The following is a 1,153,433-nucleotide window of genomic DNA, read 5'->3' on the forward strand; positions in this document are numbered from 1 at the left end:
TTGGCCCATCTAACTGCCTCCCTACAAGCACGAGCAGAGGAGGTATATTCGTCTTTGGTGATCTCTTCCTGTTTCCACTTTTTATGTGCTCCCCTTTTGGCCCGTAGGCTGCCCTGGATTTCTGTGGTCAGCCAGGGAAGCCTCCTGGCCCCTTTCCCTCTTTTACCTCGCACGGGGATTGTCTCGCTTTGTGCCCGAAGGATTGTTTCCTTAAGACACAGCCACCCTTCTTGGGCTCCCATCACTGCAAAACTCCTACTATGCAGTGCGTCCTTGACTAATCGCCTGAGTTCATTTAAATCAGCTTTCCTAAAGTCTAGCACTTTCACCCTACTAGTTACCTTACCCACTTGACGTCTTATGGTGAATTCTATTATTAGGTGATCACTGTCCCCCAGATGGCTACCAATCTGTAGGTCCCCTACCATGTCATCCCCCGTTGCCAATACCAGATCCAGTATGGCATTCGCCCTAGTGGGACCATGTACCTCCTGTGTCAGGTGGAGGTCCTGTACACAGGTTAGAAACCTGCGTGAGCGGTGGGACTTTGCCGTCTGTGTCTCCCAGCAGATGTCCGGGTAGTTTAGGTCCCCCATGACTACGACCTCCTTAGCTTTTATGGTCTCCGAGAGCTGCCTCAGGAGCCCCACATCTATTTCTTCCCCTTAATGTGGGGGTCTGTAGCAGACCCCTACCACCAAATCCCTTTCTCCTTGCCCCCCATGTAGCCTAACCCACAATCCTTCTACTTCCTCATCCTTGGATTCCGTCTTGATGAGGGTTGATGTATATTGCTCATTGACATAGAGCACAACCCCTCCCCCTTTTTTCCCCACCCTGTCCTTTCTGTACAATCTATAACCCTCAATATGTACCGCCCAGTCATGGGATGAATCCCACCAGGTTTCCGTTAGCCCTACTAAGTCATAGGTGTTTTGTGCAAGCAGGAGCGCTAGTTCATCCTGCTTGTTTCCCGTGCTCCTAGCATTAGTATATAGGCCCTTGAGCCCTGTGACAGGTGCCTTTGCTGCCACCCCCGCTCTGAGTCCCAAGGGGCCCATTGTTTCTTACCTTCTCGTTTCTTACCTGTGCCGTAGTGCTGGCCACCCCACGGCTTGCAGGTTCCCAATGTTCTCTTTCTTCAGGCTGGGCTGTCCTTATGGGTGCCACATGGTTTGGTGGTCCACAGCTTCCCCCGCCCTCATCTTCCCCTCCCCCCGGTGAGCCTAGTTTAAAGCCCGCTGGAGGAGATCCACCAACCTAGAAGAAAACACATGCTTACCTTTGGGGGACAGGTGAAGCCCATCCCAACTGAGCATGTCCTTCGTCGTGATGTGCGGGTCGTTGTCCAGGAAGCCGAAGCCTGCCTCGAGACACCACTGCCAAAGCCGCCAGTTGGTCTCTCGGATGCAGTTCTCATGCCGTCTTCCACGTCCGTTCACTGGTAGGATGGAAGAGAATACCACCTGTGCACCGAACTCCCTCAGCACGCTGCCCAGAGCACTGTTGTCCGCCATCAGGTGATCGGGGGTTCTCCTGGCCGCATCATTAGTACCCGCATGGACTAGGACCACGGGGTAGTAATCGGTGGGCTTGATCCTGGCCTGGATTACCTCCGTCACATCCCGCATCTTTGCTCCGGGCAGGCAGTAGACCTCTCATGTTGAGAGGTCCTGGCAACAGATGGGCCCTTCCGTACCTCTCAGGATGGAGTTGCCTATGATGAGCACTCGTTGCCTCCTCCTCTGGGTCCGCTTGGATCTCTTGACCTGTTCGGAGCGTGAAGAATGTGATGTTTCTTCCTGCCCAAGGGTTTCCTCCTCCCCTTCCATCTCCTGCAGGGAGTGTTATGTGTGTCATCCCACCAGGTTTCCATCAACCCAATCAGATTTAACTCCTTGTCAATCAGAAGGAGTGCCAGTTCCTCCTGTTTATTTCACATGCTTCTGGCATTCCCATAAAGACACCTGAGCTCCCCCCTAGTCACCTCAGGTTTTCTGTCACATCACCGGTCTCTCAAGGTGTCAGTACTTATCTGGACATCCATCGCTTGAACACCCTCTCATGTGTCTTTATGGCTATAGGATTCATACACAGCAGTGGAAGCTTCTCCCCAGCCTCCAGACAAGCCTAGTTTAAAACCCTCCTCAACAAGTTGGTGAGTCTCATACCAAAGAGCTTCTTCCCTCTGCTTATGAGATGAAAACCATCCTTTGCGTATAGACCACTGTAGTTGAACTGTGTATCAAATCCAAGGTATTCAAAGCCCACATGGTGACATTATTTCTTAAGCCTTTGGTTGACCTCCTCAATGCACTCCTCCCTCCGACAACCATGGTCTCTTACTGGGAGGATTGAGGAGAAGACCACTTGTACTCCTAGGTCCTTGAGCTTTGCCCCTATGTTTTTGTTGTCTGTCATGATCCTCCCATGGCTACTTCTCACTGTATCATTCGTGCTCATGTAGACAAGGAGCATGGGGTAGTGGTCAGTAGGGTGGACCAGTTTAGGGATCCTTGCCACAACATCTCTAATCCTGGCTCCTGGAAGGCAGCAGACCTCTCAAGCAAAGTAGTCTGGGTGACAAATGGCTCCTTCTGTGCCCCACAGCAGGGAGTGTCCTATGACTATCACCCTGCATTGTTTCCTTGCTGGGGTTGGCTAATCCCACACAGATGCATCATCCATTGATGGTGTAAGAGCTTCATAAATGTTGTGCAGGGTTATTGGTGGGACAATCGATGCATGTTGCGGCTTCAGTACTGGCATCACCAGTATCCAACCACTATCAGTTGGGGCTTCTTGTTCAGGCCTGCTCATCTGCCTAGCCTCCATGGCTTCCTTCTTGAGGTTCAGGGCCTGGTAGTAAGCATCAATCTCTGCCTTGTGTTTCCTGATGATCCATAGCCTATAGCTCCTCCTGGAGCTCCTTCATTCATCCCTCCAGAGTCTCCAGCAGTGAGCACATCCCACAAGTGGGAGCACTCGTGCCCCTGATCCCAGCATCCAGCAGATATGCCAGGCAGCTCTCTCAGCTTGAAGTCAAGGGCTCTATCTGTGCGGAGGCTGGGACCATAGGTTCTGTCTGGGTGGAGGCCTCTGAGGTACTGGTGGGGTGGGGGGAGGGGAAGGTCCATCCAGACCAGGAAGCCTAAGGGTGCAGCCATATTGCATATTGAAAGGGTGTGGCCATATTTCAGAGCATTAGAATTGTTTAAGACCAGAAACATGCCAAATTTAATTATTTAAATAAATTATATTTACTCAAATACTTCCAGGCTCCACAGTCTCAGCTGGTTGCCTTTAGGAGCCCAAAATAATTATTTCCCCTTGAGTGCACAACTTAGCCTCAGTATTCTCCACCCCCAACTCCCCCAACCTGCTTTCCCCTGAAGAATCAGATATTGACTACAGATAAAGGTGATAGATTGGCTGACATGTGCTTTTCCTAATGCTACCAGGAATTCTCTTGAGTGCCTGCTGGCATTTCTTGTTTGCATGCTCAGGTTAAACCTATCTCCAAGTTTTGGGTTAATGTAGATGCAGGGTGGTTCCTTCCAGCCCCATGTTCCTATGCTAAAATATCTGCCAGAAGTAGTATTTCTTTCTCACCACAGGGTATTGGAGCATTTGCACCCTCCCATGTAATATTTAATAGCATTACTCCTGTGATCAGTCTTTGCATCTGGACTGCTATGTTCACTACGGAGAAGAGACAGTCTTTGTATGTCTGGTGTAGAATTAAATACATCAATTTGTTCCCTTCCTAAAGCCCAAATGGCAAGCTCTCCATGAATTCCATCCATGAATTTCATATATTTTTTATGCTATTTACTTACAAAGAGCCTGTTTCTATTAAGTTGATATTCTTCCAAAGATTCTTGCAGATTCTCCCTTTCAAACAATAGTGTAAGCTCCAAATGACTATGAATTAAAAATGGGACATAAATAAATGTATAATATTTGCTCCATTTTACATAGTTATGCTCAGACAGGAAAAGTAACTGAATGTGTTAGTGGTTCAAACGCACAGTAACTGAAGAAAGGGAAGTTCTTAGAATAATTTTCATATTTGTTTCCTTCCTAATTCCTCCCTTCTCCAAATCCTCAGTACACCTTCCAAAACCAACTTTTGTAAATAATTAGGTTGGAATTTTCAAAAGGGTCTAATAAAGCCAGGGTCCAAATTCTTTTTTAAAAGTCAAAGACAGGTAGACATGTGGAGTGCCTGTACACATGTGGGATATCTCCCCACAATTAATTACAGCATGCCAGAGCAGATTGATTGAGTCTGCTGGAGTCTGCTGGAGCCTAAACATCTCATATATTCAGCATCCCCATGCTTCAAAATCACAGCAGAAATGCTTTAAAGCTCATCAAACAAGCTTTATTTAAAGTGCCTCTGCCACCATTTTGAAGTGTAGGATGCTGAATACACCACATCATGCTGTAAGAGCTTTAATTACAGCAGCTCCCAAGAGCCACTCTAATTAAAGCACCCACAACCACCCCCAAACCATGTGTAAAAATGGCCATAATTCTTCTTTTAAAAATACTAGCCTCAATGTTTTACCAGTCTACCATGACCTGCAAAAGCCAACACTTTTAGTCTGCCAACATGTCCCTTCATTTTTTAGAGTTGGGTTAATGTTTTAGGGCTTGTCTTCAAAAAACGCTACCTAGAGTTTTTACTCCAGGTTTGTCTCTAACATAACTCTTCTCTTCACACAAAAAACATTTAGCTTGGATTGTGTGGTGATTTAGGAGGTAGCTATCTGGCCCATTAGAGATGGAGCTGGATAACATTTTTGGCACATTCATTTTTTTTAATCAAAATGCAGTTTTGCTGGAGCCAAAACTATTTATGAATTTGTGTCAATGTCATTGAACTATTTTGGCAAAATGACAAAATGTTTCAAAGTGCCAAAATGTTTCATTTGGGGTATAACAAAATGTTTCTGAAATGTCAAAACAAACTGATTCTGTATTTTTCGCATGCTTTATTTTCAGGGTTTTGTTATAAAAGCTGAAGAAACAAAAAGGGCAAGATCCACAAAGTATGAATGGGAGATATCCATTTTACCAAGAGTCTAGCAGTTGGAGAACTTAGCTGGGCTATGGGAGACCAAAGTTCAGTCCTCTCCTCTGATTGCCAGACTTTGAACCCATTTTCACCCTCCTTTCTCCCCACAATGAATCCCTTAGCTTTGCGGTGCCCAACCTTTTGCCCAGTGGGCCAGTTTGGCAGTGCATATTCCATATATTCAGCCTGGATCCATATGGTGGTCCTGATGTGACACCTGGGTGGGCAGAGACGGCATCATATGGCCATGTAAGGGCCCAGTGGGGATAGGCTGTCCCCAACACTGCCCCACAGAGGAAAGGGGCTTGACCTGGCCCCGTGGAGAAGGAAGGGAGCATGGCCAGACCAAAACCCAGCTTCACAGAGAGGGAAAGGGGCATGGCTAGACCCCAACCCAGTTGCATGGGAGAAGGGGGTGTGGCCCATTCCCAATAGGAGGGAAGTGTGTATGGCTTGGCCCTGATACAGAAGTGGGAGGGGGTGGCCTGGCCCCAGAGGGGAAGGATGTGTAGTTTTGTCAGGGTGGAGGATGGTCCCCCACTCTCCTACCACTAAATTTATGGACCTGTGGGTAGCCTTGCAGGCCAGATGCAATTGCTCTGCAGGCTGCATTTGACTAACAGGCCAGAGTTTCAGTACCCCTGCTTTAACCAATCCGGCTCACAAAGGACTGAATTTTTCTCATTTTTTCCAGTTAATGCCATTCTGCCTAATGTTCCAAAATATTCATCAGCATAGGAAGTGGGACCCAAATTTCATAGCTCTAAGGAAAAGTGTCCGAATTCCAAGACAGGTGATTCTCCACCTCAAGTTCATTCAGCAAGTATTTAATTAGGCTATACACAGTGAAAGAGAGTGAACAAGACAGATGGAGAGAATCTCACCCTAGAATATTTTATAGCCCCATGCTTATGGGTCTCACATAAGCTTTATCTTCCTCTTTGAGTCAGGCAGAAACTAGATTTAATTCAGGACTCCCACAGATTGGCTGAACACTCTAATTGGGTTTTGTCACACATTACACTTCGGATGTTTTAACTACACTTAAAATGTGAGCATCCATGTGTTCAAGCAAAAAATCAAATGCAAAGTTTACTCATATCATAGCAAAGTTAGGACTTTTTTGTGGAAGGAGCATGTCCAGATTGTAAGTAGTACATGTTCTGATGTTTTCTGACCACTTCAAAGAGACAATACAAGCAACTACCCAATTGCCCATCAAGAACAATGGTGGGGTGGGGACAGAGGCCCATGTCTGGGTCCCACCCCCCCACACTTCAGGTCTGGCCCTGCTCCCCCACTCCCCCCTGTCTGCCCGGGTCTGGGCCCATTTCCCCCCTCCCCCACTGTCAGGTCCAGGCCTGTCCCCCCCCCCCCCTCCTGTGCTCCAGATCCACCCAGCTCGCATCCACCTCCCTACTCCCCTTCCTCCCAACTGTTGGCAGGGCCCAGCAGCAGTGGTAGCAGGGTGCCATCACTGTGCCCTCCCTCCCCCTCTCTGCCAGCTTTTGTCAGTGCCCAGTGGCAGTGTGCTTCCCGCCATCATGGCAGGTGGGGATGGAATCCCATGTCTGGCCCTGCCCCAACTTCTCGTCGGTCGGGGAGGGGCACATGTGCCTGCTCCCCGTCCTCCCCACTGGCTGTTGTTGAGGCCCAGTGGCTCCACATCCCCCACCACCCCTGCTTTTCGTCAGCTCAGGGGAGGTGAAGGAACAGGTCTGCTCTCCCCCCCAACTCATCCATTGCTGCCACCTTTAGGGAAAGGGGGGGGGCAGGTCAGCTGCAGTGGCTTGGCCCCCCTCCCCTGCTCTGTCCCCTGTGTCCCCCCGTGATGGGCGGGTGGGGATAGATGCTGGCATGCCCCCCCCTCATCTTGGGTTGGGTTCTTCCTTCCCTGCCACCTTGGGCCTGGGCTAGTTTCCCCCCCCCTCCCATTTTTTGGATCCAATTCCCCTCTGCTGCTTTGGGTGTGGTCCTGTGCACCCCCGCCCTGATTCCCGGCCTCCCATGGCCGGAGGGGGAAGGGAACTTGCACGGTGGTGGATGGTTGGCCAGCTGTGGCAGTTGGCAGTAGTGGCCATGCACTGCCACCAGTAACCCTCCTGCTCCCCACTCCCCTTCCTCCCCTCTTCCCCGCTGCATCCCCCTCCCTGCCAGCTGTAGTTGTGGGGGGCCCACTCTGGCCCCTGGCTCCAAGGAGTGGGGCAAGGGCAGGGAGGCACAAGGCCAGTGCTGCTGGCCTCACCCCTCTGCTCTGGCCCCTCAGTCACTACTGTCATGGCAGCACTCTGCTGTGTGTCTCTGTATGTTGGAACACTCTGATTGGCTACTAAGACAATCAATCAGAGTGCGAATAAAATGTTACCGACAGACAGACAGATGGAGTAAGGCTTTTATAATATTAGAATTGTCAGTTCCAGTGCTGGGACCCACAGTCTACTGATTGTGAGTCCCAGCTCTGTGAGTGCACAAGAAACCTGAACCAACTCTAGTGTGGTCTTGGGACTAACACTGTCAATCATCTGATTGTTAGTACCAGCCCCAGGACTGCACCAGAATCTCCAACCAGATCCAGTCACAGGGCATCAGTAGGATCTACCCTCTCCTGGGTTCAGCTCACCATGCCTCTCTGCCTACCACCAACAGCAGAGACTTGGTTTGCCAGAGCTCCCTGTAAGGCACATTGTCTGGGAAGTTGTAGTAAGCAATATTATGTGGCTGCTTAGAACATATTCCAACTTTTAATATGGCATGGCAATGCTTACTACAACCCACATAAAACATGCTAAGTGTCCCATCCCTAAAGCTCTTCACAGCATCTGATGAAGTGAGGTCTTGCTCATGAAAGCTTTTGAATCACTGATTCAGTTAGTCAAAAAATGTATCTCTACCTGGCCTTTTGCCTTTATTCTAAGCTACAATTTACTGGATGGGTAAAAGTTTCTTTCAGATTCTCCCTCCACCATCTATCTCTTCCTCTGGCAATATTTCATCAGTCTAGCTTTTCACTGCTTTGGCTGCTGTTGAAAATTGTTGTAAATAAAATGTTTCAGAAATACTGATGAGAAAAAAAGCCTAAAAATAATCAGGATTTGCTCATTTCTAGTTGAAGGACAGGTTCTACTTATGTTCAGACTAATAATGCAGGAGGCATGCAGCAGTCTGCATTACAGCTCATTAGCTTCCAATCTAATGTATAGCTCCAGCATATTATAGACCAGACATTCTCACTCAAACCACTGGAGGAATTTGGCTACCTTGGGTGGTGTTATCTCAAGTGTACTAACTCAAGCCAACTGTTGGAATGAAGATATTCCCCTTTTAATGGAATACTTTTCATGATGACACCCTTTTTGCACCAAAGTGATCAAGCAACTGGGTTGGCCAGCAGCAGGGTTAGTGGTAAGATATTTTTTTTTTAAATGGTGGCTGTTGACTTAGGACACAGAAGAAGTTGCTCACTTCTCTCCCCTATATTTCTATACAGAATACAAATATCAATTAGCTAGTTTGTACATGCCAAAATACTGAACTCCAGGTGCTAGTTGTATGTGAGTTTGAACTGTTTGCTTGAAGATCATGAGTACTGCCCCTACAATTGACAACAGGAGTGTTTCATGAAAATGTATCAAACTAAATTCAGGGCCAGAGGTTTCCCTCAGCCTCTGCTTAACTCCCACTGATATCAATGGACTTTTTATTTCCTGTTTTTACCCTTTATGACCCAAGCAGTTAGTTATATGACACATCCTCACGGCTGTTTTGGCTGAAGGAGAAATTGTGGATGGAGCCAGATGTTTATTTTATGTGATTCTCTTCATACATTTTTTATTTATAGTCTAGTTTCCCTGAACCTGGGATGAAATCAACACAAGGAGATATTTTTATTCAGAATTCCAAGCCTCTCTCAGCCAGCATTGCCCCAAAACACTTCGCGTTTTCTCCTGCCAGTGTTTGTTCTGGTCATGTCCTTAGCTTGCTGCTCTTCTTTAGTGACTGTTTCTTACTGCTTCTCTCTCATATACAACCAGTACTCTAATCCAATCAATCTCCATGCCCTGAGTTTATACAGATACCTCACTAGTCTATGTCAAATTTGTACTCCAGCATGTCAGTACTCGAGTACCTCTGGTTTAGATAGACTTCTGATGTTTCAGCTATTTCATAGATAACTCATGTTCATAACAAAAGGTGCTTCTTACACCCATCACTTCAATGAGGTTGAACATAGCCCATAACAATGTCATAGGAAATCCAAAGAAAAGTCCTGGAGAGTTGTTCTCACTTCTTTTTGCATAGTTGTTTTAGTGGCACGAGCTAAAGGGAATGAGTTAGTGCTGTGCCCCTAATGTTCAGTGGGTAGGAAGGGTCAGAGGTTAATAGAGCCACAGTTCCACTCTTCTGTGCCCTTTTAAGATTTTATTATTTGACTGTACCCTTTCAGCAGCATGCCCTGGCCAGAATGGGACTGAGCATGCCCCATCCATTAAATTCTTCCTACTCCTCCAAGTTCACCATTGTCTCTGCTTAAGGCTTGTCTAAGTAACCACTGCATATGTTGAGAGGGTACAGGGGCAGAGCCTCCAGCAACCTTATTGATGATCTTCCAGGTCTGGAATGTATGATTGGACTCAGGTGGGCAGAGAATGCTTCATTTTGTTCTTCTCAGGAAATGCTGATCCCATGGAAAGGCTTTATTATACTTAGCCTCAGCAGTACAGAGAACTTTTTAGGTACAACTCTCTATGATCTCCTTGGTGTGCCAGATAAATGTATATAAGTAAATATCACCTTTATGGGTATGCCTAATGGAATAAATTTATTCTTTGAATAATCCCAAAGAGTAAGGCAGTGCTATTCAGTGTGAATAAGGATGATAGAATCTGGTCTTTCATACACAGGCACAGTGTATCATTTTGGGGACAAGCATGAAGCCAGCTTGGAATTCCTAGTGGGTCATCATTTCTGCAAAACCTCCTGCCTCCACTGGTTTAATCTCTCATGGCAGTAAATGATACTAGGAAGTAAGCCACTGTGGTAGTCATTATCAGTATTCACACTGCTTCTTTCAAACCCTCTTTGGCTTTTTTTTCTCCCCTTGTACTCCACACAGACTGCCTAACAATTATTTTATATTTGCTTCAGTGTGGGGCATGTTCATCGATGCTTCAGTTAGAAGTGCAAACCTATAATTACCATCTCCACAGCCAGAAAAATGTGAAATTTTCATTTGTGATGATGAATATGCAGCTCTTTTTTTAAAGTTCTTCAATGTATTATTAGAAAGTAAAAGAAAAAGAAAAAGAAACCGAGGGGGACTTGTATCTGACATTTACACTAGAGAAATGGCAGTTATATTAAGATACTTTTGTTCCTTGGAATAGTAAAACTGCGAAGACTTCCTAGCTTTTCTTCAGATGTATGGTATGTGAGTCCACCAGCTGAATTGCATACACTTGTTAGAATAACTTCAAATCAAATTTATATGGCCAATATGGAGCAAAGTAAATGCTTTCAGTTCAGGAAACTTCCTTAGCCTGACGAAGGGTTTTTGAACCCGAAAGCTTGCTTAATAACTTTTCTCCAACTATTTGGGTTGGTCTAATAAAAGATATCAAATTCACCCAAGGAACCTTATCTTCACTTCAGGACAACTTCTCCAGCTACCTGGGTTTAAAAGGAAACTCTTCCTCTTGATTGTTCCATAAATGCATCGTTATTGGTCACTGGGCATGTCTACATGTGCATTAATGTGCTCTTCCTAATGCGCATTAAATTTAGTACCTTCAGGCTCCTATACACTTATGCGGAGCCTGCTCTGATGGGCTGGAAATCCAGTGCGTCAGAGCAGACTCAATTAATTGAGTCAGATGGAGTGTGAAAATTGACACACTCCAGAAGCCTTCCTTGTCAGTTGTATTCGTGTTGCTGCACATCTCTGTGCTGAAAAAATGGCAGTGGAGCACTTGGAAATAAAACACATTAATTGAGCTTTAGTTCAAAGCACCCTGCCACCATTTTTTCAGTGTGGGGACACATGGCAATGCTGATACATGTGACATGCATGCACTTTTAATTAGCGCAGCTTGCTAATTAAAGCACCCAGCACTGTGTTCCACAACACGTGTAAAAATGCCCTTCAATGTGATGTACTAAATAAATGTGCATTAGACTGCCCAAATGCACAGTACTGAAAGTGCACACTTTTTAAATGACACAATGCAAATAAGCCTATTCTACTGTGTATTAGCATAATTGCACCTTTTTAACGTGATGCTTTAATGCTCAGTAAAATAGACTACTGTGCATTAAAACACATGTATAGATGTGCCCACTGGCATGCACATCTAGCTATTATCAATGGAAGACATTGTAGCTTCCTTACAAGATCAGAGTGAAAAGTGAAACACTTTAAACAAAAGGCATCATTTCATAGTTCATTCTTTTGCCCAAAATAGCTATAACCTGGCCCAATCTCAAACATATAACCTGTTCCTTGTCGATATTACATGAATATACTCTGTACCTGTCAATGACAGAAGAAAAATAAGACTGTGTTTCAGGTCTTGGTAGTGCCATGTTAAAGTTATCTCACTGTCTTCTAACATCCCATGACCCTTTGCATTTCTACTGTGTCTGCTCTGCAGAGCCAGGCCAGCCCCACCCCCTGGCCTGTCACATTCCTGAGGCAGCAAAGCCTCTGCTCCCCAGCCCTGTGTCCTGCCTGTGCCTGCCAGTGGTGGTGTGGAGGGAGAGAGGTGGGGAATCAGGGGCTCTTCACCACATGGGCCCTCCCTAGGTGTGCTTGCTTAGGCCTGGGGGTGCTGGGGCCAGGACACTGGGTGGGGGCCTCTACTCCCCCTCACTCCCTATGCAGCTTTCAGCCCTGCTCCTGGCTGCCTGTGTCATCTGAGCTGGGCAGGGCAGGGTCAAGGGTAGGGGAGTGCAGGCTCCCTCCAACTGTGCTTGCTCAGGCTGGGGGGCGGCTGGGGCCAGATCTGTAGGGTGGCAGCTTTGGTTCCCCCATCCCTGGCACTGAGTGGCTGAGCTGACAATCCTGGCACAGCTCTGGGCCCCAAGTTGTGGCTTAGCTGATACAAGCAGGCACGAAGTGGTGGGACACAGGGAGGAGCACAGTCCCTGCCCCACAAGCCCAGCCCCAGCCCCCCAGACCTGAACAAGCACATCTGGGGGAGTCTGCACTCCCTTACCCTTCCTCCCCCACCCTGCCCAGTGTGGCTGACACCAACAAGGAGGAGCAGGGCTGACAGCCATTCAGGCTGTCAGGTAAGCCGGAGAGTCAGGGGTAGGGGAGCAGAGGCTCTCTCACCCCACAGCCTGGCCCTGGCCCCTCCCCCACCTAAGCAAGCACAGTTGGGAGCATGTCCCCCTGCCACTAACAGAGTTGTTGGTAGGAGGGCACTGCTGGGGAAAGAGGTCCCACTTAGGGTTATGCGACAGCACTCCCTGCCTTCTGGCCTGGCCAGTTTAGACATCTGCATGCCCCAACCCCACAAAGAGTAAAGATATTCTGTTCACTCCCAGTTCAATCTGCACAGCTTAAAGAGACCTGGGTAGATTGAACTGGTTCCATCTGGGGCTTTTTGAACATCTGTACTTCGGTCCAGTGTTTTCAGCAGGACAGTCTGTTTCAGTCCACCAAACCCTGCCCCTCTTCACAGTAGTTTTGCGCTGGTATAGTTTGTCTGATTTTTATTCAAATTTCCAGCAGTGCAGATAGAAGTTGAATCACACTTTACGGTCCTGAGTCACCAGCTATTACACCATAGTATAGCTATATTGATTTCTGTCTAGTCTTAGTTAGAATCTGATGGCAAGTTACAATTTGCTTATCTTTTTCTCTCTAATTTAAGGCCATTATATCTCTTGTTCCTGGCAGAGTTATTATAATTTGTTTTTTTAAATCTCATTCTGCTGGAGAAAAATATATAGTGGAAGAGCAAATGTAATGGGGAAAATGTGGAATTGAAAGGATAATAAACAAGAGTCAATGAAAGATTAAAGTTATTGAGTAGATTTGTAGTAGGAAAGCTACTGTTGATAAATACATAAGAAGAATACATCTTAGTGTGGGTAAAAAGAACTATTCACAAGGTGGACCACAATTTAATTCTTATTCATAAATTCAGAATCGCCAAAAGTCAAACAGAGTGAGACCTTATAAAAGAAACTAAAACAACCAGCCAAAGATTCTTTAACCATACAAATATAAAGAGGACAAGAAAAGAAGTGGGGTCACTACACAGTTAAAATGGGGTAGAGTTGAAAGATAATTTAAGTATTGCTCAGAACTTAAATGCATGCTTTTGCCTCAGTTTTCAATAAAGATGATAATGTAGAACATGAGGGCACAGGCAGGATAGCTAATGGGACTGAGATAAATGGAAATTACCATACTCAAGGTGGAAGCAAAATTCAGATTGCTTAATGTGTTCAAGTCAGGGAGACTAGTTGATCTCCATCCCAGAGTACTAGAAAAACTAGTGCATGAAGTTCAATATCATGGATTTTTAATAAATCCATCAAATAGGGGTAATCTGTATGACTGGAATATTATAAACATCGAACCCGTATTTAAGGAAGGTAGGGGAAAGGTGAAGGGAGTGATCCAGGTAGTGTGTAAAGAACAAATTTTAAAGGATATTTATGTCCAGGATTTAACTATCAATAGAAGAATGAGACAAGATATGACACATTTTATTACAGATTGATTGTGCTGGACTAATCATTTATCTGATATATAAAGATATCAGATAAATTTTTAGACAATGAAAATGAGGTAGATCTAATCTGTCTGGACTTCAGTAATATGTTTGACACAGTGATGCATAGAAAATTGATCTGGGGAAAATAGCAATTACTACAAGAAATGTAACTTGGGTACAAAACTGATTAAAGGGAAGAGAACAATAGGTCATACTGAAAGAGGAATTTGGGGGCTACAAGGGGGGAATATTAGTGAATTTTGCTTCCGGTTCTGTCTTTGAGCCAATCTTATTCATTTTTTAATTAATAGCCTTAACACAAAGAGTAGTATTGTGCTAATGAGAGTTGCTTATGATGGCAAGATGTTGTCAATATTGAGGAAGAATGGAATGATGTGCAGAAAAAGTTGATGTAACTTAACAAAAATGAAGCTTGAAAGGGGTCTTGTGGTATAAATAAGAAGAGAGATAAAAACTACTGCTTTTAAGATGGATCTTGATCAATGTATGAAGGAGTTTATATGATATGATTACAACGTATGAATCCGTGAATCACAGGCAGTCAGAAGGAATCAAAATGGATCACAATGGATCTGGCTATGCTCAAGGTGGGGGAATTGTCTTGGTCAGTACTTAGGAATACTGAAGCAAAGAACTCACTGAAGACCTTTTTCCCTGCATCAACCACCAACTGTCCTGATTTGTCCTGCAGGGGCCCTATGTTACTCTGTGCTTTCCTTTTGCTCTATGTATCTGTAAAAAGACTTTTTATTGTCCTTAATAGTTCTAGCCAGCCTAAGCTCCAGTCCTGCCTTGGCCTGCCTAACTGTTTCCCTGCAATAGCACGCCAGGGAGGTGTATGCCTCCTTGGTGGCTGCTCCCTGCTTCCACTGCCAGCTCCCTGTTCAGCCAAGGGGGCTTTTTTATCCCTTTCCCCCTTTCCTGTGTAAGGGGTAGACTCCTTTTGTGCCCCAAGGATCACACCCTTGAGAAACCTCCAGCCCTCCTGGACCCCCATTTGCTCGATGCTCTTGAGTTCCGCCACCTCACTAACTAGCCTTCTAAGTTTACTAAAGTTGGCCCTTCTGAAGTCGAACACTTTAGCCTCATTGGATATTTTTCCCACCCTTCACTGGATAGTGAATTCTACTAAGTGATGGTCACTATCTCCCAGGTTACTGTGTACTCGCAGGTTCCCCACAATATCATCCCCTGTTGCTAAGATCAGGTCTAGCAAGGCACTACCCCTGGTGGGACTGGACACCACCTGGGTTAGGTGGAGGTCCTGCACGTAGTGTAAGACCCTCCATGAGCGGCTTGTTTCAGCCATCTGTTCTTCCCAACAGATGTCTGGGTAATTTAGATCCCCCATGACCACTGCCTCCCTCACCTGTATGGCATCTGAGAGCTCCCTGGAGAATACCTTGTCTAGTTCTACATCCTGGTGAGGAGGTCTGTAGTAGACCCCCACTACTAAGTCCTTTTCCCCTGGCCCCTGCTGGATCCTGACCCACAATGCCTCGGTATTCCCCTCCTCTACCCCAAACTTGATAATGGAAGATGTCTACTGCTCCTTAACATAGATAGCTACACCCCTGCCTTTTTTTCTCCACTCTGTCGCACCTATACAACCTGTACCCCTCAATGCCTACTGCCCAGTCATGAGTAGAATCCCACCATGTTTCAGTTAAGCCAACTAGGTCATACTGTGTGCTAGCAAGTAAGAGTGTGAGCTCCTCCTGCTTGTTCCCCATACTCCTGGCATTTGGGTATAGACATTTTAGCCCCCCAGTGGATGCTCTTGGTGCCCCTTTGCCTTGATGGTTTGTGTTCCCTTTAGTGCATACCTGGTCAGGTCCGGTGCCTTGTTTGTGGCTTTCCAACCCTGGGTTCTCATCAACCACTGGTTCCCCATCCCCCATCAAACCTAGGAGAGAGGTGAAAATCATCCCATCCCAGGAAGCCTCCTCCCTGGAAGTGCTGGTCATGGTTGTAGAATCCAAAGTCTTCCTGAAGACACCATCTCTGGAGCCACCAGTTGACTACCCTGATCTAGACATCCTGGTGCCTCCAGCTGCTACCAACTGGAAGGATGGAGGAGAATACTACCTGTGCCCCTGACTTCCTGAGCCCAACCCCTGATATTCCCCAGAATATTCTACAGATCTTGCCCTTACCTCCAGGATGTTACAAGCAGCCTTGCAGCCAGGCAATGTTACTGCCTAGCCTGCCAGCAGCAAACTGCCCTGTTTATATAGGCAGCCATAGATCTAAAATGGCTGCCGCAATTAAGCACCTGCTGGCTGCTTGGTTCAGCCCTAAAAGTCACAGGCACCAACAATGCCCTGCCACCCCACCCCAACATGACAGGTGGTGTAAACAACCATGGCAGAGGGGCCAAGGCCAAGTCAGTACCCCCCACTCCCCAGCCCTCAACAGCTCACTAAAACTCCTTAAGTGGTCCTACAGGCCCAACAATTGCCCACCACTGCATTATAGCCTGAAAATTCTGTAGATACCTATGACTACCCCACCCTGAGTAGCTGAGCACACAGCACCCTCCATTGGGAACTCCTTCGGGATCCAAAAATCAGCCTCTAATAGGGATGCTCTGAGTATGCCTGACATACTGAGAGGATTGGGGCTCACAAAATTCAGTTGCAGCTGCTTTAATTTTAAAATGTGGCTGAAGTTATGGTCATGGTACTACTCTCTCTGTGGACAGCAAAGGTATGCCAAATTTATCTGGTAGTTTAGTGTTTAGAGCATTCATCTAAGAGGTAGGACACCTAGGTTCCAGTCCCTTCTCTCCCTGAAGGTACCTCCTATCTGGAAGAACTCTCTGACCATGAGGCTATAAACTAGGCTGAAGGGAGAGACATTCTAAACCCCTCCTGTTAAGATAATTGACTGCCAAAGAAGATCTTTTTTGGTAAGCTAATGGAGGGAAAGCACTCTCAGGGAAGCCAGAAGAAATGCATCAAGGACTCCCTCGTGTCATCTTTGAAACATTTCAACAATAACCCAAAGTTTTGGAAAGACCTCATTTATGATTGTTCCACCTGGTGAAGCCTCTTCCCTACTGGAGTTACCATCTATGAGTGGAGAAGAACTGCTGAGGCAGGGCAGAAGCACAAATAGCATAAATCTCACAACAGTAGCACGTCTGCTGTTGACCAAGCTACCCAAAACAGCATCTTGTGCTCAGTGTGCCATAGACAGTTCAAAGCACAAATTGCCATGATCAGTCATTCACATATTCACAGAAACTGAACCAACCAATGATATCACAGTCATCTTTGAATTCCAAGTGGGAACAACATATAAACTAACTCTCAGTCCAAAGCTAATCAAGATCCATTTTTTTTGCAAGGTTAGCATGGCTAGTCATTAAATGTCCTCTCAGAGACCTGAGCTCATATGTCCATCTCACTAAAAAATGCTTTTGTAGAAGTAGGCTTTTCCATGTTCTAAGCAAAACTCATCTGGAATTTTCCAGTCATGTGGATATTTGGTCATAAAATACCAACTTTTCATACCTTAAATTATTAATGAGAAAATTGTTGAATCTCCCAATTAAAACAAAAAAAAAATCAAGATTTCAATAAATATTTCCCTAATTTAAAAAATAAAAGGTTCTGGCTTTCCATGAGAATAAGCTATTTGAAACTTGAACTTGTTTTTAAAAGGTAGAGATGAACACAACACAGTTCAGAATTATGAAAATGAAATATTTTGTTTGACGCCATTTTTTTAATGGTTTGTAAAAAAATATACACACTTTAAATTTTCATCACCATTAGGAACAAGACAAAGTTCAAAATCCCACAGACTTTGACAGCATGGAAAAATTGACACTTGCTCAGTTCTAGTTCTAAAAATGCCCTTCCAAAAATGCTGTACCTTGGGCAAACCAGAGCTCCTAAAAGAAAATGAGAAGAGTTTCTCTTCTTTCTACCTTGGATCTTGGCATATCTACATGAAGTCTAAACTATGTGCAGCTGCTGGATACTGTAGATATCAACTGAAGCACCTTACTGTTGTTTTCCCTATCACTCTTCCCTTTACCACCTTCCCCCACCCCCTCCCAACCTTTTTTATTATTGCAACATATTACTCTACTTATGGAGAAAGGACCTTGCCATTTGTGAATTTTCCTAATTCCCTCCTCACAACTTGCCAAGATCTGCCACCCTAGATAACTAGTATACAGTCCTGTCACTCCTAGCAGCAGGTGGGAAAAGAGCCAGGACTTGCGTTGTTCCACTTTGGCCAAAGCAAATACATGACAGGCCTTCCTTGTCGATTCATATTCTGGGCCATTTTAAAATATATTACTTTAAACTGTCTTTCTACCACAGCACTGATTGATTACTGTAGTAGTACTCTTATAACTGTTCAGTTACTGCTATTTACTGTTGGCCTCAGCTTGTTGACATAAAAGAAAGTTGTTCTAAGCTGTGTTTGGAACCAACTGTGATTTAGTGAATTTCATACTTCCTTGAAAAAGAAACATTCAATATAGCCAGTTCAGTGCTGTCATTCTGAAGATGCAGAGGGTTCATGAGTCTTAAATTACCTTCTTTCAAAGGACTTACAAGCACACATGTTCACACCTTAGCTTATGTAACCACCATTTTGGATTAATAAATGAAGAACCCAAGGCTCCTCCACTTATGAAACTCTGTGTAAGCTTTAATATGCTCTGAATATACCAGATGAAATATTGCATCATTGAAGTCAATGGAGGTTTTGCCTTTGACTTTAATGGAACCAAAATTTTACTTTCTATAACTATTGGGCTCTGTTTTATAAATGTGTCAGAAATCCCTTTAACATCCATGAGGTAATATTGTATGCTGTGAAATCTGGTACTGGGCAACGCTTCCTATTCAAGTATTAAATAATGTTCCCTGCTGTCTAGCAATGAAGAAAGGAACAAGTAGAGAAACACTGAAGCAGAAGCAGAAATCACTGCTCTGGTGAGTGAAGATATCCACTCAAATTGACCATTCAGACTATCTGCATTTCTGCCATGATTTGGTTGACAGGACCAATATACATCTCTGTATAGCACTCATCTGTCTCATTCTCAAAGTCAATTCTTATGATTCCCTTTCACTCAGACTCCTACTGTAAAGTTGACATTTAACTTTAATTAAATCTCTTGGATATAAGTTGGAATGAAAAGTTACAATTATCAATTTAATTTTGGAATATTTTTGAATATACAATATTGCCCTTCCATTCTATTGAATTTCATTTCCCAAGGATCTAGATTCATTTATTTTTCTAAGACTGCTTAAACTTCCATAGTCTACAGTCTTTTCAAAAAGAGATTACATTTCATAAGCAGCAAATGCTCCTCATTCAAGTTTTAAAATATATTGAAACACTTCGAAATAGAATGACCTGTTATCTGCAGTATCCGTTTCCTTGTTGGCCTCCCCTGGTAACCAGTTAGCTACCCAACAATCCAAAAATTTTGTTCATGTTAAAGTACACATGCAAGTCCCAATGTTACATCTTATGCTGATCTCTGCTAGCGTAACTTGATTTGTTGAAAAATGGCACTGGTAGTAGTAGAAAGTGAAGAATGAGGTGCAAAAGTGTTAAAATGTTACTGGAACAATTTGAATAAGATCTTAAAGTTATACAAAAGCTTTATCAATACATAGCACCCTGAATATATGTTAACAGGTCATCCTCCAACTAGGAGAAGGAGGAAAAAACGAATGTACCCATTGATCTTTAAATGCGATTTTCAGCTTTGTGTTCATGACCATCCTGAGGCAACAGTAAAGTCCTATTCTGAAAGACAGTACTTAAATAGCATCTGGATTTTGTAGTGGCCCTTTGTACAGGGATGAATATTTTCTAATGAAAGAATCTATAAAGAACTGCCAATAGTAAATTATTAAAGCTCACAGGTATTATAAAAAAAAAATTGAACTGACCAACTAGAGGAAGTGTCTGCATTAGAAATCTGGTTATGACTAAACTGCCACCAAATTCTGTTCTCAGTGTTTGTGTATAGAAACTCCTGAAAGCAATAAAAAGAATTCTGGATTAGCACTGGTTCAACTGACAGCATAGCCTGGCCTTAATCTCTGTCTGAATGTGGAAACAAAACAATAGTGTGCTTGTACATGTGACAAGGGTTTAGTCCTTGAGGGTTGCATTCTATGACATCAGGGTTGCATTCTATGCCCCCTAAATGGAAACGGTGGGTTTTATTTTTCTGTCACTGTGTACACGTCACTGCTCTTAAATCTCAGGAAATGATCAGTGCACTGTTCACAATAAATTACTCCAGAAGCGCCACATAACAATCTATCCCACTGATTTCTTCATATTAAATTAGAGCAGGGGGTGCCTATAGCTCACATGCTGGAACACCCCCTTCTGCACCCACATTCCTGCATTTACTTTCCTGCACTGTTGGGGATCATTGATTTATTTATTCTGACCAAGCTGCATTGCCTGCAATGATCATCACTTTAGGGATCCTCCCTAGCACATAGAGGAGCAAGCTTGAGCAAGAGCTTCTCCAGCTGCCCCATGCAAGAGCTTCCCCAGCCTTCGACCAGGATTTAGTGGTGAGCACATTTGCACAGCTGCTGGAGAGGAGCTCTGTTCCCTAAGGGGGAATCAGATGCCTGTGCCTTCTGTTCCCAGCTGCCTGCCACAGGTGAAGAGGGTTAAAAATACCTGTAAACAAGTAGAAGCTGGATCTGTGCTGCCACTGGGGCCATGTGCCTGGGGTGGGGGGGGATCAGGGAGAGTGGACAGTGCAAGGCAGCTGCTATGGTGATGACTTTCACCTCAGGACCAAGAGGAGGGCTGAAGGCCAGGGACCCCGGCTGCCACCATGGCCTGGCTGGGGCAAGGTGGCAACTGACACAGGGACTTGGTAGCTGGCTAGTGTGTGGGAGGGAACAGCAGGCTCAGACCAGTCCCTGGTTAGGGGACGGGGGGTCTGAGCCAAGAAAGTCCCTGTGTGCATTCACAGTGATCCAGTACCTCCGTTAGCAGCTGGAGGTATCTGTAATGGGCCACATCACACAGTGGGGTGCCGTGCCACTGTGCTTTGGTGACATCCCTGCAGAAAGCAGCTCACAGCATCTTTGCCTTGTGCCAGCACAGTAGTTCCATCCTGTTGTGCCCCAACTCGCCCATTCTCCTTGCAACATCAAGGTAGATATGCCAGTTAGCATGTGGGCTGCAAATGAACTGGTGCATGACCTCAGGGTCCCCCAGCACCCACATTAGGCTCTTTGTTTTGGTGAAAGTCCAATTGGACCTAAACCTATGCATTCTGGTCCACTCTGTTCTCCCCCAAATGTCAGACATGTCATATCAATAAGGGGCACCGCAGGAAGCTGTAAGCTCAATTTATAGGTCTTGAGGTGACCTGGCCATGGGAAGTTCACACCCCTCCCACCCTGTTGTGTCTGGGCAAAAGGTCGCTTATCCCTGAGCTAGATGGATCACAGCTTCAAACACCAGGAAATATAGAGCTTTATCCACTGTTCAGAAAAGAAAGCCTGCATGTTGGGGGTGTTGTTGATTCAAAATTATGTAATGATGTAATATTGGGAGCTGGGCCAGCAATTACATCTGGGGATCTGGAGGAGTAACATTGCACAGCCTGAAGACTACAGATCATGTAACACCTGGAGGCTAGGGTAGGAACTATGGGGATAGAGGAGGTTCTTCTTGGTGCTGGGTAAGACCTGAAACTGCACCCTGCTGGGGTTGGATGATTTGGTGAGACTGCCTGTGTCAGGACAGCCTCCAGGAAATGCCACACCTGTTCCTCCCCAGTGAAAGCTAAGGATGGGGCACCATAAAGCCTCAGCCCCCACTGCCTTGTGGGTCACCCTGTAGAGGGGAAAGGCTTGGGGCCAAAGTCCATTAAGTGGAACCTGATGCCTGGGGAGCAAAAGGCCTCAAGTGCGAGTGTGTGGCCTAGTAAGGGTGCAGAGTAAGTATGTGGCCCAGTAAGGGGACGGAGTGGGAGTGTGGCCCAAAAATGGGTCAGAGTGGGCCAGTGAGGGGCCAAGGCACCAAGGTCTACCAAGAGGGACCTGAGGTCTCCATGGGCCAGAGGCCAAGTGAGGCCCAGTAAGGGGCTGAGGAAGTAGTAAGGAGAATTGAATGCCCTCTGCAAAGCATTGGACATGGTGTAGGAGTGGTTCAGAGTTATGTGATTGGCCCAGTACACCAGATCCACAAATGGGGCAACCTCCCTCATTTTACATCAATTCATTATACATCAAAGGTTTGGCAGGTGAAGCAGGGAAGACTGCCCAAGAATTGAGAGGAGAGAGGCATCAATCTCTTCAGGTGCTCAGGTACCGTCCCCCCCGTACAGTCTGCCTCCTGGAATTGTTGGTTAGCTTCTGGGGCAGGGAGCCTGCACACTGAAAAATGATGCCTGCAAGCTAGTATCTGCCATCCTGAGACCAAACGCCTGCTTACTGCTTTTAATTGTAAATAAAACTACACTCAGCAGCCAACATAAAGTGGGCAATCGGTTATTAATTCTGTGCATTAAGCCCAAACCAGGGAACAGCATACAACTTCACTGGCACAGGTCATTTTTAATCCATTGAGTGGGTTTGTGAGACCACTCACAGCATTAACCCCAAGTTAGGTGACCAGCATTCAATAGCATGCTTCACTACTGCACTATGTCTATAATAGCTCTGAGGGGGTCAGGGTATACACCATGCACCACATCATCCCCAATAATGGAGAAGGAAGCACATACAACAAACACTGATCAATCTACAAAAGAGCCTGTGATCACCCTGATCTGCAACCCTCTAACACACCCTGGGGTCCTTCAGACACCCACCACGCCAAATGAAATAGGAGACAACAACAACAGATTGGTGTCTTTGAATTCCTTATTTAATAAAATAATAGTAAGAGGTCAGCAGAAAATTGATTCACGTCAGGCTCTGAAGCTACCCCTGGAGTCCTAAAACATTAATTACATGAAAATACCTGCAAATTGTAGCAACACATGGTGAACAAGGGGGATCAGTACACAAAAACTGAAGTGACACCTAAGCCACTTTGGCCATAACTAAACATCATTCAGTGACTTGCCATGTGCACATGACAGATTAATGTCTGCACCATTTCAAGTTGCCGCATTGCAAACTAAATTACAGCAGGATGGGGATTAGTTTGTGGTGACGCAAACAAATTTAAATTGCCAAAAACGTGTGTATTTGTGAAGCGTGACACCATTAAGCCACACAAAGGGAAATTTTCATCATGTGTACATCATCTGAGCATCGTGTGTGCAGGCGCCTATATTGTCTAAGATGACCACCATTCAACCTCAACTGAAACCTCAAGATCTTAAATGCTTCTTCTGATGCACTTGTGTGCATGCAGACTTTTTCCTGCAGTCAGTTAATTGATACAGATTCTGCCCTATGTCACTGGCAAGTATTTTTCGTATTTTGTTTTTTTTAAAGGACTCCATCTACCCTCTTGAGGATAAAGCCCTTTTTTGATAATTCTTTCTACTCTCTAGATTTAGGAGCTATGGTTAGAAAAACACAAATTCTTGTTTCTACCAGAGAATCTGGGCTCTTAGGTAGGTTGACCATATGTCCTGGTTTAGACAGGGTAGTCCCAGATTTCATAGGCCAGTCCCAACCAGTTGGTGAAAATTAAAACAGAAGTCCTGGTTATCACAGGGGACAGGGGTACAACTTGCCCGCTTGCCTCTACCTCTACCTGCAGCAGTGCCACTGACTTGGAAGGAGGAGGAAGGGGTGGGGGAAAATGGGTTTGCAGGGGAGCACTGTCCTGGATTTCCTTAAAAATAATAAGGTCACCCTGTTGTTAGGTTTATGGAACCTGTCTCTCTTGCTTAACTGCCATTACCATGGTCATTTGTCTGTGAGCTCTCCATCCATGAGATCCCTCAAGGGAACTCTGCAATAACACTCAATACTGCAAGGTGCTTTTTCTTAATTTTTGCCCTGATTTGTACTAGAAATGATGAGCAGCTCTACCCAAAAGTCTGTTTCTTTTCATCCTACTGGTATCCTCTGATCTTCATATGATTCACCACCATTGCAATAGCCTCTTCCAAACTCCAATTGCAGGGTGACAGTCCTTTATTTCTCTTTTTTTTTTAAGATTCTATTCTTCATTTGTATATCCATCATTCTCTTCAACTTGTTTAATCTAACTCTCCAGCCCATTCATTTGCATAGCAAGATGTTCTCATTGCTCTTAAAATACATTACATGAAACTGTATTTATGTTGGGAGGAGAACTAAGAACACCTGTATCTCATCCCATTATCCTTGTGCTGTTTCTGCCTGGGGGTTTGTAGGATTCATATTTTCATACTTTTAGGCATATTTGCAATATTTGGAAGTTGTCCTACTTAAAATACTATAGAGATCAATAATTAGAGGCATCACCCATCTACAAACTGCCTATTGCCACACGCACGTCTCTACATGAATTGGCAAATGGTGTATCTGGCTATCCCTGGAATCAAGTTTTGCCCCTAAAATATTTTATAAGTAGAATAAAGTTATACTTTAAATTAAACTAATTAAAAGATCTTAATCATAAGTCCAAAACACCTACTCACAATCATATCAAATAAGAAAAAAAGATTACCCATTACATTTTCCCCCTCAAATAAAACGATCCACTATTTAAACTGAATAGAGACTATTTTGTTTGTTTAAGATTGAAGTAAAGTACAAATTAGAGTACATTGTCAAAGCAATCTATTAAAAGTTACAGTGCACAAACATTATGTACACCTATTTTCAGGAGTCTACAATTTGGTATTCAGGGTCATATTTTCATACGTAGATTCTGTAAAGTACATTTGTACACATAAAATTCAGATAAAATGGCAACAAGAATATTGAAATATTGAGTGCATCCCCTTCATTTTTTCTTTATGCATTAGCAAATAATTCTCATAATGTAAAAAATCATCTCTCCTCCACATTATTAACTTTCCTTTAAAGTTCTCTAAGATATTTAAATGCATCCAATACCAATCAGAAGGAATTTTGAAAAATCAGCTTTAAAATTAAAATCCCATGCTTTGTACAACCTTAGAGAAAAAAGGATCAGATTCCGATATCAGTTAAACCAGTTAATTCAGAATCTTGTAACTCCATGGATTTGATGAACTTCATAGGAGCTCATTGCTATAACTGAGACCTGAATCTAAGCCACCAAGTGAAATATTTGCAGTATATATAATATTAATTTCTTGGCAAAAATATGAAGTATTTTTTTAAATTATAGTCTGTTCTATATTGTTGATTGGAAACCAGAATCACTTAGTACAGACCCTGCATTCCAAACGCAGAGGTGGAATGAATCACTGCAGCTCAGCTGTCAGTAGCAGTGGCAGAGAAGTTCTGCATTATTTAAAATGTATAATATAGATAGATATAGATAGATAGCCTGGGTGCAGACACATCCACCAATAACAAAAGCGTGAGTAGGCTGGTGTTGCACCCATATTCAGATCTGCTTGTCACAAAGCTGAGGCTGGTTTTGGATGGGGGAGTAATTTTCTAATGTTTGTCTCCTTTGTTGACTGAGCCTTTTCTGTTGCTTTGTATAAAGAATAAAATGTATGTACACACTCAGCCCACTTGCCCAACCCTCCCCCATAGGCTTCTTAAGGAAAAAAAACAAAAACTTGAAGTCTGTGCAAGAATGCATATACACAGTGTTCAAGTGAGGATAATAGATGTAAATATAAATGTCAGCCACCCAGTGAGCTTATCAGAAATAAAATTGAGTCCAACCATATTTCAAACAACAGAAAAAGGAAATATAATCTTCTCTTTCCTTCCCTCTGCTTGGTTCAAAGAATTGTAATTTAATATCAGTATATTTTAAAATATATATTTTTTAAATAGAGAGACAATATCCAACACATAAAGGAACCAGTTTTACAGAGACTGCAAAGGCATTCTCTTTAAACACTATCACATAATTGTGCCCGTGGAGGATCTGATGGGCACTCAAGTCTTCAATGCCTGAGGTGAATCCCCCTCTCTAACTTGCCCACCATGACTTGATGATTTTAGGACCAGAGTGGGAGGTTCCTCAGGAGATTACATGTTCTTCTCCCTTGGGCTGAATAGGTGAAGTAGTGAGTGACGTGGGGCTCTGCTTCCCCTATACCCTGTCCACTATACACTTTCCAAGCTTGAAGCAACTTTTCCCCTTCCTCGGGTCAGTGTCTGGCATGACTGGTGAGCTCTGGTACATTTTCCGTCCTCTCAAGAGGAAAATACCACCAGCCTTCCTCACCAGATTCTCTTGGGTCAAGTTGCATTGAACTCCCCTTGTAAAGCCCCTGGCTTTGGTTGTAGTAACTCCCCAGTGTAAAAAAACCTGTGAAACTCAGGAACTCCCTGGTGTCCTACATGGTATCACCCAGGGTCGAGGACTCATGCATCTGGCATCCAACAGTGTTTCCTCTCCAGTAGTGGGTCCCACCAATCACCCCCAAAGGCTTGATTGTTCGTTCTCCAACAGGGAGATGCCCCTCGCTCTCCTCATTGCTGGCTATGCCAGCCCCTCTGGCATCATGCCAGCTTGTGCAGGCTGCATTGATGCTGTGCCTACCTGTGCAGGCTTCGTTCCCTGCATGCCTGCCTGTGCTGGCTTCCTCCGGTGTGGTAGGGATGCTCCCTGCAGCTGGGGTTGCCTCTCTGGCCATGCTGGAATCCAGGGCTTGCTAGTGCCCCAGACGCCTTTTTATGATGCCAGTAGAAGTGCACGCTCACACGCACAGGGAGAGCATGCTTTTAAAATTTTCAGGAGATGCCACACACCTCTCATCATTCCTGCTTCAGGCAGCTGGAAGGGAGCTAAGTATTTTCTCAGCCGGGGCTGGGCTAAGATCCCCCTTTTCTTGGGGTTGTTGGAGTGGGAAATTCCTCGCTCCCAGGAGTTCTGGAAACCAAGTCACCCAGCATGGCAACACATTCCAGCCTTCCTAACGTTCTGGAGATCTGTTGCCCGCCCGCTGGCTTCTCCATTACCTGGAGTTAGGTTTGCTGCTGTCATCTGTGGCTCCCTTCATCTGACGTCATCTTCATTTTGGCACCTAGACAGAAAGTCAGCCATGGTGTTGTCCTACCCTGGTCTGTGTATTGCCATGAACTTGTATGCTTGTAATGCTAAGGCTCAACGGGTTATGTGGGTGTTGTCATTCTGAGAGGCACTGAGCCATCATAGTGGTGTATGATTGGTTACTAGCTGGAATTCGCACTCCATTAAGTGGTGTCAGGAGTATCCTACGGCCCATTTAAAGGCCAGGCATTCTCATTCAGTAGTGGCATACCAAGTTTCAACAGGCAGCAGCTTATGACTTGAGTAGGCAATGGGTCGTTCAGTGCCTTGATCACATTGAGTTAACACTGCCCCAATAGTAACGTTGGAAGCATCTGTCTGCAAAATAAAGGGGTGGTTGAAGTCAGGGTCATGTATTACCACATCTTGACACAGAGCATTCTTTAGGTGGCTAAAGCTGCTTGTCATCGCAGGTGTCCATTGGATGGTCTTGGCATTGCCTTTCTTCAATACATCCAATAAGGGTGCAGCCAACTCCATGTAATACAGCACAAATCTCCTACAATAATTTGCCAGGCCCAAAAACAATTGCATCTGCTTTCAATTCTTCAGTGAGGGAGAGTCACAGATGGCTGCTATCTTATCCACCATGGGTTTAATTACCCCATGACCTACCATGAATCCCAAATATTTGGTCTCTCTTTTCCCTAACATACACTTCTTAGGGTTGGCCATTGAGCTCTCATAGTTCGCCCAATATGGCCTACAGCACCTGGAGGTGTTGCTTCCACTTTTTCATGAATATGACCACATCATTGATGTAAACTGCAGCATACGCAGCGTGGGGTGCTAACGTGTAGTGCATCACCCTCTGAAATGATGCTGCTGCACCATGCAAACCAAATGACATATGGATGAATTCATAAAGTCCCCAGAGGGTGCAAACACTGTCTTGGCCCAATCATATTTGGCCACGGGAATCTGTCAATAACCTTTTGACATGTACAACATGGAGATGTATTGTGCTCCGCCAGTTCATTCTATCAATACCATTATGTTGGGCATCAGGAACATGTTGAACATGGCAACAGCATTTAGTTTCCTGTAATCAACACAGAGGCGGAGCAACCCATCTTTTTTTGGACTGGTACCAGCAGACTTCTCCATGGGCTGCTCAAAGGTTGAATAATTCCCTGTTGCAATATCTTCTGTAATTCCATCTGTATCTCATCGTGAAAATGTCAGGGTATCGGCCACCAGTGTTCGTACACCACTACCGCACGTGGGGTGTTGATATAGTGTTTCACATGCTGAACTCAGCCTGGTTCATCTCTGAAGACATCATGGAACTCTGACAGAAGCCTTTGGAGTTCCTGTTTCTGGTCAAGCTCTAGTTCTTCCACAATCTGTGGTAACTTATGCCTGGTATTTCTATGCCCATCTCAGGGAAGTTCTGATCCAAGTTTATCCCACTCTTCCTCCAATGTGGCCAACCACCCTTGTGGTGTCTTCCATTCCCACAGCAGGTTGACATGGAAGATTTGTTTCTCCCTCTTATTGCTGGGTCTGATCACCTTGTAGTCCACTGGGCCCATGCGTCACAGAAGTTCAAATGGGCTCTGCCATTGTGTTGAGAATTTACTGGTTGACATTGGCAGTGGCACTAAGACTCTTTGTCCCACCACAAGCTGTCAGAGCCAGGTTCCCATATCATAGGTCTCCCTCTGCTCTTGCTGAGCTGCTCACAGATTCTAATTTGCCACTTGTTGTGCCACCCAGATGCATTCTTGAAACTCTCCTATATGCCTCACTGGTCATCCTGGTGTTGCCCAGTAGTTCCCACACTTTCTGCATCACCTATAAAGGGCCTCTCATTGTATGCCCGAGTAAAGGACCAAAGCATTCTGATCATACATGGTGGGCTGCAACCACTTGCTCATCAAGTCTTGGAGCAGGGGCATCAGGATCCTGGGGCATTGGTCCTCATGAGACTTCTTAGCCCAGAACAGGTGGTGGTAATGTTCTGGCATAATATTAAGATGGTATAAAATTGCTGCTTTAACTTTCACATAATCACGGGCTTCATCTCGTGGCAAGACTATAGGAAGCTTGGGCCTTGCACCTTAGGCCTTGCCTATTACAAGTGCATCCAGTTGAGTGGCTCAGTACATGTGATCTAGGCCTACTTGAACCGCCATTCTCTCAAAAGTCTCTATATAAGCCTTGCGATCTTCATCCCTTGTCATCTTAGGCATTTAAAAAAGAGAGAGATTGTGTTGGAGCCATTCTTGCTGCCTAACGAATCATTGCTGTTGCATTTCAAGAACATGACTCATAGTTTATAGGGTTTGCCCAAGCAATTTGGGGTGCATAGCCATCATGGGCTGCCTGTGGCTGCAGCTTACAAGGGCTGGGCCAGGAGATGACCCCTCCTTCACAATATATGCTTACCAGCCAATGCACCTCTTTGTGCCTGAGGAGGGTCTGATGGGCACTCGAGGCTTCAATGTCTAAGGTGAATCCCCCTCTCTAACTCACCCGCCATGACTTGATGATTTTAGGACCAGAGTTGGAGGTTACTCAGATGACATGTCCTTCTCCCTCAGGCTGGTTAGGTGCCATAGTGAGTGATATGCAGCTCTGCCTCCCCTAAAACCCATCCACTCACCAACCAAAATACCGCCACAGCGTAGGCCTGCAGTAAGTGTGGCTGGGTATGTGATATCCCTTCCAGGCTTGGGGCAACTCTCCCCTTTCCTTGGGTCAGTGTCTGGTGTGACTGGCGAGCCCTAGTCTGTTTGTCATCCTCTTGACAGGAAAATAATAATTGCCACCAGCCTTCCTCACCAGATTCCTCTGAGTCAAATCAAGTTGAACTCCCCCTGTGAAGACCCTGGCTTTGCTTGTAATAACTCACCAATGTAAAAAAAAAGCCCTGAAATTCAAAAATCCCTGCTGTCCCTCACTCACACATCCGTTATCCAGCAGTGGGTCCTCTCCAGTGGTGGGTTCCACCAATCACCCCCAGGGACTTGATTGTCAGCTCTCTGAAAGGGAGCTGCCCCTTTCTCTCCCTCATTGCTGGGTATGCCAGCCCCTCTGGCATTGTGCTGGCTTGCACAGGCTGCCTTGATGCCATGCCTGCCTGTGCAGGCTTCCTTCCCTGCATGCCTGCCTGTGCCAACTTCATCCAGTGTGTCAATGTGCCTCTCTGGTCATGCGTCCAAGGTTTGCTGGTGCCCCAGATGCCTTTGCATGATGTCAGCAGAAGCGCACCCTCCTTCATGCAGGGAGACCGTGCTTTAAAAATGTGCAGGAGACACTGGGTGCCTCTCAGCATTCCTGTTCTGGGCAGCTGGAAGGGGGCTAAGTATTTTCTCAGCCCAAGCTGGGCTGAGATCCCACTTTGCTTGGGGCTTGTTGGAGTGGAAAACCCCTCAATCTCAGGAACTCCTGGGAGACAAGTCACCCAGCGTGATGACAATAATATTGAATCAACAACCCCCCAAAGTGCAGACTCTGTGTTCTAAACACTGGATAATACTCTACATTCCCTGGTATTTGAAGATGTTCTCTATCTAGCTCAGGTGTAGGCAACCTTTTTCCATCTGTGGGTCAAAATGACCCATGCCAGGCAGAGAAGGGTGGGTTGACAATGCTTGTCTCCCCAGAGGCACAGGGACTGCATTCACATGAGAAGAGGTGTGCGTTTGCAACAGTACAAGTAGTAGTGGCAGTACAAATTTGTGCCACTACTTTGTGCTACAGTGCATGTCCCTACTCATGCAGTTTCAAGTGGCACATATTGTCCCACTGCTTCATGTGCTGCACGGGGGGAGAGGGAGGGGCTGGTTGGGGCACAGGGTGCCTCAGTGTGGGGCTAGCAGGGCCAGTAAACAACCAGGGGCTAGCCAGTAGGCAGCATCCATGCTGAGGTACCCTGTGCCCCAGCCAGCCAGGGAGCAGCATGTGGAAATGGGGGAGTAGGCAGCTCTGGGCTGGCTGTGCCCTGTCTCACTTGGAGCTCCCATCTCAAGGCACAATGCACCCCATCAGCTGCTCTGCTGCAAATTACATGCATGGCACATGGTTTAATACACAACATGTGGGGTTTATGGTGCCACAGAAAGGTTTGCAGTGCCACAAACCACATCTGTCTGCACATCTGGATACAGACAGGGAGAGCACTTACATCTGGCATACCCTGCTGCCAATTGACGCTGAAGGACCATAATTATGGGCTTGTTCCAAGGGCTCTGAAGGCTGGGTCTGTCTAGCCCACATACGATCTGTTGCCAACCCCTGAACTATCTCATCAGAAAATAAGTAAGACCAACTGTCTACTGAAAAACCTTACATATCTTCTTGTGGCATACTGAAAGGCAAGTTTACTTTCAGCTCTACTTGATAGACTTTACTTGGTAGACTTTCTGCTGACAAGAGAGATGGTTTCCATTGAGGACAGAAGTAATGTGTAATTTGTGCAAAATAAATCAGGCCATATTTTTGCTTAATGGCGATTAAGGGACAGGCTTTCAGAAATGCTAAACAATCACAACTTCTTTTATAGGCAATATAAGCTACTGCTACTCAGCATCTCTGCAAATCAGTCCCTAAGTAGAGCTACAGGGGACTTTTTTTCTCTTCTCAAGGAAGGTTTCTTGGGTCCAAAAATGTATGAAGGAAGGAGAGTGCATCTACCTAAGGATGACCAACAGTTTGGGATAGGGAATACTGGACAAAGGTCACTCAAGGAAGTGCCCAAACAACCACATTTTTAACTATTGGATCTCTCTCACTCTCTCTGGTTGAGCCATTCCATTTTTTATGCAGAATAAAATATTGAGCTGGAACAGAAAGTTTGGGGGACTGAGGATGGACGAGAAGGAAACTGTCACCCAGCTTTGTCAGGAGAAACCAAGATTCAAGTTCCTGATCCAAAAGGTGACAGACTAATTATAAAATGCAGAACTGGTACACCAAGAGAGACTGAGAAAGGCACACTCCAGAAGAATCAAAAATCCTGATGTGAAGGGTTCTCATCTGGCATGGAAGAGACCAATGAAATGGACTTCAATCCGTATCTCCCACATCCCACCCCATTTCCCCAACCAAAGCATTATTGGTTATTCTAGAGTGGAACTCTCTTTGATTTTATTGAATAATATTAACCATCTTTAGTTCTTACTGCAGAGGAATGGTAATCTATTTTTGCAATCCTGAAAAGTTTCATAGGATGGGAAAACATTTTTTTCCTGTCCACTTTAATTCCTAAATGTGGTATAGGTATGTAGCCACGAGTTGGCAATCAGAAAAATATTGAAATATTTTTTGGATTTAACTATAAAAAGTTATCTTAAATTCTCAGTTTATCACATTAGAAACAGGAGTATTTTAGTACCTGCAAATACTGTGGCCCTATCCTATGTTGACCTACCTCTGACAGACAGTTGAAAGGCCTGTTTCTTTTTTTAAACTTTGGCAACATTTGTATAGCTTGTCATTCCAATACAAGCTCTTTGAATTTGAAATATGAAATTTCTATTATGGTAGCATCCTTCTTTGAAGCATAAAATTATGGCTTCAAGTCCAATGTAGTATATTAGACAGAGGGAACACTTAAAAAAAAAGTTATGTTTAAAGTTTTCTTTTAGAGGTTTCTTGCTTAATAAAATGGGGACTTCATCTATACTACTTAGATAACCCGTTATATGGTCATAAGGCTTTTGCCACAATTTTTGAGGTTCATTTTCAATATAGAACAATTGTGGTTGAACCAAGTGTTCAGGTTAATAAATAAAAAAATAATTAATGATCTAAATAACTCAACCTATTACCAATAACAAGATGATATTGCTACTTTTCAAGAAAGATTAATTCAGTTAATTATCCATCACCCTGTGTTGCTTGTGCATTTGCATTTTGTTCTCCTGTCTGATTATTGGGATTGTGTGGAGTTTCTTTTTGCTAATACAAGTAATGCCTTATTACTTGCTTTCAATCAATACCTCGTCTGGTTTCACTTAAGATTCTGCATAAAGGCCACAAAGCATTATTTTTTGTTTTTTTGCTTTTTGGGTTTTTTTGCTAATTTGCATCCAAGAGACTTGTTGCTAAAGGCCCTTATCTATGAATTACTCACTTCTAAAAATCAATATTTACAGGCTAGCCAAAGCATCCGAGTCAAGATCAATTAAATCTCACTGCAGAAACAAGCTGGCTGGAGGAGTGTGGTTATGATGAGGAGAGCTGGTAGTTAGCTTCTGTGCTTTTGAGCACCTTGACAGGTCATCATTTACCTATTTATACTCTTCAAGCTTCAAGTTACCTTTTGTATTAACCTTTAGATAAGTGAATAACTAGTATTACCTAACAAGGTAAATCATCTCTATAACTAGCATATGACTGGAATGCACGTTCAGAATCTGTGAAGATGCCAATGTTTAATTTTTCTAACATGAGATGCAATTTGAATTAGATGTAAAACAAGAATCTTTAACATTCTGCATGGTATGTTCTCTAAAAAAACAAATGAATCAGCCATTACTGAGTTCAGTTTCACTTGTTTGCTAGTCAAGATAATAAAACGAACTGACAGCAAGCCATAGGGAAAGAAGAAAGAATTACCTTTACCAGACAGACCTGGCTCAAAATATCTATTTTTTATGGGCTATCATATTTGCCTGAACAAATTTATCAAAAATGCAGACTGCAGGTGACAAGTTTTGAAGTACCTTCCATTTTTCCTGCAGCTGGTATTTCATGGCAAAATGGGGAGGGTAGAATGGAGAGAAATGAATAAGACTCCTCGCTTTATTATCCTGAGTTGAAATGTACTAAAGTGATGTTTAAAGAAAGCTGTATTTCCTCGTGGTGTCATTTTGCCTTCATAAGTTTTTTTTTCTATTTTTATAAGAGCCCTTTTGCCACAGCAGCTACATAAAGGGTGTGTATGAATGCAAACCCCAAACAGTGAACCCTGGCACAACTCCTTTGGAGAATGAGTTTGCCTCATTCTAGGCAGAACTAACCCTGCCTAGTATAAGACTGCTGGCAGGCTCACTACAGATATATTGGTAATTTGTGTACAGCCATTTAATTGCACACAAGTTTAATTGTATAGTACATTCACTTTTGTGACATTCCTGAAAAAAAGGATTGTGGCTAAAGCTTTTCAATCCTTTGGCCATGCCTATGCTGTCAAATGATTACACAACCCAGAAGGGATTCAGTGTAGCTGCTACTAAAGTGACTATATTGCATCTGTCTTGGGGTATACTGGGAGTATAGGAAGATGTGCCATGATTCAGTCCACATTCCTGAGGGCATTTGATTGTGTGAACTGGCTTTTGTGTTCTTCCATCTTTGTTCTACATTTGGTGTTCCCTTACTATATTCATATTATTACTGTATTTATTCTTATCTAAAGTGACTCTGAATTTAAGATAAACCCCCCAATTATTAGATTATAGACACAGAAAACTATCAATCAGTTTTAGTTTTCCATGTCTAGAATCTAGTTATTGGAGGATCATCTTAAATTCATACCTCCCACAGCTACCACAGGGAAAGCAGAAGCTTGGGGCATTCAACCTTCCCCACATCCCTTTCCCTGCTTGTCACCTGCCCCTGTGCCTGTCAGGCAGTAGCAGCAGCTCAGGCTTCAGCTTTCAGCCCCAGTCAGGTCAGGGCCAAAGCCAAAACAGCTCCTTTGATGCGACACATGCCCCTTCCCCATATTCTCCCTGCTCTGTATGTTCCTTTCCCTGTGCCCCCCTTCCCCCACAATCCCCCTGCCACCCTTTGTCCCACGCTCCACCCCACACCACATGCCCCTTCCCTATGCTCTGACACACACCCCTTACCCACCACATGAACTCCTCTGACCCTCTCTGGAGCCACAGGACCCACAGCAGCTGCTTGCCTGGCTCATACTCAATTATAAGATGTAAGCCCAGCCACAGTCCCGGTTCCTGCATACTGAAGGTGGGGGAATATTGTCTCATATTAGAATAAATATGAAACAGTTGGGATATTTTATGCACAATCTATCTGTTGCCTCTATCTCAGCAGCCTTTGAAAGACTTTGGTGAATATAACTAATAAAACTTTCCCAAATACTTGCTCATTTCTCACTGTGTCCATGTTCAAGCCATTTTTGTGTTGGATTTCTGCAACCAAAAAACTGAGTTGTACTTGTGAATGCTTCTATAGAGCCAAATTTGTATTTTCATTTGCCATTTTCAGTTATTTTGGCTGAGACAAAAAAAACCCTTAATGTAAAGTCTGTATTCAGTCAATAAATCACAGAGTAGCCTCGTTACTCCAAAAATATGGTCCAGAAAGTGAGAGAGTTAACATTTCCATATTACATTTCTTAACATGATATTGCCTGTGAAAGCTCATGCTTCTCCAGCTCCTGGCAAATGTTAAGTTAGTTGCACAATTGGGAACTGAGGTATATAGCATGACTTGTGATTTCTGGGATCCAAGATGAAATTTAACAGATCTCAGCTGTATGACTGCTAGTGCACAGCGAGCATGGCATCAGAATCCCTGTGTGCCCAGACTTTCAAGAAATGCCATAGGAAGTGTGTCCTGGGTCACCAGTCCACAAAGCTATGCTTCCTGCCTTCCCCTTTCAACTTGCTGACACCTGGGGGTCCCTTCATGTGAGGCTGCAAGACAAAGCTTAGCAATGAAAATCTGTGTTTACCAGTGGAGCTGGTGGCATATATTGTTAGAGTGAAACTCTTAAACAGACATGGCAATGATGTAAAATGTAGATTATAAAAGGACGCTTTCAAAACAAGTAATATTCAATGATTGCTGTATCAGTGGTGAAAAGATTGCATATATTTGTATAGGTTTGATAGCAATTTTACACTTGACTAAGTGGGTCAAAAAAGCAATGTTTCTTGAAACAACTGAAGTCACTGGCTTAACTAGAAAAAGGATCGGTTTTCTCTGGATCCAGGAATTGACATGAAACTTCCTTATAATTTATCCAAATTCCTGACTGATTTTTGCATTTGTCATTGAGGTCCATGCTGCCATAACCAGAGAGCTACCAGCACCTTAGCTAGCTAGTTTAAACTGTACCTTTAACTGCAGTGTAAAGATATCCATAAGGAAGACAGTCACTGAAAGGTCTGAAGCCCTTCAGATCTGTTGGGGTCTGTACTTGGAAGTTTAGTGAATGCCTGGAAGGCTAGACATGTGTATAAGCTGGTTATTGTTTTAAGGTATGTTTTCTCTGCAACATTAATATTCTGTATAAGGAATGAATTGCTTTATAAGGGCTGAGAGGTCACTTATTAACACTATCCCTTCCATAAAGAACAGAAGTGCAGATGCTGAACAAATATCAGACTTGCTGAGGTGGCCACAGGAACTGCAGAATTCTTGAGAGCCCACCTGAGAAAAATTATGGTTAGAGGCTACAATTTGAGGTGCCTTTAGTTCATGAAGGAATAACTCCAGACTTGTGACCCAAACAAATCCTAGCTTTTCTTTGTAGAGCTTCTAATTTCTTTTCAATAAGGAGGACAAAAATAAGAATAAAAAAATCAAACTACTACTAAAACTTCAAAGTGTTGTCTCTGCCTACCTGGACTGAGCACTCTCTTAATGCTACATGACATTTACAGTGTATAGAAGAAAGGTGCTTACTTAATGGCAAAACCAAGGCTCCACACATAAAAATGCATTTAACCTGGAGCCCAACTGTGTAAGCTCTAGATTTCACCAAATGACACTTATCAGAATCATTAGTGAGTCGAATTTTCTAGTGATTCTCTTGTACTAGTGCATGGCTCAAAATGTAAGATGGGAAAAAACTGATAGAATAGTTCTGTAAAGATTCAGGTAAGACTATTACTAGGATTATAATATCAAAACCAAGGTTCACTAATGCAACATTGTTAGGCAGGGAGAAAAAAATAACATACAAACCAAGTCAGGCAAAGGATATATTGGATCATAAGAATCTATGAAGTAATTGATGATAAAAGCTGTCCAAAGTAAATAAATGTAGGTGCACTAGCCTTCAAAAGTAAAACAAAAGATAAAACATCTATAAATGGAAAGATGCCACAAACAGATTGACAAACAAGAGTTGAATTACTACCTAAAGCCATTTCCTGGATGCGTGCATCGTTTCTTTTAAATTTGCTGTAGGAAGCCAAAGAAGTGAGAGCTTGAGTAACTTTAAATTGAAGAAGGCAGAGAGGGAGAGAAAATACGTTTAATGGATAGCATGAGTTTTCCTTCTATGGTTATTATTAAAGAAAATGACTTTGTGATTCTTTACCATTCTTGCATGAAAGAACCCCAAAAGTCTACAGAATTCTCATTTGAAATGCTCAGAATTTTGTTTTAAGTCAACAGGACATGGAACTGAGTGTTCCTGTTCTTGAGAAATGAATATTAAGGAAAAAAAGAGAGAACTTGCACCTTGCAGTGTCCATCCAAAAGGAATCTGAATGATTTTTTAAAAGTCTCAAGGATTGAAATAATGAGGATAAAATTAGATAGTGATGTTATTATTAATGGAACAGATATTATACTTAGTCTGTTTATGATGAAATATTGGAGGATGGTATAACACTTGTGTAAAGCCAGCACACAGACAAAGAAGCCTAAACATAGGGTATACCCAAGGATTCTAAAAACTATAATCCATTGTGAATCATTCTGTGATGGCCAGCTATGAACAAAGCTACACAAAGAAAGTTTGATTATATATGACAAAAAAAGAAAAGCTAGAGACAACATATTGCAAGAGTTTAGGTACTCTACCCTAAGATTACTAAACATGGGGCTGCTGAATAGTCTTGAAAGGGTCCAGCAAGCAGGGAAGGTATAAGGGTCAGAGACAAAATAAAATGTGTTATTTCTGAACAAAGAAACAAACTGAAAAGGAGGCTAGAAGACAGAGCTGCTAGAAAAAAGGGAAAATAGGACCAGTGAGATAGCAAGACATTCAGTCTGGGAAATCTGCTAACACCCTACCTGAATAGAAGGGGTATATTCAGGAAATGAAGGGATATGTGGTGAGAAGAAGTTTGTACATCCAGTTGGTGAAGATAATGCAAGCATGAGGACAGGAGTAGCCCTTCTGGACCCTTTCTCTGGGAAAGTATTGAAAAACTCTGTAGCTCCAGCTAATTCAGCAACAAGAGAAAAAGGTCAGGGAAAGTGTGGGTCCCTTACTGAATGGGGGAAGCAACCTAGTGGCAGATGATGAGGAAAAGACTGAAGTAATCAATGCCTTTTTAACCTCAGTCATTACAGGCAAGGTCAGCTCCCGGACTACTGAACCGGGCAGCACAGTTTGGGGACAAGGTGAGTAGGCCTCAGTGATGAAAGAACAGGTTAGGGAGTATTTAGAAAAGCTGGACAAGCCCTTGGGGCCAGGTGCATCCATCCAAAGGTGCTGAGGGAGTTAGTCAAATGTGATCGCAGAGCCTATGGCCATTATCTTTGAGAACTCCTGGCTATCGGGGGGGGGGGGGGGTGTTACATAAGACAATAAGGTGGATATGAGTCCACAATATGGCTTATTGAGAAGAGGTGAGAGAAAACTCTTCTGAGCCCACAGCAGGAGGAAACTTACTGACCCAGCCAAAATCAAAAATGAGGGGCCAGCAGCTATTGCAGGAGGCCAGCTTTATCAGCAACTGAAGAGCCTGTAATTCTGGCCTGCTGCCAGAGCTGGGAGGGAAGTGAGGTGGACGCCAAACAAGAACAGAGAACTGGGAATGCCAAGATGCCAGCAAAGAAGCTCCAGGAGGCAGGGAGCAGGCAGAGTTACCCCTCGGGATCCCGGGGGAGGCTCCAATAATTTAAATGCTGCCGTGGAGCCCACAGCAGCAGGGAATGCAAGGAGCACTGGAGAGAAGATGCGCTGAAAGAAAGGGGAGTGGGGGGAGCTGGCAACGCTCCAAACAGATTTTTTCATTTAGGTTCGCTTTTACTTTTATTTACATTGCTGTGGAGCCTGGGAGGCTGGGACATAGCCCCAGAAAGAGAGGAAAGAAAAGAGCCAATGCCAGCCCAGTGCCAGAGGCACATCGGTAAGTGAATCAACTTCAGCACTCGCAAGGAGCCAAGCTGATGAGCGTGAGCAGACAGGCCTGTCACAACTGGGAAATTGGCAGGTGCTGCTGAAGCTTTGATGACAGATGCCAAAGCGTCCAAGGTTGCAAAATGCCGAAGCTGTATGAGAAAGGGGCCTGCAAGGCCTATATATTTCTTTTTAGGTTCCTTTTATTTGTCAGAGTCAGGCACCTAGGAATGACCCACAGCCCTAAGGAATCAATTACCTCCTGGTTAGTGGCCATAGCCTGTGGTTGTAACGACCCTAAGGGCCAAGACTTACCTGAGTTCCGTGTCATTGTTTTGTGTTGTCCTTCCTTTCTCTTCTGTGTACTGAGCCATGACCGACCAATCAGAGGGCCAGCTCAGTCACAGTCTCCATAAGCCTGGCTCAAGACGAATGGGGGTTCACAGGACCAAAGAATGGAAGATCACCCATTGAGAGCCAATAGCACAATGTATGCTGTAACAACAGGGTGGCACTTGGGCAGTGTGGAGGGGATTTAGGAGCCTCAAGGAAGAACAGAACCCAGCACATCTAGGACTACATGCAGCAAAAGTAAACCATTTCCCAACTAAAACAGAGTTAACACCAAGATGTGGAAGGCAATAAACAGGTGACCTCCACTGTGTGCTAGAACTGGGTGAGTCCGCATCCCCACAGCCCAGTCTCACAGGGTGCAGGGCTGTTGGGCCCCACGGCCCTATCCTGCACTGCATCAAATCTTGTGAGGAGACACTGAGGGAACTGGGTTTATTTAATCTGAGAAGGGATTTGATAGCAATCTTTAACTACCTGAGGGGGGTTCCAAAGACAGTAGAGTTAGACTGTTCTTAGTGGTGACATGACAGAACAAGGAGCCTTAGTCTCAAGTTGCAGCAAGGGAGTTTTAGGTTGGATATTAGGAAAAACCTTCTCATTAAAAGGATGTTGAAGCAGTGAAACAGGCTACCTAAAGAGATCTCTGTCCTTAGAGGTTTTTAAGGCCCAACTCTACAAAGCCCTGGCTGGAATGATCTAGTTAGGGATGGTTCTGTTTTGAGCAGGGGGTTGGACCAGATGACCTCCTGAGGTCCCTTCCAACCCTAATTTTCTATGATTCTATGATTTTTCCTATGATCCCTATCTTGCCAATGTCTTGCACTCTCAAACACTCCCTACCCACTACCACATGTCAAGGTCATGCACAACAGAGTTTTTACATCTTACTTCTTGCATGCTCTGCCTCTCAAATAATCTGTCCCCCTCACATCATGCTATGGAATCAGAAAAAGGCCCTCTAAAGCCACAGAACAAAGCATCTAGTGTGCTCTTCTCAGAACTAGCATGATTTTATTTATAGATATAATAATTTGCAAATAATTTATTCATCAATCAATAGGGAAATATCAAAAAGCCCTATGTTACTCAAATCTATAGGTTTTCCTATTTGAGATATCTAGATATTTGTTAGCACATTACACACAAACTAGTATAAGTGATCAGAAACCAGTTTAAACCTGTTACAGAACAAAAGTTCAGTGCACATAGACTGGTTTCAACATGGCCAAAACCAGTTTAAGATAGACCTGGATGGATGTAACATCAGTCTTAACTGATTTAGGTTAAACCAAAGTCTACAGAAATTCTGTCCCAGATCCCCGTCCAACACAAGTTAGGCCTCAGTACCCCTGCATCACAGGATGCATTGCAGCCCCCACTAACCACCCCCTCACAGAACAGACAGGCTAGCATCTGTCCCAGCTCGTCTGCTCCAGCCAAGCTGGGGGATTGGAGCGGGGGGGGGGGGGGCGCATTCCCAGGTGTCACAGAGCTGAGGCACGCTCCCCCACTCCACCAGCAACAGGACAGGGATCATCAATGCAAGAAATGGAGCCCTCCTCTGGCTTCTGCTCCCCACCCTGGGGTTTGAATAGTGGGGGATGGAGGGAAACCCCCAGAGATAGGGGCTTCCCCCCCCCCAGCAGCATAGCTTTGCTTCCCCAGCCCCACCCCCTTGCTACCCCCACCCCTTGTCTCACAGCTTCAGGGGTAGGTGGGAGCAAGGAATAGCCCCCCAACTGGGATCTGCAGAGCAGTTGGGAGGAAAATCCTCTGAAGTGGGGGCTTTCTCCCCCCTCCCCCCCCCCCCGTGTAGCTCCACCAGGCTGCAAATGCCTTGGTCCTGTCTCCTCACCATTCCCCTGCCTGTCAGCCATTGAGGGAGGGGACAATGGACCTCCTGCCCTAGGCCATCAGGCATGGCCTGCATAGTGGGTGGGGAGGAAAGCCCTGAAGTGAGGGTTCTTCTCCCCAAAGTATGGCTCAATCAAGCTGCGAATGCTTCAGCCTCACCCCTTCACCCCTCTGCCTGGGAGCCTTCCCTGCCACTGTGCAGACCACAGCTGGCAGGCCACAGTGAGGGCCACCCACCTCCCTACATTTGACATGTGGGAGACTAGTAAGGAGGCAGGGCTGCAACGTCCATAGCCCAGAAGAAGCACACTGCAGGGGAGAAAGCCCTCACCTCGGGGCTTTCCTTCCCAACCCACTGAACAGATCCTATCTGGGGTGCTGGAGCAGAGGACCATCTCCCCACAACTGCTTTCCCAAGGCTAACAGGTGGAGGGCTGGTAAGGGGACAGGGCTGGAGCATTTGCAGCCCAGCAAAACTATGAGATATTCATAGAATCATAGATTCATAGCTGTTAGTGTCGGAAGGGACCTCAATAGATCATCGAGTCCGACCCCCTGCATAAGCAGGAAAGAGTGTTGGGTCTAGATGACCCCAGCTAGATACTCATCTAACCTCCTCTTGAAGACCTCCAGGGTACGGGAGAGCACACCTCCCTTGGGAGCCCGTTCCAGACCTTGGCCACTCTAACTGTGAAGAAGTTCTTCCTAATGTCCAATCTAAATCTGCTCTCTGCTAGCTTGTGGCCATTATTTCTTGTAACCCCCGGGGGCGCCTTGGTGAATAAATATTCACCAATTCCCTTCTGTGCCCCCGTGATGAACTTATAGGCAGCCACAAGGTCGCCTCTCAACCTTCTCTTGCGGAGGCTGAAAAGGTCCGGTTTCTCTAGTCTCTCCTCGTAGGGCTTGGTCTGCAGGCCCTTAACCATACGAGTTGCCCTTCTCTGGACCCTCTCCAGGTTATCCGCATCCTTCTTGAAGTGTGGCGCCCAGAATTGCACGCAGTACTCCAACTGCAGTCTGACCAGCGCCCTATAGAGGGGAAGTATCACCTCCTTGGACCTATTTGTCATGCATCTGCTGATGCACGATAAAGTGCCATTGGCTTTTCTGATGGCTTCGTCACACTGCCGACTCATGTTCACTTTGGAGTCCGCTAGGACTCCATGATCCCTTTCCACTTCCGTGCCACCCAGCAGGTCATTCCCTAGGCTGTAGGCGTGCTGGACATTTTTCCTCCCTAGGTGCAGCACTTTGCATTTCTCCTTGTTGAATTGCATTCTGTTGTTTTCTGCCCACTTGTCCAACCTGTCCAGGTCTGCCTGCAGCTGTTCCCTGCCCTCCGGCGTGTCCACTTCTCCCCATAGCTTTGTGTCATCTGCAAACTTGGACAGAGTACATTTCACTCCCTCGTCCAAGTCACTGATGAAGACATTGAAGAGTATCGGTCCAAGGACCGAGCCCTGCGGGACCCCACTGCCCACACCCTTCCAGGTCAAAACCGACCCATCTACCACGACTCTCTGGGTGCGACCCTCCAGCCAATTCGCCACTCACTGGACTCTGTAGTCATCCAAGTCACAGCCTCTTAACTTGTTCACCAGTATGGGGTGGGATACCATATCGAAGGCCTTCCTGAAGTCTAAGTATACAACATCCACCCCATCTCCTGTGTCCAGGCGTTTCGTAACCTGGTCATAAAAAGAGACTAGATTGGTCAGGCACGATCTGCCTGCCACGAACCCATGCTAGTTTCCCCTCAGCATAATTTGTCCTGCCGGGCTCTCACAAATGTGAGCCTTGATCATTTTTTCAAAGACTTTGCCAAGGATGGAGGTGAGACTGACTGGCCTATAGTTGCCCGGGTCCTCCTTCCTCTCCTTCTTGAAAATGGGGACCACATTGGCCCTTTTCCAGTCCTCCGGAACTTGGCCCGTGCACCACGAGCGTTCATATATTCCCGCCAGTGGCTCTGCAATGATGTCGGCCAGTGCCTTCAGCACCCTCGGATGGAGCTCATCCGGGCCTGCCGACTTAAAGGCATCCAGTTCTTCCAAGTGACTCTGCACCATCTCAGGGTCTACGCATGGAAGTCTGGCGCCTTGCTGCTGCCTCTCTACAACCCCAGTGAGAGACTTGTCGTGCCCCTCGCTTAGGAACACTGAGGCAAAGAACTCGTTGAGGAGTTCAGCCTTGTCCCCCCTGTCCATCACCAATTGCTTCTGCCCAGTTAGCAGGGGTCCTATTCCTCCCTGGGCCTTCCTTTTACTCCCTATATATCTAAAAAACAATTTCTTGTTGTCTTTTACTTGGGATGCCATCCTCAGCTCCATAGTAGCTTTGGCCCGTCTACAAGCACCCCTCCCTTCCCCCCTTCCCCCATCCAGTTCACTTTCTTGCCTTGGCCAATTGATGAGTGAACCTGCAATTTGTTCATTAATGGTCCAGTCTATGTAGCTTAGAGAAACCTGTGTAGAGATTGAATCAACTCTGCCTCGGGGTTTTTGACTGCCAGTACTTAGCCTAAGAGGCCTTCATGGCCAACTTATTTAATGGTTTAACAGAGACAAAGTTACTCACAATTTCAGAGAGTTGCTTCCTATTGTCTGCAACTCTTTTGGTGAATCTGGGCTGAGTTTGAATGACCTGTTCTGGGTTTCTATTACTATGGAAAAACTTACTGGATCTGATCTGCCCCCCCCCCCCCCCCAAAGGGAGTACAACACGGTGAGTTCCACTGGAATAAATCCAATACATTGCAGTGGATTTCAGTTACATTTTTCTTTGATATTTCTTTGATAAAATTCTAAACATACAAGGACATTTAAGTGAATAAATAATCATGTGGAATCCCTTGGAACTTAAACTGACAGGTTTTGTACATCTCTCCTGCTGAGCTGCAGCTAATCATTTTCTATTAAAGAAATTTTTTAAAAAAAGAAACTTCTGTGAAATATATATTTATGATCAGTGTAGACTTTGCCAAGAATAGATCACTATGCATTTGAATAAACTGTGAGGCTTTTAAACTTTACCAGGTTGCCCTCTGTATTTCTGTACCACCCTGTGTTGTTAAATAAACAAACCCAAGTTGAGCTGGGAGTTTGATCCCATCATCTAATATCAGAATCAGTGGGCACATCTACATGAGATACTTAATGAGCAGTAGACTGATAGACTGTGCATTACAGCATCATGGTGAAAATTGTGCTTTTAGGCTAATGCACAGTAGTTTTAGCCTACTGTGTATGTATTAAGTGTCACAAAAAAGTGTGCAACTGTGCTAATGCACAGTAGGGCAACATACTGTGCATTTACTTTGTACTTCCTTTTTCAAGTACTAAATTTAAGGCGCAGTAGGCAATATGCATTAATGAACATGTAGATGCTCCCAGTGAGATGGGAAAGCAGTTATACTTTACAGTTCACAGGACTTATTGCAAAGTGGGCAATCTTGCTTTTGAAATCAAACTTAAGTTCTCTTCCAATCACTCTTCACAGACAAAGCGCATACTAATTTCCTTTAAATTTGCATGATCCTTTTGCTCTTATTATAATAGAAGTTGTAGCAATAAAAAAAATGTTTTTTGCTTTTAAGTTTAAGGCAAACTAATAGTATGTAGCCAGCTGACCTACAGTTATTCTTTCCTACATCATTGTTTCCTAAAATATGACCTATGAACCACCAGTGGTACAGAGAACAGACTAGCAATTATAGGTGTTAGCTCTCCCTTTTGTTTTCAGATGCTAAATCACATTTTAAAAGGTTTATTTTTTAACATGTAAGCAGTTGCTGCAATTATACAGGAATGTAATTTCATAAGGAGGTAGTCCATGTCATTGAGGGAAACACATCCAATGGTACTAAGTCAATCAAAATGTAAAATGTCATCTTCACTTTCCAAAAGTTAGAGACCCTTTCCAACACTTTTGTTCTGAACTGTGTATTCTGCCTACCCCCTAAGAGGACCACATTGTATTACTCCATCTTAAAATAACATATTTTAATTAAAAGGAAGCCTCTACAAGATTTTTAATGTTTTTTGTACTTTCCAAAACATGCTGTCACTTAGCATCCAGTTAATTTAGCATAAACTTCTATGCTATTAAAAACACTTAAGTAACCTGCAGATATTGTCTTAAACATAAATTAATTCACACCTTTGAATACTCACAACTATAATCTTTTATAACAATGACACAGTGCCACATGTGAAGAGAAATAAGCAATTTCTGTGAAAAAATTCTCTCTGACTAAAATATAAAGCCTTTGACAATCGTCTCGCTCTTTTTCTATGTAATGATGAACAGATTTTTGCAGTTACTAACAAATGACTTTTGATCATCTGAACATTTTTCCACTGCCAGCAGGAGAAAAGTATCTCACAATTTTTTCTTACCAATGTCTGCATCTGTTGATACCTTAAGTAATACACTGTAAAATATTCTGCTGAGTATAACTTTTCTAATCAATGGTGCAGGCCACCTGTTCCTTGCAGTCATTTTGTCCTCTTGTACAATTCTGAACCTCTGTGTTTGTGGGTTTTGTAGTTTTTTTTTTTTTTCCATTTGGATCTTTTAGGTAGTAGAATGCTGCAGCTCCTTCATGAGCTACTGAAAAATGTAGGTCTAAATTGGACACACGCATGGGCACACATAAGCACAATCCACAGTTTGAGACAGTTTCAGAAATGTCTACACTGTCTGTTTCTCACACCCAGGAGGTAAGACTAAGAGATCCTGAAATTCTTATTTGGAAAGTAAGATGTCCCATCCCACAGCTCAAAAGTTGGTATGTACTGGTCCCAAACTATCTTAATTACCAGTTATTGTCCCATCTTAGGAATCTTGGAAAGGAAAACAAAAATTCTGTGTCTATAACAATACCCTACATGATCAACATAAGCATAAATATGAAAGGAAGAAGAATAGAAAAATCAAACATAGATGTAGACGTGAATATTAATGGAATTTTTTGGTACTTTCCATTTTTCTCACTTGATTTCCTCTTCTAGATTTATTCTTTACAGTCATTTAAAAATGGGAGTCAGTAACTTTCCTAGGCATGCAGAAGACTCTCCCAGATGAGTATTAGATTTAAAAAAATGCAAAGCACATCCATAGTTTAACAATGTTGTTGCTGTTATTTTAAGGTGATAATTGTTCATGTTTATATTGGAATGTTCTTAAGCTCATGGTATTACATATTTCTCAATGTAGTACAGTTATGTGAAACCTTTCCCTATTATTCTGCCAATCAGAACCATTTTGAATGATGTGCAAGGATAGCAGGCTAGTAAAGGAGACAAGTGCATATGAATAGCTAAAAAATGAAACCTGTGTCTATTATAATTAAAGCAAAGTCTTGAAAATCAAGTCAGTGGAGCACACAGCTGCTAATTTATGAAATACTGAACTTTATGGCATTTATTCTGAATCTATGCTCTACTGACTGACTATATCCCTCTTCCGCTTAACAACCACTACTTTCTTGCTAATTTTGTGTCAGGGCCAACCACTTGACAGATCAGTGTTCTTTCTGGACAGATCAGGGTTATTATGTCCTTTACCTAAAAAACAACCATCAGTCTAAATTTGATCTAAACACCTTCTGCATTTCTAAGCTCTGGTATATGTGTTTTTCTTAATTAAAAGAGTTCAGTCTATAGCAATATAATATTGTTTACTCTTTTCCTCAAATAGCAGAGTTTTTGACAAGGCATTCATGTTATTCATGTTAAGGCATATAATACCAGTCTTAAATTTGGACCCAGGCACAGCCAGGTTTGAATTCAGTGATCCCTTTTGGGTAGAAGGTCCCAGATACCTTTTCTGCTAATGAGTACTCCTTCTTAAATCCCTCTGTATATAAACCTTAGTCTATCCAAGTGTTCCTATAAAACACAATTGACTTGAAAGACTTAGGAAGATGACATAGCCTCTGATGTAATATGGTTTTGAAACAAATAGTGATTCCATAGTATCCACAAAGTACATCCACTGTAAATTCACATCTGTAGGTTTTCTAGAAGGTCTGCTTGGATTTTGGTGGTAGTTTCATTTATCATTAGGCAGAAAGAATCAGCTAGTGTGGCTGCACTGTTCCAGGGAGCAGATGATCACATGAATGAAAAGGACTGTATTTACCTGACCAGTCAAATGAGGAAAAAAACGATTACCACCAACAGCCACACAACAGGACATTTGAGAATAAGTGTCTGGCCATCACTAGTATCACTGCATGTAGTCCACTGATGCACATATAGGGGGAAAAATGTCATTAACCCTTTTTTTTGGCAATGGCTCTCTCTCTGTTTCTCATATTCAGCACTAACTAGCTCTCTATGATATCTGATGAACAGAATGGAATATGTGCCCTGAACTCAGGTGATGTCCATACTAAAATCAGGGAAGTGCAATAGACTGAATTATTACCAGTGCCAATATTTTTTATTTTATTTCCAGCAGATTCATAAACAACATTTTGTATTTGTAAAGGTACTTCATGTATAACTTGGAAACACTGATAAAAAAATATAATAATGAACTCATCATCCTGTCATTTTCCAGTTTTGTTTTCTTGTTTTTCCGACTTACGTCTTTATGATACAAAGGTTTCTGCACACTGGGTCTTTTAGGGAATAAGTTCATGTGAAATACAATTATAATGATATTAAAGCATCTATGTTCAATATAAGTGTAAAACAAGACTTGAGATTGTTTATAGAAATTAACCAGAGCATTATTTCACCTGAACAGTCTAAGCTTTACAGTATTTTATTTTCTCACTGACAAAAAATTGAGGAATTGGGGCATTTTATAGAGTAACTCATTTAGAGGCATGCGCTTTCCTAGGCTATAGCTCAGTTAATCAGCTAGTATGAATGGACTTGCAGAGAGCAGGGGTAGTAAACAGAAAGGAATAAAGTATAGGAAAAATGGGAAATGTAACAAGACCTTACCTGAGACACTGACTCACCAGACAGCAGGTGGTCGGCATGGGCCTGGCGAAGAAGAAAAGCATGCATCTCTGCCAGAGATCCATGTACCCACATGCTCAAAAGCAGCCCAGGTCCAAGTGGCCAGGCTGTAATCTGGCTGGCCAGCAAACTGAAATGCTGATTGGCCTAGAGCCTGGGGGAAGAGGGCAAAAGGATGGGTTGGAAGAAAAGGATTCCAAAAGAACATTCCAGAGCTGAGGATTGCCCTGCACCAAGACACAACCCATGCCAAGGACCACATCTGACAATGCAGGTCAGACAGGGAAGGGAGTGGGTGGCATGGAGGAGCTGGGCAGGGGCACAACCAGAGGAACTGCACTGAGAAGAGACACAGGGTGGTTGTGGTGGACAACTCCCTCCTGAGAGGGACAGAGGGAGCAATCTACCGCCCTGACCCCCTGGCCCATGAGGTCTGCTGCCTCCCAGGGGCCCATATCTGGGACATGGCAAAGAGGATTCCTAAACTCATCCAGCCCTCTGACCACTACCCCATGCTTCTCATCCATGTAGGCACAAATGATGCAGCTCGGAGCAATCCTGGCCAGGTCATGAGTGACTACAGGGCTTTTGGGGCTGGGCTCAGATGGCTGGGGGCACAGGTAGTTTTCTCCTCAGTCCTTCCAGTTGCAGAACACGGGCACAGAAGGGAGAGATGTATTGAAGAAGTCAACAGAAGACTGTGGCATTGGGGCCATTGTGAAGGCTTCAGCTTCTTTAATCACAGTCCACGCTTCAGAGAGAGGGGCAGTGGTTTGTTGGGAAGGGACAGTCTCCACCTCACTCTGATGAGAAAGAAGATATTCTCAGCCAGAATGGCTGACCTGCTTGACAGGGCTTTAAACTAAGATTGCCAGGGGACAGGTGGATAATCACTAGGACAAGACCTGAAAGTGCCAACCACAGAATCAGTAGGTAAGGTAACACAAGGGAACTCACTCCTACCCCAGCCCAAGGACAGGGCTCTTCTAACAGGACAGGGAAGCCCAGGGCTTCTGATGGCAGGCTTAACTGCCTGTACACAAATGCCAGGAGAATGGGGAACAAACAGGAGAAACTGGCCATTCTGCTAAGCAAAAATGAATACCATTTCATAGGGATAATGGAGACCTGGTGGGACTCCACCTCTGACTGAACCACAGGTATTGGTGGCTATACTTTGCACAGGAAGGATAGTGTTGTGAGGAAAGGTGGGTGTGTAGCTCTCTGTGAAGGAGCAGTACATTTCCCTACAAGCAGAGATTGGCATCCAAGGAGACTTGAGACCCTCTGGGTTAGAATATGGGGAGAATGTGGTGAAGGGGATATAACTGTAGGAGTCTATTATAGACCTCCTAACCAGGAGAAAGAGCTTGACCATGAATTTGCTAGGGAACTGGCAGAGGCTGCACGTTCTTGGTGCATGGTCATCATGGAAGACTTCAGCCACCCTGACATCTCATGGGAAGAGCATACAGCCAAATCTGAACAGTCACAAAGCTTCCTCACTTGCATTGATGAGCTCTATTTGACTCAGGAAGTCTACAGGTCGACAAGAGGTAAGGCATTACGGGATCTGGTACTAATGAAAGGGGATCTAGTGAGTGACCTGAGGATTGAAGGGAAAATCGGTGACAGTGATCACGAGTTGATCTCTTTCTCTATCCATCATAAAGCTGGCAAATCTATCAGCAATGCAGAAATCCTTGACTTCAGGATAGCTGACTTTCACAAGTTCAGGAGGTTGATTGTTGATGGCTTGAGAGACCATGATCTGACAGGGAGAGGAGTCCATGGTGAGTGGTCACTCTTTAAGGACAAAATCCTAAAAGCACAAGGGAAGTCTCCTCAATCCCATAGGAAAGGTAACAAAAGGGCTGGGAAACCCCCTTGGCTCAATAGGGAGTTCATGGACCTCCTGAATCTGAAAGGAGAAGCATATAAGGGATGGAAGTCAGGAAATACCACTAAGGAAGATTATGCAGCAAGGGCCCACACCTGTAGGGAGCAGACCAGAAAAGCTAAGGCTGAAACCGAACTCAAACTGGCTACAAGAATCAAGCACAATAAAAAGTCCTTCTTCAGATATGTGGGAATTTGGAAAAATCCAAGAGCAACATTGGACCCTTGCTGAACCAAATGGGGCAGCTGACAACTGCTACCCAGGAAAAAACTAATCCCCTTAGCAATTATTTTGTGTAGGTTTTCCACCAGCCCAAGGGGATCTCCCTGCCTGACAGGATGCAGGATTACCAGGATAAGGGGGAACATACGCCTATAATTGGTGAAGATCTTGCAAGGGAACACCTTGAGAGGCTGGACATCCACAAGTCAGCAGGCACAGATGGAATACTTTATGGAAACAAAACAGGTAAACCCTTCAATGTGTCAGCTGCCCTATTTATCACCATTGAACTCCCCAACCCACCCTCACCTCTCCCAGCAGTGCCCTCCTCTCCTGATCCTCTATATCAAAATGACTCTATTCCCCCCTCCATTCAGCTTCCACGTTCTTTCGAAGTCCATTCAGCATAGGACAAAATAGGCTGCAGCCACAAAAGCCCATCCTTCTTTGAGCAAGCCAATGCAAAAGGTACCACCCTATTTTGCCTGCTGCCTGTCTTTCTATATAATAATATTAGGGCACTCAGCAAAATGGCAAGGGGGAAAAAAAGCAGAGCTTACATATGTTTTAATATGTACATAGGTTACAATGTAAAGCAAAATTTAAACTCCCACAAAGACTCTGGGGCATCCAAACAACCTAGTATGCTAATCAGAAACTAATAAAGCTATTTCAGTGTACCAGCAGATTCAATTGTCTTACATAGTTTATAGCTTATTTTATTTTTTTTATTAATTTCCTTCTCTTTCACCATCAACTTTCATTTATAATTTCACCTTCCTTTCAAATATCTTTACTTGTAAATGTCATTTTGGGATCATAATCTTTTGTCTTCTATTGCTCCCATGTCTAGACTCTTGTTAAATCATCATGCTTATTTCTCTGTAGCTAGTTCAAAAATAATCTCTTTGGCAAAAGTTGCTATCCTTTCATTTTTTACTGGGCCCTCTTTTTTGCCTGCGAATTTTAATATTGCATCTCTCAAGTGTAAGTGCAACATAATTACAATCAATTTTCCCAGTGAATTTCTGATTTCTGATCTTTTGTTTCACCTTGGAGGCATTCCTGTTCTTCACCATTAACAATACATCTAGCTTCCTTTTATTTAATGAGATTTAAGCTCTGGCTATTTAGCTTCCTCTTTTTCTTCTTTTTTGCAATTTTCTAACACTCAGCCTCAGCCCTTGTGTAACAGGTGAGTCACCTGGGGTTGCTATGACACTCCCAATGGCTGCCTCAGTCCTACTTGGCTCTTGCTCTCACCTCCCAGGGTCTCCACCCTGGTTCCTTGTGTGCCATGTCTTGTTGTAAAACTTGATGTGGGGAGGTTGTCCTCAGAGCCTGGTGAGCCTAGGGCGCTCGCTCTCTGTCTCTCAGCCCTATTTGCCTTAAGGCAGGGGTGGGCAAAGTCCAGCCCACAGGCAGGACCCAGCTGGCAGTGGACTCCATTTCCCAGCTGCCCCTGCCTGCATGTCTGGGGCCGGTCTCCACGGAGTCCGCAGCTGTAGCTGTGGTTTAATAGTGCAAGGTTGGGATTGCCACAGAGACCTGCCCCAGCTGGGCTGGCAGGGATTACAGCAGGGCAGGGGGCTGCTCAAGAGCCACTGGGATCTTGCAGTGAGAGAAGCTTGGTCCAGGGCCAGGGCAGAGCCATGATCTGCTACCTGCATGTTCCAGGCAGGAGCACACAGGCAGCAGATCATGGCTCTGCTCTGGCCCTGGACCAAAGTGCCCCCTCCACAAGATCCCAGAGGCTCCAGATCATCCCTCTGCCCTGCCTTGCCACATGCCCTGCCAGCGTGGCTGGGGCCGGTCTCCTTAGCAACCTCAGTCTTCTGCTATCACAATGCAGCTGCAGCTGGGGTCTCATCCATGTAGACAGGGGCTGCTGGGAAATGGAGTCCAGCTGCTGGCCAAATCCACCATTTTGCCCACCCCTGCCTTAAGGGCTAAATTTGAAGGCTCCTTCAGCCCCTACAGCTATGCCCATGCCTCAAAGATGTTATTCTGTAACCATCCTGTCCCTGCAGAAGCCTCAACCCTCTTGGGCTCCCTTTACTCTTGTTGCAGACCTCCAGCCTTGACCCAGTGATTTGGTCAGACTTCTTTCTAGGTCCCAGCCCATTTAGTCCTTTATGTCTCTGAGTTCCTGGCCCTTGTTCCTCTTGCTCTGGGACTCTGGTCCCCATGCCTTGGCCAGGCTGCTTGCCTTTCAAGCTCTTAGCCCTCTGTCCCTTGCCCCCCAAACCAGGCTGCTCTCCTCTCCAGCCTTTAGCTCTCTAGTCCTTGACTCTGGCTAGGCTGCCTAATGCTTAGTGCTCCACTAGGCACTCCTTCATGGCCTCCAGATCTCCCCCATAGCTTCAGTCTGATCATCCAGTCTAAACCCTAATTCACAACATAAAGCAAAGCCTCTGCTTCACAACAAAGGAAGCTTCCCAGCTCTGGATTATTACTTTTATGACCAAGTAACTAAATCCTTGGATGATGGTGTCGCTGTGGATGTAGTCTTTCTAGAATTTAAGAAGGCCTTTGACAATGTCTCTCACCCCATCTTCATCAATAAATTAAGTGACTGCGGCATTGATGCCTGCACAGTTGGATGGGTAAAAAAATGGCTGACAGGGCGCACCCAGAGAGTACTGGTGGACAGGATGTACTCAACCTGGTGAGATGTGAGCAGTGGAGTACCCCAGGGCTCAGTCCTTGGGCCCGCACTGTTTAACATCTGCATCAGCGACTTGGACAAGGGGGTGGAAAGCACGCTGTCCAAGTTTGCTGATGACACTAAGATGTGGGGCGAAGTGGACACACTTGAAGGGAGGGAGTGGCTGCAACTAGATTTAGACAGACTACAATAGTGGGCAGATGAGAATAGGATGGGGTTCAATGTAGATAAATGCAGGGTGCTGCACCTTGGGAGAAGGAATCCACAGCATACATACAGGCTGGGGAGTTCCCTTCTTGAAAGCACAGAGGCAGAAAAGGATCATTATTGACTCCAAGATCAACATGGGCTGCCAATGACAGACCGCAGCCAGCAAGGCCAGCCATACCTTGTCTTGCATCCAAAGGTGCATCTCAAGCCAGTCCAGAGAAGTGATATGCAACTTTGATCAGGCCGTAGTTGGAGTACTGCGTCCAGTATTGGGCGCCGCACTTCAAAAGGGATGTGGCCAGCCTGGAGAGGGATCAGAGGAGGGCCACCTGCTTGGTGAGAGGGCAGCAGGACAGGTCCTATGAGGAGAGACTGAAGGACCTGAACCTGTTCAGCCTCAGCAAGAGGAGGCTGAGGGGGGACCTGGTGGCTGCCTACAAATTCATCAGGGTTATCAACAGCAAATAGGTAAAGCCCTTTTCTCCCCAGCACCAGCTGGGGTGACAAGGAACAATGGTAATAAGCTGATGGAGAATAGGTTTAGGTTAGAGATCAGAAGGCAATATTTTACAGTTAGGGTGGCCAAAATCTGGAACCAACTTCCCAGGGAAGTGTTCCTTGCCCCTACCTTGAGCAAATTCAAGAGGAGGTTGGATGAACACCTGTCTGGGGTCTTGTGAACCCAGCATTCATTCCGGCCTGTGGCAGGGGGTCAGGCTAAATGATCTGTTCAGGTCCCTCCTGACCCTAGCTACTATGAAACTATGAAACTTCACTACAGGGCCATCAGCTCCCTTTAGTTCCTTCTGAGTAGCTCTAGGGAACAACTCAGGTGCCTGCTCATCCATCTTCTATTGGCATCTCCTTCAGGAGCAGCTCACCCTTCAGAATGCAGGGCCTTACTGCCTGTTCTAGCTCAGGCCCTGGGTTTATATGCCTAGAAACCACACCCCCTTTTTGGTCACAAGCCTTCCCCACTCCTGCACAGGGTTTTCCCTGTCAATCAAGGGCCAGTCTGCTGTCCTGAAGGTGTGGCCCCACAAAGCCAACCAAGCCTGCTGCATCTCTTTAAAGGAGCAGCAGCCTCCTGGCTTCCCTTACTCCCAAGTAACAGGGTCTGGGTCCCACATTACACCTTGCATTATGCAAACTCCCCCTCCCCCTGAGGCATTTCTTTCTGTTACCCTTATATTACTGACTTGCAACCCAGCCTTTTGAGCAGCAATGCTCTTTAAGTTTAATATATTAAATTAATTTGAAAATGAAAATAAAAATATGATTCACAAGAAGTATACAAAAAAAACATGTTCCATTAACTCAACCAACACTGGTAACGCCCATGTTTCTTACTCCCCCCACCCAGTCTTTATAGGTTGATATCTCCTGCTGTCTTAGACAACCAGCTCCATAGTTAAGGTTACCCTGGGTGCATCTACACACAAAATTAATGCAATGCAATAAACTCCAATGTAAATTGAGTTTAAAGCTCCTGGTGCCATGTTTACATGTGTGTCTGGGACCACAGCATGCTGAGCCAGGTTGTATCAGGTCCCATCTGGCTGAGGGTCTGGGGGACCAGCCTGCCAGCCTGGGGCTACTCTGGTCTGGCTCAACATGCTGCAGAGGGGCTGGCTGGGGTACAAAGGTGCTTCAACGAGGCACTAGCTGGCAGGCAGCCCCTTAACTGATCCCCCTGTGCTCCAGTGATCCCCGTCATCATCTACACATGTGTTGCTGAGCAATAAAGAACATCACCACAGGATAGTACTTGTGTCTACAGCTGAGTGAATTAGTTTACTGAAGCTTAATAGGGCCACATGTGTAGACACAGGACACATCTGCAACAGGATGCTATGTTGCTGTTGTGATGAGCTACATTGATATGAAGCTCATTGCTATGGACGTAGTGTCACCAGGCACAAACCATGATGCCAATGCAGTAGCTGCTAAAGCGCAGTAGCTGCTAAAAATAGCTGTGTGGCATTCGTACTGCACAGTAATGTTGGTTACGCTACAGTCATTTAGTACTTGCTTAAGTAACAAATGCTGCATGTATAGACATGCCCACTGAGACTTTACTGCAGAGCTAATTAGACAGCTCCACAGTAAACATCTTGTGTAGATGCACCCAACTGAGAGCTAAGGAAATCAGAGTTCTCTCTCTTATACTCACTAACAGCACAATGCAGTGGGACTGTGGTGTGGAAACATAAGTCAAACTGTTACTTCTCTGGGTGCTACCTCTGGTCATCCTCCAAGAGATTTGGATCATTTAACTCTTCTCAGTTACCTATTTTTAATTTTATTCTAAGTCTAAAGCTTCAGAAGTTTCAGATCTCCACTTCAAAACCATGCATTCAAAATACACCCTAGCAACTAAAAAAAACAACCAAATTCTTATTTTGGGAGAAATCTATGTTCTGTGAGGGAAAGAAAATCCGTAGAAAAATCTAGTAAAATAAAAGTAAAGTAAAAGTAAAACTCACACAACAAGCAGCCTTGTAAAAACACTTACACTGACCAGAAGTAGACCATGAGGACTACACAAAGGTTAGGCAGAAAGTTCTTTTTCCTAAAAATGAGAAACATAGAGTCAGTGATGTAGTCCTGAGAGAAGCAAAGAGATGGTGGAATATACTAATTCTCATTATATTTAGTTTGTCATTGTAACAGGGCTAGAAATTACCCTTTTCCCTTATGGCCATAGCAGTCTTTCCCTGTGGAGATCAGGGGAGGGGCAGGGACAGGTCAGGGATAGTCACTCACTGAGCACAGCTTTGGGAATTTGCACATCAGACAGGGTTTAGGAGAAACTGTGACCAGCATCCATAAAAAGATAGCAGTGGGGGCTACTCACTGCCCTCTGGGGCATAAGGAGAGAAGAAATGTCCAATCAAGAGAGAAATAGCTACAAAACTACCCCAAACACTGGAGAAAAGCCATGGAGAAGTGGATCCTGCTGGGTGAGGGTACAACCACAGCAAAGCAGTAGCTCCAAAGCTACCCCAAACGCTGGAGAAAAAACAGAGAAGACCCTGGTGGGTGAAGGTACAACCATGGCAGAGCCCAAAGTGGAGAGGTGAGAAGGTGGACACTGACCTGGGTGGTCCACAGGAAGAGGAATCATTCCAGGGAGGAGGGATCTGATGCCACCTAGAAAAGAAAAAATAAGGACTAAACAACAGGAACAAGAGTTGCCATTATGCTGGAAGTACAGGTGCCAGATTCAGCCAGCCGGACACTGTACTGCACAGGGAGCACTTATTAAAATGAATTCACTTTTACCAGCTTGTCTGGATGATTTCTGATAAAATCTTTCATTGGGGAATTTACTTTTCATTCTTCGATCACATCAAGGTGCGGCAGGAGAGCCCCAATGAAGGAAAAGTAATTAATCAACCCCAAACTGGTCACACTCACTATTTAACTTGATCAGTACAAACCCATTTTACTCAACACAAACACAGATATAGAGCATACTGGAATATGACCAGTATTCACCAATCTGGAATTTCAATCTGCTCTTGGTTGGGCGCTCTCCCCCATGGCTTGTGCAGTATCTGTAACTGCAGGTGTGGTAATACTGTGTGAATCAGTTCTGTACACAAACGTGTTTCAAAAACCAAAATTCATTAATATTTGTGAGGATCTCAGACACCATGGTGACAAATGCCATAGAAACACCCTCCAACAAGTATGATGAAAGAGGCAGTAGGGGAAGGAGTGGGAGACCTTGAAAAATACCAGTGCAATTGGAAGGTGTTCAGAAATAAGCAGCACAATGTCAGCAGTCATCTAGCAGCAATTGTAACTAGCAGTTATTGCTCTCAGTCGCATTTGTAGACGCTGCTGCCAGTATGATAATGTACATGCAAAATGGCCAATAAATGGTAGATCCCAATGCACAAGAAAAATTATATGGATAACAAAATAATAGTGCCAGCCCTACCTTGCTTGTTAAAGGAATAAATGGCCACATGCATGTAGTGTTTGAAGCCTCCTTTTCAAGCTAATCATATTACCTTCAGTTACCTCTGCGCAATAAGGAATTCATAAAACACATAATTCTGCATTTGAAAAAACATATCCAGTTAAACATATTTTCTCCAGTGAAAGCAGCAAGAGTTACACAAAATGTTCCAAGCAGTAGCATTCATGATTGTTACGGCACAGATATTTAATAAAAAAATATATCTGAAAATATAGAGGTTTTAATAATTGGTTTAATGCTTAGATGTATCCCTCTTTCCAGTCCTTAGCAAGAGATAACTTATTTTTCAAACACTGAAAAATATCCATTAGGAAAAAAACCTATTATGTTTGTATGTGTGGCTTGAAAGAAAAATATCTCTAATTGGTATCCCATTGGTACTATTTTTTCATAGAATCAGGAAAATTGAGTGGGGACAACCAGCTGAAAATCAATCCAATATGTTGTTGCTTTTCATGTTATGATTTTTGGCCTTCCCTCTCTCCATACATTTCCCAATATTTTATAAGTTCCTCAATTTACCAAATTATTTTTTCTTCCCTTTAGTTTGTTTGTGTAAAAGCATAAAAAGATAAGAAATGCTGCCTCAAAAAACAAAAAAAATTACAAAGTAATGATACTAGTCCTACTACCTGCAAGTTAAAAAACAAAATGGACATAGTCATGTAATGGATTAAAGTGGGGCACTTTAAAATCATATTGGAAATAGATAATAATGTTAGCATTAACATTTTAATCAAAAGACTTTATCTGGAGTTACCTAGACCCAAGTTTTTAAAAATAAATTTCTGCTTAGAAGGGTTATTGTTGAAGCATGCTGCTTAGCTTAATTTTTAGCATTACTTTAAAATAACCACCTAGCTCAGGGCTGGGATTTCAAAGTATGTTAAGGGAGTTAGGCGGTCAACTCCCATTGAACCTCAAAGGCTGGTAGGTTCATTTGAAATCCCTACACAAAATGATTGTAGACTATTCTTTGTGGAATCTTACTCTATCTTAGACATTTTTCAGACTGTTTTCAATATACATTTTGTTTATTCACAACAAGCTTTACAGTTAGGTGACAAAATACTGCCTAAGTAAGACTTCACTTTCAACTACCTTTGTCTTTCCTTTTTTTAATTACAGCTTGCCATTTTTCTGAAGAGATCAAAGAGTTTATGAAATATTAACATGACTAATAATACACAGGTTATTTAAACAGGTATATAATATGCAAATTGTACCTAGTGATGTATAAACTGACAAGTCTACCATTTAACATAAAACATGGGAAAGGATATTTTCTTCTATTTATATAAAAGTAGAAACTGTTAGAATTGTAATACTGCATAGTTGGTTAAGGAAATCAGAAGCTTACTAGGGAATTTCTAGATGGTGTAGTCCATGTTCATACAAAGGCTAGAAAAAGACCTCTTCATTTGAGCACAATCAGCTGTGCCAAGGCATCTCATGGTACAGCTGACTGCACTCCAGGGATGTATATAGATATCCCTGGTTGCCACACTCAGATTTGGGAAAACTCCCACTTGCAGACACATCTCCCGTGTTGGGGAGCAGGAGAATCTCCTGCAAGTGACACTTGAACAGGGTTTCCCGCTTTCCCCGCATGTTTGTAGACTCACATGAGGACTCCTTCTGCGAGGCCTGGCTGCGGGTCTGGCTAAACAGGGAAGCATTTTCCTCACTCAGCAGGTGTGTCTACACAGGATATTTTACTCTGCAGTAGAGCTAATTATCTAAAGATCCTTATCTCCCAACCCAAACCCCACAATCGAGGGGCTGGGACTGGGAAATATAGGCCCTGTGACTATGGGGCTTGGGCTGGGAGATAAGGATGTCCCAGTACCAGCCCAGTGACTGTGGAGCTGGCACTGGGAGAGAAGGGCCTCCAAACCCCTAACCATGGGGCTCAGGCTGCGAGATAAGGATCTCCCAGTGCCAGCCCCATGACCATGGAGACATTGCCTTAAGTCACATGAGTTATTCCACTGAGTTTATAGGGACATCTTGCTTGATTAAGGATTCATGGGAACTTGGACTGTTGACAAGTGAGGATTTTGATTAGTTACGCTAGTGTATGGGTGGATCTGGGATTTCAAAAAGGGAGTGTGGGCAATGCCACAGGGGTGGCTGTCACCAACCTTTTTCCCCATGACCCTCAGACAGATCATGCCATGACAGCATCTGCTAGGGACTTTTTGTGAGTCCCCAAAGCAGGTAAGACTCCCCTGCCCCTGCACACTGCTCTGGGAATCCTCTGCTCCACCAGGTGCTCGGTAACACTGCTCTTCCTCTCCCATTCCCTCCTCCCTCTGCCCAGCAGGGATTACCAGAAGGGGGCAGGGGAGGGCAGCCTGCTCAGTGCTGCCACTGTACTGAGATGACCTGGGATGGGGGAAGTCCTAGAGCTGCTCCTGCCCCACTCCAGTTGACGTCTGCAGTGAGTGGATGCACAAGGTTTCAGGCTGAGCCAGGAAAAGTGGCAATGAACAGGTCCTTCCTTCCAGTGCCTGCTCCCTGCCCAGTTCCCCAAGCTGGTTGGAAGTGGGTGCTGGAAGAGGGGATTGCCCTATGATGCTGCCTTCTCTAGCCCAGCCCAGCACCTCACATAGCCAGTCCCCACAGCTGGAGCCCCTGGTATAACCAGGGAAACATGGGGGAGGGCATAGGGAGCAAGGACCCAGGAACTGCCGCTGCTCCTGAACCCAGCACCCCATGGGGCCACCTATGGTAGCCCCTGGCTGGAGTAGGGTACAAGCACCTGGGGGTTCCCCCACCTCCAGTTAGCTGGGGACAGCAGTCCCCCACCTCCAGTTAGCTGGGGACAGAAGTCTCACCTGCTCCCTGCTTGGTCCTCTGGGTACCATCCATACCCTAGACTCCACAGAGGGCTCAGGCATCTACAGCTGCAGAGAACTAGAGACACCAGCAAGTGAGCTACACAGATGAAGATGTGACTGTGCCACTGCACCCCACTGAATCCAGATCTGCACTCATCCTCTTTTTGAAGAAAGAGGCTCATTTGGAGTCAAATCCTGCTCTCCTTACTTGTGTGAACAACACTGCCACACTCACTGGGCTAGTCACCTGAGTACAAATATTTGCCCTCTGGTGTTTGATTAAAATCTAGGAGTAGGAGAGAAATGCCTCATGCCTTAGCATCATGTATAAATTAGCCCACTTCTGTCCTTCCTTATTGGCAAGGTACAGTTTGTTTTCTATCTGTTATTCCTTGATTGCAGGGCAAGCACTATGGGAATGCAATGAGTTTCTCAGTCCATGGAACAAGAAAAAGGAAGCTAGATATTTTGTTAATAATGAAACAGGCAATTATTTTATAGGGTGATATCTTTTCCTGGACCAACTGCATAGCTGGGAGAGAGTTAGGCAAGCTTTTGAATGCAAAATATCCTTCTTCAGGACCTGAAGAAGAATGTCTTGTGCTATGAGGTAGTTGATCCAAGAAAAGATACCACCCTAAGACAATAGTTCTCAACCTTTTTAGTCTCAAGGAACCCCTTGTCAGATTTGAGGCACACCTCAATGACTTTTGTGAACTGAGTGGCACCCCTTCTGAAAAACAGATTTATCAAAGGGTTTACCTCCTTGCAGGTGGGGAAAGTAGTGGGAATGGAGGAGCAGATAGGCAAGCAGAGACTGAACTTGCCTTTATCCACTTATCTCCTCACACCTCACTTATCTCTTCACACTTCCTGTGGCACCATCCAAAGGATTTTGTGCACCCCAGAGTGCACCATACCATGGTTGAGAATCACCATCTGAAGAAATCTACTTGCATAATTCCTAGATCATTTCAGCTATAGTCTCACTCTAATACTACCGTTAATAATGAAGGAATGTTAGGGAACTATGGCAGGTCTATATGACACTGAAAATGGCTGTCAGTGGCTGGCTGTGGAACAGTTTGGCTTTGGCAGATTTGTGTATATGAAGACTAATTAGGAAAACATAGAAGCAGCATGCCTAGCCCCATTTCTCTTCTTGGATGCAGTAAAATATTAATTGTGCAAGTACAGTACAAACAATGGCCAAAATCTTATTTGTATTACCATATATCAGAAGTACATTAATTCTATTTAAAACAAATGAGTTGTGCTTGTCCCCTGGGCCAGCATCTACAGTAACTGCAGCAGGATGAATCCAGAATAATCCCAATGAATTTATTGGATATACCAACATTTAACTTCCATTTATTATACTTTGGTTTTGCCTCGAGTGATCCTGTTCCTACTACCATTTATGCTAAAGGCAAAATTCCCATTGATTTGGTAGGAGCAGCTACCAAATTAGTAAAGGCCTTTTTACAGATACAATACACCTTTACTCAGTGGATTTCACTTCTTAGCTGGTGGCATCTTTCTCCTTTCAGAAAAAGAAAATCCCCCAATTATTTTTTATTATTGTATTGATCTCTTTGTCCACTTCAAAGGCCCAATCTCCTCCTGTTGCATTTGTAAAAATGCAGCAAAATCACTGTTAGAGAGAGACAAGGAAAATACCAAATATAAATAATGTTTAATTAAAGATCTTTATGAACTTCAAAGTCATTTAGGGAGAATAGATGAAGTACTTTTTTAAAACCCAGACTATAAATGTCCTTTCTACAAATCTTTGTTTAAAATTATTCCAATACTTACTCTAATTAGTATTCCTATCTAGTCATGAAGTCAAAGTCAAAATCTACATTTAAATGAAGATATTCAAAAAGAGTAACACAGAGCATTCTGTTAGCATTAATTTAACTCAGTGAGTAGGTACAGACTTGCATTTCTTGTGTGTACATATATTCCAGCATTCCATATGGATTCAGTTATGTTCATTTTTCATGTTACTGAAAGGATTTTTCAGCGTGACTTAAAAGAGAGTGGTTTGATATTATATTCCTCTAGTATGAGTTTGCAGGTTTCACTAATGTTTAATATGCACGTAACTTAGCCTACATGATTCTTGCTCAGAAATGAAAAATGAATTTCAAATACACACAGACCAGTACTGTCTAGGGTTAACAAATTGCCCGTCCCTAGCCTGCAAACATGTTATTACTACAGAATTCAAAACAAACATATTGTTTACTTTCTCCAATTTTGTTTTCCTGTGCATTATAAATGAATTACTTCATAGCGATGCCTTTATATTCCCTAGAGTTTATTCCTCTTATGGCAAACATCCATTCTGTTATCCTACATCTGTCCCTTGGAATAAACAGCCTAGCTGTGAAGAATGCTGTCACTGTTTGCAAATGTAAAAATTGATTTAATTTTAAGGAACTGAGAGTTTATATTTAGAAGGGAGTGGAGTTCATCTATAACTACAAATTTGTATGCTTCTTTGGTGTTCTGAACAGCTCTGATTACAGCTGCAAGAAATTCCTCTGCTCTGAATTCAGCTATTTTACTGAATCTGGATCACAAAGACAGACTTTGATGTAACATGTAACTTTATTTTTGCTTTCCTAAAACCTCACTCTTAATTTGGGGGAGTGACCTGAAAACCATAAAAAGCTATTGAAGGAAAATAACAAGGTCTGGTGAGAGAAGAACAAATACATTGTCTGAAATCTTGAAGCGATATAAATCAATGAGCTTTGCTACAGGAACTCTGTAATGTTTTCTCTTCAGTGGAGCTATTCTGGTTGACTTCAATGGCCATAGCAAATGACATCAGATGAGGACTAGATTTACAGCCACCTATATTTGCTTGCTGTATATGGATCTCTCTCAGATACAGATTTAACATCCTTATTTACAAAGCAGTACCTTATTCGTTGAGCAATCCTTTTGGTTTCTTTAGTCCACCATGTTTGGTAATAGCAATACCTTTCAAAGCCATATTTTCTAAAGAAGATAAATCTATCTGATGAAAAGAAAATTATTTGAGTTTTTAAGTCTGCTACAACAATGTATTGCATTATCCAAAAGAAAACCCAAAACAAAACAACCCCTTAAAGGAAGTCTCATATGCAACTCAAGCCATAAGTATATATGATTTAGAAATAATATTGCCTAGGAGAATAAAAACAATGTCAAGGTGCAAATAGGTAGGATAAGAATATGTTTAAACTCTTTGGAGATCTAAAAGATCAGTTTGAAAACCCCTTAAATAAATAGTTCCCTTAGAACTTAAATATAAAATTATATTAAGCTGCATTGTAAAAATAAATAAATCAGGACTTCATTTCTGTCATGCATGGGAGAAAAAACACTTCACTACCTCTTAAGTGTGAAGGAGTATTTGGTATAACAGTCTTTGTAGATTTTTCTTTGTTCTAACTCAGTATTTCTGCCTACTATCTGTGTATAATGACAACATTAACAGCAAACAAGTAGTTTTTCAGTCCAGGTAATGCAATGTTTGTCAGTAATCCCAAAAACTCTTTCCCCCAATCCATGAACCCCCCTCCCCTCCCACCAGCCTCCCAGTACTCCCTCCCACAATGGTGGTGATTATTTGTTTACACAAGATGAAAGAGTCAATAAGTGAGTTTTTCAAATCTGCAAGCAGGGACATTTGTCATTTAAATAGGAAGTTCTGTGCCTGCAGCAGAACTCAGTTTGATCTGCTTAGAAAAAATCCATTTGGTTAAATATGCTGCTGAGGATGTTCATTGCCTCAGCAGAGGGAATAGATTAAGAACAGATATACTCCTTAGCTCATCTAAAAATATCAGAAAAGATTATGACACATTTTCTATCAAAATAGAGTTTATAGGATATTTCAGGGGAAAACATTACAGAATTCAGAATTAACATGCAGCAAACACATCCCTTAAAATGGAAACAGAATGGATATTTTTTGATGAGCATATTGTCTTCAATGCTATATTTAAATTTAAGAAAATGTGGTGCTGTTTATTGTGAAGCCAGTACTGAATCCCAAGTTGCAAAGAACCAGCTGCAGACTTGATTAGCACAAAAATATTGTAGTGATGCATTGTAAATAAAGTAATGTGTTGGTTTAAACAGCACAATGGAAATCTAGGAAAAATAAAATAATTCAAATCTAGCTATTTCTCCACACTGTAACTTTCATTGTTATGGATGTTGTCCACATAGTAAACAGAGACCCTCGCCCGACAACCGGTCTTCCCATTTATGTTAAGCACAGAGGTTTCCTGTATATTACGAAGAGAATTAGGCACTTCAGAATAGATTCCAAAATAGAAAACATACTGAGTTGGGAGCCACCTGAAGCCAGCATACACCTGGTGCAGGTTCCTGACCTAACCAAAAATATTGAGGACAAGGATGAGCCTGAACTACTACTCTTCAGGCACCTTACTCAGAGCTACAGGCAGATGTCTCCATTTGGTCATGAAATACAGTCCTGAACGCTCTTGGTAAGGTAAAGGCCCTCTTTCAAAGAACACAGCGGCATTCACAGTTTTCTTTTAAAATACACACATAGAACCTATCCAACTTGTATATAGCTATAATGGCTATAACAGTTGCCAGAGAGAGATCTTAAAGGGAAGAATTCTGTAGTCTCTCATGGCATTCACTCCGGGTCATAAGATGAAAAATAGGAGAAACAGTGATAGAATCAGAAACTAAAATTGGTCTTTCCCATTCCAATTGAGTGCCATAACCACTAGGTAACAGAATCATGCTTCCTTTTATGTATGTAAAACTCTTATGTATGTACTTATATTATTATGTGCTCTCTCCCTCTTTTGTTTTCTGTTCCCAGTGACTCTTAAATTCTTTTATGCACAGAGGTCTAGCTTCAATAGTGAATATCCAGAATATAGCATTAGGCTGGTGGTTAAAGCACTCTTCTGGTGGTGGGAGATGTGGGTTTTAGTCCTCTCAGGTAAAAGACAGAGGGAGGGAGCTAACAACTAGCTTATATACAAAAGGAGATTATATACTAATGCCCACTCCTCCTCTAGGTGTGTCTAAAGAAAGCAGCAGCCATCACTGAATTTTGTAATAGTAATTTTGGTCTGTTTTAGGCACTCTCAGATTATAAATTCTATTTTAGGCCTATAAGACAGATCCAAAGCAGTATGGAGGCACCTAACTCTTACTTAGTCACTTGGAGTACGTAGAGGCGTTACATTTAGATCAGCCTAACCAGAGTTAGGTCAATCTAAATACCCAGTCATGTAGGCTTTCAGAGGGTTTAATTTGGCTAAAAATATGACATGCCCAGTCTAAGTTAGTATCCTTCAGAAGGTGCACTAATAGAAATCAATGGTTACCCTGATCTAGGAAAAGGTAACCAGTCTCACAAGTCTGTACATGCTTTTTCAGCACAGCCACTCTCCTGCTGTGCTGATCCTACCCCCTGCCCCCAATCCCCATCACACAACCTACAGACCTACTAGCTCTCCCAAACCTACCAACCCCAGCTGGGACCCACCAGCCCCCATACCCCAATCCTTCGAGCCTCTCACCTCCTCCCTAAGTTACTTACCTTGGGCTCCACTGGCAGCAGTGAATGGCACACATTTTGCTCCTGGCAGCAGTAGACTGCTATACGCACCACTCCCAATCTAGGTCTAGGCAGCTTGAAGCAAGCCGCCTAGACCTAGACTAGGTATTATGAATGCTTGTCCATGCATGACAAATAGAGCCAAGGAGGTGATACTTCCCCTCTGTGCGGTATTGGTCAGAACACAGTTGGAGTACTGCATCCAGTTTTGGGTGCCATATTTTAAGAAGGATGTGGATAACCTCAAGAAGGTCCAGAGGAGGTCCACTCATGTGGCAAGCTAACCCCTATGAGGAGAGACTAAGGGAACTGAATCTCTTCAGCCTCGACAAGGGAAGACTGAGAGGTAATCTTGTGGCTGCCTACAAATTCATTTGGAAGGGGCAGCAAAGAACCGGAGATGCTCTGTTCAACAGGGTGCCTCATGGGATAACTAGGAACAATGGTTACGAACTGACAGAGAGCAGATTTAGGCTGCACATCAGGAAGAACTTCTTCACAGTAAGGGTGGCCAGAATTTGGAATAATTTTCATTACTTAATTTTGAGATATCAAGGATAGGTGCAATGCAAAGAGAACAGGAAAAGCCAAAAATCCTTCGTCGTTGAGAATTTCAGCCAAAGTGCATTTTAAGTCATTCAGATTTGGAGATCACTTATAAGGCTTTGCAAATAAAAGCTCATTTCCAAAGTAGCCACTTGGTGTAGCTTCTCAGAGTTCACACATATACAACTCAGTCCTGACTCAAGAGTAGGAAATAAGTTTCACACCCCATACACAGAACATACTCTGGAATTTGAAAATAGCTGACATTCTAGCATGAACATATACATAAAAAGTCCAGGATAATTTCAGTCTGTAAAATAGCTATCACAAAAATTAATTCTGCATGGATAAAAGACCCAGAATACAGGATGTATTCCTCTAGACATTCTTGGCACGTGCAATTATTTGATCTATTTGAATCCATGAGGCTGAATCTTAAGTCCTAGATATATGTTCCTAATGAAGGACCAAACTAATCTTTAAAACACCTTTTTATTGTCCCAAATTTAGATCTGGCCAGGGACTGGTTCAGCCTACAGAATAATTTAGAAAAGCTGCTGCTGTTGTCAGAAACACATCATACAGGAAGAATTATATTGAACCAAGGTACACAGTCACCCGTGTTATAGTAGTACATTCTGCTCTATGATCTGTGTTCTGTGATCTGAGGGATAGAGTATGATCTGCAGATTGAGTACATATCAAGGACATCTTGCTCTCTCTCCAGACACACTGGGAACAGGAACAATAAAAATGACACTTGCAGAGAACTATGCAGTATTCCTCTCATTATAGAAATTGAGTGAACTTTACACCTTGTGCAGTGAATTTCCTGCCAACTTAACACTCAAGTGCTACATGTAGGATCTGGTTAGAGGCAAATGAACGTGTTGGAGATTTATTTTCAAATCTTGAAACCCTTGGTTGCTTTCACCTGAGCAGTAGAAGGATTATAGACCTCTGTCTTTAAAGGAAATGTAAAATAGCATCTGATCACTCAGGCTTACTCTTGAAATGCCAAACATACAGTCCTGCAGTTACATTATTATCTGTACTGATCTATCTTTTCCCAAGCCTTTATTTGAACAACAGGTTTTAAAATCAAATGCTTAATTGCTCTGTGTTGTTGGGGTGCAGCTAAGCATTGATGTTTAATACAAAAAGTCAGTTACCAGACATCTCTTGAGCCGGTAAAGAGGGACAACAAACATGGGCTTTGGGAGGAAGTTTGAGAAGCTTTGTTTCTAGATAGTATTCATGTTCAATAAAACAGTGTCAATAGCATGTAGAAAAAGATGGAGGAACCATTCATACTATGCAATGAAGATGAATTAGTTTCCATTCCAAAGGTAACTAAGGAGGATGTTAAACAGAAGGTACAAAAATTAGACACATTTCATTTGGCAAGTCCAGATAACTTTTAAATATAAGAATTTTAAAATAATTGGCTGAAGAAGTTCCCTCACCAATTACTGTTGAGTGTTCACACATGCAGAAACTAGAGCAAAAAGAATTACCTTAATAAATAAAGGAAACAGTTTGGAGTGGCTTATTTATCTCACTTTACTAAAGTGGACATACTTAATAATAGGGCAAAACTATTAATTAAAGTACTAGGTATTTTAAACATGCAATTAAGAAAAAAATAAAACTTCTTACAAATCTAAAAAGGTTTTAAAAATTATTTCCTGCCCTGGACTGCTTCAAATTATTTTTCTGAAACACCCGTAAGTTGTAAGTTTTATCTTTGTGTGCCTGTAAAGTCACATAGCAAATGGGTTCCACTGTCAATTGAAGCCATGTTTTAATCATAAAGTGGAACATTGAAACTATGCTCACTTATAGCCTTTATTACAAAAATCGTTTTTATCAACTTCAGAAAAGAGGTTACTGGAACACTTCTTAAATGTGTATTTCTGTTATGTTTGGATTTGTTGTGAGAGTTATCAGGTTTTGAATAATTTCATAAGTGTTAGACCTTGACTCCATGTGATGTTCAATGACTCAGGAGACAACGGATCAATGCCATCATGCATCACCTGCACACATTGCTCGTCAACAGCTTTATTCCAAGTGGAGACAGCTTTGGGGAAGCTCCCAAAAACTGGAGAACAGCCACAAACATTAGTTCTTTCTATATTTATACACCTTGGTTTATGCTTATTAACATTTACCCCACATTTGTCCCTCCTTTGTTTCACCCTTAGTCCTTCCCATATTAAGCTTCGCCTCTGTTTACTTTTTACTTCATTAGCATGGAATTGCCTATGCGTTTCACTTATTTACATATCTTTTTGTATGAGCACATGCTTAAGACCCTGACCCCGGATTCTTTCGGTCACTTGCAGCTTCTTGCTGATTTCTTCACCATCTCCCAGGTCTTGCTTCTGCTTTATCTCCTAATGATACCTGGTGGTCTGAATCCTGTTCTTCTTATACAATGCACTATGTATCTTACAACACTACTATATTGTTAGGAAAATGCTTGCCAAAGCATTTTGCAAGGTTACTTTTAACATAACTTTCTCCCATGTGGTTAGCAGCTTTGCTAGGCCACAGGTTATAGCCTTTTATTCAGCTGCAAATCCAATGCTCCCCCAGATCCAAATACTGTCATCCTAACAATAGCCTTCTGTTGAAACCCTGATTAAATACTGTCAAAATTATGGAGCCTGCCGGTTCTTGGGTGTCCTCCTCCTGGCCCTAGGGCTCGGTGGGCTCCTTAGGCACCATCTGAACCCCCCAGTCCACTAAGACTCCAGACTCTGGTTGGGATTGGGAGAACTCTGCAGTCCCTTGGGACAGAGGTGGGGGTAAGGGCAGGGGTGGGGCTCCTTTACAAGATGGTTGGGTAGAACTGGAGCCCTGGGGGTCTGTGCAGTGTCCCTGACAAGATCAGCCTACTGATTAAGAGACCCCCACCCTGATCACTTCTGGTGTAGGAACATGGGGCAGACTGGAAGTGAGGTTTTTCTGGGAGGGGCAGGGAAGAGACCCATCAGGCACTGGGGTGGCTTTGGTGTCTGCCTCAGGAAGCTGGGAAAGGGGACCTCCCTCCTCATCACTCAACGGGGTGAGCCCCAGGGCCCCTGCCACCCCCAGATCATCGGGGGGGGGCTACACTGCCAGACCGTTTTTTGTCAGCCTCAGCCTCAGTGCCCATGGTCTCAGGGTGTAGGCCCTGGCCAGTGGAGTGAGGGTTTTCCTCCATGGGCTCCTGTTCAGGACTATCCAGCAGCCCCGAAACCTCCTCCATGGGTATCATTCATTTGATCTTTCCCGGGGGTCGGGTGTTAGGCACAGCTGGGGAGGCCCTCAGGAGCTGGGCCTCTCCTTCCCCCCATGTGGTGGTCTTGGGAGGTGGGGGAGGAGTCCTCCACATCAGATGGCTCCAATGGTACCTGGGCAGCCCACTCAGCCATGGGGTGGTCCTCAGGTGGACAAGCTCCTGTAGGAGAAAGTGAGGATTGGGGGGGTGGGACAGCTACAGTGGGGGCACGTAAAGGGGCAGGCGGGACCTGCTTCTTCTCTCCCCTTGGCTGCTGCTGCCCTCCCTAGGACCCCACCAAACTTGATTTGGGGGCGGGGTCCCCTGAGCTTACAGGGGGTTGGATGGCATGGTTAGGGTGCCAGGGGGAGCTGAGGGGGGAAAGGTACCAGTTGCAGGGGCACCCCTCTCACCATTGAGACCTTCAGATGCCCTCTCCTCCTGGCCCATGGGGCACTCATGATGAAAGTGCCCCTGAGTGCAGCAGCGGAAGTATCACAGGTCCCTCAGTGTATAGAAAACCCTCACCAGGGCCTCCTGAAAAAGAATTATGAGGAACCCCCTCAGCCTCCAGCTGCATTCCCACTGCCAGCTGGATCATAACCTGGTGAGGGAAAGAACACACGTGGCAGAGGCCAGGGTCTCAGCACCCCAGTGAGAGGGCCACCACCAAGGAGATAAGTCTCCCCAGGGTTTGGAGCTGGAGGGCCCATTTAGAGATATAGGGAGGGATGGAGCTGAGGACCACCCTGGTACCCAGTTCTTCTAGGGACTCAAGAGAGACATACTGTCTTTCCACCATGAGCCCCCTCTCCACAACCTTTGGTGTGGTAGTCTTTGAGGCAAGGAAAAAGACCCCATTGCCATGAAAGCAGGAGGCTACCATGATCTTGGGGCCCCCACTACCCAAGCCAAGGTCTGCACCCAGGTCTCAAAGTGCAGGTTCTCCCACATGGGCAATTGGCATTTCACCTTGTGCCTGCGGGTGAGTGCCGGTAAGGGGCCCCACCACCTGAGCTGGAAGGTCTGTCAGTGGAGGGCCCAGGCCTCATGGCTTCAGGTTGCTCCACAGCTGCCTTTACATAGCTGGCTGTAGCTAGGGACAGGGACAGGATGAGAGGGTGTGCTGGCTGGTGTAGTGCACCTGGTCCCCTCAGGTGCCAGTGGTTTAGGCTTGGGGGTGGGGCACTTTCCCTTCCTACCCCCAGCTGTGGAGAAGGCTGAAGAAGATCCCTTCCCACTGCCCTTCCATTTGGTCCCTGATGGTGGGGGAGGGGGCTTGGGAAGCCCTCCAAGAGTGGGGGGACTGGTCAGGGGAGATCCCCTGGCCCTGCTGACTCCCTGTTGGAGTCCTGCCTGCCCCTGCAGCAGATGTTGCAGGCTTCTCTACCCCCAGAGACTTCTCTACTCTGCCTCCAGGGTGGAGGCTGCAGAGGCATGCATCCCCTTGGGGCTTAGCTGAGATCTCCCTCATAGTGTGGGCTACAGGAAGCTCTGTAGGGGCATCTGCAGTGCTGGAGATTTTTGCCTCAGCACATGTGCCTGAACATGTACTTTGGTGCTGGACAAAAGAAAAAGTGTTCTTTTATAGGGATCGGGATCCTTTGTTTCTGTGCTTTGGGTTTTTTCCATACTCAGCTTCTGTTTTTGCGGTTGTTCTTCTTTTGTCTTCAGCTTATCTTAGCCTTGGAGTGTTCTTGCTGCCCATCTGGCAGGATGTGTGATTCCTTCTCCTCATTATCTTCTTTGTGCCTTAGGCCTAAAAAGGATTCTTTAGCCATTTATTAATTAGTTTACTGACTGGTAACTTACATTTGGCTCCTTGCTGCTTACATAAACAGTTAAATCTTCTTTTCTGTCTCTATGCCATTCTCTCACCATTTACTCTTTTATACACATTCATACATAAAGGCTATGCAGAGTCCACTCACTTATGTCAAGCAGAAGGATACAAAATGAAGTTTTTAAGTTGCTTACAGGACAAGACTAACATGGTTGCATTTTACTACTATTACGCTGTATGTTAACATCAGCTATATTAGTTCAGTTCATGCTACAAAAAGATGGCTAGAGTGGTAGAGGGGCTTTGTTTGTTGAAGATCAGTCCAGGAGCCCCTAAGGCTTCCAGTCAGGCATTCAGCAGCAGAGCTCTAGGCAGGAAAACAAAGCAGGATCAGATGCAGTGAGGCAGCTGTGGAGGAGGACAGGAGCAATCAGTCAATTAGGGAGAAATCCAGGGCAGGTGTGGTGTCAGGTGGCATAAGGTGGTACAGCAGGAATCTCCCTCTCTCCTGAGAGGGGGCAGAAGCAGAAAAATGGCAGTAGCAGCAACAACAGTAGCCATACAGTTCAGCCACTCAGGGTGTACTTCAGGTGAAAGTGGAGGTGAAGGTGGGGGGTGGCCTGCCAAGGCAGCTGGGGCAGGCAAAGCACCTTTAGGCTCCAGCAGTGATGGTGGGGGAGGAGCTCACAGGTAGCGCAAGCTCCCTCCCCAGGCTGTCCCCCGACCACAGCTTGGTGGCAGGCCAGAACAGGGATGCAGAAGGTGGGTTGCAGTGCTGGGGTGCAGTGCAGTACACCCTCCCCAAGGGGGGACAGCAATGTGCAGCAGAAGACGCCCCACCCCCTGGGAGGGGTGGCAGCAACAGCAGCAGCAGCAGCCCAAGGCAGGAAGGGGTGCAGCCAGCTTTCTCCCAAAAGCTCTGAGACCAAGCCAGCAGCTAGCAGTAGCCAGATGCAGGAAAGGGCCTGGCCATCTTCTCTCCAGAAGCTCCTGAGACTAAGTGTGCAGTAACAGCAATAGCAACAGCCTGGGACAGGAAGGGGCATAGCCAACTTCCTCCCAGAAGCTCCTGAGGTCAAACCTTAGCACCAGGGCAGCTTTTTATACTTCTGGAGCCAGCACAGGTGCTGGCCCCAGCCTTCAGCTCCCCCTGGCTACAGATCTGGGAGGAGCTGAGCAGGGTCAGTTTGCCCCAAGTGACACAACTTGTCCAACACCAAAGTACATGTTCAGGCACATGTGCTGAGGCAAAAATCTCCAGCACAAATTTATACCCCTCCTATTGGAGCTTCTGCAAGCTCACATGCCTGCATGTACGGACATGCCCACAGGGGCTAAGGCAAGCAGCTCTGGGGTTCAGGAGGAGAATAATTCCCCTCAGCTCCCTGGACTGCCTCCAGGCTGGGGGACCCTGGGCTGGGGTGAGAGGAAGCCCCCAGGGTGGGGGCTGCCCAGTGCCCCCATGCTGGGTTGCATGGACAGGTGCCTGGCCAGATGGACTATGGATATGGGACAGAAATTCCATAAACCAGTTTGACCTAAATCAGTTAAGTCTGATACTACATCCAACTAGGTTTATCTTACATCACTTTTGGGAATTTTGAAAGTGGTTTATGTGCACTAAACTTCTGTTCTGTTACAGGTTTAAACCAATTTCAAATCACTTAAACTGGTTTGTGTGTAACTTCTCTCCCTAGCCCTGCCACGTGGATCAAACAGAGTCCTTTCCCCCTTCTAAAACAGTTCCCAGTGTACATGTCTACACCCTATTTTGGTTGAATTTAGTACCTTGTCCGAAATATTTCTAGCTTTTACTTTAAACCATTTGATCTTGCTACACTTTTGTCTGCTCTACTGAAGAGCTATCTGCTCGTTGTGATAACATTACTTGATAGCTTCCATTTTATTAAGCTAAAGAGTGATCTTTAATTATTAGGAATGATTTCCATTTTGTAAATAATTTTGTGCCTCTTCTCTAAACTTACTGTGATTTATCAACATCTTTCTTGAAGTGTGGACACCAAACAATTGTGGTAATATAACCTCCCTTTTGCTATTTGATAATCTGATAATCAAGATGATTATCTTGATAATCTCATCAGAGAATCTCCAAAAGAGAGCACTAACTCTCTTAATTACGCCGTTGCTCCATGTTCAGCTGATCACCTGTCACTTGCCCAAGTTTTTTAAATTCCTGCTTTTCAAGATTTAGCGCTTATCCAAACAAAAGAAAAAAATTGAGCAAAAAAAGTTTTTTGGGTGTGTTCTGTTTGCTAAGCAATTCCAATTACTTTGTATACTTGAATTATCCCTTGCCTTAATTACCACTCCTACAACGCCATCTGCAAGATTAATCATTTCATATTTTCTTCCAGGTCGTTAAAAATATTAAATGATATAGGAACAATAACTGATCTCTATGAACCTCATTATTAATTCACTTCCTTATAGGGTGATGCTTCCAGCTTTACATTATTTTTTAAGACCTAACTTGGACAGTTTTAAATCCATTTAATATGTACTATGTTGTATTAGATATCAAGTTGGTATTTTTTTCCATAAGCCTATATCAGTAGTTGAATGAAATCCTTTTTTTATAAAAGCATTTAACAGCAAAATGTGACTGCATCTGCTTTTCTATTATTTTTTCTAGGAGTATAGTCAGACTGAGGGACCTATGTTACTCAAGGGCATTTATCTCCTGTAAACACCCTCACAATTCTGGCTTTCTTTCATCCCCCTTGGTTCTCAAAACTCAGTAAATGACAGGAAAGATAAGGCCCTAGTGTTTAAAAATATATATATAGTAGTGGTGGAAATCACTTAAAATCATGTGGTTCATTGTCTTAAGCAAGGAAAACTACTGGAGCTCTACAGTCCTCCTGGATGTCCAAAATCCTCTATCTTTTGGCCTATAGCAGCAGGTTTCATATAGCTGTGGCCAGTTCTCTCCAACAGGGTCTGGTTTCTTCCTTCCTTGGTAGGGATATGGCCCACCACTTTCTTCCCTTCCTTTACAGTCAGTGACGCTCAGCTATTTCTGTTTTTCTCCCTCTTTTGATAGATAGGCTCGTTTATTTTATTTCTTTTTCTCAAAGGCTACAGATCTTTTTTCACTCCTGAATATGGAGATTTCTGATCTCCTCTGTCTTAGAAGACCTCAGTTAAGTCTAGCCAGCTATCAATGTGTGAGGCCTATTTGTTGACTTTCCCTTACCTTTATCTGGAGGTGCAAGAGGAACCAAGATGGTTTTACAGACAAAACATAGAAGTAAGTTCTTTCCCTATAAATTTAACAGATCAGTTGTATAGTTCTCCTTTTCTTCATTCTGGCTGTATTCTAGACTATTCTACAAAGACTAAGTAATATAAGTAGATGCCTAAATGTTCAGCTTGTCAAAATTGTATGTACATTTTAATTTTACAAGCCTATGCCATTTTTACTAAATGAGTAGCAATGGAAGTAGAAAGACAAAGAAAATGTGTTCCAGGTGCTAAAGTGAAGTCACTTTCAATACTACTGATTAAGAATGAAGAAACAAGAATTCCAGCAATAGAGTTGTTATAAAGAGCTTTCCCCATCATTGTCCACGAAAGAAACCAAGGGCCATTACCATTACTATTTCTGGTAATGATACAATTACCATTTCTGAAGCCATAAAAAAATATTGCCAAATGAAGTAGACCATTTGGGCTGGGATATATCCCAGCATATTGAATCCACTACAATGGGCAGATAGACACCAAGCATTGTCCTGCAGGAGCAGCAGGGGCCTCACCAAATGGGACACTCGGGACTTGATTCTGTAAATAGGAAAATCTGGGGTTTCCCCACTTGCAAAGACATGCATCTAGTCAAATTTCCTTGGCATGGTTCTGCAAGTAGGAAGACCCAAGGTTTTCCCCATTTGTAAAAAACACTAACCTCAGGGAATCTGACATGGACACGTCTCTGCTTATCTTTGCAGAGATCCTCTCCAAGTTGTGGCATGGCATCACAATACACACACCCAAGGAATACCCTGCTGAGGGATTCCTGGGGTGCATGTCTGCCAGGAAGGAACTCCGGGTTCCCTTATTTGCCAAGGTGCTCATGGAGCTGGTGCAGCAGAGTGATATCCACCCAGGGAGTCCCGCACTGGGGAGGTCCCAGGGCCATACAGGATTGGACCCTGAAGCCCCAGCCTGGGACAGCTGGGCAACAAAGGTACCCCTGGGTTCCTGCACTCTCCCCACAGAAAGGATACCAACATCTGCAACAAAATAGCAGGACAAAATTATACCGCCTTATTATGGCCACACATTTGGGGCATTTGTGGCATGGCAAATGCCACAAACATCAAGTTCTCTTTGCTTGGCCTTTGTGCTATCATAGATTCATAGATTATAAGGGGCTGGAAGGGACCTTGTAAGATCATTGGGTCCAGTCCCCTGCACCAAGCAGGAAAGACAACTGGGAGTCAGGTGACTCCAGCGAGGTGACCGTCCAGTCTCCTCTTGAAGATTTCCAGAGTAGGTGATTGCACCACCTCTGGAGGAAGTTTATTCCACAGTCTGGACATTCTAACTGTGAAAAGTTTTTTTCTAGTGTTAAGCCTGAAACTGCCTTCCAGGAATTTGTGGCCATTATTCCTTGTTTTCCCCAAGGGTGCCCTCATGAACAGTTGTTCGCCAAGCCCTTGATGTACTCCCCTGATATAGCAGTAAACTTCTACCAACTCCCCTCTCAGCCTTCTCTTTTTTTAGGCTAAAGAGATCCAAGTCTCTCAAACTTTCCTCGTATGGCTTGCCTTGCAGGTCTCTGATCATATGGGTGGCTCCTCTCTGGAATCTCTCAAGCTTTTCCATATCCTTGTTGAAGTTCAGCACCCAGAACTGGAGACAGGACTCCTGCTGCAGCCTCACCAGTGCTGAGTAAAGCAGAAGAATCACTTCCTTGATTCCCCCCGGAAATAAACTGCCCCACAGCTGGGATAGCTCCCCTCCCATGTGGAAATCTCTTCCCCAAGAACTTATGACTCCAGGGCCTGGATGGGTGGTCCTCATCCCCTGGGCCGAGTTGCTCCCCATGGGTGTGGCCTCCCAGGCCACTGGCTCCCTTGGGCTGCTGCTTGCAGGTGTCCCTGTGCACCATCACATGCACTGAGGACTCTGCCTTCTTCTGGGGGTTGGAGGCCCGGGCTGCCTCGTGAGGCACTGGGGCTCAATCCATCTCCCAGATCGTCCGTACCACATCACCTGCACTGAGTTCTCTGGCTGCTTGCCAGGGATCACAGACCCGAGCCACCTCAGGCTGCTCCCAGGGTCTTGAGCTTTGTGCATTGAGGTCCCAGCCACTCACCGGGGGGTTGCAGACCCAAGCTGTCTCATGCAGCTCCCAGGGTCTGTGCTGCATGCACCGACACCCCGTTCCCTGCGGTGGAGCTGGGGACACAGCCACTTGCCACTTCCACTCACAAAGAGATGTCTTCAGGCTCTTCATGGTGCTTGTTCTGCCCACTGGCCAGCTCACAGCAGCTCTTCTTAGCCTGTCTTCTTCTCCATCCCTCATTGCATCTCCCCCATGCTGGGCATGCAGCTCTTTTTATTAACTCCAGAGGCTCTGCCCTGGAGTGTTGTCGGACCTGCAAAAAGCAGGTTACAACCAGATCTGGGGTTTTCCTCTCTCTCCTCTGGCAAGCCCCTTCCCTGCATTACCTGATTGGTGGATGGGCTCCGCCAATCATAATGGAGATTCTCTGAGCCCAGACTGCATCAGTAATTCTGCCAGACTGGTATGCAGGTCATCCTCCTGAGTTTATTCAGAATTAATTGTTCATGTTAAGGACTGGGGTATACTTTTGAATACGTGAAATATAGAATGAGTGCTATTTTTATTGTCTTGGAAATGATGGAATGTAATAATATTAATAAAACTTCCTCTGGTAGGAGGAATAACATTCTTAATTAAATGATGGCAAATTTACATTTTTCCACAAGAAGGGTGTTATTTCCTATTATATACATTCTGCATTTTGCATTTAATGGAACCTTTTTATATGTTAAAAGTGAAGTACTTTCATCCAGAAAAATGCTCCTGATGTTACTACAGACACAGCTTTTGACACCAAGGATGATGAGTGGTACACAATGTCAGTTCAAGATGAGAGGCTATAAAGTCAAACAGAAATTCTCTGAACATTAATTCCATGGCACTACAGAAGCACTTAAAAGCCCTGACTTTCCAGACAGATGACTAAGAGGTAAAGGTATGCCACTAATGTATTGTCAAGTTGCTAAAAGTAAAAAGAATAAATAACAAAGGCCTGCAGTTCTTACTTAGATCTACCTGTCAATTGTTAAGGTTATACAGGGGAAAATCATGTGCTCTTTACTTCAGCAAGACACTCACTGAAGTCAATGGAAAGTTTGACTAAGAACTGTATTGATAAGTACTGCTTCAGTTACAGTCATTCTTAAAGATGAAGAAATATACTAGATTTCTGGATTTATTGTATCCCAGTAAGCTCTATACAAATGGAGGAGTTGGAAGGATTGATTTTGCTCACAATGCCATCATTGTAAATTCAGCATGAGATTTACAGATCAAATCATGTGTTTGGAAGATGCATCACAATTCACCAAAAATCAAGAACTTAGTAGGATAACCGCTGATAATGCTTTTAGTTGTTTTCTTTTATTTGTCCAGTGGTGATCACAATATGATGTGTTTTTCCAAAAGGGTTCATTCCCTCTCCCTAATAGCTCACAAACTAAAAATAAGTTACTACCTCTCATTAGCTTCTTTCTGTGTGTGCAACAAACTGCTTCCCTATAGTAAATAATGCTTTATCTTGCAAATACTTACTCACATGCCTAGTAATATTACAATGGACAATTGTGCTCTTTCCTACTGTTGCTTCCCAGTAACTGTCCCTGCAGTCCATCTACAACACTTCCATGGCCCGACAGTTGAGAACCACTGCTCTGTGAGGCATGAGTACAGAAATAACAAAGGGTACTTTAAAAGTTTTGCTTAACATTATAATCACAAATTCATACTGCACTTCTCTATATCCCAATTGTAATAATGAAATCTATTAAACTGAGGTGACATGAAAATAAATTAAATCTAAAAGTGTAGATAATTATTTGCCTTTGGGAGAGATTTTAAATAAAAGAAAGTTTATTTCAGTTAAACAGTGTTTTAAGACTACCTACCTTCTTTAAATCAATGCAGCAGCTAGTCTCTAATTATTTTGATTAGGAACACAGCTAGCACTATTATTTAGAAGCCTCTCAACCTTCTTCTAAAGGTTAAACTTATTAAAAAAGAAAGAGAACTGTATGGATGCTCCAATTTTCTTTCACAAAGGGAACACTTTCTCTCTGTATTAAAAGGAATCTTATTTTGCTTTTACTAACACACCTTTTTGCTTTGTAAAGGGTAAGATAATTCTTACAGACTACTGCTTTGTGTTCTTCCCCAAGTTCTATTTCAAGATAGCATCCCTACATGGCTGCAAATGAGCTGATTTGACAGGGAAGCTAGTGTTAACAAAATTTGTGGTAATAAGATGCAATAGCGAAAATAAGGACAAATATAAAAAAGTGTGAGCTGTTAAGAAACAAAAACAAAAACAACCCATCGATTCATTTTGCTAATCCACCAAGAAATTTTCTGGTCTAAATACCTGAAAAGGCTATGTGAATTAAAACATGCAAAATAACTCTGTATAGTTTGCTGCTTGCTATCGCATGCAAAGCATCATTCTGCTAATTGTTAATCAGACCTCATACTGTTTTAACAAATTCTTCTACTATGGTTCTTCTGTCAATATTTAATTAATGGTTCCTGATATTATAACTATTCCCATTAACATCTGTTCACAGCAAACTCTGAATTCAGACATTTTGTAATTCAGCATTGCTTTCCTTTGCATCCACACAAGTGTTCAGAACACTGGATTTTCAGATCCATAGTAAATAGCTTCTAACACAACAAGCAGTATACAAACAATGCCCATTTTCAATTCTTCAACATTTGTGTGACAGTTTTAAATTCATAACATGTTGGTAGTTTAATTATGTATGTGAATAGATAACACGGATTTTAAATTCTTCCAGTTTTTGCAATAAACTTATGTACTTTTTCACTGAATATACTGGACTTAATAGTTTTTCATGGGTAAGAGACATACATAAAGAAGATATATTGAGGTAGAAACACTATTCCCTGATAATTTATGGCCATTTTTCAATTAAAATGGGAATGCAAGTGATTTGCAATTTATCCTTTCTAGTGTTCATCACAATTTTTAATATGCCTAATTCAACAGGCAAGGAAAAGTAAACTTTGTGCTTGAGGAATATGTTAATTGACATTGGATTTGCTAGAATTCAGGGTGATAAAATGTTAATTTTAATTAAGTTTTACATAGTTTCTTTCAGTGTCTGCCTTTTAAAGTGCAATTACACAATATCTAACACCCAAAAAGTTCATATGTATATTTGCATATTGACCACATTAGTTCTCCACCATATTTTAGATCTTTAGGATTTTATTCATTATAATGCAAATTGGTTGGCAAGTCATCAGCTAAAAGCATCAGACATACTTCATTTAAAGCATATAAATGCAATTAATAGCACTTTATTCACTCAAAAGATAAGTGACTGCAATAAATCTTAAAGAATAATCATGGCTTGGTTCCATTAAAAGTTTAACAATTGACGACCATATCTAGCAGATTCAGTGGTTATTTCTGTTCAACATAGAACTGGAATATTTCATAAGAAATAAAAGTAAATAATTATTATATTTGATTTTTTTTACTGGAGACATTGCTTTTGAATCATTTAAAAATTATTATAAATAGCATGTAGACCAGGATATTCAAAGTTATGGCCCAGAGGCCAGATTCAACCAGATCCAAATCCCTATCAGATAGCCCATTGTGCTGCTTGTGGGTTTCAGACTGGACACACAAGCTGTGCGCACCAAATCAGCCCCACACACTGCATTCAGTGCATGTGCCTAAGGCCAGCATACACCGCCCATGCTGGACTAGCCCTGCATGCTAGACCAAGCATGTGGGCCAACCTGCAGGCCCAATCAAGTGTGTGGACCAGCCCCATGCTATGTATTGGGCCTGCAGATTCCATTCTACTCATCCAATCTACAGGGCCTGATGAGTATAAGAGCCTTCATGTGGGCCTTTCCACCATTCTGGCTTTCAGTGTCTGGTGCCTCAAGTTCGCCCTTCTTTCTCATTTAAGTCTAGCCAGCTATCACCGTGTGAGGCTAATTTCTTGACTTGCCCTTATTTTTGTCTGGAGGTGTAAGAGGAACCAAGATGGTATTACAGACAAAACATAAAAGTAAGTTCTTTCCCTGTAAACTTAACAGATCAGTTGTATATTTCTCCTTTTCTTCATTCTGGCTGTATTCTAGTCTATTCTACAAAAACTCAATAATATAAGTAGATGCTTAAATGTTCAGCTTGTCAAAATTGTATGTACATTTTAATTTTACAAGCCTATGCCATTTTTACTAAGTGAGTAGCAATGGAAGTAGAAAGACAAAGAAAATGTGTTCCAGGTGCTAAAGTGAAGTCACTTTCAATACAACTGATTAAGAATAAAGAAACAAAAATTCCAGCAACAGAGTTGTTATAAAGAGCTTTCCCCATCATTGTCCACGAAAGAAACCAAGGGCCATTACCATTACTATTTCTGGTAATGATACAATTACCATTTCTGAAGCCATAAATAGACATTGCCAAATGAAGTAGATCATTTGGGCTTGGATATATCCTAGCATATTGAATCCACTACAGTGGGCAGATAGACGTCAAGCATTGTCCTGCAGGAGCAGTAGGGGTCTCACCAAATGGGACACTCAGGACATGACTCTGCAAATAGGGAAATCTAGCCAAGATATTGATCATACTTCATCAGTGGTAGATCCAAAAGTGGCACAACAGCACCCCACATTTGGGCTAGAGTGTGAACCTAGGACAGGAACCTCTGAGGACTTTAAAAAAGTCCCAAAGCACATAAGACTCCCCCTCCCATCCCCCCTCCCCACCCCGCACTTGTTCTGCTGCTGTTTTCTCTGCTGTCCTAGGGGCATGGGAAGTCTCAAAGCTGCCCCTGCCCACTCTAGCCAGGCTGTGTGGAGGCTGACTTCAGCTGTTTTCCTACCCATCTCAGTACAGTTTATACCAGGCTCTTAGTAGTGTTGCCAGCTCTTATGATTTAATTGTGAACAATCAACTCATGCAATGTTCAGCTCTGCCAATGGGAGAAAAGCCCTTATGATTTGTTTACGTTCACAGTGCTCAGATTCCTGAAAAACTGCAGCCAACCAGACTTGCCTGTAAAAACTCGCTTCAATGTCTCCTATAGGAGCTTGCAGTTTGTATGTACGAAGCAGAGCTTTGCCCCATAGGAACCAGTAGCCCAGGCTAGAGTCTATGGTCCCCTTTGTAATGCGGCTCATCCTCTGATTCTTCAGGGAAACAGATGCCACCCAGATGAGGGCCCAAAGCCCAGATAGTCCTAATGAGGTAAACAGGACCACTAATCTGCTAAGGCCTCAGGCAACAGTTCCACTTGCTCAAGCCTGTAAAAGTTAAACCTAGGCAGCAGTACTGTGTCTGGGCAAAGACTGAGGTGTTTGTTCCCAGTTGCCATGTGCTTCCATGCTTTCCCTACTTAGATTTCCTTTTTTGACCCTTGGCTCCATTTCAATCCTGACTCCAGGCATATCTCAACTCTGGCACCTGATTTCAGCTCTGATCCCGACTGGGATCCCTGGAAACCCAGCTCCTGGACTTCCAGTCTGTCAGGTGATGGTTCCAGACTGTCCGTGCCCTGACCCCTAACAACCTTCTATTCACGGGTCCCATTTATTGATATGCACACTTTATTTTGTTCCTTTTCAGCTGGCCCCACATCTTTCCCTTCTCTTGACTGCCTAGTGGGTCAGCTTCAAGAGAAGAGCTAAAGAGGTATCACAAAGCCATCTTTCAATTCCCTTTTCAGCATAACAGAAGCCCTAGCAATGGGAAAATATATATATTAGCTTAAATTATTGTTATTACACATTTTAAATTACTCTTAATGTATAGGTGCACTGAACCAGAATTCCACAGGTGCAAATAGGTTTACTTGTATTCCACTGAAATAGGTGACTATATATTAGTGTTTAAAAAATAAGTTCCAAAGGTTTAATAATTTTTTAAACCCAGAAGAAGCAATTACGGTCATCCAGACTTAGTTCCTGTTCACAGACTATAGAACTGCTTTTAATTCCTTCCTGTCTTAACTAGAACATAACTAGTGCTGTGATAGTAGGAAAACCTCCAAGCTTAATTTAAATATTGCCTGTAGCAGGAAGGGGTCAGAACACATAGTAGCACCACCTTGGTGTCTCTTGGACATTTTGCTTGACTGGGTCTTGTGCTCTCACCTCTCCTTTTCCTGCCATGTCTTGGATGTTTCTTGGAAGAAATGAATCATCCAGGGGCTACCCAAGATCCCAGGAAACCATTTATATCACTTTGGTACATCTCTCTCAGGCAGCCACAACCCAAGGTGCCTTAAGGGAGATGTTCTTGGATCTCAAAGCACTGATAATTTTACAGATTATTCACAGTTTCTGGCCTGCCCTACATCTGTCCATGTCTTACAGGTGTTTCTGTTTGTTAATATCAATGGAGGTTTGGCCCCAATCTCCTCTCCAGTAATCCAGGCATTAATGTCCTTATTAGTCTCCACTCTACTTGGGGCTATGGGCTTCTGGCAACAGTTCATACCCCACCAGGGTTGTGGACTCACCAGCTCCTTTCAGTTTCTACTCCTCCTGGATTATGGCCCCCTGGCCCCCAGTCTCTGTTCTGCTTAGGCTTCAGCTCCCTGACCCTGGATTAATTTATTTTAGGTGCTAAGCCTGTAGCTACTGTCTGTCTCTCCTCTCGTTCCTGCCTTCTCAGGCAACCCTGCAGCTTGCATTCTGCCCTGGCAGGGTCAAGCCTCCAGTGTCTCTCTGGTACCCTGGGACCTCCTAACATCCCCTGTCAGTCCCACCCAGTTTACCACTAGCAACAAACCCCAAATGAAAGTCCATTTTATGCCTTCGCTAAACACAGCCTCCCAACATAGACAAAATCTTAGCAAAGAGGTATGCTGTCATAGAATCATAGAAAATTAGGGCTGGAAGGGAACTCGGGAGGTCATCTAGTCCAACTTGCTGCTCAAAGTGGGGCCAATATAATCCCAGCTGAAGCTCTGTCTAGCTGAGTCTTGAAAACCTCCAAGGACAGACATTCCACCACCTCTCTGGGTAACCTGTTCCAGTATTTTACTACCCTCCTAGTGAGAAAATTCTTCCCAATATCTAACCTAAATTTCCCTTGCTGAAACCTGAGACCATTGCTCCTTGTTTGGAGCAATCTGCCAACACTGAGAAGAGTCTAGCTCTATCCTCTTTCAAACCTATTTAATAGCAGCCTAGTTGAAGGCTGCTATTAAATCCCCCCTGAGTCTTCTCTTCTCTAGATTAAATAAACCCAATTTCCTCAGTCTTTCCTCATAAGTTATCTGCCACAGGCTCCTCATTATTTTTGTTGCCGTCTGCTGGACTCTCTCTAATTTGTCCACATCCTTTCTGTAGTGGCGGGTCCAAAATTGTACTCCAGATGTAGATGCACCAGTGCTGAATAGAGGGGAATAATTACTTCCCTTGACCTACTGGCAATATACCTACCAGTGCAGTCCAGTACGCCATTAGCCTTCTTGGCAACAAGGGCACACTGCTGGCTCATATTCAGTTTATTGTCCACTGTAACCCCCCAGGTCCTCTTTAGCAGAGCTGCTGCCCAGCCAGTCAGCCCACAGCCTGTACTAGTGTATTGGATTGTTCCATCCTAAGTGCAGGACTTTACACTTGTCCTTGTTGAACCTCATGAGATTCCTTTTGGCCCAATCCTCCAATTTGTCTAGGTCACTCTGAATCCTACCCTAACCTTCAGCATTTCTACTACTCCCCCCAGCTTGGTGGCATCTGCAAATTTGCTGAGTGTGCACTCCATCCCATCTTCCAGGTTGTTAATGAAGATATTGAACAAAACCAGCCCCAGGACCAACCCCAGGGGCACTCTACTTGATACTGGCTACCAACTGGATATCGATGCATTGATTACTAGTCTGGGCCTGGTGCTCCAGTTGGCTTTCTATCCACCTTAAAGTCCATTCATCCAGCACATATTCTTTAGCTTGCCTGGGAGAATGCTCTGGGAGACCATATAAAAAGCCTTGCTAAAATCAAGGTACACCACATACATCAGTATCCCCACATCCACAGAGCCAGTCATCTCCTCATAGAAGGCAATCGGGTTGGTCAGGCATTACGTGCCCCTGGTCAACCCATGCTGACTGTTCCTAATCACCTTCTTCTCCTCCAAGTGCTTAGAAAAGGCTTCCTTGAGGATCTGCTCCATGATTTTTCTAGGGACTGAGGTAAAGCTGATTGGTCTGTAGTTTCCTAGATCCTCCTTTTTCCCTTTCTTAAATATTGGCACTATGTTTCCTCTTTTCCAATCAGCCAGGACTTCTCCTGATCACCATTTTTCAAAGATGATGGTCAGTGGCACTGCAATCACATAAGCCAACTCCCTCAGCAGATTCAGGTGCATTCCATGTAGCCCCATGGACTTGTACACATACAGCTTTTTAAAATTGTCCCTAACCTGTTCTTTCACCACCGGAGGCTTCTCACCTCATCCCCACACTGTGCTGCCCAGTGCAGTAGTCTGGGAGCTGTCCTTGTCTATGGTGACTGAGGCAAAAAAGGCATTGAGCACATCAGCTTTTTCTGCATCCTCTTTCACAAGTTTGCCTCCCCCATTTAGTAAGGGAGACTTTCCCTGATCCTCCTCTTGCTACTGACATACTTGTAAAAACTGTTCTTTTTACCCTTCACACCCCTTAATAGCTGCAACTCCAATTCTGCTTTTGCCTTCCTGACTTCATCCTGCATGCCTGAGCAATGCTCTTATATTCTTCCTTAGTTGTCACTTTAACTTCAGGACTCAGTACAGAGAGTCAAAAAGCCCAAGAATGAATTGATTCAATCTTCTGAGATTAGTGTAAACTGCACAGATTGAACCGATAAGCAAGTGAACAGACATTCATTTTGATTCTGGAAATTCAGCCCCATGCTGGGAGTGGCCCAAACCAGAAGCCAGAGGGTGTTAGAGCATGCTTCCCTGCTTGGTTGGAGTGGACAGTTTGGGCTAAGATTTGCCCACCCAGCCTCCAATCCATCCTGGAATGCTGGGGTATTGAGAGTTAACTTGCATCTGGTGGGGATCTAGAACAGAAATTCAATAAACCAATTTAATCTTAATACTACATCCATCCAGGTTTTCTTAAGCTAGTTTCAGCTATTTCAAAAACAGTTTATGTGCACTGACCTTCTGGGCTATGGAAAGGAGTTACACATAAACCAATTTAAGTAATCAGAATCTGGTTTCAACCTGTAACAGAACAGATGTCCAGTGTACACATAAACTGCTTTCAAAATGGCTGAAACTGGCTTAAGATAAACCTGGTTGAATGAACTATCAGACTTAACTGATTTGGGTCAAACTGGTTTATGAAACTTCTGTACCACACCCCTTCCTGGTTCACATTAAATTACAGTCCCCCAGCATCCCAGAATGCTTTCCAGCCCTACACTGAGCTGTCCTGTCTGCTCCAGCAGAGAAGGGTTGGATAGGGGGTGGTGGGGATGGAGGTAGGGATGCCCCCCTCTCCCCTCCAGGCAAACCCCAGCTGGGGTCTGGGACCAGGGAGGGGGTTTAAACGCTCCCTCCCCCCTGAGTACAGACTTGTCCTGCCTTACTGAAAAAAAATACTCCTTGCTGTGCCTATGGACTACAAATCCCAGAGGCAGCTGGAAGAAGTGATGAGCAACCCTGCAGAGTCCTGCTGCTGTAATTCTGGACTGCAAATCCCAGAGACCTCAGGGGCAGCAGGAAGAGGAAACAAACACACAGCCCATGCTGCCTACATGCCAGAGAGCCATGCTTTAACATTCCCCCAGCTTCTGGCCTGAGCCACTGCAGGCATGTCGTTGCATTTCCTGATTCAAAAGTGAATGTCTGTCCAATTGTTTGACAAGGTTCCTTGGGTGAATTTGATATCTTTTATTAGACCAACCCAAATGGTTGGAGAATAGTTATTAAGCAAGCTTTCGGGTTCAAAAACCCTTCGTCAGGCTAAGGACGCTGCAGCAGTTGCTACGTGCTCTTCCTGGATGGAATGAAAAGTAAACAAGCCAGAGGCTGGGCTGGGCTGGGGAGTCAGTTGCCAGGCAGATTGTAATGTATCAAAAATCCAATGTCTATGTTTAGTCCCTGATCTCTAGTATCCAGCAGGTTGATGAAATGGAGCTCATAGGCTCGTCTCTGGGATGTGTTGTGTAAATTTCCCTTGAGGATCAGGACTGAGAGATTGAGAGAGAGTGGCCCTCCTGTGAGAAATGTGCCCCCACTGGTAATTGGGTGTTTCTGTCTTTGATGGATTTCCGGTGTGCGTTCATTCTGGTGCGCAGTTGTTGTCTGGTCTCTCCTACATATCTTCCATCAGGGCATTTGGTGCACTGGATGAGATATATTACATTTCTGGAGGTGCAGCTGTAAGATCCTGGGATGCTGATGGCTCTGTTGTGGGGTGTAGTAATAGTGGAGGTGGTGGAGATGTGTTGGCAGGTTTTGCATTTCTTGTCATGGCACGGTCTGGATCCTTTTGGTGTGTTCTGAGGCTGAGGAAGTTTGCTTCTTGTGATGAGGTTGGCAAGGTTCGGTGCTTGTCTGAAGGCTAGGATGGGTGGCTCTGGGAAGATTTTTTTAAGAATAGGGTCTTTTTCTAATATGGGTTGCAATTTTTTGAGGATTTTCCGTATAGGTTCAAGGGATGGGTGATAGGTCATAACCAGCGGTGTGTGATTTGTGGGTGTTTTTCTTCTGTACTGCAGCAGTTCTTCACGTGGTATCCAGGTGGCTCTTTCAAACGTGCGATCTACCTCTCTGGAGGAGTGTCCTTGCTGGGTGAAAGCCTTTTTAAGATTGGTGAGGTGGCAATCCCGGGTGCTCTCTTCAGTACAGATGCGGTGGTATCTGAGGGCTTGGCTGTATATCACAGCTTTTTGGTGTGTTTCGGGTGATTGCTGGTTTTGTGCAGATATGTGTGTTGGTCTGTGGGTTTCTTGTATACTGTGGTCTGTATTTTACCCTTCTGGATACTGATCATTGTGTCTAAAAAGGGGATGTTGGTGCTGGAGTATTCTAAAGAAAGTCGGACGGAGGGATGGTGACTGTTGAATTTCTGCTGGAACTCAATTAGAGATTCCTGGTTCTCACTCCAAATGATGAAGATGTCATCGATATATCGTAAGTACAGCAAGGGTTTCATGGTGTAGTTCTTGAGGAAGTCTTCTTCCAGGTGGCTCATAAAAAGGTTGGCATACTGTGGGGCCATTTTAGTGCCCATAGCTGTTCCCATCGTCTGGAGGAAGTGTTGATTATTAAAAGTGAAATTGTTGTGTGTGAGGGTGAAGTGTATAAGCTCAGTGATATCTTTGGGTCTGTATTCTGGGTTGTAATCTTGTTCCTGTAGATATGTAAGGCAGGCATGGATTCCATCCTGGTGTGGGATGTTGGTGTATAGGCTGGTAACGTCCATGGTGGCTAGGAGTGTGTTGCTGGGAAGGTGGTCTATGTTTTTTAGTTTCTGTAGCAAGTCTGTGGTGTCTTGGACAAAACTTGCTCTGTGGGTGACAAGCGGTTTTAGGATTGATTCAACAAAACCTGATATTTCTTCAGTTAGGGTCCCATGGTTGGATATGATAGGTCTGCCAGGGTTCCCTTGTTTGTGGATTTTCGGGAGCATGTAAAAAGTCCCTGGGTTAGGTAGTGGGGGGATCAAGGTCTGTAGTTTTTCTTGTAGTCTTGATGGAAATGATTTGATGGTATTGTTGAGTTTTTTGGTGAAAAGGGGAGTAGGATCTTCTTGTAGTTTTTTGTAGTAGGTGGTGTCAGAGAGCTGTCTGTTGGCTTCCTTTATGTAATCCTCACGGTTTAGGATGACTATGGCTCCTCCTTTATCTGCTGGTTTTATTACTATTTGGTGGTTAGATCTTAGGGATTCTATGGCCTTTTTCTCAGGTAGAGAGAGGTTGTTGTGGTGGTGCTTGTTGCTGATTATTTCATTGTTCATTCTTTCCCTGAAGTAGTCAATGTAGCGGTCAAGGTTAGGGTTTCGTCCACTGCGAGGCGTCCAATCTGATGTTTTTTGGGGTTTTTTGGCATTGATCTTTTCTTGAATGTTGTCAGAGGATGAGTTGTCGTTGGGAGTGGGTTCAGTGTGGTCGTGGAAATATTCTTTGAGGCGCAGGCGTCGGAAGAATTCTTCTAGTTCTCCACATTGAAGTATTTTATTAGGGTATTTTTCTGGACAGAAATTTAGGCCTTTAGAAAGGACAGATTTTTCAGTTTTGGTAAGCGTGTGTGTGGAGAGATTGATAATATTTGTGGGTTGGTTGCTGCTTGCAGTTTCATCAAGTCTGAGGTTGGAAGGTCGTAAGGTGTTGGTGTTGTTCCTCTGATGGTTGTTTTGTGGCTGGGGAGCTTGTTCTTGGAGTAATTTGTCCCATTTCTTCTTTTTATGTAGGATGAGTGCTGTAGAAAGTTTTTCGTAGTCTCTTTGTATCTGCTGTATATTGTCAGGGAACATGCATGGATTTCTATCTTTTAAGTTGTTGTAGTGTATGACGATTTCCTTCCTGAGTTGGTCTTTTTTGGAGTAGAGTAGGTGAAGTAGATGATTTCTAATTTTCTCTGAAGTTCTTCTGCATAGCTGTGCAGCATATTTGGAGTTGTGTGTAGTAGTCAGGGGATTGTAGATGTTTAGTCCTCGGGGAATGAAGTTGTGTTTCTTGCAAAGGCTTAGAAAATATATGTCACTGTTGAGTCTGGCTTCTTTCTTTTTCATGTTGTACAGTTTCCATTTCAGACGGCTGAATTCGATATCTTCCATGTTGCAGGGGTTTAGGCTGTAGCCGTGTTGGCCTAAGGATATAGGCAGACAAGGTTCCTTGGGTGAATTTGATATCTTTTATTAGACCAACCCAAATGGTTGGAGAATAGTTATTAAGCAAGCTTTCGGGTTCAAAAACCCTTCGTCAGGCTAAGGAAGCTGCAGCAGTTGGTGTGTGCTCTTCCTGGATGGAATGAAAAGTAAAGAAGCCAGGGGCTGGGCTGGGGAGTCAGTTGCCAGGCAGATTGTAATGTATCAAAAATCCAATGTCTATGTTTAGTCCCTGATCTCTAGTATCCAGCAGGTTGATGAAATGGAGCTCATAGGCTCGTCTCTGGGATGTGTTGTGTAAATTTCCCTTGAGGATCAGGACTGAGAGATTGGAGAGAGAGTGGCCCTCCTGTGAGAAATGTGCCCCCACTGGTAATTGGGTGTTTCTGTCTTTGATGGATTTCCAGTGTGCGTTCATTTTGGTGCGCAGTTGTTGTCTGGTCTCTCCTACATATCTTCCATCAGGGCATTTGGTGCATTGGATGAGGTATACTACATTCCTGGAGGTGCAGCTGTAAGATCCTGGGATGCTGATGGCTCTGTTGTGGGGTGTAGTAATAGTGGGGGTGGTGGAGATGTGTTGGCAGGTTTTGCATTTCTTGTCATGGCACGGTCTGGATCCAATTGTTTCTCAGTTTAATCTCTGCAGTTTAGAGTAACCTGCAAAGACTGAATCAATTCATCCTCAGGCTTTTTGACTGTCTGTACTTATCCCTATTGGTGTTACAGATTTAAAGTAATTTCCAATCACTTATACTGGCTTATATGTAATTTCTGTCCCTATCCCAACAGTCCACTCCAGCCAGTCATGAATCCTGACAGCAAACAAGCCTGGTTCTCAGAGAAAGTGTAGCTTCACAGGGTAGAAGCATGGACTTTTCTCTGTTGGGCTCTCCCAACACTCTGATCTCTTACCCAGAGTCTTCAGCAAGCATTCTCTTTCCCTGCATGAAGGCTCTGCAAGTCTCCCTCCCAGCACCTCTCCTCTCACCATCTTTCTCCAGACTCCACCACCTCACCCTCTTCCTCCCCTGCTCTTATCTGACTCGTCTCATTAGCCCATGCACCTGATGACTCACTGGTCTCAGGTTTCAATCTTTCTTGGTGCAAGAGGATTACCTCCCTCTACCTCCCAAGGCAGCCTACTCTTGGGCTGGAAGCTCTCATCTTAATTGTCTGTTTACCTGCAGACCTGCTCTCCTGAGGAACAATCTTGGTCTGCGTGACAGGAGTCTCTGTCTTCCTGTTATAGTGCCATTAAAGAAGAATCCGCCAAACCCCTTGAAAAGTTGTTCTCACTGTTTTAATTTGCTGTTAAAAATGTGTGTGAATTTGTCAGATTTAACTTCCAGCCACCGAATGCAGTTATACCTTTGTCTGGTGCATTGAAGAGCCCTCTATCACATTTCTATTCCCTGTGTGGGTACTTCTGATCAAATTACCTTATAAACTTCTTTTTAATAAGCTAAGCAGATTAAACCCCTGGAGTCTCTCACTGTAAGGCATGTTTTCCAATCCTTTAATCATTTTAGTGCTTCTTCACTGAAGCTTCTGTAATTTATCAACATGCTTCCTGAGTTGTGGACACCAGAACCAGACACAATATTCAATAGTGTTTCCACCTTTGCCAAAAACAGTGATAGGATAATAGTGATAGGATAATCTCCCTACTTACACTCATTATACTCCTATTTATACAACTAATGATTACATTAGCCCCTTGGTCACAGCAATGCACTGGAACCTCTTGTATGCCGATTATCTATTGTGAACTTCCAACTCCTTTAGGGTCACTGCTTACCAGGATAAAATGCCTGTAAGTATGCCTATGTTCTGTGCTTCTAGATGTACAATTTTACATCTGGTTCTCTTCAGTGAAATAGCATAGGGGTAAGAAATGACCAAAGCTTCATTGAACATAGGCACTTCCTTGCAGCCCTGAGTCAGGTGCCTAAACTTCAGAGTCCTGGGATTTCAAACCCACCTAAGACCTTAGTGCTTCCTACTGGTCTATGTCAGTAATGCTCTACCACTTGTGGCACTCCCCACAAGTCTAGAAATTTAGCAGTGAAGGAATGGAGGCAATAAACACTGCCATTGCTCCCCCACCACCAAATTTTCAAAACCCATGGTCAAATGACATGGCCCCCATTCTGGATTAGCCCAGCACAGTCTGGCATGCACAGGGCCAAAGTTGTTCCGCAGAAGGTACAGACAGGGCCAGATTGGCATGCCTAATCTAACACATGGGGTCAGATCCTGATTCAGCATGCTGGACTGGGGCCATGTAATGGGTCATTCCCACATGCTAACCCCATGCACTGGATCTGTCCACTGTAAGGCTTTTGCCCTATAGCCCACATAACTAGGTCAGCTGCATTTAACTCAGTAAACAGAGCCGGCTGGGCCTAGTCCCTTTCCTCTGATAGGTTCTGGGGCTGCTTTTAAGGAACTTCTCAAGTATCTGTCCCCTCACAGCCTACTGGTCTCAGTCCTTGCACAACTCCTGTCCCCATAAATCTTCCAGCTCCCTGACTCCTGGTTAACCCTCTGGCTCAGTGTTCAGACTTTGGGTTGACCTTGCCTACCTTTCTGACATCTCATTCCTGCTTAGTTCTCTAGTTCAGTTTCAGACTCTGGGCTTGGCCCTACCCCCTGGTTGGAACTCAGGATGCCCTCAGCTTTTCCCAAACTACAGTTCATCCCTGCAATCCCACCGGGTCCTCATTCTTAGCTCTACCCACTAGACATGATGTCCTTGAGAATCCCACACCACCCATCTAGCCAGAGAGTTGGGAACCACTGCTCTAGGCACCCTCCCACTAAGTGTGCTGACTGTATGGAACCAATTCTGAGGCCCTATCTCTCCCATTGCACTTTATAGGGAGCCTCTGAGCCAAACACAGGGTATGTAATTTGATCCAGGAGCCCAGCAACTACATAATATGGTATTTTAAAAAGAAGAAGCTAAATAATCTTGGTTTAACTCTGAACACAGCATTCCGCTTTGACACTCTAGTCATCTTAGTCATAGGAAACATAGAAAAACAAGGCTGGAATTAGGGCTGTGTGAAGTTTCAGTCACTGATTTGATTCAGCAGAGATTTGGCCCAGTTTGGTGGCCAAGTCTCTGAATCCAAATCGAATCAGGAGACCCTTAAACCTCTCTGAATCGAATCAGAACCCTCTGAAGTGATTTGGAGAAATTCAGGAAGATTTGATGATTCAGATGTAGACACAGCTTTAAATGTTTTTCCTACATACCTCAAGATACCAGATGGCTCATGAATGCTGAGATGGTGGGGCAGATGAAGCACCCCAGAAGAGTGCAGGGGGCAATCCCCAGCATGCTCGACAGCAGACTCAGAAATGGACCAGAAACACTTCTGGTCCACTTCCGGGTCTGCCAGGGAGCACACAGGGGGGGGCGGGCCCATGCCTCGCTAGCTCTGTGACTGGTGCCTCCTGGGTCTGGGGGGGCACCAGAGGTTCCCCCATGGCCAATCGCTGAACTGGGGGGGGATGCGGGTGGGGGGCCCCTGTGCTATAGGAGTGAATTGGGACAGTGATCCAAATCAACAATTTGAATCATTGTTCCCAATTTGAGCCAAATCCGAATCCAAATCGAATACAGCCCCTTTCACACACCCTTATCTGGAATGGTCATTTAATGCAATCCCCTGCTCAAGGCAAGACCAACCCTATCTAAGTACACTATAGGAGAGTTTTTCTAATATGTTCTTAAAACTATACAAATAAATCCCATGGGCGACTGGTGCCTCTTGAGTCAGGGGGGCACATGCCCCTCCGCCCCGACACCAGTGAGTGACCTGGGGGGGGGTCCACCAGCAGCCAATATCACTGACCAGGGGAGGGATCCCCTGGCTGTTGACGCCACTGACTGGTGGGGTGGTCCCCTAGCAGCCAATTTCACTAGCCAGGGCGTGGGGTCTCCCACAGCTGATCTCACTCACTTCCAGAAGTGGTGCTGCCACTTTTGCTTAGGCCCCACTCTCCGGTCAGCACTCGCTGGGGGGGCACTGGTACTCCTGCCTGCCCCCTGCCCACCAGCTAAACAGGGAGCATCACACCCCCTATGCGTCACCACTGAATAAATCTGTTGCACAACCACCCAGCCCATTGCCAGGACACACCAGGAAGACCTTAACCTGTGTCAAGTAAAGCTGGAGGAAAAGGGTTCTGTTAATATCCTGCTACTGCAAGGATAGGAAGAAGTTTTTCAAATACATTCAGGAGATCCAAGGAAGAGAACCATGTTCCCGCTACAGAGGAAGGCAAAAAGCCCCTCAGTTCATGCTGATCTGACTGTTAGGTAAAATACCTTCTAGATGCTCCTAGATCATCCTTAACCAATGCTTATCCAACCGCTTCTTGAAAACTTCCAAGAAAGGAGAATCCACAACTTCCTTAGGCAGTCTCTTCCACATCCTCACTTTTCTAGCACACTGAAGATGATTTTCCTGATATCCAATCTAAACCTATTTTGTTTCAATTTCAAGCCATTGCTAAATATCTTGCTTTCCACAGTGAAAGAAAAGGTGCTCTCCCTCCTCTTTATGAAGACTATTAACATGCCCCCTCTTAACTGCCTTTTCCACAAACTGAACACGCCTATTTCTTTCAACCTCTCTACATGTGGTTTGCCTTCCAAGCCCTTTACTACTTTAGGGTATGAACAAGTATTCATTTCTAATAATACCGTTAGAAATAAATGCTTATTCAGGCAAGGAATCTTTTCTTACCACTTTGCTCCCCTGTGTAGACTGAACCAGAAGGAGAGGAAACAGAGGCAATATCTCCTGCCCCTTCCCCAGACTTGAGACACCCTGGTCTGGGGAAGCCTGCAGAGCATTGCCCAGGTGCTGCCTTCCCTCCCAGAACAGATCAGACCAGCAGGGGAATGAAGCAGCAGGCATTGTTGATCCTGCATTCCCCAAACTGGGGAACAAAAAGCAAACAGCTGCTGCCCCCCTCCCCTTCCTCCTGTAGACTGCGAGGGGCAATGGAGCAGTGTTGCACTTTCTCCAGACTGAGATGTCCCCAGTCTCAGGAAGGCTTGGGAGGCAGGGTGAGGTGGAGGACAACAGCAGTTCAAGTCTTCCTTGATCAGGAGGATTTGTGCTGAAAAAATATGCCCCTCCCATTCCTACCTCCACCTTTCCTAGTTCACAATCTCCTAGTCTGCGGATGTTGCTACTCAACACCTCCTGATCACAAAGGAGTCGAGAGGAAGTGTACAAGCATTTATTCTTGTGACAGAAACTATCTTGTAGGGGAGACCTTCCATTGCCAACCTGGAAGATCTTTCTGACAGAGAGGGCAGATTTCCTCTGGAAGAAACTGAATAAATGCTTGTCCGCTCCTAGTTTCTACCAGGAGAGCAGTGATTTTCCCAATATGAATTTAACATCTGTACATGGATTTTGTCACTTCCCTTTGGACCCTCTCTAACTTCTCAACGTCCTTTAAAAAAAATCCTCCTTCCATTTTCATCTGTCACAGCTGTCTCTATACCATAGCGATGTACAAGGACAAAGAAAGAGAAGAGGTTATTTACAAGACCCTTTCTAAAACTGACTACATTGTCCTCCAGGTTCATCAGTGGAGTCAGTGATGTACGACAAGATTATAATACAAGTTCCTTCAAAATGGATTGCTATCTCCAACAGCAAGACAAACTGACATAACACTCTTCCCTCCAAATTAAAACCCAGCAAACTAGTCTCTTTCACCCTTTCCCCCACAATCCTTCACTCTACCAAAAAAAAAATCAATCAATTATATGCATTTTCCTGCACCCGCTCTATCATTTCTGGTACTTCAGTCCCTCCCACCCTAGAAAGATCAATGCTAAGTAGTATGGAAAGCAGAAAGGTTTCCTACTATCTTAGTGAACCCATAATTGTGCCTTCAGTCTCTGCTGAAGTAAAATATTGGCAATTTCTTCAAAGTGTTTTCAATTTCCATCTCTGACAGAAAACATTTCCTTTTATTCAGGAGATCAGAGAAACCCCACAAGACAGTCATAATCAAACCTAGCACGTTTTCTGTTGGTGAAGCAAATAACAAGGAAAGCCTTGTAGATACACTGATGGCCACGGGCAACCTGTAAAGTTATATTTTCTCACTGTAATTATAAAACTTCAAGGACTATGCATAGGTGAAAAGGACAATGTGTTCCTGTCTGCTCCTTCTGATATCCAGCATCTTTATGAAGACATTTGACTTTGTGTGAGGTGAAATGAGTGCACACCCTCAATACTTTCCTCATTTGCATACCATTTCCAGGGAAGAAAGCTGTCGGTCATTTTAAAGTGAGTCTTCTGAGATAGTGGCAGTCAATAATGCAAATTGAGGTTTCCATATACTTTTCTTCCATGACCTGTTCATCTTTTTTATCACCCAGTTATCAAGACTGATTTTTTAAAATGAGTTTTCCTATGGTTTTTGACAAAAATGAAAGCCCATAAGTTTAAGGAGGGGGGGGAAAGAAATGCACAGAGGGCAAGATTCTTAGGCAACCTAGTATGTTAATGACAGATTTAAACAATCTTTATAACTGGAGATCTTTGAGTTGATATATGACCTTGCAAAAGAGCAGTGTATTACAGTTCTCCCATTGGCAGCTTCAAAGAAGTCATCAATAACTGCTTGGCAGTTAACACAAAGGAGTTAGCAGAGAGGGCAAATAACATGTTCTTACAGCCAGTGAAACATTAGAGAGCATTTGCAAGCTTCTGCCAGGAATGCATATTCAGTGGTGAACCAATTAACCTAATAAAAGATAATTGAATAAGAGATTAAAATCACTGTATTAAACTAAAAGACTAATCAGTTTCTTTGCTGTTACTTCTGTATTGGATTTGTTACATTGTCACAGTATATGTAGCATAAAGTACAGTAGTCTCAACCTAAATGGGACGCATTTAATTGGGGAATCTGCTTAATTGGGACGTCTCCCAGGGAACCAATTTGGCTGAAAGACAATGTGTTCTGCTTAATCAGGGATATTATTGCCTCCTTTTTCTCACATTAAAATCAAAGGCAAAACTCCCATTGATATCAGTGACAGTAGGGTCACACCCCTTCTGGTGATGCATTTGACTAATATGGTATTACATATACAGAAGTTGAGAAATCAAGATAGAAACAAAATATACAGATTCAAGAAACATGAAACCAGTGACTATCTTATTTCTTCTACTTCATTCATCTTCTTCAGGGGCAAAATCCAAGAAAGACTAGATATGCCTAAATGATAGGCAGTGCAGGCACCTGTCCCCTTGAATGGAATTCAGAACCCTGTGTTAGGTGCCTAGACGTTTTATATGGTGCAGTGGGGAAAAGAAGTCACCTCAAAATGGGATCCAAAACAGCCCAATAGGCCAAGCCTCTTGATTCGCTGCTGGGAGCATCACCAGCTGGAGCCCTGGGTCTAAAGGCCAGTCAATGGATACCAATGCAAGAAGTAATGGTTCAGCTTCAGGAGGAAAGCTGGAAAGAGGTCTAGTTCATATCTGACCTGTGGCCTGCTGGTTAGAGCACTGCGTTAGGAAGGCAGAGTCATGTGGGGAGGAGAGAGAACCTCAGTCCTATGTTGTCTGGGGACAGATTGGTAAATTGTATCTAAGACCCAAAAATGTTAGTTCTAGGGCTGGGAAATTGCCAGCTGGGTGCCCAAAGTGTTCTCTACCCAAGTCTCTTGAGGGGTTTAATCCAGAGCAAACCTACTCCTCACAATGCTGCTTTATTTCAAAACATGGTAGCGAATGAGTGGCCATTGCTTCCTTTGCTGTTCACTCACCCATAAAGTTAGAAGGCCCAAGTTCAGGTTCATTTATTCTACCTGAATGAAAACAAACCTGCTCCTCCCTCTTCCAAGGACAGTGCCATATCCATAAAGCTATAAGTAATGGTGGGGGAAAGGGGAAATAGACTTCACCCCTCTAGTTGAATTCATCATTAAATACAAAAAGAGTACTGGAATCAGAACAACAATGCGATACAGGCATGTTTACTCTCTCTGATACAATGCCTCTTGAACTCTTTTCTGTACAGCTGCATGGCTTCAACAGGAGGTCTGCAGGCTGTCCCCCCCGCTCCCCCCTCCATAGCCTTAAGGCTAGGGCACTCCCTCAGGAAATGTGCATTTGAATTCCACCAGGTGAAGGAAGGATCTGAGCCCCACTCTTCTGAGGGAGTCCCATTATATAAGGCTATTATATAAAATGAATTTAGCACTACAATTCCCCCACCAACATTTTAAAAGAAAGTAGCAACTTGCAAAGCATTTTGTGAGGAATCTAGCCCTGTCAGTGTGCACTCGCCATGCTCTGAGAATGCCTACCAGATTGAGTCCCTCTGGGGACCTAGGTGTGACAGCATACAGTATCTGGTTCCTGATCAGTTTTAGGCTTGTATTAAACCCTGAGCTCCTCTGCCCTATCAATATTGAGTAACTTCTAGATATACTCATAGCCTCAGTTCTAGGAGCCTGGGGTACTTTAACATCCAATAGGAAATCACCTAAAGTGACTTTAGGATTAGGCAGAAATTAAGTGTACATTTCTAGGATCATAGTTTTTGCTTGGTGCCAATACCTCCTAACTGTACTCTTTATTTTAATTTTCTTTTTCCTTAGGGACCAGTTTCTAATCTCAGACCTGTGCATAATCTTAGAACTTCCCTTTACTTCAATAGAACTAATCCAGATATACATAGCATAGACTGCCCTTAGGACAGTCATTTACTTAAGATGATAGGCTGTCAACAGGAGTTACCCTAAAATGCTCAAATGCTATGGTTAAAAGGCCAATAAACCGACAGAGACCCAGTTTCCAGGATTCTTCTGTGTACCAATAAACTAATAATTGTATTGTTTCACTGTTTATGTCCCAACTGTCATGCATTCAGAGTAGTTTACTTCATGATTGGGTTATTTCATTATTGGGAGATAAATTACTTGACAGAAACATGGGATATGCTATTCAAATCTATATTTTTTTTCAAATATGTACACTGAGCAGATATATTAGATATCTGTGCTAAATCACAGTTTATTATGACAGAGGCAGAACTCTTGAAGAAATTCTGAATCAGTCTCTTGGCAGAATATTTGGGGCATTTTTCTTCTGTATTTCATACCAGTATGGTGCCCTTGAACTTTACATCAACTGAAGCAAGTGATGAAAGACTGAAATAACAGAGATGAGAATCAAGGCTCATGTATCAAACTGCAGTAGCTGTCTTTGGGCCACATGTATTTTTGTATAATTTAATTGACTTCAGTGTTCCAGGAATTTGCCTTTATGTATCCAGTTTACTACTCATCACATATGGGATACAGTGAAGAGGCAGTCAGACCAATACCGAACATTTTTCAGAATCTTAGACAAAACACTGTATTTTCTCATGTACAACATACCTTAACATGCCCCAGAAAATTATGGAGCATTTTATCAAGAAATGTACTTCTAAGTACCTGGAAGAGAACAAGGTATTCTGAAACAGCAAACATGGGTTCATCAAGAAGAAGCCATGCCTGCCCAACCTGATTTCCTTCTATGACAACATGAAGGACTTTATTAAATGGAAAGAACACCGTGGACTTTTGCTAGGCTTCTGACACTGTGTCCCGTGACATTCTCATTTGTGTGCTAAGGAAATATTATCTAGATCAGGGGTGGGCAATTATTTGCACTGAAGGGCCACTTGGGGAGTTTTGGTGATCTCTCAGGTACCATGTCAGAACCCCTGGTCTAGATTAAAGTACTTCAAGGTAGATATATAACTGCTTGCATTCTTGTGCTGAAATAATTGTCATCAAAATTATTCAAAATTGTCTCAAAATCTAACTTGTATAATAATTTAGATGAGATTCAGGGTATGCTAAGCAAATTTGCAGATTATATTAAATTGCCTGGAGTTGCAGACTCTGGAAAATAAAGTTAGGATTTAGAATAATCTTGACAGGATCCAGAGAAATGGTCTGAAAGTTATAGAATGACATTCAACAAGGACAAGTGCAAAGTCCCCCACTTAAAAAGAAACAAACACATATGCCAAGTGGGGAATGACTGGCTAAGCAATAGTACAGTAGAAAGGGACCTGGAAGTTATAATAGACTATAACATGAATGTGTCAACAGTGTGCTTTTGTTGCAAAAAAAACCCCCAAAAGCATACTGGTCTGTACTAAAAGTCCAATTGCAATGCTAGGTTGTATTAACAGATCAATCTTTGAGGTGTCACCCTGCCCTGCCTTTTGCCTGACTTTAGAATAACATAGATAACTATCTCTCTCAACTCAAAGTGATTCTTCTGCTTCAGCACTGATCGGACCTCATATGGAATACTGTGTCTGGTTTAGGTGCAGCAATTCAAGGACAAGAACAAATTGGAGAGAGTCCAGCAAAAAACAACAAAAAATATTAGAAGTTTAAGAAACATGACTTAGAAGGATAGGTTGGAAGAAATTAGTCTATAGTCTAGAGAAAGGAAGACTGTGTGGGGGATTTGATAACATCTTTTAAATACCTAAAGGGTGGTTATAAAGAGGATGGTAAGAAATAATTCTCTGTGGCCTCAGGGGACAGGAAAAGGAGTAATGATCTTAAACTGAAACAAGAGAAATTAATTGAGATGTTAAGAAGAACTTTCTTACTTTGAGGGTGGTTAAGCATTGGAACAGACTACTGAGAGAGACTGTAAAATATCCATCCTTGGAAATTTTTAAGAGCAGATTAGACAACCATAGTTTGTCTGAAATGCATTAGACAGGATAATCCTGATTTGAGCAATAGGCTAAACTAGATAACCTCCTGAAGTCCCTTCTAGCCCTACATTTTATGACCATGATTTCTATTAAAGCCACTTTCATACTGATACTGATATAAGCTACTATATTAGAGAAAAATGACCTATTTTTAATTCCTAAATTATTGCATTCAGTACTCCACCATTCATTCCCCCATCCCCCATTCGTTCCCTCCATCCCCATTCATCCCCCCCACCTTCCGTTGCTTGCTCTCCCAGCTCCCCACCCCCCCCCCCACACACACAGCAGCAGTAGCAGAGAAGGAGCAAGAGGCTGGAGACAGCAGAGGAATGGTCCAGATCATTTCCAGGGGCTTGTCTCCAGCCTCCTTCTTGTCTCCAGCCCCCTGCTCATTCTCCTGCTTGCCTCCAGGTTTGGGAGGCTGGAGATGAGCAGGGGAATGAGCAGGAGGCTGGAGATGATCCCCTGGAGAGGAGCTGGAGACATTCCCCTGCTGTCTCCAGCCTCCTGCCCTTTCTCTGCTACTGCAGCTGAGTGTGGGGGCCTGGGAAAGCAAGTGGGGCAAGGAGAAAGGCAAGCATGCAGGAAAGCCCCAAGCAGTGAGCAGCATTTCTGGAGCAAGTGCTCCCTGATGATTGGCCCCCTGGAGGGAAAAGGCGAGTACTTCTGCCCCAGAAAGGAGCAGCCAGGGGGAGCTTCTGGTGTCACTGGAGTCAGGATGCCAGGACAGTTCTCCAGTCAGCACCTGCCAGCTAAAAGGGACAGAGTGGAGGCCCTCAGCAAAAAGGAGGGTGATTGGAGGATCACCACTACAGGAAGCACAGCCAGTGAGGTTACAGGGCTGCATCCAGGAAGCAGAGGGGAGCCATCAGAGAAGCAGCAATAGGAAGGTACTGTGAGGGCTTTGTCCCTCCTCAGAGGGACTGCCTGTGGATCCCTTGAGGGGTTTGGGGGGCAGACAGCTTGATATGGTTGGCATTATGCTATTTTCTTTTCCTTTCATGAAAGAGTTTTGTTTTCCATTTTGTGCCTATCGTCTGCACTGCTGGGGTGGCAGATTTCTCAGTAAAGGGCTCAGGACAATACAGACAGATCTGTCCTGTTGGGGGGTGGGGGTGGCAGTACTTGTGTAGGAAGGGACCCTTGGGGCAGAAAACACTAAAGGCCTGAAGACTCAGAAGACTAGACTCAGAACACTAGAGGCCTGAAGCCTCACAACCCGGGACTGTGGGCTGGGTATAGAAACTGTGTGAGCTTTTTGTTTGTTTGTTTCCTTTTCCTTTGTTCCAAGTACTTTTTGTTCCTTTATGGTGATGGACATTTAAGCAAGGGCTAATGGCCCTCATGAGAGTCACTCCCCAAACATTATAACATAGGTGGTTGATAATTTTTCTGCCATCAAGAGTAGACAGAACCCAAGCTACACAACCACTAGTGGTGGTAAGGGAGGGGTGCAGGGAAGGAAGGAGCCTAACAACAGACCCCTCACCCCATTGCATAGAATTAGCATAGCTCTTCAGGTTTGACAAGATCCTCACCAGTTTTGAGAACATGAAGTTGTGGCTGGCAAGAACCACTGGAGGCAGAAGTCAGTTGGGAGAGTGTGCCAGCATCTGCTGAACAATATCTGACGTAAAGTAAAACACTGAACAGATGGGGGCCCAGGCCACGCACTACATACCCACAACAGTCACCTCAATGCTTGTGGTCTTTGCTTGTGAGAGCACACTAGTGCTTGTGTATTTATCTTCCCACTGGATTCAAAGGGTCTTCCACATGCAGCATTGATGGTACTTCTCTAATGACTTGAGGTGTCCACTGTATGTTGTCCATATCTCAGCTCTTTACAGTAAGATGAGGATCACAATTGCTTGAAAAACCATGATCTTGGTTTCAGATCTAATGTTGTGATCTTTGAACACCTGTTTCCTCTGGCACCTTGTCACGGGATGGGGTCCCCAAGGGTGGCCGTGTTACCCCTAGGGCCCCTCGACCATGCCAATTTGGCCTGATAGGCACCCTCTTTTCTTGTCTGCCACATCTTGATGTAATTATAATAAATAGGGAGACTGCCTTATGGGCTATATGCATGGCTCTAAACTGCACCTTTACCATGCCCCAAGCCTCGCAGATGGTATTCCCACAGCGTCCCTCCAAGGCCTTGGTCTCGCTCCGCGCCCACGCTATGAGCTAGACTCTCCGCAGCCCTGTCTTGCTCTGCACCCACACTGGTGCCGTGGCTTGTGCACCCCCGAACACTGCGCCCTTTCTGGCACCACGGTCCCCACACTGTAGTGGGCCCCCAGTGAGGTCTTCTCCTTCCCCAATAGCCTCAGCCCAATCCACTGGTGTTATAAACAAAAGTAAAAAATGCAAGTCCCTAGGTTATACCATAACTCAAGCTGCACAAGGTATGCTCTGCCCCTTAACATTACTAGGAGCAGAACTTACAGTCAGGCCTCTTCCCTTCACTTCCTCTAGGAGGGCTCCTTCCCCCTTGGCCACTGGCAGAGAACTGCCTTCCCTAGTTCCAGCCTGGGGTTTATGTGGGCCCAGGACCCTGCCTCTTCTGGTCAGTTGACCAGGTGCAGGTGCAGGCTAATTTGCTTGCTAACCTATTGCCCTGGTAGCCTGCACCTGGGCTTCTGTCTGTCTCTTTGGGCTCTCCCCAGACAGTTTCTGCTCTTCTAGGAGCAGGAACCTTAGTGCCCTGTGACACACCTGAAGGCTACACTTGCACATTTGAGATGATGTCACATTTCTTCATTGATGTCAGCCTGCTGTGAGAGATGGTTTCCAAGGTATGGGAAATAATGTTCTCCAACGTCTCACTATGAATCTGAATTACCAGAGCTCGGGACTGCTCATTTACAGCTTGTTAAGGGAAGACCTTAGTCTTCTGAATGTTAAGTGTCAATCCCATTTTCTTGTATGACTCAGGAAAAATGTCAATGATTGCCTAAAGGTCTGCTTCTGAGTAAGCACAGACTACAGTATCGTCAGTATACTGGAGATCAATGATTGAAGTTGGGGTGGTCTTGGTTTTGGCTCAGAATCAGCTGAAATTAAACAGCTTATCATCCATTTGGTAGTTTAGCTGCAGTCCGACTGGAAGCTTGTTGATGGTCAGATGCAGCATTATGATAAGGTATACCGAGAAGAGTGTTGGAGCAATAACACAGCTTTGTTTAACTTCCACCTTAATCTCAAAGAGATCTATGATAGGACCATTACTGAGAGCCACCGCTTGCATACTGTCATGAAGCAGGCAAAGAATAGTAACAAATTTCTGTGGGTACCCATACTTGAGAAGGATCCTCCACAGTGCTTCTCAGTTGACATAGTTGAAGGCTTTTGTGAGGTCAAAGAAGGCCATGTAGAGTGGTTTATGTTGCTCCTGGCATTTTTCCTTCAGCTGAAGAGCTGTGAAGGTCATGTCAGAAAGTACATGCTTTATGTACCCTTACAAGAAAGGGCTTCCCACAAAATGCAGTGGCCAACATTGCTTTCTCTCAAAAGATGACTGCTGGTGGTAACAGTAGCATGGGTGGTACCTTCATTTCCTAAATCGCTATGATTTTCTGGAAAAGATGGGTGCCACCAGACCCATGTTTTAAAAGACAACATGAAACCTGCTCAGTTCTTTGGAAGAATGGTTGTAGGTGCCTGGTGTCAGGAACAGGACAATGCGCCTCCTGAGTAAGGAACATAAGTTGCAGTGAGGAGTGGAATTTTTACGTCCAAGCTCAGAATTCCCTGTTGCCTAGCTAGGGCAGGTGCTGCTCAGCCTCTGCCTCTTTTGGATACCATTTTGAGGTGTCTAACTTTCCCCATGCACTGTATAGGGAGTGGTGGTGCCAGACCTAGGGTTCTGGTTTACAGTCCAGGAGCCAGACTCTTAAAATGTAGGTATTGCATCCCATAGACTTATGGCACCTTAGTAATTTATTGGCTGCAGCCCTAAATTCTGGTATGAATATTTTCAAATGCTGAGAAGTACATCTAATTCATAAATATGTTGTGGAGGCTCTTTAGGATCTTTTTAGCATCCATTTTAAATATTTATATCAACTAGCTTGTTAACATTTTTTACTTCCCTGCTTTTGCAGGATGTTCAAAGAGTTATCAATACTTCGGACAAAACCTAGTCAACAGAGCATATTTTTCCCACCCATTTCTTATCCTCCTTCTTTGTTCTAAGCCATTTGAGCTCCTGCAATATGCATCATTGCTAAAAATTGTTCCATTAGTTGAGTCATGGATCACATAAAAGCGGTGGTATTTTTGTTGAATGAAGGGAAGCTTTTTATGTTTTGCAGTACTGAGATCGAGTTTGCTTAACACACTGGGTGTGCTTTATGACATTATTAGGCATCAATGAAAGAGCTTAACTACTATACTTCATTAATAGATTAACAAAGGTAAGAAATAAGTGTCATTCTGGAAGATGGTGAGATGTTTTGTCCCTCTGTCCTTTACTAAGATAATTGTGGCAAAGAAGATAGGCTTTTTAGTATGTTTTCTTCCTCTAAGAACTGCTTTTTTCCCCTATAAATGTTTTCATTTTGTGACCTACTTTTATATTCCTCTCTTGTGTTCTATTTCCTTCTGAACAACTTCTCTCCTATTAGAGCATTAAACTTACCACAGAAAGGAAATATATATATATATCACTCATTTAAGTGCTTTAAGGAACTGAATGTCTTTGTTTGATTACCTGTAATGAATGCATGCTAAATATTTTTAACTAGGTTTTTGCACTTAGTAAGAATAAAGCAGTTATGCAGTTCATAGTTATGTTTTATCTAAGGATTTCCAAGTTCTTTGCTAATATTACTGTAATTCACACATATGTTAAGGTAGGTATGCACTGTATAATTTTATCCATTTCACAGATTCATATACAGAGTCATCAGGAAGTGGAGTCACTCATGCAATAAGAGAACTGAAAACAGAATCCTATAGCTCTGGTACCCTGTCATTTCTCTAATCATTAAGCCATACTCTTTCTTAAATTATACCACATGAATTAAATGTTATCTGTGATTAAAAAACTCCCAAATAAATTATCCCAACCTTTAGTATCCGAACTGTCCTTTCTAACAAACTGTGAGTATATCTCCCTGTCTAGCAAGCAATTTGCCAGTTTGTCCATTTGCCACTTTCCCAATTTCTTAATTTGTCAGTTTTGATTCTTAATTCATTCATCAATTTGTAAATTGATTGCCACATTTAGGGTGCTTTTCTACTTTAATTCATTTCTTCCCTCCTACCGTTGAAGTAAGAGAATAGATTTTCACCTTGTCCCAGAAACTTAAAACTAATGTGAAAGACATGGCATGTAATGATTTAGGGCTTTCCTTCTTGCATTGTTTTATGAATTTAGGTACTATACCTCTTGGTGAAAAAAGAAGACTATTATTCTTATTATATGCTCATATATGCTTAGAAGGTCCTTGGAAAAAGACTGTGCCCCATACTACAAAGCAAAGCAAAAAACTCCACAGTGGCTGCATCTACATGAGATGCTGACTGTATGGTAGCCCAATACTCATGTGCAGTAGCACTGCATGGCAAAAACCATGATGTGATGCTACTGCACAGTAGCCTCACAAAAATGGCGTTTGTCAGTGGTACTACACAGTAACTCAGGTTACTACTTGCTTATACAAGTACTAAAGGACTGTACAGTAATGACTGCGCAGTCAGCATCTCATGCAGATGCAGCCAGTCTGTCACAATCTGATCAAGAAGAAAATTCCATCCTGCTCCTTAATTTGGTGATTGGTATTATGGACCATGACATGGGTCATCAGGGAAGGTCATCTAATAATCATACATAGTTCAGGAATTAAGTTCCCAAGGAGCCAGGACACAAGGTCAAATTCACAGTAATCTAGGAGTTGTGACTGGAGTTCCATGTAAATCAGCCCCCAAAGCCAGAGTCAGGCACTCAAAGCCAGAGTTTCAGAGAAGCAAGTCAAGGAACTGCAAAGAGGTCAAGAGTAGGCATTAGAGTCTTTGCCCAGGCAGAGTACAGCTCTCTAGGGCCACTTTAAAAAACTGGAGTGGGTAGGGCCTGTTTGTTGAGGCTTCAGGGGACAGGTTCTGATTGCACAGTTAGAACCAGCAGGGCACTGATCAGAGCTTCTACCAAATTAACTTCTTTTCCTGAAGCCTCTGGGAATTGATTGGCCTGATTATTTGATTGGGGCTGGCTGGGCCCTGATCTGAGCTCATTACAATTGGTATGATGCTGAACAGAAGAGCAAGACTCTTTATCCAGGACCCTGTTTTTTCTAGGACTGGTGGGAGCAGCAACACACCCCAATCAAAACAACAAACAAACAAAAAACTCCAGTTAATACCACAATACCTCAGCACACGGCAAAGGTGGGGGTGGAAGAACCAGAAGCATTCATATAGAGAAAAAAAAAATCCCTTCCTGGCCCCAGCTGGCAGTCAGCAAAAGCCCTAGGGATGGGATTACTAGATGCATTCCAAGAGCTACCTTTCTATGTCCCACCAGGAACTGAAAAAATATGATTCCATATGACACAAGCTGATTAGTGTGCCAGAACTTCCTCTCAGCCCATCACTTCTTCTCTAATCCAGTTCAGCCTTAAAGAAATGTAGTTCCTTGGCCCCACAAGGCCAGCCATACCTTGTCATGCATCCAAAGGTGCATCTCAAGCCGGTCCAGAGAAGTGATACTCCCCGCTATGCGACTTTGGTCAGGCCGCAGTTGGAGTACTGCGTCCAGTACTGGCCATCACACTTCAAAAGGGATGAGGCCAGCCTGGAGAGGGTTCAGAGGAGGGCCACCCACTTGGTGAGAGGGCAGCAGGACAGGCCCTACGAGGAGAGACTGAAGGACCTGAACCTGTTCAGCCTCAGCAAGAGGAGGCTGAGGGGAGACCTGGTGGCTGCCTACAAGCTCATCAGGGGAGATCAACAGCAAATAGACAGAGCCCTTTTCTCCCCAGCACCACCTGGGGTGACAAGGAACAATGGTAATAAGCTGATGGAGAATAGGTTTAGGTTAGAGATCAGAAGGCAATATTTTACTGTTAGCGTGGCCAAAATCTGGAACCAACTTCCCAGGGAAGTGGTCCTCGCCCCTACCTTGGGCAAATTCAAGAGGAGTTTGGGTGATCACCTGTCTGGGGTCTTGTGAACCCAGCATTCATTCCTGCCTGTGGCAGGGGGCCAGGCTAGATGATCTGTTCAGGTCCCTCCTGACCCTAGCTACTATGAAACTATGAAACTACTATGAAAGAATTTTGCTTGGAAGAGTATTCCAAGGATTCATTCTTCTTGATAGTTAGAAATAGTATATTTTATGGTCTAAAATTATCCATAGCCAGTTTCTATCCCTTTCATCTTGTGCTGGTATTGTTTTATTTTTCAGCTTATCTTCCCACTTCATATAAGTACCTCTAAAGAGTGATCATATCCCCTTTTAATCTTTTTACTACAGTATGTCAGGCAAGTTCTTTTCATTTTCTTCCTTAAATGAAAGGTCTCCATTCACTTCACTTCAGTGTCCTAGTGGCCCTTCTTTGAACTTATTACAGTTTTAATTAATCTTTTTCAACACAAAAGACAAACTGAGTGCAGTATTCTAAATAAGTGTCTTACCATGGACTTGTACATTGGCATTTGTACCTCCATGTCTCCACTGCATATATACCACCCTAAAGGCCTAATTCCACATTACATTTAGGGTGCACTACCTGAATTTATATGTGTAACTGAACTTATATGTGAATGTCTGAGCATTCAAGCGGTAAAAAATGTGCTAAGTGCCACTGTAGTATAGTGAAGTTAGGACTTTTCTGGTGAGGAGTATCTCTGGATTGAATTACCTAACACATGTTGAATTTATGTCCACCTGCTCCACATGTACAAGCCCCAGTAGGACACAGAAGTGCAGAAGCTTGGAGGAAAGTGTTGAATGAAACCACCATTCAGAATAAACATCTAATTTCTGACACAACAAAACACATGGAAGGTTCTAAATCAGATCCAAACTGGGCATGGCTGCTGCAGTCACTTGATGCACAGATGGTGTATTAGGAGTTACGCATAATGTGACTGTGCCAACCCTGATCAAACTATAGACCATATAACAACACTCTGCCTTCTATACATACTTGACAGTCACATTGCAGATACATTCCCTTTCCTCAATTGCATTAGACTGGTTAACTAACCTTGAACTGCACTTATAATTGTGCTCCAAGTCAGCCATATGATAGAAGAATCCTAAGTGCAACGTGTGACAATGTTTTGTTAGGCTTTTTCACAGCTGAGTAGCACTGGCATCTTATGGTCATCCTATACTCAGCCGGTATGCTCTGATTTCTCTTTTCCTTGAATGTCTCCATTCCAGGTACCCCCATGATACAGCTGAAATCTTAAGATACCCATTTAAGATGCGGTAACACCCACTTCCATAGCTTCCTGCTAAATATACACATCTGTGAACTCAAAGATAAAATGGAGACCAGCAGTTAGGAAGTCATTTTGCAGAAAGTGGGGAATTATCAGGGAGCAATCCCCAGCTGCAGGAAAGCATTGCAGTATGAGTCTGAAACAGTTAGAGCCTTCAGAGCGATGGGAAGCTTTAGGTAAGACTGGCTAGTATACAGTTTCTTTCTTGATCTGTGCTGTGTTTGTTAAAACTAAACGGTCTTTCATTTTATGAAAGCTGCCTGCTCACTGTTTTAATCATTGGTCACTGCTCCCAGAAAGAATCTTCACAGTTGTTTAACCCAATCAGACTGGCTGAGACATCACAACTTGTACCCAGGGAGCTATAACCCAAGACCCAGTCTAACAGTGGGAGAACTGTGGGACTCTGTCCTAGGACAGAGGAGGGGAAAAGGCCTAAGACCATATGGAAATACAATCAAAGAGAGCAGAGCGGAGTCAAACCTACAGCTTTGCTTATATCTGTCAGGGACTCTGATCAAGCAGGCCTGGCTGGACCAAGCACATGAGTTACCACACCTGCCCCTGATTCCTGGCTAATGTGACTGGCCCAGTTCTCTACAATCAGACTGGCTGCTTGAAGCACTACTCACCCTCTTTAAACTAACCTTCAGTCTCAGGCTTCAGGCATGCCTTGACACTGCCTCAATCCACTCCATCAAGGCTTGGGCTCACAGCTCTCTCTGATTCCCTTGACTTCTGATCTGTCTGGCTTTTCCTAAACCTGATTTTGGACCTCCTATGAAACCCGGCACTGGCTCTGCTCTCCCTGGTTTTCCTGGCCTGCTGACCCAGCCTGGCTTCCTTGTAATCCAGACATATATATAAAGCTTGTGCATTTTTTGTGAGGGACTTTTTTATTTTTGAAATTTATAACTGAGGTGCTAAGGAAGAAATTTAGCCTGTGGTCACATTTCTAATCTTGACATTTGGTTGCCATCTTTAAAAATGGAGGCCATGAGTAACAAGATGAATAACTGTTAATATCACAGTACCTATGAGACCAATTTTGATTTTTTTAAACAACTTTAAATAGGTATTGCAATAACCTACAAACTTCCTTTGTCTTGATAAGTAATGACCCATTGTTTTGCAGCTCTAAGCCTGTAAATGCAGAATAACATCACTGACTGCTTTTTAAGGCACAACATATAACATATAATGGTATCTGCTCTTAATGTTTTGGTAACTCCATCCTTTTGTTGTTACATCTTATCTACAATTTTTTTTTTTCTTGCAAACCTTAGTTACTTACTGTAACAGTGATGGTAGAGTATTGAAGGAGGCAGCATTGGTTATACTTTATCATAAAGACTGCTGGTAATAATTTTGCAGACCCATCTATAATAAACACGAGAGAAAAACTAAAGAAGAAAAATACTGACAATGGCAAAAAATGAGTAGCAGATAAACAGACTGAGGCTTTCCAGCAGCTCTGTGCTTCTCTTGTTGAGAGTCTAGAAATCTGCAAAGAGGTATATATACTTGGAGACATACAAGAAATCTGAAGCAGGCAGCTGTAGCAGCCTGGAATTAGGATATGGGCAATCACCAGACTAAAACCAGGAGCTGAGAGCCAGCTGTCAGAAGACAGAGGTCTGGACTGAAGCCAAGAACTAGAAGAACAGAGTTGGACAGACAGGCAGCTAACCTGTTGAGTAGCCTGATGGACAGTGAAAAAACTGTTGCTTACAAGCCAGTAGCCATGCCCATGTAGTTAATGGAGGCAAGTGGCCAAGCTGGAATCAGATAGGCCTCTGAGAACCAGGCTCACTCAGATATTCAGGGCTGGCTAAGAGCAACTTAGCCTGCCTTCTACCCTGACTCATGATGGGGATCTCATATAGGACAGGTTTAACTTATTCTTCTGCATCAATGGATCTAAACCCAAGTCTCATACCTCCCATGAGAATGTGCCATGTTACAGGCCCAGGCCCTTCTAGGGTAGGTACACTCTAAACCTGTCTTGTTGCAAAAGAGAATTCAAAATTCACTGGCCCAGAATGAGCGAGTATGGCTCCATAGCCCAGTATCCCACTTACCTGGGAAAAAGGACATGTGGGTTTAAGTCTCTGCTCCAAGAACAGCTTGGGTATTTTATCCAAAGATGCTGCTGCGCAAGTTTTTGCAGTTGCTTCTTAATGTTTTCTTCATGTAATGTCAATCTACCTACATAAAGCTATCCCTGGAATTATTATTAAGGAAAACTTTGCCAAAGGATGCACTTTTAATCTTATTCTGAATGAAGTGAACTCAGTCTGATGAGTTAAAATAACATTCTAAGAAACGGGATGATTAATGCCATCATCCTTTAATTTACACCTTCTGGCTGCTGGGTATGTAGCTTCTGTTTTAATTGGGCTCATTCTTAACTGTGACATTTAGGCACTATTTTAATACAAATAGTAATAATTTAAAATTCCCTCAAATGCTGTTTCAGAGAGTGTAAGTAGGCCTAAGAGACACCAAGTATGAAGGAATTTAAATTAGTGTAAAGTGTCTTTACCTCAAAATTTAGTCCCCCAAAGGTTACAGGTTTAATGAAAAGAATGAATTCTATACATGGAAAATGGTAGCATAAGCGTGATCCACCTTTTCTAACTCCTAACAGACATTCCAGTACACAGTATCCTGTCTTTTTTTCTCTTCAGGAAACAAACTGTACTATTATATGCAATTGTATTTTGCGAAATGTAAATGTATTGCTATATTTTTTTATGTTAACTCTACAACCATACAAGGCATTACTTTTTATAGTTTATGCCCCATTACAGTGTGTGTTGATAAACTCTTGATTATCTAACTATTTATCTAAACAATTTACCAGGGTGTTTTAGATAACTGAGATTCTTCTGTGTATGCAAACCACAGTTTTTGGAAGGACATTTTTTAATTCATGAAAAGCAAGCTTTCAGCCATTTCAGTTTTTATCCTTTTTTGTGTCAAGTTTTCCAAGAAGGAAAGATGAAGTAATTACTATAATATATATAACAAGTAGTTAATTTATCCCAGATAATTTTCCTCCTCTAATTTTAGAATCTGTAAAACAGCAATAAATCTAAATAAATATATGGATCTTATCATCTAATTGCACATCACAATCTGTAATGTGTACTGTAACCACCACTCAAGTTTATTTCAATTCCTATTGATTTTTCTGTTAATGAGCTGATACATAGATTGGTATTTATAAATTTGCCTATAATCAACTCTAGTACCAGTTTATAGCTTCTCATGAAATAAAACAATACATTATGGATTATCATTTTTAAATATAATATCCATATTAACTCATTGTATTTGTCACCTCAAAATCCTATTCTGCTACTCAGAATTGAATAAATATTGGAAATTTCCTTAAAGCAGAAAGTTCTTAAACTATCTGAAGACTGGAGACAGCTTGGAGCATCACTGTAAATCAGTCAACTGAGTATGATTCTGTAAATTATTAGTGGAAGCAGAGAACCCCCTGTTCATGTGACAGTTGGTAAGGTTTGATTTTGATCTTTGCCACTAGAGATCTTGTTGATTTTCCCTCTTGAAAAGAAAGATTTCATGTGCCCCAGGGCATGGGTGTAAGCTCGGAGAATGCAAATCTGGAAAAGTTTGTCTAGGAGTAGCTGGGTAATAAGTGAAAAACAAATATAATTATATAGCCCTAATAAAATATTCCCTGTGAAACATCAACCAAGTTCCTCACAGCCTGTTGAACACCTTCCGATTCCATTAGCCTACACTTTGACAGGCAAATATGTTCAATTTACAGGAAGCAGAAACTGATTCTGAATTCCCAGTTCATTAGTTTTTTTCATACCTGCACTGTTTATTAATTTCAGATCAATCAATACTGAACATCTGGAGGGAATTGGGGAAAACACCAATCTCAAAAAATGCTTTGTATCACTGTCATTACTACTGCTGTTATGCAGTGAATTATTTTAAGTGATTTTTTTAAATATATATGTATATATTGGAATACATATAGGATCATGAGAGAATGTAGGCCCATTGGGTTGCTCATATTATATTTCTATATTCTATTAGCTCCTTCTCTTGTTGCCTGATGTCTAAAGTATGTGCAATGTACTGTTTTCTTCTTTCTTACCTCATATTTTCAGTTTCATTTCCAATAATCTTAAGTGAGAAAAAGTCAGGATGTTAGCAAGAACTGAGATGAAATCTGGCAGATGCTAGAGATTCACTCTGATGGTTAATAGTGGTACCTCACAAAGGTGCAGACAGCTGTCCAATCCATCAGCCTGTGGCCAAAAGAAAATAATCCTATTCATCAGAAAAGGAAGAACTGGAAGCAGGATGTAGAAGTGAGGATAAATAATTCTCATAATCCCCTTTAGCATTAGGGTCTGTTAGATCGGACTTGCATTTAAAAAAGAACAAATGTCTATGGGCAGCAAATCCAAAGGGGATCTTTTACTCACCTACAAAATGAGCCATGCTGTGCAAAGTCAGCACCGATAGTGATTTTATTAGGAGCCCTTTGCTCTAAATTGCTGCATTCACTATAGTCAACATCTTTCATTGCATTCACTTTATCACTATGGAGGTAGATTGGATACCTATGATCTTCTGTATAGGAATATATAAATGAATTAGGGCACCATTTCATCATGAATTAAAGAAATAAAATATAAAAAAATCTGATAGCCACCTTATTGTTAAAAAAATAACTGGTGCTTACATAGTACTCTTCATCCATACATCTCTAAAAGCATTACAAATAAAGTCAGAATAATTTTCTTCATTTTACAGGAGGGGAAACTAAGCCATAGGGATAGAGAAGTTCAGTGGAATAGCCTTGAAGCAAACCAGTGGCAAGGCTAGTGATAGGATCCAGAATTTATTCATCCCAACCCAAAGCACGATCAAACAGACCACCCTATCTCTATCATGCTAAGTAGTTTCTATCGTACTAAGTAGCTATTGCACCTGCCCTTAAGAGTTGTTGCTCTCAAAGGGTAGGCCACAGATGGAGAGAATAGGAGAGGGGCACTCAGCTCATAAAGATGTGTCATTTGGCCTACCAGATTCACCACAGGTCTAAAAATATAACAACATGGGAGTGGTGGCAGCTTTAATTGCTGCTTCCCAGATGCAAAGTTTTCTGATTGTAACAAGGAACCAGGAGTTTCTGTTACTTGAAGAGCAAAATTCCAGCAGGTATGTACCCAGGTGGGGCAGGAGATGGGGCGGGGGGGGGGGGGGGGGGGAGCGTCAGGATGGAGGGAAGACAGTGGATTCTGGCCTAGCTGCAGGGAAACAGGCAACCAGGGGCCCATAGGCTGCAAGTGTCTATTGCAGAGCTAGCTGCCTAGAAATAAGACAATAGGGTACCCCCCTAGTTAGGCAGCAAGGGCACTGCTAAATTAGCCAGAGGAATGGCAGTAAGCTGTCCTGGAGGCTGAGAGAGCACACCTGCATTCGATAAGGTGCAAGATACAGGGAGACTGAGAGGGCCAGTGCCTGAGCCCAGAGGAGACAACCAAGGTAGCCAGGGGCTGAGAAGGCCAGAGCCAGAGAAAGGCCAGCCAGAGCCACTGGGCCTAGGCTACAAGTCAACAGCCAGAATAATCTGTAGGTTTAGGCTAAGGCTAAGGAGGCCTTCACAGATGCCATCTCAGGTGACTGAATGACATCTGCAAAATATGTGTATGGCTATGAGGGCAGCAGAAGGCCACAATTAAGAACCTTAAGACTTAAATACGAGTCATTCAGCCCCAGGTGTTGACCATTGGCGCACAGTGCCAGCCAAATGTGAAGGATCGTGCACTGACCATGTGAGGTATCTGGCCTGCAGGCAGGCCCCATAACACTCATCTAACCTGTGGGGCCAAAAGATTGAGCACTGCTGATGCAGGCGGTAGATAATGAAATGCCCACAGTTTTCTAAAACATATTGTGTGTGTGACTTTATTTGCATATGTAAAAAGATGCATGGATGTGCATGAATATATGCATTGTAACAGCTGCTAGTCCCAGGGGATGGCTGCATCATTCCCTCATGGCTGCTCAGCTCTTGCTTGGTCTGTCCTTCTGGGGAACGCTCCCCTTTGTTTTCCCACCATGCCTTGATGTTCTAGTTCTGAAAGAAAGGAGGCTGCCCCAGGACCTTCCAAGCCAGCTCTCACCCCCTGGTTTGTAGGCTAACTGCACATTTTTGGGTGTCTGCATATGCTTGTTGGGACTCAGCCATTCCAGCCTCAACCCCTTTTCTTCTAGATTGGTTCCCGTAACCTAGGGCCACTATACTGGACCTGGTTTCTGGGTCCCAGCCTCATCCCAGCTCTCTATGGACCTTATCTGCCCTGCTCTGAGCTCTGGTCTCACTGTCCCCAACACTCTGCCCTGCTCTGGGCTTGCTGCTTCCTCAGAATGCCTGAAGCCGGCCCCCAGCATGGCTCAAGGTGAGTATGTGCCCCTAGGGTGCTAATGGGACCTCCAAGCCACTGATCTGAACAATATCCAAAACTCTCCCTTCTGGGCAACCAAACAACAACTAATGGAAAAACAGTATGCTACCACTTTAAAACATAGGAAAATCTTCCACCCCTATCAGGGTAGTAAGCAAAAAACAAGGGCAGACCTCCCTCAGTGCCAACATAACCCCGAAAGCTGGGTTATGTCCTCCTGTAGGTTCTCATAGACTTGCTGGTAGCTCTCATGCAGCATAGCATTCTACCAGGAACTCCCTGGCTGTTTTCCTAGTCAGGAGCTCCTTCACCTGCAGCTTGCAGGGCCAGCCTTCCTCCTTCTGGCTCAGAGCCTGTGTTTGTGTGTCACTGGTAGTTGTTATAAGGCCTAAGTCCCTTACGGCCTGACATTCTTTTAACAGGTGATGACAGGGTGGAAACCAAGAAAAGTGTCACTCAGGTGTTCTGGGATCACCTTCTCACCTGCCATGACTTGGATGTTGCCTTTGTTGGGAACCAATTCCCCTTTTATCAGTGGCACTCTTGGCCAGTGACATTGGTTTCCTGGTGGGGCTCCACCTCCCATACACCCTACCCTAACTACTTCCTTGATGTCAACAGGTATTCTAAATCCATTTGGGGGTTGGTGGGCGGGGGAAGAGGATGTGGAGTTCACGCTGTCCCCTATCCTTCCAACCCTCATATCTGGGTCAGAATTTGCCACAATTCCTGCTATTAATGCAAAATATGGCCTGACAATCTAAAGTCCTTCCAGGCCTGTGGCATTGAGGCTGGCCCCCAAACTCTGGGCCCTTTCTAATTGAACTCAGTCACTGGGGCGTAAAAACAGGTTGTCCCAAAAGTTTGGAAAAGAAGGAAAACAATACAACTCAAAACAAGCAGTGCGTCAGTACTCAGAGTCCCTCTCCAGATCTTGGCCTGCTCACCTACTGGATATGGGGGCTTCTCTGGGCCTGTTCTGTGCCCTAGCCACCACAGCACCACAAAACCACACTGAGTCTTTCCCTTCCAGCTCAAATCTTGGTCCTCTTAAAGGAAGACTAACCCAGTCTGGGCTGCTTCCTATTGTCTATCCACTAACCTCTGTGTAAGAAGATTTCACACAGTCCTTTGAGGGATGGGAAAAATTCCTCCAGACCAGTTCCCATGCTGGGTGACCCCCACATCAAGTTCTTTCCCAGCCTTCCCCTACCCCACCCACATCTGACTCTAATTTACTTTCTGCCCAAGTATCTGCCCAAGGAATCCCAGCAATCACTGTGGCAAAATTCAGCTCTTGGTGTCCGATTCACATGGCAATCCTCCAATCACCAACACACCTGGTCGGTTCCACTCTGCTGTCACCATTTGGATGAACTTCCCAGGAGGAGAATTGACTTGGAGTCTTCTCTCTCTCAATGTTCTGGACTCTCTCAGATGGCCCCTCTCCAAAGACAGAAGTACCTTCCCAGAGTCATCTGCCACCAATCCAGATGAAGCAGCAGCTCTAGAAGTACTTCATGGAATTTTGCTTCCCACTGGTGTTCTCTTCTTCATCCGAGATAAGTGACAGGCATGGGTTATCTGCAGGTTTCCTCTCTTCCTGCTTCCTGGTCACCTGCTTCTCAGATCTGTTGCAGGTGGTTTCTAATTTGTCTGCTGAGGCAGCCTCAGGGGTTAAGGACAGAAATTACACATAAACTAGTATACGTGATCGGAAACTGGTTCAAATATGTAACACAACAAAAGTTCAGTGCACATTTAAGAAAAACCTGCATGGATGTAGTATCAGACTTAACTGATGTAGATTAAATCAGTTTACTGAACTTCTGTCCCATTCCCTCCAGATTCAATTAACTCACAGTTCCCCATCACCCCAGGATGCTTTTTACCTGCCCCACAAGCCTCCCCATGCAGGGTGGATGGGCTAGCCTTGTCCCAAGCTATCTGCTCCAGCCAAGCAGGAAGGTATGCTCTAGCACCCCCAGCTTCTGACCTGGGCCACTACAAGCATGTCGCTACATTTCTGGAATGAAAAGTGAATGTCTGTTCACTTGCTTATCAGTTCAACCTATTCAGCTTAAACCAGTGGTCACCAACCAGTGGATCTCAATCCAGTGGTAGATCTTGGAGCCTCTTGTGGTCATCTTGGAGCCTCTTGGAGTAGATCCGAGACTGGGGTGGGGGGCTGAGTGCATGCATGCATGCACCCCAGCTCAGCAGGTCAGTTCATGGGGGAGGTAAGGGAAGGGGTCTAGATCGAGGCTCCCATAGTGAGGGACAGTGACACAGAGGCAAGAACAGGGGTAAATTGAGTGGGGCACTGGCTGGGTGGGACTTACCTGCTGGGGAGGCATGCCCCCAAATAATTTTCTCCCTCTGCCTCGACTTGCCCCCCCCCCTTACCTCTCCATAGACTTACGTTCTGGGCAGGGGGGAGGGGGGCAGTGGTGCTGGCATATGGTAGGTCTTGTGTTGCTTTTAAATACCAAAGGTGATCTCTTGCTTAAGCAGGTTGGAGACCACTGGTTTAGACTAACCTATGAAGATTGAATAAAGTCAACTTCAGGAGGGGCTGCAGAGCTGCTCAGAGTGCAGCCCGGTGGCAGGAGGTGGGCAGAGCCAGGGCTGTGCTCGGAGCGACTCCTCCAGCCCCATGGAGCACAGCCCGCTGGTGGGAGGCAGGCAGAGCCAGGGCTGCATTACAGCACACATCTGCTCACACCCATTTATCTGCGTACTGGTTAAAAACATAATTCACTTAACTGCATAACAAAACCAGCCCTAATTCTTTTGTTTACCAGTGTGAGTTATCTGCATACAGGTTAAGTGTGTGAACCACTTAAATAAATAGCATCCTTCAGCTGCATTTTCCACATGGAAATGTTTTAGAACTCCATGTAACTGCACAATAACTGGCACCAGAAACTATGAAAGATAAGTTGCTGTCAAAGGACTGCTATTAAAAGCCTTGACAGAAGCTAGTCTGTTTCACAACTGCTATCTCCCCTCATTTTCGAGGTTTCTAATAGCATCATGAAACTGCTCTCCCCCACACTTTCAAACTATTAGAAGCTTTGAAAATTATGTTTTCTAGTAAATTTTGGGGCAACTAATATAACAGCATTGACTATGCTGTGTACATAATAAGACTTGCTTACATTAAGTTAAGAGAGGCACAAAATCTGGATAAGTACATAGACTTTTTTTAGTCATATCCTGCAGGTGTACAAGCTTACACTGAAAGAACATTATTAGGGTTGCAATCTTAAGCACTTATCAGTTAAAAAAATACTATAATTTAGATACCTACATCCAAAATGGTGAAAATCGCTGTTCAGGTGCTGCCTAAACCTAGAGACAACTGAACTTTTACTTTAAGGTGCGGAGATGCCTACGGTTGCACCCCTGTGCATTCCCAGACTGTTCCAGTCTGGACATCTAGCTCATGCCTAAAACCTTAAGGAATCCAGAAACTAAGCATTCTTGTACTTAATCCTGAGGAATTTGATCCAGTAGGTCAGTGATACTCAACTGGAAGAGATGCCCAGCTTCTATAAGCTAGACAGTGACCTTTCCCAGAACAGCCTGGTGATTGGGGCAAGTGGAAGTGGACCTCTGAGGCTGACTCTCCTCAGGCCAAAAAAATGGAATTAAACCCATGTTTCCCTGTTCTTGTGCAAGTGTTCCAATACTAAGCAAAAGGAAACCTTCAATACCACTACTTTCTGAAAGGAATGAGTCCTGCTTAGGTTTTTGAAAGAGAGACTACTAAATGCCTACAAAAAGGCAGTCTGCCCCTTAAGGAAGAACTGTCCACCCTGTTAAAAAAGCCCAGCTGTGGGGCATTTGAGTAATTGGGGGAGGGAAGAGAAAAGAAGGGAGAGGAAAAAGCAAACTGTAAAGGGAACAGCTTTCTGCAAGGAGGGGCTGGGCCACTGTGCTGCAGAAAGTAGAAAGTTGGGGCACAGCAACCAGGACTTTATTGGGGGGGGGGGGGGTATTTATTTATTTATTTAAAGACTGAACTTTGCTTTGGAGCACTGGCCAAGAAGCTTCTCAGCCAGTGAATTCTACAAAAGCTGGTAGGCTAAGTGACCTGATTACAGTCTACCTTAAGAGAAGGTTCTGGGTAGTGGATTCCAAACTGACAGTTCCAGAGCAATTTGGGATTTCAGATTCATCTCTCTCCTCAGCATTTCCTATTAGCCAGCACTTACCAGTGTCTGCCTGGTGGACTGGCTTTTTCCTGTTCCATTTTGTAGCAGTTAACTCTCCCCATGCACTCTGTAGGGGACATAGGAGAATAACTCATGGTTCTGGATTCCACTCCAGGACTTAAATGCTCAAAAGTGAATGGTTGCAGCTCCTAACTTTTAGGCACCTAAGTCCTTTATATTTGTTTAGTTAGTTATTTAGATTTAACTTATAGGCTGCCTATACACATGCTCGGGGATGGGAGGGGGCTGTTTTAATTAGAGTGGTTCCTGGAAAGCCACTCTAATTAAAACAGGTCACCATCACATGTATTAAGCCCCTGCACATTTTCAAATAGCCGTGAGATACCTTATCCAAAGCTCATTCGACAAGTTTTAAATTAAGAGCCTCCATGGACATTTTGAAATGTGCATTTTATTTGGGTAGCAAGTTGTTTTTGTTGGTTTTTTTCTCTTTCTTTTCAAACAAGTGCCCTGTTATAGATATCCACTGTTTTATATTGTGTAATTATTATGTTTATATTGATTTTTACTGTTCTATATTACTGTTTTACTGATGCTATATTATTTAAGCCTACATATGTAAGTTAGCATAAGTCATGTCAAGTTTCCATTTTGTTTGTCAAGTCTTAATCTTGTGTCCCCTGCCTGGGCATACCCTATTGTAACTCTGTTGTAACTGTGTGACGCGTGACCCCCCTCCCACATAAACTGGCTCCATGAGTGAATGGGTTATTGATAGACAATGGCAGTAGGTGGAAAAATAGCTCCTTCTGAATGACCGAACCATCAACTTGATGACCCAACCATCACCCTGCATTGACCCTCCCTGGCTCAAGGTTTGGAAGACAAAGACTGCTGCAGAAATAAGCCAACCCACCATTACAGACATCTGAAACTGCATGTCCTTGCCCGGAGTGCACATGCTCAGTACACCAGGGGCTGACTCTTGCCTGGGCATGCCCCTGCCACTAGGGTCATAGGGGGTCTGCCCCTATAAAAGGGGGCAGTGAATACAGACCCATTGGGAAGCCCTTTCCATCTGGACCAGAACCATTCCATACCACTTATCCACCCAGAGGCCCTGCTGGCGATGCTCCTCTGGACAATGCCTTGCTGGAGAAGACCCTGACTGACCATCAAGGATCAACTCACAGGCTGGATAGGTAGCTATCACCCCCACCCTCTCTTCAACCAAGGACTTGGACTCTGTTTCTCTTCCCTATCTAGACTCCAACCCTTCACTGAGTCTCTTTCTCCTGCTATCATTGTGAGTGCTTGTGTGTTTGTGTAGGAACCAATAACTTCATGGGGCTGTGTAGTGTGTTGTCTGTTTAATAAACCTGTTATTTTGAAACCCTGAGTTGGGTTTTTGTCTGTTTCTTCACTGTTTCCTCCTTGCCACCAATCTGCCCCCTGATCTCCCAGCTTTCTACCTCAGTTTTCAGCCCTGATCTCCCAGCTTTTTGCCTCTCTTTCTTTCCTGGCTGTCTCCTCCTTGCCACCGGGCTTTTGCCCTTGCACCAGTGACCTCAAGTAACCCTGGGGCCACTTGACCTTAAATAACCCCAGCTTCCTTCCAGTCTGACAGTTCTAATCCTGGCCTTAGCAACTTTCACTCCTGGCACTTTCACTCTCTTATTTTAACCCCCATCCATCTCCCTCCTTCCTCTCCTTCTGGAGATCTTTGACCCTTGATTCCCTCTCCCATAGTCACTAAACACCCTAGGTATCCCAAGTACCCTAAGCACACACATACAAACCATACCACCCAAGTTAGGAACTCACCTGTGTATATGTGTAGGTAGGTGGTATGCATGTGAACTGGTGAATATATATAGATATAGATAGATATAATTGTATGCATGATATATGAATAAGTGACCCGTGTATATGTATTGGATGTCTATGTGCCTGAGTTGGTAGAGTGTGTGTGTGTGTGTGTGTGTGTGTGTGCACCTAGTTGATTTTTTGTATGTATGCATGTGCAATTGTACACCACGGCCTCCTGTATAACAGTGCGATATTGAGATCCTGACAGTTGGCCTGGCCCCACAGGACAACATATTTATGGTGGAGAATGCAGGCATATTGCAGGTGTTAGTGGGAGTGAGCATGAGTGAGAAATGTGGATTGGGTGAGCTAGCGTGCTTGTGTATTCTGTGTGTGTTTGTGTTGTATTTGAAGTATTGCTGTTACTGTAGGGACATCTACACTGTTACTGTTATTGTGATTATAGAACTCCCCCCAGGGAGGGACGGGCATACCCAGTGAAGGGTCGGCATTATTAAGGGGAATTTCTGTACGACAGGGGCTTTAGAGAAACCACAGCACTTGCAGTGAGGGGTGGGAATACCCAGTGAAGGGTAAGCATTGTTAAGGGGAACTTCTGCAGAACAGGGGCAGCTGTTACAGAGAGAGATGTGGAAAGTGTTTAGAAAGAGAGGAGAGAATAAGAGATTAACAGAGTTTGAATGCTAGAACAGGTAGGAGGAAAGAGTAAGAATGCAATTTTAGGAATGACTGCTCTAGAGCAGGGAAAAGATGCAGTTGCTTTAAGGAAAAGTTGTGTCCTGGTCTCAGAGTGCCTGAGGTCATGCTATGGTCTGTTTGAGTTAAGTACAATAACTTCTATCATTGGTCGAATAAGTCAGTAGCAGAGAAGACTAAATTCTGTGCTAGAAACTGTGAATGTTTGTAACACAAGTAAAGCCAAGAGATTTCAGAGATTGTTGAGATGTTTGTGCAAAACAGAGAATGAAGCAGTGTTATGTGTTTGCTTTGTGCCTGTGTTGCAAGGCATAGACTGCTAGAAGTGTAAAAATATACTCTTATTGGTAGTGGGGGGTGTACACCTAGTGTGTGTGTGTGTGTGTGTGTGTGTGTGTGTGTGACTAACAGATTTTTGAGTGCGTATATGTGCAATTGTGTCTCATACTCTCCCGTCAGTGCATACAGCGCAATTTTGAGATCCTGAGGGTTAGCCTGACCCCGCAGGGCAACAAAACCTCCCTCTCTCAAAAGGGGACATAGCTGTCTTCAAAACCCATTTGATATCCCCTTCCTTAAAATAAAAACATATTGATCAATTAAAGTAAAAACAGAAAAAAACAACAATAAAAAGCATATTAAATGTTGACCTAGCTGTACTATTAGACCTTGAAGCCTCCACTAGCTTCTGGGAATGCACAACCCTACAAAATTCTTACTCAATGGTAGTTGTATTATTGAACAGTCACCCAAGTCTGATTCTTTCTCTTCAGAGTTCACCTTGCAATCCTGTGATATTAGAGAATGCAGTCAGTATATTAAATATTGTTAAGCTAATAGAAGTTTGTGATCTTTCTGGACTTTGCTATGGGAGACTGTCTTCTGTGTACTATGCATTACCATCTTCTCTACCACTGATCAAAGGAAGAGACTTGTCTCAACCCACATCCACTCTTCAGCATTAACTGTTTGTTAACCCTTATGAAAGTGTTTTATTGGCTTATTTCTTTGCTCTGAATTCATTCGTCTATTCTGTTAAGGAACTAACTTCAGGATTACATGAGCTGGTTGTGGGGGGAGGAGGGGGACATGAAATAACTCCCATGGGCTATGTTTCAAGATGGACATCTGGGCTCTAAATTCAGAAGGAGGAGAAAGGTTATATTGACAGCTATTAACTCATTTCTCCTTTCTTGGTGGCTAGGAAATATGCAGATTGAGACTTGGTCATTTATAGGGACCAGAGGTGGCTGATCTTTGGCATTAAATTTTCGGTGAACGAGTTGGTCCACCTATCCTTGTCAATTTGGTCTGTGTAGAGGTCACTGGATCTTGGAGGTCCAAAAGATAATAAACAGTGAATTAAGTCCATGTTGAAAGAGGTATAGTGTGCACTTACTAATAGGAACTGCAAACCTCCAGCAGCATGTTGTTTTCTGAATAATAACAGCCCTGCCCTGCTCCCATCCCCACCTCCCAGAAAAACCTGACATGCTGAAAGCTATACAGAACCAAAAAATGGAGCAGGAAAAGAATGCTAATTTTTGTAAAAGCAATGACACATTGAGACACTGATCTTTGCATACCATCAAGGGAGTACTCATCAGTGTAAGTTATCACCAAACTACTGTTATTAGGCTTCTGTATTAGAACCCTTCAACTGTCAGTGCAGAATGAAAATATTCACTGAAATGAAATTCAATAACAGCATCTCCCTATTCTGTTTGCTTCAGGCTCCACTGAGTGCCTTCCCTGGAATGTGGAGTTAACAATAATGTTAAGATCAGCTTTAAACCTGTAATAAAAAACTGTACATTTTCTACAAATCTAGTGGTAGGACACCTGTGGGAGATGTCAATAATGCCATTTGTTAGTTCACTTTTGCAAGTGGTGTCAAATAGGCAGCTGAAATTAGACTCATAAAAATGTGTTTGAAGGAACAGGGATAAAAAAGAACCTGAAATATTGCAAGTAGATTCCATTTAGAGAATACTGTGCTGTTAGGAAAGTAAAGTGAAAAAACCCAATACTCTTCTATTAGCAGTGAAATGGATAGGGACATATAATGAAAGCTAAGGCTTGTGTTTATTCAGACGAGTGCTACTTGGTTAAATGCAGGGTGTCTCTTTAATGGATTGCACACTGCCTTTAGCTAATTTGAGTTATATTAAACCAATCAGCTTTTTACTGCGATGTATAAGCAATAAAGTCAACAAGATCACCACTGTGGTATTTATTCCCACAGACTTGAGAGGTTTGCTCCTGAGATATTCAGTTCTTTTAAGGGTTTGGAGATTGTGCAGTCCATGATTTGGCTGCTATCTAGTCAATTTATCATATTTGCGATACTAACATGTACCTCTAGAATGTATGCATACATCAGCTCTAAATTTACATATTCTAATGAATCCTATCTCTATCATTTATGGGCACAAGTGAAATATTACAGATTTAGTTATTAAATAAAACACTTGGCAGATGGGAAACCTCATTTTTAAACTTCAGCTCTTACTACACACAGTTAGGAACTTGGTTTAGTTCATCTTCTGAAAAGTCTAGCACTGCAGTGCCACTTAACACTTTGCTGGTGCAGTGATTCATCACCAAGTAAAAAAGAGCAGTGAGACCTCTTGTATCACCAGCAGCACTTTCTATAGAAACCTGAGTTTTTACTCCCATCCAGTCCTGACTGTTTATCGGGACAGCCCTGCTTAGCTTTGAACATCTGACTAGCCCAAAGCACCAGCTGTGATAAGAGAACCCAGCAGAAGAGTCTCAGAATTTAATGTACTAAGGAAGCTCAGTAATAAGTTAGCAAATAGTGGATAATTTCAAAATGCTCATTACTTGCATGATGTTCAGTGAAAAGACAGTTGGCATTAGAGGCAAAACCCTTGAAACAGATGTTTTCCTATTTTTCCCCATATGATGAGACATCAAGTTTTCCATACCATTCTGATCGCTGAAAACCTTAATGAATACAGTTTGGTAGATCTGAAGATCTACCAGCTGCTCAAGGGCCTTTTCAGTATTGTTAAGTCTTGTCTGTTAACCTACATGAAGATAGATTTTGTTTTGAAATAAGAAGGTTGAAGAATATTTTGCATATCTTTTAACAAATGATGAGGTCAGGAACTGAGTGAACACAAGAGCTATCAGTGGAACAAGAAACATGATTCATAGCAGTTGTAAGAAAACAAAAACTTATTTAGTTATGAATGACCAGAGAAGATGGATCTTTGCCAAAGGTAGTGCTTCAGTGAACATGAAAGGAAGAGGGATGAGAATCTAAGAGCAAAGAAAATGGTGGGACAGTCAGAACACAATAGGAGATAAAATGGCATATAACAGAAACAAGAATAAAATATTTATTTTGAGTTCTTTTATAGATCATATGGTTAAATGCATTATATATTGAATATTAGTGCAACTTTATAGTGATGTAACCACAGGGCTACAAGTCAATAGTGAAACTCTGGTACCACCAAAATCAGTGGGACTCCTACAATTTCTCCTCAATTTCTACATAGTCAGAATTCCATCCGAGGTATTAGGGGTCTATTCCTAGTTATGCCAGAGGGGCTATTAGCCCATCTATGATGAAAGGCAAGGTAAAATTATCATCAGTGGTTTCTAGTTTTGAGTCTCAACTCAAGGTATCTAAGATCTAATTTTCAAAGGGGCTGAACATTCTCCATTTCCTTTGAATTTTACACAAAATCTGATTGCTTAGCCCCAATGATGAGGCAAAAATGGTTTTGAGGTTTTACAAATTTACTTGTTTTCAGTTGACTTGAAGAAGGTCATCACTTGTAAACATCAAACCTACAGTTGGTCACTCAAGATCATTTTCACTGACCTATTGTATTTACCAAATGGTACAGTACTTGGTGCTATGCATTCATGGAATTAGTCCACGTCCAGTTTATCTTCCATAAAACAAATACGGGAGATGGTACTGAGAAAGGTTAAGATAGGGAATTTACTGGTTGAAGATAAATGTCACATTACAGTATAAGTAAACAATTCGCTGGAATTTGTGTGTGCCATACTGTGTTTGGGTTTGTTATAATTTTTTATTGATGGCAAGATTAGGCAAAGTATTCTATTTGGTTAGACTAAATATAATTCTAACATTTGTTATCAATTATATGCCAGGGAAAGTGCATGTGAATTGAAATTAATATATCCAGGGCATATGCATATATAATTTCCATAATCTCCCAATAATAGGTTAAGAGCACCCTTTACACTCTGTCTTTATCTCTTTATTGTTTCCTTCAGCTTTTTTATTTAAACAGTTTGGGTATGTTTGACTTTGAAACCCAAACTTTGAAATCTCTTTATTTGACCAGTAGACCCTAAGTGACCTGATTATCACTTTTTTGCATTTTATTAAATATTGTATAAAACTAATATAAATCATATTGGTCCTACTATTGCAAATGATTTAGAATCAAAGATGCAGTTTTGAATATATTGAACGAGAACAGGTATATACTTTCTCATAAAAGGCCCATGCAAAAGGAGAACTTCATTTTTACTACATTGTTTCTCTGTCTTGAGGGAGTTCTATTTCTATTTTATATATTTTTGGAAACTCTGCTGTTTCCTAAATTTATGGGTTAGATTGAGTAGTTCTACCTGTATATCCAGATTTATTACCATCAGAGTTTTACACTACACTCGACAAAGAAAACATAGTTTCTGTGCATTAGCAATGCAACGTATGTGGGGAAAAATACTTCTCTATAAATTACCAAATGAGTTTTTCTGATTTACAGATGTACACCATTGAATTCTTTTTCTTCTTTCAGGCCCTTGTGATTAATGCTACAAACAAAACACACAGTGGCTACCCATCATGTCTAAACAAGGGTGTAAATAAGAGATTACCTACTCTCAATTATAAAACTGCAGTTGGAAGGAGAAGTGACATAGGTCCTTTGGAAAGATTATAAAGAAAAATTAAAAAATAAACCCATTTTTAATAGGAAACAAGAAGGTAAGAAACAATGCCTGGTCCAAACTTTACTTTTCCCTAGCTCGACTGAGCATTAACAGTGACAACAGCTGCATCAATATTGTCTGGTAATGCTACCTGCATATTCTTCAGCTTTTAGAGACTTAGGGCACCTATACACATGCCAGATGTCTGCTCCAAAGCATGCTAATTAGCATGAGTCAGTTAATTGAGTCTGCCAGAGTGTACTAATTAGCACTCTCCAGCAGCCTCCACATCACGTTTATTCAGTGCCCCTACACTTCAAAATGGTAGTGGGGGCACCTTAACTAAAGCTCATTGAACAAGCTTTGGTTAAAATGCCTCTGCCACCATTTTGAAGTGTGGGATGCTGAATTCACCTGACACTGTCAAAATATTTATTTAGAGCAGCTCTGAGAGTCGATTTAATTAAAGCACTACTGCTGACCCGCCACCCCAGAGCATGTGTAAAGATACCCTAAAATTGTAGATTAAAACCAGAGCCTTCGACTTCACCCACAAAACACTAAACAAATAGTACAGATCTCAGAGTGTTGACATGCTGTCCACTTCATAACAGAAAACGGGCTAGATATCCACCTTTATAGACTATCTGAATAAGATATAATTCTCTATATATAGAACACAATCTTTCATGAACCCAAGTTCACTTCATCAGATGCTGTGAAAGTATTTGCAGTGCAGAAAGTAGAATATCAGAAGGAGAAAGAAATTACAATATAAAAGACAAAGGAGGATGGGGAGGGGGAGAAAGAAAGAGAGAGAGGTGACAGAAGGGCCGTGCTAGGAAAGAAAAGAAAATGAGAAGTAAACCAATAGGAACCAAGGAAGGTACAAAAGCTAATCTAGGTAATGAAATAAGAATCCATAGTATATTTTCCACTACTTCCCATTCAAACTAGTTTAAGATTTCTTTTTGTCTGGGAACAGCAATCCTGAGGTCAGCAATGGACTGTCTAAGGAGGTTGAAGAGTTCTGTCCCAGGCTTTTCTATTTTCAGCTGGTGTCAGATGAGTATTCATTCATTCTTACATGTAAAGATAGCCCTGTCTGTCCAAGGTAGACATCAAAAGGGCACTGTAAGCAGGTAATGGCATATATGAAATTGGTAGGGTTGCAGGTGAATTAACCTTGTATGTTGTACTCCTTGTTATTAGGTTCAGTGACTATGTGGTCTGTATTGATTTAGGAACACAGCAGGCATTTGGGTCCACTGCAAGACCTGGCACCTCAGTAAGGATGGGAGCTCATTAGTCTGTTGTTTGAGAGAGACCGTTTGAGGTGGGAGTGTGGGATGTCTTGATAGGGTGGGAAGTTTCTTGAACAGGGACTGGGACATCCCTCCTACCAGAGGTAGGAACAATCTCAGGGATAGCTCTGTCAGGCCTTGGGTCAGTGCAGATGTAGTTAGGGATCTTCTGGAAGGACTAGACATTTTAAAATCTGCAGGTCCAGATGCCCTCCACCCAAGGGTGTTGAGGGAGCTGGCAGGGGTCATTGTGGAGCCCTTGGCCCGACTGTATGACCATTCATGGTCATCTGGCCAGGTGCTGTGGGATTGGAAACTAACTAATGTGGTCCCAATTTTCAAGAAGGGGAGGAAGGAGGACCCAAGTAACTATAGGCCCATAAGCCTCACCTCGGTCCTCGGGAAGATCTTGGAGAAAATCATCAAGGAGCACATCTGTGGGGGGCCTGCAGGGGAGATCATGCTTGGGGCAATCAGCATGGGTTCACCAAAGGCAGGTCCTGCCTGACCAACCTGATTGCTTTTTATGACCAGGTTACTAAATCCTTGTATGATGGTGTCACCGTGGATGTAGTCTTTCTAGAGTTTAAGAAGGCCTTTGACACTGTCTCTCACCCCATTCTCATTACTAAATTAAGTGACTGTGGCATTGATGCCTGCACAGTTGGATGGGTAAAAAACTGGCTGATGGAGCGCAACCAGAGAGTAGTGGTGGACGGGTCGTACTCATCCTGGTGAGATGTGAGCAGTGGAGTCCCCCAAGGCTCACAAGTCAAGTCCTTGGGCCCGCACTGTTTAACATCTTCATCAGCAACTTGGACAAGGGGGTTGAAAGCACATTGTCCAGGTTTGCTGATGACACTAAGATGTGGGGTGAGGTAGGCACACTTGAAGAGAGAGAGGCTGCAACTAGATTTAGACAGACTACAAAAGTGGGCAGATGAAAATAAGATGGGGTTCAATGTGGATAAATGCAGGGTGCTGCACCTTGGTAGAAGGAATCCACAGCATACATACAGGCTGGGGAGTTCCCCTCTTGAGAGCACAGAGGCGGAAAGTGATCTTGGAGTCATTATAGACTCCAAGATGAACATGAGCTGCCAACGCCAGACCACAGCCAGCAAAGCCAGCCATACCTTGTCATGAATCCAAAGATGCATCTCAAGCCGGTCCAGAGAGGTAATACCCCGCTCTATGCGACATTGGTCAGGCCACAATTGGAGTACTGCATCCAGTACTGGGCATTACACTTTAAAAAGGATGTGGCCAGCCTGGACAGGGTTCAGAGGAGGGCCACCCATGTGGTGAGAGGGCAGCAGGACAGGCCCTACGAGGAGAGACTGAAGGACCTGAACCTGTTCAGCCTCAGCAAAAGGAGGCTGAGAGGGGTCCTGGTGGCTGCCTACAAGTTCATCAGGGGAGATCAACAGCAAATAGACAGAGCCCTTTTCTCCCCAGCACCACCTGGGGTGACAAGGAACAATGGTAATAAGCTGTTGGAGAATAGGTTTAGGTTAGAGATCAGAAGGCAATATTTTACAGTTAGGGTGGCCAAAATCTGGAACCAACTTCCCAGGGAATTGGTCCTCACCCCTACCTTGGGCAAATTCAAGAGGAGGTTGGATGATCACCTGTCTGGGGTCTTGTGAACCCAGCATTCATTCCGGCCTGTGGCAGGGGGTCAGGCTAAATGATCTGTTCAGGTCCCTCCTGACCCTAGCTACTATGAAACTATGATAATGATAAGGAGCTCTGCATCTAAAGCAAAATTTGCAACCTCATCATTGGGAACAGATAAATAAAGTAACTGTGATTTTTATGAAAATCCACAGTCCCTCTTGGTTTCTATCTCAGGGGACCAGTGATAGACAAATGACTGCTATCAGAAGTGCTGATATCTTTACCATTCCTCTTTCTGGTTCCCATAACCTACTTTCCTTATCTTGGTGTTCTCTGCATCAGTCTTCAACCCCATTTCTATTAACCATGCCTTAATTGCCACTAGATATCAATATCTTTCTCAGGCAAAGCAGAGACCTAAAAATAGTTGTTATCCAGATACAAATGCTGAGAGCACAGTAGCCGTATGTTATGCTTTAAGCAATGCTTAATTTCCAGGTTTCTGGAAATATAATTTATAAACCAAACTATTGTTTCAGAGTTCTTTCCTGTAGCTGCTGAATGGTCTGGATTATGATGGCATCTACACTACTGTATACCCAGTTTTTTCTATGAAGTCCCTCCAAATATGCACTTCTGAAAAGAAAATCAGAATCCCTCTCATGTGCAAAGTACTCCTTAAACTAAATGGGAGTTCTGTTTATATGGTGGCTACCAGACAAGGTCATGTTATTTTAACAGAATCTCTGCCTACAGTAATGAATTTTATCTAGAAACTTGTATAATTTGAGAAATATTATCATTTGCATTATTTTTTGACAGCAGGCTTTGACAGATGTTACCAAATTATTCTCAGAGTGCATAATGCAGGGACATGTAGACAGGGAAAATTAATGAAAGCAGGATTCAGGATTTTTGGTTTGCAATCATGTTATCAGCTACTGTATTTTTTCCTAAAGAAAAAAAAATTTTTTTTTTAAATGTACACAGTGTTATGTCTTATTGCTCCATGGCGGTGGGCAGATTAGACTAGCAGAGAGAACACCACACTGCTCACATGGCTGGCAACTTTATTGTTCTACAGAGAAACCAAAACTGAAAGTAAAGCTTGGTTCCTAAGGAGGCACACAGACTAAAGACATTTAAAGAAAAAGTACCATATATAATGACTAATGCACAAGACATCACACAAGGGTCAGAGAAGGATATATATTTCTAATGTTTAACATTTGAATAATAAACTTAGGCCTAACTATGGCTATACCACAGTGCATAGTTGCATTACTCTGGGAGAAGATCAAAGTTATAATATGGTCCCTTGATTACTAATTGCTAAAATAAAGTAATCTGTGTCAACTACGGCAGAGCCACTGGCCATCATCTTTGAAAATTCATGGTGATTAGGGTTGGTCTCTGATGACTGGAAAAGGGCAAACATAGTATCCCATATTTAAGAAAGGGAAAAAGGAGGATCCAAGGAACTACAGACCAGTCAGCCTCACCTCAGTCCCTGGAACAATCATGAAGCAGATCCTCAAGAAATCCATTTCTGAGCACTTGGAGGAGAAGAAGGTGATTATGAACAGTCACCATGGATTCACCAAGGGCAAGTCATGCCTGACCAACCTGATTGTTTTCTATGATGAGGTGACTAGCTCCGTGGATGTGGGACACCAGTGGATGTGGTGTACATTGATTTTAGCAAAGTTTTTTATATGGTCCCCACAACATTCTCGCAGGCAAGCTAAGGAAGTACAGGCTGGATGAACGGACTATAAGGTGGACAGAAAACTGTCTGGCACATCAGGCTCAGAGAGTAGTAATCAATGACTCGATATCTTGTTGGGAGCCGGTAACAAGTTGTGGGGGAGGGGCAGGAGTTTGTCCTGGGGCCACTTTTCTTCAATGTCTTCATCAATGACCTGAAAGATGGCATAGAGTACACCCTCAGTAAGTTTGCAGATGAAACCAAGCTGGGGGGAGTAGTAGAATTGCTGAAGGGTAGGGTAGGATTCACAGTGACCTAGATAAATTGGAGGAGTGGACCAAAAGAAAGAGGGTTACCAAGGACAAGTGCAAAGTCCTGCACTTAGGACAGAACAATCCCATGCACCAGTACAGGCTGGGGGCTGACTGGCTGGGCAGCAGCTCTGCAGAAAAGGGTTACAGTGAATAATAAGCTGTATATGAGCCAGCAGTGTGCCCTTGTTACAAAGAAGGCTAATGGCATACTAGGCAGCATCCATACGAGCTTTGCCATCAGGTCAAGGGAAGTGATTATTCCCCTCTATTCAGCACTGGTGAAGCCATATCTAGAGTATAGGCATTCCTCAGACTTACAACACAAGTGTTTCCTGAAAACCGTGTCTTAAGTCAAAACATTGTAACTCAGAATCAATTTTCCCATAGGAACAATGTTATAAATGAATGATTGGTTCCTTTACAATGCTTGATACAGCCATGTCCAGCTGGTAAGTCTGTTGTGGTAGAAGGGGAAGGGGGAAGGGAAGGAAAGTCCATGGCAGGGGCAGATCAAGGCTCCTGTAGCAAAGGAGGGATTGGGGCAGGGGCTGGGACTGGAGCAAGTGCTGCCCGACCAGTTCATCTCGGGGGCCTGGCTCATCTGGGGGGCACAAGGAGGAGGGAAGCGTGGGAACAGGAGGGCAGATCCCGCTGAAGCATGCCTCTGGTCTGGAAGCTGCTCCTCTGGTGATTCCTGCTGCTGCTCCTGCTGCCTGTCTGGGAGGGCATGGGGGGGCATGTACCCCCAGACCTATGCGGGGCAAGCAGGGCCATCGCTGCACCATGCTGTACTCCTGGAGGGCAGTGGGGGCTATGGAGGGACTACAGGGAATTTTCAGGTGGCTGCAGCCCCCACATAACCCACGCTCTGCCACACACCCTGCCCCAATCCGGGGGCAGACGTCCCCCCCATGTCTCCCACTGCTTCCACAGGCAGGGCATGGGGACACAAGGCAGAGCCATAGCTCATCCTGGGGGGACAAGGGGGACAGCTCCCACTGCTGCATGCCGCTGGTCTGGAGGCAGTGCAGCAACTCCGTTCCACACCTGGCTCACCCTGGCTGGGCAAGCAGCAGCAGGGCATAGCCCCTGCTCTCAGCGCTGGCATGACCACCCAGAGCACAGCCCTGGCCTTGCCCACCCCACACAGATCCAGGGGCACACACCGCCCCCCCGTGTCCTCCTGGACAAGCAGTGGGAGCCGCCAGATGAGCAGTTCCCAGACCAAGCCACGATAGGAGTTGCCCCTCCCCTCCTGCCACTCCCCAAATGAGCTGTGCCTTCATCCCATGTGCCCCCCACCACCACCCTGGCTAGGCACCACTTGCCCCAGTCCCTGCCCCAGCCCCATCCCTAATCCTCCTTTACTGCAGGGGCCTTAATCATCAGTGATGATCTAGTTGGGGATAATTCTGCTTTGAGCAGGGGGTTGAACTAGACGACCTCCTGCGGTCCCTTTCAACCCTATTTTTCTATGATTCTATAACTCTATAACTAGAGCTCTTTCACACATTGGTTTAGTTGCGCTGACCTGTGGACTGATGGAGTGTGACAGTCTCTCTATTCACACACCTCTGTAGGAGAAACAACAGCAACCTCCTAGAGTTTGCTCTCCTTCCTACTCCACTCATCATGATGTCGAGTACACCCACTTCTTTCCTTCATGATTTTGTAGTTCAGTTACAGTCTTACCTTTCACTTATAAACCACCTCATTCCCAAATCCCTCTCTCTGAAGTAATAAATAATAATTAAACTAAAGTAAAAATATAAAGTGAACATAAAAAATACATAGGAGTTAAAGTCTGGTCCCAAAAATAACAGGAGGAATGTGCAGTTATAGTATTATATGGGGACCAAACCTTAAGTAGATATTTTATCTAAACATGTTAAGGAAACCAAGTGATGTGGCATTAAAAGAAAAATAGTACAGAAGCATTTTACATAGCATCTTAAGCAAATTACAATATTAAAGACTCTTGCTATCCCAGGAGATAGTGTTAGTAAAACTCTAAATAATAATGATCATAATTTTTAAGTTCATTGGAAAATGTTCTGACTGATGTAATAGAACAGAATGGGCTTCAGAAAAGGAGGAGTAAAACTACAGAATGCTCACCTAAAAGAGAGTTAAGGAATATCTAGGGCTGATGCATTCTTCTAGATGCTCTGTATTATTTAATATGCTCAAGAAATGACAGCAGACACTAATTTAAAGTGAGAGTAGATTCAGAGGTGATTCCAAAAGTAATATCAAATAAAGGAAAATGGGAATGAAGTAACACATATTGGCCCCTTAAGGTATAAGTAGTGTGCAGCTAACAACTACTAAGAGAAAAATCAACCTTCTGAAGAAGAGTCAGATTAGATTTCTAAAAATCTGAAAAAGTTCTACATAAAAGATTAGTGTTGAAGATAAAGTGTCACTGGAGATAAAAATAGTTCAGCAATCAATTAAAAACAACCCCTTCCAAAAAAAAAATCTTGGATAACAGGCAAAAGAAGTATCAATGAACAGAAATTTTCAAGGCAGAATCAACAAGCTGAATACGTTTATGAGCAGGGACAATGGAAACTGCTGCCATATTTTTGGCTTTCCATTGCTGAGTCTGCAAATTTGATATGTTTCAAACATCAAAAGTTTGGATTCTGCTTTTGACTACAAAATTTAGTGAAGTTTAATAATCTAAGTCTGGCTTCCTTCTCTTGAGTGACCTAGGGGTTAAGTCCTAAAGCAAAGGATTCTTGCATGCTGATTTTGAGGATACTGTAGCTTACTGCTGGTCATTTAGATGCTTTCCCTATTGTATTCTTATATTCTTTGACATAATGGGATCAGATTTCAGAACCATAACCCCTGAACAAATCTTCAACTATATAATGTATCACCACAAAATTCCCCTTTATAATTCCCAGGTTACCATCATACCCCAATCTGTGGCTCAAATTTGAAGATACTCATTGAAAATCTAGTATGGATTTTTTTTTCTTTTTATAAAAAAAATCAGAGGAAGAGTCTTTATGCAATGTTTGCTAGGTAAACTAGCTCCACTCCTATGACAGCTTGGTTCAAAATCTCTTCGTCACCACACATAGGAGGAAAAAGGAAAGCTTGGATGTTGTTTCAGGCTCCACCTTTATATTCAGCGAGCCCTCATTTGTTTCACAGTTCTCTACATGGTTCAGGTTACAAGCCTATGCTTCTGGCTCCATCCAGACCCTGTCTGCAAGTTAGAATCCAGGTCTGTCTCCAAAAAGAAGCTGTAATCCAGAAGGCTACTCCTGCCTTCTGTGGGTGGATGAAGGGGGAACAGGCAGGTCCGAGAAGGACAAGAAAACATGAAACAGAATGTTGGGTATCCATTTGCAACAATGTAGCAAAATACGCCAAATACTTGGCTAACTGGACCAAGGAGTCCATGGCTCTTGTTACAGGTTAATGGGGCAAAAAGATAGAAACAAATGTTATTTAAATTCTGCAGTCCGTTTTGCAATGTGGACTGGATTCATCAGCACATTCCATGGCCACAGATTTGGTTCTTTTAATATTTAGATTCAAAGAACAAGCTAATGCCAACTTAGAGAAAGAGAATGTTGAAGAAACACTTGGAAAAAAGGGAATTCCTTTCACTCACTTTGTGAGTTTATGGTTTAAAAAAAATATGGGGTAGTGTGTGATAAATGATACAAGTAAGGCCTTCAAACAGCATTTACAAGAGAACATATTGTAATGGACTGCAACATTGTGGCAGGCACTACCATTCCCAGCAGGCTTCTGTGGAAAGAGGGAGGAAGTGGAGGGGGATCCAGGACTGCATGCAAAGAATGGCTCAAAGGTGTGGGGGAAGAGAGGCAGAGGGGGAGAGAGAGGGAGAGAGAAGCCAGTGAGATGCCTGCTGAGACCTAGGAGCTGCAGCGGCGCTGACTCTGTGGAGCCCGGGTGCACAATAATTGTGTGTTCTGTGAGACTAAAGACTGGCTTGAGAGAGAGTTAAGGGAAGGCTTAAAGTTTCTTCAGTGTATTGCAGCACAATGTTAATATTCCCTATTTGTTATCTTGCTATCTGTCCCTAAAAGATTTTATCAGTTGGGTAACATCATTATTGTCTGTTATGTATATTCTAAGCATATGTACCTTAGTGTTTGCTCACCCGTGTTTTTCCATATCTTCTTAGCCTGTTGGCCTGTGACCCTATTCCCTCAGAATCCCCTGTACATATTTGAGAATCCTCCTTTTGGCTCCTGTGCACTTTCTAGGGTTCGATATAACTGGTGGCAGCAGTGGGCACAGTCCATAATGCATAGAGCAAACTTCTGTAGAGTGTACACATTTTGTTGCTGTACAGATATTTGTGTAGGAAAAATGAGTATCCCAGGGCAGGTAAATGAACTACCCCAGGGGTGGGTAAAATGTGGCCCGTGGGCTGGATGCAGCCCGCCAGGACATCATATCTGGCCCACAGGACCCCTAAAAAATGTAGAAAATTAATATTTATCTGACCCCAGCTGCCTGTCATGTGGCCCTCAATGGCTTCCCAAAACTCAGTAAGCAGCTCTCCGCCCAAAATAACTGCCCGTCCCTGAACTACCCCTTCCTAATGCCTCAAGGATTTAACCCAGTTCCCTTTAGCAGGGAACACCAAGACTGGGATGCCTGGCATGACCATTTAGAAATGGCAGTTGAGTTAAATGGATAGGACAAGGCCACTAAACTAAAAATCCTGTGCCTTTCACTCACAATGAAGACTAGGGCAGCCTACTGTGGGCTCCGCAGCAAACTAAGTGGGATTACAAATGCCTGATTGGGGCCTGTGGGAAGGCTTTAGAACCAGAGACAAGCCTGGCCAAATACTACTCTCTTTCATTGTAAGAAGACACCAGCTGACAGCACAGGAGTTTAGCCTGGCACTAAGACAATTAGCCATGAAAGCTTTTCTGCAAGATGACCCCAAGGTATAGGACATACTGGCCCATTATCATTTTCTCAACAATGTCTTCAGTTAGGAGGCACATGTTCAACTTTGGCCTTAGACTTTGATTAAGGCCATAAAGCAAGACACAGAGATGGAATTAGTAACCAAGCTGCAGATGTTAAGTACCCAGGGCACTGAGGCAAAGGTGCATATGCATTAGGCCTGTGCAAAGCAGCTAGTATTCACTTCAGATTTAGATTCAACTGATTCAGGGGGCAGTGATTCAATCCGGCTAAATCCGATTCAGAGATTCAGCTACTGCTGAATTGGCTGAATCTCCAAATCAAACAGACCCCAACCCCCGCCTGCTCTCCCAGCCCTATCAATGACTGCCCCATCCAGCTCCACTGTCCTGGTTCTTTAAAAAAAGCCCCACACTCACTGGCTGCCACCAAGTGGGGGGATGATCCCCACTGCCCCCCCCACTTCCCCGTGTTGTTTGTGGGGCTCTGCCATGAGCCCCCATCCACTGCCCACTCTCTGAGTCTCCCCCATGGCTGTCCCACCCAGCCCCCACTACTGGCTCTTAAAAAAAAAATGCCCTGCACTCACTGGCTCCTGCCAGGTGGGGGGGGCAATCCCCGCTGCCCCCCACTGCCCTGTGCGGTATGGCGGGGGCTCTACCATGGGCCCCAAGAAGCCCCAATAGCCACTGCAGCATCCAGTGACTGTGGGACTTTTTTTTTTTTTAAGTGCCGGGACACTGGGGCCAGGCAGGGCAGCCATTTATGGGGCTGGGAGAGAAGGCGGGAGTTGGGGGGCACTCAGGTGGGGCTGGGAGAGCAGGCAGGGGATGGGGCCTGGCAGGGGTCTCCCCATGGTCCCCTCCCACCCCTCCAGCTCCTGCCCCCTACTTACCGGCATGAAGTCCAGGTCCAGCTCCCTGCAGTGCCGAGTGGGGACTGCCCAAATCTCCAAAGCTCTCTGAATCTTTTCTAAATCAATTTGGAGAGCTTTCAATCAATTTGGACGTTTTTATTGGTCTCCCAATTCAATTTGGACTCAGAGATTTGGCCGCAGAATCAGGCTGAATCTCCTCTGAATCTAATCAGCACCTGAAGCTTTGCACTGTCCTAATATGTATGTCATGGAGGAGACATCAACAGCACACATTCCAAATGCAAACCTGTCAGTCCTGAAAATGATGATGGAAACAATGCAGAAAGCTGAGGGTGAACTGAACCAATTCAAACAGCATGTAGAACATCAGGCCTAAGGTAGACATGCTGGTGGAGACCCCACTCATAAATTGGGGTCCCATCAGGACACTGCTACTGAATGCTGGCACTGACAGTTGTGATCACTTCCATAGGGAATACCCAGTGAGAAAGTAGCATTCCAGGCAGGAAAACTGAGGTGGGCAGTGGAGAGGGGCCCATCCACTGCTGGTAAGCCCAGAAGCCCTCAGAATAAACTGGTAATTGTTGGTGCTGCAGGGTTAGTGTACTACCTGGAGAGGAGGCTAGGAGAGTTTCTGTGACAATTCCTCCCTAGTTCAGATGTTCAGGTTTTCATTGTCCATATGGGAGCAAGCTACAATAAAAACAAACAGGAACCTCTGATCTTGTGGACTTGCAGTGAAGGCAGCCAATTGGGAATCACTCCCAGTTCTGGGAGAGTGGACTGCACCTGCCGTCTTCCAAAGTTTGTAGCTGCCATGCACATTTGTAGCCAAGGATGCCACCCAAGATGCCTTATTAGGCACTGACTTTTTAAAGAAATTCCAGGTTACTATGAACTCTACTGATTGTTCATGCTTCTTTCTAGAAAGGAGCTTCTCCCTGCATACCACAGATGACAAAGTGGTAGTATATGAAGCCATGGTAAAAAAGAATTTAACAATTCCTTCACAAAGTGAGATGATGATTAATGGCAAACTGAAGAGATGGTGCCATGGAGAAGGGCTTGGGCTCAAATAAAACATCCTAAATGAGGGATTGAGATTCCTAGTGGGGACTGCAGTGGGTAAGAGACACAGGGACAAAATCCCAGTTTGTATTGCCAATTTATTGACAGAGCCTCAGGTTGCATACCAAAGCACTGTACTTGGAATATTCAAGACTGGGGTGGCTGTTCTGCAGAAAGATCCTAGGCCACAGAGGCTGGTTTCCATAAGGGAATTAAATTCAGACAAATACCAGCATCTTGGAGATCAGTCTGATAACCTCCAATGGATGGCAGAAAAGTTGCACTGAGAGTTGAGATTAAGTTGTAGTGGCCTGGAGCCTAACGTGAGGGCAACACAAGATTTTTTCCTGTGGCATGCCAATTTACTCAGCCTTGGGAACCATGACCTGGGCTCTACAGGCCTGACAAAGCATGGGATAAACACTGGCAATACAGACCTATCAAGCAAGGCCCTAGATGGATTCCCATCCATTACAGAGTTTGACCAACATTTACATGAGAAGGAAGAAAGGGGTGACTTCAGGCCCTCTGTTAGCCCATGGACTACCCCTGTGGTGCTAGGTATAGAAGAAGGGAGTAGGCATATGGGCCTGTGTGGACTATCATTGGTTGAATTAGGTCAGCATTAAGGATGCCTGTCCTTTACTTCAGATCAATGACACACTAGACCTCCTGGACAAGGCCCAGTGGTTCTCCACTCTCATTCTGGCTAGTGGATACCAGTAGGTGGATGTGCACCCGGAGGACCAAACCAAGACCACCTTCTGCACTAAGGAGGGACTTTTTAAAAAATTAATGTTATGCCTTTCAGACTGTGCAATACCCCAAATACATTTCAGAGACTGATGGATATCATGCTCCCAGACGTACAAGGGACATCCTGTCTGGTGTACTTGGATGATACCACTGTAATAAACCACACTTTTCAGGAACACTTGCAGAAGTTGCTATCAGTGATTAAGAGGCTGAAAGGGGCCAATTTATAAATTAAACATGTCAAATGCCAGCTCTTCTGCAAGGAAGTGGAACATATGATTTCCATACAAGAGTAGGCCTGGAGCCAGAGAAGGTGGAGGCTGTTAAAACTTGGCTGGTACCCTGTAATGTAAAGTAACTGTGGGGGGTTAGCCTCCTATTATAAGAGATTTGTAAAAGTTTTGCCACCATTGTGAACCCCTTACTTGACCTCTTTGATAAGGTGAAGCTCACCTGGTGCTTTCCTTGAACTAAAGTAGCAGTTAATGTCATCCCCCATCCTAGTGTGCCCCAAACATTCAGTTACCCTTCCTGTTGGATGATGATGCATGTGACATTGCCATTGGAGCTATTCTGTCACAAGTAGAAGGAGGCCAGGAGAAAGTGATAGCTTATGCAAACTGATCCCTGAACAAAGCAGAGCACCAATATTCCACCATGAGAAAAGAATTGCCTCCGGTAGTGACCTTTACCAAGCACTTTCAACATCTGCTTCTTGGGAGATGCTTCATCTTATGAGCTGACCATGGTTCACTCCACTATCTACGCAACTTTCAGCAACCTGAGGAACAACTGACTAGGTGGTTGGAAAAACTAGCTGTGTTTGACTATGAAATAGTGTATTGTCCCAGATGACAGCATTAAAACACCAAAGCCCTAGCCCATAGGCCCCCTGCTGAAGAGGTTGAACCCAAAGAAGAGACAGTGAGGCCTACCCAGAGAAGAGACAGAGTGGAGTAAAGCAATGCAAGATTCAGGGGCAGTCAGAGTAAGCAGATTGGGGTGAAAAACAACAGAAGGATACCAATATTGGGAAACTAATGGGTGGAAGAAAAGTAATAGTGAAGAATTCCCTGAAGCTGGGCAATGTCAGCCATACTTAAAGCAGTCCTAGGTAGTGTGGCCTGAGCTACACATGCAGCAAGGAGTTCTGGTGCAAATACTTCCAGGTGGCACACAAACCTAAACATGTCCAAATAGTGGTACCTGGCAGGGAAATACCCACCATTTTGAAAGCCCTGCATGATTCTAAAATGGGGTGACCTTTGGGCATAGAGAAAGTGTCTCACAAGGTCTAGTCCCAATACTCGTAGTTGGGCTAGAGAAAAATCTGTTAGAGACTGGTATGAATCACACGAGGTGTATGATGCATGAAAGAGAATGAGGAGTAGCCCCAAGGCTCCCATGGTTTCCAAACAGCCCAAACAACCTCTGGAAAGGATAGCTGTGGATATCCTAGGCTCCCTACTGGTAACACCACAGTGGGACAAGCATGTCCTGGTCATAGCAGACTACTTCTCTTAAGTGGGCAAAAGCATATCCACTCCCAGATCAGGAGGCTCAGACTGTGGTAAAAGTTTTTGTTGAGAGCTTTGTGTGCTACCATGGCCTGCCCTGCTCCCTCCACACTGACCAAGGGAGAAATTTTGAATCTCTGCCATTTCAACACATCTGCAACCTTTTAGAGATCAACAAAACCCAAACAACCCTATATCACCCCCAATCTGATGGGCTGATGGAATAGTTTAAACACACTTTGATTGACGTGCTGTCCACTCTGATCAAGGACAATCAGAAAACATGGGATGAAGTACTGCCTTATGGTATGATGGCTTACTGGAGCAGTGTGTAGTCCTCTACAGGCTATACACCATACATGTAATGGCTAGTAAATGGTATTTAGAAAATTGGTTTGGGGAACTGGCTTGTAGGTAAAATATATATGCATTAGAAAAATAGTCCACAGTGGCAGCAAGAGTTATTTGATTTCTAAAAGCCTGGTCACACAGTCCTCACAGCCTTTAAGGCAGACAGGGTGTCTAACACAACAAGGCCAATGGATACACACATAGCCTGGAAAATTGTGAGCATATACCACACTGTTCCGTAACATGAGATAAGGTGGTACCAGCTCACAAGGTCCAAGAGTGAGGGCCTGAGAGTCCCAGTTTTGGGGGAGCAGACCAAATTAGGAAAAAGACCAAGAAAGACCAAATAAGGATGTATGTATATGATGGGCTTGTGAAACAAAGAAATATGCTGACAGGACAGAACATGGGCAGTATAATGACCACAGAGAGACCAATCAGTAATAGCCATGGATGAAGACTCATCAGGAGGGGAAAAGAATACAAAACCTGAGATGTAAGAGCAATGAGGGGATCCCCATCCCTGAGAGGGGTCCCCAAAAAGGATCCCCCAGAATCTGAGGCACCATGGACAAAGGGCATACCACCAGCCTGTCTCATGCACCCCACTGTGGAGGGGGCTGGTCCTCAGCCTTCAACCTCCAGGTTGCTGACATCTGACATTCAAGAGAGAACCTCAGAGTGAAGCTCACATTCTGGCCAGATATTCCCTGATTTTGATGACAGCCCTAGGATTGGTCTATATATAGAGTTGCTTGCATTATTCTTTTCTGTTATCACTTTGTATTAATAACATTTGTCTATTTTCAAATGGAATGGCCATAGTCAGTCTGAGAGTTTGGGTCTGCCCAAAGTAAGGTATTTGGGTCATAAATCCAGTGCCAACACATGGTGCTGTTTGGATGGGAGACCTGCCTCCCAATTGATGTAATTCCTGGGGAAGATGTCAGAAGAATTTAACAGCCCCTCATAATATGTTCCAAAGGTGGCAGGATAACTCAATTCAGTTAGCCAAGTTGTTCAGAAATTTCAGGCTGTAGACACACAAAAACAAAGGAGTACTATTACCACAGGATTACTGGACAAATTTATGAACTAGGGGAGTTGGAGTGGGTACAAAGCCAGTCCAGGAGGTGAGACAGTGCCAAAAATTATATAAAAGGTTCAGTGGCCCCTAAATCATCATTAAGAAGTTATCTGAGGTACCATATGAGCTAGTGAGCAGACCCGATGATTAGACATTAGTAGTGCACTATAACAGAATGAAGCCATATGTGTGCTCAGGGAACACAGACCCTAGTCCAATAAAAAAACTAGTGAGCCTTGTTCATCAACCACCATGAAATCTCCAGGGACTGCACAACTGAACTGTCATCAGTACAGTCCCAAATAGTCCAGCGATTGCAGTAGGCATCACGTCACCTGTATCAGGGAAGTCAACCCATGGCTCTGGAGTTGGTGCCATCATGCAGGTTTTTGCTTCTTGGACCACAGTCTGCACTTCCATGCAAGGGACCTCCTGGGACTTGATGGGCTTCATCTCTCCACAAAAGGTAAGAGTCTCTTTTCTTACGGGTTGGCTGACCTCCTACATCGGGCTTTAAACTAAGTAAGATGGGGGACGGGGAGGCAGGAGATGGAGAGAGTGTAGAACCTACAAACTGCGAGACATACAACATTACACCCCAGGTAAGTACCAAGGGGCCCTTTGAGCATCTGAATGCGGCAGGGGAGGAGCATCAAAGGTAATATTCAGAGGGATCAAGTGCCTCTATACTAATGCTAGTAGCATGGGGAACAAGCAGGATGAACTTGCACTTCTGCTTGCAGATAATAACTTTGATTTAGTGGGGTGTGACGGCAATGGGCCACTGTCATGGGTGCAGGCGGAGGATAGGCAGGATAGGGGGGCAACAACACCCCCTCAAGAAAGCCACGGGCTGGGCTACTCACCCCCGGGAGGGACGGCGGCGTCGGAGCTGGGACCGCAGCAGCAGACGCAGCTGCCATTACGGCCACGTGAGCCGGCGCTATGCCGGCTGTTTAAACAGCTGTTCCCAACAAGGGGAGCAGCTGAGCCAATCGTGGCAGCCGCTGCGGCTGCCGCGGGAAGTTTAAAAGCCCCGACAAACCCCGTGGTAAGGGGGAAGCCAGAGGAGGGGAGAGGAGGCATGTAGCACGTCGCTGTCACTGAGGCTTTCCCAAAGGCAGAGCCTCAGGCAGGCAACTGGGCATCAGCCCAGCAGCTAAGGTGAGAGCCGGAAGCCCCGGTGGGGGCAAGAGGAGTGACTCCCAGGGGTTGCTGGGAGCAGAGCAGCAACTCGGGAAGTTCTCCCATTCCCGAGGAGCAGTATTTTTGAGAGCAGGGGAGAGAAGAAAGGAAAGGACCTGAGCTAGCGGCCGGGTCAGGCGGAGGCGGAGGTGGAGCCAGGCTGCCTGAGGATGACCATTGGCCTTGGGGAGGCCTGCCAGTAAGAAGGGCTGCGAGTAGCGCCAGATGACCATCTCATCAACAAGTAACCGGTTGGCGAGTGGACGGGGTGTAGGGGTGGCGGAGCCCCGTGGAACATCTGAGGACCCAACCGTGAGTACCCCCCTTCACGTCAGGCAAGCTCCTCTGGCAGAAGATCTCCACTGAACCCCTCCTTTGAATCACTTAACATCCAAGTCGTGGCAGGTGGGACGAGGGGGAGGGGCTACCAGATGAAGGGTGGTACCAGATGTGAGGCCCACGGACGTCACAGTGGTGCATTGGCCGGGAAGCTTGGCGACAGCATCAAAGCCCATGGGGCAGAGCCCCACCCGGGAATAAAAAGACAAGATGCAGCCATCAGGGTTGTCCCAGGTGGACCTGTTAACTCAAGCGGTTCAGGCTATGGGGCAGTTGTTGGCGGTTCAGCAGTTACAGGGGGCGAACCAGCAAGAGTGGATGCAGCGCAGTGCGGCCCTCTTCAGGATGACTAAGGATGATGACCCTGAAGCCTATATCGAGGCCTTTGAGCGGACGGCCATTCAAACGGGCTTGGACCAAAGCCAATGGGGCCACCAGCTGGGCGGCTTAGTAATCGATGAAACCCAAGCAGCATACAGGGCACTATTCTAGAGGGGAGGCCCAGGATTATGAGGCCGTCAAAGCCGCGATTTTGTATCAGCTGGAGATCTCCCCCGAGAGTTACCGGCAGGCATTCAGGGCGTGCAAACTGAGGGAGAGTAAACGACCCCGGGGCCTACTGCAAACACTCCGGGACGCCCTGCAAAAATGGTTGCCGGTAGGCAAATTTGATTGTGCAGGGGTGCTGGACCAGGTCCTACTGGAACAGTTCCTCTGGGACATAGAGGAAGACACCCAGAGGTGGGTGCGGAGGCATCAACCGCAGTTCACTGAGAAGGCCTTGCGCCTAGCAGAGGCCTTTTTGAACTCGGAGAAGGAGAAAGGGAGTGGACGAGGCTTCCGGGTTTCGAGAGAAGGCTCAGGGGGTGAGGCAGAAAGCCGGGCAGCCCCTAGGAGGGCTGCCCCGAAGGGGGTAGTTTGTTATAAATGTGGTCGCACGGGACACATCTCCCAGGACTGCGGAATGGGGCTGAACGAGCTAAGCTGTGGTCCCGTAGCATTCCTGCCAACCAAAGAGAAGGTCAGGGAGAAGAGCACGGGAGAACCCATGGATTGTAGTGTGGGGTTCACCAACCCAGAAGAAGGGTGGAACCGTCCCATGGTCACAGCCTGGGTAGGCGGTCGAGCAGTGCGAGCAATGTTAGACACAGGATGCTCTCAGTCCCTGCTTTGGGCAGACCTAGCCCTGCTGGGGAAAAAAAGAGAGGCAGGGATCATCAATATGACCTGCATTTTAGGCGAGGAAATGCAACTCCAATGCTGTTACATACCTGTTAGGGTGATGGAGTTCCGAGGCGAATTACGAGTGGGCTTGGCTCCCGCCCTAGCCTGCGAGATGATCCTGGGCCACAAATGGGAACCCTTCTACAGGGTGTTAGAATGGGTGCAAGCCACGGAGGAGGAGAGGAGGCGAATTAGAAGAAGGGATGGATGGGTGGCGGAAAACTCGGTGCCTTCCCGTCAGGAAGGCGGGGAAGGCATTAGTCTGGAATCCCTGGTGAGCGCAGCACAATTCCGACAAGCTCAACGGGAGGACCAGGAGCTCCAGCAGCTGGGGACCAGTGACCCCGGAGAGGGAACGTCTTGGAGACAGGAGGCCTCCGAGGTAATAGGCGGGTTGTTATATCGGGTACAGCGGGGAGAGGGAGGCGAATTGAAAGGGAGGCAATTGGTGGTCCCGTCTCCCCTACATCACTGTGTTTGGAGGCTGGCCCATGCCAGCCAGTGGAGGGGGTCACCTGGGGCACACCAAAACCCGGGCTAGATTGGCCCAAGAGTTTTTTTGGCCACACCTACAAGAGGATGTGGATCAGTGGGGAGCCGCATGCCCGGAATGTCAGAAGGCTCAGGAGTGGGGGCCGCCTAAGGCACCCCTGAGATCCATGCCGATAATTGAGACACCATTTTCTAGGGTCGCCTTGGATGTAATAGGTCCTCTTCCGAAGTCGCACAATGGCTACCAGTACATACTGGTCCTGGTGGATTACGCCACCCGATTCCTGGAAGCAGTCCCGCTGCGCTCCATTACAGCCCCAAAAGTAGCGGAGGAGCTTCTTAAATGGATAGCCTGGGTGGGCATTCCGCAAGAAATACTGACTGATCAGGGAACTAACTTTATGTCAGGGGTGATGAAAGCCCTTTGCAAGACCCTGGGCATCACGCAACTAAGAACATCAGTTTACCATCCCCAGACCAATGGCCTGGTGGAAAGGCTAAATGGTACCATCAAACGGTTGCTGAGGCGTTGTGCACAGGAAGATCCCCGATGGTGGGATACCCTGCTGACACCTCTACTGTTCGCCCTGCGGGATGCTCCCCAGGAATCAACCCACTATTTGCCATTCCAATTAGTGTATGGCCATAACCCTAGGGGCTTGCTGCAGGTGGTCCGTGAAGAGTGGGAACGACCGATGGGGTTGGGGGTCTCCGCGGAAGAGTACCACTGGGACCTGCAGGATCGTATTCAGAAGGCCCAACGGATTGCACAACATAATGTGAGGGAGGCCCAAGAACGGCAGGAGACCTACTACAACAGGAGGGCGAGGCCCCGCACCTTTCAACCCGGAGACCAAGTCTTGGTCTCGATACCGACCACCTCCAGTAAGCAGCTGGCGATGTGGCAAGGGCCCTTCTCCGTCATTAGGCAAGTGGGGCCAGTGGACTACAAGGTGCGTAAACTGGGTCACCGCCAGGAGCAGCAGGTCTATCATGTAAACCGGTTGAAAGAGTGGAGGACCCCTCAAGGCTGGATGGCCCAAGAAAAGGCAAGTGAGGGGGTTCTAGGGCCTCTTTGTCCAGGGTTAGGGCGAGCCGTCCCGAAGGAGGCCGTCCACTTGAGTAACGAGTTAAATAATTGCCAGCGACAGGAACTATTGGCTATAGTTGAGGAGTTCCACGAGGTGTTCCAAGAGAGTCCAGGGAGGATGGTGAGTATCCAGCATGAAATAAGAATGCCAATCGGTACGTTGGTAAGAGAGAGATGGAGGCCGATACCCCAGCAATGGCAGCAGGAGGTATGGCGGGAAGTCGTAAAGATGCAGGAGCAGGGGATTATATGGCCCTCTCGTAGCCCATGGCGTAGCCCCATCATGCCGGTAGCTAAGCCTGATGGCTCCCTCAGACTGTGCATCGATTTTAGGAAACTGAACGCTTTAACAACATTTGACGCCTTCCCAATGCCCTATGTGAGCCACCTCATCGAGAGGATTGGAGAGGTTCAATACATATCCACCCTCAATCTGGCTAAGGGCTAATGGCAGATCTTGCTGTGGCCCGGCGATTGCGCCAAGACAGCATTTGGAACTCCTTGGGGCCTGTTCGAATTTGTAAGAATGCCCTTTGGCCTTAACGGAGCGGCCGCCACCTTCCAAAGGTTAATGGAGACGCTACTAGCTCCCCATGCAGCTTACGCTGCAGCGTATATCGATGACATAATCATCTTTACTTCTAACTGGGAGCAGCATCTAGGGGCCCTGAGAGCGGTCCTAGCAGAACTCCACACAGTGGGTTTAACGGCTAACCCTAAGAAGTGCAAGTTGGCAGAGAGGGAAACAGCCTATTTAGGGTTTTGAGTAGGACAGGGAACAATACGCCCCTTGGCTGATAAAATCAGGGCCATAAGTCAGTTTCCGGAGCCCCAGACCCATAAGCAGTTACGCTCCTTCTTGGGGCTCCTCAACTACTACTGCCGGTTTATACCGCACGTTGCAAGGATGGCAGCACCCCTCACGGATGCATTGGCCGGAGCCTTCTCAGCACGTTTAATATGGACCCGAGGGATGAGAGACAGCTTCCACCGTCTGATGGAGGCGATGTGCCAGGATGTCATAATGCATACCCCAGATTTTAACACCCCCTTTATCTTGCAGACGGACGCATTGGGACGGGCGTTGGGACCTGTGTTGTTACAAAAAAGGAAGGAAGGCGAACGTCTGATTGCTTTTGCAAGTTGGAAGCTGAGCCACACCGAGACAAGGTATGCTACCGTGGAGAGGGAATGTCTGGCCATACGATGGGCCATAGAGTATTTCCAGTATTATCTCCTGGGGAAGGAATTCCTAGTGATAACAGATCATGCTCCTTTACAATGGCTAACAAGGAAGCAAAGTACTAACGCCAGAATTACCCGCTGGGCATTGGCTTTGCAACCTTTTAAGTTCACTGTAATACACCGTCTGGCCAAGGATAACTTTGTTGCCGATTTCCTATCCAGATAGGAAGACCCGGACCGGTTCGAAGAGCCAGACCACTACCATGGTGAGGAGAGCCACGGCAGAAGGAATGCGCGACACACTACCTAGACACCACAAGGCGACTTGAAGGGGGAGGTCTGTGACGGCGACGGGCCGCCGTCATGGGTGCAGGCGGAGGATAGGCAGGATAGGGGGGCAACAACACCCCCTCAAGAAAGCCACGAGCCGGGCTACTCACCCCTGGGAGGGACGGCGGCGTCAGAGCTGGGACCGCAACAGCAGACATGGCCGTCATTACGGCCGCGCGAGCCGGCGCTATGCCCGCTGTTTAAACAGCTGTTCCCAACAAGGGGAGCAGCTGAGCCAATCGTGGCAGCCGCTGCGGCTGCCGCGGGAAGTTTAAAAGCCCCGACAAACCCCATGGTAAGGGGGAAGCCAGAGGAGGGAAGAGGAGGCGTGCAGCACGTAGCTGCCGCTATGGCTTCCCCAAAGGCAGAGCCTCAGGCAGGCAACTGGGCATCAGCCCAGCAGCTGAGGCGAGAGCCAGAAGCCCCAGTGGGGGGCAAGAGGAGTGATTCCCAGGGGTTGCTGGGAGCAGAGCAGCAACTTGGGAAGTTCTCCCATTCCCAAGGAGCAGTATTTTTGAGAGCAGGGGAGAGAAGAAAGGAAAGGACCTGAGCTAGCGGCCGGGTCAGGCGGAGGCGGAGCCAGGCTGCCTGAGGACGACCGTTGGCCTCGGGGAGGCTTACCAGTAAGAAGGGCTGCGAGTAGCGGCGGATGACCATCTCATCAACAAGTGACCGGTTGGGGAGTGGACGGGTGTAGGGATGGTGGAGCCCCGTGGAACATCTGAGGACCCAACCGTGAGTACCCCCCTTCATGTCGGGCAAGCCCCTCTGGCAGAAGATCTCCACTGAACCCCTCCTTCGAATCACTTAACATCCAAGTCATGGCAGGTGGGACGAGGGGGAGGGGCTACCAGCCGAAGGGTGGTACCGGACGTGAAGCCCACGGACGTCACATGCGGCTAACAGAAATGTGGGGGGACCCTACCCATGACTGGGCAGTACACATTGAGGGCTACAGGTCATATAGAAGGGACAGAGCAGGGAGGAAAGGGGGTGGGGTTGCTCTCTTTGTAAAAGAGCATTATACATCTACCCTAATCAAAATGGGATCAAAGTAGGTGAAAGTTGAGGCATTGTGGGTTAGGATACATGGAGGTCATGAGAAAAGGGACTTGGTGTGGGGAGTGGTCTGCTACAGACCACCACACCAAGAGGAAAAGCTAGACATGGAATTATTGAGGCAGCTCTCAGAGGCCGTACAGTCTAGGGATGTGGTTGTCATGGGGGACCTAAACTACCCTGACTTCTGCTGGGAGGAGCAGTCAGCCAAATCCAACCATTCATGTAGGTTCTTAACCTGCGTGCAGGACTTTCACCTAACACAAGAGGTATACGGTCCCACCAGGGGGAATGTATTACTGGACATGGTGTTGGCTACAGGGAAGGACCTGGTAGGAGAGCTGCAGATTGGTGGTCACCTTGGGGACAATAACCACCAATCAATTGAATTCACTATATGGCGTAAGGTGGGTAAGATAACTAGTAGGGTGGAAGTGCTTGACTTTAGGAAGGCTAACTTCAGAGTGCTTAGGAGTCTACTCAATGATGCACTGCAGGAGAAAAGTATTGGTGAGATGGGAGTTCAGGAAGGGTGGTCGTTCCTAAAGGAAGTGATCCTTCGGGCACAGAGGAAGACTATCCCAGTATGAGGGACAAGGAGGAAAAGAGCCAAAAAACTTCCTTGGCTAAACAGGGAAATCCAGAGAAGTGTAAGGGCAAAAAAGAAGTCATATAGGCAGTGGAAGCAGGAGGAAGCTACCAAGGAGGAGTATACCTATTTGTCCCGCACTTGCAGAGAGGCAGTTAGAAAGGCCAAAGCAGCTACAGAGCTGAGGCTGGCAACACAAATAAAAGATAACAAAAAGTATTTTTTTAGGTACGTAGGGAGTAAAAGGAAGGCTCAGGGCAGCATAGGACCCCTACTGAACAAGGAGGAGCAATTAGTGACAGAGAGGGGGGACAAGGCTGAGCTATTCAATGAGTTTTTTGCCTCAGTGTTCCTGAACAGGGCTCAAGATAAGTCTCCTAATGGGTTCTTAGATGGGCATCAGAGGGACATCAGCCTACAGCTGTTGATGCTGACTTGGTGCAGAGTTACGTGGATGGACTGGATGTGTTCCGTCCAGCAAGCCTGGATAAGCTGCATCGGAGGGTACTGAAGAAATTGGCTGGTGTCATAGCAGAACCACTGGCACGGCTGTTTGAGCACTTATGACACTCGTGTCAGGTCCCAGAGGACTGGAAAAGGCCCAATGTGGTCCCTGTTTTCAAGAAGGGGAGGAAGGAGGATCTGAGTAATTATAGGCCAGTCAGCCTCACTTCCATCCTTAGAAAAGTTTTTGAAAAGATTATGAAGGATCATATTTGTTCGAGTCCAGCAGGAAAAATAATGCAGCAGCGAAACAAGCATGGTTTTGTAGCAGGTAGATCATGCCTGACCAAGCTGGTTTCATTTTATGACAGGGTCACAAAGTGCTTAGATGCAGGAGTAGAGGTGGATGTCATTTCCTTGGACTTTAGCAAGGCCTTTGATACGGTATCTCATCCTATTCTCATAAATAAATTAAGAGACTGTGACATAGATATTTACATGGTCTGGTGGGTGATAAATTGGCTTAGCAGTCACACCCAGAGAGTGGTAGTAGACAGGTCGGTATCGACCTGGAAGGATGTGGGTAGTGGGGTTCCGCAGGATTCAGTCCTTGGACCTGTACTCTTCAATATCTTCATCAGTGACTTGGACGTGGGTGTGAAGTGTACTCCATCCAAGTTTGTGAATGATACTAAATTGTGGGTTGAAATGCACACTCCAGAGGGTAGGGAACAATTGCAGGCAGACCTGGACAGGTTAGAAAAGTGGGCAGTATACAATAGGATACAGTACAACAAGGACAAGTGCAGAGTGCTGCACCTACGGTGCAAAAATATCCAGCACACCTACTGGCTGGGAAGTGACCATCTCAGCAGTACAGAAGTGGAAAGGGATCTCAGAGTCATAGTGGACTCCAAGATGAACATGAGTCATCAGTGTGACAAAATCATCAGCAAAGCAAACTGCACGTTATCATGCATCAATAGATGCATGACAAATAGATCCAAGGCAGTGATACTTCCTCTCTATGTAGCATTGGTCAGACCACAGTTGAAGTACTGCATCAAGTTTTGGGCACTGTACTTCAAGAAGGATGCTGATTGACTCAAGAGGGTCCAGAGAAGGGCCACATGTATGGCTAAGGGCTTACAGGACAAGCCCTATGAGGAGAGACTGAGGGACCTGGACCTCTTCAGCCTCCACAGGAGAAGGCTGAGAGGTGATCTCGTGGCTGCCTACGAATTTATTAGTGGGATGCAGCAAAGGATCACACATACTCTGTTCACCAGGGATAACAAGGAAAAATGGTCACAAACTGACAGAGATCAGATTTAGGCTAGATATCAAGAAAAGCTTCTTCACAGTAAGGGTGGCCAAAATTTGGAATGGGCTTCCAAGGGAGGTGGTGCTCTCCCCTACCTTGGCAGTCTTTAAAAGAAGGCTGGATAGGCATCTGGCTGGGGTCATCTGGCCCCAGCACTCTTTCCTGCCAAGGCAGGGGGTCAGACTCAATGATCTGTTTTGGTCCCTTCCTATCCGAGCATCTATGAACCTATGAATGAAAATCTATGAATTCTATATATACCAGCCCCAGAGCTGTGACAGAGGGAAGGTACACCTGGCCAATATGTGAGCTTCACCTGGAGGTTCTCTCTTAAATGTTAGATCTTAGCATCCTGGAGGTCAAGGGCCAAGGCCATGGGGTGAGCAAGACAGACTGGTGGTGTGCCCTCAGTCCGTGGTTACCTTGGGTTCCCCTCTCAGGAACTCTTTGGTGGTCTGAAATCCTTCCTTTTGTATCCTTTCTCCCCTCTTCATCTCCAGGCATCATTGATTGTCCATGTTCTGTCCTGTCAGCATATTCCTTTGGTCCAACAAACCCATCACATGCACACATCTTAATCTGATTATTTACTGGGCCTCCTAATTTGATCTATTTACCAAAACTGAAAATTCCAAGGGCTCTCCAATTTGGCACTGTGACCTAATGCCACCTTATCTTAAGTTATGAAACAGTGTGGTGCATGTCTTCAATTTCACAGCCTGTGTGCCTGCTGGCTTCAGACACAGTGGACCTTGAAGGAAACTTTGTCACAAACAGGCTTTTAGAAACCAACCCTTGCTCTTGCCCTGGACCATTATGCGATATCTACTTTACCTACAAGCCAATTCCCAAAAGCAAACCTATAAATAAATAAGATTCCCTATACCTGAAGAAGGGTGAATAAACCTGAAAGCTCACCAAGAACTTTTTTCCAACTACTCAGTTAGTCTAATATAAGATATCACATCTACTCATGGAACCTGGGAATTCAGCAGGAAACTGGCTGAGGCTGCACACTCTCAGTGCATGGTTGTCATGGGAGACTTCAACTACTTGGACATCTTATGGGAAGAGCACTCAGTCAGATATGAAAGGTCACAAAGCTTCCTCATGTGTGTGGATGAGCTCTACCTGACTCAAGAAACCTATGGACCAACAAAGGTAAAGTGCTGGTGGACCTGGTAAAGTCCAAAGGAGATGATCTAGCCAGCAACTTAAGAATCAAAGGAAATCTGAGAGACAGTGACCATGAGCTGATCACTTTTACTATCGATCACAAAGCTGGCAAGTCATCAGCAATGTAGGAGTCCTTGACTTTAAGAAATCTAACTTTGATAATCTCAGGAGGCTTTTTGTTGAGGCCCTAAGGGGCCATGACTCGACAGGGAGGGGAGTCTAAGATGAGTGTTTGCTCCTTAAAGGAGTGATCCAGAAAGCACAAGGTATGTCCATCCTATCTCAAAGGAAAGGTAGCAAAAGGGCACAGCAACCCCCTTGGATCAGCAGGGAACCCATGCACCTCCTACATCTAAAAAGAGAGGCTTAGATTTAATTGATTTCATAGGCATTAGGGCTGGAAGGGACCTTGGAAGATCATGGAGTCCAGGCCCCTGCCCCAGGGGCAGGAAGTCAGCTGGGGTCCTAGGATCCCAGCAAGATAAGCATCCAATTTTCTCTTGAAGGTGTTCAATGTAGGTGCTTGAACCACCTCCGATGGCAGGCTATTCCAGACCCTGGGGGCTTGGATAGTAAAGAACCTCTTCCTTATGTACAGCCTGAAATGGTCTTGCAGTAGTTTATAACCATTTGACCTCGTCATCCCTTGGGGTGCTCTGGTGAACAAACATTCCCGCAGATACTGGTGGTCACCCCAATAAACTTATAGGTGGCCATCAGATCACCCCTGAGCCTGCGCTTTTCCAGGCTAAAGAGCCCCATAGCTCTCAGCCTGTCATCATAAGGTCTGTTTTCCTGACTTCTGATCATGTGCATGGCTCTTCTCTGGACTCTCTCAAGCTTCTCCACATCCTTTTTGAATTGTGGGGCCCAAAACGGGATCAGTACTCCAGCTGCGGCCTCACCAAGGCTAAGAACAACAGGAGAATGACACCCTGGGATTTGCTTGAGAAGTATCTATGGATGCAAGCCAGCATTTTGCTCACTTTACTAGCTGCAGCGTCTCACTGAAGGCTCATGTTCATCTTGTGGTCAATCATGACCCCCAAGTCCCTTTCGTCCACAGTGCTAGCCAGTGTAGCACTGCCCAGCCTATAAGGATGCTGCAGGTTTTTCCTCCCAAGGTGGAGAACCTTGCATTTTTCAGTATTAAATACCATCAGGTTCTCATCCGCCTATTTGCTGAGCCTGTCCAGGTCAGCCTGGACCACCCTCCTGTCTTCAGCTTTGGATGTTTTGCCCCAAAGTTTGGCATCATTGGCGAACTTGCCCAGTCTGCTTCTGACTCCAATGTCCACATCATAAATGAAGATGTTGAAAAATATGTGTCCAAGGACAGAGCCTTGGGGGACCCCAGTAGTCACAGGGCACCATGATGATTAACTTCCATCAATTACCACCCTCTGGGTCCAACCACAGAGAAAATTCCCCAGCCAGTGGATCATGGTGGACCCAAGGCCACAATTGGCCAGTTTCGCCAAGAGGCAATCATGGGATACCAGATCAAAGGCTTTTTTGAAGTCAAGATATATGACATCAATCTCTTCTCCTTTGTCCAGGTGATAGGTCATCTGGTCATAAAAGGAAATGAGATTGGCCAAGCAAGACCTACCCACAACAAACCCGTGCTGGCTATCCCTCAGGATGTTGGCATCAGCCAATCCATTAAGGATGGACTCTTTAATAGACTTTTCTAAGAACTACCTTGGAATAGAAGTCAGGCTGATGGGCCTGTAGTTTCCCAAGTCCACTTTCCTCTCTTTCTTGAAGATAGGCACCACATTGGCCTTCTTCCAGTCTTCAGGCATTACACCAGAGCACCAGGAATTCTCAAAGATCCATGCCAGGGGGTGGCTTATGTTGCTCGCCAGCTCCTTGAGTACCCTGGGGTGTACATTGTCAGGGCCGGCTGACTTGGAGGTATCCAACCTCTCAAGGTGTTCCTTCATGAGGTCAGCATTGATGGAGGGCAGGGGATCTCCCTCACCCAGACCTCCCTGTCCCATAGTGGGCATGGGCATCCCATGGGACTGATGAAAGACCGACACAAAGTACCCATTTAATAAGTTGGCTTTTTCCTGGGTGTCAGTTGTCAGTTGTCTCATCTGGTTTAGCAGGGGTCCAATGTTGCCTTTGCTTTTCCTCTGGCTCCCCACATATCTGAAAAAGGACTTTTTATTGTCCTTGATACGCGAAGCTATTTGGAGTCCAGTTGCAGCCTTGGCTTTTCTGGTTTGTATCCTGCAGGACCGGACCAGTGCAGAATATTCCTCCTTGGAGGTGACTCCCATCCTCCATCCTTTGTAGGCCTTTCTTTTTAGCCTCAGGAGGTCTGCTAGGTCCCTGGAGAGCCAGGGGGTCTGCTGTGCCCTCTTGCTGCCTTTCCTCTGAGATGGAATAGAATTAGCTTGTGCATAGAGGATCACTTCCTTGAGGAGCAACCACTGTTCCTGAGCTGCCCTCCCCCTGGGGTCGTGGTCCCTTAGGGCCTCACTGACAAGCTTCCTGAGCTTGTCAAAGTCAGCTTTCCTGAAGTCAAGGACTTCTGTGTTACTGACTGACTTGCCAGCTTTACGGCAGATGGTGAAGGTGATTAGCTCATGGTTGCTGTCACCCAGGTTCCCATCAATCACTTGGTCACCAATTAGGTCATCTCCAGTTGCCAGTACCAGGTTGAGTAGTGCTTTACCTCTCATTGGCCCGTAGACTTCTTGAGTCAGGTAGAGGTCATCCACGCATGATAGGAAGCTTTGCGACCACTCAGATTTTACTGAGTGATCCTCCCAAATGTCTGGATAGTTGAAGTCACCCATGACAACCATGGTCCTGGAGCATGCAGCCACAGCCAGTTCCTGGGTGAACTCCTGGTCAAGATCCTGACTTTGGGTGGGAGGTCTGTAGTAGACTCCCACCATTGTGTCCCCTGTGCTTAGAAAGGATGGAAGACAGGAATCACCACTAAGGAGTATTCTGTACTGGTCCATACCTGTAGGGAGTGAAACAGGAAAGCCTACTCCAACTAGGTACATGTATCAAGGACAATAAAAAGTCCTTTTTCAATTATGTGGGGAGTTGGAAGAAAAGCAAGGGCAACGTTGGGCCCTGGTTAAACCAAATGGGACAACTGACACCCAGGAAAAAGACAACCTGCTTAATGGGCACTTTGAGTTGGTTTTTCACCAGCCCAAAGGGACCACCCTGCCTAACACGATGCAGGACAGTCAGAGTGTGCGTGAATTTATACCAAACATCAGTGTAGATCTTGTAAAGAAACATGATGAGAGGCTGGATGCCTTCAAGTCAGTTGGTCCTGACAGATTGCAACCCAGAGTACTTAAGGAGTTGGCAGGCATCATAGCCCAGCCACTGGCAAGGATATTCGAGAACTCGTGGCACTTAGGTGAAGTACCCAAAAATCGGAAGATGGCCAATGTGGTGCCCATCTTCAAGAAAGGGAGGAAAGTAGACCCGGGGAACTACAAGCCAATCAGCTTGACCTCAATCCCTGGAAAGATTTTGGAAGAAAATTATCAAAGAGACCATTCTAGACAAGATGACTGATGGCAGCATCCTGAGGGACAGCCAGGATGGGTTTGTTGTGGGTAGGTCTTGCCTGACCCATCTCATCTCCTTCTATGACCAGGTGATATATCACCTGGACAAGGGAGAAGAGATTGATGTAATATATCTGGACTTTAAAAAAGCCTTTGATCTGGTGTCCCATGATCCTCTCATGGAAAAATTGGCAAACTGCAGGCTCAGCTACAGCACAGTCTGATAGTTGGGGAATTGGCTCCAAGGTCGGACCCAGAGAGTGGTAGTTGATGGAAGTGAATCATTATGGCATTCTTTGAGAGGGGCAATGAAACCCCCGCTTAGGGGTCCCAGACCCCCACCCCATGCACCTCAGGACTCACCTTAGGGATTCTGGAGAGTGGCAGCTTAGAGGAAGTGTGGGCAGCAGCCTCATGGTTCCGCAGCTGCCTGCAACTGAGGATTGATGAGGGAATGGGGTGGAGCTTCCAGAAACTGCAAGCTGCTTAAATGGCAGCAGGAAAAACAGCTGGGCAGTGAACAGCAGAAGAAGAGGACACTGACCCAGAGACAGTAGGGAAAGAAGTGGAGGGTGCTGACCCAGAGACACTGGGGAAAGAAGAGGAGGACACTGACCCAGAGAAGCTGCTGGAGGAAGAAGAGAGCACCAATCCAGGGACACTGGCAGAGGGAAGAGCAGATGGCAACCCAGAGATGCAGGCAGCCAGGAGGAAGATTACCCAGCTGCAAGCAAGAAAGGGGAAGCTGAGGGCCCTGGCACAGGAGGCGGGAGGCACCAGCAGGAGCAGGTTCCCCACACAGGGGGCATGGGGGAAGGCACGAGCAACTCAGCACTCTTCCAAGCTGGGGAAGACTGGGAGCGACTCCAAGTTAGCCAGGGGCCAGTACCAGCCAAACTGATGAACTGGACCAGGGTGGGACACGGAATGGCAGTCCACCCCCATAGTCACCCGGGGCATAGGGACACATGGGTCCCTCATCTACTCCTTCAAGTTTCTCCTTTACTGTGAAGTCTGAAAATGTTACTGGGAGGTACCCTCTGGTGAAAATCAAGGTGTTGAATTTTGTTGAAAGCCCTAACTAGCCCAAGACAGGGCCAGCTTGGATACATTGGTCAGCCTGAAGCCAAGGCACTGGCTGCAGTGAAGGGCAGACAGACTGGGGTTGTCCAACCCAAAATAGAGGTGGGCAAGCTGGGCGAGGAGGAAAAGCCATCCAAGGGGACACCAGCCAAAGATAATATTCATCATGGCCGTGGATGTGGTAAGGGTGAAGGGAAGGCTTGGAGCCCCACGAAACAAGAACCAAGGACTGAGGCATCTTCATCCTCAGGCAGGGGGCCACCTGATGGGAACTGCCTCCCCAACTAGAACATCGAAGTCACGGCAGGTGAGTAAGGGCAGCACCCATACCACCCAGCTCGAACCCCACCCTAACATTACTTGGGGGCAAAGCGCCCAGTAAGAGAAGGTTGAAACCATACAACACTGTCCAGCGACACGATCTGTGACCAGTGATGTCCCCCAAGGCTCCATCCTTGGACCTGTACTCTTTAACGACTTTATTAACTATGTAGACACAGGTGTCAGAAGCAGACTGGCCAAGTTCGCCAATAATACCAAACTCTGGGGTAGAGTATCCATGCCTGAGGATAGGCTGGTGATCCAGGTTGACCTTGATAGGCTTCGAAAGTGGGTGGATAAAAACCTGATGACATTCAGTATGGAAAAATGCAAGGCACTCCACCTCAGGAAAAAAACCCTCATCACGTTTGTAGGCTTGGCAATGCTACACTCACTAGCACCATAGCCGAAAGGGACTCGGGGGTCATGATTGACAACAAGATAAACATGAGCCATCAATGCAATGTTGCAGCTGGTAAAGTGAACAAAACTCTGGCTTGCATCTATAGATGCTTCTCAAGCAAATCTCAGGATGTCGTTCTCCTGCTATACTTGGCCTTGGTGAGGCCTCAGCTGGAGTGCTGCATCCAATTCTGGGCTCCACAATTCAAGAAGAATGTGGAGAAGCTTGAGAGAGTCCAGAGGAGAGCCACTCACATGATCAGAGGGCAGGAGAACAGGCATTATGACAGGGGTGGGCAAAATGCAGCTCGCGGGCCAAATGTGGCCTGCCAGGCCATTCTATCCAGCCCGCGGGCCCTGTATAAAATTTAGAAAATTAATATTTATCTGCCCCTAGCTGCCTGTCATGCGGCCCTCAATGGCTTGCCAAAACTCAGTAAGAGGCCCTCCGCCCAAAATATTGCCTGCCTCTGCCTTATGAAGAGAGTCTGAGAGTCATGGGACTCTTCAGCCTGGAAAAGCACAGGCTCAGGGGTGACCTGGTGGCAGCCTATAAGTGTATAAGGGGTGTGCATCAGGATCTGGGGGAGCACCTGTTCACCAGAGTTTCCCAAGGGATGACAAAGTCCAACGTTCATAAACTCCTTCAAGAGCATTTTAGGCTGGACATAAGGAAAGAATTCTTTCCTGTCTGAGCCCCCAAGGCCTGGAATAGACTCCCTCCAGAGGTGGTGCAGCACCTACTCTGGACACTTTTAGGAAACATTTGGATGCTTATCTTGCTAGGATCCTTTGACCCTAGTTGACTTCCTGCCCCTGGGGCAGGTGCTGGACTCAATGATCTTCCAAAGTCCCTTCCAGCCCTAATGTCTATGAAATCTATGAAACCTTGCCCACCTATAAATATAATTTTATAGTCATCAGAATGAGACCCTTGGCCCAACACAGATGGGGCTAGTGAGGATGGATGAATACAGGGGGTGAGATCAGGGATGAGTATACTTGAGGGTACCCAACACGTACCCAACGCTGAGGGAGGTGCCCAATCCTGAGCAAAAACCTCCCATTATGACAGGAACTATCATTCCCAGCAGGGTGGTGGGGAAAGAAGAAGGAAGTGGAGGGGAAGCTGGGATTGCATGCAAAGAAATTGTTGAGTTGAGAGAGAGAGAGAGAGAGAGAGAGAGAAGCAGAAACCACCAAGATGCCTGCTGAGATCTAGGAGTTGCAGTGGAGCTGACTCTGCAAGCCATAATTGTGAGGCTCAGACAGGGAGCCTGGGTACACAGTAAGAGTGTCTTTCATCTCACAGAGTGTTCTGTGAGACCAAAGATTGTCTTGAGAGCCCCCTCTGGAGTTAAGGGAGGACTTAAGATTTCTTCAGTATATTAATCACTTTGTTAATATTCCCTATTTGTTATCCTGCTATCTGTCCCTGAAAGTTTTCATCACTGAGCCATTATTATTGTCTATATTCTAAGTGTATGTACCTTAATGCTTGCTCACCTGTGTTTTTCCCAATCATCTGGGTCCACTGGGGAAACTGGGGCAACCTGAGGCTTTGGGGGGTCAGACACAATTGGGTGTAAGTGGGGCAGGGGGGACAGGAGCAGGGGGAAAGCTGCCTGCCTCTCTCACTACCTCCATACTGCCTGCCCCTACCACCTGCTCCCACCGCCCCCCAGTGCCTGCCCCATTATTGCCCCACCAAGTTTCTTTTTACAGCCTCCACTATCTGTCCCCCCTGCACCTGCCCCATTACTCCCCTCCTCATCACCTCTCCCCCCACCACCTGCACTAGTGTGGAGATAGATTTAAGATGATCCTCAAATAATTAAATTCCATACATGGAAAATAATAATCAATTTATACATTTTCCATATTTAGAATCAAATTACTGGGGAGTCATCTTACATTCAGGGTTGTCTTCTATTTGGGTAAATATGGTAATAAGAAGCAAAAAGTAGCAAATGGCCTGTGACCTTATCCCCCCAGAATTGGCCTGTGACCCTATCCCCCCAGAATTCCCTGTATAAATCTGAGAACCCTGCTTTTGACTCCTATGTAATTTCCAGAGTTTGGTACAGTATTATATAAATACTGGTAATCCTAACATATAATAACATATAACATAATAAACCAAGAGAAGCCATTAAAGCAATGAAGCAAGAAATAGCAATATGTTCAGAAGACAGGTAGATGAATGCTGAACAAGAAAAGACAGAACTGTCTGAGGAGTGTATAGACAATTGAAGAAAGCTAATAGGAATCAAGCATATTGTCCTTGCTCCTGTGAGTTAATGTGTTTTGTTTATATCTTGGAGATTCTCAGCTCTGCAATGAGTAATATGCTTTGATTTGTAGCATTCTGTATTATTTCTGCTGACTTTAGATACCACATTTTGCTTCAAGTTATTGCCATGAATATTATTTCATTGACTATGTCAAGACTGCAACTTTCCATGCCTAGAAGTGGTGCCCTAAGACACAACACAGAGCTCCAGCTGAAAACAGTAGAGCAGTTTGCACAGGGCCAAGACAAGCTATTTAGTACTGCTGAACAACTGTGTTTATAGTACTTCCAGCCACAGAAAGGTAGCACATGTGGGGTAGTAAAGCATGTTTGAAAGTACCACTGCTGGGCACAGTATGTTTATGGTATAGGCACTTCAATTGTGTCCTTTTTCTCCCTCATATATTAATCTGTATTAATTTACAATTATATTTTGCTCTTTGGAGTAGGCCCCATTTTTTTGTTCTGTATTTGTACAGCACCAAGCTCCCAGTCCATCACTGAAGCAGCCAAGCAACACAGCAGTAAAAAAGAAAAGAAATATTTACTGTATTAGAAGACAGAAACTTGGTAGGGCAAGTGGTGGGGGCAGTAATGGAGCAGGCACTGAGGGTTGGGGGCAGGCAGAAGGATTTTTGCCCTATTTATCAAGGCGGGGGAAAGCCCCTTGGTTTCCAATCAAGTATGCGGCAGTGGGGGAACAGGGAGTGGGCAGGCAGCTTCTGTAGCTAGAGCCCCAACCTGGGGTTGGGGTTGAAGCTGCCTCTGCACACCCTGACACTTCTGCACTGCAGTCCCCAGTCCCCCTGTCTCCTCACCCCACTTCTCCTTCTCTCCCCCTCTACTGCAATCCTTACCTTTGCTCCCCACCAGCAGGCTCTGACCCTGCTGCAGCCTAGGGCACAGAGCATGGCTCCAGCTCAGCCCCATAGTAGCAGTGGCATGGAGTTGGTGCTGCTGTTCCAGCCCAACCCCATAGTAGCAGTGAGGAGCTGGCATTGCTGCTACAAGGCCAGGCTGGAGCCATGCTCCATGCAGCGGGCTGCAGCAGGGATGGAGCCTGCTGGCGTCGAAAAGAGGTAAGGTGGGATGGAAGGGAAGTTAGAGGGGGGAGAAGACTTCACAGAGGGAGACAGGAGGAAGGGGGAGAGGGGACCTGAAGCTGTGGGTGGCGAAAGCTGTGTAGAGAGGGGAGGAGGGGGAAACAGGACAGGGGAATTGGGGCAACCTGAAGCTGTGAGGGGGAGGGAGGGGACAGACACAATTGGGGAAAAGTGGGGCAAGGGGGACAGGAGCAGGTGGAAAGCTGCCTGCCTCTCTCTCTACCTTCATACTGCCTGCCCCTACCACCTACTCCCACCACTCCCCAGTGCCTGCCCCATTATTGCCCCACCAAGTTTCTTTTACAGCCTCCCTCCACTATCTGTCCCCCCTGCACCTGCCCCATTACTTTCCTCCTCATCACCTCTCCCCCCACCACCTGCAGTAGTGTGGGGATGGATTTAAGATGATCCTCAAATAATTAAACTCCATACATGGAAAATAATAATCAATTTATACATTTTCCATATTTAGAATCAAATTACTGGGGAGTCATCTTACATTCAGGGTTGTCTTCTATTTGGGTAAATATGGTAATAAGAAGCAAAATTAGCAAATGGTACTGCTGCATTCTACCAAACAAGACCTAGGTACGAGGAAGCAATATTTGACTTCATTTAAGACCTATTAGCCTTCTATATCTAGAAGGTTTGTTCTGGGAGATTAAATTAACAAATAGAAAAGGTTTATTTGTGTTCCTCTGGTTTGTAGTTTAATGTAGAAAGGTGTATGCATTATGTTCGACAATAATGGTAATAGCTATTCACAAGTAATGAGAATTTGAAAGAAGAGTCTATGCTAAATGTCTGCGTAAGTGATTCGCATTCCAAAGAGCTCAGAATAAACACCAGATCTTAGACAAACTAATTTATTCAGGAAGTGGGGTGGAAAACTATCCCTATTGTTCTCTGAGAGATTACACCAAATTATATTAATTTAATTAAGACCTGAAATCAAGTTTATGTAATTAATTTATGCTGTCAGTAATCAGGATGATTGAGTAGTTTCTTTAGCTCATTGACTGAACTCAGTATGAGGTTATGTACTGAATTCAGCAAGCAATCAAGAATGAACAGGATGGGATGTTAATATTTTATTATATATGCTCATTTCTTGATACAATTAGAGTCAAGAATGAGCTAGATTTCTTGATCTCAGGGGAATTTTCTCTTTCAGAGGAAAATAAAAAGAGAGAATACATTTTCAGTACTTGATACAGTCTTTATGCTACCATTCTCTAAGCTATCTTCATCAAATAAAGAGCTTCGATGTGATATATAAAGTCTGAATAATGTTACAATTAATTCCAAGTTCTATAGGGTAGAGAATGCTTCTTTGTACTAAAAAGGAATCCAGTCATTTTTCAAGGTATCAAAACAAACTATGGGAAGGAGCAGATTAACACGTGGAATCCACTGACAGCAAACACAATCATCTGTTGCTTAAACAGTAGTCTGTTCAAAGAAAGGAAGGAAGAAAATTATTAGTGGTAGTACTCATAATCTAAAAGGTGGTGATCTGGTGGCATGAAAAGGGAAAATAATAAACGGAAGCCATATAAACCAAAGTATTCTACTTTAACTTGTTGTATAAGGGCATTGTTCAGTTTTATTTTTAATATTAAGTTCAGAACAAAGCACTGAGTAAATCTTCTGAGTCCAAAACAACATTCTGACACTGCAGAATGTATGAAAGATGACAGTAATCTTATCTGAGGAATTAAAATTAATTTCCCATGAGGAAACTAATCCTGAACTGAATTAGTTTGAACAATCATCCAAATACTTTGGAGAACACCCTTTAGATTTTCAGAAAGGCACCTGGTCATATTTGCTATGAACTTGAGGACATCTCTGTTCACATACTTGTAGTCTCTATGGCTGGGGACAGAAGTTACATATAAATTGGTAAGTCATCAGAAACTGGTTTAAACCTATAACAGAACAGAATTTCAGGACACATTTCAGTTTCAAAATTACTGAAACTAGCTTAAGATAAACCTGGTTGAATGTAGTATCAGACTTAACTGATTTAGGTCAAACCAGTTTACAAAACTTCTGTCCCAGACCCCTTCCTGGTTCAAGTTAAATCCCCCTCCCCCAGCATTCCAGCATGCTTTCCAGCCCTGGGCTGAGCTGGGCTGTCTGCTCCAGCAGAGAAGAGTTGGGGAGGGAGGCAGAGGCAGAGGCAGGGACTGCCTCCCTTTCCCAGCAAACCCTGGCCGGGGTCTGGGCCTAGAAAGGGGGGTCAAACTTCACTTCCCCCAAGTACATAGTTGCCCTGCCCTGCCAAAAGCTTACTGCTGGCTGTGACTATGGACTACAAATCTCAGAGGCACCTGGAAACAGGAAAAGGAAGTAATGAGCAACCCTGCAAAGTCCTGCAGTTGTGATTCTTGACTGCAAATCCCAGAGACCTTGGGGGCAGCAGGAAGAGGAAGTAAACATACAGCCTATACTGGCTATATGCCAAATAGCCATGCTCTTGTGCCTCCCTTTCTCTAGCTTCTGGCCTGAGCTACTGCAGGTATGTGGCTGCACTTTCTGAATCAAAAATGAATGGCTGTCCAGTTGTTTTTTAATTTAATATCTGCAGCTTAGACTAACCTGCAAAGACTGAATCAATTCAGCCTTGAGCTTTTTGAGTGTCTGTACTTAGCTTATTGCTTCAATGAGCTTGCATCCGTCTATGGCTAATCTAAGAAATCTGAGACCATAAAAAGATGGAATGGTGGTGAGGAGAGCATCTCGTATTCATGTTGTGTTTCACTGGGAGATTCGCATTACCCGGAGTTTCCTGATACAAATAGAAGGCATAACAAATCTGCAGAAACTTTGGCAATGAGGTTGCAGACTGAGGTGCCTGGCCCAGTTCCCTCACTCAACTTCTGGAAGTGGATGAAATGCAGCAAAATTCCTATGAGGTTTACCTTACTGAAATTTCTCTTCCACTGAGGAAGGGTTTGCCTGCCCTGAAGAACAGACTCTAGAACCTGCTCATAAACTCTAAAGGATACCAGGACTCCATTGCTTAAGCCTATATAGAAAGTGCTGCCACAGCAAGTAACTGTACAAAGTTCTCACCCTCTGAGTATGATCTTCACTACTCATAAATGTATTCAGCTACATATAGTAAAACTGAGGCGTATTTTAATTTTTCACATTGAACTCAATGTGGTTGCAAGAACTAAGGATGTGTGTTCCCTCACGTCTCCCCCATTGTTCACTCTCCCAACCTGCAGTCTCTTTGAGGTCTAAGAAACTATGGGAGAAGAGAGATGTACTTCCCATTTCTACAAAAAAGGAGAGAGGCAAGTGTGAAAGTTTCTATCTACTCACAATTCTGAGGAACAGAATCAGTTCCCACAGGGTTTGGTTTTTTAATGAAAAGCCCTTAATGTTTTATCATTTTGCCTTATTTTTATTTTGCACAAGATTAATGTGTTTTATAAATATAGGCCTTGTAAAGCACTTTGAAGCCCTGCACTTTATATAGAGAGACGGTCCCCATATTTCAGTATAATTCTGATATCCACTCTTTCCCCTTTTTGCCTCATGTGCTTGTCTTTAACACTCTAAGAATAATAGTACTACCTTAATTCAGTTGCAACCATTTGAACTAAAAAACTGCTTATCATTAATCTTATAATGACAGGCCTTTTTGCAATTAAACTCCACAGATATGTAATTCCTTATTAAGAGAGATTCTTTTATTGCTCAAATCACAAGTCAAATTTATCTGTTCTCATAGTCTTTACCACTTTAGGGTAATAAGTTTGTACCTCACTTTTTTGAGCATTTTAAATGTGCTGATCTCAGATGTCATGCTTGAGTAGTAGTGAAATTAAATTATAAAATAAAATGGTCTTGTAAATAAATAAAGCATCAAAAATTAACTGATTTGGTATATTTGTGAGTGGTCCTAACAATCAATGCTAGGCACTCTAAAGAATAGGTTTAGAACTTAGGTTTTACTAGTTGGATTTAAAGATGTGCTTTAATAGCTGTCACACCAATTATATGCAGTCTGTCTTCTTTGCCACTTTATTATAATATTGAAGATAAAATAAAATGTATTTGTGGAGTAGTGACCTTCTGAAAGACAAGGTAAGGAACAGATAATTCACAGGGCAATGCATCCCATTGTTTTAAGCAATTTGCAATGCAATTTGTGAGCAGCAGAATTCCATATTAAATGGAAGAAGTGATTATTAGAATCTAGGATACAAAGATAAGTAATAAGTATAATATTCACACTTCTGAGGTTACCAACCACTACAGTTGGTTCATTCTGAAACAACCAGGCTTGTTGCTGAAGGAAAGTATCAAGTATGTTTCCCATTCTTTTTCTTCTAGAATTTTAAAATGCCTAGGGGCTCTCAAACTTATGCTTTTGTGTTTACCTGATAATTCCATGTTTGTGTAAATAATATAAAATAAAGAACCATTAATTTAGAAGGTTAAGAACATGGCTAGCTATGCACTCACTTTGAAAATGAAAATATGACTGCTTAAGTCTTACTACGGGTCATGTAACTGTCTGACTCATGACAATTTATGTTCCTGCTTTCTCTGAAAAGCTATAGCCTTCAAAGCAAAGATTTCAAAAATTTCATCTGTATAAACTGCTCTGAACAGTGATAATTTCCATATGATGCAATAACAGAGCCATGACAATACAGGAGGTAGAACTAATTGTATTGGTTTGTCACCTAGCAACAGAACCAGATAAAGCTACACAGCTGCCTAACCTTTACAGAGTCAGAATAGTACACGGGAGCTAGTACTTAGCATTTACATAGCACCTTTCATTTCAAAGTGCTTTACAAAGGCAGATCAACACTATCAGACCCAGGTTCCTATTTTACAGGTAGGTAAACTGAGGCACAGATGGACATCTAGTTCCTATTCTACTCCTGTTTTATACCTCCTTTCCTCTATTGCCCCACAATGGCGTGTCCACACATAGAAGCACATGCACTTGCACCAGCTCTAATAGAAGTGGTGCAAATTTGAGCTGGGGCTTTTTGCCTCAGCACATGAGCTCGGACATGCACTTTGGTGTGGAGCAAATTGTGCCACTTGGAGCAAAATAACCCTGCCTGGCTCCTCCCGGTTCTGCAGCCAGGGGGAGCTAGAGCCTGGGGTCAGCACCTGTGCTGTCCCAAGTAGTGTAAAAAGCTGCCCTGTCCTGGTCCCAGGAGTATAAAAAGCTGCTCTGACAAGTAGCTCAGGGCTACTCGCTCTCAGGAGCTTCTGGGGCCCAGCCAACCGGTACCTGGGGACACTACCCCTTGTGCCAGCTGGACTGCTGAAGCAGCCCTGAGAGTTTCCTGCACCCTCTACCCACTGGTAGTGGGGGCTGCTGCCTGGCTGTGTGGGCTGCTGCCTGGCTGTGACCCGCTGCACACCTACCAGACCCGGATGGGGACTGCACAGCCAGTAGAGGCATCTGCTACTCTGGGCCAGCTGCCAGTGGACTGTGGTTGCAGGGTTGGCCTCTGTGCAGCACTACTGCCACGTGTGCCCCCTGCCAGGCCATCTGGGCAGCTATCACCCGGAAGATGTTCTGGGTGTTGTGGCCTGCTTTGAACTGTCAAAGCATGTCCTCCTGGCCCCATTTGGCCAGGAGATCAACCACAGCCAGCTGGGTCCAAGGTGCCGTCTCTGAGCAGGCAGGGTCCTGCTACTGGCCTCCCTAGCAGGAATTCTGGTGTTCCCTATTGGAAAACTGAAAAATCCCTGATAAGAAAAATCCCAAAGTCACTCTGTAAAATACCCCCAAATCCATGTTCCTCCACAAATAAAACAAAAGACCACTATAAGGAGAGAGAGAGTAAGACAGAGATAGCAATCAGTTGGGCAATGTTTTATTGATATATCTTAGAGTGTTAAAGCAAGTCTCTTATCATAATAATAAAGTAAACTCTAAATACATGTTTCATGAATTCATGAACATATATTTTCCTGCCCCCCACACAGAGGGTTCGGCTCTCCCAAAGGGGGCCAAATGGCCCCCACAGGGGCTACTGCCCCCCCTGCAAGCTCTGGCTCCCACTGTGCACTCTGTGCTGGAGCTACACCAGCTACCATGCGCCCCAGGTTTGAGCTGTGTGTTCTGTGCTATGGTAGCAGCTCTAGCTCTGGCACTGGGCACACAACAATTTCAGCATAAGCCAGCAGTTGAGAGGGTGGGGCCGTACAAGGCTAGAGTGCAACCAGGGCTTTATCAGTCTTCACTTAGCTTCCTGCCACTGACTGCCATGTCCATTGGGCTCAAGGGCCCCAGATTCTGCAGTAGGTCACTTTCTCCTCGCCATGCTCACAAGATGCAGTGGTCCACCAGTAGCCCAGTAGACCAGATAGAGCAGCTCTATGGGCTGAAACCAGCCCCTGGTTTCACATTTGACACACCTGACTTAGCTGAATATATTGGGTTGATTCAAGAACAAATATGAATTAACTGGCTATGAATAACTTTAGGCTTGAAATAGAAGAAAGTTTCTAAGCATCAGAGTAATAAGATTTTGGAAAAGCCTTGCAATAAGAATAGCAGGGGAAAATACTTCACTAGTTTTAAAATGGAGTAGTTTACAACTTGCAACATATGGTGTGGTTGCTGAGGTGGCAGGCAACTGGACATGATGACAATCTTAGGGGTTTTTTTTCCTTTTCTTTGTACCTCCACATTCCATCTGGAACAGATATCTAATCTGCAGTTCAAAACTCCCTATGAAATCCCATTCAGATAAGATAGCTAGCCTACATTTGCAGACTAAAGAAATCTGAATAATTCAGTTAATCATTTGAATTAAATCCAAATCTTTTGATGTTCAGTCATCACTATTAGTCAAACCTTCACTCTGCAGGCAAAACCTGATTAAGAATTTTGCCTGCAGGAAGTCTGTGAGAGTTGAAAGGACAGCCAGCCAGATAATTTTGCAAGGGACCTTCAAAATGGGGCACTGGATCCCAACACATAAGAACACCTAAGTGCTAGTGTTCTTTTTGCCATTCTTTCACAATTTAGCTTCTTCATCTTACATTACTATGTTGAACAGTGCTTATGACTGTCAAAGTGGGGAAAGTATCTTTGATCTAAAGACAATCACAGACCTTGTTAAAGTCAAAGTCAATCAGTTTTCCAAACACTCTTTAAAGCTCAAAGGCAGGAGCAATTAAGACCCTTTCAACAGGGAAATATTGGCAGAGAAATCAAAGCCACAATCTGAGGCACTGATCATGGTCCTGAAACTGACCCAGATAGTTTAAGGGGTGTTTCTCTGGTTGCAAATGCCAACCCTTGGATGTTCAGTGCAGCCTGTGTGCAATATAGGCAATGTGCCTAGAGAAAGAGAGGCAAGTGTGAGACACTGCAGAATGGGTATTTCTTGAAAACCAAACTCATTGAAATGGCAGACCTGGAGATTTCCAAGATGGAAACTTCCTGATATTCTTCTTTTAAAATAGACATATTTAAACCAAATAATTACTTCTCTTTAATCACTGATTTCTCCTTCTAGGAGAAACAACCTTCCAAGACCCAAAATATTGGCTAGCAATTCAGTCAGAAGGATAAATATAAGAAGGAGAAGGCATCAGACTATTTCCAGCTTCTTTTATAATGAGAGATGTAGCACCTATCTAAAGTCATGGCTTAAGTCTATGATTAAGCCCAGGCTTAAATTCATGTAGAGAGAACCAATACCTACCAAAGCAAAAAACAAACAAACAAAAAAAACCAAAGAAGAATCACTATAAGACCGGATCTTGTGGGTTGCAAGGCTTGCATGCTCAGGAAGTGCAAGCATGTATTCTGGTTATTTTCTCTGTCATATTTTACAAGTACTCATTTCTCATCTCTTTAGAGATGCATGGTTAGATTCTGGCTTCACTGAAATCCATAGTGTGGATTGCTATGGATGCAGAATATCACTCATAAGAACCTTTTCAGGGAAAGAAAGGAACATAAATACATTACACTCACTAACCTAGACATTGTCTTCTTGCTTTCACCTTCCAAAGTCAATCCATTGCATATTTTCTTTTTTTTTTGTCTATTTTTTCCCTTAAACTACATTATTTAAACCAAGAAATTAAAGTTTCTTAAATGTTTTCATATCAGAGGCCTCAGCTTGATACAGGCAGCCTCAGTCACCACCTCTCCCATCACAATTGTACAATATACCTCTGAAATATCATACATGAAAAAATAGTATCTGGGGTGTTGTATGTTCATTAGGTGTCTCTAGTTATACCTCTGCAATCTTTCATGTAGGAGGAACAGGTAGGTAAGAAAGATTTGCCCCACCTTGCAGATACTTTTGTGACCATCCAGGTTTTCTTAACAGTGGAAGAGCATGTGTAGAAGGAGCTGAAACAAAGAGAAAGGAACCAGAAACAAATTTCATACCAACTCTCTGCATTTCAACCCTGGTCCGTTGTTTGCCAGCTACTGCATCAAATAATTCCTTCAGCTTAGGAGCCCTGGCAGATAGCCATTTGGTAAGAATGAATGACTGATTATTTGAATATGCCGAGTAGATTCATCTATAGATGGAAATTCAAGATATATGAAAGCATCATAAAGAACTCACTTCTGAAACTTTGGCTTGCCAAGCTGGCCTTTGAAAGCAAGCATTTCAAAACTGGAATATTAAAGCAAGTCTTTATGGTGTTAACTTATTATGTTATACAAGAAAATGAATGTCTTACAACAAGACCTCTATTGTGATATTCTATTTACAAATTAAATGCTGTATGTCTCTCTGGGTCATTTCTTTCTCTCTCATTTTTGCATTTTCCAAGACTGCTACTGTGCTTGTCATTTCTTTGTCAGCTTTGCCTCAAGCTGTGGTATGCCAACACCCTGCAGCTTCTTATTCAATTGATTGTATAATAGCAGTGGGCCATTTGCTGCCACCCTTGATGTCATAGACAAAGTCAAAGTCAAATGCTATGTTTCTAACATATGAGTCAGTAGCATGAAGTGAACATCATAACGGAACAGTGAAGAATACTGAAAAGTGAAAATACCTGCAGAGATGAATTAATGTGACTTCACAGATTATCAAGGGATTTATTTTTAGTGCAGACACCATTTTTCTTTGACAAGGGCTTCGTAACCTGCCCAGGTCCTACTCTCTGAATGGATGCCATTCCATTGTGATTTGACCTAGACACTGATTCCTTCATAATTCTAACCTCATGGAGTAATGACAGGTCACTGTTCTCAGCTTTGGGTTTATCAGAAATGCTTTCAGGGGTGAACCTTGTGCATGGCACTAAGATATTGCATTCCATCTGCTTAGATCCTGCAACAAGTGATACAGCTATCAGTGCCATAGCGTGGGGAGGGGGGGAGGAGGTGAGCAGGGCACTAAAGCAAGGGGATGCCAATAGCCGCTGACCAGCCGGGCATGGGACAGACCTGCTGAAAGTGGCTTGTTTGGGGATGGGTGCGGGGGTGGGGGAAGGGCAGTTCCCACTGCTGTGTGCACTCCCAAGCAATCATAGGGGGGTGGGGGCATGTGCCTGCTGGCTCTGTGCACAGGGTGAGGGCAGGATCCCACTGCGGGTTTTGCCCCGGGTGCCAAACTTCATTGGTATGGCAATTACAGCTATACATACTGCCTTGAACAGATTTCAAAAGCCTTCCCAGATAGTCCACCTTGTTGTAGATTTCCAGTTATATTCTTCAAAAGCTTTGTGGCAGCAAAGCAAGATAACTGTTAAGGTGACAATATTTGGATTTTGGGAAGCACTGGATTTGCAACTGAATAAAGGTTTTTTTTCTGTCTCTCAGGAAAAGCTGCTGGTCACAAGGCAGAATGCTATATTAAAAGTAACTTTACAAATGCTTAAGTAAGCCATTTCCTAACAATGGGATAGTGTGGAAGATGCATGATTCCTTGTGTAAGAAGAACAAGATGCAGCCCACCAGCTATCGTCAGGAGATAAAGCAGAAGCAAGACCTTGGAGATGGTGTTAGAGTCAACAATAAACCAGAAAAGAACCAGCAAGTGACTGGATGAAGTGAGGGTCAAAGTCTTACACAAGCGCTTATAGCAAGATGCATGTAAATGAATGAAATGCATAGGCAATTCCATGTTAATGAAGTAAGCAGTAAACAGAGGTGGAGCTTGAGATAGGAGGAGAAATGGGTGGAGCAGAAGAAGGGATGAAGGTGGAGTGAATGTTAATAAGCATGAACCAAGGTGTATAAATGTAGAAAGAAATATTATCCCCTGGTTTCACGGGCTGTGTGTCTGTGGGGAGCTCACCCAAAGCTGTCTCCATTCTGAATAAAGCTATTATGAGCAATGTGTGCTGGCATTTGCTCCCTGCTTGCTCTGGATAATGAGTAGCAGGATCTATGGGCAATTGGATCATCATCTCCCTCGTTGTTGGGCACCACATAAAGTCTAGGTCTAACATGTTATTACATGTGCTAATCAAAACAATTTCTTATCCACAAAAAAATCTACTGTTAGAAGTAAAAGAAAGTTAGATATCTATGTAAACTACCCACGAGTACAATTCCCTGGACATATTTCAGTAGCCTTCTCTGAGTCCTGGATTGGGTCTGAGTCTTTGGGCCAAGCAGCTCGTCTTGGCTTTCTTTAGTTCTATCTTGATTCTGGTGCTGGAATAGAGAAATACACCTTTTAAAACTGACTGTTCCTTCCCCATGTACTGCTATTTTGACAAAGGTCTAGGAGCCATTTTTCCTGTCCCAGTTCATTTCTAGAGCCATTCATAGTGGTAGAAATCCCATCCTTCCAATAGGAAAAGGTGGTTCAATGTTTATGGTCCCTAATGTGCTGTTACAGTTCCTTAAAATGTAGTGTGTCCTCTAGTTACCATGTCTCTGCTGCAAAATTGATGCCCTAATCTATATCAAGGCTACAATTCTTGATGCTAACAAAACAAAATATAGTTCATGATTTGATGTAGACAGGAAGCATCTACACAAGATGCCCACTGTGCAGTTGTTACTGCAAAGTCATTTAGTATTTGCATAACCAGTTGTAGTTGTTACTGCACAGTAGCATCCCAGCACTGTTCCCTAGTGATGCTTACTGCACAGTAGCTCATTACCACTGCATAGTAGCATCCCATCAAGGTTCATGACTGATGACACTACTGCACAGTAGTAACAAGCTACTGTGCAGTAAGCATCTCATGTAAAGGTGGCCGCAGTTCTCTGAAATGGTGTACAAGTATCTTGCAGATCTTGTGGGAAAAATGCCTTTTGTTTTTTTCTTAAATTATCTGGCTATTGAGGCTGTGGAAGCTTCACTGGCTGTTTCATTCTGATGCTGTTTTGACTCATTTTGAGCTCAAAACAGAGAAACCAAAGTGAAATGAAGGGCTTCAAAACAGCCTCAAAATGAAATGTGGCCAGTCAATACATTTCAAAAGTTTTGAAATGTTTCGAATTTTGAAGAAGCCCAGTAGCAGTAAGCAGGTGAGAGCCAGGGCTGCGCTCCAAGTGGCTGTGCAGCCCCATGGGGAGCGCATCCCTGGCTCTCCCTGCCTCCTCGGATTGACTCTGATGTGGGGCCCAGAGCAAGTCAGCTCATGCAGGGACCTGCCACCACCCCCACACAAGTTGACTTTCCTCAGACCCCACACCAGAGCCAACTGGAGGAGGGTGCAGGGCCCAGGACAAATCAGCTTGTGCAGGGACCCACCACTGCCCTGATCCTGGGGCAAGGGCAGGTCCCCACATGAGCTCATTTGCCCTGGGCCCACCTGCCACTGGCCCCAGCTGGCAGCTCCAGCCTCCTGTGATCCAGGAGGCAGATCGGGGGCCTGCACTCCCAGAAGCAGTCTGGCACAGCCCTTGCAGCCCTCCTGGGAGTGGAGGCATGGCCTCGATCTGCCTGCCAGATGACAGGAGGCTGGTGCTGCTGTCTGTGACCAGCGCTGGGTGCAGCCCATGCAGGAATATCGGTGCTGCTGCTGGCCCCAGCCAGCAGCACCAGCCTCCTGTCATCTGGCAGGCAGATCGGGGTCTCACCCGCACCCCCAGGAGGGCTGTGGGGGCTGTGCTGGACTGCTTCTGGGAGTGCAGGCCCCCAATCTGCCTCCTGGATTACAGAAGGCTGGTTCCTTGCACTGATCTTCCCGGTGCTGGCTATGAGCAATACATCAAAACAGCATTGAAACAACCAAAGAGTTTCGATGAAATGAAACAGAACAATGCTTTCAAAATTAAACAAAACTCGAAACGAAACACTGTTCTGTCAAAGCGGAATGATGCTGTTTCACACAGTCCTACTGGTTATGTGCATGTAATGCTAGTCTCTTGTGCTAAACACTTTGCAAAGGTCATGCTCCATCTTTTTCCCTCTTCTCAAAATACTAAAAGATCGGATGTTATGGGAACAGTGGCTGAGAGAAGCAAAAAGAAGGGATTTTCAGTAAGAAAGAAGTGGGTACTTCTGATCTTGCATTTGGATCCACAGAATCCACTGTTTCTGAAGACCCTCTGAAGCTCAAGAGTGATAGATACAATGCTTTAGTTTGACCCATTATTATGATAGTATGATTACTACTGAAATTCATGTGCAGATTGCTCTCTCTCCCAAAGAACAGAGGTGACTGTAACCAGCTTTCTTGGACCTGAACTAAAGTCCATTGAAATTAATGGACTTCCGTAGGCACTAGATCAGGCCCTAAGTTTAAAGTGCATAACTGATTTAAACCATAATACAGATTCTTTTTTTTTTCAGATTAAAAGTCCAGAAAGAAAGAAAAAATTAGCACAAGGAAATGGAACATTAGATAGAGGAAACCCTGACCTGTATCACATGCAGACAGCCATGTTATGATTGTAACTCTGGGGATTTCCACGCTGCTATCCAGAGGTGTGATTACAACCCATGTCAACATAACAAAGCTAGTTTTAAATTACCTACATGGGGTACCAGAAGCTGTCTGAAGCAGCACAGGGTACACAAGTCTATTCAGAAATGTATTCAGTGGCTGGAGCCTGAGTTTTCACAACCACACTATCATTAATAACTAAACTGACCAGATTAAAGATGCCACATGTATGTCTACATACCATACTCAACCCCTTGGATTGCAGTCTAGGTATATCCACTGTGTATAAATACTAATGAGCCATTACCTGTGCCCAGTAGACATGCAAGATAAGCCAAACTAGCTAAGGTAACAAGGGGATATAGGTAATAAAAGGTAATAAGATAATTCAGGTAATAAGGGGATAGACTGGAGAAGGATCAACACTAGTGACTTATGTATTTGTGATTAAATATAGCCCTTACATTTAAAACAGGTGCCTGTTTGTTCTTTATAACTAGTTGCTCTGGGAAATAATATAAATGTAGGATAAATTGCTTTAAACTCTCCTTTATCCTCTGAGAGAGTTTTTAGTATAACACACTAAATTTTAAGACCTGTGTTTGTTACAATTTGAAACACTAATTAAGTCATTTATGAAAAAGTTGGTCTATAGCCAGAGAGTACTAATCGTTATACATTACTTTACAACCCAATATATCTGCTAATGGGTTTGAGGATAGCATAGTCACTTTGCATACCACTAATTCATTCCTCATCTTCTTTCATACGGTATCAAATATCAACTTCCAAAACTATGAGCCACTGGTCTTGTCACTCAATGTGCAGATTCCATCTACTCTGTCTGGACATTTGTAGAAGATTGCAGCTTTTGACTAAATGCTGTGCTGTTTTTTGGACACCACATTTACACAGAGATCTGTCTAAGGTGTTCATCTTACAAAGTCCTGTTTTGAAGCACTGTATCCAGATTTGTCTGTTCAGCTTGATCTATGCTTTTCTGTCAAGGTCATGCCCAATGGGGGACTCATTTGGTGCTGGTGTAAAACACTGTAGGAATACATCTGACTTTTCCCAGCCCATTCTGTTGCTGCCAGTAGGTTTGGTTCAGCTCTTCCAGGAGCTTGTGGGCTTCATGTACAAATGGTTTATGACTTTTAAGCCTCCATCTCTTTGGGTCTTCAGTTAAAGTTGGCAGACCAGGTTATTTTTGTCATCTCTTGCCTCTATTGCCAGTAATGATGTCAGACTCTGTCTTCTTATATCACTTAGTTTAGTACCCAAGAATACAGGAAGTACATCTGTGAGCATATATATTGTGCAACATGTTATGAGTCTCAGCACGCTTTTAAGTATAGTGTCGAAGTTTTTAGTGTGACAACTTCTGAACCATACAGGAGCACAATATTCTACTAAGGTATACCATTGCAAGTGCTGTGGGTCTGAGCACTTTCAAGTTAGCACCCCATGTCATGCTGGATAAACATCTTAGGCAGCTACCCGTGCAGAGATTTTCCTGCTGACCTTCTGAATCTGATGTTTATAGGTGAGGGAATGATCTAATGTCAGTCCTAGGTAAGCTGAGGTATAGTTATGGGGAAGGATGTGGTTGCCTACTCTGATATTCAGTGTGCTCTTGGCTTGATGATTGTCCAGGTATAAGAGTGATGGTACTGATTTAATCATGCTCAGTTTAAAGTGCCACTTTTGAACATAGTCAGCAATGAATTTCATGTCCTTTCCAGTTCTGTTATGTCTATTCCTTGGGTTAGTGTGGTGACATCATCATTGTACATGTATCATTTAGAAGTTGTTTGCAGGAAGTCTGAAGTATATACACTGAAAAGTATTGGTGTTAGTATTGATCCTTTGGAGACTCCATTCTTCAGGGCTCATACTCTGTTTTTTTGTTTGAATAACTTATACAATATGATGAAGTGCATGAGTCCTAACAAGACCCAAACAGTCATCTTCATAATTCAGAACAAAACATTTGCAGCTGCAGATCCTTATTTCATACACTCTTCAGCTTCCTGAGACTCTTCCCACTCATCTAAATAATACCAAGGAACCAACAAACCCCCTGCAGAAGAATAAATGCCTCTTGCAGGACACACATAGGTTGCTTTATTGCTCCATAAACCAGAAGGAGTTTGACATGTCTGCTTCATTCAGCATCTGATTTTGAGGTCATCCACACATAAGTCTCTGTACAAAATAGCTGGCTCTTATGGAAGACCATTAATGATACATTACTTCATAGAACTTGATACTGAGCCAATATACTTTTAAGCTTCCCTGGCTCTGCCTACCATATCATACTATGGCTTGCCCAATTCCTTTTCTAGCTAGTACCTGTTCAGAGCTGACCTTAGGAGTGGGAGACATGGGCGACTGCCCAGGGTGCCATGGTATGGGGCTCTGCCCTGCCCCAACCCATTCTCCCTTCCTGCCTCCACCAGCCGCTGTTCAGGAGGAGTTTGGTGTGGGCTGGTGGCTGGAAAGGAACCAACCATGAAGCCAGAAGCCCTCACCCCAACCAGGTGACTCCAGTGCTATTCAATCTCCCTCTGACTGTGGGAGGCCCTGACACAGATGGCAGGAACAGGCCATGCTGTAAACTCCAGGCCAGCCACCACACTGTTCAGTGCAGCCCCTGCCCACCTACCCACCTAGGCCGAGGAGTGGGACCTCAGGCACAGCCGCTGAGTCCACCCCACCTTCTCCACCTGGCTCTGTCCCTGGTCCCCACTCACCATGGAGTGATGTCTGCAGGGCTGCTGGTTGTACTGGTGCTGGTACTGGCAGTGGTGAGTGCTGCAGATGAGAGATGGGGAAGGGCCAGAGTTGGGGATGATGCTGGGAATCCCCACCTAACCTGCCTTGGGCTGCCACTGCCACTGCCACCAGCAGCATCTGCACAAGGCCCTGCAGACTCTGCATTCCTTCAACCACATCTCTCTACAGCTCAGGTTCCAGGCAGCCTGTCCCTGTCTTTGGGTCATGGGGGCAGGAAGCACTGGGGGGAGCACGGCACCACCTCTGCCCAATGTGGCTATGAGAAGCGGCAGGGAGAGGAAAGGGGACATGATGACCCAAGCCATAATGGAGTGACCCCTGGGGTGAGGCAGGGAAGAGGGGTGACATCAAAATACAAGTTCACCCAGGGAGCCATTTTCCCTAAAGCCAGCTCTTTACTTGTTTGTAGCAGTGGGATCCTATACCCCAGAAGCCCTAGGCCTCAAGCCCAGTACTGAGTTCCGCCATATAATTAAACAGAATCTCTAGGGCTGGCACCTTATCCAAGGAGATGAAAATAAGGACTAGAATGTTCTGAACATTTCCTGTCATCAAAGAGAGTGAGCAAAAAGGAGAATTGCCCACTGCTTGGTGGTCAGTGAGCAAGGGACTGAAGATGAGGGAGAACATGCTTGTTTTCCCAATGCCCAGCAATGTAACATACACAAAGCCAGTCCATCTTCCACACAAGGAATTAATGTCAGTCATAAGACTATAAGAATTCTATAGGTTGCATCTGTCAGGGAGCAAGATGAGCTGCATCCAAGAATGGGCTAAATGAATGCTTCAAGGCAATGAGCTTGTTTCCTTTCAGCACTGTTCTTTCCAAAGTATCTCTACAAATACCTTTTGTAAACCTGGAGGGTTGGAGGGGGTTGGATTTCAACCTTGCACTGATCAGTAGGTTGAAAATCATAGAGAGTATTCCAGGTTTGAAAAGTCCAGGAAGTAATTGCTATTCCCATTATGGCATTAGCTGCTGGTGCTATTTGTACTCTGATAAACACTAGAAACCCTTCCTGGGTATTAGGACGATGCTTCACACATGCAGTGTCAAAGAAATGGCAGTTCCTGATTTGGAAGGAGAAAAAATATATAACATCATGTTAAAAAGATATGGCAGCCTTTTATTGTGACATTTTCAAGGCAAACTAAATGATGATCATGATGGAGGAGATTAAAACATACAACTAGAAGTTTTAAAATGAGGAGCTATTTGGTAACTCATACCTTCTCATACCAATATAAATTATTAACACTGTCCTTATGGCATGACACTACAATACAGATTTGGAAATAAACTTGGTGCTGCTCCTTTTCTACTAATTATGAATAACCCATATTCTTAATTACTATTTGTAGTAATTACAAATAATAACCAGTAACTAGTTATTAATAATCAGTAACTTCCAGAAACCCCAGTCATGAGCTAGGATGCCAGGGACTACACAAATACAGAACAAAAAAGTAGGTCTTGTCCTAAAATCTAAGTGTAAAACAAGAAATAACTGGTGTATGCAGAAAGACATGGTAGTAGAAGGAAACAATGAGCCAGGGCTGTTAAACAAGACAGTGATCTCAAAAGGATTGCTTAATTTGATTTTATTTTGAGGACATAAAACAGTGAACCCTTTAAAGAAATACAGCTCTCAGAGGAGAAGATTTTTCAGAAGTCCATAAGTACAGAATTTGCAAAGAGACTTAAAGGCTCTTAAATATAGCATACTTGTCAGTAGAATTCAAGGCAATGGTGTTAATCAAAAAAAAGTATGTGTTTTGAGAACTAACAACATGCATATTTATATATCCACGTCCCTTCTTTGTTGTCAGCTGAAAGGTGGGGTAGTACACCTGCACAAAGGCCTTAACTAGGGAACACTGAGCCACATGGGGGGAATCCAGGATCATGGGGTGCCTGTACATGAGCGTGGAGGCTGCTCTGATGCACTGCAATTACAGCACATAGGAGCAGACTTGATTAATTAAGTCTGCTGGAGCGTGGTAATTACCACTCTCCAGAGGCATCTCCTGTCTTATGTATCAGTGTCCACATGCTTCAAAATGGCAGCGGTGGCATTTGAACTAAAGCTCTGTGGTGCTTTAATTAGAGCAGCTCTCAGAATAACCCTGAAGCACCACCCTCCCCACCCCTGGATCACATGTAAAAGTGCTCATGGTGACTGGAGTGGAGCTATGCCCCCTATCATTGTGTGACACAGACAGCAAAGAGAATTCATTACACATGTACCATGCAGCCAAAGGGCATGAGGCCAGAGCCCCTTGCTGTGAACCTGGATGCCAGTATTGTTTCAGTGAAGCTCCTGTTGGAGCTTTGCATGTGCTGTGAGCTCTATGAGTTGGTCAGCACACATAGGTCTGTCTAGAGTCTCTACTTTCCGGCAGTTTGAGAGCTGGTTGCATTTTACCCTTCCTTTCCTTTCTTCCCCCCTGCCTCTCCCTGAATCCAGCAGCAGGAAAAAAGAGGGGATGAGTGATGGTGGTATATAGCAGGGAGCACTGGTGCAGCAGCCACTTGTCTCCCTAAATTCAGCAGCAGAGGAAAGAAGGAAGGGAAGAGCAAATAGCAGTAGGCTCTAGAGCTTCTTGAAAGCAGGACTCCAAGCAGACAAGCTGTTGAGCTCATATAGCTCACAGGGCATACAAAGCTCCCAGCAGGGTCTGAGCTGGCATGCTGGTAAGCTACAGTCACACTGCTGCACACTTCTGGATCCACCCCTGCTGAGTCAGTTTCTGTGTCCACATCCATGCAAGGAGTCCTCGCATGAGAAAATCCTGCTTAGGTTTGTTAATCTGAATAAGACCTAGAGGGTCAGGACAATTATTTGATTTGTGGGCTTATGTCATGCTCAATTTGATGGCTCAAGCTTTTGCAAAAGCAGGGAAATGGTGAATCATGATTGGTGAGAGGATTTTAGTGGGTGAGTTAAGTACCTTAGGGTACTAACATTTCTGGAAGAACGTTGTGTAGATATAATCAGCAAATGTTAATGTGAAAACAAAGCAACTATAAAATAACCTAATGACTTGAAGTCAGTGAATTCAGTGAATTCCCACGTGCTGACTAGGCAGTCCTGACTTTATTATATGATAGTTACATAAGAATGTAGAACTAGAAGCAGGAACAGACATGTGTGGCACCTTTGGCAGAGTGGGGGGCAGATCTGCCACCCCTGCACCTGGTGCCCCCACTGTGGTCTGACCTGACTTCTGGCTCTTTCTCAGGCCTGCCTCACCTCCAGTCTCTTGCCTGCCATGACTTTGATGTTATCTTGCTTGTTGTTGGGAAATATGGTAACTTTGCTGGCTATCTTGCTAGCCTGGCTAGCCCAGACCCCTCCTGGGGGCTGTGCTTTCCCTCAAGTACTTCCTCTTTAAGGGAGTGCTCCTGCAGACTTCTGAGCACCGATAGCATGACAGTGCCACCCAGACACCCCCACTTTTGGTCTCCTCCACTCCCATAGTCACAATCCAGTCCTCCAGTTTCAAATTCAAAACTCCCAGGGCCCAGTGGTTTCACAATGCAGGGAAAACCCTGCTATATATGCAAATTAAAGCTCAATAGGAACCAACTATAAAATTAGTAAACATATTTGAGACCTAACTTTATAGCTGGTTGGAGTTTTTTTCATGTGATAAGTACTTTACATATGTAACTGATCTTATGACAATTACACAAGTAACCAGTTCATTGTGTGATACCTATAAAGTGGAGAGGGGGCCAGATAAAACTAACACAGGCTAGAGCTCCCATTGTTGCTGCAGGCCTTCCAAGTCTAGCCACACACACTCCTCCTTGTAATGTGGAGCCAGAGTCTCATGTTACTTCAAGGCAAGGCCAGATTAACACATAGGCAAACTAGACATATACCTTGGACTCTGAGCTGTGGAGGGTCCCAGTCCTTCCCTCCATGGGAGCTGCACAAATTGCCCCATCCACCTCCCTTCTCCTGCCCTGGGCCATGAGCTGCAGGGGACCCCGGTTTTTCCCTCTGGGGTGGCAGTATGAATGGCACCATCCACCTCCCTTCCTTTCCCCTGCCCTTCGCTGGCCTCACCATGGTGACACCCTCCCCCTAGCAGTGGCTCTGAGCCCTGCTCCATGCAGGCAGCAGTGCTGGAAGGGGGAGGGGGATTTCAACAGGCCTGGGGACCATGAGTTTGTTTGTCTAGCACCCACTAAAGAATTAAACCAGCCCCGATTTCAGGAAGAAAAACAGCAGACCAACGAGCAGGAGCTAGCTGCACTGCAATAAGTGGGCTGTTTGGGGTAGATTCCAGTCAGCCTGAACACAAAGGCTGCAAGCAGGTAGACTAAGCTGCAGCAGGCTGACCATTAAGCCCAAAGGGAACCCCCTGTGATTAGAGCCACCTAACCAGAAGGGGCAGTGCTGAGGACAAATAATCCCAGCACTAGAAGCAAGGGGGATGGTCTGGCCTGCATGCTACAGGGAGCTGATCTCCTGGGGGAAAGTGGGTGCAGAAGGTAGCCTGGCAAACACCTTAGCCATCCATGAGAGCTGGGCGATGAGAGTCCAAAGGGAAGTAGGGCCTCGCAGGAAAAGTTGAGGGAGATTTTTGTTGTAAGTGGCTGCTTGCATTTGTATTGCATTCAAGTTGAAACTGCAAAACTGGGTTGTGGCTAAAGGGGGGCAGCAGGGAGGACACAGGGGCATCTCACATAGAGCCCTGTAGAGGTCAGGGACCAAAAGGGAGCTGAGTGGAACCAGAGCCACCTGGCCTGGGTCAGAGATTCAGGAGGCTGACGAGTGTATGAGCAGCCTTGCCAAGTCAGGCCAAACAGCTGACAGGAAAAAGGAAACAACCTTGCCTGGGTCTGGGACCCCAGGGCCCAGGAAGGGTGAGAGATAGGGGTCAGGGGCCCAAAGACTGACACAAGGAGGGAGCTAAGGCCAAGAAAGCCAGGCTATAAGAAGTGGGCCCTATCTGGGTGCCAGCAGCCAGAATAAAAGTGGGCTGAAATTGAGAGGGCAGAGGCCCTTACAGGAAGGCCCAGGATGTTGTCCAAATAAAATCTGTGAGGCATCAACATGGCTGTAGGAGTAAAAGGGGGCCACAAATACCCCTTAAGGTAGTCTGTGCCCTGAGGAACTGACAGGGACTGGGACCCCCACTTAGGGCTAGAAGGACAGGACTGGGGATTGGTCATCTGGGAGCCCAGGGAAATGACACACTGGCCAAAGCAGGCTTGGGCTTGCTCTGGGGCAGTCTCTCTTCTACACTAAAAAAAAGTCATCAAAGCATGGCAGGTGAGAGGAAAAGGTCAGTTACCCCAAGAAGCCAGAGTGGGGCAAGAGCCACACAGTCATCAGGGTGTATCATGGCTTCCCCTGGGGCCTGGTCCTGCTACAGTCCTCTGGAAGGCTGATGCTAGCAAGCCATGTTCCAGAATCTGAAAGCAACACAAAAAACACAACTTGGATATGTGCTCAGTGACAAAAGCTCAAAATGTTATTTTTTGTCATCAGACAGTACACCAGTAGGTCCGATTAACAGGCAGACCAACTTAGTGAAACTTGTCCTTGACAAGTAGAGACACCATATGTTATTCACACTCCCCAAGGTCTCTTTGAGGGACACATCACGACACCTATATTTATACTCGCATGCTCCCTGTCTCATGCCAGCTCTTATCTCTCTCTTTGTTCAGATGTTCATCTCTACTTGTTTCATTTGCCAAGTTTACACACCTGCACTTGTTATCTCTCTCTCATTAGTAAGTTCTTGTTTTTACATTTGTTCTTGAGTTTTTTAGCTGCTGTTTTCATATTCCCATCAGTGTCTTTTTGCTCATTACTATAGATACTTTTTTTTCTTTCTTACTGGGTCATCCAGCAGTCATAAGGCCTCTTTCTCCCATACTGCTTTTTGGCACTTCAACTTACTATAGCTTGTCATAACTATGGCCTAACACAACCAAAAGCCCTACAGGTAGGTGGCTTAAGTAGTCTCCCCAACTGTTAGATGGATAGAATTAGCGCTAAATTTAGTAGGTAAATTCTGTAATGCTTACTTTTTAGGATCCTGGTCCCTGGCAGAATCCAAAACTAGGTGCCTAGGCTCTCTACACAGCACCTGAGGAAAGGAGTGCCTGACAATGGGATCCAAAACAGCAGAAGGCTGAGCAGGGAGCCACTTAGTATCAACATGATCAGCATGCGGCTGGGTTAGAGCCAACTATTGGGGAAATGCTGATGACAGATTTGCCTCCTAATGCCTGCTTTCCTCCCTGCTCAGCTTGGCACTACAGGCATGTTGAGACACTCTGAGAGTTTTTATTTGCCATTATAATAAGATCATCTGCATCTGGTGAAGATGAGCTGCAACAGAGGTGTACAGATTGCCAGAAACATTTAGACAAAGGTGGCCTAAAAGCGCTGGAAAAATAAAAATAAAGGTGAATTGCACAGGTTGATGGGAAAGCTAATTGTGAAGGACAGAAAGGAGAACACCCTAAACTTGGCATGAATATTTGAGTATTTGGGATCAAAGTTAAATGATGAAGGTGGATGTTAAGCAGAAGTTAAATAGTGGGTTAGGATGAGACGGGAATAAATTTTCAGCATGTATTGTTTTAAAGAGATGCCTGAGAATTTCAAGATAAAGATCTACCCAGTGGTGGACAACCCACTGTTACTATATGTGGCAGAAACTTGAACAATAAGAAGGAAAGATGAAAGGGCATGCAACAGGGAGTCAAACCCCTGTTATGGAGAAGGGATGGAAAAGCCCAGAAAGCCAGCATGACCCCTTTAAGACTCATTTGTGTCATCAGGAGCCTGAAGACTGAAAAGGAGCTTAAGGGGAGACAGGGAAAATAAAGCCCTCTCCACTAGAATGGACACTGCAGAGACAACAAGAGGCTCCTGCCAGGTGGAGTGGAATGGATCAGGTGACTAGAAAGGGGAAAGGTCAGTTAAGCCCTGACAGTGGGAAAGGATGGATTGCCTTTACTGGATGAAGGGAAGGCTAGGATGGATGAAGTAATTAGCCCTGGAGGGGGAATAAGTTTCATTTGGGATTTTTTGGTTTAACTAGTTGGCCCAAGGGCTGAACCTTTGGGGTTATGAGCTGTGCCCATTTACTCCAAGGCAGGTTTGAAATTTCTGTTCTGTGAACACCTGGTGGACCAGGAGTGGCTAGAAGGGGAGATGAGGAGGCTCCATAACATCCTGTGTGATAGCCTCCCCTTGGAGGAGTAGGTTGTAGGTGCAGGCACAAAAGCCCTAAAGCAGGAACTTGAGTGGGACGCCTGGGTCTAAGGACTTGCTGCTGTGGCCTAAGAGTATGTTTGCTAAACCCAAGGCTTTAGAAGAGGGGAAGCATCACAGAAGTGGTTTTGGGACTGAAAGAGAGGGTCTGAAGGCCCAAAGACCCCAGGCCCAAAATGTGCTGAACTCAAAGGTTGAGCCGAAGAAGCTACATTTGAGATAAGACACCCAAGGAGCTAGTGGACACCAGAAGTCCTGCCAATGTGGTGAGACATCAGGTTGCTCATCCCCCTCTGCTCTGGGAAAAGCCAGGATACCTCTTAGATCACTTTTTCCAGCAAAGTGTAGTAGGTGATTGGGACCACAGAGATTTCCAAGTACAGCAGGGGATGAGAGGACTGACTGTAGGAAGATGGAGAAGCCCTCTGCTTGAGTCCTGTCATAGAGCACTTGGGTGAACTGAGATGAGGATGTGAAGGGGATGGGCAGCGTGTGTTTAATTGAGAATGCTGTCATATCTGTCTCATTGTTGAGAAAGTCAGGAAGGCTTGGTTGAGTTCTTTAAGGTCTACAGTTAACAAGGAAATATAGTGATGGAGATTAATTTTAAAGAGAAAAGGAGGGGAAAAGGAAGATCAAAGTTAAGATGAAAGACATGAACAAATTGGGAGAGGAGCAGAAGACACCCTTGACTGGAACAAGTGGAGAAGGAAGCTCAAAACAGCCAACCCTACAGCTAAGTGAGACCAAAGTTCAAAATGAAGGAGTAAAGGAGACTAACCCCAGAATAACTAATCGGCCAGACATTAGGACAGTCACCTTGGAGGTGGGTGGTTTGGATTCAAGTACCTACTCCAGGTCAGATGCATTGCGTTACTAAACCTATATAAGTGCAGTAATCACAAAAGCAGTTATCTGTCTCTGGTTTTGTCTAGGAATTAGTTCATAGACCTGGAAAAAAACTCCCTGATAAAAAGTTTTGTTGAAACAGATATGTTCCCATGAAAAGTTTCACCTTGAACAAGTCAGCATTTTCCAAATGAAAAATGTTTTGACAAAAAATTCCCAACCAGCTACCTAAAAGTGCCAAGCTGACAATTTACTATAACGTTGTTTGAAAGATACTGCTTTCATGGCCTCCCATTTGGCGTCAGAAACACCTTAGAAAAATGTGTGGGATTCCACAGATTGGAATAGAATCAAAATTTCTGTGAATGATACTTTATCTTATGAGAAATCTGAAGAAGGATGTAATCTAAGCTTTAAAGAAGCTTTCAAAGTAGTTCAAATGGCTGGACTGCAATTAAATGGGTGAAAATAGGTGCTGCGACAAATTCAGCTGTTTCTTATGGCACATGACTGAAAATGAGAGTTAGAGTACAGAAAGCGATGGTCTAATATCCATCTCCTAAAACTACATCAGAACTAGAGCACGCCAGAACAAAGAATAGAAAACATATAGAAAATTCTCATGTAGCACCATAATTTGTCATAAATCACAAGTGTTTTGAGAAAACATTTTTCTGTATTATTCCCTTATTTCCAAATTGTGTGACTCAAAATTTGAGAAGCTTCTGCCAGCTCTAATCATAACTGAAACTGCCTTAGCAGGATAAGATTTAACAAATCTTACCTAACTTACCCTTCAAAGACTTCTGTTTAGGGCCTGCTTAAAAAAAACTATGTTGATCTGTACTAAAGCAAAAACGTGTGTGTTCACACGCACATATGCCCACACATATGCATGTTTGCTTAATTTTTTTTAAAAGAATATTGATAACTTTTTGGCCTTAAGTCCATTACTAGTATTTTTTTCCAAGTCTCAGTCATTCTGATAGAGGATGTTGACCTTCTCATAAACGAATTGAAGAAATGTGGACTAGACTAAACAACTGCAAAGTGTTTAGACAACTGGCTCAATAGCCACAAGCAAAGTATAATTATAAATGGATCTGTATCTGAAGGGCAAGAGGTTTTGAGTGAAGTCCCACAGGATCTGTCCTTCACCAGTATTGTTCAATGTGTTTTTTTAATGATTTGGATGATGGAATAAAAAGTTTCTTGAGCAAATTTTCAGATGACTCAAAACTGGGAAGGATAGCAAATACACTGGAGGATAGGTGTGCAATTCAGATGGATTTTGACAGATTAGAATGCTGGGCTGGAGCTAACAGGATGAAGACCAATGCTGAAATTGCAAGTACTACATTTTGGGTAATACTTGGCTGGATGGCAAGCACTGAGAAGGATCTTGGAGTCTCAGTGGATAACAGACTCAATTTTGTGCAGCTGCATCAAACTACAGAGACTCAAAGGTGAAGGTAATTTTGGACTGCATCAATAGGGGAGCTTTAGGTGCAAGACACAGGAGGTGATAGTGTGTCTTTATTCAGTGCTGGTTAGGTCTCATTTAGAGTATTGTGTGCAGTTTGGGACTCCATAATTTAAAAAGGAAATGGACAAGTTAGAGAGGGTCCAGAGGCAGGCAGCAAAAATGATAAAAGACTTGGAAGGCAAGCCATGTGAGTAGGGGTTGAGGGAAATAGACTGCCCAGAAAAGTTGTGGAATCTCCATCATTGGAAATGTTAAAAAAAAGGGGTTGGATGAGCATTAGTGAGCCGTGGTCTAGGAGTAGCTATGCTACCGTTGGTATTTCCTATCCTTTTGGGCTTTGTTGGTTGTCATATAGGAAAGGAATTTTCCCCCTTCATATTGCTATATGTATCAGAGGTTGGGGGGGGGGGGGGTCATCTTCCTCAGAAGCACCAAATATTGGTTGAAGCCAAGGCTGAGGATATTGAGTTGAACATGCCAATTCTCCTGCTTGAAAATAAAACATGGAAGTTTCTGGCTACAGGGTCTTGCCCCTCCACTCAGGGTCACACAAATCACCTCATTTAGGGTCAGGAAGGAATTTTACCTCATGATCAGATTAGTATGGACTGCAGAGGCTTTAGCTTTTCTCTATAGCAAATCTTCTTTGGATCTCTTGAAAGTATTTTAACAGTCCTTGCAACAACAGGACACTGACCACTGCTTTACCTGTGGCAGGGTAGAGCATTATGCTTTGTAGCTATATGAAAAGGTTGATTGGATAGTCTTGCCAATAGGTTAGACAAAGATTTGTATAGGTTGGTTTGGATAGGAATGATTCTACTTTAGGTATGGTGCTGGACTAGATTATCTCAAGAACGTGCTCCCAGCCCTACTTTTCTATGATTCTATGTTTGAGTAGCAGGGAAACAGTTAAAAGTCCAAATTTCCATCCTGCATTCAAAAAATGGCCAGCTAATTTACTTTCAGAAATCCCTTGTCAAGAATGTAATGCAATGAGAGAGCAATTGTCAGAAACTGAAGATCTGATATGCTATGGTAATCTTTAAATTGTACAATAGTTACAAGATGTCTTGGGAAGGATGCATAAGGAACATGAAGACCAAACATGTTGAATGTCAGGATCCTGGTCCACCATGTGGCAGGATATTAAACAGCAACAACAACAACAACAAACCCTACTCGTGGCATTACCCAATGTGCCCTGGAAGAAAGAATAATAGCCTTGGTTACCATTAGCTATTTTTCTAGACTTCCTCACCAGACCACAAGTCAGACCACAAGTCAGAAATATCTGTTTAGTCATATTTGCATTTGGAAAGAAATAAGTCTGTAACAATGGGCTACAGTTTGTCAGTTCTGATTCTAGGTAATTGGGGTACAGTATGATTTTAAAATATGTCAGTTTTTTCAGCCTCCCCCACCCACTCTCACACAAAAAGATGACCCAGGGCCAGCCCCACCCCCATGCTGCTACTGCGCCCTGAGCATGCCCCTGCTGCACATGCCCTGGGTGGTGCATGATGAGCTGTTTGTGCAGGTAGAAGGGTGCTTGAACCACTACACCCTGCTTCTGATGATCCTCCTGGTGCCCTGGGCACACCTGCACTCCTGGTTTGGCACCTGAGCTACAAGGGCATGGGGGTCAAGCCCAGGCTGCCTCTCAACCTCTGCCACCACCTGGAAGGCTACCTGTGGCAGCACTACATGTCCCTGCCCCCCACTGCCAAGGAGGACATTGGCACTGGCATCAATGCCTTCCTTGGCATGCAAGAGGCCCATGTGCACCCAGCTGCAGGGACATGGGCTGCTGAATAAAATTCTGAACTGTTCCTGCCTCGGCGTGCTGTGGGGTGGGGAAAACTGGCACCAGGGGAGTCCAGGTAGGGGAAGGTGGGCAGGGGCCAGGGTCAGAGATTGGGCCAGGGCATGGACTAGAAGGACTCTCCTCCCAGTGCAGGACTTACCTCGTGTCTGGGGCTGGCGAGGCTGGCGTCTTGGCATGGGCCCTCCAGTTGGTAACAGCAACCAGCTGCACCCAGTGTCTGTGGCCTGCAGTGGGCAGTGGGCTGGTGCCTAGCCAAGACCCTCCCCAGGGAGAGGCTAATGCTGGTGGAGGCCGACAGTGTCCTGGCTGGCTGCTCCTCATGGTGGGGGCTGGGGTTGTGGATCTTTTGTGGCAGCTGCTGGCCAGGGCTTCCCAAATGGCAAGTGGGTGCAGCAGCCAGGAAGGGAATTGAACACCTGAGGGCCCTTCCTTTGGTGAATTGGCACCACCAGGGGGAACAGGGCAGGGCAGGGGCTTGGCCAGGCTGCCCCTGCTGGTGTAATCTGCAGGGTTGTGCCTGGGTCCTGGGGCACTAAAATACTGGCGAGCTGCCACATGAAGGGCATGGTCTTGTGGGCACAACCTGACCAATGGTTGGGGTTGGTCATGGCCATCCACTGTGCCCACAAAACCTTGATCTTTATATGGCACTGCCATGCCATTTGGGAGTGGTCTCTCTCGTGCATCCCACCCAACATGGCCTCAGAAATGTGGATGTTGGAGCACCCAACATCTAGGGGCTGCCACAGAGCAGCTCAGGCTGGGTCAGGAGAGTTGGCCAGCCAAGAGCCTTGGGGCTGGGCCCAGGCTGGCCCCCTAATGGCTGGGCAGACCTGACATGAAAGTTAGTGCCAGGTCACATCTAAGTGTGCATTAATGTACCTTAACTAATCACGCCTCAATTTGATACCTACATTTGCAGGTATCAAATTTAGGCGCAATTACCCTAAATTTGCCATTTAATGCATATTAAGTGCACACACGTGTAGATGTGCACTCTTAATGCACATTACATTAGACTAATATGCATTAATGTGTCTCATGTAGACACGCCCTAAGACAGGCAAAAATCAATATATGCAGCCTGAGGGCAGGAGTGAGGCACCACATTTGTCAGAGTGGCTAGTAGGAGATTGAGAGAAGCCTGCTCCCAGAAAAGGAGCAGTTCCAGTGTCCTGATCAGCCAGCTGAAGTTAGAATGTGCTGAATTATTTGGGGAATTGTTAGAATCTTTTAAATCAAATGTTTCTCTTGTATATGTGAACAGTAAGTATACATGCATAGCTGAGACATATTATCCTCCTGGTATTGCACTGGTACAAATGAACTGACATCATCTTGCAAGATTAGATACCATATTGAACTACTGATCTCTGTAGGGAGGCAAGAGAAACTCTTTATACAGGTAAGTACAAATTATATACTTCTGAACATAACACAAGCACTACAACAAAATCACATTGAGTCACACAGTTTTAATAACAAATTATCCCTTATTCAGGATTTTAACTGGGTTGCCCAGGTGTGACTGAGAATTTGGAGCTTCTGGTTTTATTAAAGTCCCAAGCCCTGAATGGTTAGATAGCTGGGCAAAACTGAATTAATTTTTGACAGAAAATGACCCTTCTTTAGTAAAATCACTTTTTCATTAAAACTCCAAAAAACAAAGAGGAGATAAATTTGGGTTTCGTGGACCTAAGGAAAAATGCAAGTTTAATGTGAGAGATTTCAGGCAGAGGAATGACTAATGACACTGTGCTAATTATTACATTTCTTTGATCTTGTCAGAATTGTTGTGAATGTGAATATTAATGAAACAAATTCCTTTGTTTAATGAAATGTGTCTTAGATATGACTGCTCTGAAAAATTAGCAGTGTGTTAGTTGGAAAGTGATTCATTAGAGATACAAATCCATGGATTATTTCACTATACATAACATATTCTTTGTGAATGTAACATATTTAAACCCTAAGCAATATCAAATTCATAGGAAAAACATAGAAGTAAAGCCTAATTAAATGTCAGTTTCCAGTTATGTATTGTCCCATGGGCCTGTCTCTCTCAGAACTGAGCATATTAAACAGTCTTTCCAGAAAAGAACCAAAACCCAGATTTTTTTACTCCTCAACCTTAGCCATTAGGCTACAGAGGTATGCTTGTTTTAGTCATCCTTTCTAGCCCAATAAATCTTGAATTCTTCTCTAGGTTGAAACACAGTTCAACAAAAGAGACTGAAAGTTTCTGCTCCTCACCCTGTACCAGAAGAACCTATCACATGGTTGTTAGAATGCTTTCCCAAGTCATGAGATAGGGAGGCTTGAGCACCCTCAAACAGAGGAGAGACTTTTAAAAGGGACTTCCAGATCCTGGACAAGTGCTGTAATCACTGGATAAGGCTTCTGGCATGGAGTGCTCTCCAGGGGGTGCTTCCTTGGGACCACTATAGCCTTGTCTGATGTCTAAGAGCATGTCTCAAAACTAGCCCAGGCAGGGCTTCTAGAGACGGGGCGGGGAGCTTCTTCCTGATATTTCAGTCTCTTACATTTCCCTGGTTCTCTATGCCCTGATTCAAGGAGCTAGCATCCAGTCCTTCTTCTGAGGTGGACTTTCATCTCCTTGGGAAGACCCAAGACAGCCCAAATTTTCAAGCAGAAAAGCAGTCTCTTCAGCAAAGGCATTTATTGGGGCAAATGAGACCCAGTCAGCAGTTCTCTGTCCTTCACCAATGGGTTAAGCAATTCCTGTTTTCCAAGCCAACCCACCACCCACAAAGATTGCTCTGAAGTCTCTGGGTGTTCTCTTTGTCTCTGACTCTGGACTTCCTTGGATAGGAGCTAACACTCTCTCTGTTCATACCCCACTCTCCATTGTTATGTTAATCTCACTCAGTTTCTCACCCCATCCCCAGCCTCCTGGGTGTGGGCCATCTTATCTTTGTTGATATGTCAACCAAGCTATTCAAAACTCTATGGATGCTAAAAATCCATCTGGTCTTGTCCCACGTGTAGGCAGACAAGGCATGTAATAGGGACTCTATTAATCCTTCTTTCCCTGTGTGCTAGCATAATAGGTAAACTGAGTCACACAAACACAATTAACACATAAATATTACAGTAAACCCCATAGTCTGTCACAACTTCCAGGATCTAGGGATAATTAGGTGCATCAGAGGGGAAGAACAACATCTATACTAATACTATCTCATCCAAACATATTCAAAAAGAAAAGAGTGACTCCAATTTAGTTTTGATTTTGAAGGAAAGGTTTCAGCTACCTACCTCCAGGAAAAGGTTTCCAACCATGGATATCAAATGGATGTGTGTGCATCCTTCCACCCCTAAAGAGGGGGTGGGATTTACCACTTCCCATTGGCTGGCTCTAAGAGACTACAGAATGAGCAGGTTGACTTGAAGGGAAAGGTCTCATTCAGTATGCTGGTTGTTTTGGACCTTGTGCTGAGACATTTAATTCTTCATAGGCCTTATTTAGGGATCCTAGGCCTAGCTCAGTTTTCTTCAGTGGCTGGGTATGGCCATGTCATGCCATAGCCTTGAAACAAGGGCCTCAACCTGCCTGGTACAACTACCCACCCCAGTCTGCTACCTTCTCAACAGAGCATTGTAGCAGACACAGGTGGCCAGAACCCTCAACGTGAAATTAAGCACATACCCACTCCCTGCCACAAGAATTGTCAGCCAGAGTCAGCTGAAGAGGAAGTGTCTGGGAAATAAGGTTCAACTTATTGAATGGAGGTCAGCAGGCTGTGGGGGATCAGGGCAGTTGAGGAAGACATTGACGGGTACTTCCATTCTCTGCAGGACCACACACCTGGGGGGAAGACATCACAGGTGGTGGTCAATGCAGAAGAATGGAAGATAGTCACCTCCAGATCCAGATGTTGGAGATGTAGATGTCGCACTACTGATACAACTCCCCCAGGCAGCTGGGAAACATGTATGATGCCCTAGCATCACTGGGAGAGAGTACAGCAATGGAGGCCACATCCACAGCTACCACCAGACAGGCTGAGAGGCAACTGGACAGCCAGAGAAGACTTCGAGTAATTGTGGTGGGCAACTCCCTTCAGAGAGGAATGGAGGGAGCCATCTCCTGCCCGGATCCTACAGTATAGGAGGTATGCTGCCTGCCTGGAGCTAGGATTCAGGACATCACAGTGAGGCTTCGAGACCTAATCAGTCCCACTGACTACTACCCCATGGTCCTCATCCATGTTGGAATGAATGATGCAGCCTGGAGTAGTCCAGGATGGGTCATGGCTGACTACATGGCTCTGGAAGACAGGCTTAGAAGCTCGGGGGCACAAGTAATCTTCTCATTGGTCCTCCCGGTCAGCAGCCGCTGCCAGCACAATGGGAACTGCATTGAGGAGGTCAACTTATGGCTTCAGAGCTGGTGCCACCATGCAGGTTTCAGCTTTCTATACCACGATCCTTCCTTCCAGGATAAGACCTTGCTGGGATGGGTGGCCTACATCTCTCTCCAAAACGTAAGAATCTGTTCTCTTACAGGTTGGCAGACCTCCTATGTAGAGCTTTAAACAAGTTTTGTCGGGGGACGGGGATGCCAAGTTTAGGACGAGATTGGATAGGACAAGCCATGAACCGCATGCTGGAAATGATCAAGTGAGTACTAAGGGGCCCACTAAAAATCAGGATAGGGGAATACTAAGGGCACCTATCGGGGGGCTTAGGTGTCTCTATACTAATGCTAGAAGTATGGGAAACAAGCAGGAGGAACTTGCATTCCTGCTTGCAAAGATCTCAACCTGGTTGGTCTAACAGAAACCTGGTGGGACCCTACCCATGACCGGGCATTGGGCATTGAAGGCTATAGGCTATACAGGCAGGATAGACTGGGGGAAAAAGGGTGGGGGGGAGGGGCATAGCTCTATATGTTAGGGAACATTATACATCCTCTGTAATAAAGATGGGGACAGAAGACAGGCAAATTGAAGTCCTATGGGTCAGATTAATAGGGGGTAGGGGTGAAATGGACTTGGTAGTGGGGATCTACTACAAACCCCCACATCAGGGGGAAGAGTTAGACCTATAATTCTCAAAACAACTCTCAAAGGCAGTACACTCAAAAGACCTAGTTGTCATGGGTGACCTAAATTACACAGACATCTGCTGGGAGGAGCAGTGGGTCAGGCCTGCCCATTCACATAGGTTCTTAACCTGCATACAGGACCTGCATCTAACACAGGAGGTATGCAGTACTACTAGGGAAGATGCCTTACTTGACTTGGTGCTGGCCTCAGGGGAGGACTTTGTGGGGGAGCTATAGGTACAAAGTAACCTAGGGGATAGTGACCACCAGTTGATAGAATTCACTATCTGGCATAAGGTGGGAAAGACAAATAGTAGGGCAGGAGTGCTAGACTTTTGGAAGGCCAACTTCAATGAGTTCATGAGATTGGTTAGGGTGGGACTGAGGGGCAATCACATCTGTGAGATGGGAGTCCAAGAAGGGTGGGAGTTCCTCAAGACACTGATCCTACAGGCACAGAGGGACACCATCCCAGTACACACAAAGGGAGGCAAAAGACCCAAAAAACCTTCTTGGCTGATCAGGGAAATCCAGGAGAGCCTTCAGAGGAAAAAGAGGCCTACAGACTGTGAAGCAGGGGGCAGCCACCAAGGAGTATACAGTGGAGTCACATCTTACATGGGAGTCAGGTTCTAAAGTCAGCGTGTAAGGTGAAAATCATATATAGTCAAAATTACTGTGCCAGCGGTGACTGCCTCTGCCTCCAAAACCTCCTGCTGCCGCCACAGAACCATGCTTAGAGCTGTGTGGCCAGCGGCAGCGGCTCAGCGCAGGGTGGTGGTGGGGATGGCTGCGTGCTGCCTGGCCACCACCACGCTGCCGCTGCCACCTGGTGTCCAGCCACACAGCTCCAGGCATAGCTCCATGGTGACAGGGGGAGGTTTTGGAGGCAGTGGCCATCACTGTCATAATGGGCCTCCAGGTAAGCGACAGCACTGTGTGCAAACTCAAGCCCTGCCCCCTCCCACCCTGCATATAGTTGAATTTGTGTAAGTGAAATGCGTGTATGATGCAACTGACCTATACCTACTTGGCTCACACCTGCATAGAAGCAGTGAGAAAGGCCAAAGCAGATACAGAACTCAAGTTAGCAACAAAGATTAAGAATAACAAAAAGCCCTTCTTTAAGTATGTAGGGAGCAGCAAGAAGGTGCAGGGTAACATACGGCCACTACAGAATGGACTAGGACAACTCTTAACTGATAGGATGGAAAAAGCAGAGCTCTTAAACAAGTTCTTTGCTTCTGTTTTACTGGACATGGATACAAATGCACCTCCCAATGAGCCTCTAGTCTTGAGTGACAGTAATACCAATTCACCAACAGTTAGCACTGACCTAGTGAAGGGGCACTTGGAACGGTTAGACATATTTAAGTTGGCAAGCCACAACAATCTTCACCCAAGGATACTAAAGGAATTGGCCAGTGACACAGCAGAACCACTGGTGCAACTGTTTGAGCGCTCATGGCACTTGGGACAGGTCCCAGAGGACTGGAAAAGGGCCAACATGGTCCCTATTTTCAAGACGGGGAGGAAGGAGGACCTGGGTAATTATAAGCCAGTTAGCCTTACCTCTACTCTCAGCAAGACCTTAGAAAAAATCATAAAGGATCACATTTTCAGGGGAGCAGCAGGTAACACAATATTAAGGGGCAGATCCTGCCTGACTAACCTGGTCTCTTTTTATGACCAGGTCACAAAGTGCTTAGATGCAGGGGAGGTGTCGCAGAGCACCTAAGTGCCCTGCTCCTAAGAAGGAAAAAACTGCTAGGGAAGGAGCCCTAGCAGTGGGTAAGGAGCCCACCTGTTGATCACCCGGGCAACCAGAGTAGTTAGTGCCCAGCAGTCACCTGACTGAAAGGGGCAGGGCCTGGCTCCCTTATAAACCCTAGGGGCTGAGGCCAGAGGGCAGTTCCCTGCCAGCAGCCACGGAGGAAGGAACTCTTTCTCACGGAAGAGCGGAGAAGCTTGAATGCAGGACCAGTGTCTGACACTGCTGTGGGATGAAGTATCCCCGGTAGGCTTGAACATAGTTATAGCCAGGCGGCTTCTGTTTATGTTATAGCCCAGGGGCTTGTGTTGTGTTACTGTTTAAATATTGGTGGTTTGGGCGAGGCTATTAGGGGTTGGAGGAGGCCTCATAGGGGACCCACAGCAGTGTGAGGACCCCAGCACCAGCAAGGGAGCAGCATTTGGGGTGCACTGACCCCAGCCCCAGAAAGGGGCAGCTGAGAAGCCCCAGAAAGGGGGCATTGCTGAGAAGCCCCAGTGTGGGTGTGGTGAGCCTGGCAGCGTTATTATGGAGAAGCCCCGGAGAAGGGGGCAGAGCAAGACAGGGCCACGCAGGGCCCAGAGAGGACAAGGGGGCTGAATTATAACAGGGTCCAGACAGAACAACGTCTATTCCATCTGTGAGGCTTGGGGCATGGTACAGGGATGGTTGGAGCCACGCATAGCCCATAAGGCTAGGGTGCCCCTGCAGCACCCATTGCAGAACAGTACCCATGAGGGGTCCAGGAAACCATTTGGTCTGAGTGTCCATCAAGACGTGACCAAGAGGGTGTAAAAGGCAGCCTCCCAAATATATTATGTCATCAAAAACATGGCGGGCGAGAATTTGAGGGTGCCCTTGGGCCAACTTGGCACAGGAAAGGGGCCTTGAGGAGATCACGGCCCTCCTGCAGGACCCCGAGCTGGAAGTAGATATTATTTACCTGGATTTAAAAAAGGCTTTTGACACAGTGTCACACCCAATTCACAGCTATTCAGTTTGCTCGTAAGATGTGGATTTTTTCACGGTAAGGTGGGTGAAAAACTGGCTTATGGGACACACCCAGAGAGTGGTGGTGGATGGGTCAGTTTCTCCCTGGAGGGATGTGGGCAGTGGTGTCCTCCAAGGCTCTGTCCTTGGACCAGTACTGTTTAATATCTTCATCGGCGATTTGGATGAAGGTGTTGAAAGCACCTTGTCCAAATTCATAGATGGCACTAAACTATGGGGCATAGTAAACACACTGGAGGGCAGGGAGCAAATTCAGGCAGTTTTGGACAGACTAGGAAGTGAGCAGATCAGAATAGGATGCAATTCAACAAGGATAAATGCAAGGTGCTGCACGTAAGGAGAAATAATCTCCAATACACCTATAGACTGGGGGGTACCATTCTGAGTACCACAACAGTGGAAAGAGATCTCGGAGTCCTGCTTGACGCAAGAATGAACATTAGTCTTCAGTATGACAAGGTAATAAGCAAGGCTAACCGCACTCTTTCTTGCATCAGCCGGAGCATCACGAACAGATCTAGGGAAGTGATAATTCCCCTCTATGCGGCATTGGTGAGGCTGCAGATGGAGTACTGAATCCAGTTTTGGGCGCTGCACTTCAAGAGGGATGTGGATAACCTTGAGAGGGTTCAGAGGAGGGCTACTCGTATGGTTGAGGGCCTGCAGGTAAGCCCCTATGAAGACAGACTGAGGGATCTGAATCTCTTCAGCCTCCACAAGAGAAGGTTGAGAGGCAATCTTGTGGCTGCCTACAAACTCATTGGGGGCGGTGGGCAGCAGGGAATAGGAGGCACTCTGTTTACCAGGGTGCCCCTCAGAGTTATCAGAAATAATGGCCACAAACTGAAGGAGAACAGATTTAGTTTGGACATAAGGAAGAAATTCTTTATGGTAAGGGTTGCCAAAATATGGAAAGGGCTTCCAAGGGAGGTGATGCTTTCCCCTACCCTGGAGGTGTTCAAAAGGAGATTAGACAGGCATCTGCCTGGGGTTTCATAACCCCAGCACTCTTTCCTGCCTGGAGCAGGGGGTCGGACCTGATGATCTACCAGCATGACATGCAGCGTGACATGCAGGGCCAAACTATTAGGTACATAAATCAAGGTTTTTTGTTTTTGTTTTGTCTAGCTAGGCATGGCATCACATAATCAGAAAATACAACATCCAATCTCATCACCTGGTACCTGGGCACAATTTCCACTGACATGAGTGGAAGAGGAGCTCTCAGAACAAGCTTCCATATGAAGAAGAAAGGCTTCTTCCAAACTCTAGGAGGAGTCAAAGCAGACCAAAGTATACCAGCCAGGCTATCTAGTACAACCGGCATTTTCTTCCATGAAGTGTATCTAAGGGATACAATTCTGTCCTTTAAAAAATGAAAGAAAAAAAAAACCCAGCCCCAAAACCTCAAAACTGAAGCAACTCCTTGCAAAATGTCTAGTTTGTATGCTTACACATATCTTTAGTTTTTTGTGGGAAGAGAAGGCAGGAGGAGAGAACATTTTATGATAATGGATTTGTGTAAAAGGACCAGCACACCAGAGGTGGCCATCATGCCTCCTGGCAGCAACTCAACTTTTGCACCACTCAAACTCTAAGGTGCCCTCCTTTTTCTCTCACCTGCCATGCCATACCTTGATCTTGTTAATAAGTTGGAAAGGGAGACTACCCATGGGTCTTAGAGTAAGCTGCAATCTATCCTCTTTGCTCAAGGATCCCTCTCACACCCAACTACATGGACCCTTTTGCCAAAAGGCGCCCATTACTTTGTGGGCTAATCACAGCCTCTGAACCTTGCCTATAGCTGTGCCCAAGCTTCACAGGTGTTTCTACTCACCACAAACCAGCAGACCACCTCCAGCCTCCACTCCCTTGTTGGGGCCTTGGCCTTCCTGGCTTCTACCCCACACAGTTCCGCCTGGTCCTTTTGACCTAGATCCACCACACCAGGCCTAGCATCTCAGTCTTCAGCCCTTTTCTCACACTTCAGGGCTCTTACCTCTCCCCCCCCCCCCCCCGCCCAGGATACAGGTCCTCAACTGTTGCTTTGCCTTTCCCAGGCCCTCTAGTCCTGTCACTGTCCGCCTCTGGGCCATGGGCCCTTTAACCTATTCTCTCTCTATCTCTTTGTAATCAAGCCCCTACCCTCTGGCAGGGCTCCAGTCAGCCATGTGCCCCTTGGGCAGCATTGGGACCTCCTCTCACCATTTTCTAGTTCTACCCAAACCACTAGTATAATTGTAACAAAAGAACAAACTCACTGGCTATAACTAAGACTCTCAGCACACCAGCTGTTCAACAAAACCTGTACTATGACAATCCTGGGTCCCAACTCCCTTTCAGCCCTCAGCATCTTACTTCTTGTCCCCGGGCAGTAGCTCACCCACAGCCAACTTGTTGCAGAGCTCTGTCCCCTATGGATTATAGGGCCAGACTGCCTACCCCAGCTCAAACCCTGGCTTATATGCCATTCCAGCTTTGCCTGCTTCCAGTCAGATGACTTGCAACTGTTCTCTGTCCTATTGTACTAATATTGTGCTACCAGCATAGGAAGAGGCACTCTCAACTTAGAATGATAGAAAGTTAGTGTTGGAAGGGCCCTCAGGGGGTCATCTAGTCCTTCTAACTTTTAGCTCAGGGGTGGACAAAATATGGCCCGCTGGCCAGATCCAGTCCCCAGGAGGGACTTTGTCCAGCCCACAGTGGGTCCCTCAGTCCTGACTGGCCCATGATTCATCCCACTACCCCTGGGCACACAGTGGGACTGAGGCGGCTCCATGGCTGGACTCCAGTTCTCAGCATCCCAGGTGGCAGCAGCCCAGTGGGGCAGCAATGACAGTGGAAAGGAGCCATGGGGCAGCCCGAGCATGGGTGGCCACAGCAAGAAGGGCCCAGTAGCAGCGAGGGGGAGGTGGCCACTTTCCCCCCATGCCTAGCAGCAGCTTCTGTCTGTCTGCAGCCACTTCCATCACTGCTCAGTATGCAAGGGTGGTTCAGAGCAGGCACAGGATGGATTGGGGTCAGGGCTGTGTACCTAGGTCCCAAATGGTCCAGAGCTGGTCTGCTCTGGCTTGGGAATGTCCAGATCAGGTGCAGGATGTGCTAAGGCCAGGGCTGTGTGCTCTGTTGCTGCTGAGCACTGATGGTGTGGAGGAACTGCAGGGCATGCAGGCTCTGGGCTATTGTGCGGGTTGCTGACCACCTTATGGTAGCTCCCCAAAACTGCCTATGTGGCCCACAGGCCTAAATAGTTGCCTGCCCCTCGTCTAGCTGCTTACCCCTTTGCAGCTAGCCTTTGTTTGTCTCCCCAGCACTCTGTTACTGATTTTCCTCTTAAAATCACAAGAGCTCTAGGCTTTCTGTTACAGCTTGTCTATATTTTTAAACTGGTCAGAAAAACCTCCAGAAATTCCAAGACTGGATCTGTGCCACAGTTTGCAGAAAAATGTCATTTCCGGGCAAATAATTTACCATTGTAGCAGAAGCTCAACAGGCCCATAGGTCACAGCTTGCTTGGTGTGACTCACAGTAAATTAGTGGTTACTAGTTTTCAATTATGAAGGTGATGGATTTACATTTTGGGGATTTACTGGTTGGTTACCAAATGCTAGCTATTTTCTGCTCAAAAACATAAATTGGAAGAAATAGTTTCATCTTAATCTAGAGAGCACAAGGTCTGTTTGACAAATAGAAGAGATAGAGAATCTGAAGCAATTGAGCTGGTGACCAAACTGTGTCAGCTCTGTGTACATTCTTAACTGAAAGTCTGCAGCCTGCCCTAAGATATGTCAAGACATTTATTCTTCAGGAAATCCCTAGGTAAATGTCAGTGCATTGAGTGTAGTGCAATAGGGTAGACAACTGGTGGTAGTTGCTGTTTTTGTTTTTTCCTAACATTATGTTGTCAGATCTAGTCGAGGCAAGTCTATAGATACAGATAAATGTAATGCTTGTAGTTCCTTCAAAGGCATAAAAACAATGTAAAGAGTGAGAAAATTGACAAGAAGAATTATAGTGTTACAAACAAACTTGACTTACATCAAAAAAATTCAAAGCACTTCATAGAGAAGCATTTCAGGTTACACTTGTCCTCCCCAGCAAAGCGTAAGAGGGAGTTGATCATTCCAGCAACATCTTGCAGTACATTGTTTTCCACCCCTCACCTACTCAAGGTGACTTTTCTGTGACTTGCTTCCAACTCTGCTGCTCTGGGGTCACAAACCCTGTATATGACCTGAATTTTTCAAAGGTAGGTGTAAACACACACCACTCTTGCCATTTTCTGGAGCCATTGAAACCAGGTTATTTATGACCAGATTGCAATAAATATGGCAGTTCATGACCACAGCTATGGTTGACATCAGTGATAAGTCAAGGTGAAGGTCCTGAATGCATGGTACAAGAGGGCTCCTGGTGTCAGTCAGGTTTTTGGGAGGTGTACTGTCTACGGTTTTGTAGACTTTCAGATATTTTTTTGCAAAAATCTTGTTGGTCTGTTAAAAGATACCATCTCTACTATGAGTCCAGATATATGTTGGGATATTTGCCAGTTGTGACGGACTATGGGCAGGGAGTGATATACTTTGATGGGTGATGTGCTTCTAATGTGAAGAGCTACTGTGATTCCTCAGCTCTTGCACAGCTGGACACCCATACCATTAGCGGAAGTATCACTACCCACTTCCTCCTTCTCTCCCTCCCTTCTTTCAAACAGCTATATGGATCCAGAAGTTTGGTTCTGTACCAGGCGTATAGCACGGGGCCAAATGTGATGCACCTGAGGGTGCTGAGGGAGTTGTCCAATATGATTGCAGAGCCACTGGTCATTATCTTTGAAAACTTGTAGTAGTCAGGAGAGGTTTAATGGAAAAGGGAAAATATCATCTTTAAGAAAGGGAAGGAAGAGAATCCAGTGAGCTACACACTGGTCAGCCTCACTTCAACCTTGTAAACATCATGGAGCAGGTCCTCAAGCAATCCATTTTTAAGCACTTGAAGGACAAGATGATAAGGTGCACAGAAAACTGCCTGAATCATTATGCTTAGAGGGTAGTAGTCAATGGTTTGAAGTCTAGTTGGCAGCTGGAATCAAGTGGAGTGCCCCAGGAATTGGTCCTGTGGCTGTTGGTTTGTTTTTTTCAATCTCTTCATCAATTATATGAAAAATGGAATGGAGTTCACCCTTTGCAGGTTTCAGACACCAAACTGCGGGGAGTAGTAGATACACTGGAGGGTAAGGCTAGAACTCAGAGACCTATACAAATTGAAGGAGTGGATCAAAAAAAAATCTCCTGAGGTTCAATAAGGATATGTGCAAAGTCCTGTACTTAGGATGCAACAGCCCTATGCATTGGTACAGGCTGGGGACTGACTGGCTAAGCAACAGCTCTACAGAAAAGGACATGGGGGTTACAGTGGAAAATAAGCTAAATAAAAGCCTACAGTGTGACCTTGTTGCAAAGCACGCTAACAGCATGCTGGGCTGCATCAGTAAGAGTTTTGCCAGCAGATCCAGGGAAGTGATTCTTCCCCTCTATTTGGCACTGGTGAGGCCATATCTGGAGTCCTGTGTCCAGTTTTAGGCCCCCACTACAGAAAGTATGTACACAAATTGGAGGGAATCCAGTGGAAGGCAATGAAGATGATTAGGGGGCGGGGGCACATATCTTATGAGGAGAGGTTGAAGGAACTGGGTTTATTTAGTCTGAAGAAGAGAAGACTGGGCATATCTACGTGTGCTATTAATGCTACAATTAATATTAGTAGCATTAGTATTTTATTGTGCAGTAAGCCTTCCCTGGTAGCATATCCCTGGAAGCCTCCCCAGCAGGGCATCCCTGAGTATCCAGGGCTGGCTGGGAGTTGTCCCACTTCCAGGGCTGCTCCTAGATTCATAGATGTTAAGGTCGGAAGGGACCTCAATAGATCATTGAGTCCGACCCCCTGCATAAGCAGGAAAGAGTGCTGGGTCTAGATGATCCCAGCTAGATACTCATCTAACCTCCTCTTGAAGACCCCCAGGGTAGGGGACAGCACCACCTCCTTTGGGAGCCCGTTCCAGACCTTGGCCACTCAAACTGTGAAGAAGTTCTTCCTAATGTCCAATCTAAATCTGCTCTCTGCTAGCTTGTGGCCATTGTTTCTTGTAACCCCCGGAGGCGCCTTGGTGAATAAATACTCACCAATTCCCTTCTGTGCCCCCGTGATGAACTTATAGGCAGCCACAAGGTCGCCTCTCAACCTTCTCTTGCGGAGGCTGAAAAGGTCCAGTTTCTCTAGTCTCTCCTCGTAGGGCTTGGTCTGCAGGCCCTTGACCATACGAGCTTCCCTTCTCTGGACCCTCTCCAGGTTATCCGCATCCTTCTTGAAGTGTAGCACCGAGAATTGCACACAGTACTCCAACTGCGGTCTGACCAGCGCCCTATAGAGGGGAAGTATCACCTCCCTGGACCTATTCGTCATGCATCTGCTGATGCACGATAAAGTGCCATTGGCTTTTCTGATGGCTTCGTCACACTGCCGGCTCATGTTCATCTTGGAGTCCACTAGGACTCCAAGATCCCTTTCCACCTCTGTGCCACCCAGCAGGTCATTCCCTAGGCTGTAGGTGTGTGGGACATTTTTCCTCCCTAGGTGCAGCACTTTGCATTTCTCCTTGTTGAACTGCATCCTGTTGTTTTCTGCCCACTTGTCCAACCTATCCAGGTCTGCCTGCAGCTGTTCCCTGCCCTCCAGCGTGTCCACTTCTCCCCATAGCTTTGTGTCATCTGCAAACTTGGACAGAGTACATTTGACTCCCTCGTCCAAGTCACTGATGAAGACATTAAAGAGTATCGGTCCAAGGACCGAACCCTGCGGGACCCCACTGCCCACACCCTTCCAGGTCGAGACCGACCCATCCACCACGACTCTTTGGGTGCGACCCTCTAGCCAATTCGCCACCCACCGGACTGTGTAGTCATCCACATCACAGCCTCTTAACTTGTTCAGCAGTATGGGGTGGGAGACCGTATCGAAGGCCTTCCTGAAGTCTAAGTATACGACATCCACCTCCGCTCCTAGACAGCTCCTGGCTGGGCTGGGAGCTTCCCCAGATGCAGGACAGCTCCCAGGCAGCCCCCAGCTGTGTGAGGACATTCTGTGTGTTCCACTTCTAGGACAGCTCCCAGACAGCCCTGGGCTGCTCAGGGAAATCCCCACCCATCGGGGGGCTGGCTGGGAGCTTCCTCAGAATTGGGACAGCTCCCTGCCAGCCTCTGGCTGTGTGAGGAAGCAGAGAGATCCCCGATCCAAGCACTACTTGGCTCCCAGCTCCTGGGGCAGAGGGGGAGTGCAAGACCTGGACCAGGGGAGTTCCCCATCCATTGTGTCCCCTTAATGTTGTGGCTGATTGAGAGTAAATTCTCTTCCAGTCAGCATCTACACATGCACTACTGTGCAGTACCTACCTGTATTTACAGGTAGTAGCTAACTGCAGTAAACTAATTGGAAGTACTAAAGCACAGTACAGTAATCGCCGTACTGCGCCATATGCATAGCACAGTTAGCTTTTGCCCGTACTGTGCCATACCAGTGCACTAAAATGGGGGAGTGCGCCACTCTGACAAAGTAGCTGCCAATTATGTGTAAGCTCACGTGATTGCCATGTCGCCGTAGTGCATCATACGGTGATGTAGCACATCACTATGGCAACATGTACAAGTGCCCACTATACATTTTAAAGTAGTGATTTATTTTGCAGCTGCATCAGAAAACTGAATTATGATCTGGTTATTTTACTTACCAAAGTTAATTGAAGCAGATACTTGTGAAGTGATTGGGAGGTGAATGATCTCCAGTTCACTAGAGTAATCATGGATATTTGGGGGATATTTTTGCCACGCTGTATTAGGAGGACAACAACAACCATCACCAAAAACAACAGACATTTGAATTATTTAACTAAAACAACAAACTTATGTATTTTGGATATCTTCTTCAATGACAAACATATATAATTATTAATTTTAACAATATTCAAATAAACAATTATACATAATTATATTAATATATTAATTTTAACGAAACAATCATATGCATTTTTAATTTTTAACTATTTTAGTTATAAATGTAAAATGTGTTTTTAACAAAAATTTAAATAGACTATTTCAGTCAGGTCAACATGAGAAACTTTAAATACTGGGTTAAGCAGCAAACTCCGTCTTCACCTTCCTCTTCCTGTTTATTCATAGACTGGAAAAGAAAGACAAGCTTTCCTGCTTTTTCAGTTCCCCAGAGATTTCTCAAGTTTTTTACAGAAAATGGTTGACACAGTTAAGATGGTTACTTAGCATAAGTAAATGGCTGGCTTAAATATCATTCTGCCTTGTGGTCAGCAGCTCTGTTAGGTCACAGGTCATGCCTTTATTCAGCTGCAAATCCAGTGCTCCCTAAGATCCAAATATTGTCACCCTAACACAAACCAAGCAATTTTTGTTCATCAGTTACCTCTTGCTGTAATCTTCTGGTTCTTATTACAAACTTATGTATGGTTGTTTCTGGATAATGGAGGGTTTTTTTTTCTTTTTTGCTACAGGTGATATGCTATGTGACATACATTTGACTGGAACACTGGTATCAGTAGCAGATAACTTTGAAACTGTAGACAGTGCAGATGATGGTGAAGATGAATAGTCAGAATCCTTTCATGATGAAGATGGATCCTCCTGAACCAAAAAAGTCAATGCAGTCACTACAGTACTGTTCATTTAATATTAATCATTGCACTCAGTACTATTTTAGAAGTGAACCTGTAAAAGGAAAATTTGCCTATTTCAGCCATTATTTTATATCATAACTGCATTAAAAATATGATAGTTCCATAAAGTAACAACTATATTTTTACTCAAGCATTTTTATGAGAATTCAAGTAGCCCAGAAGTCCACCCAAAAGATATAGACAGGTGTAACAGGTAACCGTTCTGGGCCGAGCTAAACTGTGGCCCCGTACACCTGTTCCTGAGGCAACCTCCCGCCTTCTCACCTGCCATGCCTTGCTGTTAATTAATTAGGTGATGTTAATTAGCGGGAGGCTGCCATTGTACTGCCTCATTGCCAGGGGGCGCTATCTGCAGCTCTGTTTCCTCCCCTACACAGCAGTCCACACCTCGCCAATGGAATAGTCGTTGTCTCAGCTCTCTCACTATCTGGCCCTTTCTTGGGCTCTCTGGGCCCTACTTCCTTGGGTACACGCCCCCTCCGGTGCTAGGGCTCTCCCCGGCCCTATCTCACCCGGTGCCCTCTTCTCCGGGCCTCATCTATAATGCGGCCCCCGCTCTGGGGTCATCCGCGCTCCACACTGGGGCTTCTCAATAATGTGGCCCTCTCCTGGGGCTCGCTGTGCCCCCCTTCCTCCAGGGTTCGCCACACCCACACGAGGGCTTCTCAACAGTGCCCCCTCTTTGGGCTCGCCACGCCCACCCTGGGGCTTCTCAAACGCACCTCTCTGGGGCTAGGGTCTATGCACCCCGTATGCTGCGCCCTCACTGGTGCTGGGGTCCTCACATTCCGCTGTGAGTCCCCTATGAGGCCTCCTCCATCCCCTTATAGCCTCACCCAAACCACCGGTAATAACAACAACAAAGCAAAAACACAAGCCCCTAGGCTATAACATAACTTAAAGCCACCCAGCTAAAATAACATTGCTCAACTCCAGTCAAGCTGTACCTGCAGTTAGGCTTATCCCCGCATCGTGGCTTAGGGAGCTCCTGCCTCTCTGGCTGCTGGCAGAGAACTGCCTCTGGCCTCCTGTCTGTGCTTTATATAGGAGCCAGGCCCTGCCCCTTTCGGTCAGCTGACCTCCTCGTTGCCCTGGCAACCCCCAGCTGGGCTCCTTATTCCTTGCTAGGGCTCTTTCCCTGGCAGTTTTCTCCTCTCTAGGAGCAGGGCACCTCCGTGCTCTGTGACAACAGGGAAGACAGGCTGTCCTTAGGAAGAAGTATGAAATAAGAAAGTTTACTAACCTGGAGATCCTGCATGTTAAGACATGTTCCATTCATCATCTTCAAAGCAGCTTCCTCCTGAGAAGCAGCACTTCTCATGTTGTTGTTTCATTTGGGCAACCAGGCCTTGCATTTCTTTGTTGCACTGTTTGCATTTTGCACACATGACTGTCTTACCCACAGGTAGAGGAATTTCATTAAAACATTCCCAAACAGGATCTCTTTTGCAGCCTGGCAAGCCTGCTGCCATGATAGGTTTTCTCTTCTACCATACCATTCCTTCACTAGATCTCAAGTCAATGGAGAAGCTATACTCAGAAACTTATTCCTCAAGACTTCTGGAATAATCTGCTCAAAATGTTGCTTTTTGGTTTCTACTGCCCCTCTCCTTGCATTTATCTCCAGATTCTTCCTTCTTGCCCAGATCTACTCCACCCCACAACAATCCTCTATTCATGTAACTTTTTGAAACTCTTCACTTCAAGAGTGAGGTAAGGGCTTGACTCTGTGTACACAAACTTACAGAGAGACAACAGGGCCGATGGATAGGTAATCAGGTCTGTTATCTCTAATCTCCATATATTGCTATATACAAGGATGTCATCTCTGGAGACATAAATTCATGTTTTGAGAACTGAAACTAAGCATCACAGAGATGTTTAATGGAATCTTCTAGACTGAGCACTGGGTCGCATTGGGTAGAGTGGTTTTCTTTAACCTTTACTAATCTATAGAGGAGCCTCTGGGAACCCCATAAGACTGGGCCCCTAAGATAGTCCATGGCATGTTGTGACCTATTTATAAACCTTTTCTAAAAAGGTTACATGAATATATTATCTCAAATAGTATATAATTAGAAGTTATAATCCCTATTCCATGATGTTATCTTTGAGATTTAACTTATTTTAAATTAAAACTATCATTATATAGGATTTTTTAAAGCATCTTAAAAATTAAAAAATATATAATTAAACAAAAACATCTGATTTAAATTAAAAAATCCATTATTTTTTATATTTTTTTAAATCAATAATTTTTATCCACTCTGCATGGAGAGTAATAAAGCACTAGAACAGGTTACCCAGAGATGTTATGAAATCTCCATCCTTGGAGGTTTTTAAGCCTGGCCAGATAAAGCCCTGGCTGGAATGATCTAGTTAAGGATGGTCTTGCTTTGAGCACGGGGTTGGACTAGATGACATCCTGAGGTCCCTTCCAACCCTAATTTTTTTATGATTCTGTATTCTAAGCACATGGATCATAGAAAATTAACTGTATTTACTCATATAGAGAGTGAGTAGTAGACAGAGACAGCTTTTGGGGCAGTCAGGGGCTTTGAGGATGTATAATCTCTTGGTTATTAAGGTCTTAACAGAGACCATGATGGTCTGTGTGTGGAAGTTTCATTTTTAGTCTCAGCCACAAGTCAAGGCAATTTGCATTTCTTTCAGCCCATTCATATGGCATTGGCAGAAGGAACTGGGGGCACAAATTTTGCCCTTTAATGGTGGGGGGACAATTGTGATCACTCTGGAAACTTCTCTTGGGTCATTAGGAAATGTTTATTTTGGATTTTGGTCTCACTTAGCAATTCATTCAGTTAGTGGCAATTCATATATTTCTTTTGTTATTCTTTATCTTTCTCCTCTTCCCCCTTTCTGGACAGTGAGAGAGCTGTTGCACTCTCCCCATAATCCACATGCAATGACAACTATCTCAACATGCATCTCTGGAAATTCAAGGCCATGTGGAGAACACCACACTGTCCCTCCCCTCACCCACTACTGGGCACTGAATTACAAACCACAGGTGTAGCAGGTAGGTTGGGCCTGAGTAGGAGGAGATAGTTACCCTTTCCTGCTTTGTGTTAATAGTGTTATGGGCAAATACTTCCCAAATCATCAAGGTAGCAGGATAGAGTTCCTGAAGCCCCTGGCATTTTGGTCCTTACCTGACCACCAATAGTCACATGCATTAATTGTACCTGGTGGTTTATGATGCCCTGCACTGTGATGAAGCAATTCCCCTTGTGGTTTATGTACTCAAAGCCACAGTGCACCAGGATGGGGATATGGGGCCACAAAGACTCCAAGACAGTTTAGAAATTCCAGATGGGCAAATCCAGCTATGCTTGTGTGTACTGGTACATACTTAGTGGCATGGAATACCTCCTGGATGGCTGATACAGCTGTGCACCTGCCCACACTTAAGTGGTTGGTAATGAATGAGAGGTTACCAGTGGTTTCTGGCTTCCAAATGGCAATTACCACCTGATTCTTCAGTCATGCATACCCACATGCTGGTAAGAGTGGGTTGCCTTTGGAGCGATACAGCCAGTTCAGTGCAGTGGGGGAAAGTCACTCTGCCCATTTTCCCAAATCCTCAAGACTATCCAATCTCACCAGTTACCATTTGTTTCTGCAGTGGTATGTGGCCTGGAAGTTCAAAAGAAGGCTGTCCTCCACACAGTCCCTTATTCTTTCTCCTGTGAGCATCTAACACACCTGACAAAAGCACTTTTACAATGTCAGGGCCTGTAACAGGGCAGCTATCCTAGCTCAGGGGCTGCAGCTGTGTGAAGGCTAATAAAGGAGTGACTTTCTGGGAGCCAGAAAGCTCAGTAAGCAGAACTTAGAGGGGGCAGCGGAGAAGCAGCAAAATGGGAGCCTGCTGGGCTATGAGGAGAGCAAGCCTGCAGTAGGAAGGCTGAAGCCACAAGGAATCCTTTCCATTGTCCAGGACAACAAGGTTTGTTTTTTTGGCTTTTTTTTTACTTGCTTTACTTGTTTAAAAGATTGTATATTGCTGGGATGTACTGAGAAATGCCCCAGCGACCAAAAGCCAGCTGTTTTAAGTGACTATTACTGGGACTTGCAGAGAGATGCTCAGGGAGCAAAAACCAGTTGAAGAGGTCCTGAGGATAGATAAAAAGGGTAAATACAGATATGACCTGCTATAGGATCATTGTGCCTTGAGCTACCACACTGCAGCATACCACCTAACAGAAGTGATTAAAAAGGGCAGAATATTTGGTTGAGGAAGTGAAAACTATCTACTGTAAGACTGATGGCAAAGCTTCCTAGCATGACTCAGTTTTATAACCTCTCCTGGGTGAAGGGTGAGTGAGAGTTCTAGGGGACCAGGCAACAATTAAAGCATTTTATTAAACATGATTGATTCACCAGCTCAGGAGAGGCAGAGGGAGAGCAGCTTACCAGACTGGCTACCTGAGGACAGTCTCCCAAATGTATTTTTCATAATATCAAGGTGTGGCAGGAGAGATGGGAGAATCTGCTAGAATGCCAGAGGGCAAAGCATGCCAAGGTAGGCCACCTGGGGGCATCAGAATACCCAGGCCTATGAATGACCTATTTAACACATTATATAACTACATACAGAATACACCTTAGATCTATAACCCATGCAGAATGTTTGCTTGACACTTTCAGGGGCTCCCAAAGTTTTACTTCCTGAAGAGCCATTTCAAAAAGGCAGATTTCATACTAGGAGTTTCTTAAGGTAGTATATTTCAATTTAGGTCAAACAGAAAGCACAGAATAACATTATTTAACTTATTTTAACTTTTTTCCTTTACTGTTACATAGATTTATCAGATAAAAACGAATACAGCTTTAAGTTCAATAACTGTAATTAGTTTGACCAGTATTAAAAAAAAAACAAATCAAATTAAAAAAAGTTGTATAAATAATATACAAATACATTATATTGGGGCGGGGGGAGTGGAATTTGAAGGGCCCTATACCTAGTTTTTTTGTTGAATGAGATTTATGCAGCTGACTTGATTCAGATACCATGTGTTTTGGTTTGGTGTTTGTTGCAGCAAGGAGAACTGCATAAAGATGATCATCTGTCAGCCTGGATCTTAACTTAGACTTATTTATATTAATTGTAGAGAAGGCTTTCTCACATATGTACACGAATCCAAGTAGAGAAGCCACGTGCTGTCCATGCATACATACTGTAAGGTTCTTTGGGAGAGAGTCCTTTGTAAAACTTAACCAGACTAAGTACATAGGGCACCTACACACATGCCCGATGCTTACTGTGATGTGCTAATTAGTATACATTGGAGCAGACTTGATTAAATAGTTGAAGCATGCTATTTAGCAAGCTCTGGCAGCTTCAGCATCTCATGTATTCAGCATCTCCATACTTCAAAATGGCAGCAGGGGCACTTTAACTAAACCTTGTCAAACAAGCTTTAGTTAAAACACCCCTGCTGCCATTCTGAAGCATGGGACGCTGAATATATGAAATGCTATGGGCGCTCTAATTATAGCAGCTCCTAAGAACTGCTCTAATTAAAGCGCCCTCTGCACCCCAGAGCATGTGTAAAGACACCCATAGTGAACAAGCAAAGGCATCTTAGACTTGAAAGTCTATCAATTCTTACTGCATGTCCATGGAAGCACCTTTTGGATCACATGTAAACGGATTTAAAAAAATAGCTAGGGTTTACTGTTGAGACTTAAAATCCAAATTTGCAGATGGACTCCTTAAAATCCAAGGAGTGCTAGCTGAATTCTTCCAAGAAATGCAGAATAATTTGGAAACACTTCTTAGAATGCACAACTTCTGGAGCATCCAAGAGCATTTTGCATGCCACAAAATGAGCAAGTTTTTTTTTCCTTAAGTTTTAATTTTTAGAGGATTTAAAACTATAAAAAAAGAGTCAAAGCAAACTTTCCATGGCCTTGGAACTTCAAATTCAATTATTGAAAAAAACAGTGATATTGACTAAGAATTTTAAATTACACATCCACTTAGTGTATGTCAATTGAAGAAATCCTGACCATTTTCAAAATTCAGAAAGTTTTTTCAAAAGAAAAAAGCATTTCAGATTGGCATCTGTGGTTAGCCATCAAACTCCTCTGTGAAATATATGACCTCCCAAATTCAGCTGCAGAATTTTAACATGCTTAAAATATCCGTAACTGAGGCCTCCAGAATCAATAAGTTCACACACTTAAGAATGACACTCATGATATGATTACTTTTGAATATTTGAGTAACAATAGCTGCTTGACAGATAACGCTGTGGTAATGTATTTTGTACACACCATGTTCTTCAATAACTTTCTGGTTTAAGTAGTACTGCTGCTCTGTCTTTAGTTCCAGCCATGAAAGTTGTGTCATCTGTAGTGGCATCAATGAGAGATGCCTACTTTACACTGTTTACATCAAATGTATGGCATACTGCATTAAGCACGTCTCTTCCTTGGTTTGGCCTTTCAGGCTTTCAAGTGACTGGAGCTATTTGTATATTTGAAAGCCTTATGTAACTCTACAAATTAAAAAAAGCCCCAAGTAGTATCTACAACAGCAGCACTATCATCTAAAGCAATTGAATATGCCACAAGCTTGTCAGCAATATCCTGAAGCTGTAGTTTAAGATCACCAACAGTGTCCTCAATTTGACGTCATATTGTCATTTCAGATAAGCTGACCTCACTAAATGCAGACTTTTTCTGGGAAACCTACATCCAGAACTGTCAGCATGCAATCTTTGAAGAACTTGCCATCTGTAAAAGTTTTATCCTTCTTTGCCTTTTCCTGAGCCACAACACAATTGGTTAATACAGAAGCTTTGTTGCCTTGAACAACCTTTTTAAAAACTGTCTATTGTTCAGTAAAGCCTTTCTACAACAGCTGTAGTTTTTTTCTTTCAAGTATCATCAAGAAACTTACCCTAAGAACAAAGATTTGATAACATGACTATGACATCATAATGTCATTTTGTATTGTATTTTTTAATGACTGATACATTTTGTTTGTAAATTAATCATAACACTTTATCACCAGGGATCCTGATTTTCTCTGATTTAAAAAAAAAATCGCCAATTTTAGGGTTAAAAAAAGTAACCCCAAATCCACATTTTTTCACGATCAAAATGAAACACCACTAATATATATGCATATATATTAGTGGTGTTTCATTTTGATCACAGAAAAATGCAGATTTGGGGTTACTCTTTTTAACCTGAATATTAGGGATTTTTTTTTTTATCAGAGAAAACCAGGATCCTTATTTAATCACACTGTTCTACAACAAAGTCAACTTCATTCCATTTCTCCTGAAAATTTCTTTTTTATTGCCAACAATATGGTTTTTCTTGCACTGCTCTCTGACCAGTATACATGAAGCGTGACTATTCACTGACTTGGGAAACATCTCTGAGTAGAGTCCGGGTACATGTACATGGTGGGACAGGCCTTTCCACTCCCCCTCTCCCCACCACCACACACATACACTCCTGCATGGAAGCCTGCTACCAAGGCCATTGCCAGCTAGCAGCTAGAAGGAGTTCTCAAAATGTCACTCCTGAAGGGTCATTTCAAAGGGCAACTAGCCGTCACTGGCCTGATTGAAAACTTAGGTATGCTTCCTTCATATTTCATAATACCATACAAGTCAAATGGCATGGCCATTGCCCAATGTTTTTAGCATGAGTTTTAACTGTTCAAAGAAGAGTTCTCCCAAGCTATGGGCTGCATCAAAGCTGCTTGTGGGCCACACTTTGGGAACCATTGCTTTAGACACACACATGTATGTATGAGCTGTCACAGAAGTGTCAAGAGAGTCAATTGATCCCTTTACATGAGTTGGAGACTGTAGGACATCCAATCTCTCTCTCTCGCCTACTTTTTTTAATTTCAACATAAAAATGAGGTATGCATATATATCTACATCAATACATACATACATATTGATCTGAAATATGTATGTCTATTACAAATAACAATAGATTAAAGAAAATTAAAAAGGAACGAATGAAGAGGAAGGGATGAAAGAGGACAGGAAGTAATAATGCACTAAAACAAGATAGAATTTAGTTGCCAAAATATTCTAAAAATTGTTTCCAAATTTAATTAAGTTTTTAAAAGCAGTTATGCCTGCAAAATGTGATTTTTCATAGATGTGACTTGTGCCACTACATTATACCAGGTGGTAACTTTTGGGGATGTCCTACTTTTTCACAATCCTGCATGTCACTAGTAAGACCTCCCCTTGCGGGGTCTGCTCCCTTTTGGGGTCTCTGGCACGCCAGCTGGAGGAGCTCCAGGCCACAGTCCACAGACTGTGGGCCATCAGGGACTGCGAGCAGGAGATAGACTCCTACTGCCAGGCCCTTCTCCCCCGGGAGGCAGAGTGTAGATCACAGTCTCCCTCCAGGCCAGAGGAGGACTCTGGGACCTCCTGCTGTGTCCAGCCAGGGGCATGGACCAAGGTGGTCAAGGGCCCTAAGGCCCGCCGCAACAAGGCCCCACCCCCGCCACAACTGAGCAACAGGTATGCACCTCTTGCTGCCCCAGCAGAACCTGCTGAGTTGCCGGCCCACACAGGCAACATGGGCCCAACTGCAACTCCCGCCCCTGCTCTCCCCAAGACAAAACGTAAGGTGTTTGTTGTGGGAGACTCCCTCCTGAGGGGGACGGAGGGGCCAATCTGCCACCCTGACCCCTTAGCCTGGCAAGTCTGCTGCTTCCCAGGGGCCCGCATCCGGGACATTGCAGAGAGGATCCCCAAGCTCCTCAAACCCACAGACCGCTATCCCATGCTCCTTATTCATGTGGGCACCAATGACACGGCTCGGAGCACTCCCAGCCAGGTCATGAGGCGCTACAGGGATTTGGGAGCGGGGCTTAAGGGTCTGGGGGCACAGGTGGTGTTCTCGTCGATCCTCCCAGTCTCAGGCTATGGGCTGAGAAGGGACAGGAGGATCTATGTGGTCAACCAAAGACTGCAGCGCTGGTGTCGTCAGAAAGGCTTTGGCTTTCATGACCACAGCCCGCTCTTTGGCGAGAGAGGCAGCGAGCTGCTGGGAAGAGATGGTCTCCACCTCTCTCCCCTAGGGAGGAGGCTCTTCTCAGCCAGACTGGCTGACCTGCTCCACCGGGCTTTAAACTAAGCCCGCTGGGGGACGGGGGCACGACCGCCACTGCTGGCCCGCTGAGCAAATCTTGCAAAGCCAGCGGATCATGGCACTCAAGGGAGCCCGCCCCAGCCCCAGCCCTGGTAAAATCTGTGGGCAAGGAAGGAGCCCCCCAGGGGGCGCTTGCCTGCCTGTACACAAATGCCAGGAGCTTGGGGAATAAGCAGGAGGAGCTCATCCTCCTGCTCAGTGCAAACAATTACGATGTCATAGGGATCACGGAGACCTGGCGGGACTCCACCCATGACTGGACCACGGGGATAGATGGCTATACCCTGTACAGGAGGGATCGTGTAGAGAAAAGGGGCGGGGGTGTAGCTGTCTATGTTAAGGAAAGCTACACGTCCCTGCAAGCCGATATTGGCGACCAGGGTGGACGGCTGGAGACCCTCTGGGTTAAAATCCGTGGGGAACACGGCACAGGGGACACAATGGTGGGAGTCTATTACAGATCTCCCACCCAAAGTCCTGAGCTAGACCAGGAGTTTGCCCAGGAACTGGCTGAGGCAGCTTGCTCCAGGACCATGGTTGTCATGGGTGACTTCAATTACCCAGACATCTCGTGGGAGGATCGCTCAGCAAAATCTGAGCGGTCGCAGAGCTTCCTCTCGTGCGTGGATGACCTCTACCTGACTCAAGAAGTCTATGGGCCAATGAGAGGCAAAGCGCTGCTCGACCTGGTGCTGGCTACTGGGGAGGACCTATTCGGCGACCTAGTGATCGATGGGAAGCTGGGTGACAGCGACCACGAGCTGATCACCTTCACCATCTGCTGAAAAGCTGGCAAGTCGGTCAGCAACACGCAAGTCCTTGATTTCAGGAAAGCCGACTTTGACAAGCTCAGGAGGCTTGTCAGTGAGGCCCTAAGGGACTGTGACCGCAGGGAGAGGGGAGTTCAAGAAGAGTGGTTGCTCCTCAAGGGAGCGATCCTCAATGCACAAACTAAGTCTATTCCATCTCGGAGGAAAGGCAGCAAGAAGGCACAGCAGCCCCCCTGGCTCTCCAGGGACCTAGCAGACCTCCTGAGGCTAAAAAGAAAGGCCTACAAAGGATGGAGGATGGGAGTCACCTCCAAGGAGGATTATTCTGCACTGGTCCGGTCCTGTAGGGAGCAGACCAGGAAAGCCAAGGCTGCAACTGAACTCCAGCTAGCTTTGGGCATCAAGGACAATAAAAAGTCCTTTTTCAGATATGTGGGGAGCCGGAGGAAAAGCAGGGGCAACGTTGGACCCCTGCTGAACCAGATGGGGCAACTGACAACTGACGCCCAGGAAAAAGCCAACCTATTAAATAGGTACTTTGCGTTGGTCTTTCATCAGCCCCATGGGACGCCCGTGCCTGCTACAGGGCCGGGAAGTCCGGGTGAGGGTGATCCCCTGCCCTCCATTAATGCTGACTTTGTGAAGGAACATCTTGAGAAGCTGGATACCTTCAAGTCAGCCGGCCCTGACAATCTTCACCCCAGGGTACTCAAGGAGCTGGCGAGCATCATAGCCCAGCCTCTAGCGCGGATCTTTGAAAACTCTTGGCGCTCTGGTGTAGTGCCCGAAGACTGGAAGAAGGCCAACGTGGTGCCTATCTTCAAGAAAGGGAGGAAAGTGGATCCGGCTAACTATAGGCCCATCAGCCTGACTTCTATCCCGGGGAAGATCTTAGAAAAGTTTATTAAGGAGGCCATCCTTAATGGACTGGCCGACGCCAACATCTTAAGGGATAGCCAGCACGGGTTTGTTGCGGGTAGGTCTTGCTTGACCAATCTCATTTCCTTCTATGACCAGGTGACCTATCACCTGGACAAGGGAGATGAGATTGATGTCATATATCTTGACTTCAAAAAAGCCTTCGATCTGGTGTCCCATGATCGTCTCTTGGAGAAACTGGCCAATTGTCGCCTTGGGTCCCCCACGATCCACTGGCTGGAAAATTGGCTCCGGGGTCGGACCCAGAGGGTAGTAATTGATGGAAGTCACTCATCGTGGTGTCCTGTGACCAGTGGGGTCCCCCAGGGCTCTGTCCTTGGACCCATACTGTTCAACATCTTCATTAACGATGTGGACACTGGAGTCAGAAGCGGACTGGCCAAGTTCACCGATGACACCAAACTTTGGGGCAAAGCATCCTCGCCAGAAGACAGGCGGGTGATCCAGGCTGACCTGGACAGGCTCAGCAAGTGGGCGGATGAGAATCTGATGGTGTTCAATGCCGATAAATGCAAGGTTCTCCACCTTGGGAAGAAAAACCCGCAGCATCCTTATAGGCTCGGCAGTGCTATGTTGGTTAGCACTATGGAAGAAAGAGACTTGGGGGTCATCATTGACCACAAGATGAACATGAGCCTGCAATGCGATGCTGCGGCTAGTAAAGCGACCAAAACGCTGGCTTGCATCCATAGATGCTTCTCAAGCAAATCCCGGGACGTCATTCTCCCCCTGTACTCGGCCTTAGTGAGGCCGCAGCTGGAGTACTGCGTCCAGTTCTGGGCTCCACAATTCAAAAAGGATGTGGAGAAGCTTGAGAGAGTCCAGAGAAGAGCCACGCGCATGATCAGGGGTCAGGGAAGCAGACCGTACGATGACAGGCTGAGAGCCCTGGGGCTCTTTAGCCTGGAAAAGCGCAGGCTCAGGGGTGATCTGATGGCCACCTACAAGTTTATCAGGGGTGATCACCAGTATCTGGGGGAACGTTTGTTCACCAGAGCGCCCCAAGGGATGACGAGGACGAATGGTCACAAACTACTACAAGATCATTTCAGGCTGGACATAAGGAAGAATTTCTTTACTGTCCGAGCCCCCAAGGTCTGGAACAGCCTGCCGCCGGAGGTTGTTCAAGCGCCTTCATTGAACACCTTCAAGATGAAACTGGATGCTTATCTTGCTGGGATCCTATGACCCCAGCTGATGTCCTGCCCTTTGGGCGGGGGGCTGGACTCGATGATCTTCTGAGGTCCCTTCCAGCCCTAATGTCTATGAAAATCTATGAAATCTATGAAAGACCTACTGTAGCAATGCAATCTGGAAAGCTTTTAATTTGAGATCCTTAGGCATATGCCCAAGAATACATGTATTTGACAAAGGTACCAGTGCTGTGTTCAAAACCATGTTAACTCTAGTTATAATCACAGATCCTGGTTTTCTCCTTTTAAAAATTGCACCACAAATTCTCTGATTAAACCCCCCCAAATCCACATTTTTTTTCTTCAGTTAAAATGAAATGAGAGAGAGGTATATATAGAGGTATGTATAAGTTGATATATATATATAGAGAGAGAGAGAGAGAGAGGTATTGGTTGAACACAATGTTTTATTGATATTTTACAATTTTAAAGCAATTTGGAAGCCTACCAGTGCCTTAATCACAATAATAAAATACATTCTAAATACCTATAAATTTTGGTGTTTGATTTTGGTTTTTTTTGTCATAGAAAATCAGAGCTTCCCCTGCCCCCTTTGCTCAGCAGGATGCAAGTCTGCCTGTGGCTGTCTACCCTCTCCCCACCTCCTCCAGCTTTGTGGCGCTGAGCAGCCATAATATGCTGGTGCCCTGCCCATGCCATTGCCCCTCACTCCTGACCTACAGCCCCCTGGGCCCTGTTGGTGCCCCTCACTCCAAACCCACACCCCCCTTGGCCCTGCCAGTGCCTCTCACTCCCAAAACCACAGCCCCTGGCCCAACCCATAACCGCCCCCACCCTTGCTGGTGCACCCCAGCCATGACCTGCAGCCCCCTGCCCCACCAGCTCTGCCAGAGGGGGCCCCCAGCTAACAGGGACCCCAGCATCCAAGCCCTGGCTGCCACCCATGGCAGGTGGTGGCTGCTGCGGCTGGAGCAGGTGGCATGGCTGGAGTGGAGTGAATGGGGAGGGGAGAAGTGGGCTGGCAGCTGTGGGCTTGGAGCTCCCTGCCCTGGTACCTTCTCTCCAGGCCCTTTATGGGAGTTCAGGGCACAACTCTGTACCACTACACCCACTGGTTCTGGGTGGGCAGGGGTTGCCTCACCATAGTAGTGAGGGGCTCCTGGCCATGACACCAACCCACCCCACTCTGTCCTGCCATGCTGGATCCCACTCACTGGGCTGTGGAGGCCCCAAGGGGAGGGCAGCAGAACAAGAAGCCCGCAGAAGCCAGCCCATATCCGCCCCCACCCCATGTATAAATCTTGGGGGGCATGTGCCCCCCCCATGTACCCTCTCTGGGAATGTGTAAAGTGGAGGGGAGCCAGTCCCCCTGCTACCCCACGGATGAGCCACCTGCAGTTCTGTCCACCTCCACAGCCAGGCCCTGTGACTCCACATTCCCACCCCAGACCCCAAGCCCCACATACCACCCTGGCTGAGCAGTGCCCCCAGCCCTGGCCCTGCCCAACTCCCTCCCTCCCTCCTTCACTGTGGGGGCTTCAATTTCCACCCCCGTACCAGATTTACCTGAAGGGAGCTGTGGGAGCTGCTCTCCATGCTGTCTGGCTGCCATATGCATGTGGCATCTCCGGCCTGATTGCCCTCCTTCTGCTCCCCCCAACCCCTTGCAGGCTGGAACTCTGCCAGTGTGCAAGGGGAAACCCACTGTTTCCTGCATATTTCTCTTTTAAAGGAGAAAATCTGTGTTTTTTACCTTAAGTGAGAAAATCCATGTTTTTCCACATTTTTCTATGGTGAACAGAAAACCTGGATCCCTGGTTATAATTTCTTTCCAAAAAAATTTGATAATAGGACAGGACTAAAATATGTGAGCAAGCAGTGAGTCATCAATTCTCTGTTCCTACTGCAAACACAATGAATATGAAGATAACCAGACTACCTGACAGTCTTGAGACCACAGAAGCTTTGATCAGAAGCCTAGGAATCAAATGCCCATGATCCTCTACAGTTTCTGCTTGGCTGTTCTTGGAAGTATCCAGGGAATCATGGCTGAGACACCAGGAACCCTGATTATCATTCTTATTGCTGTGGATCAGTAAAACAGACTTGGTTCCAGCATACTTTAAGATGCTATGGCTGGAAAGGAAAAATACATCAGTATCCTACTGTTTTACTACAAATTAAAATGCCATAACTTGGATCAATTCCATCTTGGGCTTTTTGAATGTCTGTAGCCACAGAGAGGGCAAAATGATTTGGCTAAAGTCACTCAACCAACTCAGTACTCTAGTCAGCAGGTCATTTCCTTTCCTTCCTCTTACTTGTAACCTCCACTAGTAGTAGAAACAATGGTATATTTCCTTCAAATAATAATTATATTAACAACAACAATAACAATTTCTGGCTGACCAGAGAAATCCAGGGCAGCCTAAGGGACAAAAGGGGAGCACATAAAAAGTGGAAACAGGGAGAGATCACCAAAGATGAATATACCTCCTCTGCTCGTGCTTGCAGGGAAGCAGTTAGACAGGCCAAAGCTACCATGGAGCTGAGGATGGCAACCCAAGTAAAAGACAACAAGAAATTGATTTTTAGATATATAGGGTGTAAAAGGAAGGCCTAGGGAGGAGTTCAGCCTTGTCCCCCCTGTCTGTCACCAATTGTTTCTGTCCTATTCCTCCCTAGGCCTTCCTCCTCAATGAGTTCTTTGCCTCAGTGTTCCTAAGTGAGGGGCACGACAAGTCTCTCACTGGGGTTGTAGAAAGGCAGCAGCAAGGTGCCAGACTTCCATGCGTAGACCCTGAGACAGTGCAGAGTCACTTGGAAGAACTGGATGCTTTTAAGTCGGCAGGCCCGGATGAGCTCCATCTGAGGGTACTGAAGGCACTGGCCGACATCATTGCAGAGCCACTGGCGGAAATATTTGAACGGTCGTGGCGCACGGGCCAAGTCCCGGAGGACTGGAAAAGGGCCAACGTGGTCCCCATTTTCAAAAAGGGGAGGAAGGAGGACCTGGGCAACTATAGGCCAGTCAGTCTCACCTCCATCCTTGGCAAAGTCTTTGAAAAAATTATCAAGGCTCACATTTGTGAGAGCCCGGCAGGACAAATTATGCTGAGGGGAAATCAGCACGGGTTCGTGGCACGCAGATCGTGCCTGACCAAACTAGTTTCTTTTTATGACTAGGTTACGAAACGCCTGGACACAGGAGGAGGGTTGGATGTCGTATACTTAGACTTCAGGAAGGCCTTCGATACAGTATCCCACCCCATACTGGTGAACAAGTTAAGAGGCTGTGACTTGGATGACTACACAGTCCGGTGGGTGGCGAATTGGCTGGAGGGTCGAACCCAGAGAGTCGTGGTGGATGGGTCGGTTTCGACCTGGAAGGGTGTGGGCAGTGGGGTCCCGCAGGGTTCGGTCCTTGGACCGATACTCTTTAATGTCTTCATCAGTGACTTGGACGAGGGAGTGAAATGTACTCTGTCCAAGTTTGCAGATGACACAAAGCTATGGGGAGAAGTGGACACGCCGGAGGGCAGGGAACAGCTGCAAGCAGACCTGGACAGGTTGGACAAGTGGGCAGAAAACAACAGAATGCAATTCAACAAGGAGAAATGCAAAGTGCTGCACCTAGGGAGGAAAAATGTCCAGCACGCCTACAGCCTAGGGAATGACCTGCTGGGTGGCACGGAAGTGGAAAGGGATCATGGAGTCCTAGCGGACTCCAAGATGAACATGAGTCGGCAGTGTGACGAAGCCATCAGAAAAGCCAATGGCACTTTATCGTGCATCAGCAGATGCATGACAAATAGGTCCAAGGAGGTGATACTTCCCCTCTATAGGGCACTGGTCAGACTGCAGTTGGAGTACTGCGTGCAATTCTGGGCGCCACACTTCAAGAAGGATGCGGATAACCTGGAGAGGGTCCAGAGAAGGGCAACTCGTATGGTTAAGGGCCTGCAGACCAAGCCCTACGAGGAGAGACTAGAGAAACCGGACCTTTTCAGCCTCCGCAAGAGAAGGTTGAGAGGCGACCTTGTGGCTGCCTATAAGTTCATCACGGGGGCACAGAAGGGAATTGGTGAATATTTATTCACCAAGGCGCCCCCGGGGGTTACAAGAAATAATGGCCACAAGGTAGCAGAGAGCAGATTTAGATTGGACATTAGGAAGAACTTCTTCACAGTTCGAGTGGCCAGGGCCTTGAACGGGCTCCCAAGGGAGGTGGTGCTCTCCCCTACCCTGGGGGTCTTCAAGAGGAGGTTAGATGAGCATCTAGCTGGGGTCATCTAGACCCAGCATTATTTCCTGCTTATGCAGGGGGTCGGACTCGATGATCTATTGAGGTCCCTTCCGATCCTAACATCTATGAATCTATGAACAATGGTAGAAGATAGACAAACTTAGTCACATCTGCCATGACTTCTCATGTGTCTTCTGAAGTGATCCATAGAGTATTTGTCAATTAAGTTATTACTTCTGGATTCTAATTTGGAGCCTGCTACTGGGAAGTGCACAGCAGGGCAATGAAACTGTTGGACCTGCATGAATCCTATATTGGACAGGAAGTGTTATACTGTTATAATGAAGGTTGTTAACTGGTTGAAGAAATGGTATGCAGTTTTATATTTTCATTTCATTTTTTTCTTTGATACTACAGTATAGAATAGGGGTGGGCAAAGTCCAGCCGATGGGCCAGATTGGGCCTGCAACAGACTTCATTTCCCAACAGCCCCACTGTTCAGGCATCCCAGTCCATCCATTCCATGCCACCACCAGAGGCAGAACCTGCATGGGCAGGGTGCATGGCCGGGTGGCTGGGATGGGGCAACAGCTGGGAGTGAGATGGGTGGACAGGGCCAGGGAGACCCTGAGATCTTGCAGCAATGACAAAACAGGGCTGGGACAGAGCCATGACTCACTGCCTGCATGCTTCTATGACAGGCAAGGCTTCTGCAGGCAAGGGCATGCAGGGAGTGGATTGTGCTCTGCCCCAGGCCCTTCCCATGCTGTCTCTTCTGCAAGATCCTAGCCCCACCCCTGAGCAGCTTCCCATCTAGCCATGTGTCCTGCTCATGCAGCTCCTGGCCAGGAATGTGGGGGCGTGACAGCATGGGATGAAGCCAGGCAAGGGCAGAGCCCTGGTTCTGCAGACCCATGCTGTCATGCCCCTATGCTGTCATGCCCCCACACTCCTGGATTCTGTATGGAGACTGGCCAGGAGGCACATGGGCAGGGGCTGCTTGGAAGTGGAGTCCATCCACCAGCCAGATCCACCATTTTGTCCACCATTTGTGTAGAGCAACAGGAAAGGAGGGAACCTGAGATACAAGTGTCATGGACAGCCTCTGTGTGTAGCATCTAGCAGATCAAGAAGGGGACAGGTAGCACAGCAGCAGATAGGGCAGGAAACAGAAAGAAGAGCAGGAGAATGGCAGGGAGCATAAAGTAAGGCAGGGGCAGGCAAAATATGACCCATGGGTTGGATCCAGCCTACCAGGCACTTTCTTCCAGCCCGCAGCACCCACCAACTAATTACATCTCACCCAGCCCTTCTGCCCACACAGGTGAGAGCAAGCAGCCCATGTTTACACCCCTCCCCCCTCGCCCCACCAATGTACCCTATTGCGCTTTGCTCCCACCCTTGTGGGAAAAAGTGGCCAGCCCAGCCAGCATGCAGCCTCTGACTGGGGCTGCTGCTGCCACTGCTGCAGCCACCAAGGGACCTACTTGGCTTCCCCAGCATCCTGCCCACTCCAGGCAGCAGGTAGGGAAGTGGTGGGGGAGGGGGAGAGAGAAGGGGCAGGGTGGAGCTGCAGCTGGGCAGAAACATGGAGCATGGGCTGGTGGCAGCACAGAGCTTGGGCTGGCAGGGTACGAGTGTGAAGGAGGGTGGGGGAGTATGGGAACTCCCCCACACTGCCCCCATTGCACCCAGCCCCATCAGGCAGCAGCAGCAGGCAGGGGCACTTGGGACACAGGTGCTGGTTCCTGGAGGCACGCAACCCCAGTCAGTGCTGCTCATAGTGGCGAGGGGCGCAGACCAGTCAGGCCGCGTCTATCACTGCCATGCATGTGCAGCCCCCACACTTGCACAGCACTGGAGAGAAGTTTCATACATTGGAGTTTGCTGCCTTCCTTGTCCCCTGCTGCGTAGGTCCTGGGACTCAGCCAGTTGTGGAGACAGCCCTGGCCCCTGCTTCCCCGCGGAAGCCTGGGACCTGCGCAGCAGGTGGCAGGGAAGGCTGTTATGCCTCAGCTCTGTATTCTTGGGCAACCCTGGCACAGGATGCAGTCTGTCTGACTCACAAAGGACTCACCACCCCCCTCCCCTCCTCTACCTAAACTAAACTGATTAAGATGCAGTGAGAGACACACCTAAGACCCTCCAGATAAGGGTGACAAGAGTGAACCAACTGCCCTAGGTCTCATTTACATCCGAGATGGAACCAGATGACCATTCATTTACAAGAGAGATGGAGAACAGAAAGCCTGAAGCAGAGACTGCAGTGAATTCTGGGACCAGAGAAGCAGGGGAGCACTGCATGATGGGGAATCTGTTCTTCAAATGTTAATCAACTCATGTTCACACACACCCAGCTCAGCATTTATCAGACCAGTTCTAATCTGGATTTACTAAGGACTTCCCCCCCCCCCCCCCCAAGACACACACACACAGCTCTAAATTTAATAGGCATCTCGGGCCATACATTCCCCGGTCCCACTATGGGAGGCCTATTTAAACTTGATTGACTAAAACTCGGTTGCCGGGTTAGGGAATGCTGAGGCAAGAGACTGAGTCAGAGGGGGTATGGGCAACATTTGAACAATGGTTAAGGGTTCATCACAGCATCCAGCCTGCTGGAGCCCTAATCCCAGGTGTTGTCATACTCTTCCCAAGATGACTGGTGGGAGTCTTCTCCACAAAGGTTATGAGCACCCCAATAATTGTCTTAAGTCTGTTAAAAGACTATAGTAAAATCTGGAAAAGCCATGCTAAGCTGAGGCTTGTGCACAACAAGTAAAAATCCAAAATCCTGACGCTGCAAGCTATCTACTGTTCCTGAAGAAACCATGAGATATCCCATTAGTATATCTGCCATCCATAGGAATCTCAAGCTGGCTCCCAAGTATTTGGGTTACTCCCTAATCTTAAGTGTTTTCTGATTATCAATCAGTTTCTTGAGATGTTCCAAACCAGATAACCCCTTGTCAATAGAAAAGACAATGATTTACACTACTAAGGGTGCTTCGAAGCAGCTGAACTGAGGGTATAAAAATCTGTAAAAAGTGTGCGTGCTTCAAGAAGAAGAAGAAGAAGAAGAAGGAAAGGAGAAGGTGAGGAAAAGGAAAGAAGAAGAAAACTCCTGTGCTGACACCATCCCCTGTCGTTCTTGGGACGCTGGAAGAACAGATCGTCTCTCTCTTCAAGGATTGTGCTACAGACTGTGCCTGTCAGCTTTGTAGCCTGAGTATCTTGGACTAGGTGTGATCCCAGCACTCTCTCTCTTCTTTCTAGGCATAAACTTCTGAACCTGAACTGTATTAGTTAAGCTTGAGCTAAGTTTCCCCAAATACTTAGTGAAACCAGGGTAGTATTGTCATTGTTGATGTTTGTTTTTCTTTTGCATGTCTATTACTACTAGTATTATTATATATTTCATATGCTTAGCAATAAATAACTTTTATAGTCAAACTGGTAGTAATTAGGTATATTTTTCCTTCTCTGCTTCTCTTTCCTCCCGTGCTCTGCAGCAACGCTTCTTTTACCTATGCTAAAGATCCCTGTGAAGCCCAAAATTATTGTGGGGTCTGCTCATCAAGAGGCCAAAGATTGGGACGTGCTGAGTTTGAAACACGTAAGGGGATCAGCTTGTACAGGCTGATTGACCCAGTTTGACTCAGACATGCCCTTATGAACTGAATGCTGACCCATGAGGGTGTCAGCTGGACACCCAACCGGATTCAGAGGGATTCTGTTTACCTGTGTGCTTGTGTCTGACTGCATTTTATTGTTCCTCTTATGAACTGATTCTTGGCATATGAGGGTGTCAGCCTGTCCATGCTGATCAGCCCGGACAGGTCAGGCGTGTCACATTAATTTGTGTGTGTTTGTGTGTATGACTGATTTGGTGACTGGAGGAACCCAGTCTCATTGAGACTGAGTCCTGCAAGATAGCTCCACTGGGGGTGAGGGCTTGCAGAAGGGAGAAATACAGCTCCGTATAGTAACACAAGCAGCACACTGACAGAATCACCAAGACCCTAGAAACTATCCCTAATAAATGAGCACACCCCAAAGTAATGGGCAAATTTGGTAACAAGGCAGCTGGCTCCAGTGCATGGGGCTTTCCTCTGGTGCTGTGCAAGTGCAGGGGCTGTGTGTACACAGTGGGGAGCACGAGTGATAGAAGCAAGCCTTGCCACAATATACAGTACTGGCTGGAGCCACATGCTGCCTGGCACCAGCACCTGCACTGGGCACAAGTGCCCTGAGTGCCCCCACCTGCTGCTGCTGCTACTGTGCCATGACAGGAGTGTAAGAGGTGTCCCCACACCCCCCACGATCCCTCACACCTATCAATGCCCCACACTCACCATATACATACACACTTACACCCCACCATACACATGCCCCCCTAAGCACCCCCCCTTCACAATATACAAGACTAAGAATTTATTTTTGAGTAACTATGCAATCACTTCTTTATACAGTATGCAAACCCCAATCATGACAAAAATATTTTTTTAGTAATGAAATTAAAATATATTATAGTAGGTGTGTGACTTTTAGTGTATGATTTTTTTTTCTGGTTCTAAGATAGCAATCCCCCTCCCAAAAAGAGTATTTCTGGGGGGCAAGGCAAGGGACTTCTGGTGTCAAAGATCAGGAGTTAGGGATGGGATTTCTGGTCCCAAGATGGCAAGTAGGGGTGGGCCAACTGTCAAGGGGCAGGGCCACCCATGCAGCCCTCAAAAGCTTAGCAAACCCTTTAAGCAGCCCTCCACCCAAAATAATTGTCCCACCCTGGAGTAAGGAGTAGAAAGTAGAGCAGCATATCTAGCAGAGAAAAAGAGATAAGAGTGGTACTTGAGGAGGGTGTGGGGCTTATTTATGGCATGCCCACCAAAAAAAGGTTGGCCCCCAATGGTGAAGAGAAGCCACTTGCTGCAAAAACAGAAAAGAAAAGGATTGGGAACTGAGTGAAGGAAAAAAAAGGCCTGTTTAATGAAACATACTCATATTTAATTGATGAGAAGGGTACTACTCCATAGTATTCCCTTCAAGAAAGACTAACTAGGGACATTGGTTGAAGGAAGTCCAATACAGTGGTAATTGCAGAACTACTGATGCCTACTATCTTGCTTGGTATTAAAAAAAAATTACTTTAAATGTTTAAAAGATAATGTTTATTAGGTGTGTACAAAATGGGGCATATTCAATTGAGATTCAGCCCAAATTGGGGACAGTGATTTGATTCATTGATTCAGATAGCTGTCCCAATTCGATTCGGCTGAATCCTAATCTGAAGATTCGATGCTGATTCAGAGAATCAGCGATTCATCCATAGACACAGCTTTAAATGTCTTTTCTACATATTTCAATGTACCAGGCATGGCTCATGAATGCTAAGATGGTGGGATGGATGAAGCATCCCAAAGGAATGTGGGAGGGCCCCCTGTGTGCTCGGCGGTGGACCTAGAAGTGGACCAGAAGCCCCTCCCCAGACCTAGGAGGTACCAGTCATCGAGCTGGTGGGTGTGTGGGGGAGATGCTTCTGGTCCACTTCTGAGCCCACTGCTGAGTGTGCTGGGGACCCCCCTGTGCTCCCATGGGACACTCCATCTGCCCCAGCATCTCTGCTTTCACAAGCTGCCTGATACCTTGAGGTATGTAGAAAAAAATTTTAAAGCTATGTCTATGTCCAAATCATCAAATCTCTCTGAATCGATTCAGAAAGTTCTGATTCAATTCAGAGAGATTAAAAGCTCTCCTGATTCGATTTGGATTTGGAGATTCAGCTACTAAATCGGGATGAATCTCCACCAAATCAAATCAGCGACTGAAGCTTCGCACAGCCCTAATGTTTATATAGCAAATGCAGTTAATTATCAGGTAACGTGTCAGAAGAAGATATTTAATTCAGTGCCTTTCTTAATTCAATATCTTGACCAGGCTACAGGAAATTTGGCCTTACCTAGTGGAACTATGACCTATTATTTGATTTTCAAGGCAGAACTTTGCTTTTGTTTAGCTGTAAATTTAACATCCTTATTAGTTCTTCCCTATGCATTGAAATTAAATCAGTTTACTGTATCTGCATTTATTTTGGTTTCATGAGCTGTTTCTTATCCTTTTGAAGGCTTGTTTCCTAATCTGAGGGAATAGCTCACCTTTCCAAATCATCAGTGTATCTGAGCTAGTTATTTCTGTTCTTCCTGTCAAAGCTATTACATTTCATCATTCTTAGGTAGTGACTCACTTTAGAATGAGTTGGTAATTTGCTAAATTCTAGGCACTTTTATAACAACATTCCATATACAAAAACTTAATTTCCAAAACCACTGAGGGTTGCTAGGTGACAGAAATATACTTATCTATCACATCACTTACAAAATCCATGCACATCTGTGCAAAGAAAGGAAAAGTTAAGACTATTCTAAATAATACACTCCCACATATATAATAAACACATTATTAGTAGCTGTCAAAAAGAGAAGCATATTTCATTACAAAATGACCTTAACTCTGACCCATGATAAGTTTATTTTTATATATTCATCCTTAGAGTGATTATTTTCAGCATCTGAATATTTTCTTTTAAAGGATCATTGGCAAAGTGGGAATCATCACTTAATATATTGAGGTAGATATATATTTTTAATTGTTGAAGAAACTGCACTTATAAAGTGCCACCAATTTAATAAATATTGATAGCAAAATATATTTTCCTAAAAGAACAAAGTGATGTACATGGACAGGAATTTGACACCTATTTTTATTTTAAATAGGACATTTAAATGAAAGTGCAGGATTAAAAACTGTAAATAGAAAAGAGGGAATTATTAAATAAATAGGGAAGAAACACAGATCTCCTGCTTTCCTAGTAACTTTGAAATTGTTGTGTGTGGTAGAGCACAGGGTGTCTCTGCCACTTTAAGGGCCTGGAGCTGGCAGCCTCCAGGTGCCTGATTAGGGCAGCCATTTTGGGGCTTATATAAACCAGGCAGTTTGGCTGCAGGAGGTCAGGCAGTAACATCGCTTGGTCTTAGGGCTGCTGTGAACAAACCAGAGGTTTGGGTGAGGCTGTAGGGGTTGGAGGAGGCCTCAAAGGGTCCCACAGGAGTGTGGGGGCCCCAGCACCCGAGGAGGGCACAGTATCCTCATAGGGACCCCAGAGAGTGTGGGGTGCCCTAGCGCCAGTGAGGGCACGGGCTAGCGCCAGGAGGGCACATTAATTTCATAGCGCCAGTGAAGGTGCAGCTTGCACGCCAGTGCGGGAGCGACTGGCGGCGAGGAGCGTGGCCAGTGGGTCGCGGGCGCAACCAGTAGGTTGCAGACGGGGGACATAGACCCCGCATCGCGTGCAGGGTGCATAGACCCCAGCCCCAGGGAGGGGCCATACTGAGGAGCCGTAGAGCGGGGCCATACTGAGGAGCCCTAGAGGGGCCATATCGAGGAGCCCAAGATGGGCATAGCGAGCCCGGCCGCAGGCTAGTGCGGCAACACCCCTCAGACCAAGGCAGCGCGCTGCGGTTGCCCCGAGAAGACAGAGAGTAGCAGTGCGGTGAGCCCGTATCAGAGAGGGTACCTGTGTGGTTGGCCGGAAGGGCCGGGGGCCCGATAGGGAGTCCCTGAGTGGGACCACACCATCAGGGGAGGCCCAGAGTGGGCTAGACGAGAGTCCCAGTGAGAGGCTGGGTACTAGAGAAAGCCCAGAGTGGGCTAGATCATAGAGGAGGCCCGGGAAGCAGGTGTGCAGACATACCGTCTATTACATCTGCGAGGCTTGGGCTGCGGTATTAGGGGAGGTCGCAGCCGCAGAGCGCCCCTTGGCATCAGGGCATTACAATGGGCAGCCTCCCGCTGAATTGACATCAACATATGGATCAATTATCATCAAAGGCGTGGCGGGCGAGATAAGCGGGCGGTTGCCCAGAGACAGGTGGGCGGGCCGCGAAGAGCTCGGCCCTGAGTAGGCCCGCTGTCACGGTGACAGTTGGGTGGGCCACAGAGCTCGGCCCCAGGAGGCCCCCTGTCACATTGTGAAAATAATGTAGATGGAAACTAATTCTCTGCAAGTAATGTATCATGTTTCTAATAGTCATGAAAAGCACTCAGTAATCAGAGTATCCTGCATACAAACAATATGTCATTTTTTGCTTTGGTCATTGAAAGAATGAATGGTTAGTGGTTTCTGTCTCCAAATGTATTGTCATTACTTCTTATAGAATCATTTCTGGTTCTTGAACAACTTGCTGTTCTTGACTTTGAAAAAACCTGTTGTATAAACAAGTGTCAAAACCTGTATATAGTTGTTCATAAAGATATTTTTGTAAAATAAATAAATATGCATTTGTAAATAAGAACACTCATTTAAAACACTGGGAAGGAACTAAATGTCTGATTCTACAGCTTGACTATATTTAAGTATCAGTCACTTAAGTGCAACAATGAATTCTGTTACTGAAGAATCATAACCTACTTTCTAAATTGCATATGGACTTTATTGCCAGTTTGCATCAATGCTTTGTCTTTGCCAGACATACACATTATATATGATTTAATGAAGGCCATCAGCAAAATCTCTCCTACTGACAGTGGCCCAAAATTAGACATAAGAAAAATATATTAAAATATATGCTTAATTAAAACATATTTTCCATAGAATATAAGCTATAATTTAGACAATTAGCCTAAATACTTATTGTACCTGTAAATATAAAGAAAAAATGCTTTCTACAAATTCTTTCTAGTACAAAATATTTTCTATCTCTTAATCAACTTCAGTCAATCTGATCAGTCCACACTGGTTCTTCCAGAGGTGTAACTAGCCAGTACTGCATCCTGGGTGATGGTGGTGCACAGTACAGGAGGAACAGCTAGAGCTTTGCTGCTATGGAGGCTGAGGTGGGGTGTAGGGGGAGTCATTTTTTTTCCAACAGACATATGTTGAGTGGTTATTCAAACACCATTTTTGGCAGCAAGAAAGTAGTTGAAATTTCTTCCAGCCACTGCTTCTGTACTGTGTTGCTGCTGCTGCTGCTGTTGCTGTTGCTGCTGCTGGAGCCAGTCATAGCCAGTGCAGGGAAAGTGCTAAGTGCTGGGGACAGGAATGGGGACCTCAGCAGGAGACTGAGGCACCTTTCTAGTTCCATGTTGGAGCCAACTCTCCCTTAGGCAGCTCCCAGGGCTCATACCCTGCTCCCCCACCCACCATGACACTACTGGCTGCTTCACTGATTGTGAAGAATGAACAACTGCCTCCCTATGTTTTAATGATAATTTGATGCAAAATATTGCATGTGACAAATCCTTGAATATCCACACAGAAAATAATTCAAATATATATATATATATATATGATATATATAAACTAGTTTTATCAGTAATAAAACAGTCTTTCACTTACCTTTGTGCATTTATACAATCCTCCCCAAACTAATGTTAACATGTGAAACCTTCCTACTTCTCTAGTATCTGTTCTTCCTTTAAAAAAACACTATTTAAAACATTGTAGGGCCTGAGATGAAATACTATTTCACTGTGCTTAGAATAGAAAAAATAATAGCAGGGCCTTGCATATTGCTGTTTGCCCAGTGTATAAGAAAAAACAGACCCATACAACTGTACTTGAATTTGTGTTATCTAACTTGTAACTGAAACTTCTCATGTCAAAATCAATGAGCAAATTCAATAGGAGCAGAAGGTCATATTGTAAGTTTCAGCATAGGATATTCATCTTGTACTGCATACAGTTATAGTGCTATACAAATGTTTGGGTTTATCCTCAGTAGGCTGCACCTGTAATAGAGGGCAACATCATTGTGCATACTTTACAGGTCTGGCATTCTAGTAGCATCAAGAAAGAACTGACGCACACATAGCACTGCATACAAAAGGCCTAATACTAATGGCTATTTCTGGTCAGTAGGATTTTTTTACAATGAGAACAATAAGAGGCTCTATATTAATAAATAGCTTAGCTATTATTTTAAGTCTTTTTCTGGCACTAACTGTCAGTCACAGAGGTATAATAAGTGATCTTGATTATGTGGGAGTACGTCTGATTTTTGACAAGCTTATTATGACCTGATATAAAGGTTTTAAGTTGATTTCTATTTTCCAATTTGCAGTGGTGCAACCAGGGCTTTATTTTTTTTTCTCTACATCTTTAAGGGAGCCCAGCTAGTCAATGCAAACAGCAGAAATTCTATAACCTGAATGTTTTTGTGTGAAGGTGGAAGTTGTGGAGGGGAGGAATAAGCAAATACATTGAGGACCATACACTGCTGACCTTACTGACTGACTGAAATCAGTGGGACTTTGTGTGGATTAAGGAACTTGTAAAAATATGACTAAAGATAGAATGATAATGATGATGACGAGGGTAGTAACAAAAAAAATAACCCACTAACAAAGTCCTGGGTCTTGAATAAACACTAATTTGTAGGACTACAAAATACCTCAGCACTGTGGAATACTTGGGGTCCTCTATAATGCTTCATGTAGCTGTCTGTATTTTATGTGTGGCCATGGAAAGCATAGAGAAATTCCTGTTTGAAAAATGAACTTTTTGTGGCATATCTGCCACCTCTGTGGAACTACAGACAGCCTGCCCAGATGCATGCTAGCTTTTCATAGCATTATGAAGGTGTTTATAGTGCTACAAATGTAATGAGGGGCCAAGGCCCAGAATGCCTTACAGCAAGACCAGGAGCAGCGGTTGTTAAAGGAAGCAAACCTGCCACTCCCCCCGCCCCCACACACAGGGGTAGCCCACTACCAGTAGGGGAGACGGCTGCTTCCAACGGGAAAAAAGGCCAGCTGTCTTTAATGGTTGTTGTTCTAGGGCCAGGTCCTAGTCCCATTCCTGGAGCAATTACTGTCAAAGACAGCGCACCGGTCACCAATAAGGAGTGGGGGGCAGAATAGGGTGAGAAAAGCTGCTCTTACACTTCCTGTGGGCGGAGGGAAAGGTATATTTGATAGCAGTAGCATCAGATGACCTCTCTGATGGTGCTAGTGCCACAGGGGCAGTAGAATTCATCTCTGATGCCAGCTGGCTGCAGCAAGGACCCTTCCCTCCACCCTCCTCCCCTCCAGGAGCAACTGCTTTCTCCGGACAGCATCAATTCTTTGATAGCTGGCACAAAGTACAGCTGCAGCTCTGCTCCCTACTCCGTTGTTGGTGAGCTAACAGTTCTTTTCCCCTTTCTTTTGGGGAGGAGTGGGGGGAAGAATGGATTACAGTGAGATGCTGTCAGTCCAAGGTCCCCTCTCCGCATTATATGTATTGCACAATTATCTATATAATTGCACAATAAATTTAGACTGCCAACACATTCAAATTAACCATCACACTTTAGAAAGGTTCAATCAGCTATAAAGTTATTGCTCAAAAAAGTGTAATGGCTTTATAGCTGGTTTCTGTCCAGTTCATATATGAAGCAGTTTGGCAGCTGGGAGACTGCAGCTGTTGTGATCTCCCAGCCAATGGGGACCATAATGGACCCTTGGGGTTAGGAGATTGCAGCTAATGCAGTCTCCCAGTCATTGTGATCTCCATGGCTGGGAAGTGCTCTATGGCTGCAGGGCTAAGAGTCCCACAGCTGAAAGGGCTCTCGATCCTGGCTATGCCCTGGCTATAGTCAGCGTGGGACCGAGAATCCCACACCTGGGATCTCAGTCCCAGCTGTACCCTTTGAGTTCCCCCTACACCAGCAATAAGGTGCATTTGGATTGATGGGCAACTGGTGCCATCTTAGTCAGCAGGGGAGGAAGGGGGGCACGTGCTACCCCTGTGACCAGTCACGCCAACCAGGGAGGGGTTCCCCCAGTGGCCGCTCTCACTGCCTAGGGGGACTGCAGTGGCCGATCACTGCAGTCGCTTCCAGGAATAGCTGTGGCTGCTTCTGGGAGTGGCTGCAGCAATTAGCCAGTGCTTAGAGGGGGGACACCAGCACTCCCATTTGCCACCCTTGCCCATCACCTGAGCAGTGAGCACGGCCAGGCAGAGGGTGCACCAGCACTCTCAGGGTGTGCACATGCACCCCCTATGCATCACCACTGATTGGATCTAATACACAATCCCACAATTACACCTTCTGCCTTGCACTTGTGGCATGGTAGAAGTTGTGATTGTGTGGATCATGCACTAGATCCAATTGCATCTTTACCTACATGTGTAGAGGGGGCCCAAGAGAGCCTCTGTAGTACTACCACGCATTACATGTGGTGCTGCAAAATGTAGTGCAACAGAAAATTTTCTGTTTGAAACAGAAATGTTTTTGTGGCAGATCCACTGTTTGTGGCAGACCCACCCAGCATGTCTGTGGTACTACAGACAACCTGAAAGTGTGTACACTAGTTTTTTTTGTAGAACTCGAAGGGCATGTATAGAGTTACAAATATAACAACTGTTACGTCCAAGGTTCAGGAGTAATAAAGTAGGGCTTAGGTCATAAAGCTAGAGTAACACAACATTTTAGTTTAAAAAAGGAAGAATCTTAAGGATTATCTTGTGTTGGGCAACAAAAGCAAAATATAGCTTTTGAATAACTTTTTTCACATACATGATTTATTTTAAAGGAATTTATAAGTAAAGCCAGAAACAGCAAGGCCCTGAATCTGAGTGTGTAGCGTATTACTTAAGAAGAGCAGCCAGCCCTGCTAAGGATATTCAGCAGTGGGACATTTTGCCAATGAGGGAGTGTCTCACTAGGAGCTTTTTTTTTCAAAAACTCCCAGAAGAGAAACTCTGTGGGAGAGGGAAGCAAGCTGTGAGGGGATATCTTGCTTAGGTAAAGGTGAAGTAAAGAGTGGTTCTTCTAATATCCTGGGAGGACAGTATTTTGGTTTGTTTTGCTGGAGAGTGAGGCTTGTGTTGTAGGGAATAAAGCTACCTGAAGGACTAATCAGGTAGCTACCTTGCTTGAAAAAGGCAAGCTAAACAGGATAAACAACCTGTTTAGAATTCCTTTCTGAGTGGCTGCATTGCTTTTACTTGTCCATATGAATCTGGCATAATGTGAAAAACATCCGTTTCTCAGAACTAGCAGAGTGGCATTCTAGCTTCTGTATCAAAGTGAGCCTTTACTATTGTAACAGTCAGTGGCATAACTAGGATGGAGTGACTGGGGAAGCTGTCCTGCGTGCTGTCTTGGGTAGAAGAGGCTGGGTGGCTCATGGAGAAAAACAGCTGTTGCTGCAGCTGCACAACCATGTTAATGGCAAATGGAAGTCACTGTGCTGCCCTGGATCCTGGCTGCATCATAATGCCTCTGATAGTATTCATGAATCTCAGTCACAGACTCAAGATTAGGGCAAATCCTATTTTGCCTATCAGTTACCTAAGGACTGCACAACTCTTAGATGACTATACATGATCCTGAACTCAGCTAACATGTCTGGATTACTTGTACATCTCCATCTTAGCTTGAAAAGTTCCTGAAGCTTGATCTACTGGGCAGGATCAGAAGTAATTCAGGCATCTAGGCATCTAACTCTAAATATACTCCATTAAGATCCAATTTTATCTCGGAAGGTGCATGCATTTTGTGAAACTCTCCCCAACTAGTCAGAGAATAACTGCATGCCATAATTGCTCATAGCCTGGTGATAGGAATACACTTGAGATGTAGATGCAGGCTGAAACCCCTGGGCATTAGGGAGCCAGAAACTGGGCTCCCTTGCTTTGGGCAAGCAGTCTTCACTATCCAGGCTATTTATAGTGGAAGAGAAGAATCTATTGACACTGAAGTCAATGCTGCTTTCTGAGCATGGAGACAGGTCCTAAATCCTAGTAGAACACCTCCTACCGTAGCCATCAGAGTCAAGCCTGTGACATGAACAGAGGCACCTTAGGCTGTGCTAAGCTATAAATGCCTTAAGTAATAGGATGTCGAGGCACATAGGCTAAGTAGACAGTCAAAAAGTCCGAGGCAAAATCGATTCAGTCTTTCCAGGTTAGTGTAAGCTGCAAAGATTAAACTGAGAAACAACTGGGCACTCTTTTACCTTTGATTCAGAAAATGCAGCCACATGTCTGCAGTGGATCAGGTCAGAAGTGGTGGGGAGGAGGAGTGCGGAGGGGAAAGGGGGTGCTAAAGCACAGCTCTCTGGCACTTCCTTTTCCTGATGCCCCTGAGAACTCTGGGATTTGCAGTCCAGCATCACATAAGCAGGACTCTGCAGGGTTGTTCATCACTTCCTCTTCCTGTTTCCAGGTGCTTCTAGGAGTTGTGGTCCATAATCACGGCCAGCAGTAACTTTCAGTAAGCTTAGCAGGGCAGGGCAGGTCTGTACTCAGGGGAAGCATGGTTTAACCCCCCTCCCTGGCCCCAGCTCCCAGCCAGAGTTTGTTTTGTTGTTGGGTTTTTTGTGGGGGGGGAGGGGAAGACAGTCCCTTCCTCTTTACCCTTCTCTCCCCACAACCCTTCTCTGCTGTATCAGACAGCCCAGCTCAGGGACACAAACCATGCTGGGAGACTCTGATTTAACTTGAACCAGGAAGAGGTCTGAGACAGACGCTTCATAAACTGGTTTGACCCAAATCAGTTTGTCTGATACTACATTCAACCAGGTTTATCTTAAACCAGTTTCAACCATTTTGAAACTGGTTTATGTGCACTCAGCTTTTGTTATGTTACAGGATTAAACCAGTTTCTGATCACTTAAACCAGTTTATGTGTAACTTCTGTCCCTAGCCATAAAGGCTGAAAGAACAAGAGCTCTGTTGGGTGACACAGGATCTTCCTAAACAGGCACAACCAGCTCTAAATAAACACAAGAGCTATATACTTCCTCAGGTAAAATGGCATCCTGAGCCTGGTCATTTCAACTTAGCTGGGTGCAGCTACCATTGCCTCTCCAGAGCAGGCAGCAGCTAAGTTAGGATATCTTAGAAGTGAAATAGTATCTAAGTCAAAATGTCTCTCTAAGAGAAATGCTCAGTTCAACCACAAGTCAATAGGAAAATTGAAATATTCACTAGGATAATCGCAAGAATCACTAGGTGAACTATGGTCTGTGTTATGCAGTAAGACAAGTTAAATAGTCATAGAGGTCCTTAGCTTTAAAACCTATCAATCTGTGTGAATGTCACAAAGCTGCTTTTTTGTGAGAAGGCAAACAGGAAATATAATTTTTGAAAAAAAGACTTTAGCAATGTGTTCAACACACCCAGGCATAATGGAGATTGGATTTCATTGTATATTTACAGAGACCTGTTTAGTCTACATGTTAGTGCTGGAATTACAATAAACAGCACATCGTGCTGAGGCATTTTTGTTGCCTAATAGTTATTTAGAGTTGTTCAGTGAAAGGGAAACTTGAAAGCCCTATATATTTTAAGGGAACTTATTATGCAGTAATGCTTTAAAACAGTATACTTCAATGGATGGCAAAGGAGCTATGGAATTTATATTGACTTAGAGACCACATTTGCTTTGTAAATGACTGGGAGGATTTACAAAAATTAACTGTGTAAATACAAAATAATGTATATTAAAGTCTCCTTTTCATAATAAGGGGAAGGGAAATGTTACACATTGCTTTAATGCTAGGTTTATCTTGTATTTTGTTTCCAAACCTAACAAAAAGAACTACAGCCCTGAGAAATGAGACAAAGGAAAATAGAATTTTGGAAGAGAAGGTTGTACATTGTACGTAGACTGTTATATGACAGCTCTAGAGCCATTTGTGTGCAGGGCTACTGCGCATGCAAGACTATTGTCCTACTAGCCCAGAATTCAAGCAGATTTATTAGAAAAGTAGATTTCAAATTATGAAATCTGAGTCAACCTTCTTGTCATGCAGCTATGAACATTGTTGCCCCAAGAGGTATATCAAGCTAATATGTATTTTGACTACAGTGTATTCCATTTATATGCATATCAAATTAGTGTAAATTCATTTAGCTAAGTAATGCAATGTCAGTCCCAATTTGTTACTTATTCGTATTTTGTAACAAACAAAGGTTAGCTGCAAGTTAGTGCATGAACCATTGTAAATTGGTACTAACCCTGGGCCCCACTCTTGTTTGTAAAATAATTGTATTCCATTTAAGTAATTGTTGCAAATTGCTAAGAGCTGTCAGTTTCAAGACTGCCATTAGGCACATAGGGGTGAGAAACAAGGTAACTGGCCTTAATGAGGTGGGAAAGCTTGGCAGGCTATCCCTAGTAATAATGGATATTGTTTACATTCAGATAGGAAAATGGCATGTTCCCTATGGATGCATAGTTTTAGGACACTGGAGGGTAGGGCAAGGATTCAGGGAGAGACTGAGGGACCTGGACCTCTTCAGCCGCCACAAGAGAAGGCTTAGAGGTGATCTTGTGGCCATCTACAAATTCATTAGGGGGACACAGCAAGGGATCGGAGATGCTCTGTTCACCAGGGTGCCTCTTGGGGTAACAAGGAAGAATGATCACAAACTGACAGAGAGCAGATTTAGGCTAGATATCAGGAAAAACTTCTTCACGGTAAGGATGGTCAAAATTTGGAATGGGCTTCCAAGGGAGGTGGTGTTTTCCCCTACCTTGGTGGACTTTAAGAGAAGGCTGGATAGGCACCTGGCTGGAGTGATCTGACCCCAGCACTTTTTCCTACCTAGGCAGGGGGTCAGACTCGATGATCTGTTGAGGTCCCTTCCAACCCTAGCATCTATGAATCTATTAAATTAGGCTAAAAGAAATCTCTTAAAGTTCAATAAGATCAAGTGCAAAGTCCTGCACTTAGGATGAAACAATCCCATGCACCGGTACAGGCTGGGGGCTGACTGGCTGGGCAGCAGCTCTGCAGAAAAGGACCTGGGGGTTCCAGTGGACAATGAACTGAACATAAGCCAACAGTGGTGCCCTTGTTGCCAAGAAGGCTAACAGCACACTGGGCTGCATTAGGAAGAGTATTGCTAACAGATCGAGGGAAGTAATTCTTCCCCTCCATTCAGCACTGGTGAGGCCACATCTGAAGTCTTGTGTCCAGTTTTGGGGGCTCCACTGTAGAAAGGATGTTGACAAATTGGAGAGAACCCAGTCAAGGGCAGTCAAGATAGGGTCCTGAGGCACATGACTTATGAGAAGAGGCTGAGGGAACTGGGCTTATTTAGTCTAGAGAAGAGAAAACTGAGGGGGGATCTGAAGGGTAGTTCCAAAGAGGATGGAACTGGACTGTTCTCAATGGTGGCAGATGACAGAACAAGGAGTAACGGTCTTCACTTGCAGCAGGAGAAGTTTAGGTTACATATTAGGAAAAACTTTCTCACCAGGAGAGTAGTAAAGCACTGGAACAGATTACCCAAAGAGGTTGTAGAATCTCCATTCTTGGAGGTTTTTAAGACCCAGCTAGACAAAGCCTTGGCTGGGATGAGATAGTTCAGGGATGGGAAAAATGGCAGATCCAGCTGGCAGCTGGACTCCATTTCCCAGCAGCCCCTGCCCACATGGCTGGGGCCCGTTTCCATGGAGAAACCAGCAACAGCCCTGCTGTGATAGCACAAGGCCAGATTTTCCATGGAGACCAGACCCAGCAGTGCAGGCAGGGTGCAGAGCGCACAGGGAGCTTGCTCCAGAGCCCAGCTTGGATCTTGTGGAAGTGCCAGCATGGTCCAGAGCCAGGGCAGAGCTGTGATCTGCAGTCTCCTTGCTCTGGGCAGGGATATGCAGGCAGTGGATCATGGCTGTGCCCCAGCTCCTTGCAGCTGTGACAGCATGGTCTGGACTGAAGCAGAGCTGCGATCCACTGCCTGCACATTCCTGCCCAGAGCATACAGGCTGCAGATCGTGGTTCTGCCCTGGCTCTGGACCATGCTGTTTCTGGACCATACTGTTACCACTGTAAGATGGAGCTATAGCCACCCAAAAATTCCCTGTAGCCCCCTTAGCCACCCCTCCCAGTGCCACTGCCTGCTCTGCAGAGGCGATGGCAGCTGCACCCATCCTGCTTCTGCTCACAGCACAGCTCACCCCCACCCCCACCAGGAAGAGGCTGGTGCCACTGCTGCCTGCCAGCATTGCTGGGGCTGGTCTCCATGGAAACCCTGCCCTCCCCCATCACAGAGCAGCTGCTGCTGGGTTCTGTACAGAAACCAGCCCCAGCCATGTGGGCAGGGGATGCTAGGAAATGGAGTCCACTGCTGGCCGGATCTGGCCTGCTGGCCAGACTTTGCCCACCTCTGATATAGTTGGTCCTGCCTTGAGCAGGGGGTTGGACTGGATGACCTCCTGAGGTCCCTTCTAACCCTAATTTTCTATGAGTCTATAACTCTACGACTGAAAAAAAAGTTATGTACTTACCTGGAATAGACTTTTATGTATATGTATGAAAGTTTCTTTGGCAATCCTTTCTTGAAAATAATATAGCTCCCCGTTTACAATAACTGGGTTTTAAGGTATTTAAAGTGAGGGAAGAGGAAATAAAGCAAGGCTTGTTTGGGGGCAGAGCTGTGCATATTCCTTTATTTTAATATAAACAAGAGATCCTGCCATAACCAGCTCCCTTTCCTGGTCAATCCTGATTCTACTCTCTCCTCAGAGCCACAGAGTTTTATTTTTATTTTTTTAATTGTGCACTAGGGGCTCTGCTGGAGAACTGTCACCTGGAAAAACTCATCTGCCAGGTCCCTTTTAAATATTTAGTTTGATCAAAAAGCCTCTGCAATCCATGTGAATCCTAAGTCAGGCAGCATTTATCACATTGAAATGTCACTCCATCAAGGGTGACATGTTTCCTGTCACAGAAACTGTCCATTGTGTCTGCAAGTTGCCTTTCCGTGGATAATAGACACCTATGAAAGAAAGTGTATTTCTTTCAGCTGAGTTATAATATGGCCTACAACTAAAACTATGTATTCCAGAGCCAGGAAAAGGCAAGCATGGATCAGGGGAACTTACAGGGACATTCTTCTTACTTTGTTGAAACTGAGCTTTTGACTTAAAAAGCCCTGACATAAGGATGAGAGTAGTGGTAAGTGATCTCACAGTGGCATTATTGTGATGGCTCTGCCTATCCAAGAGTGAAGTTGCATGCTACACTTAAACCATACTAAAGGCATATAAAATACCAATATCTACACATGAAAGTTTGTTACCTTGTGCAAAGTGCTTTCTGAGCCTCCAAAAGTTACACTACTTGAAGAGAGAATTACCACTGGGCTTTGCTACCTAGCGTTTGTTAGGATAACTTCAGTCTGCTTCCCTGGAGATAAAACGAGCTATTTGCAGTGCACCAGCATCCTAATAGGCGCTGCTCTCAGCCACCCTCCCCTACTCAGAACAGGGATAGAGCAGAGGTGTCTCAACACCTGGCCACACCTGTGATTGCCAGCCCTCTAGTAGTTAAGTCAGAGCTGTGCAGGCAAGAAACAGTATTAACTCTTAATATGTGACTCCTCACAACACATTCTAACAGCACTTAACATTCTGCAGATTTAATACAGTCTAAGAGTTATGTGTAACTTTGCCTACCTAGTCTAGCCTTTCTGGCACTATATGCTCCCTGCTGTGTTTAGATGAGAAGTAAATTTAGCTTACATGGAGAATCATGGGGCAGGAAGACAGGTGTAGTAGAAGAGCACTCCATGGTAAGTAAAGCTCCCAAAGAGAGTTTTACTTGTCATGATGAATGAGGCTGAAGTTGGTTTCCTATTCCTGGTTCCCAGTTCCTTTTCATAGCATGCAGGCCTGGGGCACTGCCAATTGGATGGCATGCAAAAATTGAGCTTTGGATCAGGCAGCATTCTGCCTAGGCTTCTTCAGAAGAGTCCCCTGCTGGCAGGGACAGGCTGTTTGGGGTGACCTGAAGCAGAGTTTGTTGGATAATCTCAGCCCAAAGTCAGCTCTTTATATTCAGTGCAATATACTTGATAGGTGATATAATATTACATTTTTATTAGCAAAAATCCATTTTTGATTAAATGTCTAACCCTTTAGAATGTTTAACTCATTGCTGACAACCTTTAGTTGTGTTAAAAATAACTTTGGAAAAGGAGCTTGGAACCATGAATAAGGAATGGGAATAAGGAACAAAATTTAGTCTCATTGTTGATGATGGGGCTGCTCTGCATATTCATCAACAGGCACCTTAGGCCCTTAAATGAGTGTCTCTCCTGCTGTTGCTCCAGATGCTGCTGGCACCTGCCCCTTCTGTCAGCAGAATGAAGCCCTGGTGTACACCTATCTCGAGTGTACCAGGCTGCAGCTCCTTCACAACTTTGAGAATCTCTTGCTGAGGTTCTGGCTGCACTACTCTATGCATCTTTTTGTTTTCACACTCCCTGTACACAGCTCCACCAAGTCCTGAGACCTCCTGACCCTGGCTAAGCTAGCCAGCTATCTGACCAGAATAGAGGCTCTGGTCAGGAGGACCCATGGTAACTGTGGGGCCATCTCCCTGTTTCTCATTTGCACATGTTGTTGGTCAGAGTTTCACTGGACAGTGTCTACAGAGTGTCAACTGCCTTCTTGGACTGGTTCCAGAAACAGCAGAGCTAAATATTGACAGTCAAAAAACCCAAGGCTGAATTGGTTCAGTCTTTGCAGGTTAGTCTAAGCTGAAGAGATGAAACTGAGAAACAACTGGACAGACATTCACTTTTGATTCAGGATATGTAACCACATGCCTATAGTGGCTCAGGCCAGAAGTTAAGGGGTGCTGGAGCATGGCTCTCTGGCAGATAGCCAGCATTGGCTGTGCATTTATTTCCTCTTCCTGCTGCCCCTGAGGTCTCTGGGATTTGTTGTTCAGAATTGCAACAGCAGGACTCTGCGGGGTTGCTCATCACTTCCTCTTCCTGCTTCCAGGTGCCTCTGGGATTTGTAGTCCACAGTCACAAACAGCAATAACATTTAGTCAGTTTAGCAGGGCAGGGTAGCTCTGTACTCAGGGGAAGGGGGAGTTAACCAGAGGAAGAGGGTTTTAACCTCCCCTCCCTGGCCCCAGACCCATAGGCTGCAGAATGGGGTGGGCCATGGCCTGACCAACTTTTAGCATGTTAATTTATATAACCCACAAATATGCAATTGTCATTCTGGCTGAAACTGTTTAACTATTATTTTAAGTGCATAGCTAACTAAATTAACACGCTAAAAGTTGGTCGAGCCATGGCCCAGGTGGCCCACCTTGTTCCGCGGCCTATGCCCAGCCCCAGCCAGGATTTGCCTAGGAGGGGCAGTCCCCTGCACCCCACTGTCACCACCAATCCTTCAATGTTGGAACGGACAGCACAGCCCAGCTCATGGCTGGAAAGCATGCTGGGAGACTCTGATTTAACTTGAACCAGGAAGGGATCTGGGACAGAAGTTCCATAAACCAGTTTGATCCAGATCAGTTAAGTCTGATACTACATTCAACCAGGTTTATCTTAAACCAGCTTCAGCCATTTTGAAACTGGTTTATGTGCACTGAACTTCTGTTCTGTTACAGGTTTAAACCAGTTTCTGATTACTTAAACTGTTTTATACGTAACTTCTGTCCCTAGCCCAGGGGCTGGCTGGTGTTCTCTGTTCAGTGCCCCCCCTAGCCCCTCTTGGAGCACTTGGTATTTCCTGTCCCTGTTTAGTTGTCCCAAGCTATTTAGAACATAAGAACTGCCATCTTCTGGGTCAACCCATGGGTTCATTTTGCCCACTATCCTGTGTCGTAGTGACAAAGGGTGCATGCTGAAAGAGAAGGAGAACAGAGTATGACCAGGGTTTTTTCCCCACCGTTCCTCTCTCACTTGCAGCCTCCAGCATTTAAGGTCTAGGAAGTTCTGCTGCAGAGGCTGTGTCCCTAATTCCCATACTCTATAGCTACTGATGTCCCTTTCCTCCAAGAATTTGTCCAATCCCTTTTTTTTTAATTTGGCTGAACTGCCACAACGTCTGGTGGCAATGAGTTCCACACTTGAGTGACGGGCTGCATGAAAAAGAGCTTTCTTTTGTCAGTTTAAAACTTCTTACCTACTCGTTTCATTTGGTGACCCCTAGTTCTTGTGTGGCAAGAGGGAGTAAATAAGAAAGCCCTATGGACTTTCTCATCACCACTCAGTATTGTGTCCATGGGTAACTGGTGCCTCTTGAATCAGGGGGGGAGGGGTACATGCCCCCCTGACACCAGTCAGTGACTGTGGGGGGGTCCCCTGTGGCCAATCGCAGTGACCAAAATGTGGACACCTGCCCATTGCCTAACCAGAGAGTGCAGCCTGACAGGGGGTGCACCAGCACTCTCAGGGGGTGCATGTGCATCCCCTACGCATCGCCATCGATTTTGTCATTCCTTCCCATGTGCTGCTCACGCCCCCAGGCAGCTGTTTTGGGAACTGAACAGGTCTTCTGTCTCTCTGCATGTGGAAGCCCGTCCGAGGCCCCAGTCCTCCCTGCAGGCTCCCTGGACCTTCCCTAGTACTTCTGTATCCTTTCTGAGGCGGGGGGGGCCAGAACTGGGCCCTGTATTCACAGCATGGAGCCACCAGGCACGGGCGACTGGTGCCACCTTAGTGAGGGGGGGCATGTGTCCCACAGCGCCCAGTATGCAACTGGGGAGGGGGGTCCCGTGTGGCAAAACTTACCATCCGGGGAGTGGCCGAGGCCTACATCCAGCGCTCCCGCTCTTGCTCCCCGGCTGGGGCTGGGGGGGGACACCGGTGCTCGTGCCTGTCCCCTGCCCGTTGTCTAAGCAGGGAGCACAGCCTGCCAGGGGGTGCCCGTGCACCGCCTCCACCTCCCCACTGGCACCAGGGATTGATGAGGGGGACTTTTTTTGTCCATCATTCCTTTAACAACCCCCAACGCTGTGTTCGCCTTTTTGAGCCAACGGCCCCCAGCCCCGGCAGGTCCCTCGGCCGCGGGCAGCGCCGCACCTACACTCCTGGCGGCCCCGGGCGAACTTTTAGCATCGTCAGAGATCCTGATAATAAGGATAATCGGGCACAAATAATGAGCATTTTCGGGTCCCTTTTCTGCGAGCGCCCCGGGCGGCCGCCCCTCTGGCCCATGCCCGTCGGGCCGGGCACGAGGCGGGCGGTGCCCGGAGCAGGGTGCGGGTGCGGGTGCGGGCGCGGGCGGCGCGTGTCGCCGCTTCACCTGTGGGCGTGCCCGGCTGCCACCGCCTCCCGCGGCCGCTCCTGCTCCTCCTCCCGCTCCTGCTCGTCTCCGGCCGCTGCCGCCGCAGCTGGAAGGTGCCGCCGAGCGTCCCGCGGGCGCCGGGTGCCGGCTCCTCCCTCCGCTGCCCCCGGTCTCCCGCAGGCGGAGCGGCCGCAGCGCAGGGGGTGGCGGGGGGGCGCGATGCCGGCTCGGGCCGGGCGGCGGCGGCGCGGGGGCCGCGGGAGGAGGCTGCCCGGCGCGGAAGGGCGCTGAGCCGGGAGGATGGCGCGGCTCCCTGGGATTACACGTGGAGCGCGGCGGCCGGGGCCCGCGGGAGCCGCCTGCTGCTGAAGCTGCCGCCGCCCTCGCGCCTCTCGCTCTCCAGCTCGCCCGGGCAAGTGGCTTCAATGGCTCCTTCTCCCAGGAGAAGCCGGAGGAAAGATGCCAACGCCTTGCCGAGCATGTCCTCAACTTTCTGGGCCGTCATGATCCTGGCCAGCCTCCTCATCGCCTACTGCAGTAAGTCCCCGGGGTGGGTGAGCCCGCACCGCAGTCCCTGCCAGGTGTCGTGGTGCTGGGGAGCAGGCGGGTGCCCTCCGTCTCCCTGGGGCTGCCCCTGCTCGCCCCTAGCCCCGAGGGCATCCCCGAGCTCCTCCAGGGCTGCGTCCCACCTGGGCAGTGTCATGGTCGCGGAGCAAACTTGGCTTCTTCCCCCCCGGCGCCGGCAGCGGTTGGCACTCGGCTGATTTGTTCAGTGCCACCAACTTTTGCCTGCTTCCGTCCATACTTTGGGAAGAGGAGCTGCTTGGCTTGTGTTGGGTCGGTTCCTTGAGGGAGCAGATACTTAGTGCAGTGACAGATGTCTTAATATCAACCGGCTCCTGTGTGAGTTTCTGCCTGAGAAACTGCATTGGAACAAACCCCAGAATTTCCCTAGCATGACCTCAGCAGCATATTACAGACACGCCATTGCTTTTACAGCTGTCTGGTAGACCAGCCCTTGACTCTCAGATTGGTTTGTTTCAGACTTGACAAAATTCACTTACTGAAATGTAAGTGCCTCCAACTGGGGTGTCCAGTATTGATAGAAACTGAGATTGTGAGTAGTGTTGCAGATTATTATTGTTTTTCTTGTTTTTATTTATTTATTTTTTTGCCCAGATGATTATCAGGTTTTAACAGTGAGAACATGGCCTGATTTGGCTGCTGGAAAAGCTAAGGTTCTTGAGAGCACTGTATCGTATAACCATCTCCTTTGCAGAAAGTCAAAATTGTCACCAGTCGGAGACTGAGCTGTTCAGCAGCAGAGCTAGGAAATAGTTTCTATATGATGACCTTATGCAGTGCATTCAGGAGTACCCACATGACTTGAAATGCCAAAAGTGAATCTAGGCTGTTTTCCCCAAGGATTCATCACTTGAATTGTCTGGGATCAGTAATTTATGGGATGCGACTCTTCCTTTCATTCACTTTGATGTACAGACTCTGCACAAAGCTTGTCATGTTGGGCTACAATGGGTGTAGGTTATGATGAAAAGGAAATGGATTCTGGTTTTAAAAAGCTTGCTTATAGCATTTCCCAACCCTCTGTTCTGTTCTCTCTAACCTTATGACATTTCCCATTCCTTAGTTTCCTCAGGAATGAGATTGCAGATAACTAAAAGAGCCTTTAATGCACTACTTTACATGTGTACAAACAACCTTCATTCACCCTGCTTTAGGGGTGACAGTGGCTTCTAAATCATAAGGTGGATTTTTTGTAAGCATTGGCTATAATCCTATACCTTCTGAATGTAATGGCTTGTTAAAAAAACATGCAAAACACACTTACTTTCCTTTTAATCAGGGCTAATTTGTACATGAATCAGTATTCGGTTTGCTCTCATAAACATTACAGGTACCTTAAACAACTTATTGAGATTTAACAGATTTTGTTTTAATACACTGGGAATTAAGTGATCTGATAATCAATAAATGCATATTAGAGGGTGATTAGTTAAGTGTAAAGAGAATTCAGTTGGATCTTATTTTATTAAATCTGCATTAGCTGCCATACAAATTCCTTTTAAAGTGCAGGTCTCTAGAGAGTTACAAGCTTGCTAGATAAGACTTCTTTTACAGTGCCTAGTAACAGGGTAACAGTAAGCCCCAGCAGCTCTTGTAGCAGTCACATGTATTGATGAGAAAAGATTGAATTTTTTTTGTCTGATTGGGTAGAGGGGAGGAGTTTCTGTTTTCAGTTCTGTTGTTTACTACTTGTTCAGTTTTTTATTTTCAGCATTGCTTACTAATGTTAAACAATGCAAATGCTAGCTGATATGTGAAGATAATCTCTTGGTGCATTTAAATGAACATCTCTAATTTTGCCAGCCAGGTTTATACTACATAGTGTTATTTATTCAAACATGTTGTGTATTTTTCATGCTGTGTAGTGTTGAACATATCCAGGCAGCCTAAAATATGCTGTGTCAAATCACTCCACTGTTTATATTGTGTTTCCCTGATTTAATGACTGAAGGTGCAATTTCAAATGTCTATGAAGTATCGTTTACAGTGTATGTGACTGCTCTAGTGCTTGAGGAACTGTTAACGTTCCTGCCTGAAAAAAGGATGCTCAGGAATACTAGAAACAGTGTAACACACTCTTTTCCTTTAAAATATCTATGCTAAATCTTTAAAAATTGATAAAGATTTAGTCATTACTTTCTCCTATGTTACTCTGCTTATTAAATGGGAAAGTCTCTTTCCCTTTTTCATTTTTCCCCTCAGAAAAGCATAAAAAGACTTGCCAAGTTCTAGTAGTGTTTACGTGGTGTGTTTTATGGTGGGTGTCCCCCCTCCCCTCAATTTTAAAAAAACCTTACTGTGCTGTAATCTATTCGTTCACATTTTCTTTCTCTTCTGGCTTCAGCTAAGGAATATTACACAAATATGTGCACACAGTTTTGCTAGAAATAGCTTTAATAAGAACAATATTTATTTTCTCAGAATAGCAAAGAACTATTTATATTGCTAATTGTATTGATGTATATATTAATTGTACCCTGAAGGTGCAGTTCCAATGCAGCCAGAAGTTTTTATATTATTGTAAAAACATATAAATGCAAATGTAAATTGTTCTGCCTGCATTGCTCATTTGCCTTTTCAGTCTGTTCAGAATAACAAAGTATATTCACAACATAATTGTATGAATGTTGTTTTTCTCGCAGTAGTTGAGGATTTTTATTGCTAGAAATGTATTTTTATCTTTAGGACAGTCATCTCTCTTTTTTTTTTAAGTAGGAGCAACTGATAAGTGTTAGTGTAAGATAACTGATAAGCTTTTTAGTTTGTCAGGTTACCACATATTTTATGAAGAGCTTTGAAGATATGCTTGTACAGTCAATAAGACTTTTATTTTTTTTTAATTCCTAAAGCAGTATCATGGGTAACCTGACTATTTTTTCTTCCCTAAATGTTTAGATTATATTTAGGGATAGTGGCTCCATCCTATGGTTGAAGAGAGACCTGCATCTTGCCAATTAGGTTAGTTGCTATAGTGATAAACTCTTGTAATTCTCCCTTCCCGAGGAGAAATGTTCTGAGTTATGGTTGTAGGTGCTTAATAGGGGGAAAAAGTAAGGCAAGCATGAGATGGTAAAAATAGTGTGCTTATGTAAGACTGTTTATATTGTAACCAATACTAAGGAACTCATTTAGTTAGGAACAATAAATAAACATTAAAAAAAAATGAAAAGCATTATCCTCCCAGGTGATGAGTACCTTCAACTGCCATTGAAGGTTATTGGAGTTGAGGGTTCCTGGCACTTAGCTCCAAATTTGCCAAATCTGTCTAATGAAAAGTAGCAGACTGGAGAAAACTATTTGACGTGAACTGTCCAAGATTAACACTTCTATACTATAAGGTTATATTGAGTACAGACAATGAAAAAATACAGATGGGATCTTGATTTTTTTTTCTGGTTAGAAAAATTAATTAATTTGAGTGAACATTCTATGACTTGAAGGCAATGTGCTGAAAGAGACGTGTTCTTGGCACTACAGAATGAAGTCTGGATGTATGTATTTAAGCTCTATCACTTGTAAATATTGAGGTGTCTCTACATGATGTGATTTTTATACTTAAGTGATGGGTGTTTAAACAAAGTATGGTTCAGTATTAGCTTTGTTGCTGCAGCAAAGGTTCTTTGACTTCTCTAGTGTTATTGCATAAGCAAAAGAAAGATGAAAATGGCATGTTCCTTCCTTGGTGCAGTAGATTTAAAAAAAAAAATATTGTAGTAATAATAGGAAAGACAAAATAGATGTATATTAAAAACACTATCAAAACGTTAAAAGTTCACTTTTTTGTCTATTGTAAATTGCATGTTTGGAAAAGAGATGATTAATGCAACAAAAAATCCAGAGTCACCACTGTTACTGTTCACTGTAACGGAGCAACTCTCTGCACTGTAAATGCAAATACAATTTATTTCGTACTAAAGACAAGTGAAAAGTAGAAACATCCTGTTAAAGCATTATTGTTCTTTTTATTGAACACAATATAGCTAAATCATAATGATGGATTAGTTAGTAAATGATACTTGCATGTGCAGCACTCAGGGACAGAACCGTATCTTTTTTCTTTAGACTTTTCAGGTGTATTTATAATGTTATGTTTTAAAAAAATGTGTTGTTGTACAAGCAGTTCCAGTAGCAGCTTAGAAACAGTAATGACTTTTTGAACTAAAATGAAGGTCAGAGGATCTTGGATGTTTTAGTTTCTGAATGGGAATCTTTTTTAAAAAAAGAAAAACGTGTAAATTGACACTCGTGAAAGAAAATAAATTTAACTTAAAAAATGAATACCATCCAAGCACTGGCCCGGCCATTTCTTAGTGCATATTTTCAGACTGCCAGCAATTATTTTGAATTGTAATCAGAACATCTCTCCACTAAGTACTGGGGAGAAACTAACAAGTCTCACTGCAGAAACCAGTGAACAACTGTCAAAAGTTTGTTACTGACCTATGTCAGATACAAATAACAGACCTATGAATGAAGGTCTCCTAGCTCACATTACTAGTCTCTTGTTATCCAGATCTGCCTCTCTCATATAACTTGGATTGGTGGTGGTGGGTTTTTATCTGTAAAATCAATTTATAGTACCATCTTGTTTACTGCAAGACTTAGTAAGTTTGTATTTCTTTCCCAAACTCAAAAGAGCAAATAAATGCAGCATAGATCCACTCATGTTACTCTGCCTGTTTTTGGTCAAGTTTATGCATAAAATAAGAGATGATCATGATTTTCATGACATTAGAAAAGAAAATCAAGCCATTAAAAATTCCATCTCTTTATATGGCATCACAGCTGCTCCTTTTTAAGAGAGTTCTTCTCTGATTTAAAAAAAAAAAGCACTTTAAAGTTAATGACCTCTACAAAATACCACCTGTCAGACATAGCACCAAACTGACATTGAGAATGTTATGAGACCAAATACCTTGTAATCTGTCCAGATGATCTGCTGTATGGATTTTAAACACTAGATATGGGGAGCAATGTTTTTCCTTATTTTTAATGATGTATTTCAAATCCTTTCCCTCTGCCCCTCCCTCCCCCTCCCCCCAACTTGTTTAGTGACCTTTTAACAAGTTCTTCAAATGCCTTAAGTAAGCACTGCTGAATTCAGGTAACTGGAAGGTCTAGCTGGAGTGGGGGAGGGGCAGGACAGATGTAGAGATATATCCTGTTTTAAACAAGAACAGAGATGCTCAGTGATTTTCTTTAACCAGAATCTGTCAAAATCTACTTCCTGCTACGTGGCATGTAGCACAGTAGGGCTGGGCAATGAACCCACACTTTCTTCTTCCCCTATACACTCTACTGGGCAAGTGACTCCACTTACAGCCCAGCAGAGTCTGGACCAGGGAGCAGCAAAAGTACTGGATTGGCCCACACCTGGCCACGTGCGCCCAGCTTCTGACTCAGGAACCAGGCATGTGTGGGCAGGGACTTTTGCTTCAATTTTCTCCAAGAGCAGGGATGTTGAGACAGCCTGTGAAATCTGGGACTGTCCTGGCCAATTCGGGACATATGGTCATCCTGTACATGCAGCACCCTTGTGGGACCTTCCCTGTGCCATTGATCCAGGCCTGGTCTGGATTGGGCCCATTGGGATCCTGTCAGTGGAGCTAGTCTAGTACAGTCAGCACATGCTCAAGACTGGGGGAGGGGGGAGGGGAACTAGATCAGCCTCATGAGCCACTGCAGGGCTGGGGCCAGCACACTCTGCATGTGATGCACGCAGCTGGCTGGGGTTGGTATCTGTGCTGCAAGCAGCATGTACATGCCCACATTGGACCAGCCCTGAAGGCTGGATCTAGCACATAGGGCTAATCTGTGGGTCTGATGTGGCCCACAGACTGGCCATGTGCCCCTCATCCAGCTCCATGTGCTGAATGAGTTTGACACCCCTGCACTAAGATATTAAAAGTCAGCACCAAAAACAGCTCCTCTTCTGACAGCCATGTATTACAAGAAATGTGAGCTGTATATCATTCTCCCAAAGAATGGTTCTAGGTCATTGGTTTTAGGAGAGAGTTCCTGATTGTGGATCCCAAATAAAGAAGGTGACTGCTTACAGCCCCCAGTCAGGTACCCAAGACTCAAGACTCACCCTTTTCTTCTTCAGGGTTTCCTATTTGTTAACTCTTCAGTGGCTAGTTACTGAAAATGCAGATAATTTGGATTGTTTACAAGACATTTAACTCAGCACAAGACAAATGTCTAATTGGTTCTGGATTCCATGCCAGGGGCCAGGTGCTTCATGACATGACATGCCTGAGTGCAGTGCCAGAGCGTGCTCTCGGCATCTGGAAATCATCTGTGATATCTATACAGACTTGATAACATGGGGCAACAGCAAGTGGACAGGATTCCTTTCCTTGGCACCAGCCTCAGGTTCATAAAGGAGTCTTTTCCTCCCCATATAGTCCAGAGTACCTACTTACAAAGTAATAGACTCTTTTGGGCTCTTTTTTGACAAAATAAAGTCTGTTAACTTGGTTTTGGCTGGAAAATAGCAGATCCATTATTTTTTTTAAGTGCCTTGTATGTGCAAGACCAAAGCTGCCTTACCTTTTGGTCTTTGTTTCCTCCCTTGACTAGGTTAACTTCCTAGCTCCAGCATGACCTAAGCTTTTGAATTCATGTAAGCAGCCACATAAAATTGAACAGGGAAACTGAGGTACAAATACTGTTTGCAAGAAATAATAATAATTAGATATTCTCAGTTCATCCCAACTTCAACTGCAGGACTGAACTGATGTTAGCAATGACTTGCCTATACTAAACATGGTTAATATGGGGACTATGAATGGGCCAAGGGTACATCTTGTTCAGATCAGTTCACCTTATTCAAAATGTAGCTTTTCTGTAGCATCACTAGCAAACACCTGCTATATACTTTCTGTATCCTGGAGAGAGCATTCAGCTAAAATTCAGGTCATAATATCCAATATAGAATTTCATTTTGCAAAGGAATGTAGTGGTTTGGATTAGACCTATTTCTTATTTTCACACATCCTAATGGAGGATTGGAGTCCCCTGTAGCTCAGTGGTAGAATTGTGGTATGCCACACTGGAGACCTGGGTTCAATTCCCTGATACTTATATAACTACAGCCATGGAGGCACCAAATGCCTGGGCTCTGTCTGGCCTTTGGCTTCAGTCTCAGTGGCCTTAAGCAGGGATGAAAGGTCTGAGCAGCCTCCACTCCTCTAAAACTCCTGCGTAGGCATATGTGTTGAAGGTCTGGATGACCCATGCATATATCATGATCCGGAAGGATTGATAGTTGCAAAACCAAAATATAGGGTTATAAGGCACTTTTACATGTGCTCCAACACATTTTGATTAGGATGCATTAGAGCAGACTTGATTAATCAAGCCTGTTGGAGCGTTCTAATCAGAACAATCTAGCGTGCTGTAGCATCTCGTGTATTTGGCGCTCTGCATTTCAAAATGGTGGTGGGGGAGCTCCTTTGATGAGCAAAGCACCCTCACCACCATTTTGAAATCTGGGACTCTGAATACATGAGATACTGTGGGTGTTTTAGTCTAATTAACCACCCCCCACCCTGGAGCATGTGTATAGACACCCATAGTGACTAACTGAACTCTACACGTGAGGGGAGGGAAGATGGGAGAAGCTGATTTTGTGATCATTACCTTGAGCTAAAGCCATACTACTGCTGATTAGAGTACAAGGATCATTTCACGTGTCTTATATATGATATTTTTGGTTATTCCTGGCAGGCCATGTGAAGGCATTACATTTGTAAAACTGTGTGCCCTTATAGTGCTCCAAAAATGGCCAGAGCACACTAGAAATGTACGAGGATCTCTGAAGTTACGTGTAGTGCTATAGTGGGTCTTTTACTTGCCAGCATCCCAGTGTTTTGCTCTTTCCTTCGCTCCTTTTTGGGGAAGAGTGACTGCAGCAAGCTCAGTGACAACCCATAGCTCCTAAATCCATCACTCAGTGAGTACAGGACTAGGCTCGCCTGCAGGGAGCACAGCTGTAGCATGGCTGGGACTGGGGTCTACTACTCTAATTGCAGCAGCTGCTGCTGATCACTGACAGCCTGCCCAGTCCCTCTTCCCAGTGTGGGACAGGATACACCTCACTGACCAGTGGTGGAGCAGACTGATAGGCTTCTCTCCCTTGGGGAGGTAGAGATGAGCTCCCCACCCCATTGTCCCCTGGCTGGAGAGCACGCTTTTGCAATGACTTTGTAGCCAGGGGGCTCTGAACATCTGAATACCCATAGCCCTTTATTTTTGTAATATGTCAAAGTGCTGTGGCACTTGGAGTGCAACAAATGCATGTCTGAACATGGCCTCAGTCTGGTGTTTTCATTTTGTAGTGGTATGACCTGTTGACTCATGTTTAGTTTATGGTCCACTATAACATCCAGATCCTTCTCTGAACAACTGTAGGTTAGATAGTATGGAAGGAACAGGCTTCACTCTATTGTTTGCTCATGAAGTTGTCAGAGACCTTTATTTACAAGCAGCTACTGGGGAGAGCACTGGACAGACAGAACTTCCTCTTATCAGTCCTGCATGCCCCCCCCCCCCCCCCCCAACAGACAATTGAAGCAAGCCTTTTTATATGTTTCAATTCAGGTCACATGACACAAAATATAACAAGTCAAAGAAAAACTGGTTTGAACCAGAAAGTTGCAAGAGGGCATAGACTGTGGTTTGACCTATTGACCTCATAGGTCTACTCAGCTCAACAAGGGAAAAAGGGTGGGAGAAAGAGCAGATTGTGAAATAGGCGGGGAAAAAGCAATCATTAGCAAATAGTGCACTAACTCAAGAAGTCAGTAGAAATTAAGGCCTGGGGTTTTCTTCTTCCACAATAGTAACCCCCACTTTGTATTTGTGCAGTATATCTCTAGGCTAATTCAGATTCTCAATCTGTGTAGCAGCCAGGGTCTCCAATTTCCACCTCTTCTCTGGCTCCCACTTCCTGCCCCAACCCAAAGGGACCGTGCAGTGTGGCATGGCGCAGAACACAAACTGGGACCCCTGTGTAGTATGGGAGCCTGTAGTTGGGGAGCTGAGGGAGAGGCTGGGGCACCCATGTGGCATGCAGCCAGGAGGGCCCGTGGCTTGTGCTAGTGCAGTCTGTGCAGCCTAAGGTGTGGCCCAGACGACATGTTGCCCCCAGCTGCTCAGAAGTTAGATAGTCCTGACCTGAAAAAGTAATGCAAATATTAAATAGTACCACATCCAAGATGGACAAGCAAGGGAGTTCTCCTTGATAAATTTTTCCAGTCTGAGGGTGAGTCATTGATATTATAACTACTGAGTAGAGTGAGGTAGCTGTGATGAAATGAGCTTTGGCTACCAAAAGCTTATGCATCTGTACCTTGCCTGCTATTCTGTGTGTTTTTCCAACCAGATGAAAATAACTTTGTAGTATATCACTTTAGACTGTCCTTCTTAGTTTGTTTAAGGTGCTGTTCTGTAGGACAGTGTCTGAAGTATTACTAAATTCCAAAGCTATCAGGTTTAATATTTCTCCCCTTCCTATGATAACCCATACTGATGGTAGGAACTATTTGGCAAGATAAACTATGGGGTTACACAAGGTAATGTGTGGCAGGATTTGGCTCTTAGTGGCTATACATTCTTTATGGTTATCTTGCTAGAACTGAATCACCAGACTAGGAAACATCTGTGTTTACAATAGTAGTAAGTGCTATGACTGCTCATCCTGACACTCTTGTTATCTTACTTTTAGCCAAAATCAGTAAATATGTGTTCAGCGGTTATAAGAGATCACTTGATGGCGATAGCATTTTCCAGTGCCACAAAAGGTACTGACAGGTTGATTTTATAGAAACAAAGTGTACTTTGTATTAAACCTTGAACAACCACTTTTTTCCTTGCCACACTTGATAGAAAACTGACATTGTTGCATTTTTAAGGGATAGTCCTTTTTATTCATTACTGTCTCTTGTCTGTATTCTTAAGTAGCTTTACATGCCAGCTAATGTTACAAAAAAATCTATAACTGAATTAAACCAGTGCAGTATTCTGAGTTAATCTTGAAAGAGTTTACTTGAAGATCATTCAGAATAGTGTTCCACTGCTCTTTCACTCTGCACAAGTGAATTTGAGGCTGTTTTAAAGTCAGAAGTACTGCATGAACATTCATTTTGGGAAGGAGGTGACTGTGCTTGTGTGTGTGCATGTGAGTGTAAGTCTAAATGTTCATTCAGTAAGAATGCTCAACATATATATTTTTTAAGTTAAAGGTTCTTGAAACCTGCTTTCCATCTTTTTGTTATTTAGTGTGGCTTTACCTTATCTTCTTTCAAGTCTTCTAAGGTGTCATATGCTAAAGCTCCCATAAGCAATAACACTTTAGGCCTACATTTGCTGTTGGTGAATTTATTTACTACATTCTAAACAAGTGCACCAGGTGAAAGTCTGTGGAGAATTGGGCTTAAAATGTTTACAACTACTACAGTTGCTACAATATTTTTGTTACCTTTTTTCAATTTCATTAATGTTTGTCTATAGACCTGATAATATTTTTATTATGACATTTTGAGGTCTGTTTAATAGAGCTTTATATGACTGTAGAATGTGACTGAGGGCAATTTCAGATTTTAAAAAACGGTGTTTCAATTGTTATCCTATACCTGTAAACCTGTAATGGGAAAGAAAATCCTTTGGGGTTTGTTGCTTTTTTTGTTTTTGTTTTTTTTTTATAAAGACAACATAACTGATTCCCTTGTGCTCCCTGACTCAACCCAAAAAGAATAGAATCAAATTATCAGCATATTGAAGCTGGGAGGCTTTCTTTGGTTTGTTTTAGAACTGAAAGATCAGTTTAATGTATTGAAAGATTAAGAGGAGAGAGAAACAAGATCTGACAATGCCATGGTATGAAAGAAGAGAAGATTCCCTAGTTCGACAAAAGGAGAAGAAAAAATGAATCCCAAAGGTGACCTCAGCGCAGGAAGGATAATGGAAACGGCAGGGGCCATCAAAAGACACAATTGACTGACAGAAGACCAAGCAAAAGTTATAGGTCAAAGATAGATGCCAGCACCCACAAAAAACCATGTCTATGTTATCAGTGATTCAGTCCTAAGGAAAGCAGGCAGTCAGTCATAAGGGAATACCTATACAACAGAAGCGTATGTTGTTTGCCACAAAGAAAGATTCAGGACATTGACTGGGGCTGATGAGGATTCTGATGGGAGCATGGAAGAATCCATTAATCATTTTTACGTGAGAATAAATTATACAACCAGATACTTACTGAGAAGGATCAGGGATAACTATGGATGGTTGGGGAAAATGCTTAATGAAGCATGGATAGGAGAACTTTGTAAAATTCCTATGCCAATAACAAATGTGAAACAGGCGTCTAGTCTGAAAAATGAGGAGGTTGCCCAAGAGGGACAGGTATAAAATGTTTAGAAGGGACAGAAATAAGAACAAAGATGGTTAGGATAGCATTGTGCATCAATGAAATGGTAGATTGTAGGGAAATGAGATGTGATGGCACAGACCAAACTGAATTTGTTTAGGTGAGAATCTTATTAGGAAGGAATAATAAGGAGAACCCTGGAGACAGTGAGTTGTAGGTTTGTTACAGACCACCAAGTTCAGAATTAGAAATGGCCAGGAACCTATACAATATCTGAGGAGTCTTCAGAAAGTTTAATTCTGAAAAACTAAGGCAATTAGTTATGGAGATTGATTGGATTTGAGCGTTCAAAAACTTAGATATGGAAAAAGCAGAGAAGGATTAAGGCACTGTATCCCAAGTAAGATGAAGGAGAAGAAAAAAAAGATGGGGAAGGGCTTCAGACTGTATAGGTGAACAAGAACCCCAAACAAGCCATTAAGAATAAGTAGAGGATCTCCAAGCACTAGAAAATGGAACAGATCACCAAGGATGCGTATCTTTCTGTGGTCAAGGAATACAAAAGTAATACTGGCCAAAGGCTTGGTTGAGCTGGATTTTGTGAAGAATATTAAAACTAATAGTAAAAACTTTCTGATCACATAAATAAAAGGAAAACCAGGAGGAATATATAGGCGCCTAGATGCTGAAGATGACATAGAGACAACAGTTCACCTGGCCATGGCCCAAATACTTTTCCTTTACCTTCATTAATGATGAAGAGGTAATTGAAGATAGTGATGGTGTATCACATGGCAATGAAGAGTGAAGACGAGATAATAGAAATTACCACATCTGAAGTATAGTGAAATTTAGACTGTTTGTTGTCATGAAATCTGGGAGCCCTGATAACCTCCATTCTAGAATACTGGAGGAAACAGCACATGAAATAGCAATTCTGTTAGTATGGAATCATCATTTAGTTTATCAATTTGGGGATATTGCCTATGACTTGAAAATAAATGTATTTCCTGTTTTTAGAAAGAGGGAGAACAATAATCAAGGTAATGGCAGGTGCATTCACTTTAGCAGTTGGGAATATTTTATAACATACGCTAAAGGAAAGAATTGTTAAAGATATGGAAGGAAATGGATAATGGGACATACAACATGGGTTAATCGGTAGATAGCTGTGTCAGATTAATTTTGTTATCATGCTATGACCAGATGACAGACTTCTGGATAAGGGCAATGCAGAGGATTTATTTAAATTTAAGAAAAGCTTTTAGTACCTAACATGATGAACTATTACCCATCCTGAAGAGGACCAGATTATTTAAATCTGCCTGTATAATAATCTTTTGGAATGAGCCATTAGACATGGAATGAAGTTAAACAGCATGTTGTACTTTAAAGAAACCTTACTAATGTAGCAGAAAGCCCCTTTTCCTCTTGACTGCAGTTGCTCTCCCCTCCTTGGATATGTTTTTCCTCTTCTACCTTTTCTTCCTTCCTCTTTCTTTCACTTTAAGATAAGGAATTGTGTTTTGAAATTTGTGTGCGCGCATTTTGTATCTCCCCTTGTATTTTGGTATTTTTATCTATTTGTGTGCCATGGCATTACTTTTGTAGCTTATATTTTATACTCCTCACCTTTCAACTTTCAACTAAATGTGTTTAGTTTCATAAGTAAGTTATACATTGTAACAATGTTAACAAGGGCAGGAATCAAACTGCCCTTCCCTGTATCAGGCTGGCCCCTGAAAGAGTGAGTGAATCAGTGATTGACTGTGTAACATGGTAGCAGGCAGCAATTCACACCTAAGGAAACTGCAGATCAACCAACAGAAGAACTCAATAGAAGACGATGTAGCAAACAGAATATCTCTAAACGTCACTGATCAAGGGCTAGAAGCCCTGGCCTGAGTTAATCAATGCTGGGGACCAACTTTTGGGCTGAATATCTCCAAACCAACTGCTCCCAGAGCCCTATTCAAAATTCATCAACGAACTCCCAAACCTGCACGTACATGCGGACGACCCCTGGGGCTGACAGATGCCATCCAGTAGCCACCGAGGGGGGAAGTCCCACGAGGGTCAACAACCCCTGGATTGGGCAAACCTGAAAACTGGGGAGTCACCAAAGTCTGCCAAGGACAGATAAAAAGCAGTGAAAAGTGACCCTCAGTGGCACCCTCTTGATCTCCAACTTGACCAGCACCTGACCTGTCCAGCCAGAAGGAGCAGCCGGCGACCCCCTTCTGGAAGATGATACCACACTGAAAGAAGCCTCAATGACAGACTCCAGCACCTGTGAGATAGGTATACCTGACTCTTGTAGCTTGCTACTGTGTGTGTGTGTGTGTGTGTGTGTGTGGAAGGACTAGCCCCAAGGTTTATGATTTAACTCATTACAGTGTTTCAATCCGCCTAATAAACCAGAATTTAAGGATCCCAAGTTGGACATTTGTAGCCAACACTAAGGGCACTGGAATGGACCTTCCCAATGCGTAGGAAGACTAGTGAGTATGGCAGAAGACCAGTGTGGCTTGGCAGGGGATTCTTCCGTGAATGTAAACACAAAAGGGAAGCTTATATGAAGTGAAAACTTGGACAAACTACTAGAGAAGAGTATAAGAATATTGTTTAGGCATGTAGGGTTGAAATCAGGATGGCCAAAGTGCAACTGGAGTTGCAGCTAGCAAGAGTTGCAAAGGGTAACAAGAAGGGTTTCTACAAGTATGTCAGCAACAAGAGGAAGTACAGGGAGAGTGTGGGTCCCTTACTGAACGAGGGAGGAAACTTAAATGACAGGTGATGTGGAAAAGGCTGAAGTACTCAATGCCTTTTTACCTTAGTCTTTACAGGAAAGGTCACCTTCCAGACTACTGCACCTGGGGAACAAGGTGAGCAGCTGACAGTGGCAAAAGAACAAGATCAGGACTATTTAGAAAAGCTGGATGTGTTCAAGTCCTTGAGGCTGGATGCAGTGCACCCAAGGGTGCTCAGGAGGTTGATTGATGTGATTGCAGAGTTCATTATCTGGCCATTATCTTTGAAAACTCATGGCAATCAGGAGAAGTTCCAGATGATTGGGAAAGAGCAACTATAGTGTCCATCTTTAAGAAATGGAAAAAGGAGGATCCAGGGAACTACAGAGTGGTCATCTTCACTTCACTCCCTGGAAAAATCATGGAGCAGGTCCTCAAGGAATTCATTTGTAAGCACTTGGAGGAGAAGGTGGTGATTAGGAACAGTCAGCATGGATTCACCAAGGGAAAGTCATGCCTGACCCACCTGATTGCCTTGTGTGAGGAGAGGACTGGCTCTGTGGATGGGGGGAGAGCAGCAGACATGATATACCTTGACTTTAGCCAGGCTTTTGATATGGCCTCCCACAGCATTCTCACCAGAAAGCTAAAGAAGTATAGATTGGATGATCGGATGGTAAGGTGGATAGAAAACTGCCTGGATCATCAGTCTCAGAGGGTAATAATCAATGACTCAATGTCTAGTTGGCAGCTGGTATCAAGTGGAGTTCCTCAGAGGTTGGTCCTGAGGCCAGCTTTGTTCAGTATCTTCATCAGTGATTTGGAAGATGAGATGGACTGCACCCTTAATAAGTTACGAATTACACCAAGCTGGAGGAAGTAGTAGATACACTGGAGGGTATGGCTAGTATTCAGAACTAGAAAAGAAATATCATAAGGTTCAATAAGGGCAATTGCAAAGTCTTGCCCTTGGACAGAACAATCCCATGCACCAGTACAGGCTTGGAACTGACAAGCTAAGCTTCAGCCCTGCAAAAAAAAACTTGGGGGTTGCAGCAGAAAATAAGCTGAATGTGAGACAGCAGTGTTCCCTTGTTGCCAAGAAGGCTAACAGCCTACTGGGCTACATTAGTAGGAGTATTGCCTGTAGATCCAGGGAAGTGATTATTCCCTTCTTCAGCACTGTGTAAGTTGCTATGGGCAGATTCTGGGCAGATCACAGCAGGCCATGTTTGGTCATGCTAGTAGAGCTGACCATTTTTACTTTAGCTGCTGACATTGGCTAAGGACCCACTGTTCAGGGCCCTAGCCTTGGCTCCAGCTGGGCTAATACATAACACCCCAAGGCCACCTGGGGCTTGTCAGAAATGCAAAATGAGCCAAGGAAGTTAAACAAATAAACTAGCACTTCACTGTCTTCCCAGGATTCACCTTCTGGCTACCGCTTATCTTTTAGGGGCTTTGCAGAGCCTGCAGTCTTGTGCAAACAAAAGAAGCAAACAAATAAAAGGAACAAGCAAACTAACAAAGCAGGCAGGAGCCCTGCTCTCCAGCAGCTGCCTAACCCCTGGTAACCTCCAGGCAGCCTTCTCCAGCCAGGTGCAGCCCCTTGAGGCTGCTTTCAGCTCTTTTATTCTTCCTCCTGTTGGTGCTGACTCTTCCTCATTCACCACACCTGTGTCAGCTCCCTTACTGGGAGACTCACCTGAGAGTCCCCAGACCTGGTTCCCCAGTCCTCAGTGATTCTTTCCAAGTCTGGAGTGGACGTGCAGAGGTGCTTCCAGAGTGTGGGGCTGTTCAAACTCCACTGCACCATTAGTAACAGGGCCCTGCCCTGTTACACACTGGTGAGGCCACACCTGGAGTACTGTGTCAAGTTTTGGGCCTCCCACTACAGAAAGGATGTGGCCAAATTAGAGAGGTTCCTGTGGAGGGCAGCAAAAATGGTTAGGGCCTTGGGCACATGACTTAAGAGGGGAGGCTGAGGGAACTGGGGTATTAAGTCTGGAAAAGAGAAGACTGAGAGGGCATTTAGTGGCAATGCTCCACTACCCTGAAGGGTGGTTACAGAAATGGAGCTAGACTGGTTTTAGTGGTGGCAGATGACAGAACAAGGAGAAAGGGTGTTAAGTTGTAGCAAGGGAAGTTTAGGTTAGAAATTAGGAAAAACTTTGCTGCCAGGAAGGATAGTAAAGCACTGAAACAGGTTACTCAGAGGTTGTAGAATCTCCATCCTTAGAGATTTTTAAGACCTGGGTAGACCGAGCCTTTTCTGGGATGATATAGTTGGGCATGATCTATCTTTGAGCAGGAGGTTGGATTAGATGACCTCCTGAGGTCCCTTCCAACCCTAATTTTCTATGATTCTGTGATTTTAAGTGCATGGTCATGTAGTTAGGGACTGGTAACAACAACTTCAGCTATAAGTTAGTGATGCAAAGACTGGGAGCATGGGCATATTGACCATGGGCATATTGACTGGGAGCATGGGCATAGAATGACCATGAGCTGCCAGTGAAACACCTTTGTGAAAAAGGCCAACTCAGTTTTAGGGAGTTTTTGGCTGGGTATATTCAATGGAGACATGGATGTACTACAAGTCTTGAAAAAGGTATTGGTTGGACTCCATTTAGAATACTTGGTGCAGTTGAGGTCCCAGTGTTCCAGAAAGGTAAATTTAAAGCTGGAAAAGGTTAAAAAAGGAACACTAAGATTGTTAAAGAAATGCTTAATGGGTACTTTGTGTCAGTCTTTCACCAGCCCAATATTACTTCCCTGTTTAGCAAGACATGGGTCGGCCAGGATGAGGGTGTATTTATACCCAGCATCAGTGCTGTTCTAGTAAAGGATCACCTTGAGAGGCTGAACACCTTTAAGTCAGCTGGTCCCGACAGATTACACCCTAGGGTACTCAAGGAGCTGGCAGGTGTCATAGCTCAACCATTGGCAAAAATATTCGAAAATTTGTGGCGCTCAGGTGAAGTACCTGAAGACTGGAAGAAGGCCAGTGTGGTACCCATCTTCAAGAAAGGGCGGAAAGTAGATCCCAGGAATTACAGACTAGTCATCTTGACCTCAATCCTTGGTGAGATTCTCGAGAAAATTATCAAGGAGACCCTTCTGGACAAGCTGGCTGAGGGCAACATCCTGAGGGATGGCAAGCACGGGTTTGTCGTGGGTAAGTCTTGCTTGATCAATCTCATCTCCTTCTATGATCAGGTGATATATCACCTGGACAAGGGAGAAGAGATTGACATCATATATCTGGACTTTAAAAAAGCCTTTGATCTGGTGTCCCATGACTTCCTCATGCAAAAATTGGCCAGCTGTGGCCTCGGCTACACCACAGTCCAATGGCTGGGAAATTGGCTCTGAGGTCAGACCCAGAGAGTAGTGGTTGATGACAGTGAGTCATTATGCCACTCCATAACCAGTGGCATCCCCCATGTCTTTGTTATCAACGATGTGGATATTGGTGTCAGAAGTGCACTGGCTAAGTTCGCCAATGACACTAAACTTTCATGCATAGCGTCCACGCCTGAGGACAGGCTAGTGATCCAGGCTGACTTGGATAAGCTTAGTAAGTGGGCAGACACAAACCTGATGACGTTCAATACTGATAAATACAAGGTACTCCACCTTGGGGAAAAAAAACCCATGGCATACTTATAGGCTCAGCAGTGCTATGCTTGCTAGCACCACAGCTGAAAGAGACTTGGGGGTTATGACTGACCACAAGATGAACATGAGCCACCAATGCGATGTCACAGCTGGCAAAGCAAACAAAACCCTGGCTTGCATCCATAGATGCTTCTCAAGTAAATCTCAGGATGTCATTCTCCCACTGTACTCGGCCTTGGTGAGGCTGCAGCTGGAGTACTGCATCCAGTTCTGGGCTCCGCAATTCAAGAAGGATATGGAGAAGCTTGAGAGAGTCCAGAGGAGAGCCATGCGCTTGATCAGAGGGCGAGAGAATAGGCCCTATGAAGAGAGGCTGAGAGCCATGGGACTCTTCAGTCTGGAAAAGCGCAGGCTCACGGGGGACCTGGTGGCTACCTATAAGTACACAAGGGGTGTTCATCAGGATCTGGGAGAACGTCTGTTCACCAGAGTGCCCCAAGGAAAAACAAGGACCAATGGCCATAAACTCCTACACGACCATTTTATACTGGACATAAGAAAAAAAAATCTTTACTGTCCAAGCCCCCAAGACCTGGAATAGGCTCCCTCCAGAGGTGGTGCAGGCACCTACTCTGGACTTATTCAAGAATTGCTTGGATGCTTATCTTGCTGGTGTCCTTTGACCCTAGCTGACTTCCTGCCCCTGGGGCAGTGGGCTGGACTTGATGATCTTCGAGGTCCCTTCCAGCCCTAATGTCTATGAAATCTACGAGACTTTTTCTGGGAGAGAAGATTAAAAGGCCTTAGTTTGTTTACTTAAGTAAAACAGATTGAGAAGGGATATGGTCACCCTTTACGCGTATGTTCTTGGAGTAGGTATTAGGGAGGCAAAGTGCTGTTTTTTAGGCTATAAAGCTCAAAATCAAATGGTTGCAGACTGGCCATGGATATGTTTAACTGGGCATTAAAAGATGAATGTTAAGTATCACAGGAGTGAACTTTCGAAATTGTTTTCCTATTAAAGTGTTTGGGGAAAGGGAAGAGACTTTAGGCTAGAACTGGGTAAATTTATGGAAGGGATGGTGTGACAAGACAGGGAGTTCTGGTTTAATGATTAATATGTGTGATGTAGAGTCCTGTGTTTGTAGTCTGTACGTTGGGTTATAAAGATAGCTCTTAGAGAGGTGAAGGCATATGGTAATTCCATGTCTTAGTTCTTTTGCTAGTCAGTCAGTGGTCCCCTCATGAATGTCATGAATACAATTCCCCACTGTTTCCATGAGGCATTGGGATGTCGGCTAGAGCCAAGTCTTGGGGTTTTTAACTGGGGTGTGCAGATGCTCCTACTGGTACTTAGAAAACCTAGCCCATGGAGGGCAGTAGAAGTAATCTGAACCCCAGAATGGTGCAGATTTGGTGTGTTTCAGTGCTGTGTTGATGTAGGGATGGGGCAGTGTGGCATGCTGAAGGACTGCTGAAGGGTGAAGAATTTTCAGAAACTGCTTCATGTTGAATAAAGTGCTTCAAAGATGTTCCTTTCTTTTCAAAGATCATTTCTGAAGAACTTCAGCCATTTTTAGGATGTGCACTAATGTAAATTATAACAGGAACTGGAGTGGATAGGCAAGTAACTATCCAAATATAGTTGCTCAGAGCTATTATATCAGCATTTTACCACTTACTGGTAAAGTGCAAGTTAGTAGCTTGCCTAATAATTGCAAGTGGTTGCTCTGGAACAGCTGCAAACACATGACATTTATATAATGTATATTTACCCCAATATACAGTAAATCAGAGTAGTTTTACCCTAATTTTTCTCGGGATAGACACAATGATTTTTTTTTTTCAATAGTTGACTTCAGGGTTCCATAGCGAATGATTCTAAATCCTGTTTTTTTCCTTAGCCACATGAGATCGGTTCTAGAGAAGAAAAAAATTTGGCACACTCCAACAGTAGAATCCCTGTTTGCATTCTACAATAACTTCTGTTTAATCTCTTTTACTCTTCAGAGTAGGCATATTAAATTAGAAAGAGTCTGGTTGAAAGAGAGGTACTAGAAATCCCTACATAAAGAATGTATGTCTCTCTCCTTTTTTTTACCCCTTCTTTACCATATCCATTCAGGAGTTGGGTTCCCCCTCCTGACAAATTCCCCAAATACTGCTTCTGAAAGGGAATTTATGGCATGGTTGTCCATGATAGTGAGAACCTGGACTTCTGGGTCAGGAGGTTTTTTTCTTTTGCTGTGCTCCGTGTTGTTTCCCTATGCCTTATCCTCTAGGAAGATAGCAGTGATAGACTCCATCTAATGTTTTATAACTTTCACCTTTCTTTGTGATATATGCTCTTATTACTGGCTGCTTACTCGTGGGCATTTCTTTCCTTAACAGCTAGCCAAATTTGTTTTTTTTCTGCCTGTGTAATTAGAACCCCCATGCCTTAATCTCGTCCTGAGATGTTTTTAGTGGAATTCATTAACTTTTAAAATAGTTTCTCTTTAGAATGTCTTATTGAAGAGGTTTTTTAAAAGTGTACCAAGTATATGGGCTCCCCTTTGTGTGCTTTATTTATAAAGTGCTCTTGTGAACTGTGATAACAAGTGTTGTGAACTGCAAGTGAGCAATTCATGTTACTGCCATTTCTGTAATTACAGTAACTGCTTTTCAAGAAGAGTGAAAGAATAATTTCAAGGCATTAGTTAGAAACCACGTTTTAATATTTGAGTAAGTGACATTTCAGAAACAACTTTTTGAAAACAGCTAAGTTTCACCTGTCTTTTTCATTTCAGCAGGTCATAATTATGTTCTACCTTTGATAGGAATCCATGCAAGCAAGTGTTAAATGTAGCTTTTCATTAAACTAAATAAGGGGAACTTATACTACAGTGATTTTATGTGAAATTAAGGACCATCAGTGAATACTTTTTATGTAAAAGAATCTCTATTAAAAAAAACTTGCTTCAGAATCCTTAGTTCCATGAAACAAAAGGAGTGTTTTACCCTTGATGTTTTGATAAATGTTAATATCAGTAAGGATGTGTACTAAGGTGGAAAAATGATGGTTCTCATTTTTAAATTTCAGACCTGTGAGTTTCCAGTCTGACTGACAGAAATTATAAGGACCCCTAAATATAAAATAGAATCTGCAAGGCTGAACAAGATGTTTCATACATCATTTTTTTTTAAGTGGCACACTCAGTATCTTTCACTGGTTATACTCTGCCATTTATAATAATTGAAGTTTCCTTACCAAGAAATGCTTTTAGAAATACATGCCACAGGGTGAGAAACCAAAGAATAGTTACTTGCATAACACTTTTAATTTTTTTGTCTTCATTTTCTTAACTAAGATCAAGTGACCCTGTCCTGCTGCTTTCTAAAGCATGTTACCTGCCATTGTGTCTCTGACAAATATAGCTGTCTAGAACATATTTTTTTTGCCAGTGCTTTCCAGGACAAGAGCACTTGATAGATGCAGAAAGACTTTTCTCCCAACTGCTTGTCTCCCCCTGCAGACTCAGAACAAGATCTGAGAATAGGGCTGAGTTGTTTTCCTTCTCATGCATCAGTAATAAAGAGTTCTGCAGAGCTAATTATAGTTGGTGCAAATGTGGCATGCAATAGGTTTGCATGCATGTACCTGATTAGAATTTAACAAACCATTAAATTGATGATACAAATTAATAATGCACAGAGAATAGAATCCAGGATATTTTCTCATTGCTAGCAGGAGTTAAAATCCATAAAAAGACATCTGAAAGCAGTAGATTTGACTCTGAGCACAGAGTTGGAGAAAAGCTGTTAAGAAAAATGGTGACATTTTTAGTCTGAATGGTAACTGTGTAGACTGGCACTTTAATTTGCCAAGCTTATCATTGCTCTACAAACAAGAGAAAATGTCTCTGAAACATGCTTACTGTCCCTCTTCATAGTCCTGTCCTGTTTTTTGACTTATCCTCTGACTGTCTCTTCCTTCTCTGTTAATTCTGGTTTTTTTATCCATTGCTTGAATTTTCTTGAAATAAACCCAAATGCTTGCCATATCCTCACATCAACACAGACCACATCATTGCTGGACTTAATAACAAAGAGTAGAGCACCCAAGGTTCATTCACGTGCAACTCTACTAACGTCATATATGCCACCGCCTGCTTACAATGCCCCAAGGCTGTCAACATTGGACAAACAAGGCAATCTCTAAGGGTAAGAATGAATGAACACTGATCTGACATCAGCTGGAGAAGAGCCTGTGACGGAACACTTCAACGCCCCTGGCCATGCCATCGCTGACCTCAGGATTGCTGTTGTCAGGCAAAAAAACTTAAAATCCAATTTGAATGGGAAACTGTGAAAGAAGAAATCATCCACAAATTGGACTGTGTTAAGTAGGGTTTAAACAGAGACTATGGATTCTTATCTAAGTACCCAGATTAGTTTTTCTGACCTCCTTTTGTTCCTTAGAGTTTACTGCTCCTCTGCTTTTCTCTCCTAGGATTCCCTCTCCCTCTCCCCACATCCCATGTCTTTTGTATTCTAATTTTTATCTCCTTATACTCTGCTTTCTGCATGTCCTTTCATAGCATCTGATGAAATGATCTTGGGTTCATGAAAGCTTGTGTTCTCCTATATATATCTTAGTCTCTGAAGGTGCATATCTACCCTGCCTTCTGACTGATTGAGGTAGTTAACACAGCTAAACTACCTCTCCCTAAATTTTCATGTTGGTGTTTCCTAAGTTGTCATTCTGTTGCACCTCTTCTAAAAATAGACGCAAGAGAGCAGTTACATTTCTTGTGCTTCCATCTGGGATAAAATGTGTCTGTATAAATATTCAACATCTTGATTTTCAGAATTTACTATTGTATCTTGAAATAAACTCTGACTTCTAAAATATATATTCCCTTTCACACATGCATAAACTCATTGATTTGGTTTTCAAGTTGGAGGATTAAGCATGGAAGTGCTTAAATTTAACAAAGCATTCACGTATTAAAAATTGATGTTACCTTTGCATATTAGCTGAAGGGAAATAATATGAGCAAACAGGAAGATAGATTTTGGATTCTATTTTGGGTTTATTTAAGTGTGCCTTTACCTTCATAAAGTGAACAAAGAGCTTTAAATAATATGTAACTATTTGTGTGACAGAGCTGGAGGAGAAAATTCTGCCCATAGAAAATAAGTCTTTATATGTATGGATGTCAGGGGAATCTATGACTCATCAGCTAGCATTTGGGCTTTGTGTCAGTAACCACATTCTAGTTATTAGGATTTTTTCTCACTATGTTTTCTTTATATAATTATCCTATATGTAAGTAAAATTTCATGGTGAAGTGTGGTCATCACACTGTGACTTATCATATTTATTTTTGCTTAATGGAAACTGATGTATCAGGTTATTAAAATGCTACATTTGGGGAGGGGAGGTTAATTAGTTTTGTTGCTTTAGAAAGCAGTATTTTCCTACCTCTTTTTCTTCTACAATCTTCCTTATTGTAATATGAGATCATTTTCCTACTATTTTTCAATGGAGGTAACAGATTCTCCACCACAGGCTGCAGGAGAGAGAGCTCGGTTATTTTATATTTTTGTGTGTGTGTGTGTGTGTGTAAAAGTCAGGGTGAGAGAAAGCTGTAAGAGAAGTTAAGTGCTTGTTCTGAAACCTGAGGCTCCCTGGCCAATCTTATTTCTTCTAGACTTTTTTCTAGGAGAATAGGATCTGGAAAGCTGCTAAGTAGTCAAGAGACTACCTAAGTGAATGCAAGTGCTACCACCCATAGATCTTTGTAGGCAACCCATAACAAAAAACTGTTATATGGTGCGTACTAAAAGTCATTCACAGATATTAGAAATTCTTGGTTTCAAACATCTGTAGTAATTAAAAAAGGAGGTTAAATAGAAGAAAACATATTTTTCCAGGGATGGATTCAGGGGCGCATAGTGGTGCAGTTGTACCTCCTGTTTTGCTGTCCTGTATTCACTGCTGTGTTTGCCCAGGGATTTCTTGGAAAGGATATTAGCTAACCAGTATTCACGCAGCTGAAACCTCTGCTAGTACTTTCCTCCTGCAATAAAATATTTTTCTCTATAAAATACAACAGCAGCAACAATAAATCTGTATTTTCTTTCATGGTGAAAGGAGGCTTGCTGATGTTGGATCCACAAGAAACATTTTGTAAAGGAAGAGGAAATGTTACTTGATATGTTTAAAATCTATTATTTTTATGTTTTACATTACACAAAAATAACCATAACAACGATTTCCTAAGAAGAAAGCCCTTGAAAGTATTTGTCCCCCCAAGATGAAACGTGATACCTTGTCTTAAATAGTTGAATAAGCCCTCTTTTAAATTGATTACAGATAACGAAAGAGAATTAATGGTGAAAAGACAATACATTCTATTTTGTTTCTGAACTCGGATTTATGATGACTAATGGTGAAGCCACACTTTGGAAATTTGTGCAAGTATCTGAGTCTCTGAAGATAACAAAAGCAGAACAGCTTCAGAACATCAATTCAGTGAAACTGCAAAAATATCCCATAAAGATATTGGAAAGACTTTTGGTTTTTGACTACTACAATCATTAATGGTATCAGCTATTTATAGCCTGAAGTTTTTAAGAGTCTATCAGATTAATTCAGGCATTTTCTTTTCCAGAGATAGTATGTTATTCAATGCTTTTTCTTTCCTTCTTCACCCTTCCCCTGTAATAATCTTTTTCCATCCATTTTTAACTATTAAAAACATTTGATAGTTAGCTTACAATTTATTTTTTTTAAGCGTGCTGCACCATAAAGAGTAAAGAAATATCATATAAACTTTTGTTTAATCTTTTTCCAGTTAAGTTTGATTCATTGATGAAATAAAGACAAATCCTTTTTGCAAGCAATAAGATTTGCATTAGTAATTTTAGGACATCACTTCTAAAATGGGTTCCTGTTTTTTGATAACTGTGGCATCATTGAAGTAATCTTTCTGAACATATTTGATATCTTGGCTTTTTTCTAGGTGTGTTTTGAGATGTTGCAAATATTTGGAAACAGATTTTTTTTTGATCCTGAAGTAACTTTCTTTAAAGAATCATCTTGAAAGCAGTGATAATATATATAGGCACAGTTTAAGGTTTGTTTATGGTAGGCTTTTCCCTTCTAATACCTAGTCAGTTTCTCTACATTTAAAAAAATGTTACATGTAGGATGTAACATTTTTTCAGTTTTCCATCAAACATGTTTATCTTGTATTTACGGTAAGGAATATTTATTGTTATATTTTGTAGGGCTGTTTTCAGAGACACTAAAAAAACATAGTTGTGGCGTATATTTGAAGGGCGTGTGTAATGCAGTCATTTTTTCCATTCTTGAAAGGCATGTTACCTCAAGATATTTAAGGCTAGATTCTTTTATTGCTGCTTCAAGATACTTAAGGCTAGAGTCTATTATTTTAAAAAGAAGCAGAATACAGACCTATGGAACAAATTGTTTTAGACAGCAAATTTGTGAGGAAGTGTGGGTAAGCTGAACTAAACAAAGTATTCATTCTTATAAGAATGATATACAGAATTTCACATACACCAAAATAAGTTTCAAGGTACTGTATAGAATCCATCATTTATTAAGCTCAAAATCAATGCCAAGTCTTTACCCTCTCTTGTCTGTCTCAACTTTTAAGAAACATAGCATGACAAATAGAAGACAAATTAATTTTAGTAATTTAGGTTTGCATTTACGCCAGTCATTTTACTTCTTGTAATGAATACAGCAGTCTAGTTAGGCTCCTGTGTGAGCGCTGTCTCTTATAGATTATTCCCTTTTTGATTATGTTGTAGTAATATAGCTGTTTTGAGAAGTCAAAGTGACAAAGGGAAAATCTGCTTCTTGCATGGGTTCTGTTGTTCTGTTTTAGCCAAGTACTCTTTTTGCAGGTGTTTATCTCATCTAGGTAACAAAAAAGACAGGAAGACAGGAGCTGATTGTGGCTACATACAGACATTCATTTTTCTAGGAAAAGAAATTTCTTCTAGCAGAAACATAGCCCAGGAGGTGGACTGTACAGATGTTCCACCAGCCTCCTGCCTGGAGAGCTTTACAAGCAACTCTCCCCTGGGCCACCCCAGATTTTAAAGGAGCCCATTAATTGACAGTCTGTCTTCTCCACTACCTAGGAAGAAGGTAGGCTCTCAACTGACAGTTTGCAGCTGCTGAAAAGCAACAGCTGCCACAGCCAGCCAGGGTGGGTTCCAGCCCCAGGAGAGCCTCAACCTGCCCATCAGTTCTGTGGTGGGAACCCCCCTTGTTCTCCCCTGCAGGAGAATCGCCCTGCCCCTTGCATTCCTCCAAGCTGACCAAGATTGGTGTGGGAAGGAAGGGAGGACAGCATTCCACCATCAAAGCAAGGCTGCAGGAGTCTTGCCACAGCCTGTTTTCTCCTTCGTTGCTTTGGGCTGACCAGAGCACTGCAGAGCGAGGTGGAAATATATCAAAGCAGCAGCAAGGCTCCTGAGCCATGTCACTGCAGCACAGTAGCCTGCCTTGCCCTCACTTCTCTGGGTCAGCGGGGTGGCAAGGGGAAGCAAGCTGGCAGGGCTGGGAGCCAGGCTTGGAGAAAGCTTCCATATACCAGATTTTTGGGCCCTCTGGCTTCCTAATCTCTGCCCCGTCACTTAGATAAGTGGTCAGGTGATGCCAGGGGAATTTGCCATGACCAAGAGATGGACTTTCAACCAGGCTGCAGCTGCCTTGGCTTTTCAGTTTTCACTACCACAACTCATCTGAGTGGTGGAGGCAATGATTCATAGATCCATAGATGTTAGGGTCGGAAGGGACCTCAATAGATCATCGAGTCTGACCCCCTGCATAAGCAGGAAAGAGTGCTGGGTCTAGATGACCCCAGCTAGATACTCATCCAAACTTCTCTTGAAGACCCCCAGGGTAGGGGAGAGCACCACCTCCCTTGGGAGCCCGTTCCAGACCTTGGCCACTCTAACTGTGAAGAAGTTCTTCCTAATGTCCAATCTAAATCTGCTCTCTGCTAGCTTGTGGCCATTGTTTCTTGTAACCCCCGGGGGCGCCTTGGTGAATAAATACTCACCAATTCCCTTCTGTGCCCCCGTGATGAACTTAAAGGCAGCCACAAGGTCGCCTCTCAACCTTCTCTTGCGGAGGCTGAAAAGGTCCAGTTTCTCTAGTCTCTCCTCGTAGGGCTTGGTCTGCAGGCCCTTGACCATACGAGTTGCCCTTCTCTGGACCCTCTCCAGGTTATCCGCATCCTTCCTGAAGTGTGGCGCCCAGAATTGCACGCAGTACTCCAACTACGGTCTGACCAGCGCCCAATAGAGGGGAAGTATCACCTCCTTGGACCTATTCGTCATGCATCTGCTGATGCAGGATAAAGTGCCATGGGCTTTTCTGATGGCTTCATCACACTGCCGACTCATGTTCATCTTGGAGTCCACTAGGACTCCAAGATCCCTTTCCACTTCCGTGCCACCCAGCAGGTCATTCCCTAGGCTGTAGGTGTGCTGGACATTTTTCCTCCCTAGGTGCAGCACTTTGCATTTCTCCTTGTTGAACTGCATCCTGTTGTTTTCTGCCCACTTGTCCAACCTATCCAGGTCTGCCTGCAGCTGTTCCCTGCCCTCCAGCATGTCCACTTCTCCCCATAGCTTTGTGTCATCTGCAAACTTGGACAGAGTACATTTGACTCCCTTGTCCAAGTCACTGATGAAGACATTAAAGAGTATCGGTCCAAGGACCGAGCCCTGCGGGACCCCACTGCCCGCACCCTTCCAGGTCGAGACCGACCCATCCACCATGACTCTCTGGGTGCGACCCTCCAGCCAATTGGCCACCCACCGGACTGTGTAGTCATCCACATCACAGCCTCTTAACTTGTTCAGCAGTATGGGGTGGGATACCGTATCGAAGGCCTTCCTGAAGTCTAAGTATACGACATCCACTCCTGCTCCTGTGTCCAGGCGTTTCGTAACCTGGTCATAGAAAGAGACTAGATTGGTCAGGCATGATCTGCCTGCCACAAACCCGTGCTGGTTTCCCCTCAGCATAATTTGCCCTGCCGGGCTCTCACAAATGTGAGCCTTGATAATTTTTTCAAAGACTTTACCAAGGATGGAGGTGAGACTGACTGGCCTATAGTTGCCCGGGTCCTCCTTCCTCCCCTTCTTGAAAATGGGGACCACGTTAGCCCTTTTCCAGTCCTCTGGGACTTGGCCCGTGCGCCACGAGCGTTCGAATATTCCCGCCAGTGGCTCTGCAATGATGTTGGCCAGTGCCTTCAGCACCCTCGGATGGAGCTCATCCGGGCCTGCCGACTTAAAGGCATCCAGTTCTTCCAAGTGACTCTGCACCACCTCAGGATCTACGTATGGAAGTCTGGCGCCTTGCTGCTGCCTTTCTACAACCCCAGTGAGAGACTTGTCGTGCCCCTCACTTAGGAACACTGAGGCAAAGAACTCGTTGAGGAGTTCAGCCTTGTCCCCCCTGTCTGTCACCAATTGTTTCTGCCCATTTAGCAGGGGTCCTATTCCTCCCTGGGCCTTCTTTTTACTCCCAATATATCTAAAAAACAATTTCTTGTTGTCTTTTACTTGGGTTGCCATCCTCAGCTCCATGGTAGCTTTGGCCCGCCTAACTGCCTCCCTACAAGCACGAGCAGAGGAGGTATATTCATCTTTAGTGATCTCACCCTGTTTCCACTTTTTATGTGCTCCCCTTTTGGCCCTTAGGCTGCCCTGGATTTCTGTGGTCAGCCATGGAAGCCTCCTGGCCCCTTTCCCTCTTTTACCCCGCATGGGGATCGTCTCGCTTTGTGCCCGAAGGATCGTTTCCTTAAGGCACAGCCACCCTTCTTGGGCTCCCATCCCTTCAAAACTCCTACTCTGCAGTTCGTCCTTGACTAATCGCCTGAGTGCATTGAGATCAGCTTTCCTAAAGTCTAGCACTTTATGCTATATTTAATGGGAAGCAGGCAGGGAGCAGCACTCAGCTTTTGGTGCTTGGGAGTGAATAGAAGGACTGGCATGGCAAAGGTCCTGTTTGCTTCTCATCCCAGGAACTTTGGTGTGAAAAGCTTGTAGGGAGAAGTTGGGACTCCTGCTTCCCTCCCCTCCAGTGTAAGGAAGGGGCTGAGCAGCTGTCCCCAGTGCCTTCTCCAGACTGGGGTGACCCCAATCTTGGGAAGGCATGGAAACCTTTCCCATGGTCCCCAGGAGTTAAACCAGGGCTAAGAGTGCAGACATTTAGTCTCCCTGGAGGAACTTTCCTGGGACTCATTTAACCCTGGTTACTCCTGGGTTATTTTTCTCTCAGCGCAGCCATTTTAGGTCCAAGAGAAAAAGCTTGAATGGCTTCATGCTTTTGGTTTCTTCCAGGAACACAGCAATTCCTCCAGTAGAAACTGAATGTCTGTATATGACCTGTGTTTGCATTTCGCATAAAGGAAGAGTAGAGCTGGATAGCATCTTTCCTTTGCTAGCAAATCAGTTTGTTTTGTTTCATCAGCTTTCTCAAGATTTCTATTGATTGATGACAAGTGAGAGAACCAATACTTGTGAGAGATTGCTCAAAAATGAAGGCTTTGAAGATAAAGAAATAAGTGCTCAATTATGTTCTTTTGAGTTTGGCTTGATAGGAGTGTCCTGATTCATTTCAGGGCAGTGTTATGTACCCCTTGCAGCTGTCTTTCTGATGGAAATATGAGTATTTGAAGATCAACTATGCCAAAACTGCGAAGTGGTCTGTCAGCATCAAGGTGAATCAACTTCCCCATCTATAAATAGGGATCTGCCTAAATTGTGGTTGCACAAAGGTGGCAACAGACAAAATGGCAGTTGACCCTCCCTCCTGGAGCCTCCCTGCTAATCAGTGCTGAGAGATATGTCCTCTCCTTCAATCAGTGCTGAGGGGTGGGGCTGCCACGAAATGACCACAAAAATGACTTTGTCTTGCTGAAAATTAAGTAGATCCCTATCTATAAACAGGAGATTATCCCTTAGCTCAACAAGTCCTTTCTTAGAAATGTGCCCTGGACAGATATTGTTGGACTGGTTTCTTGATAGTGTGTCAAACAATTTGCTTAGAAAAGGGCATTTGGACATTAGGCACTGGTGTGGGTTGTCTTCAGCACTGTTTAGACTATTGTCTGTTTCAAGATAGGAGATACATTTCTCTCTTCAAAAGTGGTATGGTAAATCTCAGTCACCAGTGATGTTCTATACTTAGTCTGTTGGCTCTCTTTGTCATTCAGAAATTATAGAGATTGGGTTTGCAGGTGTGAGTCCTAACTGCCACCACTGTTCCCTGAAACACAAAGTTAAATGTTCAAACTAGTGGTGTGAGTTGTGGAAGAGGGATGAAACTAAAGGCAGGTTAATGTGAACAACTTTGGTTTGTTTTTAGGTAAGTGATTTGTTATCCACTGTAGAAATGAACACTATAGCCTGTACTCACAACAGCAATCTTTTTCTTGTGGAGTTAGAGCTCCAATATCTTCCTCTACAATTTTTCATGTCAACCTGAGCTTTTCAGGAGAGCTTGATATTTTGTGGTTTTTTTAATGAGGTTTGACTCAAGGCAATACTATAACAGGTCTTCACTCTACCAGTTTACTGAAGTATTAGTCTAAAAGTCCACAGTTAATGCCAAGTTAAAGGTTCAAAGGGTAGAAATTTGACCTGCTTTATTGATCTTCCAAGATATGCCTTACTAAACCCAAACATCCTGGATTTGAATTTGGCAAACAAATATTCTGAAGATTCATTGTCTTGATAGAATGAAGTAATCTTGGTTTAAGGATTATTATATGAAGACATTCAGATTGCAATACTTTGATAGCTAGAAGAGCCAACTGACTGATCAGTGAGTGACAAAAACCATCTAAGGAAGCAAATGGCCAAAAAAGGTATTGGCACCTGTATTCTGTCCCCTGTGTGAACTTCAAGATGTCAACATCATTATACTGTAGCAAGGTCCCAAGAAATAGTACTTCTTCTCAGCCCTATTAATGACCTGCAGTACCATCGCACTTTTAGGACAGATTCTCAGGGCCTACTACAAAACCTTTTGGCTGTGCCCAGATGTGCATGGACATTTGGTTCCCTGGGGACAACTGGTGGTGCTGCACCTTGAGCCACTGCTAGCTGTCGCCAGGGAATGCCCATGCCACACATGCTCTGATGTGCAGCGTTACCCCAGGTGGGGCAGGGGAGGCAGTGGCCAGTACTAAGCTGGTGCCAGCAACCTTACCTGGGGTCCTGGGGGTCTCCCAGGCTGCAGCAGTGGTGATCATGTCATGCGGAGCCTGGCCAGCAGTGGAGTGTGGCTCTGGCTGGCCAGGCTCTGGCTGTGGCCAGCGCATGCTGCCACTGTTTGTGCCGCTCTGGTTTTTCTCTATGGGTTTTTTTGAGCCCTGGATATTTAGGGGTCAAAACAACCCTCTGCACTGCTCCCTTGCAGTGCCAAGAACAACTGAACGTTCAATATGTAGTGCTGCAGACATGTCTCTGGCACCACTACCACATGGCTGCACTCATCTGGACATGGACATTGAAGTCAATGACTGGACATCCTTTATTCAGTAGCTTTGTTTCAAGCCTCTATCATGACAAACTAGAGACTTGGGTGGTCAATAATGAGGTCCAGCTTAAAATTGTTCTATACTAAAAAAAATATGAGTTTACATCATTTAAGTGCGCATGCAGAATTTTTACACCTGGTCATTAAATTGTTCCAACTTCATTTTTAAAGGGATTTTTCTTGGTATTTTGAAGGGGAAAAAGACAGTTATTTTCTGACGTAATACTATCAACCATTTGCAAGTCAAAGCTCTCTCCAAGCCTAATTGTCATTTGGGCTAGACTTCCCAGTATTTTTATCGCCAATGGCACAAAGGAAATTATATGTCTAGCTTTGTGTCCACCGGTCTTTGATTCTTCAGTTTGAATGAGCAGTTAGCCCAGTAAACAGGTATTTGGGGCAGACTGTGGCATTAGTCTAGAACACGCTTCAAATCGCAACTCTAAAGTAATATGTAGTGTGATGCTTTAAGCATTCTTCCACCATTTCCCACTTAAAAAATATTGTTTACATAAACATGGATATATTGCAAATATTTTTTTGCAGCATGACTGTGATCATCCCAGGGAGAAATTGTTAAGGCTTAGTCTCTGCTGTGATTCTGCTTACTCTTTGTGCATGTGCTATAGAGCTATGTACAGAAGGACAGAAAAAGCTTTGTAGGTATTGAATTCTCAGTCTGTTTCCTTGGTTCTATTGGTAGATCTTTCAATAAGTGGGAGAGTAGTGGAACAATAGGAGGGAGATGGTACTGAGTGCCTAATGTCTGTTGTTAATTTGAGGCTCCATTTCTCTAAACTGTAGTAATAAATGTAGGTAGGTCCAGTGCCTAGAGAACTTGTTTCAAGATTAAATTATGCATTCCTGGCAGTAGGTACCTGTGAGCAGGCTAAATGATTATTTTATATATGAGATATTTATTCATTTTCAAAATGATTAATTATTTAAAATTCTCTAAAACTTAATACATTTTTTTTCAAGAAGTGGCTAGTAAATTGCCAGCAGTCTATTGACAATAGGCATTATTCTTGAAGTTGAAATTATTTTTCACTAAGAATAATATGCTTTTTTAAACTGCTGCTTTTGTTTCTGCTTTCCAGACAGTATACCTTGGAGTGCAGCTGCTTCATACTAAATGAAAAGCATCAGTCATTTACTATTAAATAGGAAATCAAAATAGCTGTTATAGTAGTTTGGTGTATGTCATTTTTAATTTGTTTGTTTTTTGTTTTTAAATGCATACAACCTGGTCCTGGCATATTTTTGTACTAGAATCAGATGTCCAAACTGATGATAGTCAACCAACCTAGATGGTGAATGTTATACCAGGAAAAATGTTTGGTTTTGGATGCATTTAAATGTGTTCCGCTATGATATGCTGACTTAGGGTACAACAATAGAGTAGAGTGTAGTGTAAATAAATTTACTTATGACACTGTGTTAGGAGGTATTGTCAATATAGAGGAGGATCAGAATATCATACAGGAAGAAGTGAATGTTTTGAAGATTGCAATAATAAAATAGTGATTAAATATAATAGTATAAATTGCCAAGTATGAACTTGAGGACTAGTAACAAGAATTTATGTTCTGTTCTGCTCATTAATTACAAATGGAAGAATAAGTAGAAGGCTCTTGGATATATTAGTAGATCACAGGATGACTGAGCCACAACAACACAGTGTTGTGTTGTGAAAAAGACCAATGAAATTCTGGATCTTGTCAAAGGAAGTGTTTCCAATAGAGACAGGAAAAGTGTTTAAACCATCATACGAGACAGTGATAAGTCTTCACCTTGAATCGTGAGCCCAGTTCAGATCACCAGATTTGATTGAGAGAGTTGAATTCAAACAAGAGTTGGTACAAAGAATGATTGTGAAGATGATCAGGAGAATAGAGATCCTTTCTTATGAGAGAAGACTAAGAGGACTTTATTTGGTTTATTTAGTCTAGCCAAATGAAGCCTGACAGCAGATATGTTTACTCTTTATAAAGTTATAGGACAATAAACACAAGAGAGAGAAGCACTTCTTGATCTAAAAAATATTGCCACAAGAAAATGTGAACAAACTGGCCATGAACGTGTTTATTTTCTAATAGTGATAGTAGTGAGATTTTGGAATATTCTCTCAGGAGTACTTTCCCCCCCACCCCGCCTTACAATTAACGATGAAGCTTGATACATTTCTCAGAGTTTATATGATATTGTTGCCTGCAATACCAGGCAACTGGACTTCATAGAATCATAGAAAAGGAGGGCGGGAAGGGACCTCTGGAAGTCATCTAGTCATGTGCAGCTCTTTGCCTTAGGCAGGATCATCCCTGTCTAAACCATGTTATACAAATTCTTACCTAACCTATCAGTAAAACTAGACATTCAACCCTGACATACAGCCACAAGGTATAACATCTTAACATGTCATAGGTAAAACAAGGGGACCACAGCGGTGACATCCTGCTGCTGCAAAGATAATTAAAACACACACGAGATACAGCTCATGATTCAGAAGATCTTTTTGGCTAGGGACAGACATTCAAAAAACCTGAGCCTGAATTGATTCAATCTTTGCAGGTTAGTCTAACCTGCAGAGCTTGAACCAATTTGGAGGTGGATAGACATTCCCTTTTCATTCCAGAAATGCAGGCCCATGCATGCAGTGGCTCAGGCTAGAAACTGGGGCATGCTAGAGCAGCCTTCCCTTCCTTTCCATAGCTCTGAGAGCGGATGAGGCATGTGACTAGACCCCAGCAGGATGCTCTGATTAGGGAGGGGTGTAAAGCCCCACCATACCTGGAGTCCCAGGCTTTTCTCCACTGGCTGCTCAAGGGGCAGGAGTGTTGCTAGACACTGCATCTGTTGATAATGAGCTTTTCAATCTCCGTCTCCCTGCTTCTTCAGACTGTCTGCAAACCAGGCAATTTCTAACACCTTTCTCTGTTCTCTCTTGAAGCCTGACAGATTGCACCCAGTAGGTTGTTTGTCAGAACAGTTTATCAGCCCATCAAGCCCTACAAAAGAAAACATCTCTCTAATTAGTTTCAAGCTCTTCTTATCTGCAGGGTACATTTGCATTTGCAAGCCACTAGCTGTCTGCCTTTATTCCAGTGAAATCAGAGACCCACACACCTCTCAACAGTAGCTAGCATGGGGTGGCGGGGAGGGAGACATGGCCAGATACCGAGTCCCTGTGCTGGGGTCCCTACCATGGAAGAGGAGTGGGAGAGGGGATCCCTGCTTGAGCAGCCAGCAGGGAGTGGGGTGGGAGGGAGGACGAAGCCTGGCGGCCACTCCATTCCCTCAGGCAGCCGCAGCAGTGATAGTGCTCTGACGAGTCAGGAGAGGGATGGGGACAATGCTGTTCTGCTTCAGTAGAGCACCCTGGCCAGAGCCTCAAAGCATCTGGGATGCTGGGGGACTCTGGTTTGACTTAAACCAGGAAGGGGTCTGGGACAGACATTGCATAAACCGATTTGACCCCAATCAGTTAAGTCTGATACTACAGTCAACCAAGTTTATCTCAAACCGGTTTCAGGCATTTTTAAACTGCTTTATGTGCACTGACCATCTGTTCTGTTACAGGTTTAAACCAGTTTCTGACCACTTAACCCAGTGCATGTGTAATGTCTGTCCCTAGCCATTCAGTGCTACATTTGTGTAAAGTACTTATGGTAGCATTGGATATCCATCAGATGATGATACCCAAATATGTTTACTGGTAATTTCAATAATTTTGCAACAAACCCAGAATTTTACTTTAAAGGCAAGTGAATGCTAATAGTTAAGCCATACAGATTACTTGGTATCTGAACCCGGACTTGTCCTCCAATGATTCTGGGGCTGCTAGATCTCATCCACATAATTTAAAATAGCTGTAGCATATTGAGAATTGTACATAGTTGCATGGGGAATTAGCATCCTCAGAATGGATACTCCGCACTGTGGATCAGGGTCTAGTCTGCTTCTGGTTCCGTTTAAAAAACCCCAAACAAAACAAAAACTGCTAACATGTAACACTTTTTTTGTAAAATACTTTGATAAAACCTGGTGTGTCAAAGTAATTCATAAAGCCAAACTCTGTTCTGAGGTATATGTACCTATGCATGTTCATTATAGACATGTGAATATATTGAATATTAACATATATATAATATGCATCCAAATGCACTTTGTTTCTGGCTATGTAGTGTGCCATCCTGCTAAGTGCAGCTACCTCCTAATGTATTTGGAGATATGCAGAAAAGCCTAGTCAGGTATTTTTGTTCCCCCTCCATTTAGAGTATTGCTGTGCTTTTTCTTTGTAATTCCATAAATGCCACTAATAAAAACAGTAATTAAAACAAAAAAAAAAATATAAGGAGACCCATACCTTTATGTGGCATTTATGAAAGTTGGGTTTTGAATACCTTTGAAAACTCCTCTTATTTGAAAGTGCTAATGTGGAATGGAAGTCTATGTTTTATTTTTCTTTCTATTCCATGTCCAAAGTAAACTTTAAATATATTTTTTCATGTTCAGATATAAACAAATGTGAGATGGTGTGTGTGTGTGTGTGTGTGTGTGTGTGTGTGTGTGTGTGTTTCCTTTCCTACTAGTGATTAGTGTCAAAGGAAGAAGTTCAGTTTTTCAAGGTCTTGCCATAAAATTCTGTTTTATTAACATATCAGCCTCAAAGATAGAGAATGTTTATAGTAGTTTTATTCTAGGGTTTTTAAAAGAATACATCTCCAGTTAAAAGCCAGTGGGAGTGGAGTGGTGGAGTGCCCAGTTTTCCTTTGCACACTTAAGGCTGTCTCTGATACTTTTTTTTTTGAAAGCATCTGGGAATCAAGACTTTAAAGCACTATGTGTACTTGGAATTTACAACGAATAATGAGCATTCTTAATATTCAGATTGTCATCTTGATTAGGGCAGTGAATTTCAGAAATCTAATTCAGCTGAATTATCCTTTGCTGAAATAAAGGACCAAAATTGCCCTAGTGTTCTGACTCATTAATAGGTATGGATTTAAAAAACAAACAAACAAACAAAACCTTAAAAGTTTTTGTTTTTATTAATGGTCCCATAAAAAAATCTTGCAGTTTTTTGTATCACTTTGTTTTCTTCCCCTCAGTTGTTCTAAAATTACCTGCATAATATATATCTGTAGCTTCACTACATCTATTGAAGTAAGTCAGGTTGCTAAATTCCTTTCATGAATACGTAGAAAATGTAATTATATATATATTTATATATATGTGTGTGTGTGTGTGTGTGTGTGTGTGTGTGTGTGTGTGTATGACAATCCCAAGGTAACAGCTGCTAAGCACTAGTAGTAATGTAACACTTATGCAGAAGCTTATTACATTGACCCCACAGTCAATGGGTTTAAGAGAAACATCTTCCATAGAAAATCACAATGGAAACGTTTTTTTCTGATTGGCTTAGCAATACTGTTACTATTAACTTTATAGCATGCTACCTAAGGAATAATTAAACCAGATGGTGTGTTAAACCCAATGAAAGATTATAAACATTTTTACTTTTAAGTTGATCAAAATTAGGTAAAACAACATATGTTCATGTGCATTAAGATTTCTTTAACTACATATTAACTGTTTCTTTAATATTCTTCCTGGTGATCAGAGGACTATTTAAAGGAAAAAAAAAAACAAGAGGAAAAAAAACCCTCTGAATTTCCCATCCTACTTTCCAGTCCCTCATGCCACTGATCTGCTTTGCTCTTGGTATAATTTAAATAAGCAGGATGCTCACTGCAGCTTTCTCAAATTATGTGAAATTAAAATGCAGGCCATTTTGGGCCACATTCAAATTATACAAATTGGGGCAGGTGCATCGAAAAAAGGATTTGGAGCTTGCCTTTAAAGGAGCACAGCTTGCACAAATGAGCAAATTAGATTTTATGCAACAGATGTTGAGGAGGGAATTACAAATACTCTATTTCCTGTTATATTGGTACTAACTTGCTACAGTTTCTTTTTAGCAGTGCTACGCAGAGCTAATAATACAAAATAACATATCACACCATATAGATTATAACTTTAGTCTTTCTACTCTCCATGATACAGAGTATGTTGTATTGCTCCCCAGACACTGAACACCATTATAATTACTCTTGTCATATCAATAATTCTCTGCAAACATTTGCAGTAGTACTATCCTGAAGATGGTTGTACAAGCAGGATGCAGTTTATGGAAATATATCATTCCATCACTTGAATTGATACTAAAGTTAACCAGGATTAGAAATACCAAATTAAATTTGTTTTAAAAATACATTATGGAAATAATGTTTTATCTTTAGAGCTGCTGCTTATTCAGGTGCTGCTAAAAGCAATGTAAAAGACGCATATGATGAAGCTGAATATGTTTGAGTTTTATGGAGGGTTTTGAATAATAGGCTATTTATGAGACCTCTCTTTTTATATACGTCTGTCTTGCTAATGTAAAAGGCTCCATATAGCTACTTGTTCCATCAACAAGCAGTGGTTTAAGGTGAAAGTGAGTATATTGCAATGTGACAACAAGATAAGCCATCCCTGTGATTTTAATCTGTGAGAGCTTTTTCTTTGGGGAGGAGGGGAAAGTGTTGGAGCTTATTCACCTCACATCATTTTTTTCCTCCCACATCTCTTATAGGTGTAATGAAATACCTAGCAACAGCATGATTTATCTTCCAATCTGGTAATATTCGTCTGTTCAAGTACAGAGAATAACTTAAATAGAAAGGACCCTTGATCCCTAGTTTCTATCTAGAAGGGGAACCAATGTAGTTAAAAGAGAAGCTAATATATTTCATGTGCTTAGCAATTTCCTATCCATATGCCATATAAACAATACAATTTGCATGTAAATATTATAACACATAGGAAGTAAGCTTTGGAATTGAGAGTTGGAAAGTATTTATTATTTTAAATTTCCAAGTACATTTTAATGTAATTAAAAGTGAAGGACTAGTAACACTGGCTAAAGGCAAGTTTGGTACAGGCAGACATTTTGGGTACAGCCTTATATAGGAAACTGCTCATATTTTTTTAATTTTGATTCATGTGCATTCCTTTTTTCCCAGTATTATACATCCACGGACAATGGCTACATGATGTACATGTGCACATGTGGAAGAAATATCTATGTGACATGATTCCTTCAAGAAAGGCAAGCCTGCTATCCCAATGCAAAGTGTGATAGTTTGCACAATCCTGGAATTTTTAATATAGGAAACCTTTCCAACCTCTCACCCCTTCCCCCCAAACACACACCATTTTATCATTGTTTCAGACAAAATACGTGAGAAAGAAGTGACAATCATGATCCAGTAATTCATAATATTTACTAGAAGCTTGAAGAGTGGTATTAGCACAGGGTCTGCCTCTTAACAGAAATTAATGGTAATAGGCAAAGACCACATTTCAATTCCTGTACCACAAGGTACTGCTGATCTACTTTCACAATTTAGTTAGACAGTTCAACCCTGTTTTTATCCTGCTCCTTTTCTTCAATATCTGCATGAGTTTACTCTAGGAGGCCTTCATATACCCTGAACAGTTTGTATCAATGAAGGCAGGACAGGGTGGCACCTTTATAGATTATTTATTTCAGAGGGGCATGAGCGTTCATAGGCTACAGCCCCTCCCAACCTAGAGGCATGACCCAAATCAGAGTCATGGGCGGGGGGGGGCGGGATAGGCGTGTCTGCCCCTTGTTCTGCCTCTCCTGCCTGCGGGGCTCTCCCAGCACACGGTCTGTGCAGCTCTCGCTGCCACTGCCTCCCCACAATCCCGGCCCTGCCCAGGCTCTGCTGGCACTGCTGGGCATAAGCGAGGCAGGGGTGGGGGTCACAACCCAGATTTAGGGTCACAGCTAAAAAAGGTTGGTAGCCACTGCTGTAGCCTGTGAAAGCTCATGCCTTTCTGAATGAGTTAGTCTATAAGATGCTGCCCTCCTCTGCTTTCTGCCTAACTTTAGACTAATACGGCTGACTACCTCTCTCCATTTTGTATCAGTGATAGCTTTGTCTTACTTTCTGCTACCTAGGAAACCTTCCCTTTTTTATTAGATAAGGAAGTGGCCCTGGAAACCCCATTATAATTCAGTTAACTACTGCATCTAGTGCTGTTACAACAGAAACAAAGGTCCTAGCTTTCTCCAAAGATGCTTGCCTGTCTATTTAGTTGGAGGGTGTGGTGCTTTGACTATATCAGCCCTTTGCTCAATACACTTCAGTCTATTTCTACTTCCATTTTAATCTCTTGATCCTTGGATCTATCACCACACATCTGCTCGTGACTGGCCTCTCTCCTGTGCCAAAAAATTAAAAAAGAAAAAAAAAAAGTTTTTCTATGCTTGGAGGAGGTAGTTAAGTCCTATATAAATTACATAACACATGGAAGCAAAGCTTTAATGGTCAAATGGACCTAGCTTTGGAATACAGCCAAGGGAAATCAAACCAACTTAAAGCCTGAGTCCTTAGAAGACACTGATATACTGTCATAATGAAAAGTTTTTCTATCATGACTTTTAAAGAGTTATTGTTTTGTTGTTTTTTTTAATATTAAAATATCCCAAATAAAGCCTCTCAGGGTTTAGGAAGGTCAAAAAAGCAGAATCTTCCAAGTGACTGTCTCCCTTATATTTGGAATGTTTAAGCACTAGTGATGGCCACTATAGACAAGCAGAAGATGATAAGATAAATTGTAGAGCTGTTTGAAATTATGCAGTTATCAGCCAGATTTTTTTTCAAAAGCATCTTTTTGTAGTTGCTATCCAATGGTTCATGTTCTTTCCTTCCCTACTGTAGACTTCCTCTAGCTGCATCACAGACCATTTCTTCTCAGCGAGTTTCCCTTGCTAAATCAGAGTGACTGCCATTGAGAAATACAAAAACCATAACAAGATTGCACAGAAAAGTAGTAAGAGTTTGCCTTTCTAGCTTTATGCCTGAAATCAATTTCTAGCTTTGTGCCTTATGGAAAAAACCCTGTAAATTTAATAGTGTTGAAACCAATTACATCCCACAGAAATTATTCTAAAACTAACAGATTGTATAGTTCTGCATACTCATCCTGTAGAATTCTTCATTAAGGACGTAATTGTCTATTAAATTCTATAGGATTCTTTCAACAGTGAATGCTATTTTATTACTTATCAATGTATTATAAGAAATGTTGCCCTCTTCCTTTCTTGGTTGTTAGCTATATCCTGTATTATATATGTCAGGCTATATTGATACGTCAGTGTTAAAATCTGATTGTTCTGTGAGCAAGAAAATTCTCAGTGCACACTCAAGAGCCTTAAAACCATAACATATATTGAAAAAGAAAAGCAAGACCGTCTGTGACCCTCAGTAATTCACACTTTCTATATGGAAGTAGAAAAGCCAGTAGACCTGTTAATAATCTTTTGGTAAAATTTTAAATTTGTCCTGGCTGGTGTCAACTATAAACTATGGAACCTGGGGAGGGGAGGTGGATGATGTGGGAACTACAGTCATATTGGCTAGCATCAGTGTCCATTTTCTACCCTCATGTTGAGTCCATTTTGTGGAACAGCCTGATGTTACAAAGCATGATGTTAGCATATGGTGAAATTTCAGAGCTCTTACTGCAGAGATGTTGTATTCATGCCTGGGTGTGACATCTAGTGTGTGACCTAAATGCCAGTTGTAGCCTATTTTTGAGCTTTAATAAGTACTTCATAAGTGAATAAGCTTTTGGTAGGATCTTTTCATGGAAACGAATTTCATTTAAGAGGATGCAGGGTCCAGTCCTGGTTCCTGCTGAAGTTTATTTTCAAGACTCCCAATGGATTTCTTCTGGCCCAATCATTCTTCAGTAGGACACACGCAGGCCTAATTCTGTGCTTGTTATCTAGACAGGAAACTGTTACCTTCATTTCAGTATTAAAAAGAAGACTGTGCCCCACAGTTGGTTTGGATTTGATTCCAGAACTTCCAGCCTCATAATCTTTTTGTCATAAGATTAAACGCCATATGTTTCTGTTTTTAACGCCATTTTTAGCATTGCTCTGAGTTTGGATATTGAAGAGATCCTGGGTAAAGGTTTTTTTACTTTTATGTTTTGTTTTTGTTTTAATTAAGACTGATTCAGTGTGTTTAATAGGTGCAAGGAAAAGTGTATTTATTTCTATTATTTCTGGAGCTATTCCGGGCATCTAAGAAGATACTGCTCTTCAAAAGCAAAACAAAAAAACCCTTTGCTCCTACTGTCTGTCATATTTCTCAAATCTATCATTGTCAAAAGTCTAATAATTTGAAAGATCCATTTTAGAAATTGTTAGATTTGAGATTTTCTATTGCTGTGTAAAGTGCAAAGTCGCAGCAACCAACATGACCATCTCTCTGCTATAGTGAAATAGCTTCTTTTTCTTGCAGTCACTAAAAAAAAATTTGATATGTGTTGTACATTCATTACTTACTATTTTCCAGCAGTAAGAATGATATTCAACTGGGTACAAAGTGCCAGCAAAAAGGTCTTTGCATCACAGAATTCCCAGTTAACTTTAATGAAGAAACTTTAATGGTAGATGTGACTTCTCTATAGGGGCAAGTTGCTTGCTCCAGAATAGTACATAGATTCTGGTTGCTTTGCCACATGACTCAGAGAAGAGTAGAATAAAATGACATGCTCTAAGATACCACAGTGTACAAATTAAAATTGTTGAAGCATCCATCTCTAGCTTAATGTAATAAACAGTGTGGTATCACCATGCCCTGAATAAATGACTGCAGGTTACGTTAAATTTAGAAATTAACACTGAATCAAAGGAGACAGAGTAATTTTGAACTCAGTCTGGAAGGTATGTACTTTCCAAGACAATGACTAGTATTCTGATATATGATACCAAAAGCTAAATGATTTTGAGCTAAATTTAATTTAAATTTCATTGCTTATTTGTATAGAATAGAGGCTTCAACCTTCTCTCTTTCCTTCACTTTGAGGATCTTTCACTTTTAATAATTCTGTTGCCTAATGCCTTAATCTATTTATTACACTGTAACGTAACATGAACAATGCTCCTTCTATTCAAAATAAACAGATTTGGTATGTCTGTGAAATAGACTTATGTGTAGTAGCATGCCTTACTCTCTACAAAAGCTCTGAGGTTTCTGAATGCTTAAGAAATTATAATACCAATGGATTTAGCATTTTTATATCTGCAGGCTCATGCTTATTCAGTTGTACCAAGGCAGCTTAAGCTAATATCTAATCTTCTTATGGAATAGTTCCACCTATAACAACAGGATTGCAAATAACAGGCTTGAACAACCAGTTGGCTCCCACTGTTGTGTGGAAGGAAGCAAAGGGGGAGTTGCATAACATTTTTTCTTTTATAAAATGTCTAATTACAATCATCCTTGCATATGCCGGATAATCCATGAATCATGGTGTGAGGCAATGTGCTCAACTTAAAGGAGTTAGGAGGACATGAGTGAATTATTCATAGCTGTCCAGCATGAAACATTCCACTTATAATGCTTCTTCTTTGAGAGAGAGGAAAAAAAATGTTTCAGTACTACATTCAGTATGGCTTATGGTAAAAAAAAAAAAAAAATGTTTCTGTAGCCCGGCAATGAAATCTGTCAAAATACAGACCACTGGCTGATACACTGAGGAAGAAGAGGTACAGTGTGATGGTGCTCATGTTGATTGTTGGGGCACTTGAAGAAATGAGACCTAAGCAATGAGAGCATCCTGCAAGCCCGCAGGGTACTATGCCACTGCACAAAACTGATGAGGCACCTCATGGGATATAATACCATCTGATGGTCAAGGGACATCTAAATTGAGCACATCACAGGCCATTGCCAGTATGAAGATACCCAACTAGGGCCACCCATCAGAAGTGAGAGTGAGGGGATGGCACTACATTAAAAAGAGATGGCAATAACAAATCCATTAGACTTCATTGAACTCTGATTAAAACAGAATTTCTAAAGAACTATATACAGGATGAACACGATTTATTTAAAAGTATGGTTTCTTGGATCTGTCAGATTCTAATACATCCTTAGAGCTGTGACTAAAGAATGAGCAAATGGTACCTAATTTATTAAATATGAAAAATAAAATATGACACAGGGATTAGATTTCCTCCGAAAATTTAGTCAGGCTTATTGTCTGGTCATTATAAAGAACATTTTAGTTGATTTGGGCTCTTCAACTGTAGTAGTTAGTAGTATTATCGCTTATTATAGTTTCTTTATTTCTGGTGGAAGATAGGGCAGGATAGCACTTTAGAGACTAACCTGGCTCAAAGGTTGCACCCTGGCCTGTCTTCTGCCTGACTTCAGGCTAATACAACTTACTCTCTCTACTCGTGGGTGGCATCACGCTCAGCTAAATTAAATTAACTGCAGTTGATCGACATAACTTGCTCAGGTATGCTCAGATATCTTCTTTCTGATTAGATGCGAGCAGATGAATATCGTACCCAAAGGATTTCAGGTGACTAATCCATCCCATGCTGCACTACAGACAATGCTGACAAGGTCTGCTTCACTCTCCCTGAAAAATTGAGGAAGGTTATCAGGGGAACGAATCAACATCAAGCATTTTTATTTTATGTTAATTTACAGTTTATAAATCAGATATTTGCTGGAAATGATACAGCTATGAAATGACTTCTGAACTGGATGATTCACTTAAGAACTTTATTTTGAGTCCACATGGCTTTGATGTTTTTTTTTAAACTATACAGATGGTAGTTAGGTATCTGACTCCTATGAAAACTAATGGGAGTAAAGCATCTAAATACCTTGGTAGATTGAGGCATCAGCATTGTTCATCATATTTTTACCTAATGATGGAGCAAAGATGGCCAATTAATTGATAGTCATGGGAAGACCTCCATGTGGAGGCAGCTGAAAAGATTATTTCTATTTAGGTCAGAATGAAACAAGGAAGGCCATTATAGGGACCTAAATATAATTAAATGTTTAGAAAAGGTCATCTGGAGCCTCCTATTTTCTTCTTTCAGATCAGGATATTTAATTTAAGGTAAAAAATAAAAAGCTAGCTTAAAATTTGTAAAAAGATTTTTTCCCTTATACTTTACATAATCCATTTTATTTTTGGTCTCAATGAGTTCCAACAGAATTATTATTTGTGTGGACAATGCAAACACAGTTAATGCTATATGGAATAAAAATAGGATTAAAAACACAAAACATTGTTTTAGGCCATAAGCCAGTGGCTTAATTGTTGGAGATTATGAGGAGACTTTTCCTATGGACACTATTCTATAACTGTCCCTGTGGGGCCCTATACAAAGTTTTATAGGAAGTAGGGAGAATGTACCACTGGCTGAGGGTGGATGTTCAAATAGATGGACCAATGGTTTCATCTGCTGCAATAAAAATTGTTTTTTTGTTTTGTAAATATGTGCATGGTATTTGCATTTTTCAAATGCATTGGGTTGTTAGGAGGAAGTTGGAGGATTTGGCCAGCAGTTTCTCTAGCCTATGAGAATCACTTAAGTTAAATTCCCTCTCATCTTTTTGGTGTCAACCCAAAATTTGGGACATACATCTGAAGATATAACAATGAGTGTCAGAAGAAAGAAACAGGTGTCAGATCATTGCTGAATTTCTGCAGTAAAGTTCTGGAAAGTTTAGTTCATGGAACCTTTGAAGCTTTCCAAGGTTTGATTCAAATTAGAGCAGTTGCAGAGTCTGTCTGTACTTTTATGCTGCTCTCTGGTTCTTTGCCAGAGATCTGATTTTCTTTCTTTTTTAAGTACGGCATGTGTCCAAAGACCAGTTCCGGGACGATATATATATTTACTTTATTGTACTCTTTGCTACATTTTCTAACTTTTTTGTCACTTCCCTCACACTGACCTATTGTTCTTTTGCACTTTAACTATATGTGTGCCATGCTTCTCCTTAACAGAACGCCACAGATATAACAACTAGTTTTTTACTTCTCATCCTTGCAAGTCACATCTGAAACTTGGACCCAACAGTGTGCTGTCTCAAAAGCTTATATAATCTCACCTCATTGTTAGTCTAATATAAAGAGTCTTCTCATATAATTTTGCATTTGAGTGAAGTTAATTCTAGCCTTTCATTAAAATGCCATTGTGAACTAAGCTTCTAATGCAGATTTTGAAATATTTCATCATTCTGCATACTTTCAGGGCCATATCACTGTTAGGCTAGAAGTGTTCATTTCTGAAATGGGCAGAGGAAGAACTCTTTGAACAAATTATAATAATTGAAATGAGGTTTAGAACTTTTAACATTTAAGCTACATAATATTTGCATGATATGTTTAGAAACCTGCTTCAAAATGAGGCGGCATTTTTCATCCTGTTTTGCTGTGTGGAAAAGTGAGCAAAACTGTTTAAAGAAACTCTCTAAATGCATGACTAATCCCAAAACTTCTGTGGATTACCATCTACCTGCATGGCCTCCATATGGAGAGAGACTGGTAAGACTAGGGCTGTTAAGTTTACAGATGTAGGGGCCTAAAGAGAGTGAATACTAGTAGCTTAGCAATGGTTCTCAACCTTTTTTGTACCAGGACCCATCTGTAAGCATCAATAGCCAGTCCCAACCCACTGTCCCCCACTGCCAGGCCCCAGCTTCCCAGTGTGTGAGGTAGAGGGAGGATGTGTGGGGTGGGGTGGGGGAAGCACCCCCTCACAGGCTGGAGCTCTGCCAGCCTGCAAGGGAAAAGAAAATGGTTTCCCAAATTTTTCTCCTTTAAAAGAAAATCCATTTTTAAAGTTTGTTTGCAACCCTTTTATATATTCTTGCAGCCCACTTCGGGTTGTAACCCACAGGTTGAGAAATGCTGGTTTAGAGAAGGTATGCAAGCACCTGGATTAAAGGGGAGTAGACTAACATACAAAATAGGGACTACACCAATCAGTCACTTTCCTTGCCACTTTTTGAACCAGGGAGGTGTCAGAGCCTAGTAGACACAGTATTGTACTGTGAGACTTGGCTTCTGCTCCTGGCTCTGTTGTTAGCCTGCTTGGCTGAGCTTTGGCAAATTACTTTCCTCCACATGGAGAAGGTAGGGCAGGGTGGCACCTTAGAAACTAACTAGTTCAGAGAGGCCTGATGAAGTATGCTGCTGTGTATGGAAGCTCATGCCTCTCTCAACCGAGTTACTTTCTAAGGTGTCACCCAGCTCTATCTGTGCCTGACTTAAGGCTAACATGGCTAACTACCTGTTTTCCCCCCTATGTGTTTCCCTAACTCTAATGTGGGGTGAATCAATCATATCTCCTTTTATAAGGTTCTTTAAGATCTAGTGAGAAAAGAAAAAAAAAGCCAGGTAGGAGCTGGGATCTTCAGTGGATATTTTCACTAGAGAGTATTCTACATTGTTTAAAACAGCATGTTTCTTTGTCATAATTCTTCCCTTATTAGTTTTTTGTATCAGCTGCTTGTATTTCAGTTAGCTCAGGGCAGTCTAACTTCTAAGGCCCTGAGGGCTACATCAGTGAAGGCCACACACAGTACGGCTTCGCTTGTTCAGCCACAGGCCGCTGGACCACACGGACACTCTATCCCACTCCCCCACTACACTGCACACCCATAGGGACCCCTGTCCTCCACTGCTGCACTTGGTGCCCCCTGCTGAAAGGCATGGGTGCATGAGCACAATTTCCTATCCTCTGTAATGTGTGCCCTTGCAAGCACCCCTCACCCCCAACTGGCGCACAGGGTGCCTCTCCCACCATTGCACCATGCAAATAAGCTGGCCCTATAGCCTTGTTTGGTATTGTCTCTGTGAAGGAAGGAACTATAACAGCCTTCTTGCTTCTTGCACTCCATCAAGGATGCAGTGAAAACCCAGAGTGGGCAAAATCAATGGGGAAACGAGACTAGAGAGAGAACTATTTGTCCATAACTTAAAACTGAAACAAATGCTGTTATTGTCAGAGGAACATTAACATTTTTTGAGGCTGCCTCTTGCCTTGCTAAATAGCCTACAGCTTTCATTAAAAGTTATTGAGGTACTTTAGGGGTGAACTTGTACTAAAGAACATTTTGTAGGCTTGAGTTTGGTGCAGCAAAATATTGAATTTATTGGCAATATGATTTATGCTAACAAGCTAAACTATTGGGTGTACCTGAAGGTCACTGAGCTCCTCAGTCACTTCAGTAACTTATAAGTGGTCTGAAATTAGGGTGGCCATAGGTTCTGTTTTACACCAGACTGTCCTTTGTCCTCTGTCCATTTCTAAATGAGGAATGGGCTGCAAAAAATCCTGGTTTTCGGTTCATTGTTGGTAATACGTGTCAACTGTTTGTCCTTGCAAGTCTATTGGTTGTGCCTAGACATAGAGCAGAGCACAGCCGGGGAGGGAGGGAGGGAGGAACGTGGCCTTTTTGTGGTGGCCCTGCCTCTTGCTGCTGATGGGCCAAGGGGCCTGGTGGCCCCACCCATTGATGCCGATTCGCCAAGGAGGAGGCAGTCCCACCCCTTGCTGCTGATTGGTCAAGGGGGGCAGTGGTTTTCCCCCCACCAAGGGGTTGTCCTGTATTCTGGGGATGTATCAGTGGCCACCCTATGTGAAATGAATAATCCAGGGATTCCTAGATGCAGTTATTCCTGGACTACACAGAGACTTGCAAATGATTTATATTGGCTTTCTTTTCAAGGTATGGGGCTTGATTTGTGAGCCTCTTTGTGGTCTGGAACTTGACTGTCTAAAAATTGTTCTCTGCTCATATAGTAGTATGCCAATTGCAAGCAACTAGGGAAACCATCTGTTGTGAAAGGGTGGAGCTATCGGAAGGATGCTTTTCAGTGAGGGATGGTGAACAATATAATTTTCATCTCCTGTCTTTGCTGCAACTAAGGTCTGTTATTTTTTGGGACTCCTATATATGTCCTGCTTTTTTTCTGGACCTGTTTGGGGAATGTTTAGTTGAAACAAGTTAAGATGGGAGGTTATTGATCCTGCTGGATAGGTTTTTTAGATTAGATTCTGATTTTGATGCATGTATTTTCCATATAAAGCTGGTGTATTTGCACCAGAATTTAGAGGAGGGGTGGCCAACCCACAGAATGCAGAAGGGACATGGACAGCCTTTGTGTGTAGCATGTGGTAGATTAGGGCAGGGAAGAGAAAGCAAAGCAGCAGTTCGGGCAGGGGATCAAAGTAGCACTTGGGGAAGGTGTAGTGCTTAATTTGTGGCACATTCGCCCCAAAAATGGCCCCCACAGGTTTAGAGTATGCTCCTTACTAAATGTAAGGAAATAAAAACAGCTTCCCAATAGGGTGCGTATTCTTCATTCAGAATAAAAATAAGTATGTTGTACATGCTTTCTTTCAGAGCTTGAGAGAAATACTTGCCATTAATAAAAGAGGTGGAAGTGGACATTGCAGGATATTAATCTTTTTGAATGAATAACCAAAGGTACCATACATCTTGTACATCAGTCCTACTGAATGCTTCTAATGAAGCCCGTGGTAGAGGAGCAACCTCATCATCTTCTAGGATCAGCCCCTATATTATGTTTATCTCCAATTATCTTTCTATTCAGTAATTTCATTGGAGATTTAGAGAATATCAGTTTTAGGAAGCTGGTCCAGATTGGATGGTAAATAGGTTTTCTGAGCTTCTTATTGTTACATCTTTCCTGGTTTTTACAAGATTAGACAATGTCTTGTGAATTCATTTAAATGTTGATTACGTTGTTATTGTGTGCTCTGGGTTTTTTGCAGGAGAAGAATGAGATGATCAAGTTGGTATACTCTGAATAGACCTAAAAAGATTGCAAGATAGCACTTTTATTGGAGGAGGGGAATTAGTATAAAAATACACTGTCAAAGTATGTTGTTTTAAATGCTGAGCTGATTATTTTCATTTTGCTTTTGTTTTCTGAAAGTGTCACTTGGAAAAATTAACAGAGAACTACTGTTTGCTGGAATTGCAGTTTGTCTGATAGTGAAAAGTATTCAAGGAGTTGTAGTGATTTTTGTATTTCATCACAGTTACTTATTCCTATATGTTTTTGGTACTTCTGTATTTTGACTATTTAATTTTTATAAAATATGTTATTAATGCAGACTTGGAATCCACTGCATATCATTTTTTTGTGAAAGCAATTTCAGGTAAATGAGTAGATACCCATGAAGAAATCCTAGGATAAAATATAAAAGCTAGTTTGGCTTAAATAATGAGTAGTTCACTGCCAGTTGTCACCCAATGCCAGATTGTGACTTAACATCTTAGGACATATGAAGATGAAACGGAGGCCCTAAATTGAAGCTGTGGGTGTTAAAAAAAAACCACAACTTCAGTTTAGAGCTGATTAAACCCCCACGTTGTGCACACACCCCACTGACTTACCTGCCTCTCCAGCGAGGAGGAGGGGGTGAGCTGCCGGCAGGTGGAGTAGTCCCTGGACTGAAGGGGAGGGTGGACTGGTGTTTCCCTCCCTGGCAGTGGCAGCCCCCCAGGCGGCACCCACCCACAGGCACCCGGCTCGAGCAGTCCTGGGGGGCACTGCAGCCACAGAGGGAAACACTGGGCCCCCAAGCAGCTCAGGCAAGCAGGCTCCAGGGCGGGGGGAGTGGGGGAAAGATCAGGCTCACCACTTTTATTAGACGGAGCCTGCTTTCCTGGGCTGCTGCCAGACTGCCTACAGGGCTTCCGGCAGAGCTGTGGAGCTGCATGGAGCCCAGTGATTTGCTCCACAGCTGTAGGGGCAGCAAACTAAAACTCCCCAAAGGAGTCATTTAAGATGCACTACGCAGCCGAATTTCCTACAGTAGCTGGAATTAATGCGCAATACGCTGCCGAGGCATACAAACACTGACACCATTGAAGTGGTTCAAAAGCATTTAGCCCGCTTTAAAGTGTCGTGCACGCATGCCTCTTGTTTTGTCTACACGTGGCATCTGTTGCTTTGCTTTAGGTCAAAAAAAATTCCCCAAACAGCACCTTTAATTGTGCTTAATTACTATGTAGATGGAGAAAGAACCTTTTCATTGGCCATGGTTCCCTCAAAATAGGGAAATATATCTTTAAGAAGCCTAAAGAATACTAATTATTTAGTGTACCAAGAGATGCACCGACACATCAATCCGATATTGGAGTCATACCGATATAAAGAAAATTGGCTGCATCAGAAATAGGTCTGAAATGGCTGATAATTTGGCTGATAAATGCCCATGCATGCATTCAGCCACAGCACACAGGCAGCGAGGAGCAGAACCCAGCAGCATGAAGAGCTGTGTGTAGATGGTAAGTCTGTAGTGGAAGGGGTAGGGGAAGGGAAGGGAAAGGGTGTAGGGGGAGCAGATCAATCCCCCCTGTGGTGAGGGAGGGAGGGGACAGGGGCAGAGGCAGGCGCTGCCCAGTCGGGGTGGGGCAGGGCATCAGATGGAGCCGCAGCTCATTGGGGAGGGGGGGCACCTGCCACTGCATGCACCTGGGGAAGTGCCTGTAGCCCCCTTCGTAGCCCCCTTCCCAGGACCCCCACTGAGAAGAGCCCAGTGCAGCTCCGGCTCCAGCCCACATGTGCGGCCTGTCCACCCCTCCCTGCATTGCCCTGCGCAGATCTGGGGTCACCCCCTCCCATGCCCATGCAGGGTGCGCACAGTGGCAGGAACCATCCCCCCAACAAGCCACAGCTCTGTCCCACACCCTGCCCCACCCAATCTAGGTAGCACCTTCCCCCGCCCCTGCCCCCTCACTACAGAGCATGTTGATCTGTGCCCCCCCAACACCCCTTCCCTTCCCCCTCCTCTTCCACTACAGCAGACATACCAGCTGCACTCAGCTGTGTTGGAAATCAGCTCTCGTATCGACTAATGTGATTTATTAAATATCAGCTTTCGTATCAGCCCCCAAAATCTCTATTGGTGCACCCCCAAGTGTACCTATGTATATAGCAGGTTAAAAATGGGTTATCCGAATTTAACAGTGGCCATGCTTCAGGAGACTCTTTCAGTGCAGTTCTTTCATTTATAATAGGATGATAAGAAGAAGTCATGTTATACTCTAGAGGCAGCAGATCATGATGGCTTTTCTCTGTTTTAGATATACAGACTATCTTTCTATCTTTTCCTGTAGCGAACAGAGTCTCTTTCCTGTTTAATCCCTATTGTGTAGAATAAGCAGTTACCCTATAGAAGAGGCTTGGCTACCTCTATTTTGCTGGGATTAATGTCAGGTTTTAAATTTAACTGTCTGAGACTTCCTTTCTTTTTTTTTTTGTCTTGCTATGTTTTATAACCAAAAAAGTACATGATGTTGAGGAAAGCTGCAAGGCCCCAGTTTTCCTAGTTAGCCAAGTGTAGACCTCATGAAACAGTGAGATTTTAACTTCTAGAACCCAGAACTGAACTTGGTGCTATGGTTTTGTTTGCCAGGATGTTTTCTTACTCTTGTTTATTGTTATGGTAGTAACTACTGTAACCAAATAAGCAGGCAGCCATGGTGCTAGGCACTATATAAAACACAGTAAGAGACCATACTAGTTCCAAAGACCACACAGATGAAACACTGTATTTACTTGCATATGACATGTACCTTCCCCCCCGCCCTGCCCCCCCAAAAAGTCAGCTGTCTAAAATTGGGGTGTATGTCTTAAGTGCGGAAGTTACTTTTTCTTTGCTGGAATAGAAGAACAGAAGCATGGAAACACTTGCTACATGAGGCTCGCCGAGCTTGTCCCTCTGCAAGGGGGCTGCAATAATCTCAAGTTGCAGCCAGGCAAGTTTAGGTTAGATATTAGGAAGAATTTGCTCACTAAGAGGATAGTAAAATGCTAGAACAGGTTACCCAGAGAGGTTGTGGACTATCCATCCTTGGAGGGTTTTAAGACCTGGGTAGATTAAACCTTAGCTGGGATGATCTGGTTGGGGGTGGTCCTGCTTTGAGCAGAGGGTTGGACTGGATGACCTCCTGAGGTTCCTTCCAACCCTCACTTTCTATGATTCTGTGATAACCCTCTCACAGCCACAGCCACTGCAGCCAAGATCCCCTGCTGTCAGCATTCAGTCATGACTAGAAAATGTGGTGTTTTTTTTTTTTTCATTTTGCCTTCCCAAAACAAGGTGTTTGGCTTATCGGGGGGGGGGGGGGTTGAGGGGTAGTATTCAAGAAATATGGTATACAAGACAAAGTAATGGTATTACTCATCTCCATTATGTAGATGAAGAACTGAGGTATTAAAAAAAAAAAGAAAAAGTGGTAGCTCCAAAAAAAAGGTAGGGGGGAGGGTGGTGATGGGGAGGTTGTATTTAAGAAATTGAATTGGGATGTCCAAGTAAACTGCTGTATAAAAGAGACCTGCTGGTAACTTCAAGTCCTCAACTTGCAATTTAAAAGAAGTGTGTCTCATGCGTACTTACCTTTAGTGGGGAGTCCTGGGCTGTTTATGCCATGCAACCTTGAGTGAAACACATTCACCCTTGTCCTCAGCATTGACTAGCCCTAAGCAGTAACTTGGTGAGTGTGTTGATTTCAATCTGCTCCCTGTTTAATATGCTGACCGTATCAGATTCCATTTTGAATATTTAACTGTCTCTAGGCAGTGAATAGGTATCTAGACTCCTAACTTTTAGCCACTTACTTTTTTTTTATTGGAAGTGGCCCAAATTGACTTGCCCAAGGTCACACGTGAAGTCTGTGATAAAGGTGAGAATTGAAGTCAGAAATCCTGGCTAATATTTCAGTCAGTCATTTTCTGGAAAGCCCTTTTTCATTTGATTTCAGTGTTTACCCAGCCGTCCTACTCCTTTATGTCAATGGATTTGAGTTTCATGACTTGAGATATTTCAGCTGTGTTCATTTCTCATTCTATTAGTTTCATTTATATAATGAGAACTTTTCAGCCATGACCTTTAATCATAAAAAGCCTCATCACTTAAAAATATTCTTTGAATTCTAGAAAATATAACCTAACATGAGGGTGCATACCAAGGAATAATTAAATACTCTAGCCAGGAGAAAATGGAAAGTGAAGCATATGAAAAAGGTTTGTGACTAATCACTGGATTTATCCTATAAATGTATAGTGAATGAGATGCTTTGTAAAGTGTTGAAATATACAAGGAGCAGAATATTAATCTGTCAGAAGTGAAAATGAAATTAGCTCTTTCTGGGACAAAGTGAAACCATCTGTGCTTAAGGAAAGCAATTTCATATTTATTTTGAAGAAAAGAGAGTTAAAAACTGTAAGTATTGATGTTAGCATTTTCCATTTATCACTGTATTTTTTCATATACAGCACATCCCTGAATATAATGCACACCTTGTTTTTGTAAAGCAAAATGAAGAAAAAAGATTTTTCCACAGTTATCATTGTGTAGACCAGGACAGAGCCTGCACACTCATCCTCTCTTTCCTGTATAACTAAAGTTCAAACCCTAATTGCTGCTGAAGACTGGTCTCCATGGAGCTCAAGGCTATGAAATATAAGGAGAGAGACCATGAACAGTTAGCAGACAGCAAAATTCCCCTAAGAAAGATTAGCTTGAATAGTAGAACATCAAACCCATTAAAAAGCAGAGTCCACTGTCAGCACTTCTAGAGGGAAGAACAATGAGCCAGTAAGTCAATTGAATCGTTTAGCTGCCTGAACAATAATGCCACAGTTGCTTTATTGTGAAGTTGGAATCAAAGAACAGTGGTTCTATTCCAAGCAGAAAATCAACATCCCTCCTTAACACATGCACCCCAATTTTGGGGAAAACTTATGTGTTGTGAAAAGTATGGTAATTTGTAAAAAAAAAAAATTTGGTGTCTCATTCTGGGGTTACAGCAACATTGTAACGTCCTGTGGTGGTCAATCTGATCTTCTACATTATAGCATGAGAAAGAGAGACTCTAGGATCAATAGTGATGTCTATGTCATTGGAGTGGTGATCTTTGTTGGAATATTTCTGTTTCTGACTGCTTTGGCTGGAGTGTGCTTCTTTAATAAGATTAATCCTTTGCTGTTCTTCACTGTCCACTTTTTTGTCTCTTGTGGTTCTTTAAGCACTTAGCAATGATCATCAGACTCATTTTCTGGAAAGTGAATGGGAAATGAGCAGTATTACAAAATAGTTTGAAAGGGATCTAACCTGATGTGGATTCAGATAAGTTAGCATAGGTTAAACCTGCTATACTGAATATTCTCTTTCCATCACTATTTTTCAGGCATACCAATTACTAAAAAATCATCAGAGAAGTTGCTAATATTTGTACAGGGTTTCTTTTTTTCACTGAGATTTGGAGGGTAAGTTTGACATAAGAGACAATGTCACTCAGTCAAAGCTGGTGAATTTATTTGACTTCTATTCTTTAATTATTACTCTTAAGTGCTTGTATCTTTTTCCACAAATGTTCATTTTTCTACCTTAGATGAACTTGGGAATTTTAAAAGGAAATAAGTTTCCTATATGGAGATATAAAGAGGTTTTTGTCCTTTTTGGGTTCTGCCCCAGGGCCATCCTTCTGTAAAGGCTCTCTCCCCTACCCACCCAGCCACCCACCCCGTGCCCCATATTTTGTCCAATGTTTGAGCTGATTAAATAGTTCTTTTAGATCACACATTGCTATACTAAGTTTTCAGACAATGGTATGTACTGACTATACTAGTCCTAATATATACAAAAATCATATTTTTGTTTTATTACATTCATGTCATTAAATTCAGATGACCTTTTCCCCAAACATGGTGTATTTTTATGCTGAATTTGTGGAATTAAATATTTGGAATTAAAGATATTATGTGAATTTTTCACACTATTTTGGGGACAATACAAGAGTTATTTTAAGGTCATATCTGATATTTTTGAAGTTGAGGAGAGGGGAAAATTTGACCCAAATTTTGTCTTTGAAGCCATCATCTAGTCCAGGGCTGTCCAACTGCCTGCCCAGGGTCGTGTGTGTGGGCCACAGAATTGCAGCCCTAGGGGTCATGCCCAAGTTCCACTGTCCTCATCATCCCAGGCACAACAGCAGAGGGAGTCTCTGGGATCCCCCTCTCTCCTCTGGCTGCCTCTTCCTGCCCTTACCTCAGGGAGCTTGGTAGTGAGGCAACACAGGGAGCTGAGAGTGAGTCTGGAGCATGCAGTGCAAGGCGACTGGGTGAGTCATGAGTGCATGGTGTAGCATTGTGGGGGGTCATGAGTGTGTAATGCATGGGGTATGGCAGATGCAAAATGGGAAAGGGTCATGGGCACATGGTGCATGGTGAGTTTGTGGGCTGCGGGTGTCTATGGGGTGTGTAGCTTGGGGGAGTCTTGGGTTGCCTTGGGTCTGGCCCATGGGCATGAAGACCCCAGTTGCTTAGAAGATGCAAAGCCTTGATCTAGTCTAACCTCCTGTATAAAAAGCCATATAACATATTTACTCAAATATAAGATAACCCTGATTGTAAGACAAAGCCCCCAAAATTAGATTTTATATATGGAAAATTTATAAATGTGTTATAGGTTTCCAGATATAGAATGTAATTATTGGAGGTTTGCTTTGAATTTGTTCCCCTCCCACTGCTACAGCAGGGAAAATAAATATAGGGGGTCAAGATGTTCCCTTTCCCTCTGCCTCTCCCCATCTTCTTCCCCCTGGAGCCCCTTTTCCCCCTCCTTACTTTCAGACCCTGCTCTCCCTGAGCACATGGAAGTGAGGAACAAATTTCAAAACACTGACCTTGAAACTAAAAATAGCTCTAGTAATTTGTATATAGTACCCATAGACTTAATAATAATGCCTGTCGCTCGTATTCGAGTTTGACTGGTACTGATACTAGAAATCACATGCAGGGTTCAGGAAATGTGCCAGGGAAATTGGTGTCTACATTCCCTCCTACTGTTGGCCAATGTGGCATAATGATTTTCTGTTGCTTGTTTTGCTTCCTTTGTAGAGTGCCAAGTGCACCTATCATGGGTCACATCCTCCCAGGACATTAAGTCCAGCCCATCAGACTGTATGTGCCACTTAATGCAGTCCTTGTGGAGGAGTTTGGGACAGCCAACCTTTCTACTGCCTTTCTGAAATTCACTGTACATAACTCTCTTACGCAGTTGATTATTGTCCATACGTATGATGTGACCGACCCAGGTCATTTGCCTCCATGCTAGCATGTCTTTTGTGTTAAGAACCCATAGACCTAGTTCATCTAGAATTGATGCATGTTACCTGATTAGAAACTGCTGCAAGTTTTCCCACAAGTACTGCATAAACACACTTCTAAGCAGCACTTTGGGACCTACTTATATATAAATTTTGCATATTACTCCAAAGCCAAAAGGCACATGATGGTTTTTTTTTGGAAAAATATCTATCTATCTATCTATCTATCTATCTATCTATCTACACTTCTAGTATTACACCACAAAGAAAAACCATAACCGGTTACAATATCCACTCCTGCATACCTATACAAAGGCCCGCTGGCCACCTGAAATTGTTACAATATCTGCACACCACACACACAGAAACGCTGGTCTCTTAGACCAGGCAACCCATTCCCCACCCCTCATTGTGGGGTCACGGACTCAGTTCACCTGTTGCCCGTGTTGTTGTCTCTCCAGCTCCTGCTGGAGGACTCTCTACTGCTGTTACTCTCACTGACCTCAGTTCCATTTGTCTCTTCCTCGCTGTCACTGCCCCCTACCCTGCTAGTGGGAGAGTTGGAAGATCCTGTGCCAGGTGTCTCTGTGCCGCATAGCTTTGGCCATGTCCTCTCCATCCTCTACTACCGATTTCTGGTAGTAGATCTAGAGTTCAACCAGAGCCATTTTCACATGGTCTACCACCTCTGCACCTGTGTGGCTGTACTTTAGGAGGTTCCTAGCTTTCCACAGGGTGCTCCTGATGCAGGATGCAAACTGGTTGAAATGGGCTGATGCATTCCCCTGGTGTTTGGTGAGGTGCTTGTACAGCACTGCTTCTCTGGTCAGCTGGCTGACACTGGTCACCACTTTTCAGAGCTGCATCACCCTGTTTCATACCTACTTGGCACAGGTACAGAGCCATACGAGGTGGTCAATCATCTCAGTGGCTCTGTGGCAGTTGGGCCACAGGCAGCTGCGTGTCCCTGGCTGTCCCTCTCTATGTCTCCGGGCCCTTACTAGCAGGGCTCAGTGGGCTATCATCCAGTTCAAGTCTGTGATCTCTGTGCAGGTCCTTGTGGTAGATGCTCTCCTACATGGCTTGGCATGCGTCATGCAGGAGCAGGTCCATGGGCAACATGATGTCCCTCAGCCTCACCATCTCCTGGATCATCTTGTGATTGATAATGGTCACGGGACCTGCGCTCTGCAGGCCATACAAACTGTGGAACTCATTTAGGATCTTGTAGAACCACGATGAGCCCATGATCTGCAGTCCGTGGTTGGTCAGGGTGAACTCCTCCCCCCCACCCCTCACCATGTCTCAGGGTGTGCCCTGCAAAATATCACACCAGGCAGGTGGTTTGGGATTCAATGCCTGTCGCCAACTGGCAGTTCTGGTTTGCATACTTGGCCCATGAGAACAGGTGGATGTCTGGCATGCCCCTGCTCCCGGCCCTCTTGTCCTTGTACAAGGTCTTCCTGGTGACCTTTTCCCATCTGGAGCCCCGGAAGAACATGCACACAGCCCTCTGGATCCTGTAGGCAATGCACTCAGAAGGGGGGAAGACCAGTGCGGTGTACAGAAGCACCGGTAACAACACCGCCTTCATAAGCATGGCACGCCCTGCTAATGGAAATGGAACACATGTGCCACAGTGCCAGTCTCTGCTTTACCTCTGCCTCTGTCTTCTCCCACACTGGCCTGCTGCTCAGCTCAGGGTCAAAATCTATCCTGAGGATCTTCACCCCCCTTGCAGGGGACAGAGACCCCCAGGGACTCCAGATCCCTGAGCTCACCCACAGCCAGGCAGGTGCTCTTGCTTACATTGAGCTTGGCCCCCACCACCACCTCGTATACCTGTGTGTACCACAGGGCTCTCTCTACCAACCACTTGTTCCAGCACAGGATGTTCAGGTCATCCATGTAGGCCAGGATCTTGGCCTCTTGGTTGCTGCTACCTGAGATGTGGATTCCATGGATACCTGGGTCCTGCTTCATGTGCTGGGCCAGGGATTTGATGGTGCAGACTAACAGGACTGGGGAGAGTGGACAGCCCTGCCAGACCCACAACCTCATGATTTACCGTATGGTTCATTGGGCTGGGCTTCAGCAGAGTAAGCAGAATTTCAAGCCATGGTGACCCCACAGCTCAGCACTGCTCAGTATGTCCTGGTGGTTCATTGGGCTGGTTTCCAGCAGAGTCAACAGGTTTTCAAGCCTTGGTGACCCTACAGTTCAGCACTGTTCAGTATGTGTGTGTACTACAGATTCCTCCCTCCCTGCCCCCCACTGCCCAAGGATACGTGTGCTAATTAGGCCCCACTCCTGACTGGAAGTGGGTGTTCTTGTCATGAGACCTGGGATGCTCCAAATATGAGATGCAGGGCAACTTGGTCCAGCTTTACCACATGGAGGGTGGAGCCACACTAATCATATATGTTAGGCTAAGAGATGGGATGATAGAGGAACTCTGGGTGAACTATTTGGGGCCCCATTTGCTTGTGTGTGCCAGACATTTTAAGGCTGGTGAAAAAAAACAGGAATCATTAGAAATGGGAAGGAAAGGTGCAGCTCAGTTGTGCAAGGGAAGAGGAAGTTGAAATGTATGCCATTGTAATGGCTCACTGTGACTTGAAAAAGAGTTGGTGCTACACTTAATGGTCACTGCCATGTACCTTTTCAGATGGGTTACGATAACCCATCTTTGTGGTAGGATCTTATCAGTATGTTTGCCCAACATGAGTGATGTGTTTTATGGTCATACCCAGTGTTGGCTGCATTTAATCAACCCAGAGTCAGTTTCCTTTACTGAGCACATGCTTCTTTTGGCAGCATTTTAATGATAGGCAAAGTATTTAATGAGCCTTCCTTGTATGCAAATGTAAGAAGAGGGGCTTTCCCCCCACTAGCTGATTGGGAAAAAAAAACACCTCATTTTGTATTTGAATAAATATGGTAATATCAGCCAGCCTCTCTCACTCTCTCTATATATAGACAGAGAGAGAGAAAGAGCGAGCACTATGTATACTATATATGTATAGACTATGAAGTTAGTGTTCTGGCAGGAGAAAAAGGACTGAGCTATTAGGATAAAAATAGCTTTAAAATAACCTAGCTAATATGTCTGTTTGGAGTAAAAGCTGCATACATGAGGAGTACCAGAAAGGCAGCCGGCAAAGTGGATTGGACACAAAGGGAGGTGTGTGTGCTGAAAAATGGTGGCAGGGCACTTTGAACTAAAGCTCATGAAAGCTTTTCTGTGTGAAATGAGCTTTCATTTAAAGCACCCCATTGCCTTTTTTCAGCATGGGGATGCTGATACACGTGATGCTGGAGGCTGCTGGAGTGCATTGATTTCCGTGCTCCAGCAGACTTGATAGATGTGCTGGAATTACAGCGCATTGGAGCAAGCTCCTTGTACATGTATAGAAGTCCAAAAGTGTGCATGGTGTAAGGGGTGAGGGAAAGAAGGAGAATTGACCTAGATTGTTATTTGCTTGGGAAGGACTAGAAGCCGCTTCACTAAGGGCTTCATGATCAGAGTGTCAAGATTTTGGCTTATGTCTCCCAAAAAATTGATCCCTGTGTCACTGCCGTGCACTGCAGTGAAGGGTACGAGACCTTTGAAGGCCGTCAGGCGGGTACTTATGACGCTTGGAGTGGAATTAGGCACAGACGCTTATCGGTTGCAAAGCAAGATTATTTACTCACGCCGTTAAGGTGGTGAAAGACGGAGGTCAGAGATATTTGGTTAGTTACAGCTTAAGGTTCGAAGGCCGGTCTGCATGAAAGTCTTTCGTCGGGCAGATAAACGGAAAAAAAATCGGGCCGGCAGGTCAGTGATTTACGTCTTAAGATTGGGTCGAGACGTGAGGGGGGCACTGGCAAGTGATCAAGTTGTCAGTTACTCTGATACGTGTGATCAGAGGTCTCCAAGGTTCGTACGGAGGTCCCCCTTCTTCACGGAAGTGAAGATGGGTTTTATTTGTATATTAGCCAATTGTTTTTCGCCACGTCATAAATTTAATTAGAATCGCCAATTGTATAGTGGTCTTCGCTAGGGTGTTATCATAGGAACACTCCCAGACACTCCCCTGTCATTCCGACCACTTACAATGATTTATATAAAGCAAAGAAGGCAAAAGTTTTTATCTCTATTAGTGGCTCAGTAATAAATTTCTTTTTGACATGCGCAGAAAAAAAACTGTTATTTTCATCTTGTTAGTTAACCCTTAGTTACCTTGTATAGATTAAAACTGTTTTGATTAATATATTTCTTGCTTGTGGTATGGGCAGTATTTAATTTGGTTGCGACACCCTGAACATGGAGATTCAAATTGTCTTTAAAAATGTCCTAGCCTTTTAGTTAGAAACCTGACATGAAAGGCATTATTACCTCTCAAGCTAGTATACAAACAGGAAGAAGATACTCAGGAGGCATAATAAGTACAACGTTAAATATAATTTGCATATACAGAAGGTTAAGGCAATCAGTGCTCTCCCTGAGATGACTAGGGAAGATAAGGTGGAAAGTGAGGTAAAGGAGATATTTTAAAAATATCTGACATAAGCCACTGTCTGTTATAGAGTTTGTTCCTCCAAACTGATCTCTGTTCAGCCCTTGGCAGATGTGGAAGGTGAAGAACATTTGAATCAGCTTTCCTGGACAACATTATAAGGTGCACTATACTAATGTGAAATGTAGTTCAATAAAAAAATAAATAAAACTTCCATAAAAAAAAACCTGTTTCAGACTTGCAGGGGGCTCCAGTGATAAGTGTCTTGTGCACTTGTATGCATCTGTGCAGTTATAAAATATTCCCATCAGATCTGACAGGTTTTTACAGCCACCTTGAACAGATATAAATGCTCTTAAAGCAATGAGAATTGGGTCCTGAAATTTTGACTGACAGTTTAAAATGCTCCGAAAACCCAGCAGTTTCAATAGCTTAGATGTTAAGACAGGTGAGATTAATATGTCTTATACCAAGTGGAGAAAGACTAGGTTTCATTTGTAGACTGTACTGCAGTCTACAAATGAAATAGGTAGACTATTTAGGTAGACATTCATCTACAAATGAAATAGGTAGACTATAAATGCAATAGGTTTCATTTGTAGACTGTACTGGGAGAGGTACTTAGTTGCGTTAGTCTGACCCATAGGAAAAAGTGAAGAGGTCTAGAAGGAATATAAGTGGTAGGGTGAAATGAACGGAGTTGTGACGTCCTTTGTAGGTCAGGTATAAAATGGAAGAGATTTGAAGTAGCTCTTGCCATATCATTGGTTGCTATATATTCATACATTTAATTTAGGATCCTGAGGAAAGGAAGGAAGGAGAACAGCAGAGTAAAGACCCTGGATTTCAGAAAAGCAGATTTTGCCTCACTCAGGGAACTGATAGGCAACATTCCATTGGAGCCTAGTCTGAGGAGGAAAGGAGTCCAAGAGAGCTGGTTGTACATTAAAGAAACATTACTGAGGGCACAGAAAGGAACCATCCCCATGTGCAGGAAGACTACCAAGTCAGGCAGAAGACCAGATTGGCTTAGTAGGGAATTCTTCAGTGGGATGAAACACAAAAAGGAAGCTTACAAGAAATTGTTACTAGGACAAAACACTAGGAGTATAAAAGCATTGCTTGGGCATGTAGGGATGAAATCAGGATGGCCAAGGCACAATTGGAGTTGCAGCTAGCAAGGGACATGAAGGGTTTCTACAAGTATGTCCGCAACAAGAAGACCAGGGAAAGTGTAAGTCACCTACTTAACAGGGGAGAAAACCTAGTGACAGATGATGGAGAAAAGGCTAAGTATGCAATGCCTTTTTCACATCAGTCGTCACAGGTAAGGTTAGCTCCCAGACTACTGCACCTGGCAGCACAGTTTGGAGCAGAGCTGAGCAGCCAACAGTGGTGAAAGAATGGATTATTTAGAAAACTGGATGTGTACAAGTCAGTGGGGCCAGAAGTGATGCACCTGAGGTTGTTGAGGGAGTTGGCTGATGTGTTTTGGAGCCGCTGATCATTATCTTTGAAAATTCATGTTGATTGGGAGAGGTCCTGGATGATTGGAAAAGGAACCCCCCCCCCCCCCCGGACTAGCCAAGGGGCTCCAGAAGTCCCTCCCCTCCTTGGAGATTGACAGATGGCCATGGTCAATTTCTGGGGAGGAGTGGGACTTCTGTGGCCAGATGGCCAGCTGGCAATCACCAGGGCAGAGCAGGATGTCTGGGGTCCCCCAGCCAATCAGGGGCATGGCGGGGCCTCCTGTGCTCTGCTATGAAAATCTCCCACCTTCTCCCCCCTTCTTCCTCACCATGCTTCAGGATGCTAGGGCTTCATGCCCTTTTCTGTTTTTGCAGTGCTTCCCTTTTGCCCCCTCCCCAGTGGTCATATTCACACTTTTTCATGGGGACTGGATTTCTTCATGGGGGACTTACCAATTTTGTGGTTTCTGCAAAAATCACAACATTGCGACTTTGGTAGGGCCCTTTTATGATGAGATGACTGGCCCTGGGAGATACAGGGAGAGCAGTGGACTTGACATTCTGTTAAGAAGAATGCAAAGGTGAAATAGGTATCTTTTCTGACCATCTGAATGTTTTATGAGATTTAAAAAACATATATTTGATATCGCCAGTGTCTCTGTCATGGAACGTTTTCTTCTTGAAACTCATTTACTTCTTGGACTATTAAAGCTACAGCACCCCAACCTCATTTCAGAATTATATTTGGACTGCTACATAGATAGGCCAAGGGCAGCAGGCCATTTTAAAGCCACCAGCCTCCCCATGTCATACTGCATCTGCTTGTAATTTGGATAAAATTACTACTGTGAAATATTTTGAAGCCTGAAACAAATGGATTACATGCATTTTGACTTTTAATTAACTGACCTATCATAGAAAGTTAGGGTTGTGAGGGACCTCGGGAGGTCATCTAGTCCACCTGCCCCTCACCATTTATATTGCCCTTCACTGGACTCTGTCTAATTTGTTCACATCCTTTGTCCACATCCTTTCAGTAGCAGAGGGCCCAAAACTGAACAGAGTACTCCAGATGTGACCAAAAACTGTTTCTAAGAAAAATTCTCAACTAATTTTCTCAACAGGTTTTACAAAGTATAAGGAGTAGATGCAGATTAAAGGAGCATTTAAATGGAGTTTGTGGCAACAAAGCATAAAGAACAGTCATGTCTTAATTGTCTTGAGAGACGAAAGTTTCCTTGTGCAGTTTTTTAATACATTTTAAGAGGCTTTGAGTGTGTGTGTGTGTCTACATCCCCCTCCCCCTATATATGAAATATAGCTGTGAATATTTAAGGGAATTCTTTTATTTTCCATTCTTCTACCCACAAGTTTTCCTGATGTTCTAGCTCTCCGTCATCCTCAACCACATATTTCAAGTTCTTTACATTAGAAAATTATGAAGAACTCATTGTGCAACCATTTGATTGCATGCTTTGATTGGCTGCACTCATTGATTTACTGGTTTTCCTGTTAACTAATTTACTACATTCCCCCCTCAACAGATATATTTTCAAAAATCCATGTAAAATCTGTTAAGTGTGATGAATCAGATGGACATGTGCATAGGAATGAAATGGATCTTTCTTTTTTCTTCCTTTGCATGGCAGACCCAGCCTTCTACTCTAAGAGCAGTTAGTGTATATCACCCATGGCAGACGGACAGGTTGGTAGAATGTAAAAACTTTTTCTATGACTTGTTTCATGCCAGGATGTTAGCCCTTTGCTAGCTGTTTCTTAGGCTATAGTTAGAGAAAGTCCTTTTGCCATTTCAGTGATATCCAGGAGCCCATGAAGAGGGAGTTTTGAATAATGTTCCAGATACCACCGGGGTGATGATAAGGAGGGGCCTCTCTGCAGGAAATCTATTTGCTCCAACTTCCAACTGTGGTAATGGGACACCGTTGTTTTCTGGAGGCTAGGAGATGAGAGCCACTGTATTATTGCAGGCAAGAGACCTGTCACCACTTCTTTGGCCAGCTACAACTTTCCTTCTCCCTCACTGTACATTTGATTTCTTCAAACGATCCTGACAGCAAAGACTGCCCATGAACCAATGCAGGGGCTGTCTCCTCTCTAGTTTGGTACAGCTGTCTTCAAGCATACTGGGCACCATTAGAGAGGACAGAGGCCCTTACACTCCAAAGCAGGGGTTTGCTACCCACCCCTCAGAAAGTTCTGTGTATGTGGGGGGGACAGTACCACCATCTAAGGAAAGGACTCATGTGGCTGACTCCTGCCATCATTAGCATTCACTATAGTAGTTAGGACTATGGTTTGTGCCCCATTATATGGTTAGAAATAGGATGTATATTTTCTTTAATCCAGTCCTAGTTCCATAGCCCGTAGTCAATCATATTTTTTTCTACATAGAATGTCACCAAATCTCTTAGTTTTGCTGCAAGTTTTATGATGACCTTTTTTTTTTTTTAAAAATCCAGCTGCTTTAGTTGTAAGATTACCTAAGAAAATTGGATTAATTAAAAACAAACTGTCTAGTTTATGACTGCAGAGAAACACTTGTAAACAGGAATATACAAATTCAAACAGGATGACAAATGAAAAAACCCCACAAAATTGGTTATGAGTTGATTTCATATTCATGAGATTTTAAACAATAGAAATATTAATACAAGAATTAGGGAGCAGGTATTTCTTCAATCACATTAAAATGTGAATACAATCCCTCACATAAATGTTCTGTAGATAGCTATAATTATTGCAATACCCCATAGGCAAGACAAAAGAAATATCAAGTAAACCCCTCCCATGAGGCATAGCTTTTTAGTGACCACTTTTTAAAGATGGTACAGTGGAAGTTTCTGTCTGGAAATTGTACAGCAGATTCATGACTGTAGAGGCTCTACACAATGCCTGAAAATCTTCTGTCATCTTATGTAAAATCTTGAAAAAGAGCGTGCATATTGCTGCCTCAGATTTTTTGTTGGATTTCCTGCATGCTTGTCCTAGCTGCAACTAAAATCTAAATAGTGACCAAGGCAGCTGATACCTCTGCTGGTCATAAAGCAGAGGTGTAACTAAGCACTTGAGCAACTTGGATAGTGGCTGCACAGCGCAGCTGCTGCTGTCTTTGTCCCAGCTATTGCCTCTTCTTTACTGCATAAGAGACTTTGGCCCTGAATATAGAGTGATTGGCTTCCTCTACTCTCCATGCTGCTTAGTTTAGTTCCTAGCCAGCTTGAAGATGCTGGAGACATGTGGACTGAGGGAAGGGAGGAAGAGGGAGCTGCTTCAAGTTGTAGATATCAAAAGCATCACTGCAGCTCATAGATGTACCTGAACTAGCTTCTGCCTACCTAGCTCAGGGTGTGATAGTAATAGTAGATGTAGCAATGTGGAACTCAACATGGAGTAGTTGTCTAAGTAATCTCTGAGTTTCCTTGGAAGATTTAGCAGCCTGAACTAAAACCCACACTGTTACAGAGAACAGTTACCAGTACCTAAGCTAGCTAGCTTAAAGTTAGCTTAAGTACATGTACAGGAACTGCAAGCACGCTTTGGATTGCAGAGTACATGCCTTCAGTGTTTGCTTGTGAAGGGTTATGAGAAGGCAGGGAAACTAAGTTAGTGGAACTAGAATTCTAGGTTAATGGTAGTTCTTCTTGAGGTTACTTTTCTTCAGTTTTCTCCCCAGAGTTGGGAGAGACTGTCTACTTTACCTCTGCACTGCTGTCAAGGATTCTGCCTTGCTCACCCTTTTCTAAAACTGGAAATATGTCAGTAGGGGCACTGTAGGGGTATACCCCATCTGCCGTCAACTCTTGCAAGACTAAGATCTCAAGTGTGGCATGGTCACTGATCAGTACCCTGAGGGTGCACCCCCATGAGCAGGAGCAAACAGCAGCAATACAATATGTGCTGAGGCTACTTGTCCCTGGGGAACACCTATGCATGTGTGCTCTGATGCACAGCACGTTGCCCCAGGTGCAGTAGGGGAGGCTGGGCCCAGCACCTATATTATCTGGGGTTCTGGGGGCTTATGGGGTATACAGTCATGGCGGTCTGGCAGTAGGGAGCCTTACTGGCAGCCAGAGCATGGCTGTGGCTGGCCAGGCTCTGGTTTCAGGTAGCATGTGCTGACACCATGTGCCCCACTCTGCTTTTTTTAGGCATGGGTTTTTTTGACACTGAAATATCCCAGTGTCAACCCCCTCCTCCCCTGCACTGCAAATTAGCAGTGTGGGGAATGCCTCCATGTGCAGTGTGTTTGGTGTGTGCCACTGCAGACAGGTCTGCAGCACCGCCTACCACATGTGTGTGCTCATCTGGATGTGCCCCTAGAGTGCATTCACCATCTCAGTTCCAGGTTCAGAGCATGCAGAACAGGAACAGATGGGGAGAGTTTCTTTTTTGGTGGCAACCTGAAGAGCTTCACAGAGCCAGTAGGTAGACCTACCCACAATAACTCTTCATTTTCTTTTTAAGACTGCAGTCTTTCCAAGACTAGATATAAATTCTATGTCCAGAAACAAGCTCCTTTGTCTCTTTGAGTCACATCAAAGTAAAGGGATCTATAACATATAGGTACTTCATTAATAATTTATCTTTCTAAATATTGTCTCTAACATATACAAGTTTGCTTGCTTTGGTAAGTGGTGGATAATGGTAAAAGGTTTAACACATTTTGTCCTTGGTGAACCCTGCTGCCTACTGTAGGAGTAATCAAAGGTATCTTTATATTTCTTATATCCTATTGAAGTCAACTTACTTCAGCTTTTTGCTTGAGAGAAGCAGATTAAACCTTAGAGTACAGTGTTCAAAGAAATGTTACCAAGTCTTATTAATATGATCCTTTTCTACATGTGCAGGTTTAAGTCATTGCATGTCATAACATAGAATGTATGTCCAATAACTTATTAATGCCAAAAGAACAACTGAAACTGAAATTGATTGTATTGACAGAAGAACATCTGATGAAAGATTTTAATTTTTTTTAAACGGAACCCTTTGTTCATATTAAAGAATGATGCCTAATCTTTCCTTTCTCTCTCTCAAAAATTTGTATAGTTCTTTATCTTAGTGGGAACAGGATAAGAATAATTACTGTTCTCAGCATACATTGTTCTGCTCTGCACTTGAGCAGATTTCAGTTGATCCTGAACAAATAACAGTGTTTCATTTGGTATTTAAAGTAGTACTCTGTGTTGATTACCCTGTGCTGACTCTGGATTTTAAAAAAATTGAACAGAATAATTCCAGATCTCAGACTGTCGTCTTACTGTTCAAGGATGTCTCCTCTTCCTAAGATAAGTTAAATCATCTTAGCATATTCCAATTCTGGAATACTGACTATTCAGATTTGTAAAAGTGTAGGCAGTTTTGTTTATCCCGTGCTACCAGACTGCTTGTGGAAAGTTGAAGTAGTTGAATGTTCTGCAGATACCTCTGGACATAGGTCAACTTCATTGTGACGCATGAATTAGCCTGAAGGAACACATCAGATACCAATCTTTGAAGTAATTTTTAGATTCCAAACCCTCAATTTGCTCAAGAATACTTACTGTCTGAAGACATCAGATTTATGTACAGTTTTAAAGTTCCTCCATCTTATTCTGTAGGGCTTTATCTTTTATCATAATTGAAATTATTGCCTCCTGACCTGAGGAAGAGGATTTCAACACAGAATCACTTAAATCCACTTCTTACCTTAGTATCTGTACTTCCACACTTTTTCTGCATGTTGATGAGAGATTCCTGTTTATAGCTTAAATCTTTTCCCTTTTTAATAGTAAATCTGTGTTGACATATTGCATTCTTAAATTCACCAATAGTTTCCTCTTTCTCAGTTCCTTGTGAAAGAGATGCCCGTTGCAAAGAAAGTCGTACCATCTTGATCAGTTGAAAAGAGTAGTCATTCAATACAAGTAGTGCTTTATCTTGAATCCAAGCTCTCTAAGGGTGTGTGGTGTGTAAACTTTCAAATGAACAGGTTGAAACTTTGTGATCTAGTTTGAGCAGATTGAACCCCTACTGCTTGAGAACTGTATAAGCAGTTGGTGTTTATGGTGGGAACCATGAAGGTAGCCTACATTAGTGATGGGCCACAACCAGAGGGGCTCTGTAGCTGTTTCTCAGCCTGCTCTGTGGGCTCCCCAGCCTGTCAGAGAGTGTCAAGGGCAGCTGAGTGCAAAGAACAGTCCTAACTGGTTGGCCACATCACAGGAACTCCCATGTACACTAACCTCTCCTTCCCTCCCTTTCTGCCCAGCGGCTTCTAGGAGAGACCAAGAATCAGTCCCCTCTCATTAATTGTACATGCATCAGTTTCTGTTCCTGTACCCTGCCATAGCTCTGTGCCCCTCACAGAGGCCACTGGACTTGGGGACTGTACCACATCCATCTTGGCACCATGCATAAATCTCAGCAGGGGCTTAGGGACATTTAATTTACCCATCCACAGCTGATCTCAAAGCTCCTTGTTCTAGCATATGCCCTCTTGCACAAGGCTCACAAGCCTGATGACCTAGCAGATCCACTTACCAGAACATGCCACCACCAATCCCTTTGGAAGCAGCTGACAACTTCTACTCAGTTGATGAATACATGGCCCTCCTAGACACCACTGATTATGTGTTGCTTGAGAAGCAACTCATGTCTATTTACCAGAACTTTGGGGCCAGCAGCATGATCAGTGACTGGTGGGAATGGGTTTTCTTGGGTACCTAGGATGATGAGTAGTGGCTGCAGAACTTCTGCATGAGCCAGGCCACCTTCATCTTTAGCCAGTTGGCTCCCTACATTGAGCAAGAGGACATCAGCATAAGGCCATCTCTGACTGGAGAAGTGCATCACCATTGCCATATGGAAACTCGCCACTGCTGACAGCCACTGCTCCACCACCAGTCAGTTTGGCATGGGCAAGTTAATGGCCAAAGCATGATCTGGGAAGTGTGTAGTATTATCCAGGATGTTCTGGCAAACAGTGTTGTTCACATCGGCAACCTGTATAAGATTGTTATTGCCTTGTTCTGGATGGGCTTCCCCAGCTCTATGGGAGCAATCAATGGCACCCGCGTCATCGTTTCATAGTTGGTAGGGTCAGAAGGGACCTGAGCAGACCTGAGCGTCTCCTTCCTCTGTCCATCTGAAGGTTCTGTAAAGTTCACCAACAGGAAGGGCTTCTACTCCATTGTGCTGCAGGGAGTTGTTGACCACGGTGGCTGCTTCACCCACATCTTTACCAGCTGGGCACAATGCCAGGGTCTTCTGCAACTCAACCCTGTCCCCAGTTGGTGGAGAATGGGCAAGGTTAGTAGTCTCATTGTACCTCCCCTCATTATCAGGGATCTGGCCTAACTAGTCCTCTGACTCATGAAATCCTATAAAGGGCATCTGGACTGCAGACAGGAATGCTTCAACCTGTTGCAACAGGTCCTGCATAATTGTTGAGCAATCCTATATGATTGCTTTTGGCCACTTGAAGGGATGCTGGAGGTCTCTGAGCATGCGCTTCAATATGGACAAGGAGTATTTGCCACCCTGTGTTGTCACCACCTGCATCCTCCACAGCAGCAAAGATGCAGCCATTGACTTTTTCTTATATTCACTTTCCCTTTTACCTTGTTCCCTGATTATTTTTGCCAGCAAGGAACCATCTCTGTCCTTTCAGTCATCTGTAGTCATGTTTTGCTATTTTTAAACTCTCATTCTTCTTACAGGAAAAAGTAAACAAACTAAGTTCTATAGATTTAGTCAAAGTGAAGCTAAAGTAATGTGATAGTTTTCCTGCTGGCAACCAAAAGAATTAAATGACACAGAGAGGCTGAGCTATATAAGCCTGTCTCCTTTTTCCTGGGGTAAGTCATTACAGTTCACTGACATGGCATCTGCTTTTCCAAAGATTCTCATGGCACACATCTTGAGCCCTCACTCTTTTGCTTTCCTGGATTTATGGTCCAAGCATTCTTTTCAGATATGCAAGAAGCAAAAGCTTTCGCACGTGTGCAAGTTGTATACAACCACATTTCTAAACAGTTATCAGTGTTGTTGTATTAGATGGGTAGGCAAGATTTAAAGAGCCAACAGATTTTGTTTTTCATCATGTCAGCAGGAAAGCATCATTCTACTATAATAAAAAGCTTAGTCTGTCTGTGTGTGTCTTTCTGTCCATAATGCTTCTGGCCAACTGCACATATGCTGTTGAGAGGGCAGGTGGTGATTGGCTACGTGATCCGGGCTGCGCAGGCCAAAGTTTGCACCGCTGCTGGGAAAGTTTGGCAGCAGGGAACACGCCTTGGCCATCCAAGCAGTGGGGCTTCCCCATGCCTCCCTCCCTGTGGGCGAAGGAGGGAGGAGCATTACTGCGGTGCTTCCCCACTGTCCGCCCCAGAAGCCCCCCAGAACAGCCGGCAGGGAGGGAGGGAGGGAGGGGACCGGGGAAGCAGATGGACACGGGCCAGGAGGACCCAGAGCAGCAGGTGGGGTGGGGAGGGAGTGGGGATGGACCTGAAATGGCAGGGGGTGGAGGAGGGGAGTGGGGTTGGACCCAAAGTGGTGGGCGGGGGGGGCGTAGGGGGGAGGAGGGGGACCGGGGCTGATCCCAAAGCGGTGGGGGGTGGGGGTGGAGTGTGGTCAGACCCAAAGCAGTTGTGGAAAGGGGGTTGGAGCAGGGCTGGATGCAAAGGGGGGGAGCAGGGTCAGACTTGAAGCATTGGGAGAGGGGTGGGGGTAGAGCAGGACCAGATGGGGCGGGGGGGGGCAGGTCCGGACACAGGCCTCCTTCCCTGCTTCCCCTGCCCCATCCTTCTTGATGGGCAATTTGCTAGTAAACAGTATAATTTTCAACAAGGAGTTATGCTAATTTGACCTTCTTTTTAGCCAGCATTCTAGGATACTTCTAAGAAGCATATTAATTTTCCTGAAGTAGAGTCCTATCAAACCACTTATATCTGTATTCATGTATATAAACATACATTTCCCCCACCACTAAATATGTTTTCTTCCATAATTTTACTCTCTGAATATTTTCATATGGCTCTTAGAATAGGTATTAGACTTTTCAAAATGATATCTTCCCTCCCATAAATGTTTACCTTGCAAATTAATAGCAATGACTGAAGAGACTATTAACTGCTGTGGGCCAAATTTATCACAGATGTAACTGGGTGCAACTTCATGGATTTCAGTGAGGTTTTGCTTACTCTGGCTAACTGTAATTATCCAGTGTATAATTATCATATTTTTTAAAACTAGCAACAACAAATTAGTGTTTTTCTTCTCAACACGGAGCCCTTCATTGTAATTTCTTCTCAAAAAGGCAAAGCTAAAATTGATTTGCCTTAAATTTGATCTACCATGATTACTTTTTCTTCATATTCCATGTCCTTGTCAAGCTGAAAGGGAAACAGAAAATTAACCTGTAGAGCTAACTAGAGTCACAAAAAGCATCCTGTCCTCAACCTTAATTAAACTGGAGTGGCAGGATTCAGTATTGCCTGTTTTTTGCTATGTTAATATATTTGCATATGGTCACTTGCATAATAACATAGTCCTCTTTACCGCATTGGAGGTGTACTGACTGACACGATCAGAGTGTCTAATGCCGCTTTACTTTTAAATCAAAATAATAAAACACGAACCTCCTATAACAAACTAGGGCACATAGCCAATTGGGAAATATCACTAATGGGCTTTTAGTTTTCAAATGGTTAAAATAGAGTGGGGTAAAATAAACTTTAAAAAAAGATGTCGTGACAGCCATTTTAACTTTTAAATGAGTGCTCTTTCATATAATTTTATATAGCTGTCTTGACTTATCCCTTCACACAGACACAATACATTTTGTAAACATTATACATAAATGTGAAGTGGCCAGGCTAAAAAAGGGATCTACTGAACTACTGAAGAGTCTATTTTTTTCTTAATAATGATAGACGTTATTTCTGTTGAGTTACATGAGCATTTGAAGAAGAGAATAAAATCCTAAGGGGGCTGAAAGAAATTTGACTGAAATAGCTTTCTGATGTGATTACAGATTAGAATACAAATTACTCAACAGTCTATCCATTTCCATTGTCTTTTACTCATAAGTATGACAATATATGGACTTTGAGCTTAAAAGATAAGTACTGTTCTAGGGTTTTTTACATTTAAGTACTGTAGTTCTTTTCTATTTGTCCAGTGCTGGCAAAGAAAATGATCGGTAATGCTTCCTCTGTTATGGACCTAGATAGTATCATTACTTTCTCTACTGTCCAATTACAGTATCTCAGTGCTGTTCATGTACCTAGCCTTGGGGAAAAGATAGTGATGAGAAATGTTTTGCTTCTACAGCTACTGATTAAACACTGAGATTTACTACATAACTAGCAGACCCCCCAGTTCAATATATTCTCGGACTCTGGTTCCCCGATTTAAGTAGAATTTCTTGGTTTGGAGTTTGATATTTTCCACTCTTATTCACTGAAATCAACAAGAACTCTCACAGAATAAGTAACTATTAATTAATTGTGAGCAAGAGTGGCTTACCCTTGGCCTTACTGATAAAAAAAAAAAAAAAAAAAAAAAAAAATCTCCAAATTATTTGGATCTGACATTTTGGGCACCTAAAGACATGAACCACTACCATGGCTGTTATTCAACTAATGAACTTCTTCCATTTTTGGATGTGTCCCAGTGTACAGTTTTGTAGTCTTAGAAATAGCATCTGTTGCAATAAAACCAAGTGATAACTACTCAAAAACAAGCATTGATGCCTTCCAGTTTCTGAAAGTTAACAATATTTTATATTTACCGGACCACGGCCCTAAATCTGCAGTTGCAGAAGCCCTATTGCATTACCTGTTGAGATCACTGGTGACTCATTCTGCAAGGAACAGAAATGGTGGTGGTCACAAACCACTTGTGATCTAGTGCCATCTTATGGGCATTTCAAACTGCCTAATACTGACTGAACTTTGCAAAGTATTTCCACTCAGGGAGGAAATACTTGCATCAAACATGGATGCCTTGTTTACTTGCCTATATTTTGGGAATCTAAATTTTGCCATTTTAGCACGAAAATGTAAATTTTGGTAAGTTGGTGGGTGGGTTTGGTTCCTGCTGACAGAGGCTCAGCTGAATATTTTCATAGGGACATAAGAATGTAAGAGCATAAGAAAATAATAAGTATACTGTGTCAGATCAATGGTCCATCTAGTCCAATATCCTCTTTCTGACAGTAGCAGATGTGGATGCCGTGGACCCTAGATATGTTTGAAGTGTCCTTGGAGGACCAGAAGATGAGACAAAGTAGCTGAGCTAAGCAGAAATGGTGTCAGGCTATTTGGAATTATTTCACGTTTCTTTTCTCTTCAAGTCTCTGAAAACTGACACGGCCTGACATGCAGGTGTTTGAACGCTTTGTTTTTCCCAATTAATCAAGGCCTCAAAATATACAGTTGCTACTCGCTAGGGAAAAAAAAACTGACTAGTGCAAAATTGCATTGCTGAGGACTTGAGAATGACATGTGTTAAAAATGGTCATTATTTTTTATGCAAATGGATTGCTGAATATAATTTATGTGCTGGCATGCTAAGGTAAGGTGAGTGCCAGTAACAGAGAATTAAAAAAAACAAATCCCTCCCTCTGTCAAAAATGACAGGATGTCCAAAATTTGTGAGGCTTGTAAATAATGTTTTTCCCCCAATATTCAGTCCAAGGAGTTTGTGTAACTTGTGCTCTTGTTCTTTAGTGCAGTGTAGACATATGGCTTTGCTCGAGTATTGAAGATGATGTGTTGTCAAAAATTCATGCCAGCACTTGTTTTGCCAAACATTTTACTATGAGGAACAAGGAATCCAACCTGGTTATCAAAATTTGACACTTTCAGACAGCATGAAGGATTTTTAACTGTTAGGTTACCATGCCAACAACTTGTCTCTCTCCATTTTTAGTTATTGTACCTGTGATTTCTCTTTTTCTGTTTGTCAAATTTATATATTGGATTGGTTTGCATTTAGCAATTATTGAATGTAGTTGTCTTATCTCCATTGCAGAAAATTCACACAATTACAGTTATTGGTCTGCATAAATTGTATAGCAGATAAATTCTTGAGCTAGTGTGACTGCTGAGTCCAGCATCTATTTCAATGTAATTATGATTAAATGATAATCAAGCTTCAATGATACTTTATGTCAACAATTAAATGAGCAAAGATTTACAGCATCACATTTTTAAGTAAAAGATAGGGAGCTAGGAGATTAGCATTCTATTTTCTATCGTAGACTCATAGAATCACAGAAGAGTAGGTCGGGAAGGGACCTCAGGAGGTCACTTTATCTTACCCACTGTTCAAGGCAAAATCATCTGTATCTAAACCAGTTGTCTAACACAGGGGTCAGCAACCTATGGCTCACAGGCTGGATCCAGCCTGTGGAGCATTTTATCCATCCTGCAGAGCTGGGTTCTGTAGCATTTCTGTGATGGAGGACTTTGCTTGGGAGGTGGGGAGAAGCAGTGGCAGTGGCTGCACAGCTGCTGCTTCAACTCTGGCTCCAGCAGTGGTAGTGCAGGCTGGGATAGAAGTGGCCCATATGTGGAGCTAAGTTCTCTTAAAGCAGCCCCCCATTCCAAAATGTTGCCCACCCATGGTCTAACCTATTATTAAAACATTTGTGAACTACAATTTTATATAACCACCAGGCACAATATCTGAAACATCAGAAAATCCACCCTAACTCACCACAAGTAAAGCAGGGGGCTGAGATCACTGCCAATGTCTTGTCACTGCAAAGCTAGGAATCAGTCGTTGTATAAGTTTAAGAGATTCAAGGAAGAAAACCATGTCCTCACTGCAGAAGGCAATAACAACCTCACGGTCCATGCCATTATGACGGCAAGTTTTTTTCCTGTTCCTCTAGATAAAATGTTTTTGTCCACATTTTCAAAAGTAGCCTCTCATCCCAGATTACCTACATTTTAATGTTGACCATCGAACACCTGAAATACCCAAATGATCTTCAGAATGCTAAACCCATGCATATCCCATCTATTTCAGTGAGGGCCTTGTTACATGGTGATTTTAAGTGGCTTCTGGAGCTCTTAACTCTTAGTCTTAACTCCTAGATCTACTGCACATTAACACCTTTTAAGTGGTTTAAAGCACTCATTATTCAGCTTAAAGTTATGCCACTCCAGGGCAGAATTCCTTCTAATCCACCTAATTTGCTCCTGTTCTATTAAAGTGCAGCCTGTCCAGACAGCTGTTCTGCCCAAATTGAAGCCCTCTAGCATCCTAGAATGCAGTGGTCCCTCCAGGGTGAGCAGGGATGCTGGGGTGCAGTGGTGCCAGGCGTGGCACCTTGCCTCCTGGGGGCAGCAGGCAGAGCGAGCATCACAGCCACAGAGTGATCAGAGGCCACAGTCTCACTGAAACAGACACAGCAGCTCCTGACTGAGTGTGGGGCTATGAAGCCCCAGAGCCCTGCTCTCAGAGTGGAGCTGTTGCAGCTCATTGAGACCGGAGAGCTCTGTGCTGAGACCAGGGCTGCTGGGGCCTAAGCCTATCAGTTTCAGTAATCAAAATCCAGAGAACAACAAATCACAGCAACGTTTGTACATTTAATCCTCTTTTTGCCTTCCAAAAAATGCACAAAATATTCAATTCAAACTTCAAGAACAAAACACTCCAACATTTTTTCCACATAAAAACCTCATTAAAAATGTTTTGCCTTCCAAAAATGCAAAAAAACCCCAAAAAACGAAAAAAAAATTACATCTCAAGGTTTTATTGAGGCTAAACACGCAACAACAGCGAAAACAAAAAGTCCTATCACAACTGTAATGATGATTTTTATTGAGAAAAAATAACATGTTGATGTGTTCTGGTGCCAGTCAAGTGATTTGCAGTAAGCCTAGCAGTAGAAAACCCTTGTTCTGCAGGTAGAGAAGACCCTGGAATATACAGGTACTCTTAGTCAATTTTTCAAGCCTTGGAAAACGCTGTGTATTGACTTTCCATCATCCCAATGTAGTGCACACTAATGAGGGGCAGGGCTTCCTGAAGTAATTCTCTAACTCATTTTCTACTGCATTCTCATCAGTTTTTAGTTTTAGCATAATCTTCACTTACAAGCACTGTGATAGCACTCTCTTTTTCCTCATTTTCCTACTTTTTTTTTTTTTGCTTCTGGCTCAGTCAGTTCAGGTGGTTCAGCTACAGCACTTGGAGCTGCCTTGCTTTCTAAGAAGGGTGCAAGTTGCATACGCTTTGATTTAGCAGCAATCTGGATATTGGGCAAAAGAAACTGTAGGTACTTATGGCATGGCTCCAACATGGATGCTATCTGTGCAGGTCTGTGTATTATGGCAAGATCACTGGGTTTCATGTGATGGTCCAGAGAACAGCAAACAGCAGACATGAAATCGGCTATCTTTTCCACTTTTGACAGCAGTTTCACTTTTTTAGGCAAATATTGAGAAGACTATTGCAGATTGGATAAATATTTTAAATGGATGCTGAATGTTCAGCAGACATGGCTGTTGTGGCACATTTTAAAGTAGAAATGACAGGTAAGATCCCCTATTAATTGCCATTGCTCATCAAGCAGCTCAAGCGTTGGAACATCAGATAGTTTCATAGATGAGTGATCTGGCAGCACTGCTGTTATAAGCCACCTTTGCTCAGTGAGTCTCTCGAACATTTCCTGTGCTGAATTCCAGTGAGTTTTACAGTACTGGATCAAGCAGTGATGCTTAACCTGAAGCTGCATTTGTTTCCATTCAAGTGCTTTAGCAGCTATGGGGCTGTGGTGGAAATTTGCAACTAGCTTATGGGCAGCCACAATAACATGAGATACACTGCCAGAAAAGCCATCATTTATAACTAACTGAAATGTGTGAGCAAAACAGTTTACAGACTACCATGCAACGTACTTCAGTGTGTTAGCGAGCACGATATTGCTCACATTATCATGCAGACATGTTAAGACATGGACTTCCAGACACCATCTCTCTACTGCAGCCTTTAACTTTTTAGCAATGTTTTCTGCTGTATGTCGTTCTGGGATGCTTTCTGTCTGATCAAAGCTCCAACTTTTCAATGTAATGACACGTGAAATGTAGCTTTCAGTATTTAATGCTATCCAACAGTCGGTCATAAAAGTTACTTTATCAGCTTTTCCCAATTCTTTCTGGAGAGAGTTCACACAGTTTTCATACCACCTCTCTAGTCATGAGGTTATATTTTGTCTCACAGGCACATGGTATTTCAGTTCCACAAAACTCATTAAATGCATGAAAACCTGTACCCTCAATGACACTTAGAAGCAGCATGTTGTCAGTTATCATAGTGCACAACAAATTGGTCATTGCTGCCAGATACAAGCACCAATACTGTTATTTGTTTTTGATGTTGTCTTTCACTTGAAACAGGGATACTTCAGCTTAAGATGATTTAGCATTACTCCAGTGCTGTGTACCTAAGCTGTGTATTGCACATCTTGCATTTAATGGTGTCTTCTTTATTTTTATGAAATGATTCCACACATGGCTTCTTTTGAAGTGCTCCAACTTTAACCTATAGATGCTAGTCCCCCCTCCCCTCCTCCTTCCCTCTTAAGTCAACAGTGCCAGGGAGAGGTGGAGGTGGAGTGGCATGCTGTGACAGGCAGGCGGGGCATCCATGGTGCCTGCCTGGCCACCTTCCTGAGGCACCATACTACTTCTCTTCTCTGCCAGTCTGTACCTCAAGCTAAACATTAACTGCAGTGCATTAATGATATAAATATAATTAAAGTTTAACCCAGGGGATGGCAACCTCTGGCAAGCCTAGGCTCCTCACAGCAGGTGATGGGGAAGCTGCAAGCCCTGCTGTGAGCAGCCTGGGCTCGGTGGCAGGCAGCCGCTACCCAGAGCCTGGGCTGGATGTGGCAGACAGTTGGAAGGCTACAACTGTGCACTGGGGTCTGCAGCCCTGGCCTGGCTCTATGGCTGGTGGCTGCATGCGTGCCTTGGGGTGCATGGCCCGTTCCCTGCTGGGCTCCCTGAGATGTGTGCACAGCAGCTGCTGGCAATGAGCCAGGCCAGAGCTCTGGGCCCCAGTCCAGCTGCTTGCAGGGTTGCAGCTGCCTACTGCGAGCAGCCTGGGCTCCGTGGTGGGTAGCAGAGCCCTGGCTGCTTGCAGCCTGCAGCTGTAAAGCTGGAAGTGGCTGCACCAGGGTTCGGAGCCCCTGCCTAACTCTTTGCCATCAGTGGCTGCATGTGCCCCTAGGAGAGCATGGTGGGGAAGAGGCCAGGGCTGCACTGCCATAACAAGGTTCGGGCCTGATTGGGGTGGAGGGGTGTTGTTGAACCTGCACCTTTACCACACTGCCCAGGCAAGCTCTGTTGCACACGCCACGTGCCCCGCCCTCCTTCCATTCTTCTTTCTCCCACCCCCAGCTGGCTCCTGGGACCTGGGGCACAGGCAACCCCTCACATATGCACACCCCCCCCTGCACACACCCACACCCACCTCCCACACGTACACCCATGCCACGGCCCTCCCCACATGCACACAAAATACAAGGGTAAGACTTTATTTTGAACTATTATGCAATCGCCTCTATGTACACTGCTCAAAAACACATAATTCAGGACAAAAATATGTTTTGAAATAAAATTAAAATATGTTATAGTAGATCTTAGATTTTTTTAGCACATGATTTGCTTTTTTATCTTTAATTTGTTGCAAGCATATCTTCTGGAAAACTCAGTGGCCCTCCAGCCAAAGTAATTGCCCAACCCTAGGTTAGATAATGTCGTTGATAGCTCTTGTGCCCCTCTGTTCATGAAATCTATTTCTAGGAAAGTTATTAAAAGTGATATGTCAGACCCGGGTTTAGCAGATACTTGGTGAATAGTGAATCCAACAATGCGGGATTACTGTATTTTTTTTCTACACCTTACTTAGTATACAGTATTCTAGAATTGACTAGTTTTTAATTTCTTAAAGTATAATTGGCTCTGGTCAATATGCTATTGACTCATAGCTGTTTCGAACCATACTGAGTTGGATCTTCAGTTCTTTCTTATAGGTAGACCAGTTGTAAATAATTACTGGTGACTCAACATCTTCCTGCTGAATGATTATAAATATGAATCTTTCTTTCTAGAGGAGTTAGAAATTTTATGAAGCTTAAGCAACTTACTATTTCCTCTGCCTTGATATTATGGGAAACTACTAAGATCTCATGGATGCATAAAATATACGCTTCTGAAAAACAAGAAAAGATGGAATACAAAAATAGATACTATAACAAGAAAAAATAAATCTTTGACATGAGGATTATTTCATGAATCCTTTGCCCAGTAAACTATACATTCTTACTAATATCACATGTGTAGTGAACAAATTACTGACCCAGAAGGCAATGTATTCCTTATCTGAATTATACCAAGATTATTGGGAATTGTGGGAACATGCAGGAAGGTTACTGGAATATAGACCAAAGAGTAAATCTAGCCATCATAGAACATCAACTATAAAAGACTCTCTGGAGAATATGCATATGGCACAGAGACACATCAGTCAATTTTATCCCAATTTGTACACTGAGAATCTGAATGTTACTAGTGAAGAAATAAATATGTTCCTGGACTTTTTAACCATGCCACACATTTCAGGGATACAGAAGGAAATTTTAGAGACTCCTTTATCAATAGATGAAGTAACTTTGGCCTTAAGGGACATGAACAATAATAAATCTCTGGGCAGTGATGAATTTCCTGTGGAGTTTTGTAAAAAACTTAAAGATATATTGTTACCTCAATCATTGAATGTATATAATGTTAGTAAAAACCAAGGTACACTACCAAGTACATTATGTGAAGCTGTTATTTTTGTAATTCCTAAACCAGGCAAGGAATCTATAAATTGTTCTAACCATACACCAATTTCTTTAATGAATGTACATGCCAAAATCCAAGCCAAAACTTTGTCACAAAGATTGGAACAGGTCATTCTGAAGTTAATTCACAAAAAATGAAGTAGGACTTATGAAAAAAAGTTATGCTTCAGATAACATATGTCAGGTTATTGATATAGTAGAGGCAATACAAAATTCCTATGGCTCTTAGCATTTGATAAACAGAAGTCTTTGATTGTGTTTCTTGGAAATATCTTTTTGTGCATTACAAAAGATGGACTTTAGTAAAGAATTCATAAAATAGATACAGATACTACATAGAAATCCCAGTTCAAAACTGTAACCTAATATGTTATCTGATCCATTTCCCTTGCAAAGAGGGACTTGACAAAGTTGCCCATTATCATCCCTATTACACTTGGTTTAGTATATAAATCATTGGCTACATCTACATGGAATAAGGACGAGATAAAAGCATTAAGACAGGAGATCGTGCACACAAGATTCTATTGCATGCAGATGATGCACTAATATTTCTGTCACAGCCTAAGAGATCAGTTCCTGCCTTCTTATCATTAATCAACAATTTTAGCAATCTGTCTAGTTATAAAATTAATTGGATTACATATAAATTACTTGAACTAAATAAGTATATCACAAAGGATATGCTTAGTAAATGACTGTTTCAGTGGCAATCAGAACATGTAACCTAGTTGGATATTAAACTATACAAGTATATTAATGGTAGTGTAGAGATGATGTTGTTTCCATGATGATCCAGGAGATATGAAAAAGGCAAGATTTCTTGTAGGTGATATCTTTTATTGGATCAACTGTCTGGTTGATGTAGATGTAGCTAAGCTTTCTGGTATTACAGTACCCTTTGTCAAGAATGCTACCAAGGATCAAAAATGTTAATGTTGTTGTCTGTCAAAACTTTCAGAAGATTCTTGATGTTATATTACAGGATCTGTAAATGGAAAAATTGGAAAATATCCCTGTGGGGTTATGCTAATATTTTAAAACTGAATGTGTTATCTTGCCTAATTTCTCTGTTATATAATTTAACAGTTTTAATTTCCCAATCCTATTTAAAAAAAGAAAACTACTTAATGTTCAACATGTTTCTGTAGGGAGAGGATAAAAGGGCTCAACTTTCATGGAAAGATGCAACTACCAATTGAAATGGCTGACTTTCATCTTCCAAATATTTGACATAGTAATTCAGGCTATGTACTGGATATATGTGGTAACTGTCCTGTGTGGTTGGAAATTGAATAGATACTTATGTTTCCCTTTTCATTATCAGCTACTTTAAACACTTTATCGCTGTCTTTTTAATTCTCTAATCTCCACAATTTTTGGAGCCTAACAAGCTTGGAAAAGTTTGGCAAACTTACTGAAGTTTCATCCTTTGTTACATCGTGAGACTTGTATTTGAGGCAGCCGTTTTGGAAGTATGGGCTCCACAGACTGATGTGAAGAAAATGTATGGTTAAGGGTATTGTACATGTAAAACAGCTTCTAGTAAGAAATCATATTGAACTTGCTTCTGACTTATGCGATGAATCTGATTTTCCAAAAGTAGTTGAATGGCTATAGCAGTTCCATTAAGTAGTAGAAAATCAGTTTGGACCTGAAGCTTTAGGTGTCCCAGTAGAAATCAGCAATTCACAATATTCATATAATGACAATTGATTTTAGATTTCATTTTATACAGTAAAAGGTCATTTTTAATCTACACTGAGCTCCCTCTAAACTTAAAAAATAAATATACTACCAAAAATGCATGTTGGAGATGTGATGATTACAAGCAATACTTGGTCACATACTTTGGTCACACCCTATTATCAGTTCTTTTGAGGAAGAAATAATTAGATTATGGTTTTGAACACAACACTGATACCTTTGACAAATGTGTGTGTTCTTGGGTTTACTCCTAAGGAATTTAACATGAATCTTTCCCAGATTACATTCTTAAAACAGAGTGATCCTTATTAGTGACATGCAGGATTATATTAATGCATTGGAAAAACAGGAAATCTCCAAGGTCAAAATCTGGTATGATGAGATGGCACAGCTGGCATCTATGCGGAAAGTCAAGATTAGCAGGTTTAACTGCTTTAAAATTTACTGTAGTTTGGGAGGAGTTCTTAGAATATTTTGGTAATTAAAATATTAGTCCTTACACACTTCACTTTTTCTTTGTCCCTCCCTCTTTCCTCCTATTTTAAAATTTTATTTTCTCCTTTATTATTTATTGTTTATGGCAGAGCTCTACATAGCTCATATATAGCTGATACATATTTTTTCTTTTTTGTGTTGAATTTGAAAAATCAATAGAAAAGATGGCAATAGAGAAAATATACATTGCCATGTAACTGTAGAGAATGCAACTTGCTGCACTTCATTTTAACTGTTAGTGCAGTTGTACTTCCAGCTGTATCTCAAAATCCTGAAGTTGTCCTGATAGATATGAGAAAAAAATCATTAGCAGTTGTTCCTTTTTGAGGCTCAAACTCCCCAAAATCCGATTTGTGGAGATATTCAACATTAGTAGTCATTGATTAGATTTTATTTTCCTCTGCCACCAATTCTCTTAATTAAAACAGAGTTAGTGCATTGAAGTCAGTGGAGTTACATCAATATAAAATTAGTTTGAGGATCACTCTGTATTCTTGGGAGAAGGAAAAAGAGAGGAGGGATTAACCTACAGAAATCTGATTACACAGAATTTGAACAGCAGCTACAGACTGACTCACACATTAAGTGGTGCTGACAATTCTGTGATGAAAGATTCGTATCACACATGGTTTGTACAGTCATTTGTGCACCCACTGCACTTGACTGGACCACCTCTACTGTGGCCGTCTTCCTTTCTATGAGGAACCTGCTACAGTGACAGTGACTAACCTCAACATGATGCACCATAACTTTAAAAAAGTTTAGCGAATGGTATGTCAGTTAACCTTGCATGTGAAGCTCAAAGGACTGTGTCAGAGCCTTGTAGGGTTAGGATGCAAGAAGGTGATATGACTAGCTTCAGAACTGTTCACCATTAACTCTGCAGGGCTAATAACCAAGTGCTGTTGACACTGGAGTTGACCCGGGCTCGTTAAGCAGAAGTTCACAGGGAAGTTCAAACACTTGCCTATGGGATCATAACAGATGCTGTAGTCACTCTGCCCCTACTTCTCATTAAATATTCAGTGCAGTTACGTTCTTGCCAAAACTCCATCTTTTCCTGGTTTTTAATTTAATCACTTGCTCCTGCTTTTTATTTGATTTATACATTCTAAAATTATACTAAAATTCTTCCCATGTAACGAATTAAATATTTGAGGAAAGGCAGGTTGGCACTCTAGAACGTTTCAATAAGCCATAGCATTTTTAGGTCTCCTATAACTTGTGCTCTGATATCCACACATTTGCTTGTAATTTAACTGGACTTTTTATCTGTGAGAGAAATTTATTTCTTACATGACTGATTTTTTTTGATCCCCTCTCCTGTAATCAGGTTGATTTTATAATCTGATGAGCATAATGTCACCATCCTTTTTTGTTGGTCAAAGGCCAAATATCTATTCAAAACAACAGTTTTCATCTATATAAGGTACTTTGTTTCTGTAAATTTTTTGGACAGAGAAGCACATTGTACATAAGTGACTTAAAATGGAGGTCTCAGGAGTAATAAATATGTGAAGGCTAAGAAATAATCCTTCATATTACACACAGCTCAGATGTGGTCATAGGTCTTTGAATATGTGTAGAAAGCTCTGCTATCTCATTCAAGAACAAATAATACCATATTTATTTGCTAGGCTATTTTATTCTAAAAGATTTAAAGCAACAGATTTGCTCAGGGCACTTCAGGGGGTGCTTCAAGATGGATGTACGCAAGGTCTGACAATCAGTGTCCTGCTAAGTTATACACACAAAATAGCTCCTGAGAGCAAATGAGGTTTTTTGCTTCTTGCTGAAAAGCATATTCTTCCTGAAATGGCATCCATCCATTTATTGTTGGTAGTTTTTTTTTCTTCCCTTAAATAAAAGAGAGGATAGGTGTTTAGGTTCCAAACTGACATTGAAGAATATAGTGCATAGGCATCTGATTATTTTATAAAACTGGAAACAAATGAGATAAAGCTACCGTCATCCTTCAGTGCTCAGGGGACTTGTGACTATGTTGCAGGAGGGCAGGTAAGCAAGAAGCTCCACCTTGGGCTCTGATGTTCAGGAATTCTGCTGTGGCAGGGTGAACTGCTGCTAAAGGGTTTGTAATGTGAATGGCCAGTGAGGTTTGGGCTGAAGTACAGGCCTGGAGACAGTACTAAGTAGGCAACTGTTGATCCTCTGGATCATGAAGTACATGTAAGAGGTCTAGTCAGAGCCCCTATGAATCTGTTTGTGGGGCTGTGTGAGGCTTCAGTCCCCGATTCAATTTGGCAGAGATTTGTCCTGATTTGGTGGCCAAATCGCCAAATCTGAATCGAATCAGAGGACGCTTTAATCTCTCTGAATCGAATTGGAACCCTCTGAATTGATTCAGAGAGATTCGGAAAGATTTGGCGATTCAGACATAGAGACAGCTTTAAATGTTTTTTCTACATGCCTCTAGGTAGCAGGTGGCTTGTGAATGCAGCAAAACTGAGGTGGATGGAGCATCCCACAGAAGTGCGGGGGGGGCGGGTTCCCAGCATGCTTGACTTCTGGTCCACTTCTGGGTTCTCTAGGAAGCGCTTCAGATTTGGATTCAGCTGAATCAAATTAGGGACTTTGATCCAAATCAACAAATTGAATCAGTGTCCCAGTTTTGGGCCAAATCCAAATCGAATAGGGCCCACTTTGCGCACCCCTATGGACAAGCCCAATTTGAGAGCAACTAAGCTGGTAACAAGTTTCACAGATCCATGTGTTGTCTGAGTTGGAGTCCAAGTTTACAACATGCTGCTTTTTTCTTTCTCACTTTGTTTTTGCATCCTCTGGATCAAAGATGCTTTATGTTGAGCTGAACCCAGTGCCACATGTTCCCGACATATTGAACAGGATTCATTGTGCTCTTCCCAGCTTTCTATGTATATCATTTTTGCACGTGTTCTGGTGCTGTCATAGAGGGCGACCCTGCTGTCCAACACCATCTTGAATCTCACTATACAAAATATTCATGGGAATATGGTCTTCTCTCATTCTCCTGACATGGCCAATCCATCACAACATTTTCTTCTTGATAGTGGTTTCTAAAGGTGTCAGTCCTGTATGTTCCAGTACCTCTGTGTTTGGTATTCCATCTTCCCACTTTATTTTCAGGATCTCATGCAGTTTCACATTGGTTTTCACTCTAAACCTTGAAAAATGTTGAACAATCTTCCATGTAGTCTGGTTTGAAGATAAATGCCATCGTTGCTGTCTTGCCTTCATAAATGGATGAAGAAGCAGGAATGAAAAGTAGACGTTAAAAAGCACATGGGGTAAGACACACCCCTGTGTCACCCTGCTGTTGATGGCAAAGGTGTTTGATTCTTTGTTTTCATACACTACAGTTGCCTTCATGCCTTGATTTAATGAGTGAATGATGTTCAACAGTTTGGGGCGACAACCTAGATTCTTCATGTCATGACCCAAAGGGTATGATTTTGTGTGCGCGCTTCGGCACTGCAGAATTATTTCCCGCCACATGGAGCTTTCTTTGCACGGTGCAATTCTCAGTTGCATAGAGAAAACCCCTGTGCAAAGGAGTTCCCACCACCCGTATGTAAATTTATTTCCCACTGTTGGCTGTTTTTAAATTATTCCTACGTGGCAGCTAGCGATTGGCTTGCTAGCCATATAAGAGGCTTGAGCAGTTTCTGCCCAAGTTGGAGGAGGAGGACTTCACATCCATCTCATGAAGAACTCTAAGCGCGCTGTGGAGCCTAACAAACTCCTCGTGTGCCTTGGAGGAGGATACAGGGGCCTGATCAACCTCTAGCTTCTCCCCATCGCCGCACGATCCCTCGACGTACCCCACCCTGTGCGCTCGTGGAGAGTCACCTTTCGGACTCTCATTTCGGTCGGTCCATGGAGCCTAGCAAACTCCGTGAGTGGTATCCAGAGCTCTGTTCATGTTCGTTTAGCGGAGCCTAGCAAACTCCGCTCGTGTGTCTTCAGTGGAGCCTAGCAAACTCCACGTGTGTGGGGTTTTTTTGTAACTGCAACTCCAGAAAGTTTTCCTGCCTGCACCGCGACCATCTACGGTGTAAGTAAAATAATCTTTAATCAACCTCTACGCGTCAGTGCCTAATTCTAGTTCGCCGTACCGACCCTTTTCCCCGGCCCATGAGCCCAGGCTGCTGGCCACAGCCCCTTGGCCCCGACACTTCAGAACAGTAAAAAGGCCCTATTTGTTGACTGTATCAAAGGCCTTTGCCAGATAAATGAAGGCTATGTACAGTGCTATTCATTTTTATCTACACTTCTCTTGTAGTTGCTTGATCAAAAGTATTGTATCAGTGGTGGAGCATCCTGAGCAGAAACCACACTGACTTTCAGCATTGATTCTTTCACCTAGAGATTACAGCCTAGGGAGCATGATGAAAACAACAATTTTTCAGATGATGTTGAATAGTTGTCACAGTCACTTCTATCCCTCTTGTTTTTGCATAATTATACAAACCAAGCATCTTTGAAATTTTGCGGTACCGCTTCCTCTTTCCAACAGAGAAGTATAACTTTGTGAAGCATTTGCACTAATTTGTCATTTGCACATTTGTAGATTGCTGCAGGCAAACAGTTGTTGCTGGCTGTCTTGTTCCCAGGAAATGATTTTTTGGTTTTCTGCAAATGTTCTAATGTAGGCTCATTGTCTAAATCCATCATAACTTCAGACTGTGGTAAACCTTTGAGCTCTTAATGTTTAATTTTAGTCTTACTGGAGTATATAATTCCATAGGGCGCATCCATACATGCAAGTACGTGTGCTTGCAGCAGCTCAAATAGAAGTGGTGCAAATTTAAGGCCAGGGCTTTTTGCCTCAGCACATGCGCTCAGACATGTACTTTGTTGTGGAGCAAATTGTGCCACTTGGGGCAAAATAACTCTGCCTGGCTTCTCCTGGATCTGCAGCCAGGGGGAGACAGAGCCTAGGGCCAGCACCTGTGCTGTCCCCAGCAGTATAAAAAGCCACCCTGTCCTGGCCGTAGAAGTACAAAAACCTGCCCTGGCCAACAGCTCAGGGTTACTTGATCTCGGGAGCTCCTGGCACCCAGGCAATTGGTATCTGGGGACACTAGCCCCTTGTGTCAGCTAGTCTGCTAAGGCAGCATCCCAAATTCACTTCTTAAAATACCCCAAAATCCACATTCTTCTACAATTAGAACAGAAGAGAGAGAGAAAGGGGGATTGATCAGATGGGCAATGTTTTATTGTTATATTTACAATATTAAATACATTTAGAAGCCTGTTGGTGTGTCTAGCATCGTAATAAAATAAATCCTAAATATCTATATGTTTTAATGTTTGCTTTGGGTTTCCTTATCACATGGTGGGTGTGTGATGGGGGAATGTGGGGTTTGCAGAAGTGTGGGAAGCAGGGTGGGAGGATGTGGGTGGGTGTGGAGGGATGTGGGGGAATGTGGTTGTGGGGGCTGCTTAGGAGGGCTGGGTCCCCTGCATGAACACCACATGCCCCTGGTGGCTGGCAGAGCATGGTGGTAGTGGTAAGCGGGGAGCTCCCACAGACACTGCCACACTGTTGGCAGTGGTGGGAAGGGTGGTGAGCAGCGAGCACCCACAGACACCATCGGCAGTGGTAGCAGTGGCCAGCAGCGATTGCTGACTGCCCACAGATACCATTGGTAGCAGGGGGTGACAAGCAGGAACTGCCTACAGGTACCACTGAAAGTTTTGGCAGCACCTTTTTTGAGGGGGTGCACCATCATGCTCAGGGAGTGCACGTGCACCCCCTATGCATTGCCAATGGCCCCCTGCCCCCGACAGGGCAGTCTACCTCCCTCCCCCCACAGCACATGGACTACCCTGCCTGCAGGGTCCCAGGCCCCACCAGCGGCGACAGCTCCCCATCCCACCCCCTGCTTGTCTCCAGTCCCCTGCTCATTCCCTTACTCTTCTCCAGCCTCTGGAGGAGGCTGGAGAGAATAAGAGAATGAACAGGAGGCTCATTCCCCCCAGCCCCATTGGTTCCCCCAGCTCCCCATTCATTCCCCACATCCACTGTTCATTCCCTGTTTGTTCCCCTTGCCCACTGCTCATTCCCCCTGCTCCCCATTTATTCCTCTGCTCCCCATTTATTCCCCCACCCTCTGTTCATTCTCCCAGTTCCCTGCTTGCTCTCTCAGCCCCCACACACTCATTGGCAGTAGCAGAAAATGAGCAGGAGGCTGGAGAGAGCAAGCGAAGTCTCCAGGTTATCTCCAGGGGCTTGTCTCCAGCCTCTTGCTCATCTCCAGCCCCCTGCTCCTTCCCCTGCTTGTCTCCAGCCTCAGGAGGCTGGGGGCTGGAGACAGCCCTGGAGGCATTCCCCTGCTGTCCCCTCCTCTCCCGAGGCTGGGGACAAGCAGGGGAAGAAGCAGGGAGCTGGAGAAAGCCCCGGAGACATTCCCCTTCTGCCTCCAGCCCCCTGCTTCTTCCCTTCCTTCCCCTGCTTGTCTCCAGCCTCGAGGGAGCAACAGGGGGATGGAGGCAGCTATGAAGACATTCCCCTGCTGCCTCCATTCCTGCATGTGCCTCTTGCCCCACCTCAAAGGGGTTTGAGATGGGGCAAGAGGTACGTGCGCGCTCATCTGGATGCGCCCATAGTGTTCAATCCAATGCTCAAGTTGTTTGTGTTTATCATCAATAAAGACATTTTCATTTAAGTCTTTCAGGAGAGCTGTTTTCTTCTTGACTGAACCAATTGCTCATTTGATGCCTGTGTACGTTCCATGGCTATCACCTGCGTCAGCTGCTTTCTGAATTTCATCATAGAGTTTAACCAAAATTTTGGGGCCCATCTCTTAGCCTCCTCTTGCATTTCTCTTTGAGCCTTTCTTAAATTTTCTAGGGTTATAGTGTTGCGAGATTCCTTATAGTTGCTTTGTTCTGTCTTCTTGTTCTCAACCAGTTCTAGAAAGGTTTCAGAGTGTTCTTCAAACCAGTCTGCATTTTCCTTGCATTTTTTGCCAAACTGTGTTATAGCAGCATTGTTGTACCTATTAGTTGTTAACTTTTCCCAAGCCTCAGTGATTGAGTTGTTAGGTAAACTTGCTTTCACAACATCTTCATTGAATAGTCTGCATTTTTCTGTGTCTTCAGTTTGGCTCATGTTTATTTGAGGGCGATTGGTAGTTTTGCTATGGTGGATCTTTTTGACATTGATTCTGACTTTGCAGCAGACTAAGGCATGATCTGTCTCACAGTCAGCACTTCGATAAGAACTTGTATGTAGGATTTCTTTCACATGCTTACACCTGGTCAGTACTAGATCTAATTGGTGCCAGTTCCCTGATCTTGGATGTTTCCACAGTGTGTGTCTTATGATTTTCCAAGCAAAGTAGGTGTTTGTAACACATAAAATTTGACTTGAACAAAGTCCTAACACTCACTGGCCATTTTCATTCATATTACCAATTCCATGTTTTCCTAGAATACTAGGCCAGTTCTTAAAACTATATCCAACTCTTGCATTGCAGTTGCCAAGTGTTATAATGATCTCTTTTCTGTGAGTTTTCTCAATCTCTGCTTCAAGTTGTGGGTAAAAAAATGTTCTTGTTGTTATCACTAGCTTGGAGGGTAGGCTCATAGATACCAAATCGTGTGATGAAGCTGTTCTGTATATGTACTCTGAGCATCATAAGTTGAATAGATACAGCTGTGGGGCTTTCACAGAAAGAAAGCAAGCTGCTTTTAATAGCAAAGCCTGCTCCCTGCTCTCTCCTTTCTCCTGCTGGTTTCCCATGCCAGAATATGGTGTAATCATTCTCTTGGATAGAACTTGTATCTGAGAGCTGAATTTCTGATAATGCAGCAATGTTTAACCAATTCATAGTTTAGTAGTGCCATATCTGAATTGGAATTGAACCCGGGGTCAAAATTTGAACATTACAGCATGCAAGTCACTTTATCATTTTGGCTAGTATAGATCGCACCACCACCTTCAGTGCATACACCTAGGCAAGAAGTGTATGGAGGAGTGGAGGCTGCCCTAGACCTACCACCCCTCCTTTAGATCATTGAGACAGAGTCTGAAGACCAGACAGAGTCCAGACATTCAGTGCCTCAGTGGCTGTAGCTTCTACTAGAGAGCAACAGATTAAAGCTGTTGCTGACTGCCTAATGCCTCAGCTAGGGCATGTTTCTGTCAGGGTGATATCCCTTAGCCTTTTTTCCAACCAAGGCAGTGGGGGCTAGGCTTTTCAGGCACCCTAAATTAGTCTTACTCTGGAGGTTGCAATATTGGAGTATTTTATAGGAACTACCCCACAATGAATAGCTCCACCACATTGCCCCAAGCCCTCCAGTCAGATGTAGTTTACAGTCATATCCAGGACTATATTTCTAAGTAACAGTGTAGTTACCCTCCAAGTTTGATGGATAAAATTCATAAAGCTTACAGACAACAGGAAAGATTAACCATATTCTGTTGAAAGCCTGGAAAGGATGGAGATTAAAAGATGACTAACTTGACTCTTCTCTCTCAACTGAGGAAAGCTGTGAGTAACATTTTCAAAATCAGTGGAGTTATAGTAGAAAGGGAGGGTGGGGAAAAATTAACCAGCACCTCTTGACTAGGTACTCTGGAGACCTAAAGCTATTTTAGGATAGCTTACAGCAATGTATCCTCTGTTCTGGAATAAAAGCAACTGCATCCCAAATAATTATGGTCAGTTTGACCATTTAGACTAGGGCTGTCCAAATGGCTACAAGTGGCTAATATGTGGCCCCCAGGCCCTAGAAGCTGCTTTTTCTACTACCACATAATGGAGGAGGGTTTGAGGAATCCATGTATTGATAGAGCAGTTTGAAGGGTACAGCTTGTGCTGGGGTAGGTTGCTACATGCTGCTGGCAGGCGGTAAGGATCTATGCACTGCTGACAGCTTACAAGGCAGGGGTAGGGAGTGGGGGCATGTGCTGCTAGCCCACATGGTGGGACATGGCGGGGAAGGGGGTGGGAGTTGCTGAAAGCACCCTCAGAAAGGATGTTGCCACAGAGTATGGCCTGCAGTGTAGCCCACTGGCCTCACTGCCATGCTGTCTGGCTTCTGCCTGTGCCAAAGCTGCACAGCCCTGATTGAGACTAAGGCTGAGATTTGAGATGAACTGAGTAGCAGGTAACTGAATAGCTGAAGAGATCAGTAATGATTATATAGAGCTTTTGATCTCTAAACCACTAATTTGACTACAACTCAGTTCCATGGTGACTAGAAGTTTTATGCCCAATATAAAATGAGTTGATGGTTTCAGTCCAATTTATGGGTCCATATATCACACATTTATTACCATGACTTGTTATTCCACTTTGAAAAATTTACTCTCCCAATTCTTCTTTCACACGGCAAATTCAGTGGCTACTATTTTGATTGTGTTGTAACTTTTACCACTTTATGATGAGAGAGAACATTGAATGTGACTGAATGCAAATGACAGTAAAATGTTCTGTTATAGGTTATTTTACCTTAATATTTTTATTTGCCTTTATAATTTATCTGTATTTTACTATAACCCCCCTCCTCCACCCCCCCCCCCAACCTTTTTGGGGAGGTTGGCAAATAAATCTAATAAATAAAAAAGATAAAAATTGGTATATGAGTCAATTGTTTCAACAAAGTGATAAAAATAAAATGAAACTTTGCCTTCATTACCTAAAAGGTGTACTTTTGCTGCAGGATAACTGTTAACTATATTGCCTCATTTCCATTAGGATTTGTTATCGCGAAGTGTAAATAAGCCAGATCAACTGTGCTCTCAAAAAACAAAACAACCCCCCCAAACCCCCCCCCAAACTTACCTTTTTTGCAGTGAAGATAGCCTAAAAGCAGAAAAGTAAAACAAAATGGGAAGAGAAAGCTAAAATAGCATAACATTATGTTTGTGACCCCCAGTCCTGGGACTTTGATTCTTAACCAGGGTACTGCAGCACCCTGGGGAGCCTTGAGACCTTTTCAAGTATTACATGGGGTGCCAAAGATTGCTAGCACTGTTTGGTGTGCAACCATGATTCACAAGATGAACCCAGAGTTTTCACACAGGAATCTACAATATATCCACAATTATAAACATTCTGACCTATTGTCATCTATTCTGAGTTCTTTTCAACAGAATTGTCCTATTATGTTTCTGTTGTCAAATACAAGGTTAAAACTAAGAGCTGACACTTTTTGAGGGGTGCCTTAAGTCTAAAAACTTGAGAACCACTGTTGTGGAAGTGGAAGAGACCCCTGATGCAAGTCCCCAGAATCATCTGCCTCAGTTATGGCAGCCACACAGCAACGCTCAAAATCTTGGCTGTACTTAATGACGGGACCATGCCTCTTTTACCCACAGGCCTGTCCCTTGTACACCTGGCATCTGTGTGTACATCTCCCACTGATTCACAGAATTGTGTGCATACCTGAATTTGTTTAATAGCTTTAAATGGGAAAGAAGAAGCCTTGAAGAGAGAATCTCAGTTTAGGTGGATTTGAGCCCATTAAAGTGATTTGCAGTTTAATAGCAAAATCCCACTTTAATCTCTTCATAGCTGTCACTGGCACGGAATTTCAGACCCAAAGAATATGATACTGCTATATGATAACCCCAAATCTTGCCTGCACTATGATGAGTATGATGAAGAATATGACAGTGACACATATCCATTTTATTGTTGATTACTGAGAGACTATTGATACCTGTGCCCCTAATTGCAAAAATGATATCCTACCTTTCCTCCTCACTTTCCTCTATGAATCTGCTTTATTTAAAAGAAAAATATGTATCGGAGAGAGGATTGAGACAATAGCTTACACATTCCTTGGACCACCTGAATGTTTTATCAGTGATGATGAATATAGTCATTACAACACAACAGCATAGCTTTTGTCTACACCACTCACTTGATAGTTTTAAGTTTTGCCTGGCCAAACCAGTTTGGAGTAGAGAGGAAATTAACCTCAGTGAGGTGGTAATTATCTGAAACATGGTTGATTAAAGCCCAGGAGAGATGGTGAGGGAAGGTTCAGACACATAGGCTCACCTACTATCTGATTTGGGATTGAATATTGGGTTGCTGACAGGAAGTTCAGACCTTTGGGTCTGCTTATAAAAGGATGCAAGTTATTTCTTGGTTTTCTGTAACCTAGATTGGCTTTACTGAGGTTAATTTGGGATAATATTTAACATGGAATGTTAAGAAATCATTTATTTTGTCCTGCATTGCTTTCTTTCTATGTCTTTACTTGGTTTGGGTGGAATATTATTGCTATTCTAGCTAAGAAGAAAAAAACTTGAGGGTTGTTTTATCAAGGGGTCCTAAGAGTTCTGAGGTTGTGAACACCCTGGTATTTTCTAAGTGTAAGGCTAGATTAGTCCTCTGTCAGTAAAAAATAAAAATAAAAAAATAAAAAATGCAAAAGGTAAAAGGCACATAACTCCTTTAACTCCTAAAACATCCAGTAATGGGCAAGTCAAATAGCTAGCTAGCAAGCATGCATAAATGTTGATCATTTGATGTTTTGAAGATGGAGATTTTTAGATATATGTTGTTAAACAGGGTGTAAAAGGCAAATGCAATCTAAGGAAATTTCAGCTGTGGTATTTCCAGCAGAGATAGGAGAGTATAAGTGCTGTTGTACAAAGCGCTTGTGAGACTTCATCTGGAATACTGAGTGTAATTCTTGCTACACATATTCAAGAAATGTGAGCTGAAACTAAAAGAGATACTGAAGCAGGATACTAGAATGGTATCCATAGGAATATGGATAGCCTGTCTTACAAAAGGAAAGTCAAAGACCCAGAACTGGTCAGTAATATGAAACCTAAATGAAAACATGATTGCTGTCTGTAACCATATCAAGGAAGATGGGTACATACAGATCTTCGGGGAGGTTAAGGTGAGGTTAGATTATGTTATAAATAGCGATGCAATCTATCTTAATTCACCCATGTGCAGACTTTACACTGAGATCCCTAGTTAGGTGTATCTAAGTACAAACTACAGAAGTTTAGGACAGTTTGATTAGTTTAAAAATGGCCAAGCTGATTTAAGCTATCTGTATTTCCAAAGCAGTCTAATTTAGATTAGCTCAGGTGAGACCAATATAATTGAACTTCTGTACAGTTCCCAGCCAGCCCCAGTGCTGGGAAAGTGCAGCTACTGACCCCCACCCCCAGGGCCACAATTTCCCAACTCCCCTGCTTCCACACACTGGACTATTTTTAGCTCCTCAGCTCCTTGCCCCTCCCCCAGATGGACAACCCCCCCGCCCATGGACCAGCCAGCCCCCCCAAGCCTGCCGAACCCTCTAGCCCACTAGCCACTCCCAGTGGCAGTTTTACCAGTGCTTGCTGGTGCCAAGAGCCAAGAAAGTAAGTTAAGGTAGGGAGAGGGGCAGGTATAAAGTGGGGGTGGTTGGCAGGAGGTGGTTTGTTCTTCTGGTGGGGCGTCAGAGGGCTAAAATAGCCCCTGGTCGCAGTGGGGTAGAGCCCCCAGATCTCTCCCACAGATCCTGCTTGCCCCCCATCCCTTCTGTGGATTGTCCCCCCACAGAACTGGTTTGCCTTCGCAACCCCTTCCTGCTAGTCACCCCATCCTGATTTATCTTAAGTTGGGTAAACATTTTTAACTCAATCCAGCATCCCTGTAACCTCCCTGAATATCTGTATGTATAAAGACCGGGGAGGGGAAAGGGCTGTTCAGTTTAAAGGACAGTTCTGGTACAAGACCAGATGATTATTTGTTGGTCATGAGTAAATTTAGGATGGATTTGGAAAAAAAAAAGGGATTATTTGACCCAGTTGGTCCTTGTCTATTTGACTCAGTGACTGCAAAGTTCCCTTTCAGTACTATGGGCCTAGACATGAAGCAAAAAAACCCCAAAAAACTGAATCAAAGATGAAGACTTTTTGGCCATGTTTTTAGACCTCCAATTGCAAATATTCCAGTGGCATTACATTATGGATGAAATGAAAATACTGGTGTAGGAGAATACAAAAAAACCTTACTGCCTAGCTAAAATAATATCCATAGTAATCTCAATTTCCCTATGGATTAGTGTAATGTAAGAAATATATAAGCTAATTCTTGAAGCTGAATTGGTAGGAGCATGGGTTTCTTTTTCCCTTAGGCATTTATCAATTAATTTGTGTAATCCAGAAATTCCCTTGACTGATGCCACATAATTGGCAATTGGCTTTCATCAGGAGGACAGTATCCGTGCCTGCTGGTCAACGTCTGTTCTCCACTACTGTCTATCCTGAAAATGCTTGTTTTTCCTGGCAGTGCTTTGATGACAGTGTGATAGCAATGTTTTCTATGCTAGGTTTGCAAACTATGCTACAATTGATGTACTGATTGTATAAGGGAGAGTCATGGAACACGATAGACACATTTGGTATGAATACCTTTTGTTTTTTAGTTGCTGGCAGACAATTGTCTAAAGCATAGTTCCATTTAGCTCTGGTGTATATTCTGTCATTGACAGCTGATAGGAAGAAACCATAGGGACACATCTGTATGTAAATGCGATTTTAAAAAGGCAGTTTTAATTTTTTATGGTGGGCTTTACAGAGTTTTCACAAAATTTAATGTGCAGATGACTTGCTGTATCATATTGAAACTCAAGACACCTTAGTCAACTTTTGTGCATTAGAGATTACATGATCTCACAAAATTAAGGTAGCTGCAATTTTTAAATGATATTTTGTATCAAATGATATTTTGATGTACTGTTTTGCAGAGTAATGGTATGTTGGCATGCAAGGTGTTTATCAGGAAGTCCTTGAAAAGGAACTGAGACACTGAAGAGACCTTGCAGTATCTGCAACGCTATTACTGATTTAAGGTTCTTACACTTTCACATCATAGTCCAGCATTGTCTTTTAAATGGATAGCCTATTACACTGTGACAACAGTTATTTTTTATTTTATAAGTGTTAGATTTCTCTTTAATTTCATCAGTGTGCTTGGTGCTATACAGTGCTTAAATATAGTAAGCCCCTGTCTTAAAAAGTTTGCATTCTAATACACAAGAATATGTAAACCTGGTTTCATGGTAAAATGAGTAATGAGGGAGAGATTATTTTTAAAAGATATTTCAGACTATTTTTTTTCAATTTAACAGATCTGAAAAAGGAAAACTTTTCCTAGATATGAACTGTAAAAGAAGTACCAGCTTTATGTAGTTATAAAATAATGGACACCATGGATAATATTAACATAATAAATCTTTAAATACACAAAATGTTGACAGTGTTCATAGCCCAGATGCATTAATTCAAAGAATTTGCCATAGAAGTGTTCAGTCTTGCAAATACTTTCTATTTGACATTAAGTTTATTACCACTAATATTTAATGGTAAGGTTCTTGGGAAGAAGCAATATACTCAGTAATAGGTGTTTGCAAAGACTGTTCAGATATAGATGCTAAGATGTAATATACATGGCATCCTTAAAAGAATAATTCAGCTTTTTTTTTTTTTTTTTTAAACTATATTGGCTTTTGTAAACATGGAAGACAATCTTTAGGAGGGTTTTGAAGGACATAGAAAGCTGGTTCAGGTGTGAAATATGTTACTTGTAATTATTAATACTATTGTACATATGCAATTAAAACATTAAATAAGTCATCTATCTTATTTTAAGTATTACTAAAATACCAGATCACCAGAACATTTTTAATGCTTAACAAGTTGTAGGCCCAATTTACAGGTGCTTTTTATACCATTTGTCTTTCAGCGAGGACTGTGATTTTTTCTACCAAAGTGGTTAAATTACTACAGTCCTTACTGTGGAAGCAGTTAGACTGATATAAAGTTACATTCTGTCCCTGAAGTTTATATCTCCTCTGTTATGAAAATAAGCTACGACATTACAAGATTCTTTACAATTGCTTAGGCAGCAGAGAGGTTGTACAGTGTGATTGAAGCACTACTATTTTTGTGTGTAGACAAGTCCTTACAGATATCTATCACAAATGACATGATATATATCCCATAAATAAAGGAAAGAGTTTCCATATCAATGAAATATTTAAAGAATATTTTCTTGTCTTTTGCATGAGTCAAAAAGTATGTTTTTGAATCACCACCAATTAAACCTAATATTATTTTGCACTTCCAGTTTTTTTCTAACTTTGATAGAATATGTTTGATGCCGCATCTATTCTACATCTTTTATTTGAAATCCCATCTTATTAACATAAATGTAAAGTTCACCCACACCTTTTTGCCTTTAGTTTTAGGATCTTCCCAAAGTTGCATTCCTTCATCCCAGCTATTTTTTCCCTGTCACTGTTGCCTGTAGAAACGGACTCCTGACACATTTTTGAAGATGTTTTAGACCTTATTCAGCTTAGTCAGATGCAGAGGCGACACACTAACTCAGATTTTTCAGGCAAACAAACAAAAAAAAAACCCATAAGTTTCTCTGGACTCATGTACTGGACCGGTCAAATGCTGACATAGCATCCCTGTCTATATAATGGATTATTAAAATCTGCTCCTGGAGAACGAGGCTGGAGACCTGGGTTGGGATTTAGGAGACTTGATACTATTTTGGGTTTATAACCTTGGGCAATCTCTGTGCATCTGTAAAATGGGAATGATGATATAGCCTTGCGCTTTCAAGTCCTTTGAGATCTAATTATGAAAAGTGCTATAGAAGAGCTAGGTGCTATTATTGTATCTGTTCATCTGAATAAATATAATTTTATTTCTTCGTAGCATAATCTTCCCTTGATGCATGGCATTGTTTTGCCTAAACCATTCTGCTGGTTCTTCATTTTTCTGGGATGATCTTGAAGTCCTGAAAGAATGCTGGGCACCTTAGTTGTTCTCATTTTCTTTTAAGGTTACTAATTCTTCTACTTTGGCATTGCCACTTCATGTTTGTTTTCAGTCGCCCAGAAGAGCGAAATGAATTGGCTTTGTGCTGAAACACAATGTCCTGGCAAGGGACTCTTACTTTAGGCTGCTTGCAGACATTAAAAAAAACAACCCCCCCCCCCCCCCCAAAAAAAAACAACCCCAAAATGTGCTTTACTGGAAGCAGCAACACGTTAAATCGACCCAGCTCTGCAGTGTCTGTCTAGATCGGGTGCTTCAGCAGGGCTTTTTGGCACTTTTATCTAAAACTGATTCAACCAGCTATTAGATAAAAGCACCAAAAAGCCTCCATTAAAGCTTCTGATCTATACAGACACAGGGTGAACCAGGTCTAACTAACACACCACCTCTTCTGGGCATGCACTGGCTTGGCACAGGAGCATGCAGTTTAAAATAAAGCACTATTTTGCTTTTTTTTTTTAACATCTACAAGCAGCCATAGTTGCTATAATAAAATTGAGACTAGGTTTAGATTAAAAAGTAGTGGTGTTTCCGCAAATCCCTTACTTTTTCAGTGTCATTACTCTGCAGGTATGATCCAAAGCCTACTGGAATCAATGGGAATCTTTGACTGTGAATCTCCGTGATTTCCAGAATGGTATTGCCGAACTGCCAGACAGAAGTCATAGGAAATTGCCTTTATGTGGTCCATTTTGGAACTGCATCTCTCATTCTAGCTTTACTTTACACAGAGCAATCAACAATATTATTTTAAATATATTCCTAGGATTTGTCTTTCTATACTCTTCACAGACCAACAGCTCTGCCAAAATATGACTGCAGTTAGTCCACACCCTGTGTAAATTCATCAACAGCTCTTGTGTTGACTTCAGTTAATTTGTTGCAATATGGTTCTGATTAGGAAAAAATGGCATGTGGTTTTGGTTTCTTTAGAACTCATATTCTCTCAGTATTAGATATCAATTGATACTATGCAATGCCATATTTTATTTTCACAAAATGAATAGTTGGAGCTAGGCTAGGGCCATGTAGCCTCCCAGGCCATTAATTATTTTAGTCCTTTAAATATCCTTTAATGTTTATGTGCAACATCTTCTGTAAAGGGTGATTCTATAATAAAAAAGATACTGGAGGTCTTTCTATGGTTTTTCATCCTTATCCATTAGTTTTAAAACATTTTTCAGGAAAATAACCCTATTTCTTGACACAACTTTGCATAATATATAAATATGTAGTACCTGTAGTTGTACTTTTGGCCAATAATACAGCATGATAGGTTGCAAAATGCTTACATATTCCCTGTCCCTCCTGAGGCTTCTCATGAAGACTCTTCCTAAGATATCAGTTCAAAGCACTGACAGACATGGAAAAAAATGTGCTTTACCAGAAGAAGCAGTACATTAGTTTGACCCTGCTCTGCAACGTCTGTAATGATTGGGAGCTTTAGTGGGGGTTTTTGGTGCTGTTATCTAATAGCTGATTCAGTCAGCTATTAGAAAAGCACCATAAAAGCCCTGTTGAAGCACCTAAGGTATACAGACATTAGGCAAGCTGGGTCCAACTACTGCGATGCCTCTTCTGAGCATGTGCTGGGTTTGGTGTGGGGGCACACAGAGTTTAAAGTAAAGCATTGTTTTACTTTCTTTTTTATGTCTGAAAGCAACCAGTGGGCCCACCAGGTGCCCTCTCATTGCGTTAGCCTATTTATTTGCAGTTACTACAGGACACACATTATCACAAAGCTAAGAGATATCATGGTGATTCAGATCTTTGAAAAGTAAATTAAACGTTTAATTTGTTGCAAGAAAATAAAACAGCTTTGTTCTTATCTCTTTCATAAGGATATATCTGTATTTTTGTTGCCACAGAATTTAACAAGAGAAAATTCCCCTTTTGTTGTTCTGATTACTTCACTGAACTAGAAACCTTTAGTTTATGAAATAGCCCTTAAATCTACTTTTTTTTTCTTTTATCTTGCTTTGTGGTACTTCGCATTTCAGCTTCTGTATCCAAGAATGATCTTGTACCCTCATATTAGTGGCAGATTGCATCAGAATTAATGTATTCAGTATTCATGTTTTCAAATGATCTAGTGGCCAACATGATTCCTTGAAGTGAAGGAGAATTCATACTAAGCCAGTAGAGAAGAAAAGAGGTTTAAAGTTTGGTTGAAAGTACAAGTAGAGTTCTTTTAAAGCTAATTTCTGAGTCTGCCCTTTGGTTGGTATGCTGCCACTCAATCTTGGGATAGCTCACCAGATTCAAAGAAAGGAGTAATAATTCATCTTTTAAAAGCAGCAGAACATGCTGGATTAAGGTGCATTTTTACATTTCACGATGGTCTTTATAGTGGTGTTTCTGTACAGAGACAGAGGAGGAAGAAGAAAAGGAAAATTTTGGTGTCAAAAGTATAAAGCAGGGTGGAAACTGAAGACTTTGCTGAAGAGTTAGTAAAAATTTGTTTTTTCTTTAAGTTTATCTTTTAACAAAATTTACACCCATGTTCTGGTTCAGTAGGCTGCTTTTCTTAGTTTCTTTGAAGGGTACGCCTCTTAATTGTAAAGGTTTTATTACACACAGAGGAGCTGTTTAAACATTACCAATATATGGTCTAAGGCGAGGAGCCAGTGTTATTTTTCTTTAACGTGTAACATGTTTGAATGGGAATAGTTCGTATGTGACTAATTTTAAAAGGATATTAAGAGTTAGATTCCACTTTATTTTGTCAACTTAACCACACCATCGGTCTTAAAACCCACATGTAGCACTCGGACTCTCCATTGCTCTATACCTTGGGTTGTCATTTACAGCCAAACAAATGGATTGAAGAATTCTACCAAATCAGGATGGTAGTGCCTTTATACTTATTTTGCCCAGGTAAAAATGATAACTCAAGATGTAACGTAGTAGGCAATCAGCCCATTGACTTGATGAAAGTTACTCTGCTGGACTGCTACATGGCTTGCCTCTTGGCAGCCTCAGGCGTGCCTGCATCTCAAACGAGGTATTGCAGGATTGGCAGAAAATACAGTACCTGACATTCACTTCTAAAGGTCTTCAGTAGCCTTCTGGGTTCTACTCCAGCTAATAGTCCTGCTGAAAGTAAACGGACTTGGGATATGGGGAGAAGTTGGCCCATACCAGCAGCGAGGCACAATGGGTTCCTGGTTAGAGGGATGAATGATGAGGTAGCTATGAGCTCCTCTAGCCACAGCCCTAGAGCGGGGAAACAGCAACCTTTTACAATATGTGACTAATACTTGGATCCAACCACCATCCCATTCTAAAGCCAGGTCCAGGCCTCCCAGGTCTGCACTGAGAACTAGTTTCCCACATACAATACAGTCTCTGCTTACTGAGCACTACCAAAAAACCCTGGCCACTGCCAACAGAGAACAGATAATTTGGCAGTGAGAGTGAATGGAACTGCAGAAAGGCATGAAGGACCAGCCTGTGGCATAGAGCAGAGGGCTTAGGGCAGCAGCAGGCAGACTCCTGCCTATCATTCCAGCAAGACAACAAGCAGTTCCTTTAATCTTAGATATCCCAACACCCAACCATTGTTCATACTACTATGTTGTATAACACACAGCCTACTTACTTGCTCTGAACACCACTTCCTTCCTTGCTCCGGCCTTAAACCTATTCAGTTTTGTTCAGCTATTTGTCCTGTCTCTGCCATTGTATGAGGAAGGAAGTGATAACTGTAAGATGAAGTTTACAATGATATACAACTACACAAATGATGAAATATTGCAATGTATATAACTTCAGTTATATAAGGTATATGTATAATGTGGAGTAATGACTGAATTTTCACCACTGCAGTTGAGAAGAGAATTGAACCATAAGCAAGTTTCCAACAAAAGTGCAATCAAAACATTTCAGCTATCACAAGTCAACTGGATTAAACTTCATACAATAGAAGCATAGGTCTAAAACAGGCCATCTTTCCCCTTGAAATGCAATTCATAATGACAAAATTTACTTTCTTAGGCTATAAAAACCATCTTTGTAGCTTAGTCAAACCCATTCACTTTGTGGGGTTTTTATTAGATCTCTGTAATATGCAGCTCTTAGAAACCTAATAATTCTCTCATTTTTACTTATTTGCAAAATGATCTGAATACTGCTAATGTGTTTTGCAGTGTGACCTAGTTTTTGACTTACAGATCTATATTTTTAGCAAGATGGTTTAATGTTGGAATGCCTTGGATCTAGAAATATATTTTTAGCAAAAAGCTATAGTATTAGAATAACTTACCTGCTTACAGTTAATTTTTTTAATTTATAACTTTTTCATTGTTTTAAGGAATGGGTAAGAACAGCTAAGGGCAGTTTATATTTTGGTTTCTATTTGCTTTAAATATATGTGAAGAATTGTGAATAATTGCAATTTTTGTTAGGAAGCTTTAGCATCTAAATTGTACAGCAATATAAGCCCAGAGTTAAGCTAATAGAGATTTTGATATTTAGATGAGAAAAGATTCAGTGTTCTATGTACCATATGACTTATTCAGACTCTTATTCCTAGAGAAGCTTTTAAAAATGTTGTTTCATTTCTTAAATTCCTACTGTATGGGTCAATCTAAAAAAAATTAATCCTTTGTGGGTATAATTGCAGTCTTGGCATTTTATGACTTTTTTACATAAATGCATATGTTTTAATGTAGTGTGTATGTGTTCACTTTCCTTAAGCACTTTTCATAAATTCAAATATTGTTATATAGAAATGGGACTTTTTAAAGTTTTTATGTTTCATAATTTGCCAAATATAATATAAATCAAATGAACAGATAATTTCAGATAACAATGATTGCTTTGAGCTTTGCCAGTGGAGGGAGAGGTGTATTGTTTCCTCTTAATACCTTTGTATTATGTATCACCACTTGAAAATTCTGAACTTTTCCGTTCTCCCAAAGTGGCTTATTTGCTTGTCCATTTTATTAGGGTTCCCAAAATATTCAATATAGGTAAGGCTATTTTATAAGAGGCCAAGATATTTGACTTCCTTGTAATACCGTGGTTGTAGGCACTTAAGTGCCATTTGTAAAACTGCTAAACTGTCCCTACAGTTGAATGATTAAGGGATTCAGTAATGCAGTCAGCCCTTTTAGTTTTACTTTTCCTGGTAACAATGAACAGGATTGCCAGGAGAAGACCTGCTAATTGTTGTCTTAGACTACTTGATGAGGTTGGTGTGGTGAAAAGTTTTAAAATGCATGTTTAGTACACGGTGTTGCGCATTAATTTACTAATTATTTGAGCTAGGCTGACACACACAGACAAAATGAAATGCACAATTAAATAAGAGATTTGACTATGGCACTAGTTTTTCATTAATTTTATTTTTGCTATTGAATATACATATTTTTAAATCACTCAGGCTTGGTTGATGTTTTTCTCACCCACTTAAGTATTAGGTCTATTAGGTTCAGCAGGATACTATGGTTAAAAACTGTTTCAAAAGCAGTATGGCTACAGATCATAATGGAAAGCTTACTTGGTGTTCATACCAATAAATAAATTAGAAGAAGGGCTTTGAGCTCTGCATGATAAAATGAACTGAAAGTAGGGCAGAGAAAGAACAACCTTTGTAACGAGCCTTGCTTGGGGCTAAGGAGAATCAGAAGTTCATTGTGTATTTCTGTGCATGGTGCAATAGCAGTACAAAGAGTTGGTGACTGAGGTTTTACACTGCCTTAGGATACCAATGATTCAGCTGTATATAATGATAGTGAATGCCAGGAATGCACAAATAAATCTTGTCTCTGAAACTCATATGTTCAAGTTGCAACTCTAGCAAGGATGGAAGACTTCATATGATAAGTTTGTATCTAGCAGTATGTGATATGTGCCTGGTCCCCATACTTACCAGATCTCTAGAAATGGGTGAAATTCTAGTCTTTCCTGGTCATCTAAGTGGCCACATTTGGCACTTACCTACCCAAAAGTGTTCTGTTCTTGGATGTGTGTGGATAACTACATAGTCACACAGATTGAGAGGGAAGAGAGAGAGAGAGAATACTCTTATACTTTCCTGCAAATAATTCAGTGGTTAGGATACTCACCTGGGAAGTCAGAGGACCTTGGTTCTGGGCCTCCACTTACCCAAAAAGGATTTGAACCAGCACAGTGTTCTAACCATGTCAGGTATTATCCAGTCTCCTCTGCAGTGTTCCTTTTAAACATAGCCTCCTGGAAAGCTATGAAAGGGAGATATGCAGGAGATATGTGGGGCCAGGAAGAAAAGAACAAGCTAGAGGGTAGGTGGCTCAATAAAGTGACTGCTGGTCTGAAAGGCAGAGGGGACATTGGGATCTAGCTTAGGCTCTTGTCCCTAGTTGCACAGACATTTTCCCCCATTGTAGTACCCTCTATCCATTTTTTCCAATGACTATGATAGGTGCTTAGCTTCAAAAATAGCACTGGAAAAGAAAGTGAATAATGGTTGACCTTTGATGTGGGTGTTTAACTGATATGCTGGTAAGTCAGAAACACCCAGATTCAAACCCCCTCTTAAGGAGGGAAGCCAAACCTCTAGATTCCCAGGTAAGTGACCTAGCCAATGAGCTATGAGTAAAAAGAGGGACACTCATTCCCTCTACCTTTCTGTTCCTTAGTTGAAGTCCTGTAACCATGTGTGTTCACTCCAATTTCAAGCATCTGTGGGCACTGATGGACATGCAGGTCCCCACTCTAACTCATAATATTTTACAGAAAGTGCCATGAGTTAGAACAACCCCCCTGACCCAACAGATATTTGCTGTTTGGTTGGGGGGGGGGGGACGGGGGGAGGGAGATCAAGCTGCATTTTGGAGCTGAGCTAGTATAGAGAAGCTATAGAGGCCTGCAGCCTCTTTCCCCTCCCCTCACCTCCCGTTCCCTTCCCCTCCCCTGTTCCAGTACTGTCTGCAGGATGAGAGAAGGGAGAAGAGGGAGCTCTCTGGGTTGGTGTTTGCCCAGCATAAGTGGAAGGGGGAGGGGGAGAGGGTTGGGGGAGGCCTGGGAGGGCTTCAATTTCCACCCCCCCCTTCTATCTCAGGTAAGGCAAACCCCAGCCCAGAGCTCCCTCCCCTTCATTCTCCCCCCCCTCCCATCCTGCAAACAGGGAGGAAGGGGGAATGGGCTGATTGCATACAGGGACTGACAGAAGTTAATGAAGGTGTTCCACTTTGAAGCACCTTTGTCTGAACCCTCATTAGATAAGAGTTACTTTTGTTGTGTGATCAGGCATTTTTAAAGCAGTCTACAGGGCACAACTGTAGAGTGCTTTGACGGGGTTGATCACACAACAAATGTCATGTCTGTCAGCAGCCTAAGAATACGATATGTCTACAAGGAGTGCACATTTATGCTATGGATGCTACTCGCATGTTCAGTTTGCACAGCTATAACCATTCACATGCAATAGACTACATGTTCAGGATCAGAATTCTTTTTGGTGCAGATATGCCAAAATGCCCTGTGGATGGCCAAAAATGACCTCTTAAATCACCAGAGAACAACCCATGTATTTTATTACATATCTTTATAAAATAGATTAAATAAAATATGATAGAGGCATGCACTGATGGTATATAAAACATCTGTGAATTAAGAGAAACACCACATTTCAGAATGGTAGTATATGTCCTTTTGTAGATAAGAAAAGGATGTGCTAAACAAATCATGCACTTCTTAGGTCATATCCACCATTGATTTGGTAATAAATTCTCCAACAGTTGGATTCTCATTATTTCTCAAGTGCATGTATCAGGAGAGATTGTATTTATCTGAATTTCCCACCCCATTTCCTATATGTTTTTGCTTTGCTCATGAAAATATGGGAACAGCCAGTTATTTGTATTTGCATAAACTGATTTGAAAATGTGGAGCCTTCCATTTGAAGCTTGTTTAAATGTTTCTAATCTGCATGAAGTCTGACACTTCTTAAGTATTTTATTATAATCCTCCATAATTATTTAGGCTTCTACATCCTCCTGTATACATCTTCTAGCGGTTTATGTTCTACTTGGTATATCTGTACTGCTTTTTTTAAACCACTCTAATTTGGAAGCCTTTTATTTGAAGTCCTTAACATGAAAAATACTGTAATGATTTTCTTAAAATGTGAAGATCACTTTGAATTTTGTGTATCTGAGGAAAAATAATTTTGAATTTTGGTAACAGAAAAGTCCACATGTTTCATTTGTCTTCTTTGGGGAAAAAAACCCCAACAGCTGCAAAACCCAAACTTTTAAGTACATCATTCATGTTAATGACTATGCTAAAATATGCCCACCGTGTCTATGGTACTCAGAGATTTTTGCATTAAAAATTGTATGAAAGCAGCCATGAAGAGGGAGTGGGAATATTTTAGTGACATCTAAAAAGCATAAAACTGTTCTTCCTGCTGCATTGCCTTAACAGAAAAATATCCCAGTGATTAACACACTAATTTAAAATGAAAATTATCCCACCTGTTTCCTTTATTATAGAGAACTGATTTACCATATTTCACGGTGTATAGATCGACAGTGTATAGGTCAACTTTGGTTTTTAGATAGGCATGGTGTGTAAGTTGACCCACATTTTATTCAGAGTAAAAAACAAACAGTAATTGGCATGATTAGCACAATCGGCACCGGTCACCATGGGTTACATGCAATTAGAAATCAGCACAGATCAGGGGCGATCAATAGAACAATCATTGCCATGAATAGCACCATCAGCAGTAATTAGCACCAGTCACCGTGGTTTTCAGTCAGAAAACATTTAAAAATCCCTCATTCAATAATAATAATCCCTCATAATACTAACATTAAAAAAACCCCTCAACTAATAATAATCCTTCTTATGCTAACAGCATAAAAACAAAAACCCTTCGTTTAATTAATTTAGGCATTTTAAGAAACACTGGTAAAAATTGACAATTTAAAAACCTCATTCTCTGTCATCCTCAGACCAAAACAGTTCCTCCCAGTTTGAATGGCTAGAAATCTGATCATTATATGCATCCTCAGCATTGGATGTTTCGGCATTTTCATCCTCTGTTTGATCTTTATCACACCACAGAAAATCCTTCTCCTCACCATACATAGAAATACTGATCCCACATTTTTTGAATGAATGTGAAACGATTTTAGATTTAATGTCCCTCCACGCTGTAATAATCCACTGGCACACAGCTGCTAAGGAGGCTGCTCACATGCTTCCAGCCTTTATATATGAATGTTGACCACTCATAGATTCATAGATTCTAGGGTCAAAAGGGACCTCAATAGATCATCAAGTCCGACCCCTGCATAGGCAGGAAAGAGTGCTGGGTTCAGATGACCCCAGCTAGATGCTTATCTAACCTCCTCTTGAAGACCCCCAGGGTAGGGGAGAGCACCACCTCCCTTGGGAGCCCGTTCCAGACCTTGGCCACTCGAACTGTGAAGAAGTTCTTCCTAATGTCTAGTCTAAATCTGCTCTCTGCTAGCCTGTGGCCATTATTTCTTGTAACCCCTGGGGGCGCCTTGGTGAATAAAACCTCACCAATTCTCTTCTGTGCACCTGTGATGAACTTATAGGCAGCCACAAGGTCGCCTCTCAACCTTCTCTTGCGGAGACTGAAGAGGTCCAGGTGCCCCAGTCTCTCCTCATAGGGCTTGGCCTGCAAGCCCTTAACCATATGAGTGGCCCTTCTCTGGACCCTCTCCAGGTTATCCACATCTCTTTTGAAGTGTGGCGCCCAAAACTGCACGCAGTACTCCAGCTATGGTCTGACCAGCGCCCGATAGAGGGAAGTATCACCTCCTTGGATTTGTTTGTCATGCATCTGCTGATGCACGATAAAGTGCCATTAGCTTTTCTGATGGCTTCATCACACTGCCGACTCATGTTCATCTTGGAGTCCACTAGGACTCCAAGATCCCTTTCCGCTTCTGTTCCACCAAGCAGGTCATTTCCTAGGCAGTAGGTATGCTGGACATTTTTCCTCCCTAGGTGCAGCACTTTGCATTTCTCCTTGTTGAATTGCATTCTGTTGTTTTCTGCCCATTCGTCCAACAGGTCTGCTTGCAGCTGTTCCCTGCCCTCCAGCATGTCCACTTCTCCCCACATTTTTGTGTCATCCACAAACTTGGACAGAGTACACTTCACTCCCTCGTCCAAGTTGCTGATGAAGACATTGAAGAGTATCAGCCCTAGGACCGAGCCCTGCGGGACCCCACTGCCTGCACCCTTCCAGGTCGATACCGACCCATCCACTATGACTCTCTGTGTGCGACCCTCCAGCCAATTCACCACCCACCGGACTGTGTAGTCATCCAAGTCACAGCCTCTTAACTTGTTCACCAGTATGGTTTTGGATACCGTATCGAAGGCCTTCCTGAAGTCTACGTATACGACATCAACCCCTACTCCTGCGTCCAGGCATTTTGTAACCTGGTCATAAAAAGAGACTAGATTAGTCAGGCATGATCTACCTGCTACGACCCCGTGCTGGTTTCCCCTCAGCATAATTTTTCCTGCCGGGCTCTCGCAAATGTGAGCCTTGATAATTTTTTCAAAGACTTTGCCAAGGATGGAGGTGAGACTGACTGGCCTATAGTTGCCTGGGTCCTCCTTCCTCCCCTTCTTGAAAATGGGGACCACATTGGCCCTTTTCCCATCCTCCAGGACCTGGCCCGTGCGCCACGAGTGTTCAAATATTCCCACCAGTGGCTGTGCAATGACATCAGCCAGTGCCTTCAGTACCCTCAGATGGAGCTCATCCGGGCCTGCTGACTTAAATGCGTAATCATCCAGGTCTGCCACTCAGCATGAACTCAGTGGTTCAATGTTTGTTTTAGCAGACATCCAGTGGCTGAACAATGGATGTTAGTTCTCCGGGGATGACCACTAAGTCTGTTTAACTTTGCCACAGACTCTCTCACACTGCTGCATAGGTGGGCTCTAAACATGTCACACACAATCATCGATTTGGGTTGTAACAGCATGCCAGGGTGTGTATTCCACACTCACTGTATCCAAATGTGAATGCCTTCCTCATTCATTCAGCCTTTTGGGTGAATGTGAACAACAATGCCAGCAGGGATTTTTTCTTTCTTAGGGAATGCTTTCCTTTTGAATATGACCATTGGTTTTAGTTTTGTCCTGTTGGCAAAGCAGGCAGGAATTACACTAAAATTGGTTTTATCATGGCCTATAGTCTTCAGTGACATCCATGGTTCAGCTTTTTGGCATATTGAAACACATGAGTGTTTAGTTCATATTTCCAATTTGGCTGAGATCATAATCATTTTTCTTTCAGAGGTTCAACACATAGCTCTGGAACTGGGTTATCTTGTCTTTGAGGTCAGCTGGTAATCTCTGCAATATCTTCATTTCCTAGCACAGAGAGAGAGAATTCATTTCCATAAACCAGGGACACCAGGTTGGATTGCCAGTTAAGTCTTTTAATCCTTTCTCCATAGCCCATATCTTGCCTTGTAGTCAGATGATGTTTCTTGTTATGACTCTGCCAGACTGCCGCTGATCGTTGACCCATTTGGTGAGGTCTTTCTAATTCTGGCCACATGCATTGCTTTCTATGGCCTGCAAACTTCTCATGTGGCATCTTTGTTCTCAATGGTTTTCTGCAAAGCATGAACCAATTTCTCATTCACACCAAACTTATGGGCTGCTGAACTGTTGTTAGTACTCAGAGCAAAGTTGACAACTCCAGTCTTGAATTTGGCATCGTATTTCATTTGTTTTGGTGGCATCTTGAGTACCGGTAATTAAGTTTTGTCTTCACTAAAATAGTGCCGGTAATTAGTGTAACTGCGCCTCCTGTAATTAGTGGGATCGCTCCTCCTGTAATTAGTGCAGCTAACACGACCACATCTCATGCGTTTGGTAAACTAGCAGTTTGTTGGCAGCAATTTTTTTACATGGCATGGTGTATAAGTCGTTTTGATTTTTAAGGCAGCAAAATTGGGCTTTAAAACCCAACATGTACACCATGAAATATGGTATTTAAAATTAAATCAATGTTTATTTCTCCTCTCATCCCACTAATTTCCACCCTATTTCTCTTTGTATTGCAGTCCATAATACTAATTCATCCAGAATTTAAAAGCTTAAATTTATGAGGTGATTCTTCCAACATGGCTGCCACACTTTAATACCAGTTTCAACCATCTCCTTTAATACAAGAATCAACCAGTTTGTTTGGGAAGGATGCATTAGTTCAGTGGTTTTCAAACTTCCTAAACTCATATAACCCTTTCATGTCACTTCTTCTGCCATGGGACTCCTTCCCGTATCTTAAAGACTGACTCAGACCCAGGTGACTTGGCCTAAAAAAGGCACAGCACTGCCTCCCAGCCCGCTGCCATTATCCCCAGTCTCTTTGAGGAACCCTTGATGACCCATCACAGAACCCCAGGGTTCTGCAGAACAGTTTGAAAACCACTGCTTTAGGCAGATATGCTGTTGAATTTAGTTGAAATAAACAAATGAAGTTAATTGTCGTGAAGAAGCAGGCAAACTGTTATAATCTAAAAGAAATTTGGCAATAGTTTTGTAACTTAGTAAATCTACTGGCCTAGATTAAAATGTTTAGAAGTGCTATATGACCTGGGCAGAGATCCACTGAGGATGTAAATTCTTAGATGTTAGGCAATTCAAGAACCTGGCCTCCTGAAGTGGAATCCAGAACCTTGTTTTAGGTGTATCGGTTCCCTACAGTGCCTTAGAATGGGACTCAAAACGTGCAGATCAGACAGGCTGCCTAGAGACAGCATACTCAGTGTGCAGCTGGCTAGAACTAATCAATAGGAAAGGTTGAGGACAGAGCAAGTCCTAAACCCTGTTCCTTAGGCACCCTACTGAGGGCTGCCAGGAGGCACCTCTAGGATCCACAGCCCTGAGCCCTCTTCTTGGAGGTATGTGTCTATTCACCTTCTTTCAAAGAACAGAGTGGAGCTTCCAGTTTCTTTTAGAACCTGGCATCTGTTGAGGATGCTTCTTCTCCATTACATAATAACTTAGTGTATAGAGTACTCACCCAGGAAGTGAGAGAGTTGGGTTCAATGCCATTCTCAGCCAGTAGGAGAAGGTTCAACCCCACATCTTTTACCTCCATAAGGGTGCCTTAACTATCAGTCAGTAGGTTATTTTATGTGGAGTCATTCTCGATCCCATCCTTAGTTAAACTTTGTAGTAGGTATCAATAGTTGTATTGCATCTTGGGGTAAGCTTCAGTAGTTCCCTGGTCTCAGCTACAGTCTTTCTTTGGTAATTATAAGTTGGTCTGTTTTTGTACTGAAGACAGTAAGTTTGTTATAAGGTGTTGGGAGTATTTTGTAGCTGTTCTGTGCAGAAGGACCCAGAGCAAATGTTTTGTAGACCATGTTGAACAAATATTTATTATATGGTGTCTGGGTTCAACAACCTGACATTTCCCTTCCAGTACTTTTTTCCTAAATGGTCCCAATTTAATTGAGTGAATCTCATTTTAAACTAGTACTTGTATCTACAAGTTCCTCTTTATTATCACCCATATCCTGGTGAATTCTTATTCACTGAAAAAGAATTGCAGAAAGAATCAGTTTAGCAATAATATATAGACTTAAGAAATCCCTTTTAAAGATTTTTTTTAATTAAGTAAAAGAACTAAAAACTCTGAGGGGGATTAATAATTTAATTAAGAAAGAAAAAGTGAAAAATGTATATACTATCTGAAAGAAAATGTTAGCTAAATATGGAGAAAAGGGTAAATAATCTCAACTCCTGGTAATCATAATTTCACAGCAAGGTTCTCATGTTTTAATTCATGTTGTTGGTTTTTAAAACTCAGTCAGCACTGCAAGGACTACTCCTAATGAAATGATCCACCTACCTCTGTACAGCTGGATTTTGGTGTTTCAAGCAAAGGGCCAGTGGTTGCATTACCCCTTTCCTACCTAGATTTAGGTGAGGTGACGACTAATGATCAGTCAGCCTTCTGTTTTGGAAGGGTCAAAGGAATCTCAAAAAAAGAGATTTCACTCCTCTCATCTCTACAGTAAAATGGCCTAACACTCTTTTACAACTTCATTACAGAACATCTACTTTCAGCAATACTGCAGCATCTTTGTACTAATTTCAGACTAGTGTCAGTCATATTGTTCCTCGCTAGACCTTGAACAGCCCCTAGTTGTTGCTCAAGGATTTTGTAACAACAGCATGAGTCATTAAACCCCATAACTTTTATTATTATTTTATTTAGTGTTGGGGGATGTTCAACCAGTTTGGGTCCATGCTGTTTCAGGAAGATATGCAAATTTGTGATGTACACAAGTATTACATTTCTACCTGAGTTCCATTGGTAGAAACCCTAGGTGTATAAACACTCAAATAGTTTCTACCAAACCAAATATGGCAGATCTGGTAGAAACTTCTATTTTGTTCAATGATATAGGAATGTCCACTGGTACAGTTTCTCTTAGATAAATGAATGTTTGTACACTTTCTTCTTCAATAGAAGCCTCCATGCTGCCCGTGGGCATCCCAGCATGCATTGCTTTTCTCTTTCCCCCTCCCTCCTGCCCTGGGAGCAGTCTTGTGAATCAGCTAAACTCTACAGCTCTGACTGAGCAAACTTCTCCCCATGTCAACTTCATGGCTGGTAAAACCCAACCCAACCCCTCTTCACAGTCCTAGAGCTATGCAGCTGACCACCTCCCTGGCCCTGATCAGGCAGGGGAAACTGACCTGTTGGTACCTGACCCCAGAACTCCCCTGAAGTCAGACCAGTTTGACCTTCCCTCAACCATTCCCAGAGCCCCCTGACTTAATCCCCTAGGAGGGGGCAGAGCAATTCCCACATTTTGGTGGAAATATTAAGACTTGGGTTTGGCATGTTGAATTTCAGTGAGTACTGCGAGACTCATGAGGAGATGTCAGGAAGACAAACTGAGATTTTAATATGAATGGAAATGGACATATCAAGAGTATAGAGATATGCAAGTATTACAAAAATAGGATCAAAGCAGTGTTACTAGATATCAAGAAGCCATGAAGAAACAGTATTTAGAGGGACAAGAGAAGCAAGCCAAGGACAAAGCCATAGAGACAACCAATAAAAGGGGGAGATGGAAAGAGGAGGAGAAGGAAGATCCATCAAATGAAACACAGAAGGAGTGGTTTTAGAAGCAGGAGAGCTACGTCAGTCAAAACCCAAGTATTTATAAGATTTTTGAGATGTTATTTAAGATGAATATGATATGAAAAGTAGCTGGATGGATGTGGATGGTGAGGATGAAGTACAAGTTGGCAGAGTAGGTCAGCAAGAAATTGTTAGCCATCTTAAGAACAACCTTAGGGGAGTATAAAAGCTGAAAGCAAGACTGAAGAGGGTCATGATTTGAATTTTTAGAAGGATTTAACATAGTAGTTGTGGATAGTAAGTTAAATGAGTTTGAAGATAATGAAGCGCAGTGGCCTGAGAGGAAAGGAGCCATCAAATGTGGTTGTTTTAGAAATAAGAAGAAAGAGAGACTTACTTGGGTGTCCTTCCTGGAAAAGGAAATGGAGTAACTTGTCCATGTACATACAGTAAGTCAAGTGCAGTGGGAAGTAAAAGATTTATGTCTTTCCTGGCCCTGTGTATGGTGTCAAGTAGCTTCCATCGATGTCCCTCAAATGTTCACTGGAGATAGTATTGTTTCCACCTACTTCACCCAAATCAGTCCTTAAAGACCTCAAAAGGGGACAACTCAAGCTGCAAAAGAAAAATGTTAAAGACCACCAATAGCATTATACAAATTCCTTCTAACATATAGAAGTTTCTCCTTAATGATCTACTTATTGGTGCTATAGACACCAGCTGATTAAATTGCAATAGCCTATATATAGTTATTGTAGTTCCACAGTTAATGATGTCCAGGGATGGATCCAGGAGGGAGTTCAGGCGGTGCAGTGGCTCCCCCTCCTCCCTTTGGCTCTGCAGTACATGTGCAGTGAGATCGCCATCTCATCAGTGCAGATCCTGGATGGAGCTCCTGCTTTGGCACAGCTCTGGAACCCAGGAGGTGAACACTGCTGCCACTTCCCTCTAACCCCCTTGCCCATTGCCAATTTCAGTGGCAGAGGAAAAGAGGCAGTGGGGTGATGAAGTAGAGCAGTGGCAGCTTTCAGCCTTTGGGCTGTGAAGCTGCATCAAAGTGGCAGGTCTGTCCAGGAGCTGCCTGATGAGCTGGTGTTCTCATGCATCTCATTCCCAAAGGGCAGTGTGGCTCCCCCTCCACCAAAGTAGATTCTCCTATGTTGTTATCTCACAAGCAGGGGTCTTGGCTTCAGTATACAAACTGCTGCAAAGAAAAATTCCAGTTTCATTACAATTAAGATTATTTCAAGAGGGGAAAAAAAAATCAATATTCATTATATTTAACAGCATGTCAATTCCTTCCTAACTGTTATAAAAGGGTATCGTACCAGATGCACTAGGTTTCATTGCTGGGGTTCAGAATGAATGTCAGTGCTACAGATATTCATTTTCTTTTTCATTTGTGGTGTTAACTGATGGAAACTAAAATAGTTTTTAACTTACTTTATTTTTTTAAGGGAAATCTATTTTTACTATCCCTTCCTGCATAATGACTGAAACAAGAAGGAATGTTGAACAGATTGTTGTCCTGAGTCTCTTGTAATCAAGCATGATAATGCCACACAGGTCATGGTTGGTTAAGCATGGTGGGTGTGTAGATGACTGTGTGCAGCCTTGGGAATGATAAGCACATTTTGTCATGTAATTTGCAGTTCCCCATAATGTGTGAGTAGGTCTGATGATGATGATGCATACTTCACCTGGAATGTTTTTTCCTACACAAGTAGTTGCCATTTGAAAAGATTATATTTTTGCTTCTAAGGCATGGCTCAGTGATAAAAGAGCCATGCAACCATTGGGTTGCACTTGATCAAGTATGCTTTGTAAGGTGTATAGGACCAACTTGCAGGGGTTTGGGTTGTAGCCGTGTTGTTCATCTCAGGTGTGTGTCTGGCCCATAATAGCTGAACCTTCATTATTGGGCATGTTGTCAACACACTATTGGTCATATAGTCCAAGTTATAAGTTAACTTATATAGCCCATACATAAGTTAACTGCATCATAAGTTAATTTGTCATGTGACCTCATTCAGAATAGGAGGAAGAAGTGCCTCTGATGGAATGTCTTGTTTACCTCAACCTAATGTCCCAAACACTGTGGGAAACACTTTTTTACACCTTTGTTTTGGTGGAAAACCTGAACCTACACTGAATCCATATTGCTTCATAAGCCAAAGTCCATATTAATCATAGAGAAGTAGAGCTGAAAGGAACCTTGAGAGATCATCTAGTCTAACTCTCTGCCTGAGGCAGGATCATCCCTATCCAAACCATCCCAAACAAATTCATTATCTAACCTCTTAGCAAAATTACACAGTCAACCCTGACACAAGGCATAACACTGTAATCTGCAAAAGGTAAAGCAGGGGGACCATGGTGGCCAATGTCCTGATACTGCAAGGGTTGTTAAAATACACTTGAGAGATCCCATAAAAAGGGCCATGCCCCTTGCTACAAAGGAAGACAGAAACCACTGCAGTCCATACAAATCTGACCACAGGGTAAGATTCCTTCCTGATCCCAAATAGAGACTAACAGTGCAAGCACTATGATTCAAGGCATTCTAAAATTAATTAATTAACAAATAGCCAGAAGTTCAGTACCACTGAAGGATGTAGAAGAGGGAAGTACACTTTTCCATGGGATGGTTGGCATGTAGGGCCCCACCATATGTTACATTTATGCTGTGTGACATGTTAATTGCACCATAAATGGCAAGGGTGATACACACGCACCCAATTTAAGACACCATGAGATGGCAGATCATCCATAAGTGTAATGTAGATGATCTGCATTTTTATGGTTGTATTTTTATGGAGCATTTTTATGGTTGGATTGTATGGCACCTTAGACTGAACACGTGGTGTGCCTATACATCAGGGCTGTCCAGAGCAGATGCCTGACAATTAGCTAATTGCTGAAATCAGCCCTGGATAGGCCCAGTGTCCAAGTGGCCTAACAACAACATTGTTGTTACCTGTCTAGGGCATCCCTGGTCTTCAAAAGACCCAAGGCTGCCCCAGTAAGCATATACATTTGGCTCTAGCACACAAATAAAGTTGAAATGACAGGTTTGCTTCAAGGGATTCTAGCTTTAGTATTTCCCTTTCCTTGTATTTGGATTTAAGATGTCAATTCTTGTTTTATGCTACTAAGAATTGTTATATAATGTATAGAAATTACTTTAAATGAACTTCTTTGAGTATGCTGCTTCTTGATCAGCAATTAAGTAAACATTAGTGACATCTTTCAACAAATAAATTAACCACAACGTCTAATATATTTGAAGATGTTCAGGAATAAGCTAGAACTGATTATTGTCATCTACTTTATCAAGTGAAATATCTTTAACTGTTGAGGTCCTCCTTTGGAGGACAACACTGCTAGGAGAGACCGACGTTTTGGACTACCAACATGGTTCTGCTATGTAAAGTTTGCCCAAACATTCCAAATAAGCCTGTATTTTGTGTCATTGGCTACTAAACTATCTTTGAGGCATTACAATGTGTCACTGAGGCAGCTTCTTTTATAACAAGAGTGTATAGCAGCAGTTCTGGGGATCGTTAACTCCAGTTAAATGAGTGACAAAGATGCCATATGTGAATGTTTTTTATTAATTTTTGTTTTTACTTTTGCAATATGAGGGAAGATTGATTAATTTAAATAATCTTTTTTTGTTTTGCTTTTTTCTCAAGACAACAAAGATCTAGTATTATTTCTCTGCTTTTTCAAGATCCTTTCCTTTATAAGCACATTAACACAAGAATTGCTTAGCTTCCTTTACAAATATTTTTTTCTGAAATTGTTATTCACATAGGTATTGGTATCAGTGGAACTGCCTTTGACTTCCACTGTACATGAAACAGAGGAGATCTGGAGCCAAATTAATTTAGTCTGATGGGTCTTTTGATCTAGCACAATGCTGAGTACTTCAATCCTGTGAAGGATACACACATCTTTTGAAAGTATTGGGAAGTCTGAGGTTCTTCAGCTCTCATAAGTGCTCAGCAGTATGTAAACCGAAATCCATTTGCCTCACTGAAGTTCATAGAATAATAGACAATTAGGGTTGGAAGGGACCTCAGGAGGTCATCTAGTCCAACCCCCTGCTCAAAGCAGGACCATCCTCAGCTAGATCATCCCAGCCAAGGCTTTGTCTAGCCAGGTCTTAAAAAACCTCCAAAAATGTCTCCACAGCCTCTCTGGGTAACCTGTTCCAGTGTTTTACTACCGTCCTAGTGAGATAATTCTTCCTAACATCTAACCTAAACTTGCCTTGCTGCAACTTGAGATCAGTGCTCCTTTTTCTGTCATCTGTCATCACTGAGAACCGTCTAGATTCATCCTCTTTCAAACCCCACCTTCAGATAGTTGAAGGCTACTATTAAATTCCCTCTCAATCTTCTCTTCTCTAGACTAAATAAGAGTCACGAGATTCCTTTTGGCCCAATTCTCTAATTTGTCTAGGTCACTCTGAATCCTAGCACTACCCTCCAGTTATCTACTACTCCCCCCAGCTTGGTGTCATTTGCAGACTTGCTGAGGGTGCACTCTATGTCATCTTCCAGGTTGTTGATTAAGTTTTTGAACAAAACTGGCCCACAGAGCTAACCCTTGGAGCACTCCATTTGATACTGGCTGCCAACTGGACATTGAGCGTGTCAATTACTACCCTCTGAACCTAATGCTCCAACCAGTTTTCTAGCCACCTTACAGTCCATTCATCTAGACCATACTTCTTTAGCTTGCCTGCAAGAATGTTGTGGGAGACAGTATCAAAAGCCTTGCTAAAATCAAGATGTGCCACATCCACTGGTCTTTCCACATCCACAGAGCCACTCATCTCATCACAGAAGGCAATCAGGTTGGTCAGGCATGACACACCCTTGGTGAATCCATGCTAACTGCTCCTAATCACTCCAACCACCTTTTTTCCTCCAGGTGCCTAGAAATTAATTCCTTCAGGATCTGCTCCATGATTTTTCCAGGGACTGAGGTTTGGTTGGCTGGTCTGTAGTTCCCTGGATCTTCCTTTTTTCCTTTCTTAAATATGGGCACTGTTTACCCTTTTCCAATCATCTGGAACCTCTTCCAATCACCATGATTTTTCAAAGATGATGGGCAGCCGGTTTGCAATCACATCAGCCAACTCCTTCAGCATCCTCAGGAGCATCCCATTCAGCCCCATGGACTTGTATATGTCCAGCTTTTCTATATAGTCCCTAACTTGTTCTTTTACTATTGTTGGCTGGTCACCTCCTCCCCAAACTGTGCTGCCAGATGCAGTAGTCTGGGAGCTGACATTGCCTGTGAAGACTCAGGTAGAAAAGTACTTCAGCCTTTTCTGCAACCCGTGTCAAAAGTTCCCTGTGTTTAGGAGACTATTATGATTTAAGTAAAATATGACTACAGGGAGTCCTTGGACTTACGGCACAATTGGTTCCTGAAAACCACGTTCTAATTCAAAACGTTGTAACTTGGAACCAATTTTCTCATAAGAAACAATGTTATAAATGGGGGATTGGTTCCTGAACCAAGGCCTGATATCTGATTTTCACCAAAAATACCCTAGAATGTTGTACTTGATCAATTATAGATGAGTCATAGCGCTACATTAATGTATTTATATTGTAAATAGCAATCATATTGATTTGGAAGAACTTCTTTGAGGTGACTTTGCTGGACTTTTTGAAGGGCCCTTTGTTGGACTTCTTGAAGGGTTCTTGGCTGGAGTCTTCTCAGGAGACTTGGCTGTAGGTTTTTATGGAGTCTTGTCTGCTTTCTTAAAGAAAGTATCCAAGGAAGTTTGGACAGGTATTCTCCAGGGAGATGAGTGACGCAGCAGACTTGTTTGCTGGCGTGGCATCACATAGGATCAAGCATTGTAAAGTCAAAACGGACATTGTAAAGTTGAAACAGGGTGTCAATTTATAAATGTTGTACATGCGAAACGTTGTAACTCGAAACGTAAGTTGAGGACTGCCTGTATGCTGTATGAAGAGAAGGAAACTAGTTGTAGTACATGAGTTGTACTTTGAATAGAAATATTGTTCTAAAGTAAATATACTCCATTTTCTTTCCCAGGGGGTGATATACTTTGTATGTATTATGAACTAATTCCAAGCAGATACTTGTGAAGATCAATTGTGGCCTTCATTGACATCTAGTTGAGTAGATATCTGTAAACAAGGAGACTCCTTGCTTTTAGCTTATACTCAATATTGAAGATCTCAGAAATACCTGCTTATGTAAAAGTTTTGCCATTGAAATTACATGAGTTATCCCTTAAAACAATAATATTCTTAAAAATATAGAACACAAAAGGCTGTACTCCTTCTTTGTACTCCTTCTTGCTACTTTCTTGTGACTTCATCTTAAGAGTATGACTGTTACAAAATTAGATGCATTAATGGATTTTCAGGCTTGCACATGGTGGAATATAATCCCACTTAGGTGACTAAAATCCATTTACATGCTTAATAGGGAGAATAGAATTTGGAGAAAAGATGTCAACAAAGTGTAATTAAATTTGTATATTTATGTATAACAAGATGTTTAGATATCTGTGATGCATGTACTTTTCCCTTATTTTATGTTACATGATAAGTAGAGCCTGGTTGAAATCAGGCCCAGCTCACAAATATTGTGGCTTGATTGTGACAGGGGTCACCGTTTTCACGGTGCCCTCCCCACACATCCTCTGATTGGCTGAAAGGGCAGGTTTAGGACCATTTGGCTGGCTGAGCCTGGCCCCCTGTGCCAGGCCGGGCACAGGGATCAGGAGTGTCCAGGAGGGAGGTGGAAGTGGAGGGGGGAGGCAGGAAATAAAGGGTTACAAGGTGGGTGGGGTGGGGTCTGAAGTGCAGGTGGCAGTGCTCACAATTGGTGGGTCATTGCCTCTTAGCCTCGCCTACTGCTATTCTCACCCTGCCCCCAGCTCCACTCACATGCAGGAGCCCCTGTGGGGCAACACTGAGCACTTCCCCCATCCCTGATGCACTGCCACTCTAACAGTGAAATGCCATAGATATGGCCACTAGCTAGGGAACTTCTGATAAAGTGGCGATATCATGGCATTTTGTTGCAATTCATATTTTTCATGCAAATCACTTAATTTCATGATTTTAATGAAAAATGCAAAATTTAAACCAGGCCCTAGTGATCAGTATATATTTGAAAAGAGATATATTATTTTGTGACTATTCTTTATTCAGTACAGCCAGCTATTGAAAGGTATTGATATTATATCTTAACATTTTGAATTATAATTTAATTTAAAAAAAATGAAACTGAAGCTGTTCTACAAAACATATTTAAATGCGAGTTTGAGAAACACTGCAAATAAAATACTCATTTTAATTTTAAGTTCTCTATAAATGTATACCTTATTCTAATAAATGTACTGGCAGTATAAAAAATATTTCAAAACTGAAGCAAGAATCATAGCTGAGGAATATATACATGTGATTGAGAAGATCTGAAACTTTGACTAAAACTTGACTAAAGCTTGACCCCGAAGCTTTGTCAGCAATTGTAAGACAGGGGTGTAATGGTAGCCATTTTAATTTTTGTTTTCCTTCTTTGTTTAGAACTAATATAATACCTTGTGTTTTAACCAAATAAAGGCCTAATCAAGCAATTATTTTCAGTCTTCTAGCTAGAATATAGTAGAACAGACACTGCTAAAGAGTTGACCTCTAATCTATGACATTTTTATGTTTAACATCTGAATAACCACAGAATTAGGAGGCAAACCTTAGGGGAAACCTTACCTCAAAAAATAGGTCCGTCAGCCTTCTACTGAAATTAATTTGACTTCCTTGTGTTTCCCATTTCTGAAGCACCTTAGTCGCTTGCTTTTATTAAAGGTGATTGAATTCTATCATAGCTCAATACAGAGAATGACTTGGCAAATTTGGTGTATTTCTGGCAAATTCAGAACTAGAAAAAATAATTTATTGATCTGACTTTAGTCACTAAGGCTGCTGACAGACATGAGGCTAAAAAAAACAAAATGGTGCTTAACCAGAGGTGGAACTGCATCAGTATGAGCTGGCTCTCCCAGTGCCTGTATAGATTGCACACTTCAGTGGGGATTTTTGGCACTTTCATCTAATAACTGAGTCAATACTTGTTAATCTAATAAAGCGGGGGAGGGGGGCAATTATTTCCGGCAGAGGGCTGCTTACCAAGTTGTGGCAAGTTGTCAAGGGCTGCTTGGGTAGCCCCGCCCTTTGACAGGTGCCCAGCCCCTTGACAGGTGCCCCACCCCTTGGTTGCCATTTTGGGACCAGTGTTCAAATGTCTTGGGACCAATATCCCAGAGCCAGCACTGGTGGGGCCCAGAGCAGGGTACAGGCTGGCAGGTATCTGTGGAGCTGGGCTGGGCTGCACCAGCAGGGAGAGGGGGGAGCTGGCCTGGCTCCATAGAGCCCCTTGCCATGCTGGGCAGTGTTTGCTGCTGCTGCCCATGCGCTGGGCAGCAGCAGCAAACACTGCCTGGTGCAGCAAGCAATGGGGCCACAGCTGCTGCCACTTCAGCACAGCCCAGATGGGCGAGCCCAGAGCTGGTGCAGGGCCCACTTACAAGCTGGTGCTGAGCACGGGGGAAAAGCAGTCCCCCGCCTGCCCTGTGCCCAGTGCCCTGTGATGCAGCTGCTCGCAGCCCACCTGGGGCTGCCTGTGCCTGCTCAGGACAGCCCCACATGGGCTGTGAGTGGCTGCAGCAGGGAGCACTGGCCATGGGGTGGGGAAGGGGCCAATTTCCACCGTGCCAGGAAGGAGCCCAGGGAAAAGCTGAGTGTGGGGAAAAGCGGACCCTCCCCTGCCCCGTGGCTGGTGCTCTCTGCTGCAGCTGCTCGCAGCCCCCGTGCGGCTGCCTGTGCCTGCACTCGATGTGGGGATGCTGAAAGTTGGTTTTTTATTTCCACATCTGTCGGCGGTCTAAATGATTCTGGCCATCACACTGGAACATAATTTAATAGTATAATTTAAGAAATTAACTTGAACCCAACAAATTCAGAACTCTGTGCTGTGATGGTTCATTTGTATGTGCAACTGGCTACATAGACACTATCAGAAGCATGTCACCACCATTGTAAATATCTTGATTTCTTCCACAAAAAGGTGTAATTTTTATGTCTTTCAATTGGCACTTTTAGATACTACAATCTAGGGAGTAATTTTATTTCTGGATACAAATCTAGATTTTTGAATTGGTTAAAAAAGAAAGTGGGAGATTCAGAAATTTTAGTTCAGCTAATTATGGATTCCACATACACATGTGTGTGTACAAACTGAGAGTGTCATTTGAAGCTAGATACAGACATTCAAAAAGCCAAAGGCGGAATTCATCCAAGCTATGCGGTTTCTGTAAGTGGCGTAGCTTAGATGGGTAGTGAACAGAACACACTTTCACCTTTTGGTGGTGGGGAGGGGCAGATTTTTGATCAGGTTTTGCCATTTTTAAAGCAGTCTGTGCACTGAATTTCTGTTCCGTTTCAGGTATAGACTGGATTCCTATCACTTATGCCGGTAAAAGTCTAATGTCAGTATCTGCGTGTCTAATGTGGTAAAGTGAGGGCTTAATTTTTCAAAACTAGTGGGAATTCTGATTCCATTGATTTCACTTAGGATTATGGATGCACATAAAGCAACTGAAGAAATCTCTGAAACATTAACAGCTTTTATGCCTATTGTCTATCTACACAACATTTATCTATATCTACCATACCTTGTTTTCTAAGGTACGGTGCAAACATACTTGATACACAACTTTGTTCTCCTGATGCAATTGTCCTGTAGTACAAAGACAATTCTAATAAAAAATGCTATTAAAATAACAAGCCATATAACTTTCTAGTACCTGCTTTGATGTCCAAGTTGGCACACTGCAGTAAAGCTCATCTAATATAACAAACACTCCTACAGGTCAAACTGAAAACAAGGTTTTTTAGCTGAAGTGAATGTGTCATTTAGATGGTAACATGGCTTGCCTCAACCTAGGTATTAAACTTGCTAACTTTCATGCTAAATAACAAAAATTTGATAAGCAAAATAACACTTAATATTGTATTCAGATTATCCTTATAATTGAGCTTTATTTTTGCATGGTTTTGGCTTTGACATTGAGAACATATTTTAGCATTAATACATTTTGGAAATTTTCCACTGCAGGAAAATACTGTTATAATTGTACCAGTTCCTGAGTAAAGCTGGAAACTTCTTGGCACAGGAAATGTCTATAAATTACCATCTTTGATGGTGCTGAGTAAATATTACTTAAAGAACGTGTTCCTTCTTATCTGAAAAAAACCCCACAAAATCATAATTTTAGAGATCAGAGTAAAATTGAAATAAAAGTTACTATTCAACTGTCCAAGTGGTTTTGAATCTGTTTTTCTTCACTCTGAAACTCAGATTGATCAATATTATGCTTCTAATGGAAGTACAGGGGTTTTTTTTGCTCATTTGACTTACTACATCTATATTTGGGAGGTGACCAAATTAGCTTAGTTGTCTGACTAATGCATTTGTATAAAAATAGATATTTCAAAAGCATGTTATATGCTTTTGTATCTCTGAAATGTAAGTACAGTCATTTGATGTATAAAAGGATAAAATATAAGTAATGGGAAAAATACTCATTCAAATCCATCATTTGCTGGCTTATCCTCCATCTGCAAAAGAAATTCATGATTCTCCAAAAGGAAGTTTTACTCATTGGAGAACAGCGAGGTTTGTCTTACTGAGTGTTCCATTTAGCCTTTATTAAAAATTGGATCCCCCTTGCCTATGGCAATGAGGTTCTTTAATGGTGTCAGATAATGTTGTGAATATGGTCAGAGTAAGGTTGAGAGTTCAGTATTCTCAGAATCAAAATGGGCGTTCAGTCTATTCTACTTTCAAAATTTTCAGAACTAAAGTACAGTTAGGTTATTCAGTGTTTGTGTATTATAATATACTCTGCATTGTAATAAATTGCTTTAAACCTGCTATTAATGATGAATTATCTATGTATTGTAGATTTTTTGTTAGTTACAGAAAAAGGAAGGACTGTGGCTTACTGTCTCACAGGTGTAGAATACAGGTATTTGTTGAGTACATGTATTTCTAATACATCTTATATAGTGAGCAGTTTGAGTAAAAGTTTATTTGTATTTTGCAAAATATTGTATTTTGCATTTTCCAGAACCATTTCTTTTTTAAATAAAGGAATAAAATAGCCCAGGCTGTTTCCAGATTATAAAAAACATCAAACCCCTCTAGCACTTTATTTTAATCTCAACATGTTCCCTGCTCATCTAACCTGCCTTGTCCAACATGGGGGATGAGGAGCTTTAGTGGGGCTTTTTTTGGCACTTTTATTGAATAGCTGATTGACTTGGCTTTCGATAAAAGTGCCAAAAAGCTCTGCTGAAGTGCCCAATCTGTACTGATGCTGAGGAGCTTCCGATAAGACGCGTTTGTTTCTTTTCTTTGTTTGGTTTTTTAAGTCTGCAAAGCAGCCCAAAAAAACAAAAAACTATAAATTTTAACCCATGCAGTTACTAGAAACTTGCCCAGTTTCTGCTGTGATTTCATTGGGAGCTAGAAGAGGCCAGAGTATTTTTTGCTAGGTGTTTTACCACTAATTTGACCACTAAGTTGTTCTATTAACTTCCCTGGAACTAATTGTTTCTGGGAAAACCTGTTCACTGTTCAGGTACAGAGGTAAAAATACTGAGACAGGTCAGTGTTTAGGCCTAATAAACAGGGTCACACTATTTTTTTTATTGGCTGTAACAAAATGTTTTTCAGTGCAATCCAGTTCTATTACCATTTATGTACACTTTCCCCTTGCATGGATCATGTAGCTCTTCACAGCTCAGCCCTGAATCTTTTATTAGGATTTATTGAGTACATGTAATATGTGCTTAATTGGGTTAATCATTTTAAATACTCTATCAGCACTTTTGCATAGTGGAGGCTGCTTAACAGAGTTTGCAAGATGTTCTAATGTAGATTAACCAATCTGACTAGGTTTATTGATTTTTGTCAAGGTTCGGTTGCATTGCAGGAACTGACATCTGGAAAACATCTTAAGTGAATTTTTGTCAGCTAACTGTTCTTGTGATTTTAAAATATTTAAAATTATACGTTTTTTAAAATGGGGTTTTGTTTATGCATTTATGTATTTATAAAACATTTTTCTTTCAAATTTGAAAGAAATTATCTTTGAATTCAGCACTTCAGATGAGAATTAATATAAAAAAATGCCACGCAATCAGCTATTACTTAGGTTATTCCGCATCACTTTGTCACATTGCTGATTGCCCGGCATTCACTCTGGGGCATAATATACCCCATGGTATCAGAAATCAGAATATTGGTACTACTGACAATTCAAGAATTTGCACATATGGCTTCTACTAAATGCACCCTTTATCATGCATCAGTTTATAAATCATTTTAATAATAAGATTTTACATTGGTCAGATAGGCATAAGTCATTTCATTTTACAGAAATGACTAGGACTTTGTGGATGGACATTTATACTTTTCCCTACAAATACTTGATATCTGAGCATGATTCAGATAGTTACAACACTAAACATCTGTATATTAAATGATGTGAAATTTGTAAGTGTTTGAAAGCTTTCTTGGGGTTATTTTACACTCTATGATCAGGAATTAAACTGTGAACCAGAACCCAAACAAATATTACTTCTACAAGCCTCACGTCTGCTAACTGTCTCTTGAGCACACCAAACTCTATTGGGACCACATCCAATTTACCGGAACTGTGTTCTCTTTGACCTGTTAAACAGGACTCCAATCCATGAAGGAATAAAGTTCAGTGAAATAACCCTGGCATGCTGGACAGTTCTTAAAAGTCATATTAAAATACATATTAGTTTCTGAGTGCTACAGTTACAAAATTTTGCCAGATGGTTTCCAGTCATCCCTAACAGTAACTGCGGACCCTTCTAAGTATGTAGGAAAGGTGCAATGGGATTTAATGTATGATCCACAGAGTAACACCTCCTGCCATGCCACACGTGCGTGGCAGGAAGTGCAATTGTGGGATCATACGTTAGATCCCATCATGCCTTATTGCTGGTGCAGGGGGAGCCTGATCCCAGTTCATGTGTAACAAAACACCCAGTTTTTCTTTTTTTAATTTATTTTAAAATACATTCCCTCCCCTTCTCCAACCATTTCTGACTTTTTCTCTCCCTCTCTATTCCCTATAGAGATGTATAAGTAAGCTAAGATGTAGGATAAGCTTTAACATTTTATTTTGGGTAGTAAGTTTTATTTTTCTCTCCCCTCTTTGCAGATAAGTTTCCTGCTATCGATTTTGATATCAATACCCACTGTTTTATAAGTGATAATTATTATGTTTGTACTGCTTTTATATTGCATGATTACTGTTTTAGATCTATATATGTAAGTTAGCGCAAGTCATGTCAAGTTTCCATTTTGTATATCAAGCCTCCATCTTGTGTCCTCTGCCCGGGCATCCCCTGTGTTGCAACTGTATGATTCATGTACCCCTCCAATGTAAATTGGTTCCCAAATGAATGAGAGCAATTGGGAATGATTGAAATACAATGGTAGCAGGCCTCTACTGCATGACCTGTAAGAACCAGGCCATCACCTCGCATTGATTCATCCAGGAACCACAGACCTCACCCAGGAACAGACACAAGACCAGCATTTGAAAGACAAAAGACCCTGCAGAACCAGCAACTCTACCATTGTATCCCACCATTACAGACACCCGAAACTGCACATCCCTGCATGGAGCACACATGTTCAGTATGCCAGGAGCTGACCCTTGCCTGGGCATGCCTCCTGTCATTAGGGTCACACAAGGTCTGCCCCTATAAAAAGGGGCAGTAAAGACAGACCCAGTGGGACGCCCTCTCCATCTGGACCAGCACCATGCCACACCACCTATCCACCCAGAGGCCCTGGCGGCGACCCCCCTCTGGACAACACCTACTGGACAAGGACCACTTTCCAGCCTGGATGGGTAGCTATCACCCCCAACCCCCGCTTCAACCAAGGACTTGGACTCTGTTTTGCCTCCCTACCTAGACTCCAACCCTTCCACTGAGTCTCTTTCTCCTGCTGCCATTGTGAGTGCTTGTGTGTGTGTGTGTGTGTGTGTGTGTGTGTGTGTGTGTGTGTGTGTGAACCAATAACTTCATGGGGCTGTGTAGTGTGTTGTCTGTTTAATAAAACTGTTATTTGGACCCCTAAGTTGGGTTTTGCTTTACTATGGTTTAGCCCTGCTCCAGTCTCTGCTCCTCACTCCTCTAACTTCTGTCTCATTTCTCCCTCTCCTGCTTCTGGCTCACTGCCACCTCCAACACCTGTCCTGAGCTCCTCTCTGCCTCCAGCCCCGCTGTTTCTTTGCCACTGTCTTATCCCCACTACCTTTTCCTTTTCCCCTGAGCAACCAGGTTTCTGTCTCAGTTTCTTTCCTGGCTGTCTCCTCCTTGCCACCACTTATTCCCCCCCCCCCCTCCAATATCTTAGCTCTCTGCCTCAGTTTTCAGCCCCAGTCTATGTTAAGTAAACCCAAGCCTCAGTTCCTCAGCCAGCTTCTCTGTAGTCCACTGATTCTAATTCTGGTTCTGGCTTCTTTCATTCCCTCTACTTTAACTCTCTCTCTCACCTGAACCTTCCCCCAACTATCCCAGGTACCCCAAGCACAAACATACACAGTGTACCATCTAACTTAGGAACTTACCTGTGTGTATGTGTAGGTGGGCTGTATGTGTGTGAATTGGTGAGTGTGCGTGTGTGTATATATATATATATATATATATATATATATATATATATATATATATACATGTCATTGTGTGCATGATATATGAATTAGTGATCTGTATCTAACTTTTGGGGTGTATAGTGTATGTGTTTGAATTGGTGACAGGTATGCATGTGCCTAGGCTGGTTTGGATGTGTATGTATCTGGGCTGGTAGTGTGTGTGTGTATGCACCTAATTGATTTGTGTGTTTGTATATATGCAATTGTGTCACATCCTCCTGTCTAACAGTGCAATATTGAGATCCTGAGAGTTGGCCTGACCCCACAGGGCAATACATGAAACTCCCAGGCTTGAGAGATCATGGCAGCTGTGATCTCCAAGACTTGGGACTGTGTGAAAACCCAGGGCCTGGGGGTTCATGGGCCCTGAGACTTGAGGATTGTGGCAGCCATGATCCCCCAGGCCTGGTGATTTTCACATACTCCCAAACATTGGGAATCACAGCTGCTGCGATCTCCCAGGTCTGGGGTTTCATGCAGCGTTACACATGCAAATTAATGCTTGATAGCAACCACCTACAAAGTTAATACACATATTAGAGGTCTAACTTTATAGCTGGCTGAGGCTTTTTATTGTCTGATAAGTACTTTGTAGCTGGTCTTCAGGTAATTGTGCAATTAACCAGTTAGCTGTGGAATACCTGTAACATGTAAAGGGGGACCTAAACTATGACTAGATCATGTCTTAAAATGAATTTTTTGTATCCATTTTAACTATCCAAGAACAGACTATCTATTTAAAAGATCAGTACACTAACACATGCATTATGCAGTTTAATCTAGTACTTCCTTGATGTAAAATATTTTTAATATATAAAATGCATATTTTTAACCACATTAGTCTGAGAGAGGCTTTTAAACCCCTTTGGTAGGATGATATTTTACATTTGAAAAAAAGATAGAGTCCAGAATTTTAATGGGAATGCAGATGAGAATTGCTGAGGGTCAGTGAAGGTCATAGCAGCTTAATCATCAATTTATGTCAGCAACTTCTCACAAGTAACAAATGAGTATTAATAAAATCTGTTGTTTTAACAGATTAGACTACAAAATTATGATTATTGTAAAATTTGCTGAGATGCCTTTATGCATCTGAAATTTAGTTTAAGTTCATTGTCTATTTACAGATTTTATAACAATTTACTTAGAAATCATTAATATATGTTGCTTTCTTCATATTCTAGTTGTATAACAACATTTTAAAATGACTGTGCTTTACTTGCAATGTTTTAAAATCATGTAACTGTGGGCACATCTACATGTGGTGATTTAAGGTGCATTAGCAATTTTTAAGATGCATTAAGGCACATTATACATGTGCACCCTTAATCCCTTAGCTATGGATTTTAGGCTAATTGCACCTAAATTTAATACCTGCATAAAGCAAGTATGAAATGTAGGAGCAATTAGTTAAGGTGTCTTAACCCACATGTAGGTGCTGTAAGGTGCTTTAATGCTATGTGACTAAGTGGAGCTAAGCCCATAAGGCCCCTTGGCTCTCTCCTTAGCCTAACTGATTCAAGGTTGAGTCCCTGCCCAGCCTGCCCAGGTGCAGCCATACAGATCCCCCAGGAACTGATGCCATCTCTTCCACCCACAGTGTCCAGGCGCTTGCCCAAGATGGAGGTGAGTAGAGCAGGAAAAGCCATGCCAGGTATTGGGGGCAGATGCAGTTCCAGGCCACCTGCTGTCTCAGTTGGGAGCCCCAGCTCCAGTATCTGCTTCTTGCAAAACAGCATCTGCCATGTTGTCGTCTTGGCAGTGCACAGTGGCAGTGCAGGGTCCTGTGGGCTCAGCTGTGGCCTGCTCTCGTCCAATGCTGGGGAGGCAGGAACACAGGGAGGGGGTTAGAGCTGGGACTGGGGCTGAGCTGACTGCATCCAGGAGGATTGGAGGCTCCCACTCCCTCAGCTGGTGCTGGGCTGCACCCCCTGGCTATGCTGATACTGGCTTCTGGGGGATGTCCAGGGTTCTGACCATGGCATGCTGCCCAGCAAGCCACACTAAGGTGCCTTAAGGGGCCCACATGTAGATGCAGGCCTAAATTGCCTTAATGTGCCATAGGCTAAGGTGCAGTAACTTTAGGTGCATATAAATTCAGGTGTAGACCTGCCCTGTGTTATCCAAAAGTCCAAGTCGTCACTCATAAAATCATAGAAAATTAGGGTTGGAAGGGACCTCAGAACATCATCTAGTCCAACCCCCTGCTCAAAGCAGGACCATCACCAACTAGATCATCCCAGCCAGGGATTTCTTGAGCCAGGCCTTATAAACCTCCAAGGATGGAGATTCTACCACCTCTCTAGGTAACTCATTCCAGTGCTTCACCACGTTCCCAGTGAGAGAGCTTTTCATAATATCCAACCTAAATTTCCCTTGCTGCAACTTGAGACTGTTGCTCCTTGTCCTGTCATCTGCCACCACTGAGAACAGTCTAGCTCCATCCTCTTTGGAACCATTGTTCAGGTAGTTAAAGGCTGTTATCAAATCAAAGTCTTCTTTTCTGCAGATTAAACAAGTCCAGTTACCTCAGCCTTTCCTCAGAAGTCATGTGCCTTAGCCCCCAAACCATTTTCAGTGCCCTCCACTGGACTGTCTCCAACTTGTTCACATTCTTTGTGTAGTGCAAGGCCCCAAACTTGTCACAGTACTCCATATATGGCCTCACCAGTGCAGAATGGAGTGGAATAATTACTCCCCTTAATCTACTGGCAACATTTCTACTAATGCAGCCCAGTATGCTGTTAGCCTTCTTAGGACCAAGGGCACACTGCTGACTTACATCCATTTTATTGTTTGCTGTAACCCCCAGGTACTTTTCTGAAGAGCTGGTGGTTAGCCAGTCAGTCCCCAGGCTGTAGTCATGCAGGGGATTGTTCCATCCTAAGTGCAGGATTTTGCACTTGTCCTTGTTGAACCTTGTAAGATTTCTTTTGGCCCAAAGAACTCCAAAGGACTCCTGAACTTGCCATTTTTTATGTTCTTGTGGTTGTACATTATAATTATACTAATTGTATTAATTAAAAAGTAGCTTGATTTAATTGTGTATGTTTTTTATTGAATTGAATGAAAGTTTTGAATCTCCTAGTTCAAAATCTCTTTGAGGTTGTATAATTCAAGGTTCACCTAAACGTATCATCTTCTTCCTGCATTCTGAGTTGTACCTATCTATATTCTATCTGTTACTTTTGAAGAAAGAAAGAAATATAGTGCCATGAGGAAAAAAATATGGAATCATAGAAAATTAGTGTTGGAAGGGATCTCAGGAGGCACTAAGAAGAAATTAAGTGTTTAACATCACATGAGGAGGACACTATAAATATTTTTCAACTAAGTCTGAGGTGACAAAACTCTAGTTATTATAGAAAGTGAACATACATTTAAGTTTCCTTACCTCATATCAAACAGACAATATGGTAGCATTCCTATAATTTAAACACCGTTAGAAAATACGTTAATAAAGCAATTTTTTTCTAGGAAAATTTGTATCATTTATATTTAGAGACATACAATATACAGTTATATCAATGTTTTTATCATGGCAACAAACACAAATCCTTTTCCCCTTAAGAAATTATAGAAATATGCATAAATATTAAAACTGTTATACAATCACTATAAGGCATTATTAATATACAATATGTGCCTACTATGTAAAACAGGAATGTTATACAGATGTGAAGAACAGCAGATGTGAATTTAACCCAAGTATGTCTTAGAAGCAGGGTGCCTTTTTATGTCTGTGCTGTGCAGTTTAAAAATGGTCTAGAATAATGCCAAGCATAGCTAATATGGCCTAACATGCTAACTACAGTGGTAATTTTATAATTAATTAAAAATTATTGGAAATTCAGAATCAATTTAGAGAATGAAATCTTCCTATCCTTAGAGGCATGATGAAACAAATTATAATTTAAGATGAAGGAAATATTTGCTTTAAACTTTAAAGTCCATAAAATTTCAAGAAAAGAATAACCACATTACAATGAATACGATAAAGACGTGTCACTCTTAATCACTTCAGAAAGATTTAACTGAAAACTATGAAAGATTTCTTCAACAATTGTTTTAGTTATAAATTTCCATTTACAGTATCAAATAAAGATTAAACAATTCTAATAAAAAAACCTTACTTTGAAAATGAGAACTTTTCTGACGCCTGAATGTCACTGACTGGATAGGTAGGAAATGTGCAACAATATTTAATTTGTCTAATTGATGAGTTTGTCACCTAAAACCAAAGATGAGTCATCTCTGAATTTTGTAACGTCTAACACAAAAGATGCCAGCCTCAAACAACTGATCCTTCTGTGTCTGGTTCAACTAATCAACACAACTGAGTTGAACACTGATATTTAGAAAAAAAAAGGATGCATGAGCACAAAGTGTCAGCCACTTTTTCTAAATATCAACAGGTTCTGGGTTCAGAAGATTTTTTTTTTTTGTATAAGTGACTACACATACTGTACATCAATCAGTGATTGATTGTTTGAATATTTTCTTTCAGTACAGTAAGAATCCTCCTGATGCCAGAACCTTTTGAATTTAGACCCTGCCTTCAGAATCCCAACTATAAGTTGTCTTGGGAGAGAGGATACCAAGAAGAAACAATTCCTACTTAAAAGTGCAGATTGAGAAGTCAGGGAGGGACATTTTATTTTGATTGAAATCAAAATTTGGCTTTAAAGAGTGAAAATATTGCTTTTCTGGAACACTGGAATTCAGAATTTTTACATCTCCTCTGCTTTAGGACTCAAATTTATTAATTCTGTATATTGGCAATTTTTAACAATTTGCATAGGTACTACCCAGAAATCTGATTTCAAATAGCTCATGGAAACTTAGAAATATTTTAGAAATAACCCTGAAAATAGAATTAGATTAGAAATAATCTAAAAGTAAGAGAGAGAAAATATTTTAGTGAAGTAGATTTATGATTTTGTAATTTTTTATTGATTTTTCAATTTTAAAATGTTAATAATACTTAAATTGGGTTATAGAATTTAAGTCTGACAAATTAAGTCTAAGTTTCTTTTGATAACTGATTCAATTCCTTGTTTCCACATAGACAGCCTGTAACAATAGATAAATAAGTAAATATTAGGTCTGTCAAATGATTAAAAAATTTGATCGCAACCAGTTGCATAATTTAAAAAAAATAGTCGCAATTAATCATTTTAATTGCATAGCTAAAATCTCAAAATTATGCTCAGAAAAGCTCACATTCTGCAAAACTATGCAGGTACATTGTATGGTTGGGGGGGTATGTGTGGGAATTTGTTGAAGGTGTGGGGGGTGTGGGTGTGTGTGTGTGTGTGTGTAGGGTTTGGAACCTGGGGTCAGGGGTTCCTCCATGCCCTGGAAGGATGCAGGGTATTGTGGGTCAGGAGTGAGGTGTAGCAGCAGGGTTGGGGGGGAGGGGCTGTGGCTTGGAAGAGAGGGACAGGTGTTTGTGCATGCGTGCACACACACACACACACACACACACACACACACACACACACACACTGCCAAGCAGGTAAGACTGGAGAGGAATGGGTGTGGAGTGGGGAAAGGTGGGGGGGAGATTAAGGCCCCCATGGTGAGGGAGTGGGCAGGGGCAGGAGCTTGGATGAATGGGGCCCTGGGGCTGGGGTGGTTCATGGGATGGAGCATGGGTGGCTTGTCCAGGTGCGGGGACACATGTTCCCTAAACTTGTGTGCAGGGCAGAGATGGGCTGCAGGCTCCAACCACTGCATACAGCCTTGGAGGAGGCACAGGGGGCACACTCCCTTTGGATTTGTGCACAAGGCAGAGATGGACTGCAGGCTCAGGGCTCTGTGCCCTGCTGCCATTGCCCTGGGACCTGCATGACAGTATGCTATGCCTCCCTCCTGCCAAATGGGCAGGGGATGCATGGAACTGCCAGCACCCGGGTCCCAGGGCAATGACAGTAGGGCACAGAGAGCACCAGCTCCCATCCTGCAGCCTGCCTGCAACCTCCGCACAAGTCTGGGGGGCATGTACCTCTCATGCCTCTCCCAGGGGTCTGTGCAGCAGTGGGAGTCATGCCTCCTTTGCACCCTGCCCCAGCCCTGGGGCCCCATTCACCCCAGTGCCTGCCCCTGCTCCACTACCTCTGTTACCATGGGGGCCTTGATTTGCCCCCCTCCCTTTCCTTCCCCACGCCCTTTCTTCGCCTTACCTGCTGGGCAGTGCTGGACACACTGCTGGGCTGAATTTCTGGCCATGTGCAGGCTGCGGCTGCTCATCTGTATCTGTATGTACCCCTCCCCAACCTGCTGCAGCAGCCCAGAGCCTATGCCTGGGCTGCCCTAAGGTCCTTCGCATTGTCACTGAGGCCCCACTGGCTGGGCTGGAGGCAGCAGGGATGACAGCAGAGTGCAGTCCGGGTGCAGGCTCCAAAACCACATGCACAATTAATGCAGTTAAAAAAAAATAATGGGAACACCAATTAACATGCTAATCACACTTGTTAACCATTATTAATTGACAGCCCTAACATACACACACACATACACAATTTGTATTTTGTTAGGTTACTGAAGTTATTTTTACTGCTCAGGAGAACTAACATTGAGCTAATAATTGTCTTGGGGTTATAATAAAATGTAATAATGTATCAGAGGATACTGACACAAGCTATTGTGATGCAACTGTTACACCTGCATGATCCTGTAGTGAAACAAGTATAGAAGAAACCACTGCAACTTCAGCCCTGCTCCACTCAGAGTCAAAGGTAGTGTGTTTTAGCTCAAAGGTTCTCAACCTTTTTCTTCCTGAGACTCCCCTCTTCCTCCCCACCTAACATGCAATAAAAACTCCATGGCCCACCCGTTTAAGCACTACTTAAAACTTACTTGCACCCCTGTCCTCCCCCCCCCCCCCCCCCGACCAGGTATGTGTACAGGCACACATTTCTGAGACATCTCAGACATCTCCCTTTTGCATGTGACAGAGGAAAATTATTTCATAGCCCTTAATCTTGCTTTGATATTCATGTTTATGCTTCAAATGCTAGTATATTTTTCTACACTAATTTTGATTCTGTTATAAACACTAAAGTTATGTGTGTATGTGAGTATTGGTATTTTCAAATCTTATTCTCATTTCCATTCTGATATAAGAATGTAAATACTTATCAACCCTACATTATTGTTATCCTCCTCATACTTTATATGATTATTATAACACAGTTTCTTTCATGTGATTGTAACCATCTTCAGCCACCCTTGCATATATGAATGCTGCATTACCGTGAACTATAATTATAACAAAAATTTTAAACTTATCTCTCTGAAGTATATGCTTATTCAGTTTAAGATAATACTAAGAGGAATTACCAGTTGTAACAGGGTGATCTGGTCCCTTAGGAAGGGACAGGCAGCTGTGTTAAGAGCATGTAGCTGTTGGGTTGTCTGGTAATGTAGAGTGGCCCACTGGCAGCTTAAAACCCCCAGAGGAGAAGGCTGAGAGAGAGGACTGTGATGGGATGGTTTGAGAAGAGGAAGCAAGTAGTGACTCCAACTGCCTGCCACAAGAGGCAGCCAGGCTGCCGCATGGGGAGCCAGAGGGTTCCTCCTCAAGTGCCAGAGAGGGAAGAAGGTTTTCTTTTGTTGGTTTATGTTTGTTACCTATGGAGCATTTTGTTTATGAAGACTGGTCAAGGTGCCTGTAAAGCTAGCAGGCCAGGAAACCTGTGGAACTAAGGAGGGGTTTCATAGTTGCAGGGGGAAAACCACTTTTTCTGGTAGGGGGTATTACCCTGGCCAAGGTAATGCCTCCCATTTTCACTTCCAGTGGGAAGATTTTGGCTATACACCAACTTTATGGAAATGGGAGACTCCTCCATAGCTTGCTCCTGCAGCTGTATGACAGAGGGCAAGCAAAAACTCTGGGGCATTCGAACCCCAAGCCTCTGGATCCTCCAAAGGATTTGGAAGCATCTGAAACCCTAGGCGGGGATGGAGGATGCCAATAGTAGGACCACATAAGGTTCTTGAATGACTCATGGATTTGGAATTGATCTGGCTGATTTGACTTGGGGGACAAAAAATTTTCCTTAAAAAACAAACAAAAAAAACAAAACAAAACCTGTGAACACCAGTTTCTAAGTTTTTATTAAATTGTTTTTCAGTATTAGCTTATCTACTTTAACAGCTAGTATTTTGATTCTTTCCTTTATTCCTTTTAGGACTTTAATATTGATTTACATTATTCTAATTGTGATCTAATTTACTTTCACTGAATAGAATATGGTTGGGTTCACTACTTTCACTGACTTGTACAATTTCTTTAATTATAGTTGCTGAGTTATGTAAATGATGCTTAACCATTTACCAACCTCAATTAAGATTATCCTTTTGATGCTGTTAGTAATTGATAGAATGCCATTACTGTTACTCCACATTGCTTGCTGAAGGTTTTCATTTCTGTGAAACAGTTAATCAAAGTTTTCTGTTTTTCTTTTTTCTTTTTAAATTTTAGCTTGGTTAAATATGAGTACATTTCATTATGCACTTACTGCTATTTTAATATGATCTAATTCAGCAAATTCAACTGGTTGTTGGTTTGCTTATTTTCTTCAATGCCTTTAATAAGCTATTCCTTTACTTCATGGTCAAGTGGCTGTTAGTTTTGGTGGTGTCCTGTAGTATATGAGACAAGAACTTGGTGATAGAATGTTGGAATACCTTCCTGAATTTGTCTCAAAAACAGCAGCTACTTACCCATCTCATTAATTGTTTCTACTAGATGTCAATTTTGATTACTTAGTGTATGGTTTTTGGTGACTTTAATTTTATTCCCTCATAACACTATATTTGCAATTCCTGATTTGTAGTTGCTATTTGAAATAAGATACTAGCTCATTTTGACTTTTCCTTTTCTTCTTACTGTCTCATAGATTCATAGATGCTAGGGTCGGAAGGGACCTTAATAGATCATCAAGTCCAACCCCCTCCATAGGCAGGAAAGAGTGCTGGGTTCAGATGACCCCAGCTAGATGCTTATCTAACCTCCTCTTGAAGACCCCCAGGGTAGGGGAGAGCACCACCTCCCTTGGGAGCCCATTCCAGACCCTGGCCACTCTAACTGTGAAGAAGTTCTTCCTAATGCCTAGTCTAAATCTGCTCTCTGCTAGCTTGTGGCCATTATTCCTTGGTGAATAAAACCTCACCAATTCCCTTCTGTGCCCCCGTGATGAACTTGTAGGCAGCCACAAGGTCATCTCTCAACCTTCTCTTGCGGAGGCTGAAGAGGTACAGGTGCGCCAGTCTCTCCTCACAGGGCTTGGCCTGCAAGCCCTTAACCATACGAATGGCCCTTCTCTGGACCCTCTCCAGGTTATCCACATCCCTCTTGAAGTGTGGTGCCCAAAAGCGCACGCAGTATTCCAACTGCGGTCTGACCAATGCCCGATAGAGGGGAAGTATCACCTCCTTGGATCTGTTTGTCATGCATCTGGTGATGCACGATAAAGTGCCATTAGCTTTTCTGATGGCTTTATCACACTGCCGAGTCATGTTCATCTTGGAGTCCACTAGGACTCCAAGATCCCTTTCCGCTTCCATTCCACCAAGCAGGTCATTCCCTAGGCAGTAGGTATGCTGGACATTTTTCCTCCCTAGGTGCAGCATTTTGCATTTCTCCTTGTTTAATTGCATTCCGTTGCTTTCCGCCCATGTGTCCAACCTATCCAGGTCTGCTTGTAGTTGTTCCCTGCCCTCCGGCGTGTCCACTTCTCCCCACAGTTTTGTGTCATCTGCAAACTTGGACAGAGTACACTTCACTCCCTCGTCCAAGTCGCTGATGAAGATATTGGAGAGTATCGGTCCAAGGACCAAGCCCTGTGGGACCCCACTGCCCACACCCTTCCAGGTCGATACCGACCCATCCACTACGACTCTCTGGATGTGACCCTCTAGCCAATTTGCCACCCACTGGACTGTGTAGTTATCCAAGTCACAGCCTCTCAACTTGTTTACCAGTATGGTGTGGGATACCGTACCGTCTCCTTTCTTTTCTTTAAGTAGCTCATGGCAATTCCCTTAGTATCCTCCATGTCCTCTAAAAATGCCTGTATCTCTGTTCATCCAAGCTGGTCTCTCCAATCAGCAACTTCAAATTCCCTCAGAGTTTGGACTGGGACACCATTACCCATTCTTCTAACCTTTCACATGTGTGGGGCCTGTAATCCTCAATTCACATTGCAGAAAAAACCCCGCAATGAGGCCATGTAAATTATTTAAATGGACTTTATTGCTTAAATTCATCCTCATCCACACAGGAAGCCTGCTTACAATCTGTTCAAAAAATAAACTAACATTAACAAGTGCAATTGCTGCAGGCATACTCCTGGAAAACTCTTTATACACAATCACCTCATAATAAAATTCTTCCTATACTATACCATGGAAGTTTTAAATTAAAACTTTAATTAAACTTTACTGGAGAAAAAAAGATTCACCGATGCCTTGAACAAACTTTGAATCATAGCAATTTTATAAGCATTTAATATTTACAACTCACATTGTTGTACCCTGTAATGTAAAATAGTTCTAATTATTTTTATATTCCTATGTTTACGCAGACCCTGTAATTTGAGGGGAAAAAATAAATTGTGGATCTTGTTCGTGTGTATTCACCATAGCAACAAGAAAGTGCTCACAGGCAAGCTAAGGAAGTACATTTTGGATGACTGGATTGTAAGGTGGATAGAAAACAGGCTGGATTGTTGGGCTTAAAGGGTAGTAATCAATGGCTCGATGACTAGTTGGCAGCTGGTTTCAAGTGGAATGCTCCAGGAATCAGTCCTGGGGCCAGTTTTGTTCAAGTTCTTCTTCAATGATCTGGAAGATGGGATGGAGTGCACCCTCAGTAAGTTTGCGGATGACATCAAGATGGGTGGAGTAATGAATATTCTGGAGGGGTAATGCTAGGATTCAGAGTAACCTAGATAAATTGGAGGATTGGACCAAATGAAATCTCTTGGGCTAGGTAAAGACATTAAAAAAGCCTGAAGCAGAATTGGTCTGAGCCGCACAGGTTTTCTGTAAGCGGTGTAGTTTATATCAGTACCAAACAGAACACGCATTCACCCTTTGGTGGGGATGGAAGAGGGGGGCAAATCTTAAACCAGTTTCTGCCATTTTTAAACCAGTCTGTGTGCTGATCTTCTGTTTTGTTATGGGAATAGACCATTTTCCAAACACTTATACTGTAAAAGTGTAATATCTGTACCTGGCCACAAAGTTCAATAAGGAGAAGTGCAAATTTTTTCATTTAGGATGGAATAATTCCATGCATTGGTACAGGCTGGGGATAGATTGGCTAAGCAGCAGTTCTGCAGAAAAGTACCTGGTGGATACAGTGGGCAATAAGCTGAATACGAGCCAAGAAGGGGAACAGCATACTGGGCTGCATTAGCAGGAGCATTGCCAGCAGATTGAGGAAAATAATTATTCCCTTCTATTCTGCACTGGTAAGGCCACATCTGGAGTACTGTGTTCAGTTTTGTCCCCCCCCCCCCAACTAGAGAAAGGATGTGGACAAATAAGAGAAAGTCCAGCAGAGGGCAATGTAACTTATGAGGAGAGGCTGAGGGAACTGAGCTTATTTAGTATGAAGAAGAGAAGACTATAGAGGGATTTAATAACAGCCTTCAACTACCTGAAGGGTGGTTACAAAGAGGAGGGAGTTCAGCTTTTCTCAGTGGTGGCAAATAGCCAAACAAGAATCAATGGTCTCAAGTTGCAGAAAGGAAAGTTTAGGTTAGATGTTAGGAAAAATTTTCTTAGTGTGGTGGTGAGAAGCCCCCACAGGCACTAAGGTTGCTGGGGGCAGCCCTGGGCATTCCCAGGGGTAACAAGCAAGCCCCCTCTACCCTGGTAAACGTACTGCCGTGAGCAGAGCTGGCATTATGCCGGCTCTTCAAGCATCTGCTTCCAGGAAGGGGCAGCAGACAGCTAATTGCAGCAGCTGATGTCACCGCCATGGGAAATTTAAAAACCCCGCCAGAAACCACCAGAGGGTAGGGGGGAGAGAGCCAGCTGGAGCACACTGGGTAGGTGGTGGCTCCAGAGGCTGGCAGTAGCAGCTCTGCAGGCACTGTCCCCATATCAAAGGCAGGGGGAGCAGTGTCCTGAATTAGGCTGGGGACGGTCAATCCCCAGCCTCCTTAATTTTAAAGCTTATAGGAGCATCCCTCTCCCCTGGAAGGAGAAGGACACCAAACAACGGGAGCTCAGCCCTTTGGGATCAGGGTCTGAGGCTCCAGATGCCTTAACATCCAGGCAACTGGCCAGTGCCGAAGCTGATGCCTGACCCCTTAGTAAAGGGACTTACAAGTAACGGTGGAACAATGAGTGCAACACCTAAGCGGTTGGCGAGTGGATGGGGTGTAGGGGAGGCAGAGCCCTGAGGAACACTACGGCACTCCTGTGAGTACCCCGTCTTCGGGTCAATACAGGAAGAAGAACATCACTCAACCCTCTCCTTCTCTTCAAGTAACAACAAGTCATGGTAGGAGAGTTGGGGGACCCCAACCAAGGGAGTGGTGTAGTACTCACAGCGTCCGCTAGAGATGCCACACTTGGATGGTAGTAAAGCACTGGAATGGGCTACCCAGAGAGGTTGTAGAATCTCAATCCTTGGAGGTTTTGAAAGAGAAGGTAGACAGAACTTTGGCTGGGGTGGTATGGTTGTGAATGGTCCTTCTTTGACCTCCTGAGGGTCTCTTTCAGCCCTAAGTTTCTGTGATCCTATGAATAACATTAAATACATTTCCCATTTCTCAGTTCCCTTTATGAAAACTTCAGTTTGAATTTATATCGATATCCCAATGACACGTAGTGCAATCATTGTCATTTTGTTTGTCAGAATTAAAAGATTTCTATGAAAGAAAATCATTAATGCATTTATGGTTATAATATTCATTTACTATAAACATGATATACAGTATCAAACATCTCTTTCTTTTGGTTTCCTTAAACAGCACTCAGGTCACCTTGAATACCAGCCATACTTAAAGCGTAACATATTAAAGGCTGGAACTGTTAAGTTAATGCATCATTTCTTTTTTTAAATTCATGTTTACTTTTGCCTCTATGATTACTCCAACATTGTTGTTAGAACCTTGGAAACACTATATAAATCTTAAATTTTGCTAGTTGTTTTATGAAGAACTGAAACAAATACAGAATAATGCTTAAAAGCTTGATGCTGAGAACTTTTAAGTGCATTATCTCTGTATAGCTGACTTTTGACTAATTATAAACCTACACTGAATGTCACAAGAGGAGTAAAAACATGGTAGTTTTATCAGGTACTGAAAAGTATACAAGATAACTACCTCTTGCACAGCTATGGTGAGTAAAAATACTTAGGAATGGCATAAAATATAGTTATCAAAATTTGAAAAAACAGAATGTAAATAATCTAACAGTCTAGTGATGTAATTCTTGGTTTTGTGTTTTTTCCCACAGAATAGATTTCTTTCTATAGAAACAAAATTAGAAAAAAGTCACAGAAATCTAGAGTGTTAGTCAATTGTGACGCTGCAACATTTTGTACCTCAAGTCACTAAACACTTATTTCTTCATCTGCTACAAAACTGTTTAGTGAACCTCTTTATTCTGGCAAATACATTCCTTACAGTTTTGCTACACTCATACACCCAAAGCCCTTGTATAAATATAATCTTTGATTGCTTCTATATTTGAATGCTCCAGCCCCACTATAAGTTCTCTGTTGATCTCTTCTATTTTGTTCAGAAGTAAGTGGGAGTGACTTGAATAGTAGGTACAAATATTCCTTTAAAATGAGGCATTTACTGCAAAAGATAAAAAAAACAGCAAAACTACTTGAGCTGAGTACCCCTATGTTAAGAGGCCTGAGGAAGAGTACTTTGATACCCAAAAGCTTGCCTGCAAGTATGCAGTTGGTTCAATGAAAGATTGAACCCACAAGAATTGTTGCTTCTCATCTACTATTAAACCATTTTTAATTTATGACAGTTGCTTTACTCCAGGTAAAAACTCCTGTTCCACTGAGTAGTGGCCAGAGTAGGCATAGGTGCCTAAGTGTGGTCTTATTCTGTCCTGTTCAAGTCCCAGAAATACCATTAATGTACCTACTTCTGTAACATGCTAAAATTGTCACAAAAAAGCAATGAAAAGGAGAAGGACTTAACCACCTATCGACTATTTTTCAGGGACTTGAGCAGGGTTGGAGTATGATTACATTTAGGTGTTTAAAACTACTTAGGTGCCTAATAGCTAGAATAAGATCGTGTCTCAGCTTGGAATCTACTATCAGCGGGGAGGGCAGAGCTGGGGGAGCTAAAGTAAATCAGGCATTTGCCTCCTGAATCATTAGTGACCACAATGACTGGTGTCTTCCGGCCTGTGGATCTCCCCACAGGTCTAAAAATTTGGTGGTGGAGGAATGGTAGCAGCACTGATTACCACTCTCCTGCTGCCATATTTCTGGATCCATGGGGAGCCCTTGGAACTTGGATCACACAGCCCTAAACACTAGTTTGCACTGACACAGGGTCAGGCCAGCCCACAGTGTCACTGCATCACTAGATCTGGCACACAGGATTGGGATGGCATGTGAGGTTGTGCCACCATGTGGGCAGATTTGGTGTGGAGGGTCAAATGAACATATAGCCAGATCTGGTACACAAATGTGTACTATGTGGGCTGTAGGCACAACTGGATCTGGACAAGACAGCTAGGCTAGCTCAATGGGGCACAACTGTGGACCAATCTCATGAACTGACCCTGAACAGGATCAAGTCTGCAGGAAACAGCCCATGGACTTGCCCCCATCACTCATCCATCCTGTGGGGCCAGAAGGAAGAGCACCACTGGACTAAAGCAATAATAATATACTAGATGAGCTGTTATTTATTCTATACACTATGTAATTTAGTAATGTATTCTAATATTATATATTTGGTCTTTCCTTAAAAATCTGTACAAGAGTATAGATTAAGTCTGAAGACACTCAATTTAAGTAGAGTATATTGCATAGGAACCTTTGAATTGAGGTTGTTTATCATATGTAGTATTCCATGCTTGTTAAGTACCATGATGAACTACTTCATTCCTTGATTGATTGTTTAGGAAATCAACATTTTTCAAGCAAGAAATGTTCATCCTGCATGATTTTATTATATTTCTGATGTAGTGGTTTATTCTAATAGCATATTTGTGTGAATTTGTTTGTCCTAAGATTTTTCTATAGGTCCCAACACATTGAGTGCATCCAAGGTAACTAGGAAGTCCTTTCTTCTTCATACATGTGATCAGTCATAACTGTTCTTTCTACCCAGGTTCTCTATAAATTTGGGGGATTGTGGGTGGAGAGCAATACATAAAAGAACACAGCAGCTTATTTTTGTGATTGTTTTAATGTGACATAGAGTATAAACAGACATTGCAAAATAAAGCTGATCAGATGACCTAGAATGTGCTGGTATGTATCCCAGCACAGCTGAGCCACGTCATTGGGCAAAACAGATGTTGCCTGTTGTCTCATAGGAATGGGTCCTTACCACCCCTGGAAGTGGCTGGGACCCGATCTTGTGGAGTAACACTTGAGGTGTGCCTCTGAAAATGGGGAAACTAAGGTTTTCCCACTGGCAAAGGAAACCCAGGCAGGTGCTCCTGTGGCTTCAGGATTCCAATCCTTCATACCTTGGGAAGGGAAATTCCCATATCATACATGATTGGGTCTCTGAAGCTCTGGAAGCACCTACCTAGGGCAGCTGGAGAGCATGGCCAGCTCTGGGCTGCCCACAACCTGTTTTTGCATTTAAGTAAACAGATGTCTGCCACAAACTAGCAGCACAAATTTATACCACTTACGTCATGGCCACAAATTTTGGGCATTTGTGTTGTGATAAGGGACATAGATGTTTGTTTAGCCATTTTGTCAACATAAGGCACCATAAAGGTAACATCTGTTTCCATCCATAGAGTTCCTTCTTTGATGCTTGCTGAGAGGGATTTATTCACATATCTGTTAGGATACCATCTTCAGTGACTGCATCATCACCAGTACTGATTGCTATTCCATACCCTGTTCTGTGTATTAACCTTTGAATTCTGTTCCTTTATATGGGCCAACAGCAAGGCAGGCACATGAGCAACCTCTTCATTGATAATACACTCTAGTTGCAATGGATATGCTTCTAATCTCACTTTATCCTACTGATCCAGTTTTCTTAGAAGGATCTTTGAACTTAATATAGTGAATCACAGCAACCATCATTGATATACTGCTCATTGAGCCCCTAGCTTTGTCACTGCTTCAGTATTCTGTGTTCATTGATACTTGCCTGTTCAGAATGTGGAGCCCTCAACTATCTGCATATGCACACTGTGCAAATTGCACCTGGCACATATTTGACTGTTGAAAGGGTCCTTCATGAACATTACTTGTTGAGCTGATCTCAATACCAACGTGTTTCCTGAGGGCACTGAAATTAATCAAGCTCCATAGCATAGTTCACTGGCATGTTAACTTCCATTGAGACTGTTTCAGAGTAAAGGGTGTAACTGTTAAAGTACAATTGCAAAAAACTGGAGAGTAAATGTATTATGCGATGCAGTGTGTATTGCTCACATCTGTGAAAAAACCCTTTGCTCTCCTGATTGCTGAAGCAGATAGGTTGCTGCATTTGTCAAAATGATTCCTTTCTGAAATAATGTTTTCCTTTCTTTTCAGTAATGGTTTGGCTAGATACAGTCCTATTCTTTAAAATCCTATCTTGTGTTCTTTCTCAAAAACTTGTCTATGCTGTACAAAGCATTTTGTCACCTATTGATTAATAAAATACAATAATGTTTAGTTACTCGTAATGACTTTTCTGAATTATTTGAAGGTGTGTTGCCTAATCTGTCTCAATGCATGATTACAAATATTTAGTTGAGATTTATTTAAACATAAATGATCTTGTTGAGAGAGAATTTAGATCACATGATCTCTTGAGATCCCTTCCAGTCCTGTTTTTAATAATTTGGTGTGTCTTCTGTAATTGTATCCATACCTCAAGCTGTTTATAGAAGTATAGGACTGTAAGGGGCCTCCTAAGAGACTGAGAACAGTTCCTGTCATTAATAAGCATTTGTTAACCCAAGGAATCCTCATAATCACCACTTCAAACCCTCATCCACAACTACAATTTTTTGTGATAGTTCGTCTTCACATTCAAGTGTTCTGATGTTGTTGCTACAAACTCCTTGAAAGAAATGGAAGAAACAAAGGCTGTATAAGAGGTTACAAGTGGATTTATGCAAGAACAGAGTCAAATTATAAATGAGAAGTTCAGTTTGAAGAGTAGGTCTGAGAGTCAGTTCAGGTATACTTCACTATGCAGGAATGTTTGTTATTTTGCTGGCACTAACGAAAACTCTTATTTGATTGGACGTTGGCAGATAGTTTATGTTGATCCTGACCTTCAGAAGATGTCTCTTGTGTTATGCATTTGATGTTTTCAGTGACCTGAGATTCCACCACATTTGAGGCTGCTATTCCAAGTTGTACAATACTATAAATATACTAAACATTCTTGAAGATACAGGTATTTACCTGCTAACCTTGGGACTGAGATTTTGACTTATCAGGACTATATTTGTCAGACTTCAACATGGAAATTCACATAAGTACTCTGCTCTGATGGGAAACAACTTCAAGTGCTGATACCTCTAGAAGTACCATTCCCTGCATAATGAGAAATGCCGTCAGGTACCAATGTACTCATGAAATAAAATGCTTGTCTGCTGCTGTAAGTTTTAAATAGAGTGAGCATTTAAATCCTATTAACTTATATTGTTCTTACCAATTCAGTAAGTAAGATAAGTAAAGTAAGCAGTTATTGGCACTGTTGCTATTGATACCTCTATCCCATATCACAGGGAGTAGCAACCAGCACTCACAGTATCACTGACTTTTTTTTAAAGCAAAAACAGTCATTTAATTATTGTTAATGTTGTGCTAATGGTAAGATGAGGCAGGCGAGATACTTTTCAGGTAAGATTAACAGTTCACTAACATAATGCTTCACCTTCTCCAGAGTGTTGCTGTGGTATAATTCTGGAAAAGGAATTTTGTAGGAAAAAAATTTCTTTTTATTGTCTATAGTAATGACTAATGGAAATACAGGGGGTGTCAATACTACTAAATCAGTTGACTGGCATAAGATGCTTCTTTTAATTGTTTGTATTTGCAATGACCAAAATCTTAATGGTATCATTCAGAGATTTATTTGGTAGTCATGTTGGTCTAAGACAAAAAAAAAAGGAAAACTCCAGAACTCTTGGTTCAGAGATGATACCTCTTATTGGACCAACTAAGAAATCACAAAAAAATATCTTTTTCTGTAAGCTTTTGGGTGCACATGCCCTTCCTCTGGCTCAGGGAAAGTTAAAGATGGTAAAAAGTCCCCATAGGTAGCAAATAAACTTCATTTTTGCACAGAGGAAGATGAAGGTGGAAGAGTGTTCCTCTGAGTCCATGAGAGTGTCTTTGTGAGTTGCTCTTTGATGTGCAGATAAGGCAGGATTCCTTCCCTGGTGGTGTCAGATGGCAGGAAGGCAGGGAGATCTTTCTTTTTATTAAATCTTTCTTGTTGTTCAGCCATGAAGTTTAAAACCAAAATCGTCTAAAATTTGGCAGCTTCCATGTTTCAGGGATGTATTTGGTAGCTGTGCTGGTCTGAGACAAAAAGAAATGCATATCTCTAGAACTTTTGGTTCAGAGATTATACCTTTTATTAGACCAATTAAGAAACTGCAAAAAAGAAAAAAAAAAAAATGGAGAGATTTCTACACCTCCCTGCCTTCCTGCCATCTGACACTACCAAGGAAGGAATCCTGTCTTATCTGCACATCAAAGAGCAACTCACAAAGACACTTTCATGGACCCAGAGGAACAGACTTCCACTTTCAGCTTCCTCTGTGCAAAAATGAGGTTTATTTTCTACCTATGGGGACTTTTTACCATCTTTAATTTTTCTCTGAGCCTAAGGAAGAGTGTGTATGCCTGAAAGCCTACAGAAAAAGTTAATTTTTTTGTGATGTCTTAGTTGGTCTAATAAAAGGTATCGTCTCTGAACCAAGAGTTCTAGAGTTTTTCATTTCTTAATTATAGCATTCACACATACCCAAACAATCAAAAATACTTTATGGGTTCACACATTTTGTAAATAACTGAGGCACAGTGTACTGTTACTAGCATCATTTCTTGCAAATATCATTTCCAAATGATAACTGAAAAAAGGAAGAATTTGTTTCTGAACATCAACAGCAACTGGAGACACTAGGCTCTGACTTATTATCCTGTTCCTGACACTGATCATGAATAGAAAAATGCAATCTGTTTTGAACTATGCACAAAGTTGGGAGCAGTTGTCTTGCTTGCTTCATGTCTTTAGAAACCCAAGATGGTAACTACGCAGAGAAGGTAGGTTTTTATGTCTCATTATTTTTACTGAGGAGTAGAAACTTGTGAAAAACCATATGCTGCAAATTATAGCCAGTTTTAGAGGTAGGATAATAGAATGTTAAAAAAAAGAGAGAAAAATCACATAATTTTGTCCCACTTTATAAAAAGATGCAGAGAAGTCAGTGAATATCACTCTAGATGCAGTTTTTCTTTTTCTTTTTTTTTAGATTGTATGTAGCAGATTTATAGGGTGATCTACAGTTCATGATTTTGCAATAACGTTAATAATAACTGTGTGTGCAGCAATTGGCACCATGCTTTCCCTGGACAATTTCCATTGATTCTTCTCATTCCACCTTCTGTTCCTTTCTGTGAAGCAATATAATTTTCCATGTATTATATTTCTTAAAACATTTTCATCGTTAAAGTTTTCAGTTACAGGCAGAGTATTAAGGTACAGGAGGAACGTACTATAAAGACTAATAAGATTCCCAACTGAGCTTAGTATCTTTTTCAGTTACAGTCAATGTATTTTAATTCATACTAGGTGTGTCTACACATGTGCCTGACGGCACAGTAATCACCAGTACTGAGCAGTCCTGGCACCACACAGGTTATTTTCAAATGTACTGCATAGTAGCGGCAGCATTATAGTTCATGCCTGCTGATGCTACATCACCGTAACTCATTGCTATGGCAACATAGCGTCTCATATAGGCATATCCACTGGACACCCTAGTTGTGAAGAAGTTTTCCCTAATGTTCAGCCTGAAACTATCTTCCAGGAGTTTGTGGCTGTTGTTTCTAGTTTTCCCCCAGGGTGCCCTGGTGAACAGTTGTTCACTGAGCCCCTGATGTATGCCTATATGAGATGCTATGTTGCCATGGTAGCCTCTGATGTACACCTCTGGTATAGTCTCTCATCGTATGGGTGGTCCTTCCCTGGACCCTCTCGAGCATTAGCATGTCCTTGTTGAAGTGCGGCACCTAGAATGGACACAGTACTCCAGCTACAGTCGCACCAATGTTGAGTAAAGCAGGAGAATCACTTCTTTGGTTTTACTGGAGATGCATCGATTGATGACCCCAGAGTTTTATTGGCCCTAGCTGTTACTGCGTCGCATTGCCAGCTCATATTCAGGCTGGGGCCTATTGTTACCCCCAGATCCCTTTCATTTGTAGTGCTGGTCAGGTTAGCGTTGCCCAGCCTGTAGGTGTGTTAGGGGTTCTTCCTTCCCAGATGCAGCACTTTGCATTTCTCTATGTTGAACCTCATCTGGTTCCATTCTGCTAAACATGCCAGTCTGTCTAGATGTGCTTTTAACTGCAGCCTATCTGTGGATGTGTCTGCACAACCCCTTATCTAGGTGTCGTCCACGAACTTGGCCAATGGGCTTTTCATCTTCTCATCCACGTCGTTGATGAAGATGTTGAACAGCACTGAGCCAAGTACTGCCCCTGGGTGTACGCTGCTGCCCACATCTTGCCAGGATGACACCTATCCATTCATTTGGACTCTCTGCATCTTACCTCACAACCAGTTTTTCACCCACTTGACAGTCCCACAGTTGAGCCCAATATCTTCCAATTTTCTGATCAGTACCTCATTGGATACCAGGTCAAAGGCTTTCTGGAAGTCGAGGTATATGATGTCAACTGCTTTTCTCTCATCCAGGTGACAAGTCACCTGATCATAGAAAGAAATTAAGTTGGTCTGACCAGGCCTGTCTTCGACAAAGCTATGCTGGCTGTTATTCAGTAACATGCCTTCTGTAAGTTTGTCACATATAGCCTCTGATGAATGTTTCTAGGATTTTCCCTGGAATAGAAGTTAAGCTAATTAGCCTGTAGTTTCCCAGGTCCTCATACTTCCCCTTCTTGAAGATGGGCACAACATTGGCCCTGTTCCACTCCTCTGTGTTTTCTCCAGCGGCCCATGATTTTTGAAAGACCTTTGCCAGGGGCTCTGTGATTACTTCAGCCAACTCTTGCATCACTCTTGTTTGGAGTTCATCTGGTCCTATTGATTTATATACGTCAAATTTCTTTAATTGATCATACACCTGTTCTGTGGCAATGGTGGGAATGGTGTCAATTCTGCCCTGCTCATTTTGTGCCCTACCTGGTGTGTTGTTCTCCTTGGTCTTGTGAAAGTCCGAGGCAAACTAGTCATTTAGGAGTTCCTTTTTTTTCCTGAGCGGTAGTGACCAGGTATCCTGAGGCATTGAGTAGTGGCTCCACACTCCCGTTAGTTTTCCTTTTACTTCCTATGTAGCTCTTGTTGTCCTTAATTCTTGTAGCTAGTTTTAGTTTGGTTTCTGCCTTCACTTGTCTAATTTGGTTTCTATAAGTACAGGCCATTGTCAAGTAGTCTTCCTTAGAGGCTGTCCCAAGTTTCCATTGTTTGTACGCCTCTTTCTTTTTCTGTAGGAGGGCTGTAACTTTCCTGCTTAGCCAAGAGGGTTTTTTGACCCCTCTGCTACTTTTTCGTCATAAGGGAATGGGTTTTCTCTGAGCCTTAAGGATACAATCCTTAAGGAATGACCATTCTTCTCGTGCTCCCTTTACCTGTGGTCCTTGGTTTCTCAGGGCATTCTCAACTAGTGACCTGAGCTTATTAAAATTTGTGTTTTTGAAGTCCAAGACTTCAAAATTGGTATCCGTTTTGTCAGCCTTGTGATGGACAGTGAGCATAATTTCATGCCTAGGCTACCCTCTATGTTTAAGTTGGTCACCAGGTCATCACTTTTGGCCAGGACCAGGTCAAGAAGTGCATTGCCTCTAGTTGGCCTGTGCATCTCCTGCATCAAAAAAAAGCTCTTCAGTGCTGGTTAGGAAGGATTGTGATTGATCCGAGATGGCCGAGCATTCCCCCCAGGAGATGTCTGGTTGAAGTCACCCATGACAACCATGTTCCATGCACACATGGTCTCCGTTAGTTCACAGGTGAATGCTAGATCGAGTTCCTCCCTTTCGTTAGGCAGCCTGTAGTATACACCTAGTCAGGTCTCTCTCTCCGCACCTCCCCTGGAGCTTAACCCAGAGGGTTTCAAGCTGTTCTTCTTTGGGGCTAACATTGGCCTGTAGGGAGTTGTAATGCTCCTTCACATAGAGGGCAACACCCCCACCTCTTTTCCATACCTGATCCCTTCTATGAAGAACGTAGCCCTTTATGGCTATGCTGCAGTCATGAAAGGAGTTCCACTGGGTTTCCGTGATCCCTACTACATCATAGCGCCCAGTGGAAAACAGGAGGTCTAGTTCCTCCTGCTTGTTTCCCACGCTTCTGGCATTGGTGTACAGGCACCTAAGTCCTTCTACTGAGATCACTGGATGCCTGTTGTGTTGAAGTGAAGTTGTTTTCTCTGCTCCCATAAGAGTGGCTTGCTTGGTTTCATTATCAATGGAGCTTTCCCCATCCCCCTGTGATCTTAGTTTAAAGACCTCTCTAAGAGATTGGCCATCCTGGCTGAGAAAAGGGACTTACCTTTCCACATGAGGTGGATGCCATCTCTTCCCAGGAGCCCTCTGTCCTTGAAGTGGGCACCGTGGTCGTAGAAGCTGAAGCCTTTTTGGTGGCACCACCGTCAGAGACAGTTCATCTCATCAATGCATTCTTGCCTCCTTGGACCATGGCCTGTAACAGGGAGCACAGAGGAAAAAACTACCTGAGCCCCCAATCCTTTAAGCCCAGCTCCCAGAGCCTTGTAGTCACTCATGATGTGGTCTGGATTGCTCCTGGTCATGTAATTTGTTTCCACATGTATAAGGAGCTTGGGGTAGTAATCTGTGGGTTGGACAAGCCTGGGGATCCTTTCTGTGACATCATGAATCTGTGCCCCAGGGAGCCAGCAGACCTTCTGTGCTGTGGGATCTGGGTGGCAGATGGCTCCCTCTGTTCCTCTCAGCAGGGAGTCATCTACTAGAATTACCCGACACTTTTTCCTCCGGTTGCTCTGTTGCCTCGCAGCCTGCCTGGTGGTAGCTATGAGTACGGCCTCAGTTGCTGCACTCTCCATTGTTGCACTCACTCCCAGTGATGCCAGGGCCACAAATCAGTTCCCAGCTGCACTGGAGGAGTTGTTCCAGCAGTGTGGGGTCTAATTCTGCATCGTCTAGAACTAGAGGTGACTGTCTTTCATCTGTCTATGTTGGGTCCCTTTTGTGTTGCCATCCCACCATTTGAGCAATCCTGCAAGGAGCGAAGATAGCCATCAATCTCATCTTCAATGGCTCTGATCCCATGCAGCCTGCTGACCTCTGCCTGGAGTTCCCTCACCTGCCTCTCAAGGGCCTCAATCTGGGCACATGGGGGACAAGTGAGGGGACTCCCAGCCATCTCACTGCCTCCCGAGGCCCTGAGCACCCGCCAGGCAACCCCTGCAGGCAGGGGGCCCGGGTGCCGCCAACCCGCCCATCTGCAACTCCCTGCTCCATGAGCTAATGAAGAGTGGGTGCTATGTTCCCAGGGTCCTTGATTTTGTCTTCAGTGATGTCCTTGTCCCTCCACTTCTCACTAGGGACCTGGCCTACTCCTTCCTGCCCTGGATTATGAAGCCCTACTGAGGGGTAGCTGGACTGTTGGAAGGAGCACTTCAACTCCTGTCTGCATGGGTGCCACATCACAGTGAAGTGCTTCTTTGGTTACCTCAAGGCATGCTGGTGGGCTCTCAGTGCACAACTTAAAGTGCATGCAGAGAACTTGATGTGACTCATCATTACCACATGTGTCCTCCACAACATCTGTGGGACCAAGGGGGAGGTCTGCTACAAAGCCCAGGCTGAGGAGACGTAGTGGGCAGACTGGGCCTGGCGGTGCAAACAGGACTGGGTGTTCCCCCTACCAATGCTAGGGCCCTGACTGTACAGTGGCAAGAAGTCCAGATCCACAAAGTTCTGGCCGACTACCTCCTCACCCTCATGGACCAGCATATGAGTAGGAACAGAGGGCTTTGAGTGCCTTTGCCATGGGTCTCCTCTCCTGGGCTCTTTAGCCCTGCATCCTGGGCAGTGCTACCCATAACCCAGGCTGCCTGGGCACCATTCTCCTTCCCCTGTCTCTCTCCATCTTCTGCTTAGGGGCATACATTGGGATGGGGGTGGTGGGGGTGGGTAGTGCAACATGAGGAAGACACATACCTCAGTTTAGTAAAATGTTGCAGCTGCCAAACTTTTTGTGTGTTTAGTAGAGGAAAACTTGTGAACACTGGTTGGCTGGCTTGATGTCACATCTCCTGTCCCAGCTTTGTCCCTCTTCCCAATTGAGACAAAGCAGCAACCCCTTGGAAGGGGCAAGGGAGGGGGATTGAGAAAGGGACAAAAGAACCTGGAAGGGTAGGTTGGAATGGGGAGGGGAGTGAGGATAGGGGGGATACTGCAGGGCTGAACTAAAAAACATGAAATCTTGGAGAGGAGGCATGGGATAGGGAACTTTTGATCTAGCACTCTACTTTCAGAGGTCGGGGGTAAAGACCAGGGACTTCTCCATTTAGGAGCTGAAAGGGTGTGTGATTTTGGACTCACTGTCTGTCTGAGAGAGCTGCAGGTCAGGAGGCAGCTGCTGGGCTGGGAAGGGGGAAGTTGCAAGGCAGGGTGAGAGTCTTTGCCACAGAGGGTGCTGTAGACTCCTGGCTCTCCCACATGGGACCCCAGGTCCCTCAGCCCCTACCCCTGGGGCTCATGTCATGCAGCTGGTCTAAGCCCAGGGGCTGCTTTTCCTTGCCAGAACTGCACCACACTCCTGCAGTGGGAGCTGGGCTAGGAGTAGGACCATAGAGAGTGGAAGAGGTCCACTCTGGGCCCCATAGCTGTTGAGGGCCAGTGGGCTTTGTTCCCTGATACTGTCCCAACAGAAGCTTGGCCCAACAGGCTGGTGGGCCTCACTCTTCACCCCATCATGAGCACTTCTGCACCCCTTTGGGACTGTCCTAGAACTGCTGTATGAACTGCACATACAGGGTGACTGCCAGTGGTCAAGAGTAGTGGGTTGGGCCTGGTAGGCAGGCCCTGGCATCAAGTCTAGAGTATCCCATTCCCACTCATCTCGCCCACTGCTGCTTCCCAGATTGGGCCCTACCAGATGCCTTTTTGCCTCCTTGGGCCAGTGGCTCCTATACGTCACATCTCGTGGGTTAGTGGCTCCAATATGTCGCATCTCCTGTCCCAGAGCCCCCTTTCTCCCTGGCATCTCCCAGTCAAAGTGTGGGAGCTGGGAGGCAAGGTGGCTCCAGTCCTTCAGCTGCCATCAAGGACAACTACACTCCCACTCCCCCCGCCACGCTTCCTTTTCAGGAGAGGCATTTTGGCCCTGAGTCCTGGAGGACTTGGGTCTATGCTCCTAGCATTCTCCTGGTGAGAGTCAGTCAGGCCTGATGGGATGCGCTTGTACATTTCTCCATGAGGAGCCCCAGCCAGTATGTCATGTTCTTGCTGCTTGACATGGTCCTCTGGGAGGTATTTGGCAGCTGGAGAGGTCTTGTCTTCTGTGATGGTGCATTGGGGAACCTCAGGTTGCAACTCAATGGGAGAAGATGCCTTGATTGCTACCTGTGGATCTGCTATGATGAGCTGAAGGCCTGACACAATGCTCAGGCCGTTACCTGACCCAGAGAGAATTTCCTCAGACCTCGGGTGCGTCAGAAAATTCCTGCCATATGACACCCTTGGCTTTTCATCACCATTTTTCTACTATTTATATTCCAGGAGAGGTTGCCATGGTTTCAGAAGCTGAGTTATCGGGGGCGGGGTGGGGCGGGGGGGGGGGCATGGAAAGGCCAGAATGGGGTCATGGCTGCAGGAGTGGGTGGGGGTGTTGGTGATTGCCCTGAGATGTCAGTACACTGACTGCCCACACCATGAAAATTGGAATCAGCTGGTGTCCAATGGACTTTGCCCATGGATCAGTCAGAGAGTGCTGTTATGCCGTTTACCAGCCCTATCTAGGTGCACAACCTGGGAATCACAGAGAGCAGAGTGGCTGAGATAACAGCTCCCATGCAGGACTACAACCATAACATCTGTCCCTGTCTTGGATGGGAAGGGAGGGAAGGAATAACTGGGGCATGCTGCATGCCATCTCTGGTTCCTGACACCCAGTGCTCTGTCACCTAGGCCTGTGGTGATGCCAACTGGGGTGAGGCTGTATGCATCTGCAGTTGTAACTGCTCTTTACACTTTGCCTGGGAAGCTCAATAAACACTTTCAGTCCTTTGCTGTTCCAGTTTTTGGGGGGGAGGCTCACTTTTCCCAGGAGGTCAGCCTGGCCTTGAAGGATAGGCAGATTTATGCCCCTATTGAATGGAATGGGGGTGATATACACCCAAGGCCAGGAGCGGGGGTGGGGGCTTGGCACCTCGGCAGTGCTTCAGGATGATAGGGCAGGGGCGAGGGAGAGAGCAAGGGGTCAACGTCACTGCTTCTCTGATCTATTAGTGGTCGGAGGCCTTGCACTGTGAGCTTGCAGGATGGGGCAATTCACCCCCCCCCATGCCTTCCCCGTCACTGCACTACCCTCCCCATCCCAACCCTTTTCTGGGCTTCTCATTCTAAAATGGCCTGAGAGAGGGCTGTGACCATGGTGACAGCCTATATCAGCTTTGGTTCCCCCTTCCTTTCCCATCCCCTTTTCTCGCTGGGGCTCCCTGTTTCCACTGAGACCTGGGTCCCCATCATGGCCTCAGGGAACCTGGGGGGCAGGGGGAATGTATCATCCCAGGCTGCATGGCATCCTCATTCAGGGCCTGAGTCAGCAGGGGAAGTGGGAGGAGGGCTGAGTATGGCTCATGTGGGTTGTGCTGGCGCAGGGGCCTCTGCACTGGTAGTGGGGATACCAGTGTGAGCTCTGCACCTCTGGGAGGGGGGGGGGGCACAAGGGGTCAGAAAAGTGGGTCCTGAACAGCCTAGGCCCCTGTGTGGGAAATGGTGTCCCAGGGACTCTGTGTGTGATCATGGTCTGTGGGGTTGCAGCATTCATCGGTGGGTGAAGGTATGGCTGTGAGGGGCTGGGTGGAAGGCTGGAGGGTTGCGTGGATGGCTGGAAGTGGGGATGGTGGGAAGAAATAGATGATCCTTGAAGGTGTGGGCCCTGCACCTGCCTCTTCCTTTTACATCAGCTAGGCACGGCCTCTGTTCCAGAGTGACTGGTGCCTCACTGGTCAAGCCACCCCCACAACCTCAAACTTTCCAGGGGCTTCCACCAGACATCCCATGCTTCTGACAATACCATTTTCTTCAGACATACAATTGCCACTGTCATTTACCCACTACACAGAGGGAGCTGACCACAAGAAACCTGCTCCTGACGTTTACACGGGCATCTGCCTGCTTGCCCTGGCTTGAATGCTCAGTGCCCCTCCACTTCCACCCTCTTACTCAAAGACCCTGTAGCAAAAAAAGCCTTGCAATATGCCAGGTGTCCATGGACCAGGTACTTCCAAGCAATTCCAAAGCCATGGAGGCCAGAGGGTTTCCTCCATGCAGGTCTAGTCCTGATCTTCTGGCCCCGGCCACCCCAATCCAGCAGAGGTGAGCTGCCCGCCTGCACCAGGTCCCACTCGGGTCACAAACAATAATAATAATGCTACTTGGAATACATATGGATAGGATGGATTTTGATTTTGAGTTGTCTCTTTGATATATAAATATTGTTTTTATGAGCAAAGTATAGTGGTAAATTTTGCCTGTTCAGGTATATATAAATTTGACTGAAAGGGCTGGAGTTTACTAATTGCAAATATATAAACAGTGTGCATATCTACTCTGACTGTAGATGTAAGTGTGTAACTATATGAACAAGTAGCTGATTACCATTAACTGGTATGCTTCCTTTATGGTCCATTACAGTTTGATAACAAGGTATACATTTTCTAGCAAGAAAAAGGCTCAACTTAAGTGTGTAGTACAATTTCCACCTTAGGACTGTTAATGAGTAGTGCAAAACACATATTAGATATGACTGTACTTCATTGGTCAGGTCTTTTAAAAATCTTATTTCTATTTGTCAGGCCTTTAGATTTTTTTAAATTTTAACAGGCGATATAACCTATAGTTAGGTTATTGGGGTTCTTTGTCTTGAATTCACAGTATAAACATTTCTTACTTCTTATTCCTGTCTGTCAATCTGTCTGGCTAAAAGGATTACACATGGTATATATGGACTGTGAAAGGAGGAGGAAAATAGGTAAAATCTGGTACTAGATGAGTGACAGTTTCTGAGTGGGGGCACTATTTAAGCTCAGCTCAGCGGAGATTCTTGAATGCTGCTCAACTGAATTTCTTGGCTCTTTAGCAGATCTGGATATTTCTGAGAAGGAAGAAAAATCTTGTTTAGAAAAGAAAAGAGTCTGTGATACTGGTCAGTCAGCACCACATTACAGCTACCATGTGAAACAGATCACAGATATAAACTCTGACTCAAGGAGATTATAATGCTAACACTCAGCTAAAAGCTAGTAGGAAATATTTCTTGCAGAAAAAAGGTATTGATGGGGAATGTATCAGGGGAAAGAAGCTAAATTATATATAAAAAGAACTTCTTGCTTGAAAATTATGCAAATTTACTCCATTTGAGTCTCTCTTTTTAAATTGCTTTACACTGAACATAATAAAAAGAGTAATAAATAAAGAGCAATGTCATAGATACGTAGCATAGCATACACAGCATACTGTTCATTTAAAGATTATTCTTTGAGTGTAAATATCTGAAACATTATTGATACAAAGATAATATATTAATCAGCAATTGCAACTAAGAAGGAAGGCCAATGAAGGTGGTAACAGCAGCCATAAATAGTGTTCTCAAAGTTGCAATAATGGGACCCCATACAGCATTAGACTGTAGTGCAGGGGTGGCCAACCTATGGCTCTGGAGCCACATGCAGGTCTTTAGAAGTTAATATGCATCTCCTTGCATCTTTGAACAAGCACACGGTGACCATCGTCTACCGTGTGCTTGTGCAAAGATGCAACGAGACGCATGTTAACTTTTGAAGAGCCGCATGTGGCTCCAGAGCCACAGGTTGGCCATCCCTGCTATAGAGTGAAAGTACTGTGGAAAATGTGAACAAAAGATATTTGCAAAAATCTTGAATATGACAATAGTATACTTTCTATAATACCATGGCGCTTATGTAAGCTGCAATTTTTACTGAGCTAAAGAAGGTATATTTGATTGCTGCAGAAACTTAGCATAGGTAAAATGTGCCCAAACCATGAATATTGTTTAAGAAAGAAAAAAAAAAAAAGAATTTAAATCATTTCAGAAAAAAACCCGCTATTTGCTTAGTGTTCTGCTGCAGTTGGTAGAATTATTTTGACATCCCTTCATTTTTGACATCTTGTCTGCACAGCACAGACTGAAGTCAGAAACATTTTATCAAGAATCAGCCGTGGTGCAGTATACTCTTCCTTTCTACAAATGCTGAATAAAGCCTCTCTAGTAATTAAATTGAAATTACTGGGGACATGACACTTGTTAAGCAACTAAATTCGTACTATTATGAACAAGATCATTATCCTTCTGTGGGACCTTATTAGACAAGCTATTTATTGTTTGGCTACTCTAGTTTCATTTCTGTGTTAGTATGTATTCTAAAACAGATGTGGTTTGCGCGCCGTTTTTTTTGTGCCTGTGTTTTTATAATTGACACCGGCTTATTGTAACAAGACCTTTTCCACCATGTACATTGCTGTGTGCTGATAGTGAAGAATAAGGATGTAACTATGGGGCAGCTGTGTGTTAACCTGGCTGTGGAGGAGATAGATGCAAGGGATTTAAGTTTTACCCAGAGATATTCCGAATGCAGATAAAGAGAGTGCATGGTTCAATCACTTTCTTGCAGACATTGTTTTTGCAGTGAACTATTAGGAACAATGTATTTTTATAGTGAACACCAGTAGAATTTCTTTAAGACTATGTTACTAACCTCTTTGGGGATTAGTGGAGTGCCTTTTACTTTCCTATCTGTATCTTTCTTCTGCAGAAAACCCCTGATGGCATGGAGGTTTAGACACACTTACAAAGGAGTAGCTAATGACTCGTCTCTTCCTTCCATTTGGATGTAGTGTTTATGGAAAGCTAGTAATATCTCTTCCAACACATTTGCACTTACAGTGGCAAATGACTGTCTGACCATGGAGAGGGTTTGCTACTTATATTGGAACACTGAATACTGCTGATATGCTTTGTGCTTTGGCATTACCTTAAGCCTCTCAATGACTGTAGAAGAAATTTGAGCAGTGGTATTTTAATAACAGAATAAGTGAAAGTCTCCCTGTTGCTTGATAGTGACTTTTCCCTTCTCTGTACTTACTAGTAGTATAGTTGTAGAAGGCTGAGATACTTTAATGCATGCTTTACACAGGGTGTCTTAAAAGCACATAAGGCCTGACAGCAATGTAAGGCAAACCAACATGTGTGCTTTGTTGAAGGGGTGTAGGGACTGTAGTTTGATCCACCACATAATGCAGGAGTGTCAAAGACATGGCCTGCAGGGTAGATTCAGCCTATGGAGGCCTACAGCCCAGCCTGTGAGTCTCAGAGCACCCTGGTGCACTGCATGTGCTGTCTGCAGACTCCCATGCTGCATATGGCTCACAACCATTTTGGACCAGTGCACATACTAGAGAGAATGAGGCAGACACATGCACGTGTGTTACATACCTAGCAAAAGCACACCAGGGCTGGACCTGGCATTGCATGTGGCACAGGGGGCCAGTACAGGGTCCACACCAAACCAGCTCTGTCCACTGGCTCCAGGGCCAATCTAGATTGGACATGCAAACCATCTCTGTGGACTGGAGCCCTTTGGACTAGCAGGGCTGGTCTAGTGTGGGCCAGTCCCATGCACAGTATTCAGCACAGTCCCTGAACTAGGGCTGGTACATGATAGGCCTGTATGAAGTGGCTAGTATTCACTTCAGATTCTGATTTGGTCAATTCAGGGGACAATGATTTGATTTGGTGATTCAAATCACTATTCCAAATTGATTTGGGCAAATCTGATTCAGAGATTTGGCCACTGCTGAATCAACTGAATCTCCAAATCGAACAGGCCCCATCCCCTGCCCGCTCTCCCAGCCTCCCATCAGTAGCTGCCTCGCCTGGCCACAGCCCATCAGTAGCTGCCTCGCCTGGCCACTGCACTTAAAAAAAAACAAACAAACAAAAAACCCCTGCACTCATCAGCTCCTGCCAGGTGGGAGGGGGAAGTGGGGGGCAGTGGCAATCCCCACTGCCCCTCACTGCCTCACACTGTGTGGGGGTTCTTCTATGAGCCCTCAGAGGCCCTAATGGCTTCTGCAGCAGCTGATGAGTGCAGGGCTTTCTCCCCCCCCCCCCCACCAAAGTGCTGGGACGCTGGGGCTGGGCGGATTAGCCATTGACCGGGAGAGTGGGCGGGGATCAGGGGGCACTCATGGGAGCTGGGGGAGCAGGCAGGGGATGGGGCCTGGCATGTGTTGCCCCATAGGCCCCTCCCCCCTCCCTCAGCCCCCCGTCCCACCTGCTAATTACTGACACAGAGCCCTGCTCCAGCTCCCTGCAGTGGCAAGCAGAGACTGCCTGAATCTCCGAACCTTCTCCAATTGAGGCTTCAAATCAATTTGGACTTTTTAATAGGCCTCCCGATTTGATTCTGATTCAGAGATTTGGCTGCCAAATTGGGCCGAATCTCCTCCAAATCGAATCAGCAACCAAAGCTTCACACAGCCCTAGTACATGATGCATGTAGCACCCTGCTGGACTGGCCCTGCACACTAGATCTAGGGATGATCCAGATCAGGCCCACAGACTGGCTCCATACATGAGAGCCAGTGTACAGGTACAGTTCAGCATGGGCATCTCATGTAGTGCATGCCCCATGACAGCTCCATGTGTGAGTTCTAGACCAGGGCTGGTGCATGCTGCATGCAGCACACATGGCTGGTCCATGGTGTGCACTACATGACGTGTCCATGCCCGAGTGGCTCTGTGTGCTGGCTTCAGCGAATGGGACTAGTCTGTGGGTGTGATCTGGCTAGCAGACCAGCTCCATACCACTCAAGTGCTTGCCCCAGGGCTGAATGAGTTTGACACCCCTGATATAATGCTTCTCTCATGTTGCCCAACGAAGAGAATTCCTAATGCCTCTAGTAATTCTAGCAATTTTAGCAAGGAGTTTGCTTAGCAGGCCCCCACCGCTATCTTCAAGGCCTATATTTTTAAGTGCTGGTGAAATCTTAGAGCACCATTACTAAAATTTAACTATAAATTTTCTGTATTTTTTTTTTACATATGCACATGTGCCACCCTGTAATAAAAGCGACAGTATTGCCATCATTGCTACATGTATACATGAGCATTTTAATTGTCATGCACCAGCATTTTAAGATATAGAAACTTCTGGCAATATCATTTTATTCAAGGTTTACAGTGGGCCTTCTCTCTCTGACTACTCTCGTTTTTTGCTGAAGAGTTAAATATGCTCCCTTTTGTGTTCCTTTCTGGCAAAAGGGAACAGAAAGAAAGAACTAGCAGAAGATTCAGTTTACATAGAAAAATGCTGGATGGCAAAATGAGGTGTCTGGATTTATAACAGCTGTTCATGGTTTCTTAGCTTAGATGTGGGGCAGGGCTAGAACACATTATGCTCCAACAGTCTAGGACCTTCATTGTGGCTCTAGGCAGCATTCATTGCTAACAAAAATTGGAGGCTGCTGCCCGAGGCTGCTCCAATTTATTCTAGGGTCAAACTGACTTCCAGCCTTCTGGGTTGAAGAGAAGGAGCAAAAATGGTGGTGTAAGTCCACCTGTCTTCATACTGCTCTTCCCTATAGTTGTGCATTATGCATTATATGGTTCTGATTTCCCCGAGGATTTGTCCCGACATAAGCAAAACTCCTTCAGGCTTGGTTTCCATTATATGTCTTAAGTGAATTTGCAAGGTTTTCTAAGTGAGCCTAGGCAGACTTTATACATCACATTTCAGACTTCAGATTTCTGCAGTTCTTCTTGCTGATTTGACAGGACTAATAATTTTTTCTCTTTCTCCCCATTTGCTTTCTATATATGGTTACAATTATCACCACAAGGTGGAGTTCCAATATTACATTTATATGCATTTACTTTGTTATATCAACAGGGGCTAATAATAATTTCTCTTTTACCTTTTGTCTTTCAATTATGTCTTTAATTCACAAGCATATTGCTCAACATAAATGAGACAAGAGGAAAGTAACTTCTGGACCATTGCTAAAGGCCCCACTAGAATGTTAACACATAGTTAGCCTTGGCTTATAGCCAGGACTTTTCATCTTTTTCTTATCTGTGCCCAGTCAAGCTAAAAAGGGAGAGCTGATTTTGATTTAGTTTTGGACTCTAGGTATTAGTTCTGCATCTTCTCCTATTCCCTAGCACATTTATTTTGAGCCAAGGCCTTGTATCAAACACTGTTATCAGTTCTTCTTTTACAGTATATACAGAGGGGGAACTTCCTGATAAACGAATATCTAAAGTTTTAAGAGTGAAATCGCTGAGTACATTTATTAGCTATTCAAACAGTGCCTTTCTCCATAACATATGTTGATGTCTGGTTAGTATAATTAGCTGACTTGTGTGAAACAATTTTATTATGCATGCACAAACAAATTGTGAGAACACTTTCAGTTTCAGTTGTAGTGCTGACAGTCTGTATGATTTACTGTTTCATAAATGTGATGGCAACTTCAAACACCCTGACAGAGATGTAACAATTATATTTTTTTAAATCTGTGCTGCCATATAAACAGAATATCTAATATCTTCAGTTTTTTTAATCCACTGTAAAATACTGCTTTAAACATCTTATATCTTATTTCAAGTGATTTTAACTTATCCTTGACACTTGCTTGAACCAGAATTCTGAAAAGGAATATTGTACCCTCACCTTTTGCTTGTTTGATGGACTTGTTAATCATTGGTCAAGGATTTAGGAATAGCTGTATCTGATTTAATAATAAACCTGCTTTGATATATAAAGTATATTCGTTTACATGACCTGGTGGGGGTTCTTGGAACAGCTGTAAATTTCTTCTGCCTTTTCCTAGCAGGGAGGTACCAAAGGGTGACTATATGCAAGTGCTCGTCATCCTCTCAGGACTGTCTCCCCTTCTGTTCCATGTGCATTGTGCGTACAAGGCTGTCCCATTAGACTGTGCAGAGATTTGGAGTGAGGTGCTATCAGTTTGCTGATGGCACCCAGCTCTACCTCTCCTCTTCTCACACTAGCTCCACAGTCTCGGTCCTTTCCCAATGCCTACTTGCAGTTGGGGACTGAATGCAGGCAAACCGAATGAAACTGAATCCAGACAAGATAGAAATGATGGTGGGAAAACTCCTTGTTTTGCTGCAGGTGGGGAGGGGTTGGAACACCTCACTGATGGAGTTCAGCCTCCCCTTGTCACTCAGGTTCTTAGCCTTGTGGTACTCCCCAGCCCTCTGCTGGACTGGTAGTAAAGGTGGCTAAGATCTCCTTTCACCAAACTCCATCTGGTGCTCCTTTCTTTCAGATTTGGATCCGGCCACCATCCTCCATGCATATGTAACCTTGAGGCCATATGCAGTGTATGGGGGGAGGCATAGGGGGCATATGCTCCCCCCCCCCCGAGATATCTGTGCCAATGGTGGTGTATGGGGCTGTAGCCCAGCCAGAGTCAGGGCCTAGCAGCAGTGGGGGCAGCAGAGGCACAATTTCTGTGCTGATGGTGGGGGGTGGGGCTGCAGCCCGACAGCAGTGGGGGTGGTGGTGGCAGTGTAGAGTTGTGCCCCACCATTCGCAACACTTATGAGTTGTTTATGCTTAGGGCTAGACTACTGCAATGCACTATATGTAGGGCTTCCCTTCAAGACCATCTGGAAATTGCAGTGGTAGGTTGCCAAACGTATGTAACTCAAGTATTACAGTGTGACAAAAAGGGTTGAGTGGACTGGACTGAGTTATAGCCAGCAGTTCTTGTGGGGATCACCTGGTGGAGTACTTTACTGGTCTTGCTACAATAAACCAGTGTGAGTTATAAATTCTTGTAAATAATTTCTTAAATAGCACACCTTTATGCTCTTTTCACCCTAGGGGAAAAGGCAGTGACTGTTCCCTTATTGGTTCCCCCCAACAACAGCAATCCCTCACAGTCAAGGATGATTGCCATGATTACTTTATCAGTGGGTCCCTAGATGAGAAGGCCAATCCGGGATCGACAGATTCTATTGCAACTCAGGCATGTGTTTCCATGTGAGGTGGGTGGCACTGGATTCTTGGTTCATTCCACAACATGCTATTTTTGCCGGTCTGGTTTTCCATCTTCTGTTATTGTCAAGAGGTTTCAAAGTACTGTGGTCCTTGCAGCAGACATCCTCCATTTGGGACAGTCCTGGACAATAGTATCCCATGAGTTGATCTCAGTGTTACATTTTTTTTCAAGTTGGACCTGAGGATGTCCTTGAAGTACTTTCTCTGCCCTTCTTTTGAGTACAGTAGGGCCTTTATTTACACAGTATTTTTTTCACAGTTTCAGTTATGCATGATCAATTAATTATGACCCTTTATTTTTGTACATGGTATGGAATCACTTTTACATGGTGCAGCATGGTCCTCAAGATGTGCAGATGTGTCTAGAACCATCTGGTCACTCCCCCCCCCCCCCCCCCCCAGTGCTGCTCTCAGTGTAGCTGGTAAGTGTGTTGTGTTTTGTTGTGGTGGAAGGGGAGGGAAGGCGTGTCGGGGGGCAGATCAACACTCCGCATGGTGAGAGGAGTGGGGCAGGAGCTGGGGCAGGCCTGGGACAGCCGTGACTCATCTGTGAGATGCGGGGGGGATGTCACCTGCTGCTGTGCACACCCCAGGAGGGCATGGGGGAGGGGACATGTGCCCCCAAGATCTCTGCGGGATGGGGCAGGCTGCAGCTGCAAGCTAGAGTTGGGGCTGTGCGGGGCTCTTCTCAGCAGGGGCTGAGCCAGGCTGGGGTGGGCGGTGGCGGCACTGGAAGGGGGCTATGGGGGGGGAGGGGCTACAGTGAAATTTGGGGTGGCTGCGGCCCCCGCCCATAGCCTCTCCCTGTGCTGCCACTGCCCACCCCGAGCCTAGCCCCTGCTGAGAAAATCCCAGTGCAGCCTTGGCTCAAGCCCACAGCTGTAGCCTGTCCGCCCCAACCTGTGCAGATCCTGGGGCATATGCCCACCCCACTCCTATGCCCTCCCAGGGTGTGCACAGCATCAGGAGCCTCCCTCCCCATGCCACCCGGATGAGCCATGGCTCCATCCCATGCTTGCCCTGCCCTGGCTGGGCAGCCTCTGCCCCTGCCCCTGCCCCATTCCTCCCTCACCATGGGGGACATTGATCTGCCTCCCCATGCCCCTTCCCTCCCCCCTCCCCTTCCACCACACCAGACTTAGCAGCTACGTGCATCTCTCCAAGCTGCCAGGTTCTGTTCCTTTCTGCCTACATGCTGCACTGCAGCTGTGTGCATGCACTGGCATTTATCAGTGAAATTATAGGCTGCATCTGGAACCTAAACCCTTATTTCCCACAGACCCTTAGTATCTTTTTACACTATTTCTATTTGCATGGTGTTTTTTCAAGAATGTAACCACTGTTTAAATCAAGGCCCAACTGTTATACTTTGACTGAACTGGGAAAGTAAAACTTGCTTTGGGATTCTGGAGTTGGACATCCACATGATATGGCATACCCAGTGAAGTTGATGTCATATAATCATGGTTTTGATGTTTGTGCTTATTTCCAAGAGGACACTTAACATTGGTGCATCTATCTTCCACTGGATTGGAAGGATCTTCTTCAGGCAGCAATGATGGTATTTTTTCAGCAACTTGAAGTGTCTTCTGTATATTGTCCACATCTCAGCTCCATACAGTAAGGTGTGGATCATGATTGCTTAGAAACCATGAGCTGGGTTTTGAATCTGATGTCACAATCTCTGAACACCCATTTCCTCAGGTGTGTGAAGGCTGCACTTGCACATTTGAGGCAATGCTGGATTTCTTCATTGCTGTCATCTTTCTACAAGAGATGGCTTCTGTGGTAGGGGAAATACTCAAAGTTCTCCAGAGTCTCACCATAAATCTGAATTGCCAGAGCTGGAGACTGCTTATTTAGAGCTCCTTAAAGACATTAGTTTTCTTAATGTTAAGTGTGAGTCCCATTTTCTTGTATGCCTTAGTAAAGACTTTAACAATTGCCTGAAGATCTGCTTCCAAGTGAGTACACACTACAGTATCATCAGCATACTGGAGGTCATTGATTGAGGTTGGGGTAGTCTTAGTTTTGGCTTGGAGTCTGCTGAGATCCAGTTTGCCATCCATTCAGTAGTTTAGCTCCACTCCAACTGGAAGCTCATTGGTGGTCAGGTGTAGCATTGCAGTAAGATATATTGAAAAGTGTTGAAGAGATGATGTAGCTTTGCTCCTGTTTTAACCTCAAAGCAATCTGTGATAGATCTGTTATTGAAAACCACTGCTCACATAAAATCATGGAGCAGGCAAAGAATGGTGATGAATTTTGGTGGGCATCCATATCTCAGGATTTCCCACAGTGCTTGTCTGTTGACAGAGTCGAAGGCTTTTGTGAGGTCAAAGAAGTTCCTGGTATTTTTTCTGCAGCTAGTGAACAGTGAAGATCCTGTTGGTTTTGTGCCTTTTGATGCCCTCAACCCACACTAAGTTTCTGGGAGGAGCTCTTCAGCAAGTAGAAGGAGATAGTTCAGGAGTGCCTCCACCCTTTTTGCTCTTGCTGGGCCCTCTAGCAGTGGTCCACTAACTGAACCGAGCTTCAGGATTCCCAGCTTCTGCTCTGGCCCTTAAAGGCCTCTATCTCTGTCCCCTCTTAGGCTGCTGAGTCTTTTTGGGTTCTCTTACTGCCTGGGCCCTTGGCCCTATCTCTGCCCTTCTCAAGTTATGAGCCACCTGGACCTCAGCCGGTTCCTCTCAGGCACTAATGGAACTTGTCCCTCATGGACTCTATAGGATTGCTTGTCTTACTGTACTCAGTGTGCCCCTGCACAAGCAGTATGGGAATGAAACCCCTAAAATACAAGCATAAGTTCTGGTTCAAAAGAATGTCCTGCATGGGGTTCTCCGCACTCTTTGGTGGCAGGCTCCACATAACAATAAAAACAGAAAAGTGCATAGAGTACTTAGCTTGCTTCATATGCAGGCTCCCAGTTTCATAGAATCATAGAAAACTAGGATTGGAAGGGACCTCAGGAGGTCATCTATGCCAACCCCCTGCTCAAAGCAGGACTATCCCCAACTACATCATCCTGGCCAAGGCTTTGTTCAGCTGGGTCTTAAAAACCTCTAAGGATGGAGGTTCCACCACCTCTCTGGGTAACCTCTTCCACTGCTTTACTACCCTCCTAGTGAGAAATTTCTTCCTAATATCTAACATAAACTTTCCTTGCTGCAACTTGAGACCATTGCTTCTTGTTGTGTTAGCTGCCACCACTGAGAACAGTCTAGCTCCATCTTCTTTTGAACCCCCCTTCAGATAGTTGAAGGCTGCTATTAATCCCTTCTCAGTCTTATCTTCTCCAGACCAAATAATCCAGTTCACTCACCCTCTCCTCATAAATCATGCCCCACAGCCACCTCACCATTTTTGTTGCCCTCCGCTGGACTCTCCAATTTGTCCACAACATTTCTGCAGTGGGGGCCACAAAACTGAACACAGTACTCCAGGTGTGGCCTCACCAGTGCTGAATAATCACTTCCTTTGACCTACTGGAAACACACCTACCAAAGCAGCCCAGCATGCCATTAGCCTTCTTGGCAACAAGGGTAAACTGCTGGTTCATATTTGGCTTATTGTTCACCATAACCCCCAGGTCCTTTTCTGTAGAGCTGCTGCCCAGCCAATCATCCCCCAGCCTGTACTGGTGCCTTGGATCATTCTATCCTAAGTTCAGGACTTTGCACTTGTCCTTGTTGAACCTCGTGAGAGGTTCAATCCTCAAATCTGTCTAGCTCACTCTGAATCATAGCCCTACCCTCCAGCATATCTACTACTCCCCCTACCTTGGTGTCATCTGCAGATTTGCCAAGGGTTCACTGTATGCCGTCTTCCAAGTCACTGGTGAAGATATTGAACAAAACTGGCCCCAGGACCACTCCACCTGGGACACTCCACTTGGTACCGGCTGCTAACTAGACTGAGCTATTGATTATTACCCTCTGAGCCGGATGCTCCATCCAGTTTTCTATCCACCTTACAGTCCATTCATTCAACCTGTATTTCCTTAGCTTGCCTGAGAGAAAGTTGTGGGGTGGGGCCAAGGGCGATGGCACGGCCGGCCCGCCTCCTAGGGGAATTCCTGCGCCCTCCTGCTGTTCCCCGGCGCCATTTTCTGGCAACGGCTCCACGTGGCCGGCGCCATTTTCCAGCATCGGCTCAGAGCCCCCCACCGCTTGCTCCAGTGACTCCACGCTCGCTGTACGCAATTGCATTGCTGAACTTTTGTTTTTCCGCAGTAGACCCGTTACCGCACGACACAGCACTTTTATCACTTTCCCTTTCTTCCATTTTGGGCCCCCCGATTTCACCGCACGGCGGCCCTTGGTCTTTAGGCCTTCATCACCACGTGACCCAGGCGATACGGCCGGACAGTCAAACCAGTCCAGCGGGGTGGGTTCCCCTCCTTCCCTTGCGTACCAGGTGCCCTGGGCAAACTCCTGAGTGGGGCCAGATTTTTCACCTTCTTCGCCTTCACCCCCACTAAGAACTTAATTAGTTTCGTCTCCTCCACTTTGCCCTTGAATCCTGTTCGTGACGCCATGTCTCGGCCGGGTGGAGCTGACCGAGGGAAACACTGGTTAATTAAGCGAATGTCAGGTGGGCTGGTGGATGGAGAGGCAAGACAACATATTGGTTTTATAAAGAAAGCTTTACTTACACTGCCAATGGTCACAGTGCAGGGAGGAAACTTGCTTGAGTTGCAGTTACAGACAAACACAAGTGGAGTTTGCTAAGCTCCACCGAAGACACACGCACGGAGTTTGCTAGGCTCTGCAAAAACAAACACGACAGAGCTCTGGATACCCTTGATGAGTGCGCAAAACCGTAGATACATCTTAAGAATTTAACGAACGAGACGGGAAGAGGTTGGTGGTTGATCAGGCCGCCGAACTCCTCTGAGACGCACACAAAGTTTCTATTACTCTGCCGCGTGCTCAGAGTCCCCACGAGATGGTTGTGGAGTCCTCTACAACTTGGGCAGAAACTGCTCAAACCTCTTATATGACTAGCAAGCCAATCGCTAGCCACCACATGGGAATAATTTAGAAACAGCAAATAGTGGGAAACAAATTTACATACGGGTGGCGGGAACTCCTCACCGGGGATTTCTCTTTGCAGCTGAGAAATCCACCGTGCAAAGAAAGCTCCATGTGGCGGGAAAATTCCAATGTGCCGAGGCACTAAAAATCATTGGGTTATGACAATGGCCAGTGGCTTCCATGTCCAGACTGCCTGTCCAGCGTCTGGGGCTTCCTTATATCCCTCAGGCCCTCTTCTGGTCAGCTGATTTTTGCTAGGGCTGCCTGCAGGTGCCTCCTAATTAATCTTATTAGCTGGTTGCTGTAGCAACCCAATTACAGCTCTGCCCTGCCTATTCTGCAGAGCCTGTCTGGCTCTCTTAAGGTGTCTTGGCTTGCCTGGCCCTCTTAAAGTGACAGAGCACCCTAGGCTCTGCCACACCAAGGTGAAAAGTAGTAGTCCGATGTAACATGTAGAGAGGGAGAAAATTACTATTCAAGGAGGACAGAGTAAAGTCTGAGAGAGAACAGAGGAAACTGAATTAGCACAACAAAAACTTTGTTTTGAATCAGAGTCTTCTGTGCTTTTCTCTGATCCCCTTCTCTTTAAAAGAAGGTAACACCCTCTCATTCCTAAAAGCCGACCAAAAAGAAAAGCTCTCAGAGGTGGGAGTGCTGTGGAACATTGGGGAAGCCAGGGACTGAGGTGAGTCAGGGCCTCAAAGCCAGAGGCTTTTCCCTTGTGAAACTACATTAGGGCTGACTGCAAGGGGTCTTTTCAGGAAAGAGAGAGAGTAAATAAGGCTGCTTTTAGGGAAGTCCTGAGGAAGAGCTTCCTCCTTCCCCTTGAAAGTGGTGCTTGATCCTTCATGACATCCAGAGTCTGCACTGGCTCTTTATAGCTTTTTGGACACAATTCAAAGTGCTGGTTGTGAAATATAAGGCCTTCAGTAGTCTGGACCCTATGTGGCACAAGGCCCCTTTAGACTTTCAGGCTATTTTAGACATTTACACATGCATGGCAGGAGGTATGATTGTGGGATCTAGCATCGAATCCAGTAACTTCACATCCAGTCACAATCCAGCATCAGATCCAGTGCAGGGGGAGCCCAGGATTGTAATCATCACCCTGGGCTCCCCCTCCACTGGCAAGTAGGAAATCTCCTGGGAATAGCAGCCATGGCAATGTGATCCCCACAGCTGATGGTACTCCCAGCCCAGGCAGCACTGAATGGGGCACTGCCAGGGGTGAGAGGCCTGTCAGCTGCAAGACTTTCAGTTGTCGGCACATGGTACACCCATGTGACTGGGAGCCATGTCAGCTGATGGGGCTCCAGCCATGGGGTGATAGGCTATACATGTAAATTAAAGCTGGATAGATATTGGTTATAAAGTTATTGCACATTTCCCAGCTCTAACTTTATACCTGGACAGACCCTATTTTGGTGTGATAGTTATGTTGCACATGTTGCCGATATAAATTAATTGAAGTCAATCGGAAGTCAGTCGTTGTGGTGTGCTGTGACCAGTGGGGTCCCTCAAGGTTCTGTCCTTGGGCCTATACTATTTAACATCTTAATTAATGATGTGGACATTGGTGTCAGAAGTGGACAAAACAATTTTGCCGATGACACCAAACTCGGGTAAAGGATCCACACCTGAGGACAGGAGGGCGATCCAGGCTGACCTTGACAGGCTCAGGAAATGGGCGGACAAGAACCTGATGATGTTTAACACTGAAAAATGCAAGGTTCTCCACTTTGGGAAGAAAAACCTGCAGCATGCTTATAGGTTTGGCAGTGCTACACTGGCTAGTGCAGGCGTAAGGAACTTGGGGGTAATGATTGACCACAAGATGAACATGGGCCTTCAATGTGATGCTGCAGCTAGTAAAGCGAGCACAACACTGGCTTGCATCCATAGATGCTTCTCAAGGAAATCCCAGGACGTCATTCTCCCATTATACTTGGCCTTCATGAGGGTGCAGCTGGATTACTGAGTCCAGTTTTGGGCTCCACAATTCAAAAAGGATGTGGAGAAGCTTGAGAGAGTCCAGAGAAGAGCCACATGCATGATCAAAAGTCAGGAAAACAGACCTTATGATGAGAGGCTGAGAGTCATGGGACTCTTCAGCCTGGAAAAATGCAGGCTCAGGGGTGATCTGTTGGCCACATATAAGTTTATCAGGGGTGCTCACCAGGATATGGGGGAACATCTGTTCACCAGAGCACCCCAAGGGATGAAAGGTCAAATGGTCACAAATTCCTCTGTGACCATTTCAGGCTGGACATAAGGAAGAACTTCTTTACTGTCCGAGCCCCCAAGGTTTAAAATAGACTGCCACCGGGGGTGGTTCAAGCACCTACTTTGAACACCTTCAAGAGACATTTGGATGTTTATCTTGCTGGGATCCTATTATCCCTGCTGACATCCTGCCCCTGGGGCAGGGAGCTGGACCCGATGATCTTTCGAGGTCTCTTCCAGCCCTACTGTCTATGAATCTATGAAATGCACGAATAACTAGTTAATTACGTAATGCATGTAACATATAGGGAGGTATAAGGGACCTCTTTCTCACATGATCCCTAAGGCCAAGTGAGGGCAGCTGCCTGCAAGTACGATCAAAGTGCCTAGTGCACTTGGCAAAAATGCATGGGAAGTCATTCTTAGTAGTTGTTTTTGCTTTGAAACTCCGTCCTGGTTGAAGCCCTGCAGAATGCCAACCTGGACGTCTTTCAGAAGCGCTGTAAGACCTTTCTATTTTGGCTTATGTTTAGCAAACAAAGGTAGGCTAAGATATTGTTTAGGGGAACTCAATTTTATGTTGATATTCCCATTCCTTTTTAAGTTTTTGTGTTCTGTTGTCACTCCTGTTTTATAAGTTACTAGCGAATTGCCCATCATGAATGAATGAATGATAGGGGGGTGGGGACAGAGCGTTGCCACCCAGTGCCCAGTGCCTTCAGCCCCATGCACCCCTCTCCACATCCAGCCCTGTGCACCCCATCACACCCAGAGTTCCTGCCTACCCTCCCATCTCTGGCACCATGGGCCTCCCCACGCCCCACCACTCCCAGTGTAGCCCCATGTGCTCCCCCCACCCCCTGCCTTTCCACCCCGTGCCGCTGCCAGCTCCCAGGAACAGTGGGGAGGGGAGCTTGCATGCAGTGGTAGCTGCCGACACCCGGAGGTGCACAACAAGCCCCCCTCCTTGCCTCCCTTCCCCCTCTCCTCCCTCTCTCCCTGCCACTTCCCCCTCCCTGCCAGCTGTTGTTGGGGACAGGCAGCGGCAGGGGCATGGCAACGGTGGGGGGGGCACTGCCACCTGAAACCCCCCTTCCCCTTCCTGCTCCCCTCCCTTCCTCCCTTCCTTCCCTCTTCTTCACTGCCTCCCCCTCCCTGCCAGCTGCTTTTGGGGGTAGTGGTGTGGTGAATCCCTTACTCCCTCTGTCTGTAATGCTCTGGGCCCTTGCAGCCAATCAGTGCACGCCCTCTCAGTGGTGCATGCACAGTTGTCCCAGAGCATTATGGCTAGACAGAGAGACAGACAGACTAAGCCTTTTATTATATTACAATTCTGTTCTCTTAATGTGAGTCACCCTGAATTTATATTACCTGGTTAGGAAGGACAGCATATAAATCAAATCAATCAATGGAGGGAGGATAGTGGAGGGAGAAAAAATTATTATATTAGGATAAACATATATAAAGCATGTGGATGTATGTATAGACATATATTAGAGTTACATTGTTAAAAAAAATACAGAAGGTACTGAAAGATGGTAAATAATTGTATTTTATGGGGATGATATATATATAGACCAGCAAGGAAATTAAAACTGGAAAACCTACTTTTTCCCCATATTCTTTTGTCAGCAGTACCACAAATTAATGGCTTTGCAGGTCACTTTCAGCTTCCTCCCAAATCCCTTGTTTAAGGTCATCATACAGTATGATGTTATCCTGTTATATCACTCAGTAATGATGAGAAATCATTAACATGATTGGCTTAACATTAATTGGCCCAAATAAGTTTAGTCAAATTAAAATGAGGCAATTAATACTTTGCCATACTTTTCCAAATATATTTGCCAAACTAGTAAGAATTTCAGCCAGTTGTGCTGGTATTTGAAACAAACTTGAAAGAGTCTATTTACTGGTATACTTTGGGTGGAATTCTGTTACTGTTTACCCAGCTTTCTAGTTGCATAAGTAGTATTTTTAGCACTTGCACACACCTTTGGATTCTGTTTTTGCGCAGCATGGCTGCATATGGGGCCACGTGGATAATGGGCAAGCTCAGCAGGCTACGAGCCAGGCAGGTGCACAGATACCTGGGCAGAGGAGGAAGTGGCCCTTTGTGTGATATAGCTGGGTGGTTAGAACACTTGCTTAAGGAACACAAGTTGTGAGTTCTAGGCCATGTCACTCAGAAGAGATTTAAATTTCTGGGTGCCTGTACACATGCACTTTAAAGGGCTGTGCTGCCATTTTTCAGTGCAGGTATGCTGATACACGTGACACTTCAGGCACTTTAATTAGAGAGGCCCTCATTGACACCCCCCACTTCCCAGAACATGTGTATAAATGCCCTCTGTTTTTCAAACTCCCTAGAACAGTTTTCTGGCCACCGGGTTACAGTTTATATATTATCTAGTCCATTCTTCAATGCTCCTTTTGAAGCTAATCTTCTGAAAAGCCAAGAGAGATGTGGTGCTTGGAAGATGAGACTAAACTAGTGGGCACATGGGTCAATGAGATAGCTGTTGGTCTAAAAGGAAAAAGGGCTTCGGTTCTAGCCTGGACCCATGTTCCTAATAGGGCAGGAATTTCTAGTGACTATTAAATGCAAGGGGCAGTGACTTGGCTTAAAAAATGATGGTTGGACAGATGTCTGACCGGCAGTGTGGTAGTTAGTGTACTAGCCTGGGAAGTCAGATTGATACAGATTTGAACCTCCTCTGAGCAGGGTTGAATTGGGTCTTCTACTTCTTGGGCAAGTGCCCTAACAAACCAAGTATGGGGGATAATTTATGGGAAAGCTGTTCTAATGCTAAAAGGCGGGTGTGCAGCTGCCCAGCTGGGATGCAGCCTGCTCAGCATCTACACTTCAAGTGTAATAGAATAGGAAACTGTGTGTAACTTCCAAAAAATGCCTTTCTTGTAGCTAGAAAACTGTCATGTATGCATGTAAAGGGTAACAGAATTTGACCTCTTATGTCCTTCAGCATTAGGGTCCCAATTCATCAAAACATTTACCAAGTTTTAAGTGTAGGTACATCAATAGTATTAAGAATAAATATTGACTTTGGTGGGACTGAGTTTTGTTTCTGGCTGTGCCATGACTCACTGTGTGGTTTTGGATAACTGATTTAGCCTTGATGTCTCAGTATAATCCATCATTGAAATACAAACAATATTATTTATCACACTTTCAGGTGACCAAATCCTGTTCATAAATACATGAACACAGTTTCCATTGTCATCAGTGAGTGGTAGAGGAAAAAGTGCATATCTTAGAGTAGAATTTGAATCTGTGTATTTGAAATCTCTAAATAAAAGTTACAGGGGTGTAGGTTGTAGTCGTGTTGGTCTAAGGACATAGGCAGACAAGGAACCTGTCTGCCTAAATAAAAGTTGTAATTCTTTAAGCGTTATTATATATTGGGTGGATCTACACATGCATTTAAGCATGACTAAATTTAATGTGCATTAAACAAATGCGCATTAAGCAATTTTTGGCAGGTGTCTACACATGCAGAGACCTGGCACTAAATCTAGTGCAGCCTGGCTATGTGCCCCTGTAGCCACTGGTGGGAGCTCCAGCCTCTGGCCACATGGCTGCCAGCACTTGGCAGCTATCTTGGAAACTCTGATTCTTGGCCAGCCCCTTCCCTGCCCAGGAGCCATGTGCCTGCTGCAGGGGCAGCAGGTGGCAGCTCCCTCCTTGCCCACTCCTCCTCCCTGCACCAAGGATGCCCCTGCCCCTGTCCCTGCTTCTGCCAGCAACACCCAGTGCCCTGCTCTTCCAGCCTGGCCCCTGCCAGCGATAACCAGGGACCATGGTAAGTTGACCAGGCAGACCAGGGTCCAGGTGGCTGCTGGCCAATCCTGCCATTCCTGCTTGTTTCCCTGTGGCTGGCGGCCCTCTGGGTGCTGGCCTAAGGCAGTCTGCCTTTCCCGTCTCCTTCCCAAGGTGGGCTAGGCCAGGCTGCTGGCAGTACCTGCTGGTGTGGCTGCAGATCCTGCTCCCCACCTCTCCCTGCAGGCCAGCCACTCTGCAATGTTTCTTCTCAGCCCATGGCACCTGGGCTCAGGGCACACAGGGCTCCCAGACAATTGGGGTGAAGAGCTGGCCATGCCCCCACCCTTCCCACTGGCAGGCTCTCCAGAGAGGTGCCCTGGGGCTGGACCCACCCCCACAATACCACTGCATTCTGAGAGTGCCCCTGCTGTGCATAGCCTAGGTGGTGCACAATGAGCTATTTGTGCAGGAGGAGGGGCACTTGAGCCACTATGCCCTGCTGCTGATGATCCTGCTGGCACACCTGCATTCCTGGTTTGGGACCCTGAGCTAAGATGGTGCGAGGAGAAATCCTGGGCTTCCCAGAAACCTCCACCACTGCCTGGAGGGCTATCTGTGGCAGCACTACATGTCCTGCTCCCCGCTGCCGAGGAGGACGTTGCCACTGGCATCGACACCTTCCTTGGCATGGAGTGAGTGCTGGCCCTGGTGCCAGAGACACCAGGGCCAGCCAGAAGCCCTGGGGGGATGTTGGGGCTGGGCAAGGGGTGCAGCAACACTTGCCTGTGGCCAAGCAGCAGCTCTGCAGAGGGAACAGGCCAGGCAGAGGCCGCCTGTGGTCTGTCCAGGGGGACACATGAGACCTGCTGGGCTCCTGGACAACGAACAGGCTCCTTCAGGCACCCTGGTGTGTTTGCCTCAAGTCACAAAATAGCTTCTGGCTTTTATATCCTGCAGCTAGGGGCTGCCAGAGAGCAGCCCAACCCTGGAGCAGGAGAGATGGCCAGCCAGGAGCCCGGGAGCTGGGCTCGGGTTGCCCCCCTAGTGGTTGGGCAGGCTTGGCACTAAAGTTAGTACCAGGTCGTGTCTACACGTGTTACTGCACATTAACTAATCACGACTAAATTTGATACCTCCATATACAGGTATCAACATTAGTTGTGATTAGCCGAAGTTACTGTGCAGTAAGGGCAAACACGTGTAGACACATACCCGTACTACACAGTAACTTAGGTAAGGGCATTAATGTGTCTTGTGTAGACACACTCATTAAGCATTAATTATTTAAATGTCTGTAATAGCTCACTGTCTCTCATGTACCATACTTATTATCTTCTAAATTAAATAACTTAATTGTTTTCTCTGTCCAAATTTTAAGTAATGATACCAGTTAGTATTTAAAAAAATAAACCATTGGGTTATTAGAGGAATATTCCTATATGGATGCATATTGTGATTGTATTGTAGATATAGTTGTAGTTTATTTCAAACTGTCAAAATTCTGATATCAAAATAACTTGTTTCCACGTGGTTTCCACAGCCAGATGGTATCACATGCTGGTACTATGTCATGAAAAATGCCCCCATCATCATCATCTGTTGGGAGCCATTTTTTGGTATAGATTATAAGAGGAACACTTTGGTCAGAAGTGCTCTTATCGGGTCTGAAGCCTGCCTGGTCATCTCTCAATCCAATCTGATATGAACTTGATTCTTTTTGCAGAATTAACTATCTCAGGGGTATGCAAGCACAGCTCAAAGTAATATTGGAAAACAAATAGCTGGAAGGAAAAGATATTTTCCTGGTTTTGGTGTAGCTGTCACTCAATTTTGATGCCATAATCTAGGTTTCTTTTTTCCCTTGGATGACACAAGACATAAAAAGTGACAGCCACCATATGCTCTTATCATCAAGATAATCTAAATGCCAATTATAATAGTATTGGAATGGTACTCTCTGATTTTTTGATCTTCACTCTTTTTAACTCCATATTGGAGGGGCTGCAAAGCACTCAGTAATAGAAAAGTTCATGGCATGGTTGTTACACAGTCAACATTATCAGTCTCCAACAAATACATATCAACTATTACCTTACTAGCAGGTTGACAATAAGAGACTATTGCTCTGTTACCATTTTCATAGAAAATCTGGAAGATATACTTGAAGCCTAATACTGTTGCTGTGGAGATCCTACTAACTACTTTGCCTTGTTGAGACATCATTTGATTTTACCAATTTACAATTGCATACATTTGTAAACCTGTGAATGAAGTCTGGAGTGCTCCAACTTTCCAGTTCTTCAACATTCATCTATTAGAGAATGTGACAAAATGTACTGAATCTCATTGACTGGACTTCTATAAATTATCTTAATCTTTCATGAACCTAAGCAGCCAGCCACCTTTTCCTATTTAGAGTAGAAGAAAGAATACTCTCCTGACCTTAATGAAACAGGGTTGTTATCAACCTCTTGTGAAGTTTTTTGGAAACCTAAGAATGTAAGAACCTCTCACATCACACCATTCCACTCCCGCTCAGGTATGAGCATAATAACCAGGATCCCTAGGTTGTATGAAATTACAGAAAAGTAAACTGGAAAACATATGCACAGTTGATCGGTAAGTATCTTGTGTGTATGCCACATCTTGTAGAAAACGCTTATACTTGCTTCTCCCAAAATGTATTTTCTAAGTGACCACTATAATATCCCACATGGCTGTCAGAAGATTTATATAATTGACTCAGATGGAGTAAATGCAGAACTTCTGAAGCAGTGAGACTCTGATGGCCAGAGTAGTGAACTGCTTCATTGACAGCCTCAGCACATGGAACACTGGGTGGAAACTGCAGCAAACATGGACATGGCAAAGTCCAGCAGAAAGCATGGTCACTCAGAAGGAAACTTTGAGTAACACAGAAACCATCATCAACATAATATTGTACAATGATCCCAAGCAGCATCACTTCACATATGCAAACAGAAAAAGCCAAAAAGTGTGAACACTTTCATTGATCAGTAAAGAGAGAATGGCACCAACATAGACTAGCTCCCCTTTGGCTTGAGGAAAACAGCTTTTATAACCATCACTGAAGAAGTGGAAAGAGCACTGAACTGACTGAAAGAAGGAAAAGCCATCTTTATTGTACCACTTGTGCATTTATTAATTAGAGATGTAGTGCTAGGGAGACATCAAGAGGTCATCTAATTTACTCCAGTGTACTGAGACGTGATGGAGTATACTGAGATCAACCCTGACAGATGTTTATCTGTGTGTTTCAATCTCTGCTGAGAGGGATGCTGCAGCTCCTATGTAATCTTTTCCATTGCTTACCTCTCTCTATACTTTTTCATAGCATCTAACCTAAATCTGCCTTACTGCAAATTAAGTTGATTACTACTTGTCCTTTCAGTGGCCACAGAGAAAAACTAATCACCATCCTCTCTATAACAACCTTGGGAGACTATAACACATTGGAAGACTGTTATGTTCTCTCACTGTCCTTTCTTTTTCTAGACTAAATAAATGTAATTCTTTTAATTTTTTTTCATAGGTTATACTTTCAGAACCTCATATCCTTCTTATTGTTCTTCTCTAGACTCTCTTCAATTTGTTTACATCATTGTTAAAGCAGGGTCGAAAACTAGGCACCATACATTAGCTGAGGCCTCCCTATTGCTGAGTAGACATGAAAAAAATGCCTCACTTGTCTTGAAGTCTTGTTAATGTATTCCAGAATGACATGTTGCTTTTTTGCAACAGCATCACTTTGACTCTTTCAATTTATGGCTCACTGTAGCTCCCAGATCCTTTTCTGCAGTACAGCTGTCTGGTTATTCCCTAGTTTGTCTTTCTGATTTTAAAAGTCCTAAATTGTAAGCAAGTGAAATGCCTAAACTTTCCTACAAAATAAAGGACAATTTGCTAAAATAATCTCTGCTCTCACAAGAATTACGTGTTTATTATTTGATCACATCTCTGAACTCAGTATACTGTTGGCCCTGTTAAGGATTGAAAATGTATCCATTATATATAAGCAATATTCTTAATCACTGAGTGCCCTCCAGTTAATGTATGTCTGCATAATGATAGTGTTTAGTTTGTGGGCCAAATTCTGCTCCCTGATATTCTGGGATAAGTACACTAATTTCAGCTGACTCCAGATTTACCCCCAGTGCAACTGACAGCACAGATTGTCCTTCATTAAGTAAAAGTTTTATTCATAACAAGCTGGGAAGGGAAAACAGCCAGACTTTTGCTCTGAAGGCAATAATCAAAGATATACAGTACAGTAGACTCCAACAGGGCATTTTCAGTAGAATTTTAAAAAGTATATCAACTAGAGAAACATATTCTGACATCATAAATACAGGTATTTACTCGAATTTAAGACAAGGTTTTTTCCCTCCCAACCATTATGGGGGGAAAAGCCCCTTGTTTTATATTTACATACTAAGTGGAATGGAGAGCAAGTGGCTGCTGCTCTGACTCTGGCCCTGGCCCTGGGTTGGAGCCAGACTTAGATCCACAGTAGCTTTCTATCCCCACTCTCCACTTATCCTCTGCAGCTTCTACCCCTCCCTGAACCACCTTCTGCCCACCCGCCTCCTGCCCACTGTCAGGTGCATCTTGGCTCCAGCTTGGGCTGGGGTCTCTCCTGGGCATGGATCACATGGAAACTGCGTTCCCTCTACCTCTCCCTGGCCAATCAGCAGTGCCAGCCTTGCTGTATGGCCCAGCAAGGGCTGAGCTCCCATGTGCTGTGCTCCAGGACGCAGCAGCCCAAATAGTGTCTAATAGAGGCAGGGGAAGAAGCAGAGGCTGGGGAATTGGAGGGGGGGAAGGGCAGAGCTGGGGGGAGCTGGGGGTGGGATGGTACAGGTGGCAAGGGGGCAGGAAGGCTGCAGGGGGAAGAAGTGGGTGCACTAGAGGGCAAGGGGGCCATCTGATTCTCCTCCTCAACCACTGCTTTGCCTGCTGTAGCACTGGGGGGAGTGGGAAGCATTCAGGAAAACCCTCCAGTACTTAGTTTGTATACCTGGGAAATTATAATAAATGTATAAATTTTCTGTATATAGAATCTAATTATTTGGAGGATTGTCTTATATTCGAGTAATTATGTTAATTCAATGACATATAGGGAAGTTGTATTTTGGGATTTGCTTCAGGTTCTAGCTTTGAACAAAATACTTGTACAGTGCCACTCCATATGCACAACCAGTTGTTTAATGCCCCATTAAAGTGCCATTGTTTCAAGAATTTGTGGTCCTTTGTATTTCCACATTCTATCATCAAAAAGAAGCTTTCAAGTGAATTTGCGAACAAAGAATTTCCTTGGTTACTCGGTCAGTAATTGAGTCTTCAGTATAGCAGACATTCATGTTATGTAAAGAAATTATGTTGGTTTCCTCATCTGCAGCATATTTTGAAATCCTTTATAAGGGTAGAAAAATAGTTATGTTTAAGACTTCTTATTTTGGGCCCTGGCTGTGTCACGGACTTGCTGTGTGACTTTTGAAAAGGGACTTTTTGTGCATTAGCTAATGGCTCTGAAAAGGAGAGAAGTATTTTTATAATAATATAATATATTCACTAATGTTGTGAGGTGCTTGGATACAATGCTGATGAGGTCACGTAAAGACTGACAATGTTGAAATTTGAACAAATTACCATACAATTGGGATGGGGCTTTATCATACATCAGCCGCTTCCTACTAACTGCTGATGTAGATAATGCTAACCTGCCAGGCTTTTTGGCCTTCAGTGAAAGTGGGGGCTACTCACCATAGTTTAACTTCCACTTACTGTGGAATGAGAGTATAGACATGGACAATTAGATGGTAAAGTCCCTGCAGTAAATTTTGTAGATGTTCAAACCATTAGAGAGGTTGTGTTTTGTCTAACAATACATTTCTCCCTGACTAAGGCTTTTTTGTTGGAAGTTCTTTCTACCTGCTTGTTGTACATAAATCTATTTCATAATGATATAGTGAGGTTAAACTGCATGTTGGAATACACATCTGTTTTTAGTATTCAGAACAGGTGTAAAGCAACCCAAGTGCAAGAGACGTTTCCGAAAGAAAGGAAAAGAAAGATCTTTCCAGGTCATTTAATTCCAAACATGGAAGAGGATTTATATCTATATTTGTTTATCCAATGTTTTATTTATCTTATTTTTATACACTTTTCATTGCGTGTCTAAACTGCCTCCTTAGGCAAATCATTTCATAGCCTAATTGCCTCTACAGTTAAACGGTGTGTTCATGAGTCTAGCCTACTGCCTTTTTCTTTTTTTAGTTATTGGCTATAATTCTTATTCTTTGGTCACAAACCAACCTTTTAACTTTTAATCTGTCCTTTTTTTCTCAATAATGTATAGACCTTCATCAAAGTCAGTGGATGTGGCAGAGATCTTTAAGTTCAAGGGCAGAACATAGGATCTTGTCTAAAAAAAGTGTGTGTGTGGCGGGGGGGGGGGGGGAGGGTAACAGCTAAAGGTGATAGGTAAGTTTCCTATAGGATAACATGCCTACCTATGTTTGACCTGCTGATACCTTTGGTTAACATCCCATGTGACTATCCCATGCTGTCCTGTACTGCTTCTCTGTGTGCAAGTGGGCTGAGCACACACACACAAAGAATACACCAGTCTGGGCACAACAACGTGTTGAACAAGAGAGAACTGAACTGCAGAAAGCATGATTAGCAGTACTTAGCAGTCCTCTACGAAACTTTTTTAACATTATTTTTTCAAAAAATATCTATAGAATTCCTCTTTTTTTTCTTCCATTTTTTTAAAGATCATCATGGCTATCTAACTATACAGAAACTTCAAACCAAAGCAATGTGTCTTCCAGGGTTATTTTTTATCAGCTTGAGAGAGGATAGGTATTTCACTATTTATGTCAAACCAATCCTCTTTGATACACTGGATTCATTCACACAGAAATAAATGGTGAGCTAAACAAAAGATTAATGTAGTTTGAACAGTTTATAAAACAGAAAGCACCTCTTTACATAATTCCACTCTGATAATCAACCAGTTGGAAAAGAGAACTGTCAAAAAGGTTATGTACAAACATCCAAATCAACTGGTTGAAATTAAACTGGTTGATTTTTTTTTTTAAACAGTTTAACCTGTACATAAGTGCAAAGTGATGTCTGCAAATGTAAAAAAGTGCTTCATAAGGTTTACAGTATAAATTGTATCTATTGGGGGTGGGGTGGGAAGGGCATTAATGCCACTCAGAATCGTCAATTTTTATTGACTATTTTTAATTGCTACCTCATCAAATTCAGATTACTTCTTGTTGTTTTGATGTGCAAAGCAGCAGAGCTATTATACTGGGTATGTTACCAAAAGGGCAAGAACATTTTAATTACAGCAAGATAAACTTCAGTAATTTCTCACAAGTAGGAGGGTCATGGGCTCAGATACCGTTCTTATCCACTTACTCTGATAGGACAACATTATCGATAAGCCTCTTGGCTTCTATGGCACCTCTTTAGGACTGGTGCCAGTTGTATACGCTTACATCAACAAAACAGCTTTGCTCCTGCTAATCTTCTCCTTAACCTTAAACTTCAAGCAATATTCTTCAATATACAATTAATCATAGGTTTGTCAATACTATCTGATATTACTACTTTATGCCCACACCTGCCTCTGGATCTGTTTTCTATTCTTTAAAGATAAAATTAGAATGGGGCGGGGGAAGTGCTGGATTTAAAGATCTAATAACAATGAAAGGGAAAAAAAAAACATTCTGCATAGTTACTAGGAAGAAGAAAGGAAAACAATCCAGAATGTGGGTGATACTTAAATTCATAGCAATGAAATTGTAATATTTAATAATTTTGTGCCAGTTAAAGAAGATATTTTATTCTGGTTTATTCTACTGCCTTTTGGATTTTCCTGACTTTTAGAATACCATCGATGGTAGACATTTAACTTGTTGTTTACTATTTTTAAATATGTCCTATTATTATGTAGAATATTTCCTTGCTTTGCATTGTTTTTTCATAGAAAAAGGTAGGTTGTTCATGGCTACAAACTTTGGTGGCACTAGAGATTTAGTTATGCTTTATACAAGTTGGCCAGTACTAGATAGAACAAAGACTAAATGTGTCCTGTGTTCTATAATCCATGTTCCTTTTGGTGAGATATGAATAGCTAGCTTCATTCCAGAATGAGAGTTTTTCTGTTATAATAGGTATAACCAGGAGTCTGTTATATTGCAGTGGTCCCAAAAATCAATGTTAACAATCAGTAAGAATCCAGATGTGTGCATACTGTTATCAGCCCCTTGCAACACCTCTGCTGCACATAGCAGGATGATATAAAGAGAAACTGCAAAAACCTTTAATTTTAAATCTTCAGGTTGGTAGGCAGCTAGAACCCTGAATGCTGTTTGAACTTAGTTTATATTGTGTTTTGTTTCCTTTTTATATTGTCAGAAATGATTTCAGTTCAATCATTTATGGTTCTTCTATTCAGATTACAACAGCCATTTCAGAACAGATAACTCTCTAATGGTTGTATATGCTCAGGGTGGTTCCAAGATGCTTTTGAGCTGGATAAGGGATAATCTGAGCCTTGAGTCCTCAGAGCAGTGGCATGGATTTCAAACATACAGTTTTAAAATTTCCCAGTGAACCATTATCTATGGATCATTGACACTACAGGCTGTAACAATTCCCTTGAAATTTTAAAGGAATTTTAATATATACATTACTTAGATTACATCCCATATTAAATGTTAATATAAAAAACACAGTGGACTTTCAAAAATAAAATGAATAATCTAATCCATAAAAACTACAGTATTTTAATTATTACATTGTTTTGCTATTTTTATTGTCTGAAGGTGGCATTCTGTTTTCCTTTGGTTGCCTTGAGTGGCAATTTTTTAGTAATTTAAATGGTATTTTTTGCTTGTATTAACAGGTAATGATTTTGTTTTCCTAGTAACAGGGATGTATATGCACGTGTGTGGACTGTAGGCTACACACTGGCTGGGCACGTATGTAACTATATGTATTAAGGCTTTGCAAACCTTTGGTCCCTGATTCGATTCAGTGGAGATTTGAACCAATTCGGTGGCCAAATCTCCGAATCTGAATCGAATCAAGAGACCCTTTAATCTCTCCAAATCAATTCAGAGGGATTCGGAAAGATTTGGCAATTCGGACGTAGACACAGCTTTATGTTTTTTCTACGCACCTAAAGGTAGCAGGCAGCTCGTGAACGCTGCGATGGTGGGGCACAGAAGCACAGGGGGCCCCCCAGCATGCTTGGCAGCAGACCCGGAAGTGGACCAGAAGCACTTCCAGTCCACTTTCAGGTCCACTGGGGACTGCATAGCCCCCTCCCCTCTCCCACGGTGCCCCTCCTGGCTCAGTGACTGGTGGCTCCTGGAGCCCCCCCAACATTCCCTGGTGGACCCAGAAGTGGACCAGAAGTGGACTTCTGGTCCACTTCTGAGTTCTCCAGGGAGTGTGCGGGGGGTCCCCCTGCACTCCCCCCCACCATTGTATCATTTACAAGATGCGCTGGTACCTTGAGGTATATAGAAAAAACATTTAAAGCTGTGTCTATGGCCAAATTGCTGATTCTCTGAATCAGCATCGACTCATCAGATTTGGATTCAGCTGAATTAAATCGGGGACAGGGATCTGAATCAATTAATTGAATCACTGTCCTTAATTTGTGCTGGATCCGAATCTGAATCAAATACGGTCCATTTTGCACACCCCTAGTATACATATGCTTCTTGTGGATGAAGTTAAAGCTTGAAAATGTAAGGGCCCATAACCAGGACTAGCAGGTGTTAGTAATGTTACTAAGGTATGTGAAAACAACAGTACGATTTTTACAGTGATATGAAAAGTAATGCTAATAGGGACATTCTTTGGGGACAGTGGGACATTCTATGGCTGACTGTGTGTATTTGTGAGAGAGAGAGAGAGAGAGAGAGAGAGAGAGAGAGAGAGAGAGCGCACACCTGGACACACACAGCAGAGAGTGCAAGATGGGTAACGCTTGTCCTGTGTGGGTATGCAAGTGAGGCCTGCACTTCCTATTTTTTGAGTCAAGAGATTAGGATAGTTTAACCTAGTAGGTATGATGATAGACTCCCAGGAAGTGGAGCAAAAATGGGGCCTGCATCCAGCATTCAATATTTTCTCTTCGTTTTGCAGGAGAATGCCGGTGGCACCATGTTAAAGGAGGTTCTAGAGCTTCTTTGAGATTGTCTTCACCAGTTATCTAGCAGAGTTAATCATAATGGGCCTCCAAGACTCCTACTGGTGTGGTCCCCTCTGTGTGCTGCTCATTAATTTAAGTGGTAGCTTAATAAACAAGATATTGCCCTATATGTGTTGGGTGTCACTGTTTCAGTAGCTATTTTTAATTAAAAGCCAATATTTTAGATGCTTTATCTCATCGTAATTAATGTTTTCTATTTTAAGCCAGTTCATGTGTGCATAAAAATACTTTGATTAGAACTGCAAAATCTGAAAGAAAACAAAAGAGGACAACACATCTTAACAAAGTGCTATTGTGCAATAATGTATAATCCCAGGGCTACTTCATTAACTCTAATGAGTTATGTATGGATATATCAGTCTTTTATATGTAGTAAAATGAAACTGAACTGGGGTAGGGAGAGGAAAATGCCCATGGATGCAGATGTTGAGATGTGTAATATTAATCTTTAGGTTATGCCATTGCCCCTTACAACTGTATGTGTATGATCCTTCAATGAGTTAATTCTTCATAGCACAGGATCCCAAAATGAACCCCAGATTAGTTTGTAGTAATCCATTTTTATCCTGTCAGACAAAAGAAGTCTTATACCATTAGCCAGAGAGAGACTGGATTAATGCTTTTTCTTTTCTTTTTTTAAGCATATCCCAAAGCTACTAGACTATATTATACATGAATGGGTTGTAACATTTCATATTTTATACTTCAGAATTACAAATCAATGTTCTTTTAAGATGATACATTTGAAAACTAGTTTTGCCTTTTCTTAATTAAAGTTTTGAAATAAAGTTCTGAGCACAGGTTTATAAGTAACTTAACGTTTTAAATTTCTGGGCCTTATACAGTAATTTATGGAGGTATTAAGCAGGCATACCTCTGTTGAACACTGGAATTTCCTAAGCAAAAAAAATGGGGTTACACACTGCTCTCACTTTAATTTGTTTTTAAAATGGTATTGTTAATATTGGGCTGTGGACCTACTTTCATCTCACTGTTTTGATATTTTAAATAACATTTTTAAAATCTTTTTATTAAAGTATTTTAGATTATCTGAAATAGCTGCATTTTCTTTTATTTTATTAGTAGCCAAAGACAATTTAAACTGCTTTGTTGGTAGGGGACAGTCGGTAAGAAATCAGTCAATTTATTGACAGTAAGAACTCAGGCTAAAAAACTAGTCTGTAAATACATTTGAGTAGCCTTTAAAAACAATCAAGCTCTGGCTGCTTTGTGCAGTTCCCTCTGAAAGAAGGTGGACAGCCAGAGCAGAAGAGTGCCACTTGGTGTCTGAGCAGGAACACAGCACCCTGCAGGAAGCCTTCTCTGTGCTTTGTCGACCTCTACCCTTTTAGACTTGTGTCACTGTTGCTGAAGCTTCCCTGCTGTAATACTTTTGGGTTGCAGATATTCTTCTTTGGGCATCCATGTTAGGATGGAGAGCTTGGGGCCAATAGCGATAAGGCTGGACAGTGGGTTGCGGGATGGTGCAGCATGGTGTGGGGTGCAATCATGGGTGTAAGGGTGTGGAGTGAGTAGGATACTCCTGTTGTGGGGGCAGCAGGGTATAAAACCATTGCTGCAGTCACGCATAGGTGGCAACCCAAGATTTAAAAAAAAAAAAATTTTTTTACTGATAGCAAAAAAAATTGGTCAGTAAAAATTGTCAGCTACTAGAAAGTTTTGTTGGTTTTTATTTACTGGCAATCTTCAAAAAGTCTTGGGTTGGCAACCCTCATTTGCAGCCTATTTTTCATTTACCTAAGATATTGACCAGAGAAATCCAGGGCAGCCTAAGGGCCAAAAGGGGAGCACATAAAAAGTGGAAACAAGGTGAGATCACTAAAGATGAATATACCTCCTCTGCTCGTGCTTGTAGGGAGGCAGTTAGGTGGGCCAAAGCTACCATGGAGCTGAGGATGGCAACCCAAGTAAAGGACAACAAGAAATTGTTTTTTAGATATATTGGGAGTAAAAGGAAGGCCCAGGGAGGAATAGGACCCCTGCTAAATGGGCAGAAGCAATTGGTGACAGACAGGGGGGACAAGGCTGAACTCCTCAACGAGTTCTTTGCCTCAGTGTTCCTAAGCGAGGGGCACGACAAGGCTCTCACTGGGGTTGTAGAGAGGCAGCAGCAAGGCGCCAGACTTCCATGCGTAGATCCTGAGGTGGTGCAGAGTCACTTGGAAGAACTGGATGCCTTTAAGTCGGCAGGCCCGGATGGGCTCCATCCGAGGGTGCTGAAGGCACTGGCCGACGTCATTGCAGAGCCACTGGCGGGAATATTCGAATGCTCGTGGCGCACGGGCCAAGTCCCGGAGGACTGGAAAAGGGCTAACGTGGTCCCCATTTTCAAAAAGGGGAGGAAGGAGGACCCGGGCAACTATAGGCCGGTCAGTCTCACCTCCATCCTTGGTAAAGTATTTGAAAAAATTATCAAGGCTCACATTTGTGAGAGCCCGGCAGGACAAATTATGCTGAGGGGAAACCAGCATGGGTTTGTGGCGGGCAGATCGTGCCTGACCAACCTAGTCTCTTTCTATGACCAGGTTACGAAACGCCTGGACACAGGAGGAGGGGTGGATGTCGTATACCTGGACTTCAGGAAGGCCTTCGATACGGTATCCCACCCCATACTGGTGAACAAATTAAGAGGCTGTGATGTGGATGACTGCACAGTCCGGTGGGTGGCGAATTGGCTAGAGGGTCGCACCCAAAGAGTCGTGGTAGATGGGTCGGTCTCGACCTGGAAGGGTGTGGGCAGTGGGGTCCCGCAGGGTTCGGTCCTTGGACCGATACTCTTTAATGTCTTCATCAGCGACTTGGACGTGGGAGTGAAATGTACTCTGTCCAAGTTTGCAGATGACACAAAGCTATGGGGAGAAGTGGACACGCCGGAGGGCAGGGAACAGCTGCAGGCAGACCTGGATAGGCTGGACAAGTGGGCAGAAAACAACAGGATGCAGTTCAACAAGGAGAAATGCAAAGTGCTGCACCTAGGGAGGAAAAATGTCCAGCACACCTACAGCCTAGGGAATGACCTGCTGGGTGGCACAGAGGTGGAAAGGGATCTTGGAGTCCTAGTGGACTCCAAGTTGAACATGAGCCGGCAGTGTGACGAAGCCATCAGAAAAGCCAATGGCACTTTATCGTGCATCAGCAGATGCATGACAAATAGGTCCAGGGAGGTGATACTTCCCCTCTATAGGGCGTTGGTCAGACCGCAGTTGGAGTACTGCATGCAATTCTGGGCGCCACACTTCAAGAAGGATGCGGATAACCTGGAGAGGGTACAGCGAAGGGCAACTCGTATGATCAAGGGCCTGCAGACCAAGCCCTACGAGGAGAGACTAGAGAAACTGGACCTTTTCAGCCTCCGCAAGAGAAGGTTGAGAGGCGACCTTGTGGCTGCCTATAAGTTCATCACGGGGGCACAGAAGGGAATTGGTGAGGATTTATTCACCAAGGCGCCCCCGGGGGTTACAAGAAACAATGGCCACAAGCTAGCAGAGAGCAGATTTAGACTGGACATTTGGAAGAACTTCTTCACAGTTCGAGTGGCCAAGGTCTGGAACGGGCTCCCAAGGGAGGTGGTGCTCTCCCCTACCCTGGGGGTCTTCAAGAGGAGGTTAGACAGGTATCTAGCTGGGGTCATTTAGACCCAGCACTCTTTCCTGCTTATGCAGGGGGTCGGACTTGATGATCTATTGAGGTCCCTTCCGACCCTAACATCTATAAATCTATGAATCTATGAATCTATTTGTATGAAAGAAAGTTTGTTGTCCTTCATTAATACCACCCTTATCTTCCACATATTGCAGATAGAATCGCTGTCTACTCCACAACTGTCCATAACATCTTACTTGCAGTGGTGCAGTGGTAGTGACCCTGGTACTCGTTGTGGGTGAAGAATATCTGTGCAGCAGCTCTCTTTTTCATTAAGTGCAATGGGGAAAAGTATCATCATAACTCATGGGGCCTGGCAGCCACCTGTCATGGTCAACCTTTGTGGCATGCAGGATTTCAGGACAGAAGTCAGTAGCTGGACCTAGAGGTAGACCTCTGGCCAAAGTTCAACCACAAACCCAGCAACATAACAATCTGGTAATAACCCAATGCAGCATCATTTGGCATGTGGAGATATATAAAGAACATTCTCATGTTGGACCATACTGTACTCCTTCCTCCACTTGGAAAAAAAAACACTCTTCCCCACATATATTTATACCTGTTCTGTGCTGTTGGTTAAGTCATGAAATGGGACTCAGGACTAGTATATAAAGGATTGACATGACAACTCATTTAATGAATGACAGAAAGGCTTTATTTACTACAAATATTCACTCTTAAATGAACTAAAACAAAGCAAAGTTCAGTATATTTAGCTGTAAAAGTGATAGTATCTCACCAATATAGGCAAAGAGGGGGGGTCTCAGTTTTGTCAGCTTCTCAAGGCGTGAATCCATTCACCAGAAAATCAGCTGGGCGCAGTAACAGTTCGTCTCAGAATGATTTCCCATTCTTGAAGCATGCCCTGGTTAGCTGTTTTGTTCCTCTTTTATACCCTTTAGCTCAGCATCTTCAAAGCAGTCTTGTAGTAGTGTAAATCAAAAGACAATCTGAAGCAGTAATTAACTGAAAAATCCTGTTAATCAAACTGTTCATTATTGGTTATCAGAAAGTCCCAATTATGATTGAATTACCTCCCTCAGTAACAAGAGATTATCAATTTCTACTGAGTTAGAACATATCAAGAAATTGATTAACAACCAAGAAAAACACAAAGTTTTTGAGTTGTCCTTGGAAGATCAAGGGAATTACTGAGGCAAAACAAGAGTAAATTAGGAGAAGATACCTATCAAAACCCATATGGAGAATGTTTCTTCCTACACGCAAGCACAAGTTAATTGCAAAGAAATATGTACTATATGAATTAATACAGGATAGACATTTGACACAGTTACATACCAGGCACATAGGAGTCTGCTTAAAATCATCATAAATATAGTAAGATAAACTGGAAGTGATGCCTTATTATTTCCTCTCAGAAGATCCAGCCACAAACTTACATCCTGTTGCACTATGCTATTGCCATCAATATTTTGTACTTTAACTTGTGTGAGTAGGCCCAGCTCAGTTTGAGTGTCACAGTCATCACTGTTGGAATACTGGATAAAGTTTTGCTATGTTTCACTGTATAACTACTTATTCTGCATGTCTTTCTCCATGGACTTCTGTCTTCTGCCAGGAAGATCTAATTGTTTGTATGATAAAGAACATATTTCTACCCAACTATTTTAATTAGAAAGTTTCTGGCAGGCACGAGGCCACAGAGAGAAACTTAGCTGAAGAGGGAGATGAGAGGAGCTGGTGGGATGCCATGCTGAGCCAGAAGCGTGGCGGGAGCAAAGCTGTGGCAGAAAAAAATGCCACACCAGAAGAAGAAAAAAAGAAGTGCAATGGGTCCAGGAAGAGCTGGGACTGGTTCCTGTGCCGGCATGGGCACACTTTATCGTGGCATGCAAGCGCCGATTCGTTGGCTGGCCCCTTGAAAATGGGATAATAAGCCCAACAGAAGAGAGACAAGGGGGACCAGAAATGGGTTCCCTGGTGAACCCAGAGTGGTCCAGAGCGGAGCAGAGCCCCACTGAAGGGAAGTGGTGGCAGCCCCAGAAGGGGCCTCCAAAAATAAGGTGAGACCAAGAGGGCTAAACTACCTACAAGAGACAGTGCCTGCAGACATTTCCAGACAGGATTAGACCAACCAGGACCCTGAGGACAAAAGGAGAGATGCACACTTGAACCATGGCAAGTACAAACCAGAGAGAGGGGAAAATACGCCGGGAAGCAAGGTAACCTGGGGTCTGGAAAGAGTCTAGGCCAGTTCCAATATAGCCTAAGAAAAACCAGATGAGACTACGTCCAAACGTGACTTGTGTAATCTGAAAGGTCAAGTTAAGAAAACCTATACCAGACCAGTCCTAGAAGACTGGAAAATAACGTCTTTGGTTGGTGTTACGTGGGGCGTAGGGGAGGCGGAGCCCCCAGTGGGAAAACGGATGGGAAGATTGAAGGAAGGTGCCAGTAAAGGCAGGACATACCATCTTCCTTCCAATTAAATAAATTTATTCCAGCAAGATGTGGCAGATGAGAATCCCTGAGGACCTTTTGAAATCTAACCCAGCAACAAGCTGTCCATTCCCTAAGCCACAGTGAAGTCTGACAAGCCCAACAAGGCACACTGGTGAGCGGCACGGGAGGTTACAAAGTTATACTGTATTTAGGAGGATGTCAAAATTGAAGTATATACAAATCAATAAGTTATGTTGGAACCTTTATGGATGGAATTTAGATTGCTTTAATCATTCTATTTTCTAATTTAGGTTATAATTAAGTTTCAAATATAGCTTTAATAACAAAACAGGTTTTTTGGTGAAAAGTAGACTAGAATGAAACTATTATATATTAATGCTAGAAAAGACCTAAAAATAAGTTTCCAGATGTTCTGAACTTTCTCAGCCAAGTCTTCATACACTATGGCCCCTGGCATAAATACACTTATAGTGTGATTAATGTGTTAATTGTACAATAAATAGTAACAGTACTACACATTCACCCAATCTCTGGTGCCATAAATTGACAAGCCAACCACAAAAATAGTCCATAAAATAATATGAAGTGTGTGTGTGTGTGTGTGTGTGTATTTATAATAATATGATAAATATGGAATATATATTCTAATATAATAAAGGGCTTGGTCTGTCTGTCTGTCACGCTCTTGGAGCACTCTGATTGGTTACTGAAACAACCACTCAGAGGAGCATTATGGACAGGAGGTGGCAGTGGTCAGGTGTCATGACAGTGAGGACGGAGGGGACAGAGCAGCGGGGTGAAGCCAGCGGTGCTGGCCTTGCTCCCCAACCCCTGGCCTTGGTCCTTGGAGGAAGTGGAGCACTGCTATGATGGCAGGGATGGAGCGGTGGGGCAAGGCTAGTGGTGCTGGCTTCACTGCCACCCCCATCTCGGCCCTGTTCCTTTGAAGCACCGGTGGCATGGGGTGCTGGTGGAGGGGGATGGAGGGGATGGCAGGGCAAGCTTCCCCCGCTCCAGGGAGGTGGCGCTGCTGCCAGGGAGGGGGGGGGGCGCTCCTGGGAGGCAGCGGCAGCATGATGGGGGCTAGGGTTAGCAAGCTTCCCCCCACTCTGTCCCTGCCCACCCCCCCTCCCCCATCATCCTTGAGGGGCAATTCGCGCACACGCATGTGTGTGTGTGTATAATGGAATATCTTTGTGGCTTGATTGCATGGGACCATACATATTGAACATGGCACTTTAAAATGTCAGGCTGCAGGGAGCTGACTGAACACCTTTTTTAGATTTCCATGGCTCAGGGACTCTTGGGTTGGGAGAGGCTCTGTGATCCTGGGGCCCCAGTGCCCTGGAACTTCCAAAAAAAGGCGTGTAGTGGCCTTGGCCACCTCTGGTCTGCAACCTGCTGAAGACTGAGGGCAGTCCTAGGTCCAGAACAAAGGATTGGGCCTGGAGGTAGCTCCGCAATAGTGAATTTGGGATCAGAGGAATTTTGTCTCATCCCAAATGTGCCTCCTGCCATGATGATAGAAGTCCTTCATATTGGTAGAAGTTCTTCATATCCTGCCATGATGGCAGGAGGCACAGCATTGCGATAGAGTATAACATTCCTCTAATCCCAATCATGCTGTTCTTTTAATGTTGGGTCTACACCTAATGTATGATTTATTTTTCTAATACAGTTCAGTGGTTGAATATTTGTGCATTCAAAAGAGTTATGGGTAAAAGTATAGACATGAATAGAAGCTTTTCAAGGCCAGCTGTAGGATTTATCCATCAACTTCTACTAATTTCATTGGGAAGTCTGGGGTAGCTAGTTGTGGTGGAATTTTCCCATAGATTCAGAAGTATAAATCTGAACCTTGTTCCAGACATACATCGAGATTTTCAATGCTCAACTCAGCTATCCATGGTTATAGAGTAATTTGGTCTGGAGAGTCAGGGGTGGCTATGATGCCATTCACTTTATGCCATTGGTTATAGAAATAAGCATGATTTTACTACTCCAGCCAGAAAGCCACTTATGCACAGGAGAACTTTTGGAATTTTTTTGTAACTTCATTGCTAGTACCTTTTTGTCAGCCTTGAAAATCTCAACCGTGGTGCTTGTCTTAAAGAAGTGACCACTGATTTTAATGATTGCCCAGTCTGAATATTATCTTCAAATGAACATTGACCATAAAATTGGAGTCACATGGCAGCCCCTTATGACCTCTTAAGCCCCCTCTGATGTTAATAGTTCTCCATGCAGACGTAAGAAGCCATGTATGCATATCAATTTGCAAAATAAAGGTATAATTTGAAATGATACAAGTGAGGGTCATAAACAAACAGAAGGGAAAGGGAAGCAAAGGATGGGCATAAAGCCACCCTAATATCACAAGTTACTTAGTAGGTGATGTACAAATTGGGATAGTTCGGTTAACTGAATTTTCTATTATTTCTTCAGATACATAAACATATTAACAGGCAGCCATCCTGTACCTGGGGGCCTATCTCATAAACTAAAACACCATAAGATGAAGGATTATGACCTAAATGTCTATCACACTCAGACGTTAGTCCTACCCCTTCCGTCTAAAATGAGTGAAAAATGAGCTTTGTAGCATGCAAACAAATCTGTGTTCTAACCAAGAAGGTCACTGAATAGAATTCAAAGTACTGATCTCTTCAAAGAACCATATGCCACTTGTAGCTCATTCTGTGAACAGCTTATTTGTTATGGGCCCCAGAGGAGTACCTAACAACAATGGCTTTGGATCTGCATTGACTACTAAAATGTGTTCCTAAAGTATAAGATACTGGCACTGTTGACCTATAAAGCTCTTAATAGATTAGGACCTGTGTACCTAAACACTTTCCACCCCTTGTGCCAATGCCACAGTTGAAATCAGTGGGTTACCTAAGGCGGAGCTCTTCTTGTATGAGAGAGAGAACAGCTGGGATGATGTTGTCTGTGAAGGCCTCCAAGCTGTGCAATACACTGCCTTTCCTCCCTGTCTGAAGTATTCCTAGTTTTCTGCATTCTGTGGGGCCCATGTATTTTCCATAAATATGGGGAATTTGGAAGACTTCTGGGAGGCTGTAAATATCTAAGTGTGCCTTCAGTTGCTAGGTTATTTTTATGTGAAAGGAAGTTTTTAAGTAATCTATTTTTATAATTGTGTTTTTAACTGTCAGAGCACCTACTGCAAAAATAGGTGCCCCTTTTTATGGAACGAGCATCTAAATTAAAGTAACAAATAGACAACATGGCAGCAGTACTTGTTGAGAAGTATTGGAATGACAGGAAGAAGTGGCAGGATGTAGATATTGCAGGAAAAAAGTGAGAAAAGTGGCACATGGCAGCATAATTAAACTATAAAAACATAGTATGTGTGACTGATATACTGTGTCATATATGGTTTTCAAGCGCTTTTTTTGGAATTTCATAATGGCTCAAGGAGTCATAATGGGTCCATAAAACCCTTTATCTGTTTTTAGCCAGCTCAAATCCAGTCTCTGCTAGTAATGGCCAAACATTTTTACTAACTAATGCCCACAATGTGTTAAAAACTGAAATGAGTTTTCCATGGGCAGCTGTCCACATGACAAAAAGCTACTGGCACAGTTCTTTCTCCATAAATAAAGAAAAAAGATTAAATGAAGCCAGAAGAGAATGTCAGTTCAGGATTGTAAAGAAAAGAGTATAGCCGCAGAACAATACCATGAGTTAAATGTTAACCAAAAAACCCAAAAGAAACAAGAAGAGGTTTTTGATAAATATATCAGAAGTATTAGGAAGAAAGTATATCCACTAATAAAGGAGAAGATGAAGATACTCATTATTCTATAATATGGGAGTTCCATAAGCCCATTCACAAATCTTACTTAAGCAAAAGCAACTGAAGAAAAATTGTCTGTGCTGTCAGGAAGCAATGAGAATCTTAATACTATACTACCCATTTAAGTAAATGAAGAGAGAAAGAACACAAGATATTTAGCATGCCATGGGTGAAGTCCAACTGTCAAAAACCTCACAGAATGGTGAAACAGACATGGATTTATAATTTCACAAACAAGGAAGAGACCAAATTCTTTAAAAAAGCAGGGTAGATATGTACCTTTAGGTAGTTAGTATCTAAAGGTGCACATGTACCCTGCGTTCTGAACAACTTCAGACTAACATAGCTAACTACCTCTCAAATGCTTTTAATTCAGTATAACAACTCTGACTTACAAAAGGGGAACTTTCAGTTCAATTTTTAGATTAACATAAATAATTCTGAGTATCCCAGTACCAAAGAAATTGTAGGACAGTAATGAAAATGACCTGAAGGCAGGCAAAGCTAATTTATCGAGAGACTAGAATAATTAGTCAATATGCATTTTATATAATATGACCTCTACATTGGCCAGATTAAAATGGAGGATGGGAAGGACAATAAAATACTCTTGCGAAAGCCAGAACTATGGGAGAAGCAGTAACAGGGTGCAACTGAGCAAGTGAAATGCTATTTTAAGAATCAGGAGAAACATCCCAAATAAGAGAGCTGTTAGGTTGGAATAACATCCTAAAATAACTAGTGCCAGACCTATTACCTGACTAATTTGAAAGTAAACTAAATAAAATTCAGTAGGGAGTGATCACATATCAGCAAAGGTTTGAACTAGAAGACCTAATAATAGATCTGTTTCTGCTCTCTCTTGTATGACTTAAAGCCAGTGGTGGGTTCCAAATTCATTAATGAATATAGGGCTAACATCATCTCTGGTGTAATTGCATCAAAATAAGCAGTGTTAGGACAGGCATAAATCTGGCCTATATTGCATGAACCATATAAGAAACATGTTGTTTCCTCAGTGACATTTGACACAGTTAAAATTGCTAAGGACTTGATTATAGACAAGAAAAGGAGACATCTTCAAATGATCATGAACTAGCACAGGAGTGCTCAACCTTCTTGTCCAACAGGCCAGATGGGCAGTACCAAGTCCATCCACAGGCCAGATCCAGCTGATGGCCCCAATCTGGCAGCAGAGGCGGGTGTGGCGGGCACCATCCAGGCACGTGAAGGGGAAAAGAGGTGGGAGCCCAGCCCCAATCTGGCCCTGCAGGGGAAGGGAGAGTGACCTGGCTGGGGGTGGGGCAGGAGGGGGTGTGGCCCAGCCCCAACCACATCCCTGGGGTGAAGGGGGCATGGACCTGTCACAATCCAAACACAGGGGGAAAGGTGGCACGGTGCACCCCCAAATCAGATGCAGGGGGGAAAGGGGCATGCCCACCCCCAACTGCCTGTGCAGGGTTTAGGGTTTGGGAATTTGGCAGGTGGGAGGGTGGCTGCAGTAATGGCTACTGCTCCTCTGTCACCAGGGAAACTGTATTACATTTGATAAGACTTTTTCACAGGAAACAAGTGAATAGTCTTCCATTTAAAAACACTTTAAAACCTCTAGAATTGAACAGTGGCTTCTATCTTTGCTATTGAGTTCTTGCAGGTGGTTTTATAGCTCTGGGGCGCTTGTACACATGATGCCATTACCATGTACATGTGACAAAAATGCCACTTTGTGTGGCTTAATGGCATCATGCTGTACATGTGTAGGCGTTCTGGGGGTTTAAAATGAGTTTGCATCATTGTAAACTAAACTACTTCCTGATGTAGTTTAGTTTGCAACAATGCATTGGAGCTATTTGTCAGCTCCCCCCTTGGGCGTGGGAGAGGCAGGCAGGCTCTGCAGAAAGAAAGGATCAGGCCCCTCACCACTTCTGCTTTTAGCAAGCCCTGGCTGAAGACAAAAGTGGTGAGGGGTCCAATTGCTTTTTTAATTTTTTTAATTAATTTATTTTTTGGCGGAGGCTGCCTGCCTCTCCCACAGCTATGGGGTGAGTTGCTGGCAGGCTGAGTGGCCCCTGAGCTACAGGGGCCCTGGTACTACCTTCCACAACAGCAGCACTCCCCGGGGCTACCCAGGGGGGCTGCTAGCAGACCAGATGCTGCCCTAGCTCAGGGCCGGGGCAGAGCTGGATCAGGCTGGGTGCTACCTCCAAGCTGGGGCAGCACCCGGCCCGCTACCAGCCCACCCAGGTGGCCGTGGGGTGCACTGCCACTACCGAGGGAAGGACTAGGGCCCCTTGCAGCTCAGGGGCAGCTTAGCCTGCCAGCAGCTCACCCCTTTTCCACAGGCAGGCTCTGCCAAGAAAAAAAAAAAAAAAATATATATATATATATATATATGAATTGGGACCCTTGCCATAACTGTAATGGAAACCCCTAACTTGAAATGGTGGGTTTCATTTTAAAACCCACCGTTTCAATTTAGGGGGCATAGAATGCAACCCTAAGGACTAAGTCCCCTGATGTGTACCAGCACCCCTGTAGTACTAAATTGGAAGGGTGTTTTCTGCATAAGACGGACACAACTGTTTTGTGTTTCTAAAACGCAAGTCATTGAAATGTACAGTTTCCCTCTCACTGAGCATCCTTAAAAGGGCTAGACAAAGCCTACATCTCGAACACACATTCAGATTTGTGCCAACTACTGGAGAAGTGTTCACTGGATCTGCCCATTGTGGCAGGGCACTGTTGGTGCCTGCCATTTTAAGGGCAGTCAGGCAGCTATCAGGTGCCTGATGGCAGCAGCCATTTTGAGAACCTTGTATATAAAGACTGCAGTTTTGCTGCTGCCAGGCTAGGCAGAAACATCCCTAGCTGAGCTGGAGCAGGAACAACCCTGGAGGTAAGGGCAAGAGCTTATGGGGATGGCTAGGAGGCTCTTGGTCCTGGGCATGACCTAGAACTGCACCTTGCAGTGGCGTGGGAGTCCCCCGGAAATACCAGACCAGTTACCACCCAGTGAAAGGTGGGTCAGGGTGCCTTAATAACCCCAGGTCCCACATCCCTGGTGGGTGAGACTGAGCAAGCGGGGCCCAGGCTCACTGCAGAGCACTGAGGCAGGGCACAGGTTGGTGAAGGGACCTGTGGCAGTGTCCAGACTCCATGGTGGAGATCTGAGGCTGCATATAGGAGCCAGCATGAAGCTCCAGGGGTGGGGCCTTGAGTCTTGGGGAGCTATTAAGAAAGTTCCTGGGGCCAGGGAGGGCTTGGGGACAAGGCTCAGAGGCCTGAGAGTGTATGTGCAGCCTTGGAGCGCAGTGTGAGAGTACGGGACCCAGTATATGTTGTTTGTGTGTGTGCCGAATAAACCAGGTGTGAGGGTGATGGGACCAGGAGCTCCAGTGGGGAGTGAGTCCCAGTGAGACTCTGGAGCTCGGGTCCCAGTGCTAGCTAGCTGCAGGGAACACTTGCGAGGCTTGGGCTGCCGTGTACGGGAGGAACGGAGCCACCGATGGCTCCCCCTGGCATTGGGGTGGGGAAATGAGCAGCTTCCTGCCTAATTAACACCATAATTTTGTATCAACAAGGCATGGCAGATGAGAGAGGTGGGTGGTTAGCCCAGAAACAGGTGGGTGGGCCAATATCTGACTGGCCTTGGTAAGACCCAGGTGTTGCACTGTCCTTGGACAATACCCCTGGCATAGGGCTCTCCCACTTCCTGCAGAGGTGAAATACAAATGAATTCTATGAAGTGGAATATGTAGAGATGTTTCCTTCCCTCACCTGTGTAGATGAATGGGTGCACATAATCATTGATGTTTAAGTGGAAAAGAATATGCAGCCTTAAGATGTGGTCCTTGGTGGCAGACCTGTGGAGACATTATCTAAGCAACATGTGGCTGCTTTGCATCTGTACTGCGGAAGGATACACAGGCCCCAAACTACAGCAAAGACTTGAGACTGCTATTCAAGTGGCTTTGACTTCCTACAGATCCCTCAAGACCCATGGAGCTAGGGAACAGATTGCATGGCTTACTCTGCTGGCAAGGGGGCAGAATCTTGCCTATCTGCTACCTCTGACAAACTGGCATAGGGAAAGGTCTGTAAGCAGGATTTATTTGTATAAGGCTACATTATTTCTGTTAGCTCTAAAATCTTATAAGCCTCTATGTAGGTGACAAGTTAAAAAGCTAAGAAGGCTGTTTTTGAGCAAGCTTACCCTGCCTGAAAGGTATTTTCTAAACACATTTAGAAGCTCTGTGGGAAATAGAAAAGAAACAGGCCGAACCATATTTAGTACAGCATGCAATATTGCCAAGCACCTCTTTCCTCCCAAATGGGAAGTCCTCTGGAATCCCTTGTTGCTATGAGACTGGATATCTTTGTGCAGTGCAAGCCCTGAACCAAATCTGTGCCGTCTCTTACACTAGTGCACATTGAGAGCAACTCCCTTGAGGCCTGGGAAGCACTGTGCCAGATCCTGATGTCTGGCTTTTTGGAGGGTCCGATCCAAAATTCACCAAGTTATTTAATTAACTTCCGAGGGTTTGTAGGCTATTTTTGCTAAGTCTGAGGACACTTAAAAATCAATTTTAGTTATCCCTATCTAAGGACTAAAATAAATGCAACATCTATTTCAGTATGAATCTACTAGGAACTGATTTTTCTTCAGATGCTCCTCTCCCCCCCCCCCTTTTTTTTTTTTTTTTAAAAAAAGGCCTAAAGTTGTGGGGGAGGAAGATCCCTTCTGAAACCAGACTGCATTTCTGAATGAAAAAGTATAATTCTAAATGAAAAGTTTAACAGTAGAATACCTTACCCCTATCCTTATTGCTTCTGTGTCGCTATAATATCCAGTCTGGAAGCTGGTTTGGAGAATGACTTCTTTTTTATTATTATTTTAAACCTCGGGTAAATTCTTTCACAGTGTTTTTCCACTCTGTCCCTGAACCAGAAAGCCTTCAGGGGAGACCCTGCCCAGAACAAAAAAACAAACCAACCACCAAAAAATAAATACATTAAAAATCCCTTGCTGCAGTGCCTAGGATGAGTGAAGGTAAAACTAACAGGGAAAGCAGCAGTTGCCAGCCAGATCAGGACCAACTGGTTGATCCCGGAGCCTGACAGTCGATCTCAGTCTCAAAAACGGGCATTTCTACATTTTCTTTGAAGTAGCTCCTGGGTCGCACGTGAATTCAAAAAAGTGATCTCGTGCTTCAAAAGGCTGATGTGACCTCCCTCCCCCTGTCGGGTGGGTTTCAAGCGATGGGGAAGGAGCTGCTGTGAGTGGCCTACCCCAACTATTTCCCTCGCTAAAAACTCCCCTCGCATAAAGTAATCCTCCCCTTGTGGTGTGTTGCAAAGCGTGAAGAGACCGCTGCCGCTCTGCACCAGTGAATAAACCCCCCCGAACAAAACCCGTGCTTCTTTAGCTCCAGCGAGGCTTGGGCTTGTTTTAGGAGTGGGGTTTCCTTATCCCCCCCGATGAACGCGAACAGACGCGTCGTGGAAACGCTCGCGCGGCTCCTACTCGGAGCGCGGCCGGGCAAAGTTACGAGGCGCCGCCGGCAGGGTTGAAATAGCGGCGAGCGGGCGGCGGCGGCGGGGCTGGCAGCGGGCGCCGCAGGGCCGGGCGGAGCCGACGGCACCCCGCCGCCCCCGGGCTCCACCTGTGGGCTGAGCGCCCCGTGCTCGCGGCCGCGGCGCCGGGCAGCCCCGCCGAGCCGAGCCGGGCCCGCGGGGAGCTCGCTGCGCGCTCGGCGCCGAGAAGTTGCAGCAGACGGCGAGGCTGCTCCTCCCGCCCCTCCGCACGCCCCCTCCCCGGCCCCTCCTCCCGGCTCGCGGCGGCCGGGCCCCCCCGAGAGCGGCAGCAGGATGGTGCACTGGAGCCCCGGCGAGACCAGCCCGGCTCGCGCATTCTCGGCGCCGCCGAGCCCGAGCCGGCTCTGAAGCAGCAGCAGGAGCAGCCCCCTCCGGAGCGGCGGGAGCTATTGCGCAATTGTGCCCAGCTCCCTCCCCTCCCTCCCCAGCCATCAATGCTGCTCAACTCCCGAGGAAACAGAAAGCTGATTCATGGAGCCCAGACCCAGCTTCCTCCGTGCTGCTGCTACCCATAAGAAGATCATGGTGCCGCTGCTGCTTGAGACTTTGTTTTAACGCCCCCTCCTCCTCCCCTTCCCTGCTTCCCCATCCCTCCTCCCCAGACCCGGAGCTCGCTCTCTCCTGGAAGTGCGAGTCCTGCCCGGGGAGCAGCCGAGCCTGGCGCAAAAAAAAAAAAAGAGGAGGAGAAAAAAAAAAAAAGGGGGGGGGAAACCTGGATGCATCGCTGTGGAGATTCATTGTGTGACTTCCCGGGTATTTACTGAGTTTCAAACCGAGATGCAGCTCTTGAAAGCTTTATGGGCATTAGCAGGAGCAGCGATCTGCTGTTTTCTTATATTTGTCATCCACTCTCAGTTCCTTAAAGAAGGTAATTATCTCTGCACGTCTGCATGCACTGCTCGCTCTCTTCTTGCAAAGGTCTGGGCTAGGTGCCTTAATTATTAGTATTTTTTTTATTGTTTCCAGTATGTTCTATTTACAGCAATGGTTCTACTGTGTTTTCCTCCCCTCCCTCCTTTAAAGCCTGCTCCTTTTTTTCCCGTTCCTTTAGACGGTAGGTAGCCCTAGACTTGTGTTCCTGGCAAATGTAGGTTGTGTTATGTATGTCTGATGTTGGTCGTGCCTGTGCTTGAGCAAATGCCTCCTTTCTCTTGGAGGCGTTTGCACTTTGTATGGAAGAGATCTTTTGCTGCTAAGGAGGCTGAGAAGCGCTAGTCGTGGTTTGCGGATCACCAGTGGCATGCCAAAAAAGCTAACAAGTCAGCCTCCTTTTTTTTTTTTTGTATACATACAGAATCAATAGGCATCCTCTTCTCTCTCTCTCTCTCTCTTTCTCTCTCTCTCTTTTTTTTTTCTTTTTGTTCAGTAAATTTTCAATAGATGGCACTAAAGTTCTATGGAAAGGGCAGGGCAGAGCAGATCCTGGGCATTCGGCTTCTGCCTTTTCCTCTCTGCCCCAAACCTGGAAGAGGCCTGTGCATGGCTTCAGGGTTCCTGGTTGGTTGTTTTTTTGTTTTTGTTATCCACCCCCCTTCCCAGGTTTCCTATCATGGTTGGGAAAACCACGATTGCGAATTGGTGGAGGTTTATTTTATTTTATTTTTTTTTCCAAGAAGGAAAATGTGCATCCTGGTTAAGAGGCTACAGGAATTTTTCTTGGGGGGGGGGGAAACCCTCTTGTATTTCTTTGCTTTCCTCCTGTCTTTTCTTCCTTGAGGTTTCTGGACTGAAACCATGTTTCAGTTGGCTATTTCTCAGGCCCGTGGGAAGCGGAGATGTGACAGGTGTTAAAGGTGTTTACACTTTGAGGGAGTAGGGGGGGAAACCTGGTGGCCTTTCTAAATGAAGCAGCTCTAATAAAAACGGATGCAGTTTGCAGCATAGTTCTTAGTGATGTGAGCTCGTTGTTTTTAAATACATGTTCATCGGTGTGACGCCGAACTGACTGAACTTTGAACATCGCCTAGGTTCATGTGCTGCTGGCACAACATGTGAACTATTTCTGTGCGACTGGGACAAAGTTTCACTCAAGATTGGGCAAAGTGACAGTCTTGCAGCTGCTGAAGGATCTCTACCAGTATATAATTTAGATGCGCCAGGCCAGGAAAGAGTGTCATTGGCAAAGAATTGTGAAGTCAGGAAAGCCCCTGGTTCATTTGATTAGTTAAGAGATTACAGCCATCTATGGAAATGGCTGTATTAAGGAGGTTGCCAGAGATTTCTCCTTTAAGGGGTCTACAAATGCCTTAATTGTAACACCTCCTACAAGGTCATTGATTTAAGATTGATAAACTATGATCATAGTAGGCATATTCATGTTTCTTCTTCCAAATTAGGTAACTTTTAAAGGAGACTCAGTTGAAAGAGAAGACTCCAGTGCCACACATTTCAGACTCACCACTGGCAGCACTACATGTGTTGCAATTTTATGCCGTCTTTCAGGACCTGATTTTGATACTTCTATTACTACCAATAATCTGAAAAGAAGGACAAATTTATAACATTATACTAGAAAGTATTCTTTAGCATCCACAAAATAAAAACAGTTGATCGCCTTCTCTCCGTTTTTTTTCAAAAATATATTGAAAGAACAATGGCTACCCAACAAGTATCTTGGCACATTTTTTCATTGGCTTTTCCTCCAATATTTGTAGTCACTCTTACTGTAGATTTCATTGATGGAAACTGAAGTGCTTCTATTTGATAACCTAATTCTGCCTATTTACTTCTTGCTACTCTTTTGTTATAGACACACAGGTTGCAAATATAATTGTTTGTATTGGTTTAGCTATCATCTTGACTCCATTTTTGGTTATCCTTATATTGGCATTTTGACTGCTTTTGTCAAACAGTATATAACATCCTAGGTCTTCTGCACTAGGTGTCATGACATTGTGCAGTTTTAATACAATTGGGTGAAACTCCATATAGTGTAGCTGAGTTGTGTGTGTGTACATTTTTGCTACATATCTAATTCACTGATCTCTTTTTATGTGTTGGAGATTTTGAGAGGATTAGGATTTTTTTTTTTTAACTAAGGAAGAAAGGCAGGGGAAGGGAGAAATTAGTAGGTGTTCATCTTCTGACTATACCATGTATTGGTTTACTGAATACAAAACATACATGTGGGAGATGACTTCTGCCTTTCCCAGAACACTTGGATTTTCTTCTGATACTGCAGTAGTATTTTTTGTTAATATTTTATGAGGCGTTGTTTAGAATACAGTGTCTTAATCTAGAGAACTATAATGGTTTTTGGAACTATTGGCAAAAGGTGAACTGATGTTAATTGCATGTTTGAAACCTGTAGGCTCCTGAGGTTCATTCTTTGCAGCCTAGGTGTAGCAAAAAAAATTAAACAGTTGGATCTCTTAATTTTATTTTTTCTGGAGAAGTTAAAAGTTGACAGCCCATAACCACCATCAAGTGAGTTGTCAGGTTGTCTCTCCCGATCAAACTACTTGGACACCTCTCCTGAGACAGTTTGATGGTACAGTGACACATTTGTACCAAGTCTTTGCATTGCGTGTAATAAAGTATCCGATTTACAAATAATGTTATGTAATTAAGTAAAGATGTAGTTTTATACATATTTTGGGTTTTTTTTAGTGTAGATTATACAATTTACACTTTTTTAGAGAGAGTTGTCAGTGGAATCGATCAAAAACTATTTATAACCTTAAAAAATGCTAAGGTCTGTTTTCTACATTTATACATTTGGAGCCCTCTTGGACTCTGGTTTACCATGCAGCTAATATTACTATTATTTACCACCAATTACTTCTATAATTTCATTACTACAATTGGGTAATATCAAGTTATGTGTTTTTGGTTATGTTTTTTCCTTAAAGGCAAGTAAATAGTCACATCAGAGAGTAGGAGACTATTGTAACGATTAGCTATGGAATTTGCATACTGTAAACGTCTTTTTCTTATGAGCTCATGTCTCTTAAAATGCCACTTTCCAGTTTTGTAGTTTGAGTGCTTAAGTTTGTTAGAAAAAAAAAAAGACTGTAGAGTTAAGGCAACTTTAACAGTAGCGTTACATTGCTGTACAGTCTGAATGATATATGAAAACAATGAACACTTGTTCTTAGATGAGTGGGAAAGAGCTGTTTAAATGACCGTTTTCATGAATATGTTTTCTTCAGGAACTGAAGAATGGGTGACACAGGGTGCCATTTTTCCACACTTAGGCTTTTGTGTGGAAATACAGGTCGTCCTGTGGCTAATCCGTTCCCCTATGTCCAATCTGTCCTTCAGTGTTTCAAAAAGATGAATAGAGCTGTGAACCAAGAAAAGGGTATTGTGATATATAATTGCAGTCCCATGCCTGTCTGATCTTCCTACAAAGCAGTTTAACGTATTCTGGTAAGTTTCAGTCAGTTTGAAGAGGTGTTTTTTAAATATTTAAAACGTTTTACAATTTCTAATTGCTATCAAGGATTATAAATAGGAAATAGTTTGGCTTGTGCCTGGATTTTTTTTTTTTTCATCTCTTTTGTAATTATATAACACTTTCTTCAAAGAGAAGCAGAACTGAATAACATCAGAAGCTGATAAACATTGTGAGCATTAATTGGCAGAACTCCCTCCAACCCCCCAAAGAAAACAAATAGCTCTTTAATTTAGTAGTGAATTTTTAATCTTTCACAACTATGATGATGAAAGTTAGAGGATAAACCATCAAAATATCTCTGTAAGCAAATAAAGTAGGATAATTAATGAATAAATTCAGAGAGCTAAGCCGTATGTATGCAGTACAGTCACTACTTTGCTTGGATATTTTTGTTTAGCTTTGAAAAGTAAGATCTAATTGAGATGCCGGTTTTGTAAAATATTGTTTCCTTTAGGAAAATGATTCCTATATTACAGATTTTGAATGTTTTGAAAGATTTGAATGGCTTGACACTTTTTGGGGGGCAGTTAACCTACACAGGACCAACACTGATTTTAAAATATCTAGAATCTTATTTTAACAACAAAAAGTTAAAGAATTCACATGTTGGCATTTTAGTCTGTTTACATTTACATGCCACAAATGTGAGAAGTAAGGTAATTTAGTATTTGTTTGGCAGCCCTTAAACCCAGAAAAAAATAAAGTTAGCACACAATTCATGGATATTTGTCAATATAAGACTTTCTTTCACTGCAGATGAATCCTTGTTTATATATGTGGCAGATCTTAGGAGATCTTTGCCACCAACTTTTTCAGTTTCTGCTGTTGGGATTTTTTTCCTGTCAAATATACATAATTAGTGTCTGGGTGGTTAAAAGATAGGCAGCACAGAATTACAGTCTTCTGTTTTTATAATCACTGTAATAGTTTGCTTTGGGCTTAAATTTGAAACGTGCATCTTAAGCTGATAATTTTTTACAATTTAATCCTTTCTTTTAAAGGTGTAGGCCTAGAAAAAATGTTTTAAGCCCAGTAAAAGTGTACTTTTAACTTTTCTCCAAAAAAAAAAAAAAAAGCGACAACCTTCTGTTTTTCAGTGGTGATGCTTTAATAGATATTTTAAAGCTTACATGGTATTTTATCTTCTGAGTTTTTTTTGTTGTTGTTAAAACATGCATTTGATTTTTTTTCATAGCTTTTAAACCACATAAAAATCCATAGCCTCATAGAGGAGGTGAAGAGGTTTGTAAAAGTTTTTGTGGAAATGATCTGTGTAGCACTTTCTAAAGAGCGTCTTTGCTACATCAACTCCAGAAGTCTGTTGTTGAACAATTTAGATATGGAATTATATGATGAAATATTATGTGAGGTACCATCCTGATGGTTTAAGCAGTACCTACTTGAATGCTTGTGCTTAGGTGAAAGCAGTCTGCATATTTGTTTAATTATCCCCTTATGTAATAAACTCTGTATAAGAGTGGAAAAAAGTCATTCCAATCCATTGTGTCAAAACCAACTCCTCTTGTTATACCAAGATTTTTTTTCTTTAGTCTGAAGAAAAAAAAAAAAGACACATTGATGACTATATAAACAACTGAAGAGAAAACAAAGACAAATACTGGTAAGGATACAAAAGAATGTTTGGATTTGCAGTGGAAACTGTCTTCACCTTACACTTGCGTTTAGGTGGTGCTTGGGTCCCCAAATAGATCTTGCATACCAGATGTGCTCCTGCATATGGTATCTATATATAATGAGCCTGAAATTGTGGATGAAGTGTTAGCTGTAATTTTTCTTTGCACTTTTTTTATTGTTGTTGTTGCTTTTCTGGGTTCTGTCACTCTTAACATGATGCAATATAATTGTGGTCTCAGGTGTAATGTTTTTGTGTATACATTGACTGTATTGCATACAGAGATGCAAAGATGAATCAGAATGTCAGAGCACTGTATCAGACCCAGAAAGGCATATAAAGCATGAAGGTGAGGTTAAACTTGTGAACCAGGCAACAGACTTTATTGTCAAAACAAGCTGAGCTTGAGTAAGCGCTGGAGTGGGAAGGAAATTTTGAAAGGTAATCAAAATAACTATTACATGAAACTGTAGTAAATAGTAAGAGTATGACAAATTAGCTAAATAAAATCAACGAAACTCAATCTACTGAACGTTTGACAGAAAGCAGGCACAATACGACTTCAAAAAGAAGGGCCTGCTGTTAAAGCAGGATACTATTCTTCTTCAAATGCCATTTTATTTTCAGGGCCTTAAATATTAAAAAAAAATAAAAAAAAATGGAGGCATTCAAGTACAATTTTTTTTGTTTGCTTTTAGCTAAATAGACAATGTTTTAGTCTAAACATTCCTTTGATTCCATTTCCCCATGGGTTTTACACTTACTTTTCTTGATGTGGCTGTGCCAAAGTATACCAAGAGGGGGAGTCTGTCTTTTTCTCGAAGCAAGCCGTCTGTTAACAGTAAGAAAACATTACATCTTGGGTTTAATTGTATAATATTTAAAATGAAAGTTCTAAACATAGAAGCATGTTACAGATGAGCAAAAGGCTCTGTGTGCATGTGAAATACGCTGCTACTCATGAGCTTGAAACTAAATAGAGCTTGATATATAGGGGTGTTTCAGTAATGGCAGTTTCAAAATAAAACCATATTCTGTGCAATGAGTTGGGTGAGAATCACTGGAGTGCCTTGAGAGCCTTTCATAGGTGTTCAGGGTACCACACACTGTTAGCATTGTTAGGTGTGCAAACATGATTCCCAAAATTAACCTAGAGATTTCAAATAGGAATCCATAGTGTTAAAAGCATTCTGACCTGTTATGGCCTCTCTGAGTTCTTTGCAATGGAAGAATCGCTCTATTTTTCTGCACTCAAAAGAAAAATAGTGAAAACGTAAGAGCTGACATTTTTCTGAGGGATGCCTTGAAGGGTGCCTCTTGAACATTGGCGTGATTATCAAAAGGTAAACATAGATTTTTATAAATATTGAAGCCCTAATTGCATACAAAAAAGGGGCAAAAGAGGTGCCATCCATATGATTTTGATGTGCAGAATCTAATAGACTATTTGCAAAATTGGAAGTTTTTTGTTTTCTTTTTTAATTGAAGGTTTAGGGACATTGTCTCATCTGCTTAAGATTGAAAATTTCACTGATATACAAACAAAAGAGAGGCAGTACAAGTTGTTTATTATAATTAGTAATCATTATTATTATTATTCTTAGATGCCCCAGTTAAGATCAGATTCCCACTATTAGCTGCTAAGTAAATAAAAATGAAAAAGGATTCTATTTTTCTTAAATTTATAGATTAACTAGATGCAGAGACTATTTCAAATACAAGCATAGCCTGCAAAGTAAAAATGTTGTTAGTTGCAGGGTGCGTCTACACATGTTCCCTGCAGCACTTGTGTTGCTGCACTGTAATTTAGTCCTTTTGGACGGCGCAGTAACAGCCCAAACTGTACTGTACGTGCCACACAAGGCTGTCTTTAGCTGCTACATCTTCATAGCAATGTGCTATAATAAGGGAGCACATTGCTACGGTGATGTAGCTGCAGCGTAACAGTTCGTGACTGTTGACACTACATCGCCAAAGCGCATTGCTATGGCAATGTAGCACTACGTGTAGGTGCACCTACAGAGAACTACTACATGCATTTATAATGCAGTGTTCCTCTGCCTCCTTTTCTTCCTGGTATCCAGTATGCCAGGACAGTGTATTTATGCTACACTGCCTGACTCCAGTTTGAAAGGTGAAGATAAATACCAACAAATCATGTAGCAGATGTAACTGGAGCAGCTCAGTTAAATACTGATCTATATTTATATGAGTTTGTGCTGGTGGGTCCAGCTTTTTTCTCTCTGCTTTTGGGCTAGTGAAGGATGGTATGGACAGTATTTAATCAGACAATTTCTTAGGATTTTCCAGATATGTTTAAACTACTAGTCTGGTATCCTATTGCCATTGGGAAGATGCAGATCTCTCTTGATTGAAAAAGTGGTCTAGTGATCTTTGAAGTTAGTGGTCTATCTCCAATGGTTAAATGTTCACCTTTTTAAAGTGGCAGTATCTAAATGGCTAATTCTACGCATGTAGAATCAGAAAAAGAGAGCAATGTTTAAAGAAAGTCTGTAGAAGCAAATGGTGTGCTGTCATGTGAATTACTTGTTGGTTTTTTTTATTATGAATTCTTGATCTTGTACTTTTCCATAATCGGGGGGGGGGGGGGGGCAGGAAGGGGGCAGCATAAACTTCTTTATTGATCATGGAGCCAGTGCATTGTGGAACTCATACCTTCACAACTGTCACAGATCCATATAGCATTTTTTCTTCTAGATGGTCCACTAGAACCCCTAATTAGCTGAACGTGGCTTAAAATGCTGAAATAGGAATTTTTTTAACATTTCCATACAGCACCTTATTTGACTAATATCTGAACTTCCTCAGATGTAACGTGTTTCCCAAAACAGTGTAGTGTAAAAGTAGCATGTAAAAGCTCCTGAATTTTCAATGTTGTTGTTGTTATTTTATTTATTTATGCATTTATTATTTGCTAAATCATACTACTCCTGGGAACTTTGGCACAACAAATGCAGAGAAAAGGTGCACCTCAATATGTGGTGTAGGCTTTTGCTTTTCTGCTTGTTTTGTTTTTGAGTGTCGGAACAGGTATGGTGATTGAAGGGCATTCTTTTAAGAGCTATCTAGATTTTTAGCTTTTTGGGAGAGGGGCTCTAGGACATCTAGCCTTGGTTTGTGCCCTTTCCTTTCTTATGTGAGAGCAGAAAAAGTTGTGCACTAGCCTAAGTGATGAACCTTGACAATAGGAACTGAGATGGAACATTGCTGTGCTCTGGCAACCACCACTTGGCAGTCCAGTACCCTGCAGTTACAGCCAGCCTTAGGGCTGCTTTAACTGATTCTGGAGCTGGTAGGAAATTAGACCTAGAAAGGAAGGAGAGCTGCAAATGTCTCTATTGATGCCTTCTATTGAGCTGTGGTTGAGCTAATGATTAACCTCTTTAGAGCTGTGTGACATGAGACACCTTGGTGCTAAATAATATGGTATTAGTACTGTCTGCTTGCACGTAAAATGCATAGTGATTAAGAACATAAGAATGTGGAGCTGGTTGGGGCCTTCTGAGGTACTGAGTCCAGTTCTTTGTTTTGTCCAAAAGGATCTATAGCATTGTTGATTCTGTACCAGGGATTGGCAACCCCCTGGCGTGTGCCCCAGGGCGTGGCATGAGAAGCCATCTTGCTTGGCATGCCACAGCTAGACCAGCTTCTGGGCAGCTGCTGCTGGCCACAGAGCCCAAGTTGCTTGCAGCAGGTGGCCCAGAGGCTGCACGCCCTGATGCAAACAGCCTGGACTCCATGACAGGCAGCAACTGCCCAGAGCTCTGGGCAGATGTGGCAGGCAGCTGAGAGGCTGCAAGTGGCTGCATCATGTTCTGGAACTCTGGCATTGGCAGTGGCTGCACACATGCCTAAGGGTGTATGGCAGGAAAGGGGCAATCCTGGCCCCTCCCTGCTGCCCACCTGGGGAGACATATATGCAGCTGCTTCCAGCAATGAGTTGGGTTGGGGCTCAGCTGACCTCAGTGCAACTGTTTGCAGCCTCTCTGCTATGTGCTGTGAGCAGCCCAGGTTCCATGGAGGGCAGCAGGGGGTTGCCTGAGCCCTGACCAACTGTAGCAGGTGACTGGGAGGCTGGAAGATGCTGCACTGAAGTCTGCAGGGCCTCTGTCTGGCTTGTTGCTGGGAAGGGTGGGGCTGTGCTGTCCTGGTCCCTTCCCTGCCATGCTCACCGAGGTGCATATGCACCTGCCACTGGCTGTGGAACAGGGCCAGGGCTTTGGACCCCAGCATAGCTGTTTGTAGCCTGTCCGCTGCTTGTTGTGAGCCTGGGCTCCCTGGCCAGCAGTGGCTGCATGTGCACTTGGGCTGCACGGCAGGGAAAGAATGGGGCAGCGCAACCCCAGCCCCTACCTCGCCATCTGCCTGGAGGTGTCCATGCACCTGCCACCAACAACAAGGATTACAGCTCTCACAACACCTTTGTTCCCCCCACCCCCCAGTCTACCCCGACGCACCAAGTCAAGGCATGGTTTGAGGTCAGGGTGTTTTTGGCACTCCGACCAAAAAAGTTGTCAGCCCCTGTTCTATCCCCTCTCTTGCAACCACAGCCAGAAAGGATGCTCAATGTGTCCGTTTCCTGCAGTGTTGTTTACAAATCCTACTTTTAGCTTCATTCTTCATGCTCTTTACACTGTAGGGGTTTTCTTTTCTTAATACAGTCATTTAAAAACAACAGTGTTGGCCACCAGCAAGGCACTAATTGACCAAAATCTGGAAGTGCTGCCCCAGTTGAGCTGTGCAGCATCATGCCTTACCTGCAGAGTTTTCACCAAAGAGAAGAACTCTAATATTCTAGAATTCATTCCTCAGTGAACACTGAACACCCTTTTCTGTTGATGAGCTATTTAAGCATGCTAAAGGAAGTGACTGATGTAGCGATCAACACAGGCATACAAGAATAAGAGGTAAACAATGAACTTTAATTGAGCAGCACTAGGCAACCTCTGTGGACCTTTTTGTCTCTCTAACTAACAGCTACTCCCTAACTGAGGGACTGTTTCCCAAGTCAGACCTCTTCCAAATTAGGAAGCATCTGTAAATTGCGACCTTTATCACTACAACTGATATAATACAAATGCATGCTTGAAGTATAGAAGCTTCTGAGTGCTTGTGACTTTTTTCAGTGCAGCACTATATTTTTTTCCTTTAGTGCAGAATGTTGCAATGCTTTTAAAAGTTATCTTGTGGAGTAAATATTCTTCTGTCCTCCACTTTATCAGAAACTACACATATTCAGAGTTGTGTGGTGATATGGCAGATAACAAATCGGGGCAGTGATATGGTACGCTATCTGCCCTATAGCACTTGTTAGTTTTGTACTAGCTCTCATGCAGCACCTCCGTAGTAATTACCACAATCTTCTTTCTGTACTGTGCTTGCAATAGGAGTTTATGGCTTTAAGACCCTGTTGTTGGCTTGTCAGTTGTTAAGCATGACCACACATTTCAGAGAGGCATAGCAGAGAATCAAATAGTTATTTGAAGTGGCAACTGCTTAAACATCATCTTGTTTAACTATTATCTATGCAGTTTTGGCTTAAAAATGGTGAAGTCCTTGTGCATCTGCATCTCTATACTTAGCTCTTTAATATGTAAGGTGTGCATGTGTGTTTTTGTTTTTCTTCCCTCTCCCTCCCCCAGCTTTTTTACTGTAAGAGCAGAGAGCACAACATTGAGATCAAAAGTAAGTTCTTTTGTTTCTTTATGTGGGCATATCCTGTAACAACTGTTACATTATTATAGCCAGTCATGCAAAATGCATCTGATACATTCTATAGCTGCCTTAGCTTATTTTATGAAATTATACTACATGCTCATGGTCCTTTTTAAAGCAAGACCATTTTTGAAAGATAGCAATTACTTTACGGTGTATTGATATTTTTAAAATCATGTTCTATTGTATACAATAGTACACCTGTCTGGTTGCATCTCTGCTTTCTTATGATGCACTGATAAGATGAATTTTCAATTGTGGTAACCTCCAAATAACTTGAAACTGCCTCTTCTTAATAAAAGTAGCTTAACTAAAGGGAGAAAATACTAAGGTAGACCTTTAAAACATTAGACTTCATCAGGAACCTAAACAAGTGGGCTGACTTTCAAAAATGCTGAGCATCCAGCAGTTCTTATTGACAGCAGTCAGTGGGATGTATGCTAGAAGACTTCAGAAAGCAGTGTGCAAGGTTCTAAGACGGCAGAAGGCATCTTGGTCAGGGGCAAAAAAAAGTACGGGTGGAGCATGCTGTTTGGAATCATGAATACTGTGATAAACGATAACGTTCCCCTTGATTTTTTACTGGGGCCGGGTTTTCACCTTGAAAATGCTATGTTGTCATGTTGGCTGTATGCTTATCTTGTTGTGCACCTCTTGGGAAAGCTCCTTTTCTGCTGATCCCTGAGGAACATCACTGTGGCAAAGTGAGGCTTCCAGACTAGCCACAGTACTAATTTCCCCACCTGCCTCTGGGCACACTGCCCACCTGTCTTTCCTGCCACAACTTGTTGTTACATAATTGTGTTGTTAATTAGGTGGGATGCTGCCCATTTCTTGCCCTGATGTCAGGGGACACTATCTGCAGCTCTTTTCCTCCCCTACACTGCAGCCCACACCATCCAGATGTCAATGCTACCGGCTGACAGCCGGACCAAGCTTAGCCCTCGTTGTCAGGCCTCGGACGCACACACATTCATACTGTGCTCCTCTCACTAGGGCCTCTCACACTCCACCCCCTCTCACAGGGTCTTTCACACCTCGACAACTTGTACTGCCTTGCTCCCTCTTGGAGCGGGCCCCTTTAGCTAGCTCATACCCTGTATGGCAGATGTACCATCTTTTGGGCCTCTCCCAGGACCCTCACTGGGGTAGTGGCCAGCCAATTACCCAACTGGGTCTAAGATTGCCCTGGCCCCTTCCGGGACAACTCTATAGCCTCACCCACACACATACTGGACTCCCAGCCCTCTGGGTTTCCACCCACTCACTGGGGCTCTTCAGGTCTTGCACCCCTGTTACGTCTCAGCTCTGTGTTCTTGGGCAACCCTGGCACAGGATGCAGTCTGTCTGACTCACAAAGGACTCACCACCCCCCTCCCCTCCTCTACCTAAATGAAACTGATTAAGATGCAATGAGAGACGCACCTAAGACCCTCACCAGATAAGGGTGACAAGAGTGAATCAACTGCCCTAGGTCTCATTTACATCTGAGATGGAACCAGATGACCATTCATTTGCATGAGAGATGGAAAACAGAAAGCCTGAAGCAGAGACTGCAGTGAATTCTGGGACCAGAGAAGCAGGAGAGCGCTGCATGATGGGGAATCTGTGCTTCCAATGTTAATCAACCCATGTTCACACACACCCAGCTCAGCATTTATCAGACCAGTTCTAATCTGGATTTGCTAAGGACTCCCCCCCCCCCCCCCCCAACACACACACAGAGCTCTAAGTTTAATAGGCATCTCGGGCCGTACATTCCCCAGTCCCACTATGGGAGGCCTATTTAAACTTGATTGACTAAAACTCGGTTGCTGGGTTAGGGAATGCTGAGGCAAGAGACTGAGTCAGAGGGGGTATGGACAACATTTGAACAATGGTTAAGGGTTCATCACAGCATCCAGCCTGCTGGAGCCCTAATCCCATGTGTTGTCATATCTTTCCCGAGACGACTGGTGGAAGTCCTCGCCACAAAAGGTTATGAGCACCCCAATAATTGCTTTAAGTCTGTTAAAAGACTATAGTAAGATCTGGAAAAATCATGCTAAGCTGAGGCTTGTGCACAACAAGTAAAAATCCAAAATCCTGATGCTGTAAGCTATCTATTGTTCCTGAAGAAACCATGAGATATCCCATCAGTATATCTGCCATCCATAGGAATCTCAAGCTGGCTCCCAAGTATTTGTGTTACTCCCTAATATTAAGTGTTTCCTGATTATCAATCAGTTTCCTGAGATGGTCCAAACCAGATAACCCCTTGTCAATAGAAAAGACAATGATTTACACTACTGAGGGTGCTTTGAAGCAGCTGAACTGAGGGTATAAAAATCTGTAAGTGTGTGTGCTGAGAAGAAGAGAAAAAGAAGGAGAAGAAGAAAGAAGAAGAACAGATCATCTCTCTCTTCAAAGATTGTGCTACAGACTGTGCCTGTCAGCTTTGCAACCTGAGTACCGTGGACTAGGTGAGATCCCAGCGCTCGCTCTCTATCTCTTCTCTCCAGGCATAAACTTCTGAACCTGAACTGTATTAGTTAAGCTTGAGCTAAGTTTCCCCAAATACTTAGTGAAACCAGGGTAGTATTGTCATTGTTTGTGTTTGTTTTTTTTTTGCATGTCTATTACTACTAGTACTATTATATATTTCATATGCTTAGCAATAAATAACTGTTATAGTCAAACTGGTAGTAATTGGGTATATTTTTCCTTCTCTGCTTCTCTTTCCTCCCGTGCTCTGCAGCAACGCTTCTTTTACCTATGCTAAAGATCCCTGTGAAGCCTAAATTATTGTGGGGTCTGCTCATCAAGAGGCCAAAGATTGGGACGTGCTGAGTTTGAAACACATAAGGGGATCAGCTTGTACAGGCTGACTGACCCAGTTTGACTCAGACGTGCCCTTATGAACTGAATGCTGGCCCATGAGGGTGTCAGCTGGACACCCAGCCGGATTCAGAGGGATTCTGTTTACTTGTGTGTTTGTGTGTATGACTGATTTGGTGACTGGAGGAACCCAGTCCCATTGAGACTGAGTCCTGCAAGATAGCTCCACTGGGGGTGAGGGCTTGCAGAAGGGAGAAATACAACTCCATACAGTAACACAAGCAGCACATTGGCAGAATCACCAAGACCCTAGAAACTATCCCTAATAAATGAGCACACCCCAAAGTAATGGGCAAATTTGGTAACACCCCCCATGGGTTCCGGTGGCCTCAGCTGTGCCTGGCTCTCACTCTTCGGGGTCTTGCACCCCGCAGGGCTCAGGTGGTTGTAGCCATGCTTGGCCCCAACTACCTCAGATGTTAAATGACCCACCTGAAGGTGAGGGCTGGGGTTAAGGTGCCCTGACCCACCTTTCACCAGGGTGATAACTGGCCTGGTATTTCCTGGGGGCTCCCATGTCACTGACAACCCCACCAGGCCACCCACTCCTGGCAGGGTACAGTTTTAGGTCATGCCCAGGACCAGGAGCCTCCAAGCCATCCCCTACAGCTCCTGCCCTTACCACCAGGATGTTGCATTCAGCCTTGGAGCCAGGCAATGTTACTGCCTGCTAGCAGGGAACTGCTCTGTTTATATAGGTGGCCAGAGATCTAAAATGGCTGTGGCAATCGAGCACCTGCTGGCTGCTTGGCTCAGCTCTTAAAGTGGCAGGCACCAAGAGTGCCCTGCCACAATCACCAGCTCAGTGTAAAATGCTGCCATTCTGAACAGGGCATTGGACGGGGCCTAGGAGACCTGGAGTCCCACCACGGTTTTTCCACTGACTTGCACTGTTCTGATCAGTGTTGTTTTTCCAGTCTGTGCCTCTGCTTGCCCATCTGCAAATTGAAGACAACTGTAAATTCATATACGTGTTTAGGGTCTATAACAATTAAGTTTAAATGCTGATTCAAAAAAAAAAAAAAGAAGTTTGTTAGTGTGAGTCTGTATGTAACTCTTTACTAATAAAAGGGTTACTACTTATCCTATCTGTATGTAATCTCTCTGTTCCCCTCCCCTCCCACTCCCCAATCTGACCTTTTACTTATGTGGGGATGCAGTTCAAATTTACCAAGTTTCAAATAGGAACTCGATGTGTGAACCAACAGAAATAATTAAGATGACCCAGGGTACTTAAATTGGAATTTCATCCATGGTGTACATGTTTAGTAGGGATTAACCCTTTACAAACCTGATCTTTGTTGTCTGGAAGTTTGCCAAACAATGAAGAGAATAGTGTATATATGCATCCCTCAAATAAGAACTTCACCCAACCTCAAGAAGCAAGTTAGCTTAGAAGTGGAGTATCCCAGTAAGAGCTACCAGAAACTTTTACTGCTGCCCTGATGTTCTGCTCTCAGCTTTGCAAAGGAATAATATTTACACTTCCATGTCCAGGTTTGAGGTTGGCTTTTTTGACTCAGGAGAAAGGTAATGGACATGCCCATGTTCTATTACTTCTCAAATTCTAATCCAGGGGTGGGCAATTATTTTGGGTGGAGGGCCGCTCACTGAGTTTTGGCAAGCCATTGAGGGCCACATGACAGGCAGCCAGGGGCAGATAAATATTAATTTTCTAAAGTTTTTTAGGGGCCCCGCAGGCCGGATAGAATGGTCTGGTGGGCCGCATCCAGGCTACAGACCACATTTTGCCCACCCCGGTCTAATCTGCTCAAGTTTTCTAGATGTCACAAAAATCCCTGTGCTCAGAAGGTCTGTTCCTCTCACACAGCATTTAGTAGAAGTTTTTGCTGTTGAAGCCATGCCTGCAACAGAATCTGTAAGGCGAAAGACTCTGCTTAGGCCTTTCACAAAGATATATGAAAGGAAATGATCATTGTAGCTTCCTGCCCACCATTGCTGGCTGTGTAGTCGGACACAATCCCGTATCTTACATTTTCATATAATTTTATTATAGTTTCTTTATTGTTTTGTTGCCTTATGTGGCATAATCTTCAAGATGGATCAAAGCTAGCAAAATTATTCACGTGCCCTACCTAGTGTAACTTGTACTGTGGTGGTTAATTTTAGTTAAAACTGCTTGGTATAAACCTTCTGAGAAGTTTGAAAAATGATTTTTTTTCACCTTCACAAACATGCTATATTAAGCCTTCCCTTTCCCATTCTTCAGAATGATGAAAGTCAAATAAGATGCATCATTTCTCTAAATTTTAATTCTTTTGGTATTGTTGACTAACATGCTGCCTAAGGTGTCTGCTGTCCTTTTCCATAACCACACAGGATGCCCATTAGATGTAATGAGTTGTAGGCACCCATGCATGTACATAAACTACATTCCTTAACAAAAGAAAGCTATCAAATACTAGGTTAATGCTCAAAAGCATGCTTTGTTTCTGTCAAAATATAGCATTAATGTATTTTTCTTTTCTGAAATTATCCCCCAAAGTCCAGAAAATAGCACAGTAGGAATTCAACAGAATTAGCAAAATAGTGACTGATAATTGTGAAACTATTTGCCATATTTAATTATGTTACACATTACAATTAGAAGTGGGAAGCACTCGCCTAGCAGAATTACTCATGTGAATAACTGTTCATTCCTGGTTTCACTTACACAAGGAAAGAGGTCAGATTTAAATGAGGGGTGTACTTGCTAACTATGACTTAACTGTGGCATCTCCTTGATAGCAGATGGGGTTATTGTGGGTCTTAACCAGCTGAATAGAGGTTAAGAAAATCTCTGAATATACACTTAGGGACAGATTGTTAGCTAACGTATTGCTTTTCTCCGGCATATTTCAGCTTCTTTTTTTGTAGACAAACGAATAATGAATATGCAAAGTCATCCTGTGGTTAATGCTTCAAGCTGCTCAGAAGACTTATACCAAGCATACCAGTAAAAATGCCCTATTCTGTATTACACATCTATGTACCAGGAAGTTACTGTTTCTGAATCCCAGTTTTGTTGAGTGCCTCTTACTTAAGTGTGCAAAGGTTTCTAGGGCCTCAGCTAGTTAAGCGGTACAAAGAGTTAGTGTAATGAAATTAACAAAATCTTCTGTTGTCAACTTCTAATTGCTGTATTTTATAAAACCCTTTTTTTTTTTTACTAAGTTAAATGCCGTGTGTCTTGTGTTAGGATTCTGCTGCAGGCATTATAAAAAGAATTACTTTTCATTTAATATGTTATTTTATAACAATGAAAACTAAAAGTAACTTACTTTAATGCTTGTCATTTTCCTCCTCAAACACCTACTTTTAAGTCTGCCTTATTTATAATTATGATTCTTATTTCTTTAATCTCATGTTTTCCTAATTAAAAGTTACAAAAACAAAATAAACAAAAAACACATTTTTAGCATTGTACTGTTTACTGAGTTGATTTATAAAACAGGCTTTTTTGGTGTAACTATATTAAAAGATCAGTATTAAAAGGGGGAAGCTTAACTACAATGATCTAGCCAGCCCTGGCCCCAGTTATCTGTACCGTTTTATGTAAATGACCCTTCCCTTTCCTCATGTAGACCCCAATTAAAGTTGGGCTGTATATGTGGAGCAATTTGCAGGTTCAGTTAGCTAGACATTTTGCTGCATTTGACTGTATGTTAACTACCGTCACGAGCTACTAGCTCAAGGGATTCTTGTTTAAGGTGACTGGGAACAGCATTCCCAAGTGACTTTCTTTTTCCTTAGTAACTATAAAAGGACACTAATTGATACCTATCCTTACATTCCATTCTAATTCCGCTGACGACATCCTGGGCCTTTGAGTCTTAATGTGTCTGAGCTATTTCAGATCAGGTTGGCTTGCTATAGATGGTTCCAGAGTAAATCTTTACCAGTTTTCAGAAGACTCGAGTGTTCCAGGTTTGAAGAATTTCTCCATATCTCCCCAAGGGCAACTGGAGTGATCTCGTGACTGTCTCGGCCGGGCTGAGCCGACTCGAGGTGATTCAGAAATTACTCGTTCGTCAGGGCGGGCTGGTGAACGGAGAGGCAGACGAGGTTTAATGGTTGTAAAAAACTTTACTTACGTCGCGGGTGGCTGCGACGGAAACGGTTCGGTCGTCTGGACAACAATGTGAGTTGCTCCAGCTGGCGAGGCCAATGCCAGTAAATCCGTCCGTAACTCAAGCCGGCGGGAAAAGGGTACGTCTGGGACTGCGTTCGGCGACGGGAAGAAGGATCGATAGGTGATCAGTCTATCGATCAGCTAGCCGCAAGTCAGATCTCTTTCGAGGCACTCTGCAGCCTGCTCAAAGCTCTTCGACTTGGGCGGAAGTCGCGCTAGTTTTTAAACGGCCAGCAAGCCAATTACCAGCCGCCACGTGTAAATAATTTAGCACTAGCCAATTGCGGGATACAAATTTACATCCGAATGGCAGGAACTCTTTGCACTGTGCTGCAAAGGGAAAATGCATCCTGCAAAGACAGCTGCAAATTGGCGGGAACTCTCTCCTGCACGTGGGTTCTTTATGCAGCAAAAACCCTCGCTGTGCAAGAGGCTCTCATGTGACAAGAAAACTCCATAGTGCCAAGGCACCAAAATCACTGGGTCGTGACAGTGACCTGTTGTTTTTGCTTTGTTTTGTTTTTCTATTTAATAGAAATCGTATCACAACTATTGAGTATTGGTCCATTTTTAAATGAAAAGAAAATACATCATATAAAAGGTATCCTTTATTTATGCAAGCACAACTTTATGTGCACATGGGCCCCTGGCAGATGTTTATTACATCTTAAATAGTGACCCAGCTACACATTCATGGAATTAATGGAGTTACAAAGAGGAGACCACCCACAAAATTATTCTACAAAATGTGTTGTGTTTTTTGTGGCTGGTTTCCGTTGCGTCTTAAATTTGAATGTGTGGCAGGATCCCTACCACATACCTTGGTGCCAGCTGCATAGTGGGGCTTTTGTTGGCAACTACCCCCAAGTTGTCTCAACTACCCCCAAGTAGCTCTGGTGCAGCCCAGGGCCTAAGACCAACAGTCAGCTGATTTGTTGAGGTGCGTTTTTTTTTTTCCTTTTTCTTCTTTTTTTTCTTCCTTTCTTTTCTCGCTCCTCTCCTTCCCCTCAGCTCTAGGACTGCAGCAGTGCTTCACATTGTGCTGCAGGTACCTTGCATTTAATTCAGTGGTGCTGGGAAGTCCACCTTAAGAAACCTCTGCACTGGTAAGTTATAATGGCACAATTTGGATCTGATCCTTAATTCCCCAAATCATGCATTCTGCCATACATGTGTGGCACAGTAGGAGGTGAGATTTCAGGATGTGGGATCAGATCTCATTGCACCATTAAATGATTGTGTCCCGGGGAGAGGCCGTAGTTTTATACATTATATTTATTTTTAACTGCAGATGTACGTGCTACTGACAGTCATATTCTAGAGTTGTTGTTTTTTGTAGTAGCTGTTAGCAATGAAATCTGGATGGTAGAGATACTGTCTTATAGCTGAAATTAGATGGTCCTCTTGAGAGTAGGAGTATTAACTGAATTGCATTTTACCTAAATCAGCTCATCAGTTTCACTTAGGAAAGAATTTGAAGAATACATCTAACTGTTCATCCTGTATGGAAGACCCTTTTCAATGTATTTTGAAACAGTTGTTTTTCCTTGTGGAGTGAAAAGACGTCAATGTATTTGAGTATGGTAAGGTAGCTCATGTTTTAAATATTGTTGCATTTGTAGTGGGTCACATTCGTACACAAATTAGTATGAATATGACTTTTTAATATATACAAGGCAGACAAAGACTTGCTGTTTATTTAAATGTGCACATGTGACTTTCTGTGTAAGTAATGTCCATATTTAACTATACATATTTTGCAATTGACAGTTGGTAGCATTGCTGTTGTACTCATTGATATGAAAGTAAAATGCCTAAACTACTACTTGTAACTGAGATGGCTGTAACAACAGGCTCACTGCTTTTAAATTCTATATGTAATTTGAAAGGTCTCTGTGCATGGATATATGGAATGAATCTTTGCTAGTGCTGAGTCTTTCCCTTACAAAAGGCTGCTAGTCTTTCCCTTACAAAAAGCTCTGGTAGGGTGTTTCTGTTGGGCTGCAGCGCTACCTGAACTAAACTTTATGAAGCTTCTGTACAATTTGGATTTAAGTATCAGGTTTAAATATCCATTGAAGTCTGGGAGCTTGCCTGAAATTTGTTCTGGGTGGAAAGGTGACTACTTGCAGCTTTGACCCGTGTGATGTGTTGTATATGTTATATGGGATTGCATGCATCTTCTTTTGCAACCTGTTATTATCCAGAAAGGTATGTGTGTTCTTCTTTTGGGTTCATTTCTTCTCCCCTCCCTTGCTGTTTGATAGGTATAATTTTAAATTTATAACCATGTAATCATTAATTTGCTGATGAAAGAACACTACGCTTCAGTTCCCACATTGTTTTCCTGGTTATAATCTAAAATATTCTTGGCTCCATACTATCTTCCATCATGTCCAACGTTATGCATTTGATACACATTTACATATTTGAAATATGCCTGTTTTCAAAATGCAAGATGTACACATGCTTGTGAAACTTTCAGATTTACATCTTCCCTCCCAGATGCATAGGCAATGAAGTATAGGCCCAAAGTAGCTCTGCCAAAAGCAAGTGTTACTTTAGTTTGGTCATTGGAATCAATTGCATGCAATATACAATGATAAAATATTACTATGGTCTTAAATACTTGGGCACATAGAACAGTTATGAATATAAAGATTCAGTACAAGGCTGTTACATCTTTAACTTTCAGATAGAATTCTTATCTTTACAGCACTTGGCATGAATTTAATTTGTTTCCTAAAGGAGGTTTAAAATAGGTGATGGGAGAATGAAAAATAATTGCACTAGTGCCAGGTATAAGCCAGCCAGAAACTACTGGAACCATTTGGTAAACTGGGTATTTGACTTAAATTTTGCAGGCAACAGCCAGTTCATTATTACACAGCTAATATGAATCTCCTTACAAGATGTTGGGCACTATTGTGGCATGACCACCCTCTGTAGCTCGGTCATTGCTGCAAGCCTTTTGTTTTGTTTGTTGACACTCTTCTTTCCCTTCTTTTTCCTCTTTTACCCCTGTTTTCCTTTCAGTTTGAACTGATCTAAAGCCATAAGGTGTCTTTTTTGTTTGTTTGCTTGTTTTTTGTTTTTTAAATGTATAGGAACATAGGACTGAAAGGGACCTCTTGTGTCATGGAATCCAGTTGCCTTCTCTTGCAGATAATCACAGCATATCATCCCTTGCATCAACTCTAGTTTAAAATAGAGTTGTGGTTTTGTGGTGTTCTTGTTTTTCTGAGAGGGAGGTCCCTTTTTGCTCTCTCTGATCCTATTGGGAAACTATTCTAGAACCTTAGTTTCCTGAATTTATTTATTTTTTGCTAATTTTAAATGCCTAATTTTTATTATGTGAATGAATTTATATCTATTTGTTCTGTTTTGCTGAGTGAATAGGTTTTAAATTAGATCCCTGTATACAGTATGGTTTCCTAGATGATGATGATTCTGAATAGGTTAGTTCTCTCATACATGAGTAAAAGACCAATTCTCAACTATGGTACCATTGCATATTGTGTGATACCTCAGCAGCACCCCTAAAACAATGTTTTGCATTGTTAGGTATGCAAACATAAACCTAGAGGCTGAGTCCCATGAGCGTGGACATTTGGTTCCCTGGGGACCACCAGCAGCAGGACACCTGGTGCCACCACTAGTTGTCCCTGGGACAAACCTGTACAATGTGCCTTCTGGCATGTGGCAGGTTATTCTGGATGGGGCAGGGGGAGGCTGGGGTCAGCACTGGGCTGGGCCCAGAAGCCTTACCTGGGGTTCTGGGGGCCTCCTGGGGCTGCAGCAGTGCTGATCGTGCCACTCAGAGCCTGACCAGCAGCTGAAGCATGGCTCTGGCTGGACAAGCTCTCGTTTTGAGTGGCACGTGCTGCCCCCACATGCACGGTTCCACTTTTTTGCACAGGTTTTTGTTTTGTTTGGGTTTTTTGTTGTTTGTTTTTGTTTTGTTTTGCTTTGCTTTTTTGACACCTGGATATCCAGGGGGCAACACCCCTCCTCACCCCGCCCATGCTTCTCCCTTGCAGCACAGAGAACAGCTGAATGTGTAGTATGTAGTGCCATAGATGTCTGTGGGGCCACATACTGCATGGCCATGCTCTTCTGGATGTGGCCAGAGACTTCAAAATAAATAGGAATTCATAGTGCTTAAAAGCATTCTGACCTGCTGTGATCTTTCTGAGATCTTTGCATTGGAAGAATTGGTCTGACATTTCTGCAATCAAAATCAAGTGAAAACTAGGAGCAGATATCGCATGGGTGGGGTGCCTTGAGACTGTTGATTTACAGAGCTTGATATAGATGGCTTTTACAGTTACGTTATATTAAACTATATGGTTTCCACTCATGATATGAAATATGAGCCTGACGGATGGTTCCTGAAGAGGTTAACAAAAGTTAGTAAATCAGCTTTGGACCATGCCATCTTGAGAGATCTAAGATGTGTGCAGAAGTGCTATGTGCACACTTTACAGTGCTATAATTTAGAGCACTTATCATAGCACTGTAAACTTACAGTGCTCTTAAACATGACAGAATTGCAGTGTTTGGGGCGGGGGGCTCTGAGCCTCCCTGCACTTTCCAGACTAGGAGGCAGGGGGTGGTCTGCAGCCTTCTGGGGCTTCTGCACTGGTCAGAAATCCTGAAAGTTACTGCAAGGAATAGGGTTAAGTCTCTGAATTCATATGGACTGGAATGAACAGTTAAAAATATTTTGTGCTCCTGTAAACTCTTTTCTAGCTCTCTTGCAATTTACATGTGCGGTATGGTGTTTTGTTTTGGGATTTTGGTTTAACGTTGGCTGATCCCAAAATTCTGTCCTGGTCTCTTGTGTCATAGAACAATTAATGTGTTGCCTCCTGTAGTCCTTTATTTGTATTATTTTCCCTTGTGGGGCATATCACAGACATGCTCTGTATAAATGGTATCTTCTATCTTCTTTTGAAAATTGTAAATACACTTTTAAATAGAACAGATTCAACACATTTACTATGTAGTACAAGCCATAAACTTGATTTATATGGAAATACATATTTTACTGCAGAAGGCTGTGTACCCCAGCTGCCTATAATCTAACTGTAAATTCACAGGATTTCTAATAGTACATGCAAACCTAGAATTTGGAGATTCTGAAAATTAAGATTTTTGTCTGAGTGGCGTGACCTCCTTTCAGCTGTAAATACATCAGTTTTTACATTGCTTCACTGTAATTGATGGTTAAGAATTTATATTTTAGATGGAAGCAAGGCATAAAGGCGATACTGATTTGTTTAGATGCTTACCAACTGCAGTTTCAACTGCTGAAACTCTTTTGGGATGGGGGAAGGAATTACAAAGAAAATAAACTACCCAAGTGTGACTTATACCATGGTTCGTTCATTTTTATTTATTTATTTATTTATTTATTTTTGCTAACCTGAGTTTCTATAACTCTTACCCTTGGCACCAACATTATTTTGTTCCATGCAGAGCAGCACTGAGACGGCTAGTAGTGAATTTACCTAACAGGATTCCAGTTTGTTTCTAATATACACATGCAGCTCATGGAAAATGGATATATTTCATAGGTAGGCTAATCCTGGCAGCAGTCTGCAGATCTGTCTAGCAGAGGGAAAAACTCCACAAGAGGTTGGAGACTCTGTAGCTGATCTGAATACTTCACTTTTGAGCCACAGTACTCTCTAGGTTAAATATCCTTAATTGTAAATATAACTTATCAGTTTCAGCAAGCAAACATGTAAAACTTGATAAAACCATCTACAAAAAGGCATTTAGAAGGATAGCTAGATATTCTTCGTCTAAAATTCAACCAGCTTTGAACTTATCTGTATGTTGTTTAATTAATGTCTTTTGTGGCACAACATTAAATTAATGCAGCTCTCTAATCCTTTAAGCAGTAAGACTGCCTACAGTTGAATTACATGCTGCATAAATTTTAAAACTTGTGGTACAGAGCATCTCTTGTGGAGCCTTTATTAAGTGGCATAGTTATTCATGAAGTGTTACCATCCAGTTATCTTCCATGTTAATTCCACTTACATTCATGCATTACTGTTATAACATCTTACCTATTTTTGTTGGGAAAAGTCTGCTCCATAGGTTGCGGAGTGCATCTAGAAATCAATTTTTCTACTTGGCAAGTTCAGCGAGGGAGAATCAGAAACTTTGTGTAGCTAGTTTTCAGAATTCATTCACATCACAGGTTAATAGAATGTTTTTGCCTACCAGATTTATTAGTTCAAAATAATTTTTTGGAGTAGAAGATTTTCACATCATATTTTAAAATTAATTGTAAAGTTATGTATATGCCATGTGCATTTAAATCTTGTGTTGTGCTTAAGATACTGTTATTACAAAATCTCCCTACTGTTCTCTTTTCCTACTGATTTAGCTACCGTTGCCAACGTAGGATTAGATTGAGCACACAGTGTGTTTTGTGTAAAAATAGCACATTGTAACACTACCCTGAAGTGAACTGAGTGATTGTTGTGCACAGTTACCCTGCTGTCTAGAGGAAGAAGTAAACTATACCTGATTGGCCCAGCAGTGCAACTGTACCACGAGGCCTGATGCAGAGGTAGAACCAAGATTGCATTCCTTTCTCTTCCTTGCACTTCCCTGGCAAATCATACCTTCTGTCTAACTTGTTTCCATTTCTGCACTGCTATCAGAAGATGGAAGCCAGTGCTGGGGTAGAGGGTTGCAAGGTGCCCTTGACATCTATTTAGGGCTGTGTGAAACAGCTGTACCATGTTTTGATTCAGTTTTGGATTCAGCTGTTTCAGAGGGATAGTGATTTGTTTTGGGCCACTGTTCTGTTTTGATTTGGCCGAATCTGTTTTGGAGTTTCAGTGCTGTTTCAGTGATTCAGCCATAAGCTATAATGGAGAATCACTAAAATGCCTATAACTTTGTTATTTCTTGCCCAATTCAGATGAAAATTGCAGTGATGGTAGCCCTTTCTGAGGGCATGGATTCTGCAATGTTTCAAGGAGATAGGTGCAGGGGTTTCTGTGAAATTGTACCTCAAACTGTTCAAGGCAATACCGGTATTACTTGCTGGCAGCGGCAGTCTGCTGTCATCCTGCGCACAGATCCGGGGAGCTGTGCTCTCCGAGAGGCTCTGCAGGGCTGCGCCAGGCTCTTCTCAGGGGGTGCGGGCCCCTGGATCTGCGTGTAGGATGACAGCAGGCTGCCATCCCTCCCCCAGAGCACTGGGATTGGAAGGGACCTCGGGGACAGATCACAGACACTGGCCAGCTACAGATGTCAATATCAGAGCAATCCTCCCCTGCCTTCCCCCTCCCTCTTCTTAGTTTCGGAGCCAGACTTGCAGGTAAACAGAAACTCCAAAACTTTCCAAAACATTTCGAATGGTTTCATTTCATTTTGGAGCCTTCCATTTCATTTTGGATTTGGTGTTTTGGCCACTGAAACACCTCTGATATGAAATAGCTGCTAAAGTTTCGCATGTGAGCTTGACAGAAATGTATCCCATTGGGAAAAACATTGCTCTAGCCTGTCTCTCTATCACAAAACTAAAAGGTAATAGAAGTTTCAAACCTACAGCAAAGGAATCTCCTCCTATGAGACAAATCCTTGCACTCAAAAAATCTGTGCAGCAGAAATCCAGTTTATCCCTTTCCTTCCTGTAGCTATTGTTGAAATGCTGGCTACAGTCCTTGTGAATCCTGTGGGAAGCCAGGGCCTTGTATGCAGAAGTACTATACATCCACCGTGGCACAGAAATAATGTACCACCATTTTCCCTCGTCAGAGGAAGTGACTTAAGGGAGACGCAGACCAACAATAGAAGATCTACCAGTATATGGATTTTTATTAATTATTTTTTAAATTGTAACACTGTGATCAGCAATAACCAGTAATCAGTTAAGAGCTTGACACCAGAATTCACAGACGGAAGCTGCAAATGCACAGGTGTAGAGTCTCCAATTCTTATATGGGACATGAATTAGCATTGCACTGCAGCACCGTGCCACCTCAGCACGTGTGCTTGAAGTATGGCCAGGACCACTGGTAGTGTGTCGCAGTGCTGTCATGAAGATAGACAGTAATTTTGTCAACCTTATTTTAATTATCCTTCCCTTGTCAGTTATTGTAAACAAGGATATTCAATGTCAGAATGCATATAGAAGATATATTAAATATTCTGTCAGCAAGATTTAATTGGTTACTGTGGGATCTGAATATTAAGCAACACACTGAATAGAGTGGGGGCAAAATTTGGTCTCATATTTTCAGCTCAGCATAACAGTCTACTTCACTTCACTTCACATACCCACAAATTATAGGGCCACCTTTTAAACGAATTGTACATTTTCTCTTGTCTTATAAACATTGCTGTTTTAGGTTGGATGTTGGTGGGGGGACCCCTTACATTTCAAGTGTAAGTGCTAAGATTTTAAGTATGTGAAAAAAGCTACTAAGATCCCACGTATGTGCAAAGCAAGTCTTTCCTGGCTTTAACTTGGAGGTGAGTTGTGGCCTAAAAGATGGATTTTGGTAAGATGGGCATTTTTAGAGAAATTGCGTTTTCTAATTTCCAAGGGATAACTCTCTGGGCTGGGAGGAGCAAGTGGGTTTCACTGAATGTTTGGAAAGTAGTTGTTCCTCTTCCTTGGTGATGACTTGGAGAAATAATTAGCTCTGTAAATCTGCAGTTACGTGAGAAGGCAGGGTAGATTTGCACTTTTATAGCCTGACTAAATTAGAGATGCATAGCATAAACTTGCATAAATAGCGGGCTTCCTTTATTTGATGCTGTGAAAACACTTTGCACAGTTATAGAGCCATGCCTAAGATACCAGCCCTGTTTCGAGTTACACCTCTTAAGAGGCACAGTCGGATAGCCCACTAAGAATAGGGGACAAGTCACCAACATACTGTAGGTGAGAATAGCACCTACCCAGCTATCTAAACTATCATATTGTAGATGAGAATAGCGCCTACCCATCTTGTAGCTCCATTTATTCCTGAAGAGCTGAATACTGTACTTGTTATGGTCTGGTTACATTTACATCTCTCCTTGAGCCAAACCCTGCTACACCTCCATTTAGGGAACAGAGTGTTGAGTGGAGTGGCGGGGTAGGCTGCACTTTACAGCCCATTGTATTAGGGGAATTCCTGTTTTGTGTGTAGTGCAAGGGCTCCTTGTGCCTTCAGACTTGAAATCACTAAAACAGTACAGTAAAATGGTCCAGTAAAACCATCTGGTTCTGTTTTTTGTTTGGCCATTGTGACAGTCTGTGGACTCAAGTGGCGATTGGGACTGGAGAGACAAGGTAGCAGTTTAGCAAGAGTTGCTGTTAATGACATTTTGGTTTCGTGAAGTCTTTCTCTCTTCCTCACTTCCCCCATGATTGTTTTCACCTCACTCCCCCTCAAGCTGATTGTTTGATTTTCTAATAATAAATATTTATTGATTTATAATCTATTATATAAATGGATATTTATTTACTTATTGAAATATTTACTGATTTGATTTTCTGGTCTGATAATCAAATCCCATAGTTTTCATACTTCCATTTCAAAGTCTTTGATGATTAGCGTGAAGAATATTGTTATACAGTTGGCTGAATCTTATTTAAGCTAGAGTTATGGGTAAGTGTAGCAATCATCCTTCATTTAAGTTGGTTATTTGTTGTTTTTTGCTAGGTAGACCACTTAATTTTAACTATGCCATGTCAAATTCTGCTGTTAGCGATATCTCTGCAGCTCATTGACTTTGTATGTCCAGAAACTATGTGCCTAACTTCAGTATGAGAGTGGACTCCTTTCAAGATCATCATAGATTTGCCCAGCTCCCCAAGAATGGGAAACTAAATCTGATCATTAAATATATACTTATAGTGCTGAATCATGACCTGTGTTGGTACTCTGAGCATTTAATCTAAGTGTCTTACTTCTGACCAGTTTGTGTGATGGCACACCTCATTAGGAAATTCTGGAAAATGAATACAAGGAAAGCAAGAATGCAGTCATGGCAAGCTTGTTCTTTATGGTCATAAAAGTATTTACAAAATTATTTGTGTGTCTTTACCCAGGCCTAGTTCTTCCTCTACCTCTTCTGCCATATCATCCCTGGGATTCCAAACATAAACCCTACGATGATTCTACTTTTGTTTGAATTGCAGCAGAACAGAGGTGCTTTCTATATGCGTCAGCCTCTAAGGATCCGTTAGGCTGGAGTGCAGTTCTCTCCAATCCTATCCACTGCTACTGGAACATGTTTGCAGTTCAGCCCTGGCAAGCTGCTGTGTCATATTCGGGACCCAGAGTAGGTGGCAAAGAACTGACTTTGTTTGGGATTAATTTGTGTAAATTGGGGGGGGGGGGAACATACTTAATAGAAATACCTATAAATGGAGAAAAAGAAAAATCTTGTAAGCCATATTGCTCCATAGGGGGAACTATCGATTTCTACTCTGATTGCAATGGCAACTGGAGCATTGGTGGTGGCTACCAACATATGTACCGCCCAGTACATACCTCCCAGCTACCAACATATGTACCGCCCAGGCTACCAACTCAATATGTACCGCCCAGTTGTGGGACGAATCCCACCAGGTCTGTTAGCCCTACTAAGTCATAGGTGTTTTCTGCAAGCAGGAGTGCTAGTTCATCCTGCTTGTTCTCCATGCTCCTAGCATTAGTATATAGGCACTTGAGCCCTGTGACTGGTGCCTTTGCTGCCCCCCCCCTCTGAATCCCAAGGGGCCCCTTATTTCTTACCACCTTGTTGCTTACCTGTGCTGTACTGCTGGCCGCCCCATGGCTTGCAGGTTCCCAATGTTCTCCTTCTTCAGGCTGGGCTGTCCTTGTGGGTGTCACATGGTTTGGTGGTCTATAGCTTCCCCTGCCCTCATCTTCCCCTCCCCCCGACGGGCTTTAAACTAGCCCCCCCCCTTTTGTCTACACGATCTCTACTGTACAAGGTATATAGCCATCTATACCTGTAGCCCAGTCATAGGTGGAGCCCCACCAGGTCTTTGCTATCCCTATGAGATCATACTCATTCTTGTTTAGTAGGAGGACCAGTTCCTCCTGTTTATTTCCCCCAAGCTCCTGGCATTGGTGTACAGGCATGTAAGTGTCCCATGGGGGCCCTTGCCTTCTCTACAGATCATTCTGGGGGTGGGGTAGGGGTGGGTTCCCTTGAGTGCCTTAGCCTGGTGGGCTTGCAGTGGTGGTCATCCCCCTCATCCCCCGGCAGGCTTAGTTTAAAGCCTAGTTGAGCAGGTCAACAAGTCTGGCTGATAAGAGCCTCCTACCCAGCGGAGTGAGGTGGAGCCCATCTCTTCCCAGCAGACCACTGCCTCTCTCGCCAAAGAGCAGACTGTGATCATGGAAGCCAAAGCCTTCACGATGACACCAGCGCCGCGGTTTTTGGTTGACTACATCAACCCTCCTCTCCCTCTACAGCCCATAGCCCATGACTGGGAGGATTGAGGAAAACACAACCTGTGCCCCCAACCCCTTTAGCCCTGCTCCCAAAGCCCTGTAGTGTCTCATGACCCAGCTGGGATTGCTCCAAGCTGGGTCATTCGTGCCCACATGGATAAGGAACACAGGGTAGTGGTCAGTGGGCTGAATAAGTTTAGGGATCCTCTCGGCCATGTCCCAGATACGGGCTCCCTGGAAGCAGCAGATCTCCCAGGCTAAGGGGTCAGGGTGCCCTTAGTCCCTCTCAGGAGGCAGTCTCCCACGATGACCACTCTGAGTTGCCTTAGGGAGAGCAGGGGCAGTAGCTGTCGGTGAGTCTTCATTCCCTGGAGGAGCTAGAAGCTCTGCAGGCTCTACTGGGGCTGCAAGAGGTTCATACCTTTTGCAAATCTCCAGAGAGGCAGGGACATTGGTGCAGCGGGCCTTGCGGCCATTGACCACCTTGGTCCAACCCCCTAGCTGGACAGTATGAGAGATCCCCGAGTCCTCCCTTGTCCTGGAAGGTGACCTTGGTCTACCCTCTTCCTCCAGGGGGTGAAGGTCCTGGCAGTAAGAGTCTATCTCTCTCTTGCCATCCCTGATGGCATGCAGTCTCTGGACTGTGACCTGGAGCTTTTCTATCTGGCGCCCTAGAGACTCCAAAGTAGAGGAAACCTCACAAGGGGAGGTGGCCATGCTTCTTGTCCCATGTGCTTGGAAACTTGCCAGGCAGTCCCCACAGCTGAGAGTCAGAGGCTCCGTCTGTGTGGAGCCCAGAACCATGGGTTCTGTCTGGGTGGAGACCTCTGAGATGCCAGAGGGGGAGGCCACAGACTCCAAGGGGACCCTTAGGGTGTGGCGTATGCCCATCTACATTTTGCCACTGGTAGTTCAGCTACTGATGGGATTACCTTCACTAGGGTTCACTGGCAGGGCCTTGGGCCCTTCTGCTCACTGTCTTGTGCAAACTTCCTCGCTAAACTCATGTGCCGGGCCCAGAAGTGCTCCTGTTTCGTGTCCTGGTCACAAAGCTCTGGTCGCATGGCTCCCTGGAGGGGGGGCTGGGCCAAGTAGGAGCCAGGGGTGGGTGTGACTCTCCTTGACACACTCAGCTGCCTCCCCGCAGCTGGGCTACGTCCTTCATCCCTCCCACCACGGGCCTCTGCTTACCTATGGGCAGGCCGGGGCTCGTTGGAAGTCCTGGGGTCTCTTGGGGGGGGGGGGAAGGGGGTCCCTGGGCTCACGGGGGCGCAACGGGCTTCCACCTGTGCATCTCACACCAGAGCCAGGACCAGAGTGAATCTGCTTCTTTAAAATTTGTTGCTTTATAGATCAGGATTTTTATAGTAATCTGTTGTGTTTCTATGCCGCTTCTGTTTGGGAGCAATGGGGGAAACTTTCAGAGATGCGTTTATACTTCAATGATTTTTTTTCTCTTAGACTCAAGGAACTCCTTATTAGATTCAAGGCACCTTTCATGAAAATGCCAGCTCTTAGCTTTCACTTTTCTTTTGAGTACAAAAAAAAATAATAGAAACACTTTCATTGCAGAGGTCTCTGTGATAGAGATCTACTTAAAGTGCACTGAGGTGAAGGAAAGATTATGGGCCACTCGTGGCACCTGGCACTATTTTTGCGGCAGGACCCCCTCACCACTGATTGGTAGGGGGCTGCCCGTCATGTGGATTTGGTAGAGGGGTAGGGCTACACTAAAGGCAGCCCTTTTGACCAATCAGTGGTGGAGGGAGCCGCTGCCATCTTGGCTGCTTCCCTTCATACTGGTAGTTCCCTGCTGCCGTCCACTGTTTCCACCTCCCCTCCTCCTCCCCCCCCCCCCTCCCCCCCAAACAGGCTCTGAGACTAGACTGCAGTGGCCACTGATTCCCACTGGAGAGCCAGCACTTTTTATTTTTAGTAATTTTTTGTTTCTCCCTGACAATTCTGTGCAAAATTGCAGAAACTGCAAAGCCATAATTTGGGTAGTTCCCTCATGGTTTGAGTGATGGAGAATGCAGGTAACCTAAACTCCTAGCTCTGTTCTTTTGCTGTGATATATTCCTCATTTTCTTATGTTTGCTCAATAGATAAATCAGCTGTATCAATTTGTTTTAGAAAACAACTGTTTAGGGAGAACTGTCACATGTAGAAGTGTGTGAAGTTAGAAAGAAAGCAAGAAATTAAAAGGCATCTGGTAGAGTGGACAACATTAAGCGTGTGGGGAAAGCAAAATGATGTTAGAAGTGAAGTTGACATTAATGCAATAGGAAGAAAGGTAAAGAAAAAGTAGCATGCTTCCACTTAAGAATTAGTATTCAGTGCTTTGCCAAATCAGATTTCCATTTGTCACTTGAAAGCAAAAAGCAGCATCATTACAGTAAAGCCTTTTTTACAACAGAATGTCCTTCATATTTCTCATGAGGTGACTTTTAAAGCTAATGTTTTCATCTGGTTATAGAGATGTGCATCTAAACTGTTGTATTATTAGTAATAGTAAAAGGCATCTGGAGATATCTGATGCCTTATGCTTGTAGATCTATATGTGGGGCCTTGCATCCTGAGTTTCCTTGGTCTATAATGTTGCTCTAAGTAGTTTCACTCCCTATATCATCACCTTATTTGTAGTATACCTGGAGCCAGTCAGTGACTTGTACATATTTGTAGTCAAGTCTAAATTGGGGGGAAAAGAGAGTATAACATCTCCTGGAACACTAAAAATGATATCCTGTGCATTGACTCTCTTATTCAGATACAGAGCTTGGAAGTAATGTCTCTCTGTCTCTCGGAATTTTGCATTAGACTTGTCTTCAAGAGAATGGATGTCTTCAGTTCTATTGTTACTTTGGCAACTATTAACATTTAAGTATAATTACCTTCATATATTCTATATACTATCTATTGTTTGGATACTACTTACTTTGAACAAACACCAGTAAGACCAGTGTCATTTGATTTCATAGGAAGCACACCTTCTTATAGTCATTGCTTGCTTGGAACTCCCACAATATTGTGTGACGGGCTAGTTGGTAGTGATTTAGCCCAGGGTTTTGAAGGGGTAAAAGATGATTGGAGGACTTAGGATTTCCTTTCCTCACCAATCAGGCCCCAGAGACTCACCCTCCATGTCCCCTGATTGGCCCCTTGGGTCACCTGGAGGGAGATAAAAGGGGGCAATGCAGCTGACTCGGGAGACCAGCAAGGGACCACAAGGAAGGAGTTTCAAAGAGCTGGCAAGAGCTGGGCCAGCGGGGCAGGAGCAGTTGCCACAGGAGAACCTGAAGGAGTGTAGGACCTGCAGGCAGCAGTTGGACCCTCGGCAGGGCGGCATGCGGCCAGCAGGAAAGGCTCTCCGCTGGCTCCAGGATCCCCTGGGAGAGGCTGTGGCCAGCAGGAGAGGTTCCCCAGCTCCAACAAGGATCTGAGCAGTGACCTGAGAGGTTCCCAGCTCTGGTTCCAGCTCCTTCAATAAGAGGCCAGGTAGCTTGACATGAGGCCGGTGCTCCTGAGAGGTCAAGATCCCTAGCAGCTTAGAGCAGCACTAGCACTGTTGGCTATGTGGTACAGTTTCTGCTTACCACATGGGGGATTTGAGTTTAAATCCCAGCTGGGCTGAATTTGGGTGAGTGAAGTAACAGGGAGAAATTCTTGTTGCAGTGGAAAGGGGTCATTGTGTTTCCCCGCCTCCAGGTACCCAGGCACTATATTCCTTGTTATTTTGTATTTTGTGCCTTTTATATTTCACCCACCAGTATTGTTTGTTCTGCTGTTTGTGTTTTATATTTTGTTAACCCTGTCTTTTGTCAACTGGATGAATACATCTATGATTGTAAGCATCTAACTTTTATTGAATCCTGCCCCCTCGGGGTGTTGTAGTGTCCCCTATACCTCCTGGTTTATACTGCTTATGTTCCCACTGCTGTTCTCTCATTAAAAGGTATATGGTTAAGTCCCCATTGGTGATCTGGCTCTGCTCTGTAGGGGGAGGAGAGTCCCTACATCTCCCACAGCGCTTGTGCACCTGCTCTGATCCCTTCAATTGGAGAGGGGGTACCTCTTGGAGTACCGCCCGGGTTACAATTGTAATGTTAAATATGTCCATCTGGAATACAGTAGTTAATTATTTGTCAAAAGGATTTGATTAATTCCTTGTGTGAACAGGTATTTATACCATTTTTTTTAAAACAAAGTGAGAGATGGTGTGGGGAAGCAAATTACATTTGTTTGCCTTTAAGTAGAAAATTTAATTTTGTAGCATAATTAATACATTGCCAATATCTTTCATACTTTTCATCAATCTGTAAAGAGTTTCTGATCTATCTGGATGCTGTTTTTTTTAGATGCAGTGGAAGCCTGCCAAGACTGTATGCTAGTTTGTGCTGCTATTCATTAGCTGACTTATCAAAATGGTATAATCAATGCCTGTCGCAACATAAATAGATGACCCTAGTGCACAGCCCAAGTGGCAATGCTTGCATCTCCTGTGAGAGAACTACTATACCCCTTAAGGAAACAGAAGGTCAAATTAACATTGGCAAACCTGGCTTCCATCATTTTGTCTATATGTTTTAGAAATATTGAATTTTTTTCGAAGCTCATTTTTCATAATTTTCTTTGTAAGGCATCCAGGGACATATCCGTTCTTCTGTTTTATAATGCATTACTGAAAAGTTTATTAGATTTTTCTGAGACCAAAATACAGTATGGTTGTTGAATACATAGCAATCAATTAATATTGAGTGAAGTCTACAACTTATGTTAAAGGAACTTGAAATAATCAACTTACATTCCATATGTGCCTGGACAACAGATGGAAGGAAGCCGCACTTCAAGAAAAATAGCTGTGCATTAAAACGTTTAGAGCAATATTGTTTCAGAGTGTAGAGTGATACTTTAAAGCACAGAAGATCTCATTGTTGTGTTGTTTGGTTGCAATTCTGGAATGACAGGAAGGTGGGCTAGATGTCTCGGGACTCCACTATCTGCAATTGCTCTGACTGATTCTGTAGGGTGCTTTGCTTTCTCACAAGGCCATCTGTTTGTTTTTTCAACATTTTAACTGTTTTTATATAATTTTCTTGCAGTTATATAGACCATTGTTTACTTACAATATTCAAGAACTTGTAAATTGTTCAGTAAAATACTAGACTTGGTATTCTGGTTTTATAACTAATATTTGATTTTTCAATACAACTTTCTAAATAAGTATTTTTGGGGGCCAATTTAAGGAGACAGTAAATTTGTATTCTTATAGCACAGACTTAACAATATCAGCTATTAGGCTAGCAGCCATAGGGATAAAGTGACGTTTTTCTTTCTCTCTCCCTCCCCCAATACACACATACCTACCAAAATTAGATAGCTTGATTAAAGAGGATGTATTTATTATGTTTCAGTTGATAATTTATCTTTCTTTGCCAAGATGCTTTATTTGAATTAATGGTGAATTCTTTCCCATCATAGCCTTTTTCAGGAGATACTTAATTGTAATTGCCTGAAGAAAAAAAAATGAAAACATCCTAGAACATCGTACCCCTGATAAATTAGTAGAGCCTTTGGTTATGAATATTTTACATAAGACACTCAGGCAAATATCAGAATGCTATTTTTCCCCAAATAAAACTAGTTTTAAGTTGACTGTTTCTTGGTTGAATGTTAGCATGGTATGTGAGAATGTGGTCTTTACTGAGCTCGTTCACTTAAATTTTCACATGAATTAAATGTGCAATCACATATTACTCAAGATTAATAAAATAATGCCCTTTTAATAGTAATATTTGAATAAACATTTGACACTTTTCTGAAATTAGTAAAAAAACAAACAAACCTTGCATTTAAGTATGTGTGTATGCTCCCACATGCAGAGGTGTTTTTAATTTGATAACTCCACATCACTTTGAGAATGTGTTTCACTGATGCTTTGAATATAAGACTACTAGTAAAAAAAATAATGAAATAGGGCGGAGTGAATATATGCATAGTTTAATTTTTTCTGTAAGATTAAATACCCAAACTTAGAATGACAGTGGTTTTCATTTTGGTCATGCCAACATATTCCAAAAAACAAACTTTAAGAATATCAGAACAAAAAAAAAATCCAAAAAGCAGCATGAACAAATTGTTTAAAGCAGTTCCCTTCCATACAGGCATGAAGTGTAAGTAAGACAAGGTACAGTAAGCCAATATACATTGAATAGTGACCAAACAAAACATGGCATACCAAAGTGGAGATTTTTTAGAATCCCATCAGTCTTTAAAAAGTGAGCAGAAGAAGAAAGTGTACACATTTCAGTGACCTAAGTGGGGGGGGGGGGGGGTTGTTTTGTGTTACTTTTCTTAAAAAAAAAAAAAAAAAATTAATAAATCTGGGAGAATACCAGCAATAGCATTTATTCTGTAACCAATCTCCTTATGTCATTAGAACTGCGTTTTCCAAACCACATTTTTTAAACTGCTGAACAAAGTTATGTCTTGTTTGTTTGCCTTTGACTGGCATAATCACAGAAAAAATAGCTTTTTTTAAATAGCTCCTGATAGTAATAATCATCTGTTAAAGTTGGCAAGGCAGTTGGCAGTAACAAATTCTTGCTTTGTAACTTTTATCTTTGCTTTTGTTATGCTCAATAGCAAGGAAGAGCAGTACAAATTCTTGTACTGAATAACCTAACAAAATTCAAAGTTAATTGATTTGTACAGTTTGAACCCGTGAAATACTGCAATATTTCTGTTCAGATGATTGTACTGCAATTGTTTTGGAAAATTTTTACATATCTATTAGTATGATGCATTCAGGCTAGGAACTTGTTATTACGTGGTGTGATATCTACAATTAAAGTTTTAGTGTGGTATGTTATAAGCACATGATTATCTCATTTGTCTTAATTGCATAGGCATTGCTGAAGTGAAACATGTATTTATAAAGTCAGAATACATTCCTGAGCGCTTGTCAGAATATTCAGCAACTTATTACATCTGTACTCTGCTAACAATGAGGTTGTGATGTGTTCGGAATCACTGAACACCTTTTTCTCTCATATGGCTATGAGAGCTGTTCATGTTGTGACAGGAAATCGCAACAAATTCCAGGATTTATGGACTCTGGGTTAAATTTTTAGGAAGCCTATGATGAGTTCTCTGAAAGTCACTTTGAAGATAATCTATTGGAGTGGTAGCTGAATTGGGTAACTGACAGACATGGAAAAAATACTAGGGCTGTCAATTATTTACAGTTAATTTATGTGATTAATACAAAAAACAGATTAATGCGTTGTTTTTTATAAAACACGTTAATCGCGCACATCATTTTGACCAGTGGAACAGACTGGAACCTGTGTGCTCAGCCTTGACCCTGGCCTGCCGTGTGCCTGCTCCAGACATACCTGCCCATGCTGAGCAGCGGCAGCAGCAGTGCCCCGGCAAAAATTGCTACTTGGCACCAGGGAAAAGCAGCCTCTCCCCCCTCACCACTGCTGGGGCCTTCTTGCTGCAATGGCCCACCCAGGTTGCCCTGGGGCTCCTCTCTGCTGCCATCACTGCCACCTCCAGGCTGCCCAGTGGGCAGCAGTGGCAGTGCAGAGGAGCCACAAGGCAGCCTGGACATGGGCTACTGGCGGCTGCACCAAGAAGGGCCAGGCAGCAGTGAGGGGAGGGACCACTTTTACTCTGCACTGAGAAATAGTTTCTGGCTGGGGCGGGCTGGGGTCAGGGCAGTTCACATGGGTTCCAGCTGGTTCGCTCTGGCTGGGGCGAGTCTGGGGCAGGTGAGGGACAGGGCTGAGGCTGTTGGTGTTGGCAGGCAGGAGCCGGAGGGTGCAGGGGCTCCAACTATTTTTTAACTGTGTGATTTTTAAAAATAGTCCCAATTAATCACAAGTTGAATCTCTCATTTAATTGTGATTAATTATCTTTTAATTGCTTGTCAGCCCTAACCCCCCCCCCAAAAAAATAGCACTTTAATTTCAGTTCATTGCACCCCCATACCAAGCACAGAACACGCCCAGAAGAGGAACTATGTCAATCTGACCTGGCACGCCCGGCATCTAGACAAATGTCACGCTTCAGCAGAGCTTTTTGGTGCTTTTATCTAATAGGTGCCTGAAATGGATATTCAATAAAAGTGCCCAAAAGACCTGCTGAAACGCACAATGTAAACAGACACTGGGGAGCTGGGTCAACCTGATGTGGTTCCTCTTCTGGTTAAAGCGCTTTTTTTTTTGGGGGGGGGGGGGAGGAGGGTGTTTTGTTTGTTTTCCACATCTGTCAATAGCCTTTGTGTTCAGCATAATCAACATACATATATCCTATCAATATAAGAAAGAAGACATAGTTAGACTGAGCTCCAAGGTTGAGACTTACCATTTTGTTATATCATGATATAGTGCCACAGAAAATAGTATTCAGAAAAATCAAGCAAGACTAATCAGAATTATTCTATGTAGAACAATAGGCCTGATGAAACTAGTACCTTTTACTAAATCAGGAAGGAACTTTAATCTATTTCTAGGCCATCCTGTGGACACCCTTTAATTTTTAAGTTTGCTTTTAAAGGCCAAACGGTCTAAAGTAACTCTATTCATAATGCAGTGATTCCATTTGTAGGCAGTGCCCTCTTTCAGTTGTATCAGTTTATTTCATGGAAATGGAAATAAATTCATGACCTTCCCATTTTTCTCATCAGTTATAGAGTTGACTGAAAACTTGTGAGGAACTGGATAGCTGCAATTCCCACTGGAATTGCCTTTCAGGATTAGTCCCTTTGTTAGGTTTGCTTGTTAGCTGAGGGGAAGACAGATGGGGAAGGAAGCAAAAGGGTTTCTAGTCATATTTATGCTACTATAGTCAGACTGTAATCTGACAAAATCCTCTACTTCTTGTTCTGTATTTATTTTTAAAACCACGACAGCCTTGTATATAGAATAAAAGGTAAAAATATAATTTTGTTCTGATATACATACACAGAGATCTAATAAATCTGCTCACTCCAGGAAAAGTTTGTTGTTTGTGACTGTTGAGGGACAAAATTTGAGCAATTTTTAAAGTTTCTTTTATTTAACACACAATTCTTCTGCATGTTATGGTTCAAAGTACCAAAATGAAATTGAAGTGAACATAAATCATTATTGCTTACCTTTTGGAGTGTGCAGATTTCTAGATCCTATACTTGTGCATCTTGTACCTTTTTTCCAAGCTGCACCTGAGCCAAGTTAGTATCTATGATCAGTTTTTCTTGCAATTCAGAAACCTACTGTTATAGTGAAACCTGTAGAAATTGTCAGCTCATGGAGATACCATGACTACTGAAAATTCTAACCATCATTTGAAGTTACTTGTAAGGTGGCTGAATCAAGCTGTGATAGAGTATCTGGATAGATTTCATTCCCCCTTTTTCCTCTCAGAAGCCAGGAATCTCTTGGGGGGGGGGGGGATAGTATACATCTGCACCTCTCACTCCACTGAAGTTGAGTGAGGGGAGGGGAGGGGAGTAGGGGGGATTGAGTCAGGAGTAAGAGGCTTGAAGACTTTTTCAGTAGCCAAGAGGCTCTGGAGTGTGGGGAAGATGCTGCAGAGGGAAGGAGAAAAGGTGTTCCAAGTGAAAATGCCTTCTAGATGGGAGATTTGTTTTTAAAAAAAAAAAGTATGGATCCTCAAACAATACAGGTATAGAATCCAAGTAGAAATCTTGATAATCATCTCCAACTTCTTAGCAGCAGAGGAGAGACGGCTTTCTATGTTTAACTAGGCCCTCACTTGTTGAGTCCTCACCCTTCACTTTTAAGTCCAGGCCTTTGGCTAGTAGGTATTTGGTATATTTTTCAAAGTGGCAGAGAATTTGAATACAAGTCTAAGAAGGCAAATAAAAACCTGACTCTGCCTGCCCTAGCCCAGTTTCTGTTTCCTCTGGTCACTTATAACTGGAATGACTAATTCACTTTTTTTTAAGTATGGATCTTGTTACATGGTAATTTTGGGCAGCTCCTGGAGCTCTTAACCCCTGGGTTGTGCACACCTTAACACCTGAAACTGGTTTTAAGTATTTATTATGCAGGTAAAAGTTATGCCACTCCAGGACATGATTATCCCTGATTTGTTCTACCTAGTTTGTCTTACAGTAAGGTGTAGCCACCTAGGCTACACCTGAGTGTAAACACCCTCCCCCTGCCCTCGACTGGACTGGATCAGGCTCACTGCCCTCCATAGTTTCATAGTTGGTAGGGTCGGAAGGGACCTGACAGATCATCAAGTCTGACCCCCTGCCATGGCAGGAAAGAATGCTGGGGTCAAATGGGCCCGGCAAGGTGTCTACCTAGCCTCTTTTAAAGACCCCCAGGGTAGGAGCGAGCATCACTTCCCTTTGAAGTTGGTGTCAGGGCGGCTAGGATCTGGAAGTGAAGTAGTGTCTCCTGATGTCTAGTCTAAATCTACTCTCCGTCAACTTATGGCCGTTATTCCTTGTTACTCCCAGTAGTGCTTGGGGGAACAGGGACTCTCCCATTGCCTGCTGGTCTCCCTTGGCCAGTTTATAAACGTCCACCAGATCCCCTCCCAGCCTTCTCTTGTGGAGGCTGAACAGGTTCAGGTCCCTCAGCCTCTGCTCGTAGGGCCTGCCCTGCTGCCCCCTGATCATGCAAGTGGCCCTCCTCTGGACCCTCTTGATGTTGTCCACATCCCTTCTGAAGTGCGGCGCCCAGAACTGGATGCAGTACTCCAACTGCGGCCTGACCAATGTCATATATTGGGGGAGGATCACCTCCTTGGATCTGCTCGTGATGCATCTGTGGATGCATGAGAAGGTGTGATTAGCCTTCCTGATTGCGTCCCCACATTGGCGGCCCATGTTCATCTTGGAGTCTATAATGACTCCAAGATCCTTTTCTGACTCTGTGCTGACGAGAAGGGAGTTCCCCAGTCTGTAGGTATTCTGCTGGTTCTTTCTCCTTAGGTGCAGTACCCTGCAGTTGTCAGTGTTGAATCCCATCTTATTCTCATCTGCCCACCCCTGTAACATGTCCAGGTTCAGTTGTATCCTGTCCCTTCCTTCTAGTGTGCCCACTTCTCCCCACATCTTAGTGTCATCTGTGAATTTGAACAAGGTGCTTTTCACCCCCTTGTCCAAGTTGCTGATGAAGATGTTGAACAGTGCGGGCCCGAGGACTGAGCCCTGGGGGACCCCACTGCCTACATCCCTCCAGGTCGAAAATGACCTGTCCACCACCACTCTCTGGGTGTGGCCCTCCAGCCAGTTGGTGACCCATCGGTGTAGGCATTGACAACATAGTCTCCTAATTTTTTAACGAGAATGGAGTGAGAGGCAGTGTCGAAGGCCTTCCTAAAGTCCAGAAAGACTACATCCACCGTGACACCTGCATCCAAAGATTTTGTGACCTGGTCATAGAAGGCCCCCAGGTTGGTCTGACAGGACCTGCCTCTAATGAACCCATGTTGGTTGCCCCTAAGCATACACTCCCCTGCTTGACCCTCGCAGATGTGCACCTAGATAATCTTCTCAAAAAGCTTCCCCAGGACCGAGGTAAGGTTAACAGGCCTATAATTTCCTGGGTCCTCCTTCCTCCCTTTTTTGAAAATGGGAACCACATTGGTCCTTTTCCAGTCCTCTGGCACTTTGCCAGAGCACCATGAGTGCTCGTAAAGCTGTGCCAGGGGTCCCGCAATGACCTCTGGTTATTCACTCACCACTCGGGTGGAGATCATCAGGCCCTGCTGATTTGAACACGTCCAGTCCCACCAGAAGTTCCCTGACTAGGTCCTCTCTGACCCTGGGCCTGGCTGTGCCTCCCCTGGGATCATCAGGGATCCTGGTTGGGGGGGATGACCTGGTCCCTGCTCAGAAAAATGGAGGCAAAGAAATTGTTAAATAGGTTAGCTTTGTCGTCTGGTGAGACCACCAAATTTCCAAGCGTGTCCTGCAGAGGCCCCACATTACGCGGAACCTTCTTTTTACCCCCTATGTATTTAAAAAAGGATTTCTTGTTATCCTTGATTCAGGTTGCTAGTTCCGGTTCCATTTCTGCTGTGGCCTTACTTCCCCTCATTGTTCTCACCCACTTATCTGTAGCTGCCCACACTATCCTGGGGGAGCAGGCAGCCACAAATAAATAATGCCCTGGGGGCAAGTGGTAGGGGGGACCCGAGGGGCTGGGTGGGAGAGACCCATGGGTAGGAGGCAGAGGGGAAGCCCAGAATGGGAGGGGAGTGGTTCTTACCTTTCAATCCGCCAGGCCAGTGCTAGCCAGAATGTGACTGTTCTGCACTCAAGCTAGCGCTAATACGTATTAACATTTGTGCAGCTGTGTAGGGTTTAGAAAGGGCCTGTGTCAGTGTTGAATAGGGTTACCATTTGTTTAAGTAGCCAAAATTAATGTATTGTAATTAGGATAAATCTAGCCTGGTAACAACATTCATGGATTGCTTCAATAGGAGACAAGTGCTTAAATTGGTTAGTCAATGGATAGATACTTTAAACTATTAATGTCCTAGCATCAAAGGGGAAGGAGTCAATTTAATCAACTGAGCTAGAGATCCTCCCTATCTAAATATATGGCTTACTTGAGTTGACCGATTTACTAATCTTTGGATCTAGTGTTTGTGTTGAATATTACATATATGCTGCACATGCATTCCCCCCCTCCCCCCATTTCTTATAGTTCTCTTTAATAAACTTAAGGAAGCAGGTGTTTATCAACAAAAACCAGTTTATCACTGGTTGGGCAATTCCCTCATTTATTTTTAGTTGCATCTTTCAGCACATACAAACCAATAAATCATAAACACCACTTTTTACCCATCAATTTTACTTAAGCTGTCTAATTGAGGATTGGTTGTACAAGGCACCTCTGTACAGATGCCAGTCATCTCAGTGTGGCACAGCAAATCTTACCCTAATAAGGCTTTGAAGCTGCCATGTGACAATATAAATTATTTCCTTATAACTGAGCTTCTTAAAGTTTTGTCTAAGAACCAAGTGATATTATTTAAATCAAAATAGCTTTTTCCTCTCTTCCTGTCAAATACAAATAATTACTGTCAGTCATAATTGAAATGTAATTGTGATTCTTCTGGGTGGCAAATTAAGTGCTTTGAGTACTTGGATACATTAAAAACTGTCCAAACATCTTACCTTTTCTATGTGTTGCGTAGTGCTGTAGCAGTGTAGTCTCTTGAGGGTGGTATAAGTCTGTGTTCCTGTGTTTTTCTTTTCTTAAATTATTTCCGCTAACTTTGTTAACCTGAACAGTTTTTTAAAGTGTTGCCACGTCAAACTCTCTCAGCATTTCTGAAAATTAGGCCAGTCACTTTAGGTATCTACATCTGAAAAATTGAAAATGTTGAGAGAAAATTTACAAAAAAACCAAATACAGTATTGTGCCTTTCCTCACTTTTAGTTAATGTGGTTTCCAGCATATTAGTTGTAAACCTGTCCATCTTACAGTTATACTCTTCTTTTTTTACCTCTTCCTAAACTTTTCGCCTCCATCATGCCCTGATGTTATAATCCATTTTGCGCTCTCTGTGGTAGCTAGTTGGCTCTTGTGATCTGAGAGACAGAAAAGGGAATGGTGTAAAGAGCAAGACAGAAAGTGAAATTCATGGAAGCTGCTGTATGTTAAAAAGGACTCAAGATTTGTATAAGTGGAATGAGTGCATGTGAATTCTTGATTTAGAAATTTATCAGGTAATTTAGTCACGACATTTGTCAGACAGGCTAATGAAGATTATTCATCATCATTTTTTCAGTAAGATTCAACCAACCTATATTGCTTGCTATAATCTTCATTACCAGCATTAGATACATTACTTTGCCACATACTGTTGTGCAATATATTATAATACCTGTATGTAAGTGGTAGCCCTATGCTTCAGGTTTAGAAGAACATGAGGCAGTGTCAGCCAGGTTTTGTTTGAGTTTTCTTTTTTAAATGTTTTATGCTGGGGTTTATACTATAGTTAGTTGGAATGTGATGGTATCCATCAAATAAGTTACGAAAGTCACTAATTCAGCTTCTTAGTTTGTAGTGAAGATGTTGAGTAAAAACTTTTCCACACTGAAATTGGTAGGTGTTTTGCTATTAACATCATTGAGGCCAGAATTCAACCTGTGGACCCTCTTCCGAAGAGTTTGCATTCTAGATTGAAGGGATTAAAAAGTCAGACTAACTTGAATAAAATTATTCCATTATTTTAGTAGTTTGTGCAAGCTTAAGGGAAGTTGGGTTCCAGTGATATATTTTATTTTAAAGATCGGAGCCCACTGAGTGAAAGGAAACTGGGAAGACTAAGGGGGTAAAATCGAAAGTCAGGAATTTGAATGAGAGCAGCAGAAGGTGGGGGTGGGGGTGTTAATGATGGGAGCACATAGAGAGAGGAAAAGGGTAACATGTTGACATTAGGGCTAGGTACAGACATTCAAAAAGCCTGAGGCAGAATTTAAGTTATGCAGTTTTCTGTAAGTGGCATAGTTTTCAATTGGTAGTAAACTGAACATGCCTTTGGGGATGGAGGGGTGGGGGGAGAGGAGGGCACGTAGGCTGCCTATCTTAGACCAGGTTCCTTCATTTTTAAATTAGTCTGTGTATGCTGAACTCTTGTTCTGTTATGGGTTTAGACTGGTTTCCAATCACTTCTACCAGTAAAAGTCTACCTGGCCTACGGGGTAGGCAAGATACGACTTGACTGTTTGTATTCAAAATGTTCTCAGTATTTGGAATTGTTAGGGCAGGAGTGCTCAGTGCTTGGCCTGCAGGTCAGATTGAGCCCTCAGTGCTGTCATTTGGCCCATGGAGCTTCTCAGGCCAGGGGGGCACCCTGGGCCCTATGTGCTAGACTGGGTGCTCAATTCAAATGCACAGGGCTGGGCAGTAGGGTGACCACCTTTCAAAATGGAAAGCTGGGACACCATGCTTGCCTCACCTCTTTCCCAATCCCCCCCCCCTCCCCCCATCTGGCTCCACTGGGGGCATGACCAGAACAGAGCTGAGCACAGCGCGGGGCAGATGTGGGTTTCCTACTGCAGGCTCGGGGCTCCCTACTCTGCTGCCTTTCTGGGAGTCTTGCACTGGCTGTATGACCCCTGCCTCCTGGCAGCAGCGGAGGGTATAACTCTGTGCCCCTAGGACCCAATCCTGGCAGGAGGAAGTGGTACCAGGGCCCAGTCCTTGGTGCTCCAGGCAGGAAGGGGGGCAGTGCTGGGGCACTGGGGCTTGGTCCAGCCCATGGACTGGCTCTGAACAACTCATCTGCTCTACTGTCTTAAGGCATTCGCTGTCTGCATTGCTGTAGTGTTAGTGTTAGCTGGTGGTAAAGTATGCTCAGCAGCACAACAAAAGTCAGTATTGTTTCCTTATGGAGCCTATTTTAATAATCTTTTTGGCTGCAGTTATGCAGAGCATGTATGAAAGTGTGACCACTTCCTAGATATCTCTGTTTTATTTTTTTTGGATGGGGTGGGGGCATATTAAACACGAGAAACCAAATTTATCTTTTACAGTGTGAACTGGAAAGTACTGTAGTTTAATAGCTAACTGTTTCATACCTACTTTTCTCCTAGTGAATAAACAAATCCATTTAACTGTCCCCCTCTTCCTCCTTTCCATATGTGTTTTACAGGCATGTAATTTGGGTTATTAATTAGAAGTAGATTTATAAACAAGAAGTAAGCAAGAGTAAGTAATTGATTGTGACCAATTAATTTAATCGATTTGAGAGTCTTCCTTTGCTAACTTTATACAGAGTATTATAAATGATGATGAATCATAGTAGAAGGTGCATATATTTATCTCTCTCTTATCATTAGGGCCAGTAGGTCTTGGCCAATAACAGGGCCTCTCTGAGGCAGGCTGTTTATCATCAACAAAGTAAAAAAGTTCTTGCTTTAGAAGCTCAAACTGTAACTAAGAGATTCAAAGGGATTTAAATTTTCGTAGTGGCAGTATTAACTTTCACTCTTTTACTGTTGGATCTGTATTAGTACTCAGAATAATATTGTTTAAAGAACGTTTAAGGCTTTTGGTTATTTTAAATAGCTTGAAATCTCTAAACCTGTGCCTTTACTGTCTATCCATCCAAATACACTTGCTACTCACGTTACACTGTGGCGTACTTGTTTCCCTGGGAATACTGGGTTGGTATGTGTTCCTTGCAAGAAATATTGACTCATTTGTTTTTAACTCCCACGCCACCTACCCACACATGTAAAGGATTTTGTAGATTTTGTAAATGGAGAAAAGTTCTACAAACTTTTAATAATGTCAGTTTAAATATAGGTGACTAGTGTTAAATTGTGTTGAATCCCTGTGTTTTATGAAAAAAAGCGTCATGGTGTATATTTGAACATTATAGATATCTGATTTGTAACAATGCCTTTTTAAAGGGTTTGTAAAATAGGTTTATTTTTTACGTAGTTTCGGACTTTTTAACTTCACTAAATGTAACTGGTAAAGACATATTTTATTGTATTTCTGCACGTCTAGTCTTCATTTATCAATATGAATTGTTGGTAATTGTGTGTGTTTAGGGCTCTTAATTTTAGGCTTTAACTGATAAACAATGATGAAACACCTCTATTCAAAAGAAAAGAGAGAGGGGGAAAAATAAAGGAAACTATATTTATCCAATAAGGACTGGCAAAACACCAGAAATGGGTACTTGATTTGTGCTGACTTCACCCTTTTGCAATTGCAGTTTTTTTATGTAGATGGTGTCCCTGTCTTCCTGCATTGTCACTATTGCTAATACAGCCTATATCTTATAGATATACTCCAGCTACTGAGTGGAAACAAAATACTGCATTTGTCTCCAATGTTCTGTAGATTTAAATGTTGCTGTATTACAGTGTGTGTAATGCAAATAAAAAATGCTCTGGTAAGTAAAACCCCTAAAGAATTGGTTTTTGATAATCAGGATTCCATTATGAAAATTGCACAGGGAAAAAAATGTACTAGTGTACAAGTAAAATAGTTCGACCTATATTGTGCAGGGACATATAATCATCTACCACTAATTAAATGGATTAGTGCCTTTTTTATTTTTAAATGTTAGGTATTTTTATGTTAACAATACAGGCTATAAAGACATGCCTATTTCCAGGGAGAGGTGTAGGAAACTCAATAAACATTTTAAGCCCAGGGTTCAGTAAGAAGGTTAGAAAGTTTAACCTCATAAGTCACTTCTATATATGAGGTAAAACTTTAAAGTAGAATCTATTTAGGCAGGAACTTGGGGAAGTACTCAGAACAAATATTCCTGTTACAGGAAATAAAACCCTAGAAACCCCTATTTTGGACTTCTAGATAGAACTCAGAAATTGTTTTAAATTCACCTAGTAAAATTAACCTAAAAAACCCCAGACTTAGATATGAGTTATATTTATTTGGCTGCTATGCTTTTCCATCTCCTGTGCCAATTTTAAGAGTGTTTTTTTTGGTTTTTTTTAATTTCATTACAAGAAATTAATTGCCTTAAAGCATGGAATTAATTAATCGACTTTAAGATAATGCTAACTGTCTTCCTGTGCCTTTTTACTAATGCAGTTCTTGCTTGAGCTGGAAGCCAGATTCCTTCCTGATAATCATCTTTAATGATTACCTGCTTGCTAAGTTTTTTTTTTGTTTGTTTTTTGTTTTTTAGTTTTTTTAGATTTTAAAATCGTAACATTTTAGCTTTTTTTTTAAAGCATTTTAAATATTTCTGTAAATTATATTTAAAAAAATCATAAACTTCACAGTATAATATAGTTTTCAGAGTTTTTCCTAGTTCTTCCATAGTTAAAGCTTTCTTTTTATCTCAAGAAATGTTTACCTGATATATGACTTTAATGCCTAAAGGGAATCAGCAGGTATGAATCACCCCAGGTGACAGAGGTGTGATGGAGAAGATGGAAACAGTGATTAGAGTGCTTAATTAGCAAGAATCTACAGGCTATAAATTAATGCCAACAGAACTAATTAAAGTTACTTTTATTTCAGCACGGTGACAAGCAAAAGACCTTAGTCTGAACAGTTTAACGCACAGTAAAGTAAAAAACAAATGAATTGGGATTTTTGTTTCCAGTTTTTCTTATTTAAATAGGAATTGGCTACAAACACACAATTTAAAAAAAAATAGTGCATATTTAAAAAAAAATAGGCTCTTGAATTATTGGGTAAAATCTTGTTTGTTTGTATATACTTAATAAGATGCTAATCACATATTCAACAGATGGACCTTTTTGTGTGCTAGGGGTAAATTTAGTGAGCATCTGAGATTTGTATGTCTTTGTATATGTGATGCATTTAGTTTATTCCTGGACAAACTGCAGCTGAACCTTGGAGACAGCAGCCATTAGGAATAGGGCTACAGAGAATACCAGCTCTGCCAGTGGTGAGGAGGTTAAAACTCTTGCTCGAGTGTGCCATTAAAAGCACAGGAGGCCTGAAAGATTTTTTGGATTGAGTTGAGTGCTCCTTGTCTACCATGTTGCCCCTAATTACTGCTCTGGTTTGTCTGAACGTGGGGATTATGTGTAGAGCACATTGTAAACGGACTGTTTCCTGGCTTCATGCAGGCTTCTGGAAGTTGTGGCAGGAAGAGGGTCTCCGTAACCTTCAGCTATTCCTGCATGATTTTTAAAACATAACTATACCATTCCTTTTCCTTTCATAACACAAGGAATAGCCAGTAGTGGACTGCTGTGGTATTTAGCTGACAAATACTAAAACAGTGTCTGGTTATTGCTATTTACTGACACTTTGTCACTGTGCCAGGTAGCAGATTGAGAGAATGCTATAGTTTTTCTTAACTTCTGTGCCCAACGGACTATAAACCCTCATTTAACAACAGCTCCTTTTTTTTGTTCTCTCACCACCTGCCCATTTATTCCACTGAATCTTTCTGTATTTATCCATCTTTCCATACTGCTACCTCCCCCAAATCTTTATAACGCAGCAGAAATGCTGATCCCCTCATCACCAAACACATTAAAGTGACAAGATATAGGTAAGACTTTTCTTCATATTCCAATGCCTTTGAAAGTCTGTCCACTCCTAGTTCATGCCCATCCTTTCTTTTAACAGACTCCTAAAGCTCAGTCTTCTATTCATATCCCTTTTAATACAGCTTGTTTTCAGGAGAATATATCAAGAGTTGAATCTGATGCTCAAGATGAGTCAGTTCCACTGTCTCCTTCTCCTCCTCCTCCTCCTCCTGACATTTCTGCATCAGGAGTAATATTCTCTGACTCATTCTTTTTTTTTTCTTACAGATCAAAGGGAATTCAATTTGAAGAAAGCATATCTATCCATATCAAATAGGAAGCTTTCAGAATATTAGTATAACTTGTGAGCACCTTTGTGGCCCCTTACTTTTTGGCTTTTTGAAGGCTTCCTAGGATTTTTCCCCTCATCTCTTTGGTTCAAGGATTGGTATATCTGAAAAATAGACTGCTAAGGAGAATGTGCCCTTTGATTAATAAGTGAATATATTTGCTATAGTGCCAAAGATGGAACATCTTGTAACTGTTGGCAGCGTTACTAAAAGAATAACCATCCTCATGGAAAGGGGCATAATGGGAGTCTGATCAAGAAGAAACAAGACACTCAAAGTTTTCAAGTTTTGTTGCATTACTGTAAATACCATAAATTACTGTAAATTACTGTAAATTACTGCATACCATCTATGTTATTGATGTCCCTTTGGACATGGTCCAGTGACTGCAGAAACTAGACAAGTCATTTTCAGCCCCAAATGATTGTAGAACTAGACAATTTTTTTTAGGTACTTGAACTCAGTTCCTTTGTTCTGGAAGACTGCCCCTTACTTCATATGTCAAAGGCCACAAACATGGCATCATTGTTCCCATTGCTGTTTAACTCAAGAGGTTACTCTTGAATTTACCATAAAGGGAGATGACCCTAATTTTCCATTCTTAGGACAATGCGTTGTCCCTTCTGAAAGGAGACCCACACAAGCTCCACAAGACACTTCAGGGAAAATATACTTACCATCTTTTTCCAAGATCAAACTTTCCAGGGTTCATGGCGTTATTTAAGAATTGTTTGTGCTGCCTCAGTGTAAAAAGGCTGGACATTTGCAGGATATTCCTCTGGTCTAAGGAAGCCAACAGTAGCTGTAGAGAAGGCTTTTGTGTCTGAGCAGAGGAGATGTCAGAATGGAAGAGTAGCTGGAGCACTGGTCTTTTTGACTAACCCTTCTGGTTGTCTGAAGCTTAGGGATCTTCAGTGCAAGTTAAATTGACTTCCTGTGCTATTCTAGCACGCAGAAACCTTCCCTGGCTCTGCTGTATCCTACAGATACTAGGCACAGCAGAAAAAAAACTGCCCCTTTGTGTGTAACTTCAGGTTCCAAAATTTAACTTCCAAGAATCATAATCTAATATATGGGAAGAAAATGGTATCCTGAAGCCAAGCACTTGTCTCTAAGTTTCTAGCCCTAATAGTTTCTATCTGTAAAAACAGAAGAAAAATTGTAAAGATCCCATAGCACTTGAAGTCATTTTGCTTTACACCTTTGAGACCAGCGGAGAAAAATGTCTTTTAAAGTAGGGGTTGTTTTTGTTGATGCGGGGTTTTTGTTTGTTTTTTGAGACCTGGGCCATAAAGTTCTGCAACCTGAAGCTTTTGCCCAGAAGATATTGAACTAAAGTTTGAGCATCCCACTAGCAGTTCTTAAGCAGGCTTATGATTTAACTTTATGGAACTAAAATTTTGGTACACAGAGCAGGACTCCCTAGACATCTTTGTATGTTTGATTCATATTTAAACCACTATATGCCTTTCTGCATTTTCTACATTTTCGATTGGCAGGCTGACCTTTATATAAAGTAACAGCTCAAAACTGATCATTAGGACCTAAGGCAATTGATCATCAAAAATTTGACGTGTGTGGTTCTCTGATTTCATATATGTTCACATTAATTGATTTGAAGCTGAGCAAATATACCTTTTAACTGGTTTCAGAAGTGGTGTGGAGCTGATACTTAGTAACTTTAAATCTGTATATTCCTGCAGCCATAAAAATTAGGTAAGTTGCTGTGCCTTTAACCCTGAATGAACCAATTACATATTCCACAGTTTTGCTATATTTGCATTACTACAGAAGCATTCCGATGTAACATTTTTGTATTGTTATCATCTGATATCAGTATAATTGTTACATCTATCTATAACAGGACTGACTTTTCAGATGATACTGAGTTGGATGTGTGTAATAGACACTTTGGAAGATGGGTTTAGGATGCAAAATGACCTTGGTAGATTGAAATTAATCTGAAATTCAATAAGGACAAATACAAAGCATTGCACTTAAGGGAGAACAATCAAATGTACAAATATAAATTGGGGGATAACTAGCTACATTGCAGTAAAATAGAAAGAGGACCTTGGGGGTTATAAAGGACTGCAAGGTAAGTATTTACCTGAATCCAAGCTGCCTTCAAATTTTAAAACAACCTCCCAATAATTAGATTCTAAATTTTATAAATTTTGTTATAATTTTCCATGTATAGAATCTAATTATTGGGGGTTATCTTATTCCCTACCCTGACTGCTAACATGGGGGGCAAGCAGTGGGGGGGACTTGGGCAGTCTGCCGCCTGCCTCTAAGTGTTCATACCGCTTGATATTTGTGCCACCCTACCATTTGTACCCACTCCTGCCCCCGGAAATCAAATCCAGGACACGGGACTTTTTCTCCCATGCTGAATGGGAAAAAAAACCTTCATCCTGGATTCAAGTAAATACAGTTTTTGGAGTGCCTTATCATTGTGGAGAGTGGTGCTGTCACTCTGTTCAGCAGTGGTAAGGCCTCACCTGAAGGGCTGTTTCCAGGTTTGAGGGCAGAATACTGCAAGAAAAGTGCAAAAGACAAATTGAAAACTGTCCTGAGGAGAGCAGCATTTAAATGGTTAGAGATTGTGATAAAGAGGATTTTCATCTACTGTTTGCAGGGACAGGAAAAGAATTTGGGCTTAATTGTAAAAATTACGTCAGCTATTAGGAAGAACTTTTTAAAGATGTCTAAGCACTTGAACAGACTACATAGAGAGGCTGTGGACGCTCCATCATTGGGAGTTTATAATAGCAGCTTAGGTCAGATCCAGATGAGCACGGCCATGTGGTATGTGGCACCGCAGAGCTGTCTGCGACACCACACATTTAGGCAATTCCAGCACTGCTATCTTGCAGTGTGGGGACATGGTGGGGTTGACCCTGGGAAATCCCCAAAAAAACCGCAAGAAAAAGTAGAGTGACTCATATAGAGGCAATGCAGACTGTCCAAAACCAGAGCCACATGCTGGCTGCTGGCCAGACTGAGTGGCAAGATTGCCACGGCTGCAGCCCCCAGGACCTCAGTTAAGGCTGCTGGGGCCACCATAGTGCTGGCCCCAGCCTCCCCTACCCCAACCTGGGGTAACCTGCCGTGTGCCAGAGGACATGTGGCACAGGCCTTCCCCGGGGGCAGGTAGCAGCAGCACAAGGTGTGCCACTGCTTTTTCCCTCAGGGAAACAAATGTTCATGCTCATTGGACATGGTCTTAACTGGACACTTTCTGGAATGGTGTAGAACAGGATAGTTCTATCTTGAGATCTATCCCTATGATCTCCTGAGGCTCCTTGCACATCTATACCTTTGAGGAACTGAGCTGAGGAGAAACTAGATATTGACTGGATGGATTTCATCTTGATGGCAAATGGTTCCAGAGAAGATTTTCAAGGAGAACTTAAAAATACCTAGCAGGGGTGTATAATTTTAATTCAGGTTTTTTTTTACTGGTGAGGGGAGGGGACAAGGGGAAACTCAATCCATCTTCTTTTGGAACTTGACTTCTGGCACTAAAATTAAAAGTTTTAAGAAGGTTTTGTCTTTGAACTGACACTTCCTTAAAAACTAACTGAAAATCAGTATTGAAAAAAAATCTTCCTATTGTTCTAGCCCCACTCAGGATAGCATAGCTTGTTTGTGTCTTACTCTTACATAGCATAAAGCTGTACATAAGCCTGCTGAGAGAAGTAATGTTCTTTTTCCTTGATGTGTACTGGATGTCACCTGGTAAAAGAGGAGTTGTTTGGTCCCTCTTTCTGATCTTTTATGTAGAAATGAATATTATACCTGCAGTAGAGCATTAAGAGATTAGTATATGATTATTGCCATTCTTACCTTTTTCCATTAAAAAAAAAAAAATTCTGATGTCATGGTTTCCTGAACTGGGGGCTTTGATAACCAGATACTAATTTCACCCTCCAATGCTGCAATAAATTGTTCTTATAACACCAAAGACCTGCATGTTCTTCAGTGACAGAATTCTAGATTTCACTCTCAAATGTCTTTTGAAGCCATTTCTATTGCATTGTAAGTGGTTCTTTCACAGAAAGCAATGATTTTACTAATGTTAATAGAGCAGGACTTTGTCCTCTAGTTCATAGTAAAGTGTGGATTCTTAAAAGGGCACCTTCCAGCTAACTTTGACTAAAGATCCAGTTTCCAAACTGGCAGGAAAGTACTGTGTCCTTCAGCTGAGGCTGGAGATTTGGTTTTCTACCTGGTATAGCATTTCTGTGTCCTCTAGCTGATGGAAAGAGCAAAGATCTGGTTTCCTAAGTGGCAGAGTATTACTGTGTCCTCCAGCTGATAGTGAGGATCTAGTTTTGTAACTAGCGGGAAGTAGTGTGTCCTTTTAACTGAAAGTGAACATTCGTTTGCTTACTGGCAGGGAATACGGTGTCCTCTAGCTGATAGCATAACTTTTGGTTATTGCTAGCACTTGGGGGAGGTGTTTAGTGCCTGGGCTTGTACTGAAGTACGTAATTTGTAAGTAGGCAGGTAGATAATTCCTGCTGTGTTTAAAAAAAAAATGCAGAACACTGATAAAAACATTATTAATTTCAGTTAAATATGGCTTTGCTTTTATGTAACACTGAAAAGAAAATTAAGACCTGTCTAAGAGAGTTTTCCTCAAAACACAGTTTATTCCTTATCTTCTCTAAACAGATGTTTTGATACAATTTATTTTTAATGTTGGAAAACCAATTTAATGGATCTTGTATCCTGTTAGTTATTTATGGGTTGTTTGAAACATTATTGAATAGGAAACTTAATTTATAAAACAAATAAACAAAAAGAACTGTTTAATTGGAGGTTTGCCAGTCACTTAAAACAGTTTACAGCAAATGATTGTCATGAACTGCTCAGACATATGCTTTTATGGAGTTAAATATCATTAGTTGAATATTAATTGTACACCAGTTTGTTAACTATACACAAATTACTAAATACTTTTAATTTTCATAAATACCTTTTTTTTTCTTTCTTGGCATAATTGTAATAATTAAAAAGTAATCTTGTACTTGTACCTTTGTTCTGCCTCCAGAATAAGTGAATAGAAAATTACAGTTAACAAGGATAACCTGCTGCTGTTGGACAGTTTTTGTTTAACAAACTGATTTCTTCTGGTAGAAAAATAGCCCACAAGCCAAACCATACACATGTTAGGCTGGCCCTATGACTGGAGAGTTTCACAGATGAGCTTTCTAGGCAGGGGGCAATAGAGGGTTACTCCCTGAGCTATCTCTAGCTTTAAGGGAGCACAGTAATTGAAATGTTGTCTTCTCTCCTGCCTGAGAAAGGGACAGGTTGGCAAGAAATATGTGGCCGATGCCGCAGATGGTTTGGAAGGTTCCTGCCCTGGGAAAATGCCCCCTGCCCATCTCGGCAATCTACCAGTTGGCAGGAAGGGAGTGTTCTCTGATGGTGGAAGCCCTTCTCGTTCTTCCCTGCAGGAGAATAGGCCCTGTTCCCAGGTCACTCCTCTGGGATGACCTGGAGAGCAGGGTGAGGGAGAGCACTCAACTACTGTGGCAAGGCTCCTGGGTGGTGCAGGCAGGAAGGGGAAAGCCTCTTCCTGCCTGACTCCCAAGCCCTTGAGCCTCCTCTTGCCCCTTGCCACTCAACTGAGCAGCAGCCACAGTGATTTCAAAAGCAGAGGAAACTAAGAGTTGGGGTGTGTTAAGCCTCTGTGTGCCCAGTTCTTCTTGCTGCCCTGCCATCCAACTGACTGGCAGGACAGCCATTTAGAAGCTGGTGGCTGGGAGTGCTCCCAACTGCTGGCTTCTATATCACTGCCCTGCTGTACAGATGGGCAGCAAGTTGAAGCCATCAGGAGATAAGAGCTTCCCAGAGCCCTGCTTCTGGCCACCTGAATCTAAATCACCACCCTACTACCCAGCAGGCACTGGTAAAGTCCCCTACCTCTTTCCCAAACTGGGGATTGCTCAGTTTGGGGAAGAGGCAGGCAGAAGTGGTTGCTGTTTACCTTGCTTCCAGACAGCTTCCTCCCATGCCTTCTCAAGGTCAGAGTGACCCTGGTCTTGGGAAGGGAGGGAGCCTTTTTCCCCAGATCTACTCTTCCCAGTCACCAGTGGGGTTTGAACATCTGTATACTTTTGACTACTTTAGTCTCTGAGGAGAAACTTTCCTGGAAGCAATTTAACTCTGGTTTTTCCAGGATTTATTTTTTCTCCTGAAGCAGCCATTTTTAGGAGAAAAAGCTTGAATGTCTGTACACTTGGTTTCTACCTAGAGAGTAACAATTCTCCTCGTAGAAGCAGAATATCTACCTAGCTAACTTCCTTCTTCTGTAAGAGAATTTGGAACAGATTGAACAAAATGTACCAGGTTTGCATTTTCATTTGGTGATACTGGTCATTGTAAATATTTCTGAATGTATGTTAAGAGAATACAAAATTGTGTTTTTTGGGTAGATTTGCTAGTTACCCTAAGTTTTATAATTTGTCCTGTTCTGGTTTTAATTATAATTATTAATTATAATAGTCTTCATTATAATTGATATAGTTCTGGTTTAGACAAGCTATTGGGTCTTTGATTTTTAAAACAATCTCTCCATTAAAAATCTGCTTTTGCTATTATGTGGATGATGTACACAAATGTCATGCTTGCCACAGAGTATTGAGATTTGGCTCTCTCTAAGATGATATGATGTCATCTTTGAGAGAGTAAAATATCAATAAGCCTAATTATCACAGAATACAGAAAACAGGACTATTCTTGGCTCCTCTGTAAATTAATTGTTTCTGTTAACTAAGATTCATTAGTCTAGACATGATGGGTAACCTATCATGCATCTTTTTGATAGTGCAGCAAATACTAGAGAAAACACAGAGCTGTTTAATCTTCTCTCTCTGCTGGAATGACATCCCGGCAGACCAGACCAATATATATTTAGAATCTTGACAGTCAGGCAAGCCTTAAAGGGACACTTTCATCTTGTTCCAGGTCACATTATTTGTGCAGTCAAGGTGTTACAAAACTTAATTTTTTTACCATGGGTTTTGTTAATTTCAATATGATAAAGTATGCAATGTGGTAGTCACAATACTTGGGTAGTGTCTGAGAGCCATTATTGAAAAAAAAAAAATAGAGGTATAAGTGTAAATGACTCTTCGTTAGTCAAGCTGAGTAAAATGCAAGTAATCCATATTTGGATAAGCATCATGGTGCAAAGTAAATTGGTCTTAAAATATTAAAATTTAAGAGAAAACAAAATTAAACCATTACATATTAAAACAAAATTATGTATAAACAACATACACAAAATCATTTCATCTTTTTAACAAGAAATTATTTTAAAATTGCTCCTCCCCTTTTAAAACGTTTACTTCTGCAAGCCCATACAGGAATGATAATAAAAAGAAATACTGGGACTGCAGTTGCACCAAATACAGCAGTATTATACATCTGTTGTCCTTGCTTTGACATCATGTTTAGTCTCTTACAGATGAAGCTATAAAAATGGGCTCAGTAAATAGTTCATAAAGCATAAAGTGTTTGCTAGTATAAAGAGAACATATATAACAGTGGCTGAATTAGAAAGTCAGCATTTTGTAATATCCAGCACAGAATGGAATCTGAATTGATAGAAGAATTTAAGCCCATCATAGGAGGATGCTGGGATACTTTAAAACCACTGGATGGGAACTCTTTAATGTAATCTACTGCATGAAGATGATAGTTGCTTTCTTTCTCCTCCTTTTCCTCCAGTTGTCCTCTCCCTCCCAACCACCCACAACACATGCACAGATGTGGGGTGGGGGGGAAGTTATCCAGAGTAAACAGATATTTTCATGTGTAACAAATTTATGGATAGGAAGAAGCAAAGAAATAAGCATCCAAAATGCTAGATTTTTGGCTAGAGAAGTAGATGTCTGGGAGCAAGAAGTTCAGATGCATAGGAGAAGCTCAGAGCCCTTAAGGGCTTTTTAACTCTGAGTTAAAATAAAAATATGTTAGTAAAATGACATAAAAAATAGATTTAAAGGAAGAGTTAGGCAGCAACTCACAAGTTGGCCCTCAGGCCTTTTACAAGGTCAAGAACACCTTGAAAAAAAGCCCTAAGGCCCCAAACATTGGTCTTTACTTTCTTCCTTCTATTTAAGAAATAAAACTTTATTTTTAACTCTCATAAAATACTTGGTGTCATTTTCCTAAAGGGACCATTTGAAGTATGGGCTAAGCCAATAGCTTCTTGATTTCTGCTCCCCCCCCCACATTTCTGAACCCTGTGGGAATTGTGGCTGACCTTGTTACATCTTCCATTAACTGTTTTAATATAGTCTCTCTATCTGTTCAATTATAAGTTGTATGGGGAAAAAATCTTTTTCTACTCTCAGTAAGTTGAATTTGCCTATAGCTTCACTGTCTTCCTTTCCTATGCCATGAGAAGCCCTCCAAGCTTTTTGCAAAATATTCTCTTTTCTGCTTTTCCTTTTGGGTTAAAAAATAGATAAAATCCAGGCAGTTTTAAAAGTTACTTGACAGTCTCTGTATTATGCTCTCCTGTGCCATTCTTATTATTGATACAAGTTGTGAATAGTTACCTGGAATAAATACATATTTATTGTTAGCCAGCTTTTCCTACCATGAAGGTGAGAAAATGTTCCCTCAGCTTTTAAGTCTGCTTTGATGCAATTATTATTCCTAGGCTGGAATACGGTTTCTGTGATCCAGCAAATCATAGGAGAATTATAAGTGTATGCAAGAAACAAATCAAATTTAATATAAAGTGTACACAATTCTGCATTACTCTAGGCTACTGGTGTGCTGAGACTACTGATTATAAAGCTGGCTGATGTTGTCTCATTTGCTTGTACTTTCCCATATTTCTGTATTTATCTTTATGATTAGATTGCAAGCACTTTTCAGGCAGGGATCATCTTATTGTTACGTTTGTGAAGTGCTTATTAGCACAATGGGATCCTGCTCCATAGCACAGTCTCCTAGGTACTACAGTAATGCAATTAATTATTACAATAATTATGGTAAAGTACTTTCTACAGATTAGATCCAGGCAAGCATTTAAGCATGCTCCGAAACCAGCTCTGGTTCATGACAGCTCATGTTTACATTTAAACATATATACAAATGATGTCTTAAAGACTATTGCTTTCCTGACTCGAGTTTGCATGAGGTGCATCCCTTATCTCAATTTCTTGATACTTATTATGAAACCCTACTACTGTTATTCCCTCCTCTCCTCCTGACAAAAAAACATTTTGTGAAACGAAATTAACTCCCTCCCCCCAGGGGACAGATCCAATAAAAGGGGAAAAGTATGAAGAAAGAATGAATCCCACATGACAGATGATAATCATGTCATTTACTCTGTTAATGGAAGGTGCCCAGATATTGGAGATGGAGGTCAGTATAAAAAACTGTGTAGAAGAGAAAAAGGATCCTCTGGGGTCCTTCCTTTGCTCCACTCATCTTCAAAAGCCTTGTGATATGACAACCTAATTTACTACGTTGAAAGAACTGGACACAACTTGTACTAGAGCTCGTAAGTACTTCTTGGGGTGCTGGCCAGTTTTGCTTGGTTGGGATTTAAAGCAAAATTTTCTCCCACTTCAGGGATTAAGCATACTGTTTGACATGGCATCTAGCATTGCATAGTATAATTAGGTCATTTCAAATTCCCTTATTTAGGAAATGCATTTACTATTCCAGTCAGTTTGCTTTTGGTCCAGTACTGATATTAGAAGGAATAAATTGCTGCTTTTGATCCAAGAAATGCAAGCATGACCCACAAGGAAGGCAGACCAAGTCCAACTGGAAGGCTAAAAATCCTGCCTATGATTTAAAATAAATAAATAAAAAAGGGAAGAGATGATTGATGACTAAAGCTGAAAGAGCTCTACAATTTGAGTGTGATAACTGGGAGCTGGTAGAAGATAATTTTGGATTGGGCAACAATCTGGATCATTTGTCAGATGCCTGGCTGTTCTGAGGCTGAGATTTTCAGTTGTGCTTGGTTCTTAATTTTATTTGAGAGAGGGCATACAAATCTGACTTTCAGCTTGGCTCTTCTCCTTTCTTTTCCTTTTAAGTAGGGCATGATATGTATGCTATTGTTTACAAGTGCTGGTTGGAATCCATTGAAGAGTATTTTCAACCTCAGTGCTTTTTTAATTACCAGTTCAATCAATATTTTTATTTTATCTTTCATAGTCCAAGTAATTTTCTTGCCATAACTGTTAACGTGACAGATGTAAAATAAATAAATAAATAAGAGTTGCAGAACATAGAATCAGAGAGAGGTAGGGCTGGAATGGATCTCCAGAAGCCATCTGGTCTAGCCCCCTGGCTGAGGCAGGATCATCACTATCTAAATGATGTAAGATGACTGTCAACCCTGACACAACACAGACCTAACACACTACCCTGCCATGACAACCAATATCCTGCTTCTGTGAAATGTCATCAATGTATGCTCAAGAGATCCAGGTTAGAGGACCATACATACCCCTGCTATGGAGCAAGGCAAAAACATGTCCGAGGCAATGTAAGTTAGGAGTTGAAATAAACTAAACATCTTCTTAAGATAAGTTTGATAAGAAGGCCTCTATGGGTGCAAGTGCACATGAAAGCATGTGCGCTTGCAGCAGCTCAAATAGAACTGGTGCAATTTTGAGCCAGGGCTTTTTGACTCAGCACGTGTTCGGACATGCACTTCGGTGTGGGGTACATTGTGCCACTGGGGGCAAAATAATCCTGCCTGGCTGCTTTCTGGATCTGCAGCTAGGGGGAGTTAGAGCCTGGGCCCAACTCCTGTGCTGTCCCCCTAAAAAGCTGCCCTGTCCTGGCCCCAGCAGTACAAAAAGCTGCCCTGTCAAGTAGCTCAGGACTACTAGCTCTCAGGAGCTTCTGGGGCCCAGCCAACTGGTACCTGGGGACACTACCTCTTGTGCCAGCTGCACTGTTGAAGCAGCCCTGAGAGTTCCCTGCACCTTCTACCTACTGCAGCAGTCTGGCAGTGGGGACTGCTGCCTGGCTGTGACCTGCTGCGCACCTGCCAGACTCGGATGGGGACTGCAGAGCCAGGAGAGGCATCTGCCCCTCTGGGCCAGCTGCCAGTAGACTGTGGTTGCAGGGTTGGCCTTTGTGTGGCACTACTGCAATTTGTGCCCCCTGCCCAGCCATCTGGGCAGCTATCACCCGGAAGATGTTCCGGGTATGGTGGCCTGCTTTGAACTGTCAAAGCATGTCCTCCAGGCCTCATTTGTCCAGGAGGTCAGTCACCTCCAGCTGGGTCCAAGGTGCCAGCTCTGAGCAGGCTCCTCTGCCTGGGTCCTGCCACTTGCTTCCCTAGCAGGAATTCTGGTATTCCATATTTGAAAACTAAAAAATCCCTGATAAAAAAAATCCTGAAGTCACTCTGTAAAATACCGTGAAATCCATGTTCCTCCACAATTAAGACAAAAGACCACTATATATAAAGAGAGAGATCAGTTGGGCAATATGAGTGGCTGTGGAGTGATGTGGGGGTAGGTGCGGGTGGATTGCGGGGGGGGCTGCTCAGGTGGGATGGGTCCCCTGCCCCCCACAGGGTGCAGTCCCCCTGCACAGCTCTCAGACTGCCTCGCCCCTACAGGGGCTACTGCCTCCCCACCAGGGGACACATGGCCCGTGCAGGAGCTACCACCCCCCTCAGCAAGGCCCACATGACCAACTCCTACTTGCTCTTCCAGCCGCCTGGATTACTGACCTGCCTGACCCCATGCCCCGCCAGCTCCTGCAGTCCCCACAATGGCTGCCCCACCTGGCCACACCCCCCACCCGCTGCCCCAGACTGCCCAATGGCTGCCCCCCTGGTACCAGCCTCCCAGCAATTAAAAAGAAAAAAAAGCCCCTCACTCACTGGTAGTAGCAGCTGCCATCAGTGTCACTAGGGCCATGTAGCAGAGCCCCACCCCATTCAGCGTGGGGCAGCTGGGGCAGCAGGCCTGACCGCAGCTGCCTGGCACCTGCACTGCCACTGCCTCTGCCCCATTGCGCGGGTGCAGCTGAGGTTGGCAGGGTAGTGCGCAGCTCTGCACACTGTCGAGCAGCTGGGACTACTGTGGCTGTCACCCAGGCCCCATGCTATGCAGGGGGGAGGGGCGTGTCTGCCACGAGGCCCCATTGACCCCAGTGGAAGCTGCTACAGCCCATGAGTGCAGGGCTTTTTTGGTTTTGGTTTTTTTAATTGCTGGGATGCTGGAGCCAGGTGGGGCAGTAATTGGGCGGGGTTCAGGGGGCAGGTGGGGGTTGAGGCCTGGAAAGGCAAGCATTGGTGGGGCTCGTGGGGCAGGCAGGGGATGGGGTCAGGTGGTGCAGCAAGTGGGGGGCCTCATGGGGCAGGCAGGGGATAGGGCTACATGGGGCAGTGAGTGGAGGAACTTGGGGGGCAGGCAGGGGATAGGGCTACATGGGGCAGTGAGTGGGGGGACTCGGGAGGGGCAGCCATCAGGGGGGCTGGGGGAGTGGACAGGGCCAGCTGGGGTCCCCCACGATCTCTCCCCCCATGCCCCGCTCCAGCCCCCTCCCCCCGATACCGGCAGGAACCTGGGTCCAGCTCCTTGCGACTGGCATGCTGTGTGCCCTGCAGAGGCAGGCAGTGTGCTTCAGCACTGGGGCGTGGACTAGTGTAGAGATGCTCTGGCTGGCTATCAGAGTGTCTCTGTGGAGGACTGAGCCTCTGGTTGCCTCAGGACATGGTCCGGGACCATGCCCTACCCTGCTTTTTTCCCCACGGTTCTTTTTGACCCCTGACCCTGTATATCCAGGGGTCTGATTTTACCCCTGTGCTGCAAATTTGCAGTGCAGGGAACATTTTCATTCCCACATGTGCATCTTACACCAGCTCAAAGGGGTATGAGACGCTGCAAGATGCACATGTGCGCTCGTGTGGATGCGCCCTGTATGTTTATCCAGTTTGATCCATATTCCTCAAACTGTTCAGTTGCTAATGTCCTGACAATAAATCATTACATTTCTCTTAATAATTTTATTCTGGTTAGCTACATTTCTACTGATGGAATATTTCTTGTAAGCATAGTGAGGAAATGCATTTATTGTCTGGAATGATTATTATTCTAAATAGTTCTTTTTTTTACCAGAAAAATATATATGACCTACATCTGAAAGATAATATATTAGTGCTTGAATGTGTATATAAGCAAAATGTTTTCTGCAGATGTGGGGGGAGAAGAGGGGAAGCCAGTCCCCATCTTATTTTAGTGGGTTTTCTCATCCCTGTCACCACTCAGCCTGAAAATTAAAAGCTCTGAAAGAGTCTTCCCTCCTTGGGGTAGCCCAAATATACAGGATCCAGCCATTTTTTGCCATTTAGAACAGTCTGAAATGTTTAGATAGAGCCAAGCAATGTTTTGCTGATAACTTTATTGACACACATGTAATAAATGCTTCTTCTAGCATGAAGATGTCACCCCTGCTGCTCAAGCAGCATTTGAGGACTGTGTAAAAAAATTATACAAACAATTCCATGATATACCTTTGTAAAAGAGATGAAATTTAAAACAAAACAGAGCAGCAGAAGCAAAATAAACCACCACATAGACAATATACATGCAAGGGTTACATGGGTACCAAAATGCTGAGTTTACTAAATGCTGCGCTTTCCTAAAACTTAATTCCACACAGTAGGTAGGGTTTTATTTTGTTTTATTTATCCTTCCCCCCACCCCACCGCCTCTCTCTCTCTCTCTCTCTCTCTCTCTCTGTCTCCCCTTCTCTTTCATTGAATTACTTAGAGCATTATTAAAACTTTTTGCATGTTGCTGGATATAGCAGAAACTGTTCCACTTTGAAATCAGGCCAGATGGAGGGAGTACTTTTATAGCAAAATCAGTCAAATAATTTATACAAGAACGAAGGGTTATTGTTTCAGGAAAAGGGCATTACTCACCCTGAGGAACGGGGTCTAGACAACTCTTGCTTTTCTGGCAAGAGAAATTGATTAGAATAATCATGTGAATATCTGTACTTGTAAAGTTTGAATACCACACTTCACTGCTTGCTGAAGTGAATGAGGGGAAAAATGTACGGTGTGTGGATAGTACTGCTTCTTAAATGTTTGTAACTTTTATGTCCAATACGCTTTCTTCAGGCAAACTGCCTGGTCTTCATTCAACCTGCCTGGATATCAAATTTCAAGTTTAAAATGAAATGGTATTTTTATATCTAAATTTTATGAAAACCATCTGTAAAGATTTCCTATATGCTCTACATCACAAAATGGACACATACAATACAGTAGAACAGGACTCGATTTTTGGAATGGTGGTTCTCTGGCCCAGGGTCAAAAATACCAACAAATATGGTGCTGTGGGCTGTATATATTATGCTCCCTTGTCAAGCTTCATTTTAATGTATGAATTACTTGTCACCAGGAAAACTGTTGTAAGGTCTCATGGACAGGCTGTCTTTTAAGGCAGGGACTGGGAGCCACTCTCCTGAAAGGAAGCATCCTCAGCTTTCCTTTCTTTAAAGGTCAAAACCACTTCCCCCTTAACCAGACTGAGAGTTCAAAAATGCCCAGAGGTTTTATCAAAGTACTAAAAGAACCCAAGAATGGTCCAACTGTGAGGTTTCCAGCCAGTGAAGTTTCCAACCAACATTAAGTCTACTGTTGATCAAAACTGGTCTGAGAAGGAAAATTAAGCCTCCATCTTAATTATTGCACTGTTTCTTTTAATCTTTTAATGCTACTTTGTTGTGCATTATGTTGCACTTAAACTCTAAGAACCTGAAAGATCATATAGAAGTACACAAAACTACTTTGTTGCATAAAATATAATGTTAATGTGTGTTCATTGCAATTCAGTACTACAAGAGCTCTATGACTTCTAAAATTAAGTAACCACAGAAACATTACAACATGTTAAATAGGTAACATAAGGTAAACATTTCAGGAGTATACTTACAGTTGATCTTTTCATGAAAAAAATATGCTTTGGATTGTTTGCTCTGTATAACTGAACTCAGTTTTTATCTCCTCCTTCTTTGTTGAAAAAAAAAAAAGTTTAAGCATTTTTCTTACTAAAAATATAACAAACCATTCTTATGTGCAAGAAGAACAGCAAGTATGGCAGGATCCCAGCTTGATTTAGCGTGGAACTCTTCAGTATATTAAATCGCAAAAAGGAAGCTTATAAGAAGTGGAAATTTGGACAAACCACTAGGAAAGAATATAAAAGCATTGCTTGGGCATGCAGGGATGAAGTCAGGAAGGCCAAGGTGCAATTGGAGTTACAGCTAGCAAGGGATGTGAAGGGCAAAAAGGGTTTCTACAAGTATGTTGGTAGCAAGAGGAGGATCAGGGAAAGTGTAGATACCCTTACTGAATGGGAGAGGCAGCCCTGTGACAGAGGGTGCAGAAAAGACTGAAGTGCTCAGTGCCTGTTTTGCCTCAGTCTTCACAGACAAGGTCAGCTCCCAGACTACTGCACTGGGCAGCGTAGTTTGGGGAGGTGGTGAGCAGCCTTCAGTGGTGAAAGAACAGGTTAGGGAGTACTTAGAAAAGCTGGACATGTACAAGTCCATGGGGCAGGATGCAGTGCACCCAGTGGTGCTAAGGGAGTTGGTTGATAACTTGCAGAGCCACTGACCATCATCTTTCCAAACTCACGGCAATCAGGAAAAGTCCCAGGTGATTGGAAAAGGCCAAACAGTGTCTATATTTAAGAAAGGAAAAAAAGAAGATCCAGGGAAGTACAAACCAGGCAGCCTCCCCTCAGTCCCTGGAAAAATCATGGAGCAGATCCTCAAGGAATCTATTGCTAAGCACCTGGAGGAGAAAAAGGTGATTAGGAACAGTCACCAAATGCAAGTCATGCCTGACCAACCTGCTAGCCTTTTATGATAAGATAACTGGCTCTGTGAATGCAGGGAAGCTGGTGGATGTGGTGTACTTTGATTTTAGCAAGGCTTTTGATGCAGTCTCCCACAACATTCTCACAGGCAAGATAAGGAAGTTTGAGCTGGATGAGTGGACTGTAAGGTGGATAGAAAACTGGCCTGGAGCATCAGGCTTAGCAAGTAGTAATCAATGGCTCAATGTCTAGTTAGCAGTTGGTATCAAGTGGAGTGACCCAAGGACCAGTCCTGGATCTAGTTTTGTTTCATGTCTTCATCAATGACCTGGATGATGGCATAGAGTGCACTCTCAGCAAGTCTGCAGATGACAGCAAGATGTGAGGAGTAGAAGATATGCTGGAGGGTATGGCTAGTATTCAGTGACCTAGACACATTGGAGGTTTGGGCCAAAAGGCCCAAACATTGTATTATGTTGTGGTCTCTTGCTCTTTTTTTTCCCCCCTCACTTCCTTCTGCATCATGGTCTGTCTGATGTTGTCATTTTTTTTTATTCCACACAAGGCTGCTAACTTTAAGTATATCATTTCTACTACATAGATAGTGCTGGAATGAAAGGAATTTTCAGCTTTAGTCTTTCTTTCTGTTATTTACCAAGAAGCCATCATAAAGTCATATAATTTAAGCAGTAATAGTAGGAAAACAAAAGATTTCTAGCTTACCACTATAAACTTTTCAGGGTTTGAGTATATTGACTTGCTGTTTCTTTTCTGGTATACTAATTAAATTCCAGTTCTTTGAGAGAGAGAGTTGTGGGTTGAGTTTTTTTTTTCAATGTATTCCTCACTTACCAGTCACTGTCATAGAGCTGAGTCCTGAAATGTATTCTCTGGATATGGGGCAACATCTAAAAATGCATTAGATATCAGGCTGTGCCCACTGTGAGCAATTCATGAAGAAATGCTTCAACATTTTGATCACAGTCAGTTTTTTATTACAAAAGTAGCTGACACAGAGAAACCTCCAAGTGAGAAAACAAGCAAAACAATGAAGTAAGAATGATAAAACTGAGCATAGCATTTGTTCAGTACTACTGCTAGCCTTGGTACTAACTGCTGCCTTCAGCAGTCAGGCTGGGAGTAGTGGGAAAACCCCACATGGACAGAGGTAATTTTTTGTTGATTTACCTTTCATGTTAAGATTAGAGGAGTTCAAGCGAAAATCCAGAAATAAATCATTCTGAATTTTGGAAATTATGTACATCTATATGAGTCCTGATTAAGTAAAATACAGAGATTCTCACTAGTTTCTCAGGATATTCCTTCTTTCATCTCGCTTTCATCAGTCTTTGTAAATTTGTAGTATTCTGTAAATGGGCAGCTTCCCAATAAAGTGATTGACTCAGCTCTAAAAATAAGATGAGGTGAAAATGGAAGTGCCAGTCATTCATACTACACAACTCCTCTTTAACCCAAGATTTTTTTGGCAGGGGTTCATTCTCTCTCTCTCTCTCTCATTTTGCAAGTAGAATGCTTGCTGCATAGCTATATAGAAGCAGAGCACCAACTAGGTTCCTATAATTTTCTCAGTAAGGGTTGACATCCTCCTACCCACCAAGAACCTTTATTTTTGTGAAGAGAGGTTTTAAGTCAAACATATGTCTCATCTTCCTGTAGTTTTTCCAAAGCTCTTGAACTAACCTACAGAATTACTATCTCTTTAAATGCCAACTTCCAAATAAGACCCATAGCTTTCTTCATATTCAGTCTAAGTATAACTGTACTGACATTAGTGTGAATACAAAACTTCCCTAAATTAGCTTGTGCTCATGTGAACCTAGAAACCAGGGCATTAGGTGTAGTGCCATGACATCTGTGCATGCAGAAGGTAACATTCTACCATCATTCAGTGGCATTAGTAGCACCTGATATGCACAGAATATGAAAAGTAGCATGCTGGTAGGAGTCAAGTGATGGATATTCATGATGTTCAGTGCTTTAAGAAACCTTTCACTTAACTGAAAAGTGAATCTGTCCACAGAAACAACTGGAACCTTCCCTTCAAATATCTTGAACTTTTTTTTTTCTATAGCCTTTTCATGACTTTGCTGACACACAAGTCCAAAAAGACAGCCCACAGCATCTTGAATGAAAAGTTTAATCCATAACATAAGTTTTCCCCATTAAGAAGTTGGGACATTTTCATAGTGATATTGTTCTGCCTTATCAGGACACCATGGGCTACAAGGAGTTTGAACTTTGACCTGAGTGTTAATAAATATGCAAAGGTAGATATAATTTTAAGCACTGCCTTTTGATTTTACTTTGAATTTCTGTTCCTTGTACTAGGGTTGGAGTGGTGGTATAGCTGTGATGATCCATAAAACTTGAGGTGCCTTTTTGTGATAATTTTTATTGAACCAATAAGAGAGAGCTATAGAATTGGTTTTAAAAAGATATCACCACCCCCCTCAGTTATTTTTTACAACTGTTTGTTCAACATGTCTCTCTGTCTCTTCCCCAAGGAAGAGTACACCCAATCTTGCATCTGTTAATATAGTATACTCTGTTTTAAGACCATAGCTTTAGGATTGGAAGAAGGTTATGCTTTTGTCCAGAGTATGCATTCACTCAAACTTGATGTAATTAATGCACAGTAAGTACCCATTGCTTTCTGTTGTGGTCCTAAAACTGAGTAGTTTGTGCCATTTTAGTATTTTTGATGGAAGCGCTAAAGCATTAGAAACCTTGCAAATAATGGAACCAGTCAGGTTCCAGGCTGCTAATACACAACTGACAGCTCTGTATACTTAAAGTATTATCAGTGCTGTGTTATTAGCCCTGGAACTGGCTAGTTTCTCTCAATTTCAAGACTTTTAATACTCAGGTTGGAGACTGCCCTTAGAAAGGTTGAAAATGAAAGGAGATAGCAGCTTTGAAACTTGACTAGCTTCCCTTGTAGTCAAAGCTTCCAATAGCAGTCCTTTGACAGCTCCTTCCCTTTCATTCCTTCTGACACAGTTAAACAGAGTTGTGGTAGTCACAAAGGAGACATACACTTACTATGCAGATACCAGAGTACAAATAAGTTACAAGTAGACAGCGGAGATGAAAGATTTTATGTGCCTAAGCTGTTTATGCATTTGACTGATATGCAGATAACCAGAGTTTGTTACAATGTTAGAGAGGCAACAAATCTTGAGGGGTGCTGTGTTTTACAGTTAAATGAATTATGCATGGTGAATAAGTATACATAAGTGGCGTGCACCAGTATGCAAGTTTGTATGTATGTTCTCTTTTCAGTTCATCTACTGTAATATCTTTTAGGTTCTCTAGGATATTTGCTGTATTGCTGATAATCTTATACTTTGGAGACTTTTATTGTCTCTCTCAAGTGTGTAACGAAAAAGCTGGTTTAATATTCCCCCCCCCCTTCCCCTCCCCTTCACAGTGGCCACCATCTCCCATTTACTGTCAAGTCAGTAAATGGAGACCATTCCCCTATAGTCTGGTGGCCTGTGGAGATGAGGTAGCTATTAATGGCTGGTGTTTCCCACTGTTTTCGAAGAGATGACACCATGTCCACAGGTAAAATGGCTACATTTTTATGGGTGGAAATGGATGTTGCCTGACATCTCACTTGTGCCACCATAACATTTTTTTTTTATGGCAGCACAAATGCCGAGCATATATTGGTCGATAGCCTTTGTTGTGCCACGTGAAAGGAAAATCAGTGGCTTAACAAAAGGAGGTAATAAATTCTGCCATTTTGTTGCGGTGGGCATCTGTTACTTTTGTGGTGCTTTGTTGGCCTAGCCAGACATCTGGGTCTGGCCAGACAAGGGAAATCCCTGCTCTCCTCTGCTCAGCGAGAACTGTGTCCCAGGTCTGGCTGAGTGGGGTAAGTTGGGAGGTTGCATTGCTTCTTGTCCCACACCATCAAGGGTCCAGAAAAGGAGAGATGTGTTTTGCCTAGTGAAGCAGATCAGCTGTGCCACAACACATGCAGAACAGCTGATCCACTTCATTTGGCAACATGTATTTCTAGCCTATGGTTCACAGGACTGAGACTGGTATCTACTACTATGTTTTGTACTGTGACATATAATAGAGTGATGTAGTTAGCCATATTTGTCTGAAATCAGTCAAAAGCAGGATAGATACTCACCTTAACAGACTAAGTAAATACAATAGAAATCTTCCTTAAAAAGTTAATGGAGGGGGTGAGGAGCATGGTACTGGGCAGCAGGGAGACATGAGTGGCAAGGCAATGGGGTACAGGGGAGTAAGGGAGTGCATGGCAGTTGGAGAATGAAAGATAGCAGTGGGAAGAGATGGAGAGGTTAGCAATCCCTTCTAACAGCTTTTCTTCAAATCTCCGCTTTTCTGCCACCTCTTTCTCCTTTGTCTGGGACCCATGTTTTGTTTTTGTTTGTCCATTTTCCAGATCATACAGAGGAGAGGGAAGAAAGACAAGACAGCAGCGGGAAATGGAGTGTCGCTCAGTCTTCACTTGAGCATCCAGGGCAGAGGCTTACAATTTAGTGTGCATAAAGGGTTGACATTTTTAAAGTCTGAAATATTGTCACATATTAGCACAGAAGACTACAGGATAATAAAGAGTTAAAACACTAGCTTAAAAAAATGGGGTTTGATATCTGACAAAAATCTCATGACTTTCGGGTTTGACTCATGATTTTTGCCTTCCTAAGGTTGATTGCACAGTTTGGTATGCTTTGTAATCAGCATTTCAATAATTCTGAAATGCTTTTCAAAGGAGAGAAGAAATTCTATTATCTATGTGGTGGTAGTGGTGTTATCCAGTTATCTTTTATTATTAAAAAAAAAAATACAGCATAGGACACTTTCACCTTGATGCATTTTAATTGAATCATGGTCTGTAACCAAGTAATAGAGGTTTAGGGAAAAAAAAATGCCCTTTAATGTACTAGCCTAAATGCTAAGACTGTTTGCCAGGTCAAAGCCTACCTTTGCCTTCAGCTGTGTTCCCTTTTATACAGTCTCCTGCTGGTTGTTCTGTCCTTCCTATGTTTGAATTTACATCCTACTGCTTCCTAAAGGTTCCAGCCAACACTCCTCAATGTACATCTCAGGCCAGTGAATTGATACAGTGTCTTTCATCTCCCTTTCGAATAAAAATAAAGATGGCTCCTCTTCTGCAATAGCTGTAGACTTGGGTTTCCTTCTTATACTGGAGCCCATCTCACCCAAGAAAGAGCAAAACAGAAATAGAAGTCTGGGAAGCATGACTTTATGAAGAAAAGCTAAAAGAACAAGGGTTATTTAGTTTGTAGAAGAGAAGATTGAGAGGTTATTTGATAACAGTTGTTAAATATCTGAAGGGAGACAGAACATTTTCTGTGGCTGCAGGGGACAGGACTAGGAGCAACGGCCTCAAGATGAGACAGACAAAATTTTAGGTTGGAGATTAATACAAATGTCCTGACTGTGAGTGGTCAACTATTGGGACAGGCTACCTAGAGAAGTTTTGTGCTGTCTATCCCTGGAAATTTTCAAGAACAGGTTAGATGGATAGTTGAATGAGATGGTCTTGCTAGGGAATCCTGTCTTGAGCATGGGGCTGGATTAGATAACCTTGTGAGTTCCATTCCAGCCCTACTTTCCTAGGATCCCGTATGGATAGATGTTAAGAATTTGGCGATTATATCAAGTCTAGGATCTGAGTTTCACAGACACCTATAGCAAACTATATCTCTATTCAGTATTTGTTTCAGAGTCACCTAATGTAGAGTGAAGTTCAGGGCAATGTAAAATAAACGGATTTCTGTGTTTTGCTAATACATGGATTAATTGCATTTGATTATTAATTTTAAGTGTTTCATTCAGTGATTACAGAAAGCATGATTTACTGTAATTTTGAAATGCTTACAGCATGAACATGTGACCTTCTGTACTTGAAATCAACTTAGAACTGGAGAAGGCATTTGAAGATGACTGCCAAGGTTCAGTGTGGATGATCTGTTCTTAAACAATTTATTCTGATACTGAACAAGCGAGAAAATGAATATAAGCCAGGATATTTGGAATCTGTTTGGCATAAACGCACTAAAACTGGCAGAGCATATATGCATCTATTCCCAGTGTTGCCAAGCCCATTTTGTATCATTAAATGCATTTACTCACCATGGCTTTTATCCCAAAAGAGATGGATTATAACCTTCTGTTCACATATCTAGTTGCTCAGTTAAAATAACTTTTGTTGAGAAAATCGTTGGAAATATTTTTTCTACAATATGGATAGTATTGCTTGTAGTGTTACTCATGGAGAAATATTTGAAGTTGTAGCATGGAAGGGTAATACTGTGGGCAAGGCACAAGACTGGGATTTATAATAATTTCATCATGCTCAGCTCTGTCGCATGTATTGTGCCTAACCCAGTCAGATTCAACGCCACTGAATCCATCTGTAAAATGGTAAAAAATTATGTCAGCTGTATTGAGGTTTAGTGAGGCTGAATGAATTAATACTTGCTAAGGAGATCTGGATTGAAGGTGATATAACTTCTTTTGAGGGTTGACTAGGATTTCATAGAGGATTTGTTTACTACAAGACATGGTACTCAGTAGGAACAAAGCTTTGGTGCACATGATGCATTGTTGTCTCATCTATGTATCTTTCCTCCTTCCTGATTCTTATGCTTTCCCAAATCCCTTGCAATACTCGTTCCTTTATCATAATTTCCCACTTTCATTTTAATGCCTTCTTGTTCTCAGCTGCAGTGTGTGCAAGCTCTATGTTTTTCCTGCTCCATGCATGTTTCTACTTAACACACACATCTTTAAGAAAGATCTTCTCAATAGTATGCATTTTTTAATTATTATTTGCTTACTCGGCTTTTTAGGGCAAATAACCATTCTAGCACAGTAAATATTTTCCAGGACTTCTCTAGAATATCCAGTTTTAATTTCTATGTTACTTTGAAATATTTGCATGAACCTAAGACTTGCTTAAACATAACAGTAGGTTCTGTGTCTGCTTAGCAGGTGGTTTCTTATTCAATCCATATTTTTTTTTCATTTCTAGTTGTGGTTAATGTGAAAGCTGCTGATCAATACTGCAAATGGATGATTAGGGATTATCTGAGTCAACATGTTTTTCATATTGAAAGTGAATAATGTGGTGTCTGAAAAGAGAGTGGAAGGTTGCAGGGAGGAAAGTAGGGGAAGTGCAGTACATTGAATGAATGATAGAAAAGAGGTGGTTTTGAAAGTGTGGTATAAAATGAATGAAGAGGCAATGACAAGAGAACTAGGTGATATAGGGCATGAATGAAGTGATTTATAGAATGAGGAAGGGGAAAGACCTATATGGCCAAAATTTCATTCATAGTTCTTATACTTGAGCATTGGTAGTCATTCTTTTTGGTTCAAGAGCAACAAACAGAAGGGGATGTCATGGCAGGAGATAACAGCAGGGATCGGAAGTGCCGGGGAGAGTCCCCAGTGCTTCTGAAAAAGGAAATGGGGATGCCCACACCTCGGAGAACTTACCTCTGAGGCAGGCTGGGGCATAGAAGGAGGCGCGCAAGCTGAAGTTTTGCCGGCTCTTAAAGCGGGTGTCAATCAAGCTGGGCAGTGGCCAGCTGGTGACGTCAGCTGACGCCGCCGCTGTAGGAGATTTAAATACTCTGCCAGAAGGCAGGTGGAGGAGGGGAAAGCCAGCTAGGAGCACGCCGAGACTCAGCATGCTGGCAGGAGTGGTCCTGTCAACACTGCCCTGTGGCAGAGAAGCGGGGACAGTAACTAGAACCCTGCTGGGAATAGGTAGTTCCCGGCCCTGGAGCATTTGGGCTCCAAGGTGGCAATTTCTCCCTAAGAGAATCACCTGACTCTATTGGTTCGGATCCTGAAGCCAGCATCTTTAGCCACAGGGTTGATTCAGGGATCAGGAGGCCAGGTGGAGTGTCAGTGCCCACACTATACCCACAGTTGTGGGGTGGACACCTTTTTGGGCTGATGCGTGTGCCTTAGCCCCGAGTTGGGGCAGGAGCACAAAGACCCAAGCAGCTGGTGAGTGGACGGGGTGTAGGGGAGGTGGAGTCCCAAAGGTGACTGTGGCGAGCCCGTGAATACCCCGTCTTCGGGTCAAGGGGGAAGGAACTGCACCGAACCCCCTCCTTCTTTACATTTTCCATCAAGTCATGGCAGGTGAGTTGGGGGACCCCGACCACATGGCATGACTATACTCATAGCACCAACTGGGGGTGCCACAGGGGAATACTGAACGTAGCCTTTAAAGATGAATTAAAGAAACAAATCTTTTCTTACTAACCCTCAGCTACAAGATGCAGGAGATTAAAAATTGATAGCTTGCGATCGTAGCTTTAGGAACACAGTTTCTGTATGATGTTCACTGGAACAAGAAATAAATGGTGGTCTTGCATTCAGCATCATAACTATTTGTCTAAATTTTCAGTGACTAAAGATAGGGCTTGCCTGGGGGTTTCGTGAACTTGATATATGAGAGGTTGATGCTACTACTTTGTGTCTGATGGGATATTTATCTTGGATTTCAGAACTGGATATGAAAGTGAAGAATTTGCAACTTTTTCTGGGGAACCTTTCTATCATTTAAGTGTTACTAACCTTATGTGGCTATGTCCTCATCTTCCTTGACTTTGCCTGTGGCATCTTGTAGGCTGTTCTTAGTATTTTAGATGTTATTCTTTTTAGTTGTAGGCAGGTAGAATTTGATTTAAATCAAATCAATTTAAATCACTGGTCAGGAAGCCTCTCTCTTAATTATTGTTTTCTACAAAAAGTGCATTCCTGTTTGATATAACCTTAATACAGATTATTAACAACTCAGAGATGGATGTAGGTTTCATTTTTAGAAGGTATACACTATTCATTTTAAAGTAGTGATTTATTTTGATTTTTTTTTCATATTTAATTTTGCGCTACATCAGAAAACTGAATTATTAATTGGTTATTTTATTTACCAAAGCTAATTGAAGCAGATACTTGTGAAGTTATTGGGAGGTGAACTATCTCCAATTCACTAGATTAATCATGGCTATTTGGGGGATATTTTTGCCATGCTGTATTAGGAGAACAACAACAATCGTCACCAAAATCAACAGGCTTTTAATTTGTTTTATTTAACTAAATATATAACTATTTAATATTGACAATATTGAAATAAATAATTATACATAATTATAATATTGATTTTTAACAAAACATTCATATATATATTTGAATTTTTCACTATTTAATTATAAATGTGAAATGTGCTTTTAACAAAAATTTAAGTAGATTAGTTTAGCCAGGTGAACATGAGAAACTGAAAATACTGGGTTAGGCAGCATACTCAGTTGTCACTTTTCTCTTCCTGTTTATTCAGACTGGAAAAGGAAGACAGGCTGTCCTGCTTTTTCAGTTCCCATGCAGTTTCTCAATTTAGAATGAATTAGTTCAAAGGAAGAAAATGTTCTTTCTACACCTGCAGAAAAAGCTACTGCTGTTAAAAACTGGATTATCACTTCAATAGCCTCTGATGGATCCGGATGCTTAAGTGACTTGCACCATTCACTGGTGTGACTTTCTTTAAAACCTCATCAGCAAACATATATTTCTTGAATGGTCTACACTTAGCCCTGAAATTTATTGTAGTCCCTTCTGCTATAACATAAGCACATATTACTGGATCATTGTGGACATTGCTCCACCCATCAAGACTCAGGTTAACAATTCTCCCATCTAGACTTTTTGCACGTTGTTCAATTTCTTTCTCATACACTTTATCCAGCAATTTGCCTGCTGTATCGGCTCTGTGTGGACTGTATCCTGGTTGTAATGACTGAACCATGTCAACGAAATGTGTGTTCTCAACCAGACGCAAAGGACAGTTTTTGTTGTATAAGCAAACCAAGCATTTTTTGTTTTTTCATCAATTACCTCTTCGTGTAATCTTCTGGTTCTTATTTCAAACTTACTATGGTTGTTTCTGGATCATGGAGGTTTGTTTGTTTGTTTTTTTTCCTTTTGCTACAGGTGATTAGTATATTTCATAGACTTTCTGGCTGGAAGGGACCCCGGAGGATCATCAAGTCCAGGGGCAGGAAGTCAGCAGGGATCATAGGATCCCAGCAAGATAAACATCCAAATGTTTCTTGAAGGCATTCAAAGTGGGTGCTTCAACCACCTCCGGCGGCAGTTTATTCCAAACCTTGGGGGCTTGGACTGTAAAGAAGTTCTTCCTTACATCCAGCCTGAAATGGTTGCAGAGGAGTTTGTGACCATTCGATCTAGTCATCCCTTGGGGTGCTCTGGTGAACAGACGTTCCCCCAGATCCTGGTGAACACCCCTAATAAACTTATAAGTGGCCACCAGATTGCCCCTGAGCCTGCACTTTTCCAGGCTGAAGAGTCCCATGGCTCTCAGCCTTTCATCTTAAGATCTGTTATCCTGACCTCTGATCATGCACGTGGCTCTCCTCTGGACTCTCTCAAGCTTCTTCACATCCTTTTTGAATTGTGGAGCCCAAAACTGGACGCAGTACTCCAGCTGTGGCCTCACCAAGGCTGAGTACAATGGTAGAATGATGTCCCAGGATTTGCTTGGAAGCATCTATGGATGCAAGCCAGCGTTTTGACCTCTTTACTAGCCGCAGTATCACATTGAAGGCTCATGTTCATCTTGTGGTCAATCATGACCCCCAAGTCCCTTTCATCTGTAGTGCTAACCAGTGTAGGAGCCCCTAAGCATGCTGCTGGTTTTTAGTTCCCAAGGTGGAGAACCTGGCATTTTTTTGTTAAACACCATCAGGTTCTCATCCGCCCATTTCATGAGCCTATCAAGATCTGCCTGGATCACCCTCCTGTCCTCAGGTGTGGACACTTTACCCCAGGGTTTGGTGTCATCGGCGATCTTGACCAGGCCACTTGTGACACCAATGTCTACATCATTGATGAAGATGTTAAAAAGTAAAGGCCCTAGGACAGAGCCTTGAGGGACCCCACTGGTCACAGTGCACCATGACGATTGAGTTCCATCAACCACCACCCTCTGGGTCCTGCCGTGGAGCCAATTCCCCAGCCAGCGGATTGTGGTGGACCCGAGGCCACAGTTAGCTAGTTTCGCCAAGAGGTGATCATGGGATACCAGATCAAAGGCTTTTTTGAAGTCAAGATATATGGCATCAATCTCTTCCCCCTTGTCCAGGTTATAGGTCACCTGGTCTTAAAAGGAAATGAGATTGGTCAAGCAAGACCTACCCACAACAAACCCGTGCTGGATATCCCTCAGGATATTGCCGTCAGCTAGCCTGTATTGGATGGCCTGTTTGATAATCTTCTCCAAGACCTTCCCCAGGAAAGAGGTCAGGCTGATGGGTCTGTAGTTTGCCAGATCTACTTTCCTCCCTTTTTTGAAGATAGGCACCACATCGGCCTTTTTCCAATCATTGGGCACTTCACCAGAACACCAGGAGTTCTTAAAGATCTGTGCCAGGGCTGAGCTACAATGTTTTCCTGCTCTCTGAGTACCCTTGGGTGTAAACCATCAGGACCAGCTGACTTGAAGGTATCCAGCCTGTCAAGGCGTTCCTTCATGAGGTCAGCTTTGATGGAGGGCAAGGAATCTCCCTCACCTGGGCCTCCCTGTCCCGCCGTGGGCAGGTGCGTCCCATGCGACTGGTGAAAAGCTGACGCAAAGTACCCATTTAGGAAGTTTGCTTTTTCCTGGGCATTGGTTGTCAGTTGTTTCATCTGGTTTAGCAGGGTCCAATGTTGCCCTTGCTTTTCCTCTGGCTCCCCACATATCTAAAAAGAGACTTTTTATTGTCCTTTAATATTTATAGCTAGCTGGAGTTCCATTGCAGCCTTGACTTTCCTGGTTTGCTCTTTGCAGGTCTGGACCAGAACAGAGTATTCCTCCTTGGTGGTGGATCCAGTCCTCCATACTTTGTAGGCTTTCCTTTTAAGATGCAGGAGGTCTGCTAGTTCCCTGGAGAGCCAAGGGGGCTGCTGTGCCCTTTTGCTGCCTTTCCTTTAAGACGGGATAGACTTTGCTTGCGTGTCCAGGATTGCTCCCTTGAGGAGCAACCACTCATCCTGAACTCCCTTCCCCTTTGGGTTGTGGCCCTTTAGGGCTTCACTGACAAGCCTCCTCAGTTTTTCAAAGTCAGTTTTCCTGAAGTCGAGGACTTCTGTATTACTGACTGACTTGCCAGCTTTATGGTGGATGGTGAAGGTGATCAGCTCATGGTCACTGTCACCCAGCTGCCCTTCAATCATTAGGTCGTTGATTAGGTTGTCCCCGGTTGCTAGTACAAGGTCGAGCAGTCCTTTACCTCTCATTGCCCCGTAGGCTTCCTGCGTCAGATAGAGGTCATCCATGCATGAGAGAGAGCTTTGCTCAGATATGACATACATTTGACTGGAACACTGGTATCATTAGCAGATGACTTTGAAACTGTAGATCATGATGATGATGTTGAAAATAGATAGTTACAATCCTGTATGTTGAGGATGGATCCTCCTGTGCAAAATAAGTTAGTGCAGTTGCTACAGTACTACTCGTTTAATATTAATCATTGCACTCAGTACTACTACAGAAGTGAACCTGTAAAAGGAATATCTGCCTATTTCATGATGAGATCTCTGAGCTTTATTATATCTTAAATTTGCTTATTTAAAAAAAAAGCATCTAAACAATCCCCCCCCCGATTTTTTAAAATAAAAACGGATTGAAATAAAAATCTGATTTATTATTTTTTTTAAATAATTGATTTTTTTTCCACTGTGTTTATAGGGAGAGCCATCCCTAGGGGTGTGTGGGTCCTGGGGCATATCAACCGACGTGGGGCCAGGGTTGGCAAGTGGCTGGAGCACAGAGCGGGGTGGGGGTGCTAATGAGTGACTGGAGCGTGGAGCCAGTGTCTGTGGCGGGGCCTGTTATGGCACTGTACATGGGTCCCCCACAAAACGTGGGGCCCGGGACAGTCACCCCGATTTACCCCCCCCCCACACTCTTCCAGGGACGGCCCTGGTTGTAGGTGAGAGTTTGAAGTATGGTGAATTTGGGGGATTGTCTTTGGCTAACAAATAATTTTGAATGCAGGGGACTGACACAATGACTCAGGAGGCTTATTTCAGGCCTCTGTACCCATACAGGACATATTTGTTAAGTGCTGAACAAGATGATCAAATGTGGTTGATGTAATATCCAGAAATTTTCATTGAAATTATAGGTTCTAGATTTTTACTTCATTCCTTTTGTGCAGAAAGTTGTTTAGGTTTCCTGCCATTTCATTTCAATGCAAGAAACTTTTGGAAATAAAATCACATTTTTAAAAATATATATTTAATATATATATTTAAGCCCAGTTAGCTCAGCATAAGATGAGCTTGGATCAGTATTTCGTAATAGCTTGGGTACTGAAAAAGCAAATCAGATGGTAATAGTTTGTACCTAAAAGCAGATATGAATGACTGGTAGACCTGACTGAGTTTGGAATGTGGCTGTTCTGGATTTTGTGGTTAGCTTTACAGAATGAAGATGATGTTCCTTTTGGGACGTGCGTACCTGTTGTGTGGGGAATTAAAAATACTTGCACAATGAAATGACTGTATTTTGTGTTTCATTTAATAACACATTCATTTCACAATTTTCTTAGGCTCTGGTGGAGAATCAAAGCTGAGCTATTCCTTTTCTTATTTTTCCCTTCTCATGCATCTCCTGAAGTGTTAGATTTGTTTGCTTTCTATTTCTTAGATTTTTCTTTCATGCACTGAAACATCTGCTTTTGGGATGTTTTTATTTTTGTTTGTTTTTATGATGTTGAATAAATGTTTTCAATTCCATATTACAAACATTATGAGCCACCCTGTGCATTTTAACTGAGAAGATAAAAAAAACAACTCAGTGGCCACGTCCAGATGTGCAGGGGCATGCAAGTGCAGTGGCAAAAATATCAGCGGCACAAATTTGTTCCACTATTTCTTGTCACAACGCATGGTGCTGTATGTGCCCTTTGAGGGACAAATTGTCTTGCTTCTGACAAACTGCTTGTGCTCAGCTCCTCCTGGCTCACAGCTGAAGGAGTAGACACTGTGGCTGGCACCCAGAGCATCTCCCTGGAGGACCAAACCTCTTTGTCTGCTGGCACATGCTCCTGTTGCATGTACTGCTCCATGTTTTTTCATGGCTATTTTTTTGCTATCGAAATATCCTGGTAGCAAATTTTGGTCCCATGCTGCAAATTTACAGCATGGGGTGCATTTTAACATTCCTTGTGTGTGGTTTGTGGTGCTCGTGGTGACACAAACCTCACACTGCTGTTGATTTAGACGTGGCTAATGAGTTCAATGGAATGATATAAAATCACAAGTTTTTTAGAATTTTGTATTACAGACTTGACCAACTAGAATAATCTGATAAAAGTAATGCACTTTTTAAAAGCTGGGTATGTATTAGAATTTATACATTTTTAAGTACACTCATAAAATCTGCAGATGATACTAAGCTGGGAGGAATAGCAGACACTTTGGAAGACAGGATTAGAATTCAGAATGATCTTGACAAATTGGAGGTGTGGTCCGAAATCAATAAAATGAAATTCAGTAAAGGCAAGTGCTAAGTTAAAAAGGAGAAATCAAATGCAGAAATACAAAACAGGGAATAAGTGGCAAGGCAGCCAAGTACAAAAAAACATCTAGGTGATAGTGAAGCACAGGCTAAATATAAATCAATCATTTGATTCCATTGCAAAAAGTTCAAATGTCATTCTTGGATGTGGAAATGAGTTCCATCTGTGAGATGTGGGAGATCGTTATTCTGATATGGTTTGCACTTGTAAAACCTCATCTCAAGTACTTTGTCTAGTTTTGGGCTTTCACAGCTTAAGGGAAAGGTAGACAAATTAGTGATAGTCCAGAACAGACCAACAAATACAACAAAAAGTTTTATATATTGCAGAAATTTGTTTGTCCCAGTATGATCAGACAGGGAGCAACAGAGCAACTATCTATGGAGAAATAAAACTGAATGCTTTTCAAGTTTCTGCAGCAGGAGACTAACACAACAGAATAGCCCCACCTACTGTTGAAAGTTGGTAACAAAACAAATTACTCAGTTTAGGGGTTGGACTTGTCTCATTGTGAATGGCAGAAGGCTCTTCATGAGTCTCTTAAGCAGCTGGAGGATTTAATGGGTGTAGAACAGGGATGGCCAACCTGTGGCTCTGGAGCCACATGTGGCTTTTCAGAAGTTTAATGCGTCTCCTTGAGTCTTTGCACAAGCATATTGTGACGTGTGTGTGTGTGTGTGTGTGTACCATGTAACAGGGCCATAGTGAGTGCCTGCAACTATGGCCCAGCTATGGAACCAACATCATACAAAGCCTAGATTCCAGATGGCAAGACATTTTGCAGATGTGTCAACCAGATGAGAAGCCAAGTTCTAGATGATGTGACATCTATAGATCCAAGGCACTTATATATATGGAGGCACCCACTGTGGCCCAGCTTCATAGTTTTGGACATTCATTAGGATTGTTTCGTAAGTAAAAGTGGTTTCTCCGTATCATAATGGCTGGCATGCTGGCAGACAACAATAATTGCTTTGTATAATTTGAAGGCCTTGTCAAGGCATTTAGTCTATTTCCATATTTGTTCGATTTAGTCCAATAGATTGTGGCCTTGTCTTTGAAGAGGAATTGTAGAAGCTAAGTCAATGTATGGATGCTTGCAGTTTTTGCTTGTTCTTGGGCATTGGAGCTCCATAAATTGCTTCTATCTGTGCGCTCATTGGGTGAATTCTGTTTTGCATCACCTTGGAATCCTAGTATTGGGTACCCCCAAAACATGCTTACCTCCCAAACCACACTTCTCTTTCTTAAGTTTTAGACTAGCATTGGCAACGTGTGTGTTATATTACTTGCAGTCAACCAGCTAATTCTTTCATGGAGTCTGCTGCACTAAAGACATCGTCAAAGTGTGGCACAACTTCCTTTAGACCTGTGAGTGAATCTTCCATATACTTTTAGGAAAATTCTGGAGCAATATTTATTCCAAATTGTAGACACTTTGCTCAGAATGCTCTTTGGTGGGTAATAACTGTCTGTGCATCAGCAGCTTGATCATCAACAAGGAGTGGTTGATATGATTATGCCAAGTCCATTTTAACAAAACCTTCCTCCAGCAAGAGTGGCAAGGAGCCGGTTTCCAGCTGGAGTTTGGTATGAGTGTTTCTGCACTGCTTTGTTTATCATACGCTTGTAGTCAGCAAATGTTCACTTCTTGGCTTCATGATGGGTACAATGGGAGTGGAACATGATGGATTTACTACTGCTTCGAGGACAGCTTGTTCTTCAAGGCGATCAATCTCTGCATCAGTCTTTAGATGAAAGGTGAATGTAACATGATAAGGCTTCATTCAGATTAGTTCCACTTTCGTATCCAATGTAGATGAAACAGGTGGGTCTTTGTACATGCTGAACTCTTTTTTAAAAATTTTGCTAAATTCTTCAAGGATATCTTGAATTTTTTTCAGAACTCTCTGCAGTCCTGTTAATTTGATGCCCAGTGGCTTGTATCATTCGCTGCCTAGCAAGTTTGCTAGCTGTGCTTGGGTATTTATAAGCCAGAGGACCCCTCGGTTCTTCCCATGGTGGATTTTGATGCAACATTCCCTCTTTAAGTCAACTGCTAATTTATTGTAGTTGAAAAGTCTTGCTTTCCATGGAACAATAGGTGTACTGTTTTGAGGCTGTTCAATTCTTTGCTGAGGTTCAGGGTAGCCATTATGAAAAGAAGCTGCGCTGAGACACCATGGTAAGGAATACCTGGTCTGAATTTTTCTGAGTTGGTATAGGGCCCCCTTCTCCCTTGCAATGTTTAGCACTTACAGTTCAGAATGAAGCATCCTGCTCACTAGAATTTCATCCTCATTGCCAGTCTTCTATATTGCAGGGCTGGCTTCTCCCTATCTGCTGTCTTTGGGATATCAGGACAACTGTTTTTATTGAAGAAAAGGCTTAACTCAATGTTCTTCAAGCATAACAGCAGACAACAACAAGAGACAAACACAAGGAATAGCCCTGCCTACTGGCAGGAGTGCACACACATTTAATATTCAGTATACAGCAAGAAATTTATATAGAGACAACAGAAGGGCTTCATGATACCAGTTTTCAGTTATCTTAAAGCTGGCTGTGAAGTAGACAGTCTTCAGTCATTTTCCGTATCCACCAAAGGTAGGACAAGTCATTCTGGATTAATTTACAGAATGGGAAGATGTAAGTTAGACATTAGGAAAAACTTGCTATCCAAAATGATAGCTAGGCACTAGAAAAGTTTATATATAGATATTGTGGAGCCCTTGTCCTTAGATATTTTGAAAAGAAGAGAGAGAAACATCTGTCAGTAATGGTTTAGAAATATTTGATCCTGCTTGGCAGGATCGTGTGTTGAGGTTGCTTTTAATCCTATATTCCTCTGGTTCTGTCAATTCCTGCTTAATCAAACTTCCATGTGGTTACAGAATAAGACATGGGCAGTGGGGTTTCCAAAGTGTCTAAATGGTTTAGGCATGGAAATTCTGCCAAGCTTTTCGGCTTGGCTTTAAGTCGTTTAGGTGCTTTTCAAAGTCTTATCGTAAAACTATAGGCAAGAAATGTTTAAGTGAATATTAGTGACTATTGAAAGGGATGGTTTATAGTGATTGTTCACAGTGGTTTAATAAGTATGGTTGTTTAAACCTTTTAATCTGCTAAAATTATATAATAAGTTTTAACAGTTGATAGAATAACTTCTATTTTTTTAAAATATAGAATAGAAAAGTAAAATCCCAAAATAAAGGTCTGAAATAAGTGTTAATTAATGGTTTGGAGAAAGTGCTACAGCTTTTCTGTGGTAGCTATTGTGTTCATAGTACATGACTTCCAAATATGGAAACTTAAGCAGGTGTAATGGGGTCGTGACTGACTTCACTGTCCAATATTACTAAGTGGGAAGGAGGTACCAAGTAGACAGCAGCAGGGTGCTGCTTTTAAAACACTAACACTAACTTTTATAAGGAGAAGCTCTGATCTGTATTACACAGAAGTGCTTTGCTCCTGTGGTGATTGTATATATGTTTGTGTGGTGGGGGAAATGACTCAGTAATTATCTGATAATTTTTGCATACTTTTACTATATGCAAATTTATGAAGGGTTTTTGAAGAAGAAGACTGGAATGTTAGGGGGAAAAGATAGTTTAAGAGGTTTTTTGGTTTTGTTTTTTCTCCCTCCCTAAACACAGACCTGTGCTGGCAAGTCATTAAAGTTGAATTGGTCTAAGAGCCAAATAGTTGTAGGAACCATCACCGGAGTTTTCTCTTGGCTGGCTGGAGTGTTTGACTGGAGAGAAGAGATTTCTCTGAAAATAAGAGCTTCATGATAGTCCCAGTAATGACCATTGAGGTATATTAAAACTTGGGCTCAGACTGTCACAAGGAAGATGAATCCTTAAGAAGGAATTTTTTTTTTTGATGATAGGAAACAGTCCAGAAAATCATTCTAGAAGGCAGAAACCAAGCTAAGTCCTAAAAGCTCCTGTAGTTTCTAGAAGCAAATACATTGGATTACTTATTCTGATATAATAAAAGACTTAGTACTTCTTTCTGTCTGTAATGCTGTGGGCCAACTACGCGTACACCCTGGAGAGGGCAGGTGGCAATTGACTGTATGGGCCCTGTCCCGTCAGGCAGGGAGCTGGAGGTGGAGGGAACCATTAGGCTTTAAAATTGTATTGACCTCCCCCAGCTCCTTTCAAAGCTGGTATGAGTCAGGGGCAGTAGGACCCAGGGGGAACCTCAGCAGGACTGAGCATCCCAGCCTGCCCCACCCCCAGCAATTGCATTCCCTGCCTACTGGCACTGTCAGCACCAAGTGGCCTGGCTGCATTGCAGGAGCCAGGAACACAGAGCCGCCAGTAGGGTTTGTGTATCTAGTGTGGTGTGGGTGTGTCTTGTGTGTGCAGCCAGAGGCAGAGTGGGTGGGTGGATGTGGTTGAGCAGCCAGGGGTAAAGTGCATGGGTGGGTGTGGTTGTGGAGCCAGGGGCAGAGTGGGTGGGAGGTTTGTGTGTGTGTCCCATAGGATGAGTCCCACACACACACACCCCACCATACACATGCACCCACACTCCCCTTACACAGCCTAGGCACCCTCCCCTGATGCACAGCCCCCCACAAACCTATACCAATCCCTCATGATGTACAAGACTAAAACTTCATTTTAAGCTGTTGTGTAATCACCTCTATGTACACTGCACAAATGCATGTAAATTGGGACAAAAATATTTTTTGAAATCAAATTAATGAATGCTATAGATGGTTCCTTTTTAGAATATAATTTGGTATTTTTCTGGTTCCAAGGTGACACAACCCCTTGTTGAAAGGAGTACTTCTGGGGGCAAGGTGACAGATTTCTGGTGGCAAAGGTCAGGGGTTAGGGGCAGGACTTCTGGTGACAAGATGTCAAGTGGGGGTTAGGGCACCTGCCAAGGGGCAGAGCTACTCATGCAGCCTTTGACAGCTTGCTAAAACTCGGTAAGTGGCCCTTCACCCAAAATAATTGCCCACTCCTGGTTTACATGGCCAGCCCCAAAGGGTGAGTGGTGGGGGGGCATGTAAGCTCTCCTTGAAATGGTCCATCATTCATGATGGGCAGTTAGCTAGTAGCCCTATAAGATGGGAAGCCCATTTAAATTAGCTTGTTCTGAAGTGTAAGATTAGATAAGTGAAGTATTTTCTTTTAAGATCATTTCTCTTAGACTTTGTCCCCTTTACTGAATCCATTTACTTGATGCAGGAAGGCTGTTTGCCACTGTAGAGCATGGGCCATAAGCTTGTGGAGCATGGAAATAGGTCCCACTGAAAGCCTCTATTCTATCTGGCAGTAAAAAACTGGCATAAAGAAGCTGTTGTAGTAATCTAGTTTTGTCATTGTAGAGTTAACCCAGGTAAACCCATGTTAGTTCAGCTTGAGTACAAGCATTTGAAGTACAAGTCCTTCCTACTAGGACTGTGCAGAATTTTGCCAGGTGTTTTGTTTCAAACCTGTTTTGAGCTTGAAACAGCAAAATTTAAATGAAGCAAAAGGCTTTGAAACAGCTTTGAAACAAAACGAGGGTACTCAAAATGTTTCAGAACATTTCAAAGCTGGGCTTACTTGGCTTCAGTGCCAGTCCCAGGTGACAATGGCAGTCTCCTTTCATTCGGTGCACAGATCCTGGGGCTTGCACCCCCAAGAGGGCTGCCGGGCTGTGCCAGACTCCTCTCGGGGGTGCGGGCCACTGGATCTGCATGCTGGATGAGAGGAGGCTGCCACTGCCGGCAAGTGTCAGAAAATAGTATCTCTCTCTCCTCTCTGTAATCTTGTGTCAGGTATATAATGACTGTTATCAAATGCCCTCTCAGTCTTCTTCTCCAAACTAATTAACCGTAGTTCTTTCAGACTTGTAAGTCTTGCCTCCCAGCCCCCTTATATCTTTTGCTCTGCATTGGACCCTTTCCAGTCTATCTGTCCTTAAAGTTTGGGCCCAAAACTGGACACAGTACTCCAGGTGAGGCTTCACTATTGCTGAGTACAGCAGAAAAATCACTTCCCTTGATTTGCAGGTGACACTCCTGCCTGTTAATATAACACAGTATACTGTTGTCTTTTGTTGCAAAAAAAAAAAAAAAAAGCGCACTGTTATCTTATATTTACTTATGGTCCACTGTAACCCCCATGGCCTTCTCTGTAGTATTTCAGCCTAGCCAGTCATTTCCGAGTCTGTATTTGTGCAAGCAGTGATTCCATCCCCAGTGAAGGAATTTGCACTTTTCCTTGTTGAATCTTATCTCATTATTTGTGGACTATTTCTCCAGGTCATTCTGGATCTTTCCCCTACCCTCCAGAGTGTCTGCAGCTGTACCCAACTTGGTGTCATCCACAAGATTGCTAAGTGTGCACTCAGTCCCATCACCCAAATTATTAATGAATGATTTGAATCATGAATAGTGTCTCATGGTTCTTAATGATTTAGTAAGCTGCAATTGTATAAATTCATTCCTTGTGATTTTATTTTATTTATTTAAGTATTAATTATTTTTTATTGGAAACTGGCTGTCCTTCTGAGTGTATGAGTCACAGGTACCTCTGCATATGTACCCATGAGCTTCTGTGGGGAGTGGGTGTTGATTGCAACCTTTGAAATATGTATTAAGTGTTGTAAAGCACAATGTTCTTCCAGTATTCCAGAGGAATTATGGCAGATGCCATACCATCCTGCACAGTTTTCAGTCACTCCATGTGCTTCCCTAGATCTCCAGAGATACTTAGCCATTTTTTTCATTGAGACCATAACATGTAGACAGGAGTTGGATATAAGATTGAGTACATAATTTGGTAGAGCCATCAATTAAAAAAGTTTTCAGGGTCACATTTCATGTCTTTACAATTAAACAAGAATCATAAGAAAAATAGATCATGGAACAATTGTCTTAATGCAAAAGCTTTGCATACAGTCTATTAGTATTTGTCAAGCCATCTGACTTGTGATAATTAGCACAATAGCTATTCCTTTGTGATTTATTAGAGGAGCTATGCACTTCAAAAGTCATATTTTTTTCAGAAATAAACCCAGGGTTCTGTAGAGCATGGAGGGAAATAGCCAGTCTCTCTTTTTCTACTCCGTGTTTTGTGAAGGAAAAAGTAGTGAATGAAAACACTATGGACTGCTTTAAAAGGTATGGTCCCAAATTAAAACAAAATAGGTTATGAAATCATGAAACTTTGGGGGGTGAAGGGAGAGGAAGTCTTCAGGACATCATCTAGTCCAAAATCCTAGAGATCATCTCTATCAAAGCCATTTCTCAAATGCCTGCCTAATCTACACACAAAAACTTCCAAAGACAGAAATTACGCAACCTCTTCAGATGCATGTATAATATAATGAATGCAATTTTCAGGTACTTGTGCCCATATAGATGTGCCTATACTAATAAATTACCTAGTTTTGGGGTACTGATGGAAGCATAGTTAGAGCATCTTGGATTAGTTGCTTGAATACCCAGGGCCCTGGCCAAATTTTGCAGTTTGAGCTGAACAGCTTTCTGTCATGGTTCTTCACCCCCTGAAGCTGGTCCATTGCACCTTCATTTTATAGTAGTAGGCAATTCTTAATCCTTTGGATCATGGTATACATGTAAGAGGTGTAGTCAGTTACCTGATGAATCCACTTGTACAGAGTCCTGCGACTATCACACCAAGACCTTTAACATGTACACCTAGACAAGAGTATGGAGAAGTGGAGGCTGCCTAAGACCTATGATTCCCCACTCTTTAGACCATTGAGATGGAATCCAAAGTCCACACTGAGTCCAGATGTTCAGTGCCTCGGTGGCTGTAACTTCTGCCAGACAGCAACAGATAGCAACTGCTGCTGACTGCCTGATGTCTTGGTGAGGGCACATTTCTGTCAGAGTGATGTCCCTTAGACTTTCTTCAACAACGAAGTATCTGCAAGGGTTTTGAGGTGCCATATATTCACCTTATTGGAGGTTGCAACATTGTGATATTTTATAGGAGCTACCCTGCCATGAGTAGCCCCACCATGTTGAAACAGGCTCTCTAGTTGGATACTTAGGACCATGTACATACGAGAGGAAATAGATAAACAGCAGTCGGACTATTCCTGCCATACTGGGAGCAGGCACCCAGGGAGTGGGTGCTGGCTGCAGCCTTTATAATATGTATTCAGGCTAGAGGTGCACTGATACATTGATCCATATTATATCGGCACTGATAAAAGGAAAATTGACATTATCAACAATTGCCTTTTTTTTGGCTGATGTGGCCAATAATGTTGATGATAAATGCTACATGCATGTGGTCAGGAGTACAGCCCAGCAGCTTGGAGAGCAGCATCCAGCTGGTAAGTTTGTGTGGGGAATGAGCAAGGAAGAGGGAAGGGGGCGTGGAGGGACTTAGATTGAGGCAGTGAGGGAAGGAGTGGGGCTGGAACAGGCACTACCCAGCCAGGGTGGGGCATGGGACAGCTATAGCTCGTCCATGGGGAATGGGAGGGGCAGCTCCCACAGCTGTGCACAGCCCTGGGGGAGGCATGGGGGGCATGTGCCCCCCAGATCTGTGTGTAGAGTGAGGGCGGGCTGCCGCTGTGGGCTGGGGCCTGGGGTGGTGCTAGGCTCTTCCTGGCAATGGGGGCTGGGCTGGGGCTGCGCTTTGGGCGAGGCAGAGCAGGGCAGGTGGTGGCGGTGCTGGGGAGGGGTGGGGGGGCTACTGGGTGGGCTACAGCCACCTCAAAATATGCCATAGCTCCTCTCCCAGCACTGCCATTACCCTCCCCAAGCACAGACCCCGCTCAACCCCACTGCTGGGAAGAGCCTGGCACTGTTCCTGGCACATGCCCCCCATGCCTCCCCCAGGGATGCACACAGCAGCAGGAGCCAACCCCCTCCCCCCTTTACCATCTGGACAAGCTGCTCGTAGCTGCATGGGCAGCACCTGCCCCAGCCCCATTCTCTCCCTCACCATGAGGTCCTTGATTGGCCCCTGCCCCTCATGCCCCTTCCTTTCCCCCAACAGACTTACCAGTCGGAGGCTGCTCTCCAAGCTGCCAGGTTGCTTATTGGCGATTGGATCGGTATTGGTGCCAGCCTAATTAAGGCCCTCTCCTTTTGATGGCATAAGCCATCTCCCTGAGCCATCACCCTTTTTCCCAGCCTGGCAACCTACTCTCTTGGCAACCCAGTACTTAAGCTTCAAGAGGAGGACTAGTGAGTGGTCCATAGCCTTGCAGTTAGAAAACTTTTGCTTGGAAGCAGGAGATGTAGTTTCAGATCCCTTTTTGCAGGGGGCATGGGGCAGAACCAGGTGCTCCTTTCTCTGGTCAAGTGCCCTAAGCCCTAAAGTCTAAGCTCGTTGGCTGGAAGGTGGGAATTCTTGTCACCCCGCAGGCATGCATGGTGCCTACTGCCTACTGCCCTCAGGAATGCAGGACGATTATTTCTTGGAGTGGTAAAATAGAATCTCAAACTTCCTGGCAGCTGCTTGTGCCACTTAGGTACATAAAATGAAATAAGATTTAGCCCCAGGTGTCTAAGTAGACAATGCAGGCAGCAGTGGGAGGGAAACCAGCACAGGGTGATGAAGCAACTAGTCCAAACTCACATATTAGGTCTGTGGCATAACCATCATGTCCTAGTCTGGGGTCCTCTCCACTAAGATATATTGCCTCTTCTTGCTCTTCTGTTCATTATACAAAAATCAATCTCTACAGCTCCTTCATTATTTTAATTGCTATTCTGTGAATTGCCTCCTATTTTTCACTGCACTTCTTCTACCGATTTTAGGTGCCCAAATGCAGCGTAGTATTCTAGGGAGGATTACACACTACTTTTACTGCAGAAGTACAAAGGTTTCTAATATGGTGCCTTTAGAAATGGTACTGATCACATCTGTTGTGTTAATATAATATGTTCATATTTCATGTTTTATCATCTATCGCCACTAGTTTTCTACTATTATGTTGCTGTGCTTCAGTGAGAGGAAGTTGCTTCTAAATCTGTAGTATTCCAGAATATTTTTTTCTTTGAGGTATTAATCTGGACTTTTTCAGTTTTAATCTCATTAGAAATGTGTAAGTAAAATTGCCTTGTTTTATTTTTGTTTCTGTTGAATAATACCTTACTTGAGAAGCACATCCTTTAAAGAATGCACTTGGAAAAACTGGGTACTGGTCATAGGATTACCACATGCAGATTAACTTGCTACCTATAGAACACGGTTATTTCACAGGTAATGTATTGGTAGTCTGCTTTGGCAAACTGTTTTAGGTAGCCACCACAGTTTTATATTCAATGCTAAAGCATTTTGTTCATGTGGAATAGAAAGCTTGTTTAATGATAAATATTTACATGAAATTCCATATCAGCTCAAATTCATGTTATTCCTATTTGTTTTATTTAGAAGCCCTATAATGGGACCAAGACCATTTGTGCTGGATATTTACCATCACAGGAAAACTACAGTCCCTGCTTCAAAATTTGCTGTCTAAGATGAGATAAAACAGATTTAAAAAGATATACAGGAAAGTACAAAGAAACAACTACATGATGTTAGTCAGCCTTAATCAAGCAGTGGTCTCAAGCATCTTAGCCACCTAGCTTTTTGGGGGCATCGTGGAAAAAGAGTCCCAGGGTACATGCAGGTGTTTGCTGCACCTTCTATATGATCACACAGCTTACTTTAGGCAGTGTGGTCATACATCAGGAGTGGCTTGTGCACTCATTTGCCAGGGCCAGTAGTCATGCCAGGAACCTGACCTAAGTAAATCAGAGTGGAGGGAGGAGTGGATGGGATGAGATGGGGGGGAGGGGGCTAGCAGGTCTGGGGAAGTTGGTGGGTTTGTGGGAGGTTCTGCTATGGGTGAGGGGTGGTCAGGGGGTGCTAAAAATTTGGCCAGTTCCAAGGCTGAGGTGAGTAGCTGGGCTTTCCTAACCCCAGGGCTCTGCTATGAACATGTACGAATGTTCAATAGATTGGGCTAACTCATTCCAGATCTAACTTGATTCACCTCCTCAGGCGAAATAATGTAGATGGGGCAGGCTACTTTTTGCCCAATTTTAACTTTTCCAAAATGTCTGCACCGATGAACAGTTAAAGTGACCTAACCCTAGCTAGGTTGATCTAAATGTAATGGCAGCAGGAATCCACAAGGAGGTAGTTTTAAAGCATGATAATGAAGGACATTTGTGGATGTTTTGTGTTCTCAAAACAGTTGAGGAGGTTGTCTCAGGTATAGGGGTAACATGAAAGAACACCAGTTTGAAAGGCTTCATTTTTCAGGGCCAGAAATGATGACTTGTTTTAATCAATTTGATCTTTGCTACAATACGTGTTAGGTAAGTATGTGTCAACAATAATGGCATGTGTCCTCATACATTTAAGTGTTTTAATTTACAAGTAGATTGCACTGAAGTCTGATCCAAAGCCCACTAAAGTCAATGGTGTTTGTTCTACTGACTCCATTAGCCCCATGTTCCATATATCTCACAAAGAAATATGGAACAGAGGGCTAAAGTAAGCTGGGTTTTTGGTTGTAGCTGTGTTGGTCTAAAGACATAGGCAGGCAAGGTACTTTTGAGTAGATGTGATATCTTTTATTAGACCAACTGAGTAGTTAGAAATAAACTCAGGTGGTCTAATAAAAGATATCACATGTACTCAAAACAACCTTGCAGAGCTGAAGTAAGACATTTCTGATTTTAATTTTTATACGTCTGTGTTCATAGCAACACAGTATTGGAAGGGGCCTTACAGAATCCAATCCTGTGTGTTAACAGGCCATTGTTAAGTCAAGGAATCCTTAATATCGCTTCTTCAAACCCTCACATAAAACCGCTAGGCACAATACCACAAAGTACTGTCATAGGTCAAAAGAAAACAGAAAAAAACCCAAAAACAACAACAACCAAAAACTGGGGAAGTGAGGGCACTGGAAATGCCTTTCCACTCCAGTGACAGGGAAATAGTTAGTGAACTCTATGCAGAAGTCCAGGAAAAAGAGTATGCTCCATGCTATAGAGCAGGTGCAAGTGGAAGTCCCTCTTCTCATTGTCTTTCTGACTCAAGGAAAATATTCCTGAGACCTGGTGACATTGAGCAGAAGAGCAAGACTTTCTAGCCAGGGACTTAAGAGTTATTAAGTACTGTTAGAGGCATCCACACATCCCAGTCAAAAACACCAATCTATAGCCATGGCTACAGGCCAGTCAGAAGAAGCTAACTCTCCTGCTGATACCAGCAGCATTCATGAGGGACAAAAAATCCTACTGCCCTACAGTAAAATCCATGGAGCATGGATAATTGGTTAGGTAGGGCATCTTATCTTCCTGAGTATCAAATGAGCCCTGGAAGCCCCATATCTCTTACCTGGCAGACTCCTGGGGAGACTGGGACATCTGGTAGGCACACAAGGTAGCAAACAGATTGGAAATGAGGTGGTTTTGATGTGGGGGGGAAAGGTGGTTGGAAATTGTGCAAGATATTGATTCCATCAAGTCAGCATTTTCTGCTGGAAAATTGTTCAGTCACAATTTCTAATCATTTCTTGTCAGAATAGAGAATCAAAATAGTTCCCGTCTGGTCTTTGAATCTATGGCATTTAAAGTAGTTAAATAGAGTTTTTGATAGAAATAATGAGGAAAAAAAATGAAGTTTTTATGTGTGTTGCACAAAACAATTGCTCCCTTTTTTTCATGCCATGCTACCTAGATAATTGAGAGGGCGTCACAAGTTTATGTTGCATGTAAAGCAAGGCTTCCCTAATCTTATACTATTGGCATTTTCCTAGGAAATTGTGGGCAGCACCCACATTAAAATACATATAATAAGACATGGTTTATATGCAATAGTTGCCACCTTAGTACACATACATGAATCATGGAGACTACAGGTTGAAATATAAATGTATACAGATACTACCATTCTTGTTATGCACATTTTTTTAATAGAAATAACTATACAAGGTACAAATGCAAATCAGTGGTAGGATCAAACATCTGAATATCTAGAAGATATCACACTTATGTCTTCAGTGGGAGTACTTCATCTGTATTTTGTAGAAATTTGTGAAAAGGTCAGAAAATGAAGTATCTTGAAATACACATTATTATATAAATAATATTTACTTTTTTCTGGTTTGTCATGTGATAATGAAGAGATTCAGAAACTTTTCTAAAAAAAAATCACCTGGCTTCTAACCACCATGCCATAAGAATAAAAGAAGAAGAAATGCCCTATTGAGTCAGACCATAGGTCCATCTTGCCCAGAGTATCCTCTCTTACAGTGGACATGAGTACTTCCCTCATATGCTCCTCACTATCCAAGACCCAAATGACTTAGCATAGGCAGAGACTTACCAATCCATCCATGTAGCAGCCTGCTCTGCCTGGGTCATCTGGGTCAAGAGATGTGGCCCAGCAATGGGTGACAGGTAGCAGGTGTGCTCACTCACATGAGCACACTTAAAGCCATGTGGCGGACCCTGGGCTCACTGCTCTATTTGGAGATCTTGCTTGTCTACCCTCTTCACTGGAGAAATGGGACCAATTTGAAGTCAGGGTTCTGACTGGCTGTAGCAAGAATGAGCCTTCTCCAGTGTCTCCTATTATGGGAGGGTGCTGGTCATCAACCAGCTTATTCTGTCCATACTATACTGGTTCTGAACCCTGCCTGTACTTCCAGGTGCCCTGGCCAGTCTCCAGAGACAGATGCTGGGTTCTTCTGGTCAGGGCAGGTGACTTGTAGGTGTCCTGTGCCTTCCTTTGCATGGGAAGAGGTAAGGGGCAGGGCCTGATCTGCATCCAGTCAGGTGCACACCTTCTTCCTTAAGGCTTGAGAGAGGCCCCTTTGCAGTGCTTGTAGTTAGGTGGCATGGTGCCTGATAGGATATACTTTCCTGTACTGCTTCCAAGGGTTCCAGTATGAATAGCAGCTCTTCTGCCTTAGATGTTTCCCCATGCAAGACCTTGATGAGCTGCTAGATTACTACCACAATGACCTCAACCTGGAGTTTGGTCTCATCCCCAGATCCAAGATGTGGTTGGCCAGGGAGGTACACCTCCTATCTGAGTCCCTCTTGAAATATCTGCAATTGGTAGTGCCAGTGATGTAGGTGCCCTGGGTGCACCAGAGGATGTTGCTGGTCAACATCACTTATCAAAGATGTACTGGACTTTGCCAGGCAGCGGTGGTCATATCCCCATCTCCTGCCTGAGGGTATGGAACTGCCAATGCTGTGCATGCCTTGGCACTTACTCCAGGAGGTCAAGACTTCCCTTCCACACCCATCCCTTGCCTGTATTCAACAGGTTTTATACAAGAGCAATCCCCACTTACTCATCTTCTGAACTTGTAGGGCTCTTGCCTTGACAGCACTCCCCCCTATCCCCGTTATTCCCCACAGCACCACTACTCCACACAGTAGGCTGTGGACATTAGATCATCTGCATAACTCAGATATTTTAATCCTGGTATGCATGTGTTTGTCTTGCCACTGTCTTCAGACTGCTTTTTGCTCCAATAGAATGATCTTTGAAAATGGTATAGGTATAGATTTGAAAAACCAAACACTGAGCTGTCAGTGAGGGAAGATATATGCTCATAACCATGATAACATAGTACTTTTAAAAGGTTGTTGTTGTTGTTGTTTTTTGCCTTTTGAAATTATGTGACTAAGAGCAACATAAAAATATATTGTGCTGATTAAATGTAGTACTTGGATTACAAAATGTCACAAAAACATACAGAATACCGCAGAAACATTCATCACTGTCACAAGGGGCTGTCTAAAGCCTTGTTAGTCCAGTCTAATGGTTGTGCCAATAAAATGGTCTGTGAAACTAAGATCTGGGAGCTTGAAAGAAATGTGAAACAAAACTGGAACAAAAACCTTGGGGTTGCTATGGAATTTTGTAGCATTTTCCCTCTGAAGGAAGAAAGAAGATTGCAGCAAGCAAAAGCCATGAAGAGACCATTAGCTTTATTGTAGAAATAAGGGAGCATCGACCAAAGTGAGCTGGTATATATGTATGTTTGAGGGTTTGTTTTATTTATTTATTTATTTATTTATATATTTATGGGTAACCTTTACACACAGTGGATATTGCCACATACTTTATTCCACAGGGCTGGATTAGAGTTGTGGATTTCATTAGCATTAAATCTAATGCCTTCTGCTCAAACGAACTGGGCCTAGGCCATCAATGCAACTTGTTTCTTTTAGAAATCATGCGGTTTTGGAAAGAGATAAAACTGATTGCTGAGGCAAGTTGCTGTAAATAATTACTTATGGTGGCAGTATATACCCACTGTTGTCGTTCAGTGGTAGAATCCTTGCCTGCCAAGCAGGTGACCTGGGTTTGATTCCTGGACATGCATATAACTACACTCAGTGAGGCACTGAACATCTGGACTTGGTCTAGTCTTTGGATTCTGCCACTGATGGATTAAAGGTGGGCAGCCTGTACTCCTCCATAGGTGACTTTTCACACATACGTCATGATCCAGAAGGATTAACAGTTGCCTACTCATGTTAGAAGTCTGAAAGGCTTCACTAAGGGTGTAACAGGAATGGTCCATTTAATACAGGGTTCGCTTACTCATAAAATAACGTACTGAATCTTTCATCAGTTCAAAGGAAGGCATGTCTAACTTTCTTCTCAGATGCTCGCCAGTTTTGCAGAAGTTCCATGAGTGTCTTGTGAAAAAGAAAAAATCTCAATACTTTTCTTTCCATTATTGCATAACTCAACTTTTTCATAAAGATTTCACTTATTGACTGACTTATACTCCATTGCATACTAGCAAAGACTGAACACTTTTTATGCTACCTTGTTAGATGAAGGCTAACTTGTTCACTTGAAAAGAGAAAAGAGCCCAGATATAAGGGATATAAATCAGCAATGTTCAGCTTTCTGGCCCCATGGACCAGATGAGTAGCATGGGGCCACTGTGTTGGCGCTGAACTCATACATTGGGTCTGGGTATGAAGTGACATGAAGCAGCAGCAGGATCTAGCATGAAGGACCAAGTCATCTGGCCCATGAGGCTCCCCACCAGTCCAGAAATTTGGCAGCAGGGGGAGTGTCAGTTGGCTGGAGGTAGAACACCTGTAATATAAATAATTATGGTGAATTAATGTTGTAATCTTTATTATTTAATTATTATACTTTATTGCATGAATTAAGTTATTTTAATTCTTCTGAAAATAATTGATATATATCAAAGAATAAAGTCTACTAATTATAAATTCCGATTTCTCAATGGAAGGTATTTTTTTCTACAACTATTAATTTGATTCTTAATATTCTGTCATGTTTTAGCCTGTATGGAGTGCATGTGCTCATATACCAACCAGCAGATGACAGGCTTGCAAGTTATGGAATTTTTAATGTTGTGTTACCTCAGCACTCTACTAAATGTGCTAATCAATTGAAGTTGAATACTTTTCATGATTGAGATTTCTTCACTTATATATAGCCAGTATCAGGTTCTTTCACTAAAAGTTTGTACATGTTACTTTAAATATGTGAAAAAGCGATGATGCAAAACTTACTGCTGTTTCTCGTGTCTCACTTTGTATAGGTATGTTTTTATACATATTAACCCCCCCCCCCCCCCAAATACTATGGTCTGAGCTCCATTTTATGTATTGCTCTTAATTGTGAATTATGAGTTAAAGCCCAATTAAACCTTACTGAAGTCAGTGGGAATCTTTTAAAGGGTTCAGTATGGTTTAGATGAGGCACTTACAAAGTTGCCAATGTCTCTGAACCTAAAGTTTAGTGGATAAGAGCCCCTCCTTCTCTTCCTCCCCCTCCCTCCCATTAATCTGAATTTATACTCTTAAAATAAGGGGCATGTTTGCTATTGGTTAGAGAAGGATAAAGAACTATATCCCCATTAGTTCACACTTGTACAGTGTGTATCTTCCTATAATGGGAGCATAACTATTAAGAGAAGAGCACTGGCATATTTACTTTATGAAAGTACCAAAGTTTTGCCAAAAGGGGCAGGGCTAGTGTATTACATACTAGCAGCTCTTGAAAAGTCTGGCCCAGGCCATACAACTACAGAAAATGAGGATTTTGACTACTTTAATGAGGCTATGGTAATAATACATTAAAAACAGAAACAAAAAGTAGGTCTTTTTTGCCAGTCGTGCTATCTAACTGCAAAGATAGCATTACTTTTACTGTACTCTGGATTACGGCACCTATTATTCATTAAATATTTTAGTATAATTCCAGGGGAGACATTATTTAAAGGTGCATTTCAGTTGGTGCAAGTATAATAAATTGGGTCATACTGCATTTATTTGCCAATAAAGTGTGAGAGAAAAAATACTAGAAATATATTTTGTTCTGTAGTTTAGAGTATTATTTAATCCTGCAGTGTATGAAACATTTTATCTCCCAAACTAGCACGGTGTGTATTTAAGAGCAAATCTAAGGTTAGGACACATTTCAAAATGTGTATCAATTTACATAATTAGAACTAATTTTCATAGAATCGTAGGGCCAGACGGAATCTCAAGGGTCATCTAGTTTAAACTCCTTGCACAGAATAGGATTTTCTATTTCTAAAGCATAACAGACAGATGCTTATCCAGCCTCCTCTTGGAAATCTTCAATGAAGGAGGTTCTATAACTTCCCTAGGAGGTTTGTTTCATTGTCCTATTGTTCCTGCATTTAAGATTCTTTTCTTGAGACTTGATCTATAACTGCTTTGCTGTGGTTTAAATACATTGCCTTGTGTCCTGTCCTATGTGGCAAGGGAGATGTTGTTCACTTGAACTTTTTTTTTTTTTTTTTTTTTTAGGGCAGCCTTTCAAATGTTTTAAATGTGATATGCTTTTAACTAAATGTACCCACTTCTCTCAATCTCTCCTTGGATAGCTGACATTTCAATTTCTTCATCAGCTTTGTTGCTTGCTTCTGGACCTTCTCCAGTTTCTTTTGTCAGCAATATCTAACCAGGATGCTGGATCACCCCGGGCTGCTATGGGATCCTTTTTGAGTTACTGTGGGGTACTGTGCAATATTAGCACCATTAGGTGTGCAAATACCTGCAGATGAATCACAAGATAAACCCAGAGATTTCAACTATGAATTCACAGTGTAAAAAGCATTCTGACCTGCTGTGGTTTTTTAAAGTTCTTTGTAGCAGAAGAATTGCTCTTTTATCAAAAGCAAGCAAAAGCCAGGAGCTAGCCTTTCCTGATGGGTGCCCCGAGTATAATGGGGGGGGGGGGGGGGTGCCTTGAACTAAAAGGGTGAATATGCTATCACCTCCCATAGGCTCTACACAATTAGTGCAGTCCAAAACTGAATTTACTTTTTTGCGATAGCATCTTGTTACTGTCTCAGGTTAAGCTTGTGATGTATTTTAAACCCTAGATCCTACTTGGCAGTTTTTGTCTGTTTAGCCCATTATGCCCCATCCTGTATGTATGCATTTATTTTTCTCCCTAAATAGTCCTTTAGATTTGTCTTTGTAAAAATCCCTTTTGTTATCTATAGTCTAGTTATCCAACTTATCAGGATCCTTTTTAATGCTCATTTTACCCACTAAAGCGTTTGCAAGCCCTCCCAGGTTTGTGCAGTCTGAACTTAGTGAGGAAGCTCTCTTCCTATATCCGAATCATTAATAAAAAAGGTTAAACAGCACTGGACCCAGAACAGATCCCTATGGAGCCCCACTTAAAACATTTAGTGATTCTGACATTGATACATTTTAAAGTTGTTATTTTTCTGGGACTAGGGTCCTTGTTGTACACGAATTTTAGGTAGCACCTGGAGCTCTTAACTTCTGGATTATCGATTAACTAGTTTTAAACACACTTTAGGCAGCTCAGAGTTATGCCACTCCAGGGCAGGTTTATCTCTGATCCTTATTATACAGCTCATGTTCTATTAATGTGTTCATTTCTAACAGATGAGCGGCACAAGTTGCAGTCCTCCAGCATCCCACTGTGCCTTGTCCCCTCCTCTACCCACTTGTTCTGTGATGACAAACCTTTCACTCCCTGATCTCTACTGGTCAGGGGATAGTTCTGGTACCAAGGCAACTCCCACTCTCACCCCATGGATATGACTTTCACACCCCCAGGGGGGCAAACCCATGCAAACAGCCTGCAGAGCAAATGCCAGCTAGCTAGGTTGCAGAGCATAGATGGGTCTGGGAGTGCGGTCTAGTGAGGCTGGTGGGGGAACAAAGTAGGGGGCCATATCAGGTCCCCATAATCTGGGGCTTCTTTCCCTGAACGGGCAGTAGATCTCCCAAAAGAGCCTTCCATCACCACTCCTAGCTCGCAACCACCCTGGGAAGCACAACTAGCACCCCCACATTTCAATCCCAATCCTAATTTATTAAAACATGAGACCTTCTTTAATTTACTACTACTTTATTTCATTTCTTAAAAACTTTTTATTTTATCCTTTAATAGCTGGCTGATTTCATTTCACCACTCTTCCCCCACCCCCATTTGCTTTCCATCACCCATTTCAATACCCCTATCCCATTAACTCTCCGCCTCCCAGCTTCATGTTCCTACCCCCACAACCCATTTCTCACTCCACCTAGATCAGGGATCTAAGCCTGTTCTGGCTCACCAGCCCTCTAGTGGCAAGTCACAGCTGTGTACATGGGGGATGAGTCAGAAGATTTTTAGCCTTAAGGTATGACTACTCCAAACTCGATCTAGCACTAACACTGATCAACATTTGAGCAGCTCAAAGGGCAACATGTAACAAGGCCCTTATTCGACCAATTGCAAATCTACTTCATACTAATTCTGTCTGGCCTACATGTTTGATTTACTTATGACAATGACATGATACTGTGTCAAAAACTTCATTAAAATCCATGTGCATTATGTGTGCTGCATTCCTTCCATTCTCTAAACCTAGTTACCTTGTAAAAAAAAAAAAAAAAAAAAGTCAAACTAACTGAACAAATCCATGATAGTTATTAGTGATCACCCCTTCCATTTCCAAGTGTTTAGGCTTTTTCTAATTAGTGCTAGAAACTTCACATGTCTTTTGAGTAATGCATTTATAATCTAGGTACATAGTTAGTGGGATTTTTATTCATATTGTTAATCTCTCCACATTTTACAAACAAAATAAATAAATAAAATAAAAGGCCATTTGTGCAACTCTGAAGTAACTAGATTGCAGAAGAACATAGTGGCATTGAAATCTTTCCTAGATAACAGCAATGCCTGCCAGTAACATTCAGGATTGATAAGCTTTCAGAGCTATTTCATTTATAGTATTTAGATGTAGATTGCTTTTGTTTTTCTGAAAGCAGAAAATGCTGAAAGGTCTGTTCTTTAGTACACTAGGATAATTTTCCTTATTGTATTGAAGAAATCTTTTGTGCAAGGACAAGGGATTTAAATGGCTTCATATCAGTAACTTTAATGGTAATCGCATGTATAAATTCTCAGTATATTTATCAAAAATAAATGCTTCAGAGGAAGTAATGAACATCTACATATGAAAATTATGCATTTAGTTTTTGGAAATTTTAGTCAGGAAATTGTGGAGTACATATTGCGGTGTACAAGTACACCCTTTTTGTCTGAAGTCTTTTATTTAAAATCAGTCTGCCCACACAATCACTTGCACATTTATGAAAATATTAGGTGTAATATTCTGCAGCAAACAGGAATAAATTAAATATATTTATATTGTAGTGGTAGTTATAGTACATTTTCACTGAGAGTTTGTTTGGTTGTTTTTTTATAGATGGCAACAAAGCCATTATAGATTTCTGTGGTCTGAAATTAAGTGCTTAACCAAATACTGGATTTTATTTTGTTTTTGTACTAGTCCTATAGTACACATTTGAGCTTAGAAGTCATCTTTGAGTTTAGTTATTATTTAAATAAGTAAACTGTTCATAACTTAAATGTGCTTCCTGTTAATGAAATAATTATAACATGGGCAGAATAAGCCTGAAGGCCAACATATTCATTAATTAGGAAGAACACCCTATTATAGCACTGGTCCTTTTGCCTAGACTTTGCTCATGTTTGTAGTCCTAATATTAGTATAGGTTTATTTTCAGAACCAAAGTAAAGTATTTGTCGGATCAGACAGATACAAGGGCTATGGAGATATGAAAGGGCACAGACAGAAGAGCCGCTCCCAGCTGTAACTCAGAATGCTTTGCAGGAAGTGTTTTGAGTTACAGCAATCCCCAGGACCAAACAGAAGTTCACTGTTGGCTCCAGGGGGGAAGGGAATCTAGCTGCTGGCTTCAGTCTGATTTCCCCTAGCAATGACTCCTGCTCTCTCCCAGCTGTTGCTGTTTTCAGATTGGGGGAGGGGAAAGGAAGCAAAGGGAGCAAGTTTCCCTGGCTGACACTGGAAGGTAGAGTGGGTGTATTGGAGTCCTCCCACCTCAGAGAGTCCAATATAGCCACCCCACCCTCTAGTGAGGGCTAAAAAAACCCAGACCAAACTCCCTCCACTCCTTTTCCTCCCTCCCATTCTGAAAACAGTGACAGGCTGGCAGAGCAGATGCCAGTTACAGAAGACACTATGTTTTGAAAGGTCTTTATCTGAACCTTCATGCAACGAGGGTTCAGTTTTTCACCAGATCAACCATTTTTAAGTGGTCTACAGCTGTGTACTTGTATTTGGTCACAGCTATAGACTTTGTGGTTGCATGTGGTGAGAATTGTCACTTCTATCTGCGCCTGCATTCATGGTTCTATACCAGGGGCGAGCAATTATTTCGGGTGGAGGGCCACTTACTGAGTTTTGGCAAGCCATCGAGGGCAACATGACAGGTTGCTAGGGACAGATAAATATTAATTTTCCAAAATTTTTAGGGGCCCTGCAGGCCAGAGAGAATGGCCTAGCGGGCTGCATCCAGCCTGCGAGCCACATTTTGCCCACCCCTGTTCTACACAGCACTTTGCAGTGCTCCATAAAAGTAGTGCTGTCAGGCATGTACATAAGTTTACAATCACTCAGTCGAGTGTTACATACAGAATCATCCCAGAGACATGCTTTCCAGCCAAGGGGCTGATAAGTACCTGTTCCTTTGCTCTCCCCTCTTCAGGGCAAGACTGCTCCCACAGCTCACTGCTGCTGTGGCAGTAGCAGCCCCCACTGCCCAGCCAAGCAGAGCTGCAATCAGTCCCCAGTCCTGACTGAACTACAGCTCAGCACCTGGTGGGCTGTCAAGGAGCAGGCTCTTCCTCCTTCCTGCCTTGGGGTGGGAGGAGAGCAAAGTACCCTTGAATCAACCCCCTTCGTATAGCTGGGAAGCAAATGCCCCTCTCTAGTGCTACACGCAACTGACCACAAACTACATGCTATGCTATAAAATGTAGCACTGCAGAAAAGTTCATGTTTCAAATAGAAACATTTTGTAGTGCTTGCACTATTTTTGTAATGCTACAGACAAAATGCACACAATGGTCACTTTTCATAGGATTATAAGGGCTTTACAAATATAATATCTGCCCATGGCATAACAGAGCATATGCTGTTACACTTGTTGGTTATTCTCAGTGCTGCACTCGTTCTCAGCATTGTACTCAATACCAATAACAGACAAAGCTGTTGACCTTTAGTCCGTCCTGTTCCCATGCCTAATTATAGTCTTCCAACTATTTCCCCTTCTCCCCTTTCTCCTTGGAAAACTCTCTCTCTCCCTTTGTTAAGAGTAATTCATTTTTACTGAATGAGAGAGCTGAATTTTGTATCTGAGGTCAGGTCATGTTAGAGGGTTGCCAGAGAGAGGAGTCGGAAGTTGAGATGGCCAGTGTTTCCTAGGGGCATTACAAAATGTAACCAGAGATGAGGGATCTGCATAATCACGTACGGGTTATTTAGAAATAACTATTGGCTGAATATAATCTGATGTTAAGTACTTACAGAGCCCATTGTGTCAGAGGGTTTCATAGAGTTTTCATCCATCAGATTCACAGTATATCCCTGATATTATTACTCTCATTTATCAGGTGGAAAACTAAAGCACCATGGGGTTTAGCACTTAGTGTGGTGTCCTGCAGTCAGGGCTTCTATATCCAGGAAACCTACTGTTAAGATAGTATTTTGAACTACAATGACTATCCTGAACCAACTCCCATTATGCTCTGCAGCTGGGTGATCTCAGCTGTGCAAAGGTACTATTAGTATTGAATATTCATAATGATGTTTGATGAATATAGAACACAGGTCTTGTGACTCATGATCTATACACTAAATTATGTTCTCCCTCTCTCAGTAGTTTTCCTCAAACATTCAAAATATAGTATGTTGTGTAGCCATGGGGAAATAGACACAGCTCTAACTACTATAGGGTAGGCTGATCTTCTGATTGGTGGATAAGTCTACTTTAGAATATTATTATAGAATTTTACACTAGTGGGTGTTTTATGCATTTGCTCTATAATTCTAGGGGATTATACTATATTCCATTGTTTAGGCTTTTTAGTGTCCTACTGAAACCTCTCTGGTTAAAAAAGGAGGAGCGATTGCTACATGTATTGCACTGATGCATGGAATACAACTACAGTGCTTGACTGTCACAATGCATTCTCCTGTCTGCAGCATCTTTATTACATAATTATAGAGATAAAAAGGAATCCTTTTTTTGCTGTTTGTTTTTGAAACCAGGTAAAGGACCTAGAGTGACAGGTTATCACAGCCCTTCTGTGAACACAGGTGTTGCTGAAACATTTAAGATACATGAACATAATTTAAAAATAATGAACTCAGGAGGTGGTCACATTGGTTGTTTGTTTTTGTTGGGTTTTTTGGTTGTTTTTACTTAATGTGGCATTTAGCAAAATTTCACTACTTCATGGTAAAATACTATGGATCAGTTCCAACAAAGTATTTTGTCTCCCCAAAATGTTAGGCTCCTAGCCCTGGAGTGGAACTCAGAATCTTTTGCTAGCCCCTGCTCCTGCATTTCTTTATTATAATGTATGCACAGACTTAAGCACCCCAGAAATCATTGAGTGTAGAGCTGTTAACTGTTCAAGTACTAAGCCTGAAATACTACCTCTATGGTGCTTAGGTTCCTCACTCCAGAGTGCAGGAGTTTCTCACTCCTGTCCTTACAGGATCAGTAGCTTGGAGTCTTTCTCCTGATGGTGGTGTCTGCAGCTATTCTTTCAAAAACCTGTAAGAGGCTCTCTCTTTCCTCTTAGATGACTGTGGGAGAAGGGGTTGATTCCTACCTCTCATTATATTGTAATGGTTAGAGAACTCATTCAGGAGGTTGAAGATGTAGTTTCAGTTCTCTCCTACGCTTGAAGGGGTTCAAAACTGCATCTCACACCTCCTAAAGAACTGCTGAGCTGCCAGGCTGTAGGGTACTCCGAATGGGAAGAGTTTCCAAACTCAGGATTCATTATGCTGCAGAAAGGGACCAAGAGTTGGTGCGATTCCAAAGTGTGGTGATTAGATCACTCACCTGGGAAATTTGATTCATGTTTTACTTGATCCAAGAACCAGAGATCTGTACAAAATTAATTGGTGATTTAAGAAACGCATCTCTAGGAACTGGACTGTTATAAGTTCCCATGAAAGACTACTGTCACCAGGATTGATGTTAATTGGTATCTTTGTTGCCCATCTGCAACAGAGACATCAGGTGTCTATAATGGGGAAGTTTCATGCCCTTCTTTTATCTCAAGGTCTAAATTGAGCCATTTTCAGGAAGTGGTGGAAGGAAGCTTGCATTTTGTGTTGGAGAGAAAAGGTTTCCCATTCTTCAGGATTAACAATCTGAAAACTTAATGCACACTTGCATTGAGTTTTACATTTTTCAAAAAGCATATACAATAACACCTAAGGAAGGGAAATTCTGGTAAGTAAGTGTAATTGTTTCCCCATGACTCAGTAATCAAAAAGCACCAAAGCTGTTTTGTGGAGTTAACCATATTTTCCTCTAATCTTTCTATAATATATATAAAAAAAACTACATTTGACTACCTGCATTTGACACGTCAAAAGGATTTTTATATTTTTTTAAAAATAGTAACACATTTGAAAGTCTAAGCAGTAGTGTATTTTAAGGAACTAGTTACAGGCTGTTTCATGTATAAAAAGAAAAGTATGTCTAACATATAACCTAAACTTGATATTCAAATTAGGTATTTTCAGTATTGAACCATTTGAGATGAGTATGGGTCACTTTAAGGCATGGGATCTGTTTTACACTGCTTTTATAATCCAGGGACAGGTTTGCAGACGGCACACAGTGCTTCACAAATTAGTTGAAGAGTTGCATACAAAAATAGTTGTTTAGAAAATATGCTGTGAAGAAAGCAAATACTGTCGATTTGCCTACAATTTTCAGCACTGGAAAAGTTGCAGGGAAGTGAAGCAGACTTCCTTATAACTGTCAGAAATGGTGTGGCCTGCTGTGATATTTTTATAGTACTGGTGGTAGCAGTAAGCACATTGCATCTTCAGAATCTGGCAGCAGTTCTCTGCTTTTGTGTGTGGTGATTGATAATTCTTGAATAATGTTTTCATAGGTACTGGTTTTGGAAATTTGGAGCTAATTAACTGATTAGCCCTTTAAGAGCCACTGTTAAGTACCTTTGGATAACCTCACAGACTTAATCCGAACCAACTGTTTTTAATTAATTTAAAACTGATACTTGCTTATTAAGAGCTAGCCTAAAGCCACCATAATGTACTACATTGCCAAACAAATGATTTTTGATCTCTCGACCTGGGCCAGAATCAGGCTATGAGCCAGTAGCAAAAAAATCCTTTCTCCTCTATCCAGTCTAATAAATAACATGAAGTAGGGATTGTAGGAATTTTGTAACTATACCTTATCTCTCCCCACCAAGTTCCAGTAAGGGTTGTGATCATATTGATTTCTGAGACATTTTACTGAGCTTCAGATAGTCTTCTTTGGAAAAGCAAACTATTATTGAAAGCAGACAACTGCCATTGCCAATTTGTGAAGAAAAAAACCCCCAAGATCCTAATAGGGCATTGCTCCATTACAAAGTATAGTATTTTGTGGTTATCCTACAAGCTTTAATGAGCGCTGTAAGCCACAACTTGGTCAAGACATGTTATTGGAGGAGGTTTCTGCCAGTACTATAAACTTTTTGTGCAGAGCAGTGAGAATTTCAATCTCAAGGCATGAAATCCAACAACTTTAACAGTAATTAAGTTATCCTAATTTTTGTGATATGTGTTTTAGGTGGCAAGAAGTCAATAGCAATCAGAACTTCACTATGCTAAACAAGTGTATATAAGTAAAAATCTTGGAGTTACAAGTTATTATTGTCCAGATTAGTACTGTGGTATAAGTCCATGAATATAGTAATGTAAGTTAAAGTGCTATGCTTCAGCTGCCTACCTGGGAGTTAAGGCCTTGTTACATGTTGCACTTCAAGCTGCTTAAATGTTAATAGATGTTAGGGCTAGCTTGGGTTCAGCAATTGCACCTTAAGGCTAAAACCTTCTCTGATTATCCCCCATGTGCACAGCTGTGACTTGCCAATAGGAGGCTGGTGAGCAGGGCCCTGATAAACAGCTACAGCTGTGAGTTGCCATTACAGAGCTGGTGAGCCAGGACAGGTGTCTATCCCTGCTCTAGGTGCAAAAGTTGGTTGGGGGGGGAGGCATGAAGCTCAGACGTGGAGAGTTAATGCGATGGGGGTGGGTAACAAAATGGGTGATGGAAAGGAAATGGGGGTGGGGGAAGAGCGGTAAAATGAATTCAGCCAGCCACTGAAGGATAAAATAAAAAGAAATAAAAAAATAAGAAGTAAATTAAAAGTCTCATGTTTTAATAAGGTAGGATTTGGGATTGGGGAATGGATGGTGCTGGTCATGCTTCTTGGGGTCGCTGGGAGTGGTGAGGAAAGGTGCTTTGGGGGGAGCTACTCCCCCTTCCCTGGGAAGGATCCCAAATTTTCTTCCCCCTATCCACCCACCCTAGACCCCACTTCTGGGGTGTGCCCTGTGACATGGCTATGTGGCACATGCTCTGAAGGCAGTTTGCATGGGGTTGCCCCCTTGGGGGTAGGAAGGTCACAACCTTAGAGGTGGGAGGTGGAGTTGGCTTGGTGCCAGAACCACCCCTGAGCAGTAGAATTCAGGGTTGAAAAGTTTGTCCACATCGAACGGGAGGGTTGGGGGAAGGGACAATGCATCCTGGGATGATGGAGGACTCAAATAAGGGCTGCTCATGTATGGGGAGTGGCCATACATTAATGGAATACAAGCTGGGTAACAGATAAGAGATGAACCTTCCCTGGAGTAACTTTAAGCTACCTAAAATGTGTTTAAAACTAGTTTCAGGTGTTCCTATATGGACAATCCAGTGGTTAAGAGCTGCTAGAACCATCTAAAATTTATGTGTAACAAGGCCCTTATACTGCTTGTTTAGATCCCATAAGATGGACTGTACAGAGACAAGTAAAATAGAAATGCAAGTTATATAACATCAACATGTATAGTCATGAGTTCATTTGGTAGTCTAAACCCTGAAAACACGTTATGCATTTTATCCTAGTATAGACAAATTTTCAATGATCACGTATAATGTATCTGCAGTGGTGAGGATGACCATGGCTAGCAAGCTCTACACTATGATTTCAAGGTGTGCTGTTAGAATTGGTAGCCAACACGTAGTGTGTGTGTGTGTGTGTGTGTGTGTGTGTGTGTGTACACACACACACTTTATAATGTGCTCAGATGTTTGAGTTGAACATATTTAACTCTACCAGCTTAGTAGGATTTAAAATATGCCCCTCCTTTTTCTATACCAGGGATGTAATTACTAAAACCATTCATGGTCTGTCCCCTTAAGGGGCAGCCAACCCTGTACAACATTCTGTTCTGGGGCATTCGGCTAATGCTTTCCCTGGGAACCTACTCCAGGGAGGAGAACAGAAAGGAGACAAACTGAGGGAGCAGTGTTCAAGGAAGAAGGAAGCAGGCTATGGGTTGAAAAGGTTGCTGCATGGAGGGGTCAGGCTGCTGTGCTGGGGCTAGAGCAAAAGGTGTTACCTTCCCAGTGTCTGGGAGAGGACAGAAAAAAAATTGTTTAGTCTGTTTTAAAGACTGTAATTTGTTTTAGAGAACTGGCTGAGAAACTCCCTAGGGAGCAAACTTGTTTGCAGAAGCCAGTAGGTTGAGCAACCTGCTTATACACTCCCATTGACTTCCTTCAGATTTAGATTTCACCCTAGACTTTTAGATTGTGTTAGAATGCTAGCTAAGGTGCTCTAAGAAAAGACCCTTACATTAAAGTATAAGTACAGTTCAGGGCAAACCCCAGCTTGTCCTTGTAGTACTAGGGTGAACCTCTATTCTGTTATCAAGGCATAAGTTTACATAATCTTTATCAAGGCTGAGATAATATTTTGTTTTGCCAAAGAACTGGGAGAAAATCAGATTGATCTTCTGAACGGAAATGAACTCTTTCCCCCCATTTTTTTCCCATTGCAAAGCAACCGAACAGCTGAATCCTTTCTTGGAAATAAATTGATACTATCAAAAAATGAGGTAGTGGTGGTGGTCAACAGAAGAGATAGGGAACCCTGCACTCCAGGATACTTTCTGGTATGTTCATTAAAGCAGTCTTTTGAAAGCTAGAAGATACGGTTTAAATCCCCTAATGCAAGAAAGCAAAATAAACCTGGTTGGGTTGTTTTTTGCTTTCTGTTTTGCTTTATTTTTCATGTTTTCAGCAAATATGCAAACCTGGGAGTGGCTCTTTTGAAAAGACATGGGAGTGGAACAGCGATACAACCTTCATGTTTAGAACTGAGATCTCTCTCATTTCTCCCCACCCTTGTCCTCCTCCTCTAACTTTGTTATGTAGATCTAGTCTTGCAAAAAATGTGTCCAGATATTACCATTTGGTAAATTCAAGTCACAGGTGCAAATAGGTTTAGCTAGACTAAAATTGCATGTTTGAATATACTACTTGCCATTCTTTTCCTCATTTTTAGTTCTTATTGTTAGAAATGGTATAGCTACAGCTACTACTAACCACCAATGGTGTGACTGAGACTGTTTACTCTTAGCAATAGTACACATTGGAACATGGGCATCTAAGATTATACAACATTTTTTCATAATACTAGCTTGGATAATTTGATGTCATGAGAGAATGCTCACGTAGTGGCAATGGGTCTTGCTTTCTGTTTGGTTCCCCAAGGCTCAGCAGTGCAGAAGGCGGACATCTCAATTGTGAATATATGCTGAGGCAGCGTTCAGAGGCAAAGTAATTTTTGCATCGTTAACTGTATCCCAAAATCTAAACATTTCCATGTATTAAAGATATGTTGCAAGGCAGTAGTCTTTATTGTTTTAACAAGCTTATAATCTTCTGAGCTATTAGTACTGAAATGTTTTGTGTTTTATTTGTACTGATAGCTAATTTTTTTTTAATAAATACTTTCAGCTGCCCTTGAATTCAAAGAAAAGAAAATCATTTTCCCAGTTGTAAAAGACCAGCTGTGTGCATCTTAATTATAGTAGAAAATGCCTGGAGTTCTTGTATCTTAAACAGGGCACACCTGATTGCAAGTTATGTTTGATGGACTTTGAAAATATGTTAAGTAATTGAAATATCACTTAGAAGGATTCTCAATTGGCATCTGCCAAAATGGCAAACATTGTTTTTGTCCTGGAAGAAACAAGAATTTTTGCAATATCTTTTATAGGACCAACTGTATAGTTGGGTGAGCTTTTGGACAAGTTTTCAGAAATCAAGTGCCCTTCAAGTTACTGTGAAAGTGCAGCAACTGGGAAAGATTTCCTTCCCTCATATCTGAAAGCCTATCCAATAAAAGATCAAGATACCACGAACGATTCTTGCCTCATATACTTTCTGGACCATCATGGCTACAACAACACTTAAATCCTATTCCCCAAAGAAGGGGTGTTTTTACATTTAGAAGATTATGAGTTAATAGTTTCAATGTAATATCACAGTAGAGGCAAGGCACAAATTATTGTCTTATAACTATTTGAGGTTAACAATATTTTCCCTGACATGAGATTTACCTCCAGGACTGAGTAAAAGTAGAACAATACCTCATCTTCCCTAGAATATTACATTGTGAAAGTTAATTCAAAATAACTGTCTCAATGTGAAAAGACGCCTGTTTTCACAGAGGAGACCTACCCTCACTTCTGACGCTGCTCTTACCCTGAGAACACTGTATGAGGAAAATCACAAATCAGTGGTAGAAAAGCAGCATAAGTCTTCACTAAGCAAAACAGCAAAAAACAGACTAGACACAAATCCTGTCATTCTAGAATTTGTTGACAATGTTTGTTTTCTACAGGATTTAACAAATTTGGGGCTTATATTAACCCCCCCCCCCAACAACCTTTTTTTCTTTACCTGATTTATGAGGATACAGTAATAAAATAAAGTTAACTGAGATCCTGTTTTCTGCTCCGTTTATATCTTGCCTACTCTGAGCCCATAGAGAAAACTGTTTAAGCAAGACCAAAGTAGCAGCAAAAGTGGAAAGCTTCCTTCCTCTGGTCTCATTCATCTTAATGAGATTTGAGATTCAAGGTTGAGTTGAACCCATTTAATTAGTAACAATATTAAGTAAAAGTATGTTATCCATTTCCCTTTTTCCTTTTTAAGGGGGGGGGGGGGGAGAGAGAGAGAGGAAATTAATGTAAAGGGAGAAAACAGTTCCAGTGAAGCATTAACCATAAACAAAATCAAAAGTGTCAAGATGTAGAAAGATTCAAGTAGCAATATACATGTGGCTGCATCTTTAATCTGTATGAGGGGGGGTGTATTATTTTGTTTTTAGAGTGTTCAACAAAGGAATTGTTGTAAAGGACAACAAGAAATTGTTTTTTAGATATATAGGGAGTAAAAGGAAAGCCCAGGGAGGAATAGGACCCCTGCTAAATGGGCAGAAACAATTGGTGACGACCAGGGGGGACAAGGCTGAACTCCTCAACGAGTTCTTTGCCTCAGTGTTCCTAAGCGAGGGGCACGACGAGTCTCTCACTGGGGTTGTAGAGAGGTAGCAGCAAGGCACCAGACTTCCATGCGTAGACCCTGAGATGGTGCAGAGTCACTTGGAAGAACTGGATGCCTTTAAGTTGGCAGGCCTGGATGAGCTCCATCCGAGGGTGCTGAAGGCGCTGGCCGACATCATTGCAGAGCCACTGGCGGGAATATATGAATGCTCGTGGTGCACGGGCCAAGTTCCGGAGGACTGGAAAAGGGCCAATGTGGTCCCCATTTTCAAGAAGGGGAGGAAGGAGGACCCGGACAACTATAGGCCAGTCAGTCTCACCTCCATCCTTGGCAAAGTCTTTGAAAAAATTATCAAGGCTCACATTTGCGAGAGCCCGGCAGGACAAATTATGGTGAGGGGAAACCAGCACGGGTTCGTGGCAGGCAGATCGTGCCTGACCAATCTAGTTTCTTTTTATGACCAGGTTACGAAACGCCTGGACACAGGAGGAGGGGTGGATGTCATATACTTAGACTTCAGGAAGGCCTTCGATACGGTATCCCACCCCATACTGGTGAACAAGTTAAAAGGCTGTGACTTGGATGACTATACAGTCTGGTGGGTGGTGAATTGGCTGGAGGGTCGCACCCGGAGAGCCATGGTGGATGGGTCGGCTTCAACCTGGAAGGGTGTGGGCAGTGGGGTCCCGCAGGGCTCGGTCCTTGGACCAATACTCTTTAATGTCTTCATCAGCGACTTGGACGAGGGAGTGAAATGTACTCTGTCCAAGTTTGCAGATGACACAAAGCTATGGGGAGAAGTGGACACGCCGGAGGGCAGGGAACAGCTGCAGGCAGACCTGGACAGGTTGGACAAGTGGGCAGAAAACAACAGGATGCAGTTCAACAAGGAGAAATGCAAAGTGCTGCACCTAGGGAGGAAAAATGTCCAGCACACCTACAGCCTAGGGAATGACCTGCTGGGTGGCACGGAAGTGGAAAGGGATCTTGGAGTCCTAGTGGACTCCAAGATGAACATGAGCCGGCAGTGTGACGAAGCCATCAGAAAAGCCAATGGCACTTTATCGTGCATCAGCAGATGCATGACGAATAGGTCCAAGGAGGTGATACTTCCCCTCTATTGGGCGCTGGTCAGACCGCAGTTGGAGTACTGCGTGAAATTCTGGGCCCCGCACTTCAAGAGGGATGCGGATAACCTGGAGAGGGTCCAGAGAAGGGCAACTTGTATGGTTAAGGGCCTGCAGTCCAAGCCCTACGAGGAGAGACTAGAGAAACTGGACCTTTTCAGCCTCCGCAAGAGAAGGTTGAGAGGCGACCTTGTGGCTGCCTATAAGTTCATCACAGGGGCACAGAAGGGAATTGGTGAGTATTTATTCACCAAGGCGCCCCCAGGGGTTACAAGAAATAATGGCCACAAGCTAGCAGAGAGCAGATTTAGATTGGACATTAGGAAGAACTTCTTCACAGTTCGAGTGGCCAAAGTCTGGAACGGGCTCCCAAGGGAGGTGGTGCTCTCCCCTACCCTGGGGTCTTCAAGAGGAGGTTAGATAAGCATCTAGCTGGGGTCATCTAGGCCCAGCACTCTTTCCTGCCTATGCAGGGGGTCGGACTCGATGGTCTGTTGAGGTCCCTTCTGACCCTAACATCTATGAATCTATGAATCATCAAATTCATGTATTAGAGGTTTGTATTTCCTGTATTTTTGTGAATATAACAGTGTGGTTTAATGTGTTTACATTATAATTGTTTCCTGTTTAATTAATTTATTTCTCTGTTGGCTCCTTTACAGCCTGAGTCCCCCTGAAACTGGGGGTGGATTGGAAGGGATGTGAGCAAATCTTGCTGCCACTCTGTTCTGTTTTTTCCAGGCAGTCAAGGTGCTGAATATACAAGAATCTGATTTTGTGAGTGCTCCAGGATTCTTGTGCATTTTTATCTGTTACCTACTCAGAGCAGTTTTGCAGACTGGAAGGATAGAGTAATAATACATTTTGCATCCAGGATTGCAAGGCACGAAAGCCAAGGCTTTGTGATTTTTTGGGTTTTTTTTGTTTTGTTTTGTTTTGTTTTGTTTCCCACCCCGCCCCCCTGGTAATTCAGCAGATAAATTTCTTTCATCCATGTTTCATTTTTTATTTTGGGAGAATTGATGGTTTTTTTTCTCTTTGGATCTACCAAACAGTTGAGAAGAATTTAGTAGTTTACATACCGAACCTGCAAACCTTGACGGTAGATCTTTAGTATTATAGAATCATGGATATTGACAACAGACTATGATGGGTGGGGAAATGAGAGAAGAAATAGTAATAAAAAGTACATTGTTATGTTTAAAATTATGTATTTGTTCTCTGCAATATGTATTAGTAAATATTTTTACCATAAATACTATATGTGGAGAATTTAGCAAATTTTTATTAATGAGCGGGTATTTTTGGTTCTGTTTTCTCCCACATGATTGGCTTAGGGGAGGATTAGATTTACATCCTCTCAAAGGATCTTTTCAATTGTTTTATTTATTGTATACCCCACCCCCACCCCTCCAAGTCTTACACAAATTGGGATAAGGCAAGGTGCCGTATTTATTGATTACATGAGTTAGACATAGAGGTTCAGGGACACTGTTCATACAAACACACACAAATCATCATACACATCATTACACACAGGCATACACATTCACCAGATATAGTTACCAGCAATAGTTGTTCGATATAAGCCCAGGGTGGCCAACCTGGCCTTATTGAGTAGATGATGATGATTTAAAGATAACAGCTGGGGCAGGGTGAACAGATGCATCTGTGCTCCGATGAAAAAGCAGTAGAGAAAGAGACTCGCCCAACTTGGCATTTTCAAAATGTTCTTTTATAGGGATTGGCATCCTTTGTTTCAGTGCTTTGGGGTTTTTCCATACCCAGCTTCTGTTTTTGCAGTTGTTCTTCTTTTGTCTTCAGCTTATTTTAGCCTCCGAGTGTTTTTGTTGCCCGTCTGGCAGAATTTCTTCTTCTGTTATCTCCTTTGTGCCTTCGAGCTTCAAAGGGATTCTTCAGCCATTTGTTAGTTAGTGGTTGGTAACTTACATTTGGCACCTTGTTGCTTACATAAACAGTTGAATCTTCTTCTCCCATCTCTATGCCATTCTCTCACCATTCACCCTTTTACACACAGTCATCCATAAAGATTATGCAGAGTTCATTCACTTATGTCAAGCAGAAGGATACAAAATGGAGTTTTCAAGTTGCTTACAGGACAAGACTAACATGGTTATATTTCACTATTATTACACTCTATGTTAACATCAGCTACATTAGTTCAGTTCATGCTATACAAGTGTCTTATCCATATGACAGCACATCTTTTTCTCTTCATATATTAACACCTGCTGCCCAAGTTGCTATCCACTGCTACTTCCATGCCTGAGAGCAGTAATGTTAATGCCTCTCCAACACTTGCACCAGGACGTTAATCCCCAATACTCTCCAACAACTTCCTGGATTGCCTGCACACTGCTGCACACTGCACACTGCACTCCCAGCAGATGTCAGAGTGATTTTGAAGTTCCCCGTGAGAACCAGGGCCTGTGATAGGGAAACTTCTTCTAGCTGTTTTGAAGAAAGCCTCATCCACTACCTCTGACCTGGCGGTCTATACCAGATCTCATCATGACATCACCCTTGTTGCGCTGTCCTCTGACCTGAGCCCAGAGACTCTCAACAGGCCTATCTCCAAGTTCATATTGGAGCTCTGAATAATCATATGGCTCTTTTATGTAAAGTGCAACTCTTCCTCCTCTTCTTCCCTGCCTGTCCTGCCTGAACAGTTTGTACCCATCCATGACGGTACTCCAGTAATGTGAGCTATCCCACCAAACCTCTGTTATTCCAGTCATAGTTCTGTGACTGGGCAAGGACTTCCAATTCCTCTGCTTGTTTCCCAGGCTCTGTGCATTTGTGTACAGGCATCTGAGGTAACTAGATGATTGCTGATTTCTCCTCCTGCTTGCTCTTCCTCCTGGTCTCCTGCTTCCCCACTTACCTCAGAGCTTTGGTCTCCATCCCCAGCAAACCTAGTTTAAAGCCCTCCTCACTAGGTTAGCGAGCCTGTCTGCAAAGATGCTCTTCCCTTTCTTTGTCAGGTGAATCCCATCTGATCCCAGGAATCCTTCTTGGAAGAACATCCCATGGTTAAAAAGCCAAAGTCCTGCTGGCAATACCACCTGGACAGTCAGGTATTAATCTGCAGGATGCACCTGCTCCTGGCCTAGCCCTTTCCCTTGACTGGAAGGATTGATAAGAATACAACCCAAGCTCTGTAGTCACTTTTGATATGCTCAGGGTCTCCCCTGGCAGTATCATTGCTGCCCACATGGATGAGCAGCATGGGGTAGTAGTTGGAGGACCAGATGAACCTTGGTAGTCCCTCTGACAGTGGTTCCCAACCTTTTTTTTTTTTATTATTATTTTTTTAAATTTTTTTTAAATTTTTTTTTACTGTGGCCCTGCGGGAGTAGGACAGGGTGTGTGGAGCCGGCTGCCTCCCTCCTGGGGCTTTTCCATCACTTGGTTTTAACCCTGGAAGCCACTCGTCTGGGCAGACAGACAGGGCTCCAAGTGGGGGGCTCATTCCATGACCCCACAGCCAACCCACTGCGGCACAGTACCGGGCCACGACCCAGTGGTTGGGAACCTCTGCTCTATGCCATCTTGGTTCCAGGCTCCGGGCAAGCAGCAGACTTCCTGAGACATGTTGGCAGATGGTTCCCTCCATCTCTCACAGAAGGGAGTCTCGAACCACCATCACCTGTCACTGCTTTTTGGTGGCAGTCACCTTGAGCCTTCCCACCATGGTGAGGCCTGGCCTATCTTTCTCTACCAATGGAATTTGCTCTTCCCTCTTTGTTACTGGGGCTGCAGGTGGAGGTGAAGATCACAAGACTCCAGCTTCCACCCTCTTGGTTGCCATGTTCTTTCTCTTCTCTAGTGCTGCATCTGGCATTTCTTCCTCCACAATCCCAGAGCTGTTCTCCAGCACTGAATTGATGAACTCCTTATGGCAAGGGATGCTTCAGGGCCTTGCCACCTCCTCCTGTGGTACTACAATCGCAGCCATTTTTCTGAGAGTAGAGAGAGTTTTTCATATTCCTTATAAGAATATATGAATTCCCATGCTTGGTAGATGTGATGGAAACTACTTGAGGTAAGTGGGAAAAGAATTAACACACAACTTCATTTGTTATCATAGAAATCCATATAATTTCACAGTAGTCACAAAATAAAAAGTAGCAGATTTTATGATGGAGTGATTAGGCAAAGTTTGCCAATAGCTTCTAATATTTGTGTCCTCAGTGTTGAAACTGTGCATGTCTTTCATTGGAGTGAGTCTTCATGTAATTTTGAACATTGGGATTCTAGAAAATTTATCTTTTTTTGTCTATTTCAGGTTGGTTTCAGGTTATAGACAACATATATTGTTTAGAAATTGCCTCCAGTTGTCAGTATCCTACATCCGGTCAACTTGGAAGCTATTGCCAATTCTCCTTTGTATGTAAAATGTATGCCCAGCCCTCAGGAGGTTATGAAGGTCCACAAGGCTGAATTGGTGGGATTCAGAAGTAATTCCCACAGTAGAGTTTTTCTTTAGGTGGGAGCACTCAATGCTTATCCACAAAGAGTGTCTTCACCTCTGATCAGAAACCTGACTTTCCCTTTGTAGCTTGTAGTATGGCTACTGAGGCTATGCTTATTCGTGACCTAGAAATAGCAAGCATGAGAAGGTATTTACCCCTGCTTCCATGAACAGTAACTTCCATGTCCAGAACATAACACAGTGTTAAAAATCTGTTCCCTGGCTCTAATTTTTTGTGCCTATGCATAGTCCCTCAAATTTCCAGGGAAATTTCCCTCTAGTTGCTTGCCTTTTATGCATAGCAACTTTCATGTGACTACTGGTGGGTCATCATTTACAAGATCCGGTGTGTTTTCCCATCTTTTTCCAATCTAGAATGTGTGGATATGCTTGAATTTTGTTCATAAAAACTGGATACTTTTCTTATTACTGATCATTAACATTATTAATGGTTCTAGTCTGCACACTTTTCATAAAAAGTTATTGCCCTTGTGTATCCTCCTCTCTAAAATAAGATTGCCTGCTAGCTAGGGTAAAATAAGGTGTTACAACTTGTTTTTATTGACCTCTGCTTGAATAGTAATAAACTGCAACATAATTAAAAGGTGGTTATTATATTATGCCAACAAAGTACCAATCGTGAGCTAAAGACTGACATTGGAGTGGGCAGTTAGTGATTATTACTGGTTGTCAAGATCCTCATTAATATGCACATTAACTGAACATAATTGACTGTAAGCCAGCTGGACAGTGGTAAAATAGTTAATAATGAACCTCTTCAATGCAGCATTTGCTGCCTCAAGGAGAACAATAAAAGTGTCCACATTTCCTTTAATATTCTTCAATAAAATGCTGGCATATTAGCAAGCAAAATGATACTGTTTGCAAGATCTTCAAAGATTCTGCTTCTCCAAATCACTAAGGCCATAAATTCCCACTTTGAGAGTTTATGGAGGGAAGAGAGCAAACTGTTTTCCACGGCTGTGATCTGTTGACTCTGACCACCTCTTCTTCAAACTCATCCTAAAAGATGCTAACAAAACTAGCTCTCGGATAGGATGTTGAGCTCAATCAGCAGTTTTCAGTTAATTTTGAGTAATAATGTGTAATTTTTAAAGGATTTAACTGTTGTCTTTGGAAATTAATCCCTTATTCTGTGCAGCATCTTTGTAAATTTATGATATAGAATCAAGAAAAACCTTGTTTTATTTTGTATCAGTTTTATTGCTTACAAATATAAGTAACAGCATAGTAATACATCTGCTTTTGACTCTCTCCTTTCTATGCTAATAGATTGGAATATTACCATCTTTTGTCTGTAGTGAATCCCTTTCTTGAAATAGTACAACTGTCTAACTTTGTTAATTATTTTCTTAACCTGGACTTTGCATGAGCTGCTTACTACTTCATATCGCATAGCTCACGATTGTGAAATTAAAAAAAAAAATAGGCAGAGATAATAAATCTGTAATTAATGGGATTTGGATTATATAAGAATTAAATTTCTCAACAACGAAGAACTGAAGATCTCAGTTTTCTCTGGAAATGGTAATTACACAAGTCTGTTGGAACGCATGAGAAACTGCAACAGTGCTGTATTTATTATGGCCAATTTGCACCATGTCCTTATACATAAATCCTTATGTATTAAAATGTTATCTGCGTGACATAGTAGAGGATTGGAATGATTTTATTTTCTTATAATACTTAATGCTTTGCCATTCAAGTTCTCATTACATACATATACAGAGGCTTTTGCTTTGCCCAGGTATTTTAATATTCCTGTTTAAAATACAGAACAAATTAACTTAATCTAGAGCTTTTAAAAAAATCCATTTCTGTATTTTGAGTTTTGAATGGCTTCTGATGACTTTTCTATATTTTAAATCTTGATAAGCTAAATATTCTTTTTTAGATACAGCAGACTGTCAACAACAATTTATTTTTATTCTTTGAGGCATGTTATAAAGCCTCAGAAAAGATGTGTTACTTCCTTTTATATTTAGATTCTTGGGAGCATGTGTAGAGAATAATCCCCTGAAACAGATTTGCCCTGGTGCAGGCAGTCTAATGTAAATAGTCCTTTTCATCGAGAAAAAACATAATAAGAAAACAAACAAGAAGGTGTTTTTGGCTTTTCCCCCAGCTTTGTCATTCTTTCAGTCAAGAAGCACTGGCTCAGATGCTTCATTTGGTTTTTAAGAGGATTCTTCTTTTCACACAATTTTTGTTTCTTGCCCTTTTTTTTCATAAGGAGGTCACAGATTTCCCCCAAGTCACAAAGTCCATCTGTGGCATTAAAACCCAGAGTCCTCTGGGTTCAATTTCATTTGTAGTTTGACTAAGGAAGTTTTTAGTATCTTAAACCCATTTAAACAATAAAATATGTATTGGAAATCATAATACTTCATTTTATATTTCCTGTCACAATTGTTTCGTGTGGTTTGAGTGCAAGAGTGTTTTTTGCTGTTATGCAATCAGTAAAAATACAGTTTATATATTTAAGGTGCAACAATAAGATACGGGGTCTGTCTCAAGGTCCATAGACTTTAAATTATTGATAATACTCTGGATATTGACTATGATGGGTAGGGAAGTGAGAGAAGAAATAGTTATAAAATACAGTTTTGTGTTTAAATTTATGTATTTATTTACTGCAATATGTGTTATTGTATTTATGACAAACATATTTACTATGTGGGGAATTTTAGCAGTTTTTTATTAATGTGTGGGTATTCTTGGTTCTGTTTTCTTCCACATGATTGGCTCTAGGGGAGGATTAGATTTTCCTCCCAGTCCTCTCAAGGGATCTTTTCACTTGTTTTATTTATTTTATGTCCCTCCCCCTAACCTCCCAAGTGTCTTATCCATATGAAAGCATGTGTTTTTTCTTTTCTGTATGGTGCCAGGGAATGCTGTAGTAGGACATAAAGCATCCACTTTACATGTACTACCTCCTAACCTGAAAATTATTGGTGAGCCCAACTCTTCAGAAACCAGCACAGATAGATTTCTTGATCTCGGAACACATTTTCATTCAGCGGAAATATGAAAGAATACGTCTTTCTCAGTATTTGATAAATCTTATTGCTACCATTCTCAAGGTTGTCTTGAAATGAAGAACTATATTGTGATTGTTAAGGTCCAAAGAACAATACAGTGGTTCCAAAGTCTTTGGGGTAAAGAATCATTGTTTGTTCTAAAGACTGTAGTCAACTAGTTTGTGCAGTGGTGCACATATACAGGAATGTTGTATCTCGGGATCATAATTTTCATTGGCAGTTCCTGACTATAGGGAGGACAGTCTTTCAGTAATGGAGTAATCAATTAGTCCAGAGATGGCTGAGGAGCCTAATCCTAGAACTGAATGTTTTACTATAGACATAGCAAATAGTTTCAAGTAATGTTGGGTTATAGTTCTTTTCCTTTGTCTTTCTCATCTATCTACTTCCATAGTGAAGTGAGTTTGCTTGAAATGATCAATACCTTGTCATACATCACAGCACTGCTGGGGGCAATTCAGTGCTGGAGTCTCTCAAGCATTGATATTCATATCATATTTCTTCAGGCTGGCCTTGAATCTCCCCTTTTGCTCACCTCTATAGCGGTGGCCATTGGTGAATTGGGAGTCGGGGCCTGTTTCAGGAGCCAATCGTTAGGCATCCTTATGATGTGTCATATCCAACAGAGCTGGTGCTGTATAAACATGGTGTAAATGCTGGTAGAGTTGGGTTAAGGCAGAACACTGGAGTTCATTTTTCCAGTTGACATGGAAGATGTTCTAAAGATATCTCTGATTAATGTACTAAACCCTTTCGGAGTTTCCAATATCATTCAGGTTTCACACCCATACAGCAGGGTAGGAATGACAGTAGCCTGGTAGACATGAAGCTAGGTTTGGTTCACGATGTCATGATCATGGAGGACACTGTTTCAGAGACATCCAAAAGCAGCTCTGGCATTGTTAGCCAATGCTGAATAACATAATCTATATTTACTTTTTGGGAAGGGTGACTATCCAGGTAGGGGAAATTCTCAATATTATACAAGATTGTTCTCTAATTATAATACGCGGGGGTGAAACTGGCTGGCCTAGGGATGGGTTGGCAAAGGATCTTGGTTTTTATAAAGTTGACACTGAGTCCAAGCGGTCCATATGCTTCTTTGAAGTAATCAAGTGTGACCTGGAACTCTTCAACTGAGTGAGCAAATGGCACAATCATCAGCATAGTGGAGATCAGTATGGAAGTGTGGTTATTTTGGATTTGGAATGTAGTCCAAGCACGAGCTCTGTATGCATTATGCATGGTATCTCACTATAGTGTCTCTTTGTACAGGCACACAACCCTTGTGAAAACTGAAGTATTATATAAATACCAAGATCTGTAGTCCTCCTTTAACCCTGAGGCATGTCAGTTACACCACTGATGGTATGAATGGAAGTTTGACAGTGCAGTGTAGACAGGCTGCGGCCATTTAATCACCACTGCTGCCATACACACATGCTAACTTTCTTTGCCTTAACTGTCAGAGTATACACATGTTTGTGGAACAGAGTCAACTTAAATGTAGCACAAGACAGTATATCTCCAAGGTGTATTATCTTGAGTCCCATTAGTTAAGTTGACTTTAAGGGGCTACTTCAGGAGAGGGCTCACAACATGCCTGCCACCATGTCAAAGAGGTGTATGTGTGTACATTCCAACATGGCTTAAGTCAGTGGTCTCCAACCTTTTACAGTGAAGCTCACTTTTTAAAGGAAACAGCAACCCAGGATCTTTACTGTGCCCCTGCCCACCCTGCCCCGCAGCCCAGCAGGATGGCGGGGGGAGCCCGAGGCAGATTAAGATGTGGTGAGGCCCTGGACAAGCACTAAATTGGAGGCCCACTCCACCCACGAGAGCTGGGCGGGGGGAGAGGTGCCCCTTCCCCTTCTAGTGCTGGCAGGGGAGGTTGGGTGGACCTCACTGGGCCTGGGGGCACTTGACTAACTCTTCTCCCTTCTCCCTGCTCCTGCTACAGCCGAATGTGTGTACACACACACACACACACACACACACACACACTGTCTCTCTACGCTCACTTTCTGCACATGGGCACAGACAGACGCACACAGGCACAGAGAAACAGACAGACAGACACACATGCTTTCCCCTCACAGGACCTCCCCGCTCCCCATCACACAGAGGCAGCCCTCTGCTCCCCACCCAGCTCCCATTACACTGACCTGCAGGGAGTTGCTGCTCGCCTGTCCCATGCAGCCATGCAGATGAAGAGGGCTGGGCTGGGCCAGGCTGCGAGCACTGTGCCATGTCTCTGCGGTAGGTGGCAGCACTGGGAGGGGTGGTTTCAGGGGGCTAAGATGAATTTTGGAAGGCGATATATCCTCCAAGGCCCTCCCAGCACTGTTGCCTGCAAAGGTGCACTGCGGTTCAGCACTCCTGGCCCGGCCCAGTCCTGACCACCCCTAACCAGATGGAGCACAGCTCTCCCAGCCTGACTTGGCCCATTTCCCCCCCCGCAAGGGTGGCACCACCTGGCCTGTCCCCCTCCCTCAGGCACAGCGCAGCTCTCCCGGCCTGACCCCAGCCCACCATGCCCGCCCAGCTGTATTTGGTGGGGTGGCCCCACTTCCAGCTCCCAGGGAAGCAAATGTGAAAGCCAGTGTTTTAAACTTGGCACCAAAAATGGCTTGCATTTGTCTTGAACAGGCTACATCTTTTTTGTTTACTTGAATTCTCTATTCATATTATCAACAGTCAGTTCATTGAAAAAATACTGGGGGGGGGGGGGGATAATTCCCTTTTAAATTTGTTGCCTTTAAATTTTACAGTGTTGTTTCTTGACCTACTCTTGTTCAGTAACTGAGGTTTGTGAGGTCTGTCTGGAGTGTTAACCTTATAATATTTCTTAGTATCAACTAACCTTTAATGGTTATGTTGACAGCCCATTTCACCATCTTAGTATTAACCCTATCTTCTAAGCAATATACCAAATAATATTTGGTCCTTTGCTGCTCCTTGGGGCATTTTTCTGTTGGCCTTTTTTTACAGACTGGGAATTGGATGTTTGCTATAAATTTTTACTTCATGACCTTTTGATTCTGTGATAACCAAGTCTTCTTAGGGACTTTAATAAACCATTTTTGAAACTCTAAATATATGATATCCACTTATTATGAAGTCAGTTATGGCAAGGTTTTGTTCTAAAGTCCAGCCTTTTAGCTGACTTGCAAACCTTCTGTCCTAGTGCTACACAACAGTGGTTGGAGAATTTTGTGCAACTTGTGTGCTCAGTTTCTGTCTCTCTTAACAAGAACTTGCTTTTTAGATTGTTCCTTATTGTTACCCCCTTGGTTAATCATCATTACTAGTTTTATGTTTGTACATTTTCACTTATTTCTGTTGCTTGAATGTCTGAGGACAATAAATCCTACTTTGTGCCTTGAGTGCTACTGAGAATCTGCTACGTTTCCCAGTTCTTTTAAGCCTTTCTCCACGTGAAGAAGATTGGCTAGAATAACTATTTTAGGTAGACTATTCTGCTATATTGTTCTGTTATTTCAGGTATTCCACAAAAGCTCCCTTATGTAGAAATTCTGTTCTGGGATAAAATTAAGTCCAGAATAATGTATTCCACTTCTAAATCAGAGTAATTAGGGGATAATAAAGATTTTTGGTTTAATAATGAGGTGCCCAAATAAGGAGCTGATCTGGTATATCTATTCTAGAAAAAATATTTCTGAACAGCTCTGTTGGTCAACTTCCCCATGTAGGCAGGCTCTTAATTCAAGACTCTTAAACCAAAACCTTGGGTCACATCATTTTTCATTTCCTGCAGCCTGCCTCTCATTTTTAAACTTGCATGCGGTAGGATACTATGGTCTTTTGGTCATTACTAGATAAAGTTATCACCAGGGATCCTGGTTTTCTCTGATTTAAAAAAAAAAATCCCCACCTTTGGATTTAAAAAAAGTAACCCAAAATCCACATTTTTCTGTGATTAAAATTAAATGAGCTATATCTGTATATTAGCGGGTTTTCATTTTAATCATGGAAAAATGTGGATTTTGGGTTACTTTTTTTATCTGAAAATTGGGGATTTTTTAATCAGAGAAAACCAGGATCGCTGGTTATCAATAGTATAATTGCACTTCATCAGTATAGAACAGCTGTGTAGTGCACAGTGTAAAGTTCTCTCCTGACAACCGCTCGTGGTGGAGATAGTGCTGCAGGCCCAGTGTCCTTTCTGTCTAGTAAATACTCTGATATTAGTCTGCTCTTGTTCCAGTTTATATTTCTGGTGAGTGAGAAAAGGAAATCCTGACAAGGGAAAGGGAGAAGTGGACATTTTGGTTCCATCTCCTTCTACTCACTCCTAATAAAACTATGTTAATTCTGGTATCTAGAAATAATTGCCTTTTTCTCAAAATGATTTTTATCTGAATATCAGCAAAACCAGTCCTCTCACCCTGAAAACCACCAAAGACAGCCTGTCCATTCCTTTACAACACCACCATTTTTATCATGTCATGCATTATCTGTTACAAAATTTTTGTAAAGTCAGGATAGTATTAGAGCATTTATGTAAGTAATGTCAAATATAGCAGATATAATTTTTGTGAAATCTTTTATTAGATCAACTGCATGGTTAGGATAGTTGGTCCTATAAAATATATCACCTGCAAATATCCTTTCCTCTTGCACATTCCTTGGACCATCACAGCTACTGCATGACCCCATACTAATAATAGCAGCAATATTTATAGTAATCCCTTTTAAGTGCTTGAATATAAATGACCTCATTTTCAAAAATATTGAGCATCTCTTACCTCCCACTGAAGAAAACCAGATCATCTGAAATCTTTGCCACACTTTTTCTTGGGTCTCCCTTGGTCATCCCTACACTCTTCCCCATCCCAGACATATTTGTTGATGGTTGTACCTTTAGATTTCAGGGTGCCTCCTGAATTTTGGGCTGCTAATTTGTGTGGGAGTTTTTTGTTTGTTGACTTAAAAGATAAGACTGAAACCTTTGCTTTGGAAAGCATAACAGAGCCTCTGGGGAAAACGTTGGGGTGGGGGGAAAGGGAAAACATGATGTATCAACATTAATAGTCTACCGTTGCTCTTGTTTACATACCGTTCTTACTGATTTAAAGGAGCCCAGATTAGTCCCAATATGATACAAAACACATAAAAGAAATGCATGTGGGACATTCACAACTAGCAAGAGGAACCTGAGTAGGGTTGTTTCATACTGCTAAAAGTTTCTTGTTTGGACTTCTTTTACAGTAAATGAAGAAATGAGTGAATTTATTTTAAGAAACTAAAAACCCTGATGAGTGCCTGGGAAGTGGGTCTTGCTCTCATGTCCAATGGCCAGATTAACAGTTAGATAGGAATTTTCCTCCAGAGCATATTGACAAGGACCATTTGAGCCTCCAGCATAGACCCTAATCACCTTTGTAAGATAATTTGGCCATGTTTTACCTAACCTTTCTACTGAAGGGGCCTAAAGTTGTTCCTGTGTCTCTCCTACTCAATTCATATGGATCATAGTTGGTTTTCCTTTCCTTTCTTTGTACTAAAGACCCTAGGTTTGTTATAGGGGACCTGTATAGCTGCAATGTGCCATATGGAGAGGAAAGAGTTAATGTTTTTGTGGGCCTTCATACAAATGTTTATTACATGGTTGCCTTTGGCGATATACAGATGCTCAGTTTCTATGACAAGATTTGCCGTTCTTCCATTAGAAAGTAAAAATGTGCAGATGTTCAAGATTTTCCTTTCAGAGGAAAAATGGCTGCTCCAAGAGAAAAAGATACTAGGAACAACCAAGGTTAAATCAGCCTCAGGAGACTGAATGTCTGCACACCAGCTTGCTGGGGACCAGGAAGGTCAGAGCCAGGGGAATAGTTCCTATATATTCCTGAGACCACGGTCACTGTGGTCTGAAGACAGCACAAGGGGCAGCTGCTGTTCCCCTCCCACAGACAAGAGGGGAGTGTAGGAAAATCCCTAAGTACTCCCTGCCTGCTTCAATGTGAGAAACAGGCAGGAGCTCTGCCATGCTGCTCCCTCTGCTTGGCTGCTGGGCATCAGGAGCCACTTCCCCTCCTCTGGCACCCCCAGCTGGAGGTGCTGACGGCAAAGGGCACCCTGGTTGCAACAGAGGTTGATCCTAGCTGGTGTCACCCGTATTGGAGACCTCCTGGACTACAATAGGTGGGAGTGGGTGGACCCTGCTGCGCTGGCCCGGTGCATGGGTCTACCCATGACGTGCAATCTGCTACCTGGTCCAGGTGGTGAAATCTGCCCTACCTCCCAATGCCCTTGCCTTTGTTGACCCGCATCCTACATGGCAGCAGTCCCCGCCCTGCCATGTCTTCCAGCCCACCAGAGTCTGTTGTGCGGCTGGTGCTTCGCCTTGCCTCATAGCACTCCCCACTCCACCACCTGAGCCAGTTGGAGGACACGAGACCTTTCCACTTCTGCACCATCCATTGCTGCCACCTCTATGTGCTCGTGCACCGCACTGTCCATCATGCCATCGTTGTGTCCTGCCCAGATGCCATGTGGCGGGACTTGCTCAGTGAGGGCTTGGCTGGGGCATCCCAGTGGTGGAGTCTGTACTCTACCCTCATCCCATGAGCCACTGGGTACCTCAGCTGGCAGCTTCTCCATGGAGCTCTTGCCACAGGCGTGTATGTGGTGAGCTTCATGGACACCCCTGTCTCCTGCCCCTTCTGTGGGCAAAGGGAGATCCTGGCACACATGACCCTTGAGTGTGCCAGGCTGCAGCCCCTCCAACTCCAGAGTCTCCTCTTGAGGTTCTGGTTGAATTTCACCCCCCACCTTTTGGTATTTTGGCCACCCCATCCATGGCCCCACCAAGTCCCAGGAATTCCTGGTCAACCTCCTCCTTGCCAGGCCAAGTGAGCCCTGTACTTGACCAGGAAGGAAGGTGCCCAGAGACTGTGAGGCTGCTTTCCTCTCCCTTGTCCATTCACGTTTCTGGGCAGAGCACCAGTGGGCAGCATCCACCGGCTTCTTGGATGCCTTTGAGGACCAGTGGGTGCAGCCTGAGGGACTCTGTTCAGTGTCCCCCCGCCCCCTTCGAAGAACTTCTTTTCACATTTTGAACCTATGACCCTCACATCACTCCTACCCTTTCTTCCTTAGTTGTCCCACCAAAAAAAAAAATCTGTTGTATCTTTCAAACTTTGGCCCCACACAGTAGTGGGGGATTTAGTTAACTAGGTGGGCCTTAAGGCCCACAATCTCTGGAAGATACAAATAGATAGGAGCCGCTTCCCTTTGCTCCCCCACCACCCACCTCAACTGAGCAGCAGGGGCATCAAGCTGAGCTTGCAAGCCCAGCTCTGGGTCCCACCAGCTTCCCCCTGCTGCTCAGCTGTGTGTGCGGGGATGGAGGGGAAGGCAGCAATTTAAAAGCCAGAGGGACATGGATCCTGGCATGTGGGGAGGCTTTGTTCAACTCTGGCTCCCAAGTCTGGGCTTTCTTGCTGTCCAACTGACCCAGAGCTGTGTGGGTAAGGTAGGCTGCAGTGCTGCACTGGCAAGACTTGGGAGCCTGGTCGGCACAGCAAAAGACCCCTGCCTTATGACACACTGCTCCGGGACAGTGCAAAGTGCACTGGGTGAGGCAGATTGAAGTGCCCATACCACAAGGCTCCTGGAGCCTTGCTGTGGCAGCTGAGTGCGCCCCCCCCCCCTTCTTGTTTAGTGTGGAGAAGCACAAGGAGTGAGAGTTTTCTCCACTGTAGGAGAATGGGGAGAGTTCACCACCACGGGAGAATGCCCTCTCCTGCCAACCAGCTGATTGATGGGATAGAGAGGCATTCTTCTGAGACTGGAACCCCAGGCTGGACAGTCTCCTTCGCAAAAGTTGGGATAGGAGTGCCTCCTTCCTGAAGAACGCTGTGAAGCTCTTCAGCCATGATGCTGGAGGAACATCTATACAGTCCTGTTCACAGGCTTTTTTTTTTTCCTACCAGAAGAAATATTTTCTGGTAAAAATTAGTATTTATATGCAGCCTATGATTACAGGGAAAAGACTGGAAGACCTAGAATTCCTTATGTTCTGTGTATTGTTATATACATATCTAGTTAATCTATGTTTTCATAATGTTGTTTTAAGCCAAATAGGAGTTTAACAAAATATAAAGGGGTTTTCTTTTTTGGTTGTTTGTTTGCCTTTGCTGAATAATTTAAATGTCGGTCAATTTGAAAAGACTACTTTTCAGCTGTAAGAAGGAGGGCTTGCTATTACTGGATTTACCAGATACTTTTCTGTGATTCTATGATTTTAATATTAGGGTTGGAAGGGACCTCAGGAAGTGATCTAGCTCAAAGCAGGACCAACCCCAACTATATCATCCCAGCCAAGGCTTTGTTGAGTCAGGTCTTAAAAAACTCCAAGGCTGGAGATTGCACAATCTCTCTACGTAACCTGTGCCAATGCTATATTAGCCTCCTAGCAAGATTTTTTTTCCTAATATCTAAATTTTCCTTGCAACCTGAGACCACTAATCTTTGTTCTGTTATCTGCCACTACTGAGAGCAGTCTAGCTCCATCTTTGGAACCACTCATTAGGTGTTTAATCTGCTATTAGATCCCCTCAGTCTTCTCTTCTCTAGACTAAATAAGCCCAGTTCCATTAGCCTTTGCTCAGAAATCATGTGCCCCAGCCCCCAAACCATTTTTGTCACCTTCCACTGGATTCTCTTCAATTTGTCCACATCCTTTCTGTGGTGGCAGGCACAAACCTGGACACAGTACCCAGATGTGGCCTCAACAGTGTTGAATAGAGGCAAATAATCACTTCCCTTGATCTGCTGTCAACACTCCTACCAATATAGCCCACTATGCTGTTAGGCTTCTTGGCAGCAAAAGCACACTGCTGGCCCATATTCAGTTTATTGTCCACTGTAACCCCTAGGTCCTTTTCTGCAGAACTGCTTCCCAGCCAGTTGGTCCCCAGCCTGTACTGGTGCATGGGACTGTTCTGTCCTAAGTGCAGGACTTTGTACTTATCCTTACTGAACTTCATGAGATTTCTTTTGGTCCAGTCCTCTGTATTTGTCTAGGTCTCTCTGGGCACATCTACATGTGCATTAATGTGCTTTTTCCTAATGATCCTTAAATATAGTACCTCCAATGCCCAAATGCACAGTAATGCAAGTGCATGCCTTTTAGGTAACACTTAATGGCTTAATGCGGAGTAGCCTTTTTTACTGTGAATCAGCATAATGACATTTTTTTTCTATGCTGTTTTAATGTACAGCTGTCTCTGGGGATACAAGAGCACCAGCAAGCAAATAAATATTATACATTATCAAGACATTACATTATTGTGTATATAGCTTGATCATGAATGTATGTTTCTTTTTTGCACATCATTATCTTCACTAAGATTTACAAGGTCCAGCAAATATTATTGAATATATCCAGTTGCTGTTTTAAAAAAATATAAACTTTTTATCAGTGAAACATTTTTACTTTTTAGTATACTGAATAACCATACAATAAACACAGAATTTGGATATGGAAAGTGAAATGAACATGCAAGCAAACCAATCTCACTTGTCTAAACTTGTAGATCAACATTGGCTCAGGGAAGAAAATCTTTTTTCTTCTTGGAAAATTATTTCCAATAAGGTTTTTCTTCCTGTTCTCTAAAATATTTATTTCTGGCAATTCAGGGCTTTTAAGAGGAAACAGACTTTTTGCTCTTTACAGACAATATCTGTGATAGTCAAATCACAATAATTAGTCACAGCTTTAATGTTGTGTAGTATCTTTTGTATTCTTTTGCTGAGGAAGATGAGTACGGCTGCTTTGTATGTAAAGTATAACAAATTTAGGTCAACCAATTGAGTTAATGTTCAGCTGGCATATAATCATAAACTTGGAATTATGTTTTATCTCCTGCTTTTTTTAGTTTATTTGGTTAGTATTATGTTCAGGTTAATATTATGTTTTCATGCTTGGAGATGTCCAACTGTGGCCTGCAGGCTGCATCCAATCTGTGAGGACTTAATGTAGGGTCTGTAGGTTCCTGCCTAGCCATAACTCTTGCTTTGCTCCTGCTGCTGCAAAAGTTAGGGTGTCTGGGGCAGGACATCATGATGGGAGGGGATATGGTGGGCTGCCTGCCTGCACACCAGTGGCAGGATGGTTTGAGCTTGGCTGGGGGCTAAGGCAGTTGGGGTAGCAGAGGAGAGGGAGCTTGTGTTACTTATGTGGTAGCAGTAGTGGGGGGTGGGAGGCTCTCATTCTGCCCACATAGTGGCAAGGAGGGACCCATGCTGCCTGTACAGGTGGAGGAATGGTGCGTGGTGGGAGTCCCAGAGAGCCAGTGTCGTGAGCAGCCCCTGTCTACTCTGAAGTTGGACAGCCCCAACTTCCTTATCAAAAGAAATCAAATATTTAATGGACTAATTTAATTTTCCAGAAATACCATAAGCATGAAACACCTTGCAATTGTACAAATCATCCAAGAAGTTTACATAATCTTCCTTTAGATTAAAAAAGAAGTGTTCAGTTTATCTTGATGCTGTGCATATGTGAGAATATTTGTATTTTTATCCAAGTTCTTTCACTTTAGCTGTTCTGAAGAAATCTTATAATTAAAAAGCAGACCACCACATATATATATTTTTCCTTTTTTTGTTTTTTTGTTTTTTTTGTGGCTATTCTCATCAACATCAATTTTTAATATGCTAATAAAAAAATTGTTGTGGGTGCACAAATTCCCATTTTCTCAATGTAAAGAGTTTTATTGTAGACTATTGCAAACTCTGTGTGTGCAAGGGGTGTGTAACATATAGATAATTTAACAGTGTCACTGGAATGAAGTCCTAAACTTAAATGAAGAAAGAGTTAGGTAGCGAGAAGGGCATACACATGTGGGGTTCTACTCAAGTCATTGGAATTTGAGTTGCTTTCACCCAACATTTGTTCTAACAGGTATGAAAATAGAAACAAAAGTCCCTATTACATGTTTCCTAAGGCTTTTCTTTCATCGGCTCTTCACAGGTCGGTCAGCTTTACTCCTTCAATAGTGTTCTTTTACAAATACATAGCATTTCTTTCACTTTGTTTCCATATGGGAGCTTTAGAGCTGCCATGTTGCATCTCTTGCCTCACTCTCATGTCCTTTTGTCCACATTAGAAGTAAACCCTCCTTCCTGATACTGCAGTTGAGAGAAGGCATAAAATACAAAATTTTAATTCTAAGTCAGCGGAGTAGAGAATGTATACAGAAAAGTATGTGTTGCATCTCCTAGCTGAGGTAGTATATCCACCAAATAACTTGGCAAATCACTTATCTAGTGGGAGCTCAAATTCAGGGCTTTGTATTCATTTGTACAACTGTGGTGATTGCACAGCTTTTTCAAGGGCCCCCTTGATTCATTGATTATACAAATTGCTGTACTAAATCAGAGCAGTGGTCTGTCTAGTTCAGAACATCTGATAGTGTCTATACAATTGTTTAATCCTCTCTCTGTTTGACTAAATGTTTTGCTTCAGTAATGTCCTATAGTAATGTGTTCCACAGTTGTACAGTTTTTCTTAAAAATAAAATAAAATGTCTACAACAACTTCATTCTTCTCAAGGAGAATGGACCTGGCATCCAATAATAAGTGGTGATTCTTTCTGAGTCACTATAGAGTCTTTTTCCTAAGTGCTAGCCTGACATAACCTTTGAGGAAAAAATAGCTTCAGTACTCTTCTGTACCTGGATCTAACATGTCGTAGATCTGTATAAGGGACTGATCCATATTTTGTTTTACACTTTTGCACAACGGTAAGATCTGACAAGTCTTACTAACTCTAAATGAATCCATAATGTTTCTTATATAGTATACAATATTAAGTGTCATGTTTTCAACATGAGATTAAGGAGCTTTGTCTTCCAATAGCTTATTATTGCCTTCTGCATTATTAAGGATTGTTGCTCTTCAAGATGCATGCACCTATCTGTTAGATGAATAGCACCACTGTAAACTGGACTTCATCATTGCAAAAAGTCCTGTGTGCACATAGCAAAATTCTTTACAGTGACATGTTTGGTATATTGTTGTGGTATAGTTAGTCCCATTAGAATCAGCAGTAATTCCACCTTGTAGTATTTTAAAGTATAACAACGTACTGTGGTTCATGTGGTTATGTCTGTCCTCCAAATTCTTTTGACACACTTCCAGCTGCCTTTCCACAGTGCTTTGCATTGTGCATTCACCCACTAGTCTGTATGCCTTTTGCTGCTCTGGGATTATAGTAATCAGATACTATTTCCCTATTTTAAACCACTGTCATGCATCTATTCATTTGTTTTGGCATGTTCTGGGATCCCATATATACATATCTTTGCCTTGTATGTATGTATGTATGTATGTATGCGTGTACACACACACACACACACACACACACAAGTGTATATATTTCCTAGCCCTATGCCACTCCTCCTCCCTTCACTTCTAACCAGATATCTTCTGTGGTCATTCCCTTCCGCACTCTCGGGAAGGGATGAAAATACAGAAAGCCCTGAAATCTAAATATAGATATTTGTAAAGGCATTTGTAAGACCATTACCAGGTGATATTACAACTGGAGCATCATGTAGGGTGAGATGGGGGGGGGGGGGGGAGCAGGAAGATACAGGATGGCTTATAAGAAAGCAAAAAGAAAAAAAAGGGGGAGACCTAACATTAGTCATCTCTCCGTATTATGGGACACCAGCATTGAACCTTACACAGCACTGAACATGGTTAATAGGCAGCAGCACAGACGTAGCCATGGTTTCTTGAATGGAAAGATGCCTAGCAGCTAAGACCTCTTTGATAGCGAGAGTTCCTCTGATACTTAGAAAACCGTGAAAATCCTAGATGTACCTGGAAGACCAGACCCTCATCTTTATTGTTAGTCAGTCCTTGAAAACATTCCAGTTACTGGCAGTACTGCAGAAGAGACCAGTAAGCATCACTGTTTCCTTTTATTACAATTATAATTGGTATTGTAGTAACATAAACCTGATGTTTAATGTATTTTTCTTTTTTACTGCAGCTGCACACTGAGTCCCGCCAGCCCTTCTTTCCTTATAACGTCCTTCCACATGCTTCAGCAAGAATGCAATAACAACCTTGTCCTGCAATAATCAGCTGCCAGCCACAGCCCCCTTCTTTTCTGATTCTCTCTTTCATCCTCCCACTTGAGCTAGTCCTATCCCATCCTGTTGTGTGTTGACTTCTGCAGTAGAATTGCCATCTACCTCTTGTACTAATGTAAGAGTCATTAGGATAAGTACAGACATTCATGGAGACTAGGGGGAGGTTAAATTGTGTTAAAAATGGCCACCCGATATAAGGTAAATTGGGATGCAGTTGGGTGGGGAGCAAACGGGCTTGGGGGAATTGTGGGTCTGAAGGGGGATCGGGGGGCAGGTGGAGTCCACAGGGTGAGTCAGGGGGATCAGGGAGACAGGCAGGCTTTGCAGGAGTGATTGGGGAAGCAGACCGCTTTTGCAAGGGAATTGGGGGACAGGGAGCACCCACAGGAGTGATCAGGGTGTGGGTGGTATCCGCAGGAGTGATTAGTCTCCATGGGGGGATCAGGGTTCAGGTAGCATCTGTGGGAGTGATTGGGGGTACAGGTTGCATCTGCAGGGGAAATCAGGGGGCAGACAGGACCCAGAGGAATGATTAGGGGTGCAGGTGGCATATGCAGGGGAAACTGAGCTTGGCAGGATCTGTGGGAGCAACTAGGGGTGCATGTGGTGTCCGTAGGGGAGGGGAATCGGGGTGCAGGTAATATCCATGAGAGCAATCGGGGACACTAGGGGGGTAGGTGGAATCTGTGGGACATTGCTGGGGTTTGGGATAGTTTGGTGGGATAAGCCCAACCTCTGGCCTTGGAACAGCAGTCTATACCTGCAGGTTGCAGAGAGAGTAGCTGCAGACAGAGCTGGCTGCCAGTGAATAAGGGAGGCACCTTGGAGGCTGGAGAACAATCTAGTGGTAGTGTTGTAGTAGTTAGAGACCCAAGGAGGGGTTTTAGTATGAGTTATATTTGAGTGGTTTGTGTCTGTGTTCTATTTAGACTGAAGGACCAGGTTGTGGCGATGGGGGCAAGTTGGAGGCCATTCAGCAAGGTGTCTAGGACACTGGGTTAAATTAGATTGGGTAGCAATTTTTTCCCAATGTAACCCTAACTTCCTCCTAATCCCCCTGAATGTCTGCTTAGCCCAGATCTACTCAGTCTTTGGGTTTTGAGGCCTGTTCCGGGCAGGGACACAAGGGGCTGAGATGAAGGAGCTGAGGTCTGAGTGGTCCAGGGCTGAAAGTCTCCGCTACACAAAACGGGCCGAAGCTGGGAAGACTGAAGCCTGTACGGGGTTCAATACCTGAGAGGCAGAGTCTGTGAGTTGGGCCAGGGGGCCCTATGGAATATCAACTGAGTGACACCCATGAACCATGGGGGTGGCAGATAGAGGCCATGATTAAAGCCCTTATGACACCATGAGAGTCAGGAGATAGGGTTCTTTATTTGAGAACCAGGGAGAATGCAATAGCAAAACCTGTTTGGACACAATGTAAACTTCTATTTCATCTCCTATGCTCCAGGCGTGCTGTACCATTAATGCTGTTTAAAAACAAATCCAAGGCATTCTGTGACTCAACAATATTGGTGCCTTGTTAAAAACACTGCATAACCTACCTGCAGTTTGTTCATTGTTGCCATGCATTTTTTCAGTACCTTTATATTATTAAAACAGACCATTTGGAGAGTTTTGCTGATATAAAATGCCTAAGATTTATACCATAAAAGAAAAAAAATATTTTTTCCTAAGATTAGCATTGCAGCATCTTCCTACAAGTAGGTCTCAAACAAACTCCCATGTAGCATGCGGCTGTGGCACAAGGCTGAATAGATCTAGGGTAAATACAGACGCTCAGGGGGATTAGGAGGTGTTTAGGGTTAGATTGGGTTAAAAAAAAAATTGCTTCCCAGTCTAACTTAGTTTGCTCAGGTTTAGACCTTACCCTTAGACCTGATCTCAGTCATTGGAAATAAAATCTAAACCCATAACAATACAGAAGTTCTGCACATATAGACCAGCCTAAAAATGGCAGAACCTGATCTAAGACAGACCTGGATCTAGGTTTGTTCAAACTTAAACCACTGCCTCAAACTTAAGTACAGTTGTATGTGCAGCCCCAAGGCTGGGAAAACCCAGCTGCTGGCCCCAGCCCTGGGGTTGCACATTTCCTGCCCACCTCTTTGGCACTGGACTATTTTTAGCCCTCCCCCCTGCCAGCCTCTTGCCCCACACCAAACCTCCCATCCTGCAAAGCTCTGGGTGCTAGGTTTATCAGTATTCACGGATGTTAGAGCAGAGGAAGTATCAATAGGGCAGGAAGGGAGGAAGGGATGGGAATGGGTTGGTTCACTGGGGGCGGTGGGGGGGGGGGAGGGTTGGGGGCCTAGAAATAGCCCCTGGTCTCTACCAAGGCTTCCCATGGACCTCATGATAGATAGATCTATGGACCTCCATAGATGCTTCTCAAGCAAATCACGGGACGTCATTCTCCCCTTGTACTCGGCCTTAGTGAGGCCGCAGCTGGAGTACTGCATCCAGTTTTGGGCTCCACAATTCAAAAAGGATGTGGAGAAGCTTGAGAGAGTCCAGAGAAGAGCCACGCACATGATCAGAGGTCAGGGAAGCAGACCCTACAATGACAGGCTGAGAGCCCTGGGGCTCTTTAGCCTGGAAAAGCGCAGGCTCAGGGGTGATCTGATGGCCACCTACAAGTTTATCAGGGGTGACCACCAGTATCTGGGGGAACGTTTGTTCACCAGAGCGCCCCAAGGGATGACGACTAGGTCGAACGGTCATAAACTACTACAAGACCATTTCAGGCTGGACATAAGGAAGAATTTCTTTACTGTCTGAGTCCCCAAGGTCTGGAACAGCCTGCCACTGGAGGTGGGTTAAGCGCCTACATTGAACACCTTCAAGAGCAAACTGGATGCTTATCTTGCTGGGATCCTATGACCCCAGCTGACTTCCTGCCCTTTGGGCAGGGGGCTGGACTCGATGATCTTCTGAAGTCCCTTCCAGCCCTAATGTCTATGAAATCTATATGCACCTAAGCCCTGCTCCCTTCTAGTCATCTGACCCAGTCCTCTGCCAACAGGGGCCAGGTGCTGCTGCATCTCCAATTTCTGCTGCCTACAGTCTACAGACTGGGGCCTGCAGCTCAGTTTAACCAGGCTACTCATACCTGTTGTCCCTTGTAGCTGGTTTCAGCTAGGTTTTTGCAAGCTGCACTGGCTTTGCTCTCCCTATCCTGCTCTGTACTCTTCTCTCCAATAACAGAAGTTGGGGTCCCCTGTTTCAGCCACCCACCCCCAACTATTCCTTCAACCCAAGGAGAACTCATTCTTTTAGCTCCAAGCACCATGGCAGGAAAGATTAAGAAGGGCCTTCCATATCCAGTCTCCTAAGACTGGAATTTGAGGATGGCATCTCAACATTGTAAGGTGACATAAAAAGGTTAATCATAACAACAATCATGTGTTTTTTGGCAGTAATCTAAGGCACATCTTTACCTGCATATGCAGGTAGAGGTGTGATTGGATCTAAAATATGCAATTCACACAGTCTTTTCTCCTGTCAAGCTACACATGCATGGCAGGAGGCATGATTGTGGGATCGCAAGTTAGATCCAATCACACCTTGTTGCTGGTGCAGGGGGGCCTGACCCTGGGCTTCCACTGCACAAGCAAGAAGCAGGCTCCAATGAGTGGCTGTAATGAGCTTTAGTTAAAGCATCCCCACCACCAGTGGTGTTGTAGTAGGCACTGTAGAATAGGCAACATAGCTCATGGCAGAGCAAGACAATTCAAGAAGGCAGGGTATGAATTGCTGTGGGACTAGTAGAAGTATATGTTAGATTGTAATGGGCCATGAAGCCACTTTTTGTATGACATCCTGCTTTTTTTACTCTGTGGTAGGGTTATGAATTTGTCCCCCAGCCCACCCAGAGGTGGTTTGTAAATTCCCTTCAAGCATTTACTAGGGTCAGAGAGGGTTGTTCTATGAAAAGTGTATTCCTACTGCCAGTTCATGTATTTCTCTTTTTTTTTTCTATGAGAGTTTATTTTGGTGTCTGTCTCCTGTTTTAGTTTCATCCATATAACTTCCATGATGGCATCTGGCACACTGGATGTGATATGCCTGTGTAGAATCCACCCATGGATGGATTCTGATGGTTTTGTTGTGAGGGTTGTTGACTGTTGTGGCAGTGGAGACATATTGACAGGTTTTGGATTTACTGTTAAGGCAAGGTTGTGTCCCATTTGGGCTAAATACAGACAGTCAAAAAGCCTGAGGCTGAATTGTTCAATCTTCACAGGTTAATCTAAGCTGCATTACCAGATGATTTGTACCAGATTTGGAAATTGCTTTAAGACCAGGAGTTTTATTTTTCTTAGACCTGAAGAAGTCACTTGATCCCTGAAAGCTTGTCCAACAACTCTCACAACAGTTGGTTCGGCATTCAGGGAAAGAACATTCACCACTAAATAGTAAACTTTGAGTTTCATAAAGCACGTATACCAAATCCTGTCTGTAGATAATGAACCATACTAATCCTATAGATTCAGACACTAAAAACATAAACAATGCTATAAATATTTGAAAGTACATAAAATGGGCACAAAAGATACTCCATGATGATGCCCTTGGTGCCCATAGGGAAGACCTTGTGCTACCGATGACATTTCCCTCTGAATTAAATCACATCCGTCAGTCAATGTAAAATTGATAAAGGGGCACATTTAACACATGCTGACATATTCCCCTTAGTTAATTGACATCAAATGTTCTGTTTAAAATGATAAAAGGCATACAGAGTGCACACAACCAACAGCTCATAGCAGAAAAAGCATCCAAGACAGTCTAGCCAGCTGTGATATCATATGCCATGCACCACACACTGACAAGCAACTTGAAGGTGTTAGGTAAGGCACATCCCCAAAATAGCTTCTGTTCCATATAAAAAGCCTCTAATGAATGTCATTTAAGTGGGGACATCTCATGTTTCCTTCAAAGCATAGTGAAATTCACTGAACCACAACCTCTGGCCTCTCACAAGGGTTTTTCTTCTCTGCTTTTGGCTTTTGTAGGCTATGTGCAGAACAGGGTACACTGTTGTAATTCCAGGAAGGCATTGCTTTGCTTGTGAAGGCTTTCTAGTCAGTGGCCAATATGTACCCTTCAATCTCCCAAAGGCATACTTACTGTCTCGTATGGTTAAGGGCCTGCAGACCAAGCCCTACAGGAGAGACTAGAGAAACTGGACCTTTTCAGCCTCCGCAAGAGAAGGTTGAGAGGTGACCTTGTGACTGCCTATAAGTTCATCACGGGGGCACAGAAGAGGATTGGTGAGTATTTATTCACCAAGGTGCCCCCGGGGGTTACAAGAAATAATGGCCACAAGCTAGCAGAGAGCAGATTTAGATTGGACATTAGGAAGAACTTCTTCACAGTTCGAGTGGCCAAGGTCTGGAACGGGCTCCTAAGGGAGGTGGTGCTTTCCCCTACCCTGGGGGTCTTCAAGAGGAGGTTAGATAACCGTCTAGCTGGGGTCTTCTAGACCCAGCACTCTTTCCTGCCTATGCAGGGGGTCGGACTCGATGATCTATTGAGGTCCCTTCTGACCCTAACATCTATGAATCTATGTCACCTTGCAGTTCCTCAAGCAGTAGTTAAACAGGTTTTTTCTACCACCTAAATGCCCCATAAAAGGCTTCATCATCCATGGTAGTAAAGGGTAAGCATGGTGTTCCAGAATAAGAAGAGAGATCCTACTGTCCACAGAGTTAGCTGAATCAGCAGATTGGCCTGTTTTCTCTAGGGGGAAAAGAAGGTGGGGCTTCCTGAAAATGTTAACATCATGAACTTACCCAAAGCAAGCTACAGTGATATTGGTAAGCCTACCATGGAGGTAAACAAAGCCTTGGAGCACAATAAAGTCATGTCCACAGTCACATTTGTGAATTCCGGGACTTGGTGGAAAAGGCAAAGAATAGGAACATGAATTGTACCAGTACAGTTGGGGAGACCCTTGTGTGTAAAGCCATGGATAACATCCTGAAAATTGGTCAATCTAATGATAAAGCATGGTAGTATTTTATTTAAAATAGATTTTTCACACTTCCATGATAACTGCCGTCCCCCAGCCCTTTCCCCCCCTTTCTTTCCCAGCAGAACTGAAGCACCCACACCAAATTGATTAACAATAAACTAGTGAGAATTAATATTGTGAGTTCCCACTTGCTGGTGGTGGCTGCATACTTCTGAATGGATAAGGCAGTGGGATTTTTTTAGACTGAGTACCTGTTAGAAAATACCATCTTTTAGCTTTCTCTTATGAAAGCAATTCTTCTGCTGCAAAAAATTCATGCCACAAGTCTGTGTTTCTGACACTATGGATTCCTATTTGAAATTGGTGGGTTTATCTTGTGAAACATGCTCTAATACTATGCAGCATCCCAAAGCACCTTTAAAAGGATCTCATGTTGTGTGCCTGCCCCAGTGCCACAGTATTCTGGTTGAGAATCATTGGGCTAAGATAAGTTGTTGTTGTGTCCTGTATCTGCAGTTCTTGGATAAGCTGTGTACAGATCTCTAGGAGAGTGCCCTTTGTTGCCATGTAATTCTCATGACATTTTGCAGCCACTGCTGATCATCCCAGGTTTGCAGAAGAGTACTTTCCCACCAAGATCAATGGTTCTTAAACTTGTTAGACTCAAGACACCCCTTGTAAAATCCCTGCTTTTAGTTTTCACTCACTTCATGAACACAGAAAAAATAAGAGTGTAAATCTTCTTTTGCAAAGAACTCGGAAAAAATCACAGCAGGACAGAATGGTTTTAACACTATGGTTAAGTACAGACAGTCAAAAAGCTTGAGGCTGAATCAATTCAGTCTTTGTAGGTTAGTCTAAACTGCATAGATTAAATTGAAACAGAAGTGAACAGACATTTACCTTTGCTTCAGGAAATGTAACCATGTGCTTGCAGTGGCTCAGGCCAGCAGCTGGGGGCCACTAGAGCAAGGCTTGTTCACTGAATGTTTCCTTCCTCTTCTTGCTGCTCCCAAGGTCTCTGGGATTTGTAATCCAGAATTACAGCAGAAGCAGGACTCTGCAGGGTTGCTCATCACTTCCTCTTTCTGCTTCCAGGTGCCTCTGGGATTTGTAGTCCACAGTCACAGCAAGCAGTAAGTTTGAGTGGAGGAAGGGGTGTTTAACCCCTGGCCCTGGCCCCAGACCCCAGCTGGGGTTTGCCTGGGGCAGCAGCCCCCCTGTAGACTGGGCTGCATCCCCAGTAGGGCTCTTCCCCACCCCCCACTCCCTTGTCAGCCAGCCCTTACTGCTCCAGCTAGGGAGCAGAGGGGCAGATAGCACAGCCCAGCCCAGGGCTGGAAAGAATGCTGGGGCACTGTGCTTTAACTTGAACCAGAAAGGGGTCTGGGACAGAAGTTTCATAAACCAGTTTGACCCAAGTCAGTTAAGTCTGATACTACATTCAGCCAGGTTTATCTTAAATCAGTTTCAGCCATTTTGAAATTGGTTTATGTATACTGAGCTTCTGTTCTGTTGCAGGTTTAAACCAGTTTCTGATGACTTAAACTGGTTTATGTGTAACTTCTGTCCTTAGCCTGTGGATTCCTACTTGAAAGCTCTGCGTTTATTTTGCAAATCATTTTCACACCCAAAGGTGCTAACACTGTGTGGTAACTTGTAGCAACCTTGAAGGGATCTCAAGGCACCCCTTGGCCTGGTTGTGAATCACTGCTCTTGCTTCAAGTACTACTTCTGCTATGAAAGCCATGACCCAAACTGTTCAGCAATTTAGTGGCTGTATTGTAGAATTGCAGCAAATGCAGCAGATACATGCATATGCTACTGCATATTTCTGAGTGCTAGCTTTACAATGTAAAGAACTGTTTTGTCTGTATTAGTAGTAAGTCTTACAAGAATTTGAAAACGGTGTTGGCTAAAGCAAAAAGTGGTGGATTATGTAGAGGTTGGGCGGGTAATGATAGGAATTGTAGAACTCCATTCCACTCCACAGTGTGGAATACAGCGACATCTGACTGACTTTCTCTAGTTATCCCACAATTGTTCTTTGCAGGAACAATTGTATAGAGCCTTGAAGCAATGGAAAGGAATGCTTGACCAAAAATGTTGACCAGATACTCTGAAGGAAAATGTTCCCCACTATTCTATATAGAAGAAATTATTCTTAGTAGTATAAACGTTGGCAGTTTGTTTGAATGTAGGAAGAAGTTACAAGAGAGCATCAGTAGCAAATCCTCTCATGTACACACATTTTATAATGCAGATTTTATGAAACATTCTGACTTCAAATCCTGCAGTCCATCTGAATGTATATTTTGATTAAACTGGGAATTATGTGATATATGAAAAGTGAAGAAATCCTGCTATTGCCTCTTTTTAAACTTTTGCAGATGTTTGATGTAAAGTAGGGACCTGCATCTGAAATCTCTCACAGGATTTATGTCAAAATGGGTTTATGGTTTTACGGGAATTAGATCTTGTCAAGCAAACCCAGCTTCATGCTTTGATGAGATTGCAGGTTTGTTTGGTAAACATAACTGCATAGCATTATATACTACAACTTCTGTAAGTTATTTGATTCAGTACCACAGAATACTCTAGTTGTTGTTGTTATAATACAACTTTGTAATATACACATTAAATGGATGAAGAACAGGTTTACTGTGACATGCCTCATAATGGTTGTTAATGATATTTCTCCTGGGGTTCTGAAAGGTTCAATGACACTGCTGTCAGTGAACTGGAATAAATATTAAATCTCTACTGATTAGTATTAGTGGATAACTCTAAGGCTGGTAGTGTGGCAAATGAAAGAGCAGTTGCACAGTGATGTGAATCCCTTGGTCAGATGGATCTTTTGAAACGAAATGTGTTTTAATATGTCCAGATGCATGAGAAGGTCTCAAAGGGTTATAATGTACAACTTAACTTGAGCTACCAGTAGTATGCTGTTGCAAAAAAGGACTAATGTGATAACTAGTGTATAACCAGAGTAACAGAGAGTTGGAGTGAGTGTGGAGGTTATTTTCCATCTGTATATGGAATTGCTGGGATTAATACTGGAATACTGTATCCAGTTCTAGACACATTAAGAAGCTGTAGAAAGACTTTTAGGACATAAAGGTTGATTTGTTTAGCTGATCAAAAGGAAGATTGAAACATGATTTGATGGTTTTGTGCAAGTATCTTCATAGCAAGAATGTACTGGCAGATTTTTTTAATTTAGCCAAACAAAAATTGATGGCTGGAAGTGGAAGGCTGACAAATTAAAAATAAAATTTGTACCGTATTTCTAAGTGAGGGTGATGACAACAGTGCCTTTATGTTGCTTTTTATTCAGTTAAGACCTGGAGAACTAACCGACCTCAGAGTGTACTGCTGCTAGTGCATCATCAGTGCAGCTGAGTACCTTTCATTTTCACTTTTGCAAAGCCATTGAATGCCATGTGTTTTAAGTCAGTGTCATACAGGGACTTCCAAACATTACTAATGCTGAAGAGTCAGACGGGAGGAAGTGCCATCAATTTCAGAAGCTGGGCTAATTTGGAATGGTTGGCATGGGGGGCGGGGGGGAATCCCCAAACCATCTTTTATTGCCAAACTAAACAGACTCTGCGATACAAAAACACTTGATACAGAAAACTTTGTGACAAAATTAGCCTGGAAATACAACCACCCTGCTTGTTGCGCTTTTTGAGGCATTATATAAAAATAATTGGAGAGGTCAAATGAACGCAATGTGCATTAAAAATCTTTTAATAATTAAGTATTAAATTGAATGAGAATGCATAACATTCCTGGGAAAAATTGAGTGAATGAATGGTGGTATTACATTGATACCAACATAGGAAAATTCCAAATTGAATAGGTATGTTTCTGCCAATAAGGATTTGATTAGTAAATCCTCATCCTTGTAGCTCTTAGTGACTTGATTGGGAGTGCCATGCACAAAACACTGTGGACTTAGGTCTTTAGAGATGCTGAGCTAAAAGTATAAACTGATTTGAGGCTTCTCTCATTTTTATAACAAGGGCCTTTTAATAGCAGTGGCCCTAGCTTATATTAGAGAATATCTCAGGAGTTCAGCTACCTAAGCCTGATGCAGTAATTTTAAATACAACTTTCATATGTTTTTGGTTGCTATATTATTGCATCGTCCTGAAGAGAAATATGAAAGTCATGAAAAACAAATTGCATTTGAGACTGCTGGCTTTTGGACCCCAGTGGTCACACACCTGTGTTTTCCAAGCTATTAAAAAAATTAATAAACTCCCTCCTTGAATTAATAGATGGGTTTGCAGGACACCATCAAACATAATTCTTGAAGCCGAATTATATTTACATTGCTATTTGTACTGTAAAATTAGTAAAGGTTATTAATTATTCTATCTGGTCTTGGTATTATCAGTTTTACACCATAATTACATGCACAGGCACACTCAACCTCTCGAGAGGAGTGCTGGAAAGAAGGTACTTAACAGAACATGAAGAGCTGAAGCCAATGTTCAGAAACGACCCTGTCAGTTTTATGTATTTATTTTTTTCATTTGCCTTTTGGTTCTATTGCTCATCTCCATGACAAGATGCCAAAAGAATCCAAAGTTGTCCTGAGAGTAAGGATTATCTTGTGATACATTCAAAGAACCTTGGCATTGAGGGGGGCTGCTGAAGTCGCTTTCAATATCTGTAGTTGTGTAAGAGTGATATTGCAGCTGTAATGGTACAGAAATCATGAGGGGTAAAGATTTCTTAGGGTGATGTCTTTTATTTGACCTGCTATGTCATTGAGATATAGATTGACAGATTGTCTAACTTTATAGTTGGTCCAATATCACCCTAAGAAATCTTTGCTTCTCAAAATATCCAGAGTGTCATAAAGGTTATGATTTTCAACAGGTTTTTAGATTTCTCAAGATGTTTCAAATGTGGCTGTGTTGTTAATTTTTATAAGGTGGCACTTTCCAAAGATGGTCATGATGCTGGGCAGTCTTAGTCATGAATACCAGCCTCACAACTGCCTGTGAAAAATAACTAGTACAGAAGGATATGTGTATGGGTGGAGGAGAAGAAAGTCTCAAATAGAAAACATCAGTGTAGCCTTTAAAGTACATTGGTTAATATGATACAGGCTGGTTTGAAAGTTAGGCTCTTCCATCTGAGTAATTTTTAATGTCTCTGAGTTCTTTCATCTTTGGCTAGGGCAGATGTCCCAAGATCTATGGGTTTAGTCGTTTGGGTGTCCTTCTGTTTCTTCCCTGGGATGAGAGCAAAACTTGGTGCCCATTACTTCCTTTTGGAAGATTTCTTAGAAACCTCTGGCAGACAAGGTTCTTTGGGTGAATCTGATATCTTTTATTAGACCAACTTAAATCGTGTGAACTATTTCCAACTATTTAAGTTGGTCTAATAAAATATATCGGATTCACCCAAAGAACCTTGTCTGCTTATGTCCTTAGACTAACACGGCTACTACCTACACCCTTGGAAACTTCTGCACATTTAGATTAATGGAGTTTATGTTCCCTTATTTGACATAAACAGGGCTATAAAATGTTCACAATATGAGAGAAAACCTAATAAAATTATAACTAAGCAATGAAAGAATCAGCAAGTAACTACAGACCTTCTTGGTTTTTAATTGATACCTAAAAAAATTAACTAAATTTATATCAGTATGGGTGCATCTGCATGTGAAATTTATTTGATACAATAAACTCTGGCACAGTTCACACTAAACTTCATTGCTTCTGAGTGCAGCATTTACAAGTGCGCCCAGAACCGCAGCACGTTAAGCTGAGACAGGACAGCCTTGGCTTGCAGGGGATTCTGGGGGTCAGCCTCCCAGTTTGGAGCTGGCCTGACACAGATCAACATGTTGCAGAGAGGTAGCTGGGACATGAGGGTTCTACATTGTGGGGGTAGCCAGCCGGCGGACCTGCACTGTAGCACCCTCATGCCCCAGCCAGCTCTGATCAGCGTCTACATATGCATTGTGGTAAAATAAGTAACTCTGCTATAAGATAGTACTTGTATTGGGCAGTATTATCCGATGGTAGTGTTAGTTAGTTTACTCTGGCTTTATGTTACTACATATGTAGACACTGACACTTTACTGTGTATCTAATTAGTCGGCTCCACAGTAAACATCTCATGTAGACATGCCCTGTATCTCAGAATAGTGAACACCACTGGTTTTAGTAGAACTAATGATTTTGCTCTTCTATGTTGGTTTAAATATGAAGTAGCTCTACAGATCCTGAGAGAATCCACAATGTACAGAAAGGCAAAAGATACCATTAAGTGCCTGAAATAGTGAATACTTCAGTCTGTCACTTCTGTAAGTTCTGTATTACAAATTCAGATCCTCTGTTAATGTAAGTCTGATCTCTCTCTCTTTGGAATTTACACTGATGAAACTGAGAACAACTTCCATCTGAGAGAAATTAGAGATGGAGAAGAATTACTGCATACAGTGGTGCACATCTTATCCCACATTTTATAGTTTTACATTTCCCCTGGTATAGGGCTTCCACTGCTTCTCTCATGACATTTATCACAGACTTTATAAGAGGAAAACTGATTTTAGAAAAAGGGTTGCCTATTCATACATAACAAGTCCTCCTAAACTTTTGCCTATGATTACAATGTGTTTCTATTACAGCAGGCCTACTGCTGCTGTCTCTTAGGGGCATGGGAGCATTATGCTTGTCTATGCACGCCTACGCCCATGTACATATGACTCTTGTACTCCTTCCCACTGCTCAAAAAAAAAAAAAAATTTACAAACTATAAGGTAAAGAGAAAACAGGATGCAAAAAGAATGTCCATTTTTTTTCCAATGCTGATAGAGATAAAGGCACTTACACACGTGCCTAACGCCTGCTTCAACTGAGGAGACTCAGTTAATCAAGTCTGCTGCTATATGCTAATTAGCATGCTTCAGCAGCTTCAGCATCACATGTATTCAGCATCTCCATGCTTCAAAGTGGCAGTGGGGGTGCTTTAACTAAATTTTATCAAATTAACTTTACTTAAAGCACCCCCAGTGCCATTTTTAAGCATGGAAATCTGAATACATGGGTTGTGGTAGGTGCTCGAATTAGAATGGCTCCCGAGAGCTTCTCTAATTAAAGCACCCCTCTGCTCCCCCCTCCCCCCCCCCCCAGACATGTAAAGGTGTCCAAAGAGATGTTGCTCTTCATTTGAACCTGGGCAATCACAGTAAAAACAGCAATTACTTTGTTTCCTTTAACATATTCATTTCCCATAGTTAATAATAGCTAAAATGACCTACAGGTTAACGACCAGCTTTGGTATAAATGATCTCTCAACTCCTTGAAATGTTCATTACCTGCCAGAAAATGTCTTGCATTCTCAACCAGTCATACAGTAAAAGTAAGCAATAAAATGGTATTGGTGACAGGAAATTTTAAACAGAAAATATCATTCAAAATTTATATTAGAAAAGTAGTTTCAGTGACATTATTGAATTATTCCAATGAGATGCAGTCAGAATCTATGGTAACAAAAATTGGATGGAAACACATTTGTTTTTAATGTAAGGTTTATTTGTACTGATAGCTGTAGATAAAGTGCTTAAGAAATCTATTAATATTTTTGGATGGAGATGAAGCAGAATGATTTTGAAAAGGTCATAATTATCCATCTTGTCAGTGCATTCTTAATTCCACGTATCTCTGATACTGCTGCTTGGTTGGGGTAACTGCTACTTATTTAGCATCTGAGATGTGACTGATCTTTTACAGTCATTTGAAGGAAAGTCCATTTCTCAAATAACTTTGCCAACTGATCTCTCTAGACTTGATATAGATAGTGTTGTGACTTAAATTAGTTCAGGAGCTAAAACTTGCTTCTGCGCTTCCAGATTGTAGATAAGATTGAGGGAGAGAGGAAAAAGCAAGGGTGGAACAAAGCAGAGAAAGTAAAAGCAGAAGTTGCTGATAGTGGTTGCAGTAGTTGGAGATGACTGGTAGGATGGTAGAACCCTTATCTAATGAGAGATCAGCATGCTATAACAGGACCCAGGCTCCCAAAATTCAAGCGTCATTGTTTGTGCTAATATTACCAAGTCCAGTCAGTGAAGAATCTCATTATCTGCTGCTGTCTGGTCCTGTTGTGGTTGGTTCTAGTCACCAGGTTAGTCCAAACAGAAATTATCTTGGCACACATTTGTTAAGATAAGATATTATTGAATGGCTGTTAACTAGATGGGGGGAGAGCGGGCAAGGATGCAGTTAGGCCTGATTCTTACTTTTTTCCCTAATTCTGCTTGTCTTTATGCTAGCACTGTGAAGGGCATGGAAAAAAGCCTTTTGGGACAGTAAAGATGCTCTAAAATGACTCTGCTTGTATGATAATATGAGGGTATATAGCAGTTTGCGTCTGGAGAGGGTAAACAAGGTGGGGTGGGGAGGTCTAGAAGGTACTATGCTCCAGTTCTTCATGATGATCACAAGGGCTCATACAGAGCTGTTAGAAGACAGAACAACTTATTTTTTTGTAAGATAGCTAGGCCTCTCACAGAGCTCAAAATTGGGATTTAAATCACCTTTCCCTGCAGTTCCTCTGTTCTGTTTCTTACTGCAAATATGGTACAATGGAGAATTGGAGTACCTGTATTTTCTGGAGGTTTCTGCTGTATTTTGTCAGGAGTCCTCAATCGCTGTAACATTTGAGACGCATTCTGGGGCATTATATTTCTTTGCTAATGCTCATTTAGTGTCCTGTATGCCTGCCTTAAGCAGTATATTTCTTTAGAAGTAAACTGTTTAAAGACAAAGTGAAGAGCAAAATTCACATTAACATGTTTACAAAAGGCTTGTTTGGGAAGGCTTCACAACATGAAACTTCACAACATGAAAAGAAAGAAGCCAAACTCAACAGTGACATATATTTTCTAAGTCTATGCAAGGCATACAACATAATTCCTAGAGGACTGAACATCTACAATCCTCTATTATACACAACTCCAAATATGCTTCACAACTATGCAGGAGAACTTTAGAAAAATATAGAAATCATCTTCTTCACCTAATCTACTCCAAAAGAGGTCAACTCAAGAAGGAAAGCAGTATGTGTTGCAACAACTTAAAAGAGACAAATCCAGATATCTTCCAAAACATTATATAATGTATACAAAGATTTTCTACAACATTCAACATCCATCCAACATACAAGGACAAAATGGAACGGATTACTCCAGGAACAACTTCCCTAACCACAAAACAACCATCAGAGAGACAACACCAACACCTTACAACATTCCAACCTCATACATACAGCTGGTAAATCTACATCCTACACCAGGATGGCATCCAAGCCTTCCTCACATATCTACAAGGGCAAGATTACAACTCAAGAGTACAGACCTCAAGCTATTACTGAACTTATCCACTTCATCCTCACACACAACACCTTCAGTTTCAATAACCAACACTTCCTCCAGATCATGGACACAGCTATGGGCACCAAAATGACTCCACAATATGCCAACCCTTTTATGGGTCACCTGGAAGAAGAATTCCTCAAGAACTGCATCATCAAACCCATACTATACCCAAGATATATAGATGACATCTTCATCATTTGGACTGAAAACCTGCAATCTCTGATTGATTTCCATCAGAAATTCAATAATCATATAGTAGAAAAAAGTTGTAGTAAAACAAATATCCAATTACTGGTGGGTGCTCACTTCTCTCTCTGGTCTGTCGGTTTTAATCTTCAAAGGGAATTTTAAAAAGCACCCTTCGCAAACTACCCTATGAACTTCACTTTATCTGTCTACTAGATACAAAAAATCATGGGCTAAATATAGACATTGAATTTATAGCACATTTTAACCTACCTGCCATCCAATACACCATTTCTACCATTTACCAGCTACATTCCATCACCAGATCACCTTTCCCCTCCTCCCAACCTCTCTTGTTTGTCACTCCCTCTGACGCTCACTGCCAGACATTTGCATTTTCAGTGACCTTCATTGTTGCATACTGGCTTCCATCCCATCCAGGAGAGCACAAAACAACTGCAGATGCTCTAGCCTCTCCCTGAAGAAGAAAGTTTGTACCTGAAAACTTGTAAAGGAGAATTTTTCCAACTATTTTAGTATGTCTAATAAAAGATATCAGATTTACCCAAAGAACCTTGTCTGTTTGGGAAGGCAAAATTCATGGAATTTTGTGTGATAGGGATTATGTATTTGAACTCCACAGTGTTTGTTGTAAGTTATATAAAATTTTAAAAATATTATAGCTTTTCATGCCACATTCAAAACATTGTCTTTTTCATCAGTATGAATAAAATAATTTAAAATCAATTTTGCTAACAAAAGAAGTGGTAGTGGGGTGGGTTTTTGTTTGTTTGTTTTGTTTGTTGTTTGTTTGTTCTTGCAGGTCAAAATAGCTAGAGACAGTTTCAGTGCCTAGCTGTTTTCACTTGGGTGAGTTCCAAGCCCATTGTAAATAAAATGATAAAGGTTTAGAATAGGAAATGTTGATTTGGATGCTTGGATATCAGTAATATTAGCAGAACAGTCATATTCTTGTTTACATTTAGATGCTGTAATTATCAGAGTAGGAGTCTCTGGTCAACAACATTTCATGGGCTGAAAGCTGACTGATTCACTTTTTAATGTTACCTTTGTTAGACTGAATGAGGTAGTGATAGCATTCTACAATGTGCTCAAAGGGCATTACGGGTGTACAGACACTCATGCTTCCCATTGAAAGGGGCTCTGTTCAAAAAGTGTTGAAAACTATCTGAATTCTGACACTTAGGCCTGCATTTGTCTCCTCTTCTTTTTGTTTATTATTTTTAGTTGATTCTGTTCATTAACACCTTGAGTAGGAATTGGCATCCCAGCAGGTACTGAAATCCTACCTAAGGAACTGTGCAGCCAAGCATTGAGAATCTAAATTATCTTAATTTTGAAAACAGCCTGAATGTAGCCAAGCACAGATACTAGGAGACATTTGTTCATGATGGTTAATACCTCAGTAATAAGTTTATGGTCAAAACATTTCTATTCACTTTTTTCTTGGCCAGGTAAATCAAAAGAACAGTTAAAGCCCAGAGGAATACTTAAAATTTAATGAAGTGATACAAATCCCAGTGTCTAAGAAGATATATGTCTCTGTTCTGTCATTTGCAAATGGTCAAATAAATGAATGAGGGGGACAAAAAAGTAAAAATTATATCCCAGCAGCATTCCAGTATTCTAGGAAATGCTCTGAAGTTATGTAAAAATAAGAAAAAAAACAAAAACAAAACAAACTTGGCTAAGACAAATTAGAGAATCAAATCTCAAAATAAGTATGCTAGGGTCCCTTAATAAAACACCAGCAGAAAACAGAATACACAACAAAAGGGAGAAAAAGAAACAAGAAACAGAAAAGGTAGATGTTAGTTTGAATTATTCCACTCTGAGAATTTAATTATTTTTAATTGGATAACTAGAATGATGGTAGAACAAAATGGTCTATATGGGGGCACACTTGGAAAGAGATTTTTATTTTTAGTTGAATTAATCAATATGTTTAAGTTTCATTTTTATTGACAGAAATAATTGTAAATATGTGGAATTTAGGTTTTCAAAGGTTGAGGAAGCAGATGCAGCACATATATATGCTGCATCTTCTTCCTCAACCTTTGAAAACCAAAATTCCACATATTTACATATTTATTGACCAGAAATAGTTGAACTTAAACATATCAATTAATTCAAGTAAAAATAAAAATCACTTTCCAACTGTACCCCCATATAGGCCATTTTGTTCTACCATCATTGTAATTATCCAAGTAAAAATAATTAAATTCTCAGAGTGGAATTGTATAAATAATATGAATATAAATAAATGATGTTCTAGGAAAGGGCACTTTAGCGTACACTCTGTCATCAGAGGATTGCAAGTTATTTTAATTGGAGGGTTGGATTTTAAGTTACTGTAAATCAAATAAATCCTCTTATGTGAGACCATCTTGATTTGCAGCCTGTGGGGGCTGGCCAAGGTTCTGGAATCATCCTCAAGTCCCATTATAAAACCAACTTACTCATATAAGCCTTCTCATAATTAGAAAGCTGTTAAACAATAAAATATCCTTGTCTAAATGACCACTTCAGGGAAGAAAGATCAGAGTGAGCAAAGTACATTCTAGTATAAATTTCTGTATTCGAACCTAGGAATTAAAGTAATGAGTGTCCTTATAAATTCCCTACTCAGAAAAAAAATAGACTAATATATGATACATTCTTATTTAATTATTTTGTCAAAAAGAGTGTTTTTATTTTTACCGTGGTGAGCACTCATTTTGTTTCAGTAGGTAATAAAGGAGTTATTTGGGTTCCTTGATGCCTGTGATTTAAGACCTAATGATAGTATGCAGTGGAAAAGAGTCTAGATATCAGACTAGATTGATTTAATTTAGATTGTCTGAAATGCAAGTTTAATATCATTCTGAGAATGTGGCTAAGGGCATGGTCATGTGAACAAGTTAGTGAATCAAGTGAGGGTGGGAACTCTGTGCAGCAGGTTTACCATGTGCATGACTTATCCAGTGGCAAATAAATGATAGCTCCTACAAGTTTATATCACATTAAAACAAACCCCACTAGTTAGCTTTCATTTCATGTGGCATGAAATTGTGCACTTAGGGAGTTACTATGGAGTAGCTGCTCCACTATATTCTGACTCTTGTTTACTGCACAGTAACTTGTTCACAGTAACGTGTTTATTTTGTACTATTTATTCATCAGCTCACATCAATATTGTGTTTTGAGGATGATATTGAATATTAAGTTGCAGTTGGGAAAAACATGGCCAAACCTGAAGGGTCTCAGTGTGTTCTAACAACAACAACATTTCTCTAGAATTTGTACTTCAGTGCTTTTTATCTGGCTTTGCAAGAGATTTACAGAGTAAATTTCAGGGCCTTTATCTGTGGTTCTCTATATGCATATGGTTATTTTAATTCAAAGTTGCTATTTCTGGCTTGCAGTCCATTGGGTTCCCTGGTAATTTTCTTAGGTGAAAATATTATGCGCTGATGATATTTACTGTTATAAGCAGATTATTTTGCAAAACATAATTTTGTGCTTAAAAAAAAAAACAAACAGCACCCCCACAATGCCTTATTGTATAATCTGAATGATAGATAGTTCAAAGATCCTTAAAAAGTAAGAACAGAACCTATTACAAATATAGATCAACTGTGAGTATTGGGAAGGATGGTGTGGTGTTACATATTTTACTGTGCTTATGATTGTAAGAAGATTGTACAGACATTGCCCCATCAATTTCTTCAACATCATATGAGTTGTATGTTTATGAGCACTGAATTTAATAACTGCAATACAATAAATTTGTTTATTAATGTATTGAAGTATTAAGTGGTAGAGATTGTGTAAAACTGTTTTGAATGTTTCATGATGTTAAGGCATGTTTCTTCTCGTGGTATATCATTTAGGTTGTGTCATAATAGAGATACAACTGTCTGATGCCATGTCCTAAGCCAGGGGTCAGCAATCCCCGGGACCCATGCCGAGCATGGCACTCAAGGCCATTTTGCTCGGCATACTACTGCCAACCCGGACTGCAAGCAGCTGGGAGCCAAGGAGCCCAGGCTGCTCCCTGCAGGCAGCTGGGAGGCTGCAAGCCCTGTTGCAAGCAGACTTGCCTCCGTGGGCCGGCTGCAGCTAGGAGGCTGCAAACAGCTGCTCCGGGCTCCTGCATGTTGGCACTCCAGCACCTTCCAAGGTAGACATTGTGGTTTTTTCAGCACTCTGGCCAAAAAACGTTGCCTACCCCTGCCCTAAGCTGTCAGAACCAAAAAGCAGATATGTAGTCTGCTTTCCATTTCACTGTTGAATTTCAAGTTGCAGCAAGGCAGGTTTTCGGTTGGTTATAAGGATCAAGTTGAAGCAAGGAAGATTTAGGTTGCATATTAAGAATAACTTTCTCACTAGGAGGATGGTGAAGCACTGGAAGAGGTGGTGAAATCTCCATCTTTGGAGGTCTTTAAGGCCTGGCTTGGCAAAGCCCTGGCTGGTACGATCTAGTTGAGGATGGTCCTGCTTTGAGCAGGAAGTTGGACTAGATCAGTGTTTTTCAACTCATGGGTCAGGACCCAAAAGTGGGTCACAAGAATATATGAAAGGTTTGTGAACAAGCTTTAAAAATGGATTCTCCTTTAAATGAGCAAAATGTGGGAAATTATGGCTTTTCCCTTGCAGGTTGTCAGAGTTATAGCCTGTGAGGAGCTGCTTGGGGATCCACCATGATCCACACACGCATCCCCTGTCCCACACACTGGGGGGCTGGAGACAGGGGCAGGGGGTTGTCAGTGAAGGGGTGCACTGGGTTGAGACTAACCATTGATGTTTACAGTTGGGTCCTGGTACAAAAAAGGTTGAGAATCACTAGACTAGATGACTTCCTGAGTTCCTTTCCATCCCTAATTTTCTATGATTCTATAGTGGAGATATGAGGTAGAGGTATTTTGGGGTATCCATATATATATTTTGGATAAAAGTTTCTGTAGTTTTGTGTTCACATAAAATAATGCTATGAAAAAAGCTATAGAATAATGAAGGCATACTTGATTTTGAAAAGTTTTGAAAAAATGGCCCTACGGTTTATTAATACTAATTAGTACTTTTTTCTTTTATACATTTCAAAGTGCTGACACAAGAGAAGTGGATAAATGCTGGTCTTTTTTTTTTATAAACAACAGAAAGGCAAATTAGACAGCTATTTATCTAAAATATAAATATAGTAACAGCCCAATCATCTGAAGGGTTTCAAGACAGCTACATTTTTGGATGATAGAAGAGGTACTGTGAAAAGCAAGCTAGCAACCATGTACCCCAGGGGTCAGCAACCCCTGGTATGCATGTACGGAATGGCATATGAGGCCATTTTGCTTGGCATGCCACACCTGGCCCAGGCTCTGGGCAGCTGCTGCCAGGCACAGAGTCTGGGCTGCTTGCAGCAGGTGGATGGGAGACTGCAAGCTGCCTGTTCCAGCTGCTTAGAGCCCAGGCAGGCTGTGGCAGGCAGCCGGGAGGTTACAAACATCTGCATGAGGCTCCAGAACACTTGGCTGGCCTTTGTGGCAATGGCAACTGCATGCGAGTCTGGGGCAGATGGCAGGAGAGAGGCTGAGGTTATGTTGCTTCAGGCCCCTCCCCACTGTCCTCCCCAGAGATGCACATGCAACCAATCACTGCCAGCAATGAGGATTGGACCCCTCATGGCTCCTAGCAGTCTGCCCCTGGCACTCCAAGTCGAGGTGTAGATCAGGGTCAGGGTGTTTTTAGCACTCACAAAAACGTTGCCAACCCCTAGTGTACACTGATGTTAGGAGATATGATTGATCTTAATGAAACTTAGTTAAACAAGTTCATAGATTTCATAGACATTAGGGCTGGAAGGGACCTCGGAAGATCATCGAGTCCAGCCCCCTGCCCAAAGGGCAGGAAGTCAGCTGGGGTCATAGGATCCCAGCAAGATAAGCATCCAGTTTCATCTTGAAGGTGTTCAATGAAGGCGCTTGAACCACCTCCAGTGGCAGGCTTTTCCAGACCTTGGGGGCTTAGACAGTAAAGAAATTCTTCCTTATGTCCAGCCTGAAATGATCTTGAAGTAGTTTGTGACCATTCGACCTCGTCATCCCTTGGGGTGCTCTGGTGAACAAACGTTCCCCCAGATACTGGTGGTTGTCACAACCCAAGGGTGTGATTTTTGTTTGTATGTGCTTTGGCACCGCTGAATTATTTTCCCGCCGTTTGAAGCTTTCTTTGCAGGGTGCATTTCTTTTTTGCAGCATAGAAATGCATGTTGCAAGGAGTTCCTGCCATTTGTATTTAAATTTGTGCCCCACTATTGGTCAGTTCTAAATTATTCCCACGTGGCGGCTAGCGATTGGCTTGCTGGCCGTATAAGAGGCTTGGGTGGTTTCCACCCAAGTTGGAGAACTTCGAGTACGCTGCAGAGTGCCTCTACGGAGATTTGACCTGTGGCTGGCTGATCGATAGACTGATCACCTATCGATTCTTCTCCCTGTCGCTGAGCGCAATCCTCGACATATCCCTCTTCCCTGCACGCAAAAAGTTCCACGGATCCTCGACAAATTTGTGTGAGTCACAGTTTTGTCCGAGTCCTTAACATAGGGATTTAAGCGGAGCTTTACCTGGGAAACTGTCCAGCCTACACCGCGACCATCTACAGTGTAAGTAAACAATCTTGAATCAACCACTAAGCGTCTATGCCTAATTCTAGCGTGTCGCCTGCTTTCTCCGACCCAGCATGTCCGGGCTGCTGGCCACAGCCCGCGGCGCGAAAAAAGGGCCCTGGATTGCTCCCGGCCCGCACAGTGGTCAACCCTGATAAACTTGTAGGTGGCCATCAGATCACCCCTAAGCCTGCGTTTTTTCAGGCTAAAGAGCCTCAGGGCTCTCAGCCTGTCATCATAGGGTCTGCTTCCCTGACCTCTGATCATGCACGTGGCTCTTCTCTGGACTCTCTCAAGCTTCTCCACATCCTTTTTGAATTGTGGAGCCCAAAAATGGACACAGTACTCCAGCTGCGGCCTCACTAAGGCCAAGTACAGGGGGAGAATGATGTCCCGGGATTTGCTTGAGAAGCATCTATGGATGCAAGCCAGCGTTTTGGTCGCTTTACTAGCTGCCGCATCGCATTGCAGGCTCATGTTCATCTTGTGGTCAATGATGACCCCCAAGTCTCTTTCTTCCATAGTGCTAGCCAACATAGCACTGCCAAGCCTATAAGGATGCTGCGGGTTTTTTTCCCCAAGGTGGAGAACCTTGCATTTATCGGCGTTGAACACCATCAGATTCTTGTCCGCCCACTTGCTGAGCCTGTCCAGGTCAGCCTGGATCACCCGCCTGTCTTCTGGTGTGGATGCTTTGCCCCAAAGTTTGGTGTCATCGGCGACTTGGCCAGTCCGCTTCTGACTCCAGTGTCCACATCATTAATGAAGATGTTGAACAGTATGGGTACAAGGACAGAATCTTGGGGGACCCCACTGGTCACAGGACACCATGATGAGTGACTTCCATCAATTACTACCCTCTGGGTCTGACCCCGGAGCCAATTTTCCAGCCAGTGGATCGTGGGGGACCCAAGGCGACAATTGGCCAGTTTCTCCAAGAGGCGATCATGGGACACCAGATCGAAGGCTTTTTTGAAGTCAAGATATTTGACATCAATCTCTTCTCCCTTGTCCAGGTGATAGGTCACCTGGTCGTAGAAGGAAATGATATTGGTCAAGCAAGACCTACCCACAACAAACCCGTGCTGGCTATCCCTTAAGATGTTGACATCGGCCAGTTCATTAAGGATGTCCTCTTTAATAAACTTTTCTAAGATCTTCCCTGGGATAGAAGTCAGGCTGATGGGCCTATAGTTAGCCGGATCCACTTTCCTCCCTTTCTTGAAGATAGGTACCACATTGGCCTTCTTCCAGTCTTCGGGCACTACACCAGAGCGCCAAGAGTTTTCAAAGATCCGTGCTAGAGGCTGGGCTATGATGCTCGCCAGCTCCTTGAGTACCCTGGGGTGAAGATTGTCAGGGCCGGCTGACTTGAAGGTATCCAGCTTCTCAAGATGTTCCTTCAGAAAGTCAGCATTAATGGAGGGCAGGGGATCACCCTCACTCGGACTTCCCGGCCCTGTAGTGGGCATGGGCGTCCCATGGGGCTGATGAAAGACCGACGCAAAGTACCCATTTAATAGGTTGGCTTTTTCCTGGGCATCAGTTGTCAGTTGCCCCATCTGGTTCTGCAGGGGTCCAGTGTTGCCCCTGCTTTTCCTCCGGCTCCCCTCATATCTGAAAAAGGACTTTTTATTGTCCTTGATGCTCAAAGCTAGCTGGAGTTCAGTTGCAGCCTTGGCTTTCCTGGTCTGCTCCCTACAGGACCGGACCAGCGCAGAATAATCCTCCTTGGAGGTGACTCCCATCCTCCATCCTTTGTAGGCCTTTCTTTTTAGCCTCAGGAGGTCTGCTAGGTCCCTGGAGAGCCAGGGGGGCTGCTGTGCCCTCTTGCTGCCTTTCCTCTGAGATGGAATAGACTTAGTTTGTGCATTGAGGATCGCTCCCTTGAGGAGCAACCACTCTTCTTGAACTCCCCTCTCCCTGTGGTCACGGTCCCTTAGGGCCTCACTGACAAGCCTCCTGAGCTTGTCAAAGTCGGCTTTCCTGAAGTCAAGGACTTGTGTGTTGCTGACTGACTTGCCAGCTTTTCGGCGGATGGTGAAGGTGATCAGCTCATGGTCACTGTCACCCAGCTTCCCATCGATCACTAGGTCGCTGACTAGGTCATCCCCAGTACCAGGTCGAGCAGCGCTTTGCCTCTCGTTGGCCCATAGACTTCTTGAGTCAGGTAGAGGTCATCCACACACGAGAGGAAGCTCTGTGACCGCTCAGATTTGGCTGAGTGATCCTCTCACGAGATGTCCGGGTAATTGAAGTCACCCATGACAACCATGGTCCTGGAGCAAGCTGCCTCAGCCAGTTCCTGGGCAAACTCCTGGTCAAGCTCAGGACTTTGAGTGGGAGGTCTGTAATAGACTCCCACCATTGTGTCCCCTGTGCCATGTTCCCCACGAATTTTAACCCAGAGGTTCTCCAGCCGTCCACCCTGGTCGCCAATATTGGCTTGCAGGGATGTGTAGCTTTCCTTAACATAGAGAGCTACGCCCCCGCCCCTTTTCTCTACACGATCCCTCCTGTACAGGGTATAGCCATCTATACCCGTGGTCCAGTCATGGGTGGAGTCCCACCAGGTCTCCGTTATCCCTATGACATCGTAATTGTTTGCACTGAGCAGGAGGATGAGCTCCTCCTGCTTATTCCCCAAGCTCCTGGCATTAGTGTAGAGGCAGGTAAGTGCCCCCTGGATTTTACCAGGGCTGGGGCAGGGGTGGGCTCCCTGAAGCGCCGTGATCCGCTGGCTTTGCAAGGATTGCTCAGTGGGCCAGCAGTGGCGGTAGTCCCCCCGTCCCCCAGCGGGCTTAGTTTAAAGCCCGGTGAAGTAGGTCAGCCAGTCTGGCTGAGAAGAGCCTCCTCCCTAGGGGAGAGAGGTGGAGGCCATCTCTTCCCAGCAGCTCGCTGCCTCTCTTGCCAAAGAGCGGGCTGTGGTCATGAAAGCCAAAGCCTTCCTGACAACACCAGCGCTGCAGTCTTTGGTTGACCACATAGATCCTCCTGTCCCTTCTCAGCCCATAGCCTGAGACTGGGAGGATCGACGAGATCACCACCTGTGCCCCCAGACCCTTAAGCCCCGCTCCCAAATCCCTGTAGCGCCTCATGACCTGGCTGGGAGTGCTCCGAGCAGTGTCATTGGTGCCCACATGAATAAGGAGCATGGGATAGTGGTCTGTGGGTTTAAGGAGCTTTGGGATCCTCTCCGTAATGTCCCAGATGTGGGCACCTGGGAAGCAGCAGACTTGCCAGGCTAAGGGGTCGGGGTGGCAGATTGGCCCCTCAGTCCCCCTCAGGAGGGAGTCTCCCACAACAAACACCTTACATTTTGTCTTGGGGAGAGCAGGGGCAGTAGCTGCAGTTGGGCCCATGTTGCCTGTGGGGGCTGGCAACTCAGCAGGCTCTGCTGGGGCAGCAAGAGGTGCGTACCTGTTGCTCAGTTCTGGTGGGGAAGGGGCCTTGTTGCGGCGGGTCTTAGGGCCCTTGACCACCTTGGTCCATGCCCCTGGCTGGACACAGCAGGAGGTCCCAGAGTCCGAAAAAGGGACAGGCAGCCCCCGCAGCCGAGAGCCAGGGGCTCCGTCTGCATGGAGCCTGGAACCAGGGGCTCCATCTGGGTGGCCGTCTCTGAGGTGCCGGGGGGGGGCGGCCCGCGGAGCCCGAGGGGACCCTTGTGGTGCGGCGCGTGCCCATCCGTGTCATGCCTCTGGTAGTCTGGCTACAGCTGGGGCTGTCTACCCTGGGGGGTGCGCAGGCAGGGTCCAGGGCCCTCCCGTGCACCCTCCTGCGCTAACTCACGCCGGCAGAGAAGCGCGCCTGTTTGCGCAGCCTGTTCATGCAGCTCCAGTCGCGTGGCTCCCTGGGGGGCTGGGCGAAGTAGGGGCCTGGGCGGGGCTTGACCCGGCCCGACTCCACTCAGCTGCGTCCTCCCACACATATACTAAGAGGTTAGCCCCCTCTCTCCACGGGCCCCGCTTACCCCTGCTGTGCTGGGGATAGGCGGGGGGCTCCGCGGCTGCTGGAGGGTTTCTGGGGGGCTTCGGGGGAGCGGGGGTTCATCGTATGCTGTTTTTATGCTTCCGTGTAATAGTCATTTCTTTATGGACCTATATTTCTCCAACTGGTGTCAGAAATTCACTGTTCGAGTGCTACATTTTGCGTTTGGATCTCTGATTTAGCTGACAGATGTGAAAAAGCACATGTTGTCAAAGAACTCTCAAGAGACCAGCTGCGGATGCAGAAGAATACAAGTTAATCCAGTTAATTTTGGCATTAACTTACGTTTTAAAAAAAATATCTCCTGGAATGCTTTTATTTATTTATTTTAAAACTTGCATCTGCAGAATATCTATTAGTGTTGTGGCAATGGGGCTCTTATTTTTTCTTTATTTTGTTTAGTTATTTTAGCCATGCAGGTTCCCAGTTAGGTTTTTGCTGAAGTCAGTAGAAAAGCTCCCACTGTCCCAGGGGACTTTGGTTCTGGCCCAGAATGTATATTTTTATGGTACAGTAACTCACCTGCTGTTATCCTGCTGGTGCTCAGGGGAATCTCTCTCAGATTCTCATTAATATGCGTGATAGTTGGATCAGTAAATCTCAACACGTACTCTTATAAAATTGCAATTCTAGTCTGTGATATGGAGATAGACATGTTACTGCATATCTTGTAAAATAAATGGCTTGGCTCCATGCCTAAAACTATGTGGCAACATACAACCACTTTACTGAAAGCAAGGTTGAGCTTCACGGATTAGACTTCACTATGTGTTGATGAAGAGTAGTAAATCCTGTGGGTGTAATTCCTCACAGCCTTGCATCCTATGCAGACATTTGCACCAATGTAGATTGGAGATAAGATACTACCACATTGAGTAGGTAGCAATTTGTACCCATATGGCCTAAGTATAAGTGAACATTGCACCCATTCCCCAAGCACAAGGAGAAAGGAGATGAAGAGTCAGGTCCTCTGTTCAAAACGGGTTGTTTGGATTCCTTTATTAAAAAAAAAAAGAAAAAAGGAAAAAAGTTACTGATATTTACTGACCCCCGCAGTTTTTGTTTTGCTTTTTTGTTTATTTTTAAACCAGTCAGTAATATGCCAAATAATAATGCAGCCTGTCTAAAACATTTATAAATATCAGATTTAGTTGGCTTTGTCAAGGGAGCAACAAGATTGGAAAGACATGCCTCTGACAAATTGGAACGTTGCTGCCAATGAAGGCGGTACTCCAAACTTCTTACCCACATTTGGTTGACTTATTTTGCTATCCTTGCATATTACTTCTGCACACAATTAAAATGCTGCAGATAAATGATGAGTCATTCAGGCAATTATATTCATTAACTCTTCTGCTCTGTCAATGGTAAAGACTTTGTGTGGTGACTGGAGAGGGCTAATGCAAAATGCTGTACATAATTTGTTTCATGCCTCCTCATAAAGCACAAGGCAAATGTAGACACTATTACATTTTCATTCAAAGTATACCTCCAGGGCCATTTCTTCAAATTCTCATTAAACTCATTTCAAAGTGGATTTCTTTTTAACCAAGGTCAGTACGGTTGTCTTGCAAATCTTTGGACACTGAGAGTGGGAGGTCGTAAATCCTGATGTTGGGAAGCAAGGTTGCTCTTGATGAATTCTTGAGAACTCCAGTTTATTTAATGAGACTGAAAAAAATACTGTGCTGCTTGAGGGCATTAGGAGGAATCCTACAGATCTTGCTTTGCCTGAGATCTAAGAAAGAAAACTGCAGTTGCAATACTCTGGTGATATCCCCTATGATACTTATTTGCAGTGAGCAGATTTTGTTACCTGCAATTGGTTGTCATATTCCCTTACCTATAGTCTGTTAGTTTTGGATGTCTACAAGTTGAAATAAATCCTAAATTAGTGCCACATTAAAAGCCCTAAACTTATCACAGGCAACAGTACTGTAGAAGATGGTTGCATTATGGTCAGAGCATCATTAGCATAGCTCTTGTAATTAGGTAAATGTAGTCATATGGTTTATTCTGCTTCTGGAACTATATTGAAAGTGTATTTAGTCGCTATGTTAAAAAAATGATTACTTTGAATTAGGCCACATCAATATCTTTGGTATTTAAGGAGTTAGAAGTATTCGGCTCTGAAATCTGTAGCATTTTTGTGATGCTGTCCCAGTGTGTACTTTCAACAAATATACAAATCAAATAACAGTGTAATGAATTAAAAAAAATTGTACATCATTGTAATTAAATAAGGCTGTTGTTACACATTACTTTAAATGTGTGTTAAAGGCCCTTAAACCAGGAGTGTCCACTCATTGGGCCTTGTTACATAGTAATTTTGGGTGGCTCCTGGACCTCTTAACACCTGGCTTTTCTGCACACTAACACGTTAAACTAGTTTCAAGCACTTTTAGGTGCCTCAGTGATGCCTTTCTAGGACAAGATTATCTCTGACTTAGTGTTATTGAGATGCTGTTACACTAAGACTACACCTAGGCTGCACCTTAGTGTAAACACCCCACCTGGCCCAGATTGGGCCCACTGCTCCCCCGGCCCTCTCCAGTACCACAGATCCCTGCTCACTGCCCCTTCCCCTCTCCCCCACCTTGCTTACTGGTGGCTGCCTGTGCTGTCTGTCCCATGGGGAACAGGCAGGGAAGGGTTAACCCGCCTGCTCCCCTGTTGCTGCTGCCTCTCTCTGGGTGGGCTCAGAGTAGCAGCTGGACAGGCAGGTTAACCCTTTCCTGCCTGCTCCCATGGGACAGACATCATGGGCAGCTGTGCGTAATCAGAAGGGGTGGGGGTATGCCCAGGTGCAGGGGGAACCCAAAGGGTTATTGGGGGAAGGGGAGAAGCCCTGGAGGTTGGGGGGAACCCTGAGGGGTATTGCAGGGAGCCCCAGGGGTGAGAGGGGAAAGAAGGAACCCTGAGGGCCGGGGAGAGCTCTGTGTGTGCGTGTGTGGCGGGGGGGTGTTGGAACTGGCTGAGCCCAGAGTGTGGGCAGGGTGGGAGAAGGAGATTCTTACCTGTCCGTTCTCCATGCCCCAGCTGGCTGAAGTGCGACTGGTCCAAACTCAAGCTAGTACTAAGACAGGGCATCTATACATGCACTTTACTGCAGAATTGACATATTAGCTCCACAGTAGTATCACCATCTATGCATGCAGTGCTATTAGGCTGGAGTAAACGAATTAACTCCACTGTAGGATAGTACTGTCCAGCACAAGTTCCATCCTTCGGCGGAGTTATTTACTCTGGTGCTGTGCACGTGTAGACAGTGACTGGGGTTCATGCTGGGGCATGAGGATGCTACAGTGCAGGAGCTGCCTGCCAGCTAGCCCTGCACTGTAGCACCCTTGTGTCTCAGCCAGCTCCTTTGTAGGACCAGCTCCAGGCTAGCAGGCTGATCCCTCAGGCCTCTTGCCAGGTGGGACTACACTGCCCCAGTTCAACGTGCTGAAGTCCTGGGCGCACGTGTAAATGCTGCACCTGGGAGCAATGCATTCCAGTATGAACTGTAGTGGAGTTTACTGCTCTATGCTAATAGCAAATGATGCATCCACAGCCATCAACATTTGTACACCTCAGTATAATGTTCAACAGGGCCCTTTAAGGCAGGAAAATGCTAAAACATTGGGGAAGCGGGGGAGGTGAGCCACAAGTACCAGGGGGAATGCAGCCATGGGGTGGGGGGCGTGGGGAAGACAGCAGCTGGCTTTATCCTAACTGGTGGAGTGGAATGCAGGAGCAGAGAACTAAATCTGGAGATGCTTGGGGGAGTGGGGCAGGGGACAGCAGGGGCCCAATTGGGCAGACAGGGGCTGGCAGATGCAATGGGACCCTGCCAGCCCTTGGTTGCCCACAATTTAGGTCACTTACCCTGTCCCTGAGACTAGGTGAGCTGGGCAGACACAAAACCAACTTGGCTTCTAGCCACACCTCTGGTCACCAGCTCTCCAAGGGTAGGTCAGAGCAGTGCATACTTTAGGGGGTATTACCTTTACTTTTCAACTGTTCATAACACCAATTAAAATTAGCATGTGCTAAGGGTAATGTGTAACAAGACCCTTAGACACCAATTCATTTTTGATTACAACCGCACTAGTGAACCATGTGAGGTTGGATTCAAAGATGAAAGAACCAATGTATTTAGGCTGGGATATTCATGCAGAATTGTAGATTTTATAGTCATAGAGAAAGAGGGCTGGAAGGGACCTGCAGAGGTCATCTGTTCCACCCCCTTGCCTGAGGCAGGATCATCCTTATCCAAAGCATCCCATATCAAATTATACTATGAACTCTACATAAGACTACTGTCAAACCTGACACAACATAGATATAACACCCTAACTTGCCACAGGTAAAGCAGGGAAACTGCAGCAGCCAATGTCCTGCTTCTATAAGATGTTGTCTATATATCCTCACAAGCTTCTCCCTCTATCCCCACACTCCTGCCCCCACTACAGTGGAAGACAAAAATCCACAGTTTATACTGATCTTGACAGTGGGGTAAATTGTGCTTGCATCGAGGTACAAAAGCATTGTTTTTCCTTTTGTTTCAGATAATGTGGGTAATGGTAGTTCTCTCTGTTTCTTCTAGTCTCTTTCCCTTCCCTTCCCTTCCCTTCCCTCCCCACCCCTTCCATTTGCATTGGTGGGTGGCCAGGAGATTTTGATCTCTTTTCACAAGCAGATGTGACAGAAAATAATTCTAATTTGGATCACCTTGAAAGTAGCATGGTCCCTTAAGAATTCATAATACACTAGAGACAGGGGAACAGGATGCACTAGAATATTTGCTCCTATGCAGGTCTATATAACCTAAAAAAGGAAACATTTATTTATGTTCATAGAATTTGCTTTTTGACCTTTGTAATAATTGAATCAGTATGTTTCAGGTGCACAGGTGCTCAGGTAACCTGTGTCAAATAAATAGAGTAGTAGCTGAAGAGTTCATTTAGTTTTCTGAAGACAATTTTTTTTTAACCCATTTCTTTTAGTTGGTTCAGTTGAGTACCTATCCTATCCCTTACCATTATATTTTTATCTATCCCAAGGATGCCTCTGTAGGTAATCAGTGGGGATCTGGGTTTTCTATTTGCCATGGAAAAACATAGTAAAACATGGATGTTCTCTTTTTAGGGAGAAAAGTGCAGATTGCTCTCTTTTTAAAGGAGAAAAATATAGATTTTTCTGTTTTTAAGGAGAAAAATGCAGGGTATGGTGGGCTTCCCCTTGCAGGCTGGCAGAGTTCCAGCCTGCAAGGGGCTGGGGGAAGCAGGAGGAGGGCGATCAGGCAGGGGGGACCACATGCATGTGTGCATATACACATGCACATGGCAGCCAGGCAGCATAAGAGCAGCTCCTGGAGCTTTCTGCAGGTAAATTGGGGGGTGGGGGGGTGGAGAGGGGAGGGATTGAGGCCCACATAGTGAGGGTGAGAAGGAGGTGGGCAGAGTTGGAGTGGGGCTGGGAGCACTGCCCAGCCCAGGCACTGAGTGGGGCCTTGGGCTTGGGGTCCAGGGCTGGAGCGGGAATGTGTAGCCACAAGGCCCAGGTGGGGAGCAGGATGAAGCCACAGGTGGCTTTTCTGGGGGCAGGAGGGGGCTGGCTCCCCATCCCTGTGTGCACACCCGGGCAGGGGCATGTGGGGCACGTGCCTCCCCATATTTGTGTGTGGGGTGAAGGTGGATGTTAGCTGGTCGCTGCGGACTCAGTCCTCCCTACCCTGCTGCCCTCTTCCCTGGGGCCTCTGCAGCTCAGCAGGTAGGACCTGGCACAGTAGGGCACAGCAGGCCAGAGAGGCTTGATGCTGCCACTGGGAGCCCTGACCTGCAATGGTGAGGCACTCCCTGCCAGCCCAGCAGCAGTGGGTGTGGGGGCGTAGAGTTGTGCCCCCTGCTGCTGCTGGGTGGGCAAAGGGCACCTTGCCATGGTGGGCAGGGCTCTCAGCAAACAGCAGCACAAAGCCTCTCCAAGCCACTATGCCCTGCTGCCTTGGGTCCAGCCTGCTGGGCTGTGAAGGATCTACGGGAAGGGCAGCAAGGCAGGGAGCCCCAAGCCCGCAGCATCCAGTCCACATCCACCCTGAGGCTCTGCCCCAGGCATACCTCTTATGGGAAGGGGGAGCTGGGCTCTGCACTATGCTCCAGCTGAAGCAGCCAGTGCCTCCCATGGGCACCAGCTGGGGCTCGGGCACTGCTGGGGGCTGTGGACCCAGGTCCCTGCCCTATAGCCATGGCTACTAGAACCCTGCGCCAGGTGGGAAGTGAGTGTCACTGGCAGGGCTGTGGGAGGCTGTGGGTGGGGAGTGAGGGGCTGGGGAGCTGTGGCTTGGGAGTGAAGGGTAACGGCATGGGCAGGACACCAGCATATCAGGGCTGCTCAGCACCACAAAGCAGTGGGGGTGGGGGTGGGGGGTGAGGACAGTCATAGCTGGATTTGAGTCCTAGTGAGAGAAGGGGGCAGGAGGAACTCTGATTTTTCCATCATAAAAAAATCCAACATCAAATGCCAAAATGTATAGGTATTTAGTAATTTAGGCACTGGCAGGCTTCCAAATTGCTTTAAAGAACAATTCCAAATTATAAATATATCAATAAAACATTGTGTTTAACTGCTACCTATATATGTGTATATATAGTGGTGTTTCGTTTTAATTGTGGAAAAACATGGAAGGGGGGTATCAGAGAATTTGTGTGTTTGTTTAAAAATCATAAATTTTCTCATCAAAGAAAACCAGGATCCCTGGTGATCAATATGCTTTCCTGCTCCCCGCTCCCCAACTTTATATTTCCTTCCCTTCGTGCACTGTGGTGCATCACCAGACTACAGTTGATCCATGACCTTTATTTTGCTGTAGGGGGCAATATTGAGTGGTGCATGGGAAAAATAATGTTTTGTCACTGTTGCTTTTCAGTAAGATCACAGCGAGTGGTGACTGCTTAGTAAAAATTCAGGGAACAGTGGTGGCATCTTGACATCGCTTAAGAATTTGGCCTCTGTAAAATCAGCCACTCTGCAGAGTTGGCTGAACTTCTGGAAGCTAGCACCTGTGTTAGGTCAATCAGTTTGTATATAGTTTTCCATGTTAATTATGGCAGAGAGTAATATTAGTACAGTCTTTTGCAGTTTATTAGTTGCCTTTAGATTGGTGTACATTAGGTGCATTTGTCAAGTGACCTTTTTACAGTCCTGTTTGAGTAGGAACCTGTGGTATAATTCCTTGCAGTATGCTAATGATTTTGCTGGCACTCTTGTCATACACTCCGTGGATGGGAACCTGCAGTATTAACCCCTAGAAGCAGGCCAGGTAGTGCTAACACGGGCTAATAATATATGCATTTTAACATGAGAAAGCCAGGACATAAAATAGAACCATATGTTTTTGTTACAGAAGTCACAATTATGGTTTGACCAGTAATGCTTGCAAGGGCTGCTTATTGATTTTTTACATGTGTAAAATGTAATTACTATTGCTTTACACCCTTATCTTTAAGATATCAATTACGCCCACAGGATTCTTAGCTCCGGTCATTTTGAAAAATGAGGCTAAATTGGGAATTAAATCTGGGATTAATAAACGGAAATGTGCGTTAGTTCTTCTAAGGCGACTACTGTGATTTACCAAAAATGCAAATAAAAAACTTAATGCTGAATATTGACTTCTTTAGAATCCTAATGAGGAATTCTACTTCTTACAAATGATTTTTTGCTGTACAGGTACAGAACAGTCATAGTTTATTTTTCATAGACACACAGTACATTTGCTGACTATGACTGTACCATATCATCTGGGATATTACACAGATGGTATTATAAAACAAAGCTTAGTGTTAGCTGTAAATTTATCTTCTCTGTTTTAAGATATCTGCAGAAGCAAAATATAAGTGGCTTTGTTGTTTCTTCATTCAGATGAAGATACTTTAAATTATTACTCATAAACCCTAGCTATTATCTCCCCTTCAATCATTTTGCATTATGTTTTTATAGATTCTTCTTCCCCCTTAAATGTGTAACAAACATGCACACAGCGATCATGGGATTCCAGGGGAGGGTGGGCAAGAAAGAATGTCAGAGTGTTTATCATACAGCTGTGCCAAAAGTAAAGGCTGAATGAATAAGATGGAGATTAAAGCCAGTAGTCTGAGCCTGTATTCAATCACTGCAGTCACTCTGTTTGCCTCCTGCATGCTGATGAAGTATCATGAATGGTCCCATGTACTCTCGTTCCAATATATTTCAGGCAGTAGTGATTATTGCTTGTACTCAGCTTAAGCTTGAAATAACTGGCAAAGTCTTGCTTAGCAACAGAAGGCCTAGTCTTATCTCTCTTGAGACCACTAACTCAAAAATGTGTTACATCTTATAGAGGTTGAACTTAGAAGGGGCAGATACTTTATGTTCAGGTTTTTTTTCTTGATCATTTGAAATAGTGAACAACAAACCAAAAACTACAAATTATCCCATTTTGTAAAAAATGATTTTCTTCTGGAAGCCCAAGCCCACTGCTTTTTATCAAACAATAAAGTGTCTTGCAGCTGCATTGCATGGTGCTTCTGTTTTTCCTGAGAGAATGAAGCACGCTGCCACCTTAAAGGTGTTCATATTACAGTCATGGTTGGATTTATATGAAGTCATTCCAAAGACATTTACAGAGTATTACGTCTTTTCACATTCATGGTTATTTTAACTGCTTAGATATTGGCTTGTATTTTTCAGGGGCCTCAGTCTTAAAAAAAAAAAGCAATGAACCTACATTGTAAAAACCAAAGGAGAAGACGCAGAAAGCATGGTTCAGGTTGTACGTCTTCATCCAATGCACTGCGGAAGTCTTTAAAAACAGCAGCGACACAATTCTAGTGTGAATTATCTGCTGCTCTGTTGGTTTCTATTTTTGGTCACCACAAGATGGCAAAAGCAAGGAGCACACAAACACAAGGCTGAGTGGGTTTCATAATAATGCACTTTGCATTCACACTTTTATGCACATCAAGACAGAATCCAAGCACAGCAGGGGTGACAATCACTCCAACAGTCTTTTGAAATCAAAGTACTTCCTTGAGAATGTCTTTCCAGTACTAATTACACACTTTTATTGTGGTTGTTGTATTGTGTAAAATAAAATGTTTACACTGTCACTGAATACAACTCCATCACTGGGGGAAAATGGAAGGAAACAAAAATCAGAATATTAACTTGATTTAATTTCTTTTATTTTGTGGATTGATTGCTTATTTGTTTGGAGGGGGAGATGTTACAAAGAAATCAAAGTGTGGGTTCTTCCTCACCCAGTAGAAGTTGGCAAGTGTGTTATTTCCTTTGAATGAGAAGGGAAACTCTCCGCTCAAGGCAGTGACTACACTGTAGAAGTGAACAATTTCATGGACATTCTCAAGTTCTCTATTTTTTAGTCATTTCCCCCCCTATATTTAATAAACTCACATCAGTCCCTATTACTGAATTCACCCTCTGTTTGAGAAAAGCAGTGGGGCACCAAAGAAGCTGTAGTTTTGGGAACAAGTCTCTGAACTGCGAGAGGCACATTGTTTGAACTACACACACACAAAACACATACATGTGAGGCATATGTATATGTGTATGCAGTCCATGAAAACATACAGATCATGTGAAGACTTTCCTCCTGAAATGATCCTAATATTTAGAAATAAAATTCTTGCCCCTCTTATTTATAGCTCATCCTCACCTAACACTGAAAAAGCTGATGCACGTAAGTGGCTGAGGCACCAGCCCTTTCTTCATCTTTTAGTTATTTTTTGAGGCTGATGAAAAGGATATTTGGCAGAGACATTGAGAAATTGTTTACTACACACTGTTAAAAAAGGATCCAAATTTTCTGGCCTTGCAGCTTCTAGGCCTGCTTCTGCATTGTGTAGTATTTACATGGTCATTTATACTTGAGCCAAGTAGATATGAATTATTGATGATCATTTTATTTGGCTACATTATACACTTACCAGTGACTGAAGTGGGAGGTTATAGATGATCAGGCCAAAAGTATCAGTGTACTTGCACAAAAGCACAAGCCATCTTCTGTGCATTTTATATTTCAGGCAAGTTTATAGTATTTTTGTTCATGGATTTCATCTCCATGTAATATTTCTAATATTCCAACCATTTTTCATGCATGTTCCAATTTGTGCTCCTGGAGACTTTTTAACCACATCATCAAATAATTATAGACTATCTCTGCAATTTCTGCATGTGTAAAGTGCTTTAACAAAATCTGAAGTCTTTGTATGTTGCACTTATACACAAGTGTATATTCACTTATACACAATTTTATATAGGTTTATATATGTACAAGATGTATAATTGTATTTTAAATTTTGTCAAAAATTTAACACACGTAGAAATATTATACAGGCTCACTTCTCTGTTGTTAAATTCTTGGGAGCGTATTCATCTGAATTTGCTTTCCTAGTACTGTTCCAACAGTGATCAGCTTCGTTTGATTAAAGATATCAGAATGCAGGTATTAAATGGAATGGAAATGGAATAAGCTTATCTCACATCAGCAGAGCAGTTCTGTTATGGCAAACTGGTGTTAATATATGAAATCAGGAGGCAGTAGGAAACAGAAGCTGTCTGCTTGGAAATCCAAAGAAAGAGATGGGAGACTAAGCGTAATGCTTAAAAAATCCATCAACAGCAACAATAAACAGGCAGCTAGAAATACTAGGGCTACATTCCAAATTGAAGAGTGATAATTTATAGTATTTGGGACCTAATCCCACAGCCTTTACTTAGGTTAGTGAGGCTTACACTTGCAAGGGCTTTCGTAAGGACTGGAGGACTGGACCATTTGATTTTTGAAAAGGGAAAAATAACAGCCCCAAGCCACAAGTCACAGAGTGCATAGCAAAATGCAATTCAGAAGGAATCTGCCCGAAGATAGTTCAATGCCACTTTTATGCTCCCCAAACCTTGATGCTTTGCTCTGTTACATATGTTGGAGTGGCTAGTTTTGTGTCTGTTGTAGCAGGCTTTTCTGTTATGTTAGATGTCAATGGTCCCTAAAATGGATACAGCACCTAAGGGGCAAGCTTGATGGGGACCAGGTAGTCCCTGATCACCTCTCCTTTTTCTAACCAGATCCCAGACACGAGTAGCAAGGATTTGAGGGTGATGTACTTGCTGAACGAGGGTTTGGTACAGATAATCTTCTTAATCTGGGGTGAACCTGTTGTGACTTAAGTATTTTTAGGGCCATTTTGCTCTAGTGGCACAGCATAAAGTGGTTATGGTTCATGAAAATCAGGGTGAAGACCTGCAATTTGATTTACACTATTGTTCAGTGCTTTATATTACTTTCCATATGGGGATTTCTTTTGCTTTTAATGGACTAAAATTTACAGCATTCTTATGGGAATGATAAGTAATGTGTTTAACACAGATAAATGGATAAATAGAGTAATTAATTGGTGTGTCAAAGGCCACACAGGAATATGTTGCAGTTCTAGGAGTATACTAACTTCTAACTGGCCTCCAAGATCAATGCTATCTTTCTTTCCTTTCATAGTTAATAAGTAGTGATATTTTAAAGCATGGTAGCACTCAAAGGCCTTTATTAGGGTTGTTTGGAGTGTTATAAAATTCCTTACATTCTTGCCCTGAATAACTTATACTCTAAATATTATAAAGGTATCTGAACTATCAAACACTGCATGATTTCTCTCAGCCCTGTCAGATAAATGAACAGCTTTTGATATAAGCTATGACTTTTTGATTAGGTTTTATTTGACATATATATATATATATCCTTGTTCAGAATCAGTCATTGAAGATACAGCACCAGCTTGCTAAAGGGCTGAACTTGGGAGTCTGAAGACTCCCATTCTAGTATGGAGTCTGTTTCCTTCTGAAGTCAGTGGCAGAACTTCCATTGATTTTATTGGGAACACGAGCTGTCCATGTACTGGGATGCCTATAATACAGAAATGTTCCTCAATAGAGCTGGAAGCATTTTCACTAAAGACCTACAAAGGTTTGATTTGTTTAATTGGTTTGTTTCAGCAGATTGGAAGACTAGTTTAATTTTGCTGAACACTTAATATCAGAAAGCCTGATATACTTCTATGTTCCTCAGTTTTAAGGTTAGTGTAATTTAATTCAACTCAGTGACAAATTAAGTTCTGAAAGTAATTATTTGGTCATCAGTTATCACTTATTGTTGTTGATATTGTATATTAATTTAGAGCTTGATTCTGAAGCCTTTATTAAAAATATTCCTTACTCCTTTTAAATAGTCAGATTGATTTCAGTGGGATAGCTTGCATGAGTAGCTTGCATCTTTTCAGCTTAACAATGGCTTCCAATTTAAATATGACTTAAAACAGTAACCAGAGATTTTAATATATGGTTGCAATTTAAATGGAAACCTTTTTACATGGAATAGTTTACAGTATTAAAATTTGTAAGTGTGGGTAGGTAATGACACTTAACCATTTTGCCATTCCTAGCTCATCCTCAGAAAGGTAATGAAGCCTGCCAGGTGATGATTGTGGGTTTGTTTTGTCTTTTTTTTACATTTTTTTATTAATAATATCTTCCAGCACAAGACTTCATAGTTTCTAGGGTCAGCAGGGACCTAAACAGATCATCAAGTCTGACCCCCTGCCCTGGGGAGGAATGAGCGCTAGGATCATAATACCTCAGCCAGATATCTATCCAATCTCCTCTTGAAGACCCCCAAGGTATGGGAGAGCATCACCTCCCTTGGGAGTCCATTCCAGAGCCTGGCAGCCCTAACCACCTATATTCATTCACCTATATTTCATTGCTCCCCCCTGGTGAGTTTATAGATAGCCACCAGATCCCCTCTCAGTCTTCTTTTGTGGAGAGTGAATAGATTCAGAACCTTTAGCTTATCTTTGTAGGGCATTGCCTGCTGCCCCCGACCACATGAGTGGCCCTCCTCTGGACACTCTCAAGGTTAGCCACATCGCTCTTGAAGTATGGTGCCCAGAGCTGCAGGCGTACTCCAACTGCGGCCTGACCAGCACTGAATAGAGGGGAAGGATCACCTCCCTAGACCTGCTTGTGATGCATCTGTAGATACACGACAAGGTGTGGTTAGCCTTACTGACTGCTTCCTCGCATCAGTGGCTCATGTCCAACCTGGAGTCAGGGGTATCCCTTCTATTCATCTACCCATCCCCACTCCCCTAGGCCCAAATCAACCTGCGATACCTTGAAGCCTGGTTAGTTGCTACAAATTATATGACATTTACAGGCAGCTTCGTGAAAAGTACAGTTTAAAAGATTCAGAGACATTAGGCAGCCCTCAAGGGTACCCAGCACTCTGGGAACCCAGGAACAGGGGTATACACCGGACCCCCACAACCCAAATCAACCTGGGATAGGATGGACTGCATCAAGTATAAGTATAGGTTGGGTTACTAGAGCTGAGTGTATACTAGAGTAGCCAGTTGCTGTGTTTGGGGAGGAGGGGATGGATACGAAGAAATGAAGTGTGGCTGGCTTGAAGGAATGACTAGTCGCTAGCCACATAGAGTGCATACACATGTATTGACATTCTGACAGTTAAGTCAACTTAAGTTTTTAAAATCAACTTAACTGTCAGACAATACACACGTATGTGAAGCAGATTCAACTTAAATGTGGCACAAGATGATACAACTCTGAGGTGCATTATCTTGAGTTACATTAGTTAAATTGACTATGAGTCAAATTTAACTGCAAGATGGCTGCCATCCTGTCAAGGAGCTGTAGATGTGTACGCTCCAACATGGCTTAATATAAGTCAGCTTAATTAAGTGGACTTAGTTAAGTCACCTTATTGGACGTTACATGGGGATGCAGCCATAAAACTTTGGATCTGCACACAACACCAAAGTGGTTTAAGGTGGACCATTTCAAAGTAGTACCTGATTATCCAGGGTTGGGTTTTGTTTTTTTTGGGGGGGGGGTTGTTTTTTGTTTTAGTCTTCCAAGAGGTTTAAACTGTTCTAAATTGGCTTGCATGTCAGACACTTGTAGTTTAAACAGCTTTTAAAACTATTTAAATGTTATGTGCGTCTGCAACCAACGATTTATTGCTTTGTTGTTCTTTCCAACCACCTCTGCCACTCTCAGCACTGCCCTCTACCCTTACTTCCCCCTCCCCTTCTTCCTTGTCTACCACAGCTTTCTCTGCTCAAGGGTTGTATCTATAAAGATGGCATCAGTAAATATTTTTTATCAAGCACCTGAGCATAAAAATGAGTCTTCATTTAGCTGCTTCATTACTAGGCAGCTTGGTGTGAAGAAATATTATTTATTAGGTATTTGTGGATAAATTGATATCATTGTTTAACTTTTATTAACTAGTAAAATTTGGAAATAGTACATAAAAAATGGCTCTCATTTTAGAGGGAAATTAAAAATAGAATAATTTGAAGTTGATTAAAAAAGGTTATGATCCTGCATTTTTTAATGTTGTCTTTAATAATATAAATTGTACTTTAAAATCATACTTCTGTCTTACCAGTGTGCAAAGCTTTTATTTTGTTTGCTGCTAGTTATAATTTTGAGTAGATCTGTGCACTAAAAAGGTTTAGAAGGGATTCAGAAAGACCTTGATAAACTGGAAAAAATTGTTTGAAACTAATCAAATGAAATTGAGTAAGGACAAGTACAAAATCTTGCACCTAGGGTGGAAAAAACCATAGGTATAAATACAGGCCACAGTACTGCAGAAAAAGACTTGGCTGTTGTAATGAGTCCACTAAGCTGAATATGAGCCAACAATGTGCTCTTGTTGTAAAAAGTAAAGTAAAACAAGACCCCAATAGCATATTGGCATCCAGACGTCCTCTTTAAGTGGTATGCTCAGAGTGACTCTGAGCACATAGTCTTGAGTCAGGATGTGGTTAGATAATCTCAATGCAGTGACACGTAGGAGGCAAGAAATACAAAGAGATTCTGTACCATATAGAACACGCAGGCTAGGAACTGAAGTTGCACACAAACCAGTTTAAGTGATCGGAAACTGATTCAAATCTGTAACACAGCAGAAGTTCAGTATGCATAAGCTGATTTTGGGCATTTTGAAAGTAGTTTAAGACAAACCTGGATGAATGTAGTATCAGGCTAAACTGATTTAGCTTAAATCAGTTTATTAAACTTCTGTCCTAGACCCCTTCTAGATTCAAGTTAATGCACAGTCCCCCCGCATCCCAGGATGCTTTGCATCTCCTTCACAAACCACGATGCACAGGCTAACCTTGGCCCAAGTTGTCTGCTGCACCCGAGGAGGGACGCACCGTCTATCACACCTTGGCTTCTGCCTGGGCTACTGCAGGCGTGTGGCTGTGTTTCTGGAATCAAAAGTGAATGTCTGTTCACTTGCTTATTGATTCAATCTATGCATCTTAGACTAACCTGCAAAGATTGAATTGATTCAGTCTTGAGCTTTTTAACTGTCTGTACTTAGCCACAGGCTTGACAGAACCTAGGATTCAGGCATTCACCACAGTTCCCCCAAATGGCTGGTGGTCTTAAACTGGTTAAAATAGCAATGAAGATAATGTATCATGGGGTTTTAACTTTAGCAGCTCAAATTAAATAGGATCCTGGTGTTGAATTGATTTTACCCTAAGTTTAAAACAATAAGTAACAGAAAGGAAAGGGTGATATGTGCAGCCCTTTATAAAATGTTTATCTTGAAGATATTACATATTAAATCTCGGAACATTCTGGATTATTTAGTGTCATCATATTCTTTTTATTACGACACCTACAAAAAAGGTCATTTTAATATTAGCTAGATGAGTGTGGGCCAACAAATTAGCCCCATAGGTTCTCCAAGCACATCTTTGAACCCATTTCTTTGTCTGATCTGATGCTCTCCTTTCTGTTCCCAGCCCTATGATCTATGCCAGATTTGGTGCTTTGCTCCCTGCTCTATCTACTTCTGTGTTGCACATCCCTCTCCCCAGCCTGCACACAGATTCTGTCATTTCTGGCATCCTTTCCACAGCTTGGCTACCCCTGGGTTACAGCATGACAACTTACCAAGTCAAAATATTGTTAAGTAGCAATTGTTTTCAGGTACACCATTTAGCCTTCTGATTTCCCTATTGTAACAGGTCGCCCTCCCCAGCGCCATCTTCCTGGTCATCCGCACCTTATGTGCGGGGCGCCTTTGGAGCCCTCTTGGAATTCTTCTGTCCTGCCCTAATCTCTCCTGCCATGTCTTGTTGGAAATTATTATGCGAGCGGGAGACTGCCTATTATATTGGGTATGTTGGGATCTCTCCTAGAATGGACTGACCCCTATTCCTCTAGCTAGGCCTCCCCGTCCAAACCCACTAAACAAGGTTCAACTCCGAGGCTCTAGCTTTTCCTTCCAGTACCTGGAGGTTCGTGGCCCTTTTCTGCTCCCTTCTGGAGCATGGCACTCCCTGGCCTAGAGGCACAGGTGCCAGCCCCACACCCAGGGAGCCGTAAGCTCAAAACCAGGGTGCGACCCCACCAATCCAAAATAATAGAAAAAATATATGCTTGTACCCCCTAGGTGCACCAGGCCTCCCTGGCCTTTTTAAGATTGTCCCAAAACTGGGCCCTTACCGGCACTCGGGCTCTCCGCAGCCCTGTTTCCCCCTGTGCCTCACTGGTGCCAGGGCTGTTCCCCGCAAAAAGCTGCGCCCTCACTGGCGCCGGGGTCTGTGCCCCCAAAAGCTGTGCCCTCACTGGCGTCAGGGTCTGTGCCCCCAAACGCTGCGCCCTCACTGGCGTTGGGGCTCTCACTCCGGAGTAGGTCCCCAAAAATGAGGTCTCCATCCCCTAATAGCCTCACCCAAACCTCCGGTCTTTTTCAATAATCCCCAAAACAAAAAATCATAATAACTGCACGTGCTCAATCAATGCAGCGGGTCAGCTTACATGAACTCTCTTCAAGTCTCGGCTCCGCACCGCCAGCTACAGTGCTGGTTGCGGAGGCAGTTGTCATCTCGCAGGGGCTTTGGTAGCTTCCCCCTTCCTGACGTGGACCGCTCCCCAAACTCCTTCCTGCAGCTCTCTGGGGCACTGCTTCCCCTTCAGCTGCTGACCTCCTTACTGCTGTTCAACCCAAGGTTTTTATAGTTCTGCCTCTTCTGGTCTGCTGAATAGCCGTCCCACTTCAGCACTTAACCCCTTCCTCACTAGGCCTCCGTGCCCAGAAGGTTCTGGCCTTATAGAGGTGCACCTTCTTCCTCGTGACAGGGTTAGGGTTCCCTGTCACACCTATTTTTTACAGTGATGCCGTAGACACTGAGTGATTATGCTTGTCTTGTGAGGTAGAATATAATTTTCTCCCTGCCTGATAATAATATGAAATCTTTCTTTATTATTTTTGCACAGCTCTTTAAGCACTAAGAAAGACTGGCAACATATATTGCTATAACATTCTCCTTTCCTACAACTGAGATCCAGGAATCTTGCAATGCATTTTCAATGACAAGGCCATTTGCATGCCCTTTTAGGGTACACACAGTAATTACATTTATATAGAGATCAGCCTAACTTTGGTTAAGTCAAAGTGCCAATCTGAGCAGATGATCAGGGAGGTTGAATCAGGAAAAAAATTGTGGGCATGATCTAAATTAGTTCACCTGAGATGAACCAAGTTAGATTGGGAATGGTTTAACCCAATTTGGTGAACATCTGCACATGTTTGGAGCACTGCTCCAGGGCTCAGAAGGACCAAGGGCTGTGCTGTTCCTCCCATGTGACCCTGACAGGGCTATTTTTAGCCCCTTGATACCCCCATCTGTGGATGGACAACTCCCCCTGTGCCTGTCCCTTCCCCCAATCCCAAGTTACATACACTGTGATCCCAATACTGCTCCTGGTACCAGTAAATGTGTTCACAAGCTGCTCCCAATATATTAAGTTCATGCGGCTTAAAGTAAGCCATGTGATCATAGATCGAGGGCTGTGAGCATCTGCATGTGTCCTTAGCATCTAATTTGTACTATACTATCCGTATAGTGTATTTGTGATCATAGAATGGCATGTAACATCCTGGATTTAAAATGAGTATGCCATTTAATAGGCCAAACACCTACTTTTAATTATTCTGGTTTATTATATCTACTTGAGGTTTTTAATTTCTATTTTGGATTTTTTTACTTTATCTGCATGTTCCTCAAACCAATGTCATGTTACCTGCAATGACATGTGCCACTAAGACAGCAGAATCATTCCTTCAGAACACACTGCTGATAGTTTCAACGAGTGTTACTAGTTTTTTAGGCCTTTTGCTCCCAGCCTTTCCTTAAAGAAATGTCAGCATCTTCATAAAAGCACCTTCTGTTCATTTTTGTGTCTTTTTTTTGTTTCTGTACAAGGTAATCAATTGGCAGTATGTAGGCAGGTGTGCTAGAATTTAGTTCTTGGCCTCCAGGGACTCATTTAACAGCCAATACTTATTTTAATAGCTGCACCTGTATGCTAGGCCCCTGTTATCACCCACCATGACTTGGATTTAATTTATTTAGATTGGAAAGCTTCACCTAGGTTAAGATCTTCAGGTGAGATCAACGGTTTCTTCAGGGCTCCTACCTCCTGTTATACCCCGTCCATTCACCATCCAGTTGTTACTGCACGATAACTCAAAGTCCTTTTATACAGGGTCAATATCAATCATTATAATCATTCAGTTAACTCTTATCGTAATTTTGGAAAGAAACTATATTGTTGATAGACTTACAGTTTGATGCTTTCAAGTACTGGGTTTCCACTCTTTGTCATAGTCATTTTTCAGGAAATCCTCAGTCTGGGTCTTGCTTCGGTGTCCTTTTTGTCAGTCTCTTCTCCAAATGACAGAACTTAAACTGCTCGGTGTCTATTCCCTCTCTGGGGTAGACAGTTTGTGCCCAACTAACCTTGCTCTCTTGGCCAGCCACTTCCCTCTTGTTGGCTCTTGAACTCATGCTGGTCTTCCTCGGCGTGCAGGCACGACTGCCCGTACTGGTCTTCCCTGGCTTGTCTGCCTCCAGCTGATTGTCAGCTTGCTGCTTCCAGCTGAACTGGAAGCAGTTGACTGCCCCCCACCCCCCAGTGCAGCCAGCACACACTTTTAAAGCATGCTTGAGGCTGCGTGGAGCTCATCCGCTGCTCTCCTGATGCCGCTAAGGTGTTTGCTGGCTGGTAAGCAGCTCCTACGGCCCTTCCCAGGCCCGCTGCTTTCATCTCGGGGGCTGGTGCTTTTCTTCTTGCCAGTCCCCATCTGGGACTTTCCTGGGGCGTGGGAGGCGCGCTCGCACAATTTCTTATGTAAAAAAACAAAATAAACAAAAAAACCCCTGGCTTTGTTTGATATGTGCCAGCTGGTAAAGATGGGTGAAATAGATGCTACTGCTCTTTCTTGTATCCTTAGAGGGGTATCAAACTGTCACTCACATCACCTCACATGAATTGGCATGGCTACATTAAAACATGCATTGTTTCAGTGATTTTCTTTTTGGAACTGATAGACATCTTTAGAGTAGATTAACCAACACACAGGATCAACAAGTAATTATTGTGCCTCTCCTCACATAATTCTTTTTTCATAGCTACTTTCTGCCAGTGAGATTTGGAATCCATAATGTGTTGCACAGATGTAAATACATGTATGAAGAAAAGAACTTGTGTGTACTGCAACCAGTACTAGTTACTTTCACATTTATAGAACAATTTTTAATTCATTATCTGATCAGAATTGAGAAAAAAAACAATAATTATGGGAAGGACCACTAAAGTAAATTTAAAGAAACGGTAGGTTAATCTGCAGATTGAGTTCATCCCTCAACTCTCTTTAATATTCATAGGCTTAATGTGCAGGCATTTAGCTGACTTTGTATATATAGGTGCTCTCCTGAAACAAGCTGTTTGTTTCTTGAGTAGGCCAACAAAGGAAGCAGCAATAATTTGCCCACAGGCAATGGGGGGTGAAAGGGTTAGTGGCTTTACTGTTGTCAGTACTTGACCTGTCCTAGTTTACACACCAGGGAAAACCTGGCTGCTTTCTTTGTAGAAGCATAGACACACATACATGCCTTTTGGATGAATCTGAGTCAGTGTTTAGGGATTTTTTTTCTCTGGTAATTTGATTGTTGTTTGGCTCCTTTTCAGCAAAATGCCATGACTATATGTTGATCTCATCAGCAGTTATTAAACTACTATCTTTTTCCACTAGCAAGTTTTTTTGCTTAACACAGTGCATCATACTTTATATTTCTTTTTCACAAAGAATACTACATATTGCTAAATGTGTTAAATTTATGTGCTACTTTCGTGTGCAGTAATCTAAAGAGTAACATAGTATGTCTTGTATTCATTCTGTCACTGTGAATCACTTTGGAAAATAATGTCCTGAATAGAAAGAAAAGCATGTACAACACACACACGCACACACTTAACTAATTTTAAATTTAAGATTTATATTTGTTCATCTTTCAGTTATGTTTGTGAAAGAATTAGATGGTAAGAAGATGTATAATTCTGCAGAAGTAAATATAATTGAGCACCAACAGTATGGCACTAAGCACATAATCTACAAAACAACATTGTACAACATGGTAACATACTCTTTGATAAATGTAGTGTCCTGAATGCATGTTGATGATCCAACATCTTTCCCACCTCCTCTCCTCCATATATAAGAAGACGGATAATATCTTAATCAAAATTGATTGCTTATTTCAGAATGGAAAAGTTAAGAGCTTTTGTCTGACCCACTTAATCTGTTCGGTTTCTGTACTCAAGATGGCTGAAAATGGGACTCTAAAAATGGTAACAAGAGTAGCTGTTACTATAGAAAATATAAAGTACTGTTTCACTGCAGTGTTACTGAAAATATTTTGACCAGATTGTTAGAGAGAGCAGGCGTTCATCATGTTTTCTTTCATTTCTTATTCATAAAGTTTGTTTGACACCATCAGCTGAAAAACATCATAATATAGGCACTGTAAATGAGGCAAATTATTTTCTTTTGTGTTGCTAAAATCCAGAGTAAATCCTTTAAAGTTTACAGATGTACTCCCCACTTACACTGATGACACTTACAATAGATGTTGGTACTGCACTTGTAGCTCAAAAAAGACTCTGTAAAAGAAATCCTGCAAAAACCCACAGAATTCCATAAAGGATCCATGGGCATTTCATGCTTTTTAACTAATGGTGCACTGGTTAGTTAAATCTGTAATGTAAGAGTTATCCAAATTAGTTCTTGTTTCTTCCAGAAACAGTGGCAGATTTCTGCTTGGGTTCTTTGATCATCAGTGTGGTAATACCCAGTAGGAAGCAATTACAGACATTTAAAAAGAGTCTGTGCTCTACACAAAGTATGAAAAATCCCTCTGTGTACTCTCTTGCCTAAACAGCCATAGCATTTTTGTTTCAGTAAAAGACTTGGATTACAGATGATCCTAAATGACAGATTAAACACCTTTGAGACAAATGCTTTCAGTGTCAGAGACTTTAGTGACAGAAGCGGGATTTGGTTTAATATGCATATGTTACTGAGAAACTAGAATGCCTTTCTAGCACAAATGAAGTCTGAGAAAATATTTTTAGTTGACGGGTATTTTGGAATCATGTTGGTTCAGTTGAACATGGTTTTCCAGTCTTTTTATGCACATCATTTGGCCAATTTGTTCCCTTCATAAAAAAGGAACAGTGGCAGGGCCATTAAGATGCTTACTGTGTTTCCAGAGATGTGAGGTCTAGGTTCTTGCTTAATGCCACCCCAGTCAAATGGGCTGTAGATGGATCCTGGTCATTCATAATGTAGAGTCAGAGTTTGCTAGACATAATGCTATCCACATCACCTAAAAATTGGTGTTCCTTAACCAGACTATTCCAGTGGACTGCTAGGCTTAGGTTGAACGTTACTTGACCTTGTATACCAGATTATATTTAGAGAGTTATTTCAGTGGGTTAAGTAAACAGAGGGGAGGGTTGTCTCTAAGGTACCACCCTGTCCTACCTTCTTCCAACTTCAGACTAACATGACTAACTGCCTCAGTGACTTAAGTGCTTTAGTCAGTTATGCCTGTCTACATTTATTGTTTCACTGAGTTTACTTTGTGATGACTAAGAACAGTATTTGGCTTAGTTAGTTAAATTAGTTCTGTCAATAACCTGGCTTTATTGTTTTAAATCAGGGGTGTCCAACCTTTTTGAATCTATGGCCGGATCACGAACTTTTTATCACCCAGTGGGCTGGCGAGCCATATTCAAAGACATCACAGGAAGTGGTATTATATCAGGAAGTGATGTCACATAACCTTTGACAAGAGTGAAGTTGCAGGGGTTGACATGGTGCTGGTTGACATGGCATGCATGCCCAAGTTGACATGGTGCTGCAGGAGCCGCTTGGCTACAAGCGGGTTGACCTGTTGCTGAGAAGCTAAGGGGCCAGGCCGGGGTTAACCTGGGGCCCACCCAGCCTGCCGGTGCCATGCCTGGGTTGACATGGTGCTACAGGACCTGCCTGGGCAGAACCGGGTCGGCACTGGCCAGTAAAAGCAGCATGCAGCTGAAGCCAGCTTCCCATGTGCTGCTGAGGACAGGAGGAGGCTGGCCAGGTCTGCACCAGCCAGCAGAAGCGGCAGTGGAGCCATGTGCCGCTCAGGACTGACCGGTGCAGGCTCGTCCCTTTCCGAGCAGCACATGGCTCCACCACCGCTTCTGCTGGCCGGTGCAGACCTGGCTGGGCTCCTCCTCCCATTCCCAGCAGCACATGAGAAGCAGCCCCTTCGGGGCCTTGCGCATGGGCAGCTGAACCTGGAGAGTCACAGCACCTGGGGGCAGACTGGCTGGCGGAGCAGGCGCCGCCTTACTGTGGGGCAGGGCAGGGCAGTGGGGCTGGCTTGAAGCGGGCGGGTGAGGAGGCAGGTGCAAGCCAGAAGTGCCAGAGGCTGCTGCTTGCCCTACCACGTGGGGCTGCTTCCCCAGGTCCCATAGGAGTAAACAGCTCCCCTCCCCTCGCTGCTGGCTGGGGCCCGCGGGCCAGCCCTGCCTGCCTTGCTGCGGCCCCGCTGCCACCGGCTGCATACTCTGTGCCACTGCTGCCACCCCGTGCTCTGCGGCGGCAGCTCCACACTCTACGCTGCCGCCCCGTGCTCCGCAGCGGCAGCACCGTGCCCCACGCTGCTGCGGCACCACCACTGCAGCTCCGCAGTCCATGGCAGCGGCAGCTCCGCGCTCCATGCCGCTGCTGCTGCCCCGCACTTCATGGCAGTGGCTCTGCACTCCGTGCCGCTGCCACACCCTGTGCTCCGCAGCGGTGGCTTCGCACTCTGCACCACCGCCCCGTGGCTCTGTGTTCCACAGCACCGGCACTGTCGCCACCGCGGGCCAGATAAAATGGCTTGGCGGGCTGCATGTTGGACAAGCCTGTTTTAAATAGTACTTGTAAAAGGAAAAGTTAGTTTGAGGTTGTGCCCCAAACCAGCCATTGTTAAAAATTTCAAGTAATTGTCGAGAAAAGACATTTTTGTTTTAGGGCAGTTTATTTGAGTACAGAAAAGTAGATTGTGCTTTCAAATTCTGCCTAAAACAGTCATTTTTCTTCTAATCAAGCAGTGTGTAAATTCCTTGGACATTTGTGGGTTACTGTCTATGGTTCAATATCTGAGAGAGATTAAGCTCTTAAACTCCCACTTACTTCAGTGGGAGTTGAAGGTGTTCAGCAGTACTCAGGATTTGGCATGATGTTATTGTCAAGAAGACTTCAATAGAAAAATAGCATTTCAATAGAAAACCAGAGAATTTATTCCTAAAATCCGATTTTGAAACAACTTCCTTATTGTGTTCAATCACAAAACAGTGGCTGGATCTAGCCAAGATTTTTAATAACATCTACCTTTATGCATTTTGAACTAAAAAGAGCTTGTGTTGCTAGGCATCAGATTGGTGGTGCATGAAAAAATTATTCAGTGAGACTACAATATAAGCCTGAATGAGCAATTCAGTAGTAAAGTTTCTAGATGAATATGGACGCTAACACCCTGGTAAAAAGCCATCCTTTTAGATTAGGTTTTATTTGTATTGTACTGGAAGCTCCTGGTGTTTTCTGCATGTGATTTTTTTTTTTCTTAACCTGTATTCCTGCTTTTTAGACGGGGATAAATGAAGTCCTCAGCTTTTCAGCATGCATAAGTTAGAAACTCATAATAACTATATTACATTTGTTGTAATCAGAGCAGACCTTCTTTAACTGGAATGTTTTATTTTGTAGCAGAGAAGAGAAATGGTATTCTCCAAGAAAACTAGAATTAAATGGATCATCCTGGAAACTCTACATGTGCAATTAATGTAATGCATTTTGGAGGATATGATATGAAGGACAGCAAACATATTACAAAAGCTTGGTTCTGTCCATTGTGACTGGGTGCATCTACACATGTGCTTAACTGAGCAGTAGACTAATTTGCTGTGGTGTAAAGCATCACAGTTTACATGTGCAATGCTATTAGTTGACAGTAGAGTACTTTTCACCGCTGTAAGATAGTGTTGTCAGGGACAGTACTGTCCTACAGTGGCAAAAATAACTGCACCTAAACACACGTGTAGACAGTGACCTGGGACTGGGGCATGAGGGTGCGGCATGAGGGCATGAGGGTGCAATCTGAGGCTGGGGCACAAGGGTGCTACAGTGCGGCGACTGCCTACCTCCATGCCGCACACTGTAGCACCCTCATGCCCCAATCAGCTTTTCAGCCACTTAGTGACACCACCCAGAGCCTGGGGCTGTCCCGCCAGACCTCCTGCCAGCCTGGGGCTGCTCCGTCCTGATTCAAACTCCTGCGGTCTGGATGCACGTACAGATGCCGTGCTTCAGAGCAGCTGACTCTGGTGAGATCTGCGCTGGAATTTGTGTCATAGTAATTACATATATAGATGCACCCACAGTATATGTTAGAGCTCTGTGTCATACATATCTACTATTACATAAGGGTAGGGGGAGAAGAGAATTTTTCTTTTTTCAACCGTTAGTTGATATTAATGGTAATTCTAAATAAACACACACAGACACACTTATATACGTATACACTACCTACATGTATATATGCATACGTGTATACACGTATATATAAACAGGTCATATATTTATTTAGTGTCATCTTAATTCAAAACCCTTTTGATTTCTTTTATTTTTCCCTTCTGTGTGCATGTAGTGTGTATGCAAGTATAGTGTTTTACAGGAACAGAGTACAAAATGACAAAAGGCAGATATTCGTTTATACCTGTTTGTATTGTTTAGTAACCACAAGACCAGAAAAAAAAATCAAATAGCTTCCATCTTTGCTTTTATTTAAAATAAAATCAGAGCAGCAAAAGAAAACATTCCCCCCACTTCTCCCTACCAACCTTGAAGCAGAAAGACATATAAAGCAGATAATTATGGCTTAGTAAGAGCCTTTACAATCCATACAGTAAATAATGCAGGTAGACCGCTCCCTCTAGGAAAAGAAAGTCTTCAGAAGAGCATACAGAAAAACAAGATTCTAGGACAATGCTTTTAGCATTTTATCCATGCTTTTCTCTTGGGACCAGATAGTAGGGAGTTGCTGTCTGCAGAAGTACTCAAGATTTGCCTGGGACCACCTAGCTTTTGTACTGATGCAGTATCTTTCTGACTATCAATTTCTTTCAGCATAGTACCAATGCTAACATCCCTGAGAAATGCAATATTCTCCAATATCACTTAAAGATACTTATATATATACTTGATGTATAAGGAAGGTCTTCCCTACTGCACCATTTTCACCATTATATCCCTAGATAAAATTATTAGTTTGGCTTGAATATTGCGTGATCTCTGCTAATATCCTTTACACCTCACAATCAGAGAAAGCACTAACATGCAAATGCGAATGGATGGAGACCATTCTCTGCCTTCAGTCTACTTGCTTTTCTCCCTGCAGCCTTTGACCCAATTGAACAAAATGTGTTGCTGATTAGCTTCCTTTCTGGCAGGAGTAGATAATGCCAATAAAAAAAAAACAAACCCGGTGTCTCTTTCTCCAAAATCCCTCATCCATGGAAGAATCTTTCTTTTTTTTCCCTCTGCTTCAGGAAGCCCTGTGGAAACACAAACTCTGCTTACAGCAGTACACCTACTATTTGACAACCAATTATACATTTTGTGTATTTGCATAGACTGTAATAACAGAAAGATGGCATAGTGCCTAGAGGAGAACATCACCTTTATAAAAGAAAAATAGCTGGTGCAAAGTGAACCTGAGCAAGACCAAAACGATGTTGTTTTTTTTGAAAGGAGAAATGTTTCTTAAAACCATAGATGGCCTACAACCCATGGAAGGTGTTTGCTTTGATTTTATCCTAGTTCAAAAAAGCCTCATGGTACTTTTTAATACTTATATTAGTTTAAAACACCAGGTAGCCTTCTTTCATCTTCAGCTTGCAAAGAGACTTTATACTTTTGTCCCAGACATAGTTTTGGCAGTCATTACTTGGTTATAGTAATCTTCTATATCTTGAGCTAAAGGTAGAATTAATGTTGAAATTCCTAAATTCCTATTATTTCAGCAAGATCCATTGTGCTGCCTTCTCAGTTGGATGGGCTACTATGAACATTCCTGTTTTCTGCTTCAACCTCTCCGCTGATTACAGTTCTATCTTAGTTGCTACTGCAAGGTCTTAGTCATGATGTTAAAAGACCATAGGCCATCACAATCCAGATACATCAATGATTGCACCTCTACAGATAACACATTAAGGCAGCTATGTTCCTCTGGGATATTGTAAATACTAGAGGCAAGGATGAGGCATTTGAGATATGGAAAGAAATCCTGCTCTGTTTAAAAGTTTTCTATGGAGGAAAATGAATTCCATATCTTTTGATAACACTTCCATGACTAACTGGAGTCATGAGTGAGGGAAAGAAAAGAAGCAGAAAAAATAAAAGGAATAATTAAAAACAAATGTGTGCACTTTATGCATGACATCTTGTAAACAGGAAGGGGAGAAACAGGAGATTCAGAAGTTCTGCTAAGGACTTCTCTATGCTGGTATAATCCCCCAATTGACATTAATTACCATGGTGACAGTTGCTTTTCAAAACCTCTAAAAAGATGTATATAAATATGTAGAAATCTTTAGAATTTATAGTCCTGATTTTGTCACAGTGTTATTTCAGTTTTACACAGGTATAAACTATTGAAATTGTGAAGTTATAGAAACATAAAGCATAAGTGACTCAGTAATGAATCGGTCCCTATAGCTGGATGGTAGCCATCAATATTCGCTCCTCTGACAATTTAAAAAATATACTCACATTTCCTGAGGGAATGGGAAATATCATAAGAATATGCTGGGCAAGAATCTGCTGGGTAAAAATTGTATTATGTGCGGAATAAAAAAATAAAGTTTATGGTAATATTATTTCAATCATGTTCTGACTTTACTTCCTTGGAATGTATATTTAATTGCTTTCTGCTGTCTTTTCTATGAAATAAAGGATTTGATTTGGGGAATATTTAGTAGTTTAAAGATTAGATTTTGCTGTACTTTAACTGCTTGCCCAGATGTATAGCTTACACCATAAAACCCTCCAAACAAGAAAAATTTTAAGTTTTCAGTAGTCCTAAAACCAGTTCACCACAAATATTGTTCAAACTGCAGTCCGTCTTTATAATCACCACATCAACATTTATTCCATGCTTGAAATTTTATGAGAACTAGATGTAGTTAGTTTGTAATTTTAAGCATATTTTTTTCACATGTTCACCTAATGGTTGTAATTGATTGCAAACAGGTACAGGCCTCAATAAAAGTGATATCTTGTGCCATATAAATTCTAGATGAGATAAATAATATTACCAGCTCAGTTAAGAGTGATGGCCTGTTTTTTAATTTTATTAACCAATGTAATATCCATAGTACATATTTCTTGCTCAGATAAATTGACAGTTACTTTTTTATTGGATGGACAATTCACATTTTCAAAAGAAATGCCTTATTTTAAATGTACAAGTTTCACTTTTGGCACAATATTCACCAAAAAAGTTTTCTGTATATTTCTGGTCTAGAGCGTCAATCAAATCTGAAATGTTTGGGAAAGCAACATAGGTCAAAAGAAGCAATAATACTTAACTATAAAATAAGGTTTTCCAGCTATGGTTTGCAAGCTGATGGCATGTTTAACATTTAAAGGGTCCTTAGCTAATTTGTAATGAGAAATATGTACATAAGTGTTTTTGAATTGTATTTAGATGAAGAGGTGCAAAAATTAAGGACTGAATGAAAATCTGTTCAAACATTCCAATGTTTTGTTATAAAACGACATCTTAAAAAATGACAACTTAGATTTACAAGCGTGGCTCCTTTAAGAAGGACGTTATTGTCAGATATTTCAAAGTTTTCTTCATCTTTTGTATTTTGGCACATTTCTTCTCTACAAGTGTACAGACAGTGCCACGTTTAATTTCTTTACTGCAAAAAATGGGTTGTTCCTTTACACCAGCCCACATAAAAGTAAAAGTAACCCATTTGACCCTAGCTCTCCTGCTTTTATAGAACAATAACCATTTTCTGACAGAATCAGTTTGCAAGGTTTTCATATGTCCACCACAAAGAAAAATTGTATGTCATCTCAGCTTTATTATATCCATCAGCTGGCTTCTCATTTGTTGTGAAGTGTCTACTCTGACATTGGGCCATGACTCTATTCAGCTGTAATAGATTGCCTGTAGAGCATTCAGTGACTCTGGTACCTGTTGCTGGTTCTTTTTCCAGGTCAACTGGCTGCAGGTACATGTGAGATTGTTACTTTGGACAGAGATAGCAGTCAGCCCCGAAGGACTATAGCCCGACAAACAGCTCGCTGTGCATGTAAAAAAGGACAGATTGCCGGTACAACAAGAGCAAGGCCAGCCTGCGTGGATGGTAAGAGGCAAAGATCCATTCAATCAGTTTTGGGCAACACAAGATTGGGTATCAAGTTTCTGTGTTTATTCAGATGCCAAAGTGTACAATTCAGACACCTTTACATGTATCAGCAAGATTAGTTTTTTCCCGGAATTGAAATCCCTAAAACAGAGCATTACTCATTAATAGCATAAAACTTTTCAGAGGACAGTCAATCAGTTGGCTCTTTCTAGTGACCATGTTAGGCTGGGGATGCAATTGAGTTGCTAATGGTATTATATTAGTATACTATGAAGGACAGTATAGCCCATGAAATAGCTAGGGTTTCTTATTCCTTTCTAATTCTTTATAAAATCAAAGATATGCTTGCTGAAAAATAGCCCCAGAGGTTTAATGCCTCCATAAGGTAAATGTGACTGCATCTGCATGAAAGTCGGTGTGTTTTGGGAAAAAAATAGCTAATAATATAATTGGAATCTAGTGTCTATGTACAGTTTACATACATAGTATTCCTTTCTCCTAAAATTATTGTTCTGTATGATTCACTGCAGATGCAGTGGCAGTGTACAGCCTGCAAAAATGCTGATGTAGAGGATGCATGAAAATATTTCATTTTGAAATCATTTTCTGAATCAAGCAAACTGCTGTGTTACAACTAAGAAAGACATTAGCAATGGTTCAGTCTTCCTTGTAAGTCTGCTGATGTAAACTTATTGGTAAGCTTTCATATTACAGTTAGGAAAAATGAAATAAGACTCCTGCTAAAAATAGTTGACATAAAATGTTGGGTTTTGATCCAGACTCTTAACAACAACAAAAGAAAGATTCTTCAATATGGAGATGTAATAAATTCATGGACTGCCTTTGAAAAATGACTTGCATAATAGTTTGGGTCCTCAAATAAAATTATTGCTGAGAATTCCCTACCACTGCATTAGAATTTGTTCTCACCCACTGCCGATCAAAGAAGACATCTCAAAGTGGATTTCAGTGCCTACCCACAAAGCTAAATATAGGACATTGCATATATTCTATTTTTATATTTTGCTTTCACTATTATTACTACTCTGTAGAGCAGTTCTGTCCCTGTTATAATTTTTGAGACAGTCTCTAAAATTCTCTTGCTCCCAGTGGTTTCTTTGAAAGCTTAAGGTATGTTTTTTTAGTGGACAACCTTACCTAGTATTGCAAATTTTGTGGGCCAGTTTGTTAGCAAATTGGACAAGTCAACATACACTCAGTTACTCATTTTGAAAATACGAGGTAGGCTTTGTTAGGGCAAATGTGGGTTTTGTATTATCAAGCCATCATTGAAAAATGTTGGTGAAGCAGTTAAGGATGCTTAACGTTAAATTGGCTCAGCTTTTAAAGTGGTAGAGTCTAATTTTGTGTATCAAAAGAAAAGTGCCTCCACTTTATCTGTGGTTGCTAGGGACAGGGTAATATGAGTCCTCTTTTTTGCTTCCAAAAACAAAATGTGCATGAAAGTCGGTGTGTTTTGGGAAAAAAATAGCTATGTCTCAAAAATTATAACAGGGACAGAACTGCTCTACAGAGTAGTAACAATAGTGAAAGCAAAATAGGGAGCAAAAAAGAGACTTTCATGCAGATGCAGTCACCTTCCAGAAATGTGAAAATTCTGGATTTTTAAAACTGGAGCGGCAGGGAAAGGGGTTGGGTAGTGGTGGCTGGTCCTGGAGCAGTGGCTGCACATGGAGCGGTGGTGCTGGGTGGTGGATGGTGGCGGCATGCAAGTTTCCACCTTCCGCTGCTCCAGGACTAGCCGCTGCTACTCCCTCATGGAGTGTAGTTTTAAAAAGTGCCAGATTTTCAATAATTCTGGATGTTTGATACTCGGATTTATGAGGCTATACTGTAGCATTCTTTCCATCCAAAATGCCTAATAAGGGCTTTCTTATGAAGGAGGCATATGGTACGTTTTTGCCACACATACTGGTGAAAGGCCTTGAACTTTATTACTGATCTCAAGAACTTACTGGTAATTCATCTACTTGATTTTCTGCTTCCTACATCAGAAATTAAAAATAACAATCTGTAATAATATTTTTTCAGAAGCATTTTTGATAAGTTCATTACATCAACAGCTTGATTGCTCTGGCTTTGTTCTTTGAATCTTATGGGTTTTAATGGGACAGTTTGTGAAGCAAAGGGAACTGAATAAGACTTCAGATCTTTAATAATTAGTATACGGCACTGAAGGTCACAATGACCAAGCAGTAGTTAAGAAGGCACAATGTAAGACTATGGAAACGTCTGATAAGAGAGAGCCCTTGTTGAATTCTTTAATAAAGTTAACAATGTAAGGTCTTGGTAATAGATTCCACGGTATCCACCTACAGTTTGCTCACTATTTCACGTTGAGTATCATTCTTGAGTATATCTAGTTATACTATACATTTTCTGAAGGACTGAATTCTGAGTGTCAAATATCATGGAAAATAGAGTGGGTAATTTAAGGACTCTTAAACTTGACAAGCATTGTCTGAAATTGCACTTGTTGAGATTGCTTTTAGAGAATGTCCTGAGAGTTGATTACCAAAATCAGTTCTGATTTCCAGTGATATATTAACTAGTGTCCTTTCGTAAGAAATGAGGCAGGCGGGTTCAAACACCAGGAAGCTGGAAGCTCTTTTAAAAATAAACATGCGCAGTTCAGGATTTATTCTCCGTAGAACGTGAAGGGCAAAGGTAGGTTTTTGGGGGGTTTTTTGTTTTATTTTGTTCGGGGTTTTTTTGGAAATATTCAGCTTGCATGAGGAACTCGGATTTCCTGTCTTCTAGTCATTCACTTAATTGTAGTAGTTTTCTAGTGTAGCTTGAAAAAATGGTGTCAGGGTTCCCTCTGTTCTCAAGCCTGATCCTTATACAGATTATTTTCCTGTTGGACCTGACAACTACCTAACTGTAGAAATATCTGGTTGAGGTGCAGTTTTATTCCCATAAATGCAAGAGAAGTGGTTGTATGATACAATATTTACACAGTTATGTTCTTTTCCATTTTCTAGTCAGTGGTAAACAATAGATGCTCTTTTTTTAGATCATAATTTGCAGAAGCAGGTCATAACATCACTTTCATAAGATAAAGCAATCTGTATTGTCATCAACGTAACTAACCCATGTATAGTCCAAACACGAACAGTTTAAATATTGGAAGTTATAGGAGAGGCAGAAATGCAGCCTACTAGTTATGTATGTACAGTATTGTACTTTACAAGGTGTATTACTGTGAGGTCAGGTCAGTAATTAAAAGGCAAAATTCCACTTGCATTTTGTTATTATTCTTTACCATATGAAATACCTTTCACTGAAGTGCTAAAATATGAGTCCAGTCTTGAAAACTTGTCATTTTCTACAGGATATTAATAAAGTAATAATATTTTCACCTATATATAACCATCAGGAATTAAATCTTATTTTTTTTAAATCAGCTTCTTGAGAAAAATAATCCTTCATATTAGTTTTTTCTTGCCATTTTATAGAGCTCTTTGACACATCTTAGGCATAGACATCATTTTACTAATTAACGCATAGTATTTTCTTTTTCAAGTATTCGTTTCAGTGTTCTCTACTCCATCTTGATGTAATGTTCATACATGATACTTAACATGTCTTTCATTTAGGCATCAATTGATTTTATTTAACCTAGAATTCAGGATCTGAGAGGAAGCTACATTAACTTCAATCAATAATTTCCTGCTTTCCTCTCCTCATTAGGTTTGAGAGCCTGTTGGGAGGCGCGGAGGTCAAAATTGATTAATAATTGAATCCTAATTCACCCACATAAAACAGAATTATGTTGAATACCTGAGGTGTTTCACTCTTAATGCATCCCGGTTTCACAAAAATACAAGTATCACAATTGCTAGAAATGGAGGATAGGAACTGTCCCTGTTTTGAAGCAGAACACAGTGGTGGCAGTACTATTTTATTTATGGCATGATGTTTCCTGTCATGGTAAATACTGCACACGTAGTAAGTTTTGCTACGTTTAAGATATGGAAATCTGATGCAAGCAAAACAGAAAGGCAAGATTGGATGGATTTGACATTTATAGGAGATTGTATAAAACTGTGCAGACAGATGCTAATTTGCTGGAACAGTGACTGTGCTCTGTGTGGTCATGCAGGAAAACTAAGTTTAGGAGCAGATCAGGGACTAGTTGCCCCTTGAAAAGTGGAACTAATTATATTGCATTGATAGAAGAACAACTGCCTATTCTGGTGGCTAGTTAGGGAGTTAAATAGGTGGGAGCTTGTAAAACTGCTTGCTTTTTATTCTCGTGGGGACACTGGCAAGGGTATAGATGAGGGAATCTGAAAATAATTAAACTGGAGAAAATGATGCTTGTAATGATCTGGAAAAAAAAAATAATCCTAGTCTAACATTCTGCATGGTCCCTAGGCTGAAGGTGAATAACAACTTTTCTCTCTATATTAAAATATGAATAGAGGTGGATTACACTCTAGCTAGATAGACTCCTCCCAAAACTCGGTCAGGACTCAGATCAGGCACATATCATACTCAAAAAGTAGATTCTAATAACAGGTCTGCAATTTGGATGCTAATGCAGTTTGGCACCCTGAAACTATTGAGGATTTATCCTGCTTGGGCAGATAATTGTACTTGGATAGTATGAGACTTTTTCTTAGTACCTGGATAGAAACATGATCAGGTTCATGATTTCAGTTACACAGCCCTGGGTCATCAGTTTGATCAATATTTCTACATTTTTTTTAAAGATGTAGTTCAGTGAAACAGAGCTTCATTCTAGTAGATGCTGAGACGTCTCTGAATCTAGGGAAGTGTGTAAGAATTGAAGTAGCACAGTGTTTTAAAGGATCTGATTTAACTTTTCTAATTAATTTTATCAAGACGGAGTTAAATGCTATGTGGGGTAATAAGAAATAAGTATGAAATGGTGTATCTGCATGGGTGTGAGCAGACATAGATCATGTCATTTTAATTTCCTAATTAGTTCATCATGAAGCTTTTAAGCTCTGCTAGAACTGTGCACATTTTGTCCTGAGTGCCTTTGCTAAGGGGATGATGTGTGTTATTGGAAGAGGAGTGTCTTTCAAATAATCTTTTGGCCATTGCCTATATACATTGTTTAAACTGGTAGATACAGTCATCGTTCTTTGCTGTCTATGTTGCTCTGTTGTGATGGATGTACCTAAGAACTACTAGTATTTTAATTATTTATAATTAAAACAACTTTATTTATTTTGAATAATTAAAATAAATTTTAATTATACTAAAATTGGTCTCTCGGTCACGCACATGCGCACACACACATGCGCATGCATGCACACATACGCACTCACACCCCTCTCGCAGAGTAGAATATTAGCTTTCTCTCTTTAGTTATACATACAAATAATATTAAAATCCAATTTGTTGACCATTCAAACCTGTCTTTGCCACTCTATGGATGAAAATAAAAACTATTCAAGGGTCATCATTCCATAATGAAAACTATTTTCTCAGTTGTGTGCCTAGTTAAATTAATAATAATACAGTAATAATATTAATAATAAATCCTCAAAACTCACAAATGTGGGGGCTTCTTGACAACAATTTTCACCTTTGTCTATGTACTTTATTTTTGATCCACTAAAACATGTAGAGCACTTTTTTTCTCTGCAGTTGCCCCCAGCCACTATCATCTGAACTGTAGATATCCCTGATAGTTGAAGTGAATGTGTAAGGATGACTCATCAGTTCCCTGTTACTATGCACAAATGTCTAATCCTGGCTCGTTATGACAGTTTCCACCTTGTGAGTCAGAATTCATTTAGAAATACATGAAAACCAGGTTTTACTACAATTTGTTTTCTATCCCCAAAATATATGGAGTTTTAGTTGCATTTTAGCACCAAGAACCTAAACAGCTTTACCAGCTGATGAAATCTTGTAAAAACCTAGTTTCACACAGTCAAATAAAGATTATAACATTTTTCTGTTTCGGTATGGCAGTAAAGCATGAGTTAGAAACTGGAATGTGATTCCTGCCTAACATCTGGTGCAGAAAGTGAAAATTGCAAAGTAGACAGTGTGGTAAATAGTGGTAGCATCCACAGCAATGTCAGTTTATATATGTGAAACATGGAGATAAAATGCTTTCAATTGTAGATTCACACCAGGAGTAAATGCAGACATGACGGAAACAGCTATTAAAAAAGAAGAAAAAACAGTGCAAAAACCAGATGTATAACAACCCTAGAGGAGTCCTTTCTCAGGGGAAGGAGTAAAGATATATTTGCAAGTGTTTGAACTGTAAGCGTAAAGGTCAAAGAAGAATTATTTATGATGGATTTAACTAAACACAGATGTGAGGACTCTGCATAAAGAAACCGACCAAAGGGGACTTGTGATTTAGAGCAACCAACTTGATCTACCTTTAGAGTTTCATGAGGTTGCTATTAGATACTGTTTGAACATTACAGCTTTTTAATGTCTCAGGTTGAGTACCCCAAATCCTTAGTTGATTTTTTGAATATGTGTAGAAACTAATGGGCCATCTTGGCAAATGGATGCTTTAGCTCAGTCTAGAAAATAATAAAGCTTATGAAATATCTTTGTGTCGAAGTTAATTAGGGGATAGGGCAAAGAAAATGTCAGTAATTTAGGAGGTGACAAACAGTAACTGTCTTCAAGTATCTGATGGATATAAACACCAAAGCTGAAGAGAGACTATTTAGAGCATACCTGTTTACTTACATATCTCACACGTTTCCCCCCAAAAATCAGTCCTCCAAAACTGGAACACATATCTTAAGGTGGGAAGCTGATTTTTTTTTCACTGGAATAGAAGCAGCATGGACTAGAGGAAGCAGACATTGTAATTCACGGCTACCAAGAATTCTCCCTGGGGCTGCAAACAGCACAGGTATAGTGTTGGCCCTGTCTCAGACCCTGGTGTGATAGTAGCTTTTTGGTGGAACTGGCTGAGGATTAGCAAGCTTCTGTATGCCATCTGTAGTATCTTAATGAAACGTGTGGTATGGAAATAGCACTTTATTATTTGTAGCAGGGGTGTAAAACACACAGCCTATGGACTGGATTTGGCCAGTGGAGCCCCATTATCTGGCCCCTGGTTCTACCCCATTGACTCAGATTCATGGCATTTGCTGGGGCTGGGTCTTGGGTCAGGCTGTACGTGGCACTCAGGTTAGTGCTCCAGATGAGACAAGTCTGTACAGGTGCCATAAGCTGTTGATCAGGCATGTGGGTGGGATTCCATGGGTTTGATCCAGACCATCAACCAGACCCATGCCAGATGAGTTTGACACCTCTGATTTATAGGAACTTATATAAAGAACTATTTACAGTAGAGAAATAACAGTCATTACTATTCTTGGAAGAGTCTGGGGGTCTAAGCTTGTTGTTGTCCTACCATGCCAGGAAGTTCCTGCAGGATTTCCCAGACTGCTTGCTGGGATACCAGCTTTCCTGGGCTGTGTGCACTTCCAGAAGTCTTACTCTATGTTACTTAGTTGGCTGTCTGGAAAAATATTTTTTCTATGTTCTATCTTCCAAAAATAAATTATATGTTTTATTTGGAAGTGTGGGTTATGCAAGGGAATATGGTAAGTAGGACACACAAGTAGGAAAATTTAGGTGATCAGGAAAAAATGGTGATGATAATGTCTGTTTATGCAAATAAAAGCTTCCTTTTTCTGAGCACAGTTCATCATGAAAGAGCCTAGAGAGACTGTGTATAACTAACTTTAACCAGGAGTTTCTTGTTAGTAGGCAGCTTCCTTTGGGGGTCAAATGTGACAACAGGTCATTGGTTTATGATAGCAAAGTAGTATCTTTTTGTATTGACAGTTCTGAAGAATATGGGGCAAAACAGTATTTAATTACTTGTTTTGTAACTTGGTCAGGACCAGGGGTTAACACTGCTACTTGTGCAAAGAGTGCTATAGGGACTTTTTTATCTCAAATATTTAGTACCTTGCTTTTTTGTCTCATTTGAAGGATAACATTTTCAAGAGCACACTAGGGATTTCAGTTCACTATTTACTTAGTGCTACTAGCTTCACCTTCTGTTCCTAGTGAGCAATCACCCATGCACTCTAATCCTGTTTCTGCTATGAGATCTGATGGAATTTCAGCAGAAAATGATAGGATGCTGTTCAATATTGGGCTGTGGAATAGTTTCAAAGGGAAGGGCTACCACATTATTGAGGGCATTTAACAGCGAACTGGACAAAATACTAGATAATTCACTATAGTTTGTATTTCCACATTAGTAGGGATAGACTAGAAAACCTAAAGGAGTTTATTTTATCTGATTTCTTTGAGTAGCTCAGGTCTTGAGGTACAGCATTATCAACTATTTTAGTTGATAATGCTATGCCTTAGTTTAGTTTAGTCATAGTTTCATAGCAGCTAGGATCAGGAGGGACCTGGACAGATCATCTAGCCTGACCCCTTGCCACAGGCAGGAATGAATGCTGGGTTCACAAGACCCCAGACAGATGATCATCCAACCTCCTCTTGAATTTGCCCAAGGTAGGGGCAAGGTCCACTTCCCTGGAAAGTTGGTTCCAGATTTTGGCCACCCTAACTGTAAAATATTGCCTTCTGATCTCTAACCTAAACCTATTCTCCATCACCTTATGACCATTGTTCCTCATCACCCCAGATGGTGCTGGGGAGAAAAGGGCTCTACCTATTTGCTGTTGATCTCCCCTGATGAGTTTGTAGGCAGCCACCAGGTCCCCCCTCAGCCTCCTCTTGCTGAGGCTGAACAGGTTCAGGTCCCTCAGTCTCTCCTCATAGGGCCTGTCCTGATGCCCTCTCACCAAGCAGGTGGCCCTCCTCTGAACCCTCTCCAGGCTGGCCACATCCCTTTTGAAGTGTGGTGCCCAGTACTGGACACAGTACTCCAACTGTGGCCTGACCAAAGTTGCATAGAGGGGGAGTATCACCTCTGTGGACCGGCTTGAGATGCATCTTTGGATGCATGACAAGGTATGGCTGGCCTTGCTGGCTGCGGTCTGGCATTGGCGGCTCATGTTCATCTGCCTCTGTGCTTTCAAGAAGGGAACTTCCTTGTATGTATGCTGTGGATTCCTTCTCCCAAGGTGCAGCACCCTGCATTTATCTATGTTATCCTATTCTCATCTGCCCACTGTTGTAGTCTGTCTAAATCTATTTGCAGCCTCTCTTTCCCTTCAAGTGTGTCCACCTTGCCCCACATCTTAGTGTCATCACCTAGTCATTGCTAGGTGACCCTTTGAAAATGATAAGTATAAAGTATTTTTTCATTTTTCCAAGCAATCTAACTAAGCTTGAAGAGCTTGAATAGAAAAACTCCTCATTAAAGGTTCATTGAGGAAAGAGTTTAGAAACAGCATTTTAAGAGCCACCAACAGTTTATTTTTGATGTTTTTGTGTCTAGTGTTTGTGATACTGAATGACAAGTCAGAACAAACCTAACATAACAACCCTCAAACTGAATAATTATAAATAGTGACAGCCTTAGAGGTACAGTTACATTCAGCAACCGTGGCAGCAGCATAGTTAATGCTATTGTGTATCTATCTTCACTTGCCTTTGTCATGGTACTCTGCACAGGGCTGATTCAGAAAAAGATGCCCTATTTGAAGGGGAAACCCAAAAAGCTGCCTTCATACACTCAGAAGTGAGATGTCCTGTGTCTCGTGTCATGGTAGAAAGAATGTTATGTTGCAGTAACATTTTAACTTTTTTTCATAATTCTTTGGTGCAATAATTTTAATCTGACCCTACAATACACAACTGTACTGCTATTTATTTCTGCGGCATCCTAGGAGTGCATGGTACTCTACAGATAAACAAGGGGAAGACCCAGCCACTAAGCACTGGTAGTCAGGGCAAGATTATATCCTGGTTTGTGCAGTTGTAAAAAGAATTGAGTAAGTAAGGTGCTTTCTGAAGGTACTTTTTTGCTACAACCATTCAAATTGCAGTTAGCGTTTTGAGAAGGGCAGAAAGTTATCCATAGCTGTACTGTACCTGCCCTGATAACTTGGCAAAACGATGGGATGGTAGAGAGAATTTTCACCCCTGTGTCAGTATATTTGATTAATATAGTTACACCACAGGAGGTATTTTATGCCTTCCTTGCTCCAGAGAGGGTACAGCAGTCCTCTGTCCCTTGCTCAGGTCTTCTGAAAAGAGCAGAATTGAGTCCTAAATTATTGTGACCTAAGAAAATATCACAGTAGATAGGGTGTCCGAGATTCAAAGGATTAGGGAGAGAAAAAGAAAAAAGCACAGAAGGAACTGACAATGGTCCAGACAGGAGCCAAGGTTGTGATCAGAGCTATAGGAAGTGGCAATGGTGCAGTGAAGATGAACATTTGAATTTGATTTCAGGAGAAGATGAGGTGCTGTGGAATGGATTTTTTTAATTGAAAGGAGAGTGAAATGCAAAAGGGGAATGGGTTTAAGAGCAGCATTTTGAGTAGAATGAATGGTTGCAATACAAATGTCAAGTAGATTGGAAAGCAGTAAATTATATTTATTTATATAAATATGTTTATAGCAGGAAAAGAGTAGTACTTTCCATTTATTAATGTACATAGGTTGTCTTCTTTGGGGGTTTTATCCCATGAACCATCTGTTTACATTCTTCACACACACACACACACACACACACACACACACACACTCTCTCTCTCTGTCTCTCTCTGTCTCTCTCTCTCTCTCTCTCTCTCTCACATCTTCCAACCAACCTCACCCACCTAGATTAGCTTACCTTCATCTGAGCCCTGATGAAATCCAGTTCTATTAGGGTAGCCCATAAATCCGCAGATCCTTAGGTAGAGAAAAACAATGCCAGCAAACTTTTTGAAAAAGGTCCCCAGTCTCCCACTTCCTAGACAAGTTCCCTTCCTGATAGGCTACGGGCAAAAGGCAGGTGGTCTATCTCCTCTTCTTCCCAGTTCCTCCTCCCTCTGAAGTCAGTGCTGTTGCCTATCGGTTAAATGTGCAGATTCAGGCTGATGTGTTAGCAGAATTCCAGCATCTGTCTCTGAGCAAAGTGAATCGCTACATGACAGAAGAGCTTAAGCCTGCCTATTGGAAGAATGAGAAAGTGAAGGGCCTCCCTGGGTGGAATGGGATCACCTTCTGAAGCTGCATAGTTCTCCCATTCTGAGGACAGTCGTGTTCTGCATTTCCATGGTACAGAATAGGATTGTCCTCTGGGAGCAAAGCAACTGCTCAGTGAGAGAAATAGGAGAGTTGTGGATTTCCCTGGGTTGAACAGGCTTATGCACTGTAACCTGCATACTGTTTTCAACTAACAACAGCAAAAGTTAGAAGTTATAGAGGTGGAATGTGGTCTGAGTGATAGTGTTTTTCATTTGAAAACCAATATTTTACAGCAAGTTACTTAAACTCAGGCTTTAGATTTCCATAGATTGTGCAGAATTTTAAATTTAAGCAAATCATAAAACAGTGATTGTGGGCTAGATACAGTGATCACTGATTCTAACAACCTTGTTTTAGCTAAGCAGTTATGCTTACCTCAGTATATGCTCTTATACTTATGTACCCCAATATTTATCACAAGGATAAAATATGCCGTCTTTGAAGGGGAAACCCTTCCTGCTACTACTGAGGTGTAGTTTTTTAGTTACCTATGTTTTGTATTCTTGCAAAGATTTTCCCAGTTTACTGATCTATAAGGATGCTATGCTGGAAGACACTCACTAGAACACCTTAATTCTGTCACTGTATTGAAAGGAAGATGGCAGTGGCTGTGTCTACACATGAAATTAATATGAATTAATAAAATCCAGCTTACATCACACTGGAGTTTATTGCTCCCAGGCACTGTGTTTACATGTGTGCCCAGAACCACAGCACATTGAGCTAGGTCGAAACAGCCTGTGCTGTGGAGGGGCTGGCTGGGGTAGGAGGGTACTCCAGGGTGGGGCTAGCTGACAGGTAGCCCCTGCACTGAAGCACTCTCATGCCCTAGCCAGCCCCACCAGTGTCTACATGTGTATTGCTGCACACTAAAGAACGCCACCACAGAATAGTACTTGTATTTACAAGTACTGATCTACAGTGGAGTTACTTTCCTATGGCTTAATAGGGCCGCATGTGTAGCCCTTTACTGTGGAGCTAATTAGACAGATCTGCAGTAAATGCCTCATGTAGATGCACCCAGTATAGGTTAACTGCTGGAGTGTACCACCCTTCTGTTTATAAGTAAGTGACTCTCCAAAAAAACCCTTACTTTTGGAGTTCTTACAAATGCTTTTGATGAACGCACATTTTTACCATTAGATTGCACTTGGATTGGGACTGCCTGCTCTGTTTATGACCCTACACTGGGGAACAAACTATACCAATTATCATCAAATGTCCATTACCAGGTGGTATAGCTCCTCACCACTTTATGTGAAATTCTTTGAATAGAAATGGCAATGACTACATTCTTTGCTCTCCCATCAATACATTTAGCCTCATATATTACACACAGTGTTTAACCCAGGGAAAGGGAAGAATATTTTTGTGGGAACATTGCAGTATCAGCAACACATCATGGCCTTAAAGTAAATATTTTTGTCTAATCAAAATAAAGTGGAAAAGAAAGATTTCACTGAGGTCATTTGTGTGTGAAATCTTTTGCAGAGCTCCAGATTGATCTTCATATGCATTATGATTTCCCATTGCATTGTAGTGACACAATGTGAAATCTAATAAGAAACTCCAGTGAACAGACCAGAGGCCAGTAAGTCTCAGCCTCAGGCTTTCACAGCTCTAAATGAAGTAAAGATGAAACAGGAATCATAGCATTACTGTAGTTTCACCTGCTCAAAGAAAATGCAGAAGCAATACAGTTTTCAATCCCCACCTAAAGGAAAATATCTGAATTTGGTTTTTATTCTGTATGCATTCAAGATGATGATAATTTGACAGTAATAACAATAATGTTCTGTATGTGCCTTTCATCCTGAAGAACATTAAAATGTTCCACAATGGTCTGTTTGTCTAATTTGTCTGAGATTTTTGCATATGCTACATTACAACAACATCTAAAATTAAAATTCTTACACTTGGGTTTCAGAGCATAACAGTCTCATACCCAGGGATCCATATATTCTGTTTGCTGCATAAAAATATGGACTTTTTTCCTTTAAAGGAGAAAAACCTGAGAAACCAAAGGTTTTCCCTTTCAGGCTGGCAGAATTCCAGCCTGCAAGGAGCTGCTTAAGGCTGGGGGGCATGGGACACAGAGAGGAAGGTGGTGCCACATGCATGTGTGCATGCACCATATGCACATGGCAGCCAGGCAGTATGGTGGAGAGCAGTTCCCTCCAGGTAGGTTTATGTGGGCAGGGGGGTGGGAGCATAGGTAATGTGGGGGGGGGGGAGGAGGGGACACATGCCCCTCCCACCCCCCCTGATTTCTGCATGCACACAGTGCAGGGCTGCAGGTGGGCTGGACCAACTCCAGGCAGTAGCCGCCTCCACGGTCCGGCAGGCAGGACCTGTCTTGGGAGGGAGTGCTGTATTGCCATGGCCACCAAGGTGAGGTACCCCTTGCCCACTTGGGAGCAGCAGGATGCACAACCCTGCACTGCTGCCATCTCTCCTGCACCTTACCTTGGCAGCCATAGAGGCGTGGTGCTCCCTCTCATGCCAGGTTTCGCCCACTTGGCTGCAGAGACGGTTCCTGCCCAGAGCTGGTTCAGCCCATCTGCAGCCCTGTGTGCTGCTGTGGGTGCAGAGGTTTGGAGGTATGTGCCTTCCCCCCCTCCATCCCCTTTCCCTTTCCACCCCCCTTGCATATCCCCCACAAACCCCTCCTTGTGGAGTGGGTGGTCTAGCCTTGGCCCTAGTGATCTGTTCCAGCCAGGCAGGGAGGCGTGCTCTGGTGCATCTCGGCTTCTGGAATCAGGTGAATGTCCATTCACTTGCTTATCAGTTTAGTCTATGCAGCTTAGATTAACCTGTAAAGATTAAATTGATTCAGCCTTGGGCTGTTTGACTGTGTGTACTTAGCCACAGTGGTTGACTTCTAGTAGGAATTTCTGGATTCTCTATGCACAACAGCATAGATAGTTGTGCATTTGTATGAACTGCTGGAGGTCTCAGTCTATATGGATAGTGTGAATAGACATTTGACCTTTTGAAGTTTTATGCATGCCAAATTTAACCCCTTATTATAACTTCACTAATATATCAAAGGGCTCAGAGCAAACCAGCCCTTAAACCTACATTCACCTCTTATAGGATAGAAGTGAATGTATGTTTGAGGACTGGTTTGCTCTGATCCCTTTGATGTATTATTAGTTAAGTTATAATATTTGTCAGGGCGAACAATTTTTTCAACTTCATGGCAACTTTCAAATATTTGAAAACTGCTGCCATGTTGCCCTGTACTATACTTTTTCTGCAAGGTAAACATACCAACTTTCTTTAACTTCTCCTCATGCAGCTGGCTTTCCAAATCTTTTACCATTTTTGCCAATCATCTCTAGACCTTCTTTATCTTCTCTCTATTCTTCTTATAATGTCAAGCCCAAAATGGGATATACTGTATTTTCTCATATATAACCCACATAGCCTGCTTTATATAAGGTATCTTGGGGAAAAAAAAATCTTACCTTGCTTAAGTATCTAAGTAGCAGCATCTGGGAAGCCAAGCTAGATCCTGAGTCTGTTGCCAACCCTATGTGCCGAATAGGGCCTATGGCCTGATCCGCCAGACTGGGTCTGGGTTTGCCCACCAGGTCTGACCCTGCACATCAGGTCTGGGGCAATGCAGCAAGCTCGTTCTGGCACAGCAGGTCTGGGGCCACAAACCGGACCTGACCCCATGCAATGTATCTGAGGCCATGTGGCAGGCCTGATTCAGCACAGCAGGTCTGGAGCCTCACCCTGAGAGCATGCCAAGTCCGGGACTGACCGCTGGCTCTGGACCACGTTAATGCAAGCCATAATTAGATTGGCTTTCTTATGACATTTCCATTTTGCTGACTATAGTTGAATCATACTTTCATGCCCCTTATCTCCCATTCTGTGTCGTGTTTTTATTTTATCTTCTGCATGTATAGCACCTTACATTTGTCTTCATCTTTCAATTTGTTGTCAGTAGCACAGTTTTTAATTCACCAAGACTTTTTGAATTTTAATGCTATCATCCAAAGACTTTACAACTCATTCTAGTTTTGTTATCTCTATACTTGATCAGTATGCTTTCTATTCCTGAATCCAAATCATTAATAAAATTGCTAAACAGGACTCAACCCAGACCACATCTCCATTTGAGACCTGCCATTTTGATGCTGATCCATAAGGCGTTTTTTACTGGACAGGGCCTATGGACCGATCCATAAAACTGGCTCTAGCTTTGCCCACCAGGTTCCTTTAAAGACACCTTAAAAAAAAGAAAAAAAAAAGGCCTTTCTTTTTTCTTCAAGTAGCTATCTATCCATATAACAGTAGTCACCTCTAGGCTGCATTTCACCAATTTCCTTATGAAAATGACATGCAGGAGTGTGTCAAAAGTCTTAATTAAGTCCAAGCATGTTATGGTCATTGTGTTTTCTTTATCTATCAAATTGGTAGTCCTGCCCCTCCCCCTGCCCGCACCTGTCTCTGCCCCCCCAAAAAGCAAAAGTAATAAAGTTTTTATTCTGACATGATTTGGTTTTAACAAATCCATGTTAACTACTAATAAACACTCCCATGCTTCAGATGTTTCCAAATTAACTGTTTTATAATTCGCTCTTGTATGTCAATACCTTTTTATGATAGTTGCTGTTTTCCACCTTTATATCAATCATCAGTTATATAATCGACTATACCTATTTGCCTGAATTTTGAATTGGGAATCTTCTTTGACACATTTACTATAGTCCTGTCTATTAAATGTTGGCACCAGTTTTGAATCTGTTCTTTGTTCATACTAACCAAGCTTTTGTTATCCCATTTTCAATCTAGTTTCTATATTTAATATCTTATTTAAATGATAAAATTGATACACAGTTTATAGTGTAACCAAGAGGTCACTCACGTCTTACACATATTTATAGGATAACAGGCAGGTTTTGTTACTATATATCAATATTGAATGAAAAAGGAAAATGCATCATATGTCTTTCATTTAAAAAGCGTACTGTCAACCTGAAGTCTAGCCATTAAAGAAAAAACATAAAGAAGAACTCAAAATAAGACACTACACCCAAGTTTCCTGTTAAATTTAGGGTTCTTCTCTTTCGTGATTTTACATTTTTATTTTCTTTTTAAACCATATCCTTGTTGATTGATAGACTAGGCAAATAACAGGCATAGCAAAGACTGTAGTTGTGCGCACTGCTCAGGAGAGTGAAAACTTCTGAAGTAAGTGAAGCCCTATGTGACATACATTTATATCTGCAGAAAAACACCTTTTAGGATTTTGATCTAGCAAACTTTATAGGTGAAATACTGAAATTGTGTATAGGTAATCTGTATATGACACAAAATAGATAAAATTTTAAATATAGAAATTCTCCCTTTTTAATTTCTCTGTTGTGGTAATCTTGGGAATTATTTGAACAATTTCAAACAAAAAAAAAACCCCTAGATTTTTAAATGAACTCCTCTTTAAAACTATGCCGTTGAAATCACAGATAAGTTTCAGGAAATAAAGGAACCGGAGTTCCAAGAACAATGATAATTCAGGTTTGTTGTACTGAATTTTGCACTTAACCCCCCATAACACTATCAATATGTTCCAATGTGAAAGCATTTATCCACATGCTAAATGTTATGAACTCTGGGTAGTTTCATCAAGGTCCATAAAACTGACCCCTTAGTATAATGGTAGGTTTGTTGGCAATTCTGTAGATCCAGGGCTGTAATTTATGCATTATAACTGGGATTTAGTTTCTGTTGTATTCTTAACTCGTGCACTTGGCAATTGTATTGTTTCATTCATATTTATTTTGTTTGTTTGTTATGGTTTTATTGCATTTAGTTTCCTGGTTAAGAAAAAAAAAACAGGTTAACATGAATGGTCTGGATGTTTGGCTTTTGATATTCACAACAGTTGAATGATATAGTAGTGAAGTGGGATTTCATCTTTGTTATTGCTGAAGCTTTTCCTATTTCAGTTGTTTGAGTTTTGATTTATTTTAGCAAACACTGAAGTGTTATTTACAGTTGTGTGTGTAACAATTTTCAAATTCCAATTATTTAGAAAAAAGTATATTTAGAATATAGCTGTACCATAGAAAAGCTTGTTTTTGTTATTCTTTTATAGTACAAAAAACCTTGAAGGAGTATTTCTTAAAAAGAAGTTAGAAACAAAGGAAATCATATTTTTACCTAAAGACAAATCAGCCACAAATGATTGGCAAGCTTAATAATAGTAGTTATAGTACACACCTCTTATAAAATAGCATGTAAACATATCTGTATAGATGTTGTATAAATGAGTGATAGGAAAAAAAAGCCTGATAGAATGGTGGAAGGGTTTCATCAGCCTGAGGACAAGATGGCTATATTGTTTGCAGATACACAGAGAATATCTATATGAACACATTAAGATTTGGCTGTTTATTAGAAAATCATGCTTCATAGGACAAATTTTAGCACTGAAATAAAGCAGTTTCTTTATTTTGTGCTTATAGAATATAGCCTTAAAATGGAAAAAAGAAAAAAAAAGTTTAATGCTGTAGTTATTTGCACACTGTGATCTTAAATTCCTGTGAGAAAAGAATAGAATTTAAATTGCAACAGAAATTGAGATGCTTTCCCCCCTACCATTTCCAGCCTATATGGCAAAGGTCTCTGTGGAATACTAGAACAAGCTTTCCAAATATCTTTGTATATACCAGATTTGTTGAGTCTAAATACTGTATGATAACAGCTGCAAAATGGGCCCTGGTATTCAGCAACTATAGACTGATAAACATCTGTGACCACAATACTTCCATTAGTAAGACTTACTATCTTTCTACAGTCATGCCAGAATTTCATTATACTGCAGAGACAGACTGACTGAATAAGTATAGATAACTAGTAGCTTATAAGAGTTCCATTAACAATAGCTATACACATGTCAAGGAAAATAAGGTATAACTATCTTCAAAGACCTTTCCTGTTTTCTATGAGATATTCAGTAGCTATTGAATCCAAATCATTATGTTTTTATATGTTTTATAAGGGTTCTTTATCTACCAGAGCCTTTTATCATTGGTTCCAGTCCTACAGTACAGTAATATTTATTTCCATTTCAGGTGCACAATATATGATTGCCATTCTGTGGTAGTCTTCACTGGTGCCAATGAAAAGCTAATTGTGAATAGAGGATTTTTTTTTTAAAACAGAGGCTGGAAATATTTACATTTACTCCTATTAATTTAGCAGACTAATGATTCTTCCATTAATATCTTTTTAAAGTATACTTGTATAACCTTAATGGTAAAAAAATGAGTTTTGCATTTGAATCCTGATTATAGTTTATTTTACACTAAATGTCCTAATTAAAAATATCCCAGGCCTAGAAGTATTGTACTGATAGTTTGGTCTATATATATTTTTTGTTGTTGTCTTTGTTTTTACAACATGGAAACCATTCTACTTGATGTACCAAGAAGTGAGACTTGGAATTTGTCTTGAGAGGCTTATATTCTCAGTTTTGATGAGCTAAAAAGGAGAGAGGATCAACAGAGGACACAAGGCTGAGGAAATCACTCTTAATTTTTTGCTGTTGTAGTAAGAACCTACCAAGAATGGATGCCTCACTGGCTAGGGACAGATGTTTCTCACAAACTGGCTTAAATGACCAGAAACTGGTTTAAACCTGTAACAGAACAGAAGTTCAGTCAGTGCACATAAACCAGTTTCAAAATGGCTGAAACTGGTTTAAGATAAATCTGGTTAAATGTAGTATAAGACTTAACTGATTTGGGTCGAACCGGTTTATGAACCTTGTGTCCCAGACCTCTTCCTGTTTCAGGTTAAAACAGAGTCTCCCAGCATCCCAGCAAGTTCTGCAGCCCTGAGCTGGGCTGGGCTGTCTGATTCAGAAAGCAGGGCTGGCTCTGCCCCTCTGCTCCCTAGCTGGAACAGTGAAGGCTGGCAGCACCCCTTTCCCTGCTCAAACATACTGCCAGACGCAACTGGACTACAAATCCCAGAGGCACCTAGAAGCAGAAAGAGGAAGTGATGAGCAATGCTGCAGAGTCCTGCTGATGTGATTCTGGACTACAAATCCCAGAGACCTTAGGGGCAGGAGGAAGAGGAAACAAACACACAGCCCACACTGGACGTGCCAGAGAGTTGTGCTCTAGTGCCCCCCAGCTTCTGATCTGAGCCACTGCAGGCATGTGGCTGCATTCCTGAATGTCTGTTCACTGCTGTTTCAATTTAATCTCTGCAGATTAGACTAACCTGCAAAGACTAAATCAATTCAGCCTCCGGCTTTTTGATTGTTGGTACTTAGCCATTGAGTCTGCTAAGATGCAGAATAACAGTCAGCTCCAGCAATGGTTAGCTTACAGCCTAAATAGATAAATTAGTATCAAATGGCAGGGAGGGATAGCACTCAGAAACACAGTGAAAAAATGATGGCAGCAAATATTATGTTAGTTCATCAATTTTACAGCTGTATCAATTTTGTTGGATGGAGCTATGGCTAAATTAAAAGCAAGCTGAATGAAGAGGAAACACTGAAGTGAAAAGGACAGAGGAAGGTGGGAAAAGAAAGGGATATATAAAAGCAGGAGTGAATTTGAGGTGAAAAGGTTATTGTGGAATGGGAGAAGAAGGGTTGGAGTAAATAATGAATCATTAAAGGCAGAGAAAGTCCAGTCAAACCAGCAGAAACTTATCTGATGTCTAAGGTTCCTGCTTTGGTTGCTTCGAAAGGTGCTCCTATTGCTTTCATTAGTTTGGATTGTGGTTATACATTCCTTGATGCTTCCACAATAGTTTCTTTCTTTCTTTTCTTTCCTTCCTCGTTCTTACAGACCTTTTTTAAGAACAGAGCATGTTTCTGGATATTGAAGTCTTGGTAGAGAGAAGCAGAGGTGGGGGAGAGGGCAGAGACAAGATAGAAACAAAAAGATGAGCACATGTGGCCTGGTGAAGTAAAATCAGTGGGTGGCTAATGACATGAATGAAGAAGATAATAGAGGAACTGAATAATTATAGTGGTAATAGTAAAAGTTGAAGAATCTAATTGAAATTAAAGAAAACCTCTTGTTTTTTGTCAGAAACAAATGATAGTGTAGTTTTCAGTCAATAAATCCAGATTCTGGAATTTTTATTAATATGAGGCTGTTAAGCAACTAACAGCCTCAGTAGAATGAAAATATAGGTGAAAATCAGTAATGCTGTCCTTCTCTAGCTTCATATTTCATTTGCTTGCACCATTATTTTTTGTTTGTTTCTCCCCTCCCCACGCACCAAATTATCTTTGTTTCTGGGGGTTTTTTTCCAGTTAAAGGTAGACTAACTATTCTTCAGAAACATTTAAAGCTATGGGTTTTCACTCCAGAACTTCAATGACTTACTGAACCTACTACCACAGCAGAGGAAGAATGATAGGACTGTAGGATTGGTAGGGCCCTTGATGTTCTTCTTATCCAAGCCCCTTCACAAATGCAGAATTTGTGACTTATAATAAATTCTGTCCTTCGCCCTCCAATGAAGGAGTTTTCACAGCTTCCCAAGGAAGCTCGTTCTACTGTCCTACTGATTTTTACAGTTAGGAAAATGATTTTTTTTTTAATTGTTCTGAATCTGCTTAACTGCAGATTTCTTTTATGTCCTGCCCTCTAGGGGAAGAGAGAAAAATGCTTTCTTATGGCAATTTTTAAAATATTTTAAAATATTTTATCTTATATACCCTTGATGTTCCTTACCATCTTAAACATGCTTATTAGTTCTTTCACTTTCTTTTTGTTTCTTAGTTCTTTCATTGTCTACATCCAGTTATGTCCGTTACTTAATTTTCCTCTCATTTTTTATCACTTTTTTTGTAAAATCATTATTTTTCTTGAGGGAAGCCAAAGATAGTTATGATCTTTGTGCTGCTGTATGACTAGACAGACTGAATAGGTGAACTAACTGAGATCAGGAATGTCTTCATGCTTTCAAAGCGCAGCCCTACTACTTGCCCTAGGAAAGCCCAGCTGCTTGCCCCAGCTCCAGGGCTGTGCTTTTTCCTAACCCCCTTCACTTTTAGCCCACTGAATCCCTCACTCTGGAACAGACAACCCCCCATCCCCCAGCGACCCACCAAACCCCACTGAAGACCCACTAGCTCCCTTCAGTCCCACCCACCTCTCTCATCACTTCCAGTTACTTGGATCAGGTTCCCAACACAGCTCCCAGCACTAGCGAAAGATTGCAAACACTACTCCTGATCTACAGTCATGTTGCTTAAAATAATCTGATCTGAGGTAGTTCACCCAAGTATTTTACTTGGATATTTTCCAGTTCTGGCGTCTTGTTTCTGTTTGCATGAACAGTAACAGTAATGATGGAAACAACAGTAATCATGGAAAAAATTCTTTTCAATTCTATTCTGAAAAGAATTTTTCCATGATTCTTGTTACTGTTCATGGAAACAGGAACAAGATGGCAGACTTGGAAAAGATCTAAGTTAACAGTTGAATGTTCTGTTTAACATTTGATCTGCTTGTTTTCCTCAGCGATATGTCTTTAGAAAGGCTTTAAATGATTGCAACTTTGAAAAAACTACAGACCTTGATCTCCCCGCTACCTAACCAGGGGACTTTTTACATGCTTCCTAAAATCCACAAACAAGGGAACCCTGGCAGACCTATCATATCCAACCATGGGACCCTAACTGAGGAAATATCAGGTTTTGTTGAATCCATCCTAAAACCGCTTGTCACCCACAGAGCAAGTTTTGTCCAAGACACTACAGACTTGCTACAGAAACTTAAAAACATAGACCACCTTCCCAGCAACACCCTCATAGCCACCATGGACGTTACCAGCCTATATACCAACATCCCACACCAGGATGGCATCCATGCCTGCCTTACATATCTACAGGAACAAGATTACAACCCAGAATACAGACCCAAAGATATTACTGAACTTATACACTTCATCCTCACACACAACAATTTCACTTTTAATAATCAACACTTCCTCTAGATGATGGGAACAGCTATGGGCACTAAAATGGCCCCACAGTATGCCAACCTTTTTATGAGCCACCTGGAAGAAGACTTCCTCAAGAACTGCACCATCAAACCCTTACTATACCAAAGATACATCGATGACATCTTCATCATTTGGAGTGAGGACCTGCAATCTCTGATTGAGTTCCACCAGAAATTCAACAGTCACCATCCCTCCATCCGACTTTCTTTAGAATACTCCAGCACCAACATTCCCTTTTTAGACACAATGATCAGTATCCAGAAAGGTAAAATACAGACCACAGTATACAAGAAACCCACAGACCAACACACATATCTGCACAGAACCAGTAATCACCCGAAACACACCAAAAAAGCTGTGATATACAGCCAAGCCCTCAGATACCACCGCATCTGTACTAAAGAGAGCACCCAGGATTGCCACCTCACCAATCTTAAAAAGGCTTTCACCCAGCAAGGACACTCCTCCAGCAAGGTAGATCGCACGTTTGAAAGCCACCTGGATACCACGTGAAGAACTGCTGCAGTACAGAAGAAAAACACCCACAAATCGCACACGCTGGTTATGACGTATCACCCATCCCTTGAACCTGTATGGAAAATCTTCAAAAAATTGCAACCCATATTAGAAAAAGACCCTATTCTTAAAAAGATCTTCCCAGAGCCACCCATCCTAGCCTTCAGACAAGCACCGAACCTCACCAACCTCATCACCAGAAGCAAACTTCCTCAAGCCCAGAACACACCAAAAGGATCCAGACCGTGCCAGGACAAGAAATGCAAAACCTGCCAACACATCTCCACCACCCCCACAATTACTACACCCCACAACAGAGCCATCAGCATCCCAGGATCTTACAGCTGCACCTCCAGAAATGTAATATACCTCATCCAATGCACCAAATGCCCTGATGGAAGATATGTAGGAGAGACCAGACAACAACTGCGCACCAGAATGAATGCACACCGGAAATCCATCAAAGACAGAAACACTCAATTACCGGTGGGGGCACATTTCTCACAGGAGGGCCACTCTCCCTCCAATCTCTCAGTCCTGATCCTCAAGGGAAACTTACACAACACTTCCCAGAGACGAGCCTATGAGCTCCATTTCATCAACCTGCTGGATACTAGAGATCAGGGACTAAACATAGACATTGGATTTTTGATACATTATAATCTGCCTGGCAACTGACTCCGCAGCCCAGCCCAGCCCCTGGCTTCTTTACTTTTCATTCCATCCAGGAAGAGCACACACCAACTGCTGCAGCTTCCTTAGCCTGACGAAGGGTTTTTGAACCCGAAAGCTTGCTTAATAACTATTCTCCAGCCATTCGGGTTGGTCTAATAAAAGATATCAAATTCACCCAAGGAACCTTGTCTGCCTATATCCTTAGACCAACACGGCTACAACCTAAACCCCTGCAACTTTGAAGGGATTCTCAGATAGGCCAATTGTTAGAAGCACATATCAGGCTTCCTATGAGGCACTATGGTAGTACAAGCTGTATCAAGTTAGTGTGAAAATGTCACCAGGCTGACTACCAGGATCTCAGATCATTCGTGAAGATTCATGTCTGCCTCTCCATAGTTGTGCCATAACTGGTTCCAACTGTGGCTGCTTCAAACTGGGGAACTTCTTCTGTTTCAAAACATGCGACAGCAACCAATTGTAGGATTTTCAACCAGCAGCAAAGGTATACAGCTCTACATGATCTCTTAGACGTTTGTGTAAGATATTGACTCTGTTTGTTTGTGTTTCTAGGCAGAATGATTTCTGACTTAAGCTCTCTAATATGGCATGTTGTCATATTTCAGACAGGCTGATGGGAAGAAAGAGGATTTTTTGTTTGTTCATGGAACTGTGTAAAACAACACTCCAGAGATTTTGGTGACTGAATAAAAGAAGCTTTTTTGGATTAAAGGAACATTGAAGCATACTTTGCAACAGAAGAGGGAAATCTGGTTAGGATTTGCTTGTTTTATATTTTTTCAAGAAATTCTTTCTTCACCTTGGATCATAATTTTTTCTTTTTTTATTTTAATAGCTCTTTCTACAACTATGTTTTTAACAGTGCAGTATTAGGTGTCTAAGAGTATCAGTAAGAAATACATTGGTGTGGACTTCAGAAACATTTCCATGCATCATTTCTACTGGACTGTTTATGGATGTCAAAGCTTTTGTCCAATACTGAGACACCAAAGGACATTTGCTTTTTGTTACCAAATTAATTCTACAATAATATAGGTTGGTACAAAGCCTTCGGAATTTTAAAAGATGACATAAGAGCTATTACCTTTGATATGATCACCAATCACTGCTGCTGTTTAATGAAGATCACAATTAAACTACATTTTATTAAAGGAATCAGTTAAATGGTATGGAGAGAAAACAGTCAAATATAAAGTATATTTCTAATCAAATTGAATACTCAATTGTCCTCATTATATCATATTGTAATTTTGCCACATTTTACTCTAACTATCAGCACCAGTCCTTGAAATAGTTGGCATTTATAGCACAGATAATGCCACTGCCTTTAGGCATAGCCTAAGGCTCAGGGCATTTTTAGCAAATGAAGTGCTAATAGAATCCATTTTCATAAATACAAACAGAATTAAAGTTACCTTTCCCAGAAATTAACTCTCTGGAACTATTCGGCAGATTATATATCTATATAAAATATTAGTATTAATTTCCTTAGAATGCAAATTTGACTTTATTTCACATTTGTATGCTCAAGTACAAAATCCTTCAGGTTCATCCCTATGTCAGTCATTACATGCAGATACTTTCAGTAATATATAAGTAGCTCTTAGAAAGAATTTACAAAAATAGGTATGTAAAATGTATCCAAGGGAGTTCACAGATAGCTTCATGTTTGCTAAACATATTCCCAAAGCAATGTCGCCTGCATTTGGATAAGTATAATGTTACAAGGGATGTAAGAACATAATGGGGTCTCAAATCATTAATAACATAGTTTAATTTTTAAAGCTTGTAAGAATGATGGATCCCCTACACAGGTCCGTGTACAGCATTGCGGTAGAAAGCTTTTCTCATTCTATTTTCTACCAGTGAAACTGACTGTGGGAATTAACTTGGTCTCCTATCTGGGTATTTTTCCTTTTTGGTTGGTATGCTTATTTCTCTGACTAGTGGGTGTGTGTGGCCTGCTCAACTCCTGTTTGTAAAATAGAGATTAGTTAGGTGAATTTGTGTTAGTAGATGTAGCAGAAAGCAAGGTTGAGATTGAAGAGAGAACTTTGTTAAGAGAATTACATGGTATTCACCAGGTAATGTGGTTATTGGAAGAGAAAGGAGAGATTGAATGTAGTGGCGAAGATAGGCATCATAACATAAGGAAAGATGTAGAGAAAACATGGGTTAAAGGAAATTACGAGAAACAGAGACAAGGTAAAATAATTCAGAAAAAGAGAAATCTTGATCTATTTTTAGGAAAGAGAAGAATAAGTGGAAGGGAAAGAAGGCAGTATAAAGCTGGAGAGATGCAGTAAGTCACATTTTGATAATAAAATGTATTATATTCTGGATGAGGCCTAATATTCAGAGACTGGGAACCTTCACCTCCCATTAATTTAAACCAGATGTCTCAGCATCTCTTAAGAAGACATTGATTGAAAATAAGCTAAGCTACATACAGTATAAACTGCACCCATGGTTTGTTGTTTAAATTGACAAACATATGGCTCTATAGTTAGTCTTCTGGTAATTAATTAGATGGTGACCAAAACAAAATAAAATTAGAACCATTGTATCACTCCTAATTTTTCTTTTCATCTGAGTTTTTGCAGGTTATCTGGTTATCTGTAAACTATGATGTATTAGGACAACATTCCTGAAGATGATTTCCTGTGGCTACTTCATTCATACCTGGACAAAAAATGGTTGTGTTGAAGTGCTACTGACCTCTCAATACAGAGTAAAAATAAAGTTGGAAAAGCCCAACTTTATCTCAGCCCTAAATCCCAGAGGGTAATGATTGGTTCATCGCATGAGTGAAATTTTCAATTATTCCAAATGGATAGACAGCCATGTAGATTCAACATACTGAATTTGGTACACTATGGCTGTCATGGCTGCCTTGAAATTTAGAGCTGTCTCCCTCAAACAGCAGTCTCCCCACATATGTACAAACTTTGCTTATGAGCCAGGTCTTACTGCAACTGATGCTACTGGGAGTTTGACACTAACTTTGAGAGCAAAATAACTTCTTATATGGGATTAGAAAACTGGCATTTCTATCTACCCTGTCCTGGGGATGGTATGTGCAACCCCCCCCCCCCCCCCCCCAAAAACCAAAAAAACCATTTTTCACGTATACCAAAATACTGGAATAAGAACAGTAAAAGTTGGTAAATCAACTTGACACCCTCCTACCCTGCCCCAAGTCTTAATGAATCCATGTATGGGGGTGGAAGTAGGGGTCAGACTCCGTGACTTCCTTCCCTTGTTTTTTTTCCCCTCCTTTAGGATAAAGTGATCTGGCTCACAGCATTGTTACTAGACATTGCTGGTTTGGGGTTATTTCAGCAAAATCTACTTCTTTTACTACGTTAAGGATTCCAAAAGTAGAAACAATCATACCAAAAATAGAAGCGATATAGCTAGCAGTGAGAAAATATTGTTAAGAACATGACGATATTTCACAAATAAAATAAATATTTAAGGTCTTTGACATTTTTTTTCAGTTTGTAGTGCTTTCCTGATTGAAAAGGCACCATGATATTATTAGATAAAGAAGAAATGATGTGTCCTTTTGAAAAGCTGAATGATCTGCATAGCTGTCAGTTAGAGTGTTATCATATTGTCATAAATCTGGACATTTGACATTGCAGTAATAATCAATATTATCAGCAAATCACAATCCCATTACCATACTTTCCTCAGGGAGGGTTATAACAATTTATCAATGCGTTGTCATTGTTTGGAAGTCAAAATGAACACTTGATGGACAAACTGATCCTAATACCCTTATGGTTTTAATTTTTAAAAAAGAACTGTCTAAATATGGTATCATGTTTTTGCCTGTTTAAAGACCATTTTTGTTTCTTGATTATTTCTGTGGAGTATTAATTATAGATTAGTTGATAATAAATTTGTGACTAACACAGACTATAATCATTACCAATACATTTATTTTTATGGACAATACATATGGTCATGTTACTCCCCCTTTGTCATCCATGCTCAAAATCTATCTTTGCACATTAGAGTTGGGCATATGCTTCAGTTGGGCCATATGCTTAAAATATTTTGTTACAGTTAACAGCAGTATCTATATTTGATACCTTAATTTAAGGTTGTGGAAATCTAGCAAAATCATACCCCTGTGCACAAAAAGGAGTTTTGCACAAATACCAGAACAATGGAATAAAAACTGTGCAAGTTCATTAATTACTTTGACTTTAAGGATGGAAAGTTATAAAGCAACATAAAATCATATGAACTGATGGACATTTACTGTAGTTAAATGATCACTCAGAATTAATGTTTATTTGATTACAGTTCTGTCGGGATTTCACTGACATGGGAAATATTTTCCCTGTGCATAGCACATACCCGGCATTAATAGCATGAAACTGGTAAACAGAGACAATGATGACCGAAACCAGTAGTGTAACTATGAAGTGGGGAGCAGAGGGAGAGGGGTGAGGGACGCTGATTTAGAGGGGGCTCTGGAACAGCTCCCCTTCTGTGTCTTTGCCACAGCAGGAGCAGCCCTGTACTTTTGGCCATAGGAAGCAGGTGTGGTGATACAGCAGCAGTAGCAGTCTGGGTCTTGGAGTCTTCCCTAATCCCCTCCCCTGTCCCAACATACCCTCTTGATACCCAACCTGCACTTGATACCCAACCTCTCTCCAGGGCACAAGAGGGTTTTGCCCACGGCCCAAAACTTGTTAGTGACACCTCCGACTGAAACATACATACTGCCTTTACAGCATAAACACAAAAGAAGAGTGAAATAAAACATTTGGCAAAATGTCATACATTTTATTTTTTTCTTTCAGTCCTCTAATGGGAAGAGTTAGAGAATTCAAACTCTGAATAGGTTCATAGCAATTGTCAGTGACATTGCACAAGATAGATCCAGAGATCTTATACATAGCACCTGTGCTCAGTAGTGCTCTAACACACTCCTTTGTCTTTGCTGATGATTTTTATGCCACCTGAAAAATATTTGCTCTTGTCTCATGCCCTGTCATGCTGTTTTTAGTTTTATAAAATCCATTTAAAGCACCTACTAACACTGTTTGTAATAAAAGGTGGGCTCAAGGGAAGTAAACTTTAAATTGTCACAGCCAGTCAGGAATGATTAAAAATGTCTCTTTAAGGTTTAATTCATTTGCTAATAAAGCTGATTTTATTAAGTGATTTCAGGAGAATTCACTTAGTCAACTGAATCATCAGTCAGATTGAAGTGTCACTATGAAAATCCATTGATTTTTCAGAAATGTCACGTTGTTCAAGAAAAGGGTCAAGGGAGTTAAGAGAGAGACAGGGGAGGGAATTTGCTATGAATCCAGCATAAAAAAGTCCCTCTACACAACATGTTATTGGCCCCCTTAGTATTGTCTGGATTAACATGCACATAACCTCTTACAGAGTTTGAACGCAATATGGAAAGCACCCTGCTTCTTTTCTGTCAAGGACTGCAACACAAACAAAGTCAGCAAGGCAGCTGGAGCCATTTAATCAAATCTGTGTCTCATCTAACCTTTTGCCAGAGGTGCCATATGAAGAGCTGAATTGTGAAGAAAAAGAGAGGACAAAATCCTATTTAAACAATTTCTTTTTGAAGTCTGCAGAAATGCTATTATTTTTATCACAACACTGATGGCATTATCTACAAAGCATGAATGTTAAAATTACTATACTTGTCAATGAGGGTGGGATTATTATGTATTGTGTGAGAAAACAGCAATTTTATCAGATTTGATGCAGTGCTATCTTTATTCATTTTAATACTGAGTCTATTTAATTTAATGCAGATGCCTAAAATCTGCACCTTCTGATTGAAAACAAAACCATTTGAACTATTTTCTCACATAATACAATATTCTATAATATGGCTATTCAAACTCCTTTCATCAGATACAGCATATGCTGTTAAAGTAGGAATTCCTGTTATAAAAGTCTGAAATAGGTGCTGTAATGTCCAATGCAATAGAAGTGAAATAGGGAATTTTCATTCAATAAATTTGTGTGGAAAACCAATTAGATTATTATAATTCTCTCCCCTCCCTATTTGTGTCTCAGCCTAGAGTGAAATATTTATTATTCATGTTCTTTTTACATATTGTCCATTGAAACAAATACATTTACCTTAACAGTAGTAGTTTTAATCAGATAATTGTAGATATGTTATACAGAGCCTGACTTTTTTTAAGTAATTTATGTTAAATCACTTATCTCCATAAAGACCTGAAATAATCTGCTAGCATAATTGAATTAATAGGTTTTTCCAGAGAATTGCATATTATGATATGAACAGTTATTCTTTAGCTGATTAAAGTAGTTGCTTCTCCTTCCCCTACAAGTGGCAATCCTGGACTGACTTTTCTTGGTGAAAAGGTGCATTTGAGGCTGTGTTAAGTGTGTCTAACATTCTGAAATTGAACCATCTTTTTGTTGTATAAATATCAATATTGGAAGATGATTTTCCCCAGGTATTCCAGCAATTTATGAAGATGCTGAGTAATGTTTAAAAAATGGAAGGTTAGAAAGAAGAGGAGAAAGAGAACCCAAGTGAAAGAGATGGTGAATTAACCTACTGCTAGGGCTTCTCAGCCATCATGGTCCACTATGAGCATTCCTAGGTTAAAAAGGTGTAGGCAAGATTGTTGTAGTGAAGATGGAATAACACTATCCTACATAAGTGACTTTTTTAAATGGAAGCAGGGTCGTATGTCAACTGTTTTGGCTCTTCTAAGAGCTGTTTATGAATTGATATTTTGTCAGTGCTTGAACTGGAGAGTGAGGAGGTGCAGGATGAGAAGATTAAGAAGAGGGAGAATCAGAAATAGGGGCTGCTAAGAAGGGAGGTAAAAAAGGGGGACTTAGAAAGAAGCTGTAAATGAAGGGAAGGAACAGAGCAAGGAAAAGAAGGATGAAAAAAGTCAAAAAAATACGACTAGCAAATGGGAATGACTATAAAAGAGGAATGAGAATAGACAAAAGGAGTGGATAAGAGTAGAAACAAATGATCAGTGAGAAAAGAAACAGACTGTCTTGTAGCTTTGATAATAACAAAACGCAGTACCTCTAGTCCTAAAATCAAAGATGGTAGTGTAGCAAGAAACCCTCTTGTCTCCCCCACTCCCCCCTCAAATGTGAAGATCCTCCATATGGCAGAAGCCCTTCTTTTAGTATTTGGCCCCTTTTGAGGATGCTTTCTCTTTTCTACCTTTTCTTCTGTCCTCTCTCTCTTCTTTTTATCATATTATTATTTTTATATAAGGTGTATTTGTAGTGAAAATAGAGCTTGTAGATGCTTTTACAAATGTACTTTAAGTTTAAAAGTAAGTTGTACCATGTAACAATATTAGCAAGAGCAGGAATCTCTGGATGGAGCAGGTCCCTGAATGAATCATGGTTGATTGTGTAACACAGTAGCTAGTCTGGATAAGTATGTTAATGAGCGGCAATTAACACCTACAAAATCCGAGACCAAGGAGAAGAAAGTATCAGTAAAGATCCAGGAATGCCCGGAAACTTCATTGTTAAAGGTATGGAAGCCCCATTTGAACTAATCAATGCTGGAAACAGTCCCTCAGGGCTAAAATACTCCCTGATCAACCTCTTCCAGAGCTCTATTCATCACTTCAGTGAATCAATCAAAATTCATCAACAGACTCCTGAGACTGCATGTACGTGCGGACGTGACCCCTGGGGCTGACAGCTACCATCCAGCAGCTACCAAGAGGGACATCCCTCAAGGTCAATGACCCCTGGATTGGGTAAGCCTGAGAACTGGGGAGTTGCCAAAGTCTGCCAGAGAGGGATAAAAGACAGTGAAGAATGACCCGCAACGGTGTCCTCTTTGACCTGGCCAGCACCCTGCCTGTCCAGCTAGAAGGACCAGCTGGCAACCCCCTTCTGCAGCAACATCACACTGAAAGAAGCCTCAACTGGCCATCGACAGTGAACTCCAGTGCTTGGGGATAGGTATAGCTTAACACCAGTGCTTAGTGTTCAGAGCTAGCTACTGTGAGTCTGTGTGTGTGCATGAATGTGTGTGTGTTCGAGGGGATCAGCACCAAGGTTTATGGTCTGACTTTTGCATCTGTCCAATAAACTAGAATTTTATGATGATCCTGTGAATTGGTGCTTTGTAGCCACCAGTAGAACAGAAGTTCACATAGTCTTTGTGTTATGGTTGTTAGAGGTTTATTCACTTGTCTCATATAACTCAGCAATGGGTTTGGCTAGCATCAGGTTAGGCCCTAATATCTATTCTTAGATTAAATACAGAGAATCAAAAAAGCCCAATGCTGAATTGATTCAATCTTCGTAGGCTAGTCTAAACTGCATGGATAGAATTAAGAAGCAAGTGAACAGACACTCATTTCTGGTTCTGGAAATGCAGCCACATGCCTGTGGTGGATCAGGCCAGAAGCTGGGGAGGGTGGCACTAAAGCATATCTTCCCTTCCCTTCAGTCAAAAGGATGGAGGGAAGCTGGGAGAGAAGCCTTCTGAGGCCTTTACTTCCTCCGTGCTTGGGTTGGACGGGTGGCCAGGCCCCGGCTTGCCTGCTGAGTATGATAGGAGGGGTTTAAACTCCCACCCTGGCCTGCAAAGACCCCAGCCAGGGTCTGCCTGGTGGGGGAAGTGAGCAGCCCCTGCCAGTCTTTTCCACTGTTCCCCACTCAAGTGAGGAGTGGGGGCAGGGGACTTGGCCAGACCCTGGCCCAGGCTGGTACAGGGAGGGGGCAAGAGGGGGTTTAAGCCACCTCTCCAGCGCACAGTGTAACCCAGAAGGGGTCTGCCTGGTGGGGGCAAAGCAGCCCCTGACAGGTTTTTCACTGCTCTCTGGTCAAGCAGAGTCCATGGCCAGACTCTGGGCTGGGTTGGCACAATGAAACAGAGGGAGGAGGGGGATTTAAACCCCCTCCCCTGCCTGCATGGGACCCCAGCTCAGGTCTGCCTAGTGGGGGCAGAGCAGGCCCTGACAGGCTTTTCCCTTCTCACTGCTTGAGGGAGAAGAGGGAAGGCATGGCCAGACCCCAGGCTGAGCTGGCACACTGAGGTAGAGGGGAAGAAAAGGAGGGGGTTTTAAATCCCGCCCCTGATTCACATGGAACCCTAGCTGCTGTTTGCCTGTTGGGGACTGCTCTGCCCCTATCGGGCAGACCCCAGCTGTGGTCCCATGTGGGCAGGGGAGGGTGTTTAAGTCAGTCTCCCCTCCTGTCCCCTTTGCCTCAGCATACTGACCTGAGCCGGTATCAGGACACAACTCCTTCCCTCCCCCTCCCTCCCTTGAGCAGGGGAAAAGCATGTCCTGTTACTTTTAAACAGGTCCAGCTGCTCTGCCCCCTTCAGGCAGACCCCTGCTGGGTACCATGCAGGTGGGAGAGGGGGTTTAAACCCCACTCCCTCCCCTCTGCCTCATTCTGCTGGCCTGGCTCAGGGTCTGGCCATACCTCCTACCCCCTCCACTTCAGCAGAGAGCCGGGGAAAAGCTTATTGGGGGCTTCTCCCTGCTCCCCCCCCCCCCCAAGCAGAGCCCTGGTGGGTTTATGAGCAGGCAGGGGAGGGGCTTAAACCTCCCCTCCCTTCCCATATGCCTCAAAGTGCTAACCTTGCCTGGGTTCTGGCCACATCCCCCTACTCTCTGCTTGAGTGGAGAACAGGGCGAAAAGCTTATCAGGGGCTGTTTCACCCCCTGCCAGGCAGACCCCAGCTGGGGTCCAGAGCCAGGTTTCCCTGCCTCCCCACCCTCCTACCCGCCCTCTTCTCACCTAGCCAGAGCAGTGATAGTGTTTTGGCTAGGGAGCAGAGGTGCAAGGTCAACCATGCTGTGTTGGGGCAGACAGTACAGCCTAGGCCTGCAAAGCATCCTGGGATGCTGGGGGACTGTAAGTTAACTTGAACTTGTAGGGGATCTGGGACAGAAGTTCCATAAACCAGTTTGACCTAAATCAGTTCGGTCTGATACTATATCCAACCAGGTTTTATCTTAAATCGGTTTCAACAACTTTGAAAACGGTTTAAGTGCACAGATCTTTTATTCTGTTACAGCTTTGAACTGGTTTCTGATCACTTAAACTGGTTTATGTGCAACTTCTGTCCCTAGCCTTAAGACTGTTGGTGCAATAACAACACTACGTTTTTAGCATGTAAGAATTTCCTGAGAAAATATGTACAGAGAATGCTTTCTTACTAGAAAATGGAAGCACTTTGAAAATTATCATTTGTAAACTACTAACTCAGAAAGCACTCCTGATACTATTATCAAAATTATTTTAGATTTTTTTTCCCTGTTGAAACCTGTTTGATCCCAGCTAGTATGTAGCATATCACCAATAATTAAGGTTGAGAGAAGGGGTGGGAGATATTTAGTTTTCTTCAGTAGAATACTCCAATCTGGTAGATGATCTTTGTTTAGCAAGTATAAAACTGAAATGATGAATAAGCAATATTCCATCATATGCCACTTTCGCTTAGAGTTAAAGAAAACAAAAATAGGTTCAAGAATCCAGTTAGAATGATCTAAAGTATTTCCTTCTAGTACAAAATATTCTTGAGAGGGAAATGAGGAGACAGATGTTTAATTCTTGATTACTGTGTATCTAATTAACTAATCATCTCTTGCTTTTTAATCATCTGAAACTTGGAGCTCAGAACATAAAAGGAATAATATAGATATTTTTTACTTTGAAGATTAACTTACACACTGTATTAATCTCATTTTATTATTTTATTTATTTATTTTATTTATAAAGTTAATCTCATTTTTATTATTTTATTTTCTAATTTAAGCATGGAGTTATAAGGACATTGTTTCAAAACTGGGAAGTGTAGTTCTCCTACCTTGTACCATAAGAACTTCTTGTACCAGTAAAATCCCATGTTTAGGCCTGATTTAATACTTATTCAACTCAGTGGAAAATCTCCCATTTGTCTTCATTGAATTGAGTCCTTGACACATGCTAGTTGAGCAAAAACATTCTTAAGTGCTGGACTATGTAAATACATACTCCCATGGTACTTCTCATTAATTAGAAAGATGAGTAACTGGAGAAATGTATTCAAATTTGCATATAGCAAATCTAGAACTAGGAAAGTATACTTAGTTTTAAAAATATCTACCCATTATTATATTTATGAGTCTGCCCACTGAAATGTTTTATGTTGTATTTTTGCTCCATATTATTTTTAGATTTAAAGGCTCTCTATCCCCATACATAAAGTGTACCAAACACCTTACTGTACCTGTACTTTACTGTACCTAATTCACATCCCTGTGAGGTAGGTCAGTACTGCCATCCTGTTACAGGTGTTATTTATTTTTAATCTATTTTTCCATTTATATCCCACCCTTCCCAACAAAGGCTCAGGCAGTTTACAGTAGCAAAACAGAATACCTTAAAAACAGGAGAGCAACAGAACAACCCAAGCAGCTTAGTTAAAACATCAAGATAAACAAGAGACCTCCTAAACAATATCTCATCTTAGTTTTGTTTGGTAAATGCCGACCAACACTGGCAACTCCAGATTGGCGAATAAGACAAAGGCACCTGCCAGATATCCAGGTAAAGATGCAATAGGATCTTATACACAATCCACTCAATCATACTTCCTGCCATGGCACATGTGTACGGTGTGATTAAAACTGTGTATTCTAGTCTGGGACCCAAGAACATTCTTAGGTATGGTTTGGATCACTATAACAACATTCAAATTCATAATCTCTTTTGCTTATATCTTCTAAGATCTTTAGACTTCTAGGTTATGTTTATGTATACAAGGCATTAAGAACTTAAATACATTTGAGGTTCTGAGACTTTGGCCCCTACCAAACATTCTACAAAAAAAAAAAAAAAAAAGCGGGGGGGGGGAGCAATTATTTTGTGGCTGTTTCCTTTGATATCTTTAATTGAATATGTGGCCAGGTCAGTTGATGGGACTGGTCCAAGGACTGATTATGCTTTTAACCAATTTCTGTTTAAAGTAAGAGGCATTAACATACCTCACAGCAGGGACCAGAAGTCATGATTTCCCTCATTGAGGTAGATGCCCTCCTCACTGGTTATAGTTATAAAATGTCTCCAACTGCACCTTATTAAAGATATCAAAGGAACAAGCCACAAAGTTATTGCACTTTTTGTATAATGTTTGGCAGGGGCAACCTGCTTCCTGACCAATCTCATCTCCTTCTATGACCAGGTAACATATCACCTGGACAAGGGAGAAGAGATTGACGTCATATATCTGGACTTTAAAAAAAGCCTTTGATCTGGTGTCCCATGATCTTTGTATAGAAAAATTGGCCAACTGTGGCCTTGGCTACATCACAGTCTGATGGCCGGGGAATTGCCTCAAATGCCGGACCTTGAGAGTGGTAGTCAATGGAAGTGAATCATCATTGGCACTCCACGACCAGTGGCATCCCTCTAGGCTCTGTCCTTGGACCTGTTCTCTTTAACATCTTTATTAACAATGTGGACACTGTTGTCAGAAGTGGACTGGCCAAGTTCACTGATGACACAAAACTTTGGGGTAGAGCATCCACACTCAAGGATAGGCTGGTGATCCAGGCTGACCTGGATAGACTTAGAAAGTGGGCAGATATAAATCTGATGACATTCAATACCGACAAATGCAAGGTGCTCCACCTTGGGAGAAAAAAACCCGCAGCATGCTTATAGGCTCGGTGGTGCTACGCTCGCTAGCACCATGGCCGAAAAAGACGTGGGGGTCATGATTGACCACAAGATGAACGTGAGCTACCAATGCAATGTTGCAACTGGTAAAGCAAACAAAACTCTGGCTTACATCCATAGATGCTTCTCAAGTAAATCTCAGGATGTCATCCTCCCACTGTACTCAGCCTTAGTGAGGCCGCAGCTGGAGCACTGCATCCAATTCTGGGCTCCACAATTCAAAAAGGATGTGGAGAAGCTTGAGAGAGTCCAGAGGAGAGCCATGCAAATGATCAGAGGATAAGAAAATAGTCCTTATGAAGAGAGGCTGAGAGCCATGGGACTCTTCACCCTGGAAAATCATAGGCTCAGGGGTGACCTGGTGGCAGCCTATATGTACATAAGGGGTGTGCATCAGGATCTGAGGGAATGCCTGTTCACCAGAGCACCCCAAGGGATGACAAGGTCCAATGGTCACAAAGTCCTCCAACACCGTTTTAGGCTGGACGTAAGGAAAAACTTCTTTACTGTCTGAGCCCCCAAGGCCTGGAATAGACTACCTCCAGAGGTGTTGCAAGCACCTACTCTGGAAACTTAAGAAATATTTGGATGCTTATCTTGCTGGGATCCTTTGACCCTAGCTGACTTCCTGCCCCTGGGACAGGAGGCTGGACTCGATGATCTTCCAAAGTCGATTCCAGCCCTAATGTCTATGAAATCTATGAAAGTGTGGTCACCTGACCGCTCCAAACACATCTGGATACCGTTGGTTTCCTTGATCCTTGTCAGTCAGGCTTTCATGATGGGTATAGCACAAGTCCTGTTCTTCCAGCCTTGGTCAGTAATCTTTACTGGGAGATCAAAAGGGGAAGCTGTGATCTTACTAGATTTTTCAGTGCCTTTGATATAGTTGACCATGAGGTGCTGATAAAATATTTACATGAACTGGTGGGTATTTGCAAAACTACTCTAAATTTGCTTCGGTCTTTCCTAGCAGGGAGGTCCCAGAGTGCTCATCCTCACTTCAGGACCTTTCCTGTGGGGTCTCCCAGGGCTCTGTCTTGTCACTCTTTCTTCTCAATGTGTCTATGAGGCCACTCAGCAGAGTTACCAACTGTCTGTAAATTTACAACAGTTCATAAAAAAAATAGGGCAAAATGCTTATTTATAATATCCATAAAAGGAGGAGCCATCCTTAAAAAACTAAAAGTCAGTGAGCTTGATGGACAGAGAGCAGAACAGCACCAACCTGCTATCAGAGCAGGACTGCAGCATCCTGTAGGGAGTTCTTGTCAGGGCTTTGTGGCACACTTGTAATCTCCTCCCTGCTCCCAAACCATGTGCTGCTGTTGCATTTGCCATCCCCTGCCTCTAACAGTTGCTTTCCTTAAAGGTACAGAGATGAGGGTTATGCAGCCAGTATGGAGCTTCAGGGTTAGCAGGGGGGAGTGACAGTAAGTGGGCTGTGGAGGATAGCATAGTACGATGTGTAGTTGGGGTATCAGGGTGTGTGGCTAAGTAGGGGACCTCTCATGGGCACAGGGGGAACACCAGGGTGTAAAATGTTTTGCAGTCAAGCAGGGGTGCCAACTGAAGAATTTTTGTTTACAAATAATCTGCAAACTTTTTACTAACAATGAAGCTTTTTTTTTTTTCTTTACCGTCATTTGGAGCCAGGCAAAAGGGTTATATTTACAATACACTTGAAGGTTTACATTTACATGTCATTAGAAACATGTCCATAAATAAGTTTGCAAATTGTCAGCAAAAAAGCTTTGTTAATGTTAGCAACCCTGTTGCTGGATGCGATCTGGGAATTTTTGGAGTGAGGTACCATCAGTATGCTGATGAGACCCAGCTCTAACTATCTTATCTAATCTGGGCTTCGGTCTCAGGCCTTTTCCTGGTGCTTGGATGCAGTTAGGGTTTGGATGCAGGTGTACCAGCTGAAATTGAATCCAGACCAGACAGAGCTCATGGTGATGTGCAGACTTCTTAATTAAGGGGGATTGGAACACTTATCATTCATGGAGTTAAGCCTCCCTTCATCACTCAGGTTCACAGCCTTGGGATGCTCCTGGATCCTATGCAGAATCTGGATCTTCAGGTGCTTGAAGTGACTATAAATATCTTTAACCAACACCATTTGCTGAGGAGATTTCAATCCTTTCTTTTAGATTTAGATCTGGTCACACCATCATCCATACATTTGTAACCTCAGGATAGACTACTGCAATTAGATCTATGTAGGGCTGCCCTTATAGATCATCTGAAAGTTGCAGCTGGTGCAGAATACTACAACCTGCCTTCTGACAGGAAAGGGTTCCCAGGAGGCAATAAATCTATTGCTCCACAGTCTGCATTAGTTCCCCATAGTTTTCTGAATGCAGTTCAAGGTGCTGGTTTGACCTCTAAGGCCCTAAACAATCTGAACCCTAGGTATCTAAGGGATTACCTTTGCCCTTATACCCCATCATGATCCATAAAGCCAGCCAAGAGCAACCTCATACAAGTACCATTGATATACCAGGTACATGCATTCAAAAAGCCCGAGGTGGAATTAATTTAAGTTACATTGTTTTCTGTAAGCAGCATAGTTCTGATTGGTAGTGAACAGAATGGCTGCCATCCTTCGGTGGAGGAGGGAAAGGTGGGGGAAAACTTAGACCAGGTTCCACCATTTTTTAAACCAGTCTGTCTGTGCTGAACTTCTGTTCTGTTATCAGTATAGACCAGTTTCCAATCATTTATACCAGTAAAAGTGTAATGTCTGTACCTGGCACAAATCTTCTTTGTGAAAACATGTGGGACGTTGTTCTTAGCAGTCACTCCTTAGCATTGGAACTCCCTTCCTCTTGAGGCCTGCCGGAGCCCGAGCCTAGACATCTTTCAGAAGTGCTTTAATACTTTACTATTTGGACAGGCATCGGAGTGATGTAACCATGATGGTCCAGAAAATATGTGAGGGGCAAGGATTTTTATGGTTGGTATACCTTTGTTTGGACCAACTGCATGGTTGGAATAGAATTAAACTTCTGAATGTAATGTGTACTTGAGACCTGAGGAAAAGCAAGCATTGGGAAAGATTAAGAAAAGGTTGCAGGGCTGTAAAATTGGAGGAGAGAGAAATTCTCACTGGTAGCAGACAAGCAACCAGAAGAAATGATAGCTTGATTACTGGAGGATCAAGACTTTTCAAAAGGCAAGAGGGCTGTTATCACTTGTAGTCTGAAGACAGATTATCTGGAATCAGGTGGATTGTAGCTTGCCATGAAGTCAATATCGGTGTACAGACCCTGGTTCTTAGTGTACAGCTAGCTTCTAAAATTTTGTTTCCAGGCTCCCCTTTTGAAGGTGTTTTGAGGGTGCTGAGATCAGGAAGTGAGTGTATTTTTTCTGTGAAAAGGGTTCTCCTACACATGCTTTTGTGTCCCTGTCTTTAATCTTTTTTCTTGTGATGATTCTTTCAAGTGTGTAGTTTTAGTTTAGTTTCACTTGCATATTTTCTATGAGGGCATTTGGCACACTGAATGAGCTATACCATATTTGGGAATAAGCATGTTTAGGAACCATGGATTGTGATGAGTTTGTTGTTGTGGGGACGGTGTTTATTGTTGTAAGAGTGGACATGAGTGCTCCATTTGATGTCTGTTGATATCTGGAGCCCAGTGAAGAGTTTGCTTCTGATGATAAGTTGGGCAAGGTTAGGGGGTTATTTAAAAGCCATGTGTGTGAAGGGTGAGGAGGGCTTGAATTATGTCTCACAAGGGCTGATCATTATTGATTACAGGATGTAATTGATTATGATGCTTATTGACTCAAATGTGGTGTGCAAGGTGATTACTAGGTGTGTGCAGTAGGGCTGTGAGAAGCTTCAGGTGCTGATCTTATTTGGAGGCGATTCGGCCCAATTCAGCGGCCAAATCTCTGAATCTGAATCAAATCAGGAGACCAATTAAAAGGTCTGAATCGATTCAGAAAGGATTCGGAGAGCTTTGGAGATTCGGGCAGTCCCCGCTCGCTGCCACAGGGAGCCAGACTCCGCGCTGGCAAGTAAGGGGGGGGGGGGGGAAGCCTCCAGTCATCAGCTGCTGCCAGGCATGGGGACAATCCCTGGTGCCCCACACTGCATGGGGGCTCTGCCACAGACCCCCTAACCCCCGCTCACTCTCCCAACCCCACTCCCCATAGCTGTCCTGCCTGGCCCCAGATCCTGGTTCTTTAAGGAAAAAGAAAAGAGCCCCCACTCACTGGCTGGTGCAGCAGCTGTTGGGGCTTCTGGGGGCTCATGGCAGAGCCTCCCATGCAGCATGGGGCAGTGGGGATCGCCCCCTGCCTGGCAGGACCTGGGGAGTGGGGGCTTTTTTCTTTTTCTTTTTTAAGAGCCAGGAGCTGGGGCTGGGCGTGGCAGCCATGAGGTGGGGGGGGTTGGGAGAGTGGACAGGGGTTGGGGGGCTTGTGGCAGAGCCCCTTACTCAGTGTGGGGCAGCAGGGTGCAGCAGGGATCCCCCCCACACATGGCAGCAGCCTTTGAGTGGGGGCTTTTTTTTTTTTTTTTTAAAGAGCTGGGAGCTGGGGCCAGGAGAGCAGGCAGGGGATGAGGGCTCATGACGGAGCCCTGCACACAGCGTGGGGCAGTGGGGAGAAGCAGGGATTGCCCCCCCTGGCAGGCAGCAGCTGGTGAGTGCTAGGCTTTTTTTAAAAGAGCCGGGAGCTGGGGCCGGGTGGGGCAGTCATTGACGGAGCTGGGAGAGCGGGCTAGGGATGGGGCCGATCCGGAGATTCGGCCAATTTGGTGGTGACTGAACCAGATTCAGCTGAATTGATTCAGAACAGTGATTCAAATCACTGAATCAAATCAGTCCCTCGATTTGGCCGAATCCAAAGTGAATACTAGCCGCTTCACACAGGTAGTTATTGTTGGGAAGCGTTCTTTTATTGTAACAGGTTACTGCAGGTTACTTGGTGGCTCTTTCAAAGATAGGATCTATTTCTCTATTACAGTGTCCTTGTTGTATAAAGGCAGAATTCAGGCTGGCAGGGGAGGTGTGATAAGCATTCACTCCAAGAGTAGGAACGGTGGTATCTGAGGAGCTGACTAGATTACAGCTTTGCTTGTGTGTTTTGCATGATTGCTGGTTTTGTGGATGTAATGACTTGTGAGGGTTTTTTTTATATAGTGGCTTGTACAGTACAATCCCAGATGTGGAGTGTGGTATCTAGGAAGTTGATGATTGTGGAGGAATATTCCATCAAACATTTGATTGATAAGTGATAGTTGTTAAACCTGTAGTGAAAGCCCAGTACTAAATTCAGGTGTTCATTCAAGATGATGAAAATATCATGTATGCAAAGTTCAGAGGGTCTGTGTTATGCTGATATTCTAGTTCCCATTTAAGTTGTTTTTTTTCATTTTCCTATTTTATAAATATTCTGTTTCTCTTACTGTGTTGTCAGCTACGCTGAGTCTTGTTGGAAAGGGTGGCGTATGAATCAAATAAATAAGTGGAGACATAGTCATTTTCACTAATTCTCTTTCTGCCTGTACCAATGATTCTTGAATTCTTTATTTTATAAAGCAGTATAATATCAATAACAGGGAGTGAAATGCCTCACATCAGAAAAGTCAGTAGCTAGGAGAGGTGTAGGTTAATCTTGCCTGTGTAAGCTAGGTCCCATCTAAGCACATCTACCAGATCACAAGCCTCAAGAAAATGTTTGATTTGAAGATTCCAGTCAAGTTCAAGTAGGAGGTAGATTAAAGCAAACCCACCAAGCTTGCAGCAGTTTGCACAGGAGCACAATGAAACTGTATCTTTAGGGAACTTTACTGATGGAAAGATGGGTTATGTTTTTATTACTCAATTCCATATGCAAATTATGTCAGATGTCTAGGTCAAACAAAGTTTAAACACAGTAAGAAATGAGATTGTCTAAGAGTCTTTGATCTAGAATCAAATCAAATTGTTGGCCTATAAAGTTAATTGAAAATCAATATTCATACTCAGTTCATTCCAGTAGCAGGTTACATGGTCCAACAGTACTAGAAAGGTATCTTTATATGAATTAGAGCTGTTGTTTCTGGCTACAACATCATAACAGGTTACAAATTTCATTGGTCCTTCTCCCACATTTCCAACTCCTAAAAGGATTGAAACCAAATTATTGTCAAAGATTTCATATTGTCATTGACTTTCCATGAACTCCATCAGAGTTATCTTACCATCAGACTCGCCTCCGTATGAATACTAACATCTTTCATTACCAGCTGGGTGAGATGCTCATTTGGATTGTGAAGTAAAACCATTTATTTTTTTCTCCTTTGGCTCACATTTTGAGTCCAATTTCTGGATACAAGAAAAATGAGTCTGCTTGTCTCTTGTGGACAATAGTCCACATCATAAAGCATCATGAATTATTCAGCTAAACTGGCAGACTTTTGGCAGGAGAGCCTTGATCCCAGCCAGCAGTCAAGCTGATTTACTTCAGAGGTGTATTCAGGATACCTGCAGGGTATGACATTATGTATATTAAAAGAACCCACGGTTCGTTATATGCAGAGATGGCGTATGGATAAGTATGTAATTTCAGTTTCTGGTATTCTTATTTCTATAGCCTTCTTGAAATGTAAAGCTAGAAAATCCAGTTGCTGGTTTTTCATTGCTTAAAAATGGTTGCTTTTTATTTATGCCACACCTGAAGTGGCAACGTTTATTTTAAATAATCATATTATAGGTTTTTGCACTTAATTGCTATTTATAGTAATGTATGTGTACTGTGTGAAAACTATTTATATAAAGGTAGCATTAAAAAAATCAAAGATGCGGATTAAAAATAAATGTATTTACTTGAATCCAAGATGAGGGTTTTTCCCCCATTGAACAGGACAGTGCAAAGAGAGTGGTGGGGGCAGACATTCAGGTGGCTGCTGTAGCTCCAGCTCCGGCCCAGACCTGGGGTTGTGGTCATCTGCAGCAGCTGCCTGCCTCCCCCTACCCCCTCACTGCTTTTGCCTATTCTGCCTACCTTTTCTCCCCCTTGCTACATCAGCTACCTATGCCCCTTGCTCTGGCTCCAGCAGGGCTCCTGCCCCTCTCCAGCCTGGCGAATGAAGCATGTATTTGCTCCAGCCCAGTCTGGTAACAGCTGTGGTGGTGGGGCAGGGGAGAGGGTAGGCATGCAGGTGGCATGCAGCAGGAGGAGCAAGTGGTAGGGTGGTAGGCAGCAGGGGCAAGGCATTGGAAGGCATACTGTTTGACTCTCTCACTGCCTGCCCCACGGCTGGTCCCCCCTGCCATTGCTTTCCCTGCTACAGCATCGGTCAAATTTAAGAAGACTCTTGAATAATTAGATTCTATACTTGGAAAATTAGCACAAATTTCTAAATTTTCCATGCATAAAATGTAATTACTGGGGGGTCATGTTAAACTCAAAGTTGTCTTGGATTAAGGTAAACACAGCAGCGTTTTTTCTAGTAAAGAATCCTGCTGTATTTGAAATACTCTCTTCTGTTCTTATCCTATTTACTTTTTTTTCCCCTTTATCTCGAGCTTTCATTTTTAAACTATGTACTTTTGAGATTAAATGCTATAATAGGTTTTGTTCGACTCATCTACCTTAAGTTCATAGTTTGGAAGAGAAGAAAGAGAGGGAAGAAAACACAAAGTTTATAAGATTGTCAGATGACTAATTTTATACACAATAAGATTTCTCAAGATAGAGGAATTTCAATATTTTTAAACAATCATTTATTTTCCACTGCCTTAGGAAAGTACTTGTAATCTAGTTGCCCTATGCTCAGTGGCATACTTTTGTCTGTGAGAGACGGTGAGTATCGCAGTCTGTGACGTAGATGGTTTGCAGTGTCTCATGTGACTGATTAGTTCAATCTAAGATTTGCCTGATTTGTGGAAGTAGTTTCAAATGTATGCATCACGGTTGGGTGGTTCAGAAGCTTGCTTCCTAAAGGATCTTGTCTCTTCAAGCTGTTGGAGCCAATTCCTTTCATGGACTTTAGTACCATGGTGAAGACAATGACATCACTTAGCAAAGCTTGGGGCATCCTGTTGGTCCTGTTCCCTCCGATAGTTTTTTGAATAGCGTGTCCTTGGGCATACGTCCATCTTCCAATCTGCTCAGATGGCCTAGCCAATGCAGTCATCTCTGCCTAAGTAGGGCTGTCACACCTGGTAAATTTGCCCTTTGAAGAACCTCTGCATTGGTAACTTTATCTTGCCATTTGATGTTGAGTATGCAGCATAAACAGCACAGGTAGAAGCTGTTTAACTTTTTCTCTTCATGTGCATAAGTTGTCCATGTTTCCCCGCCATACGTGACAGTACTGAGTATCCAGGCTTTGGTACACTAGCATTTTGGTCTTGAAGATAAGCTTTGAGTTGTGTCATGATCCTTTATTTAGTCTACTGAAGGTGGTGGCAGCCTTTCTGATGAGAACATTAAGATCTTCATCCAGTGGGAAGTTTGTGGTCACTGTAGAACCTAAGTAGCTGGACTTTTGGATTACTTTACCTGGAATATATTCAGGGTGATTGATGGATCTTGTGGAACTCCCTGTCCTAGTACAACTGTTTTCTTTATGTTGATAGTGAGAGGCTGTCAAATTCTTGAAAGGTGAACCAAAAGTTCTCATAGTAGGTCTTCATCATGGGCTATAAGGGCAGCATCATCAGTGAACAGAAGCTCCCTGATAAGCACCTTTCTAACTTTAGTCTTTGCCATAAGTTGTAACAGGTTGAAGAATTTCTCATCCCTCAAAGAGGGTGAGGTACCACGAGACGTGATGCAAACATCATCACTTTGTATAAAAATAAAAGAGATAAGGGTGACTTCAAAAATTACAGAGGTATCTCGCTGCTAAGTATAGCAGGAAAAGTTTTCACAAGGGTCATGTTGGTGAGCCATGTTTACCCTGAATCTCAGTGAGGATTTAGGGCCAGTAGATCAACAATAGATATGATATTTTCCCTGTGTCAACTTCAAAAAAAGTGCAGAGAACAAAACTGACCATTGGACATCACCTTCATGGATCTAACCAAAGCAGACCTATTTGCAGTCCTAGAAAAAATAGAATGCCTTCCAATCCTGTTAAGTCTTGTATGTTCGTTCCATGACAACATGAAAGGAATTGTTTGGTTTGATGGGTCCACTTCAGAAAGCTTTGAGATGAAAAGCAGAGTGAAGCAAAGATGTGTTCTTGCCCCTACACTCTTTGGAATCTTCTTCTCGGTACTCCTGAACCACACATTTAAAGATATGGAAGGTGGAGTGTACCCTCACACAAAATCAGATGCCCTATCTTAAACCTTGTGTATACCATAGAATAAAAATCTGAAATGTGGTCCAAACCTGCAGATATTCACTCCTGAGGGTATTCCTTGGAGTCATGCGTTAGGTAGGATTAGTCATGAGAATATGGGTTTTTAGGATCAGACCTGCATTAAACATGCTAGATCTTTGCAGGTGAAATTGCTTGAGTGGCTGGTAGATGTGCATTTGTTGTTTCCATTACAATGTATTTGTTTAATCTCTCTGATACTTTTAATTAACTTTTAGAACTGGAAAACACCACAAAGATAACCCTGTAAAATGCCTTGCACTACATATTTCTTAAATATTATTCAGTCAGTATTACTTTTAACAAGTCTAGCACATTTTCAGATCCAGCACATGGAGTTGGGCCCTGGCCCATGAAGCCATGGAGAGGCCAGGAAAGTAGGAGCAGGCTAGCTTCACAGCTCCCTGCTATTGTCACTCAACCCATCACTGAATTTGGGGATACAGAGTCCCACTGGGGACTCATTTCAGCATCAATGGAGCAGCGAAGCTATGTCCCATAACTTCCTGAGCCATTAAAGCAGCTCTGCCACCCAATGAGAGTTTGTTGTCTCTGCTCATCCTGCTGTCAGAGGTGGGTCTGGACTTGGCATAAGTGGTCACTCTGCTGCATGTCTCATAAATGTCATGGCAGCTGTCGTGTTTGGCACACAGTAGATTGAAGAGAGGATAGGGAGCAGAGCTGCAAATTGGGCTGGGAGTAGGGAGCAGAGTGGCAGATGAGGGAAGGAGAAGGTCTCAGAAGTACTCAGGTACTGGATGTTAACTTGTGGCACACTTGGACTTGCAGCATCCCTGCCAGAGTGCCTGGCCACCAGTGATCTAATGGAATGTATCCATTGATCATGTCATTGAAAAATGGTTCTGTTTTGCTTTTTGTTGGTTTTGTAATGCTATCTTTTGTTTTGTTTTCTTCCCAGTTGCTGATATGTATATGAATGTTTTCTTATATTCATATTGATTTGTTCTTTGTTTCCTGTTTTGGATACCAATAATGACATTAAATGCTGGTTTACGTCGGGTGCCTTTTTTAAAGATATTTTTCCTTGGGAATGGAAACATGGATAAAAAAAGAATTTTATCCTGGTTTTGCTGGTAAGGTAAGCTTTTTGAGGAGAAGAATTCTCATCAACCTCAATAACAGTTAGCTCAGGCTTTCATTGTATAGCCTTGGGAATCTTGGGTGCCTCTACACATGCTCCGACGCATTCTAATTAGAAGGTTTTGGAGCAGAATCGATTAATCGAGTCTGCTCTGGATTCTAATTAAAACGTTCTAGCACCACCACAGCATCATGTGTAGGTTTAAAGATGGCTGCTGGATCCCTTTAACTAGAGCTCATTCAATGAGCTTTAGTTAAAGTGTCCCACTGCCATTTTTATACGTGTGGGGGCTTAATACACATGATGCTGTGGCATTTTAGAACAGATCCCCAGGAACCACTCTAATTAAAATGCACCTTCCCCCACCTTCAAGCACATGTATAGACACACACTTATTTCTTGTCTTTTAAAAAAATAAATATTATATGTATAGTCAGCTAATATTTGTTTACCCATCAAAGAGAGGTATGACAAAGTATATTATCTATAATTCTTCCATCCTTATTCACCATGAAAACTCCCTTATTCGCTAAGACTCATCGCAAAATAACACTTTCCACAAGACAGGATAGTAGGATTTAGTCTTAAAATTTATTGTGGTTGGCCTTTGTGGCCACCTGCTTCATGGCAGGGGGAATGAGAAATCTTTCCTTTCTTTCCATAGCTGTTAAAAGGTCTGTTCCTCCATCCCTTGGATTCAGGTGTTACAAGACATTTAGGGCATGATAAAAGTCAGGAATTTCCCCTCCTCCCCATGCATGTATGTGATGCAGTTGGTATTAAAGTTAAGTAGCAGTTTCTGCACTTCCCTGCACACTACCCACAATATAGATCTGGATCTAAATCGAGCCTAAAGTTAGTCAAACGTGTGAAGTACTACCCCAATATGGAAGGCTGATTTTATTCTAATTGATTACTTTTCATAGAATCATAAAAAATTAAGGTTGGAAGGACCTCAGGAGGTCAATCTAGTCCATTCCATGCTCAAAGCAGGACCATCCCTAACTATATCATCCCAGCCAAGGCTTTGTCTAGCCAAGTTTTAAAAATCTCCAAGGATGGAGATTCCACAACCTCTCCGGGAACCTATTCCAGTGTTTTACTACCCTCTTAGTGAAAAAGTTTTTTTTCCTAATATCTAACCTAAACTTCCCTTGCTGCAACTTGAGACCATTGCTCCTTCCTCTGTCATCTGCCACCATAGAGAACAGTCTAGCTCCATCTTCTTTTGAACCACCCTTCAGACAGTTACTCTGCTATTAAATCCCCACTTAGCCTGTGTCCATATGAGTGTGAGCATATATTTTTCTGGCATACCATGTGCAGCTTTTACTTGTCCCAAGGGAATGACTGTGCCATGCATGCTCTGTCACATGGCAGGTTACCCTGGGTGGGGTAGGGGGAGGCTGTGGGCAGCAACTGCGCTAGCCCCAGTAGCCTTACCTGGGGTCTGCACAGGGCTTCAGCCCTGGCAGGAAGCCTGGCTAGCAGCCAGAGCATGGTTCTGGCTAGCCAGGCTCCAGTTTTGAGTGGCACATGCTGCTACCATGTGCGCTGCCCCCCTTTTTTTGGTGTGGGGTTTTTGGTTTTTTTGACCCTGGGATCTTCTTGGGTCAACCTTTTTCCTCACTCCCTTCCCCCCACCCACCATGCTGTCAGGTAGCAATGCGGGGAATGCCTGTATATGTAGTGTGTGGCACCATAGACGGGTTTATGGTGTCACTTACCGCACGTCCACACTTGTCTGGATGCGCTCTTAGTCTTCTCTTCTTCAGACTAAATAAGCACAACTCCATTAGCCTCTCCTTATAAGTCATATGTCCCAGCCCCCTAACCATTTCCATTGCCCTCCTCTGGGTTTTCTCATGTTTGTTCATACCCTTTCTGTAGTGGGGGGCCAGAAACTGGACAACAGTACTCCAGATGTGGCCTCACCAGTGCTGAATAATGGAGAAGAATCATTTCCTTTGATCTGCTGGCAACACGCCTACCAATGCATCCCACTGTGCTGTTAGCCTTCTTTGCAACAAAGCACACAAAAGGACATAATTTTATTCATTATAGCTACAAAATGTAATTTGTTTTCTCTTTCAATTATTTGTTGTCTGAATCTAATGGTTGATCTTAACTTAATTGCCACCAAAAACACGTTTTTTTGGAGAAATAACTTTCCTCTTCTGTTCAAGTGAAATGGCAGTATAATGAAGGATTTTCAGGAACTTGTTTAGAAGACAATGTTTGTGCCATCCCATGGAAGCTTCAAAATGTTTCTGTTCTAAATCTTTGCCAAAATGTGCATACAGGAAGAGAGTGAGAGACACTTGGACCAAAACCTCATTATTTGGAGCACTTGCCCCAAATTCAGGATACCTGAGATCAATTCTCACCTCTGCTTACATCCTAACAACTGCTGGCTAGTCTTGGGTGCTTATTTCTATCTCTCTTGTTATAGCTGTATCACCTTCTATAAATAATTCACCACGAGAGCAATGAGTTGAAACTGTATCTTCCATATTCTACATGTCATAGTTACTGGACATGGGAATCAGTTTCTCTGCTCCACTGGACGTGTCTACATGTGCGCCTGACTGTGCAGTTGTTACTCCGCAGTCATTTAGTACTTGCTTTAGCAATGTGGTAAATGCAGTAAAAACTGTGCAGTCAGGCACAACAAGTACTAAGTGACTTCATGGTGACTGCCGTTACTGCACAGTCCTAGTGGCGCATGGGTCATTTTGGACCCATGCACCACTGGGACTGTGCAGTAACGGCACTTACTGTGCTGTCATTTAGTCAAGGACTATATGAGCCCGTTGCTCATTTCTACTGCACAGTAGCATCAGTGCCCACCAATGATATGTCGCCATAGCGTCTCATGGATTAGCCCACAGATCATTTTATTAACATTACAAAGTTGGGATATGTAATCTTGAGAGAGACACCCACTCCCGAATAGCCTGAATTTTAAGCTACTTACATGGTATTTGAAAAATTGAAGTTCAGATCCTTGTTCTAAATCAAACAAAGGAATCCAATGCACTTTGGTCCACCACATTCCAAGTGACTGCCCTAAGTCGTGACCTTTTGTCACCATAGGATGAGCTCACTGTCCTGTTTCTTGCCACTCTGGCTGACTAGAAAATTTATCTTGGATTAAGAAACTTTTCCAATTAAAAAAGTGATATGAACATTCTTGTAAAATGTGTTGTTTTTGACGATTCCACGTTTTCAGTCAAAAAAAAAAAAGAAAAGAGTAACAGTAATATAACTGGAAAAAATTGTAACTGATTCTACTACATCCACTTCCTGTGAGCTAAAGTTTGAGCCTGGAAAACCTTCGTAGAGTGTTGTTCTTTTTAATTTTATCTTTTTGTGCATACTGTAAGACAATCAGCTATTACAGTGCTGATTGAGGGATGTAAATACTAAAGTCAGGACTTTTAAACTTCACTTGTCTGTCCTTCATCTTGAATAAAGCTCTGTGATAGTAACTCTCAACTTCCTAGGTAAACGAGAAGAAAATGCCAGTCAAGACCCTAGTGTGTGAAAAATATAATCTGCACAGAAGCATTTTATGTGATAGGAAGAACTAAAATTTCTTTGTAGTTCTGAGGTAAAAGTTGGTACTGTGCAAATGAGTTTCCTTCATCCTAGATCCAGACTTTGAAAAGACACACATGACATGTTGGGCAAATGTGAAAATCACTGGAGTAAGAGGATGGTAATAAAAAATTGTATGGTGTGCGCCACTGCTATTACCCCTTAAAAATGAGTTGTAGCATTTAGCAAGTCAACTCATATTGTCTGTAGAGTCTTGCTTAAAACACACACACTTTCACATTCAGCACTATGGCCTATATTTTTCAGGACAAAAAAGTATGAAAAAATACTTTGACTTCTCAAGTTTGGGTAAATATTTTACTAAAATGCTGTTTTCGTTTTTTAGTGTAAGAGTGACGTTGCAGCCATGATAGTCCAGAAACTGAGAGGGGCAAAGATTTTTTAGGGTGATATCTTTAATTGTGTCAACTACGTAGATGGGATAAAGTTAGACAGGTTTTCAAAAGCAGGACATTCTTTGTTAGGTCTCATGTCATGCTTTTGAAAGTTTGTCTAACTTTATCCAGCTACATAGGTGGTTCAGTAAAAAAATATGACCCTAAGAAATCCCTTCCTCTTGCATTTTAGTTCTTTTTACCTTTATCTGTTTTTTTTTATTTTCCTGTGCAAATCATATGAAAAGTGGGAGGAGGGTATATGAGTGGGTTTTTCTGAAGGAAAAAGATGAATTAAAAAAACGAATTAAATGTTATTCATACAAATTTATAATTTACCATAGTAGATGGACAAAGATTGGAAATGACCTGTTATCAAAAGGAGTAAGGAAAGTTTGTCTGCATGTGGTAAATATATATGTGTATACACATACATACACATATATCCATACATATGTGTGTGTGTGTGTGTATGTATATGTATGTGTATATACACACACATGCACGCATATATTGCTTTTTTCTATATTGTAGAGACCTTGGTAAGATTGTGGAACCATTTAATCTCTTATTGTACCATCGTTCACCCTTTCCCTACTATCTACTCTCTTGTTAGTTGTCATTATTGCGTCTACTTACAGTGCCCAAGTTCTTTGGGGAAGGGACTGCACCTTTCATAGATCCTGATGGGTGTTTCATATTTTTGGATGCTCTAATAAAATAATTATATTCCAAATGCTATTACAGACCATCTCTCAACCTGGTAAATTCGAGAGATCCATCAAGACTGCACTGTTAGGTAAAATAATTATTCTGTTATTTGTAAAAAGCAGGAAATTTTATTTGCCAAATGGGTATCTGTAATAAAAAATCTTGTTGATATTGTGTATTAATTTATTAGTCCACTTCCAGAGAACTTCTGGGTTCATCCCCTCCACACACACACAGAGTAACTTCCTATTAAAATAATTCTCTTCTGGCAGTGGATGTGATAAATGTTTACTGGATGACAAACAACTGCTGCTACCATTCTCTATAGGAGTGGCCTTAAAAGAATTAGGAGATGGGAGAGCCCAGAAAACAGATGGCTAGCTGTTATGAATAAAGACTCTTGAGAGGTAGACCATACTGTAGATGACTTGCAACATCTGCTAACCAACCTGAGACCTATCAGGCAGGTACATGCTATGTACCAAAAGAGAGGACACTGTGTGAAATACAGTTATTAATAAAATATCGAGCTATAGATAGCATGTATAAATTCAGCATGTACACTCTCTTAACGTGGAATACATGGCAGATTGTCCCCAGTCCTGGGCAGAAGAATGGAAAGTGAGAAGAGTCTTTGTTTTCTTGTCACAAGATTTGGGCACTGTCCTTGATGTTGCTGGTTTTTATTCCACCACAAAGGCATCAGGAGGTTGTGGGCCCAGGACCTGCAGCCTGTTGTTTAGTTGTTGAGGAAAACAGTGTGGCATGCATAGATTCCTAGATTCCTAGATGTAGGGTCAGAAGGGACTTAAGTAGATCATCAAGTCCAACCCCCTGCCCTGGGCAGGAGAGAATACTGGGCTCAAATGACCCCAGCTCCGTAATTGTCAAGCCTCCTCTTAAAGACCCCCAGGGTAGGAGCCAGCACCACTTCCCTTGGAAGTTGGTTCCAGATCCTAGCCGCCCTGACTGAAGTAGTGCATCCAAAAGGTAATGCAGTGTGGCCACCCTGTCTTGGCCTTCTTGGAAGCTTGTCTGTGTGATTGTTATTATTGACAATTGTTTTAATTAATAAAGTGTAAAACAGAAACACTGCTGTTTACACTAAAGAAATGACCCCTTCAGGTTTTTAATTTTCCCCTCTGATTATTTTTTTTCCTTTTAATTTTTTATCTTTCACTTACGCGTGTCCCACACTGAGTCTTTGGCAAGGATGGAGGTATGATGAGCAGCTAACCTTTTATTGACATCTGTTATTTTGGGTGTTCAGGACTTGTGCAGAGTTTCAGCCTAAAGTTTATGACTGTAGGTCTTAATCCTACGAGGAGATGGCCAAGAGTGAACACTTGTGGCTGCACAAAGCCACAGTGATTTAAGTAGTGGTTGGGCACAGAGATTTTTACCTGTCTCATGCTGCTAATAGGATTATGGCTTTATCCCCCAAACATTCAAACATTTACATATATGCAACAGAATTCATGTTCAGGACCTGTGAGGGGAATTTGGTGGTCCAGTACATCCTTGTAGGGCAGGCCCCACACCTCCCATTTTGGAAATAGCAAACTGATTTTGGGGATCCCTTGTGTTTGGACCACCCCTCATCATACCTCTCTTCTCACAGGCTCTTCTCCTGGTAGGATTATGTTCTAAGATAAGAACTGCAACAAGAAATAATACAGGGATGGTTCACAGGGGAGGATGACAGACGGCAGTGCATGGGTCTACAGAAGCTGATCCATTAAACAAATGTGTTCTATAAGGCTAGTAACTATCCATATGTATTGGCACATCTCAGCGCATACATCTGTATAGCAGATAAAAAATATTTTAACAGGAAATGGTTATAAAATGGATCCAGATTCCAGAGCACCAATTGAATATTTACTAGCAAAACACAATTTGTTCCAGCTAATGCTGGGAAAATGCCTTTGCCATTTGGGTTTCAAGTTTAAATCCGTTATTTTAATCCTTTATTTTCTTTTTGATCTTTCAGACAAATAAGCTTTCAAAAGAGAGAGCCCCACATCTGTGTGAAATGTATGAGTTTCTATTTAAACGGATAGTGGTGCACTGTATTTGATCCATCTTATTTTGTTTTCTTAATCCTTTTTGTATTATTATTTCAAAACTAATGTGCCATTGTTCTCTGTTCTTAAAAGGATAGAGGACAGTCCAGTATTCCTACATGATTTGATAATAACAAATGCATATAGGTGATGGAAAGGGAGGGGGGAATGGTATCAATTTTTGGTTTTCAAGAGCTTACTTCAGACAGAAAAAATGTACCTGCAATTTTCCTGCAGATTGCAAACATCCTGCCGACTTTCCTTAAAAATGTATGCTTTAAGAAACCTAAGAAAAGAAACCTGACAATGTAAATTGTGTTTGTATATAGTGCCGCTGAAGAAAAGAAAGATGACACATTCACAAGGCAGAGAGAGAAGTGTTTGTTTACAGTGCCTTTTGTACCAAACCACTTCACATATGTGAACAAATACTTGTGACTATTTTTAGTCTCAGTCGGTCCTGCAGTTATATGACAGATTTATTTACTAACTACCTTAGGTTGTGATCTGAAAGCATGCACAGGTTTCAGAATTGTTATTTATAAGCATCCAGTATATTTATGATTGAAGAACCAGAATTTATAAGCAGCCTAATAGAGTTTTTTTTCTGAATAGCATGCCCCGCACAAAATAGTGTCATTCTGCATTGGTTATCTTTTAACAGAAACCATATCTCTGCAACTAAGAAAACCTAACCTCTTCCTTTACCTATTTGATTTCTCATCTATTTTTGACTTTCTCTGGAACTTAGCTAATAGTTTTTCATGTAACGAATTGTAAAAATGTTTAACTGTCCTTTTTAAAGCTTTTGAGGGCCACACACTCTCTTGGCTTACCCAGTGCAAAATACTGCTGTTATAAGCACTGGAACATAAAATTCACTACAGATTCCCATGAAGAAACAAAAACTAGATGGTGCTCTTTCTTTATGCATATTTATTACTGTGTGTTTGTTTATTTGTACTATAGCAATCCCAGTCCCAGCCATGCATCAGGGTTCAATATATAGGGACTATATTAACACATACCGAAAAACAAGCCATGTGCTTTCTTTGCTTTATGTTTGCTTCTTGATTGGAAAGAACGTAAGTGGCAGTACCTCCCAAGTGCCATTCACATGTGGTGCTTAAATCACACAGAAGAGATTGTGAACACCCTTGCCTTTCTTGTATACTATAGCCAGCAGTGAAGTAATTTAACTGTCGATATCTTGAAATATCAGATCATCGTTTGAGTCAATGTTTTAGTGGTATGAAGGGGAAGTTCATGCCCACAGTCTTTGTTTCATGCCCCCCAAACTCTGGCCTTTACTATCACAAGCTTGCTTTTGCCAGCAGAGCTGCAGTGGCAGAGCCCCCTATTGGAGAGACAGACTATGGCAGCAGAAGGATTTGTCCCATTTCTCTACACTACTTCCCTAAATGACAGAAGTTCTCCTGGTAGAATCCATCTTTTGTCAGCACAGTCATATCCAGCCTGGAAGTTTTGTTGGCACTACTACTTCAGCTAGGGAATGCAGTCTTCATACCACAGGCTAACATCCCTATGACAGCAAAACTTCATAGGGCAGACCAAGCCTTGGGCTGCATCACCTACAGATGGGGAGCATCTACATGAGATGCTGCATCACCATAGTGATGAGCTATGGTGACATAGCATCAGCAGGCAATGACTGTGATGCTGCTGCTACTGTGCAGTAGCAACAAGCTACTTACTATGCAGTAACTTGTTGCTACTGAACAGTAGGGTCGGAAATGACCCATGCACTGCCAGGATTGTACAGTACCAGGTACCAAATGCACTTTAGTAAGTACTAATAACTGCACAGTACCAACTACACAGTGGGGTGCCCTTCTAGATGTGCCAATGGTGCTTTTTTGTTGTTGTTGTTGGTTTGTTTTTTTTTAATTGCAGTCATAGTGCCTACAGTTTGAAGTAAAACCTGAAATTCAGGAACAGAAAAACGGAGACTGGATGAAGTGGTAGAGCCTTTCTCCTCCCACTTTGCCCAGCTCTCAAATTGAGCCTTGTTAATTTCTTTGATTATACTGTGAGATCTTTAGAAGGGGGGCATATTTTGAAATAAAATAACTGGTTTTGCAAAACTATTGGCATTTGTCCTACATCATCACAGACCCATAAAAAAGTAGGGCTGAAAGGGATCTCAGATGTGGGGCAGACTCCTCTAGTCCAGCCCCTGTTCAAGAAAAGATCAACCCATCAATTGCCCCTAATTTTAAGTGGTGTCCTATCCTGCCTTTTAGTTTATTTACCCTGGATCCTGCCTCTTGTATATTTACCCCAGGTTGTACATTTGTTGAAATAATTTCATTGAGTAATGTCATCTGCTTTATGAGTTTATTCATGGAATTGCAAATTGCAAAGCAGACAGTGAAAACTGAAAGTGTAGTCCATTTCGAAAATACAATACATCTCATTGCTGTGAAAAATAAGATAGATTTCCTGCTAGGGCATACATTTAGCAGTATTTGTAAAATCATATGCATCGTAGATAAAATAGTTTTTCTTACTTGTGCTATTCAGTTGTGTTACCAGGATTACAATAGCATTTTTATTTTGGTTCAAAGCTGCAGATGTTGGATCTAACCTTCAGAATCAGCAATGCAGATTTATCACATTTACTGAAGGACTTTAACTTCATGATCTTCTGAGTGAATTGCACTACTCCATTAATTTGATGTTTTTATCTGCAAAATATTTAATCTTGACACTTAGTTCTCTGCTCTGTAACTTTTTGAGCGTAGAGCCTTAATATTTTTCAAATCTGATCAGGCCATTGGTCCTTAGTCCAGTTCCTGCCTCTAATCGTTGCAAGTATACTCAAAATAAGAGGCTAACACAAAACAAATAGTTTGCTAACCAATTATTAGTTGTGTTTGTGGGTAGCAGTTGTGACCTCTTTCTTTACCTTAGCCTGAGGTAGTGCTCAGGCTGTGTTCACTGCCACAAGGTGGATTTTACTCTTGTTTTAGTTTGTGTAGGTATAATTTTTGTTTTTAAACACTTTTCCAGACCTTATAAAATGCACTCAAATTATTGTACTTTGATCTCCCATGGTGTTGAATTTTACAGTCTGATTTTACAGTGTTTGTGGGAAAATGTTCTTTTACTTGTTCTGAATGCATATACCATTAATTTCCCTTTACTTCATACCATATTAATGGATACTGTGAAAAAAGAAGGGACTAATCAGTTTCTGCTCGTCTTTAAAATCTTAAATTTTTCAATCAAGTCCCCTCTAGCTCTACTCCTTTGTATGATAAATTATCTTAGTTCATATGTAAATCCTGCCATACCCCTAGTAATTTTTCCTGTCCTTATTAGTAATTGCTGAGACTTCATGTTGGGTAATGAGTAAGTGTTCCGTATTCCTAATTACAAAAAAAAAAAAAAAAAAAAAAAAAAATTAAAAACAAATCAGGGATCCTACCAAACCTAGTTTCCCATTAGGCTAAGCCAGCAACGTGGCAAACATAATGCCCAGTCACCTTTTGACTGCTCATCCTAAATGACTAGGGTTATTTATACTTGGATCAACAATGGACAGTCTTTGAATCAAGAGCAGGGCTTGAATGCCTTCCTTTGGAGCCATTCCTTTGGAGTGAGACTATGACTTCTTTGCCACTGTAACCCTGTTCCAAACTGGAAACTGCAGTTTCCCTTTCTTTTCCTTTTTTGAAAAGAGGGGAGTAAATACCCAGCACATCATGCCTTGCAGTGGGTCAATGGGTGGAGGGAAGGGTGATTTTGCCCACACTTCGGGAGTGCCATGGGGTGGATGACCTCTGGCTGAGGATTTTTCTGCTTTCCTTTCTCTCCTAATCGTTAGTTTATTAAACTACAGTAGCCTGCAATTGACTGCAGCATGCTTGCCTGATTTGGACTGGCTGGGTGGGGGGGATTTTCCAGGTACTTTTTTGAACCATTCCAGGCAACCTTAAATTGGTACACAAAAAAATGTTTGTTTCCACTACATTTGAAATATTCTAAGTTCAGGCCCAGATAGACTGGTAGAGGAGAGGGGTGAAAAAAACTAGGATGGCTTGAGGAAGCAGACTAGAAATTAGACTAAAGAGCCCCGAGGAATAAGACTATTGAGAATGTGATGTTGAGGAGGTGTGGAGAATGAGCAGTGATAAGGAATCAAGAATTTGGAATATAAAGGACTGTGACAAGCTCAAATGCAAGGGGAAGGAAAGGGCAGAAGGGGTCGTGTTTAAGAGAAAATGGGTAGTGTGTGCCCACAGGAAAATATTCTCTACCAAAGTCTGGACTAAATGGAATAGATGGTTACTGAGTTTTACTATTCCTCTGCTTTAGCATGAGTGGAAAAGGAATAAGTACCTTTTTTTTTTTTTTAATGTTTCCTTTTTGGGGGGGAGGGAGAGCAAAAACATGGCTGAAAACACATTCTTAAGTGATCACTGATGACCATTATCTATACCCTCACAGAACCATTTCTGTCCTAATGAAACAAATGCGATGCAATTTGCTATTAAAGATAATAAATTATCATAGATAGATAGATAGATAGATACCCAAACCATTGTTTTCTTCTAGAGATGAGCTCGTGAAGAAGGAAAAAAATGCTTGTATAGGAAAAGGTAAACACAACTATGTGCATGTTATATTTTTAAGAATGGGCAATGCTCCTAGGGAGCCTAAAACATTTTTTTTTTAAATAGATGCTGATAGAAGTTCATGACTTGTTTTCAATAGAGGGCTAAATACCATGTGCTTCTCAGTGTACTAAATTCAAGACTTCATCAGATGTGAACTAAAAGCGTATGTATTGCAGAAGGCCCATATAGTAAACGCACTGAATGCATTTTAACTAATGATTATGATTTATATCTTTAATTACAAGAATCTAATTACTTAATTAACTGTCATTTTATCTTCCATTTGATAGGCGAAACCATAGTACAATACTTAAATAGCTCATGAGCATCAGAGGTATGTGCAGAAAGAGAGGGTAAGAATACTTACGATTTCCAGGAAAAGCCAAAACTGTTGTACTTACTCCAACATTTTTATGTGGGTATTGTATATTAATAGAAGTCTTCAACATAAATGCTTCTCTCTCTGTTTATGTCCTCACTATATCCCATTGATATATATTCATCTTACAGACTTTACTTGAATATTGATGTTCTTCAGCAATCCCTGTATGGCATTAACAATTTGCCATTCATTTAATTCAATTTCTTTTGTATTCTGACATTGCTGACAAAAGTAATCTCCTTCTGGCAGCTGGTAATGCGAAGTTTAAATTGGAAGCTCAAGTTTTAAAAATAATTCCCTAACATTTTAGAGCTACTAATCAGGTTATCAGAATGGGGATTTCATATATTATGATGTGGCATCACCTTGTTTCCATGATTAAGATTAACTTTACAAGTTTTCAAGGAGATGCAGCAGCAGAAGAGTTCTAAAGCATTAACTTTAATGGATTAATCAAGATAAAGGAGAGAGACTGATCTATCCAAATGTGCATTGATTCATCTCCAAAACACTTAAAAATGAGAATGCTACCAAAAGCCCAGCAGATGTAGATTTATCAGTATATAAAACCTGAGACCAATTCATTCTAAAAATACACTGATAGATTAGTAGATCAGATGCCATTTTCAAACCCAATTAGAGGTGTTCCTCAAACAAGTAGAAAGTCATTTCTCTAAGGGCAGATTTTATCAAGTGCTTCTCGATAGTTTCTAGGATTAGTGCTAAGTAGTAAGTAGATTTATCACATTATTAACATACCAATACTGTATCAACCAAGCATCCATCTCCACTGTCTTGCCTCAACAGCAACAAGTCTGATGTCATGGGTAGTGTTGTTTAAAAAAATAATAAAGCATCAACAGTAACAGAAGAGAGGGTTGTTGCTTAATCATCAGTTTTCTTTAGTGCTTTAACATCAATTTTCCTAGGGCTTGTTTTTATCTTCATTTTCTTTAATACTTTAGAATGATGTTCAGATCTGTGATCGCTGTGATTATAAAATGGTAGTAGGTTTGTGTTTCTGTGGTTATCTTTCAATTCCAGACATTAACTAATCATCACACCACCCAGAATCAGGAAGAAATATTTTTCCTTAAGAAAAGGATTGCTCAAGTGTATTATGAGTGGTATGGGGAGAAGGGATTTTGTTTCCACTGTAATACCCAGGTTGGGCCATTGTCAGAAACAGAGATGCTTCATTTCTAGATCAGTGGTCCCCCTTTGGGAAGCATATAGATTATAGATCTTTTAAATTGTTTATAGGCCAGCCTGACAGCTTTCTCTGAGTGCCATAGTTTTATGTTTGTATGAATTGCTTTTTATAGGAAGTTGAAGAGCCAAATTGTGGAACAGGAGGTGCCAAATATGTTTTTTAAGTATATCATGAAATTGTTAATAAATCATTGGTAGCACAGTAGGGACTTTGTAAATGAATACTGTTGGGGTACTGTAATGTTATCCTTTATCCAGACCTAATCACATTCTGTGCATTCATTCAACGGTTTTGCTTATATTTGTTTTAATATTCTCAATACCAATCAGTCAGGCAAATATTAAGTCCTGTTCTGCCAAAACTTTAATATCTAAAATAAAGCAGCATTTTAATTACTAAAATTCATTGCTTGTTCACAAAATTCCGGGCTCTAAAAATGTTTATATGAAGACCCAAGAATTGGAATAGTTTAATCAAATAGTGGTACTACAAGCTAAACCAATCACTATTTTAATATTAAAAAGGGGAGAAAATAGATGTTTAAAGAGTCAAACTCAAGGTTGTAGCTCTACTGCAACAGTGAGAAAGATTTAGAATCTAGTATTTAATGACCCAACAATTTTGCCACCTCATCAAGATTTAGGAAAATGCTGGGTCTAAAGTACTGTATAGTATATCAGAGGCTTAGCAAGGATCTCCCGAGTTGCATAAGAGCAGTTTTACATACTGGAAGTGAACATTAAAAATGACCTCTATTTCAGTATCTTGCATTGGTCTCTTGTGTCTGTTCACTTTGCACTGAATTTATTCAGACCTGAGAAATTGGAGTCCCGAGCTGGACTACCTGTACAAATTACAGTATCTTCTTCAATTCCTATTGAGTTTACCAACTACAAAAATTAGCATCTCTTCTCAGGCTGAAAAGAATCTTATTCACACAGGAAATTTTCAAGATAAGAAAGTTACTGCTCAGTGGCCACATCTACACAAGACACTGACTACGCACTCATTATGTCCAGTCATTTAGTACTTGCATACACAAGTAGTAAATATGCAATAGCAGTGCCAAACAGCTTTAAGGTGGTGCTGACTGCACAGTAGCTCATTACTACTGCACAGTAGTGTCGTATCACACTTTGTGCCATGCAAAGCTGTTGCGTAGTAGTAACGAGCTACTGCACAGTCAGCATCTCATGTAGATGCGGCCACTGTCATTAAGGGTATTAGATCTGTTCATAAATGATTCAGGATACATTTACTAATGAGCCTTTTTAGGCAGATTTTAGTAACACAAGTCTTTTTTACAAAATGATGTTCAATTTCCCTTTACAAAAGAATGTAACGTCTGCCACTACATTACATAGGGAGCCCAGGCCTGTAGATGTGTGTAAGGTGTGGTTTGCGAACAACTGGATTGTGAGGTAGGTGCTAAGATACTCAACCCTTTCTAAATTGAGGTACATCTGGGAGTGTGCAGAATCGCAGGGAATCTAAGGTCATGAACTTTGGCACATATAAAGTTAAATTGCCTCTAGGATTAAGTTGTAGCTTTGCAGCAGATTCTGGATTACAGCTCTAGATTCAGAAGCCTAAAATTTGCTGATTTGAGGTGCCTAAATCCTTAGGCTATAGCCAATGAGCCATGGTTAGTTCAGGGGTGTAGGTTGTAGCTGTGTGGCTCTCATGACATAGACAGACAAGGTTCTTTGGGTGAATCTGATATCTTTTATTAGCCTAATTTAAATGGTTGGGAAAAAAAATTCCAACTATTTAAGTTGGTCTAATAAAAGATGTCATATTCACACAGAGAACCTTGTCTGCCTGTGGGTTAATTCAGGCACTTATTTAAGTTCCTTTTTCCCCCTCTGTCTTTCCCCTCAAATTTAAGCCTTTATCTGTAACTGTAACGTGCAGTGCCTATGTATTCTTGGTCTGATTTTCAAAATGTCTGAGTTCTTTTGAAAATCAACTTACATGAGCCCTCATAATTAAGAACTTTTTAAAATTTTATATGAAGATTAGATTATTACCCGTATCAACATGTGTCATTTGACATCATTTTCCTTTGTTTGTTTTTGTTAAACATCTGTAAAGGATTGTAAACAATTTTGTTCTGTTGTGGAATGATGCTGTAAATCTTCATGCTTTTGCAGTTAGGTTCAAGCCACTTTTTCCTTGGATCAATCTCATTTTTAATCTATAACATCTTCGTGTTTGGCACTGGAAATGCATGATATATTTGTTATAGTCTCCTGCAATCTGAAATTTTATTATTTTTATTAATAGAAACTTGTCACAGTCACCTTTGCTGTGGGAGGTGAAAAAGCTTAATTCTTTCCAAGTAAAACAGCACTAATCTGCAAACACAACTGAAGCAGACTGTTATTTTTCATTCCCCTGCATAAACTCATGCTGAAAACATATAAATACTAATATTTCAAGGTAAAAAAACTTAAGTATGAGCCTGTATCTTTTTTTTCTAAGGCAGCTAAAAACATGTTATGTAATGCAGCATTTACGGTTTTGATTTTTTTATTTATTGGCATGACATTAACTGTAATAATAAACTAAAGGTCAGTAAATCAAAAGCTCTTACCTTTTCTTGATTAGTTTATGGCAATACTGCCATCTCAAAGGCTGTGACAATATGGGGAGAATGGAGACATCAATTTGTATGCATTTTTTATTTCCTGCACAGTATTCTATCAACCTTACTAGGAAAGAACATAAATAGATTTTTACAGCCATGTTAAGCTTTTCATTAATTTTTCAAAAAAAGCTAAACTGGAATCCAAATTTCATTTTAAAGAAAGAAAGCACCCCATCTAACAGATTAGGAGCCAAATGCTGAGTCCTTACCTAATATTTTTTTTTCAAAAAAAAGTAGTAAGAAGTCATGTCACAGAGAGGGGAAAGGGAAGAAGACCCAATAAAACTCACTGTATCTGTCCCTAAATTGATACTTTTTGTATTTTGATACAAAATACAAAAAGATACATGACAAATTCCTTTCCAAAACCTACACTACTTTTAGGCACATCATTTCTCACCAGGTAGACAATCAGGGTTTCTTTTATCTTCCCTTCAAATCTCATTTTCTTCCTGGCTGTAGATGCGACGGTTTCTTTGCTGACTCTGTGGTCTGTTGTGATGGACTACTGGCCCATTTGTGAGTTACCTCACCTTGGTTAATTTATCTTGCAAGATACTTCTTTTCACCTTTGTCTTTATTCAATGTGTCATCCCAATGAATTGGTTCATGGACCAATGAAGGTTCAGAGAAGTAATGGACTATAGTTTACTGTATGACAGGAATTGTCAGAAAGGGGTAGTCCATACATAAATGTGTATTTACAAAATAACCTCAATTACCACTTTGTATGACTATTGAGTGACGGTGTTGAATAGGCACCTTTTAAAAGTTGATCTACTATCCTATTACTAGAACAATGCATTTATTTTATCGACTTACATTTTGCAAGTCTGCACTTGCTTGAACATTGATATTTTTGCTAATCCATATTAATGAAATCATATACTGCAAACTGTAATTTAATTACATGGCAGGAGGGAGTGATGCATTGCAAAGTCATCTTAATGGACATGCAGGTCCTAGAAGAGTATTGGCAGCATCTGTTAATGTACTTACCATTGTATTAGTAGTGATCAGCATAAAAGAAACTGCTGTATCTTGCAAACAGTTGCAATTAATTGCTGTGCTTTACACCTGGAAGAAGGTATGAGACTGAAGCACATAATATATATGTAACTCAGTGTATTTATAAAGCAAGTCATAACAAAATGATTTTGTGAACTGTAAGGTCATAACATCCTCTTCTGTTTTCTTTCTGTTTTGAGATCATCTCAATTAGAAAGTCAGGAATTCAGAGTAAAAGATATGAGCTTTAATTATTGCATTCCATAGTACTTCAAAGTGACTTACGAAGCTGGCAGAATTACTGAAAACTTTTTGAGTTTTTTTTTTAATGCCTTTCACAGTGTGTTGGTATATGCAGAAAGGTTCATGCAAAAGCTATAGCTTTATAGATCACCATTTTGAGCGCGTTTATTAACTGGAAATATGTGGGCATAATGCTAATTACATGAGTTTGATACCATAATTGAGGAGTTTTGTACCATGTTTGCTAAGGACAGACTTGCATCAAATAAAATCTGTCTTAATCCATTATTATCTAAAGTAAGCCCCCTACCAAAAAAAAAGGTCAGTGTGCTGGTACCATCTGATAGATACCTGCAACACTTGAATCAACACATTTATTTAGCAAAAATTATAACAAAAACAATGTTAAATGAAGAGCGAGCTGAATATTCTTTTTTCTTTTCAAGAAACTAGGACGAGTACAAAATTATGCTCCTTTCTCCAGGTTTGTCTTTTTTTTTTATTATTCACTTGCCCTATTAGGACAAAGGATGGCGTTTTCAAAAGCATCTAAGTGACTTGGGGAATGCCCATTCAGCACAAGGCAGCAATCATGTGACTCATACCATTCATGTTCTGTGCGTGGGGCATATCTCAGAATAGTACTGCATTGTGCCATACAGATATTCTGTATATTACTTGTGAAAGTCAGCAGTGTTTGTGTTCTCAAATCTTTTTTAAACACCTTGCCCATGGTGACCAGTTCTGCAGCTCTTACTCCTAACAGTCCATCCCAGTGTGACTGTTCACATAGGACTCATCTTGATAAGATGGCTTTGGGGGGTTTTATGGCATCAATGGCCCAAAGTACATACAGTCAAAAATCCTGAGGCTGAAACAATTCAGTCTTTGCAGGTTAGTTTAAACTGCAAAGATTAAACTGAAAAACAACTGAACATACATTTATCTTTGATTCAGGAAATGCAACCACATGCTTGCAGTGACTCAGGCCAGAAGCCAGGGGGTGCTAGAGCACGACTCTCTGGCATGTAGCCAGCATTAGCGACACGTAGGAGGGTGCACGAGGGTGCATGTGCACCTGAGGTTGGCAGCGCACCCATTGCGAAAAGCGCCACAGATACTGCTGGTGATGCTTGCAGGTGGTTGCCACTCGGCACCCCCCCTCCTCACCACTGCTTGCAGGAGCTCCCCGCTCACTGCCACCATGTCCCTGCTGCCGCCACTGCCGCAGTCACCTGTGAGCAGTCACCATGCCCCCCCCAGCCTCTGGGGGCATGGGTTGTTCATGGTAGCCAGCATGGGCTGTGTGTTCACTTTCTCTTCCTGCTGCCCCTGAAGTCTCTGGGATTTGCAGTCCAGACTTACGGCAGCGGAACTCTGTGGAGTTGCTTATCATTCCCTCTTCTTGCTTCCATGTGCCTCTGGAATTTGTTGTCTGCAGTCATAATCAGCAGTAATTTTCACTAAGTTTTGCAGCAGGGAAGCTATGTACTCGGGGGAAGGTGGGTTTAACCCTTCTCCCTGGACCCAGACCCCAATTGGGGTTTGCCTGGGGGGGGAAGGGGAGGAGTCCCTACCTCCTTCTCCCTCTCCCTTCCCCAACCCTTCTTTGCCTGAGCAGACAGCACAACTCAGCCCAGGGCTGGGAAGTATGCTGGGATGCTGGAGGACTGTGATTAACTTGAAACATGAAGGGATCTGAGACAGAAGTTTCATAAACCGGCTTGACTCAAATCAGTTAAGTATGATACTATGTTCAACAAGATTTATCTTAAATCATTTTCAGACATCAAACTCCACTAAGTCAGAGGTGTGATGCTGATGCTAAAACACAAATACAATTCTTAGCTGCATTAGCACAAGTATTGTGTGCACGATACAGGAGGTGATAGTAGCGGATCCAGGACAATGAAAAGGGAGAGGCAACAGAGATCTCATGGTGCATGTATCAGGTGGCCAAGACTGAAGCTGTCAATCATGACGTACTGGTGAGGAGGTGTGTGACTGTACCCAGCACACACCCCATACATTTGTCCCAGTCTTCTTGGAAATAGCCAAGTTTGTTCTGAGTTTTTGGCCCCATGTTATAAGAAGGATGTAGAAAAGTTGGAGAAGATCAAGAGGTATGCGATAAAGATGATAAAGGAGTTGGAAAGCTAACTGTGAAAGAGGAGGCAGGAGACCCTCCAGCGTGACCCCGACCCCTGATCAGCGCTCCCTGGCACTTACTGTAGGAGCCGAGACAAGTGGCAGCTGGGAGGAGAAGTGGGCATGGACACAGACGCAGGCTTGGCATTTTTGCAGTTGCCTGAGCCTGCGTATCGGCAAAGGCTGGGGGTATGGCTTCCAAGCAGTGCGGGCTGGTCAAAAGGCAGCAGGGGAGCCAGCTGGCGGTGAGCTGGGGAGAAAGGAGGAGAGCACCAGCTGGGAGGCACCGGCTCTGGAGCCAGAAGGCTTCAGCTTTAGCCACCCAGAGAAGGAGCCAGCTGTCCACTGGGGGGCCCGGACTGGTGAGACAGAAGGCACTCGGGGATCAACCAAGGCAAAGGAGCCCCATGAAGGAGCAGCAACCTGGAGGGACGCCACTGGGGAGTGGCATGGCTTTGACCATGAGCCCAGGCACCATGGCTGGGGGCAGACTCTCAAGCCCGCAGCCATCCTTAGACAGCCCCAGAGTGGGGAGAGCACGGAGGAACATGAGCCCCCAGAAGGGGGAGAGAGGTGACGCCAGCAGGAAGGACCAGGACAACGGGACCTCAACTCAGCCGGGCTCCAGGGTGGGGATGCCAGAAGAACTGGTAGGAACAGGGTGCAGGGTCACCCTCAGTACCCATGCCTACTAGAGGAAAGGGGACACGCAAGTTCCCTGAGGGGATAAAAGGGGCGAAGAAAGAGAGAGAAAGGGATTATCTTGGGAGCTCCACTGGCAGGTGCTGGCATTTGCAGTTAAGTTGTAGTTGACCCTGGCTGTGGCAAGTTTATTTCTTAGAAGAGGGGCAACCAGCCGGAAGACAAGGGGTGGACCTTGATGGTTAATGGCCAGGAAGACCCAGCCCTTTCAAGGTGGGCAGTGTGGGGAAGTCCTGTGGGGAGCTGCATCTACCCTGGCTGAGGACATGGTAAGGGTAGGGTAAAGGGCAGATTTGGAGCCCCACAAAGACACCCCTAGGGTCGAGACCCCTATGGGCCCCTGACAGGGAATTGCCTCCCCAGCAATAACATCAAAGACATGGAAGGTGAGAAAGGGGCAGCTCCTAGACCATCTAGGTGGCATCGGAATAGGTGTTTCACCCTGACGTCGCTGGGGGGGCAGGGCGCCAACAAAGAAGTCCCCAAAGCCTTACAACACCTACCAGTGACACTAACCATATGATGAAAGGTTGAAAGAACTAGATGTGTTTTCTTTAAGTAAATTAGGGGGAGCTTTGACAGTGGTTTTCAAATATTTGAAGGTTTCCATAAAGAAGATGGGGGAGACATTTTCTACCTTGCTCCAGAGGGAAAAAGACAGAAGAATAGGTTTAAGTTTAATTCAGTAGATCAGATATAGATCAACTCTCAGAAGTTCCCAGCTGTTAAAACTATGGGACAATGGAATAAACTGTCTAAGGAAGTTGTAATATCCTCTTTATTGGAGGTTTTTCAAAAAGTGGCTGGATTTGCATCTACCTAGCATGGCAGATTGTCTAGATGACCCTCAAATTCCATTTCAGTCCTGTGATTCTAACTTGTGAATATTTTCTTGAACTAGAGTTGGAGAAATTTTAAATACTGGTGGCAGCTACCCGGAGCCTTCTGTACCTGATACACATCTATTGTTGCTACCATGAATAGAAATGAAATTAAGGCAGCAACAATGGCAAGTTTTAGGCAAAAAATAAATTTAAAAAAATCATAAAAGATTGCAGGATTAGGCATTTCATTTCCAACCATTTTCTGCACAGGTTCATAAACCAGTGTTTTATTTTTCTGCATTGACAGGAGCAGCTGAGAAAGCAAGAATATGTTATTAATTTCACTGTGCATACAAGATCATTTCCTGTGACCCACTCTTACTTAGCCTTTCATTGAGTAAGGCAGACATAAACCACTTCCCCCAAGAATGCTCAATGTAGTCACTTAACTAACCCTGTCAGCTTCCATATATGTCAGCCCCATGGCTTGCATCTATTCAGCATATTGCAAACCTCTCTTGTAAATAACAGTTCCTCTCAGTCTTTTAATGTATTCAAGTCCTATTTAATGACTAACAAACATAATTAAATTACAGGGCCATTTCATGAATAATAGACTTATGGTAACATTTGAGTCCGTATTCATGAATAAGGCTGAAGTCACTGAGTGCCTTGATAAAATGTCTATGTATCCACAAATTAAAAAAAGCCTAAATCAGACAAATGGAATAACTTTTGGTTTTGTGGGAATGTATATTTTCAAGACATTGATCTCTGCTTGTTCTGCCAAAATAAGAAACCTGTGCCACCCAAAAGCTATTTGGAAGCTGAAACCTTTGCTTTTAGAGCTAACAGACCATGGTTCAAGTCTCTACTCCATGCCTATCTGTCTGATTACTTTAGTAACTGTGCCTTCAACACAGCATCCAAGCAACAGTTAATGGTTAGAAATATCACTATCCAATCTGAATTTGGAAAGTCTTCTGGCCTCAGTGTGATTTTTGTCACATAGGATGCTATGTTCCAGGATGGTAATACCTCAGCATATCAATGAATATAGTAACTCAGAGTCATGCATGGAAAAGTCAATACAGAGAAAACTTTGTTTATAAAATCTGTCTGTTCTTTCGCACCATTAATTATAAATTGGATTGGATGAGTCACAGAAAAAGCAGGAAAATTTGAGATACTCCTGCTTGAACTACAGGATACCTATTCTCTTTTCTTTCTCTTTTTTTGGGGTGGGGTGGGGAAGAAGTGTGGAGGAGGAGCTGAAAAGTGGCAGCATGAAGAGCAGCAAAAGATTTAACACTCATCTCATGTAAGAAACTAGAGATAGGTTTAAAAATCAAATTGTGCCTGTTTTTATCTTGTCAGCCAGGAGAAGTAAAGCTCAGTTTTTCTATTTCAGGCAGAGGAATGACAAAAATAAATAAATTAATTAAATTAAAGGTTTCTAAATCATAGACCAACTAAGCAAAAACCAATTTTTTCAGTTATTGTCACAGACTGGCTAGGCGCTGTGAGTGTATCAGCCATTAGGCTGCTGTGTTTGGGATTGAGGAGGCGAGTCAGGAGTGAAGTAAAGGCAAATTTACTTATAGCTTAGCATACAACAGTTAACAGAAAGGTTAATGTGACGAACAGATAGTACAGTCATAAAGAGCTAATAGTGAATGATAACAACAAATAGAATGACAAAGAGTTCCCACATGGGGTTGGCAACTTATCGGCAGTCCCTATATGCCAGGTGTACGGCAAGTTGTTTCAGCGAAGTCAGGCATCCCCAATCAGCGCTGTCCGAGGGGTCACTGGGAAGTTCCCTTGGTCAGGATCTGGTGCTCACTCACACTGGGAGTCCGGGGTCCAGGCTTGGTACAGCAATGGTCCTTCTGTCCTGTCCTTCTAACTGGTCACTTGATATGCACGTTCCTTTATGCCTTATCTTATGCTAATCTGTTGGCTTTAGAGCCACTCATAGTCTTGCCCTACAGCTATTACCCTATAGAATCAAAAGGTGTTAGAAATTATGAAGAAAGGTTACCACCCAAACTCTGGTTTACCCAATAAGCAAATTACACCACATTACTTTGAGGTTTGAAATTAGCATTACCTCCCCAAGATCAACCCCTTAGTTTTTTATTCCTGGATTCCTTGGAATGTGCTAATTATATTAGGTGGTCAGATCTTGTTACGGCTGACCTTTAAAAAACCTGTTAGATCAGCTAATCTTTTAGTTCTGCTTGGTTTTTGTGGCCCTTGATCAGTGCAAACAGTTAGATTCAACATTTTGGTTAAGTTGTGACAAACAAATTCCACTTGCAGGTTGCAAACTTCAAGCTTTGCATTAGGTAATCTTAACTGCTAAACAATTGCTTGGATGTCTCCAAGAGCATATATTTATTGCTCATGATAGTAACCCCTCTGGTTCTGGCCACCACAACTTATATATGACATATGCTATCCTTAGAGTATGTTTCTTTTAGAAAATGAAGATTTTTGTTTCTTGCTGACCGTACACAGTGTTTACTGATTCTAAATGCATTTCTTGACCTGGTGCCTTTGTGCTTTTTAATCCTTGTTGAGCACTGCTCTATACTGTTGTCCTTAGAGTGATTCTGGAGGTCACATCAAGGTAAGCAAGATGAAGAAGTTTATAATATATAGGAATGTGTGTACATACAACTATAAAATTAGATACTCATTACAAAAGCAGAAATGCTATATTTTGAGTGACTAGAAATAATTGTGGTATCTGAAAACATTATTCATACTAGAAGAATTCCTGTACTCCTGTACTTCTGGGGAATTATGATATTCTCTGAAATAAATATTCATCTACAATTGTTACTTCATCTCCTTCCAAAAGGGTTGTATCCTTTTGACAGATGTGCTATAGCAAAGGAAGATGTGTTTAATTATGTTGAATTCTCATTTCACGTTCTGGAGCACATACAAAATCTGTATAATGAGTAGTAAAGCAGGTACGTTTGCACATGCATTGAGATGTTCTGCAGGTCCTCAAGATGAAAGAAACCTGTTAGACCTGCCTCTGATCATCCTAGCTGCAAATCAACCCTGAAGCAGAATTGACATAATCTAGTCCTTTAACAGTACATGCAAAATAGCAACACCAAACAAAGCTCACTATAGCCCAAATAACAGAATGATTGTACTCTAATCAAAATTGCTTTTGCCGTTTGTAATGTGGAGAGAAGGCAGAATTTCTCTCATGACTACACCCCTGGCAACCTTTTGGGGGGACTGAACGTAAGAAGATAAACTGAAACTATCTTAATAAAGTTTTCCTGTGGGCTTTGAAAAAAATATTGACAGTGCAACTGTCATAGACACTGTGACTATTCAAAGATCTAAACAGAAAAAAGAAAAGAAACAAGCAGGAGGTTTCTGAAGCTTATTTTAGGCGAGAGGGGGCGCATCTACATGAGACGCTAACCAAGCAGTAGCCAAATAATAGTGTACAGTAGTGTGTCGCAGCACAGTTCTAATATGCTACTGCACAGTATTATTAGGCTGCTGTGCAGCAGTGTCACTTAAAAGGCTTTATACAAGTACTAAAATAATGTGTAATAACCACTATGCAGTAGTATCTCATGTACACACACCAAGAAATTATTTGTAGGGCCAGTATAAGGGCAAGTTTACCTTTGTAACTCGCGGTATCTTTTGCCCACGAGTAAACAGCCCTAATGCCTCATTCCAAGAGCTGGCCTACGTACACTGGAAATGTGGCTAATTTGTTTTTTGTTTTAGTTTTTCCTCTGTTTGCTTTTATTCTTTGTTGCCAGTGGGAACCAGGCTCACATCATAAACTTAATTGCTAAGTGGAAGAGAATGATTCTAAGGTGATGTGAGGACCCTGTTGCACAGTAATTTTGAGCAGCTCCTAGAACTTAAAACCCCTAGACTGTGCGCACTGTAACACCTGTAACTAGTTTTAAGCTCATTAGGGGGCTCAAAGTTATGCCACTCCAGTGCAGGAATATGTCTTGTTTCACTAAGATGTTGCCACTCTAGGTTCCACTTTAATGTAAACCCCCCTCCCTTCTCCGCTGGCCCAGATCAAGCCCACTGTCTCTCCACCCACCTGCCCTCCCCAGCATGCCAGATCCCTGCTCACTGATCCCCTCACCCCCATATCACCCCCTCTCCTCTGCTTATTTGTGTCTGCACACACTGTCTAGCCCAAGGGAGCAGGCAGAGAAGGGTTAACCTGCCTTCCTGGCTGCCACCAATGCTGCTCTGTGGGTCAGACTTAGCTTGGAGAAGAGCAGCATCCCAGCAGTGGGCAGCAGGAGTGGCAGCTGGGCAGGCAGGCTTACCTTCCTGTGCCTGCTCCCCTGAGACAGACAGCAAGTAGAGAGTCAGGGAAACTCTGATGGACTGGGTGGAGCTGGGGTGGTGGAAAAGCCTGGAATTGGAGGGGCTGGGATTCTTACTTTTTAGTCCCCCAGGCCTCTGCTAGCCTAAAGTGTGACTGCTCCAGAATCGAGCTAACACTAACACTGATCAACACTTGTGATGCTCACAGTTAGCGTAAGGTATAACAAGGTCTCGAGGTTGAAGTAGGCTTCCAAATAAGACAGCTTCATGAAATAAATGAACAAGTACTTTCTTGATGTCACAATCATAACAGAAATGAAAATTCCTTTAGATGAAAGAAGCTAGGTCAATGTGGCATTTTGTATCTAGTCTTCCCCTTAAATATAAACACGTATTATAATTCGTATTTTATATTAAGAACCCAGGCTCTGTTTCATAGTTCTTATTACTCCCTCAGGAGAATAAAATCAAGATTGTTACAGTTTGGAGTTTTTCTATTATATGTCTGTATGTGGATATTAAATACAAAAAGGAGAATTTTGCTCTTGGGGCAGAAGAAGGATGGAAAACTTCAGTCTTACCCCATGATGCATTTTATGATAATAAGAATTCTTCTCTTAACCTAAGAATGATAATATGTCCTATGATATATGGCCTGGGTACTGGACATTGGCATAACAGAGTAAATTAGAAAAGGAACATCAACAATGTTTTTGTTCACTTCTAGCCATCTTTCTTTTTATCCATTCGTTGGTACTTTCATGTGCACAGCTTGACTGATTTTCAAAGGACTGAAACACAGAAACACCCCAAATCTTTAATAATAATAATCTTTTAGATCCGTTACAGAGTAACATACTAATACTTTGTATGGAACTATGAAAACCCTCAAACACCTCATACTACATGAGGTGCTAGGACCTCATCTCGTTAAATAAGCCATTAAATATGTGTGTCTCAGCCTGATAAAAAATATTTAGAGGTTGCTATGGATATAAAGTTTGATCCAAAACCTTCAGTGTCCCAATGACTTCAGCATCCTTTTAATCCAGGCTTTCACATGGAAGTGGATGAGAAAAGCATTTGCATAGACATAACTGGACTGTTTCCTTTTGTTTATCTTTGCGATAACGATGGGATGTAGAAGCAAAATCTGAAGATGGAGAAGATAAAGCACAGATTTTAAAAGCCTGCTCTTGTTAACTAGGAGAGTATGTGTTTTTCAAATAGTCTGAAGCAATAACATAGACTATGTTTCTAAAAATTTAAGAAGTGCCAAACTAATTTATATCAAATGTGATTCCAAGGATAGTGTCCTTTTGCTTCCTGAATTCTGATCTTCATAAACTTGAGACTTACAAGTCAAAGGAACATTAGTATATCCACTGAATACTTTTCACTAGTTACACAAAATGTACCTCTTCTATCAAATCTTTCTGCTGCTCCTTCAGTCATTAAAATACTAAGACTTGGGAGGCCTAGACTCATGTCTCCATTTTGGCTCTGACTTTATGTATCACCTTGGGCATTTATGTATCAGTACCTTATCTGGAAAATAGGGATAACAGTATCTTCCTATCTTGCAGGCTCATTATGAGGATAAATCCACAAGATACCACAGTAATAAGGATTCTATGAACACATGAGATATATATCTGAATTTAGAGTGACTGAACTTTAGTATTTCATTGACCTGAAGTGATTTAATTCATTCTTCCTCCTGAATATGGTATATAGTTTACAATATATTGGGGGTGTCAAACTCACTCCAAACCCTGCACTAGCTCCAGACTGTGGGGCTCCTCCTGTGCCAGATCCATAGAGCCAGCATCAGCTGTGGTAGGTCTAGGGGTGAGTGACAGCATGGGTGGATGATTAGCTGGCAGCACGTGTCCAGGAGTGGGCAAAAGCACCACTGGGGGAGCAGGCAGCAGAGTGTATCCAAGGATAGGTAGCAGCATGGGTTGTAGACTTGGTAGCAATATGAATGCAGGGTTAAGCAGCACAGGTAGAGGGGCAGGCAGCAGTGCCAGTGGGATATCAGGCAGTGACATGGATCTAGGGTGGAAGAGCAACCAGCAGCGTGGGGTCAGGAGTGAGCATTGCTGCAGATCCAGGGGCAGTCAGCAGGGCAGATCCAAGGGTGGGCTACAGCAGGGCAAGCAAGGGCTGTATTTCCATAGCCCTCACTCAGCTACCTGTTGCTGATAGCAGTGTCCATCATGACCCAGGGGACCCCTAATTCTGTGACACACAATACTCCAGTGGCCATGCCCCTGACTTCTGGTATTCCATCAGACTGTCATCACAGTTCTGCCAGCTAGCCATATTTTGGTGCCCCTGAAACAGAGTGCATTTTTTAAAATAGTTTTCAAGAACTTTTATTCAAAATATATAAACAGGTGGAAGAGGCAAAATTGTTAAAATTCAGAATTTAGAATACTGACAAAGTATGAAGATCTCTAAGAAAAGCATGGACATTAGGACAGCACAGAGATAAGGGGTGGAGATGAGAAAAAGGAGTCATTGAATCTAGACACGGGGATCAAATTTTAAAATCCAATGCCCTGGAAAAAGGCAAATCAGGATGGGGGAGAAAGAAAAAGAGGGCCAGTTTGTGCCATGAGTGAAGGCTTGTGCTAAAGTAAAAAGAGAAACAAAAGGGCAGGAATTGAGTTGGAAAAGAGGCATCACAAGATTCAAGTAAACATTCAAACTCTGGAGGGCTTTGCCAAGCACTGCAAATTAATATTATTTCTACATTTCCTTATGTTATTACTTGAGCAGGGAGAATCAGTTAATTTGAACTTATCTTTATTTATGTATTTTTTTAAATTTCATTCCCAAGAAAAAAAAGAACTATCTCTGATAATGGCACTGTAACTGTGACCACATAATCCAAATTACAGCATTCAACAGGTGCAGTAAGAACCAGTGTTGATCAATGATGATTGTTCCTGACTCTCTGAAATTGATTGTACTCTCAATTTGAAGGCATTCTATTATAGAAATGCTTTGTCTGCTACATTGATTCTCATTACAGGATCCCTCTATATAGCGCTCAACCAAATATGTCATTTAAAAGATTAGCTTCTGGAGATAATTCTTTCTCTGATAAAGTAGAAGGATTATTCTTGTAACCAGCACATGGTTGAAAGCCATTTTCTACTACACACTTGAAATGATGAAATGTAGCAACCAGAAAACAAAGTGAAAGGATTTTGTTTTCAGTGACTCCTAAAATCAACCTAAAGTCCACTTTTAATACCATCTTTCAGTAGCTTATAACATGATGACTAATGCAGATATTGAGCATTTTTTGAAGAACTGGCCTGTGTTATTGCATTTGTGTATATTATCAAGATTTTTACCAACCTCTCGTGAAATCTAGACCCTCCCATCAAATATCTGTATTACTGCACAACTGAAATATTTTACATTACTTAAGTGACTCTCTGTTGCGTTCCATCATCATTATGAGAGTTTTCAGGAGTTTGGGAAGGAGGAGGAGGGTGCTACTGAGATGATTTATGTGAACAGTAGGGTGGCAATGTGTGATATGCTTGTGTCAACTGTGGGAGTCCCCATGGCCTATGTGCACATAGAGAGCCCCATGTCAAGTTTACAGACTCAGCTGGTCATCAGTCTTATAAAATGCAACCATTTACAAAACTAGGAAGCAGACAGTAATTGCTGTCAAAAAGCTAGAGGATTATAGTCACAGGCTCTGAAAATGGGATAGTGTTTTTTCAGGGACATTGGTCGTCTTGATCTTCAGAGCAATGTTTTTCAATTGGTGGATTACGACCTCTCAGGATGTTAGGGGCAGTAGGGTCCTGTGGCATTGAGCATGATATTAGAGTCTCAAGCACGAAAAAAAGCTTTCCAGCTGCTCACACAACCTGCCTTTCAAGGTCAACTATTCTGGCGCCCGCGCACACACACAAAAAAAAAATCCAACACAAAAACTTGGCTTTTCACTGTTTTATTATTGATACTTTTTTTTTTAACTCTTTTATAGTAAAGGTAAGCAGGTACTTGTATAACTAAAGTTAATAAATAATGGCATTTTGTTAACAATTCAGAAATAATTTATCAGATGTATATCTTTTTTCCCCTGCAATATAAAAAGGGTAAAGTTTAATACAGTATAATCAAATAAAAGGTTCCATGTCAACAGAATTGGAACTAAAATACTTCTTTTATCAAACGAATAAAACCTAAGTGAAATGTTGGCTCCATGAAAACCAGTGATAATTTTCTCACTGATTTGGTGGAGGCAAGATTTTCTTCCTGCATGGAGTCTGGCAGTTTAATCTTCCATAGGTCAATTTATCGTATTCCTAAGCAGGACATTAGCTACAATGGTTCCCCTGCTTTACCTGTGGCAGGTTAGGGTGTTAGATCTATGTCGTGTCAGGGTTGAGAGTAGTCTTATGTAGAATTTAAATTATGGATTGTATAGAATGGTTTGGATAGGGATGAGCCTGCCTCTGGCAGTGGTTTGGATTAGATGACCTCTGGAGGTCCCTTCCAGCCCTAGTTTTCTATGATTCTAACACTATATTTTTACTTAGCATCATTTAGTTTTCAGCTTATTTTCAGTCACTGCCCAGAGGATAGCAATTATTATTGTGAGTTTGCAACATGTACTTAGACTGAGTAGGATTGGTGGGAAAGTTGATAATGCTGGATGCATCTAGAATTAAAATGACTTATTTATTATAGTTGTTTGAAAGCATGTATTCTGAGCTAGGAGCCTTTTGTAAAGCACAGAACACAATCTATCCATGACAGTCCAGCATTGCTTTCTCAGCAGCCTGTAGCCACTGCATTGGTAGCAAAATATCACCTCACCTTGCAAATACATCAGGTAATTTAATATTGTCTGGTACCTGACTTCTTCCATGTCATTGTCACTTGTTTAAATGAAAAAGAAAGAAACCATGCGTGTTTGTGAGTGTATGTAAATTTAGCAACATTTCAGGATTATTTCAAATAGATAGATTTACGTAACAGATAGACAGGCAGACTTGCATATATTATGTATATGAGTAATATCATGTGTATATATAATATGGGTACATCTATGTATTATTGTAATATATATTTAATATTATATATATAGCTAATATTCTCTAGAGGTACAATAGATACATATGCATATATGTAATACATGCATAGTTATACATTCACATACATTTATGTATATATATTTGTGTGTGTATAAAATAATCAGAATGTAAATATATAGAGAGAACAGGTGAATAATCATATTTACCACTCTGTGTGTGTGTGTGTGTGTGTGTGTGTGTAACACCAACACTTTAGGATTATTTCACAAATACATTAAATAATCCTAAAATATCAGTCTTCTACATACAGTACCTGCAGTAAATGTGATTATCCTCCTCTCATAGTGCTTACCATTCTCTTAAGCAAACAGCCTCTAGCCATCATTCTGAAAGTAGATATACTGAAGATTACATTTCCATAATTAAAAAAAGGAAATCCCTCTTCTGTATTCATTTTTAAATTGCTACTGTCAAATTGTACAAATGTGCCAAAGAAGAAGGATTGAAGTGTATTTTTATATTTCTTTTATTCATAATCCTTAATCTTCAAAGAATAATGAAACAAGTAGAACATTACAAATTGTTGTTTTTTTGTTCTAATTTGATTATACTAATCTCTGGTGTTTTACATGGATATAGTATAGGAATTGTAAGTCCCATACCTTTTTCTACTCTTAAGCATACGTAAGGTAAGCAGCTGAAGAATCAATCTAATCACAAAACTGAATCTTAAAAATTAATACATTTTCACTGTAGCTACTTAATAGAAAAATAATGATCATTACTGTTCTCATTAAATTAAACTGTCTTGCAATATGAAGAAATATGTCTTGTCTTGTTAAGATGGAACCTGACTGTGTGCAGCAGTGTTTCTCTTTCTTGCATCTTTGTCACAATTATATTATGAGTAGAAAAGAGTTTTTTTAGGTGTTTATTTTAATTTACAGTATTTCCTTTGACTTCCAATTAACATTTTTAATGTACCGGAGCTTTTTGATAAGTCCTTAAAAACAATTGAGATCCTAATAGGACTCAGGGCTGACATTTCTTTGCAAATGAGAATAATTTCATACACAGAGTAGTGCTTTCAAATAGTCACAGTTGTCTTGCCTCTGTTATGAACAGGTTGTATAGTTTCTTTCCAGCGTGATAAATATCACTTTCTTCTTCTTGCATGATACTTTTCAGTGTATACAGACAGAAGTCATAAAGGCGGTGGTATCATAATGTCTGGTCATAAATAACCAAAGGCCTGATTCTCAACTGGTGTAAATTGGTGTAGCTCCATTAAAGTAAATAGAAATGCACCAGCTTACGCAGGCTGAGGCTCTGGTCCAGTGTGTCATTCAGAAAACCATAATTTATTTTGCTTAATTGGTTAGTGCTACATAAAGTGGCTAACATTTAGATTTAATATTGAATATAGCAACTCTCCAGCAATGATATAAATGATTGACAGATATGCTTACCACCACCTCAAAACGTTGTTCCATGCCCAGATAAGCATTCAGGTTTAAGCATATGCAAAATGGAAAACTGATGCCTGAAGTAAACAAGTGTGTACCATTAAACTTTCCATCCTAATTTTTTTTTTCAAATAACGTACTCCTTTTCATCTGTCCTCGGTGCTTTTGAATGTACAATCTTAAGAGCTTTATTTCAATAAATAAAATCTCACCTAGCATTCATATTGTAAAAATGACAAAACAAAAAAACTCTTATAGATTTGCTTCTTAGTATTCATTTTTATAACATTATTTTTTTCCATTAAATTCTTTGTTCAGCATAGTAGAAATATCCATAAAAAGGCTACAATATATATGCAAACTGGAAACCAGGGGAAATGAGGTACAGAGACCTTCCAGGCATCCAGAACAGAGACAATAAACATTATACCTTTAGGAGGCCAGCCTGGGAGGTCTCAACCTTGGTATCTAGCTGTGACAATTCACCTACATAGGAATCAAAGGACTCAATGAATTCCTTTGGACATCCATATCTCAGTTCACTGTGGCCATTCAGTGGGTGAAGTGTCATAGCTAGATATAAGAGAGTAAATGAGCCAGAAAGTTATTCCATACATAATGTATAATAACTTTGGCTTTTTTACATCATGCTTTAATTTGAACATGGGGCCACCCATGCCCTCGGACATGTCAAAACCCATTGTGTTGCCCAGCTGAGCAGCATATGTGGTTTTATAGGTCCTGGTGCACAAGGGCCCAATTTGGTTCCCAGGCCCAGCTGACAATCAGTTATCCTTTTTTCATCTTGGTCATTCAGAGACGCAAAATGTAGTTAGAATCTAACCCCTGATCCCAAAATCATGCCTCCTGACAATCATGTGTGGCATGCCAGGAGACATGATTGCTGGAATTATAGATTAGATCCCATCATATCTTAAAGTGACCGCAAAAATGAACGTGAGTCACCAATGTGACGAGGTAATAAGTAAAGCTAACTGCACTCTTTCTTGCATTAGTAAGTGTATCACGAGCAGGTCTAGGGAGGTGATGCTTCCCCTTTATGTGGCATTGGTGAGGGCACAGTTGGAGTACTATGTCCAGTTTTCGGCACCACACTTCACGAGGGATGTGGATAACCTAGAAAGGGTTCAGAGGAGGAGGGCTACTCATATGGTTGAGGGCTTGCAGGTAAAATCCTATGAAGACAGTTTGAGGGACCTGAATTTCTTCAGCCTCTGCAAGAGAAGGTTGAGAGGTCATCTTGTGGCTGCCAACAAGCTTATCAAGGGTTGGGGAGGGTCAGCAGGGAATAAGGGATACTATGTTTACCAGGGCTCCCCTTGGGGTTACTAGAAACAACGGCCATAAACTGAAGGAGAGCAGATTTAGATTGGACGTGAGGAAGAAAGTCTTTATGGTGAGGGTTGCCAAAATATGGAATAGACTTCCATGGGAGGTGGTGCTTTCCTCTACCTTGGAGGCATTTAAAAGGAGATTAGACAAGCACCTGGCTGAGGTTACTTAAACCCAGCGCTCTTTCCTGCCCAGGGCAGGGGGTCAGACTCTATGATCTAATAGGTCCCTTCCAACCCTAGAAATCTATGAACACCTGTCAGGGGCCTAAGAAAGAATTGTAGCTTGTACGTCCCTGTTCACAGTAAATGTCCACTCAGGAAGATGGTGTTCCACCCCAAAGACTATCCCTCCCACTTGCTGTATTCAATTAAATTATACTCAGTCATTGTGAGCTCCACATGAACAGGAGAGAGCAAATTGGCCTTAGCTGGTATTTTTCTTCCCCCTGCCCCTTCCTTTGAACAAATGTACTAGAAGTGGAAGGTCTTCCTACTCATCTGCTGGATAACCTGGCCCAGCACAGGAAGGTATATTCTGAAAGAGTCAAGCAATGTACAACCGTCTCTCCCACTTTGGAGGCACTCTGGATCTGTACCAAGGAACAATAAAAAGGGGACACAATTAAACCCGAGCAGTACTTAAGGTGGGTAGGGGAAAGAATGAAGGGTGGAACTCATATTCTCTCAAAGGGACTTACGACGCTTTGTGTTACTCTATATAGAATATCAATAATTTTATACTAGGTATAGTACTGAGCACACTGTTATTGCTTCACAAATATTAAATGATGATAAATCTAAGTTCTCCTTTGTTATCTATGTATTTAGATATAGGTTTATTGAAATCTTTTTAAATGGAAAACAGAAACTGAAAGGTTAGAGCAAAAACTTCCAGTTGGGGCTAAATACCTGGCAAGGTGATTTGCTGATGTAGAAGGTTTTCATAATTTTTTCAATAAACATGCACACAGTCAGTGATCTTGGTGACCAGAACATGTGCTAGAAGTTAATGGCTGCCTGAGATTCTCCACCCACACCATCTCTGAAAATATCTATGTTTAGGCTAGGCTTTGTGCTGACTGGGCTTTACTTGTGGAAAATATTAGCTTATATTTACGAAAAAAATGTTGAACCCGAATAGATTTAATAAATTTCTTTTTCTGTTATCATGTAAATTCTTTCTTTCCAAGTCCTTCTCAGATACACAGTTAACTTTCTATCATTATTACAGCTTAATTAACCTTTTAAATTTCCAATCTTATGTACAGCAGTTCTTCCTTAGTACAATGAACAGTTTAAAATTCATTGTGCCATTTTGGCCTTTTGACATTTTTCACCTGGAGATTGTAAGAAACGGATTCAAGAATCTCATCTTGCTGTTGTACATTGCATTCTGAGTCTGGCTGGAATAGTAACACTGGAATTTGGTCTTTCATTGACATTCAGGAGCTATTTGAGCTGCATTCTTGTATTGTATGAGATCAGCAGACCTCTGCTGAGTTACAATCTGAACTTTAGTTTGAAAGTGTGTATTTTTCATGTGCTGTCACTGTTTCTGCTTTTCAGTGTCATCATAAATACTACAACTTGAATATTTTATACAGGAGTTCCATTTCTTCTTCATTTCCTTCCCCACCTCCTTCTAGAGAGGACTGCTTTGCTTGGAAGTTATTCAGTTCTCAACTATCAAACCACCAATACTTGTTATGGCACACTCACCACCGTGCTGTCTGATATACTGGTACATTGCAGCAAATGTTAGATAGCAGCATTTATTCCACCATGCATTATGCTATGTATTTCAGTGTGGATGATGTGGAAAAAAAAGTTCACTACTGAATTTTCAGGAATATTCAGGTATACATATGCTTGGCGTTATAAGAATTAACATACAAGTTGTTCCATTGCTTTAGTGTATAGTCTTTCAAGCCATTTTTCCCTTTTCTTCTAATCAAAGAATCAGCACATGACAACTGTTCTGCTGATCTCAGAGCTGGACAATCAAGCATTGGCTCCAACACAATGGTGGCATAGCTAAGTTAAAGTCTTTCCTCTCTGGAATAAATGGCATAATCCTCTTTGGCATAATTACTGTTTCTGGGGAGTTTAAGCTGTACTTCCAGCAATTCCTCTACTCCCAGAGGGATTCACTGTAAGAGTGTAAATATTATTGGCAATACTCTGTGCCCCACCTTAGGATTTATTTATATCAGGAGACAGATTGAACTTCAGTCATGACCCTGTTTTTTGACTGATGTGGCTAAATAGATGAGTGGAACCAGCACATCCGCTGGTCCTCCTGGCCATTCACCCCTTCTTGGCCTCCTTCAGACACGCCTTCTGTCACCAGGAACCTCTGACATTATAAACCTGACCTGAATAAAAAAGTTCTCTATAAAGATCTTTCATTTTTCATCATTGTTTGCTTTCTGCCTTTCCCCAGCATGCTGCAATTCTAATATTTCCTTTTTCATGTGTAACACACAGGTGCATTGCTTGTCAGAACTTCCATGAGATCATCTTTGAGCTTTCTTTTAACAAGTGTCAAACATCTCTTTCACAATCTTGTATAATTCAGATAATTTATCTCTCTGGGTAGGTAACTTTAAAACCTGAACTTTAATAAGTTTGATGCCTGCTGAAGAATTCCAAAGTATAAGTATAGTAAGACGCACAAAAATCCATTGTTTAAAGTGTCTGTTTTTAACTGACAAGCTAGTAATGATTTCTTAGGGCTGTATCTTCCCCCTTGTCTCCCAGACTCTCACCTTTATTCCCCTTTCATGATAGTAACCCTGAAACAGGTATCCAACATGAGCCGAAATAGCCAAGGTAACACTTTTATGCAATGTCAAAATCCCATTAAACCACAAAATCTGCAGCTAATGGCATCAGATGACAAACCTCATCATAATAAGCTGTCTTTTATGTTGTACTTGCAGGTTTTCAATCATTTTGTCATACCAATTATTTATTCTTAGAAAAAAGAGGATAATTTCATAGGACAATAACTGACTGTGTAATAATAATTTGCATATCTTTAGCACCATTTTATCCAAGGATCACTCAGTACTTTACACTGATTTAGTGAATTAAACTTCCTGGTAACGCTGTAAGAAATTATTATTATGCTTTATTTTCACAAACAGGGAACAGTTGCACAGAGGAATTCAAAGATTTGACAAATTCAAGCAGTTTGTTTGGGGGAGGAAAGGGAAATGACCTGTAATCCCTTATTTGTAGTCTTATGCTTTAACCAGGGCTCCTCAGCGATTTGGTTGCAATATAAAAATAGGTCATGAGGGCACCTAATGGATCATGTTTAGGGATTAAAATAGGGAGGGACTTCAAGAAGTAGTGCAGGACCCCTTCTTTGGCTCAAAATAAAAGGCAAAGACTCTTTTCCCTGAGTCTCATTCCCAAGCTTTGGGAGGGTGGAGAGAGACATAAAAGGAGGTCTCTCTTTCCTGGCTTGGAGAAGTAGTGCTCCCCACTCCTCCTATAACTCAGTGGATAAAGCAGTGATAGATCGTCATCTCTATTTCGGTCTCCGTTAAACCGTGGTCACAATCTTTGCCTGGTTATGGCAAAAGAAAAGGAAATAAGTACATATAGCTATTTATGTTGAGAACTAGCAGGAATAAGGGTAGAAAACAGTACCTCACTCTTTTTCTTCTTCTATATTCAACTTGCAGGGAGAAAGGGAATGATGACTATAAAAGATATGGAACTTATAAAGTGCTAAAATGTTAAGGAATTCTTCAGGATGAAAAGTTTTTTAAATGTAAATTATTTTTTTTTATTATCATTACAGTAATATAAGTGGTTGTTATTATCTATCAATTCAATTCATGAGCAGCATTTCTGTTGCGTTAATTGTGTTAGACTGATGATGTAATTCCTTTGCAGGTTTGATTAGGGGGAGACTAGAAGGATCATGGGATTGGGTGTCAGATATAAAGGTTCCTAAGTTTATGTGATCCGTGTTAAAGGAGTTTTATGAAGTTTCTTGAGTTCTCACTAGGCAGGTTCCATGTCCCCAACCTCACTCTTAGTGTGCCACTCAGGTTGCAGGTAGTGCTGTTATGTAATGCCAGAGGAAATTAAAAAGTTAAAACAGATGCTAACAGGGTGACCAAAGTGTACTGGGAAACACCATGTATCTGGGTTCATGAAGGCAGTTTTCTGTAAGTGTTCCCAGGGATAACTGTTCTTCTGTTGTGGCTTAGTACCTGCTGAGGTGTTGGGGTTTAAGGCCCACTTCATGGAAATGGGAAGCTTCTCCCTAGCTTTCTTCTGTGACCATGTAGCTCAGGGCAAGCGAAACTTGGGGGCATCTGAACCCAAAGCCTCCGGGCTTGGGCCTGCATATAGAATGAATGCCAAAAGAAGTTGGAAACATCTGAAACTCCTGGGGGGTGGAGGATGTTTGCCAGTTGTAGGGCCACTTATGGTTCTGGACTGGCTCCTGGATTTGGACTTGATTTCGCTTGGAACATGAAAAATGTCTTTAAAAAAAAAAAGGGCTGTTCCCGCAGTACATCGCTTGCTTGGTATTGTTGCCCATGAGTCGATAAGGATTGGGAACCATTGTTGTAACCTTGCATACCATTTTTACAGTTACAAAATAGAACTGCATTTATAGTAAAGTATTTTTATGCATCATTTTAATGTTACTTTTGAAACCAATTGTAATAGTGAATTAGCTAGTAGTGACTAATCAAATGTGCTCAGATAACAAGAAAAAGATATTTTCTAACTCCTTGTACGGCAAAATTAGCCTGGACTCTGAGTCAAGCTGGGGTCTTTCTATCTAACCCACTGTCAAACGCTATGAATGTTGAGTAGGCCGAAGTATGCGTTCAGTACACAGCCATTTCCTTCACCTGATTATTTAGTGTCACCTGCACAACTGCGGGTGCCTTCATTGAATTTTGTACAGTTGTCATTGGTTAGTTCTAAGTAAACGTTCATGTCACAAGATGGATGAACTGAGCCCATTCAGTCTTAGCTGTGCTAGCTTCACACTGCTGGGAGGAGAAAAATTCGTTGCAAACTAATTATAGTTACTAAAGTGGATATACATGTATTGGTCACAGAGGAAGTGTTGTTTTTAAATGATCACCATGCCTCAAAATAAATAAAAAAGGGAGTCATTGCCTAGCATTCTTAGTTACAGCAAGTTAGAAATTCCTTGAAAGTGAAGCTTTTTGGTCTTTGAATACTATCCTTCTGTAATAACAAATTTAATTATTTTTTTCATTTGCATAGTAATACAATTTCTCTGTAAATGCATATCATAATTGCAGCTCTTACTCTTGTCTGTGGAATTTTTAAACATAATAACAGTATTTGCATTGCAGCAGCTTTTTTAATGATTTAATTTATGAGTTTTAGGAGCAAATGGAATTAGAAAAATATCTGTGGTATTGTCTCCTTCTAAAATTGCTGTGTTTGTTTTCATGAAAATGATGATCATTAAGTGTGGTGCACAAAATGAAGACAGAAATGAACTGTATACCATTCTGATTTGCAATCTCAAGCCACAAATGTGTTGTAACTGTTGCTGTTGGCATTCTGAAAGCCACCATCAAAAATGGGATCTAAATATCATATCATTTCAGGGAAGAAAAATCATTAGACTATTTAAAATTCTAACAGACCTGACAGGACCTGTTCTTTGGGTAATTGTGTATGTGTGTCTGCATGCATAAAAGAGCTTTGAAGACGGTCACATATGTGTGACAGAAAAAACAGTCAGTTTATAAGTATATTAATGATAGTGACAGAATATTTTTGTCTTATAAAATGTAGCTCCTTTGTTAGTTTGTACAAAAAACCCAAATTAAATATGGACAATATGACACTATCTGTTACTTCTGGAAGCTGGAATAGCTTCTGAATTGCACAATTTTGAATACATAAATGAAATTTGAAAGGATGTTCTTAATTTCAAGTGATGCCTCAAACTGATTTATGTGTAAATAGATTTGTTTAACTTTTTTAACCTTTATGACATGCTGCATGTTATCTTGGTAAGATCTTAACTCAGTTCAAAGACTAATTTTTACCCATTCTATTTTTTTAATGATTTGGTTTCACTTTATAGAGAGATTTTGAATGTCTGGTTTTTCAGATTTGTGCCTTTAAGACATATTAGACTTTGCACACATTTATTGGGTAGCTTGCAGGTTTTGCATGCATTTCATTTACCTTTAACACTCATATTGCAAATCTGAATCATAGCCTTTAGATAAGTATAAATGTGAAATGAGAATTCTCGATAAGAAACATTTATTTCATACAGAACTAAAATTTACATCTAAAACACATTATAAGAATGTTACAAAACCGAGGACTCAGTTAGGAAATGTCATAATTAAAATTGTCTGCGCTTGTATTTTTTTAAGTTGCCTAAATAAAGGAGAAAAAAAGCAGATACTCTCTCTGATAGAACTGTGTTACCTTGGTTTTACTTCAGCACTTTTGGATTTTCAGAGCAGACATTTATCATTTCAGAAAACAGTAACCAGTACCAGCAAAAGGTTGTTAATCTGCATATGAACCAGGTGCCAGAGAGGATGAGACATTTTGCCAGCAGAGGATTTCCAGATTCTGTAAGAGGCTATGGTGTAGTGTATAGTGATCTTCAGTCATTAAAATTCAAGACACCCTTCCATAACTTTCCTGAATTAGGTTGGCACCCCAATTGAGAATCACTGTAAAGTTTCAACATGCCTATTTTATTTCCGGGCTGCTGCTTTTGTCACCACTAGGCGGAGCTGCCCTGTGCGCCTGTTTCCAGAATGGGCATATGGGACATGTTCTGGGAGGGGGGGAAGCAAGGCACTTTAATTAAAGCATCATGTGTATCAGCATCCCCATGCTGAAAAATGGTGGGAGGGGCTCTTACTGCCATTTTTCAGCATAGGGACTCCGATGCACATGGTGCTGAAGTCTGCTGGAGTGCAGTAAATTACCACGCTCCAGCAGACTTGATTAATTGAGTCTGCTCCAATGTGTTGCAATTACAGTGCATCAGAGCAGCCTCCCTGAACGTGTATAGGGGTCAGACCAGAGTTGCCAACCTCCAATTTTTTTTTGATTTTTTTTTTTTTACTGACAATCCGCAAGCTTTTTACTGAGAGCCAAAGTTTTTTAATGACACATGTTTTTACTAATGTATGTTTTACATAATGTAAATGTGCCAGCCCCATTAATAGGGCTGGGTTCAAATCTAGAGGTTTAACATCAGCTCTAGTAAAAAAACAAAACAAAAGAAAAATATTCTGTCTAAAAAGTGTGAACTATTTTTTTTTCCTTTTGCTTACAGTCCTGATTGACTGAAGCACCATTTTACACTGTGCTGTCTGTCCCCCACCCCCCCAATCCAGGGAACCCCTCTTCAGCTCTATACCCTGATGCTCCTGACTGCACCCTGCACCATGCTGACCCCATCCCAGCCCAAGTCCCAGCTTTACCCCTGCTGGCCCTACTCCCTCCGTTCCAGCATATACTCCTAGAAAAGCCTACCTACTTTTGGAGAAAAACCTAATGTGGGCAGGAAGGAACACCTGCTTCCACATCTGGCCCTGCATGCACCTCATGGAAAATGAGCATAGGGCAGTTTTACCTGTTCATGGCATCAACAGTAGAGGTGCTATAGCATCCTTGAAATTGTTTCTTGACACTCCAATTAAAAAACACTGTTTTAGTAGCTATAGACTTCATCCCACCCCACTCCTCCTTTTCCCATTGTAATGGAGAGTGTTGGGCAACTTTAACTACATGCCACATACACCATATTTCATGGCTGTATACATGTATTAGATCATTCTTATAGCCAATACAATGCAAAAAACAAAATAACCCCCCCCCCCGATTTAAATATAATCCCAGAACAAAATGATAGTGTCTAACATAAGATTTATTCTGGATGTATTCTTTTAGCAGCATATATTAGCATATGCCAACCTACCCAGGAGTTGCATTAGAATGTTCCCTCATGTATAAATATCACATTCAGAAGGTCAGTGGTAAAGCCTCTGCATGGGCAGCTGCCTTAGGATATTTAGCCAGCATGGCATGGGCTGCCAGCTTCCAAGTGCTCAGAACCACCGTACTTGCAATGGTATATGCCCAGCAGAATATTATTGGGTGCAGACAGAAATGTAATTGGAACATTTTGCAGGAAGTGTTTTGACTTGCAAGGATCCCCTGGAACAAACAGAAGTTCACTGTCAGTTCCAGGGGAGAAGGGAATCTAGCTGCTGGCTGAGAGCCTGCAGACGGTTTCCCCTAGCAATGGCCTTTTCTCCCTGCAAGGTTGCAAAGTTTTCAAAACGGGAGGGGGAAAGGGAGCAAAGGAAGTTTGTTTTAAGGTTTTCCCAGCAGGCACTGGAGGTTGGGGTGGGTGAATTGGAGCCTCCCTGCCTTAGGGGGCTCCAATACACCCACCCCACCCTCCTGCGGGGGCTGAAAAACCCCCAAACCAAACTCCCTCTGCTCCTTTGCCCCCCACCCCCCCTGCCCCTCTGAAAACAGCAACAGACTGGCAGGCAGCACAGACATTTACAGAAGTTGCTCTGTTTTAAAACATCTTCATCTGACCCCTCATGCAATGAAGCTTCAGATATTTAGCCAATTAAAACTGCCTAAAAAAATGTTAAGCTGTCTGCAGCTGTGCACTTGTTTGGTCAAAGCTATAAACTGCTTTCTATGGCCAGATTGGGTGAAAATTGTCACTTCTGTCTGTGCCCATTGTGCTCCTGTGTAGTCCAGAAGTTGTCACACTAAAAAGCATGGCACTGTATTTAACTGTGCGCTGAGACTCATAACAGGCTGCACAACTTGCATACAAATGTATTCCCTGTACTTTCAGGCATTAGACCAAGTGGTATAAGAAAACGGTCCCTAACATCATGACTGGCAATAGAGGCAAGAGATGACAAAAATCACCTGACCCATCAACTGTTAACTGAAGATGTGAACAGGTGGAGGCTTATGATGCTTAAAAGTTGTAAACCATTTGTACCTGAAGCCCACAAACTCCTAGAAGAAATTGGGGATGCTGAACCAAACACATGCGCAACAACCGAGCGGGGCTGACCACTGGGAAAGGTTAGACCTACTCCTACAACATGTTACCAAATGAGTTCCCTATTGGGCAGACCTTGACAGGGAAGCATGGGTCAAGCTGAACAGACTGAGATCTAGATATGGATGCTTCAAAATAACACTTCATAAGATGAACATCCTGGGCAGTCCCCTGTTTGAATACAGTGTCCAACAAACAGCACAGCACTTAATCAAAAGCTGCAAACTGAGATGCCCAGACAGGGTAGACAGAACCCACACATTGAGTGATAATACCAGACAAATGCTCATAGATTTGGAATTTGATATCTGATGGCATATAAAAGAAGAAAGATTTGTTATTTGGATTCTAGACATTTTTTAGTAAGTTTTAATTGGCTGTTTGGCCCAAACGTGCCTGACAGCATGTGCTTTTTACCCTTTCAATTTGTCCTCCTTTGCCCTTTTAGTGTCCCTTTTCCACTTTCTTTCTGTTTCCTACACATTTGGTCATATTAAAATGTCCTGCTTCTGCCATAACCACCCCACCTCTCTCTTCCATATTTCAAAAATGACAACACACTAAATACGTGCCACTACCAAGATTGTACCAATTATTTCTCTGCTAATTTCTTTGTTTGCTTTTCCTCAGCTTTTTAGTTTTTCTCCTCTGTTCTTATTTTAATATCTCATGTTTGAATCTCTCTTAGTTTGTCTCTGTAGCATAGTGGTCTATGATTCTCATTCAAGCCATTTGTGCTATTTCAATGTAAATGAGGAATGATAATAACCGCAAAATTGCTGGTAAGCAAGTGTTTCTTATGTCCACACAAATTTTGTATGAAAAGGGTCCCAGGGACCTGCTAAACTGTATGCTCTCCTAATTCAAAAACAGGGGGAAAAAACCCTTTGAAGTAAACTAAGTAAAGTTGGAGTAGTTTTCCTACACTTGTATGAATTCAGGCTGAAGCACAAATAATGGTAAAACTGTAACGACTTTTGTCCAGTGCCAAACAGCAGCTTCTCCTCCTCTTTTGAAGCCACTCCAGGCATATGTTTGTTCATACCCCCAAACCATAATGGCCCTTCATGTTATTCTGGATCTGGATGTGCATCTATCAGAAGATAGACAATTCCTCTGGGACACAACACTCTACTTGAATCAGATGACTGCTGGGATACTAGCAGTGCCCTGATGACCAGGGATCCTGGTTTTCTCAGTTCAAAAATCACAAATTCTCTGATAAAAATGGCAAATTCTCTAATTTAAAACCCCAAATCCATGATTAAAACGAAATGTCACACTATATATATATATAAAATTGTGTTTTATATATATATTATATAAACACAATTTTATATTTGATATATGATATATTTACAATTTTAAAGCAATTTGGAAGCCCTAATCACTATAATAAAATAAATTCTAAGTACCTGTAAATTCTGGTATTTGATTTTGGGTTTTTATCATGGAAAAGCACAGCTCCCCCTGCCCCCTTCACTCACCTGGATGCAGTCCAGGCCCCTCACTCCCAAGCCACAGCCCCCGCAAGCCTGACTGGTGACCCTTGTTCCCCATCCACAGCCTCCCAGCCATGTTGGTGCCCCTCACTCCCCACCCACAGCCCCCTGCTCCCCCACAGCCCTGCTGGAGGGGCCCCCCAGCTGCCAGGGATATGGGGCCATGGACCTGGCTCTGCAGCCACTTGTTGCCAGCAGCAGTGCCCGAGCATTGGCTTCTGCCTGCAGGAGGCAGCAGCTGCTACAGCGGAGCAGAGCGTGGAGCTCAGCTCCACCTCCCCCATAGGTGGCATGGCTGGAGCATTGCCCATGGTGGGGGATGGGTGTGGGTTACCTGCTGTAGGCGTGGAGTTCCCCACCCTGCTTGGGGGCAGGTTACAATATTACACCCCAGAAGATGAGAAGGGTAAGCAATAGTCCAGGAAACAATTTGAGTGCTTAGAAAAGAGAGATTGGGGTGAATTAAATAAGGATTAGGGTAGAGTGAGAAAAAAGAATAAAATCGGATGGACAGTCTCAACTGTGCCTCTAAAAATTCAGTGTTATCCTAGACAGAGTTGAAAAGTAAAGTTAAGAGCATGGAAGAATAGTTAAGAGCGTAAAAGAATAGTTGGACACTTATATGGACAACTCAGTTGGACACTTAAAGCTTCAGAAGCTGTAAGTACCATTTATTATCGTGAATTTTGGTACAATAAAAGCTGAGTTATCCGGCACCTTACAAGTCGGCAAACTCTGTTAACTGGCATGGCGGCTTATAAGGGAAAAGTGAAACCGGAAGTGCCCACCATGGCACTTTTGGTTTTGCAGAGCCCCCACAGCCCTAGGGAAAGCAACCTGTGCTGCCAAGCCCCCACGGCCTGGGGCACAGCAGACTGCACAGGTCCCCCCTCCCTGTCCCTTGAGACCCACGAGGCCTATGGGAGGGGCAGTGATGCAGTGGGAGGGGCAGCGACACCCTACACATGGTGGGACAGCAGTGGCCTCAACAGGCAAAGACACTTGTTCAGACCGCTCAGTTAACTGGCACATTGTGTTAACTGGCACCCTCCAGTTCCCGTGGGTGCTGGATAACAAAGCTTTTACTGTACTTTACACGCATATATTGCGTGTAAAGTACAGTAAAAAATGGCATATATTGTGATACCATTTTCTGATGTCTCAGTACCACGCCTTTCCCCAATCTTGGTTAAAGGGCCCAAACATTCAATGCAGTGTAGGGAAAGTGAATGCTCATTACTTTGCTTTTTCCCCCTTTCTTTTTAATTACTTTCCAAGTGAGCTGCTTTTGATCAAAGTGATATAATTAAATTAAGCAAGTTTACCTCTAATAGACTGCCTGCAGTTTTCCACTACATTTTTACCAAGCAACAGTCTACTTTGCATGATTGTCTATTATACTCATTAAGAAATGAAGCAAGCTGATTGTGTTTCTCTGTGAGGAAAGTAAATGGAAGGTAGAGAAGGTGTGCAGTGCTTTGATGAGATGAGTGTGGTGCATGCTCACAGTCTTCTTGTTTTCATTTAACACATGCATCAACTTGTAAATTACTTACAGCTTCATGTGGTGTGATGATCTTTTGCCATTTTGCTTGTGCTTTGCTTAGTGGTTAGTAGGTCAGGGGAACGGTTACTGTTCTGGAAGAGGCCTCGTTCTCTTGGACGACAATGGTAACAGTGATTAGTTCAGCTTCTTAGCTGGGGCTTTAAGCTGAAACCCATCCTGACTTAATAAAAACAACAGTAGTTTATTCCCTTCCCCCCCTGCTCCCTTACCTTTCCTCTTCTGGAATATTGTCTGAGCAATTTTTTTGCTTACAGAGGAATGACATATTCCCTTGTGCTGGCTGATAAATATTTATGCCCAAGAACAGCAGAAAGTTTGGTTTTGGATGCTTTCCCATTTTACAGTGTGCTGGCTTTTGGCCTGATCTCTGTATTTATAAAACATTGTATATACCTGCATGCTTTCTTGACTCAATTTCCTATCGCTAATAGGTCTACAGTTGCTATTGCATGAGAACCATAGTACATATTGCAGTATTTTCAGCGAGCAGTCATGATACTTAAATAAAGTAAGCTGAAAATTGGTAGCTTTTTTTTCTCCATGTATAATCTCATTTTATGGAGAACTTTATAGCTGAACGCAGGAAAAAAGTGCAGCGGACAAACCATAAACATGATTTCCAAAACACTTTATCAATACACTGTTAGAACTATGCAATTAAAAAATGTCATAGAATACAAAAATTACAGTTACAGTGGCAATATTAAATCATCTCAGTTCACAAATTCAGTCTTTTATATTCTTATTATTAAGCAAATAATTTAACTATTTCTGGGTTTGGATTTTCTCTACTTTTACACACTTTTGTACTTGAAAATTGAGATTACATTCAATGGAAACAATTTTATTATTAAAGAATTTGACTTACCGTAAGCAGGTACTGACTGCATTGCTTCTGGAGGCTTACAGGCTTACATATTTTTTTTTCCTGTTTTAGAGGAATAAATGTAAAACCAAAACAAAGTAACTGATCCTTAGCAAAATGGAGGCAGATCACAATATTTGTAGCAAGGTGGCTGGTGCTTGCTTTGCTTTGCTCAACTCAGTACCTGTGACAGTCGGTTCCCCTGAAAGAAACAGGTGGCCACAAAATACAACTGGTGGCACAGCCCTGAAAGCATGTGTTTAAGTAGCTAATGGACAGCTGACAGCAGTTTGTTAGGTTAAATCAGTACATGCTGTATTTTCTCTCAATCCATAGGACCCCAAATGAGACGTGTGCCTCGTTTTTGGAAGGAGAGTCAAAGAAAAAGAGATTTTTCCTTGAAAATACCAGGAAATATTTTTGCAGGGAAAACACAGGCAACTGCAGCTGGCAAAAACCTATGACTTCTCTGTTAAACCACTAGCTGTAGGTCATGGCAGGCGCTGTAGGCTGTCCATCTGGCTGGAGAGGGAGAGGGACCAGGCAGTTTGGCTATCAGGTTCAGGCCTTCTAGTCCCTGCATTTCCTGTGTGTCATATAAGAGTAACTAAGGTATCTTAGTTTGGGACCTTAGCTGAATAGTACCTCTTCTTTGTCTGCTAGACATAAGGTGATATAAATGTTGCTATGGGAACCTAAATTGCTGCATTCCCTGACTTGCTAAATAAATGTGCCACCTGAGCATTTCATTAATGTAATAGCTTTATGCACTATTAATTTCCTTGTTTATTTTAAAGTAAAAGATAGAAAAGGAAACTATCTGCGCTTAATTTTAGCACTTAACCAATTCTAATTAGGCTTTGGAATTTTCCTCTCACTGACATGAATAGGTTGGGATGGAGTGTGCTTCTAATCTGGCTCCCAGTGCTGTTGCTTTCATAGGATAGTAGGAAAGTAGGGCTGGAAGGCCTTGTCCAGGCCTCTGCTCAAGGCAGGATCACCCTTCAATAAACCATCCCAGTCAAGTGTCTGTTCAGACAATTCTTGAAAATTTCCATTGCTGGAAATTGAACAACTCCTCTAGGGTAGCCTGTGCCAATGCTTGACCAGCCTGGTAGTCAGAAATCTCAAGAGACCTACTAGAATCTTTCCAGCACCCATCACAGCCTGTTTTCAAGCACATCAATGCAGGAAGCTGCTGGAGTAAGGCAACACTGAACTGAGCTCTCCTTAAAGACATGTTACTGTTTCAGGTCAGACTGTTCCAATGCAAGAGATCCTAAATGGCCAGTGCCAGTTTAAAATGCAGCCACAGGCTTTTTTGTCTCCCTGACTGTCATTTAAACAGAGTGGATCAGTTACAGGTTTGCACTGCTTGTGTTTTTGAAAAGAACATGGTATTTTCTAGAGCCTGATTTTACACCAACTGAAGAACATGACCCATATGCTCAATAGTGATACAGAAATCAGGTTATTGTATGAAAGATGTTGTATCAGTGACATATTTTTTCAAGAGGCCCAAATACCTTGGTCCTCTCCTTGAAAGAGTATTTAATAAACAGCAAAATAAACCTTTCTACATCATCGTACTGAACTCCTCCTTACCCTCTGCCTTGTGTTGTCTGCTTAATTTGCCATTTCATTTCCTTTGATCATGAAAAATTAGCCTCCCTTCCCTGCAAAATGCCCTCACAGTTATAAGAAACCCGAGCCTTAAAGGCAATATAGACTCCTATCTCTGAAGTCAGTGAGATGAGCACTGCTTTGTTAAAAATTAGCTAGGACAGCCCAGTTGCTCAGACTCATCTGCTTTTGCAAGTTCATGTTAACAGTGTCAGTATATCAGTTTACATTGTAATGTCTGTATCCTTGCTGCACAGAAAGAGAGCCTTGATTTATACAAGGAGGCAGGGGGGATGACTTAGAATTCAAAAGAATATAGCAGTATGCAACAGAAATTTGAAAGCACTTCAGTATTACTAGATTCATAATTATTTTCTTATGGTTGTAATTTTCCCCTGTCTCTGATGCAAAGACAGGGTTTGTTTGTTTGTATTCTTGCAGGCTACTGCTATGTGTTTGAGTCAATTAAAACCCTCCTCATGCAAATTGTTCCAGCAGCAGATGTGCCTGCCAAGCTGGGCACAGAAAATGTGCAGGGAGGTCACAAAGAAGATGTGCCTTCATTATGCTCTGCCAAAATCTTAGCAGATTCCCATTGGGCATGTGCAGAAGTGATGTTTTAGTCGCTCATTACCTGGTTTCACTTTCTTCCATTCCCAAGACTACTACAGGGTGAAAATGGCACTTATCCTTAAGGCAAGCAATGCCAAGTGTCAAGTTCCAGAATATGACTGCCTTTTCTAAACCCTTTTCTAAAAAGTGCGTGTGAATGTGTTATGTGGAAACCATATTTCTGTGTCAACTAGACATATTTTGAAATTACATATTTGAAAAAATATTCAAACTAGTGTACTAAATAATGCCTGCTGTAACGGCAAAATATCAAAGGGGAAAAAGTGAAGCTTCTACATTTTATTCGCTTTTGGTTATTTGGCACTGTCTGGCATAGAACTGCTTTTATTCTCCCCCTCCCTTACTTTTGTGATTCCAATCTGTATATAGCAGTAAAAGGGAAGAAAGCAAAGCCAAATTAAATACAAGGCAAAGGGAGTCAGGGAAAAATTGAAACACCTGTGATTGCTTTTGACTCTATTTCTGAGATTGACTAGTTTTGAAGTAAAATATTTTCCTTTTAACTAAGCCTTACACTAACAGGAAGAGCTGCTCTAAGTGATAAACCACAAAAAGGATATATATATATTTGCCCAAATCCAAGGCTATTTTGAATTCAAGACAACCCCTCCCCATCCAATAATTAGATTCTACACATAGAAAATTTATAAATTTGTTATAATTTTTCCATGTATAGAATCTTTAGTATTAGAGGGGCATCTTAAATTTGCTCCCCCTCCTCCCCCCCCCCCCCAAACCATTGCAGCAGTGAAAGCAGTGGCAGGGGGCCAGGTAATGGAAGTCAAGCAGCTTGCTCCTTGCCCCCCTGCTCCACTTGTCTCTCCTGTGGCTTGCCTCCCCATGCCTGCACCCCCCTGGCACCTGCCCCACCTCTGGTGCCTACAGCAGTGGCAGCTACCAGGCCAGGCTGGGGCTGGGGCAAATACATGCTCCATGCCCTTGGCTAGGGCAGGGCCAGAGCCTGTCAGAACTAGAGCGATGGTAAGCAGTGGGAAAAGAGGAACAGCAAACAAGTGGAAGGAGGGGGTTGCAGCAGGGCAGGCACGGTGGGAGGAGAGAGATGGCAGTGGGTGTAGAGGTAGCAAAGGCACAGGGGCTGTGGGGGAAGGCAAGGGGACAGAGGTGGCAGAAGAGCAGCAGCTAGTGGGAGACGGGCAGGGAGGTAGAGGCAGTGGAGGGGCAGGCAGCAACTGTAGCTCTGACCGTAAGCCCAGGTCAGGGTTGGGACTGACACCTGGTCCTTCCCAGCCTCCACTGCCTCGTTCAAGGTTCCAAGACGAAGGACTTCCCCTCCCCCCCCCATGTTAAATAGGGAAAATACTTCCTTGTGACAGGCCCATGTCCACCATACAAGTCAGTAGGGGTGTGCCCTGCTGCCTAAGGTGAGCGGTGCCTGATTCTGCTCGTCTGCCATGACTTGTTTTTCCCGGTACCTTTGGAGGTGGTGCTCCATGGTTCCCTTACAGGCTCAGGAAGACCTCTGTGCGGTTCCTCCTCCCCTACACCCCAAACTTTCTGCTTGGGTGTCATGGTGGATCCAGGCAATGCTTTGACATAGTTTCGAGTTTTGTTCTTCACACAGCGGCTTGACAAGGAAAGGCACTGTATGGGACTCACCATGGTTCTATCACTCTTAGAAAATTTTAAAACAAGAAATTAACTTAAAGGATCTTGGCCTTGAAGTTAAGGCTCGTGGCCTGAGCACATGAGGTTGAGGGGCTCCCTTTGTTCCCTTTTGGGCTAATAAGCCTCTTGCCACAGGTCCTTCCTATTTGCTAAGTTGGCCAGGTGTACCAAGGTCCCAGGGCATTCCACGACATGTCTGTTTGGGGCTTAGTCCCAAGTCTGCCCCCCCAGTAGTGCTCTTTGGGTATGTGGCTGCAGTACTGGGGTGTATGGGGTTCATGGGCTGTCCCTATGGGGCTCATCCTGTCTGGGGCCCACAGGGCCCATTGGGCTGCACTGTCCCATCCCCACCTGACTAGGCAGTCCTTCCACCATTCCTGTGGCTGAGCTCACTGACATTCTGGGCCATCTGGGGGTGGAGTCAAGAGTCTCAGTGTTGTCCCTGGGCTTCAGTGCTCTGTGGGCTGACAGGCCCCTTTGGCTCAATCTGAGCTGTCTGGTCCTGAGATGTAGTAAGATCCCAGCAGGCTTTGGGGGTTGCACCTGGGTTTTTCCCAGTTGCCTCCTTGCTGAGGCATTCATGCTCCACTTCCCCTGGGCCCACTGGCTGTCAGGGAAGTGTCAGGATTCTTCTGGAAGTGGGGAGTGTGTCCAGTTCCATCTCTGCCATCTGGATGCACTCTGCATTCCTCTTGGCCTCCAGGCCTGCTTTAAACACGTGGCCTCCAGGCCCCATGCCAATCAGGAGCAGGTCCTCCAGCCATGTGATATTGACTGCTTCACTTGCAGCCTAGCCCCCTGGGCTTCAGCGCAGAGGTAAACCAGGTGGGGGCCTGTCATGCTTCTCTTGGATCCAAATAAATATGGTAATATTCAGATGTCAATTCCCTATATGTTATAAAATCCATCCTGGATGTTTAGATTAGAAAAAGTAGTATATATAACCAAACACATTTCAACAAAAGATGGATTAGAAATACAATGCTATTTGTTCCCCTGGAAACTCTACACTTGTTTATTAGGAAGGAGAAAAATAACAGTGAACATTGTCCAGCCCCAAATGTCATGAGATCTGAATTACATTCTTATTATCTAAGTTAATATATCTCCATACAAATTCATGGTGGTACAGGTGATTTAAGTTCAGAGACAATAGTTTGATTTCATATAGATTTCTAGAAGAATAAATGAGAATTTCAGACAATGGACCCACACTCACTTCATGGTATATATCAGGAGCAATTTCTCTTTAAGTGAGGATTGTGTTATTGAAGTAAATGAAATGCAGATGAGTACAGAATTAGTCTTGTATTTTCCCAACTTTTGGGTTATAGGGTTTTGGGTTTTTTTCAAATAGGTTAAGTCCTGCTCATGAAACATGCTAAAACATGCCAGATTTTAAGTAATCTTGATCAAAGAAATTGCCATTGAATGTCACAATATTGTTGGCAGGCTCTATGGTAACTACCTTTCAGTCAGTCAAGAGAAAGACTGCTTGTATCTTTCAGAAAAAGGACCAGACTTAACATTCCTATGTGTTTTTAATATAGCTGTACCGTAGACTATTACTTCTTCATTAACTTGTTAAAACATAAAAACTTCTGTGAGTCTTTTTTTTTTTTTTTTTCCTTTTAAGCATCCCTGGACAAAATGTGACAGCCAAAAGGCAGGAGAAAAGGACAAGTTAAAATAAAATTAAAAAAGAATAATCTCAGAAAGCCAACTATAGAATATCAGTACTTTTGTATTTCATCATTACCTTCAGAATCCATCTTGACCTTTCTAAATTTGAGATGAGAAAGCATCTTCAGCAAGGTTTGTTTAAGGAAAAAATGGGCAGTTAACAAAACACGCTAGCAGTGGGTACATCTACATGCATGCCCCACTGTGCAGTTGGTACTGTGCAGTCAGTTAATACTTGCTTTAGCAATACCCGCCCATGTTGTGTGGTCCCAGCAGTGCCTGGGTTGTTTTGAACCTTACTGCACAGTAGCTCATTGCTACTGCATGGTAGCGGCAGCATCACAGTTAGCGCCCACCAATGATACGTCACTGTAGCTTGTCACTATGGAGACATAACATCTCATGTAGATGCACCTAATTAGTATGTAATAGTTCCTCATGAACTTTTGATTAAAACAAGCAAGACAATCTTGTATAATGTAAGAATATTAAATCACATCTTTTGGGTCAAACATGTTAAGGCACTTATTATGATTTTTTCCCCTTATGTGTTTGTGGGACGTGTGACTTATCACCTTTCTTAATTATTGTAGTGTACTAGAAACTCAGATGTTTTTAAGAAAGGGCCTTACGGCTATTGAGCTGTTTCTGTTTGACAGTTATGGACAAGATTCCCTCTTTTATATTTAACTGTATATTTAACTGTAATCATTGGCTTTATAGAGTTTCTAATTTTAAACTCATGCTGGCTTCTTTTGCTCTTTTTCCATCTTGTCCTCAGAAAAGCTTTAATTTGCTTGGGTGCATCTAATTTAGCTGCCAACACTCTTCAGCCCTGGAGTGGGCTTTTCATATTTGTTGCATTGTAATTTTGGGTCACTTCTGGAGCTTTTAGCCCCTGGATTGTCCTTACATTAACACTTGAAACTGGATTTAAGCACTCATTAGCCCGCTCAAAATTAAGTCCCTCCAAGGCAGGATTATATCTGATCCCTGTTACCTAGTTTGTGTTACACTAAGCTGTAGCCACTCTAGGCTACATGTTGGTATACACCGCGTCTACCACCCTCCTCTGCTGGCCTGGATTGGGTCCATTACCCCACCCCACACACATACACACACACACACCCTCCCCAGTACCCCAGATTTCTGGTCACTGTCCTCCCTCCATCCCACTTCCCTTGCTTACCAGTGGATAACTATTAGGTTTGTGTGAAGCGGCAAGTGTTTGCATTGGACTCGGATGCGGCCAATTCAGAGGGACAGTGATTTGATTCAGACATTCAAATCACTGTGGGGGAGGGGGGATGCGGGATGCAGGTGCGGAAGCACTGAGAGTGGGCTCTGCCCTGCTGCCGCTTGCCCAGCTAGGGTGGGGGGGTATAGGATACGGGTGCAGCAACGCTGGGAGTGAGGGTTATGCCCTGCTGTCACTTGTCCTCTTCCACCTGGAGTGAGCCGTGCCTGCATTGCCTTTCCGCCTGATCCGGCTGGTCAAGTGGCAGCAGGGCATTATCCCTGCTCCCAGCACTGTTGTACCTGCATCCCATACCTTTCACCCCCATTACTTATTCTGGTGCCCCTCCAATCCCAGCTGGGCAGCTTGTCCCAGCCCTACTCCCTCCCTCACTGTGGGGGCATTAATCTGCACCCCCCCATACACCTTCCCTCCCCCCTCCACCCACCACAACAGACCTCACCATGCTGGACACAGCTGCCTCCAGCTGGTAAGACTGCTGCCTGTTTAGTCTATGGTCGAATCTCCAAAGCAGCCCCAAATCTTTTCCAAATTGATTCAGAGGCTTCTGATTCAATTTGAATCTTTTAATTGGTCTCCCACTTCAATTCGATTCGGATTCAGAGATTTGGCTGCTGAATCAGGCCGAATCTCCTCTGAATCAAATCGGCTACTGAAGCTTCACACTGCCCTAATGCCTATGCTGTCTGCCCTGGGGAAGCAGGCAGGGAAAGGTTAACCTGCCTGCCCAGCCAGCACAGCTGCTGCTGCCCTCTGGGCCAGAAAAGCAGCAGCCCAGCAGCAGCAGTGGCTATGCAGGCAGATTAACTCTGCCATGTCTGCTCCCCTGGGACAGACAACATAGGCAGTCACTACTAAGTAATGCCCCAGGGGTGGGAGGAGGCAAGAGGGAGCACTTGGGGGCAGGGGGGGAGGTCCAGGTGCAGAGGGGGTAACTGGGGGAGCTCTTGGCAGGTAGGGAGCAGGGCGGAAGCCTGAAATGGGAGAGGATTCCTACTTTTTAGTTCAGTTCTCCAGACCCCTGAATGTGTGACTGCTCCAAATTTGAGCTAGCACAATAGCTAACATTTGAGCAAATCACATTGAAATGTGTACCAAGGCCCTTAGGTTTCCATATTCTTCTGTGAATTAAGCCCCAAATTCTGAGTGTCTACTTCCTATTGAAACTCCTAAATCTAACTGGTTTCAGTGGGAATTAGATGTCTAAATACCTTGGAGGATCATAAGTCTTAAAGAAAACGCGTGGTTTTTTATGCAATTGGAACATGTCACTTATTACCGGGACCAAATATGAATGTAGCTATCCAAGATTAATTAACTCAGTAGGATCTGTAGGTACAGAGCACTTTTGAAAGAAACAGTCTGCTTGATCATGTCTATATGTCTTTCTTCCTGATCATGGGTTGGCCATTGAAAAAAATAAGCCTTGTCCACTTTTCCTACCCAGCTGACCAGAAACCAGAAGATAGGCAGTATAAGTGGCTTGGGAATGGCTTGGAGAGAGGCTGAATGCAGTCCTGGGTACTTTGGGACATCAGTTTCAGGTGTGCCGAAGCAGCAGTAAGTGGGCAGGGCTCTATAGACATGCCCTAAATTAACTGACTTCTTTCAAGTTGCTCTTACAAAAAATTAATAAATAAAAATTTGACCAGAAACACTCACTTCCTCATTTTCCCTTTGTGGAAAAAAAAGGATGATGTTTCCCTATCCTAGAGGATGAAGAGGCTTAACTGATCCTTTGGAATACCCAAATGATATGTGCCATGTAAAGGGGCAAACTAGTATTATATTATTACAGTGATAAATATCTGCAAATTGCACATTTGAAAACAACAAAATGTCTGTCTACAAAGATATAAAAGAAATTTTAAATGGGTGTAGCAAATGTCCTTGAGGTCTTTCCAGTAATCAAAGTGTTGCTTGCATGTGTTAGTGGAGAGAATTCACAACATACATCATTAACCCTCATCATCACTCTAACCACAGAACTCGCTTAAGCATACAGAAAGTGTTCGGCTTCTTCATTGTTACCAGGGGCAATTTTTATTGGAACCATCATAGGGCGCCCACATGCCTGAGAAATTCATTTTGCTGTCAAACAGCATGTGTAAGTGAACTAGCATTTTCTTGCAAAGATTACTGCAAATTGATATAAATTAAGGTCTGCTTTCTCTGAAGGAGGAAGTTAATCGAAGCAGGATTAAAGCTATAGGTTGCTTTCATTCTGTAGAGGTGCTTCACTGATTTGTTAAATAATGGATTATTTGATGTATTGTACTGGGACTGATGTAGGTCACTTTCAGCCTGGACTGCTACAAATTTAAGTAGAAAGAGGAAAATACTGATGCAGTATAATTTGCCAAATACCAGGAAAGAACCAATGTAACAAGCAAACAAATCCCTCTTACTTTGTTGGCATTATTTCATGACTTAAACATCTTTTGTATCTGTGATTTCTTCACTGCCCTAAACTACAATAAAAAAACTCCTCCCAATGACATGGGTTTTAGTTGCTACCCTACCCAAATAAATGTTAGCACGTCCTTTTAAGGAAAGATGTGTCTTTGGGAAATGCTAGGTTCAAATGGTTCTCGTTATGGTGAATTACATTTCTTTTGACTGGGAAAAGAGTGATTAAAGAACTATTTGACCTTGCTTATTTTTTACCTTAATCTGTTTGCAAACTCTGTGCAGCGCTGTATTATTTTCCATTCCTGAAACAGATGCTTTGATGCTTATAAAATAAGAGTAAAAATGCCAGTGAGGACTGGATGGCCTAGAGATCCTGGCTTCAAAAGATAATTAACATTAATGGAGCCTTTCATAAGTCACCAGTTTCAGTTCAAATCCAGTCCATTATGTATGTGACTCAAAAGCCTTTATGTTATGAAAGCTGCTCAGTAGCCTACCTGATGTGATTTGAAAGGGATCAATCCATCTGCTAATGGACAACAGCTGACACATCAAAAAAGACCATCACAGTTGGCACAGAATGGCACACTTGTCTGTTACAAAGCCCAAACATTAAATGGGCTATTGAAGACCAACTTCCCTCTTGCTAGAGACAGTCATTCCAAGATCAAGGTTGAGCAACCTTGTTAAATGTGGAAGGTTGTAATGCCAGTAATTTCAATTTTTAAATGAATGAAAGACCTGAATTCAGTGGGCAATGGGCTATGCCCATAGGTGTTTCTAGGAATATCTGATTGACTCAAGGAGCAGAATGTACATTTCAGTGGATATAATTGAATAGCGTGTGATTTGCAAATAAGATAATTGCTTGATTAATTAGCATGAAAAATTACTATATAGGAAAATTAGAAATTGTATGTACAATCAGCTGATAAGATTTGTTATTGGTCACTTGGATGTAGAGTTCTTGTAGTTGTCAAATAACCAGTTAGATACTCAACCACATCACATTTTTAGGCATGCAATAACATGCCTTCATTTTTTTACTAAAACAAAACCTAATATCTAAGGAGATAAACAGGAAAAGGGGACAAACAGCCTAGAGTAATAGAAGAATAAGTTAGGGTTTATTTTAAAAAGCCAGGCAAAGATAGTTCCCATATTTGCAAGGGAAGAAGGAGGGTCCAGGGTATTACAGATCAGTACCTCAATACCTGGAAAGATGATGGAGCTGGTCCTCAAGGAAACTCTTTGAAGCACCTAGAGAAGAACAAGGTGATTAGGAACAGCCAGAATGGATTCACTAAGAGCCAGCCATGCCTCACCAACATGAATTCCTTCCACGATAATGTGACAGGTTGTGTGGATGGGGATGAGGGTGGGAAAAAGGGGAGAGAAGAGTGGATATGATATACCTTGACATTAGCAAAGCCTATGATATTGCCCCCCATAAGATTATCATTAACAATCTTACAAAATACAGACTAGATGAAAGTGCTCAACAAATAGTCATCAATGGCTCAATTTTTAATTGGAAAGAGGTATGAAGTAGGGTTCCCCTGGGTTCTGTCCTGGGACTGGTACTGTTCAACATCTTCACTGATAATTTGGATGATGGGATTGAGTGCATACTTTGTGGACAAGACCTAGTTGAGTGGAGTTGCAGACACTCTGGCGGGTAAGGTTAAGATCTGGAATGAACAGAATAGACTGGACAAATGGTCCATAGTCAATCAGATGAAATTTCACAAGGACAAGTGCCAAATCCTGCACTTGGGATAGAATAATTGCAATAATTGCATATACAAATACAGACCTGGGAATGATTGGCTAGGTGATGGTACTGTAGAGAGGAGCCTGGGGGTTACAGTAGACCAGAAGCTGACTGTGAGCAAATAGTGTGCTCCTCTTGCAAAAAGACTTATAGCATACTGTTTTGTATTAAAAGGAATGTCACTTGCAAATCAAGGGAAGTGATTGCTCTGCTCTATTCAACCCTGATGAGGCTTAATTTCGAGTACTATGTCTAGTTTTGGGCCCCATATCAAGAAGGATATGGACAGTTTGGAAAGAGTCCAGTAGAGAGCAGTAAAACAATAATTATGGACATAGGAAGCAAGACTTATGTGAAAAAAGATGAAAGAGTAATAGCTATTTAGTCTGCAGAAGAAAAGACTAAAGGGGAATGTGATAACAGACTTCAAATACCTAACTGACAATTATAGAGAGGATGGAAATAGACTGTTCAGTATGGCAGTACAGGAACAATGGTTGCAGCAAGGGAAATTTAGGTTGGCGATTAGGAAGAACTTTCCAAGACGAGTGGTTGTTCCTTAAGGAGACGATACTCCAAGCCCAAGGGGTAACAATCCCAACATGAGTCAAAGGAGGCAAGAGTGCTCAAAAGCCCCCTTGGCTCACCAAAGGCACTCAGGAAAGTCTGAAAGACAAAAAGGAGGCGTATATCCAGTGGAAGGTGGGGGCTATCACCAAAGAGGATTACACCTCCATAGTGCAAGTCAGTAGAGAGGCTGTTAGGAAGGCTAAGGTGGAGACAGAACTAAGGCTAGCAACAAGGATCAAGGACAACAGAAAGTCCTTTTTTAAATACATAGGGAGTAAAAAGAAGGCACCAGGCAATGTGGGGCCCCTGCAGGATACGCTTGGCAATCTGGTGGTTGCACCAGATGAAAAAGCAGACCTTTTTAACTAATTCTTTGCCTCCATTTTTCTGAGCAGGGACCAGGACTTCTTCCCTACCAGGATTCAAGATGGACTCAGGAGTGATTTTGCCAGGCCTAGGGTCAGGGAGGACTGAGTTAGGGAACTTCTGGAGGGGCTGGACATGTTCAAATCAGCAGGTCCAGATGCTCTCCACCTTAGGGTGCTGAGGGAATTGGCAGGGGTCATCATGGGGCCCCTGACACAGCTTTACAAGCACTCGTGGTGCTCTGGCCAGGTGCCAGAAGACTGGAAGAAGGCCAATTTGGTCCCCATTTCCAAAAAAGGGAGGAGGGAGGACCCAGGCACCTATAGGCCCGTTAGTCTTACTTTGGTCCTGGGGAATCTCTTTGGGAAAATTATCCAGGAGTACATCTGTGAGGGACCAGAAGCGGGGAGGATGCTCAAGGGCAACCAGCATGGGTTCATTAAAGGCAGGTCCTGTCAGACCAACCTGATAGCCTTCTATGATCAGGTCACAAAATCATTGGATGCAGGTGTCATGGCGGATGTAGTCTTTCTGGACTTCAGGAAGGCCTTTGACACTGTCTCCCACCCCATTCTCATTAAAAAGCTAGGCAACTGTGGTATTGATGCCTACATAGTCAGATGGGTCACAAATTGGCTAGGGGACCACACCCAGAGAGTGGTGGTGAATGGGTCGTATTTGACCTGGAGGGAGTTGAACAGTGGAGTCCCCCAGGGCTCGGTCCTTGGGCCCGCACTGTTCCATTTCTTTATTAGCAGCTTGGACAAGGGGGTGAAAATCACCCTGTTCAAATTCATTGACGACACCAAGATTTGGGACGAGGTGGGCACGCTAGAAGGAAGGGACAGGATACAACTGGAACTGTACAGGTTACAGGGGTGGGCGAATGTGAATAGGATGGGATTCAGTACTGACAAGTGTAGGGTACTGCACTTGGGCAATAAGAACCAGCAGCATACCTGTAGGCTGGGGAACTCCCTTCTTGAAAGCACAGTGGCAGAAGGAGATCTTGGAGTCATTATCAATTCTAAAATGAACATGGGCTGCCAGTGTGAGGATGCGGTCAGCAAGGCTAACTGCACCTTGTCATGTATCCACAGATCCAACACAAGCAGGTCCAAGGAGGTGATCCTCCCCCTCTATGCGACACTGGTCAGGCTGCAGTTGGAGTACTGCATCCAGTTCTGGGCGCCGCACTTCAGGAGGAGTGAGGCCAGCATGATCATGGTGCAGTAGGGCAGACCCTATGAGGAGAGGCTACAGGACCTGAACCTGTTCAGCCTTCACAGGAGAAGGCTGAGAGGGGATCTAGTGGCCTGGGGGGATCAGAGGAGAATGGGTGAGATCCTGTTCCCCCAAGCACGTCCTGGAGTAACAAGGAATAACTGCCACAAGTTGATTGACAGTAGGTTCAGGGTAGACATCAGGAGGCACTACTTCACAGTCAACGCAGCCAGGATTTGGAACCAGCTTCCAAGGTAGGAGCCAGCACCAGGGAAGTGGTGCTGGCTCCTACCTTAGGGTTCTTTAAAAGGAGGCTTGATAACTACCTCACTGGGGTCATATGAGCTTAAATTTACTAGGGTCATATAAGCCCAGTATTCATTCCTGCCCAGGGCAGGGGGTCGGACTTGATGATCTGCTCAGGTCCCCTCCAACCCTACATCTGTGAAACTATGAGGGTCATCAAGCATTGGGAAAGGCTGCCTAAAGCAATAGTGGAATCTCCATCCTTGGAACTTTTCAAGAGCTGATTCAAAAGACACCTCTCTGGGATGGTATAGTCAGGGTCGATCCTGCCTTGACCAGGGGGCTGGACTAGATGATCTTGTGAGGTCCCTTCCATAGATGCTCCTATGTAATAGATGAAAATATTTGTATTTTGAAAAATGAGGAAAGTGCTAATTTGGCAAAGACAAATATATTAATTACAGGCTACTACAAATTAAAAGGAAGTAGGGCATAGTGGTGGTATCTTAGAGATTAATTTGTTAAGAGAAGCATCAGCTTTCATAGGCAACAACCTACTTTGTCAGGTGCTGCCCATTCCTAGTAAGTCACTAATTCACCACCCTTCCCTACCTTATGCCTAACTATTGATTAATGCAGCTACCCCCTCCAAGAAAACTACCAGTGATTTTAAATTCTACTTAGCAATTACCAGTAGATTGTTCTGATGCTAAATTTACTTTTTCTGTAGACAGCTATTTGCTGTCATATCTCACATAGCAGTAAAAGTATAAAGTAGGTGACAAATGACTGCAAATTTCAATTTATATTCATATTTTTCAATAGAGTGAAGTTTGGTTACAAGAGATGCCTCAATGAAAAACAAATTACCACAATAACTGAACATCTTCTATAACAAATATGAATTTCTGCATATCATATGATGTAAGAACCACAGAGAATACTAAACTCTTATTACAAGATTGTAAAAAGTGATCTGTATTTTAATGTTAGGCCATAAAATATAAAATAATATAACTTTACATAAAATTTAAGTTTAAAATCTAAGATATCAAATGTACTTAGACATACATACAGTGAACTTAATTTTTCTAACCATTTAAAAACCATTCATTTTGAAATGTTGTTTGCTTACTTAAATTACTAGCACAATGTTACTCCAGTTAGTGATACTATCTAGCTAAAAGTTCAGTAGTGCACCAATAAAAAGGAATTCTGCTAAACATATTGCATAAAATGGTTTCATGGTGAGACATCCTGATTAAGTGAGCACTCATGTTATTTGTATTGAGTTAAAGTACTAATGACTACGTATAAAGATCTCTAAACTTCCCTTTCAGTTTAAGGCTTTCACAGAAAAGTTGCTACAATCTGAAAATAGAAACATCTTTATTCAAGATGTAGAGATGGTGGTTGACTGGATATGTGTTTAGGGAATGTCTCACAAGTAATTTGTACTTCCTCTTGGTCTCTAGGATCCAAGAAGCTGTCCTGAGTATTGTGACAGAGCGCTCATCCATTTTTCCTCAACAGTTCACAAAAAATGCCCTGTTGAGAAACACTGAAACATAGGAAAGATTCCCTATACTAATTTCAGATTTCTTTCCCATCCCAGTCAAGGTGTTGAGTCATCACGCCATGTAATAAGATAATGAAACTGTACTTTAACTTTATCATAAATGCAAAAAAGGGAGACTTCAGGACATGACACGTAACCCCCTCCTACCATATAAACAGTCACCTCTTCTGTAATCACAGTGGACATGTCTTAATGTATTGTTGCATCTCCAAACATCACAATGCAATGCTGTCATTACGTCTAATTTTTTCCTCTCCATTCTACAAAATGGTTTATAATGCTCTCATCATCTGATCACCTGATTCCTTCTAAAGTTCAGTTTCATCTGTGGGAGGCACAAACAAACAAAACACCTCAATTAATAAAAAAAGGAATTAATGATTTTTTGGAGGTTAATGGTTTCATCCCCATCCCACTACAGTTTATTAATTGAATACCACAGGCTTTGTATATAATTTTAGATGCACACAGAGACCCAGATAAGTCCTATGTATGTAAGATTCTTGTATATTCAATATTTACAATTCACCACACATTGTGTATTCTACCATCTTGCGGGTATAGATTTATAAGTGTGTGTGTGTGTGTGTGTGTTCTAGTGACTACATGCTTGTCAACTGTCTTATCAATTACTATTAAATCATCCACTTCTCCGTAATACGAACCATGCATTCCCATGTGAAAATGAGACCAAAGCCTATCGGTTTCTGCAGAGTTAATGTTTTGGTTGAAAAAATCTTGTTACTAGAATAATCTACAAAATCCAAATCAAGTATACATGGTGTTCATTTGTTCCTGGACGCTCAGAAAGACAAAATAGAAAGATGGAGGTTTAATTTGGCTGCAACTTAAATAATTTACCTCAGAACTACCTACATTGCAAGTCATAATTCCTTCTTTAATCATTTCTGTCTGGTAGAGAGCTGCCATCAACCCTTCTTTTTTTCCATAGCTGGTCCTCAACCTGTCGCTAGACCCCCTCCCCAACCCCCCCCCCTCCCATACCATGACTGAGAAGCTAGGAAGGAAAGGCCATCTTCTTCTTGTACAGGAGCCCAAAGCCCACTCTTCAGCTTCTTGTAGAGCAGGAGTGTCAAAGATATGGTCTATGAGCCAGATGCAGGTGCTGGATCTGGCTGAGATGGAGGGGACACTCCATGGGCCCAATCTAGATCATGAAGCCAGCAACCTGTGATTCATTTGGCCTGTGAAGTGGCCTCTAACCACTCATCCTGCCTATGGTGCCAGATGAATTTCACATCCCTGTTGCAAGGGATTCTTTTCTTTAAGTCCACTTCCAGTTTCAAAACACAAACCAAATGCTTCCTATTCTCCTTCCTGACTCTCACAACTCTGTAGAAATGGTATCCCCTTGAGACAACTCTTAAGGCCCTGAAGCCAGCCAACCTGCTCAGGAATCATTCATCTACCCCTCCACTTCAACAGAGGTAGAGGGGAAATTGCTTTCTCCTCTGCCGTTGCTGCACACTGCTTCTGCATTGGCCATCTCTCAGCTTTCAGTGGATACCTCCCAGGCTGTTCTGCCCTCAAAAATCCTCTTCTTTGGGATGAAATGGAGGAAGAGAAAGGGATTTTCCAGAGCATTAATATCCCATTCACCCACTCCTGACGATTGAGAATATTCAGTTGGAAGAAAGCCCCTACATTTATTTCCTACTCTGAAATTTGCCTAAACTTTCCTTCCACAGCTGGCCTGACTGCCCCTTTCTTTCAACTAGTATTTGGTTTGGGCAGTCTCACTTGCATTTGCAGCCATGGCAGAACATGTACACACATGTAGAATGAAGGCAACTTGGAGACTAATGGCCTGAGCCCTGCAAGCTCTGTATTTCACTTATGTGATGTTTCCTTTTTCTCTTTACCTACTGTATTGCTTAAATTTGGTTCATCAAAGCTGAGAGAGAATGACAGCTATTTTGATATTCCAAGAGGTATAAAACACATTTTATTCCAAATTAGAGTGTATATACTTGCCCACTTTATAAAACAAGAGTCAATCATAGCCTGACACTTCAAATAGAAACCCATAAATTAAATTAATTAAATTAAGATGAAAATGTGTTAGACCTAGAATAATTGGGAAGTTGCAAATAGTTTATTTCATTTCAAGTGCATTGTAATTATTTGGGAATTAAACAATTTTTGCTGATATAGAGAGCTTGTTTTAATTAGCAAAACCCTTATGGTTGGCCTACAGTTATTCTTTTTCATTTTGTTAGGTTTCTCTGACAGCATCAAATACAAAATTCTACGGTCACGTCAGTGACATAGCCACTTTGATAATGCTGCTGAATATGTGTAGGCTTGTGATAGCCCACACTCCAATTGAGAATATTGAGACCTGTTTATAGATCCAATTTAGGCTCCCTTGAATTTTCAGTAACAAAATTATCAGCATCATTCTACCTCTCTTCCAGAAAAACAAGGGGAGAAAATATCCTTCCCCTGACATACACTAAAGAATATTCCTATTGCAAAAACAAGGACTCTGCAACTAGAAAACATCAGACATAAGGTTGCTTGTGCAAACTGAAGTGAAGCCCCTGATGTAATATGCTTTAGTATACAATTTTCAGTTAAATCATAATATACCCACTTCACCTCACCTCTCCACTAGACTACTGCCTCATTTGGTGCCTGGCTCAATGATCTGCAAATGAATCATGCTTGACTAATAAATAAAGCTGTTGCTAGCAGGACCCATGCCTGCTTTGTTGCAGAAGTAGGTAGGTATATACTGAATGAGGAAGGAGGATTGCAGAAAACTAAAAGATCATTTCATAATGAAGACACCCTGCAGAATTAAAATTTTCTCTTCACCTGGGTATCAGAGTTTTCATGGAATACTGAGCTAGTACCTTTAACCACAGGTAATACAGCTAAGACAATAACTGATAGCAGTAGTCAGTTATCCTCTACTGAGATCAGCCACTAAAGACGGATAAGACACACATTTGATAGTGTTTCACATGTGTTGTGGACAGCAGAGGAGTGGGGCTCAGGAATTTTGTATTTCATTCTGGGTTTTGGAAGGATGAGCCAGGCCTGTCTATTCTCCTTTTCTCCCACTACTGTGCTCCTTTCAATCTGTCATGTTTCTGGCCTGCATCTTGTGTCTTTCTGTAATTTTAGGGAAAGTCCCTGCTCCATCCTAAAAATGTAGGAGTTGACCATGCTCAGTTGCTCTGTAGGGCTGGTATTTATTTATGCAGGACAGTCAGTGCATAAATCATATGAGTGGCTGGAGAAGGCTTAGTCCAGATGGAATCTTCAGCGAGTTTTAGCTACCAAATTCTTAAGTCTTTGAACATGGGAAACCTAGATTTTTTTCAAGGGCTTGTAACTTGGCCCCATTTGGACAGTTATTTCCACAAAGCAAAAAGTATACCATGCCTCTTTGTCAAGTTTCAATCCATCTTCCAAAGCAATAGATTTGCTGGCCTTCTCTATGAAACTGCATTTAAGGGATTTCTTTTAACACGTGCAAAATAATGCTTTCTCTCCCACTTATCATTCTGAGAAATATCTGAAACATTTTTGCTCAAACTTTCCAGAATAATTTTTTCCTAGGCAGACAAGCAGCATGTAAAATTTCAGGCTCACTGGTTTACATTTAGCAAAGTTATATAAGCAATTGAAAATTGGGTCTTGTACTAAGAAATGCTTGGCAGCCTGTGTCTTCACTGTATGTCTTGTCCAGAATACAGGATTTGTAACAAGACATATAACAATATGTTAGAGTCTAGGATTCTGCAAAAAAAAATGTAGAGCTCTTCTGTTGGGTCAGGTGAGATGCAGTGGGGTGCTCTTTTGCACGGAGGTGCAGTGGTATTTTTTTCTGGGTAATGCCAGCAGTTAAAACTTTCTAATGACAACCAAGATGTAAACAAAACAGAGGCCTTTCTTTGAAGCAGGGGAGAATGGGTCTTTAGGGATAATCCCTGGAAATGGTAAGCTTAAGGAGGGTAAATACTTAGGCTGATATTTGTTTGATTAACGTAAGAGGCAAGGGGATATTGTTTATTACAGGAGTCATCAACTGGGTATGCATGGGCTGGTGGGGAGGTCACACACGGTGGCAGCCGCTGCCATCCATCACCCTGCAGTGCCACCACGCATCGTTTCCCCTCTGCCCTGCTGCCGCCATTCCCCCCCCCCCGCCCACTCTGTATCCAGCCATAGGGGTACACTCCTTTAAAAAGATTGAAACCCCCTTTTTTATTGGACCAACTACATAGTTGGAATATAGTTTGAAAAACTTTTGAATACAAGACATTCTTCTTCAGGTCTCATACATTTTTAACTATTGATGCAACAGTTGATGCAAATTTTCAGGGTTTGGGACAGGGGGAGAAAATGTGTAGTAATATCCAATGCATGTGTGTACTCTGTTTAAAGAAGGTTAACATGCCAACAGTTTACATGGAAATTTTACATGACTGTATGAACAACTATTTTTCCTCTCATCTCCCTCAGTTCTTTAATCAGATAAAGGACTTGGGATATATTGTGGGGATGCAAAGTCTAGATCAGTGATTCTCAATGAGGGTGCTATAGCCAGGGAAGCTAGAAGGGTACTTTTATAAAAACTGTCCATCATAACAGGTTTATTTGGCTTAAATAAAGTAGCAAACCCCTCCAGCAGATGAGGGCTTAGGCAGATTTGTAAACAGAAATTCATGGTCATTACATACACCACCAATAGGTTTTTAGAATGAAGTGGAGATGCTTGTTGATGCTGTGCATGGTGTTAAACTAGGTGGGCAATTATTTGGGCTGGAGGGCCACTTAAGCAGTTTTAGTGAACTGTTGAGGGCTGGCATGGGGAGTGCTGACCTGGTCTTGGCCCCCTGTCATAGTTATGTACACCACCTGGCACTGAAGGGGGCAGGAGGGGGGAGATGCCAGTTGATTCTAGCTGGCCCTGTCCATCTTGTGTCTGCCACAAGGGATACTAGACAGAGTGGGCAAGTGGAGTCCCAGGCAGAGGCTCTGTGGAGACTGGTCTGGGACTTCCACAGGCAGGCACACTCAACTGGGTGGATGGGATGGGGCTGCAGGCAGGTGGGGAGCAGAGTCTGGGAGCAAGACAGGTTGGGCAGGCCAAGGGCCAAAGCCAGGGCAAGGATCTTGTGGTGATGAAAGTGCAGGGCTGGGGTCCAGGGCTGAGCCATGAGCTGCTGTCTGCATGTCCTTGAAACAGGTGCTGGTTCCATACGCAGTGGCTGGCCACAGCCCGCGGAACCAGCACCTGTCACAGAGATGTGTGTGGGGATCAGTTCATGACTCTTCCCTGGGCCACAGCCCTGTGCTGTCTCTGCCCCTTGATCCTGGCCCCAGCTCTGGCCCTGCCTGCTCATCCATTTCCCAGATGCCACTTCATGCCCACTGTGTAGCCCCATCCCATCCACCCAGATGAGCATGTCCTGCTCATGAGGGTCCTGGGCCAGTCTCCATGGAGACTGTGCCCACCCTCCTACTCCATCCAGTGACCCCAGGTCTGCATTGGCACCCAGAATGTGAGGGTGAGAGCTGCTGGGAAGCTGAGTCCTGCTGCCGCACCTCCCCTGCTCCTCTGCTGTGCCACCTCGCCCCACAAACTACAGGTCCTGGTGTGCCGGTGAGCTGCACACCACGATAGGATGGGCTGTGTCTTACTCTAAGCAGAAACTCTGTGCTGGGGGGTGGCAGGACTGGCTGCACATGACATCTCCTGGGCTTCCCCCCTGCCTGGGCCAGGTTGGGCTGAGGAACCCACTGTGGGCCAGATGGAATCACTTGATGGGCTGTATTTTACCTACCCCTGTGTTAAACACTCTTCAAAAAACCCTAATTACTTCTGCCTGTCTATTACTAGAGACAGATGTTATATTTCTTCAATTAGTAACATTAAAGAGTTGTTGAGCATGTGTTCGGAAACCATTGTTAATTTTTTTTGTTTTCTTCATGTGTTTTTGAACACCGTTCCAACAGAGGGGCTAGAATAGAAGTAAATTTGGCTCACTGTTCGAACATTATATCACTTTCGCTGATTTTCTTCTCTTGCTAACAAGCCTTGAATTTTTGCTGCCATTTTAAAGGTTATATGAATTTAAATGCACTATTGGGCACTTGCTTGAAACCTGTTTAAATCCAATAATGTCCAGAAATGTAATGATGTATTTTCATATAGTTTACGTATGGTAAGATTTTAGGTTATTTTTTTTTTTCTTTTTCTGGCCTCATTGAGGTCAATGGAAGTTTTGCTATTTGCAAAGTCTTCACCCTTTGTTTCTTCAAAAGTTATTTCAGACAGGAAGTTTAAAGTGGTCAGGTTCTTATGAATACCTCTATTCTTTGATTTGAGAAGCTTTTTTAAGTTCCAGAAAACAGTGTAGTTAAAAACATATTTGTGATTCGAGATAAATAGACATAAAAAAGCAAACTTAGCATCCTGCTGCAAATTTCTTTAAAAATTGTTGTGCTTATAAACTAGAAAAAAATTGTTTTATCATACATAACTGTCGATAAAGACTGAAAATGTTTTGTATATGTCTTTGTTGACTTGTGTATTGACTACAAAGGATTTGCACTAACTTGTTTCATAGATGAAAGAATGCATAGCTTCAGAGCAAAACATAAATTATCCAATGACCTTAACTGTGTGCAAAAACATCCTTCATACTTTCAAGAGAATTTGTCTTTTGAAAAATACAGAGGATTTATCATCTTCTGTTTAGCTTTGATAAAATGTAATCTTAGTTATTTCAATGTTGCATATAGAACCCAGATGCACATCAACATGTTACACCTATTTTTGAATTAGAAAACCGGTGAGTTAGGATCAGAAATGAAAAAAACAAACAAACAACCCCTCGTAATCCAACACTCCACATCACTCTCTAATCATTAGAAAATAATTAAACTTTTATCCACTAATGAGAGTACCTTCTCTTCCTAACCTCATCTCATCTTTGCCATGCAGGATTTCCAGTGAAAATTCTACTTGAGCAGTAGTTTCAGTTCAAGTTCTCTTGAACTCTTGTAATGTAGCTATTACTTCACCAACAGTAAAGCAGATGAGAAATTTTTGGACTGAATGTTTTTCTCTGAGAAAATACTGATTCATCAAAATTAAACTGTTTCACAGAAACACATTAATCACATTTATGGGAAATTATTGATTGAGGTCAAAATATTTAGTTTTGACCTTTTCCAAAAAAATGCTTTAATTTTATGGCTTTGCCTTTTAAATTGTATGTTACATTTTAATCTATGATATTATCTAAATGTGTTTGTGTTTTTTATAAATTATAACAAAAAACAAAATCATGAAGTTAGAGTGTTAAAATGTATATAACTTTTTGTGGAAAAAAATCAGAATATTTACATTTGCAAACACTTTAGAATTCTTATTTTCTTTCCTGATTTTAGATAAAATAACATTTTGAAATCTCACAATTTACCATGGGCTGTGAATTTCATTTTTTGACTATGTCAAGTCAGACCTAGCTTATTCAGCAGTTTATTTACATTTTAATACAAATTATTTTAATCTTGCATAAATTGTTAGTTTATTCTCATCTTTGAGTAGCAAAGCAAAGAATAGGGAAGACTGTATTTTAAGTGTGTAATTACTGTGGAAACAGTCAAATGGAAAAGCCCTAGCTTACTCTTCAAGATAAAATGTGTTCATGAGCATCCAAGATGAATACTTTCAGGAGACCTTCCTAGAACTTTGGTGGAATATCAGTAAAAAAAAAACAGGATACTGACTATTATATTTTCCGTTCTTTAAAATGTTTAATCTGAATTGGAGGCAATAAATCATTCCTCAGAATAAGTGATGATTTAGCTATGGAATTCTTATTTTGTACAATATTTTAAAGAGTATGTTATAGCTGTTTGTTCAAGTGGGGTATGAGGTTTCTGTAGATAATTATTGAAGATTAGAAGATCGGTCTTCTTTAATGGAAAAATACCAGAGTACAGAGCATGCTTTGTAACTGTTTTGATTAGAATCATCTGGTTGCATTAAATGGCAAACCAGGATTACTTTATTGTCAGCCATTTGCAAGGCAAGTAGCAATAGGACTGTTTCAGGTAAAGTGAGTTGTTTTTTCTTCCTTCATAGCTCATCTAAGGAAGTGTGCAGCTACAAAGACAGTCCTAGGGAACTTTTAGATTGAAGATAGTAAGGTTCTAACTCAGCCAACTTTGAAAAAGCGATAAACTCAGATTCCTGGTGAAGTGTATATATAACAATCACTCATTGCAGAATTCCATGGACATACACACTCGAGCCTTTCCAAACCCTTTCTTGCATGGATCTTTCATTCGTAAAAATGAGGGCTGGAGTTTCTGGTGCTGAACCTTTATAGCTGGCATTGTCAAAACACTGACTTTAAATATGAAAATGACTGCCAGTTTTCAGCCCAAAGAATCCTCATCTAATATTTATTGGTAGTCACACACTACCAGGTTTCCACTGGAAGAAGAAACATATCTCTCACTGAATCTGTGGTTTCTTGTTTTAGTAAATTCAAGGAAGCAGTTGCAATAGTGAACCAATAAAAAAACCAAAAAACTTACTTTGAGGTCTATCTTCCATTCATGAAATACAAAGCATTCCCATGCACTCCAACCAAAACATCTGCAATCCTTTTAAATATTAATTTAAGAGACAAGAGTTCAGCTTTGATATGGTATAATATTCTGATGTATTACAGGGGATAAGAAAGTCAGTAAAAGGCTATCTGAGATACAGGTTAAAAGTAGTATGCTTTAACAAGGTGGTTGTAAGCCAGGACATGTTTTTACTTTAATCCTTGTGTTTTAGCTTGAATCGACTGTTGCCTTACAACATCTGTGGGCTGTTTTATGATACATTCTTTCCTTCATTGAAAATGAGCTCTGTTGTACATGCTGCATGTTGTATTTTATTATGCAGCTTCTTTGTACCTTTGTGGAATATACGGTCTCAGAATGTCTACTTCTTAGGTGGTGCTTGATGCTATGACTTAAAACAATTAGTTAAAAAAAATGTCTGCATCATTAGAGGACAGAACTAAGTGAATTTTATTGTATCTTTCAAGTCCCATTTTTCTCTGTTATGCTTCCTTTGTGTAACTGACCATTGCTGTGATGTGATACAAAAAATCATCATTTTTTATTGACATCATGGTCTCTATATCATTATTTCAATATAAAGTAATCATAAATTACACAAATTTCAAGACCCTTCTCCATTGCAAAGGTAGTGTAGAGAACCCTTCATGTATATGCGTCAAAGTCCTGAGGCTTCTCCACAACAACATGACTGCAGCCTCTCTTTCTTGTGGATTGGAGACAGCTCCATTTGTCATCCAAACTAGGTTCAAGCAAGGATGCATCATTACCCCAGTGCTGTTGTCTGGTTTTTTTTACTGTCATCCTGTTCCTCATTAAGGACCCCCTCCATTATAGAATCAACATTGAATATTGAATAGATGGAGGATTTTTCAATCTAGGACATTTTTCACTTGAACACCAGAGTATTCCAAACAACCATCCTTGACCTTCAATATACTGATGACTGCTCCATCCTTGCACACACTGGCTAGGGACAGAAATTACACATAAACTGGTATAAATGATAAGAAACTGGTTCAAATCTGTAACACAACAGAAGTTCAGCGCATATAAGCTGCTTTCAAAATGGCCACAACTAGTTTAAAATGAACCTGGATGAATGTAATATCAGACTTAACAGATTCAGATTAAATCAGTTTATTGAACTTCTATGCTAGATGCAAGTTGACTCACAGTCCCACAGCATCCCAGGATGCTTTCCACCTCCACTGCAAACCTCCCTTTGCAGGGTGGGTAGGCTAGCTTTGGCTCAAGCTGTCTGCTTCAGCCAGGCAGGGGGGCATAGTCCACTGCCCCCCAGCTTCAGTCCTGGGGCACTGCAGGCATTTGGCTGCATTTTCCAGAATCAAACGTGAATGTCTGTTCACTTGCTGACTGGTTCAATCTATGTAGCATAAACTAACCTGTGAAGATTTAATTGATTCAGCCTCAGGCTTTTTGACTGTTTGTACTTTGCCACTGAGGAAAACCTGGCAGTCATGCTGGATCTCTTCACAGAAGTCTACCAAACTTTGGGCCTGTGTGAGCAACTTGAAGTGCTCTATCAACTTGATCCAGGCCATGAATTTGACCCCTTGCCTTCCCAAATTACCACTGCAGGAGAGACCCTGAAGCACTTTCCTTATCTCAGTAGCTACCTCTCTCAGAGTGAGCATTGATGAAGAGATCCAGCACAGGATCCAGTGTGCAAGCACTTCCTTTGGGAAATTGCTCCTGCATTTTTTTAGTCACTGCAATCTCCAGAAAAACACAAAGATCCAAGTCTGCAATTAAGTCATCACTCCCACTCTACTCTATGGATGTCAAATATAGGTAACATACCATTGTCATTCCAAGAGCCTGAAGAAGTATCATCAACAATGCCTCCAGAAAATCGTCCAAGTCAAATGGGAAGATCCCACACAAAAGCCAACATCCTTGCTGAAGCCAATGTTACCAGCATTGAGTAAGTGATCCTCAAGCATCAACTTTGCCAATCAGACATTGTGTACAGTTGCCCTTGTTTTGACTTCTAAAACAGTGCTCTACTTCTAGCTTGGTTGTGGCCTGGTACCTCACAGCGGTCAGACAAAATGCTACAAGGACTCAATGATACCTTACCTCAAGAGCACAGAGGCCAACATCAAAAACTGGGAGGAGCTGGCTGCTGACGAACTCCAAGAATGCCACAAACTCAACAGCATGGTAGCCTGCTTCTCAGTAAAGAATCTTGTCCTTGAAGCAGAGAAAAGAGAGGAGAGGAATCCTGAACTCCTCTGTGGAAAGACCTGCAACCAATCTGTGGCTCAAGGATTGGATTCTTCAGTGGGTCAAGGATTAGACATCCATCACTGACAGGTGGTAGAGATCTTCAAATTGAGGAATTGATGATGATGATGTAGAGAAGCCCTTGAGTAAATGAGAATCTGGTGCTCAAAATATGTTTGTTGTTGTGTTTTTTTAATATATCCTTAACTATATGTTTTTTGGCATCTCAAGGTGCTCTACTTCAGTTGTGGACAGTTATGTGAGTGATGGAACCATGAACTATACGTGCCCCCAGTGGCTGGGGGGGGCACAGTGGCAACAGGAGGGCAGGGGCAGTAACCTGGGAGCTCCCACAGACACCACCGGCACTGGTGGCGCCAGGGGTGGGGAGTGGCGAGTGCTGACCAGGGGTTGGTGACCACCTGCAGACGCTGCTGACAGTGTCAGCGGCAGTCAACAGCGATCGCTGACCACCCGCAGATGCCTTCAGCGGTGTCGGCAGCGGGGGTGGCGAGCGACTGCCCACGTCTTCTTTTCATAGGGGATGCACCACCATGCTCAGGGGGTGCACGTGCACCCGCATGCATCCACTACGCATTTCCAGTGTGTGGAAATACAGTACAGTGGGCATGTCTATACAAGATGCTACTGTGCAGTGGTTACTGAGCATTTATTTAGTACTTGTATAGTCAATGGCGAATTAGCACTGTTTGTGATGTGATGTGCTAGTGCACAGTATTATTCAGCTACTGCACAGTTAGTGTCTTGTGTAGATGTGCGCAGTGTGGCCTAACCCAAATAATCAGGAGCACATAGAACAGTTAGAAAAGTTCCCACAAAAACTTGTGTCATTGGAATATTCTGATTCTAGTATTCAGGCCTTTGTTTCTTTGTTTTGTGAGGGTCATTTTTGCTTGGTTTTCCCCATAAGTGGTCTGATTTCACCAGAGTACCATTAGAGACTACTATAGGACTTTTGCTAGTTCACTTGCCCTAATCCTTGGCAGTCTTCTGGAAGTTTCTTAACTCTGTAGTCTCCAAGCAGTCACTCATTTAGATTGCCCAGTGGCCCTGGGGCAACCAGGTTTGCAGACTGTCCTATGCCCAGGTGTACTTGGGCTTCCTGAGCCCATAGATATGAGACTGCCAACCATTCAGAGTGCCCCATGCTTTCACTCCTAAGAAGTGCATCTCTTTCATTGAGAATTTCCAATTTTGGTTTTCATTCCTTTTCATAATGACTTTTCTGTGCATATATGAAATGCAGAATATTCTGCAATAGTGGGGGAGGACTATCACTTGCAGCAGCTGTTATGCTTTCTACTGGTAGGAGCTTATATTACTTTCTAGCGTGAGCTTGCATGTACAAATGGTAATGGGGACTCTGGGATGTTTAGTGGTAGGGCTGGCAGTCCTTTCCAATTCACCATTTTAGGATTATAAACAGCCAAATTATGGACCTTCTTGCATGTCATTGTAAATGTCTCCCTTTGTCCTTTTTCCTTCATAGGTGGCTATGTTGTCCACAGGGTTCAGCATAATAGTCATTCAAACTGATATGATTCAGGTCAGGTTTCATTCTGCTGAGGCTTAGTGAAGCTATGAACAGCAGCAGAGGCACTGGTGCTGTCTGTTGGTAGGATTACGAAGACTGTGCTGTGTCAGTTCACATTCAGTTCACGTTTGGAAGGTTAATGTGGCAACCAAAAGCCTAGAACCCTTATTTTTCTTAACTGAAAATCCTTACTTTTCTTGGCTTATTCTGCAAATGAAACTTGCCCAGGAAAGCTACTTACTTCATCACAGGCACATAGGTGAGTGGCTTTTCCAAGACCCAGTCAAATTGTTTTTGCTTTTATCTGATAGGTTTTAGTTTTTTTGACTGCAGTCTCAGAAGTGATGGCACAGGGTTTATGAATTACACAGAATTTCAGAGTTCAGCAGTTCCTAAGATAGTTTACTGTATGTGTGCATGCATGTGTTTGTATAAGTTTGTATACATGTGTGTCTATATATATCTATAGATAGCTGTAGATATATATGTACATGCGCTTCTAGATTTATTTTAAAGACCTTAGAAAAAAGTCCTCTCTAGACCCTAGAGGGAGGTCACAGCCGTCCTTGGCCAAGAAGGGGAGATAGTGGATTGCCATCAGTAATTGTAGTAAGTCAAGTTATTATAGGAAGAAATAACTAAGGTGTCTAGCAATATTATAGTCCCAAGCCCTGGAACAACACTATACTTATTATACCATTGCAATTTTATCCTCTCTATGTAACAAGGTAGGGAAAGAAATCAAGGTCATGTTGTGTATTCTTAAGATGTGCATTGTTTGAAGTCTGGAAAATGAATTTGCCACATTGACATGTTATACCTTTCTGAGGAAAAACATATCCAATGTTATAAAGAATCCTATCTTCACATGAATTGCGGTCCACATGGGACAGAAATGTAGAGGTCAAGGAGATTGTGATTTCTGGCATGGTGCCTTCTCATTTTTCAAAGACAAAGAAATAATTATGATGTGTGAAGTCTTGCAGTGCATGGATTCGATGAATTTATGATTGTGTGATGATATGGGCAGAGCTTGAATGTAAAATCCCTCAGGTCTTGTTCTAGTTGATTCATCTTTTCCAGCTGTTGGTTAAAGCAAGCAGATCCATGTGTTAACAGAAATCAAGAAACTGAACTCCAAAGGGAACTGTAAACTTTGCAAAGAACAAAGCAGTATGGTATTGGGTTTGAAAAGCTTAAATCTTCAAAATTCAGGAGAATTTACTTTTATGTTATATTTCCATCTGTTTACGCTCCAGTATTAGGAAGTGTGTTTTACACACCTGTTTCTTGTTGGTTCAAAATATCTGATATGTTCCAAGACTTTTTAAGGGCTAGGTCTATAACAATGTGTTTCATTAGCAATTGTTTCTCTGCTGCATATATGTGCAGTGATTTCTGAGTGATTATGAATCCCCTTATTCCTGGATTTACAAAAAGCAAATAAACGTTGAGAGAGTTAATGACAGCTACATGGGTGGTAAAAGGATGTCAGGTGGGAGAAATGTGAACACAGCAGAAAGATGGAGGAAAAATAGGAAAGGCTGACAGGCACCTATTAACTGTGTATAATCTGGTAATCTGAGAAATAAGTGCTTCCTCTGTATATCTGAGTAGTGGCAGCATGCTACCCAGTGAAAAATGGTCTGTGAAGAAGTAGGATGTGGTAGCTATATTATGATCCTGTAAATAAATATATGACAAGCAAGGATGTTGATAAGAGATTACGTGATTTTGGTTCATGGGCCTACTCAGATGACATGCTGTGCCCTGTACTGATTGTAGATTCCACAGATGGATACTTTCTCTTCAGTAGTAATATTCATACCTAGACAAATTAAGCCATTTTGGCACTGTCTTTACCATCCTCTGTACCTGAATGGATACTGTAGGTTATTGCTAGTGAGAGTCATTGTGAATAAAATCTCACCGTATGTTGTAAAGTGCAGAATATGAGGCAAAGAACGTTAGGTTTCTTGGAACTTTCTTGAAGGAGATAATATCTTTATTGGAGTCAAAGGAAACTGAGGGGCAAAGTGCCTTTCTTTAAGTCTCACTTTGTGTTCCAAAACTCATCCAGCATCTCTCCCTATTGGTCCAATAAAAGATACCACAGGGGGAAAAAAAAACCTTGCCTCTTGTATGTTACTTGGACCATCATGGCTACAAGAAAACTCAAACTCTACTACAAGATCTTGATGAACAATTTGGAATTGTCAGTCAAATTCAAGTCTTTGGTGTCTCCAAGACTATATAGCTGGATTGTTGCTCCTTTTAAGAAATGTAATCTGCTGCAATTTTCTCAAACTCCAGAAAAAACTAGTAGATCTCTCTCAAAATATTTAATACATCAAAAAGGGAGTTTGTGGACTGCTGCACATAAAAAGAGAGAGGTTCATGAACTAAGCACAAGACTGCTACAGTCTAATACTTTGACTGCATGTTATTGGCCCTCACTACCTCAGTTTTCCCATAAATAAAGCTGAGATAAAATGTTTCCTTTCATTCACTCAGGAGTGTCTTGTGTATTAATCAGATCTTGTCAAACGGCATTAATGTAATTTAAAATAATTCTCTTGGCGGTTCATTGCAAGCAAAGCTATTAGGAAGGGGGCTGCCTATGCTAGTTGTAGGCGCACTGTGACTAAAGAGTCCAATTGCAGAGAGGCAAATCCTGCTGCAATGGTTCCTTGTGTATGTCTGATTTCTGCTAGATGAGAGTGCATCTTTCCTTCTTCTCTTCTTCCCCTCGATGCTGGCTCTGCAGTGACACTAAAAGAGGGCTGTTGCCTTTTTGATTTGGAGCTGTCAGAAGTTCACAGATGAGCTGTTGCAAGGTCTTTGTGTAGGCCTGTTGCCATCTCAGGTTTCCATCTGCTCAGAAGTGGATGTAGATACCTTTCTCACCTTTCCCAAGATTGTCTGATGCTTGCTGCAGCATCATGGTGAAGAAAATGGTGAACAAGGTAGGGGCAATTACACAGCCTTGTTTAAGTCCACTGGAGTTCAGAAAAGGACCCAAGAGGCTGTTGTTGTACTTGACTTGTCCATGCTGCCTGTCATGGAGTTTCCTGACCATGGTGAGGAACCTAGGTGGGCATCCAAGCATCTCGAGAATCTTTCAGAGGCCATCTCGGCTTATGGTGTCAAATGCCTTAGTAAGATCAATGAAAGTGATGTATAGACCCTTGTTCTGCTCTTGGCACTTCTCTTGTATTTGTCTGAGCACAAATACCATATCAACCATGCCTCTGTTTACTCTGAAGCCACATTGGCTCTCCAGAAAAACCTCTTCTGCTACGACAGGCACCAGCCTGTTGAGGAGGATTCAAGCTAGGATCTTCCAGGTGATGGACAGAAAGGTGATACCTGGGTAGTTGGAACAGTTTGCCTTGTTGCCTTTATTCTTATACAGGGTGATGATTATAGCATCATGCAGATCCTGTGGAATTTTCCCCTGCACACAGCAAGCTATGAGGAATTCTTGAAGCTTGGAGTGTAGAGCAGGACTGCCATATTTCAGTATTTTGGGTGTGCTCAGTCCGTGACAGTGTGTTTGTCAGTGTATAAAATCCGTCTGTCAGAACTCCTCAGTGGGCTTTGGTTCAGGAAAGTGGGGCCCTAGACAGATTTCAGTGCTTTGTAGAAGCTTCTGGTATCTCCAATTGTCAGCATAAAGTTGTGTTCTTTCTGCAAGAGTAATCCGCCATATGTTTTGGATGTCAAGCAATTTCCATTGAGGGGTGTTACATACCTGGTGGTAAGTCATCTTTCTCTCTCGGCTAGCTGGCTGTGCTAGAAGGGCTTGATGACTAGGTCTCTTTTGGGAGAAGGGCTTGGAAATCTTTGTCATTTTCATCAAACTAGTCCCAATTTCTCTTAGTACTAAGCAAAACAGGCTCCTTGGTGGTCTTCAAGACTACTGACTTCATGTGTTCCCGGAGTCTATTAGGTGAGGTGTCTGCAGTATGGACTTGGCTTTCAAGCTTCAACTGAAGTGTTTTTGGAAATTTTTGTTGGCCCATTTGGTTTTGCAGCTTAGAAACATCAAACTTGTTTAGGGGGGGTTGCCTCTATGCTTGGACTGAGGCTTGAAGTAGAAAAACAACTTTGAGCGAGGAAGTCAGTAGTCAGTATGGCAGTAAGCACTAGGCATAACTCTGGTGTGCAGGTCATCCCCAAGATCATGCTGACACACCAAGATGTGATCTATCAGGTACCAGTGTCTGGAGTGGGGATGCATTCAAGTGGTTTTATAGCATTTTTTTTTTTTGCTAAAACTGGGTGTTGGTTATTGCCATCTGCATTTCTGAACAGAGTTCCAGTAGCAAGCATCCATTGTCATTACAATTTCCCAGTCCATGTCTTCCGAGCACACCTTTCTATGTAAGATAGTCACCACCAACACTTGCAGTAAAATTGCCCACTATGACAATCCTATCTTTGGGTGGTGTTTTCTGGAGGAGATTGTGGATGTCAGTATAGAACTTAAATTTGTCAATTGTATCTGCATGAAGGGTTGGAGCGTACATGCTAATAATGATGGCATGCTGCTGGTCACACAAAGGAAGGCACGAAGGGACACGATGTGATCGGAAAGGCTGATTGGTAAGCTTTCTAGCCTGGAAGCAATGGAGTTCTTGATCATGAAACCAACACCTGAGAGGTGCCTCTACACCTGCAATTTACCTGACCAGTGAACTGTGTAACCAGCACTGTGTTCTCTTAGGCTGCCTTGCTCTGGGAGGTGCACCTCACTCAGAGCTGCTATGTTAATGTCTAGCCTAGCTAGCTCATCGACAACCACCACTGAGTATCGCTGAGGGTGGCTACTATCTTCAAAGTCCAGCATTGTATGGACATTCCAACATGCAAGGTACAGAGGTTTTCTTTTTTTCCCGCCTTTTGAGGTGGGGGTTGGAGTTTTCATTTTCCTTTTTTCCTTTTCTTTTTTTCCTTTCCATTTTGTTGTAATTCAGCCACTTTGAAGATGCTCGCTGACCACAGAGAGCAAGCTGCGTGGTAGGGAGACAAGTGTTTCTTAGGCCACCTTTCCCTAGGCCCTTCTATTTAGGAGTGAGCAGTGCTATCCTTCTAAAAGGCTCCTCGGACGCTCAGGGTGCTGCCAGGTGATGGCATCCTCTCCGGGTCGTCATCAGAATGACCTGTATTCCTGCACCACCTGCATGCAGGATTGGGGAATTCCAGTGTCATCTTACACCTACCGTTTTTGCCCCACTCCCAGCACTGTAAGATTTGGGGGACTTGTTCCCTTCCTGCCTATGCATGGAACTTTAAATTGGAGTACAATTTGTCCTGACTGGCCCCACTTTTTAGGCCTGAAACTAATGTGCCAGAGCCTAGCAAACTAGGATGGTGGCAGAGAAATCGCCAGGCTAGGTTTAGTTTCAGAATATCTTTCTCCTAGGTGGATTGCCGAACCAGGGCTGAAGAGTTCCACCTACCCTAGTTATGTGGTTTGGGTTGCTATTTGTCTGGAACCTCACCTTTGACATTACCTCCATGGGAGACTCTACCAAGAAAAATTTCCAGATGGCATCACTCTCAGGATCATCGGGACACACAAGCCTCTCCACCACGACAAGGTTGTGATCCAGGGAAAGGGATTTAAAATAATTAGTCTTTATTCTTTTGCTTACAAAAATAAACTAGTCAGTTTAAGTTTTGATTTAATGCATTATCACAAGGCTGCAGTGTTTTCACTGGAAATATTTTAAAGGAATGTTCACAATAAGAAAGAGGGAAGGAGAGTCTTTCACTAACATTAAAAAAAAAAAGAAGAAAAAAGGCTCTGAGAGGGGTTTCTGACTGTGTTCTAATTCTGGCTGTAAATTAACCTGATACAGCTACTTTAATGTTTGCAAGGCATGCAAGAGTTGAAAAACACTACATCTTGGTAATTTTGAGATATTATTCAATTAAAAATGATAGAACAAATATTCAAGAGACATGCAGTCTACTGATATTGTACTGCTTACTTGAGTGCTGTTTTAAGTATTTAATTGTGGAATTCTTTATTGAACCAAGTATATTTCAAGCTAGTATTTTCTGCTAAATTGAATTACACAGGAAATCTGACATTCATTAATGTGTAGTACAGTACATCTCCATCCCCATTTCTGCAAGCAGGGGTCACTAATTCAGATATTGTTGCAACTTCCTACATACTCATTTTCCCCCTCTTATTGTCAGTATAATTTAAGCTATTAAATTGTACGGAAGATACTGAGAATAAAAGATCACTTTTTCAAAATTTTAATTTTGCTAATCTTTAAAGTCCAGTATATATTTGGGGTTCATATAGGAATGAAGGAAATTTGCATGCATTTAAAACAGAATATGAATGGAAAATTGTAAATCATTTCATTAACAGAACATTTGTGGTAATAAGTTATACCTAATGGGTTACCCATTTTAAATGTTTCTCACCAGATTTGTGGTTACTTGGATAGCTGCCTTTATTGAGTTGTTGCAGAAGCAATTCAGTGAAATCATTCTGTGGTTTCAGCAGTTTTTTTTCAGTGTGTGAGCATGTGCAGATAAGGGTCTGCTGTTTCCACTCACAGGTCAGGGGTATGCTGCTGAATATATCCACTTGAGATCCCATAGTTACAAAAGGGCTGGATCCCTGACTGGTCTAGTTTTTTAAATTAACACCACAGTAGAAATTTATTTTAACAATAATATAACAATATTATTGAGTAAAAAACCCCAATTTTTCCCCTGTCCCTATAGACAACCATGTCTGTACCATTCCCCTGGGATCTGTGTTGCTAAAACTCGCTTTTTAAAAGAGATGGTTAGGGAAACCATCTCTTTTAAAAAGCGAGCCACCATAGTTTGCTCATTTATTTATTAGATTTCTGCAAAAGACCTGTTCTGGATGCCAGACACATTTTACAAGCAAAACAATAAATCTAAAATAGAATCTTCACTCTTGAGAGTCAGAAGAACTAAAATGCACAACACCCTCATCCCCAAAGCAGATCTATACTTCATCCAATCCTGCCTGCAAAAGTAGACACATGCTGCAAGATGTTTAAGGGTCAACAGAATCAGACTGTTTTAAATAATGATTGAGGGAGCTCATTCAAGAGGCAAGGAAGGTCTCCCACAGAAAACAATGTACCATCTTCCCCATCTCTGTTAGGTTGATATCTAGCTTATGCACCTCCATTTATATCAACAGTGATAGCATAGCATTGTAAGAGAGGCAGGAGGAAGTCATTTACTCCTCTGGGGTGCATCCAGATGAGTGCAGACATGTGATATATGATGCCACAGACCCATCTGCGGCACTACACACTGCACGTGCAGGCATTCCCTGTGCTACTACTTTGCAATCTGGGACAGGGAGGTGGGATTTTTTGACCCCGGGAGAACCATACTAGGGCTGGGGCAGGTTCTTCCTGGCTGGGCTGCACTGTGCTGAGGGCAGGGGGTAGCGTCACTGGGAGGGGAGCTACGGGGGGGGGGAGGGAGGCTGAAGCCACCCCAAAATTCACCATAGCCCCCCCAATCCCCCCTCCCAGCCCCACCACCCTGCCCACCCTGAGCACAGCGCAGCCCCACCCCCTCCCACTGGGAAGAGCCCAGTGCTGCCCCAGCCCCAGCCCACCTTTGCCCTGTGCAGATCCCGGGCACACCCCTGCCCCTCCCATGCCTCCCAGCATGTGTGCAGTGGTGGGAGCTGTCACCCCCTCACTGCAGCAAGTGGCCCCCAGACAAGCCACTCTCAGCTCCATCCTGTGCCCTGTCTTGGCTGTTCAGGGCCTGCTCCAGCCCCACTCCATCCCCCATCCCCCATGGCCCTTTTCCCTCCCCCCACAGACTGAGCTGCTGGGGGGGACACGTGTGCATGCGTGCACACATTCAGTCCCCCCAAATAATGTTTTCTCCCTCCCCCTATGCCCCTATCCACCCGGGGTAAGCTGCCTCACACACCAAAGCACACAAGGTGTGATGCTGCTACTTGTTCCCAGGGAAATGCATGTTCCCAATTTGTGTGGATGCACCTTGAGTGATCAAAAAAAAAACCCCTTACATTAAACTAGAAACAGAAACACTGTTAAAGTCCAATGCTACTACCCATATCCCTTAGTAGGCAGGACAGCCATATTTGTCAGAGGCTATATGTCTCCGATGTTAAAAGAGGTGTGTTTTCTACATTAAAGTAGCTAACTAAATATAGCTGTCGATCCCCATGGAGACATCATACAGTCAGTTCTTGCCTCAGTGTAGGCAGTAAAGGGAAACACTTTGCCTCCCACCAGGATTTTACTTTGACTAGCTTCATTAAAGTTAGAACTATATGCAACTATTCTCCAGTCGGATTTTGGATCAAGATAATTATTCAAATATAAAATGATACTACATAGTGTCAGACATTGGATTATGGCAGTAAGATCTGCATCTGACGGAAAAAATCTCTCCTGGTCAGGGGGTAGAGCTTTTCTATATACCAAGGGGATCCAACATAACCCTCAGATTGCAAACGGTTGTTGGCAAGCACCCCCAATCAAAGGTGGTGTTATATCGGGAATCCCAGGCTCAGGAAGTCATGGGGAACAAGGGAAATGGAGTAGTTTCAGGCAGGAATTCCTGAACTTCTCCTTCTCACTGAAAGGTTTCTAGAATTGGAAATTTTCCAGAACTTTCTACCACTAAAAATGAATTGAACCATTATGGTTAAAGAATGGTTCAAGAAACTGCATGACATCTTTAGGTCCCTTCTAGCCCCACCTTTCTAAGATTTCCATGGAAGAAATATTACATGGGTGGAATTTGAAGCTAGACAATGTCAGAGTAGAAATAAGAATCAATATACTTTCTTAGCAGTGACGGTAACTTATCAAAGGTCATCATCGCTGGAAATTTTCAATATAGGACCAGGTGTTTTGCTAAAACATATATATGCTTGTATACCCACAGCTATTTGGCCTTGAAGCATTAATTAAATCAGGGAAGTGCTAAACGTTGTATTATACAGGAGGTCAAAATAGAGAATCACAATGATCCCTTCGGGCCTTGAGTTCTGTGAAAAATTGAAAATCTATGCATTTGTCTGCATATTATAACATTTTGTGCATGTCCTTTCCTTTTCTTTTCCTTTAGCTTCATTTTTTTTTTTTTTTTTTTTTTTTTTTGGCCTTCTGGGTTAGTTAGAGGCTTGTTGAGTTCACAGTTGAATAAATGACTCTTGTTTACATAGTTTCAAAGGCAATTGACTTCTTCTATTTGCTGGATTAGTATTGACTGTAGTAATTAAAATGTGAACTGCAGGTGTGGCATTTCCTCTGAGTCACATGCATCATGACTACAATGAAGCTATGACCCTGATGCAGTGGAAGCTGACCTGTTTGGCAGGCATGCCACAAATTATTCCCACACTGAGTGTCGCACTGAGCCCTCGGTCGGCTCCACCTGGCCAAGACAGGGAGAATTTTAAAGTCTGAAATGGGGAGAGGCTCTACAGTCTTGGGCTCCCAGCACCCCAGGATTTTTAAAAATCAAGTAGCTTTTTAAAGAGTGCTGTTGTTTTTAGAAGTCTTGGGGTGCTGCAAGCCTGGGACTGAAAGCTTCTCCCCCATCTTGGATTCCCAATACCCCAGGGTTTTAAACTCTCCCCAGTCTCAGGTTCCAGACCTAAGGTCATCCCCTACCCACGTCTGGAGACTGGGCAGGGAATGGCTATGTCCTGAACCTGGGGCCGCCCTGTGTCCAAACCCAGTGCTCAGCTGCACATACAATCTTTAGATGCAGGGCTGCCCCATTCAGCTGAACATCAGAACCAGACATGGGGCAGCCTTAAGTCCAGGACACAAATGCTAACTGCCTGATCCAAGAGATTGGGCTGGGGGCAGCCCCAGGTCCCAGTTCAGCCTTGGAAGTCATGCAGTTTGGACTGTGAGGAATTCTATGCCTATCCCAAACAGTGTGTCTCCTGCTGTGCACGGGTGGCATGGCAAGAGGCATAGTATTTGGAATGGCACATAAAATTCCTCAGAGCCCAATGGCACCCAATTTTAACATCTGCCAGGGGCCATAGAGTTATGTTCAAGTTCTTACTTTTTGTCTTCAAGGAATGGAATGTCTTGTTCTTAGTTTCTAAAGCATTGTCTAAAACTCTGGGGTGAAGAGCATGTTTGACAATTTTTCCTTCTCAGGCACAGACATTTGTACTACAAGGGCAAAGCTGCTCTGAGTGGGAAGCAGGATTTACTCAGAGGCCAGTCCTTCCCTGTAGAATGAATTTCCACAAGATCTAAGGTCCATCAGAATCCTCACAGCCTGCCACACTAAGGGCATGTGCATATCATTAACTTTGGCTTCTCTAAAATAAGCTTATAGCAACATGTATGGATGAAAAAAAAAATAAAACAAGACTCTCCACAGTAAATACTTTTCAGCCTGGGGAGAGAACAAAAGAACAAACACAGGACAGATGTTAGTCACATTGCCTGTACATTACTGAAAGCCACTCAGATACTGCAGTGATGATTACCATATATGAATGAGAATAGAATAGAAATTTAAGGTTATTTATGAAAGATTGTGTATTTGATGGGGAAAAATGGAGTCAGATCCTTCTTAATTATGCAGATTTATCAAGTGTGGCACATCTATGCAGAAACATTCTGTAATAAGTCTCATATGAACAGAAATGCATTCATATATTGGATATTTCAGATAAAATAATCTAACAGCAGCTTTGCATACAGCATCCTTTGTTTATGTATATACCTTTTCTTTATATAATACAGGGAATCAAAACTAGGAAAAAATAAATTCAATAGTGTTGTTTTGTTTGTTTGCTTGCTTGCTTTTTAATACATTTCTCTACACAGGAGTTGTATTTTCATATACTTCTATGATGTGCTATTCACATGCCCATCCAGTCTTACCGTTAATGATGTGGACAGCATTGGTGCTGAAGTATATTTAGGACAAAGCAAAGCGGAATTTCTCATTTTTGTTTCTATATAAATTCCTTTTTCATCATGACCTACAAATAAAGGCAACTACTTTCCATGTTGCTTAAAGAAACTCTATACCATTTTCCTAAAAATATTTTTATAATATACCAGGAGAAAAACAAATACCACTAAGCACAAATGCACACATTTCTTTTTTTTTTAATTACATTATATTAATTTTGACAAAAATCACTCTGACAAAACCTGTAACTTTCCCAAAACCCTGCATATTGAGTACGTAGGTAGCTGGATCAATTAGTTCTCTCACCTTTATCTAGGCTTACAGTTCTGGCCACTGATTGGAGACTTTGGTCTGATCCAGGGTAGCTATTTCTATGTTCCTTATTCTGAGGCAGAAATAATTTGCTATTCAGGCCTGCCTGGCTAATAGTTTGGGAGCTGGAGCCAAGGTTTAGCAATGAATTGTGCTGTACCTGCTTTTGTCCTACATGCTCTGCCCGAAGACCCGGGGAGGCCACACAAGAGCAAAAGGAATGTGGGTCCTGATTTAGCCCTCATATTACTAGTGTATACACCACATTCCAGACAATTCCCAGCTTTCATAGCATAATCTTACAATGCATAAAAAACGAATATATTATACTATTGAAAGATTATATAATACAAACATTTGAAAGCATCCCATTTATTTGACACTGAAAACAATGATGGGATACTAGAATACTTTTGGGATGACATCTGGCTAACTCTTGTGTGGTAGCCCTAGATACATAATGTTTTACTATCATTTTACCTACTGGTAGAGGTATAAAACCCTTTCTGAGTTTTGACTTGATTATAACTAAGTAATATTATCCAGCACTTTGTATGGTTCCTACACTTTGTGAATGCTAAGGTAGCCTTTTTCTTTACCATGGTCATTGAAAAATATCTAAGTATACCACTGTGCTGTCACTTTAGAAAATTCGTAGGCAATAGGCATACTAAAAATAATATGTAGTGGTAGGCTGGGGAGATATGAGTGTAACAAAGTATATTTTCTATTCATTCTTTCAGCAGAGAAGTTCAGATAAATTCATCAACATTTTCTGTGCACGCAGTCTCATTTCCATGCAAAAGCCAGTGTTTGACCCCTAATATGTAGTTCCTATTAGTGTGAACTCCTATAGATGCTAGAGCTGAAAGGACCTCTGGTCATCTAGTCCAACCCTCCCTTGTACACACAATTGATTCCCTGTCATTCATGCACAGTACAATCATGTAACATCTGCACAGAAAGAGATCTTTCTTTTTACATAGCATGAGTGCTTGTCTGATATTGGAAACAAGAGAAAAGACTTTCCTGGAAAGAGAATGTGTGAAATGAAGTTGTAACATGTTTGCTTAAAAGGCTCTTTTGTTAATTGCTATTGTGCTAATGGTGCTTTGAATATGAATGTTTTGTAAGCAAGAAGTAGGCAATGGTTCAACAGAGCAGAGCCATTTAAAAAAAAACTTTAAGCCTGGGTTGTAGCAAAGGAAAAATATTTGGTAGTCAGCAATTCATGCTGGTACGTTCTGTGCAGACTCAGTATTCAAGATCATACACAGAGTAATAAACATAATACTTAACTCATGGCCATTAGAGAGTTGGCAGTGTTTCATTAGCACCACAGAATTCCTTAAGGAATTGCTGCCAGAAAGGTTATCTTGTGTATTTATTCATGCTACCACCCTGGTATGTATGTATGTCTGTTAAGGGAAACAAAGGGTAGATATTCATTCACAGCAGGCCTAAGCACTTTCAATCATGTTTTTCCTGACAAAGGGTAAAGACTTCCTACTACTCTATCTGGTAGAGAATAAATATTAATGAAATCTCCAAAAATGTTCAGAAATATCTGTGTTTCTCTGTTTGGCATTCTTTAGTGACTCCTGCTTACATTATGGTCAGTAAGCTTAAAACTATCTTTAAGATGCAAATAAAAATATTATTAAAATTTGATTGGAGCAGCTACCCAAAATATGGGATCTTGCAGGCTATTCCAGTTTCAAGAAGAAATTGGTGATGAAGTCACATATCTCTGGTGCTGCCTATTTTCAAGTGGACGGGGGGTACTTGCTCAGGACCACTGCAGTCTTGTCCAGTGCTCCCCTTCCAGCCCCACCCCCTCCTGCCACTACCAGCCCAGGTGTGGCTTCTAAAGCAGGGAGCAGAGACAAACTCTGGCTGTTTGGGTCCTCACCCTCCCTAGTTGCCCTGACTCAAGGGACTAGCATAGGGTTACCATATTTTCAGTTTCAAAAAAGGGGACACCTGTGGTGGAGGGGAAGAGGGTAATATGATTGTGGGGGGGTGGGGGGGATAGTGATATCCATGCCCTGCCCCTACATCTCACTCCCAAGCCACAGTCACAGCCCCCCAAGCCCTGCTGCTTCCCCTCACTGCTCACCCCCAGTCTCCTGCCCCCCAGACCATGCTGGTGCCCCTCATTTCCAACCTGCAGCCCCCCTGTCCTTGCTGATACCTCTCACTCTGAACCTGCAACTGCCTGGCACTGTCTGTTCCCTTCACTCCCAAACCACAGCCCCCTTTTCCTTCCAGTACCCCCTCACTCCTGACCCACAGACCCCTGTCCCCCACCCAGCCCTGCCAGTGGCCTGCATTCCCGACCCCCAGCCCCCTGCTCCCCCCAGCCCTGCAAGCATCTCCCAGACCCCCTACCCATGTAAGCACAGTCACTGGTGTGGCCTGGCTATGTAGCTCCCTGCTGCCCCTTCCCTGCTCCCTTCGGTCATTGGAGGAGAAGGCACCACCCATGCTCTGCTGCAGCCCAGTGCTGCGCAAAACTTGGATGCTGAGCAGAGCAAAATCCCAAGTCCTGGACATCTGTTAACATTTACAAAAACCTCCCAGATGGAGATGGGAGGACCCAAAAAAAGGACATTTCCGGGAAAACCCGGATGTATAGTAACCCTATACAAGCATCCATTTTTACAGCATGACATTACAATAAATCCTATAGTCCATCACAACAGTATTTTTCAAGTTCTTCATTTTTTAAGCACAGAAACAATCAAACAACCTGTTCACAGTATCAAAGCTCTTCCAGTCCAAATCTTTTCCTTAACAGCCTTCTTTGTATGCCTGTCTCAGGGCTACACATGTAGCCTGTTCAGGAATATCTCTGCTGAAGACTGCAGATACTTAAGTTAGTTTTAATTGGACTAGTTCAGGTACTGGAAGATCACTACCTGCAGCAGTATGGAGCCCTGAATAGGCTTATTACCCTGTTGAGAAGTGAGGCAGTGAAAATGGAGTAATATTCCTTATAGTTACTGCATTAGGAAGCTTATATCAGGACAATGCAGTGCTATGCAAAGATGCCCAAGCAAACTCAATCAGCTAGCACTATAGCTGTATTAGCACAACAGTCTAGAAAGTCTGTCTATCAGAAAAGCCTATCCACAATGCAAAGGAGTGTGCTCAGAGCCACACATGTTTGCATTTTGGCTGCCTGATATCCAGGGTTGGGTACTTATGGAGCAGAAACAAGTTAACGGGGCTTACCTCTCAAGCTAAGTACAGACATTCAAAAAGTTCGAGGCAGAATTGTTCCAATCTACATGGGTATCTCTATGCTGCATAGATTGGGAGTGAATGAAACTAATGTTCTCCCTTCACTGGACAAGGCCAGAAAGCAGAAGGTGCTCCCGCATGCCTCCCACCATGCTGAAGATTGCTGAGAGCAGCTGAGCACAGCCGAATGGCTGTGCCATCCCTGACTGGGTGTCAGGCACATGCCTCCCCCTGCTGCCCTGTCATCTGTCAGGCGGCAGTCAGCTACAGATAGCCAGTGGAAGGAGGTGTGGTTGCCTCTGCTCAGGGCATCATGGAGGTTCCTGTGCTTTGTTTGGGGTGGGGGTGCGGGGGTCCACCCCAGGCAGAAGAGAAGCAGAGGGGGAGTGGAGCTTATGAGCTGCTGGGGGAATGAAGTACCCATGACGTACCCTGTATTCCTGGCCCAGGTCAGCAGGCACAGTGTCCCTCCCCTGTCCCAGTTGCATCCAAGTCCCAGGGCCATACTCTGGAGTGTATTCCCTTGTCCCCCTCCTCACCCCCCCAGGCCAATGCTGAGTTCAGGGCTGAAGCTACTTCCTGTGCAGCTGTGGGGTCCAGACTCGGGTGGGAGAGGTGGGGGGGGGGGGGGAGGGCAACCATGCCTTTGTAGCTGCATGGGAAGAGGCTTCAGCTCTGAACTTGGCTCTGGCCCCAAAGCGGGGGGGGGGGGGGGGGCTGCTCCATTGCACAGTCCAAAGTGTTTCTCCCCTGTCCCAGTTCTATCTGAGCCCCAGGACCCTGTGCTGGAGTGGTTCCAAGAAGGGTTTGCAGGATTTCTGCCTCCCCCTGGAGCCAGAACCAAGTTTGAGGCTGAAGCTGATTCCCATATACCAGCAAGGACATGACTCCCCCCTCCCCCAGAGACCCGAGCCCCATACCTGCACGATAAGCAACTTCAACTGGAAATTTAGTGCCATCTCCGGGCTGGAAGAGGGAATCCTGTGAACCCTTCCTGGCACTGCTCCAACACGCAGTCCTGGGGCTTGGAAAGAACTGGGACATTAGGACTGGACATTAGGAAGAACTTCTTCACAGTTAGAGTAGCCAAGGTCTGGAACGGGCTCCCAAGGGAGGTGGTGCTCTCCCCTACCCTGGGGGTCTTCAAGAGGAGGTTAGATAGGCATCTAGCTGGGGTCATCTAAACCCAGCACTCTTTCCTGCCTATGCAGGGGGTCGGACTCGATGATCTATTGAGGTCCCTTCCGACCCTAACATCTATGAATCTATGGGACAGGGAAGGAATCCTGGACCATGTGCTAGAGTGGCTCCGCGAAGGACCTTCCAAGAAATTCCTCCCCCCTCTCCCCCAGAGTCAGCAGTGAATTCCCAACTGAAGTTACTTCCTGTGCAGCTGTTGGGCTGTTGTCCCTGGGGAGGGAGGGAGGGAGGCAGTCATGCCCTTGCAGCTACCTAGGAAGTGGAGCTAGCTCAGGGAGAAGGAGGTAGAAATCCTACAAGCCTTTCCCAGAGCCTCTCCAGCACATGATCCTGGGACTTGGATGGAAATGGGACAGGGAAGGGACATTCCATGCCTCATTGACCTGGTCTGGGAATGTGGGATGTGCCACTGGCACTGCCTCCGCCCAGCAGCTTTTAACATCCACTGTCCCCTCCTGCCCCCTGTCTGTGGCTAACAGCCAGAGAGCTCAGGGGTGGAACCATCTAGGTACTTGGCTGGAGCAGATGAGCTGCAGCTTCCTGCTGGGGGGCCCACAATTGCCCCTGGGATGCTGGCAAACAGCAATCTATGTTGATTTGCAAGCGAACCTGGTACTGATGTCCAATCTTAGACTGGGATCTGCCATTTTTAAAGCAGTCCTTGTGCCCCAAACTTAAAATGATAAAAGCCAGTTTTAAGGTGACATGAAAGGTTCCAAATAACATGAAAGAGTTTCACCAGTTTAATAAAACTGATTTAAGTAAACTCCATACATCTGAGTCGAGAAAAGGGGTCTTATATTTTCCAAGGGTTTACCAGTTTCAAATAAGGCTGATAGTAACTTAAGCCCAATATACAAGGCATATGCATTTTAAAAACAACTATTTGAAATTAGGAAATAGATATTCATGTTTTGGTTGAGATTTGTTCAAGCTCATTATATACGTGAAGTTACAAAATGTCAGTGCTACATGTGCACAGATATTTCAGTATTTAAAGGTTGCAGAAAAAAGGTAAGTGGTAGAACTTTTTGGCTTCTCCTTCTCCCTAGCCATGTCTAGGCTATGGGTTCAATCCTTAGTCCTGCAAAACTCTCTGTAAAGCTGTAAGTTTTAACTTAGTTACAACTGCAAGCCAGGGTACTGCCTGCCTTATTAGATGATATAAATCCTTTTTGGTGAAGCTTCCCCAGTGCTTTTGTGAAGTAGAATTTTGTTGAAAAAGCTCTTTTTTTGTGGGTATTTTCACAGTAGTAATTATTAAAAGTAAACAATGGATTTTGTGCAGGTGGAGATTTCTAGCTTGCTCCCATCAGCACTTTTGAGAAAGTAGAATTACAGATAAGGGATTGATTCAAAGCTACAGTTAGTTTTAACAGATTAAATTGTGCTTTTCAGGATTGCTGTTTATATACAATGCGGGTGTTTGTTTTCTTTATACGTGAATTGTTTGAAAACGCGCTGAATTTACGTGGAATCAGAAGAAACAATTGTAAAAGGTGCATGTATGTTTTGGGAAGCAGTCAACATTTTGCCAGACACTAATAAAAATCCCCATGATCTTACCTCTGCCAGTACCAGACCAATCAATAGTAGCTTTATTTAGGGGTAGGGAGGAACCTCTAAAAACTGGAGGGTCGGGGGCGGGAGAAGTAAGAGGTTTCTATAAGAATTCAGTAGGGATCTGTAGAAGTTGCACTAAAATCTAGACTTGAGCAATCACCCATGCTATTGAGTGTTACAGGGTGGTTTAGAAGTTCCAAAGGAGAGTTATCATTCTGTCTTCATCAGAATTAAATGTCTTTCAAACAGATAAATCAACCAGATCTAATTGGGCTTGTTACAGGAATTGGTTGAACGCTGTGGCTTGCAATATGCAGGTAGCCAAACTGAATGATTACAGCTAGTCTCTTTTGTCCCTAAAATCTATAAATCTATTAAATTCTGCAGGAGTTTTCTATGACAGAGAGAAAAAAATAAGTTAGATCTCAATGTCATGTCTTCAGAACTCTAGGCACCTGCTTCAGAGCCATTAGCGCAGTGTGTGAGCACTTGTATTGCTTTACCAAAAGAAAGCAGCTGTATTTCCACCCAGCAGAGACCATGGCAGAGCACAGAAATCACTATGCAAATCTGAAATGGTCATTTCTTGTGAAAAAAGTAGGAAAAATATAAAATATTGGTCCATAATAATCCTCATTTTAGGCTTTTACTCATCTGTGTGTGCCATTGATTTAAAAAAAAAAAAAGTTTTCTGTCACCTAGTCTGATCCTTCTCTAAAAATAAAGCCATACATGCCCTGTTTGACACTGGAAATGGAGACTGCACTAATCAGACAAATATTGGCCCCTTGTGCTTTCTTGAATACATGTCTCCCAATATCATATTTGTTGCATTTAAAATATATACCCTATGATGAACAGATTTAGTCATTTATACTTTTTAAAATTTTGGCTGAATTTCAAGCCATAACTAAGGAAAGCATAACAATTTCAAATTAAACAAAACTCAGGAAAAACAAACATCCAGTCTCTAGATAATAAAACATCCTGAAAATTAAGAGCGTTGTGGATTTTATATTGAATGGAGTTATTCAAAAGCAATATAAAAAAGTTGCATCCCTTCATCCTCAGTCACCCTTGCTCTTCCCATACATGAGATCAGATTCACATTTAACTAGATTACTGATGGACAGGGCAGTTCACTAACCATATTGCATCCATGTAGAGCAATGATGTATACAATATACACTTCATAAAATTAGCATCCACTCTATATTTAAATTATTTCATGTTTATTTTCCTGCTGATCAAATTAACACAAGCAAATGTAAAGAAAAAACAGTTTACAAACTATAGGATCCAAGTATTTCAGTATGATGCAGGTTCATATTTAGTTGATAATGTATTGAAATAAAGTTGTTTATTAAGATCAATTTCCTAAAAATCTGAAGCAACAACAATCCCAGCGTTTTGTACAGTTTCTCTTGTATAGCTTTCTTCCTTCCTGTCCCTTATCACCTATTCCTATTCATTTTATTATTATTATCATTAATATTTTTATCATTGCACATCTCCTCAAACCTCACTCTCCCCTTCTAAATGAACTCATCCCTCAAAACAAAAGCAAAAATAAAAAAAAAAAAAAACATAATAGGACATATGTACCATTTCCTGTGACCACATGGTTTACCCTGGTTGTTGGTTGCATCTCTTCTTCTTCTTGGCTAAGTACGGACAGTCAAAAAGCCAGAGGCAAAGATAGACTCATTCTTTGCTGGTTAGTCTTAGCTGCATAGATTGAGCCAATAGGCATATGAACAGACATTCACTTTTGATTCTGGAAATACAGCCACATGCTTCAGTAGCCCAAGCCAGAAGCTGGCAAGTACTAAAGCACATCTCCTGACTCCACTGGAGTAAGCAGCTGGGGCCAAGGCTACCCGCCCACTCAATGCATTATCAACTAACTATGAAACTGCATCATACTGTAATATTTGAGGGAGGTACAAAGCATCCTGAGATGCTGGGAGACTGTACATTAACTTGAATCTGAAGGGGAGCTGGGACAGAAGTTCAATAAAATGATTTAAGCTAAATCAGTTGAGTCTGATACTACATCCAACCAGTTTTATCTTAAACTGGTTTTGGCCATTTTGAAAGTGGTTTATGTGCACTGAACTTCTGTTGTGTTACAGATTTGAACCAGTTTCCAATTGCTTATACCAGTTTATGTATAATTTCTGTCCCTAGGCTTTGAGGCCATCTTGCCTCTGTAGATTTTAGAGTCCCATTCTATGTTTGAATGGTACCTAGCACAAAGGAACCTCATTCTGGAGCTACCTGCACTATATTCTGCACTACAGAGGAATACATTTCAAACTAACTTTAAATAAGCTGATTGGGGTACAGGCTATTTTACTTTGATAAGCTGATAAACTGATCTCTATACAGGCTATTTTACTTTGGTGCTTATCAGATAAATTAGCCATGCAGAGCCCTGTGCTTTCACAGCTAAACTGATGCTGGTAACCAAGCTATCTAACCATACAAGTATATTGCAGTTCATTGTTCATTGTAGAAGTATACTTCATTGACCCATGGATGGTAGCATCATGAACATGATATTGCCCCTTGCTGCTTTGCTAATTCCCTGTGTAGTTCCTCTTATCTAAAAATTTTCCATCCTTGGCTTTTATCCCTATTATGGTGATTGCTATCTAGTGGGGTTGTCTTCCTCATGCACGTATTTTATTACCTTGGCAATGGTTGCCTTGATATACCTACATACTTCTGAACATTATGTGCCTATGAGCCTCCCCTCCCTCTCTCCTCCCAGGCATTTCTGAACAGTGGCCAAATGACATGCTATTCAAGGGAACTTGCCATGGGTATTTACTGTTTTTCACAGTTTAATTTGGTTCATTTCTGCTATTTTGCTTACATCAAAAAGATTAGTCCAGTGGTTCTTAACCTTTTTAGACCTAAGGCACACCTTGTTAGACATAAGGCACCAGTGATGATGAGCAGGGGGTGTACACGCACTCCCTGAGATCGCTGCTGCACCCCATCAAGCCGTGCTCCCTGCTCAGGTGAGGGGTGGGGGAGGGGGCAGAGGGAGTGCCAGTGCCCCCCCTGTGAGCACTGGCCAGGGAGTGAGAGCACCGGATGTAGGCCATGTCTGCTTCTGGAAGTGCCATGGCCAGCTTTTGGCTTTTGGGAGCACCATGGCTGCTCACCAGTCAGTCAGTTTTGGACCCTCCCCCCTCTCTGCGCAATGAGCCTCAGGGGGTACCCCTGGTCACTAACTGGTTGCTGGGAAGCACATGGCCCCCCGACTAAGGCAGCACCACTCACCCATGCAAGGCACCCTCTGGAAAATGCCAGCTCTTAGCTTTCAATTGTTTCTTGACTACAAAAAAAGAATAGAGCGATCCTTCTGTTGCAGAGAACTCAGAACACAACAAGTTTTTTGACACTATGGATTCCTAACTGAGATCTCTGGGTTTATCTTGTAAATCACATTTAACTGTTTTTATACCTAACCATGCTAATATATCAACCCACAACACCATTAGAAAGTCTCATGGCACCCAGATTGAGAATCACAGGATTAGAGACAAGTGTGATTTAAAAAAAAAAAAAGAAGCTTTTAGTTATGTGTTGTCCCTTGATTTAGGTGTGTAAGTAATGTAGGCCTCAGTCCTATCTGACTACTTTAATAGCTATTACACACGTATTACCTGAACAACTTTATATTCAGTCCATACTCTCTCCTAATTTCTCACATTCTTACTTATTCTCTTCTCCCTATTCCATTTTCTCGGTTTCCTTCTTCTCCCCACTCTTCCCATGTTATCATGAGTCTGATGCTCATTGTTGTCTTCACATCCTCTCTTCTTTGGTTCTGGTCCTGCTGTCCTTCACCGATTAAATCTGCTGTGCTCAGCATATTGGCAGCATAGTGAAATGTGCTAAAAATCCATTCTCTGAAGGGTTCTTTGCAGGCACAATAAAGATCAGGTTTTCTTTTTACTAGAGTTTACTTCACTTCCAGCACACTAATTGAATACAGCAGAGCGGAACAGCAGGGGACAGAAACAAAAGATAGTGAGTCCTGACAAAGATTTTCTCTAGGGGCAAGTGTTCAATTAACATCCCTTGTTAGACACCAAAAAAGCAACTACTGCCAAACAATGGGACTCTGGATCATTCACACCCTGAAAACTTATTAAATATCCACATCTTTGTGTATCCAGTCTAGGGTCAAACACACTTTCCAAAGGAATTATTGTCAGTCAGGCTGCCTCTATTAAGCAATTAGCTATTTTGGTACATAGATAGGAACTGCAAAAATGTAAACAGGTCAGTTGCATATAGAGGATATCTGTAGAGAAACCTACACAGATTAAATTATCACAGAAGAATAGGAGATACATGTTGAACCTACAACCTGAGATACAGATAGAAGTTCTTAGTCTGATATTCACAAGGCACTTAGTGGTAACCCCCTGAGAGCTGGCTAATGATACTAGCTCCCCCACCCCCTTGTTTTTAACTGCTAAATTGCTTCATAGGCCACTGGAAATATATTAAATGTTTTCCTAATCTTTCACTTCTTTATAAACAATTGATGTAGTTCCTGTAGAGATGCTGTTAGGTTGCAAATGAAAAGGAAGATACCTGACTACACAAAGCAGAGCATTTGGAAATAATAGCAAAACGACCTAATCAGTTGAACATGGGAGTGAATGTGGGCCACTTACAAAGATGACCCATGTGACAATTTATTTTTTGGGATGATATCTGCAGTAAGAAAATGGGAGTCCCAGTCTAACCTGATCTGTCACTGGGCTGAGTCATCCATTACTGAGGGTCTGACTCCAAAGAGTGGGAAAATGTATAACATGAAGGTTTTAGGACTCATGAAGTTGAATGGAGAAACCAGATGAAGAGTTCATTATTTATATTTTGGAAGTGATGGATATCCTGTGCTCCTCTGCAGTCAGGGTTTTTTAACTTTGAGTTTAGGTAAGGCTGTAGTTTTGAAACATGAATATTAAAAAAGAGTGAAACCATTCATTCTTAGAGTTGAATGGATTGAAATGCTTTCTGATCCTTGTTTTTGCCTGAGCACTTTTCTTTTCCAAGGAGGTTTTTGTTTTCATGATGATAATATTATTATTATTGTTTGTCATAATTGGTTTCTAGGGTGTCTGGATTTTCTCCAGTCTAAACTGTCAATATATCTTTATTTTAAAGAGCACTATGAAGATTCAGCAAAACATTAGGGTGGCTCCTTAGGTTAAGTAGAGACAGTCAAAAAGCCTGAGGCTGAATCAATTCAGTCTTTGCAGTTAGTAATCTAAGCTTCATAGACTGAACCAATAAGCAAGTCAGTGAACATCCACTTGTGATTCTGGAAATGCAGCCACCTGCCTGCAGTGGCCCAGGCCAGAAGCTGGCAGGCGCTAGAGCACACCTCCCTGGTTGACTGGAACAGACAGCTTGGGCCAAGGCTAGTCCACCCACCCTGCAAGGGGAGGATTTGCGGGGAAGGTGAGTTAACCTGAATATGGAGGGGACCTAGGACAGAAGTTCAGTAAATCCAGTTAGTTAAGTCTGTTATTACATTCAACCAGATTTATCTAAAACCATTTTCAGCCATTTTGAAAGTGGTTTATGTGCACTGAATTTCTGTTGTGTTATAGATTTGAACTGGTTTCCAATCACTTATACTGGTTAATGTGTAATTTCTGTCCCTAGCCTTAAAGATAAGCATACAATTGAATGCCTTGCTAAATGAGGATGGATATAAAATTAAATGTGACACTCCTTAGAGTGTTGCTATATTCCTATATTATTCCTCCCAAACCTTTAATATGTAGTGAACATGGTCCCATGGACATTTAAGCATGTGAATTGACTTCTAAGACACAACTGCTATGAGTGGCTGAGATGTCCATTAGGCATCCATAATGAAAGACTCCATAATCTTTTCATACTCTCTAGCCCTTTCATTTAAGACTCTTACTCATATCAACACTATATAGATCATAACCCAGAGCCTTTAATACCCATCTTGAGAGCAGAAATTCACCCGTTCACTGCCAAGGGACACTTCTCAATTACAGAGGATAGGATCTGTTCCTTATCAGTTAAAGAGTGGCTAATTCAAATGCTTGAGGAAAAGGAGGAGAGGTGGTTGTACCTTAAGGGACCTTATTAAGGGTGCAAGAGCAGGTTATCCTGATGAGAATGAAGAACAAGTGTATCTAGAGACTAGCTGTTAAACAGCAATAACTTGAATATCTCTAAGGAATCTTATAAAAAGTGAAAGCTTGCCTATATTTCTAGGAGTATACATATACTGGAGCATAGCAGTATAGCACAGTTATGCAGGTACTGTTAAAATCTTAAATGATTTGGAGGATGGAATTGAGTGTACAGATACCAAATTTGCAGATGACACCAAGCTGTGGAGAATTGCAGATACTTTGAAGTATAGGCTTAGGATTCAAAGGACATTGATCAACTGGAGAAATGGTTCAAAATTACATTTGCCTTACTGAATTTCATTCAATTAAAGTGTACTTGGGATAGATCAATCAAATGTACAAATACAAAATGAAGAACTGTTTAGGTGGTAGTACTACAAAAAAAGGACCTGGAGAGTTATAGAGCACCACAAGTTGAATATAAGCTAGCAGACAATTCTTGCTGGAAAAAAGCATATGGGCTTGTATTAACAGGAGTGTTGTCTGCAAGTCTAAGGAAGTGCTTGTTCTACTCTATACAGCGCTGGTGAGGCCTCACCTGGAGTACTGTATCCAGTTTTGGGACCCACGCTGCAAGGAAGATATAGACAGATTTTAGGATCTATCGGAGGAGAGCAAGGAAAAATATTAGAGGTCTAGGGACCATAACTGATGGGAGAAAAAAGATTGGAAGAAGTGAACTGTAATTATTTAATTTGGAGAAGACAAGGCAGAGAGGGCCTTTTCTAACAGTCTTCAAATACCTGATGGTGGATATAAGGTCATAGATTCATAGATTGCTAGGGGCTGGAAGGGACCTCACAAGATCATTGGGTCCAGCCCCCTTGCACTAGGCAGGAAAGACTACTGGGGTCAGGTGACTCCAGCAAGGTGACCATCCAGCCTCCTCTTGAAGATTTCCAGGGTAGGTGATTGCACCACCTCTGGAGGGAGTTTATTCCACAGTCTGGACACACAAACTGTGAAATAGTTTTCTCTACTGTTAAGCCTGAAATAGCCTTCCAGGAGTTTGTGGCCATTACTCCTTTTTTTTTTCCCAAGGGTGCCTTGGTGAACAGTTGTTCACCGAACCCTTAATATACTCCCGTGATATAGTGGTAAGCTGCTACCAAGTCCCCTCTCAGCCTTCTCTTTTTAAGGCTGAAGAGGCCCAGGTCCCTCAGCTTTTCCTCATATGGCTTGCCTTGCAAGTCTCTGATCATACGGGTGGCTCTTCTCTGGACTCTCTCAAGCTTTTCCACATCCTTATTGAAGTGTAGCACCCAAAAATGGATGCAGTACTCCAGCTGTGGTCTCACCAATGCTTCATAGGCCACTGGAAATATATTAAATGTTTTCCTAATCTTTCACTTCTTTATAAACAATTGCTGTAGTTCCTGCAGAGATGCTGTTAGGTTGCAAATGAAAAGGAAGATACCTGACTACACAAAGCAGAGCATTTGGAAATAATAGCAAAACAACCTAATCAGTTGAACATGGGAGTGAATGTGGGCCATTTACAAAGATGACCCATGTGACAATTTATTTTTTGGGATGATATCTGCAATAAGAAAATGGGAGTCCCAGTCTAACCTAATCTGTCACTGGGCTGAGTCATCCATTACTGAGGGTCTGACTCCAAAGAGTGGGAAAATGTATAACATGTATCTCTCAACTTCTCTGTGATTCTTCTGAGTAAAGGAGAAGAATCACTTCCTTGGTTTTGCTGGAGATGCATCAGATGATGAATGCCAGAGTATTGTTTGCCCTGCTGGCTACAGCATCACACTGATGGCTCATGTTCATACTACAGTCTATTATTACTCCTAGGTCCCTTTCAGTTGTGGTGCTAGTCAGTTTGGCACCACCAAGCCTGTACATATGTTGGGGATTATTCATCCCCAGATGGAGCACTTTACACTTCTCAGTGTTGAACTTCAGCTGGTTCTGATCCACCCAACTTGTCAACCTGTCTAGGTCTGCCTGTATCTGAAGCCTATCTTGAAGCATGACCATGTTCCCCAACAACTTGGTGTTGTCTGCAAACTTGGCCACTGAGCTCTTTGCCCCCACATCCAAATAATTGGGTTGTGATAAGATTATGATTAATTATTCTCTGCAGACATAGGGTATAGTACAAGAAATAATGGTCTTACGCTGCAGCATATTAAGTAATATGTAAATTGCATATTGAGAAGAACTTTCTAACTATGTGGTACTGAAGGATTGGAACCAATTGTTTAGAGAAATTGTGGAGTTTCCATCCATGGGAATTTTTAAGGGGAGGATACTCAGACACTTGGCTGGGATGATTCAATCATAGATGATCTAGCCTTGAAGGGGGCTGGACTAAATGACCTTAGTTCCCTTCCAGACCTACTTTTCTATGAACCTGTCAGAGACCAGCAGGTATTGACCTGCAGACTATCACTCTGCCGAGATCCTCTATTCTGGGTAGGGGCTGCAAGGGAGGATTTCTTTTCTCTGTCTCTTCCATACCTGCCCATCTTGGCTCCACAATCAAGCCTTATCTTGAAAGCAAAGCAAAATGATAATGTGTGAATGCTAGACATTGCTATATTGCTGTCTTTGAATTAAGCAGTCTTTCATCTAGCTGTCTTATAAATAATTGAGCACAGCTAACTCTTCATGAATTAGCACTGTTTCCAATTTTCTGACTGGCGCAGAATGGCTGCTGTAAAAAGTATCCACGGCTTGTGATGTTTCCTTGTTGCATAGTAAAATAGATTAATGCTTGGGCCTCACAGGCTATCACAACCAAATTGCTCCTGTGAAGACTGTTCATGACTGCAGTGTCTTATTAAAGTACTGGGATCCATTCTATGTTCTTTTATCAGCCTCTTTAGTGCCACTGCAATTTAACCAATATAATATATATTTTAAAAGCCTATCACTTTGCATAAAATTATTTTTGTTTAATTTCTTATTTTGGTTTAAGTGCACACTGGAGCTTGTCATAGAATCATAAAACTACAGAAAGTTAAGGTTGGAAGGGACCTCAGGAGGTTATCTAGTCCAACCCCCTCCTCAAAGCAGGACCATCCCCAACTATAATTAAATTCCTTATCACTCATATAATATATTTCTAAAAGAAAAATAGGAGAAGGAAAGGTTTTCTGGCTAGGGCATATGACTGGGAATTAGGAGACCTACAGTTTTATTCCCAGCTCTGTCACAAAATTCCTATGTGACCTTGGGCAAGTCAGCTAACCCCTCACCAAAATGGGGTCAATAATAGTTACCTTTACCTCATGGTTGTTGTAAACCAGTTAAATGCATTGAACTTTGCAGCATATTTTTGAGTTCTATGGTAGGAAGACAGTCTATAAAGATTACGTGGTGGTCAGGGTGTTGGTGATTTACAACCATGTTGGTAGTATACTGGATTTGTACTATTTTTATAGCATTAAGTGATATAAATAAAATTGTGTAAAAATTATATAAAAGGATTGAGCTGAAGAGAGAGAAAGTGAGAGAACAGTTCATGGAAGCAACAGAGGGGAAGTAAAACAGGTAGAATAAAATGGAGGGATAGATAATAAGGGGAGTGAGGCTGCCACAAAGGACAGGGCAAGATTGCTTAGGCAGCAGTGGTAAGAAAAGTTTGGGACAGTGGAACCAGCAGCCAACATAAGCTTCTCAAGTAATTAAAAAATATATCCAGAGACAAAACTGAATAAGTTGAATGTCATAGGCCTCAAAGGATGGGCCAGTCCCTCTGGTTCCAGAGATTTGTGGGAGATAAAGTCCTATTTTCTACTGTATGTTTAACTACTTCTGGAGATGAGACCCAAATGATCTAAGTATGGCCCCTACAAAGTTCTTATGGCTGATGATACTATTTCTACTATGACACAAAGCAGCCCAGGAAGAAGCTCAGAGGCCCATTGTTTTTAATTATTATGTATTACTGTTCCTATTAGGCTATTTACATTTCTTTTTCCAAAGGACAAGGACAATGACACTGAGAAGCAACAAAATGAAAACCTGGTAAAATGGGAAATCTTTTCTTACACTAGACATAATTAACCTCTAAACTAATTGCCACAAATTATCATTAAAACCAAAACATCAGACATTTCTATGGATAATGAGGATAACTGTATTTACATTGCACAGGATGAGAAGTCGAGAGATATAAACTTTGGAGCTTTTGGGTCATAATTCATAACTGTATTTATACTGTATTTACTGCCTGGAATAGTAGTGTAATGGGGCACCAGCCCCTAATACCCACTTAGAGGGGGTGCGTGAATGACACTTCAGCCACTGTTGTTGCCAGCCCAGCTGCCACAACAGACCCCTATCACTGTCACTAGCTGTTATGACTCTGGCCTGAAGTTTTGAAGAAACCATTTTGTAAGTGGGTTTTTCAATTATTGTGCATTGCAGTGGGGGTGCCCAAGGTGGCAACCTATGTGTATGGCATGTGGTCGATAGGCAAGGGAGCAGGGAGCAGCTACAGAGCAGCAGATAAGGCAGAAGAAAGGGGATTAGAGTGTCACTTAGGCTAGGGACAGACATTTAAACAGCCTGAGCCTGAATGAATTAAATCTTTGCAGGTTAATCTAACTTGCCTAGGTTGAACTGGTTTACAACTGCACAGACATTCCCTCTGGACTGACTAAATGCAGGCACATGCCTACAGGGGCTCAGGCTAGAAGCCACTAGAGCTATCTTCCATTCCCTTCTACAGTGCTGAGCTGAGGGGGAGCATGGCCAGGCCCTGGCAGGATGCTCTGATTAGGGGGGGTTTAAACCCCCACCCTGCCTGCACCATCCCAGGCCTTTCCCCACTTGCTGCTCAAGGGGTGGGAGTGTTGCCAGGCCCTAGCCCCCAGCTAGCACTTTGAGGCAAGGGAGGGGGTGTTGTGCAGTCCATGCACCTGGTGACAATACTGAGCTTTTCAATCTCCCTCTCCCTGCTTCTTCATATTGTCTGCATACCTGACAGACAAGAGAGCCAGCAGGGGGCTGATAATAGTGTTTATCATCCCATTAACAAAACAAAAGTCTCTTTCATTATTTCAAGATCTTCTTAAACAGCTTGCTCCAGGGAAAGAATGAAGCCGCATTACCAGCTGACCTACTGATTAGCTCCAAAAAGCTCTAAGTGGATACTGTTCTATCTGCCTGTTCCAGTGGAATTGGAGACACACACACAGACACCTCTCAGCATTAGCTAGCATACCACATGCCTAGGGTCCATGGGGCTGGGGTCCATGCTGTGGGAGATGGGAGGGAGGTGGGGGATCTCTGCTTGAGCAGCAAGTGGCAAGGGCTGGGGGTTAGGGGGTAGCCAGGCAGACCCTGCTGTGCCTGCAGTCTCTGCGGGAGTTCTGGCTAGGGAGTAGAGGGGCGTGGCCAGCCCTGTTGTCTGGAGCAGACAGACCATCCCAACCAAGGGCTGCAAAGCATCTGGGATGCTGGGGGACTCTGGTTTAACTTAAACCAGGAAGGGGTCTGGGACAGACATTGCATAAACTGGTTTCACCACAAATCAGTTAAGTCTACATTAAACCAGATTTATCTTAAATCAGTTTCAGTCATTTGAAACTGGTTTGTGTGCACTGAACTTATGTTCTGTTGCAGCTATAAACCAATTTCTGATCACTTAAACCTGTTTATGTGTAATGTCTGTCCCTAGCCTTAGGGAGGGCATGGGACTTGTGGTCAAAATAGATGGCCCACACTGTGTTACAGGATTCTTCTGCCTTCATCTACAGTATCTAGAATTGGTGACAAAGATAAAATGTAAGACAATTCTATCTCTCTACTCCAATTGGGTTCTGATACCAGGTCTGTCATAATGTCATATGATTATTTATTTCATGTGAATGGATCATATCCATTATGACAGGCTGAAGGGCTGTCCCTGTGATCTGTAATGGCAGTCTCTGTATCCTAGTGCTTCTTTTTTTTGTGTATGACTGATATTATTTATTGAAAGTGTCAACACCATTTTCTTTTCTTTTTTTTCCTGTTTTTCAGTTCCTTTCTCAGAAGTTGTAAATTAAATTTGTTGAGCTCTTTCTGTTTGTATTTTAATTCCATATCTTTTTTAGATAGCTATAACATTTGGAGTTGGTTGCTGTCACACCAGGTATATCTCATGGGTTTTTGGTTTTTTTCCTGCTACAAAGAGATGATGTTTTCCATTTGGGAGATTTACTAGAGATGCAGCATTTGGTAACTGTCTAAATAAATAACAAGCATATGAGTAAAGGAAATACAGAAAAGAAAACTGCTGTTTTATAGGGAGCTATAAATAATCTGGCAAGCAAGGTTAGAACTGTAATTATGATTGTCATCACTGCCTTTAGTTTCAGCATTTGGAAATAAATATTTTTTTAAATAATTCATAATCTTTTAAAACATTTTTTCTACTGAAGCTACTTTAATCCATAATATGCAAAAAGATCATACCCTTCATACAAATAGCTAAAAGATCCATTGCAAACTGCTGAATTTTGCAAATCAAATCAGGAATACTTGGTATCATATAGGTGTGATTCCTCTTATAGTCTCTAAGAGTATAATTCTACAAGGTGCTAAGCATCCTCAATTCCTGTTAGCTTCAGTGAGGTCAAGGGATGCAGCACTTATGAGATGCAAAGCAGTTCACAGGATCAGACTCTTAGGATGAAAGTCAGCCCTGTATAGAAGGCCAACACAAAGCCTGTGCATCACTTAAGTGCCACTTATAACTGTATAATAGGGCTTGAGTAGGATATAAGAGGTTGAAAGGTTTTTGCCCATTCTCTGGCAGAGGGCTGACTTTCACTTTTAGTGAACAAACACAATAAAAATGCAGATACTGTCTCAGGCAATACACATTATTCATTCATCTCAACTAGTGTTATTCACGTTTAATTATTGATGATGACACTTGATATCCTGGTAAATATATTGTTCTGCATTCCATGTAAAGAGTGCCATTAGTGGTGTGAAATGGAATGGCAAGACTCTGCTTTAGTTGGCAGACTGCAAAGCAAAGGTGAAAACGGAGGGTATATGCAGACATTATGCTTAGATCAGTGGTCACCAATCAGTCGATCTCAATCAACTGGTCGATTGTGGAGCCTCTGAAAGTCGATCTTAGTCTGTCAGAGGCTGCACGATTGGGAGCGGCAAGATGCCACACCCCTGCCACCTGGGCCAGGCTGGGTGAGTTGGGTCAGAACCTGAGTGGCTTGTCTGAGAGGTGGGGGGGGGAGAGGGGCAGGGGGCAGTAGATCCTGGGGTGCCCTTTACATATGGTGCCTATCTTCACCATAAAAAGATTAGAGATCACTGGTTTAGATCAACCTAGCTAAAGTAAGGTCGATCTAAAGTGCTCATCTGTACAGATGTTGAGGGAGATTAGCTTGGGCAAAAAATGGCTGCGTTCTTGTTCTTCCTAGCCCTACCTCCCCCCCACCCCTCTCCCACACACACACACACACACACACACACACACACACACTCACCCTGACCATGCTGTGTTTGGCATCCTGACCTCCACTCCCAGGCAAACACCCAGCTGCCACCCCCTTGTGGATCTATCAACCACCCTTGCAGACCTGCTAATTCTCTGCACCAACCACCACAGACCTGCTAATCCCCCTGATACAACTTTCTTCTCTCCCCACTCCAACTTACTTTGGGTACCTGGTATAGCTCCACGCACTGGCAAACATGTGCACACACTATTCCCAATCTATGGCCATGTTGGTTAAAGTAAGCTACATGATCATAGATTGGCTACAATGAATGTCTGAAGATATCCTGAGTTAATTTTGCAGATCCCATTTAGGTCCTGAACCTTCAAACAAGGGTACATGTGATCAGTTTGGATGCCAGAGTATTTAGAGACTAGAGACCTGGTTTATTACATCAGAATGCTAGCTCAAATTTTGTTAAAAGATTGTTCATCGTAGCTTTAATTCTTACTATTGTTTTGTGGTATTGGGAATTTGCCTTCAAGTGGTCTAGTTTCCCAGACTTGGGAAGTCAGGGATGAGATAGAAGCAGTTGTTCAATTTAGCAACTCACTTTCTAGGTCCTTGCACTCACTTCAGGTCTTGCTTTACCTAATTTTTTTAGATTATTTCCACTAGTCCTTTTTGAGCTCTTACTTTTTAATGCTGCTTGGCTCTGTTTATCCACTGAGAAGATGTTCTATAAGAAGGAGAATACAGGAAGACACGGTCTCTGTTCCAGAGTGTAGACAATGTGATTTGTTCTGCCCATTGCCCAAGCACACATTTGTGCAAGGGATGGAGACAGAACTTTCTCTGGGGCTGGCTTGAGACTGTGGCATGAACTCCTGTAGGGTAGAAGGGGGTGAAGTTTGTGATGGCCCTTTGTTCTTAAATGTAAGATGTGTTTCCTTGATCTCGCTTTGTCTAACAAACTGTGTTTCTGTATTTTTTTTAATATCCCATAACAAACTCCCCACTGGCGCTGCATAAGGGAGAGGTGCACCTCTACTTTCCAAAAAGAGGATGTCAAAACAAAAACATATTGCTTAATGACCTAGTGCAAGACACAGACTTGCAGTGATGAACATGTAGAAGATGCATAGTAGATGCATAGTAGAAGTTAAGGGATTAGTCCCTGTTTGCTTCCTGCCTGAAGATGCAGTGTTCCCCTGCAGGGTTGCCTCCTTTTATTTCACTTAGTGAGAGCTCCCTCTCTTGTTTTAAGGCCACCTGGCAGTGTCCTTTAGGGAAAGCTGCGAACAGGACTGCATCAGAGACTCTATCCAGTAGCAGAAGCTTCAGAAAGAGCCACATCTTGGTCATTGGGACATTCAGAAAACTTCATTTTTAATGGGATTTTTCTCTATGCTAACTAGCTGTTTGGTTCAGCATTTGTCCGTCACACGTTGCCCAAGTCTCTTGTCCTCAGTGTCCTGCCACATTTCTTCTTTCTCTTACCATGCCCCTCCCCATCCTGCCTTTCCTTCCCTCTTCTTTCTACTTACCCTAGTCTGCCTAATCCCATCTTTAAAAAAAAGATGGAAAAAAACCGTGGCAAAACCCCCCACCATATGCTGTCATGGCATAATTCACTTTGCTTCTGTGTTGTATGACTTCCTTCCACTTGCATCTGTCTTTCCTAGTTAGACTGTAAGTCTTCAGAGCAGAAGTGTTCTCCATGTTTGAACAGTATCTAGTCTGCTCGGGCCCAGTTCTGTGTTGGTCTTAAGAAACTACTAAATAAGGATGATGAATAAAGAAGAAGCAGAATGCTTTAACTACAGCTCCTCCTACTACGTCATGGATTTTGAGGAGCACATTATTGCAAAGTTACCTCTGGCTGTACCTTTTCCTTGTTTTATTTAAGGAGGTCATTATTTACTTTTCATGTTGTCTTTTAAGTTCTGTTGTTAGTGTAAAATTGGTTGGCACTGAAAGTGCTGTAAATAATTTTGTAAATTGCCTGGGGCTGTCTATGGCATAACCTATGGCTACATTATCTGATGATGAAAATAAGCTTCTCTAATGCGTGTGTTCAAAGAGAAGTGAAATGTGAATCTTCCTGCCAACTGTCTTTTTTTTTTTTCCCTACAGCACGAATTATTAAAACAAAACAGTGGTGTGAAATGCTTCCATGTTTAGAAGGAGAAGGCTGTGATTTGCTAATCAATAAATCAGGCTGGACCTGTACACAACCTGGTGGACGGATAAAGACAACCACGGTAAGCTTCTCTTCTTTTCCCAGGTTCCTTTTGGTCCTCTTCAACTGTCACTTCTAAAGGCCAAAGGGTGAGATACCAAATCTAGTTTCAGTGTGCATTGTTAGACATCCATTAGTAATTCAGCGAACATGTGTTTATACTGCGATACCTGCCCGTCCTCTTGAACATGTGCATGTAGACAGGGAAAGTGAGGGGGAAAAAGTCAGCATTTTGCTTAAAAGGAACCATAAATTCAAGCAGCAAATAAATTCAACCCAAAGACTGTCTCTTCACCTTGATTTCACCCTGCATTCATTCTTGTACTTAGGCTGAAATAGAATGTAAAAATGCTCACGGGTGATCTAGTAGGGCAAAAATAAGTATTTTATTTGAAAAAGAAAAGTAGTTTTGGCTTTTCCACTACAGTAGGAAGGCAGTTTAAGAGACAAATCTTCACCTGCCCAAAGGAAAAACAGTGAGACCTAAAGACTGCGAAACAGTAAAGACTTTATTTTATGGTCATCTGACCTTTCAGTTCTAGCTTGTCCATTCTGTTCATTTCAACTCCCTGGTGTGCTGTCCTGTAGTGTTTTAGAACATTTGTTTTAAGAAAATATATTGAGGCTGAGCATGCACATAGCAATGGCTTCTGGGCCTTGTAGTACATCAAGAAGATGTTATAGGAATTTCTACAACTCCACAAACTCCACAAAAGAATCCTCTGCTTCAGAAACTTAAAAGTATCCACCCAATAGAATAGAACAACACTCTCTCTGCAGACTGCTAGACCATGACAAATATTTTGTCCTTAATGTTCTTTAGGCTTATAGGGCTTTTTAATAAAAAATAAATTTTAGAAATATCTCATCATCAAGATTTACTTCAAAAAGCTGTCTTAAAAGTTCTTGAAAAAAGAACTTCTTCCAGAAGAGTGAAGTTAGCCAGGGGTAGAATTCAGGCCTATCAATATGATCCCCTACCTGTCTTAACTGTCTGCAGAGAGATGAGGAGACTCTAGACCAAAACTTTTAATGGTTCATAATCTGGCAGACTTTGGCAAAATCTACATGATCACCATTTTTTAGTTTTGCATCAAACTTCAAGAATATCATTTGGTGTTAAGAATAGGAAAGTAAAACCAGTGATTTTTTCATTCTGGACTTAAGTGGTTAGACATGGCAAGGTGAATTATGAGCAGTGTTACAGCCTTTACTCTGAGTCTCCCAAGTCAGAACTTTTAATCTTATTTTCCTTTAGATAATTTGCGTTTAATTTTTGTAATGGTGACATAAAAATGTAATGGAGGGAAATATGCCTTCAAACTGTAGAATCAGCCCTCAAGGGCAGGCAGACTTGATATGGTATCTTTGGAATTCTGACAATATTTTCAAAGTGTCATTAATCCAGCAGTATTTTCTGTACTTGAGGCAAAGCAACTTGCCTGTGTACAGTGAAACGTTTCCGTCTATCATCATTATTTATTCCAATGAAATGCTTGAAAAGTAGGGACAACTTATGATTTATCTCTATCAGATTGCTTCAGGGGCTGCTTCAGATCTGATACCGGGGGCCAATTCTGATCTCATACTTGTTGGGCAACTATTTAATTGTATTGACTTTAATGGAATTATTCTATATTTAAACCATCATAAAGATTATAATCAGACTCCATATTTGGGAAATGATGTGAGTGCTGAGCAAAGCCTCATTAAACAGATTCTCTCCTGCGTCAAGATGCACTCTGTGCTGGAAAGAAGAAAGCTTCTGCAAGGGAGGAAATTACAGTTCCATTATTCTTTTATTGCCCCGATTCGGACTGTGGTGTGACCTATCTTAAAATAGCCTACAATAGCTGTGGACACCCATGCTGCTTACATGTGCTTACATGCAGGCATGCGCACACACACCTCTTTTCTATCAATACAAACTAACCTCTGAGGATATTCTAAGAAGCTGTAAAGCTAGAGAAAATGACACTTTACAGTAATTGAGTAATAAAAGAATGTTCATTTGTTCTTAGGAAACTTGGTTTGATATGCCAGGAAAGTGTCTGAAAGCCAGCAAGAGATCTGGAGTCTTGATCTTGGATAACCTAATGACTGTCATAATAATTCTAATATAAGAAAAGGGTATTATGGAAACACCAATAGACAGCATCCCCTGTTGCAGTATTCCTAGGTAGTGTTATCTGCTTCTTAGTGCAATAAAATATCTAATGTTTCTGTTCCTTATCAGCCGGTCTTAGTTGCCATGGCCATATTATTCCTTAGTGAAAAATATGTGTATAGCAGTGCGCCATAAAAAGTCTTAGAAATATTCATCTGAAAGATGTTAAATTAATCTCCAAATGTATAAAGAGCAATTATTGCCTATTGAGGGTATCACCCCCCTTTGAAAATAAATAGGTGTTTTTCCATCTGCTTCAACTGGAGCAAATCAGGTCTTAAATTTGCAACCCTAAAATAATTTGTGTAAGCATCTACAGGTTGAAAACTGGAAGATAATCTGGAATTCATCTTTCACTATCAGAGATCAATACATTTCTACAATAGAATATATTTGGAAAAATTGTAGAAGTTAATAATGTACCGTTTTACACATAGTAAAACAGGAAAGCAGAACAGTATTGAATGCTGATGGACTGGGACAAGCACCTGAGAAAACAGTAACTCTAGCATTAGTTCTTGTTGTTAGTGCACATATATAGCATTATAGGCACTTGTGTAAAATACCAGCATGTCAGGTTTAGAAGCATGGGAAAAGATAGAATGAAGTTGAGGATATAGAAAATACATATAAAATATGCCCTAGTATAGAGAAATTCAGCATTTTTTTACCAAAAGGAAGCAGAAATAAGACATTGTTGTCATAAATTAGTTTAATATGTAAGACTTTACGTGCTAAATATCTAGAAAGCAGCATGCTGTCCTAGTAAGTATGCAGCCAATTGTTTTTTGTTTTTTTTTAATAAAACATGTTTTATTTCAAAAGCAGTTTAACCTAGATAAGTGGGGCCTGATTTTTCACCGCCTGGAACTTTGTGTAGTCACCTATGAAAATAATGCAACCAAATCAGCATTCTCTGCTCACACGTCTGGCAGCATTTAATGTTCATTTTGTGCTCACATTGTACAGCTATAAATGACTACAGAAGGTGCAAGGCAAGGGAAAATCAGACAGAAAGTATATTCTAAATGGATCTGGATGTCACTTATGCCCTGTCATCCTTTCTACAAGGTGTGAATGAACCAAGGATTTTTCATTTGGTAAGAGGCTTCTAGAATTGAAGATTAACTGGGCCAGCTGCCAGTATATGTTAATACTGGGAAGCAGTATGGCAACTGGAGAAAGGAGATACTATAGCAATAGGCCAGTGCATCTGTTATACCCTAATATTTTTATTTTAAAAGTGCCTCTGTGGTCATCTTTAAATCAGCTGCCATGGAAATGTGAATACTGCTTTAGAGATTTCCAGTAATGTAACTCTGATTTTTTTTTTTTTTAATGAATTGACCTGACTTTTTCCCAAAAGAAAGAATGCATAATCTTAATAGTGCCATAATATACCTTTTCCAACAGATACTCTTGCGAAGCCTGGCCCTTTTACATTTCAAGCATGAAACTTGCTAGTATATAAATGAGAAGATACACAATCTATTGCCTTTACAGGGGAGATTAATTTTAGCACCAAAGTGTATATATGTTGTCAATGATCCATCACTACTTAATTGTTACTTAATTAATTCCTTCTTTTACATGATGTGATTTCAGTGCATGGAGCTTAACAGAACATTCATGCGCCAGTTCCTCAGTTGCTAACCTTTGTAAACCTCTGTGATTTTACTGCTAAATTAGCTGAAGTGGGAAATTAAGGAGTATAAAGAAGCTAAAAGAGAGCTCACAGTGGATAAAAGGTGTAATTACTCTGACGTGGAGCTCAGTGTTTAGTTAGTAAAATTTACTAAGGATCTAGTTTCACCAAGGGACATGACTTTCTTAATAGAGTTTACTTACACACAGAGCAACTTAACATTCCTCACCATTAATATAAATGACATGCTGGCTGGGTTGAAAAGGTAATTTGTCCCTTGCCCTGAGAAATTCTATAGTTGTTTGCATTGGCTGGAATTTAAATGAAGACTTTTCTGCAGATCCTTTTTATATACAAATATACAATTAAGGTAGATTGGATAAAATGTATTGTCTTTTTCATCATTGATTTGCCAGCCTAGTGTTCTTACTCATACCATTACATTCAAGTTTTTTTTCAAAGTATCTATCTATCTATCTGCATGTTACATTTGGATTTGAGAATTTACTTTTTTTTAGACTGAAGACCAGCTGGAAATGTCCTGAGGCCATGGTCTAGTGGTCTGAGCATGGGACTGGGAGCCAGAAACTCCTGAGCTCTAATCCCGGCTCTGACAGTGACTCCCTCTGTGGCCTTGGGTAAGTCACTGAACCTCTATGCCTCAGTTTTCCCAGCTGTAAGATTAGAGTAGTCCTATGTATTTAACTTCCTTGGAGGTGTTTTGGGAAGTTCTGTTAGTTAATGTGTGTAAAAGGATTAGGAAAGAAAAAATCATTTACAAATACCAAGTATTATTGCTAATTAGTATCTTTACTGGTGCCGCTCATGTTGTTAAATTCTGAAATTATTCACATTCCGTGGCATTCTCTTAATTAGATTGGACCATCCCCACAGAAATGTCTTTTCTTTTCTTTTCCTTTTTTGGCACCGACCCAATTCTACTACCCTCTGTTGTTTTACGTGGGATTCTACGCTAGAATGGCTACAAAAGCCCAGATGAAAACAGTTGGAGTTTTTTTATGCATCCCATAGTTGAGTGTGTTCCATATGGTATTGTCCCCATGCAATGATCCACATTTTGCTTCCTCTTTAGAAGAGTTAGCATTAGGGGGAACCTGGCTTTTCCTTCCCAGAAAGGTAGTCCCTATTCGCACTGCCTGGTTACCATAAGAGCCTTCCTCCTTTCTGGGACCAGCCAAAGGCCTTCTCTCAACTTCTGGAAAGGCAGAGGTAGCAAAAAGCAAGCTTCCAGTCAGGCTTGCCAACTGACCATAAATTTACAGATGGTCCATCAAAATCCAGACTAAAAATCCCTGTTTGTGAAGTCTGAAGAAAAATTAAGTCATACATAAAAAACTGAAACACTGAACTTGTTTTAAGAACCCTGTTGGAATGAAACTACATTCAAGGCAACTCTTGATGCTGGACAGAAAGAGAGAGAGCAGCACCACCTGGTATCTAAGCGGGAGTGCTGTTTGGAGCCCTGCAGTGAACAGGGTGGTGGGCGCAGCAGGGTATAAAAACATTGCTGCAGTTGCACAAAGTTGCCAACTCAATATGGGTTTTTTTGGTTTTTATTGACAGTAAAAACATGTCAGAAAAAGTTTGTCAGTAAAAAGTTTGCATATTGTCAGTAAAAAAAAATTCTTGGGTTGGCAACTGTGTCACTGCAGCTATGTATCTAACACTTGTTCCACCAGCCAGGTTGGGTGCCTGGGTGAGCAAACTAGTTCTACTGTTATCTTCTCGTCCATCCTACTATATGCAGAACACAGCTATATGTTTTGGAGATGGGTAATGCAGTGTGTATTTCTCAGCTATTGTTCAGACAGTTTTCATACATGGATGGGTATCTGCACGATCATCAAAACATAATGTTTTCAAGCAAGATGAGATTCTAACATTGTTGTGTCTTTAGACACACAAGTGAATGCCCTCTTCAGAACTAGACAGCACTGATAGAAATCCTGACTGACTCTGACTTTCTTTCTAGAAACAGTGACATTAGAAAGAGAGGTATCACTTTATATTAGTTGTCCACATATATAGGTACGGTACCTGTGTACAAGGTGGGCCAGGAGAGATTTCTGTTCTTAATAGGTAGCATGTGTTTCCGGTTTGTATTTTCTGTATATTCATACAGTCAGTCCTTAGATTCCTTTCTGTAGCCTTCTGCTCTCAGCAGACTTTCCATTGCCCTGAAGCTTTCCAGGATGAATTTAATATTGCGGTCTTCATTCTAGGAACAGATTCGTTTACATTAATTACAAACAGAAAATTAGGTTTTCAAACAGAGCTAATTGGTAGCTTATTCACTGTCAGGTTAAAATTGTTTCAAGTCCTTTCTTGCAGCTGGGTAGGGAGTTGCAGGGATGCCCTTTGTACCTCCATAACTTTGTTTTATTGCGCACTGGCCTGCACCCAGACTATAACTGAGTACAGTTGTGTCAAACTAATTTACACTTGCCACCAGTGACCTTAGAGGTGTCAAAGAATACATGGACATCTGCATAGCATAATGATTCTGCAGCCTTGCCTTCTGTATACTCTTCTATGTCACCAAAGACCTCCTACAATGGGGTGATCCCCTCATGGCAGACCAGCCATGGTGTCCTCAGGCAGTAAAAGCAGAATTTATACAATGAACCAAATTTCCTTATCTGTGTTGCAAACAGTACCTCTGATTATTAAGCATGAATTAATTTTTAAAATATAAAGGTACATTTCATCATTTATTGCAAAAAACAAAATTATTGTCTTCCAAGTTGGGCAAAATCATAGATTCATAGATTCATAGTTTCATAGATGTAGGGTCAGAAGGGACCTTGTAGATCTTCTAGTCTGACCCCATGCTGTGGGGAGGAGAGAACTGGGGTCATACTACGTAGATAGAAATTGTGGTCAGATTGTGGTCACTCTAACTATTGTGGTCAGATTGTGGTCACTATATAAAACTAATTTTTCAAAACCTAAAATTTTAGCTTAATTTGACTTAATTATCCTGTATAATAGTCTTATAACTTACTATTTTTTAGAAATAGAGAATCTGTAAGTCCTGAATCCAAAACACTAGCAAACATTTGGAGATTTTCCCAGACTACAAAGCTCCAAGTTAGAGAGAGAAGAGAGCAGAGATCAGGTTTTGAGAACAATTTAAATTGCTGAGGGGCTGTTTCAAATGGACTTAGCTGCCTTTCCTCTCCCTAAGTACTAAAGCCATGTTCCATCAGTGAAAAAACTGCCATGATCTTAAAAAAAAACATTATTTGCCATCAGGAATGTAATTACTTGCTCTGAAATACCTGATTTGAAAATGTGTGTTTTAATGCAAAAACCCATCAAAACCCGTGGTGATGTTTCCCATCAGAGGAGTCATCTCCAGATTTTAGTGGAAAACCGGAAAACCTATGCTGGCCCTATCTATCTGTGTCTCCAAATGCTGAAGAAAATGTAAAACTAACTAATTTCTCTACATAGTAGTTTAAAGACTGATGGTAGTCATACATAAATATATCAAATAAGATTTCTACAGGTCTCTGTTCTTTAAGTCACATTTACATTTGGAGGCTACATCTTAGATAGTGTGGTCCTGAATCTGTTGTAAATAAGAACAGAAAAATGAATAAGGCTCAGGCTACATAGGTGCTGATTTATTTTGGGGATTGGTTTACTCAGGGGTTCTTAGGAAATAGTTACTTGCTTTCATGATGGATTATGAAACCATTTAGCTCAATATAAAATAAGCAACAAATAGCCAATCCATTTCAGATCTGAACTGCTACTTTGAGTAAAATAAACAAATTTCAGCCGAAATTTCAGCCTGGGCATTATCAGTAAGAATGGTCATCTATTTCATGTTTTTGTAGAATAGAGTTTTCTTATTATAAAGGAAATTATCCAAATTGTTGTCGTATTCCTTTTATATTTTGAAAGTAGCATTCAGAAATGGACAAAAATGCTTCTCTAACTTTGGGTATTCATTGATACTAATGTAATGTGGCATAGTGTAAACTCAACCAGTAAGTTATGAATGTCTGAAATTTTTCAAGTGCATTAACAGTCTCAATAGCTCATCTTACAGGAATGCCTGAGTTGTTAAGTTGGTCTTCAAGAAAATTACTTTTGTTTGAAGTTCTTCCTGGGTTTAACAGTTCTATAAAAATAATATGCACTTTTATATGTAATCATGCATAGATGAGGTTTGTATCAGTTTCAGGGGGAAAAAAGTGAAAATCATTTGTAAGATTCAGTCTCACAAATTATCTATAAAAATATGGACTCTTCAAGGGTCTGGAAAGTATATTGCTTGTCTTTATTTGATGCATTTGTTCTTTGCCTATAAGTGGACCTTCCCAAGTGCCCATAGTGTGGTTTCTAATTAAGAAATTTATAATTTAAGAAAGTCTGTTAGTCTAGGTATATAAGACAGTGGGAACGGAAAGAGTGTCATGGGTAAGTGAATTTGTCCAAGGTGCTGATGCATTGTATGCAATGTATAACTCAAAGTCTTTAAGAGTTGATTCCACATGGGAAGACCACAGACTTTGTGGGTAGATTCATAAAGAACATAAGATACAGAGTGAATGAGGAAAAAGATTTGAAGATTTGCGTGCAAAAAAACCAACAAATGATTGTACACCATACAGAAAACTTGGTGGAAAGATGAGAAGAGAAACAACTCAAAGCTTGACAAAAAAGGAAATTTTGAGTCTTCGATTTTGTCTTTTTAGCTTTGTGGGCTATTAAGTTCTTCATCCGCCAATCTCAGGCTGCTTGCACACATTAAAAAAAAAAGCGCTTTACCAAAATAGCCAGAGTGTTACTGTGACCTGGCTTTGCAGCGTCTCTATAGATTGGGTTCTTCAGCAGGACTTTTTGGCACTTTTAGCTAAAGCTGTTTCAATCAGCTATTAGATAAAAATGCCAACAAAGCCCCAGTAAAGTGCCCCATTTCTACAGACATTGGGAAAGCTTGGTCCAACTGAGACACTGCCTTGTCTGGGCATGTGCTGGGTTCAGCGTGGGATCACACTGAGTTTAAAGCATTTTTTTTTAACATCTATGAGTAGCCTAATTGAATATCTCATGAACAGTGGTAAAAGCTGCTGACTTCCAGGTCAGATTCATGATCAAAGAATATAACTTTGTATTCAACCTGCAATTCAGATCAGTGACCTATGATTAAAGGATCAGAGATCCTCTTATTTCATCTCCCCCCACTTATGGCCTATATATTGAATTAAAGATTTGTGCTTGATCTTGAACTTCAGTGTAGTGAAGAAAGTAACAGAAGCCCCAAGAAAGGAAATAACCCTATGGGACTTTGTTTTTTGACACTCTATAAATCAAAGTGGAATATATAGCTTAAATCATCCTTTTTGTAACAGGGAATTATAAAGGTTGGAAACTTGTATGTCACATTAGCATCAAGAGTTTAAAATGAATTCTAAAAATATTACACACAGGAGAATCTTCATGCTAAAAATGTTATGACATGAAGACATTGCACAAAGACATCAGTTTTGAAACATTTTTCTTTTTTTCAGACTATGAAACAAAAAATATTTTTTTCAAATCATGCAGGGCAATCTGGAACTCTTGGAGTGAATGACAAAACTAGTGGATAAAGAAAATGCAATAGATGTGGTAGTAGAGGGATTTTAGTAATGCATTGGACACAGTGTCTCTCAAAACCATACTCGAAAATTTAATTCAAATCGGTTTGTCATGTGGAGCACTGTCATTTCAGCTGAAATATAACCGCAGAACTATAAACAATGCTTAATATGAAAGTATTGATCTAGACCAGTGATTCTGAACCAGGGTTTCACAGCATCATGGGGTTCCTTGAGATCTTTTTAAAGGTGCAAAGGAAGGCCGTGCAATATTAGCAGAGTTAAGTGTTTGAAAACATACACAAGTTAACATAGGAATCCATGGTGTCAAAAGCATTCTTAGTGAGGTCTTTCTGAGGTCTCTTCAGGGGTGTGAATTAATTGATTACTTTTCCATAGTCAAGAAACAAATGAATGTTAAGAACTGGCATTTTCCAGGGAGTGCCTTGAGGCTAAAGAGTTTGAGAACCAGTGATCTACAGTAAGGTGGCCCAGGTTGTAACAAAAGGTTCTGTGAATGGCCTGGTTTTATTTTATTTTGGAATGTTTTCAAAAGCCTAAAGAGCAGAAAGCACCTAACTTCTATTGAAAGTCAATGGGAGTTAGCCACCCAACTGCCTGTGGTGCTTTGGAAGTCTTCCTGGTATCTATAATACAGCTCTGACAGTTACCAGAATTATATCTGCACTTTGACTGCGTGCAGACATTCAGTTCTAGTGGTGAAATTGTCTACTGGTAGAAGTGATTCTGGGAGAGGCAGTAGTAGCAGTTCAGTCTGCAACCTCCCCTTCTGCCTGGCTTGTTGTACCTTCCCATAAAGAAGGTAATCTTGGTTTGGGGAAAGCCTGGGTTGCTCCAGTCCTCCTATTCCCAGGGAGACTGGAGCAGCTAGACAAAGACCCTGTCTGCTTCTCACACTGTGGACTCTCTGTGTTTGGCTACCAGTGTCCTGCAGTCAGGCAGCAAGAGCAGCACAGCAAAAGTTTTGCCTACTTCTGACACTGGGAACTCTGGAGAGAAGCAAGTAGGGGGCTGTGCTGCTCCCTGAGCTCAGCTCTTGGTGCCCAGCAGCTCAGTGGACAGAGAAGCTCACCAAGCCCCTGCCTGCCCCTCACACCAGGAACTTCAGAGTGAGAAACTGTGGGGGTGCAGCTAAAGGCTACTCTTTCCCTCCCAGTGTATGGGAGGGGTGGGAGAAGCTGTCTCCATGCCTTCTCCAGAACAGTATGACCGTGGTGTCCGAAGGCACAGCAACCTTTCATCCAACTCTGGTTCTTCTGGTCCCCAGGTAGAGTTGACAGAGGGAAGTTCAACCTCCTGGGAGAACCTCTGCTATGTAATGTAACAGTGGACAGGGAAATCAAGTGAAAAGACAATAGGAATGCTGTCCCCTCTTTCAGCTGAGGGGCACCATCTGTACATAGCAATCCTACAAGATCTCAGATCTTCATCTGTTGCTGCGTATCTGGATAGGTGTTTTCAGCTGTTGCTGTTTTTGCTTTTGCGCTTACCTGCAAACTTTCCTTTTCCTAGAAGAAGGAATCTTGGGTACCCCAGAAAGCACAAAAATAACTCCCTTCAGGAAGGGAGGAGGTAGGCAGGGGGTGGAGATGGGGTTGGTGCAGGTGAACTCATGCTAGAAGATCATCAGAATGCTGCTGTATTGAGAGACTTTCTAGGAGAAACATTTGTGAGATCTATTTGGTATTGTAGCCGGATGAATGATCCTTCCCTAAATGAATTTCCTCCCCTAAAGTAAATGTGAAGAAATCTAACTAAAATTAGTAGGAATTTTGAGTTATCTACAAGATTTGGGAGTCAAAATCTTACTTAGAAAGAGGCAAGTCATATATGAAGTAAATAATAATACTAAATGAAATATATTGCAAACAACAAGAATTGAAAAATTAGAGAAAATCCCCATAAGAATGAATATAACACCTCAAAGGGCATATCCAGAAAAATGTACATGTACATTTCCCCAGGGCTACCTAGCAGCCTGGGGTTCTAGGTGCCTCACTAGGCTGCAGCTATAGCGATCCAGGTGTATGGAGCCCAGCCAGCAGCCAGAGCTTGGCTCTGGCTGGCCAGGCTCTGGTTTTAGGTGGCACAAGCTGGTACCACATGCACAGGGTCCCTTTGAAGTGCCACAGAGTGCACGTGCATGCCCATGTGGATGCATGCAAAGTGTCCATATAGGTTGTGTAGTTATGAGTACCTGAACTCTAAAACTTCAAAGAAAATCGAACAGCAAGAAAAAAATATATAAGTTTTGATTTTCTTTGGAGAGATTAAAATAATGAACACATTTAAATTCAGTGTTGACTAAGAGGAGAGCCAAGATTAAAGCCAGTAACAAGAAATTCAAGGGCATAAACTTCAGAAATGAAGAGGAGTCATTTAAGGTGCCCATAGAGATTGTACTAACTGTAACAAGAAGTAACTGAGTAAAGGAAAATGCAAGCTGAACATAGGAGAAAAACCCTAACAGTGTTGTCTATTAAGCTGTGGAATAGTTTCCCATAGGAAGTGTTGGAAGCTCCATTGATTCTTTTATTCAAAGCTAGATTGGACAAGACCTAGAAAGCATGCTGTGGGGATCAGTCTTGTTCTGGTAAGGACATAGAATGCATGAACTAATATGTCATTATCAGCTCTCACTTCCTTGATTTAATTTTTAAGGGTTTTTGTTTCGGTGGGGAGTATAAAATTCCTTTTGGAAATTTGCATATACCAGTTAAAGTGAAGTGTTATGATGCTCTGAGTCATAGGAGAGGCAGACACCTCTCTGGTCACTGCTTGGATCATGCTGCACAGTAATATTTCAGCTTCTAAAGGAGCCTGTTCTATAAGTGAAGCATTTGGAAATGGAAGAAATGCTTCCTTGGGAGAAGACAGCCAAAACTCCCAACCTGAGGCCAAAATTAGATATTTAAGAGGTTACTTTTGTGATCACAAAGTTTGGACTTGCAGCAGTAAAAATAAATGTGCAGTGTCAAGCTTTGAAAAGAAAAGTTGAAGACGTCTGGCAAAGTACAGTAAGCAGAATGCAGAGTAAGTGATCCAGAGAACATTACCACAGGGTATAATGCACTTTTTTCTCCAGCAATCATTAAAGGTAACAATGCTTCCAGTTGATTGTTCTGAGAGTAAAGTGAGAATTACTACATCTAAATCTCCACACAAGTCAGTGTCCCTGAGGGTCTGTGGGTTTGTTTTTTGGTTGTTTGTTGTTTCGTTGTTTTTTTTTTGGGGGGGGGGTTGTTTGTTTTTTGGGAGGGAGGGGGGTTGGTTTTTTGTTTTGGTTTGGGGTTTGGGGATTTTTTTCTCTGTTCATTTTTTACTTCTGTCTTCCCTGTTTTCAGTCTCTGTCTGTCTCTGTAGTCAGAAGAATTCATAGAAATATACTTTGTTGGTGCATTTATTGACAGGAGAGAGGTCAGTTCTAAAGTAAAATATAAGTCTAAAAGTTTGGGTGAAGAAAGATATTGACATTCCATGGGACACAGGAGGGTTACCATATTTTCTTGCATACCACATGCCACCAAGTAAGACAGACCTTTTTTTTGGGAAAGCAGAATGAAGAAGAAAATATTTTTTCCAGTTAGGCCATATGCAGGAGGGATAGAGCCTAATCTTCAGCGCACTCATCCTCCCTTTCCTCTTCAGGCAAAAGCTAGTTTTAACCCTTTCACAACTGAATTGTCAGCAGCTTTTGGCTGCTTAACCAAAAGCTGAAACTGTAGCTGCTGATGAAGACTGGACGCCATGCTCAGATCTAGGTCTTTGAAAAGGTGTATAAACAGCATGCAGAACTCTGCAATAGAGGAGAGACCAGGAGTAGCTAACAGACAGCAGCAGCGTTGTCAATGTAAGGCTGGTTTGATTGCTAGAACATCAAGTCCATTAAAAAGGATGAGGGTTTTTAACACTTGTGAAATGAAGAGTCATTAGCAGGAATCAGGTAGATTATAATGAGCTGTTAAGTCAGTTGACTCCATCAGTGCTGCTTGAATAGAAATGCCACGGCTTCTGTGGGATAGTTGGTTCTAAACATGGGTGAAGTAGGAATCAAAGCAGGATGTGACCATACCAGTGCATCCCCACCCCCAGATCTGCCCTTGCTGGACTCCTTCCCTGCAGCACCTCCACTTTACTTTTTTGAACAACACCTCCCTCCATAGAGTTTCTGGAAGAAAGAGAAAAGAAAGAAGCAGCAGCCATTCTACCATTTTTCCATGCTGCTATTCCCAGCAGAAAGTCAGTTTCCCCACTTAAGACATGCCCCCCACCCAAGTGTTTGGCTAATTTTTGAGGAAAATGTATGTGTGGTTTGTGAGTAAATACAGGATTGCACAGAAAAGTGAGTTACAAATTCAGGGATTATGTGGAGATTTAGGTGCAGCCTTATGCAATAATGCAAGCTGGCATCTGTATTCCTGTACTTTCTCTTGGATGCTACCATTGCCTCCTTCCTGACAGGTTCCCCAAATTTTAAAGGCGCAGTGACTTCAGGTAAATGTTAAATAAACATGGTCACAAATGCACTGAAATACAGAACTCCTTTAGAAAATACATTCTGACTGAAATCAGATTAGCTTGACAGGCATTGCCTGTGAGGTGACTGGTTGATATATTTTTATTGATGTGATATTTGGGAGTTGGTGGAGGAGGTTAGGGAGACTTATAGTATGATCTGTTTAGAGTTAATCAAAGTTAAGTTTGTTTATGTGAACTGTTAACAGTGTGTTGCTTGACCAATAATCCTTTAATAACTTTTTTCCCCTATGGTTAGGTTTTGGGATTGATAATGATTCTGATCTCCTACTCTAAGTATGACTTCTGGATGAACTAAAATGGCTCAGTGTTATGGGTGCAAACGAATGGTCACTTATCGCACTGTCTTCTCTCAAATTTACAGACTTGGATGAAAATACATTGGCTTTCCCTTGAGGTTTTCCTTTCCTTTCCTTAATGTCACTGTCATTTTCAGAAGCTCAGATTCTAGCAGGTAATTTGGATTTGGGGAGGACAGCCTCTATTCTGCCTTAAGTCTGTGATTGTTTAGGTAGCGTTGTTAAAGTTGTGTACTTGCACTTTTAAGGTGTGGGAGTTGTCTTTTCCATTAGGTTGTATTGCATTAAGCATAATTGCTTCTGCTACATTCTGTTCCTTTCTGAACTGTTCTGGTTTTCCTCCTTGATTAACGCCTACACACATATATCAGTTCTTCTACACGTTTAACTGTTTAAAAGTTCATCCCACACCTCTTCATAATGCCTTTCTACCCAGGATGAAAGAAAGAACTTTAAACACATAAATAATATTAACCACGTTACTTTTTCCTGTTCTTCTTCCCCCACTACCCCAACACACACACACACTCTATCAATTCTGTACTGCCTTTCAAAAAATTGCAAGTTAGATGTGAGTCTCAAACCCTGAGTTTCATAGATTTCATAGATTTTATAGACATTAGGGCTGGAAGGGACCTCGGAAGATCATCGAGTCCAGCCCCCCGCCCAAAGGGCAGGACGTCAGCTGGGGTCATAGGATCCCAGCAAGATAAGCATCCAGTTTCATCTTGAAGGTGTTCAATGAAGGCACTTGAACAACCTCCGGTGGCAGGCTGTTCCAGACCTTGGGGGCTCGGACAGTAAAGAAATTCTTCCTTATGTCCAGCCTGAAATGATCTTGTAGTCGTTTGTGACCATTCGTCCTCGTCATCCCTTGGGGCGCTCTGGTGAACAAACGTTCCCCTAGATACTGGTGGTCACCCCTGATAAACTTGTAGGTGGCCATCAGATCACCCCTGAGCCTGCACTTTTCCAGGCTAAAGAGCCCCAGGGCTCTCAGCCTGTCATCATAGGGTCTGCTTCCCTGACCTCTGATCATGCACGTGGCTCTTCTCTGGACTCTCTCAAGCTTCTCCACATCCTTTTTGAGTTGTGGAGCCCAAAACTGGACGCAGTACTCCAGCTGCGGCCTCACTAAGGCCGAGTACAGGGGGAGAATGACGTCCCGGGATTTGCTTGAGAAGCATCTATGGATGCAAGCCAGCGTTTTGGTCGCTTTACTAGCCGCAGCATCGCATTGCAGGCTCATGTTCATCTTGTGGTCAATGATGACCCCCAAGTCTCTTTCTTCCATAGTGCTAACCAACATAGCACTGCCGAGCCTATAAGGATGCTGCGGGTTTTTTTTCCCAAGGTGGAGAACCTTGCATTTATCGGCGTTGAACACCATCAGACTCTCATCCGCCCACTTGCTGAGCCTGTCCAGGTCAGCCTGGATCACCCGCCTGTCTTCTGGTGTGGATGCTTTGCCCCAAAGTTTGGTGTCATCGGCGAACTTGGCCAGTCCGCTTCTGACTCCAGTGTCCACATCATTAATGAAGATGTTGAACAGTATGGGTCCAAGGACAGAGCCCTGGGGGACCCCACTGGTCACAGGACACCACGATGAGTGACTTCCATCAATTACTACCCTCTGGGTCCGACCCCGGAGCCAATTTTCCAGCCAGTGGATCGTGGGGGACCCAAGGCAACAATTGGCCAGTTTCTCCAAGAGACGATCATGGGACACCAGATCGAAGGCTTTTTTGAAGTCAAGATATATGACATCAATCTCATCTCCCTTGTCCAGGTGATAGGTCACCTGGTCGTAGAAGGAAATGAGATTGGTCAAGCAAGACCTACCCGCAACAAACCCGTGCTGGCTATCCCTTAAGATGTTGGCGTCGGCCAGTCCATTAAGGATGGCCTCCTTAATAAACTTTTCTAAGATCTTCCCCGGGATAGAAGTCAGGCTGATGGGCCTATAGTTAGCCGGATCCACTTTCCTCCCTTTCTTGAAGATAGGCACCGTGTTGGCCTTCTTCCAGTCTTCGGGCACTACACCAGAGCGCCAAGAGTTTTCAAAGATCCATGCTAGAGGCTGGACTATGATGCTCGCCAGCTCCTTGAGTACCCTGGGGTGAAGATTGTCAGGGCCGGCTGACTTGAAGGTATCCAGCTTCTCAAGATGTTCCTTCACAAAGTCAGCATTAATGGAGGGCAGGGGATCACCCTCCCCTGCCCTCCATTGTGTACCTTTGATCCTTCCACCCCAGCCTCCATGTCCTTCCTTTTTTCCTATTTCATTTCTTTTCTTGTTCTTAACTATTCTCTCTTCCTCTGCCTGTTTCATGTCTACCTTCAAAAATTAGCCTTATTATTCTAAAGAAATTATCCTTCAAGCCAATTTGTTTCTCTAAATATCTCCAATTTTACTTCTCCCACTTAGGTTCCACATCCACATACGGTTATCTTTTGCTGGCTTCTTTTTACATTATAGGTGTGGCCTGTGGGGCTTTTGCAGACTGGACAACCCACCTCTAGCAATGGAAGAGCAGATTGTCAGCACAGCTGCCAGACCCACTGCACCAGCACAGCTCTTGACCTGAGGTGGTGAACATTGTTGCCCCCCTCCACCTCTTTTTCCCCCGTTGCTGACTTGAGTCGCCTAATATAGTCATGGGCAGGAGGAATGGCAATGACATTCATCTCCTGGGTTCTGGAGGCGTGTTAACGAGTCCTGTGGACCACAGTTTAACTACTCACAAGCTGCATGTGGTCCGCAGGCTGCCAGTTGAACAGCTCTGACTATTTAATTTTCATTGCCACCAATGTGACTGGCTGCCATGACTCATTTTTAACTGAAATGTTGGAGGGCCTTGTCATTCCAATCATATATCTATAGCTGTTTTTCCAGTGTCTATTATTCTGTGTCCCATCTTTCTAAACTCTGATATACTCTTAAATTTGTATGTCGTCTTCCTTTTCTTTCTTCCAGCATTCACTGTCAATGCAACCTCTTCAGCTTCCCTGTCATTTACATACCTGAGCCAGTTCCCTTTCTATAATACCTGTGATCATTCCTCCTTTCCTTCTGGTCTACGCGTCACCTCATTCTCTCCAGTCGCCTGCCATTTTGTCTCCCATTCTAATCAAATCCTATAGCAAGAGTCTTCTTTTGTGCCTTCCCCACAACTTCTCACCTAAAAAAAGAACAGATTCTTTTTCCTGTACCTAAGTATCCTCTCACTAATTTATTTTACATAACCTATGCCCTGGGGTAAAACTGTTTTTCCAATCACACAATTTTATCATAAGAATTCAAAATAGATCTAAGTCTTAATTGTTTGTAATTCTATATGCATATTTTGCATACTGTACTTAAAGGCACAGTATGCATCCCTTAGGCTATACTTAATTATTTGTAACAGTACTATCAATACGCACCATTAGTTGTAATGCTGCCGTTTCCTAAATTTAGAGTGTTTTGCTTGAGACTCTTAATCTGTATATATTTCTGGCTAGATTCGTCCCTACTGTAGCTATCTCCACTGAAATAAACAGAACATATGAATTCATCCCAACATGTAATGCTGGCCATTAGGCTCACTAATTATGTTGTACGTGGTTTACTGAACTGCACTCTTTTTGTCTCTCCACTCATCTTCATCATTAATCTTTTCATCCTTCTTAAAACTGATATGAAGATATGCCTCCTGGCAGATGTTTAAAATTAGTTCTAGTGAGCCAGGCCAAGAGAATGTTGGTGGTATGTTGTCCAGCTGTTTTATTCAAGTGGGTATTAAAATATTCATACCTACATCATTCAGTTGGCAATCCCATCCTAATATATTGCCAACTGGGTGTTTGGAGATCAATGCAGTTGTTCTGTAATGCAGAAAACAGTTGCCTGATTTACTCCAGGCTCCTCTTTTCATCCACATAGTAATAATGATGTGGTTTTATTTTAGGGAACTGAAAAGAAAGCTGAGCCAAAAGTTCTTTCTGCCTCCTTTTTCAAGCCTGATTTTACAGTTAAAAATAAAATCAATATTGAAGTTTAAGAAAGGAGTACACTTTGTTGAAAACTTTTTTAATTGCACCGATCAGGGAAGAAAGAGAACTGACAAATAAAATTACATTTCTTTAACTTAAATGTTTTAAAGGCACGATCAATTAGGAAGAGACTGTACAGGCATCCAACTAGAATGTTTTAGCAAGAGATTCAGGTGGGTGACTCTTGTGGTTCTTTCCAACCCTGTGATTCTAGTAACAGAACATGGAGTTTGCTTATTTTTTTGAGGTGAGCGGGGAGGTTGGCCAAATAAATGAGCAGTAAAATGAGGGTGTTGTATTCTAATAGCCCTCCCCCCCCTTCCTCGCTTACATTATGCAGCTGTGGTAAAAAAAATTAAGTGCCATTGTACATTTTATTGTAATGAGTATCTGAAAATATAGCATCGAGCAAATAGCCAGCTATTCAAAGTACTAATATCTATATCGATACAAATATATAGATATCTATATTTATGTGTGTGTGTGCGTGTATACACACACATATATACACACACACACACACATACGCACATGCACATTAATAACTATTAATATATTATGATATATATTAATGCTTTGAGTAGCTGATGATGTGCTTGGTGCTATAACTTCAGATAATCATTACAATCAAGTGTGTGTATATGTGTGTGTGTGTAAAATATAGGGAATTATCAAAATAAAACAACATGATATTTCCTGGAGGGAAATGACCAGTATAAATAGGCATTCTACATGGACTGCTATAGACAGACCTATATTCATATTAATGCTGAAATTCTTTTGTGAGGCCAGGTTCTGAATACCACCTGGCAATGGAACATCAGAGAGCATTACAGCTAGATCTTCCCCAAAATGAAATAGATGCAGATCAGTGTTTGTAGGATCCCTCAAATTTTTGTGAGGAATACGGGAAATACACATGACAGTACTATCTGGTCTACTTCATAGTGAGATCATGCATAATTTGAGGAATCAAAAAAAAACATCTTTTATAATCTCCACCTATGAAAAAATATATTGCCATACAGTATAAAAAATATAATTAGTTTGTGTCTTTTGTAGAAGATTTTATTGATTAATAATGTAAAGATATTGGAAGTAAATATTAAAAATTCCAGATCACTATTGAACCCCTCTTTTGGCCAATCTGTGATGTCTTTAGAAAACATAAGGTTGCTCACATGAGCATTGCAAATATTTTCTCCTTGATTTACAAGGCTTTACTCCAGCTATGGACTGCTCACAAATCAAATATTGGAGATTTGTGCCAACATCAACAGGAACAAAGACATATTGTACTGTGCTAAATACAGTAGCAAATATGAATGTTCAGGACTGGTTTTTAAACTGTCAGCATCCTCATTAACAAAATTGTTAAAGTTCTGTATACGTTAGTCAGAAAATAGTCTCATAAATCTGCATCAAGCAGGAAATGATTAACCTCTTCCATAAGATATGATTTCCTTTATAACTGTTATTTAGTGTTTACACAAAGATAGTGAACCCATTTTTTTTTACTTGTATTGAAGATCGCTAACTGGCTGTCACCACATATGTCTACCAGGACACACTCAGGGGCATAAGAAGCAGGCAGCCTCTAGTCTTTAGCATTTGGATAGTCCACCACGTGGTTTCACTTATAAGAGACATATCTCTCTAACTCAGTGCACAGACATTCACTCCTTCCAGGGTTATCAAGAAGCAAAAGGAAACCAAGCATAAATAACCTAACATTAATTTAGGATAAGAGATTCTTCTCTCATAGATCCGCTCGTAGGACCTGGTCCCAGTCAGTCCCACAAAAAAGTCTGCAACCGTAGTCCTAAAATTCAGTGTCCATGTCAATTCACGCTTTTTTCCTTTAGGGTGAGAGCCACAAAGCAACTGTCACTTAAGAAGTTTTTTTTGTTAGCCAGCACTTCTCTAGGAACTGAGAATTAAATTTCTGCCTTCCTACTTCATCCTCCAGTCCTCTACTTGCCTCCCAACTTCCAATACTTCCCAAAAGTCTGAAACTTCTCACAGGCATGGCATAGTGCCCACAATGTGCCTATAATAATTTATTAACCCTTTCTTCACCTGTATTGGCCGTGTTATAATCTGTCACACACATTCACACTATATAAGGAACAATAGGAATTTCACCTGTTAGTGGTATTGCTGCTGCCATAACTGAGAATTGTTGACTCTTGTTGAAATTGTTGAAAAAATGTTCTCTTTTTTCCTATGACTTAGGTTTCGGTTATGGTATTCAGTTCTTTTCTTAGCACATGGGCACCAAACTTACCATGTTTAAGATTCATTAACATAATATAAGAACTTTAATGTTTCTATAAATAGTTTCATTTCAGTGGGATGTTGTCTTAAGTTTTTTAAGAGCCAGTATTATGAGACAGAGACTCCACAAGTCTCAGATTCTTTCTAGCTTGGGTATTCTGAAGAGTAGTTTATTTAACAGTTGTACAAAAAAGTAACAAGTGCCATATCTTCTCACGTATTATCTGCACCTGTACCCCCAAAACCAGCTCGGAAAAATTAGGGTGTGCATTATAGGAAAGCAAAAGAGCTCCCCATGGGTCCCAAAATTGTGGTGGGGGGGGGGGACGTGGAGCAGTGGCAACATTAATTGGTAGCCACAGCAATTAATGCTGCCACAACTCTCTCCCTTCCTCCCTCCCCCATCCTCTCCCCACCTTTCCCCTCCCCTTCACTTTCCTTAACTTCCCTCCCCCACCAAAAAAAATGTTGAGACCTGTGGGGAGCCCCCCTCCCTAAATGTGTGCTGGATTGTGACAGTATGTAGGGTTGGTCCACGGCTAGACGCAAGATGCTGGGTCCAACTCAGCACACACCTCTGGACCCAGCATGTGGCTTCAGAGGCCAGTGTTCAGTCCTGGACTCAGTGCACAACCCAGAGCCTGTGCTCAGAGTTGGCCCCTGCATGCAGCCCTAGTGTTAGCATGCCAAATTGGGTCCTGCCATGTTAGCATGCCAAATCAGACCCTGCAGCACTACACATCCCCACTCTTCGCATGCCATATCAGGCCCTGCCGGTTGGCTTCCCCTAGCTCACCAGATTAGGTCCACACAACCCCAGAGCTGACATGCTGAATTGGGCCCCGGGTGCACAGCCCTCAGCTCCATCATGTGAGCCCCCAAGCTGGGGAAACCCCAGACCTCTGATACTTATCCATACTTTATGGTAACATAGGGTGCGTAGTATATTTGGGGAGTGTGTTATGCGTGAGAAAATACTAGATTATATTTGTTCCTTTTCGATATATCATCCTTGAGTCATGTAATCTGATCCCAGAGGTCACACTTGGGATCCATTTGCTTAAATCATTTGTGTTCAAATCATTCCAGATACGTTTTGAGGCTGCTGGCCCATCTCTCCATACTTTATATAGATAGCTCAGAGATTCTTACCACTAAAATTCGATGGTTCTGTCTAGAAGTCTAAATCTAAGCAACATGAAGTTGGTGCCATTTTCTTTCTAGACCAGATTTGAGAAACACAGAGCAAGTAGAAACAAAGAGACATTTAATTTGTTCCTTTCAGGATCCAAATTTATAGGATTAGGACCTTAAAGCTTAGGTGAAGATGGTTTCTCTGGAGAAAAAAGTCCCTAGTTAGTGTGAGGTGGCCTCACCATTCCCAGCATGTCTGAATCATGCCTACAAGATCAATTCCCCAGTTATTACAATCACAAATTACATCTTTTCTAATTATCCTCAGAAGGGCATAACAATGGTATCAGCAGTCTCATGTTCCCTGAGTCCATATTCAGGATGAAGATGATTTATTTCTGGTGAAAAACTACTATGTCCAGCATCTGCCACAACCTTACCAGTGTATCAGATACTTCAAACTGTAGTGTCATATACCTGCTGAAGATGCCATCTCTAAGAGTGAGTTCAGACAGAGGTGTTTACTGGCTCACAAAAGGACTTGTAGTACACCAATCAATAAAGGACTTGTTCTGGATCTCCTTTGCTGCCTTATCATTGACAGGATCTCTAAACTGCTTAATCTCATCAGCACTCTGTGCTCTTTTGAGACAGTATAAACTTGATAAACTTAACTAATCAAGAAGCGTCAGTCTACAGTACATCCTTGCAAAGGTGTACATTAAAATTTTATAAGGCAGAATAAAGGAGCAGTGACCTTGGTGAGCTCCCCGTTGCAAAGAACTGGAATTCTTTGTTACCCTTCTTTGTTTTGGCGCTCTTGGATCCTGTGCAGGTTGGTATTCTCAACCCACCGAGGGATTTTCCTCTTTCTGGGGACAATGATCTATCTTTCAAAGTTGTTTCGGAAATAAAGCCCTCTTAGAGTGGCCAGAGCATGTGGTACATGAAACAAATTCTAGACAAAACGCAAAAAGGCCCCAAATGCCCAAGTTTTGTCTTAAGGATGGGTAACTCCTCTGTTTTTGTTTTTCTTTGCTCTTTAGATTGACAGTTTTCTTCTGAGATGAAATGAGGCTGTCATTTGCTTGCCTCATGGTGAATGAATCTTCAGAATCTTAATAGTGAGAGCGAGTTTTTAGTACAGTTGCAGCACGTGGAAACCTGTTATCATCAAAAGCCTTTAAATGAATACCTTTTTGCCCTCATTACTTATTTTGTTGAAGGGTTTATCTTTCCTTTTCCTAAATGTCAGCAGAAGTAGTCATAGTTCTCTTTTTATGAAGTGGAGAAGTGACTGGGGCAAAGGACATCACAGAAGAGTGGACCAAGAGCCGAGGCAAAATGATTCGTATTGATGGTAGGTTGTTATTTCAGTATCCTTAGGAGAAAGTAAACTCTTAACTTGTAGAAACTGTCAAAGAGTTGTTTCTGACACTGCTCAAAAGAAGTAGTATTTTAATGGTTTGGCATTTGTTTAGCTGTAAGATCTATAAACCTGCAATTGAACTGATTTTGTTTTTCTTTTAAAACCCCTCACATGGACAGATTCTTGTTCTCGAATTCAAACAAAGTAATTTAAGAATACAAATCTATTAATGTTATTGTAGGCCAAATCTGAAGATTTTCTTTCAGTTTGAGTAAGAACAACAGTATTTGTCTTACTCTAATAAGATTGAGTGCAGTCAATATATCACACTTTTAGAATAAAATCCTGGTTCTATTGAAGCCAAGACCCCATTGTTGTCAATTAAGCTTGAATTTCACCCTTATATTCTAACTCAGCTAAGATGGATTACATCTGTCTTTCATTCGTTACATCTTTAAGGTAAAAGTAAGGTTGTAAATGTAATTGTAATAGAATTCTATTTAATGTTAACAGCATCCTTAAGAAGGAATATTTCAGGAAGTTGTACGATTTTTTGTTTAACTTCCAATACCATATATTCTATAAAAAAACCAACAAACAAACCCAAACAAACAAAAACAACTGTGTTCCATTGTAAATAGGGATTTAACATGAGAAATGGATGCACAGCAGTGATAGCTTGTTTTTTCACAGCCTTCTGAATTCCAATTTTCATAACTGTGTGTTTCTTTCCCAGCTTTACTATATTGTTCCTTGTTTGAATTTCCACAGTATGGTTTGGGTGATAGAAATCAGGAGACATGAAAAACCCCAAGGGGGATGATACTATACCCCAAGTTATTAATCTTGAAGCCTCCCAGACCACAGAATTACTGTCTGATGGAGGTAATTTGTTCTTCTGGGCATTGGGCTAAAAGATTACTTCAACTTTTCAATTTCATATTCTCCCATTTTCCCCCCTTTTATTGTTTTGTAATCATAAATCACAAATTCTAATATCATTCATTGAATTGTTATTGAATGGGGAATAAGGAAATCCACTTTTTTGTTTATTGTACCAAAAACAGGGTGTTTTCATTTTAACTGTGAAAAAATGTTTTTTTTTTATCACTGCAGATGTTAGCAGATTTATTTCATGTAAATTGTGTATGTTAATGGTATTCCAAAATGTTTTAATCAGTGTCTATTCTCTTATATTTTATTTATGTTTGCATTTCAAAATGTAAGAAAGTGAGATACAAAAAGTTACAAAATCATAGCCAGATTGAAATATAGTTTTCAAATTAACTATAGAGATATTCCTTTTAATTGAAAAACTTGATTAATATATAGTATAACTATTCCATGGAGTCCTGCTTATTTGTTTAGAATAAAAACATGCTTTAAAATAGTTGCATTCTATAATTAAACCTGAAACGCTTTCTACCACTTACTATACAGTGTGTTGCTATAAGAAATGTTCGAAGATGTATACCTATGGCATGTATTCCTATACTATATCTATGACATGATATTTATTTAAAAAAGACAACTTATAGGAAAAAATCTAAGATTTTAATATGAACTCATGGAACAAAGTATCAAAGGGTTCTTTGACATTAAGATGTTATTTTTATTTTTTTGGGGTACAATCTGAAGTGTCTATTTACAGCTAAATAAATAGAGCCACTGCAGTGTGAGCAATATTTTTCAAGGAGAAAGGTGCTTTCTCTCCCCCTTTGGGTTGCTTTGGTAACAGTTAAAATAAAAAAAAATCCGACCCTTGTATATGGGAATAAGAGTGCTGACATGGAGTGTCATGCTGACATGACTAAGGCTATAGTGATATAACTTGTAAAATATTCCCATATGGGCAACCTCTAAGAGAAACAGTTCTGAACAATGAGGCTCTTTGTTATGACTGGGGTTTATAAGTAATTTGCAACTGTGCAAATAAGTGTGGAGTTCAGACTGGTCTCTAAACTTGTCTTGGCATATACATCGCCTCATTCAATAACTGTAAATAGTATTAGCAGAAGATTAATGATTTTCAGAAAAACCCAGTTTTCAGTATATATTCTGAGTATTACTGCATGATGTACTCTTTTCCACAAACGTCACATCACTAAATCCAAATAAAATGAAATTCATGTTAGGCACATTAGCAAGTACAATTTAATTAAGTTAATAAATGTTTTCTGATTAAATTAGTATCCAAAAGAAGGATTTTATGCCACATCATACATAACGGTCTTTTGGAAATACAGGCTGTAACTGGCAAGGATCTACTTGACAGACATTGAATATTTTTGTTTTGTAGGCTAGCATAACAAAACACTGCAATCCCTATTATGTTTTGTGTGGACTATTTTCTTTTATTTTTGTGACTTAAACATGTTCTAAAGCACTTAAAATAGTCTTCATTTTTTCACTGTTATCAGTTACTTGCTTTAATTAGTTCTTTAACAAAAATTGGCCATGTAAACTGTCAGTGGGGAAAAACTTTTATATGCGGATAAGTTTATAGAAGGGAGTTGTGTTGGCTTGATAAGATTAATGAGTGATAATAGGATTTATGGATACAGACCTTGAACCCTGTTTTATGAACACTGCATGACACCCTGGTCCTATCACAGTTAGTAGGAGTTTTGCTATTGAATTTAACGCAGTCAGGCTTTCACCACTCAATTCACATGCTATCAAAGTAGATATTGTGGTTGTATCTGTGAACCAGCTGAAATTGTGGCACTAATCTGAAATGTGAATTTGCTGAAATGGCACCTTCTTACATAATAGTATATGTTGAGGCTCATCTGAGCTACCTTATATTTGTTGTCTGTTCTATTCTGTATATGGAGTAACTCGCATTCACAGTATTCTTGTCTTCTCTATGTATAAAACAATTCAGGCAAGGCTTAGACCTCCTGCTTTGAGTCAGACTGTTCCCCATTAGGCAGACAAGTGAATGTAGTCATAGCAAACATGCCTAGCTGACCTAGTGTGAAATTCTTATCATCATAAATTAGCATATGGTCTGCTGTGTGCCTCAGCTATTACCTCACTTTTGATGCATATCTGAATACTATATGTGCATTTCCTTTTTCTATTTTTTTATTATTCATTGTTTTCACATTAATGGTTTATTCTAAAACCATTTTCCATCTATATATAGGTGGGTAGATTTATCACAATATTAAATCTATCACCTGGAATCATTAAATAAGTACAGTTCTTAAGGAGGAAGTAATTTCACACAAGTTCAAAAGTGTTTTAGTGCTAGAAATTATACATAAACTGGTATAAGTGATTGGAAACTAGTTCAAATCTGTAACACAAAACAAGTTCACTGCACATAAATCATTTTCAAAATGGTCAAAAACAAGCTATTTAAGATAAACCTGGATAGATGTAGTATCAGACTTAACTAATTTAGATTAAATCAGATTATTGAATTTCTGTGCCAGATCCCCTCCCGATTCAAGTTAACTCATGGTGCCCTAGCATCCCAACATGCTTTGCACCTTCTCCACAACCCCCTCTTTCCATCTCTCCCCCACAGAATTCCAGGGTAGGTGGGCAGGCTAGCCTTGGCCCAAGCTGTCTGCTACAGCTGAGCAGGGAGTCGTGCTCTAGTGGCCTTTGGCTTCTGGCATGGGCCCTGTAGGCATGTGGCTGAATTTCCAGAATCAAAAGTGAATGTCTGTTCACTTGCTCATTGATTCAATCTATGCAGTTTAGACTAACCTGCAAAAATCGAATTGATTCAGCCTTGAGCTTTTTGGCTGTCTGTGCTTAGCCTTGGTGCATAAGGCAAAAAAGATGAAAACATAGCTAAGGAACTACCATACTTACCATATATAGACAAAGCTTATATCTTTAAAAAGCTCTGTATGAATATTAAAGCTGCCTTTGGATATATACATTACTAACACTGCAGGCAATGGCTCAGCAGACATGTGCAGATAGTGACTTTCACAGTCTTTCAGGGATAATATTGTACAAGGATGAACTGTTCTTGAACAGTGTCTCCAATGAGTTAGGCACAGACAAGCATTCTGTCAGTATCGGTCCTCCTGTTTTACCTCTTTTTGTCTTAAGCAAAGGTGTTTCTGTGCCCAAATGAAGAAAATTCCAGTGCTTCCCTCACATAATTTCCAATGTCCTTCTCCAGTCTTCAAGTGCATCATTTCCCCAGGTCTTCCACTATACTGATGGAGAAGTTTGAGTCAATTTGATTGGTAAATTTCTATTAGTGGTAAAACCAACAAGAACATACACATATCCCTCCTTTGACAACCTCCCTCCCTACACTGGAGGATGAAATATAGCATTTTATATTATGGGGAAATGGATTTAATGTATTTCTTTTATGGGGTAAACACATTATTAAGGCTAATAACAAAAACTATATCTTCCCAGTTCTTCCCTTTTTTGTGAAAAAATGTTCTGTAATTGGTTTTTTTTTTAAGGATTCATCTTTCAGTACTTTAGTTCCAAGAAAGAATGGTAAAAATTTAAGATGTGCCCTATTATTTTTCATCTTTGACCATTAAGCTTGATTTTTCTCACCTTGCCATGCAATACTGCCACTTTGCACAGGCATTGATGCTCACCCAGATCAAAGTGAATTATACTAGTTCTAAGGTATCTGCAACTTTGCATTCCGCTCCATTTGCATTCATTGTATTTGGGTCAATAGTTGTAAGAGAGACAAGAGAAAGAAAAGGGAAAACAAGAAAAATAAAAAAGTGTTCTTGCACTTTAGGGTCATAATTGTGTCAATATTAGCCATATACAGATATTCAGTTTCTATTGGGGGAGTCACTGCTCTCCTAATAGAAACTACAGGCATACAGATGCACAGGATTTTTCTCCAGGGCAAAAATGGCCTGTCCAAGAAAAAAATAGCCTGGGAACAGTGAGGGTTAAATTACTCCTGAGAGAGTTTCTCCTGGAAGAGCAAATATCTGTATACTTTCCCTTTTGAGATAAGCCACAACACAGTCCTCCAGCACCACAGGGTGATTTGTTCTCCAACCTCTCCAGCTGGGGAAACAGTGTTTAATTCAGGTTGGAATCTGCTACTTTAGCTGGGAAGAGAGCAGAACATGACCCTGTTACAAACCCCACATTGTGCTGCAGAGAAAAAGAGGTTGTTCAGAAACTGGTGTATGTTAGCCACTTGAGCATAGCAGCCACTAAAGATAGTGAAGACCTCTGATCTTGACTCATGATAGTAAAATTAAATACTATGAAATGTTTGTAAGATCAGAGAGTAACTCATGGAACTAACTTTCCTGTTGTGATATGCTTTCTCTTTGTATATTAGCATAATGCACTCTAGTTTTGTAAAACATCAAATATAGAGATTTTTATATATAGCAAATTAATACTTTCCCTCATATGGACTGGGTAACATAGTTTACCTCTTTTCTTGCCCTATTGCAGGATTGTACCTGGGTACATATTTCATATATATCTTTTACTAGTCTACTGGTCAGTTCACTTCTGCTTCTGCAAACAGAAATCAAATAAACAATGAACTGAAGTCCACAAAAAATAAATGATAGGTGTGCATCTGACAGAAATCTGAATGTTTTGTATATTGCAAATCTAAATTTGATCAATCACAGAATTCATCTTCTAAAATATGAAAGGTTCCTGTTTACATTTTATGCTAGGCATGGAGCTGGTGTTTTACTATCAACTCACAGTTGTGTTTCTGCTTGACTTGGATATTAAAATTGAAAGGACGATCTCAGTGTTTAGTATATTGTAATTTTATTACTGCAGAGCAGAGTATATGGTGAATTGATCATTTTTCTTCTCTTCCCCTTGTGGTTTAGCTGTTGGCAGGTCATCTTGCTACATATAGAGACTGATTGATCTCTCACCACATGGAAATGGCAGGTGCTTGTTAAGCCCTCAGTGGGACTTCCTCCAGTATCTAGTGCTTTCCCTTTTTCCACCAATATTGTTTAAATACTCTTTTTCCTGGTTTCAGACTTTAACCAGTGAAATAAAGAGATTTTACAAAATATCTCACATATTTAGTGTTTTAAGTAATAACTATTACTATTAAAATAACTATTTTAATATGGTCATAAACACGTTGCGCTGAAAAGGTTAGCTGAGTTCCTGCCTAGGTAATTTGTTGCTATTGTCTAGATTAAAGTATCTGTTAGGGCTGTGCAAAGCTTCAGATGCTGATTTGATTTGGAGGAGATTCGGCTCGATTCAGGGGCCAAATCTCCGAATCCAAGTCAATCAGGAGACCAATACACAGGTCCAAATCGATTTGCAGCTCTCCGAATCGATTCAGAAAAGATTTGGAGATTCGGGCAGTCCCTGCTCACTGCCGCAAGGAGCTGGACCCGGATTCCATGCTGGTAAGTAGAGGGGAGGGGGTTGGAGGAGGAGGAAGGGGAGCCCTACCAGGCCCCATCCCCTGCCTGCTTCCTTAGCTACTGTGAGTGCCCCCCGACCACTTTCCCAGCCCCATGCTCCCCCATGACTGCCCTGCCTGGCCCCAACTCCCGGCTCTTTAAAAAAAAAAAAAAAAGCCCCCATTCACCTGCTGCTGCCAAGCAGGCTGGGGTTGATCTCCACTGCCCCCCATAGCCCCATGCTGTGTGAGGGACTCTGCCATAACCCCCTATTCCCCACTGGCTCTCCCAGTCCCCTCCCCCCCCATGGATGCCCTGCCCAGCCCCAGCTCCCAGCTCTTAAAAAAAAAAAATAATAAAGCCCCTACTCACCGGATGCTGCAGTGGCCATCAGGGCCTCTGGGGGCAGCAGAATCTAAATCCGAAGCAAATACTAGTTGCCTCGCACAGGCTTAGAATCTGTAGCACCTCATCATGCTACATATTACTGGAAACAAAACCTAAAAAGAGACTAGTGCCATTTAAGGATCTTACAAAGCCTCTTGGATGAGAACTTTAAATATTGCTTTCCCAGAGGATAAAATCAGAGTTTATGCCACTTTCTTTAAGCATCTGTGTACTCCCTGGTATAAATCTGTGTTTTCTACTAAACAGAAAGGAATCTGTAGTCAGGGATCTTTGCAAAAATGAAAGTAAATCATAGATCTGCACATTAGCTGAAGGTTGGTGCTTCACACATTCCTTGTACAGAATGTCTATGAAGATTAGATTACTGAGAGTCCTGTCTCTTTTATTTTCTCTATTTAGCTAATGAAACATGTTCAGAGCTTTAAAAGCCAGAAGAAAACATGGTGATCATCTATTCTGACCATTGCATAGACTTCCATAAATTAATTCATGTGTGAACTAAAGAATATATTATATTTTTAAAAAACCTTCTAGTCTTGATTTTAAAATTTCAAGTGATAGATAAATCACTATAAACCCTATTAATTTATTCTAATAGTTACTGTTAAAAATTGTAGTTTCAGTTATAATTTATCTAGCTTAAAATTGAAACCACTGGTTCTTCTTATACCTTTATCTGTTAAACTCAATCAAAATGTAGGGTCCTATCAATTATATTACTTTTGCTTCTGGTGTGTCTTGACAATAAGGCATGTTTTCAGATCTTTTAATCATTTTCCTGGCTTTTCTCTGAACCCGCTTTTTTTCGTTGACATCTCTTTTCAATTTAACCTCTGTACTTCAACTTAAGGTTCCCCTATTCATATAGCCAAAGATTGTATTAGCCCTTTTGGCCATGGCATCTTACTGGCAGTTTATATTAATTTGGGCTGCAGTGCATCCTCTGACATCTCTAAACCAGTGATGGTGAATTCTATGGAGGATATAGAATCTTAGAAAATTATGGTTGGAAAGGACCTCAGGAAGTCGTCTAGTCCAACCCCTTGCTCAAATCAGAATCATCCCCAACTAGATCATCCCAGCCAAGGCTTTGTCTAGCCAAGTTTTAAAAACCTCCAAGGATGGAGATCCTTCAAGGATGGAACACCTTGTGCCACTGTTACTTGTCCCCAGGGGATGCCTGTGCCATGCATGCTTTGATGTATGGCAGGTGACCCCAGTGGGGAAGGGGAGGCTAGGGCCAGCAACTGTGCCCCATTAAGAATAGTTTACCTCCGTCCTCTTTGTAACCACCCTTCAGGTAGTTGAAAGCTGCCATTAAATCCCCCCCTCAGTCTTTTCTTCTGTAGACTAAATAAGCACAGTTCCCTCAGCGTCTCCTCATAAATCTTGTTCCCCAGCTCCCTAACCATCTTTGTTGTCCTCCACTGGATTTTCACTAATTTATCTACATTCTTCCAGGGGCAGAGGAGGGGAGGGGGCAGGAACTGGACACAGGACTCCAGATATGGCCTCACCAGTGCTGAATAGGAGTATAACCACTTCCCTTGATCTATTGGCAGTGCTCCTACTAATGCATCCCCGTATGCTATTAGTCTTCTTGGCATGAAGGGCACACTCTTGGCTCATATTCAGCTTATTGTCCCCTGTAACACTGTATATGAGAGAATTCTGTGCATCCCCTATACATATATTTTCCTTCTAAATCGGGGGGGGGGGGGGGGCGTTAAAGATATGGGCCATGGGTTGGATTTGGCCCTAGGATCCAGCCCTTAGATCTTGGACTATCCTTGTGCACTGCATGCAGTATGCACTTGCCCCACTGCATGCAGTGCACAGAGCTGGTCTGGAGCAGGCTGTATATGGCACCTGTGCTGGACCAGTCTTGTGCACTGTGAATCAGACTCAACGACTGGCCCCACTCACAGGAGCCAGTACAAAAGGCTGGTCCAACATGGGCACCTCATGCAGTGCATGTCCCATACTGGTTCTGTACATAGGCCCCAGACCACTCCCAGTTCATGTTGCATATAGCATGCAGATGTGGTTAAGGGTGTGCACTTCATGAGTTGCCTGTGCCAGATTGGCCCTGTGCACTAGCTCAGTCTTATCTGGACCACAGACTGGCCCTGTGTCCATCATCTGGCCTGTCAATCAGAAGAGTTTGATAGCTCTGCTCTAAAGCATATCCTCTTACCACAGTTGGAGGCAGGCTACTCAGTTAGATGGACTAATGGTCAGGCAGGCTACTCAGTTAGATGGTCTCACCCAGTATGGCACTTCATATGTTCTTATGATCATTTATCAGGCCTTCCAACACTTTTTTTTAGGAGTCATTGCTTCCTAGCATATGAGCCCTACCTGAGCTCAAGTATGGTCTACATTCCTTGTTCTTAGAGGCATGAGCATACTTCTGACCAGATGAAAATTAATATGGTTGATAGTGTCTAGCTTACTTAGTGTGCATGATTGCTCTGTATCTATGACCTGTCATCTTTGTTATTTATCATTCCTCCAGTCTTCATAGTATCATAGTGCTTAGGGTCGGAAGGGACCTAAACAGATCATCAGGTCCGACCCCCTGCCCTGGACAGGAACAGGTGCCAGGGTCATATCACCCCAGCCAAATATCTGTCCAGCCTTATCTTGAAGACCCCCAAGGTAGGAGAGAGTACCACCTCTGTCTTTGCAACATCCGTGTCTTCACCAGTGTTGATTTGGTGTTTTCTTTTGGATCATTGATGAAAATGTTAAAGTGTTTAGGGCAAGAATTGATCCATGTGGGGCCTATTCTAGAAGTACAGCCACATGATACTGATTCCCTGTTTTTTCTCCAGTTTTTGTGCACCATATTAAATTGATATTGTAATAGTTTCTTAATCAAATTGTTTTTTTAAGATAAGCCCAGCTTGTAAACAAAAACTTGCCTGCCTCTAGTTTAATAGACAAGTCATTCTAGAGATATTGCCTTTTATTTTCACAGAAAATCCAAATGCTTTGAAGCAAGAATTAGTGTATATAATAAATGTTGTTGTTGTTATACTCTTAGATTCAGCCTTGTAGAGGCACAGTGCAGTAAAGCATAACTCTTTATGCTCCATTACAAACCTTACATCTTTCACTTTTCAAAGGCTGTAGAAGGAAGCTCTTATCTTCATAAAAGTGCAAAACAGAGTGTAACTTCAGGCAGCTAAAAAGGTTGATAAAGTTACTGAAATTCAGATGTCAGCTTTTGTTAATTAAAAATTTCTTCTTGAGATCTTATTTATTATGTGAGAAATATGTATGCATGGTACACACACACTTTTTATATCACTTCTCATAACTGAGAAGCAGTATTTTAATCTAAAAGTAGATTATCTTCTAAATTATTCATTTTCACACTACCAAAATTAGTGTTTGTTTAGTTATCATTTTAAGGTCTAGTTTGCAGATCTCTGTGTTAAAACTCAGATGTGTTGGGTAAGATTCCATGGGATCATAGAAAAGCAGGGCTAGAAGGACCTCATAAGGTCAGCTAGTCCAGTCCCCTGCTCAGGGGAAGATCATCATTTAATTTTACTACAAATGTATTTCATGACTACAGGATAATTTTCCAGTTTGTGTGAATAGGACAACACATAAAGGCTAGGGACAGAAATTACACATGAACTGGTTTAAGTGATCGGAATCTGGTTTAAACCTGTAACAGAACAGAAGTGTAGTGCACATAAACCATTTTCAAAATGACCAAAACTGGTTTAAGATAAACCTGGTTGGATATAGTATCAGATTTAATTGATTTAGGTCAAACAGGTTTATGGAACTTCTGTCCCAAATTCTTTCCTGGTTCAAGTTAATTCACAGTCCGCCAGCATCTCAGGAGCACTGCCTGCTCTAGTGGAGCTGCCTTGCCCCTCTGCCCCTAAGCCTGCTTCCTACTCGTGTCTGCCAGCTCATAGGGACAGGGAGCAGGGGAACAAACTCCCAGGACACTCTAGTCAGAGTCTATAGAGCATATGGAAGGAGAGAGAGCCCCTGTGGTGGGGGCTTTTCAAACCCTGGCAGCCCTCTCCCCACCCCACTCCCCAACCCAGCTGCTGATTGTTTCAGCAGCTGCCACAGGAAAGAGGAAGAAGTCTTTCAGGGTGCATGCCTGCCCATGCAGCCCAGATGAATATAAACTGCCAGTGAGATGCCAAGCCCAAAAGGGCTAATATAATCCTTGGCTGTATGTACTGGGGAACCTGAAGTTGAAGTATGGAGGTTAAATTGTAAAGAAATGTCAATGAAAAAAGAGAGAGTTCAGAGAAAAGCCAGGAGAATAATGAAATGATTTGAAAAAGTGCCTTATTGTTAAGACACACCAGGTGCAAGAGTAACATAGTTGATAAGATCCTACATTTTGATCAAGTCTAGCAGATAACTGTATAACAAGAACCAGCGGTTTCGATTTTCCCCCACCCAATCCCAGAGTTATTCATCCCCTGGCAGCCCCAGGGAGCTGAAGGGAATTCTTCCCCTCCAGAAGGGCAGAGCTGCTTGCCTCAGCCCCTGGGAGTCTCGGGGAGCTTCAGGGAGTGGAGGACAGCTCTCCTGCTCCTCTGTAGCTGGTTTAGTCTTTGGGGGACAGGGGAAAGACTGGGACCCCCTGCAGCTCAGGGCATAGTGGAAGCTTGCTACCAGCTGCAGGCAGACTCTGCAAAAAAAAAAAAAAAGAGAGAGAGAATTGGGCCCCTTGCCAGTTTTTTTTCTTCTTTTCCTGACAGAGCCTACCCATGTGAGCTGCCAGCAGGTTGGGTACCAGGTCGGCCAGGGCTGTCCTAACTTGCAGGGAGCACCCTCTGGATTCAACTTTTCCCTGAGCCCATTATGGCTTCCAATGCCATGAGCACTGTCCCTGCCTCCTACCTGCCACCTGGGACCTCCCAGAAACAGGCTGGCTTGACCCTGGGGCAGTCCAGGGAAGCAGCAGGAGTGCAGCTGGGAGTGGCCGGAGAAGGTGGCGGGGATGGTGCATGGTGCGCTTGAAGCCCTGGCAGGCTTGGGGAAGAGTGGGGTCCAGCAGGTGCTGCCTTCAAGCTGGGGCAGCCCCTGGCTCCCTAGCTGCTCGCCTGGGCAGCCTGAGAGGGCACTGCTAGTATGGAGGGAAGGACTGGGGCCAACCACAGCTCAAGAGCTGCTCAGCTCCCTGGCAGCTCACATGGGCAGACTCTGCTAGAAAAAAAATGTGGCGAGGGACCCAATAGTCATTTTTTTTTTCCCCACAGAGCCTGCCTGTGGCTAAGGGACAAGCTGCTGGCAGGCCCTGAGCTGAGGGGGGCCCTGGTCCTTCCCTCTGCAGCAGCAGCACCCCTCGGGGTCATCTGGGCAGGCTGTTAGTGGGCCGGGGACTGCTCTAGCCCAGAAGTAGCACCTAGTCTGATTCAGCTATTCCCCAAACCCGAGCTGGGGCACCTCCCAGCCTGCTAGCAGCCTGCTCGTGTGATGCCAGAGGGCACTACCACCATGGAGGGACAGACCCCACTTGCCACTTCTGCATTCAGCCTGCCTCTCTCGCAACCAGGGGGCAAGATGTCGGATTAAAGGCTGCAACATTACAAGTAGCTACAATGCAGACTAAACTATGTGGGGATGTGCTTTAGTTTGCAACGTAACAAACTCATTTAAATGACAAAAAACCCTCATACGCATAAAGTGCGATGCAATTAAACCTCAAAAACAGACAGTTTTCACCACAACACCTTGTCTGTCTATCTTGTTTCTTCTAGTGGAACTGATCAAGTGAAAAACCACTACTGTGGTTTCTTACAGTATTCATCTAGCTCCTTTCTAAATAGAATTCATACGTGATCTCCACTTCTTGTGTTCATCTACCCAACAGAAATTCATCTCTTGAAAATGTTGGCATTTTAAAGTAAAAGGAACCAAACTAAAATCCTGCTATCATCAATAGCCAATTTGTATAGGATGTAGAAGGCAATCTTATAATGGATTTGCTCTACATATTGCAAAAGAAAACACTACTATATATGCACAGTCTGCTAAAGGCAGACGTGATATTCTAATGGAAAATGAACAGGCCAGGCAAAAGTTGATTTCCATTTAAATTCTGAGTCCTTTACTTAGTTTTAATTCATGCTACTGAAGTCTGCAAGAATTGGCCTAAGAAAGAACTAAGTGAAATAGCTTAAGTTCCATAGAATTTAGTCCTTGCCAAATGAATTAAATACATGAATAAGACTAAACTATTATAATTGAGGTTTGTGTCATTTCTTATATTAATTGAAGTTAGTTATGCTCAGACATTTATGGTTGATCTGTGCTTCTAATATGAAGTCCTTCTACCACCTTTGACTTCCCCATGTTCTTTCACCCCACAACAGAAATAAAATGAAACAGAAGCATAGCAATGGGAGTAGCACCAGAATATTTAAGATTGAGAAGAGATTGGGCCAGTGTCTAAAATGTTCTAAAATTTTCTGTCTTTGCTCTTTAAATCCCAACTTGATAGTTGTTTAACACAGGCAGTGTCATTAGTCACCAACATGTAATATATTTAGTAAAACAGTGTTCCTGTAGCACATGAAAGGATTACTATAAAAATACGAGTAGTTAAAAAATACTGCATTTCCTATGTGGGCTCATACAATTTGAATAGTGCACACTTATTTGCCATCAATTTATTTTTCGTATATTTGACAGCTAAAATATATTTCTTTAATTTTCTTTTTTACTAAAGTCATCTTTTAGTGTACATTCTTTTAAAATCAGTTTTCTGTTTTACCACACACACAGCTTGAATGTGTTGTTTCTGTATTTAAATAAAAACGTATAATGCTCCATTTTCTGAAGATATAACAACAAGCATTTTACCTTTTAGGCTGAAATAAAGAAACAAAAATTGGATTGACCAAATTCATATTCTTCTTCTGGCAGCAATCTGGGATAAAGCAATAATAAAGAACATTGCCATTATGTTCCCAAAGGCTATTTACAGTAATTGTACAACATTAGTCTCAATTTTCCTTAAAGCAGTATTTCATAGAATCATCTTGAATGCATAAATGGTAAATAATTGAAATAAATGAAGACTTACATAATTGTTTTTTCACAACAGACTTTTAAAATACAAGCGATTTTACTTTATACTAGACAAAGTGATGCACATGAAGTGCTTAGTTCACTAAATGAAGAGGGATGATCTTCACAAAAGTAAATCTTGCTTGAAGGTATAATCAGTACTGTACTATTAGTGCAAATCCAGCTTATGTACTACAATAAGGAATCAATGCAGCTTGTTGATGCCTTCAAATGCAAGACAATTTTCAGTGTGGAAAGGCACTGAATTTAATCATTTTAACGTCCTAATCTCTTGACTTGGCCTCAGAATGATAGATATGTTCCCACTGCATCAAAATTCACTGGCTGTGATACACGCTGCACAATATGACACATCTCTGTCGGAAAACATATATATTTTTAGCATATGTAGATAATCGCTTTTAGCCTCACTTGAAACTACAGGAAGGATTTCATCCAGGATTAAATATTCTAATCCAAAATTACATGAATTGTATCCCTTCGGTGCAATGTTCTGTTACAGCTTATTAATTGTATTATTTGTTATAACAGAAAAAGCTGTACTAAGCGCTGTGGTTGTTAAGTATCTAACTCTGTGTGTGCTTTCAAGGTAATAAGATAGAAAAAACCTGATCTCACCTGTAGAAATGTAATGCCAAAGTAGCAACACTGAAGTTAAATAGAACTACACCAGTTTATACCTTTATGTGTTCTGAGTGTTTGCAAAATCAGGCTGTTGGCTATTTAAAGCATAACTCCTGACAAAGTATTTTTTGCATATTTTAACATTATATGCGTTTATGTACATATATCAAAATTACAAGTTTTACATATACTGAGCCCTCAAGTATGCTGGGTCTTATTATACAGAGAAATCACCTTAAAATAGTTGATGGTAGATTTACAAAGGGTTTAGGTTATGGATCTGTATAGGCTGGTTTGGATAGGGATGGTCCTGCCTCAAGCAGGAAGTTGGATGAGATGACCTCTGATGATCCTTTCTAACTGTATTTCTTTATGATTTTATGGTTCCCTATGAAAAGGTATGTGTCAACATTTCAAAAACAGTTTCACACTGTAATTATTTTCTTTTCTAGGCATAGAATTGGTTCATAATTATTGTCAAATACAGAATTCTTACCAGTGACCGCTGTAAGAAAGCCATTCAATTATATGCACTAGCAAAAAGCTGTAGATACTTTATTCCTGCTATCCAGATGTAAAAGAGCATTTGAAGTGCCATAAGGTGTACCATTTGAAGTGCCATAAATAAGATAATGGTGAACAATAAGCAAGAAACTATGCTTAAGGAATTATTTTACTATTGTTACAACGTACAGATTATATGGGAAGAGCTGAGGGCTGACATCTGGTTTTAGCTCACTTCTGTGCACCGCAAGCTTTGCATTGTTGTTTGCCCACAGCTGTTTTTACACTTATTAAAAATCAGTCAATCATGCAATTCTTAAACAAAAGAAAATCATTTGGCTTCTAAACATACTTAGATGACTCTGCATAGTCCAAATCATGGTTTTTGTATGCAAAAAAAAGGAAACTCAAACTGCCCATATTTCAAGTCATGATTTGTATTGAAATATACAACCTGATGGCACACCAGTGATCTCCATTTGTTACATGGTAACTTGAGTCAGGAGGAAGAGTCCATCAAAAGTGTGGGAACTAAAAAGGATTTTTTGGAAGATCCTGGCTGAGAGTCCACCAAGGATATTATAGATGTAGGTCAGGGCAGGGGAAGAAGGGAGTTCTCTTGGTTTCCTTATTTTCTTCTAGTTCCCTGGGAACTTTAGTTTTTGCTTGATTTTTTTTTTCCCCCTGTCTAGATCAGGCTCAAGAATTTTGAAAGATACTGTACTATTTTAGTAGCTTTTTTGTAATTGGGCAGAAAGTTATCAGCTCACTGTGTGCTTGAGAAGAACAGTGCTACATAAGATTTCAGAAATAAACTTGCATACCACCTCCAAACCACCTGGGGGCTTCCTGTGTGAACAGGTGTGGGGAGGGGGTGTACAATGCAGACTTCGTAATTCACCCCAATTATGCTAACTACTGCCACGGTACAGAAACTTCTGAAAGAAATACTGGCTGCTTACAGACATAAAAAACAAACAAACAACAAAATGGCACTTTACTTTAAACTCTGTGTGCCCACATGCTGAGCCCGTGCATACCCCAAAGAGGCGTTGCATTAGTTGGACTCAACTCGCCCAGTGTTTGAATAGATCAGGTGCTTTAGTGAATATGTACAAATGTAAAAATGTTGAGCATGGAAAGGTCAAATAACTTGCTAAAATATATTAAATAAAAACGTGAGTTTAATAGATTTCACAAAGAACTTACTTCAGACCATTATAAAGACCGATATGTAGCTTGCTGCTCAGCTGTTACTGTGGTATTTTCCAGTCCATGTTTCACTGGTACAGAAGCAGTTCATTTAACATCCTCAGTTAAATGTTCAGGATTTCTGTGACAAATAATCCCCTTTATAGTTGTTCTTATTGCTGCTCATTAACTTTCTGTTGCTGAAAAATACATCTATCACATGCTGTAGAACTCCTTGTGGCAGACCCCTCTTCCCACAACGAGTTAATAGATTGGGCATTTAACCTTTCAGTGCAAAAATAATCCCCTATGGATGTTTGCGCAAAACCCCTCTAATTTTTCTGCCCATGGTTTTCTTCTGAACCACAGCATTGTATGTGTGCCGGATGACAGAAGTAGCAATTTTTTTTCCCTGATAGCAGTATTTTGATACAGACTGACAGAATGAAAGCAATAAACATCGATAAATCTGTGTCAGTAAAAACATGCAAAAATACTTTCCATTCTGTTATTAACTGAGGAGGGTGTTAAACCAAGTCTATCTGAGATAAACACCAAGAGACCTGAATAATTATATTTGTAATTTATAATGTATCATTTTTTTAAATAATTTTATAATTTATAGTTTCCAGAAGACTGGAAACTACAATCATATCAAAAAATGGTTTCCATTTTTGCAAGAGAATATAGGGTTTTTTTCCTAAAAGTAACTTGATAGATGTAAAGAATTTAGGTTCACAGGATCATGGGAAAGTAGGACTGAAAGGATCATCTTGTCCAGCCTCTCGCTCAAGGCAGGATCATCCCTGACTAAACAGGCTCCTACACACATGCAGGGAGCCTGCTCTGATATGCTAGAAATCTAGCATGTCTCCATGCTGACAAAATGGCAGTGGGGCACTTTGAAATAAAACACGTCCAATGAGCTTTAGTTCAAAGTGCCCTCCCGCCATTTTTCCAGCATGGGGATACATGGCAGCACTGATGCATGTGACGTGTGGGTGCTTTTATTTAGTGTAGCTCACTAATTAAAGTGCCTGGTGCCCTGCCCACAAGCACATATAAAAATGCAACCACCCCAGCCTAGTATCTGACTAACCTGCTCTTGAAAATTTCAAGTGAGGGAGGTTTCACAGCTTCTTTAGGTAGCCTGTTTCAGTACTTAATTGTTTTGTCTGCTGCAGCTTGAAGCCATTGCCCCTGTCCTCTGTGGCCAAAGAAAACAGTTCATCTCCATCCTCTCTATAGTCATCTTTCAGTTATTTGACCATTGTTATCAAATCCTTCCCCACCCCCTTCTCTTCTCCAGACTAAATAACTTTGACATTCAGCCCTTCCTCTAAGTTGTGTTTCCAGGCCCCTGATCATTTCTGTTGCTCAACATGAGTCCTCACTAGTGCTGAATAGAGATGATGAATCACTTCCCTTGATTTGCAAGTAACATTCATGTTGATACAAATACTGTTGGGTTTTTTTTTGCAATAAGGCCACTGTTTGCACATATTCAGCTTATGATCTACCTTAACTCCCAACATAGCCAGTCATTCTCCAGTCTGTATTATGCATGCAGTTATTCCATCCCAAGTGCAGGACTTGGCAGTCATCCTTGTTGAATTTCATCTGATTGATTGTGGACCATTTTCCCAATCTGTCCCAATCATTCTGAATTTTAGCCTTGAATTCCAGAGTGTCTGCTGTGCCACCCAACTTGATGTCATCCATAAATTTGCTAATCATGCACTCAGTCCCATCATCTAATCATTAATGAAGATGTAGAACAATACCAGACCTAGGACAGACCCTGTGAGACCCCCAGTTCATACCTGCTCAGAGCTAGACATTGAACCATTGATGATTGCTCATTGAGTACAATGATCCAACCATTTACATATCCACTTTATAGCACTTTCATCTGCTCTATATTTTCTTAGTTTGTCAATGAGAATGTTATGGGAAACAATATTCAAAGCCCTGCTAAAGTCAAGGTATATCACATTGCTGCTCTCCCCTCACCCACAGAACCTGTAACATTTATCATAAAGGGAACTCAAGGTAGTCAGTCATGACTTGCTTTTTGTGAATCCATGTTGGCTGTTCCTGATCACCTTGTTCTGCTCTAGGTGCTTCACAGTAGATTTCTTGAGGATCTGCTCCATGATCTTTCCAGGTACTGGGTTCAGCCTGACTGGTCTATAGTTCCCTGGATCCTCTTTCTTCCCTTTCTTAAAAATGGTCACTATAGTTGCCCTTTTCCAGTTATCTGGGACCTCACCCAACATCCATGAGTTCTCGAAGAGGATAGCCAATGACTTTGAAATGATCTTAGCCAATTCCTTCAGTACCCATGGGTGTATTCCATCTGGCCCTGCTGACTCAAAAGCTTCTAGCTTCTCTAAAGTAACCTCTACTCTGTTCCTCCATGGTTCTAGGTGTTTTGTCTCCTTGCCTACCATTGCTGTCAACTGCACTAATCATCTGGTAGCTGCCCTTATTTTTGGATACTAAAGTAAAAAAGGCGTTAAATACTTCAGCTTTCTTTGCACTATCCATAACTAGATTGCCTTCTAAATTATGCAAGGGATGTATTGTTTCTTTGGTCTTCATTTTACTCTTCACGTACTTGCAGAACCCCTTTTTATTGCCTTGTATGTCCTTTGCCATTTGCATCTCAAATTGTGCTATGGCCTTCCTTATTTCCTCCCAGCATGTCTGTGTGATACTTTTATATTCTTTCCTAGTACTATGACCAAGTTTTAACTTTTTGTAGGATTCCTTTATGAGTTTCAACTAATTGAAAAGACTGCTGTCTAGCCAGGCTAGTCTCCTGTTGCACTCCTATTGAGCTTTTTAAGGTATCTGATTGAACATTGCACCATATCTAATTGAAACATTACTACTAGTAGTATTAAACATATCCTATGGAATATCTAGAAGCTGGCTAAGAAAAAAAGTACTTGTCAATTGGGAATTATTATTTAATAAGGGTGATCATAGTCTTACTACTAGTACTAGGCCCAACATTAACATTTTTATCAAAGACCTGGAAGCAGATGTACAATCATTGGTGAAATTTGAAGACACAAAAATGGTTGAATTAATAATAATGAGGACGATGTAGTTATATAGAGTAATCAGGATAGCCAGTAAATGGGGTCCATTTAACCAACATGAGGTGCTCAGCCAGGAGCAAGGACAAACGAAGAAACAAAGAACATAGGACATATCTATGGTTCAGTAATAGACAAAAACCTATACATGAGCCCCTACTGCAATTGAGCTAATGAAATATCTGGATGTATAAATAAGAGAATAGGAAGTAAAGAACCAATTTTACCTATGCAACATTGGTGAGGTTGGTCCTGGAATATTATGTACAGTTGTGATGCCCACATTTTAAAGGGTGTTCACAAACTGGAGGAAATACAGACTGGAGCCACAGTAATTAATAGATGGTGGAGAAATAGATGGTGGAGAAATTGCCTAAGAAGGAAAAACTTAACAAAACTCAATCTGAAAAAAAGATTGAGAGAGACCTTGATTGGCATAAGTACCTTCACAGAGAAAAAATTCCTGATATAAATAAATAAATGGGTTATTTAATCTGACAGAGAAAGACATAGCAAAAAGCAATGACTGGTAGCTGAAGCCAGTTCATATTCAAATTAGAATTAATATGCAAAGTGATTAGCCATTGGAACAGGTTCCCAAGTGAATTTTCTGTATGTTGATATCTTCAAATAAAGACACGATGGGGGAAACACAGCAGTGCACGAGCAGTCCTGCTAATTCTTAGAGATGCATTTCTGATACAGATGGTAGACTGACCAATGAGGAGGAGAAGCTCTTTTCAACTTTCTGCTCACCACCAGGGAGCTGAAGTTGTGAGAATGTGAAATTGGAAGGAGAGTTTGTAAACTGGGTCCCACATTTCAAATCAGATATGGGCAGATTGGAACGTGTCTCCTGGAGAACAGCAAAAATGGTTAGGGGCCTGGAGGCACAGTTTATGTGGCAAGCCCAAAAAAGTTAGGGTTATTTATTTTGGAGAAGAGAAGACTGAGGAGGGATTTGATAACAGTTGTCAAATCCCTGAAGGGCAATTACAGAGAGGATTGAGATAGGCTTTTCTTTGTGGCCATAAGGGAGGGAACTAGGAACAACGGCCTCAAGCTGCAGCAGACGCAATTTTGGTATGAGATTAGGAGAAATTTACTGACTATGAGGGTGGTTAAGCATTGGAATACCAGAACATGCTACCTAGGGAAGCTGTGGGATCTTCATCCCTGGACATTTTCAATAGCAGTTTGGACTTGATTGGGATGATGTAGTCAGGGATGATCCTGCCTTAAGCAGGGGGCTGAACTAGATGGCCTTGAGAGGTCCCTTCCCTGGGATCTTATGTTTTCTTGAAAGACATATTTTAGTCAACTCAGGTCATTAGGGCTCAAAACAGTGGTGTCTGTGTGGAAAATAAATACCTGTGATATGCAGAAAGTCAGATCGGTTTGATTTCTGGCTTTACAATCTATTAATCTGAATATTAAAAAATATACTTGTACTTTACCAGCCTAAAGTCTTATTAAACATTTGAAAGAAATAAGGACAGTTTTAGGATCAAAACTGGAATTGCAAATCATCTCATGTAAAGAATTGAGGTTAAGAATCAGTTTTAAATGTTTCTCAAATGCCATGGAGTATAGGTTGGAAAGTATTTGAACCATCTGCTCATTGTATGATTAAAAGAAATAGGAAAAATTTCTTCAGTCTTCACTCAAAATTATCTACCACTGAAGTGAGCGAGTTTTTTCTAAATGAGGATTTTGCCAAAATGGCAGTATCTTAAAGAGACCTTCAGTTAAAAAAACAAAAAGGAAAAGAATAAAAAAAGTGTCAAATATGACACCTCTCTGGAGATCCCCTCTCAATTTGCCCATTTCCTGTTTTCCATATTTTATTATGTTTTCTGTTCCCCTTCTGTTTAATGAAAGTCCCACAGAAACCGAATTGGGAACAGTATGTCTCACTATATAGGTGAAATAATGGAAAAAAGAATACACAGAGTGATGTTAAATGAAGAGAATAAAGACTGAAAAACTAGAGGAAAATACCTTTTCTTCAGTCTCTTTTAGTTTTATTATCCTCGATGGTGTTTGTAACAAAAATACATAAAAACTGTGCAGGCAGAACTGCAGTTTTAAAACTCAGAGTTGCCCCTTTAAATGATTACTTGTTAATAGCAGATTAATAGAAAATTGTGTTGTATAACAAATAAGAGGTAGAAGCTTAGAATTGAAAGCTAATCCATCTTTGTGCAGATATAGATACAAATCTATATCTATATATATATCAATATACAGCTTCTGCATTTTTCAGTGGCAGCTTTGATTTAGGGAAGGAAAATTCATTGCACAGAATGAGGGACTGCAGTCTTAGGCAGAGAAAGTGCAATCTTAAAAAAGCTGTAGGATTGCAGCTATAAGAGGAGGCATCTGAATAATGTTTTGTTGATGACTTCAATACATATTGCAAGGAAAGAAAGTGTGATATAGAGAGAGTTGATATTTTCATCAGGGATATCCAACACTAGTGACTGCTGCTCATGTCATTTTGTCTGCATCTGCTGGTTTATATGGGTGCTGGATGGGCTGTCTCAGCATGCAGCATAGCAGTCATACCACAGGATATTGATCAGCAGTAAAAGTGTGAACATAAATCTGATGTTTTCTCTAAAGGGGGTCGTAACAGTCAATTTTGATCTAAGTAGAACTGTGTACTGTACCATGCTTTCATCAAAGGAATGTAGCAATAGTAAATGTCAGGGGCCTTTCTCTTGTGTGAGAAATGAAATTTTTATTATTTAAAAAAATACGGAAAGTGAAAATACAACATAAAAATGCACATAATGTCAACGTTTTTCGGATGTAAACATACTGAAGCATTGTGCCACAGTATTGCTCATTGACAGATCAATACAAAAAAAGTATTATTGAGGTTCTGGCCCTGAAGAGAAAATGGGAAACTGATTTTTTTTCCCCTCAAAGTTAATAAAATTTTCATCATCATTATCATCACCATCATCATTATAATATATTTGTTAGTTAGTATTTCATAATAATGAATAACAATGCTAAGGAAAAGAAACTGCACATCAGCTTCTGTGCCCTTTATATCCCATCCCTGTCGTTGTATGTCCTGTATCTCTGCATCTTTCTTCCAGGCTGTAAACTGCTAGACTTTTTATTGTTATTTTTGTATCACCATATAGGATAAGCACACTGTTGGTGTCCAACAAATAATTATAACTCTCATCTCCCTTTTCCTGCAATCATTCTTTGCCTGTCATCTCCATATTTTATATTAGTTTTATGTATGCTGTAAACCCTTTGGGGCAGGGAACAGGCTACTTTGGAATCCAGGGGACAGCACAGTGAAAAGTTATGGTTCAGCATTAAATGTTCAATAAATATATTTATCCTTTGTACATTTTTCTTCTGCCTTTCTTTCTCTCACCCTCCTCCACTTGACTTTAGGCTTTGCCTATAAAAGAAACTACTGATTCAACTAAATCTGATCTTAGAGACCTTATTAGTTAAATCAGTACATTGTTCTTGTGTAAACACTTGTATTTCAGATTGAGTGACTCATTGATTTATTTTAAGATAAAAAGGAGTTCCTCTCTTGCTGGTTCTCACCTATTTTCTTTTCATTCTTTGTTACATTCATACATTTGCTCCTCTGCTCCTTGTCTGTCTTGCTTGAACTCTGTTTTACTCATTCCTGTTATAATGTGTTATACGTGGAAAGCCAATGAGAAGTGCAGATTCAGGCGTGGTCAGTAATAGACCTGTACCTATATATCTGAGCAGCCTCAGTGTTCATAATAAAGGCCTATTGTAGAGCCAGATGCTACTTGTGGGGGAGATATTGAACAATGACTTTTCAAGTGAAAGATGTAACAAGCTTGCTTGAGGAGGGTTGTGTCCTTGAATCAAATAAGCACTCAAAGAGCATGTTCTTTGTTCTGCAGGCCAGCAACTCCTTCAGATGGCTGGTTGGCAGGAATTTAGAAAAGGATGAACCGGCTTTTAAACCATACAAGTGACACAGATACAGGCCATGAAAATAATGCCATTTCTGGTTTTCAGGAATTTGCAGTCTCTCTTTTATGTGACTATCCTCCTATCATGAGTGACAGTTAAAAGGCAGTCCTCACCCTCAGCAGTCCCACCTGGTACCAGAAATGGCATCTCTTTCAAGGGTTAAGCTAATTACTTGCAGGGGTCTGGAATTAGTATATAAACCCAAGCCATTCATTTGAGTCTTTGCTGCTTAATACCTCACACCCTGCAGCAGCTCCTGCTCTATTTCTGCCTTGATTCAGCCTTGGATTCCACTATCTCACTCCTGCTGCCCTACCATGTCTTCTGGACTCCCCGGCTCCTTACCTCTGGCCTCACCTCAGCTATGGACATGGACATCACCTAGGGTTACCATATTTCCAGTTCCAAAAAAGAGTGCACCTGCCAGGGGGACACCTCACTCCTAACCCATAGCCCCTTGCCCTGCCGGCCCCTCATTCCCAACATGCAGCCCCCCATTTCTTGTGCTGCCCCTCACTCCCAACCCGTAGACCCCTGACCCTGCCAGCACTCCTCACTCCCTACCCACAGTTCCCCTCAGCCCCCTAGCACTGCCAGTGCCCCACACTCCCAGACCATAGATCTCTAACCCCCGTGCCCCTCACTCCCCACCCCCAGCCCTGCTGGAGAGGGCCCAGCTGCCCCTGTCCTCATCGGGCCAGAATGCGGAAGCTCGTGGGTGGCAGCAGAGTGAGTCTGGCCCCAGATTCCTGCTGGAGGGAGGAGGCGATGGCTGTAGCACCCCCTGCCCCCAACTTGGGGTTCCCGTGCTGCTCCCTGGGCAGCGTCTCCTGGGTGCCCTGTCCCTGAAAGCATAGACTCCGGCCCCTGTGGGGAGCTTCACGGTGCCACTAGCCTGGCCATGAAGCTCCCCACTCCCCCAAAGCATCACCCCACCCCCTTCCCCTGCTGGAGGGGCAGGCATCTCCCCCCTGACTCTGTGCCATGTTGCAGTCCTCATGCCTAGACACCATTCCCCAGCAGCAGCAGGCACCTGTCCCCCTCACACACCTATCTTCCCCCCCATCCCCCAACAGTCCCCAAGCCTTGGCCCATGAACCCCTGCTTCCCATACATTTACCTGCTTGCAGCTACTGAGTCTACTCCCACCAGCCTGTCTGATGTCCCTTTTTTTAAAAGCCCAGGCAGAGTTCAGAGGACCCAAAAAGAGGGCATGTCCAGGAAAACCCAGGTGTATGGTAATTCTAGCATCACTGCAGAGTAGAAGTATAATTTGGACTCCCTGGTTGTGACACCTTTGGGCAGCCTCAGCCCCTGATCTGGATTTTCCCAGGCTCAGATACTTATGCTCCTCAAGACTGCTTATGCCCCGCCCCAGTCATTACAGTGACCCGCTTCAACAGAGAATCACCCTTGGAAATGTCATACTGAAGCACAGCAGACTCACGCCAGGAATATTGTGCCTCAGAAGGATGGAATGTAGCTGCCCTTGGTAAGGCACTAAACACATACTGCTGTATGTACCCCAATCCAAACGCCCAATGATTAGATTCTATACATGAAAAGTTATATATTTTCCATTTTGTAATTTTCCATGTAGATGGTCGTCCTAAATTCATCCCCCATCCCCACCTCTGCAACAGGGAAAGCAACGGCTGTGGGAACGTGGTGAGGGAAAGCAGTGGTAGGGGAGCAAGTGGGCTGCACCCTTCTCCTTGCCCTTCCCCAGGTCCTTTCCCTTTTGGTTTCTGCCCCCCCAGGCCACTTGCCACTCCTGATGCTGCTTGCTTTCCCAGTCAGATAACCTTCTGGTGCCTGGCCTCTGGCATCTGCTCTCTGGTCACCTGTCCTCTCCATGATGCCTGTCTCTTGCCCCCTCCATGTACCCTATGTAGTGGCTGTGGCCCCAGCCAGGCAGCAGTAGAGATGGCAACCTTAGCTCTGGCCCTGGCCATAGCTCTAGCTTCGCTTTGAAGCAGTGGTGGTATCTCCAGCCCTGGTCCTGGGCCCAGGTCAGGACTGCAGTGGAACCAGAACTGCAGAAGCTTCCCTACGATTGTGCTCTCCCTCCCTCTCTTCCCTGGGCCTCACACTGTTCATGCTGCCCTACACATCCATATGGCACTGAATGGTCTCCCTTGCATCTCCCCCTCTATCGCATGGTCTTTCCTGCATTCCTCCCAGGCCCCACACACACAACAAGTTCTCCCCTGCACTCCCTCTGCCGCACAGTTTTCCCCTGAACAGCTGCACCCCCCCACCCCAACTATGCAGTCTCCCCTAATTCCTCCCAGGTCATATGCCATGCATTCTCTCCTCTGCTGCCCTCCAACACACTGTTCAGTCTTCCCTGTGCTCTCTTCACTGTGTGCCCCTACCCTGCTGTATGAGCCACCCTGGCCCTGTCCAGGAAGTGGTGGCCTCAGCCCAGGCAGGCAGCAGCTCCTGGGCCAGTACTCAAATCCAAGATGAAGCTTTTTTTCCAGTATGTTGAGTGGTACGCTCCCACTGAAGGAGCTGCTTTAGATCTTTTGGGGTTGTAGCATGTGCAGAGTGGGTGTTTCATGCTTCAATGCAGCACTCCCTAGTATGGTCCTTCAGTGGTGATGGAGGCCCATTTTATTTCTTTCATGCCAATGGAAGCTGGTCTACTGAGTACATGCACAAATGAATGAGAATCTAAGGATTTGCCCAACGGGACTGTCTTTTAAATGATTACTCCCTGAGGAAAGTTTTCAGATTATATCCTAATTACTCAAATTACTTCTTTACAAGAGTAGTTGAGAACTTCTCTTGCATGTAACAGGTACACGAATAGGCTGGAACTGTCATCTGTTTTTCCCATACGCAATTTTCCCACCTTTCTCAGGTGTGCCTTTAATCAATATAGGTACTGGATATCTTGTTAAACACTAGGTACTAGAACAACCTCCAACACTGCTGCAAAATCCACACCATGATTATAAATCTTGTTATTATTAAAATGATAATGTAAAATATGTCATTCGGCTTTGTATGTCTTACAGTAATTCTTAATTACTATATATTAGGAGTCAGTGCCTTGTGTCCCACAGTCTCAGGGGTCTTCAGTGGTTAAGCCGAAGCCACTGGGTAGCAGGCAGAAGTGGCACTGGGAGCTGCCAGGTGCTAGCACCAACCCAGTACTGAAAAAAAAAGTTGCCAACTGTTGCTTACACATGACATCTGAATAAGCGACTATCTGAATTAAACAATAGGCCTATCTTGTAAATACTTCCATGTACAGGATATCCATTTCAGTTCTGCATTTTTCTTATTAAAAGGCCATGATCGGAGGGTTGATTTTGGAATTGGGCATCTAGTATCCATTTGTGCTTTTGAAAATCTTATTTGTCTTAAGCTTTGTTTTTCGCTTGCTTGTGTGTTTTTCCAAGCCTGATTAGTCTTTTGCAACAGGTTTTACAGTAATTTTAGTATAACAGCATAATTTTAATATAACAGCAATAGTATTTCAATAGGATTTCTTTCTTCCAAGACACTCTGAGGCTAAAAATATTTTTAAGTTAATTGCTTGGTGTTTAAAAGTACTTAAGCCACTCCTAATAACAAGAGATTTTGTAAAATCTTTTCCTTTTTACAACCCAAGCAAACTACATTTTGGAAAAGATCGGTACTACTTCTGTTAATACGAAGGAGAACCTTCACTTCTCCATGGTAATTTTGTTCATCTATTTTCTGCTCTGCTTTTCTGTCAGGTGCTATATATATAGTCATGCATACCACCCAGTGATACCAAATATACAATGTAAGTCTTATTCATATATTTCCCAAGTTATTTTCATTTTTTTTTTAAGTCAAATGCATCAGATGCTAGCAGCATAGCAGTTAAAATGCACAGTAAGTCTGTTAATCTTGGATGTTTCTGTGAAGTTTCTATTAAGTCAAAGTCAGGCACAGCCAAATAATTAATCACACACTAATGGCCAAAGTTTCTGCTGTGCTATTAAGAAATGCAGGCTAACCTGTCATGTACATAAATGTATATATATTTATATGCACAAACAGGATTTGTCTGTGCAAATGTTATTATTGCATGCAGTTGGATGTATTGAAGGCAGCAGAAGGCAAAGAAGGGCTGTGCAGCAGAGAATTTCCCTCAAGGAATTCTGTCTGAGTCATTCATCACATGCTGACCCCTTTTCAAAGAGGTAGAGTTCTGGAGAGGGCATGCTGGAAGAGGAGCTCAGCCGTGCTTTGAAAGGATTCAGTGTGTACTCATCCTTGTGCCAGGCTAGCAATTGATGAGGGTACTCACCCAGAGCTTTGACTGTCCTCTCCAGTGTGATTATGACTGTCACCTGCATTTGGAACTTGCTTTTGCAGACATATACAGGCAGCCACAACTTAGCCTGTATTTCAAGGGCGCTTACAGATGTGCTCTGGGAATGGGGTGGGGGTAGGGGGCTTTAATTAGAGTGGCTTCAAGAGTTGCTCTAATTAAAGCACCCAGACCATTATGTGTATCAGCGTCCTCATGCTGAAAAATGATGGTGGGGGCACTTTCACTAAAACTTGTTGTACAATCTTTAGTTAAAGTACCCCACCACCATTTTTAGGTGCAGGGATGTTGATACACATGATGCTAGAGTCTGCTGGAGTACAGCAATTGCCACACTCCAGCAGACTCAATTAATCAAGTCTGGTCTGATGTGCTGTAATTACAGCGCATCAGAGCAGCCTCACTGCATGTGTATAGGTACCCCAAGATTTCCTTAAATGGTACATAGCCTAATGAATTAACCGCTGATGTAATCACTGAATTCAACAGAGGCATTAGTTTAGCCCATGCTATCAATAAAGAGATAAACATTATAAACAATTAAACAATAGGCTCAGTTTCTGGAGGGTTTAGCCATAATCTTTGTTTTATGCTCTATTGCTACACAGGACTCAGAGGGAACTCATTTTAACTAAACAAACCCTGTTCCAGTGCTTCATTGACATCAGGAGCAATATGCAAATAAGTAAACAGAAAAGTGACGTTACTGTCGAGCATCATTACAAATGAAAGCAAACAAAAAAAAATACATGTTTGCCAAATGGAAAATGAAATGTATTTTAAAACATTGAAGAGGTTATTGCAAGTAGCGGAGAGAAGAAAAAAATTAAAACTATTAAAATGCAATTCACAGTGTAATTTAAATGTAGTGTTGCAATTTACCAATACCAAATCAAGCAATTTAACTAGAGAAGCAAATAAGTGTTACATTATTGTGAATTTGTTTTTTGTACTTTACTATGAATAATAGGATGTGCTCCTGCTTTCAAATGCACGGGTGTAAATCTAGAGTAGCTGAAGTCAATGCAGTTGCACTGGTAAAAGAAACAGCAGAACCAGATCCATAATGGAGACATTATTTTCATATACTTTGCATTATGATTTGCATTTTATTTTCTGTAATGTACAACTTATTTAAAGTTATACTTGCTTAATCTTCTGTTATCCAGTAAACACATCTTGAAAATGGGAGGGGGGCGCTATGTGTTTGTACACCAGCACAGGTAGATGAATAAAGGATCCAGAAAGAGGAATAATCTTGTCGCATTAACCACAGCCTGTCAGTCAGAATCCTGGGTTTCATTTATAAAACACAGTAAACAGATGTGTTTACGTGACTTTCCATTACCAGTTTATAAATGTTTGTTTATTATGAACATCAGTAGCAAAAAACTTATTTTTCTCTCCTTCAGTAAGAACTATTTTTGAACCTTTCTCATTCAGAGAACAAGTTTGTACTTTTGGCTTTGTTCCCAGAGCATGCTGCATACTTGGTGGTGTTTAAGTCATTGCCTCTTGGGAAAGAGGGGGGTTGAATCACAGCTTTTAATTCTTAATGATTGTTCTCCGTGGTCAAGAGGACACGGAGATGGCAATGCTTTTTATTTATTACTTACTGTTATAACTATTGGCAGCCAGCCTTTTTAATTTAGTCATCAATACACAATGCCTTTAATCTATTACTTTAAATCCAGTACAAAATTAAGCACTAGCCAATGAGCATCTGCTAAATGGAAACTGAACGATAGATGTGGTTTGAAGCAGCACAGTTTACTCGCCCAGCTAAAAATGGACTTTCCGGTAGTGGTTGCATTCTAAATGTTCCTTTGACTAGATCTGCTTTAGCAGGAAAGTCTTTCTCAGTCTTTGAAAAAAACCTCTGATTAGAGCCCTAGGAGCTTGAGACAGAAGAGATGATGATCCTCTTCTTGTCAATACAGGATACTACTCTAAAGTACATTTTATATTTTCCCAGCCTGTATTTTAGTCATATGGAATGGAATTTCTACTACCATTCTGGAGATGTTGTAGTGAATCTCCCTAATGGGGAAATTTTCCTCATCTTTGTTTTATTTTCACTGAATGACTCCTAATTATATCCCTGTTTACCACACCAAGCAATTCTTCTGTCTTGTGTTCCCATTCATCATCACTTAACCAAGCGCTACCCACTCAACTTTTACATTGTGTTTCATAATCCAGTCATTCTTGGCTTCTTATCATCTTTGCTTATTCCTAACAATTTGTCAATATATTTCTTTAATGTGGTTCCCAGTCCTGAACAGAATATCCCAAGTGCGATGGCACTGTAGCTATATAGAAAATACTATAACCTCCTTGTTCTGAAATGTTATACCTATTGGATTCCAAGACTACTTTCTCTAGACACTCAGTAGGTTAGCAAGAAAATAATTTTGCTTTTTATGACAACAGACATTAGGTACAAGACTGCACCCAACTTTTACATGGGGTATAAAAGAGAAAGAAGCCCCTGCAGGAGAAGAAAACAATTGAATCCCTTACATTCATAATGTCGCTGTCTTTTCCAAGGAAGGCAAGAAGGGAGAAGGGCCTATAGCTTCAGGCCCAGAGTTAGCTGTCCACAGAAAGGGTCTGTACTATGTTCCTTTCATGAATGGCACCCTGCTAAAATTCTTCAGAAATCCCGGTGCAGTCTGCACCCCCTTGCTATCCCTAATTTAACAGTATAGTTGTAAGATTTAGTTCAAAGCTAGTTTTAAAAATAAATTATGCAGAGGCGCAGTATAAGCATATATGTGTTGGAGTTAACAATATTATCTTCTCATTAAAACAAACAGAATTAGGATTTAGTTTTATTCTCTCTGTTAAATCCAGGTTGTTACCAGTCAGAATGGTCATTCCTGGGTAGGAGCAAAGGATGTTGAAAGATAAGAAACACAGGCTTTAGCCTACAATTTTAATCAGTGAGCACTGGACACACAGCATGTTTACAGTATTATTACAGCCTTTACATCAGTGTAATAAAGGGAAAAAACTTCTGACATACAGCCCAATACAAGGGCAACTTGCTGGAATGTAGTGTAGAAATACCCAGGGAAAAATCAGGGCTAAAGTTATACCAGTATATGTTATACCAATGTTGGTGTCATCTGGCCACAGGTAATCTCAGGGTAACCATTCACTCAAGGTGAACAAGCTCTTACTTGTTTCCTTTCTGTGAAATGGTGAGGAACTCTAATTAAACCTATTGAGTGCAGCTGCTCCTGTTTACTCTCAATCTCCATATAATTTACATCAATATACAAAATGGTTATAACATATCATTATAAAGTTTTGATATGTCCAGGTCCAGTAACTACAAAAATATATTCAGTCCCTGGCTTCTTAATCAAGCTGTTCTGCATAAAACTGAATAACATGATTTCCCCGAGCAACTTAGAATACCCAGGTAATACAGAGAATAAAAACAATTTTTTGTTGATGTCATTCTTTAACTAACTGGATAAGTGTATATTTAAGATGTATTTTGTCACTGTTCCTTTGCCAAAACACACATGAAAATGAGAACAGCTCTACTTTATACTTAATTTTTCTTTTTCATTTATGTCTTTATTTTTTAACATAGTGTTATATAGACAAGGTCAACTATTACAAAGAGTAGCTGTAATAAGTGTTGTCTCATAGTGTCTAGTTCACACTTGCTATCACCTTTTCCCCTCTTTGCTCTTGTCAAAATCTTCACATTGAATGAGCTCCTCTATCAGATGACAGCTATCCTTCTTGCAGCACTCTAAATAACCTGTTGCAAATTCTTTTTCCTTAGCGTCCATCACTAACTTTATTTGAAATATGTCCTTCTTTTCTACTACTATTCTGGTACAGGCCAGGTACAAATGCTACACTTATACCAGTATAGGTGATCAGAAGCCAGTCTGCACCCATAACCGAACAAAAGTTCAGCGCACATAGACTGGTTAAAAAATGGGAGAACCCAGTCTAAGATAGACCTGGATTGATGTGGTATCAGACTTAAGCGATTTATGTTAGACCGGACTATTAAACTTCTGTACCAGATCCCCTACCGACTCATTTGGTTGCTGTCTTCTGGCATGCCAGTTGCCTTTGCAACCCCCTGCTAACCCTCCCTCTCAGGGAGTTGTGCTGGACCTGCCTCTGGGCTGTCACAGTGACACGCCAGAAAAACCTCTGTCCTCAGCCATGCCTCCGGCCAACGTGTCAAGGACAGCCAGGGTGGGGAGGGGGAATGCTGGAACCTATGCTGGGCATGGGGGAGCAGTCCCCCCCTCTCCTGCAACTCTGTCATGCAGTGATACAAATGCAGGGACACAGATGCCAGCATCCCCGCCATCCCCACCCCACTGGCTGTGGCTGATAGATTTCTGTGGTTGACAGAGCAGCGGGTGGGGAGGGACTGCTCTCTTGTTCTCAGCAGCCAATCAGGGATGGCCCACCCATTTGGCTGCACTTGGGAGCACTACAGCCTGGGGAGTGAGCAGGGCATGCTGGGAGGCATGAGAAAGTACCCCCGATCTTCTGGCTTTGGCTAATGCAGGCAGCTTGCATGCCCTTTACCAAAGGGCAAACGTATGTTCTGTTCGCCCCCAAACTAACCTAGGGCTCTTAGAGTAAAGTGTATAACTTAGATCGCTTCTACCTTGGGTTTTTTGAATTCCTGTACCTGGCCACAAAGTTTCTACCTGATTGCAATGCAACCATTGTTTTCCTTTTTTGCTGTAGTGAGTTCAGGTCTCTTAGTTGGATCCCTTAAGAAAATTACAGCAACTTCACTCAAAATTTCCTATGATCAGTAAAAGCAGTATCAACCACCACACCCAAGGGAAATTTAGGGATTCTCATTAAAATGTATGTGCTTTCTAAAAGCTCTCAAACAGACCTGCAAATTCCTCCTGGAGCTCTCCTGCAGATTGTGGAAAAGAGCATTGAATCAGTTTAAAGGTTTTTGCAGTTGGCAAGTTGTCTCCAAACAACGTAGATTACATTTTTTTAATGAGAGCATTGGTTCTGCAGAAGCTGATAGCTCTCACATGGGAACATTTCCCACTCTCCAGGTTGAGTGGGATTTTCAAGTGATTATGTTTACATTTCTGTCTCTCCTTTGATTTACCTGGAAATATCTGGGCCTTTAACAGTGACTCCACATTTTTGCCCTAAGGTTTACCTTATAACCTGTCTCTTGTATTTGAACATCCCACATTGCAGTCTTTAGAGGCCCCAGTCTAGGGAAGTACTTTGCCTAATTATATGGAGCACTTAAAAGCATGCTTAAAGTTAAGCATCTGAATTTGGTTAAAATGTGCCCTTACATTGCATTCATGTGAATGGGACTTAAGAACGTATCTAAGTGCTACCCTGCATCTGCTTCCAAGGCAAGTTATTCTTTCTGTTTTCATTCCAGGGCTGTTACTTTATGGGAGGGGGAGAGGAGGATTGTGGGATTTATAACAATTTACTCTTTCTAGAAGCATATCTGCTTTTCCATTTCACTCACACTTTGTCCTTAGCATCTACACTTTTCTTACTGCACTAGCTAAATCATTCTGTTTAAATGTCAGCAATATCTGATGTGACCTCCAGCAGAAATTCTTTCACATAGTATTATTTGTTGTTACTACCCATCAGCAGGAGGCCAGCTAACTTGGTCCACATGTGTCACTGAGCAGCTGTCTGTCCATGTTCAAGAGGTCTGCAGTGCCCCCTTTTGTTTGTGGCTCCTTTCCCAGATAGGTTAGCATATCATCATTTTTTATCTGAGTTGAGATATTTGTGGATGGTTTCTATAACATCTTGGCCTGTTACACTTTAAAGAAGCAGCATCATCATTACACTGAGCTCATACAAAGGTTCTTTTGTTGTTTGGTTTTTTTTGGGGGGGGGGAGGTTCTTTTTTATTTATCTGTTATCTGTCTAACTGTCTTATCTGTTATCTTTATTGGAGAGTGAATATATATAATTGGGCTAAAGCATTTTTACATTTTTTTTCATTTAAAACAAAATGCAGGTTGGCCCCTAAGGTGCTTCTAATTTAGGCTTCCTCATGCTTGTAAATTAAGCATGTGACCCCATCAGAGTAATTCAAAGAAACAGGATTATGCATCTTGGCTTTGAAAATAGGTATATCCTAAAGGATGATTCAGAGAGCTTGGATTCTAACCTGAGGGTCTCCAGAAGTGATATAATAGGAAACACTTAGTGTAGGGGTACACTTCATCTCCTACCCATCTCTGGAGCTTATGTACCTGACTCAGGGCTGTACATTAGGTGCTGAATCCTATTACACCTTTACAAGCATATGCAGCATTTAGCCACATAGATACAATTTTTGCCACTTAATCAGAGTATTCTAACTACCTGGCCATGGGCTAGGTGTTGTCCAAAACGTGCTGTAGCTCCCCTCTTGAAGTTAGCCCATGGGACTGCCAGAGAGAAAGATATATGAGGCCTGGAGAAGGAGTAAGCTAGAGAGACATGGTGACATAGATGCTTTTGCAGATGACTAGCTTGGCTGGACCTGAGTCCTACATGATTTGCCTTCATCCCTGCTTTGCTGCATTTAGTACATTGTAAGTGTAAAGAAAGGACACAGTGGATTCATGTACACATGCACGTTACTGTGGAGTTCACTAATTAGTTCTGCAGTAAAGCATCACCGTCTACACATGAGCATGTATTAGGGTGCAGTAAATTAATTAATTCCACCAAAGGATAGTACTGTCTGGGACAAGTACTATCCTGTGGTGGAGTCATTAAATGCACTGAAATGCATCTGTAGACAGTGACTGGGACTGGCTGGGGCACAAGGGTGCTATGGTACGGGGCTGCCTGACAGCTAGCCCCACACTGTAACACCCTCATGCTCCAGCCAGTCTCTCTGCCACCCAATGCCACCACCCAGAGCCCGGGCCTATCCCTCTAGGCCCCCTGCTAGTCCAGGGTTGCTATGCCCCAGCTCAACACACTCTGGTGTGTAAACACTGTGCCCAGGTGAAATAAACTGCTGTGCAAATTGCCAGGGAGCAGGTCTTCATTCATCCTAGTTGAGCGTCCAAACTACTAGGTTACTAATTCAGGATTCATCTTCCTTGCTGTTCTTCTAACCCAAGGGTGGGCAAAATGTGGCCCGCGAGCCAGATGTGGCCTGCCAGGCCATTCTATCATGGGGCCCTACTGTGGGGCCCCTAAACATTTAGAAAATTAATATTTATCTGTTCCTGGTTGCCTGCCATGCAGCCGTCAATGGCTTGCCAAAACTCAGTAAGTGGCCCTCCACCCAAAATAATTGCCTGCCCCTGTTCTAAGTTCATGGATGTTACATTCTTGGCTGCACAGCTTCAATTAGAGGGGTGGAAGGTGCCTCCCTTTTTGCCCCCTAACTCTTCTGTAGCTTGATGTAATTACATTGCATTCAATTGCAGTTTCCTTAGAAGTAGGCTATTTGGGTTTGAGTCCCTTTTGGCTGAGGACAGCCTAGAATCAAGGTCTTCCACTTTCTGGAACAGTGGTGTAACAAAAGGTAGACACCCCCACTACTTCTTCCAGCAACCCTGTGTTTGAATGAAAGTATCTGTACCTTCTGGGCTTTATACTGGATTCAATGCTCTCTATTGTGTGTTAGATGGGCTGATCTTTTTTGGATCAGGCCCCTATAAGGTCTTATGCAGAAGTTAGAGACCTGTCTGTCTCCCATGTTTCTTGCAACAGATGAGGTAGAAGTTAAGTGCCTCCTGTCAGACTGGGTCACTTCTGCTCATACAAGAAAGCCTAAATGTAGCCATCTAGGAATCTTTGATGTCCAAAGGGAAGGTGCCAAAAAAATGTTAGTATCTAAAGAGTGTTCGGGCTGCTAAAGTGGGTTTGGATCACTCAATTGCTTTTTATATGTTAAGTGCCTACAATCTACCAGATTCCCATTTTTTTGCCTTATTTTCCAAGCTAGACTTAGTTCTTTTTTGTTTCTGTATCATGCATGTTTACATAAATATGTTTGCCTTCATTAAGGGATAGTTACTAGTGTGACAGCACATCTAAGAAAAGTTAAGTGAAATTATTCATTTTTTACATATGTGAAATGTGATGCTTTCTTACAAATCCTAAGCCATTTCAAACCTTTAAAAAGTGTCAATTAAATGCAATATTGGTCACTATAAAATATAATAGAGTTTAGGCTGTCTGTTTGAATCTCTGTCTTGGTTACTTTGACAGAAGAACATTAATATATGTCACAACCCAAAGTTGTGGTTTTTTGTTTGTGTGTGCTTCAGCACTGCTAAATTATTTTCCCGCCAACTGTAGCTTTCTTTGCATGGTAGAGTTCTCTGCTGCGGGAGAGAACTCTGGTGCAATGGGGGATTTCCCGCCAAATTACAGCTTCTTTGCAGGGTGCATTGATTTTGCATACTAGTGATGCACATTGCAAAGGAGTTCCCGCCATTTGTATTTGGATTCGCGCCACATAATTGGCCAGTTCCAAATGTAGGCACACGTGGCGGCTAGCTATTGGCTTGCTAGCCGTATAAAAGACTTGGGTAGTTTCCGCCCAAGTCGGAGAGGGAGAGAGAGAGAGAGAGAAAACTGGAAAGAGAGATAGAACTCGCCAGGAGGAGGAGACTTCATACTGTGTGAAGATCTCCAAGCGTTGCGGACCCTTGCGGACCCAACGCACCTCTCTCAAGCTTAATAACCGAACCCGCGGAGCTTTCACTTCTAGCCTCTCCCCGTCGCTGATCGCAATCTAAGACGTATCCCTTTCCTGTAAACCCAATTTTCGAACCCACGGAGCCTAAACAACTTCGGGGGACCAGGGAACCAAACCGAACCCGCGGAGCCTAAACAACTCGGTGGGAGCAACCGAATTTGTCGTAGTCCTCTAGCGAGGACTTAAGTGGAGCTGCGCCTGGAAACCTGTCCAGCCTACACCACTACCATCTTTGGGTGTACGTAAACAATCTTTTCAATCAACCACTACGCGTTTGTGACTAATTCTAGCTCACCACCGGTTTTCTCTGGCCCCGCGTGCCCGGGCTGCTAGCCACAGCCTGCGTGCGCAAAAGACAGGCCGCGGATTGCCCCCCCCCCCGACTTGCACTTGGCGACGGGATCGGGGCCCGGCCCGCACAGTATACATCTACTGGTCAACTGGTGGTCTACTACAGGTTAATGTGCAGCCCCAGACCACCATCCTCTGCCTCCCCCCGTAGCTCTGGCTGCAATGGCAGCCCAAATCTTCAGTTTTCACCTGTACTGAATCTCAAAGCCCCAGAAACTAGCAAAGGAAATGAAAAGACAAGTTCCCAATTTTTCTATAGCAGATGCTGGGAGATTAGTGTCACAGGCCACTGGGCTATGGGAATTGGGAAAACACGGGCAAATAAACATCTTGGTGCATACATGTGGCATATACATAACAGGTAATAAACAATGATTCAGTGTGAAACTTTTCAGGAACAGATAGCACAGTGAAAGATAAGGAACATTACAATGTAGTACATATACTAAAGAAAACTTAAGCCCTCCCTCAACTCCAGAGGGGCTCCAAACTCAGTCTTTAGTTCCACAGCACACTTAGTTACTGTATACCTGGGCTCCAACCCTGAGTGCTTGTGTCATAGCTTGCAGAATCAGTTCCACTGCAGCTTTTGGGTCTCTGTCATTCATCCTATCAGTTCCTGCCTTGAACTTTCACTCTTTAACTGTTGAGCCATTTTGTGCACCATCCCAGCTCTCCTTTACTATTTCTTCCTCTCCAGCAGCCTCCTGGGAATGTCAGTCCATGCTGTAACATTAAAGTCCAGCTTTCCTTTGCTTCCCTTTCCTCCCCAGCAACCTTCTAGGAACTGTAGTTCATGTTATAACATTACAGTCCATTAAACTCACCCCCATCCTCCAAACGCCATGTCCTGACTTGCTCCAAGGGGCCACACAGTCCAGAGTAAGGGGAGTGGAGGGTGAATCCAAAGCTACACCCAGAAGAAGGTGGATGGTGCCCACATTGGGCACTGGGTGAAGGGTTGCAGTAGGATGGGGATAGGAGATAGCACTTGTGTATCTATGCAACATAGCAGTGGTGGAGGATGGGGGGTGGGCATGTGTTGCACCAGTTGGGGGAGGGCTTAAGGGCTTACAAGTTGGACAGCCCTGGTATACATATAATACAGCATCCAGCTTTGTCTTGGTTATCTTAGGGCTACTTTAGAGTTCTTGTAGAATAATCCAAAGATTGACATTTATAAGAAAGCAAAATCAGTAGTACAACTGGGCAGATAGTTTAATGATCTGATCACATTGTACTTAGAATCCGTATGTTTTCAAAGTTGAGGAAAGAAAAACCCATCCTCCCTGCCTTAGGAATTCTGTTGAATACGACCCAGTGATCCTCATTTTTCCTCAAAACCACTATCTTCCCCTCTCTGGCAAGTTCTTCTGTCAGCATTTCTTATGCAGGATTGGCTGCATTTTAAATAAATTTCTCCAGTGTCATTTTTAAATGCATCTTGACTTTGCAAAAGCTGAATGTAAAGTTGTGCAGTTACAATAGAAATAAAATCTTTGCAGTTTGGGATGTATTTGAAGTCAGTTGTGGTTTTCCACATTTGTCTAGTATATCTATGATTCCTTGGAACAAAAATCACTGCAATTTTAAGCATCTGGTATATTGTATGCCACTTTCATTGTGTTAATTTCCCCCTATTCACTTTAAAAAATGAAGTAATCTTCCTGTGGTATTTTGCTCTCTAAAACTACAACTGTAGCCAATTAAATTAAGTTCCCTGAGTACCAATAGATTCCCTAAGTAAGTGCTGTTTCACAAAATGCATTGATTTAAATTAAACTAATCCAAATAGTTTTTAAGAGCTCATGGAATTTTCAAAAATCTTCAACTCTCTCCATAAACACTATATTGGCTCATGTAAGACTTCTGCATTTAATTATGGCAGCGTTTGTTTTCCTGTTACATTGACAATGCTATGGTGTAATGTATAGTGTAAATAAATCAATCCATCTGTCTGCTATTTTATCACAGTAAAAAAAGAAAAAAAATCTTACCTCCACTCCACTAATGGTTTTAGAAGTCCTGAATTATTTGAAGCTTAGTTACTACTTTAAAATATATGTTATTTACATAGTTTACTATACTCTAAACTTATAAAGGATCCTGTAGAAACTACTTAGTTCTTTCCATGCAGGCATAAGAAATATTTTTTTTCCAAACACCCTCAATAAAAAGCTTATTATTAGCTGTACGTCCTATGATGTTTATATAATTTGGTTTGGACTTCTCATGTAGTTAGTTAAATAACATAGTGACAGTTGCATTGTGAGTTCAAAAAATGCTAAGCAAAACAGAAATTATAATGAAATCTGAGACATCATTGACAATTAGCTGTTATGAATATTCATTTCATATTCACTCTGCATAGTGTTTTTTTCAAGTATCTGTAATGATTGAATAGGGTTTCAAGAAATGGAGAGATAAATAATAGTCATGTGATAATTAATGTACTCTATCCAGAATGCCATACCAGTCATCAAGTGGGATGTGGGCAAAAGCAGTGACTAGAAATTTAATATTCAAATGCATCTAGTCATACTGTATTTGGCAGTAAGCCTCTATTGTCATTTTTTCCTAAGATTGCTATCTTAAAAGGAGAAGAATTAAAGCATCATAAAAGGCCTTTTTAGCATGTGCAGTAATCAGTGTAGAAAAATAGAATGCAAAATTTGTAAAACAGACTCTTGCACGAAGGCAGCTTTGCGCTAAATTATAGCCACCATGACATACCATAATAAAATTCAAACAAGCCAAGATGTACCTGGAATCCAAAACAGGACATTAGAAAGATTGGCATAACTCTCTGAAAGCACACATTTCCAGCAGACAAAGGTATCATTCCAGGAAAACACCCTGAGTTTGGATTTGATCAGATGGCCTTTGAGATGTACATCCAGGGTATTCTCATACTTGCAGGGTGCTCTTCAGCTCCAAACCTCTCTTTGCCCTCTGCTTCTTGACCTGAGAATGAACTGAGATGTTCCAAAGGTCACCCCTCTAATTGATGGTTCCTCAGCTTTACACTCCTCACTTAGGTCTTGCCAGCTCTTAAGAGTGGGGATTTTGCTCCTGTCTGGTCAAAAATTATAGAACCTTCTGTACCCCCGCCCCCTTTCTTAAATGGGCTTGCCTGCATGGTCAAATGCTTTAAATGCCCACTTATCACTGATGACATGTTATAAAAGTAGCAAAAGGATTATTATGAAAACCAGAACAATCATAAGAAATCAGTGAGCGTATGCAGAGAAACAGTTAGAAGAATAAACAAACAAAAGAAAATATCAGAACAATGATTTGATCATACCCTGCATCTTAAACCTAAAGATGCAGCTTCTATTCAGCTGAACAAGTCAAAAAGCCTGCTGCCTCTCACCTCATTGTCAGGGTTTCCTGCAACCCCGCCGGGCATTTATACACATACCTTTTCATTCCGCAACATGCCAGAGATCTGGTGGGTCGGAGCAGACTCGATTAACCAATTAATCAAGTTTGCTCCACACATGAACTGACGCACACTGCACTGCGTCGCATGTGGTTGTATAAGCAGCAAAATGTGCATCAGCAAGCAGAAAATGGCAACAGCACGCTTTTGAACTAAAACGCCTTGGCGGTGTTTTAGTTCAAAAGCGTGCTGTCACCATTTTCTCCATGCTGACATGCATTTCACCACTTATACAACTGTATGTGCCACTTGCTCTCATGGCAAATCTTAAGTATGGTTTCTTATATGGCAATTTACATACATTTTCCATTGAGTTCTTGGGGAGCCGATGCTATATATATAACCTTACACCCTCCAAAGGGTGGATCTGTTTATCAGACCAGAAGCCTTTCCTACTCCAATATAATCTGGGGAGTATTTACATTCTTTTAGACATATCCTAAGGCTACCATCTCTTACATAAGGTAGGCAAGAGAGATGTGATATCTTTTATTAGACCAACTAAATAGTTGGGAAAAAGTTCTTTGCAAGCTTTCAGGCACAAACACCCTTCTTCAGGTATTGGGAGACTCTGCTGCTGTTATGCATTCACCAAGGTAGAAAAGAAGCTAAAGTGAACAAGAAGTCTGTGAAAATGCAAATGTGTGGAAGTTTGGAAGACAATAGGTAGAGATGGGGGCGCAAAGGGGGGAGGGAGGGAAATGTGTGAAGGAATGTAGGTTGTCAGCTAAAGGCAGGATGCCAGGTGTGTCATATGTCAGGCAGGTTGTAATGTGTCATAAATCCAATGTCTATATTAAGTCCATGATTTTGTGTATACAGTAGATTTATGAAGTGAAGTTCATAAGCTCATCTACAAAAGGTGTTTTTTAATTTCCCTTTGAGGATTAGAACTGAGAGATTGGAGAGAATGATTGTCTTGTGAGAAGTGTGCGCCCACAAGTAACTGGAAATTTTTGTCTTTGGGTTTTTGATATGTGCTCATTCTGGTGCACAGTTGTTGTTTGGTTTCTCTTACAAATTTTCCATCATGGCATTTGGTGCACTAGAAGAGCTATATTACATTTCTGGAGGTGCAGGTTTGAGATCCTGGAATTGTGACAGTTCTGTTGTGGGATGTACTTATTGTGGGATTGGTAGAGATGTGTGGGTAGGTTTTACATTTCTTGTCCTGGCATAGTCTGGATCCATTTAGTCTGGTTTGTGTCATAGGAAGTTTCCTTCTGGTGCTGAGGTTAGCCATGTTTGGTGCTTGTTTAAAGGCTAGGATGGGTGGTTCTGGGGAGATTGCTTTATGAATTGTATTTTCTTTTAGTATGCGTTGCAGTTGTTTGAGAATTTTCTATTTAGGTTCCAGGGAAGAATGGTATGTCATAACTAATGGTGTGTGTTTTATGGGGATTTTCTTTTTTGTACTGCAGCAATTCTTCACATGGTATCTGGGTGGGTCTTTCAAAAGTGCTATCTATCTTTCTGAAGGAGTGTCCTTGCTGGGTGAAAGCCCTTTTGAGATTTCTGCGGTGACAGTTGTGGGTATTTTCCTCAGTGCAGATTTGGTGGTATTGGAGAACTTGGCTATATATTACAGCTTTCTTGGTGTGTTTAGGGTGATTGCTGGTTCTGTGTATATATGTATATTGGTCAATGGGTTTCTTGTACCTGGTGGTTTGTATTTTACCATTTTGGAAATGGATCATGGTGTTTAAAAAGGGAGGTTGGTGTTGGAGTATTCAAGAGAGAATCTGATGGAGGGGTGATGATTGTTGAATTTGAGTGGAAATCAAGCGGAGACTTCAGGTTTTTGGTACAAATGACAAAGATGTCATCTGTATATATCAGGTATAGCATAGGTTTGGTGGTGCAGTTCTTGAGGAATTCTTCCATGTGGGCCATAAAAGGGTGACATATTGTGGGGCCATTTTGCTGTCCATATCTGTGTCCATGGTCTGGAGGGAAGTGTTGGTTGCTGAAACTGAAGTTGTTGTATGTGAGGATGAAGTGTATAAGTTCAGTAATATCTTGAGGTCTATACTCTGCATTGTAATCTTGCTCTTGTAGATGCAGGAGGCAGGCTTAGATGCCATCCTGGTGTGGGATGTTAGTATATAAGTGGTGACATCCATGGTGGTTAGGGGTGTATTGCTGGGAACGTGGTCTGTGTTTTTGAATTTTCGCTGAAAGTCTGTTGTGTCTTGGATTAAACTTGGTCTTTGGATGGCAAGAGGTTATAGAATGGATTCAATGAAACCTGATATTTCTCCATTTAGGATGCCATGGCTGGAAATTATAGGTCTGCCAGGCTTCCCTTGTTTGTGGATTTTAGGGATCATGTAAAGTGTCCCTGGGTGGGGTAGTGAAGGGATCAGAGTCTGAAGTCTTTCTTGTAGTTCAGATGGAAATGACATGATGATGGTTTTGAGGTGAAAGGGGGAGTGGAATCTTCCTCCAGTTTTTTATAGTAGGTAGCGTCAGAGAGTTGTCTGTTGGCTTCTTTTATGTAGTCTTCCATGTTAAGGATAAGTATAGTTCCTCCTTTATCTGCTGGTTTTATTACAGTTTGATGGTTGGATCTTAGATATGGTGGTGTTTGTGGCTGAGTATTTCATTGTTCGTTCATTCTCTGAAGCAGTCAATATATCAGTGGAAGTTTGAATTTCGTCCACTGTAAGGTGTCCAATCTGAGGGTTTTTTGGATTTTTTAGTGTTAATATTTTCATTGATGTTGTCACAGGATGAAGTCATATTGAAAGTGGGTTCATTTTGCTTGTGGAAATATTCATTCAGACAGAGGCATTGGAAAAATTCTTCTAGTTCTCCACATTGTAGCTTCTTATTCAGATATTTTTGTGGGCAGAAATTAAGGCTTTTGGAGAGGACAGATTGTTTTTCAGCTTTGGTAAGTGTGTGCATGGAGAGAGTGAGAATATTTGAGGGTTGACTGGTTCCTTCTGTTTCATCAAGTATGAGGTTAGAATGGTGTACGGTGCTGGAGTTGTTTCTCTGAAGGTTGTTTTGTGGCTAGGAAAGTTGTTGCTGTAGTAATGGTTCCATTTCTTCTTTTCTGAAGTTCTCCTGTATAGTTGTGAAGCATATTTGGAGTTATATATGGTAGTCAGAGGATTGTAGATGTTCAGTCCTCTGGGAATTAATTTATCCAACTGTGAGTAATGTCCTTCCTTGAATAGCCTGAATAGCCAGGTGTTATTCTGGTTTCAGGTTTCTCCTTATAAAATGTTAATTCTTCATTTTGTGGAAGAGCCTGGATCATGCTAATTCTCAGTGATGCTTCCTCTGCCTGAAAAAGGGTGTTTTTACCCAAAAGCTGGCAAACACGAAATTTTCCAACTATTTTAGTTGGTCTAATAAAAAGTATCAGAGTTACCCAAAGAGTCTATGTACTTAGACCAACACAGCTATAACCAGCACTCCAATTCTCAGTAATACATTTCTCTCAGCTGTATAAGCTTTGATCCTCTTCCATATGCAAAAATTAAGTTTAAGGAGTAAGTGTAAAACTCAGTATCATGTTATACAATCCTGCATCTACACATAAGGATGTTAAAGCTACATACAGCTTGACACTGTGCGGGCCGGGAGCGGTCCGAGGCCCTCGGGGGCGCACGGCGGGCTGTGGCTAGCAGCCCTGGCACGTGGATTGGGGAATGCAGGCCGGCGGACTAGAATTAGGCACGGACGCGTAGCGGTTGATTAAAGATTATTTTACTTACAACGTAGATGGTCGCAGTGCAGGCAGGAAAACTTGCTTGAGCTGCAGTTACAAACAGGAAAGAAGAAAAGCGGACAAGAGTTCCTTCCACGCGAACTGTAGCCCAATCCGGTTGAAGGCTCTAAACACACGAGCCCGTCGTGTCAACCAAAGAAAACAACTCGGAGAAAGAGCTCTGGATACACTCACACGAAGTTTGCTAGGCTCCGTGGAACTTGCGCACAGGGAAGGGGTTCGTCGAGGGATCGTTTGGCAATGGGGAGAGGCCAGAGGTTGATCAGACCCCTATAGCCTTCTCAAGGTACACGCTGGGTCCGATAGGCTCTGCAGCGCTTAGAGATCTTCACGAGACGTGAAGTTCTCCTCCTCCTCCTGATGGTTGTGGAGTCCTCCAACTTGGGCGGAAACTGCTCAAGCCTCTTATACGGCTAACAAGCCAATCTCTAGCCGCCACATGGGAATAATTTAGAACTGGCCAATAGTGGGACACAAATTTGCATGCGGGTGGCGGGAACTCCTTTGCACTGTGCATCTCTCTTTGCAACTGAGAAATGCACCCTGCAAAGAAAGCGCCGAGTGGCGGGAAATAATTTAGCAGTGCCGAAGCACGCACACACAAAATCACACCCTTGGGTTGTGACAGACACTATCTTTATGTAGAGACCACATACTCCATATCTAGAGGGTAAACCTCTTGACATCTTCAACAACTTCTGTTACTTAGGTTCTATGACCATCAGGAATCGTGACCTTGAGACTGCACTGACTATCAGAATCAGAAAAGCAAATAAGAATTTCTGGCTATTGCAGAAATGTTCATTGAATAATAGCAAATTATCAACTAAAGTGAGGATGCAAATCTACAAGATTTGCATGCTGTCATCTCTGCTTTATGGTTCAGAAACTTGGACCACATATAGTAGGCACATCAAGAGATTGAACAGCTTTCACATGAGATGCCTGCATAAAATACTGAAAATAAAATGGGAAGACAAAACACCAGGTGCTGGAGCATGCAGGACTGACACACTTAAAAACCAATATCAAGAAGAGGAGGCTGTCATGGCTCGGCCATGTTGGGAGAATGGGAGGAGACCTTATCCCTAAGAATATTTTGTACAGCAAGATTCAAAATGGCTCTAGAAAACAGAGTTGCCCCTTATGGTGGTACCATAATGCATGTAAAAATGTTATGAAGTCATTCAACATCAGTGTAGAAAGCTGGGAGGAGTGCACAGAATCCCATCCAATCTGGAGGGAATGTCTGGCACTGGGTGCAGCTCAATATGAGGCACCGTTGAGTCAGAGGATGGAAGCAAATTGAGAAAGAAGAAAGCAGCATGCTATAATCTTGGACTCCAGCTCAGACAACACATGGATCTGTAAAATGTGTAGCAAGCTGTGTTGTTCTTGAATTGGGCTTGTCAGCCACCAACAGATTCATCAGGCACTGACTAGACCTCCTATGTGTACACCACGATCCAGAGAATGAACGATTGCCTATCATTCTGGCTTCAGTTTTCTCTTTTTAAAATGTAAATTCATCTTTGTCTGAAAGAGCCTGGCTCATGCTAATTCTTGGTGATACACTTCTCTCAGCCATTTGGGCTTTGATCCTCTCCCATATGCAAAAATGAAGTTTAAGGAGTAAGAGTAATAATCATTATTAATAAAATAATAGATAATAATAAAAATAAGGATGTTAAAGGTAAATACAGCTTGACACTACCTGTATGTAGAGTCTATACACCATATCAGTCAAATAAATTCAAGAAAACATGCATAATATTTCATAAACACCTAAAAATATTCTGTGTGTGTGACATAACCACATACAGGATACTGGTTAAGTTCACGCTTTAAGGCAAGATTCAGATTGCTTTCACAGGCACCTATACATCACTGTTCCATCTCCTAAAACATTGGTAGGCAAGCTTTTACAACAGTGGGCCTGATCAACCCATCCTAGGTCCAAGGTGGCTGGTGCTTCTGACCCACCACTATTGCCACTACCACTGCTGCTGCTACTTCTCTTTGCCGCCCAGCCATAGCACAGTGAAGTCCACTCTGCCATGTGGCCTCAGCATGGACAAATCTTCCCTGCCTCTGTCGACAAGATCCAGACCTCAGGCTGTATATTGATGACCCCTGGCCTAAAACTTATGCACCTTTGCCAGGAGGTTGATACAATATGACTGATGTTAGGCACTTGGGCATCCCTGTATAATCAATGGGAGAAACTTAGCTGCATCTAAAGAGCAATTCTGTATGACCATGTCTCAGCACTTAGGCATTCAAGTGGCCTCAGTTTTGGGAATGAGGAGAGGTAGGTACCTTCAAAGAGCAATTCAGAGAGTATCAGAGGAAGTGGTGCCCACATCTTGCCCAGTATCCTAGTGGTTACAGCACTGACCCAATCCCTGTGGGCCTAAGTTCTAGGCCCCCCTCATCTTTAAGGGATTCAGATCTACATTTCCCAGTTCCCAGGTAGGAATGAGGAGAGGTATGCTCCCAAAAAGGGAAGTTCAAATTAGAAATCCAAGAAGTGAGAGATGGCCAAGCTGTGGCTTGCAAGTAGGCATGTGGCTCCTGTGCTCAGATTGTTGATGGTAGGGCATGCACATCTCCAGCCCTGTGTCCTGTGGCCCTTAGGTATGTTGGAATTTTAGTTTGCAGTTAGAAGGGTTAAGAAGTATAGCCATCCGAGGGCTAGACAAAACACTAAGTATAAAGGTGCATGTGAAATACCACCTTATCCAAAGCTTAGGTGCCTCAAATCACTTGGGATCCAGAAAACCTAACTGATTATTACTGATGTTGTCCACTTTTGCTAAGTAGCCTAGTCATTAGAGCATTGACCCCTGGATTCATACCCTCCTCATGCTGAGAGATTTCAAATCCAGATCCAGCACACACTGTCCTGCTTTTCCCATAGATTGCCCTAGTAAGCAAATAGTCATATAGGTTGGGTGGAAAGAAGTGACTCCCCCTCCCCCCCACCTCCAGTGTGGCAATGGGACAAGAAGAAAAAGCTGCCCAAGTCTCGAGGCTTCCCCTTCCTCCTTCAGGTTCTGCTCTCTGCTGCCACCTTAGGGGTTGGGCAGGGTAGAGTGATGTACAAGGCTGAGGGAACCCAGCTGGGAGGTTGCGGGGGACCCAGGAACTCAGTGCAATGCCATAAGGGGAGTCTGTGGCAAGGAGGAGCCCACATGGCACTGTACAGTGCAGGGGAGGGCATGTGATGGGGCACAGTACTGTTGGAGGGGGGTCACACAGCATGAAAGGAGGTTTGAAGGGGTATGTGGCTAGGGGGCCTGTAGTTCCTGGCCACTCAGAAGTTGGACAGCCATGATGTAGACAAACAATTAAAGCAAACATTGCATTTATTTCTCCTGTCTCTTGCTAGACATGTCTAATACTTCTCTTTATTTTGCTGAGCCAACTAATGTAGTAGGATTTAGAATAACAGATTTGCAATGACTTTAATATAGCACATTTAGGATAAAGATATTATTATTATGTAATCTGCTGTTTACAGTACTGTTTTGTAATAAAACAATCCTTTGTAATACAGAAACCTGTATAATTGTGCCAAACTTCATTAAGTGTCTAGTCTGTATTAATTAAAATCCAAGCTTATGATTTATAGTTAACTTGTCCTTGGCTTTGGAATATATGGACAAAAGCATAATCAGTCAGTAAAGGAAACCCAATATATTGGGAGTAGGGGGGAAGAGGAAGTCACTGAGTGTTATATTAGCTTCGAAACTGTTGTCATAGTCAGTGCACTCAGCCGGGCACTTGGGGCACTCGGTAGCCGTGACTTTTGGTTGCTTCCTTGATCACAATAATGATCACGCAGCTACCAGCAGCAACTGCTTTTCTCAAATCCTTGTCCCCCTAGTTGATGCCCAGAGTGATTGACCCAATGCTCCACCTATTTATGCCACTAGTGACAGTGATAGTTTTTGCTGTATTAATGGACACCTATATTTTTGAGGGGATGATATTATTGGAAGGATCCTAAAGTTACTACAACTGCGTGGAATCCCCCCTGGAGCAGCTGGCACTGACTCAGTGCCCAGCACAGCTGCAGTTTCCTCATTGGCACAGATCTCTCCATTGTTCAAAAACCCTGTAAAACCCACAGGATTAAATCCGTGTGGTAGTGGGCAGATTGGGTGAAAGAGGTGCTCGCTGCTCTCTCTGCTTGCAGTATGCCAGGGCAAAGGCACCTCTTTCCACAGCTACCACTGACATGATGAGCAAGTTTGTTACAAAAAAGCAAAATGTTGATGAGTCGTATAGTGAAGAAGTAATGCAGAGTAAATCTTTGTGTTCAGAAACATGAACTGGAAGGAAGCCCGAGCTCAAGTAGTGGTTTTTAAAACAGTCTGAAAGTAGGTAACCTGACACAGTACAATGAGTTTTCCTCTATGCAAGTTGGGATTCTCTGTTTCAACAAACATAAAAAACAAGGAGAGAGAAAAACTTTCTCAGTGGAAGAAGAAATGCGAGTGTGTCTTTCTTTAATTTGACCATGATTTCGGGATACTGGTGAGAAATTCTAGGTTCCATTGTTTTACTGATTCTAAGCACCCGTTCCTGCCCGGGACAGGGGGTTGGACCTGATGATCTGTTAAGGTCTGCTTAGGTCCCTTCTAACCCTAAGCACTATAATATTATAATACATTATGGTTATTCATGCATTTTTCTAGCTTGACTAAATGAAGGTGTTTCCAGTCATATTATTTGTATGTCCACTTCCGGGTCTGCCACCGAATGCATGAGGGACCCCCCCCCTCCAGCTCGTCAATTGGCCATGGGGAAACCCTTGGTGTCCCCCAGACCCAGGAGGCACCAGTCACTGAGCCGGAGTGGGGGGTGGGGGGTTCCCCCATGCACTCCACAGTGGACCGGAAGTACTTCTGGTCCACTTCCGGGTCCGCTGTTGAGTGCACAGGGGACCCCCACCTCCCATGCTCCCATGGGATGCTCCATCTGCTCCACCATCTCAGCATTGATGAGCTGCACCTGGTACCTCGAGGTACATAGAAAAAAACATAAAGCTGTGTCTATGGCTGAATCATCAAATCTCTCCAAATTAAATCGGAGGCTTCCAATTCAATTCAGAGAGATTGATGGGTCTCCTGATTTTATTCAGATTCGGAGATTTAGCCACCAAATCGGACCAAATCTCTTCTGAATTGAATCAGTGACTGAAGCTCTGCACAGCCCTAGTTTCTATTGTATCTTCTTTACAAAACGATCAAGGTCCATCTTAAACCAGGTTAGGTTTTTTGTCCTTGTTACTCTGCCGGAAGCTTTTCCAGAAACTTGTTCCTCTGTCATGTCCAACTTCATAGATTGATCAAAAGTTCCTGGTATGGGATCTTTGATTGTACATGCCACTTATTTCAGAATTCTAGATTATCTGACCCTCCAATTTGAATGCTTTGGACTATTAAGTTTTGCTTCCACTTAGCATGTAGTAATTTAAATACCCACATCCTCTTTCTCATTGCTCATTCCATTTTTGCCCTCATATTTAACATTGAGCCTATTGAGAACTAAAGCAAAATATGTATTTACTCTCTGGGGCACACTTAAATTATATTTAATCTTTACTCTGCTTGCTGCAGAGAGGTCTCATTCTTCTTTCTATCTTTATTTATGTGGCTTTTGATTTAATTTCCTTTATACAGTATAGCTCAGTTTAATTTTCAACAATCCTCAAAATCTAGGTTAGGCCCTGAGGCGCTTCCACTTGGGTGTTGCAATGACTAAAAATTAGGTGCCTGACCTCAGAAACATTATCCAAAGAAATAAGGTTAGGTGCCTTCTCCTAGAACTATTTATATATTTTACATGAAACAATTATTAGATTAAAAAAGACGAAAAAAAAACACAGCAGAAATAACCTGAGAGCTAGGACTCCCACAATCCAGGACTACCAAACTTCCATCACAAGGCTACAGACTCAGGTTCCCTTTTACTTACTCTCTTCTTGGACCCATGACTCTTGTACTTTTGGCTGACCAGTGTCTAAGCCTGAATAGGAAGATTGGAGGTTGTCCCCACCAACCTATTCTCTACAGCTTCATGATTATGTCACTGTTCTGGATAGTAGGAAAGGAGGTTTTGAATCGCCAAGGCTAAGAACCCTAAATCTCTTACTTCATGGGCAAATGCTCTACCCCAGTGCTTTTCAACCAGTCTGCCACAACACACCAATGTGCTGCAAAGAGGTTCTTGGCATGCTGTGAGAATTTTGGAATAATGAGAAGAAAGTTCTCCAGCTGCCTAGCACTAACGAATAAGCCGTGTCAATGAGATATTCACAGAAGACTCACACATGTGTTGGCTGTGGGGGAGAGAGAGAACCAGCGGAGCAGAAGGAAATTCATCTACTGCACATGTGTTGGTTGTGGGGCATGTGCAGTTTGTGAGCCTCTGAACAGCTGTGCCATGGCAATGAGCTACAATGAGCTCATAAGTATGGGGATGGGAAATGCCTTAACAGGTGTGTCACAGAAAAAAATTATTTATGTAAGCGTGCCTTAGTCTGGAAGAGGTTGGGAAACACAGTTCTAACCTCTTGTGCAGAAGGTGGGGGTAGCAGGATATTTTTAACTGTTATTTTTAGTTAAATTAACTGTGGTTACAGTTCTTTGGACACAACTCATTGCTGTAAGAGCCTGAGTGAGCCTAACTGACCAGACCCTTCCAGAAATTTAGGTGCTGCCCCATATCCATTCTGGATCACAGCAGACGTGAGGTTGGAGTTAGGTGCCTGGGTGCTCAGACTGGACAGCTTCATTTAGGCCTAGGGAACTTTTCAGTCCAGAATATCAGTGTGAGCAACCACTGGAGTGGGGTTCTTCAGAGTTGCTTTTTACAGTTAGGTACCTAAATTCCTCTTGCTCATTTCCACTTATTCAGGAGAATGAGGGGACGCCCTCCCCCCGCACTCCCATGGGACGCTCCATCCACCCCATCATCTCAGCATTCATGAGCCATGCCTGGTACCTCAAAGTATGTAGAAAAAACATATAAAGCTGTGTCTATGGGGAATCAGAATCAAATCTTCATATTCATATTTGGCCAGATTGAATTGGGACAGTGATCCAAATCAGCAAATCGAATCGGTCCAAATCCAAATTGAATGCTGCCCACTTCGCACACCCCTAATAGAAACCAGGTTTTTTTGTATCTCAATGGTTCACAATTTATTTAATTCACTGCAGGTTACTAAGTTAAGGATAAGCAATGCAACTGATTGCTGCCATTTTTACATGGTGGGGCAGCTTCTCCACTTACCTGGAGTGACACAGCTGCAGGCCCACACAGCTGCTTGGTAAAGTAGAACCTTTTGATAGAAAAGCTACAGAAACAGCAGGAGCACTGCGTCAGCCCTGCACAGCTGTGTGCTGCACCTATATTACCCCCAGCAGTAGCATAACTGAGAGGACCCAACCCAAGCAGCAGCCCCGGGTTTAGCCTTTGTGTGAAGGGTGAAAAAATAGTCATCGCTACAGTGGCAGCTGATTGCATCAGCACAATCAGAATGGGAGCAGCCTGTGCTGCCCTGGGCATCTGAGGCTGCTCCAAGTGTGAAGCTGCCCTACTATGCCTCTGACCACTGACTCATTCACAAATTCTCATCTTCCTATGGGTATACGAATCTAACCAGGTGAAAAATCAGGGTTCAGCTATATTTGTGGTTGCCTATAACAGCAGAGGATTGCATTCAGTTACCCAGGAGAGCCATTACAGTTGTATGTTTGCTCCTATTTTCTTAATACCCTTTAAGAAGGTGCAATTCACAGTCCCCATGTGCTGGGTTCCAGCTATACACTAAGGACATGGAAATAACAGATTTCAGTAGTTGAACTAGGGAAAAAATGGGAACAAATTTTGCTTCGTTAAACCCAAAATGGATACTTTTTTTCCTGTGAAAAGGAAAAGTAATTTTTTTTTTTAATCCTAAATGTTCCCTTTATCTCAAAATAGAAAATTTTTGTTTAGTTTCTCAGGTAATTTCAAATTGAAAATGACATTTAAAAATAAAGAGTTGGAAGAAAATATTAAAAATGTTCTAATTTCTCTCCCTTCTCTTCCTCTTCAAACAATTAATCAAATTGTACCCATATTTTGCAATATGGGCTGGGTGCACAGCAGATACTTGTGGAAGGCCATGATCCAAAATTTCTTTTTGGTACTTAGCTCTTCTATAAATAGTAAGAGACAATTTCTGTTCCGCTTATTCAGCATCTAAGTGGACTTACATTCTTAAGTGAGATTTATTCCATCCTGTTAAAGTTCTTTTAAAATCTAACTATTTTGTAAATCTTACTTCTAAGATCATTATCTTACCTCTAAGACTGAGTCTCAAAAAAGCAATGAGGAGGAGCAGAAGCCATGCATCTTTTTCAGTAACCATTTTTCAGGGTTTTTTGTAGAATGGCAGCACATTTAGGTGCTTAATTTTATGCATCTAATACACAAATAGAATCTGTCCCTAAATGTCCTAATACTTGCGTGCACATAGCTTAAGTGAACCAAGACTATGACTCTCCCTTGTGGCTGCTCCTTCAAGTATCAGGAGGCAGAACAAAGAATATGTCACCATGCCACCATGTGCATGGTAGTAAATAAGTGAGAGACAAATAATTGATATTTAACCTTAAAATATTAAGAGAATCATTGAAGTGAAAGAGCATTCAGTCCTTAGTAATAAATGGAAAAATGTCCTGTGCTGTGTCTGGAGATTGCACTGGATGGTATAAGAAGCAAAGTGGTTGACCCAGAACATAAAGTCCGTATAGGAAAATAATTCTGAATCAAAAGGTTTACCAATTAGTCTAATGGAGCCATGTGAGGGACAATGAATGTGTTGAGCAGCACTTTTCAGCTAGGGTACCATGGCACCCTGGGATACCTTGAGATCCTTTCAAGGGTTTATATGAACCTCTGCCCTCAGCATAAATGAGGTGACACAGCAGAAGGTGGCATAAAAAAGCATTAATGGTTATTTTGGTAATCAAAGCATTCCTGTTATGCATTAGAGCCATCTAAACATTGTCCAATATTTTTTACCATCATCGTAACCAAAGCAGAAACCTCTCTACCCTTTTCTTAACCGTCACATTCACATTCTCACCCCACTTCCCCTTTCCGTGTGTAAAATTTCAGTGCCTGTCATTATTGCCATCAGTTTTGTTACCTAGTCACAATCAGTAACCTGAGTTACAGCTACAGTTGGTACTATTAATGCTTGCATGACTGCAGATACTCATTCTGGTTTACTTCCTCCTTGATCCTCATTTGACCCTGCTTCTTTATCCTATTTTATATGCAGCTATCAGCATGTTGCTCTGCTTGGGTTGGTATGCAAGACTACTATATCATCTGACAGTCAGATGATATTGTCAGAATGGCTAATGCTACAGTAAAAAAATATCCAATTTGCAAAACTCCAGAAAGAAATTCAAAGTCTGATGTGAAGAAAGTATAAGAAACTTCCAGCTCACTTAACACCTTTTCTGCATTAATGTTCTGACAGGACTTTTTGCAAGCTATGGGGGGGAAAAACTATTAACAAGAGAGGATGAAGTGCTGCGCAACTTGTATTTTTCTAATTGGAAAAATAGCTTGAACCACCTCGAGGGAAAAGAGTAGTACCAAACGAGGACTGTCAGTAGGCCAAGAAAGCAATTAAAAGGTCCAGGTGAGCTAAAGAGAATGGTGAAGATCAAGATGCACTGCATCAATAACGCTGTAGCTTTGATTAAGAACATGCACACTCACCTCACCAAGATTCCTGTTATTTGGTATCTAGGAAAATAACTATGCTAAATCCAATTATATAATGTGGCATTTGTGATGAAAGGGGAGTGGACTCAGTGACCCAAGAGGTCTTTTCCAGTCCTGTATTTCTCTTAACCTGTTAAAATATGTTAAAATTCTGCACTTTTGTATAGTTGTTAGAGGAAATGAGAGGAATAATTTTGATGATCTAGAAGACAAGGAAACAGATATGTAGGTTGTAGAAGTAAAATATAGCCTTATGTTCTATATTAGGTCAGGGTATATTGCAAGCTGTAAAAAATAATTTTCCAGTGGAGTATGAATGTCAGGCACATCTGTGATACAAGTTTTGACAGCTTTTCCTTGTCCTTACATGGTATGCACTAAAATAATGGTCAAATATACTGAAATGTCAAAATTTAAGGCATGCCAAGAAAAGTTACATGGATACTGGAGTTTTGGACTATGGATGAGTCACACTCAGCAGAGCTAGACACCATCTAGAGAGAGTAAGATATTTTTTAGCAGCCATTCCTTCTCAAAATAGCATCACCTCCCCCACAAACCAAAGCAAAAGGCATTACCTCAAGTTCTGGAGTATGAATGTAAAAGGTCTGTGTTCTCCCCATCTTCCATTATCAGGAAGGAGAAAGTACTACAAAAGTAGAGCCAGCTTCCTTGTTCAGACCTGTGAAAGCTGTAAGACGGTGGTCGTCAACCTTTTCAGACTCAAAGCATCCCTCATTAGACACAAAACACCCCTGGGAAAATGCCAGCTCAGCTTTCACCCATTATTTTGACAATTCTTTTGTTGCAGAGAACTCAGAAAGACTACAAGTCAATGTTCTTGACACTGTGGATTCTGATATGAAATCTCTGTGTTTATCTTGTAAATTGTGTGCAGATATTTGCACACCTAACACTACTAATTTTTCACCCTTATAAGGAACTCATGGTACCCCAGGCTCTTGTGGCATCCTGGTTGAGAATCAATTCTGTAAGAGCATGCCAGAGATTAAGCTTTATAGCTTGGTAGAGAATCAAGAGTAAGCCATGACCCATTGAGGAAAGGACCATAAGTTATTCTAGAGACTTTTTTTTCTCATTATGGAAACCAGTAAAGGATATCATGGATCTTCAAAAGAAAGGTGTGTAGCCCTTGTTTATATCACATACTGAAGGAGCTACACCAGGAAACCAGTGTTTCCATCTTGGGAAACTATATTTTCATCCTATACTTTCAGCTTTCTTCCTACACTTTCTTCCTACACTTTCAGCTTATGTAATTACACCTAACAAAATGTAGTAGTAAAAATCAGGTGTAGACCATATGACAATAGCAAAGAGGTAAATAGTAAAGCAGTTCAATTAATAGTGAAGTACTAAGATCCAGGTAGGGCTATTTGATAATAGTTTAAAAGAGCTACAAGAAGTCCTGGAAGAGGGTTTATAGATTACTGTAGTCAGCATTTTACTCAGCTCTGCCCAGGAGGCAACAGCTCTTCGTGCACAGTAAGTTGACTTGGGAAATGGAAATTGCTTTCCTTGACAGAGGTAGGGATCTATGAACAAGATACTACCTAAGCTTGATGTCTAGAAGAAATAAACCTAAAGCCCTTGCTTGAAAAGAAGAAAACATTTTCCTTCTTGAAATGACTTTGTTCTCTTAAGTAATTGCATTTGAGAGCCTCTCACATCATCAGCAGGTTGGATGTCATGTATCAAGGGAGACTTATACCATTGCATTTCTAACCATTTTAAAGCAGATTTGAAATAACACCCATTATTACATAGCAATATTGTTTTTTTAGGGGCGCATTCTTCTCAATCAGAGGATGGCCAGGTTGGTGCAAGAAGCATAAAGTTAAGGCAAGAATATTACCAGTACTTTGGTAAATGTAAACTGGTAAAAACTGTAGCATAGATCTTGTAATTTTGGATCCTCTTAATATTGCCTTATTAAACCTGAGAACACCAAATATTGGTCAGTTGTAGAATACAGGGTGTGGAGGAAGAAGTCACCCCTTACGAGTACTATGTTTCTGTGATCTGGGAATGTCAGTTTGCGATTCAGTGTTGCAAAAGAACATAGGAGTGGAGTGAATCAAATAGCACAAAAATGTTGTGTAGAGAAGGATTCCAAAGCCAGTGGTAGTAAAGCAGTGAATATATATATTTTTTTGTGAATATGCTTAGATTTACCCTTCATAAAATGAATTTAAGCACTGTTAAAATGTGTTTATTATATACAACACAAATTACAAGCACCTATGTGTACCATGAACATGTTGAAAAGCATCACTGAACTGGAAAACCATATGTATACATTATAATTGCTAGAACTCAAGATCGCTCATTACTGAGCTTTGTAACCATGTTACGTGCACCTTTCAGTCGTTTTGGCATTTTGGGCCCTTTGATGGGTGATTTGGAAAGCAATCATTTTGTGAAAAGGACACTGACAAATTGTTCCAATGATGGTTTAAAAACAAAAAAGAGAATGTGGAAACATGAGAACAAAAGTATGGTGTGTGTCGTGTTCTAATTGCTTGCTTCTGAAAGAAGAAAGGCTTCAGAGTTGTCACAGTGTTTAAAAACAAGGAATCTAGCTCTAAAAGGGAAAACTCCAGGATTTTGAAGCCTTAATAGATCAACAAGATTTGATTATATGAACTGGCAAAGTCAATGCAAATGCCCTTCAGGTATTTTGTTTGGAGTCTTTACGAACAACACAATTGTAAGGTGCATTCCATTGTAGAAAATCTCATCCCTCCCTGCTCTATAGCCATGGTTTCAAAAGCTAAAAGGCCTGAAGTAGCTACTGATTGAAAATGAAGTTTTTGTCAAATACCAATATATTGTGTCATATAGTGAAAATAGTGGAGAATGACTGAAAGCAACTGCTTTCAAAATTCTGAAGTGACAATTTAGCAATTCAACTCAATGCACTGATTTGTGCTTAGTGTTTCTTGGCTCCATTGAAAAAGATTGTTTTTTAGTAAAGTTGCACCAGAATGGACAACAAGGAAATTGCTTACTCAAAACATTCAGGTAGCCATCATATCAATTAGATAATATAGTTGTCTGGCAATCTCCGTGTAGAAAACTATGTAATGGCAGGTGAGGATGGTGACCTGCTTGCTTAGAGCCAAAGATAGCACTTTGTAAGGTCTCAGTGTTTAATGTTGCTAGGTACTTATTTTTAAGAAACTGGCACCAGCTCCTTCATAGCACTATTAAAATAGTAATAATGGTAATAGTTGGCTCTTGAGTAGTAGCAAACTTTACTGAAAGGTGTATGATATATTCTTAACTTTTTTATATTATTTTGTAAAGGCATAAGTTCTCTTTAACAGTAAATCCTCCTTCATAGTGACATAATGTGGCAAGTCTTTGAAATTGGAACAGAAACACAAGAATGAATAGGAGTCTCCCTCTGCTGCTGCTGTCAGTCTTTGGGTGGCACATTTATCCTGCAATCCTGACATCTTTGGGAACGTAAACAAAATGAACTCTTTTTTCCAGGGTGGAATAGAGATGTTGTGTCCATGAATAGAAAGATGGTAACATCCATCAGCTAACTCAGTGATTGTGCTCCCTGAGTGTGGAGGAGACATGGAGTGTTTTGTGCACACACATGTGCATGTGTTTTGGGCTTCACCATGGAACTGAGAACTGGGAAGTTAGGATATGGCAGAAACTCATAAATCATCATTTGAGGAAACATTAAAAATCTGTGGGACTGTATGATCTGTTGATCCATGTAGTACAAAGAGGTAGTTCCTTAACCCTTTCATCCCAAGTACTCTGCTTCACTGGATAAGCCATTGCAGGCTAGTCTTCTTACTAAGATCCTATAGCCAATTTACTCTAGGAAGGACCTTGGTAGAGTGTGTTCCTTGAGAAGATTTTTCCAGTCTGTGTTGGTAGAAGCTTTTATGTGTCTTTTCCCATTTTATCTTCTGTGATTTAAATTTCTCTCAAAAGTTACAGGAGGTGAGTAGGGAGAGGAGTAATATTATGGACCTAACCTCTTCCCCCACAACCTTTTTCATGGGATGATAATGAGTATTCACACCTCCTGGTGTGGTTTTAGCAACTAAATTGCAGCTCTGCATGGTTGGGTTCAGAGACATCCAATGAGAGGATTGTGAAACATATTAGTCTGAAAGTGTCTGACCAGCTCCAGAGGCTTAATCTTAAGGAAAATGTCATCATTTTGTAATTATTAGTGACAAAGGATTTTAAATTGTGCAATTTGCTGGTTAAGTTTTTGGTTTAAAGAAAGGCTGTTCCAAAATGGTAAGCTTGCAGTTCTCAAGAAGCTTTCTAAGTTCTGATCCTGAAGCCTGTATCTAGCTAATTTCTTTTGAAAGCAGTGGCGATTTTTCTTGTGTGAAGACTGCATGATTAAATCAGAAGCTGTTGGGCTAACAAAGAAAGGCATTTTGAGCAACCTTTTTTCCTAGTATCTAATGTTACCTGACTATTTTCTTATTTATTTTTATATAGTATACCTGGAGAGCCGAGTACAATTCATAGAAGGAATTTCAAGCTTATACTGGTTGTAGTGTTTCCTGTTATCCTGATTATCTTTTCTGATACTCTCCCTCTTTCTAAATAAGAGATAGTAAAGTGTCATCTCTTGCATTTAGTGTGTTATCAGTTTTCAGTACTCACAATATCACTCTATTTTAGAATCTGCTTATGTGTGACATTAAGCTGATATGATTGAGTTTTAATGTTGGAAAGTCCTGTTCAGATCCTGAGCATAATGGAATCTTACATATTTGTATTTATAAATGAAATTCCAAACACATCCTGCATAGGAAACCCTACAAGGTAAATTGTATGTTGAAGGCTCACCTATACATGCTGCACTATTAACATTTTTATCCAGTGTAACAAAGGGCATAATTTTACCCAAACTGCTACCAGTTTGCCTTGTGAATATGCTCTAGCTTTTATCCTGTCCACGTCAGTATACTCAATAACCCTGAGTTTGTACTCTAAAACAGATATAAAATATTGCTGGCTTTCTGCTGTGCCAGACAAGACAGATCATTTACATTTACATAAACCACTTTATGGTGAATCAAGTTCATGATGACTTATTATCTGAAAAGTGAGTATTCCAACCTGGATATGCCAGCCTGGATATGCCAGCCAGCTGTTCTCCCAGACACACACTCTCTCTCACGCGCGCACGCGCGCACACACACACACACACACACACACACACCCACCCTTTTCTTTCTTCCACATTGGCTAAAAGGTTTATTGGTTATTGGAACCACTCAGTGAAAATGGGGTAAGCCACTTCGCATTTATTGTGGCTTGAAAGTGTTCACATGGGTAGCTACTGTGGAATAGCTAATGCACTATGTTTTATATCCTAGCTTACTTTCTGGGAATTTGTTGATGTACCCCTACTCTTAATAGCTCTGCTTTGTATCAGACAACACCTGATTTAATTACTGATCAGCTGATTTAATCATTATTTTTCTAAAAATGGTAGCAACATTTCAGAATGAAAGAAAGGAAAAAAGGTTAGGAAAAGCAAGTGTTCAAAGGTCTATTAAATGTATATACCCTTGAGGAAGTGTAATATTAGTTTGCATGAATAATTTTCATCATCTCAAGAATTTACCAAAGTCCATCTTACATTTCTTAATTTGATTGATTTCATTTTATTGCCGTGTGATTCATGCAACACAGCAAACAAATAAGAGGTTGATTTATCTCACTGTTCCACATATGTGATAAAGCATAAAACTAAAGGGATGTAGGGAGATAAAATCAACTGACGTAAAGCAATACAATGGTTGTATGCTAATGATATTTAGATTTACGAAGATACTAATCTCAGAGTTTTAATCATTTTTTATGTTTTATGAACACATCAGATAATTTAAACAAGGCACCCAATTAAAGGAATTTCTTTTAGGGTGAGTCTACACGTTGCCTTATGCTGTGCTGTGGCAACGTAGCGATCACGAGTGTCTACATATGATCAGCAGCTATGTCGACATAGCGACATGCTCCCCCAGTATAGTGCGCCACTACGGTGATGTAGCTGTAAAATTTACCCATGCACCATGCGTACACTGCGGTGCCTGCCTGTACTGCACTGTGCTTTAGTACTTCTAAAAGGACGTGTAAATGTGCCCTTAGAGTCCAACTTTTGTAAGTAATATATAGTCTGTAGTCACTCTGCTCAAATTGCTAGCACAAGTAAAAATTAACGTCAGTGGCAATGATTCTTGTCTGATATAGGAACAATATGAAAGTAAAGTTCAATCCAGATAAAGAAATAGGTGTTTTGGGTACTGTATAGTCAAAACAATCAGATGATGTGGCCATTTTAGTCTATAGTCTGTCTCTCCTTTAGTAATGAGTTGCTTAAAACATAGGCACTGACTTTTATTTTTTCTGGGAGGGGCCTAAGGTGATGACACGTGGAATGTTTTATGCATTTCAGGTGACAGCCTTCTTCCCAAGGGTACCAGGGCCCTCAGGCCCCCATGCAGTCAAGATCTCTGGCTTAAAGTGCAGGTAGAACAAGGAGAGTTGAGGAGGAGACATTTTTCAATTGCAAACTTCTGAATTTTCAGTTAACTCTGATAGCCAAAAACATTTTTATCATCTGTGCTTGGATTACATTTGCAGCTATTTTTACCTGATATAAACCACATAACAACCCACTACAGACCATTTTTGATGAAAGTCCAAATTGTACACGTTCCCCTGTAGGTAGAAATCATTGAAAGATGACTTGGAGTATGGACAGGCATTCATTTAATAGATTCATAGATGTCTGGGTTGGAAGGGACCTTAGCAGATCATCGAGTCCAACCCCCTGCCCTGGGCAGGAAAGAGCGCTGGGGTCAGACAACCCTAGCCAGGTGCATGTTTACCCTAGTACTTCTTATTGCTACAAAAATACAGTGCTATGGGGCATACAGGCAAATGCTCTCCCTGCCTCGAGAGCTACAAAGTTGCTTCAGTGATGAGCTTTCCAGATGGTGGACAATGGGGAGATGCTTCTTAGGTCTTCCCACCCCTCCACCTTCCACCTCCCTGCTCCTTATGGGGAAGGGATCAGGCTGTCAGTGATTACCTGGCAGCAGCTGAAGGGAGTGACAGAGGCAAGAACTTCATTCCTCCCTTGCATCCCTGGTGGTGCTGGGCAACCGTGAAGCCACCACAACCAGCAACACTACAACTCTCCTAGCTGGGGAAGCCATGACAGAGCCATCCCTGCAGGAATTGCTACCACAAGAAATAGCTAGGGCTCTTGAAAAGGAAGCAGCAGTAGTAGTGTCCCAATAGAGTGAGCTATCAGAGATTCAGTCTCTCTAGCTCCTTCCCTTCCATGTAACTCTACAGTAACTCTATCAATGCTACATGGAGGAATATAAAAATGAGAAATTCTTCAATGAACAAGGTACTATTTTGTAGCACTTTTTGCTCTCTTTGTCATGCTACAAACACTTCGAATGGCCAGATACTCACTTTTTGTAGTGTTCCAAGGGTGTATTTCATGCTTCAAATATAATACCTGTCCATGGCTCTAGGCTCTGTCCCTAAAATAGGCAGTGTCTATGTAGACTGAAATCATTGCAGCTTTGCAAAGGCAAAGCACCCTACCCACATACTACACAGTGCAGGAACGGGACCTTAGAAACTACTGGAAATGCAGACTGTGGCTTTTCACTTAATAACAGTTTTTATGGAAAACCCAGATCCTTAGGATGCTGTCTTGGCTTTTTGTTTGCTCTGTCTACAGTTCAGCACATCAATATTGTTCCATAAACTGTATGCAGATTGGGTCACAAGACCTGGAAATACTGCTCCTCTTCCTATTTCCTCTGACAGTTATGATTGACTAAAGATCCTTCCTCATTTGGTCCTAATATGTAAACATCTGGGCATGGCAGTCAATGCAGTCTCTTCTTTTAGCAGGAGCAGAAGCTGGGGAAAGACCTGGTTTTAGCCAGAGCAGAGGTATTTATTAAGCTTCTGTAGCTGCATATATATGTGTACAATGGAGAGAGTAGTTATTCCACCTTTCCTGCATTAGACTGAATTTGTTCCTAATAGTAAAGAAGTGTGCTGTTATTTCTAGTAATCTATCTTTAATTATCAAAATTTGAAACTATATGACTAATAGCCAGTAGGTCTCAGGATCATATTTTAATTTATGGTTTGTAATGTGCAGTTTATCCCTCTCTGAGTCCTTTGCATCTTTCATGGAACACAAAAAAACCTGCTGTTTTTCCCTCTCATCCCCCAATTTACTTCACTTACCTTTTAAGACACCAGGTGGCAATCACAGTCTATTGGTTCAAGGAGGACAGGAAGGAGTTTAGTGGATAACCAATCAGTATACTACTTAGTTGGCTACAGGGGTTTTTACTGGCCGATACATAACACCCCTTGCCCCTGGGAAATCCTGTTGTGTCTACCTTACTGTGAGATTAGGAGCAATTAATGAACCTGTCTCCCACATTGTAGTTCAGAGTATTTACCACTAAGTCACTAGGTCTGTCTTTCCCTTTGCCTCTATGATCAACATGACCATAACTCTAACAATTTAAACCTGCAGCTGGGATGGTTTTAACTTGCATCTCTTATTAAGTAAGCTACATGAGAAAAATAAAGTCCCACCAGATTTGGGATTTTTTGTTCAATATGAAAGTTAAGAATGACATTGCTCTGATATGCTGCTGAAAGCAACAGTGACATTTTTTTGGTGCATTTGCCACACTTGATAGCTCCTTGCCCACATCTGAACTGTTTAAAATTTTCTTTTTTTTTCAGGGGGAAACTGAACTCTGAGATGTGACAGCTCCTGAATTAAGGACAAGAGGGCTTGAGGGCAAAGAGGACTGTTTTAAAGTTACAACCTTTTTCTTCTTGCTGCTTTAAACTAAAGTCAGTGGAAATTTTGTACCTGCTTTAAATTAAGTGGGTACATATTTCCCATTAAATTCAGTGGGATTAGGCATAGGCTTGAAGTTAATGTATGATGAAGTGCTGGCTTGAATAAGGATGTTTTCTTGGATCAGAGAAAGTGTAGAGGCACAGCTCTCCCATTCCCTGCCAGCGTGTTGAGCAAGAGGCTTGCATTTTCTATGTAGCAGCAGGTTGCCCTGCCACTAAACTGCCATGCTGGCTGGACTCCCAAATTAGCCTTCATTAAAAAGAATTAAAACTGGGCTTGACTGTTGACTAGATAACATACGACCTTATGTGAAGAAAATGTTGTCAGTTCTGTCATCCTGGGTCGATCTCTTCAGCACCACTGTGAATTAGACAGTCCTCGAAGACAGTAAATTGTTGTAGGTCAGAGCATATATGCCTCCTTGTGTATAATCATTGTCCATGTAGAGTAGAGATGGAGCCTCCCCATCCATCTATTTCTTGAGAGTAGTAGTGGATACGTAGCTCCGTTTCTACCTTCCCCATATCTGGAGCTATGATATAAGAAACACTTCCAGTAACCCACAATCAGAGAAAAAAATTTTCTGGGTTCCAAAAAGACCTGGATTTTTGGGCTGTGCAAAACTTCACCAGCCATTTCATTTTGGAGGTGTTTTGGCCTGTTTCGGTGCCCAAAATACTGAATCCAAAACAAAATGAAAGGCTCTGAAACATCTCCGAAATGAAACCATTCAACGCTTTTCAGAAATGTTTTGGATGTTCCAGAATGTTTTGGAAGCAGGCTTGCGGGGAAACAGAAACTCAGAAGAAGGAGTGGGGTGGGCAGACTGCTCTGATACTGACATCTGTAGCTGGCCAGTGTCTGCGATCTGTCCCTGAGGTCCCTTCCAATCCTAGTGCTTTGGGGGAGGAACGGCAGCCTGCTATCACCCTACATGCAGATCCAGGAGTCCATGCCCTCCAGAAGGAGTCTGGCACAGTCCCTCAGCCCTCCCAGGGGGCATGGGCCCCCCCAGATCTGTGTGCAGCATGTTGCTGCTGCCAGCTGGGGCCAGTGCCAGCACCAGTCTTCCTGGAGCTTGGCATGGGCTGCACCAAGCGCCAGTCCCAGCCGGCAGCGGCAACCTGCTGTCGTCCCCCATGCAGATCCGGGGGCCCATGCCCCCCAGGAAGAGTGCAGCACAGTTCCACAGCCCTCCTTTTAAAGTGCTGGGAGGCTGGGGCTGGGAGGGGGAGGGGGCCAGGCAGGGCAGACATGGGGGCTTCTCCTGCAGCTCCCCCCTCCAGGGCAGAGGCAGGCAAAGCTGGAGAAGCCAGGAGAAGCCCCCATGGCTGGTCTGCTCGGCCCCATCCCCCCCTGGCCCCAGCCTCCTGGCATGTGAAAAAAAAAATGCCCCGTACTCACCAGCTGTAGCAGTAGCAATCAGAGCCTCTGAGGACTCATGGCAGAGCACCCCCCATGCAGCGCAAGGTATGGTGGGGAGCAGGGATAGCACCCTATGGCATGGGTGCCATGTGGCTCAGCAGGGCACCATGCACTGTTTGGGAGCTGGGGTCACTGGGGCTGAGCTGTGCCGGGCTCCGGCTGACAGGTGGAGCTGTCCCAGCTCCCAGACAGTGCACAGTGCCCTGCTGAGCTGCGCTGCACCCATGTCAGAGGGTAGCTGCTACACAGGTGCCAGGTAGGGGGGGGCAGCAATATCTGCTGCCCCCCACTGCCCTGCGCTGTGTGTGGGGGTGGTTCTGCCACAAGCCTTCAGAGGCCCTGATCGCTGCTCCTACAGCCAGTGAATACAGGGCATTTTGGTTTTTTAAATGCTAGAAGGCTGGGACCAGGCTGGGGATGGGGCTATGCAGGGCAGCCATGGGGGCTTTTTTTGTGGCTCCTCCAGCTTTGCCTGCCTCTGCTCCAGTGTGGGGAACTGTGGGAGAAGCCCCCATGACTGCCCTGTCCGGCCCATCCCCTCCCAGCCCCAGCCTCCCACCTCTTTAAAAGGAGAGCTGCTGGGCTGTGCTGGACTCTTCCTGGGGGACGCAGGCCCTCAAATCTGCATGAAGAATGACTGCAGGCTGCTGCTGCCAGCTGAGACCAATGCTTGGCTGGGCAGGGGATGGGGTCAGGCTGGGCAGCCGTGGGGGCTTCTCCCGCAGCTCCCCATGCCCAGGCAGAGGCAGGCACAGCTGAAGGGAGAACCTGCAGCTGCCTGGCTATTCCTGCCTCCCCAACTGATCCAATCTCCAAATCAGTGCCAAAACAGCATTGCAACTCTGAAACAGATTCAGCCGAACTGAAACAGAACAGTGATCCGAAACACCAAAATGAATCCCTGTCCCTCCAAAATGGCCAAATCTGAAATGGAAATGAAACATAGCCATTTTGCACAGCCCTACTGGATTTAGCTTGAACATTTCAAATATTAACATTGCTTCAAAGGCTATGTTAAAAGTCACAGACATGTCAAAGGAATGGTCTGAGCTTGTCCCAGAGGAAAGAATAAGCATTAATTTGTTAATATCTCTTCTCCCAGATTCTTTCAAAAGGCTTCAGACTTAATTATTTTTCATAACCACAGGGACTATTGAGCAAAAGTAAGAAAAAATATATTTTAAAAAGTCAAATTTTATCATCAATTAAACCCTTCAGGAGTGTGCATTAATGGGTCTTGGTTGTGTCCCTCAGGGTGTACATGTGAACTTACTTGACTGTCACCTTTGCTATCCAATATATACATGCATAAAGTATTATCAAATCTGATTACTATTGCAGACATTATTGTGGACTTACTTATTGTACTAGCTAAATAGTTAAATTTGATTCCAGTTAAATATTAGTCATATTCTAAATTAATTCAATAATAAACATATTATGCTGGTACGCTTTTCTGTTTAGGAGAAAATGAGAGGCAAGACCTCTCAGAATTTTATAGAATATGTTTTTCAAGTACAGGTTATCCATCTGGAAGATATGCTATATTTTTAGAATTAATTAATTCTTTCATTACATAATTCAGATACGTATTTCAAATAGTATTTGAATTTTTTTGAAGAGCTTGGTTTGTTTCTGTGAACATGATTTCAAGCTTTGTGCTAAGAATTGAAACTGTAACCTCAGAAAATTTCCTGTAGTGGTTCTCTAAGGTTGATTCCATCTCTTTTGAAAGCTTTCCTTTTCAACAGCTTATAACTCAGCTGGTAACATTTACTTGAGGCTACAACTTGGAGCAAAATTGTCGAAACAAAATAAAATTTGAAAGATGTTTGAGCTCTGAATAGGTTATGTGAAATGTTTTAGCCTTTAATGAATATAGATACTGTTTTGTCCCAGAGGATAATCTATGTTTTATTTTCTGGCAGACATCATATTTGATAATAGCAATTTCAGCAGACCTGGTTATCAGCACTAGTGCCTTCAACAAGCTCTCTTGCTTTTTAAGAGCAGCTCCAGCTGTTAAATGTGCTGTTATTTGGTTTTACTATTTTAAATTAAGAGTAGTGACTATGATCACTGAAATGCTGCTTTTAAAATTGGTATTTCATTCCTAAATTGTGCAGATGCTGAACTGTCTAGTGGCACTTTGCTTTTTAGCTGTATGGCAAAATTGGAATGACGTAATTTCACAGTACCTCACACGTCTAGAAGTAAGGCTTCATTAATGTCTCTGAAACATAATGTCTCTGGGCGCTTGAATTAAAAGTGCTTTCCCAGAGCATGTGTAAAGATGCCCTTAGAAGGCTGAGAGGTGAGCTAGTAGCCATCTACAAATTCATCGTGGGGGGTGTCGGGGGTGGTGTGCAGCAAGGGATAGGAGATACTATGTTTACCAGGGCACCCCTTGGAGTAACTAAGAACAATGGCCACAGACTGACAGAGAGGAGATTTACACTAGACATCAAGAAGAACTTCTTCATGGTAAGGGTGGCCAGAATCTGGAATGGGCTTCCAAGTGAGGTTGTGCCCTCCCCTACCTTGGAGGTCTTTAAAAGACTGAACAAACACCTGGCTGGTGTCATTTGACCCCAGCACTCTTTCATACCCAGGGCAGGGGGTCAGACTCAACGATCTACTGAGGGCCCTTTTGACCTAAAAAAATCTATGAAATCTAAATGTGGCAAATCCTCGGACCAAGTTTTAATATGTCAGGTTGGACACCCAAAATTACTATTCACATCCGGAAATGTAAAACTTCTGATTAATTTATTTTCCCCCCCATATTGAAGACTTAATGCCTAACATGGTCATCAGAATAGAAACAGTTTAGCATCACTTTTGTAAATTTGTATCCTTATAAGACTACAAAGGGATTTGGTCTGCTAAAATGGGATCAGTGACTGATGCCTTTTTGGTGACCTCTGATGGAAAAGTCAGAGGTCCATTTCTTTTTCTGCCCTCTATGCTCAGTGATTCATATTGCATGAATACACCAAATGTCATTATTCTAGCTCTGCTATGGAAGTTTACTAGGTATTTATCAGCAAATGACTTCTTGTAAGTGGATATATTAACTAGCTGAAGTGCTTTTGAGAGGTTCCATCTCCCTTTTTTCCTCATCTCACCCATCTTATCCTGGGTTTCTCCATGAAGAGCTGAGAAAAGGCTAAGCAGTACACCCATCCCTCACTGCCTAAACTATGCTTTTCTATGAAAAACATCTGTAAAAATGGTATTGTAATTTTGGAACTGCATATGAAGATAGATGAGTTCACAAATCACCCAATTTTCTCTAAATTCCACCCCTGCAAAAAATAACCTTTCATGTGAAAATCAATGAAATAGAAACAGAATTCTATGTCAGAGTAGGTCAACACTATAAAGCACTTGCATGCTTTGCACTTACAAAGTAATTACTTGCTTATGGGTACAATGTTAAAAGTTCCTTAAGTCTCAGTTTCAAAAGTGACTTAGTCACTTAAGGCACTTACACAAGTTACATTTTTGTGTGATTGGGCCCCTGAAAGCACTCTACAACCATAACATAAGACAGTTGCATGAAAAAATACTTTCAAAAAACCCATGCAGGCCTGGCCTGGCTTTCCCCAGTATCCCATCTAGGGTAGCTAGTTGGGGGATAGCGGGGCATGCAGCAAGAGCTCCATGCCACAACTCCCCTCCAGCTCCCTCTAGGCTAAGCCTATCCAACAGCTATGTGCTGCTCCTGCCTTCTCCTCCCCCCCACCCCCCGCTTCCCTTCTCCTTTCCCCATTGACAGCTCTGGGGTGGCCATAACTGGGGGGTGGGGGAAGCAGGGATGAAGAGAGGGGTGGTTCAGCAACCTTCTTGGAGGCTGCTGGAGCACTCCCACCTGTTCGACAGGGTTGGTGCAGGCAGGCTCGAGCCCCCGCAACCCAACAGGTGAACATCTGTTGAGTTGCATGTGGGGTTCTAATTCTTGGTGCTTTGTGTGAAGTGCCATAGTTTCATAGTTGGTAGGATCGGAAGGGACCTGAGCAGATCATCAAGTCCGACCCCCTGCCATGGGCAGGAAAGAATGCTGGGGTCAAACGTCCCTGGCTAGGTGATTATCTAGCCTCCTTAGCCATGAGTAAGCACACAGCCCTTAAATGTCTGTGGGCACCCTTAGGCTGGTCAACATCCTTGTGGTACACACAACACATAGCCTGGGTCTTTAAAAGTATGTAGGAACCTGAAGTGAGTCTTGGGCAGAATTTAGGCACCTAAGGCCAACAATGAGAGCTACAAAACCAGCCTAGCCTCTTAGGAATCTGAGAGTCAGTAAACAACTAAGTTTTCACTAATAATGTTCCTTAATTCCCTAATTTTCTGCTTCTAAACATACCAGAAGATGTTGCAGTCTTGGCATAACTGAGTGGTTCAGTGCCTATCACACCTAAGCATACATCCAGTCACAAACTAGGAACCAGCAGATCCAGTGGGACCAGAGAGAAGTAAGAGGGCGCATGACTTAGTAGGCAAGTGAACCATTTACATGGGACAGAGGAAACCTAGGTCCCAGTCTCTGTTTTCAACATTGTTTTAGCCAAAGTCTCTCTAATTCAAAATTCTTAAGCAGGCCTTGAAGCAAAGAGCAAAACTTCAGAGTACTATTTCATATTTTCTCTTACTTGCTGTCTCTGGCTACAAAACAGCCCATTTTCAACAGGAGGGTGGATAACGTGCCTACCCCAGACTTGTGTCTAATCTGTGATCGGCGCCTCTCAGGAGATGGAGATATAAGTTTACCTTCCTCAAACTGAGAAAGGCATTGAACCGAGGTCTCCCTCTTCAAGAGCAGGGAGCACTCTCTACCATTCCTGCTGAAGTTGAACTACTAGGTAGAAAGGATTGTAAGTTATAGGGCCAGAAAGAAAGCAAGTACAAGGGAGCCTACGCCTGTTGTCCAATGTTGAGGGTAGTCAGCTGGGGGAAAAGAGTTTTGGTCTCCAGTCCCTGCTGCCAGCATTGTTTTTGGTATTTTATCCAACGACTGTTTAACCTAAAATACATGAATGTACTTGTAAGATCTGAGGGGACATAACAAATCGGGTCTTTTGTGAGACTTAGGCAGAGTTTGCACAGCTTTTCCCATCTGAAGTAGATTGCAATGGATTGTTCAAAAGAATTAGGACTTTAGTTTCTCAAACTGGATTATTTTGCAAAGTAAGTGTTCAGAAGCCTAAATCTAGGGGTGCCTGTAGACATGCAGGGATGCTGCTTTGACATGCTGTAATTACTTGATTAGATTGATCGAAACTGCTGGAGCATACTAATTAACACACTCTAGCAGCCTCTGTGTCTCATGTATTTAGCATCCCCATGCTTCAGAATGGTTGTGGGGGTGCTTTAACTACAGCTTGTCAAATAAGCTTTAGTTAAAGCACCTCCACCACCATTTTGAAGCACGGGATGCTGTATATGCAAGACACTGTGGGCACTTTAATTAGAGTGGCTCTCGGAAGCTGCTCTAATTAAAGCACCCCCCCACCTCCAAATACTCTAGATGCCCGGGGCTCTTTTTAGGTCACAGTAAAAGTTGACCTGGATCACTTTTGTCCCCAGTAGTTCAGTTAGGAGTATTTATTTTTCTTAAATTGTGATTGCATGCATTTCTTATTAAACTTCCCAGTTCCTGGTTCCTTGTATACCTTTATATTTTAATACTGCATAGATTATATTTTTCAGGATGAGGATATTCTAACAAGGAGATAGCTGGGAAATAAGCCAGCTTTAATGGTTTCAAGAGAATTTGCAGAATTGCAGAGTGGTATAAGAGTATACTTATATTGAAATACAAAAACGTCTCAAATTAGCACAGCAAATGGCAATTGATATCTTATGATGTATCTTGGCACTGATTTTTAGATCAAACCATGTAGCAGGGTTTAAATGAAAATATATTTATCTCTGGTGACATTAATAGGATCTGAATCTTCAGCTGTTGGATTGTGTTTACTTATAATCCATTGAGAATCCATCTTTTTTCATATTTAAATGCTGTCTTTAGCTTCTCAGACACCAATATATCCCGTAAATTCATATGATGTTGCCATCAGGAGGAATGATGGGATCATTTTCAAGACATTCTGCCTCTGAATTTGGACAGCAAACTGCTCAACTGCAGTTTGTTTTTGGCCATGGGCACCTGGCCCATCCTTGAAAAAGATGACCTCTGGCAAAATATTGGTTTTTTTCCCCTGTAATCTGGAGTTAGCCCAAAGAGTTCCAGATGTCAGAGTTCTGGTTCAGCACAGTGCCAGATTTTGAACAAAGGTTTCCAGGATCAGAGTGGCTTTTATTGGTGGAACATGCACCTCTGCTATTTAAGGAGAGGACCAGTATTATACCATTCACCAGAAGTTTACCTTAAAATGGAAATGTCATTATGAAAGTATCTTATATTAACCAGATATGTGACTTTCCTGTATTTTGGCTTTTGTATATAAACAATGAGTAAAACAAATTATATTTGCATTGCTAGTTTGAAGTCATATAAGTGGATACCCTCTAAGAATATGAAAAGGCCTTTGGGTTAGGTTGTGTTTGTTTCTGGAAGTTTTATGATGTGGAGGGAGAAAAGAGTCTTTCAAGTTTCCATTACCTGTACACAGAAGCCAGACACACACAGTGCATAGAAAGGTAACTAGCCATCTTACTCTGAAGTAAGACTGAAGGTAGGGAAGTTATGCAACTTAAAGTCTAAATAAGATATATAGACAACATAAGCTTTCATGAACTCGAGTTTACTGCATCAAATGCTATGAAAGGACAGCACAGAGCAGTGTATGAAGTGGAATGGGTGATTTGAATACAAAAGGGAAGGGAGGAGAGAACGGATGGGAGGGAAGGGAGAAAGAGGGAGGGGAACAGTGCTGGGAGAGGCAAACAAGTGAAGAATCCATACGAACAAAGTGGGCACAAAAGCTAATCAGGTAGTGGGGTAAAAATCCACAGTCCCTGTTTAAACCATACTTAGTACAGTCCTTTGTGAATGGTTTCCTGTTTTGCAATTTCCTGTTCAAGCTGGCTTTTTGAATTTTCCTGCCTGAGAACAGCAATCCTGAAGTCTGCAGTGCAATGTCCAGGGAGGTTCAAGCGTTCTGCCACAGGCCTTTGTGTCTTTCTGCAGCTAATGTCAGATTGGTGTTCATTCATTCTTATACATTATGTAGAGCTCACTATGACTGTGTGAAGACAGCAGAGGGGCATCGTAAGCAGGTGGCGGCGTTTGTGATATTGGTAGAATTGCAGGTGAATGAACCTCAAGGTGTCCTGCTTGTTATTAGGTCCGGTGATGATGTGGTCTGTATTGATGTGAGGGCACAGCAAGCATTTGAGTCCACTGCAAGGCCTGGTGTCCTGATGAGGATGGGAATTAATTAGTCTGTTACTTGAGAGATGCCATTTGAGGTTGCGAGCTACCTTTAAGCCAGAACAGGTTTGTTCCTGATGGTTATGCTCTCCATGTATCTTATTTAGTTGGTTTATAAGCTGCATGTCTACCCTACAGCCAGTGTATGCAAGGATAAACATTGGTTGAAACTTGGAATTTTCCATTCCACAGAAATTTCAGCATTTTAAAACCCATTTTTATTTCAAAACAGTGAAAACATACTTTTTTAAACACATCATGAACAGGAAATTCTGATAATGAAAAAAATAAAGTTCAGTCTCATTTAAGAACAATAATTTATTCAAAACTTATGTTTTTAATTATCTGATTATGTCAGTAGTAGTGCATAGTATAGCATATTTGTCGAGTCATGTCAATATATTACATAGCAGTACTACTGCATAATATGATATCATGTTAAAATAATTTATTTTGGTTAAAAGTTTTTATCTAAAAAAAATAAAACTTCCTATATTGTGCTGTAGTGAAGCAATTTGAAACTAACAGTTTGAACTATAAAAGAAGCTAAGTACATAGTGAACTAATTAGATGGTCTGCTGTTTTTACTTTTGAAATTATTTTTCCAAGTTATTGAAAACAGTGGCTCCTTTTTGGTACACTAAATGCTTATCTCATCTCATTTTACAAAAATTTCAGTGTGTTAAATTGTTTTTTGCAAGCACAATAAAAACAGCTGCTCTTCTCTTTTGTAAGCTAGATGCTTATCTTATTTTCTTGTTCAAGGTGTTAAATTGTTTCACTACAACAAAAACAGGAAACACTTTGAGCTGGAAAACAATAAGAGTTTCAGTCAGTACTACTAACAAATGTTAATCACCATATAAAATTAGTGGAATATATCAGCCATTATATCATGTCATATTATGTAGAACAAAATCTGGCATTCGATAGTGCAAAATTAGCCTAATTCAAATGAAAAAGCACAGTACATTTTTAAATAAAAACTGAATTTTGTTTGTTTTTTTTTCAAAATAAAGCATTTCAAAATAATGTTTATTTAAAATACATTCTCTTCTCAGAAAGTATTGACCAAATTTATATGATTTTGCAAAAAAACAGTATCCCAAATTGCATTTTCTGTAAAGAATTGATTCGATGAAACCAATAAAAATGTCTGACCTGCTTGACCTGATCTAGAAAGGGCTAACAACAACAGAAACCCCACCAGGTGAGCAGAGCTTGGCCCCTCATGTGATGGAAGAATTTGTACTGTACATGGGCAGAAGATAAATGGAGACTACAAATACAGTGCCTTCAAGAGGTCCTGTCGACTAAGTGTGATGTCATCCCAAAGCAGGGCTGTATTTTAAATCTAGTCTTTTATACCATTTACAAAGTAGTGGTTGTAGGACTCCAGTGAGTCCCACTTATGCTGTCATCTACTCATCTTTTCTCAAGACCCTTCTTTATATTTTCTTTTCCCTTCACCCTTTTCTTTAAATATCTTTGTCTGCCAGAATGAGACTCTCTCCTGCACTTCCCTTTTAATCAAAAGGGTCAGCGCTGCAACAAAAGACACTCCTTCCTAATCAACTCTAAGAGTATGACACTTCCCCAATACTCTCACCACATCATTTCTTTTAGAACACAAGAATAGGAAACAAATAGATATCTTCTGATAGCAGTATAAGCACCAGCTAGTGGCCTGTCAAACTACTGAATTTTTTGTATTAGTCCTATCATGCTTGGCATCTGTACTTGGTTCCTTATTGTAAAAGGTTAGGCTTGAATTCTTCCTACTAATATTTCTGGTATTTGGCAGATTCAGTGATACATTCTCCTCCCTATTTTTTTTGTGCTGTCGTACTCTCTCTCATTTATGTAATTGGCCTTTGGCATCTGTCTGAGCTTTCACAATGGTGTTTTATCCACTAGCATCATCTGAGCTACAACTAATTCTTCAAGGCAAATGCCTTTGATTTGACTGCACTATCTTGTAAGTGGTAGGGGACAGTTGTAACTCTCTCCCATCTCTTCTAAAACACTCCTCTCATAGCCACCCCAAATCCAAGAAAGCAATAACTTAAGTGTGTCAGCAACTGAGGAATTTCTAACTTTTCTTATTTTTCTTAGAATTTGACAAAAACTGTGAGGAATAAAATCTATGAAGTTTCTAAAAATCAAAGCTCCCATTAAAAAGAAGAGAACAACATTTTAAAGTCGAGAACAAGTTTCATGCTAATGGGTTCTTGGAGTTGATCTTTGCATTTGATTATGAACTCAAAAATAGCACAGTGATAAATAGCAGAGAGCGTACCATTCTGGTTTGACTAATGACATTGTCACTACAGTATCTTGGTTCCTGTCTTCACCTGAAGCTCGTTTGCTTCTCAGGTTCATTACATTTTATCTGTGTAGCTGTTTTGTGACCCAGTAAGGTCAATTCTACACCTACCATTAGGACAAGCAAAGAAGACAGAGAGTGCATACTGCTTTGACTTACTACAAAAGTATTCTTTGAATAACCCAGTAACTTGCTTTATTCTCAGGTTTGACTGTTAATTTTTTCAGTTTCCTAATATGAAAGGAAGTCTGAAAAATGATAAATCTTCACAGTTCTATCTAAAAATAAAAGTGGTGTATGAAACACGTGTTATGAAATGCTTTGCTCTCTGCATACTATGATGCTTGTTCTATGATCATGTCCTCTTGTCTGATATGGTGTAGTCACATAAGTAGCAGTGGAATTTTCTCCTTGATTGGTGCCCCTAGAAAATGCTACCTCACTGGCATGGTGTCCTCATGTAGAAGAGCAGTGGTAAAGTGCTGCTTGGGCAGAGGGAGTGGTGAACGGGCACTGAGGAACCAAAATGTCAAAGTCTCAGGAAAGAGAACCTGGCTCAGGGGCAAAGCATGTGGAACCCCACATGCTGCATGGAGTTACGGATACAGAAGGGCTCACCCCATCTTTGTCACGTTGCATATGGAGCATGCCAAGCAAGATGCATTTCTCCCAGGACTTATATGGTTGTGTGTGGGAGGAGAGGGGAATTCACTATATTGGGTTTACTTTCTTAAGTTTTGCCCTTTGTATGAGCACATATGTAAATTTTCTTTGTAAATTACAGAGTTAACATTTCCTTGAAGTTTGCCACGGTTTGTTTTATTTATTTCTTTTACTGTGTTTTCTATTTCATTCTGCTGCAGAAAACTGACCACCACTGAACTCCTTGCCAAAATTCCACAGAAACCAGGGGGTATTGGGGATCTTGCCAAAGAATTTAGATCCAATATGCTGCACAATACACAGGGCTCTGCCTCTGATAGACAGCGACACACTGGTTGGTTTTTGAACTACTGTATTGTATACATCTCTAATATGCATTTAGGTGTAAATGTCATTATTATGCTAAACAGAACTTATCCTTGACTGTAGTCTTTCCAGGTGCCTGCTTTATCATCGGGAGACTAAACGCTGTTTTTATTGGCTAATATGCGGGGGGCGGGGACTGTCTCCTGTGTGTAGGCCTGCACGTCCTATCCATGTTCTCTTCCCTTTCTCTCACACACCACCTCAGAACTCTGCCATGAATATATATAACTGAAATATATATGATTAAGAGAGTGTAACACAAAGGCACATATAACATTCTTTATTTCCTGTTTCTTAAATAAAAAGTAAGGACCAAAATGCTCCTGTGGAGGCTTGTATGGGTTTCCTGCTTTTGGGAACAGGAAGGGAGCATATACTTGTCTGTTGGTTGAATTCAGACTATACTAATATTTTTAATGATAGGTAAATGTAACTTTCTTGATTCTGTTCCCCAGTCTTCTTTAAAAGATTAAATTAGCACTGCAGAATAGGGAGTCTCTGTAGGAGTTAGTTGTTGTTCTAGTGTAACTTAGGAATGGGGAACATTTTAAAAAGAACAAGGATTTCCAGAAGGGGAATCATGCACAAGGCAAATATAGACCATAGTATACAAAACCTCTGAAACTATGATCTAAACATTATCAAACAGATGTCTTGCAGATTCAGTTAAGCCAGAGAGCTTCATGATTGGACAAGGATCCAGGAGTAAGTTCTTTTAAGTAGAAGAAAAAGTTAACTAGTGCAGTTGAAGTGCTGAACTTCAAAACCTGTTTGTAGAAATTTGTGCTGGAGGCTGGTTCCTCAAACTAAAGAAACTTCTGTTTTAGAAAATGTTACTCCCAGCCTCCATGCTGGGGGTGAAGACCCAGATCAACTGTAGGTAGTTTTCTAGGATGGTAGGTGGGTGCTTCATTTCATGTACACACTTTGTATCTGTCCACATCAACTTGAACTTCCTTCAAAGCCACTCTCTTGTTTTGGAAAGCTGCATATAAAGTAGGGGTTGGCAACCTTTGGCACACAGGCCAAATCTAGATATGAAGAAACTACATCACCTATAGGTCTGATCTGGTCTGTGTTTTCTGGTCTGGAAGACAATCCTGATTTCTGCTCCAGCTCCAGCTGACCATGCTCCCTGCAGAGGGCTGCTCTGTCACTCCTGTCCCCCATTCCCATGGCCTCTATTCACTGTCACTGTCAAATTAGTCACTACAAATGCTTGTTTGCCAGGTTTTCTGGCAGCAATGGTGAGCAGAAGCTACAGTGAAGGGGTGAGAGAGCAGCCCTCCACAAGGAGCATAGTTAGCTGAAGCAGCAACCAGGGTTCAGGTGCCCACAGCAATGTCCAGGGTCACAAGAGGCAGCCAGCTTTTAGCAAAAAGGTTGCTGACCCCTGCTCTTAAGGAAAAAAAAAATCTTGCATTTTTATTTACCTAATGTATGTGTGCATTCCTCCTTCACCTACATCCCCAGCCTCACCCCATTCTCAAAGGATGGAGATAGATGCCTTCAGCACACTGAAATTTGAATATGTTTCCTCCTACGTTTGGCATGCCAGTAAAGATTGTTGATTGGAGGTCACCTATGGCACCACACTGCTTTTGCTTTTTCTTGGAATGAGTCCAGCCATACTTTTTTTCTTAATAAATAAATTGCCATGTGGAATACTTAAAACAAGCATAATATCTCACTGTCAAACATCGATTATTCAGCTGCTTCACTAGCAAGAAAACGTCCTATCTACAGTTCGTGTACTATGAGCCAGAATTTTCTCTTTTAATGGGTAAAATATCCTAAACATCCTTTCTAAAAGAACACTACCTTTCTTCTGATGTATTATTCATTAAAGTTTAACTATTTTCACAATCAATCTCAAGAAATCACAGTTCCTATTTTTACTGCAAGTGTGAGACCAACCTTGCTCCAGACCAGCTGCTTGTCAATCAGATGTCACTCTATAGATGCCCCTGAACAATTCTTTTCTCTAATTAGAGAAGGGAAAGTAGCAATTTAGATTTGTCTGCAGAGTTCAGCTGTTGGCAGACGTGCTTTTTTTTAACTTGAGCAGCTCAGAGTGCTTAAAATATAAATATGTAACATTTAAAAACAATTACAATTAAAACTCATGTCACTTCCCCTATGAAAAGCACTTTTCTATTGATACAGTATTGCACCAATGAAAACTTTATCTCTACAGAAGACCACTATCTTCAATGAACACTTCATTGTTAATGCCTACAATTTCTCCAGGATACTTTTTTTGACAAGGGTATGATAAAAATTAAGCAGTAGATCTTACTAACAGATAAGCAACACTTCTTGCTATATATAGGTGCAAAAGTCAGCATGTATATATACATATTAAAAATAACTCTTTGACATATTGTTAATTTGTACTGAATCCCTCCTCTAGCCTCAAAAAGAACCCCCCCTCCACCCCCCCACAAAAATTGTATTCCCCGATTATTTTTTTACTTCCCAGAGGGAAGCCTCTGGGTATTCTTGTGTACTTTCACTCACTTTAATATTGCAATTGCTTTTATTTGGACAGTAAAAGAAAAGCAGAGAAAATAGTCATTTTTAAAGCTTTAAATTGTATGTCAGCTACCAAATCTTTCTATGGGCCCCTCTATATATGCAGGTAAAGGTGTGATAAAGGTATCTAATGAACAATCCAGACAAGCCTCCTCAGCTGACAGGGCTCCCAGCTGTGGGGGCATCCTATGGACCCCTGGGGCTGGAAGATTTCAGCTTTGCCCTACAGCTGCCACGATCCAGCATCCATTCCTGTGATCCAGTGTCTGCAGCTGCAGGCCGGTGGGTCCCAGCAGCCTTGGGGCACTGCCTGAACCAAGAGTCCACAGCTGCCAAACTCTGCCAGGGCTGAGACTAATTTCAGCTGTGGACTCCCAGCCCTGGCTGCGCATGGTGCTCCTTTCTATGGGGGGGGCCTAGTCAGTTGATAGGGCTCCCAACTGCAGGGACCCTGCTACATGTGCAAGTTAAAATTTGATAGCAACCAGCTATAAAGTTATTACATATTTTTGGAGCAGTTACTTGATAGCTGGGTGGACATTTTATGAAGTAATTGTTAATTTGTTCATGTAGCTCATCTAAATTAATTGCTCAATTAACCTGGTAATTGTGTGATACAGGTAACTTGTAGAGAGGGCCAAAATGACGCTTTCCATACAGCTATATATTGTCTCAAGTCCATGACAATTTAAAAAATAATAATAAATCTGATGAAATTGCTCATGGGCTGAATCCTGCCCATGGGCCCTAGGTTGCTGACTCATATGTTATGTCATTTGTTACAGTCTTAACTTTTTTCACTGCTGCTCCTTCTAGACAAATGCAGCCCCCCAACCATACCTCTTCTAGCCGGGGCTGTAAGGCATTCCTGCCTTTTCAGTTTCTCAGTGAAGCTACCATTAGTCTTTCATAGGATTAGAAACCAGGGGTGGCATGTTATTTCAGTGCACAAATCTCTTAAAAACCCTACTCAAAGTCTGCTTTTCTCTTTAAGCTCATAGACCATAAAAAAAAACAACAAACAACTCAGTTCATCAGCACGCATGGCCCAGTTCTGGCATTGTCTTTCCTTTTTTGCACTCACCCCTCATCCTGAAAATGCTTTTTCAAGGTATGCCTACTTGGCAGGTGGTGGTAAAGAGAATGTGACAGAGCTCCATACTGCTGCAGATCCTTGAGCTAGTCTGTATACAGCTAGTTTAGGTATTTTGTTACTCTCACTCTGTTTTGTCAGATGGCCACCTAGACTGATCCATCGTAGTCCTTCCTTTCTCTCTCCATCAGGAAGTTTCCTGCTTTTCCACTGAGGAGTTTTTTCTTCTCTGTCTTGGGCTGATCAATGGGCAGGTCCCTCAGTGGCTTGCCCTGACCTTCCTTTCTTTCCATCATCTCACCAATGAAGAGATGTCAGCAAGTAATCCTTCCTACTTTTCCCTCATCTCTTAGCCTCCTTCAGCCCTTCAGTTCCAGGTTTCAGACCAAGGAAAATCCAGCAGACAACTGTCCTGCTTCCCTTCTGCTACTAATGTTTTTTGGGCATCCAATTCTATCTTTCCAGCCTGGGAAAATCACCACAGCAACCCTTCTGCTTCTCTCTCTATTTGCAGCCTTCTTCAGCCCTCTGGCCCTGGATTCTCTAAGCAGGCCCCTCTCCCAGCTCTCAGTCTTCTCTGGGAAACTCTTGTAGCTCACCCCTGGAATCTCTTACCAAGTCCTGGTTAGCTTCCTCTTCCAGGGAACAAATGAAGATTTTCAGTAATCCCCAGCTGGCTCCTTCCTCCAGGGAACTCCTGTAGGCATTGTGTTTCTCTTCCTCTTTTTCTATATTTTCAGTTGTAGAATCTGACATTTAAAGTGCACTTAAAGTTTCTGCAACTCAAAAAAAAAAAAAAAAAAGTGACAGAGTAGTAACATAGCCACCTTCTTTATCACAGAAGAGTAAGATAAGAAAGATAATGGTGGTGAGGGTACCTTGTGAGGTGGGGCAGGTGTGCTGTTTTAAAAAAAATACCAGGCACAATTGTTATTTGATTTCTATGGTAATTCTTGGTAATAATTATGGGGAAAAGATCCATGTGTTAGCTTATTAGTTTATTATTTCTGCAAGTAAATTATTTTTTCTATCCATTCTGAATAATGGTAGTGAAACAGTCCAGGTCTAAAAATGTCATTTTTTTTGGAAGAAAGTTAACAATTGTACTTTGGCATATATTTATCAGATACAGAGAGAGACTTTATGCACATAATCATTAAAAAGGAGATTCTATTATGGGAGATCAGCAGCAGATCCAGGGGTGAGGCAAGTGGGCTGTGGCTATATCCCCCTTTGTTTGTGCCACAGATGTGTGTCAGTGTTGACTCAGGAGCTCTGCATGCACAGTGAGATCACCAGCTTATCAACAGGAACTCTGGCCAGAGCTTTCCTACCACTCTGGAGCCCAGGGGGTGACCACCACCACTGCTTGTCTCCTCTTTTCCCCCTGCCACTGAATTCAGATGGGTCAAGGGAGGGGGAGGGCAAACATTAGTGGTACTCAACCCTGGTTTCTGGAACCTCACAAAATCAGTGGCTTCAGCCAGAACTCATGCCAATCAGCCCAGCATGCACTGACCAGGTGATGAGCTTGGAGCATATTGCTCATGCACAGCACAGGCAAAGCAGGGTGCAACTGCACTACCACACTCCTCCTGGATCCCCGCTTGTGATTGATTATTTCTCCATGTAAAGGGATACCATCACCTTGCAAATCACACTGTGCTAGAAAATTCAATACTCAGTATTGTTACAAGCTACTAGAGTTTAGGAACTTGGAGGTCAGAGGTATTTCTCATTTTTCAGATCTACTTTGCATTTTAATAGCAATACAACTCAACGTTTTCTACTGGCTTGGAAGATTGTCCTAATCCCCCATTCCTAAAATGGGGAATTCCATTATGAAGGATAAAAAGTTTCAAACCAGTGGAGTTTTTTCATCTGTCAAGTCTATCCCCCCTACCTTAATGAAAAGGCCATCTTAAGCATTAAGAGAAGGGCAGGGAATTGCTTATTAAAAAAGCCCTTTTGTGACTGTAAAAAATAAAATCAGGATGCACTATTAAAAGGGCATAAAAGATTCTGGAAGCCAGAATCTTTACTTTAAATTAGCGAGTTTCAAAAAATTTCATGTTGACACCATCTCATTCACTTGTGGAATCTGACATTTAAAGTGCATTTAAAGTTTCTGCAACTCTGAAAAAGATGACAGAGTAGTAACATAGCCACCTTCTTTTTCACACAAGCGAGATAATAAACATAATGGTGGTGATGGTACCTTGGAGGTGGGACAGGTGTGCTGCTTTAAAATATACTGGGCCCAGTTATTATTTGATTTCTACAGTAATTACTGATATCAAGACAATAATTATGGGAAAATAGACACCTGTTAGCTTATTCATTTATTATTTCCATAAGTAAATTATTTTTCTACCCATTCTGAATGCTGACAGGAAAACAGACAAATAGTCCATGTTTTAAAATGCCATGCTTTTTTGGAAGAAAGTTAACAATTGCACTCTGCCATATATCTCTCATGAATTCTAACTTATGAGAGAAATATATATGTATGGAGAGCATGCCTGTGCATAGACTATATAATATGCTAGGCTGCTCTTTATAAACATTGAACCACAAACACAGCCAGGAAGTTCAGCTTACCTTATTACATTTCCAATCCTCTAGGAGCTAAGAGCCATTGAACTCTTTAAGATGTGCTGCCCTGTGGCAAGCCCAGTGACATATAATGAATGTACATCTTTTCCAAAGCATTTCAGGCTTCTTCCTTTCTTTTTTTTAATTCCTAATAGCCATAGTCACTTTAAAGTTAGATTAACTTGTCCTTTTGTGAACATTGAAAAATCAATTTGCATATATGAACAACATGGTGAGAAGGAGAGGGAAGGGGTGAAACCAAATAAATTGTCACAAGGAATTGTGGCAGTTCACATAAACGCAGCAGGCTAGGGCTGCTCTTAGGATCACTGCCAGAAATGTACATGTTTATTCCTGTGAAGCGTAAGGTATCTTGCAAGGCAGTGTCAATTTCTTAGTGCCGTTCTCTCTCTGCTTCTGTATTATACATGCCTGGTTATTCAGAATCCTGGAGCAGACAGTTGCAGAAGCCGAGGGCAATGACATACTGTTTATCTGTCAGTTGTTACAAAGCATTGAAACTGTTTCTGTTATGAATAGATTTTCTGAAGCAGAGACCAGCCAAATCTATATCCATCTTTCTAAATTATATTTGTGTTAGGTTTGTTCTTTCTTCCCTGTACAGTAGTACAAGCGAGGAAAAAGAAGAACCAGTGCTGAGAGAGTCCACTGATGAACACTAAGCTGAAACAGACAAGTAAAGCAAGGATGTTTTTAAAAGATAACAAAAAGTGTTAAATGTATTGATTTCATAAACCATTCAACATTAAAACCGTGAAGATGAGCAGTGACATTGTTTTGTACCCTAGAGAACCTCCAAAATCAGGATTGGAAAAAAATCATAGTTTAGAACTTGTGTTCTGGAAGACCAGAGGGGAGATGGACAGTCCCACTCTTATACCAGCCATGCCATTTGTGTAAATTGGGTACTTGGCTGCTACATAACAGGACTTCAACTTTGATTTATGTTTCCTGACTTTTATTTTTGTTCTTAAAATGTAGAGCTCAGCCCAGGTGAAACTGCTAAAGTTGTGCCAAATTTGTGGTGGATGTGTGTGTGTGTGTTATATGGATGACGTATAACAAAAAGGCAGTTTAGACATGCTTGAAACGTGGTCCTCGTTCTAAAAACATTTGCCATGTGTGTTACTATTTATTTGCAGCATAAATACTATAGTGAGATACTTTGCTCATTTTAGTACATTAGGTAAGAGGACCACCATACATTTTCACCTTCTTAAAATAATTAATATTTCCTTTCTTTTTGCTCAGGAATGAACTGTGGCCTAGCTTTTTTTGCATCATTTGGTCAGTGTTGTAGAGGTCCCCTTCTTGCTCTGGTTGCACATAAGAAGAACTAAGGGCAATGTGTTATCATTGCTTTAATAGTTCAATTATTGTTAGCACATATTTACACCATCCATGAACTATAATACTTCTGCAGCCATGGGAAATATTTTTTGTTTGTTATACTTTGAGTGGTGTCGTAATAGCTAGCCAAGAAAACAGCTGCTAAGCTATTCACTCATTTTTCTTGGACAGTATTTTGTGGGACAGGTTGTAGATGAGGGTCATTTGGACTTCCCTACGTATAAATGCAGAGAACAGAGTTTCTGGATGATGGTGTTAGGTTAATTTAAATATGATAGATGTTAGTTTAATGCATCTGAACCTGACAACTGCAAACTCTGAGCAGCTGCATATCATAATCATCTTACTGTAAGCAGTGCAGAACCCAATGTGTTTGGCCATTTTTTTTAAAAAGCCTCTAAATTTGCATCTCATTCAGGGTCAATTAATTGCAAGTGTAGATGACAGTATGGTGTGATAGTAGGATGATCAAGAGCCCACTGAAGGCAAACAAAAATTTTCCATTAATTTTAGTAAGCTTTAAATCAGGCTACAGGGGTCTAATCATTGACAATATACACCCTTTCACTCCAGGCCCAAAATTAGAGCCTGAGAATGAGGCTCCTTAAAAAATCAATTTCCTATATCTTTCACAGAATGTACTTGCATAAACAAAAAAAGTGCTTCTATGACAGAGTGAAATAAAGAGTCTTAAGTCAGCCCCGTACTGTTTACCTGAGGGGCCTGGAGCTACTTCCAAGAAACAAACCCCATCCACTCCCACGATATGGTGATCCAGCCTGATAGTAAGGCAGAGTGGATTGTTTGGGAGATCTTGAGCATATCATGGTCTTGACATTCTTGTGTTTCGTTCAGCCTGTTTCTTGGGACACACTCAAGGCCACTCCACTGCCTCATGTCTTACATTTGGTGATTGTTGAGTGTGAGTGAGTGGGTGAGGCTTGTTTCTCTGTAGAAATCTGGTTCTTGGCAAGGGTTCATTATAGACATGGCCTTCTGGATGTACAGTTGTACTGCCAAAAGTAGAAGATTATTTTACTGTATCTGGTGTAGCCTGTTTTGCTTTATATATTGTATCAGTTTCTTGATCTAGCTCTGATGCTATCCATAATACTAGTGCGATAAGATATGACTCTTGGTGGACAGTTGGTGATGGTTTAAAATTTCAGGATCATCCTGTGATGGGGTAAAATTGCAGCTCCTGACAAACTTGCTCAGCCACCTGCACTTTGCAGTTTAAATCAAGGGCCTTGTCATATGGGACACTTACCACATGTGTTATGTGAGATGTAGTAAGCATTACTGTGCCATATTAAAAGTTAGAATGTGTTCTCAGCTGTTGTCTGGTAATTCTTACTAAGATCTCAGGCCTCCCTGGACAGGGCTTGAGCTGGCTGAGCCCTACCTCCTGGACCCTGATCCCAGCACCAGGTGCTGCACCTCTCACATCCACCTGTGAGGATGTGCAGCCCCCCACACTGGGGCAAGTCAGGCCTCTGCCACTGGAGGGAGGCAGGGGAACAAAACCCAGGAAAGTGTGCCACTCCTGCCATAGGCTCCACACCTGCGACTGGATTCGTGGAGTGAGCAGAGTCTCTGCTGCTGGTAGTTTTGAACTGGCACTGAGTGGGAGTCGTGAACTTGGGCCTCATACCAACAATTAGCTGATTGCCAGTCCCAGCTTCCACACTGTGCTGGAGTCTTTATCTCGCATTATCTCTATGGAACAGTCCAACAATAGCTAAACAGGTGTTACTTTATACAATCTGGAGATACTCTTCCCACAAAAATGTGTAGCTTTGCTATGATATAGTTGCACTTAGCACAAGTTTTACTGCTTGAATGCATGAATGCTTGCATTTTGAGTGCACTTAACATGTCTTATGTGTAATATGGCCCCAAGAATGGCGAGTCCTCTGGTGGAGCATTGCTTACAAACCACAAAAGCTCTTCCTCGGCCCTTTTGATGAGAATAACACTTCAGTAGCTCTGGTTCAGTTGGGGAAAAAAGTTTGTAAACTCTGCAGAAAGTTTGGAAACAAAGTAGAAATCTGAGAGATGGGGCAGGCTTCTTTTCTGCAGGGGAAGGGAGACTCTTTACAGAAGAGAGGGAGGTAAAATCAAGAGACAGCCTTTCCATTTTCCTTTTACTTATGTTCCACATAATGGAGGGATGTGAGATGAGCATGTTTACTGAGCTGTTGACAATAGTAGGGAAGTATGCTATCCATGAAGATTGTAATGATTTATCAATCCCTTAAACATTAGATGCCAATATTTCCAACAGACCATGCACAACATGCAATCTCAGCAGCAACTCAGAAAAAACAGGTGAGATGAAAGGGAAGGTAACAGTACTGGAGGGTTACCGTGCCAGCACACAATGGCCAACATGTACCAAGAACTCCTTAGCAGTCTCTTCTGGAAAGTCTTAAACCTACTTTTTGAAGGCTTGGGGATGGATCCTGAGTCCTCTGAAGTCAATGGTAAAACTCCCATTGATTTCAGGACAGTTGGAATTTCATCTTTGATCCTTATATCTGCTATGCCATTTTGAACAGTTGGGCTGGTACGAGGGAATGCTGAACCATGGAATGAATTGGAGGCCTGGATTCCATTATCGCAGTGCAGCTGTTCAGTTTTAGAATTCCCAGGACTTTTCTTGAATTTTTTATTCCCATAGCATGCAACTTATATTTTAGCATATGACAGACTAAATGCAGCTGTATCAGAAATAAGTTGACCTGGACAGGCATTCTGAGCAGCATTAAAGCCTCTTTCTTCCTTTAAACTTATTTCCAATATGATAGACCTCTTGTTGGAACAAAGTTTTTCATACAAGCGTCCATTATGGTCATTCAGGGTCTCACTCTGTTCTCTCATTTAATCTGCCTGGGTCATGAGCAGTTGGTTAATTTGGAACATGAGGAATGAAGAGCAGCGAAGATAGAAAGAACATGAGAAGGCAGGTTTATACTCCCTCCTCCTCCTGCAACACTTCATGCTCTCTGTGCATTTTATCTAGCATTTTTCTTGTCTCTTCCACTTCCCTTCATTAACAAAATAAATTAAGCCTCCCTTGCTACCCTCCCACTTTCTTCTTTCCTTTCATTCCATTTTTCTCGTGTCATTGTCCAAAGTTGTAGTCACCTCCCTCTCTGATAAGTCTTCTTCTTGTCAACAATTTTTTTAACCTTCTTTCTCTTCTCCACCCTGACCCAGCATTGCAAAATGTAAAATTCTTCTGTCATCTTTTTAAAGTGTTGACATCATATTCCCACAACATCTTCATGAAAAAGGAAGTCAGGGACAGCAAGCCAATAAGGAGACTTTTACATCTGTAAAATGATAAAAGAACAAGTGCCTGATATGAATGTATTTGAACGTTGTTCTATCCTGGGACCTCTAATATGGAAACTCCCTATAAAAAGACCATGTAGTCCATCAGCAGTTTATGCTGTTGCTTTTTAGCTTAGGCCCTTCCAGCAAAATTCAGGAAAGACTGAGCTAGGTCAGACTAATTCTTCATAGAGTCATAGTTTATTTTCAAATCTATTCAATCTAAAAGCTCTTGATTCATGGGCCACACTTCATAAACATTAATCCTCGGGTTAAAAAAGTTGATAGTATCATCCTAAGCCTGTACAATGGGATGGGAACTATGGGAAACAAGGCAAACCAGAAGGAGGAGCATAAAAGGGAAGAAAAACATCTGACAGAAGCAAAACGTTAACATAATTTCTTTTTGCTGAATGTATATATAAAAAAGGGAATATACCACAATAATCATCCAGGTTTTTTGCCTTCAGCCTGTCTGAGGCCATGAGGTTTGGAGATCTGATCACTAGTCCGAAAAGGAAAGGCTGTTTGCAAGATTTCTGGGGTGTTTTTTCCTGGAAAAGGTGAGAGGATAAAAGCAGAAATCTATGAAATACATTTTATGCCTTAAAAGGAATATGTATATACATATGCATACATATATGCACAGACACTCACACACATATATGTATATATGTGCACAGAGAGCGAGAAGTAGGAAGACAAATATTTCAAACTGTCGGTAAAATAATTGGGAGGTAGGAAGGTGCTTTCCTTTACCTCTCCAAGGAGTAGGTTAAATAATAAATCTAAATTTTATACCCATCTTGAACCAAATGAATTGGATTTTCTTATTTGTTTTGCGCTCTCACATTCAATGTTCACTATTTTCTGGAGTATTTTCATCAATAATGAGAATTCTCACTATTTGGGAATTTGACAATGCCAAAGAAGAAGATAATATTTGAACATATGTTTTGTAGTAATCGTGTTTGTTTAATACACCTTAAATTATTGTGCTCTGAACAATTACTGTGTAATTTAGAAATAATGTGTAAACTTGTATTCTGGGTAAGTTTTTCTGGTTGTCTCCTGGTTGTTACGAAAATCAATCATTTCTTTACAACTTGCATTTGTTCTGCCTTCCATTGTTCTTATTTTCTGTTCATTGTGATCTTAGTTCTATTGTTTCACTTTCAGCTTGCCTTTTCTTTCTTTTTTAATGTTTTTTATCCCATTTTAATTTCTTCAGGTTTACTAGCCAATGATTTTTGCAGTTTCATTCTTTTGGAGTTTTTTTTTTTTTTTTTACCCCTGCAATTAAAAACAATTTTCTAATTAAATTGTCTATTAATATACAAGTTTTCATTAATTTGTACTTGTAATGGCATCACTAGAGGGCAGTATTGATTAAATTAGTGTGCTGAGCACCAGGGGTATGCTACCAATTATTAGATATTAGACACTTCTAGTATAAAAATACTTGCATTTTACTGGATATAAATACTGTTTTATTTCAGTTTTTATCATGATCTAGCTGTACAAGATAGAAGGCATTATAACCTCCATAGTAAAATGAATTGGATCATTTTATATGCAATTATAATAGAAGAGAAGAACAGTCCATGATGATATAATTAAAATGGGAGTGCATGGGGCCTAGTAGACAGTGATAGCTAAACTGTTGTAAACTGCCAGTTTATAAAATGTTCATAGAACTTTAACTTGGCATGAGGGTTAAAAAAAGCACTATATTTTTTTTATAAAAAATAAAGTATATAGATGATCTCTATACTGTTTCTCAGAAAATATTTTCAGTAAAAAATAAATATCTTCCAGTTCATTAACTTGTTCCTTGAAATCTCAGTACAGTATCTTTTGAAGTAATGGAAAGCAAAGATAGCTAAGACGGTAAAGTAAGATGTTGACTCATTTGTTCTTATTGATTTACAGGTCTCCTGACAAATACAGCAACAGAGAATCCTCGTAGGAGTGGTCTAGGCTCTGTGTGAGCTACTTAGTCAAGTTTCACTGCTGTGGATCATCATTTGTTATATGTCATCAACTCAACTGTCTATTTCTCTGTATCTCATAAAAGACAGCATAATTCTTCTACATTATGAGCTAAAGTCTGTTCTACCATACTAAGGAGTACTGGACAAAGGAATATAGATATGCGAGATATGCCTGGGCATTAGCAATACAAAAAAGTTCATGGTTAACGTTTCATCTGCGTTATACACCACTGCTGGACTTGATGTTACCTACATGTTTTAATCTGAAGAGTCTACTACACTGAAGAGTATCATCCCAATCAGCCTTAGAGAAGACTGTTTTGTCTATGGGAGGACAATGAGTTGCAAAAGAGAAACTCTTCTTGTGCCCTGGACTGTCTGAATTGCTTTTATTTTCTTATACTTTCAGTATATACGATAGACCAAAGAGAAAAATCTATTTTAAAGTGGACACAATCTTACTGTTAACAAAGTTATCTGCGTTAAATTGTAGGGGGTCTCCACAAAGACATGAATTCAGTTGTCACAAAGCTGAGATATTGCTGTCCAGCAGAAGTCTTTACGGGACACTGCAGTAAAAACTAAACCAGAAAACTGCTTTGAAAAAAACACATTCTAAAGAACATAATGGAGCAGCGAGGGAAAAATGACCTATGTTTGAACTACTTAGATGAAAAGAATACAAACTGTCTACATGGCACCTTTATTCCTCTGTACTTAGATTGACTTTCTCGTACTAAAATCATTTTCAGTTTTAACCAGTTAAACATGCCTCTTCTACAGTTCCATTTTTGATAGTTAAAGTTGGATAATACAGTATTTGCAAAGAGCATGTTTGGTCATCTGTGGCCTATGTCTCATCTGATACACCATTTAGCACCAGAAAGCAAATTAAAGAAAAAAAAAGTAACACTTGTTTGAAAGAGATCATTAAATGTATTTTGAAAAGCCTAAAGTTATATATTTAACAGTTTTTATATGTTGTATATTTGTAGAAAATCCTATTTAACAATTAACGTGGTAACTCTGACAGTCATGACAAGTGGTTCAGAGTTAAGTTGTGTTTTATTACTTCAGTTGTTTCTGAAGTGACTGGTGTCGTTTGCTTTCTTCCATTGGGACGTTCTGGATGTAAAGCATGACCAGAGAGGACTCTGTAGAAAAAGCAAAGAATAATGTTGTTTATATTACATAAATGCATTCAACCATTGCACTGTTGGAAGGCATTTTTTGTCTTTATGTACTGGTAAAATAGAGTGTAAAATATTTTAATCATTGCTTTTCATACCGAGTTATTTTTCTCTCTCTTTCTCCCAGTCCCCTTTTACATGATTCAGTACAAAGGTCAGTTTGCAACCTATTCCTTGATTCAGTTTCAATGTTTTACCTCATCAGTAGAAATCCCACTTTGTCAGCATTATCAGGTAGTGAAAATTAATGCTAGAGCAGCATAGAAAAGAGGAGAAATGATGATAAAAAAGAAAATTCCTACTCCCTATTACTGTACCTTTCTATGTACAAGGTTTGGTACGTATTGATATGATGAGACCAACAACTGAGGTTAGCTTCTTTCTGGCAAATGTATTCTGATTTTAAGTACTTCTCCAGGTTTCCACTGTAGTATGCTACCTAATACTCCAGTTAACTTTTAGTATTATACTAGTTCTATGCTACTAAAGAAAATTATAGAGAGACTGTTCAAGCAATCATAGAAGAAAAATATAAAAACAAAATAACTGATTTTTTTTTCAAGGCCTGTTCCAATACTGAGGCTTATTAAATACAGAGGTTACAGGAACCATGAATTATAGGTGACTGTGTCTTTGAGTAAAATAAATATATACAATATTCTTATTTAATCTTAGGGGTTTTTACCAGTGTCAAAGTAGCAATTAAAGCCCAGCCACTTGAAAAGTGTTATGGACTGACTGCACTATAAATGACTGATGTCAGGTTTAAAATGTCATGCAATAAATGATGGTAAATACAGTTACTGTACTAGTAGAACTCAAGAGCCAGAGCCCTCACCCTACCAACTTTCTGTTTTGTTTCAGTTTATTTTTAAAGGGAGTGTAGTAGCCTTACTTAGTAAACACAGAACAATTAAAGATGTTACAACATTTTTGTTGCTTTACAGTATTCAGTTTTGTGTTGGTTCAGCTAAATTATAAAAATAAAGAAAATACTTTTATAAGTGAGACTTTTGTTCCCTGATCATGACATACTAGAAGAAATTTCTCAGGTTATGTTTGACAGTGGGGGCGCCCAGAAGTAAGCTTACCTGATGATATGAGGGTTGAAAAAATGTTTAGAATTTTAAAATGAAATTGTACTCTACATTTTGTAAATGGAGTAACAGTTTTGAATACCTTGGGGTTTGGGGTATCTATTTTAAGATAAATGAAGTACGGAGCTCCTATTCTTTGGAATCTATGCCTTTGTAAATTATCTTTGATTTGGCATCAAAAAATCACTTGCCACTTCTGAAAGCTTAGGCAAATGCATTTTTCCATTACTTTGAACTTTGAATGTTCAACAAAAAAAGTAACTCATCATTTTTTTCCAGGGTCCTCTATGAAGTAGAAATACCAAAGCGAGAACATTTGAGAAATAGTTGGGAAAAAATTGCCATATTCTAGTAAGAGATGTCATTTAGCCTATTGTGTATGACAGCAACCTTAAATCACTTATATGTTGTTTTTTAAATGCGTTTTTCAAATGTACACTTTCAAACAAAAAATATTGACTGTTTTGGTTAATGTAAATGAATATCCTCAATGCGATGCCAAAACCTTTATTTGCAATAACATTATGCTTTCCAAATACTGTGGGTTCACACTTTACCACTCAGCTACATCAAGAGTTGTGATTTGTTTATGTGAATATTTTCTGTACCTTCTTCACAAAAGTATTCAAAGCACAAACAAAGACTGTTAAATATCCACCTATTCACAGCTTTCAGACAGGTTACTTTTCAACTTGAAAGGGAAGATAAAATAGAGTGGGAAAGTCACACCTCAGTCTAATAAAAACAACTTCTAGAATACAGCAAGCCTTTAAAATATATCCAAAAGGGCTGCTATATAGTTTCCTGTGTGGGGACAGAGCTAAATAATTCTTCAAGCATGTGGGATTTCATATGACTGTGATTGACTACAATATTTAACATGCTGTAAAGACCCGCGTTCGGACCTTTGAATAACGCCTGGCTGTGAATACAGGGGGCTGGACAAGATGGTTTAGGAGGCCCCTTATAGGCCTGTGTTCCTATGCTGTCTTCTCTGATTTTGTAGCTATGCTTTTAACTTATTCTTTTATCTAAACAAATCTTTCCCTTTTTCTACGGTAGCTTAGTTCTTACGCACACAAAGTCCTAGATCATCTGCTTGTTTACTGAAATTGTACCCAGATGCTGCTGTGTAAATCTTTAACCCACGCATTTTCTATTTAATATGGCCTATTCAGCACAGGCTGTATTCAGCATAGAGCTTCCTGAAGAAAATAAAGAATGCAGCATTGTAGCTGAAGCATTTGTACAGCGGCACAAGACATACCTGAAGTGAAGAAAAATGAATTGGCTGAAGGGATAAGCGTAGCTATGCAGTTTAAGTTAATGAATTGGTGAAAACAACAGATACATGGCAGAAATAGAAACTGATACCTAGGGAAAGGAGACAGAAATGTCTGAGAAAAGCATGGTATTTCACAGCAAACCTTGGTGGGACATAGCAGGAGCACAAGAAAATACTTCTTCCTGTCCGCATAGAAAACATTAGAAATGTTGGTTATTTGGAGGTCATCCAGTGGAGGTATTTTTAAACATCCATGTGTCACAAAAGATAAGAAATATTGATCAAAAAGTAGGCTTGGAAGCATATGCATAGATGCAAATGAATGCACCACTTAGGGGGTGAACTGAAATATTTCAGGGAAATAGAAGTCATTGGCATCTAAACTTTTGTGATTGAAAACTGTTGACAAAGAAATGTTGAATCAGGTGTAAATAGGTCTCTTTACTTGTTTTGGAATGGGTCCTGGAAAAAATTGGTTAGAATTGCCTTGAAATAGCAGAAAATAGCCCCAGTTCCTGATTCTCAACACAGCCCTAAACACAGCTGCTCGAGCCAGAGGAGGATTCCTGTCATGTAGAGGAATCTTCAGGGTGTATAGTGTGCTCTTCTTCCAGAAACCACTAGAGAAAGAATAGGACATGACTCATGTTTCCAAACACTTTAAGGGCCATTGGCAGTCAATGTATATTACAGTAGTTTTCACCTGATCTTATTTTTGCTGGGAACCACAACTGGCAACCACATGGCTTCAGGACTCAGGTGAGTTCAAAGGTGATTTATGGCCATCTATTTGTCATACCCTCCAGACTTGCACCATACCAAAGAACACTAGTGAATAATAGGAGTAAGTTGGTAGTAGGAATTTACTAGTTCAGAAAAAAAATAACTGCGGATGAAAGTGATGGCAAAAAACATAAAGTCCCGTAAAAAGAGACAAATGGCTGGTATGTACATATAAGATAGAAATAACTCAGGCACTAATTTTGTTGGCATGTTACATGAATGCTGCTTTATAAAGGGTGATATCTTGGCACCAGCTTTTAAGAGAATTGGAATGTAGGAATTGCCACCTGAGGTAAGTGATCTTATCTCCAGCACTCATTGGGACCTGATAAAAGTATGGGAATGCCTAATGGCCAAATATAAAATGAGATCTTGTGACAATGAGTTCTACATGCTGCATTTGCTTGTGCCTCATGGAGGCATGAATCCTGAAGTTTGATGGTTTAGTTCAGCCCATGGTTTGGACAAATCAATTTCAAAGTATTTAATCTTGGAGAGGAGTAGAGGAGTGTAAATATAAACCAAAATCACCTTAGTCTTAATCAGATTTCTGGTTAAGACTATTAAGAGAAAAGTAAAATAAAGGATGTTATATTTCAGCTCACCTATATTTTGTTGAGAGAGGCAGGAAGAGAAGAAATCATAAGGGATGAATGAGAAGACAAAGGGATGGTAGATATTTTATCAGCAAAGAAGACTCTGTACTCAAGATGAACATGAGCCTTCAATGCGATGCTGCAGCTAGTAAAGCGACCAAAACTCAGGCTTGCGTTCATAGATGCTTCTCAAGCAAATCCCAGGACATCATTCTCCCCTTGTACTCGACCTTGGTAAGGCCACAGCTGGAGTACTGCGTCCAGTTACATTGAACACCTTCAAGAGAAAATTGGATGCTTATCTTGCTGGGATCCTATGACCCCAGATGACTTCCTACCCTTCGGGGGGGGGGGGGGGGGGGGGAGCTGGACTCAATGATCTTTGAGGTCCCTTCTAGCCCTAATGTCTATAAAATTTATGATATCTCTATACAGCTGCTAGTAAGGTCAAGATGATATGCAAGCCTTAGGTTTCTACCAGAGAATCACCACTTTCCTGGTAGAAGCTACAAGCATATAAGCATTAATTTAATTTCCCCCCAGGGGAAACATGTCCCGTCTGGAATAGAGATCTCTCAGGTATCAACCTGGAAGATAAGTTTCTTGCAAAAGAAATTCTCTCACAGTCTGGTCTGGGAGGGGAGAAGAACAGTTAGACAAAACCTCCCACCCATGCCCCAAACTGGGGATCCAGTCCCCTCCAGGACCTTTTTGGGAGCAGAGTGGAGCAGCTTCTCCTTGCTCCCTGCCTACACCCACACTGGGGACCGCTGTCTGGGGAGTAGGCAGGTAAATGGTGTTACCTGCTGCTTCCTCTCTGCTCCAATTGCCAGGAGCAAGCTGAGGAGGAGCAGCTGCTCCCCAGCATCCTTCTGCTTCCTGGTCAAGTGTCTTGAGTGTGGGGAACAGACAGGAGGAGTTGCCTGCTTCTCCCTGGCTCTGCTTCAGTCACTGGGAGCAGTTACTCTTTGCATCCTAACCTGTTCCCTAGCCTGGGAAGCTCCCTGCCCACTCCCCAGACCAGAAACACCCGGTCTGGGGAATGGGTGGGGGGCATTGTCCTGCTGCTCCCCACACCTTCCCTAGACTGGGATGAGGAAGGCCTGGAGAGCAGTGGAGAGGCACCTGTACTGCTCCCTTTCTAGGGAAAAAATCTAGTGTAAAATTCTCAAAAATTTCCACCACTAGAAATCAGCACCTGTTCAAGGCAATTGTCTCCTTTTGATCTCTCTGTATGAATTTCCTTTAACTTGACAGCCTTGGGTGAGAGGTAAAATCCCATCATGGATTAAAAACTGACTGAAGAATAGGAAATGAGTAGAGTTAAATGGCATCTCTTCACTAGAGAGAGAAAGTTATGATAGGACTTGTTGCAACTTCTTTCAGTCTTTCAGCTGCAGGTTTGCTAATGTGGAAAAGAAACTAAATAGACATCAGATAGCTTTTGTTTGCTGTCGTTTGAGCTGATAGAGGTAATATGCCAGTGCGCACGCAAATCCAAAGCTCTCCAGGAGATAGACATCCATGTACATAAAGCCAATCACTACCACATAGATGCACACAGTTAGCCTTTCTCTTGCCAGAAGCATATTGTTGTTTCAATCCACTTTCTGCATTCCCTGACTGTCTGACTTCCAACTCATTCTGGAAGCTGCACCTTGATTAAGGTGAGAGAGTACTTGAAATCACTTCTTTCTTTCTGACACTTCGCAGTACTCCTAGGTTGTTCACCACATTCTTGTTACCTTTCTAAGGTGGGTCTGATAAACTATCTGTGGGGGGGTCTAACAGTAGGACACCTCAACACAAGATCTATTTGCTTATTATACTGATTAACACTGGATGAGAGGGTATACACTAAGGTTGCATGACTATTTGATCTCGTTTGTCATTTCTCTAATCCAGCCTTTCTACATGGTCTGTTCCCGATATTCTGTGCAGGCCACTGCTGGTGTTGGTGTTGCCAGACCTTGTGAGGTGCACTGGAGTGCTACAGGGCATTTCAGGAGATGATCCACGGTTTGCTTCTCCTGGCAGCCACATTGGCTGGTTGCATAAAGGCATAGATTGTTTGATTCTACTAAATCATACTGGTTAGTCATAATGTGTGAGGAAATGGCATAGGAACTCTAAAGGAATGCACTAGCAAATGAAATAGAATACAAGTAAGTGCAAGGCTGTGGTAAGCAGGGAACATTTCAAACGTCCAGGTCTTACTGAATTAGATGCAACTTTCCAAGAAAGATTAATCAAGGCATAAGGCATTATTGTGGACAGCTAAATGAATATATTTGCTCAGTAGCCAGAACTGGTCAACAAGGCAGTAAGGTGTCAGGATGTTTTTAGAAGGTCATTGCAAATAATGTGGCAAGTATTATAATTATACTATAAAAGTATTTTTTTCTTAAAGTACATTCAGATCTTTATGTCCCAAAAGACACAGCATTAATAAGATATGTTTGATTTGTTCCAGCAAAGTCCTTACTATAGAACTAGGGGTCTTTTGCACAGAGGGGAAAACTGGTTCTGTTTGTTCAGTTCTACGCTAGGGAATGCAGTGCAATTAGACATCTTTGCTGTCAAAAGAAGAGTGTTGTGCAAATGTAGTCACTGGGTGCATGTAAGCATTCAGTTGAACCGGTAGAAGTTTGGCAGTTTAGTCTGAGCAGCTGAAAGCCCTTCTGGTAGAGCACTATAAAAGCATTGCAGAGCCCAGCTGAGTGCTGTGGACAGCCTACACTGCCAATGGCACTGAGCAAGGGCTTTCCACTGCATGCATCCCAGCATGCTATGTGGGTTCTCCTGTCTGCCTGGAAACAGTTGAAAGCAGCTAAGGATACAGGTCAGGGCTCATCAGCTGGCCTATGTCCTCTTCTCTTTCCCTCCCAGCAGTCAGGCCTTTAACCAGCAGATCCAGAGCAGGTCTGCTGTGTTTTCAAGCCCGTAAATTTATCCTCCAGGAGCCTGCAATGGATCTTGACCCATCTGGCACCAGTTATGGGCCCAGTTCCAGTGCAGCTTAAGTGAGTCTGATCAGCCAAAGGCTGGTAGGCCAAGTGCGGATGTTGCAGAGGAGAGGGTTTTTGGGGCTCTGGGAATGGTAGGGGCAGCCCATTCTGTGTCTGGGGGAGGGAGGGGTGTTGACTCCATTCCTAATAGAGGTCTGTCTATGCTGTTTGGGGACTGGGGGAGGGGGTCTGATGGATTTGGGTCTCTGCCCCCTTCCTGTACTCTGACAGCATTACACATGGGAATGGAAGTCCCTGACCCCTACCCCCTACACTGACATGGACCGTCCTTTCAGGTTAGGATCTAGGAGGATGGTTGGAGGTCTGAGGTGTAAGACACTGCAGCCTGGGCATCATTAAGCAGGGCAAACTGAGCCCGAGCCCCTTTCCCATGATTAATTGATTCCGGGATTGCCTTTAAGTAACTCCAGTGCAATGTTCTGGCTTTTGTCCTCCTGCCATGTAGCTCCTGCCTTTGTGACTGCTCTGGGTTCTGCTCCAGTACCCCTCAGCATGTACTCCGTCCTTCAGACTTTGGACTCCCATTTGACTTCAGCTTGATTCCTGATCACTGGCTCTGGTAAACTTGTGTTTGAATTTCCAATTGACTTCAACTTGCTTTCTGAACCCTGATCCTAGTTAGTCCCCTGGCTTGGTGCTCAACTGGTGACTTCTGATACCGTGGCTTGTAACTCATATCTGTCCTCTGTTACTCCAAACCATGGCTTACCTCTACATCCCCTGTTCCATCCCTGGCTCTACCTGGTATGATGCCCCTATAGACCTAACATGTAACAACATAGGGGCTCTGAGAGAGGTTGGGGCAGAGGTGGGCAAGTCTGTTGGTGGAGTAGAGCTCTAGGGACAGTGCAGGGGTGTGCTTGAGTACAGAGGAGGTGGGGTCTGGCCCCCTCATACCCAAACAACACATCACATGTGGCCCCTACCAGCATGGATTGACCTTTCAGGTAGGGGCAGGGAGATGAGTTTTGGGAGCTCTGGGAACATTAGGAGTTGGCTGGTCCATGTTGGTGGGGAGGGTGTGAGGGGCCTCTGGTCTGGTGGGGCCTATATTTCTGTATTGGCACAAGATCTGGTGGCCCTGTGCCCTCTCATACCTAAAGAGCATTTCACATGGCCAGAGTCCATTCCCAGAGTCCCTGAACACCTCCCCCCATAACACTGACTAGCCTTTCAGTCAATGGGCTTGGCCAGTCTGTTTCTATGAGTGGAGGGGCTGGGGAGGGGTGTGTTCTGGGAATGGCAGGGACCAGTCCAGGGCTAGGTGGATGCTGGTACGTCGGGGGTCTAGTTCTCAAGTCAATTTCTCCCAGTTGCTGGGGGTCAGGGGGATTCTCAACTGCATAGCTGCAGGGCTATGGAAATGTGTTTGGCTTTTCTAGACCTGAAGCTGACAGGGAGAGGGTTTTGTTTTGAAACTCAGCCAGAGAAGTGGAGCCCATATAAATCATAGACCGGGAAGGGGGGGGCGGGGGGGGGGGGGACATGCTGCGATGCCAGAGGACAGCAAGGCAGTTTCTATTGGAAAGATAAGTGTATACATCTATACACTTTGTATCTCTGGTAGAAAATTTACCAGAGGACACCTCTAACTTGCTGGATGTGCTAGAAGTTTCTACAAGACCTGTCATTTTCGTTGTGGTAGAAATTGTTTGAACATGTATACACTTAGGTTTTCTACTGGTGGAACTGCAATTCCACCGATTCCACAGGGTGCTTATGATGCAGTACCTGCACATGGTTACCTCTCAGTCTTCTATGCATCCATGTTTATGTGGATCCAATAGCATCAATATGTTATGGCACTGCTAGAAGGGAGAGATTTGGAAAATTAGATTGTATGGTAGGAGTAGGTAGGTGAGTAACCTTGTGTCATAGCCGTGGACTGATGACTATATTTCCTTTCCCTAAGTCCTAACTCCATGCTGGGCATCAAGCCCAATTATTTGGATCAGATTTTATCTGTCAGGAAGCACACTCATACGCTAGAATGCAGTACAGCAAGAAAAAGCCATGTGGATGAACAGGGACATAAAGTGTAACAATAGCCAAGGTTACACACATAAGTAATACAGAAGAGAGAGGTTAAAAGAAGGTTGCAAAGCAGATGGGAAAAACACATATGGGATCCTGGACACATGACACATTTATACTGGTGTAATCAGTTTTACTTTAGTGTAAAAAAGGAAGGGACAAACAGCATAAGTATACAGCCCTGCACTAGTATAATTTACACAAATCTGGTGTAGCATTGACATGATAAAAGTCAGGAGTAAAAGTACATCAGTGCATGGGCATGTATACACATCGCCCTATGGTGACATAGTGATGTGCTACTTTGCTGTAAGGCGTGCTACAGAGACATAGTGATCATGCAAGTCTACATGTGATCGCCAGCTACATCACCATAGTGGCTCACTCCCCTGGTATACCGTGCTATGTTGACATACCGGGGAAACCATGCAGTAACTGCCCGTACTCTGCCATACTTTAGCATTTCCAAAAGGAAGTACTAAAGCATGGCAATAGCAATGTCACTGTATGATGACATGTAGACGTGCCCTACATGTTGGATATTCACAGCTTATCCTCTGGTAACCATTTGTTCCAAAGCAAGCAGTCTATTACCTGCTCCCCTCCCATCTAGTCGCAATGCACTGTAATAACTGCTTACTATATGCAGATAACTAGGATTAGTTGCACATCTGTTCACTGTGCATCCTAGTGGACAAAATAGATGCAGTTTAGTTTATTTGCACCAGTATAAAGGTGCTGTGCATCCAGGACTATGAAATAAAATATGTGGAAGAAAGGGATAGATAGATCTGGGAGGCATGGGTCCCTCCTGCCCATGGGGAGGCATGCCCCCGCCCCCTGTACACAGCACAGGGGAGCTGGCTCCACCTCCTCCTGCCCTCCAGATGAGCCACCCATGACCCCATCCCGCTCCATGCCCAGACCCTGTGGCCGCCCATTGCGTCCCCCGCCTCAAGCCCCAGGCACTGCCCAGCTGGGCAGCAGGCCCAGCCCCCAGCCCTGCCTGACTCCCTCCCTCTCTCCCTATGGGGCCTCAATTCCACCCCTCCCCCAAACTTACCTACTGGAGCTGCTCTCCACGCTGCCTGGGGCCATGTGCATTGCACATGGCCTGACCGCCCTCCTCCCACTCCCTCCCAGTCCCTTGCAGGCTGGAACTCTTCCAGCCTGCAGAAAGCTCATTGCAAAACTGCATAATCTGCAGGTTTCTCTTGTAAAATGAGAAATCCACATTTGCCTCTGGTAAAAGGTAAAATCCGTGGTTTACTCCATTCTGTGGAAAACAGAAAACCCAGATCCCTTATGGTAAATTTATTATAGTTCAGATAGTAAAGGGGAGTTGTGTCACAGCCAGTATCCCTGGAGGAATTCTAGGAATTCTATCTGAGATACAGATGTGTAAATATTTGTGTCTTTCTTTTATAGACTGGAAAAACTGAAAAAAAAAAAGTTCTTCTTGTTACCTCTTCTCTACTCTAAAATTCTATTGGAAACAGTGATAAACTTACATAGCCTAATAGCAGCCACAATTTAGGGGTTCCAAATTATATAATATTATGTATGTTTTAATTATATTTTCTATATCTTGTGGGGTGAGTTCACTAGTTCCTTGGCACCCAAATTACCCTGTTCTGAACAGCTCCACTTTGGGAACAGATGGGACAGATGTAAAGAGAAGGGAGACTGGTCCCAAGGGAATGTCAGGGCAAAGATATGACTATTTTTTTTAAGGGTCCAAGGCAAGAAGCCTGTTAGTGTAGGGTGGAGCAATACTTCCCTCTTTCAGACAATCAACTTTCAATGAATCAAGAAAAAAGTTTTGGGGGGAGGGAGTACTATTTAAGGAACCTTGTTTCCACTGTGAAAAGTTGAAAGTTTTGCTTTGTTAGTGCGCTGGCAATTTCTGGAAGGAGGAAAAAAAATGGTGATCCAGAGTCCTCTTCCCAGTCTGGAAGAGGAATAGAGAGTCAGCCTTCTTGAAGACAAGTGGGAAGCCTGCAGGTTGCATGTTTGCAATAACTTTTATTTGAAAAACTAGCAGCCAACCCAGGGAAAACTGAGTAAGGGGAAATTTAAAGAGCCTACTTGAAAGAGTGATTTCAGGTGATAAGCCTGCTATACAATCCCAGTTTCATTAGTAGTTCAAACACCTCTATAAAAAAACAACACATTTCAGTAGAGCTCTCCTCTGTGAACATCTTCTGCTGACCAAAGGCAGGACTTCTGAGAACATTTGCTGCTGAGTTCGGAAACTTATGCTGTGATGCACTGGACCATCACAGCTCTGAAGGTGCTGCCAAAATTTGCTCATTTACCCCCATCTCACTTATTAGGGTTACAATCCTAAGCCTATAAAATAGCCCACAGAATCTAAACCTGCTGATACCCTACGTTTTCTGAGGCTGTAAATGTTAATGGGACTTAAAGGAGGGTGCATGAGAGAGACTGCTGGGGCCATATCCCTTAAATCAGCAGTGGCACTGTGCCAACACTTAGGCTAAGTACAGTGAAAAAGCTTGAGTCTGTATTGATTCAATCTTTGCATGTTAGTCTAAGCTGTGTAGATTGAACAGATAAGCAACTGAACAGACATTTACTTTTGATTCTGGAAATACGGACAGATGCGTACAGTGGCCAAGGCCAGAAGCTTGTTCGGGGGGGCAGGAGGGTGCTAGAGCACACCTCCCTGCTCTGCTGGAGCAGACATCGTGGGCCAAGCCTAGTCCACCCACCCTGTGGGGGGGTGTGGTGAAAAGCATCCTGTGATGCTGAGGGAATGAGAGTTAACTTGAATCTGGAGGGGATCTGGGACAGTAGTTCAATAAACTGATTTAATCTAAATCAGTTAAGTCTGATACTACATCCTTCCAGGTTTATCTTAAATCGGTTTTGACCATTTTGAAATTGGTTTATATGCATTGTACTTCTGTTGTGTTACAGATTTGAACCAGTTTCCAATAGCTTATACTGGTTTATGTGGAACCAGTAATCTATTCCTAGCCCTGGTGATACCACTAATGTGGTGTCTATGTTGCGCCTATATAGGCTCACCTGAGTTAGTTTCATACTAAGAGGCTTGGGTCCTGCTGGTATAGTTTTAGTGCTGGGTCCTACTGCTGTTCAGTGTGGACTACCTGCTAAATAATACCAAGTTTCTCAAGCATGTTTTTTTAGCCTGTGTTGAAGTCAGTACTGTGCAGCTGGTAGTATCCAACTTCACTACTTTAAAGCTAGCTTTGGTATGCCTATCAAGCATTGTTGCAGCCATTACAATGTAGACTGTATGTTCTTGCAGGATGATAGGCTTGCTAAGGAAATCCCACTAAGAAAGGCCACTGAAAGAATTATTAAATTATTTAAAAGCCAAATCTAACTCTTAACTTGTGCTGCTATCCCTTTTCCAAAGGAGAATGTGTCTTTGTTAAAGGCTAGCAGTTGTCTGGGCCTCAGAGGCTAGCTTCCCAGTGGACAAGAATAAGTAATGAAGGGTCTTGCTATCTTCAAAATAAAAACTAGTTTCTCTGTACGCATACATTAGTTCTGGGTTAAAGGGGATTGCATGGGGCATTTATACATACACTTTTTTGTCCTGCTATGTGCCAGAGATCCACCACTTTGGAGCAGACTCAATTAATCGACCACGGTTTGTAGAACAATTAGTATTTCTCCTCTGGAATCTCAGCCCAATATCAATTCTTAGCTCTCAGAGAGCCACACTGGTCTAAGAACTGAATCAAATTGGAGACCAAGCTAAAGAACAAATTTGTACTCCTTGCACTGCTGCCTCACTCCAGAACCTTACATAATACAGCATCTCACAGATTTACCAAAGCTGAGCAGGAAAAAGAACATGGAAGGCTGTGAGTATCAATAGTGCCTGGTGACACTTGGTTCAATATGCAATTTTATATTTATGCTCTGGAATTACAATTCAGAACTCATTGCACAACTACATAGTCCATTAAACAGGATGTTCCAGTCAATATCAAGAAATTGCTGGGGGTCCATCTCAGAAGACCTACACAGGAGCATGGCAGAGCTCTATGCAAACTCTATTGATACTAATAGGATGTGTACTTGTATATCAGAGTCCCACACTATATTCATTGTACCTTCAAAGCTTCCTTAGTATCAAGAGTTATTTTAGTTGTATCAGAAAGGTACCAACTACTTAAGGGTGAATTGTTTATAGAATATGCTGTCTCACCTGTTCCCTACCTTTAATACATACCTCAGTTCAAGGCCAACTTATGTTAATTACATTGAAGATCTTCCAGCATGGGAAAACTGTACAGTTCACCATTCACCCCTTCTCTCTCTCATTCACCCCCAACATGATTTAAGAGTGGTTGCTGTTTACCTGTAGTAACCAACACAAAGTCTGTCAGCTGGAAAAAAAAACAACTAGCTTGCTGCCTACCTTTTGTTACTAGAGACTACAACAGATCACTTTCTTCCCCAGTGACAGATGACATTTAGCCTATAAGCCTTTATAACCTACATGATAATAAAATGAGGTTACATTTTTTGAGTTAAATTGATAACATGACCAAATCGATTTCATTAGTGTATCTGTCATATTTGCTGTTAATGATGGCTAACAGTGGAATAGAAACTGACAACAATCCCTGAAAAACTGTGCAGATCAAAATTATATTATACTGGCATTCATGAATTTTAATACCCTTTTTTATCATGGGTTTTTTTTAACTCCTTTTTTTAAATTCTAAGCTCACAAGAAGAGAATTAAACTTTCTACACCTGTCTCAGCTGCTATTATTTCTATTGTTACAAGTTAATAGGCTTGAGAATGGAAGACATTTCCACTAACTAAAACAAAAAAGGCCTTGCTGAGAGTCTCTTGTGAGTGCTTATAAGAGAATGGATGAATCTCTGCTGCTCAAATGTTGACATCAGAGTCATTTCTCTTGAATGACTTGAGAGCTTTAGGACACCCAAATTGCTGTTTAGAAGACTGTTTGTGGAAGATGTCATTTGTATTAATAGACTTTGGGGTATATTCTCCTCTTGTGCATAACTCCCTTTAATACTAATGAAGGTTTTGCAAGAATCAAAAGGAGAATATAGCTATCTGACTGTCATGAATCATCATAGCTTTATAATTCCATTAGCAGAACTTAAAATCTATGTTAGTTAGAAGTATTATGTAGGTAATGAAATACTCAACTCTCAGTTACAATTTAGAACATCAAAATAGTCCTAGGTAATGAGATAACTTGACCTGCCTGATACTTGAAAATGCAGCAGAAGTTGGTATACATATTGTATAGAAACATAAGACCATTATCCTCTCCTCCTTCAAAGCCCTTGGTATGATCCACTTACTAGGTTACACTGACTGAAAATAGGCTGATTGTTAATGGATGGGCTGGGGGGGTTGATATAAGTATGCGTTTACCTATATTAAAAATTTGCATATAGATGTAATATGCACACAAAACATGTGCATGTATCTGTGTGTATTGTGCCTGTGTGGAGTTTAATCTATGAACACAAAGAACACTGGGAAAAGTGTTGCACTTTAAAGGGGCACAATCCATAGACACATATGCATCATATATACTCATATGTGAGTGTGTGTTCCTGGTCTTAGGTTCCGTGGCTATGTTTACACTGAACACTTGAGCATAGCATGGGTAGTGATTACCATAGTAATTTTAATCTTGCTATCTGACAAGAATAATAGTGAAGATGCAGCAGCACATATATGCTGCAGCTATAAGAGCCCAGTAGAGTCTTTGGGTACTAATTCAAGTAGCTAGCTCACATGGAGACCTGTACTATTCCGTTTTATCTGATACTGCTAATCTTAATAAATGACAGTTCCCATTGCAATGTAGACATACTCTTTGGATAAAGACTTTTGTCTTCCTTTACATGTGGATGATATGTAGTACACACTTAAGCATTGTTTGGTATTCAGCATCACTTTGACATTGAGCTTTACTGATGAGTAGATCAAATTACTGCATATTAAGCATCACCATCTACATGTGCAGACACTTACTGCACAGTAATTTGTTCTAATCATGAGTAAATTTGCTACCTGTAAATATAAGTAACAGATTTACTCCAGAGTAATTACTGCACAGTATGGCATGTGTAGACAGCCTACTGAGAGCAAATGTCCTCCCTGTCGGCTGGGCAGCAGGAGGCAGGAGATTGCTCTTTGCCACTGGGAACTGCCTGCTGGTGGGGTGGGATCCACTACTGGATCCCAGGTTAGGATCAATGTCTCTGTGCCCCAGCAGCAGGGAGCTCCCAGCCCACTCTTCACCATCATGGAGTGGGGGCTGGGAGATTCGTATCTCCCAGTCCCAGCTCTGCAATCAGGTAGTGAAGAATGGGAGTTTCCTGCTGCTGGGGCATGCAGACATTGTCCCTGCTGAGAATCTGGTTGCAGAGCCCACTGTGGCAGCAGGCAACTCCCTGGGGCAGAGAGCTCTTTCCCATCCCCTGCCAGAGAGCTCTCTCCCATCCCCTGCTGTTTCTTGGCCCCGTGCTCCCTGCCAGCCCCTCAGCCTGCACCTAGGGGGAGCCTAGAGCTCCTCCTGGCTGCTCCCGGGGGCCAGTACAGGGCTGGCAGGGACTGGAGCAGACTGCTGCCATGAGCAGCAAACCTGCTCCTGCTTCCTCGCATGTATAGATGTCTGCCCAGGGTGGGTTTACTCTACAGTAAATTAAAGTAAACCCACCCCAGAACATTTGCATATGTAAATATGCCCAGTGGGTGCATCTGCATGAGACACTATGTTGCTGTAGCAATGAGCTATGGTGACATACAGCTGGTGGACACAAACCATGACTTGATGCTACTGCGCAATAGTAACAAGCTACTGTGCAGTAGCTCATTGCTGCTCCGCAGTAGGCTTGGAAATGACCCGTGCAGCACTAGGACTATGCAGTAACAACTTCACAGTCAGGAGCACATGTAGACGTACCCAGTATGAAGTACCTCAGCAGTGGTGACAGACCCTTGATACAAGGATGATGGTCTTTCAGTAAAAGATGAGAAGGCGTCTAGTGTGAAGTCAAGAAAAGCAAAGAAATATAGGGAGAGTTGGTAAAAGGGCAACAGTGACCAAGTCTATATAAGTCACTGATTGCACAGTTGTTACTGCACAGTCATTTAGTACTTCATACATAAATACTAAATGACTGTGCAGTAACCAGTGTAACTTTGCAGTAATCCCTCTCGGTTTCTTGGTGATTCTATCTGTGCAGTAGCTTGTTACTACTGCGCAGTAATGTCGCATCATGTTTTGTGCCATGAGACACTACTGTGCTGTAGTAATGAGCTACTGTGCAGTTAGTGTCTCATGTAGATGAGGCCAGTGTCAAGAGAACAAGATCTTTGTTGCATAATTTCTAGCACACACATGGCCCCTCAAGCCCTAAATTAAAGCAGTGACATATACCTTCTGCAGAGAGATCAGGAACAATGCATACACCCAGCTGTGAATATCCACCAGGGCAGTTGTTTGATTTTTGTATTTTTAGATAATATGGATACTTTTCCCCAGCGTTTATTGTGGACAATATTACCTGTGAAGCTTCACAGGAGCATATGCTATTCTACTCCCAGGGAATAAACTGGTCTCCTCCTCCTTCCCTCACAGAATTCCTTGACAGTTGTAGTACAGCGGGCAAAATCTGTAGTGTGAGAAGTTTTAAAAGCAAAGACTTTCTAAGGGGTACTCCAGTGATTTTCCAATCCAATGTTCCCTATGTAATTATTAAAAATAAAAGTGGAAAAATAATTCCCAACTGCACAGATATGAAACCAAACATTATTTCAGTATTTTCACTGGTCTAAATTGTCCTCTCTTACCCCCAGATAAATCAAGATTACATCCACTGTGAAATCTACTGCATCTTGCTTCACTTCCTGCAGTTTTCCATTTTGTTTAAACTTCCATTCATTCTATTCTGTGTCATTTCCTGCTTTAAGGTCACGAGTATCCTCTTACGGGATTCAAATTAAGATGAGGTCCTTAACAAGAGGAAAAACAAAAGAAGTTAAATATTATCATCTTATTATCCAGATGCTTACTGTAGGCTATACCTATCTTAAGGTATTATACTGCTGCCTATCACTATATTCTGAACATATTCCATGTAAAAGTAATAGCAATAATAAGGTTTTTCACAAACATTAGAGAATCTTTGGGACCTCTCACTTTTACTGGCAACATGTCTACTTTGGGTAGAGGGTTTTTGATTTGTTTTGTTTTATCTTTATTAAATCCTTTTTAAATTTGTGACATGGTTAAGAATTCTGTATATAAGATGTCAATGTGATAAGTCCTGTTTTTTATGGCAGAAAGGTCTCCTCAAAAAGGATAGTTTTGCAGCTTTTTGTGCAGGCTCTCGATTCACTTAATCACTAGATATTTGTTCTGTAGCTCTCTCGAATCAAGAATATTTTGCCTCCATCTCTCATATACACATCTTAGACTGTGATCTGCACTAGTGCATAAGACTGCAACTATTTTACTATAATAGCAAGAAAAAAGATGTGATTATACACTACAACTCTTTGCAGACTGAATGTCAGCGCACATTGAGACTAAGCTAGAAAGCCTGCCTCGCTTCCTGACAAAATGACTGCTGGAGCCTGGCTATTGCACCTGATGCTGCACTCCTTTGCTTTTGGATTGTTCTATTTACATTGTAATATAGCTGAGTCTTAAATCCACTTCCACTATTGTGGAAGAACTTGATGAGAGGAAATAATTTACCTCAAGAATTCCTTAGTAATGTGTGTAGTCATCTGGTTGTTACCAATATCCTGTATCTTGAGGGGACTAAAGTAAAACCAGCAGCTGTGGTATAACAAAAGGATTTGACTAGGGGCATATAGCTACCCCCATTAGTTCATACACACAGAAAATGTGAAAGTCTTTAATTTGAAACACAAACCTTAAAATGTGTATTTTTTCTTACAAAAGTTTCCTTTGCCTTATTTTCTTCAGAGGCATACTAGTGAATTTCCTTCCTATTAAATTCAAAGGGGTTTTTAGTAAAAGACGTAATGCACAAGGATACTTTGAAGCACTTTGCAGCATTATTATAAATGCCTATAATATACATAAACTACAACAGCTCAGTTCAACTAACATTTTAAAGCATACACAGATATTAAATCTGCCTTTTGATCCATTGCTATGATAAGACAGTAGCATTGTTTACAGTCTAAATCTAATTAAAGAGTATTCAGGAATGAGAAAGAAATCAATATCTAATATGTTTTTTCCAGCTGCTCTTCTCATCGTTGCTAACATGGCAGAGAAAATGCCAATACTTTGATATCATACATGTGCTTTGTTGAATTTCCAGTGATAGTCACAAGGTCAGTTGTGACAGAATATACTCAAAATCCCCAACAAAGTCCTCAATTAATAGCTGGTTATCAGACAGCATAATCAAAGCCTGCAGGCAAATATCAATGTATACCAAAGTCTAACTGCAGGGTCTCTTTGAACTAAATATATTTTTTATTTTAACCATAGAATCATCATCTGATTATCTCTAAAATGCTTGACAATTCTCAGGTTAAATACTTGTTGGATTTTTATTGTTCTGTTGAAAGGCCTGTCTAAAACCTGTCAGTTTTAGAAATAATTTTCTGTTAATCTGATATAGTGATAGATCAGGGAGGTTTTTATGGAGATCTTCTTTTCATAAACTAGGCAGATGGCTGAAAATAAAAGGATGCAATTGATAAACTTCCTGTTGCCACAAAGCTATGAACTAAGTGGAAAGCTCTGTTTTCCACTTTCAGGCCATTTCCCCCCATGAAGTAGATCAACTTAGTACCTGTTGGTCTTGCGTTTTTACCTATGAATATACAGTGTGTGTTAACTCTTGTTAGGCAGCCAAAGAGGCTGATTACAGTACTATGCTAGAGAAAATGGTCTGTCTTACACTGATGTAACTTTATGGACATTAGTATAATTACTCCCTATTTTACTGTGGTCCTTCAAAGAACCAATGGCCATGTACATGCATTTAGTTTCTCTTGGGGGAGTCACTGGTGTTCCAGAAGAAACCACAAGTGTACTGATATGTAGGATTTCTTTCCCAAAGTAAAAATGGCTGTTCCAGGAGAAAAATAACCCAGGAATGAACAGGGTTAAATCACTTCCAAAAGAGTTTCTTCTGGGAGAGTGAATGTCTATACACATACTCTTGTGAGAGAAGCCACAGAGCACTTGTCCAGCATCCCAGGGTGCTTTGCTCCCACCTCCTCTTGGGAGACAGTGGGTGCATCTACATGTTCATTAATGTGCTTTTGTTACTGTGTATTAAGTTTAGTACCTCTAATATGAGGTACTACATAAAGGTGTATCAGGTTAGCAAAAAGAAATGCCTTTTTAGTGACACAATGCACAGTAGACTAATTCAACAGCACATTAATGTATAAGCACTGTTTTTGCTGTGACACTTTAATGCACAGTAGAATAGGCTACTGAGCATTAAAAACATGTGTAGACATGCCCAGTGCATTCCTTTCTGAACTCTGATGTTCATTTGGAACAGGGAGCAGAACACACCCTCTTTACAGCCCTACATTGTGCTGCTGGGAAACATAAGCTGACTATGAGCAGTCTGGGTTAGTCAATCAGGGCTGCCCTGTGCACTTCTGCCCTCTATCTGTAGAAAAATGGAGGAAGTCTGCAGAGCACACTTAAATGTACAGTGTTATCACTGCAGGCTTTCTGCCCTTCAGGCGCTTAGCATTTGAATATCTGTACAAGCATCTCCGAGAAGCTTTTTCTACCATGAAAACAAGCCAGGGAGAATTCTCCCAGAACATTTGAATGTGTGTGCACACTCTAAACCAAGCACCTCTAAAGTATTAAGTAAGGGGTGAAATCTTGGCCCCACTAAAGATTACAGGACTTTTTCCATTGATTTGAACGAGGCCAGGATCTTACCCTGACCTTTTCATCAGGTACTAGATATAGCAGGGCACTGGGGTGCACCTGCTCCTTTAACGGAGCAAGCAGCCTGTGAGGCTGCTTGTAGCTGATGCAGAGGGTTTAACAGGCAAATGGCATTTGTTATATTTGTTATATTTTGAACCCACAAAAAGCCTGAGGGGTCTGCCAGAGGGCAGAGATACTTCCTTTTTATTCGAGTGGTGCTGGTAATTTAGCCATGAGTCCTGGGGCAGCAAACTCGAGGCCTGCTTAGAGAGCGGGTAACCTCAAAGCACACAGACTGAGGGTGGCGTCCAGTAAGGGGTTGAGGAGCCTAGGGAAAGGCTGAGACCTGGATCAGAGGGCTTAGGTGCCCAGGGAAGGGCTGAGTCCACAAGCCGGGAAGGGGGTAAGCCAGACCAGAAGGTTCCTGAGCTTGGAGAAGGGCTGCATGCAGGACCAGGGCCCTGAGAGCCCAGAGGAAGGGCTATGTGCGGGACCGAGGGTCTGAGAGCCCAGCCAGGGGATCAATGCTAGCTGCCTCATTAGTGGATCAGGGCAGGGGGCTGGGACCTGCTCCTCCCCCTGCAGTTCTTTCCAAGTCCCCATCCCCAATTGGGGAACTCGGGCCAGGAGCTCCCTGTTGCTGGGGCAGGGGGATGTTGTCTCTGCCCGGGGTCCAGTGACGGAGCCCGCCCCAGCAGCAGGCAGCTCTCTGGGGCAAGGGAGAAATCTCCCAGTCCCCGCCAGGAGACAGCCCCTGGGCTAGTACCCAGAGTGAGCCTAGAGCTCCTCTTGGCTGCTGCAGGGGACTGGTACAGGGCCAGAGGGGGTGGGAGAAGACTTCTGCCAGGAGTAGCAGATCTGCTCCTGCATTTCAGGGGGATTATTTTAAACTAGAGTAATATACTTTAGAGTAAACTTATCTCGCAGCATTCGTATGTGTAGATGCATCCTCTGAGTAAAAACAGACATTGCATCTGAGACAGTTATGACTGACCCATCAAAACCTAGGACTAGTATAGCCCTTTACATATGCAGTATCTCCCTAGAATGAACGGCAGTTAGCTCAAATTAGCTGTGATTGTCCTGGGGGGGAAGTGTTATCTCAAATACTTCACTGGTAAATAAAGTGGGACAATGTGCTGTAGGCCCTGGAATAGTAGAAGGCTTTGTCACAGGAGAAATCCAAGGTTTGGTTTGGTTTTTTTTAATCCTGTGTAACTGCTACCCAGGACTGTCTGTCATCACTAATGACTTATTTTAGATTTCTATGGTAAACTGTCCATGAAAGTTTTTTTTTTTTGTAAAGATAATGTGAGGATCAATGAATAGGTATAGAAAGATGAGAGCACATGGAAAATTAATCAGTCTGCTTTCATAGTAAGGGTAACATTTACCCATGAAATTTTAACTGATATGAAATAATAAAATGGACCATTTGTCTTTATTTTCTTGTAATCTTGGACTTCAAAAAAAATCTTTTAGCAACGTATTTGTAACTTAAGTGATTGAAAGCAAAGTATTCTGGTAAATGGTTTAGGTGACTTATTGGTGTTTTCTCTCTACTGAGTATTTTCATTTTTCATGATGTCCAAGTCAAGCACATTATCTGGGAGAAGATATGCCTTTTTGTTATGTTCTCTCTTGCCATTTGCTCAAAAATAGGTGAATGCCTCTGTTTCTGGAATAAGTATATAACATATACTGACAAATTTTAATCTTCTAAGCAACATTCTTATAATTAAAAATGTCAAGCTGTGTTTTAAAATTATTGAGCCAAATCCTTAGCTAGTGTAAGTAGATGTAGCCAGGAGCAGAAAACTATATTTTATCAGTTTCCTTAATCAATAGAGTTTTATGTATTTACATCAGTTCAGTGACCTAGTGTATTGGTTTTTAACCAACTTTTACAGTTACAATCTGTGACAGAGTAAAATGCTTGCTTACTATACCAGGATATCTGACTTGACTTGGAAGATGGTGGCATCTTTATATCCTTAAAAACCAGACACATCAGGAGGAAGAAACTTTGAGCCTGATGAAACTATGGGCTAATGCACGTTTACACACTAGTGTAATTCTTTTAATTTTAGTGGAGTTAAACTGGTTTAAAGCTATGAAATTATGCAACGGGGAAAGAAGAACAGTAAGTTATATCCATTATAGGATATGGTACAATTATGAAAGAAAGTATTCAAGATTATTGGCAGAGGAACGTGTAATACAAACAGTAAACAATGTGTTTTTAAAAATTACTACAATACAGCATATGTATAAGTGCAGTTATAGTGATTGCAACCCCTGATATTATAAAGGTCATAAAAAAAGTGATGGACAATTATTTCAGCTGGAGGGCCACTTAATGATTTTTGGTGAGCTGTCGAGGGCTGTCAAAGCTGCCCCTTCCCTTGACAAGTGCCCTTTAACCTGGTCACCATCTTGGTACCAGAAGTCTCTCCCCTAACCCTTGACCTCTGCCACCAGAAGGCATTGTCATCCCTCCCACCCCTGGAAGTACTGATTTTGGAAGGGGAGGGTTGCCACCTTGGAACAAGAAAAAACATATCATACACTAAAAGTTAAACACCTACCTACTATAGAATATTTTAATTTTATTACAAAAAATATTTGTGTCATGATTTGTGTTTACATGGTGTATATAGAGGTGATTGCACAATAACTCAGAAATGAAGCCTTACTCCTATATATTGCATGTGTGGGATGTGGCTGGGCCTGGGTGTGTGTGTATGGTGGGGTGTGGGCCATGTGTGTGTGAGGGGAATTGTGAGGGAGTGTGGCTGTATATGTGGCAGGGCAATAGGTTATGTTAGGTTTGTGTGTGTGTATATGTGGGATGGTTGTGGGGGCAGAATGTGGGTGTGTGGGGTTTGTGGGTTGTGAGGGAGGGTGGGAAGCTGTGGGGACCCCAAACGCTCCCCCTAGTGTGTACAGCCCTTGCAACCAGCGGCAGCAGCAGGAGTAGCAGGTGATGGGCGCTCAGGGCATTCATGCCCCATGCAGGCACTCCTTGTGCTCATGATGGCGAGTAGCGCAACCAAGTTGGCCCGCCTCTATCACGTGGGGCTCTGTGCAGCACACATGCAGGTCCTGGCACTTGTACGCCATTGAGGGAAACCCTGCATAATGAACCCGGCTGCATTTTCCACCCTCTTCCATGCAGATCCTGGGATTGGTAACCAGGGGGCGGGGCTCCCCTCAACTTCCAGTGGAGTCTTGGGACCCACATGGCAGGGGTGGCGAAGGCAGCTGGCTCCATCAGACAAGACTTCCCTTGGTGGTGCGTGAGTGCCAAGACCTTCATGTGTGCTACATGGAGCCCATGTGATAGAGGTGGGCCAGGCAGGCTGCGCTCCTTACCACCATGTGCAGCACTGGCTAAAGCTGGGTGCCACTGGGCAGCAGTGCCTGCGTGGGGCATGAGGGTCCTGAGCACCCACCATCTGCTACTGCTGCTGGTGATGGCTGGTCCAACCCCCATGGGGGTAGTGTGTGTCCTCACAGCCCCCCACCCTCCCTCACACTCACACCCTGTCCAGCCAGGCTCCACACTGCACCAGCGCCATATTCTATGCTCCCGCCCAGCTGCAGCTCCCCTTGCTTCCCCACATTGCTTCCCTACCTGGTTCCCAGAGTAAGTAGGACACCAGGGAAGCTGAGCATGTCCCCTAGCTGCTGCAGCAGTGGCAGTAGCAGCCCCACCTGGAAGCTGGGTACAATTAGTTGGTAGGCATCCGCAGGCCGAATGAAATTGCTTGGTGGGCCACATGTAGCCTGCAAACTATATTTTGCCTGCCCCTGTCGTAAGAGCGAATGGAACAAAGCAGAACAAAGAGTAAATGAGCTCTCCCTATCAGGTCTACAAAGCCATGTCTTAGTTTGGTGTATATCAGTCAGTCTTTGTTTCAGACCTTACTTCTGAAAACTATTTAATTCCTGTTTTTCAACTATTGCATCCAATACTATTATTAATATTTCAGTGTTGCAAGGTTGTTGGGCACATAAGCAAAATGAATTGCCTTGCTTTTAATTTATGACATCTCAATTGCTGTAAATATGGTCTTCTTTTATATCTGATCTTTCTGATTGCCCATATCTGTATTATTAAATGGATGATATACTTTCTATGAAATGTGGAAATCAATCCATGATTGTAATTTCTGTATTAAAAAAAAACTAAACTTGATAGATAAAATCTATTTAAATTCATGAAGCATTGGAGGAAATGGGTTTCCTAAAAACTAACTGTCAGGTAGGTGAACTGAGGAACATAGAAACATAGAAAGGGAATTTTCTATCTTGAGTAAACTTCCACACTTCCTTACAGTGATTCTCATCTTAATCTATCTTTTTATTTCAATACCATTGAGGTAGATCAGATAGTCTTGTTTCACATGTACATCCTTTGGGCCAGCTGAGCCAACTGTGAGATTGGACATCTCTAACTTCTTGGGTCTACACCAGGGGTGCTCAACCCCCAGCTTGCAGACCCATGTCATCTGGCCTGTGGGACTGCCCACTGGTCCAAAAATTTGGTAGCAGGAGAGAGGTGGCATTGCTTCCCTCCGTCTCCCTACCCCCTAAATTTCCACATCCATAGAGATCTCTAGGCCCTGTACACTAGATTATGTGTCTGGTGTCAGCATGCAGTGCTGAGCAGAGGCAGCTCTGGGTCCCAGAGCTTAATTGCAGTGTTGGGGGTGGGGCTAGACCCCTGACACCCAATCCCAGCATGCTGGGGCAGGAAGGGGTGACATCAGAGCACCCAGGGACCAATTATGGTGTGAGCGAGGGGTGCTAGACCTCTGTGGACCAATTCCAGCATGAAGGGGTGGTGCTGAGCCCCCAGGACCCAAGCCCAGTGGGGGCAGGAGGGGTTGTGCCAGGCCTTAGGTCCTGTTCCCAGTGATTGGGGCAGGGAGGGGGCCTTAGGGTGAGTGCCCTGGTGAGTGTCACTCAATCCAGCCTGCAGAGCGGCCTCCTCTGACTCATCTGGTTCACTTGTCTGCACTATATAAGGGATGCTCTCTTTGACATAATCATGGAAGTCATTACATTGCTTCCACTGAGACTATTCACCCAGTACTGACTTAGTAAAGCATGTGCTTAACTTTAAACATACAAAAGAGTCCATTAACTTCAAAGGGACTAATGGCCTTAAAATTAACCAGTTCCTGAAGTACCTTGATAGAGGTCCTTATTCTTGATCTGGTCAGAATTTTTTTAATGAAAAAATAAGAATATTATGAGTGTTTCAACAATGTCTCCTTTGTCTCCACTTTTCAATAAGCTCTGTTTTGTCTCTGATATTATCTATCAGCTCCATACAAGTTTGAAACTTAATTTTCTCCTTAACATTGATCAGCATGTAGTTAGATGAGGTAAAGCTGTAATCTATATTGGACACATTCTGGAAAATGTACATAAGTAAAATTCAGGATCTTTTGACGTTGATGGCAAAATTCCCACTGACTTCAATAGGACCTGTAGTTCGTCCTAGAAGATGAAATTCCCATTGCCTTCAGTAGGAGATTGATGCACACCTGTATTATTGGAAAAGATCCATATCAGTAATACAGAGACAGTATGTCATGCAATTGTTCCCACTTCCTCCCAAACCCTATTATTGAATAACAATATAAATCGGGGACTTTTGAGACGGGTAATTCATTCACATTATCTGTTCATGTAGATAAATTAAGATGAGGTCTAAAAGTGCACAGAGATTTTGCAGTTAAACATAATTCATTACATAGGAGAGTGTCCAGTCAAACTATGTTAATTATAAAATCCTTAAAAAACAAAATCAAAACAATTTAAAATCTCTGTGCTAGATATTAAACACCTCTGAGAAGAGAAAAAATGCTGTTGGCAGTTTTCTTAATAAGTCTAGTTTGGTTAATTATTGCCTGAAGCATTTCTGAACTAATTATTTACCCCCAAAGGGGACTCAACATTTTCAGCATAAAAGTGCCAGATATTGATTTTCTTTAATTGACAAGGTACAGTAGTAGACAGACCACACAGAGCTGAAGGTTAAGCCATTCATAGAAAGTGATAGTCAGGCCCTACAGTCTCACACAATGCGTCAATGTGAAAGAGACCCAGGCCCTGAAACTCTGCACTTTCAGGGAAGAGGATTATTTGTCTCTGTCATCTGGCCTTTATGGTTCATTTAACATCTTAAATAGCCTGTATAAATGAACTGTGTTTAATAGTTACACATCTCCTAAGTCAAAGACTGTTTTCCTGTTCAACAAGGGAACAAGAGTATTTTAACTGCTTTCTCAAGAAGAATAGTATTACACCGTGAGTAACAAAAGTGACATCCTGATAGTCTTAAAACCTTTTTTTAATTGGTCTCTTTCACATTTTTTAGAAGCAAAAAAATTGAATCAATTTTGGTGGAAAAAGACCTACACTTACAAAATTGCCACAGGCCGCACATGTTGTCGCTTTGAGGTGTGCTTATCTGTGTGTTTGTAAAAGTATGCATATAGACCTATAGATGAATACACACCAAAATGTGTCTGTATAGATCATGGACAGAAATGTGCATCCATATATAAAATGGCTGATATGCTGGTTCTGGTGAAGTCAATAGAATCTTTGATATTGGCTTCATTGGTCCAGGATTTCACTAACTATACACAGAGAAAATGTGTGCCTGTGTGGACTGATATGAAGGTTTTATGGGCATAAGTTTGGGATGACTGCATCATTTATGAATGACATTGCCACAGTGCTATGCAAGTCGTCCTGAAATTTATATTACATCATATCATGTATAAGGTGTGTGGATGCTTGCCAATCTGGTTAAAGCTACTGATTTCTATTACAATATATATGGATGATGAGTAACAATAATGATGATATACTCTTATCCCCTTTAACGTATTAATCTTCATAACTGCTGTTAGCTCAGTTCACTTACACTTTTTAAAATCTTCCTCGATCCACCCCTTGCTTTTCTACCTCTTCAACCACTACCTGGAAAACCCAAAGGACAAAGCATAGGAGAAAGGGAAAGAATCAGAAATAAAGTTGCTCCTGTTTAATTTTTCTTTAATTCATTTTGATTTCTATTTGTTGCCCAATTTTTTCACTGTTCTAGTGTCCCCATATACCTTTTTCCCCTCCTTTGCATCCACTCATTCATTTTCTCTCAATAATTCATTCTCTTACCACCTCACACCATCCCATCCTTCTCCTTCATATGAATACATGCTCTCCCTTCTCTGCATACTGTCTCTCCTTTTGAATTTACTACCTTTTACCTACAATCAGTTAACTCTACCAATAGCCTTAAATATGCATATGCATTCTAACTGTCCATTTAGCCACCTACCCAGTCACTAAGATATAACTATCTTACTGGGTTGGGCTGCATTCAAATAGAAAATCCACATCTGCTGAACTATACAGTGCTTCTGTCTCTCAAAGAAAGAGAGATAAGACATACAGAGCACATAATGTTCAGAGACTATGGTAGAGAGTATTATGAAAAATGCCTATAAAATAACCAATCAGCAAAACTGCAGTATGATATATTTTAGTGTTGCATCTGAAATGACACATTAAAATGATATATTTCACAGAATAACTTATTTAAAAGAATGATTAATTCATTATCATTGTCTCTTTTTCAGTTTTGTGAAGTTGTTCAATTATTTGTTTTTCCCTTCATGTAAGAGTGAAATCCATTAAGGAGATTAATATCTCAAGTTATTAACTATACTAATGGGTTTTTCCACCCTGAAATTTTTGTCTTTCATTGTAGTACTTTCACTAATGGGATCACAGGTTTGCTTTGATATGGAAAGGGCTGCTGAATAAAGACTATGCACCTTAAACAGAAAGCTTTAAACAAGAATATAGTTTCTATGATGTTGAGCCTCAAATTGGGGTTGTAAAGCTCCAAACCCAAATTTTTAAGTTTATAGCCTTTTAAAAGTCATGAAAATAGAACAGCTCTATTGTAAATTCTGCTCCTTTTCATGATGGGTGCTAGTGTAGAAAGAACTACTGGTATAATCGTCTATCCTAGTGGAAGTGTGGAAGTGGAAGTTTGTAAAAGTGGCTTAATTATGCACAGTCTGAACCAAAAAACCCCCCAAAACCCCCCAAAATCCCTGAAGGCCCATTTTGAATAGCTTTGGATTTGGGCCCAATTACAGCTTTGGTCCATCTTTATTTAAAGTGTGTTCATTCCTATACATAGAGACTACAGTATCTTGAAAAATGTTGCAACATCAAAAGTTGAGTCTCTTTAGTGATGCACGCTGGTGTCTTTGAAATTTGTTTCACTGCTTCTTGAAGACTAAATTAGAAACAATAAAATGGCTGTTAAGTGTCTCTCATGTGTTTATTGGCTTGTGAGGATCTGCAGTGTTTATAAGAGGACCATTGGTGGCATGACAAAATGGACTTCTGAGTCTCTGATTCACTTTACAAACAGTATGAATCTCCTTTTTTAAAAAGCTGTTTGAATTCAAGGACAGTTCAGAGTTTTTTTTAAGCTATTCAAGCCTGTTGATTGCAATTCTCTTTCAATGAGGTACCCACTGTAATGACTTACAATACCAGGATTAAGAATTTGACACGCTCCTTTACTAAGTGCTCATATACTTGCAGAGAGATTATTCTCATACAAAGGATTATTCATATAGCACTGTAGTAAAGGTGTTTTATATGGCTTTCAACCAATAACACTTAAAGTAGCCTCATGAACTTTAGTATGAAATTGACCCATCAAGGTCCCATGTTGAGTTCTCTCTGTTACTTCTTTTTAAAGATTTTTTTACAATATTTGCTGTATAACCCAATTGACTAGATCTTAGGAAAGCATTCAAATGATCAGATGTGTATTTTAATACACTAAATTTCCAATGTCCCTAATTTCCCAAGTTGAAAATGTAGGTAATTACCAATGGCTTCAAGATCTATAAGCTACATACCTGTAGTAAAATCTGGTTTGTCCTTTTCATGTGGCATAAAATAATGGATTTGAGGGGGTGTTACATCAGCTTTGGCAGTTCATTTTGGAAAACCATGGTAAGAAACCTGAACAATCATATTAGAAAGTCAGTAATTCAGGGAGAGACCTGGAAGAAAGCTAACGTGTGTGTAGCTAAACAGTTTCTTAGTGAAGTCCACCATTAGTCCGATGCCTTTGTATAAGGAAGTTAAAACAAACAAACCAACAGAAAACCAAAACTTTTGGACTGTTAGAAATTGCCTTTCAAAGGAAGTCTTTTCTCCACTGGTTGGAATATTGCATATTCTGGAAGGACATTCTGTGTCTTTCCCTTTTCTCATGCTAAGTTGCTGTGTGTACAGTCTAAACAGCTTTAATTTAGAAGACAGAATGACAATATTTTTTTTGAACAACCAACAGATCGAGCATTACTGGCTGGCATTCAGCAAAATGATTTGCAAAAAACCCATACTAAATTGAGGAAATCATTAGCTGCTTATGAACAGTTTGAGAGCAAAAAAAGAGGCAAAGTTTGAATAAATAATCACAATTATTCATAAGCTCTATACATGAATGTCTGAAGATATAATTCTCTCCACCCCTCAAAGATTCTGATTGCACTTTTCGGAAATATTAAGAACCAGATCCACAGCTGAACTAAATCAGCATTTCTCCCCCAAAGTCAAATTATACTAATGAAAGGTCTGGATTGTAAAATGTCTTTTTCTGAGGAATGTCTGTGTGGTCTCTTCCAAATTATTTAGATATTGCCTTTTTTATTTCAGTCTCTTTAACAATCTTCCTTATACTTTTTCCAGCAGTGTCTTTCCTACTTCCCTCTAAACAATCTTGTCCTGTTAATCTAAGTATCTTCTGCTTGTTCACAATTTAAATAATATGAAAGGCTCCTCAGTGATGTCCTCTCCCCAGTGATTACAAAATTCTTTCTTTCCCACAAATTCTCTTCTTGGTGGAATCTTTTCAAGCATTTCAAATCATTAAAATTTTAAAAAGCTGAAGGGGTTGGACATTTCATGTAATCAAAGGTCCTTTTGTTCTAGAAATTGCATTCTCAGGAATAATCAATAGGCTTTAAAATCTCTATACAACTGTAAGTCAATGCTAATTAAAAACCAGGTTTATTTTAACTGACAACACGTAACTGAGTCACCTTACTATTTCTGGCAAGTCTTCTATTTATTTTAGGTTCTTTGGTTTCACTACTGTTATTAAAACAATAGTGCCCCTTCAGCAAAATAAATAAGTTATATTTTGATTAAATGCTATCTCTTTAAAGACAGGAACTTATTTTCTTCCTGGCACCTAGAATGTCTAAAAAATCCGTAACAAAACTATATATAATACTAGTGATTTTTTCTTTCAGCACTAGGTGGAGTTATATCAACTCTGTAAGTCTATTCCCATGAGTCTTATGCATTTTCTAGTCTCCTTCCAGTTTTGTTAGATGGGCCACATAAGAAGTTCCCAAGCATGTACTAAGTAATCCTTGAAATCCTAGAGGCAATCAAGGTATTGGAATTGCATCCTACCAATACCTATTAGACAAATAGATGATAGTAAAACAGCTGAACCAAAAGTACAGACAGAACTATGAGGATTCCTTTTAATTGATTTGGGACTTTGTATTCTAATACTTTGCATTTCCTTATCTAAATATTAGGGATCTCATGAATAATATCCTTTGATGGAGGCTTTTTCTTGAAGGGAAGGCTTACAGAAAATATGTTTACTCAATAATTTTCATGCTTTTAGGCATACTAATATATTGTATGCATTGTATTTTTTTTTAATTCAGTTATGATCTGAACCAGAAGTTTAGATTGTAATATACCAAATGCTAGGGAAATTAGGATTTGGGATCCACAGCTCAGTTTGTTTCTCATCTCCTGCCTCTATATAGAATTGAAACAATAAACCTAGATAGACTGAAGAGAGAGAGATTTTAGGGCACTGTGCTATATACTTGTGCTATATTTTGTCATACTGAATCAGTTCTTCTACTGTTCTCGTCACTGTGGTACTGTAACAAGGTCTTGAAGTGCATTATCTGATAATAACTGTATTGCTTACAAAGGTGCTGGTTGCTTTTCATCATCTCTTTGAATGAGGATTCTTTGCAAGTGAGTGTTGCATTTTCATAGAATACATTTTTATATGTAGGTAGTAGGGACATGTTGGCATATTTTTATTATAGAGAGCTGAGTCTATAACAATCATGGGAATAAATACTACAGCCCTGCCCCAAGAAAATTCTCTGCCTCCTAGCTTGGTGAACTTTACCCTTGCTGTGGAAAGTCTCACTGAGATTGCAGAGCAGGATTTGTCCATGGCCTTCATCTAATCTTTCAGATATGAGAGCACATGCCATATAATAATTGCTGGTGGACTGAACAGAGGTCTTGAACTTGAATTGCCATTCTATAGGAAACTGCAGTTGAAGAGGATAAATAAGTTTGAAGTACTTGCAGTAACCAGATGTGCTGCAGTATTTTGCATTAATTAGTTTCCTAAGTACTTATTGTTTTTCATGCCCAGATATATTGTGTTGTTCAGTTCAATAAAGAAGGTTACAGCAACTGACTCCAGGTCACCATCTCCTGGGATGAAATAGAGTGTCTTAGGCAAAAAAGATGGAAGAAAGCATTACTTGTGGATGTGCTATGTAAAAGTTTAGCATCAATGAAAAATCCAGGAGAACTGCAGAACTGTGAACTTAATTGATCTATCAGGGCATGTACCCATGAGAGCACACATATGGTTTGAGGTGCCACAAATCCATCTGCAGCTTCACAAACTGCATGTCTTGTACATGCACGCCTTCCTTTTTTTTTGACACCAGGATCTCCCAGTGGAAAAAAAAACAAACAAAAAAACCCTCAAAAAACTGTGCTAGAAAAAAAGTGGGGCAGCGCATGTGGCATCAGCATGCAAGCCTGAAACAGAGCCTGGCCGGCCAGAGCCATGCTTTGGCTTCTGGCCAGGCTCGGCATTTCTGGATCACTGTTGCTGCAGCCCTGAGAGGCCCATAGGATTCCAAGTAAGGTAGCTGGGGCCAGTCCAGGTGCTGGCCTCTGCTTCCCGTATCCTACCTGGGGCAACTTGCTGCATGCCAGAGCACGCGTGCAGGGGCATTTCCTGGGGGCAAGTAGCAGTGGCACAAATGTGTGCTGATACTATTTGTCCCTGGGGAAATGCATGTTCCTGCTTGTGGGGATGTGCCCTTAAAGTCAATGGAGACTGCACGACTATTGTACACATCACATGCTTTCTTCTGTCTACCAGTATCACATCCATCTTGTTCAGGTTTAACTTCAACCAAAGTTTACCATCTTGGTTGCTGCCACTCTCAAAAAGCAGTTTAATGTTTCCTCTTTTCTCTGTTGCGTGTTTCTTCTGCTTAGCCATCCTCACCTTTGAGAAAGAGAAAAGAACACTTTCTGCCAGTATAAAGTATTCCACGTCCAAACTTAGGAATGACTTGCAAGGAGACAAGAAATGCAGGTTTGAGACCAAGGAAGCCATGGAAATATTTACAAATTAGGTTGTTACAATTTATATTGAAAAGTATTTTAGGATAAAAATATCTTAAGTATTTGTGACAAAAAAAGGAAAAATAGCAAAAGAAAAAGCAGATATTTACATTTGTAATAATCTGCCAATACATGCACCGGATAAAATATTTTTTTTTAAACAATCTTCAGCATTGTTGTGCACTCACTAACAAAATGTATAAGAATGGGCTGTATGAATATTAAGAACCAAAAGACGAAATACTGGCCAACTAAATTATATCTTCCCCTATTGAAAAACCATATAATTTAATCTCTAAACATGTTTTTTTGGTTTTACATAGGGTTAGACTCTTGAGCATTCCAGCATAATGCTTGTTGCACCTGAGAATTGGGGGTTTATAATAAGATAGATTTATGTTACCTTTACATCTCACATCTTGAAAGTTGATGGGTCCAAACTGACCCTGGCAAAAGTCAGAACAGCTTCAGGGATGTTCTAATTTCCACTAGTTCCCAATCAGCTGTTCCGCTAGCCAGGTTGAGTTCATGATCTGCCATTTCTAAGCCCCCTACAAGAGGTCTATGTTAAGCTGGTGCTTTAAACCCATTGTCTATCTTTTATCTTTTAGTGAAAATAACACTTCCAAGGACAGAAGAAATTGACTCCAAATGAACAACTGCAAAATGAAAAGAGTACAGGGACATACAAATCTTGTGAGTGCAAAAAACACAATGAAGTAATGGCCTAAACTTTTTACTAAACCTGTCAAAGTTTTACCTAGTGTTAAGCTCACTTTTTTAATTTACCTTTATGCAAACATTACAGTATATGTACTGTAGTATATGCATATTCTAATAGCATGGGTAATCATAAATTTATAAATAATATGTTAATAAAACTACACACACACACACAGATGCACACATTTATATATAAACATATATTAAATACTATTTATATTGAAGTTAATACTAAAATAAATATACATATATACACACATATACATACACACACACACAATATTAAAATAATTATATATAAAATTATTCTCCTCTGAAAACAGTATAACCAAAGATTATGTTTATGTGTCATGATTCTGGAATTGTTTAAATCTAGGGATTGTTTTTTTTTTCTATTTTTCCCCCCTTAAATTACATTTGTGTAAAGCATGAGGTATTTTGTAACTCAACTACATTTTATACTGTATACTATTGATGCTGCTTTGTTTATAAACTCATAAACTAGAACTCCTAATGGATATGAATAATATGAAGATTTATAAACATCTGTATGTAAATAAAGGTTTGTATATAATCTCAATGCACTGGTTTAGCTCTATTTAATATTAATAGGAGTCCCACTTGGTCAAGGAGAGAATATTTTATAACAAGTTAACATACGGCTGTAGTTTAACTAGAACTATTATAAAATTAAGATCAGTACTGTATTTACACAATCATTATATTGCAGCTCTTCATTTCAATGGCCTTTTCACATTTCTTCAGCTTGTACAGGGCTATGTTTGTTCCCATTCCTCTTGTATGTTCTGCCTTTCTTACCAAAACATTTTCACTTCATCTGGTGTTTCACACAACCCAATCATAATTCCTGGTGTGAAGTCACATTCTTTTGTTAGTGATGCTGTGTCTTACTCTGCTCTTGGTGAAACATCTATTAGATCTTTTTATCTTATGTTTATTCTGATATGCTAGCAGCTAGAGGAAACTGTAATTTTTTTCTCCCATGTCCCTTTGAAGAATTTTATCTGAATTATGGTGCTTCAGGAATAGTAGAAAAAAATTATTTGGCTGTGGCTTCGAACTCACAAGTTAATTTTGATTTAATTATGTGTGCAAGTATTTTACATGAATATTTGAATGCTCATATGTTACTAGTAAGTACTTCTCTAGGTAGAGGAAGAATGTTCCAGTGCTTAAAACACTAGTTTGGGAGCCTGAAGACCTTGACTTTAAGTCTCCTCTCATCCCGAGGCTTACTTCGTGGCCTTGGGGATTTACTTGGCTAAGTGCCTCCTTGAACACTTAAGTCTGCTATTGAAGTGCTGCTATTATTGCTTAAACTACCACTTACCTTTCCCTTAAGTTTATGTTGATAGGTAAGTACTAATACTACCTATAAACTGCTTAGGTTTTATAATCTCTAAAAAGGGATACTGAAATAAGATGGGGACACACCTATCTTGTCAGTGGGCTCTGCTACTGCAGATGAGCTCAGAAAATGACCCTGCAGTGGCAGCGATGGGTGAACATCACTGACCAGTGCAGGAACACTTACCTGGGCTGCAGGAGGACTTACTTTTCAAGCCTCTACTTTGTCTGATTAACCTTATCACCAGACTACTGGGTATTTTGGAATGGATCTCAATCTCTCCTGTTGGAGCTGTTCTAACTTGTATAACTAATTAATAATTGGAACAAGGACCAAATACTATAAAGCATTGGACAACAGAGTTAATTTCCATTTCACTTTAACCCTTTAAATATAGAACTACTTATATAAAGTAGAACATCTCCAACGCAAGAGATCACTACTTCAGAATACAGGCAGTTCTCAGATACAACTGGTTCCTGAAAACCGCGTCTTAAGTCGAAATGTTATAACTCAGAACTGATTTTCCCATAGGAAATAAAGTTGTAAATGGGGGATTGGTTCCTGAACCAAGGCCCGCTACCCTATTTTCACCAAAAATAACTGAGAATTGTGTACTCAGTCAATCATAGATGAGTAATGTAGCTACATTAATGTATTTATATTGTAAATAGCAATCATATTGATTTGGAAGGAGTTCTTTGAGGTGACTTAGCTGGACTTTTTGAAGGGTTCTTGGCTGAAGTCTTTTCAGGAGTCCTGGCTGCAGTTTTTTTCTGGAGTCTTGTCTGCTTTCTTAAAGAAAGTGTCCAAGGAAGGTGGGACAGATGGATTCAGCCAGAGCTTGGCACCACTCAGCCCCAGTGGTCCCATCTCCCAGACAGCACACAGTGCCCTGACAAGCTGTGCTGCCCCCACACCAACGGGCAGCTGCCGCATGGGTACCAGGTGGGGGGGGTGATCCCCACTGCCCCCCACTGCCCCATGCTGCATGGTGGAGCTCTGCCATGAGTGTCCAGAGGCCCTGATTGCTGCTGCTGCAGCTGATGAGTACAAGGCTTTTTTTTTTTTTTTTAATACTGGGAATAGGCTGGACTGGGCGGGGGATGGGCAGGGCAGCCATGGCGGGCTGCTGGGGCAGAGGCAGGCACAGCTGAAGGAGCCATGGGAGAAACCCCCATGGCTGCCCTGCCCAGACCCATCCCTTTCAGACCCAGCCTAGTCCCGGCAGTTTAAAAAAAAAAAAAGTCTTACAGCAGCGGCAATCAGGGCCAATAGGCACTCATGGCACAGCGCATGTTGGTGGGGGTCAGCAGGGATCAACCCCCCCGATACCTGTGCGGCAGCTTTTGCATTGTGTGAGTGCCATCTGACTCAGCAGGGCACTTCATGCTGTCTGGGAGCTGTGGCAGCTCCAGCAGTCAGCTGGAACCTGGCATCACTCAGCCCCAACAGCCCCAGCACCTAGACAGTATGTGGTGCTCTGTCAAGATGCGCTATACCCACATCATAGGGCAGCTGCTGTATGGGTGTCAGGCAAGGGGGGGGTGATCCGTGCTGCCCCCCACTGCCCTGCGCTGCATGGGGGGCTCTTCCATGAGTGCCCAGAGGCCCCAATCACCCAACCAGTGAGTGCAGGGCTTTTTTTGTTTGTTTTTTTGTTTTTGTTTTTTGGGATTTTTAAGTGCCGGGACTAGGCTGGGGCCAGCCATAGTATGCGGCTCGGCAGGGCAGCCCTGGGGAGAAGAACCTGCAGCTGTGCCTGCCTGTATCCGGCTAATTCAAATCTCCAAAACAGCATCAAAACTGCTGAACGGATTTAGCTGAATTGAAACAGAGCAGTGATCCAAAACACCAAAACGAATCACTGTCCTCCAAACAGTCGAATCTGAAATTGAAATGAGACATGGCCACTTCTCACAGCCCTAATGATTATGGTACTCAGAGATGTGAGAATTCAAGCCCTGGCTCCCAATCAGGTACAGGAAGGACTTGAATCCAGGTGAATACCCTAACCAACAAGCTATCCTTACTCGTTCCATGAGGTATGTGGATTTTTAAATTCTTATTTAAGAAAGATGATAGTTAGGAATGCCTAACTACTTTTTAGGCCTCAGCCCTTTTGTGCTTCAGCTGGAGTACTGCATCCAGTTCTGGGCACCACACTTTGACAAGGACATGAACAAGCCTGAGAGAGACCAAAGAATAGCCAACCATATGATCAGAGTCTTAAAAGTCAAACCATATGAGGAAAGGCTGAGGGAGACACCAGCAGACTCTCCCTATGCCTGAAGAAGGGTTTTTGTGCCCAAAAGCTTGCAAAGAACAATTTTTCCAACTATTTAGTTGTTCTAATAAAAGATATCACATCTACCCAAAGAACCTTATTGACCTATGTCCTTAGACCAACACAGCTACAATCAACACTCCCAAAATATGGATGAGGTCTGTTTAGGTACTTTGGCCACCCTGCCGGTTACCTTCCTCATTCTTGTCTGCCACAACTTTTGATGTCATTCAGAATGATGATAAGCTGCCTTCTGACAACTAGGGTGTGGCTTTAAGTGTCCTACCTTACTCCACACCCTATTCTTGTGCTTTCTGCACCATCCTCTGTGGCTATTTACCCTCAGCATAGTTATCCAGGCATGTCTCCCTTCCTTTTTTATTAATGAAAAGTTTTAAGAAGATCAGTCCCAAGACTACTTCTTGAGAAACTCTACTATTAATATCCCTTCAACTTGAAACTTCTGTTTCTAAAAGTACTGTGGTCAGTTCCCTTTTACATAGTCCCTTACCTGTTTCACAAATCTTCAACTAATTGCTATCTTCTCCAATTTAATAATTTACCATGTGGCACCATATCAACTGCTTTACTGAATCCCAACTAGATGAGACCTACTGCATTTTTTTGTCTAGAACAGGGGTTTTCAAACTTTTTAGATAAGTGTACCCCCGGTGGCCCCCTTTTTAGTAAGTGTACCCCTGGGAGGGATGGCGAGTGGCTGGACGTGAAGCGGGTGGGAGGGTGGTAAGTGGCTGGAAGTGGAGGCTGGGTAGCAAACAGCCTGATCCAGAGTGGTGGGGGGGGAGCAGCCAGACATAGAGCAAGGATATGATGACTGGCAGAGCAGCAGAAGCACAGCATCTGTGCAGCCCTGCTCTTGCCCTGCCCCGGCCTTGCTCCTGTGAGGTGGCGGCATGGGGTGGTGGCACTCCATCCCCACCTACCCCTGTGTACTCCCTGGGACCTTTCAAAGTCCCCTCCCAGGGCTATGCGTACCCCTAGTTGACAACCCCAAGATTCGCAAATCAGTTTTCTACTATCTGGATAGTTAGTTAGATAGTTAGTTTGGCAGAATTTCCCATTTTGGTAAATCAATTTCATTTTCTTTTATTTTTCATTTACCTTCATGTCTTTGATTTATGCTTCCTGTAAAATTTGTTCTGTAGCTTTGTATACTATAGACTGCAGTTGGGCCTGTATTTATCTGTATTGCTCCCCCTCTTGAATATGAACAACATATGATATACACCAGTTCCACTGTATTTTGACCAGCATAGAAGATTTATTCAAAATGCTTGCTACTGGACCTGTTATTTCATGTGCCAAACTCAGGTTATTAGGTTTGCAATTCTGTAAGCCATACAGAACCAAATGGAGCTTATTTTAAGCTGAGTTCATTGCTAGATATAATGTATTGCAGTACACACTTTGTTAGCCTGGATGGCATTGTGATGGGCCAGTAGGGGTGCTCCTGTGTTGAGCCATCCACCTCACTGTGCCCAACCACCTTCCAGGCTCCAAGTGCCTCCCTGGGGGCACTTCACATCCAGCTTACCCCCTTCCTGAAGCACAATCACAAGCCTTGGGTTAATGCCACCACCATCCAGAGTCTGGACTGATCCTGGACCTGTGCCTTCTGGGAAACATGCATCTAGTACTCCTTGCGGATACTTACTTGACCCACTGAAAGAACTTGGGATGCTTCCCTCAGTCTGAAGCACAAATAGAGGTCTCTCTTAGTCAGCTGAACCAAGGGGACCCCAAGGCATAATCTAGACCCTCTCCCAATAAGTCTTCCACACTGGGTACAAAGGAGAACTTAATTGGTTTCAAGGAGTAGGTTTGGAATAGGGTACAGTGTAGAACAATATCAGGGAAATACCTTAGAGCAAACAGTGGCATGGTAGCCTTTGATTAAACATCAGCACCTGGGTCCCCAATCTGCCTGCCAGGTAACAGACCGGTACTGGACACAGTGGGGATTGGGGTGGGGGCAGGTCCCCACACAAGCTGATCTGCCCCCGCACCGCTGGCCCCAGCTGGCAGCACCCAACTCCTATCAGGCAGCAGGCAGATTGGGGGCCCACCAGCACCCCTGGGAGGGCTGTAGGGGCTGTGCTGGAGTCCTCCCAGGGGTGCATGCCCCCAATCTGCCTGCCAGGTGACAGGAGCTGGGTGCTGCCTCCTGAGGCCAGCGGCAGCACCAATCTTCCTGGCACTGGGTGAGGGCTGTGCCTAGCACTGGTCTGTCATCTGGCAGGCAGATCGGGGGTCTGCACCCCTGGAAGGACTCTGGCACGGCCCCCACAGCCCTCCTGGGGGTGCGGGCAAGCCCCCAATCTGCCTGCTGGATGAGAGGATCCAGGTGCTGCTGCTTGGGACCGACAGCAGCACCAGTCTCAGTGCTGGGTGCGGGCTGTGCCCAGCGCTTGTCTGTCATCTGGCAGGCAGATTAGGGGGGCCACACCCTGAGGAGGACTCCAGCACAGACCCTGCAGCCCTCCCAGGGTTGTGGGCGAGCCCCCGATCTGCCTGCTGGATGAGAGGAGCTGGGTGCTGCTGCCTGTAAGTGGCAGCAGCACCGATCTTTCCAGCGCCGGTCCCAGGTGGCAGCACCCAGTTTCTCTCATCTGGGAGGCAGATTGGGGGCTTGCACCCCCAGGTGGACTCCAGCACAGCCCCCGCAGCCCTCCCAGGAGTGTGGGTGAGCCCGCGATCTGCCTTCCTGCTGCATTTAATGTTTCCCCATAATAACCTATGGGTGAAACATTGAAACAGCAAAACAGTTTTGACAAAATGAAATGGAACTGTGCCTTTGAAACTAAACAAATCTTGAAACGAAATACTGTTCCATTGAGTCATCAAAATGGAAGTCAGATTGGAATGGTGCTGTTTCTTACACCCCTATTATGCACACCAAAATAGAAGACAACTGTTGCTGAGGTAACAGCAGATGTTCACTCAAATGTCAACGAGTAAGCGATCTGAGACATTCAGACAACACCTTTCAGAGAATATAAGAAGTTTCTTGGTGTGGTCTAGTGGACTGAGGGAGAGAGATTTGTTTCTATTCTTGGTTCTGCCAGGAAATGACTTTAGCTAGTCATTTTACTTTTCTGTGTCTATTTTATTTCCCCTCATCTTTTCTGCATCTTATCTGTAGAATACAAGTTCTTTGGGAAACCTTCTCACTGTGCATTTATAGACTATGCAGCTGGGTAACATGATCATAGTAATAGTGAGAATGGAACAGCTGACCTGGAGATACAAACATATGGAAATTCCTCATTTTCTATAATGTCAAGAAAAATTGCCATTGTTAGCATTCTTGTGTACATGACAGGAAGACTTGGAGATCAATCAGCTTCATGTCTTCATTATGTAAAGATTTTGGCTGGTTACTATAAAATCGACTTGCAGCAGAGCTGGACTCCGACCAACCAACTGAAAAGGCAAGCTTTTAATCAGGCATTTCTACAATGGAACACATCCATTTGATAAATGAACTAATTAAGCAGACGGATAACTATAACCTACCACTGTGAATGACATTTATCAACTATGAAAAAGCTGCAGTTTCACATTTAAGGGTTCTGTAATCCAGGGAAGAGTGAGGGAAAAGAATAGAAGTTCAGTTCATGAGACTCATTTACGTAAGTGGAATTTAACAACAGGTTTGTGGTCCAGCATGAACATAGAGAAAGAGGCATGAATCATGGATGTCCTACTTCAGCATTTTTCCTTAATATCAGACATTTCACAGATTCCAGAATATGGCATTTGTTCCTTCATTTTTGCCAATACAAACTTGTTGAAACTGGTCCGATGCCACAAAAATCTTTATTTCTAGTCTTTTCCCTTATTCATACACATCTGTGTTTGCGTTCTCTAGCTTTTCAGACGGTGTTCCAGAACTGATTATGGGAACAAAAAAAAAGTTTTGTGGATTCAGGCTGAAGAAGCTGGACAACTCTGTTTAAGCATTTGCAGCTACCTTTAGACAGATCATACTCACAGATCCCTGGCATTTTGGAAAAAAATGAGAAGTCTTCCCATTGCTTCCCAGTGTGTATTACAGGAACTGAACTTGTAATGAACTCTGTGGTGAGTTTCCTACAGAATTGGGATCTATGCCAGATGTGTCTATTTTCTGTTGAAATGCAACGTCTCTACACTGCTAAGGCTTGAAAATGTGGGTGTTTTTCAAATTATGTCCAGATCTAATACATGACATGACAAGAGAGTAAATATAGCTATTTTAAGAAAAGTGAAGATTATGCTGAAGGGTCACAGTAAAAAGAAAAATCATCAAGAGACATTAATGATTATATAGAAAAATGTTGTGTACTGTAGATAATTTTTTCCTGATTTAACTATCAGTCAAGCACCTGTAATCATACAGAGGCATGAAGATTTATTATTGGAATTGAAAAATGGGAAAAATGGAATTAATTTGTATCATTGTGAACCAATGCTATTTATTAATGATGAGTGACTAATCCTCTAGGTACTTAGTTAACTCATGTCTGTCTTCCTTTAGCTGTAATATTGTTGCTCTTCCTTTCCTTCCTAAAGTAAGCAAATGTTGTCATAATTGGAAGGTGAGATACAAATACTCTTATATAGAGAACATGGACATTTGCTGCCATTAAGTTAAACTTATCTGGTTTTCTAAAACATACAATCTAAATTTCACACTTTTAAGTGTGTCCCTTGAAATATATACATTTAGGTGAAAACTCATAAAGATAGATACCCTGCAAGAGAAAAAAGTCCTTTTATTTGTATGTCATATTCAAGCAGAAAATCTGTTATAACTCCGGCTGATTATAAAATGGTATTTATTTTCTAACTGGCCTGGGGGGAAAGATTGCTAGATGTTATTGGTGAGTACCAATTTTGAAATAATATGCAAATTTGGTGTAGAATAGGGACATCAAACATATGGCCCACAGAGCTGCATCACCTGGCCCATGGGGCTCCCAGAGGGGCCAGGAATTTGAAGTCATGGCATGCAAGGGTGGGGCCTTTTGCTGGTCATGGAGCCCTATTGGGGATATTTGTCAGGAATAGGGGATGAGCGGCAGCTCTGTTAACTATGTCTACATCCAGCCTGTGAAGAGCCCCAGGGCCTGTATCTGGTTTGAGGGAGAGAGCAAATTTGACACCTTGCATGTAGATGTTTACGTTCTGAGTTCATCTTCATGTTGTGCATCACTTTATAAGTTTTCCAATTCTCAATTTGCTGTTTTAATTACAGAAATTTAACTGGGATCACCTTTGAGGAGCTTACTGCTCATTTGATAGGTTTCTTCACAGGATGCTGTAGTTTTTGTTGTACTAATCTCCTTTGTTGTACTATCTGCCTGGATAGTACAACCAACTGTATCAGATGGTTGGAGCATATCTGCACTGTATCAGATGGTACTAAGAATACACTGCCAGGAAAACCATGTCCTGCCCGCTTGATCCAATTCCCTTTGCAACACACAAAACAGTCATGGAGATGATTTTTGGTGTGTGGTCAAGACGATCCCAGTGCCACTGTCAGATTTGCAGTGTTGGGTGTGCCCACAAAAGTGGCAACAGCTACACTGTAATGGCTGCTCCAAAAAATGGTTTCATCATGTGGTATACTGGGAGCAGGAGAGAATGGGTTAGGTGTGCTTTCACAGTGGTAGGACACACAGCCCTCTCTGACATGTTCTAGCAGGCCCTGCCCAAAGGCCTGTGACTAAGAGGACTACCAGAACTCTGTGATCCCATTTTCAGCAAATGTAGAGTCACTGGAAAGGGGGAGGGTAGGAAGAAATAAGCTAGGAAGCCCCTACTGGAGCAAATAGGAAGATGTCTTCATAGGAGTGATCTGGATAAGCAGCCATCTTGACCAATGTCAGTGCTCAGCAGCTTAGCTTCACTTCACAAGATGAAAGTGTTAAGTTGTGAATCTGAGAGACAGCACACTTCAAGGAGTCCCTGATAAATTTCAAGGACTCTACCACTGTATTGACCACAAGAAGAGGGATAGAAAGAGCAGACCCAGGACTGAGCTGACAGTATCCTGAAGAAATAGAACAAGAATCAGAGGACCCTGAACTATGCAGGGTGGTTAAAAACTAACATGACTTTAGTTTAAATTGGCCAGTATGACAATACTGCAGTGCTTCATGCACTTCCTTCTAACATTCACAGACCCCTCCAATTCCTTTCTCTTTTCTAGGTATACAGGGAGATGGTCAAGTGCTGTGTCATCTATATAGTGCTGTGCTATCTGTATCTGCATAGATAACCAAATAAAAAATTAAAAAAGAGAGAGGGCAATTGTTTCTGTGCTCTGTCCTCTCTAAAGGCCTTAATTTCTGTCTGGAAAAATACCATAATACGATACAGTAAAAGCTCTGTTAACCAGCATCCCCTGGGAACGGGGGATGCCAGATAACAAAATATGCTGGTTAATTGAGTGGCCCCAGCTGCCACTTCTCACTCCCAATCTGGGGTGTCTCTCCACCCCTCCCACCGCATTGCCAGACCTCCCACAGGGCACTGTGGGCCCTGCAGGACAGGGAATTGGGTCCCGCACAGCCCCACACAATCTGTTATGGCCCCAGGCCATGGGGGCTCTGCCCTGAGCTATGGGGGCTCAGAGAAACCAGAAGTGCCCACCGTGGCCACTTCCCGTTTCACTTTATCTTACAAGCTAGCATGCCTGTTAGTAGAGCATGCTGGCTTGTAAGATTCCGGATAACATAACTTTTACAAGGTGTAGAATTAGAAGAATTTTTCTGACACCTTCATCTCAAGGATAAGTCCACAACCAAAATGAATCCACTTTCAACAACACTTCATCCTGTGACAAAATTGAGAAAAAGATTAACACCAAAAAAATCTGAAAAACCATCAGATTCAACAACTTACCATGGACAAAATTCAAGCCTGAACTGCTACATTGACTGCTTCAGGGAAAAAATGAACAATAAAATAATCAACAAGTACCACCATAACAATCTCTCCTTTTTAGAGGGTGTATCTACATGTACCTCTTTTAAGTGGGATTAGCCTAAAATCACCATTTTTAAAGTGCATTAAGGGCATGTGGCCAAATTTGTGCACCCATAATGCCCCTAAAAAATGGTGATTTTAGGCTAATTCTGCCTAAATTTGATACCTGCATAAAGCAAGTATTAAATTTAGGTGTGAATATCTAAGTCACAGTAGACCATAAATGGACACACACTGTGTTAATGCACATTAGCGCGCCCGCATGTGGGCTAATGTGACTTAGCTATTTGCACCTAAATTTAATGTACCTTAATGTGCATTAGTATGTCCATGTATAGACACGTGCCTAAATTGCCTTAATGTGCCTTAAGCAAAGGTGCATTAAGTTTAGATGTGCGTAAATACATATGTAGACACACCCAGACAGAAAGGCCATAGAATCTCTAAGATCCAGCAGTTAAAGGAAGAGCTATACTTATACCAGGAAGACTACATAAAAGAAGCCAACAGACAACTCTCTGGCACCACCTACTACAAACAACTAGAGGAAAACTCAACGCCCCTTTTCACCTTAAAACTCAAAATTGCCATCAAATCATTTCCATCTGAACTACAAGAAAAACAACAGAATTTGATCCCCACCCCCCACTACCCAATCCAGGTATTTTTTTTACATGCTCCCTGAAATTCACAAACAAGCAAACCCAGGCAGCTGTATAACAGTCACCCATGGAACCCTAACTAAGGAAATGTCAGGTTTAATGGAATCCATCTGTGACATAGGGCAATCTCCCAGGCCCAGTCACAGTACTGGTCTGCCCAGTCTTTCCTGCCCTACCTTTAATGCAAAGTAAACTGGTATTACAATGAGCATGAGGGTGCCTGTCATGGGATGGGGTCCACAGGGATGGCTGTGATACCTCTAGAGCTCCTTGACCATACCAATCTTGCCCAATGGGCACCCTCTTTCTCTTCTGCCACGTCTTGCTGGTAATTTTAATACACTGGGAGGCTGCCCTTGAGTTTGTATTCTAGACATGGTCTGGCTGGACCCCACTGAACCCTGTGAGTTTTTAGACCCCTTTAGGGTCCCTCTTCAAAATGGATGCTGCGTGGGACACCCTCAGCCTTATGGGCTAGATGCGTGGCTCCAAAACCACCCCTTTACCATGCTCCAAGCCTCGCAGATCATATTTAAAAGTTGTCTCTCATGGGCCCTTGCTCCAGCTAGGCCTCTTGTCCTCACTAGGCTCTCTGCAGCCCCATCTCTGTGCCTCACACTGGCACTGGGCTCTCTGCAGCCCTGTCTCTGCACCCCACACTGGTGCTAGGGTCTGCTTACCCCCTTTGGCAGCGCGCCTTCTGGTGCTGGGGTCTGCTCATCCTTTTATTGCTGTGCCTTTCTCTGGCACTGGGGTTCCCACACCATAGTGGGTCCCCAATGAGGCCTCCTCCTTCCCCAATAGCCTCAGCCCAAACCACCAGTATTTATAAACAGCAACTTAAACATGAGCCCCTAGGCCATAACATAATATAAGCAGTTCAGGATGTGCTCTGTCCCTTTTAAAAAGTCAAACTTCCCCCAGCACTAAGTGCTTTGCAGGCTAGGGTACCTGATGAGCTCCCAGATCCCCATTAACTCAGTATGCAGCATATCAGGCAGTCTCTGGGCAATTCTTCCCTGGGGGCTTCTTCCCCTTAGCTGCTGCCAGAGAACTAAACTTCTAGTCCCAGCTCTGAGGTTTATATATGCTCAGGGCCCTGCCTCTTCCAGTCAACTGACCAGGTGCAGATGCAGGTGCAGGTGCAGATGCAGGTGTGTCCCAGCTGCCAGGGGAGGGTTCAGGATTGAGAGTGTGCTCAGGAGTAAAAGGCAAGAAAGGTTTATTGACTTAACAAAAAAAACACAACTACAAGCAATATAGGAAGACAACAATGACAGACAATAGCAATTCGCATCAGCAACTTATTGGCAGTTTCCTCTAATGCCTGATGTATGACAAGTTCTTCTATAAAGTTCAGCAAAATCAGGCGTCCCCAATCTGCGCTGGCTGAGGGGTACCGGGAAGACCCCTGGTATTCAGTCCTTGGGCTCTTCAAGATCCACAGGCCTACCAAATCCAGGTCAGCAGCTAATTTCTAAATTAGTTGCTTCTCTTTTAATGCTGCATCTCCCTTCTAATGATTTCCAGATGTGCTAGCCAATTTGTAACTTCTGAGCTATGCTGATAACTTACAGCCATTCAGATTCTCCCACTACAACTCTTCTTAGGACTGACCAATAGCAGTACAAGCTTTTGCATTCTTCTGATAAAGTTAATTTTAACTGTGCCACAAGGCCTACTACTACTTCTACAAAGCCTTGCTAAATTTACTAGGCCTCACTACATACAAGGCCTCACTAATCTTTTACTTTAATTAGGCTCTTAGTGGCAACATACAGCTTACAATATCTAAACAAACAACAAAAATCCTCACAGAGCACTCAGCAAGCACCTGTCACATAGGTGCAGGCTAATTTGCTCGTTAGTCTGTTGCCATAGTAACCTGCACCTGTGGGCTCCTGTCTGGCTCTTTGGGCTGTCTCCCTAGGCAGTTTCTGCTCTTAGGGGAGCAGGCACCTTAGTGCCCTGGAACACTGCCCATTTAAGAACCCCGTGCCTAGGGGTTTGTACACGACTATGACCTGTCCTGATTGTGTCCCATGTCTCACAGATGTCATCCTTGAGTTGCTGATTGCTTCAACTCAAGGCCAGGACAAACTCAGCCCCTTGCTACTCCTCACACATTTCTCCTTTCTCTTCACCTCAACAGGCCTCATTCATACCACCTGCTCTCACTGGGTCTCTTACACTCTGCCCACTTTCACTGGCCCTCTCACATGCTGTCCCACATAGGACCAAACTCAGCCTGCCCTGCTCTCTTGAGCATCTCCCATAGGCCAACAGGCTTGCCTACACACACTCCTTGGCTGGCCCTGGTGCAGTCTCTCAGGCCTCTCCTACAACCCTCATCTGAATGGGGACCAGCCAATTCACCTGGCCCTGGATGGAGCTCTGACCTGGGCTCCTCTCTGGTTAACTCATAACTCTCACTCTTTGATTAGGGCCAATTGCTTGCCCACTCAGCCTCAGGCCTACTTGCAGCCTCAGGCATCCAAGGACTTCTCTGGACCTAACTGCCCCCTTCCTGGGGCCTCTACACATGCCCCCTCTCTGGGGCCTCAATTTGCTCATCCTATGGGCACTCTGCCAGTCTCCAGATTCTAAGCCCATGCACTCCACCCCTTCACTGGGGTACCTACTCTGCCCCCCCTTGCTGGGACCCTTACTCCATTGTTATACTGGGGCCTCAGGATCTTACACCCTCAGAGGCTCAGGTGCCTCTGCCTAGGCATGCATGGCCTCACTACTCACTCAGGGTCTTACACCCTCGTGGGCTAAGGTGACTCTGCCTAGGTATACCTGGCCCACTACCTTTGGGGTCTTACACCCCTACAGGCTCAGGTGCCTCTTCCTAGGCATGCAGGTCCCCACTATCCTCCAGTCTTCATGACTCACCGGATAGTGGGGGCTGGGGTTATCAGGTGCCCCTACCTGCCTTTCACTGGGTAGGTAACTGGTCTGGCATTTCTTGGGGATTGTTCTGCCACAGATAGCCCCACAGACCACCGTTCCCAAGCAGGGTGCAGTTTTAGGTCTTATCCAGGAGCAAGCAGGCCTACATGCCCTGTCATAGCTCCCTCATTAGGGCTCCTGGATGCTGTCCTTGGGGTCTCTCTCTCATTGGTCCCAGCTGCTACTCTGGCCCCATTCCAATCTTATAGCAGCCTGCATGCTGGTTGACCCCTACCATCTTTGGCTTTGATGTCTCTCCTGATCAAAGGGACCTTCAGCCCTTACAGGCTCTGGCCCCTCCTCCAGGCCAGTCAGGGGGCCAGATAACTCATAGTGGCCCTGGCCTGCCCTAGCATTGGGCTTAATTGTCCTTTGGCCCTGGCCCTCTTGCATTGACCAATGCAAGGGATCAGAGAGTCAACCTAGCAGCTGCTGACCCCCCATACTCCAGAAAGGGGTCCCTCCTGGGTCCCACCAGAGACCCCTCTTCTACTCCGGGCCTTGCCTTGGCCCCCTTGTAGGCCTACCAGCTGTCAGCCCCATGCCAAGGCTGGGCCTTGTTCTAACTAGACTGAAGCCTTCTTCCTGGGGTTCTGGACCCCACTGGTTCTGTAGGAACCTCCTGCCATCCCCATAGTTCCTCCCTTACCTTCTCTCATCCCTTAAAGGGCTTTAACACCTTTCTAAAATCTCTTGTCACCCAAAGACTGAGTTTTGTCAAAGGCACAACAGACTTTCTATGAAAACTTAAAAACATAGGCCACATTACCAGCAATACCCTCCTAGCCACCATGGATGTCACCAGCCTATATACCAATATCCACACCTGGATGGCATCCAAGCCTGCCTTACATATCTACAACAGTAAGATTACAACTCAGAGTACAGGCCTAAACATATTATTGAACTTATACACTTCATCCTCATACACAACACCTTCAGTTTCAATAACCACCACTTCTTCCAGACCATGGCACAGCTATGGACACCAAAATGGCCTCACAATATGCCAACCTTTTTATGGCCCACCTAAAAGAAGAATTCTTCAAGAACTGCACCCATGCTAAACCTAAGATATATAGATGACATCTTCATCATTTCCATCACAAATTTAATAACCATCACTCCTCCATCAGACTTCCATCAGAATCTCTTGAATACTCCAGCACCACCATTTCCTTCTTAGACACTATTATCAATATCCAGAATGGTAAAATACAAACCACCATATACAAGATACACCACAGAACAATATTACATATCTACACAGAACCAGCAATCACTCTAAACACACCAAGAAAGCTATAATATACAGCCATGCCCTCCAATACCAACAAATTTGCACTGAGGAGAATATGTGTGATTGTCACCTTGAAAATCTCAAATGGCCTTTCACCCAACAAGTACACTCCTCCAGAGAGATAGATCACACTTCTGACAGCACAACCTGGATACCATGCAAAGAATTGCTGCAGTACAAAACAAAAATCCTCACAAATTGCACACCATTGGTTATGACATCCTATCCTTACCCACAACCCATACAGAAAATCCTCAAACATTTGCAAACCATGCTAGAAGACCCAATTCTTAAAGAGATCTTTCCAGCAGCACCCATCCTAGCCTTTAAACAAGCACTGAACTTTACCAAACTCATCACCAGAAGCAAAGTTCCTATGGCCCAAGGGACACAAAATGGATCCAGACCATGCTGAGACAAAAACCGTAAAACCTGCCAACATCACCACCACTCCAACAATAACTACTCCCCACAACAGTACCATTACCATTCCTAGATCTTACACTTGCACCTCCAGACATGTAATAAATCTCATCTGGTGCACTAAATGCCCTGATGGAAAATATGTAGGAGAAACCAAACAACAACTGCATACCAGAGTGAACACACAGCAAAGATCTGTCAAAGACAAAACTACCCAATTACTGGTGGGTGCTCACTTCTCTAACCAATCTTTCAGTTCTAATCCTCAAAGGGAATTAAAAAAAAACAAAACCCTTTTGTAGACAAGCCTATGAACATAATTTCATAAATCTATTGGATACAAAAAATCACAGACTAAACATAGACATTGGATTTATAGCACATTATAAGCTGCCTGCCATCTGATAACCCCAGACATACATTTTACATATTGGCTTCTATTCTACCCAGGAGAGCACACAAACACCACAGACTCTCCCTATTGCCTGAAGAAGGGTGTTTGTGCCCAAAAGATTGCAAAGAACAATGTTTCCAAGCATTTAATTGGTCTAATTAAAGATGTCACATCTACCCAAAGAATTTTGTGTGCCATTGGAGGAATTTGTGAATATTACTAAGCAGTGAATTCTTTTGATATTGACTATTAAACTTAAACCTTTCCTCCTCTTTTCCTGTTACCAGTGAGTTCTCTCCATTTGTTATACAATTATAACAAATTGATGGAACTGTGTGATGGAACTGTGGCCTAGATCATCATACAGTCTGATGGTGAGGCAACTGGCTACAAGGTCAGACCCAAAGAGTACTAGCTGAAGAGAGCAAATCAACGTGGCACAATGTTACCAGTGGAGTCCCTGAGGTCTTGGTACTTGGGCCAGTACTCTTTAACATTTTCATCAATGATCTAGATTCAGGAGTCAGATATGAACTGGCCAAGTTCACAGACGATACCAAATTATGAGGGAGGGCCATCACACTGTAGGACAGGCTGGAGATACAGGCTGACTTGAACACACTCTCAAGGTAAGCCAACCAAAACCAAGTGGCCTTTAATACAGAGAAGTGCAAGGTGCTGCACCTCGGTAGGAAGAACCCTCAGCATACTTACAAACTTGGCAGCACTACGCTCTCTAGCACCACAACTGAATGGGACTTGGGGGTCTTGATTGACCACAAGATGAATATTAGCCACCAGTGTGCTGCGGTGGTGGACAAAGCTAACCAAACTCTAGCATACATCCACTGATGCATCTCAAGCAAAACCAGGGAAGTCATCCTCCCACTTTACTCAGCCCTGGTGAGACCACAGCTGGAGTACTGCATCCAGTATTGGGCCCCCGACTTCAGGAAGGATGTGGAGAAGCTTGAGAGAGTCCAGAGAAGAACCACTCATATGATCCAAGGCCTGGAGGGAAGGCCGTACAAGAGGAAGCTGAGGGACTTGGGACTCTTCAGTCTGGAGAAGAGAAGACTCAGGGGGAACTTGGTGGCAGCCTACAACTTCATAAGAGGGGTATATCAGGACCTAGGAGAACATCTGTTCCCCAGAGCTCCCTAAGGGATAACAAGGTCTAATGGCCATAAACTCCAGGAAGGCCTATTTAGACTGGATATTAGAAAAAAGTTCTTTATGGTGTGTGTGTCCAGGGTCTGGAACAAACTCCCTTCAGAGGTGGTGCAAGCACCTACTCTGGATTCCTTCGAAAAACAGTTTGGATTTATTTCTTGCAGGGGTCTCTTGATCCCAGTTGACTTCCCACCTATGGCATGGGGGCTGGACTTGATGATCTCTTGAGGTCCCTCCCAACCCCTAATGTCTATGAAGTCTATGAAATCTATGACATCTATTAAATTATTTACGGCATGTATTTACCTTGTTGAAGTGTGTTTTATTTACCTTATTTTTTACTTGTGTTTGGTATTTTACTCTCCATCAGTGTGCAGTATTATATTTGATTTCCCCTGTGTATCTTGCACAGTCAAGAGTCAGTTTAAATATGAGTGTGAGGCACCAAGAAACAAGAACCCAGATGTTACTTCTAAGGAAGAGGGGCAGTGAGCAGTGGAGACAGAAAGGGAAAGAGCTGAAACACTTCTTGGAGATGTGGCTCCTGTACAATATTTATTATCCAACCCTTTTAATACTAATATTCTATGGAAAATGATCAATAGTGTGATACCTGTTGAAACAATTGCAGCCAGCAGAGTTTGTTATATAGTTGACAGATATGATTTTGAAGCTACTTAAATTGAGTGTTAAGATATTTTATGGGTTATTAACTACACTACACTTAACATATGAACATGGTAAATGAAAAACTGTCCTGTTAAAATTGCTTGCTAAGTATGGAATAAGAATGATCTGGGTGTATTATCATGTAGAAAATGTATACAGGAATAACATGTTCATAAAGTCATGGAAGAAACAACATGGTTGTTTTAATTATGGTAATTACACCACTACATACAGGATCTGTACAATACAGTTACAAATCTTCAGAGAAATAATTTCAGAGAATATTATTTAGAAAATTTAGCAGTCATCTAATACAATTAAGTCAATCATCTATTAGGCTACAGCTAAACAAACTCATGGGATAATGTCAATGTTTGTCACCATTCATTTCAGGATAAACCAGATGTTAGAACGGTCCTGCTTAATGTTTACATTCCATTCTTTTCAATCACCTTCTAGCAGAGTATCTTCAGATTAAAACAAGAAACAAGTGCAACATCTTGGACTTCATTTGTGACTTTAGGCCTTATTTTTGGGCTTATTTTTTTTACCAAAATCATTTTGTTTACTGGTGATGGGCTTGAAAAGGATGCATAGAGACATTTTGGGGGTGTCAAATGTTTCCTTAGTCAATTAATACTGATAACTGCAGTAGAGCCCCTGCATAAGCAGTGACAGAAAGTTCAATAACCTTTGATAGTGACTTTCTGTTTTTTCTGCCCCCTTTTTTTATTAGCTGTACAGTATGTGGCCAATGAATCAAGTGCACTCTGACCTCTGTCAGATGACATTTAATCTTTTGCATTCCTACTCTGTACTTGGTGACTAAAGTCTAGCAAGTAAAGGTCAGCTTGGGCTTGTGTGTCACACTTTTATTACAAGTTGTTAGAAAAAAAGTAAAATATTTGGTAAAAATTGAGCAAAAGCAGCCGCATAGACAGTTTAGGTTTCCAGGAGTGAACTTGTCCATAGCATTGGTAAGTACCATTGAAAATAAATTTGGATTTGAAATCCTACAGAATATTACCCGGCAGGCCCAGAGCTGCATTCTGTTGTAAGCACAAAGCCTTTGCTAAGCAAAGTAAATTAGAAAAGATTCAAGAATATTGTGATGAACAAGCGTCATATGGGAAACGCACTTTTTTTTCAAGAAAGAAGCTGCCAGTTGAGAACGTTAGCCATTCTGTTAGGCTTATGCAATGCAGCTAAGTCTGTACTGTTAGCTGATGGACTAACAGAGACAATTATTTGTGATATAACTAATAACCAGGTCAGAGCAAAATTATTGAGAGAAATGGACTTGATTTTAAAAGAGCAGTCAATGTTTTCAAGATCACTGAAAGCTTTGCTTCCTAAATGAACGTTATTTAGCAGAGCAAGAATTGAAATGCATCTTATTATGAACACTGACTAAGTCATAAAGAGAAACCACCAGGATAAACAAACGAAAAAGAACAGTTTTGTTTGCAATAAATGTGTGAGTAAGAGCATCACAAAGTTGTTGTCCAGTGCAAAGATTTGGTATTATGTATTTAGTAGAAGATACCACTTTACAGAAGTTTTGTCCTGCTTAGTCCAAATTGCAAAGAAATACATAAGTAAAATTAATTTATGAATGTGCATACAACTGGAAGGCAAAGTTCTGGTGTCATAAAAACTCTTCCTAGAATTCTAAATGAACAAAGCAACTTGCTACATTGAAGGTAAGTCAAATAGTTTTTATTGGAGGTAATGTTATCAGAGAGAGAGTATAACAAAACCAGGATAATCAATGAATATAGTGGTCTATCACCATAGGGCATGTGTAGAAGAAGTGAGGGACATATGTGCATGACACGTTTAAGTGGGTTAAATGCTTTTGCACTACTTTAATGGTGTTGTTGTTTGAATGTGTCGGCAGCATATTGAGCATTAATTCCAGCCACTGTAGCACATTCAGCAGTGTAATGTGCCTTAAATGACTTTGGGGCACTGCAGACTAAAATACCTCTGAGGAGTTTTAGTTTGCTGCACTACAGCCACGGAGCAAAACACTGGGCTCCATGCAGCTCAGGGACTGTGCAGAAAGCCTGTGCAGACAGCCTGGCAGCAGTCTGGGAAAGCGGGCTCCACCGAAGAAAAAAAAAGCAGTGAGCCTGATCTTCCCCCCAAGATATAAACTTTAGATTCTTCTTAGCACTCCCATATGGCACACTTTTTTTACTTTAACATCTGAAAGGCTGAAATTCTTCCAACAAACCATAGGAAAGAGTCTATGTCAAGTAAAGCTACATGTCCCTGAAAGCTGACATTGACATTCAGGGTGGGCAACTGGAAACACTCTGGGTAAAAACTTGTGGTGAACATGGCACAGGGAACACAATGGTAGGAGTCCTCCTACAGACCTCCTAAACATGACCGAGAGCTCGACCAGAAATTCGCCAAGCAACTGGCTGAGTCTGCACGCTCCTGGTGCATGGTTGTCATGGGAGACTTCAGCAACCCAGACTTCTTATGGGAAGAGCACTCAGCTATATCCAAACAGCTGCAAAGCTTCCTCATGTGTGTGGATGAGCTGTATTTGACTCAAGAAGTCTATGGACTGATGAGAAGCAAAGCACTGCTTGTCCTGGTATTGGCAACAGGAGATGACTTAATCAGTGACTGAATGATTGAAGGAAAGGTGGGAGACAACAACCATGAACTGATCACCTTCACCATCTTCTGTAAAGCTGGCAAGTCAGTCAGCAATGCAGAAGTCCTCAACTTTAGGAAGGCTGACTTTTGACAAGCTCAGGAGGCTTGGTGAGGCCCTAAGGGACCACAACCCGAAGGGGAGGGGAGTTCAGGATGAGTGGCTGCTCCTCAAGGGAGTGATCCTGAAAGTGTGGTTTGTGGTTAAACCTTTAAATAGTTAAGTTGAATCTAGCATGAATTTAATGATTTGATTTTGCTCTTCTAGAAAGTAGCTGCTTGACTCTATTCTGTAATACTTCCAGTTTGACACAAGTGAATGAACTTTGTATGCCCTGGGCATGAGAGAGGTATGGACAAGGGGTGAGTGAAGAATGAATGGGAGTTTTACGTGAGAAAAACTGCAGGCATCATATCTCAACCACTGGCATGGATCTTCGAGAACTCGTGGCGCTCAGGTGAAGTGACCGAAGATTGGAAGAAGGCCAATGTGATGCCTATCTTCAAGAAAGGTAGGAAAGTAGATCTGGTAAACTACAGGCCAATCAGCTTGACCTCAATCCCTGGAAAGATTTTGGAAAAAAATATCAAAGAGACTATTCTAGAAAAGATGACTGATGGCAGCATCCTGAGGGACAGCCAGCATGGGTTTGTTATGGGTAGGTCTTGCCTGACCGATCTCATCTCTTTCTATGACCAGGTGACATATCACCTGGACAAGGGAGAAGAGATTGATGTCGTGTATCTTGATTTTAAAAAAGCCTTCGATCTGGTGTCCCATGATCATCTCATGGAAAAATTGGCCAACTGCAGCCTCGACTGCATCGCAGTCTGATGGCCTGGGAATTGGCTCCGAGGTCAGACCCAGAGAGTAGTAGTTGACAGAAGTAAATCATTATGGTGTGCCATGACCAGTGGGGTCCCCAAGGCTCCGTCCTTGGGCCTATACTCTTTAACATCTTTATTAATGATGTGGACATTGGTATCAGAAACTGACTGGCCAAGTTTACCAATGACACCAAACTTTGGAGTAAAGCATCCACACCTGAGGACAGGATGGTGATTCAGGCTGACCTAGAGAGGCTCAGAAAATGGATGTCCGAAAACCTGATGTAGTTCAACACCAAAAAATGCAAGGTACTCCACCTTGGGGAAAAAAATCCACGGCACACTCATAGGCTCAGCAATGCTACACTTGCTAGCACCATGGCCAAAAGGGACTTGAGGGTCATGATTGACCACAAGATGAATATAAGCCACCAACGTGATGTCACAGCTGGTAAAGTGAGCTAAACTCTGACTTGCATCCATAGATGCTACTGAAGCAAATCCCAGAATGTCATCCTCCCATTGTACTCGGCCTTGGTGAGGCCACAGCTGGAGCAATGAATCCAATTCTGGGCTCCACAATTTAAAAAGGATGTGGAGAAGCTTGAGAGAGTCCAGAGGAGAGCCATGTGCATGATCAGAGGGCAGGAGAACAGGCCTTATGATGAGAGCCATGGGACTCTTCAGCCTGGAAAAGTGCAGGCTCAGGGTGATCTGGTGACTTCCTATAAGTATAAAAGGGGTGTACATCAGGATCTGGGGGAACACCTGCTCACCAGAGTGCTCCAAGAGATGACAAGGTCAAATGGACTCACACTCCTTCAAGACCGTTTCAGGCTGGACATAAGGAAGAACTTCTTTACTTCTCTGACTCCCCAAGGCCTGGAACAGACTGCCACTAGAGGTGGTGCAAGCACCTACTCTAGACTCCTTTAAGAGATATTTGGTTATTTATCTTGCTTGGGATCCTTTAACCCCAGCTGATGTCCTGCCCCTGGGGCAGGGGGCTTGATTTGATGATCTTCCGAGGTCCCTTCCAGCCCTAATATCTGTGAAATCTATTAAATCTATTTAAGTTTTCTTCCCTGTAGGAGCAGGATTGCTGTAAAATGTGCCAATTTTTTTTTTCCTTTCCTTTTCTCTTTTTATTGAGCCAACCTGCCTTTTTAGAGTGATTTTTACTCAGAGTAGCCCAAAATCCTCACTCAAACCAATAATCATGTGTTGATAGGTGAAATTAGTTTCAGAATTCTAATGAAGCTCAGCAGCTGGGAGACAGACAGCTCATCTGAAGATTAAATGAGAAAAATTGCCACTTTTGCTGGTTCCTTTAGAAACTCATTTACATTCTGTCAGCTTCCATTAGGAATAGGAACTGCAAATATTGAGGGAAATATGCATGAATTCAGCAGTGAACTGGCCAATCAAAGCAGCTTCTTGTTGCTTACAAAGCTGCCAAAAGATTTTAGGTAGTTATGTCTTCTGGAAACAGTAGGTGATGATCTCCTTTCCTTTCCTTGTCACCCAACATTTGGGTTTTAACACAGCCCAAAGATGACTGTACAATACAACAAATGAACAGTGGAATGTATTTAAACTTCAACCTTAGGGACAGGTACAATAGTTTGACCCTTATACTTTAAAAACAATGCATGTATGTAACCTCTGCTGAAACTGTATTAAAGATGCATAGTCCACATTTAAAATGACAGTCATAAAATGTGAAAATTAAAGTTGGACAAGTTTACTTCAGTCTGTGTTACATTACCTGCATGTCATGTGATATTTAGATTCTACATTTGTGAATGATGTAGGATTTAGATCCTACATCTTTTTGTATAAAATCAGCCTGAATGGAGCAATAGAATCATAGAGAACTAGGGCGGGAAGGGATCTCCAGAAGTCATCTAATCCAACCCCCTGCCTGAGGCAAGATCATCCCTATGCAAACCACTCCATACAACCATAATCTAAACTCTACATAAGACTACATTCAACCCCGACACAACATAGACCTAACACCCTAACCTGTGACAGGTAATGGCAAGCAATGTCCTGCCAATGTGCTGCTTCTATAAAATGTTGTCAACATACACTCAAGAGGTCTTGGGTAGAGGCCCACGCTTCCTACTACAGAGGAAGGCAAGACCCTCCCGAGTTCATACCAATCTGACCAATCTTCTTGAGCAAGTTTGTGGATGACACAAAACTGAGAAGGATTATGAACATGTTGAAGGATTTTGAAGGGGTAAAATTCCTCCTTGATTCCAAATATGGGAGTCAGTCTGACTTTGAGTGGATGGGCAAGACCCTCTAGCTATGGCCCTCTGACTTTGCTCCTAGACAGAGAATCAGCCCATCCCATTTGAAGTCCCCAGCCTTAGCTGCAGCCCAACTGTGTGCGAAATCTCCATCGATGTTGCACACAGTTGGGCTGCACGCAGAGGAAGAACTAACTTAGGTTGGAGCCCCAGAGAAGACAAGTCGCATATATCCTTGAACTGAATTCTAAAAAAAGGGAACACCTCCTGATACCTAGAAGTAACAACAAGACATGGCAGGTGACTACAGGATGATTACTGATGCTAGATTCTGCAAGGATAGGTGAGTTTTTCCTCTGTGTACAGCTAAACCTTGTGTGACATTAAGGAGATTTTGATTTTCTCCAGCTAGTGCTGACAATTGGCTACAGCTAAGGCTGGGGACTTCAACTGAAATGTGCTGAATCTCTTTCTAGGAGCAAAGTCAGAAGTTCCTAGCTAGAGGGTATTACCCATCCACTCAGGATCAGACTGATCACCATATTTGGGATCAAGAAGGTGTTTTATGTCTCCAAAATCCTTCAATGTTGTGGGCCATAATTCAAGGATGGTGTTTGGAAAATGGGACTCAGTTGCGTGTCGAGTGGGGCACTGAGTAGTGACCCCAACCCAGACACGCTCGGGGATGCCAAGTGTGAGAGAGGAACAAAGCGCGACAACTAGTAGGTGAAGAAAATTCATAAGTTTACTTACAAACCAACAAGATGATTAATGAGTTGAATCAACTTGATGAATACAGGAACTAATTACAAGGACTATTTACAGTAGCAGGTGGACACAGACGATGTGGTGCGGAGAACGAACAGATGATGGGTAGCGGCGAGTAACAAGCAAGGTGTAATCGTGAAGGTCGACTGCAGCCGAAAATACTATCAGTACAAGTATGATGCCTAGTTGGGCAACACACAGGGCGTTCCGGATAGCGCGTGGTCTAGCTATAAGCTGTGGTAGCCTATGCTAGGAATCTAGCTAGAGGCCTAGGGGTCTATCCAGACAAGGCAGGTGATCAGGCTGTCTTCCTGAGTTCGGGAGCACCTGGGGACCCTACGCTGAGGCACACAGTCCCCTTTATAGACTCCCTAGCCAATCAGGGTCCCCCCTTGATGGAACATTCTGGAGGCCTCCGCATGCTGGTCTGGCCAGTCACGCTTTAGGGGCAACTTCTGATTGGTTAGGCTACTAGCAATCACACACTGTCCGCATGATAGTGCAGGTTAAGGTCTCATTCCTCCGCCACTGCATCACCGAATGCCAGTCACGGGTAGCCATGTCACTTAATGTCTTAAACAACAATCTGGTGGAGTCACATCACCTCCTGACAAATGTGTTCACAGTACTTCACAGTTTTGTGTCATCCACAAACATGCTCAAGACTCTTGGTCAGATTGGTATGGACTGTCTTCCTCTGTAGCAGGAGGCATGGGCTTCTACCCAAGACCTCTTAAGCATTCTGGTTCCCCAAGTCCAAGTGTCCTGATTCCTTTTGCCTCTAGACCAATATAGCTAAAACCTGGATTCCTGAAATGTGGAAAATATCTAATTTTAGCCAATTTTTAAAAAGAAATCTTCATAATCTTACAAGGAGGAAGCAAGTTTCACCACCTGAGACCCTGATCCTGCCTTTTTGGAGGTAATTTGTCACATAAGAAATGCCTGTGCAAAAGAGCATTCCAACTTTGTATTTCTCTGTGAAATAAGAAACCATAACCAGAAAGAAAAATGACTACATCCTGCTTACCACCAAACAGCTTTGAGATAAACAGACTATTCCAACTTTTCTCTGAGCCTAGTCTGCATATAAAATGAACTGTTCCGAATGGGAGATTTTACCACACTTTCAACTCTTTTATGAAATATGAACTTTCATTCCTACCCAGAAGAACTTTTACAATCTTTTCTCCTATGCCTGAAGAAGGGTGTTTGTGTCCAAAAGCTTGCAATTAAATATTTTTTTTGTTGCAAAAATCTAGTTGGTCTAATGTAAGATATCACTTCTACCATGAGTCCTGATTCCAAGCATTCTAAAAGAATTTGCCAAGATCCACTGACATTTTAAGCAAAGCTCAAAAAATCTTAGTGAGTAACTGTAACTAGGGAACTTCCTGTTTGACAGTGGCTTTAAAACTGTTGGACTAATAGAGTGATAAGAAGAGGTGAGTTCTGAAAAGCAGTCTGGCTTGCTTGATAAGGGGATCTTACTTGAACAATGTAGATTCCCTTTGATAAGTATGAGGTAAGACAGGGAGTAATTTTTCTGTCAGTTAGCCTCACTGATATAGTCTTCATGGTTGAGGATGACAATATCTTCTCCTTTGTCCACTGGTTTGATTACTTTTGCTGTTGGATCTTCGGGACTGTGAGGGTTTGCTCTCTGAGGGACGGGGTTGTGGTGGTCCTAGCTTTTGTCCCTGTGTGGGTGAAACCAGACAGTAAGTCACACCAGGTGGAATGATCACTAAGAGAATGAAACACAGAGACACTAAAGCACATATAGGAGAATATTTTTCAGAAAATAATCATGACCTGTCTGACTTCACCGTTCTTCTGCTCAAAGGAAATCTATCAAACTCCTTTGAAAGAAGAGTATGGGAATAGAAATTCATTAACTGTTTGGAGATTAAAGGCATTTTTACACATGCTCCTAATGCAGCACCGGGCACTTTTAATTAGCAAGCCATGCTAATTAAAAGTTCCCAGTGCTGCATCAGAACAGGTGTATCAGTGGCTGTGCACTTTGAACGAAAGCACATTCATAGTTTCATAGTTGGTAGGGTCAGAAGGGACCTAAGTAAATCACCAAGTCTGAGCCCCTGCCATGGGCAGGAAAGAATGCTGGGATCAAATGACCCCGGCTAGGTGATTATCCAGCTTCCTTTTGAAGACCCCCAGGGTAGGAGCGAGCACCACTTCCCTTGGAAGTTGGTTCAGAATCCTAGCCGCCCTAACTGTGAAGTAGTGCCTCCTAATATCTAGCCTGAATCTACTCTCAGTCAACTTACAACCATTATTCCTTGTTACTCCCGGTAGGGCTCAGGGGAACAGCGACTCTCCCATAGCCCGCTGGTACCCCTTGGCCAGTTTGTAGATGGCCACCAGATCCCCGTCAGCCTTCTCTTGTGGAGGCTGAACAGGTTCAGGTCCTGTAGGCTCTGCTTGTAGGGCCTGCCTTGCTGCCCCCTGATCATGTGAGTGGCCCTCCTTTGGACCCTCTCGATGCTGTCCACATCCCTCCTGAAGTGCAGTGCCCAGAACTGGATGTAGTACTCCAACTGTGTCCTGACCAGTGTTGCACAGAGTTGGAGGATCACCTCCTTGAACCTGCTCATGATGCATTGAATGTGTTTTAGTTCAAAGCACACCACCACCATTTTCTCAGTGCTGATGTGCTCTGTGCCACTAGTATTTGTGATGTGTGAGGCTGCCAGTACGTGTCAATTTATGTGCTGGAGCAGACTTGATTAATTGGGTCTGCTCTGATGCATTGGATTTCCAGTGCACTGGAGCAGTCTCCCTGCATGTGTGTAAGTGCTGTAAGTACCAGGAATTTAACACAGACAATGACTTCATGGTCCAGTATAATCTGTCAGATATTAATCTCTGCACTTCACAGGTGATAATGACCCTCCTGAATAATTTGTCTTTATCACTTGAAATCTTTGCAAAAAACCATGTTTTTAACTACAGAATATAGTCCTGACTCAAGAATCCTTAGCTAATTATGGTGCATGCTATGATGTCAGATTAGATTAGATTGTTTTTGTACTGGTCTATAAAAATCTCTGATATCTTTCTCTTTTTCTTTTAATATGTCAAGAAATTGTTTAAAACATTTTTCAAGTTTTCATTAAATATGTGGCATTAGTCCACCTCACAATATTACGTGGCTCAAAACACAAGTCACTGGCATAGGTTCAAAATTGCCTGAATGTTTCATTTCTGGCTTGCAGATCAACAGCAGTGTTGATCACTCCAATTTCATGTTGCTAAAACTATACTTTTTGCTTGCATTTATGCTGTGCCTATCTCAGTTCGATTATCCGCTCCTGCGCTGCTTTGGTGTGTGCACCTGGTCTTGGACGTGATGGGACTTCACGTGAACCCTGGGGAGGCCCTCAATCACTTCAGGAGAAACCCCAAAACTCACCTGCCACAACTTTGGCTAGATCCTCAGTGGTGGGGGCTCCTGTTGAGGGTACCTCCAGAGTTGTTGCATCCCCCAGTGGATGTACTTGGGGCTCCACCTCCCCTACACCCCATCTATATGCCAGCCCTTGAGATGAGCCTCAGGATCTTTATACAGCTTGCCCTCCAGTGATGCCTGTCCTAGATCTCCACACCCCCTTTTCTTTCATTGGTTTTGCTTTTGGTTTTGTTTGTACCCAGGGGCCTCTGGATGTTCCACCCTTGGAGACATTTCTCTGGTAGTCTGGTGGTTCTGATTGGCACTGTCAGCTATAGCTGCACCTTTTCACCACCAGTGTTCCCCTGTTGGAACCTCCAAAGCAAGACACAACAAAATAATCAGTGAGCCTATGTTAAAGCAAGGAAAAGAAAGGAAACAAAGGTAAAGAAAGGAGCCACTCTGGCCGACTGCAAAAACAGGTAAAAAAAAAAAAAAAAAGGAAGGAAAGGACTATAGAAGAAGAGGGATCGTAGGGCCGAGCAGCCCTCCTTTCCCCTTGAGCTATAGCCAGAGCCCAGTGTGTCCTCCTGTCTCAGTTTCATGCCCTCGTCCCAGCTGGGGTCTTCCTTGGCTCTTTCCTGAGCTGTCTCTGGCCCCACGCTGTATCGCTGCCTGTGGCCAGTGCAGGACACCCTTGCAGCCACTGCTGCCACCAACATCTGCCTCTGCGTCAGATTGCCCTGCTCCTGCTGGTTCTGGGTGCACCTCGCATGGGGGATGCCTGCAGCCTTTTCTGCTCCCAGCATCCCCACTTGCTTGCTCTTAGAGCCAGCTTTTATTTTCACCGGGTGACATCTCCCGCAGATGTCACCTGGCTCCAGCTGCAGATAAGCGTGGCTGATAAACCGTGCAGGTGTTTCCTCCTGGCGCGTTTTTTCAGGTCCTTGGCATCCTGGAAGGGGTAAGTTTTTCTCTTTTCCTGGGTTTTTTCTTTGGGGTTGGGTTACCCCTGTCCTGGGTTCCCCCGTGGGTAGGGTTCCTTGTTCATATTCAATTAATGTGCTTTAGATAATGCTCATTAAATTTAGTACCTTTGAGTGCCTGTACATGACTGGGGAGGCTGCTGCAATGCATGGTAATTACCTCACTCCAGCAGCCTCCTGTGTCTCATATATCAGTGTTATTGTGTTTCAAAATGGTAGTGGGAGACTTGAACTAAAGCTCAATCAGTCAATTCCTACTGCCATTTTGAAGAGCAGGGATGCTGATACATGAGATGCTGTGGCGGTTTAATTAGAGTGGCTCTCGGAGTCACTCTAATTAAAACGCTGCCTTGCCCCACCCCAGAGCATGTGTAAAAGTGCCATTCATTGTGAATTACTAAAAAAATGTTCATCAGTCTATTTGAATGCACATTAGCTAAAGAGCATGTTTTTTGTTGTGATGCTTTAATGCACGTTAAAATAGGCTAACGTGCATTAAAATGCATGTGTGGATGTGCCCAGTTGTACTAATAATACTTAAATTAGCATAGACATATTCTTTTAAATGCCCTTGGTCAGTCCTTAGCTTTGAGTGTCACACTAACTGTTAAACAATAAATAGTACCACCAGGAGCTGTATTTACTTGTTTGTTTGTCTAAGTATCTATAACGGGGTGCTTCTGAAAGAAAAGATGGAAATTTATTGCTTTTTCACTTGGATTTCATTTGTAAAGAGGGCCTTTACCTAGATAAACATGATCTATTTGCATTGTTGGCACGTCTCACTTCTTCTCTGGCACTCCTAAGCTCTGAAGCTTTCTTCATAAATTTCCATATAGGTCAGTGACCTATATGACAGTGCTGTGCTGTAAGCACTTTTATACTCTATAAATTGCATTATACATTAGAAATATTATCTCCACATAGCAAACTATCTGTTAATGAATAGTTGAATGAGTAAAATGCATGTTGAAAAATGAACAAAGAGTTCATAAGGCAATTAAGCTCGGCATTATGTTTGCATTTCTCCATGATATTTGCATTACAAAAGTGTATTGTACAGTCACAAAAGTGATATGGAGACAGATGTGTGATTATTGTGAAACTCAACAGCCTTCATAACTGAAGTTCTCTTCACTGTTTAGACCATGATACAGAATAATTTGTTTTGAATCTGTAACATTCAATACATTAAGAATAAACATTTATAAATGTATTACCCATCTACAAAAGAGGCTAATAAGAATGTGAAAGTATACTGATCATTTGCACTGTATAACTATTATATGAGAGAGACTATTCATTCTGTCACAGCACAGACAAATGCATTATCCTCTCCTGAATGACAACTCAAACCTTTAGTGACATAATTGCATTTCATATGAAAATATTGTTATTTTTGTTTAACATTTATATTGAAACAGTGCCTAGAGGTCAGTTGGGGTCCGGGCCCCATTGTGCTAGATGGTACAAAGACATACAGAAAATGACAGTCCTTAACAAAGTACTTGCTTGTAAGAGTCCAGAATGATAAGTGTAGAGTAAAGGAACATAGAGAGGGTGAAAAGGAAGCATATAAAAAGGCTGTGGAAGACATAAAGGGGAAAACAAATAAACCAACAAAAACAAGTCTTGGGCAGGTAGCATGGTGAGACATATAGCTGTTACAGTGTTTTATATAAATTTGGTAATTGAAATTGGCATATTTTGTGGAGATGGACCAGTTTCTTTACATTTTACTTAAAACATTCCTGGTTTCTTCCCAGCTTCACTGTGGCCTAAGATTTTTGAGGCTCTACAATATAGGGCAACCAGCCATGCAGACAATTCAGAGGCTGGAGATTGTAGAGCTTACAGAGTCCATAGTTTGCTGTTTGGGCTGCCGTAGTAACTCACAGGTGTGTAGTTCCTGCAGTCTTGGAGCACTAAGCCAAACAGAACTTCAGGGAGCTGGGGTCCCATTTACTTTCTTCAATTTTTTTTTTTTTTAAAGAAAAGTACTTTTGTGCCAAATTGCAATGAAAGCAGAATTCAAAATAGCAAAATCCTCCTTGAAACGGACTTACTAATCTCAATATAGTTCTAGTTAGTTATGAAGATAAGAAAGATGACGTGCTAAGAAGTAACGATGAATGTTCACTACTTAAGGGCTTTGTAGCAACTTTTTAAAAATTTCAAGCTGTGAGGAAACAAATGAAAATACTGGCAATTGAAAAAAGAGACAATAAAGAGTATACATGGTAGATTCTCTATAGCATTGTTTCTCAACCTTTTCAAATAGGTGAGGTCTTATTCCAAATCACCTTTTTATGACCACTTGTAAAAGTAAAAAATAAATCTATGCTAAGTCAGTATAATTTATTTTTGTGTGTGTTGCTAGGTTGGCAAAGAACCCGTTCTTTTTATGAATTAAAGGTATGTAAATACATTCTTTTCCTGTATATGGTAATAGGGTCTTCAATCCCTCAGTCTCTGAACTGCCTTCCTTGTGCCCATGTCCATGGAATAAAGGATGAGGTACTCTCCTTGCATTGGTATGTATGGGTGGCTGTACACCTGCAGGGACACTGCTCCAATGCAATACAGCACATTGGGGCAGACTTGATTAATCAAGCCTGCTGGAACGTGCTAACTAGTGTATTTAGTATCCCTGAATGTCAAAATCAGAGTGGGGGAACTTTAACTAAAGCTCATCAAACAAGCCCCCACTGCCATTTTGAAGCATGGGATGCTGAATACACAAGATGCGGCAGGTGCTTTAGTTAGAGTGGTTCTTGGGACCACTCCAATTAAAGTGCCATCCCCACCCCCACCCCCCAACTACCTCTGGAACATGTGTAAAGATGCCCTATTAGTCTATTTGGAAAATATCTACATTTGTATGGCTGATTTGGTACACATATAAAATGTTGTTAGCATGGTCAATATAACAACACCATTCTAAGACATTTCAGAGGTTTGCCTTTATAGAAGCCATACCTGATTGTTCTTTAATAATATGAATATTATACCATTCTGTTCTTAATTAAATTCACAACTTATTTCCAGGGAGCAGTAATGAGACTCTATGGTCTGTAATCCCTGAGACCATATATGGCTGCTTCTTTTTTTAAACCAAAGATAACAACTTTCCAATCTTTGGGAACAGTGTGTGTTTTATTAAGGATATATTGCATATCTTCACTGTTACCTTTGCTATTTCACACTTCATTTCCTTCAGAATTTTCGCATCAGCACCATCTGGTCCTGGTGATTTACTGCCCTTGAATTTCTCAAGTTGCTCAATAATGTTTGTTAAGGCTACATGTTAATTTCTTATGAAAATTCTCTTTGAGTCAAGAATTTTACCATTCCCCTTCGTGAAAAAGATGGGTGGAGAAATATGTATTTAATTGTTTTGCTTCCTAATCCATTGGCTTGCTCTGTTTTTTCACTGCTGGTCTGATTATGCAATGACCCCTTACAGACTGCCTCCTGGTTTTTGTAAGAAATATGTTTTGAAAAAAACATTTTTTCTTCCTCCACCTCTCAAGGTTATTTTGCAGATAAGGTCCAGAGTTATCCTCTTCTTTATTATTTTTTTCTTTTCTCTCTCTCTCTTTCTTTTTTAAGTCCAAGGCAGACATTATTTTATGTATTGTGAATTCTAAGGGGTTGTCTGTAAAATTGGGTTTATAGTAATTTTTGGTTGTGTTTTACTGGTCAGCATGGAAAGAACATCAGGGAGGGGAGGGCAACTACAAAAGCATAATTAAGAAAAAAAAACCCCTTATATTTCCAATTGTCCTCCTAAGATCAATGAACTAAGTACCCTTTATTGTGTAAGATGTCAGTCTTCCTTGTTCAGGTCAGAAGCCATCATCTATTATGTATCTTATATGAGTACCGTTGTCAGACAGAAGTGATGGTCATATTATGCTAAATAAGACTATGGGATGCTGTTGAAAAAAGAAAGGCAAATCATATTATGGGGTGTTTAATAAAATGTCATGTAAGACATGGAATGTAATTATTCTACTCCACTTAGAGCAGAGAAGGCCTCAGCTGGAAAACTTTACACTTTTTTGGACACTTGAAAAAGAGAAAGGGCATGGAAGAGGGTGGTGGGGGATGATAAATAGAAAGAGGTTGGTGATCAATTGTTCTCCCTGCTTATGGGGAATGGACAAGAAGAAACTAGCTCAATTTGTTGTTTTATCTTGGAAATTAGAATATTAAGGGGGGAAAAACACCTTCCAAATGACGTGGGAGTGAAACAGTAAGAGGGGTGGTAGGGATCATGTGGAATTTTCTTCACTGGAGATCCTTAAGAATAGGTTATACAAACATTGACTAGGAATTACTGTAATTAGGCATGGGGAGAGGAGAAGGAGCAAGGAATTAGACTAGATGACCTCTTACAGCCCCTTCAAACTCTCCATCATTATAATTTGATTAGGTTATGAAGAACAGTGTTTTTTGCTCTGATCTTCATTGTGGTGCATTAGAGAATCTTTCTTGAAAGAAAAATAAAGCTCTTCAATTTGATTATATTGTGTTAGAAGCCAGTGTCAAGATTAAAGGATGTTTGATGTATTTGTGGCAACCTATGTTGCTAAGAAAATATACTATATCATTGTTTTATTAGCTGGAGTTTCTGACTAGGGACAGGAATGACACACAAACCAGTATAAGTGATCAGAAACTGGTTCAAATCTGTAACACAACAGAAGTTCAGTGCACATAAACCAAAACTTTCAGTGCACTTAAATTTTTAAAATGGCTGAAACTGGTTTAAGATAAACCTGGAAGCATGTAGTATCGGAGGGCACCTATACTTGAGCGTGGAGGCTGCACTGGAATTCCAGTACATTGGAGCAGACTTGGTTGAGTCTGTTGGAGTATGGTGATTACCATGCTCCAGCAACCTCCTGCATCTAATGTATCAGTGTCTCTGTGCTTCAAAATATCAGTGGGGATGCTTGAACTAAAGCTAGTCAAATGAGCCCCCTCTGCCATTTTGAAGCACAGGGACACTGACACACAAGATGTGGCAGTACTTTAATTAGAATAGCTCTCAAAGCCACTCTAATTAAAGCATCACTCCCCCCTCCCGAGCATGTGTAAAAGTGCCCAGACTTAACTGATTTAAGTTAAATTGGTTTCTTGAACTTCTGTCCCAGATCCCCTAGAGATTCAAGTTAACTCGCAGTCCCCCACTATCCCAGGATGCTTTGTATTTCCCTCAGAAACTCCCACTTGCAGGGTGTGTGGGCCAACTTTGGCCCAAGCTGTCTGCTCCAGCTGAGCTGAGACGTGTACTTCAGCACGTCCCACTCCCCCAGTTTCCTGTCTAGGCTACTGCAGACATGTAGCCACATTTCTGGAATCAAAAGTGAATGTCAGTTCACTTGCTTATAAGTTCAAGCTATGTAGCTTAGACTAACCTGTGAAGATTGAATTGATTCTGCCTTGGACTTTTTGACCGTCTCTTCTTAGCCTCACGAGCATACACGTGCCTCTTGCTCCACCTCAAACCCCTTTGAGGTGGGACAACAGACATGTGTGGGAACAAAAAAACATTCCCCATGCTGCAAACTTGCAGCACAGGGAGAAAATTAGACCCCTGGATATCCAGGAGTCTAAAAAATTAAAGTTTAAAAAAGCAGAGCAGGGCATGGTCCTGGACCGTACCCTGAGGCAACCGGAGGCTGGGTCCTCCATGGAGATACTCTGGCTGCCAGAGCGTCTCTATGGTTGACTCTCACTCTGGTGCTGAAACATGCAGTGGGCCAGGCCACATGTTTCAGCACCAGGCCTCCAGTGCTGGTGAATAAGGAGTTGAGGGGCTGGAGAAGGGGGGAGTGGACCATGGGGGGACCCCCAATGGCCCCGCTCACTCCCCCAGCCCCACGACCCCTGCTGCGGCTAACCCCTACCTCTGCCAGCCCGCCCCCGAGGCCCCTGACCCCTGCCACAGCCAGCCCCTCACCCCACCAGCCCCCCTGAGACCCCCGACTCCTACCGCAGCTGGCCCCTCCCCCCACCAGTCCTCCCGAGGCCCCTGACCCCTGCTGTGGCTGGTTCATCCCCCTCCACCAGCCCCCCAAGGCCTCCAACCCCTGTCCTGGCCAGCCTCATTCCCCCAAGCCCCCCAATCCCTGCCCCCCCATAGTTTTAAAAAACAAAACAACCGCCCCCACAATTATCTGACATCTGGCTGCAGTCTGGCTGACTGGGGCCCAGCCTGCACAGTGCAGGGCAGGGCAACAGCCCCAGCAGCCACATCCCAGGCCCTGATGCCCCCTCACTGTCCTGTGCTGCCTGGGGGCTCTGCCAGGAGGCTCTGGAGCCCCCTCACCCCTGATTCTAAGGTAAGCAGAGGCGTTTTTTTCCCCCATTTTTTTCTGGGTTTTTTTCTAGGTTTTTTCTTTTAAAGTGATGGTGCCTGGGGTTGTGGGGGTAGCCATGGGGACCTACGAGTTCAAGTTGTGAAGGTGAGGCTGGGTGGGGAAGCCATTTGGAGGGGCTGCAGCAGCTGGTGGGGGATGGGGCGAGGTGGGACAGCAATTGGGGGGCTGGGGTGGGGCATGTGGACCTTGCAGAGGGGGTGATAGCCCCTTTTGGGGCCATTTGGCCCACATTGAGGGCTGTACCCCTTATATGGGGGCCAAACCCCTTGTGTGGGGGCTGAACCCCTTGTGTGGGAGTCATTGCCCCTGTGGGAGGGCAGTAAAATATGTATTCATGAATTCATGAAATATGTATTTAGAATTCACTTTATTATTATGATAAGAGACTTGCTTTAACACTGTAGATATAGCAATAAAACATTGTCTAACAGATCGCTTTCTCTGTCTTTCTCTCTCTCTCTCTCTTTATAGTGGTCTTTTGTTTTACTTGTGGAGGAACATGGATTTGGGGGTTGTGACCATCTCTTGTTTTAATATGAACTGGTTAATTTCCTTTATTTCCCACCTGCCATGACTTTGATGGACTAAGATACAGAAATAAACACAGTCCTGAGAGATGAGGAAGATATCGTAACTGTGGTTCAACAAAAATAACTCTTCTGCACAACTGTTATGTCTCTCTTAGATAAATAACATATTATTTATATTTAGTTCCCTCTCTCTTTGAGAACTCTCAATTTCTTGGTTGCTTGCCCCGTTCTCCTCTGCACCAGTCCCAAGCAAATAGCAATCCTAGGTCACCTTGTATTTACTACTGTTATCAACATTGTGAGGTTCTCTTCTCTTTGTTAGTTTTCATCCACTCTCATTCCTTTCTCTTAATTTTAAGTCTCTGGGATGTTACTTGATGTCTTCAGGTATCAGACTCACCAACTCAAAGTCCTCCTTTGTTAACTCACTTCATCTTCCCAGGTAAGTCTCTCTCCAGGACACTTCTTAGATTGCCTTTTCTCTTTCTTGTAGTTTTTCCCTGTTTCTTTTGGGTTGCTTTCTTCTCTTTTTCCAGCTAAATTTGGGTTACTTCCCCTTTAAATCCATACAGCCATCTGCTGTCTCTCTCACAGCTAGCACTTTCTCCCCTCTACCTTGGCATGAGCTCCTCTCTTTGTTTATGTTTTCATCCGGGTCTCTCTCTTCCCCCATCCAGGTAGCCCCGCCCCTTTTCTCCTGGGACTGGTTGCTAAGGTAAGTTTTCTGCTTTCCTTCACTCTCCCAAAGTTCTGTGATGGGGCATACTTGGTGCCCCATCACAGGGGTATTTTACAGAGTGACTTTGGAATTTTTTTATCAGGAATTTTTCAGTTTTCCAATAGGGAACACCAGAATTCCTGGTAGGGAGGCCAGTGGCAGGACCCTGCTTGCTCATAGCTGGCACCGTGGACCCAGCTGGCTGTGGCTGACCTCCTGGCCAAATGGGGCCAGGAGGACATGCTTTGACAGTTCAAAGCAGGCCACCACACCCAGAACATCTTCCGGGTGATAGTTGCCCAGATGTTTGGGCAGGGGGCACACATGGCAGTAGTGCCACACAGGGGCCAACTCTGCCACCACAGTCCACTGGCAGCTGGCCCAGAGGGGCAGTGCCTCTACTGGCTCTGCTGTCCCCATCTGGGTCTGGCAGGTGCACAGCTGGTCACAACCAGGCAGCAGCCCCCATTGCCAGACTGCTGCAGTGGGTAGAGGGGGTAAGGATCTCTCAGGGCTGCTTCAGCAGTGCAGCTGGCACAAGAGGTAGTGTCCCTGGGTACCAATTGACTGGGCCCCAGAAGCTCCTGGGAGTTAGTAGCCCTGAGATACTTGCCAGGGTGGCTTTTTATACTGCTGGGGCCAGGACAGGGCAGCTTTTTTACTGCTGGGGACAGCAAAGGTGCTGGCCCCAGGCTCTAGCTCCTGCTGAAGATCCGGGAGGAGCCAGGCAGGGTTATTTTGCCCCAAGTGGCACAATTTGCTCCACACCAAAGTGCATGTCCGAACACATGCACTGAAGCAAAAAGCCCCAGCTCAAATTTGCACCACTTCACATGTGCCTGCAAGTGTGGACACACCCTAAGAGGTGATGGCATATTGCATTGCTATAGCCTAAATCTTGTGTGGTAGAAGTATACATAACAAAGACTGGGGCATTTTCTAGAAGGTAGGATGGAGTCCTCTAGTCAATTGTATTTGATGGAAGAACCCACAAGTAACGTGTTTTATGTAAGAAGTTTTTATTTGTGGGGGATTCAGAAGCAGTTCTTCAGTACAAACATCAGTTTCTTCAGTGCGCTGTTTCTTCATCATGCTTTCCCGTGTCTGTTAACATAATCTCTGCCTTGTGCACAAATAGTGCTTTGGAAATAAGAAAAAGGCATGACTACAAGGAAGATTCCATCATATTTTACAGTGTCTGTGTAATACTTCAAGATTTAATATATACTAATATACCCTTGCTTGCTCCTGCTTCCATTGCCATGCAGAATATTGAGGCAGTGAAACCAGTGTTAGGAGTGCTATGGAAATGATGTTTTTTCCTGTGTTACAGCCTGTAATGATTGAGCTTCACTCTTTGGCTCAAGCTGCAGAAACTGATTATTTTCATTTTAGATGTTCTTAAAGATCTCTGAAGTGCAAGCTGTCTCCACAGTACAGAGACTAATGGTGAATGTGTAATCCCACTTCACTCTACAAAGCCATGATCCTTGAATGGTCCCTCACAGCACAAAGCAGCAGTTAGTGCAGGCTAGGTAAGGCCTGGGGATGGACACAGAAACTCTTCTGCAGTTTGGCCTTCTGGTTCTCTTATTTTGGGGGTTGAAAAAGGAAAAGGTCTATTCTAACACTGGCTTCCAGAGGTCACCAAAGCTGCAGTTAATAGACCAAATATTAGGGTGGCAGATAACAAAACAGGTCAAAACTAGGACTATCAAAGAAAAGCAGAGACTTGGATTATAGACTGAGGTCTTCATCCAATATAGGACATACTGCTAGGTACTAAAAAGTTTAGTAGTGCAGTGCTTACATTTTAGATTTTGGTTCTGGGAGTTGAATTCATGGCCCTGTGTTGGGTTCCTAAACTCCCAATATAATATAGACCAGAATGGGAACCTAAACATCCAGGAACCTGAGGAAGGAACCATGATATAGGAAAGTCAGCATGCAACTAGTGAGGCTAACCATGGCAAGTTGATGGGCATGTCTTAGATTCTACAGGGAAGCACCTCCAGCATCTTGGAATTTACAGCCCTGAAGGTAGGCACCTATTCTTTAAAAGAAGCTGAGCAGGGATCATCTTCTCCTTTAAAAATCAGGGTGGGAGAAGGAAGTAGTGCTTCCTTCTTTACATAACAGTGCAGTGCATAAGCACTCTACCAGGTAGTAGGACACACCCTCAGCATGAGGATATTTAAGGACATATGCAAAGCCAGAGTTTTGTTAAGGAGGGTGTGGGAATAGTGACTAGTGTTTCAGGTGTGGGTGCAACCCCTGCTCCCAGATTCCCTGCCACTGGGATGGGAGTCAGTGCCATGGGAGAAGCAGCTGGGGACTTCTTTTAAGGTCCTTGAATCAGGTAAGAAATTTGCCCACCCTCCACTCTTTGCTTCTTCTCCCTTCCCCTCTGCTCAGCGGCATCTCATATCCTTTCACATTTGCCTGCTCCCCCACCCACTGCTGCCATTGTTCCTGCTGACAGAGGGGTGGGGGAACTCCAGGCCTGCTCCTGCCCCACTCCAGCTGTGCTCCATGGGAAGCCAGGCTCATCAGGGGACATTAGCAGTGGCAGAGGTAGCATTAGGTGGGTTCCTCTTCCCTGAATGTGCTCCTGGGTTGGTTGGGCAGGGAGGGAGGGGGGTCTCTGCCTACTGCCACAGACACCTTCTTGGAATGAACCCAGCTCTCGATGCATTCCAGCTTGAGTGTGGCAGGTGAAGCTCTGGAGCTTCTCCACCCACAGTGCAGCTGGAGACAGTGGGGAAAGTGGCAGCAGTGGGCAGGGGGGTAGGGAATAAGAAAGTAGGGGAGGGGTGTGGAAGGGACTTCATAGAATGGAAGGGAGTGGGGGTAAATCTTACCTGATTAGGGACTTCAAAAAGTCTCTGGCTAATGTGTGTGTGGTTTCATATGAAAAGGGAGTGTGACCACACCACTGCACCCTCTCTGGAGCCTCCTCTGTTCAATGACTCTCCCTACCTTCCAGATGGTTCTCTTTCTGTCAACTCTGTACTACTCCATGGAAAATAATTCAAGCATCAATGGGCCACAGAAAGCAGAAAAGGGACAGTGACTCAATAGTGCAACTGATATCAGGAATGGGTTTAGGATTTACCCTTAACAGCTAATAAGATCATATTTTTTTTCCATTCAGCAATGTGGATTTTACACATTTTTTCTCTTTCCAGCAAAGCGAAAAAGAGTTGTTTCAAATTCTCTGTAAATGTTACCTATGGCTGAGAAACTGGATGAAAACTTGTACTCATAGAGTGATTGTTTAAGACACATAAAAGAGCCTAACATTAAGCCACAAGTAAAGGGTAATTATAAATGGATCCATGTCAGAATGGCAGGAGTTTTCAGGTAGAGTATTATAGGGGTCTGTCCTGGGCCAACTTCTGTCCAACATATTTATTAATTATTTGGGTGCTGTAATAGAGAGATTTTTGAGCAAATTTGCTGATGACATGGATCTAGGAAGTGCCCAAAGTTGTGAGTTTTTGTTTGTGTGTGCTTCGGCATCGCTAAATCATGTTCCCGCTAAATTGCAGCTTCCTCGCACGGCAGAGCTCTCTGCTGCAGAAAAGAACTCTGGAGCAACGGTGAATTTCCTGCCAATTTGTAGCTTTCTTTGCATGGTGCATTTCTTTTGCATCTCAGAAATGCACAGTGCAAAGGAGTTCCCGCCATTTGTATGAGAGTTCGTGCCACATTATTGGCCGATTCTAATATATGCACATGTAACGGCTAGTGATTGGCTTGCTAGCCATATAAAGTGCTTGGGTGGCTTCCGCCCAACTTGGAGAGAAATCACTTGGAGAGTGTGAAGATCTCTAAGCGCTGCGGATCCTCACGGACCCAACGCATTTCTTAAGCAGGCAACAGAGGCCTAAACAGCCTCTGGCCTCTCCCCGTCGCCGAGCGCAATCCTAGACGTATCCCTTTCCTATATACTCAATTTTTGAACCCATGGAGATTTAACAACTCCGGGGCCTGAGAACTGAACAGAGCCCATGGAGCTTCGACAACTCCGTGGGAAAGAAATTGCCTAACCCGCGGAGCCTTAACAACTCCGGGGCCAGAGAACTGAATTTGTTGTAGTCCTCCAACGAGGATTTAAGCGGAGCTGCACCTGGAAACTGTCCAGCCTAAACCGCGACCATCTTGGGTGTAAGTAAATAATCTTTAAATCAACCTTCACGCCTCTGTGACTAATTCTAGCCCGTGCGTGCCTTGCTGCCGCACGGTCTCCTCCGACCCCGCGTGCCTGGGCTGCTGGCCACAGCCCGCGTGCGCAAAGACGGGCCCGGCTCGCCCCCGGCCTGCACAGGAAGGATTAAAAACATGTTGGAGAACTAGAGCACCATTCAGAAGAATCCTGACAGATTGGAAAGGTAGGCTGGAGCTAACAGGGTGACATGCCAGGCTGACAAATTCAAGGCGCTACACCTCAGGAAGAATAATCAAAAACACAAATAAAAAATGTGTGAAATGTAGCTGGATGGCAGCACTATAGAGAAAGATCTAGGAGTCTTGGTGGATCACAGACTCAGCAGGAGTCTTAAGTGTGACATAACTGCAAAAAGAGAATGCAAATTTGAACTGTATCAGTAGAAGCATTAGGTGAAAACATGGAAGGTGATAAGCACCTCTACTCTGCACTGGTTGTGCCTCAGAGTATTGTGTGCAGTTTTGGGCTCTACATTTCAAAAAAGGATATGGAGAAGTTAGAGAGGGTCCATGGAAATATGATAGCAATCTTCAAATACTTGAAGGACCATAAATGGAGGGAGAAAAATGTTGGGGTGGGGGGCTGAGTTCGGGTGCCCCCCCCATGCGAAAGCCTGCAGGGGGAGGGGTGGGGGAGGCAGAAGGACCATGGGAGGGGAGTGGGGCTGGGGCTGTGCCAGGCTGTGCTTAGGCTAGGCCAGGTCATGGGACAATTGGAGCTCGGTGACTCATCCAGGGATATGAGTGGGCAACTCGTGTCACTGTGTGTACAACTGTGTGTACCGGGGAGGGGGGGTAAGTTCCCCTCCTTGGCTCCCCCGTGCCACACCCAGAGATGAGCCACTGGTCTTTGATTGCGCCATGACCTGGCACACCCAGGGCCCCATTCATGGTGATTGGAGCCCTGGCTGGGCCGATTCGTGGGACAACTGGAGCCTGGCAGCTCCTCCAGAGGTGTGGCATGGTGCTGGGGATCCAAGCGGGGGGCACATGCCCCCCTGATCTTTGCACAGGGCAAGGGCAGGCCACAACTGTGAGCTAGGCTCAGTCTGCCCCCAGCCTCTGTGCCTCACTACCACTGCCTTGAAAGCAGCACAGCATAGCACTATGTGCCTTGCTGCAGTGACAGGACTCACATGATGCCACGTCACTTTCGAAGTAGTGGCAGCACGGCACAGAGGCAGGGAGCAGGCAGAGCTGAACTCACAGTTGCAGCCCACCCTTGTCCTGTACAAAGATTGGGGTGCCCCCCCCCCTTTGCTCCCCAGTGCCATGCCACACCTCTGGAGGATCCGCTAGGTGCCAATTGTCTTACGACCCAGCCTGGCCAGGGCCCCATTCACCATGGTTTGGCCCTGTCCCATCTCTACTGCCTCCTGCACTGTGGGGATCTCAATCTGCCCCACCTTCAAGCCAAGGTAAAGAAAGAAACTGCTGCTGGGCCAGCTGGGATCCTGGCTGCATGCCGCAGGGTATCCGAGTGCGTGCGCCCCTCCCCGCTGCTGCAGCAGCCAGTGGCTGGACTGCCTTCCTGAAATACCTGCTGCCCCCTACATTTGGGGGGGTGGGGCTGAGCCCAGTTAGCCTCCCCTTCTGCTGCCTATGTGAAGGGCTGTCATAAAGATGTGGGTGAACACCTTTTTTTTCTTGTTTCAGAGAGCAGGACATAGGTTGATAACTTGAAGTTGCAGCAAAGTAGGTTTAGATTAGCTGTTGGGAAAAGTTTCTTCATGGTTACAACAGTGAGGCAGTGCCTTGGGAAGCTGTAGAATCTCCATCATTGGAAGTGTTCAAGAGGACAAGCATTAGTCAGGGATAATCTAGGAATAGCTATGCCTATGTTTTTAATGGATATTTCCCATGCTTCTGGGCTTTGCTGGTTGTTACATGGGGTTGGGAAGGAATTTATTTTCCTTTCTTGCTGCCTTGCTACTACATGTGTCAGAAACTCATTCCTCCCCCCGCCCCCCAAAGACTTGGGAATTGGCTGCAGCCAAGGCTGGGGATTTTGACTGTGGTGCCCCAATGCCTCTGCTGAAACTTAAGCTCAGAGATTCCCAGCTACAGAGTCTTGCACATATGCTCAGAGTCATATTTATTGCCATATTTGGGGTCAGGAAGGAATTTTTACCTCATAGTCAAATTAGTATAGACTGTGGGGGATTTTGCCTTCCTCTGTAGCATGGGTGCCTGGTTCCACCTTAGTTGGAGGGGCACATGACCCCCAAGCAACTAGTCAGTGACCAGGGGCAGTCCCTCCTTGCAACCAATCTCGCTGACTGGAGTGGGGGGGGGGGGGCCCTCATGGCAAAACTTATAACCAGCGAGCGACCACGCTGATCCCGGAAGTGGCTGCGGTGCTTCTGGAAGCAGCCGTAGCCTACATCCAGCACTCCCACTCCCCGGCCAATGCTCTCAGGGATGCACCAGTGCTCCCACCTGCCCTCCATGCCCATTGCCTAAACAGGGAGCGTGGCTGGTCACGGGGTGCACCAGGGGTCTCAGGGGGTGCATGTGCACCCCCATGCACTCCCTACACATCGCCACTGCCCTGGTTTACCTGTAGGAGGTTAGAGTGTTATGTCTTCTGGTTTTATTAGGGTTGACACTGTAGTTTTACTAATCGGTTAGATGACAGATGTGTATAGGATGGTTTAGATAGGGATGATCCTGCCTGGAAAGGAGTTGGACTAGACCTTTGGAGGTCCAGCCTGGCAAGGAGTTGGACTAGACCTTTGGAGGTCCAGCTCTACTTTTCTATGATTTTATGATTCTATGGACATGTTCTGATGAGTGTGCAAATGCAGGGATGCTCATTTCTGTTGGGACAAATAGCAGCATCACATAATTGTGTCCCTGCTATTCATCCCTGGACGTGTCCCTGTACACGTATTCTGGTCCGCACAGCAGAGTGACCTGGGTGGGGTTGAGGAGGCTGGGACCAGCACAGGTGCTGGACACAGCATCCTTACTTGGGGTCCTAGGGGCCTTCTGGGGCAGCAGCAGTGTCGAGCCAGCCACTTGGAGCCTGTCTGGCAGCCAGAATGTGCTGCTGGCCAGCCAGGTTCCCTTTCTAATGGAACATGCTGCTGCCACATACGCTGCACTGCTTTTTTCAGTGTTGTTTTTTTGACACTGGGACCTCCTTGCAGTGAACACTTACATATGTGCTGCATACAGTTTATGGCACCTCTAACTGCTTTGAGGTGCTGCAAATGTCACGGGTATGCTCATTAAGATGTGCCTTATAAGAGCTAAATGTGAAACAGCTACATACATCGTAACTATAGAACTAATAGTATGATGCTGCAATGTTCAATTAACTGCTCAGTTATACTGATTTCCTTTATCTAAGAAAAATAAAACAAAACCAAGATTTTAAAGACAGAATTTTAGTAAATCAGATAAATAAGGACAAGGACAGTAGGAAATTGTGACAGCAAACCAAGCTGCCCAAGATTTTTTGTTATATTTCCTTATAGATATCTATGTTGTTAAAATATGTATTGAATGTAGTTTAATATATGATTGTTGTTGTTGCTGCTTGGAATTGCTATTTAGGATGTTTATTCCATGTAACAGCAACATGGAATAATTACAGTAGTCCAATTTATTGCAGTAGTCCAATAACACAAAGTTTTCACAGAATCATAGAAAATTAAGGTTGGAAGGGACATCAGCTGGTCATCTAGTCCAATCTAGTCCCCTGTTCAAAGTAGGACCATCCCCATTATCCCCAATTAGAGGTTTTTAAGACCTCAGTATATATCACTTAAGATAGAGATTCCACAACCTCTCTGGGTACCCTCTTCCAGTGCTTTACTACCCTAGTTGGAAGAAAGTCTTTCCTAATATTTAACCTAAACTTCCCTTGCTGCAACTTGAGACCTTTGCTCCTTGTTATGTTATCTGCCACCACTGAGAACAGTCTTGTTCCATCCACTTTCTAACCAACCTTCAAGTATTTGAAGGATTTCTCAGTCTTCTCTTCTCCAGACTACATTTTCCCTCATAATAAATTTTCCTCAGTTTAGTCCTGTTAGACAATATTTATTCTGTCAGTTTTAAACAGGATTCATCTCAGTCTTTGTGGATGTGTACAAGTCCATAGGTGGACACAATGCACCCGAGGATGCTGGGGGAGTTGACTGATATGGCTACAGAGCCACTGACCATTACCTTTGAAAATGCATGGCAATTGGGAGGGGTCCTGGATGATTGGAAAATGGCAAATATAGTGCCTAGGTTTAAGAAAGGGAAGAAGGAGGATCTGGGGAATTACAGACCAGTCAGCCTCACCTCAGCCCCTAAGAAATCATGGAGCAGGTCCTCAAGGAATTCATTCCTAAGCACTTGGAGGAGAAAAAGGTGATTAGGAACAGTCAGCATGGATTCACCAAGGGAAAGTTATGCCTGACCAACCTGATTACTTTCTATGATGAGATGACTGGCTCTATGGATGCTGAGGGAGCACTGGACATAATTTACTTTGACTTTAGCAAGGCTTTTGATATGGTTCCCCACAACATTTTTGCAAGCAAGCTAAGGAAGTACAGGTTGGATGAATGGATTATAAGGTGGATATAAAACTGGCTGGATAGTCATGTTCAAAGGGTAGGAATCAATGGCTCTATGTCTTGTTGGCAGTCAGTCTCAAGTGGAGTGCCCCAGGGGTCAGTCCTGGGGCCAGTTTTGTTCAGTATCTTCATCTTTGATCTGGAAGATCAAATGAACTGCACCCTCAGCAAGTTTGTGAATGACACCAAGCTATAAGGAGTAGTACATACACTGGAGGGTAGGGCTAGGATTCAGAGAGACCCAGACAAATTGGAGAATTGGACCAAAGTAAATCTCACAAGGTTAATTAAGGACAAGTGCAAAGTCCTGAATTTAGGAAGGAACAATCCCATGAACTGGTACAGGTTGGAGACTGATTGGCTAAGCAGCAGCAGCTCTGAAGAAAAGGACCTGGGGGTTACAGTGGATGATAAGCTGAGTACGAGCCAACAGTGTTCCCTTGTTGTGAAGAAGGCTAACAGTATACCGTGTTGCATTAGTAGGATCATTGCCAGCAGATTGAGGGAAATTATTATTCCCCTCTATTCAGCATTGGTGAGACCACATCTGGAGTACTGTGTCCAGCTTTGGGACCTCCACTACACGAAGAATGTGGACAAATTGGAGAGAGTCAAGTGGAAGGCAACAAAAGAACAGCTCCCAAATATAACTCATAATGCTTTGTAGGAAGCATTCTGAGTTACAACAATCCCCCAGACAAAACAGAAGTTCACTGTTGGGTCCAGGAGGAAGCGGGGAATGCAGCTTCTGGCTATGAGCCTGAAGCCATTTTCCCCTAACAACAGCCCCTCCTCCCTCGCAGCCAGGGCACCATTTTCAGAATGGGAGGGGGAAAGGGAGGAGAGGGAACTTGTTCTAGGGGTTCCCCAGCCGGCACTGGAGGGTGCAATGCGTGGATTGCAGACATTCTATTTCGAAATGTCTTCATCTGAATCCTCATGCAATGAGGGTTCAGATTTTTGAAGGATCGGGCCCTTTTTAAGCACTTTGAAGCCTTGTACTTCTGTTTGGGACAGCTGTAGAGCACTTTCACTGTCCAGATTAGGCAAAAATTGTCACTGTGCTAATGTAGTCTGGAAAAGAGAAGGCTGAGAGAGGATTTACTAGCAGCCTGTAACTATCTGAAAGGTGGTTCCAAAGAGGGTGGACCTAAAGTGATCTCAGTGGTGACAGATGACAGAATGAGGAGCAGTGGTTTCACATTGCAACAAAGGAAGTGTAAATTAGATATTTGGAAAAACCTTATCACCAGGAAAGTAGTAAAGCACTAGAACAGGTTACCCAGAGATAGGCTGACCATATGTAAATCCCAGAAATCAGGGACCTTATCTGGGAAATCTGGAACATTTCCTCCCCACTCCCTCCTGAGCTCTCACAAGTTGGTGGGGGTGGAGCTGCTTGCTGGGCAGGCAGCCATGCCTGCCTGCTCACCTGTAAAATGATGTGCACCTCTCTGACTCCCTTTAAGGCTGCACCTCCTGTCCCTGTGCCCTTGCATTTCTGGGACACCCATTAGAATTCTCAACAGCTGGCCTGGACCAGCCTCTAAAAGCTGGGGCTGTCCTGGCTAAACAGGGATATATGGTCACCCTACCCAGAGAGTCTGTGAAATCTCCATCCTTGGAGTTTTTTAGAACCCAGCTAGACAAAGTCTTGGGTGGGATGATATGGTTTGGGATGGACCTGATTTGAGCAGGAGGTTGGGCTACATGACCTCTTGAGGTGCCTTACAACACTAAATTTCTGATTCGTGAATTCAGCTGAAACTCTAATAGCATGATATGACTAATTTTCATTAATGAGGGCTGAAGATCTTCTTTTGTGAAGGATTTTATGTAAAATATCATTTAAAATCACTATTAACTAAATCAAATCCATTACAATGATCATCCAATACTATATATGCAAAATTAATGCATATTTAATCTGTTTCTGTATGCATATACATGTATCTGTGTGAGTCTAATTGTGACCATCATAAATAGACCAGAAGGGTACTGAGAATAGCACTCAACTGAGCAATGTATACAGTGTGAATGAACTAAATTGATAGACCTGGTAAAATTCATAACACTCCAAAGAAAAGAAATTAGGGTGGCAAGCACTATCAACTGGACTCTAGAATGAGAAATCTTGACCTCATGTAAATACAAATCTTGAAGTGAATTTGTATTTACAAACATGTGAAGTGATTTTCAAAGGGTCTTGAAGAGTTTCTAAACCTTTCTCTTAGCTGTAATCATAACCTAGTAAAAAGTTCATATGTAACCTCTCTGTATACAAATTAAGTGATTTATATTTTTCTGTTTGTTCAGAAGATTTGCCAATTCACCAGTATAACTATAACTATTATTTTATTCGTTGCAAGCTGTCCTCTTCCCTTTCATAAAAAAATATATATATTGTGTTCATTGCCTGGCATTATTTGTAAGTGTAAAGTGAATTATAGCTTTTTAGAAGTTAGAAATGGGAAGTTACTGCACCTTAATACACTTCTGCCAATTCACTTTTTTCCTCTAACATGTATTCTCAATCATTCAGTTTAGCTTTAAAAGACTCAAGTGGTGCCATTTCACTATTTCAACTTTTCCATACTCTAGCACAACCACTCATTAAAAATGTTCTTCCTATTCTTTGTCTGTTATCTTCGTACAATTCTATATTGTCACACTTACTGATAGTCCCCTATATTACTCACAAGAGTTCTATTCTCTTTTTAGAACTTATGCCTTATACAATATTCTGCAATATTAAACTAATGTTGCTAATACTTTTTATTTGTGTTGTGTAGACATCAGTCAAAATGAAGATCTTCTTCTCAGTATTGAACAAGCATCTTCTAAGACAATCTGGGATCTATAGAAATGATGAAGGTAGGTCTGCTCAGAAAAATGAAGACATGAGTAGTATGGGTAGGCTTTTACATACCAGCTTTAGTCTGTTTTGTTACATTAACAGTGAAGACATGGTGGCATGGGCTTTAGCATTGGCTGAAACAAAGACCTTTAGGGACCTGAGTTTTGTACTCTTATTTCCATGTATATGCTAAAAACTAGTGTAGTGTTTTTGCTTCTCATCACCAAAGGTTAAAGCTAGCATGGGCATGTATAACTATATCACCATTAAACCTTCATTTTGCCATGTAGGCACACCCTGTGGTATAACTGTGCCACACAGTGGGTGTGTCCACATGCAGACAATTAATGCACATTAGCCCAATTTAAGTTACATTAAGGGCGCACACGTCTAGATGTGTGCACCCTTAATGCACCTTAAAAATGGTGAATTTAGGCTAATCATGCCTAAATTTGATATCTGCATAAAGTATCAATTTTATGTGTGATTATTTCAAGCATATGAATGCACATTTAAACTCATTAATGTGCATTAGCACAGGGACTTCAGTGCTGGGTCTATCCAGCCACTAAGGGACTAGCCAGAACACAGCCCCAAGGCTCCTGACTCCAGGGCTTGGCTGCTCTCTGGCAGCTGCTAGCTGCAGGCTATGAAGCCTCCAGGCATTTTGTGTCTTGGGGCACAAAGCATGGAGAGCCTGAAGGAGCCAGTGCTGCCTGCAGGAGTGCATCATGCCCTGTGTGTCCCCCTGGACAGGATCCAGGCAGCCTCGGCTCATCCTGTCCCCTAGCTGGAACTGCTCCTTGGTCACAGGTGAGTGTTGCAAAGGGCTGTGGCCTGCTGCACCCCTTGCTGAGCCCTGAGATTCTGCCCCCAGAGCTGCTGGCCCTGATTTCTATGGGAGCAGGGCCAGCACCTGCTCTCTGATGCTCCTTACCCCCACCTCTGTCTCTTTGCAGGCACTGTGGTGAAGTACCTCTGCCGTGTGGCTCCCCATCCCTGGCTGTGCCTCTGCCCAGGGAGCTGGTGGCAGCTGCATCATAGGGAGAGCCATGCTGTGGGGAAAGAATGCCAGAAAGCCAGTGTGGGGAACATGTCCAGTGCATTGTCCCTCTTGAGCCCTAGCTCTGCCCATGTGCCCACACCTATCCTGAGTGCCCAGGCCCCCAACTGGACCCATGAGGAGGCGCACAACTTTGTGGTGACCTGGGGTAAGGCTGACGTCCAGAGGCAGTTTGTGTGGGGCGGGTGCTTGAACACCCACATTTATGAGGCCATTTCAGCTGGGATGCATGTATGAGATCACTCCCAGGTGGCATGGCAATGCCACATGAAGGCCAAGGTCTTGGGGGTGCACTAGGTGGTCATGACCAAAATCACTCATTGGACCAGTTGTACCCTTAAGACCATATCCTTCATGTGGGAGCTGATCCGCATTTTGGTACCCTGGGAGATATGCCACACCCCTGTGAGTGCCACCAGAAGGGACGGCCTGCCCACAACTCACCCTGACACCTTCAGTGATGAATCACCAGAGGAGGGGACCTCAGGGCTTCAGCACCCTCCCTGCCCTGCCTACTTCCCCAGCTGCTACATCCACAGCCCCACACCCTGCGGGAAGGAGTGGCCAGTCATGCCACCACCGGCCACCAGCTCATCCCTGGTGGGGGGGCCCTGATCGGGCGCCAGTCTGATGCTTAATGCAGGCTGTGGACATTGGGGGCAGCTGGACACCATCGCTGATGGGCAGCCCCACGTTGAAATGCCAGCCGTGCCAGCCCCAGACGCATAGTAAGTCCTGCACTGGGGCAGATCCCTCTCAGTCCCCAGTCCTGCACCTGCCCCCAGCCCCTGCTCCCACTCCCTGCCCAGCCTGTCCACATTCTCCTAGCCCCAGGTTCTTCCGCCAGAGCATGCAGAGAGTAAGGACACAGTTCAAAACTTTATTGAGCAGCCCATGTCCCTGCAGCTGGATGGGCACAGGCCTCTCATATGCCAAGGAAGGCATCAATGCTGGTGGCAATTTCCTTCTCAGCATCAGGGGGAAGGGATGTGTAGTGCTGTCACAGGTAGCTCTCCAGTGGGTGGAGAAGGTTGTGGGGCAGCCCAGGTTTGCCCCGCCCATGCCATTGTCGCTCAGGGCCCCAAACCAAGAGCACAGGTGTGCCTTGGGCACTAGCAGGATCAGTAGCAGCAGGCCATAGTGACTTGGACACCCCTCCACCTGCACAGACAGCTCATTGTGTACCACCTGGGGCACACGCTGTAGGGGCATGCTTGGGGAACAGCGGCGGCACTGGGGGGGCTTGCCCCATGATGCCTTCCAAGAGAGACCCCCTGCAGGGAGGGTGGGGTGCAGCCAGCCCCTTATCCCAGTTGTCTGGGAGCCCCATGCACCAGAATCCCATGCACCATGGGCTGGGCAGCTATGCAGCAGAGTGGTTGGCCTGGAGGGAGGGGGCTGAGGGTGGGTCTGGAGCTGTGGCAGCAGGTGCTGCCATCAGCCTGGCCTGGCCTATTCTGGGAATGGGAAAGGGGAGTCAGACTTCCTGTAGCCAGCACTTAGTGGGCTGCCAGCCCCAGGGGAGCAAGCAGGGTTGGGGGCTTTGGCTGGCAGTTGCCTGGCCCAGCACTGCCTGGACAGCTTACTGTGGTCTCTGGGCACCCATGCATGGCCAACCTCTGATTTGAGGCTGGGCAGCACAGAGCTGCTGGTGCAGAGCATCTTATCTCTTCAGTGCTGCAAATTCACACAAAAGTCTTCTGTCTCTTGCCTCTTTAGGGCCAACATCTGGACACAGGAGAGAGGCTGCAGGGCCCTGCATGAGTGCTGCAGCAGGGTCACCACCACCTGCCACTAGAGCTGCCTAGATGCACCAGCAGTGCAACAGATTGGACCCTTCTGCTCCAGTGGCTGGTGGTAGCAGTTGAAAACTGGACGGTGTGGTAGCAGACATGGCAGCATACATAGGAGGTGTGCGAGCTAGCCTGGTGGGAGAAAGACATTGCCTTGGAGACCACTCAGGAGGAGGCATGGGACCAAGTGCAGCAGGTACACTTGCCCAGCTGGAGGCTCTGGAGCAGCACCACATGGAGCTGCTACACCAGCAACTGGCCAGCCACTGGAGCCGATGTGCAAACCTCCCCATGGTAGGCCTTTGTTCCCCAAACTGCGGGGCCCCTGGGTCCTGCCTGTCACTACACAGCACACCCCTGTTTGGGCCTCGAAGGAGTGACTCCACCACTTCCTGCCCACAGGAGTCCTTGCCATTTTCCTTGGTCCCTGGATCCATGGGAGAAGTGTCCACGGCCAGGGTACTGGCTGCTTGCTGCCAGGCTCTGCACTCCAGGGCTCAGAGAAAGACTGACACTGATGTATATACTTCTCAGTTTTGGAGGAGAGTTTTTTTATTGTTGATGAGTGGGAAGGGTGGAGTTGGGCTTTGTGTGTTGGGGAGAGGGCTGTGTTGGTTAAGGGGAGTGTTGGGGGTTGGGGGTGGGACTTGTGAGGGGAATAAAGGTTTTTATTACAAACGTGTGTGTCCTGGAGTGGGGTTCGGGAGTTGGCAGGGGGTAGGAGGTGTGTGGGCAGCTGGGCAGGTGGGTGTTGGTGGGGACAGCTGGGTGCTTCTCCATGTCCTGGTGCTCCAGATATGCCTAGAGCTGGCACTGCAGGTCTTCAAAGGTGGCCCAGGTCTTCTAGAATGTGTCCACCTACTGGTTGTCCTGCCATTCCTGCAGCATGATGGGCTGCCACCAGTGCTGTTTAACACAGTGAGTCCAGAGGTGGCAGGGCTGGTGGGACAAGGGGCAATGATGGCCCTGGGAGCAGCTTTGCAGCAGCAGGGCCCCCAGAAATCCATGTGCCAGTCATTCAGCAGGCAGCCTGAGTGGGTGGGGGAATCAGGCAGTGCTAAGCGCCAGGCACGTAGAATAGTGGTGGGCGAGAAGGACAGCTGTGGCAGCCCTGTTACCGGATTTGCTTGGTAAATTTGGGGTGTACTCATTTATTAGGGGTACATTTCTGAGGTTCCTGTAATTCTATCAATCTGCTGCTCATGCTACTTGTGTTTCTATATGGAGCTGTATCTCTCCCTTCTGCAAGTCCTCACCCCCAGTGGAGCTATCTTGCAGGACTCAGGTTCAATGGGGCTGGGTTCCTCCAACCACTGAATCAGTCAAACACATATATGCACATACACACACACAGATTAACAGGGCATGCCAGAGTCAAACTGGATTATTCAGCATTGACAGGCTGACACCCTCATGTGCCTTGAACTCAGTTCAGCCCTTATTTCAGCAGGACAATAATAAATGCAGTTAGACACACATACACATGGGCTAACAGAGTATGGCTGAGCAGGCTGGGTCTGATGAGCACTTTCAGCTGGTACCCTCATGCGCCTCAAAACTCAGCACATCCCAATCTCTTGTCACAATGGTCCTAATAGTAACTCCCTTGATGAACAGAATCCACCATTGTTTTGGGCATTACAGAGATCTCTGGCTTAGGTAAATAAGCGTTGCTGCAGAACAAATGGGGAGGTCAAGAGGAACAAAGAGTAAATGAGGTTCAGAGAGAGAGTATAGCAACCAGATTGACCATAAAAATTATTTATTGCCAGGTATATAAACTCATGATGATACCACTAGTAATAACCATACAAGAGAGACAAATAAAACAGTTACAATATTACATAGTTTCAATTAGGTATTTGGGGAAGTCTAGCTCAAGTTTGATTAGCAAAAGTCAGGTTTAGAAAGCTGTGCCTGGAGTAAGAGAACAAAAGTCAGGTTGAGGAAGCTGTGCCTGGAGTAAGAGAGTAAAAGTCAGGTTCCTGGAGTCAGAGAGAGAGAGAGAGAGAGAGAGAGAGTTGGGGTCTCACCACTCAGTGAAGCTTGAATCAGTCGAGGTTCCCAGGTGTTTGGTGAAGCTTGCAGACAGGGAGAGTTCTGAGCGTGGTCAATGGAGGAATCCAGGCAGAAAAGGAGTGGAACTGGTGCAGCTTTTGGATCCAAGCACCAGGACCGAAACTTGAGCTTGGGTAGGGGTTTTTGTAGAGAACTAACAATGGCTCAAGGGAGAACACTAGGTTTGTTTATGGTAAGCAATGGCTCATGTGCTGGATAGTAGGAGCTGATCACTCCTGGCTATGGGTGGCATTACTCTGAGGGAGCTCATAATGCAAACAGGCAGATTCAGTGTTTTGGGTACCAATAAAGGAGTCATTACTAGAACTGGTCTGATAAATGCTGAGCTGGGTGCGTGTAGATGTGCATTAATTAGCATTTGGAGCAGGGATCCCCCATCATGCAGTGCTCCCCTCCTTCTCTGGTCCCAGAATTCAGTGCAGTCCTTGCCTTGGAATCTCTGTTCTCCATCCTGAATGCTAATGAAGGTGCTTTTCTGTCTCATCTTGTATGAAAATGAGTTGTCATCTATTCTATTTCCAATGTAAATGAAACTAGGGGAGTTGCTTCACTCCTTTCACCCTTGTCTGGAGGGCTTTAGCTGTGTCTTCCACTGCATCTTCATTGTCTTTTGTAAGTCCTTCTTCTAATCAGTTCTTGTTCAGGCAGAGGTGGGGAGGGGGTGAGTCTTTGTGAATCAGACAGGCTGCATCCTGTGCCAGGGTTCCCCAAGAACACAGATCAGACAGGTAACAGCTCTGAGGAGTGGAGGACCCTGTCTCTGGGCACCAGGGCCAGGAGCTGGGGCACCCAGGGCTGGGAAGTGTAGCTGTGGCAGGAACAGAGCAGGTACTTGCTGCCTGTGTCTCTGCCACACTGCTGCTTAGACACAGGAAGCATCAGCCCGGTGATCACAGTGTGGAGGGTGTGCTTTTAAGATGGCTGCCAAGTGCTGACACCTGTCTCTGGCTTCAGCATGGCTGCCAAGTGCTGGTAGCCATGTAGCCAGAGGCTGGAGCTCTCCCCAGTGGCCGGTGTGGGACATGGCAGGGCTGGACTGACTTGGGTGTAAAGTTAGTCCCAAGACCCACCGTGTGTAGACACCTGCCAATGCTTCATGTGTATTAAGCTAATGCATGTTAAATTTAAAACCACTTAAATTCACATGTAAACACAGCCAATGTGGCATACCTTATAGAATAATGAAATAATTAATAATGCAAGTACCTTGATAAGGCAAAATAATTGTAAGAGTGCCCATTACACAGATCCCCATGTATAACGCCATCTTGCATATGAAACAAAGCATTGCATGCCCTAAAATGACATAATTTTGTTAACATCATCCATTCTCAGCTTTCCTCCACAGTAGCTAATGCTGCATTTCTTTAGAACTAACAAACTTGCATACAAAAGGCAGGCTGAATTTGAATCACATCCAGCCTATCTACCCAAATATTGCAAATCCACCAGAATCTGCATCACTAATTCTTTAATAAAATAGATATTTTATGAAACTTGACAACATTAGTGGAGATTTTTTACAATTGTAGATTAAGCCTTTCACAGGGAATCACTAATGACAGTTAGGTTCAATAGAACAAAGATTTCATCTAATATTAGTTTCTGGCAAGTCAATTTGCAAGGTTATTTTTTCAGATTAAATTAGCTATATTGGGAGGTCACCCTCTTGCTTCTAAATCGAGAGAGAGAGACAGATGCATAATAGCATAACACTATAGCTGTATTATTAACCAATCTCTTACAATAAGGAAATTAGCCATTCACCCAAAAGGGGTGAATAAAATAAAAAGATATTTTGTAACATAATAAATATCTTTAAGTGCAAGCTGGTAAAAGGCCAACTGTACAAACTGCCTATATCTTAGTGATCAGGCAGTGGAAAATTTGAATTGTTATTCAAACTCTGAGTCAGAGAAGCAAGATGCTATGTTTTTTAAAAGGGAAAAATAAACTTAGTATCAAGGTATGCTGTGCTACATGGTGCAGATTTTTTAAATGGAAATACAACATAAAGTTCTAGTCCACTACCTTTGTTAATTATGAATTTATTTCCTCAATGATGTTTACATCCCAATATCAGAAATGTGATGTTACTTAAAAATCTAGTAAAAACTAATAGATTTGGGTGTGGAAAGCTTATTTAATGTTTTAAAAGCTCAGTCAAATTACACCAGAGTGAAATACCCACATTTCACATATTGGGTTTAAAGTACTTCCCCAGCCCCAGGTTAATGAGGGGGCACTGGGGGGGGGGGGGGCATGTAATTTATGAGATTTATATCAGGGAGAGAAAAGCTTAATTCAGGAAAAAAATATTGAGTTGGAGATATCTCTGTTCAAATCTTGAAGCAGACAACACCCAGCTTCTCCCCCAAACCCTTTCTGATGGCTCAGAAAGACAGCCCTTTCTCCTCTCTTTACATTCAAACTCTACTTTTACATTCAGACTCTTTACATTCAAACAATACTTATATTTGTTTCTTGTCAGGGAATATAAATCTGGATCTGTACAATTAGGACAGCAAAGACCAGTCTCTCAGCTAGTGTAAATCCAGATAGTTCCATTGTCTTCAGGGAGATATTGGGTGCCTACATGTGCATTTAAGAGCGACTACATTTAATGTGCATAAAGCTAATGTACATTAAGTGATTTTTGGCAGGTGTCTAATGTGCAGGGATTTCATACAAAAGTTAGTCCTAAGTCCCTACAGCCCTGCCATATGCCCCTGTGGTCACCTGGGGGAGCCCCAGCCTCTGACCACATGGCTGCCAGTATTTGACAGCCATGTTGAAGCTAGAGCCAACTGTCAGTATCTGGCAGCCATCCGAGAAACTCTGATTCCTGACCAGCCCCTTTCTTGACCAGGAGCCCCATGCCCAGCACAGGGGAAACACATAGCAGCTCCTTCCTTGCCTACCCTGCCTCCTCACACCAGGTCTCCTCTGGCTACTGCCCCTGCTTCTGCCCCTACCAGCAACACCCAGCACCCCGCTGCTTCAGCCTGGCCCATTCCAGCAATGACCAGTGCCCCATGTTCCTGCTGGCCATGGTGCTGGTCTTGCTGGACCCAGCAGCCTCCCTCCCCCCCCCCCCCCCCAACATCTAGGCCCTAGGACAACCATGCGCCCACCACTCTCAGGTGCATACAGGTGAAATGAAAAAAATGTTTTTACTCTCACAACATCCATCCCTCCACACTTCAGCAAGCAGAACCCTTTCCCTCCTCCCCCCCGCAACCAACAGAGCCCCTCCACCACCCTCCCCACCCACTAACAATTAAAAAAAACCTGCTTACAAGTAGGAAACTATATACAAGGGGGAAATGATATACAAGGGGAAAACTATTTACAATATTTTGGGTCTTCCAGCTCAAAGTGGGGGGCCATGGGGGCAGCCTAGGGGGCAGGGCTCTGGGGCAGATGTCCAACACTCCAACCCCTGGATGTTCCCAGGGGCTGGGTTTAGGCTGGCCTGCTAGTGGCAGGGCAGATCCAGCACTAGGTCACATCTACACATACATTAATGTACATTAACTAATCATGCCTACATTTGATACCATCATTTGCAGGTATCAAATTTAGGCACGATTAGCCTAATGCATATTAAAAGGCACACACATGTAGATATGCACCCATAATGCACATTAACGCATCTCGAGTAGATATGCCCATTCTCAAATACAGCAGCTGAGGTTCTGACCCCCAATTTTCTGTCATATAAAATGCTATTCTGGTTTGTAGAGTGAGGGAGGTCTTCTGAAATGTAGCCATGATTATCAACTAACATTCAACATGAAAAAAAATTATTCAAAGTACTACTGAAGGCTTGCATGTCACAAAAGTGAGAGGATTGTTTTAAATATAGTTTGTTTTTGCTTTGCTAATTATTTCTGCTTTTCTTCAATGGGAGGGATGAAGAAGCATTTAAATATTATTATCTTCATTAGGAGATTTTCATTCTTTTAGGATGAGGACAGAGGTGTACCAGGGCAGTGTTTAACTGGGGCTGCTGCCCAATTGCTCTGTCTTAGTTACCCTACTGAATATTACTTGCTCAACTGGATGAGGATTAACCATCTTCAGGCTGACTATGAATTGAATATCCAGGGAGCCTTCAGATCATCTACCAATAAGTATTTTATAGGTATGCAACATTATGGATAATCTGATTAAATGTGCATACTTTCCAAATTGAGCAATTAGCACTATGTCTATCTAAGATGTCATGATGTCCTTAGTACTCAGGGAAGGTAAATTTACCTCTTTTGTCAAATGTGAAGAGGAAGCATATCTATTCTTACATGAAGCTCTCAGTACAGATCATTGCTGGGGTTCCTTTATTTCCCTTGATTCATTCAGAAGTTATCGACTTCAGCATATTTGCTGACTTTATAAGCTATAAGCTGTGATTAATAGGCCTATAGCATGTCAAGTTGTCTTTGAAACTAACTGCATAGATAGTTCATTTAAAATTATGTTAAATATAGCTTGATGATGACTGCAGGAAAGCTCCAATTTGTTTAAGGACAAAAGTAACCAAAATATAAGGATTTTTTAAAGGAACAGTAATGAGGAAAGAAAGATCTTTGGCTAATGTTTTACCTCCTTATGTATTATTCTTCCCTGGTTTTTTGTATTTTTTACATTTTTGGTTTAAAAAGCAATTTTCCCTCTACTGCTCCCAGCTAATTTTTATATTGCTCCGTCTATTGGTTAAGTCTCTCACACTTCAGTTCTTCTTTCCTTTCATTATCTCCTTGTTCATTAAGCTATCATTCTGATTAATTTAATTATCTGCTTCTCTTTCCTTCCATTCAGTTTTTATCTTGTATTTATCTTCATACTATTTTGTCATGTCACATTCCTGCTCCTTTATTGTTTACCACTCAGTAAGGTCAATACAAATCTTTTCATGGAGTTCAGTGTGCTTGGGCTAAGCCCTTACACCTTATTAATAACCTACACTGGCTGAATGCTCCCATTGTATATTAGCAAGAAGCAAGGTTGATATCTTTTATGGCATGGTTGGAATAAAATTAGACAAGCTTTTGAATGTGAGACATTCTTTATCAGGTCTGAGGAAAGAAGCAGGCACAGTGATGATCAAAACCAGTGGGTAGGGTTGTGAGATTGGAGAGGGGAGAAATCTCTAGAGGTATCAGGCAAACAAGTAGCAGAATCAAAGACGTATGATTGATCATGTGACATGTACTGGGAGAGCAATACAGCAATGCGCCGGCAATCCAGGAAGCTTTTGGAGAGTGTTAGGGACAACTTCCTGGTGCAAGTGCTGGAGCGGCCAAATAGGGGCCATGCTCTTCTTGACCTACTGCTCACAAACAGATAAGAATTGGTGGGGAATGTAGTAGTGGATGGCAACATGGGCAGCAGTGACCACAAGATGACTGAGTTCAGGATCCTGAGGAAAGGAAGGATGGAGAGCAGCAGAGTAAAGACCTTGGACTTCAGAAAAGCAGACTTCGACTCACTCAGGGAACTCGTGGGCAGGATCCTCTGGGAAGTGAGACTGAGGGGGAGAGGAGTCCAGGAGAGCTGGCTTTATTTCAAAGAAGCCTTATTGAGCGTGCAGGAAGAAACCATCCCGACGTGCAGGAAGACTAACAAGTATGGCAGAAGACCAGCTTGGCTTAGCAGGGAACTCTTCAGTAAACTAAATTAAAAAAAGGAAGCTTATAAGAAGTGGAAACTTTGACAAATAACTAGGGAGGAATGCAAGAGCATTGCTTGGGCATGCAGGGATGAAGTCAGGAAGGTCGAAGCACAATTGGAGTTGCAGCTAGCAAGGGATGTGAAGGGTAACAAGAAGGGTTTTTACAAGTATGTTGATATCAAGACTAGGTTCAGAGAAAGTATGGGTGTCTTACTGAATGGGGGAGGCAACCTTGTGTGACAGAGGATGCAGAAAAGGCTGAAGTACTCAATGCCTGTTCCACCTCAGTCTTCACAGGCAAAGTCAGCTCCCAGACTACTGCACTGGGCAGCACAGTTTGGGGAGGAGGTGAGCAGCCTCAGTGGTAAAAGAACAGGTTAGGGACTATTTAGAAAAGCTGAAAGTGTACAAGTCCATGGGATGGGATGTACCTAAGGGTGCTGAAGGAGTTGGCTGATGTGATTGCAGAGTCATTGGCCATCATCTTTGAAATCTCATGGTGATCAGGAGAGGTCCTGGATGATTGGAAAAGGGCAAACATGCTGCCCAGATTTAAGAAAGGGAAGGGAGAGGATCCAGGGAACTACAGACCAGTCAGCCTCACCTCAGTCCATGGAAAAAAAATCATGAAGCAGATCCCAGGGTCACCGCCCCCCTCCCCGGCACTGGAAGGTAGCAGCGCAGGGAACAACTGAATATGCAATGTGGAGTGCTGCAGACAGCGCTCATCTGGATGCAGCCAGAGTAGCCAAAAGATGTACTAAATCCAATCTAAAAGCTCTATTTAGTTTTAAATCTGCATGTTTTAATGATTATATTACCCAATAACATTTACTGATCTTTAGAAAATAAATGAATAGGTTGATTAAAATTGATTATTTAAATTGTTGTCAAAATCAAAGTGATTTTAAATCAGTGATTTTAAACAATTGCCCCTGTTGCTACTGGTGTGTTTTTACACATGAGTAAATTAATTGAAGGAATCTTTAATCCATAAAGCCTTCCCTTCAACAGAAGAATATAGAGGAAATGCTGTGGATTCAATTCAGAATTCTTCCAAGGTTGAAGGAACCATCTGGGAAAAAAATCACAAGCATTTTAAAGGGCAGAGGATGTGAAACGGGATAACAGCAACCATCTTTGAAAGGGGAAGAAGAGGGCCTGGGGAGTTATAGACCAAGAATTTCAGTACCTGCAAATTCACTAAAGCAAATTATGAGACAGTCAAGGCTAAATCCTATTTCATTTTATATGCCTAAGTGACATGTACACTGCTACATTAGCTACATTTTTGGCACGTATGTACAATTTGCAGGTCAGCTTTAGATCCACAAGCCAGGCTGCTGTGCCCAGTGACCATGCTCAATAGGGAGATGATGAAGCTGAACAGCTGTGTAAAGGATAGTGTTGTACTAGCATATAAATAAGGCTAGGTTGGTCTCAAAATGTTAGTCCCTGACAAAGCACAGCTAACAGCCCTCCCAACGTTTAGCTTAATAATCTTGTTGTTAGAATATTTGCCTACTAATACCCAGGTTCTAGGTCTCCCGCTAGGAAGGTTTGGGCCTGCATCTCAGCAAAATACTCTAATCACTAGGCCATGGACCCTTGCCAGCTAATTCCCCAAACCCTTTGCCAGCTGTTCACTTGAAGCTCAACTACTGGACAGCCAAGAGAGGGAGCGAGGTATGAGGGTCCAAGAGAAAGAAAGCAAGCTCCATGAGATGGAGGTGCTTTTCCTTCCAGGACAGCTCTCTGCTTCTGCTGGGATGGATGTTTCACAGTGCTGCTTATCTATTTTATACAATGTGAGGTGCAATGGGTCATCTTTAAGAGGAGGGCTGGAGAGGCATTTGGTTAATGACCAGCTCATAGTCTGGTAAGGAGAGTGTTTTGCTGCAAAGCAGAAGATGAAGGTTCAGCCCCCTTCTGGGTGAGGGTTGTGTCTTTCACTTCTTGGGCAAGTGTCCTAACTGGTTTGGGTTAAATGGTAGGAGGGCCCATCTGTAAATGCTCAGGTACATCCACAAGGTAATTCTTTTTCATCACACAGTGAAATAGAATTGGAAGATGTGCATAAGTGTCAAAAAACTGTACTTATATGTGGCTGTGGGTAGATAACCATATAATCAGAATAGCAGGAGGCTTCAAGTACAGTTCTACAGGGGTCTGGTTTGGTTGGCTGATATTTAACATTTTTATCATTGATTTGAAATCAAGGGTATACAAATTTGAAGATGACAGAAAACTAGGAAGATTATCTGAGATGCTTTAGGAGTAGAGGATCCAGCATTTATGAAGAGGGTTTGACTAAATTCTAGATTAACTCTGAGCTCTCTTATAAATCTACAAATCTGTGAAGTTAAAATTAATGATAGTGTAATTAATACCTAGTTCTTACTCAGCAGTTTTCTTTGGTAAGCCCTAAAGCTCTTTGTGAAGATGATCAGTGTCTACAGAATCTGTATGTAACCCTCGCTGGCACGCTTCATGTAGATAAGAAAACTGAGGTACAGAGCAGGACTGGAATATTCACACCGTAGCTGGTGGTACTTATTACTGTGATATCTGCTAGGATGGTAACATCACACGTCACAGACAGTCTCGCAAAGTTTTTGGACTGTGCTGCAGACAATATTTAGTACAGAAGTTGGGGAAATCACTTGGTGGGAAGCTCTTCTTGATTTCCTGTTTAATAATGAGGAATTATTTGAAAATCAGAAGGTGGAAACAAAATTGAGTGACAATGATCTAACATTCTAAAAATGTGTTGGGAGTAACAGTCAGACAAAGCAGAGTGTGGGCCCATGCTGAACTGGGAGGGGAAGCTAATAGAGGAAGGTGTGGAGAAAGCTGAAGTGTTTAATGATTATGTTTATCCATTATCGCAGGACAAAAAATGTTAGCAACAAGGATGGGAGCAAATAATTAGTTCAGAGTAGGGAAAGACCAGCTTCAAGATTACTTAGACAAATGGAATATTTCCAGTTCAGCAGGACTGAATGAAATTCATCCAAGAACATTCAAGGTATGGCCAAGATAACTCATAGAGGTCCTAGAAGGCTGGAAAAGAGCAAATAAAGTGCCTTTATTTAAAAACAGGAACAAGAATGACCTAGGGAGTTACAGAACAATCAGTCTCACTTCAATACCTGGAAATATACTGGAGCATATAATCAAGGAAGGTATATATTTAAGTACCTACAGAGTAACAAGGTGATTTAGGATCACCTTATGGATTTATCAAGAGTAAGTTATGCCTAGCTGAGTTCTTTCTCTTTCAACGGGAGAGAATAGCCACTGTTATACTTGGACTTTAGCAAGGCTTTTGGAACCAATCCCATAATCATTTCATAAGGACATATGACCTACATGAAACCACTATAAGATGGGTGCATAAATGATTGAATAATTGTTCTCAGTGGGTAATCATGAATGGCTCAAATGTCTAATTGGAAGGAGGTATCAGTGAAGTCCCCAAAGGATGTCTTGTGTTCAGAACTGTTCAGTATCTTCCTTAGTTATTTAGCAGATGGAATCAAGCATACACTTAAGAAATCTGTGGATAACATCAACTTGGTGTTGGTGATTGGTAGGATAGTAGCTAGTACTTCAAAGGACAGGATTAAGCTTCATAATGATCTGAATAAATTGGAAAAATGGTCTGAAGTAAATGGCAATGGCAAAGTACTACACTCAGGATAGAACAATCAAACAGGGACCAAACATCTGGGTCAGAGTCCTATAGAAAGGGACTAGGGGATAGCAAGCTCAAAATGAGTCAACTGTGTAATAGTCATTGATGTAACAGGGCAAGTTACCAGGTATGCCAGTTTGGTCCCCTTCCTCACTCCCTCCCCTCCTCAAAAAAATCTTTCCTGTGGCAGGTGCAGAGCTGAGCACGTGCAACCAGGCAGGGGCAGTGTCATGCCCAGCAGTGCATCTGGAAAGGGAGGGAAGTGGAATGATGCCCCCCAGGAAGCTTTGCCATGATGAGCACAAACAGGGCACCAGGAACAGCCCCTGAGAGAGTTCACTTCTGCCTGTACCTCAGCAAGCAGCCCAAGCTCATGTTTCTAGGACACAAACAGCAGTAATAGCAGGTGCCGCTCAACTGAGGAAAGCCCTAGCAGGTAACACTCCCCTTCTCCCTCTCTCCCCCACTGCTCTTCAGTGGTCAGCACAATTCCCCAGCTCAGGGTCTGAAAGAGCTTGTTGCATCACTGGTAAGAGTATTACAAAAACACCTCCAAATATATGTATTAACCAGGGGTATAGGCTGTAGCCATGTTGGTCTAAAGACATAGGCAGACAAGGTTCTTTGGGTGAATCTGATATTTTTTATTAGACCAGCTTAAATAGTTGAAAAAACATTTTTTTTTTAAAGCAAGCTTTCGGGTTTAAAAAACCTTCGTCAGGCTAATGAAGTTTCAGCAGTTGGTGTGTGCTCTTCCTGGATGGAATGAAAAGTAAAGAAGCCAGGGGCTGGGCTGGTATGCATACAGGATAGGCAGTCAGTGAAGATGTAAATTGAGGAGTCACTGGGTGAGAGACAGACTGGGTAGTGGGGAGAGAAGCAGGGTGAATAGTGGAGAGGTACCTGGGGAGTCAGATGACTGGCTATAATGTGTCATAAATCTAGTGTCTATATTTGGTCCATGATTTTTAGTGTCCAGGAGGTTGATGAAGTGGAGTTCATAGGCTCACCTCTGAGAAGTGTTTTGTCAGTTTCCTTTGAGGATTAGTACTGAGAGATTGGAGAGAGAGTGGTTTTCTTGTGAGAAATGTGCCCCCACAGGCAATTGGGTATTCTTGTCTTTGATGGATTTTGGGTGTGCGTTCATTCTGGTGCACAATTGTTGTTTGGTCTCTCCTACATATTTTCCATCAGGGCATTTGGTGCATTGGATGAGTTGCACACCATTGCTGGAGGTACAGCTGTAAGATCCAGGAATGGTGATGTCTCTCTTGTGGGGTGTAGAAATTGTGGGGGTGGTGGAGATGTGTTGGCAGGTTTTGCGTTTCTTGTCATGGCACGGTCTGGATCCATTTGGTGTGTTCTGGGACAGAGGAAGTTTGTTTCTGGTGATGAGGTTAGCGAGGTTTGGTGCTTGTTTGAAGGCTAGGATGGGTGACTAGATGGGATTGCTTTTAAAAAATGTTTTTCCAACTATTTAAGTTGGTCTAATAAAAGATAGCAGATTCACCCAAAGAACCTTGTCTGCCTGTGTATGAACCAGAGCATTGTTTGCAGATCATGGAATATGATTCTTTCACTTTTTTCAGCACTGACGAGACTTAATGTGGAGTACTTTTGAACACTGCACTTCAAGAAAGGTGTGGACAAAACTCGAGTACAGAGGAGAGCAAGGAAAGTAATTAATGGAAGAAAACACAACTACTAGAAACATATGACATACAAGAAAAAGATTGGGAGAACGAGATTATTTAACCTGTGTTTTAAAAAGTGATAATACTTTTTAAATACAAAAAGACTTCCTGTAATTAGGATGTTGATCCAGATGTATCCAGAGAGGAAAAGACAAGCGGTAATAGATTGAAGTTGCCAAAAGGGAATGTGGGTTGGATATTAAGACTTTTCTAACCATTAGGTTGGTTATGTACTGGAACAGATCACTGAAAGGAATTTGGCTAATGGCACTTTTGTAAAGCAAGTTAGATGAATATTTGTCTGGGATGGTTTATATTGGGATGTCCCTGTTTTAAGAAGGTGGTTGGGCCAAGATTTTATGACATGACTTGTTCAGTGGCAGAGCCAGGAACAGAGCCTAGCTCTTCTGAAGCTCAGTGCTGTATCCAGTATAGAACATTGGGTAGAGGAAGAGAGAAGAATATTATCACTTTATTTTGCTTAGTACAAACATTTCCTTCTCAGATTTGCCCAGCAACAGCATTAGGGACTACAGAATGTCTGAGTTAAAATGTACTTTTTTGTGTCTCAAAAGCAAAATAAACCCCTTGGCCCTGATTCTAGCAATACATTTGCATATAAATAGTCCAGAAGTAGTACCATTGGCTTAACATGAGTACAGCTCCACATATACATGAGCATTTGCAGAAATAAGGTCTTAAAGTATAACTAGTTTACTTTGCATATCTCGATCTTTAAATAAGTACTAAGGAAGAGCCTCAAAAACAAATCAGTAAGCATATTAGGCAGTAATGAAATCCCTTCTCCCTGGTGCAATCATGAATCTTAACTTATGCTTGAAAAATATAAAAAAATAATCATTTTACAATTCTAACAGCTTCTTCAAAGCAATATGGACTAAAAAGGCTCAAAGATTAATAGAATTTAAATTCTGTTTTGTGAATTTTATAACAGAATTTTCAAAATAATGATTATTAGTTCTGCTCCTATAAGTGCTTGTGTACATTCCTAACTTTACAGGTGTACAGTCCCATTCATGTCAATGACACTACTTACATTCTTAAAAATGTATAGTGTTTAAAGTTAAAAATATAGTTCAGTGTCAAAGATCTGAACTTACTCGAAGTGGTATGTCCTTGTGATCAGGTCTTTAAACCACTTAGATTTATAAATACTAATATAAGATAATTTGTTTGACAGCTTACATTATTGAATTGCTCAATTACTTTGTTTTCATAACCCATCTGAGAGCTGAAAAAATATTACCCGATAAGTATTACCAGATAATTAATATTATGCAGTACAACAATGAATATGTCCAAATGACTTTCTTTTTCAAATAAAATATGCATATATCATTTTAGAATTATTCTTCCAGCTTCAGTGTTAGCAAAATGTGTTTATTAAATAGATTCATGATTTATTTTACCAGTGTGGTTAGGAACTTGTAGAATAGAAAGTAATCTGTGTGTACCACTTTTGAGATAAAGAATGGAGGAATTCTTAGGTAAGAGGGAATTGCTAGGGGGGCAAAAAACTCCTCCCCTTTTCTTTCTCTCTTTATTAAAAATTATACTTATTACAGAATTGTTGACAATCCTCTTTCTTTCTAAGATGTCTTGAACCTAAGTACTTTTGAAGAGACAGAAAGTTATCTTTTTTTAAAGCTTAACTGTGATAGACTTGGGTGAGCTCCCTCCCCAGAGTCTGGCACCTCTAGTGGCCAGACTGGCCTGTTGATCTTCCCTGATCTCTGCCTCCTATCTCTCACTTGATGTGCCTTGCTATTAACTATATAAAAGGGGAGGCTGGTAATGAAAGCTGGATTGGTCTACTTGTTGGTACCTGTTACCTCTTCTCCTATCACCCCAAGAGTGTACTCCCTCTTTAAAAAGGCTTTGGTCACCATAGGGACTAGAATTATGACCTCCAGCCACCCCTATAGTCACACTAATGCCTTGCAGAAGTTAATCAATGTTTTGAGGAGGGGGGCCCTGGCCCTGACTTCACATTTGGCCCCTCAAGCCTTGAACTTCTGTCTGCCTTCCTGGCTTCAGCCCTTTTCCTCTAGTTGGGCCCCCCAGCCCAAGTCCATTGTCTTGAACTCAGCTTCTGGGCCCCAGCCCTGTCTCACCCTCTTGGGCTCCAGGGCTCTGGCCCTGGTCTTGTGTGGCAGCGCTTTGTGTCCCTGACCCTGGCATGGCAGCTTGCATGCTGATCTTCCCCTGGGGTCCCTGATTCTCCCTAGGCAGCTCTATACTGGGATCCTTTCAGGCACTGCTATGGTCTCCAACTGCCCGTGTAGCCACAATCCTGTCCTCCAGTTTTAAACTTAAGTATAACAGAAATATATGCAAACTGCTTCCACAAGAGTTCTCCCCCACTCTGCGTCAATACCTCACCACAAGATATACTTCTGCCTTAGCTGCCCCAGCCTCGCTCTCATTTTCATAGGTAGCTTGGGCATCCATGGGCCTGTTTCCTGTGGCCAGATTCCCTGGGACATCCTCTCCCTGCAGCATTCAGGGCCAGACTGCTTCTTCTGGCTCAGGCCCTGGGCTTTTATACCTCAAAGTATTGCCCCCTTCCTGTCATATGACTGTCTTGCCACACCCAAGAGTTTACTTAAGGGCCAGCCTGTGGTCCTCTGCTGCATCCCCATAGAGCCAGCTTAGCCTGCTGCACTCTCTTAAAGTAACAGGAGCCCCTGGCTCCCTATTACACTAATCAAACTGGACTTAGTTTGATATCACCAGCCAAGGGTATTCACGTGAGAAATCACAGTCATCCTCCACGGGATGAGTGTACATCAAAACGCAAGTGATTATGACATTACACGCATAATAATATTATGGAAACATTCCTATGATCTATTGGTACCATTTTCATCACAATAAATTGACTTAATCTTTTTGTTTAAATACATGGACCAGTTGATCCTTTCGGAATGCAACAGAGACAATGTTGACTTTGTGTCATCATCCTCCCTCATGAGACTCTCCACAAGCTTCTCTGTGGATTTGGTGGTCTGTGGGGAGACCAGGGATGGGAGAGGATTAAGCAGGAGATGCACTGCATCCTTATCAACTAATATTTAAAAAGAAAAAATCTGAACTGGAATTAATGCTGTGATAATACCTGTGACTTGCCTTGCACTTTCTGCTGTGGTGAGACCAGTACATTGTAAGCCGAATGTCGCTTTTAATTTAATAGATTTCATAGATTTCATAGACATTAGGGCTGGAAGGGACCTCGGAAGATCATCGAGTCCTGCCCCCTGCCCAAAGGGCAGGAAGTCAGCCAGGTTCATAGGATCCCAGCAAGATGAGCATCCAGTTTGCTCTTGAAGGTGTTCAATGTGGGCGCTTGAACGACCTCCGGTGGTAGGCTGTTCCAGACCTTGGGGGCTCGGATAGTAAAGAAATTCTTCCTTATGTCCAGCCTGAAACGGTCTTGAAGTAATTTGTGACCATTCGACCTCGTCATCCCTTGGGGCGCTCTGGTGAACAAATGTTCCCCCAGATACTGGTGGTCACCCCTGATAAACTTGTAGGTGGCCATCAGATCACCCCTGAGCCTGCGCTTTTCTAGGCTAAAGAGCCCCAGGGCTCTCAGCCTGTCATCATAGGGTCTGCTTCCCTGACCTCTGATCATGCGTGTGGCTCTTCTCTGGACTCTCTCAAGCTTCTCCACATCCTTTTGGAATTGTGGAGCCCAAAACTGGATGCAGTACTCCAGCTGCGGCCTCACTAAGGCCGAGTACAAGGGGAGAATGACGTCCCGGGATTTGCTTCAGAAGCATCTATGGATGCAAGCCAGCGTTTTGGTCACTTTACTAGCCGCAGCATCGCACTGCAGGCTCATGTTCATCTTGTGGTCAATGATGACTCCCAAGTCTCTTTCTTGCATAGTGTTGGCCAATATAGCAGTGCCAAGCCTATAAGGATGCTGCGGGTTTTTCTTCCCAAGGTGGAGAACCTTGCATTTATCGGCGTTGAACACCATCAGATTCTCGTCCGCCCACTTGCTGAGCCTGTCCAGGTCAGCCTGGATCACCTGCCTGGTCTTCTGGCGTGGATGCTTTTCCCCAAAGTTTGGTGTCATCAGCGAACTTGGCCAGTCCACTTCTGACTGCAGTGTCCACATCATTAATGAAGATGTTGAAGAGTGTGGGTCCAAGGACAGAGCCTTGGGGGACACCACTGTTCACAGGACACCATGATGAGTGACTTCCATCAATTACTACCCTCTGGGTCCGACCCCGGAGCCAATTTTCCAGCCAGTGGATCGTGGAGGACCCAAGGCAACAACTGGCCAGTTTCTCTAAGAGGTGATTATGGGAAACCAGGTCAAAGGCTTTTTTGAAGTCAAGATATATGACATCAATCTCTTCTCCCTTGTCCAGGTGATAGGTCACCTGGTCGTAGAAGGAAATGAGATTGGTCAAGCAAGACCTACCCGCAACAAACCCGTAATGGTATTAATGGTAACATACAGTTAATTTTGTGAGGTAAAACAACATCAAGGGACGAACTGGTGTTTCCTTGGGGAATGTTTGAATGCTGTAACACAAAAAGTATCTTTGTCTTAACATGCATGCATTTGCTGTTGCAGGTAGCACTGCATGCAAAGATGAGCCACTGAAGTTGCAGGGATGAGGTAATTTAAAATACTAATAATTTTAATCTGTAGTACAGTTATTTAAAGGACCTGTATTTCATTACAAAGTGTATTAATATTATCTCACCCCAAGACACGTTACACATGTTAGTATACATGGGCACTTCAACTATAATATTTAGCCCATTCATCATACATTTATAGCTATAAGGACTGAATACATATAAGTGAATATTATTCACTGTAATAGCCCAAATATAGAGAAGTGTGTGTATCACAGTTTTCTGATGAGGAATCTGACACAGAACAAGTGAATCAGTGACAGAGCTAAAACTGGAGCCTGGGAATTCATGATTTATATTCCTATTCACAGAACACAAACGCATACCCTTCTTGACCCATCTTTGGAAGCTCTTTAAAGAAAGAATTAAACCAACATAGTTCTGTAAGAGGTCCCATATGGGGCTTCTGCAGTGCATAGCTGCTGTGGTGCATAGAGGGAATTTGCAATGTGGTGGAGCCAGAGAACGGGGTGGGTCCACTGGCCAAATTCCTCATGCTGAACGTAACTGCTGTGACCACTAACTCCTGGGCTGCAGCAGTAGGAAACAGAAGCATTAAGAGTGAAAAGGTGATTTCACCTCATGCTACTTAGGAGCACTTCCTTGGAAAGCACAAGAAGTTTGCATATGGGAAAGGATTTCAGCTTATTATAGTACCTACACTAGGAGGGGACAAGATCTATAAAAATAACTGTATCATCTCATGTATATGACATAAGATTATATCTTCTTTCATGAAATGTATGAGTTTTAATTTGACCTTCTCTTCGCTTCAAACTGCCAGCTATTCTAGTTTCTTGCTTCCAGTTTTCTCTTTGAATCACATCAGCTTTTCACCCACACCTACTTTAGTTCTCTGCTTCCAATTCTTATATTAAACCGCTTCAAGTTTTACATCGATCTTATTTGAACTCACCATTTCCATTGTTCATTTAGAACTGTATCATTTTTTTTGAATTGCTTTTATTTTCCCTGTCTGCTTCAATTTCTGGGTTTAAATCACATCAGTTTTATATCAACTTTTCAATCACTCTTATCTCTGACATCTATTTTTACTTCTCGCTTTAAATCACATCAACTTTCATATTGATGTAATTTATGTAACCATCTTCTATAACTCATTCTTAGGATATTGACTTTAAAAGGATTTCCAATTTGTATAAATCCATGTGCATCTGCTGTATTTGCAAAGCTTTATATGATATACTGAATTCAAGATAAATTGAAAATTATTTTCTGTGTGTCAGCCATGTCACTAGCATCACAGAATTTTTATAGTAGTAGCTCTTAAATAGCATTTAGGGGAAAATGCAAATTCAGAATGTGTGTGTGTGTGTGTGTGTGTGTGTGTGTATACACACGCAATTTATTTATATTCTAGATTTATAACCAGCACTATCCAAAGGCTCTTTGAAAGGCACATTTGCTTTCGTCTTACCATTTAAAAATGCAGTGTTAGAATAGCAGTACCCTATGGTATATCTCCATATTAGGGTGTCACCTTCTCCTTTTCATTCTTCTCATATTTTATTTTCCATAAGCAGGTGTGTGTGTGACAGTGAGAGTGAGAGACAGAGACTTGCAATTGAGTACTCATCCCTCCAAGGGTGGCTGTGCTTTTGATACCATCAAATGAGGGTATTCATTCATTTGCAAACAGAATCCATGAAGAGAAGGAATGGTGCATAGGGACAGTAGAACAGATGTGAGGACAATGTCTATGCAAGGCTGTGAGTTGGGTACAGAAGTGGGAGTTGAATACATGGGAAAACTGGATAGGTACTGGGAATATGTAGGGACTGGTGGACCAAACTGCTATGGAGTAAAACCGGTGAGGACTAGAAGATGGACAAAACTGATGAGGAGACCACTGTGGCAGGGATCAGGATTGATTTGGAATAGAAATGATTGCTAATATGAGTGTATGTAGACCTCAGAAAGAAAGCTTCTGCACTGGGGATTAATATAATCCTACTCAATTTCGGGGGAGTTACAGCATTAATTGTAATTTACACATACAAATTTTCTAGGTGGGGCAGGAATGACCAAATATTCAGGTAAAAATATTAATATTCAGGTAAAAATGCAATAGAACTTTCTCTCCTGGATCAAGTGGGATGAATAGTATTCTTTTTGAGAGTTTTCAGAGAATGATGTTTTGATGGAGATTTCCTTCCCCTCCCCCTGTTAATCAGACCACTGTGGAAGCGGAGCTAGAGGTGACATCTTGTTGGGTTGTGGTGGTAAGGCAGCAGCTCAAGTTCTGCGAAGTGCAAGGAAAGGTTCTTGTATCAGGAACTGTCAAGAAAAGATATGAATTAAGAGGGAATCCACACATGGCATGTTATAAGAAGACTCTTATTTGGGAAGGCGTTTGTTTTGGATATGTTCCCTCCATAGGCATTTTGTACTGACTCCAGATTTCTATGTATCATTTTTATAACCATTGTTTTTGTTACGTGGGTTTATGTGTGACTGCTTTTTAAATTCTATTTATCATTAACTTTATTGAATTAACTTTTATTTTTCTAGTCAGACCGGAAGAAAGGTCCTTATTTATTTTTTGATCCCTTCTTCACGTGATCAAGTTAATCTTAAGTAAGACCATTGAGTATTGCATATCTCTAATATTTGGCTGCTTATATTCATGATGTCTAAGGTGACAACCACACCACAACATAGGCTTGTTCCTGGGCCTTTCTCTGCTGTACTGATTTGAATTTTAATAAATGTGAAAGAACACATTCTGATATCCTTACCTGGAGTAGGACCCGCTTTCCTAAATTGTTCCTTGGATTTCAGTTGGATAACTCCCACAACATGAACATGAATTTTGATCCAAAGGAAAGGCATCAAATTCATTTTGAACCACATGCTGAATGAATAGTGCGGGGCCAGGCTGCAGGCTGAATGAATAGTGCATGGCTGGTGTAACTGGTTGGATTGGACCAACAGATCAGCCTCCCCTTTCCCCCCACAGATGCTAGATATATGTGGTTTACTGCACCACATGTGGTACCCATGTGAACCTGATCCAGCATGCATGCTGCATGTAGTGCCCACTTCAGCTGGTTCATGCTGCCTGGAAACTGTGTGGATCAGCTGGGGCAGAGACCGTATGCAGCACCAGGTCCTAGGCTGGCTGAAGCAGGAGCTATGTGTGATTCATGCCTTTGCCCTGCACATGGGGCTGGTCCAGAATGCTCCGTGTATGGCATTTTGGTCAACTCTGGACAAAGGAACAGCATCATATGCCAGATGATGAAGCTCTGCATTATGGATCTAGCCCATGGGCCATGTCTTTGACATCCCTGGTCCAAAGTAAGCTGGTTTAAAGTCAACTGAATAAAGCAGCAGTATCAACTGTTTAGACTCCTTTTTACAAGGGAAAAAAAATGACAAAATTTTCCTTAGGACTTAGGAAATTAAAATGATTCAAAACTGATAGGTAAACCTACATTTCACATTATGAGTCAGCACTCATTTGGAGAGAGTTTGAAACTAGATTGCAAAAAACAATAGGAAAAAAGTGCTGTAGCAAACAATACTATATTTTTGGGGAGATGAAAAAAATGACAATGCATTGATACCACCTTTAAGTTCTGTGATTCATTTATTATGAAAAAGATGGAGTCATTAGCTATGATGTATGGGAAGCTAATGTTAAAAACTGCTTTTATAATCTGAAGACAGCTTTTAGCTGATGTTATTTTTTATCCCACACCAACACCTCTTCTTAAATTCCATTTTAGAATCTATCATCCAAAAATTCCGGAAGCTTATCACATTTCTTAGTCTTCTGGAAATATTTCTGCCATTGGCTGCCCTTAGGGTTAAAGCTAGAGGAACACTGGTGAGTAGGCCTTGGACTTAAATATGGGCAAAGGGAATTCTTCTGGGTCTTATTTTGGAACTTTCTCTTAAAGGTAGCTGGAGATTCATTAGATCTTTTGGGAAATTCAGAAAGAAAAAATAAATAAAAATCATACAACTGTTACAGCACATCAACCTTTTTACTTAAAACTATAGTTTAAATGTTCAGCTACTTTAAGGACTCTAAAAAAACCTCTAAAAATCCTGGAGCATTTCATTAATAATTAACAGGAGTATTTTTTAAATAACTCATAGTTGCACTGTTATCTGGGAAATTCTGTTAGCATTTTTATTTTCAGTAGGAACATCAGGAACATTTTTATCTTTCCTTGAGCAAGCACATAATGCCATCTCCTGTTCTCCCTACTGTCTCTTCTTGTTGATTAAGAGGAGCAAAGTGCCTCTTAATTATAGGAAACTTGTAAGGGTTCGGAGTGAAAATCTCATAAGAATATTTTTTTCTCCAGATCAAGATGAGAAATAGACCATGTGTTTAGTGCATTTTGATATTGCGGTTTATATATTCAGCATTCCAAAATATGTTAAATGCCTCAAAGAAGAAACAGTGAGACCGAGCGTCAACACTTCATAGGCCATACAGTATACCTTTATCTGTGGCTTACTGCACTGGAGAATAACAATAATGAGTGGCTGAAGAAGAACAAGGCTTATTCATGTGTCAGTACCCCAGTGATGGATATGTGTAATGCTTAAAATACCAAATAATAATGAGTCAAATTCTTACTTTGCAAAAATTCCTGCCGAAGTAAAAAGAAAGAAAAATGATATTATGGTGTTTTGAAATGTTATGATATTTTAACTGTTTTTAAGGAAATCCTAATAAACTGGACATCAGTTGGAATATTCAAACTTAGGTGCCTGAACTATATATGATGACATTAAAGGATGAGTTTGGATGTGAGAAGTTCTGAGGTCCCACTGAACACTGTGTCATTCTGCTCAAAATTATGATCATTTTTAGAATTCAGCACCTATTTCTGCCACGCTGCTCAGGCAGTCCTCTCTCCTAAATATGGATTAAGATACCTAAACTTTAGGTACTCCAATTTGAAGCTTTAAGGCCATATCCTTTAAAATAAGTGATCTAAATGTAACAGCCTTGTGCCATAACATGAAATTGGCCACTAGCAGCCTGATTCAGCGAGGTGTGGGATGCCTATTGGGAAGTGCTGAATAGATGCAACTGAATTCAGACAAGTTATTAGGCACCCATACTACATATTGCCATGTTATCCACCCACTGAAGAGGGAGGTAAGTTAAAATAAGTAGCAGCAAAAGCCAGGCATTCACAGATTCTACAATACAAAAGCTGAATATTCTACTATAAAGAATTATACCTTTAGGAAGGGGGATAGTTGGTGAGTCTAAGGACTTCAGCATGATTTAAGTGATGCAAAGTTCATATGCTCTGTCTTTGGACAGAAGTGATTATTACATTGAAAGAAAATAAATGGACAATTCATGATGAATGACAAATTTCCTGGCCTTCATTTCTTTAATTTGAGCATCTAGATACACATTTCTAAAAGTGAGCAAGCCTATTTATTGCATGTGCAACATTAGTGCCTTGATTCACATCTTACCTTAGATCCTATGTGCCAGCACATAATTATGGATTTAATTAAAACAGCCAGACATTGAAATTAGCTATTGTGATGTATGAGCATACCGTTAAATAAGCATGCTATTTGGTATAGGAGAGGGAACTCCATTTCTAAAATTAAAGTCACAGAGCAGAAAAGATGTCATCTGTTTTACAGAATGAGAATGGAACATCAGAAAAAAATAATTTGTGCTTTATGTATATTAGGTAATGACAGACTAATGTTTATTTTAATTTAGCTAGAATATGATCTATATATTTAAATCTCATGGTTTGTTGGGTTAGAAGTAATAGGCTCAATGAATCATTTTGTCTCTCTCTTATTTTCAGACTTGAGATGAATTAATCATCATCCAAAAAGAAACTACAAGGAGTAGATGGGTCAAAGACAATTTCTATACTCTGGGTACCTCTGAATATATAAATGTTTAAAGCCATATGGGGAAGTTGCATATTCTGAGTACCTATTTTATCTTTAGCTAGTGGCTGCTGTCAGCTTTAACAATGGCATTATTGAATGTCTCTCCTAAAACTGTTTCTTTTGGGCATCAAGCCTTGATAACTGATGAACTTAAATATAGGTTGGTATGGAGTATATTGCTGAGTCATATAAGCTGTCTGTGCTAACCTAAAGCATACTAGGTTTCCATACTTCATGCTTATGAGAACGTGTTTTACTGAATATTTATATCAAATCCTGCCAGTATGTACTTAGGCATAAATTTCCATCATCCCTAGATAATATGAATCAAATGACTTTGTTTTTTGGAATTTGTTGATACCTTTATATTTATTTGTGTGTGTATTTTTCAATGCTTCCAGATGTAAACAAAAATAGTAGTATTAGCACCATATCTCCCTTGATCACACACACACACAAAAATCAGTACTCAAAAACTTTTGGTATGTGCGGTTTTCAACATATAGAGCTATGGTAGACAGTTTTAGTGAGGCAGAATGTAAAAAGAAAGGTGCAATACAGCACAAAACCAATAATGAATATTGTATTGGGGAGACTGATTAATGCAGAATATTGTAGGATAGTTGGCTTGTTTTTCCATTTAAAAATTCATTGTTGTGTCACACTGTCTCATTAAATGTGTGGGATGATTTTCTTTAATTTTAAAGAGACCCCAACAAAAGGCCCTTGATTGGCTTTCTTATCCATTTCAGTGGAGTTCTGCAAAATCCTTAACGATAGCTGCATGACCAACAGAAATTTTCAAATACGCTTTTTTCCTTATTTACTCTTCTGATTGTTCTCCTTACACAAACATGAAAAGAACACTGAATCAGCTGTATTTAGATCTCTTTCACTTTACTGGATTGTTAAGTGTATTATATGCCTGGACTAGAAAGACTGGTAATTAGAGTTATTGAATCTGGCTGGAGACAATTACATTCATTTCCCTTGATTTTGTCACAATGCTCAAAAAATGTTATCAAATGTAAAGATAAATGCATGGAGTCCTGACAAATATAGACTCTAAATCCAAACAGAGAGACAGGGACTGAAAGAGAAAGAGAGAATATCCTTTTATTTTAAATTAATGAAAAACAAAATGGCAGAGAGGGAGACTCCTCCTTGGTGTAACACCATTTAAGTCAGTGGGGAAATATCAATTTCAGTTTGCATCTGAGGCTTTAAAACCTATTCATTTTAAAATGAGAGTTGCCTTTTGGAACGCAGATGGAATGAGCATAAAAGGAAAAGTAGCCTGAAAAATAAAGAAAGATGTCCCTGAAAAGCAAGTATTTGCTGTTACAAAGTCAAACAGTTTACCTATCTTTCCAGGTTGCTTGTATAATAATGTCAGTGAATTAAATTCCTGAGGTTTTAAAACAGAAAGGAAGACATGTATTCTTCATCACAACATACTTTTTTTGACTGACTTGGCTATTCAAAATAGGAGATTACAAGGTTCAATTGTCCAGTGGATTGCCATGATTAACTACAGAGAAAAGGTGTGGCTCAGGACAGAGAGATGATTAATTTTTTTAGTGTCCTAAGCATGATTGTAACCCTATATTCCTGTCTCAAAATGTGACATTCACCCCTTAGCTGCAAAGATGCTTGTGTTCCACCATATTATTGTAATGGAGTCTGGGTTAACACCAATAAGCTGTTGTGCTTAATTCCCATCTACCATCCCATTAAACTTCCAAATTCAGATCCTGAAAACTATGGCTGACCTCCTTACAAACCCTGGAGGTACCCAAAATTACTACCTAAAATTGCTACTTTTCTCAGCTTTTGCCAGTAAAGCTTTCCAGGTTACTAGACATCTTCTACAAAGATATGCTTCAGATTTTACAGTATTGAGCAGCTAAGTGCCTGTCTTACTCCTAAATCCTGACAGCATCTAGGGCTGATCTGGTATATTCTCAGAGCATGGATCCAGCTATACACAAAAACAATCACTGAAGGTATCAGCGTCCTTTTTTAATGTAATAACTCAGTGGTTATAGCACTTGCCCAGATAACCAAAAGAAAACACTGGAGAACAGTGTATCACAGTTTGAGACAAGCACACCTTATCCTACAGTGTGGATTGGTGACTTCATTCACACTGGGCTTGTCTGCCCAGAAATTTACATGTGCCTAAACTTAATGCACCTTAGCCTAAGGTATATTAAGGTGATTTAGGCATGTGTCTACATGTGTATGCCTTAAAGTGCCTTAACATGGCTCACTGGGCAAATGCTTTCGCAGCCAGCCCTAGGCAGCAACCTGGACACCCCCTGAAGCCTGTGGAGCATAGCCACAGTGCAGCCCAGCACCAGCCAAAGGGGTAGGAGTCTCCAGTCCCTCCAGACACAATCAGCTCAGCCCTGGCCCTGGCCCTGGCCCTGGCTCTAGCTCATCTCTAACCCCCTCCCCATGTTCCTACCTCCCCAGCATTGTTTGAGAGAGGGCCAGAACTGAGTCTGTGGGTTCCTTTGCTGCTGCCAGGTGCCCTTAAGGGATGTGTAGACAAGTTAAGGCACCTTAATGCTGTGTAAGTCAACTGAGCAGGCTGGAAATGAGCTGTGGGGCCCCGTGTTGCCACCAGGCACTGCCAATGAGAAGAAGCAGTGGGTGCTGTTCTCCAAGACACAGATGCTGGAGCTGGACTAGTGCCAGCTGATGACTGTGCACAGGGCCATAATGCCTGCCTCTGCCCGTCTCTGCCGGTGTAGGGTGGCACAGTTACTCTGCTCACCACACAATGAAGGGAGTGTGTGAAACCACTGCTCCTCCTTGGCCTGCCCACACGCAGGCCAGGACTTGGGTTGTGTTGTTTTTTTTGTCCCCATGCTCAGTCATTGGTCAGCACAATGACAAGTACTGCTGCTGCCAGAGCCACTGCTCCAGCTCCAGCTCCAGCATTTGCACCTTGGAGAACAGCACCCATCACTTCTTCTTGGTGGTGCCTGGTGGCAACACGGGGCCCTAGGGGCTCAGCTCTGGCCTGCTTAGTTGACATACACAATGATAGGGGGCCATAAGTTATCTATACATCCCTTTAGGAACCTTAACTATTTGTGACTAAATTTGATACTTGCTTTATGCAGGGGTGCAGGGGAGTCTGAACAGCCCTACACCCCAAAAGCACCTCTGCATGCCCACTCCAGACCAGGGAGGACTCTCAGAAGGCTGGAGTACCAGGTCCTGGGACAGTGAGTCTCCCAACAAGGGAGCCGACGCAGGTGTGGGGAGAGAGTTTGCCAAGTGAACCCACAGGGGGAAGGATACAAAATGCTAAAAGCAGCCTCAAGGGGCTGCACCTGGTTGGGAGCAGGCTGCTTGTAGCCTGAGGTTACCAGGGGTTAAGCAGACACCCCAGAGTAGGGCTCTTTTCTGTTTGTTTTTTGTATACTTGATCATTTGATTTGTTGCATGAGCCCACAGGTTCTGCAAAGCCTCTGAAAGGTAAGAGGCAACCAGAAGGTGAAGCCTGGGAGAATCACTGGAAGACAGCTAAGTGATAGTTCGTTTGTTTAACTTCTTTTGTTTGTTTTGCATTGAGGACAAGCTGGGGTGGCCTCTGGGTATTATCTACTAACCTGACTGCAGCAGAGGCAAGGGCCCTGAACAGTGGGTCCTTTGCCAAAGCCAACAGCAAAGTTAAAATTGGTCAGCTCTACAAGCTTGACCAAACATACTCTGTGTCCTAGCCACCTGTGGAGGGTTCTGGATTGAGAGTATGGTCGGGGGTAGAAAGGTAAGAAAGATTTATTGACTTAACAAAAACACAACTACGCATAGTAACAAGACAAACAATGACAGACAAAAGCAATTCGCGTCGGCAACTTATCAGCAGTCCCCTCTGATGCCTGATACACAGCAAACTTCTCTTTCCACAAAGTTCAGCGAAGTCAGGTGTCCCTTTACAGCACTGTCCAAAGGGTACCGGGAAGGACCCTGGAATGCAGTCCTTGGGCTCCTCAAGGTCCACGGGCTCACTGATCCAGGCAACAGCTAACTAATCCTTTTCACAGAGTTGTATCTTCTTTCTGAATGTTTTCCAGATATTCTAGCCAATTTAAAGCTTCTGAATGGTTCTGATAATGTACAACCACTCAGATTCCTTTTACTTTAACTGACTTAGACTGACCAATAGCAGTACAAGCCTTGCATTCTTTTGATAAGGTAATTTTAACTATGCCACAGGGCCTTACTACTTCAAGGCTTTGCTAAATTTATTAGGCCTTACTTTATAGAAGGCCTCACTACATCTTAAACTTTAATTATGCTTTTAGCAACAACATATAGCTTAATAGCTAAACAAATACAGAAAAACACTTGGTCTAATCTTCATAGGGCCTTCAGCAAGCACCTTTATCACACAGGCACACTTTTCAGCTGTCACAACCCTGCTGTGATCTGCCCAGAGTCTGCCGATAGCAGCTTACAACAGGTATCAAATTTAGGTATGATTAACCCAGAATCACCATTTTTAAGGCACATTAAGGGTGCACACTTATAGACCTGTGCCCTTAATGTGCCTTAAAAATGGCTAAAGTGCCTTAAATCAGCACATGTCGATGCACCCATTAAATTCAAAATCCTGAATGATTCTCTAAGGGTGTAAACAAGCATTTCTGGGATCTGGTTTAGGCTGAAGTGATTTAGTTTAAGTCACCCATATCTAAGCCAGCAGTAGTGCAGGCAGCTGGAGGTAAGTAACTGGGGGAGGAGGGGTGTTAAGTCTGGGGGGGTGGGAGCTTGGCAGGTCTGTGTGGAGACACATCTGTAGAAGGAGGGTGCCCAGTTTAGAGCCATGGTAGTTGGGGAGGAGGGAGAGTATTAAAAATAGCCTGGTTTGGGTTGGCGGGGAGGTAAGAACAGCACAGCCCTGGTGCTATGATGAGTGGCTGGGCTTTTTCAGCCCTGGGGCTGTGCTTTCAATTCATGTAGGCATTCAATAGTTTGAGTTAACCCTTTATTAACTGAGTTAATGTTTTGTCAATCTAAAGTTAGTATACCTCTGACGTGAACTAAGTTTAGATCAGGCATGATCTAAACTTTAGGGTAACCTAAGCCCCATGATTGCTTGTATACTGGGGCATTTAGATTGATCTGGCATTGGTTATATCAGTCTAAATGTAATGCTTGTACATATCCTAAGGCCCAAGCCCCATTTTTCCAAGAATGACCAGAGATCAGTGTTTTCATTCAAAGTATAGTGGACAAATTATACCCATGTTTTGTTCAACGGTTTTATGTTGAGAACACTCCAAGACACAGAAGGCAATATTCAATTTCATTCTCTGGCAGACAGGATTCAAAGCTACATCTCCAACATCTCAGGAAATAATCCTAAATATTATGATACAAAACTATTTTGGGATGTATGTGTGTAGGCCTATGCAGTCAAGCTGACTCTCAGAATCTCAATATTGTGCTGTTAGACAGGCGGGTGTGACACAATTGCACATATACAAACACACAAATCAATTAGATGCATACATACACACACTACCAGCTCAGGCACATATACAGTCAAACCAGCCTAGGCACATGCATACCTATCACCAATTCAAGCACAAACACTATACACCCCAAAAGTTAGAAACAGATCACTAATTCGTATATCATGCAGACATGTGCCATTATATATATATATATATATATATATATATATATATATATATATATATATATATATATACACACACACACACACTTACACTAGAAACTCAGATATACACATGTTCAAAATAACTAGTCTAGGTTCATGCACACCTATCACCAGTTTAAGCCCATACATGCTACACACACAAAATTTAAACAGAATCAGTTACCAATTACCAACACCTACACATCCAATACACATACTTGGATTACTAATTTATGTACCACACACACGTACAATGATATCTATCTATCTAGCTATCTAGCTATCTATGTGTGTATTCACTAATTCACACACATACCACCTACCTACACATACACACAGGTGAGTTCCTAAGTTCGGGGTTGTGATGTGTATGTATGTATGTGCTTGGTGTACTTGGGATACCTGGGGAAAGGTTAAGTTAAGAAAGTAGAAGTGTAGGGAGTGACAGTTACCAGGATCAGGATTAGAAGTGGTAGACTACAGGGGCCTGGGCTGAAGAACTGAGGCTTGGGGGTAGCTTTAGGTTAATTGAACTTAATTGATTAAAAGACAACACCCAAAGCCTACAGAACAGGGGAGCGATGCTGGCACAGAGGCTGGGACTGGAGCCAGAGCTACAAGGGAACTGAAAAGGTAGGTGGGGAGAAGGAAAATGGGACTAAGGGAAAGTGTGGGTGTTAAAGAGGGGCTCTGGGTGTGGGGAGTCAGAGGATGGCTCTGGGGCAGCTAGAGAAGTTGCAGGGGAGCGGCAGTAGGTGCTGGGAGCTGGAAAAAGGCTCCAGCTGCTGGAGAAAACTGCAGGACAGCCACAAGGAGCTGGGAAGTTGCGGTGGGGTGGGGGGATGACTATAGAAGGTGCAGGGGAAGCCTGAAAACATAGAGATGGAGAGCAGAAAATCACAGAAAAAGCATCAGGAGAGACTGAAAGGTGGCAGGGACAGTGGGAAAGCAGAGAAAGGCAGCAGGTAAAAGGCAGTAGAAGCGTGGGGAGCAGGGGACAGCAGAAAATCACAGGAAAAGCAGCAGGAGAGACTGAAAGTTGGCAGGAGCCATGGGAAAGCAGCAGAAAGTCACAGGAAAAAGGCAGTAGGAATTGAGAGGAGATCAGGAAACTAGTGGAGAGGGGTGAGGGCTACAGCTGAGAGAGAGAGAGAGAGAGAGAGAGAGAGAATTTAAGATAAGGAAGGGACTGGGATTCAGTAAAACATGACCCAACATGGGGTTGCAAATGACAGTGGTTTTATTGAACAGGGGAGATGGTGACACAACATCTTATTGGTTCCCTTGCACCCACACACACACATATACACATACACACAATGGCAGCAAGGGTTAGAGAGGCTTGGTGCAGGGGCTGAAGTCCACTGAAGTCCAGGAGGAGAGAGAGAGACAGAGAGAGAGAGAGAGTCCAAATTGTAGGAGGAGGTGTGCAGGTAATATCTACCTATCCAGGATGGAAAGGGGTCCTTGTCCAGTAGGGGTTGTCCAGAGGGGGGGTCACCGGCAGGGCCTCTGTGTGGATAGGTGGTGTGGCATGGTGCTGGTCCAGATGGAGAGGGCATCCCACTGGGTCTGTCTTCACTGCCCCTTTTTATAGGGGCAGACCTTGTGTCACCCTAGTGACAGGAGGCATGCCCAGGCAAGTGCCAGCCTCTGGTGTACTGAGCATGTGTGCTCCATGCAGGGATGTGCAGTTTTGGGAGTCTGTAATGGTGAGAGTTGCTGTTTCTGCAGGGTCTTTTGTCTTTCAAATGCTGGGTTTTTGTCTCTGTTCCTGGGTGAGGTCTGTGGTTCCTGGATGAATCAATGCAAGGTGATGGCCCAGTCAGTACAGGCCATCCAGTAGAGCACTGCTACCATTGTATTTTAATCATTTCCAATCACACTCATTCATCGGGGAACCAGTTTACATGGAAGGGGTACGTGACTCATACAGTTGCAACATGGCATGCCCAAGCAGAGGACAGAAGATGGAGACTTGACATATAAAATGGAAATTTGACATGACTTTGGTTCACTTACAAACAGAGGCCTAAACCGTACAATATCCATATGAAACCATAACAATCAATACAAAAATGATAATAATACAATATACAACAGTAAAAATAAATACAAACCTAATAATATTACAATATAAAACAGTGGATATCCAAAACCAAAAACTTGCTACCAGAATAAAAATGTTTAAAGCTTATCCTGTGTCTGAGCTCACTTATACTTATGTATAGGGAATAAAGAAGGAGAGAAAAAGTCAGAAATGGTTGGGGAAGGGGAGGGAATGCATTTTAAAATTTAAAAAAAAAGAAGAAAAACTGGAGGTTTTGCTACATGTGTATGGGGGATAGGATTCCCCTTTCCTTTTCTGTCCATGCTTTAAATGAAAGGACTGATACACCTGCTAAACCTTCAGGCACAATGGAAGTGCACAATCCCAAACAAGAAGTAGGGAAATTCAATGTATATTTATGGAATTCAATCTCTGAGGCCATTGGGGATTTTTTTTTTATTAGCCCTTCAGGGAAGGTAGTAGCAACAAAAGGCTTCTGACAGCAAGTGGCATATTGCAGTCCCGTCTTGTATTGTTCTTGAGCATTTATTGAAAGAATAAGGCTTTAGGGCTCCCTTTACATTGTAGCCATCATTGCAAAAGGATTCTCATGTAGGAGTTGGATCAGGCCAGTGCACCAGTTCAGACCATATACACAAAGGGGATACAATATGTTAAGTAGGCAACATAAAAACTCCCAGAACTCTTAACCCCTGGACTGCCCACACATTCACACATGAAATTAGTTTTAAACACCCTTTAGGCATCTTAAAGTTATACTATTCCATGGAAGGTTTATGTCTGATTTGTTACCCAGTTCATGTGCTATGAATATGTGGCCACTCCTCAGAGATAAGCTGCCCAAGTTAAGTCCTAGGATGCAGTGTCTATTTCCTTTATCCTCCTGTTTTGTGTGGATGACTCACAGCTGCAACTCCTAGTCAGGCCCCTGCTTGCCAGCCCTCTTGTGGCAAGACAGATCTGTACAGGTTGGGAACAGTCAGAGAAGGTTTTTATCTGGAAGGTTTTATCTCCTCCCTTTTTTACTCTAAACTCAAACAAACACATTTGAGAAGCTTAAAGTGCAACATGTTATAAAGCTCTTAGTTCCTTGAAATGCCATGATTCAGTAACAGATAACAAATTTATCATCCTCATTTGTGTGCTAAAAAGGGTTTGCATTCTGTATAAAGACTTGCCATTTATAAATAATACCCCATTGACAATTAAATAAATAAAAAAATAACTTCAAAACTAAAAAAAAACAAAGCAGAGAAGTTCAACTCAGTTCTAATCAATCGACTACTAACCAAAGTTATAGGAGAAATACAGAAACGTGGACAGTTATGATGCCAGACTGAAGGACTTTCAGAGTATGTCTTAGAGGTTAAATTAATCTTTCCTCATTGATCATATCTACACATCACAGAACAAAGCAAAGGATAGATACACTGAAGTAAGGAGGGTTTCATCTGACTCAAAGAGCTAATGGGCATGTTGTCATGGGATGATCGATTTAAGGATAAACTTGCACAGAAGGGTTGGGAGCTTCTAAAGGGCACAGTATTTGAAGCCCTACAAGAAACTGTTCTGACACAATGGAAGCACAAGAAGAATGGCAAGAGACCAATATGACTGCACAAGAAGCTTCTAAAATGAATCAAATGAAAAGGAAAGCATACAGGCAATGGAAGAATGCTCAGGTCACCAAGGACATGTACCAGAAACTAGAAAAACCTACAGGGACAAAATCAGGAAGGCAAAGATAAAGAACGGGCTGCATTTGGCAGAGGAGGTCAAAGACACTGAAAAGACATTCTGTAAGTATGTTAGCCAGAAAAGAAAGACCAAGGAAGCTGTGGGTTATCTGTTAACAAGCCAGGGGAAGCTCCTAATCAAAGATGCAACGAAGGTGGAGCCACTCAACAGTTACTTTGCTTCAGTCTTCACAAAAAAAATAAGTTGCAGCAAGGCACCTAATAAGGTGTCACAGGATAGGGTCTCCAAGGATGGCCGTGATAACCTAGGGCCCCGCGACCATGCCAATTTGGCCTGGTGGGCACCCCCTATTCTCATCTGCCACGTCTTGATGTAAATATAATATAGGGAGGCTGCCTTCACATCCGGTTGGGCATGGTTCTGATGGACTTCCCTGAACCCAGGGGGTTCCCAGACCCCTTGTGGATCCTGTTTCAAAATAGATGTATCGGGATACCCTAGCCTTATGGGCTATATGCGTGGCTCCAAACCGCCTCTTTACCATGCCCCAAACCTCGCAGATGGTATTGCTGTTGTCTCTCCCAGGCCTTGCTACAACTCAGCCCCTTGTCCACGCTGGGCTCTCTGCAGCCCTGCCTCTGTGCCCCTCATCATGGGCTCTTTGCAGCCCTGCCTCTGTGCCCCTCAGCGCTGGGCTCTCCGCAGCCCTGCCTCTGCGCCCCACGGCGCTCGGCTGTCTGCAGCCCTGCCTCTGCACCCCCAGTGCCATGCCCTCACTGGCACCAGGGTCTGTGCACCCCAAATACTGTACCCTCTCTGGTGCTGGGGCCCCAACACTATAGTGAGGCCCCAATGAGGCCTCCTCCTTTCCCAATAGCCTCTCCCAAGCCACTGGTGTTATAAAACAACAACCAAACATAAGCCCCTGGGCTATAACATAACACAGGCTGCATAAGGTATGCTCTGCTCTTTTCATTACTAGAAGCAGAACTTAGTCAGGCCTCTTCCCTTCACTTCCTCTAGGAGGGCGCCTTCCTGCTTGGCCGCTGGCAGAGAACTGCCTCCTAATTCCCGTCCTGGGGTTTATGTGGGCCCAGGGCCCTGCCCCTTCTGGCCAGCTGACCAGGTACAGGTGCAGGCTAATTTCCTCATTAGCTGGTTGCCAGGGCAACCTGTACCTCAGTTCCTGTCTGGCTCTTTGGGCTCTCGCCAGGCAGTTTCTGCTCTTCTAGGAGCAGGCACCTAAGTGCCCTGCAACAAAAGGATTATCTATATAAGGAAGGTAGAAAGCTGAGGGAGGAGATGACAAAAGAGATGGTCTCAGAACTTCTGATGGACCTGAACAAATTCAAGTCAGCAGGACCAGATGGACTTGATAGAATCATAGAATCATAGAAGTAGGGTTGGAAGGGACCTTGTAGATCTTCAAGTCCAGCCCCCTGCCTGGGCAGGAGAGAAACTGGGCTCAAGTGACGCCAGCCATGTAGGCATCGAGCCTCTTCTTAAAGACCCCCAGAGTAGGAGCCAGCACCACTTCCCTTGGAAGTTGGTTCCAGATCCTAGCCGCCCTAACTGTGAAGTAGTTCCTACGGATGTCTAATCTGAACCTACTCTCCAAAAACTTGTGGCCATTATTTCTTGTTATCCCGGGGGGCACTGGGGGAAACAAGGTCTCCCCCAAACCCTGGTCCCCCCTAGTGAGTTTATAGACGGTCACCAGGTCCCCCCTCAGCCTTCTCTTCTGAAGGCTGAACAGGTTCAGGTCTCATAGCCTCTCATTGTAGGGTCTGCCCTGCTGTCCCCGGATCATGCGGGTGGCCCTCCTCTGGACCCTCTCAATGTTGTCCACATCCCTCTTGAAGTGGGGTGCCCAGAACTGGACACAGTATTCCAGCTGTGACCTGACCAGTGTCACATAGAGGAGGAGGATCACCTCCTTGGCCCTACCAGAGATGCACCTGTGGATGCACGATAGGGTCCAGTTAGCCCTGCTGACCGTGACCTCGCATTGTCGGCCCATGTTCATCTTGGAGTCAATGATGACTCCAAGATCCCTTTCTGCCTCTGTGCTCTCAAGAAGGGAGTTTCCCATCTTATAAGTGTGCTGCCGGTTACTACTGCCCAAGTGCAGCACCCTGCACTTGTCCGTATTGAAACGCATCCTGTTTTTGTTAGCCCACCCTTGCAACCTATCCAGGTCATTCTGCAGTCTTTCCCTCCCTACTAGCGTGCCCACTTCACCCCAGATTTTGATATCATCAGCGAATTTGAACAGGTTGCTTTTCACCCCATCGTCCAAATCACTGATAAAGAAATTGAACAGTGCGGACCCAAGGACTGAGCCCTGGGGGGCTCTGCTGCCCACTTCCCCCCAGGTCGAATATGACCCATCCACCACCACCCTCTGAGTACAACCCTTCAGCCAATTAGCAATCCATCTTACCGTGTAGGCATTGATGCCACAGTCGCCTAGTTTTTTAATGAGGATGGGGTGGTCGACAGTGTCAAAGGCCTTGCTGAAGTCCAGAAAGACTACATCCGTGGCAACACCTGCATCCAATGCTTTTGTCACCTGATCGTAAAAGGCAATTTGGCTGGTCTGACATGACCTGCCCCTAATGAAACCGTGCTGGTTGCCCTTGAGCATCATCCCCGATGCCGGCCCATCACAGATGTGCTCCTTGATGATCTTCTCAAAGAGTTTCCCCAGGATTGAGGTAAGACTGACAGGCCTATAGTTGCCCAGGTCCTCCCTCCTCCCTTTCTTAAAGATGGGGACCACGTTGGCTATCTTCCGATCATCTGGTAGCTGGCCCGAGCACCACAAGCGCTCATAAAGCCATGCCAAGGGCCCTGCAATAACCCCTGCTAGCTCCCTCAACACCCTGGGGTGGAGAGCATCTGGACCTGCTGACTTGAACACATCCAGCCCGTCCAGAAGCACTCTAACCCGGTCTTCCTCAACCTTAGGTCTTGGGGTGTTCCCCTCAAGTCCATCTTGAATCACGGTGGGGGAGTCCCAGTCCCTGCACAAGAAAATGGAGGTGAAGAATTTGTTAAAGATGTCTGCCTTCTCTTCTGACGTGACCACCAGAGTGCCCAGCGTATCTTGCAGGGGCCCCACATTTCCCGGCTCCTTCTTCATCCTCCCTATATATTTGAAAAAGGACTTTTTATTATCCTTGATCTTGGACGTGAGTCCTAGCTCTATGTCCACCTTAGCTTTCCTAACAGCCCCCATACAGGCCCGAGCAGTGGAGGTATACTTTTCTTTGGAGATATTCTCCCCTTCCACCGGGTGTACGCTGCCTTTTTGGCAACCAGGCATTCCCAGACTTCCTTGGTGAGCCAGGGAGGCTTTTGGGCACTCTTGCCCCCCTTGCTTCTTGTTGGGATTGTCACTTCTTGGGCCCTGAGTATCGTCTCCTTAAGGAATGACCACTCATCTTGGGCACTGAGTTCCCCTGCCCTCAAGAACCCTAGCGCGTCTCCCACCAATCTCTGCAACTCGGGCCTTGGACTTCATCCAAGGCCCTAAAGGAATTGGCAGAGGAGATCTCAGAGCTCTTGACAATGATCTACATGAAGTCATGGGAGACAGGCCAGGTACCAGAGAACTGAAAAAGGGCCAACATCGCGCTCCTCTAAAAAAGGCAAAAAGGAGGACCCAGAGAACTACAGACTGGTTATCCTCACCTTAATACTTTGGAAGTTACTGGAACATATCATAAGGAGTTCATTTGTAAGTACCTGGAGTAGGAAAGTCTGATCACAACCAGCCAGCGTGGATTTATGTAAAATAAATTGTGTCATGCAAACCTGATCTCCCTCTTTGACAAAGTATGTGAATGGATGAAGGGAGTGTTGTAAATATAGTGTATCTGGACATCAGCACAGCTTTTGACAAGGTCATGCATGGCCTTTTCATAAGCAAATTGGAGAAATAAGGGCTGGACAAAACTACTATAAGGTAGATAGATAACTGGCTCAATAGCCACAAGCAAAGCACATTAATGGGACCATGTCAGAATGGCAGAAAGTTTTGAGTGGAGTCCCACAGGGTCTGTCTTGGCCTGGTGTTGGGCAACATATTTATTAACATTTTGGATTCTGGCATAGAAAGTTTCTTGATCAAGTTAGCAGACAGCAAAAAACTGGGAAAGGTTGTGAATACATAGGAGGATGTAAGAGGCATACCATGCTCCAGTACAGTGGTCAGACAAACAGGCCTTTGATAGTATACACATGCCATTTGTGTCTAAGGCAGCATAAACAGCTATGCTGAATCAGGTTCCCTACAATACCCGGAAATCTAATAAGTGTTGTTGAGATAGATGAAAACAAGTTGTCTAGAGGCAGTTGAGAGGAATTAATTGAAAATAATTGATATTTTCTTTCGAAAAAGATTTTCCCATCCCATTCCCAAACCATCATGTCCTAACATTTTAACACACTTTTTTTCTATATAGAATGAAACTATTTAATGAGAAAGGTTGTAATTTTATGTTAAAAGGCACAAAATATCATTTTTCTAATTTACTAGAAATGTCCAGAACAGGGAATCATATGATTGATTAGACCTAACCCTCTAATTTTAGATTGTTTTATATGTAGTGTTTCATTATGGAATTGATATAAAGCCTAGATACTTGTGAGAAAGCAAGACAGGTGGAATCAGACTCAGCTAAAAAAATAAGTGTAGTTCTATGTACATTGGTGGAACCATGTCCATATGAGTCAGAAGAGAATTTGGCTCATATCTATGCATTGAAGGCAATAGAAACTTGCTATTTAGATTATATTAAATTCCTTTTCTGTTTTTTCTTATTATTTTTTATAGAAAGATTTGAAAACAATCAGAACTTCTCTGGTAATGACATTAGATGTCATATATTTCAAGGTTAGGTTTTATAAGATAATATTTGTGGAGGTTGTCCATCTGTGAGGCCTACCAAACAGTGCATCGGACTGGGATTCATGAGTCTCTGGGTATATTCCTAACTCTGACACTAGCTTGACTAATGCCTTTAGGCAAGTATCTTCCTTTCTCTGTGCCTGACTTATCCAAAGAAGATAATAATACTGACCTTCTTTCATAAAGTGCTTTCAGCTCTACTCACGTAAAACAGTACATAAAAGCAAGATATAATTGTAAGCTTTATTAATATCAATGTGGCTTGGAAATTTTGTTTCAACTTTTGAAACTTGGGATGTAGTGAGGAGTGAGGGGGGTTGGTCAGGAATTGCATGGATTCCTGACCAAAGCAATATGGAATGCAAAGTAGAGAGACACAACAAGTTATCTTTATTTTTAACCTAAAAATACCTATGATTAGGGACTCTCTTTAAAGCTGATACAAATTCTGTATACATGCTTTACAAGCAGTAGTCATGATTATAGCAGTGCCCTGTATTCTGACCCTTCTAAGGATGCCCCATATGTCCTCTTCACTAGTTCTAGGATATGGTAATCAAACTCCTGACACAGGCTGCAATTTATTGATCACATTATCTCTGAAATGCTTTTGTTGCACTGGCTCAGCTCCTTGTTCATCATGCTGATTTTAAAGTGTTATTCCACACTAACTGCAGCATTTCATGAGTTGGCACAACTTTATGTATTCATATGAAAAATTCTCAGGGGTCCTAATTTCATCTAACAACAAATCCCCTTTGCATGCCTCTTGTGAAATAAAGGAGTTGAAAAGGATTACTAAACTGGAAAACACCCTCTTCTAGTCCCACTGGGTAATGCATAACCAGGGTATTATTGACACACTGTCACCGTCCTGCCTTCTGCTGCAGAGGGTATGCTGCAGTCAAGTCAGAATGGAGAAAGGAATGGAGGGGGGATGTCAGAGCATACTGAACTGAGGGTTGTGTAATTTCCAAGAGAAACTGCAAAGGGTGCCAAGGACTGGGTGAGAATTCATGGGGCTGAAATGTGACCTCCTTCTTCTATTTAATTTCTAGGCTGGGCACAGAGAAACTTATCCTTCCTGCCTTAAAACTTATTTGAAGCTAAAACTTTTATTATATTGGTTCTTTGGAATATTTGTATTAAGTTACAGGCTCCTTTGTTGCATGTTGGGAATGTCCACAAATGGTGGTTATAAAGAAGATAGTGATAGACTTCTATATAACTGCAGGGGGAAGGACAAGAAGGGTAATGAGGCCAGGCCAGAATCGTGGACCCTGCCAGTCCCAATCAAGAGATCAGGGAAAATCATCCCTGGAACAAGTGCCACCTTCAGCAAGCATAGAGCAGCACCCAGATCCCAGGTGGGCTAGTGAGGCAATCAGGCAATCCCCTGAAGCCACAGGGAGAAGCCCCCACTTGTTTTAGCCCTTAAAGGCCAGACTCATTTTGCAGTCTTCCTTCCTAGGCAAAAGTAACAGTTCTTTTTCCTGACCCTCTGTGTCCTTTCTTGCTGATCTTTTGGTTTTTACTCCTGTCTTCAACTGTGGTAAGAGTCTTGACATTCCCTGGTCCCAGTTCCCTGCTTGTGATTCTGCTTTGATCTTCTGCTCTGGTGTCTGGCTTCTGTTCCCAGTTAACCCTCACATCGTCTCCAGCTTCACCTTCTGACTCCAGATTCTCTAACTCTGCTTATGGCTTCCAAATACATTTCTGAAATTAGACCTCACTGGACCCCAGCTCCCTTGGGAACCAGCCTGAACTACACCTGTGCTTCAGATAACTAATTCCTAGCCAAGATTGCCCATGCCCATGCATATCAAGAAGTAACTGTTTTAAATGGAAACAAGGGGTATTTAAGATATAGGGAAGGATATTCTATGAGGGTGGTTAAACACTGGAACAGGTTACTTAGGCTAGGGACAGAAGTTACACATAAACAAGTATAAGTGATCAGAAATCAGTTCATATCTGTAAGACAACAATTCAGTGCATATAAACCACTTTCAAAATGGCCTAAACTGGTTTAAGACAAACCTGGATGCATGTATCATAGAATCATAGAAGAAGGGTCAGAAGGGACCTTGTAGATCTTCAAGTCCGACCCCCTGCCTGGGCAGGAGGAAATCTGGGCTCAAATGACCCCAGCCAGGTAGGCATCAAGCCGCCTCTTAAAGACCCCCAGGGCAGAAGCCAGCAGCACTTCCCTTGGAAGTTGGTTCCAGATCCTAGCCACCCTAAATGTGAAGTAGTTCTTATGAATGTCTAATCTGAACCTACTCTCCAACAACTTGTGGCCGTTATTCCTTGTTATCCCGGGGGGCTCTAGGGGAAACAAGGTCTCCCCCAAACCATTCTGGTCCCCCCTAGTGAATTTATAGACGGTCACAAGGTCCCCCCTCAGCCTTCTCATGTGAAGGCTGAACAGGTTCAGGTCCCATAGCCTCTCATGCGGGTGGCATGATCTCAACCATCTCAATGTTGTCCACATCCCTCTTGAAGTGGGTTGCCCAGAACTGGACACAGTACTCCAGCTGTGGCCTGACCAGTATCGCATAGAGGTGGAGGATCACCTCCTTGGCCCTACTTGAGATGCACCTGTGGATACACGATAGGGTCCGGTTAGCCCTGCCGACCGTGACCTCGCATTGTCGGCCCATGTTCATCTTGGAGTCAATGATGACTCCAAGATCCCTTTCTGCCTCTGTGCTCTCAAGAAGGGAGTTTCCCATCTTATAAGTGTGCTCCCGGTTACTACTGCCCAAGTGCAGCACCCTGCACTTGTCCGTATTGAAATGCATCCTGTTTTTGTTAGCCCACCCTTGCAACCTATCCAGGTCTTTCTTCAGTCTTTCCCTCCCTACTAGCGTGCCCACCTCACCCCAAATTTTGGTATCATCGGCAAATTTGAACAGGTTGCTTTTCACCCCGTTGTCCAAATCACTGATAAAGAAATTGAGCAGTGCGGGCCCAAGGACTGAGCCCTGGGGGTTTCCGCTGCCCACTTCCCCCCAGGTTGAATATGACCCATCCACCACCACCCTCTGAGTATGACCCTTCAGCCAATTTGCAATCCATCTGACTGTGCAGGCAACGATGCCACAGTCGCCTAGTTTTTTAATGAGGATGGGGTGGTCAACACTGTCAAAGGCCTTGCTGAAGTCCAGAAAGACTACATCCACGGCGACACCTACATCCAATGCTTTTGTGACCTGATCGTAAAAGGCAGTCAGGTTGGTCTGACATGACCTGCCCCTAATGAAACTGTGCTGGTTGCCCTTAAGCATCATTCCCGATGCCAGCCCAACACAGATGTGCTCCTTGATGATCTTCTCAAAGAGTTTCCCCAGGATTGAGGTAAGACTGACAGGCCTATTGTTGCCCGGGTCCTCCCTCCTCCCTTTTTTAAAGATGGGGACCACATTGGCCATCTTCCAATCATCTGGAACCTGGCCCAAGCACCACGAGCACTTGTAAAGCTATGCCAAGGGCCCAGCAATAACCCCTGCTAGCTCCCTCAACACCCTGGGGTGGAGAGCATCAGGGCCTGCTGACTTGAACATGTCCAGCCTGTCCAGAAGCACTCTAACCTGGTCCTCCTCAATCTTAGGTCTAGAGGCGTCTGATGTAGTATCAGAACTCACTGATTTAGGTTAAATCAGTTTATTTAAATTCAATCCCAGATTCCCTCCAGATTCAAATTAACTCACAGTCCTCCAGCATGCTAGGATTCTTTGCACCTCCCCTGGAAACCCCACCCTTTCAGGGTGGCTAGGTTAGCCTTGGCCCAAGCTGGAAGGTATGCTCTAGTGCCCCCCCCCCCCAGCTTCTGGCCCTGACCACTGCAGGCATGTGGCTGCATTTCCAGAATCAAAAGTGAATGTCTGTTGACTTGCCTATTGATTCAATGTATGTAGCTTTGACTAACCTGAGAAGATTGAATCAATTCAGCCACAGGCTTTTCAGCTGTCTGTACTTAGCCCTGGAGAGATTGTGGAACCACCTTCTTTGGAAGTTTTTAAATGTAGGTTACACAAATACTTGCATGAGATTCAGCTAGACATTCATCGTACCCTGAGCGGGGAGCTAGAATATATGCCATCCTGAGGTCCCATCCAGCCCTATTTTCCTATGAGTTATATGAACTTAATGTATAAAGTGAAAAGGTTACAGGACACTCACAATATCTATCCACACCCCACTTCCCTGCCCTAGGATCACTAAATTGATTTGGGCCTTATATTGGAGTTCCTTTTCAGTAAATCATAGGGGTTTGTTTTTTTTTTTTTTTGGGGGGGGTCTAACCTAATGTGGAATGGCCATTTCACAATAAAAAGGCCAAAACCGTGTCCCCAGAACCCTGAGATTGTCTAAGAATTTGATCAGAAATCCCACCCTTATCCTCTGCTTTCCTCTTATTGATGCTGAATGGGCATTTGGGGTGTTTCTTTATTTACACAGATGTTAGAATGATTTCTGGATACATTTTTTCCTTCCTAAAGGCTGTAAGAAGTTCTCCATTTCAAAGCAAGGTATCAGAACTCTTCCCAAATACCAGAGAGGGGAATTAAGACCACATGCCACAATTCTCACATAGAACACATACCTTTTCCTCAAAATCAGCCTTCCAAATTGGGGTGTGAGTATTACATGGGGAAGCTGCTTTGATTCTTGCTCCACAGTGCAGCACCTATTGCATTACTATTGAGGCACCTGAGGGAACTGATTGACTTAATGGTTTTTTTATTCTAGAGCTGTTAACAATAGACTCTTTTTTAAAAATGGTCTTTGTGGCAGGGCACCTTTGGTGCCTACCACTTTAAGAGCTAGAACAAGCAGCAGAGCAGTCTGCAGGTGGCTTCCAACCAGAAGTCACATTGCTAGCAAGAAGCTGCCTAATTGGGAAGAGGGCACAGTTGTCAGTGATAAGAACAGGCCCTGAGGGGTGGAGCCAGCAGTGACTGCAAGCAGCCAGAGGGAGAATATTGCATGCCTGGAGCTGGTGCTCACAGAACATCTTGAAGGTACAGGGCAGGAACTGTGGGGATTGAAGGAGGATCCTGGTCCTAGGGAATGATGTAAAACTACACTCTGCTGGAGTTGGATGTTGTGGTGGGGCTGCTTCTGTCAGGGCAGCTTCCAGGAAATACCACACCTGTGCCTCCCCAGTGAAGGGTGAGTATGGAACACCAGAAAGCCTCAGCCCCCCACTGCCTTGTGGGTTACCCCAAGGAGGGGAAAGGCTAGGGGAACATACCCTGAGAAAAAAGCACAGGGCCCAGGCCCAGTGAGTGGGGCCTGAGCCAGGACCTATGCCCATTGTGTGGGGCCTGGAAAAGGGTCCAGGTTTGTCTGCAGACACCTGAGGCCTGAGTAGGCCATTAGGCCATGAGTGGGGTTCAGGTATGTCTGTGGACACCTGATGCCCATGTAGTGTAAGGCCCCATAGCCTTAGTGAAGGGGAAGAGTAGTGTCCAGCGACCATGTAGAGTAGGGCCTTATGGGGCCAGAAGGATTGCACATGGGATGACCAGAGTAGTGGCAGCCAGCAGCTGTGTAGAGTAGGGCTTGAGGTTACCTGAAGGACTGCACATGAACTGCGGAGGGGAAAGAGTGGAGGCCCTAGTGAGAGGGAAGGAGGCCCAGGCATGTCAGAGGATGCCTGAGGCAGAGTGTATATTGGATGCCATCTGTGAGGCATGGGACACAGTATAAGGAAAGGTTTGGAGCTATGTATAACACCCTTGGCATCAGGGCATAAAATGGACAGCCTCCCATGTTATTACATCCTCTTTTATACATCAAGGCATGGCAGGAGAGGCAGGGCTAACTGCCCTAGATAGGGGGGGCAGGCCAATATTGACTGGCCTCACGACTTCCCCTGTTACAGTCTTGATGTTCCACTAATGACACTACCTTTTCTTAGAGGAATTTTGTTGCCTCCTGTTTCTGGTCTCACTCCTTCTATTTCAGAGCCTTGGAGACTCTTTAGTTCTTCTCAGAATCAAAGATCCGCCCATGCAGACCAGACTTCAGCAGCAGCTAGGTGGGTGAGTCAGCTGGAAGTGAGGGTGAGTCAGCTAAAGATTAGGCTCTGTTCCTGTTCCATTCAGCCATAATTTTGGAAATAAACATTTGTTTCTTTATTCTGTCTTTTGAAAATAAGCTGAATGTTTTGCGGTGTCTTGTGTGCAAAAAAAGACAGTATACTATTTAGGCCGCAGTCTTCGAAATGTTTAACTTTTCACATTGATTTTAGTGAGACTACTTGCACACAAAGTTAAGCACAGAAGTCCATTTTCAGGTTCTAAGTTAATCATTTTAGATGAATTATCTAAAAATGCACTGGCTAATCTAAAATTGTAGCCTGAAAAAGAAGAAGCAGATACAATACACATTCACTTGACTGAATAATAGTACCTATTTTAATAAGAGCATGGACCAGAGTACAATATTTAAAGAGGATAGGCAGGATTTACAAAAAAATCAAAAGAGGTTTCAGAAATTGAGGGATCTTGATCTGATTTTGATTTTAGTTAGAAATTGGATTGAAAATTAAGAATGACACTTTCTTTACAATTATGATGCTTATTTACGGCAAAATTCCCATTTTTTTTTTTAGTATGTAGAGGATGAGGCCCTTGAACTAAGCCATGGTGCTGTGAGGAAAAAAAATATTTTTAGGAAATGTTACCCCAAAATAATGGCAGTCTCAGCAGATTAATTTATCTTTGGCATGTCCCACATATGTTATTGAAATTTCACAAGAGCTCTTTCTTAATAAGATTGTTGCAGCAGTAAATCAAGCTGGGATCATAACTCCATTTTTTTTATTGATCCAGATCCTACTTTGGGATTGTGTTTACTTTAACTACATAGAAATGACTTTTGCATTTATTTTAATTCCACATTATGGAGGCACATTTGTTTTAAGACATCACATTGATTTACTCCCTGTTTGGAATCATAGTCAAGACCCTGGTTTTGTTGTTCAGTCTCTGAAATCTATGGTTACTACCTTCATTATCTCATGTGAAGAAAGGCAGCTTTAATGTCATGATTAGAATGATTAATAATCTCTCCTCTGGAAGGAGGAGCCTACTATTTTATATTTATGTGAGGTACCATTACACTACCACTGGGGAGTTGCATCATCATGGTACATACTGTAACAGAGCAAACTGGCACAAATGGATTATATATAATATTTATTCATAACTTGCTTGAACCAATACAAGCAGGACAGGGTGATATGAAACTAGCTTCAACTTATTATGTAAGGTTACTACCAATATTGGTTTCTAATAGCTTTTTATTTCATAGGCCATGTCCACACCTGCATGGATGTTTGGTTCGCTGGAGACAACTAGCAGCGGTGAACCTTGTGCCACTGCTAGTTGTCCCTGGGAAACACTTGTGCCACAAACCCTCTGGTGCATAGCAGGTTACCCTGGGTGGGGTAGGAGAGGCTGAGGCCAGCAGTGGGCTGGTCCCAGCAGCTTTACCTGGGGTGCTGGGGGTCTCACAGGGCTATAACAATGGAGATTCTGCCACGGAGCCTGGTTGGCACCTGGAGTGAGGCTCTGGCTTGCCAGGCTCTGGTTTTGAACAGCACATGCTGCCACTATGTGAGCCATGGTATGCATGGTAGTATAACCCAGGTGGGGGTGGTACTCCAAGAGGTACCCCCTCTCCAATTGAAGGGATCAAAGCAGGTGCACAAGCGTTGTGGGAGGTGTAGGGACTCTCCTCCCCCTATAGAGCAGAGCCAGACCACCAATGGGGACTTAACCATATACCTTTTAATGAGAGAACAGTACTGGGAACATAACCAGTATAAACCAAGGGGTATAGGGGACACTACAACGCCCTGTGGGGGCAGGATTCAACAAAGGTTAGACACTTGCAATCATAGATGTATTCATCCAGTTGACAAAAGACAAGGTTAACCAAAATATAAAACACAAACAGCAGAACAAACAATACTGGTGGGCGAAATATAAAAGGCACAAAATACAAAATGTCAAATAACAAGGAATATAGGGCCTGGAGGGGGAGAAAAGGGGAAAACACAGTGACCCCTTTCCACTGCAAAAAGAATTTCTCCCTGTTACTTCACTCACCCCAAGTCATCCCAGCTGGGACTTAAATTCAGATCTCCCACATGGTAGGCAGAAACTCTACCACACAGCCACCAGTGCTGAAACTGTGCCAAGCTGCTAGGGGTCTTGGCCTTCCAGGAGCCGTGGCCTCATGTTGAGCTGCCTGGCCTCTTATTGGAGGAGCTGGAAGCAGAGCTGGGAACCTCTCAGGTCGCTGCTCAGATCCTTGCTGGAGCTGGGGAACCTCTCCTGCTGGCCGCATGCTGCGCTGCTGAGGGTCCAACTGCTGCCTGCAGGTCCCACTCCTTCAGGGTCTTCCGGGGCAATTGCTCCCATCCCGCTGACCCAGCTCTTTGCCAGCTCTTTGAGACTCCTTCCTTGTGGTCCCTTGCTGGTCTCTCCAAGGGGCTAATCAGGGGACATGGAGAGTGAGTCTCTGGGGCCTGATTGGTGAGGAAAGGGAATCCCAAGTCCTCCAATCATCTTTTACCCTTTAAAAACCCCTGGGGTAAGTCACTGCCAGCTAGCCTGTCACATCAGGAACATGATATAATGGGAATACTATCATAACTGGAGAAGATATATAGATTTTCAGGCAATTCATTTGATAAATCCTTGAAATGCCCTCTTTATTTTTCATATATGAAAACCGTGGAGAAACCCTCAGGAGCCTAAACCACAGTTGCAGATATTTTTGGACAAAGATGCCAACATACCCATATTGTGCAGTAGGCCAAAACTGTGCTGTCAAATCTGTAATGTCTCAATGGAATTATTTGACAGAACAGTCTGGCTCTATCTCAGGAGTAGATTCTGATGTTGATTACACCAGAATCTGTGTATTAATTTCATTCAAATCTTTTTTGTTTTGTTTTTGGTTTCTGTTTTTTTGGGGAAAAGCTCCTAAAAATTAGTTTAAATGAAAAATATGAAACAATCCTGTGCAACCCTGCTTTGTCATAAATCTAATCTAAATGTACTGATGTTCAATGTGAACAAATTATTTAGGCTTCACTTGCCTCAAATTAGCCTCAAATGGAACTGCCATCTCTTTCCTTTATTCATTCCCTAAGCTGCCCCTGCCTCATCCTTGTTTATCTATCCCTTCTTCAGTCTGAGATAGTTCTGGGCATGTAAGGAAGCAGAGCTACAGGAAGCCAGAGAACTTTCAGGCCCATAAGGTGGTCATGCTCCCGGGCCCCAGAGCCTGAAAAAGTGACAGGCAGCCCCCACAGCTGAGAGCCAGAGGCTTCATCTACGTGAAGCCTGGAACCATGGGCTCCGTCTGGGTGGAGGCCTCTGAGGTACTAGAGGCAGGGGCCCCTCAGGGACCCTCAGGGTATGACACATGCCCATCCATGTCATGCCGCTGGTAGGCCAGCTGCGGCTGGGAATGCCTACCTTAGGGGCTCACAGGCAGGGCCTCAGGCACTCCCACTCACCCTCATGTGCAAACTCTGCGCTCACACTCTGGGTAGACAAGCATGCCTGTTTGCACAGCCTGTTCACGAGGTTCTGGTTGCATGGCTCCCTGTGGGGCTGGGTGAAGTAGGGGCCAGGTGGGGGGTGAGACCCTGTTTGGTCCACTCAGCCACCTCCTCCCACTGTCTGGGGTTAACCCCCTCCCACCATGGGCCCATCTAACCTCCGACTGTGCTAGGGGTCAACGGGGTGCTAGGCAGCTGCTGGGGGTCACTGGGGGGCTTCGGGGGAGTGGTGGCATAGTGGGCTTTCACCCACACATCTCTTGCCACTCCCAGAGCCTGTCTGGTTTTTTTTTTTTGGTTTGGCAGGCCCTTTAAAAATGGGCACATGTGCAGTGGGCCCGCTGTCAGTGGAATGCTGTTTCTGGCTAGGGGGGACCCTACACAGGATTTAGGAGACCCTGCCCCACCAAAGAGGGATTAGTAAGTACCCTTCCCCCCTCACCTACTGTCTCCCTGGGGGGCAGGGCCAAGTAGGGGCCAGGGGGGGGGGCAAAACCCTCCTCGGTTCAATCAACCGCCTCCTCCTGCTGTCTGGGGTTAGCCCCCTTCCACCACAGGCCCCGCTTACCTCTGGCTATGCTGGGGGTTATGGGGATGACCTAATCAGTGACCTAATGATTGATGGGAAGCTGGGTGACAGCGACTATGAGCTGATCACCTTCACCATCCTCTGTAAAGCTGGCAAGTCAATCAGCAATACAGAAGTCCTTGACTTCAGGAAAGCTGACTTTGACAAGCTCAGGAGCCTTGTTGGTGAGGCCCTAAGGGACCAGGACCCCAAGGGAAGGGGAGTTCAGGAAAAGTGGTTGCTCCTCAAGGGAGCGATCCTCGATGCACAAGCTAATGGTATTCCATCTTGGAGGAAAGGCAGCAAAAGGGCATAGCAACCACCTTGGTTCTTCAGGGAACTAGTGGACCTCCTGCAGCTAATAAGAAAGGCCTACAAAGGATGGAGGATGGGATCCACCTCCAAGGAGGAATATTCTACGCTGATCTGGAGCTGCAGGGAGCGAACCGGGAAAGACAAGGCTGCGACAGAACTTCAACTAGCTACAAGTATCAAGGACAATAAGAAGTCCTTTTATAGATATGTGGGGAGCCAGAGAAAAAGCAAGGGCAACATTGGACCCCTACTAAACCAGATGGGACAACTGACAACTGATGCCCAGGAAAAGGCCAACCTATTAAATGGGTACTTTGAGTCAGTCTTTCATCAGTCCCATGGGATGCCCCTGCCCATTATAGGAAAGGGAGGCCTGGGTGAGGGAGATTCCCAGCTCTCCATCAATACTGACCTCATGAAGGAACACCTTGAGAGGCTGGACACCTTCAAGTCATCCGGCCCTGACAATCTGCACCCCAGGGTACTCAAGGAGCTGGCTAGCATCATAGCCCAGCCCATGGCATAGATCTTCGAGAACTCCTGGTGCTCTGGTGAAGTGCCCAAAGATTGGAAGAAGGACAATGTGGTGCCTATCTTCAAGAAAGGGAGGAAAGTGGATCTGGCAAACTACAGGCCCATCAGCCTGACCTTTATCTTGGGGAAGATCTTAGAAAAGATTATTAAAGAGGCCATTCTTAACAGACTGTCTGATGGCAACATCCTGAGGGATAGCCAGCATGGGTTTGTTGTGGGTAGGTCTTGCTTGACCAATCTCATTTCCTTTTATGACCAGGTGACCTATCACCTGGACAAGGGAGAGGAGATTGATGTCATTGATGTCTTGACTTCAAAAAAGCCTTCGATCTGGTATCCCATGATCACCTCTTGACAAAACTGGCCAAGTGTGGCCTCGGGTCCACCACAATCCACTGTCTGGGGAAATGGCTCTGTGGTCGGACCCAAAGGGTGTTGGTTGACAGAAGTCAATCATCATGGGGCCCTGTGACCAGTGGGGTTCTCCAAGGCTCTGTCCTTGGACCTATATTGTTCAACATCTTCATTAATGATGTGGACATTGAAGTCAGAAGTGGACCGGACAAGTTTGCTGATGATACCAAACTCTGGGTTAAAGCATCCACACCTGAGGATAGGAGGGCAATCCAGGCTGACCTTGACAGGCTCAGGAAATGGGTGGATGTTTAACACCGAAAAATGCAAGGTTCTCCACCTTGGGAAGAAAAACCAGCAGCATCCCTATAGGCTCAACAGTGCTACGCTGGCCAGCACTATGCATGAAAGGGACTTGGGGGTCATGATTGACCACAAGATGAACATGAGCCTTCAATGTGATGCTGCGGCTAGTGAAGCGAGCAAAACGCTGGCTTGCAACCATAAATGCTTCTCAAGCAAGTCCCAGGACATCATTCTCCCATTGTACTCAGCCTTGGTGAGGCCATAGCTGGAGTATTGCATCCAGTTTTGGACTCCACAATTCAAAAAGGATGTGGAAAAGCTTGAGAGAGCCACGCTCATGATCAGAGGTCAGGAAAACAGACCTTATGACAACAGGCTGAGAGCTATGGGGCACTTTAGCCTGGAAAAGCACAGGCTCAGGGGTGATCTGATGGCCACCTATAAGTTTATCAGGGGTGTTTACCAGGATCTGGGGGAACGATTGTTCACCAGAGTGCCCCAAGGGATGACAAGGTTGAACAGTTATAATCTCCTGCAAGACCATTTCAGGCTGAACATAAGGAAGAATTTCTTCACTGTCTGAGACCCCAAGGTCTGGAACAGCCTGCCACCGGAGGTGGTTCAAGCACCTACGTTGAATGCCTTCACGAGAAATTTGGATGCTTATCTTGCTGGGATCCTATGATCCCAGCTGACTTCCTGCTTTTGGGGCAGGGGGCTGGACTCGATGATCTTCTGAGGTCCCTTCCAGCCCTAGTGTCTATGAAATCTATAAATAACTTATCCGTTTTTCATGGATACAGGTGAACACTTAGAAAGTGTCTGAACATTTGCCATTTCCTGAAGTTCATATAAGGTCATTAGCAAAAAAGATAGGCAAGGAGATTTCCAAAATATTCATCTACCCTTAAGCAGTATGACATCCAAGGAAAGTAATTTTAACTTTGTGTGCTGTACTGTATGGTAGATACCTAGGTCCATACCTATCTATGTAAGGACTAGTTTAGATGTCTAAATAGGGATTTAAATCATTAATTGAGACCTCATGGGGAGATTTGTCCCTGACAATGAGTCCAAGTAGGGTCCCATTACCTATGGAAAAATCAGTAGAATTTGTGGGGGTGAAGAGAAGACAACACACTCATTTGTTAGTACCAATCATTACTCGTTTTCTTACATACTGGCACATTTACCATTTGCCCAGTTCTTTGCCATTGCCTTTCCCCTTGCTCTGCTTTCTCATGATGGCTCCCTCACTCCAGAGTCCAATAACCTCTGGCTAATCTTAGGGAATGAGTTGCACTCATCTCCATGTGCATGCCCTGTTTACTTTTGGCACAGTGTTCTCACTAACACTGCTCATCCTGCCTCCTGTTTGCCAAGCACGGACTTAAAACAATGCAGAGTGGTATTTTAGTAATGCCCACCAGGTCCTTGTCTAAATGTAATCATGAACATTCTGACAATACAGTGGTGATACCTTCATGATGGTATGTTGCTCTACAGCTCCAAGAAGATGCATAAGACTTTTTAGGCTTGCTATATGACATGGAATGATGGGCTAGAAAATGAGAAAAGGGCAATAAGGAAGGCAGGGAAAAAAAGTGGGGTAGGAGGATAAAGGGAAGACCAGCCACAGAGAAAGTAATTGAGAAGGACCAGCAGGCTCTGGAACATTCAGGTGTTGCACCACTTCCTTGGGTCTTTGAAAAGCATTTCTGGAAGAGTTCACCTGGCTCTGAATAGATGGTGTATTAGTTGTTCTGCTATTGCTGGAAGTATTTGATAGGTGGCCTTTTTTGCATCCAGTGGCTTGTACAAATGACAGCCCTTGTTGGCTTCCTTGCTTGTATGCCTCAGGGAGGATCTGATGCCTCTGAACCATAGTGGCCAGGGCCAGGAGGAAAAGTTGGGGCAACAGGCTGGAGGTGGTGGGCTCAGGGGGAGAAGTGTCAAATTTATTTGCCGTTTTCCTTTCTCTGCCCCTGGTTTCAAAATAGTTCAATTTCTGCCATATACCATGGCAATTTCTGCCATATCACTTCAACACCCAGCTGAAAATGAGGATGAACCATGCACCGAGGCTGTAGCTGCCTCAGATATACATAAACCTCAGATATACATAAGCCATACACAGATTGATCCTGATTAGGCTGGCCAGTCTGAGGTGGAATAGCATTGGGAAACTTTTTTCCCAGCCACTAAAGTATAGGTGTCTCAAGTGTCTCATTTTCAAGTATTGGTATAAAATACTCCATGCCTATTGGGTGCCTCTACACGTGACACTACATTGCTGTAGCAATGTGCTGCAGTGGCATAGCATCCATGGGCAAAAACCATGAGACTGCAGCCACATCACTATAGTGACACACTCCCTCAGTATGGTGTGTTGCTAAAAATTACCTTGTGCCACGCCAAAAGGAAGTACTAAATGATGGTGCAGTAAGAACAGTGCCATAGGGGCACATATAGATGCACCCATTGTAACCAACCTTGGGTGCAGTACTGTCCTCTTGTGGAGAGGAGCTTGGACTGCTGTCCCAACTATCTGGTAGTCTGTGATCTTTCCTGCCATGCCTTGTTCTTCCAATTGTTACAGGCCCCCACCATGGTTGAAGAGAGAGGTGGCTAATATTTGCCCACCCACACTGCAGTCTCCTGGGCCCAGCCCATCTGCACTGCTTACCTGCTTGTGCCTACCCCACATACTGCCTGTTGTTCCTACTTGCAGAGCTTCTACCATCTAAACTACCAGTTTGAGGCTTGCATGCTATGGATTATACTCTGAGTTGTGTAGAACTGCCCATTGCCAAAATAGAAAAGCTATGTGCTTCCCCAGGGAAGAATAAGATTGCTTTCCTGAGGTGAGATGTGTATTTTTGAGGGTGCAAACAAGCATTCACTGCACCCAGTTTAGGTGGTTTACTGTAAACTGCCTAAACCCAGACCAGGAGCAGTACTTTCAAGTGTCTGCTGCTGCCGGGAGCAGTGTAGGCAGTCTGAGGTAAGGTAACTCAGGGCAGCGGATGGGACTGGCAGGTCTGGGGGAGGATTGGTTGGTCCATAGTCTGGGAGGGGTAATCAGAGGTCTAAATATAGCCTGGTCAGGGTTGTGGGGCATGAAGAAGGTAGGAATAGCACAGCCTTGGGACTGGAACAAGTGATGGGGATTTCCCAGCCCCAGAGCTGTACTGTGAAATGTATGCACGCAGCTGCTAGATCGGGATAACTATTTGTAGATCAGGTTAACCTTTTATCAGTTTAAAGTTGATGTAAAATGAACTAACTTGGATTGGGTATGCCATTTTTTGGGTATATTAAGCCCTGTGAATGCCTGTATAAATGGGCCTTTAGATCAACCAAACCTTGGTTAGGTTGGTTTGCTAAGTGTTAATTGTAGCACATGTACATAGCTGGAGTGAGCAGCAGGACAGGCCTAGATAGATATCAGGAAGGAAGAACAGGATTTGGGCCAAAATGTTGAAGTAAAAAAATAGCTTAAAGAGATGAATTTATCATAGTTGTAATCTCTGTGTTTAAATGGTGGCATAAAAGTCATAGTCTCGAACTTGTTTTGAGTGTCTACAAGCGCAACTCAACTACCTGTATGTCAAGATGAGAATGTAACATGCATTTTTTAAGCTACCTTGACAATCAGCATAGTGTGCTTTCATATGGATAATGTTCAAAATGATTCAGGTTTATGCACACTGATTCATGTTTAAAAATATATTCAGTGTGCTAACTATGCACTAGCACAGTGAGATTTTGGGATTAAGTAGCAAAGAAATTAAAATTTGCAAAGCACAATAATAGTCCTTTTAGCAAATTTCTGTCCTTAAACCTCATGTTGCTTTAGATCCCTTGGGGTTACATTAGTCACATTGCATAACATAAAGTTCTACCTGAAATGCCAAGGAAACAAAGTGTGAAAGCCACCAAAAATGACACATTACAATATGGTACAATGTAAGGCAATACATCAAAATGTGGCATGGTTAAAATCCATTACTTGAAGAGAACAATTTATTGAAGTGTGTGGTTTTTATTTTTTCTTTTTTTCTTTTTTTTTTTAAGGAATATCTGCATGTATTGAGCTGTAGGCTGCTTCTACCCTGAAGTTTTGGGACCAAATTCTGGTTCACATTTAAGGTGTTTGAACAAACATATGTTGTGAAGATGGCATTAAGATAAGAACAGATTTTGGCTGACAACATGCTGAAGATTGCGTCAAGTTGCTTTAGACATAATTCACCAATTATTTCAGCCTATAGGGAGTTTACAATACTAGGGAAAATCAGGGTAATTTCAATTAGTGGACGAGAGGGCGTAGTATAGTTCCGCTGTCCTATGAACCCTTTCCCCAGAGATATAACAGGGCAGCTCTGTGCTTAGAGCATAGAGCAGCAGCAACTGCCATGCTGTTGGTGGTGACAGGGCCACTAGCCAGTTGCCATGATGGCTATTTTTACATGCCCTCCAAAATTGGTGCCCAAGGTGGCTTGCCCAGTTGTGCCCCCTGCTCCCCAGTTACACAAATTCCTCTTCCATTTCTCCAGATCCCACCTATACTGTCATTATGCACCCTCATTACCTCATTCTGGAGGGGAGAGGCAGCCAGCACAAGAGCTGATGCAACAGCATCTTTTGGCTTTACGCTAGCAAAGTCTTGTGCTGCAGGAGAAATTTTCCATCAACTCTTCCTGGTATCTTTAACGCCACTTTGAATTGCTTGTGCTGGGGAGATTGCCCTTACTGAACTGAAGAATCTGATGTCCTAAAAGGTATTTTCAAACTTGAAACTTGACAGATAGTCCTCTTAGTGTATGTCCCTGACTTGGCTTGAGACCATTATTCTTTCTTTACCAAAGTTATGATAATTAAGAATTAAATGATGAAATCCCAGTGTAAAAAAAAAAAAATTTGACTCCAGTGAAATGTGCTGTCTAGAAGATCTGCTTTTTTTTCCTCCCTACACGTTTTCATAAAACTTTACTTTAAAAAAAATCTCTGTGAATATTTTCATTTTGTGCATCCACTTTTTTGTTTTTCTCATTTTTATCTCTTTCTTTCAGTTCCTAAATTAAAAAAAAAATCAATTTTTTTGCAAAAAATTCCCATTTTTCAATTAGCTTTATTTTCATGGATTTTTTTTTCTTGCCATCAACTAGTAATAACTTTTCTATCTACTGAAATAATTTTCTTCTAACTTAACATGTTTTACAATTCTCATTCAGATGTAAATTGGTGCTTAAATTTTAAGAAATCAGTGTTAAAGTAATGAACATATCAAATCAAGAAGAGTTAGAATGATACTATCTCAAATTCTGTACAAAGGTCTTACATTTTAGTGTTAAATGCAGTGGCATAGAGATTCAAAATTAGCACCATTGACTGACTGGCTCCTGATAAATGTAAAAGTAAACTGACTAATTAAAAGTACCTGCTTTTCCTTTAATTTTTTTCTGGAGGTAGGCAGGGGGGAGGTCTTTTCTGACTATTTTCTATTAATTAAATAACTGGAGCTTTCTCTCTGTCACCAACCCCCTGTCCTTTATTTTTTTAAGGGAAGAAAAAAAACAACTAAGAAATGAAAAAGAGAGGATTTAGGGCTTTTTCAATTGATGCATTTTTACAGGACTGTCTATATTTGTAATTCATAAAATCCTGCCAAAAGGAACACTTGGGCTCTCCAGTGAAATTGTTTAGAGAAAGTTTGCAACTGATTTTTCTTTGAGAACTTGTAGATTCTGTCACAAATAAAATCTTTTCTCTGGAGAGCCAAAACAAGATACCAGAAACACAATGTAAGGGTACACCGGATAAAGTAGGACTTGCCATAAAATGGGATTGTAAAAGACACACAAGTGTGTCTTAGAAGGGTGCAGACAAAAGTGCAGTTCCCCACTGTGATGGAGAATGCTTTGTAGGAAGTGTTTGGAGTTAACAATGGTCTCCTGGACCAAACAGAAGTTTGCTGTTGGTTCCAGGGTGGAGGGGAATCTAGCTGCTGGCTTATATATATAACATTTTATTTCTCTAATTTATGGCAGGTTTGATTTGGGAAAAGGTATTTATACAAAAGGGGATTACTTCGATACAAATATATGCTGTGTTTATAAATAGGCATTAAAGGATCAGAATCCTTCGGACTGTTTCCATACCTGTTTGAGTTTTCAGTGTAAAACAAATGAACTGACATATCTTTATTTGAATTTCACCTCAGATATATATGAATGGGTCATATATCCAGATCAAGTGAAAACATCTCATTTGTTAAGTACAGGAATTGTTTTCGTCCAAAATATCATTTACAATTTGTATTCTCTCCTCTGAGCAAAGCCACAGGATATACAGGCATTCCCTATCCCAGGAGAATTTCTCCTAGGAGTAATTTTCCCCTGGTTGGTAACAGGTTATTTTTCTCCTGGAGCAGCCATTTTTACTCTTGGAGAAAAAATGCTGAACATCTGTACACTTGTGTTTTTTTCCTGGGTGAGCAGCAACTCATCCAGGAGAAACTAGGCGCAAACGTTTAGAAAGCCTGATGTAGATTTGAATGAACTTACTGTGCAGGTTTCTCTAAGTGGACTATGTTAGTTTGGTACTGAACAAAACACAAGTTCACTCAGGGAGGGAGGCACAGGCTGCCTGCGTTGGCTGAGGCCAGCAGGTTGGGGGTGCTCCTGAACTGCTAAGAGCAGCCTAGTGGCTGGGGCACCCCTGATTGGCTTCTGGGCACACCATCACCCCCGCCCCCCAGCTTTCTGTCAGCTACAGGCATCTGTCAGCTGCAGATAAGCTGGGAAGGCAGCAGCTTTTTTTTCCCTGGATCTGTGCCTGCTTGCAGGTGGCATGGGGGTGCCTGGATGGGCTCCTGTACACCCACCCAGGGTCTTCCACAAGTAAGCGCAGAGTCAGGGAGCATGAGCAGGTGCAGGGGATGGGCAAACAACACAACGGCCTGGCTTCCCCTACCTCCATCGTCATAGGACACAGGCATGTCAGCTGCATACAAACAGCGGAGACAACCCCCTGCTCAAGCTTTCTGGGTCTGCACCTGCTCATAGAGGGCATGGGGGGGTCCCTGGGTGGCCTCTCACACATCCACCCAGGGGCCCCCATATCCCCTGCAAGTGGGCGCACATCCAGGTAGCATAAGTGGGCTGCAGGGGACAGGAAAGCACTCCTCCTCTCCTCATCCCCTATCAGTGCCAAGCACTGTGCTGACTCAGCTCTGTGAGAGTCCAGGGGTGGGGTCTGCTGGGCACTTGGCTGGAGAAGCCGAGCATGGACTGAGTTTCAGCATGCCTCCCTGCAAGGGGGGAAGTTAGCAGGGCTCAAGAAGAAGCTCAGGATGCCAGAGGACAGTGAACTAGCTAGATTTGCTAGGGCATCTTGTACAACAGTTCGATGCTCTGAACTAATTGAATTCAAATAATTTTGAATGCACATCAATCCAAGACTATTTTAAGCCAGTCTCTGCCATTTTTAGTCCAGACTAGGTGCCCTGGACTTCTTTATGGTCATAGGCTTGGTTTGAGTTACAATCAGTAAGTGCGGATTATTTGTAATGTCTGTAACATAGACTGAATATCTGTACAAGGTCTAAAATTTGAAATGGAGAAACAAGGAGGGAATTATATTTTTTAATTAATTTTTGTGGATGAAACAAGCCAGATATTGCAGAAAATAAAAGACCACACCTGTTACAGCAGCTAAAGCTGTGACTAAAATGGCACAAGCCGTTTTTAAAAGTAATTTTGCATTCTTTCCCACTGAAAAGCCATATCAGAGCTTTGGGATGTGAACAACTAATCCACTTAATACTTATTTAATTATCTCAGCACTCTATTTTATTATTGTCCATGAACTACTTAGATGTGAACTGATACCTTCTCATCATGAAGCTTAGCATACCACCTGCAAAAAAATTAATCATGGGGAAAATTAAAGAAAAGCAATATACAGTTTTGTCAGCAGTATGTTAATACCTTTCTTCATTTACACTTATCATGTACTGTATATAAATAATGTTTCACATCTTAAACTTGGAATTCTAATATCAGTGCAGTACATCCTTCTCAGTGATAAAAGTCTCCATGCACATAAATGATAAGGAAAATCATGATCTTATTCACTCCCATGTCTTATTTGTGTTGCCGTGTACACTAATAAATTCATTGGATATATAGAGGATTTTGACCTAATACAATGCTTACAACTATAATGTAAAAACAATTAGCAAGTGTTGCCACAGTATGGAAAATTAGGTCCTACTGATATCATTTCCTTTGTTTATGGAGGAAAAGAGGTAATTTAATCAACACGGTGTGTAGGAACTGCTTGCTGACTACTTCTGCAGCATATGTAAAAGTTGCTTGAAACATGTACATCATCTACATTGATGCAGAAGATGTGACAAGAGAAAAATAATGTAATATAAGATGGATTTCAACTTCTGCCATAAGAATGACAATATCTTTAAAGAACCAAGCACACATGTTTATAGTTATTACACCACATCCTTTTGGCATACTTCTAGCAATTGTTTGTCTAAGAATAAACGACCTAAGAAACAAACACTTTTCCTGACTTGTACTCAGAAGCCATGTGGATTTGACAATATCTCTAAAAGAGTAAGATACGATGTAAAATGTACATGGTTGGATCTCATATTGATTTTTACCTTTGTTTACTAGGTTTCTGAGAGTCAAACCAGCATATGTACTGTACAATCAGTTTCCACTTCTTCATTTCCTCTGTTCTGGTCATCATTAAAGACACAACAAGATGACCTTCTATAGTTTGAACTTTGATATCCTCAAAACCAGACAATGAGAAGGTGGTGTTGGTTAATTAACATGCAGTCATGCTCTAATTTGAATAGAAATGCAAGTGTGAAAGGCTTATGGGGCAATGTTGTCACACAGTAGGGGATTCTTGTAGGAGAGAGAGCATTAGACATAATCCTCAGGCTTCTGATTTTTAAAACATCCTTGCTTGGCTTATAGCCCTAATGATGTTATCACCCTGTGAGTGGACACAGGTGTGGTATAACAGATGGAGATTAATGTAGGCAGCCAAAATACCAATTTTGAGCATCAGAGGTATTTATTATGGGAAGCATTCCCAGCCACAAATGCCATCAAGTTTCTCTACAGCCATAGGTAAGGTGTTTCTATTAGCACTTTAGATTATATCTGATCTAGATCAACTTAAACTGAAATATTTCCTGAGCAAAATATTTACAGAATACTATTTTATTACTAAACATCTAAAGAGGTATATATCCTATTATCTTAATTTGTAATTATTTTAGGTTAGTGACAGGTTCTGCATTTTAGATAACAGCTTTGATTGATGATTAGCAAAACAACTCAGATAGGTAAAGAAGGTCTTCTGTCTTTATGTCTTCTTGGCATGTAATTCTTTGCTCTTTATGCAGATGATCAGCATCCTGAGGATATGAACTTCACCAATTATTGTACCAAGGCCTCTCTTGTTTCCATTGTTTTATTATACACATATGTTCAAAATCTAAAATATCAAATATGGTGTTAGCTCTTTTCCCCCCATATGAACTTAAAAGGAATTATTTCTTAAAATATATTTCAGTGAGAGAAAGAATGGGTAATAAATAGAACAAAACCCAGCAGTTCCAAATCTTTTTGTGCTCTCAGGTTATGATGATGGACTTTTTGTAAATCATTAATAGCATTCAGATGAATTTCATTTGTCCTTCAAGATACTGCAGTGACACAGTGGGGTAATGCTTTCTAAGTGCTCAACCTTTAGGGCATTCCAATGAGAGAGCTTGCTTAAATGCTGACAAAAATTCAGAAACAATATTTTCAAAATTCAAGAGAATTCACCTTTACTATCCAGTGATGGAAAAAAGAACTCATTAAGGCAAGATATTCAGGGGAGAAATCTGTGTTGTTCTTGTAGCAGAGAATAGTTCTTTGCTAAGAGGAACACTTATGCAAGTCTATTAAGACCAAGCACTTGCTTGGTATTTTTTAGTGAAAGGGGAAAAAAAACCCGACTATGAAATGTGTTTCCCATCATATTGAAAGAAAGCTCACACCACTCTAGCTGAAACAATTAGAAATAGACTATCTATTAAGGCCATTCTGCTTGTTATTTCAAGTCTTTATTGTGTGTGGGTGTGCAGCAGAGAGAGAAAGGGAGAGAGGGAGTCTCTGCATCAAAAATTATCTTCCCCCTCCCCCTTCACATTCACCTTTCTGTCATGTGAAATCTATTGCTGTGATAACTCTTAATATAATTAATATAGAGCTTAATGTACTCCTCTTGTTTGAGCAGTTCTTTGTCTGCGAGTAAGCTTGCTAAATCTTGGTGGGGGGGGGGGTTCTTTTCTTTTCTTTTTTTAAAATCACAGTACATCCAAACTATGTTTCTTTAGATCTATTAAATCAATCTCATCCAAATGATTTGGGATGATCTATAGAATGAGTTTGCACTCATTAAAATGGAGCTATTTTATTGAAAATAATTTTGTATTGTATGCTCATCCTAAGTGGTGTAGAACAAGCCTACTATTTTCTCTCACTGTGAAGGAACAATGGCAAATGAAAGAACAGTGTTTTTTCTCTTTTTTTACACATACCATGGAATAAAGCTTCAAAACAACAGTCATTATTAGCCTCATCTGCCTCATCTCTATGAATGTTTGGCATTGGCTTATAACTAAATTTGATTAACAGTTTTCCAGGATTTCAGCAATTTCAGGAACAAAAAGTACACAATGAGCTTAATATTCTGTTGAATGGTGGAATGTTAACACCACAGATGCACCAATGGGGCTGTACATTGTTTTATCTTTGTAGGGTTTTTTTTTTTAAGGAATTAGTTTGTTGGGTTTTGTTTTTGGAAATTTCAAAAGCAGGGTGATTTAGACCTGTGTGTGAGCTTTATCCAGACCATATAGATTCATGGAGGTCAGGATTAGAGTTGACTGGCAATTTTTGGATGAAACACTTTTTTCTCTAAAAATAACTCTGACTATCAGAACTGACATTTTTTTCCCCAACACTTTCATCAGGAAGGGTTTCCTAGGTTCCAGATAGAATCTCTGGTCAACATAAAAGAGAGAAAAGGAGCCCTCAATTCAGAATAGCCAATAGTCCAATTTGTTAACTGTGTGCTTGGGATGGAAATCTTTGTTCTGCTCTAACCAAAGCATGGACTTCAACCTGCTTTTGGTTGGGTTTTTTTGGTTGTTTTTTTTAAAATTGCAGATTAGCACATATCTCTCTCAGTGCATTTTTACTGGGTGCGAAGGGAGGGAGGGAAGGAGTGGGGGTAGAAAATTGAAATTTGTTCTTTATCATCCTAATGCTGAGTCAGCCTACAACTGCAACATATTACACACATTCTTGTTTTCTGGCCAGCCCTAACTAATATAAAAGCGTCATTCCTAACCTACCATTAAAGAAGACAAGTCTACAATATTCAGAAGCACAACAGGTATGTTCCACTTAGATATATCAGGCATGTTTTGCAGCAGATAGGCTGGTAAAGTGTGTTCAGATTAGTTTTGAAATTACCTTTCAAAAAGAAAATCTAACAAATAAGTTGACCCACATACTGGCATTTCTTTATAAATGCTTCTTTTACAATTTATTTGGTGTTGCAATGAATTGATGTGAGGGGGAAACATTTGTCTTGACGTCTACCTAGATATTATTTAATCTGTTGTGGCTTGCAACATAGCACTATTATATTTTGATCCCATTATATCTTACTATTTCTCTGAAAGGAAAAAAAAATGGTAGTTTATCATTCAGTAACATTGCAGTGCAGACATGCAGACTCCTTAGATTAATTTTCTGCTTTTGCACAAAGGTCTTGATGCTGTAAACCCTTATGCAATGTTCATGGCTTCTGCACTCTGGCACAAGTCAGAGTGGAGACCATGCATAAACACAGATAAGTGAAGCACTAGCTTTATCCTTTGCACTGAAGAGAAATAAATAAGGAGCCATTTGTATGCACACTGCCTAATTTAGGCATGCTCAGAATAACAAAGGAGCCTGACATGGGTGAAGAAAGGGTGTTAAATTATATTTATCTCTCATCGTCTGAATTAGGCACCTAGCTAGTCATTCTCTTAGGTCCTTTTTCTGCTGCTAGGCAAGAAGTTGGTAGTTTTTTCATAATGCAAGGTTTGATTTTGATATCACATATCATTTATCAGGATCCTCACTTCCACCTTGTGATAATATCTACAAAATTCCACATTGGACAGGCCTATTTGATGCTCTGTGCACCCCTCCTCCCACCCTGATTTACTTGAATCAGACTCCTGGGAGTGGTGGACACCTGTAAAATAAGCCCAGGGAGTGGCTTGTGGTTTGTGTTCAGTGGCATTGAGGGGATAATCTGGGGGGTTTACAAGATTGGAGAGCCTCTTCAATCCTGCCAAAGTCCCTCTGATCTCCCTAAATCCCTGCATGAACCCTGGTAGCTTCCTGATCTGACCATACCCTCCTGGACCCCATAACCACCTGCATACCCTACTAGCCCCCTGCAGACCCTGCTAGTGCTCCAATCCCACCAATTTCCCCACAGACCCTGCTAATTATGCAATGGAAAGACACTGTAGGAATGAAATAGCCACCTATTATGCTGTATGATATAGTGGTGGAAGTTTAATTTTTGCTTGTCATCAAGAAAAGGGTAACAGTTTTATGTCTTCTAATTTTAATTATTCAACTTACAGTATTATACATTTTTTTATTCAGCATGACATTCTTGTCATCTAGCAACCATATTTATAAATATATTCATTTTTATGCAAGATATTTTCCCCCAAATAATTAGAGAACAACAGTGTAATGAGCCATGTGCCTTGTTGAGAGGCCAAGAGAATAAGAGAAGAAAAGCCACCAAGAAATGCTCCAGGCAATTAGCTGAGACCCAAAAAAATGCTGCAATAGCAAAATAAAGATGTTCCTTGAGGTTTGTGGAGGGAGGCTCCAAGCAGAAATCTAGATTTGAAAAGCCCTGAACTTAGATCATTTGTCTTTAAGCCAAAACTTTCTAAAGACATAGTAAAGATTATACTGAGAGCAGCATCAAGCACTTCTGAAAATTTAGCCCTGTGCCTCTAACCATTTATATAATATCATCTAATCTAATTTACTTTTCATGACCACTTATTGTAGCTGGTATAGCTACTTATTTGTACTAGCCTTTCACTTTTGAAAGCAAGAGTTACAAACCTGATTTACTACACCGGTGTGAATGAGTTTGTAAGTGTCATCCTGCCTCTATGTGTGAGACAGGGGTAGATCCAGCTGGTGCAGTGGCATGGTTACACCCCGTTTTGGATCACATTGTAGGAGCAGCAAGCACATATTTTTAGTCCCCAAAGCAGGTAAGAGTTCCTCCATTCTCTTTTCCTCTGTGCTCAGTGGCACCTCTCTCCCAAGCCTCCCCTTCCTCTTCTCACCACTGCAGCTGTCACCAGAAGTTAGCTCCTGCCCTACTCCAGATGGGCTGTCCAGGGAGCCAGGTGCAGCTTCCTGCCTGGTCACCCTGTTTGTTCCCTGCTATCATGGGAATGGGAGCAGGGAGGGGGAACCTGCCCACAGGTGACTAATAAGGGGGATACACGGGGGCATGTGCCCCCCTTGAGATGGGCCCCCGACTCAGGACTGTCCAGTTTTTTTGCCATGCGGGCCGTGGGGAGGGTGGGGTGGGGGAGCACTAAGCCATGGCACAGAAGTATAGGAGTGGATATGGGGCTTTTGGTCTGCCCCCAGGACTGCCCCCAGACTCAGGAGGCACCAGTCACCCGGAACCTGCCTGCTACCAGTGTTGTCCCAACTAAGACCAGCTTCCAATACAGGTGCTTCCTGCAGCCCTAGGTACAGCAGAGCAGGAGTGGCCAGGACAGTGGCAACCAAGGGCAGGTCTATCCTTCCGGTGGTCAGAACAATAAGAGAAGGAAGGGGAGTAGTGGGTAGGAAGTGGAGTTACCACTGAACATGGAGAGGAAGGGAGACTGTGCTGATGGTGGGAGGGTTCGTACCCGATTCAGGACCTTAAAAAAAAAGAAAAAGCCTAGATTTGCTTTTCCCAGGCTGGGGTCTGCCTGCCTACATGCAGGGGACAAAGCTGTGAACAGGGGAGTGCAGCTACCCGTGCAGCTATCCCTGCAGCACCTGTTGCTGCTCCTGAACACCCCTTTTAAAAATCCTGGATCTGCCTATGTTTCTGTCACACAGCAGAAAAATTGGCTCACTGTGTTAATGTAAGATTCATCTTAGAATAGGGGAGGGATTTAATGAACTGAAATCATAAACAGAATTTGGGGGTAAGTCTACATGGAACATGTGCATTTTTCCTGTTGAATTGTTAGTTCTTTTTATAATAACCAGAGTAAAAGAAAAAGATTAAAATGTATTTATTTAATTCCAGGACATAAAATACAAAATAGGACTGAAGCAGGACCAACTGAATGTAGTGGGAACAATAACAGATCCAATAACTGTAACATAGTATAATTATTATTAAGGAGAACTGACCCCATGTCACTATTTTTCCCATTGTTATTGTTATTCAAACAATTGTCCTCAGTGTTTTACAGAAACAAATAGAAAGGCTGGTGACCTAAGGACTTCACAATATAAAGGCCTACTCCTGCAGACACCTACCATGTAAGAAACCTTATGCATTTGGGTAGTTTCACTGGCACTAATTAAAATATGATACCGTGAATTTAATTCACTGGAGCAAGTTAGCAGATTGAGGAGAGACAATGGACATGAAGAGGCAATCTTGTGATGCCTCACTTAAGACTACTGCATTTCTTATCACTTCAGTGATTATGGTGTTGTTTTAATGTGTGTATAATAGTGGTACTGCTGAGTCACTTCATGTGAAATGGCCCTTGTGAAGAAGTGAGTTTAAGGAAGTTCTTGAATTATTTGAAACTAGTGGCTTGGTGAACTATATTGGGAAGTTTTTCTTTATGTAGGGGACAATATGGACAACCGTCAGAGTTTTATTTGAATAAAACAGATTAATAATGCTGTATTTTCTCACATACACCAGGCCCTGGAATATAATGGACACTTTGTTTTTGAAAGGCAGAAAGAAAAAGAAAAGATTTTACCAGAGTTATGGTTGCATAGAGCAGAAACAGAGCTTAATCTTCAGCTGACTCACTTCAGTGACTCACCCTTCATAGATACTACTAAAGACTGGTCCCCAGGGGTGGTTTTCTGATTTTGAGAAGAGCTGAAGAGTCTTCAAGGCTCTGAAAGAGAAAGAGAGAGACAAGGAGTAGCTAGCAGACAGAAAAAATGCCCAACAAAAGGGTTCGCTTGAGTAGTGGAGCATCAAAATCATTAAAAAGAGCGACAATAGTTAACACACATGGAATGGAGAACAGTGAGCCATTAAGTCAATTAACACCCTCAGCTGCCTGAATAGTAATGCAACAGATGCTGTATTGTGGAAAACGAGTCAGAGCAAAGGGTGATTCTATCTTGGGAAGCTGATTTTCTGCCCTACTTAGCACATGAACCCTAATGTTGTGGGGGGCGGGGGGGGGGAGGGGAGGGAGGAATGTGTGTTGCATGTGAGAAAAACAGTATAGAGTCACCACCTTAAAGACGTGCTGATCACTATAAAAAATCAGAAGCTTGATTCATGAGCTTTCAAAGTCAATAAAGAGACCCCCATATACTTCAATGAGCTTTGCATTGGGCAGTGTAAGGCAGATTTTCATAAGTATTTAGCCAGATAATTATGCAAGAAGGTATCTAGGGGTGCCTACACACAAGCAAGAAGGCTGCTCCAATGCACCGTAATTCCAGTGTGTCAGAGCAGACTTGATTAATCGAGTCTGCTGGAGTGTGGCAATTACTGTGCTCCAGCAGCCTCCCACGTGTTGTGCATCAGAACCCCCGTGCTTCAAAATGGTGGCGGGGGTACTGTATCTAAAGCTCATTTGACCCTGATACATGAGATGCTCTGGGCACTTTAATTAGAGTGGCTCCCAGACACAGGCAGGCAAGGTTCTTTGGGTAGATGTGATATCTTTTATTAGGCCAACTAAATAGTTGGAAAAATGTTCTTTGGAAGCTTTCGGGCATAAACACCCTTCTTCAGGCATAGGAAGACTCTGAAATATAAAATTATTTAAATAGTGCATGCATAATGTATTCATAAACTATTGAATTAAATAATCTATATTACATTAACTAATTTGTACATTTTGAATAATTTGCTTATTTAAATAAATACTTTAAATACAATTTTTTTTTTAAAAACTGAGTAATTCTATGATAAACAAGATTATCTTTAAAAGGAGCAGGGGAAACATTTTTTTGTGAATAGTATCAAGATGTGAATCTTAGCGAAAAAAATAAAGAAACAAATGACCAAATAAGATAAAAAGTAAAATCAATATTGATAAAGTGCAGCAAAAGGGCATATTTGAGGCAGCAATTTTTTTAAGATCCCAGGCAAAAATACCTTAGTACAACCGTAATAAACTGCATTGGTTTAATCACTTAGTAAATAACTGGAAGATTTGTACAGAATTTATAGTCTCACTTGAGCAGCATTTCTGTAAAAATAACACGTTAGGGACTTAGCTTGACAATTTAGTATAGAGATGGTATCTCCATAGTGTCACTGTGACAACATATATTTTAAAATTAATAGCTCATTATTTCCTTCACATATCGGTTTTTGAGAATGACTTTCATGCTTTTATGATATCACTTATTGCTTGCTCTTTGTGCTCTGCTCTCTTCAGTGCTCATATGAAAAGTTATTGTGGCATATTAAACAACATGTTATTAATGGAACCTCCTTTTTGTTATGAGGGTCCAGTGTGGATAAAATGACAAATAAATGCTGTGATTTGGAAAGAGAAATTGGTTTAACATATAGTCTTGAGAAAAGGGTAATATATAAGCTTTACCAAGCACAGAAGTGGACATGATGACTCAGAAACTATAGTTATACAGGTCCTAATTTGTAAAATTTAGTCACATGCAAATTATCATCTCTTGAGCCATCCTCAAATAGCATTTCCCATCGTTTTGTAGGCAGAGGATCAAGGCACAGATTAGACTTGTCCAGTGTTAGTCTACAGAGCCAGGGAGTGAAGTTAGCTGTTCTGAGTCAAGGCCTTATCTTCTTCAAGTGTCTAACTTCCCCACAATGTGGAGCTGGATTATGTTGCAGAAGTTTAATCAGGGGTTATCTAATAAATGACATACCTCCTTCCAACTTTTCTTACTGTCCAAGTTATTCTTTTACGGTAGTGTCAGACTGGTCTAAAATGCATCTATAGGGGAAGGACAGCTGTATGTTCCCCTTAGTATACTACATCATTGACCTCATTCAAGTTTGGGGTCCCTACTCACTCTCTTGAGGTAGAACCATGAGCCACTCTCACTCACACTTATCAAAAGCCTATGAAGCTGCACAGAGCCCTGACCAAGACTCTAAGACCCATCTGGACTGTGCAAAAGATTGTGAGAAAAAGGGACTGTGGGAGAGCATGTAGGGTAGTTGGGAAGGGAAAGGAGTAGTGCACCCCTCTATAAAGTAAGGTGGTGCTGAAGAAGGACTACTGAAGTTTGCGTGGGTGGGTTGAGGAGGAACGGGGCTTGTTAGATTTCACATACAGACTGGAGGAGACAAGGAATTTTCTGTCTGCTTCTGTTCAAAGGCACTCTTGCTACCTCACAATCTTAGAGTCCCCTTTTTCCTGACTGCTTCTGTGTGATCCCATGGCCAAGCAAGTAGGGTCTGCATGAGGTTGCTCCAGAAGCAGAAGAGTAAGGACTCGATTATATGACACTACCCAGACCACTAAAACTATGCTGCTTCTGCTTCCAGAGGTAGTGTGTGCAAAGGCAATTCAAGTGGCAGGATCCATTCATGCTTCAAGCCCAATCAAGTTGGACAGCCAACTGGACTTCCTTCTGTCTCTGAGTTGCAGTTTCATTCTTGCTTCCACCTTGCCTCATGCCCTGTAGCATCAGAAACCTCCAATACTCTTGTATGCCAGGATTAGCCATGGTGATCAGTAGTGTTTCTTTCCCCCACCTCTACTATCCATTTCTCTCCTAGGTAGCCTTGAATCCTCATTAAAGGTTCCCTGTCCCTCCTGGCTCCTATTTTCAGACTATCTCTTCCAGCTTTTCATCCAATCTCAGTGTCCTCTTTGTCTATGGAACCTTTTCCCAGTCCTTGTGTAACCAGACCTAATTTCCCCTCGAACCTCAATTCCTTGTCTGGTCTCCAACAGGGAAATGGACCAGCCATTTTTTACAATGAAGGAACTAAACATCATCTTAACTATTTAATTTCTGGCCACTACGTGCTGGCTGTTCGTGGAATCAGCTCATTGTTGACCATGGCTATATTTATGGATTATACCACTGTTAATACTTTGAGCCTTCCAGTGCCCTATGCATTTTTTAAATGTACTGATGCTATCTATTCCTTGACATTTAGGTTCAATAAGAAAACAATTTCCACACTCCCATTTACAAATACATGAGAGAGACTGACAAATTTCAGTAACTTTGTGCCAAGTTCCAAAGCAATAAAATAAAACAACACAGACATTTTCTCATATGCGTCCAGTGTGAGGCAATAATTTTGCAGTTAACCTTCTAATTATCTTACTGATTATACTGTCATTGGAGAAAGTTGAGATTGGAAACAAAGTTTCAAACTATATTAAAATGAATTCACTCCAGGCTAGTTTTCAGTGTTTCCAGAATTATAATTCAGTATTCAATGTGACCGAAAATCAAATTAAGCATTCTTGCTTGGGGACGTTAGTGTAAGGCAGTACTAAGTTAAAGATGCCCATGAAGACCACCTACATTCATTTGCAATTGCAGTTGCCTGAAGAGCCAGGCATTTTCTGGCCTTCATACAAATAAGTTGGACTTTTTTTTCTTCTAGCCTCCTAACACTTGAAAGGCTCTGTGATAATTGGCTTCAGTGACTGAGAAAAAGATGATTTCATCTCAGCTGGTTATATGAAAACAACTTGAAACACTGGGCTTGTGCCATCATACTTTATAGTTTTCAAGAAGACATGATGCTTTTAAAGCTATAGACATTGTCTCCTGGACTTGTAGCAATGATTAATTCATTTTGAATATACAACTTTTTATAAACTTATTATAGTTGCACTAGAGCTTCAATAAAGACTGCGTACAGTTCAAGAAATATTTTCACATGTTCAGTTTTTTACTTTTTCATGCTAATCTCTTGTCCATATCAGTTTCATTCAGCGCACTATGGCACACTGCTTTACAGAGAACGGAGCTAATATTTACATCTCCTTCCTGTTTCAAATGTCACTAAGCAAATTCCCTTCTTTGACAAATGACATGTGTGGAGCACTATAGCGCATTTGTTTAAGCCCCAGTTTTGGCAAATGTAAAAAAAATGCCTCAGTAGCATTGCACTGTCACAGACTTTGAAAACTCCCTTTCAAGGTAGTCCTTACTGGCTCAGTTTCTATTGGTATTCCTTGTGGATAATGTTGCCACCATTTGTTTTGCTACTAATCACTGTTGACATTTCCATGAAGTGCTAAATGTGCACAGTCTGCCTACATTTATGAGTAGCTGACAGTGAGTAGGTCTCCTAAGACAGATGCAAACAGTTCCCAAACTTAGATTTCTCTTCCACTTCATAATATTTACTGTCATTCAGGGCCAGGCCTTCTGTTAACACTTGTTCACTATCTTTTCAAATCTACAATGGTCAAATGTGAAGAATGACAGGCTTTAGGCTGTAAATGGATTTATGCCCTGACTATGATTATGCCAGATAGAAATTTTTTCATCCATTTATTCTTCCCCTGAGAATGAAATAAAGGTCTATCTGTTATATTTTAGACTTTGACACTTTACTTTGTATTTCTACATGCACCATATTTCGGATAGATTAATCTAGAGACCTTCAACAAGAAAACCACAAGCCCCTATCACATGATGTAAAAGAGTTACTCCTGTAAGTAAGACTTGTACTTTCAGTTATTAAGCAGTATCATATTCATGGATGCACATGGAAGTGCTTCATTTGTTTTAGAATCTGATAGATTTCTACTGTGTTCCCTACAGATACCTAAGAAACATGCAACTTATCACACTCATCTACATGGATTTTTGCCATTTTTTCTCAATCAGTTTGTACCAAGGATCAAGTATTTTCATTTCAGCTTGTTAGAGAGTTGTTCTAGGTGAACTCTTACCACTGGCACTGTGTCTTCAGAAAGATCTATTGTTATGTGGAGTGCTGCTCTTTACGAGAGAACTGCTGAAACATTTGAAAGACAGGTCTCTAATGCCTAATACACATTTCTCCAAGTAAAACTTCTGTGAATCAGTCTCTCAAAGATATCACTCCTAACTCAGAAGACCACAAGCGATGGGTATGTGTTTGATTTTCTTTTGAGGTTGTTGGTACTTATACAGCAGTATTGAAATCAGGATGATAATATTCGTTTTCAAAATATTTTAAAGGTAGGCTTTTGCATAATTTGGTTAGCTGAAATTTCAAAACTGTTAGTGTTTTCAAACTGAAGAACAGTAGTTGAGCATCCCACCATTAAAATAAACAATGTCTTAAATACTCCTTTATCTGCTTTTGAAAAGATTTCTAAATTAGTCAGCATTATATAATTGTATCTTTTGTTGACAACATTGTTACTTTGAGAGCCAGTAAATGAATGTATGCCAGGGTCTTTGAATCACTAACTGATGCCTGTTCAGTACCCAGGGAGTAAAAATATGAGCTACCCCTTAGCTGGTCTAAAATCCATGTGCAGTAAATTAACTTCTCTGGATGGATTAGGAGCCAAGATACCTTGGTTTCTTTGTTTCAGTTTCTACATGACACCAACATTCCTTTTGAAAATTCCAGAAATAAACTCTTTCATTTTAAAATGTCTGTTTCAATAATTTGTTTTTGGTGCTTTGGTCTATTTTGCTAGGCTAGGTTTTCCTACTGTACTAACCTACTAGTGTACAAGAGTCGGGGGGAGGGGGCAACCCTTTAGATAGGTGTGTCACAAATGAGCCCTACACCTTCCCTCAGTGCTACTGCCCAACCTGCCTTTCTGCTTTCTTGTTTCTCACCTGTGCTGCATGCTTGATACCTCTTTGTTTTCTGCTTCCTCCCTAAACTGACCCTCTACTTTCTGCTCCCTGTCCTATCTGCCACTGTGCTTCCTCTCTCTTCTTTGATCTGCCATGCCTTCCTGAAACATGGCACTCCAGCACAGCTGATGAGCTCCTCTTGACTTGGCACCCTGAAAAAAGCAGGATGTGGCCCCAAGCAGGGCTGCACCACACAGCTGTCAAGCTGTTGACATGGATGAGCTATAAATGAAGTCCTGCCATTAAGCTAACATCAGGTTGCATGGGAGGGACCCTGCAGCACATTTAATTTAAGATACGATGGAAACCAGTAACAAAAATATTATACATATATTGTGGAATAATTGTGGCTGGTTTCTCATTTTATCAGGCCATTAATTGCCTGAATATGGGGCCAGGTGATTATTTAAGATGCGATCAGCAAGTTAATCATGTCTTAAGTGCAACATCTGCCAGGGCGCTAAGGGAAGAGCTGATTTTTTGCAATCCTTTATGTTGTTGCTGACTATTTCCTGCTTTGCGGCATTCTTGCTTTACAGGTTACAAATTGAGACATAGGAATAATTTGTAGCTAAGGTTCAACTTATTCCTGCTCCTATTTCCTACCTACTTATGTAAGAAGGGGAATAGCACCTAGCAACTCTCTTTCTATTGTGCAGGGTCTACTGAGACAAAATGTCCATAAAGGAGACTTTTTTATAACCCCTTACTCCTGCATACATGGATACAGCCAGACTTCCAGTTGTAACTTTCAAATAGCCTAACCTTTGAACATCTCAATAAACCTTGATAGAAAACAAGCATAACCTCATTAACAACTAGACTCAGTGCCTACAATAAGTTTTCCTCATCTTTCCCCAGTCCTCAAAAAAATCTCCATTTGTATCTCCCAATGCAGGAACAGACTGAATTAACCTTTTTGGCCATGCTTTCTTACTGGGAATTTGTACCTGCTTACCAGTGCAGATAGGTCTTTATTATTTATCATTCTTTTCATCTTTGCATCATCTGCAAAGATCATCAGTACTCATTTTATGTTTTCTTAAGGTTTTTGATAAAGAGATTTAATAGCAAGAAGCAATCCCCATGGGACCCTATTAGAAATACATTTTATCCATTTAAGTTTGTACTTCTTTAGCAAAGTTTCCTTAACAAAATGTTATGTAGTAACAAATCAAATGCGTCACAGAAGTGTATACCAACATCAGCTTTCCTGTAATTCTCTCGAATTTTTCTAGTATTTCAGGACTTACTGAAAATCAATACAAATGATCAAAATTGTTCCTCAGCCAATTCTTTTAAAGCTCTTGAATTCTGGTTATCTTGAACAAACTGATTTAACAATGTTGAAAGTCAATAATCACAATTTAAGGTTCTCCCTGGCTACTATTACAATGAAAGGCACTTCATTATCATGTATGATACCTAGAGCTCCATTAAAAAAAGCTGTGGATCATGATTTTTGTAAAAGCATCTTTTAGACCTATTATCATTTTGTTTTGGATTTCCCCGCATATTTTCACTAACCAAGCCATTTTTTAAAATTTTATTTTGTTGGTCCACAACTATGTTGCATTCTGTAAATCTGGAAATGACTCAGAGATTGGTAGAGTGATAACTAAATGTTAGATTATACACCGTGGGGAGAAAAAAAGAAAGTAAGTTAGCCACTTTTAAAAGGTAGAGGACAGTGTTTTGGAATGAAGTAACTTAAAGGGCTCATTTATCCACTAGATATTTAATGTGTAGCTGGTGGCAAGGTCCTGATGTGTAGAAGGCCAGAATCTAGAAGGGATCCTATTTCAGCAGTATAGTCATAGGCTTTTCCTATTCTTTTCAGTGGGCACGTCTACACATGCATTTGATCTGGCCGAAGTTTACTTTGGTGTAAACTGCTCTGGAGTAAGCACTTTCAGGCAAGTGATTACACATGCAGGGATTAGGGAGCAGATTTGCTGCTCTGCAGATTTGTAATGTGTGTGGCAGGCAGGGGGCTCACCCAGGGATGACAATAGCTGGTGCTCCCCCATTACAGGCAGCTCCCCCTTGGTAGGCAGAGTCCAGGCCTAGTAGGGCCAGTGTGCAGTCCTGGTGGCACTGCAGGCAGCTCCGGCTCTGCGCCTGTGTGATGCTAGGGTGAATGGTGGGGCTTAGCCCAGGTTGGGGGGCTGGGTTGTGGGGCACCCATGGTGGGGGCTGGGCCAGGGCCTCCTTATTGGTGAAGGAACCACAGGACCTCCTCTGAGGTCCTGTGAGCCAGAGAAGGGTTTGGGGGCAGGAGCAGGGACAGGGACATCCTTCCCCTTGCCTGTTCCCCCCCCTCCTCCCCCCAGTGCAGGGCTTACCATGTGGCCAGGGCTGGCATGGCTGGCAGCTCCACTTGGACCTGGCTGGCAGTGATGGCATCTGGTTCTGGGCAGTGTCCTACAATAGAGAAGTCCACTGTGCAGATGCCTGGCTGGGGCTGCCCCACCCCTGGGAGCAGCTGGTGCTGCTGGCACCTGGCAGTGTCATGGGCAGTTGTCTCTTGTGGTTGGTCCTCGGGCTGTGGAGCTGGTGAGGCAGGCACTGGCCAGGGCTCCCTGAGTGGCTGGGCAGGACAGTGCACTGCACACCCACGGGGCCCTATTCTGGTAACATGTCACTGGAGGTGCTAGGCTGGTGCAGGGGCTTGAGCAGCCTGCCTATGTTGCTAAAGATAGAATGGCTACAGCCTGGGGTGCAAGGATGGCCATCAGTTGCTGCATAAAGGACGTGGACTTATGGGCATGGCCAGACAAATGATTGTGGTCGGTCATGGTGACCCACTGTGCCCACAAGATTTTGACCTTTATGCTCTGCTGACTGGTTGTGCCCATGCTCCCAAATCCAGCCTGACAGGCCGTTGTAGATGTGGGCTTTGGAGCGTGTGCCCAATTGAACTGGTATTGCACTTCTTCCTTGCCCCACAGTGCCATGAGGTTGCCAGTGTCTTCCTTGGTCTAGTTGGGGCCCCAGGTGGAGGGTACAGATGTGGGCACAGGCCTGGAAAAGAAGGATGCCATGGTGGGTCTCACTTTGGCTCTCTGGGCCCCCTGTGTGGCAATCTCCATGTAGCCAGCCCTGGGCAGATGCCTACAGCACCCAGTGCAGGGGCACAGCCAGCAAGGGACTGGCAGCTGCACAGCAGAGGCAATGGCCCTCATACCTGCAGGTTCAGGGTAGGCTTCTGGGAGTGTGCTGCAGGCAGGTGGCATTGGTCCTGATGGCCAGAGCTACCTGCAGCTGGGCCTGGGGGCTGTCAGGCCCGGCCAGAGGCTGTAGCAGCCTGCAGCACCATGCTGGCATTGATGATACTCTCCTGGCAGCTGTGTGGCACTGCGGTGCCAAGCAGCAGTGCTGGCATGTAGGCAGACAGGCAGGAACAGCTAGCCTGTGGCCTGCCCAGTGGGACACAGAGCCTGGAATGCCTTCAGGTTCCCTGCTTGTGTGCCCCAGGGCTCAAAATATCTGCAGACTTTTAAAGCCCACAGCCAGTGGCTCTCATAGAGGCAGCCCAGCCTGGGGGCAGGAAAGGCTCCCAGCCTGGAGCTCTGGGAGCAGATGCAGGAGCAAATTTGCTCCTGGGTTGTCTCTACATGTGTGTAACTGTGCAGTAACTAATCCCACATAAATTTGCTACTTGCATTTGCAGGTAGCGAATGTACATGGAATTAAGGGTTTTTACTGTGTAGTGAGCGTTCACACAACTGGATGCATGTGTTTACTGTGCAGTAAAGTATGTTAATGCACATTTATGCGTCTTATGTAGATGTGTCCAGTGGGTAGCCAGATTGTTCACCTCCGGAGGAAAATGCTACATTGCCTTGCAAAGCAATCTAGCTCTCCCATTCATTTCAGTGGGCAGTATTAGATGTCTCCAGAGCACATTCCCATTATACAGAAAGAAGGTGGCTCTTTATTCAAACAGGAAAATTTAACACCCCCCCTGCTTGGACTCTTACTGCTCTCTGACTGCAAAAAGGCATACATGCCTTAGCAGGGCTGTTTTGGTCCTGGAAGTTAGATGCCCAAATGGGCAGCATCAGGCTCTTCCTTCTCTTCCACAAATAGCCTTATAGTTAGAGAATTTACCAAGCAAATGGGAAACCTGAGTTCTATCCTTTCTACTCCCTCAGGTTGTTTTACAATGTAGACCGTATGTTTTAGAAGATTGATCTTGTCTTCAAACTATGAAGCAGCATAGATTTGTGCACTTTCCACTCCCCCACTGTTCATCCAACCGTGTCCTTAAACCTGGGTCATTGGGGAGCCAAAAGGAAAAGAGTCATAGGGCCAGAACATGAGTAAGCAAAAGGAAGCCACACTCTATGGCTTAGGGAAATGAGCCCTGCCCTGGGTTTTGTTTCTTGCTCCTGAAATTGTTTGTGCATTTTACCCAATAATTCTTTAATACCAAATGCATCACAGACACCTGAATTCATACCTTGGTAAGTCAGAGGACCATTTAAAATGATATTTTAGTAGCAGAAGGCACAATCTGCTCTAAGAGAGTTGCAACAGTGCAAGTGGGATGGGACTTAGGCCTGCAGCAAGATGAAAACAAATGAATCACTGATTCATTTCTGTGTAACTTGTATGTGTAGTGAGAAGTGATAAGTGTCCCAGTCAGGAGAAACTGATTTTAGGAGAAGTGTGGTTTCAGGAGAAACACTATTTCACAAGTTGGGGTTGGCTAGTAACAGAGGTCTGGTGAAGGATGAATATTGTACATATGTGCAATTCATTATTTTCTGAAAGGGAAATCAGAGATTGATGTTTGTATTGACTGATTTTCCAGGCTTTCTTTTCCTCCCTGCAAACACAGGCACATACTTCTTCCTTTTAGAGATTCTGGGTAGTGCCTTCATAAGGCCCACCTTTGCTTCATACAGAATTGCCCTTCTGTATGAAGCAATACTGTAATACGGACTGCATTTGAAGTCTTTCCAAATAATGTAAACTGGGCTTCTCTTGTTTCAGTCCCATGGAAAGAAGTTTCATGTAGGTGGAGCACCATTTGAAATGCTTCTTCTCTGTCCCCAGTGCTGTTTGTTCCCAATTGCTTGATAATGCAAAATGTGGAAACAACATTGGAAACAAGGGCTTATGATGGGATAGCATTCATCTTGTTCAGCCATAGATTCAGGTTCTTTCTTGCCCGTTGTCCTTCTGCCTCCTGAATGCTCTCTTACTAGGCTGCACAGTGGCCTAGTCTCAACAGGAAGGTGTTCTTAGTTCTGCCTGACTAGTGTTTTTTTTTCTTTTATTTTGTGGTTGTTGCATAATATGGGAAGTTAGGGTTCAAATAATCTCCAGGGAAGTGATTTAAATGTAAACCTGGGGTTCCCCAAGTCTCCTTTGGACTAGATATTGTGTTTCTAACTATGGGGTTTTAGAACACAATGGCATCAAACAGTTGCTCGTTTTGTTTTTTTTTCCAGGGACTTACACCTGTACACAGTCCCATGCATGCTTGGTGAGCCTGAATGACAATGGAACATAAATGAACTTTAATATTTCTGGTGCAGCACTAAATCACTTATGAGCATAAAGATAAACTTTTTATCAGGACAAACATAATTGAGCAGGTCAGAATTGTAGCCACACAAAAGGCATTTATCTAAGTCCTTGTAATTCAGACTATTCTGCCAAGTGAAACAGGATGCTGTTAGCTAACTTTAGGCAGGGAGCATCCTGCCTTTAGCTGGGACTTAAATTAGATGACCTCCTGAGGTCCCTTCCAGTGCTACTTTTCTATGATTCTATAACTGAGATGACTAATAACTGTTCCACATATATGTCTTAGCAGGGAAATACAATTTGACTCAAAGTGTTTTGAATTTCCAATGTCATGAAGTCATTTAGGAGAAGTTTTTACATGCTACTACAATGGTTCATTATATAGTGATACAATTATTACAAGTTCTTTAAAAGGGATGCTGACAGGTGATTCCAGAAAAGAGTCAAATAATTCATCCAGGTCTTGAAGATCTGCCTTAGAGACTGAAGAAGCCTTTATCTGTAAGAAGGTTAAGGGATGGATTAATAATTAACATATACATGTACATTCAGAAGATGTTTCACCAGACAAACACCTAAAACATTCCTGGAGCTAGAAGGTAAAATTGGAAAAAATGTGGCCTAGGACTAGAAGCCAAACATTTAATCATTTATTTAACCATTGTAACAGTTTACTCATGGAGGTTGAAGATTCAGTATCACTAGATGTCTTTCTAAATTAAGATTGGATGACTTCCTAAAATGTATGCTGCAGCTCAACCATAAATTATAAGCTCGAAGAGAGATGGAAGTACAGGTAAAATGAAACAAGATTTTCAGAATTGTTTACAGTTTTTTACAAGTGCTGCAGTTTGCTATACTCTGACATTACACTATTGTTTAAGTTTATACAGGCCATCATCTATGAAAACTAATGAGAAGTATTGCCTGAGTTAGATATTGGTTCATGTTGACAAGATAATGTAAAATCAGTACCAGAGAACTTGGCTTCAGAGGTTCACCTCCAGAGAACATGTTAAATTCTGGAGCCTCTCCATATTCACTGATAGCTAAGAACTTATATTCCTATAGTGAGCTTTAGCACTCTAATTCATATTTTCTTTTATAAAAAGAGGAGGGAAATGCCATTTTATACTTGTTTTCATCTGATCTCTGGCACAAAAAGACATGCCATATCACATCCCCATGCAGCAGAAGCAGGAAATGAACAGTTTTAGGAGCCAGTAGCAGGTCTACTAATTTATTAATACATTAACTATTTAATCTCCTATCTGGCAGAAACACAGTTTTGGAGATTGGGACAGAAGTCAGGCATCCAGATTCAGCAAAGCCCTGAATTACATGGTTAACTTTAATCCCTCTTCTTCAGCAAAGCAACAAAATTAAAACTTTTCATTCGCTGAATTGGGACCACTGCAAAGAAAAGCAGAGAATAAGCAGTTTAGGTTAAAGACAATATTATTTGCAGTTATTGCCACTACTAATATTTATACATATGGAAGCAAAGAATTTGAACTGATAAATGGAATGGTTTGGTATGATTGAAAAAATCTGCGGTCTAACATATAAACAATTACATGAAGGATTAGTTTTTTTTAAGAGTTTACATCAATGTTACATAAAGATGATTCTTCACTCTAATGGGTTTGCTTTACATGAGCAGACCCATTCGATGGAACTACACATATGATGCTAAAGATTCAGGCTTGAAATACTCAGAGATCATTTTTTATGTACTGTTTAAATTACCATGTGTTAATAGAAATGTTTTAAGTGTAAATCCATCAGAACACTGATGAAAGCAAAAGCTGAATTTGGATTAGCTACTCTTTTAGATAGCAATTCCCTAGATATGGCCTAAAACTTGAATGAATTGTAGTAGGAGAGAGAGGGGGAAGGGGTGGCGAAGGGAGGGGAAGGATGGACCATAGAAATAACTGCTGCCATGACTGCTAATGGGACCTACAGTGGTGTTTGGGGGGCTAACAGGGTCTGAAGCAGGGATTGAGAGCATTGGGGGGCAAGTGGAGCCTGTGGGAAGGATTGGGAATGGGGGACAAGTGACATTGTAGAAGAGATCGGGGGGGCAAGTAGAGTCCATGGGCAGGGATCAGAAGGGCAGGTTGGGTCTGTGGAGGAGTTGGCAGGGTCTGGGAGGGTTTGGCAGGATCAATGGGTCTCAGGGGATCCATGGGAAGGCTTGAGGGGAAGGGAGGCTCTCTTTCCTATCCCATTCACCTCCTGACCCCCACCACCAGGCAAACAACACCCCAGGCTATTTTTATTATTTTTAGCCTCCCGGCACTTTGCCCCCCCACCAACCCCCCTCATCCCTCCAACTCTGCCCCCCCCCCACACACTCCACTGGGACTGACGTACTTGGCTCCTGGCATTGGTGAACACTGATAAAACCTACATGAGGAGTGGCTGGTGGGATGGGCAGTTTTGTGGGCAGGGGGTGGGGGATGGTTGGCTGGTCTGTGAGGGGGTTGGAAAAGGTGAAGTGTCAGGGGGCTAAAAATAGTAAAAATCGCCTGGGGTGGGGAGGGGATGGTAGGAAAAGCACAGCCCCAGAGTTGGGGCCAGTGGCTGGGCTTTCCCAGCCCTGGGTCTTCATTGTGAACTGTACAGAAGTTTAAGACAGTTAGATCTGTGGCCAATCCAATCTAATTTAGACTATCTTGGAGGTGGGGTTAACTTAGATTGGGTCAGCCATTTTTAGATTGATCTATCCTTCCTGAACTTCTGTACTGTTTGCACTTAGATCCACCTAACTAGCTGAACAAGCTTAGATCAGGTGGCCATTTTTAACATGTTCTAATCTCCTTCTAACATCCCTGAATGTCTGTATGAACCCTAATGTTGGATCCTAACAATAGATCCTATACACTGTTATCATTCCCACAATCATTTATACAATATTTATAGTCATTAATAATATTTTTTTATTACTGCTATACATTATATATTTTTGCTGTAGTAACACAGAGGAATTCCAGTAATAGATCAGAGAACACAGCTGTTCTATATATTTTATAAAAACAAAGATGAAGTCCTGGCCCCACAAAATTTACACCTGGGTGTCATGCTAGGGGGATCAGATGCACACAGCAAGAACAGTGAAAGAGAAGTGTAGAAAGAAACAAAATGAGCAGTTTAGTAGAATAATAGAAGCCTCAGCTTTTTCCAGTCATCTGTATGCTTCATCTTCTAGAATCACTCCTACTGCATTAGAACAGCATGATTGCTTATGGCTAGATTCTGCCTGTGACTTACTCAGGTGGGTAGTATGTAGGAGGAAGGAGTGGGAAGCAATAGGAGGAAGGGACTGTCTGCCAGTATTTAGCACAGCATATGTAAGTCAGTGCATTAATAAGAGTTACAGATTTTTAAATTCACAATCTCTACAGATATTGTTTTTAAGGTTAATGATGCTGATCTTTCAAAAACATATTTAAAGGAGACAAGTTTCTTTGGGTAAATATGATATCTTTTATTGGACCAACTAAATAGTTGGAAAAAAAATTATTTATAGTTCAGTCATATATATAAAGCCCGCATGTTTTTTGAGAGGGACCTATTTTTTATGTTTGAAATTCATACCTGAGGTGCTAAGAAATAAATTTATCTTGGGGGTCACTTCTTTAATCTTGGCATTTGGCCACCATCTTTAAAAATGAGTTATCAGGTGAATAAATGTCAATATCATAGTACCTATGAGGCTGATTTTGATTTTCTAAATGACTTTAAATAGGTATTGCAATAACCTACAAACTGGCATTGTCTTTTGTTGAGTAATGGCCCATTGTTTAGCAGCTCTAAGCCTTTAAATGCAAACTAACAACATTACTGACTGCTTTTTAAGGCACAACATATAGCATATAATGGTATGCACTCTTAATGTTTTGGTAATCCTATCCTTTTGTTGTTACTTCTTAGCTACATTTTTTTTTTATTCCTTCTTTTTAGTGAATGAAGAGAAGGTGAATAGTTAAAAAACAATGGATAATAGAACAGGGGCTGGAACTTCCCAACAAATCAAGAGGCCAGCAGTTTTAGTTGCAGCACCACCAGAATCAACCAAGAAAAAACCTAAAACATTCAATAAGAATGTGTGTCATATGTGAAAAAACCCATCAACATCCAAAAAGAACCTCTTACAGTAACTTTTCCAGAAACTTTCTCAGGATGGAATAAACTTGCACAAAAATCTCAAGGCTAGGGATAGACATTCAAAAATCTTGAGTCTGAATTGATTCAATCTTTGCAGGTTAATCTAACCTGGCCAGGCTAAATCAGTTTTGTAACTGGACAGATATCACAGAAATGCAGGCACATGTCTGCAGTGGCTCAGGCTAGAAGCCGGGGGGTGCTAGAGCAGCCCTCCCTTCCTTCCATGACATGGAGCTGAGAGGGCATGGCCAGGCTCCAGCAGGAGTTCTGATTAACCCAGCAGAGAATTGATAACAGTGTTTATCACAGAATAAAGAAAACAGAGGGACATTACAAGCTACTTGTTGATTCTGTTTGTTGATTCTACCTGTTGATTAAACAGGGACTGTAGCCAGCATGTGGTCTGCTAGGTACTACACAAACACCTTCTCAGCAAGGCAGAGGGGAGGGAGGAATTCCTGCTTAGCAGGGAGTGGTGAAGGGAGTGGGAAAGCAGCTCGCAGTCTCTGGAGCCCCAGCCAGGGAGCAGAGGGGAGGGACAGGCCTTGCTGTGGAGCAGAGGGCACTGCCCATGCCAGAGAGCATGCCAGGATGATGGGGGTGTCTGGTTTATCTTAAATCAGTGAGGGGTCTGGGACAGACATCGCATAAACTGGTTGGAGCAAAATCAGTTAAGTATGATACTACATTCAACCAGATTTATCTCAAACTGGTTTCAGCCATTCTCAAACTGGTTTATGTGCACTGAACATCTGTTCTGTTATAGGTTTAAACCAGTTTCTGATCATTTAAATTGTTTTATGTGTAATGTCTGTCCCTAGCCCAAGAGTGGAAGGAATTATGCAAAAGATTTGATACTCTTTATGAGTGAATACAGGTTGATGATAAGCTAAAGAAATACATAAAAACAGTAAGTTAAAATCTTGTAGATATTAACCTGAAGTGTACACAAGAGGCACAGAATCTGTTAAGTGTTGCAAAAGAGACTGATACTGAAGTTACTGATGAACCAAATGAATCACGAGTTAGAAGTAGTCAAGGATATTCCTTGTTAGTTTCTTTTTGTGTAATTTGTGAAGAACCCTAGGAAAGGAAGAGCACTAGAGACTCCCTATGCAACAGGTTATCTGTAAAATTTCACTGAATTGAAATAGACGGTGTTTGGAAAACTTTTGTAGGTGCAGTCCAATACGTTCAAGATGAGAACAAAAGGAATTGTTTGCAATTCTTAGTTACTTACTGTAGTGATGATGGTGGAATAATGAAAGCGGCAGTGTTGGACATGTTATAATAAAGAGTGCTGGAAATGATTTTTGCAGATCTGTCTATAATAAGCACGTGAGAGAAACTAAAGAAGAAGATTGCCAACAATGGCAAAAATGGTTAGCCGAAAAACAGAATGAAGCTTTCCATTAGCTCTGTGCTTCTCTTGTTGAGAGTGTAGAAGTCCACATAGAAGTGTATACACTTCAAGACATAGTCTTCGAGTATGAGCAGCTACAAAGAGATTTGATAATCATCAATGAAGAAATATGAAATACTTGTGATGATGACAGACATGCTATATGATCTCTGTGGAAGAAGCTTGAAGATCATTTTAGAAAAGACATTGGGTTTCAGTGCAGGTATTGAACAAATGAATCATCCATAGTTTATTCCCTCAATCACAGAGGAGCATATGTTGGAAGTGCAGTGAATAGTTGGGGTATAGATACTCCAGAACTGATACAGAATGTAGCCAAGCTTACTCCAAGCATCAGATGGAGGCTGGAATCCCAAGACCATATGGGAACAATGAACTGGAAGAGGACAATATACCGAATGACATTCACAATCTTGTGGCATTACTTGGCAATCCTCATTCTACATTTGAAGACAGCCTTACATTGGTTGCAGAATGACTGAAAGTAGCTGTACATTTTCTGTTTGAAGGATTGTTACATCTAATCATAGGAAAGTGACAGCCAATGTAAATCACATTAACTATGTATGTTCACAATATGACGGGTAATAAGGAACTTATCCAAATCTTGAAGGAAATTAAATTCAGCATATCTTATAATGATGTTCTTGATGAAATGTGTGCACGGGCGCTGCAGGAACACTACAAAGCTGACCACAATGCTTTCAGTGGCTACACTGGAAGCAATTCTGCATAGTCAGTTGTGTTCAACTGAAATTGCTTTAGGCCAGCCTTGTACTGGTGCCATGGATAACAATGATTTCAATGAAAATGGGTTATCAGGCTCTGAAGCAAGCCATTATACAAACATAATTATAGTACAACCAATTTTATTTAACCAAGAATGAACTATTTCAGAAACAACAACCATGGTTATACCAAAGCTTGAAGCTCAGAAAAGTCTATTCTGCCCAGCTATCACCAAAAATCATAGGAGTGGCATATTACATGCTCAGTCATAACCATGAAGATTAGAGGTTAGTTTTGAGGGAATATTGGAACACTGGTTTACCACCCATGCACGTCTCTGAGTGATTCAACCATATGGAAGTGTCCCAGCATTTACTGGATATCATTGCTCTCTTGAAAGCAATGTGGGAAACATATATGAAATGTTACACACAGCCTCCAAGTAAAGAATTTGTTATAGACATGATGGATTGGTGCCAAAAAGTTACTGACCTGAAGAAGATGCCAGTGACTTAGTTGGTTGCAGATAAAACAGTGTATAGATATATTGAAGAGGCCCTTTGTGAAGATGAGAAGAGATGGCCTCATGTGAAAGGGGTACTTGGTGGATTTCACACAGAAACATCTTATCTCAATGCTCTGAGATATGCTGGTAGTGGTCTTGAACAATAAGCTGTTGCTTCAGGGGTTCTGGCTGCAGGTAGTGCACCTAGAACATTTGTTAAACATTACAACAGAGGAATGCACATCCACAAACTAGTAACAGAAAAATTACTGACTATGTTAATCCATAGATACATCCAGAAGACTCCTCAAGCAACTGACAGCTTGAAATAGTTGGTAGATCTCACTACAGAAAATGGACAACATGAATTCAGCAGTTCAACTGCTTTTCAGGAATTGGTACATTTAGTATTTGAAAAAGTGCTTAGTTGGGAATCAGATATGGCCAAGTATTTTCTGTCTTATATCACTGATGTTGAAATCCTCTTTCAAGATTACCGTTGTTTGAGAGGTGAAACAAATTTTGAAGAGTACTCATTGACTTGGAGTAGAATACTTACACTGTTAGCAGTTTATGGAAATGTCAGCTATCTAAGATACTTGAAGAAGTGAGGGATGGATTGGATTTACTTAGAATATATCCATGGTTGCAATCAACATACTCAGTAGACCAGTTATTATGCAGTTAAGGGAACAACTAAAGCAGGTGGCTCATTTCAAGCAACCTTGTATCTTGCAGAACTGGGTCTGTCAAGAATGGCGATGGACTGTAAGGTTGTTGAGGCAGTGAAGCCAGCTCTGAAAGAATGGAACATGGATCCATGGGATCTGAATCAACCAACTCTTTTCTCCCTTTGCTTTAGAGAGCCAGCAACAGAAGAGGTAAGGAAGAGTCTCCACACAGCCCATGATGAGGGTAATGGGATGGTGGAAAACATTCTGGGGAGACTTTCTTTTGGAACTCAGTCAATACATGACACTATCAGCACAAGGAAAAACAAGATCTTTGTGACAAAGATAACTCCAACCAAGAGCAAGCAAGACTCTTGGTTAACCATATTGCAATGAAACAAGTCACTGACCTTCCAACCAACAGAAAAGAGAGTACCATTAATTTAGAAGACATCACGCCATACAAAATGCTTCCTTGGGCCTTTTTATCTTCACAGCAGATGGGACATTCTACAAACCTGTTAAATCAAAGTTCATAACATTGATGAACCGGTCAATCTCACCACTGTCACATTATCATGCATTAATAGATGTTGGAACAATATGGAGTAAAGTCCGAACAAGCAAGACACGGTCTGAATATGTCCTCAGTCTCTTCAAGTATGTTGCTGGTCAACACCCACAAAAAGTAGCATTTAACTTCATTAATGAGGTTTATGATGATGGAATGTTGAAGACTAATACAAAACAGCATGAGCAGCAGCATCACTCGAAGTCATTTGAGTTTATTCCTAACATCTACCCTGTTTCTGATCAGCAAATGCCTACTGGAGCATTCTGGCACTCATTTCTATCAAAACATTCTAACAAAATGAGACTACAATGTTTCCTCTTGAATGTTTCCTTACATCCACCATGCAGACATGTATTTCACAATGAATCTCATCTGCTATGATTTGAAATCTGGAGAACATGATGTGTGCTTTATATTGAAATCTCTGTGTGAGGGTGACACAAGGGTATTCTTCCATGCAGCTCAAATGGATAATTCCTGCAGCATCATTTTTGATTTCAAAGACACTGATGAATTGGTTGATGCTTCCTACGTTAGTTATGGGACTGAGCAGGATATGCAGCTATACAAGAAGAAACCAGGAGTACACTGTCATACTAATACTGCCATTCATTACTTCCACCGTGTGATGTAGTGTCTGCTGCTCTTGGGGTTTACGGACTCACTGGAGTAAACACAGAGGTTTCTCTGGCTGTGGTAAAGTGACATCAATGAAGTGAATCTTACAATCAAAAGATTTGATGTACCTGGAGATAATACAACAACTTGGAAAACATGAGGAGCTCACTAAATAGCTCTTCAGTAAACTGGCTTTATTCACTGTCACAATACTTTACAATGATCCTGTGAGTGATAGTTTGTCCACTGCTCATGCATGTAAATGGAGGCAAGTGGCACACTATAAATCTGCAAGACTTCCTCTGGAATCCTTCAAACAACAATTTTGGGTGGACTTCAGTGATGGATGTGTTGGAACCTGTGACATACTAAAAATGGACTGCCAGGAGGAGGGAAATTGCCTCTAAACAATGAAAATGGACATTCAGATGAGCCAGTTAAAGCTACTGTTCTAGAGTCATCTGAAGAAAATAGTGATACCAATGAATACCTAGATTAAGAATGTCCAATGTATGACAGGTTACAGACTTGATATTTGAGTTGAAGTATTTTATTTTACTTAAATGTATACCATAATAATTCGTACCTTTGTTATTAATAATATTAAATGTGACTTTAAATAAATAAATGGTAAAACTTTCCACTTGGAACAAGTCCTCTTATTGTGTTGCCAAAAAAGTGGTCAATATTGATGGTTTTTGCATTTAAAGGCATAGAAGTGCCAGGCAATAGGACATTGCTCATCTGGAGACAAAGGAAGTTTTTAGGTTATTGAAATACCTATTTAAAGTAATTTAGAAAACCCAAATCAGCCTCATAGATACCAAGATATTGACATTTATTCATTTTGTTAGCCATGGCCGCCATTTTTAAAGATGGCATCCAATCACCAAAATTAGAAATGTGACCTCCCAGCTAACTTTCATCCTGAGCATCCGGAGTGGGTACACGTGTGCCCCCAGCACACGTGTGCCCCTTGTACTTACCAGAAGCAGCAGAGGCAGAGGCAGTGGCAGCGGTGGTGAATCCTCAAAAGGTAAGTGGGGCAGGGAAGCTGGCACAGCTGTAGAGGATCCGTAGGGGAACCCCCCCAGATCCCTCTTAACTGAGCTAGCAAGGAGCTGCACTCCTGAGCCATGCGCAAATACAGCATGCAAACTGGCACATTCTGTGCAGTGCAGGTGGGCAGTCAGCTAGGGAGGGACTTCCCCCTGTGTGAGGTGGCACTGCCTGGAGGCTGATCCCTGGGGCAGCAGCTTCAGCCACCTCAGGAACTGGACCTTTCCCTGTCTGAGGGAGACACAGGGGGCGGGGCTGTGGCAGGTTGTGTGGCGGTCCAGTAGGGGGTGCTCCTGTGTTGAGCCACCCACCTCACTGCACCTGACCACTTTCCAGGCTCTGAGTGTCTCCCTGAGGGCACCGCACGTCTGTCTGACTCCCTTCCTGGAGCAAACCTGCTAGCCTGGGGGTAACACTGCCACCACCCAGGGATGGCCTTGGTTCTGGCTCTGTGCACCCTGGGAAACACAGGCCTAGTAGCCCTCAAGGGTACTTGATTCACTTCAAGAACTTGGGATGCTTCCCTCTGTCGGAAGCACCAGTAGTGGTTTCCCTTAGTCAGCTGAAGCAAGGGGACCCCAAGGCATAATCTAGACCCACACCCAATAAGTTTCCCACACTAGGTACAAAGGAGAACTTTCTTGGTTACAAGGGGTAGGGTTGGAATAGGGTACAGGGTAGAGCAATATCAGAGAAATCCCATAGAGCAAATTGTCATGGCTGGGTAGCCTTTGATCACACATCTGAGTTACTGCAAGCTATATATCTAGTTAGATCTCAGGTAGCTTACTCACAAGTATCATCCAGAGGCAGGTGGAGACTCCCTCTGGAGGCAGGCAGTTCCTTGATCACGAGTTTTGAGAGAGAGAGCAAGTTTCAGATGGTCCAGCTCTTCTCATTCTCTGAGTCTTCCTTATGGCTCATGCCCCCTCCTCCTGGGCAGTCCTTAACTTATATAGCCATTATGACCTCATTTACCTGGTCCAATGGAGGCCAGCACCTGTTGGCTATCAGCCAACCAATTTGAAATGCATCACTAGTTGCTGGGCAGACTGGCAGTTCCTAGCTCCCCAGGGAGCCCAAACCCCTCACCCAGGTATGCGATGCCAGTCATGTAGGCAGAGGGAGCAGGTTTCCCCACTCCCTCAGGAATGTATGCAGCTCAGGTTACCTAAAGAGCTAGGGTAAGTTGTGTATCCTCTGCAGGTTCCATCTGAACAAAATTGTCACAGAGCAGAGTTTTTGGGGAGAAACAGAGGTGGCCTTCTGCCTCAGGGTGTTCCAGGGAAGCCGGGAGCGGCCTGATTGGCTGAGCCAGGCCACAGCAGAGTGATTGACTGCTGGGCCGGTGTGAGTAATTCAAACCATGGCCTTTAAAAGCCATGGTTTGATAAAGCCTCTGGCAGTTGGGGCTTGAGTCCGGAGTGGGCGGACGTGTGCCCCCTGTACTGACCAGCAGCAGTAGAGGCAGAGGCAGCGGCAGCAGATCCTCTAAGGGTAAGTGGGGCAGGGAAGCCAGCACAACTATAGAGGATCCAGAAGGAAAGCCCCCCAGATCCCTCTTAACTGAGCCGCCAGGGAGCCACACTCCTGATCCACATGCGAACAGAGTGCACAAACAGTCACGCTCTGTAAGAGTGCCAGTGTTTGCTCAAGGCGGGTGTGCAGCAGGAGCCAGGAAGGAGTCTCCAGCAAGACAGAGATGAAGACTCACAGCTCCATGGACATGGTAAGAACATGGGGAGTGGCTGCTAGGGACTGCACCCCGGTGGTAGGGACATGGAGGGCAGCCACTGGGGACTCTGCCCTGGTGGTGCTACCTACCCTGGGTTCCTCTGAGGCCTCCACTGAGATGGAGCCGATGGTGGGGTCAGTGGGGTCTTCTCTTACAGGCTGGCTGATCTCATATGGTGTGCTTTAGACTAGCTTCACCGGGGGATGGGGCCACAGGGGGACACGAGGACACTTCCCAGCCAAGACAGGTGATGAGCACAAGAAGTACCCAGGTAGGTGATAGGTCTGAATAGTCCTGGGATTGGGCGGGGGGGGGGTGCATGCACCCATAGGAGGCCTTAAATGCTTCTATAATAATGCTCATAGTATTGGGAACAAGCAGGAGGAACTTGCCCTCCTGCTAGCTAACACAACATCAAGGGCTACAGACTGTTCAGGCAGGATAGAATGGGGAGGAAAGGTGGGGGTGTGGTGCTCTACATCAAAGAACAATACATGTCCTCAACAAACAGCATGGGGTCAGAGGAGGCGCAGACTGAAGTGCTCTGTATTAGAATACAAGGGGGCCAGGGAGAAAGGGACTTAACGGTGGGTGTCTACTATCGACCACCCAAACAGGGGGAAGAGATGGACCAGGAATTCTCAGGTCAGCTTGTGGAGGCAGTTAGGTCAAGGGACGTGGTCATCATGGGTGACCTAAACTACCCGGACATCTGCTGGGAGGAGCAGTCAACCAGGTCTGACCGCTCATGTAGGTTCCTAGATGAGATACAGGACCTCCACCTAACCCAGGAGCTGCACAGTCCCACCAGGGGAAATGCCTTGCTGGACCTGGTCCTGGCCTCAGGTGATGACCTGGTGAGGGGACTGCAGGTTTTCGACCACCTGGGCGATAGTGATCATTGCCTACTGGAATTCACCATCCAGTGCAGGGAGTCAAAGCCTGCAGCAAGGCAGCAGCCCCTGACTTCAGGAGGGCCAATTTCAAAGAGTTAAGGAGATTAGTTGGGGAGGCACTGAGGTCCTGGAGGGCAGGGGAGTTGGGAGTCCAAGACAAGTGGTCGTTCCTTAAGGAGATGATCCTCCGAGCCCAAAGGGTGACAGTCCCAATGCGAGTCAAAGGGGGCAAGAGTGCTCAAAAGCCCCTATGGCTTACCAAAGGCATTCAGGAATGTCTGAGTGCTAAAAAGGAGGTGTACGCTCAATGGAAGGGAGGACCATCACCAAGCAGGATTATACCTCCATTGCTCGATACTGTAGGGGGGCTGTTAGGAAGGCTAAGGCGGAGACAGAACTAGGACTAGTCACCAGGATCAAAGATAACAAGACGTTATTTTTAAATCTTTAGGGAGTAAAAGGAAGGCACCGGGTAATGTGGGGCCCCTGCAGGACACTCTTGGCATTCTGGTGGTTGCACCAGACAGTAAAGCTGACCTCTTTAACAAATTATTTGCCTCCATTTTTCTGAGCAGAGACTGGGACATCCCACCAACTTGAATTCCGGACGGACTCAGGAGAGGTACAGCCAGGTCTAGGGTCAGAGAGGACCTAGTTAGGAAACTTCTGTTGGGGCTGGATGTGTTCAAATCAGCAGGTCCACATGATTTCCACCACAGGGTACTGAGGGAATTGGCAGAGGTCATTGAGGAACCCCTGGCATGGCTTTACGAGCACTCATGATGCTCTGGCCAGGTGCCAGAGGACTGGAAAAGGGCCAATGTGGTCCCCATTTTCAAAAAGGGGAGGAAGGAGGACCTGGGAAACTATAGGGATGTTAGTCTTACCTTGGTCCTGGGGAAGCTCTTTGAGAAAATTATCCAGGGGCACATCTGTGAGGGACCAACAGGGGAGGTTATGCTTAGGGGCAACCAACATGGGTTCATTAGGGGCAGGTCCTGTCAGACTAACCTGGTTGCCTTCTATGACCAGGTCAAAAAATCCTTAGATGTAGGTGTTGCAGTGGATGTAGTCTTTCCGGACTTTAGGAAGGCCTTTGACACTGTCTCTCACCCCATTCTCATTAAAAAATTAGGTGACTGTGGCATCGATGCCTGCATAGTCAGATGGATTGCTAATTGGCTGGAGGGCTGCATCCAGAGAGTGGTGGTGGACAGAAACAACAGCCACAAGTTGACTGAGAGTAAGTTCAGGCTGGACATCAGGAGGCACTACTTCACAGTCAGGGCGGCTAAGATCTGGAACCAACTTCTAAGGGAAGTGGTGCTCACTCCTATCCTGGGGGTCTTCAAAAGGAGGCTAAATAATCACCTAGCCAGGGTAGTTTGACCCAAGCATTCCTTCCTGCCCATGGCAGGGGGTTGGACTTGATGATCTGCTCAGGTCCCTTCCAACCCTACCTACTATGAAACTATCACAAGCTTTTGGGCACAAACATTCTCCTTTAGGTATAGGGAGAATCTGCTCATGTTTGTGTACTATCTAGGGTGGAATAGAAATTTAAGCCAATATTCAAAATGCAGGTCTATGAAAATGCAAATGTTTGGCAGTAAGGATTTGAGAGGATGGGAGACAATAGTTATGAGAAAACTAGGTGTGTGGCAGGGGGTGTGGGGGAGAATGTTGACCTGGTGATTGTATGTAAAATGTAGAGAGGCTATCTGGGGATTTTGGATGGCAGGCAGGTTATCATGTTTCATAAATCCACTGTCTAGATTTAGTCCCTTCTGTCTTGTACGCAGCAGATTTATGAAGTGAAGTTTGTAGGCTCATCTATGAAACATGTTCTGTAAATTTCCTTTGAGGATTAGAACTAAGGACTGGAGAGAGAGTGGTTGTCTTGTGAGAAGTGTGGATCCATAGATAATTGGATATTTTTGTCTTTGATAGATTTTTGGTGTGCGTTCATTCTGGTATGCAGTTGTTGTTCAGTTTCTCTTATGTAGTTTCCATCAGGGCATTCAGTGCACTGGATGAGATATATTACATTTATGGAGATGAAGCTGTAAGATCCAGGAATGGTGATAGTTCTGTTGTGGGGTTATTGTGGGAATGGCAGAGATGTGTTGGCAGGTTTTACATTTCTTGTCCTGGCATGGTCTGGATCCATTCAGTATGTTTTGGGCCATAGGAAATTTGCTTCTGGTGATGTGGTTGGCAAGGTTTGATGCTTGTTTAAAGGCTAGGATGCGTGGTTCTGGAAAGATCTCTTTAGTAGTTGGGTCTTTTTCTGGTATGGGTTTTAATTGTTTAAGGATTTTTTAAGATTCCAGGGAAGGATTTTATGTCATAACCAATGGTGTGTGATTTGTGGGATTTATTTTTGTACTGCAGCAATTCTTCATGTGGTATCTGGGTGGATCTTTCAAAAGCGTGATCTATCTCCCTGGGGGAGTTTTGTTATTGGGTGCAAACCCTTTTGAGATTTGTGAGCTGACAATTACAGGTGTTCTCCTCAGTGCAAATTTGGTGGCATTGGAGGGGTTTTCTGTATATCACAGCTTTCTTGGTGTGTTTAGGGTGATTGCTGGTTCTGTGTAGATATGTATGTTGGTCCATGTATTTGTTGGTTTGTATTTCACCATTCTGATCATAGTGTCTAAAAAGGAAATGTTGGTGCTGGGGTGTTTAAGATAATGGCTGATTGTGGGGTGATGATTATTGAATATGTAATGGAAATCAATCAGAGATTTCTGGGGGGTTTTTTGTCCAAATGATGACAATGTCATTTATAAAGTGGGTTTCATGGCACAGTTCTTGAGGAATTCTTCTTCCAGGTGGCTTATAAAAAGGTTATCACATTGTGGGGCCATTTTGGTGCCCATAGCTGGCTGTGTCTATGGTCTGGAGGAAGTGTTGTTTATTGAAACTGAAGTTGTTGTGTGCCAGGATGAAGTGTATAAGTTCAGTAATATCTTTAGGTCTGCACTCTGAGTTGTAATCTTTTTCTTGTAGATATGTAAGGCAGGCTTGGATGCCATCCTGGTGTGGGATGTTGTATATAAGCTGGTAATATCCATGGTGGCTAGGAGGGTATTTCTTGGAAGGTGGTCTATGATTTTGAGTTTTTCATAGAAAATTTTAAGGGAGAACATTTTAAGGGAGCACCTTTATTCACATGAGCAGTCCTGGTAGATGCAGTTTCTGGCCCACACAGTATCTTAATTTCAACACTAATTCAGATAAAGAGGAAGAAATACCCTGTGGCCATGTCTACACAAGACTCTGATTGCTCAGTTGCTACTGTACAGTCATTTAGTCATTTATACAAGTACAAAATGACTTCACAGTAACTGGAGTTACTGCACAATAGCACCACCAAACAGCTTTTTTGTGATGCTGACTATGCAGTAGCCTGAGACTACTGTGCAGTAGTGTCACATCATGCTTTCTGCCATATAATGCTACTGCACAGTAGTCATGTGCTACTGCACAGTCAGCATCTCATGTAGATGTGGCCTGTAAACAGTCACCACTTGGTTGGCTGTACCTTGATACAAGGATGACAGTAAATAGGGAAGTCACTATTGAGTCTGGACATGACAAATAAGGCCAATCTGAGATCTGCATATATGACTGAAGACTTGGCAAATAGTTCTGAGAGGAAGAAGTGGATCCAGATGATGTTAGGTCACTGTTCTTTTCTTTTGACTCTTGTTTTGTGGTGACCATTGGTGAGCTGGAAGTATAGGGCCTGTTTCAGGAACCAGTTGTCAGGCTTCCTTATGACATGTCCTGCCTATTAGAGCATGTGCTGTATAAACATAGCTTTCATGCTGATAGTATTTGTTTGAGCAAGAACACTGGCATTCATTTTTCTGTCCTTCCAATTGCTGTGGAGGACTTTCTGAAGACATCAATGATGGTAGTATTCCAAGGCTTTTGGGTATTTCTGATATGTTATCCAAGTTTCACAACCATCCAAATTTCATATCCAACAGGGTAGGGATGATAACAGCCCTGTAGAGGAGGAGTTTCGTCTGGGTATTGATGTCATGATAAAGAGGTGATCAAAATATATCATCAAAAAGATGACCAAAGGCAACACTGGCAGGTTTTATTTGGTGTTGAATATTGTCATCTATGTTTCTTTTTTGGGAAAAGATGGCTACCCAGGTTGGGGAAATGGTCAACATTCACCAAGGACTGTCTTTTGATTAAACTATGGGAAGGAGGAGCTGATTGGTTTTGGTAAAGTATCTTGCTTTCTGTGAAGTCAACAGTAGGTGCATCTACATGTGCGCCCGACTACACAGTTGTTACTGCGCAGTTATTTAGTAACCACTGGTACTGCACAATCCCAGCACCACATGGATCATTTCTGACCCTACTGTGTAGCAGTTCATTGCTACTGTGCAATAGTGGTAGCATCACGGTTTGTGCCTGGCAATGTAGCTCGTTACTATGGCAACATAGCATCTCATGTAGATGTACCCAGTGACTCCAAGCATTTCATACACTTCACAGAAGCAGTCAAGATTGACTTGAAACTCTTCAATTGAATGGCCAAACATGACAGTCATCAGCATACTGAAGATCAGTAATGGAGATATTGGCTAACTTGGATTTTGAATGTAGCTGGTTGAAGTTTAACGATTCTTGTCGATGTGATTCTGGTTGCTGACTCCAGGTAGAAGCTTATGAGCACTAAGATATAGAATAGCTGTGATATGGATATGGTGCCCAGCTGATGGGGAGGTCCAGAGCCCTCTTGCTTGCTCCAGTCAGGTTGAATAGGAAGCCAGGCTCAGGTGGGGACAGCAGCAGCAGTAGGCAGAATCCTGCTGCCTGTTTCCCCAAGTTGTTCCCTGTCAAAACCAGGAGCAGGCTCAGAGAGTAGGAACCTGTCCTGTATCACTGTCCTGCTGTCCCTGAATGAGCCCAGCTCCCCCTCAGCCCAGCAGGAGTACAGCAGAAATGGCTCTGCAGTTCCCTCTTACACCAGGTCAGCCAGGGACACTGGCTATGAGTCGGCAAGGGAGGAGAATAGAGAGGAGGGGCGGAGAGGGGAGGGGAGAAAAGGTGCTGAGCATGGCAGGAAAGGGAAGGGTGCTGAGAGCAGGGGGTTGTATGGAATTCATACCTGCTTTGTAGACTCAAAAATGTCTCTAGCTGTTGATCTCACAGCAAAGCGGGGAGTGGGGCTGCAGCCATCTCTGCAACAAGGGTTGCTAGTTCTGCACCCCACCTTTACAAAATCCTGCATGTGTCCTTGGATACACTAGTGCTTAGGTCTTTCCAAATTAGGTTTATGCACAATTGTTCATCCAGTTCATCCAATTCATTGTATGTATGGTTAGGAATACACAGGTTTTATATGAAACCAGTCTGTCTCACCTCCATCCTTGGCAAAGTCTTTGAAAAAAATTATCAAGGCTCACATTTGCAAGAGCCCGGCAGGAAAAATTATGCTGAGGGGAAACCAGCATGGGTTCGTAGCAGGTAGATCATGCCTGACTAATCTAGTCTCTTTTTATGACCAGGTTACAAAACACCTGGATGCAGGAGCAGGGGTTGTTGTCATTTACTTAGACTTCAGGAAGGCCTTCGATACGGTATCCCACCCCATACTGGTGAACAAGTTAAGAGGCTGTGACTTGAATGACTACACAGTCCGGTGGGTGGTGAATTGGCTAGAGGGTCATACCCAGAGAGTCATAGTGGATGGGTCGGTATCGACCTGGAAGGGTGTGGGCAGTGGGGTCCCGCAGGGCTCGGTCCTTGGACCGATACTCTTCAATGTCTTCATCAGCGACTTGGACGAGGGAGTGAAGCGTACTCTGTCCAAGTTTGCAGATGACACAAAACTGTGGGGAGAAGTGGACACGCCGGAGAGCAGGGAACAACTACAAGCAGGCCTGGACAGGTTGGACAAATGGGCAGAAAACAACAAAATGCAATTCAACAAGGAGAAATGCAAAGTGCTGCACCTAGGGAGGAAAAATGTCCAGCATACCTACTGCCTAGGAAATGACCTGCTTGGTGGCACAGAAGCAGAAAGGGATCTTGAAGTCCTAGTGGACTCCAAGATGAACATGAGTTGGCAGTGTGATGAAGCCATCAGAAAAGCTAATGACACTTTATCATGCATCAGGAGATGCATGATGAACAGAACCAAGGAGGTGATAATTCCCCTCTATCAGGTGCTGGTCAGACCGCAGTTGGCGTACTGCATGCAGTTTGGGTGCCGCACTTCAAGAGGGATGTGGATAACCTGGAGAGGGTCCAGAGAAGGGCCACTCATATGGTTAAGGCCTTGCTGGCCAAGCCCTACGAGGAGAGACTACGGCACCCGGACATCTTCAGCCTCCGCAAGAGAAGGTTGAGAGGAGACCTTGTGGCTGCCTATAAGTTCATCACGGCGGCACAGAAGGGAATTGGTGAGGCTTTACTCACCAAGGCACCCCTGGGGGTTACAAGAAATAATGGCCATAAGCTAGCAGAGAGCAGATTTAGACTAGACATTAGGAAGAACTTCTTCACAGTTACAGTGGCCAAAGTCTGGAATGGGTTCCTAAGGGAGGTGGTGCTCTCCCCTACCCTGGAGATCTTCAAGAGTAGGTTAGATAGGAATCTGGCTGGGGTCATCTAAACCCAGCACTCTTTCCTGCCTATGCAGGGGGTCAGACTTGATGATCTATTGAGGTCCCTTCTGATCCTAACATCTATGAACAAAGGACAAAACCTAATAGAGAGAATGAAAAAAAAAGTTATTCTAAACCCCATTGAAACCAGGTTTTCTGGGAAAGAATAAAAATAGAACACAGATTAAAAAGAAATATGTCCAAAGAAGACAATTTGAAGGCAATTTAACACGTTATTCCCATATGTAGTGCCATTAACTTCATTAGAAATACCTAGAGAAGTGATTTTTTTTTTGCATTCTTAAAACCTTAAGCTGTACATTCAGATTACTGAACAGTTGAAAAAATGGAATTAAAAATTGACTGAATAAAATCCGTTTGAAAACTTTTGAATGTTTTATAAGTAAAAACTATAGCCAACTTCATCAGAACATTATGAATAAAAAGATATGTTTTCTGTAACTACAGATTTGAACAGATAACAGGTAGTATATATGTTCTAAGTTATTACCTAACGCACGCATTAGTCCTGTGTGAAGCAGATAGTATTCGATTTGGATTCGGCCAATTTGGAGGGACAGTGATTTGATTAGGTGATTTGAATCACTGTTCCAATTAGATTCAGGCAATTCGGATTCGGAGATTTGGTGCCAATTTCGAGATTCGGCCATTGACTATAATGGAGAATCACTAAAATACCTATAACCTGGTCATTTGTTTGCATATTTGGATGAAAACATCAGGAATGGTAGCCCCTTCTGAGAGCATGAAGCCTGCCATGTTTCAAAGAGATAGGTATAGGGGTTTCTGTGAAAGTGCACCTCAAACTGTTCAGACACAGCTTTATATGTTGTTTCTACATCCCTCCCAGAGCACTGCATTTGGAAGGGAACTCAGAGAAAGATCACAGTCCCTAGTCAGCTACAGATATCAATATCAGAGTAGTCTTCCCCCAGCCTCAGCCTTTTTCATATATAGAAGATTACCCCATTCCCCTCCCTCTTTTCAGTTTCCGTTTGCTGCAAGCCTTCTGAATCTCTGAATCTCTCCAAATCAATTTGGAAGCTTCCAACTTGATTCAGACCTTTTAATGGGTCTCCTGATTCAATTTAGATTCAGAGATTTGGCTGCTGAATTGGGCTGAACCTCCTCCAAATCGAATCGGTGACCGAAGCTTTGCACAGTCCTAGTACACATATGTATATACTGCCTAACCTGGAGTCAAGCTGCAGCAAAAGTACAGTTTCACTGCAAAGAAGGTGCAGAGGATTTTTATCTGGTTAAGTCCCAGACCTGTATTAATTTCATGATGTAAGGGACATTTCTACTGTATGTTATACTACTGCACTCCTTGGCTGTGTCAGTAATAAAGAAATGTCAGTTTTCTTTTCATTGATTTTCCAATAGGTATTCTATGGTCCACATTTCATTCTTAATTCTGTGTTCAGGATTTGGGAAATTAATGTTATTTGCACTTCAAAGAACTAAATTTACTGCTAATGTGTGACAGTGTCTATTATTTATATATTGTATATGAAAGATCAATCTAATAGTCAGGCTGTGCTTCATTAATAAAATAAAAGCTTCTTAATGGATGACATTTACAAGTCAGTATAGAGTAGAACTTGTTTCTCAGTTAGGAAGAACACTTCTTTAACTAAAGTTTGAAAAGTCAAGTTTTCCTGCCCTAAATTTTTTCTATGACATTTTTTTTTTACTGTGCTTATTGAAAAGGGTTGCCACCTTACTCCTACTCAATCTTCCCTCCCTATTTTACCTCCTATCTTACTAAAAGCTACTGGAGGAGCTAGGAATGCACTCAGCTCCATTTTGTCCGGCTAGAAGGAGCTGTTGCACAAGAGAGTGGCTCCATGTACCTGACTGTCTGCTTTGCTATCTCCAGATGCAGTAAGACTCTAGGGGGTTAGGAGGTACCCAGAGATAAAAGAGGCTGGTATTCTAATGGGGGGAGTTGGGCCTCTTAAACAGGCAGAGTGCTGCTTTTCTTATTAATGTTATGTTGTAGCCCAGGGGCTTAGGTTTGTGTTATTGTTTGCAGTGGTGGACTGGGATGAGGCTAATAGGGGAGAAAGAGGCCTGATTGGGGCACAATTTTGTAGAGCCCCAGCACCAGAGGGATGCAGTCTCAGGGGCTGCAGAGAGCCCAGTGCCAGAGGGGCATGAGCTGCAAGTGGCCGGAGAGCCCAATACCAGAGGGGCATGAGCTGCAAGTGGCCGGAGAGCCCAATACCAGAGGGACATGAGCTGCAAGGGACCAGAGAGTAGGCCTGTGCAAAGTGGCTAGTATTTGCTTTGGATTTGGCCAATTTGGGGGGGACTGATTCGATTAGGTGATTTGAATTATTGTCCTGATTTGATTTAGCCAAATCTGATTTCAGAGATTTGGCTGCTGCTGAATCTCTGAATGTCCAAATCAGCCAGGCCCATCCCCCTGGCCCGGCAATGGCTTCCCCACCCGCCCTAGCTTCTAGTTCTTTGGAAAAACAAAGCCCTAGCTCACCAGGTGCTGCTGGGTGGGGGGGGGGGAGATCCCCATTGCCCCGCACTGCCACACAGTGCAGGGCTGGCTCTGTATGAGCCCCCCAACTGCCCCTCACTCCCCCAGCCCCCCCCATGGGTGCCCGGCCTGGGCCAGCTCTGGCCCTTTAAGAAAAAAAAATGAAACCCCCCCAGACTCACCATTCCTGCTGGTGGGAGGCAATCCCTGCTGCCCCCCACTACCCTGTGCCATGTAGGGGGTTCTGCACATGCCCCCCAAAGCCCCAAGGCCACTGCAGGAGTGGAGAGTCCTGGGGCTTTTCTTGTTTTTTTTTTTTTCTTAAAGGGCTAGAGCTGGCCCAGGTGGGGCACCTGTGGGTGGGCCGGGAGAGATTGTGGGGCAGAGGGGACAGCAGGGATCTCCCCCCCCCCCCACCTGACCTGGCAGCACCCAGTAAATTCTAGGGCTTTTTTTTTTTTTTAAATACCAGGATCTGCGGTGGGCAGGGGCAGCCATGGGGGGATGGGGGAGGGGGCAGGGGTTGGGGGGCTGGCAGGGGTCACCCCATCTTCCCCTCCCTGAGCCTCCCTTCCCCTGCCCCTAGTACTTACCATCTCAGAGTCACCTGCAGCTCCCTGCTGCAGCCACCAGGGACTTCTGGAATCATCAAAGCTCTCTGAATCTTTTCTGAAGATTCAGAAAGCTTTGAATCGACTCAGACTTTTAAACTGGTCCCCTGATTCTATTCAGATTCAGAGCTTCAGCCACCTAATCAGGCTGAATCTCCTCCGAATTGAATCACCACCCGAAGCTTTGCACAGCCCTACCAGAGAGCCCAGCACCAGAGGGGTGTGAGCTGCAAGGGGCTAGACAGCCTAGCACCAGAGGGGCATGAGTTGCAAGGGCCAGGGGCCCAGTAATAAAAGGAGTTTGTGGGCTAGTGCCTCAAAGCCAGGCTCAACGCACTGGTTGTATGCTAGAAGGCCTAGCTATATCACAGGGGCAGAGCCCAAGTAGGCCAAGGCCCCAACAGAGCATAACAGCAATGTAACTTCCGCAAGGCATGGGGCATGGTAAAGCAGTGGTTGGAACCATCCAGTTGGCCCATAAGGCCTGAGGTGTCTCATGCAGCACCGTACTGAAGAGAGGCCTGGCAAAGGGCCTACAAATGAGAAAGACTGAGTAAGGTTCAGCAAACCAGGACTAAGCAAAGGCATGTGGGCAGCTTCCTGAGTTATTTTCCCATCAAAGGCATGGCAGGTGAGATAAGAAGGCCCCCTCAGGGCAGAGCTTGCACAATCACAGAGCCGCCAGGAGCATCATGACCACCCCTGGGGATCTCGCTCTATGACAGAAGCATATGTTCTGTTATTACCTTTCAGCTCTTAGAAGACAAGTGTGGTAAGTATCCTTTAATAAAATACAGGTACTTCTAAATACCATTAGGCAGGTTTCTGTTTTGTTGGAATCATGGCCAAAGTAAGTGCAATTGTTAGAAGCACCAGAAGCAGCATTCAGGAGATTGATGAATAGTCAGCTTGAAATGTTTTTTATTAGTGTGGCAAGAAGCTTTGGCAATTTGAAAGGGAATATGGATGATGTGGGTGTAGGATTGTGAATGCTATGGAAACAAGTAAGGTTTCAAATGCCTTGCCAAACTCACATAGCAAGCCAGTGTCTGAGCTTAAAATGGAACCCAGGTATCTACAAGTTCTGAGCACTTTAAACACTAGACTTTGCTTTCCTTAATATTTTTTCACTTGAATTTGTCAGCTCAGCCATACAGGCAGTATTGCATCTTCAGTCAGTCATTCATAGTAGGGAGAATAATAGAACATTGTAGACCTGTGGCCCCAACAACTACCCCTTCATTGTGCCCCACCCACAAGCCTATGTCTGTGTTCCTTTTTTAAATCCTGTCATCCAGGGCTTTGTTTATAGCTATCCGCATTCTTGGAATATAAGTGGGTATTGAATATTTTCCTTCATATGTAAAATGTTATGAATTCATTATCATTTGCCCAAATCTTCCCTAGTTGTTCTCATTTCCCATGTTCTTAATATAATTTATCCCTATAGACAGATACTATTCCTTATACTTTGATTGGTTTATCCAGTGCTTGGGACAAGAACTAATACATTTCAACAGTCTTCAAAAGTTACATGGTCAACCATATTTATCCACTACCAAAAGTCAGGATACTGTTAATAGCTTAATTTTAGTTACGCTATATATTAAAACTAGGGACCAGTTTTTAAGTAAAGCATAGCTTAATGTAGCTATTCTTTTAAAGACATTTTTCTACTTGCTTTTAATATTTACGCTCGGAAAATAGTAGGCAAGATGTCCCCAAATCTACATGATTTTGAAGGAAATTGTACAGAGGGTTCTCATTATCTGAATGTAAAAAAAAAAAAATCACTTGGAAAGGTTTTATTAAAGGAAGAAATAATTGCACATGTACTTCATAACAATGTAATAAATAACTTCATTTTTATAATAGCATCTTCCACTATCTTATAAATAAGTTTATAAGAATGATATCCTAGATACCCTTAAAACAGAGATCCTTTTAGTTGTTTTTTCTCATGTTCCCTAGCTTCCCAATTCACTAGGTCTTTACACTGAAATAGATGCTTCTGTTTAGAAGAATAATGGGGCACATCTAATATCTTTTATAATATTCTCTGCTTCAGAAACACTACTTAACTTTGTTATCTAACATGGGGGCAGGGGCTCTTATTAACTGAACAATCCATTGACAAAGACACTGTGTTTGAATAGTTATAAAGCAAAGAGAAACTCCTCCTGTCTGCCTCCCTTCCTCCCTCCCTACACCTCCCACCATCATCTTTAGCATCCACAGGCAGGATGCTATATGATGAGAAATCAAGCAATGGTGCCATTGACGTATTCCTTCAATGGGAATACTTTTTGAAAGGTTTCCTTCAATTTTCCCCTTTTCTTGCTAGTATCATGTAGTTTCTCTTCGAAGTGTCTCATGTTTATGAAACATTTCAAACAACTGTTTCTGTTTTTTGAAGCAAGGAACAGAAGGCAATGAGAGGGATGCATGCCCATGTGACACTGGGCAAAGTATGTTTATTACTCAGTATGCATAGAGTTGCCAGAATTTCAAAAGAAAGGAACAGGGAAGGAGAAAGGGATTTTTTTCAAATAAAGTTTAGAGATAAGGGGACATTCCTCCACTGTTATGCTTTGTCCCATTCCATTGATTTCAACAGAACTATGACTTTACAGAACCTGATCTACCCAAGCAATGGGGAAAGACAGATAAATAAATAAATAAAATTAAGTTTCTTGCTCTTTCTCCCCGCCTCCCGCCCCCAAAAAGGAAAAAGCAATGGTTATGATATTCTTTACTTTCTTCCTTACCAGCCAACTATTTCTCATTTACTGTATTTACTTGCATATAGGACAACCCTGATTATAAGACAACCCCACAATATTTAGAGTCAGAGTTTATATATGGACAATTTATAAAGTTGTTACATTGTCCAGGTATAGAATCTAATTATTGGAGGTTTGCCTTCAATTTGTCCCCTTTTCACTGCTATGGCAGGGAAAATAAATCTAGTTGAGGAGATCAGGTAGATCCCTCGCTTTCTGCCTCCCCTCAGCTTCTTCCTCCTGCAGCCTCTGCCCCAACCTTTACTATCCTACCCTGCTCCCCCTAAGCTTAAGGGAGTGAGGATAAAATTTGAAGACACTAACAGTGAAATAAATGTAGCTGTAATAATCTGTATATGGTACCCATAGACATAGCTCATCCAGAATTGTTGCATGTTACCTTCTTTGAAACTGCTGGAAGTTTTAGCATATGTACTCCATAAACACTTTTGAGCACATTGTGGCACCTACCTCTATGTAGTACAAACTGGGAACATCTACACATACCATGAATGTGCCTTAATTTACTGTGCAGTAAATCCTGGCTTATTAATTTGGTTCTGGGCACATATCTGTGTTATATGGAATGTACCTTTAAGGGCCAGCAGTGGGATGACCGGGTCTCTCTCCCTGATATCATGTGGGTGTAATTCTCCCTGCAAGCTGTAAGCATGTGAGCTGATGAATCCTGTTCCTAATAAAGATGAAGCTGTTTACTGCCCCACTGGTCTCTGCTGAATGGTGACTTAAGGACAGAACCCCAGGGGTATGGAGGTCTGAGTGAGTGCCCCATCCCTGCAACCCAATGGCATCGAGTAAACATATGGTGTCAGAAGTGACCTGTCTCTCAGTGGAGTCACCATCATCCTGATTAAGAGGGTTACAGTTTTCATTCAAAGAAAAAAAATGGAGTATTTCAAACCTCCACCAGCATTAACCTTTACTGGAAATCTTGGGGAGCATTGGAGGAGATGGTTACAGGAGTTTCGATCATACCTTGCAGTCACAAAGGCTGAGTAACAGGCGGAGGATTATAAAATTGCAGTCATGCTTCACTACATTGGGGATAAAGCCCTAAAAATCTACAACAATGTGCAAGCTGTGTTTGCAGAACCTAATAACAAAACCCTTACAGAGGTGCTTGCAGCATTCAAGAACTACTGAGAACCCAGAAAAAAGCTTGTCTTTGAAAGTTATCAATTCTGGAAGCTTAGATACAATGAGGATCCAGGCATAGATGCTTTTTTTACAGAGCTCAGAAGCAGAGCACAGCACTGTGAATTTGAACTTGCTGAGGATGTTATGTTGAGAGACAAAATTCTCTTCAGCATAACTGACTGCAAACTCAAAGAAAGACTTCTGGAAAATCCCTCCCTCCCTGTAGGACAGGCTGTGGATAGAGGAAAGGCTCTTAAAGGCCCAAGTTATGTCTGCAGAAGGAAGCTTGCATACAGTTGAGCAAAAGCAAAGTTGCCAGAGTAGTTTGCAAAAACAAAGCAAGCCATCAGTGAAGCTTGCTCTACAGGAGGGCAATCAAGCTAACAAAGGCAGAGCCTGCAAAAGATGTGGAAGCACACACAAGCCTCAGTTCTGCCCAGCTGTTGGAGAAACTTGTTAAAAATGCTCGAGTGAACCACTTTGCAAAAATGTGCAAATTAAAGGGAGAGGCTCTAAAGTCTGCAAAAGGAGTCAGTACCATATACATGGGCATAATGTCTGCAAAGTAGCATTCACAGACCTTTGATAACCAGAAGGCCTTGGTGTAGCACAGTCATAATTGCTGGCTTGCCAGTTGATTTTAAGTTAGATACTGGAGCAGAAGCAAATGCTATCCCAGCAGATGTAGCAAAGGCTTTGCAAGGCAAAGTACGGAGGACTCCAGGTTACATTGTTTGCGTTTGGTGGTGCATGCATCAAACCACAAGGTGCAATCATTGCGCACTCCAAAGCCGGTGCTAATGAATCTATTTTAACTTCTTATATAACACAATAGTGACCCACCAAAACTTGGTAGGCTGGCATGCACCACTTTAGACCTTATCAGATGAGTCCATGGAATGGCACTGACAGTACCTGCAACCTTCTCAAACTATACCCAGATGTTTTTGAAGGTTTGGGCCAATTTCCTCTTCACTATACCAAAGGCAAAGACAAATTAGTGGATGACACACTTTCTAGAGCCACAATGCTCACTCCTCCTCCTGAACCCAATCTTTTCCACGCAGAAAAGATGATTTACAGTCTGATGGAAACAGATCAACTCAGTGACCAGTTACTTCAGCAGTTACAGGAGCACATACACAGTCTGACAAGGAACTATAAGCCCTGAAAGCACAGCATCTTAATGGATGGATGGCTGAGCTGCCAAAAACAAGTCAAACCTGAACTAAAGCCCTACTGACCTCTCAGAGACCAAATCTGGATTCAGAATGATTGCTTATGATTGGGCCAAAAATAATCATTCCAAGTGGTGCGAGGACCAACATGTTGACATTGCTTTACTCACCCCATCAAGGCATATGAAGGTCGAAAGCACGAGATCAACAAATCATGTATTGGCCTAAAATGAATGCCCACACTGAGCAGTGGATTGATAATTGTGCACCCTGTCAAGAACTCCAACCCAGTAATCAGAAAGAGCCCATAATCTCACGTGAGATCCCAGACCTGTCTTGGCTATAACTGGCAGGGGACATTTTTGACCTACAGGGACAGTCTTATTTGATTATACTCGACTATTACTCCAAGTACCAAGAAGTTTTGCACCTGCCAGACAAAACAGCTGGCATGGTAGTAGCCAAAATGAAAACTGTATTTGCTCACCATGGCATACCTAAAGAAATTGTCTGTGACCATGTTCCATTTGCAAGTCACATTATGAAACAATTTGCGACTGACTGGGGCATAACCATTACTCATTATAGCCCAATCCAATGGTCAGGATGAATGCACAGTTCAGACCATCAAATTAATGTTTAAGAAGACCTTGCAGGATGGCTCTGATCTATATCTGGCGTTACTCGATCTCAGGAACATGCCCATTAACGGTCTTGAGTATGCTTTACTCAAGCAAAGCCAAAAGGCTCATGATTTACCATACAGTTCATTGGGCTTGGCCCTAGTAGAGTCAAAAGCATTTCAAGTCATAGTGACCCCACACCTTAGCTCTGCTTCAGATACCCACCCCCGCAAAGGTTTCATGTGTCAATTAGCCTCCCAATTAGAACTGGAACTAGGTGTTCTTGTCACAAGTCCTGGGATCCTCCAAAAAATTATATGCAGATGAGGTGTATGGCAACATGGTTGCACTTCACCTCATGGATGGCAGGGCCATATTAATCATATATGACAGGCTGAGAATGGGGTGACAGAGGGATTCTGGTGAACTCCTTGAGGCTCTGTTGGTGATGTTTGCCAGACATTTAAGGCTCATGTAGAAATAGAAATAAGTGGAAGTGGAAAAGAAAGGCACAGCTTCACTGTGGGAGTGAAGAAGTAAAAATGTATCCATTGTAGTGGCTCACCATGACTTCAAAGAGAGATAGTGCTCAGGGAGACTGTGCTCAATGGACACTACCACATGTCTTATTCAGATGGGCTGCACTAATGTGTTCTTATGGTAGGCTCCCATCAGCATTTTTGCCCCATATAGGTCATGCACTTCATAGTCATACTCAGTGTTTCTGCATTTGGTCAACTTCATGTTGGTTTCCATTAATAAGCACATACTGCTCTTGACAGCAGTTTATTGATAGTGATAGACAATGTATGAAATGTGGCTTCCTTTTCTATGAATGTAAGGTTTGAAGCTTTTTTCCCCAACGCTGATTTGGGGGATGGACCTCATCTTGTATTTGGTAAAAATGGTTATATTCATAAGCTCTTGTGACTTGAACATGCAACAAAGGTTATTTGCATATTTTTCGGCATCCACATGTGAATGTATGTGGTTTCACTCTGGTTGGGAATGAACTAGGTGCATGCATGCCTATTTTCTAACATGGGTGGTATGCCTCATGCTTGTAGGCTTTCCTGTTTGCCCCTGCCCCTCCCCCATCTCTGTCTGCTATAAGTGTCCATGTGTGCTTTTTGAGCCTTTCCAGAGATGCTGAGTGTTGGCTACAGCCAAGGCAGGAAACTTTGATTGAAGTGTTCTAATGCTACTGTTGAAAAATGAGCAAAGCCAGAGTTTCCTGACTAAAGGGTCTTGTCTTTCTGTTCAGAGTCAGGCTGATCACCATATTTGGGGTCAGGAAGGAATTTAACCCCATGCTCAGATTGGTGTGGAGTATGGTTTTTTTTTTTTTGCCTTCCTTTGTAGCAGGGGTTCTGGCCCTCTATCTATGACCTCTTGAGCATATATTGACAATGTTTTATAGAAGCAGGACATCAGCTGCAATGGTTCTCCTGCTTTACCTGTGCCACGTTAGGGTTTTAGAACTGTGTTGCATTGGGGTTGACAGTAGTCTTATTTAGAGTTTACATCATGGTTTGTCTGAGATGGTTTGGATAGGGATGATCCTGCCTCAGGTGGCAGGGTGGACTAGGTGACCTCTGGCAGTCCCGTCTTGTCCTATTTCTCTATGACTCTAAGTGGTCACCAAGCTACACATTAACTAAATTAATGGTGTGATGAGAAGAGAAATAAGCCACAAAGTTATTCCACAAAATATGGGTAATACCTTTGTGGTTGCTTCCTATCACACCATTCATTTAATGTGCGGCTAGGGGTTCTTGTGGCTGGGAGCCCCATCACCTGATCAGAGCTCCTAGCTCAGGGGACCATGTTCATTCCTGAGCCTGGGAGCTCCCAAGTGACAGGACTCCCAACTGTGGGGGACTCTATGCACCTGTGGAGCTTTGAGACTGCAGGAGCTTCTCTCCCAGCTGTGGGGTGTATGGTGCATGCCTGTGACCGGGAGATTGCACCCGGTGCTGTCTACCAGCTGCCGGGGGGGGGGGGGGGCGCACCCTATGGGTGGAAGCTTCATGAGCTGAGGTGGCCCTCAACTGTGGAAGCTTGCTTGTTGCTGATTAAGCAAGGAGACCAGGATTGGGCATAATGGGATCTGAGTTTCTATCTCACAGTCATGGTTCTTGCCATGCATGTATGGCATGGCAGGAGTCATGATTATGTGGATCAAACATTAGATCCCATTATGCCTTTATCTGCACCTGTAGAAGGGCCCTTAGGGTTTGGGTGTGCATGGAACCACTCCCTATCACTTGCTGAGGGCAAGACTCTGGGTAGCAACAATGTATGCACATGAAACCCAGTTCTGTGGAGGCTTTGCTGCCATTTGTGGAGCATGTTGTTATTCTTTTGTCCCTGAAATCTAGCTTTATACATAGGTGTATGGGTATATACTCTTCAGTGCTACCAAAATTGCCAGCTCCACTCTGAAAAGTGGTTCTCTAACAAATGAAACAGTCAGATTCCGTGTTTATTGTGGCTCCAGGGTAAATTTTCTTGGTATTTATGTGGAAGGAGTTATTTTTTAGTTGCTAGTCCTGGAAACTACAGTTAAAATGTGCATGTCGAGTTTTGTTTCCCTAGCTTACATGTAATCATCTCTACATTTCTGAGAGGCTGCTGCTTCAGGAAAAATGGAGATTTTGTTTTCAGAAACTAACTGTTACAGAGAAGACACCGACCATGTGCTTGCTCATTGAGATTTTACACTTGCTTCTTGTTTTCTATCCTCCCTTACTGGAAAATAAATGGCATTTTAATTAAGAGCATATTGTTGCTCTTTGTGTGTGAACAGATAACAAATGCCTCTTGGTTGTAGTTCCAGAAAGTCACTTTTTAAGGTGCTTTAATACACTGTGATAGTAGAGCATTTGAATATTTCCTATAATAATGTACCTTGCATTTACATACATATAGCTTGTATTTCACACAATTCAGTATTGCTTGAGGTAAGTTACCATTTGCTGGTGGCTCCTACAGCCGTGAATTACCTTTCTGAATTCTTTCAATAAATAACAGGCCTGAGCATTTCAGCAAAATTCAGGTAAATATTAAAAGGGTATACGGCGTCTGGTGAAACCTGTAGAAGAAAATTCAGTTTTTGACAATGTGTTCTCTTAAAAAGGCACCTGAAAGTGTCCCCAAGCATACCAATTGCAGTTCTACTCCGCTCTTAATAAAACAGCATCCGTACTAGGCAGACGGTTCTTTTACATCCTTTGTGTGGGTGCTTAAGATGTTTGCCTATAGTTCTATTTGTATCTCAATTATTTTTATTTGTATTTCTGTTTGTGGTTTCTTTAAATATGTGCTTTATTTTTTCTCGAGTGGCTTTTTTATTGCTGCAGGGGAGGCAAAGCAGACAAGCAGACATGATGTGCACTCCAACTGAGTACAATAAAAGCAATTTAACATCTTTTTGTCATGCCCTGCCATGCATTTCTTTCTTGCAGAAGAAAATAAATTAAAGGAATACTTTCAGAATGATAATTTTGATGTGGATAATAGCAGGTTAGACAGTCTTCTCCTCATTTCAGAACTGTCTACATTTAGGGCTTGGCCACATAGTGTCTAAATGCACATGAGTGGATGCAATAATTTCAGTCATATGTCTCTTTCTGTTTAGCAGGATTAACCTCATATAGATTTGTAAACTATCCATGGTAGATTGATCTTGATTTTGTCTTCTAATTTTGTCTGGATAGGCTTATATTTATGGTTAAGCTAGCTGAAAAAGGCATGCTCAAAGTAAATACTAGTGGAAAGGGAGGACAAATACTTCAAAACCATTTGTGTTTGAGAGTCAAACCTTATATACTATCAGTATATGGCAGAGATTAGCATTTGTATTGTGCGTCATGGGAACAACACTGAACTCTGATGCCAAAACTTATTCTCTGAAAATTCAAAGATCACCTTTTCTCCACTAAATTCTTGAGGTTAGACATTTTTTTTTTTTCTTCAGAAATTAGTATGTGGAAGTGCTGCTGCTTCAGCAACCATTACTCATAGTGATGCTTAGTACAGTTTCACCTGCCTCTGTTAATCTATCCTTTTTTGAAAGACAGAGTGAATCTTCTTCAAAATGAACACATGCTTTAACAAAAATCTGGACTTAAAACATGACATTCATTGTTAAATGACCTCTGTGGAGTTTCACCATCTTACTTTGGTACCTAGTCTTTAGTTTTAGTCTACAGTCTTCTGAAGTAGCTACCAGGTTACAAGTTAAAGGAATGGCATGGCTCAGTGAGGCTTCTTGAATATCAAAGTCAGGAGAAGCCTGCTCAAATCAACTTAACAAACCCACCTATGTCTCCATGATTCTCTATGGAAAGAATGTCATCAATGTCATATTTTTTATATGTGGCATTAAGAGCTACTTCCTTTTCAAGTCATCCTTTTGGAACGTAGCTCTGAATTCAATTGAATCAAACCATCTTAGGTCTGGAGCCTTTTTTTTCCATAATTCCTTTAGATATATACCCCTAAGTTACATCCCACTTTCAAAGGTCAGCCGACACCACAGAATAAAAGATTAACACTATACTGGAGTCATGGGAAAAGACCAGAATAGCTAAGGTGTTTCAAACGCACCAAAGGTGTCCTTTTGCATGTGAGGTTTTATTTTAAATATACATATATAATAAATGTATGCCACAGAATCAGACTTAGAGGGATGGAACTTCTTGCTCCTTCTGTAGTATCAGTCAGACTTCTGTAAACTATAATGATGTTTATTGGTAATTGCACATATGCAGCTTTAGTCGGAATGTATTTTAAATTGTATAAACAATAAGAAATTATGATGGTTTTACTGGACTCATGAAATGATGAAGGAATTAGGCTGGAGGGTCCCTGAAGTGAGAAGGAGCTTCCCTTAGAGGAGAGTCAGAGGTCTAATGTTTGCAGCTGCTGCAGGTACCCAGAGGAGTATGACATGCAGAGGAGAGGGAAGATTCATTCTTTATTTATCTATTTCTCTGGTTCACCACAAGTGAAAACTTCAATTTTTTCAGGTTCTGCTGCTTGAGGAGAAACAACCACGGGATTATATGTACAGTGTGCAGTATTGTTGTGCTTTAGTTGGATAGTGTTAAATATTGCTCTCTTCTTAGGAACAACATGCAGTTCTTTAAGTACCCTCAGGTGTTCCTGGAAAATTAGATGTTAAAGCCTGTTTATATAGACAGATGACACTGAATGGTAGTGTGAATACTAGCAGATTGCAGGTTACATAAAGAATATGATGGCTGAAAATCCTCTCATAGCTAGTCACTCTCCCCAAAACTGGGCTACACACAGTTGCTAGTGCAGCCCTATTTTACTGTGTTAAATCAGTTTGAATTCTACCACTACATTCAATTTAGTGAGGTTTATGTTATTCAGTGTGCTGCCTATTATTGATCACTTCTGTCATGGGTAACAATTAATGCATTTGTCGATAGTCTTGTATTCTGCTGCAAATAATTCAAGTGTTCAGTCCTTTTTTAAATGGACAAAATACCAATGCTAATCAGAGTACTAAGTTTTGGAACCTTGAAGATGTGCACTAGTTCCTTTAAGAAGGTGAACAAGGTTGCTTCTGCAAAGTGATATGACTATAATGATCACTTGACAAATTCCAGATGTAGGCATCTTTTTATTTTTCACATTATACCTTTGCATTCTCTGCAGGAGCAACCTTGCTTGATTTTTATCACTTGCAATCCATACAAATTAAAGGAAGATAACAATAAGCAGTGCATATTTATTGTTTAAGTTTTTAGAGATACCAGATGCATTTGATAAACTGTTGCTTGCAAATGACCTCAAATTGCTTTGAATTATTTGGAGAATTTAAACAGGTTAGAATATATCACGGTGTTCTGTAAATGAAGATATACCTTCCCACCACAATAATTGGTCTTACATAAAATATTACTTAGTCTTCAGGTCTCTGGAGTATGGAAACCTGTTACAGCTTTATCACTAAAAGGAGGTCATTGACAATTGCTGCAGGAAAATGGTATCTCTTTTTCCTCTCAGTCACAAAGGAAATTTCTTCCAGAACTCAGATGAGCCCAACTGAGCAATGTAGAGAAATAATAAACTATAAGACTTTATGACTAAAGGAATATTCTTTTTGTATATGGGAATTTTTTTCTGAACTATTACTGAATCATAGAAAAATAGGACTGAAAACAGATATAATATAAAACAACAGGTTTAAGTTGTTTAAACTGCTTAGTTTCCATCTCAAGAGTAGGACACTATGCAATAATTATATAGGGAACATTTATACAAAAGATAGAAAAATGTATACTTAAGAACCCATTAATGCTAGAGTTAAAAAACAACTTCCTTCATAACAATAATACACCAAAAGACCAGCTTATCACTGTGCGGGCCGACCGGGGGCGAGCCGGGGCCCGTCTTTGCGCACGCGGGCTGTGGCCAGCAGCCCGGGCACGCGGGGCCGGAGAAGACCACAGCAAGCTAGAATTGATTACGGACGTGTAGTGGTTGATTAAAAGATTGTTTACTTACACCAAAAGATGGTAGTGGTGTAGGCTGGACAGCTTTCCAGGCACAGCTCCGCTTGAATCCCCGTTGGAGGATTATGACAAGTCAGCTCTCTTTCCCGGAGTTGTCGAGGTTCCGTGGATTCAGTTCCCCCGGAGTTGTTGAGACTCTGTGGGTTTGGTTCCCTCCGGAGTGGCTGAATCTCCGTGGGTTCGTAGGGCACTAATCTTCCCCGGAGTTATTAAAGCTCCACGGGCTTGGTTCGGTTCCCTCTACCATGGAGTTGTTAAGGCTCCGAGGATCCGGCTTGGGTTTATAGGATAGGGATACATCTAGGATTGTGCTCGGCGATGGGGAGAGGCCAAAGGCTATTTAGACCTCTGTTGCCTGCTTAAGAGAGGCGCGTTGGGTCCGTAAGGGTCCACATCGCTTAGAGATCTTCACACAGCGCGAAGTCTCCTCCTCCTCCTGGCAAGTTTTCTCTCTCTCCAGGTTTCCTCTCTCTCCGGCTTGGGCGGAAACCACCCAAGCCTTTTGTACGGCTAGCAAGCCAATAGCTAGCCACCACGTGTACCTTTATTCAGAGTTGGCCAATAATGTGGCGCAAACTCCCATACAAATGGCGGGAACTCCTTTGCACCGTGCATCTCTGAGATGCAAAAGAAATGCACCATGCAAAGAAGCTGCACATTTGGCGGGAAATTCCCCGTTGCACCGGAGTTCTCTCCCACCGCAGAGAACTCCGCTGTGCAAGGAAGCTGTAATTTTAGCAGGAACATAATTTAGCGTTGCCGAAGCGCGCACAAACAAAAACTCACAACTTTGGGTTGTGACAATCACAACCAATTAAGTCATCTTCTCCACATGAGTCTGATTCATTGGAAAGATCTCTAGATCTGTTACTGAATGCTGGGAGGTAGGGAGGAAAGGATATTTTTTGCTTCTGTGGCTAATAAGAGGAAAAGTTTTCAGTATGCCCTTCTGGAAGATGTCTCACTACTAACAGCCTCCTCTCTTCTCCACCAGAGTGGTTCAATGCAACTCAGAAGTGTCAGATATGGGGAGGTTATATACGTAGAAAAGTACCATGGTTAGTTTTTGTAGCTGTACTTGACTGTACGTGAAAAAGCATTGCTCCAAAGTGTGCATGGCGTAAGATCATAATGCACGTATAAGGATCCTGAAATCTTTTCATTGCAAAATGCCATGCTGCTTGGCTGGACAACATCCTTATATTTCATTCTGTTGGACTCTGTTTAGTGATGTGCCAAGTGTGTGGTTCTGTAGTGTGCCGTTTATTACTAATCACCTCATCCAGGGTTTATCCTGTCACCAGCAAAATTAATGCAATTGCCAATACATTGTTCATCTCAGTGTAAGAGATTCAGGTCCCTTGTCCCTGATATGGACAAGAAACCAATGCTTGTCACAAGAGGAGCGAGCTTGCAATATTGCAGCCTTGGAACACTGTCACTTTAAGAACAGTGAATTGGAACAGCTGACAGGTTTGTGTCATTTAGAAGCATAGAGGGCTTAATTATCATCCAGCTAATCCCATAAGGAGACATAGTTTGATTTCATTAATGGAGCATAATTTTGTACACTTCACAGTAGCTGCATAACTTGCCTTACTTTTCTGCTGATTCTACAAAGTAGTTTACACAATCCTACCGTTCCCTCCCCCCAGTAATGAAAAGCCTACAGAAAGGGAAAGAAAAAATGGGCTCAGGTGAAGAGGTCTAATCAGGAACTTACTGTCAATTTCTTTCAGTTGCTCTTCTTCAAAGGAATTAAGGTGTTTCAAGTTAGTTTCTTCCCAGTATTCATTGCCCCTTTTTGAAGCAGGTGGAAAAATAAATTGACAGCTATGCCATGTTACACACTATATATTTGGAGGGCAATTTATGGATGAAGCTGTGAACTTCAAAAGAAAGAACAAAAGGGCCGAAAGGAGGAGATAAATATAAATATTATATAGGTAAATAGAAATACAGATGTAGATATAGATCTATAGATATGGTCTGACCTGATCCTTTTCCCTTTGATGTCATCAGGACAGATACTTTTAATGAGCAGTCAATTCATTTAAATATGGAGTTTTAAGAGAACTAAAGCTATTTCTAAACAATGAGCGCAAGCTCTTTTATATAAATTTCAGAGATCCTTTTTTAGAGATGGATATATTCATATTATTACTGGAAATCTATTCAGCCTTTGTGAGTACTTCAGCCAGTAGGAAAAACTAGTTGTCAGTTCATACTACCTTCCGGGACAAGACAGAACAATTTGACATCCAGGAAAGACATCAGCTTCCTGCTAGGGAGATTCCATAGTAAGTCTGTTGGGGTTTTTTTGGATCAATTCAGGAAATGGATTTCAGAGACAAAAAATTGTTGCAGGGAAAAATTAAAAAGGTTGAAGCATTTTGAAAATGCTGAAATATTTTGTATTAATACTTTATAAACAAAATCTTTGAAAAATTGCTTTCTAATGCATTTTAAAAAGTTTACTGAAAAGGGTTAAATGCAAAGCAAAAATATTACGTTGTGAGCTCCTCAAAATGCTTTTGTTTGACAAAAATGAATGGTTGGGGGGAGGGGTTATAATGAAAGGAACAAAAACATCTGTTTTGTTTCAACTGAAAATTATTCCCCCCACCAATTTTTTTTCACTTAAGGTATTCAGCTGAAAAAAACTGTTTTATACCCAGCTCTATTGCTTCATTTGTCCACCAGTTTCCGTGGAACTTAGATTTGTTGCATACTTATACGTGGTAGCCTTGAGAATTACATTAGTAACTTAACTTATCTAAACCTGGAACAGTACATTTGTAATGCAGTGGGTGCATCTACATGAGCTGTTTACTTCAGATTTGCCTAATTAGCTCCACAGTAAAGTGTCACCATCTACCACGTGCAGTATTATTAGCACAGAGTAAACTAATTAACTCCATTGTAGGACACTGCTGCCAAATACAAGTACTGTCCTATGGTGGAGTTAGTTTCTCTACCACAATACATGTATAGATACTGATGGGGCTGGCTGGGGTGTCTAGCTTCTGTGAAGTGGCTCTCTGCCAGCTAGACTCACACTGAAGTAGCCTCATGCCCCAGCCAGCCCCTCTGCAACTTCTTGTGCTGGGTCAGAACAGTGCAGGTGAACCCCGGGGACCCCTTGCCAGCCAAAGCTGCTCCACCCTGACTCAACATGCTATAGTCCTGGATACACATGCAAATGGCATGCCTGGGAGCAATGAACTCCAATGTGAACTGCACCAGAGTTTATTAAATTACTTTAATAGCATGTGTAGATGAACACTGTGGGCACGTCCACACATGCAAACACATGCGCTTGCAGCAGCTCAAATAGAAGTGGTACAAATTTGAGCTGGGGTTTTTTGCCTCAGTGCACATGCTCAGACATGCACTTTGTTGTGGAGCAAATTGTGCCACTTGGGGTGAAATAACCCTGCCTGGCTCCTCCCAGATCTGCAGCCAGGGGGAGCTAGAGCCTGGGACCAGCACCTGTGCTGTCCCCAGCAGTATAAAAAGCTGCCCTGTCCTGGCCCCAGCAGTACAAAAAGCTGCCCTGGCAAGTATCTCTCAGATACTTGCTCTCAGGTGCTTCTGGGGCCCAGCCAGTTGGTAGCTGGGGACACTACCCTTTGTGCCAACTGGACTGCTGCAGCAACCCTGAGAGTTCCCTGCACTCTCTACCCACTGCAGCAGTCTGGCAGTGGGGGATGTTGCCTGGCTGTGACCTGCTGCTCACCTGCCAGACCCGGATGAGGTATCTGCCCATCTGGGCCAGCTGCCAGTGGGCTGTGGCTGCAGAGGTGGCCTTTGTGCATCACTACTGCCATGTGTGCTCCCTGTCCAGCCATCTGGGTAGCTATTGCCTGGACGATGTCCTGGGTGTGGTGGCCTGCTTTGAACTGTCAAAACATGTCCTCCTGGCCCCAATTGGCCAGGAGGTCAGCCACAGTCAGCTGGGTCCAAGCTGCCAGCTCTGAGCAGGCAGGGTCCTGCCACTGGCCTACCTAGCAGGAATTCTGATGTTCCCTATTGGAAAACTGAAAAATCCCAGAGAAAAAAATCCCAAAGTCATTCTGTAAAATACCCCAAAATCCATGTTCCTCCACAATTAAAACAAAAGACCACTATAGAGAGAGAGAGAGAGACAGAGACAGAGAGACAGCGATCAGTTGGGCAATGTATAATTGATACATCTACAGTGCTAAAGCAATTTGGAAGACTACCAGTGTCTCTATCATAATAATAAAGTGAACTCAAAATGCATATTTCATGAATTTATGAATACATATTTTGCTGCCCCCCTCAGGTCTTACAGCCCCACCCTCAGGTCTTACAGCCCCCCCCCCCCCCCAGAAATTATGGCCCTCCCTCAGGAGTTACAGCCCCCCACAGGGGCTACTCTCCCTGTAGGGCCCACATGCTCTGCCCCACCCCTGCTTGCTCCCCAGCCCCCTGAATTGGTCTCCCACCTGGCCCTATCCCCTGCCTCCTGCAGCCCCCCCAAAGGCTGCCCCCCAGCCCCCTGTTCCCCCAGACCTTCCAGTGGGTGCATAGCTGGCCCCTTCCCTCACTTGCACCCCCAGCCCCCCATGGCTGTCCCCCCCCCCACCCCAGCCTCCGGCACTTAAAAAAAAAAAGCCTTTACTCACTCCAGGAGCAGGGGCTGCGGGGGCTCCAGAGCCTCCTGGCAGAGCTTCCCCATGCAGCACAGGGCAATGGGGGCAGCAGAGCCCAGGCTGGGGCTGCTGGGGCTGTCACCCAGCCCTGCACTGTACGGACAGGGCCCCAGTGACACAGATGGCAGCTGGAACTGTTGGTAAGTGCTGGGGTTTTTTGTTTGTTTGTTTCATAGTTTCATAGCTGGTAGGGTTGGAAGGGACCTGAGCAGATCATCAAGTCTGACCACCTGCCATGGGCAGGAAAGAATGCTGGGGTCAGATGACCCTGGCAAGGTGTCTATCTAGCCTATCTATACAGATAGTCTATCTATCTAGTTTGTTTTTCCTCCTGATGCTGGGGGGAGGGCAGGGATCAGTGGGGCTGAGGGGGATCATCCTGGGTGGGGAAGGGATTGGGGAGCTGAGGGAGATGAGGCCAGGTGGGGAAGGGATCAGGGGGCTCAAGGGGCTGTGGGGGGGCTGGGGCCAGGCAGGGAAGGAATTGGGGGGGGCTGGGGGAGATGGGGCTGGGCAGGGAAGGGATTGGGGGGAAGGGTGGGGTTGGGGCTGGGCATGGAAGGTTTTGCAGAGCTGGGGGAGATGGGGCTAGGTGGGGAAGGGATTGGGGGGCTCAGGGGGCAGACAGGGGGTGGGGCCAGGTAGGGAAGGGATTAGGAGGCTGGGGGAGAGGGCAGGGCCAGTGGAGGTCCCCACCATGGTCCCCTCCCCACTTCTCCAGCCCCTTGCCCCCTTATTTACCAGCAGTGGAGCCTGGGTCCAGCTACCAACTGCTGGCATGCTGCCAGCCTTCATGGGAAAGCAGTGTGCTTCAGCACCAGGGTGAGGGCAAACCACAGAGATGCTCTGGCATCTAGAGTGTCTGTATGGAGGACCCAGCCTCTGGTTACCTGCTCTGCTTCTTTTCAGTGCGGGTTTTTTTCACCCCTGCATATCTAGGGGTCTAATTTTGCTCCCGTGCTGCAAACTTGCAGCATGGGAAACATTTTCTCATTCCTGCATGTGCCTCTTGCAGCATCTCAAAGGGGTTTGAGACACTGCAAGATGCACATGCGGTGTCGTCTGGACACACCCTGTGTAAGTGTTACACCCTGTGTAAGTGTTACACCTATTATGTAACACACCATAATGTAGATGTGCCACAGCAGAGGGAAAAGCCCTGCTAACTGAATGTAAACTGCCAAAATGTGCTAACTGCATGTAACTACAACTTTTAGAGACCCTGAGGGATGGCAGACAAAAGACAGAGGAAGCAGGAGCAGAACATGGGAAGCAGCAGCGGAGCTCAGATGCACCAGGAGCGGGGGAACGAGTGGCGAGAGACTCCAGATGAGTGACAAAAGCCAGGACTGTTGGACAGGACATGGGCATGTTGACAGCAATTGAGTACTCTCAGGGCTAGAGGCTGGTTTGGGACACCTCTGAAGTAGTGGGTGAGTACAAGGTTCATGGAGTGTCTGTACTTCAGAACTACTGTGTGTTATGAGTTACTTGTTCTTGAGTGAATACATCACATTGTTACTGTTTATTATGTTATTCAGCTTCTAAGTGTATGTAATTTAATGTTAGTGTGTACCTTAGTGTTTACCTACTTGTATTTATTTTTCCCTAGCCTGTTGGTTTGTGACTGTAACCCGAGCCATTTTCCATATAAAATTGGGAACCTTGTTTTCGGCTTCATGTGCCAGTTCCTGGGGTTCCGGGGTTTCTTGCACATGCAAGCATTCACTGTGAATAAGTCATGTGGTGAGGGAGAGGCTGGTAGGATTGGAGTGGGTGGATTGGAAGGTCCAAGTGGGGCTGGCATACCTGTGGGGGAGGAAGGGATTGGTGGGTCTGTGGGAAAGGGATTTTCCAGTTCAGGGGGGGTATAGTCAGGGCTAAAAGTAGCCCAGTCAGGGTTGGGCAGATAAGAGCAGCAGAAACTGGGGGCTCTAGCAAGTCGCTGCAATTTCCTAGCCCTGGGGCTGTGCTGTGAATGCCTGTAGGCATTTACATTGTAGCTTAGGTTAACCCAGGTTGTTCTAAAGTTAGTTCACTTCCTTAGGTGAACTTAGATCAAATCAAGTCAAGTCAGTCCTGAGGCCACTGTGACTGTTGGGGCACCTTAGATGCTATAACAACCATCCTCCCGATCCAGTAAGCTATTTTCTGGGCTATTTAAGCCCTGTGAATGCCTGCATACCTGGACATTTAAATCAACCTAGACTAGGTTGATCTAAATGTAATGCTTGTATGTACCTTTATAGCCTAACTAAATCTAGGTAGTCTATAAGGTGCAAATCTACCCTGCTTTCTGCTTGACTTCAGACAAAAACACCAAACTACATCTCATTGTTTGTTTCCTCCCTTCTTTGCATATCTGTTTGCTACCCTAAAAGGACATTGAAGCTGATTGTCAAAGATGGAGAAAAGGGAATAGTTTAAGAGCAATAAAACTGTATGGAGAAAAAGGAATTGAAATGGAAAAAAAAATGTTTGCAATATACTGCTACTTAGGGAATAATGCAGATAGAATTAATCAGGCACAATAAAAAAAGGGCTTCCTTTATTGAAGCTTTTAAAGGGTGCTTCAGGGTACTGGGTATGCAGTCTCCCATTGAAATCATCAAAAGTTTGATTGTGACTTGAAAAGGAGCATTATTGGGTCAAATAACTTTAGCTGTTTTTTTTTTATTTTAAACATTGAATTTCTATAAAATGGCCATTTTTGCAATGTGCAAAACTGTGCAGAAATTGAGACTTGCATGTAAATCCTTTTAAGTTCAGGACCGTAGCTAGGGTTTGATACTATTAGGAGGAGATAAGAAAATAGAATGGAGTATCTAGCCATTAGACCATTCCATGTCTTCAAGTCAAAGCCAACTGGAGAAGAATTCATGTTGTTTGATTAGGGTCAAACAGACACAAAAAGAAATTTCTCAGGTAGGGGGAGAGGGTGGGAGAAGGGGGGGAGGGGCAGACTTTTCCTTTTAAGTCACAAATTCATGAAAAAACCCATCAAATTTAGAAAACGATTTGGTCTCATATTTTTCTTATTGATGAATTATATGATAAATTATATCTAATTGCCAAGCTGTGCTCGAAGCCTAGAATGTGTGTGTGTGGACAGATTCTAAAACTATACTTTTATGTGGAGTCTTGCTGACTTCAGTGCAGCTACATGCAAGTGCAAAAATCTGCCTTTGAACAGCTCTCTATATCAGGGTCTTAGGACAAGAGCACATGAGAAAAATTACCATAGTATTGTACAGATCTGATGACAGAGCTGTACTGCTACCCAGCATGTCTGCAGGTGGTGGATAGTGGAATTACCTTTAGGGAAGATTAGCTGGGAAATAAGTAGAGGTAACTCTGATGAATAAGCAGTCACAGACCAAGCACCAGCATTACCACCAGGATGTGGATCAGACATCAGATGGCAATGCTTTCCTCCTGAAAAGCCACATATATCCTCTGGCCATGCTGTGACATGGTGAGTACAGGTCACCAGTATAAGAAGCCTGTCCATCCCCCAGCCATGTGTCTACAAGTCCTCAATGGCAGAGAACAAATGGAAAAAGATGCTAGAATCTCAATGGCTACAAAGGCAGATGAAGGCTGGAGCAGAACAAGATCTTCAGTTATCTTGGCTTTCTTGCCATTGGATTATGGTCCCATTCTGTCAAGAATCATGTGGAAGCTGATGTGTAGCAGCTTCTCCACCATTAAAGAAATCATGCACAGGTGTCTTTCATGAAAACAGCTTTAGCACATTTTCCAACCAGCTAGTGATGATGGAAGCAGGATTGGTAGGCCTGGAAGCTCCTAGCCTGGAAACTCCTGGCATGAAGGCAGCAGTTACAAGAAGGTTATCTAGAACTTGGATGAGTCAGGAGTGCTATTCAGCAGCTGTAATTGCAACTGAGGAGCCCTCTTCATGGGGAGGGAGCTAGAAAAGGTACCTTAAACAAAGCTGTTTCCTGACTGGATAACCGTGGTCCCAATGGGACCACCTTTACTGCGACTGAAATCAACAAAGACACACAATCAGTTTCAGGGCCTGGAATATCAGGACCCTCGTGAACAATCCTAATAGTGAATGCCCAGACGACCACACTGCAATCATGACCCAGGAACTCAGGTGACAACATTGATACTGCTGCACTGAGCAAGACCTGGCGAGCAGGAGATGGGCAGCTCAAAGAACAAGGAGGCAGCTATACCCTCTCATGGAAGGATAAACAGAAGGAAAACACCAACTTCATGAAACTGGCTTTGCCATTAACAATGAGCTCAGAAACTGACTCAATGAGTTGCCTGGAGGAATGAATGAGTGCCTTGTGACATTCTGTCTCAAATTGTCAGGGAGCCAATACACCACTGTTATCAGTGTATATGCCCCCACTCTTGTTGCTGCTGATGAAACCAAGGAGAAATTCCATGAAAACCTTGACCAAGTCCTTGCTGATGTTCCAGGGTGAGGCAGGCTTATTCTGTTTGGCAATTTCAATGCCAGAGTTGGAAGAGGCTTGAACCTCTGGACCAGAACCATCAGGAAGGAGTGGAAAAGATCAACTCCAGTGGTATCCTCCTCTTGACCAAATATGTGGCGCATGGAATCATCATCACTTCATTTTGTCCCACTTCCATAAAATCAGCCCTACAAACAAATTAGGCTAAAGTGATGTGATTTCTACATGTGAAAAAATAATTTCATAATCCCTCTGTAACTATTTATGCCCATAACTAAATATTTGCAGGATTATGCCCTTGAATTATTACCACATAATAACTAATATAAAAGCTACAAAGAATATTCTATTGTTTTCAAATGAATAATTATATCATCAATGAAAACAAAATAGCAGATTAATAAAGTTACATGTATTCTAATAGCAGCTGAAATAAAAACTAGTTTTCAACATGCCAGTTTTCTAATTTGCATTTAGATTATTGGATTCATTTCCTTGAATATTTTAAAGTATGTCTCTGCAAAAATAAAAGAAGGGAGAAGTTTTTTAATATAGGGAACTTTGTGACTTCCAAGATCATAATCATATTGTCTACCCCATATTTATTGACTGGTGCTTTAACTTTAATTTAAAATATGTCAGTATGATCCTAATCTAATTTAAGCATTTGTGTAAATGTAAGCACATGAATTGTGCCATTGATTTGAACAGGATTAGTCATGTTTAAAGTTATACACGTGGTTATTTGCTGGATTGAGGCCTAAAGTAAGAAAATACAAGTGTATTTTACACAAGTATTGAGAAATTCTTAAACTGAAGAGTAAAGTATTAATTTACAAAAGACACGGTTTAAGCTTAATATGTTTTAGAATACATCAGCCGCAAATGATGACTTTGACTTGAGAAGTGACATGAAGTTAGCCTTAACAAGGCTCGGTTTGATTAGATTGTTCAAACAGACAGACATTTTATTTATAACTGTTGGTATATCTGTCAAGTGGGAGCTTTTCAAAGGCACAAAATGCAACCAAGTCTCCTTCACTTTCAGTTGGTGTTGAGGGCCAAACTCTCTTGGCTCTGTTAAAATTTCCAGAACAAGGTTCTCTGCTGTGGCTGTTATAGACTCAGCAGAGGAATTCCAGCATACAAGCAGTGTGAGCTAAGATGGCTCTGTGTCACTTTGAAACCTCCTTGGTTTTGGACTGCTTCAGGGGCTGGAGTGGCCACCAGACTACTTAAACAACCCAAGTTAGGTCAGTCTGCTAGGCCCCAGGTTTTGGTCACTACCCTAGCCGGGATACTCTCCCCTTATCCATATTTGTGTCCCAGAGATATCCATTACACTGGGTTGTGAAGAAGCCATAAGAAGGAAACTTCTTGCTTGCTTTCCCCTGTGTCTGCATCATGGGACTCCTTTCTGAGCTAAGACCAGATTTTAGGGCCTTCTTTACATCTGTCAAACCCATTTATATGGGATAAAAGGTCTTAAGGAAGGGTAATAATATTATCCCCAGACCATATCTTTAAGGGATTGAGCTGTTACTTTTATAAATGACCCAATTTTATTTAATAAATTAGTTTGTTTTGGATAAATTATTTTAACTATGTACACTACTGTTATTCTTAATAGAAAGGAACTTTTAAATTCTGTTTCACATTGTAGGCAATGGGATAACCTCTTGAGATGAGCAGTTACATCTCATTTTCATTTGTATCCCAGGGTCATTTGTCTTAATGAGAAACATATCAGTGTCTCTGCTGTACAGACCTAAGGGGTTATGTCTTACATTTTTTCCCACAAGAGACCTGCAAAACTTTGAACTGCACAGTTACAGAAATTCAGATGATCTATAGAGTTCAATACTAAAGCTATAAATCATGCTGGCAGAGATTTCTGGTCAATAAGCTCATGTGAACTTGTTTCCATTTCTAACCTGTGCATAGCAGTACCACAACTTACCTGTAAAGCATCCAAATTCTAGCGGGATGAAAAAAAGTCTTATTTGTCCTACTAAAGTGACTTTCAACAGTAGTGAAGTTTTAGCTTAGCATCACATCCAATATATTTTGTACCATAGATGCTGAGCAAAGATGTCTCATTACAGCTATAATCCTGATAAGCTGGTAATGTGGGTCATTTACACTATTATCAGGGAATGAGGTGACATTAATAAGATGTACCATGTGGACTTCCATTGGTATAATAATGTAATGTAGTTATTGTAACTTCAACAGGAGATGCTTGCTGCTCTACACTTCTAAAAATCAGGCCACTTATTTAGGCATCTGAATAAAGAAAAAAGAACCTAATTTTAGGCACCTATAGTTAAAAATCTTGATGTATTTATTTCATTGTAATACTATAACTGCTGTAAATGCAGACCAAAATGACTTGGGTGACTAGTATAGTTTATATAAAAGGTCAAAATAAAACTACAAAATAGTTCACTGAGCAACAGATTTCTTTGGTCCTATTATAGTGTCAGAATATATCAGGATGGAAAAATCATCTGCTTTCTGTTCCTGACAAAATAGGGACAGGGATCTATAATGTTTGAATTTTTTTCCCCTGTTTCAATTCATTATTTAATATTATAATCTATTTTTTATCCTTTTTATACATAATGAATTTACAGACTATGTCCACAGTATTTGCTAGCATAGCTCTGCCACCACAGTTATGGTATTTAAAGTAATGGTACTACTTTAAGGCGATGAGAATCCACATAGGTGGTTGGGGCATCAGGTATGCAGGATAATGTTTCATTATTTGAGCAGGTAGAAAAAAACACTGTTATTTTCTTTGGCTTGAGATTATATTTTAAGGAATACAGGAACACATGACAGCTCTCCCTTACAAGACATGACAGTATGTCTAATAGTTCCTAACAAGAAAAAAAATAGGTATACATTTGTTTTGGCAATGACATTAAAGATAAAAAAAAACCCAACCTTTCACCTGACTTTGGGGTGGGGTAGGAGGGAATGGGGAGGAAGGGGTTGTAAATTGAAAAGATTTTCTTGGTTGCTAAAATTACTGCTCAATTGCTTTTTGCAGAGTGCATATTAAACCAATGGCATATCACAGCTTTTTCTTGCTACAACTCAAATAATACATGCCATTTAAAAAAGAATTAATCCCAGGGGTCACACAAGACTCTCCTTCAATTGCCCATTACTTCACACTAAATACCTCCAATTTCCTTTTGAGTTATTATATTTGTAGACCTACAGATGCACATCAGCTAGAACAATTTTTTAGTATCTTCGCTGCCATGAAAGGCAGGAGGTTAAAATCCATCATGATTTTTTCACAAGTCCTGCAAGCGTTTACATAGCTAAAAGCTATGGCTGATGTCTGCTTTTCCATCAGATTTAAATGCAAGCGATTGCACTAGTTCATGATTGAATAGGTAACTCTGTAAATATGTATCTCCATGAGCTAACACACTGGGCACAACAGGGATCCTTGTTGCAAAGCAGCAAGGACCAAATGATGTTTGAAAATGCTCTCATTTAATTCTACCACTTTCATCCACTTAGCAATGTAGTATCAGAGCTTGGACTCAGCAGTCCAGCAACTTACAATCCCAGAGGGAAAAATTCTTATGAAGTTACTAGTGGCTGGCTGGTAAATTATTTGAAATCACTAGGGTCCTATTCATCTAGAATGGCTTCAAAAGAAGAATGATGGAGCCCTGGACCTGGACATTCCTTTTTCCCCCCATGGAGTCAGCTGTCTAATAAAAGTAAATGATTCTTGTGAAGTATTAAAGAAAAGAAGTTGTCAAGTACCTTCGTAAAATCTTGTTTATAAGATTGTTTTCAGATTTTAGTCATTACTATAGCAAAAAAAGGCCTGCTGTGGTGATTATCATTTAAAATATCTGAGGGGCTGCCTGTGGTCTCCTTGTGCCAGAGGTATCTTTCATTTGCCAAGGACATATTGAGGACTCAATTTACAAGGAAAAAAAACATTTATGGAATAGGATGCTCTCTTGCTGTTACTAAATAGCAGGCCCATTAATATCTCTTTGCTGGGTTTCAGCTCAGAGGTTGTTTGCCCCATGATGTATCACAGAGTATTTTAAAACTGAAATTACCCACAGTAAAAGATCAAACAAGAAGCACATCTGACTTTCTAGCCTATAACCATTTCAGTTCAGAACATAAGTTCTATGTGCTTATATGATAAGCTCCCTTATGACAAATTGTTTTTCTCAGAAGAAAATTGGGACACTTCTGGTTAGAAGTTGGTTAAAGGAAGTTGTTTTCATTAATTTGTAAAAACTCAAGTAAATTTGAGAAATCCATCTGGTGAGCAATATTGCCATGTTAGAACTGTGAAAACTGATACTACTATTGCTTACTAATTTTGGTTGCTGCACTGAAGAACACATTATTCTTCATTTCATTGCACCTTGTGTAGTCATTTACTTTTATATAATATCATGCACCAGAGTTTATCCATTCACATTAGTTTCACTGTAAATGCCTCTGCTCTGTGTTTTATTGTGCCAGGACCTGACTTATCAGTGCTCTAAAGATTAAATCGTAAGGAGCAAACCCCCTATCAAACTAACTCATGCTATGTGCCCTCACACACAAGCAAATTTTAGGTTAGCTTTAATAGATTTAATGACTTTATTACGCAGACAGAACATATGTTATTGCCAACCCAAGGACTCCAACCTGAATAAAGGTAAAACAAAGCTGAATCTTCACTGAATCTGAAACCAATGCAGACGTAAAACACTTGGATTCCAGAAAGATAGGTTCTGATTCCCCTGCTGCTTTTCACATTTCTTCTTGACAAGAGATAGAAAGTCAAAAAGACAGTTTCAGTTCTATTCAGGGTAGGGAATACCAGGCATTTTGCAAAAAGCAATTTCTGTTAGCATTCTGGGGCAATTTCTAGAACATTAGTAAATGTTTGTGTTATGTTTGTCTGTGGCATTCACAAATAAATGACTTAAGCCACAAGTGTGGGAAAGAGTGCTGCCAGATTGGCAGGCACAGAATATACTCTAAACATAAAGTAAGACTATATTTGCATTGGCATTAGCAGAGAATTCAAGAGAAAGTAACAAGATTTACACATGCAGATTTGAAATATTCATATATCTCATAATTTGAATAAACAATAATTTATTCAAATTGTAGCCATTTTGAGATTGCATACCCTCAAAAAATCTTCAAGTCCATTAAGCTAGACACAACTCCCTCACTTCTTTCAGAACCCCCAAAATGGAATCCTAAATTGTTTAAAGGAATCATAGATTCATAGATGTTAGGGTCGGAAGGGACCTCAATAGATCATCGAGTCCGACCCCCTGCATAAGCAGGAAAGAGTGCTGGGTCTAGATGACCCCAGCTGGATACTCATCTAACCTCCTCTTGAAGACCCCCAGGGTAGGGGAGAGCACCACCTCCCTTGGGAGCCCGTTCCAGACCTTGGCCACTCGAACTGTGAAGAAGTTCTTCCTAATGTCCAATCTGAATCTGCTCTCTGCTAGCTTGTGGCCATTGTTTCTTGTAACCCCTGGGGGTGCCTTGGTGAATAAATACTCACCAATTCCCTTCTGTGCCCCCGTGATGAACTTAAAGGCAGCCACAAGGTCGCCTCTCAACCTTCTCTTGCGGAGGCTGAAAAGGTCCAGTTTCTCTAGTCTCTCCTCGTAGGGCTTGGTCTGCAGGCCCTTGACCATATGAGTTGCCCTTCTCTGGACCCTCTCCAGGTTATCCGCATCCTTCTTGAAGTATGGCGCCCAGAATTGCACGCAGTACTCCAACTGCGGTCTGACCAGCGCCCGATAGAGGGGAAGTATCACCTCCTTGGACCTATTCGTCATGCATCTGCTGATGCACGATAAAGTGCCATTGGCTTTTCTGATGGCTTCGTCACACTGCCGGCTCATGTTCATCTTGGAGTCCACTAGGACTCCAAGATCCCTTTCTACCTCTGTGCCACCCAGTAGGTCATTCCCTAGTCTGTAGGTGTGCTGGACATTTTTCCTCCCTAGGTGCAGCACTTTGCATTTCTCCTTGTTGAACTGCATCCTGTTGTTTTCTGCCCACTTGTCCAACCTGTCCAGGTTTGCCTGCAGCTGTTCCCTGCCCTTCGGCGTGTCCACTTCTCCCCATAGCTTTGTGTCATCTGCAAACTTGGACAGAGTACATTTGACTCCCTCGTCCAAGTCATTGATGAAGACATTAAAGAGTATCGGTCCAAGGACCGAGCCCTGCGGGACCCCACTGCCCACACCCTTCCAGGTCGAGACCGACCCATCCACCATGACTCTCTGGGTGCGGCCCTCTAGCCAATTCGCCACCCACTGGACTGTGTAGTCATCCACGTCACAGCCTCTTAACTTGTTCACCAGTATGGGGTGGGATACCGTATCGAAGGCCTTCCTGAAGTCTAAGTATACGACATCCACCCCTCCTCTTGTGTCCAGGCGTTTTGTAACCTGGTCATAGAAAAAGACTAGATTGGTCAGGCACGATCTGCCCACCACAAACCCGTGCTGGTTTCCCCTCAGCATAATTTGCCCTGCTGGGCTCTCACAAATGTGAGCCTTTATAATTTTTTCAAAGACTTTACCAAGGATGGCGGTGAGACTGACTGGTCTATAGTTGCCCGGGTCCTCCTTCCTCCCCTTTTTGAAAATGGGGACCATGTTAGCCCTTTTCCAGTCCTCCGGGACTTGGCCCGTGCGCCACGAGTGTTCGAATATTCCCGCCAGTGGCTCTGCAATGATGTCGGCCAGTGCCTTCAGCACCCTCGGATGGAGCTCATCCGGGCCTGCCAAGTTAAAGGCATCCAGTTCTTCCAAGTGACTCTGCACCACCTCAGGATCTACGTATGGAAATCTGGCACCTTGCTGCTGCCTCTCTACAACCCCAGTGAGAGACTTGTCGTGTCCCTCACTTAGGGACACTGAGGCAAAGAATTCGTTGAGGAGTTCAGCCTTGTTCCCCCTGTCTGTCACCAATTGTTTCTGCCCATTTAGCAGGGGTCCTATTCCTCCCTGGGCCTTCCTCTTACTCCCAATATATCTAAAAAACAATTTCTTGTTGTCTTTTACTTGGGTTGTCATCCTCAGCTCCATGGCAGCTTTGGCCCGTCTAACTGCCTCCCTACAAGCATGAGCAGAGGAGGTATATTCATCTTTAGTGATCTCACCTTAAGAATCGTTTCTGAATGATGCTTAATTTTCTATCTCTATGGTGCACAGGTTGTCTGAGTTGACACATCTCTAACTCTTACAGTTATGAAGTCTGAGAATCAGCTAGTTATCTTTTTTTTTTAAGTTGCTTTGTTGTGACAATTTCTCATTGCCTTTTATTGTGTTTCTATGGCTGGGATGAGCATCAGTAATTCCTGAGTGTAAAAAAATCTCAGCATACACAATTTGGGTAAAATTTATAGGTTTGTTTTGGTGCGGGGTCGGGGGATAGTTTTTTATAAAAGACGAAACTTTTTAGTAATGAGAAAAGGAGAAATTGTCAAGAAGCAGAGGATATGTTCCTCATTCCCTATTACGCATACATTCACATCAGAACAGATGTGCCATTTCTCTTGTTCCATATCTTCTCTATCACCTCATTTTCATAGCCATGTACTTTCCATCTGTCTCTTGACTTTCCAGGAATGATGAGCTGACAAGAACGAAGATTCAGGAGGCTAAGTAGAAATCAAAGAAAGGGGAAAAAAAAGCTTCTCCATCTTCTGTCCTCATTGTAACCAGAGGCTACACTAATTTTACAGGCTAGATTGCTTTGGAACAGTTTATTTTCCTTGTATTCTTCATGGGTTTTTTTCATTAGTGTCCTGCTATATATACACCTCAATACAATGTATATGTGTTGTTATTATTTATAGGACTAGATTGAATAAAAGTTCTAGCTGATGACCAGGGCTCTTGATATAGTACAAACACATGTTGTATATTAAGGCCTGCACAATATCTAGCTAAATGACTCATACCACAATGCACTGCTGCTATTTCTGCTTACTACTTTGCAGGTGTTCACTTTTATAGCAGAAGTGTAAACGTACTATTCAATACATTTCAAATGTCAGTATGGACTGCATTCATCAGTGGAAGTACGTGCATTTGAACTGGCAGGGAATGAATGACTGATAAAAGACTTTGGCCTATGGTATTTAGTGCCAATTATTTGGCATGTCAGTAATCAGAAATATATATTAACACATGTAATTTACCTTACCAACTGTGCTGATAATTTTTATGCAAAAGCAATTGCTTAATATTTTTATGCTTTCCAGTAAGTTGTAAAAACCTAGAATATTCATAGATTCATAGATGTTAGGGTCGGAAGGGACCTCAATAGATCATCAAGTCCGACCCCCTGCATAAGCAGGAAAGAGTGCTGGGTCTAGATGACCCCAGCTAGATACTCGTCTAACCTCCTCTTGAAGACCCCCAGGGTAGGGGAGAGCACCACCTCCCTTGGGAGCCCATTCCAGACCTTGGCCACTTGAACTGTGAAGAAGTTCTTCCTAATATCCAGTCTAAATCTGCTCTCTGCTAGCTTGTGGCCATTATTTCTTGTAACCCCCAGGGGCGCCTTGGTGAATAAAACCTCACCAAATTCCCTTCTGTGCCCCCGTGATGAACTTATAGGCAGCCACAAGGTCGCCTCTCAACCTTCTTTTGCGGAGGCTGAAAAGGTCCAGTTTCTCTAGTCTCTCCTCGTAGGGCTTGGTCTGCAGGCCCTTGACCATACGAGTTGCCTTTCTGCCCACTTGTCCAACGTGTCCAGGTCTGCCTGCAGCTGTTCCCTGCCCTCCGGCGTGTCCACTTCTCCCCATAGCTTTGTGTCATCTGCAAACTTGGACAGAGTACATTTCACTCCCTCGTTAAAGAGTATCGGTCCAAGGACCGAACCCTGCCATATATTTCAGTGTCTGAAACTGTCAAATTTTCTGTGTAGAAATTGAATTAAAAAAAATAATTTTATTTATTTTCTTTGGCTAATTGCTCTTCACATTCCTTATATATATGGTTTGGAGTAGTTCAAGGTTTTTTTAGTCACCTCACTGGGGTGAGTTTTTGTCTTTTGCCTGATTTGTTTTTATTTTGGAGCATGCATTCTTCTTCATGAAAATGTTAAAAATAATAAGTTTTTTGTTCCAAGGCAGAAAGAAAGAAATAAAATTGTTGTCTGCCAGTTAGTACTGCTGAGGTTGGAAGAAGCAACAGATCTGAGCTACTGTTTGCAGAGAGAAGTGGCACTAGGCTGGGAGTGAGGAGTTGGGGGATGACAAGCCTTAGATTGGATAATGGCTGGGGGTGGGGGGGATGGGTTTCAGGAGGGGATGTTTGTCTGTGGGTAGAGGCATTGGGGAGTAAAAATGTTCCCCGCCTTGGGTAGCAGAGCCTCTCCACACCCCACCGTTGCTCCTGCCTTGTCACTATCCCCCGCCAGTCCCACCCTCCACAGAGCTGCTAGTTACTCCTTGATCTGCCTGCCCCTCTCCCCAGCCCACCTTACTTTGAATGGGATCCCGGCACTTGTGAATGCCTGTTAAACTGGCACAAGGAGCAGTTTGGGATCAAAGGCAGTTCAGTATTGGGGGAGGCTAGGGGATTTGGTTGAGTCCAGGGGGGTTTGCTGGGATTAAAGAAGCTTTCCAATCCAGCCACCCCCCCGCCACCCCCCCCCCCAGATCCCACCAACCCCCAATGGGCCCTGACAGCCCCTCCTGATCCCACCAAACTCTCAACAGGCCACGTTACCTCCAATCCTGCCCTGACCCTGACTGACTTTGATCAGGCTCCTGTCACCGGCACCACCAGGATGTGGGAGGAATATGAGATGGCAATGCTTTCCCTCCTTAAAAGCCACATCTACCTTTAATGGTGATGTTACATGGTAAGTAGAGGTTGCCATAATAATAAGCTTGCCCAGTCCCCTGTCATGTGTCTACCTCAATGGAAGAGCAATGGAAGAGCATTGGCAGGTGGAGGAAATGTTAAAATCTCAGTGGCTGCAAAGTCAGATGAGGGCTGCAGCAGAGCAAGATCCCCAGTTGTCTTGGCTTGCTTGCCATTGGGTTAACATCCCATTTGGTTAAGAATCATGTGGAAGCTGACAGACAGCAGCTTTTTCACAATAAAAGGAATCATGCACAGGCATTTTCCATGAAAACGGTTTTTACAACATATTTTTCAAGCCCTTTGGTGACCAGATAGTGATGACAGGAGGAGGATTGTGAAGCCTGGAAGCTCCCAGTCATGAACTGGCATGAAGACAGAAGTTATAAGAAGGGATCTAGAATTTGGATGAGGCTGGAGAGCATTTTGGCAACTGTAACTGTGACTTAGCAACCCTCTTCAGGATCTGCTCTTCTCACCCCATGTGGGAAGGGGGCTAGAAAAGGTGTCCTAAATATAACCTGTCTACCTTCTTCCTGAATGGATAACCACATCCTGTGGGATCACCTTTTCTTCAATCAAAATCAGTGAAGACATGCAATCAGTTTGGGGACCTGGAACATCATAACCATCATGGACAGACTTAATAGTGAATGCCTAGAGTGCTACATTGCAATCGTGGCTTGAGTACTCAGGCAACACGACATCAACATTGCTGCCGTAAGTAAGACCCAGTGAGTAGAAGACTGATGGCTCAAAGAACACAAAGGTGGCTATATCTTCTTCTAAGGTAAACAGGAAGGATAATGCTGGCCACCAAGGACCACCTCATAAACCAACTCAATGAGTTCCCTTTCATAATTCATGAGCTCCTCATGACTCTATGTCTTAAACTGGTGGGGAGCCAATACACCACTGTCATCAGCATATATGCCCTAACTCTTGATGCCACCAGTGAAATCAAGGAGAAATTCTATGCCAATCTTGACCAAGTCCTTTCTGATGTTCCAGAGGGAGACAGATTTATTCTCCACAGTTGCAACACTAGAGTTGGAAGGAACTCAAACCTCTGGAATGGAACCATCGGCAAGGATGGAGTAGGAAAGGTTAACTCTAATGGCATTCTCCTCTTAATGAAATGCGTGAAACATGGAATCACCATTACCAATTCCCTGTTCAGACAGAAAAACTGGCACAAGAAATCATGGGAATACCCATAATCCAATTCATTGGCACTTCATTAAGTACCTCATTGTTCATGCCCAGGATCGCAAAGATGTCTGCATCACACAAGTTATGCTAGAAGCTGATGATTACTGGACTGATCACTGACTCATTCATGTGGTTATGTCACTTAAACTGGTTCCCAAATGACAGCTGCAGAAGAGGCAATGCCAATGGAAGATCAATGTTAAAGGGCTGAAGGATCCAGTTAAGCAAGACCGCTTCTACTACTGCCTCAATGAAAACCCGGAGAATAACAATGAACAACAATGGGAGATTGTCAGCAGCACCTGGTGTGCTTTCATAGGCACTGACAATAGTCAATTTGAAAAGGCATTTGGATTCACTACTAGGAAGTGTCAAAACTGTGTTGATGAGAATGACCAAAAGATCCAAGAGTTGATTAACTGTAAGTGCAAGGTGTTTTGTGCTTGGCAAAATGATGTCAACTCCAAGCAAAAGAAATTGAATTACCAACAAGCCAAGACAAAGGTCCAAAGAGGATCACCCCATGATATGAAAAACAGATGGTGAGAAGACAAGGAAAAGGAGATTCAACATCTTGCTTACATCCATGATATGCACGGTTTCTTTAGTATCACCAAAACCATCTATGGTCTGCATATTCAGAGACCAAGCCCTTTAAGACCTGAGGATGGAGGAGACCTGATCAGGAAAAGGGTAGCCATCAATACCCTTTGGAAGGAGCATTCTGAAGACCGTATCAATTGAGACACTGTTGTTGATGTGAGTGTTCTCAATTTCATCTTGCAACCCAGTCAGAGACCATCTCAGAATCCCTCCAGCCCTTGGAGAGGTGAGGAAAGCTATCAAGTAGATGAAGAAAGATAAGACACCTGGAGCTAAATCCCCACCAAAATCTTCAAGCAGGGGGGAAAGGAGCTCAAATCACAGCTTCATGCCCTCATCTCAAAGATTTGTAATGATTAGGGAATCCCAGATGACCTCAGGGACCCCATAATTGTGACAGTCTTCAACAAAGGAGACAAGTCTGACTTTGAAAATAACAGAGGGATCACCTTGCTGTCTACCATAGGAAAGATCTTGTGAGAAACCTCCTGAATTATCTCCTCTGTTTGCTGAAGAGCTCCTCCCAGAATCACAGTGTTAGTTTAGTGCATCAAGAGGCACAACTGACAGAATCTTCACAGCTTGCCAGCAGGAAAAATGCTGGAAACAACATAAATCTCTCTACATGGCCTTCTTTGACCTCATGAAAGCCATCAGCTCTGTCAAGTGTTATGCACTTCGGAGGATTCTTCTGAAGTATAGATGCCCACCAAAATTTGTTACCATCCTTTTCTTGCTTCATGATGGTATTTGAGCAATGGTTCTCAGTATCGGAGCCCAGGGTTCACAGTTACCTTTGAGATTAAGACTGGAGATAAGCAAGTCTGCATCACCGCTCCAACACTCTTCTTGGTATTCCTTACTGCAGTGCTGCATCTGACCACCAACAAGATGCCAGACAGAGTGGAACTAAACTATTGAATGAATGTTTAATCTAGGCTGTTTAATCTCAGTTGATTCTGAGTCAAAACAAAGACTATCCCAGCCTCAATTATTGAGGTCCAGTATGATGATAGTGCTGTAGTCTGTATTGGGACTCATGCTTTCAGAAGATCGATATGTTGTGAGTTCATCAACAACACTGGAAACTGCTGTGTTGAACTACAGTTACTTATTATTACAGTTATCTGGGATCATATCCAGGGTAGATCTTAACAGTTGCTTCAGTATATATGCAGATCTTATAGCTGCTCTGCCTCTGACTTGACCCAGTCTAGTCATGTGGAGGGAGAGGAACCAAGAATGCCTCTGGTTCCACATGGCAGAGAACATGGAATCCTAGTGTTGCAAAACTGCGAACAAAGCAAACTGTACCCTGCAATGCTGAACTTGAGGGCTTTTGGTCTTAAAGGGACAAGGAAAACACAATAAGACACCACAAAGACTAAGGTCCTCCATCAACAAGCTCTCAATGAGCAGTCCTCAGCTTTGGTAATTCATATTCATGGTGAGACTCTGTTGCATGTTGAGTATTTCCTGTATGTCAGAAACCATCTCTTGCAGAAGGCTGACATTAATGAAGAAACCCAACATTACCTCAAGTATGCAAGTACAGATTTTAGACACCACAGGAAATGGGTCTTTGAAGACTGCAATATCAGATCTGAAATCAAACTCATGGTTTATCAAGCAGCCATGATCCCTACCTTACTGTACAGACCTGAGATGTAAATCAATTACAGGAGACACATCAAGTAATTGGAGAAAGGTACCATCAGCACTGTCTGTGGAAGATCCTTTGAATCCATTGGGAAGACAGACACACCAATATTGGCATCCCTTTCCAAGTAAACATGACGAGCATGGAAGCGATGATCATTTGACATCAATTTTGCTGGGCCAGCCATGCCATAAGGATGTCCACCTCTAGACTCCTACAGCAAGTTTTATTCCCTCAGCTCAGTCATGGTGTACAGTCAAGAAGAGTGCAGACAAGGTGCTTCAAGGACATCCTCAAGGCCAACTTGAAAAAATGCAACATTGACATCAACTAATGGGAGACTATCACCCAGGGCTGCCCCAAATGGAGGAAGACTTTTCTGCAAGGATTTAAGTACTTTGAAACCTTATGATGACAAGAGGAGATGGAAAAGTAGGAGTGGCAGAAACAGCATGTCGTGGACTGAATCAAGAATCCAGAACCACTCACCCAGCATGGAAACACATTCCCATGCTATAACAAATTCTGTTGATTCAGGATTGGCCTTGTTAGCCATCTTCAGACCCTCAGATAAGACAATCATGGCAGACTATAATCCTCAATTGCAAGGGATTGCCCAAGAACAACAAGGTGGAAGTGTCCTAGCAATGATTTGAGGTTGCTTAGTGTAGGGGGCTGTTGTTTATAGCAGTGGTTCTCAGCCTTTTTTGTACCAGGACCCATTTGTAAACATCAGTGACCAATCCTGACCCACAGCCCCCTGGCCCTGCCGGTGCCCCTCACTCCTGACCAACAGATCCCTGGCCCTGCCAGTGCTCCTTATTCCCTACCCACAGTCCCATACTTTTGATGGTGCCCCTCACTCCCAACCCACAGCACCCTGGCCCTGCTAGTGCCCTCACTCCCAAGCCACAGTCCCTTGACCCTCCAATCCTGTCATAAGGGGCCCCCAGCCGCCCCTGTCTTGCTCAGGCTGGAGAGCAGTGGTTGCAGTGACTCTAGCTCATGCAAGCAGCGGAAGAGTGAGTCCAGCCCTGGCATTGGCTGGAGGGAGGAGGAGGGGAGGCCTATGATACCCCCTCCTGCCCTGGGGTGGGCCTCCCATGTCTTGCTAGGCAGCTTGGTCATGGCACCTCCTGCCCTCCACACCCCAAGCAGCATCTCCTGGATGTCCCCTCCTGCAGGTACAGGCATTCGCTCTGGTGCCACTGGCTCAGCCAGCCATGCAGCTTTCCCCACCCCCTTCCTCCACTGGAGGGGTAAGCATCTTTCCCCCTCCCCCGTCCCTCCTGCCCTGATGCAGTCTGGCCACATTTCCCCAGTGCCAGCAGGCACCCGTCCCCACCCCCTCACACACTCATCCCCTCCATACACACACACCCTCCCAGACAGTCCCCAAGCCCTGGACCTCAGACCCCCATTTTCCCATACACTTACCTGCATCCAGTTGCTGGGGCTGCTCTGCTTGGATGCATGCTGGCCATGTGTATGTGCACATGCAGATACACATGCACCCACTGCCTCCAGTCACTCCAAGCATCTCCTTATAGGCTGGAATGCTGCCAGCCTGCAAGGGGAAACCCATGCTTTACTTTGTTTTTCTGGGACTTGCTTGTGACCCATTCAGGTATTCCTGAGACCCACTTTTTGGTTGCAACCCATGGGTTGTGAAACACTGATCTATAGGACCACTGCTTCATTTGTTACAGAATTAGTATTAGGAGAATGCAGGTAGATGGAGAATGGGGTCACAGTTAAGGTGGCTAAATTTTATCTCTGTTTCCACTACCATATTCTGATAGGATGCTGGAGGAATTATTTACAGTGGACATTTCTAAGATGATCATTAGTTATGTGTGTCTCATTTTGTGGGTGCCTGATTTACAGAAATGTTGTGCACTCCCAACTGTAATTGAAGGCAATGGCAGCTGTGAATCAAACAAAATTGTAGCTAATGTTAATTTTTCTGAAAATAGGAGTCTGCTGTCTCAAACCAAGCACCCCAAATTAGTGGACACTTTTGACCTTAATCTTTTTGAGACTCAGTTCCCTATTTGTAAAATGGAGATCATTCCCGCTCATCCAACAAGATGCTTACAAAAATGCACTATACAGTTTTTGTGAAATGTTGAACTGATGAGAACGCTAAAAAGCTTCTAAGCAAATTAATATTTTTTCCTCCATGATAGTTTGAACAAGATGCAATTAAAACAAGAGATTGAATAATGAGAACAAAACAAAATATCCCATAGTTAATGTTTGAGCGAGCCCCACCCAGTCTGTGCACTGAATGAAGAGGGGATGGGGATTTGCATGTGAAAAAAGGAGAAAACTGAATAATTATTGCCTCAGAATTCAAACAGCAAGGGACAAGTATTACATTTGCACAGGCAACCCTAATTATGACAATTTTCTATCTTCTGAGTACTTGGTTTTATTTTACTGTAGATTTTGTATTTAAATTTCTGGCTTTATACATAGGCTACCAGACTCAGAAAAAAGGAAACAGCAACAGCAGGAACATAAATATATTTCTACCAGGCTATGGGATACTACATCATTATATTCTTGCCAGCTCCTGACCTATAACAAACTAAGCATAACCTGTCTCCCCACATCTCTCTAATGAATTGACCCGAACATTAGGTGGTTTTCCCCTAAGACAAGTTAATTCCTGGCCCTTAATGAGACCAATATTTTTATCGTCATCCACCTGAATTCTACTGCACTAATGTCACAATTAAACAGTATGCACAATTATTTCAGTTAAATTAAACCATATGCAGTTGCTTTTGAGGATTCTGCTTAACTCAAAAGTTTCCACTGGGAAAAAGGTTCCCAAAGAGGAGGTTTGGAGAGGATCCATCTACTCATAAGAATTAGAGGATAAGAGGAGGACTTTTGCTGGCAACTAGAGAGAGAAAATAGGTAAGTTAATTATGTCTATTCATATCTTTCATTCACACATCCCATTTAAACAAAAAGGTAACATAAGGTTCCAGGATTTTATCTGAAGTAAAGCTCCTTGGGTTAAGGCTATTACAATGCTTATGCAAACCCAGCCTCCTCAAATACTATAGGCAGAATTCAGGCTCATTCAGAAAGCTCATAAAAGTCCCTAATATACCAGTTAATACCAACGTAAAATCCACAAGTCAAGGTCTTACAGTACCTAGAAATGAATCTGAACATTCTCTGGGTGTCCAGCAGAAAGGTACATATTAGTTAGGGGTGTGCGAAGTGGGCCCTTTTTGATTTGGATTCGGATTCAGCCCGAATCAGGGACAGTGATTCAGTTAATTGATTTGGATCACTGTCCCTGATTCAATTTAGCCAAATCCAAATATAAAGATTCAATACTGAGTCAAAGAACCAGCGATTTGGACATAGACACAGCTTTAAAAGATTTTTCTATGTACCTCAAAGTACCAAAACAGCTTGTGAATGCTGCAACACTGGGGTGGATGGACTGTCCCACAGGAGTGCAAGGAGGCCCTCCACGTGCTCAGCAGTGAACCCAGAAGTGGACTGGAATTACTCTGCCCTCCTAGCTCAGTGATCAGTAGCAGGGGGACTCCAGGTGCCCCCCCACAACTCAGGAGGCACCAATCATTGAGCTGGGAGGATGCAGGGGGGAGCGAGCAGCATATTCCCCAGCAGACCTGGAAGTGGACTGCAAGTGTGTGTGGTGAGCCAGTAGGGGGTGCTCCTGCATTGAGCCACCCACCTCACTGCACCTAACCACCTTCCAGGCTCCGAGTGCCTCCCTGGGGGTGCCTCAAATCTGGCCACCCCCCTTCCTGGAGCACACCCACTAGCCTGGGGGTATTACTGCCACCACCCAGGGATGGCCTTGATTCTGGCTCTGTGCACCCTGGGAAACACAGGCCTAGTAGCCCTCAAGGGTACTTGATTCACTTCAAGAACTTGGGATGCTTCCCTCAGTCGGAAGCACCAGTAGTGGTCTCCCTTAGTCAGCTGAACCAAGGGGACCCCAAGGCATAATTTAGACCCACACCCAATAAGTCTCCCACACTAGATACAAAGAAAGGAGAACTTTCTTGGTTTCAAGGGGTAGGGTTGGAATAGGGTACAGGGTAGAGCAATATCAGAGAAATCCCATAGACCAAACTGGCATGCCTGGGTAGCCTTTGACCACACATCTGAGTTACTGCAAGCTATATATTGAGTTAGATCTCAGGTAGCTTACTCACAAGTATCATCCAGAGGCAGGTGGAGACTCCCTCTGGAGGCAGGCAGTTCCTTGATCATGAGTTCTGAGCGAGAGAGCAAGTTTCAGATGGTCCAGCTCTTCTCATTCTCTGAGTCTTCCTTATGGCTCATGCCCCCTCCTCCTGGGCAGTCCTTAACTTATATAGCCCTTGTGACCTCATTTACCTGGTCCAATGGAGGCCAGCACCTGTTGGCTATCAGCCAACCAATTTGAAATGCATCACTAGTTGCTGGGCAGACTGGCAGTTCCTAGCTCCCCAGGGAGCAAGCCCCTCACCCAGGTATGCGATGCCAGTCATGTAGGCAGAGGGAGCAGGTTTCCCCACTCCCTCAGGAATGTATGCAGCTCAGGTTACCTAAAGAGCTAGGGTAAGGTGTGTATCCTCTGCATCCTAACCAAGTTGTCACAGAGCAGAGTTTTTGGGGAGAAACAGAGGTGGCCTTCTGCCACAGTGCTTCTGGTCCACTTCTGGGTCTGCTGCTGAGTGCTCTGGGGAGCCCCTGTGCTTCTGTGGAACACTCCATGTGCCCCAGCATCGCAGCATTCATGAGCTACCTGGTACCTTGAGTATGTAGAAAAAACATTTAAAGTTGTGTCTATGTCCAAATTGCCAAATCTTTCCAAATCTCTCCAAAATGATTTGGAGGGTTCTGATTCAATTTGGAGAGATTAAAGGGTCCTCTGATTCAATTCAGATTTGGAGATTCAGCTGCCGAATCAGGCCAAATCTCTGCTGAATTGAATCAGGGACCGAAGCTTTGCACAGCCTTAATATTAGTTGCTTTTATTATGATCATGTAGTACTATTTAGGTGATCCCCACTATGTCATACCAGCACCTCTAAAAATGCATTTGATATCATGGTCTCTGCCCCAAAGAGCTTACATCTTCAGAATAGGATGAAACTCAGCAAGTAGATATAGCAAAGACAGGAGAAACTAAAGATTTCAACCCCAAATAAAAGAGGTATATCTTGAAAACCATTAATTTACTCTTAATATAAATGAAATACTTTGGAAGTAATAAAAGGCTTCATTTTATAAGGAAGAACAACTTTGTTCAGAATTGTCAATGCTTCTTTCCCATTTAATGTCTTTTTCCTGATTCTTATTTCCATTGCTCTGAATGGGAAGGTGTCTTGAGCAACTGGCTACAACGCAAACTCTAAAAATCAAATAGGAAGGGATAGACTGGAAACAGAGGCCACTTGAGACTGTTCTTTATTAGGGGAAAAAGAACAGTACTTGTATTTCTTTTTCTGAATTTTCTGTCTACCCTTTCAACCGTTTATTTCTTAAAGTTTAATTCAAAAGAGCTCATGATCTTATACCTTACTGAGTGAATTATCAAAAAATATCCAGCATGCCTTTCCTTGACTGTTGTGAAATTTGTATTCCAATCAATGTCAGGGAACTTGAAATCCCTCCATATCAATATTATAACCATTTTACAAGCATCCCTTTGCTGTCTCAACATTTCCTGATCTGCCTTATTCTGCCCTGGAGGTCTATAATAAGTTGTCTATGAACATTGTTTTACAAGTTTAACTTTCACCTCAATTCAAACTGCCTTTGCTGTAGTAACCAAGCCACACACATTTCATCTCTTCAGACATTGTGTTCTTCATCACTTATATTATTGTACTTCCACTTGTCAAGTTAAAGCTCACATTTCTACAGAGTCCATATCCTGGAAATTGAAATATTCTTGTTGGCTTTGTAATTTGAGCTGAAGCTTCATTAGTATAATAAACCAGCTTCCTCTTTAAAGTTGTAGTCATGCTATTTTGTTTTTATTTTTTTATTTGAAGTCTCTTTCTTTAAGAACATTTTATTTTCAACTCATTTTTTCCAGGCTCCATGTTATGTGTTGGGGACATGCCTTTTATCATTTCTTTTAGATATCCCAGAAATACAGAATACAGGGTTGAACCTTGAAAGGTCATTTGGTCAATCCGTCTCTTGAGGGTGGGATTCATTGTATCTAAAACTGACTGCTTCCTGCCACTGCTTGCCTTCCCTCCTCACTGCCTAGTCTCCTCACTGATTTTCCAACCACTTGCACCCCTGTCACTGCTTTCCCTTCCACAATGGTGGGGGGAGAGGGGAAGGTGAGGGCGATTTTAAATGATCCTCCCAAAATTAGAATCTATATACATTCAAAGCCCTCTTTATTTAAGTAAATACAGTAAATATAAATTCCTTCACATAGCAAGGTGAGATTCATTTTTTTTCTTCATTTTGTCCATGTCTTAGAAAATGACATAGATCTCTTTTCTGGCTAATTTCTGTATGCAAATTTTTTTAGTTACAATTATTTTACCATATTCAGCAATGACAGCTGTTAGCTTTGTGCCCTGGATCAATTATTATACTTTTCCATAGTTATTTTAAGGCTTTAATTAATTAATGTTTTAATGTATTTTCAGTTCCTCAGATAAAAGTTCCAGTATATTATTATATTAAATGCATTTCTGATGGTCTAAATGGGAAGACATCACCATACTGAGTCTCAACACTTCTATCTATGCACTGCCTACTGCAGTGTCTCAGAAGTACCATGTTTTCAGAAGTGATCTTCCAGTGGATAATACAAAAACATTGTGTTCCTTTGCCAAATACACAAATGCATTTGGGAGGTATTTAATGAGAAGACAGCACAAGGAGCTAAACCGGGTATTTTATTATTTTGCTACTACTGGCTTTAGAATACATAGCAGAGGATAAGATACTGACCTCATTGCTAAATTATTGTATTGATTTCAGTGTATTATTTTTTTCTGTATCAATGAAACTAGATAATACTTTGTCCCTGAAATAAGAGAATACCAAGAACAGAGAAATGAGACAGTCTTTCTTGGATAATAAAAAACACATATGCTATTAATTAATTTTAATTCACTTTCTTTTCTTGGTTTTATTTGTATGTATTTTAAAATGAGATATTTTGAATGTTTAAAGGTTTGATTGTTTGGTTATAAAAGAGGGTAGCTCAGTCTTGAATTACTTTTGCATGTAACGATTTTAGCCACCTCAAAGTGCTTGAAATGTATGCCTCAATGCTTAAAACTGATGAAATATAGGCATTTTGTGACTCACCACAGAAATGCAGCTATCTCCATAGTGTCCATATATCTCTATTATAGTGCAGCACAGTGTGATTTGGGATGGACAGTAAAAGGAAATACTGTATGTTGAGCCCATCTAAATGTTGCCCTATGGCATTGTAGTGATGTGCGACATTGCCAGACAGTACGATGATGTAGTAATCACGTGTCTACATGTGCTTGTCAACTATGTCGCCATAGCAGTGCATTCCCTGGGTATTCTGCGCTGCTACGGCGATGTAGTGGTGAAATTTAACCATGTATCATGTAGCAAAACCCCCAGTTTTGTTTTGTTTTCTGTATAGACTACCCCTGCTTAGCACTCTTAATTGGTTCCTGAAAAACTGAACGTTAAGGGAAACCAAAAGTATTTGACAACCCAAGATGGTGACCATAATTGTTTTTAATGCCCCAAGATGGTGACCACAAGCATTATAACAAAACTCATTGAGTGCTAAGTGAAATCAGGTATCAATTTCAAATGAACACTATAACGAAATAGCACTAAGTGAAACAGTGTTAAGCGGGGACTGCCTGTACATAGAAATACATTCCCCTCCCTTCCCCAACCATTTCTGACTTTCTCTTTCCCTCTCTATTCCTTACAAGTAGTTATGATAAGACATAGTGAAGATTAGACATAGGGTAAGCTCTTTTATTCCACTATTAAGTCCCTTTTATATTGTTCATATATCCTTGTAAATAGTGTTCTGTTATTCTGGTATTGATTTTTACTGTTTTATATTGTGTGATCACTATTCTTATTATCAATTTTTACTGTCTTATATTGCTATTATATGATTCAGGCCTATTTTTTTTGTAAGTTAGCCAAATGCAATGCCAAGTCTCCATCTTGCATTGTCAATTCTCCATCTTGTGTCTTATGCCTGGGCAGATCCTATTGTAACTGTGTTGTAACTATGACTCGTACCTATCCCTCCTATGTAAATTGGTTCCCTGAATGAATGAGAGAGAATGACAGTGCTTGAGACATAATGGTAGTAGGCCTAAAAATAGCTCCTACTGAATGACTGGACCATCACCTTAATGACCTTACCACCGCCTTGCATTGACTTTCCCTGAAACCACAGACCTACTCCCAGAACCAGAGACAAAACCTAACATTTGAAAGATAAAGACCCTCCAAGAAACCAGCAACATGGAAACAGGACAGAACAGAAACCAGCAACTCCACCTTTGTACTACACCAGACAATGAGGACACCTGGAATTGGTGATATATAATGTCAAGTATTATGCCAAAGAACAAAAACATGTACATACAGCAGTGTCAAAATCTTTATACAGTCATCTAGGCATATGTATTAATGTTTTAGTTCTGTTAGAGCTATAGTATAAATAATCTTCTCTTGGAAGACAGCATACACTTAAACACAGTGAGTCAAATAAAAATGTTTTAAATATTTTTTTCTTCCCATAAAGATCAATGGAAGTTTTGGGCTTCTGCAATTAGGGACTTCCATGAAATCATATTGTAAGGGGAAGAAGTGTGTCCTCCACTGAATGGGCTTAAAGAAAGACATGTCCATTCATTCCCTTCTTTCATGGTATCATGTTTCCTAAACATGATACATCTTTAGTGTGTGTGTGTGTGTGTGTGTGTGTGTGTGTGTGTGTGTGTGTGGATATATAATGGAGGCCCTGGGTATTACAAAGGTGTGGCAAATGATGCCACAGAGTGTCTAACCTGGGCCTCTACTCATCCTTGTCTGTGTACAGAGTCTGATTCTCATAGAGTGCCATTAGTATCTCTTCAGAGGATCAAAGAGAAGGGAAGACTGAACTCCTTCCATGTTTTCCCCCTTGCAAATTGGCTTGTTTGTACTCTGAAGGAGATGCAAATGAAGAAAGGACAATTATGTTCCAAATATTTAATGTTTTGTAAATATAGTCAAATGTTTGTTTTACACTTTTTCAAAACAACCTCAAAAAACCAAAACAAAACAAAAAAACCCCAGCCAGAATACAATATCTCATATCCTTATCTTATCTATTTCAGTGCTGAATTCTCTAGAATTGCTGTTAAGATGAACAGGCACTGTAAGATTTTCTCGCCAGGAACTTTATTGAGTAAATTAATTGGTGGTCTATTAGCTATCTTTTTCATCAACAAAGTTTCCATACTGTTTGAAGTTCATTCCATCCAAATTCGCTAAAGGTCATTGATCTTTATTCTAAAAGTAATACGTTTATATATAAAAGGCTTAAGCTTTTTAGGCTGAAACCTTTTTCCTACACATTAAGGATAATAGTCTTTATAACACAATCTAAAGCTTTATTGCATAGTCTTATCTCTAGTTTCATCTGAATGCATAGCATTTATATTTAATGCTAAAATGTTCCTTCTAGAAATATCACTAGCATGTAATGACATCTCTCTTCTGATTTAAAGATAACCCTCCTGGGCATGCTTGAGTGAACTTGGAAAAAAAGTTTCTATTTGTTTGGACTACTGCGGTTATGTTTTAGGATAATAAAAGAGAGAGAATGTACAAACTGCTTTATAAATCTTTTAAATGGTGCATGCATAAATTAAAATGTAATAAATGTGATTTGTATCTCATTAAGAACAAAACAATTGTTCAATAAGGTCCTAGATTGGTCCTTTCCAATAGATTTAGTATGAAAGAAGAAAAAAGTGGTTTTCATGTAATATACTTGCTTTTTTAGATTGCCTAAGTGGTCAGGTGTGCAAGTGTTCACAGCGCTTAGGTTGCCCTAAAAATGGTGTGCCCAACCTAAAGCTACAAGAACTAACTTAAGATAAGGATGGGTTAACCTGACATAATGAACACTTTTATGTATCCCCAGCTTAGCCCTGGAGCTGGGAAAGCCCAGCCACTCTCTATAACCCTAGGACTCTGCTGTTTTTACCCCCCTGAACCTGACCAGGCTATTTTAACTGCCCCACAAACAGTGCCCTCCAGATTGGGTGCCCTACCCCCTGGACATACCAATTCCCCTATGGACCTACCTTCTCCCAGACCTTCAACCCTACTTCTGACTTACTTGCCTCTGACTGCTCATGCCTCCTCTTGGCAAACATTGAACACTTGAATGTGGCAGTTCCTACTCAGGTTTAGGTAGCTTAAAATAAGCTGCCAAAACCTGAGCCAGGTTTCACATCCTTTGCCTACTACAGTTTTATGATTCTCCTGGCATGACATATTTTTCCAGTGTTTTCTGTTCAAAAAATGAAGCAGCTAAAATATCTCGTATCATGTAGTCAAGGAGCTGAAGGTCAACTTTGAAATTTGGCTTAGAGTAACACAAATTCTTGGATCTCAGTCTTTTATATATAACATGAAGGGTTCATCTTCATGTGCAATTAATCTGAAGTAATAAAATTTGCAGCAGTTTGAGCCAGAGTAAACTACTCCTGGGTGCAGCGTTTATATGTGCACCTGGGACAGCATCAAATTCAGCTGGAGTGGAGCAGTTTATTCCAGGTCCGCTACTGCCCTGCCCTGTCCTGAGCTCTGGTTGGCAGCATCAAGCAGCAGAGGAGCTGACATGAGGGTACTGAAACTACAAAGCAAAGTAGTTATGTGGCAGGCAGGAATCTGGCCCCCTGCTGATTAGGCACAATGTACACCCACAATCAGCATCTACATGTACATTTAATTGCAGTTAATTGCAGGTAATTACTGCATAAGATAGTGATATTGGGACAGTACTATCTCAGTGTTAATTAGTTTAATGTGGCCTAATACCATAGCACATGTAGATGGTGATGCTTTACTTTGCAGTTAATTAGTCTACTCCTCCATAGAGTGCATGTGTAGATGCAGGCCCAATTTCACAAAACTCACATTTTAGAAGGGTCGGGAGAAGTATATTGCATTTGTTAAAGTCAAATGAAAAGGTACCACATTTCTAATAATAACACATGGTACAAATGTATCTATTTATTTATTTATTTATTATTGATATTGGTACTAGTGTTTGGGTCAGAGTTAGAAAGTAACTCAGGCCCCACAAACCACAGTTTCTTGTATATACCATGCCCCAAACAATATAATACAATATAATACAAACATAGTTATTGTAAGATAGAATGAAGAAAAGAAAGCTGTTTTCAGAGTTATGGCTGCATAGAGCAAGGACAGAGCCCAATTTTCAGCTGACTCACCCTCCATTTCCTTCTTAGCCTATGAAATAGGAGGAAGGACGACCATTAACGTATGTAGAGTGGGGCTGTGCGAAATTTTGGCAGCTGTTTCATTTTGGAGGTGTTTTGGCCCATTTCAGCACCTAAAACACAGAATCTGAAACAAAACGAAAGGCTCTGAAACATCTCCAAAATGAAACGAAACCATCCGAAATGTTTTGGATGTTTTGGAATGTTTTGGAGGCACCCCTCGGGAATAGTCCAGCACAGCCCTGCAGCCCTCCTTTTAAAGTGCTGGAAGGCTGGGGCTGAATGGGGGATGGGGCCAAGCATGGCAGCTGTGGGGCTCTCCAGCAGCTCCCCCCACCGATGCAGAGGCAGGCACAGCCAGAGGAGCCATGGGAGAAGCCGCCATGGCTGCCCTACCCATCCCCATCTGCCACCGGCCCTCCCAGCACTTCAAAAAAAATGCCCTGCACTCACCAGATACAGCAGTGGCAATGAGGGCCTCTGAGAGCTTGTGACAGAGCCCCCCTGTGCAGTGTGGGGCACAGTGGGGCAATAGGGATTGTATGTGAAACAAATATGGTAAATGCTTTTGTGTGAGAGACAACAAGAAAGTAGAGTATTGTTTCTGCAGTATAACAACTTTTTGTACTTTTGTAGGACCATTCAGAGAATCTCAGTTGGCTTAACAAACATTTACAGCACACTGGTATTAGTACAGTAGGGCTTAGACTGAATAGCTAACCAGATCTATAATAAAGGTCATATTTTGCCTTGTGTTTTGGAGGCAATGTAATCAGACCTTAGGCAATGGGTAGCCTATAATGTTTAGTAAGCTGGCTAGCTAATTTGGATATCTATTCTCTAGGGTTCTATGTATGGAAGATTTTCAAAAGTATTCAGCATCAGCCTACCTGTGCTCACACTGAAGTCAATGAACCATAAGTAAGGAGACAGACCAATAATGAATGGTTTTGAAAATCTTGCCTTAATGTACCAGTAAGGATGTTAGGTTGTCACAGACTAGGCATTTGAAAAGGTAAGGAGGAATTTATTTATGGCACCATTGGGATGTGACATTGCTGTATTGGGCCCACATCTAATTTTCTTTCAAAAGGTTTATGAACAAAAGAGATGTTTGACTCTTTAATTCAAGAGAAATAGACAGACAGAAATACTTTTTGGGTGGGGGGGAGGAAATGACACATCTGATATTTGACTCATAGATTCATAGATTCTAGGGTGGAAGGGACCTTAGTGGGCCATCTAGTCTGACTCCCTGCCCCTGGCAGGAAAGAAAAAGGGTCAGTAAACCTGGGGTCATATAAGCCCAGCCACGTGCCTGTCCACTCTCCTCTTGAAGACCCCCCAAGGATGGGGCAAGCACCACCTCCCTTGGGAGCCCATTCCAGATCCTGGCAACCCTGACCATGAAGAACTTTTTTCAAATGTCCAGTCTAAACCTTCTCTCCAGTAGCTTATGGCCATTGTTCCTTGCTGTTCCAGTGGGATGCCCTCGTAAACAGATCATCTCCTACTTCATGTTGCTCTCCCCTTATGAATTTGTATGCCACCACAAGGTCCCCTCTCAGCCTTCTCTTGGAGAGGCTGAAGAGGTTAAGGTCCCTTAGCCTTTCCTCATAAAGCCTTCCCTGCAGGCCTCTAATCAGACAAGTGGCTCTTATTTGGACCCTCGGCAGGTTGTTTGCATCCCGCTTGAATTGTGATGCCCAGAACTGGACACAGTACTCCAGCTGAGGCCTGACCAGTGCCGCATAGAGAGGGAGAATCACCTCCCTGGACCTATTTGTAAAGCTCCTATGGATGCACGACAAGGTGCGATTGGCTCTGCCGACTACTTCATCACATTGACAACTCATGTTCATTGTGGAGTCAACAGTGACTCCAAAATCTCTTTCTGCCTCAGTGGTGCTGAGAAGGTCACCCTCTAGCCTATAGGTATGATGGCAGTTCTTTCTCCCTAGGTGCAGCACCTTGCACTTGTCCTTATTGAATGGCATCCTGTTGCTCTCTGCCCACTTCCCCAACTTGTCTAGGTCAGCCTGGATCTGGTTCCTCCTCTCCAGGGTGTTAGCTTTACCCCATATTTTTGTGAATTTGGACAGGGTGCTTTCCACCCCCTCATCCAGATCACGGATGAAGATGTTAAACAGCATCGGCCCCAGAATTGAGCCCTGAGGGACTCCATTGCACACATCTTTCCAGGTTGACACTGACCCAACCACCAAGCCGTAATCATCCAAGGCAAATCTCCTCAGTTTATTTATAAGGATGAAATTGGATACTGTGTCAAAGGCCTTCTTTAAGTCCAGATAGATAACATGCACCTTGACTCCTGCATCTAAACATTTGGTGGCCTTGTTGTAAAAAGAAACTAGGTTAGTCAGGCAGAACCTGCCTGCTATAAACCCATGTTGGTTACCCCTCCACATCACATTAGCCAGCAGGCTCCCACAGATGTGTTCCTTGATAATTTTTTCTAGGATTTTACCAGGGATAGCGGTAAGGCTGACTGGTATATAGTTCCCCAGATCTTCCTCCCCTTCTTAAAGATTGGGGCAACATTGGCCCTCTTCCAATCCTTTGGGACCTGACCCAAGTACCATGAATGCTCATATATCCTTGCCAGTGGTTCAGCTATGATGCTCACTAATTCCTTCAATACCCATGGGTGGAGTCCCTTTGGTCCCAGTGATTTGAACACGTCCAGTCCCTCCAAGTGTCTTTTTACCATGTCACCACTGACTGCTGGTCACCTGCTGTTCCCCTTGTTGGTGTCCATGATGCATAATGAGGGTTTGTCCAGGTTCCTATTTAAGAAGACAAAGTCAAAAAACTCATTGAAGAGCTCTGCCTTGTCCCTGCTATCCATCACTAAGCCCCCCTGCCCATCCTGTAGGGGTCCTATGCTACCCTGCACCCTCTTTTTGCTCCAACATACCTAAAGAAGGATTTTTTTATTGTGCTTAATCCCTGCTGCTAGCCTGAGTTCTAGAGGTGCCTTGGCCTTCCTGACTGACACCCTGCAGGCGTGGGCCAAAGAAGTGTACTCCTCCTTGCTAGTTACCCCCTGCCTCCACTTCCTGTATGCTTCTTTTTTTTGCCCTTAAGTTATCCTGGATGACACTGGTTAGCCAAAGGGGTTTCCTGGCCCCTTTGCCCACTTTTCTCTGCCATGGGATTGTCTCTCTCTGAGCCCAAAGGATCGTTTCCTCTGAGCCCAAAGGATCGTTTCCTCTGAGCCCAAAGGATCGTTGAGGAATGACCACCCATCCTGGACTCCCAGAGCATCTAGGCTCTTGGTTCCTAGTACCCTGCTAACCAGTCCCCTGAGCCTATTAAAGTCAGATTTTTTAAAGTTTAGCACCTGTGTCCTGCTGGGTATAATGCCCACCTTTCTCTGGATAGTGAATTTTATCATTTGGTGATCGCTTTCCCCTAAGTTGCCTTGAATCTGCAGATCCCCCACCAGGTCTTCCCCCGTGACCAACACCAAGTCAAGCAAGACATTACCCCTGGTGGGACTCTTTACCTCCTGTGTTAGGTGGAGGTCCTGGATACAGGTTAATACCCTGCGTAAGTGGTTAGATCTAGATGATTGTTCCTCCCAGCATATGTCTGGGTAGTTAAGGTCCCCCATGACTACCATATCTCTAGACCACACAGCCTCTGAGAGCTGCCTGGAAAATTCCTGGTCTAGCTCATCCACCTGGTGTGGCAGCCTATAGTAGACCTGCACCACCAGGTCCCTTTCCCCCTGACCCCCTTGGATCTTAACCCACAGTGTCTCCGCTTGTCCATCCTCTGATCCCAATTTGATTAGGGAAGATGTATACTGTTCTTTGATATAGAGAGCAACACCCCCCTCCTTTTTTCCCTCCCCTATCTCTCCTGTAGAACTTATAGCCCTCTATTCCTACCACTCAGTCATGAATAGAGTCCCACCAGGTTTCAGTTAGTCCCACTAGGTCAAAGTTATTGCTCACAAGCAAGAGTTCTAGATCCTCCCGCTTGTTTCCCATGCTCCTGGCATTTGTATATATACACTTAATTCCCCTGGTGGCTGCTGCTGGAACCCCCTTATACTGCTGTCTAATAGGTTCTTTGGTACTTACTTGGGCTGATCTTGTGGGTATCTTATAGTTCAGTGTTCTGTGGATCCCTCTGTCCTTGTACTCCCCTTTCCCCAATGAACCTAGTTTAAAGCCCACCGGAGGAGATCAGATCAGCCAACATGAAAGAGAACACATGCTTACCTTTGGGGGAGAGATGAAGCCCTCATATTTTGGTGTAGGAGACATATAGAAATGGTGGCAAGGGAGAGATCACTTATTCTTCAGGGGTAAGTCCAGATGCATCATTAATAAAAAACAATAAATTTTATTCACACTGGGTGTATCTACATGAGATGCTACTGTGCAATAGCTCATTGCTACCACACAGTAGAGTCAACAGGCACTAATTGTGACATGACATTACTGTGCAGTATCAATGAGCAATAAGTAGCATCTCATGTAGATGCACCTCAATGTACCTTGTTGCTACGGCACAGTAGTGTCTGAAAAAAACTGGTGATGGTACTGTACAGTAATGCTGGTTATTGCACAATCATTTAGTACTTGCTTATATAAGTACTGTACAACTGTTCAGTAACAACAGCGCAGTCCACTGCTCATGTAGACATGGCCACTGTCATCAGTAAAAGCTAGTTTATTACTCTAGCAGTTATTCCTGTAAATCCTTGGTGAAGATCCATGGCCATTTATTGCAAAGGAAATCTAATTTATGCATAATCCTCCTATGCTTTCCGAACTCAAGGAAAACCAGCTGTATCTGTTCTTATAAAGACTCCTGGCCCATGGAAAAGGTTGGGGTAAAAATATGACTGGCTTTGTTTTTTTCCATTCATTCTTTGGAAATACACTAAGAATAATTATGTCCCTGGCTCCACATCTCCATCAGCCAAAACTAGCATAAGGAAGGAATTCAATAAAACCCACTCTTTGGCCTGTGAAACAAGTAAGGCAATAGATAACATTGTACCTGATGTGTGTTAATAATGAGGAGAAGTGTAAAGAAGGATAATGACAATTCTGAGGGCTCTTTTCAGCTACATTAAAAAAAAGGCACTCAGCTTTTTAGATTATGTGCCATTGATTTCTCCCTGTATCAAGCTGCCTCCAAGTTAATATGATAGTATATACCACTGAGAACAACAGTATGGCATATAGAAAGTACTTCTACTAGTAAACTGAATTAAAAGCTTGATCCTGAAAAGTGCAGTGCTCTCTCACCCTGGTTCAGCAAAACACTTAATCTTGTATTAGACTTAACCATCTGTGTAGTTCTACTGACTTCAGTGTGGTTATATACCTGCTTAAAGTTAAGTATAAGCTTACGTGCATGGCTAAGTCTGAGTGAGAATACTCAGCAACTTACAGAAACAAATGCTTGAAAAGTATAACATACATTTTTAACTGAAAAGAAAATGAGGACAAGACAGTCTTCTTTAGATTTTTTTGAAAAAAAAAACCCTTTCTCTTTAGGACAATTTCCTTGTCTCTAGGCTAAATTTTTCTCACACCAGTTTGAAAACATAGTGCAGGCTTCCTATTATCATCGGAGCTGAGCATTAAGGAGGGAAAATTAGGGTAGGATGAAAGGGTGATAAATTTTGAGTACTGAAAATGAATAAAGACAAACTATCTCAGTAGTAAAAGAACACTAATAACCATCACTGGGAAACCAGACATTATGTATTAATAAAGTTCCTTTCTTTTTACTTGGAAATATGATTTTCTCAGCATTAGTAACAACAATAATAGGCCTTTTCACTGTCTTAGAATGTACACAGCACTTTTACAAGGGCAATCTCATGGCTTTATGAGGATGTCCTGCTGCTCCATTGCTGCTATATTAAACCCAATGGACCTATTTTTAAGGTGCATGGACCTCGCATATGAGGCACAAAAGGTTGATTAAAAAAATAAAGGGTATATGTTTAAGTAGAGGAAATAAGAGATCTACACCAGATTCATATTTTATGCAGGATTTCAAAAGAACAGATGAGCAGATTTTTTTTCATATTTTACTTGCATTTTTGCTATTTCCCTTTCTGCTTCCCAGTCACTAGGCTGTGATTCTAATTCAGAATGTAGAAAGATTTCAAGTTTAATCTAATCCATAAGAACTAGGTTAGAGGTTGGCAACATTTGTGGGCAGTGTGACAAAAACACCCGCAGCCTCAACTTGTAAGATGTTGGCGTGCCAGAGGTGGATGGAGTGGGAGCCAGGAGGGGCTTGATCCTTGTTGTGGCAGCACAGCCCCGGCCCTTTCCCACTGTCCACCCTGAGGTGTGAGTGCCCACCATGGAGTCTGGGCTGCTTAGAGCAGGTGACAGGGAGGCTGCAAGCAGCTGCACTGGAGGTCTCTGGAGCCCCAGCTCTGCTTGTTACCAGTGGTTAGTGCACGTACACCTCGAGAGAGATGTTTGGGAAGGGGCCGAGGTTGCACCACCACAACTAGGATCTAGGATTGGGCCCCTCTCAGCTCCCTCGCCATCTGCCCTGAGTTGTGTGCGCCAAGCAAAATGCCTTCAAGTGCCACACACTGGCACATGTGCTGGGGGTTGCCTACCCCTGAATTAGGTTATATTTCTGAACATTACAGTTCAGAACATTACAGTTAGGTCTGAACAGGTAGATTTTTAATTTCATTTCATCTTGCTTTTGTTTTGAACTGCTATGGATCAGAAAATATATCATGCTGTTCTTTAGGAACCTGTTTTATGTAACTTTCAAACACTGTTAAATAACAAACTGCAGTATTACTGTGCAAGAACAGATAAAGATACTTAAAGAAGTCTGGATAATACGTTAACTGGCAAGGTATGAAAGGGCAGTGCATATTCTTCAAACAACTTTCCAGATGCAAAATGGAAAATAGCTGTGGACTTCACAGGGGAAGCAGGAGCAAATTGCTGTGGTCTCAGTTCCATAGAGGAGAGCTACATTTTTTTTCCAAATTGTTGACTCTTTCATCCTTAAATTGATTACCATTAATGTCCTTCTTATGGCATATATTTAATATATTTCATAGACATTAGGATTGGAAGGGACCTTGGGAGATCATCGAGTCCAGCCCCCTGCCTCGAGGGCAGGAAGTCAGCTAGGGTAATAAACTTAGCTGTAAGTGGGATTGCAGAGTTTCAGACTTCTTAACTTGATATGTTGGTATTAGTCATGCCAAATCACTTTAGAAATCCTGCACAAAAGATGAAACTATCATAGATACCTTATTTTCTCTGGTTGAACACATATCCTTTTTAAAAATCCAAAATCACCCTCATGATTACAGGAATAAAGCCTTTTTTAAAAAATATATGTAGAGTTTTTCTTAAATGCACTAATTATTCACTGATCATAAGAGGACAACTTTTTTGCTCTGCAGAGATCTGAATTTAAACTATCAAGGCATAGAGCATGAAAGTGCTCAGAACATGTGCTAGCATTTGCATAAAGGTAGATTTTAGCAGCAATGACTTTTGTGGCTCTGTATCATTATCAGTGCACTCCAGGTTTCTCCTTTCATGGATGTTAGGTTTATTGGCTTGATATGGCTTGACCCTTCAGATGTTGAATTCAATCCACGCTGATCCTAATGTTAACTCTGTAACAAGCAGCACTTTTGCTGTTCCCATTTAAATACTATCAAGCCTTTCCCTGGTTTGACTCCCAGTTGTCTTCCTTATAGTTAGATAGTATGCTATACTTTTGTTCATGAGAGATACTAGCAAATAAATAAATAAATCCATAAAATCAAAAGGCTATAGAACTTCAGAAAATGCAAATATGCTTACAGAGACTTTGTTTTTTGGCTATGGTCCCTGAACATGGTGACAGCTATTATGCTGATGCTTCCCATTCTCAGGAGTCTGCCAAACCCAATTAAAACCTGTATTTTGGTACTCCCTGTACATTGCAGTGGTAGCTTGCTGGGGAGATAGCATGCTACCTTCTACCTGTTGTCAGGAATCCTGCTGTGTTTATCTGCTGTTTCCTCCACAAACAAACAAACAAAAATAACACAACAAAGAAACTACCTACTTGCACTCCTATATGTGCCAACAGCTTGTTAAGCAGCTTAGTTTTTCACAGAAAATGTTTAGGCTGACCACACGAAAATAGCCACAACATATGTTCTCCTTTTCATGGCTCTAAATATTAGGGTGGCCATTCCACTTTTTGCACAGGTCAGTATTCTATAAGCATTGAGGGCCCCAATCTCACCAAAAGTAATTGGCATTGGGGTACTTAGTGTCTCTCAGGAAGCATTGGTGCCTGGATACTCAAAAATATTTAGGCATTCAACTCCCATTGATCTTAATTTTGAGCCAAAGTCCCTGGCTCCTTGTAAATATACTCACTTGTAAAAAGGCTGTGCTGATTTCTCTCACTGCTGCCTCAGGCCCCACAATACAGAATTTCCTTTGAAGTTAATGGGAATTTTATGCACAGAGCAGACACTGGATTGAGGTCTGAAGTTCCAATGTTGGTCATTCAGACCAGTTCTAGCTTATTTTTCAATTAATTAATTAATTAATTTCAATTTCTTACATCATGAAAAGTGCCTTTTCCAGAAGGTCTTTCCTTCTGGAATTGTTCCTTTTGTCTGTTAAAGATTCATAATCACTTAGACTGGGATAGTTTAAAGTATACAAACAAAATCCTACTGATTTTTAATGTCAGGTGCTCAACCAAACTCCCTTAGATTCTTTTGCAATTTTCCATTGTAAATCTCAAAATAAGTATAGTAGACTGTAGACTCTATAATGCTTACACCTCTGATTTGGGAGTAATGAGTTTCAGTCTTGCTGCAATTAATGCTTAGTAATTCTGTACCAAGTTGAATAATATCAACAAGAAGAATGAAGAGACCCACACCAGAATACTCTATAGACTTATAGTTAGGGTGTTTGATATGGAGTTTTGAGACATAGATTCAAGTACTTATTCCAAATCAGACAGAGGAAAGTTTGAATCTGGGTCCCAATGATCCTGGTTAGGCTATCAGGTATATAGGACACAGCTTCTCTTAATTGTGTTAGACATGCTCAGACATTGTCTACCAGATCAAGCTATTCTGTGGAGATAAGTGAGGGAATGCCTACTTTGTGAATAACAGTGCCTAGGTCTTGGGAGAACTTATGCCATGGGCAGGTGTTCATTTCTACTGCTACAAATTTCCCAGAATGAACATTTCTAAGAAATTTGGAGTAATATAATTCTTTCTGAGAGCTGGCATATATCCTACAGCCATTTGGAACCTCTTTGGGGCCCTGTGCCTATGCCAGCAACTGCCAGTGGCTGGGGGGTAGTGAGTTGGCACTGGAAGGTGGGCTGAATCAATGCCATCCCTGGCATTGGGTCTTGGGCAACCTGACCCCCGCTCTGCTCCCCTTCCCTCCCCTAATGATGCTCCCCAGAGTAGTTCTTGCTGGGTGCCTTCCTGGCTCTTTGGACCATGGGCCAAGGCTCCCATGTGGCATATCTCTGGTTTGGGGCCACCTCCACACCCCTCCCCCCCCATTTCCCAATCATTGTGTCCCCCATGGCTGCCATTTAGGGTTTTCCCGATAGGACTTGCAGGCGTGTTGTCCTATGGAGGAGTCCCCGGAGCAGTGTTCTTAATGCCAGTGTGGGTTAGTGGCAGCCTGCTCCACTACTTCTGCCTGGGAGGGCAGCAGTCTCTCTGTGGGAGGCAGTGCTGATGCCACTTAGGGGTACCATAACTTTGACCCTGTGCATAAACGTCTCATCCTGATACTGTGACTCTTTCAGCTTCATAGCAGTGAGAGTGGCCTCAGATGCTGGGTGGCCATCTGTAGCTCTAGGTCTTGGACCTTTGTGATGCATTCCTAATCCTGAGCAGCTTGTGCAAGTGCCATGGCAGCATGAGTGCAAGCAGTTGGCAAACTATCCATTCCAACCCACCATATTGAAGTCCAAATTTGGCCATTTCACTGGTACCGAGCATCTCTCTGCTAGTCTTCAGGTATCCAGCCAACCATTCTGGATCCAGCATCATGAACTCCAGAACCCAGCAACCTGTGAACAAATGCAGAGTCTGTGGACAAGGTAGAGACAGAGGGTCCTATAATGAGTCTCCTGTCTGGACCCTTTCCTAGAAAGAGAGAATCATAGAAAATTAGGGTTTGAAGGGACCTCAGGAGGTTGTCTAATCCAACCCCCTGATTAAAACAAGACCATCCCCAATTATATCATCCCAGCCAAGGCTTTGTCTAGCCAGGTTTTAAATACCTCTGAGGGTGGAGATTCAACCGCATCTCTATATAACTTGTTCCAGTGCTTTACTACCCTTTTAGTGAGGAAGTTCTTCCTAATATCTAACCTAAACTTCTCTTGCTGCAACTTGACACCATTATTTCCTGTTTTGTCATCTGCTACTACTGAGACTGTCTAGCTCCATCCTCTCCTCCATCCTCCCCTTCAGGTAGTTGAAGGCTGCTATTAAATCCCCTCTCCATCTTCTCTTCTGCAGACTAAATAAGCCCAGTTCCCTCAGCCTCTCCTCAGAAGTCATGTGCCCCAGCACCCAAACTATTTTTGTTGTCCTCCACTGGACTCTCTCCAATTTGTCTACACCCTTTCCGTACTGGGGGCCCAAAACTGGACACAGGACTCCAGGACAATTGTCAAACAAGAGCATGGTAAATATCAGAGTAGGCAACCACAGCCTTCCCCATGACCATACACCAATTTACCAAGGAATCACATTAGACCCTTCCCTCATCTGTAAACATCACATTCAGAAGGTCAGCAACAAAGCCTCTGCATGGGTAACTGCCTTGCAAATTGATTTGCCAACTTTAAAGTGCTCAGCACAACCACATTTGCAATGGTATATGCCTCAGCAGATTACTGTGCTCCTGTATGGTCCAGAATTTGTTGCACTAAGAGGCTCAACACTGTAATTAACAGTGTGCAGAGACTTATAACAGGCTGCACAACTTACCACAATAGTAGTATCTGCCATTTTTACAGCACTCTGTGCATCCTGACCATCTGTTTGCTTATGGCTTTGGAGTGTTTAGAGTATTTTCTCTATGCTTACCATGAAATAAATGTAATTTTTATGTCTTGCCCTAGATAGCATTCTGACTCAGAACATATCATGAAGATGGGTAAATACTTGACAGAGGAGCCTGCTAGTATTTTTGTTCCTATTGTTTATTGCTTACTATGAATATATGAGCCCTAGGGCCTTTGAACATGAAGAGCATACTTGTAACTGTTGCTTCGTGTTAAAGACTTTCATCAAGCCCTAAGCAACACTAGTTCCACCTAACTGAATTTAACAAGGTAAAACTTGATTGGAAGAAGAATGCTAGCCAAAGCAATGCATGGATAAAGAAAGTACTGACCTTAAGTCTCATACAATGTGTATTTCTCTAATTGTACAATATTATTAATATTTTTGTTTCTCAGTATAGTATTGCCAAGCTTAATTAAATTTATAATAGAGGTTAATGAATAATGAATTTGTCAGTTTGGTAACTGAATAACAAAAAATAGTTAATGTCAAACCAGAAATTTTTCAGGTAATTTTAATGAAATAGCAACAACAAAATTTTAGTCCAGTTCCAAAAGTTGTTGTTCAATCTCAGATTAAATATTTTGTTTCATACTTGGATTATTTAATGCTTTCTACTATTATTCTTGGGGGGAAAAGGGATTGTTTTCCCATAAAAATGGCATCTTGAAATGGTAGTCTAAGAATTTCATTTTGAAGATATAGTAATAAAAAGTTTTGTTATTTAAAATGATTCATTGTAGAAATATATCAAAGTGGAATTTATCAGCGTTTAAAAAACTTTACACTTTTTATAAACACTTTGCTATTGCTAAATTTGACTCTAATTCATGAATACTTCTGACCCACTGAAATCCCATTTTCAAATTAATTTTCTATTTGAAAAAGAAAAAATCACCTGTCTGTATGAAGTTTTTGTTTGCCACCGCATCATATACTCTGTCAGCACTTTGTAGCAATATGTATGTTGCCATGCCGCATTTCATTTGCAGTCACTATATTGTCAACCTGTAATTCAGGGAACAAGTTAATCTTATTTTAACATAATGTGAGACAGTGTAGACAGCTGGTCTGATTCTCTTCTCTCTGTGAAATAAATAAGGCAAATGCTATTTGACATTAAGTAGAACTAAGGGGAAGCACAATATCACTTGCATTCTACCCCCATATGCTTTCAAATCTTTTTGTGTTCATTGTGAAGTATAAATGAATGAGAAGTGGAAAGTATGGTTCAAAAAACCTGTCTGTTAACTATATACACTTTTAAATGAATAAAGTGCAGGTACCCTGCTAACCTGATAGCCATAATGATGATTGTTTTATGAACTGAAAAGGAATGCTCTTGGTGGCAAGAACAACCTATGGAAGTACTTGGATTACTAAAAAGGAAGATTTCTGCCTTTTTAAGGTATTGACTGAAGAGGACAGGCCTGATTTAGTCCTTGTCTGGATAATGATTCCATTGATTTCAGTGCAGGATCAAGCTCATAATTTTGTTTTGGTTTAGCTCCTCTTTGGCTATTCATACTGGATACTTTAAGGCCTAGATAGTGTCTTAACTTAGAACTTGCAGTGAGATCAATGGAAATTGTTTGCAATTAATAGCATTGACTGATTGAGCCTGATTTGCAAGGGCCAAAGCCTTTCTGTTTTTCAGTTGAATATCAATCTACTTGTATCTGCCAGAGAAAGTTTTCTGTGTTATTTTGTGGCTGTCAGGGGTAATCAAACATGAAACAATATTTTTTCTGAAAATCTCATCCTTTTGTTGAAGCAGTACTATGATCTTAGATTGAGGTTAATAGACAGTTGCCTTTAAGTTGTTTTTTTTTTTTTCTTTTAGCAAAGAAGCCCTTTTAATGTTCCGTCACTTAAAATTGCAGCATATCTTATTATACTGGGGAATCCCAACCTCCTAATGTCCAGGGGTTGAAGAACTCTGGAAAATGAACTTGAAAAAATAAAGCAAGCTGACAAGCCTCTGATGGCCATTACTCTCTCACTGCATGAGTTGATTCTTCTTAATTATAATCTAGTTTCTTAAGACACACTCACATTTCATAATGTATAGGTAGTAGGAGTCATTTTTTGATTCTATAGATTCAAGATACTTCTTAAACAAGCTACTTTCTATCCCTGCTGTGTGAAGACAGTGATGGTGCCCTCATCTCCCTGCTTTGCCTCTGGCAAGTGAGGGTATTTTTGTTGATGTTTTGGGCATTGTACCTGATAGTTGTGCAAGAGGATTGTTCATGTAGTTTTACAAAGAGGTTAGATAAACACTTGTGTAGGATTGTTTGAATAGGAAGGATGACGTAGTACTAGATAACCTCTGGAGGTACCTTCCAGCCCACTTTTCTATGATTTGTAAGCTCAAAGACATGTGGGCTGCCTGTAGATGTGCAGGGAGGCTGCTCTAATGTGTTGTAATAACAGCATGTTGGAGCAGACTTGATGAATTGAGTCTGCTGGACCATGCTAATTAGTACGCTGCCAGCAGCCTCCATGTCTCATGTTTCAGCATTCCCCCACTTCAAAATAATGGTGGGGGCACTTTAGTGGTAGGCACATTGAATGAGCTTTAGTTAAAGTGCCCCCAACACCAGTTTAAAGTCAGGGGACACTGATACACAAGACATTGCAAGTACTCTCCTTCACCCCTGGAGTACATGTAAAAATGCCCATAGATACTTATCATAGGTGCTAATCACAACTAACCTCTGATACTTTTAAACCATAAAACTGCCCTGTCTATAATCATGGAACTCATTGTTTTCAATTAACAGTATGTGTTCATCGTAAATAGGTAGAAACCACATAGATTCTAAAATTGCAGTTCTACATTTCAGTTTGTTTATACTCTAATGCATGCAAACAGTCAAATTACTGCTCTGCTACTCAAACTTCAACAATCATGTGCTTATACTAGTGCAACACCTGACATAAACCAATCAGTAAATCTGGATCATCAGCCAAAGAAAACTATTTTGCCTTTATGTTTTAATGATTTTATTTTACATTCATAACAAACAAATATGAACGAATCATTTAAATCCACACAATCCATTTTTTATATTTGTGTTTTGAAAAATCTCATTTCCCTCTTGATTATCCTTGAATTTCAATGGTTTGCTTGAGCATTAGAAGATAAGAATCCATTAAGAAAATGTTTAATTTCATTACACAGTGCTACTTGCTGCTTTGAGATAATTTGTGTAACATTAATGATATCTTTTCTTCCGTGTATTATACTTCCCTTGTGTATCATCTTGGGATAATCTTGTTGTCTCTGGCTTCCTTAAAAATGTATTACAGGGACATTGTGTGTTGTTTCATATAAATGATGCATATAAACTTTGCACAATTGGTGTCAGCTCAATTTCTTTATTCAAGCAGAGACAATAAGTAATCACACAAATGGAAAAGGATTTTTAATTTGTCCATATTGTTTTCCAGTTTAATTAAGTTTCAACCTCTTTAACACTAATTTATAAGTGAAACTGAATGCTATTCTTTGGAAAAAACAGGCTAACAACTGGACAACTTATAACATTAAGAGGAAAGGTTGTTGAGATAACAGTGAAAGTAAAACTTTAAGCAATGCTAACATCTAGAGTAGCAGAATACTTTGCCATCTTCTGTTCTAACTGATGAAGGCCCTGAGTCCTCTAGATAATTTCAGTAGTACTACAGATATACTTAAAGCATAGGTCTGCTTACTTTAAACTAGTATTATGCCATTCAGTAAGGGCCAGTAAAACACATCTAACAAATACTTTAAAAAATCTGCTTGGAGAACAGCTAAATGAAATTTCAGTACATTGAAATATCTTATTTTAATAAATGTATTAATATTAGTTTGTAATTCAACCTTTTGATTTTACATTAGTTTGAAATAAAACAAACCACCACCACCACCACCAACAAAATAAACCAAGGTGTTTTTTTTGGTTTAATAAACTCATTTCCAAATGAGAAAAAATTAATTGTCTTTCTGAAAATGTCAACATGGGGAATCAAAATACCTTTAACATTTTTCTATTATTTTCCAAAACAATATTTTACCAAAACTGCCACTTTCACTGTGGATCCAGGAAAAGCAGCGGACACGATACACCTTGACTTTAGCAGGGTTTTTCATATGGTCTCCCACAACATTCTGGCAAGCAAGCTAGGGAAGTATGGGCTGGATGAATGGTCTATAAGGCTGTTAGAAAACTGGCTGAATCATCAGGCTTAGAGGGTAGTAGTCAATGGTCTGATGTCTAGTTGGCAGCCAGTATCAAGTGGAGTGCCCCAGGGGTCTGTCTTGGGGCCAGTTTTATTCAACATCTTCATCAATGAGCTGGCAGAAGGGATGGAATGCAATCTTAGCAAGTTTGCAGATGACACCAAGCTGGGGGAGTAGTAGATGCCTTTGATGCTAGGATTAGGTTTCAGAGAGTAGGACAAATTGGAAGATTGGTCCAAAACAAATCTTATGAGGCTCAATAAAGACAAGTGCAAAGTCCTGCACTTAGGAAGGAACAATCCCATACACCAGTATAGGCCGGGGACCAATTGGATAAGCAACAGCTCTCCAGAAAAAGACCTGGGGGTTATAGTGGACAATAAGCTAAATACGAACCAATCGTGTGCCATTGTTGTGAAGAAGGCTAACAGCATACTGGGCTGTATTGGTAAGAGTGTTGCCAGCAGATCAAGGGAAGAGATTCTTCCCCTGTATTTGAAAATGGTTAAAAGCCTGGGGTACATGACTTCTGAGGAGAGGCTGAGGGAATAGGGCTTATTTAGTCTACAGAAGAGAAGAAGGAGGGGATTTTATAGCAGCCTTTAACTACCTGAAAAGTGGTTTCAAAGAGGATGGAGCTGGACTGTTCTCAGTGGTGGCAGATGACAGAAGAAGGAGCAATGGCCTCAAGTTGCAGCAAAGGAAGTTTAAGTTAGATATTAGGAAAAACTTTCTCACTAGGAGGGCGTGTCTACACGAGATGCTACATCGCCATAGTGATGAGCTAAGGCAATGTTGCTTATTGCTTCAGAGACGTAGTGACGGTGGTCACTAACCATGACCCCACCACTACTGTGCAGTAGCAATGAGCTACTGTGCAGTACTTTGTTGCTACTTCACTGTAGGGTTGGAAACAACTCGTGTGGCATCAGGGCTGCACAGCTGGTTACACGTGTAGGCAAGTACTAAATGATTGCATAATAACAACTATGCATTCAGGCATACATGTAGACATGTCCAGAGGTTAGTAAAGCACTGGAACAGATTACACAGAGAGGTTGTGGAATCATCATCCTTAGAGGTTTTTAAGACCTGGCTAGACAAAGCCTTGGCTTGGATGATGTAGTTGGGGACAGTACTGCTTTGAGCAAGGGGTTGGACTAGATGACCTCCTGAAGCCACTTCCAACCCTAATTTTCTATGATTCTATGACTAACAACATTTTAAAGTATTTGCACTATATACTTACATGTTATATATCACTTGAAGGCTTATGAATTATGAGAGTAAAGGTATTAAAGATTGCTAGGTTCTTACACTCTCTAGATGTGGGGATCAGAAAGGTACTTAACGTAGGCCTATTTGTAAAGCGTATCCATGCAGAATGCATATAAACCAATATTGTAAGTATCTAACTGTGGAATCCTTATACTGAGCAGTACCTTCTTTGGAACACCATCCTGCTGAATCAGTGTGCCTGCTGACATGGTAAAGACCCTCAATGGTAGTCAGTTAAAAGTCCAGTGGGATATAAACTGTAATCGCAGCAATTGCTCCTCCTGCCATGCTATACAGCTAGGGGAGCACATCACAGCCCTTGGGGCTAGCCACATGTTTAATTTATGGTGCAACTGGAACCAGCCACAAAGTTACTGCACATTTTTTGTAGTAACTTGCAGCTTATTCTTTGTTTTATTACACTATTAATTGAATGAATGTGTGGCTGGGTTAGTACTTGAGATGAGATGAACTGGTTAATCACATCTTAAATGTAATGCCTGCCTTAGATACCACCCAGTTTGTGTGAACAGTAGAATTAAGTCGCAAATAAAAAACAAAAATAATAATTATTATGTAGCTGAAAAGGCCATAATTAGGTTAGTGGCTGTATCCTATGATTGCTAAAGGTGGAGTTATTCCTTTTACAAATGTCTATAGGAAACCTCTCACTTTCTACACAGGGGAAGACAGAAGAAAAGTATGTGTTTTCTTACAAATATTCTCCTTCCAGTCTCAGTGACAATGATGGAAAGGGGAGAGCTGGCTCCTAGCCTCATTATCTCCTTCATCTCTTGGCCCATAGAGACATTGCCTCTGCAAAGAAATGTCCCCTCGTGTCTCCTTGCAAATGTTGGCTTTGCTGTCTTTCCTATTTTCATTTAGTTAAAACACATCCAAAGATAATTCTTTTATTACAGTACATTTTTAACAGGTGAAATAAAGCATTTGAGGGAAAACTGCTTCATTATTAAATCCGCAAAGGTTTTCCACTTGCTTTTTGTGTTTAAATAATAGGCTTAAGCTTTGTTTTAAAAATTTGTCACGAAAGTTAAGCAATTTAAGTAAATGCATTTTAATCTGCATAAACACTGGGTGATTTCCCTGCAGTGACTTCCAGTTGGAATGTTCACAGTTTTAATTTTACATCTATGTCTGAACCATGTCAAGAACAATTTTGTGCACGTGAAATGCCATGCAAAACCACATGATTGGGAAGCAGGAGACTATATTAAGATTAAATTGAGCTTGTGATATTATTCCTCTTTCAATGTTTGAAGCCAGGGGTAACCCCATTAGAGTAAATGAATTTACATTGGTGCAAATGAATAGGAATAATAAAAGTCCATATTCTTTACAAATGGTGTAAAGCAGTGGAGCCCAAATAATCTTGATGGATTTACTGATTTATACCAGAAGAGAATCTGGCATGTAGCCTTATCTATGTCAAAGTAATCTCAGGCAGCAAATGCATTCTTTCCTTTTTTTACTGTTTCAGTGCCTGCTCCTGCTTCACTGAAGCTGATGACAAAATGTTCACTAGCCTCAATGGGATCAAGAATGAGCCCCTGTGTTTAAACAGAATACATAAACAAGTATACCATGGGATGCATTGTATAGTCCTGAAGGAAAATTGATTTAGTGATCCCAAGATATCTGTCTCTCTCAAATTTTCATGAGAGAAGTAATGTATGAATTGTAGAGGCAGATCAGAATAATTTCATCCCTAGAGAGGATGGAAGGTGTAAGACCCAGCAGTTGGGTAGGGAAAATGGACTCTTTTTTTGTGCCTACACATAGCCTGCCATACAAGGACAAGAAGAGGTGGAGGTCAAGGCTAGATCTCCCAGTACAGAACTCTAGTGATCAGAAACCGAGCACAGGGGTGTACACCAGTTGTAGATGATATTTTAGCCTTTGAGGTGAAACAGCAGCTGTGCAGGGCCTGTGTTACAGTCCCAGTACCTTCCTGCTGTTGCTAGGATGAGAATAAATTCCATTATTCTCAATGCCAGAAGCAAAACCTTGCATAAAGCCAGACTATTTGGGTTTTCTGAGAAAACGGAAATTTTACTGTTTATGAAAAGCCATTCAGTTTTCACCCCTTATTACTGCATGCTTTTAGAAATCAGAAACTGCTAGACCATGACTACCATCACTTTTGGAAGGATTTGTACTATAACAGAGGATTTCAGGCATGCTTTAGTATCTAAGAGCTTTTTACCTACATAACCTATGACCAGTGTCATACCTACATATTTAATCTTTAGAATAACACTGCCAGTGCTTACACTATTCTGAAGGGTCACTGACTAGAAGAAGACTTCTATTGCCCCAGGACTTCAAATAGCCTCTTCAGAGAAAGAACTAATTTTTAGTTCCAAAACTCTTTGACATTTTATAACTTGCACTCTAAAAAGGAACCTATCTCCCTTACATAGTGAGGAGAGAGAGGATCCTTCCATCCATTAGATTTCAGAATACATCTGTTCTCTCCTTCAGTTCCAACTTTATGCAAATAAACCCCTTCCCCCTGAATTGAACCACCTTGTAATTATTCATTCTCTGGAAGAGCATGAAGTCAGGGCCATCCAACAGAAATAAAGGCAAAATGTATATGTAACAAGGGGTGAGCAGGGAGGGTGGGGGGAACTACAGAGAATTCTAGGATTTTTGTAATTTATTAGAAATTTGAAACCAGGCCAGACATTCCCCCTCCCCACCTCCCACCCCCATGCTCTGGCCAGTGTCATCAGCTGCCAGGGGACCCCCTACCCAGGTTGCTGATTCAAGAGGCACCAGTCGTCCATGAACTCACAGAAGAAACTGTATGCAACTTAGTATTGCATGAGGACATATAGCTGTCTTTAAATTTGTGATTTTGTCAGAGGAAACAGAACTATTCCGTCATAGTTGCAAATAACAATTGGCATGTAAAAAACAAACCAAGCATTTTGTTTACAATTAATCTTCATCTATAATATATATACAAAGAAGTCTGAGATCTCCCTTTAAAATGTTTATATATATATATACACATATACTTATACATATACACATATGCTCACACACAATAGAGAGCAGCTGTCTATAATAATTTGCAAGCTTACCTTTGATAAGGGAAAGCTGAAAGAAGTCAGCTTGCCCCTGAATAAAATAGGGCTAAGCTGTGGTTTAACTTTCATTTGCAATTACAGTAGGAAATAAGCAGGTGCACAGACACAGATTGTGGAGCTGTTGCTCTGTTGAATATCCTGGCCCTTTTTAACTCACTCTACTTTGTCCATGATATTTGCATATTAAGCAAGAGTTGGAACAGGTCAGTCACTAACTAGTTAATACAAATAGGATCTAAACCTCTAATCTGCTCTATGCACATGGACCCCTATGAAATAAGTATTGCACAGGAAGAGGCTGGAATCAAATTTCAGTATTGGAAAGTAAATATGTATGTTTCTTGGACTACCTTTTGGTAATTGGATATTCTATTCCTAAAGTTCTGCTGTGTACACAAAAGTATCCCAAACATGATTTTCCATCAGTCATTTACATCAAAGTTCAGATATTCAAGTACCCTTGCAGGTGTATCAGAGGGAAAAATACAGAAATGGTAATATATCTTTTATTAACTGGTCAATTTAGGTGCGAGAACTCTAACTTTAAGAAATGAAAGTCACATGAGGTCATTTATCCAAGGTATTTGGATTGCAGCCCACAACATTTTTTGACACATTCTTATTGGATAAGTAATGCAAAAATCACATTGGTTTCAATGTTATGTGTCGCTGCTTGGGAAGGAATATTTTTACACAAAGAAAATTGTATCTAGGGAGACCTCATGTTCTGTACTACCAAAATATGAATCCCACAATTTCTGGAAAACAGCATATTCCTGCATTATTATTATAATAACTTTTTAATGAATTTATATTTTAAGATATCTGGTAGAATTACTTAATACCGTTTTTTACTATCTAGGCAATAACTTTAAACTATGTTATTTGAAGGCTGAAAACTTGCATTTTTAGTTAATTGGGGATCAATGACTAAAATTAAATTATTCCTTTGTTAAATATAGGATATTCTTTTTAGCTAAAATTATAGAATTAAATAATGTCACAATATTTAAAAATCTATTTTCTGAAGATTAGGATGGATGTTGTCAATGGTAACAACTTCAGTCACATCAACTGGGGTTGGCGGGGAGCACAGCATTCTCTGTTGTGTGTGAGTCTGATCCTACAAGACACTTAAATATGTGCTTGACTTTAACTTAACCTCTTGAGTTCATCAAGAGTTAAGAATGTGCTTAACTGCTTTGGCGAATCAGGACCTCAGACTGGCTAGAACACAAATCAGTCCTTTTGAACAGTAAGTAAGAGTATGTCTGTGAAGTCACCATAAAGTAGGGCTCCAGTAACCATTTCATGCCTGACAAAAACTTTACCTGCTTCACAGACTGGCACTTCATTGAATAGGCCTATGTCAAATGCCTCCTGCTCAACAGTACTATCTACTACAGACACTAAGACAAGACATGCCCGAGGTGCTGCTATGAGGTCCTCTCTACATGTTACACATATTGCACAATTAACTGATTAATTGTGCAATTACCTTGAGAACAGCTACACACACAAACTATCTATCACACCAGAAAAAGCTCAAATAGTGAGTTGCTGTCAAGCCTTAATCTTCATGTGTAGCTGTCTCTCTCCTGCAGTTGAAAGCCATGTCAGCCCACAGGGCTCCCAGCTGCAGGAGAACACTATGACCAGCTGGAGCTGGAAGTCCTGCAATTTGGGGTACTCTCAGCCCTAGCAGATGCTGACTCTGGGGCACTCCCATGGCTGGGAGCTCTTCAACTGAGGGGGTTCCTAGCTGTGGAAGCTTGCTTCTTCCTGGTTCAGGGGGAGTTCAGGGTCAAATCCTGCATATGTAGAAGAACCCTGAGAGTGTAAATCCCACATGAGTGTGTGGCAACTGCATTGCAGTGCCACCTAGAATTGACTGGTGAGCACCATTTCTGCGTTGGTTGGGATAGTAGCTATGAGCCACACTGTCTCAGGCTGTGACAGTGTGCCCAGACATCATTGTAACACATGGGAACAATAGAAAGGTCCTGAGGATCAATGTCACCATCCCATTTGAGAACAACTGGCAACTTTTGATGAAGCCTGAGAATGAAAGCTGTTTAAATACAAGCCACTGACTGATACCCTAAGGGAGAAGGGGTACATTGTGATGGTGTAGGAGCATATACTTGGGTCACTCAGAGCATGGGACTTGAGCAATGAGAGTGTTCTGTGAACTTATAGTGTCCCACTACTGAAAAAAAACTGATGAGAGAGCCTTATGGTATCTGATACCATAAGATGTAATTTATCAACAGACAACTTAGCAAGTTAAGAGACAACTATGTGTCACAGGCCAGCTGGGCACTCTGAGTGTATCAATTTAGTTGCAGGCTGAATGACTGTTGCAACTGTATCAGCCACTGGGCTGTTTTGTTCAGGATCAAGGAGGTGGAGTTGGGAGTGAAGCAAAGACAAGTTTCACTTAAAACAGTAAAGATAAATTTTACTTTTTGGAACAAAATAGCAACAAAAATATGTTTAAGCAGCAAAAAATATAGTCTGCACATATAACAGTTAATAAAAAGGTTAAGTTAATAAACAGACAACATACCAATAGAAGTTACAAAATTGACAGTGATAATAAAAATAGACAGACAAATTGACAAAGAGTTTCCACTTGGTTAGCAACTTATCAATAGTCCCTCTGTGTCAGGTACATATCAAGTTGGTCCAGCGAAGTCAGGCGTCCCCGATCCACGCTGTTGGTGGGAGCACTGGGGAAAGTCCCTCAGTCAGGATCCGGTCCTCCCTCACACTGGGAGTCTGGAGTTCAGACTTAGAACAGCAATGACCATTCTGTTCTGTCCTTCCTACTGGTCACATGACATGTGTGTTCCTTTATATTTTGTCCTATGCTAATCTGTTGGCTGTAGAGCCACTTACAATCTTACCCTACAGCTGTTACCCTATGGAGTTAAAAGGTGTTAGAAATTATTTTAATAGGTTACTGCCTAAGCTTGGGTTTACCCAATAAGCAAATCACACCACATCACTTTGGGGTCTGAGATTAGCATTTTTCCCCACCTAAATTCAACCCACTTGGGATTTTTTGAAATGTGTTAATTATACCTTGTGGTTAGGTTTGCCAATCTTACTGACCTTTAAGCAAAATTTTATTAAATCAGCTAAGTTTGCAGTTTTATTTTTTAGTTCTGCTTTTTGAGACTTATGTTAGTCTTATGATTGGTATGAACAGTTAAATATAACATTACGGTTATGCTTCTGACAGACAGTATGCGTCTGCGGGAAACAGTTTTATAAGCTTTGTCCTAGCCAATATTTATTATGTGCCTTTACCAGATACTTTCAAAAAGCAGATCTTTTTTTGCTATAAGTTGCTCATTAACCCCTTTGGTTCTGCCATCACAGTATGTCAAGCACATTGCAGGCCATCACCACTATGTCTTTCCACCTTACAACTCTCTTCCTCTCATAGCAGTGCATTGGAATTTCTTATCACCTTATATCCTGGGCTAATGCAAGCAGGCTATATGACTAATGCCTGTCCTGGATTGCATTAATTTGCATCAACTATGCATGTAGCTAACATGTATGGGGTCCTATATTACCTTACATCTCTACAAAATCATGTAAATAACCATGATTTTAACATTTTCTAATAAAAATTTAGATCTGATTAAAGACAAATTTTATCTCCCTGCTTTCAGCAAGGGCGCATAGTAGATTTGAAATGTAGTCTCCTACCTTTCAGGTGAGTGTCCTAACCAACAGGTTCTAAGCTGGGCTCCCTCAAGTCTTCCTGTTGGAATGGTTCTACTGTTTAGAAAATGCTTCAATATTCATTTAGTCAGATCAAAGACAAAATCAAATTATTCCAACCTTTTATTTGGATGTCTGTCATGGCGCGGTCCTCGCGGAGGGCTGTGATCTCCTTGAGGCCCTCTCACCGCGCTACTCCGGCCCGAGGGCACCCTCCATTCTCGCCCGCCACGTTTTGATCGAATATGTAGTAGGGAGGCTGCCTTGTGTTTCCTCGGGCCTGTCAGCTCCTGGACCCCCCATGGGTCTCCCCGTATAATGGGCGCTACCCAAGCGCCCTAGCCTTATGGGCTATGCGTGGCTCCTACCTCCCCTGATACCACGCCCCAAGCCTTGCAGATGTAATGGACGTTGTTTGGTCTATACGTCCGCTTGGCGGGCCTCCTCTCTAATATGGCCCACTCTGGGCTCCCTCTCTCGTGCCCAGCCTCTAGCTGGGACTCCCGTCTAGCCCACTCTGGGCCTCCCCTGCCGGTGTGGTTCCGCGCCGGGACTCTCCAGCGGGCCACCGGTCCTATGGGCCAACCGCACGGACACCCTCCCTGACTCTGGCTCCCTGCACTGCTACTCCCTGTCTTCTCCGGGGCAACCACAGCACCCTGCCTTGGTCTGAGGGGGGATTGCCGCACTGGCCTGCGGCCGGGCTCGCTATGCCTGTGCGCCCACACTGGGCTACTCAACAAAGCACAATGGCGTTCCCCCCTTCTGGGGCTTGCCGCGCCCACACTGGACTACTCAATAACATACAAGGGCGTTCCCCCTCTCTGGGGGCTCACCGCGCCCACACTGGGCTACTCAATAAAACATAATGGCGTTCCCCCTCTCTGGGGGCTCGCCGTGCCCACGTTGGGCTACTCAATAAAACACAATGGCGTTCCCCCTCTCTGGGGCTCGCCGCGCCCGCACTGGGCTACTCAGTAACGTACAAGGGCGTTCCCCCTCTCTGGGGGCTCGCCGCGCCCACACTGGGCTATTCAATAACGTACAAGGGCGTTCCCCCTCTTTCTAGGGCTCGCCGCGCCCACACTGGGCTACTCAATAATGTACAAGGGCGTTCCCCCTTTCTGGGGGCTCGCCGCGCCCACGCGGGGCTACTCAGTATGGCCCCGCTCTCTAGGGCTGCTCAGTATGGCGCTCCCCCCTTCTCTGGGGCTCGCCGTGCCCCCACTGGGCTACTCAGTAATACTGCCCCTTCCCTGGGGCCGGGGGCTATGTTCCCCCCCACACGCAATCCGGGGTCCAAGTCCCCGTCTGCAACCTACGGGTTGCGCCCGCGACCTACTGGCCGCGCTCCTCGCCGCCAGCTGCTCATACACTGGCGTGCGAGCTGCGCCTTCCCTGGCGCTATGAACAATAATGCGCCCTCTTGGCGCTAGGGCACCCCACACTCTCTGGGGTCCCTATAGTTGAGGCCTCCTCCAACCCCTACAGCCTCACCCAAGCCTCTGGGTGTAATAACACAATGCAAAACCACAAGCCCCTAGGCTGTAACACAAATGCAAGCCGCATGGCCATAACTCATCATCATAGCTCAAGCCTCCAGGGCTATCATGAGCTGTACTTGCTACTTAGGCTCCTTCCCATCTCTCAGCCGAGGGAGCTCCTGCCTCTCCGGCTGCTGGCAGAGACCTGCCAGCCTGGCCTCAGCCCTGGGCTTTATAAGGGCCAGGCCCTGCCCTCTACAGGCAGCTGGCTCCGCTTGGTTGCTCCGGCAACCCGCAGCTGTGCTCATTACCTGAGCCAGCCTCAGCTGGGCTCGTCATGTCAGGCCAGGGCACGCTCACTCGCTCCCTGGCAGTTTCTCCTCTATAGGAGCAGGGGCACCGAGGTGCCCTGCGACAATGTCTACCTGGAAAGTAGGGTGCATGGCTTTCACTCCCTGCCCCAATATTTAATTATTTGTATAAATCTGAAGAATGTCAACAAAAGGGATTGAGGGTTTATTTCATACCCCACCTCACCCAAGACTGTGCCCAGTCTTGAAATTATGTGTAGTGTAATCCCTTCAGGCA

At 42.6% G+C, this 1,153,433-nt stretch overlaps 1 protein-coding gene and 2 long non-coding RNA genes across 13 annotated transcripts; all 3 read left to right on the forward strand.

The window, feature by feature from the left end:
• The first annotated feature begins 244,540 nt into the window (after nt 1–244,540).
• TAFA5 (TAFA chemokine like family member 5) lies at nt 244,541–899,561 on the forward strand. Of its 10 annotated transcripts, none has more exons than XR_002090210.2 (7): nt 244,572–244,951; nt 633,484–633,633; nt 786,465–786,592; nt 790,901–791,020; nt 884,271–884,404; nt 895,840–895,932; nt 897,302–899,561. XR_002090210.2 is itself a non-coding variant. In XM_059725900.1 (4 exons), the coding sequence occupies exons 1-4, from the start codon at nt 244,840–244,842 to the stop codon at nt 872,149–872,151; spliced, it is 408 nt and encodes a 135-aa protein (XP_059581883.1). In that variant the 5' UTR covers nt 244,572–244,839; the 3' UTR covers nt 872,152–873,443. The 10 variants fall into 10 exon arrangements, 3 of the variants coding, with proteins under 3 accessions (XP_019342960.1, XP_059581883.1, XP_019342961.1); XR_009461537.1 differs by lacking the exon at nt 244,572–244,951 and adding an exon at nt 445,942–446,589; XR_002090211.2 differs by lacking the exon at nt 895,840–895,932.
• A 144,594-nt stretch (nt 899,562–1,044,155) lies between these two features.
• LOC109283135 (uncharacterized) lies at nt 1,044,156–1,068,758 on the forward strand. Of its 2 annotated transcripts, none has more exons than XR_009461539.1 (5): nt 1,044,156–1,044,192; nt 1,047,310–1,047,389; nt 1,052,670–1,052,736; nt 1,052,847–1,053,157; nt 1,063,395–1,068,758. It is a non-coding gene; the product is annotated as an uncharacterized LOC109283135 (long non-coding RNA). The 2 variants fall into 2 exon arrangements; XR_009461538.1 differs by lacking the exon at nt 1,044,156–1,044,192 and adding an exon at nt 1,044,225–1,046,104.
• A 179-nt stretch (nt 1,068,759–1,068,937) lies between these two features.
• LOC109283136 (uncharacterized) lies at nt 1,068,938–1,100,221 on the forward strand. Its single transcript, XR_002090207.2, has 3 exons — nt 1,068,938–1,071,183; nt 1,072,384–1,073,051; nt 1,099,771–1,100,221. It is a non-coding gene; the product is annotated as an uncharacterized LOC109283136 (long non-coding RNA).
• The last annotated feature ends 53,212 nt before the right edge of the window (nt 1,100,222–1,153,433 follow it).

Source organism: Alligator mississippiensis, chromosome 4, assembly GCF_030867095.1.
Source record: "Alligator mississippiensis isolate rAllMis1 chromosome 4, rAllMis1, whole genome shotgun sequence".
NCBI lineage: Eukaryota > Metazoa > Chordata > Crocodylia > Alligatoridae > Alligator > Alligator mississippiensis.

Excerpts from the sequence above, each read along its gene's own strand:
- TAFA5 (XM_059725900.1), top strand. The coding sequence starts at position 244,840 with ATGGCTCCTTCTCCCAGGAGAAGCCGGAGGAAAGATGCCAACGCCTTG. Across the intron at positions 244,952-633,483 it reads CCTCCTCATCGCCTACTGCA|GTCAACTGGCTGCAGGTACA; the intron begins GTAAGTCCCCGG and ends TTCTTTTTCCAG. Across the intron at positions 633,634-786,464 it reads AAGGCCAGCCTGCGTGGATG|CACGAATTATTAAAACAAAA; the intron begins GTAAGAGGCAAA and ends TTTTCCCTACAG.